Raw genomic sequence first — 1,019,626 nt, 5'->3', positions numbered from 1 at the left:
CCAAATTCATAAAATTGCTTGAAAAAGTTGGTACTTTTCCTTGTGCATATTTCATTGTCTACGCTAATCAATTACAGTCTTCTGTGTTTATTTAATTCTATACCAATCAGAATAGCAATTCATGACGTGTCTATGAGATTCAATTTAACAGCCATCGCAAGACATTAATGTCGGCAAATACCAAGATGCACACTTAATTTGGAAAATGATTTAGCAATTTATACATTAACAAAAAATAGTTTTTATCCAACCTTGTATCTCTTACCATTCCCAAGTTTCTTCGAATGGATTGATTATCTAAGTATCTAGGACATCCTGTGTTAATGATTAAATAATAACATGTCTTGAATGCATTTATTTTTAATTTAACAAAAAAGAACAGTTTTATCACGAATTTTTCGAATAATGAGCTTAATTAACATTTATTTGTAACATTTTCATTATCATTTGTTTGATTAATTTATTTTAATTTTGAAATTAGCGTCATTTTCTTATTTATTAAAATTGTACTTATCAACATTTATGGTTTTTAACTAAACTTAGATTAATGTTTTTTGTATAAAACAGGGTTAAAAGGTCTGCATGTGGCAGATATAAATAAAATCTTGAATGTGATGTTGTAATTGATGATCTCTGACTCGAAGACAATTTTTTTGTTCTTATTAAATTACAAATTTAATAAATTAGCGTGGATATGAAAGTTTAGTTAAAAATCATTATAAAATTGATTTAAACGTTTTTTTATTATTAAAATCTTGTCAATTACAAAAACCATGTATATAGGCGGCAAAACGTTTTTGTTTTGGAGTAAAGAATGAAATAACAAAAATTTGTACCTGCTGGCAGGAAAAAAATAATTATATTATGACTTGTTAAAAGGAAAACTAATCACTGTATTCCCTCCTTGTAAATAACTGTTATTGATTTGAAAATTTTATTCTGTACCAGTATAGTTGGGATACAAAACATTTATAAAGTGAAAATATTGTAAATGCGCAATAGAAAAGCAAAGGAAAAAATACGAAAGGAAATCTGTAAAAAATACCGTGTATTCAAAAGGTAAAGCACTCAAAAAAAATAAGAATCACATTTTATTATTAAATATTAATATTAATAATACACAATTACTACGTCTTGATTATTATATTTAGATATGATATATATTTAGAATGAAAAGGTAGAGGATACGTAAGCGATAAGTAAAAACTTACTATTAACAATATTCAAAATATTTTTGAACGATAAATATGAATATAATAAAAAATATTGTCCATTTACGATTAAAAAAGAGTAAATTGTAGATGGTAGTGTTTATACTATAGATATTGCTTTCTCTGCCAAAAAAAATATATAAACAAAACTATAGAATGTAATAAACATAAAATTAACAACTTCCTTTTACAACGCTTATAGAAAATTTCTGAAATATCCGAAGTTGTTAAAATTTGAAAAATTAAAAAAAAAACAATCAAAAAACTTCAATCTGTACGCTGTAGCATAGTGAGTAATAATGATTTTTCACATAGAAAAAGATGAAAGTAATAATTTTTATAATGAAGTCTGAAAAAAAAAACATTTTGTAAATAAACTGTAGCAAGTGGCATAATAGCTTAAAAAGAAGTACATAATTATATTTTTACTTGAGAATGACGAAGTGAAATATTCTGGTGTTCAGTGGATCAAAATGTTTTGAGAAAATAAAACAAGGGATTCTATAGGTGAGACTAAAAACACCAAGAAATGTTATTAAAACCAAAAAAATCAAGTATTTAAAAAAAATACGAAAAAATCAATATCTATAGGGATAAATTTTAAACGATATATTCAGATTAAATTTTATATTAAAGAATAAAAAAGTGGTGAACATACGCGACATACCTACAGATGTATTTAAAAATAAAAAAATTCATATACTGTAGATATAGCGTTTAAGTACGGTATTTATTTACATTTATTGTACTTCAAAGTATATCCAGCTTTAAGGATCTTAACTAATCTAAACAAAAAAAAATGAGAAAAAGGCAAACTTAACAATTTGTAGTATTTATTAAGTAGGGCCATTTTTGAATTTAATAATCCAAACTCGAGTGCACGAATTATTCTCATCCGAAACGAAAGGAGACATACCGCTAAGATAATATCTTAAAACAAAATAGTTAACATACAGCAACGACTTATAATAAATCTTATACAGTAAAATACTGGAATAATTCTGCGCTCCAATTATTTATTAGTAATTATTATAAAATATAGCTGCACAGTACCTACCATAGTTTATCTAATATATTTACTTGTTCATAAACTATAAATTTCAAAAAAAAATTGTTATACAAACTTATTAATATACATACATGTATCTTGTATTAAGCATACATGTTTCTTTTTCACTATAAATTTACAATGGTTGCTGCACTCGAAGAGAAGTAAGTAACTTTTTGTAAAAAGAAAAATACTTGTTTTGTTATTTCATATTTATAAATACTTGTATCTATCTATATTAAATTAATTACTATTATACTTACAACTATTATAATATCCACTCATTACTTATTAGAGAATTAAGCTTTTTTTATTTTTTAAATATTTAAATAATCCAAATAAATTTATAATGTATCCTCTGTATTTGAAGAAACATCTATGTATTGAAAACTGTCATTCCAACAAACCGTAGAAAAAAAAAACGATAAAGTTTTTTTTAGTATTTTGATACTACGTTTCTATTTTATAATCTATATTATTATTATTATAATCTATTAATTGATTTTTTGTTATTCCTTCATAACCGATTTCCTGTTGTTACGTTGTTGTTCTTTGGAATTCGAATTGTTTTTTTTTTATTGTATAAGAGTGCAGTTTTAAACTGTTGTTCATACTATTGTGAGTAATAAACACTTTTATGAATTTATACAATGTCTTTTTATTAACTCCTTAACGTATAATCCTGGCAAAATTAAAAACCCGGTAAAATCCAAAAATGGCAAACAAAGTTTTTTATTATTATTTGTTCTGATGTGTGTACCACTTGTGATATAGACGAAGATTTTGTTTGCACTAATTTGTTAGATTCAGTTGATAGTGCAGTGATTATGAGTCTGAAACGGACAAATCCACAGACGATGATAATATGATGATGAGTACTGGATCAGGATGGATTGCAATTAATTAACACCACAGTCTACATTTCATTTATTAAAAGATGAGTTCAATGTTTCAGGATATTTTAAAAAAATGTCGTTGGTGTGTACATTTGGGCCAGCCTCTTTATGATCTATTAACAGAGCTCTTCAGGTACTTCAATGGTATTATATATTTTAGTATACCTTCATTACTTTCGTTGTTTATTATAAAGATTTTACTCGTACTTTCACCAGTATTAGAAAGAGGTCTGAGTCTATATTCGTTCTTTTGTATGATCTCACACGCGACTTGCCCCGAACTTCTACAAAGAGTTGATCAATTCGGTTAATTGTATCTAAATCGTCAGCTCCTATCTAGCTCAAACTAGCAAAAATATTTTGCTAACGTTTGGGAAATATTATATAAGTACAAAACTTAAACCTTGAACAAGTGTGCGGACTAAATTGAAGTCTAGTGGAAAGTAATGTCTCAAAGAACTTTCGCCGCATTTATTTAAAATGTACATTATGGGTTTATACAACTTTAAAACAAATCATCAAAACTTCAATTAGTAACGATAGAATTTCCAACCAATCTACAATGAGTAAATATGAGAAGGTGCTATTAGTTTTTATTTAATTTATTCATTCTAAATTATAAACCTTTCATTCATAAAATAAAAAAGAACTCTAAACCTGTATTTAAAAGCCTGATTGCATCATAATTAGTTCTTTCTAACCCGCATATTAATTAAATCTAAACGGACTAACATAATAATTGTTATTTCGACACCACGTCAACTGAAATTAATGAAAATCTGACAAATTAAAGTGTTATAATTAGTTAACCACATTTCGATAATATCTCATTTCAATATTAATCTTTATAAAGTAAACCGGATTGTAATTCGTCATGAAATGTTAACTTATAAACTTATTTTTGGTTTAATTAGTTACGGAAAAAATGTTCTTCGACACGTTCCAAGTCTTTCACTCATAAATTTCATATTTACATAATAATTTTGCCACGAGAAATAATATTTTCTCTAAAGCAACCAATAAATTTCTTGTTTGCCATAAAATACGTCTCGAATACTGGTTAAAGAATCTGACCGATAACCCGAAGTCTTTATTTACTTCTAGGTGCCGTTAACAAGCTATGATAAATACAAGACATAACGCTGGTGATGTGGTTCTTAATCTATCCTTTAACTGTTCATTTTTATCCTTTTTTTTGAAAACGAACTCTTCGAAATGCATACGATAACACCATGGTGCTCAGATAAACACGTTAACTGTTGTTCGTTTCCTATTAAGTCCGACTTACATAAATAACTCGGTGACCCCTGCACCGATAATCTTTCTTATCTTACAGGGCAAATTTACTTAATTCGTTGAGATGAAGCCAAGGGTCGTCGATACGGCTTATCTCTTCTACCACTATATATGGGATATTTTTAACATTAAGATACCACTATCGACGATTATGTAAATAATACACACAGATCGCTCAGAGAGTGTTGATTTAAAAATAAAGTTATTTTCCAAATGTGCATAAACGCGTGATGTGCATTTTTTACCTAATCTGTGTTTATTTAAATTGGTTATTTTTGGAAATCAACAATTTATAATTAAAACCAACGTAGGATGGAAAATTTTTAATTTAAAATTGTACATTTTTTATAAATTAAATTATAAGGATTATTATTGTTCTAGACGGGAACTTAAATTGCGAAAGATGTAGATTTGATACATAATTTTCTTCTATTTCTAATGTGCGAGGTATAACATGATCCCGTTCATTAAAAGTTATCGTAACTTTAGGTATCTGAATTATGATAATTTGATCTTTCAAAGCGGGTAAAGTCTGAAACCAAATGTATTTGTTAAAAAATTGCAAGCAGTAAAATTTCTCCTTCAATCTTTTCCCTATGATCTCTCAAATGGTCGGTTGTGAAACTTTCGGCTCTTTGCACATTGATCTTTAGGCTACGGATAAAACTCACTCTTTAAACCTTTTTTTCACTCTCTGGAGAACAATCTGATTTTCTTTTACATAGGCATCATTTAGCATCAAATGGTCTATACCACATTGCCAAATGAAGTTAGCACTCTACAAATCATTCGAGATGGTTGCAAAAAGTGAAACATCTAAGACCTTGGTAAAAATCTATTCTAAAAATGTATAATATAATATAGATGTGAAGAACTACAAAATGATGACTAACCCGCAAATTTTTCATAGGAATTATGCTGATCGATGAATTGGAGGTTATTTTTATGATTAAAGTAATATGAAGAAATATAATAATTAAATAATTAATAAGAAATATATAATTATTAAATAAATTTATTTTTTTTTACCACATAATTGCCTCTTACTTGTAAAATGTAATCTTTGAATTAATTACGAAATATCCAATTAAAATCGCTATTTCACTAAAAAGTATGAATCAAATAACACAAATATATATGAATCCAATCCCATCAGTTTCAATTAAATAAACAAATACTTTAAAATGATAATTTATCAAACACTGTTATTTCTATTTGATTTAAGATTGCTCATATTCTCAAAAACAGTTAATTAACATTTAAATTTAAGCAAAACGCATAACGTCAATTTATGCAGTGTTAAATTATTACGTCCTCGGGCTGCATTAGAAATTGCAGGCTTTGCCAATTCTGCCTATCAGGAAAATCTGGCTCAATCCATGTAAAAGTTAATAGCTTTCACAGAATTTAAAGGATTTAACGTCAGTTTAAATCCATCCGTCCATGTCCTATACGATTGCAGACAAACCTCCTCTCGTAACAGTTGTAAATCAAATCACCTCACCATGTCCTACCATACATAGATAGCGAAACGCTCTGTCGTTTCTGTTAGCGAGAACAAATACTAGGCAGTAAACAATAACTTTAAACTGTCATATGAATCGTTGAGGCCGTTTCGTGCCAACGGAGTGTCTCTCGAATCCTGGAACCTGTTTCTAAAGTATTCAGTAGGTATGTGGGTACAGTCTAAAAATAACGTCGCGTCAAAGAATGTGAATATATTAATCCGAAAGAAGCAGCCTCGCCCCAAAGTCATTTTAATTCAACCATTATGTTTTTTATACAATTACTATCCGCTCCGATTATAATTATTGACTACTTTTTAAAAATAAAAGAAACTTCACGACCGCAATGTAAGCGGTTGATATTTGCATAGATAATTTCTTTATTAATACAAACAAAGTTCAATGATTTCAATCATTGTTAAACACATAAGTAATACACATATTATACTTTAATACCAATTTCAATACGTTTCAATGACTAGATACAAGCGAAAGATATTAACGCTAATAACATTAATAATGCAAAGATTTTCTTATAGTGTTGCCCATAAAGTAGTTATGCTTCGCTTATTATGTTCTTAGATATGTTTACAGATTTCAAAATAAGACTAAAATATCAAATCGGTTGTTTAAGGGTGTGAATATTTTCTAAGGGTTATATATTTTTTAATGCTTTTGACCACACCCTTCTGGGCAAGCGTTTACGTTATCGATTTGGACGCAGTACGAAAACGGTTTTGCTTGGTGTGGTTTTAAAGGTGTGGCGCCCCACGTGACCACGTGCTACGACAGGGCACATTTGTTATCTACTCTGCCTACGTCAGGGGAAAATTACTTTTATTAATTAATTTCGCTAGAGAGTCATTTCGACTGTAATAAAACTACCCGATCTACTTTATATTATGATATTTATAAGGTAGGGGACATTCTACTATGTTTCATCGTCAAAATAAGGTGTGGTATATGTGAATTACAATTACAAATACAATAAATTGTTATCGCTAGTATAATGATATTGTTTTCTTCCTTTTTCACAATTCAGTTTTTTTCAGTTAATTAACTTTGTTACAGTGTATATATTGTTTTGATGAAGCTAATATTATGACAATAAACAAGATAAATTAAGAACAAATAGAGAAGATAAGTGTTTATCTATTTGGGTATCATAATAGTAGGTACTTATTTATTTACTTTACTTATAGATAGAAAATCAATCATAATTTATAAAATGCAATTTAGATAGGTATTTCTAATTCAATAAAGTAAAATTAATTGCAAACAAACATTTCCCAATAATAACTAATCCACATACTGTACTTACCATATCCCAAGGAAAATCTTGCAATTAATATCGACTCGTTCATTAATTTATATTTATGCATTGCTACCATTAGGGATCTATAATCAATATAATTGAAAGAGTCTTACGCGTTGGCCATCGTATAATTTCCTTCCGCAGGCCCGACAAGTCCGGGCTCAACCAGTTCACGAGAACATTTCTCCAGATTATATAAATTACGGATAATGACCCAGCTTGGGACGTATCTGATCTTGAGTCTATGACGTGACCGGCAACGTCACATAAATCATACAATCAACTTCTGTAACCCACGCTCAAGTACGATTATATCTTTTTAAAAAACCGACCTCTGTAAAGGACCATTAAGAGCACCTCTAACGGGAGACCGAAGAGAAGCTCTAACTTGCCGAAGGCACAATGAGTCTCATCTGATGGCTGTCCCATCGAGAAGACTCAACGCTTATTTTTTCATATAGGAAATTGTATAAGTGCAACTTGTATTATTAAAAATATCGATTGATCGAATTCATTCGTTTGTAACACAACGTTACTAGGAGAATTATTTGAAAAGCACATCCAATCGAAGTAGCTAAGAAACTAAATGGTAGCATGCGAAGTGCACGTTCGAATACCGTGATTAGAACCTGCTGGGTACTATTCTTCAGCACAACAGATGACGAGGTTGGGATATGCCATTTTACAACTAGCATTGGTAGCAAATCGAATGGGTTGGGTTTCGAGATGGAATTTAAATAATAAGAGTACGTTGAATGTTCGCTCGAAGCATGACGGTATTTTATTGGATCTAAAGTGGCATTCTTATTCCTAATAATAACAGCATGTCTTAATACATGAGATTATCTGTCAACTAACAATAATTCATTCTTGATACAGGAGACATTTTAATATCATAACTTTGAAAGAACAACATATAACTGGAAAATTTTCAGATGTTTAGATATAATTAAATATTAACATTCATAAATCTTATTAATTATTTTAATAATTTAATTAAAGTTTAATAAAAAGTTATAACATATAATGTATCACTGTCACATTTTGTCCAAATCTTTAGCCCATACTTCTTGGTTTACACTTGATGTACTGTTTGAAGATCCTACCACGAAATATGATTAATTTCTCATTGATAGCTACAACAGTAAGTTTATTATTATATATTTATTCTTAGATTATAGTCCTCCACTATCGATTGATTTTAACACACATATCACTCGATCTTGCAAGATTTGTCGAGTATTGTCCAGTAAACAGTTTTCCATATCAGAAGAATGCTTGAATTTCCGGAATATTACTTGGGTTCACAATGGATTTATTTTTATAGGCAATAGATTATAAAATAGAAGACACGATGTTTCACGAATACTTTTCGTGTATACGCTCTTGAACAAATATGACAAAATTTTCTTTCACATTGTTCTATCTTTAGCGAAATAAACTAGATTGCTGTATTTTTCACCTTCCCTCTCCTATTCAGTCTCATCAGTTTCTCCTACAGATACATGATACCCAACCTCATCCCGTTTGCTGATTCTATTGAAACTTAAAGCTTCAATAGCTTTCATTTATTGCGATATAAAGCTCATGGTGTTAATCTGAGCGCTTCCGTTATACAGCATCTTTAGTAAAAAGTGATACCACGTCTAAACTGACTAATATCTATATCTTGTGGAGCCAGGAATATTAGTCAGCACAATTATTTAAGAATATTTAGCCAAGTTCAATTTCTTCAAATTTGTAAAACAGTTTTGATTTGCAATAAAGTTAGGTAGAGGAAAAGCAGAAAGAAACGTCAATATTCACTTATATTTTATATAACATAATAAGTTGAATGCACTTAATTAATTTGGATAGAGAATTAATTTGTTTATCTTCGTGTATATAAGTTTAGATTGAACTGATATCTCAAATAAGTTTTTGGGTGTGGTCGGATGGTGTCGCGAAGCTCAAAAAGCTCGTATTCGCTACCGCCTCTGACCTTGAACGACCTTCAGCTGTTGTAGCCACGTTGGGCGTAGCCTGATGAAGGCGGCCGTGGACGCATCGTCGGTGTCGATGAACCTGAAGGTGCCCGAAGCAGCACCGCAGCACGCGAACGCACCAACACCACGTAAAGAAAGCATATCAAGTGAATATAAAATCACTAAACTTATGCAATCATAATTCATGAGTAGCTTCATGTCTTGTAACATACTTAAAAAGATCTACTATTAAATTTAGTGTTAAAAAATGCATTATCTAAAATGTTTTATTTAAGATATGTTAATTTATTCTTTTGGCAAATTTTTATTAATTCCTATCAAATGGTCATTACACAGTAAGGTTAAAATTATACACTTGTCGGTAGCTTGAACACTTTATTGTAGGTAGCTTGTATTGATGATTTAATGATTTTTTATGTGAAACAAAAGGCAATTAAATTAATTGGCGTAATTACTTCATTTTAATGGAGACGGAGAGTCTGCACGTGCTGTGCGTCTGTAACGTCAGAGGTATATGGCACGAGCGATAGGTCACTCCTCCTTCTCTTCCTCCTCATTCGTGGCAAACACGAGGTCCACGTGCCATGTGCCGTTCCACAGATCCTGCTTGATAACCGCAAGAACAGTTTGCCGGACACGCCGGTACGGCACAATTAAAATTTTATCTGCGCTAAGTTATATGACACCAACGCGTGGGGTATAAGAACCATGTAAGATTTAAAAAAAATACTACATCCTATGACAACACAATATCTTCTATATTCTCTTTAATTAGGTGTTAAGGAAATTCGAAACAGTCTTTAAACGACATGAGTACTTAGTTCTGATCGAAAACAATAACACGTTTGATGTAATAAATGGATATAGTATCTTTCTGGGATTATTAAATTGATAGGTACAAGCAGCTGCGATTCAAAGTAAACGCCACCATTCGGGTAATGAATCAAAATTTAATGAGTGTATAAATCAACTAACAATGAATCACTATATCCACCACAAGACTAACACTGCTCACCAGCATACATAAATCATGTAAATTCAACTATTCGTTCAATGTCTTCATATGCGCGCCCGTTTTAAGACCTCACCACTAACAAGAAGAAGTCGTGTGTTCGTAATTAATAACAAATACTTTATGTGCACTGATAAATAACTTCTGTTGAAACGTAGAACGTCCGATCGCACGTTATTATTTATTATATACGATGTTGTACAAAGACGCGTTACACGACTTGAGATTGCAGAAAAAGAGCAACTGTTTAATGTAGCGATCTTTGTCTTTTACTCAACACGATTCGCTAATTGGCACTGGTAACATGAAGGATTATATTTAGTGTATGAACAAAATGAATCTGATGAAAGATTGAATAATAATTATTTTTAGTGAAATAAATCTTATATAATGAAATGAAAAGCTGACAGGCATTATAGCTAAAAAAGAAAATCTAATACTAATTCCGATCTAATTAAAATGAGATAATTTCGTCACCATCCAACTTTTCCTCCGTAAGGTAACACGGTATAATTTACCGGTGAATTAATTTTCTGACGTAACTCGTATTTAATTCGCTACAGGGAAAATTGCGGCGACAGATCAGCCGGGTGCAGAATAAATGAACGCGTAAATTACGAGACAGTCTCAATTAGTTTTGCCCCGGTTATTTTTCGCAACCGTTCCATTTAACATCGAATATGGTTCTCGGATATTGTTTATTTATGTTCGTCGTAACGCTGTTGAAATCCGCGTTCACCACGCGTCCTTTGCATTTAAAACCCGCGCGACTTTACGTCGCATTCTATGTATGTATACTGCATGAGCACAACCATATATGCTTAATAAAGCTTATTCAATAGTAACCTGCCGCAAAGCATGTTCAGGTTTTCTCTGGCTGTTAAAGCAATAATAAAACCGACTTTGTAACGGTTTTACACTTATAAGGGTTCCTACTTGTTGTGCTATTGTTCTATTCTATTTCTCATCTTTTTTTTTCTTATCCCAGTATTTATTAAAGTAATATTAATAAAATATCTTTTTTTTCTTTTACTGAGTAATATAGATAACATTTATGTTACTAATTCGTTTTTAATGAATAAGTCAATTACGTGATACTCCGTTTCACTCATTGTTTGGCGTTTAGAGTTTAGACCATTATAGCTGACCTAAAGAACAATTTTCTGAATCGTCGCGTCGGGCGGTCATTAATCACGATATGCTTCACTTTGTTTATCAACACTGTTACCTGAGTGTCTTTCTCAGCAAAGAAAAATTACTATGAAATATAGTAAACGTAAAAATTAATTAAATTGATTTGTTTCTCTAATGGTTTTGTAATCGTTTATGAAGTTAGTCCATTTTACTGTGCCGTCACAGAAGCGACACTGCCCTTTAAATATTAAACTTGCTTGCCATTTTGATGGTAGATTAGTCACATGTTTGTGTTTGGGTCGGTAACATAGATCAGTTATATTGTTTTTCAACAATTTGATCATGACTCGACCTTCGATTCTTGAAATAATGTCTGAAGTATTAGCCCATTCAGATTTCTTAGTTTTTTTGAGACTCAGAAATTTGTAGTGTAAAGTATGTCTCAGAAATAAGGAAATAAGAAAAAAAATCCTCCTACAAACTTCTAGGACTTGTAGAGGGGACTAAGTATGTTATATTTTGAATTGGAACCCATTTCCGGAAACGTATCGTTTTTGTGCTACCGCCGTTTGAAAACTGGTTTGCTTAGTTACATGATGTAGGGTGCTTACGTCGGATGAGGTGATATCAATTGACGTTTCTTACCTCTCGGAGCTAGTCTGAGTCTTATTCACGTGTCTTTGAGTGTTAGAGCAACATGGTTGAGTACACGTTTGCATTGACGTGATCCTTCTGTATGGCGAAGCTAAAGGTAATGGAAGAGCTGCTCGTCGCCTTTATCAAGATCGTTATCCACAACATCCGACTCCATCGCATACCGTTTTCGCCCTTCAACGCCTGCAAGAATGATTGTGGTGCTCCAAGGAGTCGCTGCAGTCCAGGATTGGAAGAGGTCATATTGCATCACGTTGATGAAAACTCCTCAACGAGTACATGAGTAATTGCGTGTGCTATGGATTTTACTCCCAGCACCGTCTGGAATGTTATGCATGAACAAATACATACATACCAATAACTTGTAAAAGAGATAGCGATAAAAACGACTGTAACACATGGGTTTCAAGTCAATATTATCTACTCAGTCCCATCTACAAGTCCTGGAAGTTTGTATGGGAATTTTAGAGCAGTCTGTATATCTTGGAATTCTTGTTGATGCTTCAAGATGCGAGTTTTGGGAATAGCTTCTATAGCATTTCTCCAATACTTGTTGAAGAGAATTTTGGATGGAGACCCTTTTCTTCTTGACATCTTATACACTACCCAAGAACTACCCAAGAAATGATTGACATCGGCTGCTTCCAAAAAACGCCTAAAACCATAAGGTGCTAACATTTATAAATTCAATCTGTACTCAAACCTCAAATTTTGTTCACCAAGGAGCTTTAAAACAACAATTACAGCCATACAAACAGAAAAATTACAAGACAGTGCAGGGTGTCCCAATTTCGATGTCCGCATAGGCTATCTCCGAAACTAAATGAGATAGAAAAAAAGTAGCTTACATGTCATGATCTCGTTTTTCGAGAAAATGCTAATGCCGAAAACTCCGAACAGCTATCGTCTTTTGTTTTCGTCCTATCGGCAAAAACTGAAAATTATGCGAAAACGACAATCGCGAATATCTCACTTATTATCAAAGATGGAGTATTATAAATAAAACATTATATGGGCAACTTTTTACGAAGAATTCAGTGGCGTAGGTAGAATTTTTTTCCCATTTTTTATTTTCGAGATTTTTGACGTAACTTTATTTTTTTAAATGGAAACCATAGTTGGCTATGACCTAAAATAATTTGTTATTTTCGTCTGATAACAAATATATATAGTTTGTGGGGCATATTTCTTATAGTTATTGAATAATTAACAAAAATTCATTTTGTTCTATCTAAACATAATGTATGTATTTAAAAGTTAATGTTGCTATGGTGATAACCATACATACTATGACGGAACATAATGTATCAAATAATTGCCAAAGTTTGTATTTAAAAATTCGATAACAACTCTGGCATTATGAGCTGGTATGATGCACCAGCATGTTAGGTGTCAAAGTATAACAAAACTAAATAAAACTTTACAATGAACTTCAAAAATTATGAAAATGTAACATGATGGAATGCTATATGTTATCAGATAAGAATGCGACGTTAGCCGCGGAATTATATTTCACAAGGTATTCGGAAAGAAGACAACCGCACGTAAGAACCTTCAGCCGGTTAGCAGAAAATTTAATAGATTTTTGGTCCATCCCCAAACCATGTGCAAAAACATACCAAAATGGCCTGCAAGAGGATGAAGTCAATGTGTTGGCTTCACTTGCGATAAATCCATCAACATCTTGCAGAGAAATTGAACAAGACGTCTGACCCAAAAACCGCTGCTTCCGAATATGAAAGAAAAATATGTATAAACCATACAAAGCGGGCCTAACTCATTATTTACGTGCAGGAGATGTCAATCTAAGATTAGAATTTTGTAGATGATATTTAGAAAAATTAAATAATCTGCTGTTTGTTCAAAATGTCATCTGGACCAATGAAGTCTCTGAGTGTTCAAAGAAGGTTGAGGTTCAATGTATGGTGTGCCCTTTTAGATAATAGAATGTTGGCATATAGTATCTACCATAAAAACTTAAACTCAGGTAATACCTCAATATATCAAGGCAGCACATTGTGCCTTTGGTCGACAATTTGCCATTAAATAAGTCTCAAATGATATATTTTCAATATGACGGAGCACCAGCACATAATGCCAGAGTTGTCAGTGAATTTTTAAATACTACTACAAACTTTGGCAATAATTGGAAACAATTTGCACGTTCAGTCACGGCTGAACGATATGCTAAGTCAGCGCTGTTACGCAGCAGTTTAGTAAATATCTCAGCGTAAGTAATCTGCGCTTAGTTTGTCAGCGGTTGTGAAATTCTAGGTTAGGATTAATATTTTTTGTTTCTCCCCTTTAATTTTGAAAACTGGCAGAACTGTATAAAATGAAATGAGCCTTAAAATCAACATCATCATCCATTATCTCTTGTAATAACACAAAATTTTCAAAAATATTATTGTTGACCATAGTTTTAGGTTATGCTGAACTGCTAATTCTCAATTGCTTGTTCAGCCGATTTCGTTCCGCTGTATTAAAGCTCATACAACTAGCTGACTGATTTAATTCAACTGTTGACACCTGCTGAACGTACCCAATGTTTTCCATAGTGGCATTGTTATCACCATAACAACATTAAGTTTTAAATACATACAATAGTTTTAGAAAGAACAAAAAAAATTGATACATTATGTTCCATCATAGTATGTATGGTTATCACCATAGCAACATTAACTTTTAAATACATACATTAGTTTTAGATAGAACAAAATGAATTTTTGTTAATTATTCAATAACTATAAGAAATATACCCCACAAACTATATATATTTGTTATCAGAAGAAAATAACAAATTATTTTAGGTCATAGCCAACTATGGTTTCCATTTAAAAAAATAAAGTTATGTCTCAAATCTCGAAAATAAAAGATGGGAAAAAAATTCTACCTACGCCACTGAATTCTTCGTAAAAAGTTGCCCATATAATGTTTTATTTATAATACTCCATCTTTGATAATAAGTGAGATATTCGCGATTGTCGTTTTCGCAAAATTTTCAGTTTTTGCCGATAGGGCGAAAATAAAAGACGATAGCTGTTCGGAGTTTTCGGCATTAGCATTTTCTCGAAAAACGGGATCATGACATGTAAGCTACTTTTTTTCTATCTCTTTTAGTTTCGGAGATAGCCTATGTGGACATGGAAATTGGGACACCTGTACAGGAATTACAAAAAAAATCATGAATTTCAGAAGAAATCTTAGAAGTGATGTATACTCGAAGATCTTACAAAAATCAAAATATAACGAAACACAGGGAATCATGAGAAGACACATCAGGAAAGCGCAAGAGGAGTGGGTAAACAGGAGATGTAATAAACTACTAATAAAACATGATCACTTTAATACATACAAAAAGGTACAGGAAGTTACAAATATGAAGGGAAGATTCACTACAATGACTCTAATAGATGATAATATTGAAATAGTACTGGACCAGAAGATGTAGGATACATATGAAAAAAATATATTCAGGAGCGTAACCCAAGAAATAATACTTACTTAATTACAAAAGTTAAATATATATTATTTTGTGTTTCCGTTAAGTTTATGCGATTAAGTTATTTAAACCCACGTCTTAGTGTACTTACTATTAGCATTAAGATCTACATATAACATCTGATATTTACTTCACAGATTAATCCAGTCATTGGCAAATAAGAGCGCTTGAAACAGATATAATCATGTAAATTCGCTCAGTTAGCTTAAAGGGATTTAGTAAAAGTTAACAGTTCATTCTTAGTAACCGTCGTTAATGTTGAAAACAGGTAATTAACGTATATCAAAAAGTACCTTCAGTTTATACTTGAATAACTTTAGATCGGATGAGGTATAATAAAAATTAAAATCCGTTAATAAAAGTTTGTGACACTTAACAACATTAAGTAGGATAAACTTGGCGCCAGAATATTACCATAAAAGATAAGATGTCCACTTATTTTCAAAGCATATCCCGATTAACTTGGTTTAACCGTCTGAATCTGGATCGAAGACATAGAGATAGATGGACAGTTTTGTTGCATCCGTACTTCTTGTTATCGTATCGTTAGTAAGGGATCTTACGATAGTAAATTTCTTATTAGAACCGGACTCACGCCCGATGTAACGTTAACCGAACGTTAATTCCGCAACTATAAACACTGCCGGCTCGTTAGGCCGTTGGGAAATCTTAATACTGCAATCGCATTGCGGAACCGTAATCGTTCGTTTAATTTTATGTTGAATTTTTTATTTCCTTATAGTTAGGATCTTTAAAAAGTATATCTATTGGTAATTATTAATAACGGTCTTTTCACTAAATAAATAAATGAAAACAATTTCTTTAAAAACCTTCACATTTAAACATTTTCATTTTACTTTTCATCGACGTCTTACTTAAGCCAAAACCAATAGAAGAATAATTATCGGACGATTTACGATCAACACTGATTGTGTAACGAAGCCGTAAAAAGTTGTCGATTTCTCTTCGGCTATTTCTGTTTTCCAAGAGATCCCAGGAGACCGACGGTCGAATAAGATTTTATGGTTCGTCTGGTGCTTTTCCGGTGTGGAAACCTATGCTATTATTTGTACCACACACGTGACACTCCAGGAATGTCTGCTGGTCTATATTTCACCGCGTTATTTATTGGAGAGATCAGCATGCGAGTTATTTTTGTTGTCGTCGATCGGAAGACGACCGGGAGAATTATGTGGTTGGACTTGACCGGCTTTATCCTTATACAAAATCTCTCAATATAGCACTACTGTGGCTGTTCTCGGTTTACGGTGATCAACCGTGAACCTAAAGCGGGTAAATTATGAGGAGATTTAAGTTAAAATGTACATCCCAGGCGTATTATACAACTGGTTGTATACTTGTAAATAGCTACCGCACATTTAACGTTATTGAAAAGCAACATGAAGAAATTAACTTGTTACATGAATTCTTGATGAAACAGTCAAGGTAAAATTAATCAATATAATCACCTTAATTCGAATAAAATTTCTTGAACGCTTGCAATAGTCCGTGAAATTATTGACTTGCTAATTCCCATTTATATGAATGCCACTTCTTATTTACTGAACAAACTTTACAGTCTAATATATGACAATTTGTAAAATAGTACACGGAAAAACCTAAATTACATTTACTAAATTAATGCAGGTATTTTGACCTGAATATGTAAACAGAGGGTTCATAATTACCACTTTAGAATGTAGGTACACGTATGTAGGTATACAAAAGCCTTGTTTATGTGCAATTAATTACCAGTCCATTACGTTTGCTAAGTGCTATTTTAGAACAACTCTGTTGTTGCAAAACCCTGGCCAAGTCATTTAGTTTACGTGTCTCGTCCATATATAGGCCAGGTGAAGTCATTGTACGCCTTGCAAGTGACATTTCTTGATATCATTAAGAATAGAATGTGTTGAAATGGACATATATTCAAGGTATGACAACATTTTTTGGTGTATTAATTATATGAATTAGTCATTGTTATTTTTAATTAATCATCTAATTTATTTAATTCTCTTAAACCTAATTATACGAAAAGTAAAAACTCGATATAACGGATCTCGTTAGAACGGACTTCGAATATAACAAACAAAATATTTTTAACTCATACTATTAATATTATCTATTTAATACATCGGTATATTTTAATATAAATATTAGCGCTCATATATTTTATGTTCATAAATAAAGTCTGTTTATGTGCATTTTATCTTCCTCAACACAAAAAAAAGAGCTTGGCTTAGGTTAGGTTGGTTTGTGAAGTCAGGTTGTGGCTTAGGTTGGTTTAATTTGGGATGGTTTGACTTGGCTTGAGTAGGTTTTGGCTTGCCTTGGGTTGGTTTGGCTTGGCTTGGGTAGAAATGGTTTGTCAAACAGATGTAAGTTGGCCAGTGTATTTTCAGATATTCTCTTGCTGTTTAGCGAGATCTCAAACATCGCGACCACCAGCACTTTGTGAAACCACGTGAGATCAAGCTTACCTTGCTTGAAACTGACGGAAGAAGTAATCTCGGCCGCCCCATATATGACAAACACCAAGACTACACTGCTTGCAAAAGACTAAATACTGTTGGTAGAAGACTATAGTGTCAGCAAGAGAGTATATACTGTTAATGGACGACTACATACTACTGATAGAAGACTAGATATCGTTGGCAAAAGGTTAGATACTATTTCCAGAAGACCACATACTGCTACCAGAAGAGTGTAGTGTCGGCAGTTTTACGTTTGGCCAGATCTCGATTATCACCAGAACCTTACGAAACTAAGTAAAACCAACTTTATCTTGCTTGAAACGGATGAGAGAAATAATCTCGCCCGACTTGGCAGACGTTGAACGAAAAATAAAAGTTTCAAATTAAAAGTTTTTCATATAACGGACTTTTGGTTATAACTGACATTATTTCCCCCCGTATTAGTCCTTTGTATGGAGGTTTTACTATAATTTTGTTAATTGTTAATTTAGTTATTGTAATAAATAAATTGAAGATTATTAAGTAATTTTACTGGTATTTACTGAAATATCTTTGAATTATTTAACGATATGGTCAGCTATAAGGTTATAAAGTCATCCACATTCTTGTAACGCCAACCAGCCGACCATATGCAATCTCATTAACCATATATCATCGACGACAATACCTGTTAAAGACATACATTATGTGCTGGTGTGTAATAAACGAGGAAGTAAGCGGTTAACGGAATACGAATAGCGTTAACGCTCCGATAAAACGAATGTTCACGCGTTTAAACGTCGGCCACAAAGAAACTATCGCTGTTTACTTCCTATTTAGATTCCATTAATGATAATCGATCGGCCGTTTAGTTCGGTGACGGACTCGGGCATTTCAAATACCATTAAACCTGCTGCTTCTATTTAATATTAACACACGGAGGAGACCTTCTAAAACAACAGGCAGGTTATTAATCAAAAACGAGGAGGGCAGGTACTAAGCATGATAAATTACTCCCTAGCTGGTCTACTCTACGTCTTTAATTTCTAAAAGGGGCGTATCCCAACACGCGTGTACACTTTTCTGGTTTTTATTATACTGCTGGCGAATTGTGCACGCCACTGGCACAAATTTAATAAAATATTATAAGGAACATTTAAAAGAACAACATGGCATTAATTCGTCAACCAACTTTGCACGATTTCATTTTCTTTTTATGTCACGAATACAAACATTTTTTCCTTTTGTTATGTACGGGGTGATTCAAACTCGACGCTTCCAATATTTTAAGTTCAACAGAATTATTTAATATATTATAGAATTAGTTAGTCTTTCCTTTTAGTGGTATTGTGAACAAATACCAAAATTGGAGGAGAACTTTGATATTAAGATTAGGTATATTAAGAATGAAGAGAAGTACTTCAAGAATTTCCTTAAATATGTAAATTACATTTGGAATTAATACATAATCGATAAAATGATGATAGATGAGTGGAGTAGATGGCACGCAAGTTGTGGCTATGATCGTTTACTAAAATGAAGCAAGAAATTTACACAAGTGATACCTTCAGCTATTGTTTGCGTGATAGGTTGTTTCAAGTTGATTTTTATTTATTCTCATATTGATCAATCAAGCTTAAACTAATAAATCCACCATTTCTTTATCACAATCGCAAAAAAACAACAAATATAGATTATTATAAAGATGGAAATCTCCTTCTTAAATACAACCAAGGATCTCATCAATGGGTTTGACAAATGATTAATTAAAAAAAACGAACAATTCTTCTAAGAATGATATTACCAGCTTCGTTTTAGATTCATTATGTTAATGATACCGTTTATGTATCTATTACGTATGATGCTCCGTAAAAAGCAGTTTTATCACAAGTACCCTTCAACGCAGTTCTTTGAGTGTATTCACTGTATATACAAGGGTATATACTATATATGTATACCGAAGGAGGATTCGTTGCGATCCATTACCACACTGACATAACCAACTACGAAACGTAATGGTGTATGAAATAACCGTTAATGTAGATTTACTCGAAAGTAAGCGAGTTAACGATCATAAAGACTTTCTACCGTTTTAATAAGAATAAGAAAACGCTAATTGATCGTAATGACTTGGGATGAAGTAGAATTGCTTACCAGACGTAAGAATGAAGTTTTCGATAACTTTACGTCAACATCTCGATATATATTCGACCATCCATGGAGTAAGATCTTCTGTTAGCTTAGCTCTTCCTAAGCTTTAGTTTGCTTCATATCATAATAGTGATATGTGATATTTATATCACCTAAACTTAGTTTTATTTTTCTCCTTTCAATACACTTTTGTACCATTATTATTATTGTGAACTGTAGATTAACATGTATAAAACTAGTTGTTTATGGTACAGTGTTATTGAGTTCGAATTGTTTCTGTACCCACTTGAGATAAATAAATAAATAGATATAAGTTAGCAATATATGAAAAAAATTCCTGCAGAAATGTTAAAAATGTTAACTAGGAAAAAAATTGCATCTCGATTTATCGAAATGGAATATTTTGAAATAAAATGTAACATGTCATCTGTATCTGTACTTATTTACCATCGTAAAAATTAATGGAGGGTCATAAATCAAGCGGAACAAGTAGTCCAAGTACAAAGTTATATCGCATACGAATTAATTAACAAGTGTTAATTAATGTAAAATCATAAATATATTCAATATTACATCCAGGTTTGTTACAATATCTGAGAAAAATGTTGTGATTATCATAAATATAAAATTAAACCGTGTTAATAAAAATTATATGAAACCACTTTCCAATGAGGTAATGAAATAAACGGTAAACATAAATATTTTAAAAATATACAGGGTGATTTATTAGCTCACCATCAAACTTTGACATATGATAGCTAATCCAATTACCAAAAAAAAAGTTAAACATTTTTTTTGATAAGTGGATTAGCTATCATATGTCAAAGTTTGATGGGAGCTAATAAATCACCCTGTATTTATATAGTCGTAATAATTTTAATAACTTTCAAACTATAAATTGATCAAGCCATGGCTTAATTGTAACACAAGCGAGATGATGAGAGTGAACGGAGTCCTCCAAAAGACAAAACAAGAGGAGTCGTTTCCCGATAGACTTTCTAAGAATGAAGCAAGAATGATCAGTGGAGAGGAGGAAGCAGCAATTCACGTTTCATTGTGTATATAGTGGCCCGGATAGGTCTGGCCCATTATTAACTATTATCCGACGGTTCTTGACGCCAATAACGGCTTAATTAAATGCATTCAGCCCCTTCGCGCCGCTAATTTATTTCACAATAGCCTCCGATCGCATATTCAAAACCCACATATCACGTCCCTTTGCCACGATAAATAATAATGATAGTAATAAAGTGTGGCCTACATATGTAGGTACGGTATACTAGCATACAGACAGCCTTTATAAGGACGACGACGATGTGGTATACATATACACACACTTACTTCTTGTATATGCAAAAGGCATATTTTACATAGTAATTGCCATTTGGTATTATATACAATATTATTGAAAATTTTTAAGCGAAAAAAGTTGTTTACCAAAATAGGTTTTACTTGTTAAGTGGATTTTATGTCCAACGTTTGTTACGTTACAACCTACACGGCTTGAATATGGGATAATCTCTATAATTTGTATGCAACGAAATTTCCCAACTAGATTCCACTTTCACGCTATAAATAAAACGATACAAGCCTTATTAACATAACTATAGATATCTACAACTACAATATATGGAATAATTAATAACATCCTTTTAGAAAATAAACTTTCAGTTTTAATTCATGTGTTAATTCATGTCTAAGCAATAATTTTATATCCAAAAATATCCAATCACAGTATAATTCACTTAGATAACTAATCCAAACATTATCTACAATTAGAGATGATAAGAGAGCAAATCATTTGGATTGCTCTTCACAGATTATATTTTATCTGTTGACAATTAATAATGTCATCTAATAATAACGATAATTTATTTGATAAAAATAACGCAACTTCAACAAAAAAAAAGCTGCATATAACTAGATCGCACTAAATAACGAATGTATGAAGAAATTAATTACGGTTTCGTTATCAAAAAAGTATGTCGCCAAGTACATTAATAAACCCGCGTCTAGATAAAATGCGTAGCATGTAAAATAAAATATATAAATAATAATGTAATCTATGTGGGGTTACGTAATGCTCGCAAATGACCTCTTTAAGAGGGCGGCAATTAGGGATAATTGGATGCGCACTTATTTACGCGATGAGTCAACGAAATTAGAGGGTGATTTGCAGATAAACGCCTCTTAATTATGTCTGCATGCCTCCGGACAGAGGGTTTAAAATTTAAACCCAACTGTATATTTTAGTATGCGTTTGTTTGTATTACGAACGGAAACACGTCGTTATAAAGCATTTAAAGATGGATAATTGGGAGATAAACAGCTTTGTAAATCTGTTGTTTTAGTTGTTAAGATATTATTGGAATAATTATAAATGTTATTAAGGAAATGTTAATAATAGTGTTTACTTCTGACAAATATTAATTTACAATAAAATTGACATGATAATTTCTTTTTTAGTACACATTGAGATTAACAATGTTGAACTAAATTATATTAGTTTGCATAAACTTGATAAAGGGTAAAGTAATCTGGCTAAACCATATCTCTAATCGTAGTTACAAATTGAACCATTTTTCGTATTTAACAAAGATTTATTTAAAAATCCCAGAGTTTTATATGCAGCAGGAAGTTATGTTCATTATGTCCGATATTAGGAGCGATGGTTCACCAATCTCACCACATTTACAGAAATTTCCAAGATTAATTTAAGTACTCCAACTTAGATCAATCAGAATTCATATTCATGTACTATATTATATGGTTTGTCTTAATAAAAATATTTTATAGGATCATTGGTTGACAATTACTGCTATATTATGGACGCCCCGGGCGTTTTACTCAGAATCTAAGAAGAATTAATGTTAAAAGTGTTGACATTTAAGATCACTTTCACATAAATGACATTCTAATCAATATTTTGCACAACCAACGTTAGGTATCTCAACGTTCTTACTTTTAAAAAAGGATTCCCAACATTTCTTTTCAGAGAGCTCCAAACTGTTTATCATTTTCTACTATTCCCGATGTACGATAATATTAAGAGATTTTGACACAATCGACACAGCACATGAAGAATTGTAAGAAATAGTCCTAATAAAAGAAAAATAGAAGAAAATAAAAACAATACTTACAACGTTTACCTTCTAGGTCAGCTTTGAAAACGATTTTTCAATCTCGATGAAGACCATAAACTGTCATCATTTAGTAGCGATTATCAGGTAGATCCGAATGATTCTTTTAATAACCTCAATGGCAATGCCGCATTTCAAACATTTATAAAGTAGCAATAAACCGCCAGACAGGTTTTCAAAAATGGTTTTATCCCGTTGATGTGTTCATACAAAAGATCAAAACAACGCGACAAGGTTATAAGTATCCGCAGAGCCTTTTCAGAAATTGGAGAATCGTTTGGAAAAGACTTTGAGAAAGAAATTGGAATAAATATGTTACTTAGAATATGATGAGAGCCTTCAACCCTATGATACAGTTTTGTATTCGGGAAGCTCTCATCGACACAGAATCAATGTGCAACATTACATCATGAACCAATACAAGGCCCAATCTGACTTAACAATTAAAGAGAACCCACAAAGCATCTACCATAATATTCCCACAAGACCATTTTTCCAGGATGGGCAGTTCATGAGCAAGTTCCGTTTGGTTTCTAATCTAACCTCCTTGGTCCTACTAGAATTCTACTTGTAACAACCTCGAAGAAGAATGATTCCCTTTACGGAATAGCTATCGGATGCCAGAACAGCTATATCATTTTGAAGCAGAGAAGAGAGAACGTCATTTCATGAAAAATCCAATTTCCCAAAATTGCGGCATCAGCCATTGCTACAACATGGCATTAACTCGAATTAGTCAAGCGGTGAAACAATGAACAAGAAAATGAGCAGAGACCTGACACTTCAGCCGAGCGAATATTTTCTCTAACTTGGACCTACGGTGTTATTTAGCTACAGCCTGAAAAGTATTAGACTAATGAACATAAGAGTTTAACGAAGGTTGCTTCTTTATGGATAAGAGCTCCGTAATCGATGTGTTCTCGTCTCCTCTTTTACTTTAAACAGCAAAATGGGAACATCAAGTAAGCCAACAACAAAACCAACATGAAAAAACTTTAACCCCGCGATTTGATATTCAAAGAAAAAAGAGATGAAGGTTTTATCCGAACTCTGCATATTGTAGAAGTATGGTATTCTTGATTATGTCCAGCGGCGACCTCTTTACTAAATAATAATCCTGGAGTTGAATTGGTTGGAAATATTTGCAACTATGTTAGATGTAGTTCTTCCTACATGGTCCCTTGACGAGTATTAATTGTCAACAGCATGGGATCTTATATCAAAAACAGAGAAACCGCATTAAGCCGCTGGCTGGGTAAAAATCTTACCAATGGCTTGTTTAATCAACATCCAGTTTAGTGCCTTCCGACAAAAATCTCCAATTTGATCTATTGAGATGCCATCCGTCAGTCAGTTCAGCAAGATGGCGGATACTATTTAAATTTTCCGCCGTACTATTCTTCCAGATAGGGGGAAAACGATGATCAAAAAGACGTAGAGCCCGTATAATACGCAAGGTAACACCTGGACATGTAATGTGTTAAGGAAACACCTCCACGTGTTAAGTTCGTAGTTGGTTAGTAGTGAGAAACTTTACGTTAGAGTGGTTTTCTCTGGACCTTGATGGATAGGCCCCCATGCAGTCAGAACACATTGGATTAAAAAGAGAAAAAAATGATGATTTTTGCTTGGAACGAGGTACAAGTAATTTTGTTATTACATTAATTTACTTTAGTTAATTTTTATGATAGGATCTTTTATGATTTATTTGTAATTAAGTGTTACACACATATTATAGATATTCTAATGTTGATATATTTAACGAATCGGTTCCCTAAAATAGAAATAAAAACTTTCAATATGAGTACTTAATGATTGAACAAAAAACGTTAAATAGTGGAAAAAATGTTTTGCGCATGAACAATTTGAATACAAATGTGCTATTTCATTCCTTTTTGATTTGGGAAGTTGGTTCTTATCGGGCTTCACTGGTGTCGTCCCCCACTGCTGTTAAAACTTCAATCCCCACCATTCGACGCGCCGGCGCCTCTCTGACACATAGCTATTGAAACTTCTAAAATTACTTAGTCGACAGTTCGTAGTTAGTTGGTGATGTTGAACGGTCTTCTTCCATCGGTCCACTACACACCGGAACGTTTTTTTTTAATTTTCTCATGATCTAAGTACTTTTTTATTAAAATACCGTGTGGTTCGTAATGGAATATTACAGTTTCTGTTAGTTCAGAAAATTGTGAGCGGAAAAGTTTTTTGATTTGATCGGACTTTATCGGTCGGTTTATTTTTTGGGGGAAAGTCTTTATTGAACCAGGAAGAACATTTTTTTTTCGGGGAAGAACAGTAATATATAAGTGATCTGATACCATTTCAATTAGAACGAAGATTACTGGTGAAGAGATATATTTGCAACGGAAGTTTTAATAATTATTTCAGGTCAGTAGCAAGTAAGTTGAAATAATATAAAAAAGTTTGTCGATAAATTCCGTTTAATTTATATATTTTAACAAAACTCTGATACTACGTCATCAGAATCAGCAGCCATGTTTAATAACACTTAGGTATGATGACTTGGAATATTTTAATGTTGAAATATTCAAATTCTAACGATGAAGAATTTTCAAATTATTCAAAGCGTAGATCATTAATTATCTTGAGTTTAGACGTATATAGTAATGGAAGTTAGATAACGAAAACGTGGTTCTTCGTGAATAAAAAGATTTTTCTCTGGGAATTGGAAATCAGATTCTAAGAATTTTAAATTTGAAACTATCACGTTTTTACGTTTTAGTTCTCTTACAAACTAAGTTGTAAAAGTAAAAACCTTCCTGGAAATTTAATTTTATCACCGTTTTAAACCCATCAAGGTTGTAAAAACAGGTTATTCTTAATGTATTCTCAAAAAAATATTTTCTTTAATTATCTCAAAGTATTTACAAAAACAAACAAATTTAATTAATTTAAATGAATAGTGCTGGGTTTGTTCGTTTTAGTCCCACTTTTACCACCTCTTGATAAATTTAACCGATTGATAATTACCATGATTACAGTGGTTTTAAGCGCTCTCATTGGCTAAGAGCGCCAATTTATCTATCGGATAAATTTATCAAGAGGTGGTAAAAGTTGTCCTTAATAGAATCACCCTGTATAACATCTTGTCAAATATTTTAATTATGTTCACTAAAAACTTTCACTAAAATATATCATCATTAACTCGTATGTCTGAAGCAATGATGAATTAAGAACGTAAACCGCCTCCGGGGCATATTATAATTGCATACCCTACCGCTTTCGGAGACACTCGAGCCACTGGGCAGGTTATTTTACGACCCAAGCATTGTGTTAATTGAAGAATGGGGAATTAAAAACCTCCCCAAACTGCCACATTTTATGATTAATGAAGTTTTTTTTTAATGAAATCATTTTCAAAGAAAATATAATATCTTTTCTGTATCTCAAAAAGTTCTAGTATTTTGAAAATGGTTTATTTTTACAAACTCGGGGTATTCCCCCAATTATCTATACGATGTATTAATCAAGGACGATTAAACCCGAATGTCTCTAGTTCCAGGTCTAGTGTTAGTTCTAGTTGTTATTTAGCGTTGGATTGTTGTATATTTTTCTTTAAACTAAAACTAGAACTAACACTAGACCTAAAATATCCTTCCAGAAGCGATATAGAGCTAATCGAAGATCAGGCAAAGAAAAGATGGCCGGGCGTCTTCTGGCCGAAATATTAGATATTCATTTCCATGTCGTATCGCATTTTCTCCTCCTGAGCACAAAAAAATGGGCTTGGCTTGGGTTAGGTTGGTTTGTGAAGTCACTTTGTGGCTTGGGTTGGTTTAATTTGGGATGGTTTGTCTTCGCTTGAGTAGGTTTTGGCCTGCCTTGTGTTGGTTTGGCTTGGCTTTTCTTGGGTTGAGTTGGTTTGTCAAATAGATGTAAACTAGACAGTGTATTTTCAGATATTCTTTTGCTGTTTGGCGGGATCTCGCGGTTTAGCCATCTTAAAAGACCCACGGCTAATCCCGAATGTTGCTAATTCTATGTCTAGTGTTAGTTCCAGTTTTAGTTGTTATTCAGATATATTTTTCATTGAACTGAAACTAACACCAGACCTAGAACTAGAAAGTTTCGGGTTTAGCCATGCATTTTCAGAGTCTTTAAAGTGCAAATTAAAAATTTTTATGCATATAATATAGTATTAGTCCGTTGTATAAAGGTTTTACTGTAATATAAAGAGATGTGTTGAGTAGAAGAAAAGAAATTTTATTGATGTTTTCCGAAACATGTAGTTAAATATTTATGTCACTCAACAATAAATCAAGGCTGTCTTCTATGACACCTATTGCATTTTCATTTCGAAAATTGTCTAGTACAAAGAATTATTAAGTATCTTGTCGATTCAAATTGTCGAATACTACGTAGTTTGTAACCTCTAAATTAAAAATAAAATCGTTTTTGCACGGCAGTTAAATCAATATAAAAAATAACTCAAATAAAAAAGCTTTTAAATTTGATTTGAAATCGATTTTTATACTTATTTGTACTGTATTTTTATTTGGTTCGGTAAAAGAGATTTATAACATTTTATGCCTAATCATTAATTTGGGTTTGTAAAATATCAAATTATGCTTAACTAGCGATATTTTTGAATAACTTAATTTAAATATTCTAAATGTAATTAAAAAGTCATTAAACGTCTCATAAATTTCCTCAAAAACAACTATAAGTTCCACGAATTTACATAAATCGCCATTTTAGTCTGGCGAAAAAGCTTTGAGACGAAATTTTTTTTTATAAGTATTTTCCTCTTGAAAAAATCGTCGTAATTTTTCATCTTTGCTAAATCGAATAATATTTCACTCCCAAAATCTTCGTGACGTCAATTTTCATCGACGCCGCCGCAAACTGTGCCAATGTCGGAGGCGGAGCTTTCGGCCCCGGAGCGTTTCTCTCTCGACGGCGCCGTGATTTTCGCGGATTTATTTTCTTCCCAAACTTTACGACTCTTATTTATACCCTACGATTCGGCGTGTTATACGATCGTCCGTATAGGTACGTTAAAATAAGTTGGGACACGCGGTTCGCATAAATCTGAACCACACATACAACCCACCAACCGAACGACTCGCTCGTTGGTGTCGTTAACTTGCTGACGTCTCCCTGATTTTACTACAATCGACTTTACATAATTGAACCCAACGATATATGTAGTGTATAAAATACAATTAAATTTATTTAGTACACCATATTCTATTTATATCTTAGTTACTTAGTGGACTTAAAAAATGCAGAAACATTTTTCTTGAAATAAAATAAATGGAATTATTTATAAGGCGAAGACATGTAAAGACTTAATGGTATAAATAAAAATAAATTTTTTATATTTAATTAATCGAATTCCTTTAGATAAAATAAATACTTTAACATTAAATATTCAAAGAGAGTTGATTGACAACATCAAAATACTCTTTCCCCATTTTGGGATTGGTGCTTATTTAATCTGAATACCTAATACCCGGTACTTCTTCGTCGACAACTTGCTGAAAGCATATTAAATGAAAATTGTCACCTGGTCAAGTGACCAAATATGGAGTCGGCCGGTCATTCCCACTTTCGAAATGCGGTCGACGTCGAATACTTAACGCCAAGACGTTCCAACCGTACACTCCTAAAACGGTCTTTAAAGACATTCTTCGACCTTATCGATTGTCGCGACTAGGAAATTATAGACGTATCGATCAGAGACTTTCCATTTCCGCTGTGTAATTGTTTAGATGAACATGAGTTTGGCGTCCATGTTTCGGATTTTATGTAGTGTGGATTAAACAAACAATTTTAAGGAAGAAAATTTTAAATTAAATGTATTGTTCTATTGACAAAGTTATTTGACATTTATTAAAGAGTGATATTTAAATCATAAAACATGCTTTGTAAACTCTAAATGTGAAGGTACTTATCATTCGCTTCAGTACGGCAAATAACTGAATACTAAATACTAAATTCATACATTTTTGAGAAGGCGTGATTTGGGGTTTCCTATCTCATCGTTAACATGACGATAATCGAGCTTTATAAAACCGCATGTCTATGTTAAAGTGACTTATCGATTAATTTATGTTTAAAAAATAGTTATTGAGTAATTCGATGGATTAATGTTAGGTTTAAATTAACGAGGCATTAAATGGCGTATATTAACCCCACGCTTAACGTCTATTCTCTTACCTTTATGGATTAATAGCAACAATTCTTGATGAAATGTATAAAGTTTTGGAATATAATGACCACATAGATCGATGAGCGTTCGATTAACGTTTTGTGAAACCAATTTTTAATTTGCTGCCATCCTAACCTACAATTAACATTCGATTAACGTAAGGTTAAGAGTTGATTAGCATTCAAGTTAGGTTAAATATGATATATTTGAACTCGATGTGAAGCAAACGTCGGAAACTTGATAATTATTTGATTAATAATTGCTTATTAAAAACTCAACGACATTTTTGGTCGATAAACTATCAGTTAAAGTTAACGTGATGTTATTTGTCGATGATTTTAAAGATTCGATTAAAGTCTTAAAAAATCATTTTGAGTTAATATAATGAAAAACCTTCACCTACGATTAGCACCCGTTATACATGCTAACGGGTGCTAATCATGAATTGATAACATCAATGTTTGCTAGAATATGACGTTAACGTTGTGTTATAGACAAAAGGCTGATTTTTCTTTAAAAAAATGATTTGTGATTGTGGCTAATTTGTATTTAGTACAACTGAAAAGTAACCTCTGATAGTGCTTTTATCGTTGGATTGCAATGCTAGGAGGTGAGAATACTGATGGGTTTGACCGATACGAAGACTGACGATGCACAATCCATACTCACGATCAAATCTTCACACATCCTCCGCTAAGTGGAGTACACTTTTGAGAACTGGGATGTTTATTCATATGGGACACGTGGGAGAGGCGATGAACTCGTATCTGAATCCATATGTATGAGACAAAAGTTGTTTTAGGATCAAACGCACACTTTCCAGCAGACAACCTCATAAAACATTTAAATAAGTTTTTCCAAAAAAAGCATTTTATTCCATTTAGGCATATCTTTATCTCTTAGATGAACAAACAATATCATTTATTATGCTGCAATATTAAATATCATAATAATATTTATAAACCCATCTATTCTGTGTTTGTAAATATTTATCTTTGACAATTGAGGAAATATGATGTTATCTTTGTGATGTCTAATTATTGAACTGTGTGGCCTATTCAAGTCTCCACTTTGAGAAATCATATGTCTAGCAAATTTTGAGCATAATAACGTGATTGCTTCATTAGTTGTGTGGTACGCAGTGCCATCTTGCTGAGAATAAATGTTGTCTATGTCAATCAGCTTATCATTCAGGCAAAAAGAATAATTTATGTTCGAGTTATCTCTAACATTATTTTCAAAGGAACTTGGACTAATGACACCACCAGCTTTTTAGACAGAGAGGTGAAAATTTTATTTGTTAGCATACAGATCTTATCTCAATGAGGATGAGCTTTGTTCGGAATGATGTCCCAAAAATCGGGGTCATTATCTAACATCTGCTTAACGTCTTTGGTTAGCTGTCTTCAATACTTATGTTGCTGGACTATGTAAGGTTTTACAACAAGATCTTTGTGCAAAATATGGTGCAACCTGGTGATATGCCTAATTCCGGTGAATGTGTTGTAATGGACAAACTAAGTTTTTTGCTACAGTTGTATCTACAGCGAATATGTTTTATACAAGCGCGGAAAAAATTCTGAAATCACGTCTTCTTTTAGCATTTGTAGAATATTATGTTTTCACCAACCCGCGATACTCTAAACCACAGTGTGTTGTTGTTATTAGACATGAAACGTTATCAACCGGATGCTTAGCCATTACTGGTTCCATCACCCTAAGTTATGAATCTACATTACACATTTTTAATTATGTGTTTTTAATTGTTTTAAATATAATCTAAGAAAACAGGAAGTAAAATCCTGCTAAAATGCTTATTATTCTTATCTTTGTTATATTTGAAAACCACATCCTGGTTGAGCAGCTTGTGAAATTGTAATTTTCTATTCAAACGCTATGAGGTGACAACTTTATGATTTATATCTTTGCAATATAAATGATTATTCCGAAACTATCATGGCAGATTAATCATACTGACAGTGCTAATGATAATTAAACGATAATTATTTATATACTAAGACCACGAAGATTTGGTTTTGGAACTTGGAAATGATTTTTACTAGAACGCTGTGTATTTTAAAAAACATATCTTCTCAAAATTTTTATCTTGGTTTTATGATTTATTAAAGGATTAAAATCAATGAGATGTAACCTTCATATATATTATTTAAATTATTTTAATTTTTAATAATTATTTTGGTACGAAGCAGAATTAAATTGCTAGTTATTACAGTATTAAGTCATAAAATAACTTGTAAAAATACTTAATTGTTTCCGTAACTAATCCTAATCGAAACTTTAATGGCAATTTTGTTAATTTTAGAAACTGTCATCAATTATTTTAAAAAATACTTCAAGGATGTGAAATTTCTTCTTAAGGCAGTTTTAAATTAAAACATGAAATCGTTAAAACACATTTGCAATAACCCCATAACGAATCCTATTCGAAAATTATTGCTATAATTTTATGTTAAAATCATTAAAAATAAATATATTTATCCACAATTTGTGACGCTTTTATATTTAGCGTATGAAATGCGACCTTTAAATATTGGAATGTTATGCGCTAATTCTAAAATAGTTGTGTTTATAAGAAAATATATTAAACATAATTGTTTAAAACTATTAATTCATTATGTCTCTCTTACTTGCAGGTAAAAAATCGTTTTATTGGATTAAATATAAAATCAAACCTGCAGATTCCTATATAAATATGGTAAGTTTGTGTTTTCTCTTGTATTAAGTGTAATAATTTAGAAACAAGATGAAAAAGAATAAGATTTCTTCGAATGTGAGATGTGTGTCTTCTTTTAGCATGGTGCTCCTAATTGTACTAATTTTAAAAAAACTGTTTTTTTTTCTTTTCTTTTTTTTTACCTCACAATTGGTAAACGAATTGTCACGATTTGTATCTTTACATTTTTAATTTTCTTTTTACCGTACACACCGTAGAAACTTTGTTTTTCAAATACCGCTTTAAAGCTTTACTTTAAATCTGGTTACTAAACCCCACTTTCTAATACCAACAAAGTTTTTGATTCATTTTAGATTTTTTCATCGTTTATTCACAATACTAACATGAAATAAGTTAATATGGCCAGTGGCGTCACATCGTCCGCTATTTAATTTTAATAATAATGACGAGACGATGTCGGCATGTTAAATTGCAACGTGATGCACGGCTCGCCCGAAGGTTGATTTCGCGTCTTTTCAAACAGCACATTGAAGGCCCGGGCGCTTTTTTTTGTCCACGCTTTGTTCAATAACCGTCGACTCTCTCGATAGACAGCACGATTTCGTGTAATAATCGAGGCGCTATAAAGCAATCGTTCCGTAATTAATAATTGTGTTTTGTTGAGATTGGACACCTCATCGTAATGAAGCGCACACCAGCCGCGAAGGTGAATTGATTGTATTATGAAACACTATAAAATATATTAAAAAAATCTTGTTTAAGAAATATAATTGCAATTTAAATTTGTTGTATATTTTTCATTTAATTAAAATTAGAACTAACACTAGACCTAGAACTAGAATCATTCGAGTTTAGCCGTACCTCTTTTAAGACGGCTAAACCCGAATGTTTCTAGTTTTAGGTGTAGTGTTAGTTCTAATGCTAGTGTTAATTCTAGTTTTAATTGTTATTCGCCGTTAGATTGTTGTATATTTTCCATTGAACTAAAAGTAGAACTAACGTTATATCGATGTTTTACTGCATGTATATATAAAACATTTATTTATATTAACATACTAATTGTAACTAACATTGTATATGAATAATTTTAATTGGGTTGAGCAGTAAAGAAAATCACAAACTTCAAGCATGACAAATAAATCCCCAATTAAGGATTTACTTTAAACTTCCTCTATAAGTATATCTAACAGGATTATGTATAAAACTTCTTTTATATTACTTACTGAATTAAATTAAGATATAATACTCATATATAAAACAATCTTCTGTTCTAAGAAACCAAGTTTAGATTTTAATTAACTCCCGGTAGCATTTCTATAAACTCAACCTGGTCAATTATAGTAGAAAGAACTTGTTCGCTATCCATACATGACAGCTATTGCACCTCTAATTACCTTATCGTCATCTTCCATCTCTCAACAGTCAACAACTTCACTTATTCAATCATGTATAATTGCGTAAAAGCAAAATTAAAAAAACAAGACTCACTTCCCATTAACAACAGAACAATTCCCTCTCGTTGGTAATCAATTTAACGCTATCGGACGCGCACACTTCCGGAAAGTGCGATTACAAATTCCGGACATTGAGCTTTTCAGCCATCTATTAAACGGTACGCAACGCATACAGTATGAGCTTTTCGAGTTATTCAAGGGTAAAATAAAATTTAAAGAAAAACGAATGAGTCAACCGCAGAGGACGTCGATAGAAAGAATTTTTAATGAGGACCAAGGTTGGAGTTGACTGCGGACGTTTTGCTGATTAAAATCACGTAGGTTGTCCGTCTGTTTCGAATGCGTGCGTGACAAATCTGTTACTATTCAAACTCGGTTCGGTTGTGTGTATTTACGTTTACCAATCTAGTTCTGTATATCGAATACATGTTGAGTTTTAAATGACTAATGCTAGGACCCACGCGATGTATATATAAGTAAATATCTGCTTGGTTTCAAAACAAACACTATGAAATGGGATCATAAATACAAAATAATCAATTTTTACTTAGATTGTAAATTTCAAATAATTATAAATCGCAGCTTGAGTCCGAAAAATCTTAACGACTATTAGTTTATGACATAACGATTCTACAGGAATACATCAACACCAATAAGTACTAAAGAAACCCCGTGGATAAGAAACAAATTTAACTTCCTCGACGTAATGGACTTGAGAGTGCACTTACAGGTTAATGAAGGTTGTTTCAAATCTGACGGTTATAAACCGAAAATAGATAGAAAATAGTACAAAAACTCCGTTCTTTTAAGTGCAATAAAATTGTTTTAAACGACGAGATTGGAAATCGTAAAAACAAAATTTATTTCTACATTTGAAGCGGTATAAAAAATGTTAACTAGGTACTACACTTTTTTGTGGAACACCTTTAAATAGAAAATAAGTACACTCTAAGTAATGTACTTCAACGATAAAACCTTGGTTGTCAAGCTTTCTTTCGTTTCATGTTAACCAGGTTTTTCAATTCACTCAAAGAAAACGTAAAGATTTCTTTGCCTTTTAACAACTCTTAGCGTTAACCTTAAACTATTTAACATTGAAATCATCGTATAAAGAGAATCGTGTCGTCCGTTTCGACCAAAACTGCTTCTTCTTGTTGCCGTTACAGGCGGTAATCAGCGTCATAAGTTAAAGTGGTCGAGGTACTCGATAATTTTCCACGGTTTATTATCGACATGAAGTTGCGAGTGAGTGTCGTTTCTTCGAGTGCGTGCTGTATACTTCGGATTACGTGGAAGGTATTTATTACTGGTTATTACCTCTACTTAGATTGTAACTCAAATTGGAATGAAAAGTGAATGAAAGAGAAGTTCTTTGAAAACAACTTTCATGATCAAAGCTACCACTTTTTTTGTCTAACTTCCTTCTTATTTGTATTGTTAAGTACCGTTTAAGATGTTAATAACATTTTATTTCTTTTTAATTATATTTATACACCATAAGATCTTTTTTAATTAGGATTAGTAGGGATAAAGAAAAAAACTGGAAGTAATTAAGTTGTGGTTAAGCGGTTTTTATATAAAATATTTTCCAAGAATTTGTTTTCCTTGAATTAGCATTTTACTTTAAATTGATTTATTGAGTTTCACTTACTTAGAACTAGTAGTTATAGCTCCAATAATTGAGTATAGAACAAGGTTATCCGAGAATTTTTTTTTAATATTCTTTTGAGCTTCGCGTTTCTTCGATTATTCAGTTAAGGTAGATACCACCTCAACTGAATAATCGAAAAAACTCTCGTCTTGGTACTTAAAACATTTCTGGAAAAATGTCCTTTTTGAATTATTGTCATCATAAACTGTACCGTGAATATGAGATGCTTTGGTACTGCCAAATTCAGGTCTGAAAGTATGGGTAATATTTTTGCTATATTAAAGTTGTGTTCAGAATCAAATTTCTGTAGTGAGTCCAGCAGTTCGAAATATTATACTACGCTAGTCTAATGAAACAAAGAGTAGAAAATAATTCTGGAAAGATTTAAAAAACTTCACAGTTGAAAACAAATCTTTTTCAAAAACTTGCAAGTCTCAGATACTAAAAGATAGCTCATACATAAATAAAATAATTCCTTTTTAGCCACGAATTTCTTGGTAATTTGTAGTGAAAGGCACGATTACGTTTATTTGTCGATTACGAAAAGTTGTTTGCCCACGTTTATTTTAATCATCTGTATTGAGTTAGAAATCATAGGACGTGCTGAAATTAAATAGCAAAGTGAGAAAGATAGATACATATATGGTTTTTGGTAATGCGTAGTGCTTCACGCATGGAGAAGTGTTGTTGTGGTCAATCCGAGATTTCATCCGTTCTTCCTGTTGGTTCCCTTTGGAGAAGTTGTCGGCTTTGGAAAGCCTACAGGGGACTACGACAACGCGTTGAAGATGCCAGGTGAGATCTTGGCGAAACGTCTGCCCCTTTCCAAAGAGAACCAACAGAAAGAACGGATGAAATTTTGGATTGACCACAACACATACATGTTTTTTGTTTCTACAAGTGAATCTTTGTAAACGTTTGGTGTTTTATGACATGATTTAATACACATTTTTTGAGATAATCACTGGTTAATATTCCAGCACAACATGTTAGCATTCGGTTAAATTAACGAAACAGTAGAAACACGAAACACTATTATCATGGTAATCGAGTTAATTACGGTACGGTTAAGCTAATTTGACGTTAATCTCGCTCCATACAACTAGCTCTGTGTATAGAGACATTTCTAAAACACAATATCCACTAGACAATGGCAGAATTTGCCTTTAGACTGTCATCTTGCACACAATTAAACAAACAATCCATTCAGTTTACAGTATTTATTCGAGATTAAGTACTGTAGAGGAAATGTGTATACTTGTTGATGCACATGCTCTGTTAATTTCCCAATCATACCTCGAGAACGCTCCTAAACCAAGAGTTTTTGAAAATACTTCTTCTACATGAATTTCCGTGCCCAAGGTATTTGGTAACGTTTTTGATCAAAATTTCAATCTGGAAGGCTACTATATTAGGTACATATATATAAATATTAAAGGGCAACAAATATCCGAGATCCCTGATAACTAAATCTAACACTACTCCCCATATATCACACGATAACTAATAATATCCTACGATATGTGGGGAGCTGTACTAGGTTATCCGTGTTTCCAAACAATTTTGAAAATTTTGATTTTGTTCTCAACTATGACCGGTAACTTTTGGCACTTTTACACTGATTGCATGCCAACTTATGAGTCGTTAGCTCTCAGTGTGATGGGAAGCCAAAGTAGGAAAAATTGGACCAAGTGAGAACAGCTAATTTCTGGTGTTTCCTGATAATTATTATAAGACCGTGAAAAAGCAATAAGAGGATTTTGGTTGTGCAAAGTTTTCATTGTATTTGTTAGAATGCATTTAGCATTAGTTAGAAGGCAATTAAGGCTTTTATAATTTGGTGGCCTTTGCCAAATGGAAACTACGTGTACCATAATTGATGTGACAACTTTCCAATGTTTTTCGTAGCTAGCAGTTAGATTATTTCTCAAGTTTATCGTGACAAATAATTCTAAAAGCGATCCTTAGACTGTGTAAACCAGCCTTCCTCTTTGAAGCAGGCAAATTGAAGACATTTCTATACCTATCAGAGCATAGATCTCAATTTTTGCCTTCTTATGATGATAAAAAGCTATATTTTCTTAATATTTTGCTGTTACACCTTCAGGAACACGTAGTTTCTTAAAAAATTTGATTTGTTAGCCGAAATGACGATTTTTATCACTTACTATAGCAATGAAAATTCTTCTTGACCTCCGATGACTTTCGGACTACCAATTTAAGATCATTCGTCCTGAGAAACAGGTATACAATTAAGATCGGTGCGAGAGTGTATCGTATTTCAGATAGAATATAGTTTCTGTTATATACGTGGGTGTTGAAATCCTTTTAATGCAGGCTTAAGGTCAGGGATTTGTCAGTTACTCCACTCTCCGAGCGTTAGAAGCTGTGGTCCCGGCTGTGGATGATGGCCTCAAATATATAATAGCTCAGATTATAAGGAAAGAAAAATATTTACATACTACGCAACAAACATGGTGATATAAATAGGGTCTTCGTAAACTGGGTCAGATGAGGTGGCAATAACACTGCCACTGTTCAAGCAATTATGCGACCATAATCAAAATTTAACATTTGATGGTCCAAGATAGAGTTAGACGGATGTTTTAAGACACTCCTTAACACAATTATTTTATCTTGTCTTGAATGATGGTCAATTATTTTATGTTGTGTCCTTTTAATTTTAATTAGGATTAACAAGCATTGATAGTATTTTTGGTCCATTATCTAATTTTTAACCAATTTTTTCAATGTAACAAATTTTTTGTATCTATTTTTTTACATTTATTATTATGAAATAATTTCTGTATGTTACTCTAGTCTAAATTGAATTTCTCTTTTCATCTTTTCCTTCCTTCTTCATCATTTCTTCTTACTGCTACGACCACCACCTTACCAAAAACCAGTTCGCCCAACCGAAGGATTACGTAAACCCGGGTCCTCGTCCTGGCCCAGCAAGGACCTGGAGGTGGACCTGTTGCGTTCTTCGCGCATAATATTAACAACCATCGAGGCAGGGCATACAGGCGGCTGCCTCCTAGCTCTTTTTTCGTTGCGCGTGTGTGTCGACTCCGTGTGTCTGTTCGTTCGTGAGACTCACCGCTTGTGCCGTGCCCCTCACCAATTAAGGCAAGAGACAACTGACCGGTCGATAGCCCATCGTTCGGTTACCAAGAGAAAATTCGTTAATGGTTCAATTAGGTATAAGTTGAATACCGTTATTGTTCGACACCGCGTCTGTTTATTAAATATTGTGTTTCTATTAGATGTAAAAGAAAAATGTGGGTTGTTTATTAAAAAAAAGTAAAATAATCATTAAATAAAAGCTAAACGTTGTGTTTAATACAAGTTAGTTTTGTTTATGGCTACACTATTTATAAACACCATAATTCTTTCAAGCGGTTGTGTTAACATTAAACTTACATACGAGTGCGTGTATTACATATACATAACTATAGTGTCCACGTGGCCTAGTATTTAATATGCTGTGTTTTTGATATTGATACAATATGTATGCAAATTATGCTGTGGTAAGATTAAAAAGGTATTGTATTGTCCTTGATTTATAGTTTAATTCTCATAAATTTTATCACATTTCTCAAACCAGGTTAAATTTTCAGTTTCAATTATATTGCAAAGCCACTTTAAACTGAGCTTCAAACGAATAAAATACGATAATAACATCCGCAATTTAGACGGTTTATGTGGCCAGTTGCCGTCCGTATATCGTGTATTAAACGGTCTGGAACAGTATTATTAAGATTAACCGTCATAGAAAAGTATAACTTTAGAAACTTTAACTTTTTTGTGTTTCTAAAAAGAATAATGTAAAGTAATAATTTACTACAAACAAAAAAGTAGGTGTTAATAGAAAATATAAAATTGCAAAACGATTTCCTATATTTATAAATATTTATGTAATATATGCTCTCAACGGTATTTCGACAAATGCTTAAAATCGTATCTAAATATTTATGATACACAAAGAAATCTTTTTAAAAATAGATGTAACATAAAATTTAAGGTTTATTAATGTTTATAATTTCAATTATTTGCAAGCAATTAAGAAGTCAATTTCATAATTGCTCTATCGATGTGGCGCCACCTAATGCTATAATAGGTTTTATTAAATATAATTAAATGAAAAAGGTGGAAGTTATAAAAAAGGCGACAACCGACGTCATGGTCCGTTGGTGATTGTAACTTAAAGAGAGAAACTATTCATGCCGGGTGTCGAAGCTGGGCGCCAACAACTGAGACGAAAAAAATTCCAAGACGCTTGACATTCTTCGTCACACGCCGAACCACTTACTATATTTATACTTTACTTTCACTTTTCTACACCGATCTATCGTCCTGTTATTAATATTATTAACTTTAATCAGGTTTCCAATTCATTTCCTTATAGATATGTTTTTGAAGAAAGAAAAATGGAGAAGAATGAAGAAATTTATGAAAGTCACGCTGGTTCCTGTTTTTTTTTGTTGGAGTTTTTGAGGGAGTACTGTTCACATCTTACCGGGCAGCATTAGATCAAGATTAGAATTTCTAATACTGTCAGGTAAAGATGTCGTCCGGACTCCAAAACCGTCGCAGGATTCTTTATCTAGTTTCTTAAAAGGAAGCGGTTTATGATACTTGTAAGTAAAATAAACGTGATCGAAATAAACGTTACGGAAAAGGACTGTTTGTTAAAAATAACATGATAACGTGTTTGTCAGTGGTTTTTAGTGTTGGTGACCGTTTCCGTTAGGTTTTCTCAGATAAATTTATTTACTTATTGTAAACATTTCACTTATACATATCAGGTTGTTTACAAATACATCGCAAAATATAAATTTGTCGATCAAAACGAAACTTGTGTCCAAAGTAACCAAATGAAAATAAACATGAAGTAAAATGATTCAGACTTAAATTATTTATTTTGATTAACAATTTAAAATGGACTGTTGTGGATCAAACAATGTGTAAATGTTGATTTATTAAACAACATATATTATTTACATTAAATTTCTTTAATAAAGTATTAACGAAACTGTTTATGAATAATTTATAATTTTAATTTAATCTAAACCTTGCTATTTTAATTGGTTTCAACCCAGTACTTTCCTAATTTTACAATATTTCATAATTTTATTAACTTGGCCAAGTTTCCTTGAATGGAATTTCGGTTTTATTTCGGCAATAGAAATCACTGCCACTTCGTTGGCAAATTTGTCCTTCATCGGTAATCAGCGTTTTGCGAAAAAAGGGAAAGCGCGAATTCCTAAGTGTTTCATTATGGCGAGAACATTACCTTTCCATTAATAAATGCAATATCCATCCGGTATGAATAGCAGCATGTCAAATGTTATAGAACTAGAAGCCGTGGCGAACTAGTTTTTGTAATATTCGATGCAATACCGTACTGTTTCGAAACCCATTGTATTTGTTCGTGCTGATCGTGATATTATTCATAATATAGTTCACCCAGTATTTTTAATTTCGTTTTGGTGAGGTATTAGTATATTCTAGAGTATTCTAAATTTAGATGAAGTTGTTTTGTAGACATAAACAGCAAATGATTACATGCAAAACTATTTAATTGACCAAATTTAATATGGGTAGTTAAACAATTATTTCTATTAGATAATTGTTTGTGCGATTTAGTAAATTATATAATTTTTTTATTGGTAGTGACGTTCAAATTAAATAGGAATTTATTTTTTTTCTCTCAAAAACATTTTGAAATGCAACTTTATCATTTAAAAGAACTGTCAAGAATTATTTTAATCTCAAGGATATATAATATATTAACGACAAAAATACTTCCATAAAGAAAATTAATGTGAATGTGTGTGGAAGTTTTTCCGTAATAAAAATTGGGTTACCTTGTACTCAATTTATTTCAATCTTCCCTTGTTATCGTAAACATATAAACTAAGTGTCACTTAATATAATATTACGTACTAAGGGCAACAACATCTCAATTCCTATTCGAGGTAAAATAAACCAAAAGTATTTGTAAATATAAAGATTTAATCACTTATACATGTATATTAGGATTAGCAAACTAACATTGCGACTTCTAAGAATTCATTAAATCGGCACCTTAAACCTCCATAAATGGAACTCTCAATCGAAATTATCGCTATTCACAATTACACGTTCGATTAGGAGTTCTTGCTAATTTTCACTTTTTTATACTGTCTAAACACACATTTGTGAACTTGAAGAATTACTGGATATTACTGGAACTTATAAGCAACATAAATGTTCCACATTTGTTAGTATAATGGGATCATTAGTTTATGTTTATGTTTAATGACCAGAAGCTGTTGTGACCTGCACTCATAAAAACTTATTCACATTCCATCATTTTATAGTTCATATGAATTTGTCTAAAAGTGGGGGATTTTTAGACATAAACACCGATGTTGCTTATAGTAAGGACACTGTAATTTTGAATCTGAACATTTTGAATAGTCCATCTTTACCAAAAAAATGTTTTTGACATCTCGACAATATGATTGTTTAATGAGTCAATATTTCTTACAACCGGGGTAATACATAAGGTTCTTTCATCAATTTCTAAGAGTTATGAAATTATTTAAAAAAAGGCTTATGAATGTGAAAGCCGGTATAAAACCTGATGCTACTCCTTAATGATAATTCTTGTCGGACAAGAATGTTGGCTCCATCTACTACATGTGCTGGTATTTTATAGTCAACTTTATCTTTTATCTTTCCGGTAAGGGTGATTGTTCCCAACGGATTTTTGAATAGATCTTTTAACTATCCCAGAAAGAAACGCAATGCGAGCAGGATTTGGTTGATTGTAGATGAGATCTATTCAAGTCATGAAGGATCACGTCTACCGTACTTTATAAGAATGGTATACGAAATTGGTGGTTACAATTGAGTCAGGACGATCGGCTTATTTTTGTACTACACTTTTAAATTATCTTGACGAATTGATGTTTTTCTCCAATTCCAGCAGAATATTCATAATGTTATACTTTAATTCTATTACAAAGTTCTGCAGAAACCCAGAATAAATATAATAAATTCTCAAAAAATGTTACCTATACACAGGAAAAAATTGTGTCATGTAAAAATTTTAGAGTAGTTGGTAAAAAGAATTAGAGTAAAAATTGTAATACCACATAGTAAAAACAACTCTAATGTACACTATATTTAATATTAATATAGAGTTCATATATTATTCACTTAATAGAGTAGTTTTTACAGTTCTCTAAAGGCGAGTTCTTTTTTACTCATGTTAGTGAAGTTATGTAATATATAAAACATTAAATTTTACACAACACGTGTAAACTGTACTTTTCCTTCAGGTACTTCGTAGGCACCGCACTATTTTGCTCGGGATTACTCGTCGGTACCACGTGATCAACATGTGGTGTGATACAGCTAAAATTTAACGGTCATCTTCTGAACAAGTCAGAACTCGACAGCGTCTCGAGACCTAATTTACGCGATATAAAAAGAAAGAACGATTATTTTTATTTTAATTATGTTTGCCAAACATTCGTGTTGTGAAATTAGTGGAACTTCCGGAAAATTTTATATACGAGTTCCTTGCAAAGATTGGTAAGTATGTGCAACTATACATACACAAAACTTATAGAAGACTCATTAGATGCAGTTTTCATGGTGACTCGGTGGAAACTTTAAAATGGATTAAGTATGGTTATATAAAAAGAATTTAATTTTTTTAAATTTATGTTATAACAATATATTACAAGTAAAAATAAAAACAAATATTTTATAATTTTGATTTTTATTACAAACCTAAAACTTCCCTAAAAATACTCTATACGTCCTATTAAAAATTCACACTAATAAGTGAAAGATACACACTATTTAGTGATATTTTGTCAATTAATAGAGTAAAATTAGAACGAATCTTTAATAATTTACAGTGTTAATTTTACACTGATTAGATTAGAAATGTATCTAATTAGATACATTTCTAATCGAATCATATAATACACTGTTATAGAGTAACGATTTTACACTATTAAATAAACACCATCTTCTCACTATTTTGTGTAAAATTTTAATCTATTCACCTACACTATATAGTGCAAAAAAATAACTCTAAATATATTGGACCGATCTAAACCATGTTTTAGAGTTGATTTTTACTCTATATTTTTTCCTGTGTATCTTACATATTTACGATCTGGCATGTACTGAGATATAAACATATAATAATAATTGTGTCAATATTCAACTTTGGAATTGTGTCGTCTTAAAGAAGTTAGAGATATGATTTTTTATCTGAAAAACTGAAAATAACGGGAAAAAGTATGTGATATAAAAATCATTGTAAAGTAATCTAAAAAATAGTTTGTCGTCACCGATTTTAATCTAGACTAGAAATCGTGTTATTGCAAAATTTCTCATTTTTAACATAGACTTAATTTTTTATCTCAAAAACTGTACATGATGTGCAGAAGTGTTTTGTATAAAAATTATTGCAAATGAACAGAAAAATGGTTTATAAATTATAACAATCACTTTTAATACATCGTTCACAGTTGCCAACTTAACAGCCTCGAAATTTCGTCTTACTGTCAACTTAATAGATCAAAAATATTGTTGCAAAATTTCTCATTTTCAATATAGAAATGATTTTTTAATTCAAGAAGTAGAAATGATGGCATCTAAAAAGATTTTTGTATATAAATTATTCTAAATTGATCTCAAGGTAACGTATTTTCGATAATTATAGTGTATCACATAGTTACCAACATAATAGCCTAGATATCTTTATTGCAAAAGTTTTCATTTTCAATACACAAATAGTTTTTTAACTCAAAAAGTAACGATGATGGGAAATAGCCCAAAATTATTATGCCTTAACCAATCATAATCTATTGTTCATACTAACCAACTTGTGAGACCAGATATCTCGTTTTTAAAAAATTTCTTGTTTTTAAGATAGAAATGATTTTTTAACTCAAGAACTACAAATGATGGGAAGAAGTATTTTATGTAAAAATCGTTGCAAATAAACCCAAAAATAGTTTATAACTAATCTAATTTATAACTAACTTAAATCGATTTTAATACATCGTTAATAGTTGCCAACTTAACATCACTAAAGTCTCGATATTGCAATATTTGCCATTTTCAACATATCTTTAGTTATTAAAATATTTCTGGGTATATATATATGCAGCGTTGACATTTAACAACTATTCTAATTTTAACATTCGAAATTAGGCTTTCAAAATCCTATATTACAGATATTCAAACTAAACGCGACCAGAGAAAGTTTTATGCAAAAAACACATTCTAACTAAACTTATAAATCATTACAACCGTAATCTGCCATGTCCTAGAGTATAAAATTGTCATGGTTAGTAGATCGTTAAATGCTTATTTGCCTCTGAATTAATTATAATCTTATTTATGGAAATTGTGAAATTATTTTCTACGTTAACATTATTAATACCAAATTATAGTCGATTAAAAATTCCTCGAAAAAAGGCCGTATTTAATCATGTCATTATAAAAAAATAACTTTAAAACAGCAAATTTTTTCTGATTTACTTTATGTTATACGCAATTTTAAAATATTTGTTATTGTATGTATATTATCATTTGTGTAAATATATATAAAAAAAAAACTTGTAGTTTTAATTCAATTATATTTTTAAATACATCTCTCACAATTCTTTTATAAATATATTTCCAACTATACCACGCAATCAACACTAACTTATTACGTAACGTAATGTTAAATAATAATAAAATTTAATGTAAAATAGTGAGTACGGTAGTTTTCCTGCATGATGATTTTTCGTGTCAGTTTTATTGCAAACGGGTTGTTCACAGCTAAAAGGAAATATTTACACTTCGCAATCTTAAATAAAAGACCAGAGAGACCTTGCGTTATGTGTGTTGTATGCCCGGCAGCAGCCAACAATGAGATAAGCGATTCGGCGTGATGTTCAGCTTACAGTAAACGGAGAGAGCTGGATGTCTATAAACAAACGGTATGTTATTGCGTAGCTTACAGAAACAAATATTTACCGGCTTATATACAATGCCCAGCAATGTTGGCGTGCGTGCAACCGTCTAACGCTTTTCTCCATGTTATCGGGAAATAACTCAAATTGTAAAAACGAGTGTATTTACATAAAAAAGTCTTTGGGATTATTTTAAAATTCATACTTTTTAACCGGTTAAATTTAAATTTGAATTGTTTTTATGAATTCTGGTAGAAGTCGTAAGAAATAAGTATGTAATAAATCTGTGGGATTGGCTTCATCAGTTCAGGTCGATTCGCAGTGGAGTGTTTTTTTGCGAATAAAAACCTTTAAATAAGAGTTCGTTATTTCGTCTTCTCTTAGTTGATTTGCATTTTAATCGCTCACCATTTACCATACGACCGAGCGGACGGACTATTAATTTTTGCAACATCGTTGTCACCGAGGTGGCGGCTTTGCGGCGCCACATTTTCTCCTTTGAGCCGATTGGTTGATCACCGCCTTCATGGCCATGGAAATGGAGAGTTGGCAACACGAGTCGCAGCCAGCCAGTCAGCTACCTTCGCGTATGACTTACTTTTCCTTGCCAAATGTATACTCAATCGTAAAATAGATATCACACCTTATAAACAACTTTATTTACTAAGAGAACATCACATACTTCATTTGCAATTGAAAGAGCTTTATAATTGATGATTACATAATTTTTACAAAGGCGTTTTGAAGATTTATTTTTTAAATGTTAAAGTATTATTATGATTTAACCTAACCTAACTCAATTACAATTAATCTTGTAATAAATTTGTAATCTTTCTATAGCCAATGTGATTATTAAGAATTTTATTTTCGTTTTGAAAGAATAACAACTACCTACATTATCAACAAACACTATGTGGTCGTTAAGTGGAGAACAATAAAATCGTTAAAAATGTTTTAAGCCTTATAAACAACTTCAACTTATCGAATAAGTAGAAATAAATAAATGTAAAGTTTTATAAGTTAAAGATTTTGTTTTTTAATATAGTTTTACTAACAATAAGTTCACTTTTTTCCCATATTTAAGCAAAACAGTTTCGTTATCGGTGTAACATTTTCCTCGACATACATAAGTACATACACGATACTTGCAAATATGCGTGTTATAGTCCCTATACTTCAACTTTTCAACTCAACTTTCCGGATCTATTTATAACATAAAACACGAAACGCAAACTTAACACGCCTCGTCTAAGTAGGTTTTAATGATCGTTTTACTTCTAACAATTTACAAATTAACGTTTAATAATCACTTACATTCAAATCAACACAGTTTTAAAAACTACACATTTCCACCACTTTTTTGTCTTCCTTTTTACTCAATATATCTTAACGTTATGAATTGTTTAATGCAACGATCTCACTCCATTCTATTTTAGCAATAATTCTTGCGTAACCGTTATTAAGTAAACGGGAACGATGCAAGAAACGAACGCGAACAAGAAACGTTTTCCAGTTTGAATGGATTAACACAATGATGACATCAACAGGAAATGTGTTGTGGTTAATACACAGTTGGAGACCGGGCAGCATAAAAGATATAATTTCGATGATAAATCAGAGGAATAGGAAGAAATTGACTCGATTTAAATGAAATTAATTTCAAATTAAACATAAAAGCAACCATTTATTATATTAAATTATTAGGATAATGTGTAAGAATTTAAAAATTGAATTTGATAAATGATATAATGAATAAATGGTATTTCAAGTTGATGAAATATTTGCGGAATTAGAACTATATTTTCTAGATCATGGGATTAAAAGATTGTTGTGTATACCTACATATAAATGGATTTTGATGAACGTTTAAATTATAAGTAAAAACTTAAATGCTTTGAAATGTTGTTGCAGCAAATATATGTAAAGATATAATTGTGAAAATATGGATCATGTTTAATTAGTAAGAGCTGTCTATGTTTATCATTAGCTTACTAAAGGAAACAGCATTGCCACGAGGTTATGTTATAATGGTATATTACGGACCAAGAAAAGCTTCACGGCTTTATCTATTAATGTCCAGAAGCGTGACATATTTTTGACATTCCAGCTTGTAGAGACTGGAGTTTTGTAAATCAATTTCTACTCTCTCTGTAGTTTAAGTTAGTCAGGACACAAATTGCTCCACATCAAACGCTAGACATACAACACTCGTGGAATGAACACATATAAGAGGTAATATAATGTCTTTAAAATATAGAGTGATACTTCAATACTAGAAATCTGTGAGATATGGTCTCAGACAGATGAAAAGTATATGACGACATTCGTCCTCTAAGTTAGTTACAATGATGGTGCCACAAAAATGTTGGTTCAATACAGATATCATGCATACATTTGACAATTCGTTTTGACTTTTAACAAATTGATTTGCTATCTGTAACAGTTTGAACTCGGGGCAAGAGTCGTAGTCATCTTGTGGTCAACAAAGGTCTAAGATGGATCCTCTATTGACTTAAGCAATCGGAGCTTGCTTATAGAATTATAGAATCTGCTTATTTAGAATCTTGCTTATAGAATCAATGCTTACAAACATGGAGAGTAGCTAATATTGTATAATACCAATTTGTTGATATTAGTATGTTATGCAAAACACAATCAAAGGCCTTAGCAAGGTTTCAGAAGGAGGCCACACAAATTTTAGACCCTTCATACGATTTAACAAACAATTCTATGAGAGATAGAGTAACAGAAGTTGTAGATTAGTCAAATTGTTGGTTTCAAAATATCGGATATGCTGAGTTAGTTACAGTGTCAAAATTCATTCTTTCATAGATCTTCGAAATGATCGGTAGAATACTAATCGATGTATAACTACTAATCTCGTTGGGGACGAGAATAATTATATCTGTTATTTTCCGATTCATTAGAATATTCATTACCTTAATAATCATTGCAACTAGCTATTTCTAGACTGTTAATTGAATCCTACACTTGCACTTGTGAGACTTCAAAATGCAGAATTATCAGCCAGGATATATTTTGCATAGATTAAGTTGGATTATAGTTATTAATCTTTTACGTTAATATTAGTAGATTGAGTTAACATTAGTATAGTTCCTGATATAGAGGTGGCTAATAAGTGTTATCAAGTCTTTTTTCAGTACTTTGCAGTATTCTTTTAATTCACTAGTTGCAAACAACAACAAACTCCATCTTTACGACGTTTTCCGATCGTAATGATATTTTCACCAGTATGGGTCGCCAATTTCTTGTAAATTTCAAAATTTTGTCTCAATCTTGCCTTAAATTATTGACAATAGCTCTATTAATGTTTTCTTGTAAGTGGTCCAACATCACTGGTGTATCTAAAAGAGACAACGCATATCCCCATGTAAAGTAACCAGACGAGTGAGACTACACGATCCTTGAAGCCAATTCACGTACTACGTGAAATTCTGTGTTTATCGAATGTTTCCTGCAGCAACCTAATTAGGTCACGCACTGTGTGATATGTTGTTGTTGCAATGTGTATTATCAAATAAAGTATGCGTGGCGAGAATACAGTTCAGGGTTGCTCGAATAACTTGTTCCGATAGAATTTTGTCGCCCGTAAAATGATTGGAGCGCACAGTAAGTTTCACAAATTTAACCACGATTTTCAAAATAAATTTGAAAATTTGTTGTGGTGTAAATTTATTCATGTCGAAATGGCAAAATTACGTAATTATAAATCAGTTGTCTATTGTTAAAATAGTTGCCACTAGAACCAGTGCTGCCAACTTAAAAATCTAACATTTATAGAACTTACAGAAACGATAGCTAATCTGTTTCAAGAGTTAGTTATAATTAAAAATACTCGTGAAATTTGCTTGTTTGGGAGTTAATAACTTTCCTGGTATTCCCAGAAAGTCTTTTGACAAAACAGAATAAATATGTTGATGACGTTTCCACCAGCCCAGTATTTCCTTCTCAGAACTATTATCTCAGGTTTTTTTCAACAGGGATTTCCCTTATTTTATCCGAAAATTGTTCATTCTGTTCTTCTGATGTCCATAAAGTCCGTTCATCGTTTGGGGATTTTCCCTTCAGTCTTTTACTATGCGGTTTCCTTTGGCGGTCTTTGTTAATCTGTTCTCGACCATCCTATGGACATGTGTGTTACATTCACGTCGTCTTTGTCGCACCCACCGAACAACATCCTGTATTGCGCATGTCTGTCGTATTTCGTCACTCCATATTTTTTCGTGAATTTCTCAGTTATTCTCAAAATTTTCTTAGTCTTGCTTGTGTCTACTACCCTTATTTCAACCCCGTATGTCATGATAACAATAGGCACTATACTTTTAATGGTTATAGTTTTGTTTTTCCATGCACGATTGCGTGTGCAGTTCGTTTATGATATTTCTATTCCCAGAGATAATTACTTCGGGATAGTTAAATGAGATGACTTGTTCTATAGTCTGGTCGTTTACTGCGAACTTACAATGTGTGTATCGTGTAGCACAGTATCTTTATCTTTTCATCTCCTAATGTATATCATTCTGCTGGTTCTTTGACATTATGGATGATTTTGTCCATAATGAGGTTAAGTATCTTCTATTAATGTTATTATTTTGGGATCGACTGACTTTTTGTTTAAATATTTTTCTATTTTTAAAATAATCTTATTAAACCTTTTCAAATTATCTGATAATTAAAAACTTTTCTCCATACAGATGGAGCATTGTATTGTATTATTCTAGGTGGTTTTGTTATGTTTAAGTATATTATGCCTCATTATGTCTTTATCATTTTTATCATCGAGATCATGAACCTAAATTTCTAATTTATCCGAAATTTTGATTTCAATTGCAATCAAAGCTATATTTTTCTGCCTAAGAAAAAGGAGAAAGCGTTTTAAAATTGTTAAGATGCTGACAGTAAGGATGTGCAAAATGGAATTATATTCAGTACATCTAATTTTAACATATTATCTCAGACTTTTCTTACAAGATTTCAAATTTTGTTAACGAACGAGCTCATATTTTCCTGATTTATTACAAAATTCATTTCAAATTTATGTCTAGTGTCAATTCAGCAATTTTTGATTTGGTCAAAAATTCAGCAATTTTTCTAGCAATGCATTATGCCAAAATTATGTACGTATGTACACCTTAAACGCAGTTTTATACTTCATAATGTGTCAATACCACAAACAGAAGATTAGTAACGAGATTAGTAACTTAAGATTGATGTTATTGACAAATGTTTATAGAAATTCCCTTTTTTCTTTTATGAGCCTCTAATATTGCATTGAATATGGACTTTCTTCTGACTTTTTTCTTATTTGACTTAAAGTACTTTCATTGTTTTTCTCTGCTAATTTTGTTGTTAATCTTACGGAGACCTTATGAAGTAAATAGCATTCCATGTTATTTAATACTATAAATATAATCTCATTTCGCACGGTGTGTTTTTTATGGTTACCGGCTTTTTATTTATTGTTGTTATGGCACTATCTAGGTAAATATCAGATTACCAATCGTCACTTACAAATTGTACGTTCCTCATCGCCTATTTGAGTCTACTTTTTAACTCTTTTATATTATCAAGAGCACATACATATAACAAGTTTTCTCAAATTTACTTCCGGAGATTCCATTCCTAATTTCACTATTAGCATATTGGATTGTTTAGAAATTTTAACTGTAATTTGATACAACATCCTGTAGAGTATGCTTTTTAAGCGATATTTTGCTCAATTTCGAACATTATTTCGAAATTTATTGTTTTATTGAAATTCAAGTTGTCACGGGTTATGATGCAAAAGTAGGAAAGCGACTCCATTGGAATTCTCAGTAAACACTACATTGAAGATAACATTGCTACATGTGAAGCAAAGAGGAATAAGGAAGACAAACAAATCAGACACAACATTTATTGTCAAACAATCTTTCAGTCTGCTACAATTTTATTCACTTAGGTCCACTTTTACTATCCTCCTGATAAACTATCTAAGAGGTAATTACCATGGTTACAGTGATTTTAAGCGCTCTCGTTGGCTAACAGCGCCAATTTATCTATCAGATAAATTTATCAAGAGGTGGTAAAAGTGGACCTTAAGTTAAATTTTAGTTACATTTAAGTTAACATTTTGATTATCCCAATAAATTTTTATTTTTATTTAGTACTTACTTTACCCTGAATTTTATTACTGAAATACTCCCACTCATTCGCTCATAAAATGTATTCTGTATACACACAGAGCGTCTTCATTGTGTCTTATAAAAACGTATCGCTCGATAAAGCGAAATACACGACAATCGGTTTCTCGAATCTGTGTCGTACCGATATACACAAACTATAAACCTGCTATTTACCTTGCGTTTTATTGCAATTTTATCGACTATGAATACGTCAGTGCAGTAGATTAGAACGAATGGAATTTATTCGCCCTAAACGCCGCAATTATCTACCCGAACGGATAGCGCGACGTGAAATTAAGTACTACCAAGCGATTGAAAATAAACTAGAAAAGAGAAAAAGGGCGCGGACGTGTCGCGATCCTTTGAACTTCACGGACCATCTTCGCAGAGGGGGACGTTCTCGACTTGAAAACGAGGGAATAAAACGAACGTTGGGAGTGAGCTTTCTGAGGTTCTGTTTGCCTCCCGGTGAAGAATGTGGCTTAACTCTAAGCAGCCATGGAGTTTGTTTATTTATCTACACGGAATGTGCATACCGGACAAGCTCAATAAAATAACCATTAGGCCTTTTTACGGAGTACTTAAAATGGTTTGGGACGAAAACACATTAGCACACAGCATCTGTATCTTTAGAAAAATATAACCATGGTGTCCACAAGTTTATTTATGTTTCTAAAATTGTTTCTAAAACTTCGCCTTCGAAGAAACTATTATTATTAATTATTATTATTCCTTTCTTGTGAGCTTTTTTTTTTAGTATTTACAGGTTGTTTATTAGTATATGGGGTCATTTAGTTGTGTTCTTTTAACAGAAAAAATTATCCACATTCCCCTTTATACAAACGTTTTGTTGTCGAATTAAAGAGTGATTGTCATTTCGTTAGCGTAGTACAATAACGAAATAATGGTCATCGTGGGCACAATGTTCGAATCTAATGACCGCCCGACGACACTCAAGTTGACAAGACAAGAGTATGCTGTTGAAAAGGGACGTCAATATTTTATAAACCTTTCGAAAAAAAAAAGCTAAAATGAGGAAATAATAAATATTTTATTGATTAAGTAACGAATAATAGATTAAAAAAGCAATTAATTATGATGCGGGTAAAAGTTTTGACGACAACAAAACAAAACATGTATAAGGAAATCAAGTAGATGAAAGTGCATTTATCATCGCAGTTTTTGACTCTCATGCGGTTATGTTCTGTCCATTCTCCTTTCCCTCGTTAACTTTAAACTTAATATTTATCAGTAAAAGTCGTTTAGTAACGGAATTTCCGACAATCGCCACTCCAAACTATTTCGTTCATATTTGTCGTTTACCCGGAGTCATTTTCAACCAATTAACCTTTAATGGGAATAAAAATATCGTTGTAACAAATGATGGAAAACTTTTTTTTTTAATTATAAACGACTTCTGCATTCCACGTAATCAGCATAAACGAATTTGAGACAAGTAATGTGGAAATGTACAAAGTAATTAGATTAGGCGATATATTTAAACATACATACTTAAGAACGTGATATTTTCAGATTTTAAGAGGTAAGTTTCGTGGACACCACAGCTTTCTAAGAATATTAAATTAGACTTAAGCTTCTGCTTCCTAAATATAAGTCGAACGTAATCCTGACTCAGTGCTTTGAGTAAACTCATCTATTTATCCCTGTAAGCTAGTGACAAATGTAGAGGTTCTAAATAAAGACAATGTGGCGCCGGCTTATGTTGGTCCATTTAATATTATATTTTTCTCCAAATAAAATTCCATTATAAATCGTTGTGATAAAATATCTCTTCAAAATTACTTATTGGTAAATTTTGTAGACATTTCACCACGTTGGAGGGAAAGGACAGATATAATTACGAGTAATCTGCATAGAAATGACATTTAATGTGGGACAAAAAATTCAGCAATCTCAAAAGACTACTATCACAAAGATAAATCATGAGTGTTGTTGAATGGTTTAGTGAATTTTATTAATCTTCCCCTTATCAGATGCCCAAAATACAACGTCGACTTAAGTGATTAAATTCAGCAAAATTCGATTTTTTTGGCAATGAGAAACTCAACATATGCAGAGTCGTAAACTTTGCGGTTGATAATTGAATATAATGTCGATTGATCTAATCTATCAAAAGTCTATTAAGATTATTGGCTTTATCGTTTATATCGATCATATGATATATGTTAAAAAATGGTAATTGAAATACATTAAAATGAAAATGATTAAAATCAAAATCTGTAATATTTTGCAAATGGATTGTCTTTTTATGATTTATATCAAACAAGGTGTAGACCAAGTTATGGTCTAATGAATTGAATTACTGGGATCAGTATCAAGATCTCAAGTACAATCGGTTATGAAAATTAAATTAAGATACGTCAAAAAATGTTATTTGCGAGCATATGTTCAGCATATTACAATTTAGAGGTCTATATACAACTGCTATTGCTAAATTATAAAATTGCGCTACTGATAGAACTGTTCCAAACTAGTATCAATGGAGAAAATAGAAAAAGCTAAGCCCTTACATACATACATTTCCTCTCCTCCACCATGGAAACATTTATATGATGAACATATTGGTGTTAAAATATGTTGTTCATCAACAACATGATCGTCCAACAACTTTTCACGAAATCCCAGTACAAAGTAATTCCTTTCAAAAAATTAGACAAAAAAATTGGAATACAACCAATGTGATCAAATTACAAATTATCAAATTACAATGTAATAATTATATCCATATCGTTGTGCCTGGAGAAGATTTCTCTATTTCTAATTCAACAAACTTCGAAATTTTTACAAGTATGTATAAATAATTTAAAATTCAATCGATGGTGACACAATGGCATTGATTAAATTATCTTATTCTTAAATGTCGTGAAAATGTTATTTGCTTCAATATATTTTGTAATTACAAAATAAAAAGAAAAAAGTATACGTTTAAAATAGAAAGTTTTGTATTGGTAACAATGTTTTAAAGTACATTGCTAAAAAAAAATTAATGTTTGTTATTGGTAATATGTTGTGAGGTTAATGGTTTTACTCGGTAAAAGATAGTAATCGTGGTAATTAAAATAATAAGCTTTTAAAATAAAAAGGTTTGTACCGCCATTTAAATGAAACTAGTTAAGAATAATTTAATTTATTTAATTTGAGCGCTTTTAGAATTTATACTGTATTATTACGAATCTCAACAGGTTAAGAATGATAAGAAGTTACTTATTCCTAAAATTTTTTAATGATTTTATATAAATAAAATTTTTAAACAGTTTAAAAGTTATTTATATTTTCCTTTTCATTCCTTTTATTTAATTTTTTAAGAAATTCAGATTTTTTGCACTGTTCATTCGAAATATTTTCAGATGGATACTATGTAAGTATATTTTTGAAGTTCATGAAATATACCTTTGCATAAAATTCTATGTAAGGACATTTTTTTTTAAATTTTTATTTACATCTTAATTCTTACAACGTACAAGAACGATAAACGCTAAACTAATTTAGTCCAATGACTTCATTAGATCTCTTTTGTTTCCTTGTAACAATATCTGTACTCTTGCTCCACATAAAGCTTTGCTTTTTATACATCACTACGTTACCTCAAATGGTTTTGTCCTCTTTACTGTACAGCACAGGTGGTAATTATCCAGTAATTGAAGCCGTACTTTTGGCCTTTTTGCGTAACTTTTGATTACTTCCTTGACTGTTTGGATGTACCATGGCATATAAAACTTTATTTTAGATGTTTATTACTTGGATATGGTTATCTTTCGCACACCCCCACAGTTCTATGCTATATTAGCGTGTAGGTTTTAAGACTTGATTGCATTTATTGTGCAATTATAGGATAGAATGTCTTCCTATTAGTCATTTAGGTGATCTATCTTTCATGTTTATCTCTTCCTTTTACTTTTTAACATAGAAATCATCAAAAAGGGCATAATATACCATAAAGGTTCAACGGATAAAATTCTGCAACTACACGTGCTGACTAGTATCTCATAAAAACGTTTCTGGCAAAATGCATATAAAGTAATAAAGTTGTTTTTAACACTGTAAAACCTATGTTTGTAGAACTAGCAAGTGCAAATTTCTTCATATTATGTTTAGGAGATAGACGTAAAGTTATAATTTATAATACAATGTTGTGGTATATAGAATCAAATTGTCTTTATAGTGAGCAAAATACTGGGTTATTGATGGCTTTACAACTATTATGGAAATTATGTAACAATAATAATGAATCCGGATGAGTTTGCTTTGTCAAAAAGTAAACATATAAGTTTTCGGCATAAAGCAAAACAATTTCTACTAATTCTTTAAATAGTATTATTTTCTATTTATGCATTTCTTCTACGTAATTGCAATTAAAACGTTAACAATGCATTCTTTTAAACCGTAATTTTTGAATTTGAAAGGAATGCTAAAACTAGATTCTTTTCTTTATGGGTTATGAAAGTTCTATAAATATTTTTCTAGGAACCGATTTCTGATCAATAAAATCTGTTAAAAAATTAAAAATAAAATTATTGAAGAAAAGACTTATATATTTTAGTGTAAAGTTATCATTAGAATGTTGTAATGAGTGTTTTATAATTATATACTTACTTTAATCTTTGATCAGAGATTACAAAAATATTGAAAAATTAAATAAAAAGCCAAAATCGAAACTTTGATTGATTTGCTATATTTGTATCGCAAACAAACTTAACCGCAAACACGAACTTTGCATTAACTAATCTTTGTGTACTTTGAATTCTGAGTACATAACACCATCCGACATTTCATCTGTAAATATACTTCGTTGTCTACAACCGATGTATCGGCAAACATGCAAAAGGCAAGATTTTATAAATAGATATCATTGCCAAAGATAACTGAAGATTCGCATTAACGTTGTTTTAACACGTATTCTATTATTTTCGTTTAAAATTTTATTGTGCATAAAAGTTTAATTAGTCATATATCAAAATACACTTTCTTTTGCATAATAATAATTCATTATATTATAATAAACGTTCACATATGAGTATATTAAAATATCGTAATTTATCATAAAGATTGCGTAAAATATGCGTAAAGTATTCGAAAGCTATATAAAACGTTACTAAACGTCGCCGTAAATAACCTATTTCATATGAAACGAATATAAAATTTTCTTCAAACACCGCCTGTGGGAAATTGTAATTAGATCTTTATCCACATTAAACGACCGCGGTTTTCGCTTTTCCTCCTCGATTTGCGTAATTATACATGCGATTTCATAGTTCTTATTCTATAGTCCGGGAGCTGATTTAACCGTTCAAGTCGCTATAAGTATTATTTACACGCGAAGGTAATGATAAGATGTCTTAAATAGTACAACAAAAAGCCATCAATATTGCAGTTTAATGTTGTCTATAAATTTATGCAGATAGATAGTATAACTTGATAGTCATACAATTAAGAAGAATATGTGTGATAAAAGATAACTAAAAACTGATGAATAAATTAATTGCAATGAAATTAAAATTAGAAAATGAGTTTAACAATTTTTGTTTAACAAAGTCCGTTTATAGGATTATCAATCACTATTATTTAGGAAGAACATGATTAATGTGCATGCGTTAAGCCCAGGGCCAACATGGCATCTGTTTCTTATTAATGAGTAGTTGTGTATCATACATGTGCGATCTAATTAGTGAATTAAAAAGTAAATTATTAATATAAATATGTAACATAACATACATAATAAGCAAAGCCGAACTAATGTCAGTACTTTTCATCTTGATTGAAAAGTGTTCTTTTAAACAATATAAGTTTTTCAAAGTTTGTGTAAGTTTTTCGTCGTGATGCAATTACGATTTGAGCACAAGATAATCGATGTACAGCAACTGACATGTGCTTTATGGATGAACATCAAAATCATCAGTGCTGTCCACTACTTAGTAGCCGAGAGTTGGTGGGTGTAGCAAACTCAACTGGAGTAGATGATTTCGTGAAGTGTCCTCTACCACCTCATTCAGATGTACAACAACATGTATATTATTTTTAAAATTGAGTTTTCAAACTCGGATATGTTCGAACCACTAAATCGCACGAATTTTATACTCTAACTATAGAAGTTAACTAATTATTCCCATTTTACAAAATAGAAAATGAGTTGTCCAGTAATCTTTGAGGCCTCTTTTTAATCCCCACATAAATGCGGATTACCAAAAAATAACTTACTATCCTTAAGTTCAGGCCATGACGAGTATTTGCGCCGGTAATATTTTTCAGTCTGAATCTGCAACAGAACTGCGCTGGAGTTGTGTGTTAATACATGCGATTTTTTTGTGAGCTATAGGTAATCATCACCAAAAACGAAAAAGTTTTGGATTGGAAACCATTTCAAAACTTGTGTCAAAATCCATTTGTCACTAAAACGAAATAGATTGAAGATGACTTAAATTTGATACCAGTATTAAATAAATTGCAACTGCCCTGGATTTGTTTGTATTTTGCTCGTATCTCCATTAAAGTATCAGAAAGCTGGGTTTCTACCAATACTGGACTATCCCAAGGACAGTAGAATCGTAGAATCTAACAGGACTGCTACATCCATTGTATTTTTGTAGTCCACTACGGGTTGGTTGCCCGCACTCTACGTCACACTATTTGCTACGCCTGGTAACTGTCTGTGTTTTTAGAGGTTATATGATAGACATTAATACGTCTAAAAACATAAAACTTCAAAAATAATATGAAGACGTCTAGGATATAACCTTTAAAAATACACAGTAAACGCATAGACCATAACAACAGCTGGGCGTGGAAAATGGTGTGACGTAGTTTGCAGGCAGGTCGTCACAACAATTGATGTAGCAGTCCTGTTAGATTCTACTGTCCTTGGGATTATCCTAGAATTTACAAACTTCGAATGGTAAAATCCCGAAATAACACGTTTCTATAAAATTTCTGGCTTTTAAGAACATCTGGCTTTTTAGAGACGTGCGGCTAAATCCAAATGATTCTAGTTCAAGGTATAGTGTTACACTGAGAAAAATGATATGGAAAATTGAACTAAATCAATTTAGTTGTTAGACAAATAGTCATTTTTGCTACAAAATTTATTCGTTTACCTAACGTAATTTAGCTGACATATACAATTCTAATTAGTCAAATTTATGATAGTTAATTTATCTATTTACTGAGGAGATATAACTAATTTTTAGAAAAAGAAACTACATCGTGGAAACTAGTTGATAAGTCTAGTTGTTGAGTAGTTTAGTTACCTAAAGTATTTGATATTTTGTCTATTTTGTTCTAGTCTGAATATCTATATACATTTAACAATGAAATATTTTACCTAAATGGACAAATGTACTATTATTAAATAGTTTATTTAAATGTATTTTAGTCGTTTTGTCTACCTGTTTTCATTGATACATCGATCATTTATAGAAAATATTTCTTAATACAAAAATTTAGGTACTACCATTAAATATAAAAATAATATTAATAGTAAAAACATCTATTAATATTGTATAATGAAACTAATTTGATTAGGCATTTATGAGATACATTTTTCGATCATTTATCTATCTTAAATTATCGAAATAGAATTAGTTTTTATAACTAGTAGTAGTAGTTAGCTAATTTTTAACTAAAAATTCTAGATAATATGACTAAATTTCAGGTAGTTTTCCCACATTATTTTTCTCAGTGTAGTTCTACATAGTAATAGTGCTAGTGTAAACCTAGAACTAACACTATACCTAGAACTAGAATCATTTGGGTTTAGCCGTCTTTAGAGACGTGCGGCTAAACCCAAATGATTCTATTTCTAGGTATAGATAGTGTTAGTTCTACATAATAACCAGTGCTAGTGTAAAACTAGAACTAACACTATACCTAGAACTAGAATCATTTGGGTTTACCCATAAAACCTAAGAATTTTGAGTATTACCGATATACATTTAAAACATACATTTTTTACAAACAACTTGTTAAGTTTATGATTTTTTAATTACTCTTAATTAGTGCATCCTCTAATGTTAGAAACTCTAAATTTTCTCATCTGCTATCCCATTCGGATTTTACTGCCCAACTTCGACTGTAAAATGTTTCGTTAGTACTGATGGTGGCATCTCGTCTCGAAAACGTTAATTAACCGCGTTGTAACGATTTTGGTGACAGATAAGGGCGTGAGAGCGTTTTACACTCACAATTTTTTTAAATTTCTCTCGTTGGCGTCGGTTCGTGACGCAATAATTGATAAACTTCTTATTTCACTCTTTTTTCTTATACTCGTAGATAAATTCGTTCTTGTATGCGTCAATCAAAAAAGATGCTTTATCTTATCTTTTTCCAGTAAATTCAAAGTCTGAAGAGTGGAATAACAAGCGATAAGAAGAAAAACCGCGGTTGCGATTAGAACAAAAAAAAACAATTTAACGACGGTTGATAGCGATTTTATTTTATTAATAAACATTTAATAACCAATTTTAATAGTTAATACATACTTTCAATGTTAAAACCACTATTAAATTCTACACGAGCACACGGTTATTCATCTTTCAGCCTTTTGCGGACGTTACACGCGATCGGTTTAACGTACGACTAGGTGCTGAATCATCACAGCCGACAATGGTGACATTGTGGAAACAATCAAGAAGAATAAGTGCACTGCACCCGAAATTTATAAGCGGGGCGTGACCCTAAACCGTCTGAGAATTTCAACATTGCATGTATGCGCTCATTATCGCATTGTGAACATGCGGACGAACAAGCTCGCTTCAGCGATATTACAACCGTTTTTTATTTATCAATATTCGTTTTTGGTTGTACTACATGTGTAATGTAGAAATAAGATTGAAATAATATATCACTTTTTGTGACGAATCGATTTCTTGACAATTAAACTGAACTCGAAGGGTTTATAAATTAAATATTAATTTTAAATTTTGTTAAGATATTGAGTCAGCTAAGTTATATTTGTTTTATGTATGAAGTAAATTGCATAATTTATTAAGAAATATGCTATGCAAATTACGGCTATTTATTAATGTTACACCAATTTCTAATAAATACTAATAAATGGAGAGTTTTTCATCAATCATTAGTAATAAATCATTGTTCAGCATCATAAATAATCTCTGTGCTAAAGACAAGATCTTAGTAAGCGATGCCGATGCCGCTACAATGTACGGCTCAGAATGAACGACTTCCTGTATTGATTGGTAACCGCTCTTCATAATTCTTTGAGATCATGCTTATAAAAGTATTATTCCTAAATATTTTTTGCTGATTTATATTTTTATTAAATCAGTTTTAGTAATGAGTTTTGCGAAAAGTGGTTATTTTAATGTAAAGGCGTTGGCACGAGGTCGCCAGTTCAAAGGCATCGTCCTTAATTGATCGCCTGGTATAATTGGGCAGAGGATCGATGTACCTGTCAAAAACAAAAGGGGGAAACGCGGCCCGTGGGCCGAATCAGGCAAAACCTGTTATTCAGTTGTTTTGCAAAGTCAGTACTGTGGAAGGAAAAGGCGACGACGGCAGACGCTGTCAGGCCTGCCATAGGAAGGTTTCAGATAACGAAACCTTACCACATGTAACGAATATCACTTACAAATATGTGTCTGTATCCGGTTGAGATAGCACATGCGGACATTTCCCGTAAATATACCCGGCTTCGGTGTTTGAAGGTCTGCGAATAGTAAAAATAAGTGCTACATTTAATTATTCTCACAGAACAATGTTGAACGTTATTATATTGATTATTTAAACTCACCTCCTATTTCTAGTTAATTAATTACTACGTCACGTATTTACAGTTAATGGTCCATTAACATAACCACTTAGACTTGATTGGTTAGTAGATTCATTTAATACGGAGCATGTACGATCTTGCCCACGATCGACTTCTCGATACATTTTTGTTGCTTATTACGAATTCAGGAAAGATAGTGACTGCGCTCCCAGTACTGAGAGTAACTACTGCATTACCGGTAAAATGTAAAATATCGTACCGTTTTACTTCCAGAGGCTAATATACTGCAGTATGCAACCTTTTTCTAGCTTATTAGCTCGTTGTAACGGGGTTTATAATTAATGGTTGTCGATATCGCATTAATGAAGAAACTTGTAATTCACGCGCTCGGTTCAACGTTTGCGTTGGTAGTAAGAGAGGTTACTATAGGACGCTTATTTCATATGCAGATTACGACAGTATGAAATTTATTGGTGTGTAGCTATTAGTTAATAGATACGCAACGTTTATAAATTTATAATTTCAAGTGAATTTTAATTTTAATCCAATTTATATCAAATTAAAATGCATCTGTATATTAAATCTTCCGTATCCAGCATACTGTTACTACCTATATCTGTTCTGGATTAGAAATAGGTGTCACATTTCAGCTATTGGTCTACAATAACCTCACGATAATGATTACCTCACCTGTTACCAATGAAACTGTAATAAACTTTTTAATAATAGTAAGTTGTCTAATTAACCACTAAACCTTTATAAAAGTTATTGGTACTACATAAATGATTAGTTAATATATCTAAATCTTTTTAAAACATAGTTAATAGTGATTATATAATTATAAAATATCCAGGCGTTAGCGGTTCTAAGTCTGTGAGATCGGATATAGGCTGAAAGTTTAGGTGACCTCGATTTGAATAAGTAATGCATACAGGTGTCTGAAAATTCCTCTTTAAAGTGTCTTGAAAAAACAAACCAGATCTATAACATTAAAATCGTTTGGTCATCGTCTAATAATCGTTGTTGCGGCTAGGCACTGTGCAGGAAGTTCCAAATCGTGATGCAAAAACTATAAGACGAGTAGAACATAGGTTAGTAGAAATAGGTAACTTAAATCCCCAAAAAAAAAGTTAGGATAAAGAAAAACAAATTCTTGAATTTATTAAGAGATTTGCATCGGTGTAAACATTATTCCAAAATGATACATTTCATAAATTCTTAAAGAGGAATTTTGTATCTATTTAAACCTCAAAAAGTTTAAGTTCTACATGATCACAGACAAAGATATTCAAGGTATTGGGGATGGTTAATACATTTAGTAAACTATGATCGACAAACAAAAAAGAAAAAACAAAAAAAAAGGACAGAATATACATTACATTATATATTACATTCTGTCACTTTTTTAAGTACAATAACACATATTTTATTATATTATATTATTCTTTAAATTCTAAATATCAGGAACAGCACTAAAATAGATATATGACACACTTATCATTAATAAAAAGTAACTTGATGGGTAATTCAACCAGCACACAATATACAGGATGTTCCATTTAAAAAACTTATGAAAAAGCCGTTTGAAAAACATCAAAAGTAATTAAGTTTTATGAACACGCTGTATACCATATCTAATATCTTTGGATATTATCATTTACCTACTGGCTTTGACTATCATCTCACATAGTTTCAAGGCAAAATTGGGAAAAATGTTTTTACATCGTTTTTAAAAAGATCCTGCAATGGAGACATTTTGGAAAAACAATTGAATATCTCAGGAACTATGAACGCTATGAGTTATAACATATACGGTTGTATAAACAAATTTAATTCTATTCATAATATGATAAAATATACAAAATGTTCCATTTAAAAAAATCTACATACTTTCCGTTACGCCTAAATGGAACATTCTGTAAAAGTGGTGAGTCAAACAACTTTTGTATAAAGCATTTTTTTCTTTCTCAAACGGTTTAGCAACTATCGTCCGCCGGGATACTAATAACTCACCCTGTATAACATATTCCATGCAGACGAAATTACCGTTGATATGAGTGCCTTTTGTAATCAACCTTGAAGAATAGATCAATAACATTTTTCTTAGACATCGATTATCACCTGTAAGAAACACCACCGCCATTTGATGAGCAACAGGATTTCCCTAATCTGCATTCCAAACCATATTGGTGTGGCCGTGAAAGTACGAGATAAAATATTTCACACGCAATTATTGACATCATTTACGATGGCGAAACAAAGATTTAAAGATTACCCAAGAAAAGACTTCGCCTACTATAACTAATCAACAACTAATTAATATGATACTTTGAGTTTGATACTTGTTTAAAATACATTAAATTGAAATCATTTAATACAACTGAATAATACTTAAATGTACTTCCTGAAGAAATAAACATTCTTAACATAATGTCCTGTCGTCTTTGTATAGCGGAAACGTTTGCATTTGCAATCAGCGTGATTCGGACGATCGATTCGGAATTCACGCACCACATACGCGAAACGTACACAACATACAAATACAAAGTCGGATCGCCGAAGAATGCGCCTCTTCGGCGTTTGTAGGAACGACAACCGGCTCATGTACCGGTTGGTTACATGTACATATTCGGTTTAGCGAACGTCTTCGCGTTCGGGGCGTCGTTGTCGTCGTCGTCGTCGTCGTAACCTTCTGACGTGACTCGAAAAGCCGCTTGCACGCCGACGATGCCAAAAATAAAAATAATTGTCCGCGACGAATGGCCGTACGTGTGTGTGTTTATAGACGTCTCTGTTGCGTACGTGTGCGAGTCGATTCTACCGACAGTCTGGTGGATGGCAACAATTGGCCTCGCCAGATACACTTCCGCCGTACGAAGATGTCAAGTGTTACTGAGGAGGTCTTTTATGACCTAACCGAGCAAAGACGCGGTCGCAGATACACTTGATGGAACTGATTTTATCGTCACCACTAATTGAAAAACCTATTAAACGACTGCTTATGTGATGTTGAACCACTTTAATGTCAACAAATAATGTGATTTATTTCAATCATTTGCATTAATTAAAGGAAATCGTAGTGATTAAGTTGAATTCAAAAATAATACTGTTTAGGAATATTTGAAATAAATCGAATATGATTTAGAAGTCAAATTGAGAAGAATTGCATAAACTACCATCATTACCACATAATAGATTTTATAATCGGGTTATTGTTGGGACTTGAATGAGTTATAAACATGCAAATGTATTCATCTGAACTTTGACTTCTTGTTGTTACCTCCACTTCATTAATAACACTTATTAAATGTTAGTTTTTATGGATATGTTTTAATAAAAGCTAATAAATTTTACAAAATTTCCCATTAATTTTTACATCATTAACTTCTCACTTCAACAAAAAGGAAATGTGATAACTCCATCATCATAAATCGTTTAAGTCGAAAACCATCTGTTCCCTCGTAGTCCGCCACTTTCCAAGCATTTCTTAGTTTGAAATTCTCACCCCGATCGTTTCTCCACCCAACTATGAAGCGATTCTCATTGGTTGTTACGTATTCTGGCGCAGAATCCAGGCGTTTCGGCATCCCGTTCGCCGGCTGCAAATCCCTCGGGAACACATCTGGACCGACGCAGAAGAGAGCCGAGGGGGTCCAGATTAATCGCCACCCACTGGCGCAGACGAGATCTCTCGTCTCCGGGTCCTCGACCGGTCACATTATTTGTCGGATCCGCTCCCCTCTTATTTTCGCCCACATGCGCGCCTCTCTTTTAGACCATACGACCTTATGTATGTATTACTGTTACAAATACCGATACAATTATTTCCAATCTTGTTGTTGCAATGAAATATTTATAAATCATATGGTAGTATTTGATTTGAAAATCAAACTACTATTGACGTTATTATTTTGGCGCTAATGATGATGTAAATTACGCATGGGATGCTCTTCATACTGTTGGCCGAAGATAATTATAGTATACGTGTGCAAAGTCAAATGGACGTGCGTTAAATAGGATGTTACGGCACGTTAATAATAGGTTAACGGTTAATGTAATGTTAGGCACACGCTAATGCGTTTAAGATGTTAGATAAAATCAATCAAGTGTTAACTTAGGCAATCATTAATCGATTGTTTATTTTGTTATTGATTTTTTATATCAAATTCGTTTCAACATGAAAATTAAAATTAATATTTATGAACTTTCTTGACTTTGAACAAAGTTAGTAATTTCGTTCTTCAAAGTAGTCGATAGCCAATAATTTACAAAACCTAATTTCCTCTCCATCACTTTCTTCCCATCACAGATAATTTATGCTTTACATCCACATGACATAAATTCCGCATATCTAAATGCTATTCTATCGTCGTTGATAAATCGCAAGGTAACGTAAAGGTTTTCCTGGTAAAATTATTAGGCGCCCGCAGTAATCGCAAAATTATTACCGAACGGTACTTCTTCGTTCATCTGGCGTCTCTTCGATGGAACAAGCGAGCCTAAAAGATCGCACGAAGTCGTGGCGGGAAGGCAGAATCAATAACGCACCGCGAACAGGCATCATTAAATTACATTATACGGTTTAATGGATGCATTTGCCTGGGACCGCCAAAGTGTTTTGCCGTTTTTTTGCCTCTACTCCTTTCCGTTCGAAACGAACGGTCGAATATCCGCCGCCCGGTTATTTACGATCTTGTTGCACTTAGCACGATGATCTATATGTTATAACCCGGAGCCGCCTCTTCGCAATATCACAGAAACGTTATTGCGTGCCTTCTCAGCGCTGTGGGTTTGATTTGCCATAAATCACGATCGAATCCGACCGAGCGTGAGGAGGTTCCGTGAACGTATCGCTACCAGATAAATTATTGGATTATCAGCTCAGTACAGTTTCGCCTTTGTATTTTATTGTAATGCAAATTGTTTTTGTTCATCTTACATTATTTATAGGTTTCAGTAGTTAAATGATACTGTTAATATTGATAAATGCAAGTTATAATTTTAATATCAAATAAATGTCATTTTTAAATATATAGGGGAAGATAGAAATATAGCATTTTCGTGTATACATATTTTAACTTTCTCCTGGTGTATAAGTAAAAATTTTGCATTCGTGTAAAAATTTGTCCAAGGTTTTGATTTGTTTTCAGACTCCCACGTCGAGTATTTTTAGCATTTTGTCTCTGTATATTAAAAATGCAATTAGGTGAGGTGCCGGAGTGACGAAATATGGTGTGGTCGTAGATTTATATCGACTTTTAAATAGAGATTCACGATATAATTATGGACAACAATCAGATATAAAACTTCAATCAAATCGCGTACTTTACTTGGAAATTTGAGAGTTTTGATTCTATCGATGGACCTGTTGCATACGTTAGCCTATCAGTGCCATATAAACATAAAGTAAATAAAATGTAGCCCACTTCTGTTAATTAAGATTAAGATTAAAGGTTTAGTAACAGAGAAAAAATTATGAAACTAAAATAAATCTCAAATTTTCTTCTTTTACAAAGTAGAAAAGTTATTGTTTTGATATTAAAATGATTTAATAAAAAAATTTTATGCAATCAACACGGCAAAAAATAACCCCGGTTATATACTCTATTACAGATAATTTTTTCAATATACTCATAGATTAAAGTCTCCTGTTGTAGATTCACGTAAAACATGCTAAAGTTAAAATTTAACTCTTAACAGTGTTGAAAGTTACTCTAAATCCAGAAAAGCCCTAACAAGTTCACAACCTTTCTTGCTTGAACACGTGTTGATGTGAAAACAAGGCGTGTTGTTCAGTTTGTTCTCAACGGTATGTGGATATCTTAAATGCATTCAAAGTGCAATTTCCTATTAAAGAAGGCTTAACTATTGTAGATTTAAATCTTCTGTTGTATAAGGAGCCGTTCAATTTAGCGCAAACGCAATTTATTTGGTATTAAAATATAGATTTATTTTTTAGTTTAAGTCTTCGTGTTAGTAATTTAAAAAATGACACCTGCATATGATTTTGTTTTATAATTTCAGTATGCTTACTTAAATACAGCGACTTACTATATCTTAAGATAACATAAATGCAATTATTTATTGGATTGTTCAGTTTTTACAAGTTTTTTAATAAACCTATTTTGTGAACACTGTCTATTTTCTTATAACTCTATTTAGAATATACCTAAATCTAATTTTAATTATATTGCTAAATCTACGTAGATTGTAGCATTCTATTAAGAATATACCAAACACTAATTTCGAGTGCTTATAAACTCTCTATAGATTATAATTTCAACTCTATCGAGATTTAATATGTAATCTGTATTCATTCATCGTAGAGTTAATAATTCACTTTGCCATAGATTTATTTAATCTCTAAAATTTGCTCTAACAACCGATTGAAATATTTACTCGAAAAATGAATGGACCTCCTGGAAACATGTTAGATTTAAAATAGAGTGAGTTATTTTTTACCATGAAGCGTTATTGAGGAAAATTGCTTGAGGTGAAAATGATAATTCAAAAAGTGGTGGAACTCTTATTTTTGAATATAATAAAATATTTTTTATATCAAATTGAAGCACGGATACAATTGGCAATGCTTGGCTTGTAACCACGTCTGTAGGAATGTAGGAATATCTAAGTTCTCATGGATCAGTTCATTTGTTATATACCAAGGCCCATTTACTATTTGCAGCAACACTTTAGATTGCAAGTGTGGGAGTTTTAGTATATGACTATTACTGGCAGCCCCCCAAATTTTATACGCCATTTATATAGGCTTCAGAATAGAGTTATACAAAAGTAGTTTATTCTTAGTGGTCAACAATACATTCTACTATAGATTAGTCCCAGTTGAAGCCTTCTATGTTTTCTATGATTATCCAGATGTTTAAATCAATTTACTTTAAATCGACAACGTTTTGCACTTCGTGCAAGTGCTTTTGGAGGTGCAGAGAGCAATTTGGGAGCTAATGTATGGCCAAGATTGCGATGTCACCTGCGAAGGAGGCGGTAATAGTGTAAGTGTGAATGATTAAAGTTCCAGAAATTTAAATGATTATTTACTCATTTATCTCCTTTTGATTAAATCCCCTTTACCTTACTCATTAAAATTTGGACAGCAATCTGCAAAAAGATTATCTATGTTCCAACGACACCAAGAAATTGTCCAAAGATGAGATGAAAGCACTCAAGATTGTTACGTTGAAAAATAAGTCTTTGTTTTATTTATGTTTTTGCATTTTGAGGGATTTGTTCCTAATCTTTTCGTTTTAGGTCTCAAATAAATTTTAATAATAAAAAATACTTTTAATGAATAGTCCTTATAAATATGCATAAGTACCACTTATATCTTCATAAATTAAAAGGGTAAGAGAGGTCACCTACCTCAGTATTCAGTACAATATGTTGTGCATGCACTAGGGCGACGGTTTTTTCTATGCCACACGCACATGCTTTAGTATCAGACTGTTGCTAAGCTAATTCCTGTACCACGTTAAATGAATTATAATACTTATTAGTAAACGTGTAATTCGTTAAAATTATTAATAAAAGTATCCTTAATAGAAGGCTAATAATACATTATTCAAAATTAGATATAAAAATACACGCGCTAGAAAGAAATATTATAAATCAAAATTTACCGTACATTTATTACTATTATTTATAGCTACATTTATCAAAACGGATGCTTTCACGCTGCGTGGAACTCGGCGAGTGATAAAGTTGGCGGAGGGAACGAGAGGAGAAAAAATAAAATAAACTGAAAAAGATTGTCTACCCATATCTACATGCACCCGAGTCCCATAATCTTTTTTCGTGGTTCTCTACGCCGAGTACGTAGCACGTAATCTTTCGGCATCAATCATCGCCGGAGACGCAGCAACACGACGAAACAGAAGACTTTGTCTACCCAACATATGGTTGTAAAGGATCTTATGTTTCAAAGTGGTCGGTGTCGAATTTCTTCCTCTAGAAGACGATGCACCCTCCCTCGACGGGTAATTAGAAATAGATAAAAGACGTAACTATAATTTTTTTTCTTACGCTTGAATAGAACGTACCGAAATCTTGTCATAAAGTATTCTTTTTAAAGGAGAAGGGTCTGCTATAAAAACGAAATGATGCATGTGTTATGCATCTAGTTTAAAATGTCAACTGAAATCATCGTTGTAAGTATTTGGTTTCAAATTTTTTATTACTACTTGAAATATTATTTTTATGATCGATTTTTTTTTCATTTGATAATTTGATTCCTTTCACGTGCTGCTTTAGGGTGCGTTGGCACATACAAATCGGAAAGGTGTGTATCTCCGTGTGATGCGGGTCGACTCCCAGTGGCTTTCATTTAATTACCCATCCCTCAAAAAAAGGGAAAGGGTACTTTTTATTATCTGATGAATTTGTTAAGTAAACAGAGGGGCAATGAACAGGGTCGGTAGTCGCCCAAAAAGGCCGCTACTTACTTTATACCTGCGGTAAAAGATCTTTTTCGAATATATACATATATTTCCATTTATTGTTTCGAAATGGTTGCTAATGTTCTACTCCTTTCCAGCAACTCCATAAAGCATTCGTCTTACATCGGACGACGCAGATCAACGATTTGATATACAAAAATATACGACGGATACGCAAACAAGAAAAAAATTTATGTTGAAGGAAATCTGTCCATGCGAACAACTCCGTTTTGGAATGTTTTGCATATCTTTGGATTTTAATCGTCCTCGTATACATATTTGCTTCGTTAATTTACAAGATTTAATTGGAGGTATGGTTAATTTGGCGTGTAGTTTTAGAGACAAAGAAATTTTTTAAGTACCTGCCAATTATATACATAAACAAATCATAAAACAAGAAAGGTGCATGTCTTATTATGTACTAATTATATTAAGAAAAGTTGTGTACAATAACATAAACATCCTTTGTTCTTTATCATTGTAATAAATTCCTTATAACAATTAAGGTTAATTATTTACTGTGTATTGAACACTTGTATTGTTTAACGTATAAGTCGGGGCGTGACTATTTCACTCGACACATTATTCTTGTCGCCCCATAATAAAGGCAAGTTGGGTTGGACTAATCTATACTCATTTATGCGATACCTAGTACAAATCATTGTTAAATAAGATTTGTGGTTCTCTTTCTTTATTAACCCTATTAAATACAAAGAAAACGACGCCGAGATATCCGATTGATATCGCTCACCATAAATTCAAAACCCCGCCACATTCGCCCCCTCCGATTACTCTTTATTATACAAAGTAGATTTATTCGATAACGTAAAAGCACACTCGACCTAAAATACGTACCTTTATCACTATTAGTACCTAGCCCCAGTCGGTCATCGTCATTATCAAGCAATCACATCGTTTACGCGAAGCATTTAACTTTTTCCATTGTCGGCGATAAGAGAAAGAGAGGAAAACGGAATCGATAAAAGCGAAAAAGGCGTGGGCCTCAGGAAGGCCAAGAGTGTTAACTTCGAAAGCCATTGGTGGCCAGGGGGAAAAATTAACTGGGTTTTAAGAAGCCTTTGTGTGCCTTCTCACGGCAACACCGCCCAAGAAAAATCAATATTCGCGCCGAGTATCGACCCTCTCCACCAGTGATGTTAGGGTTGCTGGGCTTGGCCCACACGCGATGAAAAACTAAACAGGTGTGGAATATGTATGATGGGGTTCGTGTCGACTCCTCAGAGATTTGACAGTTATCAACATCATTATTAATGCTTAAGTTAGATTTGTTAATAATTCTTCTTCCACTTAAAATTTTAATACGTCATGGTATTTCAGGAAGTCAATTATTCGATGTCTCATGTACGGAAAATATATTTGAAGCGATTAAGATAAAAGAGTCAAATTTTAAGCACCTGTACTCGCATACCTCAAAGTAAAAGCAAAGACGACAAAGAGAAAAAATACCCTACCCGAGAGGAGGCTTAACGTTAACGAGCCTATTTTGGGAAGGCGCGACTTGGATACTCGGCAGTATCTTAGAGATACCGTTAATATTTCGAATCTCCTCACAGCTCGTCTCGCCGCCGCATTTGAATCCAGAGAGCCTCGATGAGTGCAACACCTGCCGACCAACCAGTCGAAAACCTGAATACTTTGGAAAAAGTTAACTGTTATCTGTCGAGTCAAGTCGATGTGGGTCGCCGCTACCGTAAATTGGAGGCTCGCATATGTCCGTTGTACCGTCAGGTTCATGTCGTGAACTAATTGATTTTGCCAAATACGATGGCATGCTTTTAGACGAACATTAATGAGAACGAAAAATTGTACGAAAGTCGAATATCAGATCAACGTCCAACGAACTTGTCATAATTTTATGCCGTATAAGGCAAGTTAAAGTATATCGGGTGGGTATACCGTTTTGTAATTTTGCACACAGGAAATGATATAAGTTATGTTAATCATAAAGCTGTCTAAGAAAGTTAAGTTAATCGGTTTAGGATTACCTGTTATTGGTTTACACCAAAAGTGGAGGTTTGTATTATTAATAAATACATAATAAAGTTTTAAGAAAGATTTCTTTCTCTAGTTTTAGTTGTTCTTCAGCTTTAGATTGTTGTATATTTTTCATTGAATTAAAACTAGAACTAACACTAGACCTAGAACTAGAAATATTCCTCGGACGCACGGCTAAACCCGAAACTTTCTAGGTCTAATGTTAGTTCTAGTTTTATTTGTTATTCAGTGATAGATTGTTGTATATTTCTATTGAACTAAAAGTAGAACACTAGACCTAGAACTAAAAACATTTGGGTTTAGTCTTAAGTCTATTAAGATTGCTAAACCCAAATGTTTCTAGTTCCAGATCTAGTGTTAGTTTTAGTTTTAGATGTTATTCAGTTTATTTTTGGCTATAACAGATACTCACTTCTCCATATTAATTCGTTACATCGAGGTTTTAGTGTATTTGGGAACAAATTTCATCATGATCATAAGAACTTTGCTAGTAAGAAATATCGATATTAAATGTCCAAATTGATTGATATCGTGAGATAGCACATCAATTTACTTGGTATGTAAGGTATTTTAATTACCATTTAAATTTTTTTATGCGTTGCTTCAACGATATGCGTTATAGCTATACCTAAATGCTTAAAACTTCGTATATATTTCTTCTTTCTTATGTCTGTTCGCTATGAATAGTCTCCGACGGGCATGCGTACAACATATGCATACGACCGAAGTATGCATTCCCCGGTTGTGTGATCGTCCTTTTGTAGTTCGTGTACCCCACCGCGCGGGTCGTTCATTTTTGAAACACATTAACACTTTTATGTGCTTCTCCGGTTCAGAAACGATTCGGCTAATAAGCAGCGAACATACCGTGCCGAAACGGTCGACCCATGACCAAATCACCCTTTTAAAATGGAATACATTAAAACACGCTGCGGTCGATTCGATCGATCGGAGTTAAAGACTATAAAATTTACATAGAATAACAATACGATAAATGAAATTTGATGGTAAATTATTATGGACCGGAAAATTTTATTATTAGACTTTTGGACATTGTCCACACGAATCGTTCGAAATACCTTAGGTTTTCCGCGTAATTTTAAACGGAGTGTTTCCGAAAATATAACGGTATTTGTGCCAACAACGCTGTAATTTAGGATAGTAGATATAAGTATAAGAAACAAATTGAAAGTGTACTTGATAAAAGTAAATTAAACATTTTCTGCAATTTATATTTTTTTCTATAACTATACTTGCCATAAAAATAAAGTTGTTCAGTACTTTATGATAATTTCTAATAATGATATTTATTGGCTACATACCTTAAATAAGTAAAACTCGAACTTTATCAAGAAATAAATAATTGTATGGAGTTGGAATTTCATATTTTTTCGAAAGTATAAGAAAACAAAACTTTAAATTGGACCTGAATTTCAAAAGCGTAGATTCTAGATTTGGATCGACAACTGGGACAGGTGCAATTTGCCCAATTGGTTCGAAAAGTACTGACATTAAAGCGATCAACGATTTAGATAAGAAAATAGTTTGTTTGATTCGAAGTAGGTACTTTAACTTAAACGAACGCTTTCTAATCTTTATCTGAATTGCTATTTATTCGATAAATTACTACTTGAAATGGATATTATTAAATTCACTTTTGGATATCACAACATGTTTCTTTTTAGAGGTTTTTACTTTTTTTTTAAAAATATCATTATCATTGTGGAGAATTATTATTTTCCCTTTTATTTCGCACTTTTGTCAACCACTAAATCTAACTGTGACATGAAGCCTGCTGATGGATTATCTGTCTGCAACATGTGTAGATGAAAAGATACTACCCTAGTAGAGTAACAATGTGGGTTAAGTGGAACGCTAACATTTATAACAGCGGTCTCAATTAGCAATCCCGAGATTAGAGCTGATTATTTATAACACCATAATCGTTCCTGGACTACCATTTATTTCTTAGTGAACGAACCTATCTGAAAAAATAACAACAAAGCACGATTTGTATAACGGACTTCAAAAGAGAAAGGAAAAAATCGGGGGAAAAATTTTAGACCTTCAATGGGATTGAATTTGTGATCCATTTGGCATTACTTTATCAGATAAGTCGGTGAGCATTGCAGTTTTATTCTGATTTAGAAGTGTCTATCTTTTTGGCATCTTTTTTTCAAATGCCCGCGATGTCGATATTATTTTAGAATCAAACGGTGCAATTATTTTTTTGCCTGAATGCATCCGCGCCATTCTTGCACTGTGTAGAGTTCCCTTTCAGAGGTTTCCAATAAATATCATTAATTAGTTCATGGAATATCGCAGTTATTAAAGTACATATATTATAGGGAGCTTTTGCGCTCTGCATGGTTCCCATCCCGATGCACTTCTAGGTATGGTCTGCAGATTACCGTGTTGAATACTTGCATGTATGTTAATAGGTATGTTAACTTGTATGGTTTCCGCAAGAAAAAAAATTAACATCATTAAAATCACTGATCAAGTGCTCGGCAAAGTATTTGGATGTGAAATAAATACTCCTTCATCTTGTTCCACGAACCGTCCATGAGGTAAATTAAACAGCGTCTCTGATATGGTGCTGCCGATGTGAACGGCACTTACACTCCTTCCTCGATTTTTTCTTAATCGCCAGGTGTCTTCATTGATAATTTAATTAATAACACTGCCAGGTGTGGTAATTTTTATGGCAATTGTACCGAGTGTGAGTGGGCGGACTTTTCTAATCAGCTCATCCATTGCAGCCTGCTACCTTATATGCATAATTAAAGAAAGTGTGTTCTTCATCGTTAAAAGGGGTATCTTCCTCTTTACCAAAATATCCGACTTCATTAAAGACTGAGTAACGTAGAGGTTAGTTTCATTTTATTTCATCAATTCTCGATGTTCGGTATTAGTATTTTCATACATCTACACAGCGATTTTTTATCTCACAGCTGTCTGTCTTAATATTTCTTTTGCACTATGCATTTCCTTTCTCTAAGCAGCCAGTAAGTCAACTACTATTAGAATGTCGTTTGACCATGGAAATGCACTCGTAGTGATATAAAAAAATTATAAATAAGTTTAGTCTAAATAAGTCCCCGGCCTTCGCCATTGACCTGGGACTTATATATGGTTCAGCATTGCCGACACCCAGATATTTTGACAATCTTAGACATTCTCTACATCTACTATACGTTGCCCTCTGTGGTTGGTACTTGAACTGTACTGTGGTTGTTTTTACTTACACTTGAAGTCAACTTCATATTTTCAGTTAGGATTCAGACAGAAGTTTAGTTGTTGGTAACACTGAATCCAGCGTTCAATTGACGTTGGTATCGTGAGAGAAAAATTTTCTATTATTCTTCTGCTAGAATAAAAGTTAACGTTTAATTTTTGCCCAGAACCTTCATCGCAGTTTGATAGCTTTTGTAATTGCGAGATCGAGGAGCATGATTCGTCGGGATGTCAAGATCACGGCACAAGCATAAGTTTTTGTAGCTATTCTTCTGATTTTGACTATTTTCCCATACGATTCTTATTCGCATAAGTTTTAGAAGGTAACTAATTTCCGTGATTAGTCTTATTTTTGAGTTGGTGCTTAAATAAACAAAATCCAGAAATTCCAAGGCCATTTCCAAAACAGCTGCTTCTTTAAATGAGAAGTTGCTGGTGTCACGTCTCCAAATACTTTTTTAACGGACGCAGAAATGAGTAACTAAATAACTATTTACTTTTTATATAGACGATGACAATTTAATATAAATTTTATTCATTTTAAAGCTTACAAGAAACGGTAGCAACCAGATTATTATCAAAATATAACAAAAATTGAGAAATACTCCAATACACATTTATGCGATTAAAAAAACCACAATTTCATATCGTTTTCATATCAAAAACCTATGTCGTATCAACAACGAGTACTACTTCATTTTAATCTTTTTCAAACAAATACATCAGCCTCCGCGAGCAATCTCAGTATTTATTTAAGATGCGTCCGATAAATTTACCGCTTTCAGAATCGTGTATTTTTGATTTGTGTAATACCGAAAATACACTAACCGTATCTTATTTGTTTTAGAAAATAGCTCAACCCGAACGAAAATAAAGGTAGGTACACAAAGTATTCGGATCGTTTCCAGAAGCGGGATTCGTTAAAAACGAGAAACGTGTTGGTTTTGTCGGTTAATTTGGTCTTTTTACGAACACACCACCAATAATTCTTTTGCATCGTTACTTCTACAGCTTCGAGGATCGATTCATTTGTCTTCTCTTATCTTCAGTGACATCGAAGGGAAAACTCTCGAGGCCCTCTCGTGTGAAACAGTACAGTCCGTCCTCACTTTTATCTTTAACCGAATCAACATGTAAAGTATTTTCAATTCTAAACGACTTACAATACTTCTTTTTTAATTTTTTTTATAACAAACTTATTTAGGTTATTGTTTTAAACTTACTTAGAAATAATGAGCCTTTTTTTTAAACAACAAGACTATAGGAATTTTTAGGATGGATCTGGACGTATATTATTGTCGCATAACCTCTTCTCGTTGTGTAGTTGGCATTGTACCAAAACTTCTATACTGTTTTACTGTCGTATAAATATAGAACTATCGCTCTTGTGTTCTATTATTAGACATAGTTGTCCGTATTTTAAGAACTCTGTGACAGTTGTAGGTGTGATCACCAATTAGTTATACAGAAATCTTTATTGTTTCTTTTCTTTGGTTAATTTAGATTAAAAGCTTTGTTTAAAGCATGAATGTAACTAAGAAAATAAAGAAATTCTCTGCAACGAATCATCATTTTTTTTTAAGTGTCGACAAATCGGACTATTTTTGTATTTATAGCTCTATGTTGAAAGCTGGTAATCTGGGAAGTTGCTGAGCCATATAGTAACGACCGAAATTGACAATATTTACGCAACGGTGGACCAATTTGAAGTGGGACCATATATTTACGGACGGACCGTGATACATTTAAGTTACAAAATAGTTGGCAAAGATTCGTCCTGGCGCGGGCGTTGGTTTCTTAGCCAACACAAAATGTACGATTTCTTTTTCAATCTAACACAAAAAAAAATAATGAATGATTTTTTTTTATTTAGATATTTCAAAATTTACTTAACAAAGATAAATATATAAAAGTAAATTTGAAAAGCTGATTTCTTAACGTTATAATTATAGTAAATCCTCGATATAACTAGCACTAGCACTAGAGCTAACACCAGCATTAGAACTAACACTAGACCTAGAATTAGAAACATTCGGGTTTAGCAGTGCATCTCTAACCCAAATGTTTCTAGTTCTAATTGTGTTAGTTCTAGTTTTAATTCAATGAAAAATATACAACAATATAACGCTGAATAACAACTAAAACTAGAACTAACACTAACATTAGAACTAGAAACATTCGGGTTTAGCCGTCTTAAGAGACGTTCGGCTAAACCCGAATGGTTCTAGTTCTAGGTCTAGTGTTAGTTCTAGTTTTAGTTCAATGAACCTATTCATTGTTCTAGACCTAGAACTAGAAGGACTTCTAAGAGCGCTAACATTTATATTTAAATATAAATTAACATAATAATGTTTAAATGATAATGTCCTGTAAGTTTAAAAGTCCAAAGTTTCTTAATTAGACTGATCATCAAAAGGTTTATTTCGCACAGTTCAGCATAAACTAAGCTTGACTAAAAGAACTGAGACGACTCAGTTCTCTGTGAATCACCCGAACACATGCCTGCTCGGCCCACATGTGGCGATAAATTATCGGGGTTCGTTGCATTTATAATGAACAATAAAAGGCGTTATGCTGTCAAAATCGTTACCGACCATTAACATATCAAAATTTTTTCTTTAAAGAATTTTTTTAAATAATTAAAAAGAAGGAGTATATTATTGCAAGTTATATTTTTCAAATGCTATTTTAAACTAAATTCCCATCCAATTAATTTACTTTTTTAATAAAGTAATATAAATTTCAGTTTAATTTACCAACAATCTCACAAAAGATCGTAAATATACTCGTTGCAATTTAATGCAAAATTACAACGAGTGCATGAAAACACATCAACGCTTCTCATGGACCATAACGATTAAAACCCATGCATTTAGTTAACCGATAGGATGAGAGATAATTAGTTAAAAATCGAGTTAATCATGCATAATTGGCTACTGCGCGTCGAAGTCGTTTCAAAACAACTCCCGAGAACTTTTATACCCGTGTAAGTTTCTGTGTTCCCTTTGTTTCCACGGTTGTAAACAATAAAAGGAACGATCTCCAGTTGTTGTTGTTTTTACAAAACGCATTTGTATTGTAGTCCTCGTGTATGCCTCGTCGTGCTATTTAAAAACGAGTGTGAGGTGATTTGTTTCAAGTTATTCTAAGGTGAAACAAAGAACCGCGCCGGTTCAAAAGAAAAGCGTCCATTGGAAAGATTTTCTATAATAAGATCGAAGTGATTCACATTGACGCTTCTGAAGTGGTTTCACAAGTGTGGCGACGCCGTGGGAGTTTAATGACGCCCGCGTCTCGGGGCCGGTGTTCACGACCACAATAAACAACATACATAGGCGTTATGTATGAATTACGGGATGGCAATCTCTGTTTATTTCGAATTCATGCCGATTTGTACTGACTTGATAAATCGTGTCTCTTGAAGGTTGTATTACTGACGGTAAATTAGTTAAAGTATCTATTCAAGTTATAAATGTCATAATTCAATAAATACAAATTTTATTCACATAACACCAGCAGAAACTAAACTTTGGTACAAAGGGATAATTCTTATTTAAAATAAATGTTATAATAAATTGTTTGGAAAGAATAAAAAACAACAACTAACAGCTCCTGAAGGAGGTTGTCATCTGTTCCACTCAACCACAAGTACATCTATAAGTAGTGGCTATATTTAATTACTATGATCCTACTTAAAATGATACATGATACTATTATAATAATAATTAATAAAATTTTTTGCGTAAAAGTTGATACAGAAAGTTGATTTAGAACTAAAGAAATAATTTTTAAACTCCATTTGTTTTAAAATGGTTTATATTTTGTAACAATATCTCAATTCGTTCTTGATATACGATGTTATAAATTGCATTATTATCAACTCAACCTCAATAACCAAAGAGAAGAATAAAAAATCGTATCACCGAGATATGTGGGAACGAAGGAATTATTTATTGTGCGTTGAAACTGGATTTAATTGATCATAAAATGATTTTTATTACATCTTAATGTCGCAAATTAGATATTTATAAAATTAATTATTGGCATATTAAAATTTCTTTAAAATGGCTTTTATTTCATGATGATATCTCAATTCGTTCTTGGGATTCGATGTTGTAACTTGTATTTTTATCAACTTAACCTCAATAAGCGTTGAATTAAAAAAATTGCATCATCGGGATTTATAGCAATGAAAGAAAAATTTTGTTATGTTTGAACTGGAGAATACCAGCAACCTCATTTGTATGTAAGAAGACAATCTTTTGGATTTTGGTATGTGGATAGCCAGCCTTATGAGATTGTCTATTGCAGTTATGTAGTAACTTCAAATTCTCTGTCAGCACAAAAGCCATTGATCTTAGAAATATTTGTTTCTGCATTATTCACTTTCACATTGGTCATTGCAACAGCTTCTGTTTTTGTTTTGAAAACAATTTAATTGGGTTACAATATTTAACTGATGAATACGTTGAATTTATCTAAATTTATTTTCCCAGACTGTGTATGAAGGTACCCCAGAACTTTAACCGATATTTTGCGGTTTAGTCCAATGAGTTTTATAGTTTAATCTATGATGTTATCTCTGCTACTATAATTTCATCAAAGTAGTAATAAGTTTTTAACTCAGAAACCTTCTCTATTACTAGTTCTAATAACTTTGCATTGCTTTTTGAAAAGATCTGCTTCCACAAATATGGACACTTTTATAAGTGGTCTCTTTCACCCAAATATGACCTGACACTACTACACAGCATTGCCAACTTATAATTGATTCAGATTACGAAATTGCTGAATACTGAATAAATTAGTTATAACTAACTTATACAAAGAGTGAAACAAGATTGAGAAGCTCATCATTAGCTAGGTTAAGTTGAGTTGACATGAATAAAGCCGTTTTAACCAGAAGACTAAATTGTTGCCACTTTCTTTGAATTTTAATCATTTTGAAACAAGGCATTAGGCAGCTTTTGAAAAAGTGGCAGCAAACAATAAAAAAGCATTTAAGCTTGAGTAACACCAATGTATTGAATGCTGATTCTACAGATATGCAAGTTTTTTGGGTTAAAAATTTAGAGTTAGGTTGGGTTGTTACATTCATTTACTTTAATGTTTTCTTGTTCATCTTGATGCTAAGTGTAGTGCAAAGATTACACTTGTCATTGTTTGAATTTGATGATGTGGTATTAAAAAACTTGCAATTGAGTTGCATGATCGATTCTGATTGGTGTTACAAATTTTTAGATATTGGTGGTCAGAGATCCCAACTAATTAAAACAGAAGCCGTAAGATGTACTGGAAAGATTTGTGGCAAATATTACAATTCCTCCGATTTCCAATTACTCCAGGTTAGTCTAGATTTATCGCAGTAGCTAGAGTACTATAGCAATGAGCAGGATATTGGATAAAAGGATTGTGAAGAGAGACCCAACTTCAAAATATTACCTTGTTTAATATAATATTCTTTTACATTTACAGAAACTATATCTCTTCTTTAATAATGACCCTTAAAGATAATCCGAAGAGGAACCTCCGAACAATTAAACCAGGTGAATTATTTGGCTTCCTTATAACCCACGGGTGTGTCTTTATTGTTTCCCCGCTCAAATGATAAATCGCCGTCTCGAGAAACCATATTCCATCGAGTTTTACGGCCTTACTCGAAGTGCACCGTAGGCAAAGAGCGGTTATTGCTGACTTTCACGGCGAAAATTATCGTCGAGCGCATAAATTACGGGTTCCGTCACCGCATGGGAGGGTCACTTCGAGGGCCAGACGCGCGCGTTTCAGTCTTGCAACTTCGAAAGCCGGTTAATGGCCGATAATTAAGTCCGCTACTGTTGCCGTAATGGGTTAATCGATGTCCGTTTGCCATCGGACTTTGGAAACGTTAATCCTTCTAAAGTTGTAACAACAATGGAAAATGCGGCGAGGTTACAACCTTTAAGCCGATTAAAATGCTTGTTTGTAAATTACATGGCGGAAGTGTAAACGAAAATTGATACATCTTCTTGGATTACAAAGGAAATTAATGAAAGAATCACGACAAAAGTTGTTTATGTAGAAATCGATTATTCATCAAGTCTTTTAATGTGATACAAATGTAATCAATATAACTACAATTTATTTGGGAGCAACTTGATGATTTTGTTATGGATTATTAAAAATTATTTGGAAGAGTCATAAATTTTTAAAATGTAAGCGCACAAAATTTAGTTACTTTATAAAAAATCCTGAACTTAATGAACTAAACCGTTATAAACACTTAAATTTATGTGTTTTATTTATTTTTTTAATTGTCCTAATTTATCGCGTCCACATATAAGCACGTTAGACGCGAAACTAATTTTAAACGAACACCATTATCTTATTTTTAAAGAACCTCTCATTCGGGCCATCCTTGTGCAACGTTTCTCTTTTTAAAATCATCACAAAAGTATGTGTGTATTTTTAGAAATGTCCCACTTTGACGAAAAACTGTTTTCATAACAAACTGGATATTTTTCCAATTCAATTGCACATTGAAACATCCTCCTACTTAAACTCGCAGTGTCCTTGCCTCTGCAAGACGCATTTGCATGTAAATTGCTGTCATACCTGCCCATAATTACGTTGGTAAATATAGCGCCGTGTACATTTTTATTAATGATCTAATACGTAATGAGAACGTAGCCGGATAACTTCTGGTTCCCGCATATACAGAAGGTCTTATCATTAGCCGAGAGCGTTTATGCCTTGTCGTTAAATGCAACCGTTGGTTACCTACTCAGGCATTTAACATTATGCAAAAAAAATCGCGTAAGAAATCAATGAATGATCGAATTGGATGTGGTTTCGAATTAATTAAGAGCACTTGCGGTTTCTCATCAAGAAGTTGTTATATATACGTAATTAATGTTGTTAGACTTGTTTCTTATCAAATCAGGCTAATCAGTTGATGAATCAACGAAAGTTGAGAACTTTAAAAGTTTTATGGTAGGAGTTGATAGTTCAGTAATAATTGTTAGATGACAAAAGATACATACTAAACCAGTTCAAATCATTTTCCTTATTCAAAAGAGTGTGTTAACTTTCAAAGATGACTTATTCACAAGAGTGTCTTAAGATGTCATCTCGTGACGATGCCATCTGCGTTCTCCCTATTCACAACAAGTGTACACAATGTTATCATTGGTCACGTTCCTATTTCATCCTATGCCGGAGTAACTACACGGTACATAATTGAAAACCTCTGTAATCCAGGTAGATTAACCGACAGTGGCCCTCGTGATGTAGGACTACCGTATCGCGAACTATCATCATGCACAATCTTTCGGTCTCGTTACGAAGGAAAATCGGCCGCAGCCGCGGTCGTGAGGCGTCACCCGCCTGTATAGTTTACTATCTGCTGCATCTGACGATGACACACCTATACCGTGTAAACCGATACTTTACAGCTATCGCCGTGCAAATATAATTGAATTTACTATCGACGACACCGTTTGCCAGATCGATCGATTAATTGGACCCGATACCGGAGTAATTGGTCGTTGATAACATGGAGTGGCCATAGATCTCCTTCAGTGACGTGTACCGTTAAATTTCGACCAGAGCAAAATCAAAGTGAATTATTACTGTCCATCCTATACATATAATTCATTAAGATTTATCTTTATATCAAGCATGATTAATTTTATAATTAATGAACGTCTGACGAAAATCGTATATATCATAGATGTATTTCATACTTTTAAAATTATAATTCAGTAAACTTATATTAAATTAAACTAACAGTATTTAATAAGCAATCTGTTGCAATATATTTCTAAGCAATGTAAACAAAAACACAGATTCTATCCCACATAAATTACCATTTAAAATTAGGCAACTAAAAAGACTAAATTAACAAGATTGCAAATCAATATGATTAAGATATTGATAAAATTGGTCTCACACTTGTTAGTAGATATGAAACGCTGGATGAACACATGACGCTTGTCAGCGCGTAACCTCATGCAAGTAAGTACCTCCATGCAAGTGTTTAGTTACGGCATTGCAAATGAGGTACATACAATCTGCGAACACAGCAATAAAATCCGATTTATACCCTTCGTTTACGCGGCGGCGGTGTAGGCGTCAGGCCCAATTAAATAATTTCCGGTTGCAATCTAATTCGATACGATAGTTAACGATTATAATTGTCTGCTAATGGTCCAATTTAAAATGTAGATACTTTCAAAACTGTTAAAGGACTTGGAAAGTTAACAAAAATTATTTCAGAAGTTTTGAAATAAACTAAAGCCATTCTACCAAGAAAGTACTATATTTAATGGTGTTTGAGTTATACCACCACGAACAGATATTGAATTTTCAACCATTTTGTATATTTTAAGTCGCTCTACTAGATCTGCAACATCATTCAATTTCAATTTTATTACTTAATGTAAAATTAGCAATGTTTTTTGTTTCTCTGAAACACATAATACCCTGAAAATTGTTTCATTATTTGTTCAACCATGTCTAACATTTACGGTGTATGTAAAAAAAGAATTTATTTATTCAACTTGAGATTAATTTCTTCTTTCTTTGCCTTTTCTGCAGAATCGCACTCTTGGTATTATCAGTCACTTTGTTCTGGGTCTCCCCCTTCCCCTCTTCCCTTCTCCTCTTTCCTCCATCATCCTCTTTATCTCCCAAAGATACATAGGTATTATCATCCATACAAATCACGTGCCCGTACTGCTGCAACAGTTTGTCCTGTAAGTTTTGATGTAAGGATCTATCTCTACCTCTTTTCTTGTCTTAGTATTTCTGAGTATCACTTCTGGTCTGTTTATCTGCTCATCCTACATTAGCCAGGTTTTCGCCCCATATATAAATGTTGGCACATATACTGCACGAAGACTTTCTTAGCCCCCCCCTGTTTATTGTGGTTATGGACCAACTCATCCAGAAGCCTCAAAAGTCTTGTGTATGTAAATAACATAGTATTACTGGGGGGAAGTTACAAGCCATAGTCAACAAATGAAATATCAATTAAAAAAGTGCAGGAATAAACGCAAAGACAAGTAAAATAATGAAGATTAGCAAACAAATCGGCAACGAGGAAGAAGACATAAACAAGAGATGTGGACACAACAGATTTGAATATATATTGGAATCCATGTTGCAAGTTAATGAATAAATGATAAAATAACTTCTACTCGTCTTCAGCGTCAAGCTGTTAAAATAATGAGAATCATATTAAAATATTATTTACGGTAACATTTAAAAATCAATTAACCAAATTACAAATGAAATGCGAACTTTGATCAATTCAAAAATTTTGTATATAAGAGCAAAAAAAAAATACATATAATAGAAAAAGAGAAAAGAGAACTCACCGTCAGGAACCGTAAGAAAGATTTCAAACCAAATAGAACAAGTCATCTTAAATTGAAAATCAGATTGTAATAAAATTTAAATGGCGTCATAAATCACATCAAATCTAAGGAAAAATTGAAAATAAAATTAGTTTTAATAGGAAATAAATGAAAGTTTTACCTATAAAAGGGTACAATTAACAAATCAAGTTTTTTAAAAAATAAATATCAAGTGGTAAAATATTAAAATTGGTTTCTTCTTTGGAGGAGATTGAAAGACACTGAAAGTGAAACCGGATATGTTCTCAAAAAGAAAAGAAAAACAGGAAAAAAAAACCATGACAAAGAAAGAATATATGAAAAGAAACATTCAGGGTAACAAGTTTCAAAACTAAGGAATTATTTAAATTACTCACAATAAAGCGCAAAATTCAAAATATTATGTACATCTTAAATAAGATAACTAAACAATGGTTCATTATTATTATAAATTTGGTCAATAATTACATTAAGTTTATTGTTCTTTTTATCCAAAACATCCGAAGCCAGAATTTCTATTCTTTTTGTATAGATATATTTTTATTATATTTCGTGTTTTTAATGCTACTATTACAATATCTTAAAGTATACATAAGAAACAGGCTAGTGTTTGAACAACAACTTATCAAGAACTTAGAAATGACTTAATATTTTCAAAAATATCAAGACATAGATTCCGGGCAAACTATCTGAGATTCTTCTAGCTTGTTACAAATCTTTACAACATGGTCATTTCATATAGAATCACTTATCTTTGGAGATCTGTATCACAATCTAAGATATAATCACAATCTGTATTTTTACCCTGTCGCATATTCATTCGATGTCCTATTTGGTATTCATGGTGGAAGGTGACAACAAAGCAGCAGGACCTTACTTATAGGAGTCTGCATAATTTTTTAAGTAATTTCTAAATATTTCGTGATTCATTCTATAAGTTTTAATTTTTATAACTTCCAACATTCAACCAAAACTACATGTCAACACTGAAAAGTTTATCTGCCACAAATGTAGTAGTCATGAACAATTCGCCCTCAAACAAAATCTCACGCGATCATTAAAGAATAGTGTTTTAATACAATTCCGTTGTCATATCAAAAACTTTTAACCGGTTCTTAGAACTAACCACAGTCGGTGTCCACCTGACGTCCATCAACGGGAGGTAGATCGGTGACAATAGACTATCGTAATTTGTTCTTGCTTCCGACGACATCACGACATACGTCAAAATTAATAGGGGGGCTATTGTGCTGTCACGTTCTTAGTACTACCGGAATTTATCCCGACGACGTAACACACCTTTCGTGACGTCACCAGTTCGTGAATTTATTGCTTATCCTTTTCTATGATACCTTTCCCTTTTAGAAGATTTTAAATTAACTTTATTTACATAGTAAACTCCAGTTAAACCCGGTAGTTTATTACAACCGCAAAACCAAAGTTAGAAGGGGGAAGTCGTTTACTACTGTGATCGAGAATGCACGCTAGAGGGACGGACTGGCCTGCTTTTGGCAACTTAACAAAAAACCTTTGTCTAAGAACGTTTCACAATCAACTAAAATCACCACACTGGAAGTTATAATTTCGCTTACTTCATTTTATTAACCCGTAATTATTGAGATTTTTGTTGGAGTTAGGTAGGTTTTCGGCACTATAAGGTTTTCGATTTTTATCTAAATGTTACTAAATTCACGTTATTATTAGTTCTATGTAAAATATATTGAAAATCAATATTTTTTAATGACCACATAATATTAACTTTGAACGTTTCCAATCAATATTGTGCATAATAAAATTATTAATGTTTTTCACTTTTCATGGAGAAACAATTCTTTCCTAAGGGTGTAGTACTATCTCACCTTTTCTATGGCATAAATTTCTGTGGCAAAAATCCCTGGAATATAAATCAGTGATGATTTCCTAAGCAGTTTGTTACAATAATAATATCACAGGATTTGTTTTTTTTTGTTTGTTTTATCAAACAACCTAAAATCGAGAAAAATATCATATACATATGTTAAGAATAAAGGTGTTTTAACACTAAAGTTCTATTTCGCTATGATCGTTATAATCTGATTCTAAAGGATTTTTCTTAATTAACTTTGCATAATATAATCTGGATATATTTTGCAGTAAAGTATACAAAAAAATAATTGCGGTCGCTACTCTACGCATTGATAATGAGATTACATCAAATCGGGTTATTAAAATACGATAATCCGCAACATAGACATCATTAATAGGATATGACAAAATCTTTAAATACATTCTGTGCCCACGCCCCAAGGAATTAACATATCGTGAATGATATAGTTACAGACGTATGTGTTACGAATTCTTTGTATTAAATGTTACACCTAAGTCGGTAAAATTATTTGTACTAACCAAGTATTTATTGGGATTTAAAGAACTTCTACAGTATGACAACAATACCACACATGTGCAGTAGGTTTTTATCATTTTCACTATAGCAGTTCAAATGTTTCCACTCCTTTTAGTCTTCTAAACAACGTCATCAATCTTTTTATTTAGACTTAGATGAGTATAATGAATTTGGTTATCGTTAATGTTTTCTTCAAGTGATATGTGATATGACGTTAACATTAAAAAAAATAATACCTACAAATTACGTCAGATTTCTCAGACATAAAAATATTTTTAGGAAGTGAAAATGGTTTTAATACTGCATACAATTCCTTTTATAGAATTATTTAAACTTTCACAGTCGAATTCTATAAATATTTAGTAGGTTACTATTTGACTTTTTAAAACGTTTCCAAGCGATTGTCATTCTAACAAATACAATGGAGTGAGGTCTCTAAATGGCACCCAACGTATACTTTTGCAATAATTAAGTCGATTTAACTTTTTAAATTTGGTTTGCATCGCATTAATAAACATCACGACCCCAAGTGACCCAAATTTTATTAAAATATTCTGAAGACGTTTATGTTTATCCACTGTCACGGTATAGGAAATCGAGTCGTTGATTAAAAACGTGGTGGCGTGATAAATGAATCACTATTTTTTTTACGTTGGAAAACTTGTAGGAAAAGAACATAATAAATCGTCTATTTATATCTATTGGATCGATCGAAGAAGCTTGTTGCTGACTTGTTGATCACTGAAGCAACAAGTTTTAATAAAATTATAATAATTAATTCTATAAATAGTACAATTCTTATAAATGCATTTAAAAATAAATTCTGAAAACAGTTTTGAGGGCAAGAGTTGTGATACAATTTCGGGTTTATTTAAGTACATCGAGGACAAAGTGCTTGATTCACAGCGTGTCATCCTTAAAATTTTAGCTGCTTTATTTATAACATAGGAATTACCGTTTATTCCCGTACTCTTTGTCTCATAAAATGACACATAACACAAATTTACTACTTGCTTTCGTAAACATGTTTGCAAACAAATGCGAATTCATGCTCATGAATCACAAGGAGTTTAAACCTTTGTCCATCTTATCATCAGATTATTAATTAAAAATCAGTGTTGAAACAATAGAATCATACATTTTTGTCATAATTAAAACGTCATCTAGTTAATACCTGTCAAGAATTTATTAATATGTGGTATGAAATTATACCATGTGCTTTCGTAATATTTGCGGCAATGTGTGCGACATCGCTAACTGCGTATCCTATAAATCGTTTTTTCTTAGGTAACGAATTCCGTCGTAGCATGCACACAAGTTGGGAGAGAATAATGTACACAAGAGATAGAAGAATCGATCCAGATACAAATCCCTACATCGTCCATGGATTAGATAATATACCGGAGAAATGCGACGAAGATGAACAAACCGAACAAGAAGATCATGTAGATGAAATGGGCGAATTTGAAGTTGAAGAAGAAGCCTCACAAGAACGTCAAACATGTGATGAGGATAAAGAAAAACCGCCAGAACCGTGTAAAAAGACACCCAAGGAACGTGATTATAGTAAAGAATATGCTTTGGAAGATGATGATCTATGCAGAAAATAACTTATTAATTTTTTATAATTAATTAATACGTTTTAAACCTCCTCTTAATAAAAATAGTTTTAGATTGTTTTTCTGTTGTGTATCCTTAAGGAAATCATAAGAATCAATGAAACAAAAAAATATACCGGATTTGAATCAGATTAGCATAGCTATCGCAGTCAGAAAATTAATTACCATCGACCTTTTTTCTGTGACTATCGTAATTGAGAAAGTCATCCACCGCGAATCAGATAAAACCATTCATTAGCAACTCCGCACAGTACACACAGGTCGACACTGGCCGTATACCCGAAGATACCATCTTCTCTGGGCATCTGCAACCAGTGGCGTACACAAATATATATAGCCAACTAAACCATCATTTCACCCTTATTTTAAGTTCTGTGTAAGATATTATTCAATCATGTTATGATAATGATTATTACATAAAAGAATTTAACAAAAGCTGTGTTCCTCAACTAGATTTATAAGATGCTATAATATTATGATGAGGTATTCATGACGCATTGAAAATGAACTGTGTTTAAGAGGTATCACCAGTTATTAATACAGTTTGCTTAAAAATTGGATTGATGGAAATATGCAAAGAATCTTTTAAAAGTATGAACATTACTTTGAAACATTGATGTTATGGTACGTCACTGGTGTGGATGGTCTGGAATCGAACGAACTGCTGGACTTGTAGATCGCCTTAGGGCCGGTTCGCTTATAATGGCGGAACGCCTACGTACATTCCAGGTTAGGTGGACGCAATTTGTCCCGCGCGGTGCAATTACTAATAATAATTCAGTAGCCGGCCGATCTGGCCGATACACCCGAGGAAGGAGGAAGATTTAATGTGGTACGGCCCTGTAGAACTGGTTCCCGGAGACCTGTTACTTTTAATTTTCCTAATAACAGTAGTCGCCCTCGATTTATTGACTGTGCGACGTAAACGCGATGTTCGTTAAGGCAAATTGTTCGCTCGATTAAGGGTTGAACGAAATGAAAGAAGAAATCGATCAAAAAATCCAACCAAACTTAAATGTCGATTTATGAGTCAACATTCTATATTAAAATACTTGGATATATAATATAAAAGAAGTCCTTAGGGAATGATATTAAATTGCTTTTCCACCTACGTTACTTGCAGATATCTTCGATATCTTCGGAGATAACGGAATATTAAATATACCACTAGAATGTCTAATCTTTCCTTCATGTATCCGGTTTTTATCGCTAAATATCTATCGGCATCGACCAAAGAACACACATAATAAAGAACCCTACACATAGAATCGATAGGTTGAGTTTCCTCAATACAACTTTTTTTGTACAACTTTCGTTGGAATGTTGTAAGAACTAAGTTGCTATATAACTTGAATTTGCAAGGAGGCAAATACATATTGAAATTGCGCCTTCTCCACAGAAGCCAGGTAATGACACATATCATGTCGATGAAATAAAAAAAGATACTCAAATACTGTTTCTACGAGAATAGAATCTAGCAGATCAACTCCACCCATATAGTTAGAAAACCTTCGTACTTCAGATACTGGCTGACTTCCCACATATGCTGAAGCGGTTATGACCAATTAATTACCGTACCAGCTAATAGAACTTACATCGACACCTTCAATGTTTGCAACATTGTCAACAAATGCACTTCATCCTCGCTTTTTCATTTTTGATTCCTTAGGTAGTTGCAATTAGGAATTCGATTCATTTCAACTGTTTCGAGAGGCACTCTTTCTGCTTTTCAAAAAGACACATAAGCAAAGGTATTCCAGTAAACTAATTATCAAAAAAAAAACTACTAATTTCAGATTTTAGGCATCGTGTGTCCATTTTGAGAACTACGTTATCACTTACTCCAAGATCAGGTTGTTGGGCTAAACGTTCAATGGGTGTAGTATTAAAATCGTAGGTGAATCTATTACTCAAAACCTTATCTCTATTTGTGTAGTTTTTTAAGATTACATTGCTTAAGAGTTGAGCTTTTTTTTTTGGCACAAACAAAAATTGATCTCTTACTTAGTAAAGGATGAATTTTAAAAAGTTTGTGTAACCAGATTGGCCAGACCCTAACTGATCATTGTTATCGTTGAAGTGAAGGAACGTTTGATTGACATAAAACAATTGACATAAAAATACCATACCAACAAACGCATTTATTTCCTACCCCCTTAACTCCAGACTGTCCTTTCTGGTTTCTGTTGAGTTGCATACATATTTGTTTCTTTGGTGATACATGGCACTATTTCATCGATAAAAAGATATTAAGAAATTGGTAAGGTTAATTCATTTGAGTTATAACGTCAGGAAGCATCTCAGAACCTTTGAACTTTGACGTATGTTTTGGAAGGTTTGAAAATTTTTCTTACCATACCAACTTCTTTTTTGGTTTCCTTTTATTTGGCCTTCCATATGAAGCAGATGTTACATTTGGTACGCCATCTTTGTTATTCTGTTGACCTTCTGCATGAACAATGTGGAGACTTACGTGCAATCAAAATATTTGTTTTTGTTCAGAACTTGGTAATCTATGCGCCCCAGTTGAGATGCATGTGTAAAAGCGAGGGTGCCAAATATGTGACAGATCGCAGTAAATTAGGCATATTTCAAGAATAGCATTGTATCTGTTACACAATTTTTTTGTTAGGATACTGCATTTAGCAAAGGAGGCAAAAATGCTAATTTTTTTGCCCATCAAAGTAAATTAAAAAACAGAACTTATAACGAAAACACTATAAACTTATCTTTTAACCTTAATAATTTTATTAAATATACACAAATTTAGAAATTTACACAAGCCAAAATGTTGGATTCCGAATTAAAGAAACAAATCATTACTCAAAGGTTTATGTTTACTAATACAACTACTGAGACACATTTGTCACATAAACTCTATTTACTTTACCTACAAAAATATACTTCTTAGTAGTGTATCTTGGCATCCTCCACCACAAAAATTGGCAGTTGAAAGTAAAATTTGTTTTCTCTTTCTTGGCAAAGAACTGGTGTAGAAAGATTTCGTTATTGTTGTTCAATCATCAAAATTATATACTTAATTTTGCGTTCACTTCATTTTAGTTAATAATAATTAAATAATAAAAGGAAAAAACTAACATAGACATCAGTTATAATTATTAATGGTAATAATTTATCATGGTCGATTTCGATTATGACTCACGTTTCCCTTTTAAGTGAGCTAATTTCAGCTGCACCTAAAGACGCGATCTATTTGTATTTTTAAAATAAGGGCAAACTGAACACCGAGAAGAGTCATTAGTAAATTTGACGCGTTCATTACGCAATTGGCACCCACCCAAAACTATTAGAGGATGAAAGAAAATCGGTTTAATTATACAGGTCTGGTTAGCAATTAACAATCATAGTCATTTCAATTTACACATTTTTTTCGTCATTCACTCCTTTTAAGTTAAATTTTACCGGTTTAGAAGGAGCGTTAGTTTGTACAAAAACAGCTTGGTAATGAACCGTAGTAAGTTAACGATAGAACCAATATCTTGTTACCGCACCGCCCTCTGACTATTTTAAATTAAGCACTAATTTCCATAAAGTTGAAGGAATGGCAAATCCTGTTACAAACGGTTGGTTTGTTCAGTGCACAAACTCACGTTCTAGGAGGCGATTTTCATAAATTCTATCCTCGGGTATTTACAACGGTAATTGTTAAAGCATCGCTTTAATGATCACTAGAAATGAAACTATAAGTTTGCGAAGGGGCTTGAATCGAATTAGAAGAATGTTGACTTCTAACATTCAAAAGGAGATAAAAATTATTGCAACATAACCATTACGAAAAACAATCAGTTTGCATGGCAAGAACTAATCATAATCTCATTTCCATAAGTATTTACCCACATGACAGAAAGTTTAAAGTAATAAATCCACGTAGATATTACTCAAAGTTACACGATATTAATATATCAAGATCGCGGTATTTCCATTTTTAAATTACTATCAATATTTAAAAATCGTAACAATTAATTATACAGTCGGCTATGATACGGTTACAGTTTATGACGGTTATATTTTATAAGTAAAGGCTTTATATGGGCTTATATCTATTATTGTGACTTTCTAAATCCGTTAAATCTAAGTGATATAAATAAGATCACTTCTGCAGTAAGTGTAGGTTATAAATAGCATAAATAAATATTTAAAATTTTGAAGAATTTTATGGTAAAATACCTCAATTAGATGTAATGTATTAATTTTTTCTCCTCAATTACAAAGTGTGACACTATAATTATGGTAATAGAGAAACAGTTTAAAAATGAACAGCTTTAAAGTGGTATTTCAGCGATGTAGAAAGTTAATGAACTTTCAGTTTGTCGAGGTTATTTACGGCATGACTTTTAACTAATTACCGTCTTCTTGCAATAAGAGGCCTAAAGAAAGATAATAAATTTCGGATCGTGAACGATACAAATAATCTTGAATGTATCACGTAAAATAAGTGCGAGGAAATAAGTATACAATTATTTAGGATTTTACTAATAAATTTCTGTATAACTTTCTATTTTCACATTTTTAGATGATTTTTCGCGAAAAATCTGAATCTTGGAATTATGACGCGGGTTTGGAAAAGTCAGAGATTCAGCAAAGATTTGACCAAGCCCAAGATCGTCTTCTCTCCGATCACCGTTTTAGATTGGTTTGTGATTGATTGGACATGGCTATCATGTTCGTCAGCGCATTTCAAAACACCAAGGTCATTTTAAGAGTTACCATAAAATATATTTAACTGAGTGTGCTGTTAATACTGAACTAGCGTCAATTTGAATAACTACTTTGCATATCACGCTTCGTTCCAATGTTCTACACTCGCTTGGTTATAATCATAATTCGTAATTGTTTAATAATGGCTGTGAAGCTACTTACCAATTTCGGTATTGTTTTCTTGGACCTTATATGAATGACTTGGTTCAATGTGAACTTGGAATGTGAGGGTAAACAAAATATTTTCTAAATTTTGCTAGACTTCAAATAATAATAACAAGTAGATTAAGAATTAGAATTATTAAAACAAGAATTATTTCAAAATAGAAGAATAGCTTCACCTAGCCTCATCATACACTCATGAATATCTCAATCCCATCCCATAAGGAATCCAAGAATACGTTAATCTAATTTGATTCTTTTCAACCCAATCTCAAGTTCATCCCTATAATATTTCACAACCTCATCATCACTTAAAAATGCCACCAATCCGACATTTGATAACATTTCTATTTCATACAGTATCATACCAACCTCATCTCAATGAGTTAACTAAACCTCATTTTTCATTTAATGTAATGTTGTCTAGAACAAAATCATCTTAAAATATAAACAATATTCATTCATATGTATTAAAATCCAACCTCATATACAATATAAGTACTTCATGTTGAGTTTACTACCTTTGCAGAAGATAACAATGATTTAACCCAAGAATGTCTCAACTCTATTTTCAAGCAATCTCTAATACCTGATTCTGTCTCTAAAAAAGTTTTAAATCAATAATTGATATTCTACAAGATTTTCAGTTTAACTATCTTGACTTGTTAACTCTATTTTCAGCTAAATTTAATGATCACATCTTTATTCATGGAAACGGAATGTTTCCGAAAAATAAAAATGTGTCAACCGAACTAACTCATCACAACTCACGATGGAGGAAGATATCTTAGATATATTTACATATTATGTGTGCAGCAATCTTATACAGCAATAGGAATGTTTCCAAGCAATTCAATACAATGCACTGTAATCACGTAGATTTACTAGCAAAGGCTGAAAGATGAGAGACCCACGCCTAAGCAAATCAAAAACAGCCTTCTCTGATAGATGGCCATGCATCTACCCACTGTACTTCAGGAGATGAGGCATTTTCGACCGCTGAAGTGTATTTCTACCCCATCGCAGTGGTTATCGACTACATATACGTTTCAGCAACATGGCGTCCTTTACCAACAAAAAAAATGAGCGAACTAAGTCGAAACATTGATACAAATAAGTATTTCTTAACATGCAAATTGGCTCCTATAATATGTTAGAACAGAATCTGGAAACAGACTTGTTGAGAATTCCATATGAAATAGCCACAAATACAGTGAGGAGTTACACTGCCTTTTCAAGACAAAACAAACAGGATAAGACTTCTCTTTGCAACGACTTATAAGCCAATCAGACATCAGAATATGTAGTAGGATTTATGGCAAAATAAGAGATAGAGAAGATAAATAGCAATCTGTTTAAATGTATAACTTGACTTGATAACATTATTTTTTACAATAGTTATGTTACATAGAGAGATATTGCATCTTACGATATTTTGTATAACAAGTTGAATATTCTTTTGCTTCAATAATTATTCCATTATTTCCATACCTTCCGTGCCAATCTTTGCCTAATAGCAAATATAAGAACTATTCAGCCTTTCTAACGCCATCTTTCATGATAACATTCGATGTTTCTATGAGCCTGCTTTCTGTTTGTATTAATACCTTTGTGTATCTTATGCTTATCTTCAACCACGTCCCCTTAGCGTGTCCCTTCAGTTTAGAGCATGTGTCTTTTGTCTTTTGCTCTTAACTGTTCACCAACATATTATGATAAACATTTAACTATTCAGTCAAAACAACTTTCACACTTGAAAACATTTCTACTACTACTTTCTATTCTAAAATAACAATATTTATTAATTCAAATAAAATTTTTATAAAACATGTTTTTTATTTTATAAAGAATATGTTGTCGACTTATTTTTGCGATCAATAAATAAATAAAAATAGTTACCCTATATTCGTTTGGGTCATGCAAAACTTTTTACAAATGCGCAAACCATTAACCTTTGCGACAATAACGTGGACACTGTGGTGGGAGTGTAAAATATGCAAATGCCGCAACAGGGGCCGGACGCACGCGTATGAAATCGACTCACGCATAGTTAATTATTTACTTCTGACACCTCGGAAGCTCATAACCGACAACGAAGTTTCTCCATTAAAATCATTTAATTAAAAGGTTTCTTTCTTGTTTCTTATTTTAATACCCTTTATTTTAAATTGGGCTCGGTAAAACCCACTGTAAAATAAATTAAGGACTACCCGCATGAACGTGTAGTGGATAACTGAAAACGAAAAGGTCAATTATAGACTATTAAGTTGAGTTGAAAAAATATACGATGTGATTTTGAGGGTTAATTTAAAAAAGTTAACTTAAAACTTACTTATAAAATGTATTATTAAATTATCAATCAAACGATTCTCATATTTTATCCATATTCTACAGGGAATTTCATATAACACGCAATATATGAATGTAGTAACCATAGTTACGAAACTACTATCACTTGCACTGTCCCATATAAAATGTAACATAGCTTAATAGTACAGGCACTGGGTAACTTTATAAAAGCAAAATTTTGCTTGGAGAAAGGTAACGTCCTTATGATATGAAACGTTTGGGTTTAGCCGCACGTATCTCAAAACGGGTAAACTCTAATGATTCTAGTTATAGGTCTTATATTAGTTCTAGATTTCCTGCAATAAAAATATACCACAATCTAACGCTGAATAATAATTAAAACTAGAACTAACACTAGACTTAGAAGGACTTAGAGGGTCTTGTGTTAGTTCTAGTGATAGTGCCAGTGTAAAACTAGAACTAACACTAGATCGAGAACTAGAAAATTCGGGTTTAGCCGTCTTGAGAGTCAATTTCGTAAATAATTGAAATAGGACATATGTTCATTAACATTTTTCTTTGGTAATTGGATTTGCTATCATATGTCAAAGTTTGATATTGAGCTAATAAATCACCCTGTATATTGTTGTATATTGCAGTGAAATTCACTGTACACATATAAACTTCATTTTTTTGCGTTATCGGATAAAAATGAGGTCGCGAAACTGTTCTTATCCTAATCTTAATATAAATAAGCTGTACCGCAGAACCGCGTGTTTAAAATTTAGTTTTTATTGTATAATTTTTAGTAGATTTCTTTTCGTTCCTTTTCTCAGGTTGGAATTTGAAGAAGGCCTCCATACTTAGATCGGTGACGGTGCGGGGGTCGTTTTTGGCGGCATTAAAACGAGGCGTCCTGGCTAAAAGCCAACAATAACAGGCAACCACAGACAAAATATTACATCTCGAGATGTGTGGCCGTCATCGTAAGCGAACGACGTATCCACTAACATAGCACTGCGCAGCATCGTCGTCAGTGTGGCGGCGCGGCGTCTCTATTTTAAATATTCTATGCAGTGCTAAAACGTAATATCACCGTACTACTTAATACATTCAACATTAACGAACTTGGATAGGTGTGAAATCCAGAAATTATGCGTTTCGTTCAAAACATATACTATAATTACATATGACGTAATAAGAACATATTAAAAGGAATCTAAAAATAACATTAAACAGGGACTGATTAATAAAATTGATAAAGATGTGTGAGGGAGATTTTTTTATTTGAAATAACATGAAAGATAAAAAAAATGTAAACCATTTCATTCGTTAAAGAGCATAAAGGTGTGGTCTTATTTCCTCTTTCATAGTCGATAACCGAGTTTAAATTGAGAATTCTTATCGCTATACTCGCTTTAATAACGTTTAGAGGAGTGCGAAATAACCACTCTCAATTTTATATTTATTGAAATAGTTAATAAGTCTTTAGTTAATATAATTTGTTTCAAAGCTCGTGCAAATTAGAAAAATTAATTAATTACGCTTAAAAAGCTGTGTATAGATTTTGTTATTAATAATTTAATATTTCTGTATCGCTCATTTCTAAAGATCATGAATTTTATAATGAAATCTGCGATCTTCATGAAGTGATCATAAGCGGATTGCGAGAGAGGCAAAATTATACGTGAATAGAATACATATAGCGATACTGAGAGGTATATTGTTGGTCGTTTTGCACAGCAAGAGCCATCGCACGCAAAAACCCGTTCGCAAATCGGAAAAAGCTACAAGTCCGAGGAATAGAAACGCCCGCATGCTCGTTGCAACTTTATTGTGAACGCGTATATGTATACGATATACGTATGGGTACCTACGAAAAGAATAGCGGTACCACGCCACGCCGCAGCATTCGTGCCCTGGACCGAATGCGAGCTCAATGCCTGAATGGTTCGGATCCGTCCAGATAAATTTTAATTAAAACCCGTTTATCCCGCGGACGTGACGTACAATGTGAGCCGGAGTTATGTCCGTGTGAATGGAACTTAAGCGGGTACCAGATTGAACCACCCAGTTCTCATTGATATTATTGGAAAATATAGAAGCTAATTTCCCGTTAATTTCATTCTGATTTATCAAGGAAATTATTACGATGTCAAGTTATGCTCATTCGATAAAAAGACCATGAATTTATAAGAGATAATCCGGTCAGCCTTTCCCCTCTCATCCTCCTCCTCAACTAGGTTCACTCTGCGAAGTGTACTGCAGCATTTCTCAACATCACCGTAGAAGACAGAATAATGTGCCTGAAATTAAATTTGTATTCTAATTTGCTTAAATGATTCGTAAAATTATATTTGACAAGCTAAATAGTCAACATATCAATTTAAACATATGATTTATTTTTTTCAGAACCAGTGATTACAGCACCCTGGGACCATTATAGATATAATTCAAATATGCTCTCAATGTATTCCCTGTCAATAGAGACAGCCTGATTCGTTCTTAATTATGCTTTTATGGAAGAAGTAGTGAAGAACATGAGAAGAACAGAAACTAATATATGCAGATGATGTAGTCCTCATCGCAGACTCGGAAAGGAAATGGCAACCAGTGTGTAGTCGAGTGGTTAGAAACTTTAAGGAGAGTAAAGTTATGGTGGTGACGAGGACAGAAAAACAGGTGGATAACATCCACATCGAATGTAATGGTTAACTTCTCACCCGGGTCAGCTATCAATATCTGGGCATGACAATCCATCAGACGGGCAAGCTAACTGAAGTGGTCAGGAACAGAGTGGACAACGCTACAAAGGCTGACATGCCCTGAGTTGATGTGTGTGCCGGAAAGTCAAGACGAGGATTTTCGAAGCGATCATTGACCCTATACTGAGTTATGGCAGTGAAAGCTGAACCGCAAATAGAAGGAACATAAATAAGGGTTAATGCGGACCAACAACAGAAAAGTGTGCAACATGGCATTTAAAAGTTCCGACGTGATTGAATAGATGCACAACTATCCAATCCAACCCAACCTGAAAGATTCTAGTTTTAGTTTTGCAACATGAAGCCTTGAACTTCATGAGATCCCAAAAACCAGCTCATATATGCAGCATATTTAAAAAATTTACAACGCAAGTTGTTTAAGAAGAAAGAGGTGGTAGCCTTTAGATGTGAATCAGCAAATTTTCTAATCAATTTTAAAATCAATTTTAAAATGTGACAACTTAACCCATTGGTAATTGTACTGTTTTAAAATATGAACGAATGCAAACACAAAAACTACATAAATTTGATAACAGATTTATGGCTACTTTAGTTTTCCATAATGCTTTTTCTCTTAATTTTTTTTGTTTGTAATCTAGTTTTGTTTAAAAATACCTAAACCCTACCTATACACACACTTTCGTTTCTTTTAACTATCTGGGCATTATTCGCATAGTATTAGGCGTCGCGGCGAGATCGATACAGGGTCGGGCTGGCGACCACGTTACATTTGCATATCTCGGTCCGTTGGTGGCGGCTAATAGCTCCAGTCATGCCAACCCCATTCTCACGAGATCCGTGCCCCTCGCCCCTTCTCTCCGTCCTTCCAAAACTAACTACTTTCTCGCTTCCACTCGGATAGAAAAAGTGCGACGAAAACCAAATTTTTTGTTGCTTTTTTCATCGAAGATTTACGAGCTCATCAGCATGCAAATGTGATTAGTTCATTGGCACGCAGTATAACAAAACAGCTAATTAGATAATATAACATACTCAAACAATTTATTGGTATAATAATTTCAAGTATTGCTTTATTTTAATATTTTTAGTTGAATAAAATGATGAAAACGTTTTACTTGTTTACTGCATGGGATAATCAATGATCCGGAAAGCTCTAGGCCCGACTTACGACCCTTGATAGCTTGTCTACGTTTGACCCTATTATCTTTTATGTGTTTATCAGAAGGCTATTTAAGAGGCGTCTGTGTTAAACAAAAATAATGTTGGTATTTCTTCAATAATTGGTTTAATAAACTGCTATCTTTGAATGATTCGTTTGTGTATTGTAGTCTAAGCAATTGAAAAATAAAATTGAATTAAAAATTTTATATCTAAAATAGGACATAAAAGTATTTGGAATAAACTATTTTCTATTGGTTGAAATCTCATGTTATTAGGGGAAGACTTCTCCAATGAAATCGGCTCATTTTCGCAGCATTTCATTCGCAGGGCAGCATCCCTACGATCAAGCGCAGATCTCTCCCTCGTTCCAGTCTTTATTTCGACGAAACTTGAATCTTAAAATTATACGGAAATGTTGTGAAACTCGTGTCCGTTCGATACAAAATAATCGTATAAACTCTGTTTTAACGGTAGCATGTAATATACAGGACACGACATTTTTATAGCCCAATTTATGTTCCGAATTTAGGACGATGCAGATAGATTTATAAACTGAAAGGGGAACGTAACTGATGATGTAACATAATAATGAATGTAGAAAATAAAAAATATTAAAGATCATTTTAAAATGTATATAAAAATACATTTGCAATTAATTTTATTATTAAATTACTTAACTAATTATTCGAAAAATAGTTGTTTTGAGATAGTCGAACCGTTCGCAAACTTTCCAGACTCACTTTTGCACAAACAGTGGCTTTTCATATTCTAGCAATAAGCCCTTCAATTGAAATATCGTATGTAAAACAATCTGTTTCAGTTAAGACCCTACATACTTCTTCCTAATCGCTTCAACTGCCATGCCATCAAAATAGTCATAACGTACATTTAAATACTTTAATAAATTCAAGTATTGTATATTGTGTTTATTAATGTAAACTGTATTATAACTAATAAAGTAATTTTGTATTTGTACATGTATTGGCTCTCTATCAATCCCAAGAAGAAGTGATTCTGGTCATTAACATTGTAAGTGTATTAAAATAATATACTGTGATAAAATATTCAAAGCTGGTTTCTAAACTTGAGATGTAGTTACATTAGCCACATCATGACAGCATCATTATAGACAACAAGCCATATAGAATAAATCCAAACTTAGTTTTTACCGTGTGGTTGCTAGAAATTGGACTAAGTAACATCAATACTATTAATACATCGATGAATCTTGAAAGGAATATAAGATACACAGGAAAAAATTGTATCGTGTAAAAATTTTAGAGTAGTTGGTAAAAAGAATTAGACTCTAATGTAGACTATATTTAATATTAATATAGAGTTTATATATTATTCACTTAATAGAGTAGTTTTTACAGTTCTCTAAAGGAGAGTTCTTTTTTACTCATGTTAGTGAAGTTATGTAATATATAAAACATTAAATTTTACACAACACGTGTAAACTGTACTTTTCCTTCAGGTACTTCGTAGGCACCGCACTATTTTGCTCGGGATTACTCGTCGGTACCACGTGATCAACATGTGGTGTGATACAGCTAAAATTTAACGGTCATCTTCTGAACAAGTCAGAACTCGACAGCGTCTCAAGACCTAATTTACGCGATATAAAAAGAAAGAACGACTATTTTTATTTTAATTATGTTTGCCAAACATTCGTGTTGTGAAATTAGTGGAACTTCCGGAAAATTTTATATACGAGTTCCTTGCAAAAATTGGTAAGTATGTGCAACTATACATACACAAAACTTATAGAAGACTCATTAGATGCAGTTTTCATGGTGACTCGGTGGAAACTTTAAAATGGATTAAGTATGGTTATATAAAAAGAATTTAATTTTTTTAAATTTATGTTATAACAATATATTACAAGTAAAAATAAAAACAAATATTTTATAATTTTGATTTTTATTACAAACCTAAAACTTCCCTAAAAATACTCTATACGTGAGTGCGGGAAGTTAGCCCCCCATTTTTTGATTTTTAAATTTTTTATTGTTGTTCTAGATTGTTCTAGAGTTGTTCTACATTGTTCCAAAACGCCAAATTGAAAAAATAAAAACTCCACGAGAAAACCGAAAAAACAGGTTTTTTTACTAGCCCCCCATTTTTGGAAAAGTGAAATTTTCTTTGTTGTTCTGGGTTGTTCTAGTTGTTCTAGTTATTGTTCTAGAAAATCAAAATTGTGGGATACAGCATTACGAAGTTATAACTAAAAATAGGTTTGGCCGCCGAAATGTCTGGTTGATTGCTGTGACCATAGCTTTTCTATTATCAATTCCATATTACAAATATATACTGATTATAGCTAACGCAATCTGGAACAGCTATTATTTTCACTAGATCAACTCTCTAAAGGGCACTTTACTCTTTGAAAATTAAAGTTTTTCGAAGTTTCAGTCAGTAATTCTTGTGTCAGCGGTTTTATATTACACAATAAGAATTAAAAAACACAGAACAATCTAACATAACTCAAACTTTGCCGATTCAAATTGTTCTAGATGTGTTTTGCGTTCAACACGAACATTAATTTTACAAAATCACATATTTTTTGTTGCTCTAAATTGTTCTTGTTGTTCTAGGTACTTAAAATGTTTATTTAATCACTGCGGTTTTAGTTCTTTTAAAGTTTCATATTAAAAATTACTACTTACAACAATTAAAACAATTCAGAACAGCTGTTATTTTCACTAGAAAAACCTTAAATTTTATTAGTTGTTGTGATATCGGATAGGTTTTGTTGAATCAGTGTACCCAACCTTTAATATAATAATAGTTTTAAAAAATTAAAAAAATATGGTATAATCTGACCATCTAATTTTCTAAAAATCACCTTTCTATTTAAACTTATAATAATAAAACATAAGATGCGATTTAAAGTGTATTTTATTTTGTAAAACTAAGTAATAAATTAATAAATAAACGAAACTAACAAAACAATAACTATTCTTTCACAAAAACTGTACAAAAACTTATTCTAAAGTAAAGTATAACTAAATAAATTAAATCAGCTAAATAGACTAATATCACGGAACTCATTTACACACATATATGCACATTTGTGCATTTATTTCTGTTGCTTCTTCAACTTGTATGGATTTTTTTCTTAAATCATTAAATAATAACCAATTGTTGGGTACAAATGCCGTGTAGTATCCTACATCACTCAAAGAGTGAGTACCTTCGTTGCTGATGATACTTGCGAGGATATAGACTTTGTTCCTAAAATTGATTGCTTTAGTTTCCTAATAGTATATTAAAAAACAAGTTTCGTAAGACACGCTTGAAATGCACGAATTCAAGTTGAAAAACGAGTGGCGAAGCCACGAGTTTTTTAATGAATGAGTGCTTTAAGTCTTATGAAACGTGTTTTTTATGCTATTTTTTGTAATTCGCCTTTTTATCCTTTTTTTTTTAACAAAAATAAAATAAATTTTGACAATGTAGGGAAATAGGTATGTAGCAGTTGGTAACAACGTAACACTTGAAAATAGAAATTTGAATGACAAATAGAAACTGTTAAAACACAAAACGTATTCACCTGATAAAAATGTTTCATGTACACCTCCCAAAATAAGAGAAATTGCTCAATGTTCAATGTCCTCATCATTGTGGACCTTGTATTCGATGTTAACAACGCGTTTAAACATCCATAGACAAACACTGTCACATTGACAACTAGAAAAATTAATGACCCAATGTCACCAACTTGAACTGATTCCATAAAATGTCACTAAAATCTCATTACAGCATCGGATGCTGTAAAGAGTGTCATTACAGCACCCGTTTGAGTACTGTAATAGCTTTCATTACCGTCGCGAATTACAAAAAATTATTTTTTAAAACCGGTTCTAGTAAAGCAACATATAAAAAAGAGCTGAACTATTAACAGGAATAAATTATTTTGGAAGCCAGAATATTGCTGGCGTGATAATAGTGAATGCTATGTCAAATATTACGTTTCTTTGCACACAACTATTTAAAGAAGAATTTAGTTATTGTAGGACTAAAAACTGCAATAATGGTTTAAACGTTACTTTCCATAAAAACATAATTTTACCAATCGACATTGACATCGTAACAATATTTGGCTATGCATAGCTAAAGCAAGTAATAGAAAACTACATGCAAACCCTAAGCAACAATTGCAAAAAAATGTGGTCTGTTTATAGAAACAACGAATGGAGAGAACAATAAAACAAAATTGAGTGATTCCGCACGCAATTTGTAACTCCACAACAAATTCTATATCCCCGCAGGTATCATCAGTTACGAAGGTACTCAAACTTTGAATGACTACCTGGCATTTGTGCCCAACAATGCCAATTGGAAATTATTTAATGACTTACGAAAAAAATCCGTACAAGTTGAAAAAGCTACTGAAATAAATGCTTAAATGTGCATATATGTTTATAAATGAGCAAAGTGATGTAACCGTATTATTCCATGATATTAGTTTATTTACATAATTTAGTTTATTTAGTTATAGTTTACCTTAGAATAAATTATTGTACTAATATAGTAATACTGATCGAATAGTTATTGTTTTATTTGTTAGTTTAGTTTATTTATTAATTTATTACTTAGTTTATACAAAATAAATACACTTTAAATCGCATCTTTTGTTTTACTATTATAAGTTTAAAGAGAAAGGTGAAACTTGTGATTTTTAGATAATTATGATGGTCAGATTATTCTATATTTTTTTAGTTTTTTAAAACTATTATTATATGAAACTTTAAAAGAACTAAAACCGCAGTGATTAAATAAACATTTTAAGTACCTAGAACAACAAGAACAATTTAGAGCAACAAAAAATATGTGATTTTGCAAAATTAATGTTTGTGTTGAACGCAAAACACATCTAGAACAATTTGAATCGGCAAAGTTTGAGTTATGTTAGATTGTTCTGTGGTTTTTAATTCTTATTGTGTAATATAAAACCGCTGACACAAGAATTACTGACTGAAACTTCGAAAAACTTTAATTTTCAAAGAGTAAAGTGCCCTTTAGAGAGTTGATCTAGTGAAAATAATAGCTGTTCCAGATTACGTTAGCTATAATAAGTATATATTTGTAATATGGAATTGATAATAGAAAAGCTATGGTCACAGCAATCAACCAGACATTTCGGCGGCCAAACCTATTTTTAGTTATAACTTCGTAATGCTGTATCCCACAATTTTGATTTTCTAGAACAATAACTAGAACAACTAGAACAACCCAGAACAACAAAGAAAATTTCACTTTTCCAAAAATGGGGGGCTATTCAAAAAACCTGTTTTTTCGGTTTTCTCGTGGAGTTTTTATTTTTTCAATTTGCCGCTTTGGAACAATGTAGAACAACTCTAGAACAATCTAGAACAACAATAAAAAATTTAAAAATCAAAAAATGGGGGGCTAACTTCCCGCACTCTCTATACGTCCTATTAAAAATTCACACTAATAAGTGAAAGATACACACTATTTAGTGATATTTTGTCAATTAATAGAGTAAAATTAGAACGAATCTTTAATAATTTACAGTGTTAATTTTACACTGATTAGATTAGAAATGTATCTAATTAGAGTAACGACAACATCTAGTTAGATTACATGTAATACACTGTTATAGAGTAACGATTTTACACTATTAAATAAATACCATCTTCTCACTATTTAGTGTAAAATTTTAATCTATTCACCTACACTATATAGTGCAAAAAAATAACTCTAAATAATATTGGACCGATCTGAACCATGTTTTAGAGTGGATTTTTACTCTATATTTTTTCCTGTGTAAGAGAGAGAAAATAATCTCAACGTATCAGGAGATGGAGCAAGAAGTAAATATGACTTTTTTCTGATTAGTGTGGTTTATACATTCTGGTTTATTGTAATGAAGTCCTTAACACGGTATTAGTTAAGTCGGGCCATGCAGATCACCTTAGAATTATCTGCGTGAAATGCAACAAATATGGGCAGCTGAGCCAAAAAATTTAAAGCCCAAGAAAAACACAGTAATAACTGCGTAATCTGTCTTTGAATACCAGCTTTGATTCTCAGTGCCACATCAGTACTCCTTCAGTATAATCTCAGCGAACTTCTAGTTATCGTCAAATTATCTTCTTGATTTTCCTCTATCTTAACAAAGTATTTAAACAAGTGTTTAATTCCGATTACATCTCCCATTTTGCACCTGAAAGTTGACATAGCTGAAACTTTGATCAACTGATATGCTAAAATTATTGCATTATCAGCAAATAATACAAACAGAAATTTCGGTGGACACCATCGAAAAGGTGCTTGGATGATATTTACTCCCATTCAAGCCTTATTGTCTCATCTTTCATACTTTTTTTAAGTAGTTGGTCACCTTACATTTGATAGTTTATGCCAGGACATTTTGAAGTTGCAGGAGCTCCCGACAAATTAGACTCAACATTTTATCAGCGGAACCTGCAGAACAAGTTGGAGAACATATTTTAAGTTTTTCCTTATATAAATCACAGTATAGTAGAAAAAACTTTAGACGTGTATTTTTTTAACTAAATATGGAATTTATTTTCAGTTGATAAAACCATATCAAATACATTGGATGTTTATGAAGATATGTATCTGATCAAAATAAACCTTGCTAATCATAAACATAAATTGAGTTAGATATAAATTGATGATAATAATAACAATATAAAAATAGTAATCCTGAAGTAAAATTATTAAGGTAAAAAAACTATTATATAAATTTATACTGATAACTGATAACATAAAGAAACAAACATAATGAATTAATATTGAAAAGTTGAAGGCGACATCTATTATCTCAAAGCCTAACTACAACCTGATAAAACATTTCAAATCTCAATCGATAAATTCGTTACCTTTATTTTTTATCTTCTATTTTTAACAAATCTGACATCTGTCAAAAATATTCCTAGAACCTTACCAATGTGTGATTATTACGTTTCTTTCCTTAAAAAGAATTTAATCTTTGTGTTATGTAGAAATTAAAACCACCCACAAACAACGAATCATAAAATGAATCTTAAGTCGTCATTTAAATTTATTTTATATCTTACAGTAAAGCTGGTTTTACTCATCAATAACACTTTGTGCAGTGATATTACAAATAACGTTTTTGGACCATTAACTGATGGCCTTCCGGCAGCTTTTGGTGATTTCAATTCAGACGAATTAACCGATATATTTGTGCTAAGAGATGAAAGCCGAACACTGGAAATATTTTTAGCAGCAGAAGAAGAACCACTTTTACGTACTTCTAGATCGAATCCTTTGAAATGTAGTTTTGAAGATAAAATTATCACCAGTGTTGTACCGGGTGATTTTGATGGTGATGCTTTAATGGATGTGTTGGTTACAACTGTACCAAAAAATCAACGGAGGCAAAAAATAATGGAAGTTTATATTATGTGGGGAGGAACTAATCATTTGAATTGTACAAATAATGAGAAACCACTTCTCAGTACTTTAGGGCAACCTTTAGCTATTGATTATGATGGAAATATGATCATTGATTTGTTTGGATTAAATGAAAAGGGGCAAAGAATGTTTTGGGTATTTTTACAAAATGAAAGAAAATTTAAACCTATTGCAATGAATGATGATAATGGTAATGCTGCTTTAAAACATCCACATGCTCATGCTTTCTTGGGTATTTATAAGTTATATTAATATAAAACATGAAATACTAATTTTTTTTTAAATTGTTATACAGATTTAAATGAAGATTTTATGGCAGACTTATTTTTAACTGCTGAAGATCAGTTTGAAGTTTGGTTGGGGCAAGATAAATCATATGTTTTTAATCATACGATATCACATCCTTCTAATGCTAAGAAAATTGGACAGTCTTTATTCATTGACTTGGAACTTCGTGGGAGAATGGACTTAATAACTCCAGTGTGTTTTGATAATGAATGCAAAAATAGTTCATTGATGGTTTATTGTGATAATAAATGGCACAATCTTCAAGTTAACTTTAAAGATGCTAATAACAAATTGTGGAGATTCCAATCAAAATCTGATGATAATTTAATGTACAGAGATACAATTACTTTACATTCTGGTGATTATAACATGGATGGTTATCCAGACATTTTAGTAACAATGATTTCTGATGATAAATCACCACAACAATCATTTTTATTGGAAAATGTTCCATGTGACTCAAATTGCGGTGCTTTTACTCGAACTTTTATAGTTAAATGGAACATTTTAAAACCATTTACAAATGGAACAGTAATGGCAGCTTTTTTTGATTTTTACCAAGATGGTGTTTTAGATGTTATTTTGGTGCAAATAAATGGGAGTGGATTTAAATCAGCGGCTTACAAAAATAGTTTAGATTATGATGCTAATTTTATTAAAGTTATGGTTATAACCGGCTTGAAAAATTCTAATAATGCTATGATTGATGGCAGAGTCGGAAAGAAACGTCGAACTTATGGTACAAATTTACCAGGTCCAAGGATTTCTTATAAAACAACTACACAAGAAGGTGATATTCGTCACGCGGCGTCAGCTCAACTTCCGCAATCGGCTCATTTCAGTTTAAATTTACCTTACAACATTTTTGGATTGGGAAGAACACCTAATTTCGTAGATACATTAACTGTTGGTTTATCAACTTATTCAAGGACATGGACACAGATCATACCAAATTCTCAAATGGTTGTGATCCCATGGCCGGTGGAAAAACCGTCCCAATGGAAAGCTCAGTTGTTTGTAACGCCAAGTAAATTAATTTTGATGTCCGTCGCAGGTTTAACGACCGCTTGTTGTCTTATCACTATTATAATTGGTGTATTGCACTGGAAGGAAAGGCAGGAAGATAAAAAGGAGAGATTATCAGAAACGCATCGGTTTCATTTTGATGCTATGTAAAATGTGATTTTATGCTCTCGATTGTATTATAAAATGTAATGAATAATTATTGATGTAGAGCTGTGGATATATAGATAATAGGTTGTAAGTGTAAAATGTTTTTTGTGCATAATATTATCTTAAAATTGAAAAAATAGGTTAATTTTTTCTTTTATAGTTAATTTATTTTTTAATTGATAAATTTTAAATAAAATAATAAATATTTAAATTTTAATAGTTTTTGTGGAGTTAAATAAGTTTTTTTACTAACAGAACTAACAAGTTTTCATTAGGTACGTTTTCCATAGGGAAAGTGTAATTTGTATCTGAGATTGATATACAGGCTGTATCTGAATGACTATAACAAACTTCAAGGAGTGATTCTTTAGTGCATTTTGTTTAGAAGGGTAGGTTGAAAGTTCAAATAGAGTCAAAGCGTGCCCTATTATGAGTTAAACATATTCCCCAAATTTAATTTTCCTAGCGTTTATGGTTTTTGAGAAAAAAAAATTAAACCAAAATTTTCCGCCATTTTTGGAGGGGTGTAGCTTTAAGTTTATTGCAGTCATTCAGATACACCCCCTGTATATAGTTTGATTACATAATTATGTAATATGCTATAAGCTTGGATACACTTTTTCAAAAACGTTATGAAAACATATGTGCCAGCCTGACTGTTAACCAGGAGAAGACAAAGCCACTAGAGACTTGCCAAGCAACCCCTCGCCAACAATTCAGTTTGGCAAATACTTCTTTGAACAAATTGATAGGTTTGTGTACCTTGGATCTCTCAAGAACACTATCAATAAATACAGGGATGAAATCACACGATGCATGCAAATGTGTAAATATGCAGAGGGACAAACTGTGATAGCGACCATTTCTTAGTAAAAACAAGGATTGTTGCGGCAAAGAATATCGACCATGACAGTGTGCAAAGGCAGCAAGAGAATGAAACGGAATGAATACAGACGCACTGAAAGATGAGAATACCCTACACATATAAGGAAAAAGCTGAATGGCCAACAAGCACATAAAATACAAGGAGAGAGGGGTGATAAAAAGAGAGATCTAGGATATTGAAGAAAACCATAATTAACAAAGAGTGAAAGACTTTTACAGAGTGATAGATAGGGAGAAGAAAGGCTACCAACCCAGAGTAAATGTATTGTAAGGACAAGAATGGTAAACTTCTAACTAAAGAGAAGGAAGCCTCTGCTGAATGTAACGAACGTTGCAAGTAATCCAGAAACAGAACCTGCTGAAGCAAACATGGAACTGTCATCTTTTGATGAGAAAAAAGGGCTCTAATGAAGATGAAAAATGGCAAGGCATCTGGCGAAGATAGAATCACGCCGGAGCTTGTGGAAATGACTGGAATGGAATGGAAAGAATGGAAACGTTGCAGGAGAAAGTCCTTTGGCATTATAAAACAATATTCCTTCCTTTGATATTAATTTGTTTCTTCGTGCGTTTGAGGAGTCATTATTAGAGATTTATGTTGCAATGGATACAGTAATAATTTTAGGTGACTTTAATGTTAACCTCATAGTGCTTGGTCCCTCTACTGCTTGTTTTCTTTCAACTCTAAATACTTTTAGTTTAAGGCAGATTGTTGACCAGCCAACTCGTATCACCAATTTTTCTGAAACACTTATTGATGTTATTATTACATATATCAAATGAGTTGCTTCTTCGTGTTTGTGACATTGTCAATGTTGGGTTCTCGGATCACTTGTTAGTTTTTTGTGAGCTAGCCATATCAAGGAGCACTAAGACTAAGGCTAGAGTTATTAGTTTTCGTGATCTCCGTGGTATTGACGTTCGTGCCTTTAATGAGGATTTGCAATTGATGAATTGGGAGGATTGCCCTTGATCTTAATACAATTGATGACAAACTGAATTGCTTTAATGATACTATGTTATCCTTATTTGGTTTTCATGCGCCTGTGATTGCTAAGGTAATCAGAAAGCGTGCTTTGCCATGGATCACTTGAAATGTCAGACAAATGATTAAACTAAGGAATGAAGTATTTGCTAAGTATAAAAGGATTAGGAGTCAGCAGAGTTTTCAATGTTATAAAACTCTACGAAATTACGTCACGGGTGCTATTCGCCTGGAAAAGAAGTCATTTTTTGAAAAAAATTTAATCGTCTGTGACTCTAAGTGTTTGTGGAAAAACCTGAGAAAATTTAACGTGTTGAAATCTTCTGCTATTTCATTGCTTTCTCATTTGTTCGATCCTAATGTTATCAATACATTTTTTAGTAATATTGTAAATGACTCCTTGGTTACTCCTGATACTGATCTTGCTTTTTATATCAATAATAGGATGCGTGCTGCTTTGTCCATGTTTGCATTTAGTGAGGTCTCTACTGAGTGTATCCAGCAGATTTTATTGAACTTAACGTCTACAGGAGTTGGATCTGATGGAATTAGCCTGGATATGATTCGACTGTGTTGCCCCCGTATTCTTGCTGGAAGTATGGTTTTGTTGTTTCCATTCCCAAAATTGTTCCTATCACTGGCTGTAAGGATCTGAGGCCCATTACAATTCTGCCGGTTCTTTCAAAGATCTTAGAAAGACTTATGATAGAGCAGTTAAATATTTATCTGGAAACACATTGCATTTTGCCTCTTCAGCAGTCCGGATTCAGGAGACAGTTACATAACTTTATCAAAATTATTAGTTGTGCCAAGGGAACAATTTAACTGCTCCAAGAACATCACCATGCATCACTACTTGATACTGTATCTGTTTCATCTTCATATGCAAAGCAGTAGACATTTGGTTAGATTAACTTAATCACACACAATTCTCAGGTACTGATTATTCAAATTCTAATAAATCTATGACAATGTAACCAAACAGCAAGGTTAACCGATCTAAATGATTCTAAGGCTGGAATACGAATGTCAATGCACGTGAGTCATTTTTGCAAGCGGCAGTCTCGCTAAGTTACATGTCAAATTAAGTTTTTTTTATTTTCTGCCTCTATTCCCCTTGACTCTGCTGTTGCTCTTCTACATAATTTCACCACCAGCAGTTCGCATACATCAGCAGAAGCTTCATCTTCCTAGCGTTTTCGCATGTAAATGTGTTATCTCATGAAAATCAACAGCTGGGTCACCGCTCCTCTTTAAGCTATACATCGCAGATACGCCAGAAAAAAAAGCACGATTACGCCAACGACTAGGCTTTTGCAATAAACTGTAGATCGTTCGAAGAATCAGACACCACAACAAAATACATAGACGTTACATTTAATATACACTCTAGTTGTGTTATCTTGTATAGATAATACACTCTCATTCAAAGAACATAAGGAAAAACTAAAAACGAGGAACAATATTATACAAAAGCTCTGTGAAAAAAAATGAGGTCAACAGCCCTGAGGCTCGTCTTGTCAACTGCTGAATACTGTGCGTCAATGTGGCTTAACACTTCTCAAGTTCACAGAATCGATGCTCAGCTCAATAACAAGTTGAGAATTATCGACAAACCAAAACTTATCAATACACGAACAGATTAAGGGCGCGATCCACTCCTGTCTCCGATTCAGAAAACCCGAACAGCAACCATTACTACAGATGAGAAACTTAGTTTGACTAACGCTTGGCATCAAGAATTGATAACAAAGCAGAACAGTCAGATCCCATACACAGTGTTGGTCAAAAGTATTAAGTACTCTAAAAATGTTTTGGAAACAACATTAGCGCCCTCTTTTACATCACTTTTTGGCGACACAAACTTGCACAGCAAGTTTCAACAAGATAACGCAACATGTCACAAAGCTATCCGCACAATGACTTGGTTTCGTGAAAATAATATAGAGCTCCTGGACTGGCCTGCCCAATCTCCGGACCTAAACCCCATAGAGCATTTATGGGGTTTATTGAAGCGTAAAGTTAGGCGTCACACTATTCATTCAAAGAAGCGCTAAAAGATCGCTTGCGCCTAGAGTGGAACGCTATAAGTTCTGTAGACTGCAAAAAACTTGTGTCCTCTTTATCAAAAAGAATTTGGGCCCTGATTAAGGCAAAATGTGGGCCTACTAAGTATTAATTTTTTGTTAACAATAAACAATATAAACCCATACAAGTTGTTTCAATTTATTTTAATTTGATATTTCCAAAGTTGCTCAATACTTATGGCTAAGGCTGTATTACCTAAAAACCTCCTGGTTTTGATTTATTATTTTATCTACGACTGCTTGGATAAGTCATCATTACTGCACTCATTTGAGGTGATTTGAGTTACGTAATGAAGTTCATTACCGCACTGGTTTCATTACGTAACGCATTTTTAGCCTAATCAGAACAGACTTAATTTATTGAAACCAGCAACAATACAAAAGAAAAAGTGCTATCTACTTACAGAGAAACAATACTATTTATTATAAACATTAATTGTTATGTTTTTACATCTCAAAACACTTATTCCAGATGAGTAAACATGTTGTTGAAACTGACAATTCAAAATTGTCAACAATCATTTCAAAATATTTTTATAAATGTCAAATAGACTTTTCTAAAGAAATTGATTTTTTAGTAATTTTTAGCAGTCGTAGATAAAATGCTGTATATCACACGTGGGCTAAAGCATAATTACAATACTCGTGTGATTACATTCTCCACACTCGTACTGCAATTATGTTTCTAGCCCACTTGTAATATAAATAACTATTATTTCATTCTATTTTGTCTTATATTTTGTACGTGGTTTTTGGTTTGTATTTGGTTTTGTTTATGTGTTTTCAACAATTTAATTCATTAAATGTTATCAGTAGAGTTTAATCTTATTAATATGACTCATCATACGGACAAATTATACAAATAGGATTTTTTATGGAAGTGATTGAAGTTCAAATACAAAACACATTGTTGATACGTATGTATGTTGGTTTGTTGCAAATTTTGGTGTAACATTGTCAAAATTTTGATCTTTTCAAAAACAAAAAGTTAAATAATAATTAATCCGATTTCGGAATTAATTATTTACCCAAAACACAAATGTTTTTTAAACATAAAAAAACACATTTTTATATACAAAATTTATTACAAATTTTTAAGGTTATCAAACATTACATTATTGATAATTTTTGCTACTTATTTTGTAACAAGTATAATGTAGGTCATGTTGATGTCATCGCTTATATTATCGGTGCTATAGCATAGTTAGTACCATTGTCGGTACATTTTCAACACGAAACCCGATCCGTCATACCGGTCGTACGACGATAGCTATTTCAGGTTTTATTTTTTAGTATTATTGTTCAGTTCGGCGTAGAAGACAGTTGTTTCATCGCGGCTATGAAAAAAAGGAAAGTGTTACCTTTAAAATAAATCACTATGGTTTTCGAATCACTTCTAAATCAGGTCCTAAATTCGGTATTGGGGGATTACATCGAAAATTTAGACACCAAACAGCTTAATCTTGGCGTTTGGGGAGGTAAACCTAACCTCAATTTTAACCTATAAATACGACGTTGTAATTATTGTCTTTTTGTAATTTTTAGGCGATGTTGTCTTGAAAAATTTGATATTAAAGCAATCTGCTTTAAAAGATTTAGATCTACCAATTCAGACGGTTTATGGTCAACTAGGTATAAAATTAATTTTTAGATTTAGAAATTATTGCTAAGGTTCATACCTATTTTTTTTAATGAATAAGATAAATAATTCAAATTTTTTGATGCCCTTTAACAACCTCTGTCATTATGAAGTTTTTGTGTATTGTTTTATTCAACACAACCTTTTTCATAATGATTCAGATTAAAATAAAGTATTAATTTAGTAACTTTTTTAAAATTTTTCTTTGGTTTAAGGAAAATTAACAATAAAAGTACCATGGCACAAGATATACACTTTACCTACGGAAGTTACAGTTGAAGGTTTATACATAGTGGTAGAACCAAATTCTCAGGTTGAATACAATGAAGAGAAAGAAAGCACGAAATTGCAAAGAGAAAAACAAAATCACTTGAAAAAAATGGATCTTGCTAAACAACGAGCTTTAGAAGCTAATAAAGATAAGGTAGAAAAAGCTGGTTTTGTTGAGAGACTCGTCACACAAATTATCAAAAATTTACAAGTAAGGATTAAAAACATACATGTTAGGTATGAAGATAAAATTACAAATCCTACATCTCCTTTTGCAACTGGACTTACTTTGAGTCAAATATATGTTCAATCCACTGATGAGAAATTTATGGCGACTGTTTCACCAAATGAAAAGCTCTCTAGAATTTTTAAGGTTTGTTTTTTTATTTAACCCTTTAACCCACAAAAGTTTATATAAAATAGAATCAAATTATTTAACACAACATTATTGATTACAATCATAGATATAATAAATATTACAAGCATTGTATAAAATGCTTAAAAAGCTTAATTAAAGATTAATATTAAAAGGTTTCTAACACTCAATGGGAGTGATTTAATAAATTTATGTCAATACTTTTTGAATTTAACTGTAACCATACTGAAACTGCTAAAATTTTAGAACAACTCACTTCTCATCAGTTTTAGGATCAATAGTTAATCCAGTTGGATTTAAAAAAATGCGGTATGGTAAAGGGTAAGGAGTAGAGGTTTAGGGAAAAAATCCTTATCAGCAAAGTGGGCAAGAGAAATACTTGGAAATTATTTATAGTTCGTAATTCGACCGCAAAGGGGCGTAACTGCCATAAAGAAACAAAAATTCTCCCTATCTTGGAAAGTTAGATGATGAGTTATAACATAATAATAACGTAATAAGAGTGGTGGAGGCCAATGCGTTTTGATATATTTACATTTTAATATCTCCTGGACTGTTCAACCAATTTGAATATTTTTGGTCTTGGTTGAAAGAACATTTTACGTTCTCTTAACAGATTTTTTGTGACACCGTTTGGTTTAAAACAAATAAGCTAGGGAAGCACAGCAGCGATACTAACTACTACTTTGTTACAATCATTTATTGCTGCACAACTTATTTGAGAATTGTATAGTGTATATCTACCACCCCTCTATTCGCAATTATATTTCAACACTGTGTTATCATCATTTTTTGACCAACTTATATATTATATGTACTTAAAAACCTCACCTAATATACACACAGGTCAATCATATTATTGCAAAATAATAATGGATATTTATTTATATAAAAATACTTCATTATATAATAAAATGTTCCATCAACTGTTGTTTATGCTCAGATTACAGAGCTCTGTTGGCTTTAAAAAATATTGATAATTAAAGTAAGACTTCCATGTTATGTTGTTTATTTATTATTTAAAGAAAAAATTATTCATTTTCGTTTTTCATGAAACAGATTGAAACACAAAGACTTAAAATCTTTTAAGTCTTTGTGATTTTCATAGATTTTATGCTTAAATTATTAGCAATGCTGATATTAGATATCAAAGTGTTAATGATGATGTTTCCATTAAGAATAAATTATCTTCTTCCTTAACACCCATTCTGTACAGTGTTACAGCGCACGTGTGCTATCGCGGCGTTCTGTATCGCGTTTATTGACTCTCCACGGTTTGCTCGATTCTTTGAACCTGTAAGTTTACCATTGTCGAGATATCCATACCCTTATTCCGCTATACCTTGTAGAATAGGTAATATTTAACAGTTTTTGTCATGTCTCATGATGACCTGCTCGAACGCTTGGGCGCAGAATTACAAAATAATAATGAGTTAAATCCGCTAATTTGGAATTTGCTGCCGTACAACATTAGTTCCTTTTATCGCTTGATATTTAGGGCCCGTAGATCCATTGTAATTTGGCCCGCATCCTCGGTCCTCCCAGCATTCGCCTTCCCTCTGGGGACACGTTATCTCAAGAACACGCTTCTCTTGTTGTTGTTGGTCGGTCCATTTATATCTTTCTGATTATTACTTTTACTATATCTGGCTTGTTATATAGTTGTTCCAGTTTTCTATTGGTCCACATTCTATAGTGATCTGTGTTATTGTCCTTGACTGGTTTCCGCGATTTTTGGCCGATTCCCATTTTGTTTTGTCGGCTGGATACATTTTTCTATTTCATTACCTTATATATCAATCTCGTGTCTTATGTTCTTTTCAAAGGTGATTGTAGCTTTCTAATATTTAAACTGAACTCTTTCAAAATTGTAATGGTCCATTGTCACATTCTGTCCTATTCTGTCTCGTCGATCAGTTCTTGTTGCAATCATTTATTTTGTTTTATCTTCGTTAATTCGTAGGTCAACTTACCTTCAGCAACTTCTAGTTTAATGAACGCTGCCTTGACATCGATAGTTATATTTTCCACTATATTTATATCATCAGTGATAAGCCAGTATAACTTGAGGACGCTGATTTTTAAAGAGAAGCGTTTTTGTGTTAGTTTTTCTTCAAATATTACTGCATTTGTAGGTCCCTCTACACACACTTTTGTGAGTTTAATTAATTTTATTGGTATGCCTGGTTCTGCCATGGCATTTCACAGCTTCACTCTCATGATGCTATTGTATGCCTGTTTAAAATTTACAAATAGTTGGTGCAATGTTTTGTTGTATTCCCAGCATTTCTCCAATAGCGAATATTTGTTCTACTGGTTCTACTTTCTAATATTAGGGAAAATCCTATATCTTCCAAGGGATATAGACCATTTTATCGCCCTTTTTATGTGTGGACACTATAACACTTTCTTTCCAGGGCGTTGGTATTCGCTTTTCTTTCTATATTTAGCTGATCAGCTGATAGAAAGCAAACGCCAAAGTTTCTCCTCCATTTTTTAGACATTCTGCCGATATAGTACCGTTTCCTGGAGCTTTGTTATATTTTAGTTGACTTTATCTGCCTGCACATTCAATATCCCGTCAAAATATATTCTCCAGGTCTTTATCACTTCAGCTTCACCTGTAATAAAGTTACCCTCGTTAATCTTTATTGCAGTTCCACATCTGGGTCTAAAGTCGTTTTTCATATTCTTTACCTCTTGGAAAAAGAGTCTAGTTCTATTGTTTATGCAACTATTTTAGCTATTTTTTTTTATCTTTAAACTGACGAGAATTAACATTTCAAGTTATAACGAGAAATAGTTATTCCGAGTTTATCTTGCGGATGTTGAACCGCCCCTAAGTTTTATTATAGATATTTATGTTTTAAACTTCCCTTAGTTCACATAATATTGTCATGCATTAAAGGGTTAACCACTGAATATAAATATATTATGTACCATATTTTAACTGAAATTGTAATTTATTTAAGATGCTTGAGGTTCAAGCATTATCAGTCTACTGGAACTGCAATTCTGAACTTTATAGAGATCTAAAACCAGAGGCGTTAATTAAACAGTTACAAAATGATATTGCCACGAAAGATAATATACCTGAACAGTATACATATAGTAAGTATTATTGTAGTTTGTTAGTTTGTTCAACATAATTAAATTTTTTTTGTTCAGTTCTAGGTCCAATCCATTCAGCTGCACGATTAAAGTTAAATCCACGACCAGATTTAGATGCAAATCGTTTTGTAATTCCAAAAGTTATGGCAACTTGGGAAATGGAACAGCTTGCAGTTGGTAATACTAAAAACGATTCGATCATTAAATGATTATAAATCGCATATGTTTTATATATTTCTAAAGGAATGAGTAAGCAACAATACAGAGATATAATTGGGTTAGCTGACAGTATGGCATTAATGTCACGTGGTGAACCGTTCAGAAAATTTAGACCACATGTTCCTTATAAAGGTCATTATAAAGAATGGTGGCACTTTGCTTATAATTGTATTTTAGAATCTGAGGTGCGTCGGAAACATAACAATTTTAATTGGGATCATATTAAGAAACATTTGCATATGTGTAAACAATATGGAAAAATGTATAAACTTAAAATGCAATCAAAAAAGGTAAATACGACGTTTGGATGTATAAAGAATACCTTATTTTTTTTTGATTATTCAGTTAGCTCCTGAAGATGAAAATAAAATTGAGAAATTAGAAAAAGCCTTGGATCTGATGAATATCGTACTTGTTCGTCAAAAAATTAACTTGGAATTGGAAAAATTGGAGCGAGATAAACCACAAGCTGCAGGAGGTTGGTTTGGTTGGTTTGGTAATCAAGAAGAAAAACCAGATGCGTCTAAAAATATTGGTAAATAAAAAGAAGCTTAAAATTAATTATCTCCAAAGAACTCACACGTTACCTAACTAACATCTTTAATTTATAGCTGCTCAATTTCAAGAAGTGATGACCCCCGAAGAAAAGCAACGATTCTACAAAGCGATTAATTATAACGAAAACGCAGCTGCAGCTGTACAACCGACGCATTACATCGATGTTGTCCTTTCGTTTCTCTTAAGAAAGTTAGTTGTAAGAGTCTACAATGATAAGCACAACGTTTTGTTGACACAATTCTTTACCGCCAAGTTGAAATTGGAGATGCGTACTTCAGGAAATGGAGTAGCGTGAGTATTACCATAAAAATGCAAGATCATTCGCTATAATCTTAATAACGGCGGTCAAGAATGATTGAGGCGGAAAATATTGGTAACACAAAAACGGTAAACCTGTCGATTAAAGTTTTTAAGTTATAACCATGGTTTGTTTAATTAAGTGCTAATTGTGATGTATTTGATGAATGAAACAACCATAATTATAACTCATTAAATTATAGAGTATGATTACAATCAAACATGCCAGTGATTGGTCAAATATTTAGTAATAAAAGTGATTCTTTAAATTATTCATCTTATAAAAAAAAAATAAAAAATATTAAAAATAATTATTTTAGTGTCCATGCTAATATAAACGAAATATCAGTAACTGGAATAAAACAATCCGGTTATAAACCAAAGTTAATGTCATGCAATCCCACCGAAGACGGTTCTTTATGCGACGTGATTTTTGAAGTAAATCCGCTACATTCTAAGTGTACCAATAGATTATACGCAACCGTAAAACCAATCAAAATAATTTATGATGCAATGACAATTAATGGTATAGTGGATCTTTTCACAATTCCCCGATCTTCCACACTTCAACAGTAAGTTGACTAGTTTTAACTTAAACTTTAAAATTTTACATGGTTTCTTTAAATTAGATTGTCAGATGTAGCAACATCAACTTTTGATAACGTAAAATACCAATCAACAGCTAAACTTCAATACGTTATTGATCAACACAGCCAAATCGAATTGGCAATTGATTTATACGCTCCATATGTGATTATACCATATGGTGGAATTTACACTGAAACTGAAAATATTATAGCAATTAATTTGGGTCATGCGAAATTCTTTTCAGTTCAAACAGATAAATCTACCATAAAAGAGAAGCAACAGAAATTAACCCAAAAAGAATTAATAAGCGCTGTTATTGAGGAGAGTTATGATAAATTTTTATTGGAATTTTCCGATCTTCAAGTCATGGTAGTGCCTGGCGGTGAAAACTGGTTACATATATTGAAAGAATGTACAAAAACCAACTACCACATTCTTTATCCACTAAGTTTGAGCTTAGAATTTCATATTTGTTTAATTGATTTTGATCCAAGATTACCAAAATGTAAAATACGCGGTGTTTTACCATCTTTGTCATTAAATATCACAGATTTTCAAATTGTTTTAACACTTGGGCTGATTAATAGTATTCCTCTTCCCAAAACGGAAGAAACTTCTCCAGCTTCCAAGGTAAGTCTTAAATAATTTGTTTTCAAATGAATTTTTTTATTGTAATTAATTTTGTATATTATAATTAATTACAGCAAGACTTACGACTTAGACGACCCAGTTCACAAACGCTTGAATTCTTTGATTTTAATGACAAGGAAGTGCAAACTACCAGTGAAGAAGTCACTAAAGAAGTTTTACGAGACGTTGTTGGTCGTCAACAATATACTAATTTGGAAGTTCTTTTTACAATAAGCGGTATAGTATTTTGAGTTTAGTAAAAATATGTTAATTCTAAAATAATGTTTAATTGGATTTCTTAGAACTTTGCGTTAATATCAAACATCAAGAATATTCTCACAGCCCAGTTGAAGATGTAGCGAGGATATCTTTAGAATCATTGTCGGCCTCAGTTTTAGTCCAAACATTCGCTCAAACTGTGAGCTTAAAATTACAAAATTTGATTTTTGATAAATACCATCATAATGAACAAGTTCCATTAATAGCTACCCCAGCTATGTCTTTTGATGACAACCTATTAAAGGTTACATTTTTAAAGGTACTTATAAAAATTTTTGAATACACTAAAACTTCGATAGTTATGCTATTAATACATCAGTATAGTTAAATATAAATATTAGCGCTCACAGATAGAATCCAACTCGGGTTATTTCTCAAGTTGTTCTATTCCATGTTGAGAGATAAACTTGGGGTATTTCCAGAGTTGTCTCTATGATGTATAAATCAAAGACTGTAGTTCTTTATTTTATATTATGAGCCTTAAGTCCCAAACTATTACTTATCTATGCGTGACGTCACGAACAGGCCATCAAGTTGTGCACCTGATCCCAGGATGTAGCACTCCTCATAGATTCTGCTGTTATTGGTATAAATATAAAGCTAGGTAGACTCGACGCAATGGTATGGATAGCAGTTCGAATTTGTGTGCATTAAAATTATTCATTCAAACAGTTTAAAGTGCAAATTAAAATTTTTCATATAACAGACGTTTGACTATAACATACACACCCTCCCCTGTATTAATCGAGGTTTTATTGTATCAAGAAATTCATTTGAACTCATTTTTTATTAAAGGTTGATAAAAAATCGCCCGACTTTGCAACGACTTATAAAAGTACTGAAGCTCTACTTTCTGTCGATATTGAAGTTATACAATTAAGATTACACCAGGAAATTTTACATAGTTTAGTACAATATGTAAATGATTTACAAATTCAACTTGAAGAATTACAAAAACCAACAAAACCTATGAGGTTGAATTCCAGTTTATCTTCTATGAGGCAGGTTAAGAGATCAATAAGTGAAGTAATTTCTCAAACATCACAAGTACAGATTGCGCAGAGTAAGTTCACTCAAAATTTGGTTATAAAAAATTTGATTAATTTTTATAACTTGCAGAGAAATCAAAAGCGGTGTTATATGGATCAGACAGTCCAAATATATTATTTAAAGTTGAAGCATTACTACAAGAATTTCAAGTCAGTTTAACATCTGATTTTGGTGATCTTACATCTTTAACAGTAAATCATGTTATGGCCCAAGTTGTTCTTAAAGAGCCATATACACAAGTTAGTGTGGTTATGAAAAATATTGAAGTAAAGGATTTATCATCACAAACTAAATACATCCAGGTAAACATTTTCCAAAACTTCCCCAGAATTTATGTTATGATTTAATTATATTACAGATTTTGAAAGTTTTATCAGATGAAGTAGTAAATTTCAATTTATTTCTTTATAACAAAGAAATTGATACATCTCGACGTGAGGATATGGCTGTGTCTGTTTCTGTTGGTCACATTCGAATTGTATTTCTTAATCTCTATGTAAGTAAAGTATTGAGTTTCATTAATAAGTTTACGCAAGCCAGAGAAGCGATAATTGAGGCTTCTAAAGCAGCTGCCGATAAAGCAAAACAGAATGTAACCAATATTTATGAAAATGCGGTCCAAATGTCGATTAGGGTTACTTTAAAAGCACCCCAAGTACTTATTCCCGAAAATTCAAACAGTTTGGACGGTCTGATTTGTGATTTGGGTAATTTAACGATTCAAAATACCTTTTTGGAGATAAATGTAAAAAATGAAAATACTGGAAGCAATGCTATTGTGGATGAAATGGAATTAAAATTGTCCGACATACAACTATCTAGGGTTGAGTGTAATAAGCAATTGGTAGTTATCAACAGTATAATGATTTTAGAACCTGTAAATCTTGGTTTGACACTTAAGAGAAATTTGTCGAGTTCTTGGTATAAAGCTATACCGGATATTCAAGTTAGTGGATATATTGATACGATTGAGGTGAATATTAAAACGTTCGCAATCAACATTTTCAAAAACTTTTTAACATTTTTGATTAGGTTGTGTTAGGACAAGCTGATTACAGTACTATTATGAGTATAGTTCTTGGAAATTTAGGAGAAGTTGTTCAAGAGCCTGCTGTAGAAACAAAAACTCCTCTACAACCAATATCTGAAATTAAGTCAACTAATTATGTATTATCAGTCGAGGCTGAAAGTGGACAAACACAATCGGAAAAACCTGCAACTGAAGAAGAACCTACATTGTTTCTCAAATTTAGTCTTATTATGAAAAAATTTAGTTTAAGGTTACTCGCTACTGATGATACTCTAATGGTAAAGATTGGTTATTAAATGTTTCCTCTACAATTGATTGAAATTAATTCAATGTTTTAGGAAACTCGGTCGTTTAAAGCTGTTCGTACCAACTTGGCGATGTTGTCTTTGGAGGATTTATGTATAAAAGGACGAATGTTAACAGATGGAGCCATTCATACATCAGTGGTACTTATTGATTGTGTTATAGAAGATACCAGGATTGGGAAAGAAGACATGTTAAACAAGATGTTTTCAAGAGCTTATAATACCGATGTCGATTCTGAATCTTCTGGTTATAAAAGTATGATTGATGTTGTTTTCCATCAGAGGAAAGAGCAAACTTATTGTAAGTAAAATTGCTTACTAAATTATTATTTTATCTAGTTTTTGTTAGTTAAGTTAAAAACATTTATTTATAATCCTTTTTTTTTGGTACCATACTTTTAGAAGTAACTAGAACTAACACTATCACTAGAACTAACAGTTCTAGAGGATCTAGAAGTAGAAACTTTTAGGTTGTCGTGCGCTTTTCGGAAAAGTGTTTGACGTTACAGATGTCATTGGTACGAATAAAGCGCCCTTCACACGATCAATATATATTGTCAATAAAGTATTGTCAATTTGTCAATAAACATTGCAAACTGTAATTGTCTCACATTATCAATATTTATAGTTTTGCGCTGGCTGTCAAAGATGTCATACCGTCAAAAAGCTTGTGTAGGTATTATAGGTTTGTCAATTGTATATTTTAGGATTGTTAATCTCTCCTTTAGACTGTCAATATTTATTGTCAATATATCAAATATTTTCGTTTTCGTCAAACTATCCCATCAATATTTTCAATATTGGCAATCTGTCAATCTTTCTACTCATAGGTTCAATAATATTGTCAATACACAGATATTGACAAGGGCGTGTGAATTCGTGTGAAAGGCGCTTTAGAGTGACTATCATGCAGCCGATAGACTTCCGTTACTTTTAATGGGATTAGTTTGTCTTTAGCTATCAGAGATACCTTGCAATCCGTCATACCTGAAACATAAGTAAGGCAGACGACACCGGCTGGTGTAATACTTACCGTGTCTTCCTCCTGTTTGCGTTGTTTGCTGGCTCGTTGGTTATCTCTTAGAGTGTCGTCGTTCTTCTGGTGTACTTCTTCTAGAAATCCTTCTTTTTTTAAAATATTTTCGTCGCATATCCATTCCGCTCGTCGAAACAACTCGTCGGTGATAGGACGAAGTCTGTAAATATCTCTTGGTATGTGTCTTCGTCTGATACACTCCCAGGTCTATGCTTCCATCTGTCTTCCTAGTGACTAAAACATCAAAATGGTAAATTTGATCATGTGGTGTCACGATACTTTTTTATGGCAATATTGTTTGTTGCTTGGAACCTGTTGAAACTTGAACAATTAGTGAACAGTTGAGCATAGAGCTTCTAAAAACCCATCTCTTATGTGTCAACAGAACTTTATAATAATAATATTTACTGGCACAACCCATACTTTACATATTTAACATTAAAAAAAAATCAAACATGGATATATAAAAAAAGAAAAGAAAAAAAATTCACTAAAGAATCACCCCTTGAAGTTTATTGCAGTCATTCAGATAGACCCTGTATGAAGATCAGATTATAAAGATTATCTTAATATTTTCTTTCTGCCTAAATCCAAATTAAAACTAACCTACATTTTCTACATCAACTGTGACCCTTTAGACCAGTAGTCTCCATACTTTTTTATCTTACAGACTACTTACCATGTTTTTCGGTTTTGGATTGACTCCCTACTTAGCAAATAGTGCATTTTTGCAAATTCATCAATTTGGAATGTGTTTTTGACTGATTTCTAATTGTAGTAATCACTGTATATTTTATATCAACCCAAACTAATAATTTATACATCGTTGTTGATTAAACTAATTACTGCTTATATTTTAGTGGATTTAAAAATATCAGGATTCAATCTGATATTATCTATGGAATTTATCTCAAAACTACAAAGTTTCGTTATGTCGGCGTTTAGTGATCAAAATGCTGGTGGCGCTCCACCTACAACAAAAGCTTCATCAACACAAAAAGCGTCATCTAATAAAAGTACTTATCCAGTTACAAAATCAACCGTTCAAATTGAAAAACCATCTAATCAAGTTGAAAAATCATCCAGTCAAATTGAAAGATCGAGTCAGAGTGAATTAAAGCATGTCCAAAATACAACGATTAATATCAAATTGGACAAACCAGATATAGTTTTGGTGGAACATCTAAATAATATTAACACTAATGCCCTTATTTTCAATGTAAGTTTTCTTTTTTTTAATTAAGACATTTAATAACAGTTAATTTATTTTTAAAGTTTCAATTGCTTTTCAAACTTCGTTTGAGCGAAAATCGGCAAATTATATCCGGATTAGCCAAAGATATTCAAATGTATACATGTTGTTATAATCCGGCAGAAAGAGAGGAAACAAAACATCTTGTGTTGTTTCCATTTACAGTTAATATTGCCGGTTCTACACCCGAAGGAAAAGGTTTACATATTGAGGTAAATAATCTAAAATTTAACTAAAAATTATAAAATCACTTAATAATTTATTTATAGGTTTGTTTGACTGAAATATGTTTAAAAATTTCACCAGCCACAATCGAATTATTAAATCGGGCGTATACATCCATGTTTTTAATTGAACAAAATGTTCAAATGGAGGTTGATACCTTTATTAACTTGCTTAGTTTATGGGATCCTGTGCCATACAACGAAACACATTATTGGTTTTTTAATACAGGTAAGATTAATTATAACAACGGACTTACGTGTTATTTTTAATTGTGTACATTTTCTTATAGACGTCGCAGAAGATGCCATTGAATACATCGGTAGTGCACAAAACCAGGTTTCAGTCGGTGAGAGAAAACATTTTGAAATCTGTATAGTTAGATTACCTCGTATTGTTATAACCGTTGAAATTGGAGAGGGCAAGGGTACACTTCCTGTACTAACATTAGAATCTAGTTTTGAAGGGCATATCCAAGATTGGAGTGCTGACGTAAATATTCGGGCTCGTTTCAAATTTTACTTAATAAACTAAATAAATTTTATTTTAGATGTTGATTGATTCAACTATGACCCTACAAATGGCCTATTACAACAGCTTCTTTGCTATTTGGGAACCTTTAATTGAACCTACTGCTTATTCCCAAGACAACAACGTGGTCTATAACCCTTGGGAACTAAAACTTGACGTTTGTGTGAACAATGGCGGAGGTGAAGTTACTAGTCCACAATCAGATTCCGATCCAGAAGAACCTCTAATAGTTGGTCAACCGAAGATGTCTATTATATTTTCATCAAAATCTAATTTAGATGTAACCATATCAAAGACCACATTGGAGGTGTTAATGAATATGAGTCAAGCCTTTTCTAATGCGGTTAATTTAACTATATTAAAACCACCACAACGTGATACTCCTCCATACAAAATTATCAATAGATCTGGTTTAGCAGTGAAAATTGATTGTGAAAAGAGTAACTTTCATGTTTACCAACAAGTAGCGGCAAAAGATGTTATTTTGGAGAATGGAGCTGAAGTGGCTTTACAACTTAAAGAAATTGATAGAACAGATTATAGTTTAAATGAAATATTTGGAAATCTAAATTTAAATGTTCATAATAAATTTCTTTACATAACAGTAAATATTTTAAATCCAGATTATATAGGTGTTCATTTAAAACGACTTTCTTTTAAAAGAATAACATATAATTTGGAACAAATAATTACAAAGAAAATCTGTTCATTTTTTTTATTTAGGTGATTCAAATGGAATGTGAAATCGAGTTAAATTTGACTAGAGCTGATGCAAGATATTTTTCATTAAACTATCGGGATAATAAAGATTCATGGGGTATAGTAAAATCAACTTTATTTGAAGAAAGTACTTATAAAGTTATCCTCAGTAGCATCGTGAAGGTAACGCGTTTTTCTTTTGATGATTTATTACTAATTTAAATTTATAGATTTATAATCATCTTCATCTACCTCTTGATGTTTACTACATGACTCCAAAAGGAAATGAAGTAGAATGTATCGGTTCTATAGAACCAGAAGAAATATTTCATGTTCCTGTTAATGCCGTTTATACGCCCACAAGCGAATTATTTTTTTCTGTTCAAAAATATTCTGTATCTAGCCAACCGTTTGTTTGGAAAGATCTACATTTGATGATAAATCAAACTCAAATGCTACAATGTTCACCAATGAAAATTTTAGGTCATTCAGAACCGTTTGTAATCAAAGTGAGATAAAAAATTGTGCGTCGAAATTTGCGATTTTGTTCATTGCTTTTATTTTTCCAGGCAATAAGCAGTATTGAGCAAATTTACAATGAAAACACAACAAAACGTACCATGAATAGTATTTTATGTAACGTACATATTCATCCTGCAGTATTATTCAGAAATTGTCTTCCATACAATATTTATTTAACTGTACAAAATGTTGATGAAGAATTTTTAATTGAACCCGGTGACACTTTACCTGTTACAAATGGAATCCCCGGTGCTACATATTTAGTGCTTAGAGTAAGAAGTTAACTCACAAATACAAATTTAGAAACATAAATTGATTTTGACATTCACAATTTTTAGATTCCTAATTACTTAGATAAAGAATGGACTTGTATTAGAGACATTCTAGCAAGTCCACCTCAGTTTTCTGTATGGACATTTGATAGTTTTGATAGTACACAAAAAGTCTCTTTAGATTTGGGTGTTCACACGCTGGAAGATGGAGGTCCGCTGTTAATGACACTTTATTGTCCATTCTGGATGTTAAACAAATCTGAACTTAATATTGGCTATAGGGTGAGTGTTTTATAATTTTTTTTATTTATATTTACACTATTTTTAATGCGAATATACGAAATGTTGATAAAAATGATATTTCAAAACAATTCGGATTATCAACTTGCTTTATTGTGCAACAAGGCATATCAGATTATACTTGTGGGTTTGAGACTTTGTTTTATAAAGGCATTAACACGTTCATCAGATGTTGTGTTCTCTATACTACTTTCTGCAGCCTGTATTCAGTACAATTGTTTGACGCCTTCATTAATGCAGGAGGATTTGAGAATTTCTTCAAGCTTCCCATGTGAGATGTAGTTGACAGGTTTGTTGGATGTTACGCTCCAATAAAAAAGAAAATAGAAGGTCAAGAAGCGGCGAGTAGAGCAAGAAATTTAATCTAATAAATTTTTGATCATCTTTTTGAATTATTATCTTTGCTGTTACCAGTTTTTTTCTGTACACTGAAATGAAACAATTTTCAAAAACATTTATCCAATTAACTGCAAACCAATTAGTTGCATAATTTGTATCAGAGATGACCCTTACGCTGAAAGAACTTACTTTCTCAATGCAACGTTGACCATTGCCACAAATAGTATTAAATCCAATTCACAAGATAATCCGATATGTTTTATTGCTATACAGTGCAAAATACCAAATTATGAGTTTAAATTGCGGCGCAATCAATTTGCTGATTCATATCAGCATCAAAAATTAATCATTAAAACATTTATAATTCCTTTGCCTTCAACTCAATTTGGAGTCCAACTGAATTTGGTCGAGTGACGTCCAAAATTTGACTGATACTTATTTGTGAACATTAAAAAAATGTAAATAACTGTTTGCAGAAGAGTAAAAAAGTCGAGAAAAACGAATCTTCTGGAAGTCCACATAAGGTAGTTTTGTGTGGTAGCTTATGTTTGTTATATCAATTAATTTTTTTGTTTAAAACATTTATGAATTTCAATTTAGGTTGTGCATTTTGATACATCACAGAAAAATAAATAAAAATATATGATGTTTGGCATACTTAGCTTAGAGAAAAGTAACTTTGCATGGCATAAACTAGTGATGGAACGGATAGTGATTGTGCGAAAAGCCAGATATCGGATATTCGGCATCCCTTTCGGCCGGATATCCGGTTATCCGGCCAATATGGTTATAATTTCTGGTGCATTTCTAAAGTGATATTGCCACATCGAAAATTTTATCAAATCTTCAAATATTGTTTTCTCAAAAACTAAAAATTATTGTTCAAAACGTGTTGGTTCATTGGAAAGAGGACACTTTTATTAACATTTTGGGAAATTGTCATACTCATATTCCAAGAAATCGATTTTATACGAATTGTTAAAATTTAATCGGCGAAAATTGCAAAATTCGAAAAAATTGTAGATTATTTCAAAAATTTATTTCTCAAGAACTAAAAGTAATTTTTCAAAATGACTTGTTGCATTAAAAAGAGGATACTTTAATTAATAATCGAAAGTGATAACAGCGACAGTTCTGTTGGTAACGAATGTGATGATGAATTACAAGCGAAGAGAAGAAAACTAGACGAAACTGCAACAAGAGATTTTATATATCGTATTGGGATTGTTACAACGAGGTTGCTAATGACAAATCTGATATAAATAAAGTTGTATTCAATGAAAAAAGTCCTATTGGGGTTAAACTTGATTATTATCTGCAGTATCCAACACCTAATAGAGATACTAATTGCTGTGAATGGTGGAGTACTAAGTAATAAGTTTTTAATATCCGGCCATATCCGTTCCATCACTAGCATAAACCTTTTATGCTTCATTAAAATATATTATTTTGTTAGAAACGTTTATTTAATGAAATGCTTTATTTTCTTATTTAATTTCTTTCCTTATATGAATCAACGTTTATCCATACAACCTAGCTAAAAAAAGTTTTTGTTTATAAACAAATTTCGATGAACGACACTTGATTGAAAAAAACGCACAAATTATCTAATTTCGTTTTTATCTTTTCAATAAGCTGTCAATTATTAAAATTTGTTTCCATAATAAGTTTCTTTTTTAATGTTTAAATTTATTAGAATTCCGATGAAAATTTTAACGTTCTTCACCATCCAGCTAATTTCAAAGGACCTATACTGTTCTCTTTTAACGCGAAGAATTTCTTTGGTAAGAAAAAGGCTGCAATAAGAATTGAAAATGGTGGAGAATGGTCTGATAAATTCTCAATAGACGTTGCTGGATCATCAGGTGTTATAACATGTAAATTTGATGATAAAATTTATCAGGTAATCAACATCTAATAAGTAATTTATTTAATTCTAAAAGTTCTTTTTTATTATTTAGTTTGGTGTTAACATCGAGCTTACTTATAATGGTTTAACAAAACAGGTTACATTTACACCTTACTATGTTCTTATAAATAACTCACCATTCCCACTGGAATGTCAAGAAAATGATCGGCCTGCAGATCCATGGACAGTTGTACAAGCTAATAGTTGTGCTGGTTTATGGCCTGTTGGTGATTTTGATGATAAACTTTTACGAATGCGAGTTGTTGGTACCAAAGAAGTATCTCCACCATTTTATTTTTCTGATAGTCATAATACTGTGCTTAAACTTGCTAATAAGGTATTAAAGTATTTCAAGTTGTTACTGAATCATCTTTATCATTATTCTTATAGTATGGTGGAATTCACGTTGATACACAAATTACTGAAGGTGCCGTTTATATTACATTTGCAAAATATCAAGCAGGCATGGCACAGGCTCTTATTATTAATAATACAAGAAATACGTTAAATATCTGGGAAAAAGATACTGTTCAATTACTGTACGTTAACATTAAAATTAAACCTTCTTATAAATTGATAAATTTTTTTTTAATTTAGTAAATTAGATCCGGGTTATAAAATGTTCTATTCATGGTCAAGTCCATCGAAAGCAAGAGTTTTATGTTGGGAGGCCGGCTATAAAAAAGAAATTGAAGATGATTTAAGAAAAGACGGATGTGGTGATTATGATATAGCTGAAAATAATCACGTTTATTGGACGTCTTTCCTCGATGGAATGCAACGAACTCTCCTTTTTACCTGTAATCCCGATGTAGCTAGAAACGCGCAATCATCACAAATCTTTGAAAAAATCGATCAGGAAGTTACTTTTTCAATTTTCGGAATCGGTCTTTCTTTGGTTAACAACGATTTAAGACGGGAAATAATGTACGTTGCCATCGCTAACAGTGGAATTATATGGGAAACTTGCAAACACGGTTCGAATCGTTATAAACAGATGGGACCTAAAGAAAGCGCAATGATGGAGACGTCTTATGGACAGTATATGGCTTTGAAAGAAGTAGAAGAGAATTTACATGGAAGGATGGTGGTCGATGGGAAAACGGAAGTCAACTTTAGAACACTTCGAATGTTAAGACCGCATTTAAGAAAAATTCGAAGGACATTTTTGAATGGATTGTGGCTTCAAATGACAACAAATCCTTATATGTTACAGCTTCACGCTAAAATTAATAGGATTCAAATTGATAATCAATCTTATGATTGTATGTTCCCGGTTGTGTTAGCTCCTGTATCATTAGCTAAAAGTGTTGCTGGAACTCAAGGTATTATAATAATTTATTAATATAGTTGTTTGTATCAATTTATTTATATTTTAGTACATAAACCGTTTGCCGAATTAAGTATAGTGCAGATGTTAATCAAACATAGCCAAATAAAACAGTTTAAATACTTTAAATTGCTTATACAAGAATTTCACATTAATTTGGAATTAGGATTTGTTACCGCTATTTCGGAAGTATTTCAAACATCTAAAGACACTTTAGAAAAACAGGTTTGGTTAAAAAATATCACCAGATTAGAAGAATTATTAAATGAATGTTTCATTTTAGAAAATAAGCTTTTTGCTTGATACGGAATTGGTCAATAAGCCATTATATCAACACGTTTCTCAACAATCACTTCAAGAACAAAAAAGTTTTTATGATTTATTGCATTTTTCACCATTGAAAATCCACGTGAGCTTTTCATTGGGTAGTAGCGGACTTGATATGGCACCAAATGTAGTTACTGTTTTGTTACAATCTCTTGGTGTTACTTTGACTGATATGCAAGATGTTGTATTCAGGTATGATATTTGATTTAAATGAAAAATTAATTTTGGTTATAAATTATTTTTAATCAAAATCAGAGTCAAACTCGTTGTTTTCGCTTTTTTAAACCAAAATCTGGATGGAACTATTAATAATGATAATAATATTAAAAATATTACTAGAACAGTTAATGCTAGTTTGGGTAGTAATGAAATAATTGATAAGAATGTAAATGACACGGAGGTTTTTGGAGAAAAGGATAGTTCCATCTGATTTATTTTTGAAATGTAACGAAGCGTTTGGAATCAGTATAAGTGATACTTTTAGAATACCAAGAAGCTATCTTCAGACGAATGCGGTATAAAAAAATCATCAACTTCTGTGAGAATTCAATCAAAAAAATCAAATCTTTCACCGATATGTAGCGAAGAAGATCCTAATAAACGAGATTTTTTCGATTGTGATAAATCATTAATTCTCTAGTCTTTAATTGCTCGATTGCCTTCTTCTAAAAATATACAATCTCTACCGAAGGACCCCAATAAAGATCTTAGTATTTTAGATATGAATGATCTTTGTTTGTTTATGGTTATTTTCAGCGATTTAGAATCGAATAAACTTATGGTACAAATTCCTTACCATGAGTCAGACTCGTGGGTTTCGCCTATAGCACAAATTCTTTATCACAAGTCTCACTCGTGATTGTAGGCCACAGGATTAAAGAGCTGTTATTGTCCCAGCAATCAAATCTCAATACAAACCATATTCTGAAAACATATTTAGTTATTACCAGGGTCCAAACAGTTTAAGGAAGTGACTCTCAAACGCCTCCCACTTCAGTGTCAATGTTCAGCAACATAAAATGAAACGTGTGGAAGGACGCATGTTTCCTAAACCATCCAGGCTTTGGTCCCTTATTTAATATCCAAATTGGCCAAACCAAAATCGAAATTTCTTTCTGATACTATTAATAGTACATATCTTAAACTTATTTTTATTTCTAGAATCGCTTATTTTGAAAGAGAATATACATTCTTAACCCAAAAGCAATTAGTTGGTGAAGCTATTAGTCATTACATTGGTCAGGCTGTAAAACAACTATACGCATTAGTATTAGGATTAGATGTTCTTGGAAATCCTTACGGTTTGGTACTTGGGATTACCAAAGGAGTTGAAGATCTTTTTTACGAACCATTCCAGGTAAATTTAAATGAAACTTTTTTTAGCAAGAAGTTCTTTATTTATTTACTTATAGGGAGCTATTCAAGGTCCTGGAGAATTTGCTGAAGGTCTTGCTCTAGGCGTTCGTAGTCTTTTTGGCCATACAGTTGGTGGAGCAGCTGGTGCAGTATCTCGAATTACCGGTGCTATGGGTAAAGGTGTTGCTGCATTAACATTCGATAAAGAATTCCAACGTAAACGACGAGATGCTCTTAATAGAAAAGCTACAAGTGTGTCTGAAGGAATTGCAAGATCTGGAAAAGGACTCGTCATGGTTAATAATTATTTTACTTTAATTATTTATCATCCAAAGATTTTAGATAGATCTATACTATGTTTTTAAATTACTTATTAATTGTTTAGGGAGTTTATGATGGGGTTACCGGCGTCATCAAGAAACCCATATCTGGAGCTAAAGAGCAAGGTATTGGAGGATTCTTTAAAGGACTTGGAAAAGGAGCTGTGGGTTTAGTTGCCCGACCAACGTCTGGCGTCATTGATTTTGCAAGCAGTTCTCTAGATACAGTTAAACGGTACACACAAAGTTTTTATTGTTAATATTTTTCTTTTCAATAATAATTTTTTACTATAGAGTAACTGATTTATCATCACAAGAAGTACATCGTTTACGCCCAAGTCGTTATATTTACTCTGACGGTTTCATCAGACCTTATAATGAAAGAGAAGCGCAAGGAAGTAAAATTCTTAGTGAATTAGAAAAAGGAAAGTTTGGATTAACTGATTTGTATCTTTATCACATTTATATTGTGGGTAACAAGGAAATATTAATGCTTACAGATCAAAGATTATTATATATTGTTCATAGTGATATATTTGGTATTTGGCAAGTAAGTATAAAAAATATACTTTGATACAAATATAGTTTTATTTATAATTACATTTAGGCTGAGTGGTCTTATACATGGGATGAAATCAGTATGCCACCAAAAGTAGTACCAAAAGGTGTTTTAGTTATGGCTGCGGATCCAAAGAAGAAAAAAACCTTTTTTGCCCATGCAGATCATGGCAAAACTATACTTATTGCCGATCCAAACGTTTCTGAGAGGATTTGCTCGAAAATCATTGAAGTACACAGTTCGCACAATTCTTAAAAATGTTTTTAACACATATATCAGATTGTCTAACACTTTCATTTCTGATGTTGCACCTTAAAGCGATGAAACTTAACTACGCTTTTCAACATCTGTTGCTTTATTTTAATAAATGTTTAATATCCTAATGGTCTACTACTGGGACTTAATATTTTATTAATTGTTTATCTATATAAGCTGAAATAACTTTATATTTGTTTGTTCTTCTATATTTGAAAGATTTTATGAAGGCCAAATAAAAATATTTTGTTTTTACATCATTGTTAATTTTTTTTTACCTCAAAAATACTATTTAAGGATTAGCGCAACAAACGTTATAGCGTACAAATATAGTTTTATCTGAAATAAGTTTAAAGCGAATCTGTCTTTATCCTCTTTTGTATTTGAAAGATGTCAGTCAGCAGAATACTTCCTGGATTATAAATATCAGCGATTGTGTGACAGACAGCGATAAATAAGAAAGTTCAAGTTTTGAACTATTTTTTTAGTTTATTACGAAAGAAAAAGTTTAATATATTATGCAATATCTCAAATCATGGCTAATTAAACAACTAAATGGTGTCCTGTGCACGTACATAGACAATTTAGATCCAACACAATTCAATCTTGGCATAACGTCAGGTAAACCTAACCTTTATATAGTAATATAAATTTCTTATTTTATTTTAATAGGTGAACTTGTCCTGAAAAATCTTGTAATAAAGAAATCTGTTTTAAATGAGTTTCTACCATCAGTTCAGGCAGTTTATGGTCATATAGGTATATACATATACATTTTTTAATTAATATTAGACTTTTTTTATGAGTGCTGAAATATATAATTTATTCTAAGTATTAAATATATACTTGAATATAACCGCATTATTCCATTTAAATTTTTTATGAAAAGAATTTTGTTTTAATACTTATGTTAATAATTTTCTTGTTCATTTAAAAATGTTGATTTTAGCAAGATTAAAAATAGGTTTACCATCGTCTATGAATTTAAGCAGTGTGGTTTTTGAAGTAGCAATTGACGGATTATACATACTGTTAGAACCAAAATCCCAAGTCGAATACAATGAAGAGAAAGAAAACGCTAAAATACAAGCAGAAAAACAAAATCAGTTGGCAAATATAGAATTAACTAGAAAACAGAAACGTGAGGCGGCTAAAAAAGAAGAGGGTTATTTTTCAAGACTACGTGAAAAATATTTAATGATGGCCGTCAGGAATATAGAAGTACGCCTCACAAAAGTTCATATTAGGTATGAAGATAGAACTATAAATCCTGAATTTCCTATTGCGATGGGTGTGACTTTAAGTCGTATACTTGTTGAAACAACTGATAAGAAATTTCTATCGCATGAAGCTACTGCAGATCCATTTGAAGATATGCTTAGAGCTTTTAAGGTTCGATTTTTAATCTTAACCCTTGAACGTACGAATGTAACATGGACGCTATATATTACGCAATAATCAAGTTGTTAATTTAATGATTTCCTCAATTTGCTTCTTTCTCTTTCTTCACACTTCCTCACAGTGTTGGGTCTGAAATACAACTTCTGTAAATGTTCCTATCGCTATCCATTTTTCGCCAACTCTTTTCAATGCCAATCTTATTACTGTCTGATGCTCTTGTTTTGGACTTTATCTCCTCTGGCTTTCCCCACTATTTTCTGCAATTAGTTCTTCTAATATTGGCTAAATTTCCGACTCATAGGTGAGTGTGGGTGAATGAATGGTTTTGTATAGACGTAATTTGGTGTTTGGATTGTGTTTTTAGAATATTGTTCTTACAAGTATGTAGTAAGACGATAAATTACAAAGTAATTGAATCTCCAAGTTTCTTTTCTATCTCTCACATTACACAAACATCAATTTATCAACTATTACACTTTGTGTATTAAGTAGTATTAGATTACCAGCTTGATTATAAATTCGGGTATATATTTTTATACATACTTTGCCAAAAAGGAAAATTTTAACATAACGTGATATTTGTTAAAGGGTTAAAGATTAAATCTCTTTTTAATTGTACTATAGCGGGTTTAACTGAAGTAATTTATTTAAGGCTATTACACTTGAGTCGTTAGCAATTTATTGGAATTCCGATTCGAAACTTTATAGGGATCTTAAATATGAGAAGTTAGTCGAACTGCTACAAAATGAAATTACGACGCAAGGTTATATACCTAAACATTATACATACAGTAAGTATGGTTATTGTTTGTTTAATTTACTTTAGTACATTATTTTAATTTAAGAATATCACTATTAGTAGCAAAAGTATAGTGTATGTAGAATGTTATACGTTGCGCTGCGGTAAAGATTTCCAGATTTTCCTGTCCTGTAGGTCACTTTTCCCATTTTTCTTAAGCTTTTTTAAGCGGCTTTCTTTGATTGATTGTGTGTTTGCGTTTATTCTGTTTCTTACTACTTTTTATTTTTCGTATGTTATTGTGCCTAATCTGTTAGGCTAGGATTTTGGATTTCCACAGTTAGATCCTTCACTTTTTGAGTGAAGCCTTGGGCTTTGTGTTGGGTCTTGCATTTCCTAATGTGACTCTTCAGTGTCTGTATTCTATTTGTCGATATTTTTTTCTCAACTGTTGGTTGGGTTGGATCGTGTCTCATTACCCATTGGGTCGACATCAGTGAATCCAATCCCATCCATTGGTTTTCTACTCTCTGTATGTTAAAATTCATTACATTCAAATACTTCAAATCTTTGCAAAACTGGATTTTATTGTTAGTTTTAATTGTAGAATAGTCCATAAATTTATATAAAGAGAGTTTTTTATTTAGTTTTAGAACCTATATATTTTATTGCACGAGTAAAGTTAAATCCACGACCAGACAAAGATAAGAATCCTTTTGTAACTCCCAAAGTTACGGCCTATTGGGCAATACCACATCTTGAATTTTGTAATAAAATATCCATACATAAATCGATAATAAATTTTATATGTAACATATCTTTAAAGCAATCAGCAAGCAACAATATCGAGATATAATTGGTTTGGTTGATGCCATGTCATTTGTGGAACGTGGTAAACCGTTCAGAAAATTTCGACCAAACGTTCCTTACAAAGGCCATTACAAGGAGTGGTGGCATTTTGCGTATAATTGTATTTTAGAATCTGAGGTGCGTCGAAAATTTAATAATTTTGATTGGAATCATATTTCGGGTCATTTGAGAATGTGTAAAGAATATGAAGAGTTGTATAAACAAAAAATCCAATCGAAAAAAGTAAGTGGTTTTGACGATAACAGCAAGATATCAAGAAATAAAATTTTTATAGCTTAATCCTGAAACTGAAAAAAAAATTAAAAATTTGGAAGAGGTGCTAGATGTGATGAATATCGTATTGATACGTGGAAAGGTTATAATGGAATTGGAAATGTTAGCGAAAGAGGAAGAAAAATTGGATTGGTTTTCTACTTGGTTAGGTATACAAGAAAAACCAAAGCGCTTAGACATAGGTAAACATAACAGTTATTTTCAAGTAACTCTTAATTTTACATTAAAAGATTTTCTAATTACAATGTTTGGTTTTAGCTGCCATGATACGTACAATGACCCCTGCAGAAAAAAAGCGTTTCTACGAAGACATAGATTATAATGAGAATGTACCTGACCCAACTCAACCGAAGAACTATGAAGACATTTCCGGCAACTTTCTCTTAGAAAAGTTTGTAATAAAACTGTACAACATGAACCACAACATTTTGCTGGCAAAATTTTTGGACGTAAAGTTGAACTTGGTTATGCGTTCATCAGCAAATGCATTAGCGTGAGTATTTATTAAAATCGTACATTAATATAAAAAATGATATTTTAGCGTAAACGCAAAGATAAACGCAATATTAATAACTGGATTAAATCAAGGTGTTTACAAAGAACCAACATTAATGTCATGTAATCCCGCCGAAGACGGTGCCCTATGCAGTGTTTCTTTTGAAACAAATCCCCTGAACTCTAAATTTCCACTTAAACTATACGCATCCATAAAACCAAGTACAGTAATATACGATGCTGTTACTATTAATACTCTTATGGATTTTGTTACTATCCCTCGTTCTACAACACTTCAACAGTAAGTGTTGATTATGTTCACTAAAAAAAGAATTTACTTATTTTGTTCCGATTAGATTGTCAGATGTGGCATCTTTCGATAATGTAAAATACCAATCATCTGCTAAAATACAATACGCAATTGATAATCACAGCCAAATCGATTTGGTAATCGATTTATACGCTCCATATGTGATTATACCATATGCCGGACATTACAGCGGAACAGAAAATGTAATAGCAATTAATTTGGGACGTGTGAAGTTCGTTTCAATTGCAGCAGAAAAATCGGCCATAAAAGAAAAGCAACGAAAATATACCCAAGAAGAGTTACTAGAAGCCCTCAAAGCGGAAAGTTATGATAAATTTATGTTGAGTTTTTCCGATTTCCAAGTGCTATTGGTGCCTGGATACGAAGATTGGTTACCTATATTGAAAAAATCCCCAAAAACAAAGTACCACGTTCTTTATCCAATGAATTTGGACATGGAATTGTATATTTGTTTAGTTGATTTTGATCCAAGATTACCAAAATGTAAAATAGAGGGTGCTTTATCATCTATATCGTTAAATATAACTGATTATCAACTTGTTTTAACACTTGGCTTAATTAAGAGTATTCCTTTTCCTCAAACGGAAGAAACTGCTCCAATCCGTGTCTCAAAGGATAATTTTGTAATTATTGAGATCTATTTTATTGTATATTGTATATTATATTTAATTAATTGTAGGAAGATTTAAATGTTGTACGCCCAAGCTCACGTTACTTGAATGTGGATTATAAAGCAATGGAATCAGCTATTGAAGCCAAGGTGAAAAATAAACCAGGTGTACCCGCCCCACAACATACAAGTTTGGACTTTGACTTTTTATTTGGCGGTATAATCTAGATTTATTTTTTTCAAGTCTTTGAAAAACATAATTGTACACAAATAATTTATTATTTGAATTTTTAGAACTAAGTGTTAACATTAAACATCAAGAATATGGTCAAAGCCCAATTCAAGACGTAGCAAGGATATCTTTAAAATCATTAGCGGCTATTTTTAAAGTTCAAACATACGCACAAGTGATTAACTTAGAGTTGGAAAATTTTGCTTTTAATACATACCATAAAAACTTTGAAGTTCCGATAGTAGTTACGTCGGGAACATTCATAAATGATAAAGTATTTGAAATTAAATTTTTAAAGGTAAATAACTAAATGTGTTTGTTGGATGTATCTCTTAACTTATGATCACTGCTCCATGTACCCCACATCCACCATAATTACTAATTATTAGATAATAGTAGTTATTATCATCTTTAATATATTTTCTATAGGTTGATAAAAAGTCACCAGATTTTGCGTCTACTTTTAAAAGCACCGAAACCTTGTTAAGTATTGAAGTTGATGTAGTAAAAATAAAATTACACCAAGAAATCCTACAAAGTTTAGTAAAATATGTAAATGATTTACAAATCCAATGTGACGAAGTACTTCGAGATGATAAACCTGTTAGACTAAGAGCCAGTTCATCATCTGTGAAGATGGCAAGGAAATCACTAAACAAAATGCTTTCTGCTTCGCAGGCACATATTGATTATAGTGATACTCCATTACAGAATTTTTTATTATGTAATTTATTTCCTGTTACAATTTACAGAAAAATCAAGAATATCGTTTCGTGGATCGGATACTCCAAATATTTTAGTGAAATTGGAGGCATCACTACAGGAGTTTCAAGTCACCTTAGCATCTGATTTTGGTGATATTACATCTCTGACAGTTAATAATGTTGTGGCTCAAATAATTATTAAAGAACCCTATACTCAAGTCAATGCTACTTTGAAAAACATTGACATAAAAGATTTATCGCCACATACTAAATATTTCCAGGTAAGCGTTTTGTACAGATTGCAGAATTCCTTCCACTTTCTCCAGAAACCTTTAACCAGAGATTCTAGTAATTCTCTCAAACAGAAAATGCTAGGTTCAAAACATCGTACTATTCAGAAATTGAAATAACTTGCAAATTAACAAAAAATGTTAACATTTTGTATCAAATCAATCGAAATAGATTTTGTATTGAAATATTAAATTCATTGACATTTTCCAAAATTCCAGATTATCAAAGTTTTATCAGACGAAGTAATAAATTTCAACTTATTTCTTTACGACAAACTAATCGATACATCTCGACGTGAAGATATGGCTGCTTCAGTTTCCATTGGTCACATGGAAATCGTATTTCTGAATTTTTACGTAGCGAGAGTGCTGGATTTTGTTAATAAATTTACACAAGCCAGAGACGCGATAATCGAAGCTTCTAAAGCAGCTGCCGACAAAGCGAAACAAAACGTAGCCAGTATGTACGAAAATGCGACTCAGATGTTGATTACCGTTGATTTAAAAGCACCCAAAGTAATCATTCCGGAAAAGTCGTATAGTTTTTACGGTCTTCAGTGTGATTTGGGAAATTTAACGATAAAAAATAAATTTTTGGACTTGAATATAATAAATGAAAATACCGGAAGCAATGTTGTTATTGATGAAATTGTTTTGAGATTGTCTAATACACAAGTATTCAGAATTGAGAGTAATAAGGACTTAAACATACGTCATAGTATAATTATTGTAGAGCCGGTTAATTTTAACTTGAAGCTTAATAGAAATCTTTCGGCTTCTTGGTATAAATCTATACCTGACATTCAGGTCAAAGGACATTTCGAAACAATTCAGGTAATTTATTTTAAATAATGTTTTATAAAGTTTTTTAATTCTTCAAAATTTAGGTCGTATTAGGACAAGCGGATTATGGTGTTGTTATGGTTACACTTATTGGAAATTTAGAAGAAGGAAGCCCACAGTCAGCAGTTGCAACTTCAGAAATTAAACCAATTCGTGAAATACCGTCCGTTATTGCTGAAACTGCGTGTAGTAAACCAGATGATTCGAGTAGTGCTGATATTTCAATTTTTATTAAATTTAGCTTGATTATGACGAACTTTAGTATTAAATTACTTTCTACTGATGATTATCTAAAGGTACGTATTATTTAGAGAATGTTTTTTCTAGAATCGATTGATATTAATTAATTATTTAGAATCCCCGATCTTTTAAAACTGCTCGAAGTAAATTTGCAACGGTATCCTTTGAGGATTTTTGTATTAAAGGTCGGATGATGAGTGACGGAGTCCTTTATGCATCAATTGTACTTGTTGATTGCGTACTAACAGACACAAGAATTGGAAGAGAAGGCGCGGTAAATAAGATGTTTTCAAAAACTTTCCACGCTGATATAGATTCCACTGATGCTGGTTATAAAAGTATGGTAGACATTATTTATCAAAAGAAAGAAGATCATACATATAGTAAGTAAAATTGTTTTATTATTTACCTCTTCAATATTCCGAAATATTTGAAAAAATGTAAAACTTTGATCATTAGTCGATTTAAAAATATCAGAATTTGATCTGATATTGTCTATGGAATTTCTACTGACGCTTCTAACCTTTCTTTCGTCGGTGAATGAGGATTATAGCGATGCAAACAACACACTGATGCAAAATGTTAATGCTTCAACAACTAAAATTACAAAATCACTTAATCAAATTGAAGCTGAAAATGTTGAATATTCAACATATAATGTGAAAATTGAGAAACCTGACATAGTTTTGGTGGAAAATCTAAATAATATCAACACAAGCGCTATTATTATCAACGTAAGTATTTCTTTTCAAGAAATTTTAAGAGTGCTATTAATTTATTTTAAAAGTTCGAATTTTTGGTGAAACAATGCACGCACGAGAATAGAAAAGTTATAAACGGTATAGTTAAAGATATTCAAATGTACACATGCTGTTATAACCCAACTGAAAGAGAGAAAACGAAAAATCATTTAATGTTACCGTTTACAGTTAATATTGCAGGCGTCACACCGGAAGACAAAGGTTTACATGCTGAGGTAAAAACTCTAATTTCATATTCAAGTTACTACTCTATAAGTAAAAGTGATAAATTAATTATAACTAATAAATTATTAGGTTTGCTTAACTGAAATTCGTATAAAAATTTCACTCGCAACGATACAATTATTAAATCGCGCCTACGCAGCAATGTTTTTAACTGAACAAGATTCAAAAATGGATGGTGATAACTTTACGAACTTGTATAATTTATGGGAACCTAAACCGTACAATGAAAAACAATATTGGTTCTTTAAAACAAGTAAGTAATAAAAAATTAATTATTTTTCGTCAATTAATCAAATTGTTAATAATTATGAAAATTGTATATGGTTAAAAATAGTAATCACCAGTAGTGAATATACACTTAAATTACCAATTAACGCCATATAATCCTAAAAATCCTAAAAGACTCTAAGTTTGGCTGAGGTAGCATCTAGGCACTAAAAGGTGATGATTAACTTTTGGTTGATATAATATTAATTGTAGAACTTCGGCTTAATCCACTATATTTATTCATTTTCACAATAATCAGGTGAAGTCATAGATTCTTTATCCTACATCTAGCCGAGGTCGCTTGCGGCCGAGACACTGCAAGAAGTTGATCAGCTTTCCGCTGATATAATGTTATAGAACCTTGACTACAAGTGACCTCGGCATAGTGAACAAAAACTATAATAATCAGGCAAAATTATGGATTCTTTACACTACATTTAGTCGAGGTCGCTTACGGCCGAGGCACAGCAATATGTTGACTAGTTTTGGGTTAGTATATTATTGTATATTATTGTAGGGTTGGTATATTAATTGTAGAGTCTAAGCCATCAACGACCTCGGCTTAGTCAACTCAAATTATAATAATCAGGCAAAGTCATAGAGTCGCTTGCGGCTAAATACTGCGAAATTGAACCGAAATTGACCAGCTTTAGGTTGATGTAATATTAGTTATAGTGAGCGATTTCAGCTTTGCCCATTCATCAAAACATTCACCCTTTTCCAAGCGTTTGATGATTTCCAGCTTCTAATTAATGGAGAGAGTAACATGTTTTCTTTTCTGTCCAGAGTTTTTATCACTTGGCATTTTAGAAACGAATAGTCACAAAACAGTCTCTTTTTTACAATGAACTGTTTTCTGGCGGTCTTTGACCATCCACGAATTTTGTCTACATTTTCTTATTTCTTGCAAAACTTTGGCTTCCTGTATAGTTTTTCCTCTTTTGATGTTCAAATAGTTAAAGTTAAGATTTTTTTTTGAGCAGATGATACAGAAGATTCTATAGAATACATTCGTGGTGCATTAAATCCAGTTTCTTTTGAGGGGAGAAAATATGAAATGTGTATAATAAGATTACCCAGTTTTATTGTAACTCTAGAAATAGGAGATGGTAACGCGGCAATGCCTGTAGTAATGTTACAATCTAGTTTCGAAGGAAATGCTCGAGATTGGAGCACAGATGTAAGTAATTATTTTCATCATAAATCTTACTTAACATATTTTGTTGTAGATGGTTATTGATTCAACTGTAACCGTACAAATAGTTTATTACAACAGTAATATCGCTGTATGGGAACCTTTAATTGAACCTGTTGGTATTTTCACTGATAACGGCACATTATATCAGCCATGGGAATTAAAATTGTATGTTTGTATGAATAACGAAAACGGTTCAAGTACTCAATTGGCACAAGAAGGCGAAGAAATACAATTGTCTGGTATACCGAAGATATCTGTTGGCTTTTCATCAAATTCGAATTTAGAAATAACCGTATCTAAAGCTACTTTGGAAGCTTTCTCGAATTTGGGTCAAGCCTTTGCTGATGAGGCCGATTTAAATGCATTTAAACCATCACAACGTGATAATCCTCCGTATAAAATTATTAATAGATCTGGTTTAACGGTGAAAATTGATTGTGATCACAGTAAATTTCATGTTTATCAACAAGCTGGGGAAAAATCAATTATTATGGAGCATGGAGTCGAAGTAATTTTACAACATAAAGAAATAGAGCGACAAGATTATTCTGTAAACCAAATTTTTCAAAACGCAAATATTCCTGATAAGAAGCTGTATATAACGGTAAGTTGATATCCGGCATTACAAATAAAATGCATTAATTTTACCTTTCATGTAGGTGCTTCAAATGCAATGGGAAATTGAGTTAAATTTAACTAGGCCCGATACAAGATTTTTTTCTTTAAATTATCGAGATAATAGGGATATTTGGGGTATAGTAGTTACTATGGTAATAGAACAAAGTACGTTTAAAGTAATTCTTAGCAGCATTGTCAAGGTATAATATAATTTAACTTTTTATATTTATTTTGTTCATAATCTGAATTTATAGATTTACAATCATCTTCATCTACCAATTAATGTTTATTGTATAACTCCTAATGAACAGGAGAAAGAATTTGTTGGTTCTATAGAACCAGAAGAAACATTTTATGTTCCGGTTAATGCCGTTTATACACCTACATGCGAATTGTTTTTTTCAATTCAAAAATATTCTGTAACTACTCAACCATTTGTTTGGAAACATCTATATTTGAAAGTAAATCAAATTCAATTGTTACAATGTTCACCAACAACGCTATTAGGACATTCGGAGCCATTTGTAATCAAGGTAAGATAAAAAGGAGTTCAAGGAATGTTATCATTTCTATTGTTTATCTTTTTCTTTAGACAATAAGTAATATTGAACAAATTTACAATGAAAATACAGTTAAACGTACTATGAATAGTATTTTATGTAACATACACATTCATCCTTCAGTATTATTTCGAAATTATCTTCCATACAAAGTTTCCATAACCGTGCAAAACATTGATGATGAATTTTTAGTTGAACCGGGTTGTACTTTACCCATAACGAATGGGATTCCAGGTGCTTCATACCTAGTGGTTACAGTAAGAAATACAGTGTCATCAAAAGAAATATTAAATTTAATTTGACACTCATAATCTTTTAGATACCAAATTATTTGGATAAAGGGTGGACTTGTATTCAACATATTCCAGCAAGTCCACCTCACTTTTCAGTGTGGACATTCCACTGCTACGATAGTACATTAAACGTCGTTTTAAATTTGGGTCTACATTGCGTGGAGGACAAAGGTCCACTATTAATGACACTTTATTGTCCGTTTTGGATGTTAAATAAATCTAAACTAAATATAGCCTATAAGGTAAGTTGTTGTTTTAATATTTAATTTTAAAACCATGATGTTATTTTGTTGTTATAAAGTTTGTTCTTCGTAAAACTTAGTCTGTCAACTAAGATTACGTTGATCTATATCAAGATCGTAAGAAAATGTTGTGCCATAGTTGCAGCATATTTGCAGACCACTCGAGTTAAATTAACCGTTAATAGCTAACGTTCATCTTCGATTTCTTTATTATCATAAACCGTCATAAATTCGATCAAACCGTCCTCATCGAAAGGATTTTCTCGCCGCAATTCATCGATGTCAGCCGTTTACAAGTTGTTAAGATCTTCAACACCAATTGCATTTGATTGAATCATTTCAGAACACACAGTTTGATTTTTGTACTACGACACTTCCACTTTTGACGCATGCTGTTAAAATTTTTTTTTTCCAACAAGCATTTAAGTCAAGTGGCACAACTGTTTGATAAAAAGAGGTACAGAAATATTTGTGTAATAGAACCCATAATCATAAGCTTTCCCTAACTACATAAGTTCGGAGTACAGACTGCAACTGAATAGATCTAAATGTCATTTGATGATTATAGACCGAGCGGGTATAGTACCTCGATCATTGCAGCTAATCTATGATATAGGGGTTAAGGATGGAATCTGGGTAGAAAAATAAGAGATAGCGGTGACTCAGAACAAGAAATAAAGAAAAGAATGGGAATGAAGAAAACTTTCGGGAGACTGGTTAAAATCTGGAAATACCACCGTATCCGCAAAGTAACTAAAACAAGCATTCTGAAATCTTTAGTATTTTCTATTAGAAAATCCTGGACCATAAATGCTGCGTGCCGAAGGAGGATTGAAGCTTTTGAAATATGTTACCGAAGAATGTTGAGAATACGGAACAATACGGAAGGACGGCTTTGAAAAACTCATGATTTAGGGGAAGATTGATGGCAAAACGTTAAGAAGTAGCTAAAGTAAAGGATTCAACAAAGATGTCGATTTCCCAAGTGACGCACACTACACATGGAAAACATAAAGGCATGGCGAAGAATCACCACACAACCTCTATGAACGAGACATGATGTCCAAAATTGGACACTGTCAAAATTTGAATTAAAAAAATTTCTTTTTGGGTGGTCTAAGTTTAAAATTGCTCCGATTAATTGATAACCAATAAAATAACTTTTTTATTAATTTTACGGTATATTTTTATTTTCTCATATTTTTAGACTTGCCTTGAAAATTTTAATGTTATTCACCATCCAGCTAATTTTAAAGGACCAATACTGTTTACATTTAGTGCAAAAAATTATTTTGTTGCAAAAAAAACTGCGATAAGGATTGAATACGGTGGGGAATGGTCGGATAAATTTTCAATAGATGTTGCTGGATCTTCAGGTGTTATAATTTGTAAATATGATTTCAAATTTTATCAGGTAAATACTCATATTTAAATAACATCGAAGTTAGTTTATCTTTTATATTTCTTAGTTTGGTATTAACATCGAGCTTGCTAATAATGGTTTAACCAAACAAGTCACATTCACACCTTATTACGTTCTCATTAATAAATCTCCATTTCCACTTGAGTGCCAGGAGCACAATCGACCTAGAGATGCATGGACAACTGTAAATCCCAACAGTTGTGCTGCTTTATGGCCTGTTGGCGATTTTGATGACAAACTTTTACGAATGCGAGTTGTTGGCACAAGTGCAGTATCTCCACCATTTTATATCTCTGATAGTCATAACACCGTACTAAAACTTGCTAATAAGGTATAAAATTATTTTTCGATTTCCCTTAATTATTATTGGTTTTTTTTTATAGTATGGTGGAATTCACGTTGATGTACAAATTACTGAAGGTGCTGTTTATATTACATTTGCTAAATATGAACCAGGAATGGCAATAGCTCTCATTATTAATAACACAAGGAATACATTAAATATTTGGGAAAAGGATACTGTTCAATTACTGTAAGTTAAAATTAAACTCCTTGCAAGTTGATGATAACTATTTTTAAACCCAGCAAATTAAATCCTGGTCATCAAATGCTTTATTCATGGTCAAATCCATCGAAAACGAGGGTTATATGTTGGGAAGCTGGTTATAAAAGAGAAATCCAAGACGATTTAAGAAAAGATGGTTATGGTGATTATGAAATAGCCGAAAATAACCATGTATATTGGACTTCCTTTCTCGATGGAATGCAACGCACTCTTTTATTCACCTGTAATAAGAAAGTGGCTAGAAACGCACAATGTGCAGATATTTTTGCAAACATCGATCAAGAAGTAACGTTCTCAATTTTCGGACTTGGTCTTTCCATAGTAAACAATAATTTAAAAAAAGAAATAATGTATATTGCTTTTGCTAACAGTGGTGTTATTTGGGAGACTTGCAAACACGGCTCGTATCGTTATAAACAGATGTCATCTAAGGAAAGTGCCGCAATAGAGGCTGCTTATAAACAATATTTGTGCATGAAAAGTATTGAGCCGAGGAAAGGGAGGATGGTCGTCGATTTAGAAACTGAAGTGAACTTTGAAACTCTTAGAATGTTAAAACCACGCTCGAGAAAAATTCGGAGGACATTTCTGCATGGATTATGGTTTCAAATGTCAACAAATCCTTATATGTTACAGTTTCATGCTAAAATCAATAGGATTCAAATTGATAATCAATCTTATGGTTGCATGTTTCCAGTTGTGTTGGCTCCTGTATCACTACCGAAAAGTGTTGCTGGAACTGATAGTATGTTAATAATTTAGTCAATATTTAATGTTTGTATTAATTAGTTACAATATTTATTTTAATTTTTAGTACACAAACCCTTTGCTGAGTTGAGTATAATGCAAAGGTTAATCAAACACAGTCAAATAAAACAATTTAAATATTTTAAATTGTTTATACAAGAATTTGACATAAATGTGGAACTTGGTTTTATTATGGCTGTCTCAGAGGTATTTCAAGCATCTGAAGATACTTTAGACAAACAGGTCTGAAATAAAAAATTATTAAAATGATTATTTCAAGAAATTATTTATATTAAAATGTTTTAGAAAGCGTATTTTTTACTTGATGCCGACTTAGTAAATAAGCCTTTATATCAACACGTGTCCCATCAATCTCAACATGAACAAAAAAGCTTTTATGATTTATTGCATTTTTCACCGTTGAAAATCCACATGAGTTTTTCATTGGGTAGTGCAGGTGGTGCTCATTTATCACCAAATGTTGTTAGCGTTTTGTTGCAATCCGTTGGTGTTACTTTGACTGATATGCAAGGCGTTATATTCAGGTAAAAAGCATGACGAGATTTTTATTATGTTCAAATTTAATGTTGTTTATGTTTTTAGAATTGCTTACTTTGAAAGAGAATATATGTTTTTAACCCAAAAACAATTGATTGGCGAAGCTGTTAGTCATTACGTTAAACAGGCTGTAAAACAACTCTATGCGCTTCTATTAGGATTAGATGTCCTTGGAAATCCTTATGGTTTCGTGCTTGGAATTACGAAAGGTGTTGAGGATTTATTTTATGAACCATTCCAGGTAGAAAATGCTGAATGCATATGTGAAGTAAGTAAAGTGTAATTTATTCATAGGGAGCTATTCAAGGTCCGGGGGAATTTGCTGAAGGTCTCGCTCTTGGGGTACGCAGTTTTTTCAGTTATACAATCGGCGGAGCAGCCGGTGCAGTAGCTCGAATCACCGGTGCTATGGGTAAAGGAGTTGCTGCGTTAACATTTGATAAGGAATTTCAACGTAAACGAAGAGATGCCCTCGCTCGAAAAGCAACCGTGTCTGAAGGAATTGCAACATCCGGAAAAGGACTATTCTTGGTTTGATGATAATCATTATATTTGATCGATTTTTGTTTATTTTTTAATTATTTAGGGAGTATTTCATGGTGTAACGGGTATTATCATAAAACCGATATCCGGTGCTAAACAAAAAGGAATTGGTGGATTCTTTCAAGGATTAGGAAAAGGAACTGTGGGCTTGGTTGCTCGACCAACAACTGGGGTAATCGATTTTGTAAGTGGTTCTTTGAATACAGTTAAACGGTAATACTCACATTTTTTTAAATGTTCTTTTATTAACCTCGTTTGTGACAGAGTAACCGACTTAACAGCGCAAGAAGTTAATCGATTACGCCCAAGTCGATATATTTATTTTGATGGTTTAATTAGACCTTATAACGAAAGAGAAGCGATTGGAAACAAGATTCTTATTGAATTGGAAAAAGGAAAATTTGCATTAACTGATATGTATCTTCACCACTTTTCCATTGTTGGTAAAAAACAAATACTAATGCTTACTGATCAAAGATTATTGTATATTAAACACAATGATATTTTTGGCATTTGGCAAGTAAGTAAAAATGTTATCTTAATGCAGATAACATAATAGCATCTATTTCTTAGTTATGTGTAAGTCATTTGGAATATTTTATTTGCCATTTTCTAGGCAGAGTGGTCTTATACATGGGATGAGATCAGCATGCCACCAAAGGTAGTACCAAAAGGAGTGTTGGTAATGTCTTCAGATCAAAAGAAGAAAAAAAAATTATTTTCTCGAGCAGATCTCGGTAAAACAATAGTGATTCCTGATGCTAACTTTGCAGAGTTTATTTGTTTAGTAATAATTGAGGTGCACAGTACACATTATTCCTAAAAAATGATGTAAGTGTGTATCACATTTCTAAACGTTTTTATATTTGTAAACACTTTAGTTTTTTAAACTTGTTACTTTGTTTAATAAATGTTTAATATCAAAATAATTTAGTTTAATATAGGTTTCTAGGTATGTCAGAAATTTTATTATCCCAAACATTCGTTTTACTTATGTTAACTAGGTTAAAGGTGGGTCCACATCAACAAATGTTATTTCATGTTATTCATGTTGTGGCGAAACTTTTGTTGTTTCACTTGCGTAGTCAAAGGTACATTCTTGGAATATTTCGAAGATTTATACGCTTCGCACTGATTAAACACAAGTATATATATTTTTTGAAGTCTTGGTTTTCATTAAATTATTATGAAGGATTATTATAATGACACCACATTTTTGGGTTTGTAGCAAAATTGTTTTTTTCAAATCGAAACAGCTTAAATCTTGCTAAATACATTTTCCATAACTCTCTTTTCTCTACCCAACCCAACTCAACGAAGTTGGTGGTTTTGTATGTGGTAAACCCAACATATTACTCTCAACTTTTTTAGAAACTCCCTCTAAAATTCGGCCTTAGCATCTAATATCAACATAAAGAAAGTTATAGTTACGGAATATTATGAAATCCTTATTATATCTCCTCTTCTATACTTTTTATTATTGCCTTAAAGTTTTAGACACATTTGAAGTATGTCAGTCAGGAGAACACCACCTGTATTATGAATATTAGCGATCCGTCATACAATGATAATAAGAATGTTCAGGTTTTGAAGTATTATTTTTAGTTTGGCATAAAATAAAACCGTATTCGGTTAAAATAAATCATGAGTTTCAAATCATGGTTCCTCAAACATGTGAATTCACTCCTAGTCCAATACATAGATAATTTAGACCCAAGACATTTCTCTCTTGCTATAACGTCAGGTAATGTAAAATTAACCTTTATATAACAATATAAGTATTTTTTTATACCCCATTATGATCTATTTCTTTATGTTTATATTTAGGTCAACTTGTACTGAATAATCTTGTAATAAAGCCATCCGTTATAAATGAGTTATTACCAGCCGTTCAGGTAGTTCATGGTTGTATAGGTATAAATTTAATTTATTTTATTATTAATAGTATTAAATATAGACTTTGCCACCGCTTCATCTACGTCATAAAATTCACAATCTTTTGTTAAAAAAATAAATATAAATGGTTTTGCGGAGGGAGATCCTTTCTTAAGACTTGCGTGTCGTTAGCAATTTATATTCAATCGATTATTTTTTGATTTTTAATTTTAGGAAGATTAAAAATAGTTTTCCCATCATTCGTGCATTTTAGCACGTCGATTTGGGAAATTGAAATCACCGACTTATTCATATTGTTGGAACCCAACCCGCAAGAGGAATACAATGAGGAGAAAGAAAACAAAAAAATCCAAGCAGAAAAACAGAAGCAGTTGACGAAAATTGAATCAATTAGAAAGCAAATTCGGGAGGGGGTTAAAAAAGAACGTTTTAAACCGATAACAGGTCTTCTTGAAAAATTCATAATGATGATCATCAAAAATGTTGTAGTAAATATTAGAGGAGTACATGTTAGATTTGAAGATAAAACTACGCATCCTGAATGTCCTATCGCAGTGGGTATGACTTTAAGTCATATCCTTGTTGAATCAAATAAAGATAAATTTGTGTCTGTTGGAGCTACTGCTGGTGCAGTTGAGGATGTCCCTAAAGCTTTTAAGGTGAGTTATTTTACTCGAACTAGTTATGTAAGTAATCGTACCTTCGGCGTACTTTTGGAAAGAAAATGGTTGGTGACCTTAACTGAAGTTGTATTTTTAGGTGGTGACAATTCAATCCATTGCAATATACTGGAATTACTATTCTAAACTTTATAGGGATCTAAAGCCAGAGTTGTTAGTGGAACAGCTACGCGATGAAATTGCTACAACACAATATAAACCTAAAAATTATACGTACAGTAAGTATAATTATTATTTGTTTAATACGTAAAAAGCTTATTACAGGAATATGTGAATTAAACTTTGGTGTGTACCAAAATTAGATAACAGATAGTGTGCGTTTTCCTTAAAAACCTTGTATTGATGTAGATCTTTTTTGTATGAGGATTGACGTAAAGGTTAAGGGTGGACCAAGCAAGCAAGAAAGTGATCCAAGCACAACTCGCCATGAATTTTAACACATTTTTTAACGTTTCTTTTTGTTCAGTTTTAGAACCTATATTTTCTCTTGCAAAACTAAAATTAAATCTACGACCCGATAAAGATGAGAATCCTTTTGTAATTCCCAAAGTCACTGTCTATTGGGAAATGCCACCACTTGAAATTTGTAATAAAAAATTTATACATAAATCAATAATAAATTATATATATAACATATTTTTAAAGCAATAAGCAAGGAACAATATCGAGATGCAATTGGTTTGGCTGATGCCATGGCTTTTATGGTTCGTGGTAAACCGTACAGAAAATTTCGTCCAAACGTTCCTTACAAAGGCCATTACAAGGAATGGTGGCATTTTGCTTATAATTGTATTTTAGAATCTCAAGTGCGTCGAAAATTTAACAATTTTAATTGGAATCATATTTCGGGTCATTTGAGAATGTGTAAAGAATATGGGGAGTTGTATAAACTTAAACTCCAATCGAAAAAAGTAAGCTATTTTTCGCACGAAAAGACGATATGTAGAAATAAAATGTTGTAGCTTTCACCTTACATTGAAAAAGATATTGCTAAGTTGGAAGAAGGGTTAGATTTAATGAACATCGTGCTGGTACGTCAAAAGATTTTAACTGAACTTGAAATTGCTGCGAAGAATAGAGGAAAATTGGCAGATCGATTGAAAGATAGGTTTAGTCGATCTAATAAAGAAGATAAACAGCCAAAAATGTTTGACATAGGTAAACATTAAAATAAGTCTTATTTATTTTCAAATAAAATACTAATTAATTTAATTTTGATTATAGTTGCTATGATTCGTACAATGACCCCCGCAGAAAAGGATCTTTTCTATCAAGAAATTGACTATAATGAGAATATACCTGATACAACACAACCGAAGGATTACACAGACATTGTCGCTACATTTGCATTAAAAAAGTTTATATTAAAACTGCATAATAATAATCACATCGTTTTATTGACACAACTTTCTGATATCTTTGTGAATTTGGCGATACGTACATCAGCAAATGCAGGATCGTGAGTATTTATCAGGATCAATCATAAAAATGGTAATGAAACTAACACATTATAGCCTGACTGGAAAAATAAAGGAAATATTAGTAACTGGAGTAAAACAAGGTACATACAAAGAGCCAACGTTAATTTCAAATAATTCCACCGAAGACGGTTCCTTGTGCGATGTTTCTTTTGCAATGAATCCATTAAATTCGAACTTTATGTATAAATTACACATTTTCTTAAGGCCAATACATATAATTTTCGATGCTGTTACTATTAATACTATTGTGGATTTTGTTACTATTCCTCGTTCTTCAACACTTCAACAGTAAGCATTGATTAATTCCATCATAAATTTTCCAAATATTTATTTAATTATTTCAATTAGGTTGTCAAATGTGGCATCATCCACTATTAATAAAGTAAAATTCCAATCTTCAGCTAAATTACAATACGTAATCGATAATCACAGCCAAATCGATTTGACAATTGATGTGTGGGCCCCATATGTGATTATACCATTTGGTGGGCATTACACGGGAACTCAAAGTGTTATAGCAATTAATCTAGGACATGCGTTGTTTCTTTCAATCGATGTAACAAGATCAACTATAAAGGAAAAACAACAGAAATATACCCAACAAAAGTTAGTAAAAGCGCTAATAGAAGAAAGTTATGACAAATTTATGTTGAAGTTTACCGATTTCCAAGTCATAATAGTGCCGGGGGGCAAAAATTGGTTAACCATATTAAAAAAATCCCCAAAAACAGTTTACCATATTCTTTATCCACTCACCTTGAATTTGGAAGTTGATATTTGTATGGTTGAGTTTGATCCTAGATTACCAAGAGTAAAATTAAATGGTGTTTTACCATCTTTGTCGTTAAATATTACTGATTATCAACTTGTTTTTATACTCGGATTAATTAATAGTATACCTTCTTCTCAAAAAGAGGAAACTTCTGCAATTGTAATTATTTCAAAGTTAGAAATTACCGGGAAATGTTGAAGACTTTATCGAAGAATGAAATTGTTATTGAATTATTAATTATTTAAAATCGATAATTGATATGTTAAATTCGATATTCATATTTCCCGGTAAATGTGCACATTTCCCGAAATTCCACGTAATACACAATTAATTGCAGAAAGAGTCACAATATAGACGACCAAGTTCTCATACTTTTAATGTAAGTTATAAAGAAGTGAAACTAGCTATTAAAGACATTGAGGAAACTAAAAAAGAAGTTATTCGTCATCCTCAACACACAAGTTTGGAAGTTTACTTTGTGTTAAACGGTAACGTATTAAACTCTTTAAAAAATGTGATTATACTTAATTGATTATTATTTGAACTTTTAGAAATTAGTGTTAATCTTAAACATCAGGAGTATCCTCGAAGCCCAGGTGAAGATGTAGCCAGAATATGTTTAGAATTATTGTCGCTTACTTTTAAAGATCAAACGTACGCTCAAGAACTTAACTTAGAATTACAAAATCTTATGCTTAATTCGTATCATAAAAACTATGAAGTTCCAATAATAGTTACGCCAAAGACGTTCTTAAATGATAGGGTATTTGAAATTAATTTTTTAAAGGTAAATAATTAAATTTAAAGGTAAGTTTGATATATATATTAATATTATTTTATTTTTTGTAGGCTGATGAAAAATCACCAGATTTTGCAACCATTTATAAAAGTACCGAAATTTTATTATCTGTTGAGATTGAAGTAGTGAAAGTAAAATTACAGCAGGAAATTTTACAAAATTTAGTGAAATACGCAACAGGATTAGAAATCCATATTGAAGAGTTGCATAAAAAATTTAAACCTTCACAATTAAAAACCACTTTATATGTGAATCAGTTAAAGAAATCTGTAAGCAAAATGTTTTCTCATACATCGCAAGCTCATATCCATGATAGTAAGTAAAGTAATAAATAATAAGTTTCAAATGTAATTAAGTTTCTGATTCTGTGATTTCCCATTCTTTTTGACTTATCTTTCATTCCTTTAATATGTAAATTATTTGATTGCTTTCATAAGTTGCAGATAAACCAAAAATTGCGATTCGTGGATCGGATACTCCAAACATTATATGTCAATTGAAAACATCACTACAGGAATTTCACGTCACTTTAGGATCTGATTTGGGAGATTTTACATCTCTAGCAGTTAAGGGTATTATGGCTGAAATAATTCTTAAGAAGCCCTACTTCCAAGTTAGTGTGATATTGAAAACCATTGATGTAAAGGATTTATCACTACATACTAAGTATATGCAGGTAAGTCAATTATAGTCTTAGGTTACAGCTTTTAGTTCTTAGGTCTTAGATTAGCATTTCTCAACCTTCTTTTACTCTCTTAAATATTTATCAAAATGCATTTATATTAAAATATTATAACAAATTTGTTGTTTATCAATATTTCAGATTATCAAGGTTTTATCAAAAGAAGTAATAAATTTCAACTTCTTTTTTTATAATAAATTCTTCGATACGTCTCGCCGTGAAGATATGGCCATTTCAGTTTCTGTTGGTCAGATGCAAATCGTACTCCTGGCTCTTTATGTAACTAAAGTAGTGGATTTTGTTAATATATTTACAAAAACCAGAGAAGCGATAATCAAAGTTTCCAAAGCAGCCGCTGTTAAAGCAAAGCAAAACGTAGCTAGCATTTATGAAAATGCGACTCAAATAGTAATTAAGGTCGATTTAAAAGCTCCCCAAGTAATTATTCCAGAAAAATCGACTAGTTTGTATGGTCTTTTGTTTGATTTGGGTCATTTAACCATAAAAAATGAATTTTTGGATTTCAATATAAGAAATGAGAATACTGGAAGTAGTGTTGTTGTGGATGAAACAGAATTGAAATTGTCCAATGTCCAAGTATCCGTGATTCAAACTAATAAGAAATTAGAAATACGTCATAGTATGACTATTTTGAAACCGTTTAACTTTGTCTTGAAATTTAAGAGAAATCTTTCGGGATCTTGGTATAAATCTATACCTAACATTCAGTTCAAAGGATATCTTAAAGGAATTGAAGTGAAGTTTTAAGCTATTAGATAAATGTTTTTGATCTTTTTAATATTTTACGATTTAGATTGTGTTAGGACAAACCGAGTATGGTCTTGCTATTGCCACAGTTTTAGGTAATTTGAGTGAAGTGAGCCAACATTCATCAGTTTCATCATCAGAAATAAAGCCAATTCAAGAAAGAGGGCTCGTCAATGTTAAATCTAAGCAGATACAATCGCAAACAGCTGATAATATAGAGGAAGTTACAATTGTTGTTAAATTTAGCCTTGTTATGGATAACTTTACTATAAAACTGTTTTATACTGACGATTTTTTGAAGGTACGTCTCACTTATTTGTTTTTATTATATTTGATTAATTATTTAATAAAATTAGAATCCCCGGTTACTTAACGCTGCGCGTAATAAACTTGCACAACTGTCCTTTGAAGATCTTTGTATTAAAGGTCGAATGCTGAGTGACGATAGCATTTATGCATCAGTCGCACTTGTCGATTGCGTACTTAAAGACACAAGAATTGAAAAAGGAGATATGTTAAATAAAATGTTCTTAAAAACTTATCACGCTGATATAGATTCCGCTAATACCAGTTATAAAAGTATGATAGATGTTATATTTCAAAAGAAAAACGATCATATATATGGTAACTAGAATTGTTTTACTAATTTTAATTAATTTACTAAAAACTGAATTTCAGTCGATCTAAAAGTATCAGAATTTACTCTGATCTTGTCTATGGAATTTGTATTGCAACTCCAAACATTTCTTTCCACGCTGTTACCCGAGGAATTTTCACCCCATCCTAATACCGATACGGTGGTACCGGAACAAAGTATATCACGTATTAAAATTACAACATCAACTAATCAGATTCAAACTGAACAAGTTATAAATGCAACCGTTAATGTCATGGTAGAGAAACCCGATATAGTACTAGTGGAAAATTTAGATGATATCAACACAAACGCTATTATTATTAATGTAAGTATTTGTTATTAGTTGTGCAATAAGAATTTTAAAATTACTATATAATTTGTTTTGAATTTTTTGAAAGTTTGAATTCCTAATCAAACTGTGTACGAGCGATAATAAGAAAGTTATAAATGGCTTAGTTAAAGATATCCAAATGTATACATGTTGTTATAACCCAACTCAAAGAGAGAAAACAACACATTTTGTGCTATTTCCGTTTACACTTAATATTGCAGGCAGTACACCTGAAGGAAAAGGTTTACATATTGAGGTAATTAATGCAATTTCGACATACTACTTTAAAGTGCAACATTTATAGATGAAATCTTAGGCAATCTAGAGCAGTGATTCGAAAACGCTACAAATAAAATTTACAAAATTCCTTAAATCATATTAATTATTTATTTATTAGATTTGCTTGACTGAAATACGAATAAAAATTTCACCCACCACGACTCAATTATTAAATAGGGTGTACTCAGCAAGGTTTGTAATGGAACAAGATTCAAAAAAGGAGGACGAGACCTTTGAAAACATGTTCGATTTATGGTCTCCTAAACCGTACAATGAAAAACAATATTGGTTCTTTAACACAAGTAAGTAATAAGAAATTAATTGACTGTCGATTTAATTTTATTTTTTCCCCATATTTTTATTTCCAAACAATACTTTTATATGTTCCTAAATTACGTACTACTTTTAACAGGTGTTACAGAAGATGCTATTGAATACATTCGCGGTGGAGTATATCCAATTTCTTTTGAGGGAAAGAAATATGAAATGTGCATAATTAGAGTAGCTCGTTTAGTTTTAACTCTAGAAACAGGAGAGTTAAACGCCGCAATGCCTATATTGATGTTAGAATCTTGTTTCGAAGGAAATATTCGAGATTGGAGTGCAGACGTAAATAACTAATTTTATCACAAATTTTTAATTTAGTATAATATTTTCTTTTAGATGGCTGTTGATGCAACTATAACGCTACAAATAGCCTATTACAACAGTAACTTTGCTGCGTGGGAACCTTTAATCGAACCTAACGGTACTTTCCATGAGAATGTCACAATACATCAGCCTTGGGAATTAAAAGTGGATGTTTCTAAGTATAGGGAAGATGCTTCAAGTTTACCATTTACGCATCATGATGGAGAAATAGTATTATCCGGGCAACCGAAAATGTCGGTGATCGTTTCATCAAATACTAATTTAGAAGTAACCATATCAAAAACTACATTAGAAATGTTAACGAATTTAGGTCAAGCATTTTCTGATAAGATCGATTTAACAACATTTAAACCACCTCAACTTGACAATCATCCATATAAAATTATTAATAAATCTGGCTTGAAGGTGAGAATTGATTTTGAAAAAAGTAAATTTTCTGTTTATCAACAAGATGGGGAAAATGAAGTGATTATGGAGCATGGAGATGAAGTAAATTTACAACTTAAAGAAAGCGATAGAGATGATTATTCTTTAAATGAAATTCTTGGAAATTTGAATATTATTGATAAACGTTTATATATAACGGCAAGAAATTAATTTAAACATAAATGGTCATATATATTAATTTTATTTTTCATCTAGGTGATGGAAATGCAATGTGAAATTGAGTTAAGTTTAGCTAAGCCCGATGCAAGATATTTTTCTTTACACTATCGGGATAATAGAGATACTTGGGGTATTGTAGCTTCAATGTTAATCGAAGAAACTACTTTTAAAGTAATTCTAAGCAGCATTGTTAAGGTAATTATCATATAATTATTTTTCTTTGTATTCTTAATTTATATTTATAGGTTCATAATCATCTTCATCTACCAATAAGCGTTTATTGCATGACTCCTAAAGAACAGGAAAAAGAATTTGTTGGATCTATAGAACCGGAAGAAACATTTTATTTTCCTGTTAATGCTGTTTATACGCCTACGTGTGAGTTATTTTTCGCTGTTCAAAAATATTCTGTAACCACCAAACCGTTTGTTTGGAAATATTTATATTTAAAAGTAAATCAGTGTCAATTATTACAATGTCCACCAACAACGCTTTTGGGGCATTCAGAACCATTTGTAATCAAGGTAAGAAAAAATACGCTGTTAGAAATTGTCATTAGTATTATTTGTTACTTTAGACAAGTAGTCATATTGAACAAATTTACAACGAAAATACACTAAAACGTACTATGAATAGTGTTTTATGTAACATACACGTCCACCCTGCAGTATTATTCCGAAATTATCTTCCATATAAAATTATTATAACAGTGCAAAATATTGATGATGAATTTTTAGTTGAACCGGGTTGTACTTTACCTATTACGAATGGATTTCCAGGTGTTTCATACATAGTAGTTAGAGTAAGAATTTTTTTATAACTTAAAAAAAATGATATCTAATCTGACGCTCATAATTTTTTAGATTCCTAATTATTTAGATAAAGAGTGGAGTTGTATCCAAGATATTCCAGCAAATCCACCTCAATTTTCGGTGTGGACGTTTGATTGTTATGATAGTACATTAAACGTCTCGATAGATTTGGGTGTTCATAGCGTGGAAGACAAAGGTCCGTTGCTAATGACACTTTATTGTCCGTTTTGGATGTTAAATAAATCGGAGCTGAATATTGCCTATAAAGTAAGTTAGTGTTTTAATATTTAATTTTGAGGAAATATTTATACTCTGGTGAAAAATGGTGAAAAGTTTTCAAGGTTTTTAACAACATTTTTAAGAAATGTTGAAAAAATTTGAAAATTATTAAGTTTTTGGACCGGGTTGAACAAGAAGGCGAAGATTGGATTTTTGGAAAACTGCAATTAATAGCATTTTGAAAACTACTGCAAAATTCTTGATAAGATAAAGAATGGTGCTATTAATATAACGGGAATTTGAAAGAGAGACAAAATTATTACATATTATTATTAAAGCCACGTAAGTAAGACAAGTCGGCATATTCCAGTAAGTCTGAGAGTCATTCAAATAAAACTTGGAGTTTATGAAATGATTGAAAGTTAAGAAAGGAAAATCAATGGAAGATATAACAATTGTTGCAAGCCATCGATCATTTGAAAACTTTAAGAAGAGGTTAAATTTATACAACATTCAATTGCTGCAGACACTGAAAGTGTGGCAAAATTGTTGGCAGTCTTGGCCAGGTCTTTTAACATTGATGATACAGGTTTATTTGCTGCAAAAAACATTTATAACTAAAGAAGATAAGTTCAAGGGGGAAAATCAAGTAGATGTCGTTTATGTAGTTTTGGCTTGGCAGCGTCGATATACGATGTCAAACCCAACGCAAGATGAGCGTGCAGCGCGGCAAACGAAGAAGATTAATTTACCAACCAAGACTTGATTAACTTTCAAAACGACAGAATAGCAGAAGAGGAAAGAAATGAGTTGAAGATTTTATTGTATGTGGGTTGGCAGAAAAATGTTGAAAATTTAGGCAAGATCTCAAGTTACTTGTAAATATGGAGTGTTCGTTTCGCTAAGTCTATGAACTAATTCATGAAGCAGTAAGATCTTATTAGATATACAAAGAAAAAAGGAATACCGTATAGCAAACAACATTGTCAAACAAAATATGTGTATATAATGGTAGTTTATGTTTTCATTAAAGTGTTTTACGATTTTCTTAAAAATGTCACAATTATATCAATTTCTTGGTTATCAAAATTCATCTTTTGTAGACAAAATTTAAATAATTTTTGTATTCAAATAGTTTTAAATATTGTTTACTTATAAAAAATGATTAAACTATATCAACAAGTATAAAATTTATAATAAATGTTAAAATATTTCCCCACCCACTTATTATTACCACACATTTATTAACCCTTCTACTAAAACTTTCTTAAAGCATAATTTAAAAGAATTTTCTTATTATTCCGCAATATATTTTCTATTTTTTGTATATTCTTATATTTTTAGTGTTCCGATGAAACCTTTAACGTTCTTCACCACCCAGCTAATTTCAAAGGTCCAATACTATTTTCACTTAACGCAAAGAGATTTTTTGGTACAAGTAAAACTGCGATAAGGATTGAGTATGGTGGAGAATGGTCAGATAAATTCTCAATAGACGTTGCGGGATCTTCAGGTGTAATAACTTGCAAATATGATAACAAATTTTATCAGGTAAATACAAATAATTAAATCGCACCGAGTATTAATTACACATTTATATTTCTTAGTTTGGTGTTAACATCGTACTTACATATAACGGTTTAACTAAGCAAGTCACGTTTACACCTTATTACATTCTTATTAATAAATCTCCATTTCCACTTGAGTGCCAAGAGCACGATCGACCAGGAGATGCATGGACAAGCGTACAACCCAACAGTTGTGGTGCTTTATGGCCTGTTGGTGATTTTGATGATAAATTGTTACGAATGCGAGTAGTAGGCACAAGTGAAATATCACCACCATTTTATTTCTCTGATAGTCACAACACCGTACTAAAACTTGCTAATATGGTATAAAATTGTTTAGATTTCAACTATGCCAAGTTAGCCCCCAATTAGATAAGATTTTACATGTATAGTATTTTGATTATAACAAGAGAACCAGTCAACCGATTTCGATAAACAATGTCTCATTCGAAAGCGTAATCTTTGACCAATACGAAAGTGGAAATGCCCGATTCGAAATCTCTTTCGAATTTCGCTAAAACGCCAACATAATGTGAAGGTAGACAAAAATAACACAAAAATGACCTTTTTTAAGTGCTGATAACTCGTAGACGATGTACCCCTTGATCAAGATCTATACGTCATTCGAATCGTCATAGTTTCTTCTATCGAAATCACTAAATGCCCGATTTCAATTCTCTCCCGTTAACCTTGTACAGCCCCCGGAATGACACCTTGTTCGGCTCGTTGTTTATGCACATGTGAACGCCCGAAAGTCTAGCCCCCAATATAAAAAAATTAATTTAAACTACATCGACAATAATTAGAGAACGGTTTGACGGATTTTAATGTTTTATATCTCAATTAAAAGTTTGTGTCTGGCTGAATGCGGTTGTCGAAATGCCCGATTCTAAATATTTAGGGATTTTGATTAAAACACAAAAAAACGAATTAATCAAACGCATCAATTATCTCCTTAACTAATTGACCAATTTTACTCATCAACATCTCGATCAAAAGTATCATCTTCAATGAATGCGAAGGCGGAATTTCGACAACCGCATTCAGCCAGACACAAACTTTTAATTGAGATATAAAATATTAAAATCCGTCAAACCGTTCTCTAATTATAGTCAATTTAGTTTAAATTATCTTTTTTATATTGGGCGATAGACTTTCTTTTGCAGGAAGTGTTAAACATTGAAGTTCGATTAGTGCGTTTTATTTTAGTAAAATGACGTAAGTTTTATTTGAAATGTTTCGAGAAAACGAGTAATTTTTTTATTGAAAGGTTGAGTTTTAAAACCAAAAAACGATTTAAAACCGCTTCGGCCCGTCGTCTTTACATTTTTTGTTTATTCACCTCCAGTATTCCTTCTTCCCACAATAAATTAAGGAGGGGATGTTTGGAAGTTGATTCGCTAATAACGCATTTTAGTTGATATCGTTGATATGGGGGCATTTAAGAGTGATAAAGTAGTTTAGAAAAATAAAACTTATTGCTTAAATTAAGTGATAAATGCGTGCTATATTTATGCTAAGTGTTAGGTGATATTAGTGCTGTGATATAGGACATTATGGGATTACTATTTTATGGATGTTGAAGGATGTGAAGGTATCGTATTAATTCTTTTTTTTTGTCACAATAAATTAATTTATCTTTTCTTTCCAGCTGAGCTTCGAAGTAAAATGCAAGGGATACAACATCTATTCGGTGAGTCGTTTTCAATTTTATTAATTGACCAATACATATCGGGAAAATTCGCGATTTGAACGGTGTAATTTTTCCAGATAAAAACCGTTTGAACGCTACTCACTGGAGTGAGCTTGAAAAACGGTACTATTATCAACATTGTCAAAACATGAAATAATTTGAAATTGAGTGTAAACCACTCCAAATAATACTAGTATAATCTAATTCAAACTTTTTAATGGGGGAGTCTCTTTTTTTTGTATCAAATAAAATGATTTCATTGGAAATTTTTTGCTACCAAATTATGTGGTATTTCAATTTAATCTTATATCATATGTTTTCATGATATGCAAATTATTTAAAAAGAACTGTTTATAGAAAATAATTTTTACATTGTCCCTCAACCAAGTTGGTGCGTGGATTGTCTAAGTTGCTGGTTGATACAATATCTATTCTTGAAATAATCTGAAACTCAAAAATCAAATGATGTTCTTTTCTATATATGTACTTGTGATTATCGTTTGAACTAGAACTAAGCAAAAAAAATATTATTGGCAAAATGGCGCCTAGTCAAATTAAGATAATCGATTTTGTTCTTGAAATCGATAAGTTTATCTCAAAAAAAAAAATCATGTGTATATCGTATCAGTTTCTCTGTAGGTCATACGATAGAAAGATGCTATTTGAAAGTGCAGTTCAAATTTCAAGTCAATCGAATGAGTAGTTTTTTAGGAATCGTGTTAACCAGATGTAAAAAGGATGTTTCGAGAAAAATGCACTTACAGTTTCATGTAATACAATGTTATGCGTGTATACGCCTTGTTAATTTAATGTTTATATCTTCTACATTCAGCCAGACGCAAACTTTTCATTTGAGATATATAACATTAAAATCGGTCAAACCATTCTTTAGTTAAAGCGAATTTAATCAAAATTATTTTTTTTGCATTTGGGGCTAGACTTCCAGTCGGTAGGTACTTAGAATCATTTAAATAACCGTACGTAGGTAATTAGTAAATTTTTAAATCGGACATTTCCATCTTCGCATTTATTGTAGATCATACTTTCGATCGAGATGTTGATGACTAAAATTGGTCAATTAACAGAGGAGATAATTGACTTATTTGATTAATTAATTTTTTGTGTTTTATTCAAAATCCTTAAATATTTCGAATCGGGCATTTCGACATAGTTATTCAGCTAGACGCAAGCTTTCGTTTGAGATATAAAACATTAAAATCCGTTAAACCGTTCTTTAATTATAGTGAATGTAATCAAAATAAATTTCTTCTTATTGAGGGCTAGACTTCCAGCCGGCAGATTCGCGGGGTCATTTCAATAGCCGTACGCAAATAATTAGTAAATTTTGAAATCGGGCATTTCCACCTTCGCGTTCATTGTAGATCATACTTCGGATAGAGATGTTGATGACTAAAATTGGTCAATTAGTTAAGGAGATAATTGATGTGTTTGATTAATTCGTTTTTTGTGTTTTAATCAAAATCCTTAAATATTTCGAATCGGGCATTTAGCCAGGCATAAACTTTCGATTGAGATATAAAACATTAAAATCCGCCAAACTGTTCTCTAATTATAGTCGATTTAGTTTAAATTAATTTTTTTATATTGGGGGCTAGACTTTCGGACGTTCACACGTGCATAAACAACGAGCCACACGGAACACGGTGTCATTCCGAGGGCTGTACAAGGTTAATGGGAGAGAATTGAAATCGGGCATTTTGTAATTTCGATAGAAGAAACTATGACGATTCGAATGATGTATAGATCTTGATCACCGGGTACATCGTTTACGAGTTATCACTACATAAAAAATGGTCATTTTTTTGTTCTTTTCGTGAACCTTCGCATTATTTTGCCGTTTTAGCGGAATTCGAAAGAGATTTCGAATCGGGCATTTCCACTTTCGTATTGTTCAAAGGTTACGCTTTCGAATGAGACATTGTTTATCGAAATCGGTTGACTGATTCTCTTGTTATAATTAAAATACTATACATGTAAAATCCTATCTAATTGGGGGCTAGAAAAATTGGGGGCTAACTTCGCATAGGTTTAGATTTCTGATAATTATTATTACTAGTTATTGATTTTTTATAGTACGGTGGAATTCACGTTGATGTACAAATTACTGAAGGTGCTGTTTATATTACATTTGCTAAATATGAACCAGGAATGGCAATGGCTCTTATTATCAATAACACGAGGAATACATTAAATATTTGGGAAAAAGATACTGTTCAATTACTGTACGTTAAAATTAAACATTTCTTATAAATTCATGACAGTTATGTTTAAAACCAGTAAATTAGATCCTGGCCATCAAATGCTTTATTCATGGTCAAATCCGTCAAAAGCACGGGTTATATGTTGGGAAGCTGGCTATAAAAGTGAAATCGAAGACGATTTAAGAAAAGATGGATATGGTGATTATGAAATAGCTGAAAATAACCATGTATATTGGTCATCTTTTCTCGATGGATTACAACGTACTCTTTTATTCACCTGTAATCCAAAGGTAGCTAGAAACGCACGGTGTTCGCAAATTTTTGCAAACATCGATGAAGAAGTAACGATTTCAATTTTCGGACTTGGCCTTTCCATAGTAAACAATCAGTTAAAAAAAGAAATAATGTACGTTGCTATCGCTGGTAGTGGGGTTATTTGGGAAACTTGCAAACATGGTTCGTATCATTATAAACATATGAGATCTAAAGAAAGCGCCGCAATAGAGTCATCTTATAAACAATATATGTGTATGAGAAGCATTGAGCCGATACATGGAAAGGTGGTCATCGATTCAAAAACTGAAGTGAACTTTGAAACTCTTATCATGTTAAAACCACATATGAGAAAAATTCGACGAACATTTATGAATGGACTGTGGATTCAAATAACAACAAATCCCTATATGTTACAACTTCACGCTAAAATTAATAAGGTTCAGATTGATAATCAGTCTTATGATTGTATATTTCCGGTTGTGTTAGCTCCTGTGTCATTACCTAAAAGTGTTGCTGGAGCAGATAGTAATATTTTAGTTATTAAATGTTTGTATAAAATTACTTTCATATTTACTTAAAATTTTAGTACACAAACCATTCGCTGAATTAAGTATAGTAGAAATGTTGGTCAAACATAGCCAGATAAAACAATTTAAATATTTTAAATTGCTTATACAAGAGTTTCACATTAATTTGGAACTTGGGTTTGTTATGGCTCTCGTAGAAGTGTTTCAAACATCTAAAGATACTTTAGAAAAACAGGTTTGATAATAAAAATTTGATGAAATAAGTTAATTATATTAAAACGTTTTAGAAAGCTTGTTTTTTACGTGACGCCGACTTATTAAATAAACCTTTAGACCAACATGTATCCCAACAAACTCTACAAGAACAAAAAAGTTTTTACGATTTATTACATTTTTCACCATTGAAAATCCACGTGAGCTTCTCATTGGGTAGTAGCGGACTTGATATGGCACCAAATGTTGTTACTGTTTTATTACAATCTCTTGGTGTTACTTTGACTGATATGCAAGACGTTATGTTTAAGTAATGATATACTTCGAGATTTCTCATTTTTATTATTACTTATTTTTTAATTTTAGAATTGCTTATTTTGAAAGAGAATGTATATTTTTGACTCAAAAACAATTATTTACCGAAGCTGCTTATCATTACATTGGACAGGCTGTAAAACAGCTTTATGCATTTGTATTAGGATTAGATGTTCTTGGAAATCCTTATGGTTTAGTGCTTGGAATTACCAAAGGTGTTGAAGATTTATTTTATGAACCATTCCAAGTAAAAGAATTTTAATGTTTATGCTAATTATGTAAAGTATGTATTGATTTATAGGGAGCTATTCAAGGTCCTGGGGAATTTGTTGAAGGTCTCGCCCTCGGGGTGCGAAGTCTTGTTGGTTATACAGTCGGCGGGGCAGCTGGTGCTGTATCTCGAATTACCGGTGCTATGGGTAAAGGAGTTGCTGTGTTAACATTTGACAAAGAATTCCAACGTAAGCGAAGATCTACTCTCGCTAGAAAAGCAACTGTCTCTGAAGGATTTGCAAGATCTGGAAAAGGACTATTCATGGTTTGAGTTTATTTCATCGATTTTTATGCAGATATAATTCACTCTTTAATTGTTTAGGGGTTATATCATGGTGTAACTGGTATTGTCAGAAAACCGATATCCGGTGCTAGAGAACAAGGAATTAGTGGATTCTTTAGAGGGCTAGGAAAAGGAGCAGTGGGTTTGCTTGCTCGGCCAACATCTGGGTTTATCGATTTTGCAAGTGGTTCTTTGAATACAGTTAAACAGTAATACACACTTTTTTTTAGTTTTCTTTTATTAACATCGTTTATAATAGAGTAACCGACTTAAGAGCTCAAGAAGTTAATCGAATACGACCGAGTCGTTACATTTATTTTGACGGTTTAATCAGACCTTATAACGAATTAGAAGCGATAGGATACAAGATTTTTATTGAATTAGAAAAGGGAAAATTTGCATTAACGGATGTATATCTTCACCACTTTTCCATTGTTGGTAAAAAAGAAATATTAATGCTTACCAATCAAAGATTATTGTATAGTTACCGTAACGATTTGTTTGGAACTTGGCAAGTAAGTTCAATATTGTTAATGCAGCAAAAGATATCTTTTAACTGCTGATAATCTGGATGTAATTTTTAGACAAATTGGTCTTATACATGGGATGAAATCAGTATGCCACCAAAGGTAGTACCAAAAGGTGTTTTGGTGATGTCGGCAGATCAAAAGAAGAAAAAGGCTCTATATGGTGGTGCAGATTACGGTAGAACAATAATAATTCGTGATCCTAACTTTGCAGAGAAAATCTGTTTAACAATAATTGAAGTGTACAACACACATTGTTCCTAAAAGTAATTAGTGTGAATCATATTTGCTAAACACATCTGATTTTATACTTATCATGGTTTTTGTCGAAACTAAAACATATTTTATTTTAATAAACATTTAATATCCAAAAATTATTGTTGGCTTCGTATGGTAGAATCTCCAAACACCCGTTACAGTTACTTCAATTAGTTAAAGCATCAAAAGTTCAGACATGGTTATTTTAAAAATCATAACTCCGAAATTTGAAGATTCCATGAAACGATCGTTATAGTATTAAATTTGCTTCAAATTGCTTTTTATTTCATAACGATATCTCAATTGGTTTTTGAGATACGTAACGATTAATAATCCTAACATTTATGTTTAAGATTATGATTCAAAAAACTATAACTCCGAAATTTAAAGATTCCAAGAAATGATCTTTAAAGTATTAAACACTAAATAAGTTTGCTTTAAATTGTTTTTTATTTTATGATGATATCTTAATTAGTTTTCGAGATACAACTCTTTTAATATCTGTTCTTAAAGTTTAGAATAATTCAACATGCCAAGTTTTGGTTTAAAAATCATAACAACGATGTTTATTGACATTAAAAATCTTTATTAAATTTGCAAGATGTCTTTTACTTCATTCTTAAATCTGCATTGGTTTTTGAGATATGACATTTTAAATTCCTAAAATCTGAAACTATCATATATATTAAGTTGGATCTAAAAAGTAGTATCATTGAAGTTTATGAAAAATAAGAAATCATTTGCAGTCCATTTAATCTTTATTAAATTTGCTTTAAAATGTTTTGTATTTCATAGTTATGTATCAATTCATTCTTGAGATTATCAACTTCTTCTTTTAAAATGTGTAATAATCAAATATTCGGCATATTTGATTGTTGGTTTTAAAAATAATAACAACTATGTTTATGGGAATTAAAAAATTATTTATGACACTTTGAATCTGCATTAAATTTGCTTTAAAATGTTGCTTATTTCGTCATCACATCTCAAGTGGTTCTTGAGATACGATGTTTTACTGGATGGAAACTAATTAATAAGTCTCTTCCCCGTTATCAACAACTCTTCTAATTGATGTGCAATTGCAGCTCATCTCATTTGTACTTTTGCCAATAACAACTCTGATAATGGAGACTGGTTTTGCCCAAGAATGATATAGTTATCGCTTCTCAATAATTGCATTTGTATTGTTATTGTTAATATTACATGTAACTTTACAAAGCTATTATTTTATGTGAAATACATAGTATCAAATTGAACTATTATTACGATATATGTTGTTAGGGTGCCAATAATCTGCAAGAAAGAATATTTTTCTTTACTTCAGATTTAGTAAATTCAGTTACTTTTTACCGTATAAGCTAAACTCAGATCTACCGTAAATAAGCCACTTAGTTTTAATTTAAAGTCCTCATGTAGCACTTCCAAACAAAACAATTTTATCTAAATACTATTTTAGCGAAATGTTCTTGATATGTTAATACTCACATCTATTAGAATCGGTTTGCAATGTTTCACAGAGATATATTTTAAAAAAGATTTAATTTTGTTTACCTAAAACAATTACAACATACAAATTAATTAATCTTTTAATATTTAAGTATTGTTTGATTTTGTTATACATAATTACTTACTTTAATTGTACATAAATGAGCAGGGAGGATGATAAGTGTTAAAGACAACGAGTACTCAACGATATAATAAATAGAAATTTGTGTGTTAAGAATGAATTGATCTGTGTTTTTGCTCCCATATAATTTCGACATCCCATTTTGTATATTAATAGATAAAACAACAATCGCTTCTCCTAACGCCGTAATAATTGGCAACCCCATAGCATCACAATATTTTCTCGTCCCTTCACACAACATGAACAAACTTTTGGTTAAAGCCTTTCTTTTAACAAGATTGCTTTCGTTAAAAATGTTATCATCATTGCAAATGAGAAGTAGATTTCGATATATTTGTTCGAAATAAAATTCTGATGTTAATAAGATTGTAACATATTCAGTTTTTAATACGATATAAGAAAATTCTAAGATACCAATTAATATATAAATAACCACTTCTTTTACACCAATAAATTCTATTCCTGTTATAACAGATATTGAAATATACGTCAATCTAAATCCTAATATTACACAAAAAACGCAAAAACCAATATTTCTCGCACGTTGACTTATTTTTTTAAAACCATAATATTTTAATCTTTCGCTAACATCTTGCATGATTTTGTTTGCTTTTAATGTAGTTTTGCCATATATTAGTCTTCTAATATTTAATGAAATTACTTTCACGAATAACACCAATATTAATACTTTTTGTAGTACGTCATAATAGGTATTTCCACCACTAAATATCGTAAAAAGAATACATGGTACTGTTAATAAAGTATCTAAATAAACAAGAATTTTAGAGTAAATTTGATATTTTCGATAAGGATCTATTCCCACAAAATTTAAAAGCCGTGTTAAAGGTTTTAGTAATACACTTTCATAGTTCGTAGACATCATTAAAGTACAAAGTTTGTATACTCGCGAGCTAACGATTTTTGTGCGTAGCATTTATCGAATTGATACGAGGAATATATTACATTATCGATTAACCACACTTAATTTAATGAGAAACTGTTTAATTTACGTAATATAAATTAAAAGAAAATGCGATGGACACCTTCATCTATCACTACAAAGGGAATTAAAACATCGTTGTCTTTGTAACTAAGTTTCCGGAAATAACTTTATTCTGTCTTCAGGGCAAACTATGCAATTTAAAAAACAATGTTAAGACCACGAATGGTAGAATCTAAGATAATTGCTATATTTCGGGAACTTGTGCATAGCTCGATGGTACGGGAAGGAAATAGTTTGCCCTGAAGAAGGAATTAAGTTATTTCCGAAAACTTGGTTAAAAATACAAGAACAATGTTTATATTCTTTTTGCATTGGTCGAATTTCCAAAAGAATGTTCTGCAGTTCCTACATTTATATCATGAAAATTTGGCGCAAATAAGAAAATATAAGTCAAACATTTTTCGAACTAAAAATATATCTAGTTGCATTCAAACACATTTATTATACAACATACAATACGAAACACCGAATGTATTCTGATTAATATTACAAATCATGATTCTTATTATTGGAATTAACCCTTATATGTTCCCAAAAACTGTTTACATTTTGGACAATAATGGTTGACATCCATACAAGATGCACAGCAATACGGACAGCAGAAACAAGGCCAACAGCTTAAAAAAAAATAATTTCGTTATTAAAATTTAAATAAATTCAAATTCATTCTTACAAGAAGCAACAAAGAAGTGCTCCAATATGGGTCCCAGCATTACTTTTGTGTTTTATTTTTGTGTTTACTCTATAATTACAATGCGGACAAACAACGGATTGGCTTGATGGTCCATAATTAATACCTTCAGTCACAATAACCGTGGTATGATCTAAGAGAAAAATATTTTTTTTATTTGTACCAATTTAAAACTTGTATAACTAATTTTATTATCTTAATCCATAATTAAATTATATCTTTTTATAAACACTTCATATGTTTGTTTTAGGAATTAAACTTCCAAGCAAAAACTAAATCTATTAAAATGAAAAATTTGTGCAATACTTACGAGTTCCTTGATGTCTAGGATCCATATTAAAAATAAACTTTTCAACAATATTTTAACACAAAAACTTGTAAAGAATTACTTAGAGTACTGGGCAGGTAACGTTTTAGATTGTATATTTATACGCATACACGAATTTTGTAATCTCACCGTATGTACAAAACTGAGTCAAATGATAAAAGATAAGAGATACTGCAATAAGAGTGAAAATAATAAAGGATGATCAATACATTTCTGATTCATTCCGTATTAATTATGTGACGTAACAATATTGATAATCTTTTGAGAAAAGAAGATTCTCAAATAGGTAATAAATATAAACATTATTACCTATTTGTATAAAATATTTATATAAATAATTAATATTTTCATAAATAAGATTCTCTAAATCTTTAAAAAAATTTATTATTGACTGTCGATTTATCACTATTTACCTTATTGATTGTCAAACTGTTAACTAAAATAATTATGCAATAAATTACCCCATATTTTTATTTCCAAACAATACTTTTATATGTTCCTAAATTACGTACTATTTTTAACAGGTGTTACAGAAGATGCTATTAAATACATTCGCGATGGAGTATATTATCCAATTTCTTTCGAGGGAAAGAAATATGAAAAGTGCATAATTAGAGTAGCTTGTTCTGACAACTAACGACTGTAGCGTCAATAAGTTTTCAATTTTGCACATTAACTTAGAAATCGTTTCAGTGGCAAATTTTAACATGTCGACTTTCCCAACTTTTTATTGGGAATTGTGTGAAAATTTTCGTGATTTTCAACGTGATTGCTTGATAGCTTGTATAAAAACATTAAAGACAAATATCACAATTTGACGAAATCATGTTCAACGTTGAGAGTAGCAACAATTGCTGCCAAGCCAAACAGGCATAACCATACACAATCTTCAATCGTTACAATATTGGTTCAAAGATTACGCAAATTCCCATTTGAACACGATGTAATGCATGTTTTATGTGTTTTCTGGGAAACCAAGTAGATGTCGTTTATGAAGTTTTGGCTTGGGTCGATATACAATGGCAAACCCAATCCAAGATGAGCATGCAACGCGGCACACGAAGAAGCAAGACTTGACCAACCAAGACTTGATTAACTTTCAAAACGACAAAGTAGCAGAAGAGGATAGAAATGAGTTCAAGTTTTTATTATGAGTGTGTTGGCAGAAGAATATTGAAAATTTAGCCAATATCTCAAGTTACTTGTAAATATGGAGCACGAGTAGTGTTCGATTCTTGTTTAACAATAATTGAGGTGTACAATACACATTGTTCCTAAAAGTAATTAGTGTGAATCATATTTTCTAAACACATCAAACTTCTCCGTTTAAAATGTGTTATAATCAAATATTCGGTATATTTGATTGTTGGTTTTAAACATAATAACTATGTTTATGGGAATTAAGAAATTATTTATGACACTTTGAATCTGCATTAAATTTGCTTTAAAATGTTGCTTATTTCGACATCACATCTCAAGTAGTTCGTGAGATACGATGTTTTACTGGATGGAAACTAATTAATAAGTCTCTTCCCCGTTATCAACAACTTTTCTAATTGATGTGCAATTACAGCTCATCTCATTTGTACTTTGGCAATAACAACTCTGATAATGGAGACTGCTTTTGCCCAAGAATGTTCCTTATAGTGATGATTAAGCGATCCATATAGTTATTGCTTCTCAATAATTGCATTTGTATTGTTATTATTAGTATTACATGTAACTTTACAAAGCTATTATTTTATGTGAAATACATAGTATCAAATTGAACTATTATTACGATATATGTTGTTAGGGTGCCAATAATCTGCAAGAAAGAATATTTTTCTTTACTTTAGTTTTAGTAAACTTCGTTACTTTTTACCGTATAAGCTAAACTCAGATCTACTGCAAATAAGCCACTTAGTTTTAATTTAAAGTCCTCATGTAGCACTTCCAAACAAAACAATTTTATCTAAATACAATTTTAGCGAACTGTTCTTGATTTGTTAATACTCACATCTATGAGAATCGGTTTGCAATGTTTCACAGAGATATATTTTAAAACAGATTTAATTTTGTTTACCTAAAACAATTACAACATACAAATTAATTAATCTTTTAATATTTAAGTATATGTCTGATTTTTTTATACAGAATTACTTACTTTAATTGTACATAAATGAGCAGGGAGGATAATAACTGTTAAAGACAACGAGTACTCAACGATATAACAAATAGAAATTTGTGTCTTAAGAAAGAATTGGTCTGTGTTTTTGCTCCCATATAATTTCGACATCCCGTTTTGTATATTAACAGATAAAACAACAATCGCTTCTCCTAACGCCGTAATAATTGGTAAACCCATAGCATCACAATATTTTTTCGTCCCTTCACACAACATGAACAAACTTTTGGTTAAAGCATTTCTTTTAACAAGATTGCTTTCGCTAAAAATGTTATCATCATTGCAAATGATCAGTAGATTTCTATATATTTGTTCGAAATAAAATTCTAATGTTAATAAGATTGTAACATATTCAGTTTTTAATACGATATAAGAAAATTCTAAGATACTAATTAATATATAAATAACGACTTCTTTTACACCAATAAATTCTATTCCTGTTATAACAGATATTGAAATATACGTAAATCTAAATCCTAACATTACGCAGAAAACGCAAAAACCAATATTTCTCGCACGATGACTTATTTTTTTAAAACCATAATATTTTAATCTTTCGCTAACATCTTGCATGATTTTGTTTGCTTTTAATGTAGTTTTGCCATATATTAGTCTTCTAATATTTAATGAAATTACTTTCACGAATAACACCAATATTAAAACTTTTTGTAGTACGTCATAATAGGTATTTCCACCACTAAATATCGTAAAAAGAACACATGGTACTGTTAATAAAGTATCTAAATAAACAAGAATTTTAGAGTAAATTTGATATTTTCGATAAGGATCTATTCCCACAAAATTTAAAAGCCGTGTTAAAGGTTTTAGTAATACACTTTCATAGTTCGTAGACATTATTAAAGTACAAAGTTTGTATACTCACGAGCTAACAATTTTTGTGCGTAGCATTTATCGAATTGATACGAGGAATATATTACATTATCGATTAACCACACTTAATTTAATGAGAAACTGTTTAATTTACGTAATATAAATTAAAAGAAAATGCGATGGACACCTTCATCTATCACTACAAAGGGAATTAAAACATCGTTGTCTTTGTAACTAAGTTTCCGGAAATAACTTTATTCTGTCTTCAGGGCAAACTATGCAATTTAAAAAACTATGTTAAGACCACGAATGGTAGAATCTAAGAGGATTGCTACACATCGAGCTATGAACTTTTGCATAGCTCGATGGTTATTTCCGAAAATACAAGAACAACGTTTATATTCTTTTTGCATTGGTCGAATTTCCAAAAGAATGTTCTGCTGTTCCTACATTTATATCATGAAAATTTGGCGCAAATAAGAAAATATAAGTCAAACATTTTTCGAACTAAAAATATATCTAGTTGCATTCAAACACATTTATTATACAACATACAATACGAAACACCGAATGTATTCTGATTAATATTACAAATCGTGATTCTTATTATTGGAATTAACCCTTATATGTTCCCAAAAACTGTTTACATTTTGGACAATAATGGTTGACATCCATACAAGATGCACAGCAATACGGACAGCAGAAACAAGGCCAACAGCTTGAAAAAAAAATTTCGTTATTAAAATTTAAATAAATTCAAATTCATTCTTACAAGAAGCAACAAAGAAGTGCTCCAATATGGGTGCCAGCATTACTTTTGTGCTTTATTTTTGTGTTTACTCTATAATTACAATGCGGACAAACAACGGATTGGCTTGATGGTCCATAATTAATACCTTCAGTCACAATAACCGTGGTATGATCTAAGAGAAAAATATTTTTTTTATTTGTACCAATTTAAAACTTGTATAACTAATTTTATTATCTTAATCCATAATTAAATTATATCTTTTTATAAACACTTCATATGTTTGTTTTAGGAATTAAACTTCCAAGCAAAAACTGAATCTATTAAAATGAAAAATTTGTGCAATACTTACGAGTTCCTTGATGTCTAGGATCCATATTAAAAATAAACTTTTCAACAATATTTTAACACAAAAACTTGTAAAGAATTACTTAGAGTACTGGGCAGGTAACGTTTTAGATTGTATATTTATACGCATACACGAATTTTGTAATCTCACCGTATGTACAAAACTGAGTCAAATGATAAAAGATAAGAGATACTGCAATAAGAGTGAAAATAATAAAGGATGATCAATACATTTCTGATTCATTCCGTATTAATTATGTGACGTAACAATATTGATAATCTTTTGAGAAAAGAAGATTCTCAAATAGGTAATAAATATAACCTATTTATCAATTACCTATTTGTATAAAATATTTATATAAATAATAAATATTTTGATAAATAAGATTCTCTAAATATTTAAAAAAAATTATTATTGACTGTCGATTTATCACTATTTACCTTATTGATTGTCAAACTGTTAACTAAAATAATTATGCAATAAATTACCCCATATTTTTATTTCCAAACAATACTTTCATATGTTCCTAAATTACGTACTATTTTTAACAGTTGTTACAGAAGATCCTATTAAATACATTCGCGGTGGAGTATATCCAATTTCTTTCTAGGGAAAGAAATATGAAAAGTGCATAATTAGAGTAGCTTGTTCTGACGACTAACGACTGTAGCGTCAATAAGTTTTCAATTTTGCCCATTAACTCAGAAATCGTTTGAGTGGCAAATTTTAACATGTCGACTTTCCCAACTTCTTATTGGGAATTGTGTGAGAATTTTCGTGATTTTCAACGTGATTGCTTGATAGCTTGTGTAAAAACATTAAAGACAAATATCACAATTTGACGAAATCATGTTCAACGTTGAGAGTAGCAACAATTGCTGCCAAGCCAAACAGGCATAACCGTACACAATCTTCAGTCGTTACAATATTGGTTCAAAAATTACGCAAATTCTCATTTGAACACGATGTAATGCATGTTTTATGTGTTTTCTGGGAAACCAAGTAGATGTCGTTTATAAAGTTTTGGCTTGGCTGGATATATAATGGCAAACCCAACCCAAGATGAGCATGCAACGCGGCACACGAAGAAGCAAGACTTGACCAACCAAGACTTGATTAACTTTTAAAACGACAAAGTAGCAGAAGAGGATAGATATGAGTTCAAGTTTTTATTATGAGTGTGTTGGCAGAAGAATATTGAAAATTTAGCCAATATCTCAAGTTACTTGTAAATATGGAGCACGAGTAGTGTTCGATTCTTGTTTAACAATAATTGAGGTGTACAATACACATTGTTCCTAAAAGTAATTAGTGTGAACCATATTTTCTAAACACATCAAACTTCTCCGTTTAAAATGTGTTATAATCAAATTTTCGGTATATTTGATTGTTGGTTTTAAAAATAATAACAACTATGTTTATGGGAATTAAGAAATTATTTATGACACTTTGAATCTGCATTAAATTTAAACTAAGATTAGAACTAAAACTAGAACTAACACTAGAAACTTCATGTTCACATATCATGAACATGTTCACATCATCATCCCCAACAGAAGAGGTCCGTGATCCGTACATTATTTCAGCGAGCAGCGAGACTATGTGAAGGAGAGAACTTGAAGAAGGAGCAACACTTTCTACGAGGCGTGCTGCAGAAGAATGGATACACTTCGAGGGACATCAACCAGGCCATCAAGCAGCGAAAGCAGAAAGAGGACACGGTAAGTACAAAACCACTTGGATTTATCTGTCTTCCCTATGTTTCAGGTGTAACGGAATGAATTGCTAGGCACCTCAAGAAGAACGACATCGTAGTGCGGTACGGCACGGTCAGCAAAATTCGGAACACACTCCCGATAGCCAAGGACAAACTAACTCCATTAAAAGGAGCGGGAGTCTATCGACTATCGTCTAGTTGTGGGAAGGTTTATGTTGGCCAAACTGGACGCAACGTCGAGTGCCGCATCAAGGAGCATGAGAGGGATGTAAGGCTGAAGAAGATCCAGCAGTCGGCGGTTGCGGAACATTGCCATGCAGAGGGGCACCGAATAGACTTCGAACAAACAAAGGTGCTGGCTAGGGACAACAGATACTACCAAAGACTGACAAGAGAAGCCATAGAGATTCACCGACATAAAAATAACGTCAACAGAGAGGATGGCTGGGAGCTTAGCAGAACATGGAAGATGGTGGTGAACACGAAGACCTCTTCCCGCCTCACACCGGACGCGACGCAATTAGTTATTAATTAGTTTGTAATTAGCGTTAACTGATTATTAATTAGTTTTTCCGACTTATATATAGTTACCGATTTTTTGATCTCGTCACTTCGAACCAGTTTCTGAAGAAGGTTGCATCATGGCATCCCAAACGTCAAACCTTTTATTAAAAGACGCACGGCAAAACCCGAAAGTTTCTAGTGTTAGTTCTAATCTTAGTTTAATTCACACCGGCCGTGAAAGCCTTCGTACTAATATGGCATTAAATTTGCTTTAAAATGTTGCTTATTTCTTCATCACATCTCAAGTGGTTCTTGAGATACGATGTTTTACTGGATGGAAACTAATTAATAAGTCTCTTCCCCGTTATCAACAACTTTTCTAATTGATGTGCAATTACAGCTCATCTCATTTGTACTTTGGCAATAACAACTCTGATAATGGAGACTGCTTTTGCCCAAGAATGTTCCTTATAGTGATGATTAAGCGATCGATATAGTTATTGCTTCTCAATATTTGCATTTGTATTGGTATTATTAGTATTACATGTAACTTTACAAAGCTAATATTTTATGTGAAATACATAGTATCAAATTGAACTATTATTACGATATATGTTGTTAGGGTGCCAATAATCTGCAAGAAAGAATATTTTTCTTTACTTTAGTTTTAGTAAATTCCGCTACTTTTTACCGTATAAGCTAAACTCAGATCTACTGCAAATAAGCCACTTAGTTTTAATTTAAAGTCCTCATGTAGCACTTCCAAACAAAACAATTTTATCTAAATACAATTTTAGCAAAATGTTCTTGATTTGTTAATACTCACATCTATGAGAATCGGTTTGCAATGTTTCACAGAGATATATTTTAAAACGGATTTAATTTTGTTTACCTAAAACAATTACAACATACAAATTAATTAATCTTTTAATATTTAAGTATTTGTCTGATTTTTTTATACAGAATTACTTACTTTAATTGTACATAAATGAGCAGGGAGGATAATAACTGTTAAAGACAACGAGTACTCAACGATATAACAAATAGAAATTTGTGCTTTAAGAAAGAATTGATCTGTGTTTTTGCTCCCATATAATTTTGACATGCCGTTTTGTATATTAACAGATAAAACAACAATCGCTTCTCCTAACGCCGTAATAATTGGCAACCCCATAGCATCACAATATTTTTTCGTCCCTTCACACAACATGAACAAACTTTTGGTTAAAGCATTTCTTTTAACAAGATTGCTTTCGTTAAAAATGTTATCATCATTGCAAATGATAAGTAGATTTCTATATATTTGTTCGAAATAAAATTCTAATGTTAATAAGATTGTAACATATTCAGTTTTTAATACGATATAAGAAAATTCTAAGATACTAATTAATATATAAATAACGACTTCTTTTACACCAATAAATTCTATTCCTGTTATAACAGATATTGAAATATACGTAAATCTAAATCCTAACATTACGCAGAAAACGCAAAAACCAATATTTCTCGCACGATGACTTATTTTTTTAAAACCATAATATTTTAATCTTTCGCTAACATCTTGCATGATTTTGTTTGCTTTTAATGCAGTTTTGCCATATATTAGTCTTCTAATATTTAATGAAATTACTTTCACGAATAACACCAATATTAATACTTTTTGTAGTACGTCATAATAGGTATTTCCACCACTAAATATCGTAAAAAGAACACATGGTACTGTTAATAAAGTATCTAAATAAACAAGAATTTTAGAGTAAATTTGATATTTTCGATAAGGATCTATTCCCACAAAATTTAAAAGACGTGTTAAAGGTTTTAGTAATATACTTTCATAGTTCGTAGACATTATTAAAGTACAAAGTTTGTATACTCGCGAGCTAACGATTTTTGTGCGTAGCATTTATCGAATTGATACGAAGAATAAATTAATATAATCGGCACATATTACATTTTGTAATTTATAGGGGGTAAAGTTTACTATCAATTTGCTTATATTATTATCGATTAACTACACTTAATTTAATGAGAAACTGTTTAATTTACGTAATATAAATTAAAAGAATATGCGATTGATGGACAACGTTGTCTTTGTTTTTGTAATCAAGTTTCGGAAATAACTTTATTCTTTCTTCAGACCAAGAACGGTAGAATCTAAGAGGATTGCTACATTACGGGAACTTGTGCATAGCTCGAAGACGTCACATATGGGTAGGCAACTACTCTTTCACACTTTGAATTAGCAAATACTAGAACTAACATTAGATCCTTATTAGATCTAGAACCAGAAGCAGTTTAGTCGTGCGTCTCTTAAGACGGCTAAAACCGAACCTTTCTAGTTCTAGGTCCTATTGCCCCCTGGAGGGCAGCCAAACAACCCCAGGCCCCAATTTTCTGCAGTTTCTACATTTATATCATGAAAATTTGGCGAAAATATATATCAAAAATTATTCGAAATAAAAATATATCTAGTTGCATTCAAAAACATTTATTTTACAATACTAAACAGCGAATGTATTCTGATTAATATTACAAATCGTGATTATTATTATTATTGGAATTAAATCTTATATATTCCCAAAGATTGTTTACATATTGGGCAATAATGCTTGACATCCATACATGATTCACAGCAACACGGACAGCAGATACAAAGCCCACAGCTTGAAAAATAAAAAAATAATTTCGTTGTTAAAATTTAAATAAAACCAAATTTATTCTTACAGGAGGTAACCAAAAAGTGATCCAATACCGCTCCCAGCATTAGTTTTGTGCTTTATTTTTGTGTTTACGCTATGATTACAATGCGGGCAAACAACGGATTGGCTTGATGGCCCAAAATTAGTACGTTCACTCATAATAACCGTGGTATGATCTACAAAAGAAAAATATTTTTTTATTTGTACCAATTTAAAACTTGTGTAACTAATTTTATTATCTTAATCCATAATTAAATTATATCTTTTTATGAACATTTCACATGTTTGTTTTAGGATTTAAACCAAATCCATTAAAACCGTTTAAATATATTTATTATAATAGCAACACTTACAAGTTTCTTGAATTACGTAGGATGCTGGGTAGGTAATGTTTTAAATTGTATATTTATACCCCTACACGAATTTTGTTATCTCACCGTATGTACAAAACTGAGTCAAATAAAAAAAGATAAGAAATACTGAGCGAAAATAATAAAAAATGATCAACACCTTTCTGATTCATACAATTCCCTATTAATTGTGTGACGTAACAATATTGATAAGTCTTAATCTTTTGGGATGAATTATTTCATTTGAAATAAAAATTTCTGAAAAATACTTAAGACAGAAAAAGATTTATATATAAAAAAATCTGCTTGTGACGCAAAAACTATCCTCATTAAAATCGGAGTATAAACATTTTTTAAACGAGCTCGTTGAATAATTACAATTATTATTGTTAGTATTTAAATCCACCTAAAAATCAACTCGCACTAATTGTAAATGATTCATGTGCCACGCGATATACTATGGCTAACCAAGAATTTATTCTAGTATTTTTTGGAATAATCGTTCTAACATCTGGAACCGTACTAAAGTGCTTAAAGCCGGAACCAACTAAATCATACAACGAAAAATCAGTAAATTTTTTAAAAACTAATACAATATTATATATAATTTAACAATCTTCTTAATTCGAATTTTTCTTTCAGTGCGTATCAAATGGTACGAGATGGTTTCAAATTGCCGGAAATATACCTTGCGAAAATTGTTGCATATTTCGCAACATGACCCAGCTTAATGATGGATATGTTGCTGTTACAGACACAGAAATTAAAAATAAGTAAAAGAAAAATGTAAAATTTAAACAAACCCTAAATTTTCATTTAATTTGTGTTTCTAGTGTAAAAACAGTACACAATTTCCTGGCCAGGAGGGATAAAAATGCTTTTGTTTACCGGTCACTAAATAGTTCAAGCGTGATTGTAATATTAGATACGGATTGTACGAAATATGGTGTAATATACGATATAACTAGAAGTAGGAATATATTAACGCAAAAAATAGGTCATGATTTTTTAACATTTTTTTGTAGATGTTTTGCAAGTTTATACGAAAGCACGAAATCAAAAAAGATCTTTACTAACAACATTGGAGGGGGTTAAAAAGTGTGGGTTGCCTATTTATAGGTATGGTGCTGAGACAGCGTGTGAAAAAATATCTTAAATATTGTTCTTAAATGTTCCTATGATGAGTGTTAATTTAAAATAAATGATTTATAACTTCGAAATGATGATTTTGAAATATCTCACATTTTTATGTCCACTGATAAATTGAATTAATTATCCCCAAGAAATTGTATTACTAGAAGCACATATAAACACCAAGAATTGAAGTCAACGTTCGATGTGTTTTGGGTGTTCTGTTTACATTTTCACCAAATATGTGAACTCACAATCAGTCCGGCCGACGATCACCGAATATTTCCGAACAGGCCAATCTTTTTATGATTTCTTTGAAAATAAATGTACCTGATTAATGTTTATCGAACCCTAATAAATGAATAATTCTCTCCTAAGTAAGCAAGGCTTGTACACGCATTTGTGGTTTGGCTTTGGCGAAGTTAACATTTTAGTAGTACTGTATTTTAGGACTGACGCTCCTTTTTACATAAAAAAATGGACTCAATCTTTGGATGCGTTTTATGGTCCGAAGGTACCAATAAATATTTTTTTCTGTAAATCGTCTCTAAATTTGAGATGTGTCTTATAGTCCCAAAAATACGGTATATTTTTCTAAAAAGAGATTTCATTCAAAATGATTCCAGTTTTCCTAAAGATAGAAAAAAGATTATTTTTAACTATACATTGTCACAAAACCATTTAGAGATTTTTTTAGTGCAGTTAGGCGACGTTGTAGGTATTGTAACAATCCTACTGCACTACAATTCGAACAAGAATACAAAAAACTATTCGTACATACCAGCAGTAAAGGGGCAAAATCTGGAAATGCAATTGCATTAGATTATACTAATATTTTAAATTGTTCATCAATACTCAAAAATAAAAATGATGAAATTGAAACACTGGACATTATAGACGTTGCGAACTTAGACAACATTTGCATTTAACTACCACTTTAAAAACTAATATTACCTGCCAATTTTCTTTAAACATAGTAGAAGGAACTAGTGATATTTCAATGCTAAAGATACAAAAGACCTATGGGATTTTGACTAAAGCTTCTGAGTTTGTAGTCAAACTTTACTTAATTAGCGAAAAAATTATTAGAGAGTATAAACGACAAAATGTATTATTCAATAACAAGAACATACTTTTAAAGTTAACTAACTAATTCTATTTTATTAGGTTTACCTCAAAACATATATGATCTTTTTGGAGATCATACGTATGATGATGTTATTGATGGGCATGAAATACAACGTATAAAGTTAATAACAACAAAATTTATTAACATAAAGTTATTTAATGAAACCAAGTTAATAAATCAAGAACCTAGGCTTTGACATAAATATGTTAAACAAACAAATATTATTTTCAAATCAATGAGAATTATTTTAAAATTTATATTCATAAGTTAAGTTTTAAGTTTTACATTTCTTCATGTACGCCACTGTGTATGTCTGATTTTACCATAACTATATACGCCACTGTCAGTGGGACCCATACCAAAACAAACACTCGAACGTTGGCTTCTAGTTATACAATTTCTTTAGAGAGCTAGCCTAATAATAGTGGAAATCAATGCCTGAGCCGCTTCGACGAGGTTCCTATAACATTTAAGACAAAGTGGTACCTGTTCTAGTCGAACCTGTTAATCTTTGTCTAAATGGGCAATATTTGCCTAAAATTTATAATTGTTGCCGCCATTTACCTTTATGATTTCTATCATGTATTGCCGATGTGATAGGAACAGAATGAATAAGGTGATCGATATTAGAAGCATCAGTTTGGTATTGAAATGCTTGTATAGCATTGAAAAAAAAAACGAGATCTAGTACATTACTGTCAGGACTATTAAGAGGTTGACACATTACGTCTATAGGAGTATTCAGCTTCAATGAAGTTCTTATCATTCTTATCAAAGTGCGGTTTAGCGTTGTGAGGCTATTTAGCTTCAATTGCACACAGAAGTTTATCATGTTTCTGTATTCACTCTTGGTCTGTTGACATTTCCATCTAAGTTTGCTTTTTCTATGATTAATTTCCTTATCTTTTCAGGCTAGTTTTTTCCTGCTACTCCATTCCTTTTCCCATACTGCAGTTTGAATAACCTCGACTAATATCACTGCTTCTTTTTCTAATTGCATTTCATTATTATTGCTTGTTCAATTTTCTCCCCAAGGCTAATCTAGAAACTTTTTCAATCAGTCAATTTGTTTGTCATCGTCGAATTATTTAACTTGAAAAGTGATATTTTTTAATATAAGAAGATTTGGTTATGATGAAGAGTCAAAATTAATTATAAAGAACTTTTATTATTTGAAGGACACTTTGAAAAATTTAGGATTCGAAGATGTAGATAAAAATTTGAAACGATGGGTCGTAGTGGTACATTTCTGATTCATTCCGTATTAATTATGTGAAGTAACAATATTGATAATAACCTTTGGGAAGAATTATTTCATTTGAAATAAAAATTTCTGAAAAATACTTAAGACAGAAAAAGATAAAAAAAAAACTATCCTCATTAAAGTAGGAGTATAAAAAATTTTTTAACGAGCTTATTAAACATGCCCGTTGAAAAATTACAATTATTGTTGTTAGTATTTAAATCCACCTAAGAATCAACTCGCACTAATTGTAAATGATGCGCCACGCGATACACTATGGCTAACCAAGCATTAATTATAGTATTTTTTGGAATAATCTTTCTAACAACTGGATCCGTACTAAAGTGTTTAAAACCGGAGCCAATTAAATCATTCAGCGAAAAATCAGTAAATTTTTTAAAAACTAATTAATACAATATGTATATAATTTAATAATAATATTCTTAATTCGAATTTTTCTTTCAGTGCGTATCAAACGGTACGAGATGGTTTCAAATTGCCGGAAACGTACCTTGCGAAAATTGTTGCATATTTCGCAACATGACCCAGTTTAGTGATGGATATATTGCTATTACCGACACAAAAATTAAGAATAAGTAAAAGAAAAATGTAAAATTTATGTTAAAACTAAATTTATATTTAACTTGCGTTTCTAGTGTAAAAACAGTACACAATTACCTGGCCATGAGGGATAAAAATGCTTCTTTTTACCGGTCACCAAATAGTTCAAGCGTGATGGTAATGTTAGATACGGATTGTACGAAATATGCTGTATTATACGATATAACTACAAGTAGGAATATATTAACGCAAAAAATAGGTCATGATTTTTTAACATTGTTTTGTAGATGATTTGCAAGTTTATACCAAAGCGCGAAATCAAAAACGATCTTTACTAACAACATTGGAGGGGGTTAAAAAGTGTGGATTGCCTATTTATACGTATGGCGCTGAGACAGATTGTGAAAAAATATCTTAAATATCATTCTTAAATATTCCTATGAGTGTTAATTTAAAATAAAAGATTTATAACTTAGAAATGATGCTTTTGAAATTTCTCACATTTTCATGTCCACTGATAAATTGAGACCATTTGTCCATTGTAAATTGAAAACTAGCCTAATAATAGTGGAAATCTATGCCTAAGCCGCTTCGACGAGGTTCCTATAACATTTAAGGCAAAATGGTACCTAGTCGAACCGTTAATCCTGTTAATCTTTGTCTAAATGGGCAAAATTTGCCTAAAATTTATAATTGTTGCCGCCATTTACCTTTATGATTTCTATCATATATTGCTGATGTGATATGAACAGAATGAATAAGGTGGTCGATATTCGAAATAAATATTATCTACGTTGGATGGAGTTAAAATAGTCTAAACATTTTTAATTTGTATACAACTTTGAGTTGATTAAATCAGTTCAAGGGAAATAAATAACAGTTTACTTCGACAAAAACAGCAATTTATTAAATTAAATATCTTTTTAATAAAATTGTTGTACTTTATTAGTTATTTTTTTCCATATTTTCGTTCAAAGGTCAATAGACATATTCGTGAAATATATTATTTATTAACCATTTGAGTCAATTTCATTAGAATAAATGATGGTGTAGATAAAGAAAAATGATTGTATTGTGAATATCAATACAACACTTCATATACCTACAAGAATTTACGAACGAACCTAAATATTATTATGGAAGAAAACGTCCAAATTGATGATAAAAATCCAATAATAATTTTACAAACAATTCTTGGAATACAGGACTCCTCCTATGTTTTTAAAACATTAATAACTACCCCTACTTATAAGAAAATTCTCCTGTTCGTAGATATATTTCTATTGATCGTGTATATAACATGTTCTACACTTACAAATAAAGCCAATAGTTATTCTGAAGCTATTAATAAAATGGCCGTACTTGTAACAACAATAAAAGTGATATTTTTTAATATAAGAAGATTTGGTTATGATGAAGAGTCAAAATTAATTATAAAGAACTGTTATTATTTGAAGGACATTTTGAAACATTTAGGATTCGAAGATATAAACAAAAATTTGAAGCGATGGGTTGTAGTGGTATTATTTCTACAAATCATCTCTAATATTCGATTTCTTTTCCTTCTACATACGCAAGACCATGAATCTTATAGTATAAACACTATAAACGATAAAATTACCGATGCAATTAGATTGATTTTAGACTTACCTTACATGGTGCTTAAAATCGAATTTATGTACATGTTATTAATAGTAAGAAATAATATGCGAGTTTTATACCAACACAACATGCAGAAACAGAACAATATGTCTCAATCGATACAATCTTTGGACGAGAATATGTTGAAACTTCGTAAATTTGTTTTATTATGTTTGCATACATGTAGAGTATTTTGTTATACAGCTGCTATGCCTATTGTTATAGTATTAGGAGAAAACATTATTTTACATTCCATACACATCCAAAATATCGTTTCGAAATTATATGGAAGCAAAAACACAAATTTGTGGTTTTTTAACATACAATATTCTATATATCGCGCACTCGATTGTATATTTTGTTTGGCAATAATTATTATTCCGTCTCATTTATGTCATAAACATGTAAGTATTAATATTAAGCAAAAATTAATTTAAGTGTACTTAAAAAATCATTAACAGGTAAAAATGGTTATAACGAAAATGAGAGAAAAGGATTTTTCACGTATTAGCGGCGTTTTAAAAGACGTTAGTGAATTAATCATTTAATTTATTTGCTAATTTATTAATTTTATTTTAGGTGAAACTTTTTTATCTACAACTTCATCACGAAAACTTTAAAGTTGCTCCAGGTGGATTATTTACGATCGATTTATCTTTAGTGTACACAGTAAAACGTTTGATACCAAAATTAGTAAGATTTTTAATTCTTTCATTTTTAGATTGCTGCAACATTATCCACATACATCATTATTATCGTACAATTTGATATAATGTATTTTTAAACTACACTATGATGATTTTCGCCTATTCAAGAATTTCTATTATTATCTATTAAAGAATGTTTCTTAATTTTTTCATTAATATCCACAACTTTTTATATCAAACTATCACCAAAACAGTTCTCAACTCTTCATATATACTATGTATTGAATTTCTGTAGTTAGTCCTGACATAGTTTTGATCAATATTGTAGTGGTGTGGAAGAAATTATCGAATACAGGAATGGCATTAACAAATATTCAGGAGCTAGTTAAAGAATTTTCATTCTACATATTACTAGCAGAGTGCTGGATCCTTATAATGTAGGATGTCACTCCACACCATAGCAATGTTTTTCATTAAAACACTTAATACACAAATGAGTGAGACTCCCATCACATTCTTTACAGTAGGTTCGAATACTCTAAGTTCCTCGCTAGACGCCATCCGTGATTTGATTTTGCCATTTCATAACACATCTCGCTCAGATCTCACTTTCAGACAGTTCATGACGCGAAGAAAATTTCTGCTTGTCGTGACGGCTTCCACTTCTTATGTTTAATGGGCGAACATTGTGAATCTGAGTGCTTTGTAGAGAACATCAGGACGTTCCGCTTATCTCTTTTGCAATATTTTCACCAGACTGATGTGGTTTTTTGAATCAGTTCGTGCGGATCTACCTCAAAATGCCAATTAGGTGTGTTTGTCTATCTAGCAACTATTCTGCCAATGAGAGACTAGTGTACCAATTGCCCATAACCATAGTTCTTCCGCAATGGCTCCAATACAGCGCCGACTCGGTCATTATGACCAATACGCACTTCTATGATTATCTTTACAGGGGTAATAAATAATTGAAAATTATTTACCTTTGCACATCATGCGCCAAAAAATGAAAATTTTACAGTAAAAAAACATTCTGGTAGTTAACGTATTAACATATGAAGAAATACCAAAAATTAGTTAATTTATTTTGTTGAAATGATTGAAATTAATAACACTAAAATTAGATGAAACATAAAAACAAAACGTATTATTATAAATTAATTATTGTATTCATAAATAAGTGAAATAAAGTAACATTTAAGATATAAAAATATAACTTAAGTAAGCTATTGTGTTATGTATCGCTATTTTTCATCAAAATACTTTGCACCTTTACTAAAATTTCATTTAAGTTTTCAAGAAACCCATAAAATTCCTCACACTTTTCCAAATCAAATGTAAGCGAGTAGCACTTTTTGTAAACATTAACAAGTTGATCACAACCTTTATAAGCACATGGTTTACTTAAACACACTTTAATTAAACTTTTCAGTATAAATTGCAATCTTTGCTTTACAAGCATTAGCAAAGAACTATAAGATTTATAAGACGTGTCTTTTCGTTTTGTCATAAATTCCGCAACATCTGATTCTGGAATATCAATTTTTCTTTCAACCAGCATTTGTATAACTTCTTGGACATCTAGTATTACTTCTAAACCACTTTTAAGATATTTTAATTTAGGATAAGCTGCGGTTGTAGCTAAAATAAAAAAATATTTAAGTTATAAAATAATACGATAAATTAACTTACTTTCTGCTAAAAATTCCATTAAAGAAACGAGTTGCATTTGAGCGGTTAAAAATTGATCAGCATCGCCTGATGCTTTATAAAATTTAGAACATTTTTCATAGTTTATTTTGGCTAATTGAATTGCATTCTTTCGACTTGTATCGCATGATTGAGTACTCCATAATTGGCTGTGATAAAGACTAGCAATTCGATAATGAATGTTCGCCGCTCTGTATAAGTACAATGGATATTTCGAATTATCTTTATCTAAATCGCAATAAAGTAAAGCTTTCTGTAAAGTTTCTATAACTTCGCGTTCGGCCTCTGGGCGACTCTACATAAATTTAAAAAAATAAGTAAATAATATTGTTATTAAAACGATTATGTTTTATTACCAGTTGTGAAGTTGGATATTCATGTAAAATAGTTCCCATACTAAATAAAGCAGTTGATAACTCCCATCTTACAGCATCCCAAACTTGCGGTGAATTTTTTCGATCACCCAAAACTTGCAAAGCTTTTTTATAATTTTCAAAAGATTTCTCATAATGAAACTTTTCCTTGGCAGTTAATTGACCCCTTTTTTCTGGATAACTGACATGATGTGCTAATAGGCGATGTAAATGTCCCATGTTTGTGTAGAGCAAAGCGGAATTTGCGGCATCTTTAGCATTTTCAAACAATTCAATACCTTTTTTTAGATGACTCTCGGCTTTTTTAGCAATTTCGAGTATATCATCTAATTTCTCCGCTTGTTTCGCTTTATTTAAATAAAACGACCCGACCTCATTTAAAGCATTTCCCAAGCGACGTAACATATTCGTGGAATCACAAATGCTTTTTGCACCTTCATAACAATTTATCGCGTTTAAAAGCATTTGCTCGATTGTGCGTATTTCGTAAATAAATATTGCTTTAAGCGGTGAATTTATTAGATTTATATTAAAGATTCTTTCATCTTCCTCTATTTGGAGTAACATTTTTGCATCTTCATCTGGTACAGAATGCAATTCTTCGTTGTATTCGTTACTATTAGACCAATATTGAACTATCATAATACAACTATCACCAGCTCTAGCTAAAATGCAATTATCTTGTAAAATATTCATTAAATTTGGATGTTTAAGTTCTGTGAGGATGTTTAAACATCGCACTAATAAACCAATCGTTCTTAAACAAGCACCATAACGTTTCATCAAATAATGTCTTTCAGTTAAAATAGCGTAAATTAGCACAGCCTTTTCATAAAGAAGCGATTTTAAGTGATCGTTCCATGAGATATTTTCGGTTTTTATATTGTTATCACAGCATTTTGGTAGGAGGGGTAAATTTTGTCCTTTTTTCTTTTTCGACTTTTTATTTTTTACTTTTTTATCTTTTGAACTTAACTTTGCGTACGGCATCGGTATCGCTTCGTTCGGTTTTGCGAAAGGCACGTTTTCTTCTTCTTTAGGAAAATCACGTTTGTGAAAATATTTGATGCAATTTAAACCGGATGCAATATGTAAAATACCTTGAGTGCACCTAAGTAATTTAAATGAATTTTATTATTAATTAAGTAAATACTAATTAAATCACCTATCGTCTAGTAATCCTCCAATAGGCGGTGGTGGCTTATAATAATTATTAAATTTTTCATCTAACGTTTCCTTATTTAATATTAAAATTTTAGTTGGACATTCGTTATCGTTTTCGTGTATATCATCATCATAAATCGATTCAGTATCTTCACTATCAGTTTGCTCCAATTCGGGATTATCTGGATTAGTTGTTGATGGAATATACAAATCAGCTAACATAAAATGCGAAGAAGTAACAATTTCTGGATATTTTTCTTCGTCCAGTAACTTTATACAATTTTTAAGAAGCATTCGCACAGTCCCCGGTTGTCTCCTATCTAAATTACTTTTCATGTTCCTCGCTACTTTATATAGAAGCATAGCTACGGGAACTGTAAATGGGTTTTGATCGTTATCAATGGTCGGGGAAGAACACAACGATGTTAAATCGTATAATTTTATAACTTCTTCGTCTTTTCCTTTAAACAACCAATATGTATGACCCGCTTTAGTCGCGTTTGATTTTAAAAAGGATAAGATACTTTGAGCTACATCTCGAATCAATTTTGGAGAAAACTTGGAATTGTCCATTTGTGGTAAATCTTCAGTTTTAATTAATTCGTATTTTTGAACTATTCCGTTTAAGTGATAACACATAACTACCTAAAATTAACGTAAAATTAGCTTTAATTTGATAAATGAAAACTCTGAATTAAAAACGATTTTACTAGATTATAAAATAATGGAAGGACACATAATAAACATAATTTCAGATTGAAAATATAGCAGATAAAGTTATACTAGCTGTTTCTGACATCGAATATTAAAAATGTTATTACTGCTGAACTAAAACTGAACCATTTTGGATGTTTTGGTTACTCAATAAATTTAGTATTGCAAAATTGTTTGGAAACATCTCATATTTCCTTACTGATATCAAAAATAAAAAGGATCGTCTCCCACTTTAAAAGAAGTACAATTACAAATGAAAAATTATCAAGAAAATTCCGGAAAAGTGCCATTAAAACTTTGCTAAATGTTTCCACCAACTGGAATTCGACTTATTATATGTTGAGCCGATTTGTCGAATTAGAAAATGGCATCACAAGTACCATAGCAATATTGGATGCAGATATTTCTGTGTTAAGTTCAGATGAATGGAAAATGTGACAGAAGAGAGGTAGGAGAAAATCGTTAGAGAAAACTAGGCCACAGGTTCTTTGGTAATTCCTTTAAGGCATGAACGTGCTGATATTTGCGAAAATATCATACAAGAAATAATCATAAAAATATAATCTCAGCTGATTAGTCGATTTGATAATATAGAAATGTGCAATACATTAGCTGTTTCGACATTTCTAGATTCTAGATTTGTTAACCAACAATGCGCAGAAAATGCCAAAAAAGCACTAATTGCCGCTGTAAAATCAAAAATACTGCAGAGTCAACAAGAAACGGAAAATCAAACCATGCACGACGACATGCAGGAAGATGCGCAATTTGACGGAAATGATGATGATAAAGAAGATGAAATATTGGTGTGGGATATATTAGAAAAAAAATCAACCATGAAACATAAAAGCTACCCTCCTTCTAATTCCAGGGCTATGATCGAAATAGAAAGATACCTGGAACAAGATCTATTGCCAAGACATGAACATCCACTCAAATGGTGGCGTGAGTACGCATATAATTTGCACTTCAGTTCCTATTCTCTAAAGCTGGAATTATTTCAGAAAGATGAAATAGAATTAGTCCAGAGAAAGTAAAGACACTGCTTTTCCAACCAACTTTAATCGTTCAACACTGGAGAACACTCGAGACTATTGCTCCAAGGTCTTGTTCCTTTATGTCACTAACGACACATTCATACAGAATATGTTCAACGGTCTCTGATGTGTCGGTGTAAAGTCGGGAAGTTTGATCATCAGCTTGTCCAATGTTGAATAGATGGTATTTTAGGCCTTTTCCCTTTGTTCTTCCCAGCGCAAAGCTACCAGAACTTAATGGTTATGACGACTGTTATCGTTGTCAGAAAGTTCTGCATTAATTTTTATGTATGTACTGTCTCCCACTTTAAAAGAAGTACAATTACAAATGAAAAATTATCAAATTATCAAGAAACTTCCGGAAAAACGCCATTAAAACTTTGCAAAATGTTTCTACCAACTGGAATTCGACTTATTATATCTTGAGCCGATTTGTCGAATTAGAAAATGGCATCACAAGTACCATAGCAATATTGGATGCAGATATTTCTGTGTTAAGTTCAGATGAATGGAAAATGTGACAGAAGAGAAGTAGGAGAAAATCGTTAGAGAAAACTAGGCCACAGGTTCTTTGGTAATCCCTTTAAGGCATGGACTTGCTGATATTTGCGAAAATATCATACAACAAATAATCATAAAAATAAAATCTCAGCTGATTAGTCGATTTGATAATATAGAAATGTGCAATACATTAGCTGTTTCGACATTTCTAGATCCGCGATTTAAATTAATTGGATTTGTTAACCAACCATGTAAAATCAAAACTACTGCAGAGTCAACAAGAAACGGAAAATCAAACCATGCGGAAATGATAATGACAAAGAAGATGAATACGCATATAATTTGCACTTCAGTTCCTATTCTCTAAAGCTGGAATTATTTCAGAAAGATGAAATAGAATTAGTCCAGAAAAGTAAAGAAACTGCTTTTCCTTAATACTAATCAATTACATGTAGTGGTGTAGAAAAGTGACAAATTGCTTTGAATTGTTATTTTGTTATTATTGCTTATTTTATGTTTTGGTTTATTTCGTTTTTATTATTTTTGTAGTACAGAAATATTTACATTTAATTAAAATAAAGTACCTACTCAGGTATGACTATTCTGCTATGGTGTTATTTCTTTTATTTTTAATCATTTATAACCAAAAACCCAGTTAAAAATTTTAATCTTGTATAGCATATAGCAAGCAAGTTGTCATTGAATGTTTTTCTATTTGTCTTTATTAGGAGGGTTCTTATTGTTACCTGGAAGCCTACATTTATATTACTGACATGGCTGTATTTCACATAGCTACAAAATATGAGATAAATGTTTTCACTATAAACATGTCAAAAATTTAGGATATGAAGTTGTGATAACACTAGTTTGTACAATACATTCTTCTGGACTAAATCTGACAGTGGATAATTTTTTTTACTAGCATACCACTTTGATAATACTTATTGAAAACAAAATTAAGAATTGTTGGTACTCTGGTTGTTAGATATATATGGTAAAAAATAACTTTTACCTCTGGTACATTTGACATTAAATTATCCAACCAATAATCAATTCCAGTTAAAACATTAATCGGTTTACTCATGTCATTTAATCTAAGTGATATACAAGGATGTGTTCCTCCACCAAAAATAGGCATATCAGTTCCAAGTAGCATATCAATATCCTCAAATGACCAAACAACGTTTCGATTAAATGGTTGATCGAATGATCCTGGATCTGGTACTTCTTCCGAAGGTGAAGGCTCTGGTAATAATGGACCTTGTAAAGTATCACATTTAAAAAACCTATCATCACCCAATGTCTAAAATTAAAAAAATAATAATAAGATAGTTTAAAAATAATTTTAGATTTACTTCATCATTTTCACTTGGAACCAAACTATGATATAAAAACTTTGAAACAAGGCTTTTCTGTTTAAGAGCTTTATGTTTTTTATTTTTCATATATAATGTTCTATCTTCATTAACCACTTCTCTTTCAACATTTTCACAAAAAAACTTTTTGAGCCAACCCCATTCGGTCTCGGCTGTTCTTAATATGTGCTTGTATATATCAAAATCATCTAATAATAGTGTATTTTCAATTCTATGTACTACCATACTTATCTGACCTTTTTGGTAGGGGATTTTTAATAACTTTTTTATATTTTCAGAATCTGAAACTACATCTACTTCCCCTACGCAATCCGGAAACATATGTGCCATACGAAAACTACAACAAATTCAAATTAACTTAATTTATTTAAAAAACAAGCCTATATTTACCTTGTAAATCCTTTCGGTTGATACAAAACATGTTGTAACCCGTAAGAATCAGCTGAACTACTAAGCCAATTTGATGGTGGTAAATTTAAATCAGTATTGCATTGTAGTTTATTAAAACTGGCAGGTTTAGGAACGGAATACTTAACAACGGCTGTAGATTTGATATTTTCAACTTCTTTGCGTACTGTTTCATCGTTTTCCGATTGATTTTTAGACATGGTTATATTGAACGATCTTTAGTTACACTTAATATGATTAAGGGTTAACTTTTGTCGTCTGATTATGGACGGTAAATACACATTGAATCGGTGCTTTGATTGCAATTTCTAACTTACGATCGTTCCAAATCGACCAGTTTACAGAATAACGTCGCATAACCTAGAAAATTCTCGAACAATTTGTTTTGAAATGTCAAATTTGACAGCGTTGAAATTTACATTTAAATAAATTTTTATTTTTAATTAACAATTTTAATTTATAAATAAATAAATGTCTATAAAATGTATCTTATTGTTAATTTAATAAAATCTTTTTTTTTTAATTGCTATACTTTTAATTACAGTTATTTAGTTTGGACACTAGATGTCACCACTATATTTTAAATATAATAATATAAAGTATATATAAATATGAAAAAAGCAATGAAACTTGAAAAATAGGATGCAGAAATGCTTATTTAATGTAACGTTTAACTAAGCTTAATGTTTAAAGAGTGAACACAAGTAAAGGTTCATTGTATTACTGTATTACATGCTAATTGAACAATTCATCAACTTTAATTATGCATCAAATCAGGTTTGCTCGATAAAAAGGATGTAAAGTCGTTGAAAAATACAAGAAGTTCCAACCAACTTTAATCATTCAACACTGGAGAAAGATAAGCTACATACATTCAAAACCAAAAATTGGCCAAGATTGCTTATCAACTATTGCATGTGTAGTTTTTTAATTCTTTCAGTCGAAATTTACCGCAGCCTGCATGCCCAATGTGACTAATGAAAGCATAGCACGTATTCGTGAGCTTATCGAACGGAATCGACGCTTCACTGTGCTTAAGATTTCGGAAGAACTTGGTGTCAGCTATTTAAGTGTCCAATCAGTCATGAAAAAGCAATGGGGTTTCAGAAAAATGTCAGCACGTTGGGTTCCAATGATAATCAAAAAGACGCAAGGGTTCGCATTTCTTCATTGCTTCGAATTCGTTTTGAAAAAGAAAGAGAAATTTGCTTACATAAAATTGTCATTTGTGGGTTCATCATACACTCTAAATATGAGTGCAAATATGAAGTGGTAAAAGAAAGACGAAGAAACCTTTGTGAAAGCCAAAATTTGATTGTGTGCGGAGGAAGTGTTGGCCACGGTTTTTAGGACTGTTGTAGGTCTGACCTCCAAGTACGAAAGCTTGATAGCTAGGTCTCTGACGTGTCGTTGCAATTCTATGTGTTTGGAAGGAATTCGTTGCTTCTTGGAGATGCGCATAAATTGGATACTGCCTATTGCAATATTACACAAACTTTGATAATACAAATCTCATTGTGTATGAGAAGAATCGAAACATTAAAATGTTAACATTAAAATATCAACAAGTTGTACTGATGGTGACAAAGTGTTTTTATTTAGCCCTAATTTGTAATATTTTTATTAAGTGGCTTTGTCTGCCAAGGGATTTTATTATTTATAAGAGTGTGAAATAAGTTATTCTTATTTAAGAATTGCCACTTTAACTTTTTACTTTATGTTCTTACTGTATACACATGTTTATTAATCACTACTATTCAAGGATTTTCTAAATTATCACGTAGTTTATTTATAGAAACGTCTCAAAACAAAGATGTTGAATTAATTACGCATTACTCATTTTATTAACACACAATGAAATAATGGAACATTTACGCGTTTGCATTTAATATATCTTTTACACGTTGTATTTCTTCAAGGTTTCCAACATTTTGGCAAGTTCCTTCTAAGCAAAATAATCCTTCCGCGCAAGGATTGATTGAAGGAAGTATTATATTAGATAAGGCACACTCCTGATTCTCTCCTAAAAGAAATTTAATGTTATCATTTAAGATTAAGTTAAAAGTGATCAATTTTACCTAATACTTCAACGCAAGATTTACAACAACTGCATGCATTTCTTCTCAACTCAGATCCTAACTGACATTTTAATTTCTCATCACACGACACTTCCTTACAATGTTCTTGAAGACAAACAAAACCCAGTACGCACACAAAAATTTGTGCAAAAACAAAGACTGTTAGAACAGTGGATTTCATATCGTCTGACTTCGTTGAAACGCAATACAACATTGATTCGGAAATATTTACAGCGTGCACAACGCGAATTTATGTATTATGTATGTGGATTTCTGAACTATCGATGTTATCCCACGATAAATTCTTTTTAAAACGTCGTTCTTAGAATTTCTTTATAAATGTGATATATCTTGGAAATTGTTTAGGTTATTTTTGTAAAAATTTAATTTGTTTTAATTTAATATTAATTTTATTAAATAAAGAAACCATATACGTTACGCAAATATTTTTTAAGCATGTAAAGTTGCATATAGGATTTGGGAAAACCCAAGGTAGGGTTTATCAGTTTACATTTTCAGCAATAGCCGAGCAAAAGAACAGATAAACGATTTATTTTTAAACTTGCTTACATATTAAAACCGCGGAGTCTGTGTAATTTTTGTCATTTAAAAAATGTAAATTAATCGTTAAACTGTGTTAATATTAATTTAAGGTCAGTATATCATAACTCAAAATTATTTTGAACAAAATTTTATATTTTGAACTTAATTTGTTATATAGAATAGGCGATTTTGTTGATGATTTTTGGAAATATCCAAAAATTGATTCAACAATATTAACCTTGGGGCGACCGACTGTTGCTAAAAATAAACACAACATTCTTAGACGGTTCATTATACGTGCAATATTTGTTATCATATTTCTTTCATCGATATATTTTAAATGAAAATGTGAGTAAATTATATCTTAATTAAAAATAAACCGAATTTATACAGCTTTATTAATTATTAGTTACCATGACAACCGCTATACGGTGCGTGTCAAATGAAACACCAACTAATTTGAAAACGGCTCGAGGTATCGTTATAAGCCAAAACACGTCAATTTTTATATTTATTAGTTTAAATAGTTTAACAAAAATTGGCGTGACTTTTAATAATTACCCTACCTATTATATTTTATCCCACGTTTATTTCTTGGAGATATTGGGTATTCGTCTCATGCTGATTTATTTTTACGTCACTCCAATATCGCACGTTTTAACGACGCAATTTACCGTTTAACGGGTTTACAGTCCACAGCCCATTTATGGACTGAAAAATAAAATATTTATTGAAAAAAAGAGAACAAATATTACTAAATATTTTTATGAACTCTTTGGGAAACATTCTAAACAATAGAGCTTGGTGCAAATATTACATATTTGCGATACTTTTTTTGCTATACTAGCTACAGCTGCATTGTAGCAACCTGCACATCTACGTCTAGTTAGTTTTGCGTCTTTTCTATCCAGTTGTGTAAGGAATAGTTTCTTTGGGATAGTCAGCGGAACAGTTGCTCCTTGTGAGATATCTGCAGTTGAGCTACTCTTCGGCATAGGTGATTGGGCATCTTTATGCCCAATAGGTTTTTCGCAATATCTATTTGTGCCTAAGAACATACACCTCTTGCAAACTGGCGAATAGTAGCTTAACACGTTCGCTGCCACGTCCACCCATATGGGTGGACACGGCGTTATTGGCAAGACTATTAAATTCACTTTGGCAGCTAACGTGTTAATTATATTTCAGATGAGTCGATACCTTTCTTTCGATCATTATATTCTAATATTATGTTGGGCTTCTGACGTTCATTTCGCCCTTTGCACATAGTTTGTTCATCTGCGTGGTATGTAGATATCATGAAGACATTCCTTTTATCCTTCCATTTTAGGATAGTAACACGTTTTTTTGAGGATTTGCTCTTCTCTCTTCAGTTTCTTGTTTTTAACCAATAAAGGCAAATCTTTACGGTTTTTTCTCAAAATTCCACAAAGTGACCAAATTGATGGTGTGACATTATGCAAAAATACTCGAGCTAATAAAAAATATAAATCAACGTGTTTTGACTCATACCGAGATTTCAAACCATTTTTAAATTAGACAGGAAGTGGTTTTTTGTCGCCGACCGTATACATATGTTATTATTTTATCTACACAAAAAAGTATAGACGCGACGTCCAGTCTATATAAAACTGAAATTTTGGTTAAAACCGCGTTGAAATCTTTATACGTTAAACAACAAAATAATTATAGCTGACATCAGCGCAGATGCATTAATCTAATTCGATCTAAATGTTGCAGTGTCTTCTAATGTTCAACCTATTCCTAAGCTTCATTTTAAAAGGACAACTAGTTATCCTTGATAAATAATTAAACCAAAATGTTACCATGTGATAAAGTGGTAAGTATTAAAATAAATAAAACATAACAAATTAATTAAAATGTAAATTTTATAATTTCAGGGTCTTCCAATAAAACAAGGAACCGAAAACCTAGGAATACCATATGAACGTCAAGTAATATTGTATTTAGCTTCAATTTTCGATGGTTTAAGTAATATACAAGATTTTCACATTACTCGCAATACGGAAGGTTTAAAGATATTTGAAGATATAATTATTAAATGTTCCTATCGGAATTCCCCTAAAAAGCAGGCGCATTTTTTTCAGTTAAAACACTCGAAGAAAAAGTTGTTACTTGCAAAAGCAAAATGTAAATTAAAAGAATATGCTGTTATTGATATGAAAGCGTGTTCCGATGATATTAAAAAATTATCATCGCAAATTTCGGGAAGTACCGAAAAAACGAAACTTGACAAATTTTTGGAAGATGTAGACGAACATTATTTTTATATATTCACTAACATTTTGGAGGTAGACGCCCAAGATGGTAGTGTTGAAGATACCAAAGTCTCAGATAATGTTCCATTGACTATGTTCGGTAAAATTTTAAAGTGCCATTTTAAAGGGGATGAATTTAAGAAGATGTTTGTTATTAACAATCAACCGGATATTTATAGTATTGAAGAGAAAATACTTGAAACACTCGGAAATAATTTTACTATTGATGTTGTACCAAATATTATCGAGCAAATATCTAATTATATGAACAATGTGACAAGTTGCAACCCCCTTGATAAATACACATTCGATTGTATTTGTTTTCAACAATTAATCCAACCTTTTTTAATAACAAAAATATCGGATGTAATTGAAATGAGCGATCATTATTATCAACTCTGGAATTCGTTGATTCAAAAACACAATTTGATTTCGATTGGGGAAGAAAATGATAAACTTCCACTAATAGCTTTTTATTATGAGACAAAAATAAAAGTGTATGATAATTCATTTAATTGGAGAGATTGCAAACAAAACAACTTTCAACTTACGAGTGAGGTCAAGACTACATTTCGTGAACTTTTACAATTAAATATTAACCAAAAAATCAATTCTATAACCGATTTATTGGTTTGGATGTGGTGGAACGAAAATTGGCCATTAATTGTAGATACAACAAAATCAAATCGATTTAAAGATATTTTAACACGCTATATACACCTTGAGAAACATTTCATTTTACTATGTTCTAAGGAAAATTTAAAATCATTCAAAGATTTAACCGTGTTTCAAAACATTTCCAACGTTGATAACGAGTCATACCAAATAATTAGTAAACTCCTTGTGTCTTTACAAGGAAGACCTCTAGTTAGTTTAGGCGACGTTATTGGAAATAACGAAAATACAAGAAACAACGTAATGTTTTCCCATTTATTACAATGGAGCCAAAAAAATTATTATCCTGTAATAGGTAATTGTTTAGGCGAAAGAAAAAATGATTACATTCAACGACGTTTTCAAAATGAATCGAATTTGTATACCGAACAAGACGTGGTTGAAGACGTTATTAATCACCATAGATTTTCGATTATAAGTAACGATACTGGAATGGGAAAATCAACTGTGCTTCATTCTCTTTCGTTGAGATATAATCCTAAAGATGTAGCAGTTTTAATTAATTTGGCAGACTTGAAAGATCTTAACAAATGGAAAAAGGAATGGAAGACCGTTTACGATTATTTTTACGATAAGATTCAATCAAAAGAAGATTCCTTATTCAAAGCAATTTATCATGATCATCAATCCAACGGACGATTATGCTTCTTTATGGACTCTTTCGAAGAAATATTAGCAGCCTACGAATCACACATCATAGAAATTTTAGATAAAATGTTACTTGTAAAAGATGTAAAGGTACTTATGACCACAAGATGTTATGCAAAGTATTTATTAAACGATGTAAATTATATCGAATTGGTTGAGTTTACCCAAGAAGAAATAAATGATTATTGTCGACATAACAACATATCCATTGATTTAATAAATAAGCATCAGATATTAACGAATGCTTTGCATTTAAGTATTTTACCTATTGTTTATGAGAACATTAAAGAAATATCAGATTGGGACGTTACAGATTTATACCGAGAATTTATTAAAATACAATTAAGTAAATACATTTCTGAAAAAGTCGGGCTTAAATCAATTAATGAGGAGATAACTGTAGGAGAATCAATTCGTCGAGAACAATTAGATATCCACCACAAACTTAGTTTAGTTGCCAGTTTAAAACCGAGCAAACTTATAGAACTTTACGTCTTAAAACCAGGAGAAATCGAATCTATCTTAAACAATTTTCGCTCTAAAATATCTCTTGGATTAATCTCAAGTATTGATAATAAAGGGATCGCAAGGTTTGTTCATAACGCATACGCTGATTATTTACGAGCAGATTGGTTTTATAAAAACAGTCTCAACGAACGATTTTCTGAATTGTACATTATGTTGCTTGAGTCTCATTTTTTAAGCGATACAGTTCACTTTTTAAACATGATGGCAAATAGTGGGAAAAATAAAGCCATCGCTGCAATTATAAACGGAGATTATGATGCTGTTATACGCCTCATTAAAAGCAAAGACGATTGTTTATTGAAACCAGACGATTTGGGCCGATATCCGATTCATATCGCGGCTTGGTACTCGAAAAATTCCAACACCAAGAGGATATTCAAAGAGATTCATAAATATGTACACGAAACGAAAAATCAAATTCTTACAGAAAACGACAATTTTAAATTAACCTGGATCAATTATATGCAAGCTGGAAAAACAGATTTCGATTTACCGGAAAAAATTAAAAATGAAATCGAAGACGGAGCTGATGTTAACAATTTATTTGTTGGTTACGATCACAATCTTTTTAATAAAAAAAGATTTCCCACCGGTATGAACGTATTGCATTATGCAATTTCGTTTAGTACAGACTTAAATTTTATACAATATTTGTTAGATAACGGAGCAGATCGTTTCGAGGTGGAGGATGGTAAAAATGCTTTAATACGAGCAATTACAGACAGTCAATCTCCTGATATTTTAAAATTGTTATTAAAACACAAAGTGGATGAAAAAGCCATCAAAGAATTTCTTCATAGTAACGAATGCGCCAAATGTGCCGTTTCTTCAAAATCAGTTTTTGCATTCGAAATGTTTGAGGTTTTAATTAAGTGTGGTTTGAACCCAAGTTTAGTTGAAAAAGACGATTTTGGCCGAACATGTCTCCATTTTGCCGCATCATCCCCTTCAGATGACTCATACAAAATTGTTGAAAAGTTATTGAAATATATGGATCCGAATGAAACTGATAATTGTGGTAAAGATGCGCGTTATTATTCAACGTTATCCTCATCAGAAAACGCAGATAAAATAATAAAGTTATTAATACATAATGATGATGATATTACAACGTTAGATAATGATGGTTTGAATTATTTCCATTACATCGTTTTATCACATTCGCAAATTTCTAACAAAAACGCCGAGTTTTTGTTACGTCGCAAAATTAATCCAAACACAGAAGATAAATTCGGAAGAAATTGTTTGCATTTAGCCGCATTATCAAATTCACCAAATTCTTATCTAACTGTTAAATTACTATTAGATTACGGGATGGACCCAAAAAAGAAAGATAAATCTGGTCGAAACCCTTTACATTTTGCAGCGTTATCTTCTTCAATAAACTCGCACAAAACAACCGAGTTATTACTAAATTATAATATTGAACCATACGAAAAAGATAATTTAGGAAAAATTTCTTTTCATTACGCAACACTTTCTCAATCAGAAAACGCTTGCAAAATCGTAGATATTCTTTTAAAACAAAATTTAAATCCGAATTTTCCCGACAACGACGGCAAATCATGTCTTCATTTCGAAGAATTTTACGAATCAAAATACGCTTATAAGATAACAGAATTATTATTAAATTTCCATTTAAACCCAAACAACATAGATAACGAAATGAGGAGTTGTTTGCACATCGAAAAGTTGTATTACTCTGAAAATGCAAGAAAAATAATACAATTGCTTTTGAATCACGGTTTAAATCCAAACCTCCCCGATAAAAATGGCCAAATTTGTCTTCATTACCACAAATTATATGATTCTGAAAGTGCTCGTAAAACGATAAAATTATTATTAGAACATAATTTGAACCCGAATCATCTCAACAATGAAGGTAAAACTTGTTTGCATAACAAACAAATATTCTACATGGATAAATCAAGAAATATTGTCGAATTATTACTTCAACACGGATTGGATCCAAACATAAGCGATAAAGATGGCAAAAATTGTTTACAATACGAAGAATTGTTTTACTCCGATAACGCTCGTGAGATGATTAATTTATTGTTAAAGTTTGGCTTAGATGCTACAAAAACTGATAATAACTATAATAATTGTTTGCATTCCGAAAAGATTCATTACTCGGATAATTCGCGTAAAATGGTTGAATTGTTATTAAAGCACGGTTTAAATCCAAACCAAAAAAACCTCGAAGGAAAAATTTGTTTGCATTACCAAGCTTTGTATTACTCCGAAAACGCACGTAAAATGGCAGAGTTATTATTACGATATAACTTGAATCCAAACATATTGGACGCGGAGGGTAAAAACTGCTTGCATTATAAAGAACTTTATTTATCGGAATATGCAAGAAACATGTTCAAACTGTTATTGGAAAATGGTTTGGACCCAAATGTTCGTGATGGAAACGGAAATCATTGCCTTCATTATGCACTTCAAGTAAATAACGAACACGTCTATGGCACCGTTGAATTACTTTGTGAATATCTAGATTTTTCCAAAACAAATGATAAAGGCGAAAGTTATCTTCATGAAATAGCTTCATCTCCATCTGAAAATGCCCATAAAATTCTCTCGATAATATTAAAACGTAACGTTGATTTGAATATTATTGATAAACTTGGTAGAAACGTTTTTCATCATGCTTGTCAATCATTTTCGCCTAATTCACACGTGATGGTCCAATTACTATTAGATCAAGGTGAAATTAGAAAAAATATAAACATGACTGACTTCCAAGAAAATACTTACTTACATTATGCATGTTATTCCGGCTCAGAGAATGTCATGAAAACAGTAAAAATTTTATTAAATTGTGGTATCGACGTTTTTAAAGAGAATAAATTAGGGCAAACTTGTTTGTATCATGCAGTTACTTCCAAATCACCGAAATCACATAAAGTGGTTAAACGTTTACTCAAGTGTGGATTAAAAGTTGGTAATTTAGATGCTTCTTTGTCGCCATCAATTAAAGCACATAAAATTAAAGCTGTGTTTGAGAAATTTAAGAATGAATAATTTATTAATAATAATAATAATAATAATAAATGTCTTTATTGCACATACCATTGTATACAACAAAAGAAAAAATATATATAATAATAACAAAAATTGTATCTATAGTGTAGATATATTCTAAACTAGAATGTTTAAACAACAAGAGACCAAAAAACTTAGTACCTAACACTACAAAAAAGAAAAGAAAAAAAATGGCATTGTGCAATAGGCGGGTTCCAGATAAAATCTGTTCAACCAACCTTACCACATACATAAACTTAATATTATACTACACGCGTCCCACGACAACGACAATACAATTTCTTGAATATTCCTCCCTCTCCTGCTCTGAACGTTAAAAAAAAATCATTCAAATGAATAACTATGACAAGGCTGCACATTGCTCCAAAAATTTATCCTTATATAGTGTTTTTTTGAAATTAATGATATTTAGTTTTTTGATCATAGGCGGTAGCGTTCCATATGACTTATATATGTGATACGTAAAAGACCTGTGAAACAAAGAGGTTCTGTATTTTGGTGGATATATGCCATATTTTAATCTCGTTTGTAGAGCATTGTTAGCCCTTTTAAAAGTAATCCTCTCATACAAGTATGTCGGTATATGTGTTGTGACGATTTTATGAAACAAAACCAAACTGTGCAACTCCCGGCGGATATCCATTCTGTGCCACCCAACATCTTTCAGTTTGTGTGAGACTCTGTCATACTTCCGGATTCCAAAAATGAACCTAAGGCAACTATTTTGAACCTTTTGTATGCGATTCGATGTAAGCACATCTATAGCGGGATGATACACAGGCGCCATAAAGTTGAAGTGAGACAGCACAAGAGAATCACATAACTGTTTTTTTAATTTTATCGAAAGAACGGATCGGTGAGGATAAAGTTTTCTTAAACATGAATACGACCTTCTCATGTAAATATTAATTTGAGCTTTAAATCTGAAGGTGTTATCTATTGTTAAACCCAGGCATTTTGCTTCCTTAACAACATTGATTCTTGTACCATTTATATGAATATCAAGATCCAAGTTCAGCCCTGTGACCCCTCTCCCTCTCCCGAAACATACACACGCAGACTTATCAGGATTAATCTTTAGTTTAAGAAACGTCGCAATATTAAATATAGTAGACAGGTCCTCATTAATACGTATCTGTGCTAGATTCTTATCATTTTCATGAAAGGACAAATAACACTGTATATCATCAGCATACATATTGACTTTACAATATTGTACCCGACTACTAAACCGCGAAGTGTACAAAGAGAACAAGAGAGGCCCCAACACCGAACCCTGTGGTACACCATTCAAAACTCTAATTGTGTGAGACAAATCATCACCGATCCTTACCCTTTGAGACCTATCGCAGAGGTAGTCATCCAACAAAGATACCGCCTCTGAACTCAACCCCAAATCATACAGAATCTCACCCAAAACTGCATGATTAACGGTATCAAACGCTTTAGAAAAATCCAGGAAGACTACAGCAGTGTACAATCCATTGTCCGTGTTCGTAAGAATATCATCAGTTAGGCGCAACATTGCAGTTGTACAACTATAGCCACTTCGAAAGCCAGATTGCTCCTGAGGCAGCAAGCAATTACTCTCCACGTAACTCACCAACTGCTGCTTCATAATTTTTTCAAGAACCTTAGATAACGTTGGAAGAATACTTATTGGTCTCAGATCTTTCAGTTGCTTGGGATCATCAACCTTTGCCAAAGGAATAACTATCCCTTGCTTCCAAAGCACAGGAAATTTACTCTCCGAAAGACAGCAATTGAGAAAATGAGTCAGATACGGCAAAATCAACGGACAGCAGAGACGTATCATTCCTATAGAAATACCATCACACCCAACTGAAGCGGATGTGATAGAAGCCAGAATAGACCGCACCTCTGCCTCATTTACATTTTTAAATACAAATTGATTTTGACATGCATTATGCTTATAAAAATCCAAATTAACAGATGGCAAACTATCCACAAGCTCGTTTACACTATCTACAAAATAACTGTTAATGCGGTCAACATTCGGCATATGCGACGGTAAGGACGACGCCCTGCTATCCGTCATAATTCCAAGTCCTCTAACTTCATTCCATATCTGTTTAGAACTTCCTTGTTCTGTCAAATAAGCAAAATAAGCACGTTTTTCGTTCCTCACAGCTGCAGTGGTGTAGTTACGCAGAGATTTGTAATAATCCCAATCACCTCGACTGCGAGTCCTCCTGAATTTCATCTTTGCGCGATCCCTCAAATTCATCAAGAGCTTTATATTATCTGTCAACCAAGGACTGCGTGGTTTAGTAAATCTGTAATTCCTCAGTGGAGCATGAGCGTCAAACAAGGCAATTATGTTATCATTTAAAAACTCAAGTTTCCGATCAATATCATCCATATAAAACATAAAATTAAATGGTATGGACTGCAGATCAAGCAAAAATCGTTCCTGACTAATACGACTCAACAAGCGCATGTTTCTATAAAGTGGAACACTCTCAGGAACATTCACATTCATCACACAGTACACCATGTCATGATCGGAAACGTCACAGCCAATAACTCCACTACTCAGAATTAAAGACTCGTCAAAAGTAATAATTAGGTCTATTAAAGATATGCAGTTCCTCGCCGTCCTTGTAGGTGCATCAATGAGCTGAGTTCCACCCAATGAATCCATCAGAGACAAAAATTCAGTGGTATCACTTTTTTCGAAATTTAATAAGTTAATATTAAAATCGCCACAACAAACAATTTTATCCGACATACTTAAATAATTTGTAATAGAATTTTCAAATTCATTGAGAAAATTTACGTAATTAAAGTTAGGCGGTTTATACACGCAACCAACAAAAAGATGTACACCACCGCAACAAACTTTTATCCATAGTTGCTCGATACTAAACGACGTATCCATAACTACATATTGAAGGTCACTCCTAATATAAAAACAGACTCCCCCACCCCTAGTTTCACGATCCCCACGGACACAATGAAAACCATTTATATTAATTGCAGAATCTGGAATCTCATTATGTAACCAAGTTTCCGACAGAGCCAAGATATCTATATTATTGATCAAAATTAGATCTTTCACAACTGCAACTTTCGGAAGCAACGATCTCACATTCAAATGCACAACCTTGACAAGCTTGTTTATCATTTTAACAAATATAATTGCAATTACAGCATCATATCAAATCAATCAGTATTATAATTTATAACCTAAGTAAGTGTGAGACAAACAAAAAGTAAAAAACAAATTAAGTAAATCGCAAGAGAAAGAGAAAAAAGCAAAAAGAAAGAAAAAACAATTAAATGAAAATTTAGCGTTATTAAATTAACGTTATTTAAATTAACTTTTTCTTATATAAATCAAGAAATACCCAAGCAAGCGCCGCTTATCTTAAATCTCAACGATTCGATTTCAATCCGCGAATGTAAACGTAATATACTTAGCCTCATTTATTTTGACTTCTCTGCTGTCTGGTCACCCTCTTACTCGATGGCGCAACGTCCTTGATGGCTAACTGAGCACCCTTAAGTGACTCCAGCTCGTCTCCGTGAAGTATAACACGATTTTTCCCATCTGGACACTTTATAATTATCCGGCCGTCTGAAGTCCATACATTAGCCTTTCCGAAAGTAATACCTGCCTCCTTGAAAACATCCAGGCGTCGCTTTGATAGGGACTCGGTAATGAGAATGTTGCTACCTTTAAAATTCTTTTTGTGTCTCCATACCAACGCTCTATCCCGGTAAGAAACAAACTTAATGATGATAGGTCGGCTCCTTGTCGATCCCTTGTTAAAACGACCCAGCCTATGACATCTATCGATGATGGACATCGTTGGAATCCAATCAGGAATCCTCAATTTCGAGAAAGTCTGCAGCACACTAACTTCTAAATCGTGATCAGATTCGTCGTTTTTCTCCGTGATCCCATGAAGCAACAAACAATTTCTTCGACTGTAGTTTTCCAAATTATCGACTCGCTTATCATGATCCACCAAAACTTGTGAAATTCTCTCCAAATTGGCATATATCTCCGTTTGAAAAGCACTGAAATCCCTTTTAATGGAATCAATAGTTACAACAGCTTCCGGAATAGCTCCGTCTTTGTAGGAAAACGTTTCACCTACTGCTGTTAGTCTAGAATTAAATTCTAACATCGATTTCCGGAACTCTTCCGCCAAAGAGGAAAATTCAACATTTTTCCCGGCCATTTAAGATTGTTTGTCAACCTCTGGTTTAAACGCCACAAACCAGTTGTAAGAAAAAACACAGACAACACGTGTTATCCCGGAACTCAGAGTTAAAGAGCAACTTCGACAAAAACTTGACTATTAGGTACCAACACCAATCACTGATTAACAGTCAAATTTACGTTAAAATCGGACGACTAATTCCCCGTGAAAACTACTATTTTGCGGAATGAAAAGAACACGTGCGCTCAACTCGACATCTCGATATCGACCTAATTATTGTAAATTAGTTTTAAAAATATAGTATCATATCTAGTCGTAAAAATATTATTTTTTGATACCTTTTTTTTATTATAAGTAAATATAATACATAATTTTGACTCTTCACCGATAGAGAGCGAAAAGATAACTTATACATGGTAATACTTAGACACTACATATACGTGGTGATTTTGACATGTTTGTTTATGATTACAAATTTTGACTATAAGTATGTGTTAATACTATTACTATTTATAGATGATATTTAGAAAAATGATATAAGAATAGTAAGATAACAAATATTTTACACTTTCTATAATTTAGGAAAACAAATTTTTATAAAATTGTTTATTATTAAGATGTTGACAGAATTTGAATTATATTTAGCGTTACATAAACCCAAACTGCCAGTGATATATTTTTTAGAAGTGTTAAATGGAATTCAAGTTAAATTTAGAGCAAAAAATAAAATGAAAACCAAAACTAAAGCCAACCCAATCAAATGTAATTCAAATACTCTAAACCAAATGTTATAATACTCAGTAAATAACCCAATAATAAGCAATAAAAAGCAGTCTGAATATCATTAATTGTAAAAGCTCTTGTTTCTACATTCTCTAATAAACGTTCGTTCCAAGCACCACCAACCACATCATTATACCATTTATTATATAATCCACTCTCAACGCAACCCTCAATAATTCTATTGATTTCATCAAGAATTAATGAATCCCTTCTGGTTAAATATGATAATAAATAACTATTTGGACAATCCGGAATTGTGTGGGATATCAATTTTCCATATGTTTTAACTTCCAAAGATTGAATGTATTTAGTTTTTGTGAGCCTTGAGAGATAAGCGTCGTATCTGTTTTGAGTATAAGGTAAAATACTGAATCTCGAATTTAAAACTTGAATATGTGGTTGTTCCGATGTTGCAAATGTATCCCTTAAACCTTCCGAATATGATGATATGCGCATCTGTGACTCGGCTAAATCTTCTAAACTTTGAAGATTTTTATAATATTGGGGTGCGGTGAGTACTGTAGATAAAGAGCTTTGAAAAGCTGCTGTGTTTATTAGTGCGAAGAAAAGGAAGTTTATTAAAAATATTTTTTCAATTGGTCTTCGTGAAAGATAATTTGGTGCAACATTATAAACCAATCTAAATGTGTCAGATGTAAGCGTTATGAATCTAGTATCAAACTCATTAAAATGAAAATGGTTTAGATTTGAGAAGTTTTTTGTGAATGAGTTGAATTTTCTTAAAAAATACAAACAAATTCCTATAGTTGTCACAAAAGTTACTATTAAAATCCAAACTTCAATTTGAAATGTTGCAAAAATCGCTAACCATTTCGGTTTTTGTTCCATTTTCGGAACGATAACGCAAAGTTTATCTCCGTCTATTGTGTTAGTAAATGTAATCTCGTTTATATGATAATCTTTAGTAAATATTTGGCCGAAAATTGCATCAATTTCTTTATTATACAACATTCCAAACGCTCCAGTTATTGTTCCATTAGGTTCTTTATTTCCAAAATCCCACGTGTATCTTATAACAGGAGTGAAATTCAATTTTTCCGCCGCCAATTTAATAAATTGTGGATCTGTCCCATTCAATTTACCATTATTATCTCTCATAGCAACCGGGACACTTTCTATTGCAGCCACTGTTATAACTTTAGATTGAAAATTTCTAATTTTTAATGCTTTTTCAATATCATTTATTTGGGATATATTAAAATCTTCAATGTTATTTAAAAATGAATTATAGGCACTTACTTTTAATGTGAATACGTTTAAAATAACAACGTTTTTAAACGACATTTCTTTAAATATCGAAATTATGGTTTTATAATCAATAATTGATGTGGTAATAATTAAAGTCATACGAATAACGCTTTTAATATTCTCTTTTATATTGTTTATAATTTCATTTAATTCATTTTTAGAACTGTAACAAATTAAAAAACCTTCTTCAGCATTTGAATTATTAACGTTGTTTGTTTGGATTTTAAACCCAAAATTGTTTAAATTATCAAACATCTTTTTATCACAAACGTCATCATTCCAGAAAATCGTTAATGTATTTGTTGTATTGAAGTAATCATTAATAAAGTTTGAAATATCTTTATAATTAATTGGTTGAAAAACTGTGTTAGGTTTCGCTTCGAAAAGGGTTTTCATTATAGATTGTATTAAACAAATTAATGTTATGTACATCCATAAGCTGTACATTTTAAATAAATGCGAGGAATTTGTAAGATAAATTTGTTTGAAGCGGTTTTGTGGATATTTCAATTTCAATTCTAGTTGCATACTAATTTTGTATTGATTTATGATTAATTTTAATTCGATGAGATATGTAGTTTTAGCTTTTGAAATGACAGGAACTGTCTAAAAATAATTTATTGTTTGTGACTTTATAAATGATTTTCGTCGTTTTTATAATCTTATATATTAAATTCTTTTTGTGTGATAAATTAAAGGGACTGACGATGATTTGTAGGAGAGTACTATCCGTGCAAAAAGTCAAGGCCCCTCACTTTAGAGACCGATATCTTCGTAACCACTCGATGAAAAGAATTGCGGTAAAGTTTATTGTAATCAGTGAACATTTCTGCATATCACACGTTACTTTGGAAATTTTCGGGTCCGCGGTTTTTCTTTTATCGCGTGTTAAGTGAAAAAAGTACCCGATTTTTGAGACTGTCAGCAAGTTTGTCTACTTTGCGATTTTTTTTCTCCAAAACTAATTGACGAAAAAATTTCTAATTTGAACTGGTGGTAAACCGATGTGTTTTTAATGTGGGGCATGTTTTATTTTTTCGATATTCCATATAGTTTCGCGGAAAATCGCGGTTTAGTAGGATGCAGTTATTTTGAAAACGACCTGGCGGATTTCAACGCGGTTTCTACCAAAATACAGGGTGATTCATTAGCTCTATGACAAACTTTGGCAGATGAAAGGTGATGCGATTCTAAGGAAAAAATGTTATATGAATATGGGTCCGATTCATTTTGGTTAAAGAGTTACAAGCCTTTGAAAATTTTACACAGTTTAATAGGCAAATGAAAATGTAACATAAAAAATAAGTTTAAAAATTACAAAAATTGTTCGAAATGTCCGCCTTCAGCTTGAATGCACGCTTCACATCGACGAAGTAAAGATTTGCAACAATCGCAACAATAATTATGAAACACAAACACAGACTTGGCTGTGATAACAAAACTGAGTTCTTTATGTCATACATTTCAATTTACTCTATTCTGTGTGTTTCAAAGTTTATAATTGTCAGAGTTTTGATCGAAAACGAAAATGCATGTATTTACGACTGAAGGAAACGCTCGGCAAGCAGCAAGAGAATACCTTCATAGGTTTCCAAATAGACATCAACCTGCCCATACAGTGTTTACTGCATCATTTCGCAGACTGAGAGAAACAGGTAACCCCGCTCCACTACATTCCGTTCGTCCCCATGATGTGAATGTACAAAATGAAGAACGTGTTATTGATTTAGTACTTGACGATCCTTCAATTAGTACTCGGCGTATAGCGAGCATGTTACAAATATCCCAAAGTTTTGTATGGCGTGTATTGAATCGAGAAATGTTACATCCGTTTCTGGAGATACTGAGCAACGCTTAGCATTTTGCCACTGGATTATTCAGCAACATGCTCAAAATAATAACTTAATTTCCCAAGTTCTGTGGTCTGATGAAGCGTGTTTCACTAGGGACGGCATAAATAATTATCATAACGAACATGTGTGGCCATTTCAAAATCCACATGCAATTAGACCAGGAAGATTTCAGCAAGCAACGGTTTAGTGTAAACGTTTGAGGTGGCATTTTTAACAATTCTTTGCTAACTGTATGGGTGATAAATGAACGCTTAAATGCAAATATGTACAGAAATTTCTTGGGACATAACCTTTTCGATTTTATCGACGACGTACCACTTAACATTGTTCAAAATATGTGGTATCAGCACGATGGTGCACCACCACATCGAGTCATCGCTTGGTTACATGAACATTTTCCAAACAAATGGATTGGCAATGGAGGTCCAGTAATCTGGCCGCCACGATCCCCAGATCTAAATCCGCTGGATTATTATTTCTGGGGACACATGAAGCAGCTTGTGTACCATGTAGAAATTACTATCCGTTAGCAACTACTGGACAGAATTCAAGATGCAGCTAATAGCATACGGAATGATCCAAATATCATACGTCGTGTGATAGAATCTTTACTTCGTCGATGTGAGGCGTGCATTCAAGCTGAAGGCGGACATTTCGAACAATTTTTGTAATTTTTAAACTTATTTTTTATGTTACATTTTCATTTGCCTATTAAAGTGTGTAAAATTTTCAAAGGCTTGTAACTCTTTAACCAAAATGAATCGGACCCATATTCATATAACATTTTCTCCTTAGAATCGCATCACCTTTCATCTGCCAAAGTTTGTCATAGAGTTAATGAATCATCCTGTATGTCAAATAATGTCGGTTGTCGGATTCCGTTATCAGTTTTTTAAAATTAGGGCTCCCTAATTTTTTAAGAGCGATTTAATAGAATTACAAATTAAAGGGAAACAGAAATAAGCTATGCGGAGAGAGGAGGGTTCCGTCCAATCGGAACAGATAGTATGTCCCAGACAGTACGTCGCGCCTTTATCTTACCTACATAAAGAAATCAGGCGCGACGTCCTGTCTGGGACGCACCATTTGTTCCGATTGGACGGAACCCCCGTCTTGCGGGGTAGAACTTATAGCAAAGAAACCGTTTGTGCAAACGCGTGATAGAAGTGTGTCATACACCGTTAGAAAGAGCAGAAAATTTCCTATAAGATGAATACAGTTCTAGAGTTTCCTCCCCGTTAAATAATAAAGTTAATATGGCACGAAGTATTTGCGAGTTGCCACCTGTAGGTTTTCAGGTGCGTTTCTTTTACAAACGATGGCAGATATTGAACGAAAACTCGGAATAAGACAGGCCAAGGTTAGCTCTTTTCGAATATGTAAACCATTTGTTGAATTTCCTTCTGATAACGGCTGCACAGGCCTTACATTGGGGCAATTTTGAGGTGATTTAAATGTAGTCTGCCGTTTCGCGGAAAGAGCAGAGCAGGAAATTTCCCATAAGCTGAATATAGTTGTAGAGTTTTCTCCCTGTCAAATTCATTTTACTAAACAAACGTAGCCTGTTTATTTTTTAATAATTATTTATAATTTTTGAACACAATCGTATTATAAATTTCGTTTTTGAAATCTAATTGGTATACCATGTACGCTTCTGAAAAAAATTTCCGAGACCAATTCGATTTTATGTTCTTGTTGAAGCGGACAAATTTCAAATTCTCTGATAACCTTGACGATTAATATTTTCATGGCCGCGTAAGCAATATGTTTTCCTAAAACATTTAATGTTATTTTTATAAACAAAAATTATTCGTTTATTTTTTTACCTGGACAAGTTCTTATACCGTAACCGAACGTAATATCACCTCGAGCCGTTCTTGAAGTCATATTTTCCTTCAAAAATCTGTCGGGATTAAACACATGTGGATCATCAAAACTTTGATCTGACGTCGCGATATTCACTAAATCAAACATAACGTGAGTACCCTTCGGAATTTTAACACCGTCTACAAAAATTCAAATTTTAATTAAAAATATCCAAATTATTATTAATTGTACAAAATACGTATTTCAATTTCTTCTTCGGTTTTTCGATCTAAAAATGGTCCAGTAAAATAACATCTTACACACTCTTTAATAAACGCCCGTAAATATATCATTAGATTTAAATCCTTTAAAGTAATTGGAGTTTTTACATCTTTTCCAATTATTGTGTGTATTTCGTCTAAGATTTTTTGTTGTAATTCGGGTCTTTGAGAAAGTTGGTAGAAACCCAAAGCTAATGGAATTATTGAAGTTTCGTGTCCCTAAAAGATGATTTTTTATTGATTTTTGTTTTCTATGAGGTAATAAAACATACTCCGTGGATCATTGTGTTTATGTTATCTATAATACGTTCTTCTGGCATTCCACTGTTTATCATGGCATATATTAAATTGTGCTTATCGCGTAATTCAGTTTTAACAGATTTAAGTCTTTCGACAAGATTTCTTGAAAAGTTGACTATATTATTTTTAGATTCTATCATTAATTTGTAATTTTTGGTGAATTTATGTAAAGGGCCCATCATTGCGAAAGAATTCATTTTTTCAAAAAGTAAATTAAAGAAATCCACACGAAATTTAGTGTAATCTTGAACTTCTTTAGCGGTTAAATCGATGTTTGAATCTTGCATTGTATCTAAATAATAAGTTATAAAATTAAATATTTAATTTTAATCATTTACTCACGCATCATTATATCTAAAACTATATGGTACAACGGAGATTCAACATCAAATGGTTTACCAAGATTTTTACGAATTATATCTAAAAATTCGTCGTATTTTTTGTCATAAACACTTATTTTACCAGATATGTATTCCCGAGTAACAGCTTTTTGAATTGTTTGTTTATCCTTTTTCCATGAATCGTCTAAAAAATTTCGGCTTGATACAATTTTTTTTAATAAGATTTGATTTACAATTAGAATTCGACATAATTCCTTCTCTCAGAAAAATCATTTCAAAAAAAATCGGTGTGATATGAAGATCGTTTGACTTGTATATTTTATCCACATAATCAATATCGGAGGTTACAATCATCGGCTTGAAAGGTTTAATCCATACTTTAACAATACGACCATATTTGTCATTTAATGTGCGTAAATATGAAACAATTCCTTAAAAAATGTATTAGCTACAGTCTAAATATCTGCGTTAAAATCATTTTCCTTACCTTTACGTGAGCTGTAATAAGAATAATTTTTAATCAATTCTAGTGTTGATGGACCAGGTAATTTATCAAGTTCTTTGTATGGTTTGATAAAAACGCAGTAAAATAGAAAAATAAGAAATAATATTTCAACTAAGAGAATTAACATTTTAGACTGGATCAAATAAATCGCTATAATTCTTTGTTACCCGTTTTATATTGATAATGTTTAACTTAAGAAAAATGTAGATAAAAGAGTCATAACCCGAAAAAAAATTTACAAGGTTAAAGATAACAAACTGCTTCTACGGAGCACGAGAAAGTTGAAATAAAAAAATCATAAACTATTTAAATAAATACAAAACAATTACACATACAATTTTATTTTCCAATAAATATTAAACAATTTTCTACTACTAATAAGCAAGAATTCTATGGCCCGACTATTTAGAGAAAATATTATAAATTGAGATAAACTTTAGATGATGTTACTTTCCATTATCGATTATAGTTCGAGGTATGGCCATAATTGAACTAGTTAGTTCCGCAGAATTCCTTTTTCCATTCGGAGGAAATTGATATGGAATTAAAGGGATATCGCTTGGTTGGCTTAAAAACTCGTTTTTTCTTAAGACGGATACAATCCAATTTAGAAATTGATGCGAATTTGGTGATATAATCTGCAATATATGTAAAAGAATTAAACTATCACAACAAATCAAATTCTACATTACCTCATTATTCATATCTTCATCGTGATTTGCAGGAAATCCATTAGAAATGGTTATTAATACCAAAAATAATGTAAACTGGATTAGTTTCAAATTTTTACACTTTCGATTAATCGTAATTTCTCTGAAATTAATTTAATAAAATGATAATAATTTATTACAATCAAACTAAACGTATATTACTTACTTCATTGTGAGATGAGAAAATTCTGTTTGAGTACCGTAAGATTTTTATTCCTTATATATACGCGTTTTGATTGACGGAATATCTGTCGAAACCAGAATAAGGACTTGAAATGTTTTATATCTGTTTTTGAAGTAAAGGAAATAATTGGAATCGGTAGGAATATTTGCGTCATAAATTCAAGACAAGGAATTCATAAATGTGAAATAATTAAATCATTTAATTTTACGCTAATCGTAAGTAATCATCGTTTAATATATTATAATAAAGATGTTTTTAGAAAATTAATTATGACTCAAAATTTGGATTCTGGACATTAACTCCCATTGAAGATTGACAATGTGGTGGTTGGTGAGTTATCAGTGTAAGTTATAAATTTTTTTATATCTTTAGACCAATATGATCAACAACTAAACATAAGGTTAGCTAAAACTAAGATTGCGTTAAAAGGAAGTATTTGATTGAGTTGCGACCATACGCTAAGAAAAAAGCATATATGATTCAAGTCTTTCTACAAACTACTTTCTTAGATTAGCATCAACTGTTGAAGCCAAAAAACTATCCCGCGTTCGTTATTGGAATTAAAATCTTCTCACAATTCCCATGATGAAGAAATTTCGTATTGTAATAAATTTCATGGCGTTTGATTGTTTAATGTTTCTAACATAAACTGTAAATACAATAACTGTAGTAACACTAAATGGAAAAAGTACATACTTTAGCCAAGAGTTACTTATTACAGATTTGAAATCAATTTAGATAGGAGAAACTAAGAAAAACTGGTCGTTTTAGGCTTTCTTGCAAAAATTTTTTTTTAAATTCGATTTCCCGAAAAATGTTTATGCAATATTCATCAATCATCAACTGAAGTATGAGCTTTCAACAGTGAAGATCATTATGAAGAATCACTTTTAGTTATTGCGATATATTTGTTATTGCGCTGTTTATTACAGAGGATTTCTGGATGAATTTGAGAATTCGGTTGTAAGTTGTCTGAGCTTTACTGATCGAATTATATGTTGCGGTGATTTTAATGTTAATTTAATCAATATGGATAATTGCGATAGTGAGTATCTGTTGAATTTGCTAAATTCCCTTGGAGGTCAACAATTGATTGATGTACCTACAAGAATTACTTTTGGAACGGCTTCTCTGATAGACTTGTTGATAACGTTCGAAAAGACTCTGGTTCTACGCAGTGGAGTGCTCCCGTGCAATTTGTCTGATCATGATATGGTATTTTGCGATGTTGGTGTGAATGTAGGTAGACAATCTCCAGTGTTTAAGTCTCTACGACTATTAAGGCGTATTGATAGTGTATCTTTTCTGCATGATTTACAATCAGTTCCATTCAATTTTATATTTTATCTAACTGATATTAACGACAAGGTCTCATTCTTTACACAAGCCTTAATTGATTTATTTGATATTCACGCTCCAATAAAGCAATGTCGATTTACCAAGCCTCCCGCACCCTGGATGACTGATAATATTAGATTAATGATTAAGTTGAGAAATGAAGCTAAAACCAAGTTTAGACATATGGGCAGGCCGGCTCATTGGGAATATTATAAGACCCTTCGTAATCTCACTACTGCAGCTATAAGGAATGAAAAGCGAGCTTATTTTGGTTCTATTGCTGCTACGGGCAATACCAAACAGATGTGGAATAACTTGAAAACTTTGAACTTAAAACCAATTAAAAAATCTTGTCTACCTTTAAATTTAAAACATCCTGATCTGATTAATAATTATTTTGTAGGCAGTGTAAATGACATTATTAAAGATTTACAGGCTTCTGACCTTGATCTGTACAGTTCTCCTATTTATGGTAGTCAGTTTTCATTTAAGACTGTGGAGATCTCTCTGGTTTTTGACGTGATTGCATCTGTTACATCTTCTGCTATTGGTACTGATGGAATTTCCATTGAGATGATCAAACTGTGTTGCCCCACCATTTTGCCATATTTAACCCACCTACTCAATTGTTGTTTAGTTGACCATGTCTTTCCCTTGGAATGGAAACGCGCAGAGGTTATTCCTCTGCTCAAAAAGGATAACCCACGTGAGTATAGTGACTTGCGACCAATAAGTATTCTCCCTGTTCTTTCTAAAGTTTTAGAAAAGGTTATGAAAGCTCAATTGGTGGAGTATATGGAGACCAATAGTTTGCTCCCTTCAGAACAATCGGGTTTTCGATGTGGGTATAGTTGCACAACATCAATGTTAAATCTAACTGATGATATATTGTCCGCTGTTGACGTGGGAGAGAGTACTGCTGTGGTTTTTTTGGACTATTCAAAAGCATTTGACACTGTTAACCACACCATTTTGAGCAAACTACTTCGTTATCTGGGTTTTGGTGAAGGCGCAGTAACACTATTGAGTAGCTATCTTAGTGATCGCACACAGAGGGTGAAAATTGATGATGCCATCTCTGGTGAACTCGCACTTTGTAATGGTGTTCCCCAAGGATCTGTGCTGGGACCTATTTTATTTTCTATCTATACGTCACAATTTAATAAATTTATTAAATTCTGTAAAATGAGTACATATGCGGATGATACCCAGCTTTACGCTTCATACGCGACAGCGGGCAGTGGTATTGCCGAGGCTGGTATTAGCGGTGACCTTGATACGATTTTTGAATTAGCAACATACCACCAGCTTAAAATAAATCCTGACAAATCTATGTGGATGAGTTTTAATGGGCAACAGCGCAACCCTACTTCGCACTTAGCCATTAAGATGAATAACACCTTAATTAAAAAGGTCTCTGAAGCTAAGTGTCTTGGTATGATTTTAGATACTAGCTTAAGATTTAGAAAACAAATTCAAACATATATTCAGAGATCATATTTTTTTTTGCGTCGGCTGTACCTGCATCGTTCATGTTTACCTTTGAAATTAAAAGTGCTCCTCTGTGATATGTTTGTTCTTTCACAATTTAATTATATGTCTGCTGTATATCATAGGGCTATAGATGCAGTCACGTCACGAACTATACAAAAGGTTCAGAATAGTTGCCTCAGATTCATTTATGGGATTCGCAAATTTGATAGAGTTTCTTATAAACTTAAGGATGCTGGGTGGCTGAACATGAGCTCTCGACGGGAGTTTCATAGTTTGTCTCTCTATCATAGAATCGTTACCTCTGGAGTCCCGGAGTACCTGCATAATAAAATTAAATATAAACCACAGTGCGAGGGAAGTCAGACAAGGTCAGGTATTAGTTTCTATCCTCCAAAACATAGAACATCACTTTTTCAAAGGTCATTTACATATCATGTTTATAAATCGTATGGAAGCTTGCCACATGCACTACGTCAACTGAAATATGACCAATTTCGAATAAAATTGAGGAATATGATTTTTCAGCAGTCAACGGGTCTTTTCTGATGTTTGTTATTCTTTGTTTCTCTGTGATTTTTTGTGACCTTATTCTTATTGATATAAAGTCATTGTTACGATGTTAACAGTTAAGCCATCAGTTATTACACTGAGTCCTTTTTTAATTTTCATTATTATTTTTTTTTTCTTTTTTTGGTCCTCATTTCTTTTTTTTTTCTCTTTCATTTAATTTACGTTTGGGTCTTTTGGGCCCTTTCATTTAATTTAATTATGTTTAAATTTAGATTTGATATGATGCGGGTGATACTGTATTAATGATTTCAAGATTTTGCCTTTGTTTTTTTTTCTTTTTATTTGTTATAATTCATAGAATTTTTTTTTTTTATTTTACGGTTGGATAGAACAGACTATTCTGGATCCCGCCGTTTGATCTCCATACATTATGTATATATTTGTATTGTAGTTTCTTTTTTGTAATGGAGACAATAAAGTCATTTATTATTATTATTATTATTATATAAATGTTTGAAGTTAGTTGAAATTTCAGTTAAATATTAAATTTTCTATGATTAAGTTTAAAAGATTTATAAAAAAATTGATTCCAGAAAATGTTAATGTTATGTCTACCAATGATCAATTAAAATACGTACTTTTCATTATTGAAGTCATATTTGGTATTTGAGATGTACTTTTTTGAATTACATCGAAATTTCTGGTGAATATTAAAATTTCTTCAATTAACTTTAAACGTCTATGAAAATTCGATTTCCCGGAAAATCTTTATAAAATATTAGACAATCATCAATTAAAGCATGTACTTTTCAATAATGAAGTCCATTATGAAGAATCACTTTGAGTTTTTGCGATATAAATTTGTAAACTTAATCGAAATTTCTGTTAAATTTTAAATTATCACTGATTAAGTTTGAAAGATTGACAAAAAAATTATTTCCCGGAAAATGTTAATGTTATGTCTAGCAATTATCAATTAAAGTATGTACTTTTCATAATTGCAGTCTGTTTGGAAAAATCACTTTTAGTTTTTGAGATGTACATTTTTGAACTATATCGAAATTTCTGGTGAATTTTTAATGTTCTTCGATTAACTTTAAACGTCTATGAAAATTCGATTTCCCGGAAAATCTTTATAAAATATTAGACAATCATTAATTAAAGCATGTACTTTTCAATAATGAAGTCCGTAGTAAAGAATCACTTTTAGTTTTTGAGATATAATTCCTGACGTTAATCACACATTCTGTTAAAATTTAAGTTTTCTTGGTTTTAGTTTAAAAATTTGAAAAATCTATTTAACTCTTCTTCATATTTTTAAACTCAATTGAAATTTTTTGCAATGATGATAAAATGAGTAACAAATGTATACAATAAACCGCTTGCATAAAATAGATTATAAACATTCTTGATGTGATTTTGAATTAATAATCTGTGAAACTAAAATAAATAAATATTATAATAAAGTATCTTAGAGTTTTTTAAGGTTTAAAATCTTACTATGAATCGTTTCTCATTCTTTAAGTCATATATTTTCTCTTATTTGCCAAAAGATCTTTTAGGCAGAATGATTCATTAAAGTTTCGTGAGATGAATCACCGTTTGTCTCGCGCCCTATCCGATTAAAAATCCATTCGGTTGCGGTTACCGAGCTCGGTTTCGATTTTTAATGGATCCATTGTTTCGTTTTTATTTAAAATTGTAATGTGTTTAACCGTGGGTGGGTCTTGTTGAACATCAACAGATAAGTCTTCTCATTTATCTTGTAGCTACGTCATACTAAATACTTACCTAAACATAATGTGATCTTAAATCCAATGTCGTAATAAATTTTCTCATTTTCGATCAAATACTGTTTTAATCAATTTAACAAAAGAAAATAAAACAATTTTTTATATGAATAGAATTTATTTAAATTTTTAAAACGCGATGATATCAGATCTGGGAACTTGGGCCAGATCATCATCGAGATGCATCAGCATCATGAATGTAAAAAAGAGAGCTGGAGCGCTAAGAAGATGCCAAATATCATGGGTGTCATAGAAATCCATGAAGATGCAGTTTCTGTTCATTTTTCGAGACTCCGCCGGGGTTACCTATAACAATGGAGGTTTTTGTACTTTATTTATTAGAAATATTTTTATTTGCGTGCTTTACCGTCCACATTGTGGAGCTGTTAACAAAGAAATAAGCTGAGGCACCCCAAGTTACAACGCTGAGTAAAATATAAAGAATTGCCATAATACATAATCGTTCTTTATTGAAAAGCTGAAACAAAATAAAATTTAATTCATTTTTATAAGATGTGTAGAATCTTTAATAATTACTTTCATTGATATATAGAAGACCGCGTGAAGTAAGCTGTTAATCATTAATATAGCAAGCAAGTAAGTTCCAAAGTCGGTGTAGGATGGATAAAAGATGATACCAACAACTGCCATTGCTATATTACACATATTAGCAACTAACAATAAAATAAATCTCCCTTTTCTAATGGGAGTTAAAGCTTCTACTACAGCATTTTTGTTTTTCAATAACTCTATTTCTTGCATAATTCCTTTGATTACATATCCCATAAAGTAAATTTTAAATGACAAGAAAATGCATAGAAACAAATACGATATAACGAAAATAATCATAATTGCTGTTGAATTGGTTAAAATTCCCAACATTGCTGAAAAAAATAAATCAATATAAAAAAATCTTAAATCTAAGGACAAGGTTACATAGGAACAAAAAAATATTAATGAAACAATAACGTGTCCTTATAAATAACTAAAATATCATCAGGTGAACTGGTTCTAATAATTTAAAATGCCAATTCCTTCTTGGAAGTGTAAATTATTTTTTTTTAATTACAAAGACAGATTGGTTAGGTGATAAAACTTACCCAAAAAAACAGCAGCACCTAAAATTGTAAATGTCGCATAAGCGCTGGCGTTTATTCGTGGATGGCGATTTTGATACAGTTTAATCATTACTAAAACTGCCATAACATACATAAAACTCGTATCTAAAAACAAAATGTTATTAGAAAATGTTTTAATCTAATAATAAATAATTTTGATGATCGTGGACTCCAAAAGTAACCAAAAAAAAATTCGGGTTTCTCTTGGAATCCCATTAATATAGTAAAACCTCGATAAAACATGGAATAGAGCAAATTGAGGAATAATAAATAATATGACATAAATATATTTTGTCCGTTATATTCGAAGTTCGTTTAAGGAGATCCGTTATATAGAGGTTTAACTGTAATTAATTTTACCAAATTGATAATTAGATTGGTTCGGACAAATGTGATAACACGCTGATAATAATCCTTCTAATATCAAAGCAATTCCCATTGCATAGAATAAGCCATAATGTCTTGGAATTCCACAACCCTGAATAAGTAAGAATTTGGTGTTATTTTCATTTTTTAAACTGCAATTTTATTTTACCGGATAATACTTTTGATTTCTTTGAAGAAATAATGTAACTACCAAACATAAAATGCCAAAAACCATATAACCAATATTTGAATAAATGTGATTGAAATCCTTAACGTTTCCCAAAGGATGAGCACACAAGAAATTGTGGTAGCAAAGATCCAAATCTCCAGTATTATTTACCGTCTAAACATTACAACATTATTGAACAATATTACGTATTTAATTAAATTCTTTTACCCTTTGATAAGTAACCATTAATTGTACAACTGGAATTCCATAAAATATTCCAATATTAGTAATGTGCCAAAAATAATTATTAGCTCTCTTTTGGATTCTTGACGAATTTATACAAAAATCATCCACGGTAAGTTGCTTCCGTTTTAAATAACTATCAACTTGATCATGGCCTAATTTTCTGGACCTTTCTTCCGTATCAGAAACCACTAAAAAGTATAAAAGAAAAAACAAAAAGTCATCACAAAACTCATCGAATATAATCGTACCATCATCATCATCGTCTATTTCTCCATCATTTCTCCTTCTACACTTCATGATGTAATGAACCGCAACTACGCAAACTATAAAGATTATAAAAAATCCCAAATTTAATCCAAACACAAACATTGTAGCAGCCATATAATCATCGGCAGTAATCCCATCTCGTATACTAAAACTAACTATTGAGGTTCTTGTTTGAGGATAAATCCTACTTTTTCTAGGCGTTGGAAGAAGGGAACTTTCTTGGTTACATTCAAAGTTATCCCCCATTGCGACGAATACCAAAAAGAACCCGTTAGGATAGTTTCTAGGCTAAAATAAAACTTAAAATTATAATAATTCATCTAAAAATTCTGTTAAACTTACGCTAACGTATAATCCTCCTTTATTACTAAATGTTAGATAATCACCTTCAAATCTGATATCTTTGTTTAAATCTCTTATGGGACACTAAAAAATAAAATTTAAATAATTTAGATATTAATTTAATTTAAATAATAATCTGAATAATGAAAAAACATTTCGGTATTTAGGAAGAGTATGGTTGAGTGAGAAAAATGAACGCCACTTAACATCTATGGATTTTTTTTGTGAAATCTCTGAAGACTAAACCCAGGTCAAGCAAATCATAACAGTTCTAAATCCAATGCTGGCATGAATATGGTGTTGTACAATGTAGAGAAGTTGTGGGTTTTGGTTGTGATGACATAACTCAAGTATAATTAAGGTGGGATCAGGTGGTAAAAATAATCATGCTCTTCCCTCCGAACCTTGATATAAGCAAACATGGTTAACAAATTGTTGTTATGTATTATTCACAACACAGAGAAAAGGCTCAAAAGAAACATTTAATAAAGATCAAATTAGCTTAAGTTTTACTTTTGTTTGTATATGACATTTGCTTACACTCACAAAGCTTTTATGATATGGAGGTAAAGTTGAGAAGACTTCAGCATGAAGCAGAAGCAACAGAATTAAAGGTCAAGGAGATAAGGAGACAAATTTCCTCGGATGTCGAACCAGTCAGGAAGAAGAGATTCACAGTGATTCATGATGATTGATGAATGATGATAACTATAATCAAGCATTTTTTTAAATTTATGTACCTTTAAAAAAAATTACATAATAAACAACGAAATTATAGTAGAATTTTATGAAACGTGAAAGTTAAGTAGAACAAAAAATAATACCATATTATCCTGAACAGAAGCAAGGAGACAAACATCATCATCCGAGTTCATCTCAATAAATACTGTGGATCGATGTTCTTCTGATTCTGGGAAATCATAAAAATAAAAAACCGGTTCACTTGCTGACACGGTAACGTTGTAATATCTATCCTTCTCCAAAAAATAATCAACAACTTCTTCGGCCCTGATCTCAACCTCGATTGGATCTTTAGACGACGTTGAAATTGATACGCTAAAATTCCGATTTCCATCTGATACTTGTTCTAACCGACCTTAAAAACAATACTAATAATTAATGTACAAACTAAAAATAATTAAATATAATTACCTCTCTTAGAAGAACTTCTATCATAAGTAGAAGTAAATTTACTGAAGCATAGCGTTCGTGCTGTATTTAAAAAAGGAATTCTATAGGTACTTGTGCTTACAAGAAGAGGAACTTCCCAAGACATTACCAATTTTTCTTGTCTAACAACTACAAAAGCCGGATGTGGAGACCAAATACCATTGGCGTGTATTCTATAAGGATTCGAAGTCTAAAAGTTTCAACATTTTTTATAATTAAAAATACCTGCACCAAGTAATAATTTATTTATTTACTCACCGATGTATTTGGAAAAGATAAAATATGTTCATAAGTATCATTAACAGAAACCCTAATATCCGTATTATATTCAACTGGACTATAAATCACTGAATGCATGCCTAAAGAACTTGTTGGAACAAACATTAGGTAAATCCATGTCAATATTACATAATCACCTATAAAATCAATGAATTAAAGTTGTTTTAAAACAAAATAAAGGTATAAATACATACACGTCGTTATCATTTTGATGTGGTTGCGGAACCTTGTGGCTACGCAAACATATTTAAAGTGAAAATGTGAGCGCCTCAGTTTCTCTTATCAATTAGTTTGGTGTACTCATGATTCATGGAGTTGAGATATCTAATCAGTTATCAGATGTTCACACAGAATGCCAATATTAACTGATTAATAGCTCGAGCGAACTCATTGCGCATGTCATTTCAAAACATTTTATTAATAATATAATAAACATAAATAAAATAATGATTATAACAGACTTCTAAGTAGATATAATCAATCATCGTTCTTCATTGGAAATTTTCCCTCCTACTGAGTTCGTGTTGTAGTCAAAATGATTTATCGTCAAGATTTCATGTCGCTTTTAGATAATTTTAACTACCTACACGGAGATATTGTGGTACAGCTATCAGTCTTCACACCTTGTTTATGGGAGTTAAACGTAGGCGGCACCATCGATACCGCCCAGAAGCAATTTTCTGTCAAACACTGACGTTTTCAATGTGGTTCAATTCGTGATTTGCGACTTACAGGTTTTTTTGACCTTTAAAAATTAGAAAAAAATTCACACACACTTCAAATTCCACCGGTTACATTTTTTTTTCAGTCGTTTCTTTAGATTTACATAACAAGATATCTCTAAATCAGGAACTGTTTGTTTACACTACTAGATAAAATTAAAATTTATTTACATTTTTACTTACAATTATAAATTTGATTTCGTCTATTCTAATTGAAAGTCGACAAGGAACTATAACGCAATTTTAAGATTGTTTGGAATCGAGGATGCCAAAAATAACAAATAAAGCAAGAATTCTTAGAAATCGCTTGGTGTAATAAATTAAAAATAATCTTGAAAATTTAACAAATCTTAAGGCATGTTTTTACTTAATTATTTCTGTTTTTTTATGTAAAGTCACGACAGAATGCAACAACATAATTACTTAGAGTGATCGTGATAATTTATGTAAATCTCCCAACCGAAATGCATTATTGTTGCCTCGAAATGCATCAACGTCAACACAAGCAGTCAAACTCGTCGTGAACTATCTTCGAGCGTGTCGACGGGTTTTGTTAAAAAAAAATTGGTTTGGCCCATCCGTTCTGTGGACAAAGGCCGAACCTCAAAAACACCTTAATTCAAAACATTATCTCTCTACCGTCGGTTGAGAGAAGATAAAACGGCAAGGTCAGTAGCGAAAGAGTCAAAAACCTCGTCGTCGGGCCGTGGTAATCCGGACGAACGAGTCGATTTCTGCTGTATTAGGACGAGAAGGACCAGTTGTCTCGTAATTCAGCGTAGATTTCAACTTCATTAAGTCTGAAATGAGACACAGTTAGAAAAACGTAGGTTGAAATTAAAAGAATATAAACATTTGAATAGACTAGTGACAAATAAATTGTTTTAAATTGTTTATTTTAGATTTAAATTTATGTAAGATTTATATAATTATAGTATAGCAAATACAATGTCTTGTTTTCTTATATTCCACCGCTTTTAACATCAACTGTTAGTGGATCGTGTTGAGATATCGAAATAAATTGAAACTTATCTTTTGAATAATTATTACTTTTTCAGTTATAAATTGAAAAGGATCCAATAAGAAGAAATTTACTTGCTTGGGTCATTAGGTTGTGCAGGAGTTTGGGTATGGAAACCATAAACCAAAGTCCCCAAATAACCTTGTCGTCTTCAAGGTCTTTCAGTGGTATTTGAATTGGCTTTGGGTAAAAGCTTTTCACTAAACTGAAAATATTAGATTAACTAATTCGTTAACAAAAAAAATCTCTTATAAATATCAAAATATCTGCACAAATTAAATAAGAAAACAATTACTTTATTTCTAGACATTAACAAAGCAGACAGTTCCACTTGTCAGTTCAGACATTGAGGAACTGGAAAACATGTTACAAGATCTAAAGGAACACACAAAGTAAATAAGTCTAGAAATGAACATTGATAAATCCAAAATAATTAGCAACAGACATATATGTTTGTATACATGTATGTTTTGTATACAAAATGATGTTGCCAATGACAACGTTTCCTTGGAGAATGTAAGCAAGTACATATATCTTGGTTACACTATTAAAAGTAGAGTCAACTATTATGGGAAGCATTTAGAAAACTATTTTATACTAAAAAACAAAGAATTTCGAGAAGCCCAAAACAAAAAGTGCATGATAGCTGCATACTGCCATTGGCTATATACGGACTTGATAACCGATGGAACGAGCAATGCCGGGGATCATTCTGAGAGATAAGATTGGAAATAGCAAAAAAGAATAACCTTTTGTACATCACGAGAAACGAGAAGAGGTGCAGGAAGACCGAAGAAGAAACGATGATATGAAAGATGTGGCGGGGAAAGAATGAATAAAATCAGCAAAAGACAGAAATAAATGGAGACATTTGGAAGAAGCCTAACAGTCTCTTAGCAGTGGATAAATACAGGCTGAGGAAGAAGAAGAAGAAGAAGACAGGTAGATCCGCATAGAAAAGCTACAAAGGAAGTTGATAATGAAAAAATGAAAAAATCTCTGAATTAAGAGAGTTACTAAATTTTGTGGACGAGGACGATTGATGGCTTTATGAAGCTATTATATTGAATGAGCTAGTCTTAATCTACAGTGGAAAGAGTATGTTAATTCATTGAAACATCTTCATTTATTTTGTTTATATTTTGCAAGCAGTTTGTACCATTACAATTTTCCAAATGCAAGCAATGCAAAAAAGATAAGCAAGTATCTTGTATAGTTGAGGTCAATGCTCAAATAAATAAAACTTTAAAAATCGACTCTTTTGCATGATTTCAGTATAAATAAACCACCATTTCTGTCGATATGTCCTTCATGGTAATTATCAAAAAATTCCACGTCGTAGGTGTCACTAGAAAAAAACATAATCATGACACAATGTTTTTATTAAAATATACACAAGAACTAAAATTAATACTTTCTACTCATAGGTATTTGTAAAAAAGATATCAATTATTTTCCTATTAATTACAAATCAATATGCATTGATTGATAATCATAATAACAATCTTTTTATCTTACTGATACAACGTTTGAGTTTTTGGAATTATCTAATTCCTCTAATTTTATTTAAAAAAAAATGTTGTCATATTTGTAACCCAATTATCGAAAAAGACGTCTAAACTGACCGCGTAACTTCTTTAGCGATAATTAGTGATGTGACTATTATTTATTTGATCGATATAGTTACATCGACCCCATTCTAATTAAGATCAAACAAAAACTTTCCAAGGCTACCGATTACAATGTCGTCTCCTCAGAACGAATTTTCTTTCGGTCGGTTGTAGATATTAAATGTCAACGGGTAAAAGAGACGTGTTGTTCGATTTTAAGAAGTAACCTTGCGTTAAAAGTCGTCTTAATAATGTCTTAACCACTGTTAAGAAGTGGTGGTTGGAACCGAAAAAAAGAAAAATAATAATAAAGCGTCTAGACCATATTACTAACATTACAACAACAGTACTCTTTAATCTAATCTAAATTAGTTATGAGGAAATTTAAACAATTTTTTAAGTGACGCTTCAATTTGTTACCTTGTATTAATTAGAATACGTTATCGGTATGTCAATAAAGAAATAAATGATAAAAAAGATATATTTTTAATCTAAACTTCTAAAGAATCAAAAAAAAATTAAATCTTATGTTTAAATAGAAGAAGTGTTTGAAAACCACTTCATGTATCGAACTGAAGAGGATCTCAACGTCCACTTATTACCGAGTTGTCAAACCCACAACAATGATTTGTTACTTTTCTTGTTTTAAAAACAAAAAAAAAGATCTCATTACACCAAATCGTATTTTACAGCGACAGAAAAGATTTCTTACATGATTTAGTATTCTTCAAAAAATCGAAAAAGAAACTTTTTCGACCACACGCCAATTTCTCCACGGCAATAAATATACAGTTTTCAAAGCGAGCCATTAAAGCGACAACGAAGTGCTATTAAGATAGCGTTAAGTTATTTTGTATTGTTTTTTGTTAAGAAATTAAGAAAATTGATGGCCGTAACACATTAATTCGAAATATTAGAATAGAAAAAAGCAAAAAGTTGATTTTAATGTATGGAATGTAACATTAAAGGTGCTAAAATGTTACTTCTGTTTTAAATTTATCTTTTTTAATATAAACAATATCAGAAATGAGGATGTAATAATCAAAATTTTTTAATTTTTTGAAAGATACATTTTTTTAAAATACATTTTGAAACAACGACTGCACATGATTAAATAAAACTTTATCGTATAGTTGACATATTATTGGATAAACATTAAAAACGAATGTTTTTGTGGTCATTGCCGTCGTGTACGTTTTACATTAGCAACTCATTCGAGCCGTTATTTATGCAAATACGCAATGTTTGTCACATTCGAGAGGTTACCAAGTATGTGACAAAAAAGATCTATTATTTAGAAGAAAAATGAACAATACTCGAAATAATTTAATACTTTGCACAAAAAATTGGGGTTCACCCATAAAAAATTGATAAATAACAACGGTAGTAATAAATAATGGAAACTTGTATGGTAAAGAGTTATCAAGTTGTTAAATTTTCGGGATACCACTCGTAAAAGAAATATTTATTGCTAAACCCTCTCGATCTGAAACATTTTACGACTTACAAAAGTCCAGATCTCCATAAATTCAAATTGTTACTATAATCGGGTGTTAAAATAAAAATAATGTCACCAATGCTAAAGTTAAGACAAACTTTTAATCAAAAATAAAAAATTTGAAATGTTTAAAATTCTTGTTTTGATAATAACAAACATGAAAATAAAAATATCAAAAACATCTTGTAAGCAATCCTTATTTTAGTTACTGATTAACCGTGAAGAAACCTAAAACGAACAAAAATTGACCTTAACCTATAACGAATCTGACATGTCCTGTAAACAAACAATTCCTTCCAAAATGATCCATTCTTTTTTAATTCCATTGTTTATCTCATCGATTTATCTGAAAACAACTACCTAATAAGTATTACAATATTGTTGTGATCTCAAGAACAAACAATTTTGAAATATCAAAATAATTTGGAGTTATTTTTAATGATGATGATGATTTCGCTAAAAGCTTCTCTTATAAAGACAATAAATGTGATTACTAAAACATTATTAAAACTTTATTTTTATTTGTAACCGAAAACGAATCGATGCCAACCGCTAATTAGACAAGGAAACCACTTCATCAACGACATCGTTAAATGGTAATATCCTACGAAACGGTAAGTTAAGAAAAATCTTGCGGAGAATTTCAAAAACGTATACACGTCTTTGCTCTGTTTTATTACACGTTTAAGTTCAAGGCGGATCATTGATATTTTATTCTATAACAAAAAAAATAGGAAAAAAAAACCTATATGTTATCCTGTTATCGATATGGTTCAGGATATGTTCTAATTTGAATAACTAAAGAACTAGTTATAGTGTAGTTATAAAATTATAATCAAATAAAAGTTTATTCGATTATATTTTCTTAATTTACGTCCAGTTGCAATTTTGTGTATTGATTCTTGATTTTTGGTTCGATTTTGCAAAACACTTAGTTGATTGCGATGGTCTATTCAAATGCTGAAATGGTCGATACAGCTCCTGGAAAATTTACACAGGATGATAAAAAACTTGTTACAGAGCACATAAATCGCATACCCCGAGAAAGGTCTCATTATTCGCGCGCAAAAAGTGATAAGGAATATATGAGTTCAGAATTAAATATCAACCGCCTTTATAAAACGTTCAAGCAGAAATATCCCCACAGCTTGGTCACTTATAAGTTTTACAGAAACGTATTAAAAACAGTCTTTCCAAATGTTTCATTTAGAGCACCTAGATGTGACACCTGTCGGAAATATGACAGAATTGCGAAATAAAAGCGCAGGTTGAAAGAAGGTCGGGTAGCAAAGGTAGAGTTGGATTTGCACCATCGAAATGCAGAAACAGCTACGATGCTCATGAAAAGGGACATCGCGTCATCGCAAGTACCAGGAAGCATAATGAGTGTGTTCTCAGTGGATTTGGAACAAGTCATATTCGTACCTACATTGACCCACTCTGACATGTTCTACTTAAGCCAACTTTCATGCTATAACTTAGAAATCGGCTTTGGGGATAGAAACCATTCATTCATGTGTCTTGCATATTACGCATCCTAAATATGGGCATTACAGAAAAAAGGAATGTTATTATTTGGAGCGATAACTGTACCGCCCAAAATAAAAACAGAATGGTTACGTGTTTGATTTACGTGTTTCTAGTGAGTTGTGGACTCTTTGACACCATCGAACATAGGTATCTTGTCAGTGAACATAGCTTCCTTCAGTGCGACAGAGATTTGCCTTGATTGAGATAAGAAAGCGTAAGTGTAATAAGCGTAAGCGTAATATAAATAATCAAAAAGCGTAGGGAATGTGTTTTTTAGAAAATAACGATCATACGAATTATCTCGTAGTTGGCTTCTGTTACAAAAAACTCTTCGCAGAAGCCAACTACGAGTTAATTCGTACATACCAAACACGTTTCGACTTGTCGCTTGATGCGTCTAACTTCGTCAGTAGAAAATCAGATATAGTGGAGTGCATTACGTTTTTACGTCTTTCTTGAGTGTGTATCTTTATAATTTTTATTTATAATTAATATTATTAATTAATTATAAATATCTCAATATGGATAAGAAACGACGGCGGACTGAAAAACAAGTTGATTTTTACGACAATCCCAGCGATTCACAATTGGACGAGGGTAGTAACGACAGTAGTGATTCCGAATTTTCTGAAAATTCAATGGACAGTGATTATGAAGTAGTCTCCGAAACTGAAGATAATAATGATGTGTCCGAAGCAAGCACATCAAGTACGGGTGACAATTTGTGGACAGAAATTCCACAAAACCCTGAATTATTTATTTTCCAAGAAAACGTTGGTTTTAAATTGGATACGACAAATCTTACAGTGCAAACGCTGGTAGACTTATTTTTTTCGGAGGGGTTTCTTGCATTATTGGTTGAGCAAACTAATTTATACGCTAAGCAAGACATTGCAAATCTTAAAAAGATAAAAAATCTAACAGGGCGTCACAGTGGATAGATGTAACAGTGTCAGAAATGAAAGTTTTTATTGCACTTTTGTTACAAATGGGCCCTTGTACATTTCCTTCAATAGAGCATTATTGGAGTAGAAATAAACTATATAATGTAATGTTTTGGCGATCGCATATGAGTCGAAATAGATTTCTATTGCTACTGCGTTATTTTCACTTAGTTGATAACTCAGTACCATCTTCTGATAGATTATATAAGGTAAGACCTATACTAAATCATTTCAATGATATTATGAGCCAAAACTACGTGCCAAATAAAAATATTTGTATTGATGAATCAATGCTGCTATGGCGTGGAAGATTATATTTTCGCCAATACATAAAAAATAAAAAACATAAATATGGTATCAAACTGTATGAATTATACGAGTCCGATGGTATTGTCATGAAAATAAGAATTTATAGCGGAAAATCTGAGAAAACTGATAGACTGATATAGTCTTACATTTAGCTGAAGATTATCTCGATAAGGGATATACACTACACATGGACAATTTTTATAATTCTGTTACACTTACAAAATTACTGACAACCCGAAAAACTTATGTATGTGAACTTTACGAAAGAACCGAAAGGAGAATCCCCAAGATGTGATAAATCGAAAGCTGAAAAAAGGGGAAGTTACATGGCAGCGAAACGATCCCGTTACTGTATGTAAATGGAAAGACAAACGAGAAGTCTTGATTATTTCAAACATGCATGTTGTTGAAATGGTGGAGGTATCCAATCGCAATGGTAAACTTTCGACGAAACCAAATATAATTCGAGATTATAATAAAGGAATGTCTGGATTTTTTTTCTCTGGATTGATCGATCAGATCAAATGCTGGCTTACTACACATGCCTAAGAAAAACTATTAGGTGGCCTAAAAAGGTTGCTTTACACATTATAGAAATATATATATACACAATGCGCATAAAATATTTCAAAAGATAACTGCATCTAAAATAAAACTAATAAAATTTTGGGAAGAATTTGTCATTGCGTTGATGGGAGAACAGTTTCAACCAGTTGCGGAGAAAATAAGATTGCAAAATCTTCATTATTTGGAGTGTATTCCACCCAGCGAGAAAAAAAAAGGCCCACAAAGCCATGTCGAATTTGTACTCAGGCTAAACAACGCCGAGAAACGCGTTATTTCTGCCCAGTTTGTGCGGAGAAACTAGCCCTTTGTGTGGAAGATTGTTTCAAAAAGTATCATAAACAATAAACGTATTATTTTGTATAAAGACAATAATGATTTTGTATAAATCAGATAGTACTATATTTTCTGTTCATTTATTAATAAATTTTCTGTTCATGGAAACATTTGTTTTTTTAAAATATAATGCTAACTGTACGGTTATGGAAAATAAACAAACTACGAGATAACTCGTACTTGGCGTCCTAGGCCAGAACGTACACTACGAGTTATCTCGTAGTTGGCAGTCAACGTGTTAAAAGAGGGAAAACCATGCAAGATCTAAAAAATAACCCAATTAACCAGGTACCAGACATAAATAAGGTCAGTGACAACAAAAAAAAAACACTTATAATCAATTATTTCTTATCTACAAGACTATGAACACCAACCTCATAGTCTTGTCCCGTTTAGATTTTTTTTAATTTTTTTAATTACATTCCAATTTTCATTTTTTTCTGTTGTTTTCGTCGTAGCATATTTAGGCGTAAGGCCAATAATATGTGTTAGATAATTATTTAGAAATAAAATCTGTCGTTTTGGTATGTGAAGGTTTTTTTTTAATTTCTACATTTTGGAACAATTTTGGCACTAAGCCCCTTTGTTACCTTTGCTCCTCTGTGTGAAATTATACAGGTGTGATTCCACATTTTAAGAAAAAGTTTAGAATTACAGTAATCAATCCCCAAGATGTGAGGAAGAGCTACAACCATATTCCGCTCACCCCAAAATACAACTTTTTATGACACAGTTTTCTCAATGTTAGAAAAACAGAAGCCTGACCACTTTCAATATAAAATAAATCTAAGAAAATGATAAATTCAACATCTTTAAGTAAACATTATCTATCTACATTTATATTAACAATTTAAAACCTGACAAATTAAAGTTTAAAGAAACTAATCTACACCGATAAGGATACGTTTAATTGATAAATAAGCTTTAATGTAATAATAACCTTAAATGTGGAATTTTATAGTTATTCTGATTAATATTCCAGTTATAAACAAGGCCAGACAATTAATTATCGTCGATTTTGTTACTTATTTTCATCTTTTTACAAAACGTTTATTTTTACGAGATAATCGGGAGGAGTAGCAGTTTAAATCGTGATTGATATCGTGCCAACGATGGACCAGGTTCGCAGCAGGTATTACCTGCTGAGTAAAGATGATCTCCGGACTAATTCTTAAGAGGTTCCCGGAGCGAGTTATAAGAACGGAACTGGTCCGGGCGCTCGCATTTGCCGATGAAAATTTGTCGGCGATTTTTGTTGTCGCAAAGACTTCTTCTTCTTTATCCTTAACGGTGTGTAGGCCGTGCTGGTCGATTTATTCACTGTGTTTTGTGTTTAACGTTTCATCTGGATTTCAGCATTGTTTCATAAACGGTTCGTATTTAATTTACATACAATTCTTTTGAACGGTACTTAACATTTACTTTTATTAAACGAGAATCCAAAAAGTCTTATAAATAATATAAAGCTTGAAATTGAAAAATATATCTCCTTAAAAAGTTAAAAGCAGCAATTTATAACTCTCGGTCTCATGAATGTAATTAATAACCACCATTTAGATAAATGTGTAAATTAATGGCGCCGTTTAAGAAAGAACAAATCGTTTTTTTCTAAGTTTAGTGTTTAACATGACATTAGAATTCAGATAGAAACTTTTAGCCACCGAAAATTGTGATTAATGGTGACCTTTTTCTTATTAGAATATTTCTTAAGAAATTATTAGCATTTTATGGATACATCAAAGAACACTTAGTAGCACTAATGGATTTGCTTCTCCACTTTTACCGATAAATCTTTTTAGCTTTTACACCGTATCTTTACATCTCTATTGTATAAGATTTTAACAAAGTGTAAATACCATATTTATGCAAATGATCTGCTTGAAATGGTTTAAAAAACTTTTATATTCCTAATCCAAATATAGGATTACCATTTAAGTTTAGTTACTTTCTTTACGACAGCCCATAATTCATATTTCGTGTAGTTTAGTGTCCATTATCGTTTAATAAATAAATCAAATATTAGTGAATAAACAAAACTGATTCATTGTGATATTTAAATATCCAAAAATTTGTTGCGGTTTTGTGTCATTTTAACCTTCTTATCGTATTCCGGGGTTGCTTATTCATTGTTTGTGTCTAGACCTACCTTGAAACGTTCCATGAATTTTAACAATTCGTCTTCGATTTGAATATTGGTCAGTGGCACTCACGTACCAATGTGATGGATTTTTAGGCGGTATCCAATGTTATTAGAAGAAACATTTACCATTCGACTTCCGATTCGATCGAACGTTCAAATTTAATTTTTGTGTATCTTTTTTTCTTATAGATTTGCTGTTAAATGGGGGTTTAGTAAACATATAGTGAATAAGAAGTTTTCATGAATATGAAGCCACATATAACGGTAAGTAAATCAGATTTCTTTATATTTTTTTATTTTTTAATTAAAATTTTAAAAATATGTATACTACCGAAAAAGAACTGTAGTGTCAATGACATTAATAAAACTGGTTTTAAACTCAACAACAACACCACACATCATGTATTTAAAACAACTCTTATTAATTGGAAATTGTTAATTTTTCTAGTACATTAAACTTGACTGAACGTTCCACGATAAAGACTTGAATTGAACTGCATGGAAAATGCAACATCTAATACAGCTGAAAAAGTAACAACTTTCACTCGTCTATTACTTATAGTTTATCATAATATAAAGCGATTCTTAATATTCTTCTTCTCGTTTACGATTTCTTGAATAAAAAAAAATATTTATGGTTAGACGAATAAAACAATTTTCAACTCTTCAATTTGTGTTGCTCTGTTTTATATCATTTACCGTGTAATGCAACAACATTCTGTTTCTTGGAGCCTTTAATAATCATACACTCAACAAACATGTTTCTGTTCGCACATGTAACTGTTACATTGTCTTTTTTTTTTCCATGTAGAAGTACGAGAATCAAAGAGAAACACGTAGGTTAAGTTAAGTTAATGCATAATATCTGATTTGTATGCAGCTTCCTTGCAAACTTTGTCTGATTGTTTTTCTTTGACACATAAAATACCAAGGTGCAATATTCTTTATTAAAAGCAAATATGGAGAAATACAAAGTTTCCTACTATTTTCTGCTAGAGTGTTTAGCTAACGAAATACTCGTGAAAAAAATTTTATTGTTATTCTGCTGATTTTATCGAAAAAAATGTCGTAAAAGTTAAAGTACTACAAAGTTGTTTATTTAAACTTAATACATATACTGGTAAAATGGACAACTTTGACTTCCCATCTTTGTTTCATCTCCGCCCAATCTGCTTTTTATATTTTTTTTCTACCATCAGAATTCTTCTAATCATTTAGGTTTTTGTGTTCAGTCTCTTTTTGTATTATCTTCTTTTCTGTCCATTCCCATTTTTCCTACTAACTAACCTTCTTTTTTCAGTCTTTCTCTTCTCTCCTTACTTCCTTCCTTGCCTTTATAAGAATTTCTTCTTTCATTCCCTTTCTTTTATTAACAATGATTTTCAGTTTCCATCCTTTCTTTAGTCTCTTTTTTCTCTTTTGAGTCACTTTCTCTTATTAATAGCCTTTTTTCAGTTTTCTCTTCTCTGTTTAGTCCCTTTCTTGCCTCTTTTTTTTATTAACAGCATTCTTAATGTCCATTTCGTCTATATCTTTTATTACTAATTTCTTTCCAATCTCAATTCTTTCTGCCCAATTTATTTTTAATTTTGCAAGTTTCTTTCTTCTATCAACAACCTTTTTCATCTCCATCCCTTCTATTTAGTCTTCCTGCTCACTTTAATCTCTTTCTTCTATTAATAGTTTTTTTCCAGTCTGTCTTTATAGTCGTTTTACGGGTTCCATCATCTCTGTCCAATCTCTTTAGATCTTTTTCTTCTGTATTCAGTCTCATTATTTTATTTTCAGTGTCGCTCTTTCCTACCCAATCTATTTCTTCTATTAAAAATCTTTTCTCAAATCTCTTTTGTCTATTACTAATCCTTTTTTGGTCCTCCCCGTCTCTTTCCAGTCTCTTTCTTTTACTAATAATGTTTTTCTTATTTTCCTCCATTCTGTCTAGTCTCCTTTCGATATTAATAGTCTTTTTCCAGTCTTTCCCTTCTCTATCTAGTTGTTTTCTTGCCTTTATAGGCTCATTCCAGACTCCCTCGTTTCAAATAATCTCCTTCTTTTCATACCGTTTTCTGCCTTTCTGTTTTTAAAGTGTCTTTTTATTAAAAGTTTTCTGCAAGTTATCTTCCTTTCTGTCCAGGCTTTTTATTCTCTTTCTAATCTCTTTCTCTTACTACCAACCTTTTTCCAAACTCCCTTATCTTTGCCAAGATTCTTATTGCCAACAAATTATTTCTTTAGGTCGTTTTCTCCTATTATTACTCGTCATCAAATTTTCTTTTTCTAGTCAACCTCTTTCATCGTTTTCCAGTGTCCTCCTTTAATTAACAGTCTATTACAAGTTTTCATCCTATTAATAATCCTTTCACAGTATTCCTATTCTTTTTTAATCTTTTTATGAATTTTCAGGTTTTCTACCATATACCAGCCTCCGTGTCTTTTCAGTATGTTTAGTCCGTTATATCCACCACACTTGTTACCAATCTGTTTCAAGTTGTATTTTTCCCTGTGTATATTACAGTTCTTTTTGAATTATAGTAAGCCAAACCATGGGCAATACATAATTGATTATTCTATTAAGGGCTTCAAACATGGTGATTGAATAGAACTTACCAAACATTTTTTTGCCACATACATTCATTCCTTTGATCAAAATTTTGAGAACCATATTTATCATTCAATATCCTCATTCTTCTTCTCACAAACTAATAAACCACCCTCACTTTCATCAATACTCCCTTCATGTTACATTTTATCAAATTCGGGATATTCGAAATCACTCATTAAATGAGTTAGCTAGGTAAAGCGTGGAACCCGCCACGATCAATTTAAACACCTAAAATAATGAATGGGTTTCACCTTACATTTATGTGACAACCTTGATAAAAACAGATAAAAACTCAATATATGTATAAAAATGTTATAAATCACTTGTTTATAGATTATTGATTTCTCATAAAAAAAAAGTACAATTCATTCCATATTTTTCATTCATAACTGAATTTGATATTTTACTATTAATAAGTATTTTACTTAATCTGGGATTTTCTATTAACTCTGACTCATTCCGCTTTAATTTTAACAAAATCGTTTTTTGATTGATGTTTGATATGAGGCGCCCAAAATAATTCCGTGCTATTAAAATTATAACACATGCGATGAAAAATAACATGAAGTAATACTTATAATATATGTTCAACAGCCAACATATGATATGCAACAATAACTGCTATATTACAATTTTATTTCAGTTTTGTATTCTTGTGGCATTATGCTGCCTAACCCCATCAAATCAAAGATCGTTTAGAAGGAAAAGAAATCTTCATGAACCTCCAAGAGGAACACAAGTTTTTCTTCGAAATGCTGTTGAAAGCCCTCCGTTAGTATCCCAAAGTGATAAAAACTTGGAAAAGTATGAAGAAGAATACGGATCAAAATCTTTGCCTTTACGTACAGCCGTTGAAAGTATTCCCGATGCGTAAGTTTAATTACTAATTAGAATTTATAGATGCAATAACAAAAATCTTGTAGAGCACAAACTTCTAAACGGCTACCTTTAAGAGATGCCGTTGAAAAGCGACCACCTCCAGACGAAGCCGATCTTGATGAAAATGCTGTTCCAACTGAACAACTTTGGCAGCCTTATAACAATAATCCATTTTTAACTAGAACAACATACATACCTTTAAAACAGTTTCAAAATATAGCAAATTTTGAAGCTTCCGTTCAACAAAATTTTAGGAGAGGAATTTTTAACCCTTACTATAGACCGACGAGAGGAATATCAGGGAAAAGTGATTTTTTTCGTAATGAACAATACAGAATTCAAGTAAAATCAGGTATTTATAACAATTTTAATCACACATCTTTAAATCGGCACAAAACATATAATTCTAGATCTTCACTCATCTAAACCGAGTGAAAAGAAAATTATATGCTACATAAACAGTGAAGCTGTAAATCGACGATCACCAATGACATTCGTTCCAACGGATTTGGATTCATCCGGAGATATTTGTACTCACGTTATCTACGCCTATGCAACAATCGACTCAAAAACTTTTGAAGTTAAACCTAAAGATGACGAGTATGATATTATTCAAGGTGGTTACAAATCCGTTCGTCAACTTAAATACAAAAATTCAAACTTAAAAACACTTATTTCTATTCGTGGAAGTACTAATGGTGTTAACGAATTCAATAATATGGCTAAATCTTCAGCTGGACGTAAAGCTTTCATTAAATCGGTTCTATCATTTTTGGAACATTATGGTTTTGATGGTGTGGATCTTCAATGGACGTATCCCGGTGGCGAATCAATTAAAACTGAAAATTGCGATCGCACCACTTTTAAATATTTGCTGGAAGAGTTAAATGAAACTTTTGAACCGATGGGGTACATTTTAAGTGTTGCTGTTCCCGCATCTAGATTTAAGGTTGAGGATGGATTCGATGTCAAAACTTTAGATAAAACTGTATCTTTCGTTAATCTTCTTGCTTATGATTTCCATAAAGAAAGAGATCCCATTGCTGATCATGCTGCTAATTTGTATATTCGTCCGTATGATAAAGGACTTGATATTTTTACAAATGTCGTTAGTACTTACTTAATGCTTAATTAAATTTGTTTGAAATTATTTTATTTTAGGATTATTCTGTAACATATTGGATAAAGAAGGGAATGTCGCCTGAAAAAATCGTTTTGGGAATTCCGTTCTTTGGACGATCATTTACTTTGCAATATAAGAATAATACACGAATTCGGGCACCTATTTTAGGCTTGGGTAGAGAAGGTTATTACACGAGAGAAGCTGGATTTTTGGCTTACTATGAAATATGTGATAAAATTGTAAATGAAGGAATAAATGTACAAAGGGATTCAACAGGCGCGCCTTATATTGTGGTTGGAAATCAATGGATTGGGTTTGAAGATCCTGAAAATATTCGAAAAAAGGTTGCGTAAATGATTTAATTTTAATTTAATTCTCTGATTTAATCAATTCTTAGATATCTTATGTGAATGAAAAAAAATTGGGTGGGGTCTATACTTGGTCAGCAGATTTAGACGATTTTAAAGGACTCTGTGGGGAAAAATGGCCTTTACTCAACACCATAGCAAAAAATTTGAAAGGTAATCAACACCACCAAATATATTTAAAAATTTATTTAAAAATTTGTTTTTCAGGTCTTTCAGAATATAAAAGATTAGGAGCTTATTCTTGTACTATTAAAGATGGAACATTTAATAATCGCGAAAACTGCAAAAAATTTTATTTTTGTAATCAAGGTCTAAAATATGAAGGAGAATGTAAAGACGGTAAATTATTCAACCCCAAAGATGGTCGTTGTTTGTATATGAGCCCAAATTTATGCTTACCTTACGAAGAAAACTTTGTCGAGAAACGCACAGATGATCTATTAAGCGATCATGTAAAACAAAAACTCGTTGAAGATAAACAAAAAGTTGTATGTTATTTCACTAACTGGGCGTTTTATCGTAAAGATGGAAAGTTTGTCCCAGAAAACATCGACAGGAGTTTATGTTCCCATATTATTTATGCTTTTGCAAGTTTAGATGCGGAATCGTTAATGTTGAAGGCTTTTGATCCATGGGCTGATATCGATAACAGTTATACAAAAAAAAATTTTCTTGTAATATTTATTAACAAAAATAATTTTTAGATCTTTACGAAAGAATTACTTCAATACCTGACGTCACATCAATGTTGTCGCTGGGTGGATGGACCGATTCAACCGGAAATAAATATTCCAGACTCGTACAAGATATGACTGCAAGAAGAAAATTCGTATTAGGAGTTGTAGATTTCTTAAAAAAATATGGATTTAATGGTCTTCATTTAGACTGGAATTATCCCGTTTGTTGGCAGAGTAATTGCCAAAAAGGACCAGCTTCCGACAGGAATAATTTTAACAAGCTTGTAGAGGTAAGAACGTACCAAAAATTAAACTTGTTTTTTGATATACTCATTTAAGGAGTTACGCCGAGAATTTGACCAACAAACTCCAAGGATGGTACTTGCCGTTGCGATTTCGGGTTACCGAGAAGTTATAGATGCAGCATATAACATCCCTGCACTTTCTAGACATTTGGATTTCATGTCTGTAATGACTTATGATTACCACGGAAGTTGGGAAAAAGAAACTGGTCATGTTAGTCCACTTTATGAAGTTTCCGGAGATCGCTATCCACAATACAACACAGTAAAAAATATAATTATTATAATAAATCGTTCTATTTTAGTTCATTACAGAATTACACCATCAATTATTTGGTACAATTAGGAGCACCTCGTGAAAAATTGCTACTTGGTATTCCTTTTTACGGACAATCATTCACGTTATCTCAACAACACAGAAATCAACTTCATTCCCCATCAATTGGACCGGGCGAACCAGGAGATTGCACTAATCAACCGGGAATGTTAGCTTTCTACGAGATTTGTTCAAAAATTCGAAATGATCGATGGATTACGATTAGCGACCGCATGTCTGGTACATACGCTTACAAAGTCGACCAGTGGGTTGGTTATGATGATGTTGCCGCCGTCGAAGAAAAAGCTAAATATGCCAGATCAAACAATTTGGGAGGCGCGGTTGCGTGGACCATTGATTTAGATGACTTCAACAATGATTGCTGCGAAGGAACATTCCCACTTCTCAAAGCTATTAATAGAGGACTTGGAAGAATTTCGGTTCCCTTAGAAAATGATTGCACTAAACCACCCGTACCAGTTACTCCAACAGCTCCGATTACAACCACAGGAATTGATTCTGGTGCTGTAACTACATCTCCAACGTGGTCTGAAATAACAACTAAAGTTACAACCACATCTCCTTGGTGGACGCCATCGAGCACCGTTATTACAAGTACTACGACTAAAACACCAACTACATCTCCTTGGTGGATATCATCGAGCACAACAACTCAAAAAACAACCACTCCCCACGGAGTAGTTCGACCACCTACAACTACACCTTTCGAGAAACCTAAATGCAACATCGGAGAGTATTTCCGAGATCCTAAAGACTGCAATTCTTATTATAGATGTGTTCAGGGAGAGTTAGAGAAAATGAGTTGCGCTGGTAATTTACACTGGAACAGTAATAGGGGTATTTGCGATTGGCCAGCTTCTGCACAATGTGTTTTAGAAGGTAACGTATAATATTCTTAAATAAAAGAAAATGCCATAAATTTTTAATAGCCGTTGAGGATGATCCAATTGAAGTGGTAACAACTCCTACTACATCAAAACGTCCATGGGATGAATGGACTACCACCAAAAAGAAACCAACAAGACAATCAACAACAATTAAAACCACCCCAAGAATTACAACTACTCCAACCCCAATCACTACCACAACCGAAAAACAAGCTAATAATGAGTTAGATCAATGCGTTGATGGACAATATTACCCACATAAAGAATGTCACAAATTCTTTGTTTGTGTAAATAATCGTCCAGTTACACAATTATGTGGGCCTGGTTTGGTGTGGAATGTAGAACATAATAGATGTGATTGGAAACATTCAACTAGTTGTGGTGAAAGGGAAGCTTATTGGAGCTCCAATCAACAACTTATTCACAGTAAATTGATTTACTTAATTTGTAATTTGATAAACTTTTAGTAATTTTTAGGAGATGAACAAAAACCTTACACTAGTTGCAGTGGAGGAGCATTTGCAGCGTATGCTGGCGATTGTACGAAATATTTAATATGTTTATGGGGGAAATTTGAGGAGTTTCAATGTGCCGAAGGATTGTATTGGAATGATGTAAATATTTAAATCTTTTATAGAATTTTTTTTGCAATTTTTTTATCCTTAGGATAAAAAAGTTTGCGATTGGCCAGATAAAGCGAGATGCAACCCTGATACATCAGAAGTAATTGAACCAGGTTTAGATGGAAATCCCGATTTACCAGAAAGTTCTGCCAAACCGCCTATTTCCCAACCAATAACTCGCCCAACAACGCCTGTTCCAACAACAACAACTGTAGAAATTCCTCAAGAACCTTTACCAAAACTATCTGGATATTTCAAAATTGTTTGTTATTTCACCAATTGGGCTTGGTATAGAAGAGGAGTTGGCAAATACACTCCAGCTGATATTAATCCAGATCTTTGTACACATATTGTTTACGGATTCGCAGTATTGGATTATGAAAATTTGATTATTAAACCTCACGATTCATGGGCAGATTTTGATAATAGTAAAAATTTTTTATTGTGAAATTTTTCATAAATGATCTATGTTGTTATTGTTGCAGAATTTTATGAAAAAGTGGTTGAATATAAGAGGAAAGGGAAAAAAGTTTCTTTAGCGATAGGCGGATGGAATGATTCACAGGGTGATAAATATTCGCGTTTGGTCAACAATCCATCCGCAAGGGCGCGGTTTATCAAACACGCAATAGAATTTTTAGAAAAATACGAATTCGACGGCTTAGATTTAGATTGGGAATATCCAAAATGCTGGCAAGTAGATTGTAATAAAGGTCCAGATTCTGATAAGGCTGCGTTTGCTGCTTGGACCACCGAATTAAGACAAGCGTTCGAGCCTAGAGGTCTTCTTTTATCAGCTGCTGTCTCACCAAGCAAAACAGTTATAGATGCCGGTTATGATGTCCCTACCATTGGAAAGAATTTAGATTGGGTTGCTGTGATGACTTACGATTACCACGGACAATGGGATAAGCGAACTGGACATGTTGCTCCAATGTATTTACATCCTGAAGATGACGTAGTTTACTTTAATAGCGTAAGTCAATAAAATGGTTATTTTCATTTTAATCGTAACAATTTAATTGAATTGCTTAGATTATCAAATTTATCTAGAAACACTTATAATTTTATATTAGTAACAGATTTATTACGAAATAATTTTATCTACTTATTTGCTTCATTTTTTCGTCGTATTATTAATCACCTATTGATCAAGTTAATCACTCGATCCAAAAATAAATAATAAATATAAAATACGGTTCAATAAACCGAATGATTTTATCTATTTTTTTATCCGTTCTTATTTAGAATTTTACAATTAATTATTGGATTGATCAAGGAGTTCCAAGAAGAAAGATTGTAATGGGCATGCCAATGTATGGTCAAGCTTTTCAATTGGAAAAAGCCGATAACCACGGCTTGAATGCTCCAGCACCAGGACCTGGTCAAGCTGGAGAATTCACTAGAGCCGCTGGTTTCTTAGCCTATTATGAAATTTGTCATAAAGTAAAGAACGAAGGTTGGACTGTGGTCCAAGATCCCAAACGACGCATTGGGCCGTATGCATACAAAGGCAACCAATGGGTCTCATACGATGATAAAGAAATGATTCAATTGAAATCGGAATTCATTCGAAATAATGATTTAGGTGGTGGTATGATTTGGGCACTCGATTTGGACGATTTTAACAATAGGTGAGTAATGTTTACTATGTAACCAAAATATTTTGTATTATCTATTTCAATTGACAAAATATTGTTGTAATCATTTTTGAATTTCCCTTTCAATTTCATTTCCCCGTTATTAAATGTGTAACAATACTTAGAATTTTACATTATCTTAAACAAATAATATTCTCATCCTATTGACATTGTGTATATAAAAGACAACGTTTGAGGACCAATTCATGTATTGTACAAAAGCGAAAATGAAAACAGTATTTATTTTAACGCTAATAATATTCATTAGGTGTGGAGAAGGAAAACATCCTCTTCTAAAAACGATTAGAAGAGTATTAGCCGAACCTGGTTCAGGATATGTTGAAGTACCACAGCCACCAAGTGTACCTGTAGCGGATGACCTCCCAGATCAAATCGATGAAGGCCCAGTGCCAGATATTCCACATTCCACGACAGCACCAAGTATTGTTGATCACAATTCCGAATACAAAGTGGTTTGCTACTTTACCAATTGGGCCTGGTACAGACAAGGTGTTGGTAAATACTTACCAAGTGATATAGATCCAGATTTGTGTACCCACATTGTTTATGGATTCGCTGTTTTAAATGGAGATCAAAAAGTTATAAAGCCACATGATACTTGGGCAGATTTTGATAACAGTAAGTGAAAAATGCATCTTATTTTCCATTTTTAATTTAAATTATTATTCTAGAATTCTACGAAAAAGTAACTGCTCTTAAAGCTAAAGGAATAAAAGTTTTAATCGCTATTGGAGGATGGAACGATTCAGCCGGCGATAAATATTCGAAATTAGTAAACAATCCATCATCAAGGAAAAGATTCATTACAGACGTCGTTGAATTCATCAAAGCCAACAATTTCGACGGTCTCGATTTGGACTGGGAATATCCGAAATGTTGGCAAGTTGACTGCAATAAAGGCCCTCATTCGGATAAACCAGCTTTCGCTGAATTTGTGAAAGAATTAAGGGAAGCTTTTACCCCGCACGGATGGTTACTATCAGCGGCTGTATCTCCTAGTCGAAGAGTTATTGATGCGGGATATGAAGTACCTGTTCTTTCTCAGTATTTAGATTGGATTGCGGTTATGTGTTACGATTACCACGGACAATGGGATAAAGTAACCGGGCATGTTGCACCAATGTATGCTCATCCTGACGATATAGACGCAACATTTAATACGGTACTTCACCACTAGGTGATTTTGATACATGTGTTGCTATAAAAAACTTAATTTGTAGAACTTCACAATTCATTATTGGATTGAACAAGGAGCCGACCCCAAAAAATTAGTGTTAGGAATGCCAATGTACGGTCAATCATTTTCACTGGCAGATAATTCTGACAACGGATTAAATGCACCCACATATGGTGGAGGAGAAGCCGGAGAAGAAACTAGAGCAAGAGGATTCTTATCTTACTACGAAGTACCACCATTAGCATTTAATTTAAAAAAATTTAATTTTAATCCATTTTCTTTTAGATTTGTTCCAACATTCAAAATAAAGGTTGGACTGTAATTCGTGATAAGAAAATGCGAATTGGGCCGTACGCTTACCAAAGGGACCAATGGGTGTCTTTTGATGATATAGACATGATCAGACATAAATCGCAATTTATCAAAGATTTGGGATTAGGTGGTGGAATGATATGGGCTTTAGATTTAGATGATTTCAAAAATATTTGCGGCTGCGAAAACTATCCCCTTTTGAGAACCATCAACAGAGTTCTTAGAAACTACACTGTCCCCGCTCCGAGTTGTTTGCTTGGTGGACCAGGGGTTATTATTCCTGAAAAAGAAAAATCAACCACCCAAAAACCAATTGATTATCAACCCAGTTCTCAAAAACCTATAGATACAACAACCACAAGTTGGCAAAGTTCAATGAACACGGGAATGAAGTGCACTGGACTGTTTCAATCTCACGAAAGTAGTTGCCAACACTATTATTTGTGTAATCAGGGCGAATTAGTTTTACAAAAATGCGCTGAGGGTTTATACTGGAATAAAGATCATTGTGATTGGCCTGAAAATACAGCTTGTCACCCTGATGGAACTACCATTAATCCTCCAGTAACTGAAGAGCCGACTACTATCTCACCAGATTTACCTGTGATAACAACTAGCCATAAACCATCTCAACCAGGCACGACCCCATCAATTCCAAGTGAAGATGGGTATAAAGTCGTTTGTTACTTCACCAATTGGGCATGGTATAGGTAAGATAATTAAAACATCTTTAAATTTGAAAATTAAGATATACAATATTTTAATCAATTTAGACAAGGAGATGGAAAATACATGCCATCAGACATAGATGATACTTTATGTACTCATATCAATTATGGATTTGCAGTTTTAGATCCAAATGATTTAGTTATAAAACCTCACGATACTTGGGCTGATATTGATAATGGTAATCTTTATATTATTTTAACTAAAAAAATGTAACATTTTTATTTAAAATTTTAGAATTCTACAATAGAGTTACCGCCTATAAAATCAAAGGAATCAAAGTTTTGATAGCATTGGGTGGGTGGAATGATTCCTTAGGGAACAAATATTCAAAATTAGTAGCTAGTCCGGAAGCAAGACGTCGTTTCATCGAACACGCAATTCAATTCATCACCAAATGGAACTTTGATGGATTAGATTTAGATTGGGAGTATCCCAAATGTTGGCAAGTTGATTGTAACCAAGGTCCCGATGCTGATAAAGAAAATTTTGCTATTTTCTTAAGAGAATTAAGCGAAGCTTTCAAACCAAGGGGATGGCTATTAACTGCTGCTGTTTCTCCAAGTAAAATGGTAATCGATGCTGGTTACGATGTACCGGCCTTAAATCAATATTTGGATTGGATCGCTGTAATGACCTATGATTATCATGGCCAATGGGATAAGAAAACTGGACATGTAGCTCCGCTATATTATTATCCAGGAGATACTTATGATTATTTCAATGCTGTAAGAATGCATACATATTATAAAAGAAATTTGACTGATTGGTTTTTTTTTTGTTTAGAACTTTACATTAAATTACTGGATTGAACAAGGCGCTGATCCGAAGAAAATCATCATGGGCATGCCGCTTTATGGACAAAGTTTCTCTTTGGCAGACACAAAAAAACATGGTTTAAATGCTCTCTCTTACGGACCTGGAGAAGCGGGTGAATTTACCCGTGCTGGAGGATTCCTAGCATTCTACGAGATTTGCGAACGAGTAAAACGACAATCTTGGAATGTTGTTCGAGATCCTTTAGGAAGAATTGGACCATATGCTTATAGTGGAAATCAATGGGTTTCCTATGACGATATTTCAGAAATCAAACGAAAGGTAATACTTTAATTAACCCATAAATTCAAATTTATTTCTTTCTTTTTGTTATAGTCTCAATTTGTAAAACAAATGAACTTGGGAGGTGGAATGGTTTGGGCTTTGGATCTCGACGATTTTAGAAATAGATGTGGATGTGGAAAACATCCACTTTTGAAAATGATGAACCACGAACTTAGAGGCGTTAATTTAGAAACGACTATCGACAATTGCACATAATTACTAGTTTTTAAGAATACCGAAGCTTTTTTATACTTTAGTGTATCGTTTGATGACTATTGAATGTGATGCGTTTACAATATTTTTTTCTTCTTCCAGATGTATTATGAATTGAAACGTTTAGGAAGGATTGTGAAAATATTTTTTGTGTATGATTTTATGTATAAGTTAATTAATAAGTTGAAAACATGAATTTTTTTGGTACTATTTCCTACTTTAAGAGAATTGTGATTTTATTAATAAAGAATCACTTTTTTGTACATTGGGTTTTTTAAAACGTAATGAGGTGTCCTATTATCCACACTGAATATATGTGAGGATTTCGTAGAAGTGCAAAGTCGTAAAAAGACGTCACTAAACAACTTTTTCAAAAAATAATAACTTAATTGTTTTTTAAATTTAAAGTATTAGGACAACCGCTTAATTGAATTCGGTCTCAATGTGTCCCAATTAAGCGGAAACAACTAGATTATAATTTTTACCCTAACAAGATATTTCTCAGAACGATAAGCTTTGTTTAAATAGGTATTTATCCACCATATCATTATCTAATTACACACATATGAGTCAAATAACTTAAATATTTGCAATAATTGTTTCACCACAAGTTCTTATTCCCACACATACCCAAATTATAGACACATCGTAGTGTATTTCTCGTTTCTCTTTCGTAATTACATAAATTACTTCATAATTACTCCTAAACACAACCCTATAAAATACAACACCCTATAAAACAAACTGCCTTAAAAAAACTTTCTTTAAAACCAAAAACTTATTCAAAAAGATCTTTCATTGTAAACATAACCATGTCTCAAAGATATTTATATTATAATTTAAAAATTATGCGTTTTACTTCAATGTTGGATTTAGATAAAAATTCTTCGCTTTCATTTAAAATTTGGTGCTATTTCTGGAGAAGTTTCTCTACTTTAACTGTATCTTATGCAATTATTTTTTCAATGATGGACTTAATAACCACCGAATCTCCGCTGATGAGTAAATCACCAGTATTTTTAAACATGAGTGAGAATTGGGAAAATTTCAACCTATAAAATAATGATGAATTCATTTTTAGGCGTTAACGCTACACTTGCAACAAGATTAATTTTTTTTTATACATTTTGTAAAAAAACAACCAAATTAGTTCAATTAATGTTTGAAACGTTTACCTATAGCACTCAAACTGGATTAATCGAGAAAACAATGCATAGTTATGTTAAGAAGACCAACGTTGGGTTTTTAATTTGGTTCACAATTGGGAATATAGGTGCTCAAATGTATATGGTAACACCTTTAATAATGGAGGAAGAAAGGTACGATATTTTTAAGTATTAATCTAGATTAAAAATGTTATTGTTAGATCGTTACCAATGCCTTTATGGAGACCATACGAAGCAACAAAATCACCGTTTTATGAACTAACATTTCTTTTTGAAGTGATTTCTAATTTCATTTTGATTTTTCATGTTACAACAACAGATATTTTGTTTTCAACGATGACCCATATTACTGCAGGTCAATATGAATTATTAGGTTTGTTTATAAAATTTTAATATTAACTATAATTTAATTTAAATATTAACGTTTTTAGCTTGGGAATTCGAACATGTGTGTTACACACCTTTACTTGAATTTGGATTTACAAAAGACGACATCTTAACGTTTAAGAGATTGTTACCAAACAATTGTAACCGGAAAGAAATGTAGAATAACATTAGTAATATGAATTTTTTAATGAAATTCTTTTTTAATTGTAATAGGTCTGATGAGGATTATGGGCTTTATAATAGAATTGTCAAAGTGACACAAACGGAATCATACAATCATAGCCTTTGTTTAAATTTTGTCAGGCTTATTCAACAACACAATAAATTAATTCATTTTTCAGAAGAAATGGAAAAATTTTGGTCTATACTTCTTATTCCTATGCTTCTCATTGCACAAGTATATTTAACTTTTGAAGTGCATCTCATTTTAAACGTATATTTAGTTAATAAGATATTAAAAAATTATTTAATAAAAATATTTTTAGAGTAAAGATTCAACAGTAACTTTACAAGCTCTTGAATATATATTACCAATATTTTTAGAAATAACATTGATTAGTTTTGCAGGTGAAAGTCTTTTACAACGGGTATATTGGTTACATTGATCCTAGAGTACACAATCCAGATTAAGATGTTTAATTATAACTTACTTAAAATAATTTTAATATCAATTGAAAAGTAACAAAAAAAGTGTCAGATCTCTGTCGTTATCTATAAGATTCCATTGCTTCAACCTTGACTTTACCATAGCTTCCTCATTTTCTACTTTAAACATATAGTTTTAGAGAAGAGTAGGAACTAATAAACTATCTAAATGTAGAAAAATTATTTCTCAAAGAAAAGCACTTTTTGAGATTTTTATTTACTCTCCAATATTGTAACATATAATTAAACAATATTGTAATCAGGGATATGTGAATACCTAGGATAAAAAATAATCCATTCATTTAAAGTTGTTCTAAATTATAGAGCATGAACTTACGAACATCTTTATACACAGCTCCTTGGTATTTATGCGGTAGTCGATTCAAGAAATTATTTAGTATCGTCTTAATGCGATGTTCAAGAGACGCTTTCATTACAATCGGTGGGTTTACCCCTAATGGTTTGGAGTCTTATACATGGGTAAAAAATATCTTAATAATAATAATAAAAGTGTTCCAATTAACGCTGGATATTTTAGATGATGAGATCGTCAATAGGCTATTTAGCTGTATTAAGAGAGCCAATTTAAAACACTAAAGGAGGCATTTTATTATATATTTAGGAGATTCACAAATAAAGAAAAAAAGCACTGAAGCAATGTAGTATTAAAGAAAAGGGGTTCTCTTAAAGAATTATTTATTTTAGATCTCGGTTTCAATCAGAATTAAATATCAATTCTTGAAAGTATAACGACATGCTGTATTTACATTATTTATTATTTTCTGAAAACCAATAAATACATCTTCAGATTGAAGTCTTTTTATTAGTTCTAATTTGGCGTTAGAAAAAACATAAATTATTATTATTTATTGTGCTTCAAAATGAGATTTTTATATTATAACTTTAAAATAATGAAAATGGGGTGTTTACTACCATACGATAAAGACGATGGAATAATATCAAAAATATTTTTTTATATATTTCGAGCGATCAATCTTTTTTTAATAGAATGGACTATTATCACCACGATATTTTATTATTTATATGTAGATAGATCTTTCGATCAATTTCTTTTATTGATAAACGATAGTAAGTGAAAAACATTAAAGAAATTATAATAATGTCGTTTTATTTTTAAGTGGTTTTTATTGGAGTTACTATAAGATTAGCACTATATTACACTAGAGATGAGACAACTTTAGAAATTATTCACACTATAAATGAAAAATTTAAATTCACCTCTGAAACTGGATTGAAAGAAATTGATATTCATGGATATATTAACATGGTTAATTTAGCATCTTTAATTTGGGGTGTTTCGTCGTTTTTTGCTGCCAATTTATTTACAGCTTTCCCAATCTTTATAGGGTATTTGGATTTATCTTTAATTTTTTTGTATTTAAAAATAATTGATACATATTTTTTAGGAAAGAACCAATACCTTTATGGTATCCATACAACTCTAGTGCATCCCCATACTTTGAATTATCCCATATTTTTCAATTTCTCGCTCAAAATTCTATGTGGTATAACTATAACATATTAGATATTTTTTATATAACGATTGTGGTTATCACTGCAGGACAATTTAAAATATTAAGTATATTTAATAACTTTTTTTTTTTTAATTTATTCATGAATTCATTTCAGCATGGGAATTAGAAAATATTTGCTTTAGCAGTTTACTCGCATCTGGATATGATAAACAAAGAATATTACATTTTCAAGAAACTTTGGCAAATTCGAATGGGATAACAGAACACGATAAATGCTTGGATATTTACCAGTTTATGTTAACGGATGAATATGTAAAACAATTCCGCATTAAAATTATTAAAGTCGTAAATTTTCATAGAGATATTCTCGATTTTTGTGATAAATTGGAAAATTTTTTGGCTACGTCATTGCTAATGATGTTTCTTAGTATTTTAAGTCATTGCGTTCTTATTTTGTATGGAACCAGCTTGGTAACTAAAATCATTTCTTTGAGATCAAAGGTTTCGGTATTTTTGTTGTAGAGTACTTCAATGATTCATCGTTTGCAAATGGCAGTATACTTTTTTTCAGCTGTTGTTGAATCATTTTTAGTGGCATATCCATCCGATTTTTTATTCGAACAGGTAATTTTTTTTTAATAATTTTTTTTTGTACTTATATTAATGTATATAGACTCAAAAACTACAATTTGGTTTGTATTCGACACCCTGGTACTTATGCTCTAAGAAATTAGCATCTACCTTTAAATTTTGGCACTTTTGTTTAGAAAAAAGTTTTGGGTTATCTCTTGGAAAATTTAAAATTTTTGATTTAACAGCTTATGCATGGGTAAAAATATTAAAGTATACACCATTATTTGTGAGTTCATGTTGTTTTTTTTTTGTAGGTTATGAAAACATCTTTTAGTTACTTTACAGTTCTTAGACAACGAAATATGAATGATTAATTCTTTTTGGATTAATAAAGTTTTTGTAATCACTTTAAAAACTTAATTGTTAAAAATCACTTCTGTCAAAGTGAAAAGAGATAGTTATTAATGACATAGTTAATGTTATACCTCTGTATTTGTATGTCTCCATCGTATAGTTTTACCATAGTTGAAGAATAATTAAAGAAATTAAAGTAAAGTACGTGGTAATTTCTTCTTTAGAATATTTAGAATTATCCTGAGGCACGAAATAACAGGATTTGGGGCTACTACTAAAGTGCGCAATAGATGTTTACCATTCCAACCTAAGTTTTCATTTTTATTGGCACTGCAAACTGGAACCAATAGTTGTTTGTTCACTATTAGCAAACTGAACCCAACCTAACCGTGTTTTTGTTGGAGAGCAGCAGTTGTTCCTACAAAAATCCTAAACCAATCATTTTTTTTGCAATATGTACACCAAAATGGAACACTTCCAACTCAACCTACCAGAAGCCCACAAAAGACAATTCTAACCCAACCATGTTTTTGTATTATATCCACCAAAATGGAACATCCAACTCAACCTACCAGAAGCTAACTCAAGGCAACCTTTCTTTTAGTTTTTTGCCTGTTGAAATGAAACCCAACCTAGCTTTTCTTTTTTATTGGTTAAATCGTCTATAGGCATTGTGCACTTACTGCACTAGATTTTCAGTCATTAGAACACTTTATGGGCAGTCTTCCAGTGCTATAAAAGAAAAAAATATTACTTTAATTACTGATGTGATTCTAGCCGGAACTAAAATCATTGATAAAAATGAAAGAACCAAAAATGGTGGTATGAAAAACTTACAACAAACAAAAATCGTGTCTAATGCTCGTTCAGCCTTTCTGCAGCAAAAATTATTGATTTACAAAGTTAAATGTTAACTGCTAGATGCGTCTCAAATTGAACTACCTTTGGGCCAGAATACAGATGTTTTGGAGAAAACGTCCAAATGTTACCTGATTAAGTATCTACTATCCGTGCCAACAGTCAAGGTCCCTCAAACCCAACCGTTTGATGAAAAAATAGCGGTATAGTTTATTATAATGGAAACGTTTTGGCAACTTTTTAAATTTTAAGGAGTCGTGCAAAGTATCTAATCCATCTTAATTACATGAAGTATGTTCGAAGAGCTGAATGCAGTTTCCAATCTGACTCAAAGATCTTTTGGGCTTTTACTAAGTCTAAGAAGCGTGCGGATGTCATTCCTTCTACGATGTCATGGAATAGAAGTGTTGTCGGTGACGGTGTTGGAGTATGCTCATTGTTCGCTGATTTCTTCTCTTTAGTTTTTGTTGATCCTTCTCCAATCAGATACAGTTATGCCACCGCCTTATTCAACGTCACTAATCTCTTGAAGGCTCGCGATGATGGTCAGAGTGGAGTTCTATAGCTCCTAGATTACACTTCACCCTTAAAGTCTATTAAGTTCATTCAATCCATTTCAATACATCATCTTTTATTTTTGGCCATATTTGGTCCTCTACTTGCACATTTAGATCTCCTCATTTGTTCGAGTTCTTCTTTATTAGATCGCCAATCGTGAATGGTTTTTTCTGTTGGTGGAAGGCGGAAATGTCGGTCAGCTGCTCTATTTCCATGTTCTTCTGCACATGGTGTTATTTCTGTAACGAACATGCAAGCAAAAAATGTATAGTTGAGTTACAAGGTTATTTTATGCAAGAACATAACGATAGGTGTCCTATGTCCACACTGAATATATGTGCGGATTTCGTAAAAGTGCAAAGTCGTAAAAAGCAGACGACACTAAATAGATTATAATTAGACTAATTTTTACCCTAACAATATATTTCTTAGAACGATAAGCTCTAATCAAATACCTAACACCTTTGTTTAAATAGAGAAATCCACCATATCATTAACTAATTACACACATATGAGTCAAATAACTTAAATGTTTGCAATAATTACTTCACCACAAGTTCTTATTCCCACTCATACCCAAATTATACAGACACATCGCAGCGTATTTTTCGTAATTACATAAATTACTTCATAATTACTCTTAATTACAACCCTATAAAACAAACTGTCTTAAAAAAACTTTCTTTAAATCCGAAAACTTATTGTATCAAAAAGATCTTTATATATTTCTTATAAAGATAACCATGAATCAAAAATATTTATATTATAATTTAAAAATTATGCGTTTTACTTCAATGTTGGATTTAGATAAAAATTCTTCGCTTTCATTCAAAATTTGGTGCTATTTATGGAGAAGTTTCTGTACTTTAGCTGTATCTTATGCAATTATTTTTTCAATGATCGACTTAATAATCACCGAATCTTCGCTGATTAGTAAATCACCAACAATTTTAAATATGAGTGAATATGGGGAAAATTTCAACCTATAAAATAATGATGAATTCATTTTTAGGCGTCAACACTACAGTTGCAACAAGATTAATATTTTTTTATACATTTTGTGAAAAAACAACCAAATTAGTTCAATTAATGTTTGAAACGTTTACTTATAGCACTCAAACTGGAATAATCGAGAAAACAATGCATAGTTATATTAAAAACACCAACGTTGGGTTTTTAATTTGGTTCACAATTGCTCATTTAGGTGCTCAAATGTATATGGTAACACCTTTAATAATGGATGAAGAAAGGTACGATATTTGTAAGAATTAATGAGATTAAAAAATTTTTATTGTTAGATCGTTACCAATGCCTTTATGGAGACCATACGATTCAACAAAATCACCTTTTTATGAAATAACATTTCTTTTAGAAATGTTTTGTAATATCGTTTTGGTTTTTCATGTTACAACAACAGATATTTTGTTTACAACGATGACCCATGTTACTGCAGGTCAATATGAATTATTAGGTTTGTTTATAAAATTTTTTTTTAATAAATTTAAATATTAACGTTTTTAGCTTGGGAATTCGAACATGTTTGTTACACACCTTTACTTGAATATGGATTTACAAAAGACGATATTTTAACGTTTAAGAGAATGTTACCAAACAATTGTTGCCGGAAAGAAATGTAGAATAACATTAGTAATATGAATTTTTTAATGAAATTCTTTTTTAATTGTAATAGGTCAGTTGAGGATTATGGGCTTTATAATAGAATTGTTACAGTGATGCAAACGGAATCATACAATCATCGAATTTGTATAAATTTTGCCAGGCTTATTAAACAACACAGTAAATTAATTCATTTTTCAAAAGAAATGGAAAAATTTTGGTCTATACTTCTTATTCCAATGATTCTCATTGCACAAGGATATTTAACATTTGAAATGCATCTCGTTATAAACGTATTTAGTTAATAAGATATTTTTAAAAAAATGATTTCCTAAAAATATTTTTAGAGTAAAGATGAAACAGTGATTTTACAAGCCATTGAATATATGTTACCAATACTTTTAGAAGTGACATTGATTAGTTTTGCAGGTGAAAGTCTTTTACAACAGGTATATTGATTACATTGATCCTAGAGTACCTAATCCGGATTAAGATGTTTATTTATAACTTACTTAAAATAATTTCAATATCAATTGAAAAGTAACAAAAAAAAGTGTCAGATCTCTGTCGTTATCTATTCTAGAAGAAGATTCCATTGCTCTATTATCTCCTATTTCCATAACTTCTTAACTTTCTACTTTAAACTTATAGTTTTAGAGCAGAGCAGTAACTAAATATACTATTTAAATGTAGAAAAATTAACATATAAGTAAACAATTTTGTAATCAGGGATATGTGAATACCTAGGATAAAAAAATAATCCATCCACTTAAAGTTGTTTTATATTATAGAGCATGAAATTAGGAACATCTTTATACACAGCTCCTTGGTATTTATGCGGTAATCGATTCAAGAAATTATTTAGTATCGTCTTAATGCGATGTTCAAGAGACACTTTCATTACAATCGGTGGGTTTACCCCTGTTGGATTGGCGTCTTATACGTGGGTAAGAAATACCTTAATAATAATAGTAATAAAAGTGTTCCAACGCTGAATATTTTAGATGATGAAATCGTCTTTTAGCTATTTAGCTGTATTAAGAGAGCCAATTTAAAACACTAAAGGAAGCATTTTATTATATATTTAGGAGATTCACAAATAAAGAAAAAAAGCACTGAAGCAATGTAGTATTAAAGAAAAGGGGTTCTCTTAAAGAATTATTTATTTTAGATCTCGGTTTCAATCAGAATTAAATATCAATTATTGAAAGTATAACGATATTCTGTATTTACATTATTTATCAAGTTCTGGAAACCAATAAATACATCTTCAGATTGAAGCCACTGTATTAGTTGCTATTTGGCGTTAGAAAAAACATAAATTATTATTACTTATTGTGCATTAAAATGAGGTTTTTATATTATAATTTTAAAATAATGAAAATGGGGTGTTTACTACCATACGATAAAGACGACGGAATAATATCAAAAATATTTTTTTAGGGGAGCAATAATGGTATTGAGCAATATTGCTATCTGATGAACTATTATAGTAAAATATAGCCTATATTTCATTGTTCATTAATGCCACAGATCCGGTGTTTCTTCGGATAATAAATAATACTATTGATCAATCTTGAAGTGAGTTTCCTATACCTTTCGCACTAACACTTTTTGTATTTTTTCACCCCATCAATGACGTGTTGTTGGTCATTCAAGGAATGCAGAAAGGTAAATTTTCTCTAAGAGATATTGCCAACAAATATCATGTACCTAAATCAACACTGGATTTTAAAGTTAAACATCCAGGGCATAAAGAGACTTTTGGACCTTGTACCGTTTTAACTGAAAACAAGGAAACTTCTTTAGTATATTTGATAAAGGAGATAGCTAATAGAGGTTTTCCTGGGAATAAAGAGAATATGATCCCTGAACAAGCAAATAATATTCAAATTGAATCAAATTCTGATCACTATCAAAGTCCAAAAGTGCATATAATTGCAAATGTTATCATAAACCCAATTAAAAATGATCAAGTTTCGTCTAACGATGATGACATCACAACGAGTTTAATCAAATTTAGCCAAACACGCCGAAACGTAAAGCAAACGAAATATCGAAAGACTACCATTTGCAATATTATTGCAAACATTTCAGGAAATGCACAAGAAGAGAGTATACAGAAGCAGAACGACAAAAAGAAGAAACTGAAATGTTTCGTTTTTCGGAAAAACTTGTCAAAATAAGATTAACTTGAAGTGTGATGAATGTAGACACAGTTTCCTTAAGAAATGCGTTCCAAAATTTCATCGAATTCATATTCCTGAGGACGACGATAGTTATCTATGCTACAATTGTTTCAGGAAATGAACTTTATAAGATTTATTAAATACAGTCGGGTTAGGACAATAATTTGAACTCGTATTTAACTAATAAGAATTGTTAAAATTCTTAATAGCAAGTATTGTACATAGAAATCTGATAAAACTGTTAAAAAAACCTAAAAAACTTATTAAATAAATGGACTTACCCTTAATCTTTTTCTTCATCATCAATACATCTTTATAAATATTTACTCAGTCGAACTTCATCAAGCAAGTCATTTTTGAATCATTGGCCCATCAAATATATTACAAGCTATGCATAGAATATAAAACATCTACCATGATTGAAATGTAGGTATGAGGAAAGGGACTGTGGAGAATGTATTTATTACATTGAAAAACTAACCAGTTTCTGTACTTTGATAAATGCACCATCTCATTAAATTTATCTGCTTCCTTCCTGAGATTCTCCAAATCAAGCAGTATTTAAAAAATTTTGAGGTACTAGTAGAAAGTGATCATCTATACTGTTAAACATAAAAGGGGAAATATACATTTTTAGTCATATTTACAGAATTAATTTTCAGATTTGTTGTAATGGTTATCTTATTTGTTTCATACATAAATAATTGTTTCATTAAGTTATAAATATGAAGAAAAAACAGGTAAAAATTGTAAACATTTGACCACTGTTACTACAGAGTTAACCACATAATATTATTAAATTTAAAATCGATATATAATGACTTCTAAAAGTACCAAAAAATCGGACATTATCGCTTATTAAATATGTAATTGTGATGATTAAAAATAAATAGGTAAGGATTAAAAAAATATCACTTTACGCTGGTCCTTGTTTTTTTTTTGCTTTTCAACATATTTTTCACTCACATTATTATCATAATGATTACTATCACTATTATTATATTATAACAAACCGTTTTGTACATACTTATATACATTAATTAATATTTTTATAATTTCTAATCTTTTTTATCCTTTTTTTCAACATTAATTTTAAAAACCAAGAAAAACCACTCATGTTTTAAATTATTTTAATATTTTTTTGTATTTCTATAGTATGTTTATTTTTATTTTAATCACACCAAATTTACACTTCCACACCTTCTTCTCATTTTTCCTTCATTTCCTGTTCTTTTTGAATTAACTCCTACAAAACCCTCAACCCCTTCCATTTCAGAAGAGCCCTTCAAAACTTGACCACTTTAACCCCTTTCACAACTGGATTTTCCCTTTCCAAAACCCTCCTACCCTCACCTTTAAAATCATACCCGCAATCATGCACTTCCGGTAATCTGTGTTGCGTACAAAACGCTTTTTCACACCTACACAAATACCAGTTCGTTAAATTCAACCGTTTTTTGCACTTTTCGCAACGCATCCGACGATTTTTACCACTCGAAACCCCTTTTAACTCCTTTACACCTTCCACCTTATCCGTTTTACATGGACTTTTATCTAATTTATGAAGATTATTATCGGATTTATGTAAATAGAACGGTTTTCGTATTGAATTTGACTCGATTTCATCAAAAACTGAAGAACTAGCCGCCAAATTTTCGCTCACATCATCATTTTTTTCTATTTTCTTATCTAAGTCTTCACTTTCTTCATCTTTTTTTGACAGAAACCTATTTAAAAACCGACTTTTTAACGATTTTAAATCGTTTAAATCACTTAATTCATTTGATTCATCTTCTAAAACCTCCAAATTCTCCATTTTTGATCTTAAAATTTCCATCTTTGATTCAATCCCACTGTCTTCGGACATTTTCTTAATACTCTTAACCATTTCAACACGTTTTTCTCTATTCTCTTTTAAATAAGGCGAGTAGGAACCATCCTCATTCTCTATCACACGTATCAAATTAATTGCAGCGCCCTCTTTAAACACTAAAACTGATACTTTTGATGTGGACTCTGGCTTTTCAGCAATTTCTTCCCTATTTTTTACAACAAAAAAAATATAAATGTATTTTTTATAAAATAAAAATAATTATGCCAAACTAATTATCAAAACATTTCTTACCTGGTGTGTTCAATAAGTTCCTTTAGATCCTTCCAAACAATATGTCTCCGATCAATACAAGTAGTTAAACGTCGTGTAGAAATCGGTCCGCCCCTCATTGAAAGCACTAATTTTAATTTTGATCCATTTTTGATTCCAACATCGCTTAAACGCTTAAAATCTTCTAATTCTTTTAAGTGAAAAAGTAAATTTTGGTGATGGGTAGGAATACCTTATCAAATGGACAAAAGAAAAAGATTAACAACAATTTAAAACCCCTCAAAAGGGCCCCCGAAAATAATTGACAGTTGTCAAAAAAAGTGAGGTTATGTTCGAAATTAATTCAGTAAATTTACCTTCAACACGCTGGATTTTCGTTTTGATATCGAGCACGGTGTCCGTAGGGCGAACAGGAACGTCAAACACAGTTCCCGAAAGCGTTTCTATCGAAATTTCCATCGGTTGGCCCGCTTTTTGGGGATCTTTTAAGAAAAAATCCTCTTCCTCATCTGACATTTTGACGTTTGACGCGTTAAAAATACCCAAGATAACGCAATTTTCACCTGCCCGAGATCCTCATCGAAACGTTTGAAACTTTTCTAAATGGTCTTTAGTGGGTTTTTTCACCGAAATCCCGTCAAAAAAACGAGCGAAAAACTGTAAAGCTAAACTTGGTAGGTAGATTATTACCTGAAACGGATTGACTTTGTTTACAACGAAGTTGACGATAATTTTCGCTACCAACATTTAAATACCAAAAAGTCCACTTAGTATTATTACTTTTAAAACACACTTCGGTTGGTTATCATTTAAACCTTTACCAATGGTAATATACAGCAATAATATCGAAATTTATTACTCCACTCGTAACTCCAGCTTTAATTTTAAATTTAAATATTTAATGACTAATTGGTAACTAACTTCGCAATTGTCATTCAATAACTGTCAAATTAGGAATTGTCAGTTTTTTAGGTTATGTTACACGTCAGTACTAAAAATTTAACTTATCAATCTGGAATATAACTGCAATTTTTCAATGTAATATAAACTTCCGAAAAACTAGAATAACACTTCAAATAAAAACCATTAAATGACTGCCGTAAGGATTTCAAATGTCGGAAAGTCTAGCCGAGGAGATTGATTTCAGTCCAGATAAAAATGTTTTGGACGAAAAGCCTCCCAAAAAGGTTAAAAAAAACGAAAAAGAAACCGAAAAAAGTTGGTTTTTAAAGATTTTAATAAATAATATAATGTCTAATTTGCGTAGTGCTTTTATAATGGGTTTAGTGGTTATGGTTTATGCAGCTTTTAATAATGAGTAAGTTCAAATTGAATCTAAATCGATTCAAAACAATTATTTACCTTTAAATTTTAGTGTACCTAAAACATCAAATCCACCTCAAGCAAATAAATTCTTTTCAAATTTGACAAACTCACCTATAAAAGATCATTTCAAAGGAGAAATCTCTAAGATTTTTTCAACAACAAAAATCTCATCTACAAAAGACATTAGTTTTGTAATGTTTTATGCCCCTTGGGATAGAAAGTCTCAAGAAGTAAGAAAAGAATTTGAAATTGTAGCTCAATTTATGAAGGAAATGATAGATCTTGAGGCTGTAAATTGTTGGCAACCAGAGGGAGAATGCCAAAAACGATATAGTAAAGTTTATGGTTGGCCCATTTTTGTTGTTTATTTAAATGATAATCGTGGTTTACCTTATAATGGCCCTTTAAAAGCTGATTATATGATCAAGTTTTTAAATTCAGTTGTGAGTCCTATTGAAAGAATTAAAAATGGAATTGACTTTTTGACATTTAGAACAAAATATGATGTAAGTCTGTATGAGTAAAAGTAATATAATTATTTTTGGTATCATCATTGGGTATGAGAAGTATTACAAATGATGTGTGTTAAGAAGTATGAAATAAATAAAAAAATATGTAGTAGTAAAAGTGGTTAAAGAAATCAAAATACATTAATACATATTTTTAAAATTTTCTTTAACTTATTTCTTTATACATTATTATTTCAACAGGTTATAACCTTTATTAACTTATACATCTTATGTGACGTTAAAAACAACCCTTATATTATTATTTTGATTTATTAAAGGTTGTCATTTTGGCGAATTTGGATGTTATGGTTGATTTAAATCGAAGAAATGTTGATTATGAAATTTTTTATTCAACAGCTTTGAGATTTTTGGAAAAAGATCCATTTAGGGAGGTTGGTTTTGGTATTAAAACTGAAAAACCAGGATTTAAAAAGAAATTAACCATTTATACATCAAATGAAACATTTGTAAGTATAGATTACATTTTTGAAACAGATTTATCTTTATTAATTTTATTATTAAAGAGTTATTTCGAACCTAATTGGACCACAAACGGATTAATAACTTGGTTAAGCGAAAAAATACATAAATTAACATCTTGGGCATCACCTCACGGTCAAAAAAGTACTTTATTATCGAAATATCTTCAACCAGGGCCGGCTTTAATCCTATTTACACCAAGAATGATACTTTATGAAACAAATTATTATTATTTACTGGTAAAATTAAATTATCATTTTGTATTTTTTTTTATTTCATCAAAATTTTTAGATTCGCGAAATCGCATTAGAACTTTTCAACTGCAAAAATGATTTTGATAACTACTCATTACGTTTTGCGTTAAATAAAAAACGACTCAATCGAAATTCTAATAAATCTTTGATGGATTTTGATGAGGATTTTCATAAAGTGTTAATTAAAACTCCTCAAAATAACACAATTTCAACGACTTTCGAATTTTACACAAATAATTCTATTTGTTATTCCGATCTAATCAAAAATCAGAATCAATTCGGTTTTTATTTAGATAATAATGTATTAATTGAAAATAATATAAACACTTTTTATAATGATCGATTAAAATGCGAACAAGATCAAAAAAATTATTTCAAAACGTCACTTTTACCCGATAATTTCGATAAAAATTCACCGGTTAATCTTCAAAAACGATTTCTTAATAATAAAAATGAACTAAAAGCGTTTGCGGAGTCTTTTTATTCGATTAAAATCGAAAAATATGAACCAAAAATGTTTACGAGCGGTTTGAAAAGTCTTAAAAAATTTTTGAAAGGTTTTTTATGTAATTCGAATCGTACATTAAACTTAATTGCGATGGACTCTTTAAATTACGATGGTTTTACAACGAATTTAAACGTGAATCTTTTAAAAAATGATCAAAAAACATCAGCAATTATTATAGATGATCAAAATGAGTCATTTTTTGTATTAAAATCTCCTATTAATGATGTTAATCTTCGAAAATTTATTAAAAGATTCTTTGAAAACAGTTTAAATCGATCGAAATCGTTTACAACAAACATCCCACCTACTAGCAAAGAATTTTTTATAACCGATTTAAATGCGGAATCATTTTTTAATTTTACGAAACAAAAAAAGGTTTGTTTAAAAAAATTTCTTCATTAAGTAATTTTATGATTTGTTATTATTATTTTAGGCTGTTATTATATTTTTTTACACTAAGCATTGCGCTTTTTGTTCGGGTATTTCATATAAATTGTTAAAAGTGGCGAAAATGTTAGAAAACGTCGAGCATCTTACTTTTGGGAGAATCGATGGCGATTTGAATACTTTACCTTGGGAATTTACCATGGAAAAGTTACCTACTTTATTATTTTTCCCCGATGAAAAGTAAGTAATAATTTATTAATTAATTAGATTTATTAAATTTACATAAATGTTTTAGAAAATCAGAAACGAGAGTTTTTCCGAAATCAACTCCTATTACAGTCTCAACTTTAATTAATTTTATCCTGACAAATTTAAGTCCAACTTTGAAAGTTCACGCAATGTGGTCGATTTGTATGAAAATTAAGGTAATTAATTTTTTTTGTATTATTTAATTATATCATATTTTAAATAATTGCAGTTTGAAGCAGATCAAAATAAATGTATTTTATCAATTCGTTTGGAAACATTAAGTTTAATTGAACGAACGTTACAGGAATGGCGAAAAGCCCAAAGCGAACTTAAAAGCTATATAGTAGATAAATTGAGCGCTTTGAGACGTTTGCATTTGATTTTGGGACAAAAGACCAAAGATAATTCGCAAAGCATACAAACTTTGTTTGTTAAATTAACGAAACAATGAATTAATTTTTTCTCTGGGGGATTTCATTTTTTTTTTAACAAAAAATTAATTTCTTTTCTTGTAAATTGTATAGATTTGATTATAGATAAAAAATATATCTGTGATGAATTAATTAATAGATAAGAAAATAAATAATTTTTTAAGAATTAAGATTTTTTTGTTTTATTATGAATATTTATAAAAAAATTCGATCAATTAATTACTTTTATCTGGGATATGGATACCTTTGAAACTGAAGTAACTCCAGGGGATTCCAGATAACTCCATTATGAAAGACTTCCAATCAAATTTGTTTTAATTACAGAAAATAATAGTGTTATTGCTTTACATAAGATGTGTTTATTATTAAAAATAATAAAAGGAAATAAAATCCAGTTAAGTATTGCTTTAAGATTTTTAATTATACATTTATAAGAACTACAATAATATGACGATATCGTTTAATAATTAATAACATTTAAGTAACAAGGAAAACATTGTTTTAGGCCATGGTTTTCAAGAAATATGACATTTATATTTAGGAAATAGTAGTTTAATAATAATTTTTCTTTGATTCAAATCGGTTACGTAGGTGACTATCAGAGATAATATTAAAAGTGCTAAATATTAATTTCATTTTCCTTTCAGCTGTACTCATTTATTACTTTTTTTGAAAATTATTTCTTGAGAAGGTATTGTTAAAAAGTATTTTACGTTATTTTTTTCGATAATATTGCGAAAATTTATCAACTTCTAAGATGACGTTGATAATAAAATAAAATACGTTTGTCTTCTCTGATACGATCTACCCTTTCATTTTTCCCCTTTTTATACTATCACATTATAACTATTATATATTTACAACAATATTTCTCTTCCGTCTAGAGATAATATGAATTTCCTTTATTTATAATAATTATTGGTGGATCAATTCATTTTAATTCATATATTTTAAACAATTTCCGCTTGTAATCGTTTGGAATTTTATTTCACTTACTTTTTTTTTAACGCGACTTAAATTTACAAAATTAAAATTTAACGAGCTACATTTATAAATATATATAGGTACATGTACATTAATATACCATAAAACGAAGTGATAAATCACAGATAAAAATATTATGTACTCTTACGTCATAGTTTTTCATAATGTTGGTTTCTTTTTAACATTAATATTTCATTTAAATACATGTGGAGGTTTTTGTATAAAAAAAATAAAAGCATAAACATCTTCTGATTTTAAACATTGTTTAAATAATTAAATAAAATCTATTTCAACTAAAAAAAATTATGTTTAAGTTGTTCTTTTTTTAATAAAACATTGTATATTTTATAAGATTTACACATTAACGATCATTTGATATTTTTTTATGTGCGTGATTTGTGATACATAGATAAATATCCACGAGACTATAATAATGTTGATAATTTTTTTTGGAAATTGAAAAATTGAAGAGATTATGTTAAAAATTAAGTTGGAGGTGATTTTTATGGCACGGCGTTTTTATTTTAACACGAATGAGCTTATGAAGTATAAATTAAATAAATGGCAAAAATTGTTGCTGTTATTGGAATGTTAACAATTGCATAATAACAATATTATACATAAATAACAATTTGACTCGCCTTTATTCTTTCTTGCTTTTTCACGCATTTTATCTTGTTTTCTTATTTTTATATCTATGTTTTAGAATTTATTAATTGGTTTAGAATTTTTGGTGTAATTATTTATCAACGATTATTAAAGACTGCAAAGGCAATGTTTTACCTATTATTTTAGCAACATTTTGTTTCATTATTATTTTTTTTCTAATTAACTTCTTTCTCTCGATTTTTTAAGTGGAATTAAAAGGTCGACGGCGATGGGGGAGGAAGGAATAAAGGTTTTTGTTACTTTATTTATAAAAAGGAAAAGCGTTCGCTCAGTTGTACTAGCATCTCACAATGTTGTACTTACTTTAGTGTTATATTTTTCACTTCATCAAGTTACAAAAACTAATTTTCAAAAATAGACTTTGATTTCATTTAATTTTTCTCTTCGCTTTTTTTAATGTTTAAATTCTCGCTTCATTATTATTGGTTTCAAACTCCTATATATATCTTTTTCCTTACACTTTTTATATTTTATAATACACATAGATATCACTGAAAAAAATAAAACCTTAACGTTCCGTTTTTTCATTTTGATATTTTTGTATTTTTTTAATATGATTATTATTAAATGTATGACAACCAGAAGATTCACAACAACTGTTAACATTAAACAACGGTCGAAAAAATCTTATGTGTGTCTTAACTTTTTTTTTATTTTACAAAGAAAATTTCTGAGTTTCCTTTTATTTGTATTTTATACGTTTATCTCGAATGACTATGCATGATCTTGATTCCCCCGTTGCTTAAAAACGAGTGTTTCTTCGAATATTAATCGCTTCAAAACTTCTTTTGGAAGATCATCTAATTCTGTATCCAAGCGGAATGGTGTTTCAGCAACAGGCTATTATTAAAAAATTAATATAGAAACATTTCTTTTTGATTATAAGTAAATACCTCATCTGCAGGATCGTAATACTGTTCCAAATACTTGTGTGCCAACGCCTCTTCAACTCCAATTCTTTTATGAGGATTAAATGTTAACATTTTATCCAATAAATCTAAAGCTTTTGGATCTGCTGTTGGGAAAAGTTTTACCCAGGGTACTTTTGGTTTAAATGGTAAAGATTGAAGGTAACCTCTAGCCTAAAACGAAACAAATTGAATAAAACATGAATAAAATGTATTATAACAATATTACTTTTTCGTTTATTATACAATCGAGATCTTCTTGTGAAGGCGATCCTAACACACCTAAAATGTGATTAAGTTGGTCAAGGTAATGTTTTCCAGGAAATATAGGTCTGTTTGACAACATTTCCGCTAATATGCATCCAACTGACCAAATATCGATCGATTTTGTGTACCCCTAGATAAATAAGAGATCATCAGAAACACTTTAATTTGATTAAAAATTGATTACCTTCGAATTTAACATTATTTCTGGTGCCCTATACCATCTTGTTGCTACATACTCCGTTAAAAACCCTGTGTGATCGTGATCTGGATCTGCTACTCTAGCTAATCCAAAATCACAAATCTAAAACGAAAGCAAATTAAAATTAATAAATTTGTTTTTCCGCAGTTGGTAATTTCAGTGTTTGTCTTTAATAAAATTAATCCCAATCAATTTAACGTAGATTTTGAAATTAACCCTGCACTGCTCATTGTATCAGATGTGAGTTAACTAGAAAAGTGGTTTAGCAAAATATGTCAGTCGAGAAGATCTTATAATTAACTTTAACCCAACTCCATGACCAAAAGCAAATATTCAAAAACTTTAAGTAAACTAAAACATGACGATACAAGTGTAATTTCAAAACAAATCAATGACTTTTGCACCATCTAAAAAAACTAAGTAGCAGCATTAATAAGATTGACGTGCTTAATACCAGAATCATACTTTGCTATCAAATTTGAAGCATTGGATACAGTAGACTTTGAAGCGATTTTGGACAAACTACAAGCATGCCGCATTGACTACACGCGATACGATATACGAAGTTCTATAAGTTGAACTTGTTTTTGATGAAGGTTGCATGGTATCCGAAACGTTAAACACTTTTTCAAAAGACAAGTGTTAGTTCTAGTTTTAGTTTAATTTAAATGTTTTTGTTAACTATATTAAACTGCAAAATCTTAATATGTTCGTGAATCTTGAGATAAATTGGATTTTAGTACGATTCTTTAATATATTAATAACCCACTAATTGATATTGGAGGATAAAATTGCAATTACTATACATATTAGCTCAAGTTGATAGCGTTACCTTAAGGTCACAGGTTGTGTTGAGTAGTAAATTGCTCGGTTTTAAATCTCTGTGTAGCACATTAGCTGAGTGGATGTATTTCAAGCCGCGCAGTATCTGGTAGAGGAAGTAACATATGTGGTCGTTACTCAGTCTCTGTAATCAAAACATATAATTAGTTACTCAAGTTAGATTAAATTAATAGATCTACTTAATAACTACAAAGTTTATAACTAAACCTTAATTAATCATTAAGTAATTAACAATAACGCTTAATTTCAATTTCAAGATACAGTAATGTGTATAATAAAGAGTAATGAACGCAGCAAATGAATCTTTTCGAATTAGATTACTATTAAAAAATGTCCTCGGATCGAAATTCTTTTATTATGTTTCTGTTCAAAGCATTGACTAATAGAGTAATATTAACTAATGTGGAGCTTTAATACACTCTACGGTTTACCATACGATATAAATTAAGATTACTTACTCTCTCACTTTTATTTGATCACATGTACCGTGATTACAAAGTATTGTAATCTTAATGTTTAATAACTTCCATTTTAATTATTCCATCTTATACCTCTGCATAAATATGCACACATCTGGTCAAATTTAAATTATCACTTTCAATTGAGATTAATTAATCAAATTTCAAATATAAAAAATTTAACCAAATGGAGTAACCGGAAGGAGTACTTTATTTAGTTATATTTTGAAATTACTGTGCCTTTTTTTAATATGCCATAATTTTTTGATGGATTTTTGATTTCATATCGCAATGATAAAGTACTGCGATATAAAAATGCAAGAAAGCTGAATAAACATAAAAAGATACTATCAAAACATTTTCCTTGACCTCTGAATAAAGGTGCATAGGACTAAGTAGTAATCCTGTGTCATACCACTTTTGTCATTTCAAACTGATGATTTACTCTTTATTTGATTTTCAAGCGAAAGTTCAGTTTCATTACTTTGAAAATTCTGAAACAAGAAAATATGAAGAACATAAAAACATCTTATGCTCAGTTACAGAAATGCAAACTCTTTGAAAGACTAGCAATGTATGAAGATTATTAAAATAGCAAAATTAATCTTTATTTGAGCTGAAATTATCACTATCAACGTTCCGTATTTATTCTGTGTTGCGATTTCACCTCTCCAATCATCCTCATCAATTTCGTGGCTCTGTAGTCTTACTTGCCTTATTACTTCACTAGTTCAGCATGTCTTTGTAGTTCTGTTTACTAGCTATCGGCATTATATCGTCTGTATAGACGAGATCTAAGATCTTCACCGGTGTGAGTCTGAATGAACCTATTGTGGAGGGTCTTGTTTTTGTTTTATATTTCTTAGTTATTTGATTCATCAATATTACAAATAGTTTTACAACAGTTTTAAAGTTTTTAGACATTTCTCCGTTTAGCCTGAAACAGCCTTTTGTATTATTGTATACTTTTTTAATTGTTCTTTGATATTTCTTCTTTCGATACCATATCAAAGGGTGCTGTTAGGTTCATAAATGCCAGACTTAATACTTATCAATTTCTATTGTATTATCTGATAAGGTTTTGGTTGTATGTATATGGTAATGAGTGTCTTCTACCTCTTCCCCTACTACTTCCACATTTTGTATCTCCTCCTCTTCATCATCATCTCTTTTAGCATTTCCATGTAGCGTTGTGTCCGTTGTTGTTCTTTAAATTATGCTATGTAGTGTTCTTTCCATGACCACTACTACTTCCACATCTTGTGTCTCCTCCTCTTCATCAAACTCTCTTTCTTCATTTCCATCCACCGTTATGTTGTTTTTTGTTCTTTAAATTTTGTTATGTAGTGTTCTTTCCAAGACCACTACTAATTCCACATCTTGTGTCTCCTCCTCTTCATCATCCTCACTTTCTTCATATCCATGTAGCGTTGTGTTTGTTGTTGTTCTTGAAATTATGCTATGTAGTGTCTGTTTTCTTTAGCTTCCTTTTAATGTCTTGATTGTATCCCAGAATTGCTTCTGATTCAATAATCCATTCTTTACAACACATTACATTATTTATTTAGATTTTTCATAAATAAATAATATTAGTTTTAAAACAATTATATAAAAAAACTTCTTTGAAAGTATTCTCAAATCATTTCAAATAATATAGACGTTATTTTTATTGATTAAGTTTGATTCCGGTGGTATTCCCCTTCTCGTTAATTATACAAACAAGCTTTATATGTCAGTACCAGATATGGGAGGTGTTTGGTGCTCCGTTTAACTTTGTGTGATCTCCTTTGTCGATGAGGCGCGGATGATGGTGGCTCATTGTCTGCACCAGATCGATTACGATGTGTAACAGTAGCTGTTTAGTACCGACCCCTCATGAATATTTACGACCCGATGGGGGTATAAATAACCGGAAGAGGTTACACGAACTACTTTCTGCCATTGACGTCAATGAAACCCAGAGAATAGTTGAAAATTTTGTTAATTTGAAACGGTTTTTTAATGAAATAATAATTTCTCCTTTAATATGTTTGCCGAAGAAAAGTGATCGAAAAATTACGATCTTATGAAGAAAACGGTATCGTTATACCGCTATTTGATGGTCATTGAGTAATTACGAGTAACTTAATGATCCGACGTAACTGGTCGTAACGGTCTGGGTAAGCGGGTGTAAAATTTATTTGGCAATTAACCGACCTGAAGCGCTAGTTTCATTGTATTGTTGAGCTGGAATTTCATGGCGAATTACTTTTAAAATGTCAAATAGTAATATTGTTTTAATAAAATAATAAATAATTTATATTTAAACATTACAGAAGGAATAATTAAAAACGATTGTTATTAAACTAAAATTAAAAATCCATAAAAAGGCAAATAACGTTAAGAACGCCATAAAAAGCAAATTACATTTGGATTTCGATCAAATTGCTCGCAAAAACGCATTACCGTTAACGACAACCAATTAGTTGCCGTTACTTAAAACCTCGTAAAGCTTCAAAAGGGGTTCAAGTGCAAAGGTTTTTGTAATTTTTTAAACTTTTAAAGTCTCGCTTATCAATCAAAGGCTTTAATGTGTCATTTAATCGTATCAAATTTCATTAAAACTTACTCTGATTAAATGTTACCTATCATAAAGTCCCGATAGGTAAAGTAAACTAAATACCACGATGTGGTTATTAAACGTTGTCACGTCTAAGGTTTAGTGGGAACTAGAAAATGTAAGCTGTGTCGAAGAGTTTAAAATGGAAATTGAGTCTTGGTTGATGTTTTAATGCATTATGCATTTATTTAAAGTTTACCTTCTAAAACATCTTTTAAGTCTTTGCATTTTTTGACGCATTTATAAGGAAATATCTAATAACTTTCGGCCTATATTGAAAATTTGTTCGATCGAGGATGAAGCTTCCGCGTTTTTCTGATAACTTTAGGTAATTTGCTTGGGCTCTGAGGACGAGGGCGGAAAATTGAGGGGGATTTTCGCCACCGGAAACGATCTCAACCCACTCCATGTGAGGATATTGAAGATTTTCCATTATACGAATTTAATGGAACTTTCTAAATTTTAAAGATTTCATTTAATTTAACAAAAATTAATTTACATTAGAATCTTTTGCGTCTCTCAATTTTACAATTACACAACTTATTTATCTTTTTCGAATGATTCATACCAATACCGCGAAAGTCACTAACTATATTTTTGTTGTAATAATCATTAAATGTTTACATTGCAATAATAAAATAAGATAAGACTTTTTTTATAAAGTCATAAAGAAAAGTATACCTACATAATACAACTCAACCCATTATTCGGATAAAAAGAGTATCAAAACAGTTTTAAAGCTTACACGAGTATGTATTTAACGAATATAAAACTTCAACGATGTGGGTGAAATGTAAAACGTAAAGTCTTCGACCTGCAGAAGTTATTTACCCGACGGAGTCTTTTACTGTGGAAATGTATATTAACTACGTCATAACACGGAGCTTTGTTCCCGGGAGATAAATGAAATGAGAAAATAAAACAAGTCCGTAACAACGGTAAGAGATGAAAGAGCAAATAAGGTGGTTTAAAGTTTAAAATTTAAGGCTATAATACGAAATAAGTTTATCGTGGATAGTTCTTTGAATTATTGTGTCCTAAAAGTTTTGGACCGCAAGTTAAGTTACCACACGTTAAAGAAAAATTGCATTTTCCGATCGTAAACTGGAACGAAAACTTTAATGAAAAGTTTAATGTTGTACATCTGTTACATTTGAAGTTTTGAGATTATTTCATACGATTCTTATTAGTTTCAATAGTTATCTAAAATATTATTATAGTAAAACTTCGATATAACGCAGGACAAAATATAGCGCTCATAAATGGATAGAATCCAACTCGGGTTATTCTCCAAGTTGCTCTATTCCATGTTCATAGAGAAACTCGGGGTATTCCCCGAGTTGCCTATAGTATGTATAATTCAAGGACGGTAATTTTAGTTTTAATTGTTATTTACCGCTAGAGTGTTGTTTATTTTTATTGAAAAGTAGAACCAAGTAATAAAAAACGCAACGGTGTGCAAAGCTATTCAAATTTGTGTGCATTAAAATTACTCATTCAAACAGTTTAAAATGTAAATTAAAATTTTCCTGTATTAATCCGTTAAATCGAGGTTTTAATATATTTCTTACCTGTGATTTTAGTAATTTGTAAAGATCGGTTTCCATGAGGCACTGGACAATGTAAACATCTTTCATTTGATCGATGGCGAGTGCCCTAAGAATATCTCGAATATCGATAATCTAAAACAAAAATTTTAGGTATTAATTAAATTATAATTAAAAAATTACACAATGTTAATTATATATCCCTCTGTTATTTAATAGAAAAAATAATAAAAGGGTGCTGATATGAAAGGATTATTTTAATTAATAGGTGAGAATAGCGGAAGGATGAAGAAAAGTTTTGCCTCACGTTCACACAAAAAAAGACGCTTTGTTGTTATTAAGCGCTTGTAATTAATTTTGTAATTTTATAGGTCAAAAACTTGTAAAAAAAAATGTATAAAAACCGGCATGAATTTTTCATTCATTATCGTCGGTGTAATTTGGATCAATTTGAACTTTGTAGGATTCAATTCCTACAAAAGTTTAAAAGTGAATCAATAATGAATGTTCCCGCTAGCCGCTAGTAAAACATTTTCCTTTTCGAATATTTCGCAGCAACCTAATTAATCCTTTCAATTTAAAACGGAATTTTGAATTGGAATAATTTGTACTAAAAATAAAGTTAATTAAACATGAAATGTTAATGTTATGAATTTAATATATAAAAGTGTTATTAATCGAGGTTAATTTGCAATTAATTTTCACTTACAAATTATGAATAGTTTCTCCCCGTGTTCATAACATTCATATAACTTAATCAAGAACTTGGTTAAGATAACCAAGTTAAGTAAATAAAATTTGTATTAAATTTAACACATTAACTTAAGTAAGCAACTTTTTTAGCAATAGTATATTAAATGGCACACCTATTTATGTAGGTACTGATATTATACTTAATTGATTTACAAAATGAGATATGTTTGCAATGCATCAAACCTCATTGTCGACACAAGGACGCTAATGGATATAGTATGGAACGGTGCTCTGTACATAGGGGTAATTAGGTTACTGAATAAACAGACCAACCTGAATCCTCTCTAATGTAATATTCCCGAAATCGAAGCCTAAATAAAATTGAAATACAGGATGAACAGTAACTGTGGGATCTAAAAGGCGTTGCGTTGCACACGAAATGAAGATACATTTTAACAAAGTATCGATACAAAACAATACAAACAAAATTAACACAAAATCATCTTTATGAGATTTTTGACAAATTTTGTGATAGAAATAGAACTAGACTACAGGTTAGGATAAAACATTAGACAATCTGGCAGGTGAAATAAATCTATTCGGTTGTCCATATTTTGTTGTACCAACATTGAAGATTGAACATTGACTTATTTATTGCCGCTCCTGCTGTAAAGGCTCTCCATCTGGTCCGGTTTCTCAGCTGCTTCTTCCTCAACAGTTCTTTACCACGCCTTTCTTGGGCGCCCTCGTCTCGGTGCTCCTTGGGGGTTCCAGTCAAGCGCTGACATCTCAACTTTTTCGTGGGGCTTCCTTAGCGTGTGGCCAATCTAACGCAATTTGCTCTTCTTGATTTCGTCACTAATGGGTCGTTGGTCAAGCAGGATTTCGAAACACCAAAGTTTCGTTGATATTATCAATACACTCCCTATAATTATTGAGCAGAGTGCAGAATGGCAGAGTACACTACTAAGTTTTTGACTGGTTAAACAGAAGTACGCCACAGTATGTGGCATAGTTTGGAAGAATATGGTGTCCCTGTAAAGATCATCAGTGTTATCAGGGAGATGTATGAATATCAAGTAGTATCCTATCCAGGCAAATTCTAGGGTGAGACAGAATACACCCTATTCTGTTACCCATATTGTTCCTCCTGGTATTGGATGGAGTGATGAGAAAGGTTACAAAACGAAGTATGTATTCCATCGAATCGTATTCAGTGGAGGATGCAATATAGACTTGAGGACTTTGAGTTTGTAGATGACATTTTCCTATTTTCACAGAAATTTTGTGAGGACTAAGTTAACAATGAAAGGAGGAGACTAGGAACGAGTTGAAACATTCGTGTAGGAACATTCATATTGTCGAGGAACAGAGCAAGATGTGAAGATACGAATACATCTGGGGAAGTAAAAACATTAAAAAAAAAAAACAAACATTCGCTTGTTTAAAAGCAACGAAGAGTTACTCCAACGACCCATTTGTGACTAAGTCAAGGATGCATACGCTAAATAAGGCTCATGGAGTGTTAAGATGTCAACTTTTGACTGGAGTCCCAAGGAGCAGGAAGACTAGGGCGCCCAAGAAAGACGAGGAAGAGAATTGTTGAAGAAGCAATGGAAGTGAGGCAAATGTGGAGAGAAGTGGAACGCCGTGCTACCAACCGGACCAGATGGAGAGCTTTTACTGATGCCCTATGCTCCACCAACAGCGACAGGAAATAAGCCATGTTAGTCAAGTGTCGCCTCTCTTTGACAAATTCTTGCTTTATATCTGATATTGTTATTAATGTTTATATTTTTGCTATTTTTTTCATCATTGGGCATATTCAAAAAATCATCCGCTAACAGGAACCAAGATCAACACTTTAACCGGATGGACGGCAGAAGAAAATCATAAAAATGTAAAAATAAAAATATAAAAGAAAGCCAACTTTGACTTATATTTTATCCTTTGTGATTTTTTAATGACTCCTTACTGGATTTGCAACATATCTATGATAACTAGAAGGCAGAAGAGAATCAGAAAGAATATTAAGAAATCGCATCTTTTTACTGGCATTGTCTAAGTGCTTATTAGTGTCAACTTGTTATTATCATTGCGTCATTTTTCGTTTAACTTTTCAGCGGTAAGATAACCTAACTTTTTCATTCAGACTAACATTTCCAGAAATCAGAAACCAAGAATGTTCGGTCTTTCAATATTAATTGATTATTAAAATTGTAGTTATTTTACATGTTAGATTTTGGTATAAATAATTGTTTCGTAAATATTGAGCTACTTTTTAACATAATTCTTTCGTTGATATCGATTTTTATAACACATGTACGAAACACATGGAATTACCTTAAAAATTCTTTTGTCTGCTCGTATACAAACCCGCATAAACTTGTACTACATAAACATATTGTTATATTACTTACATTTTCGTGTTTAAACCGTGTAAGGATTTTGATTTCTCGCAGCGTCCTCTGGCAGTACGTTTGGTGTTCGAAAGGCGATATTTTCTTGATTGCTACCTTCGTCTTTGTTACTGTGTCATATGCCGATCTGAAAAGAAAGAAAATAAAATTATTGTACATACATCTAAATAACATGGTTATAATAATGTAATAATGTTGTTTAACATAAAAGGACACCTCGAGCATGCTCTATGAAAAAATGGTTGAACGAAAATTTAGCGGAAAATTGTTCATTAGCAAAATTGTGTCCGTTAAAAAAATTCTCCTTTGTAACGATCATAGTATAAAGTGTCATTTTTATCCGAAGGCTATTTTTTACCAAAGTATTCTCTTGCAGCTTTTGCAACGAAGGTAGTAGCTATGCAAAAATTTCATTTCCATTGCAGGACCATATTTTACAAGGTAACTGTCAGTTCGGAAGGGAGGCGTGTCCCTTTTCACCTGTCAGTGCAATATAAATGTGTGCCGTGCTCCACCTCTATCCGGCGCTGAAACAACCGGAGAGACGGATTGAATAGCCACACAATCGTGACACCTTGCACAGCAACCATCGGATACGACCGTTGTGTCGCAAAATCCAAACCCAGCGAAATAGTGTGGTCGGTTACAGGCACTATTTTGTCAAATAATGTTGCTACCAACTAATGGCGATCGAGTACACAACATGCGGTTAATTAGTATAGTGATTCATGTAGATACGAAAGATACACGAATATTTTATGGGGATGTCGATAACACAACGCAATTTGGAACTTTAATAAAAGTAGAGAAAGGATTAATAACAGCCCTAGATTGATGTTTTTTTTTGTAATAGCTTGTTCATTTTTTTCCCATAGATATTTTTTGTAACCGTTTGAGTTCTGATATACCTGGGCTTGTTTAGCTTGGGTCTCAAATCAACAAAAAAAATGTAAACACACTTTGACGATCATATAGTTACCAAGTCATTAGAGACCGAGATTTAATCTGATATTTCCCAAAGGAGTAATCTACATCAAATCAAATCACTTTCACCAACCTCATTTTCAACAGCCTTTGGGCATAATCAAGATAGGATCATACTGGTTATGAAAGAAACTTTTTTGATAATCTCTCCAGAGCTGAAACAAGATGTTATACAAAAATTATACCCTATTTTCGGGTGTATCAGGTATATTTTCTCAGTACATGAAAATTATTTCATTTCAACTTAAATAATGTTTATTTTATTCTACTTTGTTTTTGTTCATTATTATTGTAGTTTTCTAATAATAATACATCACATAATATTATCCGTAATATTTTATCACAAGATAAACCGTTTGCAATATTTAATAGATAACAAAACACTAAATTACGAATGTGACAGCTTAAACACAAATATTATCTACATCCTGTACCGAATTAAATAAACTCTTAATTACTATACATAAAATAAAAAAAGCGCATTGAATTTATATAGAATTTACTATTTAGTATTCTATGAGGATTGAATAACATTCGCTGTTTATTGAAATTTTAATAAAACCAATACATTTTTGATGAATTTGATATAGAACTTGACAAAAATTGAGTGCTCTTAAAATTTTCGATTGATTTTTTAAAATCTATTTGATTTGTTTTGAAAAAGATTTCAGATATCCAACCAAACGTGATTACCGACTTGTTAAATGTTTAATTTGTTTTGATTGTTTTCCGGTTTCAGCCGCATTGCAGGTTTAAAACTCGATCGGTGCCAATTTCATGTATATACGTAAACGCTGTTGTTATCAAACAAAAAAATGCTTAAATGGAAAAGTTTTGATTAATAAATTAGATCATTTTAAAATATTAATCAAATTATTCGACTTATTAACGCAATAAAATTCTTTGATCCATATAATTAACGTATTTGTAATGTAAGTTACATAATTGGTAGATGTAACACGGTTTGAAATAGTTTGTCCGCCCATTTAATGTAGTTCCAAACTATTGCTAATATTATTTGAACGTAAATTAATTGGATTTCTAATCACAACACGATAACGGTTCCTACATTTCAATTAAATCGGAAATAATGCTATATCCAATTCGAATTTGGCGCGGCTGTTATTGCGAAAATAATTGTCAACGGCCAATTGTAAATTACAATTGCAACTAATATTTGCCGAATTATTCATAAATAATAAATACATTTTTTAATTATATTTAAATTTAATATTGCAATAAAATTTAAAATTGCATTTATTATAGATTTATTGGAAATTCATTAGTCATTCAGATGGCGTCAGAAAACACTAACAAGAATTAAAACTTCAATATATTTAAAGCTCACCCAAGGGTTATTCAAGAAAATAATACAAAAAGATATTGTAAAAAAATAATTTTTTCTTCTAAAAGAATATTATCGAATTTATATCGATATCCAATGAGACAGCAAAAATTGGCTATATTTTGCATAACCAATTTGTTTCCGTGACCCATAAGACCATCGAAGTGAAAATTTTTACGCGAGACTTCGTCTAGCATAGTTTAATTAAATTGTATACCATCACGTTTTGAATTTATGTATGCCGTATTCTGGAAAGAAGATATTCGATAGATTAAACTTCGTATGAAATTTAAATTTTAAAATAAAATCAAATTTAAAATTGTTTCGAACAGATAATGTTACACACTACAATGATTGAGAGTTTAAAGAGTAGAAGTGACACCGACATTGATAAATGATGTATCTGTTGATATATTTTTCTTCCACAATAAAACAACGAAATAATATTTGTTTAACTAAAAAAATACTTAAAATTGTTGGTAAACGAACAACGAAATTTATGCGACGAAAGTTTACGGTAACTTAAAAAAAACTGAGCACCAACGTTGATTTTTGAAATAAAAAAATTAAAACGGGTAGTTAAAATAAACAAAGGGTGAGACAACGCCACCAAGGGATTTAAAACAACAAGTCCTCGGCCGAATTTCTCACTGTAGCCATGAATAATTCAACAAAAGTGTCGTCGTACACCTGCACTTCATACGAGGATTTTATCGTTGCGGACTCACCATTTGAATTATTGCTTGGTCTGTTGCTTCTCTCACGAGATTCAATTCCTGGGTTAAGTGCAAAGTTGACGGTGAAATAACGGCGAGAACAATGAAGAAGAATGGGGGGGTTTAATTTAAAGGAAAGCGTTTGCATGTTTTTATGATAAAATGAAAGAAAATTGAGAAAAAATTTGATTAACGGCGTCAACGTTTTCTTTGCAATAAATGTAGTAAAATAACCGTTAAATTACAATTCTATTATACAAGGATCTTGTTAATGCAGGTAACGTAACGTAACGTAGCTTTTAATTAGCTTCATACAGAATTAATTTGCCTTCCAATTTCACAATATTCCGATATTGATGTGTTCTGAATATATCTGCATTAAATCTGAGCGATCAAATAAAAAGTTATGATGTCATTTAACGTAAATTAATAGGGAAAACAAAGTAATATGTTTTCGTTTCAGTAAAATATTTTTTGAAACCTTAAAAAGCCGTCGTTGCAATTTCCGATATCATTTTAGGTTTTAGTTTTTCTTTTGAGGCGTTTGCCACCATCGGAAAATCCGGTCGTATCAAAATCGAATTACCATCGTCGTCGAGGGGGCTGACGTTTCCAGTGAGTAAATTTCCCCATCTGCACTAGGTAGAGAGAGTACTACGTACACATTTTCCCACGGGAAAAAGTAAATCACTAACATTAATTACGAACGACAGCTTAATGAAAACTGAATTTCCAGTTAATGCAGGTTGGAGAAAACTGACAAATTGAAATAGCAAAAAAACATGTTAAAAATAAATTACGAAAGGAACATATAAAATTTTTTTGAGATTACTTAGATTTCCTTGACCATAAAAAGTTAACTGGACTATTGTCTTGAATGAATGTAAGACCAGAATGATTACTAGCAGTTGCGGAGATGTTCCAAAATAGGTGGAGTATCAAGATACGGGAATTTCAGACAGACTTTAACGAGGTTGAGTTATTTATGAAATGAAATGAAATTGAATTAATGTGTTATTTATTAGGAATATATGACTTATTACCACCGTCTGTCCACACGAAGCGAATGGTTCCCTTCACACGCTTTATATTACGTTGCTGAACATTAAGCCTGGAAACTGAATTACACGATTTTACAGTTAATGCAGGTTGGAGAAAACTGACAAATTAAAATAGCAAAAAAGAGCAAAAACATTTCTTTTAGATTACTTAGATTTCTTCTTTGCGTTGTCTTTAGGTTACACTATTATTTATCAAAATAATGAAAATACTTAGTTGGAGCTAAGCTAAGCTTTGAGGACCGTTGTTTATGTTTCATATTTTCTGGCAACAGAATCTAATTATCATTTCAAAGTTTGTATCAAAATACCATTAAAATATTCTAAATCCTAAAACAATGATTTAATCTTATCGTAATCTATATTGGTTGTTTTGACCTTTGTCAAAACCTTTCTCTATCAAACATACCACAATATTATTAAGGTTTATTACTTTAATAGAATTGAAAACTCTTTGAGTTGTTTTCTCTTGTGACATTTCAAGTTGAGCTAATTGAGAGTTAATCATAAGTCTTACTTATTTGCATTCTGACATTTTTTAAGCAGAAAATTTGTATACCAGAATGAAAACAACAAAAGTGCTCATGCAGTTTGTTTTTTACATGTTAACTCACAGTTTTTAATCCACCTTTACAAAAATTTTGCAAAAAATTCCTTCTACGTCTGATGTTTTAACAAAAACATCATAATTAGTGTTCAAGATAACACTTCAACCTCAATCGTGCCTATGATTCAAGTATTTATGAACTCAAATAGGCATTAACACTGAAGTTGGGTTGAGTTGACTTCAAGTTCGACCTCCTTAGGGTATCTCAAACAGTACTGGAAAGAGTTATTCAAATCATCAGATTTTGCTTGCAGCAGTATTTGGACAAAAATTACTTGAAATACATTGTTTTATTCATCTTCGAAATTAAGAAGAGAATTTTGCCGCACCCTGTATGTGTGATTCAAAATAATAACCCAAAGCCACTGACCATAAAAAGTTAAATGGAGTATTGTCTGGAATGAACGTAAGACCAGAAATATCACTAACAGTTATGGAGATGTTCCAAAATCGATGGAGTATCGAGATACAGGAATTTCAGACAGACTTTAACGAGGTTGGGTTAGATTTGAAATCGTAAGTTTTTGAAATACTTAAATGAAATATATGACTTATTACCAGCGCTCGTCAACACGAAGCGAATGGTACCCTTCACACGCTTTTATCTCATCTGCTTAATACTCGAACGCAATAGTTACAATAATTATTATTATAAGTATTAGAAGAAGGACACCTTGAATAAGAAATACTCTTTTACTGTATGCTAACCAGAAGTTACATATAAAGCAAAGAAAAAAAATTAAACAAATTCTTCCTCTATAAATTGTGTATGCAAGGGATTTTCAAAGATTTTCTGTAGAAACGTGTAGCTGCAGCAGTTGCTGAATTGCGATTCATAATAAAACCATGCAGAAACACCGCTGGCAAGCACTGACTGACCAATTTTCCCGCCCTTCCCAGTAACATGTTACCAGAACTCTATGTAATTCTGGACGTTATCGAGCTGTTGTGAAACGGGTCAAGGGCTGCACCATCTGCAATAACAGCCCTACTGTAAAATAATAACCAACGAAGGCCGTCTCGACAACTTTAAAGCCTCACGAAAATAAAACAACTAAAAAATGATGTTTGATTTCCATGAAAACTTGTTTTTTAACTTTTTTAAAATGCAAAACAAGAAACTAAAACTTTTTATGAGATATTTCGCAAATTGTTTTATTTGAAGTACCATAATTAATTACAACGACACGGTGTTTATTAGGTTACAAGAGGGAGTTTCGCTAAGCAACGTGCGGTCCAAAGCTTATGAACAAAGCCTGGAGAGATTATCTTGCATGTCGATGGGGATAGCTTCCGGGTAACTGTTGAATCTGTGCATATTTTAAGGTCACATAATTCTGGTTTTCCCGAGTACTTGCGCAAGGGACCTCGAAACTTGGTATTGTTAGTAGAATATTTTGCCCGTTCCCCTGAGGCAAACCGCTAGGTAACTTTTAAATTCAAAGATTTAATTACTCAGGTATGGATAATATTTAAATGAAATTTAATTTGAATTATTGGAATTTATTACAAAAGTAGTTACGAATTCCAACTGAATAAGTTCTAGAGTTATTTACTTTTAATTTTTATAAAAATTCATTATGTAACTGTAATAAATCAATGTTTTAAAATTCTTGTTTCATTTTAATCCCTGACTTCTAAATCTATATATCACCGATATTAAAATTGTTGTACTTTACTTTGAAAATGAGAGACATTTCTTCGCACAATCTATTTCAAAGAATTTAAATTGATTCGAAGTTTTAGCCGTGAACGATCGGTAGAAAATGAGAAGTTTTATAAAAAAAAGTGGAGAAAAATTTTACTCAGTTTAGTAAATATTACAATTAAACAAAATTTGTTCAAATAAACATTTAAATAAATCAAAATTATTTCAAAATACATAATATTCTCATTAAAGTTCCATGAAACTAATATTGCAAATTTTATTTATATAGAAATGTGAATATTGTATACAAAATTAATAATATGTGAATATGTTGTAGAATGAAGTTAATTTAAACCAGCCCAAAAGTTTAAAATAAATGAGGCAAATTTTGGGCAATTAGTGTCTTATTCAATTAAATAATAATAATATGATTTACAAATAATCATAAGATTTATTTAATATGATCTATTACGAAAAGCTCACATAATGACGCTTTGATTGGTTCAATTTACGTCACCTAAAACTTTCCAAGCTTCACCTAAAAACGGTATATTTCGCTTTTACGAGGTGAATATACACCAACCGCGCCCTTTACACATCAACGAGTTTCATTGTTTCGCGTGCTTTTATTAATACCCTCGGGTTGTTTCCTAACATCGAAGGTTACTGTTTTTACGTTTCTACCAACTTCAATCATATAATTATTTTTATAAATAGCCACTTAGTAATGATTAATGATATACATCACAAATAAGTAGTTAAGTAGGTATGGAATATATTGACATCAGAAAACACGTCTTGATTTTCTCAAAAAATGTTTATATTCAAATATAATACTAACTGTAAAGTAAAAAAGTCGTTTAAAGTAAAAAAACAATTCAGTTAAACGAAAACAAACTCAAGAATAAATAGCAATATAAATAAAAGAAGGAAAAAGCAAATAAAAATTAACGTTTCTTTTTATCAGCAATTTTTTCTTTAAATATGTTTTTTTTTTGAAAATGAATGAACTGTATTGTTTTATTTTTCTATCCTTCTAAAGCTCTTTGTTAGAAGCAGGAAGGAATTGAACCTGTTTTTAAATTGTATTCTATGTTCCATTAATGGATCCTTTTATTTTTCCAAGAAAATGTCGAAGCGGAAATAACCTCCGCTTGGTCAGGTCAGGACTCGCTCTCAATCAGGAGTGGTTCTAAATCTGCGTCAACAATTACCGACTCTTCCTTTACTATTGACAAGAGATTTTATCAACTACTATAATCTTTTTAAAATCATTTCATAATAGCAATTGTGCAAAGAGTTTCTTATCAACTTCAGATCATTTTTAAATCATGCCATTTTTTTGTAATTTTATACAAGTAATATGAGAAATGCTGTAATAGATTCTATACATCCTTTATTGAGAGAGAGAGAGAGAGAGTTGGTTCTAATTTGTCAGAGTTGTTCAGCAGAACTACTTATTAATAAATTATTATATTAATTTCCCAACATAGGTATTCTAACTTTTTGTTAGAGAAAAGTTTAATTAATCATTTATAATGGTGAGTAACATCAATTTCCAACATTAAACTTCCTCCCTTCTGGAGGATCGAGTCTTTTATTTTGGTTGAAACAAAACTTATACTCAATTTCAATTGTCGAAGATTGGAAACTATAAAAGCAAACATAATTTAGTAATTGCTAACGTTCCGACCGAAATTATATCAGATCTAGTTAATTAACCTCCAGAATTTAACCATCAAAATGCCTTTTTGGAGTTTCTTTTTTAGATTTTCTCAGTCACAGTGTTTCCTCAGAAGTTTTCCTTCTACAAAAGCAACTCTATCGTTAACCTAGATGCTTCTACTAATACCGTCATGGGAGCTGCACTCTCTCAGCAGTCAGACGGATTCATCACAAGAAAAGGCATATTATATATTATATTTAACTAGTTATGTCATCATTACAAATTTGCTTATACATTCATTGAAGCTGGCAAAATGAATTTAACTAGACCCAAAAAGGTCTGACATAGATTTCTTTGCATTTCATAACTTCCATAAACACTCCAACTTGCTCTTAACTTTTTAAACGAATTACGAGTGTAGTCTTAAACAGAAAGCTACTCCACTTCCTTTACCTACTTAGTCATCCATATAATTTAGTTAAAGATTGCAGTTTAAAGAAGTTCGCGACTGTTCAAGAAAGATGCATCCATCCTTTCATATTAATAACCACGAGAGCTTTTGGTTTTTGTTATTAAACTTTACCGTCTAACTATACCCTATAAAGAAGCACGAGGGGTATTCAAAAAGGAAGTTTCTCAACTGTGTCACGCAACAGGATGCCAAGAAGTTTTTTGTGCACTTATTTAGTTTGGAGTGCAAAACACTATACATTTTTTTAATAACGGATTAATAATAATCGGATTAAGTAAAAACAAAAATATTTTGCTATAATTAAATTTAAATTAGTTGCTAGAGATAAGCAAATTTTTATAATTACAAATTACCGTATTTTGTTTTGAATTTTAAATTGTTAAATAATGAGGAAATTATCTCTCAAAAAGTCGGATATATCTATATTTATACAGAGCAAATATACCCAACGAAGATATCTACCATCTAAAATTATGTGTTTATACATAATTGTTGAGAAATTTACTGGACATGCACGTAGTTGAATTATCTTTAATAATTTATCATTACGAACTAGAAACGGTATCTTTAAATCTGATGTATTATTAAATTCCAAATAATTTTTGAATATTTTTTTTGTTAAACTGTGTTAACAAAGATTTCTGCTAATGCTATAAATATCTTTGTGTTCCAATAAAAGATTTGTTATTTAAGCCACTTAGCCGGGTATAATGGAACGTAAGCGTTTTTCGTAAAAGAATGTCGAAGAAAAGTCTCTAGGGTTTAGGGGAACGTGAACGCAAGATAACTAGGAAAAAATATCAGTCCTTTTCCACTCGAAACGAAAACAATTTAAAAGCTATTTTTAACCAGTCGAATACGTCTAGGTTTCTTAGCATCAATCAAGCATACACGAGCTTTAAACGACTTCTTTAAATCGACTTTTTCCGAAGAGTCAAACCATTCGAAGACGATATTTCAAATTTTCAACAAAAGTTACTTCATCGTTCGAATGTCACGTAGCCGTAAAATAATGCGGTATCTTGTGTTTTCTTAATAAGAATAAGAATAATAAAAAGGAAAACCGAAAAGATTTTAAGTGACAAAAACTTCTACATATAAAAAATAACTTTTTCGGTGGCGTTCATTAACAATATGCCGTATCAGTTTGCTTGGAGTTTCTTGTTATTCTACCATTTTTTCTTGTTTTTTCGTTATAAATCACCTCTGGCACAATTTTAATGGTCTAAAACCCCTTTTACGACAAATTGAGACTTCGATTTTTGACGTAGCAGCCGAGATGATTAAGATTTGGAGGAGGGTCGAGAGTAATTTATAGAAAGAAATATGCTCCTACTTTCTGCACTAAACATTAATTTTCGGTAAAATTGAAAATCTTCTCGAACATCTGGAACTCGGTCTGCAGATGACAGGTACTGACCGGCGGCGGTTAATATGACAATAAATTCACTTTTTATTCTTATTCTTTTCAGTTTTGTTTTAAGCAATTTCAACTTTGTTATCATTTATTTTTAGATACGAATGTTATATTTTTTTAATCGTAATAGTTGCATAACTGATGTGAAGGGGCATTAAAAAATTATTAAACTAATTTACCACGAATTCCCGTAGCAGAGAGAAGAGTGCTTTTACTTGGTTTCGGCATTATATTTTAAGTTAATTACTCCCAACGCGCAATTTGATTAGTCACATGCTCTCCAATAGCCCCATTTATCATTGAAGGCAAAATATACACAAAGTTCTTTCCGGTCCATAACTTTTCATAAACATCGAAAGAACTGTCTCTATAACATTATTTATCAAGAATAATGTCACGCGGATAGCGAATTCTCTTTTTAAAGGTTACTAATAAATATTTGTCTTGGGAACTTATTTTATTAAAACTCTTAATTACCCTGGTTGGTTTTCTTGTGGTACTATGAGGGTTCTTTGAGAGTAAAAAAAAGCGGCCGCAGATATCATTTGGAAACTGAATTCATTATTAAAAAACTTTTCACTTTTAAGAGCCAAAGCTAAGTTCTACGCCGTTTAGAATTATACTCGATGTTTGCGGTGTAAGAAACTTGGTTTTGTTTAGTCCGACTGCTGTTTGCAGTTTAGTAGTCGCTTCTTTATTGTTTCTTCCTGTTGATAATATAGCTGTGTCATCAGTAAAAGTGGCAACAGCATTTCTTTGTATTTGGAATATATCGCACGTTTATAAAAGATTCAGAACCAGACCCAACACACTTCCATGGTGTACACCAGTTTTAATGGGTTTTATTCCGAATAAGCTCTTTCTTGCTTTTTTTCTGAAATATCTCTCTGAGATGTAGTATTATAATATTTCATAAAAACCAAACGTGAGAAGTTAGCATGTTTAGAAACTTGTAGTAAGTTAACAAAGGATCCTGAACAGAATGATTTAAAGCAGCATATGTCTTCAATTATTGGCTAGATGAAAGAACAATTTGATTTAGAAATTGGTTTATAGTTATCGTTAAAAAAAATTGCAATAAATATACAGGCACATTTGCAAAGTCGGCCTAAACTCAAAACAATCTCATTTATATCTCTATTTACATTTTTATTATTTTTGAATGACTACTATATTTAGTATTCAACAATAAATCTTGCACGCCAACACTTCTTAATGTAAATAAGATAAATTACAACGTATACTTTGTAAAGTAGTGGTAGACGAGGAAATTGATTTACTTTTGTAGTTATTGTTGTAAATTTGTAACGGAGTCTCAGAATTACGGGACGTCCTGTATAGTTAATATTTAGCAATTTCCGTTACGACCGCGTTACGCATAAATTTCCATTTGTTTCCCACTTTTACAAGTCACGTACACCCTGAACGTGAGACAACTGAGACCAGTTGCGTGTCGCCGCATAAATCTATAAATAAAAATATGACTTTTTATCATAAATTGATTCATTTTTAAAATTTTTTGGAAATTTTTCGTTTAATTTCAAAGCTGTTTATGTGATAAAGCTATTGTTTAGCGAACGTACAATGTTAAATGGAAGGTCAGCTATTCAGTGAGCAATTTACCACAAAGATCCGGAACCTCGAGATATGCTTAGAATGCGCTTACCACTTGTATTACTAAATTGTGAACAAATTCCGCAATAGAGGAATAAATTATTTTGGTTTAACGCGTTTAAAATTACATAATATTTTTCTTTGGACCTTTTTATAGATTTCAATGTAATAATTTGTTATAAATGATACATTTAATGCTATTAATATAATTAATTCTAAATTAACTTTTAATTTTTTATGTCAACAATTTCCAAAAAGATTTCTTTTCCTTCCAACCAAACTTTCTTGTTTCCGCTTCATAAATTTATTAATATTTAATATTACGAAATGTACACTTACTTCTTTGAAATATGATGCGAACGCAAATTTTCCTTTAACATTTTCTTTACAAATCGTGCAAAACCAAGTTTTTAATCTTCAAAAATTGTAACACTTTATCGCATATTTTTGTTGAAATTCCAATATTAGTTTTTATGTTAGCAGTCACAATCCATTACGTGAATTGCGCACAATACGATCTTTGCAATAAAAGATCGTTATTATTAAGGTAATTATTCGAGTTGGATTGTTGGCTCGTATTTTATAGTTGATTTGCAACCGCTAATTTAGTCAATATGGGTATTTTAACCCCACATGAACATAATATAATTGACCAAATAATTGTACAAAATGAAATTTTAATAAGTTTTTGTACAAAACACAATGTTATTAAACCAAAATTAATGAACATCTTTTAAATGGATTTGTAGCTAAAAATCCGTCTCAAATTTTGGGATTAGTTGCAACGAGAAAGGGGAATTTTGAAGATATTCGACTTCATTAGAATACACACAAACGTGAGGGTGAATAACATATGTTGTAAAATAATTGCTGCATAATAAATAAATAATACATAAGAGTAAATCGCTAACGATTCCAATTCATCGATTCAAGAGAATCCTCTCTATCAGGAATTCCGATGCTTCAATAGATCGATTTAGTAGAGCTGTAGAATTTTGTCGACATTTTGGCGCGCCGACATTATGTATGGGTTTCGATATCTGACATCACCTACATGGAAACGATATCGGAGCATACGAATTTACTTGTAAATAAATAGGAACAATACATCGCCAATAATGTCGGCCAATATCGGCGTCGTGTTCCTATCGAGATGTCATCCATCTCGATGTCGTTGTAGTACAATAACGTAGTTATTCTACTCTATGAAACCCAGGATAAGAAACACTGAACTATTGGATAAGTGACGAAACGAATCGGTTACCTCGTAGATGTGTGTAACCTCGACAAGGTTACAACAATTATACACATTAATTAACAGTAGTCGCTCATTATTCCATCATCCCAATTTCATCCAATTTCGTCGTCTCTTGGAGTAACCGCTCTCCTTGTTCGTCCCTCGTTTCGCTTCAGTTTTCAGAGAGAAAATCAAGATGGGAATGCAGGAAATGAATCTAGAGAGACATTCGAGCTCAATCTTGCGGTAATTTTGCAACAAATTGCGAATTATTTCTTTAAAATCCGAAGATTTCCGTTTTCTGATAAAGCTGTGACAAATGCTTTGAAATGATATCGGAATTTGTAATTTGAGTTATTAGAACAAACCGTTGGCAACAATTGAAAGAAGTATAAAGTTTACATTACAAGTAATAAATGACGTCCAGGAATCTTTGCGCCCTCCATGATTTACTAGAAAAACATCAACATATTACATGTGTTCAGCAAAATTTAAATCCAATGATATCCACGTTTCTGTATTTTTGGTTTCCTGAGAAATTTATTGATTTTTGTGTAATCGGCAAAGTATATACATCTATGCCTCTATACACTAGAAACCTTCGGATTAAGCAGTGCGTCTTTTGAAAAGTGTTTGACGTTTCGGATGCCATATTGCAACCTTCTTCCAAAACAAGTTCGATGTGTAACCTGAAAAATTCTAGTTCTAAATGAAGAGTTAGTTCTAGTGATAGTGTTAGTTCTAGTTTTATTTTAATTAACTTTATATTTATTCTATATTGATTCTAATATGTTATACATACTATTTTTAGCATAAATGATATAAATATTAATTATTTTAAATAATTCAAAAGGTGACTTCATTCTACCAAAAGAAGATTAAAAATATGAATAAGTAAATATTTAACACGAATATTTTTTTTTAATATTCAATAAAAGCCATTACATTCAAAAATATATAAAGCCCTCTTACAGAATAAATAAAATTCAATAAATAATTCTGTTTGTTTTCAATTTCAAGTATACAGTGCTCTTGTTTACAGAGTCCTTTATCACGGATCGTATATTCACGAGATTTGCATAAAACTTTTCGTAACAAACAATTTCAATATTTTTCACTGACCTATTTTTTTTATTTAGTATTGAATTGTGTAAAAGTTTGAGTTAGAAAGGTCTCATTCTCCTAATGAACGTTTTAGTTTGAAAATGTGTTTGTTTACTTTTCCAATCCGATTAGTGTTTATCTCTAAAAATGTTATTTGCGAACAAGGGTCGTTATTCGACAAAAGAATTAAAATTAACTTAAATATTTGTTTGTAAAGACAAATTACGCATTAAAAATCATTACGGCTTGTATAAGAGTTCAAGACGAATATAAATAAATTTAGTTCATTCTCAACAACGAATAGAAAATCAAAGCTTTTTGAATTTTTTAGTTCTATAATAATAGTGTACATTTAACATTTATAACATTAAATCGGTTAGAGATTAGATTGAACGTTTGCACTTGACAGGTTCCTACATTATCTAAGGTAAGTGGCATAGCGTAAACACTTGATTAGGTTAATTAAGCCAGCAGCATATTCCTGTCATGTACTAAATGCTAGCAATCCGATTTTACGTAGTTTACCTTTGCTTTAGTAACTACCCCCAGTATCTAATTATGTAATTCATGCATACAGACCAACTCTTAACTACAGTTTCCACATCCTAGCACCAACTTCAGAGAAACGTGCAAACATTACAAGTTTGTTTGTATATGTGCAATTTCGTTATTAACAAATTTTTAAAATAAATTGCAAAAAATATTGATCTAGTTTATCTTGTTTCAGGTAACAAAGTTCTTCGGGAATAATTTATTTGTGTATTCGTAAATGTTAAGTAGATGATTGCCTTATGTGATGAATTTAAAAATTCACATAAAGCCGTTTACTTATCTTTTACTAATAGATTATCACGTTGGATTAATTCAAAAGAATGATATTTAGGATCTTATCAAAAATATGTTTCAAGGAGATTACGTGAAAAAATAGTTTACAATTTTAATGGATGTTAAGTAGATATTTTCTGGTGTAGGTAGTATTTAATCCACAACAGAATATCTCCTTTTCATTCATTAATTATTTTTCAGCCCAATAAGAAAAAAAAACCGTTTAAGTTTCAAATTCGAAATATCTCTTCTTGGTGTTGTAGTTAAAAACTCATATATCATTGTACCTTTTATATTTCAGAAACTAAGACACTGATGGATTGATCGTTCTTTATGGCAATATAAATATAAATGAACTCACATTTTCTTATTGTTTTGAACGTTTTATATAGATGCATTAAATTTGTGGTTTTATTTTACTGTGTTATTTTAATGACATATTTAAAGTGGAAAAAAATGTTTAAACTAATAAATTAATAATAAATAAATAATAAATAGGAATTAATTCATGACTTTAAATTAATGTTGGACTCAATTAAAACGGAATGTGAGAATTTTCACGATGATGGCTCTAAATGCATAGCACCCCAAGGCAATGCGACAACAACGTGCAGATTATTATCCGCAGGCGCGAGTCTCCGTCATCGTCAGACTCTGGAAGCCTCTTAATTAACGGAAGTACTCGTAAGATTTAAGCTTTCATATTAATTATTTGAAAGACTGGCAACGAAGCATCACATTACGTTGACATTAACGGGAGAACCAGATAGCTTTTTAAAAAAATTAGAATTAAACTCAATCTACCTTGAGGGATTAACCTTCAAAATTAATTCGAAACCGTTTTAAACTTGGCTTATTTACTTACGCTCTCGTTATAAAGTTATAGCGGATTAAAAACGTTTAAGAGATTGCAAAAATAAGTTAAGTCTTGCAAATAAACTTCTTCATAATTTTTTAAACATGTAGAAAAAACTAGCTATTTATCAAATCCTCTTCTAACCAATGATGACATTATTTCTTTTACGGAATTTCGCACTAATCTGATAACATTATAAATAGTATAATTACAGTTACACGTATTACACCTTACAACAGTTGGCACCCTGGCGAGGCAGTTGGGGGTGGTGAATTCGCCGCAGTGCGGTTGTCATAGCAACCTGTCGCGTTTGTCGGGCGAAGACCCCCGTCGAAGTTCAAAGGGGGAGGGCCGTTGGCCGGTTAAAGGCGGCGACGTCGTGTAGTATTGCGCTCAAAAATTCTTTGAGCGCAAGATGAGTATAGACGGATGTTTTTGGAGGGGTTGCCTCGAAGCGAGGAATAGAAAATGAGATGAAATGTAATGGGAGTAGGAAAAGCACATCAAAAATATGCAATGATCCTAAACGGTAAATGGGGTAAAGTTATTGAATCAACTATATCCCAAACGGGGCAAAAAAGGGTATATGCTAGTCCGTGATATGAAAACCAACGAATACTGCAATAAAGTATACTATAATATAATTATAAACCGTAAAAGAAGTAATTTTAAGAGAAAATGAGTAGTCAACATATAGAATATCTAGAACGAGGCCTTGTAGGAAGAGACAAAAAAACTGTTCTTAATTCGGTAACATTATATCTAACCGTAATTGGATTGTTCCTTCACAGTTCCATTCGTCTAAGATTCTTAATTGGCAATAAATGTCTAAAAAGGACAAAACAGGTAACCATGGAGTTTAATCGATTAGAAAGCTTTCTCCAGTCGAGCGTGTGAACGATACCATTGGACCGCATCATGTTTTTAATCTGAGGAGATAACCGCTCGACTAAAAATTGCCAGCTCCTCCGCCAAAATTTAATCTAAAACATTTACACACTTTAGACGTGTAAAATTATTTTGACGAGTTTATACTTGAAATATTAGGTTAATACATAAATCAACCCTGCAATTTGTCATTCTTCACAAAATTCTGTTCTAAACACCAAATATATGAAAAAAATCAATTTTTCATACTCTATATCTTTGGCTTTCGTTTAAAAAAGTTGTTAGTTAAATCCTCTATTAGATAATAAACTGCTGCAAAGTGTTTCAATTAGAAATAAATAAAAAGAAATAACAACTGATTACAACTGAATTAAGCCTATTCTTGCAAAAATCTTTCTTACGCGCCGTACAAAATCCAAAACACTTTGAAATATGGAGTGGTCAAAATGATCATTTTCTTCAATAACATTTCAAATGCGAACAAACTTTTGAATTTGCTGATTTTCCTCCTTAATTCGTATGGATCTAGTCAAGTCTCAATATGATAGAAATTATTACTGCCAGGTACAAGCGCGGTAATTGAAGGTTTTTTCTCGAGGATTTCAATTGACAACGCAATTTTCATAAAGTCAGTTTTGGAAAACTCTGCCAGCGCTTTTTTACATTCGCATTGTGTGCTTAAGTAACCATCTTTTGACGGTTCGAGACTGCAGTGATCCATTTGTCATCATATTTCCTCGAGGACAACAGAATGGGTCAGATGATGAACTACAAACGGTTCCTCCTTGAACTAAATACCTTGGAAACAGATTTATCAGGTTGTGGGCAAAAACGTTATAAACATTACCAAGAGTTGATGGTACAGGTTTGATAGGTGTGTTATGCAATTGAAAGCTCTTTCTCTCACTTATTTATAGTTGCTTGGCCAAATAAAGATTATTCCAGATTATATACCAAATTATTTCCATATAGAGCAGTACTACTTAGTGCTGTTCGAATCAATACATGGTGGTGGTGACTTGGTGTTTTCTTGTTCGGTTTAAGGAGTTCTTGTTATTGTACTAGAGGGCAATTTTATCAAAAAGAGCAATATCGAAGAAAAAGCAATATCGATCTTTGTGTTTCCGTTTAATCTTGACACATAACTCTCCAACTTTTCAAGAGCATCGCATTATACTTCACCACCTTGTTAGCTGGATAAGTCATTCCCGTTTATTCTGGACATGCCTTCAACTTTGCTAAAATATTATTTTTTTCGTTAGTTTATAAAATCCGAAAAACGCTACAAGTCCCTAAAACTCCTCTACAGTATTTAATTTTATTAGCAATAACAATAAAGTAATATAAAAAATACATGGCAAAGAAATTTGATGGTTATGCCCAACTGAATACAAATACCATTTTACTGGACTCGAATGAGCATTATTTTGCAGTTTCGGGAAAATTTTTTATTTCATATATACATTTTTCTTGGAAAATTTTGCCTTAACGATATGTATAGATTTATATTTAAACTTTTTAATCTTTCATTTTTTATTGTAAATAGTTATTTATGTTACTTTAATGTATATATAGCAAATTATTTTAAAAATTATTGATTCATTTGTAGTTCAAATAATACTAGGAATTAATAAATAACCCAAATACGTACTACAAATCAATACTTACCACAGTCCTGATGACAAACTCATGTTGTTTGTACCTTTGAAATCTAGTAATATTTATTTTATGGTAATATGAGTTAATATATTTTGTAAATATTATGTTCAATAAATATTTATGAGGATAACTTCGTTGGAACAAGTTGATCTTTATTAGGAACAAAAGATGGTTTAGAATAGTGAAAATTAAATTCTCGTGTTCAACGACCACAACAAAATATATCTACATTTTTGGAATAAAAGAGGAATTCATATTATTTTTTACACTAAAAATCGTTATTATTCCAACTGGTACGATAAACCATTTTGAAAATGAGTAGAGAGCCAGCGCAAATGATCTGGAATACTAATCCTGCGTATTATCGGTCGATATTTCCATCGAAACTCGTAAACCATCCCAATCGACTTGATAACTTAGAAACTCGGGAAATCGACAAATTTACCACGATTAGAAATATCCATCATATGTATGTAGATAAGTAAACACATATTCGGTTTTGAGGTAACCCTAAACACTAAAAATAATGACATTATCGGATTATTCCTCTGAATGTATACTCAACCTGCAAGTGTATTTAAGTAAGATTGATTTCGTAAATCATTTCTCTGGTTATGGAATAACAAGTTTGCGGCGTCCTTCGTAAGAAGAACCACTTTACTTTAAATTACCTTTCCCCAAAACAACACAAACCATTGTATTCGTTCATGTCTGCTTTTAAATAACGTGACACCTTGGTATCTTACGTGTCAAAAAAAGCAAGACAATAATTTTATTGTCAAGTGAACATAATGATGAGAAAGTTGGTAAAGAAACTGTAGATTAAGCACCAAAAGAGGCTTTGTTTATGCAGCAGACCAATTAGTACAAGATTATAATAGTGATATACGGCCATATGCTCGATATTGCAGCTATAAATGCATTCAAGTTGTGGCAATATGCTAATCCCAAATGGGAAAGCAATAATGACAATTTATGGCGGATATTTCCACACTAGTTAGGTAGAGAATTGATAAAAAAAATCACAAATATTTGTTATTCTGGAACTTTCGCAGATAAATAATTTTTGTTTTGTATATTTACTTAATAAAGCATATTTTAAACTATTCAGAATTTATAATTAAATTGAAAGAAGATGTAAGAAAAGGATAGCTAATAAGCGGGGAATTTCAATGCAATGTTCGGATTTAATAATAAGACGTTGGAAGGAAACAATGAGAAGAAGGGGATGAGGAAAGCTGATCAAAAGATAATGTACAGAATAAAAAGTGTAGTGAGTTGTTGCAATGGATGGAGGAGAAAAGATGGGATATATTAAACTGAAATATAAAGGAGAGGAAAGAAAGTATCGTAAAAACAAGGGGTTCGTCGGTTATAGATTATGCAATGGTTCATCAGGATATATGGGGAATAGTAAAAAGGTGATGTAGTAAATTTTGATCATAAACCATTGGAATTAAATATGAGGAGATGAAACGAGAAAAAGGGACTGATCAAAAATAATAAAATAATGATAAAATACCACTGGTAGGTACAGCAAACGAAAAGGTGTATAAAAACATTAAAAAAGGACCTATTAAGTAAGTAATGAAAACCTAAACCTAGAAACATTCGGGTTTGGCCATCTTAAGAGACGGTTAAACTCGTTCAATATCTTTATTCTATATTATGAACTAACAACATTATAAAATACGAATAGAATAAACTAAGCATTAGCTAATTCAAAGTATGAAGGAATGAGTAGTTGCCTACTCATGCGTGACGTCACGAACGGGCCTTTGAACTGTGCACCTGTACCCGGGATGTAGCAGTCCTCCTCTTAGATTCTACCGTCTTTAGTATAAATATAAAGCCAGTTAAGTAAACGCAATGGTGTGAATAGCTGCCCGAATTTGTGTGTTGAAATTATTAATTCAAACAGTTTAAGTGCAAATTAAAACTTTTTGTATAACGAACACTCTCTTCCCCATATTAATCCGTTATGTCGAGGTTTTACTGTAATTAGATTTTATTGAAATTTTTTAATCACGGCTCCTCCACCAAAATTAATTAAAGATTATTTTAGCGAATCGGTTTTAGGTCAGTAATAATTAAGATTCCACGTGTCAGTGAAATTCGAACCGACGCTATCTGCGGTTCAATGCGAAATCAAACCTCTTTCATCCCTTCGTCTATCGGTTCATCTCGGACCGAATTCGCCCGTTCAGTTTAGCGTTAGCATTGTTGTTGCCCACGCTGTTTGAATTCTAATTCCGCTTTTGGTTAGAATCGCCCAAATTACGCACCGCAAACGATGCATTCGGAAGTCCGATATCTCTCTTTGTTGTTCCAAGCGTTAATTGCTATCGACTGAACACACGAAAGAATAGATCAATAAGAGTTTTTAATTTGGATCCGAAGTGTAGTTATACGAAAATTATACGGTGTTTTTGTGTGTTACACTAGATTCTTTTTATTTCCTGTTGTATGTAGGGACATCAACTGGAACCTAAATGTAAAATACGAAATGCGTGCTCGGAATAAAAACGTAGTTTAAGCAAAACTTGCTCGATGCAGCGGTCGTTATTGGAAAGAAGCGAGGCGGTTGCAGTACATGTTGGAAAATTCCAAACTAGAATCGTTCGTTCTAATCTCTACTTAACGGTAGTTTCCATGCAGATTTTTAACTCGCTCTCTCCACGCTCAATAAACTTTTTAAACTTTCTATCTTACAATAAAATTGTAACCGGAAACGTTACTCAAAATTATTTTAAACAAAATCGAAATATAAAACAAATTTAATTTTATTAATATAAAATTTCTAAAAACTTCCTTGACCTTCTAAGTATATATCTATAGTAAAATAGTGGAAAAATCGTGACCAAAGATAGAAAGAGACTTTTAGAAGCGTTCGGGCGTACAACAGCAGTTTGCGGTTTATGAACGCGTTCGTTCCGTACACCACACACTGAGCGTTCATGTGCAACTATCGATTTTGAATTTGCAAAAAGGGTCTCCTTGCCTCTGCTCTGGTTTCCTGCAAAGTTTCGAGAGAACGTGAACCTCACCCTTACCTTGTTTATGTAATGCAAATGTCGATGACGGGCTGAACGACCAAATTTATCGGAATCGGGTGAAACATTCATTCTACCGAATGTATGTTCATAATTTCTAATAGTAACTTATTTGTTTAAATCTTTAACTTAAAAAAAGGAGTGGATTTTAACTATTTGTATGTACTACATTCCAACATGTTATACAACTCAGTTCAACTACAAAATCCTTTTCCAAAAGCTTTAAATTTTAATGAATATAGTTGTAGCAAAGTGGGTATTCAAGTATTTTGAGAGTTTGCGAGTTGAAGCAAGCAAAATTTTAATGAAAATTTTATCGAAATATGTAAATTAAAATATCTTCTTTAAAACAGTATTTCTATTATTCACCTTTGATGATTGTAAAAACAATCTATAAACTGCATAAGCCTCTAATAAATAAATTTTATCTACGACTGCTTGGATAAGTCATAGACTTTTTTAAAGAAATTGATTTTTTAATAATTTTTAGTAGTCGTAGATAAAATGCTGTATATCACACGTGGGCTAGAGCATAATTACAGTACTCATGTGATTACACGACTCGGTCTACGACCTCGTCGTACAATTCTCCACACTCGTACAGTAATTATGCTTCTAGCCCACTTGTGATATAAATAACTATTATCTACGACTACTTGGATAAGTCATCATTACCGCACTCATTTGAGGTGATTTGAGTTACGTAATGAAGTTCATTACCGCACTGGTTTCATTACGTAACGCATTTTTAGCTAATCAGAACAGACTTAATTTATTAAAACGAGCAACAATACAAAAGAAAAAGTGCTATCTACTTACAGAGAAACAATACTATTTATTATAAACATTAATTGTTATGTTTTTACATTTCGAAACTCTTATTCCAGATGAGTAAACATGTTGTTGAAACTGACAATTCAAAATTGTCAACAATCATTTCAAAATATTTTTATAAATGTTAAATAGACTTTTTTAAAGAAATTGATTTTTTAATAATTTTTAGCAGTCGTAGATAAAATGCTGTATATCACACGTGGGCTAGAGCATAATTACTGTACGGGTGTGGAGAATCACTCGAGCCCACTTGTAATATAAATAACTATTCTTTCATGGATATATGTATAGTACCTAAGGCTGGAATTTACATCAACGTGAATTTTCATAACCGAATTAAAAACTTTTTGAAAGTTTTATTAGGGTTTTCCAGTGTACCTCTTTGGCTCTATAACTTTGATCAAAATTGCGACGTCTACAAAGTAAAGAAAACATACAAGAAGTAGAAATAAAACCGAAGAGAAGAAGCGAAAACAGACGATCCCTTGCGAATTACGTTGATTTAGTCTCTTTCTAACGCGTACTGACTAGACTTGATTAAATTTTAACACTTCTTTAAAAGTGTAAAGAAAAAGCCTTGATTTTTTTTGCGATGATAAATCACTCCATAAAAGTTTCTCTTTTACGGCAATCTCCCCTTTGAAACGGATCGAGGAAACGTCTAGATGTCAAATCGAAGCAGACCTTATTTAAATATTCGAAATTACATGCTGAAGATTTCCCAATTTTTTCTTGTTAAATTGATCACATTTTTTATCTCAGTTTTCGTTCAAATAAGTTAGCAAATATTTCAACCAACATAATTTGTTGCTACTAATTACTTTGTACATAGGGTAATTTAAAAAATAATTGATTAAATATTTCCTGAATAGAAATCTCTCCTGATAGGAGATTTAAAAAATGGGATAACCACTGTAATTGATTCGCAAACAGCAAAAGGTAGCATTTCAAACGAAAATTCGATGTTTTTGACATTTATTGAGTGAAAACTGTAATTGGTCACAAAAATATCGCTACAGTAATATTTGCCGCGTTTGGTAATATCTATATTCTCCGGTTTAATTTTACCTTTTATCTACCTTGGTTCATGCTCAACACACTAATACCTTAATTAATGATCACCGTAATATGTCAAAGCAGGGGTTATTACCGCAAAATATTAATCACGTGATTATTAATTTAACAGTGCAATTTTTGGTAAAACAGGATGATTCTAAATTATGGTAATTGGAATTTGAAATGAAGTTTCATTTAGATAGAACATGCAATACGTGGATACATTTATTACGAACGGTAATTATTTGGTGTTAAAATCTCTCTGTACATATTAAGGTTTAACCCCTTTAATTCTAAATTATGGTAATTGGAAATTGTAATGAAATTTCATTTAGATAAAATATGTTATATGTGAATACATTTATTACAAGTGATAATTATTTGGTGTTAAAGTCGTGTATTGAGACGGAGAATACATTTAGAATCGTCATAAACCCCAAATTTTTTTTTGATACTAAAATTTTAAAGTGAACTTCGTTGTACTTCTGCTACAATGGGGTATTTTGTGCGAGAGATTTCTTTATTTCGTTGTATCACAACAAACGAATTTCTACAAAATATGAAATATGTTTAGTATTTTATCTTTTAGTATTTTCATCTATTATGCTTTTATATTCATCTTTTATATTCATTTATATTAATTCAGGAATATAACCTTTTTTGAGTTGAAGCTTGTAACAATTTTTTGTTTAAGTATCAGACGATGTCTGTAATAACAAGACAAAAAGAAACACACAAATATGAATTGAAACGTTTGAAAGGGCTGAATGAAACCAATTTCATTCAATGTTACTAACGTTTCTCAATTTTATTTGCTTCGTGTAATATTTTTCTTTCCGATTCATAGAGCAAAGTTAATAAAAGATTCCAACAATAAAACAAAAAATATTTTTAATAAACGTTTCAACATAATTTTAGTATTGACTTATATACATCGCATAATAAAGTTTCACCTAAAAATAAAACAAATAAACATAACGACGTTACGTTTATTTTATAATGTAAGTAGTACTTAAACTTTAAAATGGAAACGAAGAGCTTCATAATAGTAATTGCACTTCATGCAAAATATTCTGGGCATAAATAGGTTCTGACATGTAATATCATCATCCTAACTAAAATTTAATGAAATATTTCACGGTTAGTTAGAGCTTGCAAATTGAAATGTTCAACTTTAAAAAGGAGGAATTTTTATGATCAAAAAGTGTACTCTAGGAAAGTGGTTCATTTCTTAATGGCTCAAGTCATATCTTATTTAAAAACTAATATTAAGAACGATAGAAGGTGAAGAATTAGAATTCACATCCAAATACTTATTGGTAAATCGGTGGAATGTTACTGAGTTCGCCAAATTTCAAACTTCCCCAACAGTCCCTCTTTACACCGGATTTAATTAAAATTTTCCGATTGTGGTATCCATCCGTTTGATTAACTTTAGCTTAAAGGAGTTGTTGTATAAACAATTTCCAATTTCTGATTCCAATTTTATTCCGAAAACGAATTTATAAACGTAATTTGAAATGAATTATTAATTACTATTTTAAACATAAATTATGAAACTGAATGTTAATTAATAATAATTGGATGTTTTGTTTTTGTTTAATTATAAATCAATTCATACTTAAAGTATAATCATAAATGTTAAATGCAATAAATAAAAGAAATAGCACAAATAAAATAAAATCAGTCGTTATTCAACATATAAATTAGACACGAGATGCAGCTTCATAAATTTCACAAGAAAGAATAGAAAAATGTGGAAGTATAACGTGCGTTCATCACATAAAGCCATGAAATACACCGCCAGTCTGTATTTTTATTGAACCCAAACAGCTGGTGCTTAACAATAAATTCTGTGCTCCATTCCCGTTTCGCAAAACAGCTTAGAAGCTCACAATGCGGCAGCGGAGTCGGCCATAGATTTTACGTTTTTACGGTCAATTGAAATCTTTTAACGTCACCGATGAAATTAGGAATATAGAAACGTTCAAAAGCAAAACATTCAATTAGAATTATTTAAAGAAAAATTAATAACCGTTGAAACGCAAAAGAAAAGTTGATTAAAAGATAACCCAATTTGTTTATAGACGTTTCAATGTCATCATAAGATACATTTCGCTATTGACTTTTGATAATATCTACTTTCGTCATGCGTTTGACCATAAAGGTGTGTAACGACCTTGTAATATCAAATTGAAAAATACTTAATCAAAAAAAAGATTTAATTATTTTTTGTGATTATTTTGTAAAAAAATGTTTTTTTTTTACTGTAACTAAAGTAATTCCGACCACGGCTGATTGACTTCACCATAAATAGAGGGAAAGGTCAGAGAAAAAAGAGCCTCGTCCAAATATTGGATTTTAATTAACTATTCTCGTTCATTTGCAAACTCAACCGCGGTTAGAAGCTAAATACACAACAAAACTAAATTTTATTGTTGTAATGGAAATTGGAATTCCCAGTGTAATGAACACAAACAATTTGTATCCTTGAACATATCTAAACACGGTAAATGTATTGATCGTGTAAAAACTTTGTTTAACCAGAGCTGAATTTAGGATGAAAAATTAATAATTTAGGAAAATTACTTTACTTTGTAAATCGTGTGTTTTATCGTAATGGCAGTGTTCCTGATCCTAAAACCATGCCAAGGGATACATCACTTGGAAGCTCAATTTGACAACAAGAGAGAAATTGACGATAATATCCAGAAAACAGTAAACGCAGCGCTGAACAATGAGGGACAAACGAAAACACTGGAGATTACGGAGGAAGACATTAGCATGAAGATAGACATGCTAAATCCAAGATAAGCGGCTAGAATGGATGGTATTCCAAACAAGGCACCAAGCTGCTTCCCGAAAATGCAACACTGCAATTCACGAAGATAATTAACGGTACAATAAAATGGAACTAGTTCCCAGACTTCCAGAACTCAAAACTAGGAAAGGATGTATCAGGCCCGGGAACAGGAGACCTATCAGTCTCAACTTGACCGGGACAAAAATCTTTTGCAGATCAATATTCGCGGCACTTTATACGCTGAACTGGTACTGCAAATACTAGGCATTAACAAGAAGAGCTCGTAACGTTTAACGAAAAACGAAACGCCGGAATGCAAGCACCCAAGAGGCTAACCATTGCGAAAACGGCAAATAAGCTATACTTCGTGATAAGAGCACAATTGCCGCTTCCAGCAACAACAAAGGTAAGGATAGTAGAAGACAGAAGAATGTGATGAAATTGAAATCAGATATTGAATAGAAAGGGACTGATACTCTTATCAACCTAGAATTGGTCAGTCAGTTCATTTCATTCAGGTTGACATTGTGCCATGGAACACAAAGAACGGAATCTAATATTATGGGCTAACAATTATTTATTAAATAAAGCAATTTGATAAAACCGTTACAAAAATCATCACATAATGCATAGAAGCCAGAAAATATTGCAAACAATATATTATGTGCACTTAATATATTAAGTTGATACGATTACAACAGATATGTATTTGATTTACTTTATCTCAAATGCGATACTAAATTGCTGTATAAACAATATATTGTGATTTTCAGATTACTATAATAATACTAATAAACGTATTTTACCCATTAATTTTATGTAAAAATAAATAACTTCGAAATTAAACGACAATCTTTTAATACCATTACTACCAAGAAAAGAGAAAAAGTATTTGTAATCTTTTCTTAGTGATCCTACCTAATCTTCATTAAAGAATGTCTTTAGGAACGTTGACGGTGCTCGGCAAAAACTAATCCGTATATAAGTTAAGCTACGACGCGGTTAGAGTGTGCTGAAAAAAGTTCCGCAATTTATCGCAATAAAGGTGCGACCTGATTCTGGGACGAAATCTGCTGTGCGCAAACCGCGGCCTAATGGAGGTTCCGTTATGAACTATACGAACATATTGCGTTCCTCTATTATCTGTTAGAACCGCGCACGAGCTCTTAATTCTATATGAATTATGTGAGAAACTTCTGGGATTGCCATAGATACCTACTTTACAAAGAGACTCTTAATCACAAAGTTTAATACCTTACGATTAAAAGGATATCCAAAGGCATAATTGCTTTAATCTTTTTTTCCTGTTTCATTTCTATCGAGATATAAACACTAAAAGTTTTAATAAGTATCAATACAGTTATCGTGAATTAATGACTTATCTGATGAACTTGGGAATTGTAGATAAATAGAACAGAATATTTGCGGAATAACGTATTTATTTATAATTAGATAGTGGTAACCCGATACTAGTAAGGATTTGCAGCCCGTGAATTAATAACGCACATCTCTACCTACGTCCCTTGACAGTAATTGGATGAATTACTTTGTTAGTTTAGTATATCTAACGAAACATGCCGGTACTGCGGTCAGATGAGTTATAGATTATATCGGCGATTATTACATTAACCGGTGTTATGTTACTATCCGATATAGACGGTAAACATAGAACTTGAAAACAATAGAATCATATTGCAAAACGTTTCACGCCTTTATAATTGTAAGAAAATTATCTACAATTATTAAATCAGGATGTTAGAAATATTAAAATAAAAATTCAAAAACTAAAGTGTTGAAGAGTATGAATGTCTGTCTGTTTGAGTCTATGATACGGAATTCAATTATAGAGGTGCTCCAACACAATAAAGTTTTATTATGCTTTTATTAGTCTAGCAAACTAATACAGAAGTAATAAACGATGATCCAATGTACATTTTATATACGTATTCATTTCATTCCTGAGAAAAATTTATCAACTATACATTTTTTGTCATTGTAAACGTTTCATTGGAAATCGTTATCATATCTTACTTCTTTGAAGTGTGTTTCTGCATTTCATGGTGCATAATAAGTAAAAAAGATGTGAACAGCGTTAGAACTCCTACACAAAAATAGGGGATTTTAGTGACCTCATTGGTAAGTCACCAAAAAAATGTGGTATTATAAGTATTAATAGGTGTAATTACATTATCTGGAAAATGCCATCAAAAGAAGTGCACTCTAGTCGTAAAATTGTCGAAATTGCTGCACATCTAGGTGAATGTGTTCAACGAGGGAGCCAGAAGTATATTGCAAATAATGCAAATATTGAAAGTTGAAATAGGGAGAAACGCATTTCGTTGGGGTGAATCTGTGGATACACGACGCATTGGGCTTGTCGAGTGAGAAGTGTACTCAACGTGTAAGTTTAAATGTGTTTTGCTCGAAACAGTGTTTTCAAAATGGCCTTATATATGTACTGATATAGTAATACATATAGCATATAATATATTATAAGAGATGCAGTGTGTAGACAGTAAAATTATGCATGTTTGAATTTAAATCGACAAATATCATTACACGTTTTAAAAAAGTTACAATTAAATCATTCCGTATTGAGCGGAATAGGTCGCAATTTAATGAAGTGCACAGATGCCGGTTTTAACGTATTGTGTACCACATACGAATTGATTGTTGTTAGGAAGCCGTAAAGCCTTACAAAAAGCAGCACGACTGGGTCGAGATTTTTCAGCTTCCCTTTTCTATACTGGCACAGCTCACAAAATTACGTAATTATTTCAAGACTGCAATTTCGTCTAATTAAATTAGCTTCAATGATTTTTCAATCAACTTATTACGTACTTGACCATCTTTTAACTGCACAATTCAATTTGTACAATATCAAAAATTTAATATCATATAACTTTGAAATATAACGTTGAAATTACAAATGTGCTAATTGTTTTGGAAAAAATTAAAAATTTATGTATTATCACTTAATTAAAAATGAGATAGTACCAACTATTTGCTGATGAAAAGATGAGATAGTAATGTAACAGATAACAACTCAAGTGTATACTTACAAATACACATTCCATACTCACAACAACCTATAACACGTGGTAATTGCCTTTGAGTCATCATTGTTATTAAGACATTCTAATAAATTAACTACTTCGGCAATTTTATTTCCAAATAAACTGATATTGATTTCTTTAAAAGAAGTACAATCCAGAAGCTCTCACCAACGACTCTACTAACCTTATAAGGTTTCAAATTTGCCCTTGATTTATCGCTACACTTGACCCTCAACCAAAATGGAAACCAAAAACCTTTTAAATTGACCTTTCTTGGTAACAGTAAGTTTTCGAGTCATTCGATAGTTACACAGTCTCTTCGAATTTCATAGGTTGTAGGCTTGGTTAAGCCAACCCGATACGGTCCAGATGACCCGTGACATTGTGATGAGAATATCCCTATATTTACCGGATCAAAGTGAATAAGGGACATTAATCTTAACTGCGAGAGAACCGATTCACCCTTTCTTTAGGGTAAACAGCGAAATTTCCGAGCTTGGTTGAGTAATGGAAATGTGATTGTGATTTACGTTCCGATATAAATTCACGAAATGGGACAGTTTGAGTTGCGACAACTGGTCAAGTTTATTCGTCGACATTAAAATTATCGACAAAACAATAACGTTCCAATAAAATATGATGATTTAAAATTTCTTGTTTTAAATTATAAATAAGTTCTATTATTCATAAAATAAATATTTATATCTTAACCACACCTACATTTTTCGATTATTTCTTCATGCATCATATAATTTTCCTTAAACAATAACAATGACTTTATTGCATTTTATTAAAAAAATATTTTTAATAAATTTCATATTCATTCAGTTTTTAATTACTTAAGCGGAACCTCGAGGTATAATCTGTATTTTGGTGAAGAACCCCTGTCTGCCTACATAATAAAGCCGCTGACGAAGGTTTGGAAATAACGTTTTAGTTGAAATTGGGGCGAAACATCGCCGTAACGATAAACTTTGGTATGCAAGGGGTAACAAGTTTTTAATATTACAGTGGACGAAGCAATATCACCGGTTGACCGATCTACTTCAGAAAACAAGAAAATAGGAAAGAACAACAGACATACGAGGGGAATACGAACGTTTATTTTTGTTTAGGGTTTGAGGGCTGGGTTCAGTTTGGACGTGCTTCCGTAAATTATTTCCTTTTTGGGTATTTCGATCGACAATCTTTTTGGTGATGAATAAATAATGTTTTATAACTTTTACTAATTTAAACTGTAACGTAATTCACCGTTAGATTGGTGTATATTTTTCATTGAACTAAAACTAGACTAATATTAGATCTAGAACTAGAAAGTTTCGGGTTTAGCCGTGTATCTTCTGACGCATGGCTAAACCCGAATGTTTCTAGTTCTACGTTTAGTGTTATTAAACGCTAGGTTGTTGCATTCAAACAGTTTAAAGTATAAATTAAAAGTTTTTTGCATTTGCGTTTTTTTAATCTTATCACTATAGATAATATTATATTACTCAAACATATTCTCTCATCCAGTTTCTTACTTCTTTCAATAAACCGATACAAATTGTTAAAAATTAAATTAATAAAATTAGTAATAATTACTTGATTTTATTCGCTTTCGTTAAAAATTGTGGTAGATAAAACATGGAAATGGCTCTGATGAAACAGATATTTGAAGTGATATCTACCGCAAACATACGTAACAAACAGATATGAATGTTTAAAATAGTGTTAAAATAATATATTCATTACAAACATTACTAAAAGAAACTACACAAAAGATGTTTTGAAAAATACCATGTTTACCATCCATGTTATAAAATTCAGTTGAGTTTGAATTTTACCCTGTTCGTTATAAAAGTGTCAATGCGAAACCATTATTGTCGCATAATAGTTACACTTTACCCCATAAAATGTAAAGAGCAGCGTCAAAGGCTTAAAGTAAATGCAATATCGGCGGCGGGGTATTGTTTAATATTCATAGCAGGTTAGTGTACGTTGAATACACAACGGACACGAATAATAATTACATTCAAAATTAAACGACAACAAAACATACGGTTTGTAATAATTTATCGTAAAAATTGTATTTGCCATAAAATTAAAATAATACTACATATAATAAATTGTGAAAATTATAAACCATAACACAACCGAAAAAGAAATAAATATTTTCATTAATTAAACAATTATTATTGTTGAATTACTATTATTAATTTAAAGTACGTTGAACTCTAACCACATTTAGTAATGTGTTTGTAAATGATTGTAAAAGACATATTAATTATAAACTGGCCTAAAATTGCGAACTAACGACTCGTGAAAAAACTCTTGTTATAACGTCATTTCAAATTAGTGACATTTTCGATGCATAGATATGGAAATTAATGCAACGGTAACCTGTTTCGTGTACACGCAAACCCTAAACTGACCTAAATGTTGATGTACGTGGTGTGTGATTGATTTGGCAGGTAAACAGATCAATAGCACAAAAAGTTGTGTTATAAAAAAAGCAATTTCTGCATCATTAAAACAATCTAAACTTACAAAAGCGAAAAATTGCTTTATTTCTAACAACGTTTTATCAATTATTTTCATATTGATTTATGATAAAATCGGAATGATCCTGGCATTTAGATTCTCGCACATCACGAAGAGCAATCTTCAATGACACTATCTTGGCATTTTATTAATTTCTTTATTTGCTTGAAAAATCATAAATGTCAATATTTCTACTAGTCTATAATCTGTCGAAGTTGATGTATCGATTTTCTCAAATTGTATTTCAGGACGCTAACACATTTATGTCCGGTAACTACTTATTGACTCAATTACTGTATATGCAAATTACCTTGTAACTTAGGAACAAATTCAATAACAACTGAATGAACAAATGAAATTACGATTAAATCTTCTTTCTGATATAAAGCCGTTAATGCAATTTATCCATAATTAGCTTTAATAACTTATCTAAAATTATTATGTTCGCCATGTTAACCAAACTCAACCCATTCAATCCCAGTTAAAGTCTATGTTAACCATACTTTATTGTAATAAAATAATGTATAAACAATAGTTGGCGAAAATATTTATTGGTAATAATATTTCCGATCGCATTATTTTCATAAGTCAAATAATTTACATACATTTTTTGGTTTAATCCAAACACTTTGATATTATCCGGTAAAACGTTATAATATTTGACAACAAAGTAATTGGTCCCGTCTCTTGTCCTTGCCGTCCGAGAATAGTTGATAGTTAACATTTCACCTGCCCTAGTTATAGTGTGAATTAAGTGTTCTAAATTCAGAGTATGTATAGGCAATCTTCATATTTTATATTTAATGAATTTAGCTCTGCAATAGATTTGGTGTCTTAAGGTACCCATCACATTCTCTGAATCTCAAACATTCGAATTCGAAGGCTGAGTGGTCTTAACGAAGCAATGCGTAACACAATTAAACATAGTAAACGTTCATCAAAATTATAAACATTTACTCTGATAGGTTGCAAGTACCGAGTACAGTGGTATTCAGTTTTTTTTATATATAAGAAAGACCACCAGATAGTCAGAGCTCGTGTTTCAGCTTCATTCTAAGTTTATTGGTTTGAAGCCATTGAAAGATTTCAGCTTTATTCGCAGAAACCTAGCTTGTTATTTCGATATTCCTATTGTGTTTTGCAAATATACGACGAATCGAAAAAATTTCAAACATCACGTCACCAAAAGAACTTAGAGTGGAAGTCCTTAAACAGATTGTTTTATTAAATATACCTATAGACAGCAGTTAATAATAATTTAAATCACAGAAAAAGTATTTTTGTCTGCTCAACTATATGACTCTTTTACTAAATACATTTACAGAATCCTTTACTAAATTGAAAAAATCGATCCACATCACATTAACATCAAACCATGGAAGTATCAAACCAATTAGTATGCGTCAAATTTGAATAGGGAAATCAAAAACAGGGACAGTTATGTTCATATTCATCACAGAAATCAAGTGCCACCTATTAATGGTAAAATTTCTAGAAGTACACTCACCAAAAAACTAATTACACTAGTAGCTGTATGTTAGGAACGTAACTAAAGAACTTCAAGCAAATTCAGAAACTTACAAAGCTAATTTTCTGGCTGTATGTATTTCAGAACGCTGAACTCTTCAAAACACATTTTATCATGCAAGATATACATATATATAATTGTTTCTAGCAGATTCGAGTTTTACAGCGTAAAGCAATATGAGTCAAATTACACTCAAGGGAGATAGCTAAATGATCTAAAAGGAACGAGCTGTACTCGAAAATAAGTTAGCATCTAAGTTAGTAAATATACTGTTAAGCAAGAATTCTCTCAAGTGCAGTTATAAAGACAATTTTGTAAACCGTAAGATTCGCAGAGGTTGCGTAGCAAACAATCTTTTAGGCTATATAACTTGAATCTCACACAAAAGCTTCCGGTAATCAGATGGTAATCAGAATGGGTTAAGCGTTAAGGAGTAGGTACGCTTAATTCCAATTTCGCCACGTTTCACAGATCAAAGATAATAGGACTCATAAGAATAATCAGAAATATTAAGTTTCAAAATCCTTCAACCAACATATAATGCGCAGAAACTGCTGTTAATTAAATATGATTCTATTTATCTAGCAATTTATCTATTATATAGCCTATCAGGTGCAAATTGGTAATCAGATTCACTGTAGATATCTGTAGGCGATGTTATCTTTAAATGCAGAAATTTCTACCAAGAAATTAGGGCCCAAGTCAAGAAAGGCTCTAGAATGAATATCTGGACATCTAACAAACAAGGAGATATCCAAGAAGAGCAAACTGCGCATTTACAAAACGGCAGTGAGATCGCTACTAACTTGATGAAACTAGGGCGAGTACGTCAAAAACCAAGAGCATGCTAAGAGCCACCAAAATGAGAACGCTTAGGACGCTTAAAGGAGTAACCCAGAGAGATCAGATAAGAAGCTCAGCAATACGGGAGGAACTGAGAGTCCCTCACGAGGTACGATTTGTGCGAGCGAAGCGCAGATGTTGGAGAGACCACGTGGACAGGATGGACGAAGAGTGTTGGGCGAAATGAGCCAAGAGTGAGAGATTTTTGAACAGACCTGTCGGACGACCATCAAAAAGATGGCCCGAATGGTGTATTTCAGCATCCCAAGAGGTCTGATACAGCAGAAAACAAGACATAGTGTTAAATAAAGGGGAAAAAGAAGAGAATTTAAAAGACGATATGAACACCGCGTGAAAAACGCATAACAATCAATCTTCCACTTAGTGTAATTTCAGACTTTTTCTGGCAACTTTTAGGTTGGCCAGTGTAAATCCGAATATTTTCTTATTGCCCAGAATCTGTAGGATAATTCCAAACATTTTAGTTTGTGAAGTATAAATAATTTCACTTTTTCTTTAAATCTGAACTTGAAATTTCGATACCGTGATTTCAGGCCGCACTACAATTACCGCACTTTTGCAACAATTGGAAATTAGTCAGTACCAGGGTCAATCCAGGCATTTAAAAATTTTAAGTTTGTAGTCAGAACAATCAGATTTCATCTAGGAACAAAAAAATTAATGTACTTTTTTATTTTAATTGTACATTGGCACTTTTTTTTGCAATTTAATGTTTGATTAGTGCAATTCCAAACATCTTTCAGTTTATAATTTGGCAGTATAATAAAATAAATAAAACTTTAGAAGCAAATGTAGTAATCACTTGATCAGAACAAGTGTTTTAAGCAAGTATTTCGTAGAACATCTGAAAGTAGCACCCTGATCAGCAATATTTCGCGGAACGATGGTTGACCACTACAGATTTAGATAAACGAATAAAAAATACACCAAATTTTTTTCTGAGAATACTCAAAATTGCACATTGCGAATATAGTGTCGGCTCTTATTAATGGCTATGAGACAATACGAAACATACTACCATGGTTGGCAATAAAATGGTAGAATAGCTAGCATCTATAGACAAGATTAAAGCGTTTGCAGAACCAGGCCCAGCAATTAACATCTTATTTATTTCCACAAGAGATCTAAGATCTGCACTAGGCTACATCTTAACCATTGTTTGGATTTTTGTACAGCACGCTACTTCTGATAAAGTTATTCGTTAGAGTATAATAGATCTTATTCTTCCATGTATTGGACCGTTTTTACCTATTGTGTTTTAGACTTTGAGGTCTTTCCTACTTTTAGAGTAATACAATTCATCGGCAACTTTGATGATCTACCTTTATTCAATACTTTTTAGTCGTCAATATCAGATATACCATTCAAATTTTTTCGTACCCAAAAAATTATCCTTACTTTCAATTTGCTCGTTTACAGGCCCAGAATTTTGTGGGTGTGAACACTCTACACTTATATTTTATGTATTCTTCAATTACTTTTGGGCACATTTATTTTCCTTTGTCTTTCAAAGCTAAATTTCTTCCAAGGGGTAAACTAGAAATGTGACACCATGATTGACTAGCTGCCCTAGCTGGGCGTTGCTATTCCCTTTACGTTTATTTACATAGTATCTTAGATGAAAGCCTATTTACTGCCAAAATCAAATTTTGATAGACAAACATCAAGATTTCAAAATATATTATGCGAAAAAGCTTTCCCTTTTTATATGTATTTAAATATAAACGAAAATAAAATTTAAATAATTAAAAAAATATTTATTTATTTTTTAAGGAAATGTCAACAAATAACACTAAATAAATAAATATTCATAGGTAGTAAAAATGAAAGTTAAACCGCTCCTAAATTAAAAGCGAATAAGATAAAATAAACTAAAAGAATCGATCTTGTACGATCATAAAATTTTGAAAACATAACCTCAAACAATAACCTAATAAAAAAACACCTTCATGACCAACTAGCATTTGTTTTTTATACATAGCAATCATTTGTTTTATAAAACGTCATGAATTGTTTTAATGGGTTATGTTTTTTAACAAGAAAGATAATTTCTTTCGTTTTCTTTAAGAAATTATTGAAAATAAACGATTCTACTCACACGACCATTCCGTAAGCGCCTTCGCCGATGTACGCCAAGTTGGTGTAACGCGGGCCCACTTCGAAAGCTTGTCCTCGGACGATTTCTACCTTTGAATTAACACTTGAAGCACCTGTAGCCTCTGCCATTTTTTATATATATCAAAGAGTTTGCGAGTGAACCTCTCCAATTGACACTCTCGCGCAAACTGACCCAAGTTTCTGATACTCGATACTCGCCGACTCGTCTACGCAGTCCTATCAACTTTACAGTTACGTTTAGATTTTTGGTAGGTGTTTTAAAACGTCGAGATAAAAGTGTTGCTTTAACTGGATATAATGTGAAAGTTTTTATAGATTATTGAAACGTGTTTATAAAAATATAAAGGGAAATTGAATAAATTTAATCTAGGATGTTCATTACGTCATAACACACTTAAATTGAATCGCCGATAGATGGCGCTGCAAATATATTAAAGTTTAATTAAAGGAATTAAATTCTTTTTATATTTTCATTTTAATTTGAATTATGAAATAAAAAACTTATATTTATCGGCAAAACCATAAAGTTGATTTTAATAAAAAAGAATACGTATTAAAATTATACTCAACATTTTTAGTTAACAAATTCGTTAATAGATGGCTGTCAAAATCTTGTGTTTTGTGAAATGTCATTTTCCTCGTTTCTTAATAAATAAATTGAAATTTTTTTGAGTTAAATCTTTAAATACAATTGTTATATAGAAAATGAATGCGCCACCAACATTCGAATCGTTTCTGTTGTACGATGGTGAAAAGAAGTGAGTATAAACAAAGTTAACAAGGGAGGCATATAAACATAACCTAACTTTTTTGTAGAATCATTCGAGAACAAGATACTAAAGTACCAAATGCAGCTATATTTACAATAAATAAAGAGGATCATACTTTAGGAAATGTGATTAGGAAGTAAGTTAATTTCATTGGAGAAATTGGTTTGATTAAAATTTATATAATTTTTAGTCAATTACTTAAAGATCCAAATGTGTTGTTTGCTGGATATAAAGTACCACATCCTTTGGAGCACAAATTTGTTATTAGAATTCAAACAACAAACGATTATTCTCCGCAAGAAGCTTTAATGAATGCAATAACGGATTTAATATCTGAGTTGTCTCTTTTTGAAGAACGATTTAAAGTGGGTTTTAATAAACAAAGTACAAACATATTTTTTTAACCAATTTTGTTTTAATTTTAGGAAGCAATTAAAGAGAGGAGGGAAGGTTTAGATTAAAAAGATTAAGATCTAAAATAAGTTTAATTTTATTTTACAATGTAAGTTTAAATTAGGGAAAAAAATTAAATAATTTTGATGATTGTATAAGAGTTTTAATGAATAAATAAAAATGAGCAAGAATTACTGGGGTTGTTATTTGTTATAAACTGGTATCAAGTTGGATTCATACAATTAATCAACAATACAATTACAATAACAATTTAATTACTTTAAAATTCATCTAATTCATCATGAACTTAGCTAATAAATAAGCTAATAAAATCTTTTTTCTTTAATATTATAATAAGGCTATAGTTTTTCTGATTTAATTTTATTATTCGCTGTTTTTGATCTACTTTGGTTTAGAAGGTCTGGTCATCTTGGCAATTTTCTGTGGCATGCCCAAACTCTAAAATAAAAAAATAATACCACATTATTTATATAATATATCTTATTTGAATAAATTTTAGGATCCCAAGATTATTTCCTCAGCAATGGAGTTAAATAAAGACAGTTTCTTCTTTAGTTTATTTTGATATAAACAATTTATTACCTTCACAAATATCACAATATGGTCTCTGGGGTGGTTTTTCCTTTTTAGGCCCTTCTCTTGGAGGTGGATCATCATTCGCTTGTTGCGGACAGTCTTCTGTTTCATGTAAATCAAATTCTTCGCATATGTCGCAGTACATTCGTGGTGCTGGCATATGTCGATCTAAGTTAAGTCTAAGCAAAAAAAAAAGATTAGGATTGTCCTGAACAATGAGCACATTAACAGGTAAAATTAGAAGTTTTTTTATTTATTTCTTAAATGTTTAAATTATAGATTAAAATAATCACGTTATGTAATTATGATTAAATAATTTAATGATGATTTAAAACGTGATTGCATTATTAACTAAAGAACATGCACTGCATATGTTTTATAATTAAAACCTTGTAGATATGACTCATATGACTAATAATTGATAAGTTTCCAAGAATGTAGATAAAGTCGATATGAATTAAAACGTTCCGTTTTGCAACAGGTAGTTAGTGTTCTATTCGATTTAAATAAGACAAATTGTGTCTAGAAATATTAAGGAATGGTTAAAAATAGTGTTTTTAGAAATGTCTAGTTCTTCAAAATTAATCGTTAGAGGTAAGAACTAAGTCAATTCATTATTAATACCTTATTTTTTTAATTGAAAGTGTTAGATGTTTATAAAAATATGAGGAAGATTATGTGGTTTTTAGAAAACATGAACTTAAAAGGGGATTTGATTCAGTTCGATATGAAAGGTAATTTTTTTATTTCATTGTTAAGTATTAACTCGCTAGTTCGAATATAGTATGTAATACTAAATATATCATTTGAATATCTGATCTCTTCTTTTTATAAAACCGAGTTGAGTTGAGAAATAACCTAGTCCTGTTGTCATTAAATATGTTTTTCTGTTCATGTTCCTTTAGAATTTTAAGTTTTCCATGTACTCAATGGACTTCAATCATCAACTTTCTCTCCATCTAATTGTAAGCATATTTTCCCTATATATTAGCAAACTTTTGACTATTACATGGATCAAGATCACATTTTTGCTTCCTCGCCTGCACGAAGTATAGAAAGAGAGAAATTCGACCTCGAGATATTTATGGGTTATTAGTGTTATTGAATTTGGAGCATAACATTTTTTCATTTAATACGAAAACGGTGGTTTTTATCAATATTCTCTAAGAGTGATAAAAGTTTCTAAACTAAATTTACTATTAGAAACTGCAAAAATAAATGTAGGGTTATGATAGAATAAAAAAGTTCTGAGCAAACACACTTTAGGAACAACCTATATACCATTGTTACTATCGTCTAATCGTCATCATTTTCACTCTATACTCTGTTTTTAAACCAGGAGGAGTATTTTAAATTTGTCACCAGATTGACCTTGCACGTGATTGGTTGAATGCAAGGAAGTTCACACACAGGCAATTTTGAATTTGAAGGTTAGGTAATTGATAATTCGACAGTTTCGTGTCATTACTGTATATTTTGTGTTCTTAAACCCTTTTTTATTATATTTTGAAATAAATACACTCATACCTTCAATGTTAATTTGTATGTATAGTGTTGACGATAACAAACGAAAATAAATACAATAATAAGTAAATAAATAAATAATAATTATTAATTTAAATTTACCGCCAAAATATCTAGTGATATTTTCTGGTGATTTTTTCCAGTGTAAATCTGACTTTCGCGTTTACTCCTCCTGGTTTAAAAACAGAGTATAGTTCTAGTGCAAGTGTTAGTTCTAGTTTTAATTGTTATTCAGCGCTAAGTTGTATATTTTTAAGTTCCGGGTTTAGCCCTGTGTCTTCAGACGCTGAATGTTAGGTAAGGTTAGTTTTGTTTACAAACATTAATTATACCATGAAGTATTCTTTGGCAATTAGTAATGGCAATTAGTAATGGCAATTATAGCGTGAAGTTTTCTTTTGTAATGTCAATTATAGCGTGAAGGAATGTTCGGTAAGGTTAGTTTTGTTTACAAACATTAATTATACCATGAAGTATTCTTTGGCAATTTGTAATGGCAATTATAGCGTGAAGTTTTCTTTTGTAATGTCAATTATAGCGTGAAGGAATGTGAAGTAAGGTTAGTTTTGTTTACAAACATTAATTATACCATGAAGTTTTCTTTGGCAATTAGTAATGGCAATTATAGCGTGAAGTTTTCTTTTGTAATGTCAATTATAGCGTGAAGGAATGTGAGGTAAGGTTAGTTTTGTTTACATACATTAATTATACCATGAAGTTTTCTTTGGCAATTAGTAATGGCAATTATAGCGTGAAGTTTTCTTTTGTAATGTCAATTATAGCGTGAAGGAATGTTAGGTAAGGTTAGTTTTGTTTACAAACATTAATTATACCTTGAAGTTTTCTTTGGCAATTATACTATGTTTTTAAACCAGGAGGAGTATTTTAACTTTGTCACCAGATTGACCTTGCACGTGATTGGTTGAATGCGAGGAAGGTTCACACACAGGCAATTTTGAATTTTGATTTTGAATTTGAAGGTTAGGTTATTGACAATTCGACAGTTTCGTGTCATTATTGTAAATTTTGTGTTCTTAAACCCTTCTTTATTATATTTTGAAATAAATACACTCATAACTTCAATGTTAATTTGTACGTTTAGTGTTGACGATAAAAAACGAAAATAAATACAATAATAAGTAAATAAATAAATAATAATAATTACTAATTTAAATTTACCGCCAAAATAACTAGTGATATTTTCTGGTGATTTTTCCTAGTGTAAATCTGATTTTCGCGTTTACTCCTCCTGGTTTAAAGACAGAGTATAGTATATGTGGTTAAATTTGTTCCCTGAGTCACTGACACACCCTGTATAATTTATCTACAGTGTGGGCCAAAAAGGCAGCAACACCCGTTTTATTTCTGTTCCATTGCATCTACATTTCTGAAATTTAGTTTATGTGAGAGGTTCATACCGACCTTTCGGTCTAAAGAACGAAGATGGTCACTCAAGATGTCACTCGAGAGTCACTCAAGATGATAACCACTTCCGGTCCCCCGGAAGTAGACCACAACTTCGTTATTTTAAATGGAATGATATAGTTTTTATTGCACCTTTAAATTATATGCAAGAAAATAAGTTGACTTTGATAAAAGTTATTGGTACCTAGCGCTTTTCGTTTTCGAGTTATTTTGATTTTAAATTTTTCCTGGCAATTTTCACCATATCTCAGCAAACGTTCATTCTAAAAAGCTCTAAATTGGCACGATTACTCTTCAAATGCTGTCAAATAGATCGGCATTTGCTGTATCACAGTATCTTGTACAGAATGGTCAAAAAGTGAATTACCTTTTTTCAATGGCAAGAAAGTGAAAATTTAGCTAATATTAAGGTATTATTTCACAAAATTCATTTAATTTCTCTATCTATACTTACAGTCCTAATTCTTGTGCAGCAGCAGGACTATAACCCATTTCTAAAATTTCAATTCTAGCTTTTTGCTCTTCATTTTTCTTCTGCATATCAACAATAATCGAATTTAAGAAAGCAACTTGACTCTCAGCAAAGATTTTTTCCTCTAATAATTGCTCATTAGCTCCTATTTTAGTGTTATTATTTAACATTGGTATCTTTGTACAGTTATCTATTTTTGGTTTACTTGAAGATTGTTTCAAATTCTACAACAAAAATAAAAAATCAAATTTAATAAAGTTTATATTTTAAAAGACTTACTTCGATTTCTTTTTTAAATGAAGCAATCTCCATATCTTTCCTAGTAACTTTATCTTCAGCCTCAACGTACATGTTTTTATATTTTAATATTTCCTCTTCATTTTCTTTTAACTTCAGAGCTTCTTCACTAACTTCGTTGGTTATTTTAATACCATCGATCATTTTACATAATTTCCCGTAACTTTCTTCATCACATCCAACTTTAACAACATCGTTTAATTTATCTACCATTTCAATTTTTTGTTTTTCAGTTAAATTTATTAATTGTAAAACGGTGGTGTATAAATTACTCGCATTGTTTAAATCGAAAATAATTTTTCCCGACGATTTTACTTCTTCATTTAACTTTGTAATTTCTTCGTTTAATTTATTATTATACAATTGATTTTCTGATAAAATATTATTCACTTCTTGGTTGGATTTTTTTAGATCGTTGTGTTCATTTTGAAGTTTTTGTACAAATTCGTGACTGATATGAAGTTGTGATTTAAGTTGGGCTATTTCGATATCTTTTTCGTTAGAAGTTGTATCTTTGGTGGATATTTGTTGTTTTAAGCTCGATAATTCTTGATTTAAGTTTTCGTATGCTTTTGATTTTGAAGATAATTCCTCAGAAATTTGTTTTAATTGAGATTCTAATTGATTTTTAACAGCATTTTCGTTTTGTTGTTGATTAATCAAAGATTTTTGATACTCACTTTCGTTTTCTAAAGACTTCTTTACCTTTAATTCTAATTCATTAATTATTTTATCTTTATCTTTAATAACTTCTTCTATCCTACTTTCAAGTTGTTTAGTTTTTAATTCCATTTCTTTGTTTATTTTAACATTTTCTTCAAGATTCTTTTCACCAATTTTAAAATTATTTTCAATTTGTTTAATAATCTCGTTTTTCTTATCTAATTCTTCTATTAAAGATTTTGATTTAACCTCAATTTCCTCAATTTTTTTAAGACTTTCTTCAAGATCATTTTCAAGTTTTTTCTTAATTTTTTCATTTTCTTCCGCATTTATTTTAATTAAACTTTCAAAATCGCCCTTTAATTTTTGATTTTCCTCCAGTAATTTTTGTTTTTCTTTATTAAATTCTTGACTTCTCGTTTCAAAATCAATCAATTTTTCAGATATCTCACTTTTTGAAGATTCAAGAATTTTTTGGTAATCTTTTTGCTTTTCATTTAGCTGTAACTCTAAATTTTTAAGTTTTTCTTCGTAACTCGCTTGAATATCTTGAGCCGCTTGTTTTGATAAACGAAGTTCTTTGCTAAAATTTGATTCAAACTCAATCATTTGCATAGTTTTTTTAGATAATTCTGTTTCAAGTTCAGTGTATTGCTTATTCGTCGATGACAATTTATTTTGGGATTCATTCAAATATTCAGAAAGTTCTTTTATTTTCTTTTCAAGTTCTTCTTTAAGTTTTTCTTTAGTTTCAGTTGATTTTTCTTGCGTCTCTTTTAATAACTTTTCTTTTTCTTGGAGATTACTTTGGAGTTGAGTTATTTTAAGATTTAAATCTTCGGTAACTTTCTTATTTTCCCGATTCAATTTTTCTAACTCATTCTTCAAATATTCTTTTTCTAAATGTTCTTTTTGAAGAATTTCTTCGTATTCTCTTAAACCTTTCTCAGATTTTTGCTCCAAATTATCACATTTTAATTGTAATTCGTGTTTAGATCTTTCTAAATCTTGAAATTTTACTGTAAATTCGCTTTTTACTTTATCTAAAGTAGTATCTTTATTACGTAATTCATTAGTTAATTCTTCTAACTTAATACTAAAATCACCTGATGATCCTATTAGATTCTGGATATCTCCTTCTAATTTTAGTTTATTTTGTAATAACTCCGAATTTTTCTCTTCGGCAGTTTTTAATTTACGTTCTAAATCACCTAAATTTAATTGTAACGTTGTAATATTTTCGTTTGATTTCGCAATGTTTAAATTTTCTTCTTCAACTCGTTGCTTTGTCGATTCCAGTTCAATTTGTAACCGTTTTATTTCATCGATTTTCGATGTGAGTTCGTTTTGTAATTGAGAATTATTTGAAGAGAATTTCAGTAATTCACAATTTTTATTTTCAATTTCGTTGGATAATTGCAAAATTTTAGTTTCCGATTCGTTAAGTTTTAATTCGAAATGTTTTTGTGATTCTTCATTAGATGTTTTAGTTTCTTCTTTAAATTGGTTGATTAAATGTTTAAGTTTTTCAATTTCTTCGTTATTATTTTGAATATGTTTGTGTGATTCTTTTAGTTCGTTATCTTTTTGAGCTAATGACAACGCAAATTCTTTTTTGATTTCTTCATTTTCTGTTATTTTCATCGTGATGGTATTTCTTGACTCTTCAAGTTCTTTTCTTAAATTATTTTCGATTTCTTTTAAAGATTCTTTGTATTGATCAAAATCGGTATTTTTTGATTGCAAATTATTTTTAAAACTTTCGATTTGTGACGATAATTTCTTAATTTCATCGTCTTTTTTTATGATAACATCGTGATTTTCTTCAATATCATGAACTTTTGAACTAAGTTCCATTTTTAATTTATTTATTTCCTTCATCATTTTATCTTCGTTATCCTTCAATCCAATCAAATTAGATTCAAAGCTTTTTGATTTTTCATTCAAATTATTCTCGACTTTAATTAATTCTTCTTTTAATTGACTTATTTGGAGATTTTTAGTTTCAATTTCTTTATTACTTTCATCCAATCTCTTTTTAAGCTCATCGAGCTCCTTAACGAAATTATTTCTAGTTGATTCAAATTGTTCTGAAACTTGAGTAATATCATTTTTACATTTTTCTATGACATTATCACGTTCTTTAATTATATTATTAAGATCTGCAATTTCTTTAGACCGCGATTCTTCTATTCCTTTTGCTGCAATTTCGCTAGCTTCTAATAAAAGAATTTTTTTAGCTGCTACTTCCACCTCATATTTTAAAGTTTCATTTTCCATTCCTGTGTGAAGAAGTTTTTCTTCAGTTTCAAATAATCTATTTCCATCTGCTTCATAAGATTCGATGCGTTTTTCATATTGATCTATCATGAGTTCTAATTCTTTTATTTTCGTTTGATTTGTTTCCTCTGACACCTAAACAAATTAAACAATAAAATTTATTTATAGTAAACTTTACAGCCAAACAGTTTCGAAATAATAAGAAGCAATAAGATAAGTAAAAAACCAAAAAAGCACCACTATTTTTAGTAAAAAAACAAATCACACATTAAAAAAATTAAACTTACTATTTTATCTGATATTTTTTGCTGTAAGTAAATGAAAATAAAAATAAGAATGCAATAGAAATCATAAAGTGTAAAGAAATGTTTAAAATGTCTCTAAAAAACCTTTGCAATGTTGAACGCAAAAATAATTCAATTTACTCAAAGTTATCTTTATTGAATAATCTATCATTTTTGAGGTTCAGAGAAATGTACTAAGAAACAACTTTTTGAAAACAACTCTATATAGATGCTGTACATATTTAATGAAACCTATGTGTTCGAAGATTATCATCAATATGAAAATTCTTTTACTAAAATATATAAAATACATGTAAAATTTGAAAATATAAATTTTTTTCTGCTATTTCTGTTCAAGACATGGACAGAAATACTTTTTATTTTTATGTGGCCGAATAGTATGTTATACTCGTCCAAATGATATGCTACATTTAAAAGAACTTGGTGATTTTGAATGCTACCAAAGTGGTGTTGTAAATCAAAATTCTATAATAATTCTGTAAAACATTCAGTAGGTTTTTCTGAGACATTTGCATTATGTAAATAAAATTAAAAATAAATTTTAAAATATTTACCTCAAGTTCTGATTTCGAAATTTCAACTTCTTCATATCGAAATTGTAAATCTTCCACTTTTCGTTTTTCATCATCTAAATTAGCGATGAGTTCAGACTTGTCTTTTTTTAAATCATCAAGAATTCTCAAGTGTTCCAAAAGTTTTTTTGTGGTTTCATCTCGATACTAACAAACAAAAAAATATTTAAAAATTGGAAATTATATTACTTTATTAATATACCATATCATATTCTTGTTTTAAAGAAGTATACTTTTGGTCAATTTCATCAGCTTGACTTGCGGCCCTCGCCAATTCCGCTCTTTCCAAATCCCTCTCTTTGAGAAGTTGTTCAATATGTTGTTGCTTTTCTTTTAATACTTCCTATATTAAGGGAAATTCTTTTACATTTAATGATCAATACTTTGCTACAGTCTGGCAAAAAAACGCGGCGAGAATAATAAAAAATTCTTTTTATTAAACGTTTTTTACGACTTGGCGAACGATTTCGAGTTGTTGCAATTTGAAACTTTTACGATTTTATAATGTAAATACGGAAGGCGGGCGTACAGATTGGAATGTTAATGTTTAAATTAAAAAGGTAAGGTAAGCTGGATGAAAGAAACGTTTCCTAAGAACGTTGAAAGGAGAAGGTTTTTAAGCTATAAATAACTCGATTGAGTTTACTTTTTTCGTTATTTGAAATTTCATTTCAAACGTTTTAAACGTAAGATTTTGTTTTAAAAAATATTATTTACATCATATTTATTTATAACTTTACTAATGATTTAATTTAAGTCGCAATTTCGCAATCTGTTTGTTTAGATGACACTTTAACGACTTTAATGAACGATAAGACTAATTTTGTGCGAAAATTTTAATTAATTTGTAATAAAAGTATACCTACCCTTAATTTATTTCCAAGAATTTTTGAAATATGAGAAATAATATTGTTTTAATTTGGTGCGAAAATGTTTTAAAAACAACACAGAGACTCCATTTAATCCATATATTTATTTACAAAATTCCCCATAAATTCAGTGTCTTGCAAAATATCGTATACACTCGAAAAGATAAATTTAAAACGGAATGAATGGAAGGCTTTCAGCTCTTATTTCAAGGAATAGGAAAGGAATTTGCTTTATTTACATTCCAATCTGACGAAAATAAATAATAACGAAAAGAAACAAGCGAATATTTTATTAAATAATAAAATTGAACATTATTCAATTTATTTTATTAATATTTTATGTTATTAATTTTTTTGTATACTTTAGTAAGAATTAATGTTAAATCTAAAAAACTAAGAACATAAATAAAAGTGTACCAAATAATACCGTGAAAACTGCATTACAAAAGATTAACAAAAATATAAATCTTTAAAAAACACAAAAAAACAATTTTTATAGGGTTATTATTTAGTTCTACAATTCATTCATTTTTCTTTTAAAAGTTATTTTAAAAGTTTAATCTACAGTTTTCAATTTATTAAAAAAAAACGGTTAATTTCGTAGTGTATTAGGCCAGACGGTAGCAACAAAAACGAAGTATTCTTCAATATGTTACCTGTAGAGCGGTCCTAGTTGGTATGGGAGTTGATGTTGACTTTGGACTTGTTTTCTGTTTAGAGAAAAAATCCAAACAATCACAACAAACTCAAAACATTAGTGCGAAATTATTTAACATTAGAATATTTTAATGCAGCTAGGATTAAATGCAACACAAACCAACGGTGCAACAGAACAAACATTTCAAAAAATAATTTAATAATTTATTATTAAAATTTTAGGAGTGCAATTATTTTTTTTAATGGTGAACTTAGCTAAGTCAAGTTAGAAGTATTGTTTTAATAGGTTTCATTAGAATGTGTTTTATTAATAAATAACGTAGTAAATGTGGTTGGAAATCTTTATTTTTTTTATTTGTGTGCTTTTATATTTACCTCTCTAATCAATTCTCGGGAATGTTTATAAAACATCTTTGTAAGATTATGCAAAATAACTAATTCAATACCAAGAAATCTATAATAAATATAAAGTGTGCAATTGAAGTGTTTTGAAAAACAATAAATAAATAGAAAAGCTATAAATCTTATAATTCTTTTAAATGCTTTATTTTTAATTTTTTTATGTTATCATCATGTCTAACATGAAATAATCTCGTGAGTCAACTTGGAGAAAGGACTGGATTTTTAGAGCTGCCATGAACGAATTTATATTATAAGATTTATAGCCTTTTATTAAAATGTTTTCAAAACCTCTAGATACATTAACATGTCTTTATAATAATCGGAAAATACTTTCAAGCTAATAAGAAATTGCTAACAAAAAATAACTAGTACTTACTTTAAAACTTTTAAATACAAAACTCACATCATGCATACACACTAAAAATAAACTTAAAATAGAAATACCAAGAAACATCATCCATAAAAAAATAAAAATAATTAACCACAAGCGATATCATCAATTCTACGTTACTTACACAACAATTAACATTCAAAAATTAACATCAACTGCTTTCGGTTGGTTGGTGTTGGTTTCTTTCCATTATTAAAACCAATTCAATTCAACACTCAACCTACCTGCGGCCCGGTTAATGATGTTACGCCCAATCTTACCCGTCTAACACCAGAGGCTGCACTTGTTATCGAAACGTTAGATGTTATAGATTCTTTAGAATTTGCTCGCCTGAATCCGGACGGTGGAATTCCCGCACCGGAATGAATTACGCATCCTCCTGGTTTACGGCTTGACGGTGATTTGCTCACTTTGTTTATTGGAGCGAATAAGCCAAAATTTGGTCGGCATTCGAAATAACTAAAATAAAATTTCTAGATCGAAAAAGTCTTCTTTGGGGAATAAAAAGTGTACCGTTTTCCGCCGACAGAACCATCATTTTTGCCTCTGGGTTCGTCGAGTTCAACACCGCACCATTCGCCGCCAGCGAATTCGGTGCATCCCATAAATCTGAGAATACCTAATTTAGATCCTTGACTGGATTTGATTATAACGCGATCGCCAATTTTAAAATCGACCATTGCTGAGGCAAGGCTAGTGTTTGATGTGGCTAGAAATACGGTATAAGAAAAGGACTTTGTAAAAGGACTTTTTTATGTTTACTTAGTGATGGTGGAGATTTAAATGGGCTGGTACTTCCTGTTGGAGACATCGAATTTCTAGTTCCATTGAGTGGAGCAGCAACATAATCGCCGGCTCCTCCGGCTTCTCCGTCAAGTGGATATCTTGTTAGACGAGTGAGTCTGGAGAAAATACCTTTTTTTGATTCGCATTGGAAATATCTTATTCCAGCAACTGATCCATCGTTTTTGCCTAAAAGTAATTTTCGTTCAAAATATCTTAACTTCATTAAATTTGTTTTATTTTATTTATTTACAAAACGTCAAATAATGATTCGAGAGAAAGGAAAATATGTTGTACAATTTTGTTTGAAACACATCATCCAATTATTACTTCTTCCACTTACCAATTGGATGATCTAATGCAATACCGGCCCATTCTCCAGGTGCAAATTGAGTTTCTCCAATATAAGCGATATGTCCTGGCTTAGTACCTCCAACCCACACTCTTTGCCCAATTATAAAACTGTCGGTATCTTCCGTAAGGATAGTGCTGTTATCTATCACCACAAAGAAAAAAGGCACGTATAAACACGAGTGCGAAGAAAAGAAAATTTACTGTGGCTACTATAGCAGAGCTTGGTGATTTAAAAAAAATGTGATACAAATTATATATGCTACAGAGGAATAAATACAAGGACCAGTATAGGAAATCAAGGAATTGGTGTGTAATTTTGATGTACCTGAATGACGGCTGAGACCGGCTTCACTCAGCTTTCTAGGGTGCAAATCCCAGAGATAGTCCATGGAAGAGGAAGCGGCACTACCGACTATGAGGTGAAAACACACAACAAAACAGACGTGTATAAAGGCAAACGCAGGCGGTTGTGCAAAAACAAACAAAAAGTGATAAAACACACAAAATAAATATAAGGCATAACTATTTTTGGAAGACACTTGAAGGGATTACTTTATTGTCTTTATCTATTACGCACAAAGTTGCGTTCAATGAAATATCACAGTTTCATGATCATCGCTTCATGTGTCTTCTGAAAATGCAACTATTCTAGTAAAAACAATTCACTTTTCATGACTTCAAACTTGATGATCAATCACTTAAAATCACATTTTTACTATTATCAATTCTTATTATTACTTTTACCATGATTTTATACCAAAAATTTTTGATATTATTGCAATGATTTGATAAGGGTGTCATTCCGTGTGAAAGCTCTTTTCTTTGGGATTTTTTTGGTGAATCCAATAAACATACAACTGCGAACTTTACACCACAAATTTATTCATACTTTGACCAACTTTTGCAGTCCGAAGTGGTCGCTCATTGCTAAAGTACACGGCAACTTAGCCACTCATTTTCAAAACATAATACTTTGGCCACCATTGCAGGCGTTCTGCTTATCAGAAAGAAAAAAAACCAAATAGTTTTGCAATCTGCTAAAGCTATCTTTTTCTTAGAATTAAAGTTATCTTTTACTTCATCTTTCTCTTCCCCATCGTGCCCCTATTGTGGCGTTAGGGAATAGCCTCGGATCCTTATGAAGTTTACCATCTCCCCAGCAAAACACTTACATCGGGTCTGTTTAACACTGTAATTTCCGAACGGCTCCGAAAATGGGAAAATCACTTTACCTATATATTTTACACTATATTTGGATGCAATTTATATAAAAAAATGGATTTTTTTTGAACCAGTCACATAGGATGACCCCCTTAACATTTTTTTAAATTTTTTATGATGAATAAGTGAATTTCATTCAAGCAAATCTTTTGAAAAGTGTTTAATACAACAATATTGCTAAAGTTTGTGATATGTAGAATGCGCTAATTCTAGAGCATTGGCAGAATTAGGTTCGATATCTAGGTCATCGCTGGCTTAAATTAAAGATCAGACCCAATGAAGATTAAATGTAGGTTAAAAGGTTTAAAATGTATGGTTATTTAGATCTTATGTAGCATGCGTTATCTAATATGTATTAGTCTACAATTAACATTAAAGCTTCAATGAATTTAGCAACAATTAAATTTTTTATTATTTCAAATTTCGTGGTAAAAATGATTTTGAAACTTACAAAAACCATTTTTTACTATTATAGCTACTTAGAAATCATTGATTCCAACAATATTTCAAAGGTAAAGAAACAGTAAAAATTTTATTGTAACCATTAAACGGTGTTCGATCAAAAACTACAAACTTGAAAAACAAATTTCTTTGAATATTGTACTTTATACCAGCTGCATTAAAAATACATATGATATATAAATATATCGTTTAAAAAATAAAATTATTGTCGTTTTATGGATCATAATATTATTGTGGTTAAAAAATGTATCGTTATTTAAAACCAGTAGTAAAAGTGTTTTTGAAAAATTATTGTTAATATTAATTTATTTATGTGTTTTGTACTCTTTTATACAAAGAATTTTTTACTGCTATAAAAACCATAAAAAAGAATCAAAATGCCTTATTTATTATTTTACCAGAAAATGAAATCTCGTAAAACAAATAAATTCAAAATGTACAATATGAATTTGCTTGATGCTGAAGTAAAAACATAAATAATTAATTACCCCGAATAGCAATCTAACCTATTTATAGTTTTCTTATAAAACTTACGTGATGAATATCTATTACGCCTTGAAGGCGATGTTGTGGTATGTGGCATATCTTCCTCGTTTTCCTCCTTTACATCTACATGTTTATGTACATCATGCAAGAAGCAAGACATGCAAAGAAAAAAACAGAAAAAACACGAAACTTAAATAAATCGGATGTCAAAAGCACATAAAAAAATTAATTTACAAATTTTGTGTTTAAAACAAGCTTTACAAAAGATATACAGCAGAAAACAGATACGAAAAGCGACATAATGACTTTATACTAGAGATAACATAATTTTTATCAACCGTTTTATCTTAAACGTAATGCGAAAGTTGTATTCTTTCCTAGTAAAATGATTAATAAAACTGTATAATTAGCTTACCTGTAAGTTTATGTCTGCTATATTCTTCGGTTAATCTTCTTAGAGATTCCTCTGATCCATCTGATTTAGCAAAAATGAACAGAAAACACCAAAATACAAAACAAGCCAAAACAAAGCCAACAAATTAATAAAAAAATTCCATTTAATTTTCGTTATTATTATCTAGCGATCACTTCCTCCTACTCTTAAAAAACGGTTATAAGTGATCAACTCATCGAATATGGAGTTTTTATGAGTGGGAGTTTTGTTAAACAACGACATTCCAACGTTTTTTCTATGTTTATCGATGTCATGTGACCTTTTAGATGTAAGCGAAATTTTAAAATATAACGCAATAAAAAATACATAATGAACTTAAAGGGATTAGTAAGATAAAATGAATTGTAGTAGAAGAGTAATTGCAACTTTATCTGTATTTTATTGTATTTTATAAATCTAAAAATTCTTTTACATTTTTAAATTTTAAATTTATTTATAGTAATATATATCCCGTGAAACTGTTACTTAACTTTCAGTTATATATTGTTAGTAAGAAACGGTATCTGTCCGTGAAAATCATGGTAGTGCCAAAACTGAAATACGCCCAAGGACCCTAATGTGACGTAAGATTTGTTTTCAGCTCTTCATAAAATCCAAATTTAAGACAATTCTCAATGTGTGTCTTTATAACTCTTCATCGAAAAAATAAAATGAAGAAAATGTACAATAGAAACGTAAATAATTTTTTATTATTTTGTTTATATTTAGTATAATTTAGTATATTTTGTTAAATGTTGAGTTTAATTAAAGGATCAATTTCTTCGTCATTCAATAAAGTTATTATGAAATATTATGACATAAATAAGATGAAAATAAATTTTTCCATGGATTACATGGAAAAATTCTATAAGATATTTACCAGATAGCTATCTGAGAGATATGCTTGGCAATGTAATAAATTAATCCAGTCTAACGACATTTATGTTTACAAAATTCGAACTGATAAGGATCGAGAAATAAATTGTCCATAAAGTGCTCCCCGAATTGCTTCCAAATAAGCGTCCTCGAAAGCACTAATAACATTAATCTTGATCAAAAATCGATGGAATGAAGGAAGGTGACAGTCTCCACTGAAAAGTTAAAAATATGACTCAAAGAATACAAGATATACGAAGCACTCGCTCCAGACACTTTAAGATCATTGAAATAAGATTGACAGCCTTTTATCAAAGTTGCCAACAATATTTGCTCATTCGGCCTAAAATGATTTTTCAGCTTACCCAGCTCAAGAGAATGAATAAATCGCCATAATAATTTGGGAGTAAAATCATATCTAGAAAAATTTTGTATTGTTTATAAGAAGAATGGTAAAGATATTATTGCCGAGACTTAAAATGATGATTTATTACAATTATCTTATTATAGCTTCTCTTTTATAGGTTAATTCCGAAAAAATACGTTATTATATTGGGTATAAAACTTTTGGCGCCAGGAAATAATAAAAAAGGTAATATATCCGAACAGTCTCGACGCAACAAATCAGTTTTTAAGCGCTACAAACCGACTATAAATATAAATAACAACTTAAAACTTCCCAAAACTTCGACGAATGCAGGTCAAACCCCGTTTCAAAACTTCAAACACGTAAATAGAACCGGGCATTAGAGGACTTCCTGAAATGTTTCTTCGCCGATTAACATTCTTTGCCACTTATGAAATCTTAAACCTTAAGAAATTTTAAGTTGGCCGAAACAATTTTTTTTGAAACATATATGAAAACGATTTTTTAACAAAAAGAGAAAATCTCGTGTATCAGACGTTTTTAGATGGAATGATTGGTGTGGTTTGGATTTAAGCCAGATTTGTAGGCGAAAATGTCCCATCCGTTTCACGTTTTCGACCACGCTTCTGAAAATTTAGTTCATTGATGAACATCGGTTTCAACGTAGGAGCGCGTCGGGTGTTTGGGAACAAAGAATGTCGAGAAACCGTTGGCATGTATTAAAAATGATACATAACGCAGAATGACAAGTTTTGGGATCATTTCCAAACTTTTGTTTTTATTTAAGCTATTCTTAAAAAGATGGGAAGTTTACCCCAATGTGAACAATTTAAATGTTTGTAGTATAAATTTAAATCAAATAAAATTAAAATAAAATTTTAAATTTGTTGTAAAAATTGCCAAAGATATATTAAATGAGAAATTAAGTCGAATTCAACTTTCAAGAGATTTTAAATCATCAGGTTTTTTACAACCACATAATAACAACGATATAACTTAAAAATGAAGTTTTTTTGAGAATATTAATGCAGGTAAAATAAATTTTTTGTTAGATATTTTAAGTTCTAATTTTTGTGAACTAATTAATTACAATTTTAGCAAACCGAAAAGTTGAAATCACAAAATCTGCGTCAACCTGCAGTTTCGTTGGACCCCAAAAATAGTTTGGGTGCAAATTCTAATTAAGCATATACAAACGTGGGCGTCTTGCTATACTATATGTATGTATAGAGGACGTTAATATTGATGCCAGTTAACAACGAATAATGCAGTTCTTACGTCAAATTTGCATGGGAAAACAACTTAAAATAAATCTGATATATTACGTGATCACCGGGATTAATTAATTAATATCGTTGCTTCAAAACATAGTTAATAATGAAAGGGGTTATGTATAGCTCAATGTTAAGGTGTGCTTTATACTTTATACATTTAATAAAGGTCAAGTATAAATTTAATATCAAGATAGGAATTTATAAGTTTGACTTTTACTTCATTATTTTATTAGAATAATAAGGAGTGAAGTTAAAAATGATATAATTTAAAATTTTTAAAACTTCACTAAATATAGTATGACCCACATCATTGGTTCATACAAACTTAATTAATTGCTTTGTTGATATCTTATGCAATGATCGTTCGAGGTGATGCCATTAATATTGAAAATAAATCAATAACACTTGAACTTGACATTGTTGAATCAAATATTACGCAATAATGTTTGGAAAATTTTGCATTTCAAAAGTTTCGGTTTACAGAAAACCCACATCACGCCTCCTATTGGTTTTTATATACTGCTTCTTTCAAACGATCAAAAATGCGGGGGAAAACAATTGTAAACAATAAATACGGATAAATATAGATATGATGAGGTTTTCATTTATAGAATATCCTCATAATGTTCGTTATGTAATTATAGAATGAGTAATGAAATTTTTTATAAATTATACAATGATGCTTGATTTACAAAGAAATTTTTATAATCATAATTGAATTTCTAGTATTTTATGTGTAGTAGTTATAGTTTTAGTTCAATAAAAATATACAACAATTTAGCGCTGAATAACAATTAAAACTAGAACTAACACTAGAATTAGAAACATTCGGAACTAGAGACAACTCGGGGAATACCACGTGTTTATCCATGAACATGAAATAAAGCAATTAGAGGAATAGCCCGATTTTGGATTCTATCTATGAGCGTTAATATTAATATTTATAACTTAAAATATTTTGTCCGTTCTAACGAGATCCATTATATCGAAGTTTTACTGTAATTCCAAAATCGAAACCTGAAATACGTCTACTATCTGTGAGACAGGATTAAATCGATTCAAGGATGTCTTATAAATATAGTAATTTATCAATTTCAGTTTGAGTCTAAACAAAATCATCAACGAAAATAAAGCCAATAATCTCAACAGCTACTTTAAACATACCTTTCTTTCATAGCATTCCTTGTAAATTAATGACCCAGGTTCTTTAACTCTCCTTACACAAACAAAATAAACATATACTCTCGACGAAAATTTTACTCCACGAAACCTCGAAATTAATTCCAATTTACTTAGAATAACATTTCGCGATACTCTAAGGCCACCTTTCGTTTAAACAGTTTAGATTTGATCAGTAACAGAAAAATTATTAATTTAAGTCTTTTTTTACTTCCACAAAGACTTTTAATACCTAAAGTAGTTAATCGTTGGTTTTAAAAGGACATTTTCCTTAACAATACATCACGTTTTGTTCTTTGTACAATTAGAGAGTAATTAAATGGTTTAACCATTAATTAAAACGTGGATGAAAGCAAAAAATTATAATTTCCATTAATTAATTGGTTGGTTAACAACCGTGCGAAAACATACAAGTTCACATCTAATCAATCGAATCGAGAACTAAGTAAGGATGATTTTTTTTATTCCAACTACTGGGCGAATATACCATTCCAGAACTCTGCGCAAGATAGTAAAAGTGAGCAAAAAATGCGTACAAGCACGTTTCAACGTGAACTAAATATGTCAGGGTTACCTGAACGTGATATCTTCGGATACAATGCTTTCAGAGATTCACATTATTACGCGATTGTTCGTTCGATTTACTGCGTCACGGTGGGATAACTTTAAAGGAACGACATGATCTTCCAAATCAAGAAGACGTGACTCATGCCAACAACTTCCATTACTGGATGCTGTTGTTTATCGAGAACAGTTATTTCAATAAAAAGAAATACAAGAAATTCGAACTGTTTCTATACATTTAGTTTAAAAGTACTTCTTATTTGAAATAGTAATCAAAGGTACGTACACAGTCTGATAAATAATCATGAATAATTCACCTCAACAACCTAATTATACGTAGTGATTTGCACTACATGAAGAATAAAGTATGAAATAATGAGTTTTTGTTTTAATCTGGTGAGATGATTACAATACCATACTGAGAACATAAGAAAGTTTACGCTTCGATTGCGAAGATAAATCGTTATTTCTTATAACGTTGTTGAATTTTCTTTTTTATGTACATATCTACATTTTTTTTAATGAAAACGTAATTGCAACGCCTTTATTAAAAAAATAATTCGATGAAAATGAAAACATCATTTTTTAAACCTTATTTGTTAAATCTTTTGTTATTAAAATTAAGAACAAAAGTATTCAAACTGACGGTGAAAGCAACGTCAAGATTTCAATTAGATTGCAATGTGGAACAAATTGAGCCGATAAAGTTGGAATAACGGAAAATATAGAACTTCTAAAAGACATAAAAAAGTTAGTGTCTGAGTTTTATGATCATTTACACTTTTTCGACAAAAACAAATAAATTAATGTATTTAATGTATATTCCAATGCCAAACTAAATAAGAGTCTTTAGTCCACTTGATATATTAAAAGCATCGGTCCATCATCAGTTGTCATCTTTATCACTTTATCACTAATACTTAGCTTGTTCTACATTTTAGCTAAAAATTTGTACCACTCTGAATATCTCATCTATAGTGAACCTGCCATGTCTAAACCCTATTAGATTATCACCAATAATCCCTTGAGCTGCGAATTAAAACTTTTGTAATATATGTCTATATTTTGTAGGCAGTACAAAAAAGATATCCCAGAACTACTTGTGTAATAATCTATCCAGATCATAGAGTATAATGAGTACAAAGTATACTCATTGCACTTTTAGCCAGTCCTATTCTTCTTTGGGTGGCGCTCTCACTTGAACCTATCTTATCAACATATGACCCTAGGTACATGATCTGGTCTACGATTTAAAATCTGTGTAGACTATCCGTTAGTTGTAGGGCATCAGAACGATTAACGATCATAATTTTGGTTTTCTTTGCATTAATCTGAAGGACACATTGATAACTTTCAGTCTCAACTTGGTTTAGAAGACCACCATTTTCTCTTCTGATGCAGGTACCAAAGTTATATCGTCTGCATATCACAGGTTTCTCATTATGATGTTAAAGAGGTCTGGAGAACAAAAAGTGTCGGTTCTCTATTCTCACTGTGGCCATATTGTTGTCGTAAAGGTTTCTTATGAGTATAATTTCCTCGACAGCATTTTCCAGTTAATGCAGTCAAAAGCTTTTTTTACTCTTACTACAACATTATTCCTTCATCCATTTTCATATATATTTTTTTAATTTATATTATTTAGTTAATCAACTTTCTCTATTTTCAAAGAAACATAAAATGTACGTTAATGAAAAGTCTTATGCATAATATTACAAAAACTTAATAAAAATTATAAGCCTAGGAAGAGAAATACAAAGAAAATAGAAATTCATCATTTCATTTTTTTGGAAGATAAATATATTTTATTATTTTCCTTTGTAAAATAACAAACGTCCATGAAGTACCGTTAGAGAATAGCGGGGTTTGAGCAAGAATTTCTTCAAGACACAGGAAACGCAAACCGTAAATGACACAAATACAATGTTTTGCGAAAAACGAACCCGATTGAAAAGACGGGTCGTTTAAACGCCCACGTGCACGTAGATATAAATAACGCCTACCCTTTTGCGATTTTTCGCCCGCTAGAAATGCGAACATGGTCGCTTTCCAGTTTCACTTTACATAATTTTCGCTTACGGTGCTATTTCTTCACGTTATTCTGGTGGGAAGCCAACACAGGTGGAGTTCTATAATAACGTGAACTTTGAAAATGTGCCGTAAATATCACGATATTTCAATAATTCGAAAAGACTTTAAAATCTCCTGAAGTTCAATTTTAAAATATGTTTTTGTAGAGACTTGTTTTGCTAAAACTTGAAAGTGAATCTTTGAAGCGGAAACAAACTTTGACGTTACAAAAAGAGTTGCGCAAGTTCCAAATATATTCATTCACAAGTTTTGACACTGAAATCTATTTATTTACACTGTTGTGTCGTTCGTGAGCGAAACTTTTATGCGTCAACCACTTTTATTAGACTTTTATATACTCTGGTTTGATATGAATTCCAACAAAACGTAGTACGTAAAACAATTTTTTTATTCTGTTTCACGAAACGATCGAAAATGTAACGAGCAAGGCCTCAATTTTACCTTGATTCAATTTATAGATTTACATTTCTTCAAATTTAGAATTTAAATCGATTGTAAACAAGTTTTTTTGGGAATATATTTACACTTTCTTTGCTGTTACCCAAATACATCGTAATTATCTACAGACATTACAGTTTGTGTTGAGGTGTTAGAAGCTTTAATTTTGTTTGATAAACTTTTTAAAAATAGCTAATAGACGCGACGATTTGTCGTAAATATTGTTACTCCTTTGAAGATTTTTTCTACACCATGAAAAAAACGTTGTTGTCACTACTTTATTTTTTGGTATTAATAATTTTTCAGTAATCGTTCTTATTTTGAAATGTCGAGAATGGCAAATAACCAACATTTAGAATATTTTGAATCGATTTATCCCGATATTATATTTAAGTATTGTAATGTCTAGCCAAAAATACATTCTATAATGATCACAATTCAAGTTCACTGCGCAAAAAAAGCGTTTCCGAAACACACAAATCAAAAAAAAAGTTTCGCATAAAATAATTCGTACAACAGTATTAAGTGAGAAATTTAAAAGAATTTTTGACGCATTAAAAAGATTGGGATGTTTATAGTTAATTTCATGTCCAATTATTCTTGAATAAACGATTTCTAAAAATACATTTCCGCTTCTAAATAGCTGGAATGTCCCCAAAAACTTCAATATTTAGAAATATATGTTATCGAACGTCGATAAATTTGATAGGATATTATTTGTTTAACCCTGTAATGAGATGTGTTTAACCAACTGTACAGGACGTGAAGGAATGGTATACAAATACATCGAAAAAGCTAAATTTATCTTTAATAGAAACACTTTATCTTTAAGAAATATTAATAATTAAACTGTGATTTTTACTGCTTATTGATTTAATTACTCAAACAATTATGTTAATGCGACATGTGTCAAGAAGCAAGATATCGAATGTCGCAATATATATTTACTCTATGGGCGATGGAGTACATTCGTTATTAAGTGACGTAGTAATTGCGAATGCAAATTGAATTGAATATACTTATGTGGGTGGAGAAATTTTTTCGCATCATACAACAAACAGCAGTATAATTTTATTACTGAAATCATTACTAAACAGAAAATAAGATACGTTTGAGTGATTACCTCATATAGATTACAGAAAACAAACAAATTTATATACGTGATATGAATAGATTTTCAAATATTTATTTTAAAATCAATTAAATCAAAATTCACACAAAGATATTCATGTTATTTTCAAAACATTTCTGTTTCTCACTTCGCCACCTTAAATCATAACCGTGTTTATAGAGGCGTTATTGCTTTTTACCCAATTTTACAACTTTTCAAAACAACATATTTCACAAGCCGATTGCAAGTGAACAATCGCAAACATACCGCTTTTATTTTTACCGACTATTTTAACGTATTAAAATAATATATAGATATTATTTAAACGCACCCACGTCGTATCTAATTAGTGTAAGCTGTTGAAGAATGCGGATGTGAGTATATCATTCGTTTCTTTTTAACGTTTTAAACTCATTATTGCCAGTTCAACGACACTCACGTCACGTCGTCGTCGTTGTCGTCGCCGTAATGATCACTTTTAGGTCACTTCAAACTCTAGTAATTAATTTATTATAACCAATTAGCTTGAATTAGATGTGCAACATAATTGATATTGTGAGAAATTATTTAGTTAAGTTGTAATTTAGAGTTATTATATAATTTAGAATCACGATAATGAAGAGGTACATAAATTTTAAACTTCCCTTTTTTAATGGCAGGTTCTGCTTCACTTTTTGTGAGTGATATCATTTAACCGTCTTGACCTACATCAATTAGTTACTTCATCGAATAAGATGCCATTAATTTCACAAACCTCACTTAATCGATTTTTTAAAAGTAAAAAGTTCTATATTTGCTCCAAATCCGTGCAAGATTGCAATGAGATGTTCAGAGCTTGTGATTTAGCTTCATTGTAATCTATTTGTCAAATTGAAAGTGTTTAAGTTATTGTAGACCTGATTTTTCTGAAGCCAAATTACTCTGAATTCAATATCTTGAATATGTAGATATGTGAGATAGCAATTATTTGTTTAGTGTCACGAAAATGGTCTATAATTTGATGCGTCACATAACATTATTTAAGTTTAAACTTATGTAACCCATAGTTTAAAAAACTAAATAAATACTCTATCAGTTTGGCAATATGCAAAAAGAAAAGAAAACAATAGTTGAGATGGAAAAGCAAAATTGGTCGTGATTAGCGATTTTGCGAAGAGCCGGATACCGGATATTCGGCAACCCCCTCGGCCGGATATCCGGTTATCCGGCATATCTATCCGGCCATTATGGTTATAATTTCTGGTGCATTTCTGAAGTGATACCCTACATTGCCACATTATTGTATTAATATCTGAATAAAAATGAAATTAATAAGAAAGCTGATAAGATATGTCAACCTATTTGGATCCAAGATACAAAGCGAACTTTTTTGATGCTGATTTAACTAACGAAGCAACTCTAAAAAGAGGATATACTTTTAATTAATTAATAATTGGCGATATTTCCACAAGGATCCTTCAAGAAATGAATTTTATAGCGAATTTTGAAAGTTATCGATGAAAATTGCAACATTGAAAATTTTATAAAAACTTCAAACATTGTTTTCTCAAAAACTAAAAATTATCTTTCAAAACGGGTTTGTTCATTGGAAATACTTTTAGATTTTAACTAGATTTTATACCAATTTTTAAAACTTAATCGGCGAAAATTGCAAAATTCGAAAAAATTGTCGATCATTTCAAAAATTTATTTCTCAAAAACTAAAAGCGATATTTCAAAACGGCTTATTGCATTAAAAAGAGGATACTTTAATTAATAATCGAAAGTGATAACAACGACAGTTCTGTTAGTAATGAATGTGATGATGAATTATAAGCGAAGAGAAGAAAACTAGACGAAACTGCAATAAGAGATTTTATATATCATATAAAATTAAATTAAATCATATTAAATCTCTGTTACAATGAGGTTGCTAATGACAAACCTGATATAAATAAAGTTGTATTCCATTTAATAAAAAAATCCGAAATCGGGATTCATGACATACGAGTGCATGTTACCACATGGAAGATATTAATGAAATAATCCTGATTGTTGTGCCTATTCGGCCATTTTTTTAAATCCGGCCAGATACTGGATAGTTGCCGGATATCCGTTCCATCACTAGTCGTGATCATTCGCAATGTGAGCCGCACGAACGTGGAAAGACGAAAATGTGATATTTACTCACAAATCAGCCCAAAACACACTTAAGACAGTTGCAGTAGTTATAAGGCCAATTACCAATAACCAACCCAACCCGTAAAATCTATAGATACTCTCGCACGGTTTTTCACCTGAAACTCGTATACTCGAAAATCGCATACATCTCATACAAAGTCATTTGGATGTTATGTATCATTATAGACGTAGATGTATCATTATTTATCGTTATAGTCTCTACAATGACAATTACCTTTATCATGGAATTAGAGTCTCTGACGCTGCCAGATAATTTTGCCGAGTTGATTTTGGTAATATTGAACGTTTTTATTTATGGGCCGTTACAATCCAGGTTCAAGATTTCCATTTTAAAACCTGTGTGATCCATTAAAAACGACGCTAAAGTATTCGAGTAATGTTAGCTTTTTTAGAGGAAAGTAGTAGAAGACATATTTTAAACTTTGTAGTAATACCATTACTTAATTTGGAACATCTAAGTACACAATAACAGTATTGCTTTTCTATAATGCACTTTAACGTTTCCAGTTGTAAGGATGTCAGTTGACATCCAACATTTACTAAGTTTTGTCAAAATTGTTCTTTTTGTAATAAAATTTTAAACAGAATTTTGACAAAGAAGACTTCATTTGGCAACTTTATGAGTGTCATGTTTAGGAAATTTTAACATCCACAACTTTCCAGAGTACGTGTTTAGAATAGTTAAATACACCGTCGTTGCAGCCATTCGGACAGACACTTTGTTCTGTTTGGGAGAAGTAGAATGGATCGATATAATATTCATTTGGTCTGTTATAACAAATTACAATAATGACATCTGGGTGCATGTTACCACATTGAAGATATTAATGAAACAATCCTGATTGTGGTTATCTCCTTGTTGACAGTGTGATAATGTCACATACGAAGTTGCGTTTTCAAAAATTTGATCTCATTCTAATTAGATTAAGTGAAAACCAATATTATAATATTAAAATGAACTTTCTCCATGATTATTAAATAATGAAAACTGTGTTTTCAACTACAATCTAATAAATATATTTACTATTATAATTAAATAAAAAAACATATCCTTTTCAAAACTATTTTTAAATACATCAGTAGAAACCTGAGTAGCGTAGGTCACGTTTGCAATCAATCCCCCAGTATGACCTTCCAAGTCAATTAATTTTTCTCTTTGAGATCACTGCCGAAGGCGCCGCTGTCGCATGTGTACATTACCATTAAATTATCATTTCCACGGATGGTCACCATCGATCGCTGTAATTGCATGCGTTACACCTTAATGCACCGTGATTATTACCGATTAGAGCCGTTCTCGTTAGGCGACAATTCGAAATAACGTCATCAACAAGGCGTTCCTCCGATTGTTTGAGGATGTGTGTATACTTAATAATCTTAATATCATAGGGGAAATTAATCCAGTTGATTTATTAACGCTGTTCACCTTGGAGATGACACGGGTTGGAATCTTTGCACACAATTAGGTATGTCCTGTTTTGCGAATAATTATTTTTTGTTTTAAGATGATGACTAAAGTTAAATCCATTGTCTTTGACAACCATTTAATTGGCATAATTGTAACCGATCAGTAATTTATTCCTATAATCAAATCTTAATTTATTTATAATTAAAATTAAGAATTTAAATAGCAATTTCATGAAACCGTAATTTACGTAATCATTAATCGAGTAGAAAATGGCTACCTTAAAGAGTTTATTTTAATTTAAATAAACAGTTAGAGTTTGTGTAATCCTAAATTTGCTAATCATGGCATGTAAACTTTAACCACAGTTTACCCAAGTTTATTCAAGTTTAATCGTAAATCTATGATGCATACTGAATAGACAATTTCTCAAGAATCCTTTTTCCTCGAAGTCTTCGCTACACTTAATATTAATGGAACTGGTAAATATTAATGAGAACGAGCGAACTAAAATGATACAAGGTTCCCACAGCCGAATCGTAAATTAGCTTTTTCATGGTTAAAACGAATTTTCATTCATACTCATTTTCAAGTCGCTGCTTTCTATGGCGCAGATGGCAAGCGATCGAAACCGCAATTATAAATGTTTAAACATAACCACTTTAATGACCCTTGTCATATTTTATTATACGATTAGAGAATGTCCTCAACAACTTTATAGAAACAAGGAATACAGTAAATGACTTGGAGTTTTTTAAATTTTAAACAGTTACGTAATAATTCTCATCAATTTATATCTTACGTCACCTAACTCGCTTTTTCAAGTAATTTCTACGACGACAAAGCAAAAAAAGGTGGAAGTCAATTTTCCTACAACAAATAACTTAAACTCTATCCGTTAATGATTGTCAAGGTCGCATAAATGCGTGGGAATACTCATAGAAAAAATATAAACAATAAGTCGTAGAAAACTTTAAGTTTATTATGCCATGAATAGCGAAAAATAGGTCGAGACAGCGAGGGAATGTCAAATGTATGCATAAAAACATAAATTGCGCTATTTAATCACTGCGGAATCTAGAGTTATTTCGAGAAAAACCGTCATTAATCAGATCAAAGAATATATTTGAATTACGTATTAGTTAGTGTAGCCTAATATGGCTTATATCGATTCATCTCGAACTATGCGCAATTACATTAATTAATATGGGAGGAAAAATGAATTCAATTTAATAAATCATAACTTAGTTTATAAACTTGGAAGAGATCGCTAAAATCTTTGTTTAATTGTAAATTAACCAAAAAAAAAATAAAATCTTAATAAAAAAATTATGAAAAAAACAAATTCTTACCTTTATTGTAATCCATAATAAATAAATAAATTACAATATTAAAATCCAAATTTTTTTAATATTATAAAAAGTTACGAAATTACTTTTGTTAACAAAATAAATAAAAAATGAAACACAACATGCAATTGAACAACACAGAGAACAGTTAAATGGATAAGAGAGCGTCTTAGTGGCTGACTTGATGGGAAATGCAAGCAAGAAAGGTGTAGAGTCAAGCTACTGCTGTTGTTGTAATGGTTGAAAATGTATTGGTGGGACAGACAAGTCGGTGACGAGAGAGACTCCAGGACTTAATTTGCAAAATGACTATTGCAAGCGCGAACCAATTTACATTGGAGACTTGTTGTTCTCGATTAAACTTAATAGGTGACGTCAATCGTTGTTAACATATTATTGTGGGAAGAACATTTTTCAAAAATATAATAAAATTGTGTAACTCAATAAATTTATATACAATTTACAATAAAATACACCTATACTCAACTTAAAGTTCATTTAAAGATTTTTTAAAAAACTTTGAAAACTTATTTATGAATTCTTACAAAATTGTGTGATTGAAAATACTCAATTCAATCCACTACAAGACAATATTTATACAAACTTGTTAAGTAAAACACACCTACGCGCGATTTCAGTATGTCAAATTCGATTTAAAATCTTATTTTAGCATATAAATATTTAATATTATGACAAAATGAAGTAAACCGTTTTGAAACTTCCTACATGATCGCCAAATTTAGCCGCAACGAATTCTAAGTGCCTCAACGGATTTTAAGTCGATAATGTTCCAATATTTGTAGAAGTAATAAAGAGAAATTAAACGGCAAACACTTTCAACGGATCAAAGCTGACTACAACGTTTTAAAACAAATACGGTATTAAAATAGTTGAATAAATGCTCTGAAATTTATATGTGTTAAACCATTATTCCGGCGGATTGTATAAAATAAAAAGGATTTTATAACATTTAGAATTAGATAGAATTCTTAATCTTATGTAGATGTTAATTTAAAACGTGTAGTAAATAGTATTACTCTGCAATATAAAAAATAATAAAATAACGGATTTATAAATGTGATTTCCTATGTCACAAACAAATAATTGTTTAATGATCATTTAACTCAGAAAATTATGATTTTACGTTGCTTTTATTTAAGTTCAGATGGACGATATAAGAGGTGCACTGAGATGAGAGAGAGGGAGCAAATTAATAGGAAGCATATTCTGGTACTTGGCTATGATACTAAAAATAAAGTGGTCTTCAAATAGAACATAAAGAAGTTTAGAGCTAGAAAATGCCAGAAGTCAGACAAAGGTTACATCGCTGGAACCAAACGCATCGAAGGAACTGGCACAGAAAGCCAGAATGCTACGGAAAGCCATCGTCTAGCTGAACGAAAAGTAAACTGCCACTGTGCTAAAAGTTGGACGAATTAAAGTTGGCTGAATAAGTATTCGAATAAAAATGAAAACTGAGATAACGTGCGAAAAATAAATGTTTTAGTTGTGGAGAAAAGCGTGTAAGAACACCAATAAATAATTCTTATGCGACTGCGCAAAAGGACCAATAAATAATGTCAAAGATCAGACAGCTGCAAAAAGTTTAAGAGGTAGTGCTCGACTCGGTGGAGAAGGCAAATTAGTGATCCAAAAGAATAAGAAGCCGATTCTAAAAGCTGAGGCTCCCCGGCGATTCTAAATAAAAGAAGAGAACTGTAATGTTTCCCGACTTTTTTCCTGCAATAATGCAAAAATGATAGTCCCAATATACCCTGGCTGTCTGAGCTTGGTGTTTCGTATGTAAAGTAGCAGATACAAAAGACTGGAGGCTTCAGAGCAAATCTTTCGCCATGGGCATCAACAACCTTGATAAACGAGCATAATGGTCTTTAATAAAGCTCTAATCACTCGTGGTACAAAAGCAGCTAGTTAACTCTAAACTGGGCAAAATTTAGATTCCATAAATGCTCATATTGTCAATGAACAAAAGAATGTTCATTTGTCGGTACATGATATCACAAATCTTTTTAATTTCTAATTGATAGTAAGTTATTAAATTAGAAGTAATGCTATCCTTGATTCCCTGGGTATATAATCGTCGCAAACACTCCACTTAATAAGTAAACGTGGCGAGTTCACTTATTATAACTCAAAACAACTAATTCTTCACTCATTAGTCTAATATAAATGCTATAACATCAATAAATCCCCTTCTTAAAAATTATTTACAACTCTACATTCAACAAAGGAAATTCTATTTTGAACTATAAATGTAAAGATCAACTGAAAATCGTAAACTATGATTTATACCTCCCTTGCGTTCAATATTTCAACACCAGAAGCTGCAAATAGCTCATATACGCAAGCCTTTTGCTATCAAAGAACCATAAAAAATATCATTGAATAATATGTGGGCAATCAATAATTCGCGATTCGAGTATGTTTTTCTTTTATAAAATCGTTAATATAAACAACTGCCACTAAGCTCCGCGGATCTGTATAGAAACTGGTGTACATTAATTTAAAATGACGTACAATAGACTGGACTTTATTTAAAATTGGCGTTGGTTTATTTTTATATCTAAAAACGTAATGTTGTAATAATTTGTTCAATAAAATCTTTTCCTCTTTGTCCACTTTACAAGAGAATCAAAAATAAATCGGTTTTATTCTGGTTTACTCTCCTGTATATTTATCTAAAGCCGTTGGCACAAATCATCGTTGGTGTTAAAATAATCCGTTAAAACAACCGCGACTAAGTCTGAAAAGTACTACTGAAACACGTGCGAAATAAATAAGGTCAATGGCAAAACGCGACAACACTATCCATGTCGTTTTATTATGAAACTTTTGTTATGTAAGTAGCTTGTTAGTTTGTAAAAAGTTGTCCGACCCGGACCTTGGATAGATTTATATTTATTAATGTGGGTAACATGAATGTTTTTTAACCGTGAAAAATCACGTCAATTAATTAAGACTTTTATAAATCAACAAGTATTTTTTTCGAACTTTGATAACTTCAATTAATCATGCCAATAAAAAAGTTTAACATTAAAACATCGTAATCCATAAAACCCCAAAATACAAACCAATAAAATGCTTCAATAAACAAACAGATTTAACCTTCAAACGGTGTTACATATAAAATTTCGTCAAGGAATTTTTTATTAATTTCTGTAGATTAAATATGATTTCTGTAAACAGAATATCAAAACGATCCACGTGTATCCTACAAAACAAGTGTCATTATTTATTGGGATGCGATTCTTAAAAACAAACAAACTCAGAATATTCCATGAAATTTACATTCGATGGTGGGGAGATAGATTTTCGTAACGTGTATTGAACCGGAAGTTGAACAAAACCGATCGCAAAACAAACGGATCGGTTCCGGGAGCGAAAACACCGAAGCCGTGTCAAAACAATGAAGGCGGCGCGACCCCGTCGGTATCGAAACACAATCCAAGTTGTATTTTAACTTTTTGTTTATACAGAGTTGCAATTACCCCAGTTAAATTAAAATTGATTTTATCCATAAAAAATATTTCGGCTTCAGTTTTTATTATAAAATTTTCATTAAAATGATAAAAATTAACTTACTTTTTGCAGGAACAACTTGTGGTAAACTAGGTTTGGGCTGCGTTCCCATACAAAGTCGACCAATTTTTGACCCGCTGGGCGGTTTTATTCCGGACGGTTTGGGAATTCCACTTTTGATACTTGCACCACTTTCACTAGCCTTACTAGAAACACTCACGTTATCACTATTGTCCACCATACCAGATGATGGATTAGTTTTTGATTCAGTTTCATGCACTAGTTCGCTCATTTTCTATTTGTTTTTATTTACACCGAAATGTCTTGTTGATTTAAAGTTAATAAAATGTTCATAGCCGTTTTTAACGTTTTGTATAACTTGAATTGATCAAAATTGAAAATGGCGTCGCTTAAAATCGAAGCTCAGAAGAATTCAAAAAGGCACTATCATTGGTGTATAAAATTAAAACCTGAAAAAGAAATAAAAAAATGTTAAATGGATTACTTTGATTACATCGAGAGTGTTTATTAAAATTATATACTATTTTCGAATTTCTTTGAACGAACATTATAATTTTCATTCAACAGACGGAAGCTATAAAATTTATCCTATTTTGAATGCATATCCGTATAATTATTATTCATCTGAGTTTTAAGAAAACTAACACACGTGGATTAGTATATTGATTTAACTTACTAATCCCACTTTTACCACCTCTTGATAAATTTATGCCATAGATAAATCCAGCTCTTAGCTAACTAGAGCGCTTAAAACCGCCGTAACCATCCCATAGATAGTTAAACAGAGGATGGTAAAAGTGGGCCTGAAATAAATTAATTTGTTTAAATCGCAAATAATAACCAAATTAAAAAACTTATTGATAACAACAAACCAGTTGAATTTAACGTGTACATTTGCGATTGAGCCAACGCAAGTATTCATTGCAGAACATTTGGCATAAATCCAATATCCGGATAATAAATTACATACTATATTTCGGTTCATACGATGGTAAAGCTATACAATCATGAAATCATTGCATAGCTTTTATTGTGATGATTTGATGTCCATGGGTTTTCAAACCTAACTGAACATACCAACAGCTAAGTAAAAATGTGCTTAATACAAACATAAATTGTACCGAAGAATGTAAATATTATAAATAACCGGGTTCATAACTCAAAATATATATGATTTATAAGAATAGACCGTCCGATCTGTCCAAATTCATTAATAGCACATGAAACACTAACAATGTTGAGATAACTATTTTTAACAAAACCATAAATATCAATCGATGCATAAAAAAATCTGTTTTCAATTTTTTGCTCAAGTTATCGGTTTTCACTTACGAACAAAGATAGATATTTCCATAGAATGTGACGTAAATTTTTTTGCAAAAAAATAAAACAATCTTAGTATTTCGCTGTGATCATGTTATTCCATTGATTATTGAATAGATGTAAATAAAAACGTCTAGAGGAACTTCGAGGTGAAACATCAGAGAGGCACGTACGCACAAGTTCGAAACGGTTCATTTGCGTTAGTTTTAAAAATACTTCGAGCTACCGAACGCGGCTTATAAACAAAAGGGAGTTCCAAATACAAAAGATGAATCACATAGGATTCGGGCAGACTTAAAGCAAGTTCGATGAAGTTGTCTGGAACTATATTATGCAAGAATTCATATTGTCATCATAATCCATCGTAAATTCCAATTACTCATTCGATGAAAGAATTTTTATACCCTATAAAATGTTTGTACAGAACATCCCATATTCGAGGAGCGACCATTATAAATACACCAGGTAATCGTTAGTAATACCACTAAGGTCTAAAGCTTCCTTAGTATCGGTTATTCAGATTTAGTGTACAGGGTGTCCAAATTTCGATGGATTTGCAGTGTATCTCAGTTATTATGAAAGATAGTTGCGGCTTTCGCGAACCTTAGTTACTTTTTTGTGAAACTTACAATGGCGCAAACCAAATTTTCATAGCTCTCTTCGTTTTTGATATACAGGAGTGTTTCAAAATTTACGATTTTCAGACACCTCCTGTATCTCGGCTATCCGGAAACTTAGTAAAAATGTAAAAACGGGTTCTAATAGACTTTTTCACGTGGAATCCAATGCTGCACGTAGAATTTTTCTAGTCATCACGGTTTTTGAGTTATAAACACAACTCAAATACTGAATACTCAACTTTTAAAATACTTAACTCTTTATAACTCAAAAACCGGGATGACTAGAAAGATTCTACGTGCACCATTCGATTCTACGTGAAAAAATCTATTAGAACCCGTTTTTATGTTTCCGGATAGCCAACATACAGGAGGTGTCTGAAAATCGTAAATTTTGAAACACTCCCTGTATATCAAAAACGAAGAGGGCTATGAAAATTTGGTTTGTGCCATTGTAAGTTTCACAAAAAAGTAGCTCAGGTTCGCGAAAGCCGCAACTTTCTATCTTTCATAATAACTGAGATACCCTGCAAACCCACCGAAATTTGGACACCCTGTACATAATGTGTTTAATAAAAAAATTTTCAGGTACAAAATTATCTCTCTGTAGATAACTTATATTCTTTTGTTGAGTCTAACCAGTATAAAATAAACAGTAAACAGAAATAATAACCAAGTAATTATGATAAATGAAGGTGTCAAAGACGTACAGATATAATGGATTGGGTTGGGTAAATTTTTGTAAGAATTAGATTGGATTGAAATGAATCCAAAGTATTACATATATAGCACACATATATGAAACATACAATAGACCTAAAAAAACGAGAGAAGGAAACTCCAAAAACATCTTCAAAGCCGTAGTGAACAACGTAACCAACTAAATTTCTAAATTATTGACACCTTTCCAAATTTCATCGAACAGAGCTGGTCATTCCAATTAAAGAGTCTAAGAAATGTAAAAATAAATCGTAATAGAACGGAATATGATTACAGTAACCAGCCATTAGTGAAATTGGAGATTTCCTTATATTTGTATTACTAGGGTACCAGGGGGTGTGGAGAGTGCAAGGGGTGGCGCAGCACAACAAAGGAGATCCCCTCCAACAAGCTAACGCGAACTATACCGTAATGCTAAACCTTATACATAAATTTAATAATGTAAATATTCCTGAGTAGTCGTAATTTAATATGGCCTTAAATTGTACTGGATAATTTAATCCAGTATGATTTTGTTTTATTAAATTCCACGTCCTTGTTATCCTTCCATTTGAAGGTATACCTTCCTGCTATCAACCTTCCAAGTTGATAGTCAACAATGCCTCCTTTGGCTAATTTTGTTGTTTCCAAATTTGCAGAAACCTAAGTGTATAAAAATTATCAATAATCAAACAATATCTTTCTCCTAGCAGATCTTTTTCGTTCGGCAATTTCCTTGCATATATCCAAAACTAAATTCGCAAAGTAAAAAACTTTTTATTCCAAACCTAGAGCGTTTGAAAGAAATTTATTGACTGATATGGATGGCCATTCATCGGAGAGGTTTGGTTCAACGAATATGGGATCCAACTACATGGAAACAGACTTGAAATAATCCATAAAAGCTTCGATGATGCTACGACCTGTACTCAACTCCACATTATCCTACATCAAAAGCTACGCTTATTGGTTCCCTTCAGAGGATGTCTAAATTTTAAAGAATTTAAAGTTTTCAAGCGACCAAATAAATTCCACACAATAACATAATATATACCAATAACAATTGTACAGGGTGTCCAAATTTCGATGGGTTTGCAGGGTATCTCAGGTATTATGAAAGATAGAAAGTTGCGGCTTTCGCGAACCAGAGCTACTTTTTTGTGAAACTTACAATGGCACAAACCAAATTTTCATAACCCTCTTCGTTTTTGATATACAGGGAGTGTTTAAAATTTACGATTTTCAGATACCTCCTGTATCTCGGCTATCCGGAAACTTAGTAACAAAGTAAAAACGGGTTCTAATAGATTTTTTCACGTGGAATCCAATGGTGCATGTAGAATTTTTCTAGTCATCACGGTTTTTGAGTTATAAACACAACTCAAATACTGAATATTCAATTTCTAAAATACTCAGCTCTTTATAACTCAAAAACCGTGATGACTAGAAAAATTCTACGTGCACCATTGGATTCTACGTGAAAAAATCTAGTAAAACCCGTTATTACGTTTACTGATAGCCGAGATACAGGAGGTGTCTGAAAATCGTAAATTTTGAAACACTCCCTGTATATCAAAAACGAAGAGGGCTACGAAAATTTGGTTTGCACCATTGCAAGTTTCACAAAAAAGTAGCTCAGGTTCGCGAAAGCCGCAACTTTTTATCTTTCATAATAACTGAGATACCCTGCAAACCCATCGAAATTTGAACACCCTGTACACCAAGCTAATTGTAATGATTTGGCTACATACATTGTAATGGTATTAAGTGAATCATATTTAATTTGTCACATTAATGTACATTAGTCTAAAATAACCTTATCAACAAAATATTATCTAGAAAAGCATATATAATTATCTAAAAACGCAAATTAAGAAATTGATTCATTGATAGAATATTTTTCCAAAACAGATTATAAAAAAAGATTTTGTTTGTTTTCACTTTTTCCATGATATATTTTTTTCCTAAAAATACAACCTGACTAACGAGAATGAAAATATTGAAAACAGATTAGAGCATCGAATTTTTACGAACCCACATAATTAAAAAAAATAGGTATTAACAGAAAACACATTAATACGCCCTCAAGTCGGCAGTTACGATGAATATTTCCTTTGAAATTTAAACACAGCAAAAACAAAGATATAAGAAACGAAAGCTCTCCAATATTCTGCGTCTACGTCAATAATAAAGTAAACAGAATCGCGTTCCTGTCCTATTTCGGATCTATCGGTGGAAAATCGACGGAAAATCTAATAAATAACTTACAGGATTTGCATTTAGCAAACATGTTTTCGCTTAGTCTCGAAGCTGATGATTCTCTCTAATTCAACTGAAATCGATACAACGACCTACATAAAGAGTGTTTACGATGGTTTAAGCCCCGCAAAATCATTAATCAATTGCCGACACAAGCAAACACTTAACAGATTTGGCTCGACCATGTTTTCCTCAAACGATTAGGGACGCTAATTAAAAGAAAATGCCTTCAAACGAAACCTAATTTAAAAATAACGAATTCAATTCTTAGCGCCTAAAAATGAAATGAGTGAATTGTGATGATTCATTTATACAACTCTTTATAGTTCGTTATTTTCACGTATAACGAGCTTGTTAGTTCATAAAATTCTAAAATAAACCAACATAAAAAAATGAATAACAAACTGTTGCTTTGTGTCTACGAATCCACATGAAAATGTGAAATAGAACGCTTTTTTACATTGATTTTCAATGTTATTATTGGCCTTGTAGAATTTACGACCCACTTAATAATGTTTAATAATGCTTTTTTGATTCAAGTGGAAATCTTAATAATTTTTTAAAGCTGTGTATTTTCGATTGTATTTCGATGTTCACCTTGTCCTTGCTAATTTTAACCAGTAGAATTTATGATTCGCTCAATATTCGCAGTGATAATCATAAAATCGCGATGTAAATCTTTTTGACGTGTATTAGTATTTTAAAATATGAGAGCTTTTATCAGCTTTACCTTCAAAATTTTGCTATATATTGGGCGTGTATACAAAGTTGTGGCATTGACATTGATATAAATACGAAAGGCTGATACATATATATATTTCGGAGATCTACGTGAACATCTGTGGGGAAAATCAAGATAATCTGTATATTTATATCGTCCAACAGCGAATAAAGTATGAAAGCGATGCTATTCTTGGGATCTAAAAAATTTGATATTAGATTGTTGAGAATGCCAACGAATTACATTTCATAAGTTTGTACTTAAAATACATTTCGTGACTAAGGATTTTTCTTATAAATTGAATCCTGTTAAAATGTAAACTAAATTTCTGTAATTGATTTTAGCAATTTTTAAAGAGGAGTATTTTTAAACATGTACGTAATTCATTTCAGCAAAAGCATAAAAGTGTTTTCGAAATTATTTAAAAGAATCGCATTGAAATAAATTCTTTAACACCTCGTTCATTTTTGTAATACCTACAACTTCAGCCATATGTTATATATCTAGAGAAAAAAAAACATTTGTTTACATAAATATTGCCATTATCCATACAATCATACACCCACTTTAACATTTGCTTTTTGATTAGATACTAATATTTATAAAGCAACGCATTACAATTTTGTAAACATTACACAACTCGAAGCGACACAAAACTCGACTTTTTTTACACTTCTCTTTTCTGCTATTTACTAATAAGAACTTGATAAACATCTTAATCCACGTTAAAAGGATTATATTAATCGTAAATCGTTCTTTAGTGGAGACAGTAAGTAATGCAGGGCGTTTGGCATTTGAAACGAGAAAATCGATCAATGCCTCTGAGGCTACTGGCGTCAATAGCCAAGACAAAGCCAGACAACATTGACCCTGTTTGAGCAGCCATAAAGTTTTCCGTGGCGATGACGAGACGCGTAAACGAAGGGCGAGTCAGACACTGACATCAACAACCCACACATTCCGAAATTTAAAATTATGCATTATGAGTAAACGCGATATTATTAAATCAATCCACTTTTACGAGCAAATCAACTATAAATGAAAATCCGTGTTATGCATCAAGTAGAAATCAAAACATATGCGGTAAAACCTCAATATAATGGATTAATACATGAATCTGTTATAGCCAAAAGTCTGTTTTATGCGAAATTTTTAACATAAATTCGAACAGCTATCCACACCGTTGCGTTCTATGATTCAAAAATGTTAAATCTTCTCAATTAAAATTCAATAACTTGGCTTCTTTAACCTTGTTAATAGAAAGTTGCATAACTTTTTTTCCAGTTAATCCTATTTCTGTTATTTAATCGTAAACATTCCTTTCTTTTTCTATTCGTTACAACTCAATCAACTTACACAAAAAAATGTATCAACAATTCTGGGTCAACCATTGCAAGAAATAACTGCAGTTCCTTTCAATCTGAAATGTCGACTAAAAAACATCGTTAAACCTCGCGACACATCAGTCAGATCAAACCGGTGTATAAACAACAATAAACCAAGCATCGGTCGTAATTTTTCTCACGCAACTTGAGTCGCCCAGATTGATGCGAACCGAATATAGTTAAGACGGGCGATATAAATCACTTGTGCAGCGAAGTTTTTGTAATGAAAAGCACGTACGATATGAATAGCATGAATGAACGGTCCCAGACTAGGAAAAACACGTGGAGCTATAAATGTTTTGGGGTCAATCGATATATGAAGACTTTTTTCATTTGTATTATGTTTTAAGAAAATTTCTGATTCTTTTAAGACAGGATATGTAAATTTCGTTCATTGAGTAATAACAGTGTAGACGTTTGAAAACACGTACACAAGTTGTTCATGTTTACACAATAATGGTATTTTTAGTGTACTTCAAGGTAGTGATGGTCTTTCACTTTTCTCTTTCTACAATTTTCAGTAACTCGTCTAAAATTCTTCGAAGTATGTTGTTGGCTACCGTTAAGCAAAAATAACGGTATAAGGAAGAACGCACAGGTTGGTTCATAACAATTATAGCATCAAAATTTGTTTTTATTTCTTGCACAGACAAGTTACAATTTACACCGTTAGCCTAATTAATCATAGACAGTTTATTTTAATACCTTTTAAAGTTACTCATTGCAGCTACACAGAAGAGCATTCTGTAGATATAGATGTAAGGTTAAATTAAAGCACACCAGGCGATCAATGCACTTAAAATTTCCCACTGGCGATGAGCTTAAAATAACTTGAGTGTTGCAGACTTTACTTGTATTCACCTAAGAATGCAACTACAGTTTCAATTATTATTTAATAATAAGATACTTACAATAACCATTATGAAAATGAAAGTGTAAACGCAATTAATCATATCTTTCCCGGAAATTCAGTGTGTAATATACAAAGTGAAAATCGGATAGAACATTAAAGACTTTTCATACAAACACTCTAAATATTTCACTTTTAGAAACTGTTGGTATAAACATTCAAAAATAAAATTAATTTTCACTTAAGATTTACAAACTGTTCTTTACTTTCTAAATAATAACATTTTAAAAAAATTATACATCACGGCTATATAAAGATCTTTGAAGGTTAAGTATAGACAGACATTGTATACGCTTAGCCTCGTAAAGTTCGGAAATATACCTGTTAGATATTCTCATGACTTGGTCATAAAATCCATTATATGTTTATGAGGTTGTTTTTATAATATATCTAAGTTCAGAAAGAAACTAAACATAAATTACGACCATGTGCGAAAATTCCAAGATCCATTTCATCCTCATAATTAATTACAGCTTCATGAAAAATGAAAGTAATAATTCTTTGAGTCAGTTCCTCAGAAGTTGTTTTAAAATATAAAAAATTCATTTTCGCAAAGATTTTTGTTTTTACACGATAATCTAATAATTGCTACTCTTTGACGTCTGGAAAGCTGGCACAACATTTTTTTAAAAACACAAAATTGCACTAAAATTCCCATTGCACCTCAAAGTGTTCTTTAACTGTTATCAGTTAAATTTTGAAATATTTTCTTACAACCAATTTTAAAAACAAAACTTTACCATAAAAATGAGTTTGCTCTTCACATTGTGATATAAAGAACATAACCACAAGACATAGCTATCTGTACACATCTGTTTACATCAATTACTCTTTCTGTCAAGAAGAAGATCAAAGAGTTTCTGTTCTCATCAAAACTTGATCACAGTATGTTATTTGCAACCAGGTACTAGCAATTGATTCTATGAAACCAGCTAAGTTAAGGAATCAATTTGAAACGATGCACCCAGAGTTTCAGCAAAAGCCATGGATTTTTTTAGGAAGAAAGAAAAGTCAAAAAATATTCAAAACGTTAAGGTTTCTCAACTCAGTCAAATGGTAATCCATATGCTATAGCTGAAGACTCATCTTAGCAGCGGCAAAAATTATGACAATACAACTGTCAAAGAAATTATACAAATTCCACCGACAAATAACACAGTATAAAGGAGAATTGGATGCATGGTAAATATCATTAAACAGCAATAAATACAAAAAGTGCGTGTATCTCCTTGGTTTGCGTTACAGCTGGATGAAACAACAGTTATAACTAGTATAACAGGCAGTATTATTGTGTTTTGTATAAGCACTAAGATTCAACCATTCGTGAAGATTTTTTTTGAATAAGATGGAGTTAGCACATTGGACGAGATTAAAGCAAGTACCTTTATCTGAAGAGTGGTATCATTGTGCCTTCAGTGAGATGCATTGGTTACCAAAAGAATTTCTGTGGAATTAAAAGAGACCTTTCTTTAAATGTATGAAAGTAACAAATTTTCTAAAAAGTAGAGCGACTTGCTTAATGCATACAAATGGAAGGTCTCGAAAGAAAGAAAAAATACACTGTTTTGGGAGTATTTATTATTCCGTAGAAGGAATCTATCTGCTTCTGTAGATTCTAATCTTGAATCGATCTAGCAAACAACTAGATGAGACCAATTTAAAAACTTTTGAATACGATGGTGACCTAAATTTTCATCAAAGACAAGTACCCTAGCGTACCTTTCAATAGGAGTATATTAATCGATTATTATTAAGAATTTGTACATAACATCATGAAACAAAAGTAAACATCGTTAAACAAAACGCATTACGAACTTTATATCTAAAACTAACACACCCAAAATATAGTCTGAATCAGCCATAAAATCCACAACCCAAAACATAAGTTTATTTTTGCTGGGCTGTGTTATTATTTAGCATTTTAAACAAAGACTTTTTCTTTCGTTATTCCAAAAATAAGTGAATTTATTAAAAGAAACCGAAAATAAAGTATTAACTCTAACCAGCTATGTGACACCACCTATATTTAAGGTGCCGCTTATAAACAAATGATTTATGGTATGCACATTTTTTTGAATGCATTTATCAACTTATTAACATTTTTTATTGTTCTAAATTGAATTTGTAGAGGTTGCGTACTTATTTTCCGCGCAGCTGGTTCAATTCAATAAAAAACAGACTAAATATTTTGTCGAGTAAATGTTTACTAAAATATTTATGCAAAATAGGTTCAATCTACCAAAAAGTATATACAACCTAAAGTAAAGAAATTATTAATTTTCGAATGTTACTTCAACTGCAATTTTATGCTTATCCATTTTTTTTTTAAGTGTGCAACTACCTAAAGATGTCATATATAATTACAAAAAAAGGAAACAAAAAAAGAATCTATTTGGTTTTTGAATCTAAAAGAATCTATTTTGGAACACGGTAACTGTTTTGATGTCCAGAGCAGAGATTATCCGTGAGTTTTTCCCTAGGATCGTTTGTAGAACGTAAGCTGTTTAGCTTTACCTTTATAAATTCTTCTGTCCGAAACTTCCTTATACAATATGTGGTTAGGTTCACCCGGCTCACCTCGTTGATTGACTGCTTGTCACCCAAGCGTACTCTCATCATCGTTGTTGCCCAGCCGGGAATATAGGAGAGGGATCGGATTTCCTTGCGTAGTGGTAGTAATGGCGATAATTCATTAGGGTTTACACTTTCTCAGTTACCTCTTAAAGGTTCAGTTACCCTCTCTAAAGGAACCTCAACAAACCACTTGTATGTTTAGGATTGTTCATAACTGCAATTAGCCGTGTATAGTGGTTCTAATGGTTAGTAATGCTTTGAGAGCACTTCTGCCCTATGTGTTACGGTTTCTGCTTAGAGCTACAATTTTACGCACCCCATAATCTCTTCTATCCACCATCTTGCAGCAAGCTCAGAAAGCTAGACAAAGTCTTTAGCAGTATCATTATTTTTAGCGTCTTAAAAGTCAATGGTGGTGAAATCAAATATATTTTTTCTACAAACCGCCCGTTGAGAAATTGTAATTTTTCGTAGCTTTGTGTTAAGTACAACAGACAGATTATTAACTTAATAACTACTTAAAAGTTCAATGTTTCATTTTGTTTTTTCAAATTATAATCATTTCAGACACCATACATAAAATTTATAGCAAATATTAAAGTAGATGGATAAAATTCAACATAAAACGGATCGATTATGTCGAGAAAGACACAAAAACCGCAATAAAATTCTCAGTTTATGAGATCGTTTTGAAAATTTACGATCTTTATTCCTTAATATAGTCAATATAATAGTCACATTCCATTTAATATTAACGTTATATCGATAAAACATCGAATAAATAGAACTTCAAAGTCAAGATTAAAATTTGTTCAAAGGCAATTAAATTTAATACAGTACTTGAACCAAACGTAGTTTAATAGCATAGATAGTGTAACAATATATTGACAGAAAAGATAAATATCTACCTAAAACAGTGGCTTAATCAAACAATGGTATCGTGAATGTATAAAAAACAGAATTACTTAGTTATAGAAATTAAAATAACTGATAATATTATAAATACAATAATTATTGTATGTTACGTTTATAATTTTCTTATAAGATATATTGACTTTTTTTTTTGAAATCGTTTATCTTATATTTCAGTATCATAATATTTGCTTAACATGAACGTAAGAAAATATACATCACATACCATGACGAAATAGATACTAAATAATAATCACACAGTGCAGGTGCCGAATTCCCACTTATAGACACTTTATTATCATAACCTGTATTAATTTTAGATACTAAAACACAATTACCGCAACGTGTATTTATATTCCCTAAACGAAATTTACATTTACCGAATCAAACTCAAAAGGATAAATGCGGCTGGCGATAAATGAAAGGCATGCTCTTTGTATTGTTTATACTATCGTTTATTCCGTATTTATTTAACAAACAACATTATGGTATAAATGTAAAAATGCAAACAGCTACTATAATAGCTTACAACACTTATATAATACATATAATATTATAATTACAAATTGCCAATTTGATGCGTATAAAATCTTAATATATCGTTGTAAGTAGCAATTGTTAAAATGTAACTAGCGTTATTATAAATAATAGTTTGGGCCCATGATCCTCTTAAACAGGAATTTATGTGAATTTACATCTTCTCCTGGATCAGCTTCCAGAAAATAAAAAGGACTTGTAATCCAAAACATGACCTCGGAAATTTTCCAAATTGCACATGTCACTATCAGCTTGACGATGTGGTGACATCGTCAAAACGTCCGAAACACTAAAGTACTATCGCGAAAATGAAGGTGTAAATTCGCCGTAAAACTGCCAACACTGGAACTTCTCATTTTTCCTCCAACTTGACTCAAATTTATCAATACTTCCATTATAAAATTATAAGCAAGCAGATTACAAACAGCGGGATGCAATGGAAACGGAACGATATATTCTTCAAACAAATCAAAACGATTTTCTCACAAGTTTTCTTGTAGTGCATCTTTCATAGCAATTCAAACAAGTTTCGTCTCGAGATTCGCTGCCGATTAGCGTTGTTGTGAATGTTGTTGAGCGTCTCGACGCTTGAAACGAACTGATGCTGCGAGTGGCGTCGCTCTGGATTTATTCCAAGACGCCAGACCAACCGAATCAGACGCCGTCGGGAAGGACGGACCTCTCCTCCGGAATGGACTTCGCCCACATCAAATCCAGAATAAGGACAACTACGTTTTGTTTGGTTTCACTACTCAACACTAAACACAATTAGTAATATGTTTAAAAGAATTTTGAGAAATTCAAAACAAAGCTATTTTGAAAAACAATTTTTTCTTGGAAAAAAAAAATTGTTGTATATTCACCAAATTTTTTTAAACTTATCAAACTATCAAGAAACTTATGTAAAGTTGCTTCGAATTGCTGAAGTTAATTGTAATAACAAGTTTTCAGTAAGTCGTATAAAAGAATCGACCCTTATATTAAAAAAATTAAGTTATATTTAAATTCTCATTATACCATGACACATCGATACACTCATCTCGTGTACTTATCCCGAATGTCTTCAACACGAGACACAATTATGGCTGGTGAATGCGAAAATACAATCGTCAGGGGATCAACAGTCGTTTTAAGACATCATAAACATTGGAATGAGTTAACCAAGATGTCAGTATGGTTTAGATATCGTCCAGTATTAATCGTAAAACGTGACAAGTTACTGAATCTAGAGCAAAATATCAAGGCTGAAGTACAGAGTCCAAACATTGTTTATACATCTCATTTTGTAAAATGTAACCCAATTTTTAACATCGCATAAACACCAAACTTAATGCACACAGATTGAGGGAAATGGATTTATCCTTTTTGAAGTATTTCAAGTGAGTTCGTTTTGTTACACAATACCAAATTGGTTGCATAATGAATTCGAAAACATGTCTCTAAACAAGTCTACAAGAAATCTATTTTTGAAAGGTTTTAAGTGCACCTTGACATTAAATATTGCAAGACACCGTGTTATTTTATAGCTATAAATAGAAGAAATTTTATTTGACATTTTTAAACGGAAAAATTGCGAAAATAGAAAAACAAAATAATATTGGTAATAAATACAATAATTAAGTAGAGTGTGGCAAATAGATCCGCTACACAAACAGGATAACTTGAAAATATACTTTCTTAACCTCATTAAAAAAACTCCATTTACAAGATCTTGCTCGGGAAGAATTATTATCTTTACTCCTCATGTATCCTGTTATGTATGTGTGAAACATCTAACATTAGTAAGCTTTCGGAGAAAGAAAAAGAACATTAAATCAAAGTTCATAAGAAAAACCTAAAAAGCATAAAAAAGCTACAGTGCGACCAACTATTAATAACCAAAAAAGCATAAACTGAGGTTAAATTTTCTGTAGTAGTTCTAAAATTGCCAGATCAAGTCTCTCCATTTCCAAAAAAGTCTCTTACTGTAAATTAATTCCTTATCCAAGACAGACATAGTACGTCTGTCAAAGTGATGTTCTTCCTTACCATCATGCGTGGCTACAACACTGTTCTTTTCATTACGCCTCAAACCATCCCGTCTATGCTGATTAATACGGTTGGATAAGTATTGAAGAGGAGTTCTGATATAAGAACCATCACATTTGTTATTTGTTTACAGATGGTATTAGATTTAGATAACATTAGATCTTTAGTTATGCTAGAAACAAGATATAAAAAGCGGGGCTACAGCGATAACTGGGCTCTTGCAATAAGATGTAAATCGTTCGAAGAATCAGATAAGATCACGACAGCCAATCTAGAGAATCTGGAAAAATACTTCCGAAAATAGCAATAAACTAGTCGAGAACACATGGCTTACTCACATCAAAACACCAAAATATCTAGGCGTTACACTTGAGAGAACGGCCTCCTTCAAAGAACAAATGAAAGCAGCGGAGAAACTAAAAACGGGGAAGAATTTTATACAAAAGCTCAGTGGAACAACATGGGAAGCGTCGGCCTCCACCATGCGCTTAACGGCCTTGAGCCTCGTCTTCTCAACGGCTGAATACTATGAGCCAGTGTGGTTTAACAGTCCTCATGTCCACAGAATCATTGCTCAGCTCAATAACATGATGGGAATGATTACACGGATAATCAAATCTACACCAGTGGAATTGCCCAGAAAATCTATGCGGTATAAATGCCCTTACAAGGTAATACAGAAGATCTTGAGCAACCAACACCTATCACACCAAATCCAGAAAGCCACCGATCAAAACAGCAGCCACAGCTGCAGATGAAGAATTCAGCCTGACAAACGCTTGGCATCATGAATGAATAACAAACCAGAACGATCAGACCCCACGTATCAATATACCCATTTTCGTTATGCCTTCATTTCATACGTTAAATAATAAATAAACATACGGATGACACTGAACTGCAATTCCTCAACCACGGTTCTTGCCCATCTCATTTCAAATTGAAATTCTCAATAGAAATCTTCAAATACACTGTCAAGTCGTAAAGAAGCCTTTCATAATGTAAATGAACGGTGGAAAAATAATTAGGGCGGTGTTCTTTAACAACTGGAAAAGTAACAATTTAATAAACTAAAAAGATTTAGACTTGACGAGTTCAACCTTTTGCAGTGCTACTTTAATGATTGACAATTTACCTTGAGGATTGACAGCTAAGCTCCGCTGTTTTGGCTGTGAACCTTAAAAGAAATAAATACCAAATAAAACGAAAATATATCTTATTAAGAAAAGTAAATTCTTAAATTATTATTTATTGTGAGATGAGACGAGGAAAAATCATGAAGGCCTGCTTCTGTCTGATCGAAATCTGAGCAAATTATTGGAATTGACTAATCAAATCCAAACGAGGCAATCAAAATACTGTATAATCCGCACCTTGGTTGACATTTAAGAAGGAACAGATAAAGATAGAACTGCTAATGATTCCACAACACTTATAAGATAACAGATCTTGGAGTTGAAGATACACTACGTACCATTTCGAGCTAAAAAGATTACTATAACTTATTATAAACATCGACGACCGTAGGTATAGCGCTCACCAAAAACTTAATACATCATAATTCATAATACATACATCATAATATTATAGCTTTTCAGAAACAGAAATCAGGTGAAGTTGTAGATGTTTTAACTAATTAATCCGAGTTTGCTTGCCTAGTTCCAGTAATTATCATATCAACCTAAAACTGATTGAAACGCCTCGGCCACGAGCAGCCTCGTATTTATCAGATTAAGTTTTAGATCTTTTGAGTAATTAAGCTCGCTTGCGCCCGAGGCTCAATGATTAACATTACATTTAGACTTACAACTTAAAATTTTTTTAGAGTTACAGATAACATTTTTTTGCGAATAGTGTCGAAAGGTTTTGAACTGATTGCAATACATGAAAACATTAAAAAAAATGTATTTCCAAGAAATATTTTCTTCAAGCCGATTAATTGGAACCATGTATAAATAAATTCGTTCAAGATCTTGAACCTATTTTGCATACAAACTTTATTAAACATCCACTGGACATAATATTTCGTCAGTTTTTATTTCAGTTCATAAATCTTCACAAAAAAATACAACGTCATAGTCACATACCAAAAATCATTCGATTATAAGAAACTAATTACTAAGATCATTCCAAATAGACGCACTTATTATTACAATACTCACCAATTAGTTATCTACAATTAGAATTATATGATTTATTATTTAATGCTTCAAAGAGCAGCTTTAAAAACACTGTTTAACATATGTTTAAAAGATAACATTGATCTTGACCCTTAGTATTTTTGGGACACAAAGCAAAACAATTAACATAAAAATAGAATACATTTCTTTGGTGTTAAGGTCGAAAAACCGCGGAAGGTAACAGATGTAAATCGTGATTTCAAGAAGAACGTTACTAATAAGAACCAGGTCAGATTGAAAACATCTGCTTCAACATTACCATTTGAACAGTAGAGCGTAAAATTTCCAACACCGGAACTTCGACTTAATGTGTAATATACTTTTATATTGATTTACTATTCAGAGTATGTCAAGCGGAAGTTCTACTTTATTCTTTTTTATTTCGTCGAGAACATGCGAAAAGCTAAACAGAAAACATTAAAAAAAAAAATATTTATAAATAAAAAGCTGGCTCAACGCCACTTTACACCCCTTTTTTTAAATTTATTTTAAACTGAAATATTGTTTTAAATGCCTATTTTTAGATGCTAAAAACGACGCAAATTTGTTAATAAATATTTATATAAATGACGATCTTTAGAATCTATTTTGAGTCATCGATTTGGTATTTAAACCATTTATTGTCCCAGTTTTACTTGCAAAAGGTTCATGAAAATTCACAAGAAAACTGAAATGTCAACAATTAACGATAAAAAAAACATTACTACATTTACATTTAGACAATTTAAACGTTTACATTCATTAGATTAAGTAAGGTAAATTGTTTCAATTGCCTTTCTAAAAAACCTACCTGTTTCAGAATGACATAACCTCAAAAATAAAATTTTAAACTCAAACCAATCTATATTTAGCTTGGAATACGTAAATTTTTGAACGCTCTCGAAAATTACGCAGTAACCTTCAACAAAGGACCGCATTTTACAAAAATCATCATAATTTAAGCCATTTTAAACAATAATTACTCTCAAAAAAAAAACAGTTACAATTTTTCACTTAAAAGAACCTTCACTTTAAAACTAAAAGCTACCTAAAGCTCGAACTAAACTCAATCTACTTACGTTTAAAACTATTTTCACAAATCTTCTAGTATTAAATCACACAAAATCCGTTAAAATTCGCAGCACAAAAACGAAGAGAACTCGCTGTCTCTTGTCAAATCAAATTTCACAAACAGCTGCTTTTTTAGACAAATCAGCGCCAATCGTTCCCGCGATTGTCGCGCCATCTACAAATGACAGTTCGGGCTGTCAAAAAGCGTGTGTAAGTGACACAGCTCGCCGTCAAATAATAATAAATTTAAAGACCGGAGATGATTTTGGAACGTTTCGCGTGGTTTTCTTTCGATGAAATGAATAAAACATTACAAAAATGAAATTGGTTTACAAAGAATTGGATAAGGATGGCGAGGGGTGAGTAAAATTGACTGAAACGACCTGTTTTTGTAGGTTAGAGAGGTTATGTATCACGTGTACCACCTCCAAAGTACCTAATTTGTTCTTATTTTGCGTTAGAATAAATAATTAGAGTTGATCAAAACGGTTTTAGCTTAATTTTGAGGTTTTTTAAGTTATACCTACTTAATTGGGTTAAAGATAAAAAATGGGTTGTGTTGAAGGTGATTTTGTTGTAATTTGATAAATTTTGATATCAAAATGTAAAAAGAGACGATTTTAGATATTAATTATTATTGTGGAATGATTAAGAAATATTAATTTTGTTATATTTATACATCAGGATTTGATATAGCTCAACATATGTTTGTCTTATGCAATAATAATTGTGGTATTTGTTTCCAATACTTTTTCAATAGGGTTAATTTCTTGTTTTGTGAAAATTTAGGACAGTGTGTCTTATCCCGGAAGAATCAGAAGACATATGGCATGCTTACAATCTTATATCAGAAGGGGATTCAGTTCGTGGTTCTACAATACGAAAAGTCCAAACGGAATCCTCAACAGGTTCATCAACATCAAATCGGGTCCGTACAACACTTACAATTTCAGTGGAAAACATTGAGTATGACACACAGGCGTGTAAATTACGGTTAAAAGGTCGTAACATTGAAGAAAACCCATATGTTAAGGTAAACAACAACAAAAAATTAATTAAATAAGAATTTTTTTATAAAAATTGTTGTTTGATTGTAGATGGGGGCTTACCATACATTAGATTTAGAGTTGAATAGGAAATTTACGTTAAGAAAACACGAATGGGATTCAGTGGCAATTGATCGTGTGGAAAGCGCTTGCGATGCCGCGCAAAATGCTGATGTTGCTGCTGTTATTATGCAGGAAGGACTTGCGTATATTTGTCTAATAACGGCGAGTATGACGCTGGTTAGAATTAAAATTGATGTATCAATACCTAGGAAAAGGAAAGGATTCGTACAACAACATGAAAAGGTATAAAAATGTGAAGTAATAATACACTGTGTTAATTAATTATAACTCACGTGACCTGTGTAATATTGGCTGCATATCTCAATATGTAGTGATAGCTTGGATAATTTTAAATTAGTAACCAGATGTTGAAAGCTGACCTTGCGTTATTGTTGTGATTGTCGTACGTTTTGTGGGTACAACAATCGTATTTTCTTTGTTCTTTAACCGTTTTTTGCTGCTTTTATATTTTTTGAAACAGTTCTTTTTAGAACTATTGTTGTTTCTAGCGGTTGGTTTACCACTACTTTCGACATTAATTTCAATCTATGGATACACTAAAAATTATTTTAAATAAAAGAACAGAAAGTTAGATCTTTTTTATATTTAAAATATTTTTTTAATTATTAAAATATATCTAGATATACAGGGTGTTTCATAATATATCCGCAGGACTTCAGGATGTGATAGCTTGTCCAAAAATTTGAATAAAAGTTCGTATCAACTTACCCTCTAAAATGCACCATTTTCGAGATACAGGGCGTTGAAATTGAATAAACAAAAGTTTTTTGCGAATATCTCCGGAACCGTTTATCATACAGAAAACAGCGTTTGTAAGCATTTTCTATTCGTAATAAGCTAAGTTTTCTGCGAAAAAAATTTTTTTTAAATCATAATTAGTGAAGATTTTGAAAGGGTAGTGGTTGTTTTTCTCCCCAACTTCTACGCCACTGGAAAAAGTACGGTTTTGAGACGCCTATTTGAACCGTCAATGTTTTCTACACAAAAAAGGTACTGAAGGCCATGAACTCTAAAGTTGACCGTTTTCTAGAAAAATCAACTTTTATGTTGGAAAACATGGTCAATTTTTTGAAATAAAAATTTTATTTTACAATTAAACAAAATTTTTGTAAACGTTAGAACAAGTAACAAAAGCAAGCGTTAACTTCATAATTGCAAAATAAAAAAAAATGATACAAAAGTTGTCTTTTCAAAATTCTCCAAACCGTAAAGGTAAAGCATTTCGCACATTTCAGCGTTTGTGTAAAAAATTGTACAATTTATTTTTAACAAGTAGGCTTTAAATTTTATAACAAAAGCTACCTCCTGTTAAAATAACAATTAGTTTGTACCTGCAAAAAGTAAACTTGTATTACAAAATTAAAAATGAATTACGCAAACGCTGAAACCTTTACCGAATGGTAACAATAGCGTGCGGTAATTCGGCAGAAGCAAGGCGGTTGTATCAAGAAAGACATCCTGATCGTCCTGTACCACACCATAACTTGTTTCTACGCATTCACCAACAACTGTGAGAAAATGGAATTTTAAAAGGAATACTGCTGATAATGGCCAGCCTATGTTGCAAATCCCCAAGTAGAAGAGGCTGTCCTCAACGAAATTGATGAAAATCCGATCACAAGTACCACAAAAATTGCTCACAACTTAAATCTATCTCACACGATGGTTTGGAGAATTTTGAAAAGACAACTTATGTATCCCTACTATATCCAAAGAGTATAAGCCTTATTTCCAAGAGATTTTCCGCCAAGATTGGCTTTTTGTACATGGATGCAAGACAAAATAGCTCAAAATCCTGAGTTTGGAGCCGAAGTTTTGTTTACCGATGAAGCATCTTTCTCGAAGGATGGTATTTTCAATTTTTACAATAACCACATATGGGCAGAAGAAAATCCACATGAAATTGCAGAAGGCTATCATCAGCAACAATTATCCGTAAATGTTTGAGCTGCCATCGTCGCTGATCATTTGATAGGCCCATATTTTTTACCGAAAAGATTAAACGGTCTTTTAAAGTTAATAAATTGTCGCCATCGTTTTTAGGAACTTTCGTTGCGTTGCAAGACCATTCTGTGATATTGGTTGCATACTTTGTCGGGTACGATAATTAATTAACACACTGTATTTGATTTGTAATTAATCATTTACAAAGAAATTATTAGAAATCCAAACAATTAAAACAATTTCTTTAATAATTTGTTATTTCATATAAATTATAATACAATAAAATTGTTTTTTAGGGTTTAAACAAATTTTATGATAATGTAATGCAAGGTATACTCCGCCATGTAAATTTTGATATTGTGAAATGTGTCTTGATAGCTTCCCCGGGCTTTGTCCGAGACCAATTTTACGAGTACATGTTCCAAACGGCTGTTAAAACCGATAATAAGGTATTGCTAGATAATAAAAGCAAATTTATGCTCGTTCATTCATCTTCCGGATTTAAACATTCTCTAAGAGGTAACTGATAAACCTTAAAATTTGAAACCATCTTGATTATATTATATTAACCATTTTGTAGAAGTCCTCCAGGATCCTGCTGTTGTAAGTAAAATGGCTGATACAAAAGCGGCGGGTGAAGTGAAATTGCTGGAAAATTTTTATACCATGCTTCAATTGGAACCTGCTAAAGCTTTTTATGGAAAGAGACATGTTGAAAAAGCGAATGAATCCCAAGCTGTTGAGACTTTGTTGATCTCTGATAACTTATTCAGGTGTAAAAATCTTGCACTTAGAAAAGAGTACGTACAATTAGTGGAATCCGTGAAGGAATCTGGCGGAGAAGTAAAGATCTTTTCAAGTATGCATATTTCAGGTGAACGTAAGTAAAATCAACTTTTTAAATAAATTTTCGATTAAGTATTAATTTTAAATTAGAATTGGAACAATTGACTGGAATAGCAGCTATACTAAGATTTCCAATGCCAGAGTTGGATGAAGAAGATGAAAATAGCGAAACAGAAGATTAAATGAAACAAATTTAGTGACAATTCAAATCTGTACTTTTTTTTTTTTTTTAATGAAAACACCATTTTTGACATTCATTGCGATTTTTTACGTTGTGTAAGTTGAAAAAATGTTTATGTAACATTTTCATTCTTAAACATAATTGTTAATTTTAACAAATCTAAATTTTCTCAAACACCACAATCATTGTTGTCCATATTTTATTGGTAATCTTTGTATAGTTAATTGTTATATGCATTATTATATTTTTTTGTATTTATTTCGTACCGGCATTATTATAATTGAAGTGGGATTCAAATAAATAACATGGAAAACTAAAATAATAAATTGATTGAATTCAACTTTTTAATACGTCTAAATTTTTCTATTTAAAAACTTGATTTAAATAGTGGGATTCAAAACGTAACTTTTTTGTCTCTTGACATTTTCTCCTAAAATTGTTAGTTTGATCACAAAAAAATAAAATAATACACAGGCTCAGGAGAATTAATTCAGATTGGTTATTATTAGTCAAAGAAATGAAATTATGTCAAACTGATCTCAGCATTATTTTATTTTTTGTGATCAAACTAACAATTTGTTAGTTGTAAAATATAAAGAGATAAGAAAGTTGCAGATTTTTACCCTTAACTTTAGAGGGCCGTAACTTGGAGGAGAAGGGGTTTTGACCAAAAAGTTAATTGAAACACCCCCTTTAATTTTCGTTAAAAAAACACCTCTTAAAATCGCATCAATTTAGATACAACCTGTATACAGAGTCGCTGATATGTATAGAAACGTAAGATAGTTAGCGAAAAATGTTAAGATACAAAAGTTTTAGTGTTTTTTAAAATCTATTACAATAAAGTATTAGTAGTTATTAAAAAAAATACAATTAAATATACAGGATCAGTCAAAAAGTTATGACGAAACAAAGTTACGGTTTCTTTAATGGACCACCTCTGTATATTATTCCATATTTCAATTCATCTAAACTTCTAATTAGTGACATAATTTATCTTTAGGCGCAAATTATTCAAACAATTTTTGACATGTGTTATGTAACTGCGTTGCTATGGAGATGAAAAACTTTCAAAGGTAACTGGATGAATTATGAATATATTCGACAAAAATATTTTTGTCTAATTTATAAGAGTGATTTTCAAAATTCAATATCACGAAAATGGTTAAGTTTAGGTTTATGATGTGCTACATGAATTTTGTTTAGAATTTCGAGATGAACCGAAATATGGAATAATATACAGGTGTTCCATTAAAGAAAATACAACTTTGTGTCGTCATAACTTTTTGACTGACCCTGTATACTTAATTTGTCTTTATTGTAATAGTTTCTAAAAAACGCTAAAACTTTTGTATCTTAACTTTTTTTTTGCTAGCTATCTTACTTTAGGAGATAACCGACCGTTTCCATACATATCAGCGACTCTGTATAATAGAGTAGATTTAGGGGCAAACATTAAAATCATAAAGATCCATCAAAGTCTCTAATTCGAATTTTTACATGATCCCAAAATACAAAGTAAAACAATTAAAGAACAAAAACAAGTAAATTAATCAAGTTTTATTTCTGGTCCCATTTCTTACACTTTACTTTCGCGTTTCGTCTGCTTTTTCTCAATCTTGCCTTTTTCCTCATTTAGTCGTCGTTTTTTCTTCAATAACCAAGCTTCTTTTCCTCTATCTTGTCGCGCTTTCATCATGCTTTTATAAAGATTTTTATGTTTCTTTTTAACCATTTTTTCTCTTAACTTATATTCTTGACGTTCTTGGCGTTTTTTCTCACCTGGATGTTCTTTGGAGACTTCACCCGGTTTTACTGACAGTTTCTGTGTCTAAAAAATATTTAAAAATTAACAAATCACACAAGAAAACCATACTAAATTCATCATTTTTTTTTACCTTAACATTTTTTTCTTCATCAATTTCCTCATCACCACCATCTTTATCACTAGCTTCATCGCCGTTTTCATCATCATCATCATCCATTTTTTCTTCCTCATTATCACTAAGATCTTTTTCATCTTCACTTTCCTGTTTCTTCATGTCCTCCAATAAATTTCCATCATACAACGCCTGTTCCTCAGGTGGAACATAACTCTGATCTCTATCTTTATCAACAAATGGTGAAAGATGTGGTGGTAAAACTTCACCCATAAAATATTTGTTAACAGGAAGTAAAGTTCTTGTATTAACACAATCAAAAACCCATTGTGGTTGGATATAATATCTAGAAATATACTGTTTCTCCATTGAGGGTCTATCAACGATTTGATGGGTGATGGTTTCATCATTTTCTTGAAATGTGGATCCAACAAATGATTTTTTATCCCAAGATACTTCTCCACCAAGACAACGTATAATAAAAACGAGTGGTTCGCGTGGAACTTCACGGTTTAAAAAGAATTTTAATCCTTTTAATAACGTTTTTAAATTTTTTACTTGTTCTTGTTCTTTTTTAGCTTCTTCCAAAGCTTCCGAATTCTCCTCTGTATTAAAACTATCAATTTCTATATTTTCATCATCTACATCTTTTCCAGAAACAGTTTTAGCTAATGGAAAATTTAAAGCTGCTACTCTCTCAGCAACAAAAGCATTTTCATCAACTAAACTTTTTTCAATATCCTCAACAGCTGCAAATTTTGGAGGATAATGTAAATTTAAACAATGGTATAAACGAAAATTAACGAATCCTAACATAATTGTGTAAAACTCAACAAATGTTGACATTATTTTAAAATCAACTTCAGCCCTTTTTTGTGGTTCAAAACTGAAGTGATGTGGAACGATCCATGTTATTGTTTGGCCTTTTATTTCTGCTTGATAATAATAACCTTTTATTGAAATAAAAACTTTTCTTAAAGCTTTACTTTCAATAACTGCATGCAAAAATTCCATTGTTAATCGTTTACATAAATTAGATTGTTCCCGAGGGATATGATCCAATGAAGGGAAAGTACTGAATAAAAAGCATAAAGTTAAACAATCATCTAAATCTTGTAAAGCATCTATAAATGTTGGATAACGTTCTTTTACAATATGATCTAATTTTAATGTTGGATGAGCATCGAGGTATCTTCTCATACTTTTAAAATCTTTAACAGCTTTTGCACGTCCGACTTTTCTATTAAATATCTTATATTCTCTTAATTTCCATATAATCGGTTCGTGCATTAAAAATTGTATATCTTTTACATGGTACAAAGTTTTTATACCAGGGGTTCCTTTTTGTGCACGCTTTCGATTGCGAGGTTCTCGCGGGTAAACACCTTTTAGAATACATAATCGACGAAAATCGTTTAAGGATAATTGGAGTTTTCGGAGAGCACTTTTTCGGGACATAAATTGAGATCCTTCTCCGGTTGTGTACTAAATTATTGAATATAAGATGAAGAAATTTATTTTAATATAATTAATTAAGTATTTACCTTCTTTTTCTTTTTTGAAACCATGATTTTAATCAGTTGCTTAAAAGTAAATCACAAAAGAATGCACGCACGTTTTACAAGTAGTGAAAATACGTCAACACGTGTTGAGAGAGGTTATGTTTATAAAAACATGGTTGCCAACATAACAAATTTTTTTAAGTGTTTTAATTTTAATTAAATTTAATTCATTATTATTAAATTAATTCTACAGAAAAATAGATTGCGTCTAATTAGATGATACTGTTTTGTTCGGATTTTAATTATAAACCGAAAATAAAGTATTTTGATTATAAAAGTAATTGGCAGTATAAGCATGAAAAGTAACTAGAAACACTAAGTTTTGAACATGAAATAGTAATTTATTTGATTTAATTTTATTAACTAATTATACTAATAAAATTAAAGTAATTTATACTATTAAAGTACTAAAATAATCTTACACTATTAAAACTATGTCTTGGAGTAGACCCAAGGTCTTCTAAGGTCTTTTTTTAGGAGTTGAAAAGTTTGCAAATGCTGAATAAAAGCTCAAGAAAGCTTTAAGTCATACGAGTCATACAAAACTGGATCATATAAATATCCATGTGACCAGATGTTTGGACATCACGACTTAGTATCTTTCGGTACCACTAATTTCAATCAGGCTATTGTTTAAATGGGAAAAGCTGCAGTTATGTTGAAGCTTGCTATCAAATCAAATCTTTACCACTAAATAAAGTTTAAACGAATGTAAATAACAAATCTGCATAAACATTAAAGGCCACTCGAAACTCTTCTACCTGTTATAAGAAAGCACTAAGATATAAAAACACAACAACAATATCCCAAGTGCAGTATTCAATTTATGAGAGCTGAAATTTAGACTTAAATATACTTAACTTGATCTCCTTAAATCATATAAAATAAAACAACATTTTATAGTACAAGTTGAACTTTTATTCATTATTAATAACTAAACTCAAACACACATATCAAAACTTACAAACTTAATATTTATATGACTTTTTTCGACGAAACATACAATTATATCTATGCAGATACAATAAAAGAGGATTAATTAACGTACATACATATTTACAGATCCGACTATTAACACAAAATAACCTTTGGTACGCTCCAGCTATCACAAAAATACAACAAAAATATAATAAGTACCTTCCTTAATCGAAAAAGATTAAAAACGAAATTATAAGAACTGGTATAGAAGAATGAAAGAAAATCTTTTTTATACATGCCTTCCTGAGCAACCTAACTATATAAGAACTAAATAATTATAGTAGTAAACGTATAAACTTTAAATATATGCGTTATTGTGGTTATTTATCCATTACAACGATTATTTATTTGATAACGATATTATTGTTATTAGATGGTATATTTATAAGTTGCATAAATATATTGATACGATGTTTAAGATTTAAGTTCTTTAAAAAAAAATTAATAAAAAATACAATCCAGTCTTATTAATAAAAATAATAATAAACTTAAAATATATCCCATAAATTATTACGTTTTTTAATAAAATTTACAAAAAATAATATTTACATATGTTTACAAAAAGAGATCAGGAAATTAAATATTTATAACAAATCTTTATACAGCGACAATTTTACTTGGATCAACTTTAACTCGAATAAACATTGTGTCATCTTTCATGAAATGCCGTTTTTTCAACATTTCATGTGAGACAAATCTTGGAAATCCAAATCCTAAGGAGTCTGGTTCTTTACTTGGTCGCTGAAAGTTTTTCCAGGTTGGATCTGGAATGAAACTTTCGACGATGTTGCAAGCTTTTTCTGGACACGACGATTGATCGAACAACGTGAACGAAACGGAATGAGAAAAGGGCCACCTTAATAAAGCGTCGTATTCTCCAGGTAAAATTTTTATATAAACCGAAATGTGGGTATCTTCTCCAGCTCCATTTCCATTTGGAAAAAGAGAAGCCTAAAATTAAATTAAAATTATTAATTAAATTATTTTGAATCATTTAAGTTTTTATTTACCTGTAATTTATAACCATATTGACTAGTATAAAAAGGTGGAGAAACCAATTCCATTCCATCCTTATTTTTCGCCTCGCCCATTTTTGAAGAAAAATCGCTTATCTTCCAAATTAAAGTCCCAGAATAATTTAATGATAATCTCGATAAAGCGCTTTTTAACGAACTTATTTGATGTTGTTGTTTTGTTACAACACTGCACATTAAGGTGAGATGTTGTTGACAATTTTCTTCCAAATGTTTTTCCATGGAATATCTAGGACCCTATAAAATGAAATGATCAACTTTATAATTGTATTGTTATTTTTTTTTTTTTAATATTTACCTTAAATCTGCAACCGGCGTCTTTAAAATTACAACTCATAACAGAAACCGTGCAATGATCTTTAAGATGAAGATCGAGATCTTCTCTAGCCAACAAGTTCGAATCACACCTGTTCGGACAAGCAACCGGCACTCGACCGCATTTTATGTGGTGAGCAGCTAAAGTATCCGCCACGAATTCTTTTGAACAGTATCGACAAGCCAGCAATCGTTTCGAACACTCGTTGTTCTTGTGTTGGCTCAAATGCCTACGTTGAATTTTCATTCCGCACTTGTTCTCACAGTACATTGGTTCGTACCCGCAGGATCCTATATGGTTCTATAATAAAGAAAAGATCTATTAAATAAAAGGATTTCTTTGAAAAAAAAAAAAACTAAAAGGACTTTATAGCTATGAGTCACTTTAAATGGTTTCGTTTAAAATTTTCTTGTGATGACTGGAGAATTCGTGATGGTAGGAGTTAATTAAGCTTTATGATAAAAATAGAATGAGGTTAGAAAACGTTTAAAGAATATCTAAAATGTTACAAAAAAATGTTATAGCCAAAAGTCCGTTATATAACAAATTTTATTTAGAATTAGCAACATTCGGGGTTAGCCGTCTTAAGAGACGTACGGCTAAACCTGAATGTGTCTAGTTCTAGGTCTAGTGTTAGTTCTAGTTTTCATTCAAATTAAAATATATAAGAATCTAGCAATTAAAACTAGAACTACCGTCTTTGAACTCTTTGAATATATACCACGAGTTTATCTATGAACATGGAATAAAGCAACTTGAGGAATAACCCGATTTGTATATTTTGTTCGTTACATCCGAAGTCTATTTTCACGAGGTCTGTTATATCGAGATTTTAATGTATTAAATTCAATGAGTCATATTAAATGATTCCATTAAGATCTTTGATGATGATTTGAGAATGTATACGAGTAATAGTCATTCATTGAACCCAGTTAAGAATTCACGGTAAAAATAGAATGACTTCTTTAAGTAAGTTTAAATTTGGTTTAGTTTGTAGGAGAAGCTTATTTTTAGAAATTTAGAAATCCACCTTCATTAGTCTAGACACTAAGATTCCAAAAGATTTTCTTCGCCACAAAGACAATCATAACTTATAAATCTTTACGGTGTATTCGGAAATAAAATAGGTTAATGATTCTCAACTCGTTGACATGCTAAGTATTTATGTGGCGATGAACAAAACGAAAATGAGTTATAGAGTAGTTTATCATATGTTTAAGAGGTTGGAATCTGCGATGAGTTATAAACAATTTTTTGTTAAAGTTTTGTAATTGCAAAGTTAGAAGCCTCAGGTATGTCGAGAGAAACTGGGACAATGGTTGGAGAAGAAGAAAACGTTAACGTTCGGATGACATAATTTCTTGTAGCTGTGTGTAACGGTTTCTAAAATATTTGCAATTGATGATGTGTGTACTCCGCTTCTCGTGCGGTTATAAAAATGATTAAATGGAATAGAAATTATAAAAAATATTCAAAACAATATTTATTTACGATAATAATATGCATATGAATCATCACTAATATCCTTAATCTTCATGAAATTAACATCTAGGTTACCCGGATTCCAGAACACATCGAATAAATTGATACTTCAACAAAAAGGCACATTCATAGCGTTGAACACAAACAATGTTAGAATTACATCCTTCCTTTTTAAGTTTGTTTTTTCTTTTCCCAAAGATATCTAGTTTATTTCAGGTTTATTTTGGTTTACTTATGCTATCTTCGTTCAGGACATCGTGGCGGACGTGAACGCGATTCTGAGGAAACGAGCAAGAACGAAAATGGACGAGGTCAGTCAAGGTTACTCTTGGTACCATGAGAATGAAACCGGCGGAGTGGACGAGAAGAAGAACCATGAATGAACGAACACAAGAACCTGTGTGTGTACCGGTGAACGGCTCCGTAAGTGCAACGAGCTCACGGTGTTTCTTGGTAGACTTGGTACTATCTGGGAATGTTTGATTAGAAACGGACGTTAACCGAGAACTAGTCGCATACTTGAATACTTAAGAAGGAATTTGCTAATCTGTTTGGGTGGATAATTGATAGATTTAGGTGAATAGTGTTAAACCAACTTTATGAAAAATGTTAGAAAAATTTACAATCACTTTTCCATTTTCAAACCATCATCTACCATTGAGGTTTAAACGACCCCATTCGTTTTCATTACTTTGCAAAATGGTGTTTCACACGCATCCTCCTCCCGTAATCCACCGATAAATCCTAATAACGACTCTTCACCATCCCGATTTATCCTGCACTTACCTCCAAGGTGTGTCCGGTGAACTCTTTGCTGCAAAACTCGCATCGCGCCCTTCTTTGCGGACACGTGTACTTTAAATGATCCTCCATAAGCACCCGTGGTATCTGAGCACCACAATGGCTCGTGCACGGTATGGCGTCGTGTTTGCACGTGTTTAAATGAGCCTACAACGGAAAGAAATAAATTGATAAAAAATTTTGAATTTAAACAATTACAGGAAATTAAAAAAATAAGAAAGTGATGATGGATGAAGTAAAAAAAAGGAAAATGAGGGGAAACCTAGGACCATCTGTATCTGAACGTTAGTAATATACTAATGGTTGAAGAGAGGAATTAGTTGGGTTTGAAGAATAAGGAGCAGTGCAAATTGCGGTAATTTTGAACGGTTCAGAGAGTTTTCCCCCGGTGGGTTTAGTATATGGACTGGTGAACACGTTGCAAGATGTTGTAAAACGCCGGAAGGTTGGGCACGTGTGTCGTCTTAGGCAAAACTACCACGCGGAAAGAAAGTATGGCATTACTTAGTAATTAAGTGGGTTTATTTGTAGGTATGTGTAAAATTGTCTTAAAAATAGTTTTAACCTTTATTTAAAGAACTTGGAAAACTTTTAATTCCATAACTTTTCATTAATAAGAATTACTTTTTAATTTATTTATCAAACAATTTTTTTGTAAAGCAATTTAAATTTTGAATAGTTTTTAATTTCTTTCCTAGATTAATTAATATGAATGAAAACTCCGTGCAACTACAACTACAACCTTTTACCCTTGTTTTTCCTTTTACTTTACTAGCCGATATCATCGTTGTCTTTAGAGATAGTGAAATATTAAGTACGCCATTAAAAAGCCTGATCTTTTCTTCATCTAAAACCGGGTTTTGTCGAATAAAATCGATTACGATATTTTAAAACCATTCCTTTCTGTAGAACGTTTTTGGAGCACATTAAATCATTTTAGGAATAATAACTTTCTTATATGATACTAAAAAACTCCGGGACCATATAGAATGTATAGGAAATTTTCAGCTCTATACAATGGTATGTAATTTTAGTAGATGTCATGGTTACACAAACATGTTCCACCGAAAAATTGCGAAAACCGCGTATAATTACGTTTTTATTCATAACTTTCTTATATGATACGGATAAAACTCCATAACTATACAGAATGTATAGGAAATTTTCCGCTGTATACAGTAGTATATAACTTTAGTAGATCGTAAGGTTACACAAGCATTTTCCCCCAAAAAACTGCGAAAACCGCGTATAATTGCCGTATATAAATGATTACAGCATCATTACTGTCATTAACATCATGCTTGTGCAGCCATGCGATCTACCAAATTTATATACCAATGCATAGAGCGGAAAATTTCCTGTATGGTTGATACTGCTTTAGTTTTTTGTTCCTATGCAATAAAAGAGTTATACTGAGAAAGGTCAATTTACCGATTCTATGTGTAAGGTTATTTATTAGGTGTGTTTTTTGGCCAACGCCAATAGATATTGACCGGACAAAACCCGGATTTACATAGCTTAAAGTGTGTTCTTTTCAAATTGATAAAGCTTTTTCTTAAATTCGGTTGCATAGCGGTTGCACACTGACTTGAAATTTGATCATTTTGAGGGGTATTCGGTAAACGGTGACGTCCTTTATTTTTATCCTGCTGTTGATATCATGATATTGACAGGACAATACTTATATGAAGACAAAATCAGGCTTTCTAGTGGTGTATTTAATATTTCACCACCTCTAACGACAACTAAGATATCGGCTTGGAAACACAAGGATAAATGTTTGTTGCTGTAGTCACGGTTGAATGAAAATAATTTCATCTAAAGAATTTGTAGTTAAAATAAAATTGTACCACAAACTAAATAACTTATTGAAACTTTAAAATGCTGATACAAACATACAAAGTACTCTCTCACCTTACATGGAAAAATAAATGTAACTGACCTTCAATTTGCGGAGCTCGTCAGACCATTTGCAACCTTCTTTGTGATGTATGCAATAGACAACTGAGCTCATAATTGCCTTCTCCGATTCCGGATCCGAATAAATCTAAAACAAAGACAATAATATAAAATTAATACTATTTAAATATAAATAAAAAGATAACTGCTACAATATGTATAACAATAAAAAAATTACAGTAAAACTAACGGTATGACTTTCATTGTAATGCTGTAAGACCGTGAGAAATCATTTAATAAAAGGATTAACCGAGAAAACCACGTTTTTATATCACCTATTCATCGCACATAATAATATTTAAAATTTAAAACCTTTCGTTATAAATAATTCAATAGTAGATGCGATGCGATTATGATCTTTTATGTGTAAGGAAATAATAAGCTTATTGAATTGTTATTGTTATAAACGTGCAACTAAAAAGGATTAATTGCAAAGTGGAATATGTTTTAATTGTTCCTAATTAGCGGTCGACCTGACTTTGAGGCCGGTATTTCACGTGATCTGACCACAATCTGATATGTCTATGACTACCACGAACTCGTTGACCTAAATGCCAACAAGGAGAGAAGAGATGGTCGTCAAAGAGAAAGATCTTTTTGGTTGAAGACACTCAACGAAGAGTTTTCTTAAGAAAACCCAAACGTATTTAGCAAAGTTGCAAAGCGTAAATTTTATTTATTCGAGTCGTTCTTAATTATTCTAAGGCGGTTTCTTAGTCGTTTTATTACATATGGTTACGTAAATGGGTCATTCATATCTCGATCTAGATTCCAAACGGTTTTATTTACTGAGTAAGCATTAAAAAAACCGTCTACGCGGATTTAAACTTTAAAGTTTTAATTCTTACGTTAAATAAAAGCGGTATCCTCTCAAAAGATTTTTAGTAAAACTTATTATTCACCACACTGGTTTTTGTTGCTTCACTAAACTAATTCTATAGACTTTGGTAATAAGACGGGAAAACCCTACTGTGTTTGCTGGTTGGACACGTAACGGAAATAACGACGACGAATTAATCATATTTATCAAATTGTGTGGTTGAACAAGAAACATCCGAGAAATTTATCAACAGAAAGGAAGCAAGAAAAGAAAAAATTTGTTGTAATAGTTGGATAAAAAGGTTGTTGAACTAGCTGTTTTTAAAATTTAATTTATTAACTAAAAATAAAGATATAGAAAAATTTACCAAAGACGAAAGGTAGCGATGCAGTAGAGTGATGTTAAACGAATCAACATTTCAACTACATCATAAGAAAATATTTTTGCTGTCCTTTCCAGAAAATAAGTATTTTCTATATAATAAGTTTTGAATTGACTTCAGATAATCGTTTCGAATACAAAGTTGTTTATCAGAAATGCACATATTTCTGGACACAGTATGGCAGAAAGAATCTGTTAAGGCAAAAGTGAAAGCAAATTCGAAACTCTTGATTTTACGCATCAAGAGATTACAGATGCAAATAAACTAAACATCCCATAATCTGTTTTTAAAGAAAAACATAGTACTTGGTACAAGTTTCACCAATAAAAAATGTTTAAAATAATATAAGCTCAAACTTTAACGTTGTCATCAAAGAAATGATCATTCTTTTAGCAAATTTATTATTTCATATTTTTTGCATCAACCCAAAAATATAACCTAAGCCAAAATGAGATGAAAAGCAAATCTCTAGATGTCATAAACATTTACAAAGGACGTATTTACAGACTGGATATCTGATTAACTACGACCTCTTCAAACACTTTCATTGTCAATAGACTTAATAATCCTGTGCGGAGGTGTTGGTATGTTTGCTGAATACACCAGATGGTTTCCGAACTTCTAGAGTTTTTATTTAAGTGAAAATTTAGTCTCTCAAATTTTAAGCTACCTCTTCAACCACTTTTCATAAAACCGAAGGAGATACATTGTTTTAAAGAGGGAGCTTTACTCTTTAATTTGACATATAAATCATTTCTTTATACCTAGTAATAAGTTCAGAATGATTGTTTAAAGTTTACGTTATTATTAGAAAATTCTATAAAAAAGTTAAAATGTAGTTTTTTAAATTTTAAGGTACATCTCCAAACACTTTTCATAAAATCGAAGGAGATACATCGTTTTAAAGAGGAACCATTTCTTTATACCTAGTAATAAGTTCAGAATAACTTACAAATAAGTTCACGTTATTGAATAAAAATAATCTTAAGAATCAACCAGCATTTGACAAAGACATTTTATATCATTAATAAAGTTATCTTCTATGTTTATGTTGTGCTGAGTGTTCTTTCGAAACAATATTGGTTATCATTTCGCATTTCTTGATGAATCATGAAATTTATCCTTTTGTTGCAGGTGACAACAATTCATTCACAACTTAGCTCTTGTACATGCTTTTCCACATTGTGTTATTTTTAAACTGGCTAAAATGGTGGGTCAACAAATATACGGTTATATTCAGTAATGTAAGGATTTTCTGTGTCACATCAGATAATGGTAAGATTTCGTCTAAAATAAAATCAGGACATAAAAATGAATCAAACAAATCGAGGCAACAATTTTTCAGTGGAAAAATAAAAGAGGGCCAACCCAATCCAAAATCATATGCAAATAAATTGGTATTGCTCCAAATAGACTGATTTTGCAAACTTCAATAAGTTGATTGATTAACAACACGTTGAGCGAGCATTCTCACTTTTTGATTTGTGTGAACATGACGCAAGCAATCTGAGAGTTATTCATGTTATAATTTTCGCTGATAATTTAATTTCCTTGTTATTAAAAATACAAAAAAATTTCAAAAAATATTTAAAAAATGCAGAAAATGTAAAACAAATTTATCAAAAAAGTCTCTTAATCTCAAATTAAGACGTGAAGTAAGAAAAATTTTTTAACTATTGAGAGGTTCGCGAACCGTGTTTGAAAAAAAAAATGTGCTCTTTTAAATCGACCGCTTTTTACGTTATCCAATTTGTAAATCTGCTGAAATTTATAGTGTCATTGCCCCGGCAAAACTACCACAACAGTAATCGATAAAATTTTTTGCGAAATTGCGGTCTAGTTCCATTAACATTTTTAACCGAACCAATCGAACAACAAAAATTTTGCTACAACACATTTAAAAAAAAGCGTTGAACAGAATTTTTTTAACACTACTAGAAATATGGCAGGTGTGAAGAAATAAATTTTAATTGAAATTTCTAGGTTGATATCTATTTTTTAACGTGGGTTGTTTCAATGAACAAGCAAATTTAATAATAATAAAAAAACATTCAGCACACCTGCTTAAGAATGCCGATATAGCAAAGCGTAGGTTTATATTTAATTTTCAATTAACACCATCAGCATCGATTAAAAAAAAATTTTTTTAAATTTGAATATAAAGAATCATCTAATAAAACGTTATCATCTTCAAACTGATTGGCACGAGTCAAGATAATTTGTAAATAGTGATAAACCGATGTAAACTCAACTCCTTTTATAAATAGGCGGCACTATTTTTGAATGAATTGGATAAACACGACGGAAATTATAAACGTTTAGGTTCACTGAATCTAAATACAAGCGCTTCCTCTTTGTAAAGAGATAATTCGATATGAATCGATTTGAAAGTAATTATTATGTGATATAAGATAAAAACCGTGACGAGAAAATTTTTCGTTTCCGGATTAAAAATAATAATCAAATATAAAAAGATCTTATTGAAATTCAAAACAAAATCTTACTCAAACTCATAACGAAATCTTTATTTAAATCTTAATTTTCGTCTTATTAACATATTAATCTTATTATCTAAGCCATTGCATAATCCAACAAAATCCTATTATACCATTATAACTGTAGTTAATGTTACCTATTTTCAGTTTTTCTCGAATAATTATCACATTAACCGAGTTGAAAAACCATATCAAAGCACTTCCACGTGAGGAGAAAGTTTTAATCGTCTCCACTTAAACGTCATTAAATCGGGATTAATTTAATTAAACGTTTACGAGTGCAATTTTGTGACTTTTTGGGCCATTTTTGCTAAACGTAGCGGAAAAAATTTCATAAAGAAACCACATCTCGATCTTATTCAATGATAATATTAATGAGGGAGTCCCAAGTTTCGTTCTGTTTCCTTTGAAGCTGAGTGAAATTTTTCTGCATGACTAAGCGCCTCGGAAGGCTTTAAAATAACACACCAAGACCCGATCTCTGAACCGTCTTCTTCGGCGGCGACGGCGGTCTTCGGGTATGCTAATGCGGGTCTATAACTCTTGTCAACCGTTGGACCGAGTTATTTTCTCATAGTCTTTTCTCCCCGAGCAAGAAAGAGAGGAGAACCTTGGGTTCGTTATTGCAGTATTGCCGCGTGATGTCATCGGACAACAACCTGTGTTCATAAAGTTTGGACATATTTTTTTAAAGATCATCTTAATCTTTCAAAGAAATTATTAAATTTTATTACTTTAATAATATCAAAGTTTTAAAATGTTACAAAAGTTATGAGTTTTAAGAAAGCTTTACGACCTATTAGTTTTGGTAATTCAATTTCCGATTCGTTTAAACTAAGTGAATCTCAAAAAATTTGAAAACAAGTGTTTAAGATAGCTACGTTTCATCCATAAATTAAAAAAAAATTCTATTAAGTTTTATGACCACAAAATTGCAAGAACCGTCATTACATTTTGGCAAAAAATGTCTGTTCCTAGAAGAATAAAAAAAAGTATTAAATGTTATTGCTAACCTAGATAACAACCACAAAATGGTGTGATGTTAAATCATCGTAAAACTTGAAATACTTCGAATTGAAACCAAAAATGTAATAAAATTCGTTATGGTTTTCAGATAAATTGATCAAAATTAGAGATATAATATTAATAATAATCACAAAGTTGCAGATAAAAAGAAGTAGATATTTACCTGGGGGTAACGGTATGCGAAGCCCGAATCGGTGAAGATGAATCCTAAATTCATGACAACTCCAAAACATTGTACCAACGAAGACCTAAACTTAAGGCAGATAGACTTGTTATCTGGTCTACATGGAATCACGAAAGACGTCAGTTTTCAAATTGTCATAGAACTGCTCTCAAATCTTCTCATTCATAGAAAAAAGTATGGTTCAAGACGTGCAAAATCACCCGAAAAGTCGCAGAAACTGCTCTGAGCAAAATCAGTACTGATTGGAGGTACTAACTTTATAGTAAGAACTATGTTAAGAACTTATTATGATAAGATGCCGTGAACACACATCACCATGCTGAAAACACCATACAAAACCAGCCTTGACATCGGATCACAATCAAATGCTATTGAACTATTGCATCAAAAAAAGATTGAGCCCCCCATGTATATTCAGTTAAGATAGAATATTGCTGTTAATTCCAAAACACCTAGAAGCCGTATATCACAAAGTACACAATTGTTAGAGTACGAAATGGGCAGACACACCTGTGATATGGTAGCATCAGCGAAGTAAGGAGATAGAAACCACATGTGCCCACTGTTGGGTAGCAAGGCGTGCCAAAACTATCCGCTCAACAAATTATACAACGGATTGCTTTGAAAAAATTCACAAATTCGATCACCAACAACAAGGTTGCTACAAATACTCCCTGACTTGTGTGTGGTCTCACCGATACGATGCTATAAAATCTAAACCCAGAATCCCGAAGACTCCAAAGCCTAGAGAAATAGAGCAGTTGGTTAATAACCAAACTGAACTTCGTTCAGAAAATAAGTCTATTTTCTAAGAGTGTATTATTATTTTCTTTCCTTTTTTTTGCGACTTATTAATAAAGGCATTATTATTATTATTATTATAAATGGATCATAAATTTACCGAATCGACGACAAAATCCAGCGACCATGTCAAACTGATCTATAGTATAAGAACAGAATTAACATTGACAAGAAAAACCAAACCCCCAAAGATGAAACTATCGACCTAGATTTACTTGTGAACTCGATTTGAGAACAGATCACATCACCTTTAGGAAGCTAGTTCTGTTAAAATCATAAATTAACTGTAAGAAATCCATCAAAAATCTTAATAATTATGCAGCTTTAGCCTGCTTAAATTAACACAGTTAGAGAGCTCTGAATCGTGCTGTGGCAATGCTGAAACTTAGTATATATAAAAATTGCGCTTTGCAATACAAACAGCTAAATTAAATGCCAATAAAATATCGGAAGGAAATTGATGAAATTTGCCCAGTGACATCAACTGGGCATAATCAACTAAACACACCTTTGATTGTTCGATCTTATGACTATAATTCAGAGTATACTTAATCTGTCATGAGAAGAAACGCTGACCATGATCAAAATTTTACTTCACGATCAATACTCTGATATTCGTCGTAGTCTACAATAAATCACGACAATAGGAGTTTGGAGAATAATTTTTTATCAGTTATCCTATCTGGAGATTTGAACTGTAAACATCTCAGTTGGAACTTCAGATTAATCAACTTCGTTGGCAGAACATTTTGGCAGTGGGAGCCCCACAACCTTAACATCTCTCATCTTGACAACTGCATACAAACTCAAACTCAAACCTGGCATTGGATCACAATCCAGTGCTGGTGTATTATCACGAAAGACACGTATAGAATGTTAAACGGTTTTTATAAAACTTTGAACTTGACGAGTTTTATACCCTAACCTGCTTTACTTTTCAAGTTTAATTAAAAGAGAACCGCATCCAACGCTCATCAAATGCTCGTAGAAGTTTATGGCAATCTGTTGTTCCAATACCCAATACTAGAGATGTCTAGAGACTCAAAACATAAAAAGACAAAGAATGCAATCAGTATAGGACAAAGATGACACCCAAATACAAAAGCTGTACTAACCTCAGCAGCAAATCTGATTTTGAAAATTTTATTTAAATTCGAAGACAAACATTTTTAATGACAATGGTGGATTTACATTTTTATGTAATATTTTGTCCATAAACGTGCATAAAGCTTATAGCATATATTATATTAATCTATTAAAGTTCCCCTTATTTCAAGAATTGTTTCGAAATACAGCAAATGCATAATCTTAAACGTAAAATTGGTATTTTAAGATATATTAATGATCTCAAATTCCTTTTACCACTCAAGCCTGTAGTATTCGTTTTCGAAATTCGGTTCAAACTTTAATTCAACAAGAATATCCTATTACTACAATTTGCCTCCAACTTTGGAAACCTGATGGTGTCGTCGTTATTTAAAAAGTTCTCAGCAACCCAACTGAAAATCAACTTTGAAACTTCCCCATCTTTGATCTCCAAGAGCTAGTGCAATCTAATTGAAGCAACTTTTTGAAGTATTTTTTCGTCAAATGTATCTGAAGTTGTTTAAAACCGTTATAAAACCAAAATTTACAATCGTAAGCAAAAAAAAATCAGAAGCAATATTGCTTGCCGCAAGATCACCATCAATTCCGCTTAAAAACAATCATAATCCCCGAACAGATCCATAACTCGTAGTCGGAACGCTTTTTTTAAACGAAGTAGGTGGACGTTAATTCGCTGCTGAATTTTTTTTTCATCCTTTGTCAGCGTGCGCGATGCCAAAATCCTCTTTCGATATCTGTAAGTTGTAAAGTGGCTCGCGCTTCTTCTCTTTGGAGACCGCACGACTGCTTTAATATTTCCTGATATCCAGCAGTGTCTTCCATTACCAACTTTAAGGCTTACGGCTCTTTAAAGCGCCAATAAATCATCACCGGAATATGAATGGAGTCGTTAAGATTCTGTTCGGTTCGGAATTTTCTTTGCTTCGGCCCAATGCGTAATGGATTTCTTTTGCATACAGTTCAGTTGCAATTAGAGAAAACGATAAAGTATGTTGTTATATATTTTTTTATTGAGTAATTTTGATAATATTATTACTTGAAAAGTTTTTTTAATTGTATTTACGTAACATCAACGTCGTAGTTTTAAGAAATATATATCAATTTAGTTTCTCTCCAATTATACGTGTGCTGCTCGTAGAAAATTCAACGGAGTGAAACGTATTCGTGATGTATGAATCTTTTACGAACTGTAAAGACGATTTTCTATGAATATTACATGAACTCGTTATGAACGGGACAAAATATACATTCGTTCAAACATTGACTTTACGAAATTCAACGTTATCGCGTCGTTCTTTTTAAAAAATCAAATGCATTGTTAATAAAGAGATAAAAATGAAACACTAATAAAATTTTGTTAAAATTTTGAAGTGATTCTCCTTGGCATCCATAAAAAAAGAAAATTTTCTTCAACATCTTATTTTAATCAAACTTGTAATGGGTAACATCCTGTCACCTTTTGGCCGTGCTTTGTGAAAGCGAGATAATTGCAAAGGAAGTTAAATTTAAATGTAACAGGTGCTGCGGTACCAAAGAAAACTACAGGATGCTCGCTCTTCAGAGCTTTTTAACCTTCTTTGAAATACACAATAAGAATTTAATATTTCCAACTTTTACAAAGTTTTCTTGTTCTATATCTACCGAAATGGAAGCTACAGTTTCATTCAACGGTCGAGTGCGCGTTTATAGAAGAGACGCGTTCGTCTCGGAAGCTCATTAAGCTCGGAACATAGGCAAAACGGTTATTGCTGAAGGTTTAACGGACCAAGTTTCCAATGAGTATAATGCGGCTAACAGAACGTTGATAATCCGCCTGTTGCCTTGGAATATAATTGAAATTGAGTAATCTGTGGCGGTTTTGATGCAGCTGGTGATATGCCGCTGTTCAATAAATGGTTCTTTTATGTGTTACGAGATTCCACTAAATGTAATAACAAAAAACGGACTAGTAATCGAAACTATATTACTTCCTGATTATACTAACTGTAGTGTTTTGAGTGCGTACGTATATGCAAATCAATAGAATCAATATTTGTTTTCTTATCTATTTTTTTGATATGAACCTTTCAAAATTTGTTATGTATCCTATTTGAGACTATTCATATTATTTTTTTAATTTAAGTTTATATTGACATTCATGCTTTTGATAAGATAATATAAATAGTTTCTAGTGTTTGTGGATTATATAACTTTTATTTGATCAATATTTTATTTAGTATTTTTTCAGGTATGATTGATTAGAATTGAAAGTATTTTTAAAGTCAATTCTAGTGAATTAGATATGGCATGTCTTGTGGAATGTCAGAAAAACTTAAGTAATTTTTAGTTCAAGGTATAGATTAGATATATTCAGTTAAAGTAACATCCTAATGATAAAGGTAGGTTTGGTATCTTTAGAAGTTGAGAACACATTGCGAGATTTTAGTAAGTTCTTCTGTTTTACTTGAAAGTTTTAACAAGTTTCTGCGTTTTGCGGTCTAATTCCTTCTCAGAGTAATAAGCAAAAATTTACTAGAAGTAATTGGAGAAAATCATAAAATTCAGAAAAATGGAGAGCATGGTTTTAATAGAAAATACAAAATCCGATCATATAATGAAGCATCCATCAAAAGAATTCGATAGTTGAGAGCAATAATTAAGATGAATAACAATTTCACAATAGTTAAGATGAACATGTAGATCACATTTCCTCAGAAGACTTTTTTGAAAGCATTTACAGAATTATCTCAACATTGACTTGACAAAAAAATGACTAACACTATTCTAACGAAGAACCAACAGTAATTTGAGCCACAAGATTTACGATGTGAGGCAATACTTCGTTTGATTTAGGTTTTCGTTGAAAGCAGCACTTTCGCTATGAAAAATTTATTTCCTGATCGAAATTTATTATGCCAATAGAACAAAGGCGTTATTAGGCAAGATATATGACAATGAACTCGATCTATATAATGACTATGTTGAGTTGGGTTGGGTTGATTAGCTTTTCTATGTAGTTAAACGTTACATTTGGTTTGACCACAAATAAAGTCGATACTTTTCTTTTGTTACTTTCAATGTGGTTTCATAGTATAACCATTTACAATAATTAAAACAAACTTTCATTCTGTATCTAAATGCTATAGCACAATTTTGATCAACCTAGATTCCTAAGGTATGCGAAGAACATGTATACCCGACACTTCCAAAATTACAAACAGAAAAGAAACAACCCTTTTTGTATCAATGTGTCATTTTGTGCATACTTTGGCAGATAGAATGACTTGAATGCGTATCTGCAAGGTTTATCTGCATATCTTGCAAATTATTTCTAACTAATCCATTTTGCAGAAGAAAATCTCGAAAAGTTTCAGTGGATCTAAGATTCTTTCAGAGTTCAAACTCTACCAGAAATTGCTTCGTAGGAAGAAGAGAATATAAATATTCAACACAGAGGTCAAAAAATAGAGATCAAAATAAACACAAAAATTGAATTGAAAAGTTCAAAACCACAAATAAAATAATAAATTTTAGTTTATCAAAAAAAATGTATTCAATTTCTGCTTTTATTTATATTTCGTTTTCATATAAATTTTTAACAGTTACAAACAAAGCGATGCGAGTTTTTTAAATCAGGTCATAACTATTTCAAAAAAATTCCTTATATTTCCATTGTAAAAATTCTTATAAAATGATCTAATTCAAAACCGAGTTAATCATCATTGCTACAAAGTTATGAGTAACACAAAGATATCAAACTGGATTAAATATTTTAAAGAACATAAACACCAGGTGCGTTCATTTAAGTATTTTCAAGTATACAATTATTATTAATGACATAAGAAACTTTAAAACAGAAATTTAGAAACAGTTGCACAATACTGACATAAAGTTTACATCATGATATAAGAAACTTACTGGAGTGACTTCTTGTATTGGTCCACTACTCATCATGGTATTTATTTCGTTATTCTTGAGTACCGGTATAGAATTGCTGCTTGGAGTTGGAGTTACCGTTGGACTAGTAGTTGGATGCAAGTTGATCACACTCTCCTTAGAGCTTTTGTTCGGGGAAATTCTCGCAGGAAAACTCAAAGTTTTCGTCCAATGGGCAAAACTTCGTACCATTTTCTCCGACACGTTAACGACAAACGAAAAAACGTCCGCGAACAGAAAGAAAATAAAAAACGGACCCGATTCACCAATAAAACCACTTTGAAAATGATTATATCCCTTTTGTAATTTTAAATAAAAATTGATAACAAAATAAAAATTCACTTTATTTATTTTATTCACGTTGTAGTCTATATAAAAATTACGTATAAGTCTTTTGAATAGAAAGAGCGTGATACGAACTTTACGCCTAAACGTCTGGAAACGATCTGTATATTGTACGCTTTCAACCTAGCGGCCTTCCATGGCCTTTCTCCCCACCAATTTTGAACGAACAGCTGTTCCCAAAGCTGGAAAGGTACACGATATAGCCAGCATAGCATAGAGTGGGGAACGAAATCTTCTTCGAGGTAACCGGTAAATCGGTGTTTTGTTTTCCACCTACTTTCTGTGGCAACTTTCTTGTTTGTACCTGTTCGTACACGTATAAACTAATGCGTGACCGCGGCTGATGAAGAACGTTTTAAACCTTTAACATTTCGTCTTTTTAAGATATTTACCATAAATTATAGATAAATTAAATTTATCTAGGATAGTAGAGTAACAACTAATGATCAAGTAATTGTAAATCATTAAAAATATTTACAAACAAAACGTGTGTAATTAGAATTCTTTAAATTCTTTTTCAAATAGCCATAAAAACATCTGTAGAACAAATTTTAAGAAGTTAAAAAGTAACAGCTTGTCGTCAATTCTCTTCTGTTAGTTCTTATTGAAAAGGTCATGGCTTAGGATCGTTTTCTATTTCACACAATGGTGGTAAAACCTCAGGCAAAACCATCCTAAAGAACATAACTTTTTAATGTACATTAAATTTGGAACATTAACTAACTTACTCATCAATTTCAACTAAATGATAACATAGATATTTTATGGTTTATCAATGTTTTTAATGTATTCATGGTATTCGTGAAGATAGTTATAAAACAATAAGTATTGTAGCCATAAATAATAGAATAGTTATTTTCAATACGTAATATAATAAATAAATTTACTTGAATATTGTTTCGAATAACATTCAGAACTATGATTGTTCCATAATTGTTTAATGGAATGGCTAATTAAAACAAGATTTAAAATGTAATTAAATGTTGCACACATTTTAAACAACCCACCCAATAAATTGAGCAAAACATGTCTTGTTTCAAGAGGGACTGAACTAATTATCATTGAATTAACCGCCATGCATGGCTTCTCTTTGTAAGCGATATACACATGTACACTGTTCACAAATAGTTGCAAACTTTCGTTCTTTTATTCAAAATTAATGTTAATATGATGAATCTGAAATATAGCGTTCGAAAAAGTATTTTTGTCACAAATGCTTAATTAGGTATAAAAACAAAATTGGGTTGAAAGAATTATAAAAGAATTATTCTGGGGTTGTTCCATGAAAAAAAAAACGAGGAAATGAAAAAGTATTTACAAAAAGTTTCATTGAATTGTTATTATACTGTAAAACTTCTTATGCAAGGAATAAATCAATCATTTGATTATAATGAAATTATGGAAAATGTACAATTTTAATAAATGATAGGGGTTTTGCCGGTTATTTGATCAATTTACCTTAAACAACACCCTCTATAACTCTATACAATAATAAAAACGGTGATAAGATGTTTTGACAAACCAAAACCAATTGTTTCTCCAAAATCTGTTTTCGCGTGAATAATGAGTTTCGAGCAAAATATGGCCAAAAATAATATCAGGGAAAAAACTGAGGAATGAACCTTAAAATGAGTTTTTTCGTCATTTAGTATAGTTAGAATAATTAATGCTTCCATGCTGTATGGCGTATTATGTAGTTTGTATAGGAGAACGGTCATTTCGGCAAAATGTGCAAAAATTTCTTCTTGATTTTAATCACTCGGAGAACCGACCTCAAGATTATTACCTCATTCATACTAAATTCCGATTATTTCCATCGTAGTGACTATTAGGTGGTTAGTATAAGATACTGCGAGAGCTTGCAACAAATGTGTCTGTACAATTTTTTCTTTCACTCTACACTTTGCGCTAACAAATGACGATTCCTCAGTTCAAAGGAGGATGTAGAATATTGTAATAATATTCTATCTTTCTCAACGGAACTATTAATAAAAAGATGATATAGAAAACGTTGAAGAGGGAAACAATAGCAGATTTACGACGTCGAAGAAGTTGCCTTGAGTACGAGACAACTTCATCTACTACTGGTACTACTGGTACATATGTTTTAATAAACGAAGTTTCGACGAAATTGTTGCTTGATGCAGACCAGCCAGTCCTGACGAATAGAACTGTATCATAGCTATTTAGTAAAGAATACTATATAGAAATGAATGTTTAGTAAATAGTCTGGTTAATACATTTCGTTAGAGTTCGCAGTCAGGTGAGGTATTACCCGTTCTGATGATTAGTTCTCTTATAAACGTCTTCTCAGAATAGTTTGACTGGATATAGAGTCAGTCTCGAAATAGGTTAAGAACTATGCTTATGTACTTCGGTAATGGTGTTGAGGGAAACCCAGTTTGTGTACATTTTGTTAAGATACTGTACGATGATTTCGGAGAGTATGTAGTTAGTAGTTGTAAATACTGCACAGGTGCATGTAATATTCGAAGATTTTTCTTGTATGTTCCGCAGAGTGTGGACCAGGTCTATATTTGAGCGACCTGACCTAAATCCACATTGGTATTTTATCAGAGTACGTTCAGAGTAAGCTTCAAGGCATTGGTATATTATGCCTGATAGCACTTTATAGGTGGTATTAAACAATGTGATGTTTCTATAGTTATTACAGCTTAGTTTCTTATATATAGCTTTCTTATAGGTAGGCTGAACGAGATTTGCTTTCCTCTCTTCTGGAATTTATTCATTTCTCCATCTTTTCTCGTAATGCTTTCAATAGTTCAGTAGCTACTGCATCATTTTCAGACACTTTGTAACTCTTTAACTATCGCACTATTATAAGACAAAAAATAACACATAGATGCAAAGTATGGGGTATGTCGAGTCTTTGAAAAACAGACCTTGCGTAAGATATATGGATCGATACAATGGACCAGCTCATGGATAGTGCACACATAGAACGATAATAAAAGCACAGAGAATAGTTTGGCTAGGAGATCTGGAAAGAATGCACAGAGACAGAGGAGTGAGGAGAATTGTAGAATGGATATTTTTATATTTAAAATTTTAAATTTGTAGCAGATCTATAGACTTCAAAGATTTTTGCAAATGATTTGAATTGGCCCATTTAATTTTATGTGGGTCGTTGTCGGATCATACTTTTCATAACTTCGTTCAGTTCAGTTTTAGACGCTGATTATGAGTGAAGGGAATATTGTGTAGCTGTATTTTTGGGTTGATCATAAGCTTTTGATAATGTATCTCATGCTGTTTTAGTAAAAAAATTGTAAAGATAGAACATTTGATAAACTTCTAATTACCGGGTTGCTCTTTGGGCTGTATTGTGATACCCCTCTTGTTTGTCCTTTTTTTGTCATGATTTTTCAAACTGTTTTGCTGATGGGAACTAGGGATTATGGGAGAGTTAGTTTATTGCGAATTGCGATTGATAACAAATAAGCTGTCTGAATAAAGAAACAACGGTACAGTGATTGTTGGTGTTGGACCTAGAGTGGCTGTTCTACCCTGTCAGTAAGAATTATTATTATTATTATTTGTAATTCCATATAAGGCTGTGATACTAGTCTATTTAAATTAATTCAGAATTGCTAAATCTGTTTTTAATTACCTTAATTTAAAAATAAATATTGTTTTAAGATACTATTTATTTTTTTGTGAAATAAGATAAGAATTATGTGATTTGAAAATAAAATGAGTTTACGGTGATTCACCGCTGCTTTAGATTGCCTAATTGTTTTGTACATATTTAGAAAATATTTGTGTCTTTAAATAATTTTGTTTATTTTATAACACAACGAAATTCTTACAAAATTTTAATAAATAGTTTTGAAATTAAACAAAATAAAGACAATCAAATTTCTATCGGAACTAGTAATTATGATTTATGAAGTTTATTGCTATGCATTGCGCACTTTTATTCGAGTGAAAACAATATGCAGTTCGATATGGAAAACTTGTTGCTTTCACTTGCATGCTATAATACTACTTGTTATATTAATAGAATAAATTCATTTCACTTTTTAAAACTCAATTAAAATTTGATAAAGAAAAGAACGTAATCATATATTTTTATTAGAAAAAATTTCTATAAATATTTATTTTGGATTCTAGGATTTCTTTTGAATAATACCAGATTAAGTTTGTTGTTTTTGATGATTTGATAATCATTATTCCTGGAAAATGCCAGACTCGCTCACGCTCAATAATTGAAGCCAGGCTCCATCATTTGCGGTATGTGCCTTAATAATTATTTGTACAGACAGACAGACGTCTGGCGGCGTCTGCAACCGTTTGCGGTATTCAGTTTCCGGAACGACTACTTTCTGGAATTTCAGTTAAGTGGTCAGTAAATGAACTGACGCCTTCCCTATACCATCACGACAACTTTATCACATTTTCAGATTAATTACTATTCAAAACAAACTTTAAAATTTTTTCAATTTAGTTTGTTACGAACACCATAATATTTGTTCTGTTACTATCTTAAGATCCTCCGTCTATTTACCTATTGGGTAAACGCCACCGTGAAAGGTGCTATAATACGCACTTCTCAAAAACAAACAGAGCATTAACCCAGTTCCGGTGTAGTTGCTTGTTGCGGAGGAATTGATAACAGACGTGTAGATACACGAAATGGGCAGATAAATTTTTATGAATGGTCCTATTTGTATGCGAAGGAAAGATAAGCGTTAACGACTTCTCAAAAGTCTCTTTTTAACTGACAACGATGAAGATATTTCTTTAACTTTACAATAATGCGGGACACGTTTATGTATAATTCTTTCACTTGTCATTAAAAACAAACGTGCGGTGAGAAGATATAGAGAAAAGGTATGTAATTTTTCTTCGCGGTGAACGTTTCTGGAAATTATGTTGAGGAATGTTAACAATTCAATATTTTTCATTACACATATGTATAAATTCAAAATAAAATTTATGTTTGTAAGTTATAAGATTCGTTTTATAAGTTTCTTCCTGTTCTTTAATTAGAAAGTTTCTAATTTATTATTACAGCTACTTTAATGATATGAAAATCCTTGGAAAGTTGAGAAAATGAATACAATCAATTCGAGTACTATAACATATTTAGAAGCCTCTTATAAGCAATTTACCTCCTCGTCTATTGTAAGTCTTCTCGCATGAACCTTGTTAAGACGACCGCCACGAAGTAAAATCGAAACCAGATCTCTCATATAACCAATTAACGTTGCTGTGAAACACCAGCTGTATCCGCTTCGGTAACGCCTTTATTTTTTTAGTTTATTTCCCATTTCGCGGATGTCCACCATAACCACGAGAACTAATTTAGCACGGAACTTAAACCATACCACCCGCAAATGTAGTAAAGACCAAATTTATTGGAGTAAGCTATATAATTAAGACTACAACAGTGAACGGAAATGTTATGAAATTGAAGAAAATCAAACAACATTTTTCTTTTACACATTATATAATCAACATAATCGATTCCATACACTTCTGCAATGACCAGAAAATACCATCAAGTCGCTTTTTATGTAATTGATTAAATGCGATTTGAATGCATTCAATTACTTCGGCAACTGTATTTGGAGAAATCAACAGCTCTTTAGATATCATCACATGAAAGGGAAGTTCCTATTGTATTTATACAGAGCGTTCAACAATGATTGTTCAGTTCACATACAATAGTTCTTATTGCACAATGTGTTTCTTTTATGTTTATAGCGGTAATTTGGATTACAATTACAGTGGAATTGCGTTTTTTAGAATCATATTTCAACAATTCGTCGAATTTGTATTTCGCAAACTCTTCGGTTGCTATACAAACTTGTCAATGACCTGATGATGAATAAATCTTAATTTGACTTCTAAAGCATTAGCGATGGCATCATTTAAAGTTTTTAGTTACGACAATCATAAAACTAGGACTAAAAAAACTAGAACTACTAAAATTAGACCTTCTATAGAGATAAATAGAGACCTTACCCAACCCAACTAAACTCAACCCAACCCAACCATAAAAACTAGAAGCTCAGCTCAAATTGTTTCAAAATAAGATATAAACCTCTGAAAGCGATTTTTTTACTTTTGCTTGGCAAACTTGTTGAAGATAGTATATAGCTCATTTCAAAATGTAAATCTAACAACTTACTTTCGACATTTTGACTATTTATGCAGTATAAATTGTTCTTTTACCTTTTGCAACAAATTCCTTTTACCAAAATGTTACTCCAAAAATCTATTACGCAAATAAAGTAGGCCTTAAGTTGTCAAAAATCTCACCATTTAGTAATCATGGATCGTCGAAACAGTCATAAGTGAATCATAATAATTTTGACATAAAAATGATTTGATCTTTTCCAACATTTTTGAATATAGGACATTATGGTCGGGTAATCTCAAAACCTGCCATAAAAATTTGGATTATAAAGCATGAAAAGACTGCATCTACTTTAAAAAGAAACTGGCTAACGACTGAAAAATGTTAGTAATTCATAAAACCTGTTCAGTCTTTTGAAACCCATGGCGTTAACAGGTGTTTTTAAATCAAAGTGTTTTCCGAATTCTCGATTTTCTTTAATATCATACATATAAGCTACAAATCGTGTCACAACTAAATGAGAACGATCCCAGTTGCAAATAGAAATCTGACAGGAAATTCTGACCAAAATAACTAAGACTAAGATCTGCTGGACAAGCTGTATATGTCAGATGGGAGTCATTTTTATCTCACAGGTTGTGTGAATAAGCAGAATGTTCAAGCAGCAAGATGTCAAGAAAGTATCACTTTTTTGTTTGCGACTTGTAATTTTATTTTGAGGGGTTAACATAAAAGTCGGGTCTACAAGTCTTGTCCGAGGATCTTGAAGAAATTGAAACCAACAGCTCAAGATGAAATTTGTGATATTCCTGCGATGTTGCAATTAATGGGGAACATTAACAGCGGATTGAAAGAATATACGTATAGGAGGACCATATTTTACCATATTTTCGGACGAAGGGAATACATAATTTGATGGCTTAAACAGAAAAAGATTCCGTTTAATCAGGACAATCGTTACTTCATTGCGGTATAAATACCGCAAGAAAGCGGGAATAATTTCTTACCAAGCGTCAAAAATTAATTGCCGATTACAGTTTAGTTTGAAGACTTAAGAAATTTTAAATCTTGAGGATACTATATTGCAAATAACTGTTATAAGTGACCAAATGACTTGGATAATTTTAGTATTAACTCGATGGTGTAATCATTGATAACTTTATAACAATAAAGAAAATACCAAATCCGTAATTTAAAAAGTAAATTGTTATTTTATTTTCATTTTGAGATAAAATGTAAAGAAAACCTTTACTTTGTAACAATAAGTCTTTTAATAAAAAACTCTTGAACAGTTAAGACTCAATAATAGAAGAGAACAGTTCTAAAACAGATTTTAGATTGTATAGACAGGTTATTGTCTGTTGGCAGTGAAAAGGTAAACACTGAAGACGTTCAGCATCTCTGGTAAAGACGACGACGTTTTGCAACAACAGACGGATGAGTCACGGTTCGCGAGTGTGTTTGTGTTTAGGTGGGTATAATGGGATGGAGGTGAGACTAAAATAAAGGATGGTAAGGTGAACGGCGGTGGCGAAAGGTTAGAAGATGCCGAAAGCATTTAGTTATAGGCCGGAAATCTTCAAAGAGATCGTCCACATAGAAACCCCATTGGTGGGCGTCCCTGTTTTGGTTTATATTTGAACCGATTTCGGCATGTTTGACCTCTATTTTATAGTGACGTTTTCTTGGAATTTATTTTTTTTCTTTTTCGCCGAGCAGGTTTTATTTATTTCTATTAATTAAGAACACACGTATACGCTGTTTCATGACTTTCATTATTTAAGGAGGCATAGGGAGGAATTTATGGTTAAAGGTGGTGGGTACTTTTATTACCAACTCGTCCAATTCGAAATTTTAAATAGCCAATATGGACTCGAGCAGTTTTACAACGGTAATAAGCTTCACCTTGGAGCGCTCGTTGCTTGTGATTAATAGGCAAAAACATCGCTAACGCCACTTTCATAGTCGTGTGCTTACGAACAGAAATAGAAACGAGCTATTCTGCGTTGTATTTGCGAAAAGAAAGAGCGAAAGAAAGAAATAGTCAATTGTAGCGAAATGATGGTAACTGAATTACGAGGAAATTGGTTTATTTAGTGTAAGAACTCAATTTCAAAGCTAAATTTATTTAGGAAAAACACATCATGTTACAACTTTTTAAAGATAAACATTTTTTCCTTATAGATTGATTTCATTTTTAATTAGGTTTATAAGATTACATTCTTCTTTAATTTTATTAGGATTCTAAACCTCGGGTTTACAAACAACTTGATTAACGTCGGATTAACTTAACGGAACTTATAAACCAGCATAAGTATTTGTACTCAAATTAAGTTAAAAAAGCGCATAATTTTGTTATTTTTTTAGTTTTTTGTTTTTATTTGAAGTCACAATAATGAGCTTCTAAGTTTCTCATTTTCCATTTTAATTGGCTGCATAAAGATACGTAAATGAGAGAAGAAACTTAATAGATAAGAAAACTCATTAAAAAAAGAATTATTGTGATTATCGTGAGGAAACTTTACCGAGAGAATAATGTTCTTACCATGTTACACTCCAACATTCCTCTTTTTACATTAGTTTTTGATTGGCACATAACCTTCCAGTTTATCTACACTAATTTGTACGGTACATCAGCAAGTTTAAATTATTCCCTAAGCTTTCGAGTATTCACCACTTCATAGATAACTACTTACACACATGACACATTACGTGTGTTATACATTACTAATGAGGAAGATTAGTTTGAGTTAATAGCAAACCTCCATTAGCGATTCAACAAAAATGAGTGAGTAAAAACAGCATATTCTTGGAACTTGCATTATATGTAGTTTGTAAATATTTTGTGATTGAATTTCGATGAAGAAAACTCGTGCGTTTTATTGGTCGATACAAGTCTAATCGCAAATGATAAGTCGGAAGGACGAAAGAGAACCGCTAACCGATGAAAGGGGCGAGGTTAGGTCTTCACGATGCTGGAACGCAGCAGTAAACATAGAGAAGGCTGTATAGCAATAAATACGGTTAACAATAAAATGAGTCGGTGCCCGGTTCTTGCACAGTCGTTGCGGTCACGATCTGTCTATTAAAGGCGCGATTTAACTGTTATTTAACGATACTGGCGCGATAACAGCGAAGGTCGTTGTATGAACTATGTTAATTATTATCGTGATGATTTAAATCGAATTTATATTTGACAGCTAAATTAAAGAAGAAAATTTTAATTTTTTATAACTTCTTTTAAGCTTTGAATACAGTTTGGTTGCAATACGACATAGTAAAATGATTAAAAAGAATTTTATCAATCTTCTGAAATTATTGAAACAGCTCAGTATAACAGAATTTAACAATACAAAGTTGTTATAGAAATTTGTATTCTAGTTCAATGTACAGGGTGGGCAAATTTGGGTGTTATTATAGGCTATCTCAGAAACTATAAGAGATACGAAAAAAGTAGGTGCCATGTCCCGCAATGTAACCCAATCCCGCAAACACCAAACCTCTATCTTCTTTTGTTTTTAAGTTATAGCCAAAAAGTCAAATTTTCGTGATTTCAATAAATTTAAATCAACTCCCAACTTTATCCTGCATAATGGTACAAGGGCAACTTTCTGTCATATTCGTGCAAAACCATATAGCAATTAAGTAGTAATTACTGTCCGAACCCGCCTACTATAATTAAAATTTTGAATATTAATCTTTAATATTTCAGAATTAAAAAATAACGCTTATTTTCCCCAAATACACCATGCGTGCAATACATCATTGGAAACCTACAAATATGCTCTTTTTAGTAACACCATAATCTACTATAGTTTGTATTTAAAAAAACACAACTTTGTGTTGTATCTCAAAAATCATCAAATATTTTTAAAATTTTTCAACGGCAGTATATTCTACTTAAAAACGTGTCTTAAGAACGTATCAACCCCATTTCTCTAATTTCAAAAATAAACGAAATATGAGCATTTTTTGAAATCACGAAAATTTGACTTTTTGGCTATAACTTAAAAACAAAAGAAGATAGAGGTTTGATGTTTGCAGGATTGAATTAGTCTCGAAAAAAGAGACCGGGACATGGCACCTACTTTTTTCGTATCTCTTATAGTTTTTGAGATAGCCTATAATAACACACAAATTTGCCCACCCTGTACATGTGCAACAAGAGCGATTTGTGTCAAAAAATTATAGATAAATAATAAAGATCTAAAATCCTGTTTAGAGCTGCTTTAACATAAGATTCTAGTTGGGAGGTTGACATATGATGCAACTAAATTTTGTAATCTGATAAAGTTAATAGGAACAGAAGTACACAGTAGAGACATAGTGGAGAAAACAAGTTCAACCAAAGAGAAGAAAAGATATAACTGCGTATACATAACAGTCTAGCATTGATTCAACCCAATCCAGTAAAATCGAAGAAGAATTTCAAATGATTTAGAAGAAAAAGAGCAGCCTCTCTTATTTGACAGGATTTGATTTTGCCAGCCTTGGATATTGAAACGAAAAATTCAAATGATATTTCATTACTATCAATTAACTGAAGCGGTCTAAAAAGTTGTGCAGAAAATAATTGAAATAGGATTCAATAGTATCAAAAGGATGAACGGAAAATATTACATGTTAGTATTGAATGAAGACGACCGAAAACGAAGAAAGAAAAAAATTTTTCGACATTAAGGAAGTGTTCTAAAAAAAAGCAGTCTTAGCCTTAGACAATGGTACAGATTCAACCCAACCTCAATATGAAGTTGACTGAAACGTTATATTTCCATCTAATAATTGAATTGGATGATTACCACCATTGAATGACTTAAAAATTACTAACTTCCAGTGATATCGATATTGTTTAGCAAGATTATCGAAGAGTGGTACATGTTATGGCATCTTGAAGAATGAATTCTTGAATGATTATCAAATTGAAGTAGTTATGTACCCGGAGACAAGTAAAGCCTTGTAGAAGAGTCAGAAGCCAAAAAGCACGTTAAACAGCAGAATGAATTTTTGGTATTAACACCATGTTTATAAGTTGTAGAGAAGCTTTGACAAGAGGCTATGTGAGCATTTCCTTTGAGCCTGTATGTTTTTTTGATAATATCAATTATTTATAAAGCCATAAAATAAAGGATGAGCTTTATCACTGAAATGATTTTTCGATTAAATACAGGTTTTTTTTCAAACTTTAGCGCAATCTAAGAAGTTTTGGCACTTGAAATATTCAAGTTAATTTGATCTTGTAAGTGCATAAGTCAAGATCTTTACGCAAAATTTGCCACAATGATAAAAATGACGTTTCATTTCGTTTTGACGTTGACTATGAAAAACATTCAAAGGAGCATTCCTATTAAAATACAAAATTGTTATGTTCTTATTACAAAACCCTTTACTTAAACACTTACTTAAGTGATAAAATTCGTCCCATAGTGGCCAATTAAGAAAGCTTGGACAATGAGACAATATTAACAATAATATAACATATAAATTATAAAACTTATTGAATGAAAACATTTAGAAGGTGAAATTCGCCTAAGGCCAGGCGCGCACTCGCGACTTTATTGTTGACCAACTTAAAAATCGCTCGATTAAAAAGTTGCCATTAGATTTCCCCTCAGCGCACTATCGACTAGATAGTTGCTGCAGTCTTAAATTTCAACATGGACGCTACTGATGTAGCATGTGTCTGTGCGTTGATTATCAAAAGAAGAAAAAGGAAGAACAGACGTTTTTGGGTTCATCTCCTCATTAGTCAGCGACTGTTTAATGGTCAATTTTATAAACTGTTTGAAACATTGAAAGACCACCCCATGAAATTCTTCAGTTACTATAGAATGAGTTATACGAGTTTTAACATCTTACTGACTGCAGTTCAAGATCAAGTTTACCATAATAACATTGTTTCTTACAGATATTTGGCAACAGGCAACAGCTTCGCCTCTTTGCATTTTGAATATTTACTTGGCCAAACAACAATAAGAGAAATTGTGAGAGATACATGTATCGCTATTTGGGAATGTTTAGTGTCTATATATATGCCACCAAAAAATACTGATGATTGGTTACAAATAGCAAACAATTTTTACAAGCGAACAAATTTTCCTAACTGCATTGGAGCCATCGACGGCAAACATATTAGAATAAAAAAACCTGCTTTCAGTGGATCTTCAACTATAATTGTTTTTTTCAACTGTGTTGCTTGGAGTAGCAGATTCCGACTACTGTTTTACTTCAATAGAAGTTGGAGCCTATGGTTCTGCAAGTGATTCCAATATTTTCAAGAAATCAAAATTTGGCAGTTTACTTGAAAAAGGACAGTTAAATATACCAGGCCCAACATTGCTACCAAATGAGGAAACCGGAACTGTCATGCCGTTTATAATTTTAGGCGATGAAGCATTTGCTACTTCAGAACAAATTCTACGTTCATATCCTAGCAAAAATTTGTCAGTTACGAAACGTGTCTTTAACTATAGGCGATCAAGAGCCCGTAGAATGGTGGAGTGCTCGTTTGGCATATTAGCTGGCAAATGGAGGATACTGAATAGGCCATTAGATACCAGTCTTGAATTATCCGATATCATTATAAAAGCATGGTGCATTCTCCACAATTTTGTTAGGAAGCACGATGGAGTTTGTTTCGAAGATAGTTTGTACGAATGTCATTTAGATAACATGAATCCCGTTGGAACAAGAGGTACCGTTAGAGGTATTCACATTAGAGACTATTTTGCAAAATATTTCACCTCTCCTCAGGGAACTGTTCATTGGCAATATGACAAAATTTAAATAAAAATGCCAATACAATATACAGGCTGATTCAAAAGTATTTGGCTAAAATGAAACCCCATGTGGAATAACCAATTTTAAGTCGAAATGAAAGAAAGCAACTGGTAGCAACTGACCGAATTGTCGCCAGTGCGCGCGTACAGGTTAAAACGTGTACGTTGCATTATTCCCGGCAACAGTTGAGTCGCCTTGAAAATAGGGCAAGATGTAATTTTTTAGTTGCCGTGATTAAATAGTTGCTAGTGCGCGCCGCTTCATATAACTCAGTGTATTTCATTTTGGTGATTTTTAAGTTGCCGCAACTAAATCGCTAGTGCGCGCCTGGCCTTAGAACTATTAGGTTAAAACTTGTTGACAAATGATTAAACTTCCAAAATAGGTATTTAACCTGTTACAACATATACCAATCATAATGAAACTAGTTTTCAGAATAGCGTAGTAATAATTTCCACCGACACAGTTTTTATTCCTGTTAGAATCTGTAGACTAATCTCAACAACGGAAATGGGTAAAATTACCATCAAATTTACATTTGGCACGTCGTCGGTGGTTATTATTTAACGTCCGCTTTTCCTACGCGTTTGGATATAAAACGTGATCGATTACAGAGGAGCACGCTCGCAACACTAAACAACGGCAATCATAAATATTCAATCGTTTAATACGATCGTTTTAATTTCGAATACGCAACGGCATTGACACACTTACCATTTTGGACAAAGTTTTGTACAATTTGTTCATTTTGATGGCACAGTTCAATATAATAATATAAAAAAAACGAATACAATCAGGGTTAGCCCGCAGTAAATACCGACCTATTTACTACTGATAATTGAAACGAAACAAATTCGATGTTTTATCTGGATGTGAACGAGAGAGAGTAGTAGAAACACGAGTGGTTAATTAAAATGTATCAATTAAAAGATAGCGGAGACTTTTCTAAGAAAGTGTTTCGATGAAACTTAGATATTTTGAGAATTTCTGGAAAATTGAGAAAGTAGATTTAGTTTATCCTTAGAAAAATAGATCATTTTAATGTAACAAATTGATTTAATTTAATTTATACAAGCAGGTGGCAATATGGTGTTTTATTTCGAAATTGTAGATGAACGTTATGGGTAATGAACACAAACCATAGTTGACCCTCTTATTTAATTCAACATTATCAACGAACCATGCAATAACCGTTGATGTTCCACCATTAAATATAGCGAATATTTTTTCCTTGTCATCTAACACTGAACCATAATCATGATTCATCTAATATGATTCTGATTAGTATTTTAATTTATTTCAAAACGTCCTAGAAACACTTTTATAGATTTTTTTTTAATCTCTGCGAGTCCAATCGTGTTCGATGCCACGACCTTGCCCCAGGCTACCACATACAAGAAGCATCTCTTCGAACGACCATATTCACTGTGAGTTGTCATATATAGAGAAGAAAGCCGACTTTCCGGTATTTGGCGGTATGGCGCCTCGCGGCTCCAGGTCAAGCTTTCAAGCAACGTAGACGACGACGAAAAAGACGAGAATAAAAACCGATTTTGCTTGATGCGTTAAAGTAGGAGAGAAACGCCAAAGGAGCGTCGATTTTGGAGACTTGTTACTGCCGCATTCTCCGTGTATTTTTATTGACCACTTATGTTGCCAGCTTAACTGGATTTTGATGGCATTTCAGGCTATTAAGATCCTGATAAATTAACGCCTACCAAGGGGAACAATAATAATTCTTTTTGAATTGTTTTGAAAATGTTCGCACCTACAAATTCTTGTGTTTATTACATTTGTTATATAATAAGTATAATAACCGATACGAAATTAGCCCCCAATTTTTTGAACCGCCACCTAGATAGAATTTTAAATGTATTGTATTTCGATTCTAGTATTTGAATCGAATAGGTAAAAGTTAGATTAAGTCGTGATTGACATCTTGTTGTTGGTAGAGCACAGAATTCGGAACGATTTAGAAAAAAAGTTTTATTATAAAAGTTGTAGCAAACTTTATTCTTAACAATATTGCTCTTTTACACCTTTGCTCTCAAATGCATAAATTTCGAGATAAAATCGAATAGGTGAAAATTAGATGTAATTGTGGTTTTACATTTTGTTCTTGGTAGAACACGGGATTCGGATGGTTTTAGAAAAAAAGTTTTAGTACAAAAGTTGTAGCAAATTTTATTCTTAACAATATTGCTCTTTTACACTTTTGCTCTTAAATGCATAAATTTCGAGATAAAATCGAATAGGTGAAAATTAGATGAAATCGTGATTTTACATTTTCTGATTGGTAGAAGATGGAATTCGGATGGTTTTAGAAAAAAAGTTTTAGTATAAAAGTTGTAGCAAACTTCATTCTTAACAATATTGCTCTTTTACACCTTTGCTCTCAAATGCATAAATTTCGTGATAAAATCGAATAGGTGAAAATTAGATGAAATCGTGGTTTTACATTTTGTTGTTGGTAGAGCACGGGAGTTGGATGGTTTTGGAAAAAAAGTTTTAGTACAAAAGTTGTAGCAAACTTTATTCTTAACAATATTGCTCTTTTACACCTTTGCTCTCAAATGCATAAATTTCGAGATAAAATCGAATAGGTGAAAATTAGAAGTAATCGTGGTTTTACATTTTGTTCTTGGTAGAACACAGGATTCGGATGGTTTTAGAAAAAAAAGTTTTAGTACAAAAGTTGTAGCAAACTTTATTCTTAACAATATTGTTTTTTTACACTTTTGCTTTCAAACGCATAAATTTTGAGATAAAATCGAATAGGTGGAAATTAGATGAAATCGTGGTTTTACACTTTGTTGTTGGTAGAGCACGGGAGTCGGGTGGTTTTTGAAAAAAAGTTTTAGTATAAAAGTTGTAGCAAACTTTATTCTTAACAATATTGCTCTTTTACACTTTTGCTCTCAAATGCATAAATTTCGAGATAAAATCGAATAGGTGAAAATTAGAAGTAATCGTGGTTTTACATTTTGTTCTTGGTAGAACACGGGATTCGGATGGTTTTAGAAAAAAAGTTTTATTACAAAAGTTGTAGCAAATTTTATTCTTAACAATATTGCTCTTTTACACTTTTGCCCTTAAATGCATAAATTTCGAGATAAAATCGAATAGGTGAAAATTAGATGTAATCGTGGTTTTACATTTTGTTCTTGGTAGAACACGGGATTCGGATGGTTGTAGAAAAAAAGTTTTAGTATAAAAGTTGTAGCAAACTTTATTCTTAACAATATTGCTCTTTTACACTTTTGCTCTCAAATGCATAAATTTCGAGATAAAATCGAATAGGTGAAAATTAGATGAAATCGTGGTTTTACATTTTGTTGTTGGTAGAGTACAGTTTTACTATAAAAGTTGTAGCAGGGTATTTCCACTTTCGTATTGATCAAAAATTAAGTTTTCTAATGAGTACTCTTTTATGAGGACTCTTCTTATAAAAAATATACATGTAAAATCTTTGATGTCTTAATCAGAGCTCGAAATATCACGATATTTATTAAATTTAAAAATTTAACTTCACGAAGAATGTTTTTTAATTAAAGTAAACTTTGTAGTATATCTACTGTTGTAACGATAAAACTTTGACATTTATATTTAACTGAGACCTAAAAGTTTTCATAGCGCGAGTTTCCAAACAACTTTGTATAAGTAGCTTCTGATTACCCAGCAGACTTAAAGTTTAAAACTAATAACATCCAAAGCTCTAAAATTAACTTTTCTCGCGAGATAACGAAATTTCTATAATTCTTTTCGAGCTAGTTAATCGATTTGGAAGTAGACGAAACTCGATATTTTTATATGTTTATTATTGGTTCAGTGTTAATTGATTGCGGTAGTCGGTTTCGAATATATTTATGGTCGCTGTTAAACAAGAAACATCTTTAAAAGATTTCGTTTACAGGTAGTTAACGAAGATCTTTTGCCAGATATCTATTTAGTAGCGAGACCTCACACATTGTTTACCCGGTGGGCGGCTCCACAGGGATTGACCAAAGGTTTTGTGTTAGGTGTTATAAATCACCTTGGTTTTGGCACCGTTTCAAAAAACCTACTTTTATCCTTCTAATATTTAGATTCCACCAGAAATAATAATCATTAAAATAATTCACCAACAAAAATATCTTATTTTGCAGTCTTAATTATCCTATTTATCTTCTTCAACAAGGTGAAAGTTTTCGTTTAGACAACGATTTTTTCTAAAGATTCGTCACACAGGAACAACATTTACCTACTTACATAATGTCTTTGTTATCTGTTGTGTTAATCTAAGTAATATTCTTTTTCTTTGGGGGTTCTTTAGGACCGCCTTTGTTCGGTTTGAAAAGAAGATTGTGATTTTTTTGCAATCCGGTTATGTTGTCAACGGTTTACCTGAAGAAGTAGAAGAAGAAGCAAGGTCAACCCGTTACCACACGATGCTGCCGGTTCAAATTGAACCCCACTATAGAAGAAAGATCGTATTCTCGTGTAAACAAGTAAGAACCTGCATTAGTTCGAGGTGACCACTTACACAAGCAAGGTAGGGCGTTCACCGTTGGAGAAGTAATAATATCTGATCATTGAAAGCTCACTAACAAAAAAAAATAAAAAGTGGAAAACCCGCTGTGATTATAAGAGCATATCATGTGTAGAAGTATCTAATTTGATGTATGTAATTGAATATGTATTTGAAGAGGAAACAAAATGAAAAAGAGTATATAAGAGAGTTAATTGCGTCTCGCTTTGTTTCGAAATGTTCGTTTTGGTGGTATGGAAGAAGTCGGCATCGAAAAGGTGTCATAATGAGAGCTTTTCAAGAATGGGCATAAAATCCCAATATAAATTCCACCGGGTCGCGATACGGTATTCTGAATTCGGAGGCTAATTGCCTTATACATCGTTTCGAGAGGAACGAGAAGTGTATATCAGTAGCGAGATATACCTATATGTATAAAAGAAAACGACTAGAATGTGTGTCAACGATCGCGACGAATATGCATAATGTATAACATTAACGATTAAAGTCATTAAAGAGGTAAATCGAACGAGCATAACAACGTTGTACTCGTATATATTAGCATAACTAATTATGAACAGTTTAGAAGTTAGCAGTTTTAAGCTGACAATGTAAAACTTAAGTATTCGGTTCTCAAGCGTTCTTTGTTTCGTCTATCTAATTAAGTTTGATTATGTAGATTTGATTCTACCCTTTTGTTTGGAGTTGAAGTAAGGTCGAGGATTTAAAAAATTTTCAATTAATAAAATATAAATTTATTTTCAATTTTAACATTGTATTTTTTTATTACAGGAAAGAAATTAAGTGTAGATTAATAAAGTCTAACAAGGGCCTTTTTGAATTATATTATCTAGAGTAGTCCCAAATTGCTACACTTCCTGGATTTTTAGAAACAAATTATTTATTTAGTACGTTGAGTACTTATCTGGACAATGATTTTACGTATTTGAATGGGATGCAGATTCGAATATAAATCTAAATTGTACTTCAAGCAAGAATTTCAGTATTAACATATTGATACAAATTAATTGTAAGAATCCATAAAATCCGTTGTAAAAATTATTACCTATTAATCAGTTATCAGAAGAAGCATAGCTTATGCCAAAGCTAGACAAAGCTATATAAGGAATTCTTTAAATTTAGGTTGTTACCCTTGTTGCAAGTAAAATGGTAATAAATAAAACTCTTGCTTGAAACTTTTAACTTACTTATATTTTACGATACAGATTGGAACCGGTTTCAGACAGAACTCCCCATCATCAGCCGAAATGCATATAGCTCAGCATAGCTACGAGCAATGTTATATAGCTTAGAACTATCGTGTAATATTAAAATAATTTCATTCTTTTAAGGTTAAAAAGGTTCAAAATAAGAATAAAAAATCTTCCTTGTGCAGTGACAGTTATTATTTTCTAATTTCAACCAAACCACTATTGTAGTTAATAATATTATGAATATCCACATCTACCTAGTCTATCATTAAGCGTGAGAAATATAGCCGTTGTTGGATATTTCTCGTATTGTTAACCCATCCAATATGTAATTTTGCCGTATTTCAACAGTCAATCTGGTTGGGACTCATTAAACCTTTAAATACGTTCCATTAAATTTCTTAAACCCTCACTTAATTTAATAACTAGCTTCTACAATAATACACTAAAATGCTTTTTTTATTTAAACGCATAGAATCAAATTGTTTTAACAAAAACCCTAACACGCTGTTAACATGTGTTAAATATTTACATACTAGTCTATGAGCTTTGGGTTTCTATTGTCGATGGAGAGTCAATTTAAATATTCACACGGCCAAGAGAGTAGTGTAATAAGAAGAGGTTGCCGTTTATATAATAAGCTTTCCCACCGTTGTCGTCGTTTCGGCCGTCTTCTTTTGTATACGAAAGACGAGACTCCCTTTCGATCCAGTCGATTGATAAAAACGTTATGTGTACAACGTTGAAAAAGATTTTACGATCGTTACACATATGAGGGGAACTTTTTTATGTAAACTGCACCACTACAGTGTGCATTGATATCCTCTCGGTTACAGCAATAAATATTTAGATAGCAAATGCATTTGAATTGCTCAACATGCTTTTAAGGTTTATAAGAAATGTTATTTTTTTCTAACATAATGAGTATAATAAAGTATCAATTACTAATAGTTTTGTGGCATTAATGTGTTAATTTGAACCTCCAAGGGATAGAAAATCAAATTTGATTTTCAAGTAAGTTGATTTTAAAAGTTTCTTTTTAAATTGCATTCTTAAGTCGTTTGCATCGTGTTTCGCACAATGGGTACACCTCTCACATCCACATAATACCACGAGACGTTTCGTAATGTAACCTAATAAAACCGCTAGAGCCATGCAGAGGTGTATGCCATTAAAACAGGTATATATCTACCAGAGATGGAAGCGACCTTGCGCTCAACAAGGCTGTTGACCTTTTCGCAAGAGCCCATTTCACAAAACCTCACTGATAATTAAATTAGAAGTTAGAGAGTTTAGGAGGCGTTAAACAATAACGTTTAGCATCTAAAGTGTACACCTTCGAGGCTTCTTTTCTAATGATGTGAAGCCGATGGAGAGATAGTTGTCGTAATTATAGGAATACATCATTAATTTGTTTGCAGAAAATGAATCCTGTAATTCTGCTTGGGTAAGAAACGTGTTGTTTTCTAGATTAGTATTTATAGGCTTTGACGGTCAGTCCACTTTCGATTGTAAATCAATTTAACGTTCTATAAACATGTATAAGGAAGTTAACAGAATCGATTCTACTCACTCAAATTGGCAATGAAAATTGTAAGGTGCCATTTTAGTGATTGCCAGTTTTGATCGTTGTAAATTATGCACCGTGCTTTTACTACTTCAATAAACCAGACGAAAATATCCCTAGGAATTCAACGCAGAATGTTTGTTTCACCATTTTCAAAATTATAACTACTTAATTTGTAACAGCTTTCCCTACTTTGAAATTAATTTACAATGTCCGGTAACCAAACAAAATCTACAAGTTTAAAACGAATACTACGTCCTTTACATTCGTACGGCTTATGATTTATTTACGAACAGGATTTCACACACATCGAAAAGGAAACACCGTTACCGAGGTTCACATACACACAATCTTTACAACTATAGAAAAGAAATTCGCACGGAGAGCATTCGTTATTTCTAGTATCTTTTCAGATGCATCTCTTTTATACAACTAGAATGGTGTGCGTATAATATAATAGAGGGAAAGTAATATCTTTTTCCTATATGCTACGACACAAGTTGTCTCGTAAATTGTGTGTAGACAGAGGAGAAATTACATTTTTCTCGAGGTACGTAATATAACGACCGAGTCGGATGTGTGAAGCGTTAGTCATAACGTGTGTTTCATTCTCTGTCACACATGCAATTGATAGGATGTCCAAATTAAAAAAGATACAAAGAAACGGGTGTGAAATTAAAAAAGAAATTTATAATCACAATGTTAGTCTGGTCTTAACCTAAAATGAATCATTTCTCAACTTTCAAATATACACGAAATTTGAATTGTATTGACTTTTTTACTGTTAAATATTATTGCTAGGAAATATTAACTATAAGAACATAATTGGGGGGGAAAAGTGGACACCCAATCTTATTACTAAATCTGTCTAATGAGGCATTCTAAATTTTGGGTAATTATTTATTAGTGTTAAAGAAACCTTCAACAACTTCGTGAATCAAGAAGTAATTAATAGTAGATTTGTGAATTTAGACTAGGTTTTGAAAACCTCCCTTAATCTAATTGGGATTAACCGATTTATCCAACTAATTTATAAATACCTTCTAAAGCAAATTTAATGGCAAGGATACAAAATTGGATCATTAGTGAAGCTGTCTCTTGAGCAAAGTCATCATTTTTTTTAGTTTCTGTACGAGAAGCAATATGACGTACTAATTTGTATAATTTTGTATAAGACAGTGTACAATGAAGTTAAATAGGGATTCATTTTTCTGAATTTTATAAAATTGTACGAAAATAAAGCTTTATGGGTGCAACTTTAGAATATAATATGGAATTGGAAACAATTTCTCCTGCAAACTTAACATTAATCTTTGTCCAAGGAAATTCATCAATTGTCAACATAACCAAGTAAACCGAAAATACAATAAATAGCTTTAAACTAAAATTAGAACTAAAACTAGATGCACGGCAAAACCCGAAAGTTTCTAGTGTTAGTTCTAGTTTTAGTTCTAATTTTAGTTTAATTCACACCGGCCGTGAAAGTCTTCGTACTTATACAATAAATAGCTTTTACAATATTACAAGAAAAAACGGAAAATATGGAAAGAATAGTATCCGCACATAATTATGAGAAGATAAGACACAAACGAGCTGATTGCAGAAAACCTTAGATATCACATGGTAAAACGGAGAAACGCAGCGAACACGAATTATGAAGTAGTTATAAGATTTTCAGATTTGTATCGAACACAAATTTGGTTTGGTGTTAGGACTCGAGACCGTCAAACAATTTGGCGAGAAATTCAAAAAAATGTGATCTTTCACATCTGAACATAGGTCGCTCTCATTCTCTTCCATGTCTCTCTGTTCTGTGCTGCAACCACCTTCTTGCCACTTCCGTAATGTCATCCACCCAACGTTTTTGTGGACGCCGTACACTTTTTTAGTTTGTCTAGTTTAGCCTCCAGACTGTTACTCTATATACCCTATCACTAGACAGCCTGCCCACATGCCCAGCCCATTGCCATTTCATTTAAACCACTTCTTTAAGTGCCTTATCATTGAGAACATGCTTTTCACTAATGTTGATGCAGGGTAACCTCAGAGGACATCTCAAAATCCTCAGAGACCCATGTTACTTAATTCAAATTAAAACGGATCATATACTGACAGAATATAATTTCGACCAGCCCTATAAGGTCATGTTTAGAAGCAATGAAGAATGGAAAAAAGATGAGTTTCAACTCAAAAGAGGAGTCCTTGCCTGGTACACCGATGTTCAACGACTGTTGGATTAGGAGTAGGTATGGGTATCAGCAGACCAAAAAGCCGCATTAACTTGCCTTTAAGCTACGATACAACCAATAAGATAACAAAACAAACAAACTTTACGAACACAAATTATGAAGAAGTTAAAAGATTTTTAGATTTGTAAGAGGGGACAAATTTGGTTGGGTGTAAAACATATCCCAACCCAACCCAACGTTGTTGTGGACGTCCTACACTTTTTTTAGTTTGTCTAGGCGTCCACATTATTAAACCTTTGTTTGTCTCCTGATGTTTTCGGTTATTATTTTATTACGTAGTGAGGCGCGTAACATGCATGGCTCCATAGCTCTTTGAGTTGTTAAGAGTTTGCTTGCATATGTTTTTGTTAGACTGGTTGTTTCCAACCTGTATGTTTGTACAGGCAGAATACACATGTTTTATACCAGTTTACCAAAAGCTGTCCACGCCACTCATATGCGGCTTTGTAATTTTTACGTATTGGTTTTTTTTTTCCAGTCTAATAGTGTGACCTAACTATGTGTATTCGTTTACACGTTCTATGTTATTATTTTATATATGTATAAATGTAGGTATTTTCAATAATTTGAGTTTTACATAACATCAGAAAACTTGAAAAGGTAAGGTTTATGGATTGAACAGACAGAAAGTACCAACCTTGTAAGTTGATAAGTAGTGAAGTTTTCACTTGATCTTAAATTGAATCAGTACATGAACAATAATCAGAGACAGTTTTAAATATGTTATACCAATTTTTTTTGAGTCAAGGTTTTCTGTTGATTCGTCTCATTGTGCAACGTGGAGATTGCGTATCCATTTCCAGGTTGCTGTCCATTGTATACCTTTACTTCCTGATTACTTCACTGATACCATCTCGTAGGACATTTCCTGCCACAACCTGTCAATTCTCGTGATGCTCCTAAGAGTGCATAATTTCCATAAATAATATTTAATCATAAGTGTTTCCATAATTGTCGATTTAAATACGTAATTTATTGATCAATGTAAATAATAATAATGAATTGAAAAACAAAATTATTGTAAATATAAAAGAATAAAAACTTTTAAGGCTTGTTTGATATAAAAAAACACCATTTCTTTATTGGATCCAACCATACAATAAAAAAGGATAAAATTGGACCAAAATAAGTATTTTTCATAGAGATATATTTGCAGTATAACAAATAAATTCTTTATTACACCCACTTTAATATAAAAGAGATAAGATCAAATTAATAAGGACTTATAAATTGATAGCGTTTGGTTAATTAAGTTTTTGCTGCGGTTACAAATTGTTTAAAATTAACATGAATAATTCTGTAATTAATTTTTTAGTATTAATATTTTCTAGGAAATATGAATTTTAAGGGTCTTACTTTATATTATCGTGGCTAATTTTATTTCCTAGTGGTTTTAAGTCGTTTGAAATTAATATAGAAAATCCTGTGATTAATTTGGCGGAGGGAAAAATTCGTGGAAAATCTGTTAAAGGATGGAGAGGAATTGAATTTTTTAGTTTTCAAGGAATTCCTTACGCCGAACCTCCGAAAATTGCGATTTAAGGTAATATAATTTATTTTTATTATAAACATTCTTAATTAATTTTTTGAAAGTCTCCTAGATCCAAAAAAATTGGATTGGTATTAAAGATTGTACAAAAGAAGGTTCGGAGTGTTATTCAAGGCATATGATTCAGTATCAAAACATAATTTGTTTAATTTTAAACGTGTACACCAAAGAGGTTATTTAATATAATAATTATTTCGTCTACATTGAAATTTAACATTTTTTAGTTACCAAATGGAACAAATGTTTTAAAAAAACCGGTTATGGTTTGGATTCATGGTGGTGGATTCATATCCGGTTCAACTAGAACCGATCTCCATGGACCTGATTATTTAGTAAATGAAGATGTAGTTGTTGTTACGATTAATTATCGTTTAGGACTTCTTGGTAAAATTATTACAAAAAATAACAAAGAAATCCAATGATGATCTTTTAGGTTTTCTTTCTTTGGAGGATTCAAACTTGGATGTACCTGGAAATGCTGGATTTAAAGATCAAGTATTATCATTAAAATGGATACAGAGAAATATTAAAAAAATTGGGGGTGATCCCAATAATGTTACTATTCCGTTCATTTTTTGGTTCTCTCCCCCATAACTAAAGGCACAATTTTAATTAAGCAATTATTCAAAGTTCATCAGCACTCTGTCCTTGGTCTGTAGCAATTAGCCCATCAAAATCTTTAATTAATCAATTAGAATGTGATTCAGAAAAGGATTTATTGAAAAAATTACGAGAATTATCCGTGGAGGAATTACTTAAAGTACAAGAAAACATAAAGGGTGTACGATATTAATATTTTTTTTCCTCAAAGATTCATCTTATAATAATTTTTTCGGTTTAGAATTTTACTCCTGACAAACCAAGGTAAATTGGTTTAGTTATTGAAAAACCAAGTAAAAGCGAATCTAATTTTATGTTAGAACATCCTTTAGATATAATTAAAAAAGGATCATACATTAAAGTTCCCATGATTATCGGGTATTGTTCGAGTGAAGGACTATTTTTTGCCACCATGGAAAAACAAAGTAATATAAAGTTGTTAATTACTAACTTTGAGGATGCAATACCATATTATTTAAATATTACAAGAGTGTCAGAAAAATCCATAGAAATCGCGGAAAAAATTAAAAAGTAAGTCTACGATGAGACTTTATTTAAATCATGGATGACATTTTTGGCAGCATTTTAAAAGTTTCCTCCCCAATTAGGGAGGATAAATCATAACACGTTTTTTTTTTGGAAATTATATGAAACAAAATGTTATGTACCAACTATGAGAAATCAGCTTACATACTATCGGTTTTTAATCAATCCGGAAGGTATTAAGTTCTATACCTCTCTCTCAAAAACGAAAGTCCCGCTGCCAACAATCCAGAGACTAAAATTAATAAACTAGATTAAAACAATATTTTGAAATGAATGAACAAACGTTCCTATACATATTTTGAATAAAACTAGTTATCGATTGAACCAACTGTGCATGATATGATTTATCTTTCAGTAATTGCATCGAATGCGGTTGAATGATAACGCACTTGTTAGCCTTAACAGGTTAATTAAAATGTACCAACGAAGTAAATTTACTATTCCCATTGCACAATTCATTGCGTTCGTGCAAATCCGTAACAGAGATTACAAATCGGTTTCGATCGATGTTCTAGATAAATTCAAACACATGGATAATTTATCTACATATCATGTATACCGAAGAAATACATAATTTAAGAAATGTTCTTATAATTAGTCAGTTTGTTTCGCAATGAATAATCTAAGTGCTGTTGGGTGAATGTTACGTCGCATTGATCTTATTGGATTCGTTTACGTAATATGGTTTAGAACGAAATAATTTTATTATTTATCTATGTTATTTATTATGTACACATTTTTGGTCATTAAATTTAATATCGAACCAACATGTAAGGTAATTCATAATAAATTTGCATATTTTGAGTTAATTAATAAAATAATTATGGTTTACCTCAAATATTCAATTTTATATTAATTTTGTTCGAGAGCAACTAAAAATCGAATTTCATCACCTTCTTTAAACACTCTTTCACCGTGTCGATGATAAAAACAAGATGGCCATAATTATTATTTTTAACACTAAAAATCCTATTTTTTATAAAAAAAAATTACTTCAAGACACACTTGAAGTGTAAGCTAAACAAAGAAAAATCTTTTTTGAAGAGGTGTACAATGATCGTTCAAATTATTATCGCCCCGAAAGCTCATATGTCAATCAAAAAACGTCTTCTAGGTCTCCTTGAGTAAACACTTCTTGGGGTTAAAGGTACTGTACTGACAAAGGGGCCGACAGCGGCATTCTTCCGATAGATCCTTTCGCTCGCTTTTGTCGACGAAGAGTCTTTCACTCATACGAGAAGAAGCGCGCGTATAAAAAGGAAAAAAAATATAAGGTAAACACAAGAGAGTATAATTTGAGTGTGCGTCTAGACCCCGTAACTTGACCCTCGATGAACTTCATGCATTGCATCCACGTAACCAAGGAATGTCTTTTGACATATTTTTTTTTAAGAGAAGCAGGATTTGTTTTGTATCGTGGGATGTGTAAGTTTAATTTTAATATGAATAGGTTGTGGAAGAAAGGGGTGATTAATATGACATGGTGAATACGAAATGTAAAGAAAAATTAAGCTTTGTTAGAAGATTAAAACAGATTAAAGATAATTAAAAAGGTAATTTGACACATTCTTAATGCTTAATATTTCAAAATTGCTAATGGTTTTAGGTAGGTCGTTGTACAAAGACAGCTGCAAAAGTATACTCCTGGTACATTTCAGCATCCTGTTAAAACATATGGTTCTATCACACGTGTCGCTTTTAGAGGTTACGGTTTATAAACTAATAGGGGATGCGACCCCGTTGTGATATGACCCTAATGGGTAACGGGAAACGTATCGCGAGAGTGTAAATAAATATTACTTTACACTTTCAACTTTCAAAATTAGGTTTCCTCACCCTTCATAAATTACGACCACAAACTCATTCAATTAAACCATTTTGCCTACTTTTATTTAATTTTCTTTATCATTTTAACCGACAACTTTTTTTTCACCGTGATAAATGTTCGTTATTACTCCAGACATTTTACAATGTTAATTACCAGTAATTGAGTTGCCGAGTTCCTACCCACATAATATTATGACTTTTATAACAGTACCGCATAGAATACGGGGCAAAGACTTGTCTTTTCATTCATTTGCCAGCATGCGGGAAAGTTTTCTTTATCCGTTCGACCCTTCCGGCCCGGTCCTTCCATCGTGGTCTTTAAAACATCTGCTTCTGCCTGTTACACGTGAATTTGCCACGTGTACAAAAAGGTGGCTTTTACTTATTTCTTGACGAGAGAGTTGTATTGAAAAGAAGTGGAAAAGGGGCTGAATTTTATTACTTTTGGGAAGGGTGTAATTCAGATTGAAGGTTTGTTGAAATCTTGTAATGAAAGGAAATCGTTATTTATGTAATCCAATTCAAGTGACCTGATAAAGAAAACTGCTATTTATACAAGATTTCCCACGTAATAACAGCTGATAACAAATTTGGAATTACTGACAGAGGATTATTGTTCATAAGCTGCTAATGTAAGATTAGGTATTGTCGATAGAAAACTAAATCCTGTTTAGACAAGGCTAGGTTCTGGTGGCTGAAGACTATATACAGTGTGTAGATGTCTGGATATTCCTGGTAAATGACAAGGTACTGCTTATAGGTGACTAAATATTGCTGGAAGGAGACTAGATGCTGCTTGCAAAAGACTAAACAATGTCGGTAGAGATTACCCTTTGTTTGAAAACTGATAGAAAGAGCTTTTAAAGAACAACTTATTATGTTATGTTTGTGGTGGTGATACATGATAATTGTTATTAAGTAAAATGGGGGTTGCGATTCACGTTGGCTTAAGAATGAAGATTATTAGTTTTATTAGAGTCATTAGATTTAACTTATAGTACTTTGGCGAATGTTAAGAGTAAGAAATGTTAATTAAGAAGGATTTCCTGGACTATTTGTGTAATTGCGGTTTTAACGCGGCTTGATGAGTATCTATTGTGACCATTAAACTTCGTGATTGCGCTAAAAAAATCATTAAACAAACAAAATTAATTAATAATTTCTACAAATATTTTGAGAAAGTGAACGAAATGAGAAGACGTTAACTAAGAGAAACCAAAGAAATTTTCTTTAACGAATATAATTAAACTAATTTAGTGAAAAGGTTTTCGTTACGGTAAAGAGTAAATAAAATAGGCGTCCAGACGGCGACTGACCGTTTGGCGGTGCGTTCCAAGCAGCGATTAACCTGAGAATGCAGGAGGAGGTGCGCAGGAATGCAGCAGGGACCGGAAGTCAAACGACTGGTTCACATGATATCTCCTCCCAGCCGTTTTCTGCCAACAGACCGAAGCTGCTCGCTCAGCCCTACATCACATTATACATAAAATGTACAAGAAACATACAAATAACGACAGAATCATAAATATTATTTTAAAATTAATAAATTATAACAAATTAGCAAAACTAATAAATTTATTACACTTTCAAATAACGGTTAAATAATTTTTGTGGGTGCCTTATGGTACAAACCCCTTTTATGTTAATACTTCCAGATGTTTGTAATAACAAACCTCTCAACTGTGAAAACAATTTGAGCCGTTTCAAATACGAGTTCTTTCGACCGGTACACAGTCCTCGAATTAAATACTTTACTCTTTCGAGTGCACCACTACGCTTTGTGTTTAAATTTGAATGAGAACGTCTAGTGAAGCTTTAATTTACGTTGAGAAGCGTTTAACTGTGTACAGTAGCAAGGAGTTGAAACTTTTAGAATTCTCTTTATCGTTTGGTACAATAGAAACTTCCTAAACCATTAAACAATATTAACGAGAAATGTTGATTACAAAAAACCATAAACCAAATTATTTAGAAAACAGCTTAGGAGATTAATTCAGAAAAATATTTTCTCTTACTTTCACTTCCTCATCTTAAAAAATAAAGGTTTCTTCGATAAACTTCCTTTTTAATAAACACGTGTCACCGTTTCCGTCGATATTGGACACCTAAGAAAATAACAAAGGATCGACACGCTTCGTAGGACGAATTGGATCATTGAGCTAAGAAGGAAGTTATGGTTTTCGAATCGGCGTTCAACGTGTGCCATAAGGTATCTTGAAAACATCCCGTATTGCGTAACATCACGATTATTGTCTTTTGTTTACAGTTCCTTTTGTTTTTAAGCGTTCACAATGAGGAAATGCGCTTTTTATGAACATTTAAAAAAAAATTGTATTCACCATTGTTACCGTTTAATATTAGGAATTTATGGTTATTTAAAACGATAAATTAATGAGGTATTCTTATCGTAATTAATTTTACCATCAAGCTATATAAATATGAATATTTTACAATCGACGAATCTTATATGATTATAAATCATAAATACTTTTATTTGTATATCTTATAAATATACAGAATTAGCGGTTTTTACTCTTCTGCCAGTAGTATGTAGCCTTTTCCAGCAGTATGAGTTGACAAAAGATAAATCATTACCTCAGTAGCTAGATAGATAGATAACATCTATCTTTCGGAATAATCTTCTTTATTCAAAATGAATGTCTTAACTTGTTTTTACATGTCGTGTGCGCATCATGTTACAGCTTATATTGTTCAAGACGTGGCAAAATCATGTTCAAACATGCTAAAAAACATTGGTATATGGTTTATGAACTTGAAATCATTTTAAATTTAATTTTCAAATTTTATTTAGCATTTTTTATAGGATTAAAAATTATATCATTAACAAATATTGATATTTTCATTTTTGTGTAATAGAAAAAGAAATAATATAACAAATTAACTAAAACCTTACCTTTGCGTAATCCAATGGAACACTTGATTCAGGTCCTGTGAAGATGGTTTCACTGAAAAATAAAGAAATAAAATTTTTTAAACTGCTTTCAATAAACGGATATAAACGAGGTAACATACGTTCTATTCTCGTAAATGCATTAGGGAGAGCAAACGACGTTTTTCCATACATCTCAAACGATACGAGAAGCATTACCCTGAATGGTACTTAATGTATATGCATTCCAGTAACAAGTTTCTATCGAGTTATACGACATATAATACATAGGTAAATACAAATTTATCAACCGTAATATTATTACAGATAAAGTGGGGCATCCAATTATTTGCAAAATCACTACAATAAACTAAATTTAATAATGCCGAGAAGTTTAATTTCATCAGAATTGAATTTCTAATTTGTAATCTTAAAATTGTTACTTGCAGTGATAAAACAAGTAATTGTCGACCCATTTGGTATCTTTTATGGGCGCGAATATGCCCGTGAAGAGGCTGTAAATCGTTGTACAGATGGTGCAGCCTTTGCTTGGTGAGTCGAATGGAAAATAGATTAATAATAACGAGAAGAAGAAGCTGGTCAAATATTGCTCAGACGATTCTACCAGCGGATGAAAGATGTTGCAACCGGGTTGAAACATATGGTAAGCCGGTGAACGATGGGTTTTCTTTTCTTATACTTTGGAATCCATACGGTTGTGGATGGAATGTCTCATCGCGTGTGTTATTGTTCAACACTTTAGCTATGCGAAGAGATCGTAGTCGACTTCAATGACGCGGAGATGAATGTTTTGTGCTTCGACAAGAGCTCGGTATTTAGATCGGTACAGAAAGAAAGCACGTGTCATTAACGGTATGCGATTACTATCAAGGTTTTAATGAACATCACTTCTTCAGTTAAGGTTGAAGGTACTCAAAGAGTAAGTCTTGATACTAATAAGAGGTTGCTACTTCTGTGTATAACTGTTTATTTCCAGATTAAGTGGATTTATGATGATTTTAATGACACAAAGTTGCGTTTTACGTGATTAAACTTAATCACTTAATTTAAGATCTAATCTCATTATTTTTTTCTTATAAGGAGAAAGTTAATATTTTAAACGAAATGAATATTCATTTTCAAATCAAGATTAATATCTTCGCCACGTTAATTACCGTAGCAAAATCTTCTTCATAACGCTTGAAAATCCTTTAAATAATCTCAAAGTGTATACTCAATGTGAGTTTAATTGCCGTTCGCTACAATAAATATCCGATACCATCTAATAACGAGCATATTCTTTATAGACCGCATAAATAACCTGGAAGCGACCGTTAATATTTTTTTTATTTCTTTTGACCTGTACACTTACTAGATTACACGTCTTTACGTTGCACATCGAAATTGCAAATCGGAGATTACCTTCAACGTCTATAATTTATAGCCATATCAGATTCTTTATTTTTCATCCATGAGTTATAGTTTTAAAGCACGCTTACACACACAAAAAAATCATTCATTTTAAAACGTGTTTTAAAACACGCATGATGGACACAACGTTAAACGGTGTTAACCGAGAATGTGCTAAACCTGCTTTATTTGATGCGATAAAACGATTATTATTGACATTGTTGTTTTTTGTGTGGTAGTATTTTTTTTGAAACAAAATAAGAGGTTGTGGATGCTGAAAGGGTTCGTGCCTCACCTGGTCCAGGTGTACGGTACACCTGAGATATAGGAATTTAAAGACACGTGGACCTTTGTGCACCTCAATCAATTTTTTTAACAGTAGTGAAGTAAAAAATTAAAAACGATTTAATGTAATTTATTTAAAAAGTTAATTAAAATATTTCCACTGAGTTAATTAACTACAAAAACGAGTATTCTCTCGACCGATACGAAAAAATCATAACTTCCGCTCCTTGAATGATTTGAAACCTTCCATCTTCAAGATAGAAAACTTAAGACGTGTCCTGCCATTGTACCATACCGACCAACGCTTCGCATAATTTTATGCTCAATGAATTAAATAACGTAAATTGATGGCATCCGTCCATTTTCTCTCTCCAGCGACGGGGCTGCAATCTAATTCGAGAAATCTTAATTGTTATATTCCAAGCGTATACATAACAACACAACCACCATGGTAAATTATGAATATATTATCTCTACGAATCGAGAATTTGCAATTTTTATTGCTTCATATTCACCTCGTTTTAAGTTCTATTATTTTTCTTTCGTTATGATTTTTTCTTCACGCTTCGTATGAAAGTCATTAAAGTCGTTTGCATTTAAAATTACTTTATGGAGTAGGAATGTTAATTCTTGCGAGCTCGATGCGTTACTGAGTAGACGATGATGGTCGAAGCATGAAGATAATTGGAAGGAATTATAATATTTCGTGTTAATGGGAATTTTAAGTGATTATTGCAGTTTTTGTAGATAAGTGGTGAAAATTAATTTAAATCACACCGATATTTTTTTCATATTTCCTATAAATCATCAACGGGGTACACGTTATGTGTTAACGTTTGAAATTAGAAACTAAACAATCTCGTTAATACGATGGCACGAAAGGGTAAAGTGCATAAACGTGTAGTACAATACTGACAATATCCTATACTCCACGAAGACTTCGTTTACACCAAGGTCGCGAAGAGTGGTTTGCAAGTCACGCTGGGCAAGTGCAATCATGATCATGACGGTCTGGTTTGCACTTACAAACGTACGCCCAGTCATCGACTTGGTTGATTCACTTACTTAAATCAGCGACTCTTGCGACACTTCCATATCGGGATTTTCTAGGGCAAACCGTTCGCTGTTTCATACAACTACTTCCATTAATCTAGTTAATTGATCGCATTCTGCAATAGAATGTAATTGAAATACAATCAATGATAAACCATACTTGGACCAATCCTCACTTATTTTCAATAATTATTAATAAAACGCGGGTTAATAATGTTACAACCAATTATATAATTAGCTTTCATGGAGAAAATTACGAGTCTCGACGAGATTTTCTACTTCATTAGATTATTATTACAGTGTCCTATCGTTATAGGTACATGGTGGCTCCCAACAATTATCTACGACATGCGGCAATTCGTACTTGCTGTTCCCCTACAACATAATAACGTAACGGCTTACAGCACTAAGCGTTTTCTCGGAGCTGTTCATGTAAAAGTGCATTCCGTGGAGTAGAGGCCATAAACTGGACAAGAAAGTATTGAAATGATTCTCGAACAGAGGGAGAGCATGAGAGTAAACTAATAGGTATTGTATAGCTACGAAAAGGCAGGTGTGGTTCGTTTCAAAGATAATTGTGCAATGTATATAACAGAGGTATTTCATACTCTAAAAAGTTTATGACGATATTTGTAGATAAATTAAACTTTTTATGTTGTAAACTCAAACTGACGTTTCATCATCATTTATTGACGTCACATATAGTAGATTTGTAGGATTATTAACATTCTTATCAGAGTAATTATAATGATAGCAAAAAAAAGTTCTCATATTAGGTTTATTCAGTGATTGATGAGTTCTTCATAGTTTAGCAATGGGTTTATAGCAATGGTTATGCCTGGAATATGCAATGGCTTAGTTGCTATTGGAACTGGCTCACGAAAATTGCAATTATTTCACAGAATTATCTCCCAACATACTTATTAGAATCTCAATTGCAGATCAAGCTATCCGCAAATGAATTGAGGTGTTTTTAGATATATCTATTTTATATGGCTCTTGTTAATCTTTGGATTACCTCGTAAAAATGCAAGGAATTCGGAAAAATATGCTTTAAAATGTGCGAAATTTGTGCGGTATAGAATAAAAGTTTAGTCATTAATTAATGTGGAATCCAACTAGAAAAAAAATGTGTTTAACGCATAAGCTTTCGAGATTTTAGACTCTAGCTAATCAAATTAAATGACTTAATGTAAGAAAGGAATTGAGAGGCTATTCAAATTTTATCAACGCAACTTTCTTAATAATTTGTAAGGTTTGTAATTGAGGTCGCAGCGTAGATTAAGCGTGGTTATATATGTATTAACATTATTATTGAATGGGAAAGAGACGCAATCACAATTATAATTGAAATAGGATCGCAAATACTACAAGGTATAGAAAGGCTTTAACTGCATGTTGTTTTGAAAAGGGTAAGGAGGGGTTACTACGTCTACTCAAGTTGAAGTAACATTTAAGAAGTTTAAGAAGCTGTCTATAGAGGAATTTAAATATCTATCATGTCTCATTTTTTCCAATGCGCGATGATGCTCGATTTCCAAATGTTCTTAAGTATATTAAGTACAGCCAGCGTGACCAACGTGCAATACCACCCATTCATTACACTCTGTAAAGTATCGCTTTCTTTTCTCATCCTTTGACTTCAATAAATCTCAGGAGCCTATTCGCCAGTGCCCTATAACTCTTCTCATCACGCAGCAGCATTCCTCTTCGACAACCATACCACTTGTAATTTCTCCCATTTATACGAAAATGGAAAACTCCCATTTTTTAAACAACTTTCAGTTGTACTAATTTGATCTTGTTTGAAATCCTCCTACACAAATTTCACTTCATCACCAATTCTCTCGTTATTAGCTCCATTATCCGCTGTTGATTCCATCAAACCATCTCGACAATTCAATACGATCACCTCCAATTAATCCTTTAATCGCTCTAAAGGGGTGTCTACTTAATTATAGGCAGCAACAATTTGTAGGTGTTAACTAAGTATTCGATGTGTATCGAACTGACATATTGACCCGACAACGCCAATCCAACCCAACCTAAGTATCGTTTAGTAAAGAATGCACGTTAGTCAAAATTTATTACAGAAATCTATCTCATAGAAACTTTTTAATGATACCTATAATCTGTTTTTTATTTAAATCAATTGTCAAAGTGTCGTCAAGTTGGTATTGAAAGTAAAAGCGCATGTCGTGACTTTTACTTTAATTGTGTGCCACCACTGTCTATCAAATTTGTTAAGATTGATTAAAAAACAATTTTCATATAATTTTTTTGCTGCTAAATCTACCATAAAAATGTTAAGGGTGGAACGGGATGTCAACTGTCTAAACGCGAAAAAAACTCTATAATTAGGTATTGTGAAGAAGTACAGACGGAGACACCAAATACGAATTTAAAATATATATGTGATAAAGCTTCACGTATTTTTGATGTATGTGTATTGCACTTGAGTTTTAAAATTAAATTTATATTCAACATAATTGTATTAGGTTCACAGCACGACGATTTTTAAAATTATTCAAACCTACAAACAATATCAAACTGTAAAAAAACCAAAAACACAAGGGCGTTGTAAAATGAACTACAAAACGGATAATAATTTATATTTTATTAAAGAAGAGTTAGGAAGACAAATACAAAAATTGCATGAAAAGAAACAGTATTTTAATCTTAATGATTTACTTAATTTTGCAAGAAATGAATGTGATTTTACTAATGGTAGATCAAAATTACATAAAATTATAAAATCTATGGGATATAGATATAAAAAGATTAGCAATAGAAAAGTGTTAATTGAACAACCACATATAGTTTCAAAAAGAATTACATTTTTAAAGACATACTTGCAATACCTAGAATCCGGAGAGTATACTTTTGTTTTTCTTGACGAAACTTGGATTTACGAAAATGGCACCCAAGTTTATCAATGGGTAAATGAAAATGAAAGATTCGGTATTCCGCAAAGAGCAGAAGGCGAAGGAAAAAGATTTACAATCTTGCACGCAGGTACTTCGTCAGCGTTTTTGCCAAATTGCGATCTCTTGCTCAGTGACAACACGGAGCACAGAGATTATCATAAAAATATGACGTCAATTATTTTTATGGAATGGGTGAAAAATCAATTACTTCCAGCATTAAATAATTTGGGTGCGAAGTGTGCGGTAGTAATGGATAATGCTCCATATCACTCAAAACAAGTCGAGAAAGCTCCAAGTTTCTGCACAAAAAAAATGATATGAAAAAATAGTTAACTGAACATAATATACAGTTTGAACCAACCTTAAATAAAAAATCGTTATGGGAAATAATCCGTTATTACAAGCCTCAAATTGAAAATTCTTTGAAATTGACAAATTAATAAGAGACCATGGCCATACTGTTCTTCGCCTTCCTCCATACAATTGCCAATATACCGTATTTTCTCGAATCTTATCCGCACTCGAATCTAATCCGCACCCCGATTTTAAAAATGCATAGTGGTAAAAAAATTTAGTTTGCGAATGTAATCCGCATCTTTCTTTGAGCAATTCGACAACACCAAAACGATGCGATGCTTGTTGTTAACCATAAATATATATTTTTTCCGTTGACTGACGCTGATGCACCTAAAGAAACCTTGCTTACGACGAGTTTTTATTAGACTGGACTTTAAATTTACCAAGCCAGAAAAAATTGGAAAATAAATATAATTTTAAAAATAAATAGTTATGCCTAGCACGAATTCCGTTCATATATGTACTGCCCTCGTAGTAGCTCGAACGTGGTGTGTGCTTAATTATAAATATAATAGCGTAATTATAAAAAAAAGTAGCAAAAATCTAAAAGGTTCTTCTCTACAGCAAAGTTTAAAGAGATATTATTAAGTTAGCGTTAAAGAAATCGAAAAGCTGGTACAATTTTTGCTGATAATGAGAGTAACGTTGCGGCTGATGCGGAAAGACCAGGTAGCTACTGCAGACTGTGAGGCATCGTGCAAAAAATTTACCGGGCCAAAGAAGAGACGATTTCATGAAATTGATGAGGCAGTTTTCTAGTTCTCTCAAGAAAAACGAAAGGAGGGACTAAAAAATTTTTAATACTAGCTAAGGTTGGACTGTAGGATTTATGCGCCGAATGGTGTTATCGTTGAGGCGCAGAACTACAATTTCCCAAAAGCTCCTAATGATTCTCAAGAAAATTTCAATTTGTCTCAAACTGTAAATGTTAACAAAATGGTAGTATATCTGGATATGCCACCCAATTACACACTGGAAAGAAGAGGTGTGTGGGAAATTTCTTTATAAACGAAAGGTTGCGAAAAATTGCGCATCACATTGATGCTAGCAGTAACAAGTGATAGGGAAAAATTGCTGACTTTACTACTATTGAGAAAAAGACCATTCTGAAACCTGCAAGACTTCCCGAATGACGTCCTAGTTAGGGCACAACAAAAAGGATGGATAATTGAAAAGCTGATGATGGAATGATTAAGACAAGTATGGAGTCGTAAACCAGGAAGATTATTAAATAAGGATATTAATTAATCATAGATGATTGCCCTTGGTTTAGACTTCTTGTCACAATAATAATACCTGGTGGAATAACATCCATACTACAACCTGTATATGTATATGTATATTAACAAACTCGAGAATTAACAAAACCGGGAGCAATTAAAGGAGCTGCTGAACTTGTTCAGTGAGTGTAGGCGACATGGAAAACGATCCCTGAAAACAATATTATAACATCATTTAAGAAGTTTTGTATAATCCGAAGATGACGTAATATGGGAAGAAAATGATACATAAAAATGTAAATATCGTTCTAAAACCCTTAGTAAAGTGGTATTGTTATAATGTGATTTTATTTTACTATTTTCCAAATTGCAACTATACGACTGCGAATCTAATCCGCACCCGATTGTAATCCGCATTTGATTTTAGAGCACATAAAATTTGTAAAAAAGGTGCGGATTACATTCGAGAAAATACGGTAATCCCATTGAACTATGTTGGGCGTTCTTAAAAACTTATTACAATAAACATGTTCAGTCCAGCTCGGAGAAAAAGATCTGTCGTGTCAAGGAGACTTGGCAAAAAGCTCTTGGTCCTTACACTCCGGAGATGTAGGCAAATAGTGTTCGCCACTGTGAAGAACTAATTAAAAAAGATTGGACAACATTAATGGGAAATTCATTAATAACTGATTTACCTCCTGTCATCATCCAACTAGCGGAAGACTCAGATTCTTCCAGTAATTCTGATTTTTAAACAATATTCAAATTTTAATTATAGCACTTAATTATGTTATCTTAATATATTGCTCACGAGTTTTAATTTCAAAACGTAGATATTAGCCAAGTGACGAGAGATTAGTGGCTTCGTCTTTAAAGTGACAATCAGTGACAACTTCGTTTAGAATATACACAACCTTACTTATTATTTAGTGGAAAATATTATAAAGCGTGGTCATAGAACATGGTATCTAGGGTGGTACAGACAGTTTTTTTTATAAAAATTTGGCAATGACAATTGATTTAAATAAAAAACAAATTTTACTCGTCGATAAGTAATGATTTTTTCTTACGTAATTTTCTGTAAGATTCACTACAATTTTTCCTTACAATAATAACACCGTTCATTGTACAACCTTTGAATTATTGGTACTATTGGTTACGTATGGCACATTGCATATTCAAAACCTTTCTCTTTTATTTCACGATAAATGCATAATTAAACCGATAATCATAAGTCACGACGTGTACAAGTCTTAATCGTGATGTAAATATTATGTATGCACACGTATTGATAAAGGATAGTAATACCATTTTCTTCGATTTACATTTAAAATAAATAAAGTTTTTCTATTTTGTAGATTTGCGTGTTTTAAAGAAATCCATTCCAATACTAATACAAACAACTTTCATCACGACACCTATAACTCAACGTTCAGAGTATGTTATGAAACGTACATATTGTGAAATACCGGATTTGTTTGTTGCACCTGGCTGTGGAGCATGTTTGCAAATCCGTTCGCAGGCGCACGAGTAGCTACCACCACCAAAAAGAGAACAATTTCCGGTCACTGACGTCCAAACAACAACGTATACGCATGTTATGTATAATGACGAGCATTTGCAGAACGTCAGGAAAACATATTTCTTAATGGATTGTTCGAGAAGCACTGGAAAATGAGGTAAATTAGAGGAAATGTAAAAAAAGAAGTTAAATGAGAAGTAGCTAATGTAAAAGTAATTACAAAACATTAAAAGAGTATAATGTAAGAAATCACAAAAATTTTAAATTAACAGAGATATGAATTTCAGCGAAACCTCAACTTACAACACAGTAGAACTCTCTCAATTTGTACAGAAACTTTATTAAGTCACAGTTCTAATTGTTCCCGAAACTTAATATCTCATTTCTCGCGTTTCTCCTAACCTTCGTCAGAATTCGCACTCTAACCCCGAGGTTTCTGAGTAGCTCCTCGAGAAATTACTGCAATTATTTTACCTTCAAGTTGCACTTTGCGCACTCCATTGTCCAATGAAACGCCGAAATTGCTCCATTCTGATATTTGAACGGGAACTTGAACTAATCCCAAGGGACGTATAATTTAAATGTGTCTACACTTGGAAATCCCAGCTATAACTCACCAAGTGCGCGATCGAAGCGAATTTAAAGTTGGGTATGCCTATAACGCCCTACGATTGCATGTATTACAACACTTTAAAATGAATGGAACGAAACGAGTGCAAAATCCTTTTAATCTCTTTTCATTTATGCGTATACGTCAAATTGCGTGCAACGGTTTAAATTAAAATTCACACCAGAAAGCTCTTAGAAGTAACTTTTTCGAAACGGCGTGACTTGAATATTTAAATGCAGAAAAGATTGTTGTTAATAGGTGTTTTGTATTCAGGAAGTCTTAGTTGATGTGGTTAGTATTTGGAAACTCCTCGTTTTGCATTAGGTATTCTAATGAAGTAATATTTTAAATACAAATATAAATAATATTGAAATCTTCGATTTATCAGTCCTACTTTTTGGTCAATAAAGACGTACAACAATCTAACGCTGAATAACAATTAAAACTAGAACTAATACCCGCATTAGAACTAACACTAGACTTAGAATTAGAAACATTCGGATTTAGCCGTACGTCTCGTAAGACGGCTAAACTAGAATGTTGCTAGTTCTACTTTTCGTTCAATAAAAATATATAACAATTTAGTGCTGAGTAACAATTAAAACTAGAACTAACACTAGACCTAGAACTAGAAAGTTTCGGCTTTCTTGTTCTAGGTCTAGTGTTAGCTCTAGTTTTAGATCAATAAAAAGTATACAACAATTCAACGCTAAATAATAACTATAACTAGAAATGTCATCCTTGATTTATACATCATATAGGGGAATACCCCGAATTTATCTATGAACATGGAATAGAGCAACATAGGGAAAACCCCGAGTTATATTCTATCTATAAGTGCTAATATTTATATTTCAATATACTGATATATTAAATAGATAATATTAATAGTATAACTTAAAAATATTTTGTCTGTTATATCCGAGGTTCATAGAGGTTTTCTTAACTTAGCAAGTGATGGATGAATCAATAAAAAGTAATGTAACGGTATACAACGAATAATAATACAAACCCACATGATCTTCATTGTCTGCAGGTTGTTATAGCTCAGCTTGATAACGCGTGGGATCATCAACATATTTGCAAATATGCGTAGGTGTAGACAGGTGATGGTTTAGTATAAATAAAACGTTGTTGTATCAGACAATACAGACGTAATCAAGACTTATCAAGGTGTAGATATTTATATCCCAAACAAAGTTATTCCTTCCCCGTCTATGTAGTAATTTCCGTACAAACAACACCCAACAAAAAATTTTATGAGCTTTAGAAAACTTTCTTACCTAGATATATCAAACACGATTCCACCTGGCATTGTTCAAACTTTTTCCAAACCCAGTTGAAACACTTCTTCTTTCAAACCAAACCAAACAGCACATTAGAGGATGTCTTTTAATTGGTAGTTTTTAATTACTTCACGATTAATTTTTTCTCTTTCGTAATATTATTCGGGACACAATTTGTTTTGGGATAACTTTTTCGTTTGTTACTTTGTCGGTGGCACGCGAATGTCTAACGCAATAGCCTCGGTCGGCGGTTGTAAGCGTCAGCAGGTGTCTGAGGCGAGTGTGTCAGGTGTAGCAACGTGCTACTACCTAGCAGAAGGAGTTAAAGTAAAGCGCCACCATAGACCGTACACCGTCAAGACGACGACGGCGACGCAAGACCGGATGTAATGAATATACCGAGATCCTCTCGCTATAGACTATAATAAGTATTCATCCTACCGGTTCTAGTGGTGAATAACCGGCATTAGGATCGTTGAGGGTGCATGAATATTCAAGATTTGTTAATTGCTACACGTTCGTTGGATAACTATCGATCGAAATGAGTGAACAGAACGTTGTAATAACAAGAAAAAGATTTCTTTTAATCCACTTAATCATACATATTAATAAAAAGTATGTGGGTATTATAAAAATCAAAAAACAAATTAATTAGATGTCAAAACACGTGTAGGAAAAAATGGATTAACGTAATAAATAGTAAAATATCGATTCTAACAGTTAAGGAAAATGTGGGAGAAATTACCGACACGCTGTGAATTTTATTAAAAGTTTCGCAACGAAAACAGTAATTATAACCACATTTCATCCTTGTTGGTGAAAGGATTAATTTTAATATTTTACGAAGTGGGAAGGACGTAAAGGACACGAATTCAAAAAAAAATCTGCGAACTAATCTACTCCTTCCGATCGAACATCTGGCGTTGATAATTTATTAATATTAATAGCAACAAATGTTTTCTTGTCCATTTCCTTTTTTTTTGAAGTAAAGGACAAAATCGTTGGAGCAAAATGAACAGAAACAGTATTTTCAACTTGAAGCGAAGAATTAAAGCGTGAATTCAGTGTAATTTTTAAAGTACGCTCCGTTCTTATTAACCTTACGCGTGTAGTGAACCGATAAATTGAGCAGACTGTACAAGAGGAAATAATAGTGACAATGAAGGAACATTTTCCGTTTGTTCACGGTTTTCAACGTTTAAGTAAAATAACATCGTTCTGGTTTATTACAACCATAAAAAAATCGCAATTAAAAAACAAAATTAAAAATATTTTTTTTGTTAAACTGTTCAGCTTGAATTCATAGTGTAGCTCGAAACTTTTTGCTTTTTCTCTATATATATTCAATGCATCATACTTCATGGCATGTCAAAAACTGCAAGATTTGTAGTTTCGAAATGAATTCTGAAAGCACTCCACAGTATAAAACAAGTCTATAGAATAAGTAATAGAGTTTAAATATCTTGTCATCAATATTACGAGAAACTGGAACTCCCCAGAAAAAGTTAGAGCTCAAACAACGAAAGGAGCTTTGATATCAGGTTACCTAATATTGGTAATATTGCAAAACAAGTACATGTCAAGAATATGTGACAAGAGCAGAAAATGCTACCACAAAAAGAATCCTCAGAACAGCGGAGATGATAACGATGATAAAGGTCATTAACAGGATACACCTTGTGACACCATAAAAGAAGTGAGAATATCAGAGTGAGGGAGAAGGAGTGATGAGATAAGTTCTATTCGGTGGTATGAAAGCAGGAGTTCAACTTTTTAGCTTTGTCTCTAGTGTTTTTTTCTTTGTCTTAAAGTAAGAAGAAGAAGAATTTGAAATATGTGTTTGTAATTTAGAATACTCACTCAATTAAGCTTTTTTTCAGGTTATTTGTTTATTATCTGGATGCTGCATATCTCTAAACAGTAAAGTCGTGATTACACTTGCTTTATGGTTCAGTACCTTACGTCTCATAGTCTGTGGGAGTTTTAGTTTTGGTATGATCCGTTGCCATTCTGGATGAAACTGCTGTGTGTTGATTCTGGAGTCTCTTGTGCATGAGTAGTGCACAATAGTGCTATATACCGCATGCCTTTATGACACCACACTGAAATTATTAACTAACATCATGCACCAATAGCTCCAGGCTATGATACAAATTTCGCACAAACAGCAAGTTGTTAATAGGTGTTTTGTATTCAGGAAGTCTTAGTTGATGTGGTTAGTATTTGGAAACTCCTCGTTTTGCATTAGGTATTCTAATGAAGTAATATTTTAAATACAAATATAAATAATATTGAAATCTTCGATTTATCACTCCTACTTTTTGGTCAATAAAGATATACAACAATCTAACGCTGAATAACAATTAAAACTAGAACTAATACCCGCATTAGAACTAACACTAGACTTATAATTAGAAACATTCGGATTTAGCCGTACGTCTCGTAAGACGGCTAAACTAGAATGTTGCTAGTTCTAGGTTTAGTGTTAGTTCTACTTTTCGTTCAATAAAAATATATAACAATTTATTCCTGAGTAACAATTAAAACTAGAACTAACACTAGACCTAGAACTAGAAAGTTTCGGCTTTCTTGTTCTAGGTCTAGTGTTAGCTCTAGTTTTAGATCAATGAAAAGTATACAACAATTCAACGCTAAATAATAACTATAACTAGAAATGTCGTCCTTGATTTATACATCATATAGGGGAATACCCCGAATTTATCTATGAACATGGAATAGAGCAACATAGAGAAAACCCCGAGTTAGATTCTATCTATAAGTGCTAATATTTATATTTCAATATACTGATATATTAAATAGATAATATTAATAGTATAACTTAAAAATATTTTGTCTGTTATATCCGCAGCAAGGGTTCCGACGGAATAGATGTACAATAAATGCGATCTTCATAATATGACAGAGCATACAAAAATCTATGGAATTCAATTCACCAGCGCATGTGTGTTTCGCCGACCTAACAAACCTAAGTCAAATTAAAGTACGTACTCAATCACGACTAGTTGAGCAGATAACAAAACAAAGATTGACATGACGCTGAGGAAATCTTGGTTTACCAGTGCATCAGACAGGGCAATTCGCTGAGCCTCTTCCTCTTTAATCGAATTATTAAACGATAAGATATATACTTTCTGCTGTGTAGACAATGTACCACTTATAGCAAGGAATGAAGATGCTCTCCAAAGGCAAAGCTGCGGAACAGAAACTAGAGCAGAAACGCAGAGAACAAAGCAGAAACTAAGAACGGTTTAGATGAAGTCTCTCAGATCGATCCTAGGATTTTCTATGCAAAACCGATAAGCCAAGGAACCGAATTGCTAATGGATTCAACATGTGGACTGAATGGCGAAAAGCCAAATAGCCAGAATATGTAAACGCAATCGGCCCGCAGAGGAAAGGATAGCAAGAAGACCACGCAATGGTCGCATTTTTTCACTGTGCCAGAATTTATTTATATACTAACAATCTATTGTATAGTATTATCTGATAAATCCTTCAAACCATTGTACATCTAGTTTAGTTAGTATTTAACGAACCTCACCGTGTCTACCTTGCTTTTGTAGCAAATCATAAAAGATGTTACTTGAATATAAAATGATACTGCATCTCCTAGGATATGATTGCTGTAACTCCCACAAGATAAACAATAAGTAGATTAATTTCAAGTATACGTTTCTGAACACCACGAATATTGATCCCAATATCATATCCTTGGCTTTTGCACTTTTAGAATGATATACAAAAATCTTCTACCTCTGTGATTATACTTTTATTTTTATACATCTTGTAACTGTGGTAATTTCGGCTAAGAAATCAATATAATGTCCTTCAATGTCAAAGGTAAACTTTATCAGTTAGCCGAACCAATTTTATCACAGAATTATTATGGAGAAGCGTTACATATTATATGAACGCAGCGTTCTCTACCAAGTATATGAAGAAGTAGAAATATTAAGATTTTCTAGAAACACTACAGTTTGATGCCACATATGAATTGAGGACGCAATATTATATGTATTATCGCTAAATACAGAAAGGACTATTTTGGGTGAAGTCAATGTTTCTATTATTATTTATTACCATTTTTCGAGTCAACATTAACCGTATTCTTTCACCAATTCCGTTCTGCTCTGTATTGCTCGTGCATATGATGACCATATGCCCCTAATACACCTTTCGTGACTACCATACAAAAACACAAATCGCCCTGAGTCAATTCGTCCTTGGTCCTCACACGGCACATATCCACGAGATGATAATACTACTCGTAGCAATCCAACCAGTAATTTTCTCAGTAAATACGTCTTGAGTACGATTTTTTTCAGATCTCGTATAAATACTGTTGTAAAACTTCTTCTTCAAGAACTGATTGTTTATTATTATTGTTGTACTTTTGTGTCATTGAAATCTTTTCATGTAAAGTAACGGATGAGAGTAATTTTATAGTGAACGAAAAGTCTTATTGTATAAAGTGTTCTTGGAATCTGATGCCTGTAAAACGTTTTTGTTCGGTTTATTGAAATAAAAAATTCAAAACTGTCATAAATATCAGTTCCATTTTATTTCAATACAAATGCACTTAAAATTTTCAATGATGGTCATTATCGTGTAATGCAATATTGAAACTCTCAATACGTCGTTCGATCGATAATCAAATAATGCGATGTGTCGCGTCCAGTTTTCATTCGAAAAGGGAGATCGTGCCCTTTTTCTTTTCTTTTGGAACCAGATTGCCATCAAAGGAGCACGCCATTAACTGAGGCTTTGTAAGAGATTGACGCGTTCTTCTTCCGAATGGTGGTATACTTTAAGAACGTTATCGAACGCGTTTCTTTCAGTTACTTTACAACAGCGGGTGCAGCTTTGCAGTAGCCGATATTACTTGAAGTCAAGAGCCCGGAATGGAGAGAGAGTTGCATTCGATCCAATTCATTTGGAACTCGTAAATAACGATGTCGGAACGGAAGCAAAAAACGATTGAGTGGATTTAATCTTTTGTAAGCATGTTACTGTTAGGTTTAAAAATAAATTGAAAAAATTAAATCATATTATTTTATGTTGTTACTGATTTAATTAGTAATCAAAAAACGCATCGGAAGTTGTTAGAATCACAACAACACGCGTACAAAACAGAAGTATAGACACGTTTAAATATGCGACGTTATTTTCCGGTTTACCAGCGGAAGACAACGACCTCCGATAAGCCTACATTTCCTTTATGGTATACCCGTTTGACCATCGTCGTGACAATAGCGCATTCCATACGAACGATGACCATGAAGAAGACGGACACAATAAAGTTATGTAATAATAATAAACAGAAACAAGACAGATGTTGCTTTAGAAATATATAGCCCTTTGAAATCTAGATCTTGTTGATAATTTCTACAGCCTCTTTGCAACGTTTTAGTTTTATTGCAGAAGACGAGTGAAGAATAGGGAGATGCGGGTGAAGAATGGGTTAGATGCGGGTTAAGTTTTGGTTAACTAAATTATTATAACTGACATACAAAAATAAGTTTTTCAAAATTAAGATATATCTTCCTTGATGTACGCCTTTTTATCTGATATACGTTTAAACTTAACGTTAAAATCTTAACGTCAATTTCAATCTTACGTTGCAATTGGGAATCGTGTAGTTTTGACTTGGGAACAGTGTTTCGATTGACATTTATGCTTTAGGCACTTTTAATGGGATCACTTTGCACACAATGTCAATTGACGTGTGAGATTAGTTAAAAGAAATTGATTGCCAAGATAACAAAATAACTCATTTATGCATAATTAAAGTATGACACTTGATGTAATATTATTTATAATCATTATTACATCCTGTAAATACAGTAAAAATTAAAAAAAATGTATTACATAGTAATGCATGTAATAAATAAAAAAGAAATTATGTCCAAATAAGAATTATCGTGATTTAAACCAATAAGAATCTGTCGTAAAAATTGTAGGGAATCCAACGAAAACCAGTATCGTTAAATTTACGAGGTAATTTCAAAATTTTTAGCACTTTTGGTGTTAACAGCATTTTGATTCGAATCGTGGGAGAGAAATCCACGCATTGCAATAACGTTGTAATGAATACGCCATAAAATTCGCTGCCCATTCTGATTCTTACATATTATCGTTTGTCTTGATGATTCGACAAATTTGTATTTTGAATTTGCATTCGTAATAGATTAAATAGTTCCCACAGATATCATTTCATTCTGATTTGCATTTAAACGCATGTTTTCGGAGGAAATTTATGGAAGGAAGTGCAAGTCATTTATGTAAAAGTACTTCTTGACATTATCCGGATGTAGAAAGTTTGGGAATTCGTAAGACCCATTTTACACAGTTAAGAATTCAAATGAAATAGGTAATGGTGTTGAGTCTTTTAAATTATTTTTAATCATTTCAAGGCGTTTATTAACCGTAAAATAGAAAAATCTAATAAACCATGGTCAAACCAATCGAAATACCCTATTAAATAGTTTATTTACGTTGAGACAAGAATTTAATAGATGTAATTGCGAAATCGATCGCAAACACCGTCACGAAACTCAATTATTCAAACTTGCTATATAGAATTTAATGAGTAACAATTTTCTTGTTCTATCCATTCGTTAGTAGGAAACACTCGTGTTAAATCTACTATTAAAAATATAAGGAAGGAAAAACAACGACAATTTCACCTCAATTGCATACTCTAAATGGAAATTTTCGACCTTCGAAATACAACGCAAACAAAGATTGATCACTAACCATTTTTCTTTTAAACGTTAAGAATGCGTTTAATATTATCTCCTTAAAGTTATTGTTTCAAGCGTACACTCTGAATTTAAAAGAAGAAAAATAATTTTACATTGTGGGAAAAGAATGTAGAGAATTTGTCATATATTGTTCTGTGAGCATCGAAGCGTGTAGAACGGAAACTGAACTTGGGATGGAGAAAATGAAGAGAACCGTGGCGCCACAACGAGAATTTTTTATGCGAAAGTTGCATTAACAAATTATCCAAAGCGATTATGTTGTTTATAAAAAAACACTCTTTCCCGTTCGTAGAAGGTGACATTTGCTATTATTAGTTGCAAATCGTGAGAAACTTTATATATTAAAGATAAAAATTGCTTCTACCCACAAATTTCTTTATATAGATAAGTTCTAATGAATATTGAAATTGGTAAGTTTGAACTTATCTTCAATGAGGTCATTCTAGGTAATTACAGAATTTTCCATAAATTAATACGCACTTTAATAAAGACAACCAAATTAAATCAAGATTTATTGTATTGTAGAAATTTACTAGAATAAATAAACTTTGCAGCGACCTCGACGAGGACGAAACAAGATGATAACCTAGTAAATGAAATCAACCGTGCATAGAAACTCTTAATTGCAGCCTTGCCGTATTTGCAACACTGGCTTGGATGTACAACCAAATAAAGTCTGGAGTGAGTCGCTGATTAGCAAATGGGAATAAATTGCACATGTCGCTGTTGACCTTACAGTTAAATGAATAATGTTCTGGTTGTTTTGACTATTTAATCTAAACCTATATCAGAGTTATTTAATTACGAACAATTTACTTAAATTATAAATGGAAATATATAAAATCGTAAACTTAAAAATGTTAATTAAGAAATGTTAATAATGTCAAAAGGAATAAACCAGTAATTCAATGATAATTAATCAATCAAATCTTATAAGGAGGAAATGATCATCGTAAATTGCGTGGGTTTTCGAATAATTTAAACCTACCTTTTAGGAGATGGATAATTAACCGTACAATTTGTAATAATTTGAAAACTTTAATGCGAAGCGGATATGGCTCATTGCGACATACCTGGACAAAGAAGCGTTGAGTTACGAATCTACGAAAGCAGCCTATTAAAATTTTTAACTAAATATACGTTAGATTTAACCGCGTTCAATATCAAAAAGCTTTAAACCCTTTCCTTAGCAACAATATCACCGAAAAATATTTTGTTTTTTTTTAGTTCGTACCGTGTCGAATTGAGTAGTGGAGAGGAAAATCGCAGGTAGGTGAACGAAGAGAAGGCGTTTCAACAGCTGATCCGATGAAAGCATCGAGAACAGCTGGTATGGTTATTATGGTTGGAGGTTTTACGAAAAAGTTTTTATACAAAAGGAAGTTCTAGCATGTGCTTTAAACGAATAAGATTGTTTTATATCAAAAATGTTTTATATTAAATTTTTAATATAACAACATATATATGCTGTGAGCGCAAAATTCCCAACAAACATGTCCTCATTTGTTGTCATCATCTTATATATCGGGAAAGTACCACAATTTTCTTTCGACAAGTGTTCCAAAGCAAGTGGTTGAATGTAATAAACGTTTGTATGCAAATGTGCCAACCTCACTATGAGAAAGCAAACCAACATTGATATCCGGAAAATTAAACAGATATAAATAAAAATTTTAATCCTTGAGCGAAACTGTAAAAATCGTTGGAAGAAATCATTGCACGACAAAGAAAGTCATGGATAAATACGATAGATATGGTACTGTAAAGGGTTTACAACGCGTTGTACGATCAAAGTAGCTTACAGACACGCAAGTTAAGGCAGTAATAAGAGGAGTTGCAGTACCATAAGAAGAGCGTTCCACAAAAACAGTCTACATTGATAACACCATGTAACCAAGCAAAGAGCATCAAAACGATCCTCAAAATTTTAAAAAATATAATATTCACTAGTGAGAGTAAGTTTGCAATTAGCCACTAAAAGTGTGCCAACCTAAAAACGAGGCGTTCAATAAAAAGCACGGTGAAGGCGCGGTTATGGTCTGCGACTGTGTAGCGATCATAACATTAATTCCAGACATTAATTCTTTAGAGTATCTATGGTAGTACCTTGACAGAAAGGAGCATTTCTAGCAAAGATGACCTAAACAATGTTTTAACAGAAGAATGGACAAAAATCGTGTGGAATGAATTCCAAAAAGATTTTTTTGTTGCCACAGCAATAGCTATTATATGAGGTTTTCTAACAAGAGCTGTAAAAAGTGGGCCTTAATCATCAAAGGCACTTTTTCAACATAACAACGATCTAAAACATGAAATACCTAAAACTCTGGATCATCCACTGTAGTCCCCAGACCTTAATTCTATACAATATCTGTAGAAACACCTCAACAAAAAGAACTATTTCAAAAAAGATGATCTAAAAAATGTATTAACGGAGGATGGACAAAACTCTCTTCAAATACAATAAAAATCTTGTGAAATGAATGTCAAGGAGATTTGAAAAATAGCGATCTTTTCATGATTTATCACACTTCAGCTTCCTGTGAAACTATTTCAGAACAATCTCTTGTTTTCAAAGTTATAGTGCGAAAAATGAATAATTCAAACAACAACGAACATGTCAAATTAGTTCCATTTGTTCTTAAACATCCACAGTAACCTGTATTAACTGGTATGTGTTTGGAGCATAATAATTATTCCTGAATAAACATAGAAGTTTTCCAATGCAGCAGTATACTTAAATTGTTACCGCGTGTTTGTGGTTTTTCAATCAATTCATTGGTGCAGTCTAGGTCTGTTTTGCAGTTATGTTCCTGTTTCTTGTGTCATAGAAATAGTCTATTTGACTCCTTAACTGACTATGTCTGCGTACGTACATCAACACTTTCTGACTATATATTTGCTATCTAATCCCAGCTTGTTGTACAGATATGCCAAATGATAGAGTACTAAACAGAAGACTAAATTCTGCTGCAAAAAGACTGGATAGTGCTGGAAAAAGACAATTTATGCCTGCAAAAGACTAAAAAACTGCTGACAGAAGACTAGAAGCTATGATTTTATAAACATTTTATTATTTATTTCTATTTAATGTCCCAGTTAATGCGAATCTCAATTAAGTGTTTAGGTAGCACTTCAATTACTACTTTCTGTGATGCGATTATACTATAAATTAGTTTTTCATCATTACAGACGTTTATGAAAATATATGTTTGGAAAATAATATTTGGAAAATGTTCAGATAAATCCCATATCTGACTGTTTTGAATTTTTTTCGCATTTAGGTCAAAAGTTCGAGCAGATTTTGATGTAGCAATGAGTTATACGTATATCGGACGTAATAAGTATCCATTTTCTTGCTTAAAACGTCCCATTGAACGTGAGTAGGTACTTTAAAGCACTAATTACGGGATCGTGCTGCTATTGTTTCATGTGTGCCACATTGTGCCCGAACTCATCTGCAGTAATATTACGCTCAGAGGAGGATACGAGAGTTTCGACTAAAAATAAACTACCTTTTCGTAAACAATTTTGCATTAACGTCAATGATTTCTACAGAATCAAAAATTAGAAATTATTGATTAATAACAATAATCATAAATTATAAATTTTTTTCAAAACAATACATTTAGTAATATCGGGTTTATTTGGAGAATGGATGTTGTAAAGTAACTGGTAATTTCCTGAAGGCAATCTTGATGTAATAGTTTAACTGTAAAAAATTCCGTCTTAACCGCTGCAATCTGCATATTTCGCACTATTAAGAAATATCATTGTCTATGTAGGGCTACGTGAATGTCAATTTTACTTCGCCGTAATGTGGCGCAATTAATCGTTTCCGTTTTTGTATTTATCGTTTAAAAATTATTTTTTCATTAAGATTATTATAAAAAAAGTAATTATTATTAATCATTTAATAATACATAAATATAGGAAGGGAGTGTCAAAAGTAGAGCTCAGACTAGCACTAGAACTTACTGCTGGCATATGGCTACTTACTGCTTGGGAAGACCACTTTTTGCTTGCAGAAGGCTACTTTCTGCTTGCAGATGGCTATTTATTGTTTGCAGAAGACTAGACACTACTTGGGAAGACTATTGACTGCTTGCAGAGGATTAGATACTGCTTGGGAAGACTACTTCCTGCTTGCAGATGGCTATGTAGTGCTTGCAGAAGACTAAATCATTATTTTTCAATAAAAATCAATAAAAATATACAACAATATAGCGTTGAATAAAAATTAAAACCACAACTAACACTAGACCTTGAACCCGAAACTTTCTAGTTCTAGGTCTAGTATTAGTTAGTCTAGTAACATTTATATTTATGTATACTGTTTTAAAAATATTTTGTTCGTTCTAACGACGATCGTTATATCAAGGTTTTACAGTATTTAAAATTATTACAAAGTTGTAGTTTTGAAATCACTATATCTGATGGTCAGACGTTCAACACTAAAAGAAAATTATGGTGGATTTGGGGTAGAAGCTGTAGTAGCCGCGAGTGTCTTGAAAGGCCACCACCTGGCTGACAGGAATTCGAAACGCATATGGTAAAGCAGCTGCTCTTAGAATTGACTACCTAAATAATATTTTTTTTTCGGACCCATGAAACCTACTTACAATTTTTGGCAAGACACAACCCACTACAAAGCAATTAATTTTTATTATTCTAAAATAGTTTCATTTATTTTATTAGAAAACATAAAATTTGAATCTAAATAAACTCCTTTATGACCCCTACCTAGGTAATTTCAATTTTATTTTAGCATCCAGGTTTCTTAAGAAAAAATAAAATCCCAATTGATTCGTTTTACTCTCCTCCAATTTCCAACACAAAATTTCTTAACCAATTTTACAACTCCTTGGTACTTTAACTAGAAAATAAAAACAGAGAGCACTTACGTTTTTATGTCGAAATAAATAGGAAGCGCCATTCTCGCCTAGAACACTTCAAACAACCTATTTACAAGTTTATCAAAGCGACCACACACTACACTCCACTTATTTAAGTAATAAGACAAGAGATTGTCCGGATGTCATAACATTTGGACGAAATTACGACACCGCAATCCTTTTTTTATTATTTAAGGGGATATTTTGAACTCGAAACCGACCACACCATCCCAACCGTTTTTAAATGCACAACTTTATTTTACTTAATCGCGCATAAAACGCTCCTTATTTTATTATCGTTTATTATCGGTGATGACGCGAGATATCCGCTTTTAAATGTGTAGCAGTTTCGGTCGCTCTTATCCTTCTTTGTATCTATTTAGTTCAAGAGAGTGTGATTTAATAAACAGACGCACGCTTAACGACACACAAAACACTTCTTGTCTAAACGTTCGCACTTTGCGATCTAAATATGGAATAAGCAGCACTGACAAGACGATTCTCTTTCGATAAAACCAAGGGAGAGACGTTTATGTTTACCGTAGTCACTTCGTAACTAGTACATCCTGACAAACACGTGTTTAGTCTCCCGTGACGTAGAAAATATTGTTTATTTGGTAATTACATCGACCGTTATTACTAATAGTTAAAGATTGCCCAGCTGTTATTTTCCAAATTTTATCTTATTTGGGCTATATTAAAAGTGTTGAGTTATTTTTTTATTTAAGGAAGTAGTTTTGTACAAAGTTAAAGTACGTTTACCATATGTTTAAATATAAAAATAAATGTTATGGATTATTAAATTTTATTGCTCAATTAAATAAAATAGGTTACTTAAGTAAGCTTTCATAATTACTAAAAATAAAAGCTTTTTGCGAAATATCTAAAATAACAACAAGATCATTAAACACTCAATTTTTTAACACTTTACATGATACATAAAACCGATTTTAACTACCGTCGAAAATCGTTCGAAAAACGTATTAACATTAAAAGCATTTGGAGATCCTTTTAAACACTTTCGAGACGTGGGTTATTGTTCAGCAATTGTCCATATGATTTATGTCACCGTTCGAATCTTTTCACGGGTTAATAAGGTTTTCGAGCCCCCCATAACAGCAGTATTCTCAAGTTGCGAGCTTTCGCCGTACGTTAATCGATTTGTATCGGCACATTTCGAACGTGCCACGATAAACGTTGATGTTGTCTAATTTTAAGAGGCTGTAAATGTGCATTTTACCTCCTGCTGCGATGTTCTTGGCTTGTTTATTTCTGAACGATAGCGAAGTGCTTTTAGGTACATTTAATTTTAAAACCGATTCAACATTTCCTTTCTTTCGTCGTTCACCACTTCGAAGAACATAAATAACTTCTTTAATGTGAAGATGAAAGGTGTTAAAAGTTATTTATAAAATTTTTTGATTAATTACTTTGAGATATTTCAAACGTTTTCTTGTCAATATTATTATTGTCAATTAGAATTAAAAAATCTTATCTTTTTAAAGCAACAACTAACTAAATCTCAATTACAATGACCGATTGTTATAATATAAATTATCGAACTAAAAACCCTTTACCGCGTCTAATAAAAAAGAAACCCAAAAAGGTGTCGAGAACCTTAAAGATAGATCAACGAAATTATATCGCTCCATTCGAAGTTGTTGTCCATAATAGTGTGAGCGATTGCTGGGTTTCGTTTCTTGGAAAAGTTTACAACATAACACCTTTATTAAGGGAATATGCCGGTGAAGATTGTATAAGACCATTGGTTGCTTTCGCCGGAAAAGATATCAACGATTGGTTTGATGAGTCAACCGGTGATATTCAACATTATATACACCCAATTACTGGAGCTAGAGTACCTCATTGCCCATATGGAAGGATTCCTCACGTTCAAATTCAAGTACCATCAACGGAGTGGCGACCTTTAGATGGTTTACCATGGTGGAAAGATGACGCTAAGTAAAAAATTACTTCATTTTATAATAACATACATTAATTATTTTTTTAAGATATCTCGTTGGTCGTTTAACAAAAAAAGTTCGTCCTGTAAGAATCACAAATATGTGTATTTGTCAAGAAGCCATTATAAATGTATGTTGTGAGGATACTATTAGCAGAATTATGGAACGATATAGAATATTTAATAGTGAACCAGAAAGCTATATTTGCAGGTACATAACATTTTCATTTCCATAATTTTTTAAAAAATTATTTCAATATTTTAGAGCTCTTAACAAAAATTTAGTGATGAATAAAACTCTCGAAGAAAATGGAATAATCGACGAAAGAGAAGAATATTATCGATTAGGATTACCACAAAGTTTATACATACCGGTCATTTTTATGTACTACAGTGATGATTTTAAGCATGTAGAAGAATAAAATATTTATGGATATTTGAAATTAACAAAATGCAGTCAAATAAACAGCATTTATTAAAGTCACTTGGCATATCTAAATAACCAACACCTCTTAGAAGCTGTACTTGAATCAGCTGATTTGCCTTTGGATAACTGTACGCAAAGAGATGAACAGATGGATACAAGGGTACTAAATGAAAAAAATTAAATCCATTGCATTTCTGCTGTATCATTTCTGTTAGCTTTCGACCTCACTCCTTGCATTTTGAGAAGCTTCCCGCTTTCTACTTCGTCCTAAAAACATGACTCGTCCATTGAAGTTACTGATGTAATTGGATAACTGTAGTTCTTTAAGGTTTCTTGAATTTGACCTAAAATTCTCCTGAAGTATTTTCTCTCAAATATCAATACTTTATTAGTTTTAGGGATAATTTTTTGGCTCATGATGTTTTATTACGGTTTTGACAAAACAGTTCATTTTTTTTTGCATGACTCATATCGACGCTACCAAGCCAAAACGGCATAAACATTTACTTGATTTTTCAGGAAATACAAAGAACTTTCATCACTTTCATGATATATTGAAATACATATGCGCAATCTTTAAACCAATATTGTAGCGATAGAAGTTTATATATCTGTTGGATGCAGATTTAAAAATCCTGTTTAACGGTGTACCTAAGTAAAAAGTTACCATTTTGGCGATTGTGCCGTTTTGGATTGGCAGCGTCAATATTATTGCTTTGTTCCATTCCATTGATAAACCATCCTGCATGTTCAGTTTCCTTGAGATTTCCACTTCCCATTTTGAACAGTTTTGAGGGAATATTAACCTTTTCCGCTTTTTTGTCTACACCTTTATAGATTTCCTCCCTCTATCGTGTTCCTCGTTCCATATATTTTATGTAAAGTTCATTTCTTTGCGTTTTGCTGTCCCTGCATTCTTTGTCGAAGCACGGTTTACTTTTCTAAGTCACTCCCAAGACTTCTTTGGCAGTAGTGATTGTAGTTGTTATAATTCGGTTCCATTCTTCATTAATGATGCTGTTTCTGCCTGAGGTTGTTTTCAGTACTTTATCCACTTATCTACTTTACCTACTTCTTTTGTCCAAATTCTGTGCCATTTAGGTTAAATACGTTCAGTTTTCTTTGTATAGACTATTTTGTGTTGATCGTTTACTAATTCTATATCTAAATCTCGCATGCACCAAGAGATGCTCTAATCCATAGCATGGCGCTGTTCTTCTATCTATTAAGGTGATAGTCTGGATATTATCTTTGTGTATGTTCTATATTGTAAACTCTATAAACTGATTAACACATTCCTGCTTGTAACAAACAAGGACTTTTTAGCTACAACTTTTTAGTTGTACTGTATTAATAATAGGCAATAGTATTTATTAGAGTATATTTATTTATTATGTACAAAAGTAGAAGATTTTGGAGTACCTTTAGTAGTAGTTATAAATTCGTTTAAACAAAATTCTTAGAACTGCGCCGTTAATTGTATAAATCTTGTAAATTTATTTCTTCTACAATAAATATTAACATTTCTGGATATAACTCCTCGTTGCACGATTTTTGCAGAAATCAAGAACATCAATACATAAATAGACATAAAAAGAAAGAGCTAACCTAAATCTTGAGTTTTTGTAACTGTTTTTTGATCTAGAACCGTTACCAATAGATAAAAACGTTCATCATTCGTAACAAGTTTAAATCAAAATTTTTTTAGATATTTCCTTAACTAATTTAATAACATCTTTTGCTTGATGCTTCAACTTATCTTGAAAAAAAATTATCACACGATTGAGGTAAATATACCCCAGAACCTTAAAATCCGATAATGAAAATCTAAAAAGGGTACCAAAATAGGGTGTAAAAAGGAATAAAAATCAAACGTTTCAATCAACAAAGAGTGGAGTAAATCATTCTTGAGAAAGTGTTTTTTGAGGTGAAAGAGACTCTTATTGCGGAAAAAGAGTGGCTCAACCTAAAGTATACCAGATAAATCAAGGTTTAACCAATTTAAATAGTAAAGTATTGCAAGTATTTTATCAACTAATCAAATATAATTATTATATTCTCAAACTTAACTGTCGGATATTTTCATATAGGCAATCACAGGACTACAAGCAGCAATAACAAGTAAAACGAGCGATTAGTATTTTATTATTAGTTGTTAAAGACTTAAAGTCAAATATGTTAAATAGTTACCTAAACAACTTGGTAACATAATTTGTTACTTCAAATATATTTTGAAGCATGACGCATTTTGTATACTCAACAGATTCTCAACCTGGATTTTCTTTTGAGAATTGCTTGAGAAACAAAGTTTTTGAAAACACCAATTTCCCATCACCAACTCCTCGAAAAACCGGTACAACAATTGCAGGAATAACCTTCGAAGATGGTGTTATACTAGGCGCGGATACAAGAGCAACCGATGGTACCACAATAAGTGATAAGAATTCTAATAAGATACATTTCTTAGCTAAAAACATCTATTGTTGTGGATCTGGAACCGCAGCCGATACGGAAATGATCACCAATATGATATCCGCCCAATTAGAACTTCACCGCTTCTATACAAATCGCGTTGTACCGGTTTGCGCTGCAAAACAAATGTTGAGTCAATTTTTATTTCGTTATCAAGGTTATATAGGGGCTGCTTTAGTTTTGGGTGGCGTGGATGTAACAGGGCCTCATTTGTATTCGGTTTATCCGCACGGTTCAGCAGATTATTTGCCGTACGCTACGATGGGTTCAGGTTCCCTTGCAGCTATGGGCGTTTTTGAAGGTCGTTGGAAACCGGCATTAAATGAAATAGAAGGCAAAAAATTGGTGAGAGATGCTATTGCAGCAGGGATTTTTAATGATTTAGCTTCCGGAGCAAACGTGGATTTGTGCGTAATCAGGAAAGGATCGTACGATGTTTTAAGGACTTATGAAGAAACCAATAAAAAGATGGATCGTAATGGCGATTATCACTTTTCAAAAGGAAGTTCTGCCGTCTTAAATGTTGATGTATGCAATTATCATGTTAGTGATATTGTTATTGATAAAAATGATAATTTAAGGGATCCAACTGTAAAATAAATATTTTAATATAAATATATTAATATTCTAGATATCTCTATAACTTTTTTGTAAGAAATTTCTCACAAATAAAAAGTTGATTTCACTGATTAACACTGACAGATAACATTTTATTAAGGATATATCATTTTGACAATAGAAATACAAAAAATTTCCATAGAAATCGGAATTTTAATAAAAAATGATAAAAATAAACAAAAGTGACTTTCTAAAAAAATTTATTTCTGTGCTGAATACTACAAATTTTACACAAATAAATAAAAAGGTCTAATACAAATAGGTAAAGGTAAGAGACTCAGAAAAAAAACAAATCCTTACAGAAAATAAAATGATAAAAACATGAGGGTGTAAGAAACTTTGAAAGGGAGGATAAAAAAATCATGTATTATTCCTTAGCGTTTTTTTTGTTACTAGTAAATAAGTAGATAAGAATAAGAACTATTGTTTTCTAAAAACCTAGCCATTTAATATGCTTTTTTTTTCGTATTAATATTAAAAACTGTTATGTATATGTAACTATCAAAAAGCATAAAAATTAGTGGATAGGTACCTTTTTTTGTGTGTGTAAATAACAATATATTATTAAGTAACTTGTTCTCCCAAATGATTTTTTTTTTCAAAAAAAAGCGCTCGTTCGTTTACGTTTTTAGCACCCAATAATAATAGTATTAATGTATTAATAATATTTTTTCCAATAATTACACATATAGTATATATACAGAAGAGTGCAATGCATCACATTTCAGCACACCTAAGCCTTAAAAAGCTCTTTTTAAATAATAAACATCAAGAAACGAAAACCAGCTAAAATAAAAAAACGGATACACAGAAAAAATAATAAGGAAAACCGCGCTCGGTTTTAAAAAATAATAACATTAATACATTTCGTAAAAAATATTTAAAAATCATTCCACACCATGTTTAATGTTTATTTTCCTTTTTTTCTTTTTTTTTTTTTGTTAATTGAAACAGCTCTCTCAACTATTACGATCAATCCATATAGATAATAATAATCGACAATAATTGTTGTAGTAATAATAATCCGTATTTGTTTTTTTTATAATATAAAAATTTGATATTACACTTACGTAGTAGTACTCGCTAAATACAAATAGATTAATAAGTTTTATTAATTAAAGTATTATTATAAATAGTTTATTTTTAAACATCAATTCAGTCGACGTTTCTCTCAGTTACCTGTTGCAAATTATCTGTGATGAATTTATTTTCAATTGGCGGGGATAAATCTTTAACGAGCTGCGGTTCGGCCGTTAGGATGGCAGTTGTTTCTTGAACAACCGTAGTCACTACGTGGTGTTGTTCGATAGTGCCGTTTTGTTGGGGTGTTCTCGAGGCTGTTTTCGTTGCAGTTGGTTTCGCTTTATTCGCAAGTTTTGTTATTTCGGCTGGTTTCTTTGTCGTTTTAGTCATCGTGGTTCTTGTAGTCGTAGTCGTTCGTGTTGCAGCGGTAGAACTCTGAAATTATTTATTAAAACAATTTAATAACTTTTTATTAAAAGTTTCATTTTTCATATTTAACAAGATTTTTTTATTATTAAATTGTTGTAAAAACTTTTTCTCACGGAAAAATGGTTACCTTAAATGATAAGGAAATATACTCAGAAAATTCCTTCTTCAAATATCACGCCACCCTTGGCTGTTTAGAACCATAATATACATAGAATCAAATATGTTGAATTTAGGACACTTTGGCTTCAGATGCAAATCAACGACAGATACAATCACAAATAGATGAACAGTCTGGGAGAATTAATGCCCTTGAAGGTTTTGATGAACGCCTCGTTGACATTTAAAACACACCTCACGTTCTCTGTATGCGTTGACACTGTAGAAGAACTCTGGAAGAATCCAGGAGCTTATGCTTTCTACTGCACATACGTTTTTATAGCAGCATACTTGTTGCCAATAACCACCTCAAATACTCGTGTCATATACTTAAAGAACATTGTCTTACAACTCAAATGCGGATATAGGGCATTAGCTATGATTATTTGTTTGGAATTGAATTGGTCATGCTGAAAATTCAAGAAAAAGTATAAAATGACACTGACCAAACCAAAATTTCAAGAAATAGTCTGAAATCACACTTGTCACACTTTAATTTGCAAAAATAGTTTGAATTTACTCTAAAAAAAGTGGAAACTGGAGAACTGGAAACTGACACTGGAGAGAATATCTGGAACTGCACTGATAAATCTCTGAACTGCAAGAAAAGTCCAGAATTACATTAATCAACCTGCAGATTTGAAGAAACAGTCTGCCATTACATTGGTCAAAACTTCAAATTGCATGTAAAAGTCTGGAATTGTACTGGTAAGACTCTAAAGCTGTCTGGAACTATGCTGTTCATACTTTAATTTGCAGAAAGAGTCTGGATTTATTCGGGAAAAACTCGAAAATGGAAGAGAATGTTTGAAATTATACTGACAAAACTTCAAACTGCAAGAAAAATGCCGTTGATAAACTGACTAAACCTCAGATTTGAAGAAATAGTTTGGAATCATACTTGTCACACTTTAATTTGCAAAAATAGTTTGAATTTATTCTAAAAAAAAAATGTAAACTGGAGAACTGGAAACTGAAACTGGAGAGAATATCTGAACTGCAAGAAAAGTCCATAATTACACTAATCAAGTTCCGGATTTGAAGAAACAGTCTGCAATTACATTAGTCAAAACTTTAAATTGCATGTAAAAGTCTGGAATTGTACTGGTAAGACTCTAAAGCTATCTGGAACTATGCTGTTCATACTTTAATTTGCAGAAAGAATCTGGATTTTTTTTGGAAAAAATTGAAAAGTATGTTTGAAATTACACTGACAAAACTTCGAACTACAAGAAAAAGTCCGGTGTTAAACTGACCAAACCTCAGATTTGAAGAAATAGTTTGGAATCACACTTGTCACACTTTAATTTGCAAAAATAGTTTGAATTTACTCTAAAAAAAAGTGTAAACTTGGAGAACTTGAAACTGAAACTGGAGAGAATCTCTGAACTGCAAGAAAAGTCCACAATTACACTAATCAAGTTCCGGATTTGAAGAAACAGTTTGCAATTACATTGGTCAAAACTTTAAATTGCATGTAAATGTCTGGAATTGTACTGGTAAGACTCTAAAGCTATCTGTACTGTGCTGTTCATACTTTAATTTGCAGAAAGAATCTGGATTTTTTTTGGAAAAAATCGAAAAGTATGTTTGAAATTACACTGACAAAACTTCGAACTACAAGAAAAAGTCCGGTGTTAAACTGACCAAACCTCAGATTTGAAGAAATAGTTTGGAATCACACTTGTCACACTTTAATTTACAAAAATAGTTTGAATTTACTCTAAAAAAAAAGTGTAAACTGGAGAACTGGAAACTGAAACTGGAGAGAATATCTGAACTGCAAGAAAAGTCCATAATTACACTAATCAAGTTCCAGATTTGAAGAAACAGTCTGCAATTACATTGGTCAAAACTTTAAATTGCATGTAAAAGTCTGGAATTACACTGGTAAGACTCTAAAGATGTCTGGAACTATGCTGTTCATAGCTTAATTTGCAGAAAGAGTCTGGATTTATTCTGGAAAAACTCGAAAATCGAAAAGAATGTTTGAAATTACACTGACAAAACTTTAAACTGCAAGAAAAATTCCGGTGTTCAACTGACCAAACCACACATTTGAAGAAACGGTCTGGAATTATGTTAGCCAAAACTTTAATTTGCATGAAAAAGTTTGGAATTGAACTGGTAGGACTCCAAGCTGGGAAAATGTCCTTAATTACGCTGGTCACACATTAATTTCGATTTATTGGAAGGGAACGTCACAACTACACTGACAAAACTTCAGAATTGACACTTCCGAACAAACCAAACTAAAATTTGACACTTCGTCTGTTTAGGATACCATTAATAACGAAGACTGTCTTTACTTTTAAGAAGTTTTTAATTAATACCGTTCTCTATTACGTATAGAATTTGACTTGTTAAAATCATGGGGTTAATACCTTGCTCAAATTAATATCTTTGTCACTTCTAGGTAGTTGGTTCATTCATATGGGTCAAAATTGAATGTTTTGTGCATAGTTTGTACTAAGCAGTGAGCAATCATCAACCAATAACGATGATTTTCAGCGAGGTGAAACATTCATTCCTACCATTCTTATCCCTATTACGTCGGACATATATTTTTTCAGATTCTATCACATCTTCAAAGACATGGCACAGCAAATCAAACAAGTCAAAAAGCCATACATAAAAAAAATTTAATTCTATTAAATATTGTTTTTAAATAAGAGCATTTTAAATTTGTAATACAAATGATATTGTTCAAAATTAGTTGAATGTGAAATAAATACAAGCAATTTTTCTTTATTTCTCACAGCTCTTTAAACTTGTAGGTTAGTAGTATTACTGACATTTCGTTGATTGGTGTCTTTTTGTGTTCTAAACCTTTTTTTGCTTGCAGTACTACAACATAATTGAGTGAAATCAATTCTTCTTTGAATTATTCCATTCCAAGAAAATCCATTATGAAAATTATTAAACTAAATTACAAAAACAAAATAACTTAATTCTACCAAAACACATTAAATGAAAACTTTAATGAAATCATAATTTATTGTTATATACATGATTGAAAAATGTGTCAAGATACAACTGTCCCATTGATTCACTTATGATTCTTAAAATTTCGCGTTATAATAGAAGTCACTTTCAATATAACTGTTTTGTTTGCTTATCCTTTGGGGCGACCTTACCTTGTTCGTCTCTATTCTCCTGGTAGTGGTTGTAGTCGTTTTTCCTGGAGCAGTTCCAGTTTTGGTTACCGTTGTGCGAGTGCTTGTTAGCTGTTTATTAACAGAGTCTTTAAGTTGTTTTTCAGCATCAGGACCCTTTGCATTAAGAGACGATTTTGGCTTAGACATTGCTGATGCACTAAGTGGAGGTCGTGATGCCCTTGCTGGCGAAGATGAAAGTTTTGGAGAAGTTGCAGTTGCTGGTTTTAACGTACTCTAAAATATTTAATTTTATTTTGTTAAAATTATAAATTATAAACAACTTAAAATTATTTATTTATATAAATTTTTACCTTAATTGGAGGTACTGTTCTTGTTGTAGATGTTAAAGTTGTAGGTCTTGGTTTAGTGGTTACCATAGTAGTTTTAGAAGTTGGAGCCGCCTTTACTGGTGGTTTTGGAGCAGCTTTGATAACCTCAACTTTCGGTTCAGATTTTGTTGGACTGGATGATTTGGCGGGAAGCGTTCTGGTTCCGGTTGGCGTTTTAGGAACGGCCGCGAGTTTCTTTGACGCCATCAATGGTTTTGCCAATGCCGATTTCACCTCTCCATTGTGTATTGGTGAAGATTTTTTCTCAATTGTTTTTGCAGGTTCCGGTTTTGTAGCTGATTTGGAGGAGCTGGATGGTCTGGATGAAGGTTTTGATTGAGAAGGAGCCAACGATTTTGCAGCTAATGGTTTCGCTGCAGCTGGTGGTTTTGCTGCTGCTGGTGCTTTTGTTGATGCTGGAGCAGATTTTGGTGTCAATGGCTTTGAAGGTGGTTTTGAAGTTTTAGATGGTACAGTTGTAGCAGATGGTTTTGATGCTGATGTAGGTTTCTTAGTTGCGGATGGTTTTTTCTCTGGTGTCAAAGGTTTCTTTTCTTTTGATTTCGTCGCGGCAACGGCTGCAGTTGCTGCAGCTGCCACAGCTGCAGTTCCACCAACAACCGCAGCAGTAACAGCGGCTGTTGTATCTATTTTAGTTTCAGGTGTCTCTTCTTTTTTGACTTCTTCGTGTGGTGGAGGAACTTCTGGTGGAGTTTCTAATGGTATTTCTGCTTCAACAGGAGGAACAACTTCTTTGATTTCTTCTGAGGGAGTTATAATTGTAGTTTCTTCTGGATATTGTGGAGTGATCAAGTCGGTTTTGATGAGTTCAATTGTAGGTTCTTGTGGAATAGGGGTTGTTTTGATTTCTTCGGTTGGAACTACATCTCCCAAAATCAAAGGTTCTTCGATTGGTGGTACCACCGGACTTGGGGCTAAAACTTCTTGTTCTAAAATCTTGTGATCTTCAACTACCTCTTGAATTTGATGGGGAATGGTTTCTTGGATGTTTTCGTCAAGTATCTCTTTAAGATTATCTTCAATCACATGGATAACTTCTTCTGGAACATTTTCAACTTTTTGATCAACCTCTTCTTTGACTTTTTTGTCAAGAATTGGTTCGGGAGTTATTAATTCCACTCCAAGTTTTTCTTGGACGTCACCAATTCTTTCTTCTACGTGGACTTTTTCAACTAAAACGTCGTTATTTGTAATACCAAAATTGTCTTGTAACACCATATCTTTTTCAGTACTAATGTCTTTAGCTTCTTCGATTATTTCTGAAGTAGAAACATCATCTTTAATCGATGTTGTAACGTCTTCCATTGGCGAATCCAAGTCGCGCATATCATCAGAAACTTTATCATCGAACTTTTCTTCCAGATCTATATCGTTTTTCATCAAAATTTCATTGCTGGGTTCTGGCGAGTAAAGGAGTTCTTTTTCTGATTCTGTTAAATCAAGATTTTTATCTGATTCCGTCAACACGATCGCTTTTTCTGATTCTGTTAAAATAATTTCTTTTTCTGATTCTGCTATTTCTGGAATATGCTCTTCCATTCCTCGTGCAATATTTTCGCCATGATCTAACGTAGTAGTTCTTGATTCAAATTCGGAAATGTGGCCATCTTCCACCATATTTAAATATTTAGAATATTTGTCCTCTTCTTTTAGTTTCTCATCAGAAGTTTCAAAAAGATGTTCGGAATATTTAGTATTTCCAAAAGCATCTTGGGATTTGGTTTCAATCGGTTCTATTTCCGTTTCGATTTTTTCTAAAGGTTCGATATTATCATAATTGGTTAAAGCAGTTACTATATCCGGTTCACCATGAAGACTTTCTTGTTTTTCACCAGACGATATTGGAATACTATTGAATACTGTGTTGGTAATTTCGCAAACTTCATTCGTAACGTTTTCCTAGAAAATTAAAAGAAAAATTGTAAAATCCGCTTGCAAATTTTGAATTGATATTTACATCTTCATTTCTAATTTCGGTCATTTTTTTTATAAGACTATGTTCAATAAAGTTGGTATAAATTACGATTTTGAGGGACAGTTGTCTTAAATTGGTATATTAATGAAAAATTTTAATTTAAAATGTGGTGAAATTATGACAAATAAATTTTGACAATAAATTAAATGACAATTGCCACACATAGTTTGAATAAGATGCATAATAACATTATAAATTACCTGAGTGTTATCAAGTCCAAAAATAGCTTCTTCAATAGTTTCCTTATCTTCTTTAACCTCTCTTTCTATGGTGTTGGCAATCTTTTCAGCAGTTTCAGCTACATCATCAAGAATACCTTCAATATTACTAACGCTTTCAAATACTTGCGATGCTTCTTGAATCACTTCTTTCATATCGGATTCAAATTGATCAAGATCGCTTATCATTTCTGGTGATTTGCATAATGGAGGAATTTCGTCTCCTGCATCGGAAATTTGGCTTAATTCCTCTGTATCTGGTGCCGAATCCAAATCAGGCATCTTCTTAATATCACATGTTGTAGGGAGATTGTTTTCAACGGAAGATAATAAATCTGCAGTTGGTGGAAGTAAATTTGAAGTCGCGAGACTAGAATTAGCGAAGTCTGGTTCTTCGGTTTCTTTGACGATTTCTTTTTCTATTTCTGGTTGTTTGGGTTCTACATCGATAAGATTTTGTTCGAACGAATCAGAAACTACGTCATCTTGTTGTAAAAGTTCGTCTTTTTCAAATGTTTCGATCTTTTCTTCTTCGGAAATATTTTGACTTTCCAACGATTCGGTTGGTTCGGGTGTTATTGGTAAAGGTTGTTTAGCGATTTCTTCCAAAGTTGGAGAAATACTAGGTGGTAAATCACAGACTTTTTCGACATCCATATCTTTTGTTATTTCTAAGTCACTTTCTGGTTCAGGCGTTTTCGGTAATTCTGAAACCCCCAATAAATACTGATTCGATTCTGGGTTAAGATTTTCTTTATCGTCCTGTTCATGTTTTTCTACGTTATCAGTTCCAGCGATAAATTCGTCTAAATCATCAGGAAGATTTTGAACTTCGTTCAAATCGAACGGATTGTGTTCGTTTTCATCTTGGTAAAACGACATCGACATTGGATCTTGCTCTTTTAGTTTTAAAGACGAGATGGTTTCGTCATCTTTGCGTTCGCGAGGTGATTCTAATGTTGTTCCTTCCAAATAACTGGCAGTGGATTCGTCTCCGAAGAGCGCTTTAGTGGATAAAGCCTCTGATTGGTCCAATGGTTTCGCGGGTGTTGAGAATGGGGTTGCGTTTGGTCCAAAATGAAATTCGTCCGTATTTAAATTTGTTGAAGCTGTCTTCGATGGTGTGCTTGGGTAGAATTCAATCTCATCCAGATTCTTACCGTTGAGCAAGTTTTCCATTACTTCCTGTGATGAGAGTTTATGACCCTAAAAATTAGATATAATGAAATATATCTAATTTTCAGTTTATTTTATTATTTATTCGACAATGTTAGAAAGCTTTCATAACAAAAATGTATAAAGTATCATTATTTAGAATAAATAATATATGTATGATGTTGTAATAAATTTTACTTACATTTTCGTTATCATGGCTATTATTGAAAATATCACCAGGTCTACTTTTAACTTCTGATGCGAATTCTGAAGGATTGGGAACGTTAATGTCAATGTCCGTGCGGGCTGTGGCTCTCGGCGATTGCGCGAGAATTTTGTCGTCGATGAGAGCCCTACAGGCCGGAGACGATATGTTTCTCGTTGGTGATGAGATAGGCACAAATTCGGCGGCGTTCGGGTTTAACTGAGACATGTCTTGCTCTTCGTCCTCTTCTATAGTTTTAGTTAATTCCGCAACCTAAATCACAAATTTATCATTAATACCATTTAAAAAATATATCTTTTTAATTACTTCTTGGTCGGTTTTCAAGGAAGAAGTGCTAGTTTCAGCTTCGGCAGAATTTCCCTTGAAGTAATTCCACTCGTCTTCTGATTCTTCACCGCTATCAGCTACATTCTCTTCTACTGTTCCATCATTAACTGAAAACGAAATAAAAAAATCAAAATTCGATAAGATTTTAAATTTTTTGCGGTAAATTTAAAAAGGAAGTTGTCTGATAAGAGTTTTTAAGCTATCTTGCGAGAACACATTCGGGTACACGATCGATACGGGTGCAATGTTTCGAGGTTGGCGAATACGTCGGGAAATGAAAAGAGATAAACAGAGCCGTGAGAATTCCCCTTTCAACAGGTTGCCTATTACGATGCCACTATAACCATTCCCGACCGCGAGATGTATAGTAACGATACGAGAGAGACTAGAAAGAGAGCGCGTATGTGGATGGATGAAGGGAAGATAAGAAGTGAGTACGGCTCTATTATCAAGACACAATAGCGGTCATTGTCGGTTAGATAGAGGATTTTTGTAAACCTTTAGGTATATATAACTATGTTTTTAGGTTTTATATTTTCCCGAGAAAAGATAAGTTTTCGGAGAATTTTATATTGTATAAGTTTATTTTAAATTCTAGTTTTGACTAAATATAAATTTCAAATCACAGAACTTACTCAACCTAACTCAACATATTCTTACTCAAACTGAACCAACCCAATAAAATCAAACAAATTTATAATCATATGAATGACGACACTAAACATTTGCCACCTGATCATCCCCAACACGACAGACCCCACAAAATTAGACCTGAACAAAAGATTTATTACTGTACCATTTAACCCTCGGCTGTCACTGGACGAGTAAGTGTGTGTCATAAAAATTAGGTATTTCATAAAGCAATATTTGCGTAATAACACCACAAGTGGGGATTCAAATTGTATGTATTATGCTCTTTCTCGGAGTATGCTTATAGTTTTGAGGTTTACTCAGAAGCTAAGGATATTGAACGTTTACCTGGCGAACCAGACCAAGCAGCAATATCAAATACAGTTAATATTGCTTTGCGAGATTACTTAACCAAAGAAGGCATTTTTTGTTTTGGCACAGTACAGAGAAAGAGACTTGGAAAGTCTTGGAAGTTGCCTGAGAAAAAGGAAATCCTGAAGTCTAACGTATCCAGAGGAATGTTGCTACTTTTAAAGGTATAAAATTCTCGGCAATAAGCTGGAAAGACAATAAACAAGTTTTATTGCTTTCAACTTATGTCGGTTCTGAACCAGCAGAGAGAAAAAACTAAAAATGAATGTCCAAATATGTCCTTGGGTCATAAAAGAATACAATGCCCACATAGGAGGCATTAATCTGATGGGCAGCTTCATTGATCAATATTGTATCCGCATTAAAACAAGATATTGGACAATGAGGCTGTTCTATCACCACATGGAATGTTTGGGTACTGTACAAGAAAGTTGGTACAATGAAAGGGTAATCCCAGAAGAACATTATGAAGTTAGCTGACTTCTGAACCGAGCTGGCTGAGTCCTTATGCCATAGTCAAAGTTAGTCAGAATAAAAAAGGGGAAAACCAACTGTTAATAATCGACGAGAAGCGACCCCAGAACCCCCCAAAAGACCACGGTCAGGTGTACAAGTCCCCCCATTGATGTAAGTCACGATCGTGTTGGACATGAAAAAGTATTTAATGATTCGAGAAGTAAAGATAAATGCAACAATTATAAATTGGATTTGCAAGAAATGTAAGGTTTCTCTGTCTGATTACAAAAAAAACAATGTTTGGCATTATTTTATACCTAAGCTTATTGCTGCTCGGTTTCGATGTGTAAACTCGTGATATAAGCACTATTTTGGAACTTTGTATAGGGAAGAATAAAACTTTATAATAACGAAAAACTATTAAATACTAAATTTTAACCACATTGCAGACAGGCAACAACTCTAGCCAGGGTTGTACTAAATTGTTCATAGTTTTTGAACTATTGAAAGAATATGGAATTTTGACTTATTACACCCAGAAATGATTTAGGATCTTTTTCAGAAAAAATCTACATTGTTAAGAATTATCCGAGACTTCTAAGCAGCTTCTTAAGCACTTCTGTACTGAGCCGACAGTCCAAATATTCATTATTATTAGCTCTGCTTCAAGCAGCTCTGAATCCCAACGTCTGATTTTCATCTCACAACCTCATAGAACGCTTTAGACTTCGCAATCAGTGCTGTTTTAGAACAAGAAATCCAATAAACTTGGAAGTTATTTCTGTTCTTCAATTCAATACTTTTATTTTTTTTAATATTTATTAATAAAACCAGCTCAACACAAATATATACAAATTCTGGTATTGAGGCAACCTTTCTTTTGAAACGGTGATATCATGTTACATAAGACTGATATGATCATCACTGTAGGCATGGGTATGTTACTAGTGATATAATAGCAGTCCTATAATGTAACAAAGAGTAATTTTAGTCGTTAGTCTTTGTGGTTCCAATTAATCATTATAAATATTTCTGTACAGGGTGTCCAAATTTCGATGGGTTTGCAGCGTATCTCAGTTATTATGAAAGATAGAAAGTTGTGGCTTTCGCGAACCTGAGCTACTTTTTTGTGAAACTTACAATGGCGCAAACCAAATTTTGATAGCCCTCTTCGTTTTCGATATACAGGGTGTGTTTCAGAATTTACGATTTTCAGACACCTCCTGTATCTTGGCTATTCGGAAATGTAAAAACGGGTTCTAATAGATTTTTTCACGTAGAATCCAATGCTGCACGTAGAATTTTTCTAGTCATCACGGTTTCTGAGAAAACGGACACAACTATTTAGCAATTTATAATTTAACTGATAACATATGGTCATGGTTTAAATTAGAAAGTAACACAACTAATACATTCGCCCTTATTAAATTATTAATTGGATGGAAATTTGTGTTAATACTTATAACCTTGATGTCTTGTCACCACTTTACGCGACGATGTAAAGCAATTAAAGTATATTTAATAATATTACCATATACATATTAAAGTCTTAAAAATAAAACAAGAAATTGTTTTTTAAATTAAAGGATTTGCTTTTAAACATAAAAGAAACAAGATTCTAGGTACACATTGAAACCTAATCCATCCAAACAGGTGTATGTTATTTATTTTCATTGCGATATATCCACAGGATATTAATTAAAGTATAATATTTCATTATCCCTGCACATATCTAATGTTTCGTAATAATATCTTGTGCATAAATTTACATTCAGTAAATAATAACTAATCTAAAACTGCACATTTTGCGTTTTATGTGCATTAAATTAATCTTAACATCTACACAATTCATTTGAATATAAAAATTACTAATTTAACTAAAATAATACTTTAAATAAAATTATTCAATCAAAATTATTACTTATTAAATTGATAAATTTTAAATCATTTCAACCGTCTGTTAGGACACACCCAAAAACGTTATAAATGTCTGTAATAAAAGGGTGAAGGGTGAATTAACTGGGAGGGTTGAGTAATGGCTGTAGGGCAATGGCCGTAAAATTACATTATCGTGTATTCTGTGAATGTCTAATTTTTTTGATTTTATCGACTATTTCATTATGTTATTGAAAAGAGTCTAAAAAGAAGTGTTTAAGAGAAAATCAAAGAAGTCTATATTAATAAAAAATAATTGTGTTTATTATCACGTATCACAGAGGAAGTATGGTTAATTTACATTCCACAGAAAAGGTCATACCGAATGAGTCATTGAAAAATATTACGGTGCTCGTAAAGTGCTTACGATTGAAAACCTTTAAAAAAATCAAAACAGAAAACATTTAACGGAAATAGTTCATAATTCTTTTTTTCTTTTTCATAATTCGAATATGTTTTGAAAATTCCAACGTTATCTATCGCACAAATCGTAATTTGTAATGACGCGTTGAAAAGAAATATTCATAACCACTTTGGAATTTTTCCTCACCTGCAAAAGTTATTTCAGTCTTTATCAAAACTTTTAATAATTTAATTAACGTCATACAAGAATTATTATAAAATGTTATGATTGAGTCATAAATACAGAAATTAAAAAGATTTCAAGACTTCAATCATGAATCACATCTACTATATTTAAAGTCGATTTAACAAACTGCGACGACTGAATAATATGTCGTTAATTTCTTGTTTACATCTTTCGGTATTTTTGTTATGTACCAGGTGATTTGTACAAATTCGAAGTATAATTATGATGCCGCGCGTGACTCAAAAAATCAAATAGTAAACGTTTAACATTTAAACGTAACCCAAAGCGTATAACATTTAACGGAGAAAACATTAATCTTCTTGTTTTGAAGCTTATTGACACAAGAATTACTTCATGTTTATTAATTGATAATTATAATTTGATTAATTGACATAACCTTTTATAGCGACTCCATCAATTATAGATTTAAAAATAAGACTTTAAGTAGCACAAATGTGTTTTATTTAGAATTTAAGCTCGGAACTACATAAACTTTGAGAACATCAATATGGATAACAAACAGTAAAAATTATTTACATAGTAATCATAACGATTACAATACGAATCTTCGGGTTCAGTTTAAAAATTCTGCGTTGTTTGATATGGTAATTTATGGTACTTTGAGTACACTCCAATTTAATTACAGAAACAACGCCCTTTTAAGGATCATTTCAGTAGTCTTGAAATTGATACAGCAAAGTCTTTCGTGCCATACTTTTAGAAAAGCACTTGAACTTTAGTTTACTTTTGGATCAATAGTTTTAATTAGTGTCTCTTTTAACGTGAGCGCTCTCTACGATAATATTGGCATTGTCACCACCTTTATAAACGTATTTACTTCTCCAATAACATCTTCTGAGAATCGATATTTTAAAGCTGAGTACACTTTAAACATAATTTATTTAAAAACAAAAATTTTAAAGGTCTTGCCAAATCTACGATTAATGCTTCGTATCCATAGATTATGGAAGTCGAAGCAAATGACTTTATCGTTTATGTACCAGTAGTAACATATCGCCAGCTTCCATGGTGCTCCAATGCTGATAAGATGGGTGCTTGACCATTTAGCATGCATCTGCAGAACCGCCCGATATGAATCGTGACATGACATAAAAATTGGTACACGGAACGCCAAAAAGATTGTTGGAAGTGTTACATGCTAAAAGTTGTAGTACAAGTTATTAAAGGATCAAAAAATAGCCGAAGTATTTAGCATATGTATTAAATATTTTGTTATAAATCCTACTATACTATACTTGTACCTGTACAACAAATTATTAATGTTTTCCTTTATGATACTCAACTACATTATTATTTATAACAATACTTCTTTTAATAATATTTTTGTCCAAAACAGTATGTTTGAACGTCATAGTCGAGATTAATTTAAGCAGTTACTAACAGAAGACAATCCGAACATCCTACAAGAACAAGATTAAAGACGTAACAAAAAAATATCATTCCAAAACTCCCTTAACAGAAAACTAATTTAAAAAGAATAGAATGAAACTTGCATATATGGCAAGATCCTGGCTAACATAATATACCTAAAGTACAGAGATATGGAAGCAGAGTTAATATACAAAAAACGGAGTATTTGTGTAGATGGTAGGACAGCAGCAAGACCTTGACCTAAACGATGGGGCACAAATAACTAGTGATAGAACATTAGAATGCACTATAAAAGATACAAACATACAAAGCAGAATAGCAATAGCTATAATGAATGCATATTTTGATATAAAAGAAAATCCAACAAGAATAAGCATAAAATCTATAACATGGCTACTTAAAGGAAAAAACGGGGGAATCGAAAATAGAATAAGCCAGCTAAGGTAGTAGAGTAATGAGAGGCTACTAAAACAAACATGGAAATAAATGCCCAATGGAAGAAGAACCAGAGGAAGATGATAAGTTGGAAGAGATAAAGAACTTAAAGTAAGAGAAATAGGATTTGAACAGACATAGGAAACTTAAAACTGGCAATCTGAAGACGTTGTATAAAGCTTTATAAAACTTGGTCTTCAACAAATCACCTAGACGAAAGCTTATTGGGACATTATTAAATTTGTATCATCTTCTTTACCTTCACACATCATGTAATTACAAGCAACAATACACAATAAATTAAAGCAGATGTACGAAGAGGGAAACATCTAGATCTTTTATGCAATGAAGTGAAGTAAATAATTCATTGCCTGTTTACCAGAAATGACATTATAAACATTCGTCATCTCCAGGAAACGATTTGATAAAGTAATAGAAAATTATAATAAAACGTTTCCAAGTAACCATGTCTTACTGCGTTTTATAAAATGATAGGTTATGAAAAATTATCTTAAATAATCCTTACATTAAAGTACTTTACTATTACTTAAACCAGCTAAAATTAAACATGAAAAAATTCTATAAACATTCTATGAAATGATTTATTTTATTTATATTTTAATTGATAACTTTTTTTTGAGGTTACGTCATTTTGACGTTTAAAATGTCATTTCTTAAATTAACATCATTTTTAACGTGGAATAATAAGATACCAACATTGTAAAAAAAAGAATTAAACTACAATTAAATTCTAAGAAATATAAGCCGTTTTAAATCATTAGATTTAATCACGATTTCTATGAAGTGATTTATCTTATTTTTATTTTAATTAATAACTTTATTTTTTAGAGGTTAACAGTCATTTTGACTTTTAAAATGTCATTTTTTAAATTAAACGTCATTTTTTTTAATACCAACATTGTACTACAGATATTTATCTTATTTATATAAACATCGTGTTTGTTTACACAAGATATTAATAAATTAGTCATAACTATGTAAGTCATATTTTTATTAAGTAATTAAAAGAAAATATCCTTCATAATTTCTTTACATGACATCATTTCTAAGTTTAGTAGTCCAATAAAATATCTAGAATGCCATGAAAAATTCTTAAACTTTGCGTACATGTCAAGTTTTCAAGACAATTGAAAACATGTTCGTTATTATTTTGTTATTTTTAGATCATACGTTTAAACAATTAATGAATAAGTTCTTTCATAAAAAAACATCGTGTGTTGTGGTATTTTCTTTCAGTAAATAAAACTGTTGAAACGACCTTGAAATTAAAACCATAGTCAACACAATTTTGGTACAGTCCCATATAGAAGATGGAGACTTAGTAAAAACGCCGGTAAGCACACGTGTTTTACGAATGTCACTGTATCCTAGGTCATAAGCTATTTTAAAACATTATTTTGGTAAACAATTTCATACGCAAAATACGACCGAAACCGTTTAATACACATTTCGCAACAAAATTTACTGTAAATAGTAAACGAATTCAAACCAGAGATTATAAAATATAACGCAAGGTCGTAAAACTTAACAAACACCTATAATTATCACATCGGCAATAAAAAAAATCTCACTATAAATAGAACCAAACAGAGCGGGTTCGGAGAATGCAAAATAAAGAACGTATTTTTTGGAGCCGTTTCGAGGTTAGAATAAGAACCGCACGTGCAGTTCCTTGTGTTAGTTACCACCGGAGTACAATTTTAGTAGGCTGTGGTGGAGCCATCATGCGTAAAAAAGAGGGCTGTGTGGAACTATATGGATGATTTTCTCAAAATGTAACGAACAATTTTCGCCGATTTCGTTCTACTTACATCTTAGGTAGTCCGCAGATGTAAATTTATACACTTTTATTCACTTTTTTTGCTTTATAATTCCCAACAGCGACTATAACTAAGACCCACTCCTAAGACAACTGACTATCGGCCGGGTTGGGTGCAACGCGCGCATGCGCCCTCTGTATATCTCCCGGTCGGTCGCCAGCCAGACAGCCAACGTTCTCGCTCAATTTAATCCTCAGGGAACTATCGGCGCAGAGAGAGATAGAAAAAAAATTTACATTTTTTTAAAATTAATTTAAACAAATTATATTAAGGAAAAATTAATATTAAAAAAAGTATTGTTTTGAGTATTAGATTTAATTTATACTTTACCGGCAGTGTTTTCAACGAGTGTTTACGTTTTTGAATTGTTATGATTGTTTTGCATTCATTTCTTATACAGGTGTCCGGAAATTGAGTCTATATATTTAAAGAGGTGACTCTACATCAAAAATCATGAAGAAAAGTTTATACAGGTGTTTAATCATAGGTGCCTATGAAAACAAATTGTAAGTAAAGACAACCTGATAGAAAAACATTTCTAAATATCGAAAGACATTTACGTGAGACAGGAAATTTAAGGGAATCTGAGGTGAATTCGTACACCCCAACTAGAAGAAAACATTTTGGATTTTGTGGCAGATAGTAGTACTGCTAGTACTGTTGATAGCAACAGTTTAGACATGAATGTCTTGGCATGTCTTACATGAACAGCTTGTTGTATCCATCCATTTGTCGAGAGTACAAGAATTTAAAATTGCTGATCATCCGTTGCAAATAGAGTGTTACCACCATTCGTAACAAACAGGGTGTTTTTGAAAAGTCAGGCGGTCCCTAATTAGACGAGTTAGAAGTTGTATTGAAATGAATGGTGGTATTTTTGAACATTTGTTTTTTAATATTATATATTTTAATTTGTGGTATAATTTGCAAATTATATTTGCATTTCTAGTTGTTTGATTTATTGAATCATGTATCATTAACTCATTGAAACACTTGCAACGCTTGAAGATGATGAAGAAATAGTTGACAATATTACGAAGACTTAGGAGAAAAGAATTATACGTCAATAAATACCAAATTTACCAGGTTCTCAAGTTACTTCAGAATTATTTGGTTGTCAGTTCTGATATTGATCATCCCTTTATCAGCGTTTGAAAAATTCGAAATACAACAAGAAACTAATCTGAACATACTGTAACTAAAGAATAGTTTTGAGATAAGATTGAATTTGTTCAATCCAACTTTCATTTCGCTGATAATTTCACGCTAGGCAGGACAATTTGCAACGGTAAAGCCTCTTTTCGAGCACTTAAATAAAAACTTTATGTAAATGTAATTATTTCAGTCATCACCCGTGTAAGCAATTTAATTATGGCAAAAAATAAGATATGGATGTAAGTTATAGGTTATTGCATCAAAGGACGAATATGTTTATTGGTTTGAGCCATACCAAGGCCCAAAAAATATATATTAGTACAAATTATCTACAAATTTTACCTTTTTACATCTTTTTGACATCTTTTTATGAACTTATAGAAAAGTTGTCTGATAAAGGAATAAAGACGAAACAGTAAAGACAGTTAGGGAAGATAACCTGGAGGGAGTTTACGAGATACCCAATATATGAACAAGGACAATTCAATAAATTCGCTCTGCTAAAGGATATTTCCAACAAGAAAAGAAAATCATTCAGATTGAATTTAAATTGAACAAGCGATAGAAAACAAGTATAACGACAGGTACAGCTGTTTCATACCCCATAAGGATCGTTATGATTAAAATATTCGATATGATGTCAAAACTTTGTTGATACGATGAACAGAATAGAATTAACCAATATATAACGTATCGCTTATGTTTTCTTTTTGAAAAACAACTACATCTCTTCTTGTATAGACAAGACATCAAGACAAGAAAATATAGAAATTCAACACGATCGATTAGATAATATATACATCAGACGCTATCTAATGATAATGAGAAGAAAGAAGGTGTTTCTGTCTCACTGCATTATGTCTCACATTTCATTTATATTGGCTGTTAATATGCCCAACATATTATGCAGGGCGCGTTATATGTAACCCCCCTCTGCCTAATCCAAATAATTTAGCATAAAAAATTGTTTATCACTTTTAGTTTTTCCGGAAAATTGGTCAGCTTTGTTTTTTTAAATGGAACATCATATATATTACAACATTTTCAACTAAAACGCAAGCTTGAAACTAAGTACAGGAGTAACTACAAAAGAAGACTGTATAGTATCAAAATTGAACGATAAGTAAAGGTTTTTAAAAGATAAAATATTGCATGATTTCATTTGTAAGGTGATCAGTACCGTCGGTATTACACGATGCCAGAAAATATGACTTAGCGGCCCACAGTTTTTCTTATGCGTGAGCAGAGTTGAAAGATAAAAGAGGAAATTGGAACTTAAATCAGCTTATTAGCATAGTAATAAAGTTGGCTCTATGCTCTGATAGCGATTTCTTAAAACTGATGGTACCAATTTTGGAGAAGGCAACATACACAGTGCGATGGGGAGAGCTCTATTGGCCATTCATTTATTCCGCTCGATAGAGTATTTGCAGAGATAGAAAGTCATCAGAAAGAAGAAGGTACTTCCTCAATCAGAAGAATTTTTCACAATTATGCGAAACCATGAAGTATGACCCATATGAAGTTACTGATCTTGCATGGAAAAGTGAAGTTAATGTTATTGTGAAGTCAAGGAGAATTTACCTACAAGTTTGTAGAAAGAGAGTGATGTCAGCATAGCAAATCTATTAGAAAAGTCTTAACTGCTTCTAAAGTTCGCGATCCCTTGAGTTTTACAAGAGCACAAAGAAAGGTTTAGTATTATAGGGGAGACTCAAAAATAAAATAAAACAAAAAGTTAGTATCTTTAATGCTTTGCATCTAATATGCAAGCTAATATAAATAAAATATGTTGAAGTTACTTTGTTCTAGTTTCCATTCTCTCCTGATCTATCTTAAATTATTCTTATCAAACGAAATAATCAAAGATTTTGTTTATTTAAATGCCTCTAAAAATATCATTCTTTGTTCCTTTATTGGTTAAATATCGATAAAAATATCGGTACAGACAACAAATACTTCTACGGTGATATGGTATCATTAAATTTCGGGCGTTTTTTATCAGTTAATGAAATTGGCTTTTAATATTTTTTTTGTGCGTTATCACATTTTTTGTTATAGCAGCAGATTAGTTGATTAATTTTTGCACATTGTTTTATTTTAATTTATTTACTATAACGACTCATACAATTTTAAAAATTAACAAAAATATATTAATTTTTCCTTGATTCTTTTTAAACCTTTTTTCTTTTTTTGAAATAAAGCTAAACTTTAAAAAAAACATAAATGCGGTTAATATAATTATCTATTCGTTCGTATTATTTATTCGTTGAGGAACTTTTCACGCCCGTTGATTTCTGCCAAGGTTAAACGAGTATTGCAAAAAAAACTATCAAGTAGAAACCCACCAAATACCTACGATTGGTCGTCAAGTAAACAATATGGCGTAGTTGAATAATTTATTGACCGGGCGGTATTTTTTGCAAAAGGTTTCTCTTTCGTTCTGTATTAGTCGGCTGTTCATGTGGAATGTTGCCTCATAAAGCGGTCATACTAAACGGCGCCCAAACGTTTGTCTACGTTTCCTGCATGCCAATTTGGAGCAGCAGGCAGGAGGTCGTAGGTTGGATTTCCTGACTGAAAATTTTATCGTAGGTTTTTGTTTATTTATTATTCAAGTTAAAGTATTTCATTAAATAATTAATTAAAAGTTTGTTGAAAAACTTATAGCTTGGTCGTTTCTATATATTATATAAATATATATTTTTAATAATATTATTAGGTTTTGTGTAGTAACCATCTGGCGTTGATATATTAATCAAATTCCTAAATTATGTATTCATACCATTCATTCTGTCAAAGAGCCACCAACCGATCCCTCATTTTTCAAAATCTTTACACGCCGCGTCAATCAACTTGGGATATAATCCGAATAGAATAAAAAACAACTCAAGTAGAAGTAAAGAAAATTGCTTCACATCCACATTTCGAACTGTCGCTAGAGATAATTTCATTCTGTCACATTTACTCAGTGTAGATTTTAGATACGGTGGCGATGAATAAAGTATCAGAATCAATCAACCTGTGATACCAGTTCGATCGCGTTGAAAGTCAATGCGGTTCGGTGGGCAGCATGATTGCAATATTATTCGTAGGTTAATTTAAGGATTTATGCGATATGGAGGCGGTGTTTTTTATTTTTGTTAACTGGATTTAATATGCAAATAACGCTTGAATGAATTTATAGTAATGAAATTAATAGTTATTTCTATTACAAGTGGGATAGAAATATTATTGTAGTGGTCTAACACATGTATGGATTTGCAAAATTGTATATATTACAAAAGAAATGCTTTATTGTTTTGTATGGAGCAAACATTTTTTTATGTCACTTTGCGGAACTAGTTAATGTTGCTGAATATCATGCCACGTATGAAGGTCAATAAGAACTGTAAGAAAATATGAAGATCATCTGCAATTATAAGCACAATTTCATATATGAGATGTTACAATAAAAGAATGGAAAAAAGCATTAATGGTGTGGCTAAAAGATGATTACAATTGACGCCAATGCAAATACAAATAAGACTTTGAAGTTTTATGAAAAAATTGAGAACCAGCTGAAAAGAAGCCATCTTTTTCTGCACGCTTTGATTATTTTCTGGATGCATAGAAAAGAAAGAATTCTCAAATTTATATAGTGTTTAACATGTGGGATTATCGCAATACGAAATTAAACAAACAACCTTGAATTCGTACTGGAAATAATTATGGCCAGGTGTAGTTGGAGATGACATTCCTAGATTTCCATTCGAGCGTGAATGTTTTCTGATAATGTAGCTGGCACATGTCATGGGGGGAGGAGGTTTCGATGATTGCGGTGAGAAAGATATTGTTGCATAAATGGCGAACAAAGAATTGGATAAAGAGGCTAACGAAACAAATCGAGAAAATGGTCCAGATGAAGAGGAGCCTGACTGAGAAGCTTATACAATATAATAATCTTGTATATTTATTTAAGGTGCAGGTTTATATGAAAAACAACTATTTTAATGCAATAGCCATATTTTTTCACCACAACAAATTGTGGTAATTGCCTTTTTGAGTTATTATGCATACACAACATACAATGCGTACACAAAAACATCGTATTCCACGTGAACTCGTAAATAGGCCACTAATATTACACTATTAGTACGCAATGCGACATAACTCCCTAAAATTTTTTTTATAAATAGTAACATTTTTGCAGATTGATTTCAAAATAAATTATCTATTCATCTTAAAAGATTCATTGGAATCATCGTTTATTAATTTGTTTAATGGCATACCAATTAAAAATCTGCTGTTTACAACACTAACTCTGAGATACGGGAATTCAACACGTTGTCGCAAAACAACAACATCCAATTAGCTGTCATCGGTGGTCAGTAAATTTAAATGAATCTGTACTACCACAATACATTGAAATATACAATCAATTTTACACATGACGTTTCAACGATGACGGGTGCGATAATTAATATATATGTTGCGTCAATCTGTATAATTCAGGTACTCTATACAATGCCTAGGTAATGTATAATATACCTGGGGTGTCTAGGCAATGTATGAAATATTATGAAGATTATTGTCCCTTAGATACTTTACCTAGGTAATGTATACAATTCTTAGGGATTACATAGAGTACCTGTTGGTCGACCGGCAATGTGTAAAATAAATAGATTTTGGTCAGTATTTTTACTCATAATAAACTTTTTTATAATCTATAAGTTATTGTACAAAAAAAGAGCACCTAGTACCTTCCTGTAACTGTAGTAAAATCACAATTAAATTACATTAAACTTAAAATTTGTCTGGCTTAACTAACATAATGTCATTTGCTTATAAGTAATCAAGTAATAAGTATTAAAAATTTAGGAAACAAAATAATTCTGGAAAAACAAGACGTAGATCTACTGGCCTCTCAGAATTGAGTAAGTAAAGAAATATATTTATTTATTCTTACATAAGGAACTATTGTGACTTTTACACACATTTCCGGTTTCGCATTCGGTATTTTATAGAACACCTAGGCAAAGTATAAAATTAATAATATTTCATATATTACCTAAACGTTTTAGGTATTCTATAAATTGCCTAGGTATTGTATAGAATACCGAATTATACAGATTGCCGGTAACATATACACCGTATCAAAAACAGACGCGAGAGAAAGAGAGAAGCGAACTTTTTAGCAAAAATTGCTCAAAATGTTATTCAACAAATATTTTCCAACATAATCGAAAATTTACCTCAAATCCTAACTGTAAGACAGACAAATTGAACAGCCGAACTTTGTTAGAGTCTTCGGCCCAGATGAGCTATGGTAAGTCATAATTAGGATTTTTGAAGTAGGATTTTCTAAATATGCTCTTACAAACAAGCTCAACCATTAAGTTTAGATAAGTTGGTGCTAGTTGTATATCATCAAGTTTAATTTAAAACATATACGAAAGACAGATACTTTATTAGTATCTGGATATCAGACTAGAAAATATTTCTCGCGTTCTAGCTTCCAGTTTTTTTTTTCGAAAGGCATTCTCTTAGACCATTCGATTACTTTTATAGTTTCCAGTGTGCTAATCTATATTCCCCTTTCCTTTGCGATATCGGTATTCCTTCTTCGATCCATCCTTGTTTTCTAGAAGCATCTCCTCCAGTAATCTTCCAGTAAAGTTTCAGTGGCGATTATTCATGATTTACTTCTTTTATTCATGGTCCATAGGTCGGAACCATACGTGCCTATATTTTCCACTACCGTCTTATATATTTGGATTTTAGTTCGCTTTTCTATGTGTTGACTACATAGAACACCATTTAATTGTCTGGTAGCAATTTTTATTTGCCCAATCCTACTTATTCGATGTTTTTCAAATCCAAGATACTTATTAGGCTTTAGCGTTTTTTCATATTGATCCAATCGTTTGACAAAGTCGTTCCCATTTTCTCCTATGACCAAATATTCCATTTTTTTGCCTTCCATTTCGCCTCTGCTAATATAACTTCTTGGTCGTCCGCAAAGTGCAGGATAAACAGTTTTTCGTCGACTATAGATAAATCCCCATATTTTGACAATTTTTTATGGCTTGTTTTCTATACATCTTGAATAACATAGGGGCGATACTGCATCCTTGTTTCGGGTCATTGGTAATATACATGTCTTCCGATATTCTCTTGCCGTTTTTTATAACAGTTGTCATATTTTGATACAAGCTTTAATAATTAATGTGTGAACCAAAAAGTCATAACACTCTGGTTTTTTGGTTCCATTGCACCTACTTTTGTGAATTTTATCTCCATGAGATGTTTATCCACATCTCTTCGATCTAAAACTTTTTAAAATGGACCAACCCAATTAAATTGTTGTCAAAATGGCTTTGTTTACACTAATTGCAAATTTAATTGGAGGCATAGTAGATACTGATCTAAAACAACTAATATAAAGCCATTTTAAAGCAATTAAATAAATAAAAAATTACACACAGAAAAAATTAACCGATATATTGCGCAAAAAATCGATGAGAGTTATTAAGAGCTACATTTTTATAATAGTTGCACCTTTGTACTACTTCGGATTATACTTGAATCATAGACGTAAAATATATTCACCAATGCCTCCTATACTCGCAAAGCGATATTACCTCGCAACCTAAATTGATTATGCTACCTCTTCAGCGTTTAAACAAATTCTAAAACTTGAAAAAAAAGTATTAAGACCACCTAAAAGTAAAACAACAAGAAAAACATTTCCTGTCGTGTCAATTCCTATCAAAGGAAATCGTAGCCGTTTTGGGTACCGCAACCGACGAGGCGACTGACGCGTCAGTCCGTGAAGGTTTTAAAATTAACTCGTTCGGAGAAATCACGGTAAACCTTGCCGCTTGACTTTGCGAATGTGCGACCGTGACACTGAATCCCTTATTCATCGGTGTACGGTGTTATTCTATAACGTTTCGCAATCAGTCTGGATTCCAACAAAAATAAACAGTCCTAAGGAATCGAACCAGCGTTTCGAGCCTTTCGTTTACAGGTTATTAATTAACATCAGAATCATCAGATTGATTTGTTATTTTTAATTTGGGTTTACATAAACACCATTTTATATGTTTGCCGTATTTGATATGCGAACGCAGCGTTATTTCCAAACATTTCGTGTATACGTTAATTTATGGGTATGCAATTAAAACTTGGGAGTATGCAGAGTTTGAAACAACCCGGATTTTGCAATATCGTTATATTCATGGCAATTAATGCCATTCATGTCTAGTATGATTTTCAATTAACCCCTATTTAAACGGATGCTTTTACATCAATGTGAATATACGTACTGAGTTCGTATCTAAAATTAGGATTTATGGAAAACATTTCAAAACCAAATTAAGAGTTAAACCATACATATTTATTCGCTAAATGGTATGGGAAAGACGCAACATTTTCCTGAATGTCCCCGTTTAAACAAAAACCTTGAGGGACGTAATTAGGATTTAAAAAGTCGTTAGGCACAAAATTACATCCTCCTAGAAAAAATAAAATTGTTTGTGACATCGCACTATTTCAAGGTAACCAACGCAACTATTATTATTATTCGCTTTAATATGTGCTGTTTTTGTGCATTCGATTCTAAGCAAAGTATTTAAACGATAAAAATCGATGAAATATATTTTAATTAACTACACAACAAAACTCATAAAATAGGTTTTGTAATAAACGTGCAATACTCATTTGTGAGAGTGCCGAGAGCCAATAATGGCCAATTTCCCATTTAGCTAAAGTTCGTAATACGTTTAAGTGGTATTTACATAACTCGTGAAACCGTGATGCTTTTAAATACTCCGGGATATTGCATTGTATTGAACGAGAGAGGGTACACGCCCATTTGATCGAAGTGTGACTAACAACTAATCTATAACTACTGCTAGTGTTAGTTTTTATTCAGTTGTAAATTGTTGTACATTTTTCATTGAACTAAAACTAGAACTAACACTAGACCTAGAACTAAAAACATTCGGGTTTAGCCGTTTTAAGAGACGTACGTTTCTAATTCTACGTTTAGTGTTAGTTCTATTTCTAGTTCAATAAAAATGTACAACAATGTAGCGGCGAATAACAATTTCACTCAAAACTACCGTCCTTTATTTATACATTGTATAGGCAACTTAGGGAATACCCGGAGTTTATCTATGAACATGGAATTTAGTAACTTGAGAAATAATATTTTTTATATCCGAAGTCCATTCTAACGAGGTTTTACCGTATTAACAATACACCATTATAAGCATTGATAATAGGGTCTGTTTGAGTTAAATGTGTTTAGACTTATAACATTCACTTTGTAACTTTTGTTTAGTGGTTCTGTCGATAAGTTTAAAAGTAAACAAACACGTCATGTACACTTCTTCTGGAATGTCACACTGTTAAAATTGTGATAAATGTCGCGTGACTTAACGGAATTTTTCCCAACCCATACCCTTAATTGTTATTAGCGCGAAATTCCTATGTTTACGAGGTCAAAGTCCAATTATGTAAAGTAAACCCTTGGGAGTCGCCTTTTTATTTCGTTTAATTATTATATGTATGTAATTTAATATAACAGTTTGTTGGAGTGTTAAAAACACACCCTCTTGTAAGATGGCCGTCAACGCGGCTCATGTTATTTATACATAACCTTGAGTGAAGATATATGCGGATACATTTTTGGCAAGAGGCGAGCCAAGCTTTAACTATTTTGCTTCTTTTGGTGTTCTCGCGAAAATTTAAATTAAAATCAAATGAGGTTCGTGTTGATTAAGTATACCTTACCTCGTAGATCATACATTTCAGTTATTTATTTCGTCTTAAACGCCGTCATTTCAAATTTAATATTGATTGTATGTAAATCCGTGTGTACGGATGGACGTTAGTCATACAAGCCGAAAAACCCAGACGAACCTTGAAGCCAAACTAATAAGCATGCTATCCGATTACGAAGCCTTTTAGACGTCAAACAATTGCTCGTTGCATTTATTTAGAATCCATTGTGAATGATTCATAACAAGCTTTAACTTGTCGCGACAAACATTATAACACGTTTTATTGTATTAATAAATTCATAATTACAGTTTCTTAAAATAAAAAATGTCCATCAAAACCGGCATTTTGATCTACATTTTTTCGTTTTAGAAGTAACAACGTCATTCTAAGTAGCAACATGTGGTGTAAAAAGCATTTCATCGGTAATTTCAACGGTATGCGGTGCTGTTAGACATATTAACCGGGAAATTGTACAGTTACAGTTTGGAATCTGATTATTGAGAAGGTATTTACGATACGTTAGTAAGTAAATTCTTGAATGATTTACTTTCCATAAATCAAACAACATGCAAGAAAAATAGAAGGAACATGAAGGAAGCAGCAATATACCTACAGTCGTTTTTAATATAGACACAGATTTATGGTATATACGCCTCTTCCACACTGTAGGTGAACTTCACACGGGTCACTGGTCGTCAATTTGGGGAGGTCGAAGAAGGCACGGATCCCGTTCTATGTCGTCAATTTGCGGACTTTCTGGGGTCAAATTATGGGCAACGTTCGCGTTTTATGTGTAAAGGTGTTGGTTGTTGTAGGTACCGGTAATTCGGTGAGAACTGCGGCTCGGTAAGCTCTCTGCCCGCCGGTTTGGCACCGTCTTCTCTTCAGTCTCTTGAGAGACCCACGGTTTATTTCGGGTACGAAGGAGGGTTCATTAACATCGCGACTGCAGCAACAGTCTCAAAAATAAATGTGTCTCCAAGACGGCGATGCAAGCCTTGGACGTCCTCTTTCGACTCCTCTTCGTTGTATTCACGGAATAAAAGAAACTTTAAATTCAGAGATGTACTCAAGTTAACCGGAATTATTTTCTTATTAATTTTAATAATAATTAAATTCCATATTTATTACAATCTCTTCGTATAACTTTAAGATTACAGTTGAAAATTTTCTTTTGTAAATCAGATATTTTATATTTCTTTAGAGTTTCGTGGAATCCGGTCCTGGGTTGAAAAGATATAGTCGAGAAGGGGGGAAAGAAAGAAGGGAATGATACTAAATATAAATCGACAAAGTGACAACTTGCATACGAAGATATAAAGCGGATCGGACGTAGTTCCTAAGACTTTTTACGACATCGTTGATTTTCTCGATGAACGTGAAGCGATCGTGTGGGTTGTTGATAATATTGGTAAATTGCGAATTTATACGATCTATGCTTCGGCAAATACGTAAATAATCGTATTTTATCAGATTCCTTTTCGACTTTAACAGTTTTATTCCAGTTTTATGGGTCTTGCAACGGTACTGATTTTAACTATTTTATTTTGCTATAACTTCTGCGTGAAATGTTCAAAAACAGATATAAATTTTTAATGTCAGGTGATGATTTTAAATGAAATTAAATCAGTTATAATACATCAAAATACTTTTCCATAATAATATAGATATAAGAGAGTTTTGAGAACATTTCAAATTATTCAAATTTAGCAAGCATGTTAACTAAACTTACTCACTACATCTTCTCTAATAGCAATTCAAGTAGTTACGATCACCTGCTGAGACTTAGAGTGTATTAAGTTTCAGAAGCACGTATTTAGATGAAATTTCTGATTCATAAAATATGGAATGTATTTGAATAACTCGGCTTAAAGTATTCCATGGCAGAATAAACTATGGTTTCATTGACTTATAAGTTTCTAAGATATCATATAAATTATATGTTATTTAAATCTTTATTTCGTATTAGATGTAACATGGAATGTGAATGAAATATTTATATAGTTGATGTAATACTTATTATGTACAATGAGATACAAGAAAAATAACAAATCATTTCATTATTACAAGCTTGAGATGTGGAAGAAGAAAAAATTACACTTTTCAATTGAGGATTAACAATTGACTCTTGTAAGTTGACTTTTCAGCTTCATATAAATGATCCAGTTGTGTTCATCAATTGAATAATCAACTTGATTTGCTTCATAAACTGGGTTATCCTCAACAGTTCTTTAATTCTTTGGTCAATATCACAGACGTCGATATAAGTTCATCACAATGATCATCCTCGATATTAACCATGTAGACATTTCCGGATTCAGTTCATTAATAAGTAGCCTAAAGCGTAGCCTAAAACGTTGTCCAATTGTTAAATAGGTTTGAAAGAAAGATCTTAAGAAGGATATATGGGCCAAAATATGATACAGAGCTGGGAGGAAGTAGATAATTAATGAACTACGAGATAAGAGAACTGCAGGAAAGACCAGAAGTATCACCGTGGATTAAAGCCCAAAGGCTGAAGAGAGAATTCACGAATTTAAAATCAAAATATATAAGAAAAACATACCATCTAAGCATTAAAGTAACTTATGGATCTTGCATGTTTCAGCAAAATTATCAGAGATGTTGAGCACTCTTTTCTTTGAGACAACCCAGTTGGCAGTAACGTATTTCAAGATACGATATACGTAAAGATGTAAAATCTAGTGATATGACGGAATCTGTTGTCGTTCAGAATGCTAAAAGTCTTTGTTTGATGACTTGATTCTCGAATGGGAGAAGAATCTTTGCTAAAATTGGAGAGGTTATTAATTGTGTAGTGACCAAATGTGATATTGACGCGATTCACCGCTTTCTGACACATCCATTTCCATTGGGTAATACAAGGCAGAAAAATAAGTTCTTATTCAAATCCGCAAAAGTTGCTTGTAGCTAAAATAGAAAAATAAATGAGGTTTGAAGTTGAATTGGACAAATGGTTGATCTCGGGCAGTCCCATATCATCTTTACATATTATTCGAAAACAAGATCTAATAAGACCCTCTTCAGGATCTAATTTAGTATCTTAGACTGAAAACATTAAAACTTTTTAAAATGATATTTTTAACATTTATAGTACATTCGAGTTGTTTTCGATTTAAATACGACTCAATAAATTTATGTAGTATTACAGCAAACAATACCAACTTTATGATGTCTCGTGTTGGTTCTGGTTCAGTAGTCACGATACACTCTACCTAGAATGTATTCGCCGTTAATGTACCTAAATATATTCACAGGAAATGTTTCTATACCATCATCAAGTTAATGTAAAAGCACATACACGTACAGTTTCCGTAACGTATAGACCATTAGTAAGTCGATATATTCGCGTTAGATTTCCACACCCTGCTGTGTTAGCTTCGACGTACCGTAATACGATGGCGGAAACGTTAACAATCGTTTGCACGATGAGCAACAAAAGCAGCTTCGAGACGCCGCCGAGCGAATGCTTCTAAAACAATTACAACGGGAACGAGACCGTAACTGACTCCTCTATATACCTACGTTCTCCCGAAGGCTGCCGTTACAGCCACAATTACTTCGGCACCAAAGATAAAATCTCAATTTCCTGGTGACGACTAGACGCCCAGACTTCTTCGCGATCGTTGCCGCCGACATCAATTCGTTTTACAAATTTCCCCATTATGGATTTTTGTGGAGATGAAGTGTTCAACTCCGACCCGTGACACGCAGGAATTCCAAATGGGCGTAGGGTATAGACTGTTTCAAAATGGGGAGTGACTGTTGGATTTGTAATAAATAATGGGAATGCGGGTCGAGTGGGAGTGAAAGGTGACGCGCGAACGTGAGCCATTGTTGATAGGGGATCTGGTAATTAACACCCCACGGCTGCTTTCAGACCGAATTCCCTTCGAAGGCTTTTGTAATGCCATCGTTATAATCTTACAATGCATTCGAATAACCATTTAAATGTCTTGCAAAAATGTAATAACATACTTTTAAGCTGTCACTTTGACATCGTTTTTGGTAAAAAGTTAATAATGTGGTTTTACATTGACAATTCAATACGATCGTCGTTAAGCATAGCCTAGACGGTGCAATTAAAAGCTTCAAATTCACAATTGTTTCAAATCCCCCGACGTAATCAGCGACGCACTGTTTGATTGCAGCTTGTGTGTCCCTCTATTCGAGACTCGTTAGCTTTTTTCCCCATTATTGTCGCTCGTTCAGCCGAGTGTGCATGGGGAAAGTGAGCGAGACAAAACCTCTCTCTCAAAAATTTAAAACTCACTTGTCGAACCATCCAGTTTGCTTTTTAATTATTTACGTTACAAAATGCATCTCGCTGGAGGAGAATAACCTGAATTAAAATTTTAATTGAATCATGCACGTTTATTACTCTGCACGATTTCCCCATGTTTTATAAAGGTTAATCAAATCATATCATAGATTGTATAACTTGATCCCCGCTTTATACTTGTTCGTTTTAAAGAAAAAAACGTTTGTGGTAATTTGCCTGTGTACTACATGGCAGTGTTTGAGGAAATAAATGAATCAATATGGTCTATGTCTAGTCTGGGGCACTATTGCGGTTTTGCTTCGATGTAACACAATTCTACGTGACATGTATAGGATTTCTCGTGGGAAGGGTACCACCTTTATACTCAAACGGAGCTCATATTGCATCCGGCTTCCTATATTGAATACAGGAGAAAGCAACAGTTCCTTGATTATTATGCTAAAGAAAATTTACTTAAAAATTAATGATTTTTAAGATCAAAATATCTGAGTTATTCGCAGAAAGTTCATTTATCCCGAGGAAAACTCTATAATTTCACCATTCCTTTCCAACATTCTCCAGCTACCAGCTAAACACCAAGCTCAATTGCATGAAATTCCATTAGTGGGATCCCGAAAGGCCACCTCATGCCTCGACCTTCAATAGCCCAAGAAAGCAGCATTTCAATAATGCCAACCTTCGGTTTTAGAAACACGACATGCAGATTGCATTGCGAATTAGTCTACGTGATCTGCTACAAAATTGCTTTTAAAGAGGATTCAAAAGAAATCGCCGGATAATAATGAAGAAAGAAAAACAGATGTAAACAGATCGCCAACATTACAAGTCGCGATCGCTTTTTAACGAACAAAGAACGATCGCGGAAGAAAACGTAATAAAAGGCGCCGACGACTGGTTATTTCAAGTTATTAAGGTCGTTATCGTACATAGGAATCGAGTGCATCACATCCGTATTGCGCAGTAATGACAACTCCCTATCCTATTAAGATGTGCAGGATAACTCACTGTTTAATGCGTTCGTTTATATCTACTTAAGTCTGTAAACATTCTTCCTGTGGCTACTGTATTCTTATACAATATCATTAACTACTAGATTTTGCGGCTAAATAATTATTTCCTGTCTTAAACTAAGCATTTTCTATATTATTATTGACGGAAGTCGCATTATTGAACAGTTACACATTACAAGCGTTAATTTTGTGTATCGTGTACGGATTAAGACGGGGAAGCTACAAGAGTGTTCGTTATAACCAAATGTGTTATATGAAAAATTTTTAATTTGCACTTTAATGTGTTAAAAGTTGAGCTAACACTAGTACTAGAACTAACACTAGACCTAGAACTAGAAATATTCGGATTTAGACTAAACCCGAATGTTTCTAATACTAGGTGTATTGTTAGTTCTAGCTTTAGTTCAATAAAACTAAACAACAATCTAGCAGTGCATAACAACTAAAACTAGAACTAACACTAGACCTAGAACTAGAAGTTTCGAAGAATATTCTAGTTCTAGGTCTAGTGTTAGTGCTAGTTTTAGCTCAAAGAAAAATACATAACAATCTAACGCTGAACAACAACTAAGACTAGAACTAATACTAGCATTACAACTAACACTAGATCTATAACTAGAAACCCGAACGTTTCTAGGTCTATTGTTAGCTCTAGCATTAATCTAGCTCTCAATAACAATTAAAATTAGAATTACCGTCCTTAATTTATGTATCGAATAGAAATACAACAATCCGAGTAGGATTCTATTAATTCCACCATTTTATAATTGACATTAAGATTAAATAATAATTTCACTTTTCGTTGTATAGCGATAAATTCTTAAGTGGAATTTCATGTCAAATTATGCCCAGCTTAACAGGAATATTATAACTAAGTGCACGTACGAGTTCGAGATTCTCCACGTCAAGTAAACCTTTTCGTAATAACACACATCCATAATAACGCACGAGATTAGATTACGGCCAACAACATGTGGTATAGTTCGCAGGATTCAAGACTTGCTCAGGTCAACAATCTCGCTTCAAACGCGTTTATTATTATTCCACGTATAACGAGTTAAACAGCTGTTATCGAAGGATAACTTTCAATTGAAAATACAATTAGCATATATAGAACTGTTTTAACTCTTTTATATTACACATTTTAAATGGATAGTCGATAAAACTACGAAAAAGACACTAGTGGAGTGTTATTCAACCGTAACCGTTCCTGTTCATTGATTAGCTACTGCTTCAAGACAGGTGGGAATAGATTTGCGGCCGTTATTGCCGCTTTGGTGAACTTCAGAACTGATTCAATCGATAAATAAAAGTGTAGACTTCTTACCTTTTTCACCTGGGGGCGTTGGTGTTTCTTCTCTCATAGATTCCTGTACTTCGAATTCAACACTTTGTTGTTTCTGCAATTCTAGGTCGATATCAACATCGCACGTCTCTTTTTCTTCGATATCAGTGAACGGATTGAAAGCGTTTTCTTTTTGATTTTCATCGTTATCTTGATGAAACATCACCTGTTTGGCATCTACCGGAGATGGAATGTCATCAACAGTATCCACATCAGTTTCTGGGCCCATATCTTCGTCTTCATCAAATTCATCCAAGGATTGCCTCTTTCCATTGGATGGATTCATGTCGAAGTTGGTGAAATGTCGGTTGTTTGCAGTTGGAGATTGACCTCCGTTCTGTTTAAAACCTTCAGTGAGGTTTAAGAGGAAGTCATCTTTAGGTTGATTTAAAAGGAAATCGTCTTTTTGTTGTAGAATTTCGGCTCCATTGGAATTTGCGAATGGGTTATTCGTCGCGTTAGCATTATCCAGACCTGCCTCCATCTTTGTTGTTGTATTGCGGTTTGCCCAGTGGGCGTCCGCAGCTACTTTTGAAGGTTCTCGAAGAAAGACCACAATTACTGAGATGTTATCGTTCGACCCTTGGATCTTTGCTTGTTCCACCAAACGTTGACTAATTGAATCGATATCGTCTGAAAAGAAAAAGAAATGTTTTATAATTATTTTCATACGTATAATTATTTACACCAACAATCTCTCTCTTTACGCTTTCGTAAGGTAATTTATATAAGCCAACATTAATGAGAATTCCATACTCGCATACCGCATATTCATTCATTACAACCAGTAAACTCCGACGTTTGCGGCGCTATAATTATGAGCAAGCACGCATGGGATCACCTTGTTTACTTGTTGTTAGGGGACCAGACCATAAGAACGAACCGGTGGAACAGTTGTGACGTCGCAAGTGCGAAATACACGTGGCTTGTACCAACAACCCGATTGGGTTGTGGCGTTGGTTTGGGGGAAGAGCAGCTGAAGAAGAACGTAATAAAGGTAGCTTCAAAGAGTTGAAGAGAAAACGGGAGTAAGTGGTGTGTGCGAAATCCGTCAGGCATAAAGTGCGCCGGTTCGACGACCTTCTCTTCAGCGTCGGCAACGAACTAAGTATTTACCACTACCCGCAGCCAGTAAATGGTGAGATCGCAGGTGTAAGCGGAGGCGGTAAAGGAATTTAGTGCATATTTATTACAATAAAATATTTCAACATTGATATTAGATCCCAAAGAAACAAAAACATTTCTCATTAAAGAAATTGATACAATATTGGAATTTAGAACGCGAAAAGAAAACGTGCAATAATATGCTACTTTCTTTAAGTGTAACATCTGATTTTAGTTTATAGAAACTTATAGAAGCTTCTGGGTTATTTTTGTTGAATAAATTTGTATTTGAACAAAGCTATTGTGAGCGGTCTGTCAATAACCTCAAAGTTTGGTTAAGCATGCGTGATTTGAAATGGGATTAACTGCCAAATCGGCGTGATTGTGGCTTGGATTGGGTGAAATTTATTTAATCGAGATTCAGCCTGTGAACTGACGTAGACAAGGGACGAATTTCGATCAATACCAGAGAATGAGTAATCACGCGTCAAAGCAGAACTTTTTTTAACCGTGAATGGTCTAAGCACCTCATCGGTCATACTCGCCCCTTGTTATTAATAATTGGAGGTGTTATAAACTAGTATTTTTGGGGAACAGATACAATATGTTGCTGTTTCTAAAAAGTAATAGTTCCAAATACCTGTTACAACTGTTCCTCTGTTCCTAGTGATAAATCACTAAAATTTCAAAATAGGAGTAAAATCAACTATAATGTAAGTACTAAAACTGATGGAGAATGATGTTAGGAATAAAAAATTTCCTAATGCATCAATAAATCATAATCCACACTTATTTCATATTTATCTATCACCAGTTTGTAGTGATATAGCAAAATCACAAAATGACAAAATTTGATGATTTTTTTTAATAAAATTATCTATAACCTAAGTACTAAAATTGATGGAGAAAGACTTTGCGAATAAAAAATATTCCTAATGCATCAAGAAATCATAATCTATACTTATTTCATAGTTACCTATCACCAGTTTCTAGTGATATAGCATAAATCACAAAACGACAAGATTGGTCGATTTTTCATAATAAAATTAACTATAACTTAAGTACTAAAACTGATGGAGAAAGACGTTATGGACAAAAAATGTTGCGAATGCATCAAGAAATCATAATCCATATTTATTTCATTGTTATCTATCACCAATTTCTAATGATATAACATAAATAACAAAATGTCAAAATTGTACGATTTCTCTTAATAAAATCAACTATAACTTAAGTACTAAAACTGATGGAGAAAGACGTTATGGACCAAAAATGTTCTTAATGCATCAAGAAATCATAATCCATACTTATTTCATAGTTACCTATCATCAGTTTCTAGTGATATAGCATAAATCACAGAATAACAAAATTGGTCGACTTTTCTTAATAAAATTAACTATAACGTAAGTACTAAAAGTGGTGGAGAAAAATGTTATGGACAAAAAATGTTCCTAATGCATCAAGAAATCATAATCTATATTTATTTCATAGTTATCTATCACCAATTTTTAATGATACAGCATAAATCACAAAATGTCAAAATCGGACGATTTTTCTTAATGAAATCAACTATAACTTAAGTACTAAAACTGATGGAGAAAGACGTTATGGACAAAAAATGTTCTTAATGCATCAAGAAATCATAATCCATACTTATTTCATAATTACCTATCATCAGTTTCTAGTGATATAGCATAAATCACAAAACGACAAAATTGGTCGATTTTTCATAATAAAATTAACTATAACGTAAGTACTAAAACTGATGGAGAAAGACGTTATGGACAAAAACTGTTGCGAATGCATCAAGAAATCATAATCCATATTTATTTCATTGTTATCTATCACCAATTTCTAATGATATAACATAAATTACAAAATGTCAAAATTGGACAATTTTTCTTAATAAAATCAACTATAACTTAAGTACTAAAACTGATGGAGAAAGACGTTATGGACAAAAAATGTTCTTAATGCATCAAGAAATCATAATCCATACTTATTTCATAGTTACCTATCATCAGTTTCTAGTGATATAGCAGAAATCACAGAATAACAAAATTGGTCGACTTTTCTTAATAAAATTAACTATAACGTAAGTACTAAAAGTGGTGGAGAAAAATGTTATGGACAAAAAATGTCCCTAATGCATCAAGAAATCATAATCTATATTTATTTCATAGTTATCTATCACCAATTTTTAATGATACAGCATAAATCACAAAATGTCAAAATTGGACGATTTTTCTTAATGAAATCAACTATAACTTAAGTACTAAAACTGATGGAGATAGACGTTATGGACAAAAAATGTTCTTAATGCATCAAGAAATCATAATCCATACTTATTTCATAATTACCTATCATCAGTTTCTAGTGATATAGCATAAATCACAAAATGACAAAATTGGTCGATTTTTCATAATAAAATTAACTATAACGTAAGTACTAAAACTGATGGAGAAGACGTTATGGACAAAAAATGTTGCGAATGCATCAAGAAATCATAATCCATATTTATTTCATTGTTATCTATCACCAATTTCTAATGATATAACATAAATTACAAAATGTCAAAATTGGACAATTTTTCTTAATAAAATCAACTATTATAACTTAAGTACTAAAACTGACGGAGAAAGACGTTATGAACAAAAAATGTTCTTAATGCATCAAGAAATCATAATCCATACTTATTTCATAGTTACCTATCATCAGTTTCTAGTGATATAGCATAAATCACAAAATGACAAAATTGGTCGATTTTTCTAAATAAAATTAACTAAGCGTAAGTACTAAAACTGATGGAGAAAGATGTTTTGAAGAAAAAATATTCGTAATGCATTATTGTATCGGTTAATACCTCAATTAATAATAATCTATATTATGTACATATCAAATTTTTAAAGAAATATAATCCGGCACCTCCACCAAAAATTATATTTAACGTTTAAATATTATTAAATTTGTCTTGAAAACGATTCTATATTCAAATAATAAACTGAATAGACGAACAAACAGTACATTAACAACCTTGCAGCGTTGAGATAATTACATCCGGTCAATTCATTGCGAATCGATGTCTAATAACTTAAGTTATCTCCTTAATATTATCCTATCAGTAGAAAGTTGGCAAAGCACCGTTCTCTAATACCGCAAGAAACGCTTATATCTTTCACGTACAGTTGCTATAAATCTCTCGACACCTCCGAGAGAAAAATCTCCTCGAGCACGTACTCTCCGTAATTAAGCGATCTTGGAACGTCGATATTACGTGATTCCGGGGAATAAATAATAAAAGGATCTCTTTGTGTACGAGATACCATACAATACACGTTTCTTCCTCCATAATAAAGATATAGTGCTCAATTTACGCTTCGTGCTCCTCCTAAATTCAAAAGATGTAATTTGGTTTAACTGTTCAAAGAGATTTTAAGAAATAAAATATTTAAAAGTTAACATTTTCCATCATTATTTTGATGATTCATTGAATCGATCGATGTCGGATGTGATGTAACGTCTTTTTATAGATTGCTTATTACGCCACACCATATTCAATACTTAATGCAAAATAGGGCTTAATCGATGACGATGGAAGAAACCATAAAACCTCACAATTTTAAACAATCAAAAGAGAATTAAGTAAAAAAAGCTTAAATAATGGATTACGTTAAAGTTTTAAGTCTAAATTTCCTGGAACTGTTTACGTTACACTTCTCCAGTTCGCTGATTAACGTTTCGTCTGGAACAACGCGAAGTTTCGCCTTTTAATTAAAACTGCCACGGGGAAATAAAAACTTGAAGAATCCAGCGACGACGCCAGGCGTCTGACATTGTGCCAGACGAACGCGATCCATCCAGAATAGCTAACATCTTCAGTTATTTTTACTACGAAAAGCTGGGTGGGAGAAAAGTACGACCATTCCTTCAAGATGTGGTCATGACCTTCTTTCGATTACTTAAAATTTTTATCTACAACTAAGAAATTAAAATTCATAACCAATTAATCTTGTTTATAAATGTTATAAATATAGAAGCTGAGCTCATTTAAATTTAGTTGGTTAATCAGTAATGTCATACGTCTGATTTTTGTACCATCCATTAGCCCTAATTGGTGGCCGTCGTCCAGTCGTTTTTAATTAAAATTTCGAATTGACGGCCGAAATTGTAAAAGTTGAAACTGGGACCGATCGGGCCCAACCCTTTAATTAGTAATTTCGAGTCGTAATTGCGAGTATAACGGATGGTTGCGATCTGAAATGGTGGACAAATTTGGCACCCATCCTGCCCTTTAATAGGAAATTTGCAATTCCGATTACGACTCGCTTCCAGGCAAGAATCTCTACCAATTCAGTTTAACGATAAACCCAATTCAGAAGCAATCAAGTATTTTCTTATAAATCACTACATATTATAATATTATTTTTATGGATGTGTGAAGATTTTAAAGTAAAATGAAACTACTATAATATGATCTATTCCAATTTGTCAACAGTTCATTCAAACGACAGGCACGATAAAGATCTTGTAATACTAGAGTTTAACAACCCTGAGTGCCAAGCCCGAGCGCCCATATATGTAAATTGCACACGCCATTTCCCATCAAACATAACCAGTTCCCCCGGGTGCACAGACGACAACGGGATACTACAATCGAAAGGGTAGGCGATCGCGTTGCATACACACACTTCAGTGGGCGTCAAAGTGAACCACGGCATATGGTAGGTATGACCGGTGCCACTTCACCGATTCAACCGAACAAACAATGAAGGGTCTTAGCCACCCACAGGCCGCGTCAGGAATTAGTCATAGTTTAATTGAACGACCTCCAATGGGAAAACGGTATGGCAAGCAAAGCCATACGTGAACTTCTGCAAAGATGATGCCGCGAGTTATCGGTTTCCGAGGAGAGTTGATTAACGAGTCTAGAATGCCGAAGGAGCAAGCACCCAGACGATAATCGAGAGTTCTCTCTCTAGTACGCTATTGTGCGCTGCCGTAATTGGAGGATGGAATCTCGTCGAAATAATAATCTCGGTGCTGTTTATGGGGTGACGTGCGAGGGGTGATTGTCGGAAGGATTAATGCGAAGTTGGTGCTAATGATTTTCTAGTGAAGAGACGTGGAAGACTTTAAATTGAATTTTTTCCAGGAAAAGTTGCTTAACAAAGTTTAATAGCGTTTCATTATAAAAAAATAAATAATTCGAAAGATACTAAGGATTTTAAGAATTATTTTGATACTGACTATAAACCAAGCTAGGCAAACAAAATCCGATGCGATTACAGTTATAATCAGTAAATCCCCAACATCATGAATCGCATTAGAACGGAGTTCGGATAGAATACTTTTGAAAACTGAAAATTATTATAATTTACTTTTATTTTCTCATCCGCTTTAGTAGTTCACGCAAATGAGAAAATTAAACAATACATAACGGATGGGGAAATAATAATGAGAAAAATATTAATTTAAATGAATTCCCAATTCCTGTAGGACAATATAAATTGTAATGATGAGACGTGGATGACCCTGTAAAGTGATGACCGTTGAAAATGAGAACAAAAGATTTTCTCGTCGTGTGCAATATTACGGAAACACACTTTGTTATCGTCGTTTTATATTCAATATGCAAACCAAACTTTGTTGACCAAGCGGAGATAATAGCAAATGGTGAGGTGTGAAAACGTCACGTTTTCTAATGCACGATGATTTTTTTGCAACATTATTTATTGTCTCTTAAAAACGTGTTCCATAATCTGCTTTAATTTCAACATTTACAAAAAATGATATTACTTATAAAACTCTGCTATGTCGTAATGACAACATATCGGAGTATTATGAGTTTGCAAAAGTACACTAATAAGACTCCTCATACATCCCATTAATCCTGCTAGAAATGAGGTATCTAGATAATTAGCTATTGTATGTTCAACGGACGCCTTACAACATCAAAGATATTACTTTAACCACTCAAACGTAATTATATTAGATGTGATATCGTTGTTCAATATTATTCCCATTAAGTTGATTCTGGAACGAGTTGAGGCATGTTTGAAGCAATGATAAGCCAAACATTGATATAAACCACATATTGGACATCTACATATACAAATTATCCTTCGGATTAACCTTCACCTGTACGTATATTGATGACATCCTTATTGCACTTGCTGTACAATTTGTAATGGACACTGAAATCGATCACTGAGTAGAATGCCCAATCAAATCTTTCAATACTGGCATTAAATTAATAAAAGAAGCAAATTATTTAGGCAAGTACATCAATTTTTATTCTTGTCATCCCATACACATGACCATAACTGTCATGAGGGTTAGTTGATAACCAGTTTTGTAAAGTAAACTCATGTGTATCGTATGCCAGATTTCGTAGGTCACCAAGACAGTCACGAAAGGTAAACCAGAGGGAAGAAGAAATAGAGACCGCCCCTGTGGGCCAAATGGTCGGAGTTTGCTAGAAACCAGGTAGATTGGAAGAGACTTTAGAAGTGGGTCAGGATCTACAATGGATTGTCGAGCCGATGATGATGACATCCACACTATAATGTTTAAACTTCTTTTCCTAAATACGGTGCAACCCTAATGTATCTGAATTTACCAGGTTCACCTCTAAGTTTCTTAGGTATACTCTTACTAAGGACGCTCTTAGGAGTGCTCTTCCAACTAGACGATCAATCTTTTTCATTTTAATCTTATCAACTGTATTTTATTTAGTCGAATTACAAGCACAATCATTAAAATAATTACTAATCCTTTCAGTACTTGCAGGATATCCAACTCTTGGCATTTTGGTTATCGTCAATTTTTTGTATAACAGTCAGTATTCAGTTATGCCCATGGGAGTGGGCAGCTCTATCACAGCTCTATCTTCCAAACCAACACTACAAAGTGGCTAGATTTATGTTTCTCCATAAATGCGTCAACGATACTACGTGACATTACCTTCAAGCGAGTAGTATCAAGTAGTTATTCTGATATTTCTAATTGATTAAGTGAGGAGAATGGGTACAAATAAATGCTAGTTAATTTTAAGTACAATGAAGTATGCACAAGATATTAAATCTTTTATTGAAAACACTGCAGAACATCAAAATTGAAAAAAGTTAATATCTGTCGATTTCGATTTAGAAAGCAGCATGATACCATAAAAGTACGCAAAGTTATAGTCACACACGAAGCCTGATTGACACTTATCTACTTTATCCCGGATGTACACTGTTGAGGTCGTAGATGTTAGATATATATTTTTCGTTAAACTAAATGAAGCGTATTTGTACCGGTTTCTGATGCTGGGGTTCCTCAAGGTGGTATTTTGGACATATAACAGAAAAATGTAATGCGAATTTTTATTACTCAACTTCCAACGAACTGACAATAGATTTCTTAGACAAGGTAAGGAAAACTTATCACTTTATTGATCTCTTTTTAGGCCTCGTTAGGGTTCGTTACAGCTTTCTCGCTAATGATGAAGTGACGCCATTTCAATTCCCTGCTCCCGTAGGGAGGAGTCATCCACCCAGGTGGAATACTAATAGAATCGGCCAGCGTTCATTTTACTGAGGATAAGAAGAGAGCGCATAATGGCAAATTCACCCTTAAGTTAACTTCCAAACACAATCATGATAACGATAACTACAAGTAACTAAACGTGCTTTCGTTTGGGCTTGAACCCTAGACATTACAATATGGTTTCATTTGCTGTATCGAGTTTTGCTGATTGCATGTAATAATGGTTCAATTTCAATAACACTTTCCAGTCATGTAATAATACAGTAAATTCCACTGCGTTGGATTGTAAGAGTCATTGTATTTTAAGAAAAATCTTCGTAAAATTTAATCCTGGCCAGGAAAAATAGAAAATAAACCATCGACCTCTCGCGAACTCGAGCTAAATGGACTTGGAAAATTGTACTTCTAGGAAAAATATATTGACTTTTTGCAAATACAAATGCATAAAAACAAACCTACACTTAACATATTTTGTATAATTATATTAATAAGAAAGCATTAAAATATAATATGTTTTAAGAAATGATCACCATAAAAGGTACGAAACCCATTTTCTATAATAATTCAAGATATTGCCAACAGAAATAAACACCCAATAATTATTTCTAAAGCGTAATTATGAACAATTTATAATAATTTTCGAAATAGGTGAAAAGCGTTTACTTTAAGAGCTATTATTTAGTTAAACACGACACATAGCATCCAAACTTGTTTTTCGCTTTGAATACAATATTGCGCATAAAATTATAAAACTTAATAACTAAATTTAACTTTAGCTATAAAAACAATATTTAATTGAGATTGATTTTAATCAAATAAAAATATCTTATATATTTTTATAAAATCGACAAATTCCTAAATAAAATCTCCAAATAAAGATGCATGTGGGTGTGGGGCCAATCCCATCAACATTAAGCTTCGAAAACATTTTTCACCATATTGAACCCGCCCAAATCCTCGTAAACATCTCAACGAAGCTTATATCCGCTATTTTTTTTTCCACACTGCGAACTTCAAAAGCTTTCTTTCGTATTAACAACGTTTACGGCTGTCCCGTTTTAACGACCAAACCTAAATAACTGTACCCAAGTGTGATTTCGAAATAAAACACTAAATATAGGAAGATTTACAAAACGGAGTTTATATCATACTTTAATTTTTAATTTCGAGGTAAACACAACTTGCCTTTTAAAATTTGAAAATAAGACACTCGTTTTCCTTAGTATGATTGACACATTATTTTATTTGCGGTCGTTACAAGATAATGAGATAATGTTGAAAAAAACAAGTTAATTTAAATGGTTTAAAACAAATAACACTGTTTATTTAAGATTCAATGTGTTCTTCGCAAATATGTAAGCAAATTAATGGTTTGAAATGGCGTTTGGCGTTAATATTAAATTAGAACTCATCCAAATGCAACCTGAGGCGAGAACGGAGTGCTACCTTGTTACATCGAACCAAATTTAACAGGATGGAAGCGCTATTCTCTTCTCCCCTTTTAAATCGCGAGGCATCACGTTCGCTATTTCCCGCGTCGTCATCGCACGGTAGCACTCCATTTGCAAGGATGGAACGTTGACATTGAGTTTCATGAATATTCCAAACGTCGATTATGTCCCTCTTTACGACCGAAGTCAATATTTTATCATAATATGAAAGAGAAATAAAATTATAAAAAAAAATAATTATTCTTAATGCAGTCTTGTAGGTTTGTTTTAATGTTAGTCTTTAATAATATAACATTGTTTCTGTATTCTCTCTTATTTTTCAAGTTTTGCCAAGTACGAAATTGAAGATACTCTCTCCTAATAAATGTTGAAGTCAAATTGTTAAAATCCCTGTAACACCCTCAACTAAGGACTGCCTTAAATATGCGATGATTTAATCTGCGGATTGAGTGGTTCCTCTCCTATTGATAATATTTTTGTAATTGTTCTAGTTAACCAAAAAGCCAGGATTCTAGAAAAACTTCTAAAATACAACATAGCATGCATAATATCTATGCACTGATTATTGAGCATTTTTGCCATGGCAGATCAGAAAGGTTCCAAAACTCACCATGAAGAAAGCAAATGAAAAGAGGATTCCTTAGAAGCAAGCAGCAGTATATGAGATCGTGATTAACTATTCCATCAAAATGAACCATCTCAAAAGTGGTTCATCTTCAAAACCAATCAAATTCAATAAAGTGTTAAGGTTGAAAGGAGTGATGAATCTCTTATTGAATAGATCAATCGTATTCCTTTTGAATAAATTACAAATATGAATTACTCCAGTTAGTGCTCGTTCAGTAATGGCAAATCAAAACATAGATAGTGAGCCAAACAAACAATTCCAAGACATTCACAAAGTTTCGGCTTATCGCCAAACAATTTACAGTGTATTTTGCATAGAGATAAAGTTATGAACTACAAAGTTCAGCTAACACAACAATTATAAAGCCAACAACTGATAATATTGCGTATTCATTATTAGAGCATTGGAGATTCAACAAAAAATTAACAGGATCTCTCTTTTTTCTGGAAAGTCATTGTGAGTGACGAGGCTCATTTTCACCTATTTGTTAACAAGCGAAATTGTTGTTTTTGGGAATATGAAAACCTCTCTATCCACAAGAACTGACAGTTTCTCTATTGATTCTGTTGGCAACATTGCTTTCTATTTCTTTCAAAATAACACTGGAAATACCACTTTAGTGAATGGAATTGGTTGTCAAACAATGTTGAGCGATTTTTTTGAAATGATACTATCTATTAAATTGATGTTAAATCGTGAAGCGTACAGGATATTGAATTCAATCGAAATGAAGACTTTAATTGGCCACCATAAGACGTGGTGTTTTGAGTACGTTAGATTTTTATCTGACACTACATGAAAAATAAGATTACAGTAACCGTTAATTAATAGTTAAACAGTTCAAAAACAAATCAGAGTAGATTTTCGTGGTTGAAAGTGTAATGAAATTTTTTTGAAAAAAAATGAATACTAGCAAGATCGGCAGAGAAGGAGCTTTATATATGGAATAACTTAGATTCTTCTTTGGACTTTTATGGCAACTCAATTTATCTTTCCACTTTTTTTGAGCTCTTAGGATATAGTTCATATCAGGGAACAAATTATTGGATTTTAGAGATATTTGTCATCAGTTAATCTCGAAACCAAGTAATTTTTCAATGAGGTGAGTTTGATGAAGTATATGATGGACCAGTAATAACATCTAAATCAAAAAAAGAAAATATAAGAAAAGGAAAGATAGGCAAGTGGAAGAGAAGAAACTTGAAAGCATAGGAGCTCAAAATGAAAAGGGATTCTTCTGAAGATGATATATAAGAAGATAATTTAAATTGATGCAAATAAAAACATTTCGTAGCTGTGCAACAACAAAACTTAAGACCACGATCTAAAGATGTTACAGTTACAATCGAGTATCATTCAAACAATATATTCTAAACAACTCGAAAAGTTTGGTGTGCAAATCTTGGCCTTTATGAATACAAAAAAAATATTAGTCTATAGCAACGTAGCCCAGGTCAAGACAAAGTGACTCAAATATGTCGAAATATCTATTAAGTGACTTAATAAACTCACAAGAAAATAATGTTACAAAAATTATGATGTAAAGTGAGCTGTAGTACTTATGTATATATTATAAATCAGTATTAAACATAAAGGGGTAAATACTATAGACAAACATCATTAACCGTGTACTAATTTGCCTTAGAAAATCAAATAGCCGTTCGCGAAATGCTATTTGCCGACGTTCCTGTAAACTAATAGGCCCTAATGACGCCGCCAATCATAACGTTTACAAACACCTCGGAACCGCTTGTTTACATGTTCGCTCGAAGCCATACACGAAATACCAATTAGGGTCTTATTACTTCGAGTTCTCGTAAGCTGTACAATATTTTATGCTTCTTACGAGATTAAATTATCTAGTTACGTTATTAATATTCATTAATACACATAAATCATTCTTTTCCTTTTCGGTTTTATTAAAAAAGGAACAAATTTCGTAAACGATTTTAATCTCATACATCACCCTTCTTATCCCACAAAAAAATTTTTTTTTTCATTTTCATCCGCGTCATTTAGTAGATTAATGTACGATCATTAATCATTGAAAGTAGACATCTCTATACGGCACGCTTTTCCATTTCAAACTCTCGGAAAGTAGACTGCTTTTTTTCTTTCTTTCCGTATGCGATAAGTTACCTTATTCGTTTGGAATTTTGTAACGTGTTCCTTCTAAGCTCACACTTTTACCGCGAATAGAAGTTATGCGTGAGATTACATTACGCAATGTGCGAACTTGTTCAATTACATAAAAGAATGTATGTAACGTTAGTATTTTTATTTTATTCTTACGATAGAAGAGAAGTGTTGGTTGTTATGGTTATGTCTTGATACGGGTATAAAAATAAAATTCTTGGCAATTTTATCGGCTGATCCGGTGACCTCAAAAATAACCCCCGATAGTATTCAGTTGAAAGGATAAACGAGGAATGTCTTGGAAACGCATTTATATAGAAATAAGAAAAATCGTCTTTTTCATCTTACTCAAGAATAGGATCGGCGATTTTTTGCTTTTTCCCTTTTAAATTGACAATGAAAAATGGGGTCGTTTAGGGTTTTTCTTTTGTACAGATATAAATGAATTGAATCCAATAATCTTGAAAAATGGTTATATTACTCAAGTACTAATCAAATCGAACGTACTCCGACAACCATTAAAGTCAAAAATGTTATAAATAAGGTCGTAACTCAATTTTACGAAAATGACTCTTCCACTATACAGAGTTGCCGATGGCCTCTGGAGGGTTTATGACATAGGGGTAGGTCATCTCATATAAACGGATAGGAACGAATTCGCCCCATTTAGAATTGTACATAAATCTTCCTCGGGCCGCGCCCTCTTTGTCACGTGTACGCCATCCAAGCGCCCCCAATGCAATCGCTCAACATCGACATGTTGCATTGGCCGCAACATGCTAGGGTATAAAACGGCAGCTGGGGTGTGGGTGCTTTATTGTAGGAAGACGTCGATATAACCCGGCGGGTTGGGTTTTATAGAAATTTGTTTTTGCATTTTTTCGTTTGGTAGGGGAAATAGACAGTAATCGATCAAAATCCTTCTTTAAATTGTTTTGACAAAATTATTAAAATGCAAAATGTTATTTTAAAATGATGATTAATAGTTGAAAAGTTGTGGTTTCATCTGAGTAATAAATTCTAAGAATAAAATGAGTTAATCTAGTAAAACCTCGATATATGCCAGTGATAGTTATAGATCTAGTTGTTATTCAACGTTAGATTGTTGTATATTTTTTATTGACCTAGAACTAACACTAGACCTAGAATTAGAAACGTTCGGGTTTAGCCGTACGTCTCTTAAAACGGCTAAACCAGAATGTTTCCAATTCTAGATTTAGCATTAGTTGTAATGCTAGTGTTAGTTTTAGTTGTTATTCAGCGATAGATTGTTGTATATTTTTCATTGAATTAAATGAAAATTTCTAATTCTAGGTCTAGTGTTAGTTCTAGTTTTAGTTGTTATTCAGTATTAGATCATTATATATTTTTGCTGAACTAAAAATAGAACTAACACTAGATATAGAACTATGTAGAAACATTCGAGTTTAGCCATGCGTCTCTTAAGACGGCTAAACCCGAATGTTTGTAGTTCTAGGTGTAGTGTTAATTCTACTTTTAGTTCAATAAAAGTATACAACAATCTAGCGCTGAATAATACCTAAAACTAGAGCTAACACTAGACCTAGAACTAGAAACATTCGAGTTTAGCCATGCGTCTCTTAAGACGGCTAAACCCGAATGTGTCTAGTTCTAGCTCTAGTATTAGCTGAGTGCGGGAAGTTAGCCCGCATTTTTTGATTTTTAAATTTTTCATTGTTGTTCTAGATTCTTCTAGAATTGTTCTACATTGTAAAAACTCGGCGAGAAAAACCGAAAAAATGGTCATCAGCAAAGATTGAGTTATTTTAGATTATTCTATGTGTTTTAATTCTTATTATGTAATTTAAAACCACTGACGCAAAAATTACTGACTGAAACTTCCAAAAACTTTAACTTTCAAAGAGTAAAGTGTCCCTTATAAAGTTGTTCTAGTAGAAATAATAACTGTTCCAGATTGCTTTAAGTATAATAAGTATATATTTGTAATATGGAATTGAAAATAGAAAAACTATGGTCACAGCAATCAACTAGACATTTTGGCTGCCAAACCTATTTTCAGTTATAACTTCGTAATGATATATCCCATAATTTTGATTTTTTAGAACAATAACTAGAACAACTAGAACAATAACTAGAACAACCCAGAACAACAAAGAAAATCAGATTTTTCCAAAAATGGGGGCCAGTCAAAAAACCCGTTTTTTCGGTTTTTCTTGCAGAGTTTTTATTTTTTTTATTTGCCGCTTCTAATCTAGAACAACAATGAAAAATTTAAAAATCAAAAAATGGAGGGCTAACTTCCCGCACTCGTTATCAGATTGTTGTATATTTTTTACTTTTTCTTTGACTTCTTTCTTCCCCGTAATAATCCATTATATCGAGGTTATTACTTAATAAATTACGTTTATTTATATTGTTTAATTCATGACAAAATTTGTTCCACATTTAAATAATTTTATATTAGATCGATTAGTTATATGTGATAAATATCGTCATATTAGTGTCATATTTAAATGCATATACATGCAGAACGGGCGCCGAGTGCCATGTCATGACTTCATTTACAGTAAACCTCCGGGTATATAGTGTATACCTGTCCGGTACAATTGCGATTTATGTCGTAACAAAACTGGTGGCAGAACATTCACCTGGTGATTCACTTCCACGTTTATACATTGTAACATGCAGTGCTTTTTTATTTTATGTTTCCCCAGCATTCCAGACCACGTACGTAATTTTTTCATTAAGAAGAAATCGTTCAAAACTTTCTTGAAAACAACAGATTTTCTTCGACCTCGCTATTTTTTTTTAAGAAAAAATTTTCTTTTACGCTCAAATTAGAATAGAAACGCTATAGGGATGTAAAACAAGGTTGAATGGCGCCATTGTACGGTGAGAACAAACGTGTAGACATGGTTTTTTATTAACGTAGCTCCGAAAGAGTGCATACCCATCGTCCGTGGTACCGCACAAAGAACGTTCGTTCGCAAAAAGAGAAACATCGATTAGGAAGGGCCATTGTGTCGACGGACTGTAAATAACTTCCCATACGCGAACTCTCGTTGCCACGGTACGATATTCATGAAATATGCATTTCCGGCGGATTTGGATTTACAGACGAACGCTTTGAGATCGCATCAACTATCATCTATTGATGTACTCTATAAAACATCCTGTGAAATTGCTCAATTAGTTTAATGGCTTTATCGGCAAAATTTCTATCTCACACAACATTTTTTTATTTAACGTTTTAGTTAACGATTCATTTTAAAAAGGGGGGTGTTAAAAATTTAAATGTATCTGACGTAATTTTTCCCCAAAAATAAACCAACACGCAATGACCACGCACGCTTATATTATTCACACCTATTTCCGATGGTTTATTCAAGTCGCTATACACTCATCGTCCAGACCCTTTTAGAATACTTACGATATGTAAGCTTTTTTTCTCTCCCCGAAACCTATATCCGTTCGTCCACGATCCCATTCTATGTATAGCCGATGACTTTGATATTTTAACGTCTGTTTATAAGAAGTTTGTAGCCGACGAATCTATTTTTAACCGGATGAGTAAATATTTGAATTTTTCATATGGGGACGTGACCAGCTTTTTTTGTTCAGGGTCAAAAATTGATCTAGATAAATTCCATGGAATTTTTGATGTAATTAGAAGAGATTGTAAAGTTATGGCGATAAAAGATATTATCTGAGTACATTCACTTGGTGTCACGAAGTAATGAAGACAGCAATCTTGGGTAAATGGATTCCAGTAAAATATCTCTCAACTATTATGTCGCCTTAATGTGAACTAAACTTTACCAAGAATAGCTGGGAGATCCTATCGAAGATTTTCCGAGGTGTTCAACCGTCGGTCGTTTTCAAGAACGGAGAAAAAGTTAATTAGAACCATCAGACCGTAAAATTCGCCTCTGTTCAACGTACCAATTAAATTCTCTCCCAAGTAATTCCATCATGTTGAATAACTTTGTACCGTTTCATGCGGTTAGAATAACACAGAAAAAATTAATCTGTAAGATGTTCAATAGAAATTTTATTTTATTTTTTAATTCTCCCAGAATCATTCGTTAATTTTATTTTAGCAGAATCGATCTAGTTTGAATAATAAATTTAATAATAAAATGTGGTGTTCGTGACGAATTTCCGTCATCTCGGATGGTTTGTTTCTTTTTACAACGAACCATCGAACTAAACCATCTGTTCGAATGACGCCATTTCATTTTAAATGTTGCTGATGGTCTGCCGGTTCTATTATTAGTTTAGCTTTCGTTTAAATTGGCCAACAAGAAGGAGATCAACTGTTACTCCAATTTAAATACAACGCTTGACAGTATTAGCGGTAAAGAAATCATTCCATCGAAAGAAGTCGATTTGAATGTTTCGCTTCGAGATGCAACCAATTAGCTAATTAACGGAACGAATTTTTTTGCAATCCACCGGGTTTTAATTTTCTTATCTAAATTCTTTACAGGTGACAAGATGAAATCTGTTATCAAGTTTACTTAGGTATAATTAATTAATCCCTTTCGTTCGTTAATTAAATTAATTACGTTTTACATGTTATGTTTTCAATTAACTTGAAACTTTTCTGGTTGGTACTAAACCAACGTTTAGTATCAAACATATTCATCAATATGAGAAAATCGTGACCACAAAATTCTTTACAATCTAACAGAGATCGTATCAGGAAAGTAGATACAGTGAAGTATCTATCGTTTATTGCAACCCGGTTCTACAATAAAATAAATTGTGAACTTGTATTCTTCGTTATTGCCTTTTGTCTATTTTAACGATACCTCATAAAACGTCTGCAGAAAGCGCCGAGCCGCGAAGTCGCTATTGAGCATTGAAAACTGGGCAACAACCGCACTCAAGGCCGTTTCGTTCGGACGCACGGACGTTTCGTACGTTTCTCGCGCTCAAAACTACAGATAAACGTTTTCTCACATTGCAACAGAAAAAAAGTTTCACGAGAATCTGGGGTAATCGTCATTATTATGCGTTCGGCGGATTCAACTGACCCACTTTGAGGTAACTTCAAGATATACATCAAGATACATTAGGTGCAGCACTGTGGAGATAATTTTTAATGGCTATGTGCAATCGAGGGTATAACGAGCTCGTTTTATTAAAGATATGTTACGAGAGAAAACGACAACACAAAATATATGTACGATTGACTATTCAGCACCTACTAACATGAATACTATAGTGAATTACTATGCCATATTGCTCGTTATAACGATTGTTCAGTTTAAGTTTGTATAGGTCAAAACAAAATTGTTGATTGTTGGTTGTCTAAATCAACTTCTAATTAATCTCCTTTCGATGGTTACTTAATGGGCAAAAAGATGATAAAATTCTATTCTGGAAGATATACTTTTTGTAAGCTTTAGAGTGAATCACTACGGACATCAATTGATTTTATTAATGGCAGTAAATAAAGACATAAAACTTCATTTGCATCGTCAGAGATACAACAAGTAGGTCATCGTTTGAACTATTCTACTACAAATTGGAATCAGAAGTCCATATTAAACTAGGATTTTATTTTGATGCGTATATATGTAACACTTTATATACTATAAAGGTTCATTTCTTGATCAAAAACACAACCTCAGATTAAAACTACAAAAAGCATTTAGGAGATCCACGTACATTATAAAACTCCTAAGAAAGATCCTCGAATACTCCAAGAGTTCCAAAGTAAGGTCAGGAGAAAGGTAGGAAATATTGAATGCTTAAAGAGAAAAGGCATAGAAAAATATAGGAAACTTACAAGAATTCCATAATTTGGCAGCCGACAAATATATAGAGAGAGAAACTTGTTTAAACAGGATATGACTACAAAGACGAAAAATATATAATAAAATAATTGGAACTACACACAACAAACAGAGAGATCAACTCCGGGCTAAATATCTAAAAATAGACAAAGAAATTAAAAGAAAAGCTAGGAGAGATAAACGGAAATATACAGAAAATATAATATAGAATGCAGAAAAAGTCACCAGAGTCTATAATATGAGAGAATTTTTTACAATTACAAAGAAACTAATGCAGAAAAGGTATTAGATAAATATGAAACTCTAAAAAAAAGTTCTGGAACTAAACAAGAAATAAAAACAGAAACCGGAGAGGAAGAAGGATATCCAAGTATTGGCCAACAGGATACTGAACAAGTACCCACTAAGGAAGAAATAAGGAACTCCCTCAAAGCACTAAAAAACATCAAAGCTGCGAGATGCGACAATATTTGTCGCTGAACTACTCAAAGAACTACCTAAACAGATTGAACTAAAATTAGAACTAAAACTATAACTAACACTGAAAAACAGAAAAAGTTTGACGTTTCGGATGCCATGTTGCAACATTCTTCAGAAACTGGCTGCAAAAACGGCTCTAAGAATTCTTGGATCGCTAGAACTCTCAACATCCCATGATTAAGTTTACCATGGAAACAGAAACTGCCGAAAAACTATCTTTCCTAGATGTGTTGGTCACCAGGACGACAAATGGAGATATGGAACTTGGTGTATATCGGAAGAAGACCCATACCAACAGGTACTTGCAGGCATCATCATCCCCAACAGAAGAGGTCCGTGATCCGTATTTTAAGCCTTTATATTTATAAGTAAACAGATATGGAAATCATCTTTTATGCCTAAATATTAGAAAAAGTACGGTATACAGTTTCAATTCTCAAAGAATGTTGTAGAGGCATAATAAAGAAAACGCAAAAAAAAAATATCTATGAGTGGAGAGCAATCACGTTACGCAACATGGCAAGTAAAATGTTAGCTACTGTAATACTAGATAGATTAAAATCGGGATTAGATAAGATCCTGAGAGAAAACCAAGCTTTAAAGATTGTTCTTAAAGAACTAAACGAAATGAGATGAAATGTCGTCGTGCTATTTATTGATGTGGAGAGATAACAAGGAGGAGAGGTTGATTTGGTCAACCACAAGACGATGTAGGTCCCGGAGAACACTTGGAGACGAAACTTAAATACAAACCTAGTTACACAGTACAACATGGAACCAAGTAAAGATAAAAGCAAATAATAAAAGAGAATGGAAGAAATTGGTCGCAAAAATGACAGAACTAAACTAAAAAACCTAAACACAGGCACGTCGGGTTGGGTTGGGTTGACATTAAGATAATTTTTTTTCTAGAGATAATAATGATATAAATCAGGCGCAAAATTTAAAAAACGAATTCATTGTACTTTATCTGGTTTTTGCAATAATTATCTAATTTTTACATTAATTATTACATTGTAAGTATTTTACAATTTAATTTGTCTTACTAATTTCGCCTATAACGGCATCTTCAGAGACTTCCTCTAAATTAGAGATAGTTCAACCATTTTGATTTTAACGTGTAGTATCTTTGCAATAGCTAGCAAATTGTATTTCGGAATTAATAGTTTAAAAAGTTTGCTAAGACCTCGTTTATACAATGCTCGATTTAATTCTTTGAAATTGTTATTTTCATAAAATTTTGACGAAGAAAATTTATGCCGTTATAGGCGAAACTAGTAAGACAAACTAAATTATAACACAAACCTGTTAAAGTACAGTGAATTTACGGTACGTGAATTCGTTGTTTAAATTATATAAATATAAATAAAATTATTGCAAAATAGGCCGTCTAAAAAATACAAAATTCTTCAAAAACAACACACAATTCTATTCACACATTCGAATTTAGAGGATGATTCAAACAAGTAAACAATTTGGTTCTACGAAAAAGCTAGAAAACTGACGCAATCATCTATTATTTTGAAGGCAAAATGCGTAATTATTATATTAAATTTAAACACATAATTTCTTAAAATATTATAATGGATTAATTGAATACAGTATTAACACTTAACAGTAATCCCTTTCGTATACATGAAACACACACTCAAGTATATTGACCCCACAGGACTAAGTTAATGGAAGTTATTTGGAAATTTTTAAAATTTTAGAAAACAATAAATAATTAGGTCGTAAATAAATAAATGACTTTAAATTGTTAGTAAAAATTACATTGGGATTTATATTACTAATATTAGCCATAATTATTTTTATAACCGCTTAAAGATTCAAAGGTTGCGTCGAAAATGGCTGATTCCAATTTTATAAATTTAAATTGTTTGTAAATTAAGATTATTGTAGAAGCTAAAAATTTATAATAATCTGTAAACGTTCCTTAACTCGATTTAAAATTTTCAAACAGAATTGAATGTTAAATTAAATTGTGAAAATTTAATTTAGCGTACATTGATTTGCTTCCATTTTGTTAGGCTAGAAATTAGTGAACCAGGTCATTAATACTTAGTTCTTACTAAATTCAAAAATATTGTATTTAGATAGCTTCCTACAAAATATTTAAATTATTTATAAATACATTTAAAAATTAGCAGTTATTGCAAAAATTTCTATTTTTAACCGGTATATTTGTTTAAGAATATATAAAGGACGATTCGATTCAAGTGTGAATATAAAATTATAATCTATCCGATAATGTATTATCGATTTTACGTATAAAATATGCTAAAAAATAGAATTTAGTGATTAAAATAAATTTTTGTACAAATTCGATGTTTTTCTTTAACATATAATTTTTTAAAGTGTTTAAAATGATTATTTATTTTAAACTCGTATCAGAAAAACCACAAACGTTATCAGCCAGTAATCTTAAACGAAAAGATATATTGTATAAAATAAATTCTACGAACAAAGAAATTTTTTTATGATCGTTTTTTCCATCTACAATGTATTAAACGAAAATGCATAAATAATCTGACTCATCCCGATATAATAAATTTATGGATGTTGTCTATTTTGAGGAAAATTAATGGAAGTGGCCGTATCATATCGCCCATAAACAAACAGGCATTAATGTTCATTAAACGCTATCTCGTATTATTCTAGGGTTTATCATATTCTTTTGCGGCTTTAATTCTGACATCAGAGCTAGATACACTTTGATAAATACCGAGAAAATATTGTTTAATTTTTATATAAATGTTAGTCACTTACTTTATTTCTCGTAAATCTCCTTAGAAAAAAATCAAACGACGCTTGTGGGTACAGAAAATCCTTTGGGTCTTTTGGCAACTCACTGACGGCAAGCAAATACGAACTTTTACGGCGAGCACACTTTTACTTTGGAAATTTGCGACGGCAGCTCGCGGAACCGACCGATTTGTGGCGGCGAGAAATCGTCGTCGTTATAGTTGCGTCTCGTTCGTGTTCCGTTCTGTTTTGCAGAGTCTCGGTGTGAGCGAACGACTGACTCGGGGGGCCGCTGTTACACGTTTTGTTCGCTACTCTTGGGGGCGAACTGCCACGATTCGGCCTCTCCGACTGCCCTGCCTGCTGTGACTCACGTTCGAACTGTTCTCTTGGAACCTCTCTGAACGTTCAGTTCAGTTGTTGCAAACGAGGGTTCGCTTTTAAGATTCACAAAGAAAAATACATTGAATCATACTCTTAAAAAAAAAAATTAAGCGAAAACTAAATATTAACAATACAAAAAAAAGCTATAAAAAAATAGGTCCTCATAACATACTAAGCACAAAAACATTTTGTGTTGAGAGCTTTTTTGAGTGCTGAAAATGGAGTTTTCGTGTAGATATTGTTGTAAACTTTTATAGCGTTTTATGAACCCCAAAACAGTTTATTTAGAAAATAACTTATTTTTAAAAACGAATTAAATGAAATTATTAAATTATGTGTAACAAGAAAACGAAAGCTCTCAGGAGAGAGAAAGTAACTTAAAAACGTGTCTAGGCAAGATGCCAAACTTTAGTCAACACAGAATTATTTTACACGCAGTCCCGAAGCTGTCTTTCCACGGAATAATAAGAAAAAGTAAAAGCGTTTAAAATTCCTAAAGAAAAATTTATGTACCAGTCACTAATGAGAAATAAAAATAAAGAAAATGTAAATTTAAAATTGGCTCATTCACAAAGAAGTAGGAGAAAGCCCTAACAAAAATATTTTACATTCTTAAACCGAGTTTCATTTAACCAAAAATGCTTTATTGAAAACATAGATTTAGGAATTAAATATGCTTTTTTTTCTGGGTAACAACACAAATCATTCAACGTTCCACACAAGTGCACATGGCGTGCATGGTGTTCTTCAAACTTGGGCTTGGGCTAAACGAGTTTTGGGCAACCGTATCGAACATATGTCCTTTATCCGTGTGTTAAAATCGTTCGCCATGCGTGACCCTGCTGCATATTGGCAAGCGTAGGTCGCAAATAAGACGAAATTTGACCACCATAACCGTCTGCGATCGAGGTTGAATTTATAGGACTTAGGAAACGGAAATTGCAATCTGACTGAATTAACGAACGGACGACGAACGAACTGTTTATGCCCCGTGTGGAGTTAGTTATTTGACGTGTGGGTGGTGATGAATTGCGCGAAATGGTCTGCTTAATTTGTTATGACTCAGAAAACATTTGTGCTACAATTTTGACGACTTATTATTTAAAGACCTTTTTATAACAATTTAAGAATCTTAATTATGTTTAAAGAAAGGTGAAATAATATATTTCTTTTAATTAATGAATTCTGAGGGTAGACATTTTCGGTGTCATATATTTTCCGGTTTGAACTACACGAGGAAAAATGACAGGATGCAGAAGCTTTCAGAGTTAAACGACCATCATTTCTCATCTTGCTACATTGTAAGGGAATATAAACAGCTGTTTGTATGAGAAATATGAACATTTTTGTTTAATTTTAAATGTTTCCTTTTGTGCAAGATGAATCAAAAAAATCCTTATTTCAATGTTATTCAAAAATGTAATTAGAAATAAAACTAAATGAAACTAATTAGAAGTGCTAAATACAATAGTAAATTTTATATATGCTGCCTCCGAAAAACATTAATTGACAGAAACTTAAAACTGAATTTGTAACACCATCCAGAAAGTTATCTGCAGTTGTACTAGTGTACCTTTGGAGATTTTTGGCGTACAAATGATAATTATACGAGATGCTATGGATAACTTAATTCAATACACAAAGAGTTATGGGAGAAGTAATATTGGAATCATGGCTGTCAACAGTATCAGTCAATAAACATAAATTTATCAAAAGCATATCTAATATCGCCTGTACTTTTAATAAGAGCTAGTAGTCATGCAATACAGTGGGATTCTGCTTAGTCAGTTTGACTAGAAAAAGGTAAGGGCTATGCTAAAGTCCGGCATAAGGTCCAGCAACACCTTATCTGAATACTTTACAAATCTAACTTTACATGTACATCTGTAGTTGTGCTATGATTCTTACGAAAACATCATTGCGACTTATTGTTTAAATTAAACTCCATAAGATATTCCTGGATTTGTAATCAAACTAAACATTCAAGAACATTTGAAATCGAAAATTAAAATGGAAATATTGTAGAGTAAGATATGGAGACCACATGATTTAAAATATGTCAATACATCTGGACTCTCAAATGCAAAAATGAAAACTAAGAAGAAAGAGCAATATGACCAATGGGAGACTCACTCAGCCAAAGGAACCCGTAGGTTTTCAAAACGTTTTTGGAGTGAACCTCAAAATAATTTAAAAGGAGGGCATTAAAACGCATCAACTAATCCAAGGATCCATCAGAGGATCATCAGGTTTGTAATTTGTCTCTGATATATTAAATCCATCCAAACTTACAATCAATCCTTAAAAGTTTGTAACTTTTGTGATTGTAAACTTTTGATAGCCGTTTTGAGTGGCTTTGTTTGGAACAGCAGTACGAGTTAATAAAACTCCTTCTTTCTTATGATTTTATAGCCGAAATTTTACTCCTTCGCCATATTCTCATCCTTAGCAGCACACATACATAATAGGATACTTAAGTCGGAAGTATTATGATTTTGATTAAGAAACTTTCATTTTATTCCACCTTGTTAAATAAATTTATTAATCGATAAAATAATGTAAAATCGTGCAAAATCTAACAAAATTGTTTTATTTCAACAATAAATTCCAAGTTTTAATTGGTTAATATATTTTTGAAAATTGATTGAAAACTATCTAGATAATTTCCTGTGATCCAGAACGGATTGAAACTTCGAGGTCGTGAGATAGTCCGGGAATCGATACCGATCACTCGAGAAACGAAATGCTTTTACCGTGCGGGTTCGATCAACATCATCGTTCAACCGACGTTGTTGTTAAATTGCTCGGAAGAAAATAGCTCGCTTTAGGTTTCGTTTCACCTTTCCCGTTGGACGTTTGTAGCACACGGCGGGTACGTGCGGTGAGTCACGACGAAGAAGAGGAAGAAGTCAAAAAAGACGACAAAAACAAACTGGATGTCTTCGCGTACTTCGTCGGTTCGATTCGGTTACTTTGTATGGAACTTGAATTGTCCGAAAGTCGAATGAGGAGAAAGAAACCCGAATCGAAAACCGCCGACCGAAGAAGAGAAGAGAGGTCAACATCCATCCACAAGATATAAACACGTATCGAAGTCAACATCTGCAATTTCAACAGAAGGAATGCATTGTTGGTCGTTACATGGCGCAAATGGAATTCAAAAAGTTCACATTTGGTAGTATTGATGAATAGGGCGGTGATGATGATATGGTGACCTTGCTTCTATTAATTGTTTTCTTTGATCGATAAATAGTTAACAAAAAAAATTATTTTACTTTCGAAAAATAGCTTTGTTTGATGTATATATGGTAATTCTTCTTGAGTAACGATATGAAACCGCGACATTATTATTGGCTTTCACCTTTCCATTTAGTAGGGAAAGTGTATCACTTTCTTTGCACAATTAACCAGCTTAAACTTAGTATAATTAAAAAGGTCTATCAAGAGAATACGTTATCTTGAAGAAATTATGGATTTATGTAACACATCTATTACAGGATTTACAGGTATGAATAAATGACCACTTTAACAAACCGATAGTAATTAAAGAAATAAGCGTAGATAAACGATGTATTTATCTTTTTTGCTGTTAAGGTCTAATGGCTACAATGGCATATTCGTTATAAAGTGGCAATGTTAAATAGATTACTAAAAAAACTCAATAAAATAAGAGTCGTGGGAGATTGTTCTTGAAGGAACAAGAAGCAAACCGCTGCCAACGAGCTAAATTAATTTATATCCCTAATAAGGAGTAACTGTCTTCATTGCAGATAGGGTCTGAACGTTCATTGAAGATACAAGCCAATTATAGATGCCTATAAAATTTTATCAATTTTCAAAGGATCACAGAGAGAATTTTTTAATTATAGTAAAATCTCGATAGACCTCGTTAGAACGGACTAAATATTTTAAGTCATATTAATATTATCTATTTAATACATCAGAATTTTAGAAGTTTACAATTTTTATAGTTCTAGGTCTAGTTTTAGTTGTTATTCAGTTGTATATTTGTATTGAACTACAAGTAGAACTAAAACTAGATTTAGAACTAGAAACATTCGGGTTTAGCCATGTGTCTTTAACATGGCTAAACCCGAGTTATTCAGCATTATATTAAATCATAGATTAAATTGATGTTATCTTTTCTTTCAAATAATTCTTACAATCGAAAAATTTTGGAATTCAATTACATTCAAAAGAACAACATTCAATTGTTTTCATTTATTTTGAATCTTTATAATTTTCTATCCGAAACCACATTTAGCAAACTCATTTATGTGTTGCACTCTTTGCAGTTTTCGTTCTGGTGTATTCAAGAATTCTTTTAACGTAGCTTTCGTGATATTGGTTTTGGAGTTTACTCGGTTTCGTTGGGATCTTTACTTTCCTTTTGGGGCTTTGAAAGCCCTCCGGCCATGCGACGGCGAAAGTACACACACATCCACGAACGTACAGCAATGCCGTCGCTAAAGCAAAAGGTAATTCAGGATGAAACCGGCTGGAACTCGCCCTACGGCAACGATGCGACGCAAACTCTGGGTGCAGCCAGTGATTAATGTGTACTTGGTGGTCACACGCAAGACCTTTTGGTAATTAAATTAAATTTTCGTTAATATGACCTGGTGGGTCGATATATGTGACATGAATCGTTATTTATATTTAATGATGTTAATTTTTTTAATTTTTTGTGTTTCAACATATTTGTTAAATAATGTTTAGCGTGGGATATATAAAGATCTATTGTTCTAGTAATAATTGTAAGGTAATTTGGGATAATATTGCTTGTTTAAAAACGGATTGGAAAAGCGAAAACGATCGCTAGGGGGCGTACTAAAACTGCATGACAATTACACGTATACAGTTCTGTTGCGTCGACCGAAACGGCGTTCTTTGCGCTTTCTAGTCTTGGCGGCCGTCTGATGACTCACGGTTCTGGCAAAAGTACCGCAAACCTTTCTTCTTTCGTGCCGATCTGGCGTCTGATGCAACCAGACGTTGCACTCACTCCTTCTGTTACAATGTAGACGGTCCGAAGGAGATTGTCTTCGGTTAACTGTTAACGCCCATTACATTCTACCACTTTATATCGTAAAATGAAAATGAAAAATTAACTGGTTTAATCCTTCTTCGAAATACCATTAATAAAATCGTAACCATTTATTATTGAATCTACTTTTAAGAGACTCAAAACACTTGTTTTGTGATCACTTTTTTTCTTATTTCTCCGCTAATCACATTAGATACAATCTCTTCCAATTGTGGCTATTGTGGTAAAGAAACGATGAATTTTCTCATGTATAGTCAGAGGTTACAATCTCTTACTAGGTGTTGAGTAATGCATCAACAAGAATTGAATTGGCACACCTTAAACTATTAAAACTGTATTTAAATATGATTATAATTTACAAGATTAGAATAGAATACGTTTTAGATGTATATTTTTAGAATTAGACAAAGGAAAAAATTAACAAAATGTTGAAATGAAGAAAAAAACCTTGAACATGTCACCACAAATATTTTTGAGATAAGAGCAGCACGAGATCTTCTCAGGAAGTGTAAACAGTTGGTGCAAGTGGAATAGGGGAAAGCTGAGTATCGAATTTTTATCACGATAAAGAAGCTTTATGAGAGCAAGTTCAGAAAGAAAGTGCCAAAATGCACTTGGAAAGATCTGAGCTCAGCTTTCCGTGATATATGGAATGACGTTATCTTGAAAGTATTTAGATTATTTAAATGTAATATCCCTAATGGGTTAATTAAATGATTACGATATTAGAACTTTAAGTAATAATTAAAATGTATTAGGCTATTTTAGGTGATAAATTTTGAAATATTTAGTTCAAATTTCAACAAAGTCAATAAATAATTAATATTATTAACTTTTCAAAAAAAAAAAAAAAAAGAAAGCAGGTTGATAAGTTAACAAATCTTACGTAATCAACAACCTCTAGTTAACCAAATACAGTTTAATCACACGTTTTATAACTGAACTAAACTAGTCACGAATACCATAGAAAATATAGATTAAAAACTTTTGTAAATAATTGGTCGTTGACTTCAACAAAGTACAAACTCTAACGATTATATATCCAGCTTTAATTGGCTCCAAACCAAAAACCATTAATAACGCGGTTGCAATTCTTTTCAAAATAAACTAATTCACAATCTCGATTATCCCGTTTCCTTTCAACCATTAGTTTCCCCTTGGTCATTACGTTTATTCGACCGCCGATCGTGAACCAAAACTATAAATTATAACATGGTATTATTGCACGACTTATCTTACAATTAGAAATTTTGCAAAATCTCTCAAGACACCTGTTTAAGCAAGCACGCTGAAAACGTTGTACTCGAAAATTGTAATAAATCTTATTCCAGTTATTTAACCAACAAAAAAAAACTATTTTAATTGAAACTATTGTATGCGGGAATGATTCATCTTTGAGAGAAGGTGTTGATGCAATCAGATACAGACTTCTAACAATTCTACCGTGAACGCCGTTTCCGTTGGGAAACTTTAATGATTACCCGGTTTCGATTGTCTCGATTCGTAAACTTGAATATCATTTTGCACATTCTAAATTTGCACATCCTGTACCCTTTTTTAGAGGTAGGAATGTAATATGTGGTTAGCTATTAAATTTCGCTAAACCAATTTTATTGTTATAAAACGTGTGGTGGTTATTAAATATTTTGATTGTTTTAAATAGTACATTATTTGCATTAATAATGATTTGTAACTATTAAAATGCAACCTCAAGTTTTGCTAAAAAAGTTACTTGGAGGCGCCGGGCATCGATCCCGGTACCTCTCGCATGCTAAGCGAGCGCTCTACCATCTGAGCTACGCCCCCTGTTCTTATTGCTCTATATCACGCACTCAGAGTGGCAATAATCACCTACTTAAGTTATAATCTATTTCGTATCTAATCTAAAGTAGGTAACTTTTAAAATAACATACTAAAAGATAACATAAACACGTCGACCGGGCTTTCTCGTTCGCTGATTTATATCCCGGCTGAAAATAAATGTCTTCAGGACGCATTTAAATCGTTCTAAAAGACGCCTAATTGCGATAGTACGTTTCCTGGACGTCCGTTGGGAGACTTTGTCTGTCTGTTCTAGATAGAGATATGGCAGCGCCCTTTGGACAGCGAAAACCGTTAAATGCGATCGCATCGGAATGTCAACAGCAACAATAACGAACCGGAGAGAAGAAAAACAGTGTGGGCAGTCAACAGTTGGAGAGGAGATGTTTGTTATCTATACGCAATGAGCCCCAGCGAGGTGCTGCGCTTGCCATTGACCTTTCTCAATAAGTAAACGTTGTTGTGAATGATGATGAAACGAAGTCGTGTCGTAAATATTTATGAGCTTAAAAATAGAAACACTTAAAAAAAATTTAAAATAGAATCTATTCACTCTTCAATTTCTACTTTAATCATGACACACTAACATCGTGTTTGCACGTAACAGTGTTTTAATTGTAATTGGCTGCTGGAACCAATTTGCATTCTTCTATAAGAAAGGTTAAAACATTGCAGTAGCTGTTAGTCAAGAAGAGAAATGATCGAACCTGGTTGTTTTTAAACAAGCCGACATTTCCTTGGCATACAATAGTCAGAAAGGACGTGACGTAATGTGGATTTATTTATTGCTCCTACTTTAGTTGATGTTTTTTCAGTTGGGTTTAAATAGATCATTCGTTTTGCGGAAAACGTGCTGCGACATACCTGTGGTCTGCCAGTGCGTGCAATATATTACATATTCGCATATATGTGTGGTAACATTGGAATCCGCAGGCGCGTATCTGCGGATAATTATGGTAGAATGGAAATTTACTGCGACATTTTAATTCGATTAGTACGCTATGCGATCGCGTGATATGGATGCGTACGTTACAAATTTAATTTAAATAATATTTTTGCAAAGGGAAAATTCAATATTTTAGGATTTATGTATAACGAAATATTTGTGTATTGTTGATGGAGCGATTATATCGAATTTTATAACTTTACTATAATAAAAGGAAAACATCGAAACAAATCAATTTTTACTATGCATCATCTCTACAAATACGTAAATATACTTATTTGCCTTTAACAACATTGGGAGCGTTATTTAACGCCGAAGCTGTTCACATTAGTAGTAAAAGAGATATTCAGGCAACTACATTGGAAAAACCGTGGAATTAGTATCTCATAGCAGTTAATCCAAAAGTACTGGAAATAATGATACATGAACTAAAGGAAAGATCAGAATAGATATTGAAGACCAAAAATTATGAAAAGAGCAACACAACTCAACAATCAACCTATATGCTTAAACGGAACCGCTATAAAAGAAGTAGAAGAGTATACCTATATGTATATCTAGGACAAAACATAAGACCAGATAAGCAAATTCAAACGGCGAATCTGAATAGGGGAATAAGACTGGTATGGACAGCGTTCGAAAAGCAATGGCATATACTATAGTGCAAGAATAAGAAATTTAAAACTTATATGAAAGTAAAGATACTAGATCTTGATATATGAAGCTGAAACATGGACACCTACCAAGAAATCTATAGATAACAAGCAAGATACAAGCTACCCAACGCCACATGGAACAAGCCATATTAAACATGGGAATAAGTGATAGAAAATCAATAGAGTGGATAAAACAACGCCACAAGATGGAAGACGTAGTGGATACAATATTGAAAGCAAAATGGCGTTGGATGGGTCACATAGCTAGGATGGAAAGAACAAGATGGGCAAAAAAGTAGAGAGATAGAGAGAGCGTCTTACAATAAGATATAATTTTATGAGTAAAGTTTTTGGCATATTGGTGTGAATACAGATTCTTTTCAATAGTATGTTGATAGATAAACAACTCACCTTAATTACTGAGGTGTCGTACATCTTCTAGTAACTCAATCAATTCAAAGGAATCTTTGATGCAGAATGAAATAGTCCCGTAATCGACCATTCATTCTTTTGTTGTGACTTTTTTATGAAAATATTTCGAATTCTTGTCTCTGATGTTATTAGCATATTTCACTCTTTTCATTTTACTAGCAGAACTTTAATGATTTGATGTGAGGTTGGGTCCTTGTGTTCCTTGTCATTTTTCATATTCCGCGATTTCCTTGTTTTTATTCCATACATGTGAGCTATTTTGTAATATACTTTTTTCATAGCAATATTAAGGACTTTGCCAGTATGATATCCAATAATTGACGCAACACTGTATGTGTTTTTCCGGAAATCTTCCAAATTGTCTTTTTGGAAGTCGTTTAAATCTTTTTATTGAAGGTCTTTGTAAAGAACTTGTCGTGTACAAGCAAAACGCAACTGTTTATATTATTTGCATACAGATCTTAGTCTCTTATAACAAATTTTAAGAGTCTGAAATATTTATTATAGCATGATGATACAGTGTCATTGAACAATTATTACGTATTGCTATCTTGAAAGCAAATCCTTGCATGCTTGCGGTTTCAAATTTTACATCACTATTACATGTTTTGCACTTTACAAATGTAGGAATTATTGAGAACATAGCAACAAAGGTAAAATACGTGGTTTTAACTACTTTAACATAGGAAGTGACATAAGAACTGTCCGAAGTAGGAGAATATTTCGTGCAATGTTTTTGTTAATTTAGGTTGCCTTAATTCCGGTAAATCTAGTATTTTGGCAGTGGAAGTTGCTAGCATAGGTTCGTCGAAGACTAGCGACAAACAGCGATAGTGCAGTTTTTTCTTTATTTAGTCATTAATTGAGAACACACTATTAATTCGTTGACGTTTCAATTATTACCCAAGCAGATAAGAAAATAATAAAAAAAAAACAAATAGAAAGGCTTCCACGATGGAACCATGAGAGACACTCATTTTAATTGTAATTTCATCAATTAAAATAAATATGCCTAATCAGAGCTACACTGCTACACCTGCTATAAATCAAGAAATAGACGTACACAAAACAGGCGTGTTTGGGTGATCTTGGGTGAGGTTGGAAGAAGTCTACTAGGTCTATAATTTTTAAAGTCCTTTACCAACTTTGTCAAGTCTTAATATTAAATAAGTTCTCATATATCGACAACTCTCACTAAATAACAACAAACAACCTACTGTTAAGATAATGTTTGCTTATGAAAAAAAAAGAAAGATAGTATTTTGTATCCATACTCTTGTGCAAAAAAAAACATGGTGTCAACATCAGAAGTTCATTCAGAACAATACCAATACCATCAAAACAATCAATAAAATAAGGGTTCGTTTTAAAAGTCACTTCCAAATCTAATACAAAATTTGACAAAATTCCCCCAAGTAGCTGTGAGATGTAATAATAAAGCGGTATCATTACCGGAAACAATTCATTCGTCAGCAGCAGCCCTCGTAGTATTCAAAATATCATTAACGCGATTGTTCTTCTCATTAGTTTCACCTTCGTTGTTTCCGCCAAGCTTTATACTGGGATGACGTCATGCTAATCAACGCCTTAATTTATTCTGCTCGACTATCAATATCATTTCTCTTTCCTTTTCCATTTAGCAGCAACTAGTTATGTTTGGTGATGATAACGTTACCAATTTGTCGTAAATGTGTCTTTTTTCTCTTGCGATTGTCGCCAAATCTGATACTTTATTATTAGCGATTTAGCTACCAAGATGGATTCCAGCAAATTTCTTTCTGATAATAATACTTTTAAGACTTCTTCAATAACATTCAATTTTTCAACTTTTCCCACTTTTTTGCTCTAATTTCATATGATCGGAAATTGCATTTCTAATGGTTACATCACCGTTAACGGAAATGGTGGCAATTTACGATACATTTTCAGATGTTGAAACTGATTTGCAAACATAATCCATTTTTCTCAAGTTAAAGTAGCCTCTTTTCTCTTCAAGTCTTTTAACTACTGTTCCAGAATTATGTAGACAAAGTTGTGTTTTCAACCGTCTGTGATCACCAACGTTACTTTATTTTTAAATTTTACTTAAGAAGTAAGATATTTCACGGATATCCTATAGACTTTATAAGACTTCCTCAATAACTAATACATAAAAGAACTTAGTAACCGCAATTGATCGTAATTCGCAATCTATACCGCCGCAAAGGTTATTACTATTTAACCTCTTCTCTTAATATCGATAAAATAACATTCGTACTACCAACTCTATACGTGTACCTACATATCCCATATTTCTATTCTAAAGCTGGCATTAAATACATGGTTTGATTTCCTTATCCTACGGCGAAATTAATCGTATCTATCGCATATCCCGACAATAATACTTAATTCCCGTTTTCGAATCGAAACTTTGTTGCGACCCGTTTCCAAGTGTTAAGATTGAATTCCTGGGGCGACATTCCGAACACGGCACTGTGCGGTCGCCGCGTTATTATTATTATTAGCAAACCAGTTTCGAGGGTTTTAACCGACGAGGACCGTGGATCCATAAATACGCGTCGAGGGCGTGGATCGTCGGTCAGACACCTACAATCCTCTTCTCTTGGCTCTGCGATGTCCTTTGGGTTATGCCCACGGGTCAAAGGAAGAAAGCACGGCGAAGAAAAGAACCGACGAGTCGCACGGACGCTAAAAATAACGTTGTATCGCGAATTACCTCGGGATCGGACCGGTTATAAATAGCGGATTGCCGCGAAACGTCTGGAAGGACTGTGGGGCCAAGTTCGAGTTTATGTCCGAGAAGGAATCGTAAGGAAGTCCCGGTCGACGTTTATAACTGCCTTAACTTGCAATTATATCCGAGTAGTGAGCCGCATTACCTGGAATTGGTTTAATAACTTTGAAAATCAATCACTTTTTTCTTTGTTTAATATGTACACAAATATCTCTTAATCTACTTTTCGTTTTCTGGATTTCCTTCTCTAATTCATATTTTAGATAAAATTTCTCCCAAAACGATCCTTTCGCATTTTAAAGCACGAGTAGCTAAATTACTCGGAAATTGGTTATTAATATTTACACCACGAGAAATATACTGCGATGAGCTTTGCGCGATATAAATTATTCCAGTGCCGGAAACTCGATACTCTCAACCTGACTGAATCCACTCGCAATTCCAAACAAACCGAGAAACCGCTCCCAGTTTCACTTTGCACACCCAAAATGGCTTTTCAATCCGTAAGCTAAACTTCGCAGTAAATATTTACGTTAGCTGAATAAACACACACGCACGGTCCGGTCGAAAACATTAATCTCCATTAATGTAAATCCGCCGGGTAAGCTTTTTTCCTTAATTCCTCTGCGTCCATGTATATTCATCCAGCCAGTTTAGCGACGATTTAAGAGCCCACCATGAGCATTGTTCTATACAGCTTGTGCGAGGGTGGGCATATTAAAAAATGTTTTTAAAAAAGTAAAAAGACAACTAAAGCCGCATGTAACCCGACCAACAAGTAAACTTCTTGAGTCATCCTTGGGACGGCTTAAGACGCCCACGGTTGTTGCATAAACAATACCACCATGCCGAGAGTTGATCCTGTACTGTAGTTGTGTACACACGTACCAAGTCGTCGTCTTCGTTGTCAAGCGAAGCACATCCACTTGTAATTCATGGACATTGTGCTAGAGCCTGGGTGGATGTAATCAATTGTTTAGAGGATCGGGAACTGGTTGTATTACATCGTCCCTTTTATGTCAAATATTTACAAGAAATATTTGATGAATTATTAGAATATGATTAAAGTATTACAAATCTTCGTCCAAATTTGCTACAATTTAATTTTAATATTTCCACGTTGTCACTTCCCGCCATATTTTCCATTAGAATCAACAAATGCGATACAATCGCTAATCTCCCGGACCGATTCTATCGGCTTAGAGAGTCTCATCCGTCATCAGCGAGGATTTAGTTGGTTTAAAATGCACCCGGATAAACGCTATCTTTTTGTACAATGTATCGCACGATCGATTCGACGATTCTAATCCCGCCTAATTCCCTTATGGCCTTGGGTCTAATATAAACAGTGTCACCCTCTGTCTTCAACTGGGGTGCTGTAATGACGATTGGGGTGAGACCCGAAATGCGTGGTAACAGATGATTCATTGGCTACCAAAATCGAACGGAAATGAGCAGTATAGTTTACGTATGTACATAAATACGAAATGAGGAAGTATGATACTAAGTGTGTCTTCCTAACATAGCGAACGATCGAAAATTATTGAAGCAAATCAACGGTTATTTAAAACAATGACTCATGAAATATAAACGTTTTGAATTATTAAAGTGAATGTTACGTCGGAGAATGGTGTTCTAAAAACAGGTGTCCTACATTTGTTCTAACACAAATACCCTTAGCATACATAATGGTATTATATCATGGTATACAAAAAATCTAACATTACTTGACTTTTAACTGCTTATATGTCAAAGATCAAGGAGCTAAATCATAACGTAAACTTAGAAACGTTTCTATTTAAAAATATAACCAATTGTGTTACACCAATTTAAAAAATAATTAGAAGTATTACTCGTAAAAAGGATGATTCATCATAATTTCTTAAATTAAATGAGTCACAGGTTGCACAAAAATCAATAAGGTGACATAAAAAACCCTATTTACTAAAATAGATTCCTTAAAACATTAATCTTTCATATTTATGAAGATGTTATCAGTGAAATATCAAGTTTTTTTGAAGTTATCTTTTTCGCCCAAACTTAAATTACATCTTATACATTTAAATTGCAAATACTACCGGAAGGTGTGACTCGGAAAAGTACTTCGCCAACTCGATTCGCTCATGAAAATTCCATCTAGAAGGAGCCCAAAAAGCTTTCTTGTAAAGTGGTGAAAGTGTTTACGAACACGTGGTATACATCATCTCGAAAAGTTTTTGTATATTTAAGGATGTCTTTTATGGTGATGTATAACAAATATTATTCATCTTTTTAGTTTAAAAACAATATTTATGAAAGAATAAATTAAACACCCAAGATTTAGTACTATCACCATTATTTGCTTTAGAATAAAACGTTGGTTTAGACCGTATAAAATCCATAGAAAAAAAGCACGTTAGGATCGTTGGTGTATAAATCAAAAGCTGTCGAACGGTGCTTCTTTGCGAATCGTGCTGTCACGTCTTTCCAATGTAAGAAGATGACTCTATAAAGGAGAGGAGAAGCTCTCCCGTACCAATCTAAGACGAAACCATCTAAAGGTAAACGATAAATAATAGCATGTAGTTACGGCACGGGTGTTTCCTTTTCTAGTCTTTCTAATGATAATAATTGAATGCAGGCGATGGTGAGATTGCTGCATTAGCATACGGGATATAGGCGTCTTTTGAATGGGCCTTCATCTTCATTACGATGAGTTATGGTAGGCGGAGGTACCGATTGATGTTATAATTGTACGCGGGTAATAGGAAAAATTGTTATTTATTATGTGCGTGACTACCACGTGTATTATGATATCTTATGGATGTAATGAACAAGAACGGGTTTCTGGAAAAAGTGTGGCCAACAAAAAAATAATGATGGGAAGAGAATAAAAGAAGTTTGTAATAGGAAGTGAATGGTAAAATATACACCATGCTCGTTAGGACGGAAAATAATTAAAATAGGTAAAAAATATTGTAGTCATTTGCATATCATTGGCGGTAATAACTGTTGTTATTAAAAACAAAACGAATTATTATTAGAAATATTATGTAATTTTTTTTAGTATAAGAAATGTTGCTAGTTTAATTATTCAAAATAAAATATAGATGAACTTCAAAAACCCAACAATCTCATAAAATAGTACACATAACATAGATAGGTGATAGAGAAATCTATTTGAAATGGTTCAAATAGTTCACGACATATTAATAGAGTTCTTACGAGAAGAAATAAATAAATCAGGTGAAACGGCAGAAGAATAAACTGCAACAACAAGAGAAGCAGATGAGATGATTCGTTTGTAGTTAATTACGATGAAAATTCGTAAATCAAAATAGTGGGAAATGCTCTTTTTCAGGGCACAAAATGACAATGGATTGATGGACCCTAACAGAAACGATACAACAAGAAGAGGTGCTTCCCTACTTGTTTTGAGTTGAAGAAGTTCAAGAAAACAAAAACATCTGGAGAGGATGGGGGTCTAAATGAAACATGGAAGTGGTGTACAAACAAATTGTGGAAAGAATTACAAACATCTGTAATGATATATGGTGTCTGAACAGGTGGAGAAAGGGTGTCATAAACGAAAATGGCCTATATACTTAAGTGTACATTCAAGATTATATTTTATTTTCAAAGAAACTATGAACAACTGGAAAATGGAAATCCAGGTTAATAAACGTAACCATTCCCATCAAACTGACTTAGATTTTTTTATGAAGGTGACCTATAATTATAGGTTTTCACTTTTCTGTCAGCCCATTTTAAAGTTTTTAGAACAAGAAAATGCTTTATAAACTTTTTTGCCACACAACCCAACATATGTGTACTGTAATTGAAGTTTCGAAATGATTAATTTCTAAAATATATCAACCAAGTAGCCACTTTGATCTTACATACTATTCAAAATTGAACAGATACATGCAAAAATAGCAAGTATTGCTGCCTCATCAAACTGACTAAATATTTTCCATTCAACTTCCTGAAAAGCAAATATTGTGCATATTCAGCAAAGAGTGTTTATCTTTTTCGTTCGATATTTTCAATTTCCAATCATCGATCTCAGTAAGCAACCAATGTGACTGGTTAGCGTTATTACTCTTGTGTTGAGAAAGATATGTATTAAAGGACTGAATACGCAATATGTTGCAAGATGGCTAAGTTATTAGTTCTGTTTGAATGGTAAAAACTTTATTACTATGCATATTAAGTACTATTATTAGTTTCATTGTAAATAGCTTTCTGGTTATTTGCAATTAGATTTCGATTTAGATTAATATTTCAATCTTTTTTCTCTCAAATAGACATTATTATTATAAATTTATTTATTGTACTATCCATATATTTCCGGGAAAACACGCAAGATTCCGATAACAATTACACAACGTCCGTAGAACAAGCGTCGTTATTTACTGCTTCGGGCCACATAATATTTCCTCGAATGACAGCTTTGGAATGATTTACCGAACTCTACACCATATATACAAACAGCAAATATCTAACATAAGAATACTATGGCGAGCCATTCCTCCGGGAACGCGACCGTATGCGCATATTAAACATCGCCTGACGGGCAAATTAACCAGTCGTTAGGTCACATGAAGTCAGAGAATGTCGTGTGGGGTCCAAGCTCGTTGTAACGCAAAGCTCGTAGGGCTCTATGGTGACCACTAATTGTGTCTAGCGAAATTCTGAGTATGTGTGTGTTCAGAGGATCAAACGAACCAAAGTTCCGTGCTATTGCCCGGACAGGTATTCATTAACTATGAAGATAATTGAAAACCGTCGGGCGATGTCAACATTATAGTTTCCCCATACCCTGATGAAATCAATAATAGCGAAATAGAATTTTTTTGTGATTTATTTTTAATAATCTTAATAGATTCTATGTTGCAATTGCTATCGAAATATAGTTCACAACTCAATAGAATCAACCCTTCCCTACGTCCAGCCGTAGATCTCTACCCTGCGCAAATCTTACCACCAAAGGCCCCCTCGTTACCCACACGTGTCAATTTAGCAGAGATAGCATCGAGTGTCAACGTTTGCCTGCAAACAATGCAGAATTCTCACGCCCCACATACAAGACAATAATCCTTCGGTCCACACGGCAGTCGTTTCAGCAGACAAAAGGGGTTAGATCGACCAGACAATTCGCAGCCTTGGTGCCATTTGTCTTCGCCAACTTCCCTTCTCCTTCTGCGATCGCACTCTTTCAGGGACGTAAAGCTGAAACCGCCTCAAGCTAGAACAGCAGTGGAGCATCGAGGGTCGCGTCAAATATTCCGTCTCTAGCACGTTCAGCAGTTTTGCTCACACTTTAGTTACCACGCCCGTTCAATTAGAACCGGGATTTGAACGCGCCTGGAGCACTTCCATTAACCCCTTTAGTAATTGGTACCGAGAATCATTTCCGAATACAGGGTGAATAATAAGTAGTTTTATAAAAAATTTTAATCAAAATTTGTTGGTTTAAATTTCGGATTGAGACATTAAACAAATCAATCTCTCATTATGTTCTAAAATGGTTTTTGATAGCACCTTGTGTGCTATACGGAATTGTTAGCTCGATTTGTAGGTGAATGACAGTAGTGATGTTCTTTTAAATAACTGGGTTTTCTAACGGATTTACGACGCACGTAATTACACATGGTTTGTATACAACGAATTGTACTTACGTGATTGGGTTTTAAATGACATGCAAGAGTTCATTTGACACACATACCTGAAACAAAAATTAGGAAAAATTAATTATGAATTATTAATAATTATTTTATTAATAAGTTTTTTATGTTTATTTTTAAGTTTTTTTTATTTATGTTGATTCGAGAATCCGATCATCTCGTAGCCCATCTCAAAAACATTACACGTCTGTAGAACAACAAACATAACATTACGTTGTATTAAATAAAGATTTAAATGTAATTTCATCTAAAGTTATTTAATCCATTCCACAAATTTCTAAAAGGCAAAAAAGGGTGTATAAAGGCAAAAGTAAAAAATGAAAAAACAGTTAAAGGTAGATATAAAGATTGAAGGGAATAATAAATCTGATAAACATAGTGGCTGTTTAGAATAATTTGTGTTATGAGCTGCTAGATGAGGATTGACTATTTATCCAAAATATAACGCTGAAATATAGCACTATCAGTATCTTATAGGTCCTTCTACTTCATGCATTATTATCATGTGTCGCTGTGATTTAGGCCCCTTTATATCTCATTTTGGCTCATATCACTTTTCAGGTTAATTTTGATATAAAATATTAATATTTATAATGCTATGAAAAATAAAAAGCTTACAGGTATCACTGCTGTCAGATTGTGAATCAACGAATTTCGGAGGGTTTATTCTTCAGAAAAATTCTCTTTCAGCACTGTTGCAAAATATCTTCTGCGCTTTTATCAGTTAGCCGAACCAATCTTGTTCCGACCATGATTACAGAATGATTATCAAAAAGAGTTACAAATTGTATAAACGCAGCTTTTCAACATTTATATAGAATTAGATAAAGTATCGAGTAGTCGTTAAAAGTTTCAATTTCATTAAAAATTTTAAATTCCAATCAGTGTTTATACTTGCAAAAATTCGTCAACTTTCCAAATGACACTTGTCGAGACCGGCACGACCACGCTTGGGAAGTGAAAAAGCCAATCTCCATATCCAGCAAAGGATTTAGCAGAACGGCCGTCTTCCGCCATTTCAACCGTATATTAAATCCGCTTTTTTTTGCGCGGGATCCTTTGATCTTACGGTAAAACCGATTTTTCAAGGACCGGCGACGACCGCTTGACGTATACGCTCCTTCGGTTTGCAAGCGGAATGGTTTGAAATTTAAATTGCTGCTGTAACGGTATGTGTTCCGGTGGGTGGGCTTGTTTACTTTATCAAAGTATTTCGATAACAATCAAAAAAGTAATAGAGTTTATTGATCTTCATCTGCATACTTTCTTTATTTAGAATCTAGGATATTATAAAATTGTGTAGTCAAGCGTTAAATATTGAATTGTTTGGAACTCTATTAGCAATCGTGAAGGAATGCAGGGTGTTGTAAAACAAAAGGCGTTAACCATCGAGTCGGTGATTCCGCTAAGATAGCAAAAAAATTGCTCGGCTTTTATCTACGACTCGATAATCACCTTTACTGTAACGGCGAACAAATGTTATTTAAACGGCTATAAAACGTTCTTAGAAAGGTACCATGAACGTAACAGCTTTACTGATGATAAGAAATACCGCGATGTCATAAAAAAATATAGGTAATCTAAATTTACGAAGGCACAAATTTTATCTCAATATTTTCAGGAAATACTCTAACATTATTTTCTCTTGTGAGAGACGACAGTTAAAATTGAGGTATCACATGCACATGGTCAATTACTACTGACATATGACCACCGTAAGCGGCAAAGGCATCCACATTACCAGAGTTATTATCTTGAATAAGTAATGCGGAGTGATTTGCACAACGTGAGGGATTTTATCATAAATGGTCAGTCGTCAAAAGCCGTCTCTATTAAATCTTGACACTATATTATTAGCGCACAATCTCCATCTAGTGGACCTCAATTACCTGCGGATATGACTGTAATCGTGCAAGGACGAAACTCTAAACAGATCACAATCTGCGTTTATCCCTTTGAACGTCTTATTTCACAATATTTTACATAAATTTGAGTATTAAAATAAAAATTAATATATTTTTTTTAACGCGGAAGTTGTATTTTATGCATACGTTCAGCATATGTTTCAGGATGAATAAATTTACTCGGTGTTTGTTGATTCAATAACGTGCGTAATCGTTTATGTTAATAAAATAAACAAAAATTGTGTCACAAAAAATTGCGTTGCTTTACCAACAACATGGCATAAACTAATTATTTATTAATTTAAAATCACGAAGAATTCTAACTGTTTCAGACCTAAAACTATTACACACTTTTAAATGGACGCATAAATCAGTGTCCACGAAGCAACCCTTGCTGTAATCTTATTAGGATTCAGTAATTACATTCAAATGAATGCAAATTTAAATAAACGCAGGATCGGCGGAATTTAAATTGTAAACCATTTACATTCTAGTTACTCCGCGATATCCATTCTATGCAAAAACTATATAATGGATAAGGTGATTTAGAAATTTGTGGACACCTTAAAAACACGGTATACAATTACCATTATTTACGTTTCTTTCAAGGGGGGGTTGTTTTAGATTAAAGGCGTTACATCGGGTGCTCAGACGTTATTTATTACGACACTAAGTAATTTTGCGCGAATAAGAACAAGTTTGAGCCACGTACAACGTCCAGTTATTAATTACGGCATAAGGCGAGACGGGAAGCATGCAAATTTAATACGAAAATGAAGAGGCATTGAATTAAAATGAAATAACTACAAAATTACTCATTTCATTTTCAAAATTATACATAAGAATATGAAATTAGATATTTTATGTTTTATTTGTTAGATTTTCAAAGAGTTACTGCAAAAAGAAACTTGAAACCACCTCTTTTATCGATCGCAAGTTTTGATACAATGTTGGATGAAGTTGATATTTTCAGGTTTTACATAAATTAGTTAGTTAGCTAATATGATATCACCGTCGAAGATTATGTTTATTACATGTTGATGTGTTTAATGATCGCGTCATTATGCTTTGCAGCAAACGGATCAAGAACAAACAGAATATAACCGTTAGATGCTACATGTATAATTAATCATGTGTTTTCTTAACACGTTGATTACCTCCTTCAGTTCAACCTTCATTAATATTGAGCCTTTTGCAAAAATGCATGCCTAATTTTTTTGCGGAATTCGATATGGCATTACATATATATGCACTTTTCCTTTTTCTGTAGTTTACTAACTTATTACCGTATCATCAGCAAATGATATGATCACGTCGTAGTGATTGAGCACGTCACATATGTAAAGCAGAATACATGAATGATCCCAAAGCGCTACCCTCTGGAACACCTACATTTATGGCTTGGAAATTTGAATATTCTGCTTCCTGTAGCACTTTCCAAATTCCTCCATAGTGGATTCATTAAAGAAAAACAATTTTTTTCCCCTAATTTTATAGGGATGTAACTTGGAGGAGAAGTGGTTTTGGCCAAAAAGATATAGGAAAGACCCTCTTAATTTTCGCTGAAAAAATCTCGCATCAATTTAGATACACCCTGTATAATTTTACATATTTCAAGAATAATTTAAAATAAAACTTTTCTTCCTGAATTTAATATAGGAAATAAACTAAACTCATTGAACACTGATGGAACTCAAATTACTTGAAGTTTCTGATCGACGCAATTGTTAGAGAACAGTTCAAACACCGTTTTCAGTGCGCAATAATGAACACTCGAACAAAGTTCTCTTCCTCAATATTGACCAACCTGCGAAGCTCTTTTCTTTTCAACTCTCCAAACATAGACGTTGGACAAACAAAAAAAGACAAAACAAAAAGATTTCAAAAGGTCCCGCGAGCAATAATAATGAGATATACACATTTGAAATACAATCGAGGAATAATAATTTATTAATGTATGTAGAAGCTGTTATTATTAACACTGTGTGTCTATCTTGATCACAATAGTGTTTCAATAGATGGTGTAAGGTAATAAATTATAGAGGTGATCGGGGAACAGCTTTCCGATATGCCAGTCAATTTTTGTAAAAGATTTAAAGGCTTTACAAGTGTCAACGATGACATCGTAATAGAGAATTAATTAGATTTCCCATTCAGATGAGCTACAAGTTGTTAAGTCGGTCGATATTATCTCATGGCCCCGTCTCTCTCTTTCTCTCTCTTCGGTTTCATTAGCATAAAAACTAATTGTTTGTACATAGCAGCCGTTTCGTCGTACGCTTCAGTTAAGTTCAAGGCTTTCCCAGAGCTCGACCCCTCGTTATAGTTTATGAGAAAATATGTTTTCGTAAAAATCTGTTTCTTGGTAATAAGAAATCTCAATATTTTTTATTATTTTATGTCTTTAATTTTCTTTATAATCATCACATAGAGATTCCTTATTACTACATTATAGTGTAGATTTATATCACGTCAGTAATAAATTTTGAACTCAATTCATATCTAAACACAATCTGTTCGCAGTGGTTTCTAAACAATGATCCATTACGAGTGGTGTAATTTAGTTTCCAAGCACCGTACTGGATCTGAATAATTCATTAGTGTGACCGCGGGATTATTTAGTCTTGTGGTCTCTACACTTGAATACATGTTATAGATATCCCTATTGAGCAGATTGTTATCTGTCGTAAATCAGATATTGAATTTTCAAGGATTCGTTCGGTTCTTTTTCGGCTCAACGTTCCGGGGAAATTGGCTTCGATAAAACTGCAATTTCTGTCGGTTCTTCGGAGTTGGGTTCAAGTTATATCCGCAAGTTCGACGTCGGGAAAGTTAGATGGAAACGCCTCATACGCCATTTGTTGTGGAACATAATAGGAGTTGACAATGGAGTCCATAAGCTTGACGATATCATGACGATGTGGGCGCCTTTATTTGGCTTCAATAGGACTTGAAAACTTGCGTGACATCTGCTGCCGGAAATCTTACACTGGCTAACAGGAAACTATAATAACAGCTTGTTAATCTTGTACCTAGACTATATTGTTATATTATCTTTATAGGATTATTGTGTGGTGAACGATTAACTATAACAAGAATTCTTTCTTTTTTTTACTAAATTACTTTTTTCAATTTAATTTAAATTCTCGATAACTGGAGCGACTCAATGATCAAGAAAGGCACGGCTATTAACGGCGAAATTAAATTTTTAGAGCAAAACCGCTTTGAATTATTATATTTCATGGCCCAGTTTTATTACCTTCCAAACAAGACATGCGCTATTACCTATTTATTATAATTAATAGAGCCACGCGTCTTTGCTCGAAAAAATATCCCTAGCCATAAAAAACCTAACGGGATAATAATAATAGACTAACCAAATAGGAATAGGACCTAAAAAGTTGTGAGATTACCTCCTTCCTCTTCCAAAGAACTGGTTAATGAGCAATTACGGGAGAAAGGACGTTTGCCGTATTGAAGAGAAATGCAGATGGTCACGCCGGATAGACAGGTGTTACGTATATGGAACACCGTGAACTGGAGCAAAATCGTATACGTTCGAATTTCTTTGTAGGGAAGAGCCTAATTTCAATTCCACAGCAGAGATCCATTGTAGTTAGTATAATACCCAGAAGTGATCTAATGCCTAATGGACAATAGCCTCTATTATTTAATACTAATGTGCTCTATTAAGGAAGTAAGCCAAATGCGATTTAACTCGGTCTATTGCGAAATTAACCATTAATTTAAATTTGAAATTGATATTAATGACTTTCAAATTATGTAATACATTAATTTTTAGTTTGGTTTAAAACGGCATTATAATTTGATTGAAGCGATATTTATTGTTATTGGATAGTAAAAAGAATTATTTTGGGTTTCACCTAATCCGATAATGAAAATTAACACCAATAATAATTACAACCCACCATAAACTAATTTCCAACAATAACAAATCAAGATAATTGATCAATTAAATCGAATTAACCCCAATAATCGAGTAATAACTCTTATTTCAAATTACCAATTATCTATTTATCCCATGATATTAAAAAATAAAACGAAAATAATAAAACATTTATAAATTTACCTTTTCTTTCACTTTATTTCACTTCAACCCAACTTTAATGGCACGATAAATAAAAGACTTTGGCACCTTTAAAAGCACTAAATGAATTCACAAAGCACAAAAAATAATTTTACTTCAATACTAATTTTTATTAATTAACCTTAACATGGGAATAGCAGTTCATGTAGTCAGTCAATCTAGATAGCAAAAGACTAAAAAATCAACCGGGAATGTTTCATAGCTTAAGCGGTAGGCGACGGTATCTCACCCCACCTGAGCTGTTTTTATGAGGAGGATGTCGTTAACCGAGAAACAGAAAGAGAAGAAGAGAAGGCGGAGAAGCACGAAGTGGAGCTTTCAGTAGAGCTAAAATAAATAAAACTCTGGCAGAAAATACCTGCGTATTAATTGAAAAGAATCCGAACGTTATGCAGATACGCGAGGGAGGATTTAATTTTGCTGGGTTGTGCAAAAAATATGAATACGAAAGTAATTTTCTTTCGCTCTTTTTAAATTAAATGGGGTAAACGTAAAGCTCATAATCGGAATAGAAGTACTTAACTAATTAGAAAAAGAAAATATATAGAGAAATTATTTGTAAAAGTAACATATGGTATTCGACCAGGTGATGATCACACCTGCCTAATGACTTTACTTCCTTCCTTTAGACATCAATAATGCGTGGCGCGTTTTACTATATTGCCTCTTAGTGATTGGCAAATAACACAAAACTATTAACATATAATATATTATATGACGTCGTGTTATATGTGAAATAATAAATATAAAATATATAGATAAAAAGTCTGTAGAAAGTCAAGACTCTTATGTTGTATTATGTTTCTGACTTGATACCTGCATTATACCTTGATAAATCTTCTTTAAATATTTCTATCAAGTCAAAGTTGAACAAAAACCAATTTTCAACAAGACTGTATTATATGTCTTTCGGGTTTGTATCAAAACTATATCTAATAAGGTGTCAGGACTTTCAAAACCACTTAATGTCTTTGTGCAATGTTGTAATATTGTAATTTAAGAGGAGAAAGGATGGAGCAACAATCTATAACTGTTTACATGTGAGCAAATTGCTTATTGCCCAGGTTTATGTGTATATTAATCTGTGGCCGAAAGTTGCTTGAACCATGTTGACAATTAATTAAAATGAAGCTCTCCCCTTTCTTAGCAAAACCAGTAGAAAGTCTTTGTGATAATCGTATATGGGAATTTTTATCTTAATTAACAAAGTTGTCCACAATCATGATTTAGAGGTCAGCTATTTGATAGATTGTAGGTAGCAGTTGATATAATTGGGAGTTAGAACAGAAAACAATCTCCCTGTCATGTCTAAGAAGGCAGAAATGATTCTGTTCTAAGTTCTATTAACCGTGTTCTACCATGGTCTCTTCGCCAAACTATAGAGAGCAAATTAGCTTAGAATCAATACATAGGAAATAGACCAGATAGAACTTTAAGCTAAGTGGGAGATAACGATATTTACCATTTCGTAGTCCGAACAATCTTCATTTACGAAGAAGGCGAGCAACTATAACCAAATTAGGGTTTAATGATTTTCCCGGAAAATCTGTTTGAACATCAAGAGAATAAAAATTACTTCTGGGCTGATCATGAATTGTTAGTTTGCATTTGAAAAAACACCAACATATAATTGTGTAATCATGAGATACCGCTATCAGTTGCTCAAAAAGTTCCTGAAATGTTTGTCATCATAGTCATTCGATCTCAGTCCAAGTGTGCTAGAAGTAATCAGTTTAACTAAACATTGTAGGGTAAAAACAAACACTTCCTTATAAACAAAAGTGACTTGGAGATGAGAATTTTATGATCTGTTTAAAGTTGACAAAATTAAATTTAATTAAATTAAAAGTTAATTTTAATTTTGAATTGTCGTCAATCACCCTTGACACCACCTTCATCAATCAAAAAAGTAGTCGTAAACAATGATCTGAATACATTTCCAATTTTATGTGAAAATATAACAAAAACAATTTTTTCAGTTACTATAACCTGAATTCTTTCAACCACGCAAAAAAATTTTAAGTTCCGTGTGACAACATAAAACTTTTATTACAATTTCTTCAATTTACTTTTAGTAGTTCTTCAATCTACTTTTATCGCCACTATTTTCGTTATCTTTATAGATAGCAGAACACAAAATTGACCATTGAAAAAGCTAATCTTATCATTAAAACTATACGAGCGTATCTAATACGTCTTCTATTGTTATATATCATTGGAAAACCGAAGATTTTTTTTTGCCGACCGAATTAACTTAGTCTTCATAATTTTGTAATCTCGAAGATTTTAACATAAAAATGTATCGGATATCCAGCAATGTGCAAATAGCGGTCAGAAAAATAATTAAATTTTTTTACAGAAGATTCATGGCAATGATAACATTACTTAGTGGTACTATTAAGTCCCACTAAGCCCCATGTCATCACACTATGATGTATTATCATAAAACATCCTATTTACTTTGATTTCAAACTGTCACAAAGAGCATAATATATATAACCTATATAACCTTTGAGGAACGGTGCAAATAACAGTTATTAATTTTCTGAAAACCTAAAAACTAAACAAAATTAGTACTAAAAAAACTGCGTTCCAAAACAAGATATGACTTGATATGTCTTATGAATAATCTTAATGAATGCATGTTGATCAAATTAGACACAATGTTTAGCTCTGCCACAAAGAGTAGTATTGATATCTTTTACTTAAAAATTGAAACAATCTCACGACGAGGATTGGGCTAAACATTTAAACACATTGGTTGTTGCAATATAGCTTTGTTAGTCACAATTACATATTATATTTACAATAAAGATCAATTTATATCATATCTTGGCGGACTTCACATGAACTAATGTACTTGACGAGTATTATTATTAGAGTCTACGACGTTTACCGATATGATTTGACATAATATGTTAAACTGATTAGTTCTTTGATTAGCTTAGTTACTGATTCTTTAATTAATATGCAATATAGACTTTTCTATGGTATGGTAGTCCGTTGAAATGAAGAAGACTACTAATTTATTGATAATCTCCTCATTAAGTCAACATTGTACCGTAATAAGTTGCCAACGAATGACTCATGAAAGATTTACGGCTTTTCTCGGTAATAAATTAAAATTGCTGTTACAGGGTCAACAAAGATGACATCACAAAAGCATTGTGCTGTAAACTTAATCGAAAATTAAAAAAATAGTCTGGAAATAACCTTCAAGCTAATCTTGTAAATCTAAAACTCGAAACGGAAGGTAATTACAATAAAACAGGATAAATTAAATTGAAAAGATCCAAATGCGTATGGTGACTGTAACAGCCAATATGGGATAATAAAAAATTAGAAATTAAAATCTTCTATTCCATATTCTATGGTTGGGAAGGTTTCCTATTCAAAAAGTGATATATTACCGTTAGAGAAACGCCTCCCTTTATATTGATTTTGTAGACAATATATGTACCCCTCGAAAAGGCAATCTAATATTAAAATATCATTGATTTGTGTCCGTATCTTGTTTAAATTCACCATTCGGCAAATTCCAATTTGCATTTCGAAAGGGGTCGTAGTAATATTACCCTTTAAATTACCACTAGTAACTTAAAGGTTTAATTAAATGTTTCTCCCATTACAAAAATAGATAAATTCTATAAAAACAGCTTTAGTCGTTATAAAACCAAGTATAAAGTTAATTAAAACCGGCCACCTATTAAGACTTAATTAGAATATAACCAGTGAGGATAATACTAAGAGAGTAAAACTTTCTGGACATTCCGAGCACTCTAAACTTTCAATTTGTTACACTATGATGTAATTACCATCGTTAAATATTTAATATAAAGTTTCAAATAAAATAGAATTAGATTAGTACTAATAATTCTAGTTGAAACACTGTAACATATACGCGTTGAAACATTCATTTAAACCGTTTGTAGCAAGGCAATTCAGATCTTAACCATTTTATTGCCCTGCTCAAGAAATACGAAACACGAAATGTAATAAATCACTCGCAGTGACGATCGCAAATTAAGTGAATATCAGCGTTTAACGATCACCCCGCGCAAAAAGGAGAAGAGTAAAAACGTCTGTACCATTCAAAAAATGAATAAAAAAAAGTTGAACCGGTTGAAAAACAGATAAACGTCCGTTTAATGCAGTCGCACAAAGTAGGACGTGGGATCTGCTAAAACGAAGACCTAATTGGGTTGTAAATAATTGAATATGGAACGATTCATTAGTGATGGAACAGTAAAAGACAATCAATTGAATTACAACCTTCACATCATTAATTACTATGTTCATAATTGATGTTAGTTTTGAATAAATGTTTATAAATGAACTCAATCTTAAACTTTCATGTAATTCATCATATTAATAACTAATCTTATAATATCTAAAAATAAAATCAAACCAAACTAGGTCAAGCATCAATCATTCCAAATTAATTTACTCATCTAGGGAAGAATCTAACCATATGTAAACACGTTTGTATGGGTGTGGTCAGCACGCACCAATTAGCGAATTAACAAGTTGACACCAACAACAATTATCCACAAGAAGAGATAGGCACGCGATCTCTAAAATTAGAATAAAGAGTCATCGACCATGATCAACCAATGAAGAAGTTTTATCCACGCGAGGATTCCATAAAGCCAGGAGATGTAAAGATATTTCGAAGCAACGAAACATTATGCTCTCACACCACGGTTAGGTAATAGATATAATTCAATTGGTAGCTGGTAATTTTAGATAAAGATCTTCCTTCTATATACTCTATACAACCGAGACAACCTAAAAAGTACTTATAAGCGGGATTCATCAGGAAAATAATCTTGAGAAAAGAACCGGAATCTTCTTTCTGTGGCTTTTTGATTTACGTGCGAACGTTTAAGAATCGAGATAGCAAAACCATCATGAATATGATGTAATATTTGGTACGTGATTCATCCACAAGAGACCACGAATGACTCAGAATTTGTGGCGACGCAAAAGTTAACTATTTACTCGTTTTTTATCGCTGGACATTTCCCAACTGTTATTATCGTTACAGTCCGTTACTTCCACTGTCCTGCTAATACCATTCGGACATAATTTGTTGCGAAAATGTCCTGTCACAATATCATTAGAAGGTATCTCAAGGATTGGCCTTGGTATCTATAGAAAAAGTATTGGTTAAGAATCGTAACAATTTAATTATTTTGAATGATTCATTTAGTATTTAGACTCTTAATTATGTAATGATTGTAAAAAGTATCTACTATATTGAATAAATAAATGCATTATTTCCGGCAATAATTTTGTCGAAGTGGCTTTTTAAAATTCATTCATAAAAGAAACTAGAACAACCAAATTAATATTTGTGAACCAAATTATAATTAATTTTGTTATAATTAATCATAAATGGAACTGTAGTCAAGGTGTTGAGTACCCGAACGATTTTTGTATTGAGATTATTCAGATTTATAATTAATTTGTTTTTATATAGACATAATCAATTGCTGTACGCTTGACAATATTAAATTGAAAGCGTTTAACATAAAGCGATTTACACCATTTTTGTGGACAACTTAGGAAACTTATTGTATAACTAATACTTTTGGATGCAATGAATTCTAAAGGTTGAAGTATTATCTATTCTTAATCTTTTTTTCTTTGAAGATATAAGTTGAGGACCAAAATTTATTTTACTCGCTGTCGAAGCACTGCGAATCCACTAAACGGGGATATAGGTATAATTTGTGATTGGAACAGATTATAAAACTGATGGGATAATTAATACTTATTAAAGTCTTTTGGATGTAATAAATGGTGATTGTTGGGATTGCAATGCCATGGCTGCAATATGTATGGGTTACATTGTAACCTATTTCTCGTTGAAGGTAAAACCTGATGCTATATAAAAGAACAAACGGGAGATGATGAAAAAGCTAAAATATTCTTGGTGATAATTGGAGGTCTTGTCGATTTACGAATTATTGGGTTTGATACAATGTTATGAAGAGTGAGGAAGCTCACTTTAAAACATTAAAGCTCCATAGAACGTTTATTGCATGTCCAAAACAATATCTACAGATGTGATTCAAAGCGAGGGAGTTGCGAGCGATTGTCAATTAAAACGTTTGTTAGTTTGAAAATCCGAGAGCACTGAAGAATCTAAATAAACCCAAATTAGTATTGCCAATAATTTGAAAGTCCAACCGACCAACTTGAGTTACTACGTCTGTGTTTGAAGGCTGGTACGGAAAAAATTGTATCGCAAAGAATTGATAGCCTATCCAAATACTCGGAAAATAATTGACTGTATTTTGATGTACACAGTCAATGTACTTTTTTTATTCTCTATGACTCACATAATGAGGATCTTACTTTTGACAAGCTAACCGCAATGCAGCAACAAAATAATACTGAAGAAAATGGTGATGAATTAGAACAACATGCAAAATCCTAATAATTGCAAAATTTATAGAAGCGCTTAATTCCAGACAAAATGGTAAAAAAATCTAGGGGAAATAAATTATAACAAAGAATGTATCCATACAGCGACCCTAATAACGTCTTTTCATCACTTTAATGTCTTGATGGAACCGTTCACCTCTCTTCTCACTGACATCACTCAAATCGTCTGGAAAAAAATCAGACTCATTATCAGGCTCATTATTAAACCCAACCCAAGCTAACTCAATCTAACACAACCCAACTGTTAAAATTTCTTGGCCAACATATTGGCAACTATAGGAACACAAAGTTGATTCTTTTTGCTGCCCAAGAACTTAAATGTAAGGTAACAACCTGCTTAAATGATACCTAAGTCTCCTTCTTAGTCGTCTTAAACACGGCTTTTTTCAATTTTGCTTTTGACGGTTGAGGAAACCTCTAGCAGACACACTTAAAACTTTGGCCATCTTTAGTTAAGGTTGTTTAATTAGTTCTAATTGTATGGTGGTGGCGGTAGAATGTTTTTCGAAACTACGAGGTTCTTGGTCTGAATATTCCTCCTTTCAGGCGTTAAGGATTTTGTAGTAGGTCAATTTCTTTATGATCAACATTGATTCCTTGCTGTATTGCGCCATTTACAGAAACATAGGTACTTTGCAAAGTCACTTTCCCGACCAAGCATGTCTTAAACTTAAATACTTAATAAACGTAACTTAAACTTTTCGAAACAGATGTCTTTTTCGAATACGCATTATAGCTAAACCCGATTTTCAGATTTTGCTTCGACTAGAAATGCATCTTAGAAAGCGACCTTACTAAGATATATTTAGTAATACATTTATGATCATGTTGGCAGAACAAAACTTGTTACTGTGAGAGCAATTTTTTCGAACAAATTTTTGCTTCTTGGACTAGAAACGTATCCTAGAAAGCGACTTTTCTAATATGCATTCTAGTGATGGTGTAAGCAAAAGCCGCCTCCATTTTGTGCATCAGGTGCGAAAATCAAAACTCAACCCAAACTGAATGCCATTTTTAAGATTGTTGTGGATTCATAAGAAATCCAACTTTTATATGGGCACATTTAATGATGTAATGTTTTTATCATTCTGTAGATATTTTTCTCAATCTTCTTTGTTAGTGCTCTTTCTCTTTCTGCCACAACTTCTTTCACTATTATTTATTAGTATCAGTGTTTTGGTATTTTCGCAAATACTTCCGTGTCTATAGCGGCGTTTTTCTCATTTTGTAGTCATTTCTGTTAGAGTTCTTCAACTGATTTCTTCGTTCTGCCAACGCTTCTTTCATTATTATTTATTGTGATTGAGCATAATTTAGAACCTAATATTATGGCTATATTTAACTATGCTCCAATTACATCAACATGGTGTTTCGCATAGCTTCTTGGTTTATAAGAACATGTTTTCTGTCAAAAGGCAAATTATTTTTCCACAAAACTTTATAAAGTGTTTTCTTGTCAACTCACTTAATGTCTTCTGCATGTAATGAGTGTTGAAGGTAGCGATTAGAATATCTCAATCGCAAGTAATCTTGGCTGTAACCTCTTTTTCGTTGAAGATAAAACTTGTTAAGTAATATTGCTATGCAAATAATTACTGTACATCGTGGTTACCAAGTTTTATTTATAATGAGATAGAGAAATAGGTCCTATGCATAACTGATTATGTCTAATTGATTAGACATTAATATTTAACATCTTCCTGAACGTCGTAAAGGTGAAATAAATCCAGTGGTATAACATGATGTACGATCATCTAAAAAGTAATGTTCAAAAATCGAAGTGAATGCATTTCGGTAGCATGTTTCGTGGATACTTCGGATTTCAATTTTAAGCAAAAAGCCAAATGCTCAATTTCAAATCAATACCTAAATCGTTCATACCACTTTCTTTTAACTTTTTATTCGCAAAATCATTCTAAAATGAAAAAGAATTATATAGCTCCCTTAGTAGAAAATAAGTCAACATACTTATTGAATAAAAGATACATCCTCATCGAAACCAATAAAATACTCAATACTTTCTCGATACGTAACTCATCCGGAAAAGGCAAGAGTAGAAATGCGAACCGTTAGCGTCGTAACTCCGGCTTGTAATTGTATGCAATTTTGCAATTACGTCAATCGCGAGTACCTCGGCCCATAAAAGACGACGGCCTGGTACTCCGGGAGATAAATGTTTGTCTTTATTAAGCAGACCGCGGTCTCCTATATACGTCCAGACGTAGACTGCGTGTGGTTTCGATCATTAGTTGAGGCACCTTATAAACCGTAGCGACTCAGTTTTAGATGAATTCTTGTATATGCGAATCGAAATGGTCGCGAGCGTGCTAAAACCTTTTACAGTTGCGGATGAAATTAGAAAATTGCAATGTAAATCAATTACGTAGTGTTGGTATGTTGAAATAGCGAGAACGCAACGTTGAATGAGCGGGTCGTTTACGCGATTTCCTTTTTTGGTGATCGTCGACTTGTATTTAGCATTTTACATGTGAAGGACGTGTTTGAAATTTATATGATTCCACTTTTCTTTAACATGAAATTTTTTTTACATAAACAAAAATAATCAGGAAGACTAAAAATTGTATTCCAAATAACGGATTGTTTTAATGCTGCAGTTTTCTTAACTTAAACACCTGAGGTATCTTTACGTTCTCTATTTTGCGTTTCTTTCCGTTATAAATCAAAGAACCCGGTTAGACAAAACCACAACCAGAAATAAAAACGTTCTGTCCCAAGTGGAACAATTTATGAAATTTATGAAATATCAAGAGGTTGTTGATTTTCTTTGGACCAACGAGATAATAAGTGGTCACTAATGCAAACAAACCACGTTGAAATACGAGATAGTTTACGAATTGGATTAAACTGCGATGAGCAATATCGATGTTTATGTGCTCTAAATACAGTTCATCAATCTCTTATGTTGGTTAGAAACGGTTACGGTTTTGCGGTTTGGTACCGCTGATCGGCGCATAATAATACCAAACCATTTTATTAAGAATTCACATTATTTACCAGGTAACATTCAAGCGAAACGGGGAAATAATATACTTAATGCTTAATATCACAAGAATCGTGTTCTACAGCATTACCACCACTCATTCTACGGATAAACGCATAAAGGATAATTTTGAAGTGTCTATAAAATGAAATAAGTATTTTTGATTTTTAAACCAAAAATAATTTGTAATGAACAGTTTTGTTACCAAACGGTAAACCTTCTCTAAAGACTAAGCGATCCCATAGCTACACACAACTGTTAGTTACGTATTGCAGTTAACTGCACGCCGTCGTTTTGCGGTACCCACATATAAATCGGCAGATATATCTAATTACCAGTTTAATTGCGAACGAACTGCAAGGCAATTCGTGTTATCTCCGCCACGGATGCGGCGGTATAGCGTTTTGAGGGCACACCGCGGCTAAGATATATCTCAACCGAGCTTGCTTCGTTCGTATACTCTCTCTTGTTCGGTTGCGAGTTGTTCATTCAATCTGATTTGGTTGTTGGAAGTGGTGGCGTTGTGAGAACGTTCGCCGATAGGGTTATAATCAGTTAATGCACATTTGCATATTGATGAAAATCAGTGGTGAATGTATTAATAGTACTCATGGTTATACAGTTGTTAATTTTTTGTTTTAAATCTCATATTAGATAATGTAATTTGGTTCCATTGGTATTAGGAGTCAGAATAAAAATCTGGTATAATTAAATATTTCATATAAAATTCTAATTGTTGAAATAAATGTTAAAAATAAATCATTTATAAATGGAGCATAAGACGTAGTTACCATGATAAATGACCTCCCATGTCGAGTTGAGATTTACCTGTAACACAGGGCAATATCTCTAGTAAGCAATTTGCACAGGTTACCTATAGGCAGTTTATTATCATCGGTCAGTGCGTTTCACGCTATTGACTGTATGAATATGCAGGACACGCGAAACAAACCGGATAAAGGGAACAAGACTGCCGGGGATGTCTTGGACTGCATGGTGCTGGAACGTCTCTTCTCGAAGATTAATATTACGCCTGCACATTATTCCGAATAAATTTACTTGAAGCCGTTACGGTTATGTTAATGTTGCATATAGTTTCGTAATATATGGCCCTTGTTAACGTAATAATGCGATCGGCAAATGAGCGGCTTATTACTTATTCTCTCATTATTATACGTTCAACTCTCGGGCAATAATCTCCCGTACAGTATACTTACAAGGATATTTTACAGACAATTTACTTTAATACGATATGATTTTACAGCTTTTAACCATTTCATGTTCACATCCTTAATCTTCATATCTCCTAGTTTCACAAATAAGAAATTAATCAATAGACAATATTTTAAGATGCCGTTAGTGATTTAACTTTAAAACGATCACAATAACAATTACTTTTCCTGGTATCCAGACAAATAAAGACATAAGAAATAGCCCCCCGGCTATAACGGTTAGCGTTATCTCTCCCTTTAGCTCGAAATCGCTTCTCCAACCCAACACTACTTAAGACTACACATCATTCTTGACATTTCATAAAGATAACAGTCTGCATTGTTCCCTTCATGAGCTTACTGATTTGATTTTTTTTTTGTAAATGCATTACTGAATTCTGAACTTTCCACGCAGGAAGTCGTTTAAAATTGTAAATGATTCCGCGAACACATTTTCTTTAACGAGAGAGGTCACACGAGAATCTTAAGTTGCTCCTAAAACAAATCTTGGCCGTGTTCTATAAATCAAAGTGTTACTATACACTGGCAATACCGGATCTTTTTTTATATGGAATGAATATTGCAGCACGTGCTTATACTACAGATTCAATTCGTCCCCAAGGAAATGCAACATCATTAGCCACATGCATTCACGTATAAATAGAATTTCTCAGAGCAACCAAGAGAAATACCATAGATTATCTGAGCGATATTTTACTTATTACGTTACCACAAAATCCCATCAATAAATTTCACGCGGCAATTCATTCTGAAGACAAAAAAATTGGAGCAAATTACAGCAAATCGATTCGAATTCGTTAATAACCGATAGTGGTGTATTGCGAATAAAACATCGTTACTTGACGTATAAAAACATATTTGAAGCAAGCCATAAATTCCAGTCCGTACAAACAAAGGGGCCTGTATTTCACACGCACCCGGGATATTTATTATGCAATAAACGAGTTCGCGTTCCTCGAACCGACCAATAAACCACAATTCATATATGGAAGTATCGGGAGCAACTCATGACGAACGGTACATCGAACGGGCTATACAGAAAACGCACTACGTGCTTCCAATACATCATTCTCATTATTTAACCCAACACTCATTGACGTCTACGTATAATAAATCAACTTTTATTACGATTCAATTCAAATCGTTTAGTATTTGAGAAGATACTAATAATGTAGAGCAATTCTTTACGTTTCTAAAACTTAAAAGCCCAAAATAAATACAACAGATGCACATCGAATACGAGAAAATCCTTTCATTATCCATTTGGAAATCATTATGTGTCATGTGCAGTTGAGTGCCACCACAAAATTTATTTTTAGACCAGATGGTGTCATTTGGTCCACTTCCTATTTATCATTCTAGAAAAAAAAGTTTAACTGTGTAATAAAAGTGGCCATTTCGGTAGTGAGTAATCTAGAAATCCCTTTCCGTTTTACGCTCTAATTTTCATAATTTAACAATCAATTTATGGTTTTTATAGAAAATTAATGTTGTGGAAAGGTAAATAAAAAATTAGAAATTGTAAAGTCGTGAAAATGATTAATAAATTAATTACAACTATAAAGTGTTATCGCAAAATTAGAAATCTTTATGATTATTTGCCTCAATTAAATCATGATTCACTCGAAAATTTTATTATGTATGGAGTTTTCTAAGATGGGAATATTGATATGTGAACTTTAAAATATGAAAGTTTCATCATTTAAGGTTGATTTAATTGCAAGAACCTAATTATTGCGTCTAAAAATTTATGCCAACTTTTAGATTGATTTTCCATACTGTGCGTTAAATGCATCTACTATTGAAATTTAAACTGGTTTGGAACTATCATGGTCAGCCCTGAGCTCAAAAATAAAGTCTGAAATTAACATAACCAAACAAAACAGAATAATGCAGAATTAGGAAAAGTATGAAAATATTTTCAGAATTGAATCATTAAGAAAATGTCAAGAATTACACTGATCAAATCCCAAATTGAAAGTTAAATCTAAAATTACACTAATAGGATTTTACACCTTAAGTAGAAGTCTGTTATTACAAATCTCAAACCTATACTTTAAGAAAATATTAAAAGTTATAACTGGTTAAATATCACACTGCAAGAAAATGTTTGGAATTATACAGACATGATTCTAGAATGCGAGAAGTTTGCTATTACACTGAAAAGAAACGAATTAAATTGAAATCTTTAATGCCTGATTCAACTAATTAGATTAAAGAAATTTGGTGTAGTTACCGGTGCTTAATTTACGTCCTTCTAGCCATAGAATAGTATACTTAGCAGTTAGCACACCGGCCCAGAAAGATTGGAAATTCCTGACTGTAACATGAATATTTCATCCATATTTCTAAAGGAGTTAAGCTTGTGTAATAATATGCGTCCAATGAGATTGGTATATAGCAAATAATGGTCTTTTCCCATAATTTTGTTAACTTAGGTATCCATAGACCCTAACTTTTAACATTAAAAAAACCTACATATCATCAATAACAAACCTAATTCCCAAAAACAACTTTTGGCAAGGTAGACAACCATACAGTTGTTTTTTGGAAAGTATTTATTGTTGCCAAAAATATAGCAAACTATTTCTACCTGGTACTAGTTATGAATTACTATGAAGAGGTTTTTATGTATTAAAAAATGTTGAGAGATATTGCGACCACACATATAAAACAAGGTTGAGCGTATTTATTCCAATATGGTGACTTTCATATATCGATTGGAAACATATTTATGATTGGGTTTTCTTGATTGAAAGTATGGAAACTTCAATCCGTTAAACTCCATTTCTTCTTCGAAACCCCATTGACAATTTGTTTCTAATAAAATATAGCCATGGAATGTTTCAACAAAATTTGTAAATGTATTTTATTTTAGACGTTAATTTTAAATATAATTTCAAATTTTATTCACATCTCAAGCGATTACATAGTATCAGTCAATTTATTAAATTATCTAGGAATATTTCCAAGGAATATATTGTGACACTACAAATTTTGCGTCAATTCCTTCATCTAGCGAGTGGCAATTGGTCGAACCTTTCCGAGTTCATTGCCACCATCTCATCTTTTGCCGTCCTCCACAATCGACTGGTCTCCGCCATAACATTGAGGGTGGACGTTGACAAATGGTCCGATTACGTCCGAAAGTTTCGAAAGATGCGAGTAAAACACTCCGGGATTCAATTGCGGACGAGATGCTGCAGTACTTCGAATCAACTCCAACTGATGAAATTCAAGTGCAAACTAGGCAAAGTGAGGTTGTCGTAATTGGTTTTGCGTACGTGAGTGGATGGGGTCGGAGAAGAGTCATGCGAGGACACGTTTCACCTCTATTCTGCTTGATTTTCAATATATGCAGCCGACGTCGTTCCTGATAAAGTAAAAGCAAATAGTGTCTGGTGTTTTGTAGCATTAATCTTAGCTGTATGGTTATGGAGTGGTTTTAAGTGGTGGGTGGACACTACAATTAAAGGTGTACAGATTGTAAACGGATTTTATTGTAAATTGATATTTCCTTTTATGATTAGTATAAATTTTAGTTCCAGTAAAAGCTCAAAAACAAATAATGACTCAATTTTCTCTAAATCAATTAGATCAAATTAAATCTAATTGGCTTGTTAGACGTTAAGAGTTAGATTCCATTCCGTTTTAATCTTTCAATTTCACCAACGCACACAAAATAGATCGTTAACTTATCTCTAAGTAAGAGAAAACCTTCTTTTTAGTTTCAACACTCTATTCCATCGTTTCTACCTGCCAATTAAAGGGGGAAAATAAAATATTTAAGAGACGAGTGGAAAATGAAGTGCGTGCGAAAGGTGCACTCGAAAGGTGAAGTGAAGAAGTACCGTCGTCATCGTTCGTTGGTTGATGTATTGCACAGGAATGTCGCATGTCAGCCATGAAGCAAAACGTACGTCGAGAATACAACCAGATCTTTCAGATCGTTCGTTTGGTTGGATTGATTTAATTAGAAACGGGAAGAATAAAGGGTAAATGGCGTGAGAAGAAAAACGATCGATATTTAATTGTACTAAAGTTAATGATGTATAAAAAATGTGGGGGATACTGACGTTTTTATAATTAAGAACCATTGAACATCGAAATGAGTTGAAAAAGTTTCCATTAACAATTTTCAGAATTCACTTAAAACTTATTCTTTCATCTTTTAAACACCTTTTATTAATGATCACCATCTTAAAATTCGTTTTAAGTCTGTGCTTTCCTTCCAAGTTTGTATTTAAGCACAAATTATATGTGAGAATACACAATTTAATTAATACTTTTAATTTTATCTCATAAATATATGAATTAACTTCGCAATTTAAGATCAAAACTTGCAGGAAAGAAGCAAGAGGATCGGAGCTATATCAAAAAGTGATGGATTGCATTCAAGTTGAACTCGTGCTCGACTCAAAAGGTGAATAAATCGCTCGGTTAAACCTTCCAATTACAGGTGAATACCAATCGAGCACGACGATGTCGACGACCAGACGTCTCGAAACGCGATAAATTTTCAATAATCGGTGCAATACATTACCGGCTTTTCGATTCTCGGGCAATCGCTGCCAAAGGCTAACAAATTGCAAAGAATGTGCATTACGCATTCAACAGATTAAAATCCAAGCGAAGTGTTGAGAGAATTAACCGACCAAATACGGAAGTTACATCGTAATAAGTAGTTTAAATCGGCATATTACGCGTTAAGCGCATTATTAATTGAGTTTCATGTTTAATTGGTGAATAGAAAGTGTGCCTAACATTTTCATTACAAAATTGATTGAAAAATAAATCCGTAATGAGAGAAATTGTAAGCTTTCATTCTATTGTTGCATGCCGTTTTATTACGGATCTTTAGGGTAGTTAAATTGATCCCGATTTATAATGTGGAGGGGTCTAAAAGGTAATAGGAAATTCGTTCGGTAATCCGTTAATTCGAGAAATTGGATGTTTCCTAAAGCGCTCCGACCCTAACTTTATAACACAATTTCCCCCTTTTGTGAGTTACAATTAATTCTCAAGTCAAAAATTTTTAGGTACACTCATCCTATGAAATCTAATATACCTCACATAGAGGAATTTGGAAATGTTAAATAATTCAATTAAATTAAAAATGTATCTAATAATTCATTACATAACTTAATTAATTCACCCAACCCATATTCCAAATAAAGCTAAAACCAGTTAACAACTTCTAAATTCTCCCGGAGTTTCTACCTCGCATCAATTAAACGATTACAAATCTCAAACATCCAGACGAAATCCCAATCGTCATTCCCAGACGTTTTCCAATTGTATACCCATTAACATTAATCCCGAAACTCGTCCATTATTCATATCGAGAGAGACAGAGTAAGGCGACAAATCTTTCGGGCGGTCCATCCAAGCATCTCAAAGAAATGAAATGCACAATTTGTTAGTCGTTTCGTACGACGCCCCTTTTAGGAACCTTTTAAGTAACGGTAGTCGACGACGTAATTAAATCACGGAATCGATCGGGTTCCTTGGCTTTTGGTGGCGGCGCAGCGACTGCAGCGCGCCCTGTAATTAATCCCCGCGTTTTGTACGCCGAAATGGGAACGTAACGAGACGCAAAGTCGTTTACACGTACGCGAACGCAACCGTCTGGAGTCAGCGATATTTTCCACTTTCCTTTTGTCGGTTGCCAGATTTGGAAAGATGGAGTTTTTGTAATATAATGAATATGGATGTATTCAAAAGGGAAAAGTTATGTTTAGCAAATTTATTGTATCATCACATCAAGAAACTTTTTAAAATTAAAGAGTAAGAAAACATTTATTTTAAATCTAAGACTTCAAGTTCTTTTAAAACCTTATTAAGCTTATAATTTCTGCATTCTCCCAAAACTAATGGGGGTGAACTATTCTGTGACGATACGATTGTGTTCTGGAACTTAGGTTTCAGTTCAAATATACTTAAGTTCTTTTGAATTTATTTCGTATAAAAGCTTAACTGCTAAAAAATTCTAGATTTCGAAACAACAGGAGAATAAAAGTACACAAAGAGAAAGTAACGAATCTGTCTTCCAAAACCAGCTCATTCTAGTCAAGGTTGATTCAATTAATCTTTAGTTATATTTAAAGTATGAAGTTACAAATTGTTAAAAAGGTGCTAGACCTGCTCGCAGATTAAGATATCAAATATATAGACGAGATAGAGAGTATAGAACCGAAAGCAGAGAGGAACTGTTCACTAATCGTTCTTGGATCTTGTTATAATCTTTTTGATACTGTTTATCCATGTTTCCATAAACAACTAAAGAATTATTGGAAATAGGAGTTGCTATATAATTCTATGAATTACTCTATTTGTCTATTTCATGAACCAACAATCTCTTTTCGCCATTCATGAGAAGTTTAGAGAATCTGAAGTAGAAAGATATAAAAAGAGTTCGTCGTCCACCACATAACTATACAAAGATTCTAGGGGTTAATGTGTTGCATAATACTCTAAAACCAAAGTCAAAACAGTTCATATAAGGCGATTATGAAAGCAGTAGCAGCAAGATCAATTACTGCCAGCATCAAGTGTATAGAAAATATTATGTGCACAAAATGTGCTTAATTTAAAAATTTGTTTTAATATCAGCAAAAAAAATTTAACCTTCTGAATTATTTGGTAAAGCTTGCAAATATCACCAATAACACAAAATTTGAGGATAAATTTGAATTTTCTCTTATAAACTTATTGAGTAACAAACTCTTTCAACTGGTCATTAAAGAGATACTGATTAAATACCTTAATGTATTCATTTTCTAGTATTAGTTCCAACCCCATCGTGTATATAAGGGTTAATGAACAATATTAAAAATGTATTAAATTATAACCGTTATTGTAGACAACCAATGTAGCAAATTCTATGATCAAGTTATGCAACCCAAAAGACACGTATATTAAATACCATATATTCCCAGTATTAAACTTCAAATTATTAAAATAAATTTAGTACAATTTCATTACTGACCTGTATTTGTGCAAACCGCGTTATAAACTATTCTGGCAGCTTTATCTTCGCATAAGAAATCCCATAATCCATCACAGGCTAAAATTACGAAATCCGTATTGGCAGTTATGGGAATTTCTTTCACTTCTGGTATTGCTGTTACGTAGGGTTTATATTGTCTATCACCTTAAAAAAACGACACAAAAACGGATTATTAAAAGACAATAAAGTCCCACATATATTTGAAGGTAATTATTTATTGTTTTCTACCTATTGCTCTAGATACAGCTAATTGTCCATTTACTCTCCAGGTTCCCCAAAACATCACAACACCGCCTTGTTGCTCTATTCTATCTTTTTCATCCTAAAATTAAAACAAAACGAATTAAAGAATGCTATAAAATAAAAAAGGATTTTATATTTTACTTTTCTTCCTGGTTTGTGAGGATTAACGCATTGGTTAAGTTCTCCTTTGCTAACTATTAACGCCTGGGAGTCGCCAACCCATGCTATGTACAACATTCTTTCTTTAGGCTTTAGTAGGGCACATACAGCGGTTGTACCACTACAAAACTGTCAAGAAAAACGTTATTATTTAAAATTAAAAATATGTAATTTATTGGAATGATTGGACTAATGGGATGTTGGAATTATTAAAATTAATATACCTCTTCTTTATGAATAAACAAATCGTCTGTTTTATAAAAGGCATCTATTAAGGCTTGCTCTGGATTCTTCACGAAATATTTACTCTCCGCCAAGAATTGGTGGAGATGTACAGCACTATAAGCAGCGGCGTCATGGCCCGCGTGGCCATCGAATATAGCGTAATAACTGGACGGACTTGCTTCCTAAAATAATAAAAGATAAATTATAATAGAAGAAATTTAATCTAAAGTAAAATTTTTATTGAAATGAAAATTACCTGAATATTAAACATGGTGTTCAAATCATGGATTACCACATGCCGGTCTTCCATTTTTCTCCTTCCGTTTTTAATGGCAGCTACACTAACCGCGTAATGTGGTGGACCAGGAGTTGGTAATGAACAAAGCATGCTGTTGTCAATGTACCTCAAGCAGACTTCGTTTGTTTTGGCCATTACAGCTTGCATCAACTTCAACGGTTCGTAAACTGTAAATCAAACTGTAGTTAATACTAAAACATAAAATAAAGTCAACGTTTTGTACGTTTAAAGTTCTAAACACGACTAAGTTTGACATCGTGGTTGATCATAATGGTAAAATTAGAGTATGACTATTGCTTAAATGATTAGTGTAAGTTAAAAATAAAAATTATTTTGTGTAGAAATTGTTGACTTTGGGTTTTAAATGGCCACCTTAATATAACAAGAAAGGAACCTTAATATATTATTAAACAGTGTTCTTATCGTATACATTTATTCATTATCAGTTTTACGTAGTTTGCGGTAAGCAACGCAAACTTTCGTTCATTTAAGTACTACAACAGCTATCAAAATTACAAAGAAACAAATGTATTCATGAGTTATAGTCATTATTCTTAATTGACGTACATGAAACGTTAGGTAATACGTAATTACACGTTGTTCAACGAATTAAACAAACACATACTTAAATGTAATTGTTAAAAAACTTTTAACAATCACCACCTATTGTTAAACATCAAACTATAAAATTTAGTTTTGTATTAATACACCACAACTTATAATAACCCGTGCGACGATAGCAACAAACCTCCCAGCAACAAACCTCCCAGCAACAAACTTTTACCCGTAATTTCCTATCTACTTTCTTAGCTGATATCTTCCTTATAATTAGAGATAGTGAAAAACTAAATGCACCACTTGAAAGCTTGAATCTTTCTCTATCTAAAACCGGGTTTTCGTCTGCCGATAAGTTGATATTAAGATCAATAAAAAATGAAGAACACCGCGCTGTACTTAAAATAGCTCAAAATTACCAAACTTCAAGGCCTTGTGCAATTGTTACGAAACAGAATTTTAAAAAACTGTTATCACAGTCAGAAAGGGCGCTCCTTCAGCTATCTTAATCCGGGTTTTCGTCGGTCAATATCTATCGGCGTCATGCTTAAATCACCCTTAATGTCCATCCCTACACGCAGAAACGCTTAAATACTCTTCCTCTAAACAACTTTCTTATTAGATAGGGAGAAAACTATACAAACATATCTATCTTATTGAAAATTTTCTGCTCTTTCTAATGGTGTCTTTTAATAACAATTATACACTTTAATTTCACAACAATTATTAATTAAAGTTATACAGGATGGTCAGAAATGTGCGTCAAATTTCCGTATCTCAAAAAGTTTATTTTTTTAAATGGCAACTCTACTTTTTTCCCTCACCACCGTATTATATGCTGAAAAATCAGGAGACTTTGTGATTACATCCCATACTAGTAGAGTTACTAGTAAACATACTAGTAGACTTTAAATTTAGTTACTTTACTGTAGACTTTAAAATGCGCACACCCAATATTCGCAAAAGATTTGAGTAAACCTTAACTGGAAAGACATGTTAAAATTTTTTAAAAACTGTGCCATTCCTTCCATCCCGCTAATTTTGACCCATCTCAATTCCAACGGCAGTTATTCCAGCAAGATGGCGCGCCACCACACCTCAAGAAGCTACTAAATCAGTTTTTGACACTCAGGGAATTGTTTAGTTACTCATGGCTACTGCTATTTTTATCATTAATATAAATTTGAAGTAATTAAAGTTTAAACTAATTTTTCTCGAAAATTTTGTTATTTAACCAATATTAATATTGAATGTACTAGATTCAGAAAAAAATCTTTTTTTGTATTTCGTAATAAAAATGGGGGATTGCCATTTGAAAAAAATATCGATTGCGTCATAACTCGTTAAACCGTTTAACGGGTAAATTATTTTTTCGTTTTTAGAAACGATTTAGTTATGGTAATGCAACTATTTGACCTTATTGACAAGTGGTCTCTATAAAAGCCGCTAACCGTTAAAGGGTTAAAAATGAGGGAACAATTTTGAAATCTATACCAAAAAATTGCACAAAAGTTAAATCTTTAGACCGATTTCAGGGATTTTTCCATAAATCGTTTATAATGATTGTCACTCAGGTCGTCGTGAGTTAACTAGAAACAGAAAAAAACCACACCGTTAGTAGTTTTTGGCGCAAAACGTGTTTGTGCAAGCGCGCGATCGCCGCGTGTTATACACCACTACAAAGAGCAGGAAATTTTCGATAAGAAATATATGGTTCTAGAGTTTTCTCCTGCTCATATAAGAAAGTTATTGACCCGAACAAGGTATAAAAATCGCTAAAACGTATGAATTTTGCAGTTTTTGGCCAAAAATGTACGTGTGCAAGCGCGTGATCGCCGCGTGTTATACACCACTAGAAAGAGCAGAAAATTTTCAATAGGATAGATATGTTTCTATAGTTTTCTCCCTATCAAATAAGAAAGTTGTTTAGAGGAAGAGTATTTAAGCGTTTCTGCGTGTAGGGATGGAAATTAAGGGTGATTTAAGCATGACGCCGATAGATATTGACCGACGAAAACCCGGATTAAGATAGCTGAAGGAGCGACCTTTCTGACTGTGATAACAGTTTTTTAAAATTCTGTTTCGTAACAATTGCACAAGGCTTTGAAGTTTGGTAATTTTGAGCTATTTTAAGTACAGCGCGGTGTTCTTCATTTTTTATTGATCTTAATATCAACTTATCGGCAGACGAAAACCCGGTTTTAGATAGAGAAAGATTCAAGCTTTCAAGTGGTGCATTTAGTTTTTCGCTATCCCTAATTATAAGGAAGATATCAGCTAAGAAAGTAGATAGGAAATTACGGGTAAAAGTTTGTTGCTGGGAGGTTTGTTGCTATCGTCGCACGGGTCTTATAATAATAATTAATACGAAACGAAAATAACACAAGTATTTATTATATAAGATGAGTTAAAGCACCTATTTCCTATTATCCAATTTATATATTTTTAATTATATAATAGATTTTAAAAAAACATCATTTGTTTCGTTCCGTGCAGATTTAATTCCAGCAGATTTAAATTTGTAATTTGTCAATAACAACCGGATCCTCAATTATACGATTACGGTACCGTTAATAAAATTAGTCAAAATGCAAATGGTGGTTCACAGTTAAAAAACGAATAACGTGATGTTAAGATAGAATGTTTAAAAATGTGTCTTGCGTAACGATTGTAAATAAAAAAATCTAAAAATATCGTTCTAGGAATATTTTGTTTTAAATTTGTGTTTTATCGATTCTTACATAGGTTTATCTATAAGATCTCGACTTTAAAATGAAAAATTTTTTAATTCCATTATAAACAGAATTAATTATCTAAAAATTTAATATCTGACATAAACCTTACGAAACGGTTCTTTATCTATAAGCGACTTCTTTTCTTATCGGAAAATATTTATTGAATCAGAATGAACTGTGCAATTTGCTGAAATTGATTCATATATATATATATATGCAATTTTAATAATTTTATTCATAACTCATTCAACTCTATACTATTTAGCTCATTACTAAAGTATCAATTACTCATATTCAGTTTTGTTACTTGACTTACACTGGATTGAGACTAATAAAGTATGGAAAGGAGCTGACCAAGAAAATGAGAGTGTTTAAATCGATAATACAGAAACAGACATCTATAACAGACGATATTTGTACATAAAACCCGATTAAAATAGTTAAATCTTAAAAACGATTGTGATATGTGTTGTAAACAAAGAGAATAAATAAATAAACACTACGGAAACGGATGTAAAAGCAGATAAGCGCAGTTACAAACTAACATTTTTTCAAATAAAAATAAAACGATTTAAACATTAACAATAAATAACTTTTGTACTTCATCAATATAATGAGATCTTGGTATCTGTTCAAGATTATTTCCAAAATTTCTATCTAATATACAAGTTCTTATATTATAATTAAAAAATAACATCTTTCTATAATCTTTAGCATGTACAGGTGTGTAACGTTAAATATTTATCTCTTGAGGATAGAAACAGTTAGATTCATATGTTTCGCACCAGGAAATCTGGTAGCGCAACGAGTCGGTTTAATTTATTATGCGGTGTAGCTCATTCACGCGGCTGCAACGCTCGAGTAAACGGTTTGAATGCCTAATTACGATGCCAATGAGCCGTGGTCAATATTAAGAATGCACCTTCAACTTAGAAATAGCACCTGGTGCAATTTACAGTCATCATAGAAATACACGCGCCGACGATTTTGATTGAATTATAATAGAAAATGGGATAAAAATATCTTTATCTTTTATATTATTTATTTTTTTGTTTAATAAACAATAACATATTTAATTACTTTGATAAATGTGTTATTTTATTAGTTTCGTTATAGTAATATAAATGATAAATGTTTCCACTAAATGTATGTAGTGTGATGATTCAACCAAAATAAAATTAAAACCAGATGGGACATGTAAATGTAAACTGACGCATTTCTGTGTCACATGTTGCAAATGTCACGTGTATTCTTTATAAGCAATTAATGTAATCGTTTTCATTTAAGAATACAAGACTTAAATAAACTTAGCTCAATATTAGTTATATACATACCTTCTGCATTAGTGTTATATCCACAATCAACAGGATTCTTCGTACAATTCTTCCTGATCTCATCTATAATAATTTTTATTAATGGCGCAAGAAGACTGGGCGGACATTGTCTGAAAAAAAAATAAAAAGAACACATGATGCATAGTTTGCAAATCCAATTAAGCAATGGTCTTCATAATAGGAGAGTTCATTAAAACACTTCAAGACGCTAACCAAGCGTCGGAATACGTTGACCTTAATCGCGTGCAAAGACAACAGCCTTATACAATATTGCATTACAAATGGCATTGTTGTGGCTGCATACCACCATCTGAAACGAACGACATCTAATACGATCGTTTCGCTATCTAAATTCATTTTAAATTGTTGTTCTCGGGAATATTAATGAAGAGTATTTCACACGATTCTTTCAATCAAAAATAAGGTATAATTAAGTTTATTTTTTAAAACAGAAAAGATGACTAAAAAATTAAAATTGTAAAAGTAGGTGGTTTCAATTACGAGTTGTTGATAAAAACAGTTAGAACTGATTAAAATTATTCATTTTCTTTGTCGGAAACAGACGCAATAACGCCGCTCAGCGAATTGTGACGTAATGCTTTCTAATTTCGACGATGTGTACAAAAACAAAGCTTCATGGCTGCGTGAATTTGCTCTGAAAAAAAGGAATACGCATATACATCATTTATTTGCTAATACTTTCCTTTTTTCTTCTTTCTCTCCAACTTTTTTCAGGGTAGATAAAAATTGTTAGTGAAAACTAGGACAGCAACTCTCTACTAATAATTAAATTATTAGAGATTTTAGAGGTATTTTTATATCACATTTTTAAAACATAAAAGTCGGTTTTTATTACTTTGTTTTTGATAATAAAATAAGAAAACATTTCTATTTATATCTAATTTATACAACTTAACTGTGTAAAACATCCAAATAATTCTACAATTTATCAAAAAAATGTAAAATTTCTATCAAACGTTTATAAAGCATTTTAAAAATAGCTCAGTATTAAAAAAAGCTATTTTTAAATATTCAGAGTTTACAGGAAATTTATTCTTCTAAATATTATCTTAAAAATTAGACTCAAAATCTTCCTAAATGACTGAATTGTGCTATATTTTAATACGAAACAATGCAATTGTTTAAAATACAAATTTTTTTAACACATTATGAGAAACTTTATTTGTGTAAGACATTTATTATACAGTGAGTATTCGCTAACCCAAACCCTCAGTAATCCGAACAAAATTTGTTCTTACTGTTCTTTGGTTTGTTCTTACCAAACCTAAGTACATACATCGAGGAATCACCGGAACAGTTTAACCTATGTATTATGGCGACTAAATGAGCGCATAAAACGCTAAAGCTTAGCGCAAATGTTCTAACAGTTAATAAACAGTGGTGCAAGCGGAAAATCATTGACTGCAAAACGGAAAAAATCTCTGCACAATTCAGATTACCCCCCTATTGGATACAGAAGTTTATAAATGATTCTTGTCATAAAGAAAAAGACACGCGAACGTAACCAACACTGTTTAAGGGATAAACCTATGCAGATTAATGCCAAACATTACAATGATAACAAGTTTATTGCAAGTAAGGCTAGATAAACCAATAAAGAAAGATATAGCATTCGCAGATTAAAAGTTAGTGGAGAAAAACTGTCAAATGATCCTACAGTGATTCAGCTTTTTCTGAAAAAATTATAGAAAAATAAACGATCTTAAGATTTTACTTATTTTAGAAGTTGCTGCTATTAGTGCACGTCAAAGAAACATCGACGGCGAAAAAATCCCAAAGAGAGACTAACTTTATGCCAGTGGTGATGGTACTCATAAACTGAAAAGGCATTAAAAATGTTAGTATTCTAGTTTGGAAGACTTCCGCTCTATTCGTTGAATGATTTCATATATCTTTTGTCAAAGAAGTAAGAATATTTCAAAAAGAGAACAATGCTCCCAATCTTGCTTCAGAGGTGCAGTTAAGAAGCGATGAAGGTGAAATTGTAATAATGTTTTTGCACCCTGTTTACTTCAGCCAATGGATTAGCGAGTCCCCACTGTAGTTAAAAATATTACAGTAAAAATGATCTGAAACACTAAAAAACTTAATGGAGTATTATAGAGGATACAAAATAAAACAAAAATATTTATTACGAAACTTCATCTTTAATGAAAAAAGGAAGAACATATTCCACATGCTTTTCTTATAAACAACACTATGAAATTTACAAAAATGAGTGTGCATGCATACATCGCCCAAAAGCGATTTACAAACACAATAATTATTACAAAATGTAATATCATTACTCGATTGATTTTGTTGATTAAAAGATTCGCATCGTACAAAGTAAAAGAAACAATATTCTAATAAATATAAATGAGGTTGTAGCGTTTACGTATTATTTATTTCATTATTTATTTGTTTGGTGGAGTTAGAACAGAAAATAAAAATAGTATTAAATAAAACGTATTTGAAGTTATACGTTATATAATAATCTAAGAATGACGGTGTGTACTCGGTGCTGTATAATGAACCAGCTGTTCTGTTAAACTATTGTATTTTGGCATGCAAAAAATTACAGGTAAATATCGGAGAAAGTTAAACGGTGGAACACCCATGCAGTTTACTTATGAGCTAGAAATTTTCATTGTCCGACGTAAACAAAAAGAAAAACGTAAAGAAATTATTCAAATATTTCGTATTGTCCCTACTTCGAATAATAATCAGTCGCATCGTAAAAAAATCATTTAATACTGTTTTTAGACATATATCATCTTTCGCACGTTTCAATATTCATCTTAATCAAAACAAAATATAAATAAATCCTTTTAATTACTAATATACTTATAGAGCATCTTCTTATCGAACCCTCCCCGCGAAGAATTGGCTTGTTTCATTATCATTTTTTGTTATTATTATTAGTTTTTATGACTGGACTATTATTGAGACGCGGAGCTAACTTCTTTTTTATTTATTTACTTATTTCCGGTTTCAAGAGCGCGCGCCCACCCTACGCAGATCGCGGTCTACCCTAATCGCGGTGTTCCGACCTATTCCTCAAACGCCATACAAGCTTGTCAAACGGATCCTGAGCATTGCTGGGAATTGATCGTACATTGGTGTCCAACCATCCCCGCATTGGTGTTGCACCGTCACTATTATATTACGAATAATTTCCTTCAGATCCGGTCTTAACGAATTCCATGAAGCTACTGCGTCGCAGAAGAAAATGAAATCGGTTATTAAAACCGGAGGGTTGCGAACCACAAGCTCGCAAAGTCCACGAAAACCAACTTCTTTTTCATCGCAATCCCGTACATTTCTCATTGCTGTGCAACAAGGTTTCAAAATCGTCGATAAATGGGGTGCAATTTCATCAGGACAAATAAGACCCAAAGTGCATAACGAAATTGCAACCGTTTGATACATCGCTTTTGAACCCGTACAACTTTGTAAGATTTCAACGAAATGTTCGAAAATTTGACCCATATAAGGTTCGATGTTTTTTCCCATCGCTAAACATAACTTTCCAATTACCCAAGCGGCGTTATTACAAGCCCCATCAAATCTTTTGTCCAAATTTTCTATCACAATTGGAATGTAATCATGGATTTGATCGCTTATAAACGGGTAACACAGTTTTATTATTTCCCCGAAAAGCGCCAACGCTGGTTGTCTTATCAAAGGAAACTCATCTTGCATCGTATAATACAACTGTTGCACTAAATTACTATTAGTGACGAACTTAACGAAATACGTCTTCAATCCAAATGCCATGGCTAATAATAAATCATGAGCTCCACATATTGGCTCTTTATCAGGCGGATCAAAATACTCGGGTCTTTCCGCGTAATTCACTGATGCGGTAACGGTTTCGTTTATCACAATCAAACATTTTGAATAAACCACTTCCGCAAATGGTAAAAATCCGATTTCTAAAGCAGCTGCTACATTGGATAAGCATTCGGTAAGTGCCAAAAATTGATCGTCATAATAATCATCAATTGTGTTAAATTTTTGCATCAATGGTGGCATCAAACATTCAATAAATTGGGGTTTATTCAAATTATTTCCGACCGATTGAGCTAATACTGCTATAGCATCATAAAGTAGGAAGAATGACCGAGATTTGTACTGTTTAAACCCTTCGACAAACGCCCTTAAAACAACATCTATATATGGTACTAATTTGAAGTTGGCTTCTTCTTGAAATACACAAAAAGCCGATAAAGCGGCTCTTTGAACCCTTTTGTTTCCATCCAAAAAATGTTTCAACAAAATCATCATAACCGGAATAAAATAATTTTCCTGCGGCTCTTCGTTAACTATAAATCTCATATAACGACTTAAAGTCCAACAAGTTATTACTCTTATGATTGAATGGGAATGATTCATACATTTCATCAAAAAATGGATCATTTCAGGTAAATATGGAGTTAAACCGTTCATACAACCATCAGCGATCGCACCTAAAGCTAAAATTCCAGACTCTTTTATTAACGGATCATCGTGATTTAACGTTTCATTTAACAAAGGTATAAAAGTAATAAGCATTTCATCGCCAAATTTAACCGAAAGGGCATCTACAGAAGCTGCACTACATTTACGTAAAGTCCAACCAACGTATGGTTCATCAACTGAATCCAAAATATCAAAATTGTTATCCTCATCATTGTGACAATCACCTATACCGTGTTCAGACATATTAAACGGTTTAATATCTTCATCTTTATCTGGTAAATGTTCATCATCTCCGATACTTCCTTGAAGACCGTTCATATCGTATTCAGAGTACTTCATATTGTTTAATAAAATCGGTAATAATTTATCGATATAAGGCATTAAGAGATTTCGGCACGTCGGTAATTTTGAACAAGCCAACCAAAATTCGCATGCTTGTAAAGCGATGTTGTTGTCTTTGCTTTGCGTTCTTTGCAACATATACTCAATCAGATTTGTCATATGAGGTAAAATCACCGTATCTCTATTATCTATAAACGTCACGAATCCTAAGCAAACTCCTTTTTGGATTTCGGGATTATCGTCGTTAACGACTTGAAGTAATTTATTTAAATAAGCGTTCGAATCAAATTCCTTCTTGATCGAATCGTAATGATCTTGAAGAGATTCGTTGAGAATTTTTAATGCGTTTTTTCTAACCGCATCATGCTTACTTGTTACGCAGTTGATTAATTTACTAAGAACCGATTTAATTGAGGCGTCAAAATTTTCCTCGGAATTTTGTAAATTTGTTAAATAATCTTCGCAGATTTTGAACAAAGCGCTTAAACCAGTTTCGGAAACTTGAGAATCGGTCGAATCTAACATATTTATCAAATGTGGTATTAATTCAGGCCAAGAATTCAATCCACCTTTCCATAAAACTACATTAATCAATGATGTAACACTTCCTCTTACATCCTTGGAATTATCCTTCAAAAGCAACAATAGTATTGACCTCATCCCATCGATTGTGTCTTTATTTAAAGTTGCGTATGTTGCAACTATATTATTTTTTAAAATTATTCCGGCTAAAGCTCGAAGATCTTCGGAAAACGAATCGGGTTTACCGAGTACAAAGAGCAAGTAATTTACGAAATCCGGATAGTTTTGAAGTAAAGCTATTTTTTGGTGTACGTTCCTTTGGATCTCTGTATCCGGAACGAAGGACTCCTGTAGAACATCAATTACCGAGTTCATTGTTTCTTCTTGCGGTGTCCAATCTCCGAGACTCATTTTTAAGACTCAGATTCTGGTCGTCTACCTAAATCAAAAATTTTAAATAATTTCCTTAAAACTATCTCTTTAACAAATAATTTTTAAAATTTATAAAAGTTGTGGTTTATATATTTCCAGCTATCTTTCAAGAATTACGTGTCATAATTTCTCCGAATTGACATGTTTTTATTTAATAAATTAACTTACATAGAAATTCAAAAAACAATATTGGAAAAGAAATATTTAGTTCAATGGAGCAATAAATACGCAAAAAATTTGTTGAATCACCCAATTATTTTATGTTATTAACAAATTTAAACCTTGAATTATTCCGGTAGATAATGCAATATTGAAGATAGTTAAATTGTAAGAATTTTATTCAAATCATTGTTTGGAATAAAATTGTACTTTTTCTCTCTTGTGTCTTCATCTACTTTCTCCAACGAAATCTTTAAAGGTCACCTCATGTGATTCACATCCTCTATCAAATACAAGGTTGCCATAAAGTAAGGAATATGTTTCCCATATTCGCATATGGTCCTGTAAATGATAAGATCTTTTAGATGATCAGATCAGAAGAACATCGGAAAAATCATCGGAGTTTCCAATAGAGGCGTCTAGGAAGACCAAAGACTGCCTTGACTCCCACCATGATCAAATCTGTCCGAGACAAGGTTTTCCAGAAGTCCAAGAGGTGTCTCAGAAAACAGGCTAAGGAGCTGAATATCAGCAGTGAATCTGTGTACAGGATCGTCAAACATCGTTTGGGGCTTTGTAGCATCAAAATGTAAAAGACTTACACTTTGATGTAACAGATGAAAGCCACTCGTTTTCGGAGATGTCGCGAACATCTGTATACTACGCTGTAAAAAGCAACTGTGCTAATTCTGACAATTTATTGTAAATATATAACATCCATAAAAATACTTCGACTTACATAGTCATTGGCTTGGTGCTGAAAATATCCGAAAAGAGAGAGAAAAGCTTGATAATAGCAATTGCAGCAATAAGATCTGTATCTAATAGTTCGTAACAAATATAAAAAGGCCGATGTCATTTTATACAAATAATCAGGAAGTACAAGTCCGCAAACAATCTTGGCGTATATTTCTATAAGAGAAAATTAGAGCAGTAGGATCAAGTATGTTTGGCTATCAATAACATTCTACGATAGATTCATACACTCCAAGAAGAGTGTAAAGTATTTTCCACTATTTCTTTCAACTATGCATCAGGATGACACCATTGCATACCAGAAATAATTATGGATTATAATAAAACAAAAGAAGACATCAATACAGTGGATAAATTATATGCTACTTAAAACTGTGCTCTGAAACCTATATGAATGATATGAACCTTATGAATATTGCTAAATATATTCACAATATATTCAAGAAAAAATTCTAAAAGTGTTGTTTGCTGGGATTTTCTTCACAGACTCGATTTTGACTTAATAGCTAATCACCCAAAAATTTAAACTCGATTTGATTATCCAGAAAACTATACAATGGAAGTGCTGAGTATGTATTCCAAAACTCACAGTAACTGGTCGTTATACAATATGTGATAAACAAAAAATTGAAGACATGACTCAGGTGCAAAAACTACAGTTTTATGTTAGGTTCATTCAAAAATAGTATGTCATCAACGATTTTGTTGTGGGAGTTGTCGTCGCATCTTCTTCCCCTATTATCTCAACATTCTGCTCCTCATATCTTTTCTCAAGTACTTTCTCCTAACTTTTTTGTTATTCGACATCCCTTCATTGGAGTTTTTGTGATCAATCAACTCCATACATTTTTCTACTTTTACCTATTTCCTTCTACATTCTATAGTCTCATAAATAATAACCACACTTTTTAATCGCCAAGACATTATTATAACGTTGTCTGAAAACGGAAAAAAATTACCACAGGTTCCAAACCAATCAAAAAAATATTTATGGATATTGAAAAACCCCTTTCTTCAACAGACAACATCCAAGACGATCGTTAAAAATTGTTCAAAATTTCATTTGTAATTGATATTATAAAAGTTATAATCATAGATCAAGACAAAGATTTCAGTTCTAAATTATTGAGAATCAAACACAAACTGGTCAACTTATCACCTTCAAAATAATGAACTACTAGAAAGTAGCCAAAATTAATTGATATATTAAATAAAATAAAATGTGTATTACACAATTTTTTTTAATACTAGCTAGGAGGGACAGTAGCCCCTGCCCCTCACTGTGTATGTCCATAAATAAGAACGACGTTACCCTTAACCATCTCAGTGCTTTGGAGACCTATCTTAAAAAGATACAAATTGTTTTATACAGAAAAACTCTTGTCTCTTCACACATAGAGAGAAAAGAAAGTGTTACTTTGTTAAACAAGCTTACAGCCTAGGTACACATTGCACCATATTCCAGGTAGAAAGAGTTATTGTTGACTTAGAAGCTAAAATCCTTCTAAAAAGAGGAGTGAAGGAAAATTTATTTTTCTCAGATAATGAAACCATTCTATAAGATCAAAAACTGGCATTAAACACACTTAATAAAATAAATAAGATATCCAAGATGATTTTGGCTATTATAAATTGGTCCTCCTACAACAAGCTATGCAAAGAGATTTATCGATATGTCTAATGATGACTGTCAAATAAGTTTAGAAGACAAAGAAACAATAGTACATTTGATGATGTACTATTGATGATAGATTTTGGTCTACCTACCCAAAATATAACTTGTAAATGTAATACAAGTCTTGTCCAAGATCTTGCTAAACCTTAATTTTTATAAGAATAATTATTAAAACTTGAGTAGCATTTCATTCAAAGATTCTAGGTTTTTCCTTGAACTTTGTTATGTTGACAACCTAGAAAACAATTGTAATTAAAATTAAAAAAAGTTATTTAACACAAATATTTCAATGTGTAATAACTACTAATAACGATAGAAATTACTAAACAGTATATAAATTATCACAACTTTTATAAACCTTAAATAAATTTTTCACAAAGCGATTCTAACCTCAAACTGAATAATCTTAATCAAACCACCAAATTCAATCAAAACAAGATGACTGAGCGTATCAATTAAGATTTTTATTTTAAACCTGTGTCTGATGAAATAGTTAAACTACAACTTACCAGTTTAAAATTTGCGAAAACATTACCAACGAAGTTGTAAAAAAACCGTAGGAAATCTAACCTCAAATTTCTCAGTTTGCAAATTAAAATCCCTCCTATTTTAATCAAACTAGTTCTACTAAAGTAAATGCATAAAAACAATAATATTTACCTGATAATCTTGAGCGCCAACAAAAAAAAACACACAAATCAATCCGAAAAGCTTCAAAACACTGACAGTCGAGGCGGTTTGTTTAATAATTTTGGCATTTTCATCTACAGGAACCGATTTTCAATAAGGCGGGCTTCTTCAAACGACTTTATTCGCGAACGTGTCGTACAATTTTAGTTGAGAATCTCACTTTTACGTTGTATTTACGACGGTTATTCACCGAATTCTATTGAAAATCATATCAGTTGCTTTAAACTGTCAACATTGTGTGTGACGTTTTATTTCATATCGATCGATAAAAGAAACTTTTTTTAAACGTAAAATAAACCATAAAAATGTTTGATGTAAAAAATTTTATTTTCGTTTTAATTACTATTATGTTCTATTTATTTTTATGTTACGTTAGAAAAACGTTTTAAACGTCATAATAGCATTGAAACAAAACACTATTTTATTTGAGGTTATGTTAAGAAATTTTATTTGAATTTCGAGTCTATTTTGTTGTTACTTACTTTTGAGTTAAATATTGTGTAGTCCAATCGATGATTCCACCGACGACTTCAAGATTAACCAAGTTGTAAGTGGCTAACCTAACAGGTAGTTGATCATTAGGATTAACCGTTTGGGCAAAACACTCAAAAAATCTCTGATAAACCGCCAAATAATCATCTTTATTAGCCATAGTTTCTTTTTAAACACACGCACAGAAAACTGGTATTTATTTTTAAAATTTAATTTTCTTTTAGGCACGGAATTTGAGAGCACAGTTTGTTTTTTCACCGGCGATATGTGTATTTGTACTAATGAGTTGGGTTCGTTTGCTTTTTGATATTTTATCTCTCTCTCACGATAGGTAGGTATTTTGGTTGGCACTAATCAAAAAAGATAGAGATATCTTTCGGTTGATTAATAATAATAATAATAAATTTTTATCATTTATGGAATCATAAAAAATATTAATTATAAACGCAACGTTGTCGTCGTAGTCGTAGTAAATAGAGTGAGTCAGAGAAGCGATGAGAATCTCGTGGTGTTTGCAGCACTGCGTTCCATTGGTTACTACAACCAAGTTCCCAAGTTGGTAACAGGAAAATACCTAACCTCATCTAGCGGAATAAAATGAAAATTCTTTTATAGTTGTGGTGGGAAATAATTAAAGAAAATAAATTGAATTTTAGAAAATGACTCATTTTTAATCGGTTTCTCCAATTTATTTATTAATAATAGAATAAATTTAATTTTTAATTTCATTTTTTTGTAAGGATTTGAATAAATTCAGGAACAGGAAGTTATTTTCTTTGCATATTGGAGATTAGGGGCCATGATTCAGCAAAATTTCATTTCCTTGAATTTCCAAAATGTGGACATTCACGAATTATGACTTACCATCTCATCCTTCAAGTTTCAATCTCCTAGAGAATAAACTTTAATATTGTTTTATCTTGCAATCTGCTTGACTAGAAATACAGGAAAACTCTCAATTAAGTACCCACTAAGAACAATTAATACAAGAAAAGTAACAATAAAATGAAATATAAACTGAATTAAGCATCATCATCATTGACACCACAACTCCTGGTGAGTCTTGGCCTGTTCTAGAATCAGTTTCTAACTCCCAGCATTTTCAGACTTTCTTCCACCTGGTTCTTATATTCAACCCCTTATCATTAATTATATGAATTAATTATGAAATGATTATTAAATAATAATAACTCATCTAACTCACTCATAACTTCACTCTATTCTTCTTTTAAAAGATTTTTCATTACTTATGACATATATTACCTATAAAAATAAAGACACAACTATCTTCTTTATCTATATTTATTAAAATAACTAATAATTTAACAAAACAATGTCATACTATTTTTCACAAAATAGCACAATTTGTTGATGCATCAAAAGATGGAGGCAACTCCCCTTTCATTTCCTTTGCTTTTATATTTAAATAAGTGTGTTCATACTCTTTTTGTAAATAATTTGGTAATGGTTTATCCCAATCTTTTGGAGGTTCTGTTCTTTTTGTCCATACATTATTACTATAATGGCCTTTTAATCTTTGTAATCTACGTATTCGTTCACTTTCAATCAATTCTTTCTAAAAACGAAATAAATAATGTAATTGTGAAGAATGTATGTTATAATGTGTATTACTGCAGATTTAACATCTTGTTTTTCCTTCCATCTAACACAATTGTCAGCATCCCTTTTCCATTGTGAACAATCTATGTACTCTCCAAAAATGAAATATTGGTTAAATCTTGCTTTTAAAGATGTACAATCTGAATATTCATCTTCGTACACATCACACGATCGTATCTGGAATGTTAAAAAAAAAATAAATTCTATTTGCAACATAACCTCATTTTTTTAATTCACCATCCATTCCCCATCTAAAAATTCTTTTGATTTATTTTCGGCTTCATTCACATTCGACATGATTATATATATATTATAACAAAAAATAATTTTCAACTTCCTTTAATAAATGAAATAATCATGTGCGAAACATATATATGACATTATACAACCCATATGACATTTATAAAATTACACATAACCTAAAAAAATTTTAGTTTTGACAGTTGACAGTTTGATTATTGATAAGTGGTATTTGTTGTAATAATAATAATCATGGTTGAAATCGCTGGAAAATATAATTTAGAAAGCAATGAGAATTTGGATGAATATTATAAGGCAATTGGTAAAACCTAGTTTTTTACTTTATTTAGAAATAATGGCAATTTTTTAAAATTAATAGGTGTCCCTTTTATACCAAGAAAAATGATGTGTAGCAGTCGACCTGAATTAACAATCAGTGTTGATGAGAAAGGTGAATGGACAATTAGTTCAAGTACATTATTAAGAACTGTAGTAATTACATTTCGATTGGGGGAAGAGTACAATGAACATATGCCTGGGGGAGTTACAATTCAGGTAAAAAAATAATGCATTTAAATGAGAGATTTAAGATTTCTTATCTATTTTGTTGGATTAATCAGAATGTATGAAGATTAAATGCTATGAAGTGATTTCTGGTTTATGCATCATGTGTGTATTATGAATCATTAAATGATAATGTTGTTGATAATTTTTCTCAATGATTTCAACTAATAAATTCATCAATAAATTATTGTGCTCATTTTGTTCTAGAGTGTTACAACTCGTGAAGGTGACAGTTTTGTAACAGTATCAACTGTTCCAAATGGGACGAAAGTCATCCGTCGATATGATTTCAATGAAACTCATTGCATCTTGGTATGTATTAATGTATAGGTGTTAAAAACATTGTGCACACCATTAAACTGGTTATATATGAAATTTAAATAAGAAATAGATATCAATTTTGTTGTTTTCCCAGTGGTAAGCACAAAATTTGAGTTTTGAGATTACAGTGAAACCTCTCAAAAAGCTGACACTCATGGTTCTGATTTTGTAGACTTATTGGAGGTGTCTGCCTAATGGTGTGTAAAAAAGAACTACGAAATTCTAGTATACTGCTTTCAACAGTTGATATCTTCATCTTCTTCTGGATCATGTTCAATCATATCATAAATTTTCAAACTCATCTCTTCCTTTGCTGCAATATCGTCGATTCGAACAAGATTTTTTTGTGTTATGTTCGTTTCATTGGCACCCCTTTGCATCTGAACTATGGTAGATAAAGGCGTATAATCTTCAGAATCTTCTGGATCCCATTAGAATGATGTAGAATCGCCCTTATTTTCTGAAAACCAGCTTTTTTGAAGCAATTTTGTATCGTTGCTGACGAAACTTTATTCCAGGCTGTTTTAATGTAATAAAGTGTTTCAAAACATTTATGGATTTCACTCTGAAGCAGATCAAAATGATAGAATTAAAATTCTGTATGATCTCCTGGTCTAGTGGTTGACATGCTGATGCTCTATCTTTGATGCTTTACCTCACAAGGGTGGGACCCTGCGTTTTCCAAAAATAATAAAATTTTTCGTTTTTGCTGACCATTTTTCTATCAACTTAGAGCAACCATTCATTCATAATGTCTCGCGTCATCCATGCTTTCTTATTAAATATCCACGTTGCCCTGTCATATTAATACAAAGTAAAGTTGTAAGCCTTTCCTTGGAAAGTTTTCCACATCTACATTTTTCAGACTTAAAAGCAAGTGTTTTGTTCGGTAAAGCTTTGAAGAAACTGCCAGTTTCGTCGGCTTTGAACACATCTCCTGGCCGATACCCAAGGAGTAGCGCAGGCAACTTATTGCCAAATTGATTTACGTCGTCTTGATTGACATCAGCTGATTCTCCGGAAATACACTTAAAACTTAACGCGTGTTTTTTACGCCATTTTTCCAGACAATCATTGGATGACTGAAAGTTGACAACATTTAATTTTTGTGCTATTTCATGAGCTTTGACCTTCACTAAACGTCCCGATAATGGAACATTTTGGCTACGAACTCTATTCTCAACAATTTCCGCGGCTTGAGTTTTTCTGATATTAAATTTTTCGGCGAGTTTCCGTACTAACAAATGTTCTTTTTCCGAAATGTTAACAACTTCCATTTTTTTATGCAAACTAAGATTTTTACTATTTATAGGCGCCCTTTCAAAAATCTCTAGCAATCACTATTTGAATAATAAAAAGAAAACAGGCAGAAGTCGCGCGGAAATTAAATAAATACGACAAAAAAGAAAGATTTAGTTCCGCACTAAAACGAACGGAAATAGGTAATTCCCCGGTTTATTGAAACCAGGGAATTACTTTCATTATTTGCGCGCACCGTAATGCCGTTGTTAGAGGTTCGCGTCCGGTTAAGGGAAGTCCCAAAATATTTTTGAACTACCGGAGTAAGTTTTACATGTAAAGAAATAGACAAACATTTGGTTGCAAAAAATTTGTCCGCTTTCCGCTTGAAGGGGGTATCCTCTTAATAGAGGTGTTCGCAAGGAGAGGTTTCACTGTATATAAATATATTGTTTATTGGTAAAATTAATTCTATTTTACTTTTAATATAGTATTTGAAGCACGAAGAATCAGGTGTTGAAGCAAAACGGTTTTACAAACGAGCTTAATAACAGTCACAATTACGTTTAAAAACAAGTTTTAAACATTTCCACAAAAAGTAATAATTGTACGCACAAAATCAATTTTACATTTACCTGTGATGCACATATTTAAACTCAGTGGTTGCGGTTAGGTTGAAGTTTTATAATTGTTTTAATTACTTATCTTTATGTATTTTATATTGATTTTTATGTATTTATGAAATATGGGTTAAAATAAGTACAATAAATGTCGTGTTATGATGTTAGATTTTATTGACCATTCATTTTTTCATAATAATAAATATTTTGTTTTATTTAATAACAAACCAAAAAATATTAAACTCTTAATGCTCATTAAATAAAAATTACGTTACTATTTTTTTTTATACATACATTGGATTGAAAGCAAGTAAATTAAAAAGAAACCTAAAATACATTTGTATTAAAAGAAACCTCCGCGGCTGGTTGTGTATAACAACTTTTGTTTGTTTTTCTTCTTTTTCTTCCCCGATTGCAAGTTTTTTCCATCATCATTATTTCCAACTGAAACTTTTTCAAGAGCCGCAGATAAAGCGTCAGCCAACATTGCACTTGACCGCGGAGCCGGAGTATATCCTTCAACTTCCGGTTCAGAATCAGAATCTCGCCGTCCAGCTTTTAACTTAAATTTTGAAGATTGTTTCGATCCTGTTACATTTATTAACCGAACCGATTCTTTATTTTTATCTTTATTTATCTCAATAGGTACAGTTGGATTTGTTTGTTTCTTTGCAGTGGAAAGCATCTAAAATAAACATTATTTTAAAATAAGATTTCTAAACTAAACATATTAGATTGTGTGATGGGCACTGACTTCAAAAGGCATTGAACCAATCAAAGTTAATTAACCACCGAAATTGATATAGCACAAATTATTAAGAATTTAGAAAACATCAAATTTCAAAATTCCAGATCAAATTTTGTGCAAATTTATTAAATTAATAAATTACTTTAGCAAATGATGGTCCAGCATATTCTTTTTCCAAAGAACCAACCATACTTAAGGAGCTTTCTGGAGGAGTGGACGAATATGTTTCAGAAATTGACGTTCTTGTACTAGGCGACATCGCCATTTCAGCTGCTATAATCGCCATTGCGTCTGAAAAATTCGGAAATTCTTCTGATGATGTCAAGCAAATGTTTGCTTCCGGAATTTTTCCCATAATTCGATTCTCTTCTTGTACCCAAAGTTCTTCGGAACGTTTCTCTTCACGCGCTTTGTATTTTCTGTCTCGTTTTCTATTATCTAATTCAGCTAACCAAAAAAAAAACCATAATTAATAAATTTACAAAAAAGAATATTATAGGTTATGTTTAAAGGAGACTGACTCTAAGAAGTATTTTTTAACTTACTTAAAGTTAATTAACCCTTACGTTAATTTAGAACAAATTACAATGAAATTTTTAATAGAATTTAAAAAATTCAAGGAAGTAATTTGTTCAAATTATGCATCAAACAGATTATTTACCTTGAAAATATTTTAAAGTTTCTTTTGAAACGACTGGATATTTTAATTGTATCTCAGCCCTTACAAAATGACAAGTTAATGGGAGATGCTGCAAATATCTTGTGCGATTTCTTATATCATCCATCATTACAATTTCCTCTTTCTCCAAGATTCTTCCAGTAATTTCGTGTGGAGCAAATTCTAAAGATCCATAAGTGTGTTCTAACATTCTTGCATTAACTGGATGAATATAAATATGTTGACCATCGGAAGCTATATAAAAAAAACAAAAAATTGTACTTACAAGGGAAGTGTCATAATTGTGTCTCACTGGTTTTGATGAAATTTTGTACAATTATAGAATGGACCAAAGACAATCCTATAATACAATATGTACTGCAATAATTTAATAACTTGATTCAAAAACTTATTTACCTATGTTTTTACTAACTGTTAAAGAAGTATTTACTCATTCAATTTTATTGATTTCCTGAATGAAGGCGAATTAATGAAAATTTAAATTCTGATCAGAAAGAGGAGACATATGTTGCATCTGATGATGAGAACCAGATACTGGTAATAGAGGAAGAAGCTGAATATGATTCTGATGAAATTGTTGAAGATAAATATCAAGGTGTTGCTGATTATGATAGCAAAACATTGAACAGAGTGGCATACTAACCCACCTTGGGGTAGCCAAACAAGTAACTTCTCACATCTGCAGCAATCAGTAACATGTATATAACTAAACAGATTTTCAAGTTAATAATACAATATGATTGGGGAACTGGAAGACACACACGCAGCTAAACCTGAGAGTTTAGATGTCATGAATAAAATGTTGGGCGAGTACAGTCCAAAGAAAAACGTTGCGTTCCTTTATAATAAAATAGACATCAGTACATACCTATTGTATTTTAATTGTACACAGAAAGCGACACTTTTAGTTTTTAAAATATAAGCGAAAACGTACTTTTCAGCCCTTAAAACTCATCCCAGAGGCTTTTACCACACATATAAAAAAAGATACCATTTTTATTTTGGTCCATTCTATGATTATACTAAATTTTATCAAAATCAGTGAGACAGTCAAAATTTTAAAATTAATTAAAAAATAATCGTGTTGTTTTAAGAAGAAAAAAACAACCTAATTGATTGTTTTAACAAAATTTCTCAAATCATTAATATTCCAAAGATAAAATTTCACAAAGTTTACTTTATATTAAACAATGTGTACTCAACACTTTGGACCAATTAATTATATTTTCAGCGTTTATATTTACCTTGATAAAAATAAAATATTTTATTTGCAACTTTATTGTTATTGTTCTTTGTTGCTATTAATTCTTCATTAACCCCAGAAGCAATTTCCCCAACCTCATTATTATTAGAACTTTCAAATCTTTGTCTTAAATGAACCAATTCATTTTCAACAATCTGCTCCATACATTCTTCACCAGACATATCTACTTTGTCTTTAATTTCTTCTTTTAAACATTCCAAACCAACTTTATTAAACAGTTCCCTTTCCCTATCTTTTGACATTTGTAATGCTTCTTCGATAAAACACCTTTCAGGGCTAGTTTCGTCGTCGGCCAAAGCAACTTCTAGTTGAGTTATCTCTCGATCAATTATTGACATGACATCTTGTTCGTTAGCCAAAAGTAGTTTGCAATAAACTTCGTTAACTTTTTCATCTGACATATTAAAAATAGTTTTAGTTTCGTCAATAGTATCAGCAGCTTTGTAAACAATTAAAGAACCTCTTTGACGTTTCATTAATTTAAATGTTATTGTATCATTTACTTTGTAGTGAATTTGAGGAATTATTGAAGCACTGTAATTAAAAAAAATAATAGATTTTAAAAATTGTTCAATTTAAAACATAAATATTCTGCACTTGGATATTAAACTTAGAAAATGTGGATAAAAACTGTGTTATTGAGATATGATAAAATGTACTGCAAAGTTTTTCTTTTTCACCTTTTATGAAATAAGCTCACCTTTTTAAATCTTTTTTTTGAACATATTCAAAACAAATAGGACATTGTCTAGAAGATTTATCTGTTAAAGATAAATAATGTAACATACAAGACCAGCAATAAACATGTCCACAGCGTGTTATTTTTGTAGCAACAGGTGGATAAAGACAAATAGGGCATTCGAATGATCCGGAAACATTAATTTGTTCAATCAAATCCCAATCAACCAAAATATCAGCATTTGACATGTGTTGCCTATAATCGGCGGATGATTTAACGATAAATTGGCAATTCGCTTGCAAAAACTGCTCTTTGCTGTACTTGTGCTTGAAAGAGACACTCTTGCTTCTTCCATAATTGTTGTTGATGGGAACGTTGTTTCTCGAACGATAATTAAAATTCCACAGGTCGATAGCGTTTAGTTTTTTGCAACCCCGGTCGAAAACTGACCCCAGTTCGACTTCCGCATCAGAATCAGCCATCGCTATCCGGGACATCGTGTTTCCACCAGATGAGCACGGATTACAAAATCCTCGCGATCGAGGACGCTTGTCATTACTGAAATTGCGATTGCGTTGGGGTACTGGTTTAACGCGAGATCCATCATTACTTTTTGAAGGGTATGTACCAGCTGATGGTTCCCTACGGCGACCACCTTTTGGCCAAGGTTTACTTGGAACGCCATCTAGATAACAACAAATAGAAGATTAATGATATGTTTGAAAAACGAGTGGCGAAGCCACGAGTTTTTTTATAAATGAGTGCTTTGTCTTATGAAACGTGTTTTTATGCTATTTTTTGTAATTCCCGTTTTTATCCTTTTTTTTTCAAACACGAGTGTAGCGAGTGGCATAATTAACATGAGTGAATAATAACTCATTGTATGTTAGTAGAATACTATACTTTATCCACGAGTATTGAAATTGATTCCATAACTTTATTTTTTAAATAAATTTTTGAATAAAGTTTAAACGTCATATGTGACACAAATTCAATGTTACTAACTGTAACTAACTTCACAACAATTTGTCAAAATTAAATATCAACTTTATAAAACGTCGTTTTTTTTACGAAAATTAATTAATTTATGCTTAAATCATATGAAAAAAAGAATTTGTTTAGGTTTTTTTAATGTCAAACCTTTAGAAACTCCTTAAAAATTGAATTAAATTGACGTTTTTTGATATTTTAACGTTTCAAATAATTATGATTAGTCTGTCAAGTTTTAACCCTTTTGTTTTAGAAAACTCATTCATAAGGTATATATTATAAGGTAGTTGTGGACAAAATAGTTTAGACAACCTTTATGTATAAAAGTATTACAAATTACAGTTTAAGTAATTTCGTAGCTCCATCTAGCGGCGGATAGATGTAACTAATAGAGAAATTTACAGTAACCTACAATTTGAGTTGAAAATACTATGATCTTACTTCGGTTTTATTAACACTGATTATTATATTATTTTTGTAATAAAATCGTGAGAAGTACATGTCAAATTATGAGATTAAAAGTAATATCATGAGATCTCACGATAAGTCGATTATGGCAACCTTGGTTTGAGTACTGTAATAACCAAGGTAGATAAACATAAGGCAAATTATGCTACCACTTATTTTTTTATCTACCTTAGTAATAGCTTTCATTAAGTGCGCGAATTACAAAAAGTAACTTAAAATTAAAGAGATAACTCAATTTCAATAAACAAATCAATAAAAAGAATGAAAATCAATATATAAACAATTTTTATCATTATTTCTCCTATATTTAACCTTTCTCCAATCTAATTACGCAATAAGCGCATTACAAAATATTGCTGTGACATCACAACAAAGACTGTCAAAATTATTTCTTACCTTGTGATTTTTTAGAATCGCTCGTCAGCCCTTTGGTAGATTGAGACTGAATCGAACGTGCACCCTTCTTGTCCATGACGGTGATATCCGCCAGATTTCCACAAAGTTTTGTTGATTACGGAGACAGGGGCTCCTGCGCGCGGAGTCGTTACAATGGTGGACTTCAGAGCCGACATTTTAAAAAGCCATGTTTATATTGTCACGAATAAAATGAAACCGTGTCCAAACGACTTCTTCTGGGCCGATATTTGGGTAGGTGGGTGGTGAATCGAAGGGGGCTCTAAAGCTTTTCGGGGAGCAGGAAACTCCCTCGCGTCGAAAACGACGACTTTTTCAAGAAAAAACTCGTCACGTTCCGCCGCGATGATGGCGACGGGATGTATAATGGATGTTCACCTTCCTGTTCAAAGCGTACCGGAATTTAGGGGAAATTTTTCAATACTACCAACATTAATAAGAAAATCACTAAAATTTAAATTTTGAAATATTTTAATTTAAAATTATTAATTCATAATTATTAAATATTATGAAATACCAAAGCTTTATATTAATTAATTTAATCAAAAAAAGTATTTCTGAAAGTAATTAATGCTTTTTTTATTTATTTAAAAAAATTCAAAAAAATTTTCTGTTTATAAATATACGATTAACAAATTGTTTATATGAAATTATATGTGTATCTATAAACAAAGCTATTACTTTGTAATTTAAAACGTAGATGATGCTATTGTGTAAATGGAGAAGTGTAGAAAGAAAATATAAACAAAATAAATAAATAAACACAATCGTGATGAAAATTATCATTTATTAAATTCTTTATAAAATTAATTTAATTTAAAAATTAAACAAAAATTTGTGTATTTAGTTTAAATTTAATAAAAAATATATTGATTTTTAATAATAAATTAAATAAATATCTTTCAAGTGAAGTTAGTTATTTCACCATGTTTTTTTTTTAATCGAAACAAAAGCTTATTTATTGGTTATGACATGAATGCTTAATATTTAACGTCAAAAATAAGTAATTAATTTAAAAAAAATAATTATAAAAATCGTTTAAACGTAATTTTCCTTTGATTTTAACCTCATTGTTAGAACATACGCCTGCGCGCGGAGGAATTTGGCGCAAAAATTCCCGGCAGATGTTCTTCCTCCGCTTAACGGTTACTTTGCTGACTTACCTCGTGGAGAAGCCGTCGTTTTAACAATCTTTTCTTAAGTTTTAACCGTATTAAATACTTAATAAACATGTTTTGGGGTGAGTACACCTATAATTCATTGTTTTCACACGAAATTTCTCAAAAACATAAAGAGTTGTCTTTACGAGCGACGACCATCATTTTTACCACGTGTTACCGGCGAATTAATCTGAATTATTTTGTTAAATAGGATTGATTTTGGAGCCTGAAAGGCGTTATTCGCAAATAGTTAAGAAACCATTTCGGGTAACGATGGCTTCTTTAGATGTTATATCCTCAAAAGAAGAACCAACGCAGGTTATCGTAACATTCCAGAACAAAAATTTTCTTGCATGCACATTAAAGAAAGACGGACTCTTAAATCAACCTTTGGATTTGCGTTTCCAGGTATAATTTTAATCGTTTTAATTTAATTTTTTAATTTAAATTATTGAAATATCTTGCTTATTAAATAGGAAGGGGACCAAATTTCTTTTGCTGCCAACGGAAACTCCCATGTACATCTAACAGGTTATTTAATGGATATGGAAGATGATTTTGATCTTGAAGGTGAAGAATCCGAGGATGAAGCAAATAAAGTTACAATGAAAAAAAGGCGTAACGAACAGAACGATGCACGTAAGATAAATAACTTGAAATAATTCCAATCAATCATTCTAATTTCAAATTATTACGAAATAGCTCCTTCTAAGAAGAGTAAAACCCTCGAACTTTTAGAAAATGCTGAAGAAAGTGACTCAGACGATTCAGATTTTAGTCTCAGTAAAATTCCAGTACCATTTTCAGATGAAGATGAAAGTGGGGATGATGAAGAAGATGATGTTGAAGAGGAGGAGGAAGAAGATGATGATGAGGATGATGAAGAAGGTGATGATGATGAAGATGAGGAAGCCGATGAATTAGAACTAGAATTTGAAGAGGATGAAAGCGAGGATGAAGATGATGAGGAAGATGAGGTTAAAGAGATCAACATTAAACCTAGTAAGGGACAAAAGAAAAAGGATAAGAAGCAAGCATCAAAAGATGTTAAAAATAATTCTGTTCAGAGTGAAAAATCAAAACAAAATGATAAAAAACAAAATGAATCCCAAAAAAATGGATCCCCAGCGAAAAAACGTACGATTGAGGGTGGAGTTAGCATTGAAGAATTAAAAGTCGGAAATGGACCAATCGCTAAAGCTGGGAAATTCGTTAATGTTTATTATGAGGGAAGACTGAAGTCTAATAATAAAATGTTTGATTCTGCTACTAAAGGGGCTGGCTTTCAATTTCGTTTAGGTCGCCAAGAAGTTATCAAAGGCTGGGATGTAGGTGTATCTGGAATGAAAGTTGGAGGAAAACGACGAATTATTTGTCCACCAAATATGGCGTAAGCAAAACAACCAACCTGTTGTCTTTTATTTGTTTAAAAAATATTTCGTTTTTGTTATAGTTATGGAGCTAAAGGATCACCACCAGCTATTCCCCCAAATTCCACATTAGTTTTTGATGTTGAGTTAAAAAAAGTGAAGTAAACTCAACATCTGTGAATCTTACATAACTCATTTTGTTTTTTCATCCTCTAGTTGTTAAGGTATTTGTATAACCGTTTCCGTTCATTTTTTTTTAAATGTATTTGTAAGTAGTCCTAAGTGACTATGAGTACTGTTTTGTGATTCCTTGTTCTTTTCGAGTATTACAAATACAATAATATTTTCAATATTAAATTTGTGTCTTTTTTAAATTTGTTAGAAGTAATTATTCTTATTTGTTCCTTGCAATAGAATTGAAATAATCATTTATTTCTGCTATTGCATTGTGAATAATGTCTTTTGCTCTGAGTAACATAGTAAAATATACCTTAATTTATGTAACCCCACAGCCAAAAATCCATTGCAAGCGCTTCCTCTCGTTCGCTTTGTTGCACACTGGTGTAAAAAAATGTTTGTAAAAAAAGTGACTGTAAAACTTTAAAGAAATACATTGCTTGCGTTATCTGCTTTTGCAGCGCCTTTTTATCAATAATCGTCTAGTAATAAGCGTATAAGTTTCATAATTCGTTTTTCATATAAGAAAATGGACAGATAATCTGTTTTCTAAATATTCTAATCCTTTCCTGTAATGTTGATTGTAAAAAATTTACTCTCAATAACACCACCATGTTGTAAAATACTTGGAGGTACCTTAGGGTCAAGGTAGTCCTTTAGTTATGTTATTGAAACATCTTTAAAGGTAACTTCTCTTCAGCCACTTAGTGTGAATCATTCATAATTTTCTTTGCTGATTAGTTTTTTTGTATACCAATTACGCGTCTTGCACATTTTCATCTTATTGAGATTATGTATCAAGTTAACTGGTTCTTTATATAGATGATGGAGTTCAAGTAATATCTTCTCCAGATGTCATTCTCACATATATAACAGATCAATGTTAGTCTCATTGAGTTTTTTGTTTAGCCAAACATTGTTAAAAGTTGCTTTTAAACAGAAATACTTCCCAAGTATATGGAAAGTTACTGAAACAATAATGACCCCCTAAGGATGTTGCATCATATAGGCCAATCTCATTATTACTCTTACTATCACAACTAATTTGAAAAATTACTATTAAAAAGATTAAAATGTGTCATAGAAGAAAAAGCCCTAATACCAACAGATCAATTTGGGTTTCGGAATAAACATGCAACAATAGACCAAGTGCATAGAATAACGAATCCGCTTAATTGGGACACTGGTTAATCGGAACAACCGCTTATTTGGGACAAATTTCAAAGAAATCTCAATCTATTCCTCTCAACTTTTAGTCCACCACGCTTTCTCTTTCCTTCTGGCCTCATGTTGAACATTTTCTTAGGTATTCTGTCTGCTTTCATACGTACCAGATGACCATACCAACTTAATTATTTTCTCTCTATTTCCTGTACCAGGGGGTTTAAGCTTAATTCTTTTCTGATGTTATTGTTCCGTACCCTATTCCTTCTGGTTTTGATAGTAGACTGCATTTGCTTTGCTGATAACATACATGTAATTCGAAATATCATTGGGAGGGAGAAACATCAAAAACTTTTGAAATGAGAAAGGGAATAAAACAAGGCGATAGCCTAAGCCTTGTCATTTATAATATTAATGGACAGAGTGATAAAAAATACAAGAACAAATAAATATTAAACAATAACAGGTTATAAAAGTTTGGAACCAGCAAAAATAAATAATTTACATTATATGCTGACTACATCGTGCTGATAGCAGAGAACCATAAAAACGCAAAGAAGTTGGTTGAAATATGGACAGAAGAAATTGAAAAGATAGGTTTGGAATTGAACGTAAATAAATGTAAAATCGTGATAATAAATAAAAAGGAAATAAGAAACAACCCGAAAGAAATATTTATTAAGGACCAGAAGATAGAACCAGTATCATCATATGAGTACTTGAGCAGTATGATATCACAAGATGGAAGGATAGATTTGGACATAAATGCAAGAATAAGGAAAACAAACAACATATATCATACTCTAAACAGAACAATTTTTGGGAAGTAGGAGATAGATGGAAAGATAAAATTGAAAGTGTACAACTCCTAATACTTATGCCAGTGAATCATGAACAAAAAGATAAACAAGAAGGAAAGATCACAGCAATGGAAATGAAATTTTTAAGGTAAATAGTGGGGAAGGCGAAGTGGGATAGGATAAGGAATGAGGAAATAAGACTGGGAGTAGATCAAGAGGAGATAATCTGCAAAATAGAGAGAAAGCAATTAAACTGCTACGCCCACATAATTAGAATGGAACATAACACAATAGTAAAAAAGGTGTTTGAAGCAAAGAATAAGGATAAGAAAAAGAGGGGAAGACATAGGCAGAAATGGGAGGAAAGAATAGCAGATGTTGGGAAGACTCTAGTAGATATAAAGGAATTAGCCAGAAACCAGATGGAGGAATAGGAAAAGATTTATTCGACGCCATCAGGCACGAGGATCAGGAGAGGAAGAAGGAGTGTAGATCGGGGTTAGGTTGTGGTGTGCCAGCCTGTCCATGTACTATGCAAGTTTGCAGTTTTTGAGTTCTAATATACAGGGGGTGTATCTGAATGACGTTTCCAAACGTCGGAGGGTGATTCTTCTTCTCTTTCGTTTTTCAAATTAATTTTTGAATAAAATTCTATCGCATTTACGTTCGTTCACTCGCCGTTTCAAAATCATTTCAAAATGTTTCAAAATAATAAGAAAAATACTAACATTTAAATGTCAAAAATATTTCTGAAAAAAATTGCAAAGCCTACTAAGATTTTTTCATTATAATTTCATTCCAACTTTCGATTAAAACCCTACAGCTTAACAGTTAGTGTTTGCTTAAATAATTTTTTTCTCAGAAATTATTAAATTTTAGATTAACATCGAGACAAAAAAGTTTTAGAATAGATTTATCTATCTAACTGAAATTTTTCCTGATGATCTTTTTAACTGAAAATGTATTTATTATCTTTATAAATAAAATCTAGGCATAAATTGAACGGGGTTGGTTATGTTTAGTAATTTAGAAGGGAATATTGAAAGTACAAATAAGCTAGAAACATGCCCTTTTATGAGGTAAACTTATTTAAACCAACATTTTTCGCCATTTTTGGAGGGGCGTAGCTCCCCAGGGGAGCCGAAGAAAGAACCCTTAAACTTCGCTAAAGAATCGCCTCCTGAAGTTTGGAAACGTCATTCAGATACACCTGTATAAAAAGGAAAAGCTGTTTTTTCATTATAACCTAAACACATTACAAAAATAAGCAAAAAACAACTTTTATATCTCATATCTTGGTGTTTTTATCTAATCATTTTTCCTACTGGTCTATATTTATATAATATTATAACATGTGTATATAATTGTATTATTCTTCACATAAAAGTTCCATATTCATTCTCAACTCATAGGCTGTTAATACAATAATAATTTTTTAACTAATTACAACTAAATTTAATTAACATATTTATCCACATAATATATTTCGTAACAATAAATTTTAAAGTAATCACGTGAATTTAATTCTATTTAAGATTTGTTGTTTGAATTAAGTAATGACGTTCACAATTTATAGGTTATAATAGCTTGATAACAACTTGTTGGTCAATTAAAGATTAACCGTCATTGAATAACCCACAAAAACTTTACAAACCTCCATCTGTAGATGTGAACAAGGTGCGTACTTATTTTATTTTGAAAAACTATTTCAAAGTCTACGTTTTCCTAAAATAGTTTACCTTCACTTTAAGATAACTCGCTTAAGTTTAACCTTAAGGAAACGTTGTTTCCATAATTTTATACTTTTTTGTAGTAAACATCGTCTAATTCCTAATGTCCATCATTTCCAGAACTAGATTGCTACAAAATTTATTATCAACAGCAAAGAGTCGGAGGTCATTCACTACTGGATTAGCTGTTTGTACTAAAATGAATAAATTTGATTTACCGGAAAGATATGTTGGGAATGATAAAAGTGTATGGTAAGTAAAATTTATTTTTAAGTTGATTTTGAATTATTTCATCAACCACGTTTTTATTTAGGGTTGAATATATTCAATTGGCTTTAGAACATAAACCCCTAAATTTAGGACAAGGTTTTGCAGACTTTGCTCCTCCTGACTACATCACTAAAGCATTAGCTGATATTTCTCAGGGACCTAATGTGCTCTTACATCAATATACACGAGGATTTGTATGTATTTTTTTTTAATTATTAAGTTTTTATTATTAATATTTTTAGGGACATCCGCGTTTAATCACAGCACTTTCAAAATTATATTCAAAATTAATTGGAAGAGAAATCAATCCACAAACTGAAATTTTAGTTACATCCGGTGCTTATGAAGCCTTATATGCTTGCATAAATGGACATATTGAAACAGGAGATGAAGTTATTATCATGGATCCATATTTTGATTGTTATGATCCAATGGTTAGAACAGCTGGTGGGATCCCAAAATCAATTCCTTTACGACTAGTAAGAAAAAAACATTAAATTATTTCAAAACAAATCAAAGAAATTTTTATTTTTAGAAAAAAACTTCTGGACCAATTAGTTCATCTGATTGGGTTTTAGATTCACAAGAATTAGAATCTTTATTTAATAAAAAAACCAAAATGATTATATTAAACACCCCACACAATCCTTTAGGGAAAGTATTTTCTTTAGAAGAATTAACTATAATTGCTGATCTTTGTAAAAAATGGAATGTATTGTGTATTTCTGATGAAGTATATGAATGGTTGGTTTTTGAACCCAATAAACATGTTAGAATAGCTACTTTACCTGATATGTGGGAAAGAACTATAACAATTGGATCTGCTGGTAAAACATTTAGTGTGACCGGATGGAAAACTGGTTGGGCTTATGGCCCAGCAAATCTGATGAGAAATGCTCAAGTTGTGCATCAAAATTGCGTTTATACATGTACTACTCCTATCCAAGAAGCGATTGCAATTGGATTTGAAATTGAAATTCCAAAATTAGGTCAAGATGATTGTTATTTCGTTTCTTTACCTAGAATGTTAAAGGCGAAAAGAGATTATATGGCGAAATTTTTAAGTGATGTTGGTATGATTCCAACTGTTCCTGAAGGAGGATTCTTTATGATTGCTGATTGGAGTCCATTAGGTTTGTAATGACATTTTTGTTTGTTAATAAATTAAAATTTTGATTTGATTTAGAATCAAAAATTGATTTAAGTCAAGAAACTGATCAATATAAAGATTATCGTTTTACCAAATGGATGACTAAAAATATTGGACTTCAAGGAATACCACCATCAGCATTTTATAGTAATGATTATAAACATCTTGGGGAGAATTTGGTCAGATATTGCTTTATCAAGGTTTGTAACTTATAATATAGTTTTTATAAGGAATTTTATTACAAAAATTTTAATTTTATAGACGGATGAAAACTTGAAGAAAGCTGCTGATATATTGCTTACTTGGAAGAATAAGTAATTATGAATAATTAAAACGAACTTTAGCACAAATAAAGATATTTTATTACAATACCTAATTTCGTTCCTTTCCAGTATAGGTTAAGCTGTATTTAACTCAGAAAGCAAATAGAATCCCAGAAGAAGTCGTTAAAATGGTGATAAAATGTTTCATGTCTTACTGAGTCCTGCTTTGTTTATTATTTCATTAAATCTAAACTTCTGACAAGTAATCTTTTAGGCGCTGGCACCTGTGGAGTGATTGTAACCACCTACAACAACATTGTCAGCAATTCTGAGAGTGTTCCATATATTTACAAGGATATTCAAGTCTTCCAATATGGTAGTCTTTGTCGTGTCGGTATCGTGTGATTAGATGTGACAATGTCCTAATTGTTAATCATAATGCCTCAATAAATCGACTATTGATGGCTTTAATCTTCTGCACAGGTCGAAATAGGCAATGCTACTTTTATTACGCCAATTTTAATATCATATCTCGGCATCTTCCCCTAATCTATCTTATTTTGGCCCACTTTCACCATTCTCCTGATAAAGTGTCTAGGGGATAATTACCGTAGTTATGGCGATTTTAAGCGCTCACATTGGCTAACAGCTGATTTTATCTTCTGCCATTCTCTTGTCTTGTCCTACTTTAAAAAAACAGCAGGTTTAGTGTATCTACAGTTAAATTCTTGGCGTGGAGGATGTTTATGGATCTTTTCCATTGAAACATAATTGCTTTATTTTTGGATCGTCTGAAAAGAAAATTCTTTTCCACTCTAAAAGGGTCCAATTTAAATGTTGTGCAAACACAAGTCTCCTTTTGGGTTTTTTTTTGTTCACAATAGACTTCTTACTTATTTGGTCCATGCATATTTGCCCCGACGAGTCGTCTTCTAATATTTCGAGTAAGCAGTCTTGAAGCGTCCTCAGCAAATAAATCTTCTTAATGTCCGTTACAGTGAGCTCTCGATGAGATTTAGATAAGCTAACAATTAAAGAATCAGTTCTTCTTGATGTTCTTAAAGGCTGTTTTCTGCGTGCAACGTTTTCTGAGGAATCGTACTTTCGAAAATTTAGTTGAGCTTGATAAACCCGTGTTTTGAGCAGTTTATGTAAATAACAGGGTTGTCCACAAGTTGTTCATAATTAGTTGGCCGCCGTAGCTGATCTAATACACCTTGTTATTCTCGCTGTTTATCACCACTACATTGCTTGATTCATCTTTCCCGTAACTCTCCTCTTTTTTCTTGTACTAATATTCTAATCTTTTTAAAACTTCAAGTTGTACTTCAGGTGGCAGCACTAACTTAGGCATCATTTTTACTTGTACTAAATGAACCATGTTCTCTTAAAAGTTTGGCGATGGGAAAAGTGTTGCATTCGTTGTACTATGATATTTTTTTAATTACAAATAACTTTAAACAAACTGATAATCTTTTAACAGGGTTTATGTACACGGCGTTTTTATAAACAAAGGGAAGATCAATTTTGCCATTGCTTTATTATTTTTGTGAAACGATAAATTTCAGTGATTAAAATGCAATATCAACTCTAATCTCTGAAACACCAGACATGTGGACGAATGTTTATCCAGACTTTTCTGCTTCTTTTGATGAATATTTTAGGTCTGTAGAATATCCTACGCTTTTATAAATACCTTAAAATAGTTTAATAACCTTTAAAAATTGGAATATCAAAATCTATTTTCATTATAGTATAATCAAAAATTTTAATTAATAATTCAAACAACTTCATTTTATTGATTTACGTATTAATTAATGTGAACCTTAGTTTACCAACATGCAAAGAACTTTTGAGTCACGCAATAAACTCATTAACTCAATTATCCTGGTGTTTATTAGAATTTATGGTCGCTTGTAATGTAGCAAAATTTTTGTAAAAAGATGATTCCTAGTTTTCACCTTTTCAAAATAAAACTTGTACTGGAAGAGAAAGTGGTGAGGAGAAATTTTCAGTGAAAGTAAACAACGTTTATTGTTAGTAAGTATGGAACGTTGGCGAAATAAGGTGGCTATCGTAACTGGGGCTAGCTCTGGTATTGGAGCAGCTACAGCAAAACTTCTCGTCCAAAATGGTTTACAAGTAAGAATATTTTTATAAAATTTTAAAAGATTAATTAAAAAGAAATTTTATTAGGTAGTTGGTGTTGCTAGAAGATACGAAAACATCGAAAATCTCTCATTAGAACTAAAAAATCAACCGGGTAAACTACATTCTTACAGAGCTGATATGACCATCGAAGCTGATATAATCAGCGCTTTCGAGTGGACTGAAAAAAATATCGGCCCAGTAGCAATTCTTATAAATAACGCAGGCGTTGCTCGACCAACAAATATAATCGACGGGGACGCAAGCGAATGGCGAAAAGTTTTGGATACTAACATCTTTGGTGTTACCGTTGCTTTAAGAGAAGCAATTCGTGTTATGAGAAAACATAGCATCGACGGCGTTATTGTCAATGTTAACAGCGTTGCTGGACATTTCGTTCCTACAATTCCCCTTAAGAATGTTTATCCAGCTTCGAAATATGCAGTAACTGCTCTCACTGAAACCACTCGACAAGAATTAATTGAATTAGGATCTCGTATTAAAGTTGCGGTTAGTGTTTAAATAAATGATTTAGATTAATTTATATGTTTTTTTAAAAATTATGTGTAGAGTATTAGTCCTGGATATGTTGAAACTGAAATCGCTTCAAGAAATGGATTTCTTAAAGATAAACATGTAGCTGAAGTAGAAAAATACGCCCCTAGATTGTTTGCTAATGATATTGCTGAAGCTATTGTTTTTATATTATCTACGCCAGCTCATGTACAAGTAAGTTTTTTTATAAGATATTAATTTTTTTGTTATTTGTGGGTTATTAATTTTTGATTTTAGGTAACAGAATTAACTATTCGGCCTGTTGGTGAACCAGTTTAATGTTTGTTTAAACAAAAATGTTTAAAATTTTTTTATTATTATAATAACTATTCAGGATTAGGAATTTTTACTGCCATTTTAAATATATGTTTCTATCCTTTTTGATTTTATATTGAGTTAATGTTTATCTGTTATCCACGTGTATTTCTCTGTGCCACTATTTTTTTACGTCTTCAACCGTCTACTATAACTGAAAATAAACCTGTTAATAGTACGCGTAGACTCTATAATTACTTATTGCAATATTACTCAAACGATACCAACAAACAAGAAAACTGCTAGTGTAGGTATACATGCTGTTTTAATGGAGGCTGAAATAAAAATTCGAAATAATATTATGCGATGTTTTACATAATTTTAAAGTGGATATTTTTAACTTTAATTTGGCATAACAATCATTTCTTAATCATCAAAATTAAATTAGATATGATGACTTTTAAAGTTCAACAATTTCCTTTGATTTGACCCACAATTAATCATTTACGAAATACATTTTTTGAAAAAATTGTGATGAAATGAGGATGTGTTAGATATATCATCTTAAAGAGAGTGCTTTTAGCTTTAATTTGACATAAAAATCAATTCTTAGAATTCAAAACTAAACTCAACACGATTTTTTGAAGTTGAGCTATTTTTTTTTCATTTCAGTTACGATCGAAATTATATCATTTAAAAAAAAATGTTTTAGAGGAAATTTCGAAATAAAATGATACTAATCTTCTATATCATTTGAAAGAGGGGAGTTTAGGCTTTAATTTGATATAAAAATTATTTCTTGATCATCAAAAATAAGATAGATATGATGCTGACAATTTTCCTTGAAAAACATTTTTTTTAAAAAAGATTGTTATGATGAAGTGATGATGAAGTATTATTATTTTATTACAACGTAAACATTACATAAAATATATTGTTGAACAGACTAAATAATTTGATTAAGTGTCTTCTACAAATAAGTTTCCATTTCTAATATGTTTTTGCATATCAATAGTTATTTTTATTTACTTTTTTTGTATAAAATGAAATAAATCGTGCTAATTACATCAAATAATAATGCTCAAATATCAAATCTAAATATATCAAATATATTTTTAAATAAAATGAATTAATTAATAAATGATACTTTTTTGGCGTCATCAATAAGATCAGAGTAGATTTATAGTGGTATTTGTGATATTGATGACGTATCATCAACAAAATGAGACGTTTTATTTGCAGTTCTTTTTAAACCTGTCCATATCAATTTGTTTAAATAATAAATATACAACCCGAAATAAAACGCAGCTGAACGGTAGTAATGTCGCGGCAAATTACGCTTCGGATCGGTGTTCTTAATATGCGCTAACCATCCTTCGCAATTTTTTGCGCAAACATCTCAAACTATAAGACGTAAACACTGCTCAAATTAACACATAGACGCAAAACAATATCCCATTGGATTTTTAGTAAATCTTCGCTACAATACCAGATTGACTTTGTTCTTAGTTTTTTTTCTGATGTTGAAACTTAAAGTGCGCGGATAGACTTTTTTTTTCTTGAGTGTTTCAAATAAGTTTATCAAATGAGGGATCATAGTGGTGAAATTATGGATACCGTACAAGAAGAAGATAGCAGGTAAAATAAATAAAAAAGTAATAAATTATTATCAAATTAATTTTTTATAGTAGGGAAACATCCCCAACCAGTTCTTTGAATAGAAAAGATTGTATTCAATCATCTTTTAATACACCCACAATAATTATACATCCAGTTGATGAACCTGAAACATCAAAATGCACTTCATCAACATCCTCCAGAAGACCATCCGCAATTTTAGCAGCTTTAAGAAGGCCATCTCAAAGCTTAGTTTTATCGACTGCTCATGCAATAATGAGCCACAAAAAACAGCAAACTCACAACGAACAAAAACCTTTCTCAAATTCTCCCGAATCTGAAGCAAAATTAATCAATATAGTTAATAATAATAAAATTGGAGAGTAAGTAATCTTTTATATTTAAAAACTTCCTTTAATCATAATATTTTAAATAGCGATGCGTTAACGACGATTTTATCAGCGTTCTATGCAAAATTATTGGTAGTTTTGGGAATTGCGTTTCCAATAACAGAAATTATATCAAATCAAGTTGAACGTGGTTATTACAAAGGATTTTACATGTATTTGTATAGCGGAAGTTTAATTTTTATGGTTTATATGTATGCTACTGTTTACCGAAAAAAAGTGGTTCAATCAATTTTTACATCACACGGTAAATCTGAAAAAAACAACATTTAAGTGTTATAACAAATAAATTCAACAAAATTGTTTATTGCAGATGATGATAAACAACAACCATTTGAAAGACGATCTTTATATCATAATGTTCAAAATGCCGAAAAGAAAGTTATTAGGTATGGAAGCTTTTACTTACGTCTTGGAGCGATTGGTAAGTTAGAATTACAATAAATTATTTCGTTCTTCACCAAGATTCGCCGATTTTATACCTGATATTTACGATTATTATTAACACTCTTAACACCTTGAGCAATTCATTAATACAGTTGCTAATTAAAATTTGTTTTTCAAGTTAACATATCAATTATTTTATCATGTTTTTATTATAAATTTCTTTAACATTAAGTCACTTATTAATTTTTAATTTGGTTAGGTTTTGGAATAGGAAGTATGGTTTTTACTGGTTTGGAATTTGGATACTATTTTGAACAAAGAGGAACCACCAATTGCAATACCAACATTTTAAACGCTATCACACCTGCCATACGAATGATATTAACCATTGTTCAAATACAGTTTATATTTCTAAATGGAAAGGTATTAAAACATTTCTTATTCTATACTTTATTCGTCCCTCTAATTTTAAAATCTTCTGACCAAATTGTTTTAATAACTGGTTAAGTATCTGAAAAGTTAAAAGGCATTTTTAAGATTAGGACGATATAGTTCTTATTGTTCTTTTAGGATATCAACACAGCCAAACATAGAATTATCTCCAGATTTGGTCTTATGCACATGATTGCCACAAATTTATGCGAATGGTTATACGTTTTAATTGAAGAAACTGATCATGAAATCATTCATCTAAACGGTATGAACAACGTGCTAAGAAAACTAACAATCCGTTTATATATTTTTAATAATTCTTCTTTAGATCACCACGAATATTTAAATGGAACCAGCCATGTTAACCAATCTCATTGTAAAGCGAAAGTGATGGGACCACTTATGATTAATGCCAGTCCATTTTTGTTCCCATGCACCATCGAATATAGTTTAATATGTGCAGTTATTTTGTTTGAAATGTGGAAAAATGTTAAAACAGAGAAAAAAGATGAAAGGCCTGTTGAAATAACAAAGAGGCATAGAGAATCATCTCATGATAAATTGGTTCAAATATTTAATTTTCGTAAGTAATCATTCATTTTAAAAAAATTTCTTATTGTAACATGAGTTATTTTTTTTTCAAAGATAATTGGACTGGAAATTATAAAAAATCAGCTAATCACTTTACATTAGACTGTACAAAATCCCATAAAGGCTTATTCGCAGGAATTTTAGTTATTGTAGTAACAATAATTTCATTAACAATGTTTTTCGTTTTGCGTGCTGAAAAAGGAACACCCGAAGAGGAGGCATATTTTAAATCAAACGCACAACTTGAAGTAAATATTGTTGAAATTCTTATACACATTGTAAGCACTGGAGCTGTTATAGCAGCTATGGTAAAATTTCGAAATTTGAATTATGAAAAAAGATCTGTGGAAAATTCCCTAATGGGAATGGACAACACTTTATTAGTAGTTGCACAAACGGGAATGTTTATTTATTGTATGTTTTCGATAATCGGGAGCTATTTTAGGATTAAAGAAAGCACCCCAGCTGGACTTTTAGCTGAAATGTTTTCTTTGATTCAAACTTGTTTACAAACTTTATTCGTTCTGGATGGTTGGTTTAGAAGGTGTAGAACTTCGGAACAACAAAAACGCAAACCAGGAAGAGAATTAATCACGTTTTTAATTGTTGCAAACATGGCAATGTGGGGGATAAACGCTTTAGAGAAAAATAGGGCAGAATTTAGGACGGATCATTTGCAATTTTATGGAGAGTGGCCTTATACAATTATTACACACATTTCCATGCCGTTAGCTATATTTTATCGATTCCATTCCACGATATGTTTATTTGAAATTTGGAAATCCGCTTACAAATTTAAACCAAATATTAAAAATAATCTCTTTGAATTTTTATGATGATCAAATTAAAATTGTGTATTTATTGTTTAATTCACTTGTTGATGTTTTAATAATGTTTATTTAATTTTTTTTATTATTGTATGATATACAATCAAGATATTTTAGTCTTTTATGTTAAATTTAAATAAATTTTAATTCTAATTTAATATTTTTATTTCTTACGGTTTTTAATTGGAAAAGTTGTTCATAAAATTAACTTATGAAAGTAAAAAATAAAATAACATTTTAATTTTTAAGACATGATTAAATTAGAACAGATTTCTATATTATCGTTAACATATAAACGTCAAATTCTTAACCTATAATTTAAAAATGGCGCCAATGTGTTGAACCGGTAATTGACCGATATATTAATAAAGTGTTCACTTTAGAATAATTTAATATTAAAAGCTTAGGTGTAACATGTATTTGCATTGTTTACCATAGCGTTTTCTATTCTGCTTGGTGAGTGTCAATTACGTTTAAGAGTTCAGTCCGTAAAACTAATTCTTTTGCAGATCTTGTCAAAACGCAGAATTATGTTTATATCCCAAAAGATTATAAATACTTAAATATTCTGATTGTTTATGTTAAAATCTAACGACGATGGATTTGTTAGAAACTTGTTGTATGCAACTAACATCGACAAAGATAACTGATCGCAAACGTGGTCAAGTTAACTTAGATGATTTGCTAGATAAATCTAGTATAATTAAAATGTTGAACAATAATGAAGGGCGGGTTACTTGGAATGATATTGTGAGATCAGTACATTTACATTTACTTAAGGTAACATAAATATTAATTTTTTGTATTAAAAATAACTAATTAATTAACATAGGAATCAGAACTTCTAAAAAAGAATCAAAAGAAAAGAACAAATGATGATTTATTAGTGACTGTTGTTCAGAAAGCAAACAAAGGAAGTAAGAAATTAATCATTTTTACAACAATTTTTTAAATTAATTAATTTTTAGAACCTCGTGTATCAGCAGTAAATTTAATTCAATATGTTCTGCAATGTTTTGAAACACCTACACTAAAAGAGTTCTATTTTAATACTTACATAAGAATTTTGAGACATCACATTCTATCACAATCATATTATTTAGGACTTATGGATGAGGATATTTGGATAAGTAAATATTTCATTTTAACAAAAAAACATTTTAATAATTAAATTTGACTTATTATAGCAATTCTAAATTTTTTAAAAACATTATCATTACAAGAAAACTTTGAAGACACCAAAGTAATTGAATGTATCAAATTAATATTTAAACATGGGCCACAATACAAATATCCAGTTTTAAATTATCGCCAGCATTTCGAATACATTACAAAATTATGTAAAAACCTTCAAAGAACTTTGCCAAGTCGTTATAAAGCAGAAGTCTTTCAAATTGTGATCGATTTTTGTAATTACACCGCCCCAGATTGTTGTTTATCTTGTTGTAAATTGGGAGAAGAAATTTTTTTTAATTTGCATCCACTTTATCAAAGAAGGGTAGCTGATGATTGCATTCGCGAGTTGTTATTTCAGTTTTGTCTCTTACAAATTAAGATTCACCACCCGTATGGAGCTTCAAGCAATAATGTTGAAGCATATGCTCATGATTGGGATAGATGGAAAAAACAATTAAGAACGATTTATATGATTGTTGAAGATGAACTTGTTCATTATTCAAAGATGACAATGACAAAAACCCCATTTTTGTATCAAAGTGATAATATTTTAGTTTTATTAGCTATTGCTGTTTGTAAACAGGTAAAGAACATTACTATCTTTTTGTTTAATTGTTTCATTTAATCAAGTAAATACAATTAGAACTTGAGATGGATTTATTAATTTATTAATAGGGGTACAAAGCGGTTGTATTTCAATAATTTTGATTTGGAAAAATCCTTATCAGCAAAGTGAGCTGGAAATTATTTTGAAGTTACAGCCGCTCTGTACCCTTATTGAGACACCATAACTCACAATATATGAATGCAGTAACTGTAGTTATGAAACTACTATGCACTTGCACTGTCCCACATAAAATGCAACATAGCTTAATAGTACAGGCATTGGGTAGTTTTGCAAAGGAAAAGTTTTGCTTGGTGAAATCCTAAGGTGATGTCCTTATGAGAACTCTGACTTTTCAGCTTAAGTGACGCATGGCTAAACCCGAATCCCTTTATAGAACCCTTTATCTAACAGAAGTTGGTCAGAATTGGTAGCTGTGTATCTGGTTATAAACCTATCACATCCGGTGTGCCTAAGGGGAGTCACCTTTTTTATATCAAGGTTTTACTGTGATGTCAAATTATATGACAAGGTTGCATTTTATGTGAGACAAACTAAGCAGATACGCCCTGGTTTCTATGAAAATATATTTTTATATATTGCATCTTAAGTGAAATTCACTGTATATTTAAATTTTATTATATAGATATTTCTAAGTGATGATGTAGATATAAACGTTTCAACGTCAATGTTACTTGATTCAACTACCAGTGATATTACTCAATCATCAAAGAGATTAAGATTAAATAATGTCGGATTTGATCAATTTGTCTCGTCCTTACAGGAGTCGAAAAGTTATCCAAGGTACATTGATTTAATTATTTTTTATATAAATACACTTTTAATTAATATTTATTTAAATCAACTTTTGTAGAGTTTTCGTTTTAACAGAACTTTTAAAAATTCACCCTGAAGTGATAAATTTCGATCAATCCGCTGATTTATTAAAGATTTTGGTAAATATGTACAAAGAAGTTAAAAATGAGCATGTTTATGATTGTTTTACAACTATACTTGATATTCAAAGCAAAAAATTTCCTGGTAAAATATCCGAAGTGGAAGATATTTGGAATTTTATTGCTGATGAAATTCTTAGGTATCAAAAATAACTAATTCATATTAGCCATTTAAAAACGTTTCTTTTCATTTAGATCATTGGGAATTCAACAAAACGCTTCATCAATGCATTCTTTGTTACAATCCCTTATTCACCATGGAAAGATAAAAGACCCATCAGTAATTTATCAAACATATCTTTCTGGTTCATTAATATTAGAAAATTACACCTTAAAAACTTTGTTGGTTATGAACAAATATTTTGGAATTCCCGATGTAATCAACGGAGAACACTGCAAGAAGAAATTAATAAATTGGATAACAGAATATGATCACACAAAATCGAAAGTATTTTCAGGTGATCAAACTTTATTCGCACAAACGTTGGTTTGTTTATGTTTAAAACAAAGTCCAGAATACAAAATTATAGAGTCCAATCATCACAAAAGAAATTTTGAAGATGTTTTTATTCTAAATGGATTTCAAAAACTGATAAAACCCGTCGATAAACCAAACGAATCTCAGGAACCTGTATATTCTAGTATTCATAAAGATTTACTTATGGAACTGAAAGGATCCCTTCACCGCTTTTTAACAGAGTTTACTCAAAAAGATTCCGATTTAAATTATATCCAAAACGCCATAAATGCTGTGATATTAGTTGGATATGTTATTGTTGAGTTGAATGTTTTAAAAATTCAATACAACATTGAGAATCTTTTGCAAGGATTAGAAATTGAACAAGTTTTTATTACCATATGTCAAGGGTTATGCCATCATTTTTCTGATAATAATCTGAATAGTAACAGAACGTTTATTGATACATTAAAAGTTTTTAACAAATTCCTCACAAATAAATTTGATAAATTCGTCGCTAAAACGTTTAGAGGCTTCATCAAAACCGAATTGCTTAGTTGTATTTTTGAATTAGTTCTTGATGATGGTGCATCAATAAATATGGACGTGAGAGTTTTAAATCTACTTAATGAAAGAAAAGAAACGTTGAGGTGTATTTTGCGTAATTTTTCGATGTATGATGATAATGGTAATGCTACAGACGCTGAGGAAAAGACTATTCTCAGTTTGTTGCAGTGCAATTATGAAGATGATGACGGAGTAGATTTGGTAAGATTGAATTATGTATTAATATGTAAACATTATTAATTAAGATTTTGTATTAGGCTATGAGTATTCTTGGTTCAATTAAACATTGTCAAGTGGGTCGACTTAGTGAAGAAATGCTTCAGCCAATTTTAGAAGTGATGGCGTATTTTTGGAAACAAAAATCGAAAGATTATGATGTTGCGCTAAAAATATTGGATACTTGTCAAAGTAATTAAACGATTTTTATTCTTTAATTAGCAAAATTGTTAATATTTATTATTAATCTTTAGGTTTAGTTCAACATATGAGAAATTGTACATCCAATGATTTAAATCAACAATATTTTGGATTGTTGGCTAATATTTTTTGTCACCAAAATAAATACGGGTTTGAAGTTAGCATAAAGCTTTTGGAGTGTTACCAATTAATTATTGAGGTATTCAATTTATTTTTAAATATAATCTTTCATACAATTCAAAATCATTTCAGAATAAACTTCAAATAAACTATAAAAAATACACAAATTGTTGTTTGTCACAACATATTTGTAACTTTTTAAAATCTCATTACCATCTTGTACGATTAAAAACGATTGATTGTTTAATATCAATATTCTCAAAAAGTATCAATGAACCATCAATAAATTCCTTGCAAAAATCGATTTCTGACATAATCGATTCTTCTATACAAGAAGTTTTTGTGATAACAGAAAAATTAAATGAAGATAGCGTTATTGATGAGAACGTTTCAAGAACTTCCAGCGTTCTTCATACATATTGCTCGTTAATTTTTACAAATTCTATATGGAGAACAAAATTTTTGTACTCATTATTATCTCTTATTTTGGATAAAAAGTTAGATATGAATTTATCTCAAAGAGCTTTAAATTTGTTAGCGGAAGATTTAAATTATAAAAGTATATACGAGTTTATTGATAAACATATTTCTTATATATTATCTCAATGGTATTTAAATCGAAAAAGCTTGGATACTTTTCCTTATGGGTTAACTGGATGTGATTCTTATCAACATTTCTGTAAGAATTACATGAAAGTAATTGTACCATTACAATTAAATGAGAATATTGAAGAGATTTGTAATGTAATTGGAAATAATAAACGAGAGATTTTCGAGATATGTTTTGTTGAACTTATGGTTGGATATTTTTTTAAAGTTACCGTAAAAAAGTTTAATGCCAAAGAAATAGAAGCAGCAAATAAATTCTACGCTCAAATTGAAGAGGAATTATCAAAAACACATCTTAAAGAATTACTTATCACTAATATTGATAACGTTTTAATTAGTATTTTATCTCGTGTTGTTGATGACAAGATATTTAAAACGTGTTTTGACATGGAATATGTTTTAGAAATTAATGAATACCCTCGCAGTTGCATTCCAGAAATATTAAATGTTATTTCTAATAAAATTGAAATACAAGACTTCTTAACACATTGCATCTCTAAACATCCAGAAAAGATCCAATCGATTTTATTAAATTTAGCGATGAATGTTTACACAACAACTAGTACCCAACACAAATTAAAAAGTTTACATCAATATTTTGGGTTTATTGATATGGTCATTTCAATAATAATTACTCCAAATTGTGAAATGGCAAATTTTTTCATAAGAAATGTGCTTCATACCCTACTCTATTTCATAGAAATGAAAACCGGTGAAATAAAGTTTAATTCAGCATCAACCGATTACTTAATATCTTTTATTAAAAAGATTGTATCTAATTGTCACGATAAATTAGAACCTTTTTTTGAAATAATTGTGACTAAATTGTTAACATTAAACGAAGAGTTACCAGATAAATGTACAGATGTATTAAGGTTGTTGATTGTTGAAAATGAGGAAATTTATAAGGATATTATCCCTAATTTGGACCCTTTTCCTGAGACAGATAAATTATTAGATATAATCCGCGTTTATAAGAGACTTCGAATTGAAAAATGGGGTACTTCTTTATCTGGAGAGATTCAACATTTCTTAGACGCTGGCTCGTCAATAAATATGTTCCGGTTGGAAGCCTTAAAACAACTCAAAAAGAAACTCTCTGAAAATAAATCTGAATTAAAAGAAATGTTTGAGGTAGCAAGCAATGTTAGGGATTTTTCGGAAGAAAAGCGAAAAAATAAGTTATATCGCCTCGTTGGGTTACTTGTAAAATTTATTTCTTCTGATAATACAAGTGTAAGTTAGGGAATATTTATTTAAAAGTATGTTATTATAAAAAAAATTCATTGTAGGTTAGTATTGAATCAGCTCGTTGTTTGGGTGAAATTGGAGTCTCAAACTTAGCAACTTTAATTTTACAATCGGATGATATTTGTGTAGAAAATTCTTCCTCTCCAATTCAATTATTAACATCGCATTTAATTAAGACTTTATATCAAAGTATTATTGATCAAGATATTTATGTTGTGCAACATGCGAGTGTAGTTTTACAGAAAGCATTAAGTACTAAAGAAGGAGTTAATTTTATGAGTAAGTTATTTTTTGTTGAATTAAAATAATAATGGGTAATGCAAAATAGATAATTAAAATGGGTGCAGAAAAGTCACTCCATTAAGAAAAAATTGCAATGAAAATCTAATAAAAAACACAATTCTCATTTTTTTAGAAACTGCTGCAGATTTAAAATCATATTTTTACCCTTTTTTAACAAAACAACAAAAAGCTTCGGCATTATCAGAGGCTGACAAAAAAATGATGCATGACAATAACGTGGACGTATCAAATTCGTGGTGGTACACTGATGATAATCATAAAACTTGGCTAATAGAACTTACTTGCGTATTTCTCCGATATTTTTCAAAAACAAGTTATTTACAAAGTTTAATACCATTATGTAAAATCAACGTAGGTTAATTAATTAATTAATTTAATCTTATTCTTACTAAATAATATTTTACTTTTAGATTGCAATATGTGAAAAAATTTTGCCATATTTAATTTATTTATACGCCTCAATAAAAGATAGGAACTTAAGTACTTTATCGAAACAATTAAACTATTTTCTAAATAACGTTTGGGAGTTAAGTTTAAATGAAAAAAATATTAATACAAACAAAATTTTATCAACACATTGTGTGTTGGATGCGGTTTCGTTTTATAAGACGCAATCAAAGAATTATGAGTACGTTTCTAATTTTATTACAAAACTTTCAAACATTTAATTCAAAATTAATCCGATTTTAGCATTGATAACATTCAATTAGATTATTTAAAATTAGCCCAAGCGGCGTTCTATTCTTCAAGATTTTTTGACTCAATATATTACATCGAGCTTTGGTGTCAAAGTAAAGCTGAAGATATCCCAAAGGCAAAGAAATTTACTGGTTCTCCATTATCGTTATTGGATTTAGTTTGTGGCGCAGAATCTTCTTCTATTTGCCTAATTGCCCAAAATATTTTACGACGAGTAAATAAATTTTATTAGTTTTACATCAAAATTAATCCTTATATTTTTAGTCTTACAATGAAATAGGTGAAACAGACGCATTAAACGGGTGTGGGCACGCATTTCTCCTTGACACCTCAACAAGAATCGAGCACTACAAAGAATTAAACCAATGGGAACAAGTAACCCTTCATTATGATACTTTATTATCACAGGGAAATACAAATATTCAAAACTACATTTCTGAATCACTTATGAATTGCGGTTATTACGCTTTAGCTACCGAATACCATGAAGTAAATAACTTAAATTACGATATTTTATGGCGATTAGGTAGATACGATTGTGACACGAGACAAGAAAGCTCTAATCCATTCGAAAAGCAGAAATATATCGCATTAAAATCGCTTTTCGATCAAGATCAGGACATGTTCTCTAATGCTATTTACGAAGCTCGATTATCAGTGATAAAATCGTGCAAAGAAAACAATTTGCAAACTACTAAATCATTGTATGGGATTTTAACCAATTTACAAATGCTACAAGAATTAGAAGATATCGCGAATATGGGTTTTGAAGCAAGTAGAGTAAAATTCGAGGAACAAGATTCAATACCTAAAGTTGATTTTAAATCATACGAACCGATTAAAGTGCAAAGAATCGTTATTTTAACTGAATATTTAAAAAATAGGGAGCTTAGTACGAAAATTGATGTGGAAACGTGTAAAGAATACCTTGTTAATTTATATTTAGATTTTGCAGGTGGTTATGATTGTTATGAATTAAATTTATTTAATATATTTTATTATTAATTTGGGAAATTTGTGTTACAGCTTCAGCTAGAGAAGCAAAACAATTTAATATTGCTAAACGGGCTATATCATCATTATCGACAATTAATCCATTAAAAGACGAATATAGATATAAAAAGGTTTTAGAAGAAGGAAAGATTTGTTGGAATATGGGCGATAAAATCACTGCGCGTTATTTAATTCATGAACTGTTTAGTAAAAACGATAATATTAGGTAATCAAACAAAAATTCTTAAAATCTGTTATCTTTAACACCTTTTAAAATTAATTACAGATTAAACTTTTCTTCAATGAAACTTTATGGACAATGGATGGCTGAATCTCAATCAGAAAATCCTCAAACAATTTTAAACACTTACTTTTTAGAGCCTTTAAAACTGATGAAAAGTATTGATAAAGAAAAGGAAGATTTGGAAAATATATTTGGCACATATTACGATATTGCAAGATTTTCTGACTTGGAATATCAAAGAGTAAGTAAAAATGATTTAAATTACGCATCATAAAAATATAAATATATTTATAGATAAGAACTTACATAAAATCTGCCGAGTTTCAACGTAAAATACAAAACAAAGAAAAATCTCGAGAAACTGCAGAGAAAATTCGTTTAAGCAGGAGTATGGAAGAAGATGAAAGGAAAGCAGCACACATTTATCTTAAACAAAGTATGTTAGACGACGCTGAAATCGATAACACTTTAAAAGGAAAAGCCGTCTACTTAAAATTAGCCATAAAGTACAACTCCTTCTAAATTTATTTCTTATTTATTAATATATAAAAATTTTCAGATACTATATGATAAATTTACAATACAGCGATGTAAACAACACCCGAATTTTTAGAGTATTATCACTTTGGTTGGAGAATCGAACCAGTGATGATTTAAAAAAATGCTTAGATGAGTATGTTTCCAAGATTCCAAGTTACAAATTTGTTCCAATTTTACCTCAACTCGTCCCTCATTTAAGTAACAATTCTAAAGATGATTTTGCTAATCATGTCTCATCAATAATCGGTTAATATATTCATTCTAACATTGCACATTAATTTAATTTGATTAATTTTTAGAACGTTGTGCAAAAGATCATCCCCACCACACTCTCCCTATATTAATTTCTTTATCTCATTCAAATATGGATGATGAGTTTGTAAAAACCAACGCTTCCACAGATTCAAATGAAACGAGAGTTGATGGTGCTCAAAAATTATTAAATAAATTTAATTCAAACAATTCTTTAAAGAAAATCATAAACGAGATGGTAACTCTTTCAAAAGCGTTCATGGAGCTTGCTTATTTAGATCCTGATAAATGCAAATCCGCTCGCGGAAAAAATGAAGGTCTTAATATCCCCGAAACGTCAAAAATCGCCAAAATTTCTAACTTATCTGAAAGTTATTTACCAACAATCACAGTTGATATCCGAAAAAATTGCCAATATAAAGACATAATTTCTGTACATTCATTTAAAAAGCAATTTGCTTTAGTTGGTGGAATAAACAGACCAAAGAGTATTTTGTGTGAATGCAGCGACGGTAAAACACGACGGCTTTTGGTTAAAGGAAAAGACGATTTGAGACAAGACGCCGTTATGCAACAAGTTTTTACGATTATGAACGATTTGTTTAGAAGCAATAATCACACGTCTAAGCTTTTGATTAGAACATATAAGGTCGCCCCTCTATCAAAACGTAGCGGAGTTATAGAATGGGTCGAAAATAGTCAAGTTTTGTGTGAACACTTATATAAATTACATAACAAGTATCGCCCGAATGATTGGAGTTGTGGAAAATGTAGTAGTCAAATGAAGGTAAATTTTTTCTAATTTAATTATCTGAATAACAAAAATGTTTATTTTAAAATGTAGAGCGCTCATCTTAAATCAAATGAAGAAAAATCAATAGTTTTTAAAAGAGTTTGCGAAAATTTAATGCCTGTAATGCATAAATTTTTCCAAGAAAAATACCCAGACCCTATCGTTTGGTACGAACGAAGACGCGCATTTACGCATAGTTTAGCTACAAATAGTATTTGTGGTTACATTTTGGGATTAGGAGATAGACACGTGGGAAATATTCTTTTGGATGAAAATACAGCTGAAGTGATTCACATCGATTTTGGCATTGCTTTTGAACAAGGAAAGTTATTACCTACTCCAGAAACTGTGCCATTTAGATTAACTAGAGATTTAGAAGATGGAATGGGTGTTACTGGTGTTAATGGAATATTTAGAAGGTACATCGACAATTTCAATAAAGCTAAGATAGAAAGCAACATAACATTATGTTATTATTATGTTGTAGATCTTGTGAAAAAACTATGGAAGTTTTACGACATAATTGGGAAACAATAGTTAGCATTTTAGAAGTTTTATTGTATGATCCTTTGTATGCTTGGACAATCACACCAGCTGAAGCATACAGTCGTCAACATTACGACGATTGTTCACCAAAAGGAGGTTCAATGAATTTTGGAAGTGATAGTTAGTTCATTTTATCTAATTTTATACATCTTTATTTGTTCTATTTTTTGTTATTAATTTCAGATAAAGAAAACTTGAATGTTACGGCAGAACGTGCTTTGTTGCGATTACATCAAAAGTTACATGGAACGGAAGAAGGTGCGTCTGCCAGTGTTGAGGGCCAAGTTGAAAAGTTAATTCAGCAGGCTCGTGACCATTCAAATTTACATCGTTTGTACTATGGTTGGCAAGCTTATTTGTAAGAGTAGATCACTAAATGTTCTTTTGTGTTTAAATATTTTTGTATTAGTTTATACTAAAAACGTTATATTTTACTTATTTTGGTTTAGATTGTGTTCCAATCATTTTTATTCAGTACTCATTTTCATCAGTCAAACTCAAATATTTGCGTGTACCCTTTGATTTGGAGTGGGCTACAGTTTTACAATTTTTGGATCCATCAGGTACACCTGGAGATAAACGTGATTGATACAATGTAAGCAATCCTAGTGTATAAGGGTTGAGTTCTACACAATATTTACAAACTGTTGCCTTATTTGTAAATTAGGCAAGAGGCGTTTGCATGCTTCTTTACACTAGTATTTTATATTACAGTTTTCTATTATGTTAGGTACACGTAAAATTTGGCTTTTTTATTAAACTTAGTCAGTACGTCCACAGAAACACTCCATGTATTTAACACTCCAATTCCAACATGAATACTCCCTCACAGTCTATTATAGAAAATTGTTTCAAGTTTGAAATTTCTTTCATCACCTAGGATTATATGACTTTGAGGCAAACTATGCAGTCAAACCATACATTTTTTGGTTTAGGCATTTTTTGAAAAGCCTTCATTATCACCACAATCACCCAAGGTGTGCTGAGAGTACCACACCAAGTCGTTTTTCAGCTACACGACACGGGTCTCGCTGCCTAAACGCACGGAAATCTGAGTCATGGCTGAGCTATTGAATAGGAAGTAAACAGGTTGGTAACTTGGGTCACTAACCACGCGCAAGACCATGGTCAACTCATACATTAAGATTAATTGTGACTACCGTTTGTTGTTGCAAAAGAACTTGAAATTTCAGATGCTTAATTTGTAACATTCCACAGAATGTCCAAAGAAACTTATTTGGTGAGATTAGTCACCCCTGCGATCCAGAAACAGAATACTAATATGAGGGACTCTGTGGAAGTTGCGGAACGACTATCTCAACCCACCCCTTCTCCGTTTCATGATTTTTGAGTAGCCTGGAACCTGAATATTATTGTTGGTCGTTCATTCTACTGGAGCACTTGAAACTGGAAACTCAAATCATTAGTTGACCCGACATGCGAGTCGACTGGTGACTAGTTACAAACTGGTTTCTGTGAATCACAGACGAGGCCATAATAAGTAACGCCGTGGGTGGCGTGCCATTTGATTACAAAGAAAGTGACTCAAAGTAAACTGGTTAATAATTCGCGTACTCATCAGTTCCTTTTCAGTAGCTCCGTGTGCAAATGGCCTTAGACTTCTAAAAGAAATATTAGAAATTCTTAGATTTCTCCTAAAATGGTAATCAAGTCTTAGGTGACATTCGGAAACTGGAAATATCTATGGAAGTATCTATGATGTGTATGCTTCTAATACCGTTGTAATAGAATAACTCTGATATTTTGATTGGGGTTGTTTCTTGTATTATGTAAAATATTTAACAACAAAAAAGATTATAAGAATATTTTAAATGATTAATACAGGGTTCGGTATATCTTTTAAGTATTTCTCGTAAGATGTCGCCACAGGAAACAAAGCGGCGATAAAGTTGTGTTCAAAGGAGTTTCGCGCGCGAGTCTCAAAACAGACGAACTCTGCTCTTCTGGGGGAGCGTAAGAGCGCGCTTTTAAAATGTTTGCCGCACCGCCACAATATTATTAATAGAATCGTCTTGAAATTTACTTTTTACCGGCAACACTCGAGAACACTGGCGGTATTTCAACTTGGTGCAGCACACCTTTTGCAAAACTGCTTATGATACTGTGATGTTAACGCCGAAAGACATTTAAAAAAGTTATTGTTTTATTTTTTTTTATTCTTTTTAAATTTTTTGGGTTTAATTTCAAAAATGGGTGCAAACGAAACGAGTTATTGGTGCGGTGTGAATCGGTTAGTGATTGTAATTTTGTGTTGTGCTAGTTTAATAAGTTGTTATAACGTTGATACAGTAAACTTTGTCAAACATACGAGAAGAGATCAGGAAATGTTTGGATTTAGTGTTGCTGCTCATAGAGAAAGAGGAAATAGTTGGTAAGCACATTCTTAGTATGTAAATTAATATATCTCAATATGTCAAATCGATGATGTAATACTTTTAATGTTTATTTGTTATTAATAATTGTCATAAAACTAAAGTTGTAATTTTCGAAAATTTGCTAAACGGAACTTTTGTTATGTCACTGTGCTATACATATTGATTACACTTCCAGACTTACGCAATTTTCAAGGTCTGCACCCACACTAAAAATAATAACGTTCTCCGTAAGCTAGTTATTAAACCATTTCAAACAGGATTAAAAATTTAAAATAATAATAACAGAATTATTTATTATGAATGGCGTAGGTTTTAATAGTTTTGCCTTTTCTCTTGTGAAATTTAGTGGGCACATGTCACCAAAATTTTCTTTCTACACATGGGCGTCTTGCCAATCCCACTTAATCTGTCAAGTCAATACAAATATGTAGTTGTAGAGAGGAAGCAATAAAATATATGTAGGTGTCCGTTCCGTACGCACACAGTGAAACGAAAGGAAAAGAAGGCTATTACCACGTTCCAGAAGGGTCAGTGGATCATTAATTTTTTCTGTTAATGACACAAATGTTTTTGTTTAATCGCCCATATTTTTTGCTTAAACATCTCAGCATTGATTCATATAATAAGTTATTTTTTTGTACAATAAATCAAGAGTAATCTATATTAATTAAAGTAATAATCGAAATTTTCATCTTATGTTCTAAAGTAGGTTTTTTCAATCTTTTTTTCGTCGGCCGCCCCAAGCATCACGAACAGTACTTTTGGCGGCCGACGTCTTTAATTCTTCCTCCACCATTAGTATTGCTCGTGGTACTTGGGACAGCCAACGTGTTTGATGTCGGCTGTCCCAAGCGTTACGAATAATACTTATGACCGAGGAAGAATTGAAGACGTATTCGAATTGACTTCAAAGACATCGGCAGCTCCAAGTATCACGAACAATACTTATGGCCGAGGAAGAATTGTATTGGTATTGACTCCGAAGACATCGGCTGCTCCAAGCATCACGACCAATACTTATGGCGGTTGAGATTATTGCTTATATCAACAGAAATAATTTCGGCCAACTACGAAGACGTTGGCCGTCATAAGTATTGTTCGTGATACTTGGACGGCCGATGTCTTCAAGTCTTCCTCGGCCATAAGTATTGTTCGTGATACTTGGGACGGCCGACTTCAAACAACAATACTTATGACTAAAGCACTAGAAAATGTTCTTAAATTATAAAAATTGAGTGAAAAAATCAAAGACGATTGTGTATTGAAACTTTTCGGTGTGAACATTACGTCAGATTCTCTGGATAGGAAGTCTGGCTCGATGCCAAGCCTTTTTACTATCTCGGCGGTCTCCAAACGCGACGCTCCCGGGATTATATTTAGAGGTCGGGAATGAGTCAAGTAAATGCTGAACGGTGAAGGTGCCGATTTTGCCTTACAGGATATCCCCTGTCACATCGTCCGAAAACCTCCTTCCGACGTTCGTCCCTTGACTTTGACGAACTTTTTCTTTTTTTTCTCGCTTGTGTTTCCGACCTTCATGGGACGCATACGATACTCGATTTCTTCGGAAACCCAAGAACCTTTATATGCAGAAATGACACGAAAACAGGAAATGCAATTAGTATCGGATAACACTCAATTGTCCCTTTCATTAGAAAATTCTCGTTCCTAATTAATTAAAAATTAACACGTGTGTTTATACTTCTTTTTCTTTTAATTCATTTTGTATGTTTTTATAATTTTAACACGAACTCGCGTCAATAAAGATTTATAGGTTATCGCTTGTTTATTTTCGGCATGATTAAAGAGTTAATAAATTGGATATAAGATATTAATTAACGCAAAGTATTTAATCTATATTCAATGCGCAACTTATCAAAACGGCGAGAACCAATTAAACATACATCTCGGAGTAAAATGAATTTGCGGTATGTTTTAAAAATGGAAATGGAAACGATCAAATAGCAGCCGACATCCGTAATTGCAGGAAGAAACTCGATAAATTTATCGAGTTTAATAATTCTTTTTTAACTCGCGGTGTGTTCTATATAGAATTTATACCAGTTTAATTACACCGAACCTACAACGTCTACATTTATTGGGACCTTTTCAAGAGCATTCCACCCTGATAACATCTGACACTGCTTAATGGCATTTAACACGATCCGTCGCCAGTCTACCGGAAGTACTTACGTTCATTATCAGCTGCTAATTAAGTTGACAGATTTCTTTTTTTAGACTCCCTTGTATCAAAGTTGGTAAGATTCCTAATGAGTTGTATTTATGACTACGTTTTATTACCATTAATATAATTTATAGGAATTTTATTGCTTCATAACAAAGAGTTTTCAATATTTATTATCACTTCATGATGCTTTTATATTTTATGAATTTTATAAGTCTAATTAATTTTTATGGAATAACTATAATTTTAGAGTAATAATTATAAGAAATATCTTGATTTTTTTGACTTGTACATCCTATTTTGGTACCTGAAAGATTTTCAAGATGGAAGACTGTATTTTAGCAGTTCTAATTCATCAGCTAGGATTATTTTTGCATCTGATAAGGAGATATGTTAACGTCACAACTCTTCCAAAAATGTTTTTTGTAGATAAAATATGTTTGTAATCTATATTAACCTATATTTTGTTATCATTGGAGATCTTATAGTTTTGTCAATAACATAGTGTAGAGTGTAGTAACTGAATATGAATGATTATTTGAATTAATGAGTACGTTGTTTGGGTAGTATTGTACAAAGAAACCGTTGTTATTTAACAACGTCAAGAGGTTGTCTGCTAACATAATTGCCAGTATGGGCGATAAAATCTCTCTGCGGGAGGAGTCGTGTTTAACAGATATGCTAATATAGTAGAATGTCAAGAATCCGAACTAATTGGGACTATACAGCAAATTGTTCGAAATATCAAAAATAATTTTTTCTGCCTGAATCCTTCATTCAAGATATTGTTGTCTCCAACAACAACACTTCAGCATGCGAAACATCCTAACATGTCAGTTGTCGTCTTCAATATCTTCATTTTCACTGCCGCCTTGGTCTCCCCACTTCAACTGACGTTCCAGTATCGTTGTCATCGAGGATTTCATGCCCAGACCCTGTTTGTTCATATCCAACTATTTCACAGGATCAGATTTGTCACAATTACGATAACCGAGAACTAACTGGTAGAGTTTTGACACCTTTATTATACTTTTAAGTGTTTCTGCTTCATTTTCGTTCTTTTCTTCTCCAATTTTTTGTGTTAAGGCCAAAAGTGGTTCAATTCTTCTTTTAGGTTTTATATAGTTAGTAGGTCTCATAAATCAACTCCTATTTTCTCTCAATTTTCACGCTTAGATTTTTGGAAAGCTCTCTTCATTCTTCGTTCTTGTAGATCTTGGCAGATGGTTGCTTCGTAATAAAGTATTTCGTGAGTTAATTCCTATACTTTAAGAACCACCTATGTTATGCATTTATCTGGTTTAGTGCAAGTATAAAATTAGTGGTATTTTTTCTATTTTTTAGTAACTTTAGATCATTTTTACAATATTATTACAATTTAGATTTCTAATTTTAAATTTTCATTTAGACTACAAAAAAATTCATCCTGTATCCAAGTTTTATAACGTAACTTTAGGAAATTCATAATTCATTCCGCATTAATAACAGTTAGTTTTCCCTTCCATAGCAGACATTCCACAATCCCGAGTTGAGTTTCAGTCATCCATATTAATTTTCCTTTATGCGCAACAACGGTAGGCCGTTCCTTCTGCGAGCATTTCCTAAAAAAAACGAAAACCTCGTTCCTCGACATTTTCATGCAAATCCGAGCTTTAAATCTCCGGACAAAGAAGCATCTCCGAAACTCCTTTGAATAGAGACGAGTAACGAGAGTCCCTCTCGCAGCAACGTTACACGCAAAACCTCCCGATACAGATATCATCGTGAACGGATCCTGAAGCCTGATACACTCTATCGCCTCTATAAACAATGCTAGAACATAAATAGCATTTGGTTAGGCTATAGACTAGGATGAACGAAAAGGACGACGTTGTGGGTGTTCTGGTTACCGAAGTTCTACCCACTGAATAGCCTAAAGTAGGTACTACGTACGCATGGTCGTACTTTACTTCTCTTTTTGGTGTCTTTAGGTTACTAGAGATTATAAGGGCGAAATCTGGAGTCGAGAGAAATTTGCTCCTTATTGAATTTATTTATAAGATGTAGAGAGCATGGGAACTCACCAAAACAGGCATTCTTCAAGTTATGCGATGCCTTATCTTTTAGAGAAGAATAAATTACAATAAATATCTTTTTTTGCTGTTATGGCACTCAAAAAGATTACTTCTGAGTTCGATTAGAAGCATCTAAATACATTATGAGTAAATATTCATTTATGGATATTTTAATGATTTACACTTGGTAAAAACAGGACCAGATGTAGTCATTTTATATCTTGCCGATCTCCGCGTAGACAAATAAGGCTTGTGACGTCAACAGTGCAAGTGGGTTCTTCGTTATTATACAGTAGGCGTGTGCAACTGACCCGATTATGACCAGATTTTTAAACGAACGTTGAGGTACTTACTTTCAGTTTCAATACAACGACGGGAAAGACGCAGTTTAGTAAACCGACTCAATGTTACGAGTCTGATTTAATCGAAATTTCATTACGATTTTTATACGACTCTATATCCAGCAGCAATATGGACATTTATTTTGTTATTTACCTAATTAATTAAGCGTGTAGCTACATAAAGATGAAAATGTGACAATTTTTGTTTTTACGTGAACGATTAGGATGCGTTGTTATTTTTATGGGATGGTTTGGTTGAATTAAAAAGGCTAATGCAATAGCAGATGCGGAGGTAAATTAAACGCTTCACTGTCCTTGACTTATTTACGTAAGGAGGCAGTTGCTAACGATATGTAAAATTGCTGGTGGTGACCGTGTGCTTATGCACATACAGAATATAGCGGCAGCACACGACCGCGTGGTCACGACTTCCAGATGAATGAAAGTGCCGCTTTGATTGCACAATAGGTTAGTTTCTATACAGGAACGTTATGAATATTTAGATATGGTAATTTTTTAACTTCTCCCGAAGAAAGTTTGAGGATGATTGCATTATTTCTTACCGTTATTAATGCTGTGACAGGTGTTTATATTAGATTAACTCTCACTCGAACCTTTTACTATCTTTAAATTTGCATTAATTATATAAATATGAAAAAATATCTTTTTATATTACAATATTTTTTTAGTCTTATTCCCGAAGACGTCTAAGACCTTGTTTAATCTGACCTATATAACACTGTTTTAGGTGCGGTCAATCGCTATTCGTTTCAATCAATTAGATACATTAAAGTTGAAGGCCAATTTTTTTTATACATTACAATAACCCATTACATTATTGCCAAAATTGTTTATTTAAAATATATTTATAGATGTTGTGTAGATACAGAATCACGATCATTCACATTGCAAAATATAACCGTGAGTAACGTTTGAAAACAGATGATTCGTACTGCCTCCAAGAATAGCTGTGTTTGTTGAGCCAAAATTCAGTTCCGTTGAAAACAAAATTATTAAAACGGAAGGTGCAGAAGCATTTTTTTTCTTTGTCCTGTTTTCTTTTCCTTGTAAACGGGACCAGAAACGACGAAAAATGCGCGCTGGATAAAAATATCTTGGCGCCTGCTGATTCATTCCCGATTTCCACATCTCCGACGAGCAAAAGATACATCTGTTTATGCGTCTGGCATCGTTTCAAGAAACCGAGGTACACGTATCTCGCGATCGACTATTGAATATATGGATCTAGTCGGACTTTCCGATCCAAAATTCTGTGTAAATTGGTTAGCTTGCGTGAGTCGATTTCAAATTTAATGCTTAGATTTTATTTCGTTTTTTTAAAAAGACTATGGATATTCGATCGATAGCCTATGTATGCATAAGTATACCACGATGTAATTTTCATCGTTTTAAACTGTATTTTAAGTAGTTTGGACTTTACGGGTGGTGGTCTTCATGAACAAGGCGTTTATATTCGGTGTTTGCTTGCCGGATAGCTAAAAATAACGGAAAACATTGTCACCGAGCCAAGGGAGTGATTCAGATGGGTATATTTTGAAAACTCTATCAGGTGTCTCCTTATTTTATGTTGAACTGTGCGTGTATAAGGTTTCTTGAAATAGATACGGCGTTAATGAATGTAACTGAACGCTGCACTCTAAGAGGCTCTCGGGTTTTCTTATTATATTACACACTGTTAAAACTTGTGAATTATCCTGACTAAATTATAAGATTAAATCAAATATTTTAAAAGTGTGAATTTGAATGATATCAATTGATCCAAATATATATAGATAGATTAAGGTGTCATTTCATAAGATCTAGTGACAGAAAATTACACATTGGTAATAGAACTCTAGCATTGCTTCCAAAAAAATAGAATCTAGTCACAGAGGAATGTTATTGATGTAGAGGTTTTGATACTGCTTACAGAAAATTACTTTACTACACTGGATACTGCTGGATACTGAAGACTAATCATTTCTAAAAATAGAGCAAATATTGCTTGTAAAAGACTTACTAACTATTTCTTGTCCAATAGGATTAATGGAAGTCTAGATTCTGTTTATAGAAGATGGGATCCTATTTCCAAACTAAAATCTGTTGTTAAAGGACTAGTTATTGGCGATAGAAGACTAGATACTGCTGGCATAATATTAAAAACTAGTGTGTGATGATTAGATCTTGCTTGCAGAAGGTTGCATCTCGCTAATGGAAGACCAAATATTAGTAATTGAAGCCTCTCTGCCCTTTTTATCGACGATCTCCCACGTACTCTTTTGTCCTCCATTCTTCCCTCTACAAAGTTTTCCATCTGTCGGTTTGTCTCCCTAGGTGTCCAAAATAGCTAAGGTATGCTCTATCTATTTTTATATATGTTTCTCTACTGCAGCTACCGGTGTTAATCATAATTCGCACCTAGGTACAAGAATTGCTTAACTTCCCCACAACGTTATCGTTCTTAAATTGTCTGCTTATTTCTTTTTTATGTTGATTCGCTGAATATCTTTGGGGTTGTAATCATTTATTTGCAGTATGGCTTTTAATAACCTGTTTTCTTTCAGCAAAATTCTTCAACACTACAAAACTAAATAAACAGTATCTCTATTATCTTTGTAAATAGCGGTTTTATACAAAGTATATGTATATTTATTAATATGGAAGTAACTCATAAAAATAAAGATAAAATACTACTCTTTGTTCTTGTGTAGTTTTAAAAGTACCTTTAACATCTGGATAAACATCTGGCTAGCTACCTGCGTAACATAGCCAGCTGATTGCCACTTACAGATTACCTTAAAAACGAAATGTCACTTAAAAGACCTTTTTGGTACACGCTGCACAAAGTATAAATGCAGTTTAAACCGTACCGAGAAAATTATCTCCAATTGGAATTAGCGCGAACATCTTAAGCAGGAGATTATGGTCTTGGGAATATGAGGAATAAGACTGTTGCGATATTATCTTTCATTGCCGCGGCGGTACAAATTCCCTTTCTAACGGTAACTCTTAGTTCGGTTAGGTGACATAAGACGTGCTTCTTCTTCTTTGTTTTCTTTTTCGTCTCATTTAACCCTTGCATAGTTTTGTCGAATGGCCCGTTAGTCACGGCGCACCTTTACACGTCTTTTGTACTTACATAGGGAACTCTTTCACAAAACGGTTTATCTGTACCTAAGTAGTAATCCGATATTAATCTCCAGGAGAGTTATGCATGCTTTGACCATGTTTAAACTTTAATACCGAATCAATCCGCGTGTCGTTCTGGCGTAAAAGGTCACACTCACTGCGGGCAATAAGTTATTGCTGCGGCGAGAGAAGTGCGCAATTAAATTTTTGTTCATGATATGGCCATTACACGATCACGATGGAACAATGCATCGTCTAACCCGGTAAACCAATTTAACGGATCGAAACAGGAAGGCGCACCTTGATTCTTCGTCTTAAAGCGAGGCGCCCGCATCAATAAGTTTATTAATGCCGTGCATACGCTTCAGTTATTCTTACCCCTCCCTGGTTGATTCTTTTTAGTTTTCAGGGTTTATTATACTGCGGATCAACGGTGACCTAATAACCTTTTTACGTTCAGATCGATTTTCTTTATTACGAAATTGATGCTTTTACAACATCAAATATTAAGAATTGATATTTTAAACATTCAACGAAAAATAATACTGGATTTTTCTTGAAAATAATTAGGATTTCGGTTAAAACCGAAATCTGATTGCCGTGAATAAATAGTTTTTCGTGTTAAAGATGATTCGTTGTGGTTAATTTCAAATTTGTGAAAGTATGGTGCAAAATTAATCAGAAGTAGTGATGTGTTAATATCTTCTTTTCTGGTTGATCTAAAATTAGAGAGATGATGAGAATTTAGTTTATATAAATAATTACGTTATCTTTACTAGAGCGGTTTTATAGATTCGATGAATCATGTTCTTAAGTATCTAAATACAGTTGCTTGGTTTAAAGTTGCGAAGTTTTTGTCTATTTTAGGAGATATATGAGAATGTAAATAAATATATGAAAGTGTTGAAAACTGGTCAGATTATCATTAAATTATTTCTGCGTAGCTTTAATTTTATATAACGATCTCCAATACGATGATCTTCATTCATTTCAATTGGATCTGGTGTCACAACAGTGTGACATCACTCAGTGTATTGATTAAAACACAACAATATCCTTTTCTTAGCGTAAATAATTGCTGTAACAAATACAGCAATTTATTGATTGCTGTGTATGATTCATGGCTTCATCATTTCTTTGCTTTTAGTTTAATTAGAGTCAACCTTTTCTCTACTGCAGCTTTTTGAGCTGCATCACATAATTCCTTTATGTTCAGATAATAGAAAACAAAATACATAAAATGAAGATTATACGAAATATAAAAACTCTCATAAACGCCACTTGTTCTATCAATCTATTACCACTAACATAAATACTCAATAATTTTCCCTATAATTTTCATCTTTAAATTCATGAAATTTTTCACCATGTCAACATAAATTGTTAAATGAAGAGTAATTATTGAAAGATTATTTATGCACAAAGTTGACGCATAACATACGTTTTAACAGACACATTTGTGAGATTTGTTTGGACTTGTTCCAACCTTCAATGGTATATTATCTACTACGTGTGGATATAACATCATGTTACAAACATAAATTTTATTTTTATCTGGTGCTAACTGAAATCGTTTTATTTGAACATCATTTAACAAAGAATTACTATTTATATAGTTAGTATGTATCTAAATGCAGTACCTATTAATATAACAATGTAGAGTTTGGAACGACCACAAACAATCATCTTCATTGAGAGGATTGGAGAATATTAAAAAATACGGCGCCTGATAACAGTTGCGGTTGCGGTTTAGAATAATCAAGTTGAGAGAGAAAAAGAGATTTAAGTACGCTCCAAATCGTTTCCTTTACGTTTATGAATAGACAATGACAAATTGTCGGAGACGTTCTGTTAAGGAAGAAGAGGGTTCCCGTAATCGGCGCGGTGCCACCGATTACGATAAAATTAATTGCGGACCATCTACGATGAAAGCGGCGGTCGTAAATGTTAATTAATTACCGTTCGATTATCACAAAGTATAATTTGTCCTATTGATGGTTTAGCACAAAAGCTCCTCTACTCGGGTCCAGACGAGCGATACCGTTTATGGTAGCCGGGATATAAACGCTCTCGAATTAACTACAAATTATATTGTCGTTGATTTAACTTCTTTAGCTCTCATGTTAAAATATTACGATCGTCGTCGTTGCCATTATGCGGTCGCAAAAAGGGCACTCGGCAATCGTTTTATGACCGTGACCATACGGCGTTTGTTGTCTATGGGCTTCAAACGGTTCATTGGAATTTGAAACTGATACCATAGCGAAGAGAACTTGCCATAACTCGCTTCGAGAGAAAACGACTCTTTTTTACTGTCCCTAATACTTTGTAGTAATACTTTTTCTTGTTTTGTTTCAGGATATTAGTTGGTGCCCCCAAAGGTCAATCTCATAAGCAGTCTTTACAGGGTGTTAAAAAAGGTGGAGCAGTTTTTAAATGCGACACGACGAGAAACGATTCATGTAGCGAAATAGAATTCGACCCAAGAGGTAAGTCCCTAATAAACAAAAATATTTTATATCAATCCTCATCTCAATAATTGTATTGTCATAAATAACAATTAGGGGCGGTAATGGTAAAGTTCAAATCGACAATGGACAGAAACGATCTCAACGAAGTTTATTGGTGGCAATTTTCGCGTTTTAATTGCGCCGTATCGAATGTAAATTACGTTGCGGTTCCGCGCGCCGGATGGGTTTAATTAACGCGTTTCTGTGTGGTCCTTTCAATTGGTAACCGCGTCCAGATAGGAAAGGTATACGAGCGTTGGTAGTATGTAGACGCTCGGTGTTACCACTCAATTACTATCTGCAAACATCGACGTTGCCTCGTAATGGGACAAAACTTCACCTCGGGATACTTGTTACCATCAACGGTCGTGAATAACTAAACATTCTGAAGAGATCTTATAAGTAGCAAAACTTTGTTTAACTAAATCATAAAGTAGAGAAAATTTGTACTTAAATGGAATAATATGAATTAATTATGATTGACTTAAAAGAAAATAGGTTAGTTCCACTTAAGTAATAAATTATGGTAAATTCAGAAAGGTAATTTATTTCCACCATCTGTCGTCACATTAATAAAGCTACATTTCTCGTATAACGTGATACATAGGCGGTTATTCGTTTTAAATCAAGTTGGATTAGTATCGAAGCATCCACAACACGACGTCTTCTTTATATCACGTCAATTTCTGGTTAAGCTAGATTGAAGTTTACGTAATTTTTCTTTCTCCATCTGTGCTTCATCAATCTGTACGCGCTTAAGGCTAAAACATCGACGTAAATCTCCCGGATTCGTAATTACCTTACTACTGCCAGACGCTAACGAGATATCGAGCTGTCCTCTCACCTGAACACGTTTATAGAAATCTTCTTAAAATAATTATTCAACAACCATGATGAATAACGAAGACGCAGGCAACCGCCGCGACGACGTAATTAGATTTAGCGGACGTAAGAAATTAGATCGTTGTCAGGGGCCGTGTTCGCGGCGGATTTAAGCATATCCGTTGAATGATTAATAAGTGCCGTAGCCATTCTGAGAGTGTTCAGAAGGCTTCCGAACGACCGTTGACGTAATTAAATTCCTTCGGACGAAGCGTCTATAAATCCACGACTCGGACGGTAAAAGTCTTTTTCATCTGGGGCCGATTTAACGAGATGATGTCTTCCGCTTTTTTACCAAACCAGGTTTGGCGGTTATTGAGTAATTCATTTCATTCATACCTGATTCATTAATAATAGTAACCGATTTATAAATAAGTGTGATTTTTAAGGTGTGATTCAGTTATATGTTGGCTTTTATTGTTTCTAAGAAAATCAAGTAAAATAATAATAACTTTATTGGCAAAAATCTTATACGAAGTTAGTCTCCAATTAGATAAGATTTTACTCGCAGTGTTTTGATTATAACAAGAGAACCTCTCAACTGATTTCGATGCACAATATTTCATTCGAAAGATTAATCCTAGTCTACTAATTAAGTGGATATGCCCAATTCGAAATCTCGAATTCCGCTCAAACGCCAGAATATTGCGAAAGTAGGTACACGAAAATAACACAAAAATGACCTCTTTTTGATGGTCATAGCACGGGATTCGGAACGTTTTAGAATAAAAGTTTTTAGTACAAATCTTGTAGCAAACTGTATTTTTAAGAATATTGCTCTTTTGTACTTTTGCTCTCACAATCAGATGTATAAATATCGAGAAAAGATCAAAAAAGCTAAAATTAGATGAAATCGTGGTTTTACATAGTGTTGGTGGTAAACCACAAAATTAGGAAAGTTTTAGCAAAAAAGTGTTGGTATAAAAGTTATAGCAAACTTTATTCTTAACAATATTGCTCTTTTATACTTTTGTTCTCAGATGAATAATTATAGAGAAAAATTTGAATTGATGAAAATTAGATGAAATTGTGGTTTTACGTCTTGTTATTGGTAGTGCATGGAATTGGAAACCATTTAGAAAGAAAGGTTTAGTATAAAACTTGCAGCAAACTTTACTCTTAACAATATTGCTCTTTTACTCTTTTGCTCTTAAATGCATAAATATCAAGAAAAATTCGAAAAACTGAAAAATACATGGAATCGTGGTTTTACATTGTGTTGTTGGTAGTGCATGGAATTGGAAACGTTTTAGAACAAAAGTATTAGTATAAAAGTTGTAGCAAACTTTATTCTTCACAATATTGCTCTTTTACACTTTTGCTCTCAGATGCATTAATAACGAGAAAAGTTCGAAAAGGTGAAAATTAGATAAAATCGTGGTTTTACATATTGTTCGTAGAGCATGGGATTTGGACCGATTTAGAAAAATAGTTTCAGTATAAAAGTTGTAGCAAACTTTATTCTTAACAATATTGCTATTTTACTCTTTTGCTCTAGGATGCAAAAATATCAAGAAAAATTCGAAAAACTGAAAAAATACATGAAATCGTGGTTTTACATTGTGTTGTTGGTAGTGCATGGAAATGGAAACATGTTAGAAAAAAAGTTTTAGTACAAAAGTTGTAGCGAACTTTATTCTTAACAATATTGCTCTTTTATGCTTTTGCTCTTAGATGCATAAATATCGAGAAAAGTTCGAAAAGGTGAAAATTAGATGAAATTGTGGTTTTACGTCTTGTTGTTGGTAGAGCACGGGATTCGAAACGTTTTATAAAAAAGGTTTAGTACAAAACTTGTAGAAAACTTTATTCTTAACAATATTGCTCTTTTACTCTTTTGCTCTCAGATGCAAAAATATCAAGAAAAATTCGAAAAACTGAAAAATACATGGAATCGTGGTTTTACATTGTTTTGTTGGTAGTGCATGGAATTGGAAACATTTTAGAAAAAAAGTTTTAGTATACAAATTGTAGCAAACTTTATTCTTAACAATATTGCTCTTTTATACTTTTGCTCTTAGATGCATAAATATCGAGAAAAGTTCGAAAAGGTGAAAATTAGATGAAGACGTGGTTTACCTTGTGTTATTGGTAGTGCATGGAATTGGAAACGTTTTAGAAAAAAAGTTTTAGTATAAAAGTTGTAGCAAACTTTATTCTTCACAATATTGCTCTTTTACACTTTTGCTCTCAGATGCATTAACAAACGAGAAAAGTTCGAAAAGGTGAAAATTAGATAAAATCGTGGTTTTACATATTGTTCGTAGAGCATGGGATTTGGACAGATTTAGAAAAATAGTTTCAGTATAAAAGTTGTAGCAAACTTTATTCTTAACAATATTGCTCTTTTATGTTTTTGCTCTTAGATGCATAAATATCGAGAAAAGTTCGAAAAGGTGAAAATTAGATGAAGACGTGGTTTACCTTGTGTTATTGGTAGTGCATGGAATTGGAAACGTTTTAGAAAAAAAGTTTTAGTATAAAAGTTGTAGCAAACTTTATTCTTTACAATATTGCTCTTTTACGCTTTTGCTCTCAGATGCATTAATAACGAGAAAAGTTCGAAAAGGTGAAAATTAGATAAAATCGTGGTTTTACATATTGTTCGTAGAGCATGGGATTTGGACCGATTTAGAAAAATTGTTTGAGTATAAAAGTTGTAGCAAACTTTATTCTTTACAATATTGCTCTTTTACGCTTTTGCTCTCAGATGCATTAATAACGAGAAAAGTTCGAAAAGGTGAAAATTAGATAAAATCGTGGTTTTACATATTGTTCGTAGAGCATGGGATTTGGACCGATTTAGAAAAATTGTTTGAGTATAAAAGTTGTACCTAGCAAACTTTATTCTTCACAATATTGCTCTTTTATACTTTTGCTCTCAGATGCATTAATAACGAGAAAAGTTCGAAAAGGTGAAAATTAGATAAAATCGTGGTTTTACATATTGTTCGTAGAGCATGGGATTTGGACCGATTTAGAAAAATTGTTTGAGTATAAAAGTTGTACCTAGCAAACTTTATTCTTCACAATATTGCTCTTTTATACTTTTGCTCTCAGATGCATTAATAACGAGAAAAGTTCGAAAAGGTGAAAATTAGATAAAATCGTGGTTTTACATATTGTTCGTAGAGCATGGGATTTGGACCGATTTAGAAAAATTGTTTCAGTATAAAAGTTGTAGCAAACTTTATTCCTAACAATATTGCTCTTTTATTCTTTTGCTTTCAGATGCATTAATAACGAGAAAAGTTCCAAAAATTGAAAATTAGATGAAATCGCGATTTTACATCTTCTTTTTGGTAAAGTATGGGATTCCAAAGTTTCAGAAAAGAGTTTTGGAGTTATGACGTATTTCCACTTTCGTGGTGGCCTAGCATTAAGCGTTTGAATGAGTTATTGTTCATCAAAATCGATTAAGAGGTTCTCTTGTTATAATCAAAATAGTGTATACATGTAAAAACTTATCTAATAGGGCTAACTTTCAATCATAAATAATCTATAAGAATTGAAATCATCAATAGATTTTAAAGAATTAATAAATCACCGATGCAGAACAGATTTAGTTATCGTGATCAGTTTTCCCAGAAAACAATCGTATTGTAAAGAATAAAGCCATTTCACTTGAGGTTCAATCTGAACCGTAGGTCTTTCCATCTGATAACGCAATAACAATAACGACGCGAGAGACCCCTTTATAATAAAGTATTTAATCGAAGCGACGGCGGTGATTTGCATATCGATCGAACAATATCGTCGTCGTCTTCGGCGAGCGATCCACCGAGATGAATAAAACATGACCGCGGTTCTTCCTTTGGCCCGCTTTATGCAAAGATATAACTCCGGTATAGGAAGTAGAGAATCCCGACCCGGATCGACTGCTGTCATCATCATCCACGGCGTTTGCAGATCGGTGCCATCGTATTGTTATGATCCGTGTACGTTATTGCGATTGCCGTTCTCGTCGAAATCCTCCTCCTCCTATTCTGACCTCTCGGTTAAGTTTTTGCGGCGGCCGCCTCTTTCTCACGACGCCGTAACGTATGCCGAAGACAGAACATGACGGTCAGATCATCCCTGAAGCCGGGTCCCAAGACCTCATTGTATGTAGATCCCGCACGCTTACTCTATATATAGGGCGAAATATTTTATTGCTCCGATTTTGCAATGTCGTAAAACTGTTTACCATCTCTGTATAGAGCGCAGGGCCGCCGCCGCGGATGGTAAAAGAACGCTGCCCATTTTATTTGTGCAAATATCCGACGCCCATATACGGAAACAACGTTACGACCTCAACCTTTGTCAAGTTCTTTTTTTTTACATTAGATTATGTCACTATTATCCGAAGAAAAAAATATATTAAAAAACGCTTATGATTGCTATATTGTGTGATAAACATTTTTCTCTACAAAGTGTACCGCGGATTTTTTTAGCGATCCAATTTATCGATCCGAAACTCAATTACACTACCGATTTATACACTACGCGAAGATAATTCTCGATTTAACGGTCTGTTTTCAATCACGTTCGCGATATGAGGCCTGCTAACTGATGGCGTCAACGCTGGATAACGCCTTCTTTTAACGTTTGCCACTGGAACTCGAAGTCCTTTCGCATTGCCGTTCCAGCAATCGCGCGTAATTAACAGTTAGGTTCCTATAATTGCGTTTATGGCGAAAGAATTGGAAATTACGGGTCGTCAATGAAGAGGTTATCTCGTTAAGTATACAGGGAACTATATAAGCACTCCTTGTGCTTGTATCATTTATAAAAATTCGGGATACTTTGATGTCTGTTATTTAGGACAGTAACAATAACGACTTAATGCTTACAATTTAATAATAGGCTTAATGTTTATGGGTGTTAAGAAAATTTTTTCGACATCAAACAAGAAATCTTTTAATTTATTCTTTCTGTTTTACTGAATGGTAACGACTTAACCACATAACACCCACTAAACTACAAACGCGTAGACGTTTAAAAGGCGTAAACTATTTATCGCTTTGAATGCCGACATTTAGAACTAATTGAATAGCCTGTATTCAAGTCATTCAAGTCCCCGACGAGAAGGCTTTTAATTTCTGTAATCAGATCGGGGTTGTAACGCTCTAAAAATACTCGTAGTCCTTTGGAGTGCTGCACAGGTGGTTAAGGGATTCATTTTGACAGAATAACAGATCACTACATTCTTTGACTTTTGATGATGATGACGATGTTTTGTCGGTGAATCGAACAATGTCGAAAGAATACTTTTACGACCCACACGCGTACCGCGTTTAAGTTTATATCAAAGAAGCCCGTGCGAGTAATACTCGGAATAAATCGGTACAAGGTGCTTTTAAAAAGTGTGAAAGTTCGTGACGAGATTTCCATCATTCTTTTTCACTATTTCTATCTAATCTACAATTTATGTATGAGAGAAGGCCAGACGTTGTATCGGTAACGACGACGTTGGAATATTAAAAAGGCCGGTGCCTTTCCAAAATTATTTCTCGATTTTTTTTTGTCAGGTGTTACATTCGAAATATATTTTAAAATTAATATTCGGCTGTGAAAGTCTGAAGGAATTTTTAAATCGTCTGGTTTTGGGCCTAAGGAAGGTATAATTTTGGTATGATAAAGATCGAACATTTATCATAAGGTTCCGGACTTTTAATTTTCGACCATTATTATTTAATGACTAACATTACATCTCATTACTATATGAATATTAGTTATGAATACGTAAAAAGAAATTAATTTATAGGTTTAATATGTTTATAGGTTAATTTATATAATTGTAATAATTTAATATTTGCGTTAAACAATGCCTTTTGAGATAAGATGCTCAAAAAAGACCTTGACACTTTGCTGTACTATCTACCTTGCTTTATTTATGATATGTGGTGATAACAGCAGTAATACTGAGAAATAAATTTTAAAGCATAACAAGGAGTTTTTGTCACAATGACCTCTCTATCAGAGAGCAACTCACTTTTGCGGGTGATAATTTAACTCTGCTTCCCGCCTTTTTGTGAGTATTACCCATTTCGAGAAATTAAGTGCTTATGTTTTTAAAAAATGTATTTGTAGTGAAACTACACAAGCGGGTCTCCCACGATCTATAAAAATTTTGCAACCTTCCAAGTTGTACTAGAATCCTGCATTTCTATGTCCAAAACAATACTGTTGGTGCAAAATTAAAAGTAACTAATTATATTGCATAGGTTGGTTTTGTCAACAACCTTTCGGAATAATTATATGATTTTGGTAACATTTAATTTAACGATAAGGTCAATACTCATGCCAACCTAAGCTGCCATCTCTTAGTATAGGCTAAAGTTTTTCTGTATAGCATAAGATGATATAATTTTATTCGGAAATATCTCAGCATCTGTACTAATCTATTAATCTTTCTTGCTTAATCGATGTATGAAAAATGCAAATTTAAAGAACATTAAACACATTTATATATGGAGAATCAAAGTATGTAAAATATCTACACCATTCTATTTAAAGTAACAGAGTTATACTCTACTTCTCGTAGATTGGAATCCGATTAAGTATGGAATAAAATATCCATAGTAAAATAGCCAGCAAAAGATTTCCTAACTCTCTGTTAGTGGAGATGAGACTTGATGCACAAATAGATTCTTAAAATTGCCGGCTAATTTCTTAAAATATGTAGCAATACTCCTCACCAGCAGAAAAAGCACAGGCAAAGAAGCATTTACATGCAGTTCTTTCGCACTATGTAATAATGGCACCAACATGTGCTCACTAATTCTGGATTGATTTGGAATTTATAGAACTGCCTCGGCCGCAAACAACCTCGGCAAGTATAGAAACAATAAATATATGAGGTAAATGAGCCAAAATGGCAATACAACATACGATCAGTTTGGGGTTGCCATGAAATTTGCAAAACTGCAAGCACCCTCGGCTAAGTGAGGCAAAATCAAGAGGCGAATTAGCTTTCCTTGCAAGACACCAGAAACGTCATTCCTCGACGCAGCGTATTTTGTTTTATCGTCAGACACGCGTTGGTGTGGTATAAATGATCAAGGACAAGGCGAAATCTTTCAGCCCGTAAAACAACTATGCAGTCCAAATTACGAGGATCTACTTAAAAAATACATTGACATAGTTAAGGATGTGACAACGAGGCGACACACACCAACTTCATCCAAAGAAATTAGAAAGGTGCTGAAGAATTGTATTCGGAATAAGAGATCAGAACGTATTATTTTGAATCCGCTTAGCTAACTCTTGAATACAATTGAAGTGATGTCTAGTTTTAGGTTAGGTTTTGGTTGTCAGATGTCAATATTACCAATTTAAACTTAAAAAGCATGCCACCCTTAATGGTTTTTTTTTGATCATTCTATAAAATTAACCGTTTTTTCCAAATTCAGCACATCAAATTACGTTGAGAATCGTTTTGATCAGGTCAGGTCAAATTGTTTATCGAAATATGTAAATTTGATCAAGATGCGTGAACATATATTAATTCTTTCAGAATAATGAATGTATCCTGTTACAGTCACATGACAAAGTTTTCGTTTCAGAAATATTTCCAATTATGTTTATTTACAAATATATGTAATTATCTATGGGTCTTAGCCTCTTCTAATAGTTTCCGCCATTCTGTTATGTTCCGCATCTTACTTCTATAGTTGATAAAGGAAGATGGAATGTCTTCGTACACCTAGTGCATATATCTAGTCTTGAACCGTCCTCTAAGCATTTATCTTACCGTCACCTTTTTAGTAATTCTCTTCAAAGTTTCTTTGTCCCTCAGTCAATCCACAAATGCAACGCAACTTTTTAATAACTATATGATCCTTCGTATTAAGGAGAATGTGAAGATTGAAGACCTTCAGTATTTAAGAAACCAAATCGGAATGAAAGAGTTTTTTATGAACAAAAGGTTTTTTTGGCAAATGATGAGACGTATGAATTGGTTTAATATTTGAAAATGTTTCTCGTAAACTGATTAAAGGCTAAAGGCTAAGTCTCAAAAGAGACATATGAGCAGAACAACATAGAGATATATGTTCAGCAGAACAACATCCCAAATCTTTTTTTGAGAGAAGATCTGAGTCGCAACATAATCATCGGAAGATCGCTTTTCCACCTGTTGCTGCTTCCCCTGGCAACAATGGATGTTTTAAGAGATTTATTGAATCTCTCTAAAATCCCATTGCTTTGAGGATGATGAGTTGGGATTCAAATTGTCTTCCCCGGTCATGCGTAATGATGTGTGGTATACCGAATCTTGGAAAGTAATTACGGTATATTTGCAATAGAAGAGGGAGTTACACTCTTAAGGGGATATGTGTGTAGCTCAAAGTTATAGATAGAGTTTCAAATATGTGGTGCAGGATTTTTCTTTGAATAGTTACTAGCACACTTTTGTCGTTCTTGGACAGTACCCAAGTATAGGGGGGTATCCATACCTCAGAACCAGTCGTAATAAGGTTTTATATATTTGACATCTTGTTTTTCCAGTCAAAGAGACATCTTAATTGGGCTATCAGATCGTAGTTAGTTTTATTTACTAGAAGAATTCTTCTAGTTTTGATGTTATGCTCTTCTATGACCGAGTTTTGCAGATGTCTTGTTGATGGGTTTGCGTGCATACATTTTATTTTATTTAGGTGTAATTTTGGCTCACTTTTGTGCACTATTTTTTTTACAATTACTTTAACATATGTAATCAGCAAAAGCCAGTATTTGCACGCTTACGGTTTCTCGTGTTGATGCCCACATCCTGTACAACCTTCTCAAGTACCACGTAGAAGAGTATGCATGATAGTGTATCACCCTGGCGCAACTCTTTATTTATTCTGAATCTTGGTGTTGTTTTATTTTGTATTCTTACTGTACTTTCCACCTTCAGTGTTTGTTCTCCTAGCAGAATTAGGTTTACTTTTCTTTATATATTTTCTGGTATAGTATAGGCATTTTTAGTCTTTCACATAAGATCACAAATAATATCTTGTAAACGGAGTTCAGCAGGAGATCGTAGTTAGTTTTATTTACTAGAAGAATTCTTCTAGTTTTGATGTTATGCTCTTCTATGACAGACTTTTGCAAACACGATATTTCTTGTGTTTTCTTGTGTAGTTCTCGTTTTTGAGATAAGTTGTTAATATTCGTTTTTGTTCCGATCCTTCTAAAGTAGAGTAGAAAAATCTCAAAAACGATTCCATCAATTTCTAATGTTTCTACATATATTTCATAACTATTGTTTACTACATACAATTTATTTCTTGCTTGTTTATTTTAAATAAACATTTTAAAACCATCATTGGCTAACAAACAGGTATCTAATTTTACAAAACTAAACGCCAACTCATTATTGACCAAATCTAAAAGATTCTGTTTGCTTGTTCGGAGACAAACGTTAAACAACAACGTCAAAGGAATTTTTTTTTTCTTTTTCTGTAAGTAGGTGTGCCGTGGGTTTCGTATTAACAATTTTCGCAATCCGACTCGACGACCGTGTCCCGATTAGGCGCTCTTTGCAGCGGGCGCCACGTAATTGCCGACCGAACGCCGCGAAATGGATCGAAATTATTGACCGTAAAATGACCACCGTAGGTAATGCGGTAGTTTCAGCCGTTCCTCCGATTGTCCGCGTGCAAAAGGGCGATGATTCACAGTCAGAACCCGTCTATACGAGATTTGAATGTGATTATTTCTATTTTGGTCTCTGATGCAATTTCATTTCGAAAAAGTTTTTCTTGGAGGACTCTAACAACTTATAAAGGGGAATGAACAGGAAATGTAGTCATAACTAAATAGAGGATAAATTATAATCGAATGGTTTAATGAGTTTTTAATAAAAAGAGGATAACTCGATTGTAAATTAAAAAAGTAATAAACGAAGAAAACGAAATTGAGTGGGTTTATTTGAAAATAAAATTATTAATTACTTATTAGTTGAAGTAAATTTATTCTATAACTGTTAGTTTCAATTAACTATTAATATTCTACGGGAAATGAAAATCGATTTGACGTAATAGTTGAAAAAAATTTTAAGATCTCTCGTAAAGTATTCATTTTTAATACCCTTATTTGCGGTCGTTGTTGATAACCATAACATTTTACGTATAGATAAACGGTAGAATTAATACTGTCAATAAACTAAAATGAAATTTCTACATGCTTATCGCAAGCCATTACCGTATCTATTAGGTAACCGTTGCCGTCGTTTATGTTACGTATGAAATAAATAGCCCATCCGTAAACTAAATCAGAACAAAATAGGCTTTTAAATGTGACCCCCACGAGACGATCGCGGCTGTTCGTTAAAACCGAAAATTATGATGCCATTATTTTAAGTGAAGTTAAGTGGCCGTAATCGCGATGACAGAGAACCCATCTTCGACTTGGTTGCGGAGAACTTAGTAACTGGATGGTCAGAGGCGAATTGTTTCTAATTCGGATTTATCGCTTCTCTCAAATCAAAAAGTGTCGACTGAGAGCACCGGGATCTTTAAAAGCGGTCTGATTCATGGTAGAGGTCATAAATCAGTTACTGGGAACATACTTCATGTACTAATATAACGGCTTACAGTGCAAAAAACACATTACAGAGAAAAAGACACTTTCTATAAATAGGATGGGGTCTCAGCGGGATCCCCTTTTATTCCTAGAATAGAAAACTAGGGGGATTTAAATGGGGTAAAAAAATGTTTCGTTTTATTTTATTTATTTTTTTCTAACTTGAATTTATGAGGATGGATTAGAGCTATCAGTTTAAGGACAAAATAGAGGGTGCTAAGATGTTAATGAAATACACTTTTTTTTTGTTGCAGGTGATACCATCAGAAATAATAACGTAATCGACAAGAAATCCGAACAATGGTTTGGAGCCACATTACATAGTGCCGGAACGGATGGACCAGTTGTGGTAAGTTTATTTTTTATTGAAAATGGAAAAAAAACACTTCAAAAGAAAATACTCAATAAAGAATATTGTATTAGTGTTCGTATTTAATGGTAATCGGATAAAATCTAAGAGTTCTTGCTACATGTCGAGATAACTTCTGCGTCACATTAGATCCGCACACGCACGTACCGTCAAGTGACGAAGGGGATCTTGAATCTAGAGTGAAGCGTTGACATCATTGACGACAAGAGGCCGAGCAACTTTGCCGCATTACCGAGCCGATATGTCCGTATTTGCCAGGAGTGACCGCACTTTTTACGGTCCGCCGCGGCGCGCGTTTGATATTCCTGGGGACGTGCTGTGGCGTCGCCACCGCCGGTTCAACGTCCATCTTTACCCTTCTTCTTCTTCTTTTGCTGCCACCGTAGCTGCTGCTTCTTGAAGCCAACAGCCGACCTGATCGATTCCGGTCGATCGCGTCGCGGCGTATTGTAAAAATTACTCTGTCACACCGGCAAAAACGCGGACATTCGTTTTCAAGTAACGGGTACCGAAGTCCGCACGGCACGCATCTGCTGCCGTGATATCTCGCGGTAATTCTCGCAATTTTCCTGTCTCTGCAAAGACGACTCTGATTGATATTCACAATAAAACCGCCATCAGAGGAATACGAATTGCCCCACCTAAAGAAAAGAGAGGAAATAAAATATATGAAAGACGTGTTGGTTTAAACTGTCCATGAATTATCCGCATTTCTTCAAGAACAATTCTCCAACATTTTTCTTTTTGCATTTTTACAATTACTTGTAAGAAAAAGTAATAAAATTTACATACCAAATACTTTAGTTGATATTGCACATTAAATTATCATAGATATATGCGAGTTAAACATTGGATGCGATTAAGTTATAGTTCAAAAGGCTGTATAACAAAAACATCTAAAGGGATAATCTCGAATCTGTCACATTTAAATATTAAGGAATACGCAAACAATAGTCTATGCATTGTGTTCAAGCACGAAAGTTGGAAAGATCATATCTAAATAACTGTGAATCTGTTGGAAAGATCCATCAATCATTATTAAGTTGAAAATATGTGATAGTATTGCTTGGCTACTTCTTAAATCATAAAAAAAGTGGATTGAGTTTCAATAATTTGACTTTAAAGATTTTGCATTTCCTCTGTTATCAATTCTGCATATTCCTTTTTGTCCATCAAGTCTATAACGTAGAGAAGATGATGATCAAGAATTTTTCGATTGCATATCACAAATCACAAAAAAATTGCATCTCTTAGTTTAGCTATTTTCTTCTATCATCATCACCTCATTTGTACAAAAGTGTCAAGTTTGTTAAATCTCTTTATTAGCTAGTTGTGTCTTTATTCACATGTATAATATTGCATGATTCACTAATTCTTTCAAATTTACTTTTACTACAGTATAAGTTATGACAATGGGTTGGGTTTGTGCTAGAGGTTGGATAAATATAAGCATATCTGATTAACATAACATTTTGTAGTACATATTAAGTATGGAATATAGCTTTGTTAATTTACAATTCGAGATGTTCGATTTTGTCTCATAAATCTGGCTAAATTTACTGGACGGCGCTCATTATGTATAGATCTTCAATTTAAGATATTTCCACAGAAAAAAATGTAAATACATTGGATCGCGCAATCTCATTACCAGTTCACGTTACCGTTGCGCGAGATTATCATGCTCTCAAATCGCTATGTGGCGTGTAGCGCCATCTTGTTGGAATCACATATCGGTGGTATATTATACAGTTTATACCACAAAATGTTGCTTATCATTGATCTGTATCGTTCGCTGTTGACGATTATGGCAATGCCAGCTTTTTTGTAATGTTGTACGGTCCGATGATTTCGCAAGACGATAATTCACATCAAAACAATCATTTTCTCGAGATGCATTTGATGCTGGTGTAACTAGTTAATCAACCCGAAACATTGAGCAACCCATATAATAGTTTTGAAAAAATTAACAACTTTTTTTTTGAATACCTAGCTTTTGACGGGATGTTCGAGATTGCAGAGGAAGGTCTAGGTCTACGATTTATTGCTGTTGGTTAAAGGATGCAGTAGGGTATAGCTGGAGCAAAAAAAGACGTGAGTGATGGAAAGCATAACGGATAGGGTGAGGAATCCGCGGATGGAGGTATTATTTGAAGTGTAACCCGCTAGTAAGGTATGGGACTTAAAACAGGTGATTAATACATGGGAGATCTTAAAGGTAGCCTCTACTGGAAAAAACTTCCAGGACACAAACAGGCGAAGAGTATGATAACTCTGTCGCAAAAGAAAACCAAAGAAGCTTTATGCCTCAGGAAAGGGAATTGAAGGTGGCTCTCAAGTTTCCAGACCGGCCATACGCCCCTAAAATACCATCTCCTTAACATTTAACATTTGGACAAGTTGAGGATCAAACTTGTCGACTTTGCAATGAGAAGTCAGACTCTGAAAATTTTTTGAAAAGTTTACCTGACACCTACTGACATAAAGGAATGAGAGACCTGAGCAATACTAAGGTTCATCAAGGTCATTTGCCCTACACCTTTGGAGGGCTTAAGTTACAATAAATATGGGACGGTTTTTATGACGTCCAGGAATAAAGTAAAGTATCTGATAGTGATTGTGGATGAAAACAGTTCCTTTCTAAACTATGTGGAGGGAAACTTGTTTAGGTTCCTGGAGATATTGCAAAGGATGATGCGGTGTGAGAGGGGATTTAGACCTCCTGTGCGTGATATATGGTGATATTACACGGATGTGAAGTATTGGAAGATCAAGCTACGAACAGCCAATTCCGGCGGAAGCTGCTTGCCATGCAAAGGTTAATTTTGCTAGAGATAGTGCCAGTTCTTAGAATTATGTCAAATGATGCATTACAGGTTCTGACTCTCAAGCTTCCGATGGAGTTGGTTGTAATGAGGGCGTACCTAGTATATTTATACTAGTAGGAGACGATAGATATGATCGCTGGGTGGAGAAGGAAAGAAAGGAAGCGAGTGAAGAGGGACCTAACGGGGAGGTTCTGGTAGTAAAGGTAAACCGAATCTGATTAAGGGAGAGTGATGTATGCTTACATGAAAGAGGTAAAGGAAGAACATTGGCCGTAGTTTAAGTCCAGCTTCTGTATAGGATTTATGATGACCGGACACGAGTTCATAAAGTCTAAGCTTGTGGAGTTGGGTTTGGTAGAGAGAGTGTTTGTGACTCTGAAAGTATTTCCGGATAGGAGAGGAATAGCTGTGTAGCGCTGGAGAATGAGTTGAAGATCTTACCTGTATGTGATGAAGAGTATGCGCTCTGATTCTGTTTTTGGAACATGTAACAAAGAAAAAGAGGGTTTACAGACAGTGCTAAAGGAATTATGTGTCGAAAACTTCAAGTCTGATGTAGTGATGGGTGCTGGTCTGGATCGTGTTATTTGCGGAAAGAAAGAATGCTTAGTCATAGTTATTTAATGACAAATTTTTTAGTCCCTATTATCTTTCATCCAGTTAGAGTTAGTCATATCTAACGAATTTGAATATAATTTTAAATCTTGTTACGTTACAGTTTTGTTAAGAAGTGCGAATTACTTTTTTGCAACTTTTTTTAGACTAGAGGGGATAAAGCATTGATCACGAAGATAGTACTAACGAAATAGTAGCAATTGGATACTTATTGATATACCATAAAACTTCAACGAATAATAATATAAAGCTCTCAATAGCCAAAATGCAAAATTCTGCTTCGAAATATGTGATGAAAAATGTTTGGAGTATTTTCGATTATACAAATTTGAACAGGATACAAAATTAATATAATACACCCGTCAATATCCACTATTTTTGTACCTACTCCATGATCTGTTTCTAATTATGAAATGTGATCACAATTTTAAACGCGAATCGGAATAAATTATAGATCACATTTGGAAAGGTCAGTCTAAAACAGTAAACGTCGACCTCGCTTTAATTCCCCTTCGAATTCGCTTAATCAAATATGGAAGAGATGTTCAATCGTAAATCGCGCGGCGTAATTCAGTAATTCACATTAGCATAATTCAAATGTCGTCAGAATCCCCGGGGAAGACGGGTGCGGCCGTTCGTGCCTCTTTCGGAATTGGAACCGAAAAGCCGTTCCCGCGGGGATAAATAAAATGCCGTCAGACAGAACGGGTCGAGGCATTCGCGAGAACAAGCCATTGTCTCCTCTCTCCTGTTCGGTATTCTAGAGATAGAGACGGCCAATTTCGCATTCGACTCCGACGAGTTTTTGCACACTTGACGACCGATATCTGACCGTCTCGACAAATTAGTCTAATTTGTTGCCACCGAGATTCTGTTTGGAATTGCTACATGCCCGCCTCAAAAGCGAGAAAGAAAACCTGCTAAAGACCGTACTATTTATATGTAGATACCTATAATATCGTCAGCATTCAATTGACGGTGATTTATAAAGCAATTAATATCATCGGATTATCACACAAGGAACTGATTGAAACCGTTTATTACAAGAACGAATAGGTGCTTTTACCTGCAATTTCACTTTACAGTTATTATTTTATTTATTATTTTATATTTTATGAAGCAATTTAAGAACCGCTAACAGTTACTTCCGATCTAGAAACACGTTACAACAATCTAAACCAGTACCAATAAATAATGATAATGTTTGTAGATAAAATAAAGTTTACTTTGAACAAAAGCAATAATCTATCAATTTAATTTAATACGCTAGGCGTCTATTTTTATTTTATTAATATACTGTTACATTGCAATTGCCGTAATAAGTGAATTATAAAAATGTTCTACAGTTATGGATTCGTTCACGAAGGTACATGTGAATCGAACCTGAACCAACACGCCAAAGCAATTTAATCCAAACAAATAGTCGACTGAGAAGTCAGAATTAATTCTACTTGAATGGATACTAGAATAATAGCACTGATCTATGATTGGATTGCGTGTGTACTTATTTTATAAATAAACTATTATTTACATCTAGCTATATTTCAAACAGAAACGACAATTATTCTAAGAATTATATCATTTACTAGGAGAGGTGTGAAATAACTATAATTTATGGTGATGTCTACTTGAATAAGGTGGAACAAAATTTAACAAAAAATTAACATTTAACAGTATAAAGTATAAACAAAAATAAATTAAAAATTGTTTAAATTATTCGGTTTGAACTTTAGATAAAACTGTAGATAAAGCAAATTTCAAATGTCAATAAAAATATTACACATAAATTATTCGAATTGTTATCTTTATGTTTTATAATTTGATTTGCATTACTATGAGTAAACATTCCATGTGCAATTATAGAACACTATGCAGGTTAATTACCTTAGTGTTAAGAGAGGCACATTTACGGTCATCAATAAATTTGTAGGTGTGTGTGGATTCAGCTAATATTGATGTATCAGCTATATTAAGCTGATATTGATGTTCGTGAATACTATTTCTAAGTTTAAAGTTTTCTATCTGTATACAATTTACGCGGGATAAAATATAAAATATACTTTCAAAATAACTAAGCGTTATAAAAGGGATTACGAAACTATTATTTCAAGGTAATTGGTTGTTGTATGTAACGTTCTACATCGGCACATTTTTATATCAGCAAATTTCATGAAACAGCTCCATGAAAAAGTTGGGTTCTGAGGTACCCATTCAACGACAACCATCTAATCACACCCACAACAAAAGGATTGATTCTAAAACACTTCAAAGTACTTGCAACGTCAAATCAAGGCGGATTTCAGAACATCATAGCTGATGGTCTGTTTGGTTACAGCATAAAGTTACCAGATATTTGGTCAACGATATCTCTATTCCAATTATATATTTGCTCACAACAACATATGGCCAAATAACTGTGTCTCATAATTTAATTTAACTGATTGTTACCCCCGAATTTGTTGTGAGTGTCAAGGACTGTTTTAATCTGTTATTATTAACAGGTTTTCACTTTTTCTTCATTTTGCACCTACAGCAAGATTTTGCATCATCACCGTTTGTACGCTGTCATTAGCTCTTTTACATTATTTGTTGTCATGTTTGCTTATTATATATCCACTCCTGTCTATTAAGGCAATTGCATCAAAATGGATTATTTCTGGAACAGATTTTGAACAGTATTACAACTCGATCTACTACATGGATGTTGTACCAAACGATAACTTTGAGAGAGAAGTTCTGGTCAATGAAACTCCCGATTATTACCTCATTGATGTTGACTTTATTATGGATCCCAGCCGCAAATTTTTGACCATGTACTTTTTGTATTGACAAATAGTCTATCTTTTAAATCGATAATTAGTACTTAAGATTTCCATTGAGTTATCGAATTTTGACGGTGTAGAGATAATCGTCTCCAAATTAGATAATATAGTAGAAATGCAGAGAAGGCTTCACTATATAAATTAGAACAGCAGTATAAGAGTGGCAGAAAGAGATTGACGATTTGCGACCTATTTTATATGACTGTCGTCGTCATCCACAACATCTTCACATGATGATGAATTTCATTTCTAGTGGGAGGAAGAAATTTATGATAAAGATTTATTGTAAATTAAGATAAAGTGAACCAAGAAATACGTTTAGTAACATTATAAAGTACATGATAAGATATTTCATTCAAAAATATCATTCAATTAGTTATAAAGCTACTTCATTTTGTAATGAGATAGTTTGCCTGTAATATTCTAAGTATGGGTGTGTTGTGTTGGTTCATCGCAAATTACCAGGAAATTATACGTGGGTGGGCCGTATATAATTATTTTGCATCTAAATCTCCGGCGGGCATTAAGTGTATCATACGATTATGCCATTATTCACAGAGGCTTAACTAAAGGCGTCTCTGAACGCCTTATACCTTTTACGCTTTAATCGGTGAATATCATTGAATACATCATTGAATATTACTCGATTTATCATTTATCCGATTAAATTCTTCTTGTTCTTTGACGAAAGAGTTGGGTTAAAGTAGTGTTTAAACTCTTTAAGCACGTGCTCTGTGTTTGATTTCAATTTCACAACTCCTTTCTTGTAGTGAAGGAAGAGTTTTGACTGCATCTCGTCGTCGAACCATATGTGGTCTTAATTACACTAAGATGAAAGAAACGGCGACATACACGGTAAATCAATCGTTTGATTTACGTAACGCGCTTTCTTTTATTTTTTTGCTTTGTTGATATCTTAACGATTGAGTGTATAGAAAGTTAATTTAAAATACGATGAACTAAAATAAGAATTTGGGAGTAAGGCCCCGTTGAAAATCATTTTGACGTAGGTTATCCCTTGAACCGATGCCAAATAGGACACTCAGGTGACTATTTTTTGAAAGAAAAAGTTATTTTGTAGGAAATAAATACAAATTTAATGTTGAAGATTTTAACATGGTATTATCAAATATATTTATTTTAAAAAGTTGTGGTTCATACAGTCATGCATGACGTTTCGTGTTAACGTAATCACTAAGAATAAGTAAAAAAAAGCACACAAAAAGCAGTTTTCAGAAAATAGTCATAAATATATTTTTAACGATTAGATATAAAAATATATTATGACAGAGTTAAAAATAAATGCTAAAAATAACTTTTATTATTTTCTTAATAATCAAATTAAAGCGAAATAAATTCGTACATAAATAAATCATCTTTAATTGGACATTACTATTTATGTCTTTATGTTATGTAACAAATGGTATGTTATGATTGACCAAAGAAAGATGCGTGTTCCATTTACTCTGTTGTATTGGAGGCAAACACGTTATAAATACACCAGTGGGTATTATTGAATTCATATATGCGTTACGTAATAAGTACACATTGCTCGCGGTCGTTTGGAATATTAAATCAACCTGTTTGGTACACTCTTTACTACCATGTATAGTTAATGTCATTCAGTCTTATTTATTAATGTAAAAAATGTTATGTGCTTATTTGTAGTGATAAAGTCTTTTTAAATGGAAATGATTTTATTAAATTAAATATGGAATATTAATACAAATTGTCCAACTGTACACAATATGACCGCTTCTTTAATCATAAAATCCGCAGAAGTGTCTTGGTAACGTAATATAAAAGGTTTGTCACCTTATAATAAGTTATTGTTAGTTCCAAACAATTCTTATAAAGCTGTGATAAAATTTTCTTATAAAGGTGTTGTTATAAACCAACCAGTACGGTTATTTCTATTTTAGGAATAATAGCTTCATATACAGAACTGAAAGAACATCACAAATTCAAAATGACAGTTTTGGTTGTAAATTAGGCGTTACGAGCTTTATGCGTCTGACTTCCATTGTACTAAAATAAAGTGGTCGACTAAGCTTCGCACGATGGCGACGATGGACTACACGAGAGTGCTTTGACACCATACATTATAGTTGTGACATTAAAAAATGCGACATCCCCTCGGGAATGAGACGGCCTTTTTACCGAAACACATTCGAAGGTAAACCGCGCGAGACAACAACGGTGTAATTACCGTGGTAAATGAGGCTTCACGCCGAACTACGAACGAACCGTTCGGTTCAGTATCCAACTTACCGATCAGAACAAGTCCGAACGAAAGAAGACCAGAGAAGCAGAAGAGCAAATAACGTTCACACGAGGAGAAATGGAGAAGAAACTCGGTCGCGATAGCCGGTTGATATAAATGGCTCGCTTCGTTCATCCGGTACCGATGTTACACTCGCATTATGCTCGTTTCACCAAACGGGCTTGTGAGAGCTTCTTTCGGTACTCGTTTCGGTCGTATCTGTAGATGAGCACAATGAGAGGTGCTGCCTCTGGGGCGTTTTGAATGAGCCCTGTGCTCTCTCGGACTAAAGGTTATCCGGGTCATCTGTCATCGATTCCGCGTTCTTTTCATGGGCGGTGACACTTCTTTCGTCATGCCTTTTACATTAAGTATGTCTTTAGAATTTGTTTTCTTACGACGTGAGATTATCTTGTAGATCATCTTTGAATTGTTTAAACCTAAATGATTCGATTATTAGGTGTCATTTCTTTTATGGTAATATTAAAGTATCAATAAGATTAATAATTAAAGTTAACAATAGGATTTCTTTAGTTTTTGAAATTGTAGAAGTGTATACATCGTCAATACAACTGGTAATGGAAATATCAGCAATTAGTGCCGGTCAACTGTTTCGAAGCGGTTCCTGATTTTTACGGTTTGATACGTGTCGTGTTGCCTTTGTTCGGTTCTCATATCTTCAACCCCGCTGCGAAAAACGCCAGCAATTCTATTAAGATTGCCCATTTGGTCTGATGTTTCGTATCGGTTAGTACGAACTCGAAACCGAGCACGTGCACCGATTAGATCTCACCGAGAGCAAAAGAGGTCGGTTCCGTAATGAATTTTGCGTGTGTCGCGTTGGCGGTCGCTACAAACTTATTTTTAGAACTTTCAGCGTCTCCGAACGCACACGTCTGCGCTGCGCGGGACAATTTCGTGAGCTGACTTCACTGTTCCACTTAAATAATTATTTCGTTTATTGGAAACGTTGTTGCTGATTCAAGAAAAGAATAGTTTAAAGTTAATAAAAAAGTCCTTCATCAAGTCTACTTTAAAACTCTGTCATAACATGGATTGAGTCTGTATCGAGATATCTTCGTATAAACTCTATATCGAGTTCTTACAACGTTTCTATCAAGTTAAGTTTATGCAGAATCAAGGTCTTATCAAGTCTGCATCAAAACTGTATCTAGAAGTGTATCAAAAATCTTTCACGTTTTTAAAGTTTGTTTCAAATCTCCATAATGACTCTGATTTGATAGATACATAATGTGTCGTTTAAATCTACTTTAAGTTTTTATGATATCTACGTCAAATCTCCATTATGTCTGCATTCTGATAACTCCACATAAAGTTAATTAAGTATCAAGTCTCCATTATTATATTAGTTTATGTTTATACAGAACCAAGTCTGCATCTATGACTGCATTAAGATTTCAGAAAATAGCTGTATAATCCATAAAACCCATATAAATCATCTTGTGTAGAATCAAGACATCCTCAAGTTTGCAGTAGAACTAGTCTCTGCATCAATATACCTATAGTATCTAGGAATATAACATCCTTATTAAATCTCCATCATGTTGTTGAAGTCTACAGCAAATCAGATACAGGCTTATTATATCTGTATTAAGTGTACTTTTAATATAAAGTCTTCATAATATCTGCACGATTTATAAATTAAAAGTGAACAGAATTAAATCATTTCGGAAGAGGGTGAAAGGCCTTCATTTCTTTATGCATATAAAATTAAGACGCGACGTCCAGTCTGGAACACACACCAGCACCATATTTTCTGATTAGATGGAACCCTCGAAAACAAACATATGATTGTCTTCTACTGAAACAGAAACAAACATATCATTTGAACCAATTAGAACATCTTATAGTGGTCACTTGACACAACAGCTCTTTTGTCACCAGTCAACAAAAAAAAACCCTTACCCTTGCGATACATTTTGTGATTGTAGAACGATTTGTTTTATATATTAATACTACTTATTACAAAAAGTCTAAATTTGTATCGACATTGAAAGTATTTGTTTTATTTATTTAAACATTTATCAAATTCCAATAATCAAAAGTAATGATAATACTGTCAACTTTATAGAAAATATGAACTAAAGTGGCGTAGCCTATAAAAAAGAACGGTTAGATTCAGTTAGTTACACAACACTCATCTTAAAGTTGGTGTGTGCAACAAGCATATAAGAATCGACTTGGATATAGTAACGGGAAACATTCCCATGCAATTATACGGCACAGTGGCAACCTATAAATTGATTCGTGACACACGGACGTTTAGAAACTCCAAGCAATTCTAGATATTTATATTGATTTTGATGTTCCCATAGAAAATCGGTTCGAGGAACGCTAGATTGCATATAGAAAGTGCACACATTCGCGAAATTCCACCTAAACGAGCGCAGAACGAAATATCGAGAAGCTACTTAACGAGGTATTTAATAAAAATCGTTTTACCGCGAACTGTTTGTATTGGGTTTCTGGTAGTAGGTTGTTGGAAAGGTGCATAACATGGAGCAGCAACCGTTCTCTCAAATAATAAGGTTTAGTTTATGGTCGCTTTCCGAGGTAATAAAGTAAAGGCGATAATGCAACCTCGTATAATACGTACCTATTCAACTGCTTCAACTATTCATATTTACAAGTGGCCTTTTCAACTTTAAAAAGACTCCAACCAAATAAGTTGTTCGAAAGTAATTACTTTCAAATTGGTTTTGCAACCAAAAGAATATATCTTATTAAGTTTTAATATAAAGTACTTTATATGGAAATGACATATTTTCTTAGAAAATAAATCGATTTTGTAATAATAATAACCATTTTGGAATGCAATTTATTCAATTAAAAAAATAATATCCGACTCATGGATATTTATAGTCATCTAAAAATAGGAGATTTTTTTATCAAAACGTAGATTAAATTGGGCATCTATAATAGATAAAACATCCGAAATATAACTTCCTGTTTCATATCACTACTTTTTAAGCAACGTTTATTTTAATTATTTTTAATTAATTAGGAATTTAGCCTTACATATTCAAAATGAATCAAATATAAAGTACAATAATGATAAGTTATAAACCCTTAATGACCTGATTAACCATAAATTGGTTAGAAAATAAATTAAAGGAATTTGAAGGTTAAAGCAAAATAACTAAGAAGAATTGCAACTAAGACTAAAGTAGTTGTTGTGAAGATATGCAAATTCAATAGCGGTAAGACCATCTTTGCGTGAGCTTAACCGGCGTGTGCAACGAACGTGTTAATGGACCTTTTACGACCTTCGCCGACACTTAAGCTATTAAGCTAATTTAATTTGTCTCGGCGACTTATGCGATATTTACCTTATAGTCCGATTCAAACTACTTAAAATGAAGAATGTACAAGACGTCATGCAGAACATTAGGTGTAAGTGTATGAATTTTACTCGCAAAGATATTTTGATCTATTTTAAATTTTATGGAATATTCGTACAACAAAATAGATTATTTTTATGGTGGAAAGAGAAACCTTTTAACGATGTTCAATCATCAAAACATTTTACACCTAAACGTCCACACCTATTTTTAGATATAACTTAATGCATTATTCGATAACATCTAAATCATCTTTAGAAGAATTTATATGAAGAAAAATATTAAATCAACCTCATCATAAGAAAAGAACCTCTAAACCGATTTCGAGTAACAATATCTCATTCGAAAGCTTTATCCTTGACCGATACAATAATGAAAATACTCGATTCGAAATTTCTTTCGAATTCTGCTAAACCCCAAAATAGTGAGAAGATACACGAAAATAACGAAAAAATAACCTGTTTTATGTGGTTTTAAGTTTTAAATGACATTATTATTTATGGAAACTTAACAAATCCAAACAAACAAACTTAACAAATCCAAAAACCAACGTGATATGAATCATCCGATCAGAATGTAAAATGGTCAACGGCCAAGAAGAGATGAAGACCCTCATCAAATGTGTTTACTGACGTAAAAATTTAAAAATTCAGACCTCGGTTTAATTACAAGTTTGAAACTTAGAAATTGAGTATTGAAGTACAGTGTGTTAATTAATTATCGTACCCGACGTCATCATTGCAAGTATGCAACCAATATCACAGTATTGGTATTGCAATACGCGATTTGCGTATTTGATTGCATAGCATCTCATCTGTCAACCTTAGATGCGCGGATAATATAATCTTATATCAGACGATCTATTTACTCGTCTATAATCTTTGGAAACGTCGCCCAAAATCTTCTAAGATAACCATGGTTCCTTTTTCGTTCTGCAAGCAGCACGATTGCTATGGTTTTGGGTTCTGTCTTATTTGGTGCGAATACGTCTCCTTAGAAACTTAGTAAATGAAACTCATGGACTATTTTGGTTCTTATTTTGGGAGGTGTAAATCAAAGTTTTGCCAGCTTCATTTTGTCATCAAAGTACTGACACGGAGTCTTATCCTCAGTTTTAGTATTCCGGCGATACTCTATAGAAGCAGCACTATATGAGAAGACGATCATACCTTAGTGTAAAAAATAAATAGATTCTGTATCACTCCATCCTAAAGTCTATATATGTATGGTGTGCAGGACTGATGAACTGGACAGTAAGAGCCATATACAAAAATACAACGTTTTCAATCTGAAATGCTACGACAAATACTTTACGCAGCATGGTACGTAACAAACAAAGTGATGGATATGGACTAGTTACAAACGTACTGGTCCGAAATCTGTAAGAATAGCTACACTTAAGATGTATAACAAGGTCACACCTGGTGGACCTTATACAATAATTCTTCTTCAATACTTCAATACATCAATACATTATGTATATTATAATATGGTGTACCCAGTGGTGTACCATCACTTGTCTTATTTTTTCAAAATGTTTAAAACCCTCTCGCCAGTAATAATCAAACTTCTTAAACCATAATCCTTCTAAATTTTGTAATTCAGCCTTTTCTAATATTAACCATATTACCTTCACGACTATGCAGATTATTTTGAAGAATTACGGAGAACTTCTAATTACAAAACATACGCATTGTTGGGATTCTATTTAAGCTTCTAAAATTAGTTATGAAAAAGGTTTTTAAAACCCTCCTGATTAATCATTCTTAATGATAATCAGTACTAACAAAACACGCTAAAAGTAATTTACAATTGCGGTTGAAAAGGAATGGAACTTGATATATTTCTACATTAAGTAACAAGAAATTCCTTACTTAATTTCCTACTCAAGTTTACATCTAACTTAACTTATCTTACGTAATTGTTATAACAATAAATTAGATAAACCTAGAAATGTAAACAACATTAAACAATTTACTTCCGTCACTTTTATTTTACCTTTATCAAATTAATTGTCATTTAACACTATTGAAGACATATTCTTATTCTACACCATGCTGTTATAAGTTCTATTCGAAAAGTCATTTATTAATTGCTGACAATATGAGTTGCAGAATTATTGCACTATTAGCAAGTCGATGTGGTCGCCTAATCAAATATACTGCACTTACATCTGCATACAATGATGCTCCGTTGAGACATAGCTCGATCGATACCGCTAGTCTCTTTGTTCTCACCAAGATTTAGCGCCCATAATTGCCTATTAAAAGAGTATGGAATTCAGCTAGTAAACTTTTCTATTATACCGACCGTCATCCATGTAATTAAGAGGATGCCGACAATTCTACTAACATAACTTATTAATGTCCATCTTTATTAAAGAAGCAATCGGAGTAAGTGCTGCTTTAAACTCGGATATCCACTTGTATTTAACTACTTATTTGGATGAGCTATTCAATTTATTTTAAACCGGTACAATTTGAATTTGGATTTAATTAACTGCAAAACAGTATTCTAATGGTCATGATTTTCCAATTGGAAACAACCCAGTACGGCGTTGTTGTTTAGAACATTCCGGTACAAGAAACTGGAAGCTAACTTCTGCGAACACTCTCATAAAAATCGCACCGCGAGATGTTGCAGTTAACCGGACGTCTTCGTCCAGTTTCCTACATAGTCTTGAACCGATATGCTACACAGTACCCGACCTCTTCTCAAGTGGGTTTAATTTAGAAATGTCCAACAGTTCCTGTATAAAGATATCAAATTCAATTAAAATGCCTAAGATGTTATTTCCACTCGTTCTTAGTACACATCTGCTGACCGCTTTCCCACCAACTTTAATTTTTTTTAACTCAATTGGGTTCGGCAGTAACAACAGGTTTAAATGGATTAGGTTTTAGACCAGTAAAAATACAATTAACGAAGAACTCATTTATATCTGCACACATTCTTTTTATATTTTTCTACAAATTAATGAATCAAGATAAATGAATTTGGTCAATTTAAACTGTTTTCCATAACGTGTAATTTATTAATCTGGCATTCTTTAAAAAAAACTCTTATCGTCGCCCATTTAAAGTGATAATTATGGCTGTGGTTGCGTCGTTCGGTGTTAATTTAGATTTATGGTGGCGCTGGACCTGGTTCTCATGTTCAATTAAATTCTCGTAGGCTTTAATGGTGGTTTACATTTATTAAAGTTTAAACCTAACCGGCCGAGCGCAGATAAATTGCTTGTCGGACCCGTGCAATTTTACACTTTATCACTGGCCAGAGTCGCGAGTCAGAAATGTGCAACATCATCTTCTTTGAAACACTCTTCCTTAACGATTTTTATTAATAAAATCTAAAATTTAAACAACCTTTTTTTAATAAATGAATTTTTAAATTTACCTTTTTTTTGTTTTAGGCTTGTGCTCCAAGATATGTTTGGTTTACCATGAGGAGCTCTCCACGTAGGGATCCCGTGGGAACGTGCTTTGTAGCCAGAAACAACTTCCAGAACGTCTCGGAGTACGCCCCATGTCGAACGTGTAAGTAGACCGGAAACGGCTTGTATTATGCGAGAACCGTGAAATCGAGTAGACGAGATTTTTCTTAGAAAATCTTTATAAGGACCGCAAACAAGAGAACCATATACACCGCGACTGCGGTTGCAACTTAATATATTTTGCGTGATTTCTTAGTTTATCGATTACACGGTTCTCGGACACATTTTAAGATGCAATCGCATAAATTTGTTTAACTCTTTAAAACATGCACAGTAATGTAATACATTGACAGATTCGGAGTTATTTATCAAAGCTGGAAACTTTACTATGATCCTTAACATAAATTGAGTAGAAATAATGAAGTATATTTCAAATACATTTATTTTTAATCGTTAAATACATGCGTTTTTTAAGTTATTGAGTGCGAAAGATATAAAAAACCGGTGAGATATGTCTCGGTGACATTGCAAATGAGTGCTAGTAATTAAAAATCATTCAGAGTCATTAGAAAGAATTGGTAATCAGTGTTAGAAGATGAAGTGTTGTAGTAGTCATTGGGGCCTAATGGAAGCTTTAAGCTTTAGATATTGAAAGCTATTAAAAATAACAGGTTTTAGTGGAAGATTTTGCGAACAATTGTATAGAGCTACTAACAAGAGATATTGGAAGCTGATCAGAATTATAATAGAAATAGACATGCACTGAGAGGTGTACTGAGAACCAGTGAAAGATATTAAAAGTTTCCACAAAAACATATAATAATTGGTGTAGAACTCATTAAAATTCATGATACTAGGAATCATTAACAGCTAGTGACAGTTTTTCTGAATCAGTTAGTGATATTGAAAAGTGGCTCATCAAGAGCCAATTTTGAGTTAGTAAGGTATTGATAAATTGATGCTAGTACAAATAGATATATGACCAAATGAAAGTCATTGCTAGCTATGGGGTGCTATTCAAAGTCAGTGAGAGATATATAATTGGGAGCATTTGAGAAGTGTTGAAAATTTTGGAAGCTATTTGGAATCAGTGAATGTAGTAAAAACGAAAGGCATTAGGTACCATTACTAAACGATTAGCATCTATTTGCAGTCAGTGAAAGACATGGAAACCCATTTAAAGTCTACAAAAGCGAAAGGTTGCGGAACCCGCTAAGAGCTAGCTATAATGAAAGACATTGGTCGTTATTTGGAATCAGCAAGACACATTGCGATGTAATTAGGAGCGATTGTGAGGTGTTGAAAGTGTTAATAAACTTAAGGGATTGCTGGTAACATGGATCCAGTAAGAACGAAAGGTATTAGAAATCATTGCTAGCTATTGAAATCTACGGGGAGTTAGTGAGGGACATTGGAATATAGGAGAGCCATTTAGAATCTACAAAAGCGAAAGGTTGCGGTAGTCGCAGAGAGCTAGCAACAATAAAAGCTATTGAGAGTTATTCGGAATCTGTAAAAGATATTGGGATGTAAGTGAGAGTCAATGAGAAGTGTTAAGCGCGTTTATATGCGTTTGGATTTAGAAGTAACATAGATTTAATAAAACTCAAGACGTAATGAGCCATTGCTAGTTATTCAAAGCTTTTTGCAGTTATTGAGGGTGCTTATAAGGTACTGAGAGCTACTAAAAGCAAATATTTTGGTATGCGCTGTAAGCCAGCAATAAGATATTGAGAACTATTTGGAATTAGTAAAAATCATTGGGATGTAATCACAGCTTATGGAAGTAGTGCCAAAACCTATTGATAGACATTACTAACTATAAGAAGCTGTTTTAGTGTCGATGAGAGATTATAAGCTGTTGGGGGTAATTGGAAGCCACTAAGTGTTGAGGTAGTAAAAACAAATATGTTGGGAGTCATTACTAGATTGAAAGCTATTCGGAGTCAAGCTATTCACAACAAAGTCATTACAAAGTCATTAGACCTCATTTAACAGAAATTCAATTGTCAAGTAGCAACATGATGCATTTAAAGTTTTATATTTCATTATGATATCGCATTAATTTTTGGTAATATAGTGCTTTAAAACTTCCAATGTATTCAAGAAGTTTCAAAAAAACCATGGTTTTAACTTATATTTTTTATAGCAAACTAATAATGTATTAAACAAAAATGATAAATTATTGATTACTGATTCCAAATAATTCTCAACAGCTTTTATTGTTACTAGCTCTCTGCGACTACCGCAACCTTTCGCTTTTGTAGATTCTAAATGGCACTCCTATATTTATGACGTTAATTTTTCCAATAATTTGTTATAAATAATTTAAAAGTTAGTTATTCTACTCTTTCGCCACAACATTATTGCTTAACTTGCGGTTATAGCAGATAAGTCAACTTCTTGGCCTGAAATGAAACTTACCCGGAAATTGTCTATCAAGAAACGTAATCTAGTAATCTGAAATCACTCCCCGTCCTATTTTATTTACGCTAAATCGCAACACACGTCCCGGAATAATCGCTAACCGCAAACCGTATACGGGATTAGCATATTCCCGCGACCCACTTCCTCGATTCACGCCCGATACACGTAATTAAATTACATCAACTTTGACGTATGGGTAATGAGATCACGTCTCCTAACGTGAAATCTATGGCGTAACATCGCGCGAAATGATATTGTAATATAAATTGAGATTCGCTTCTTGGTATTTCTATTTACCGACTCGTCTAAATCTACATGTCTCTACATGGCATTCCGGATTCAAGTTGAAAGCACATCAGATATAACACATATTCAAAGACTTGTTTACACATGAAACGGAAAGAAGCCATGTGCACTAATTTAACATCTGTTAAAAGTGCATGGCACGTGGTGTGACTTTGGTTCATAACTCATCTGAGGTTTACATTGTGGTCACAGTTTTTTCCCATTATTATTGGATAGGTATCAACACCAAGTTATAATTAGGAGTATTTTTTATAATGAAATGTTCAAAATTCATTAATTTATGCATGAAGAAGATTTTGGGGATGTAATAATTAATTAAGAAGAGGGTTATAATCCCTAATTTTTTCTTATCGTTTTATCAATCAAGATATATTTCGATGTAGCATGTTTACTAATAATTATATGTCAAGGTAATTAATCTATGTTAAAAATTTATTAATACTTATAATAATTACTTTATTATCACTAATAATTATGAAAAAGGGAATAGTGCAAATTTTGATTAAGTATATAATATCCATAAAACAGATAAGCGTCGTCTTAATTTTCCACTAAAGTTTAACAAACCGTGTAAATCGTCTAGGAATTAATGATTCACCCAATTAAAAGTAAGGAATTTCTTCGATAAACCGCGTCCGACCTACTTTTGCCACACCATTAAATCGCCGAACAAAATTGTGTTAGCCTTAGCTTAGTTTTACGTTCTTCAAAGGCTCGTTCCATTTTTATACCAACCCATTCGGTCATTAACTCGTTGTCCTACTTAAACTTCCCGTCATATTTCCAAAATTTCTCTACAAACATTATTTAGCAATAACAAAGATTTATATTTATTAGTTTATAAGACGTATTAGGAGCATTTTACGATTTAGATGGTTCTCAGGTAACAAAGCAATGTAAACGTACTATCATAAGTTACCTCGTCTTCCTGAAACTAATGGTGACTCTTTCAAAATACTTCCAGTCAATTTCCTGTCGTAAACCGGTCTATTTCCGACTTCTAAGTGCTTTCTATCGTTCCTCGTCTTCTATCGCCCTTCGTTAGTTTCTCTTCGAATCGTATAACGTCTAAATTAGGTTCGGAATTGGCGCAACTTGGTACTCTGCGCACGAACCCCTATAACTAATTGGAGACATGTGCAGCGTATTGTTGAGTCTCTGAAGCACGTTCTGTTTCGTCAATTCGAGAACGTATTTTTAGAGGACGTTCTCTCATTTTTTACTGGTAACGAGACAAGGAGAAATTTTTAAATCGAAAATCGACTTCGAAGATCCAGACGTCGTACTGGCAAATTACTTTAGAAATAATTGGACGAAGCCAATTATTCCGTTTACTATTATTGTTAGAACCTCTCTAGTGAATATAAACATTGGCATTTATCAACAACCTATCGTAAAAACAACGAGTAAGTTAATCTCTAAAAATACCTGTTAAATAAATATTTACCTTTCGAGATCTTGAAACCGAGGTTCATTCTATATAAACGGTAAAAGTAAAAAGAACGTAGTTTTGACTCGAATTGGATAAATTCATAAACATGTGGAAAACAGACTTAAGATATATTTTTTTGGAAACAAAAGAATACGTGTCAAAGTGAGTTAACATAAAACATATTTTGTTTCCTCTCTTTACGGTTTCCTAGAAAGGTCAGTTGTACTTCATCTGGTCAAGCTTCTAAAGTTACGTCGTTTAAATATTTTTCGGTAAGAAGTAGGTAAAACGTCAGAGAAACATGTGTTTTGAACAATACCATCGTAAATTTCTGTCGGGAATTATGTCCATTCGGTTTTTACCATCCAAAATGTACACAATAATTCCAAGAATAACCGTAAACTCCTTTTTATTCCAAAGATGTACACAAAGAAGTATTTATATTCTTGCGTAAATTGTGACACAAATTTAATTAGGTAAATAAATCTAAAGTCTTCATAAAATTAACTCTCATCAAAAAATAACGAATGTGGTGTAACCGTTACCGTTAGAGATGTTATCTATCAGATATCACAGGGGGAGCCATCCCTCACATAAACTTGAAGAGTGTTGTTGAAAGACACGTTTTTAGACTGTTAATTTTACCATATCCTTCGCATCATCCAGCATTGGACGTAAAAACTACCTAAACCAACAGTGATTGACATTATCAAGGGTTGTCTACGGCAAAAAATATATCGGTATCCTTAAAAACGTCAGGGTGTAGTGTGTTACGAAGAGATAAAGTAGATAAAAAAACGGAGACCATAAATTAACGGAAATGTATGAAATTCTTTAGTAGAGGAAAACATACATTTTTTTGATTAAAATTATAAGAAATTTTCCTTTTTAAACGATAATTTGGCATTATTAAATATCAGATTTTCTAGAACTATGTTTAGATGGCCACTATTTAAACGCTAATGAGTGAAACTTATATGTCAATTATGCCTACACATTCATCTTAAAATACATGGAAGATATGGAAATAATTATTGGCCTTATTAATTAGAGGCTATTTTTAAAATAGAGAAGACGATCTTATTGAATTGAATGTTATTGTCTTGGAATTACTGTTTTGCATAAACGAAAATATCTTACACTCAGCAAACGCTTAAGAAATTTACGATGCACAAAAACCTGCCAAATGCCTGCCACGTTTTAATGTCTAATCGATATAGCGTATATTCAAAACACCTGATCCAAGCATGGAGTCGTGATATACCAACCAAAAGGAATTCACGTTTTGCTTCTTTTTGCAATAGAATATCAGCGTTATTGATATCTTTGGGTTATACATCACACAGGTAACATCTCTGAGCCGAGGAGGAAGACGATACATCATTGTAAACTTCCCGCCTATCATACAAATTATTAAATTTGAATTTACAGAAATTTCTAAAGAATCAAAAAAAAAATTTAATTGGATGGAAAGCAGTAACACAGAATAACAAAATAAGTAATTCTGTGACATTAATTTGATTATTTATGTTATCAACCTCATTTTATTAACAGAAATTATTCTCTCAGCAAAAAGATTTTTACAAACTACGGTATTTAAATCATTTATAGAACAGCAAATTTGTAAAGGGACTATAGAAATGCTGAATAGATGATATCGTTTTGAAAAAACATAAACATCTCCCTCCAGTTAAGGTTTCCTCACAAAGTAAGAACTCAGGATAGTATTCCATACTATTTCGCTCCATACCTTGATCTTTTGCGGATATTGGGTGTGCGACTTTCTTGCCCAATGTGGATTTTGGGTAGCCCAATACCGACAATTTTGTCTATTTACTTGGCCACTCAATGTGAATGTTCCCTCGTCGGAAAAATATGTTTTTGACAAAGTATTTGTCATTGTAGCAAAATTGTTGTTGGAAAAATTACTCACGACTCATTGATCGTGAATGAGGTTTACTTTATAGGCATAATATTTTGCAGTATTTGTAACATAAGGGATTCCTTGCCCAGCCAAAATCACCTTTTGTTGAACCTCCCTTGAAACATTTGGTCGGGCAGACTTTGAGAAATATCGAAGATATCCATGCTTTTTAAATTTAGTCACAGCTAGGCTTGCCAACTAATGAGCTAAGCAGTTTTCGATCAGGAAATGTTGCATTAAGGAGGTCAACTAGTTACTAAATCATTTTTTGACACTTAGAAAATTGTTTAAAATAGTTGGTTACCATAGTTACTCAGGGCTAATGCTATTTTTATCATGTCATCAAATTTGAAATAGTTAAACTTTAAAGTAATTTTGCATGCTTAAATCTGTGGTATGGAGGAGATAATTTGTGTTTTAATTCTTCATCCTGTTATTTCAGCCTTATTCTTTGATTTTCCCGAAATTGTTGCTTTTTTAATTCAATCTCTTTTTTTGTCCTTCCTCAATTTCATCTCCACAACCATACTCAATCCCTCAATAATTGATTGTAGAAGACATCTAAGCTTTTAGCGTTTTAGTTTAAGGCCACTTGAAATGAATAGTTTTTAGGTCGACTTCGTTTAATGCTGGATGTACTTGAAATTTTAAACATGTCTTCAGAAAAGATAATGTTTTGGTTAAGCCAAACGAGGTTGACGAAAAGAAAACGTAGTCGGTGTCAACCAACTTTTCTCTATATGGTATTAATTTATTGAGAACATTTTTATAACTATTACTAGAATAGTAACATTAGATCCACCTATACTGGTCATTCCAAATAATCAAATATACAAAAAGATTATAAGCTAACGTCTACTATAAATCTATTAAATACTGTATAAGAACTTATTTTTGTGCAAACAACGATCGATGAGAATGCAAATATTATTGAGGAAACTTCAGAACAACTTATCTTAGCAAATAAACTTTTGCATCTCTATATTAAACACAGAAAGAATAATTACAAATAACATCTACAATAACTAAAATTTGATAATCAAGTCATATTAAAGCAATCACACTGACAATCATTACAATAATAATTTAATTCTCAATTATCTCGTTTTTATAATTTCCAATGCAGATAAATTGGTAAAATATTTGAACACATTGAATGATAATTTATTTATTTCAAAATAAGACATTTCGATTTGTTTCAGCAAATTGGGGTTATAACAGACAAGGATGGTGTCAAGCAGGATTTAGTGCAGCCATTTCCAAGGTAAGTTCTAAAGTCTTGCGAGAACTCGATATCGTGAGTTGGAATCCACGCCAAACAGACATTCGTATCCATCAGGCAACATCTCATACGGTACCGGCATGGAAACGTCTTGTACGTTCGCGTTGGTCGGCATTTATGCACCTTTGTGCTCCGCGGCCACAATTAAGCGTAATTTATATGATGTAAATATAGCAAAACGTGCTAGAGATCAAAGAACGCTCGGCGACCCTTTTGTTTCGGTGTAGACATCTTTCGATGCGAACTTGGTAGAGAACCGCAAAGTAACGCAACTTTATGTCCTCATACGGAAGGATTTATCGGTGTCACGGCGCGGATAAGTTAAATGTTAAAACTTGTGCCGGTATTGCACCAAGAGAAGTGAAACCCGTTTGAATTTCTCAAGCAAACTCCTCCGAGAACGTTTACGTTAAAAATGATTTCGAAGAATATTTAACAAAAGTTTGTTTGCGTATTAATGGAAATACCGCAGCTGCAAAGATTTAAAAATAAACTCCAGCAAAAATCAAGGAGAAGCTAATGTATATTTCGGTATTTTTTGTTTATTACAATTTTATTTCAAATAATCGAAATTCTCCGAAAATTAAAATTATCTTATAAAGAATCGAAATAAAACAAATCATGACATGCATAAAGAAACCAGTCCTACGATTAACGAGAGAGGTACCTTTGTTACCAATATGGCCAAGTCTCCCGTTCCTATCTACGTACCGTATATGAACGTTGTTGTTTATTATGCTATTCGTCGAATTTTTCTGCAATTATGCGGGCGCACGCTCTCGGTATAATTTAATAATATTGCGCTTTAAATTTCAAATCTCGTTGCCCCCGGTCCCGAAGCACAATGAGTCCGGTCATCCGCAAATCGTTCCCTCGTTTCCAGACGTCACAACAGGAATTAAGTGCACACGACTGCGCAGACAAACGCGCGCATCCGCTCACGGATTACATCGGAAGATTCCTGGTCTTTGCTAACACTGTGTTTTCATTACGAACTATTTTGCGATTGTATACGTTCATGCCGGATATCCCCATCTAACTTGGTCATGTAAAAGTTTGTTAACGCCATAACAGTTACTATTAATATCTTTTGACGAGTAGATTATGTGTATAAGAAACTAAATGTGGTATCCTAGTGTGTTGAATATGCATATTAAGAGAAAAATGTTTTTTGTATATAAGTTATATTTATTGCATCCGTAAGCAACATCCTGAATTTGTAGAGTTGCGTGTGACTTGTTCATTTGTCCGTCCGCCGTAAATATCCAAGCAAGAACTGCGTTCTTGTCTGTTGACCCTGTAGGTCAAGATTTTTTGCGCGCATTACCAGTCGCATTTTCCAGATTTGCCATTGGAGTGCCCGAAGGACCCAGCGGCATTCTAGTAATCTCTCTCGTACAAGATGTGTTGAATTATGGCCGTCCGTACTTAATACAACTGTGCATTTCGGATAAAATAAAGAAAACACAACGAATACAACGGACAAAAATTCTTGTGTCACCTAATTTGGTAAACGCTTTTACGTCTTCGCTTCGTTGCCAACTCAAAATTATAACCCATGATTTTACTGTTAAAAATCATCAAGTCCGCGAAATTTTGTTTTTGTTTCTCTTTGAATTATAATTTCGTTTAAGTATGTACGGCATTTCAACTTGTCATTTTGATGGCGTCTCGAACGATTTTCAATGAGGTTCGAAAAAGTTGCAGCAAGAAACCGCGCTCGTTCTGTCACAATTAACTGAAATTAGAGAGGATAAAATGAAACGGCGTCGACCGCGGCAATTACATTCGCGGCGTGACTTTTTCAAGTGGGTACGAACTTGTTCGGCCATGCCCAGATACGTAAACGTACCGAGTTTCGCATCCACGTCGCGGCGCTTATAAATCTGTCCGCGTCGGTGACGGACGGACCGTCATCGTCGATGAGAACGTGAGACGGGAACGCATCGCATCGCATCGGGGGCCTCTTCAGGTCTGTATCCGTAATTCATACATAAACATGGATGCGGTGGCGAGGCTCGACGGGGGGCGCAAAAAAAGCCCCGCACAGGCCTTAAGTGTAATCGCTCGGATGCCAAACAAATTATTCTTTACCAAATCTGGACGGCCGCCTTTCCGTTTCCTAGAACTCATCCATCGAAAGAATGGCCAGGTTAGAATGGTCGCGCTGACAATAAAATACGATATGACAAATATCTGCGTACGCTACGGTATGTCAGGAATGACCCTAAGTACATCCCTATATGGTCTACTGGCATATACCGACTGGCCACCGTTGGATGTGACAGTGTTGAAATGGGTAATTCGATGATCACTTCTTTCGACATATTATGTGCTCTTCAGGAATGCTACATGTAAAAAGAAAAATAAGTAAATACTTCATAGGTATATTTCTGATTAAAAATGAGTTTGAGTTAAAACTAGATCTAACACTAGACCTAAAATTAGACACATTCGGGTTTAGCCGTACGTCTCTTAAGACGGCTAAACCTGAATGTTTCTAGTTCTAGGTCTAGTGTTAGTTTTGGCTTTTGTTGTTATTCAGTGCCAACATTCTAGATTGTTATACATTTTTCATTGAACTAAAACTAGACTAGTCTGAAAACGCAGGACTAAACTTGAAACTTTCTAGTTCTAGGTCTAGTGTTAGTTCTAGTTTTAATTGTTATTCAGCGTTAAATTGTTGTATATTTTTTAACCTGAAATATATTGAAATTGTGTTCAACTCTAGACAAACCGAAAACATTGAAATGGATACTTTGCTTGGCGTTCTTCAAGCGAAAATTGGTAAAGTCACGAATACATCTGTATGTATGTGGTTTCTTCTTGCGTTGTTGTTATATTTTAGTGTTTATATACCTGTTATGGACTCTTATGTCTTTTTGGGAATGAACAATTAAAAAAAAAACCCAAATATTTCTAGTTCTAGGTCTACTGTTAGTTAGCAATGGTGTGGATAGGTGTTCGAATTTGTGTGCATTATACAACAATCTAGCGCTGAATAACAACTAAAACTAGAGCTGACACTAATACTAGAACCAACACAGACCGTCGTCAACTACAGACCTATTTCTATTCTGTCAATTGCCTCTAAGATCTTTGAACGTCTAGTTTACGATCTGCTTTTCTTTAAGGTCAAATCTTACATAATCCCGGAGCAACACGGCTTTTTTCGTGGCAGGTCAGTGGAGTCTAACCTAATCACATTTTCTAATTTTTTACTGAATGCTCTAGACAAAAATTACCAGGTGGATGCTGTATATACAGACTACAGTAAGGCCTTTGACAGAATAGATCACGGAATTCTTTTTAAGAAACTCTTTAATTATGACATCCCTGTTGGTTTGATTTATTGGTTATCTTCTTACATCTCTAGCAGATCACAAGCTGTTACCATTAATGGCTATCGCTCTTCCTTCAAAGAGATAACTTCCGGTGTGGCGCAAGGCAGTCATTTGGGACCGTTGTTGTTTCTGCTATATATCAATGACATTCATGCGTGTTTTCATTACTCCAAGTTTCTGCTATACGCTGACGATAGCAAAATATTTACCACGATTTGTTCACCTGACGACTGCGAAAAATTGCAGGAGGACTTGGTCCGATTACAGGCTTATTGTGTAAACAACAATCTTTTCATCAATCACGATAAATGCACGAAAATTACATTTACACGCAAACGCTATCCCATTGTTTTCGATTATTCCCTCGGCCCTAATACTCTTATACCATCTGATTGTGTTCGAGATCTTGGGGTTCTCTTTGATTCTAAACTTGCGTTTTCAGCTCATATCGATTTTATTGTTAATAAGGCCTCTCGCATGTTCGGATTTATTTGTCGTGTCTCCCGTCCTTTTACTAACTTATCCTGTATTCGTTCTCTTTACTTCGCCTTCGTTTCTTCTATCCTTAACTATGCATCTTCTGTTTGGAACCCTCAATACCATATATACATTGATCGACTAGAACAAGTTCAAAAACGTTTTCTTCGGTACCTATCGCGAAAATTCTACTTACCATACTGTGATTACTCACAGCGATGCTTAATATTTGGAGTCCCTCAACTCTCTTCCAGGCGCATTAGTAACGATTTAATGCTGCTTTATAAAGTGAGTAACGGCACTGTTGACTGCTCCGCGATTCTATCTCAGTTACAGTTTAGGATTCCTGTTCGACCATCCCGTGATTTATCGGTATTCTACGTGCCTTGTACCAATACAAATGCGTTTTCTAACTCCGTGGTCCCTCGTCTCATGTTTTCTTATAACAATTTTTGTTCTGATTTAGACTTGTTTGCTACTCCCCGGTCTACATTTAGGAAATTGGTTAATGATCTCCCATGTGCATCTCGTGCGCCGTTTGACTTGCGACGTTAATTCTGTTTTTGATTGATTTTTTTTTTTCAATATTTTTGATTTTTAGTTTTGTTTAAGTTTCACTTTTTTGTTAAATTTGATTTCTGTTGGCATTTTTTTTTTGTTAACCTGTTTGATATTTTTTTTTTTTTTGTTACTTATTGCTAAATTCTTGTTTATAATATTGTATATTTTTAGTGGATGCTTCGCTGGGCTTGTCCCGTTTGCATCCCAAATAAAAAATAAAATAAAATAAAAATAAAATAAATAAACACTAAACCTAGAACTAGAAACATTCGGGTTTAGTCGTCTTAAGAGACGCACGGCAAAACCCGACTGTTTCTAGTTCTAAGTCTTGTGTTAGTTCTAGTGCTAATGTTAGTTAGCAATGGTGTGGATGGTTGTTCGAATTTGTCAGTATTAAAATAATTCATTGAAACAGTTTTACTGTACTTAAATCTCTTCAACACAAATTTCAATTTATTGTATAGTATTTTAAAATCTAATTTTATTTCGCATTTGTAAACCAAGTTAAAATATTTTAAGATAGCAACTTACATTTCCCATATATCACCGTGATGTAAAACATGAGCAAAACGAAACTGAAACAAAACAGAGCGGTCCATTAAGTTGAGCCTTTATCGAAAGTCCACACACATTGTCGTCACACGTTAATACGCCGTAGAATGGATTCTTGTTTAAGATAACGCAGCCCATCGTTATAAGTTACCCGACAAGTGCAATGGTTAAGTGGTTCATTTAACATTTCACCACCAAAATAACGCCATTATCTTAAAAGGTTTGTTATCAATTTGCTTCGTTGAATAATCTCCTATGCATGTGCTTTGCCAACCCGACTTAACTTTTTTTTTCGAAAATCTGTGTATTAAGGTCATTAAATGGTGCTTTGGTAACTTTTTTACAATTATGTCATTCACTTAAAAAAGAATTAATCCGGATAATACATTTTCGATGCATAGCCATGACAAGCCACAGTGAGTCGAATATTCATGGACAATGACAATCATCAATCCCAATATAATTCTACTATAGATTTGTTGGAATAATACAGCCAATTGTTCTGTTGACTGATCTTCACGACTCTTGACACGGCATTAATGACTACAATGATGAATGTTAAAAAAATTCATAAACTCGTATTGAGGGAGAGTTAAAAAAAATTAAATTATGTTAATTTTCATAATTATGCTTGTTGTAAGCTTGTAATTGATAATTAGCTATCATCATTAGGTATTGCTTTACGTCGCCCCTTGGACTAAGTTGTAAAGTGGTCACCTTAATAGAAACAATAAAGATTCGATCGAGATGCGATCTCAGCGTGTACCGGAGGCTTTTAAAATCGTGTTCCGGCGCGCCTTTTTTGCTCGTGCCGAGAATTCGCCCATATCGCCGTCGATACGAATGGTCTCAGATCTTATCTTGACGCGTTGATATGACCATCTCTTAACGTAACGCTTTTTAAGTATGCCCATAAAACCCGACGACGGTCATATTGTGTCCGAGCGCCGGGAATGCAAATTCCTTGTAGGTCCTAAGCGTACAGAAGCCGTGAGCGGCCATATTTCAGGCGCCCCAGAGGGGATTCCCCCGGTCTTCGGATTTTATGGCTCCGCCATACACCGACACTCGCGTTCGCTATATGGCATCGCGCCGCTGTGTACGTATTGTTCGTCGACAGGGCGCCGATGCGCTCACGATTCATTACTAATTGTTATTCGTGTTCGGCCCTTTTAAGCTTCGTACTGTCGTCAGTTTAAATTTGTAATTGTTTCATTGTAAGGAAAGTTTTTCCTCACGCTCTTTCACTTTAAGTAATGACTCTAAAGAACAAATACTAAATAGTTATAGTGTTGAATCACTCAACAAATTCAAACTTATGTAATCAATATAATTGGAGAAAAATGCAACAAAAACTACAATATACAACAAAAAGGTACATACACGACCCAACGTTAATATAGAAACATTTCTACATATCTAGATATAAACAAGTGTCGAAATCTAAAGTTTGTAGCAAAATTATTATACTTAAAGCTGACTCAACAAAAGTACTTCGCTGCAGTGCATATAAAGAAAGGTGTGCTAAAATAACCAACTCAACCATTATCGGTAACACTAAAAAAAAGAGTGGTTGTTGAAGGTCGTAACTGTTAATTTTGAAGATGAATTTACTCATTTAGTACCTCCTATCCCAATTTTCCCTTACGGGGTATTTCTTATTTATCCCAATCAAGAAGATAGGTCTTTGGATGATGTCATCTCTCGAATGGCCGCATAAAATGGACTCCCATAATAAAGTTTTTATTACGTCTAGGGATTTAAGATAAGTATTTCTACATCAACAATATAAGCATTTATCGATATGATCAACAATTAAGATAAAGCCATAAAATTTGGAATATACGGTTAGTACCAAAGTCAAAGGATATTTGCCCGCAGAAAAATCTATTAATCTTCAGATCAACGATGAAATACTGAATTAGGTATACTTATTCATTGCAGTAATCGTGTTTTGCTCATAGCATTCAACTTGCAGTGAGTACCACTATTTATTCCCAAGATGGGCAAAATGATAAGATGGGCACAAGTAGTAGTAAGGACGACTATTATTAAAGATGACGATTTTGAGCAAATTGAAGACAATGAACGAATACAAATCAGCACCTCAGAGGTAAAGTGTGTTAAGTCACATTTTTTTGCGAAATGAGTTATCTTCACCATGTGTATTTGTTTAGACATTAAGTCCACTTTCAAATCTCTCCTTAACAGAGTCCTTCGAGTCTAACAAAAGTAACCAAGATTGTCAAGTTATTAAAGTAACGTATTTGTAAAGTTCTCCAGAATTATGTATATGAGAAACACTGCAAAGAATCTTATTTTAGACTGCAAAACGCTTAGCTTTGTTTTTAAAAGACTCATTCAGAAACCTTATTATATACATACCGATGAATCTCACTGGCCATGATTTTGAGATTCCATCATTTTGAGACAATTACACTCAGTGTTTATGTCATGTAGATATCGTTTAGCCTTCTCTAAATTTCCCTTCAAATGAATTTCGTTCTGATCAGGCATACCTCGTATTAAGGAACAATGCTTTGATGAAATATAAGTGACTGTAATTATCAGATTTGTCTTGAACTCCCTAAATGAATGCCCTAGATAAGCAGATCTAATTCAGTATTTGATATTTTTTTGGTGGTGTGATTTCGATTTCAAAATCATAGATTTAGACATAGGTTGATGACATACATTTATCATACATTAACAACCATAAGCATTTGATAGATTTGAATTAACTTTTGAACTTCTTTCAAAGTTAGTGTTATGCTTGTCAAAAAGGGCCATTGCTTTGTCATGGTGCTCATGTGCTTATAAAAGTATTTTCCTTGTCAAACTTTTAGATGATTCAATATCATTAATTGCATTGTTACTTATTCTTGTGTTTCAAGGCTTAACACATCTTCATTAGTCAGACACCTATCAAGGGAAGCAAAGAATTTATTTCCATCTTTCATCAACTACTCTTAGACATCACTTTTTCCATGCTTTCTGTATTGATACAGTATTTCGTACTATTTTAATACAACCTAAAATGTGACAACTCTCCCAAAAATATTATACGATATCCTTACCTCTGCCTTCACTATCTATTGCTGCTATACATTGACTAAAAGTTCGTTTTAAATAATTTAGGTAGTAACCTCAAATACAAACCAATTCTTAAACCACTCTTGAAAAATAACTGCAGTTATTCATGCTTTCTTGATAGATCTCCAGTGAACACTAGTTTTTATAGTTTTCCAGAGCTCTAGGGCTTTCATTCTAGAGATTTTTCACTAGGGTAAATAAACATTGGTTTCAGTTTCATACTGCCTAAGATGTTGCTTCCTAATAAAAAGTGTTATTCTGGATTTTGCTGCTTTGTAATTTGGCTTGGACTTTTCTTCTTCAGCTAAAAACAATTTTGCAGACATTTCTTCCATAACAAGTCAGTTTTGGTCAAATGTGTAGCTTGCTTCTCATATAATTTTTTCTAAATCTTCAACAAATTTTGATGTTTGGATAGGTACTTTCCCATACAGCTTAATGTTGTGTAATTTGACCCCTCTTGACACTTTTCATACCATTCATGGATAGCAATAAAGATCATATCTTCCGCTGATTCCCCCTTCTTGGTTTTTAAATCATTAAATGAACTCAAAACTTTATGGCTCTCTGATTTAGTGGAATATGCCACTTTGTCTTATTTCCTATCCATATTAATAATAATCTTTCCATATCTGAAATAACTTATTTTTTTTTCTAATTACGATTGTATTAATAGGTGTGCTATTAATTATAGTTTTCGAATATTCCGACCTTCGGGCTTCTTTGACATGAAATACCCCTTCCTTGAAAAACCTAACAATTTTCAACTTCGTACCCAAATGAATTGATTTACAACTTTTGTAAATACTACAATGGTCTCACTTTTAACACCATAACGTTAAGAGGACTTCCCAGAATTCGGTGACTGATTTGTACAACTAACTCCGCCTTTACTTAATCTTTCGTACGAAATTGTATTAGGGAACCTGTATCGTTAATTCAACCTTTTTTGGTCTCGAAACTTGGACACCTAATTGGGAACACTCCTCCCAAGTTCATCCCATAGGATTCATATCTGTAATGAAATAGAGCCAAATGTTGAAAATGTTATTGCATGCATAGAGACTTTTTTCATACAGCATAATTTGTGTGTAACACTCGCAAAACCGTACATACATCCAACTCATTGCTTAATTAACAACTATAGTTAATTTAATATATTTGATCATCTACTTTTAAGAACATACACCATCTCGACTATAAAATTAACTTCTCACGTCACAACACTGATTGAATTGACCGTCACGTAATGGTTGCAATTAAGCGACATTAACACGAAGAACTAACAGGCGGCGTCTAGCCGACGTCTTTGTGAAATCTCGCCTCACGAAGCGTTAAGTACATTTTCAAGCTCATTCTTCGGCACGTCATGATTTCGCGTGGTCATCGCTTGATTGACGCAAAATAAAAGAGTCGCGGTCACGGCGATACTACAAAGTCGCCGAATGCAGTACCGGTAATTTAGCTCAGCCAGTATGGAGTGCCAATTTTGATGTAAGGGTCAGATAATAATCTGTTGCCGATGTCTTTGGTAAAAGTCTAAATGTGTCAGCAAAAGTTATAACAAACTTATCGTATTGTTTATTGCATACAATGACTTTTATGTAAATATTATTACACTGATTGCATAATATATGAGAAATGATAATATTACTAGTAAATATTTGGCTGGTAAATTTGTAAACATCAGCTCTCTGGGAAATGCATACTTACATTGATACAAATTGAAAAAAATTTTGAGCGTTAACATGAATGTACATAGACGCTAACGACAAAATGAATGATTCGATTCGGTAAAATTTGCATCTCCAATAAATCGAGGCCGAAGCAATACGCTGTCAAGACGTACCTCTTATTTGTATCGAGACGTCGGTGGACATGTCGAAAGGTTCGTAGCCGCAAAAACCTCTGTAGTCCGTTGTGGGAGAACGGCGGACATAACGCTATTTAGCATTGAATTAATTCTCCATAAGTCAAACCGACGGACGCACACGTCGCCTGCAATCCGTGGCCAAGTTGGGCGACACGCAAAAGTCGCTGTAATAGATTATAAGAGACAGCGCGGACCGAATGTCCGCGTAGAGTACAACGAGAAGATTTACATCTGACGAATTTGGGCATTGAATAGAATTGTTTGCCGTTTCGGTGCACTTCGCGACTGCAGATGTTCCCGGAATTCGTATTTTCGCGACGACTCCAAGTGTTTTTATGGTCGGACAAGACCTTATATGGTATTGTAGCCTTTTTAAGAAAATGGACAATAAGAAATTTTTTTTATTAGTATTCAAGCAAGGTGCACAGTGCAGCTATTACCTATATAGGATGATATTTTTTCTTAATCAACAGGAAGATCATTCATGCGCTCATTAAGATTGCTAAAATCAATTTTTTAGAAATTAGGCTCAATTCACACTATTACAGAAACAATTTTTTTCTCAAAAATAAATTTAGTGGTAAAATTACTTTTGGTAATTTTCAATTAAAAGAGGCTATGAAATTTTATAAACGAGAATTGTTTCGGTAAAGAATTCTCAGTCATTTCGCTAATTATCGTAACACTTTTATTCGCGTAATCGTTGCAACGACTCTCCTTCCGCGCCGTATTGATATTTATTGCGATTAATTACAGCCGAGAACGTTTAATTGCCAGAATTAGCGTACACTCAGCAATCGCGACGGCCTTTTGCACTTCTCTCAGAAGAAATGAGAGAACAAAAAAGACAAATAAAAGTCGATACTTAAAGGAATTCGGTGGAATTGCCGTCGTAAATTGTAGTTATTTGCGGAAGATAAAAAAACTATAAAATTTGCTGCCATGAGAGAGTAATAAGGAAAGAGAACAACTTTTATTTTTAATTAAATCGTGTGAAAATGTACATCAGCCATAAATCTATTAGTTAGCATACCAATATTTAAAATTACCACGGCGATAATTTAATGTTTAACGTTAAGTAAAAGGATGTACAAATGCCGTAAAGGATTTAGTGTCTCATCTCTAATCATCCTACGTTTGTTAGTCGGAAGAATTTCCATTACTAGGAACTAAGCTAATAATTCATATTTTATTGCAGGACGCGCGGAGATTGTTCATAGGCGCCCCGGGCAGTTGGTATTGGCAAGGTCAGTATCGCAGAAAATCCAACACTATGCGAACTCGTACTTCAGCACCGTCGCATTTTGTTCAAGTTTAATACCCAACGATTTCCAGCGGCCCGTTGTTATCTCTTATTGCTCACACTCGTTTCTTTGCGTGCGTGCACCATGGCAGATGTAGAAGCGACTTACCAACTACGATGTTCTCGCTCCTGATTCTCTTGTCTGAATATTCTACTGTTGCAGGGCAAATGTACTCCGTCGACGCGAACGCCGAATTTCTATACTGGCCCGGCTCTTATCTACCTTTCGGTGCAGGTACTGATCATCCAACGAATTATGTAACCCCATATAACCTCACGTTCGAATTTATACCGAACAAGCTAAATCATCACAAATACATCTAAATTATTCAAAATACGGTGATGGATATTCATTATTTCAGAGGCATTGCTAAAATATTACTGATATAATCATATTTTGTTTAGACCCCATAAATATATTACATATAAGCAAGCACTATAAATATAATACTTAATAAGAGATTTTAAGAAATAATACAATCTAACAATCTGGATTGATAAATTACACCAACATATTGAAAATATTAGTATTAAACACTACAAAATTTGTGAAATTTATTAATCCGGTTGTTTCTTTATCTGGATAACATTGTCAAAACAAATGAAGTATAGATTAACATATTGTTCATTATTATTAACATTAAATACAATCATCACAACATACCAGAGCAGCTCCTGATTTTGGAACAAGGAGATGGTAGGAAGAAAATGTGTATAATTGACGCATCACTTCTTTGGAAGGCAACTAACGGAAGTATACCCGGAAGTCCGTGTAGATGTCCGACTCAATCAGTGCTACTGAGAGTAGGTATGTGGTTTCCAGATGGTTCTCCACATAAATTAAACCAATATTCTTAGAAAGGCAATGAAGAAGATGGAAGTTCAAGATTATAAACTCTATAGTAGTAATATATAGTAGTAATCTACTCTATAGTATGATTAAAAAAGTGACTTATTGTGTTGTAACACTATACATGTATTTGTACACATTATATGAAGCGTACAAATATGGTTGCAAGTAATCTGTACACATAACAATTATTTGCAAAGCATGCCATTTCATCTGGAACCAATAAGTTATGCCAAATGTAGATCATATGACTGCCTGTTTACGCATACAGTTTAGGTAAACTCAAACTTAATTTCTTCACTATGAGTGAGCTAATATAGTGCTGACAGATTTACTTAAATCAATGTAATTTAGCTTAATTAATGTGAAATCAATTAAACAATACTTTGGAAAAAAGGCTACATCGAAGACTATTAACAAAGGAGGAAATAGAGGTTGGAACTTCAACTCAATCTATTTTTTTGAAAAGAATGGGAAATCTGGGAAGAACAAAAGAAAGACATGCAATATGCAGTTCCGATGAAATTACTGTTATAACGTAATCAAAACATATAATCTAGTTAGAGATAAAACAGCACAGTTTTGTTACTTACAACAAACATAACAACCTCAAATATATTCTGTTACATAATAGTTTATGAACCAAGAAAAGTGTGTCAACCCTAAAACACTTGAAAACATCAACCCAGGAAAGATCTTTTTCCTCCACTATATCACAAACTTCACATAATGAAGCAGTTTATGAAGGCACTCAATGCTAAAAATGAATGTTTTATCCGGAATATTAATAACAAAGAAATAGAGCATAGTTATTTTTCATGGCAGTGATACAAAATTTCCTTGGCAACAATGATGCTCCTTATTATGCTGTTCTAGTTACTACAACCCTCAAGGCTTTTCGAAATCTTGCTTAAAGCATATATTTAAGTATGTTTCGTTTCTTTAATTAACCACAGTAACTGGTAACTGTACTAAAAAATTAGCAAGTTTTTTTGTTCAAATATTTATAAATACTTCTTAAAATCTCTTAACAACATCACAATTTCCAAAATTTTTTGTTTTTGATATCTTATTTATGTTTCTAACAGTAATAAAAACACTAGATATAAATAGTTATTAAAAATGTTGTAATCTTTAGTTGTTTTAAAAAAAATTATTTTCAATTTCTTTTTTGTGAGTACGAATTTTGAGTAAAAATTAAATTGTTAATGTTATTCATGGTAAACTTTTATCGGTTAATTTTAAGTATGATCAGAAAGTCTTTAGCAACGCCTCTGGTAACATTTATTCCGATGTTATCAATTTCGCTTTAATTGGCTTTTAATACCGAACACAGCAGCGACCACCAATACATCTACACTTCAACGTGCGAATCGAGCAGAGTCGTTCTTATATTATTACTTCAATAGCGAAGCTTTTAAGTGGCGCAATTAATACATGTTCTTTTTATTTTAATGTCATTAATATACGTTGTGGGAAGACCATTAACAGAACCAACTGGGACACTTCTGCAGGGCACTACTATTTTATTTTTATTTTAATTTTGCTACGTCATTTTACTCATTTTTACAGGTTAACCCATTGAAGGCAAAGCTTTCGATATTAACTGTATTTTTTATTTTTGTTCTGTTTGTGCTTGCGGGTTGTTTACTTTTTTTTTGCTTTCATATCGTGAGTGTTCACCGCTAAAAATCACATACGCTTTTTTTATTTACAACACTTCCTTACATTTAAAATTACAAATCATTGAAACCATTAAACAACCTGCAACCAACCATAGTATAGAACATTTTATGGATTTATCGACGATTAAGTCTAATCACACCGTTGATTCTAATTTTATCGATCACAAATTTAGATTTTAATTCGTTCGGCACGTGTTCGTGCAATACACCGAACAGAAATCAATGTTAAATTTAGAATTTACGGTGTAAACTGCGGGCAATTAATTAAATAATTAATTTATGCCTAATTTGGACTTAATCGACTATAAAATCGTTTAACAATTTAAATGTGTTGTCAATGCGCGGTGATGGTAATAATATAGGCCAGGAACATATTTTAGATTGTAAACAATTTAAACGATAAAGTTCAATCTAAAATTGTATCAAACTGTGCTTTAAAATTATTTAAATAAAATGCTATTTATTTAAATTAAACCAAATTAAACTAAAACAAAAAGCAATTTATTTAAATATTTGGTAATTACTGCGCTTCATGTCGTACGTAATCCAATAAAATCATTACAAAAATTGGGCCCTTAAATTAAATACTTTACAGGGCAAGTAATCCAGAAAAATTTGGAAAGTAGACCAGCTGTTGTACAAACTGCAGAAGGTTCTGCAGTCGATGATGACTCATATTTGGGTTACTCAATGGTGGTAGGTGACTTCAACAACGAGGGTTTTCAAGGAATCGCAGCGGGTATGCCTAAAGGAAATGAACTTAGAGGAAAAGTTCTCTTGTACACATGGAACTTGACGAATTTCAAAAATATCACCGGAACCCAACTCGGTTCTTACTTCGGATATTCAATCGCTGCAGGAGATATTGATGGAGATGGTTTGGACGATCTTGTAATAGGAGCTCCTTTATTCACATTACCAAATAATGAAGCAAAGTACGAAGTTGGGAGAGCGTATGTTATTTATCAAAGCAGTTTGGAGGTGAATATATTCATTGGAATAATTCAATTCATTAAGATTTACATATTTATTACAGGGAAGCTTTAGAAAAATCCACGAATTAGATGGATTCAATTCAAAATCTAGATTTGGCCTTTCCGTGGCATCTCTAGGAGACATAAACTTGGATGGATACGGAGATTTCGCAGTTGGAGCCCCATACGATGGCCCTAACGAACGAGGGGCTGTTTATATCTTCCACGGTTCACAAAATGGTGTCAGAAAAAAGTTTACACAAAAAATTACTTCGGAAGAGATGTCCTTACGTTATGGTGGCCCAATAAGCACATTCGGTTTTTCGATTTCGGGTGGTGTTGATTTAGATGGAAACGATTATCCCGATACAGTCATAGGAGCATATTTATCAAACACAGTCTACTTTTTAAGATCACGACCCGTCGCGAAAATCGGTGGAAAAGTTGAGTTTGCAATTCAAAAAATTATATTGGAGCAAAAAAATTGTACTTTACGTCGCGATCCCGTAGCTTGCACAAGTTTTAAAGTTTGTTTCAACTATACTGGAGTAGGTGTCCCACTTGATATAAGTATGTCAGATTTAATTTGATGTACTATCGAATTAATCGATTTTGAATTATTCAAGGATTGAATGTAGAATATAATTTGGATTCAAAGAAACCAACGGATCCCAGAATGTTTTTCCTGGACTACCCCAATGAGCGAGCCATGAACGAATCTTTCGATTTGAGAAAAAACCAAAGGGAAAATTGTAAAATAAAATACGTTTATGTAAAGGTAAATACAAATAAAATTAAGTTAAGTACACCTCAAAATAAATTATTTTAACCAGAATGAAATTCGCGATAAATTAAATCCGTTGGAAGTGGAAGCAAAGTACTCGATGGAACATGGGGAAGCTTACGACAGGGGACAATTAATTCCTATTCTTGATCTCACTGAACCTCCAATAAGAAAAGATTCAATTACGGTTCACAAAAATTGCGGCAGTGATAGTATTTGTATCCCAGATCTAAGTTTGACTGTTAAACCGTAAGTTATGCTTTAAAATGTTGATTAATTTTTAATTTTTTTTTGTATTTATAGAAATTTCGAACGATACCTTTTGGGATCAAAAGAAAAATTAGAATTTGATGTAATCGTAGAAAACGCGGGTGAAGACTCATTTGAAACCACCTTCAGTATTCAAATTCCCGAAGGCGTTGATTTTAACAAAGTTGTTGAAGTAGATCGTAATGAAGTGAGGGTCTCTTGCACCGCTGGAGAAAATAACACCATTAATTGTGACGTGGGTAATCCGTTACCAACAAAAACAATCGTAAGCGCATCAAAATTAAAAAGAATTTTTTCATTACACTTCATTATTGTAGGCACATTTTAAATTAGAACTAAAACCATATCATAAAGAAGGAATGAAACCATCCTACGATTTCTTCATGGTAGCTAATAGCACAAATCCAGAAACACCTGACACTCTTTTCAATAATAAACTCGCCTTATCAATTCCAATATACGTAAATTCAACATTATTTATTCATGGGTAAGTTAATTTTAATACACGAAATCATTAATCAATAAAATTAATTTCCAGAAAAACCAAACGTACAGAAATCCGCTATAACGTAACTAGTTTTGAATCAAAAACAATTAAACACGAAACTGATATCGGTCCTCAAATCCTCCAAAAATACATCATCAAAAACGAGGGTCCTTCCACAATAAATGAGACAGAAATGGTTTTCATATGGCCAGCAGCTACAAAAGCCGGGGACGATTTAATGTATCTCGTTGAAGGGCCAGAAATTGAAGGAGACGTTGTTTGTGAAGAATCATATCCTAATCACAAAAATTATTTAAGAGCTCATTACAAAAAAAGCATCTTAGCATCACTAGAAGACGAAATAACTCAAACAGAAACTTCTTCTTCAACATCATCCAGCAGTTTTAGTAGCAGCGGAGTAAGATTAGAAGAAGGTCCCGTACGATTTGGAAAATTACCAGAAGAAACCAAAATTGACACAAACAGAACTGAAATAAATGTGGAAAAATCTGGAGATGCTTCTTTTGTTCACCAACAAAGACAGCAAGAAGTGTTTGAGGAAAGTCAAAAAGGACACGGTTCTGGCACCAAAACGGTTCACGTTACAGAAGATAAAGGTCAAGGTCAAACAGTTACGACGATAACAACTACTCAAAATAGAACTACACCGGTTGTGACAACTAATACATTTTGGAAAAACACCACTACATTTTATGGTCCTGATGGAAACGTTGTAAAACAAGAAACTACGTCTGGAGGATCACCAAGTGGAACATTCGTTCATCAACAAAGTGGTACTCAACATTCTAGGGGTCAATACGGATCTACGGATGAATATGGAAATACTAGACAATATGGCGGCTCATCTGGATGGACTCAACACACATCTAGTCAAGGTTCTTCAAGGGATAAACAATTCAAAACATCAGGAGATGCAAGGTATGAAGGTGGTAGAACAGATGAACAATCTAGAAGACAATACGGTAGTAATGAAGAAAGAAGATATCAAGGATCTAGTTCTTCAGGATCTCATGCAACATTTAACGTCCAAAATAAATCCTCACATCAGCAATCATCAAATCGAAACAATGACAACTATCAACCCGTCATTTACAACGGTGCTTATGCCTCAGAAGAATATTATGGCGAAACTAATAATTACGATGTTGATAAAAATCGTCTTCGCCCCGATGATGAAAACCAACGAAACGATGGTTATTCAAGAGGTCATTCAACATCTGGTCGAACTCATGATTATTCGGGAAGTCATTCAGCTCAAGGTCATGGTTATACAGGATCTCAATCCTCTTCTGGTCAAACTCACGGTTATTCAGGAACGCATTCCTCATCATATGGAAATCAAAATAAAAATTGGGACGAAGATTATGCGAATCATGGTTTAGGTGCTGCCGCTCTTGATCATGGCTTCAAAACGGGGGGGTTAGATCTCGGCATATTAGGAGCTGGAAAAAATGTTGATGAGACCATTTCCAGGCCAGCCGGAGAACATTACGATCCCGATTTGGGTTTAATATCAACTGCTCAAAGCGGTGCAAATCGTCAATCTGGACATGGATACCAACAATCGAGTGGTAATCAATGGTCGCAAGAATCACGTTGGTCCTCAGGAGGGGGCAGTCACACCTCTCTAGAAAGAGATAACGTCGAAACTGAAAGACCGAATTATAGAGCACGTCATTTGGGGAGAAAGAAAAGGCAGACAATCGATTTGAACGCTGCTGATATCAAAGATGTGGTTAAATGCGAAGCGACCGAATGCAGGTTTGTAAAGTGCGTTGCTGGACCTTTGAAGAAAAACGAAGATATAACGGTTGGATTTAGGTGGAGAGTTAATGTACATACTATTAGAAACGTAAGTATTTGCCTTAATTTTGTGAATTTCCATCTCAACATTTCATTTTTTATGTAGGTCTCATCATCACAACCAATTAAATTTGCAACGATGGCATTAGCAAGAATTAGTAAAGTTCCATACATCGGAAGCCCAATTAATAAAACTCTTTTCAAACATGAAATAGTAACAACTGTTCTTCCACCTGAAACGGATGGAGCACCCAGCGTGGTTCCATTATGGGTGGTTGTATTATCAGCAATTGCTGGTGTTGTTATTTTGTTGTTATTAGCATTTTTGTTGTACAAGGTGAGTTAATTATTTAAATTATATACGCATATAATGTAAGGCGAATTTTTTAGTGCGGTTTCTTCAAGAGAAATAGAGTATCGGATGCCCCAGAAAGACAGCCTTTAAACAAAAACGGACACTACTACAATGGAGATGAAGCATTATAGACGGCTTTAATAGATTTTTTTTAAATATTTATATCAAAAAAAGCTCGTGAAGTCTTAAACTGCCATATAGATCGAATTATTTTTTTATAGCAAGCCAATTTATGAGCGTTATAAACGTGTCCAGTGATATTATTAGTTGCTGTTAGTACGCTAATAACCGATCTATTGTTAACAGCTTTAACACCAAAAATACGAAAAGTTAACGCAAAAAACAGATTTGTGAAAACGACAAACGAAGACTTGCTACCATGGAAAAAAGTGACCTAACAGACTAATTATTTAATTTATGCTAATTAATAAATTAATTGTTCGTGCCTTAGAAGTGCCACTTGTTGTAACTATAATTTATAATTTAATTCTATGTATGTATATGTACTTATTCTTGTTAAAACGTCCTTGTAGTCATATCTGTATAAATTATTTAGAATCTCGTGCAATCCTCGTTAGCTCTCTCCATTTTCCTACTTATTCTTTTTTGTTATTATTTAGTAGATCGTATTGTAATAATTTATCTCCGATTCAATTCCTGAATATGATCTATCGTGGATTTGTAAAAAATGCATATCTGAAAATACACAAATTGTAAATAAATAATAAATTTGGTAATGTTTTCATATGGCTTTTTATCTCATCAAAACAATCATAAAAAACAAAAAGGATTCCATTTTACATAAATAAAAATATTTAATTATGCCCTTTATTCCATAAATCAAGTTTTGCTATATACAAATAATTGTCATAATATGAGTTAAGACATTTCATTTTTTAATATAAAAAAAATAAAACATTTAATTTTGAAATATGAACATAAGAAATCGTTTTAGGCCCAAAGATTTGAAATAATCTTATAAATCTAATGTAATACACAAAACAAAAACTTATTTTAAAATTACTTTGTACACTGATTTTTAAAGCTTAATAGAATTAAAAAGAAGCTCAAACAATACTTAGACCACATATTATAATTGTATAAATAAAATATAACTTTTGTAGCTGGTTTGGTAAATATACAAAGTGAGAGATTCGCTAAACTGAACAACATAAAAATATTTTAAATATGAAGTGAACATAAATCAGTACATTAATTAATACCCAAGGGCAAGACAATTTACTAAATTATAATAATACTTTTCTTCTATTTGTTGTTTAGTTTCTCGTATTTTCTCAATGGTTCTGTTATTGGTTGAGCCGGCCAATGATTATTTAACTCCGTTTTATAAGCGTTTAAATTCTGTGCACATTCCTTCATCAGCATCATATGATCTAATTTCTCTACAGTAGTTTTCAGTTCACTTTCCCAAACATCATCAGTACTTTTACCTTCACCTCCATCCACGGGTCTAACAGCCAATTCTTTAACTTTCAATTTTAATTCATCTAAATTTTCGTCAAACGTTTCCATTTCATCCCGTTCGCTTACAGCCGAACTTGTCGGTCCACTATTTATCTCGCATTTTTCCAATTCCACTTGAAAATCCGGTATAGATCGAGACTTTTTTAAAGATTCAGTTACGTTCGTTAATTCAGCTCCAACTCCCGGTTCTCGTGGACTATTTAACAAATCTAAATTCAACGTACTTCGTCTTAAATGGATATCATTGGAGATTTGCTCTAGGTTTTTCATCGATTGGGTATAAGAAAATTTTACTTTCGATATGGATTGTTTTAAGGATTCTACTCGATCTTTTTGAGTGTTTAATTGTTCCTGGCACAGAACTTTTTCTTCAAAATACGGACGGGATTTGATTATGTGTCTTCGTAAACGATCCTCTAAATGTTGGACCTAATTTAAATAATTTTATTATGATACGAGTTAAAGTAATAAAAAAACATACCTTCTGTTCTGCAGATTGAAATAGTGCAGCTCGTTTTTGGTGCTCTCTACCACTTTCGGCTTTATCAGTTTCTGCTGTCATTACCTAAAACAATATCTATCCTAATTTCGGTTTTGAATAATCATCATCAGGCAAAAATTCAAAACTTAATTAGAAAAAATATTGGATTTTTAGTATTGTTGGGAAAGATGAAGGGACCGAGAAGGATGTGAAGAAACGAATACAGAGAGCAAATGGGATCATTGTGCAATTGTACCCTATCTGGCGAAACAAGAAGATTTCAGTTCAGAAATCAGTTCTTCTGTATACCCAAGGGGATGTCGAACAAATTACAAGTGTTTATTAATCAATACCTGTGACACACAATGAAGAATTTTGGGTAAAACAAACCAACAACCCATTAGTGACCAAATCAAAGAGGAAATGCCATTGGATTGGACACACGCTAAGAAAGCCTTATGGAGCAGTTAAGATGTCAGTGCTTGAATACGGAGACGAGGGCGCCAAGAAGGGCGTGGAGGAGAGCTGTTGAAAAAGAAGCAATGGAAACTGGGGAAACGCGGAGAGAAGTACGATGCCTTGCTGCCTATCGGACCAGATAAAGAGCCTTTAATGATGCCCTATGCTCGACCAGGAGCGACGGGAAATAAGTCAAGTAAGTCAGGTAAGTTATCAGAGATTTTTTTAATGATAAATAAAGCATGACAAAAGTTTTTATAAAGTTAACATTGCTGAAGAACCACTCTCTAACAATTTCTTGTGCAAACGTTATCAAAAACATTGGGTATATCAACAGCACTGAAGTGGATAAAAAAACGTTCAAATGTGTACAAAATCTAAAGGTCCTCCATACTAGAAAAAAACTCGGTAAAGCACATGTGTTTTACGTTGTGCAGTAAAATAAAATTCTATTTAAATATTATCGAATGTTACTTTTTCTTCCTTTTTTATCACCTTGAAAGAGTGCATTTATTTCTGTTAAACTATTTAGAGTAATAAAGATATACATAGAAGTATGTCAAGTTTTTACTTAGAATGCTTATCCTTTATCAGCGTTATTTAAAATTAAATTATACGTAATTATATAAACATTGAAATGTTTTGCAATAGTTTAGCAAATTTATATTCATCATAAGTCACGTTCAACAAGTTCTACAAAAATTTGCAAAACTAACACATAAATCACATAACACACTCCTATTAACACATAAATTAATGTTTCAATCTCAATGACGAAATCTGTATTAAATATTTGTAAGTTGAACAATAAATTTGGACAAAAAGTTGGGTTAGGGAACATAAATTTCTGTTATTACTTTGTTTCATAATAAGTAAATGTTCTAACTTTATCCTTACCATAAATAATAATAATATAAATAAAACAAATTGAATAGAAATTATAGAAATAATTTTTGTTGTATATTATTGTGCTCTAATAATAATAGCTTTCTTTTGGCTTATATTGTTCAAAAATGTTCATTAAATTACACCACAATTTTTGAAACTATTAAGTAAACTTTATTCTTTCGAGTATTAGTTAATAGATACAAACAGTTGTCCATTGCTGCAATCTTATTATGTATACTATGTATACAGTCACTTTCCATGAATCGGCTGAATCTCATGGATACAGTGTTACCTTGTCTATAAGCATTGCACATTGCAGAGTACCTTAATACCAATACTTGGTTTGTATGCCCTTCACCATTTCATTATACTCTGAGTTCTCTCTACTTTAATAAGACAAAGTATGCATGGTTTACAACCAACCAGCTTTTTAAGCACAATTTGACCTGTTGGTCCCTTCGTTGCACACTAGGCAATGTCTATTCCTAAACGAGGTTCTCGCGAAATTAACATTGGTTGACAGAGAGAAATTTTTGTTGTTCTGCTCTGCCTTTTATATCATAATCAATGTGATAAGAAATCTTAACAAAAACATCATTAAATTTGTTTAATGGCCGCAAATTACAAAATAATATCGACGCTGCCAAGGTATAGAAAAGTTCGTTATCTATACACAGTCATTCAGGAAGCAATTCTGTTAATGCAAATTGTTTATTGCATTAATTAGTTGAAATTACTGCAGGGAGTTTAACAAATTAAATGGTATTTTAATCTATTTCTTCATTCTTCCTTATTTACAAATATAAATTGAGGCTCTTCAAGGCTACTTTACGCTATTAGTCGCAGCTCATGATTTTTATAACAATCTACTCTTCGACAAACAACCAAATAGTATCAGCATTCTCCCAAGATTAAGGAAAATTTTATGGTACTCATACAAGATGAGTAATTGGTTGCTTAGAATTCGGGCATTGAAATATCAGTGTCCCTAGAGTACTATTTTGTTGTAAGCCCTCTCTAAGCCAATGAGCATGCTGTATAGCTTTGACACAATTATGACTCAGACATAATGCTAAAATCACTTTCAATATGCATAAAATACGTCAAAACCAACAGAATATTTTCTCTTTATATATTACCTATATATGAGAAAGTAAAAACTTTTGAAGGGATTTTTGGATTAATTTTTTGGATATTAATGGGGATTCAAACCCTCACTCAAAACTCAATTATTCATTATATTTGTAAAAAAATGTTATTTTAAATATCATTTATCTATAAAAAAAACACAATAAATCCCACAGTCTTATCAAGAACTCCAAATTCCTTACATTTTCAATTTTTTAAAAGGATAAGATATTCTATTTAGGAAATATCAGAATTAATCTTTTTGATAAGAAAACTTTGGGTTGATAGCGAAATATAAGTATACAAAACCAGGCTAAACATAGATTTTGCATATCTTTGAGTTTAAAATATTTATTTTAATTCTATTCTTTAAAGAATAATAATTTTTCAATCAATCCCAATTTTTTAACACAACCATATTATTATCAGGGCATCAAAGCACAACTGGAACTGGAAATTTAATAAAATATTCATTGATTTATTTGGATAAAACTTGTTGCAACAATTTAATTATAGCCTAAATTAAATATTCCAAAGAAACCTTACCTTCATTGTTGCATGATTGAGCATTTCCTGCCACGCGTTATCAAATTGTAACTCGTCCTCGGTACTTAAGAATCGTTGCTCAGCTAAGGCAACAGTTTCCTTTGCAGCTGCATGTATCTCTGTGAAATTAACGAAATTACAGATGAACCCACATAGAAATGAAACAAAAAAGAGTTGTTTATCATACCATTTGCCCTGCGAAAAACAACTGCTGCTTTTTGGCATTCAAGTTGAGCATTTTTGGCGATTTCCAATGCATCATAATATGGGCGCGCTTTCTCAATACAACTTCCCAATTTTTTTGACAACAACTTTAATCTTCTTGTGGACTCGTTAAGTAACATGCGAAATGTTGTATTTGCTTCCTTATATTATAAAAAAGAAAAATCAATTTAATGGAAAAGATTTCTAAAAAATTTACTTACATCTAGCTCAATTTCCAATTTATTAATTTCATCTGTAGCCTGATTCAAATTTTCCAATTCAATTTGTATACGAGGATCCAACACAGCATCAACACAATCTTGTTCTTCCATAGCTTACCCAACAATAAGAAGTAAGATTTTCCTGTCTACATTTTCGCACAACAAGGCATTGTTCTAAGATTTAGCCCAGAAGTACTAGTCGATTACACCAAGAGGTCACGAACATTACACCAGCTCTTCTTATTAAATAATAATGATACCACGTTCTATTTTTATACTAAACGCTAATTTACATCGACGTAGACGATCTTATATTCAACATTTAATCGGCAATCACTCACTGTATTTTCATCTGATTGGTTGATTCACTAACTGTACGAATTTCGACTCGTTACATTTGATTTACTTATCGGCGTTAACAAGCTATTGTTGTGGTCTGACTATCACCGTAGAAAGTTACTGTCATATTAAGTATGTCATTGAAAAATGTCAAATTAACAAATAAACGTGAAGTTTGCGATTTACTACAAAAAAATTAACTTTAATAATTTATTATCTTATATATATTTGATAAGATATGTTTCATTTAATGTTAATATCAAATATAGTTAATAAATTAATTTAATTTTTTTTATATTAATTATGTTCACTTCCTGAATGTATTAGTTATGCTTTTTGATATTAGATGGCGCCATGTTTATACTTAAAAATATGTACTAAATAACTCAAAAATTATTTTTTGTTTTTTTGATTGTTAATAATGTTGTTATAATAGTTTAATAAAACCAATATAATTAAAGTTTAAAAAGAAATAATTAAAAAAAATGTAATGTTAGTTATTATTTTTAACGCATGTGGCGCTAAATAAATAAACAATCATATCTGTCACCTGTCAGTTGAGTAGATGGTTAAAAGTTTTCATTCATTATTATTTCGTAATGAACTAATTTATACGTAGGGTAAGTCTTTATAACATATAAAAGCAAATGAAATGATCGTGATATGTTTGTAGAACAATGTCTCTTTTGGGTTCACCTTATTTGAACTCTTATATGCAAGATGATTACGACGAAGAAGACCAAGGTTATGAAGAAGAAGATGATCGTGAAAATGATGAGCCCCATGATGATAGCGATGAAGGTAAAAATTAAAATATATTTAAATTAAACTCATTTTTTATTGAAACGATAAATTAGATACTGAAGATGCGAGCGAAACCGATACAGGAAGGCATGAAGAGCCATTAGAAATCAAAGAGCAGATGTACCAAGATAAATTGGCGAGTCTTAAAAAGAAACTTCAACAACTTCAAGATGGAAGTCATCACGAATATAACAAAAAATTTCGTAAATTAGAACTTATTTATAAAGAAAGACTCAGATTAAACACAATTTATAGGGATTATATGATTGAATGTGTCGAACGCGATTATATTTTGGAGAAAAAAGCGGCTGCTAAAGAATTTGAAGATAAAAAAGTTGATCTGAAAGAAAATCTTATTTCCGATTTTGAAGATAAACGTAAAGCGATTGAATCGGAACGTTATTCAATGGAATTAACTGGTGATTCAATGGAAGTTAAACCAGTAATGACTAGAAAATTAAGAAGAAGACCAAACGATCCGGTTCCTGTACCGGAAAAACGACGTAAACCTGTTGCATGTCAACCCGTGTTTCAATTAGATGAAAAAGAGATTGAAAATGATTTGAAGTTAATCAACCGTGGAAAGATTATGACGCCTATTAGAAAACCAGGGGAAACATCTCACAGTACTTCTAATAACACTCAAAATCAAACTGCGCAAGTGACATCATCTGGAAATGACGTTCCTCTAGTTGAAACACGAGTCGAAGATGGTAAACTATGGTATGAAAGGAAGTGGTTTCATCGTGGACAATCGGTTTATGTTGAGGGAAAAGATATTCCCAAATTTCCAGCTAGTATTTCATCAATTTCTGTGGAAGCTATTAGTGTTAAGAAATCAGATTCAACAAAAGTCAAGATAATCAGTATCAGCAATTTAGCTAGAGGAAAAGTATCTATAAAACGAAGAGCTTCATAAAATGAAATTAAAGAAATTAAAACAAAAACATTTACAATGTTATGATTTTATTGATTACACATAACATGATTGCACAATACAAAAATAAATATAACTTTCTTTTGTAAATATAGTATGTTTCTGTAGTAAATAAAAAAGGCGTTGATGTTTTTAAGGAGGGACATTATTTGGACGAGAAAAGTTATCTGCATCTGAAAATGATTAGAAAACAAATCAAATTTTTTTCTAATAAGCAAACATTTGTCAACATTTCTTAATATAAAATATACATGTATGTCATTAACTTGTGAAGTATGTGAAATATAAATAGTGCTTTGTAATGAAATGAGTTATTTTTTTAACATTACTGATTATATTTGCAGTACTCACATTAATGGGAACCTGATAAAGACATGTCTAATCTTATTTTAAGAAAGTGCTAATAGGTATTAGTGATTTTCTTTTATATAATATCAAGAGAATCTAAATTCTAGTTCAAATTAAATTAAATAAAATACATTTTACTCTAAAAGGGAAAAATGCAAATTAATTAGATAAATTAATGCAAGTATTGTCATTATCATAAAAATCACATTAACCAGACCTCATTAAATAAATACTAATATCAACAAACTCTACTGTTTATTCATCAGAATTAATAAAAATCTTTTAAATCTAATTCAATATTAACTGGTTGCCATACTATTTGTACTCTTTCAATTAGGTCTTGTTAATTGTAATATTACAATTATGTCACATGAATTAAAAAGCATTATTTTTTTTTGAACATCAAGATTGCTGTTAAAAGATCGTTGGACGTATATGAATTAAAATATATGGATGTATATGAATCATAAGGCCATTCGCAAAGTTTTAGTGCTTACAATATGTATAGCGTAAGTCGATAAATAAAAATTAAATTTAAAAACTGATAAAACAAAAATTCCGAAGAGTACAATGATAAATAATGTTCGAATGAACGTATAGTCGTTTTTATCAGTTACTATGAAAAAGCAAACCAGATAAAATAAAGGAACATATTTATATATTCAAAAATTAATGTATCACTAAAACTGGCGGTTCTTGTCAATACAAATAAAGAAAGCTACTTTTATATTGAATGTTTCTCTTACTGGGATACACTACCAGGAGACTCTTGACGTGCTAGGGAGTAAATTTGTCTGATAATAAAAACAATTTATACATAATTACTAATTGCCCAAATGAATTAGTTGGTGAATGCTGATCTAGAGCTAAAATCTTTTTATTCTGTATATTTATATTAATATCTCCAGTATAAACACGTAATTAGACCTCAAAAGTGTTGTCAAACAAAAATGTATAATGATTCAAAATCAGAACTGTACTATACTTTTGACGACACCAGAGAAAGCTTGGCAAGTTGCACAATTCTTGAAGAAGTATTTCTTGAGATAATGCTAAGCTTCGCAATGTTACTACCCATAAAGTTTAAATTGGAAACAAATACACAACAACAACAGCCAGCATTAAAGTGTAGTAATTTTTCCGTTACGTTGCTTGGTTTGGTCGGGTAATTGGGGCTACCAAAGAAATTGTGTACATAGAATTAGTTGTTTAAAATTGAATTCTGGTTTAAGTAAGTTTGGGAATGAAACATTCCCTTCACAATCGAATATATAAGTGGCTTTAATCTGGTCTGCGATTAGAAGTGAGCTTCTAGTATGTACAATTTCTCTGAATACGAGTTTTGTGACAACGTGTACACTCCGAAAAACGTATATAACGTAATCTAATTTAGTAATAATCATTCTTAAGGGCATTTTTTTGTATAATTCCGCTAATTCATAGTTATCTTAAAAATTGTTTCAAAAATCTGGTATAGGTGTTCAATTCCGAGCAGAGCTATCTTCACTTGTTATATGCAAGTTAATCTTATTCTCAATAAATTTGCAACTTTCAATTTACATATGTGTTTTTATGTGTAAAAAGTATACTGGTGAATAAATATTTCGTTCCAATTAGAATTAAATACCTCATATAAGATTTTTGACAAACAGATGTATACAGTATTGGCTCTAGCAACTCTTATTATAAGAGGTGAAGAAATCAGATCGAATGATTTTAAAATTTGTTCGGCGTTGGAGAATGGTGCGACATAACTAAGTAGCGAAATAAATACATTACTGGTGAACAACGAAAGTGCAATGAGAATTCCGCCTATATTTGCATTCGTAATAACATGCTCCCTACCGTTTAAGTACTTTTTCACCCAGCCTTGCTTCTTTGCCGCCTTAAAAAAAATGTTCTCTTGGTGTTTTCATTATGTACTGAGGTGTAATATGACTATAGTAACAGCTTATTTCTTTACTCTTTCATAATTAACTGCTGATAACTTTGTAACAAGCTGTTTCTTACCGTGTATATTTCTCGTTTAAATAATATTCAATATCAGTTTTCTCGTTTTTCAGCTTTGATATTAAGGTTACAAGGTGGGTACAAGTCCGAGATGGGCGGTAGACTGCAAACCACATGCGACGCTACTGATTTACTTGAATCACTATGAAAATAGTGTCACCTCACTTGATACTGGTTTATAAAAATCTCTATGAGGTTGTTTCCCAGAAGTGTCGCTTGTGGTTGAGTATTCTTACATTCTGAATATTTTAGTGGAAGCCGAATGAAGCTAAGAGACATTACAAGAACTAGGAGTTGCGACATGTTCCTAAATGCAACTCGTTTGTAGTGGATTTAGTTCTATTTATAACGTTTGCGCTATTTATTCCGATTCAATGACCGAGATTGAGAAGTTTATTATTAAAAATAGTGAAATTTTATTTGTACATGTCGTGTATGTTTTTATGCTTTGGCTATTTTTATCTATAACTGCAGCTTATTTAAGATATATTAAATGTTGGCCGAAGATGATGAATATATTAAGCTTTGATTTTTTGGAGAACGTATCTGTGATTAAAAAGCTATTCAAGCTGCTTGGGATTGTTGCTCTTTATGTAGTTATTTTTTTGACTCGTCTGTAATTTCTAATTCTTGTTTAGAGGCCATTTTGATCCAGACCATTACTGCAACTAATGTAAACTTCCCTCACTTTTCATTTGATCATATATTTGGGCGGATGAAGCCTGTGGTCCCGTTATTTACTCTTGTTCTAACAATATTGGAACTAATTGGTTCCAATGTTTATTGATTTGAAGCCGATTTTGGCAATCCTTAATATCGTTACGACTCTTTTAACATACGTCTCAAGTGTTCCTTGAAAATATATTTATTTTCGTCTATATGGATGCTGTTACATATTGAGTGTAATTTCATTTATAGCTTCTTAATACAAAATAAAATAATGTTTAATTTCAAAATTGTGTTTTGATGAGATTTTAGAGTTGGTATTATCCAAATAGATATTAGTTATCTACATGAAGCAGTGTTAGTATAAAAAAATGACAAGGAAAAGAACTTTGAGCATTTCTAAAAGCGTAGTAATAAGCAATCCTCATTGTCCATAATTCTGCATATTCACTAAATAAATTGTGTTAAACTTTACATTTTTTATATATTCTTTGTTAATAATTAAGATTAAGTAAAATGTAATGGTACACATATTTTGTGTTCAAAATTTTACCGCTAACATAAGACATTCAAATGTCTTTAGTTAATATTAAGAATATGATTTTTAATAAGAAAGATTAAGTATCAATTACAATTTATCATCACAAGAGACATTTGTAACTTTTTTTCTTAATTTTTGCCTCTAATGTCAATATTACAACAGTTAATGACCATAAAACTACCCATAAGAGCCTGAAAATCTATAATTACTTTCATCATGGTATTATCTCAATATATTCATAGAATAAACAGATTCTTACCACATTTTTTACCTTATTTTCAGACTCTCACATTTTTATAGGTAATTATTGAATAAGTACATTGAAATATAAGTTACATTTAGGAAGTATAAACAACACAACTATTTATGTATAGTTTACAATGTTATAAATGTGCGAAATATTTTAAGTGCTTTAAAATTAATATTGAAAATTTTATATTAAATACTATATCTGATGGATTAAGGTTTCTGGCCAATTTAGATTTTTTTTAAATCCATATTTAAATATCAACAAAATTAATAATTAATTATCATAAATGAATTATGATAATAACAGTAAATAACAAATTTAACACAAATGACATCACAGTTACATTACTTAATATTATTACCAGGTTGCTCAATTTCTACAGCCAAACTGCTAACACTAGCTGCAGAACCCTCCTCTTCAACGACTAACGCAACATCCTCTTTTGTATCTGTAAATGTTTCCTCACCAATTGTAGCATTGCTATCTCCCATACTTAACTCCAAAACGCGTTCCATTGAAGGTGTGGTCTCAATAGGACCAATATCAAAAGTTGTTTCAACATGGATGCTTCTTCTTCTAGGTGGAATATACCTTACAACACACTCTCTTTGCCACCAATAATACCACATTCTTCCATGGTACCCAACAACAATGTAAACCCAAATGTAATATCCAAAAAGCATTATTGCTATCATTATTAATAATGAAATTGAGGTCCATCGTGCTGTGGGGATGTTTGAGTATTTCTGTTGATTATAATAATCGGCTGAGAAAAGGCAAATGTAAGTGATAATTATCGCTAAAGGTGTTAAAACAGCACAAGCGATTAAATCACATCTTATTCTTCGTACACGAAATCCTAAGTTTTGTGGTTGATGTCTTATCCATTGCCAAACAGATTCTTTAGCGGTATATTTTGGCACACGTTCTGTTTCATATATGTGATGACATAACTCGCATGATGTGGTGTTAGATTCTGCAAGCCATTTTTCTAAACAACTACGATGGACAAATGCAACAGTTCCCTGTTGAAATTTTCGTTTATTAATAGTTATTGTATATTATAATAAAAGCAAAAAATTTTAGTATTTACCTTACAATGGCACGGAGTTATAATAGTTTCATCCTTGGAATCGTCAAAACAGATTCGACACACAATCGAAAGGACAGAGGTCTTATCATCTATGTTGTCCAAATTGATGTCTTTCGATTTCTTCTTGGATTTTGTTTTGGAGTGGGTTTGCCGATCATTTTCCATTCGGAATTCTATTTTGAAACGTTTAAAAACCCCTTGAACACGAGCAACTCATACGGCACGCTTGTATTTTGAATGTTTCAGGTTCAATGAAAAATTTACGAAATGAACACAAATTATTAGTTCAGTTGAAATTTTAGAAGGTTTTGGGTGGGGGTTGAGATAATAAAATAGAGATAAAAAAATTATCTGTTATTAAATGATCAAAATTGTATTGTATTTGATATCAAACGATAAGTTTTTAAGTTATTACATAAAAGGTTATAATATCTAAACAGTAATTAATAAAAGTGCGGCAACATTTTGCTCTGTATCTACTCTATTCTATGTACATGTCAAAATTTTGTGGTTATGTTTGTATAAATTTCAAGGTTATGTTCGTTTAAACCTCCGTCTCAAATTCAAGGTTATGAGAATTAGTAGAATTATGATGATATAATCAGTGCTGCAAATCAATTTACAAATAAACAAGTATAAAAAGGATGGCAAAAGCTTCACAGGTTAAGTCTAGACGTAAACTTCTAAATCCGGTATTTCATTTACAAACGAAAATGGAAGATGATACTCAACTTACAAAGGGAATGATAAAAGTTGTTAGACGAACGGGCCAATTAAATTTATCTGGACGTGGAATGGGCACAGGTAATAATTAATTATATCTAAAAATTAAACCTTTAAATTGTTCTAAATTTGTTTTAGTGCCTTCAACAATGTTTACAATGTACAATGACGATGAAAATATTGTTAGTTATGATTTGGGAAAATCCCCTGACGATGCCTGGTGGAGTTTTAAACCACTTAATTATCTAGATTTAAGTTCAAATACATTACAAGAGATTCCAATTGATATTAAAATGTTTGAAGATTTAACCGTTCTTAATGTAGGAACATAATCAAAACAAAATCAAATTAACTCTAAATTATTGTTTTTAGTTACAAGATAATTGCCTTATAACATTGCCTAAAGAAGTAGGAATGTTGAAAAAACTTACAAAAATTAATTTAAGCCATAATAAAATTACTAATTTACCTGACGAATGCTTTAACTTTCCTGATTTAGTACAATTCAATGTGTCTTATAACAATTTGGAGGAGGTTTCTGCTGAAATTGGAAATTTAGTGATGCTTCAACAGTTGGTAAGAGACTAAAATTGATTATTTTTAAATCTTAAATGTATTTTGATTACTGTAAATTGGTAATTATGTTTTAATATTGCATCATTTTATGAAATAAAAATATATATCAGTAAAAAAGTTTCCACTAAACATATTTTATGGATTTGTTGTAGATTTTCTTTTTATCACTGATAGGGTTTGGGAATTGTTGAATTTGACATCAACCTCAGCACCACTTTCCTTCCTATAAAGATGAAGAAAAGAAAGACTCTTCTTTCTAGCCTTGATTTCTTTTTTGTATATCTAGGTGATGCACTTATAGTCACAAAGAAGAAGAATATTATCTTCATTTGTAAATGTTTTTTGAGAGATTAAGCTCTTATAACATAAACATTCAACCTACAAAATTTGTTTTTGGTTTTGCTGCTTTAGATATTTTAAGTCTCCATATTTCTGCTGAAGGCATTCAGCTTTTGCTACCTAGGGTTAATGCCATAGTAATATTCTTAGGGATGATAAATTTTCATCACAGATTACCAAATATCGCAATCAATTTAACTCCTTTATATCTTCTCTCAAAAACATTTTATTTGCAAAAATTAAGTCAGTCACTTCCTGGAATTTTTATGAAAATCCGTCATTCTTGCACACCCATCTCCACAATCTGCTCTTTCACTGATGATAGTCGCCTCAAGTAAAATGGCTCAATAAAATATGCGATCAGTTTTATCAGAATCTATAAACAATAAAACTGAACCTTAACATTTTTCTCTCAAACATTTAGTTCAAGCCAAATCAATTATTCAACTTTTGGTAGTTAGTTAACTGTTGATAGTTGGATATTTATATTAGTATTAAATTCTTAAGACATTTTTTGCATGGAAGGCAATTTCTGGTTTAGACTGTCCACAAATATTTTTTTTGTTGCTGCAAGTTTGATCTTCAGCTTGTTTAATCTTGAATAGATGGAAGTTTAGAGACGAGTGGCCGGCCAGAAAATCTGAGAGCAAGCTTAAGTGTGCTTTACTGAAGCATAAGACCTAAGAAATATTTTCGATTTGACTATATTAACATTGATTTTGGTCGGTCCTCTCAATCCGGCCCTTGGCTGCTCATAAGAACTCACCGTAATTGAACGTATCACGCGTTGGCCTTTGCTCTCAGCGCTCAAATTGCTCTCAAATTTCAATCGATTTGGCGTTCTAAGCACTATCACCCATTATCAGGGACGACAATTCGAATCAAAACTTCTCTTCTATTTCACATCTCCAAAGCAACAGAATTTTAGAGATCTCACAGTTCCTTGAAAATAGCCATAACTGCCAGACACCAACATTACTAAGTGTAATAACGATCTTCCTTAGGTTCTTTTAGGCCTGAGATTATCTTTTAAGGAAGACCTAGGTTGTATAGCAGGAAAATTGTTCATTAATTAACATGCTCTGGAGTCTGATCTATTGCTTTGAAACCAGTCAATACAGCTTTTCATTTAAAGCAAAAACCATTTGTTCATAACGATTTATTGCGTTCAAATTTTGTTATTCTCAATATTACCGGATTTCAACCCTTTTTAACCCTAAGATATGAAGGCCCACGCAAAAATAATCTGTAATTAACGGTTAACATCGACCTGCATTAAATCTGCATTCCTTTACAGGAAAACGTAGCTTGTCACCCCAGTGTGGTAAAAAGTTCATTTCAATTTTTAAATATGAATTTTTTGACTTTCATGTTCCTCTTTTTATTCATTTTTATAGGAAGGCAAGTGGCTATAGACATATAAAAACAAGAGTGTACTGCTATATACATTATTTATTATTTGCTCCTTCATTGATTAAAATAAAAAGCTTGTTAATAAAAATGCTAATGTGAATTTACAGGATTTATCCCATAATAATTTAACAACATTACCACTGGGATTGGGATATTTGGTTCGCTTAAACGATATAAATTTATCTCATAACAAATTAACAGAATTACCACCAGATATTGTAAGCTTAAGGGGTAAAGTAACAACATTAAAAATTAATCGCCTTGAATAATAATTTTTGGGCTATGCATTATTTTAGCTTTAATAAAATTGGACGTAACACATAACAATTTAAAAAAATTACCGAACGCGATGGGAGAGTTGAGAAAAATGCAAATGTTGCATGCTCAGCATAACGATATTGATGATTTGCCTAACTTCGAAGGTTGTGAACATATCCAAGAAATCCATATGGGAAATAACTTTATCGATTGCGTTCGGAAAGAATTTTGTGAGGATGTAGCAAATTTAAAAATATTGGATTTAAGAGATAACAAAATTAAAGAGTTGCCAAAGGAAATAGCTATGTTGCAACATTTGATTCGGTTGGATTTAACTAATAACGATTTAACCAGCTTGCCAAATACGTTGGGGCTTTTACCGCATTTACAAAACCTTCAAGTTGAAGGGAATGTTTTGAAAAATATACGACAAGATATTATAAAAGGAGGGACGAGTCGAATATTAAAACACTTAAGAGATAAATTGAATGAAGAAGATATGAAAGTTTCACCATCTCACGCTTTTAAACCTTTACCTGTAGAAACTTCGGAATTTCCAAACAAATATGTGATGAGAAATTCTAGATCGTTAAACTTAGGGATGAAAGATTTGACCTCAATTCCAGATACAGTTTTTGAAGATGCTTTAGCTGCAGAGGTGACTATTGTTGATTTGTGTAAAAATAAATTGGCAGTTGTTCCTGAAGGGTACATTTTAATTTATTATAATATAATAAATATGATTTGATTTATGCTTTTATTTAGATTAAAACTGGTTTCACAAAATGTTTCTGAACTGAATTTAAGCGTCAACGTTTTAAAAACTGTTCCTGATTTTTTATGTGATTTCGTCCGGCTTCAATTTATCGATTTTTCACGAAATTGTTTAACTGAGTTACCAGAAAGATTTTCTATATTACCAAATATGCGTGAATTAATTTTATCAAATAATAGGTAATAATGTCATAAAGAAGAAATTGCTCATAAAACATTTTTTTATATTTAGATTTACTTCTGTACCTAATTGCATTTATGCTTTGCAAAACCTGGAAATACTATTAATTTCTGATAATCAGGTCACAAATATAAACGTGGATGGACTAAAACAATTACAAAGGCTTGCAACCCTTGATTTATCAAATAATGATATTGGAACAGTTCCGCCGGAATTGGGAAATATGAAACAATTAAGGTAAATTTACATTTTCTATTTTAACTTGTTAATTGAGTTTTAAATGTTTTTAGACATTTAGAATTAAAAGGAAATAGATTTAGACAACCAAGGTATGCAATTTTAGAACAAGGAACAGATTCAATACTTGCCTATTTAAGAGATAGGATTAGGAAGTAAATTTTCAAAATAAGCCATAAATTTAAATTTTTAAATAGTTCGAGAACTTGCCATTTCAGAAATCTAAATCTAGTTATTTCTAGTCAGAATAAAATGTTGATGAAGTTGTTAATACTTTGATATTATTTTTTTTGTTTATATTTTTGGCAGCTTTGTTATATTTAAGGTGATGCATTTTGATTTTTATTTAATTTGTTGGATTCACTAATACATAGGAGATATTTTTATTTTACTCGATTCATATTGTGTTATTAGATGTAGTTATTAAGAGTTTAGAGTTGGATTAAATACACTGAATTAAGGAGATTGGAATATATTTATTAAGGTCAAATATTTAGCAGTTACATTTATAAGTAGCATGCTTTTGCAGTGTGTGTGTTTTGATCAAGTTTAATAAACATTTTGGAATTAAATAAATAATTATTTATTTTAGTCACCTTTTAAGTTATAATTAGGTTGTAGATATTAAATAAAAAACGAATTTAAAATGGAGAGAGCTTTATTTGTGTAACATAGCTTGACATATGACACGTATTTATCTATACATATATGGGGCTGAGTATTACACTGACAGACATTATGAAATATATACAGATGTTCAGTACTGAGAGCAGGGCACGACTCATTCCTACAAGTAAGGCATAACGAGGGTTCTTGGGAAGGCCAAACAGAACATACACTCCCTTTGGGTTACTTTATTTATTCTTTTTTTTTGTATAGATTTTTTTATTGGTTTGTTTCATAATAATTTACGTGTTGCGGGGATCGGGGATGAACGTGTAAATAACACGTTAAATGAGAGATTCAGTCAGAAGCGATGCGAAGAAAGTGAATGAAGGCCGCGCCAGCGCGGGGTGGCAAGTTCGGGGCGCCAGCGCCTTATTGCCGTACACGCCACCACTGCTGCACCTTTTCGGTCAGCTTCCTGCAGAGGCCCAGCAGCCTCCGTCACATTGGGGCCTCCGCTTCGGCTTCACCTTCTTCAAGCGTCACTTGTAACCTAATCCCGGGCTTTTGAGGGTCCGGCGCCTCCTCCGCTGGCGGACTCGGCGGTATCATGCTTTGGTACCAGTCGCGGTTTTCTTCTAATGTATCCAGGATGTCTTGTGCGTCTGGGTGGACCAAATCTGCCCAAGTCTCCCATAATGGATGAACGATATAGTCGATGAAGCCCACTTGGGTTTTCTCTATAGTCGCGGAGTGTCTATCACACATCGGACTAATATCCATATGGGCTTCCCTCTCTCTATCGCCCTGTCTGAAGAATTCTTCCATTAGGAGATCCACCCACCTCCTGTACAAAGCTAAGGGTTTCGTAGGGTTGCTCAAGTCGGCACAATGAACTAGATTCTCTAATACTTGTATACGATCCGTGTAGTTATCTAGCAATAGAACACCAGAACCGGCTACTTTTTTGGTCTCAACCATCGTCTTTAAATCGGCGAGGAGACTCATGTGCTTTGACATATCAGTACTAAGCACCATATCGATAACCATTTTTCTTACAGTTTGCCTTTGCTTTTTGGCCATGTTGCAGAATATATCGCAACCATCGTTCTGCAAAAGTTTGAACGCAACGGCCAGATGATGATTTTCGAGCACGCTCTCGTCGTTATACATTAAGGCAAGTTCCGAGCTGGAGTTGATGAGAAACTGATTTGTGAGGCCAGGGTGATCAACGTCGTGAATACACGCTGCGAAAAGTGCCGCCATTATTTCCAATGGAGTGAACACCGATTCCAAAGCAGGGGTGTTCAACAAGACGTGGGTACTCTGGGTCACATCGGCAGCATGCATCGAATTGTGAAATGGGTTGTCTTTAACGTAGTGATCTTCGAGTGTCATCATGAAGGTCACGAAGGTCTTTGGCGGGATCATCAGCTGTTTGAGAAGGTCTCTCGAGGTGAAGGTGGTGTAAGCCACACAAGTCAATGGCCGTCCGTTGCTCAGTTCCTCGATCTTGAATATATCGATTCCCCAACGATCGATCTCTATCAAACATTTGCCCAACATATCTTCATGCGGAGTTTCAACACCGTGAACCGGAAGTCTCTCGCCGGTGAAGGAATTCGTGTGACACAACGGCTTTCTATTAATGCCAGATATTTGGGACATCGTTGTGTGAGGACCCCTTGGCCTTTCTTTACGTGGTACTGCTTTTGAAACATTCTCGCTACCTTCATCAATTCGCAAAGATGGTATATCCAATTCTTGTTGTTTATCTAATAAATAAAATGGAAATTAATAAAAATTTGTTCATGTTGCTTTATTTTGTTTCTTATTTTGGCAATAGTTTACTCACCAAGAAATGTGGAGCAGATATATTCAGATATTTGGTTGCCAGATTTGCTGGATTCTGAGAAATGGGACAGTTCCTTGTTTAGCATACGTTTGAACTGTAACAAAATGGAAAAATCCATTAATATTAATGTGTCGGTACATTTAGGGTGATAATGTATGCAGTTATGCAGGGATAATAAATCATCATAAAACGTAACTGTCGGCAGTAAACAATCAAAGATGGTAGTTGAGGCACGAGGTGTGTGGGCGACGAATAACTTTAAACGGCTACGGTAGTCGACAAAAACACATTATGCAAAACTGAACAATCAACGCTTCGGCTACGTTCTAAAGTAATTGCATTTTTGCCGTACAAGTTTAACGTTTGTAAACATCATCCTAAAAGTACCAATTAAACTTTTAATTAAATCGAAAGATTCTAACTTTTTTACGAAGTTATACTCTGGGGACTAGAGAGTATCTTTTCGTGCACTTGATAGATTTCAGAAAAGCTTAGAGTAAGGCATATTGGAATATCGAGGGTCATTCAAAAGAACCTTTTAGATGCTTAGGGTTGCTGGACGATGAATACATCAATTTTTATATCTTTTATTAAAAAAAATGCCACCTTTATAATAATCGACTGTGTGCAATTTTTGGCATCTTAGACTTCATATGGAAAAAAATAAGTGATAAGCACACAAGATTAATAAATGTTTTAAAGCGTGCGCAAATGGAATACTATCTTATCATGTCTAATTATTTTGAATATTTTTCTTGCCCCTCTGATAATACATGTTAAAGGCTTAAAGGCCTTACATTTATGGGTACTCAATTAAAAACAATTGGAGGTAATAAAAGCGATTTGTGCTATCTATTTTTAGTTAATCGTTTAATAGAACAACGTTGGCGTTTGTAAAATGCCAATTCATTTAGTGCAAAAGATATAAATAAAATTGAATAATTTTTTTGTATTCTTTTATCTATAAGTTAGGTTAAATTTTCTTTCTTTTCTATCAATACCAACGAACTATGATAACTATCGACAACAAAGATTGAATAAAATTATCTCGAGAATCGTGATTAAGTTACATCATAAGAGCAAGGTTAACTATACCTCGAGAGGAAAACCGAGCAATGTGAAGGCTAAAGACAAAAGTAATGTGCTTTATTGCTGGGTAACATGATAGTCGCCCAACAGGTTGTTTCAGAATCGTTTGTCCTTAAGACGTCAGTAATTGGTACTCGCATCATTGGAACTTATTCTCTCAGTCCAATAAAATGCTTAAGATACAATCGAAAAATACAAAGAATCCTTTTATATTCACCTTAATTTCAGCTACAGCAGCCGAAATCGCTATATCAGCCATTATTGAAAGCCACGGTACGTTATCGAATAGTTTTTCCGAAGACGGTGGTATCCTATCGATGATATCCTCATCCGGAGATGCCATTCTTTTGCGCAGAGCAGACTTATCGTCAGTGTACATTTCCGCACAAAACAGTTTTTGAATTATTTTTTTGAGAAGTTTTTGAATAATGTCTAGATAAAACCGAACTTTTATTTTTAAAGAAAAAATACAAATAGAAGTCACTTTATTAAATTATCACAGTGGAAACTGATCTAATCGTCGTTGTACGACCGACTATATCCTATCGCACTGAGATGGTTGAAGTGTACTGAGCGTGAACGGGAAACGCGATCGACTTAAATATGCGCTTTGAGCGGGCATGGTGGGCGACAGAGAGAGACTCAAACCGATACGCAGCTTGCGTTTCAGGAAAACCGTTTAAATGCTCGATACTGGGTACATTTGAATCACGTAGCTAAACGTATTGGCACTATTCGTATATTCCTAAGTATACCTGTTTGGATAATTGGTTGTAACTTGGGAAATACTATTCAATTATGATGATACAAGGAAATTTTCTTTTTTAATTTGGAAAATAATCTCCTTTCTTTTTATATTTATATATTATATGAAGTGATTCCTGTCTAAATTAAAAGAATATAAGTATCAATAACACTTCTCATTTTATGTGAAATTAAAAACACCACTTATGCACTATAAATCTCATTGTATTAATAAGTAACGAAAGTGAGTATTCATGTATTTAAAATTTTAAAATTATTATGAATTATTTAAGTTGTTGTTTATAATAGAATGAAGTGAATTAATTAAATTATATTTGTTACTTTATCTTAAGTGCCAAGTAAAGGATTTTATTTTAATTACAGTTTCATTGACGTCAGAAATGTTGAGTTGGTGAATACAGATGCACAACTACATCAAGTAATTTATAATTTTCTTAAGCTGTTTCTATATTAAGAAAGCTTATTGAAATTATTTCAAGCAGCTGTACTCTTAATGTAAGGATATATTTGAAACGTATTTTTTTCTTTTAACATTGTCACCTTATTCGATAATTGAATGCTGTGAATTTAATCAACTGAGATTCAATTGATTGTTGATTTGTTTTTAATCGTGAAATGTTTCAAGAAATATTTTCCAGGCTACAAAAAAGTCTTAGTTAATCTTAAAATTTTGTTTACCCAATATTTTTTTCTATTTTTCACTCCATGTTTCAAGAAAATTTAAGTAACTTAATTTATTCTAAAGCTTTTAAAACTATACATTTTGTAGTAAACAATTTTTTTACCACAAAAGAAAATTCCCCGTTACTTGGCATGTTTTTAAATTATTGCGTTTGGATTCCTACTAAGAAGATTTGCACGAAAATTATTTATAAAACTGTCTAAAAGGTTATGATAAAATGAAGTAAATTAAATAGATTGTGATTGTTTAATCTGAGTACATTTAAGTACATTAACAACAATGTATGTATATTTAAGTGAAAATTAATTGGGAAGTAGTACCAAACAACGAGAAATTTCTTTTTACGGAAAAAATATGTTTACCACAAAAATATACTTATAAAAATATTCTTTTAAAAGCTTTTCAAATTTTTCATGGAACATGGGAATGAAAAATAAAAGAAATATGGCGTAAACAAAATTTTAAGATTGATAAAGAATTGTTTGTAGCGTAGAAAATATGCAATAATTGAATGAGAGTTTTCCCAACAAAAATTCGAAAAGCTATTAAAAGAATATTTTTATATTTTTGTGGTAAACACATTTTTTCCGTAAAAGGAAATTCCTCGTTGTTTGGCACTGCTTCCCAATTAATTTTTACTTAAGTATATATTGTTGTTATTTTAAAATAAAAGTGTAGAATATATATCATAACTACGTCATTAAATCATTATATGAATTAAAATCGGTGCTCTTAATTTATCGTAAACATAAAAATACATTCTTTCAAAGCTTAGTTTTAAAGCTCCAGAGGGTTCAAGTGTAAAATATATAGGATTGTATCTTGTATGACTTGTTGAAGACTTTTTTGTCGAAAAGACTTAATATGTGACAGCTATATCTCATTAGCTCCTTACAAATAATACATAAGGATTTATTGTTTTATACAGTTATAAAGTAAGAAAAATTTCTGCCTTCTCCTTAAACTACTTCACCACTAATGCAAATTGATCTCAACTACTACGTATGTTGTTGATACGACTTGGTCAAGTTGTTTTAACATATTTTCATTCACCACATAAATATTTAAATGTTTTGCATAATAAAATTATGTAAGCTGAAGTTTATCTCTTGTCAGGTCAGTGCTGAAGGCTCGTTAAAGGTGTTGAACCATTACTGATACTAAATTAAACAAACGTTGGCAGACCACAAAGCATCATGGAATACTTGTAGAATTACATTGTGAAAATCGCAATTCCATCCAAAATATTTCCTGTATTGCCAGATTACCAAAGGTGTCGGATTGCATCCATAAATAACAATTGAAAATTTTGCTATAAATCTTACATAACATTAGTGACATCTTCTTACTAATTTTTATCTTTTTGATAAAAGTGAACTATCTAGAAGTGGTTTGATAATGTCTAAGAGGATATATTGCCTATTATCTTTCCTACAACTCCGAAATTCAGAGGGATTTTTTCTTTATGCATATCACCATTCTTTACTGATAAATTGTAACTGAAAATTTTCGCGGACAAAATTATTTCGTCAAATTAGTAGTCCTTTTTGTTGTTTATATTTTTCAGAGCTTTCTATATCTTGCTTGTGAGCTATCTTGCTTTGGATAGGATTTTACAAATTGTTTGCATCATGTCCTATTATTATTTAGACGTCTTATTTTTGAATTTCATTTCCATAAACTTTTTCCAGAAGTTCAGCAACATCAAATATATTTATTAGTCCTCCACCATTTCATGGTGTGGAGCATTCTTGTCTTTTACGATTAGCCGAGTAGCAGTTGAAGAGGAGTTTTTTCAAACTTCATTGATTGTTCAACATTCTAAGGTACAAGGAAAAATAGTGCCAAGCTGCTTTTGATGTTGACTTTATGGTAATATTATGACAAATTTCTGATTATGTAAACACCTCTATTTGCTTCTCCCTATTTGGAGTAAAATCATCTCAATATCGCAGTTTCTTTGTCATTAACTTTCCATATGTTTAAATAGTTTGGCATTGCTAAACACAGCGGCATTAAGATTGTCAAAAAAATATTTTCTATTGTAGAGTTAAAAGAAAATTTTTAGTTTGCTTTGAGTTGCCCAATAACGGAAGTATTTTGGATCGTATGTAAACATTTATAAGTTTTTAGTGACTACAACTTTAATTGTTTTCAATTAATGTTTTTAGAAAATTACTAATGAAACATGACTAATGTTTAGGGACCCGACAAAGAAGACATTTTTAGAGTTTTACAAACACTTTTCTGACTCACGTTTTTAAACGTCATTAAAATTTTCTATGAGAAAATAGTTAAGTTAAAAAATCCTTTTTTATACACCTCAGACGAATTGTTATTTTGTGTCAATCGCTTTTATATAGAGAAAATCATTTTTAAATGAAAGTCATTAGAAACTACCCACATGTGCGTAATTATTTATAAACTATTACGGTTTTTTTAAGTTTCACATTATGTCTAAACATGTTTACTTGGTATTTCTTTTCATTATCATAACCATCAATTAACTTGTTTTTTCTTTTTTATTAAAAAATAAAAATATTTTGACGGAAAAAACCATAATTTTATTTTAATTTAAAAATATTTAAATTAATTAAGGTAAAGTTTCCGTTTTAAACAATACGCAGTTAATAAATTGGATAATAACAAAATTAATTTTTGAGTGGCAGGTACAATTATCTATTGAAAAATATATGAAATACAAAGAAAAAAATCATAACAACAAGATAGATTATTACATGATAACACTTTTCGATTTCTCGTAAAATGAAAGAAAATATTTATTTTTTTTGTTATAAATTCGCAAAAGCATATTTCGAGGATAACTTTTCAACAACTATCCAATTTAGTTTATACGAATAATTCGAAAATAACATTTCGCGAAAACGTCACAGTAACGTTTAGATTTCAAGAAAGGCTCGTAAATTTAGAACACCGCAAAACCAAGAAATTTTTAAGTGACTCAAATTTTAAGTAAAACGCTTTAAATCTTATGTGAAAAAACCTTGAGGGTTTTTTTTATACTCACAATCAAGGAGTAAATAAAATCGGGGACAGTTAAAAAACGTTTAAAAATTCCTACTTGTTTCTCTTTAATTGGCAATACTCAATTATCGAAGTATAATAACCGATAGTTATTTTATTACTAATGTACAAAATTTCCAATACAAAAACCTCGATTAAAGGTTAAAAATAAGTAAACATTTTAATTATTATAAAAAGATTAATTATGAAAATTTGGATGTTATCATATGATTTATGTAAAGCCTTAAATTACGGGTATTTTTGTTGTTTTTTAAACATCTAGCTGTATTATTGTTTTTTATTAAACGCGTGATTTTTCTGTTATTCTAATTATTATGCCAAGTAAGTATCATTAATTTGCGACTTTATTCTAACTGTAACAATAACAGGAAAATAGATAATATTGGCTGGGCGTGATTTTTACGTCACTTTAAAATTCATTTTGGCAAAAACATAGCGTTCTATAACAATTAATCTTGTAGATTTTGTGTACAAGGTGATTTAGCTAAGATATTAAATTTAGTTACGTTAAATCACCCATAATTATGAAGAATAAATGTCAGAACAAGATTTTTTTATGGGATTTAATTAAAAAACAAATCATATTTTATTACATAATTCCTGGGACATTTAAATTACAGATTCCCGTTATTTATGTACACTGAGTTCATAATATGTTAAATTCTGCATCAATTAAAACCTTGTTAGTGATTATTAAATATAAACTTATAATGCAGGTGTTTTAATGTCTGGAGGCTAAAAAAATGTATATTTGAGATATTGTTCATAAATTATAATAGTTTTTTATCAAATCGTTTATTTTTATGTAACTTACTCATCTGGAATTAAGATTATATATTATTTATAGGTTTTGTCTGCTTTCCAAGGATAAAATTAATCTTCATTGTTCTCTTACATTGAAATGCATAATCATATTTCATAAAATAATAACGATAAAGAAAATCCTATTTATCTATAAACACATGTTGAAAATATTGGTTAAAAAATAGTCGTTTTTTTCACCTTGAGTAAAATGAAGAAATCTATTAACTCCAATTTTGTAGAATAAGCACTCAAGATCATGACATTCTTTTATGGCACATAATAAATGTTTTCGTTTTCTCATTAAAATCGTGATTCGGAGGCTTTCTTTTTATAAAAAAAAAGTTGTGGGATTGTTTACTTAATCCAAAGAGCGGACATATGTGTTAAAACCATTACATGCACTTGATAAACGTTAAGCGTACCCGTTTAGTTTCGTTGACCCTAATTTTTCACTTCTTTAGTAACTTCCCATCATCATCTCATGATCGTAAGTATGTATGTACGCAATTTGTAAATCTTGCGCAGTAAAAGTTCGGTAAATACAGTACGCAATATATTTACATTGTCAATTAGCGTGCACGTTATTCGTAGTAAATTAAAAAGGAGAAAAGGTAATTTGTAAATTTATGTTCGTGCCGTGATAAGTGAACGCATAAATTTTGCAAGAAGTCTTTATGCACAAAAATCGCATTGTGTATTTTACATGTATCAAAATGATAAATTGCAAAAAAAAATGTTATTTCAAAAATAGAAGTTCAACCGTGAACTGTTCACGATTAATAATTTTTATCTGAGTAAACATTTTCTGATATCTTAAACAGTATGTGGAATAAAACTAATTGTAACATTCAATGTTACCGTTGTCAATATCAAAAAACAGCTTCGATTATAAAATGTGGAACGTTAGAGGTCATGGTCTTTTATAATTAATAAACGATAATTCAACTTTTAATAAAATCCAAATTTGTGCATACTTTATATTTTGCAAGTTTTAAAATCAATAATTATTAATTTGTAACATTTTTAGTAATGTTTTTGATATTATTATTATTATTAGTAATTACGATGTGATTTTTTTAATAACTTCTATTGATTTTGAATAAAATTAAATTTAATCACCTCTATATGATTTACATAATTAACTTATAACAATTAACCCAATTATTCGCACAATAATATTATTCATAAACTAGCCTAAAATATTTATTCAGAATTTCTAAATCTCCATAAAGTCCATGAGTCCATTTTTTCCTGAGTCGTTTCGACCAGCTTAATACCACATTTAAGACAAAGTGGCAATTGTCCCGGTTGAAACATTTTGTCTTTGCCTAAATCGGATATCATGCATTGACGGTGTGATAAGGAGAGCTTGTTCAGTATATCACGCCTCAGAGCATTAATACTGTCATATAGGACTGACATCACCTTTTTTGTTATATTACCTTATTTAATGCATTAACAGTTTCATTGAGGTCCTTATCGTGCTTATCTAAATGCGATTTAGCATTGTCTTGTTGATTGGAACGAGGCCATATAGCTTGGTAGGGAAAAGTTAGTTCACTATAATATTTCTATGTTCATCTTTATCCGTATATTCAATCACTTATCTATGTAAAATTCCAGTTGGACGGATATTACTTTTACATTTAGCTGGTTGTTATAAAACAGGAAGTGAGGTTACGAGATGTCACGGATAACATTATGCTTTTTAAACTATTTGTTAATTTAAAACAATATTTTAAGAAACAATTTATATAAATGAGGAAGAGCAAGGAAGGTTTAACGCCTTTTTGACGAAGTTGCAACAGATTCTGAACCTGAGTCAAATGATGACGAATCAAGACTGCTAGACTCTTCTGAACAGAACTTCTCAGAAGTAGAAGATTACTTCTGGATACAACCAACGACACAAATGCCGTATTTATTTGGGAAAGATGGAGGAAATAATCTCGTTCCATGTTTACTAGGTCCAAAAGGTGATATTCGAAGAATTGTAGAATGTATGTACTAACAAATTTATATCCATGCAGTCATGTGACACAACAAAAAAAAAGCACTGTTAGACCTATTGACTTGGTCTTGCTATATGTATCCGGAGCTAACAAAAGTAATCATCAAAATGCACAAGATTTTATAGGGCGGACGGTAGGTTCCAGCAGTTTTTCTTTAGACACGTACGTTTTGATGATAACACTATTCGACATGAGAGAGAAAGTATACATTAACTGCAATTTGAACCCTCCAAGAAGTGGAGGCTTTTTGAAGTAACTTTTATATAAAAATACAGAATTTTTAAATTAAAATTTTTGTTAATAAAAATTTTTAAATTCAAGCAAAATTATATTATTAAACTTTAAAAAAATATATTATCTTGCTGAATAAGTGTGAATTATAAAAATTAATATACATCCCACATAAGGTCACATATGGTAAATTCTTAGAATCTCGCGGATCTGTTGATTCCAAATCTAGGCTCGATTCACATATTCGTATTGCTGATTATAATGACTCATTGACCCGACCACAATGTGGGCGAACGCTTACTTGTTTACCCATAACAGTTCCAAATCAGGTGCTTACGGCGAATATCGACGATACTCTATATTGAAATTCGACACAAACAACAATATTTGTCATGCAAGTTGTACATTCATAGTAATTTGGAACGGTACTAATTATTATATTATGAAGGTACCTGTTTTCACTCATGTAAATTAATACCTATCGGGTCTAACTAATTGACCCAGATACAATTTTTTAGCGCCAAGGTTGTCGTGCATCTAGTGTAAAAACAAATTAAAGATTAATTGCACTTAAACAATTTTCGTTGTTTTTTCCCAATTATGATTACCAAGTATTTTTATTGCAAAATCCTTCATTATGTAGATTTCCAATATTTTTTGCTATTTTATTTTTTTAATTTCAGTCAACGATTGAAATGAGTATCTTGATGTCAATGGATATCTAGTAAATGACGAGCAATTTTGTACGAGTGTCTAGGTTGAGCTTTAACCTTGTTATATTATTCTACCTACATATTTATTAAATGTCAAGAATGTAACTATATGTTCCGTCTAGCCAACCCGGGTTAAGTTGGCAATTACTAAAATATGTAACGTTTATTAACCTTAATTACAACTCGCTTATTTGCGGTTAGTAACCGTTCTATAAACGGATCTTGTATTACATATTGATCGCTAAAAAAAGCCCAATGGCCTTTGGTAAATATTTTGTGCGGTGTCGCGAAATCGTTGTAGACATTGTGACGTTCCATTAGCACGATTACGAATCAATTGCAATCAATTAGTGGTTAGTTATCAAGATTTAGGATGCTAAATTGGAGACATTTTAGAATAACTTTTTCCAACATCAATTGGGTATTAAACTTTTTTGTTTCTATCATCATCTAAAGTGGTGATGATAGAAACATTTGTACATTTCATTTAGTTTAGTATACTCGATTTATTTTTGGTTGTAATGGTAGGAACAAAGAATTTAGTTTATACAGGAATTAATAATATTTAGCACCCAAATAAGATGATAGATATATGGAGTGAGGTTCAAGGTTAAAAAATACAATTGTTATTACAGACTTTAATAATTTTCAAAATATATCGTAAATTTTTAAAAGATTTTACATTCACTTAATATATCAGGTGTAATTTATCTTAATTTTCACTGTAATAAAAGTAAATTATGGTGTAATACACAGAAATAAAATCAATTAAATCTGAAGACAAAGATTACTACGGAGTAGCTGAAGTATTTATTTCGAGTGTGTCATTAATGAAAGTAACAGAGCACTTTGTATACTATAATAGTATACTATTCTGGAGATAAATATTTGCCATGTTAATAATCTATAGATTAACATGGTAGAATATTCCAAACTGAATTAGTACTCCATAATAGCACTAATACCACATAATAGAACTTCGTAGTAACAGAGCTATCCGAAGTAGGAGATGACTCCGCAAATAGCAAAGTACTTCATATTAGAAGAGTATTTCAGAATAATAGAGAAGTGCAAAATAGCAGAGAATTTCAAAATAGCAAAAAGCTACAAATTTGTAGAATACTCCATAATGGATAACTTTGGAATAACAGAATTGTAGAGTGTTGTAGAGTAACAAATTGCTCTTGCGTGTTAAAGTACTCTGGCGTAGAGTAATACCTCAAAGAAATAAAGTACTCTTGCAATTCTTAGTAGTACAGAAGAAGAATTCTGAACATTACAGGAGAAATGAACTCAAAAAGACTAGCAGAGTACTCCAAATTAGCAAAATACACCATATTAATAGAATATTCTAAACTAGAAAAGTACTCCATAACAGCAGAATATTCCAGAATAACAAAGGTGTTCATAGTAATATATAACTGCAGAATAGAAGAGTACGTCAAAATAGCAGAGTACTCTAAATTAATAATATACACAAAAGGTACAAAAGTCTCTTTGAATCCCAACGCATTTCTAAATTTTTTTCCGTTTACTTTAATGGATTAATTAATTAGTTAATATTTTGTATGCGAATAGTTATTTATTTTCACATAGACAATAACGCACTTTAAAAAAAAATTCGATAAAATTATTATATTATTTGGTAATCCCAGTATTTTGATTATTAATATATAATTCATATTATGATTCATAGTTTTTGGTGGTATTTTACAATCTGATTTTGATAAATTATCTAAATCTAAAGTGTTAAGACTAATCCCGGTCAATGTCCTAAGTATAACTAAAATAGAGTAGTTGAAATTAATAATTTTGATGGATTATTTATGAGATAAATATTTCTAGGTAACGAATTACTATATTCGTGGAATAACAACGAAATAATTTATGAGTAACATAGCAAAAACAGCACGGATATTAAAAAGAGAACAATACGTATGTTACAATTATATGAATGTGCTGTAATGTTTATCTAATACCTGTCAACACATGTTGTGTTGTTGAGATGTGGTGAAAGCTTTGCACATTGCGAATGAAAAGGTGCGTCAGAATTGAAACACATCGATTGATTTACGGCGGTATTTTTAGCGACGCGAAATAATATTACACGATGTTGAACAACCTGTCTGCGGAAAGTTTGATTATATTAAAGTTGTCAATGTCTTTTGTCTACATTCATTTGGTGAAAGAATAAAAATAACTTGGGTTATTGTTACAAGACTGCACCATTCTACTGAGTTAACGTGAAGCGGTCATTTCTATTTTGGTTATTATTTTTTAAGATCTTTGTAAATGTTTGACTTTTATAAATTTTCCAATTCTCTATTTTTCTTACACCTGTCTAAAAGCTGGTAAGTATATTTATTCATCTTGTATTTTGAAAAATTCATAAAAAGGAAAACCCAGTTAAAACACGTTAATGTTTAATAGAACGAATTTTATGAGCATCTAGCGGTTTTTCTAGATATTTTCGTACGCCTTTAAGATTTTCAGTAATAAACTCAGCAAGGTAACGACAACACACACTGCTATGTACTTGACGGTGTTGACGTGATTCCGTGAAAACGCGAAAGGAATCGTTAAATTTTCAAGGGGAAATTTTTTATTATAAAGCCGAACGCCAAAACGGTCTTTCTAGTAATAAACTTTTCAGGAAAATACCCATCAAGTATTATTTTACAGTCCAGACGAAGGGTTTTATGTTACTTTGTATAAAGTTGAATTTTGCAACTGAAAGTCGAGGAGATGGAATGGATTTAGACAGATTTACGGTCGTACAATATCTTTCTTAGTAAAGGAAACGACTGTAAAACCGGGAAAAGTAATTATAAGACGGATTTTACTTCTATGCTTCTTGACTTTCCTGGAACACAAAAAAATTAAATCCAATTATATCGGGTTATGTTGAAGTCATTTAAATTTCCTTTTTAAAGTTTCATCTTAAAGTTTCCTTTTTGGGGAATATTAAAAAACTAAAATGTATAACCTACTTCAAATACATATATTAATCTAAAACCTATGCGAAATTAGCCTTTAATTAGATAAGATTTTATATGTACAGTATTTTGATTATAAAAAGAGAACTTCTCAACCGATTTTGATGAACAATATCTTATTTGAAAGCTTAATCTGTTTCAAAGTGGAAATGATCGATGTGAAATCTCTTTTGAATTCTGCTAAAGAATTAAAATTAAAAGAATTTAATACAGACTTATTATAATAAATTTGTATTTGAATTTAATATCAGAAACATTTTTTTAAATTAAAATAGACGAGTAAACTATAATAAAGTTTATATGTTAACATTTTTCTTTGTTTAAAGTAAAATGAAAAGTGATGGTTGAGTTTTTTTTAAGTAATGCAGCTTTCACCATTAAACTACCGGTTATTTTTAAAAGTAATTGTATGTAAACGTAGCTGAAGTAATTAAAGATTTATGGATGAGTTATTGCACTGAATGGGGAAAAATTGCAGCAAAGAAAAAATCCGTCATAAATCATGCACTTTCACAACTTACATACTTATAACATTTCAAAATGTGCTTTTGAGTAAGATGAATCTTGTTATAATTAAATTTATTAATTTTAAATTTGATTCATAATGTTAAAGATAAACATAATTTTAATATCAATTTGTTGTGACGCGTTAAAGGTCATTATAGATTGGTAAATATTATCTCTTATTTGAAATGTGAAGAAATCTATACGGTTTTTGTTATATAAACAGAATTTATCTGACAATAAAAGTAAAAATAGATGTCCGGTCTATTTTGAACATAGACCATATCTGTTGGCTGTGTCTGGTCTGGTTTAAATTATATCAACCTGTTTGCGAACGAAAATCTCGCTGTTTTAAAACATTCTGAACACGATTTTATTTAAAATACGAATTTAAAAATATCATTGAAAGAAGTAATCAAATAGGTCTAAAATAAATTGGAAAAAAGGGAGTATTGATCAAAATGTATCCGTGTAATTGATTTTTATAAATAGATTAACATTTAAAATAAACGTGAATTTATAAAGGATGTTTTTCAAAAATATATGAAACATTAAATTATGAAAATTTACATATGGTGTTTTATTTAATTATAAAGATCAATAAGAAAACATGTAGGTGAAACATAATAAAAAGTAATTGAAACTTAACGTGCTATTTACGTCATAAATTGTACGGAAAACTTTCCCATAAATCTCAATCTCATAGAGCAAAGCGTCCTTTTTACTCTTTATAGTATGCAATTTTTAACAACTCAACACTGGTCCGGTTACATTTCACAGAAACGCTTGCAAGACAGGTTTTTCCCATATTTGATACCTATTCACAAAAATACGAAGATTCCTCACGACGTGAACTACATCAGAAATTACATGTCGTCCTCGTATCGGCGTTACAATATACACAAAAATGTTTTCGTTCCAAACGAGATCGAGTTACGTTTTTCTTCGAAGAAAATTTATATCGTGACCTTCACATACTTTTCACCGAACTGCTGACAGAGCGCAGACATCACTAGAATGCACTTAAGGATTTTAATTTAATTCTTTGTTGATTAGTTGCGCAATCCTTGTAAACAAGTAAACAATAGATTCAATAGTAATTAGGTGAAATTTAACACGTGTCTAACGAATCGTGAATGAATAAGAATCAATTTATGTTTAAAAGAGTTAAGAATGTTACACGTGCAAATTATTAAGTGTATTAAAGAACTTCAAAAGGTTTTTTAATTTAAAACGGTTTTTTTTAATTCTTTGAATATTACATTATTAGATAATAATGCATCTAAGGTTTATTTTAGACAAACATTTGGAAACCAGACTAAGGGTTGCTTAGTTGTCTAAATGTATAGAAGCTCAACTTTCAGTCTGAGAATCTGTTTGCAGAAAGATTGTAATGATTCACACGTTTGGTTTGTAACATCTTATCGGCTCCTTGGATGTTACTAAGCATTTGGTCTTCACGATGTTGGTGAGCACACGAAATTTTATTAACGAAGTGAGAGAGCAAATAATGAATGTGGCTAGAATTAATATAATATCGAAAGCAAAATCAATATATATAAAACGGCTATAAGACTCATTCTAACATACGTGGCAGAGGCTAGACCAGATACAAGCGGCACTCTACAAATGCTGAGAACAGTCGAGATGAAAATACTAAGTCGAATCACCTACATAAATGTCGAATTGTTGTAAAGATTCATGAACCAATTTTATATCAGTTTGCAGAAAGCTTCAATGTTTGATTGTAATTAAATAGGTTCTATTATTATAACTATTCTAGAAACAAGTTAGAAGGGACATTCAAAGACTTTGTGTAAGAAGATTTAATTTTCAGTTGAAAATCAATATTATAGTATGGTTGCACAAATGTGTAAATGCAAAGAGATAGTCCAGTTTGGGGAAAGGTGTTGGGTTGGGTTGGATTGAACGAGTTTGAACGACGAATCGCTTTTCAGAAAATTTTGGATACGTGATTGTATCGAAAAGTGTACAAGGAAATGTTTGAAACCATAGATTTAAGATTTGAGTACCTAATTAAGTTTAAAAAATTATTTCATGATCAAAAACAAACAGAACATCATCACACTAATAAGATAATTCGGTTTCTGCGTTGTGGTAAAGTATGGATTTACTTCCACACTTTTCATTTGGGATTTCGTAAATAACTCACGATGTGGATGATATCTTGATAGAAGTGGAAAGAAAGAAGTGAAGAAGAAACTGAAGATATTGATAGATGAGAAGACACGAAATATCCTTTCGTAGTAAATTATTGAATTCTTCTAATAAATTCTTTTTAGAGGCCCGATACATCTCAACAATTTATAATTGACGAGAATAAAGGTATTAATATTAACACCTTTAATATCAAAAAAATGTTTTATTTACTTTACAACAACATTGTGAAATCTTAAAATTTTTTCACAAAATTTTATGAAAAACTGTTAATTGTAAACGTCACAAAAACACTAGAAATTCTAACACATTTTAGATCATTATGTCAAAAAGATCTAATTAATTACATCAATAATTTCATTCTCACCGTATGATTAAGATCCGTTAACTCGTTTCTCCTTTACCGAGTAAATTTTTTGATGACGTATTCGTTGAGAAACATTTCACATCTATTGCATTTTATATTCCGGTTATTCATTTAGAAACAATAACATAAATTCCAATTGATGTCGAATAAATATAAATCTTTAGCTTATAAAGGTACGTGCAGTTAGAAAGTCATATAAAGATATTATCGCGTATGCAACGTTTCCTTGATGCTTTAAATCACATTATCGTGTCTAAGACACAACCTTCTTATTCTTTTTAAGTGTTGTTTATGTAAAGTTGATTTTTTTCCACATATTCATAAGGTAATGTCCCGATAAAGCGTCAGAAACAAATATTTAATGTTACAACGTCATCATTGGATGACGTGAACTACTGGTATTGAGTTTAAATTGTTAATGTAATCATATAGTCATTACTTTACTTTGGGCCGATGAATGATCTTGATAGAGTTTATTATCTTTTAGTCACTCAAAAAACGTTAATGTAAACATTTTTTAATGACATCATATTTAGTAATTAATAAGAGTGGAAAAGAGATATAACATTTGAATAAAACATTGTTTCGATTTAGCTTTTCTGTTATTAAAAAGTAAATGTAGAAAACAAATGTATTCTACTTTTCTTTATTTGAATGAATGATTTGTTTGCTTCATGTTAGCGGAAGAGATCTAATTATACCAAATTGCACAAGAAAGTGTGTCCATTACGTATGTACACATGGTCCACGAGATCTTTTAAAGGACGTTAAGATAAATTAGGTAAATAATATTTTATAAAGATGCTGACGTTTTATGTGGTAATTTTTTATTATAAAAAAAATGTAAACAGGTATATTTTAAATCATATTTTTAATTTGAAAATATTTAATTTCAAAATTAAAAAGAAACACTTAAACGAAAGTACAGTTAAATCTCAAATAAGAAATAGATAATAAAATCTAAATAGAAAATATAAAGATTTCCAGAGATGACACTTTATGAAAAAGATATTTAATACCCTTTTCAGTATCATAAAGCAATGGGAGAAAACAGTTATTTAAAGTACAAAAGAAGGAACTAATAAGGAAATAAATTTGTTCCGATCGTGCATTATAAAAATCTGTTCTTATGGCAACATCGCATAATAAGTTATGTGGGAAAAGTTGCCAACCCTGGAGAACTCGGTTCCACAATGTTGCGCACCAACTCACCATCATTCGTTTCTTCCCTTAATTGCTCTATTCGTTATTTGTGGAGTTAATCATGGTACTCTTTCAAATAACCTTCAATCTTCACGCTGCAATCAAACATCACGTTGGCTTCGGCATAGAATAACCAGAAAGGACACTGATGTCGGTTTCTTTGATGTTGGAGAGTTCTAACACTAGCATTAGAACTAACACTAGACCATGATTCTAGTTTTAGAATCATTTGGGTTTAGTCGTCTTAAGAGACGCACGGCTAAACCCGAATATTTCTAGTTTTAGGTCTAGTGTTAGTTTTAATTTTAGTTCAATAAAAATATACAACAACCCAGCACTGAATAACCATTAAAACTAGAACTACTGTCCTTGATTTATACATCGTATAGACAACTCAGGGAATACCCTCAGTTATCTATGAACATGGAATAGAGCTACTTGGGAAATGACCGAGTTAGATTCTATCTATGAGCGCTAACATTTATATTTAAATATACTGATGTATTAAATAGTTAATAGATAATATTAATAGTATGACTTAAAAATATTTTGTCCGTTACATTCGAAGTCCGTTCCAACAAGTTTCGTTGTTCGTTATATCGAGATTTTACTGTATTAATATTAAAGGACATTAAACGAAAGTAAATTACTAGTGGAGAGTGGGTGTAAAAGAAAAACTACATGGAGCATAAAGGAAGAAGAGAAACGATATTGCGACGAGATTGTATATAAAGTGAATGAAGTGATATTCAAAGGACGATGTACAACGAATAAAATTAATTCTATTGCAATAAAAATAAATTCTCTTTTTAGAAAACATTTCATTTCGATACTAGAATATTTTGTAATAGTGTATATTTTTGGTTCCTTTGTATTATATCAAGAGAAATAATGCAATAAACAGAAGGTTTTGTCATGTTTTACAGTTCAAAGTGATACCAAAAAATACCCACAGTTAAAAAAAGTGTGAATAAAATATTTTTCACACAAAGTTATTTGTAATAAAACCATATACAATAGTTTATTTTTTTGTTAATTTAGAATATAAACAATATGTGTAGTGTAATATAGAACTAAAACAATATTTGCTTCGCCTTATTTTTAACTATTCCACAGGTGTACAAAGCGATTATTTTATATTGTGCTATTTCCGTCTGTCGAAGAAATTTTTAGCGCACAAATATTTATCGAGGTCCGTTCTAAATTCTGTTTGAAAATAACTTTTCGATACGAACAAGAATGCGAGCAAGTTTAATATTTGCACATATCAATTAATGATCAAAAGCGCTTTATGTTTTGTAATTTCAAATAAAAAAAATCACAGTATTTGAGTCTCAAAGAGATACATTATTTTTAGAGGAAAAAATAATCTCTTTCAGATTTAACGAATTTATCCGATACAAATGGTTTCTATTTTCTTAAAATTTATTTCAGAACAGGAAACTGCTTAAAGTTGAAATGAATTTTTAGGTTTTCTTGTTTTGAAATGGAGCCAAATCGGAAACTGACCTCTAAAAATTAAGTTGTTATTCTTAAGCAAAGTAATTTTATTTTATTTTTTCTTTCATAAAGAAAAATGTTTACGTCGATGAATAGAGTTTTCTAAATTAATAAAATCTCACCAATTCATATTCTCTTCAGGAAATCATTTACAAGTTGTAAATACGTTTAGATTGAAAAATGATGTAAACTATTTTGACGTGTAAACAGTGATTTTAAGGGGTTTTTGGAAGTTTTCAAAGTTCACTAAAAACACAATCAACGTAAATTGGCCAAGCGTACATCCTGTTAGAATAATGGAAAATATTGGAACCGGAAATCTACGGAATAACGGTGTTGGAAATATGGAGTTTCCACTTTGTTGGTCCCAATAATCCGATCGCCCGCTCTTTTTTACGTCACGTTCAAAAACCGTGTTTATATTCGGCGAACGAAAATGTTTAGATCGTCGAAGCAGTGGCGCCAAAGTTCTGAAGGTTGGTCGGTCTGCTCGTGCGGATGTAAATTTTGGGCGTCCATAAATAAACGGTGGAATGCACGCGACGATCACTTTCTTTCATCTCACGACGACCTCCGTGTTTTGTCTCACCCAGACTCGCTTTTGTCTTTGCTTTCTTCATCCATGCCCCTTACTATATACAGACTCTTTCTCACTTTTGTAGTCCAAACAGACCGTGAACCAAGATTTTACGACAAAAGGTTAATTAGTGGCCGAGGTCTAAAGGCTTTTATTTGAGACGGGTTTCCTTTTTCTGTTTACGATTGTATAAACCCTAATTTAAAATACGAGGAAGACAAGAAGAATTAAATAAATAAGAGATGTTCAAAATTTTTGGAAATTCTAAAATAAATATTTTTAGTAGAAAAATACAAATAGAAAAATTTATTACGGTACAACGTGATAATGTAGTATTTTCTCGAGTTCTAAAATTTTCCGATGAGATGCTACAAAATTAAGCAATTTTATTAGCAAAGCGTTATTGTTCTAATAATAATTATTATTATTGTTCCTCTTAGAAATGTAGGAAGTTCAAAAAAAGTCTAAATCGAAAAACGCAATGATGCATAAACAAAAAAAGTTGTTCCATTACGTTCATGTTGAAAAACAAAAACGGTAAATGCGCCAAAGCGCTAAAGTGCTGAAATGAAGTAAAACGACTAAAACGTTTAAAATCGCTGCTTCAGCCAAATTTAATTCTCTGTGATCTGAGGGGAACTAATCTAAAAAATTTTGATATAACAGCATATAGAATCCTTTCCTTAAAAAAAAACATTACTATTATCTTATTGGCTACAATCTTTAGATTGAAAAATATAAACATACTCGTATACAGTTATCATGTTAAATACTTTCATGGTCATTATAATCATCTAAGTTACAACTTAATATAATTGATGGTACATAAACGACGAGACCAATAATTTTACAACAACATTGAAAAACTAAACTGTTCTAATTCACTTAACTATCTGTAATGTATTCATGTATTCTTAACTGTAAGAACGTTCATGTATTTCTATATACAGGATGAGTTTTATTAACTCTCTAAAATCTAACAACTAATAAAGCTAACAAGAAAGTGAAATAAAAGAGAAGTCATTTTCAGCTAAATTTACGAAGCACTTGTGTTTCAGTGATTTAAAGCTTAATATATGTATTCAATTTGTCCAAATAAAAGTTATAGTTGCCATGGATTTACTTGACTTTAAAAATGTTAGCTTTGCTCCAAGAAGCGTTTCGACTGGTTGGAAACCTGTTATTGTAATCACCCATATTAAATTATGTAATTAAATCTGTTGAAATGACATTAATATGTATAACTTAGGGGTACCCTTCCAGTCAGAAATATTTCATGGAACAAAGGTACAACGTGGCACAAAAGTTGTCATACGATGTTCTTTGGCTGTCTTCAAGCTGACCACAAACCTATAGTCAATCCTAAGTAACGAAAAAATGCTTTTTTTGTTTCTTGATAAACATGAAACTTCTGGGAATATTAAAAAATGTTGTGAAAATCTTTTAATTGGAAAACACATCATACCTTTATGAATTGTATTCAAATATATTCTGGTTAGCAACGAGATAAATTTTATTTAATAAATTTATCTCTTCGTAAAAAATTCTGATTGTAAAGCTACAAATCCACTGTATATACAGTGATATTATAATCGGCTTTATATTTTATCCGGAAATTTTTTCATTGGGACTTGTGAATTAAAGATTTAAACTGATAAATCTAACATTGATACTATTGTAAATCGCATGACATTTAATATCTCTTTTATCTGTCCATGTTACAAAACCAGAAGCGGCCTAGCTAAATTTAATTAATTAATTAGCTAACTCTGAAGTAGGTAATCATTGGGACATTTTGATGGTGTCACATTATTACAAACAACAAAAGGTTATAAATATTTTTGTTTCCACGTGTTACAATTATTTTATTCAGATCAGTAATTTAGCAATGAAATTATTATTATCTCCTCTTTTTGCGGGAATATTTCAACACTATAACAAACTATATACTAACAAAATATATATTTATTTCAGTCGTAGTAAGATTTCAAGTGCTCAATAGAAAAAGGTGCACATTGATTGCACAGGTTTGATAAATCATCGATAGCATTGTTATTGTTGATATAGGTTATGACGTAAATGCAGGAAACCGTAACAATTAATAAGTTTTAGGCAAGAGACACACCCCCACTACAATGTAGATAATATGAATATTAATAAATAATATTCAAGAAACATTACACTAACAATTCTAATCGGGAAATTAATTTAATTCAACGAAACGATTTAATTCGATGTTTAATATGCTTAAAGACTTGAATTGAATTCGTAATGGTGTTGGGATGTTTATGCTTCGATAGTTATGTAAGATTATTATTATTTATAGACACACTCAAGTATTAAGTATTTGTGATCTAAGTACACACATTCTGATTTATATTTATACATTATATTTGTTTTATGTTTTATAATCGACAAAGCGCCACCATTTAAACAACTTTATCCAAAATTTAATTATCACAGTATTCAAATAAGATTAGAATTAAAAAAATCATGGCGCCAAGAAAGGTACATTTATATCAAATACAACAAAATTTATACCTAAATAAAGCAATTTAAAAAATTGAGATTTAAACATTGTAATGGTTGAACATTTTGGTATTTTAGGTATTTTTCTGAGTTAAAATTGTAACTAGAAAAATTTTCGGGTTCTTTTATCTTCTTGTGGGTGTCATTTCATCTTCTATTTGGCATAAATATGTACTTAATATATACTTTGTAGAGTCAGAGGAACTGGTGTCCTCGTGATATTGCTAGACCGCTCTCGTTTATTTTCGATTCATTTTTATCAAGTTTGGCGATTCGATGAAAAAGTAACCACTCATTGCTAGATGCCAAATAAAACATGAGGCAGAAAAGTCGCAAGTGCATTTTTTTAAGTCTTCAGGTTTATGAGATATAATTCAATTAAGGAGAATTGTAGAGACTCCCCTAAGTGTATGAGGTACACGATCTGGACATTCAATTTATGTTTGACCATTTTCATCTTTTTAATAAACCATAGAACTTTAGAAATAGTTCCACGATAAAATGATGTTTCTTTTTTAATAGTTTTTTAGTAAATATGAAAAATAGTTGTAATATTAGAGTTAGTTAATATTCCAAGTACGGGTTCTCCTGGCATTCTGTTTAGTAAGTTAATCACGCTTACAGGAAATTAAAAAATAAAATTATTATTTTAATAAGTAATAGATCTTCAAAATAATTTTTTAGCACGTAATTAAATTTTTTAATAATTATATAAACTGGATAACTAAAAATAATTATTTCCAGATATGTATAATTAAATCCACATAAATTAACAAAAAAGTATTAATGACCATAAATCTTCTGAAACTTGGTCAAGTTTGAAAAATGATCAATTATCTTTAATGAGGAACATTGAACAAGTCAAAAACGCGTAATTGTTGGTGCTAAACCAAGAACAACTACGTTGTCATTGAAAGTAACCTGCTTCGTTATTTTAACTTATACAATTTCAACAAAACTTCTCGAAATACACACGTAGTACAATACATTAGTAAATGCTAAGGCGTGTTTTGATCGAGTTTAAAGCTTTTTGGCGTGGTTTACTTATAGTACACGAGCTATTTAATATTTTCGTTTAAAAGATGTTTTCGACCACATGTTAGGTTAATTTTTAATGATGAAAATAACTTCCTGTTATGAGCACATAGGTCGGAAAACATTGCCAAATTTTAATTTTTACTACTGCGTCTTCTATCTTTAACCTATTCCGTTAACCTAATACGTTAAAGTGAGCATTTTTCGCAAACTAAATTAATGTGAATCACTTATCTTAGATAAATTTATTTAGATAATGTGCACTTTTGCATCTATATATCCAGTAGATAAGATAATATAAGTGATATCAATTTGCATGATAAAATAAATTTATGTAATACCAAAAAAAAAATAAGGAAATGCGTAATTTTTTGGTCACAACTTTGCAAAAATCAATAGATTTAATACTTGATAAAGTAAATTTGTCACCAACGTGTTTATAAATAGATGAAACAAACTTATTCAGCTAAATTTCTCTGCAAATTTAGCGATACGTTTAACCTCCATTTTGTGACGTTTATTGTGTTTATTCATTTTTTCCTTAATTCATCAAGTCCTTACTCAAGTAATTTTGTATATAGCTCAAGAAAACAAAAGTCGAATCACTCCACGTATACAAACTACTATTACTCATTATTACTATTAATACTCATTATTTATAATCAGCTTTTGTTTTTTGTTATTGTATTTATTGACATTGTCGAAAATGAAGCAGAAAAATATTATTAATTGAATTTTATTTCTAAGAATATTTCTACTTTTAATTGACTAATTGACAAGGTGTTAAAGATAAAGACGTGTTGATAAAAAAATTGCGTTTATCATTTGTGATTATCAAGCTTACAATGTTTACACGAAATTTCACGTAATGTTATTTTATAGCAAACTACTGAATGTTGTTCGAACAGGTGTAAGTATTATGGATCATATCTCAAAAAGGACATTATTACTTCGAGGAAAACTAATTTGTCTCGATTAGAGGTACTTCAATGTTTCTATCAAGTTAGTGAATCACGTTTGAATTGCACCAACTGACCAAGTAAGATTTATACGGAATCGCTTTTTGTAAGGAACAAAGTGGGGAAACTACAGTTAAGATTAGTTTAACGACAAAATGGTGATGATTCATAGGAAAATTATAAAATCATGTATAAATTGAGTTTTATATCAATACTGAAACTATCTTTTCAATTATTAATATTTTTATTTAGTTTATTGAGTATATAATTAAGTATGTAGTTTTAAATGATTCGTTTTATGAATGTAAGTGTAAAGAGGTAAACAATTCAATAATTAACGTAATATTGTGAAAAAATAAAATTGACGTAATTTTACTTGACAATGAAAATAATTAAGTTAAATAAAGAAATTGGGTTCTTAAGGAAACGTTTTCAGGAACTAAGTAATTAAATTAGATAACACTAACAACCATAAATTAAAACAGTAGTCCTAAAATGTATTGCCAAAAGTAATAATATTTAGCGAGTAATTATTTTGTAAAGATTATATTTCCGGTGACGCGAACATGTGTTGCTTATTATACTCTTTCAAAAATGTAAATAAATAATAAACTGTTAAGTGTGTAATTAGTAGTTTCAATAAGATCTTGTAAATCATAATAAAAAATTGTTTTACTTTAGTTTATGCTGTAAATGTTGTCAAGTATGGGAAAAGAGAAAACTTACTTTTCCTAATTGCGATGTAAATCATGAACGAAACTACGATAATGAAAGTTAATAGTGTGCGGGAAAAAATAATGGAAACGAGATGTCGAAAAGAAAATCAAGCGATCATGTGGAAAGAGTAAGATTATAGTAAAACTAAATCATTAATCCAATAAAGGTCAGGCATAAAAAATCAATTAAAATTCAAATACAATTATTTTCCTCTACACCCACAAATTGCAAAATCTTCCAAACCAATTTGTACGGACCTAATTGTAAGTGGAAGAAATTTGAAACAGATACAAAGAAGATCATACCAAAATAATAACGAAACACTTTAATTTGGCACTCCTTTCCGAAGTCACCATTGATGTTATTACAAAGGTATATGACAGAGATTATGCCAGAATTTAGCAAGAGGATTTACGACAACTCACAGACCCATTTGTGAATTAGTTCCAAATTATATCGTTCTTCTCCAAACACTTTGCCCAGATACTGGCATAAACGGGAAAAGTATGGCAAAGAATATCTTCATCAATTTCTTCTCAGCACAGTAACTTTAAAGTAACATGGTGAAGGCTTAATGGAGAGGTGACGTACCTTAAACTGTCCTATGCACATTTAATTAGACTTTAATTAGTAGGAAAATTCCATGACCAGCTTACATCTTGTTGGCTCCTTTGCTACCACCATATATTTAGTTTTTGACCATGTTTTCGTCAAGACAACCTTTGTAACGATTGTAACGAATGATAGATTGGTAAACCTAATTGCCAAAAAGTATTAATCCTTACGGAGTGAGACGACATTGCCACTTTTCTCTACCACACTCCATTTGCGTATTCTAGTCGTTTCAAAAAGATCCTCTTTTCCTACAACTTTCTTAGGAAAATAAATTTTGTATGTTATTGTTAACGCACTCATCTCGACATTATATTGATGGCATTTTGATAAACATCTACATTCACCCCAAAGCACAAAATGTCCAAAAATAAAAAAGCTTTTTATTTGTTGTGTTTAATTATTACTATGAAGATTATTATTTAAAAACTAAATAAATTATTCGAGTTCTGAAGGAGAATCATTTCCTCTCCTTTCCGAAAGAGGCTTATATTTTTTAAATAAGTATAGACTCAAGTAAGAACCGTCTTCGATAATACAGTTGAATACACATTTGTAGAAAAACCACCAAGATTTTTAAAAAATCTCGAGGAATAAAATAGATTTGAATGTATCGTAATACGATGATATTTTCTCTGATATAGTTAAAATATCAAAGAAAATATAAGTTTCAACGTTGCAACAAACTGAATGTAGGGCCAACCGTTAATTAAATCATCTTATATATACATATATATTTTTTTTAACTCTAATTGACAATAATAATTAAATTAAATGATCTATTATCATAAAAGACTCTGTTATTTTTTTTAGCTGCGCATCACATCAGCAACTATCTAGGTCGCCAGTAAATATACGTCACAAGTATATTTTTGCAAATTTTACGATCGTTCTTTGGTCGACTATACAAACGATGTTCGTTATCAAAGTCTACCGTTGTTTATTTATCTACCTGTTACAATTAAAGGAATAAAAACTAAAAGTAACGCAGTAGAATGATTTCGCACTTTTCCAAAGAATTCTCCTAAACAATCATTGATTTAGAATCCAAATTTAACAAATTTATTTATTGAAGATAATTTATATCCACTCAAAAATTAAATTGGATTTTTATATTTTTTATGTTAAGAAAAGCAAAAATGGGATGAATAGGTCTTTCATTTATCAATGAATGAAAGACTGACGTCAGCAATATCACCAAGGTTATCATCAACATGAACGGACTTTTTAGGACTTTTTCATTTCATTCAATTTTTTGCAACTATAGAAAATCTGACAATCATAAATGCGTCACAGAATTTAATTTATCTTCATTTCAGTCTTTACTTTAAAAATTAATCTAATTAAATCCAAATGTATGGAGACGAAAATTTTATTAAATGTATACCTAGAACTTTTACAGTTAATCCTAAAACTTTATTTGTTGTTCACATGTAATGGCATTAATTTAAAAGCTATTACTGAAAGTTCAAGTTGATTAAAAAGTTCTAATAGCTATACTGGATGTTGTAAAATGGATTTTCATGAATGAGAAAAAGTTGAAAAATATTTTTTCTTGGAAGAGAATTTAAACTTTCATAACAACGTTTCCACTTAACCCATATTGCCCGGAGATAAGGTCCATAGATCGTGGTGGTATAGGTGTAAAACCCCGGGGGTTCTTCTGGTATTGCACTTGACATCGTTTTCAGACGACTTGAAAATGATGACATACTAATATAGCACCCGGGATATTCACTTCAGTAATGAAAATTCGTTATAACCTGATGGTGATTATTTTATATTCCTCAGCTGATTTTCGTTTTATACACAACATAAAACGATCAATAAATATTGTGAAACGTAATAATGCGATGATTTTACTTTAACACAACATCGAAAAAAAAAGCACAAACACTACAAGTCAACACTGTTGAAATCCACTTATAACATAAACGCAACGCAGTTTGATGATCTTATTAGGGCTCTTGTAACGCGACCAGTCTAAATAAATTGGAAAACACGAAATAAAGTACATAATATTTACACATCACGGTTTATCTCGTTGTATAGTTCATTAAACATGTTTGTCTGGGTCCACGTCTGCATATTAATCGCGAGTTACGCAAAATAAACCGACCGGCAACAAAGAGGTGGGTTGGAGAATGATAGAATACCATGGTCGGAATGCAATTTTCATGTCCGCACGGGTGCACGTGTTATCGACACCTCACCGTAATGAGATTTCGTACCAGTTTTTATGCACTAATATACCAGGTTTCCAATCGGATATGAACTTGTGTTGAATGCACCACAACAACCAGCCAATAGTATTTTTAAACGTTGTAAAATTTGCGTCTGTTAAACTTTAATTGAAAATGTAAAGGGGTGTCAATGCGATGAATTGACCAAATATTCAACATGGTATTCGACTTTGTTAACTAAATTGAAATATCAAAGGTTTCCTAGTACCATTTCGACATTACGAATTTCGACGTTCAGCTAGAACGTGTCTTGTCGAAAAGCCACTGTGGCCACTACATGCTCGAACAATCGGTGGTTAGCTTTAATTAACAAGAGAGCTTCTATGTAATACAGTATGTTGCATAAATATAATATTGAATTACCTATATTATAATATCATAAACCTGAAAATCGATATACCTAGTTTTATTGTCGTCATGTTTAAAAAATTATTAGGTTACGTTTGAATGATAGATAATTATATGCACTTCAGCAAAAATGTAGTTAATTAAAATGCGGTTGTAATTGAATATTGATAAACTCTTAAGAATTTTGTTGTGAATTACAAAATGAAAACCTCGATTTAATTAAAACTTCGAGCGAGACACTTTGTACCGTTGCTTACTAATTTCCTGCATCTTTTGATAACATCAGCAATCGCTTTGCTTTCAATAACTACGTATTGAGTAGAAAATAAAGAAATTTTACCGTGAATTAGTCTGAGTAATAAGATCGATTAAAAACTAAATAAGCATTTTTTTACATCATAACATACAAATACTATTCACGTAGTATATTACGTAATTAAAGAATTTATTAAACCAACCGAAAACAATAAAGAATTTTCCTGGTATTCCTAATATTGTTGTCACCGTATTTACTGTTTTACAAACATCAACAAAAAAGTAAGTTCATAGTAATGTTAAATGTATACAAATGACTTAGTTTGTTTTATGATACCAAAATTCTTTTAAGTTGTATTTTATAATGTGAAAGATTTATTACATACAAAAGTAAGTGCAAACGAATTAAATTATTTGTTAAATTCCCCGCTTCTTAGTCATAAACAAAACTCTAACTAAATGTTTTAATTAAAGCTTTTAGATGATTTTATTAATGTTACTTTATTTGAAATAACATAATACACATTTAATCCAAAGTTTATTTCTGATTTTGTAAATAATTTACCTTAATTAATTTGGCCTAAATTTAACTAGAATGTTCTATTTCTCTTTCATATTTACATATAGAGTTGAACATCGATATGAATACAAAATTTATTTAGTAAATTTAAGTGTTTTTCACACCAGACATAAATAGTAATATTCACAGGTTTTTTTTTATACGTAACGGATATAGTGGATAATCCCAAAGCTAAGTGGTATTATTTGTTTTTCTGAAAAATTAACACTGCCACATGATACAAGTCACGTATCTGAAGTATGTTAAATATAGCGTAAGGGAACAACCATTTACAATGACGTTTTGATTACATCTTCCGTTCAAATTACGGTCGTGCCAAAAAAATCGCACGTACACAAAAATATTTATTAGAAAAAATAGAAACATTTTTTCCTTACAGTAATTGTTCTTACGTAATTTAATACAGCAATAAAATTTTATTTGTCTGTTTACAGTTTTAAAAATAAATCAAAATCAGGTTTTTTTGTTTGTAGACTTAACATCATAAACTGAATTAAAAGGTAATTATAAGATTTTTAGAATCAAGACAAAATAAAAATCTATTATAACGCCAGAGCTTCGAGATACTCGTCATTGTAATGAAAAATGTGGTTCAGTGTATCATAAAAGATTTACTTCAAGGTGTTTAAAAGCATCCTCTAAAGTTAAAGCATATTAAAAGAAGTATTAAAAAAATGTTGTAGTGCTCGATCCAAAACGATCAAAATATAACACCTCAAACAATTTCTAAGTTCTAAGTTCATGTGAAAAAAAACCTGGGTCGGATTATAAGATGGACTTTGATGAAAATAATACAGTAAAAGTATTTAAATAATACTCGAAATGATCGTAAATAATGTTTTTTTATTTGTATATGGTATACATGACTTTTAATGATGTTGGAGGTTAACTAACTTTTAGGCTACAAAGTTATATTTTCACTTATATCTCATAAACGAAAAGCTGTTTAATAGACCAATTAAAACGGTCTCAAAGAAGATACGTTAAGCTTCAATTTAACATAAATATCGTTTATTGGTTCCTATAAATAAAGTAGATATGGTTTCTTTAAACTTTTCAATTTTTACAGATGTGTTGTCAAACCACCTATTTTTAGGTTTTGTTGCAAAAAAAATGCTTTTCTCCCAAATTTTATATATCAACTCATAAATCATTATAATGTCATAAAGAAGATACTTCAAAATTTTATTTGGCACAAACATTGTTTTTAATTCCTATAAACAAAATTGATATGATTTTTGCTTTGTATTTTTAACGATGTCATCTATAATTACCTATTTTCGGGTGAAGTTCAAAAAAAATTCTCGTTACTGTTATCGATTAACTAATACATCATTACATGGTGTTAAAGAGGATACTTTAAACTTTAGGTTGGCATATGAATTTTTTGTTAATTAGAATTGTTGGATATCGTTTTTGATGTTCAAACTATAGTAAAACGTGTCTAAAACTATGTTAATTCACGCTAATATGATATTCATAAAATTTAAAAAGTAAATAAATCAAAACAATTGCTGTAATCAGTAATTCATGTTTTTCACAAATAATGTCAGGTTATCGATACGTAAATAAATTGGTAAACAGTAAAATTGTAAACAATAATAAGCATGCTGTTTATAACGTTTAGTTGCGATAAACATTTTGCATTAGAGTAATAATGTTTAGTGTGCATTTATTTTAAGTGATTAGATAAAATCTGGTTAGATACTGTACAAATTTATTAATGGAATAAAGTTTAATTTAAATTACATATTATAGTCCTTATAAAATGCTACATTTAGACTGATAACCCTGATTTAATCAAGTTTTAATGAAGGATTTATTAATGTTCTACTTCTATTTTTTTTATAAACAATCCCATTTAATTATCGTAGTACAATTAAGTGTAATGGAATATTACAGTGCACAGTAGGGACGCGTGTTAAACAATAAGATTATTTGCAGTTCTCATTGTTGACCTCTTTTGGTAATTTGCACTGTCTACATATAATAATATTGAAAATTCTACTAATTGAGGTCACAAGTCTGAATCCACATACATGAAAATAAAATATCAATCGCTTAATTTCTGGTCTTTATTTATAAATAGCGTTAAATATATCAACATAATATTAATTTCACGATTAACACTGACCAATACTATCTCCAACTGGATACAAAATAACAAATTCTAAAATTATATTTTGTCATTCGATACATATTTCAAGGTTAATTACGATCACAGAATAATAATTTCATCTATATTACTGATGCGTATTCGGACTATTGAATTTTTTGCAAACAATAAAACTCTCGAAATAGGTCACGTTGCTTCCCACCTGACTGAGTTTTCGGTTCAATCAACCGGAACAAATGTCTTTAAATTGAATAAAACAAATCCAACGTGTAAAACTCGATAATACACCCGTGAATGATTGCGTGGTACACTTAATATAAATGATTTGTTGATAACGTAACAAGATCACAACGCTTTTACTATTTATTTCAAGAACTTTATTTATTACCAATGCTTGTCAAGATCACTATACAAACGATAGTTTAGTTGTTTTCCGAATACCGTCTAAACCGCGTGTTTTGATTCGAAAACCTTCGATAGTCTAAAATAAATTTTGTTAATGTTGATCAACAAGAACATTTTTCTTTAATTCGGTACAAATGTTTACATATTATCCACATTATATTAAGGCGTATAAAGAATTTTAATTTTAATAAAAAGAAAAGCAATTTTATTTTCCGTATCTCGCCCTACGAAGAATATTTATATATCAACACATTGTGTGACATTATCAGATAATTAAATCATCACACAATATCAGAACCGATATACAAAAAAAGTAAATTGTCGAAGGTAAGTTAATACGGTTTATTATTACTTTAACTGTCAGTGACAATGTGAATGATAACAACAGTTTAACGTATACAAATGTACGCTAAAACCTATAATTTTTTATCGGCCGTCCCTTAATCTGGTAATCTTGCCATAATAAATTACATTTGCGTGCGTCAGTACCTTAATGCTGTGAGCGTGACGTCTATAAAACAATTCCTCGTTCCATCGATGGAATTTCGCTTTTCGAGCATTGCAGCAAATATGAAACGACAACCGATAAAGAATTCGAATTTCGTAAGGAAGTAGTATAATTAGGGACATACTTGGAGCGATAAGAACTTTAAAACTTTAAAAATAAATAAACGACGTCCTTCGTAAAACTTATTAAGATAAGTGAAAAATGTATGGTGTAATTGGTTGTTGAGATATATTTGTACAATAATTGATTACATTTGTGATGTACTATAATTAAATGAGGAATAAATAGGATTGAGGAACTAACCACTATTCACCGCTATTGGGATTTCAAAGGCTTTCGTAGCATTTTACTGTATAAGCTAAAATCAATATCCGTTTTCATGACGTTTCCGCATGTGATCGTGTCGTCGAAAAAATCCGGACCTACATAAATGGGTTTGAGTAAAAATACAAACGAAACGAACTTTATAAAATAAAATCGAGGAACAAAGCCGAAGAAAGACTGTCAGCAACGGACATCCCCACCGTTATTTACTCGAGAAGAAGAAAAGTATCGAAGTCAATCGGTTTGTTTTTACATCGTCTAGACCCTGAGGGATATCTTTGGAAATAGCGGGACTTAACGGTTTGTGGCCGTAAAAGAAAGGAGCAGTAAGAAAAATAACCAAGAATATAAACACCTCCCCCTATTTTTATTTATTTTTTTACGTTACGAACGAGAAGATACATGTTAAAAAAAATATTTTAAGAGTCTTTGTTCGGAGACAGGTAGCGTTTAAGTCGGTTCTTGATGGTAGTAAACATAACATGAATCAACAGGAGAGACGATTGCTGGGATGATCGTTCACATTCGATATACTATAAATGGAGATTCACCAGAATGTTTCAAGGAAACTACGTTGACAAATCCCTTCAGAGGATTCCGCTTCACGTTCAATTATCTCCTGTAAGCCGCTCCTATTGAAACGGATACATGCACAAGATAACAGATATCCGCGTTTGGATATGTTGTTGAATCGTCCCCATCACGTTACGACATACACGAGATTGCTTGAATAGATATCCAACTACTCGACAAATATTTCCTTGATGCTCCTATTTCAAATGTACGAGCAAAAAAGTTGACGTAATCCAAAATGTGTTTTGAAAACACCTTTTTGACATCACTTTTTCTTCTAAATCGATCATAACTTTATTATGGCAGGTGAATACTCCCCGGTTTATTTTTGCAACATCAAAAATAATGAATGTTTAGAAATTCTCTCTGAAGTGTAGCGTCATGACGCAGTTCTTTAATGGAGTGTTTACTCCAGCCACGGGTCTTTTCCTGGAATTACCGACAAACATATCTCCCACACTCATTGATCAAATCGGTTCATTCAAACAATATGTGGGCATATACGCAACAATAATAACCATTAATTAATTTGGGAATGTGTTGAATGCAAATTTTGTGATTTAAACCTTTTGTGGCTTTAAGCCTATTTCGGACACTAAGTTTTTCAATAGTTATAATATAAGGAAAAACGGACAGCAACCAATTATAGGCTAAATTAATATAGTCATGAATAATAATTACAACTAAGTTCATGTAGATGTTCCATAGAATCAATAAGGGAGATTCTCCAAAGAAGTTTATTTTATTATTCGTGTTAGAAAATTCGTGATTAAACATTTTCAGGAAAGAAAATGTATACGAAAGATTGCAAACATTGATATCGTTGGTGCTGGAGAAGCCAAAAATCGCTCATAACAATTTCTTTAGTGGACCAGAACAGCGATATTTAGTACGAAAAAGGCAATTGCACCACAGCTGGGTATTCAAATAAGTTAGAAAAGAAAGATAGTGTGTCCGGAATATGCTTCATAATGCAAATTGAAATGGTAGAAAGACATGAAATTAATGTATTAAGAAAAAATGGTAATAATGCTGATAAGAAAGCTAAAAAAACTCCAAGCGAATACCTCGTACAACGTAAATGTTTTATAATTGCATAATTTCGCAATGTATAAATTTATTTTGTTCATTTTCTGATTTTGTCACGTTATATAAATCTCTAGAAATGGGAATCATATCTCATAAGTGTATGTGAGCTATGTAAACGACCACGGAAATCCCTCCCAATTCCCATCTTGGAATAAGGAATGAAACTCTAAGAGCGAAACTCCAATATTCTCAACTACTAAAATATTGTTATTAGAGCAATGTCTGGAATATTATTTATTACAAACGATGAACATAAATAATCTTAAATTCCAAGTTTTCCAAATAACTTTACAGACTTGGATTGTGAATTGTACATTATAATAAAAATGTTTGGAGACTAAATCGTATTTTTTTTGTAACCAAGTTTAATGATTATTTTGAAAATTACACGATTTTAATATTTTTACCTTAATAACAATGATGATAACTATAGAACTATTTTTCTAAATATTCTATTCCTCAACTGTACACTTTGAGTTTAGTTTAATTACATAAACTTAGATGAAAAATTCGATAAAGCTTGATTTGTTTTGAAACCAAGATATACATCTGTGACAACTAGATTGCTACAGTGTATAACTTGAAGGATGGAAAATAAATAAAATGTGATGGGCAAAATAAATATGACACTCAACAAAAATTGGAGGATTTATAAATTGGTTTTCTTGAATACTTGATGATATTTTCCTAAATAAATTGAAATGATTCATACATTGAGTTCTTAGTTATTGGTAAATAGAGCAATGTTTTCCTTAATTATCGGATGTGTTATAACCTGCAATGCAATTAAATTGGCAATGTCAAGTTACAATTAACGATCTTGAGGAGATTGCATAGTTTACGAGAAGAGACTGCTTGAAGGTTAGATCCTTCAGGTTTATTCTGCTGTGTAATAATCATTATCAAAATTTTAAGCAATAAGAATCCGTAAGCCGATAATATCGCAATCGCAGATCAGAGAAAAATGCATCTTTAAAGCAGACGCAAAATAATAACTTGCATTTTTTATCAATACTGACAGAATTTGAAAAAAGATGCATACTGGCATTTCATAAAAGAGAAGATAATAAAGATTACTCAAATTATAAAGGTAAATTAAGTGTACTAAAACTAGAAAATTAAAAGATGTTGTAGAACCAACATTATTCGAACTACAAATTGGATCTAGGAAAGGGATAGGTATTTAGGACAATTGGCAGAAAAATGCATACATAAGGTAGAAACATGACCCTTATGGACCTCGAAAATGTTTTTGATAGGGTGCCTAGAGATAGAGTGCTCTTTTGATAGAGGAGTAAAAAATAAATTAGTGAAGATGATTGAAAGTGTATATAACAACAGTACGAACTACAAAACCTATACAAGTTTGTAGATTTTGAGAGCTTCTGGCATTAGAAGTCATTAGTTGATTCATTCCATAATGATTCTAAATATATGTCGTTTATTTGTGATCGTTTTTTTCCTAGGTATTATGAATAAAACATCCTATAATATAAAAGTGTGGTTTCATTGTGCGACGGTTGAAATATACTTTGCTTTAGGTTATTATTAATATTTGAATTATAACCTCTCGATTATAAACAGGAGAGTTCTTATGGTATAATAATGAGGGTTACACCCACATTTACGTAGTAAAGATGTGGATAGAAAGTGGTTACCACCTACTTATGGATATCAACGTCAGTGATTGGGCCCACTTTCTATACCTTGTTTTGTAGTTTTGATCGTTTGCATAAATACCAATTCATGCGGAAAGAAAAAAATAAATGGGTGGGTATAAATCATCAGAGTTCACTGTATATTTTTATACCACGTACAAATTTCATTGGCAATTTCACTTGTGTCATACAAGGCGAGTCAGGGAAACGAGAAATCGTGAGAATTTCAATAAGTTTTAATAGAAATTTTATAAAAATTACAAGTCATAGCGTAAATATTTAATATACAGTTGGTAAAGTAATCGGCGCAATATAATTGGAGTTCAAGCGATGTTATAAGCAATTAAGTTTAATCCTCTTGGATAAATCGGTGCCTCATTAACCGGGACGAAAAGTAAACATTCTAAAAAGATACACTTAAAACTTACCTTCAAGGACGCCATATCCGATACTGAACGATGTGTTTGTATAGTTTCGAGTTGGTCTAAGCACCAATCTAATTCTTCCATCGTTTCAAGTGCCATTTTCATGTATGAATCATCTAAAATTGAGTTTAAAAATTATTTATTAAAATTTAGAAACAAAATTACAAAAAAAAATTTGAGTAACCTTTATGCAATTTAAATCTTCGCAACACCATTTCAAAAATAAAAGAAACTTATTAATTGTATAAAAATGATTCGAAATTGTGCAACTTGTAAACGTAAAAACAATTGTAACCTTAGTTAGGTACTAAGGTATAACGTAACTTTTTGTTAAACGTTTATCGCTTTTTCCTTATTATCTATGGAATTTAAAAATCGCGGTGCATCCTGATGTAATTCAAATATTTTTTTATTTATCGTATTTTATATATTTTTTTTTATTTGGTTGAATCATATATAGTAATGATATAATTTAAATAAATTAATCAATTTATTTCTTTAAAGTAACAAATGTTGGGTTGTCTATGTACTTTGTAAAGATAATGATAACGGCCTTTAACATGTCATAATAATCCGTTTATAACTTGTTTACGCCATGTTCTACGTGTTATAATTTATTGCATACAATACTGTACATGGTAATAGCTTAAATACATGTTTTGAAACCGTAAAATTGAGCGATTTTTAGACGTTTTCGTTCTAAATTTAGAACTGATCATATAAAAATTAATTAAGTTAGCTTTAAGTTAACTAGAACATAAATCGTTTATTTTTAACTGATTATTTTAGTTCCGAAATTAAGGTTTCTATATAGATATAGAATTTAGAGAAATATAAAGGAATCGTATTTCTTGGTAAAGTTATTACTCTGAGTGAACCATTCAAGGAATTCATTTATTTATTTCTTGTTCTCAGACACTAAGTAACAACAAAGTATATATATACATATAACAATGAGTTTGTTTAAATCAAAGGAAAATAATGTGGAACGTTTAAATTGCCGCGTCATTTGGTCCTACCTACCAACTGGTTTCGTAAATCAACCTTAAAGGTCAGTTACTGACGTCACAATAGCGGAATAGCAGGATTTAAAAGAAATGAAAGAAAAGAGTCTCAAGGGAATTTTCATTTAGATTTTTATATACAATGGGATGTAAAGTCGAGTTATTCAGATTAAAATTAATTTTTTCCCATTATATAACATAATAATGTATTCTAATACTTTTTAATAATAAAAATGTGCTCTTAATAGGTAAAACCTCGACATAGCGGATTAATACGGGGAAGGGAGTGTCCGTTATAGCCAAAAAAATATAGGTACAACAATCTAGCGCTAATTAACAACTAAAACTAACACTAGACCTAGAACTAGAAATATGCGGCTCTTAAGACGGCTAAACACGAATATTTCTAGTTCTAAGTATAGCGGTCGTTGTAATACTAGTGTTAGTTCTACTCTTAATTATTATTCAGAGCTAGATTGTTGTATATTTTTATTGAAGTAAAAGCGTCTGAAGACACACGGCTAAACCCGAATGTTTCTAGTTCAGTTTTAGTTCAATAAAAAATATACAACAATCTAATGCTGAATAATAACTAAAACTACCGTCCTTGATTTATGTTATATACAGACAACTCGGAGAATAATATAACTTAAAACTATTTTGTTCGTTATATCTGAAGTCCGTTATATCAAAATTTTACTGTACTTTTAAAATTAGATTAACGAAGATTTAAATTAGATTTATTTAGAATATCTACAATTAATAATTCTATTTTTTCTCATACCTCCGTAATTAACATTTCTGGGTGGTGGTGGTGCAGTTGCTGCAGCCCCTGATGATCGACGAGATCTAAAAAACGAAGAAAAAACGTGATCTTAATTTACATCCAATTTATTACTCAGAAAATCGTTACTGGCTCCTCCACCATAAAAGTCATTAAGAGAGAATTTTGGTATTAATTTTAGCTTTGTAGAATAAAATAAATAGAAAGTTATATCAGATTGATATTCTTTTTAAAGCGATCTCGTTGCACAATTTATATTTTATATAAATTAATGGAATAGATGGAAAGGTAAATAGCCTTGAACTTTCAAGCGTACTGACCAACTGTAACGAACAGAGCGGACAGGTAAATATAATCAGGATGATGGAAGAGTTTGTTAACTGGACAATGTTTGATCGAAAAGTTACGTGTTGAACTTAGTTTTCAAATCATTGCAAGTATGTTTCTAATATGATTAAAAAAGCTACACTTTACCAATTTTTTTCATCCAAACAAACATTCTTTATTATTATCCATTTATTTCAGATGGAAAACAACGAATTAAAGTTAATTATGCATATACCGCGCGTAGTTTCCTGTATGTATTCATAATTTGTATTACACTCATTTATCTGCACGTGGTTTTGTCAACCTTGCTATTACATCGTGAGTAGGCAGATGCTTAATGATCTCGGTGACAAAACAAATGGAATGCACTTTATATAACTTTAGGTTAAAATTTGTTCATTTATTTTTCTTAGGTGATATTTAATTTACCTTTTATTGACATGTTTGAAAACGGCCCCTCTTATAAGGTCAAAGATCGACGTTCGTTAATTAATTAGAATCGAAGTTTGGGTGAACATTTTATGTAAACTTAGCTTGAAAGCTGCCTACAGCAAGCAAGCACCTGATATTGGAAACAAACGTCGATTACGACCCGTCGCTCATAAAAGCGCTCAAAAACAGAACCCCGAAATATTAATTTTCGTTTCAAAAATTTTCATACTCGTAAATCCGTACCGACATGCAAAGCTTGTTTCGAAAACATTCTCCAAATGCAAAATGTTTTGTGGAATACCGATCGTTATTATTATTGGAATAGTCGAATTTGCGTATTTACGCAGAAATCTAGTTTGAAATTCGGTATCATGTAACATGTTAAGTAATAAGTCATAATATTAATAGATTGAACCAGAAAAACATCACGATCATTTTGTACTCGATTAAATAAATAACTTGACTTTTAATGATATAATAAATTATTAAAATTATCGATTTGAACATACCGTAAATTACTTATTTATTGATGTAAACAGAGCAAAAGTTCGGGGAAATAATGTAAGCTTCAAATACGACCAAAAAAAAGGTTAAACACGTTATTTTGACATTAATTGAGGTGAAACTGGACGGTTTATGTGATTATATTTTTTGAATTGACATTTGAATTGCAAAATATCGATTGAAAATATCAAATAATGAGTTACAGGAAACACATAGTTGATTTTTGATGCTATTTCTCCCAAATAGATTCAAATTCAAATGAAAAAGTTTTTTTTAAGTAGATTAATATGCAATAACATAAAACAAAATTTAGAAAATTTGGTATTAAAGAACAAAGAGGGACTTTATCCCTTTGTTGCTATCATTAACGTATTACATCAACATAGATTATTTCAGTATAAAATCACATTTATAGAAGATATAAAGTCCCAGTAATTTAATCAATTTCATCTTTGCTCTATGGTATGTCGTATTTTTATGGACAATGATTGGTAGTAAAGTGCACATCTCAGGTTTATTTATTTAAGTTGTTTACACTTACTGGAACTCAATGTCTCCTTAATGCTACTTGTTTAAGTGTTTCCCACTAATTAGCTTATTAGCGCAGGGAAGATATCGTCTCATAATACGAGAATAGTTTTAACTTAATTGGGAGGCAACTTCAGCATGTACTAAAACACTCATAAAGCCAGTTAAATTAAATTGATGGAGTAAACTATCATTCTGTAATACTTCTATCATTCTACTACCTTTATAACTACTTTTATCCCAAGTTAATTTTTTTATTTTAATTGTTCAGTCTAAAACTAAAATCAGAAACAATTTAATTAGCGACGTAGAAATGAATAACTATTGATAACAAAATATGAATAGTCGCCAGTTCGCGATTCTGCGAACAACTTGTGAAATATTATTTGGAATTAGGACATTTAATAAAGTTCGTACGGGGTATTTTCATATTATTGCGTTGATTCTTCCTGGTATAAAATTTACGATTTATTTTGCAGCACAATAACAGTTCTCTGAATATCTTTGTGACATCCGACCAGCTAACATGTAAAGTTAGTATTTTCAGTAATATCACCACAATTATAATTTTGGAACAAAAAATTATTTCCTTTACTCTCAATAAATAATGTTGTTTCAGTAAAATTTCGATTAATAATGAAAATTTTAAATCAAATTCACCATCCACAAATTTTTATGATAGAATTTTGAATTGATGAAAATGTCAAGCGTAAATCAATAAATCAGAGCAAGGATTTCATCGAAATAATAGATGGATATTTTCATCAAAACTGGAAAAATGTCAAAGTGCATACAATTTCTGTTTCGATGAAAAAAGTTGATGAAATTATCAAAACTTTAACTTCCAGAAGAGTTTATTTTGAGGCTCGAATTTTCAGTTTTGTTTGCAAAAACCCCGTTGAGCGATTTCTTGACCTCCTTTTAAACAGGAAAAGGGAAATAGACAATCTTAAAGATCGATATTCTGTATTCGATTGGGAAGAGAATATTTTAAGGTAAATTTTAATCGGTGAAAATATTTCAAAATCATTTAAAGAACAATAAATTTTCGTACGATTAAACAAATATTAGATGTTTGCCGAATTTCAATTTCCTAGTAGTAACAAATTTCCCCTGAATTACTAACTGTTTACATTCCAACCTATTTACAATGCTGAATTAAACCAAAACGGTAAGAATACAATAGGAAAAAGATTATACATTTTTATGTTGCTAAATAAACTTAATAAATATTATTAAAAAAAATGATTGAAAGAATAAATTCTTTCGTCGTTTATTTTCAAGAAACAATCCGCAAACGTATTAACGAGGTACGTAAATGTTATTTACTCGGGTCAAAGTTTCATAAACATACGGTAAACTCACTTGTTTGTGGGCACATTGGTGAGATGGAGAAAGTTGTTTCGAACGCTGCGTAAACTGGCAAGAATTTGTGCGAATGGCGTGACGATAAGGTCTTCCCCATGGCTGAAACAAGAAATAATCATAAATTTATTAGGATTTCTAATTTATTTAATTAGCATTTATATAATTTTCTTAATTTGGTATTGAATTTGTAATAAAATGCAAGTGAAAGTTTTTTTATTCAGATTAATTTCGAGAATTAGCAACATAATCCACAAATATATCATATAAATTTTGTGATTCATGGAAATAGAAATTTTAATTACCTTTATTACATATTAATTTTAAATTTATTTTTTCGATATCATTAATTCATTTAATATAATTAGAGTGGGTAAAATTCGTTATAATTTCGACTCTATTGACACTCAAAATGAGCTATACGAAGTGAATTACCCGTACAAAAGGTATTCATGGATCGAGCGCGTTGTCACTAAATGCATGCCATCGGTTGCATTTAGTGCATCTCTTTTGAAAATGGTCCAAGCGTACAATTTCAATTTTAACCCATTATACTCCAAAAACTAAATTTCTATGAGTCTAAATGTAACTTTTTGACTATTCACACCTACATATCATTACCAATAAATAAAAATGAAACCAAACAATACTTTATACCTTCTTCTCTCTCTGATTTTTCGATTGGGTTCGAATAATCCCATCTTGATTATTAAACAAGAGATGAAATGTCACACGGCTTTTTTTTGTTAAAGCGCGAATCACATAGCACGGATGTTGTAGTAATCTGCGTAAAATCGGGAACTGGCGCGGATTTGCAAAATTCTTGGGACGCGCAGAGGTAGTCTGTTTGCGTAACAGTTTCGGCTGGATTGTGTTTGAGTTTCTGACGTTGCCGACGTAAAATTTATGAAGTACATTGGTAACCGCGTGTTTATAATTAATCGGCTTAGCGAAAATAGCTTAAGCACGGGCCACAGCCTATAAGTGCGGTAATGTAAACGTCATTACGACCACGTTGATTGGCTCCGAATGGAACGTATATAACAAAATTTCGCGGTGCATCTGAATCTCTCGTTCGGATAATATAATTTTGGAAATGTTCCATTAACTACTAGTTTATCCAACTAACTATACCCTCATTGATTCAATTTTATTTTATTTTATTACTTAATTAGAGTAGCCGATTGATTGTTTGTAAATATATTATAGTGTAGCATTAAATTTCAAGATATAAATATTGCTTAATATATTAGAGGTTTAAAATTGATATAAAACATCGAACAAAGTCTAGCGGTCAAATCTATTTTCGTATGACGTATGTGAGTTATTGATGTGTTAAGATCTTCAAAAATTCAATTACGAATATCGATCATGCCAGCTCCGAAACGTTTTGTAAGTAGTAATAACACAAAAAAATTAAATAAATATAATTTAGAGTACAAAAAGTAGGGAATCAAGAAAATCTTTGGTATAAGTGCCATTTCAACTTATTTTGAGAAAAATCTTTTATAAAATGATGGTGCCAAATTTTAATTACAATTACTGAATACTGATTTGGAACAATTACATATTCTGAATTAGTCGAATCTACATTAATATCAACTGACAGATCGATCATGTTATGAGGTACAACCAATAATTAATTCGGATTGAATTTGCTGAAATAAAATGATTCATTATTTTGTCGATAAATTCGTCATGATTGAATATCAAAAAGAATATGTCGCAATAATTATATTATATATCATATATTATGACAACGTAAAATATCTTCAAGGGAATTTTAATATCAAACTAATAATTTTATTTAAAATATTGAACATATTCAAACAAGAATTGGTGTGTGAAAAATTCTACATGTAAATTTAAAAAGTGTCGTTATATGCTTAGCACCGTCGTCGTTATATCCTCAATCAAATGGTCAAGACGAAAGGTTTATGAATACCACGAAAATAAATTTATAAAAATCAAAACAGGAAGGAAGGTTGATAGATTTATTAAAAATATTTTTTATTTTCATGTCGAAATACGCGTGTGAAATTCTAGGAAACAAATCTCCATCAAAATCATTTCTAATTCTGATGGGGATAGATGCCAATTTGGATATGTTTAGTGTCACATTATCAAAATTTGTGCCAATTTGATTTCGAAGATCAGAAATAGTCGGGATTTGCGGAATGGTTTTGGGAAGAGGATTATTTTGAATACAACGCAAATGCATATTACAAATGATTTATTTGATGTTGATGCCTTGAATAATGTTTTACCTTAAGAATGACAAATGTGTATTACGTAGATGAGGTTGAATTAAGCCAAGCTTCTAAAGAGGAAGTCGTATATATGTTATACATTACAGAGCTAAACACACATTTTCACTTTATATCAGCTTAATTGATAGAGTTGAATTCAGACTTATAAAGTAATCATTTTTTATTATTCTACTATGTAGTAAGTTTTTTAAAACCTTTGTAAATCTTCTTTATGGTATATCTTAAAGTTACATACATTTTGGTCCAATAATGTCAATTTTCAATTAGATTCATATAAACTGTCTGTGGGCACCTTTGATTAGGCAGTTCTAAATAAGCCACGACTGCACGATTCCAGATTTGTGCCCACCCGAAGTATATTATTTTGATCAAATCGAAAACAATTTGGTATGTCGAGATTTTCATAATTTAGAAGCAATTTTGCTGTAACATAACTTAACTAAGATATATGTTAACTATTAGTAATATTGAAATACTATTATCATTAATTTATTATTAATATAGTAAAATAAAATGTAGGAAATTTAATAATTCGTTTAGAAATTATAGAAGCTAGGATATAAACAAAGATTTTAATTTAAATGTACAAATAGAACTTTATATTTCCTTTAGTATTGAGAACTCTATAAACTGGAGTGTTAGCATGGTTGCCTGCAAAGTAGGTACAATGTAACAATGTTGATTTAAGTGCAAATTTTAAATAGAATAGTTTTTGTATATTATTTTCAGTTCATTTTTATTTTTTAATTAATTATTCCAATTTTATTTGATATGAAAAAAAATACCATTATCTATTCTGTGACTGTAGACGAACTTTCTAAGTTTAAAAAAGAGAATTAAATCTTATTAGCTCCTTATTTTAAGGAGCTCCAGGCAATTCTTAATTATTTCCGACCAGTAGAAGAGAATTGAGACCTCGGAGGAAGAAGAGAACAAATCTAAATTTTTACATTTTTGGAAACTTTAACAAATGTCACAATTGTTAAGATAAAAAGTTTTGTTACAACTTTCTAAAGACTATAAAAAGAATTCTAAAAAATAATACTTTGTGCATTAATTCGTTAATTAATCCATTTTTAAATCCGTAACCCACGGAAACTTTGTCGTTGTATCTTTACTCTACTAACCTACATTTTTAGAAACTTGCTAAGATTAAGGAGTTTCTAGTGGTGCATTCCCGGGAGGTTATATTTAGAACTAACAACTACAATACAAGCAGTTGCGCTAGAAATACTTTACAACGCAAAAACCTTGTTATTTTTAATGAAGCTTTCATGTTATAACCTTAATAATATCTTGTATAATGAGTATCTCGTAACATATTGATTACAAATAAGAAAATGAGAGAGCAGCAGAAATGCAAAGCTAAATATATCAAGAAGCTTAATCCAATAGGTACCATTAAACTTTGGATAGATTAAATTTAGTTTATATAGTTGGTGAAATCGAATGAGCATTATCTATAGGGATTATCAATATTATTGAGTTGAAAATCTTGGATCAAACTTAATTAATCGAGACCTTCATGTATAATATTAGGCATAATTATTCAAGTAATTATAAAAGCAAGATTAAAAGAAAATCTGGATTTGAACTAAACAGAACCGATTTAGAACGGTTTAGATGTTGTAAGAACTAGTTGCGTAGTAGATTCAGTTCATCGAAACTGAATAGTTTACTAACAGTAGAGTTTGCCGTAAAATCCTAAACTTCTAAATTGATGTTTTTGGATAAAAGTTTTTATTATAACTGGAAATCGAAAAATGTTTCTAAAGTTGTTTTCTTCTGTGTGTCTTTCTAAAGAAGTAATTGAGATATTAAGGTGTAATAAAAAAAAATTTAATTTATATCAATATGCATTTTTGATGTGTTAAGTTTGTAAATACCTGTCATAAAATCATATCTTAAACAGTAACTGCTTCAGAATAAATTTAACCTAATTTCAACTAGAGATGGGCACGTGAGTGATTTTTTATGCCCGCTCATGTTTCAACCCACCAAAAATCCTTTTCTATAAACCATGATAATTTCATACATTGATTAGAAGACGCTATCCTGTATCTGTTATTGCTGCTTCTCCAGGGTCTAATGTTTTATCTTGATAACATATAATCATGAGCGATAAAGTGTTTTGAGAGAGGAAACAATTAGACGACCACTAAATCTATTTCACTTGGAAAAAGAATCTAAAATTAGAAATTGAAGTTAGGTAAAGACAATAAAATATAACATTGAAATTTTAGCATACTAGCTCATAAATTTTCATAAAGAATTGACACAAACTTATTATCAAAATAACTTAGGATTGTATCATGATATTTTTAATGCCACAGATGCCGTTCGTACAAATTACCGAAAGCAAGTTGTAGATAATACAACTTCCATAAGAAAACGTGACAAAAGTTGGAAGTATCTACTACCATAAGTAAAGTGTAACATAACAATGTTAATTGCACGATCAGATGATAATTTCGTATGATAATCTTCGCGTCATACGAAGAATAGTTTCGATGTTATGAATCCAATATAGCAAGATTTAAATTAATTTTAAAATCATTGTTAATTTTATAAGAAAAATTGATGACTTGTAGTGTAAGAGTTGACAATGTATCACCCACATTATTTTATCTTTTTAATATCGCACCAGAATCTTGTTGATACCTATCTAAACATTCATAAAACTTTGTACTTTGTAGATTACTGACCTGATTTCGTCATTAACAATAATAAATAATAAAGTTTAACGTTCGAAATCGTCTTGTTATCGCTATCACAAGAATTTTTACAACTTTTTGGTAGCAAGAACAATGCGTATCTGAAATTAAATTCATTATTATCTTGATGGAATTGTCAGAATGAATAAAAAATTGTCAAACATGTCATTTCTAATATAATTATTTAAAGAATTTAAAGGTTACACACACTATTACAACGATTTGTTTTAATCAATAAAATTTGCATTGTACAGGTGTCCCAAATTTGTTGTCCGCGTATGCTATTTTTGAAATTCAAAGAGATAGAAAAAAAGTAGCTTAGATGTCATGATCTCGTTTTTCGAAAATATCATGACATTTTTTCACACTTTAATTGGGGTTTCTTTACGATAAAGAAAACCAACATTCCTTCACGCTGTAATTGGGATTTAAAAAAAAAACTGACCTATCATAACATTACCCAATATTTTTGTCAGAGTTGATTTCTATTTGTAAACAAAACTAATCTAACTCAACTTTTTCAACTCTTTTCTTTTCTGAAACTTATTGCTCATTTTTTTAAATCTTACTACGTTAAAACACATTCTTTGATATTTTGATGAAACAGCGTAGAAACGATTTATCGACTTAAAAACATTGTTTTCCATCATCTCATAATGCTAATATATGGTTATCACTATAGCAACGTTAACGTTTAAATATAATATATGCTACAATCGTTTTAGAAAGAATGAGAAGAATTTTTGTTAATTATTCAATAAATATAAGAAATGTACCCAACAAACTATTCATTTATTAGGCCGTACAAAACTATGATTTATATTAAAAAAAAAGTTACTAGTAAAATATAGAAAATAAAACATGAGAAAATATTCTACCTACGCTACTACATTCTTCATGAAAACTTGCCCGCACAATGTTTTAATTATAACATTCCATCTTTGATAGTGAAGTAAGATATACGCGTTTGTCGTTTTCGCAAATTTTTCAGTTTTTGCCGATAGGATGAACACAAAAGACGACAGCTGTTTGAAGTTTTTGGGGTTAGTAGTTTTTCGAAAAACTTCTAACATGTAAGCTACTTTTTTCTATCTCTTTTAGTTTTGGAGATAGCCGAAAAGATAGAAACAAAATACATAGTACTAAAATACACATCTAATTATCTGCTAATGACAGTTATAGAATATTGGTCAAAATGTATAAGTTACCACAGAAAAGCTCTATTAAAATCGCATCCAAATTATATTCAAATACTTTTTCAGCCACTAATAGATTTTTGATATGTATAGGGTGTACTTTAAAAACAGCAAAACTTTCTCCTTTCTTTAGTTTCTTATTCTGGAGTTCGGATGGAAGATCTTTTCTGCTTTTCCGCATCGTTCCAAAATCGTTGGCCTCTTTTCGATACTCTTCATACTCAGCACTGTTCAATGTTGTGTTTCGTTGTAGGCATTTTCTACTTGCAGTATTTATTCTTTCCATTATCTTTCTACAATCACCATCATATTATTTATTTCGTGATGTTTTGTTATGTTGTAGTGTCTTAAGCAGCAAAATTACTGATGTCTGTTAGTGTTTTATAATTAGTGTCCCATTCTTCATCTATTCCGTATTCTTGTTCCTTCTGTCGTAAAAACTCTACCACTCTGTATTCTAAATTTAATTTTTTTGTTATTTTCTAAATGCCTTTTATTTGTTGCAGAAATTCTGTGTGTAAATTTTACCTTCACCAAGAAATCGTCAGAGTCACAGTTGGCACCTTAGTATGTTCTCACATAGTTTATAGAAGAAGCCTATCCTTTGATCTTAAGACGTGGTTAATTTGAGTGCATTCGTCCGTACCTGGGATTATTCACGTGTTTACGATTTTGTGGTTACTGCGTGTGGCTAATTGTGGTAGTCAATTCATATTAATTTTATCGTGGAGATTGTTTACCAATCACATCTTGGCATCCATCCTGCTTTCTGAGTTCAGCATTACCATCCTCACAATAACACTACAGTTTAATAAATAGTTTGGAGTTCTTCATAGAACTGCTCTATTATTGCCTCGTTGGGGTTTTTCAGTTGGAGCATCTAAATTTATTAATGTTATGTTGTAGTTACCCAATTTACTTGTTAATAAATTTGCAGATTCTAACATTAATTAGCAAAAAGTGAAGGGCCAGGAACTCTTCTGTCCAGGATATCATATCTCAACCATGGTGACTATGTTTTAAGACACCAGATACTTACTTTTCACTCATTTCACACAACAAGCACAACAAGGTCTTATAAATACTTGACTTGAAATAATAATAATAAAAAGTTTTGTCCCGAGTCTATTCTATTTAAATGACATGTCTATTCACATTTCTAGTTATGCATAAATTCTTATACAAAAGGGAGAATTACGGTAGACGAAGTCAAATAATATGAAATGCAACTTAAGCTTTACTTAATTAATTAATTTCTCTAGGAAATAGTAAACCACATAAAAAATATTTCTTTATAAATTTTTTTCCAACAACTAAATCTTAAAGAAAAGTAAGGCTTTATCCTTACTTTTTAAACGATAAGAAATTGGTTTAGAAAATCTCATCCTTATTCGGTAAACTATTTAGAAAATTTCTTTTACATTATCAAAACTTAGATTGGAAAAGTTATCTGTTTTAATCTAACCTTTTTATACTTTACCTCGTTAAATAGAAAAATATTGCACACCAGGTTTTATTTTTAAATTTTATTTTTGATATATAAATCTAAATACACACAAGTTAATATGCACTCAGTGTTTTAAATATTTATGTAATTTTCCAAAATATATACCAACTTGTGCAAACTTGTACCGAAACATCAAAGTAAATATAAACAAACCAACCAGTTATATAACTGTATTTAACTGCGTTCAAAGACTTGAACGATAACAAAAAAACGTTTAAATTTATTTGATTAAATTATTTAATTAGCGATGTATAGTAAGCATATGTTAAAATACATTGTCTTACTTTAAATTTGACACACAGTGTAACTTTGTTTCACAAGATTTAGCCGTTCGTAAAGTAGGTCAAAGCTTCAATTTTCTCCCTATTCTCTTTGATGGCATACAGGTGCGGTAGTTTATAATAACTGAAAACGTAGAAGTTATCTCTAAAAGCTTGGGAGGAAATTTGAGTTAAAAAACCATACACGATGCTCAGGTGCCTGTGACAACGTAAAATAACTCCGTCAAAAGGTAATGCAACATGAAGTTTCCTAATATAGTATATGTATATGTATTCCTGGGGAATTTTCGGAGTAACTTTACGTAATTTGAATTCTGAAATATTACAAGATATTATACAAGATTATGTAATAACATGAAATAACATCGTTTCGGTCCATATTGAATCATTTGGCATAACTCAACGTATATCAGATAGCATGAATAGTACACGGAGGTTCGGATAAATCAGTGCAGATAGGCAGATCGTTTTGAACTTGCAGTACTCCTCGAAATCGGAGATGAAAACTATTCATCATGTTACAATAGATTAAACAAAACAATACACTGGTATCGCATAGCTTTTTTAAATTTGATAGTAACGATTTGTACTTTAAAAAAAAAAGTCTTTGTTTAAATAGAATGGTTTTTATAGTTTTAACAATGTTCAGATTTAAAATGCATTTTACATAATGAAGGGCAAAACAACGGTTATGACATACCATCAATAGTGTTCAATTGAAAAACTGCTACTAGCAGAAAATAGTCTCAAATAGTAGCAACAACCACAACAAGTGCATATAATGCGATCGTCACCAACTTAAACCTGCAATAACTTATTTAGGTATATCACTTATATTTCGTCATATACGGCTAGCAGAGGTTTACGTACTGCTAATGGAAGACTAGATACTGCTTGCGAAAGACTAGTTATTGCTTGTAGGAGGCTAAAAACTCATACTTCTGGTTAGGAGACAACATACTGGTAACAGAAGGCTATGCAGTGCTGCAAAAGTGTAGATACTGCCGATGAAAGACTAGACAATGCTCATAGAGGATTAGATACTGGTTTCGGGAGATAAGTTACTGCTAATGGAAGACTAGATACTTCCTGCGGAAGATAGAAGGCTAAAGAGAAGGCTAAAAACTGATGCTTCTGGTAGGAGAATACATACTGCTACGAAAGACTAAATACTACAGATGAAAGACAAGACATTGCTAACTGAGGACTAGATACTGCTTGCAGAAGACGAGTTACTGCTAATATAAGATTAATAGTGCTTACAGAAAGCAAATTCCTATTTGCAGAAGGGTAGAAATTGACATGATTGAACTTAAAGTCTTAGGGCTGCTATTACGTTATTCGAAATACTTTTCCGACATATAATTAACTAACCATATACTTGTAAAAATTTTCTTCAGCGCAATTAATATACAGAGATATTATTTTTTATTATTTTAAGGCATTTAAACATTCGTTTTTCTGTCTTATGAGGAATGTATTAATATTTGATTGTATCATCATGTCTGTTTGAAGGCATAAAAGCTCGATGGACGGTTCTAAATCTACAAGAACACAACCGGCTGTCTTGAACGATAAGATATTGATCGCATTGCCAAATACGTGGGATATTTCAATGCTTGCTGTTCAACTCTATTACTGTTTACATTTCCTCTATAAATTAACTCGAAGTAATTTAAACTTATATTAGTAGAACCAATGGATATAAAGGAGAATCGAATAAAATTAATATTGACCTATTTTGAATTACCTTGAAATTAGAAGTATGACTGTGGAGTTCAATCGAAATTATTAATACATTGGTACATCAAATATTTATTTATTGATAATGAAACGTTCAACGAGAGAAATAAGTAGGTACAACTTTTATTGATCGTGAGTTAAATTTTGAGAATAATGCGACGTATTAAAATACTTTATTCTAATATATTGAGGTAAAGATAGCAGAGAAATATATTTTATTTAAGGAAGTGCAAAGAGTTATGTTTCCTGAGAGATAGTTAGTTTCTGAACATTGTTTTAGAGCACCGTTTAAGAGCATCGTTAATTGTGTAACTCTATCCACTCAATTGATTGGAAATTCTTTTATATAAAAAGAAGAATTTTCTACTTCGAGTAATTAAAATGCATTAAATGTCATCCTAAAGTAATTAAATCGTTTCCTACGAGTAATTTTCTGTAAGTTGAGGGTCAACAAAAGGCAAGTCCTTTCAAGGCATATGTATAGACTACAATGGGCTATTTTTTGTTTCGATGACTAAAGCTCGAGGGTCTAAAAGTATCAAAGCTTATGTGTGTGTTTTCGTTTGTTTCGGTACCCAATTCTTTTGGAGCTTGCCTCGGATTTACCATCAGATGTTTTTATCGTGGCATTTGAGCGTTTCATCTCCCCTAGTCCACATTGCTTAGTCATACATACGGTTTTCAGATCTCCGCATCGACCCAAAGTTTACGGTGTTTAAAATAAATATTCAAGGCTCAGATTTAATGAGAGAAACTTGGAGTTCATTTTTTTTAATTAATTTATAATAAAAAATAATGTTGAATTGATGCTTGCTGCATGATAAAATATAGGTCCTTTAAATTATTTATAAAAAAGATATTCAATCTGCATAATTAAAAATTGAAATAACCTAACATCAAATATTTTCTAGCCATCTCAAAAAAATATTATTTCTCATTTAGAAAATGATTTGAAGCTAAAAATTCTTTAATGAATATTCCTAATTCAGCAAGAATATATTTACCTCAAAGAATAAATAAAGGAATAAACTTCAAATTTGATTCCTTTTTCAAAATTTTTGTATAAAAAAGCTGTTCAAGTACAAACAGATTTGACAAAAAACCTCCTTCAATTTTTGTCTCCATCCCTCTGTGTCTAGCGCCGCTCTCTTCCATATGCAAAACTTTAAGATGTTTCGTGCGTCCTCTACTATATCATCTTCCCACCTTTCCCGCCAGTTTCTTTCCATGAAATTTACTATTGCATGCTCTTTTCTTACTATCTTCCATCCTTATGACATGTCCGGCATACCTTAACCTTTGCAACTTGCAGAATTCTGTTAGTGGGGGTTAGGTCTTTGTAGATTTGGTTAATTTGGTGGTGTTTTCTTTCTGGTTTGTGTAAAAATTTTCGTCTTTTGCATATTGTCTTCAGTTGAGTTCTACAGTCGTAGCTTGCGAATTCTTTCATTTATGGTTTCGTAATCTATAACGTTAGATTTAATTTTATTTTTATTAATTTTTAGTACGACTAATAATGTCTGTGCGTTTTAATTAAATTTCAGTAAATTTATGATTGTATCTTGATTTTTTTTAAACTTGATTTTAAATGTTAACTTATTATCTTAATCAAAGAATAAATCACATAATTAAAAAAAAAATTAAATTATAAACCATATTTATTGCTAAAAACTTAAAATTGTTTTTCGATACATTTCATTTTGACTGCCCAGCACACTTTTATTTCATATCATGAAACCATATCGTATTTTTAGACATGTTGTTTTTAGTATATTTCCTAAATATTTAATGATTCCAGTTTGATGTTTTTATCTATTTTAAATTTTTATAACCTCACAAATCTTTATTTTTGATGTTTTTGGATACTTTATGATTTGATCCAAAACTTTTTAATCTCAATTTTTGTAACGATTTATATTTGATTAAAAAATGAAAATTTTAAAACATTATTTATGAACTAAAATTTAAATAATTGAGTTGAGTTGGGTTATTAAGTTACGAATTCTTCTATTAATATATTTTTAGTTTCAAATTTTTCATTCTCCAATTTTACAATTCAAACTAATTGTTGTGATAGATATCTAAGAGTTATGCTATCTTGCTTTTTCAAACTGAAATTTGTTCAACGCAAACAGGAAACCTACCTATAAAATATTGATATACACTAAATAAAGAAAAAAAAAATCTGTCCATATTGATGTTTTAATTAAAATTTTTAGCATCAACAATTTAATGGATGAATTTGATTTACATACACGAATATTACATTTGGCCGAATTAAATTGATGTATTCAAGATATAAATTGGTTATTGCCAGTAATAAACAAGATCTTATTAAGTAATTTCCCCCTAGTTAGTCGTAGTTACTTTAGTCGTTATTCAGTTAGTGGTCGTTTTAGTTTTCCCTTGGCCAGTGCATTAATAATTGAAACATGAAATGTTATGTAAACGCTACATTGAAGACGCGATGCGCACAATTTCATCGGATTTTCCAAGAATAGACCAGGAATCGATTTATCTCGTAGCATAAAAGTTACGTGTGACAACTTTAGTCGCTTATTCAAAATCTAAATAAACATTGGAACCAGATGTTATCGGAAAATCTGAATTTTTCTTGTTTTAATAAAAAAAAAAATTATATTATTAAAATGTAATATGAATGTTATGAAAATAAATAAAGTTTTATGTAATACTTGTTAAGTCAAACTTTGTGCAAACAGAAAAAGGCGTTAATTGCGTTTATTTTTCGCTTGGTGTTATTTGTCAAGGCTTTTAATTAGTACTTGGTCATGATCCCGTCTCATAAATTCTTAGTATTAATATGAGTGCGCAAATAAACGCGTTTATTTTCTTCGTATATAGAAACGGCGCGTTGCTTTTACTGGAAATAAAATTATGAACTGGTAGGAATATTAATGGCAGCAAGGTCCAATATTATTATATTCTTATTAAGTTTAATGGATATAGAACGCTAGGGTACAGCACGTAAAAATTAAAGAGTATTAAAAAAATAATAATACCTACAATTGTGTTTTATTAGAAGAATTTTTTCGTTCGTTTTAGGTTGCAACCTTTTATATTTTAACGATCGGGTTGTCCCAGTGGATCAAGTATCATTATTAAATTTAATTGGAAAATGTTGTAGATCGTAACACTGGCTGTGGGGATAGTATTTCAGAATTAAGAGAAAAATAGAAGTATTATATTATTTAAAAAAAAATCTTTTTGAATTTGTCTAAATAGTAATCTAAAATAATTTATTATAAGCAATATGTAGTTTACATCGAACCATTTATGTATACTACACGTGGGAATATAATTTATTAAAAAGGTAATTGAAAGTGTTGTTATTAAACTAATAGGTTCAGTAAAAGTTAAAGATTAACCTTCAGGTATGATTACGTAGTGGCCTAATTTATCTATAAAAGTAGCGAAATAAGGATTTGTAATTCTTATGGTAATATTCTAAATAAATATCTGTTAATAAACATTTCTACTTTTACTTACTAATCACGTTTTGTTCTTTCATGCCAAATTTTATCCCAGAATGTGGAGCGATTTTTTATCCTTAATGCTGAGGTGGATAAGGTTCTTGGTAGGGTAGGATGTTCGGTTTGAGATTGCGGTGAAGCCATGAGTAAGGAAGGACTAGAGCAATTACCCAAAGCGGACCTGGACAGAGAACCCCTGTGCGAAAGGACGGCTTTGGATTTGGGACTTTCCGGTGGAGAAGGAGACGGGGGAATGGAGGAAGTGGAACAGCAGCCTTGCGAAAATGCCAGGTTTTCACCTGGATCCTCTGCTTGTCACTCCAAATAGTCGCTATAACGCACTCCGTTCACCCTTACGATATTATTCTCAGAGTACATCTCGAGATTACGCGGTAAAAGTATTAAAGAGTAAAGATATTAGATAAATATTTTTTTTTCTTTTTTAATGTTAACCGATCACTGAACAACACTTTTTTATGACTAAAAAGTTTTCTTTTTTGGTGTGTGAATGTTTAAAGCGGTTCGAGAACTAAACGGAGCACTCTTCCTAGCAGAAAGTCCAGGGGGGACTGCGGGCGGTAGCAGAGCGTAACGTTGATGGGGATGGTGGGGGATAGAACCTGGAGCCCTTGGACGCGTCGTCAATTCATCAGGGCGCATATTTGGTAGTGAGGACGCGTAATATGGGGGTTGTTCGATTTTGGGTGGTTCGTTGGTGAACTAATCGGTAACGAATCACATCAAATTTAATCCACGATGATCAAGAGTGATGGATTAACTATTTCAATTGGCGAACTTATTTTTTTGACCTTTAGAATCATAATTTTTAATAACACCATAAATCAATTAATGCATACTGTCATGCAAACTGGTCATCATTAACTTAATACTATCTATATTTAGTAATTAGAAATAAAAAATTGTTAAATTAAAAACGCTACCAACATTTTTTATTACATGACATTGATAATAAATATTATCTTACGTACTCCATAAGCTTTCAACATCTTTCCAAACAAGTGATATCGATGGAGAATCAATAAATCAGATGTTTATTTACCTTAGGAGTAGACACAAAATCCCGTACATTGTCGATGATAAGATAACTCATACACGAAATAATGTAAATAATATTTTGGAGTTTTAACAATGATAGTACATTTTCAATAACATTTACAAAATTAATAATATTTGAATTTTAAAATGAATGTAATTATTCAATTGCAATTACTTTGTGGTTTATAAATTACTTCATCTCCCTTTGATAGAATTATTTAAAGAGACAACAACCTTCTTATATGTTGAATATAATCGGTGAAAAGATAGCACTTTGAGGGGAAGTCTGTGGATATAAACACAAATTTAATTCCTTCCGCAACGATGAGCTAAGCTTCAGTGAAAGCATCGTTAATAGAGTCGTTTTGAATTAACTAAATATAAGGGCTAAACGAGATATGCGTGAAAGGAAACCGAATTAAAATAATTAATAAAAAGTGTATTTTCACTTTGCATTATAAAATTTACGTGTTACAACCGGTGCCTTTGTAATAGAAAATTTATGGTAATTGTTTTAAGTTCTCGAAAGCTTTATATTATTACTGATGCAGCTGTCGTGCGGTTAAAACCTTAAAATAATAAATTTTATCCATGTTAAAACAGTTTTAATGAATTAAAATAATATTGAGGGAATTTTAATCAGTTTTATCTCGGATTTATATCATAAGCTTACGATAGAAAGATATTTTTTAATGATTTGAATATGTACTTTAAAACTTATACAAGCAAATTTGAAATATATTGCGGTGGTTTCTAGGGAATAGTGGGAACGATCGTAAATTTTCTTATGGTTATCGTGTCGATCAAAGTTGTTGGAACGAAGTAGTAAAAGCAAAAGAAAATAAGATTTGCAAAAGTGTTCAACTTGGCAATGGTCTGTAAAATAAAAGCAATTTTCAAATGTTGGCTGCATCACAAGAGATTTCTATTCAATTTTATTGAACAATATTTTTATATTATTTAAAATGTTTCTTTTTATTTCTTCCATCCTAAGCTTTAACCTTAAATCTAGATACTGACATACTGAGTCATTATAATGACACTCAGGTTATTTCGTGTTAGTGACGATCTTTAAAATTACTTCAAAAACATCAATCCATCAATGAACAATGGATTTTGTAATAAATTTATTATTTACTATCATTATGAATACTTCTTATTTCCAATAAAAAACATTTAGCAATGTTTTATTTACCAATTTACCTTTGTTATTCGATTTTCAAACAAAATTATGATTGAAAACTAAACATGAAAATTGGAATTTACTACAATTTCCCAACAAACCATCTTTTAACAATATTTCAGAGTTAATCGTAAAAAACAGAAAATATTGATGATTGTTTTCGACTTGAAGACTATCTACCTCGAGAATTAAATTTGATTTTTCAAAATGGATACTACTAGTTACTAGTTTGATTATTTCATAATTCATGGAAATTTATATCAATTATCCGAGAATCCGATTTTTAACAAATTTTTTAGAGTTACTCGTAAAGGAACTGAAAGCATTAAAATAAGACACAAACTTCAAGGATTTATATTTGAAGAATTAAAGATGTTTTGTTAAAACGGATTACTATATTGGAAAGCACATAGCTGCTTCAACAATTCGTGCAAATTTCAATGAACGAAGAAACAGATTTTTATTAAATTGCGTATGAAACCCACGTTTTGATTTATTTTCCTATATTCCTAGGTCTACTTAGTACAACACTATTTCACTTCACCTGCACACATCCAACCTTAAGTAGTAGTATAGCGTAATAGCCACTTGCGTCAACGCAATAAAAATAACCCAAAATGTATTCAGGTGATTCCGTTGCTTTTTGGAAAGGATCTTGAGTTGATCAAAGCTAATATTTGAAATATATTCGAAACATTTTTTAACTTTTAATATAACATTAACATCAAAATAAATATTTCTTCATAAGAGGTGGCGATTTAAAGTCTACAGCAGCATAAAAAAAATGATTCAAATACTATAATGTAATTTTTCCTGTGGTTAATGATCAACAGAAAATGAACTCTCCACCACAAGACATTAACACTAATTTGACCGGACAGAACATATTTTACGTTGTGTTCTTTACCATGTAAACATCTAATTTTGAAAATTACTTTTGATTTCTAAGATAAAAACTTTTAAACCCAACCTTACGTTTAAAAATTAATAATTAATATACAGTATTGAATAAAATCGTTACAAATCAATTTGTAGTACAATTGTCTTGATTCTTAGATAATGTACGAAGAAAAGTCGTTATAAATCGATTTCTAATACAATTGTTTTCAATGTTGCGCAATTTATAAAAAAAAGAGTTATCTTTTCTATGGTAAAATCGGCAAAATATTCATTATTAAATTTCCAAGATTTATGATGATCAAAAGTGGAAAATCATGTTTAGTTTAGTTTCACTTTAAAAGTGATGTTATTTTTGTTAAACTACTTTTGAAACACTTTGTATATAGATACCAGTCGTTTAACCAGTTTCCAACCTATTTCCCAAAGGATTTCAAAGCGATTCCAAAGATTGAGGTTTACATCGAATTAGTTTACTCGCTCGATATGGCATTAAATTTGCGGTGATCACCAGTTTAGCATGTTGATTGAAGTAACGAGTTAAATTTGAAGTTGTACTGGAATTAGCTAAAATTAATACTTATGCATTTTTTTAAACGAATATTTTTGCTTGCTTAATTTATGAGATAATTGTTCGATTTAATAGTTCATAAATATTATTTAAAACACTCTACGTTAATCAATTACGTTCCCCATTTGATTCCTTGAACTTATAAAAGGATTTCGGTGTAAACATTTTCAGTATGAAATTTCTGACAGGACCTAAAAAAAGAATAGTATCGGAGTTGTTTTTCCCCTCAAGTTTTCGTCTATTCCTATTGGAGAGAAAATGTCCAATAACATTAAAAAACAATATTTGTTGGGGAAATTCTTATATAATTTGGTGTACCTACTTGTGTTTTTTTCTACACTACATTGATTAATGTACATGCAGTGTAAATGAGTGAGCTGTGTTAACTTGAATAGTAATTAGTCGATTAACTACACAAATATTGATGGATGGGTGGTGCACATCCAACACCAACATAAACGAATAACATCAATGGTAAAATGTTTTTAAATATAGATACACATCAAAGGGATAAACAAATAACATCTTCAATACGTGCGGGAACCAATTAGATTAATAATTTATCATCAATATAAATTTTGAATTGAAACATATTATAATAATATTTTATAGTTAAAATAACTAAATATGATTATTGCGCTACTTAAGCAGGCAGCCACGCGTAGAGCTCAATCAAGAAAACTGCATGCACTTTGTATGTCAACATAAAACTACTTGTAAAAATGTTAAGTACTCAACACAAAAAATAAGAATATAAAAAGTGAGAACACTTATTGTTTTAATTTGGAGTTAAGCGAGTTCACTTTAAAAATTATTATTTTTTATTCTAGTTAGATAAGAATTTAACAAACAGCTATTATGTGGATTTTTAAGAACTACGCTGCCATTCAATCTTTTGCATTATATTGTGCGAATAACACTCAATAAAATTACGAGATACATACGATCTATCCAAAACGGTTTCTGTCTCCTTGAATCTGAAAACACGATGACAGTCAAACGAAATGCGTTAAACAATATTGTTGATTTAACTAAACTAACTTAAATCATTCCTTTTATTATTCTGTTAGTTTTTAGTATAGTAAATAAAATGAATTTCATGTTATACGAAATTACACAGTTTCTTTGTTTAATTTAATTAAACTGAGCTAAATTAAATCGTTTCCTAAAGGACCCCTGAGTGATATTTTAACATCAATTCTGGTTCTCCCTTTTGAATCAGGGCAACCAAACGGAAATTTCAATTTCCTTGTATGTACAATTAGATAGTTGTTCTATTTGGAATTAATTTCTCCCTATATTATGATTAAAACATTCCCTCTACATAAACCTACTTTTCTGGTATGTAGATTAGTAGGTCACTCTATTTCCGATGACGCAATGCTATACACAACTTTAAAAACCTTGCATATCTCAAAATTTGATATATTAATCAATAAAATTTTTACGGCTCAATTATTGCGCTATTTATAAAATGAAATTGTTTATTACATAATTTATGTTGTTCTCTATGTTAATCATAATTTTTTTTATTTAAATTAAGTTGTTATAATTGTTTACCAAAAATAGATTAGTTTAATGGTGTAACATTAATTTTATCAAACGATAGTTTACGAATTGAAATGGTTATAAATAGTAGTAGAAGCTCGCTCTAGCGGTGGAAATCTCACTCGTTATTGATTTTCCATCAACAGGTTTGAAACGAGGATAGGATTTTCCGCTCTACCTTTTCGAGCGTAATCAGAGATGGCAGTCTCTCGGAAAATTAAATTTAAATATAATGATTATTCGATGTGAACTTATTGAGTAATAAATCGCTTTAGATTAATACAATAAATTAACTACTTACCTTTCGCTTGCTATGGAGGAGTTCCTTGACATTGATTTTGGCGACATTTCAAAATCGCTATCTGATCTGTACAGGAAACTCTCCCTTCTTTGCGGAAGGTTTTGAAGAACCAACCCTGCGGATGGTGAAGCTGCTCCATCCAGAGGGCTTCTTCCTGGACTAGCTCCATTTTCAACATCAAAACTAGAAAGTAAAAAAATCAGTTGAGATTTAGTGCACACGTTATTGCGATGGAGTAAACAAGGACTATTTAAGTCTTTGTTTATCTTATTTATTCGTTATTTGGAGATTTTTAAATGTTTTTCAAGTTTTAATACTTTCTGGTGTGTATCAATATATTATATATCACGATCAATCAAAAGATATAATTAAATATGACAAATTTGATTGGATATAATGTTTTAATTATTATTTTAAAAATATGATAAATATGTTTTTAATAAGATAATATAAAAAATAATTGTTCTCTAAGTATAACAAAGTTAAAATAATTTTTTCAACTATACTTTTATCATATCTTAACCAATTTCTTAGCTTTAATTGTACCAAATCAAATGACGAAACAACGTGAGAACATTCAATGTATCGAAGAACAGCTTTTTGGATTTCCAGAGAATTAAATAAGGGTAAATCGTTGCAATAGCAAAGATATCAAAGGATTTTTAGAAAATTTCTATATAGATCATAAAAGACATCTAGATATTGTAAGGACTTAAAAAGAACATTAAAGGATTTCCAAAGATTTCTGGAAATTTCTAGAAACGTCCTTGGGTAGGAAGATTGGACTAGAGCTTTTTAGAAAGATTTTTTAATATGTTTTCTAACAGTTTAAAATATAAACATTTTCAATGATTTCAAAGGATTTACAAAAGTTGCAGGGAGATTTTGCAAATATGTAAGATGATTAATACCGGCTTTTTATGATGTTTAAAGCAATCTTTTTATTTTATCTTTCTATTTAAATATTTTCAAAAGCACGAAGGGATATCTAAAGATTTTCTGAGACTCTTGACACCATTTTGAAAGATTTCTGAGAATTTTCAAAGATGTCTAGTACTTTTTTCTAAGGTTATCTACGAATTCCAAAGATTTCCAATATTTCTAACGATATTCAAACATATTTAGGAATTCATAAAATTAAACAATGATATCCTGGAACTTCTAAAAACTTCATTAGATTTTCAGAATTGAATATCAAAGGGTTTGTAACAATCTGCAATGACACCCGTTAATTTACGAAAGTTTTCAACAGATTTCCGGTTTACTTTTAAAGGAATTTTAAACATTTCCAGAGACATCTAAGGTTTTGCGATTTTAAGCATTATATGAGGCATCTATTGTTTTCTAAAATTTTTAAAGCATTTTTAAGGATGTAAAGATTATCTTTTAAGTTCTAAAGATTTTCTATAAAGTCCAAGATTTTCAAAAATTGCCACATCATTTTAGGTAAATATCTTTGGACTTTTAAATCTCTTAAATTTGGAGTCTTTTGTTCCATTTATTTGTAGTAATGGAAAATGAGTAAAATGTACTAGAAAAAAATAGTTAATATCACGAAATCGAATAGAACGAGGTGAAAATCAATGAAAATAAGCGAATTGACAACAATGTTATTGTAGGGAAGGATTCTGTAGCACACATCTGGATCTTTAACATATATCTGGAATAATAAACTATATAGAAAGGAAGAGCTGCATGAAAAATTCACCAGATGTAAAAACAGTAATAATAATAACGTCTTTATTCGTACCAACATACAATAAATCTTCAAAATGTAAATCTCTCAAATGCAAAAGAATGCAAACACTAAATTGCTCGGATGATTGAAACATCACAAGAGAGTTGGGCATAAAGTGAAGTGTCTCACAATCAAGATTTTTTCAACTAGCGACCTGGTGGGAACATACTGCTAAGTCTCGATTGCGGAACAAGACTTACCTTAAAAATAGTTATAAGGATATCTTTCGATTTGTACGAATTTGTGGGTTGAGGAGGTGCTGCGAGGAATGGGTATTGTATGCGTATATATCGACAGTATTCTGCACGTTTCAATCTCGGAAAAACCATCTGGTATATGTACGGCTAGTTCTACTATATCCAGCAATGATTTAAAAATAAAGCCTGTGTACATGTAATTTTATTTTATGCCCTTACGATTATCGAAGGACTAGTATATCGAGACAGTTTCGGCGATTCATTGCAGCATTCAACTTCTTTAGACAAGCTTTACCAAGGGCGGCAAAACTGTAGGCATCTCTGAAAAGAGTATTGTAGGGAAATCTGTTAAAAAGTCTATATCGATTAAACTCAGTCATCTAGGCTTATGACAATTACAAAGAAGCTCTGGATCAAGCTACCCTGCTGATGAACAAATTGATGTAATTTAGTAGTTGTGGTTTTTCTAAAAAGCTGATAATCGAGTTTTTATAGTATTTACCGAACCGGAACATAATGGGTTCCATCACTTTCTGACAGAAACTTGATACCTCTTTGCAAGAGATTTATTGGATTTTGTGAGCCTAATTAATAAAGATGATGAATTAGTGCAATTGCTCGTAGAAGTTCGGTATTCAACCTTAAGAGTTTACTAATTGTATGGCCCAAATTGAGTTTATGCTGACATCTTCACGTCACCGACTCAACGTTGTATGTTGTGGTCAATAAAAGCGACTGCAGCAACTGACCACGGTATTGCCATCAGTGCCATATTGACCTGATTGGATCTCTACCCATTTCTAAGGGATACGAAGACTTCTTATCATGCGTTGCTAGGTATTCACGATGGTCCGAGGTAATTCCAATAGAAAACATAAAATTTCAAAAACTTTCATCGCTGGATTGAATCACTTTGAGCCAAGACAAAGAACAATCTTTTACTACCCAATCGCCAGTGATTTTGCGGAAAGTTTCAATGTAACTCCCTATCTATTACGATCAAGCCCCAAACACTTCTTTAGTACCTAACCCAACCCTACCCGACTCAACCACTACATCAGTTAACCTACTAGTATATGATCAAAAGAAAAAAAGTTATTGGATTGAACATAATATTAGTTATAGTAAACAACATAGCTAGTCTTTGCATGAACATGACATTTTTTCACAAATCTAAAACAATTCTAAAACACTTTCAGTACTTTAATATTCTTCGGAAATCCGACAGCTTTTGAGAGATAAGTATTAAATCTGACAAGGTTGTTATCTAGAAGTGTATTTTTAAATTTATTAATTCGGTTAACATTAAATAAAAATACTGTTTTGAAAAGGCCGTATCATTCTATTATATCGAAAATATAAATTTTATCAAACTTAATCCGTTATTATCTGAGCTATTAATCCGAAGATTATCTACATAAAAGTGTGTGATTGGTACCGAAACAATATCATTTTGAGCTGTGTAGTAAAAATGGTTAAAAAATTAAATTTTAAATTCTAAATAAAGGTAAATCTCTTTGTTCCGTGTTAACACCCACTCAAAATCAAGTACGAGTTAGTTAATGGTCATTTCTTTCGATTTTAACTCCAACAAATTGCATTGTGAAGTTATTAAAGGAAATAAACAATTACATATTAATCATAGCTGCCGAATGACTATACTTACTCAGCCTGTAATAATTTTCTGGGAATAAAATCCGATTTCCGCCTATAATTAGGTAGTAAAACTTGTCTTCTAAGATCAATTCCGACTCTTCCAGTCATTTTTTACACAGCAATACGACCACAACCACGGCACAGATTAATTTATCACTCGTGCATTGACTCCAAAAAAATTCAATTTTGTAATCTTATCGATATATCTCTGAGCTCATGCATTTTTAATTGTGCACTAATTTAATCTTATATTTTAAATTAACATGTAGCTTGATTAATCGTATGGAGACCGACGCGATGCACGTTATAAAACGACAGACAAGAATAGAGAAAAGTACGAGGCTACGCGAACCTTTATTATATTTATCTCATTATCGGAAAGGATAATAGGCACCGATTAGTTGAGTACAGTGACTCTGTAACACCGACGACCACTTTTAAAACGTTCATATCTATAAGTCAAAATCAATTAGGTACACAATTAAATATCAATTACCGTGTAATATGCGAATGTAACTAGTGTTTTTTTTATAGATTTGAGTATTTAATAAATTAATGTTTTTTGTTGTTATAAAATAACAATGGAAATAAGATAATGAATATTTAGTTACTTAATTAATGAATGATTTTGATTAGAGTGCCTAAAATCATTTTTTCCTCTTTATATTTTGTTCGTATATTTTGGAACCGCTGAATTACTAAAATCTAAATTATCTGTAGATATTGCGTGGGTAATGAAGCGTGTTGAGCAATCTATTAATAGATTGTAATTGTTTTCTCGATGGTGATATGTTGTCTGGCAGGCAGACGACTGCCGAACAGCAAATGCGTTCGTGATCATGTTCTAGTAGTACCTACATTATGTTCGCCGTCGCGATGTCCAATAGTCTGATAACACACAAGGGGTTTTAACTGTAAACGTTCGCGAAATTGTCTGCAGGTAAATTAAATAACTATCGATTTTATGTCTAACTAGATAACCTTTTTTGGTATAGACGAATTAAGTTCGCAACTATAACTTACTTACAGTTTAGATCTCGAATAAGCTTAATGGGGTTGTAATTGAAGATTACAGTTGTCGTACTTGAACGGACGTACGAGTCCGTCGACTTTAAAATTTAATATCCCTCATAAAATTATAACTATGTGATGGAAAGACCATTAAATTGAAAGTAACGACTTTTATAGCGGTCCTTGTAATCTATATGAATCGAAATTATTCATGTGTTAGTTCTAACATTCACAGATATGTAATGATTCTTCTTATATAAATTCATATTAAGTTATAATGACTTTAAATGTGGTATTTAAAAGTTTGATATCAATAAAACTGATGGAGATTTTATAATAAGAGACTTTCAAAGTATTGATCAAACAGTATTATTGCAGCCAACGATATGTCAGGAATTTTCATATTGAAAGGATTCTCAATCGTTTCTCAAGATATGCATTATGGTATTGCGTAGTTTTTATCATTTGGAGAACCATTCATTTTTATGTATTTTTAGATAATCAAAAATAATTAACTACAAACTTATATTAACAAATCAAAATGTGGTAAAAATGTATTAAATAATTAATGTGATATAATTCCACGTCTTCTTGGTTTTATCTTAACTTTAAGGATCACATAATTTCATAATAAAATTTCTTTGATGAACTGAAACAATGCAGCCTTAATGACGTGTCATTGTCAATTTTAATTAAACTACATTTAACTATATGATACAACCTTTTTTATACATCAATATAAAGCCTCTTTCAAATATCGTCTCAAGCAAAGGGAAAAAAATACTCGGAAAAAGTTTTTACTCTAAGAAAGCATAGCTACGGGAATATCCGGGAACAGAAGGATAAGTTTTACTTTGCTTCCTTCTTTCAGCGAAAAGCTATATACATATTAAGCGTTAAAACTTTCTAAAAGTTAATAAAAGTAATAGGATATTTCCACTTAAGCTCATTTCTGCGAAAGCCCTCGATGTTTTTGTAATAATACATACGTCTCCTAATGAGAACTCATTTATGATCAGCATGATGCAAACATATATTTTGATGGTGACAAACCTTCCGGTCGTCCTTCTTCGGTCGTACGTTAAAGGATACCTTCTCGTGTGTCTCCTGACTTGCGCAGAGCGCGCTGAAGAACGTCGTCTTCGCGCCAAATTATCAGAGAGCCGTCTCGCGCTGTCCGAAGACAAGACACTGCTGGCTGAGGCGAATGATGTTTTGGAGTCTGTAGAATCTTCGTGTTCGAATTCGTGTTCCGGGATAGCTTCTGAGTCTCGTCGAGATGACAAGTCCGTTGAATACAAACTGGTGACGCTGGCCCTCGAATCCATAGATCTTTGCCCGATGATTTCGTATCTTCTCGATGATGCCGAATAAGTTGAAAATGATGATATGCTTGTGACGGAATGCCTGCTTTCGTTGCCGTATTCTACCGAGGAGTCTCTTGAGAAAGGAGAATATCTAGATCCGGACAGTGATGGTCTACTTTCTGAGGAGATCCTCGTAAAGGACGAAAGCTCGCTGGGGTGTTCTAAATCAGGTGATTGCGATTCCGGCGAAGGCGCCGGTGGAATTTCTAGGGATGGCGTAGGCACTTCCGGGGGTTCATTTACAGGTGGCGGGGAGTGAGGGACATGTCTTAGGGTGCGTATGAGAGACCATAGCCAGAACAATATAGTCAGCATTATTTGGCATAAAAGCTGATTTTTAGTTACGGTTCATCCATACCACCAACAATACTATTGATCTACAATTCACCAGCTTCAGTTGGATTCTATACGTGTTGTCTTACCATCACCCTCATTTTTCCAAGTAGGTTAAAGAGGTTATGTTTATCTGCAGTGCACTACCGCCATCTTGATAGTACCCCGCGCTAAACGTCGCTAATGCGTTGTTGGCATTTTTCCCGACTTTTCATTCATAAAACACAAACCCTAAGTTGCCCCAAAACTACTCATTTAAATTCGAGAATAGTATATTCTTCTACATTGTCACCACATGTTAATAACCTTACTTTTATACAAAAGAAAACAAAGTTTTTCACTTTGAAAACACTGTCAACATCCCCATACGCACTTTGGATTTATGCTATGCGGCAAATGTTTTTTCCTATTTCCTTTACGAGCACAACGTGACCGATAGATGACGCGCAACCACCATCGTCCGGTTCATATTGATTCCACTAAACTTTGTGGGACACGAGTTCAAGAGTATCGTGAAAAGAAATGCTTCCGCATTTTTTCAATGAAAATGTATGAAAAATTGGTCGCTGGTAAAACGTACGATATGAAAGCGGCCATGACTAGCGCGCAGTGCGCAAGTTCGACACCGTTTACCCTCGGTGATGTGACCTGGTGAGGAATAGCGCCGCTGGCGGCATCTGACGGCTGATATCGCGTACTAGAAACGAAACAATGCAAACAAACAATTGCGCAGCGTCAATGCAATCCAATCTAAAGGGAAAATAATTATTACACGAAAGTAAACAAACGTAAAGAAAATATAAACGTGGAGAGTATATAATTAAATTATTTCATCAAAATTAAACGATTTTCATAAACTTTCGGGATGAATACTGTAAAATTTCATTCTTACAAAAGTAATCGTATTATATTAAAATCTCGATATAAAGAACTAATACGGGAAAGCGAATGTCCGTTATAGCCAAAAGTCTGTTACATGAAAAGTTTTTAATTTGCACTTTAAAGTGTTTGAATAAATAATTTTAGTGCACACAAATTCAAACAGCTATTCACACTTCGTTGCTTTCTGTATCAGTTAGTTCTAGTTTTAGTTCAATCAAAAATATGTAATGAACTGACGCTGAATAATAACTAAAACAAGAACTAACACTAGACCTAGAACTGGAAATATTTGGGTTAAACACAAAACTTTTAAACTTTTAAAAATATACAGGTTCCCCATAATAGACTACCTATTTTAATAGCTCAATAAAATTATTAAAACTTAATAAAACAAACATTTTATTACACTTAATTACAATCTACTATTTGGTATTTACTGTAAATATGACTTATCCTATCTTTTAAAAATCACGTCTTTTAAGTAACCGCCATCAACTTCAATGCACTTTTCACGATTGAACAAGAATTGATTTGTGACACAATGAAGCAAAACCTGATCTATTCGTCGGACATCTTCAGCAATTCGTTCTTTGAGTTCATGGATGTTTTCTGGACGAGTTGCAAAAACCTTCGCCTTTAAATAGCCCCATAAAAAAAAGTCTGGTGCAGTTAAGTCCGGGGACCTCGAAGGCCAATTTAAATCCCCAAATCGTGAAATGAGTTGCCCATTAAACTTCTCGCAGAACTCTCATAGTATTTCTAGCGGTATGTGCTGTTGGTCTATCTTGATGGAATTACAACGCCTTATTTAGTAATCCCCTTGTTTCTAAATCAAGATTAAAAAATGTCTCTAGCATATTTACGTAACGCTCGGCCGTCGCTGTTTAGAAGACGGTTATTTCCAGCTTCAAAAAAAAACGACCAATAATGCCAAATGATCCTACCGCACACCAAACAATAACTTTTGGATTATGGAGATTGTTTGTAATGATTTCTTCAGGATTTGCGTTTGACCAATACATAAAATTCTGTTTATTAACCATGCCGTTCAAATCAAAATTTGCCTCGTCACTCATTAAAAGATTGTGGATGTCTTCTCGATGTAAATTTAAAAATACTTGGCAACAAGTGAATCTGGCTTGTTTATCTTGTAAACTAAGAAGTTGCGCCATTTGATATTTGTATGGATGAAATTTTAAGTCCTTGTGAAGAATTCGATCTAGGCTCTATTTGATATTCCCATAATAAGGGATTGCATATTAACAGACCTTGTGCCTATTAGCAGATTTCTCGTAAACGCAATTCCGACTCGTTCAATATTTTCTAGTTTTGTGACAGGCTCCTACTCTATTAATAATATGTTGATTAAAATCCCAAAGGCCATAGAAGATAATGATATAAAGAAAAACTTACTGGCTTATCTCATATAGAATTTATTTCAATATCAAAACAGGTAGTCTATTATGAGGAACCCTGTACAACAATATCTCAATTAAAACTAATCCAGTTCAAACGAGGTCCGTTATATCGAGGATTTATTGTATTTACTTAAAAAAAATATTATGTTGACATTTTTCGAATTATAGAAGTTTGCTATACATTTTAGAATAAGATTTAGAATTAAATATAGTTCGTGCGCAAACAAATTTAGAATTGTGTATCTATTGAAACTATATTATAAGAGCCACTCAAAGTTTGTAGTGGTTCTATTTAATTAAGATGCCCCTAGATACAATATTGTGGAAAGTGTTTTTTCTAAAATCCGTTTATCACAAAAACTTTAATCGATAGACTAATTTTTAAATAAAGTTATTTGTTACTTTTCTGTTCCAAAGTAAAATAAAATACTTTAATAACTTCTTCCAAAAAAAAAACTATTTCCATTGTACGTAAATGAAAATAGACATTTATGAAATTACTTTTAATATTGACAATGATTGATGAGCGATTGATTTCAATACCACATTGAATTGATTTGTAGATAATATAAGGTCTATATTATCATATTTACGCTAAGATAAAATTTGCCAAGAACTTTCGCTGTAGTGAGATAGGTCATCGAAAAAAAAGCTTGGATCTGTATGGTTCGCGCCTTGTGACGTCAACACATTAGTTTGACGTCACTGTGGAATCAGGTCACGCTGCACTGGTACTTTGCAAATCTTTATCGCGTTACTACGTTGGCGCTAATTTCGTCGTAAATGCAACAAGGAACAGGAGTGTTTTCGTTGAATTACGTCTGGTTTATATCGCGACAGATGAATACGGTAGCTAGACAAAACCGTCTTTATACTGCACCATAACGAATATACCCTCTAAGAATTTTAGCAGCAGTATTGTGCACCGAGGTTCTGAACACGCAAAGGAAATTAAGAGCGGGAGTGCAGTTTTATGTTGACTAGAAATGATATTTATGGACGGGTTGCATTGGGCGATTATTACAGTGTAGCGTGTTGAATTGAATTGTTTTTAATGAAACTACCTAAATTGTGTTAGATAGAACTTACATTATAAATTTAATCTAGAATATTGCACGTAATCATAATAGTTATATGGGTCGTTTCAACTTTTAATTAGAATATTTAAAATAAAATAATAGGACTAAAATGAAAAGACTTTGTTAAAAGTTCAAAATATTGATAATGAGGGTAAAGATAAGAAATTCGGTTTATTGTCGAAAAAAGTATTTCTTATGGTGGAATGAAGAGTAATTAATATACTTTCTCTCAATATAAAAGTTGAAAACTCGATTGAAAAAAAAAAATAATGAAGCCGATACTAAAGCTGCAAGTTCCAAGCTGGAAAGCTAAGATACAATAGTTATTGTTGAACAAATGATTGTAGTGATGACATCTTTGGGTCTCTTGATGAGGAAAAATGAATAATTTAATTCCACGGGACTTCACCCTATCTTTGACATATTAAATCATGATTTGTTCTTGACAATCTTAAATTATGTTGGAATTAGTATTACGGCTGATGGAATTATGGGAATTATCTTGTGAACAGGTGCTAGCAAGTCAGGATGAATGGTGTCATCTTGCTATCTACATTTTGGACATTTTTTTTTGTAGATTATTATACAACAACTATGAGGACGCATTGACCAACACATGTTATTGGTAATCCTAATAAAACGCACAATATCTTATGTGGTAAAAAGGGTGATGAACAGTGATTGTTGTTTGGTCATTTTAGAATGCTTTGAGGAGCTTTGGGTATTCTTTCTTATGAATTGAAGCAGCATCTTTTTGATTCACTAGTTCTCTTCTATTTTCATTGCGGTGTTGTGTTTTCACTATCTTTACTGTACTAAAGTGAGTAAAGTGCATGTTTTTTATTTATGACATCGGGCGTAGAAGTGATATATATTATTTATCACGAGAAGTCTTCCTATTTGATGAATAAAATAAACTTTAAGGTATTGTTTCTGCGTTACCATGCCTAGGCACAAATATTCAAATCCCTAATTTTGTGCGGTTTGCTGTCTGTATTACGAGGTATAAACACTAAATGAACTGCATTTAATATAGACAAACTATAGTAACGCCATTGCCGTATAGAAAAGGGGCTTAATTTTCACAAAGTATAACGTCATTTTTATCTTTTGAAATAAGTAAATGTTTTAGACCATAATTGCTGTTTAACCGGACTCGACAGTACGAAATAAAATGTTATGCGATGCACGTCCGGTACGACTTGTAATAGTATTCGTTTAGAAATTACGGACCAGGCGAAGAAGGAGCCGAGCGGACTTATAACGTAAATAACTATTACGTATTTAACTAGTTTATTAAGTAGTGTAATAATGTTCTTTTATTATTTAATATTTTAAAAAAGTATCATTGCTGGCCTACATAGATGATTTTCGAAACTACCTATTACATTATGGTTGTGATATTCTTAGTGTCTAGGATCAACTTTTCCATATAAATAGTTATAACTTCTTTGGAGCTGCCAAATAGTATAGGAGTGGCAGGATTGGATGTATTTTTGTTAAAGATTGTTATAACTATAAATTATTTGTTATGCAGCTTGTTTTTGGCGTGGAACAGCTTTGGTATTTATTATGACTCCAAATGATAGTTTAAAGTTATTTGTTGAGCTTCTTAAAGAAGCCTTAGGTAATGTGTGGTTTTTGGTTGATAAGATTGTTTTTGTTGGTGATTTCAATACTAACTGTTGATCATTGTTGATCTTGTACTTTATAATCATAGATTAATTTTTTTGTGATTCTTCAATTTAAATCTCCTCTTTATTGATGATAAGGTGTACTACCCTAATTAATAAAACTTAAAGAACTCTGTTGTGGATTAGCGGTAAAATTGAAAGAAGATGAGGAAATTCTCATCGTTGCAAGAGAATGCAAAACATTTTACAATTTGGAGTGAGTTGTTTTCTCCAATTCTACAAATTGAAGAAAACAATTGTTTCTTTCAACGAACAGATAATGATTTTAAAAGATATCACCAAGAAAATTTAAAATGTAGTATAACCTAACATTGTATTAAAACCTCAAAAATATTCCTTTCTTAACTGATATTCGTAGAGAAACCTTTCCGTCTTTAATCATTTTTGAACAAAACCCCACTCGCAATCGGCGATTTTAATTGATCCAAAAGAACACGCATCTATATAAACATTAGTAATCAATATAGAATTTAGTCTACACTTTACTGAAAAACTAAAATAGAATATTAATACAGCGATTATTAAGTTCACATATATTATATAACATAATTCCAAACTGTATTGCTTATTTACATATAACAGAGCAATTGATTTTGTTTTCAACATAAACTAAGAGGTAGACAGTAAAATACGTTGTTGTTACTCGCCTTTTTCTTTCGAACAATAGCAATATATCTTAGGTTTTCTTTGGGAGGATTTAGAGTTTCATTAAATACACTAGATTTTAAGATATCACCAATAGAGCCTCGACTCGAACGTTCTAAGATATATTTTCTCTTTTCGCTTCTAGTTTTAGTTGAGTGAAAAGAGATTTTGGTGAAAATCCATCGTACAATTAAATTAACTAAAGTGGCCACTTCTCAGATTTTTTAGATGGCACGTTTATCAAATTAAAAAAAAGTGCAGTAATAACAAGATACGGTTGAAAATTCTGAGTAAACTATTACATCCAGTTACGTAATTTGAAGATTTGCATCGCGAAGATTTAATTCTTAATTTAGTACTGTCACGTTTAACTCATACTCACAAGGGAAGTGTCACAACTGTGTCTCACCGATTTCGATGCAATTTGGTACAGTCATAGAATGGGCCAAAATAAGGTTCGTACATTTTTTTATACGTGCGGTAAAAGCCCCTGGGGCGAGTTATAGGGGTTGAAAGTTTGGAGAAAAAGTACGTTTTCACTTATATTTTAAAAATGAAAAGTGCTATCAAAATTTGGTAAATTGTAACTGATATTCATTTTAAAAGAGCTTTCTTTTGATGTATCACACATATACCAGAGGGCTAAGAAGGGCGAACTACCCCTATTTTTTTGGAATTATTTAAAAACCACCCTATCGATTTTGGCGGCATTAAGTATACTTCCAGCACGTTCAAAAATATTAGTTAAGGGTTTTTTCCCATTCGCTCTAGATCATCCCCAGCGAAGTTACGGGGGTTAACATGTAACCACTTTTCGTAAGAATGATGTGATAAAATTGTCAGGTATTTTGAAAATACTTTAACAAAACCGTAAATTAGTCGCACAATAAAATGTTTAATGTAAAATAAGGCATAATACACCATTTAGGGGTGGTTGGGGTTAACCACCCCCTTAAAAATTAATTCTATCCCGGGCATTACTTGTTGATTACGGCGAAATTTGGTACTGTGTTTGTTTTATATTTGAAGTAAAAATTTTTGAAAATGGTTATAAGGGTTACAAATTAGGGGTAGTTTTTTGTTTATACCTCGAAGATGAAAACTGCCATCGTAACTGTGGTATTGTTTTTTAAAAATCTATCTATCGATGTTCCACGAGGTAAACTACCCTCATTTTCTTTAAATAATAAATATAAAACTACTAGATAAATAAGATATTTTATTTATTTATGAGTTTTTACATCAGAGGGATAACATATTAAAATTGCAATCGTTGACGCATAACCAGTTGGCTTCCCCTCGGTTTATAAATGTTTTTAAATACGCATGGTTTGCAAGTGGCTATATAGAGGAGAGACCAGACCATTTTGAAAATCCCGTGGAAGTTTGCTTTTCGAGTGAGAAGCCAACGTGTGATATCTGTGGGGATATAGCGGTCATAACATGTGCATGGTGTAAAAAATCCTTATGTTTAAAACATTTTTTCCACGACTTTCATTTTTGCCAACACTACGTAGAATAAAAATAAATTTAATATTGAAAATTAATATAATACATAAAAAACGTCAATTAGTAATGTAGAATAAACTTCTTTGGTATATTGAACTATTTTTTTTGTCAGTTGCTTTTTAACTCATAAATAAATAAAATATCTTATTTATCTAGTAGTTTTATATTTATTATTTAAAGAAAATGAGGGTAGTTTACCTCGTGGAACATCGATAGATAGATTTTTAAAAAACAATACCACAGTTACGATGGCAGTTTTCATCTTCGAGGTATAAACAAAAAACTACCCCTAATTTGTAACCCTTATAACCATTTTCAAAAATTTTTACTTCAAATATAAAACAAACACAGTACCAAATTTCGCCGTAATCGACAAATAACGCCCGGGATAGAATTAATTTTTAAGGGGGTGGATAACCCCAACAACCCCTATATGGTGTATTATGCCTTATTTTACACTAAACATTTTATTGTGCGACTAATTTACGGTTTTGTTTAAAGTATTTTCAAAATACCTGACAATTTTATCACATCATTCTTACGAAAAGTGCTTACATGTTAACCCCCGTAACTTCGCTGGGGTTGATCTAGGGCGAATGGGAAAAAACCCTTAACTAATATTTTTGAACGCACTAGAAGTATACTTAATGCCGCCAAAATCGATAGGGTGGTTTTTAAATAATTCCAAAAAAATAGGGGTAGTTCGCCCTTTTTAACCCTCTGCTATATGTGTGACACATCAAAAGAAAGCTCTTTTAAAATGAATATCAGTTACAATTTACCAAATTTTGATAGCACTTTTCGTTTTCAAAATATAAGTGAAAACGTACTTTTTCTCCAAACTTTCAACCCCTATAACTCGCCCCAGGGGCTTTTACCGCACGTATAAAAAAATGTGCGAACCTTATTTTGGCCCATTCTATGACTGTACCAAATTGCATCGAAATCGGTGAGACACAGTTGTGACACTTCCCTTGTCAGTACAAATTGAATGACCTATTTTTGAGAGAATTAGGTTTACCAAAAATTGGAACTTCCGGTTTGAATATGAAAATAAAACTTTCAGGAGTATGATACGAATTAACTTTTTATTGAAAATACAACAGTAACCTTGTTCAACATTTTGAACATGAGTGTATTAAGTTAAGGTCGATGAATTCGAGCACTTCTCAAAAACTTAGTGATTAGCTTAGTACAGTGCCAAATTTTTAAGTGTAAAACTTGAACCTTCTTTATTTTTTATCTAAACATTTTTATAATATAACCCAATATATATTATACGCCATTTTATAGAAGAAATCTTCAGCTTTAATTTGAGATTAAAATCATTCCTTAATTTTCATAAATTAAGCTTCCATTTAAGCCCTTCCACGATTTGTGTATGTTTCGGCTTGCAGTTGATATTTCGAGATTGACTTGAAAACGAAAACAAACTTCTTCATTTTTTATGTAAATATTTTTATAATATTACTTAGTATGTATTATACATGATTTTATAACAGAAATTGTCATCATAAATACAAATTGTAGAAGGGTTATTAATGTGGGTGTATTTGAGCCTGCATTTTATCATTTTGAAGATAAATTGTAAACGCAAAGAAACATTTGGATTAATGTTTCGAAAATGCCAAACAAAATAATTATTTAAACTATGAAAAATGGATTTTTGATTAGGATAAACAATATTTTAATTTTCCCGCGTTTTTAATCATTAATGAATATAATCAGGCATCATAAACGCTGTAATAATGATTGATAATTTCTTAATTTAACTTTTTTGATTAAACTACTAAATTAATGTTACTAGTAGGTAGTAGAGGAATCGATAATTTTCCACGAACGAAACAAAATTTTTCAATTAAAACTTCTACGAGCGGATCATAAATGGATTTTGTGCTTCCTCGGTAAATGTCAAGGGTTTCAATCGAGCGCTTAATATCCTTTTAGAGACTCTACATATCCTCTACCTAGCTTGCAATATTCATGATTAGTGGGATATTCTTTCGCATACTCTTTATTCTCCATAAATTTTAAAGAAGTTAACTAAAATAATATCGATCTTTTACGAAAATAACTCTTAGAATATATTAATTAACACTATTTTGAGGAATTAGTATAACTATAGAGGAGAACCATTAAGAATAAACGAGTGTAAGTAATGTGTCAATTAATCAATTAGAGACAAATTGCTCTGCAATTGTAAAAAATGGAATTCGTTGATAACCATCTTTACTGACCTTAGAGCTTGCGTGCTTATTTGAAAAGAAGTTTGAATAGCCACCCGGCATGGCTTATATTTACATCTTTCTACGTTATTTACATTTTTAATGTATCTTAATGTTGGATTAAAGAAGTTATTAAAACAATACATAAATTTATTAATATCTTGTTTACCGTGAAGGATGTACTCTAAGACCAGGACCGCATGGACAACATCCCGTTCCAGTGCGTTTCCGCTTCTTTCTCATGCACCAGTCCTGGCCCATGACAATATGACCTACAAATCCATGACGGTCATTCGCAATTCACAAAGTCACTTAAGACCGTCTTTGTTCGAAGGTTCGCATTGTATACCGATGAGGATGAGCGGCGGCACGTTGAAAGGGTTCATTATAAAAGTCAAGTTCTTTTTTGATTTTCCACCACAGAAGATCTGCACAAACAGGACTTCCTCGCGTTACTGGGTGCCCTTTAAAACTACCGTCGCGGCGCTTGATTGCGTGACCGCATGAGAAAAAGGGCCCCCGAGTTTTTCGTCTCGGAAAGGGACGGAAAATATGCAGTAGTGGCTCAAAGAGGAGGGAAGCGTGTAATTGCGGCTGTAAATAATGCGGCAGGAAGAACTGAAGGATGAAATTGTTCTTGAACTCGTCTTGACACGTTTAAGAATTGCGCGTAATTAAAAATAAAAATGATCTCTACTTTCTTGGGTAGTAATTTTTTGAGAATGTAATGTCATAAACGTTTATTAAAAATTTCGGTGATTTTAAATAGTACTAAATGAATAATATTAGAATAATAATTTAATATCTTTGAGTTACTTAAGAAAGTGAATAATGAAAGTTGTGGTGGAGGAGCCGGTATAAATTTGGCATAAATTATAAATCTTAAAAGTATTAAATTATGAGGAGAAATATTGTGAAGCGAGGGAAAATTCACTTTCGAATACGAACGAGATGACGTCAAAGACGAGAGAAAAACATTAAAAAAGCTTTAGGGAAAAGGGAAAGCTCTTGGAGTGAGTAAGTCCCATTTGTACAGATTTATTTACCTCCGCCTAATTACGTTACCACCTCGGTGGCGGTCGTTCACTTCGCCACTTCCGGTAGCGGACACATACTCTCACACACTTCCGGTTTGAGGTTATGTACGGTTGACCGTTATACTCTTGTTTTTCTAGCGTGCGGCACCAGAAACCACTATATAGAAAACACCACCCGGACAGGCGGCAATTGTTAACAACACTGGAGGGGTGGCGGCCGATGTAGTGGGGCAATCGTTAGAGTGAGAACGGGGCCGATGTTCGATGCTCTTTAGTAGGGTACCGCCATTTTGGAATGGCCCAGCATCCCTTTGACGCCAACGCAACCCTATGGACCACTTATTGTGTTAAGGCCACGTTGCAATGCGAAGAGAGTGGGGGGATTGCGAAATTGTTATAGAGGGTAGGTTGGTATAAATAGTCACATGAGGGTAACTAAAGTCATTCTTTTTTTTCTTTTAGATATAAAAAAATGTACAGCATAGAAAACAGTAAATTACTCAAATCATGCATAAAGGGAAGCGTGTTTTATCCGAAATACAAGCCGCTTAAGCGGGATTTACTGTAATCTCAGCTTGACACCCAAGAAAATGTAAAGTGGTTATGTGGATATGTTTACTCTAAAGGGGAACAGACAATAACTAAGAGAGCTTTTCGTCGATGCGAATATATTATCAATTGTTTTAATATATATATCTTATACAATCATGTACAACAACGATAAATGAAACATTAGTATGAATGAAATATTAAAATGGGAGATACATTGAATATAAAGGATTGAAAAGACGATTTAACGTATAAATATGAAGACATAAATATAAATATGTTGTTAATTAAGTCCTTTCTATGCGAACATATTTCTATATCTTCTAGTAAAAAGGAAATTCTACTTGTGTCATAAGCGCAGCATATCACTGAAATGTTCATGAATTTTTCAAATCGGTGAATAATAAGGTTTGACGGAACAGGATGTTCGTCACGCAACCAATTACCGTCAAAAATTAAAACCATCGATTTTAGAAGACTGTTGGTCATATGAAAAAAGGAACTGACGCAAATATACGACCGTGTTCCATGAATATTCCTTTTACATTCCGTGTGTGATATTATTTGAAATGGTTGACATAAATGAAAAATTATTGCTTACGCCTCCGACGATATTTTGTACTACCGTGGAAATTTACTGTAGCACCTGTTAGCTTAAACATAAAGTATAACGCGTGGTTTGTTACGAAGTTGTATTCTACAGTGTCAAAGTCTAAAAAATATTAATGTACCGCCCGATAGGGTTAATAAGAATGTCTCCATACATAATTCATGACTCGCGGCTACATGTAAAATTTCGATATTTTTAGATTTCCATGTTCGTTATTAAATGACGTATAAATGCTCTAATGACTGGTTTATTTCTGTATGCGTACTATTTGTGTCCTTAAGTGTTATTTATAGCAGCTATTATACTGTTTTATTTGTGATATAAATAAAAATAGAATCTACCCAATAGTAGAACTAAAATTAATAGTCCTCGAATGAAAAATGACATATTTTTGTGATAAAACAGGTTTTTCAATAGGAACATAACAATTTTATATTTTAACTGAAACATACCCTTAATAGTTATTTTTGATACAAGATAGCGAAATGATACTTTTGCATTCGAGAACGAAAGTTTTTTTTGCGAGCTTTAGCGAGCAAAAAAAATCGTTCGAGAATGCAAAAAAATTTCGCTGTCGTGTATCAAACAACATTTTTTCGAAAACTGCGTATTCTAAAGTTATAAATTAATAAAAAGACCAAATTCTGTGTAATGACATTTAGAATTCATTTAATGTTATGTCAAAAACTTAACGTCACATCGATTTAACCTCACTTATTGAACAAATGTACTATTATAAATTTGCATTTAAACGGGAAATGAAATGATAAAACAATTAAATGTTGATTATTTTGTTTATAATTTGTTCATAACAATAAATCAACAATTAATAGTATCAAATTCTGTGATTGTCCTAGCTGGACGTAAAAGTCTTTTACGTCCAGGACGCAAAAGACTTTTACGTCCTGTTCTATGGTCCTGTTGACAAAAAACTATCGTTTTGACGGTCGCTAAGTACTACGCAAAAGTCAACTTTTAATAGCAGTTTTCGAAAAATGCTTTTTGTGATCTGACGATGACGAAACGTTAGTAAAGGTTAACACTTTTATCATGGTAAAGTCAAAATTGTGGCGAATTTTGAAAATCATGGCTTACAATTAGATTCTTATAGGATCTAATTATAAGCGCAAAGTAACTCAAGCTTCTTGATCATTTGAAACGTTGAAATTTCTCAGACGGTGATCTGCTGATATTTGAAGAAAATCCTAAATTTAATCGAAAAATCATCTTAAGCGATGAAGCTCATGTGTGGCTTAATGACTTTATTAATAAGCAAAATAAATGTATGATGTAAAGTTTATGCCGGCGGTGTGACTGGACCATATTTTTTTGTTGATACCATATTATGGTTAATGGAGTATGCCGTCGTGCCACATCAGAAGAATATTTTTGGCCAGAATTGTATGGACATCAGTACCAAGATGATACCACATGACACAGCAGGTCAAGCAATTGATCTACTGACAAGAAAATTGGTAACAGTGTAATCTCGAGAAATGGTCCGGACGAATAAGTCGTTGGTTTATGCCAACAAGCCAATTATGTGGGAGGAGCTCAGGACAATACGCAGATACGCCAACGTTTCGGCCGATAGGTGTGAAAGAGCGGCACTAAATTGCGTACAAAGAATCGTTAGCTGCAAGCGTACTTACGGTGGTCTTGTGAATGATATCGAATTCCATAGTTAAACATAAGTTCCTACGTTCTCAGTATTTCGTAATTTTCATCAATCAAAATTAGGTTTTATGTCGTGTGTAGATATCGCAGCATGCTTCACTATTCAAAAATTATATTCAAAAGTGTTTATGTGGAGGACAATTTTTTAAATGGTCTAAAAAGTCGTTTCACCATTTCAACTTACTAGAGTTTATGGCGAAAACTAAGAATTAATACATTTTTGATTTAAATCGTAATCAACGCAATTCGATGTTAATAAGGATAAATGTTTCATCGCAAATATGATATTTAAAGCTATGGTTGTAGAAGCAAGACTAAAATAAAAGGGAAAAGAGGACAATTAACCAAGAAAAACATACCGAACCAAGAAATTTAATAAATTTTGTAAAACTATTGGGGATTTTTTTGAGAGTGATTTCCTTTTTAGTATTTTGTTGACTCATGTATTACTTGTATTCTGTGATGTATCATATGGCAAACATGGGAAATGCGTATTCTTCCTCGATTTTGCTCAAAATGAGTTCAATACACTTTTGCCTAAATTTGGAAGGGGAATGAACATTGATAAATAGATTGGGATGTAGCCATTTAGCAAATTGTGTACATTTTCATTCGATTATGGCAAATGTTAATTTAATGCAATGCATGGAAAGCTGGCTGTTTGGAATAAACCCACTTAATTTCATACGGTGGTTGAGACGTAATTGGCTGGGAAACAAGTGAAAGGTCATGTCGATTGAAGTGGTGTTATTTGATTTCCCTCCAAGATCTTCTAGGATATCAATGTGAAAAAGGAGAATACGATTTAATCGGAAGTCGAGAAGGTCATTGAATTACTGACTCAGCTGAACCACTTTCAAAACTCGTGGAAGGAAAACGAAATATCCGGAAAAACCGGGCGCACCTGAAGTACCGGGAGAAATAGGATCGGTTGAACAACAAACAAGTAAAGGTTTTCCAAATTTACAATGTCTCATTGAATCACCGAACTTATAGGAGTAATAAAAAAAATGATAAGTTGTAGCTAAAGATAAGTAAAGATCTAAACCCATGCTCTGTTGGATTATTGCGTGAATAACTAAAAGTTGTGAGGAGGATCAGCTTAGTTTTATTTTACTATTACTTGATGATAAAAAATATACTTTTTAATTAAAGATGTCGTCTAATTACAGTGAGAGAACTTGAACCCGATTAATGGGATAACCAGTGATATATTTCCTTTCTATTACGAATAGCGTCATCTCTAGTTATTTTGTTATTCGATTAGGATGCTATTTACATTTCTCATCTACTACCTATTTACACAATTAATTTATGACGGGTTCCGTATATAGACCTAATGGTGAAAATATATTGTTATTTATTTATTTATCGATTATCATTATGATTTTTAATAGGTTTTTGTAACTAATTTTAAGTAAAAGGTTAAAATTTGATGTATCCAAATAAGTAGTAATTTAAATTGAATTTACTTTTCGGTAGCGACATCTCTTCAATTGAATTGTAACTATCTACAAATTTTCCACGGCACTTTTGGAAATCGCCGGTAGAGGTAGCGTTAGTCGTCGTATTGATCGTCGAGTTAGTTTCTGACTTTTCACATAGATAGCGCAGAAACGAAAATGCGAATTATAAACGTTTTAAATTTTAAACTTTACCTATAAATAATAAATGTGCAAATGGCTAAAAGTTTTAATACAACTTCAGACTATATATTTTATCATTTATAAATTTGTACATTATGAAACATAACTTTAGAACTTCGTACATTTCAATTATTTTTCGAATCTATTTAAAAAATCATATTTTTTTTAAACATTTAACAATGTTAACGAATTAAAAGTAATTTAAGTTTTTGAAAGTAAATGAACTAGATATCGGAAGTTGCAGCTTGCACTTAACATCAAGTTGATGTAGGATGCTTAAAGTTAAGGGATTAAGAACACTTTATTTTAAGATAGAACTTACATAATACCTATTTACTTTTGTGCCATCCGTAATCTCAACACTAAGACGACTTCAAATTTATCAATCCGTATTATAACACTTAAATATAGAACCGCGGTTCTTTGTTATATTAAAAATTCTTTGTTTTGTTGAGTTTTATATTTTAATCAACATCAAACTGTACTGATTATATGTATTATTAAAGGTAATTACTGACAACGTTTCATTATTTTCTCGTTATATTTTGTTCTTTGGTCTGTAATTTTTGTAATTATTTTAATTCAGTAATTAGTTGAGTTTACAATTTTATTATTAATTGTTAAATAAGGTACTTAAAATTAGATTATTTCCCTATATCAGGGAGCATAACATTAAATAGAGACTTAATTACTGCTATGAGTTGCAACCGAATTGTAATTTCCACCCCCATTAACAATTTCCTATACACTAGAGAGCTATACATTCAATCAATGCTAAGAGCTGGATGACCAACATTGTATATGTGTATATGTGTGTGTGTACTCGGTGTTTACATGATTTGTCTCTAAATGTCTTAGTAAATTTGTACTAATAGTAGCTGTTTGTGTTTATTAGCAAAATTGACTTTGTCTAAGTAATTAAGTTTAGGATGTGGATTTTATAATTATTATTAACTTATGCATTAAATTTTAAAGAGAATTTTTACTTTGATCTAAAATTTACATGGTAAATTTATTTCTTTAATGGCACCTGGGTATTTGAATTTCCCTGTTACAATGTTGGTTTGTTTCTGACCCGGAAAATTGGAAACGTGTATCTCCACCGTTACAATATCATTTTCTTTTCAATTCTCGTTTCGTTTCACCTTTTATTTTATTATTTTAAGTTAAACACTTGAAATGAGATTAAAATATTAATGAGATTGTAAATATTGATGTAAACATTTTCTCGATACATTAAAGATGATTATCTCAATAACTGAAAAACAATGATTTCAGTGGCATTGCCGTGTAAACACAAATTTCATAGCGATAATTACCGACACATTCACAATCCACCGTTCAAAACCACACTTACAGGGTTAATAACAAACAAGCACCAAGTGGAACTCAATCAGTGAACACAAACATTATTACCACCATGTAGTCAATCTACTAATCAAACTTCATATCAAGCCTTTCGATTACCTCTCAATCTTTAACTTTATGTCATCAAAATTTTAAGATACAAAAAATTACTTTAGTTTTACCGTAAACCAGTACTATGGATGTCTTTGATGCTTACCTGAAACAAAAGAAAATAAAATAATTAGTCTTGGAATGAACGTTTATTTCGTTGAATGTTTTTATTGAGTTAATTGGTTTCTTTTCGACAAAGTCTTTGTAAAGGTAAATTAAACTGTGCTTAAAAGAACTGTCATTGCAATAAGAGCTAAAAAATAGTTATAATAAAGAACTGTTGTACAAGTAGTAAAATAATTGTAGTTAAAATGCAATAAAAAAATTGTTTAAGATGTTATCCCTTCGCATTTTTTTTGGCAATTAATACTTTTATTAGCTTTTACCGTTATAAAATGTAGTACTTTAAAGTCGTTTTAGAGTACTTTTAAACCATAGCTCATTAAAAGTTGCGTAGTTGGAAAAGTGGAAACCTTTCAGGGAAAATTGTCGTTGAACGAAGGTTGAAATTGCCATTGATAATCCAGGAAAAAAGAATAATGGACCCTAGTTTTGTAATAGTAGTTAATGTAACAATATCACGGTGAGCGGAGTTGCAAATCGATCGAATAGTGTATTTCCTGTCCTTGAACTCGACAGTTGTCTATGGTTATCGCAAAAATCAGTCTTGAAACATGCTAATGTTTCGATCCTAAACTACTCTATCGCATGCTGGTACAGATAGGCCTTGGCAAGGATTTCCCTGTGACCAATAATCCCTCTGTATATTTTACACAGGTGTTCTAACGATTTATTGTCACGAAAGAAAATTTATATTTACTTTGAATTGGGCTATTACGTCCACCTATGTGACTGTAACTATTTAGTTGAAGCAGTATGTAAGCCACATCCCACACATATAACGTAAACTACGGTGTTGGGCTGATGTTTAGTATCTAATTAACAAAATGAATTTGAGAGTTATCGGTTAATGGTTAATCGATACAAATTGCTGGAGACAAACTGCTCAATTACTTTGAACATTTAATTAGTTTTTATTCACTCCGAACGAAGAAGAAATAGTTAAGATAAAATATCTGTTTATTTTTCAATATGACCCAGTTTTTGAACATATTGGATTATGTTATGATTCCCGATTCAATAAGCTATTGGAAATAACAGGGATGTTTTGAAAATATCACCGGAGGTATTTCCATTTCTTGGAATATTTTCCATATTCAACAAGAATATAACGTATAAAGTAATATTCCTCAGATTCTATCGCAGTGTTTCGAATGGATCTTTATAATACTGTATATTTTAAACTAAACTCAGAGAGAGATTTAAATATTTAAGCAGTCGCAATTTCAGACACTTGTAAGGTAGTTCGTCTCTTCAATAAACGCCGCGCCGTGCAAATGAAAACATAAATTGTGTAAAATGAGGTTGCGGTGAAAAGATACAACATGAAAAATGTTGAGATAAATTGCGCAGATTGCTTTAAATCCCAGGTATCATTAAATTGGTCATTGTTAATGCAGAACGTGGTAATGCATAAATCACGTTGTATTAGGTGACTGATTAAGATGTAACCGATCGTATTTCTTGAGCAAACGGTAAAATAAAAAATAAAGAAAAATTTTTTTTATAAAAGGAGCAACATAAAACTCATAGTTTTGATTGTTCAATAACATAAAAAGTGTTATTGATTACTAAAATATTGATAAAACATTGGAGATTTAAAAAATTATTTAATATCTTGAGGTATAGGTAACTCATTTCCTAAACAAATTCATAAAAATTAGAAAATGATGACAAGTAAGTAATTTTTAATGAATGTTGTTTTTGTTATCGTATTCTGTTGTATTTGTAATTAATATACAGGGTACGACAAAATTCTTTCGCTTGCTTTGAAGGTGAATAAAACAATTCAAATGAAACAAACAATAAGTCTAAAGTTCTGAATAACTCTTTCAGAAGCTCGGCTTTGAGATAATCCTACAAGAAAACATTGCGGGGATTAAATGCAGTAAGCGCACAAGTCACGGAATATCATCTCTGAGGGATAGATACTCCTGGATATATTCATGGACTACCCCTTCAAAATCTGCAAAAAAATGATGTACTGAAGCAATCAATTTTTTTTTAAATAAGCAAGACTAAATGATCTGTGTTTGTAGTACTATGCACCAAACTGTCACATGATACAGAGATTTCTGCTAAATCTTTCATGGCTAATTTTCATTTCAATATCGCAGATTCCGCTAATTGACCCAGGAAGAATGATGAAACTGTGGGATATCAAGTCTGCTGAAACTATTTCTTCAAAATTTCAATTGTTGCTAGTGCAAATGATGTATTGAAGCAATGAAATTCTTCAAGTAAGCAAGGCTCACAAACACAACTCGTTTGTGGTACTATGCACCAAACTGTCACACGAGGCGAAGACTTCTGTTAAGGCTTTCTCGGGTTGTTTTCATACCAATACCGCAGGTTCTGCTAATTAACGCAGCAAGAATGATGGAAAGTGTTTCATCATTGAAGTAAACAGTATCGACTGGGGTAACGTTTTAACAATCTGAAGTCGATTACGTTAATCATATTCTCTCGATTCTTGAATAATGAATCGCCTTATATGGTAACGAAGGTTTTGGTGAGCAATTCGCTGATAATTGCAGTTAGAGAACCGAAAAACGATCGAATGTTTACGAGGGGATCAAGAGTTGCTGCAAAACTGAAAGTAATTGAGCCGTTCGATTCATCTCCATTATTGATACTCGTTGAGCAAGCAGGCTTCAACAGCAAAGGCATGCTGTACGTTCACACTATGTTTACGATTAATATCGATTTTCTAGATTGCCTAATTATCGGTAGTTTCACATGAAACAAAATTTCTAATATTTATGTTTTAAGATATAAATACTTTTGTGGTTCATCTTCAAAACTTGGGAGTGATTATTGTCGTACTCAGTCTTACAAGCGAGGTACGAGGTTTTTATGAACACAGGAGGAGCACTCCTCCGGATGAGCTTTATGGAGTTTTCGCTGAGAAAGTAGACAGGACAACAAAGAGAAAATGTAACGATTCAGCGTAGTCGCAATTGTGGTTTCTTGTTTGAAATATGTATTTAATGTTTGTCTTTTGTAGTAGACTGACTTTCCTTTGTCCCGCCTTTTTGAGTGAATTTTACGACAATAAACAACACTGGTACAACCTCTGTGTTAGTCGTCATGGTGATAATAATTTGTCCATTTCTCTGTCTCTGAATTGCCAACCGGAGTATAAATAGAGTATTTGCGTGGTAATTATAATTTTCTATACTAGAACAATTTAGAGTGGATATGGTACGTACACTGTATTATAACTGTATGTCATCAATACGCAAACTGCAAATATTTACAAACTGACAACAACATATAATCTATTCTAAAATACTACCGACAAATTATAATTTAAAGAAACCCTCGCATCGACATCTAACATTCAATCGCAGTGATGTAAAATATTCTCATCATTATATTGAATAATGGGCAGTATTCACAAAATCCTACATGTTTGTTTGATCTTAGACATCAGAATAGACTAAAGGCATCTTTCAACAAATAGTTTCCCAAACGTGGAACAGATGACATGACCGTTGAAATGCGTACGCTTTTAGTAAAAAGTATTTCCGGAGCGCACATTCACCTGTCAGAGGAAAAGATTGGATTTGAATTGAAAACAGATTCATCACTTAAGGTAAAATTTGAAAAGAAATCCCTCATTTCATTGTGGGTTGACTAGAAAAAACAACTTCCTGAACTATTCAGCAAGGAAATTACTATTCTGCTACTGGTTACAAGCCCCCTTATATAAAAAATAAGTACAAATTGTCTTTCGGACAATTCACTTTGTCAATTTCGATCCGAATTTTAAATCACCGAGTATCAAACAGCCTCAAAGTTCTCATTAAATATGCTTACATATATATTTTTGAGAAACGCTGACTTAGAACTCGATCAGATTTACATCTTAATATCTATAAAATTCAGATTTCGACTTCTAACTCATTGAATGTACACTTGGGCTTGCTTTTAATCTACTGCAATAATTTTGAATTTTGATATATTTTATTTGCTAATTTTTTAACTACAATTAAATCAAAATCCATTAAGTGGAATCTAAATAACTCCCAATCAGATAATGCAAGTTGGTTGTAATTAGATTAACGATAGCACATCATCGAAACTTCTGGTATTCAATTCTTGTAATGCAGTGATAGGTATTTAATCAATTTCAAACTTGGAAACCACAGTTTAAATTGATAAATATAAAAACAATCTAAACAAATTTAATGAAAATTTTGAACTTCTAAATGTAATATAAAAGAAAACTTCGGTTTCTGCTCTGTAACAAAATCTTTGGGAGCCTTGGAAACGATGCCGTAAAAGTGAATAAAACAAAAACGACTGAACCTTAAAACTTTCAACTCGGGTACACCGTTCGAAGCTTGGAAAATTTAAAATGAGGTGTGGACAGATTTTCTGGGATTTACTTTTAAGTCGGGGGAGATAGAAGTTCTTACAGCAAATGTGACAGTGATTCCCATAGGACTAGTGCTTTTTTAGAAGGAAACATGTTAAGCTTGTAGAAATCGATAAAAATCACGGTGTTACTGCGTAGTTTCACTGTGGATATATTATCTGATAAAGATCTTGCATAGTCGAGAATGGATTTACATAGACTCATACGTATACCTTTTTTTGTAACAGTTTTTAGTTGTTTTCACGTTATCGTTATGATTGATTGTTAAATAATTCCAACGCGCTATTTCTATAAACCTAGCAATTTCTTGTATATATTTATTTTTAAGAAAATCGTTTTAATCCGTGTATATTTCGAGGTCTCGAAGAGTACGTGGTTTTTATTCTTGTCACGTAGAATCGCTTATCGATGAAAATGAACGAGGTAAGTAAAAATCCCATTTAGCCCGCAACGGGAATGTTAAATTTTAGAAATTATTCTTAATGTAACTTTTAACCACAACCACAATTACCATTAAAATAAATTAAATCAATAATAAGTATTAAAAATGCAAATGTTGTCCAACATCAATTATGATGTGCAATGTCATAAACATCGCAATTTTAATTAACTTCAAACAAAACGACACCATTATTGACTTATTCATTAATGTTGAATTGCAATGAAAAATAAAATTGGGCCAATAAAAATTATATTGAGGACAGATGTTTAGATATTTATCAAATTTCTGCATATGTTGTTATTCCCAAGTTAATATTAATTTATGGTTTAATGTCGAATTGTTTAATGTTTAATGTATAGGATAATTATGAATTAATTGATTTAAAAATACCTAATCACAATAAAAAATAAGAATTAAATAATAATAACAAAATATTGTGAGTGTAGTGTTTTCAGTTTTTATGAGATTGTTACTGTGTATATGCAACATTAATCATGTTAGTTCACAAAACTAACTGCTACAAAAATCTCACTTATCGACTTACTCAAAGCCGTGCTCCGAAAACACCTCACTTATTTCAGAATCACTGCGTGGTAACACCAACCTGGGCAACACTAACCCCTTCTTTCTCCGCATTTTCAACGTAGCTTGTGCTAAATGCGAATAATCTGGGCATCTCATTGGTGAATGGGGTGATAATATGGTTAATTTTCGATCCCCCGGGCTGAGACTCAAATAACCTGCCGGTGGGGGTAAGCTAAGATGCTGCGGAACTCTAGCTTTACCAGACCATAACCCTCTACGTTTTTCAGCGCTTATCTCCTCCGAAGTTCCCAAAATAGTTGCTCCTTCGCCGCTGACGGCGTGTCTTTTTAATTTCATTTCACGAGAATCGATCGACTCTAAACTTTCCGCTGATATGTGTCTCATATCTCTATCGCTAGTTGAAAGAAATGTTCGTGTAGTTCGTAAACTTTCCATACTCTTTGCGGTCTCCGTTCGTATACCGGTCGATAAGAATTGACCCTTTGCAGACCGCTCTACATCATAGTCCTCCTGGGATGAGCTGGAATGAGGGGATTTGCTCAAGAGCGAATATCTAGGAGAGATGCGCGTCGAACTTGACTCTTCGCTTTCCATGGAGTCCCCACTTGCTTGATGGGTTACAATTTGACATTGGGGTACTGCGGTATCTCCCTCAAGATTACTACTGAAAGTGGCCATTGTGGACGAAGACGAGGCCGTTTTTCTAATTGATATATTTTGCTGCGTTACCGTTACCGTTGAGGACGATTTTGATAAAGACGTAGTCGGCTCGTCATCTTCTTCTTCCATTAGTATACAGGAATTTTTCTGGTAAAAATTTATGCGGTATAAGAAATTAATGCGTAAAATTATAATATACCAGACTAGATATTTTGGTTAAAAAAAATGAGGTTTTTAAATCATAATTATTCATAATTCTGTTAATGGTAGTGTACATTAAATATTTAGGGATTGTGTTCTACGAATAGATAATTTAGGAGATGTTTTTAGAAGCTTACGTTTTAATCACATACAACAAAGTAATCCTTGCTTTATGTAGGGTAATAGAGAATAATGTTCATATAAGCGCTGTAGATTAATTTTAAATGAAAATGCGTCGTAACATTAGCTCGCATGATGCATTTTTGATAATGTTTCAAATTTAACAATTAATATAAAAATAATTTAATGTGTTTAAATTTTATATCAACATCTTTATAACTTAATTTTATATGATTAAAATCGTTCAGTATACGAACCAAGATACGATTACATAAATAATCCTAAACCATTACTATGGCATGTTAATGTTCCATGAATATGTTTTCAGTTTACAATTCGTATCGAACACGAAACGTAGAAGTACTAACATATTTCTCTCTCGTTCTCGCTTTCTCTCAAACAGAAAATATGAATTGGTGTGCGAATTTTGCCGATGTAACTGTAAATTCACCGGGTGCCAGAATTAATTAACTTCTTCAGCGATTTTTACTTTTTCATTGTTAATTCCATAAATAAAGTTACAAAACAATTTCCATCTTCACAAGCATATTGTGTTATTAAATATTGCTGTGGGCTTATTTCACCCACAACAAATACACTCGGATTGGAATTGTAAAATACAAACTTTAAATACCGTGTGACGGAAGAATCTATCTGAATGATTTTCCGGAGAGTATGCTGTCCAAAACAGAATATGCCCCCGTATTGTTACTAAAAGTAGCGTTCTGTTAATAGTTCGCATAGCAGATGGTGGTCTACCTAGCCTGGCACCGAAACAAAACGTAATTCTGCGGTTCGAAAGCGAGTTGAACGTGTTTGACTAAAGTACGATCGATATGGACAGCAAAATCCCTTCTATAATCCGTTATGCATTTGTATTAATTGAATTAAACCCTTCAGATATCGATTATGCAATTACCCTTGGATATTAAGGTTAAATTAAACTACATGAAACCATCTTAAAGTTGTTATAGTTCCTTGAATTTTAATGAAGTAACATTTAACATCTGAATATGTATATATAGGAAATATATTTGTGGAAATTTATTTATATAGTCTCGTAGTAAGTTGAAACTTTTAAGAGATTTCGGAAACTGGTCCAGACCGATTATATATTATTAGTGTATTCAACAATTTTAACAAGGATTAGAAACTACTTCATTATAATTCAAAACGTGATCCTGGTCGACTATAAATTGCTGTTTAACGATGCCCACATACAATGGCAAAAATCAATAGTAGTCCAATTGCGGTAGAGGGTTTGGGTGGAGATGATTTTTATTTCATGCTAATGAGTTTTAAATAATTAATTGATTTAGAATTTGTGATGTTATACCTAATAAGTATTGTTATAACTTCAATTTTTATTTTCAAATTATGGTATCTATTTTATTACCTAATCTAAGTCACATATTTATTTTTAAATCAAAGTAATTCTTAATTAAAGAATTTATATTGAAAAAAGAATGGAAATTAAAAACCGCGATTAACCTAATTTTGTATCTATAATTGAATGTATCTATAATGATAAAGAATTAATATATCAACCCTGGACAGCTATGCTTCGTTGAGTTAACCATGCATGCTCCTTCTTAGTTTGATTCATTTTCAAAATACAGACAGTGTCAAAATAACATATTAATACAACTCAATGTGATAAAAATATGACATCTTATATTTCATTTTTCAAAACACCACATTGTTCGAAAATAATCAAGTTAAAGGAGACAATAGAAGTCACCAACAAAGACCTGGTAGATGAACGTTAAGAAGTATAATATGATCTTTTAATTAAAGGGTTTATAAAGGACCTTTAATTTAGATGATCAAAATTAATATTTTTATTGCAATCAAATAAATCTTTATTATATCCTTTAAAAGTGTAAAAACAAAATCTTACCATCGATGTTTTTCACAGTATTTTTGCAATAAATATAACGTGTAGTTTACTTTCATTTAGGTAAGATTCTTATAAGGGCATCAGGTAGAAACTGGAGCGCAGTCTTACGCTGTAATTTAATAACTTTCAGAATATGATACGGGAAAGGAAATGTTGAGATAGCGCGAAGGATCGCTAAAAGGTATACTTATAACGTCAGTACCCTTATAATCAAGTTTGCATCTCCTGCAAAGGGCTTCCGAGCGAGTACACTGCATATCACTTTATAGCATATAACATCTATATTTACAGCAATCACAAACATTTGTAATCAAATTAATTTATAATCTACCAAGAAATTTGCTTTACATTTGTGTTATCGACCGTATAAAATCATTAATATTTTACTGTGGGAGCATATGCATTAAGTAGACACGTATTGCAATTTTCGAATCTATTTCAAAGTAAACGTGTTAGTGCATCAATTCCAGAGAGTAATATTGCGTGGATCAGATATGTATTATTAACTAATTGGTTAATATTAAAATTCGATTACGGTGAATTAAAATCCCCTGTTTAATTATGATGCTACGAGGCAGCGATCAGTAAAACGTCATTACGTTCGATTAATTAATATTTCGTTTAATTAAGATGTGGTTAATAGTTCGAAACTCCATAAGCAGATTATGTCTAACAAAATACGCGGTGTTGCTGGCTTAAATAATTGAACACGTCGTGTTCCAGCTGTCTACTCAATAATTAATTACCTCCGTGTAGGAACGTAGGAAAGTGCTGCCAAACAATTTTGAAATAATGCTGTGCACCAGCGTGGAAATATCAAGTACTATTAAAAGAAGTTTTGTTGAAAGAAATTTAAACAATGAGAATTGTTCTTTGAATTTATAATTTTTTGTGGTGTAATTACTTAAGTACTACTTTACTTCATATAAATTCAATTGGTATTACTCCGCCTCCATTAGAGTAATCAAAGGGAACAAAGGGAGATAATTGATATGTGCTGAAAGTAATGGATAGTACAGGGAAAAGCAAAGTTCGCAAGTCATTACGAGTTCCAAAAGCGGAGTTTTTAAATTGAGTTTATCTGAAATTAGATTATAACTAAAAACCTTCCGCTTGCAAAGTAATATCATTTACTCATTACTTTATAGATTACTAATTAAAATTGATTCAGATAAAGACTAAATGAATCAATAATAAGTGGGTAAGGAGATAAAGTCTAGTTTGAGATAGAATCTTTTTCATTAATAACGTTTGATACCTTTATTCCTATTTTTAAAACAATTGAAATTATCTGGTGAAATCTATAAATGTAGTGTAAACAATCCTATGTCATAAAGGTACGAATGAGTGAATATGAGCAGCAAAATTTTGTCGACGGGTAATCTTTTCCAGGGTTTGCTTGCCAACGGAGTGTGTCCTTTGCTGACTCAACAAGCCATGAAATTGTCCACTGAAACGTAAACGCGTGAAAGTTTTCCTCCCACGAAGTTTAAAATAACCGGTATAGAATTAAAAATATAAGTAATTATCATCATAAAAAGAAAAGAAAATTAAAAGATTCAAAATTAAGCAGAAAATAATTACTCTGGGGCGAATCAAGTTTTGTAATAAGTTAATATTTCTTTTTTCCTTCGTAAGATAAACTCTAAAAACCCCTCTAGTAACAATCAAGCTAAGATGAATTAATTAAAAGCTTCTTTTTTAGACTTTTTAAAGCAAAAATTGTGTGCATTTTCTGTTAAGTTAAAGTACGAATGCTCTTCAACGTTAAGATAAAATTTAATTAAATTGGGAAATCACCAAGAGGGTATTTACTGCGGACAGATTGGCACGTATCCTGACGGAAAGTAGACGGTATAATTGAATTGTGCGCCAAGGGATTTGATGATATTAACTAATCAAAATTTCGTTTTATAGGTCAGAAGTCGAAATAACGTAGAAGAATTAAAAAAAGCTTTTAACCAATTTACGGTTATTATTGGATAGAAAGTTATTATTAAAAAAGTAAACATTATCAAAAGAAGTTATTTAAAAAAAATATTTAAACGAAAATTTACAAACGAACCGCGTTGTACATAGTATATATTCAAAACCGCTATTTTGTGTTACTCTATATTAGAAAGATTAGAGAAATTGTCAACAACCTTCACCAAATTTTCAGCCTTGTCAAAGGATATTATAGAGCAACTAATGCTTCACCTTTGTAGGTGAGTGCTGCGACTATTTCCTACCCTAGCCGCCGACATTGCACAGCACACCGTGACTTGATTCCAAAATGTTAAAACTTAAATTAAAATAATTACCGCTGCGTAAAGATTTTTATGAAGTGTATCTTTAATTTTTTACTTACTTTTGACGCAAATAAATTATGAATAGACACAAATAAATATAAACCCAAAAGTAAACCTCAAATTTTTTAGTGTGTATGAAAACTTCTGCGATTCACTGTCAATCTTGCGATTTTTATACGATTTACAACGTCGTGTAGATTTATTATTATATTTCTTGTTTACGTGACTCATGTTGTCAAGTCTAACTTTTCCGGGAACTGAGCCTTCAAACAGTGAAGAGATGGTCCAGAGATCGACGATAACACTGTCCAGAAAATGTACACATCAAATGCTATAAATCACAATTTTTTGCGTTACATATTTATTCGATAATTGAAAATTATTTTATTGTGTAAGTCTATGCCTCCAATACATTTTTTATATTGCGCAATTATGTTTGCTTGAGAAATCATCACTATCCGTCAAAACGTAGTTGTAACTACCTCGTTCCTTGGCACATAGTTGCTCTAGTGTCTCTTATGGTGCCACTAGCATAACAGCCATATTAATTCAAAACTGTAATGGGGAAATGAAGTTGTTAAAATAAATTCTATGTTTTTGAGCAAATCAACTACAATTTTTCTATTTATTAGTGAATTGAAATAAATATCCATCCAAAGACGTCATTCACAAAATTTTTAACCTGTATAATACAGGCTTTCCTTTTGTAAATATTTTACAAAAATGTATCCTAAAATAACTTACCATTTGCTCCTAGATTGAAAGCAAATATACCAAACTGTATATAGTGGGTCAATAAAGTGATTGAATACCATACGTTTATCAGGTACAGATATACTGTAATAATCTACTCACATTGCAAATATACACTATGTTTGTTTATATAGCATTTTACACTAAGTTATTATTAAAAACTTCAAGTAACAAATATTTAACTAAACAAAAATGGAAAATCGAAACCAATAAAGTATTTGAACACAAGTGAAATACAATATAATATTTTTTTAAATATATTTCAAAACTTTTTAACCTGTTAGGTATAAAATGAACAAAGACCTTCCTTAAGACATCGTTTCAAATCTGTTTTATTGTAAACACTTTTCTTCCTCAATTCCAAATCCTGTATATGCCAAAGATTCTTATTCGAATTCAAATTCGTACTCTACAATGGATGTTTGGGGTCGTTGTCTTGTAAAAATATGTATCGGCTTGGATATTTAATTTTTGTATACTTTTGGAACTTCATCTTTCTGGTATTTTTTGGCCGTAGTTTTATACTAACTAGTTAGCTACTAAATTGTATTTTTGCAATTCGGTATTTGGTTAACGTCAAACTATTTGTCATCCATCAAATACGAAAATGTTGAATTTACTCTCGTCTTTGCATATCCTAGGTGTTTTGTTTTATTAGCTTCAATAATAAACAGTAGTTTATTAGTTACACGCCTGTTGAAGTTTTCTTCTGAATTCTTTTTCACATTTTTTAAAATTTGTCTTTCATCTCTGCTGTATGGCTTTTTTCACTTCAACAGTTATAAAATAACCTAGTAAATGAATGTTCGTAACAAATAATTCATAAAAATAGAATCTTAAAATTGTTAACGGCTGTAAATGGGTTAACATAGTTCGTAGAAAATTGAGCACAGCAATAATATAAAAGAAATAAATTTAATATCCAAGATTTATAAAGCATAAACAAGATTACATCAACCTCATATTCACACCGGTTTTTACTGGTTTTATGATATTAGTTACATGAATTTATTTAGTTCCTTTTTCATCTACTTTATTACCAACCCGACATTTAGTCTCTCTCCACCACACCAAGAACACAATATAAAGTTTCATTTCCCGCATTGATTACAACGAAGCCAAGAAATATTTCTTCGAATTGGCGACATATGTAGTAGATGTTAACAACAGGAGATTAATAGAAAATTATACCAATTATAATTAATTGCCACAAGAAGCTGATACGTTGAGATTCAGGAATTGGTTGTAATTAGTACGTTAATCTATTGTAGGTCTCGGATTTCTAGATTTACTCTAAACGTTCCCCTGCCAATTTAGAATTTCCTTTACCTTTGTATTTAGAGTTTCAAACAATTCTAACTGTTCGTTAGCTCAATTAAATCTATACATAATGCATTAATCTTTATAAATTTAAAATTATAAAATTGTATTTACATTAAACTGTTCGTTGCTTAAAAAATATATTAAATATTCGAGCTGATTCCACAAGATTTAATGTACACACTACTAAGAGAATACATTTTAGGTTAAGTCCTTACAATTCAACCAGACGGTATATGCCTACATCCCTTAATTATTCATGATGCTTAAATCTCTGCTTTCAAAGAGGGTTTCTATGCATAAATTTCTGTGTCGGTTTTACAGTGACATCTCGATTTTAATGTCCTTTAAAAATTCTATTATACTAAATTATATTTTGGTTTTGTCACAATAAAGGCACACTATATTAGTCATGGTGATTGCGAAAACATTATGTCTAGAGCATTGTTGGGAGCTGTTGTTTCCAAATTATTTTTGGAATGTTGCCAGAACTACTTACCGAATACCACGAGATGTGTAACGTGGTTGAAAGCGATATTATTTTTATAGTTATTAATAAAAATCACAAGTTTACGAGAAATTTTCTGATGACTAACCGTCAGATGGTTGAATTCGAATGTAATTCGCTAAACATCAAACTGTTTTAATAGCCTTTTATTTTATACTAACGTTTTTGTGATTCAGATATGAATCAGAGAAACAAAAAATTCGATAACCTTTATGATTAAAATTTATTACGAGATGATTTAATCTTTGAGTGGTGAGCGTTCAAAACGCTGTTAAGATCTAATAAAAATAAATTTAAAGAGTATTACTTCCTTATTCACTTGAAATTTATCGGAAACACTTTATGTTGTTATCATTGTATTATCCCAAGAATTTTACTACTAACTAGAATCTACTAAGTTATGTAACAATTTCTATTATGATAAATATACGCTTGCCTCACTGTAGCATAAAAAGTGTCTTTTATTTAATGATAAAAAAGAAACCAAGTAAACCATATTAGGGTCCCTGCGTTATCTTTATTTATGGGCCAGTAGGAAACGATGATAAAACTAGGTGGATATACAAGACTATACCCCAAATGGGTAGTAAAAGGGGAAGGCATAAACCACCGTTATCTTGTGGCTTACGTTCAATATTCTAATAGAAAATACAGCGCGAATTAATGTTGCGTGTAAATTATAAATTTGCACGCAATATAAATATTTAGTTGTTTACTGTTGTACAATTTTGCCGAGAACGTAGAATATTGTAGTGATATAGATTAACTGATTTTGCAACAATTAATACGTAATGTGGATCAAATACACGAATTAATACAACATACAAGACAATGTTCTTGGAGATAAAAGGATTAAATGTTACTATTATGAGGTATTAGTTACATCACATAAACAGATTTACTTTGAAATCCTGACTATGAGAATTAACTAATTATTATTAAAGCGTGTTGTATATGAAACATAAACCAATCGATGAACATATCGCCAATTTGTCGTTAGTAAAATTAATTTAAAATACTCCATGTTAATAAATGAATTAATTAACAATTGTATAATAATATAATACCTGAATTATTGTTGTATCAACAATGTTAATTATAATTTAAATTCTTGTTACCTAATTACTAACATTATCTAATTAATAAGATTATTATTATAGCACACATACATTTTTATTAATTTTTTTCGAATTCCCTTGAGTCGACCTATTTCTGTCTCTTACCATTAAGACGAGAAGCAAGTGGTTTCTGTCGGAACTGTATCTTGTCACGTGAAATGAACATTTAGAAATATTTTATACTCGGCTGAAGACTTCCTGTAGAATGAAGTCAAGAGGAAATATCTATCGAAACCAAAAAGCATTCGATATCAAATCAAATATTCGCCTGCAAACTTAATCAAAAAGAAAAATAAAAAAATATTAATATGCATGTTATATAGTTCATGTTGAAGTTTGGCATAAAATAAACATTGTAACGATTAAAATGAAATCAGGTTATCAATGTTTATAAGCCCTTGTATAAAATATTCAATTATTATTAGACCTTCATGCGTAGGGAACGTTATTACATAAATTTAACGTGAATAAAGGGCTAGGATAGACAACAAGATTATCTGTGGCCATTTTAAAAGATATATTTACATTCGCTATTTGATGCATTTCTAACACGGAAATGTGTTTACATGTTTATTTATTGAACAATGTTTACCGTATACAAACGAAAACGTTTTCCTACCTTGGGACGGAATATCTCAAGCGTAAATACTATAACAAGAAAATACTAAATGGAATATTATATCATCTTGTTTAAATAAAAATGCTATAATTTTTGTAGGTTTCATTATATTGTTATAAATAATTGGTACTCCACAAATATTTCATTTATCACACGTTAATTAAGTACGATCTCCTACATAACGCTTGATGCGGTAGGACAATATTAGAGTGGGAATTCAGGTATCTATCTGTACCGTATAATACACGTATTCTGCAATAAATGTCAAGCGTGGATATTGGACGTGAGGGAAATTTACAACCCATCGATTATCACTGGTGACACGGCGATTCGCAAGTTAATAATTTTCAACGAATGACGTCGACTTCTAAATACGTCCTTGTAATACGAACCAATGAATAATGATCAATCATTTTGTCTTGAAAAAAATGTAAGGGCGAGATTTTTTTTGAACATGACTAACTCTATAGTGTAATTGAGTATAATAAAAAGTCTACATCTAATTTCTTTCTTTCAACTCCTTCCAAAGGTTGTTCGATTTATAAATCGCAAAATTAAAGAAAATCATGTCGTCTTATTACAGTATTTGAACATCACTTTTCATTAAATTAAAGTACAGCTAGAGTCTGCATTTACTACACATAGCGGTGAAGTAATTTCCTACGACTTCCAATCTCGGTTATTAGAACCTCTAGGGGAAGGCACCACAATCAAAGAAGCGGAAATGCTATTAAACTTCCCACGAATGTTATCATTAATTCCAATAACCAACGTAGGATTTTTACGATTTCCGCCAGAGATAAAAAATCGGCTTCAACATTATGGAGAGAAATGATTACTACTATTGATATAAAATCCTAATGTTGTAGTTTTCGGTAGATTCATGGTTATAGGTCAAGAAATATTTACCAAATGCTTTATTATTTCATTTTCCTTTATAATCCTATATTATCATATTTAGATAATTAATCTGTTGTATCTATTTTTGGTGATAATTAGATTGTTGTTATTGCTATTTTATGTCGCTTCAAGATTTTCAGAATGTTAATTAAAAGTATACAGGAATAGTTTAATGAACAATATCTTGTATGTACATTCGATTTCTAGTAATATCAATGATTTACTATATTTTTCGATATATTCCATTATTATTATTTCGATAATTTTATTTCTTGTTAATTATGCATTATTTAAGAACTCTATATAAAAAACCCTTTTAGTTACATTACAGTAACAAATAGTTCTTGTAATCGAACCTTCTTAACACACAATACGTGGAATGATTTTAAGCAGTTTTCAACCAGAAAACGGAGTTTTTGGCACACTTCTTAAGAAGTAATTTGGACCGAGTACAAACAAGCCTGTGAACGCATCCAAATGAAGTAAGTGACGAGAATTCGTAATTGGAAATCATGAGAAGACCGAAAAAGTGGCTTAAACGAGTTTAATCTTAGCCCACGAATTGTGCCAATGGATGCCCAAGTAGGACGGGTTAAAAATTTTTAAACACGAAAATATTTGAATTTTTAACTTTAGTTTTACGGTGATTTTTTTACATCAATTCGCTAATTAAGCCATAGGTTTAAATCTTTTTGACACGCAAATATAAAAAAAATAAATATAGTGGCGAAAAAATAACGCACTACTAAAGTAAAATCAATGTTTTTATTCTATCTGTGATGGACATTGAGCGTGACCATTGAAAACTTTGAAAATACATAAACAAAAATTAAATGCTGTATTCTGTATTTTCTGTAAATTTAAACTCCCTAATAACATATTTGCCTCTCTATTTCTATTTTGTAGCATCGTAATTTATTTTAATATCTCTAAAATGAAGTTTTATAAAATGGGAAGTTATTTAAATAAAACTAGATTAAAATCTCGGAATAGTAAAATAGATGCAAAGAAAATTGAACCATAACAAGATACTTGAGAATACCATTAACATTTCCTACAAAATAATAAGGTCGTGTCGGTTTTTATCAAAACATCGTAACGTTTTCATATTCTTTATACAGTAATAGAAAATATTTATTCAGAAACACAAGTAAATTTTATGAAGAAAAACTAATATAACATAACTGACGTTAACGTAGTTAGATTTAACGCTTTTCCACTCTCCTCTTCTATTTAAACTTTCAATTCCACCTTTATTTGCTTCATGCCACCATCCATTACATTTCTGAATGGATATCTCAAGAGACACCAGAATGAAGCGTTGAGTTAAATGGGAGGCACAAATTTCTAGCACAATGCTACGAAGACTTAGTGATCCGCAAAAGTTAATTGGTTTTACTTCAGAGTAAAACAAAAGTCGCAGTTTTTTTTGTAAAAATAAACACAAAAAATTGCTTTTAAATTATTTTGAAAATAAATAGATAAAAGTTCATCACAAAACTTAGTTACTTTTTGACTAAAATGTCATAAAGGCTGCATATTTATTTATATTTACCTGCAAGTTCCAACAGAATACTTAATAGAACAGCAAAAAATTTGTTTTTCATAAAAACATCAGCTTGGAATGTTTATTACGACAAAACTTGAAAGAGGGTTTTTTCAGTGTTGATACACACACGGAGCATATCGATTGTGCAGTCTCTTTAATTATTGTAAAAATGATATGAAAAGGTTCTTCAACTTTATTTCTAGTAATTATTTGAATTTCGTTGTGCTTTATAGTCGATAGTTCTGAATGGTTTAATGTATTTAATCAAATGACAATCAATAACCCAGGCCTGCGATGAAAGAATTACAAAAAGAAACTGATAGCTGCACTTATGGAATAGCAAGAAGCAGTCTACAAAGAAACTGAACCAATTAAGTCAAACTACCAAGTTTAAACTAAGTTAAATATATAATAAAGACCTATATTTTGAAGAACTCAAAGCTATAAACGACTTTTGCGGATTTTCATGTCGTTTGCTTCAAAGTTTTGAATGCCTGGGTATACAAAAAAACTTTCACTCTTATCAAGTTAACGACTTAAAGCTCCTTATTTGTGAGCTGAAGACGAGAAGGAACAAATCGATAAAAAAATTTTGACGATATTCATCAACACTTACAATTGACGAAATGATCTGGTCATAGTGGAACCTAAAATACTTGCTGTCGATATACTTTCACATAGTTATAAATTGTAGTTACATTTTTAAAACTAATACGTTAAGTGTTTACTTTTAAACCCGTATATCGTTTTCAAACAAATTTAGTTTTATTATTCCGCACTGAATGTTTACTTAAAAAAAATTTAGTTATTGAACAATGGAAAATATTTAAAAATTGAAACTCATAACCGAATCAAAATCGGACCAAGTTTTGTATAGAACAATACATCGAATACCAGCCCTACTGTTTCTGTGGATAATAGGGCAATTCTCTGTGCACGCCCGAAGCTGTATTTCAAAGCTGAGAAGTTCAATTAGGTTAGGTATGTTTTAGTATTCGTAAATTAAGTTTAGAATAATAATTTAATAGATAAATATTGAAATCGAACCTTAACACTTTCGCTGAACATGTAAAAATTGTGTGAAAAGTATAAAAGTTTTAATAAGATTAAAGTTATTTATAAAGTGACTTAAACTGTAATTAAATAATTTACTAAACTAGTTAAAATACCGTACGGGAATATTCTCGGTAATCATAGTACTTAACGCTCATTTCAATTGATCTTCCAGTAAACGTAGAAGATTGTTTTCTCGAAAAAGATCATTTATTTTTAGATGGTAGGTAATTGGATTTCATTTCTACCATAGAACACGACATAACAGGTACATAATACAAATACAAGATAGAATTATACAGAACAATTTTAATCAATCCACAAAATGAAGGAAAATAACCCTTTTACAGTTTTGGCAAAATATCTCTAAACATTAATCAATTTAATTTAGCGAAAACGGGTAGGGATAATCTTATATTAGGTAGATATCCTCGTTACTATTTCGCTAAAAATATCGCTTCTCCTTCAGGACTAATATTCGTCTAGAACTTTTTGACGTAAACACACAAATGTGTTTGGCTGAGATAACCGCACGCGTAGGTAGTAATTATAGCCATCCATTATCATAGGGAATCTAAAGAAAAAAACGTGAACCAGACGACATTGAACATGTAGCCAACATGCAAACAACGCGTAAACTTTGTATTATTCTATAAATAATTAAGCCACCACGCTGCGCCTAGCCGGTGAATGTGATGCAGTGAAAACTGAGAAATATTTTCATGATCGTTATGTTTACGTAACGGTTCAAGGATTTCGAGTCGGTGTGTTAACCACAGCGGCAAATTGTTTTAATTCGTTAAACGTTCTGATAATTGAGGATGTTATAATTTGAATTTGATTCGTTTGAGAATATTCAACGGTTTTGTCTAGATTTACCGACGCAATTTGTTATTTCATTCCTTTGGATATCGGTTGTTAGCGGCTATTTACCAAACAACGTTTAACGTGGAAAATTAATTGTCTTTGAAGTTATGGTTTGTTTAAATCCCATTTCTCAGGAGTTCTAAATAGAAAATCATGCATATATTTTAAGAAATTGTCGCTACATGTTTGAATGGTTTGAAATTCTAAATCCGGTTTATTTTGACTAGATGACTAATCTTTTGATGATACCAAGATTGATTTAACAAAATCGAGAAATTTTCTCATTGTTTGTTTGATGTAAAACTTTTTTTTAAACTATCCAATAATTATGCTTTCAATTATAATGATAGTATCAATGCTAGAGTCCGACAGAAATTACAAACCCCAACTGTATTTTCAATTCCGGATTCATACCACTGAAACGAGAGTTTTGTTCAATTGGAAAACGAACACAGAAAATGAACCAAACCACAAAAACAATTTGTGAACTTTCGGAAAAAGTTAACTACTAAACACATCCCAAATACGTCCATTTATAATGTATTTGTTTCCACGAATACAGTTACATTCCTTTGAATAATTATAGGTGGATAATAAATTATTATTATTATTTGCTTCGTGAAAAATGGATTGAGAAAAGTAAACGGAAATGCATTAAAGCTGATAGATTTTCTACCCAACTAAAATAGGTCACTGTAAAAAAGATTTCTGCGTAGTTGAAATGAATAAGTTTTATGAAATGAATATCAATTCGGTATAAGAATCTAAAACCGATTTTAAAGGTGATATTCAACAGCATTTCAAAATAAATTTTATCTATTATTCCGAATAGAAATCGCCAATAATAATTATTATGTTTGTGTTTATCTTTGTTTTAAATTAATGTCAAAATATATTTTATTAAAAATACAATTAATTAAATGAAAATTAACGTGTAAACAACAAGAATGATAGCTTCATTTATTAATTGTGTTTTGTTCATAAATCATTTAAAATAAGAATTAAGTAATGACTCTATAAATCAGTTTAATAATTAATAGGAAAATCTATTGATTTTCTTCCTTTATAGATATTGAATAGGATAGCCTTGAATACGTGAGTTTATAGCAACGAAATTTTTTATGAATTGTATTGAGAAAAGAATTTATTGATGTGTTGTAACTCCGGTGATAAATAACGAGCAAGAGAAAAATAATGAATTTCTACATTGAAATTACGTAAATTATCGCGTATCAAATCATTTCTAAAAGAAACTCTTCCGGTTCTCGTGAGCTCTCATTTCTCTGATTGTTCTTTTCGAATTGCTGCTAAAGATTTTATCTAGTTCTCTTTATAATCCGATTGAAATCTGTTTCTGCTAACATTGCTTAAATTTGGATTGTCGGGTCATTTCTTTTGGTTTAAGCAACTTTGTTCTCATTTCAAATAAGTCAACTATGGTTGACAGTCAAAGTAAGTCGAAGTGCTTGATGTGAAATCTGTTATTGAAAATTTTGACTGGCTTCTATTTTATTTATTCGAATCTAGTTTTAACCTTTAACACATTGAAACAACCAGTAGCAAAAAGAAAAAGGAACTGAAAATCCTTTTCTTTTAGTCCGTTCCTAATATCGACCCACAAGAGGTCTATTACCTTATCTGATCTAAATACAGTACCTTGGTAAATTGCATTTCAAATTAAATATAAGTTTTTAGATAAGCTGTTAATATATAGACTAATTTTGATTGAAGCTTAATGTGATTGATAGCTTATTGCAATGACACTAAATTTATTAGGTAATGTGTTTAATGTGATTCTGCTAAATATCGGAGAATCAGACATTCGGAAACACTCTGCCAATATAAAAAGTCTTTCGACCACGGGGAGCTTCTCAACCTCGTATACATATTTTTTGGTACTCTTATAGTATAAGAGGAGTTCCATTTTGCAAACACGACCGCATGGTGAAATGTCAATTTTTAATAGTGAATTTAATGTTGCACAGCATGTAGATATTGTTATTATAGTGCGTGACTTTGACCCATAAATGGATGAAAAGGACTGATTGAAAACGACGCGAAAATATATTTGTTAGTATTGTTGGAAAACTAGGTCAAATTAAACTAAGCCAAAACGTATAAGCTAGGCCCAAAGTGGACAAAACACTCCTTTGATACAAGTATGCAAACAATTTCTGGTTTTGCTGACTGAATTGTAGCTATAAAGTATACACGATTTGTTCGGATTTGATAAAAGCCGAATTGAAAAATACTCAATTCAAAATGGGGAAATTACGACATGCCTGTAACGAATACATGAAGGGTAAGCCAGTTCGCTTCGGTTACTAGAACTGGACGTTATGCAGTTCCACGGGATACTACCTTGATTTTGGTGCATATTGTGGTATTTAAGGCAATAGTTCTTGAGGTTTTAAAAATTCTGATCGTTTTTTTCTTTGAAAATTATTTTAGTGGTCATACTTTGCTAAAAATGGCGGTTGTAAGATTATCACGCTACCGGCACTATTAGAAAATAACTGAATTAACAATTGCCCAATGGCAACAGACTTGGGTTCAATGGGTTAATGATTGATGTAAATGCTAAAAGTACATCAACGATTGCTGAATCCACACCTATTGAAAACTATGGGATAAAAGTTTTCCAATTAACTTTACTCTGTTATACCATTTGTAACAAATACCTACAGTACAGAATTAACTGATATGTGCCAGTTCATATCGTTGCAATTATAATCCAGATAAAACCCTATTTTTGACATGGACATGAATAATTTAACATTTTTTGTTTTCAAGACATAAACGATTGTTCCATTAGCCTTCAACTTTATACCTCATCTACCTCTTACCGAAACCATACATCAACACAATGCATCATCATTTAAAACGTCATATACATGCAACTGTCTACGAGGAAACATCACCTCGCGTTGCAAATAGTAAAATTAAATTTTCGTTAAATTTGAGAGTTTCTAGAATATTATCACTAAATATTACAACGTTATATACTTTTATGTATCTATAATAATAATATCGAGACAATGTATAGTGTAAACAAAGTTTTAACCGAACATGTAACAAATATTGGGACACTTCTACGACTCCGCTAAATTTCACTAAAACCGGTGAGTAAAACTCATTGTGGAATGAATTTTTGAAAGGGGTAGTTAACTCGTATACCCGAGGTAGATTTTATTACATAAGGATTCATGGCAGTAAAAAGGGACGAAACTGATTATAAGTAGTTCCTAGCTGATTTTAGAGGCACAAATTCTAGATCTTTCTAGAATGGTTCTAAAAATAAGAACCACATAGAAATTAAAGGTCGAGAGATTTCTTTATTTAAATTAAGTGCAATTTTCAAATTCGCTTAATAACCTATGATTAAAGATTTCAAAAAAAAAAATCTTAATTTAGGTGTCTCTTAAACCAGCGACATTAACGTAAATAATTTTAAATTACATTATTTATTTTGACCTTGTATAATTATCAGTGAATAATTAGGTACTGATTTAATAGGCTCATAAATTTTCTATGCACATTACAAACACCATTCAATTAACACGGTAGATATAGTGTGTTATAATTATTGGATAATATTATATTAAATTTGTTGTCAAAAGTTATTTATACAAATAATTAAATTGTGTTAGCAATTTGTTAAAATTTTGCACTTAATTAATTAAATTAAAATTTCAAATTTTTGTATGAAAGAACGAATGTTACTATAGGGAATTTTATGTTAATTTATATACTCATGTATTAATATCACCATAATGTCTAGTCTGGTAAAATATGTTGAAACGATTTAATTACAGGTAATTAAAAGAAGACGATGCTCACCGTTCGTTCGAAGATACTATGTTACAGCCCTAGGAAAATGGCTATAACCGTTAAAATGTTGAAATTGAATGGGTTTAAATAAACCGAAACTATATCACAGATAACACGCACCAATAACAGCGCGAAAAACTTTTCGAATCACGTCGAATTCAAAAAGACGCTTACTTGACGCACTTCGACCGTCGAACTGACAAGCCATACCCAGAGTGTTGGCCGGATATGAACGACCTCTGGCGGAGTTTTCCGACTGCGGAAAGCGCTCGCGGGAAAATAATGTTCCGCATATCTAGGGTTTACGGGGGAAAGAAACCAGAAACATTTTTTACCTCGCTGTTAGACTTCTAGCTTTTTGATTAACAACAAAACGTGTGCTATATCCTCTTTTACATCATTAATTAGTTATTTTAAAATTTAATAAAGTTAAACAGTTTCAACATTTTATTGGAAATTTGCTAATAAGTAACAAAGTTTAACATGAAATTTATATATTTGTTTGAAAATGGTAAAAATAAAATTTGCACAAAAAACACATCATATTTTAATTATTTTTAAAGCTGTACTTATAACATTTCATTATCAAAAATTTCTTGTTACTTTTTTATTACAACGTAAATTACCTTGAATCTCAGCAAGAACATTTATTGCAAATGATCTCACAGGGAGCTCCGGGGAAAATGAATACGTAATAATTTACATAACTTTTAAACTGATGCACATATCGTTTCTACGTAGGCATTAATAAATTATAACATCAACATAAACCGAAATACATGTTGACACTTATGCTTGTTGTTAATTACGCGCGAAGAACAAATTACTTGTCGACAACGTATGTTTGTACAAAGTTCCGCCGCGTTTATGACAGTTTTACACTTTCAGTTATCGCCATATTTTAACTTCGTTACAAGTAAATATTTTGTTAAGTCAGAACAGGACCGAAGAACTTACTTCTACCATAAATAAAACAATTTATTCACTACAACTTTCGCGGTAAATTTTCACAATAAATAAACTCTTTAAGACCTCGAAATTGAGTTGTTAGTTTTACTACATTTTATATAAATGTGTCACATAAGTACAATAAGAAGTAAAGATATAAAACGTTACATTCTCACTTTACGCGATGTTCCAATAAGATTTATGACGATATAAACACTTGAAATATAGAGGGGAAACTGCATGTTCGCTATCATATGGTCATAAATCTAAAATGTCCATCCAGTGACAGGTTGTGATTTAGTCTTTACCAATTCAAGTAAAAAGGGATTTATCACCTTGATGGAGGTTTAGTAACATGATAATCTACCGAGATACCTGGAATACGTTAATGTCGAATGTCTGATTTTTTGCAGGCAAATATCAAGGAGATGTTCTAAATAGCGTTTTCTTTATAAGTGTCAATAATGTTATTGATTGGGGTGTGTGAGAAATGTTTCAGAAAAGCTGTTAATTATTTATGCACTAATTAAAAACACTATTACAAGGTTAGATTGTATTGCCATAAAGCAAACGTAGTGGAAGCAAACAAGAGGGTTAATTATTTTAGTATCTAACATCTATGTTAGAATTCTTAGTGTGAATCATTAAAATCATAACCGTAGTCTTTGTTAACATAAGGTAATAGTTAAAGTTCTTATAGGGTTTCCCGTTTGCACCGAGGAGTATATTCTATTTGTTATAGTCTTTGATACCAAGACGATAAAACTTTTTATTCCATAAATAATATGTGTATATTGAGGTCCTCATCACTTACGGCGCTCACAGAGTGCAATTATTTAACTATTAGTTTAAAACCATAATGAATGAAAGACATTATTATGGGAGTGAGGAAAAAAGAGCCATGTGGAAAGAGATATAAAAAACGGTAAAATGTTGGCAAATTATAAAAAAAAGAATAAGATTTTTTAGACAGAACTTTAGCACTAGAAGTTGTAATAAACGAAATCATCCATCGAATATGTATTGAGTTGTTTTATACAAATCCCAACATAAACATTCCTGCAATGAAATTGCCACAAATACTAAAAATAAGTTAAGCAACGAAGTTAAATTTGAGATTCGAAATCTTTTTGACTTTGATCCAAAAGTCAAGCCAAAGAGAGTTATTGATATCATAATGAAATAGAATGTAAATGTGCCAAATAAAACATCTTTAGGAAATAACTTGGCTTTATTTAAAAAAATTTTATTTGGAGGAAATTCAATATGTCTTGGACAACCGGAAAAGTTTTGTATCAAGGTTTTGTAAACGGATTTCACTGTAGCGATTCGGTATCACCTAATGTTATCAACCAATTTTAGGTTGATGTGGTACTTATTATAGCGCCTCGGTCGCAGATGACCTCGACTATTCATTCAAATTTGCGGACGCAGGTAGCATTTTCTATATTTATGACAGCTATTGCATAATATCACCTGTTGAACCTAAAGTGCAGCCATACATAGTATGTCAGGTAGACTTAGAGGAAGAGGTGTCTCAAAGGAGGACTCAAATGATAGTTGCAATGAAGTGGATTCTAACGATGTCAGTACCAACATGAAACTTGTAAAGAATAAGCTTCGTATGTGCTAAAGAAACAGAGAGTAGTACTGCTATTGTCTATAATCGATGAGGGTACTGAATTTTAAACGAAATAGGTAAACCAGCAATTGTTCAGAACTATAATGAGACTAATGTTGGTGTCAAGATACTCAAGACAAATGTGCTCTAACATGAACTGCTAATATTTAAGACTTTGTGATTTATTGTACTGATACATATGCTACAAAACATAGGGTATATTCAAGTCGTCGCCTTGCTATACCATAGATGAGGACAAGAATATCAGTGTTCCAAAAGGTGCAACAGCTGCAATTTCTTCTAGATAGTGTGGATATCCAAGTATATATCTTATTAATATCTTATTTTTCACTAATATTTCGTAGTTGTATTTTATTATAAAGTTCTCAGTATGTTTTTAAAGTTTTTTAATAAACATTTTTGGTAACAAGTGAGTTTTCTTGCCAGCGTAATTTTACAATAGTCCCATATTAAGTTATTTTGAACAAGTCTCTTAATCAGACAAGTTTTCACAATAACCTCTATGTAACCGAAGTTACCATAACTAAAACATAACATTTGATATTTGACCTATAGCTATAAGTTTACAATACTACATTAACACTTTCCGAGCTAATATAAGCTAATTCATGTTCTAGAGCCCTACTACGTCTTACTAGTTTACATAATCATTTCAATTTCATAACATTATCTATAACACGTACCGTAAATAAACAGTAAAAATGGTTTCAAATATACATCCACACAGAGTTCTATAGTGAACACAATTTAGAAGTAATTAGTTGACAAAAATTGTGGCAGAACCCTCTACGCCAAGTAAAACGAGGATTTTTAAATCAATAGCAGAACTTAGAGATTACTATAAAGAAACACCTATCATATTCAAAAGTAATTGTTTTGAATTCATTCTTATCATCAATAATTTAAGAACTAGACTTTTCTTGCAAATGAAAGAAGGAAGAAATTGCGTACATATTCGTGAATAATAAAACTGCAAATACAGAAAATTTTAGCAAAGGTTAAAACGTGAATACAAGAATCCGTGAATGCTGAAGCCGCGAATGTCGGAGCTCTACTGCGTATTAAAAATAAATACGTAAGTATATCTGGAGTGAAGTTTCAAGGAGCTTGTCGTAATTCTACATTTATCTCTGAAAATGAGTTCAATAAGATGAGCTAATGTTGATGAAGTGATTTTGTTTTTGTCATCTACTGTATTCAATACGAAAATGTAAAATGCATGACGTCATTGCAAACCACATACAATATTTAAACTAGAGCGGCAAACATAAATAAATAAATTCAAAAATAACGAATCAGTAACAATAATTGAAAAAGAATTGTAATATTGACAAAATGAATTTCATAAAAATTGTTTAATTTATTAAATGTAAAAGAAACAGTACATACAGATTAAAGATTTGTTAAGAAAAATTCATTGTAACAAAATTCTTTAAATCGTTCTATAATTAAACTTTCGATGACAATTTAGCAAACTTGGTGAAAGGTAATTAAAACCTTCTCTAGGAAACTTCAGGCATGCATTGCATTAGCCGCTAAATCAAAACCACGTAATTTAAGACTGACGAAACTAATCATGCTTGGCTTCAAAACTCTTTACAGTAAAATTACTTACAAGCCTACTAGCATAAAGCTGAAATTTAATTGCACATGAAACTAGAAAACTTTTAATATAAGATGGAAAACTAAATAAAACATTGAGATGAATCCCAGGAAATGAAATGCAGCCTTAGATATTAAGGAAACAACTTGGGGTTCTAAAATATTACTAAAGAAAACATTATTCAACTTAGATATAATCATTTTCGGACCTCTAAAAAGCAAAAAAAAAAGATTGAATAAGAAGGAAAAGATTAAATGAAAAAATGAAATAAAAAAGATGAAAAGTAAATTCCCCTTTATTTTAACCATTAACCGAACAAGCCAGCCGAATATGAAACGTGCAACGAAACCATGTTTTGGCTCATCCGGATGGAAAATGAGTTGTAATCGACCGAAACAACGCTTATTTCTGTAAGCACTGTATGTGTTATTTTGCCAGAAAAGTTTCCTAATTTTTAAATACCGCGCTTCATCGATTTCTTTAAACAAAGAATTATTTATTAACTTGATTTTTTACAATGGAAATAAATAGATAATTGATAAGTTTCCGGAAATTTTGTATTATAAATCAATGCATTGATGCATACTTGTTATGCATTATACCGTAGTAGATCGAAGTTATATTGAAATACCTAGAAGTACTCTAGACTTTGATCTCACGGGAATAGTTTCTTATGACATATTTTCAGGATGATAAAAAATAAATTAAAGACAATTTTTTTATTGAAAAAACTTAAATAAAGAAATAATTGTAAGCGAAGATACTTATCTCAGCGATAACAAGGGGATAAATTTGTAAAGAAAATTTTCTAATAGCCTTGTTCGCCCTTCGTAAAGGGGAAGAAATTATTTTCCTTCGGGCGATGCCGTATTTTCCAGTAACGACCGGTAAATCACCGAAAGGTTTTGCCAGGACTACCTGCAAAAGGCCGGTTATGGTTATATACAGGGTGAAACAGCTTCGAAATTGAGAAAATAATACATTTACCAGGTATAAAAATAAAAACGGGTGTTTCGATTGGTTTCGATGTCACGCCGGTTTTGTGAACGATCGATACTGATTCCAAACATAATATTTCATGGCGTTGATGAAATGATCTCGTCTAAAGCCAATTAATTTTCCATCGACCCAACGATGACAACACTGTTTGATTAAGCGGCAGTTCCAATATAGGTAGGCTGGAAAATTGGATTTTGGTAAAAACCTTAATGGAATAATGTTTTTTTGTTTATGTACAGATAGAATGTCATTTACAAAATCACTTTTTGTAACAATCCATCCGTACGGTTTATTAATTCCATTATCAAATTAATGCTGAAACATGCAACACCAAATTTACTCGAACCATGTACTGTAATAATAAACTGGAATTGTTGCTGTAGAAAGCGAAATTTCCATGCCTGAAGCCAGTACTAACAACCCCTCAGGATAAACGTGGAGTTCCGCCACATACCCGACCTTCCCTTTGATACAAACGGCTACGTACCCGTTTAAGGGTTACAAAACGGTGAATTTTAAATGAGTGGGTGGAATACTATAACGCAATGCGGGTTTGAGGAATAAAAAATCATTCCGATAAAACAAATTTTTTTAAATAACTACATTGATACATAAATAAATAATTCTCATTATGTAGAGAACTTAAAATATTTTCCTTTCAGAAAATGGATTATGAGTCATTGAGCAACACTCAAGGAGTAATAATTTCTTTTGTCAATTTGTTCAATACAACTAAGTGATTGGTGTTGATATAAATCTAAATGAATGCGGTGTAATTGGAAATGCATTTATTGTTCCCGATTCCTGCCAACTTGTTACAAGATGATGTTGAAGCACTACTGAAAGATACTTCTTTTGCCACTACGATTGAAAGTACGACGATGCCATTGCATACAGTACTCACAAAAAGTATATAAAAATTATATTCACTTCTAGAATCATGCAAAATGGTGAAGGTGCCAACAATCGTAAAACCAGAAAATATACTTCACAGTTTGGAAACTAGACGAATCAGACTAGTGACCGGGTTATCAAAGATATTGGAAAGAACCTAGCTGATAATATTAACAATATGAAATTAAATCAATATTGCCACCAGAAGTTTTCTGTGTAAGATGTAATAGTAAATCCTTAAACAGCTAAACATAAAAACGGACGAATATTTTATTGTTGACACATCGAATAAATTATAAAGAGGAAAAAGAAAAAAGATGAAATAAAGAGCCAACTGGACAAGACCCACGACTGAACTTCTAAAGAAAGGGAGGAATGAAAGAATCACCCAAATGTAACAGTAAATTATGAGAACCAGGCGTTGTATTAAACAAATTTACTAAATCGATGTCTTATATAATACAAAATGAAAACGGTTATACATTTTTTTAGTCAATAAAAATGAAATGGTCAAGAAAAATTTCTTTTCCCATTTAATGTAAAAATAGAAGGTGAATGACGTTAAAATGAAATCGATTTGAAACTTCGTTCACTCTTGCGTAATAATATTAGCTAGTGCACGCACTATTTCATTCGATATTTTGTACTAAAAACTTGTGCTTGCAATAACAACACAAACGTACTCCATTATCTGGATATATTACACTTGGCGTGTTTATTCGAAGTACGAGTGTCGGGTAAGTTCGCCAGCGAGTAATGTTATTGAGGCTTAATATAATAAAGATATATAAAATTTACTACTGTATAAAAAACGAAATTGGTTTAATGGGATAATCTAAAATAATTTTTTTTTGTGCCTTGTTATTATTAGCAATGATTAAAATAGGTATTATATAAAATAAACTATTAGTAAATGGTTTAAAACTATCAATAACATTGGAATCACAACATCTTTGCCCGTTTGGAAACTAGACTAATCAGTCTAGTGACCGGGTTATCAAAGATAATGAAAAGAAATGGATAAAATTGGAATCACAACTTTTTTGCCAGTTTGGAAACTAGACCAATCAGTCTAGTGACCGGGTTATCAAAGATAATGGAAAGAAATCGATAAAATTGGAATCACAACTTTTTTTGCCAGTTTCGAAACTAGACCAATCAGTCTAGTGACCGAGTTATCAAAGATAATGGGAAGAAATCTGTTGGAGCCTGTTATACAGCCAATACAGCAGGAAGCAGTAGTGCTATTAGATTGACGATCGAAGCCTGGAAGGAAACTTGATTGAGTTTTGCAGATGATATGCGTGCAGACTGAAAAGTTGTTATCTTGATATTCGTTATTGTTGCTTTGAGATATCATATACCAAAGAACTATATAGCAGAAAGTTTGGCGGAGATCCTTGCGTGCAGACCTTCTCTCATATTTTTAAGAGTGTTGGATTGAATTGGTTATTATAATCAATTATTAAAACAGTTATTATATAAAATAAATTATTAATAAATGGTTTAAAAATATCGAAAAATTGGAGTCACATCTTTTTAGCCCAAAAATAATATTTGTTGAAATAATTGCATTTTAGAATACTTAATAATGCTAATTGATTATTATTCACAACTATTTTCATTAATTATTCATAAGATTCATTAAGACAATGCTGAATTTGTATATTTATGTTCCCTAACTTTTCTGTTTATTGATTTGCTACTGCATTCTCATGGCGGATTTTTGAACTAAATCCCGTCGAAATTGAAAATGTCTGTTCCACAGCTACCAAACGAGAATTCCTTTCGGCGCTTTCAACTAGTAACCGCCGGAGGGCAGCACTTCACAACGAACGAAAATCGATTTTCAGGAAATCGTTGATGGAAATGCCACCCATGGTTAGCGCGCTTTTTTAAATTGTTTATAAACTCACCGAGATGACGTTTTCTTACGGATTTAGTCCATTGACTGAGACTTACCTATAAATAAAAAAAAAGTATTATTAGATTTCTTTTATACGTATACAGGAGAAAGAAAAACTATTTGCGTCAAGGAGTTATTGAGATGTATGGAAGTTTCGTGTACACATAAAAGAGTGTTTTATGTGAATGAAATTGTGTTTTCTTTCTTATGAAATGGTAACAAGTTAAAAAAAGTTAACAAGTTTTTGGTGGAATTGAAACGAAAGGAAAATAAAGCACACAATTTTTCTACTGTATAAATTCACCCTGGAACATTATTTACCTTCCGACAAGTACAAAAATAAGAATGTGTTATACCTTTATAATGTTTATATAGACTTTTTAAATATTTATGTACTATATATGTTTTTTAATAAGAATAAAAATTATTATAACATCTGGGAATCTGATGAGAAGCATTCCCCAAACTATATTTAACAATAATAGTTATTTATAATTATTGTTCTGCAAGAAAATGTGAGATTAGAGTAGATTTGAATAATTTCTAAGCCACCCTGTTGAATTCTAATGTCAAATAATTAAATAAAATTTTAATATAAATGAGCTGAAGTTTAGTTTGTTCAAAATTGTTTTTATTTTTAATTTGTATTTAGCTATTTAACATAATAAACAGTAAATATAAAATTTTCTGAATGATACTTTATATTGGGTTTAAATCCCATAAGATAAGATTTATTACCATTGAAAAGAGATTCAACTGCCAAGTATCGGTTTTCGGCACATAAAACTGGCCATTATTCTTTTTTTATGAAGCAGTATACTTTCGTCTTTGTGCTATATTTATAAATATTACAGTACATTACCAAAGCAATTTTTATTTCTTATTTGCAACAGGTGAATCATGAAAAATAGGCTTAAAAGGTCCTATCTTTTTTTAAATGAAATATTAGTACAGTAAAATTTCGAAATAACGGACTAACACAAGGAAGGGAGTGTCCGCTATAGCCAAAAGTCAATAACTGAATAACAACTAAAACTAGAACTAACGCTAGCATTAGAACTTACACTAGACCTAGAACTAGAATTATTTGGGTTTAGCCGTCTTAAGAGATGTACGGCTAAACCCGAAGGTTCCACTTTTACATCAATAAAAATATAGAACAATCTAACTCTGAATAACAATAAAACATAATTAACACTAGAAAGTTTCATGTTTAGCCGTGCGTCTTCAGACGCAGAGATTTTACTGTATTTAAATATTTTATAAATAAATCATTAAAATCGTTTACACCACGTTATGGTAGTTAAAATTTAACACGCCGGATTTCTAATTAAATTTATATTCACAACACGAGTTGCGAAAATAAACCGATAAACTCCGCTCGTAACTAATTTATATTTTTTTATCCACGGATGACATCGTTATCTCTAACGTTATTTACCCTTCATAATAAACCAAATTCATAATGTCGTTACGTTACAGTTGGTTAAGACCAAAGAAACCTTCCAAGAAATCTGGGTGGGGCAGAAGTTATTTGCGAAGTTCGTTCCCCCATTACAACTACTTGGTCTGGTAATGCGGTGAAGAAACTTAAGTTTGTATCCAGAGGGAAGGGATCATGGTATTTAGAGATTTAGAGTAGAAGCGTCTATTGTCCAGATGATACTTGTTTCCCATCTGCGGGCTGTTAATTTACGGTGAAGGGAACAGTAAATCTACCCCCTGATAATAATGTCCGCAAAAAGTACCTTGAACATTTATCTAGCGTAACGGATAAATGGTACAGGATTGGTTTTACACAAAAACATGACAGTATAGTTTATCACAGTAATTTGTTCTTGAAATAAAGTGGGTGAAGTATAAATCTTTATATAATAAAGGAATAAATCAAAAATTTTCAGCAATTTCTTTTCATTTCTTTTTTAATTTTCTATTCTTTAGAATGTGGTAGATTAATGGCCGTTTCCTTTGAAGGTGGTATAAATTCATAAATTTTTAAATAAGTTTTTAAAGTTTTTGATCCATTTTAAAGTAACCTTTAAGAAGCCAATAGAATTAGCCGAACGTGAAGAGGAGATAAAGCGCCCGCAAAGTTTACCTAATGAATACTAATGAGATGTCGTCAATTACAAAGTTTGTGTTAAGGAATTAAGGTTGTTTGAAGTTCAAAGAGAATGAGGGGATGTAATATAATACTAATATAATATATCATTGTTGTCGTTTATAAAATGAATAAGCTCTCTCTCATGTTATCAAGTACAACTACCGGACGTCAGATCCAATAACGACAGTCCATCCGCGTCTTCTTCTCAATACTCGTTGCTCGAAGGCCGCGTAATCGCTATCATGTTTTCGCCTGTACATGTTGGAAGCCATACTGAATACCTCGTCAGATGAAACACGCACACATCGCATACACTATGGTAATCAACTTATACAATCCCAAGCCCCTTCCTAAAAAGGAATTTCTTTTTTATACTATCCGTAAATCCGTCTCTTGGAAACTTGGAAAATACCGAACGAACCTTCGACCTTCACATATCGCGGATGCTCCCGTTTCATGAAAAGAAACGCGCGTAGCAGCTATAACCTGATTATAAACTGAGATGACACCCAGTAGGTATGAAACGGCGACAACGTTTTCAAAATAGAAAAATAAAACTTTTGGCACCGATTCACAAAACGGTCGTCTCTGCTGGAGTGGAAAAGCAGCGCACGCAGATTCAAACCGCTTCGACGTTATTGTGGTAAATAATAGTAGTTGACATGGTGCCATGATATTCTGTTGCGTTACAACTGTACATTTGCCAGGTGTTAACTTTTATTATCCTTTTAATTAACAATTATGAGCCTAAAATACTGAGGCATGAATAATGAGTTTAATGCTAATTTATCACAAATCAATCTCATTGCAGCATATTTCAATATTTTAGTTCGGATATTATCATTCAAATTTTTAGTACAGAGTATCACTTCCGGTTGGGTGATTGAATTGAAATTTAATACCTTAATGTTTCTCATAACTACAAAGACACATATAACATATTAATCATGTATCTATTTAAGGTACAAGTTAATGTGAAAAACTTTCTATGTGTGTTCTGGTTAGGAGTCGCTTCCGGTTGACGAGCTTATCCCAAATGTAGTATAATAGCCATTTACCAAATTTCGTCACTGCAGCTAATTGGAGTTTAGGAGTTATAGTGTTAACCATACACATACATGATTCTAATTAATTGCCGTGGCCTACATTCAACTTTCTTGCGGTTCTACATGGCACTAATACTGAGAAAATGGGCGAAGCACGTACCACCTATAGGAAGAAAATTATGTAAAACATCGCAATAGATCCAATACTGATAAACTATATTGTTTTTACAATTTAATAAATCGGTTTATCACAACAAATTTATAAAATGATTATCTCAAAAATTAAAAACTGTGGATGAGAATAATATTAACAAAAATTGTTCGTAATAAAGCAAGGAAACATAATTTGCTACAAAGGTATGTATATTGTGGATGAGAATTGTATGAAATGAATCAACTAATAATGCTAGTTATAATCCGCAGCCGATTATAACTCTACTATGGTAGTACCAACCTAACGGATTAAAAATTCCATACATTATCCGTAAAGCTTGAAATTGTTGAATTGAGTTGCCTACACTTAACTATCTTGCAATTTTTATATAACACTAATAACAACATCATATCGTCTATAAAATAATTTCAAAGGGTTGATAAATCATGACTGTTCATTATTGAATAATTAACCTGAATTTAGTATCAGTTTATACGAAAAAAAATTTGTATGTGTTCGTAAGTGTTTCTTGAAATACTTTTAATCAAACGTATAGTGACATTACCCGCCATGCAATCACAAAGAAACGTAAAGAAAAACGTGATATGTACACGTGTTAAATTCTCAAGGTTCACGGAGGTACAAGCTCATTACTATTAACCAAGCACGCTTATAAAGAAACTAAAAAAAAGTGAATTATTTGGTGAATAGTTTTATTATCAGAAAAAATGCTGTGGATATTTCCCAAGAAAAAACAGTTTTTATTTGTTATTTTCTTTTTTCAAAACCTGATTTAGTTTGAGTGATGTCAGTGGTCAATTCCAGTAATGGTTCTGAAATCAATTTCATTAGGAAATGATTGGCAAAAAGTTCGCACATAAAATTCTGAAAGCAAAGCCGATCTTGACATTAATTCTCCCAATGGGAGCATATCGGAGAATATATCCGGGTTGGTACGCCACTCGGAGTCCACCTCAATCGACCTTTGTTTCGGCAGCTTCCGAATTTCGTTTGGTCTTTGATCAGGAATTGACAGGCATTGTGAAAGCGCGGTATTCGTGCTTTAATAAATTCGTTCGATTTCATCTTGTACATTTGGTCCGTACACAACATTGGATTGAATATGGATGAGTTCTGTAAAATTATATAAAACGTAAATTAATGAATAAAAAAAAATCAGTAATAAAGCTTTTGATCATTTTTCGAACTCAATTAAGTAATGTATGTAAATTCGTTTTAAAATTGTATTACGGAGCTCTGTTACGGTCTCTAATCAACGAGGGGTTGAAATTCCCATAGTGATTCGAAATCCAATTTCATTAATGATTGATGCTAGAAGTGCAGGCATAAAAACCCCAGAGGGAATGTCGACCGTTACACTAATTTTTTTCCCTGAGGAGTTTTCTCAATCACGCTATCTCTTAAATTAAATAACATCACGAACTAAATATTTTTACAACAATTTTTAACGTTACAGCTTTATATTATGTTATTGTGAACAATGAGCAATAAAAGTAGTAAACCTAAATTGTTTCATACATGTATTCACAGAAATTTTTGGGTAATGTCCCTTGGACACTGCGCATTTTGGATACAGCTGCAGCAGCCGTCTGAAATCGATCCGCCTAGTATTTGGGGGTCCCAGTTTCGTATTGAACTGGGGGAGACGATTTTTCAAGCCCCTTAGGAAATTACTATACTTAAATAGAATCCATTCCTAAAGGTTTGAAACAACGCTTTGCAAATAGAAGTAATTGCAATCATTAAGATTTATTTATTTAATAATGAACGTGATATAAATCAATCATTAAAACTAACTTATGTATGTTAAGATACATCACAATTAGCGCACAGATTATGGTCAGGAATTGAATTATCGGAAGACTGTAGAAGTTGTAGTTTTATCTACCGGAAGTCAAGAGTGAAGATAATCCTTGGAGTGAAGACACGGTCCTTCCTTCGTAGACGGATGCGAATTCTACAACTTCGTACAATTAGCAACTTCGTCTATATTCCCCCGGAGTTCTACTTTTGGCGAATCTAATCCCCCTCGAAAGTTGAGAGATTTGTATACGCCTCTAGCAAATTTCGTTTTACGTTAATTGGACTTACTAGTAATGACTATTAGACCGAACGAAATTTTATACTCTTTTCGTATTGCTAATGAACTTAATTTATTGAAATCTTAATTCAATAAAACCTAGGAAGTGTCCGTTGTAGCAAAAAGTATTTATACCAAAGACGGCTGAATCTAAGAAGACCACTACATCCTGGGAATAGGTGCACAGCTCAAAGGTCCGTTAGTGACGTCAGCGCCGAATAACAATTAACACTGGAACTAACACTAGACCTACAAGAAGAAAGTTTCTAGTTGTAGGAATCTAGTACTACAATGTATCTAGTTTCAAATCTACATAATAGAATAATTTTTGTTACATTTTTGTTTATATAAAACAATGGATTTTTATTGACTTGATATAGGACAAAGTCTATATTTTAAATATCACGTTCACCTAGAGAATACGCACGAACGAATAACGTTTTCATGGATGAGTGCATCGATAGCGCACCCACGTCAAGTGCGAAAGAAATATTAGGGAATTTTGTGTGGAGTATTGATCATATTTGTCCGAAAAGATTTATAGATTTCTCCTAGAAAAGTATTAAATTTGATCAATGATCCAGAAATTTTATTCTATGATTTAGATAGATATTACATCACACGAAAAAGTCATCTTTTATGTATAGTTTTTTTAAATTTTCATTTTAAAATTCATGAACAAAAATGGTTCGATTTAAATTCAAAGAGAACGAACTTGGGATGATCTACGAAACACAAGTTTTCAAGATTTTCAAGTCAATAGCACTCTGCACTTCAACTCGACGAAGTTGAGAGTATGTGGTGATGGTCCGGTTCGGCATCTTAAACCTAGCAAGCAAGCTACTCGGATTTAAGAGTCGCATTCATCTTTATTCCAGGCTTTTCCGAGTCTCTCGCTTCGGGTAATAATTCGAAGGCAATATCCTTCTACAAACGTAAACTGCTTACGTTTGGGGTTTTTCGGCAGTCGTGACAAAAAAAACCCACAAGATGTTGCCTGTTTGCTGACGCAATAAAAGCTTTTTAGACCTAACGTGGATCGAGGAAGATGTAGGATCTGGACGATGTGACGGAAAAATCCAACTTTATCCTTTGTACCACAAAGAATTTTATTTTGTATTTAAGTTACGGTTGTATCACTAAAGTGATTTGTTTATTTTGTGAGAAATAAGGTTCGCTTATGGAGTTGTTTTTACCTAGTCTTATTTACATAAAATGTAGCCACGTGTTTTAATTAGACAATCAGATATGAATTTTTCATTTTGCATTACCATACAGAATATTCCGAAATGTGTTTACCTCATCGTTTAGAACGAAAAAAGATATGAATCATTTATTTTATATCGATGAACTTTCTTTTATTTGTAAATAAAATGTTAAAAAATTTTAAATGTGTTTACTTAGACTAATTTATGAATGTTAGGAATTCCTTCATAAAATTATCCAATTATGTTAGAAAAGTTATGGCCAATAAACTACTAAAGAATTATTAATCTTTGAAAACGTCAACGCTTCTGGAAACCTGGCAGAAACCTTCGTTATTTTGGCATAATTTTAGAAATACTTTTATTTATTACGCACAGCCAAAGTTAACGAATAATAATACATTTTCTAATAAATCTAAAAAATTGTACCAAATTACGTTTATATAATTACTAATTTATTAAAAGTTAATTACATCAAACAATTTCTTAATCTTTAATGTTATCCTTATATGATTTCTCCCACGTATTTATTGATCGTGTTAGGAACATGAACTGTAAACCATCAATTATACTGGAATGAAATTAACTCAAACGGTTTTCATAAACAGTTCAAAGGTTTCATGGCGAATATAATTGAAATCGAATACGAATACAAATCCAATCAAAGCTTAACGAATAACATCGAAATATGTTATTTAGCAGCATAGTTTATTAAGTAGCAAACACCCACATTAGTAAATTCGTTGCAATAAACACCTGCTTTACGAAACTATTAGCAAGGTTTATGACTATTCTCAAAATAGAGTTGGATGGTTTCCTAGAATTTGGCAAGACACGTGGATAAGAGTTTATGATTTTCAAAATGGTCTTTCAATGGTTTATATAAGTTAATTTTTAAATATTAATGAATAAGATTTAAATATATTACAATCCCTCACAAAAAAGAAATTGTATTTCTTCAATCTCGTTTTCTAACCCTCACTTACCCGCATATCCAGCTGTGTCTGCGGCGTGGCTGTGCAGGAGATGGCGGCACCAGCAGCTGCGAGCCGCCCTCTGGCGGACCGAGCCGTAATTCCGGAACTTTCAGTTCCCCACTCATCCCGCCTTAGATATTTTCGCCCCGGGAGAAGGAACTGAAAGGTACAGCAATACCATGTTTTCTCACACTCTTCCGCCCAAGAAGCGTAGAAAAGTCACGGCGCCGGCTGTGTTTTAACCGGAAGCTGGTTTAATCAGTTCGAGTGGTTATTGCTGTTGATGGCAATGTTTTCTTAACTGCGGAAGGATACCGATAAGTTTTGAGGGAGGGTGTGCACTTTCCGCCGGCAATAAAAGCAGAACACTAAGTCGAAGAGACGGGTAAACTCGGAAAATTTTATACTGATTAAATTAGAAGGCGAAAGATACGCGGAGTGTAGAAATAAGATAATTTATTAGAAACTCTATAGTAGCTATCGTGCAAACATTTTAATAAATACAAGTAATAGAGATTTTTAACAATTTTGAATCAACAATCCGATTTTAAAAATTTCATCCTTGAATCCTAAAATTATCCTCTTGAAATTTAACCATAAATTTTATGGGTGTCTAAGTGTGTAATAAGAGTGTTTTGATGTTTACGATGTTTCACTTGGGAATCCAACATTGTTCTTATAGAAGCTTGAGACGATGACGAATGCTTTTATGACTTCAATGGTAGTATTGTTTTAATCTTAACTTCTTTATGGAGTTGATCATTTCGAAGATAACAAGTCTACAACAACTACTATAAAACCGTCTTATTTAATTTAATAATTATAAATTACTCTTTAAATTTTCGGACGTCGTGATTCATTAAACACGAATGTAACAAATGCTTTCATTTTGTGTTACTGCGTTCTCTGTTAAAACACGAATTCGATATCTGCAAAAATAAACGAGATACAAGCAAATTTTTAAAATCACATTTTCAGATTTTCCAACGAATCGCCTATATTAGCAGATTTTGGATTGATTGGAAATACCGAACTAAAATTGATTTAATGAACACAGTTTCCTTATTTATTTAAAGAGAATTGTTTCGATAGTTGGATTAATTTTTTGTTGTAGGGCAGAAAATTGGTGAACTCAGTCTACCCTATTACTCACTACTTTATATACAAAAATATTTAAGTTTATATTCATTAAGGTCTATAGCATTCCTATGCTTCCTTCAAAAGCATTCTATTAAAATCATTTTCATTCAACTTGTGGACCATATTTACTTTATACAAACAATATTGTCGGTTCTTAATATATCTCAATTATCAATTTAACCGAGATGTGGCGAACCATACCTTGACTAATAGGTTGTCGATTAGAGTATGTTGTATTGAAGAGGTGAACTATTTCTATATTTTCTTTCTTTCATCATTTATAATATCAATTATACTCATATTTTCTTTAACTATAACCAAATAATTAATAAAAACATAAACGATAAAGTAATGTGAGTAAGTAATGAGTAAGTAAGTGTACACAAGATGTAGGAAAATATACAAAATAAATAAATATCTCATTTTTGTAAATAGATTTATACGAAAAATCGGAGTTTAAACCAACCAGAACAAAACGTAATTAAATGAACATACACGTGTGTATTGGTTGAATATATGTTACCGACAAAAATACATTTTCCTTTTTTTAATTTCAAACAAGAATACAAAGGGTTCATTCGCCAAAGAGATGTATTTATTTTTGTATCATTTCTCACTTATTTCCATTTTTTTTTCAAAGTTTAACTCCGTTGTTTTCAATATTATTGATGTTACAATATTTTAATTTTTTTTGCGAAAATAATATATTTTACGGAGTCGTGAAAGCTTCACAGGTAGTTAAGCATTGAATAACATTAGAGTCTTCATTCAACAGTTCATTGTCCGAGTAACGGAATATTATTTTAGACGAATGCCATTAAAGTAGAAAAACTATTTAAATTGTTGTTTTTGTATTCTTGAACAATAGAAGAAAAAAAGCAGACTTGTTCACTCTTATTGTAATAATGTTTGGTTTTGGGATCTATTTCAAAGCTATTTTGTTTTTGCATTCGAGCTTTTTATAACAACCAAAGGCACGAATCCTTTTGTGTGAGATTTAATTTATAGATCTGTAAACCTTTTCTACCTGTAACAAACACTCACAAATATTTGGAATTCTATTTTCGCGGCAATCCAGAAAATAAAACTTTTCCACTAAAAATACTACGCACTTATTTTTTCTTCGTACCTCTTTTACCATTGGATCAAGCGAATAAAACATTTATAAACCGTCCACGTACGCGGTTATAAATTGTGTCCATAAATAACTAATCCGCGATATTTTCTAAAGTTAAATTGGCTGAGTTATTTTTCACCTGTGTACAATTTAATGAAAGTGTTTACGTTCTGAAATCTCTTTTGCGCTAAATTTTCATTCACTATTCAAACTGTAATAAAATTTTATTTTATTTAAACTGAAACTATTTTAGTTTCGATTATCTTAAACAATGCTGAAACTTAACAATAATATAATACAAGTTTGTGTATAGAGATATATATTGTTGATAGTGTGTTTAGGGCACATTCACAAAGTTAAACTACTTGACTGCTTAATATATAACAGGCACCTATTACCGTCTTCATAACTGCGGCTTCGCCACACAAAGTTATGACTCATTAAAGACATCCATTAAACTGTTTGGACATATACACAAGAGTTGGGTTTGCTTACTACAACTAGGGTCAAATTCGGTTAAGTTCTTTGTTTTAACTAACACGCTACGTACATAAGACCTAATTAGATTTTAGAAAGATGAATGGCTTTCAACCTTTTTATGCGGTACTTAATCTATTCGTAGTCTCATTAAAAGTGGTGAATATCTACTATGCTCACACGTTAAATTGTACGAATGTTCTCGGGATTCGGTCTCTAATTAAACCGTACCAAAGTCACGCCACTTTTACGGGAGTAAAAACTTGGAAAATAAATTTACAGGTGAAGTTGTTTTCGCTCAATTAAGTTTCGTGGGTGTTATTAAATTTTAAGCCGGTTTAAGATCAAAGTTAATTAGTTTTTTTTCTATCAAATGTGTACCTAGTAGCCCACTTATTTAGCTTGTTGGCGGTGGAAGCTTATCAACAAGTTTTGGCAGTTTTTCCGGAAAAGTTATCTACCATGTAAACAGAGGGTTGATTCCACCTCAATTGGACAGTGCCACTAGTTGCAGAACATTCATGAACTTGGCAAAGCTACAATATAATCGATTTCTTGCTTTCTGCATAAAATATTTTCTGTTGCAGAAAATCAACTCAACCAAAAAAATTTAATTGCTTTTATTTATTGTTTTCCGTTTTCATTCTCAAAGTTTGTAGTAACTTGTGAGAGAACTCATTTAAAACTTAGGTATGGAGTACTGTTTATTGATGACCTGTAGGAAAACCCCTGAAAGTTTCCTAAAGCTTTTCTATAGAACACCATTTGTCAGCTCTACATATGTACGTTCGTAAAGCGTCCATTACTTCATCTTGAAATAGGAAATTCCCCTATCGCGAATACTTAATGTTTGATTTAAAATCACCATAAACTATAGGTATGGATTAATACGTCCGAGTGTAGGTGTTCGTAAAGTTACTGAAGGGCGAGCTAAAATTTCTCGTCTGCGAAAAGTGCAGGGTTCTCTTGGGATTTCATACGCCGTTTTCCGCTTTCGCAGAAAAGATTTATGGATGTGTAATCGTAGGGTTCCAAAATCGTAGGAAATGTTCGGATCGATATCAACGCTTTCATTTCGCCTAGGAAATGTGCGATGGATAGGAATTAATCGAATGCATAATCCTAACGAACGTGAGCAGTAAATTGTAACTTGTATCGTTGTGTTCCCATTTCAAATTAATCTCCGAACAGTGGAGATGAGAAAAATATACTGTAATTTATAAGTATTTGTTGATCGTAAACCATTTTAAATTATATGGATTATTCAGCTGAGGTATGAGAATATAATTGAAGAAATTATAATTATCTAGATGTGATGAGTAATATGGAAATCATAATATTGCAATTGAAATGCCCCACAAGCCAAATGACTTATATGTTGCTAATATTTTGACTCATATAAAGAAAATTAAGCACATAGCGTATTAACACTTTATACACTAACACCGTGTATCATATCTATGCAAATAAGGCTGTAAGTGTAAAAGAATAATCATTTACTATAATATATTGTCAAACAAAATGTCAAGAATCTTTCACATATAACCAGTCAATGTTGCGTATCAAGGACGTGTGATCTGTAAAGATCTTAATCTTAATATTTTCGAGACAAGATCGTAATTTTTCATAAACCCAAAGAATCACCCTCGGAGTAATCACATTCCACATGAAAAAAAAAACGAGTCAAATAGCGGGGTATCTTCTTTGCCATTAATAGTCTGAAACAATCCATCTACAACAGCGTATCCAAAAGTGCGTGTTTTCAAGGCGGAAGGACAATCGAAATTTGGACCTGCATGAATAGAAGTGGCAATAATTTCTGTTTCAATCACACACTGAATGGGTCCTTTCTAGATATATATTTAGTATTTCACAATTTATTCGTGTCCACTCTCTATTCTTGATTATTCCAATTTCTGTCTTCTACGAAAACGTTGTTAGCAGGACTATCAAGACATGGACGTTCATTACTGCAGACACTATCACAAATAAGATCGAAAATACCCTGCATATCCGCATGATTGCATCAATTGACTTTAGCGTTCTCCTAAAAGAGAGATGTCACTGTCGACATAAATAAATAAGCGATAAAGCTGGAAAATTTCTAGCCGTAAAACATCTTATAACCTCTATTCGGAAATTATTCTGGACAAGAGTTACGACAATTAAAACATGACTTTATATCACCTTAAGCTTCAATGAAGGTTTTCACAATCTTCTAACTTCCTGACAATGTGTAAAAGTTTTTAGACATTCAAAGGAAACATGCATAACAGCCAAATACATTCTAATCGATTTATATACGTTCTGAGAGAGCCCTGAGATTTCTTGCGTTACTCGAAACTCTTCTGTTTCCATTTTTTCCAAAAACAGCATACTTGCAGAACATCTCGCATTTCTTTTCGGTTTGTGTCAGCATTTACTCCGCGAATATCCAATTAAAGGACAACATCGATTTTGTGAATCTGTTAATATCACAAAGTTTTGCCATAGTGGAAGAAAAATGCAGGGTTCAAACTGTCGCTGAAGAGAAAAGTGCATAAAACTGTGAATAGCAAAACATTTAAAAGGGAACTTCAAGATACATGTGAAATAAGAGCAATATGAAAGCTATTCTTAGGTTTGGCGCCAATCCTAGTGTGGAAGAAGAAATTAACAATTGATGTATTACGTAGTTACTGGTGTGAAGTTATCCATAAATCCCAGCAATAAACTTAAAACATTAATAATTCCGTAACCAATACGATTTGGGTAACCAAATTTCACACACAGGTCACTCTTACCCTCAAGAACAGCTAACCACCCCCATTTGCTAAAAAAAAATTTTTTCAACCCTCACCCCCGAAAAAGGGATGTTTTCGCCCTGATGGGCACCTTCGAATTAAACGAAATTCTACCACATAATAGAACACACTTCTAAGTATTTTTATCAATTTTCAAAACACCGTAAGCCCTAACGGTTTTCGAGAAAAAAAATCAGTATTATAAACCGCGGATGGGACTTTAGGGGTGAATTTGACCCCGTTGGGCACCTTCAAAATTGATGAAATTTTAGGATGATTTAGAGGATTCCTTTAGCAATTGAAATCAACCATCCAAACACCGTAAGGTATAACGGTTTCCGAGAAAAAAAATGTGTTATTAGACACTATAGGTACACAGCGCGGCGCGGACATTGGGGGTGAATTTGACCCCGTTGGGCACCTCCAAAATTGACGAAATTTTAGGATGATTTAGAGGATGCCTTTAGCGATTGAAATCAACCATCCAAACACCGTAAGGTATTACAGTTTCCGAGAAAAAAAATGTGTTATTAGACACTATAGGTATACAGCGCGGCGCGGACTTTGGGGGTGAATTTGACCCCGTTGGGCACCGCCAAAATTGACGAAATTTTAGGATGATTTAGAGGATGCCTTTAGCGATTGAAATCAACCATCCAAACACCGTAATGTATTACGGTTTCCGAGAAAAAAAATGTGTTATTAGACACTATAGGTATACAGCGCGGCGCGGACTTTGGGGGTGAATTTGACCCCGTTGGGCACCTCCAAAATTGACGAAATTTTAGGATGATTTAGAGGATGCCTTTAGCAATTGATATCAACCATCCAAACACCGTAATGTATTACGGTTTCCGAGAAAAAAAATGTGTTATTAGACACTATAGGTATACAGCGCGGCGCGGACTTTGGGGGTGAATTTGACCCCGTTGGGCACCTCCAAAATTGACGAAATTTTAGGATGATTTAGAGGATGCCTTTAGCGATTGAAATCAACCATCCAAACACCGTAATGTATTACGGTTTCCGAGAAAAAAAATGTGTTATTAGACACTATAGGTATACAGCGCGGCGCGGACTTTGGGGGTGAATTTGACCCCGTTGGGCACCTCCAAAATTGACGAAATTTTAGGATGATTTAGAGGATGCCTTTAGCAATTGATATCAACCATCCAAACACCGTAATGTATTACGGTTTCCGAGAAAAAAAATGTGTTATTAGACACTATAGGTATACAGCGCGGCGCGGACTTTGGGGGTGAATTTGACCCCGTTGGGCACCTCCAAAATTGACGAAATTTTAGGATGATTTAGAGGATGCCTTTAGCAATTGATATCAACCATCCAAACACCGTAATGTATTACGGTTTCCGAGAAAAAAAATGTGTTATTAGACACTATAGGTATACAGCGCGGCGCGGACTTTGGGGGTGAATTTGACCCCGTTGGGCACCTCCAAAATTGACGAAATTTTAGGATGATTTAGAGGATGCCTTTAGCGATTGAAATCAACCATCCAAACACCGTAATGTATTACGGTTTCCGAGAAAAAAAATGTGTTATTAGACACTATAGGTATACAGCGCGGCGCGGACTTTGGGGGTGAATTTGACCCCGTTGGGCACCTCCAAAATTGACGAAATTTTAGGATGATTTAGAGGATGCCTTTAGCAATTGATATCAACCATCCAAACACCGTAATGTATTACGGTTTCCGAGAAAAAAAATGTGTTATTAGACACTATAGGTATACAGCGCGGCGCGGACTTTGGGGGTGAATTTGACCCCGTTGGGCACCTCCAAAATTGACGAAATTTTAGGATGATTTAGAGGATGCCTTTAGCAATTGATATCAACCATCCAAACACCGTAATGTATTACGGTTTCCGAGAAAAAAAATGTGTTATTAGACACTATAGGTATACAGCGCGGCGCGGACTTTGGGGGTGAATTTGACCCCGTTGGGCACCTCCAAAATTGACGAAATTTTAGGATGATTTAGAGGATGCCTTTAGCGATTGAAATCAACCATCCAAACACCGTAATGTATTACGGTTTCCGAGAAAAAAAATGTGTTATTAGACACTATAGGTATACAGCGCGGCGCGGACTTTGGGGGTGAATTTGACCCCGTTGGGCACCTCCAAAATTGACGAAATTTTAGGATGATTTAGAGGATGCCTTTAGCTATTGAAATCAACCATCCAAACACCGTAATGTATTACGGTTTCCGAGAAAAAAAATGTGTTATTAGACACTATAGGTATACAGCGCGGCGCGGACTTTGGGGGTGAATTTGACCCCGTTGGGCACCTCCAAAATTGATGAAATTTTAGGATGATTTAGAGGATGCCTTTAGCGATTGAAATCAACCATCCAAACACCGTAATGTATTACGGTTTCCGAGAAAAAAAATGTGTTATTAGACACTATAGGTACAGATCGCGGCGCGGACTTTGGGGGTGAATTTGACCCTGTTGGGCACCTCCAAAATTGACGAAATTTTAGGATGATTTAGAGGATGCCTTTAGCGATTGAAATCAACCATCCAAACACCGTAATGTATTACGGTTTCCGAGAAAAAAAATGTGTTATTAGACACTATAGGTATACAGCGCGGCGCGGACTTTGGGGGTGAATTTGACCCCGTTGGGCACCTCCAAAATTGATGAAATTTTAGGATGATTTAGAGGATGCCTTTAGCAATTGATATCAACCATCCAAACACCGTAATGTATTACGGTTTCCGAGAAAAAAAATGTGTTATTAGACACTATAGGTATACAGCGCGGCGCGGACTTTGGGGGTGAATTTGACCCCGTTGGGCACCTCCAAAATTGATGAAATTTTAGGATGATTTAGAGGATGCCTTTAGCAATTGATATCAACCATCCAAACACCGTAATGTATTACGGTTTCCGAGAAAAAAAATGTGTTATTAGACACTATAGGTATACAGCGCGGCGCGGACTTTGGGGGTGAATTTGACCCTGTTGGGCACCTCCAAAATTGACGAAATTTTAGGATGATTTAGAGGATGCCTTTAGCGATTTAAATCGACCATCCAAACACCGACCACGGCTTCAGAGAAACAATTTCGTTATTAAATTGTACACGTATGTAGAGCAGATAGTAGGTGCCTTTAGCGATTTTAATAGATTATGAAAACTGCGAAACTCTTAATATTTCATGGAAAAAATAAATTTTGTTAAGAAAGGCATTTTGTAGTTTTATGGGCTTTTAGTCGTTACTGGCAAAGGGTAAGAACTCCGCCACGTGCAGTTACAAAAGGCGCAGGTATTAAGGAAAAAATATGTCCATATTTTTTGCATTATAAGTGCATTCCGGGAAAATAGTTGCCGACTTATTCGGTGTTGTTTTAGAGCGTCATACACATTTTTTAGATTTTGCCCGAAAGGTGAGGAGTAAACTTATAATATATAAAGATTCCTCAGCTATTGCAGAGATCAGCTGTTCTAGTTATCTCTTGTTAAAACCAGTGACCAGTGAAGATGTCGACGAAATTACTGTTTTTGGGCGATAGTAATTTTTGCCGAATGCTACGTACTAGAACTAACTACAAAGTATTTGTTCTAACAGATGTGAAATTAATTCCTACTAATGGTATATATTTTAGGACGACAACCAAAACAGTCAAGCAACGGAAAATATTTCCTCGACTTAGCAGTAGGCGGTCAAACAATACTAAAACTTTTGCGGCGCGCAAAGTGTATTCCAAAAACATGTTACCCTTGCTTTTGTGGAGATATTGTTGAACGTCATATCGTTATAATGATAAGAACTAAAGATATACTCCATAAAACATCACCATCCCAACTGAAGTCCCAATATTCTCACCTCTTCCGCTTCCTTCTTTCCTTAAATTCTAAAGGAATACAAATTTGCACAATTCCTCCCTGCAAAAACTTCGAGTCTGTGAACGTAAGATATTATAACTTCTCTGTCATGCTATAAATAAATACTCTCCATGCCTTTATAGGAAATCAATCATTACATTCGACGGTTTTGTGCTGAAAAGCAAATCAATTGTACCGACATTGAAGCAATTGTTAACAGAACCATGTTCGATTAATTCGAAGGTGCCCATCAGGGCGAAAACATCCCTTTTTCGGGGGTGAGGGTTGAAAAATTTTTTTTTTACCAAATGGGGGTGGTTAGCTGTTCTTGAGGGTAAGAGTGACCTGTGTGTGAAATTTGGTTACCCAAATCGTATTGGTTACGGAATTATTAATGTTTTAAGTTTATTGCTGGGATTTATGGATAACTTCACACCAGTTACGTAGTTGATATCCGTAAGCTAATGATAATAATGAAATATTGGAGTAGTTATCGAAATCAAAACTTTCGAAATTAACTAAAAAACAAGCTTATATATCTTCGATACCCGATATAAAACAAAACTTGTATCGTCACCGTAGATACTAACTCTTACACTATTGGAGCTTTGCTACCTTAAGTGGTATCTCACATGCCTTTAAATATTAAATAAGGCCAGAATTAACTGCAGCATGACCGAACTGGAGTTGCTAGAGATCTGATGGACCCCTAAACAGATATGTTTCCCATGGGTTAATCTATTTCATTTTAACAGATAACACCTTTTATTTAGTTTATATATAAACGTAATAACATGCAGACTACAATTATGATTTATATAGATTATATTAACATTCATCTCAATTATAAAGGACACTTTTAACTAATTCTTACCTAATAAATCTAGAACTTTTCAAGAAAAGTAAAGCTCATACATGTTAATCATTAAATCATAAAGGGTCATAATTTATAACTCATAAATTATACTTTTGTTAAAATTGGGGAGCCAACATATAATGTAAATGTATTTTTAGGTATCCTAAATTAATATGTTCATCTAATTGATTACAAAATAAATCAACATTCAAATATCAACAATCTTAAAAGATAAACTATCAGTAACAACGTATTAATTAATTTTTCAAAATTTACCTAACATATCTATGACAACAACTTAATGATACTTAACTCGTCTCAATTTTGTTACACCAAAAATTTATTACAAATTTTACTGTTGACAAATTCTGAAAATAAAGATCACAAAGATTTCGGTATACTATACATATTGATCTTTTATTTTCATTTTTATTTATGACTATAAACAAGATTGTGTGAAAACAAATAAATACAACGCTGTGTGGTTATCATATCAAAAGGTAATAAATAGTTTAAAATAGGTATTGATTTAGGGATCGTAATTTCTGGTACCGGAATATTTATAGCAACCTAATTTACAAGCAAGCGCACCTTGTTTCAGCTGATGGTTGCACTACTGTTCGCTTGCAATGTGCATGACTACATGTTTCAGCGTAGATTACAACGGAAAGTAGAACTGGTTTTGTTTGTTTGGAGTCAGCTATTACATCCGGCCTGCATGTATAGGTACATCGATGTAAAAATTTTTAATACCAAACATAGAAGCAGTGTATTTATTTTTAAAGATTTTCCTATAAAACTGATGTAAAATATTAACAGTCAGCGATCAATATTTATCAAATAACACGCTTGATATTGCATTTTTCACAGTTAAACTATCCGGCGCATCCACCAAAATGAATGAACTTTTACTATAATAGAATTTTTATAACAATCAAAACACGACGTTAAAATAAAAGTAACAAAAAAAGTTAACAACGAAAATATTTTATTTTACATTTGCGAAATTGCGTCATTCTCTCCCTACAATGATTCAGATGGAATTTTTGGCATTATCCCCTCGGCGCAATTCAGTAAAAGTGAAAACCTAATGCTGTGTTAAAATATATTCACGTAGAGACAGAAATTTCTGGTGAATACGTTTATTGTAAAATTTTTACGAAAAAGGATTTAATTAATATCTTCCCCTGTTTAGGTCGAAAGGTATGAAATTTAAAATCACGTGCATTACAATGAGATATCGAGAGCAAAACCGCCAATACATAGCCGGTTCCATTAGCGTTAATTGAATAATTTGTATGGATATATCGATCGCAAATTTAAATATTCCGAAAATCGTCGGAAATTCCTCCCGTGAAAGTTAAATTTACAATTCAACTCGACCAATAAACTAAAACGCTGTTACCGTGAACTTCATAACCTTGAATTATCTTTACGGTTGTGTAAGTGCAGATAACCCATAAATCAAGCAGATGACCCAAGCGGATAGTTTTGCAACCGTATCGTAATAACACGATGGACTACTGGAAATGCCATAACTTCCATTCAACGTATCGGAACGACCTTGAATCGGTTTAACCCAGAAAAGTCAAAGGTAAGCATGACATTGACATTACAAGTAGTACTTACAAAGGTCACGGATTACCAACTTTTATGCGGACGGTGCTCTATATCTTTTTATCGCCTATTAGCATTTCACTTCGATGGTTTCAACGAGACAGATTGAATTTATATGGCTGTTGAATTCAAAATAGTTTATATTCATCTATTTCGTATGCGAAAAGTAGTGGCGTCTCTATAATAACTTTTATGACAACATAAAATTTTATAATGTTAGATAACTTCCTTTTTGAATCGTGTAAGAACTGTATGATTAAAAAGTTAGAGCTAACACCATAAGGAAAGCAAAGAGAATAATTTTGAATATACAATAATTTTCGTCTTATCTTATCAATGGTAGTATATACCTAGTTGTGGATGTGTATTCGTCGCATGGTCTGTGAATACGTGACCGTAATTCCGAAGTAGACAAGGGAATTCAATTTCAAATGCCCCATATGTACCGGATGCGTCCATCGAAAATCTTATTGGCTGCTTTATTTGAGTAGCAAATAGGGCGGAATGCGGGAACCTTTATTCAACTCATATGACTTACACTTAGATGGATCTACGAATAGAATGCATTTCATCCCTTGATTTTATCCTGTATAAGATACATATTTTTTAATTTAAATCCAGAAAGTGTTCTAAGTTTTAAATGAATCGAATATGTGTTACAATCATGAAATATTGAACATAAAGGAATTAAATTAGAATATTCTATATCTATGATTACATTTTGAAGTGATCACTTGATATTAATTTAGGAAATGAATCCTATCTAAACTTTCCGGCCTACCTCCATGTGCCGTGTATAGCACATTCAAATTCGAGCGCGTTGTTTGCATAACAACTAAGCAGCGCATACCGTGCGTTAGTAGAGCGTAGTGATTCGTATGCGTTGTATGTGACGTATGTATTATGCGCAATTCTGTAGGATAAAGGAAATATTTCGAAAATGTGCTTTCAATGTCACCGGTTCTTTACACCTGCTGGTTTGCAAATTACATAGATTTACACATATTACGATAGTTAAGATTAATAAACAAATGTAAAATACAAGTATGAATCGATGTTATGCAATTATAAGAGAATGAGCAGTAAATATTAATTTGCCTGGGAAATGGAATTGCTGGTGAAATTGGCAGCTGTTAATTTGAAGACGAATAATGGCTAATAAAAAATTTAACAATACGTAGTAATAATTTTAATGGCCATTAATTCAAGTGTGAAAATTATCGGTATGTAAACTAGTTGAAAAAATAAAATTTTTATAACTAGACGCATTTAAATTTTGATTACAGTTAATAACTACTCCTTTTTCTATTTAATTACTTTAATTACATTAAGCAATTAATGTTATAAAATTTCCCATTAAAAAAAAAATAAAAAACAAATATTTAATCTCCATTAGTAGCTGGACGACGATGACTAATTCAAAGATATTTGAATGAATTTGGTACATCTTTTTGTTTTATTATAAAAATTTTATATGATACCACAGTAAAATTTCAAAACCTATCTACGACAAACAATTATATTCGAGACAAACAAGAAGGACAAGCTTGGAAGATCTTCGGATATAACCAAAAATCAAGAAAAGGAGTTTAGCCAAACATAATCTGAACTAAGATTCATGCCTTTTTTACATGGGTTACTAATCTAAGAAACAATTGCAACAAGTGGTAAGAGTAGTGAAACTTTACAAACTGTGTTGATTGCAATGAATAAGTACCTTCGAGAATTGGTAGCTGAAAATAGTGGAAGAAAATAAAATGTTGTAAACCAGAGGCAGCATGAAATGAAAACAATGACAGAAGAGAAATACGAGTGGTAAGAAAGAAAACAACTTTGTATAACAGCGGCGCCGACAAATAAATTACACGAATTGTGTTGAATGAGCGAAAGTATGTAGCTTTAATCGATCAGGGGAGCGCCGTTAGTAGCAAACAAACAAAACATCCAATATTGAGCTTGCGGGGTTCGAAAGTTAAAAATCTGCAACGAAAAATTAATTGCACGAATAATACTGGCCGATGTATTTGTAAACAATGTAGACATTTATGTGGTTTCAGAAAGTGCAGATTCAGGATAGTCTTGTTTTCGATTGGTCATCACCTAGCGCTAACGAGCATACGAGTGTAGGTTGTTAAATTGTAGTGTAACGTAGTTGAACTTGTGTAATGATTATCGTGACTGTTTTGCGTTGAGTGTGTCGAAACTCGGGTGTAAAAACGTGATTTATGGTAATTACATTGAAGGTTCAGTAATACCAGTAAGATCGAAACCATATCAAAAGAGGAGATAGATTCTCTTTACTCTAGTTCTGTATTGCTAGTTCAAAAAAAGATAACAAACTGCAAAGAAATCTTCTTCGATATCAAAATGTCAAATTATTTATGACACTAGATTTATCTCATGGCTATCTACAAATTACTCTCAGCGAATCTCGAATGTGTAGCAACTTGTGATAGTATAAAATATACTTAATCTTCAAATACGCAATATATGCAGAAAACTTGGAAGAGATTTAAAAAGATTGAGACTGCTGATCAAAATTGCATAAGTGAGATGTTTGCTAAATATAGGGTAATAGAACAATATACAAAAAGAGGAATCAAGAATTGTGAAAGCAAAAAAAATGTGTTGATCTAACCTAATTTAAGAACCTGCATGAAGATGTATATAAAACTCTATAAAACGTATAAGTAAACCTAAGCTTACCGATTAAGAAAAATAATACTGAAATTTTTGAAGGATTGGGTTGAATACTCAGAAGACAGAAATATTAATATTCTATAAAAAGAGCACAAAGAAAAGCTCTCTGTATATCCCAAATTAATCATAACTAACATGTGATCGCACTAGTGTGGAATAACGCTTTCCATCATAAAGAATATGGAAAATATTGAGCAGGAGATGCAGTTTGGTAAATAGAGGAAGAAAACCTTAGGTGAGAGAGATGAAAAAAAAGGAAACCAAACAGACATGAAGGTTTTAGATAGTTCTAGGCTAGGAATTTATGAATAGAGGTATTGAGGCTGAAGATCGTTGTGAACGAAGACAGAATATTCCCTTTTCCTCTCGCATAGGAAGAAGAAGTAAAGTAGTGATAATGAGACAGATTACAATAGCCCACAGCAGAAGTAGATTTCAATTGTGATACTTCAACGGAAGTCATAGATGTATTCATATGATAAAAAAATAATCCTAGAAAAGTATACAGGAATAACTAACATAGGCTTCGAACAGTAATGAACAGTAAAGAATGTAAAGTTGCGAGATACCATATTTCAATCATTCCGGGGTTCACCGTAATATGCTCGATAGGATTTCAGTGGCTCCCCTCTCAACCTTCAGATGTAATCTATATCAACTTTTCGTATTTGAAATGTGTGTGAAAATTGATTTGTGCTAATTACTATGCGTACAACGTCATGGAGAACAAACAAGAGGTAATCTAACAAGGGCATGAAGCCTCATGTTTGTTATACACCAAAAACATTATCTGTCGAGATGCGAAGGAATTTTGGGATTCGATGGTATTCTAGTCATGGAAAGGGGAACGTCGATTATAGATGTCGAGTTGCAGGGGAAGGAAAATTCCTATTTATTTACCACAACCCAGAGATTGAAAGCTAAAAGATGTTAGATATGTGGAAAAGCGATGGAAAATTTCATCTTTTAACAAAATAAAACTAATAAAATAACGGCTTATGTGAGAGATGGGTGATACTTTAGGGGATCCCCAGGAGTTTGGAAAATCTGGAGAAAATGGGCGGTTTCGGGAAATAGATGGTTAGAAAGGCCTTCCATTATTATCTGTACGCAATCGAACAGGCAATCATGTCTGCAGCCTTCCTAATCCTCTCTATAGTAAACAAACAATTATATATTTAAATGATCCAATTGGAAATAAATCCAAATTCCATTATGTGATTGTCAATCGATCAATAATCTCGTGCATTCATATCAAACTAACTAAAGAGTAAAAAAAAAACTCGGAAATAGTTCATTTACAGAACCACATTGTGTCATGAACAATCCGTAGCCACTTTACATGCTCACCACCAAAATCAATATCTCACGTCAGGTTCAATCACGTTACACTTTGAGTATATAAATAGTTAAAATATTAAATTTATTAATGTGATGAATATGTTATAAAATCTGATAGATATTCAATAATATTATATAAAAGATTGGTTATTAAACTTTTAAAAAAAGTTGTTTTTAATAATTTAATTTTAAATTTAATTTAAAATAATAATTTAAGCTTGAAAATTTACGATACTCGATTAAAAATCCAACAATAATTAATTAACCACATAATAATACTGTTATTTGTTGGGTTGGTGATAAAAGTAAATAAAATCGAGACCACGCGCTCTACGAAATGAAATAAATTATTATTAATAAACCAATAATAACGCCGCACAACAGCTAATTTATCGCGAAGTAGCTAAAACTAGCGAATTAATAACCAACGAGCCGTATCTTCCGTTGTATAACAGTCAGTGATAATAGATTGCGCATTTTTATTACGGCCCCTAACGGAATAAATCACATTTTCAGCCAACGTCGTTTCGCGATAAATAAGCTTACACACAATTTACGAGGATATCTTGACGTGATGAGCACCCCATCAACCAACAAAATTTCCGACCGCCAATCGGAGTTAAGTTGTACCGTTCGATCCAGATATACTATCACGTAAAGTTTATTTTACCAATATTTATTTTAGGTTTATTGTTTGTTTTTAACACATACAATTTTCTTTTACAATATAAATATACTTTAACTAACATACACATTAAAATAGAAAGAAAATTAAAATCTATTTTTTAAACTAAATACGCAAAAAATATGACTGACGTATTTCTAACTATAAACGGTAAAGTTAGATTATATCTAACATTAGCGAGTTTCTCCAACCGTGATATTAATAATTGAAAAAAATTATATAAAACTGTGAGCTCACAAAAGGTGGGCTCTATCCTCTAATTACTTCACGGCAATTACTGAAACTAATTGTTACACCGCAATAGGAGCACACGCGTCGTTGGAATAAAATGGTAATGGTGAGAATTGTGTTGAATTTAAAGTGCCGAGAGTGCAAAATGGAAATAAAGTCACAGCACAGCTTTGATTTCAAATGAAACAAACAAATTTTCAAGGTTATTAATTATATTTGAGATTTATTAAAAAAAAACTACTTAATATATCACTTAATAATTAAATAGATTTGGGGATAGTCGAGTGGAAAACTCTTGTAATTAGTTAAAATGTAGTGAGGTATACGAGTGGAGCTGGCTTATTTGAAAAGTTGTTAATTTGGCTGTTTCCTTTTTCCTTATACTTCGTACACTTGAAAAGTTTCAGTTTGCAAACGTGTGCTTGAGGCTAAGCCTAGCGTACCGCAAAGTCTACCTGTATATACCCCGACTTTCAACATAAGAAGTTTCAAGATTAATTTAATAATCCTTTCTTGTGATGCTGGATTTTATTGTGTAATAAAAAATATCATTGAAACATCGTTTAATATGTATTTAATATATTGATTTAAAAATTTAAATGAGCTTCAAATTCATCAGAGAATTTTTACGGAAATTTCCATTTTCTTTGATATTTTACTAAATTATTCGGTAATTGTTTTCCTCCCCTTCGTTTTTGAGGGAAACATTTTCCGTGTTCGTTTTGCGATCGTGTTTCCCTTGAGGTAAAAAAAACGTCAATTTTTTTTATATAGTGGAAGAACAATCATTTTTATCTTAAAATATCTTCTTTTTCGACATTAGACTTTTCGTCAAAAGAAACTAATTAACAATCACCACAATAAGTTTTATTAAATAGCAGGATAGGCATCGCACTATTAATATCACCTTTTAAATTTCATGATTGGAGTAAGAATTAGAGTTTCGGCGAAAATTAAACTCACACTGTGACAGATTACCCATAAAATTTTTCATTAAACCGCCCATTAACTTTAACAGAAGAGCATCAAGTCATAATTGGATTTTCAAGAGGCGTGATTTCGTTTTTCTTTTTATTTTTACGTTTCTAACCTGAAGCACCAAATCTGAGGGACGACGATAAATTTTTATACGTACAACTACCATTAGCTACGATAGCAGCTATTTTCAATGTGTCAAAAAGTGCAAAATTCGCAATATGTTTGGTGACAGCAAGGTTTGGAATTTTCGCGGATCATAACTACAGAGTATGGTAGTCTCTAAACTCGGCAGCAAACAGATGGAGCAAATTCCTTGTCAGCGCCAAGAAGATTAACGATTTCAGTAACGAGTAAAAACAATAAGCCAGAGCTTCGGATGTACGATATGACGCGCAATTTGTTATGAGCTGATGCATCCCAAAAATGCTTGTTTGCTATGAGATCATTATATAAATGTCACGGAATAAAATTTTAACTATTAATATGGATAAAACATTATTAAAGACCAGCTTTTATCTTAAGTAAAACGCTTCGCAAAATTAATTTATTTCAATCTCAAATATAAAATCTTTTAAAGAGAAGTTTTACGACCAAGTGAAGGTAAAATGAAATATTAATAAGATTTTACCAAAGTTAGGGATAGCGAATTTGAGTTTATTGACGCAGTTGTTTTATTATTCATCTACATCATATATAGATTTATTTAACTTCCTCTACTAGCTTTATTATGAAGTGGCGAATTATCCTTGAAAAATTCACATTCATTTAAGAAAACTAAGTGATTATTATCAAAGACATGTTAGATCTTTAACTACACTAGAATTACCGACAGTTGGGATACGCTGTTAATTCATTTAATTGTTTCTAAATTAGACGCAAAAACAAAATGATCTTGTGGATCACGCATTAAATCAATAAATTTAGCAGATTAATAGCTCCTAATTACATTTAATTAATACTTTTAAAATGTTTCAACATTTATTATTGTTGAAAAATGCAGAACAATTTCAAGCACAAATGCTTGAAAACAAGAAAATGCACAAACAAAGATCATTCCGCTAGAAATATAGGTTATTTATAACAGTTATGAAGAAATAATTAATATGTTGTAAAAAGAGAACTTGTTCTTTCAAATCAATATGAGAAGATACGAGCAAACCTAAGAGTTCATTTGATGAGTTAAGGTTACCTGTTATATACCTCATAAATGTGATGATCGCATAAGAATCTTAATCGTTTCAAAAAGAGAGTAATCTGTCGTGTCAAGAAGAAACTACTGCAATTTTAAAAGCACATGTTCACCGATGAGACCAGCTTCTACACCTCCCAATGGTTCGAAAGTCAACATAAACGTCACGGATAAGTTGTTGCTAGAAAATGATAAACATCATTCGTTATTATTCATTGTCAGATAGGTGGCACGACAGTTAAGACTTTCGAAACATAACAATTCTTGAAAATATAGAAGAAAACGATCTAACATAAGGAATGGTAGGAGTTTTGTGTGGGGTATTTGGTCATAATTTGCGAGACACTATAATATTATAGATTACCTTGTAAATTATAATCCTGAATCAATACAGGAGTCGTCCATATCCAGATGAAAAGATTAATCAATGCTGGAAATTTTCCGAAAAAGAAACAGCTACATCCCCAAATCCATAAGCCAGAATGAAATCGTGTTATTTTATAAGTTCTGTGAGCATATCAACTACCACTTGGAATTGTCAACATAAAATGTCTCGTTACTTATCTACCGCAATTAATCACCGACATGATTACCGATATCATAAATCTAATTTTAAATGGCAAAAATATTTGATTGACGTTGGTACATAATCTGATCCATATCACAGATGTCGTAGTAGTTTACACAAAGAACTAATTTCAAAAGAGCAAGTATTAACATTTTAACAAATTCAACGAGAAGCAGCAAAGAATTAATATAAAATCAGTTTGGTAGTACCAGAACCAACATTGTCCAGAATTATCCAGAATTTTTAGAAACAGGTCACAAATCATGGTGGTTTTGATGAATCATTTGGGTTATATATTCCTTTTTTTTAATGAAATTTGATAAACAAAATTTAACCCAAGTATATCAAAGTAACAATAAATATATATTTATGTTTCAAAACTGCAAAAATACATTTTTAAAGAGCCGGGTAATGTTAAAATTAAAGCATTTCTGGTGAAACTCATGGAACGGCTTTTCTCAAGGAAAATCAATGAATTAAACTAACAAATAGATATGGAAAAAAAGAACCGACAAGTCGGTTTTTTTTTAATAACTGCGTCAAAACGTTCATTAAAAGGTTAGCAAGATTGCATAATAAGCATGTCACTAAATCGAAATTATGTCTTAATTTTAACATCTATCAAATGCAATTTTAATGAATGATTTGCTATTTGTGCAAATAAATTACACAATTGCAACTAATCTATTGAACAGTCATTAAAAATATAACGGGAACATAGTGTAAGATGAAATTTACCGATTGTAATTGAAAAAAATGAAGTTGTTAATACGCAAATGGGATAGTAATGGAAACGAACGGCGTTACAGGAAATTACGATTCAGAACAGGCAAGAGGAGATGCCATTAAAACTGTTTGTGTAATAATTACTCCAAGTGCCTGTCGTCGGTCGATTTTTTTCAGTGTTTGAACTTGCCTCTGGGCAATTAACAAATGTTCGTTCGTTTATAAAGTACATGCTATGTTTATCTTTTGTTATAGTATATTTGCGAGAATAATTGCCTCTCAAAGCAGATGTATTAATTAAGTGGGATTATTATTCCCATTTATTTATATTAAATTAAGTTTAATAATGTATATAAAATACAAAATAAAAGTTTATAAAATAAAAAAAATTAAAAAAGGTATTTGAAAAAATTATTCAAAATCTGATTTTGTTGAATATCGCAATAAATATTCGCTGTTATCGTTCCATATATGCCGCGTTTTACTGTATAATCGTAAATGTACGATTTGTCAGCGGTCCAAATTCATATTTCTTTTTCCATTATGACGTAGTTGACGATGATTTAAGCAGCTGTAACCTTTAAGTATACATGAAGCATAGCCTATAATTTACGATTTATGTGTTTTTGATTTATATTTTTAAATTTTCCTATTCCAAAATAAAACTGAGATCGATAAATAGAACTTCGCATGAGTCAAATGGTCTTTACACATTGGATACTGTTACAATTCAAACTTTTGGGACAAAACGATAAAATCCCCCTAATCGCCCATTGGTAAACTAAAATTGTCTCAATGTCGTCCACATAAAGGGTTTAATACCTAGTGATTTATTATCAAAGTACCAAACAATAAATTTTAAAGCCCCTAGAGAACCTGCCTGTTTTGATTATTGTACAGAATCCGAAAACAAAATTAAACTACGTAATTTATAACCCTTTAGATTAAGGGACCATTAAATTTCTAATTAACTTATAAAATTACAATCGTTCAAGTGATGATCATTACAACTTGGTAACATTTTATATCCCAACGCTTAAAGTGGAAGTAATAAATACTTAAATAACTTTTTATAGCGTAAATTAAATAACCCCTTAAAGTATAGATAACGGAAAATATTTGAAACAATAAGTGTACATAATAAATATAAATCAAATAAACTACTTCAACGTATAGTACACATAAAATCAACTAAACGTCCTTGAATTAAAAATAAGCATATACAAAACCATGTATTACAAATTATAGTGTTTTATTAATTGAAGAAATGCTGGCAAGAGTTGAAAAATATTAAATAAAGGCGTCATAAACATATCGCGATGATGTGGTTGACCTTAGAAAATATGACGTTCATAAATCAGAAGTAACTAACATTTTTGTACAACGTACAACGTGGAATACTAAAATATTAAAACGAGAAATATATTTATGTTACTTGAAACACAAATAAGAAATATTTTGGTTTTTGCGTTCGCACTCACTCACGTTTAAATAAGCAAATGTTAAGAAATCTATCATTTCTAGATATCTGTCTAAACTATCCATGCCAACAAATACTCATTCGTTCAACGTAATTTTATGGGTAAATTTTACAGAAATTCTAGCCACATTTACACCGACCTCAATTTTCAAAGTTAGCGAAAACACAACCGGATAATTGAAAACTTGGCTGAACTAGTCTTAATAAAAGGTTTACGGTAATTTACCTATAAATCTGTCGATTTTAACGTTGATGTTTTGGTGGAAAAAAATCAATTCGACGAAAACAGATTAATACAAACACGTTTTAACTTCTAACATGGTACAACAACGTCGCAAAATTTATTATAAATAATAAACATTCTTGCATAACAAATATCGATAGTGTTAGTGTGCAACCATCGTAGTTTAAGTAATACTTTGAATGTTATGGATCAAAACAGAGATGTTATTGTAAGAGATGAATACGGTTTTATAATTCCGGAGAGCGAATGCGCATACATAATTAAAGTTTCTCAAACAATGGTGATTTAAATAAGTAAAACAAAGTCAATTATTTAAAATTATTTTTAGCTCATGCATATTAAATTCAATTAAATTCAACAGAAAATATTAGAGCACACAAACAAAATGAATTAATCGAAAAGTAAACACAATTTTTGTTTGCGAGATCTAATCAACATAATGAATAAAGCGTAAAGAAGAAATTTAATAAAAGTGCATTTAATTTAAGTCAAGGAATCCAATAAAAACACCCAAAATTTCAATTACATGAATGGAAAAGGACTTCTTTTATTATTTTCTTTCGAATACTGTATACATTCCTTGGCAGTATAAGAAATTGAACGTCAACTTGACCTAATTTGGAATTATATTCAGAAAGTATTATGACCATTAATTATTTATATCGTTTAATATAAATAATGTTTGTGTGTACTTTAACCGCATTACAGTAACAATTTTTTTTATATTTAGCAAATAATGTTGTTATAAAATAACAAATTAAACGCAAACAAAACCAAATGAAATATTAAACTCCCTCAACAATTACTTCCAATTAGCTGTAATCTAGTATATCTACACAGTCGTATCCTAAACCACACGGTTTAAATTATTAATGTTGACAGGTTCAACAGCGTAACTGCAAACAAGATGAATATAAACATAATGCATAACTGTAAACATTATGTTTATATTCATCATGTTTGCAGTTATATACTTCGCAATCTTGGATAAATGCATCAAAGTTAAAGGATTAAATAATTCGGTAAATAGAAAGAAATATTAAAGAATAAATGATCTTTGAAGTAAATAACATTAATCTGAAATCAAAGTATTACATAGATATACTACTTACTGATATCAAGTTGTTACGCCATTTAATCGGTTAAATTTAATATGGAAGTGTTTATAAACAAACTGATTGATTCATTATATCGTAAGCAAAAATAATAGTTTAAAACTATAACGTAATGTAATGTAAAAGAAATAATGAATCTAATTAATGTTCTATTTAATTACAATTAATTTTCAAATTATAATCTTCATACTTTTTATTTTTTAGTTGTGTATGTATAAATAATTTAGTAATCTTTTCAATGTCATTTTTCTGATATTACGTTTTAATTAGACTAAAATGAATTTTATTGATAACTTGAATCGGTTATGTAATAGCGATTATATTATTACAATTATAAATGCACGACTTGGATGCTTATAAGAAAATGTTGAAAGAAGTACGCAACCTATAATTATTAAGCTAATGGGTTGCTAAGAGTCTAAGAGTCAAGTCAAGTTTTACTCTTTTGTGCTGGTGTTTTTGTGTTGTTTTTTTTTTCTACTTAAGAAAAAATACTTCTTGCTTGATATTGCAACGTAGTATATAAAATCGTTAAATTCTTTTATGGTAATATTATCCGCAAAAATACAAAAACAAGCAAGATGATTTAGATGAATTGCATTAAAAAGTAGTTTACATTTAGATTCCATTTCTAATAAGAAAATAAATTAAAGCACACATCCGTATTACCACTTACGTGTGTTAAAATAGGTTTTTCGTCTCGGATAACGGAAATAAAGGATTTATTAATTTCCAGTTAGCTCGAAAACTAGAATTTATAGTGCCACGACAGCTGTACTATTCAAATTTTTCTTTACACATTCATTCATTCGTTTCATACTTACGGTTATTACTGATAATATCGAGATAAAGTTTTCGTTAATTATATTAAGATAAGCCTGCTAATACTATATGGCACATAAATTGTATAGCTTTTTGATTCGATGAAACTGGTATGCACCAGTGTACCATGTTATGTTCTGTTATACACTATTATGGTCTTGCGGTCTGTTAATAAAACAGAGTGTCACTTCACCGCTCAACCATTGTAAGTGATTCCATACCCAGCAATTTATAATTTGCACTTTGAAAATTAAAAAAGAATAAAGCTAAGATGACCTTGCTTTAGCTGCTGTAGGCCTGCAGCAGCCTATTTCACGCTAAGTAAAAAAACTGCTAAAATCGGAGACATATATGAAACATGGAAAGCAAATGTACGCACAGTGAAGTCAGCTTCAAATGAGATATCTAAAGATCGCAGCACGCTTAAAAAAGAGATGCACTATACGGATTCCAGGTCAGCATTCAACCTCGAGATTCCTTAAAACAAAGAAGCAGTACAAAATTTTCAAGGCATCCCAGCTATGAAATTTTAGTCCATAGGAGCCGTAGGAAAAGTTATTCTGTTATACTCTAATCAAGTTTTACAAATGATTTAGTTCGGTAGAGGCAATCATCTAAATTATTACCTTCTCTAAAAAATATGCAAATATGTATCAACATAAATGAGTAGACCAGCAGCTCGGTACTGAGGCCGGATGATAAGAGGTAATTATTAAAAAAAGTGAACAGAACGTTCCTAGATTAAATAGCAAATTGGTAATCATTATAATTCACAAAGCCACTTCAAAAACCCTTTGCAGATTAAATGCACTTGAAAGTTCATGATAATTCCCGACAATCAAGTGTGTCATCTTAGAACTGTGAGAAAACGACCAAGTTAATAAGAATAGTTCCATCCTAGCGAATCAATATGCATGAATGAACTGCTAGAACAATTAATTTTATTATTAGTCGTTCAAAGAGTTTTGTAAAAAAGTTTTTAATGAAAATGGGATTACACTTAAAACCTGGCCCGGTTACCATTATTAAGAAACAGTACAATTATGGTAAACTTCATTTTGCGAATCTGGAAAGATTGACTTTTTAATAGAATTTTTATAATAACGTTTCCAAAAGCTATTAATAAATAATGATAATCCCTAACCAAAAAAAAATACATTAATTCTTTCCCAGTAGCACCCCTCTAAGACACCCATAGTAAGAAACTTCCAAAAGTGTTCTGCCAAACAACTCACAATATCCTGTAGCTACTCAATAACATTCGATAGTCGAAGTTTATCCTTATCCCTTAATCCTAAATGATCTCTATGATATTTCTCCAGAAGTAGGTACACGATATCATCAACTAAATCAACGAGTATATTGAGAGCAGTTGTCTTTTCAATTAGTGCTTAGTCTCTTCAGTATTGAATCTCCTGACATTTTATACAAAGACAACATTATCACTATTATCCTTTAAGGAAGTAAAAAAACTCATCTACGTCATTAAATTTAAGTTTTACCATTCCTATACAACCCATTTTGCAAAGGAGTTTCTTTTTTTCTAGAAACACTAACACCATTCCAACTATATTTATCAACCCAAAAGCCGTATTAATAACCGTCTTAATAACTTCCGGCAAAGCAAGCACAATTATTAAAGGTCAAACCTGACACTCAGATACATCAAACATGCCGAGATGAAAGTACGGATGAAGAATCATGAGTCGTACGCCAGATGATGTATAAAATAGATTAGCAGAGAAATTGGCATTATACCATGGAGCACTTCCACTCATGGGCAGAAACGACTCACATTAGGTTCCACGGATACCGAGTATACCAGATTATCCATCCAGAAAATGATGCGAAGGAAGGAAGCAGAAAAGCTTCGTGGACATAACAGAAGCATACGACCTATGTGCTTCAAAAATTCGGAGAGAAGTAAAGCTGGTATTAGGTAAACACAACTACGAACTGGGAAAGTGTAAATAACAATCAATACAGTGTATGCTAATAATCTTTTTACAGTTATTTTTATAACAAACAAGCTGTTGAACGAAAATTCCTTATTAATGATAAAAACAGTTTTCAAAACGCAAATTTTCTGAATTCCTGGAAGCTCTTACCTTGAAAGTAACGTTTCACTACTTTAGAGACAACTATGTGTTGTAAAAAATAAGTGTAGTCGCTTTTGGGAATAGAAAATTCTTTAGAAATAACCTACAAGAGATTTTAGTATAGTATTCATCTTATGCTCAATGTCTCATTTATTTCGTAAAAACTTTATCAAGTTTGACTAAGGTGCTCGAAACTCGTATTAAGTAATGCCCTCGCTTGTAGGTGTGGGTAACTTCTTGGATAAACTATTCGTAGTTTCCATTTACAAAGTGTTCAAATCGACGGCAAATATCAGCTTTGGTCATCAAGTTTAGATTTACCGTTTCCATACAACCAATTTTGCAATGAATTTTTTTTTTTCGTAAAGACGCTAACATCATTATCTACCCAGCAGCTACCTTAAAACTATCTTTATAACTTATAACAGCATAATATAAAGGACTATTCTAACTCTCAGGTACATGTAACTTAAAGCGAGGAAATGGCAGTCATTTTATGACCAACATTTTTTTTTTATTTATTAATAACTCTATCGTTCAATTCATTTGAGTACTCCATATTTCGCATTAACGTATGTGCTTGGTTGTTGGCGTATCTCACAAATATCTAACCCCAACTTGGCAGTGGATTCCGACATATGATGAAATTTGATTACGAACATTTCAAGTTACGGTGTTTAAAATCAAAGGTCATAAGTAAACTTACGAGAGCTAGTTCGAAATACGAGACCACGTATATTGTGTTTCGAATTGTACATGTACTTCCCCTTGTTATTCGTTGCACCATGTTTAAGTGAATGTTCGTAGACAATAGCCGCTCATTAAGAGTAAGTATAAAGAAATTATAACTAAAAAATGTGTTCGTTAAGCTTTTTTACGTACAAAATGATTATGACTCCGAGAGAATACAAAATTTTAAATACTGAAAAACTTGATCCTATGATAGTCGTGGATTCCATTCACTTCTTCTGTGATTCACTTTATCGTCCTAATGATTCGCATCTTTTGAAATTGAATGCCCGGCTTCTTCAATAATTTTGCAGCTGGCAAAATAATTCCATGGTTACTTTGTCTACTTTGTACCAACGTTCCAAAACGGTTGCTTTTACCAAATAATAAAAGATCTCTTTTGTAGGGCTCTTTTTAAGAAGTTTTGACATTTTCATTACAACATCAAAATGAAGTTATCGTCTATAATTACTCGACTAATGATACTTATAATAATTTCTGTGTTACAACACTAACATTAAGTAACCTTTTCCGGCTGATAACATGTATAATGATTATATCAATGTGACAACAGTTAATGTACACCAATTTATATAAAAACATTTTAATTCAAAGCTAACTTTTGATTAGTACTAAAAATTTTGAATTCATTATGAATTAATGGTGATTCATAAATCAAGCTGCAATAAATTACGTTTACCTACAAAATTCAAGTAGTAATACAACATCAAGATAAGACATTAGATAATTTATACTTAATCGTTATTAAGTTGTAGTGAGTATGATGATTAAAATACCAGTAAGTAAAATGTGTTGGAATAAAAAGTTATTTTTCCTGAAGTATTTTCTCGATTATAAAAAAGACTAGAAAAATCACGTAATTGTTCCACAGTAAATTCAGTTCCACAATTCTCAGTTGACCTTTTTGTTTCCGCAGAATAAATTTAAATACGTTACAGGTATCTTTTATTGGTTCGAAACGAACACGGTTAGGCCTTCTGCACACGGAGCTGCTCGTCATAGACGCGTATTAGATGCAATTGTAGGAAGGCGTACGCTACAGTGCATCTCACGTATTTTTAAATGAAAAAATGCAAATAACGACGCGGCGTAGCGATTTCGTCTAATAAGACACTTAAAAGCGTCATGCAGCGACGCTTCTTATACGCCTAAAGATCCGCAAACAAACCGATCTTAAAACGTATTTTATTCAGTACTTGCCAATATGTCAAGTGATGAAGAGGATCTACTTTTGTTAAATTATCTTCTTTCTCGTAAGAGAAAACAGAAATATAAGAGAAAATTTTGGGTGCATCCTTATATTCGCAAAAATATCGGCAAGAGACTATTTATTGCTGCCAAAGAGCTATCAGTAGACGACTCTAAATTTCAAAGTTTCTACAGAATGTCTAAAAATACGTTTAAAGAACTGGTGTTAATTGTAGGTCCCACCATTCAAAAACAAAATACTAACATGCGTGAATGTGTTAGTGCAGAAGAGAGAATTTTGATAACGCTAAGGTAAGTAAAGTAATTTATTTATTATAAAAACAATAATACAAGTTATATATTTAATTTTTAAAGAAAATTATTTTGGTCATTTATATTACTACTACAAGCAGGAAAACTTTCCAAATTATGAATTGTGTATCCATCCGTGGTATCATAAATACTGGAAGCTGAAGACGACGGAATACTAATCGGCGAGGGAGCGTGATTGCTTTGTGCGTTATCGTGCAGTTGAAAATGATCTATAGATTGCTCTTGCTGCGTTAACAGTTGTTCTAGCAATACAAGTGTTTTAATTTTAAATTGTCGCATATTTTTGTCTGATAAGTTCTTTATGTCGGGTAATAAACTTAAAAGAAACATCCTTCGATCGTCATCTAAAGTCTTATTACTTTTCTTTTCTTTGATATAATCTAAAATAGCGTGATCGATTTCATCTTTTTTCTCTACATGTCTTCTCTTTCTTTTCTTTTTTTCAAAGTTAAAAGAACTTTCTTCAGAAGATTTCGTGACGTTATCGTTTTTATTTTCTTCAAGCAGGGTATAACTTAATTGAGGTTCAGGATTGTCTTCGTCGGTCTCTGTCACTATTTCACTTTCTTCCAACGAAATGTTTCCGGTTTTTTCTAAATGCTGAATGGGTCTTACATATGGCAAGACAAACTGCATAATGTCGTGTAAATAGTAAGGTTTTTTAGATTTTGCTGATGATCCACTCGCAGGTGGTTTAAGGCTGCGTACAAAACCATTCCGAATGTTTTTCCATTTGTCTTTACAATCTGCCGCTATAAAAAATGCACGTGTTTATGAGCAAATATAGCGTGCTTTTCATATAATATATACAACTATTTTTTTGTTTTAGATATTTAGCTACTAGATGTACATTTACTGCTCTATCTTTATATTTTCAAAGAGGTGAACGTACAGTGGGAAGTATTGTAGAACAAACTACAAAAGCGATATGGAATGTGTTGAAGGAGCCATATATGTCGTTACCAAATACAGAAAAATGGAAACAAATAGCAAGTAGATTTTTTGAACTATGGCAGTTGCCAAACTGTTTAGGAGCAATTGACGGTAAACATATCCGCATTCAAAAATATCCAAATTCACAACAATAGAATGCGGATATGCTGGCCGAAATAGTGATGGAGGCATCTTTCGGGTTTCTACATTTGGTCGTTGGTTGGAGAACAATAATACTTTGCCATCTTTAACAGAACTTCCAAACGACGAAAGTGGCAATAAATTCCCATATTATTTTGCAGCTGATAACGCATTTCCTTTGAGACAAAATATTATGAGGCCATACCCCGAAAGAAATATTAACAATAAAATGCGAATTTTCAATTACAGACATAGTCGTGGAAGAAAAACAATAGAATGTGCTTTTGGAATGATGACTCAAAATTTTCAAATTTTTTTAACACTTATACGAGTCCGCAAATATGAAACAATTATATCAATAATACAATGTGTTTTACATGCGTTTTACACAATTTCATTAGAAAAAAAGATGGCACATTATACGCAGTTCCTGTAATAGAAAAGAATCCGCAAAATCCGAGAAACTTGTCAGATATTGAAAATATAAATATCAATGAAACTTCCTCACCTCAGAATCTCCGAAACTATTTAGCTAATTATTTTTTATCACCAAATGTAGCTTTACCATGGCAATGGAATTATTGTTTATAAAATGTTAAAATGAATATCCATATAATATAATAATATATGAAATAATTCTTGAATTACCTGTCCATTTCATTTTTTGACCTATTGCAGACCAAGCTTTTTCGGTAACATCTTTTCTAGAGTGTTCAGCTAATGTATGATTATATAAACACTGATAATTTTCAATTAACTGAACAAATTTCACCGTTTGATCGCTTTTATCTTCCATTTTTACTTATTATTTTATTTATACGGCGTTACCTCTACGCCAAGCGACCAACACTGCTGTACGCCGGCCGCTATGCAGCTTGCATGTTCAAACCAGATCGCGACGCTGCGTCGCCATGTGCAGGTTTTCATTTAAAAACACGTGAGATGCAATGAAGCGTACGTCTTCCTACAATCGTGTCTAATACGCGTCTATGATGAGCAGCTCCGTGTGCAGAAGGCCTTTGGTGGACGAAATCGCGACGCTGCGTTGTCTCTGCAGATTTTCATTTAGAAATACGTGAAATGCACTGAAGCGTACGCCTTCTTACAATCGTGTCTAATACGCGTCTATGACGAGCAGCTCCGTGTGCAGAAGGCCTTAATGTTACGACAGTTGCGCGGTTTCTGACGATATCTTTTCGCCTTTTCGGGCGTTGTACAGTAGCTAAAAGAAAACTATTTAGCAACGGAACGCCAGTAAAACCGCCTTTAAATTACCGTTTACAATGCACTAAAACTCGCACGTTCCTTGGGAACAACAACAAACGAATTCGAAGCTAATAAGATACGTCATGCCCGAGTGCAAAAGTTATTTATCCTTTTTTTTTAGTTTTGCTTTTATTGCTCAGCGGGAAATAGTTTTAAGTAAATAATTTTCAATTCTTACGTGTTGTATTTTCAAATTTGATATGAAGTTAAACTAGAAGATGGGGATTTCTATCCTAGGGGGTTGGGAATCATATTTTTCTTGGGATTCTTCTCGATCGTGATCCGATCAGCACTGATCGGCTTTGACACGCACGTGTTCGTGAACGTCAAACAGCGCGATCCCGCACGTGCGAGTTGCTGTTGGTAGTGATACCGGCGCGGCACTGACTATGCTGCTGTGTCACTGGAACCGCTGTTCGTCGATGGTCGGCGAACGCTTCCGCGAATTTCCGAAGATAAGAAAGCATTGGTCCAAACTGTAGCGGCGCCACGCGCCTAACACGCGTGTCCGAAATAAGAATGATTGAGAATAATACGAAGCCATACACTCTTTTTATTCCTTGCACAATTTCCTATCCTTTATATAACTACACAAATAATTTTTTTCACTTTACACTAAAATAGATAATGGTATAGTTACGTAGTAGTTTAGTTTAGCGTTTGAGTCAAATGCAGATATAAAATCAAAAAACATCAATCATTCTTCATTTGAATGTGCGATGAGGATAGTGATGATAAAACGCAATTAAAATACTTTATAGGAAGCGAAAAAGTATAAAATAATATAAAACACAGCCGTATTTAACTGTCCAGGTCAACAAGTGTTCAAAAACACTGCTGTTGGATATAACAACAAAATTGGGGTTGAAAATTCCACCATACAACCAATGTGAACTTTTATTATTACTTTTCTTACAATTTATTCCAGGCATTTCCTTTTGTCTTACTGTAATATTAATGAAACTGCATTAAAAATATTTTTTGACTATCACTTCATCATAAATAACACTAAGCCGCGAAAGTGAAATTATATCTAAAGGTAATCGGAGCTGTAATAGATACTTCACGAGATACTTTATCGTAGATGTGTGTAAATAAAATTACAAACGCTGTATTGTTTGGGCAGAGGAGACAGTAAGATCGTTCTTCTTTGGCAACAGCTGCCGCTAATCCTAAATTGTTTTATAACTATGTTAAACAATTCGGAAGATATATATGGGCCATTTAGCATACAAAATTTAATGATGATTCAAAAAAACATATCAATATGTTATAATATATTTAAGTAGTTTAAGTTTAAAACGAAATTATACAAAATTATTCTTAGATGTTCTGTTACTTTGCTAGAATAATTGATAATAAATAAGTTAAAAACTAAAAATGTCTTCAGAGTTATTATCTAATTGTTGCCTTATGATTTGGAACAGCTAAAGCCTTGTTTAACTTCAATGTTGTTTTTGAAAAATGAAGAAATACAAACCTGATCACATGAAAATGATGACCAATGTTATTGAACTACTTTAAGAACTGGGTTAATAAATCTTCGAATTGTGGAGTTAGTGACTTAAGCGGCTATATTATTATTCTCCCATCAAGAAGAAGGACACGATGATCACCCTAATCCAACATCAAGAGAATGTCGTGACTGAATCAATGATCACTGAATCAAGCATTGTTATTGCTTGAGGTCATTTAGTTATTAAGAGTACCATGGGTATCTCTGAAACGAACTAAAACTGGAAACTTACTGACATAGTTTTCATGTCGAATCACAAGAATTTGGCTTCCACACGAGAAGAAAAGATATTTAGATCCACTTTATTTTAGAGCTTAAACAACATTGTGGATTATAGTCAGGGTTCAGCTCTAGACTGCGAATTGAAAAATCATACAGAAAACATTACCAGTTTAGTATTAATATCGTACAACAACATGTGCCCCTGGCATGTGGAGGCTGAAACGCTCAATCACTTGATGGTGTTCACTGTGTTCAGAGATGCTGAACCTAAAACATACGACGAGGTTAGTGTTCACGCGGGTTAAAAACTACTGCACTACTAGGAAAAAGCGTGAGGCTTTGAAGAGTTTTTCAGAGATACGAAGACACATCCTTCTACTAACAATGAGTTTGTATTTTTCTGAAATCTCAGCATAAAGACATGAGACATCGCAAGTCACTAGTTTGTACCTAAAAATTGAAAGTGATTTTGCAGAATGGATATTAAATGAGATAAGAATTTTCATGATCCCATTTTTGACAATTCCATTAAAATTAGTCGATATTTTCCTAATGTATATGTGTAATTAAAGGCTCATACTTCTTTAAATACAAACCTGTGATATTAATTTAGGATAATTAATTATTTAACAGTTTAACACTGATACTATTCGATTTTCACATTATTAGTATTTATAAGGTTAAATTAATAACCGTTATAAATGAATGTAGTAAATACGCTAAATTATTGACATATTTCAATATACAATTTTAACATTATTCAAGAATAAAAAAGAATGTTATGTTTAATTATAAATCTACATCAATTACTAGTTTACCGGTAACACTTTTCACTACTCCTACACTATACACGCAAACTTTAAACACTTTGATGTTCAACAGTTTGTGCCAAACTAATTAACTACACTACACCTTCATGTCGAAGGAGAATTATATTTAAACATAGATAACTGCAGACGGAACGTCTATTATAAATTCACAGTGTTTACTTTTTATTTTTAGACCGGGCACTTGCCGATGATCATCTTATAATCTGAATTGGACGATTTAAAAATGTTTTGGCAAAGGATTAGACTTAGATCGTATTATTCAATGTGTTAATGTGTTCAATTTATTAAGTTAATAATAATTTATTGATTATTACTAAAGTATTCCACAAATCATAATGACGCACAATGAAACGTTGTAAATAAATAAAGTGTCTACGGTAGCGTGTTGCTTATTATTAAATCGATCCAAACATAAGATCATGAATGTTTAGATAAGTTTATAAGCACCATTTATTTCACGTTAATCAAATCAATGTGCCGACTTCGGTAACATATCTAAATCTGATCCGTTTTTAATCGGATTTATACTATTAATAAGATATAAAAAAAAATCAAATTATAATCACGACAAATAAATGATTGTAGCGAATTAAATGAGATATTATGGAGCGTTGTCCAGCTCATAAAAGATTATGAAATCGGAAAGACGGTAATTTATTAAAACGTAAAAAAAATACAAGATAACCATCTGGTGCTGCGGAGTTCTTCGCAAAAGATAATAAAAGAATCCGGAGATAATAAAGACTTTCATACCTCATCGTAAAGAACTTACCAGGAAATTTCATTCTCTTTTATGAAATTTCCGGAAATTCCGTTTAGATCGTAAGGATTTATAACAAGTTGTTGTTAAATATTAAGCAATACTTATTTTTTTCAGCCAGATGAAAATTTTTTGTTGATGAGAATTTCTTAATGAGACACTGCTTTATAGTTCAACAAACTAATAAAAAAATTCATTAACTGGTTCATTTCAATTCACACCTGACGTAATCATCAAGTAACTAATAGTAATAAGTCCCCAAAATAACTATTCGCGATGCCGGTCTAATCTTCATAATCCGCATTTTGAATTTTAAATTAAGCATAACATATATGGGTGTCGAACGGTGCCAATGTTTGCGATGTTTCTACGATCGTTTTACCGTTGGTGACAAATAGATGACGTTGCCGAGGATAAATTTACATATACACATCTATGTGTTTCAAGGAAATCCGATATCCGAGAATTTGTTGTTATGGATGGTTGCAATGTCTTCGGTCGTAAGGTGAATATTTCACGCCAAGTAATTTTGTTATGAACGGAGTAGATGCATAAAAATCCGAGTGACTACCTACACAGAATATGTGAAAAATGTAGTTTGCACTTAAGTGTGGACAGTATTACTATTTCTAAATTATTGCGGTCAATTTTTTATTTATTTTGTTCTATTTTATATAATAAAATGATAAAATGTATCAAGATGAACAAAATCCCAAGCGTGTATTTACTACATGCTATGAAAGGATATATTTCAAATCCGACTCCGATAGCTTTACTTTGAACGAAATACGGGAAATGTAAACCGTATTTATTTCCACATTTTCTGAAAATGCAGGTCACCTAAACCGCAACGTAAACAAATGGTAAATACGTTTGTAGAATCATTCATTCGATGAAACCAGAGGTATAAACCAAAACTATAAACAACTAAATAATAGAATACCAGAATTTAATGTAATACAATGCATTCTCTCATAATTCCCATTTTGGTATTCGAATACAGTTAGAAAAACGCGTAGACTTTTAAATTAGCAAAGTGGAAACTCCTGTTTTTATGAATGACTGCAAAACTTTCCTAATATGAATCTCACCAGGAAATTCCGCCATGGTAATTAATCGCGAAAGTGAAGAGCTTTTCTTTTTATAGTGGAAAATGTTTGTTAATATCTCTAATGACTCTTTAATTGCTGTAAAAAAGGAAATTTATTTTTTCTACACTTTATTTTTATTTGTATTAAATCTAAAAAAAGATGTTTATAAAAATGGTCGATTAATTGAAGTAAATATTTGTATAATAACGAAAGCTGCCGAATTAATACTTTTTGTAAAATGTTGAAATCAATAGACGGTTTGCTTTTCCGCTTTTCAATGCGTAATTCAAAGGATTATTTAAAACAAACTTGATCTTATAGATATTTGTATATCAAAGCTAAGAAGTTTATCTTTAACGTGTCGAAAGAAAAATTGCTGTGAAGATATTTGCGGACGAAGCAATACAATCTCAAGACCGTTAAAGATAAATCGCAATCGATGTATATACAATATTTTTTATGCAACCACAAAAATAGTAACTTCATGACTAGTATGCAGTTAAAACAAGTTTTCAGTGCGAAGTTTACAAAGACTTATTTAGACCGAGGGTATCTCCCCATAACAAAACGCATTTTGCGTTTTGTGAAGGTCCAATTTTGTAATACAGAAATTTTCCGTGAAACCACTAAAAAATATTTTACATAATATATTATTTATTATTAAAAAATCGCAGCTGGGTGCAAGGGTAATTGAATGAAACCCCGAGGATATTAAATTCTTCTGTGATCGCGAGGGTGCAAAAATTGCTTGTAATATATTGTAACATACAAAGTGCCATAGCCCGGAGGCATTACATGAGTAGCATGGCACGTCGAAAGTAATTACTTGAAAGTAACAAATTTTATGCGATCATGTCGCATAGGTGAGGTGAAAAAAACATAAATGCAGTAGTCTGTGAAAGTTAAAATTTTGAAGAAACCTTTTCACTATAAACACTTCCCAAATTGTAAGATTACCTAAGTTCTCGCGCTGGATATTTTATATCGTCCACGACGATTTTTTACCCGAAAAACAAAAGGCTACAAGGTTATAGATGACTTCTGGGAATGCAAATATTTATTCTGTTCAACTATGTTAACAAAATTATGGAATATGTTGAAACACAAATATTCAAATCGTATATAACATGCTACATGACATCATTTCTATTGCTTTTTACGTAGTCTTGAGTCAGAGCATATAACAGATTAGATGATGATTTCATATTTGTAAAAAGAAGAGTAATTATGAGAAAGAACAAGAATAGTTATATTAAAGGGTAGGCATTTAGAATTTGAATCAGGTATAAAAGAAAGTTTAGGCTAACCGTGGCAGTCATTTGAATAATGTTGGGTTTCATTCTTAAATGTAAAGGTTCCATCTTTCTCTCTGCCTTTTAATTTTCTCGCAGTGTCAATTTTTCATTTTCAATTTATTGATTAACTCTATATCTGTAAACCAGTTATGGGCAGTAATATTACGATCGTATTCCAAAGAACGATTTATTGAGTCTTTTTAGCACCTAACATAACTTATTGCTGACACAGAAAGCACCTCCAGGTTGTTTTCCAGCATTAATTTCCATGTTTAGTGTATAAATCATCAAGTCAAGTTTTAGCATCAACAAGGTAAAATATTTAATATCGTATTTGTTCAATTTGGACGATATGTACTGCCGAAGTGCACACTTACCTCAGAAACCTGGCAGCATTTAATCAATTTATTATTTCCTCCAACACTATAGCAGTTCTGACAGTTTTCCAAAAAAATTTTGACAGGTCCTGAATTGGAGCAAACCAAAATATGACGATTCTATGAAAATCCTTTAGTTCGTCTGTAGGTGTGATATCTCTAGAAAATTTATGTTTCATCGATTCAATAAACTGGTTTGCCTATCTATCGTGAGCAATCTTAGCATTTCCTATGATTCGAGGATGTTGAGTCATAGCATTGTGACATCACCTACAAATATTCCTCATAAACGGATTTTCAGCATACTTGGTTTTTTTATAGTTTCCAAAAAAATTTTCTTTTAGATCAGAGTAAACAACTTAAAATTAAAACTAAATAACTTAACTTGTATACAAGTGGTTGTTATATTTACTTGGTTCCTCTTTAAAAGTCAACGAATAGCAATTGAAACAATGAGATTTTTCGTGTTATAGAACACAATGTCTCTGAACACAGTGTAAATCAATGCGGTGTCAGATGAAGGTATTGTTCTCGTAAATAACACCCCTAATTGATTTTCCCCGTTATTCCACTGGTCATTGGAGAACTGTGGTAACAGGATTCCTGTACGGTTAAAGGTGTGTCGATTTGCAATCAACAAGACATTTTACCCTTGACCCAGAGCCAATGCCAGTGGAACTGGCAGACGGCAATTGGATGACTGCACCCGAACACGCGAAACCATCCCATTTTGTGAGGGCGCGCCTGATTTTTCTATTACCGGGGAATGTTTCGAGGTGGCGGTTTGTAATTTATTGCCAGTTCAAAAGCAATGCATTTTTTAAACAGTCACTCCTACAGAATTTTCATTTCCTGCTCGCTGTGCATGAATATTCAGCGTAGAAAATTTTGTGTGACGTTTTTTTTTAGTGATATCTTCCAACCCGCAGGATTATAACTCGGATTAATTTACAGTGTAGGAATACACTAATAAAAAACTTTGGTATAAAATTGAACAAAAATAAAAGATAATGATAAATAACCACTAGGCGTTATAATTTGAAATTTTCTAAATTTTATTTTACAAAAAGAATGTTTTAAAACTATTTTTATAATAGCTAATTTGTTGTTAGCTCCGACCTTCCTGGTTTATTGCACCGAGTTGTAGTCATAAAAATTTAAATTATCTATTCATGAGATTGCAAGTTTTCCCGTCGACTTTTCACAGTATTCCCATAGGTGGGTCACTTTGGTACGTCACTGCTAGCGTCAGAGGAACACCACCGACCTAAACGTTGGGTCGATAAAGCCGGGAGCTACTACGGCCATGAAATCTCCGGCCATATTGAGCAGCAATACTAACCGTTATAATATTACCATAAAAAGTATACGTCAGAAAATATTTATGAAATTCAACAAGTTGAAACCAATTCAGGTACTACGTTTCAAATAACTTCTCGTTCCTTATAATTTATGAGCATTTCAGAAAAATAACTAAACCTTATTACACAAAACCATTTGAGGAATTGACTACATACGTGGACTGAAGATCATTATCGACTGCCTTATAAATCGTAAGATATTTTTATATAATATCGTAAATATTATAAATAATTTTTTTCTGTAAAGTATATAAGATAAGTGAATATATTAAGAAGAAAATATGATATAAGTGATGTGACTATTTATTATAAACGACATATATACATGTAGATCATCAAGAGAGATTTATATGCAACGACACATCCGTGTCATATCACGGTGTCCAAGTTGGATAATTTACTACCAACGGAACATATTACGTAGCCTATACAAGATGAGACGAGAGAAAACTATTTGATTCAAAAATAAATTTCTAATTACAATCCAATTACATTGCTTATTTTCGCGAGGAGAACATTTACGTTCGCCTCGAACATCTGCTAATAATTTATCAGGACTAAATATACCCGGTCATGATGTGGGTGCTGAATTCCGAAAAAAGCACGAGGACTTGAATATTTCTTAACTCATTTGGCATCTGAAACGGATCACGTTCAAACAAGTTTAATTTTTCTTACACATCCAGAATGTACCTATTTAGATATTTCAAATGATGAATTTATATTGAACAGTATCTAAATACACCTTTGATAAAATTGATACAAAATATTTAATTCACCTTAATCCGTTAAAAGTTAATATGTGGTAATTACAGATTTGAACTTAATGCTTCAAGGCATGTTTACACCAATCACGCTGTTATTTCGTAGAAAAGATGACGTGCGAACCTTGGATTATACTCTAAATATAGGTTACATTTTAGGTATACATTATTACCCACAATTAAGACAGCAAAATAGTAATTTTCTAACAGCTATTTTATGACCACCTATAATAACAATATACCTAAATATAAATAGCGACAAATTAAAAAATAACATAAATAAGCGTTCTTATTAAAAGACTATAAAATTAAGTTTGTCATTTCTATTCGGCTAAATTTAGTAATCTGAAAATACTTCAGAAACGTAAAAGTATACTGTAATTGCTGTAACAGCTTTGTTTTGTGGTGACCTCTAATTACGTGGTGTTAGACCAAATAAAGTCATATTTGCAAACGCAGTTTCCTACAGAGAATCTAAACTGTCGTTTGTTCTGGTTTGAATCTCTGCTATATTTCGCACCGGTTTGAGAACTCAGCCACAGATGGCGCTCGACCAATGTCAAGGCTATCGATTTCTAGTGACCTCGGATAACCCAGAGTCCACGTGGAGGAGAGTACTCCTCTTTTCGTGAAAGCTACTGGGCAATTTGAAATTCTAAAATATCGACGATACTTCTGGTGACATACCGTCTTACTATCCATGCATATTGAAACGCAATTTGAAATTCCTTTTCGAGGCCGCAATCCGATGTGCATATCGGTGCGGTCCATTAAACGGATTAAATGGGCAATGGAATATTTTCAAAAATAGCGCGGTTTATTTTTAGAGTTGCACTTAAAGCTGCAGATTATCACTTTGAATCTACAAATGCTGTTTACGGTCCTGTCTCGATTAAGAAAGTTTACTTCATTTAATCGATTAATTGAAACTAATAACGTATTTTATAAACATTCTAAGATGTTTATACCTGTTGATTAGATGAGCTAATAATAGTTGTACGAGCAGTCTGACATTTTCATTGAATAGGAATTGAAATTGTTGTACCTTGTCTTAACTTGTCATGTTCACATAATTTATTACATAGCTGAGGATGTACAATTTATCTTCCGTTGGAAAAAATTAGATGTCAGCAGGGTTATATATAAATCTGTCACTATGAATTTTCCATCTAATTTTCGGTAAATATGCGGAGGAACTGAATAAATGGGTGAACACGTATACTTAAATTACAAAGAAGAATGGGGATGCTGAGATTACGGTCGTAACGTAATTTGCGAGAAAACCGCTGTGTAATAGCCAAGCAAATTAGCGATAAATTTCGTTAAAAACTTATAGCTTATGACTAGATATGTAAAAAAATTCAGTGTAGAATAGAATTAAATTGGCGGTAAATTTTATAGTAAATTTACTATTATTATCATCCTGCAACATTCAACATAAATAATAATGTTTAAGCTTTAAGCATGGTCAATGATCTAATAGTAAGGGATGTATTATATTGGATGTTTATAATTATGCCAAACTTATGGAGAATTTTTGGAAAATTGCGCCAAACTCACTTCGTTCAAATTATTTCACGTTCTGTGTTGTTGTTACATTTAGTAGTGATAAGTGTATATCACCCCAAATCATTTCCAATTTAACTTTCCACATACAGAGTTACATAACACAACGGATTCCATTTTCACAGTCTTTGTTATTTATCTACGAGTTATAACGTCATCGACATATTTTTGAATATTAATAACAATTTTTTGGATAAATTTTAATTGTTTTAAATGTACTTGTGCAATTCTACGTGAGGATGCAAGACGATTTTCAATAAAGCTCTGCATTGTATCTAAAGTTTTGTTGTCATTAATAACAGTATTTGGCCAACATCTTCGGTGTCTGTTCTTTACGTTTTCAGTTTCCTCAAAACGGATGTAAAGAGAAAAATTGATGGATACGAAGTACAAGACACAGTAAAAGGTACTCAATTTGCTTAATGTAAAGTAATCAGCCAGACATATCAACTGCTCATGTTAATCAGATTGCAACAAATTCTGGAAATTGTGCAGAATAGAAAATACTTTAAACAGCTGTTTAAGTGTACCAGAATTTTGTTAATATTTGGAATAATCTGCAGGAGTAGCTCGATATTACGAAATTCTTCTCTACTGTAGCATTCTATTGTAATTTGAAGTATATTACTACGAATAAATACTGTGTTACTGTAAAGGTCAACAATTTACTACTTGCGTGTTCTCCTCTACTCTGGATATTCCAGTTATCTCAGGTACTAATTTGGTATGTATGTGATCAGTGCTGCATAGCACCACACTCTACTTCGGGGTTACCCGTTAATCAGTATATTCCGGCGAATTGCATGATTTTGGATTTCTTTCCCTCTACTTTACAGCACTTTATCTACTTTGAAGTTATCTGCTGTGGAGCATTGGAAAGCCATGCACTTCTCAATATTTGAAACTATACGATTAGTAGTTTGCAAAAGATGTTACATTTTAAACAAGAATATTATTATGACTGTCTGTGAGTTTGCGTTGCAATTTGGATAGGTATGAAAAGTACAAACACCAGGAAGTAGGAAAATCATTGATACATACATGAAAGTGTATTTTTGTAACAAATAGGAAATAACGTTCGTAACCACTTAATAAGAATAGTAACCACATAATAGCTAATGCAAAACAGACAATCTAGGTAGAATTAGTGAAAATTGCAGTTTATATTATTAGATTTCTCAAAATCTAATAAAGAAAGAGATTCATTATAAATGCTTTAGAATCGGAATTTATAAATTTTGTTGAAAGTGGAGTCCTTCAGCTAATAAAGAGGCCCTTATGCGGCGTTCGAAATAAGCAAAAACTCCTGGTATACGACGCATTGAATTGGCTGCAATAAACACGCGTTGTTATGAATCGTTTACAGTGGTAATTTCGGTTACGGCTTCCTTTATACAACCCCATACGAAAAAATACAATGTATTGAAATCCGGGCTTCTGGTCAAGTTACTACGCTGTTACACCCAATTCAACGTTCGAAAAAGTTCTACGTAAATAGCCAATACTGCACGTCAAAAGTGTGTAGTATAGGAGCACCGTCATGCAAGTAATGCATTTTTGAGCGATTGTATTCTCCTATAATTACATAAGTATATTTTCGAATAATGCAGTGAAAGCATCATTAAACGTGGTGGCAGCACTATCGATCACAATAACCTTCTAAAACACCACACCATACATTTAAAAAAATGGTTGGAGAATTATTTGTTTTATAACATGAGCAGCACTTTACTCGTAAATTAGGTTACACCGCGACCTGGTCGGGAAACCACCGACAAAATTGCATCCGCTGAAAATCACGATAATTTAATGTTTGCACTCGCTAGAAATACAACAACTATTCACGTAACGTATATAACACCCTCTTACATCAAACGAGCAATAGTTTCTTAGAAAGGTTAGGGTTTTTTTTTTGAATAGCATTCCACACATTTCTTAGTCGTTCAATAGGTGTTGTGACCTTTCAAGGCCACGACTTGAAAATTGAGGCGTATACTTCCAGTACCTATCGCGGAGTGTTTGAATAGCAGTAATAACTACGCGAACGTTTGGTTATCTTCTTGGTAAAAATATCCGTAAATATCGATGACGCGTTTCTGGACCATTACATCCACATTCACCGTATGTAATACCATATCCGACAATGCAGTAAAAAGGATGATGGTACAGAAAATAATAATGAAAAGAGAATTAATAAAAACTAGAATTACCAACAACAATTACAAAAACAATAAGCACTGTAATGGTGGTAGATAAAAATAGCGGGCGACACAAAAACCGGATGTTTTACTGCGTTTTCCCGTGGTTTTTCCTGTCTAACAACTCTGTGGCGACGAATGACTATCAGTTCTGGATTAACGTGTACTGGGACAGACTTTGCATAAGGTGATTTTTGCAATGTTTAATAACTATATACGGACTTTATATACCTATAATTTTCGGAATAAAGACAGAGGAAGGTTTTTTTGGAATATGAAATGAATTGCCTTACTTTTGCAAATCCCTTCGATTTTTGGTGTTAAGTCAACTTTAGTTACGGTTTATTTGAAATCGTTAGGTACTTTGAGTAACTAAAGCAATTCGGAATTTTCCATGGTGATAACTGTAAATAACACCACCAGGTATCGTTTTATTGTACGTAAAAAACCTGAATTATTCCTGTAATGGCCGGGTTAACTACCAAGTGGTGTAAGTCTATAACTGGAGTCCTACCATTTTCAAAGTGTTAATTGTTTGGGTACAACCCCAAATTTTATATTGCTTTACCGGCTTTTATTAAAACATAACTATTAAATTAGTCTGTGGTCGAGTTAGTGATAGCTCCATAAAGTTTGTTGGAAGGGTACATATTTAGGGGATAATTTTAATTACGGTGGCTTTTGATTAATTGTGGCAGCTCTAAATTAATACCTCATATATGTATTACACGAATAAAAAAGATGTAATAAAAGAAAGTCTACTCGAGCTTCCTATGGCGTGGAATGTCTCATATCGATGACTATTTTTGAATATAACTTCTAGTATTACGATGAATGAGACTTGAATGGAATAGAGATGAATGCTAACAGAATAATACAAGCAACAAGGGAAGCAAGAAACTTACATATGTTAAAACTGCCAACTCACATATAGCATTTGGCTGTGCTTATATGCTTTAAGGTCATATTGAAAAAGAAAATCGTAACTTCGCTTTACTATTACATACGAAAGGGAAATTATAAAATAATTTTAATTATATCGGTTAAAAGAGAAATGTTTTTCCACGGAAAAATATAGCGTTAAAACCCACAAATATGGATATTGCGCTTGAAAACCTAAAATTTACAACAGTTTTACAACTAACGCACGTAGTGATCGAAAGTGAAAGTAATGAAAATTCCAATGCTGCAATACAAACTACCCAAAATAAATATAAATTTTGAACATACAATTTTTAACAAGAGCCTCCATATCCGCCAATTACAACCTCAACCCTCCTTGACATGCTTTTCACAAGCCCTTGTATGATAGCTGCTGGTATTTCCTTCGACTTGAAGAAGACACGTTCTTTCACCTATGTTGTATAGTGATCAGAGTCGTCCAAGATGTTCTCGATGGGGTTTAAGATTGGGTTCTAAAGTGTCCATTCGGATAACCCCATTGTCACAGTACTAATCGATAGTAGACTTCGCAACGTGACAACTAACGTTGTCGTCGTGAAAGTAACATGGGTCCACTTCATAAAACTACCATAATGTAAGAAGCACATTGTTACTTAAAATTGTGCAGTAGGCGTCAATTTAGACAACTTGATTCACCGTTCCAGAATACCTGTTTCCACTGATCTATGGTCCAGTGTCGACGTGTTTTACAAAACATTAACAGATGCGGATCCTTACGGATGGGATTTATCGAAGCAACAGTCCGTAAGAATGCCTGTTGAAACTTCTGATTATGTGGTCATTAGCTGGATGCGATGCTTTCAACTTACTCTGTACAGCACTCGCGGGTTTCTATCTCCCAGTTTACTAGGTTTATTGACTCGAGGAACATTTCGACAATCACCGCTCACCTTTCACTTGTGAATAACTAGACCTATGTTATAAACTTCAGTTTTCAACATCATTAAGACGGTGTGTTAAAGAAAGATAGATTCTCATCATTTGAAAGATGAAACTACAGTATTATGTGAATTTCTTGCCCATCAAAAATTATTTTATATTTGAGTACAGTTTATTTTTCAATGACTACGTATAGAATAAAATCACACAACAAACACCATTATTTGCATATATTCGGTATTTACCAATTATTTGATTAAAACGTAAATTTTAAACATTCTTGTTTTTGTTTGTACTGCAATATTCATTATTTACGTTTTTTATTTTTATTTTTTGTGTGGGTGATTTAATCGGATTTTTTCGGTATATCGTTAAATTTTTTACATTGAGTATTTCTTAATTATAAATAACAAAACGTTGTTTTAAAATAAAACATTTATTTGCTTAAACGTTCGGTTAAAATCGATTCAATATTATCCAGTTTGTAATTTCCAAGTAGTTCTTAATGTCAAGTAATTAACGATTTTTAATATTGACTTTAGGAGCTATTAAAAGTTAAAACTTTCTTGTTAATTATTTTATTATTTACTTATTCGAACTAAATTTCGTTTGAGTCGATGTACTTCTAAAATCATATTCAATTACGCAGCGTTTTATTACCTACTTCAGGTAACAAAAGTTACAGCTTAGAATGTAATGAAAATATATGGAAATTTTCGCGACAAGAACGGCGGTTTTTACCTTGAAAGGTTAACGCTTACCTTACCTAATTGAAAATACATTTCACATTATGTTTACCTACATATTTGTATATTTCAACGTAAACCTGGTAAAAATAATGAAGTAAATATAACTATTAATATAAAAATAAAGTTTTTACACCGCAGAAATCTGTATTTTTAACACCAACAAATTATAAATACGACTGTTCGCAATAATATATTTCCTGGCAATGATCCTTATATTTTATAAACAGCTTCAATAATTTAGATGATTTTTTGGCCCGCCGTCTTGTGTACGTTCATGCATTTACTCCGAGGTAGTTAAGATGAAGCAAAACTCATTTAAGCGTGAGTTTCTAACGTAAGTTTCGAAGCGAGTTTTCGAAGGAGCAACTCTAATGGAGTGGTTGGACGATGAACAGCATCGATTCTTCTAAAGAGCCCTTGTCATTCGAGGGGCTTTCATGATGATGGTCTATAATTACATGTTTAGTATTTAGTAAAGTTACAAGTTCCAATGAACTTTTTTGACTCATTTCAATGAACTTTTTATTAATTGATAGACGAATTGATTATAATCACTATTATAAATTGACACATGTTGTGTCAAAATTTCTTACAGTGACGTTTAATAATCTTTTCCGAGTTTCCATAAAGAAACTATGAATTTCATAATAGAAACGATTACGCCAGATTTTTTCTATTATAATTTACTTTTGGGTCTTCCTAAAATCTTGGATAATCACAAACATAGTGGTATTAAGAAAAAACATTTGGTGCGTTTTGAGCCGGCTACTGTTGAAGAAATAGCTATATGGGAAAGCACAAATCAATTAATACTACCCTTGGATTTGAAAAATTTTTATTTGTCAAGCAACGGTTTCCTATATCAATGGATATGTTCGTACGGCCATCAAAAACTTTTAGTAATGGGAAAAATTACGATATATCCATTACACAAACTCAACGAATTAAAAAATTTTCAACTTTGGATAAATCCCGAAATCGAAATCACGGACAATACTCATGAATTAAGGTTGGGCATGACTAGTAAAGTGTTCGAGATGTGTAACGTTGAGGATGATTACAAGATATGCTTGGTTTACGTATACCCTGAAGCTTCACCATCGATATGGCTCTTTAGCAAATCCAACCAATTTTTTTATTTAGCTAAAAATTTCACAGAATACTTTCGAATGTGCATAGTTCATTTGGGAATACCCCATTGGCAATTAGCTTACACCACAATTGGTTTACCTGAATGGGTCAAAATACTAATGCGATTATTATGTCCTGCCGTTCTTCAATCAGGAAAGCAAAAAGGAAAAGTTGAGTTGATTGCAACCGAAAGAATAACACGTTCGACAACAAAATACATTAACGCTCCTACAAATGTTTTGGATCTTACGGTTTTTAACGGAAGTTATCACCCAAAACGTCGCGTCAATGAGAAAATTAACGATTCCGTGGAAGTGTTAGTATTGAAATCACCCGCAAGGCAAAAACTGAAATCGCGATTTTCAAAAGCCCATAAACAAAAGAATAAAACAAAAAAATTTTGAATCATTCAAATATGTAAGTTCATGGATATTATAGCATAATAAAAGAGAGGATCAAAAAAGAACCACAAATCGTATTCTTCTATACTTGCCATTTTTATAATTAGTTTCGATATATCTAATTGATATCAACAAGAAATAACTTATATAAAACTTAAATTGTCAATTTTATTGATAATTTGTAAATGAAGCCTAAAGGTATGTTTTCAACCGTTTGAACTTGTAAAGCATTGCGTAATACAACAAGGAAGCTGCTATGCACCGTGGTTTATGCAAACCGACGTATTTTCGTGTAGCCTTAATTAAAATCAGTCAGTGTGCATAGCAGGTTCAGTGTAAAGCATTTTATATAGAAATTTGTACGACCAGAGAAAATCGTTAGCGATGTTTTCAGCGTTTTCTGTTACTAGAACCTGCTAAAAATAGATATACTGGGTGATATATTGGAAATTTTTAGTGCTTACAGCTAATCAACAGTTTTTACGTTCGTTGAAAAGTAAATTTCGTTTTTTACCGACAGTTCGTTGGCAACTAAAGTAACGCTTTTAAAATATCTTTTAAAATGGAAAATTAAAAACATTAAAACCTTATTAAATATTTCCAAAAAAAAATGTATTATCTGATTTTCTTTAACAATTTGAGTAGAGTATCGAACGATTCATTATTTTTATGACTCACTAGGGAATAAACTCATCTTGCGGAAAGATGTAATAAAACCATCATAATAAAAATATATACAAAATAAACGATGGAATTATTTCTATAAATCATAAACTAATTAATGCAGGCTTACATAGATCTAAAAAATATCTTTTTATTGCAGATTCGGTTTCAAAATCGTGAAATCGTAGTAGTTAAATGTCATTTCCGTGTCCCTTTTTACTGCACGGGTCAGTGGCTATGAGTACATAGTAACACTTACGTGCAACGCGATATGTCTCCGGGGTATAAAACGCCCTTCCTATGCACCGACGTGGTATAATGGGGCAATTTTATAGTCGAAGGCATAGAGAGGTTACTCTGATCCCGGTTGCGTGTTACTGAGTGCCCTTTTCACCACGGGAGCGGTGAAAAAGATGAGCAAAAACGACATCAAAGGGAACAGTTATCAGCTATAGTGTCCGCGTTTTCACGTCGAGCTCTGTGCATTCCAACTGTTGCTTTTAGTTGTCGTTGCGATATTAAATTTTCTAGAAGTGTTATGTTCCGCCTTTTCATCTTACTTATTTGAATGAACAGTCAAAAAGCTACATTTTGGGAATGTCAACATTAATACCTTTTTTTAAACCGCACAATAATTGTAAACTTAACTAAGGCATATTAAAAAAATTCATTCTTAATTTTTGATATTGAAAATATGGTTGAAAAATTTTTCTAATTAGCTCCTTATTGTTTATTACTATTACAAAAGGGATTTTTTCAAAATGAAGTATTGTTTACTTAATGACTATAGTCATTATACTAAAAGTATTGTAGACAAATTTCTCGGAACTCCACTATGCAACAAAAGAAATATTTTTTATTTTATTTTTCCCACTCCTAACTCAATAAAATTTCGTAATAAAATAGTCACATCTCGTCAGATAGTGTTTTATCAGTTAATTGGAATCGTCGCTGTGTATAGTGGACGGAGGTTTTCGAATGGGATTGGAACTCTATTATTTATTTGGCAATGTAAATGTTGCCACCCATCACTAAATTAGCTTGTATTGCAACGATTCGTCGGGGTCATATTTAAGGACTCTTATATTTGTAACAGTAGGATCGCCAGATTTTTTGTCAGGCTGAATTGAGAAGAAGTTTAGTTGTTTGAAGCTTTTGAAAAAACTATGATCAAAGTAACCTACACGATATGGTATTAAGCGATTTACGAGCATGTGTACAAATGAAAGTGTAAGCAGCCGGTACATTAATGTTAGTTCCCGTCAACTTACTCTCAATACTATACATACCATACACCTCCATTGAGTGTGTCTACGTTTAGGTATTTTGGCACACTATAATTTCAGCAGTTTCCTTCTAGTATTTCCTAAGGTAGAATTGTACTTTTTTACACCAGCTTTCTTTGTAAAGTGCAGACATTACACACTAAGATTTACAGATAGTTTCTAAGTACAGTTGATTTGTAGCACGACAATAACGTGATTCTATCTTAAGTCATGCATGGAAAAGATTATAAAAGATCCTCACTTTTACACCTTTCTTCTGCTATTTTGAAACCGATCAAGTTTTTGTGCGTAAAACCATTTTACGTACAAAAACTTTCATCACCTACATCACCTCTTCCAGCTATTTCCATCTCTTTCTTCTCTTATCCAGAATCATTGTCTATCTCAACTTCGCACGCATTCTTCATGTTTTCCTTCATTCAGCATCATACCTGTTCTTCATTTTCACAGTTAAATTTTGCTATTCCTATCATTTCCCTATCATTTCTTGCCTTTTTCACCAACGCCAATTGATTTCGGATATTTTGTTCACAAATCTTTATTAGTTATTAATAGTACTCAGAGTGTGGCAGAACAAAATATATACTTGGCCCAATATTTTTGATTGAAAGTCATGCACTCTAGTAAACAAAACTAACCGTACATAACATTCTTTCACGAGTTAATTGACATTTCAAAACAAATCTGACCTTACCTAACATTCCTTCACGGGTTAATTGACGGTTCAAAACAAAATTGACCTTACCCAATATTCTTTTACGGGTTAATTGTTAGTTCCAGTACGGTAAAGTTTCTACAGATGGCGCTGATAGGTACTTTTTGATGGAGAAAAGTTAGGCACGTAAATCATTTCTCGAGTTTGGACGTTATTTACTATGTAATATTTATAAAAAATATTACATAGTGAAACAAATGGGATAGCACCACTTGAAATCTTTTGAAGTTAATTAAAAATTTGAATTATGTCAACAAGTTTTTGGTAAACTGTATCGATGAATTTTTAGTATTGCATTATTAGTGATATATTGGAATTCAAATCAAGTTTATGTTATAAGTAACATATTCCTCGTTACGTAATAAACCATTTCTGAGAATTTGTTGGGAGCCATAAATAACGATCAAGTGTAAGACGATCCCTGATTGTCATTCCGAAAGGGTGGAACACGGCTGACAGCGACACAAACAATGTTGGCAAACGTTTCAGTGTGTTTTATAAGACGTCCAAACAAACATGATCGTCGATACTTTCTCGTCTAAAATACGTTTGCGTCAGAAATTACAAAAAAAATAATAAAAATAGGTGACCTACTTATTTTAGTTCTCAATTTTAGGCATTTCGTACTTTTCGCCCGACTGGAAACCTGAATGACGTTGTTCCATTTCGTTTGATTTATGTACCATACTTTTAACATTTTTAAAAATTAAAATCCGTGCCATTTCGTTAATGAATGATTAAATGGCGTATGCTGTCGGGTTACGGCTACGACGACAATAAAGTTCGCGTTCGTAAAACGCTGATTACATCTTCTTTTGAAATGGAAAATAACAAATGCAGTAAAACCGTGGTAAATCAGTCGTAAAAGGTTAACAGTAAAAATGTAACGACTTTTCGAAGATATTATATTGCAGATGGAGTACGTGTTTAAGGCTTGCAATCTGGATAGTTTCATATTAAATTAGTGTGTCTACTTTTTCATGTCATTGTTTTTGAACATAAAATAAATTAAATGGCGGTGATATAAACATAATTACGATTTATTTACATTTTATGTTGAATTTTCGAAAACATTTTGTATGTCTATGTACTACGTGTATAGTAATTACATATCAGTGTGCTTGACATCAGTGTTATTGCTCGACAATGATAACACCCAAAATAATTAAATGAAAACCACACCACTCCACACGATATACGGGTCGAATAGATAGACACGTACTATATAAAATCAATATAGAATGGCCTGCCTTAACTTGAACCATTTATTTTTAAAGGTATGTCATTATTTTGCATAAAACATTCATTGGGGTAAAATCATTTATTATATGCGTAGGCATAACCTTTTATTCCAATTATATGTATTGTGGGGTTAATATTAAAATGTTAATTGATTAATTATACTCCCTACTGCGTCGGACAAAACAAGTTATATTTGGAATTAGAAACAATGTACAAGCAACGAACCGGTAAATATGTCAATTAACGTAACAAGGCTGTATAATTCTGCACGCCGCTATAAAGTGCACTTTGTTGAAATAGCAGTTGGGTATAATACTAAGTTACTCCCCAACAAAAATTAGGTTTTTTTAAGCATAAAGTATGAGAACGTTCTATACACTAAATGTTAATAAGTGAAGTTTGCAAACTGGCCACAGTTGGTAACTTTTATAAGAAAAAATTTTTAAAATTTTTAATGTGCTGTTTGAAAAAGTATGGAAAGTTAAGTTATTCTTAAAATGGTGGAGGTGCCAGACAATAATTATTACCTAGCTTAAAAATTAGTTAAAAACTATATTTTGTCATTTTGGAAAGTTATTAATGTCGTTTACTTGTTTAACGATAATAGATGACTTTTAAAACCAGCTAAAACTGCCATAAAACGAGTAAAAACTCTCCATAACACGGAGTGATTTCCGCAATCATTTAATGTATTGGAGATAACTTCAAAATACATGTGTTTAACGATAATTGTACCACATTTGTAGAATTACAGTGTTTCGCCGAATCTCCGCTTTCTGAATGAGTGCTCCAAAAGCAGATAAATCCTTCTTTCTCCTATAAAAGTGTTTTTCAATCGAATTTGTTATGGTTATGGTTTCAGCTTATACATTTCTATTTTAGACAATTATTTACAAAAGATTAAAGCAGTATCAATCATATTGGAAATTATCTGCTTTTCTATCAATCTATATCGACTGAGATTTTAAAACCATTTATTTCTGTAAAAACAGTCTTATCAGTGCGTTTTTGACATCACTTTCGGGATAACAACCTTATATACAGGTGTTTCATTTAAAATTCCCAGGCTAAGTATCTCTGGAATGGCTTGAGATATCTTAGTTTTGTAAGTTGTTGTTAGAGTACGTAAATGACTTCAGTTCTTAAGTATTATTACTATTCGTTACACAAAAATAAAGACGGCGCTGCAGTCAAAAGAAACTTTCCCTTCATCACAAACTTTTTATTAGGTGCATGTGACCATATATTTTTTGTCTATGTTGTATATTATAACATGGACAAAATGTGACCATATAGATAGAATCGATAGAAATTTTTTTGCTTTATAAGATAATTGATAACTTAACTAAACGATTGACCAGAATCAATAAAAATCTCTAATCTTATCATTCTCTACTATTCTATAATTACCTATATAATTCCCAATATGATAGAATTAAGAGGTCTTTAGGGCTACATGTTTCAGACAATGTAGACAATGTTTCAATATAAACAACGGTTTAATGCGCTATTTTATGTATAAAGTAAAATATTAGTATAATTGTAATGAATTTCTCTTATTTTCGCCTGATTCAGACATTAAAACATATTGCTTTATCCGTAAAAATGTTCACTAAACCCAATTATACATGTACAAAGGAGGTAGTAAAATATTACCCTGAATAAAAGTTTTTTCTTATTTGCGCGTCGTATAATATGCTGTTCACGTGACATCCAATCATTTTTCGCACATTGATTTTCGTGGTATCGTGCGTCCCATATATAGAAAGAAGCACATATTAGCACGTATTGTTTTTTGAATCACACAACAAAACAACAACAATACTTTAAATCACCACAAATTTTCTCTTGGTGTTCTTTGCACTTTAAAACATTAAAAATAAATTTCATTGTTTCCTACAATTTACGTGTATTTTGTGCTAATCGTAACGCTAATACCTTTTTTTTTGGCTTGTCTACATACAACAAAACTGCTTTTAATGCTGTTTAAAAAAGGCAATAAATTAACTCCTGTTGTGGTAATATATTATATATCCATAGTAGCCATTAGCTGTTTAATATCGTTGCAAATTGGTTGGCGAAATTTAAGTTAGTTAAGTTTTTATTAACTTATATTTTATGGGATATTATTAGCTTCATTGTATTACAATACGTTATTTAGTTTCACTTCCAGTAACGAAATCATCATTCTCACTTCCAGTTTCATTGGAGGGAACATAATGCTCAACATGTTGTAATCATAGTTACAACTACAATTCAGTGTTTCCAGGATCGGTCTGTGCATTGTTAACTATCAGAAAATGCCTGTCCATAGATTTCATTATCTTTTTCATTAACTATTGGCACACCTTTCTGAACTTATACATAAGCAATGGTTTCAATTCCGATTTCATCACCTAGTATTATAAATATTGTGTTAACTATGTTTTTTTTTTAATTTTACCATTCCACATGCCATTAAGTTTTTTTGGCACAATGATTCAAATCATTCGAAAGAGAATGTCATTACAAGGGAATGACAAGTGAGAAAAATAAGCATTCTCAACATCTCCTTCTTTTAGCTTAAATCAAGGTTCTAAAGATAATGAACGACAAAACTTTTGCACGAAAATTCTCTTCAAATAATAAGGAAGTTGTCAGATAAAATGGAATTCCCCACATTGCTATAGATAGAGGAACATCTCCACTCAATTAAAAAAGTTCAGAAGTGTGGAGCATGGGTTCCTCTCACGGACCAAAGTAACGATTTTTTTACCTTTCTATAATCTCCTTCCACCTCCTTAACACTGCATATGATTTTGTCCGTTACCATATAACAGATCGCCTGTCCCCCAATACATATTGTTTTATCTTTGTAAATACATCACAGCTTTTTATTCTGGATAGCAAGTTCCGTTACATTCTACGTAGTCAAATGAAAGGGCTGTCTGCATGCTAATCACATTTTTGAGGAAAACGTCAGTTAGCAGTTATTGTCACGTCACCGTCAATATGTAGGAAGACGTTAGAAATGGTGGAATATTGATTGGTTGAGAAATTGTAATGAAGAATGATTGCCGAGTCAGAGTAGATGAGCAGTTTAAATGACAGTGAGATGAATGGGAATTTTTATCTAAAATTGTAATACGTTCTCATTTTATACGACTGATAGTTCGTAATATTGTTTAATAAATTTCAAAAATCGTAGATTTAATGATTATATTTAATCCTTTATTAATTTATCTGTTTAATACTTAAACAATAAAGTAGGTATAAAATATCTGTCACAGGTATTGCCCCTGTTACAACCCTGTACTATCTTGTGTTTTATGAGCTTGACTGGGAACCACTCGCCTTGAAATATTACTGAGGAGTCGAAAAATGTGAAAAGGGCTACAGAGCAGACGCAGGTCACGTTCTGGATAACCATTCGTAATAATAAAACCTGACGACGCGTATATATAGCCGACGTCGTCGACCCTCCACTGTTAGCTCTTACAAGAAATATATTTACTCTGCCTGAACGATTATTGACAAACGTGAAGAGGCGCCCTTCGGTGAATCCATTGGTTTCCAACTCTAAACGTTCATGCCTCTAGGACAGAGAGCAAATGCAGAAATTGTGTCAATACGTACCAAATTCGGGGACTGAACAAACATCAATAAGACTCTCTATTTTCGAATGTTTTCACTATCTCTATTCAGACTTTCAATAAGCATTTTAGTGAACTTTATAGATGAGTTACTTTTACAATTTTACAAATGGTCGTCAATAAGAATACTTTTCAAGTTAGAGTCGATTAGGGAACATTTCTTATTCATGAACATTAATACACCCCAGTAGATTTTTATTAAGTGAAAATCAATATGCTGAAATATGTCGAGTGTCAAGTGGACCGGAATTTTAGAATTAGAATAAAATAGTCGACATTTTCAAGATGGTAATCTAAAATTTGTTAAGCAATCAACGTAGCTGCATATATTCAAATAAACATTTTTGTTTATTACCACTTCGTTACTGAACATGCTTCTCCCATTTTTGAAACAACCCGCAATGGCAAACAGCCAAACTGTACTTTTCGACGTAGGATTGCAATTAATAACCCACAAATCAACATTGATTTTGCCTACCGTTTATTACAATGCAAAAAATGTTGATTATGAGAAATTGCTAACGGAAGAGATGAACTAGGATATGATTAAATATTGTGTGTATGGGATAATAAATATATAAAATCCGTGCTTTGCTAACATTTACGTTTAATAAACAGGGTGTAATTTTACTTCATCCAACAACCATCAATCTGAATTTATTTCGTCGTAAAAGAAGAAATAGCACTTAGTAGTTGTCAAAATACATGGTTGTGCTCTTTCATAAACCTTTTATGAGAACGGGTTTGATACGAACGCAGAAACTATTGACGTTATCAATCAATTAGATGTAATAGGGGGACAAATTGAGTACGGAATTTCATTTTTGTTATTACTTCTCCGTAAACCAAGACAAAAATAAACATCAGCGTTTCTTTTAACATTCATTATCACAATTACAACTTATAACCGCTTTTATCTTTCCAATAGCAAAATTTCCGGAGTAACGCAATTATGCTGAGTTAACCACAATAAACTACCGTGGAAAGCACCAAGAACTTCGATAAATCTCCACCCGATAATTGGAAAACATCGTTCGGCAGCAAAAAGAATCGAACTGGATTTCGATTTTGATATCGACGGTGGCGATTTTAAATCATTTCTTATCAAGTTTCTTTTTCCCAATGCTCATCTTTTATTCAATAGCAATTCCAAAGCAGGGGCGTTGATATTTATGGCTGTAATTCGTAAATATGGAACGCGCCGCGTTGGTGACCCGATGTAAAGGTCAAATTCGAACTTGTTGATTGTAAATAGAAATTTATTTTGTATCGATCCCAACTGTATTGCATATATTTCAATCAAGTTTTCAATTAATCACGTGATTAGCATAATTGGAACTATATGAAATTAACAATATAACAATTAAAAATTTAGGGATTATGGGTTTATTAATTTGAGAATAATCCAATTAACACCGTTTAAGTGACAACTGAAAATCATGTTCACACTCGATTTATTATTTAATTATTTTTGGAGTTACAATGAACCATTACTCTCTGTAATTAGATGAAACTACTCTAAAATAAAGGATTATTAAAGATAACGTTGGTGTGTTATAATAATAATAATAATAATTGTGTTTAAATTTTAATACTCTAGAAGCTAATGATATAGTTTTGTTTGTCTCATTAAAATTGCAAAGAAACTTAAATACGATTTCTCACTGTCATGACCAGGCACGCAAACTTGTCCTTGCGTGTGCAATGTCACAAACCTTGAACATACTCGCTTAAACAAACACGTTTCAATGTATTGTATTACTGTAATCCTTCATTTAATTATCTAAAGAAACTAATTACATTAAGTAGACCACCCGACTCAGTTGGGGTTGTTATTCAAGTTATTCGTCATATGACATAATGGTCATTTCTAGAATGGGAAAATAAATGAATTTTATTTCGAATTAATGTTAATTAAAATTAAAAACATAAAAAAATTGTTTGTCTTACCCCGTGAAAGTAGAGAATTAGTTTTGTGGAACACTCACCTAAAAAAAAACAAGAAAAAAATGGTAAATATAAAAGTTAATCGAAAATTGTAAAAAATAAAGTAAAAATCTTGTATTTTTATTTATTATCTAGTCATTCCAATTCAATAGGAAAATATATTGACAAAATACCTTTGAAAACTCGTTCAAATTCTTTTTTTTACCTACAAATTGAATACGCTCAATACGAAAATATTTTAAAATAAAATTTTGATTTCCTATTCACATTTTTAGAATGACTATTACATATACATATAGGCTAGTTATACAATTTAATTTAAAAAATTACACGAACTCAAATTTTTCACTTAATTTTTGATTATTACAGTCACTTCACAATGTATTTGGTGAAGTGACGCAAGGAAATTAACTAATGAAATTTGCGATATAAAAGTATTTGCTTTAAAATTTTATACATAGTATGTATTCCAATTAAGTTGTCCCTGATTACGAGTTTATACAAAAACATTAACAAGATGCTCGCCCAGAAATAGCGTATTTTGCTGTCACATAAAATCATGTTTTTACACGAGGCTATAAAACTCGATGGTTTTCGCGTATAAATTACTTCGTTTATTAATGGCATCGACGCGGGCGGCGTAATACTAATCAAAAACGGCTCATATAAACTTGGCGATCTAAAGTTTCAATTTTCCGGCTTTATTAATGTTGCGTCTCACTCTTTCTTCCCCTTTCGACCGCAAATCGGTGATTCAGTGGAATACGAGCTGTATTACAGCAACAAGCTGCGATAAATTTCTAATGAGCTACCCGTTTCGTATAATAATGAATAATAACTTTTGAAAATAATTTTTGACCAAGACGCTGAAAGTGCAATACATCAAACCGCGTATATCTACATAAAAGTCACTTTGTTTATAGTTTATGTATAACTGACAATTCAAATAGAGAAAGGCGATTAAAAAAAATTCTTTGAGGAATATAGACATTGTATGAAATAACTAATAGCTTTACAAAGTTCATCATCAATCTCTTAACCTTTGTAACCATAAAACCATCAATAATTAACAATTTAACTTTCAAATTAATCCATTATTGCGCGAAACTCTTTCAGATCACTTTTTTTATCATTATCATGGAAATAGAATAAGTTAAAGTTAACTTTCCTATTTGGCAGGGATAAAACACCAAAGCAATATAAACTATTATAATATACTACTAATAGCATTTTATATTAACAAATAACCAAATCTGCTACTATCTCAAGAAATGATAATGATGGTCAACACTAGCAGAAGGGAAATAAGATTAATAATGTTTTTAATCTCAAATCGATTCCGCAATATAGAAGTCACTAAAGTAGATTTACTACTAGACTTTACCATGACCTTGGTTGGTGCAATGAGAAAAGTTTTAATCTGGAAAACGAACTATTACAGAAACGTGTTCAAACTGCCTAATGCAACTTAAAACCCATCATCGTAAGTGTAATGAAGAAATAGAAAAAGTTAACAAAAAGAATAATATCCTCATCTTAAGTTTCGATTTTCAGCAGCGTCTACCAGAACAAAACCGTTAGACTATCTTTTTATTTAAAGACAGTGTCGACATACAACTTGAGAGTACTTAACATGAAACATTAATTCAACATATTTTAAAAATTTTAAGTTAATATTAAAATTAATTTTTGAAGAAAACAAATATTATTTCAAACAATTGTAATTTTTCTTGTAAATTATGCATTCATGTTGCACTAAAACTATATTGAATTAACCTAGGTTCGATCATAAAACAGAAGAGGTCGGTCATCTTAGCCCTGTTCCAGTGAGTTTAACATAATAATATAGGGAGATAAGATGATGAAATGTGAGAGTACTGATTTTTATAGATTGTTTTGAAATTACCGATAAAGTACTGAAATGTAAAAAATGGTGGATAACCAGCCTATTTGTTGCCATATTCACATTGAGCGTATTAAAAGCCATAAGAATAAGGCAAATTTATTCAAAAACGCTCCCGCACCCGCTCGAAGGTTAAATAATGATAATTTTGACGTATAACACATTAAGAAGATTGTACAACATATACCAACTAAATTGGAAAATGTACTTGTTACAAAAATTGTATTATATTACCGTATATTAAAATTTTTTGAAATTGCTAATTGACAGCTATTCACATAGAATTTTTGCCAATGTAATAACATTTAGTTAACATGCTCATTACATCACCTACCTATAAATGTATTCATATCTTATTTACAATAATTTATACCGTTGATTATAGTACTATAAAATTGTGGAAAAAGGTCATCTATTTACTGAAATCTGCGATCTCATCCAGCTAAAAAAAATTGTCGAATGGTCAATTGGTCTGAAGCCAAGAAAGACTAGTTTGAGTGTCAACAACGTTCGAAAATTTTTAAAAATAAATACATGATATTTTGTAAATACATTTCACTTCCTTTTGTGTACCCAACGTAACATTATAAACTTTCAATACAACCACTACTTTATATACAGATCAGATTTCATACTGGACATAGAGCCAAACAAGTAAACTTGATAATAAAATATTGATCTATGAAATGGTGAAAATATGTAAAATATAATCCTATAACAGTAAAACAGCCCATAGTGATTCAATTCTCGTTTATCCAAATTAAAACAAAACAGAGTGCGCAAATTCGTCGATCGTTAAAAATAATATTTGGGAGTTTGAAATGTTGATCTAACACAAAAAATAGGTAGTTAGAATATAGTGACTTATAAAAATATAAAATTTATTTTTATCTCCCTGTTTCATACGCAGTACAAATGCGAATTTTCGTTTATCTTTTAAAGAATGAGCAACAAACGTTACGTAGCATCCATTAACGTTGCATAAATTATAAAGAGTCATAATATTTAACAAATTGTGTATTATTTCAACGCTTTATTTGAAACAAGAAATATTGGTTAAACATCTCACTTAATAATATTCAAATGTTATGTTAATAAATTTATGCTTTTAATAATAATATAATAATATAAAATGGCATACGTTAATAAATCTACGTGATTCAACATCGTACGAGTTTTATTTTAACGTCGGCACTACAAAGGTAGGGATATTGCACCCTTAGTAGTGATAAATGAGAATTGAATTATTCTTTCGGTCTAATGCACATGTAAGGCTTTCTAAATAGCTTATTGGAAGATGTGTATCTTGTCTAATAAAGATATTGACATGGGTTTATACAAATAATCATTGGTTATAGAAAGTCGCACCAGTCTTTATATTGGTGAACTATTTTGGGACGGTATCGTTTAAAAATATTCCTAGTTCAAAACTGAAGTACATGTTATGACACTAAATTTTATTACCACCTAAAATTAAATAACCTTCCAAAAGGCGAGCCAAATCACAACTTTACATTCTGAAACGTACTGGTTAGCAAATTAAAAATTTTCTATAAACGTCGGTCGAAAATATAAACTTGCCGTGTGTTCTTTTGCCAAAAGATTTATTATTTTTCTAAATTATGGAGGTACTATATAATACAATTTTATTATAATCACTAAAATTTATTTAAATTTAAAATATAAAAAATAATTAGTTTGATTTTTGAAAGTAATAAGACAAAATCGATTTTTTTTCAATTATGTTCGAAAAGGTTTCATTTGAGTTGCTCGATAAACAAACCAAACGATTCGTTTTGTTTGCATTGCTTGAGGCGATCATTATTGAACAGAACACAAATTTCCATCATCCCGTAAAGCGGACGCATGCAACATTCCCCAGGGTGTTGACCGCAATTGAGAATTCGATAAACGGCCGATATTCCCACAGCCTGCAGAGTGTGGCCAATTTTTGCACAGAAATGGTTTTCGGCGTCGAAAACCAGTCAACAAATCACGTTAGCTTGACGTCCCAAATTAAATTTATGCCGAACACGAAAGCATATATAACAAAACGGGGTGTTCCAATTCAATCCACAAAACGAAACAAACAAGTAATCACTAAATCAAAATGTAGATGTACTGGAAAACTTAGATATATAAACTAAGTAGTTGAAGAGATTTTAAAGTTTAAATGGAGATTTTTGAATTTCGTAAAGTGGTCTATAAGTGCTCAAGTATTATTACGGGTCGTTTTCTATTGAACTTTTCAAATATCACAAAATATTTATAGGAGACTGTTATCAAGGACGAATCCTTGAAGATACGTAAAAATCGATAGAAAACGAACGAGGACAAAATATATACCATTCGCCGGGCGTTGTGCGAAGTGCAACACCTATGCGATAACGATAAGCGATAACGTATTACGCGATGTCACGCTATGCAATTTTCAACATGGTAGAGATTTTAAAATGGAAAGCAAATTGCCGTATTAATTGAACATAGCGGCTTCAACGAGATAAGGTTGTAATCGTGTTAGTCGAAGAAATTACAGTTGCACATTGAGCTATCTTTCAAAGTTTAACAACTCCAGTAATGAGTTTACTAGGGTTTAAAAAAAATACGTTTTGATTAAGGTGTTTTACGAAAAAGATAAAAACAAGTTGGGTCATTATAAACATGAAGGTATAATCAGTTATTCTTGTTATTGTGCAAGAAATAATTTGATCATAACCAGCATTAATTCCTGCTCATTAATCTTGAATGCGATATCGAATCTCGGATTATCGATTTTGTGTAATACAATACCGATGAAATTTGAATACTTTATCGTCATGGAGAATGCGCATTCAGATGGATTACAATATATAAATAACAATAAAAACATTGACCTATGTAAAGCAATAAGAAATGAAAAAACAGGAACGAAATGGATTCACAAAGAAATATGAAAATGTAGACAATAACTTCACCAACAGTAAAAAGCTTCGATAGTATAGCCCATATTTAATATATTCTGTTGAGAGAAAAACTACTACACAACACCAGGAACACCAGTCACGCTACCGATAAACTATTGACGTGTAGGTTACGTTACCCTACAATTTTAAAAAGAGTTTATTGTTACTGATAACGTATACGTTGTATATACTCGAAGCCGAATTGATTCTTGAATAAAACATTTAAAATTGAATGGAACCAAATAATTCATTTACCTCTGTAATCAATTGTGAATTATGTAATAATATATTAATATTAAATAATAGGTTGTCGAAATAAACTAAACTATATGTTCAGTTATTCTTTTGTCCAATTAATGATTGCAATTATTCGTTGTTTTGAAAGTACACCAATGAGTCCAATTTGATTGAATCTTTATTATTTGACTATGCAGACCCAGTTAATTACCTAAATATAATTAAATTTATTATAATGTAAATTGATACAACTCCGTTTTCAAAACAGTTAACTGATTTATAAAATAATGTAAGCGTTTAAGTATACAGTAATATTGAAATTCTTAGAGATATTTGAGGACTAGAAGCTATTATCTATTAAAATTAAATCAATATGAGTTACTTGATAGTTTAATTTCATAGTTCATACATTATTAATTCAAATTTTAGTTAATTCAAGAGAACGACAACGCAATGTATTCTAGAATAATAGAGTATAGGTGCTCGTGGGATTTATTGGCATTTAAAAGTACCCCTGTGGTGATTTTTAATGCACCGTAAAAGATCGAGTAAACTACCACGCTTCAAGCAACCAGAGTGAAGAGTATAGGTTTTGTAGTGCTTTAAAACAAAAGTTTACGGGTGAACGCCGATATGCACTTTTCAAATTGCTTTCGATACAACTATTTTTAACATTAAAATTTCAATTACATAAATAACCCGAAATAATTCTCAATTTGACTTTCCTTCCTGGTATTGTGAGATATTCTCTTTGATATGGAGAGTATAATTTGTGATTTATTGATTGAGCTATAGCTTATGATACTGAATATTGGAAAGTGAACACTTATAAAAGGAGGTGCGGTTCTTTACCCTTGTCATTTAAAACAAAGTTAAGATTTTATTTTCCAATGCTAAAGAGCTCACATCTCCAAAATCCAACAATGTGACTTAGGTTGGTGCTGTTTACGTTAGGATGATAAGCTTATACCTTATCTGTTATTACTATTACGTTGAGGTTGTGAGTAGGTGTAGAGACTTAGAATATTTTACAACTTTCGATAAACTTCAATAATCGGATGTACATGCAGTAATGATATGTATCGTTTAAGCTTAGCCTTCGAATATTCTAATTCTAACAAAATTATAGTAGCAAATAGTAGTGCAACAAAGAAATGAATATGTCAAATGTTGTAATTGTATGCAACTATTTGGATGTTGGTTTTACTTCAATAGAAGTAAAGAATGAGGAGAGACTCATATTTACAAACGTTTTTTTACGTCTTATTTACAAACGTCTTTTTCAAAATTGAATGCAATGCAGTGGTACTAACTTATTGGCAGATTTAAAAATAGAAGATGGAAGTGGATTTAGAAACTTTTGTCGTATGTCCACAATTGATTGAACTACAGAAAAATAATTCTGACACATGAAAGGCTTGCACTAATTACGATTTTTAGCTACTGGAGATTCATATACAAGTTTAATGTACCTTTTTAGAATATCAAAACAGTTGATATCTAGAATTATTCTAGAACTTTGCGATGCTTTGATAACTGCAAATAATATTTCCAAATCATGACATTTTCAATTAATCTTAAAACGTGTTCGTTTGTGCACTCCATCTGGAAAATGACAATGCGAAGAATTCAGCGTCTACACATAAAGTAAGTACTCTTGTTTGGCGAACAAATCCTTTCAAGTTTCCAACAAGCGACGAGACGTTACACGAGCTCTAGGCGAACAGGAGTATTCTCAGAAACAGTGCACGATCTTCTTGAAAACATTCTACGAACATACGCACTTTAAGGATGAAGTTAAAAAAGAGCTTCGTCGATTAAACTTACACCCTCAGCTGTTGGGCACATTTGACATATACATTTCAATAACTTCAAACATATGGGTCAAAGAGAGAACACAAACACTGTACTATAAGCTGAACTAGTGGATCACTTCGTTTATGTACTTAGATGTCACATTGAATGGTCTCATTAGAAACATAGAAAAGCTCGCAGAAGACGTTTTCATCCAGTCCTGAATTATGTTTAAAGTATGTTGAAAATTTGGATGCATATATTGCGACTTTTGTGAAGCTTATCTAACGTATACAATAGATACCGTACTGGGTCGAGAACGAAAAACGTGAAATTTAAGCTTGTGATTTATAAAATATTTTCTAGAAAACCCATTAAACCTGGAAGCTTAATACTTGGCACAACCTAATATCAGATAATCTCTAATAAGGTTAAAAAGGTTTTAGTCTGCAATTTCAAACCAATTTGGAGATTTTTTAGCTTTATTTTCAAAAAGTGTCACATTCAAAGCGTCAATTAAATCTTTTTTGTAAAAAACGCTCAACCTGGTTACTGAAAAATCGATCAAACTTCCTCCATGCAGCTATTTATGACATGAAATAAATTTTATTTGTTAAATTCAAAGTCTAAATTAGGAATCTAAAATATTTAAAATATAAGTAAATATCCGCTTACGTAATTTGATTGAAATTTTATATCTGAATGTATATCACAACTACAAAGACACATATAACATATTAACCATGTATCTTTATTTAATGTAAGAGTTTACATGAAAGATGTTGTGTATATGTTCAGGTTGAGTGAACCATTCGGTTGTTGGATGGAGCATAAAAGTTGACCCAGATCTATAATGTTAATGTAATACCGAAATTTGTAGTCACAGCTAATTGCAACAATATCGTGGACACGTATATTTAAAATGAAATATTTAACAATTTGATATTAAATTTATAGTTTATATTAAGACTATCTGTTGTGGTAAGCTACATAGCCTATGTAGGATGTATTAAGTTAACATTTGTTTCTCAAAATTCTAAAATATGATGTGATATCCGGCGATTACGATACAATAGTTGTTTAAAGAAACGAACCATAATAATCTATTATACTCCCAAATGGTGGCGTCGCCGGGATATTTAGTAATATGAAAGGGTAACATGAAGGATTTGGCGAGTGACGATAGCGTCGCTGCGCTACCGGTAAAGTGGCCGCGGAGATAAACTGAATTGAATGAATCCTCAATTAGTCTGGCTTTGTTGGGAAATATCCTGAAAGCACATAGTCCGTGAGGTGAATACAGAGACCTGATTAAACCCGCAAAATTGCCGAAGCGAATCTCAAAAGACGTGGTGTATTGTTAGTGCCAAATTGTCACATCAAAAGATTCATTAGCGCGAAAACGGTAATATTCGACCGTTACTAATTGAATAAAATAGGATTAGAACAAAACTTTAAAATGTTTTTATTATTAAATAGTAACTAATTTAATTTAATTTAGATTAATAATATAATATGATTCAATGAGTTTCATTGAAATATATTTGATACCTAATATTCTGCAAATCCCACAATTAATAAAATGAATCTGCTTCCAAGATAAAATCTTATTTTGATTAAAAATAACGACTACACTTGGAGAGGCGAATGCTCTCTCAGCCACAAAGAATTATTCGAGTCTACCTGAAGGCATTTTATTTCCCTCAAGAGATAGTCGCACGCTCTCTACCGGGCAGGATGATTTAAAGGGAAGGTCCGCCCAAGAACGTTCCGACCCTACTCCCGAGGGAGAATGGATGTCGTCTAAAACACCCAAAACAATTCGTAGAAGCGTCTCGCTAGGGTCGAAAGAAACTCGGATCCGATGGATTGGCATGAATTCGAAATGGATTTACTGGGTACAGTTCGAAACATATAATTTGGATAAGAGAAGTTGTTTGACATTTGAAAATTGCGCTATTTAAAATACACGACAATCCATAAAAGACAATTTTAGATCAAAACATTTACAAAGGCAATAAAATTTTATATTAACCCTTTGAAATTATTTATAATTTTTTGAAGTAACTGTTTATTTTTGTTGAGTAGCTGCTTTTGTGACGTCATTCAAAGTGCAGGAAATGATTTTATGGAATAAATGAAGTGAGTAATTTTATGTTACAACAAAACCTAACAAAAAATGTGGTTATGGATATCTAGGAATAAACTGGAAGGTTGCCAAGGCTTAGTACGTTCAACAGATAATTCATTCTAAGAGTAGTAACTTATTCAACGGAAGTACCGTGTTCTAAGAGACCTAAATTACAGTTAGTTGATAAAAATTTTATAGTAAGAGGTAGGTTACGTATAATGTGTCATATGCAATACTACACGTTAATACGTAATATAAATTGTGTTTTCTTTAAAAAAATTTACGTATAAATAATGCATCACTATACTATCCATTATTCAAAGCTTTACTTGAACACTGAAACTTGATTATTTAGGAGTCAACTGCTCTAAGTTAATCTGTATCTATTCAAAATTAAATAAAAACAGTAGCTATCTGAAGCATTACGTTACGAATTAAACTTTATAAGCATCTGAAACTATTTATCTTCTTTTAGTTTTGGCGAGCAATGTGGTGGTAAATTTACGACATCCTCGCGTATAAAATAAACTTCTCTTTCAGTCGGTGAGTCTCCGCTTTACCGATCGATCTAACAAGTGAAAACAAAAAGAAAGAACTGGCCATTAATGTTTCGTTCAACTTCCCGATGCCATTTATCATACCGTTATTTTTTTATCCCTTGAAAAATCTGATCGTTACTTGGAAATAATAATTTCATTTCAAAAGTCTGTGTTTATAACAATATCATTTTTAATTTTTTCTTTGTTATTGAAAAAATTTCAACGGTGATTAATCAAAATAATTCAAGTTATAAAAGAAAATAGATTTTGAACGTCGAACGTAATATCATTATCAGAATGAAAGACGTTTCAAAAGACGTGGCTCGGAGTACAATTTCAGTAGAAATCTGCTAAAAAGAAAACTGGGGAAAATATCCGGAAAAGTTCGAAGAGGAACGATTCTAGTTACAAGAACTGAATAGAATCAATAACTGATTGAATTGACGCATAAAATAGTGATCTAAAATGTTCAAAGAACGAGATATTGAACGACGAAATGGGAAAAGGCAATTTTATCAAAGTCTCAACAAATTACTTATTTTCAAGTTTAAAAGGTCAAAGTTTTTTCTAAAATATTAAAAGCTTAGCTTTGAAGTGCGGATAAATGTTCTTTGCAGGTGCTAGGTTTTGTACCAGACACGTCCTTTATAATATGTACTTGAAACATAAAGGGAATAAACGTGCTGTCGATAAGTTTACAAAAATCGTGTTCCCGTTAGCGATTATAGAACGACGTAAATCAATTAAAACGCATTTATTGTGGGTGTGAACGGCGCATTCATAACGAACTAATGTTTAGGAAGAGTTGGCTCAATGCCCTATCCAACACCTGTACCCTATATTTAGAAGTTCAATGAAATTTTACGCGAACGTTTTCATTCCGTTAAAGACTAATAAAAGAAAAATAAAAAATAATCTTGACAAAAACTTCTCTTGAGAACCTGTCTTAGAAGACCCACTTTTACCACCTCTTGATAAATTTAACCGATAGATAATTACCATGGTTACAGCGGTTTTAAGCGTTCTTATTATTTATCTATCGGATAAATTTATCAAGAGGTGGTAAAAGTGGGCCTAAGAGAATAATTGTTGAGATGCTAACGCGCAGGTCTCATGTTCTATGCTGTGTCCGAATGTGGTCTAAATATACCGCAACATTATCTTGCCGATTTAACCGTAATTGAATAATTCCCAAGCTAGAATATGTAACCAATGAACATCATACAATTTACATCCAGTGAAACGAACACAAATCAATCACACGTGTACAGGTAGAGTAATCGAAACGCATAATTTAAGCAATCGGATCGGTGCTGGAACGTCATATGGTAGATTCCTCTGCGTATAATTTTGGCCTCAACGCGGGAATTCAATTATAATTCCGTTATGGCGAGGTTAACCATTCAATTAACCGAACCAAATTAGATTTTATACAAACTAACTTTGTATTATATTAGGACATTAATCTTGCAATGTAATTTCAAACTTTTCTCGAAACCCGGAAAGCAACACCAGGAACATCCATATTGTTTGTCTATAATTTCCTAAAGCTAAAAGCTGGGAAGTTTAATAGAATTAATTCACTAAATTTAAAAAAAAAAAGAGAAATTACAACAAAAATGTATAAGCTAAATGGCATTAATGTAATAATTGTTATAATTTAATTCTTAACTATGAGTATATTAACCCTTTGTTTCGGCAGATTTCGCTTTACGATTTAAAAATGTAATCGTAATAAATGGACACCGACCGCAAAGGGTTAAAAGCTTAAAAGTAAGAAAACTTAGTAAAAATAGATTTAACATTAATAATATGTAAACAAGCTTTGGCAAATTCCATGCTGAAAACAGCACTTCCATTTTATTTATATTGTAAACATTTATGCGAAAAGTAACTTTCTTACATAAACTTTTACTGAAAGTTTCTAATATAGCGTTTTCCATCATATTGGTATTCCAGAGACCCCTTCCCACTTGTCTTGATAAAATCGTTTATCTTGCTCGTCACTAAAATCACCCAAATTATTTGGGAAAAAATCAAAGCAACTGTTCGGAAGGTGTATCTTCAGGTTTATTAACTTAATTATTTAATTTATTGCAGAAACATAAAATGGGTCCTTTTTGTTACCCAGTAGGTTTATATACACTACTTTTTGTCTCGACTTCACTTTGTATGATGGGATGGTAATTCATGGTGCTTGTAAATATTTTGCTGACATAAAAAGAAAGATGTTAGTAAATTTTGTAGGGAGACTGATTAAGTAAGGTGTGTGCTCAAATTTAAAACTAACTAAGACCGCTTCAACATCCGGAATCGAACCTGAGAGCGTCGATCGAGTATGTTATGTCTTTCCAAAATTTTACAAAGATTGTAGTGCTTATTTCCAATTACACCTTGATGGTACACTCGTTAACCAGAAGTTACACAGAAAAGGATCAGGATGTTCTCCATAACGCAGTCCTCCAATACTCCATTAAGGTGTTTCAAACATTATAGATGTTAATGAGAGATTCCTTCGCAAGAGTGTAATTAAACCTATTTTTTAATACGCGGGATAAATCCTTGTGCAGGAAGAACTTGCGAACTCCTCTTTGTGGTCCAGTGTCACGAAACATTACGGTGGTCCGTCGGGTTGAATAAGGAATGCTGATTAAGTAGGCCCTCCCAGTAGTGTGAAAGATTGAAGAGATGATAGCCCTTCATACTCGCAGAGGACACTTATTAAGCAGATTAATGAGTTACGTTACACCCGCGAAGTGAAAAATTCATTTGGGGAAGCTATAGGCAATGTCGGTTTAACACCAGCTATTAAACCGCTTTGAACAACAAAGACTACCAAAAGCAGGTTTCAACAAAAGATAGATGTAGTACAGAAATACCAGTTTGGAGCAGTTAAGTAATAATAATCAATAACAATCAAGAGCAAGTATAACTACTCAGAATACAAGTACCACTGCCCAGAATAGTTACCTGATTAACCCTTTGCACTCGAGCGACGCCGCTGCAGCGCCCGAGTTACAAATATTCTTATCGCAATTACTTTCGACTTGACTCGGTCTGCGTCCTCAGCCAAATTCTTGTTTAACTTAGTTAGTCTCAGTTTAATATTTAAATGAGGCAGTGTTTATGGTGGAGGGTTTGAACTCGAGCTCGAGTGGGAAGGTTAAAAATTAATAGATGGTGCAACTGAGCAACCTTACCAATTTTATGAACAGATTGATATAGAAGCTTGTAAAATGTTTGCAAACAATTGCTTTGCAATTTCTAATTACTTGTGGTTGACATTAATTATAGGTACCTATAATAGATTATTAGGAAAAATATTTATAGTGATGCAATACTTAAAAGTTATAGAAATTGTTTAAGATGGTTGTTAGAAAGTCCAAGACTTAATAAGACGGAAGACATTTTATGAAACTAATTATATCACAGATTTCCCAACTTTAGCGTATTTTACTAGTTCTATTATGACCAACATTCACCCTTACATTGTAACTCCGTTACTGCTTCTTCGGCTAAATTATTAGACTGTTGCGAAAGTAAAACCCATTATTAAACAAGTTATAGTAATGAAGTCGTGAATGAAAAAATATTTGGAAAGAGAGGAAAAGAATAAAAACAACCAATTGATTTTATTTAATTTACTTTAAATCGATGAATTTTTTAATAACAAAAAAAAAATTAAAACAAATTATATTATTAAATTTCTTTTGTTTGTTTATAATTTTATTACAAACAATTTTTCTTATTTTATTCATTGCGTTCATTAAAGTACCGCAACAACTTTAAAAAAATTCTTCAAGAAAAAGTGTTTATTTTCAATTGAATCTTATTTACGTTGTTATTTACAGCCGTTATTTCAACAAAAGGCTGTCGTAATTCACTTTGAATCATAAAAGGAAATCAATTTCTACTTAGATGCACTTCTAAAAGATTGTTTTGTGATATGCTTCTTCTACAGTATAGAAACTGCGGATGGTAAAATGGTCGGTGGTGATTGCAAAAGGAATTGATGCGAGAACCAAATCGAGTAAATTTCTGCGACCCCTGAGGCAGTCTCGATGCTGGAAGTTACAACAACCTCCTTCGTGTAACGCCTTTGCAGTCGGACCGAGAAATCGCTTCTAGAGTAATATCCAAGGAAACCATTCGCGCTGTAATATTCATTTCCTGCATTCAACGAAAAATTTCACGAAGTGTATTCCCGTGGAGATGCGGTTTTCAACGAATTTAAAAGAGAGATACATGACATAGAGTAGGTGGTGTAATCAATACGCGTGAAAAGAGAAGCAACGTGCCGAATTTTAATAGAATCGTAACTTAACGCCACCGCACCTTGAGTTATTATTCAATCACAGCTATTTGAGGATCATTTCAAGGAAAGGTTAAAATTGTACAGCGGTTGTGTAGCAATTTCTAAGAGAACGCGATCAATATCCGAATAAATATAACACACATTTGCAGTTTGAAATGTAAATTCGGATTCAATCCCTAAGGGGACTTTGTTCAAACATTACATAGCACAGCTTATACAAGCTTATTAGTACTGGACGTGATTAAATGAGCTTTATCGATTGCTGGTGTATGCTGTATGAACTTTGTTGTTTTCATAACATAAGCTATTTCAATATATTTTCGATATTAATTATACGTAAACTTTTTATAAATAATTATGATAAAAAGAAAAGCAGTTAAAAAACTGTACGCTTCCATTTAGAGACGCAACAGATAATGTAAGAGGTGTGTAGTACCTGTTGCCACGTCCACTCGTTTTTATGTCGTTCATCAGATGACGGCAAACGTAATACCGCACCTCTTTATTGCACGTTTATTGCAAAGCGAAGATTAAAAAAACAGAATAAGAACGGCTCGGGTTTATAGCGCCCGATGAAAAGCCGCACCACGATGCGGTTTATCGCGAACGAAGGGGCTACATTTTAACACGAAACGATAATGAGTTTAAAGACACCATCAGTTTTATTGTTATACTTCCCAAGAAAAAAAGTTGTATAATTCTTCGAGGAAGCCGTAAAATTACGTTATCAGGATATATATTACAACAAAATGATCCACACAATTTCAAAAAAGTATAATGTAAATTTGTACTTTGATATTAACCTTTCGATATAAATTACCACAATTAACGAAGCTAAAAAAGCTTAGAAAAAAAAGAAAACATTGCATTGTCCTTGCTATTACTTGGTGAAACAAAAAACAACTGCAACGTCAAAATTCCGCAAATACCACATGATATAGTTATCGTAGAAATATTAGTAAGTATTATTAACAAGTAAATTAACATCATTTAACAAAGAAAGGAGACATAAATAAACACTCTTGTTAATACGTGTTAAAATCATCATTCGTTCTTTAAAATCTGCTTATGAGAAACTATAAAATTAGTATTCTGTTAATAGCTGTTTAATTTTGCGGAAATGTTTAAGTAAAAACAAATTGATGTAAAGCGAGACCTAATTTCAGGAAATCATCAAGTTTAATTGTAGGAGTTGCGATATTTCGGTTTAGCACACGAGTCCAGAGGTCAGATCGATACGGTCATTTCACAAACTATTTCACATTAACTATTTATAGTGAGCAACTAAAATGCAACTTAACTTTGAGATAATTATCTTCATAATTACCAACAAGTTTGTTAATAAGTTGAAATAGTTCTAATTATAGACTATAACTAGCAAATATTTGATAAAGTTTTAGATGTACCTATATATATCATGTAATATTTTCTTAGGTATTAGTTTGGTTAGTTTTAAGTTTAATAAATTCAACACGAATATTTATTGCTTTATTCAGATAGTCTGTAATGTATTTATAAGCGTTTTATGAACTTATTCCATAATTTTGCCGCACACTGTATAAAAGTATTTAAATGTTAGCGAAGACAGTGATATATCTATGTTTATATAGAAATATAGAAGAAAACTAAAAGTTCGGAAAACGATAAAAATTACAAATATGTCTGAATGTGAAATGGCTGAAATATTTGTTGGAGAGAACTCCAACTTGCTCCGTACTGATTAAGAGCGACGCCGATGTAGACGGAATGCTCTGCAAATTGCCAAAATGTCTTCTATTGTTTATTCTGCTAAGATGAACACGAGCTTTAAAGTTGTGGCTTTAACTGAGATCTGTTTCACACGGCAGAAGTTCTTTCCAACAATTGTGACGAGCATAAAATTTTTATTTGATTATCATACCTAAATAGGATGGAAGTGACGTGAAGGAATTGTGATTGGTTTTTCGGGATGAATGCAGGACAAGTGAACACTTTTCTATTATATAAGAAAATAGCAGTGTATTTAACCATCACATCAGAATATACATATTAAATCTATTACATTTGATTTAGAATATTAACGAAATGGTAGAGCAATATGGCTGATATCGATAGATTTCTTGAGGTGTTTACGTTCAAAATCTCCCATAAAATATAGAATTGATATAGCCAATATCCGATTTGTTTCAATATTTAACAAAGCGCTTAATCATCATCGATATAGATAACGAGGAAATATTTTAAAACAAAATATTCTAGCAATTTCAAAATAATGTATCCATGGAATATAAAATAATTGCTCGTTCAAGATAAACTACCTTCCAGATAATTAAATACGTGGTATACGGTATTTGTACAATCAATTTTATTTCAACTCAATCCCACCATGATCGTAAAATGAGCAAATATTCAAACATCATTAATTTTTATAGGGTTGTAATCCAAAATCTATCTCCCGCTGTAATAATTTAATGTTATGGAAAATCCGAATTAGATTAACATCGTAATAAAAATGTTTTAAATCCCCGAAACAAAATTATCTATTTCAGTTATTTGGATAAATATTTATTGTTTAAATAACTAATTAGTAATCATGTCCGCTAAATGTTCTAAACTGTAGATTTTGTGTAAACAAAAATGTGATTGTTTACATTATTTTTTCAGTAACCTCGTTTTTTATTAAGACAATTCATATTAAATTATATTAATATTTTTTTATTATATTAATATTTAATATTATTTTTGTTTAATATCATCCACTTCACATCTAACAGTAATGGGATCTAAAGAGTTGAAAATCGGTGTAGTTTCCAGCTCGCTAAGCCATAACATATAAAAAAGAATTCTCTCCTATCTTTCCGAACACATTTAGGAGAAAGATTTATAGCTTGCACGGATTACAACTCCAAACACGTAAATTGAAGCTCCAAGCTAACCACGACCAAAAGAAAACAGACGTCTGAATGGTCTACTGATACCGAAAAAAACCCTTTCTAGACTTCTTTTTCAATATTTTTTTTAAGATACAAAAGTACATAGAATACCCGACACCATATGAAGAAAAGAAATTCTGCTTGGCACTCTTCCTAGATATCCCACAAACCTTTTTTAAAGTTTGGTACAAAGGCTTAATACGCAAACAAAACCAAATACTTCGAAGAGATTTTAACATCACCTCTGAGACACTCTTCAGAGTTGAACAAAAAGATGGACTTGAAAGAGATAAAAGTAGCTTTGCCATGTACTGGGTCCTTCCTTGTATCGTAACATATCATAGTTGGAGAGGACTACGTTTGCTGATGACACTGCACTAGTTACAGTAGAGAAAGATCCGGAGATATCCACTGGAATACCAGAAACAGCTAGCATCAGACTTATGCCTTAGGTATTTGCATTGCAATACCTGGACACCAAACATAGATTTCACATCCACTATAACGTAGAGGCTCTTCAACTGCTTTTAAAAGGTTAAACAAAACTTAGTGGTAGAGTCTAGAGTAAAATCCTTAAAGAATTTTTTCAGCAACTCATAAAGCAATTGATTACTAAGAGGAGTGTTTGAATGTAAAGAAACTTATACTAATTTTTAATATTGGATATAACAGTCATATGACAATAAAGTTAACTAAATAAACAATAATTCAGATATATTTGAAGAAGGTAAAGATGGTGAATAAACCGAGATCAGTAATGAAAACCAACGGATGCAATTATTTAAAAATTCTATAGACTATCATAAAGTCGTGGAAAAAGGGTTATTAACCGAATAAATTTAATTCGAGACAAACAATGGAAAGCGTGCAAACAACTAAGAGAGAAAAATGTTACATAAATAAATAGTAAAAAGAGTAAAAAAAGAAGCAAACCGCACCCGTAATAGTAATAAAAATAAACGAAAGCAATGACTTCAAAAGTATAGGAAAATGTAGCCTTGTTGTTTATTGAAAAATAATGTTTATGAAACCATAAAATTACATAATTAATCACTTAAAATTTCAACGGTAAATTATCTTAAGCAAAAATATGTCCAAAATTTTTAATACACATATACATCAACATTAATTTGTAAACCCGTATATGTAATAAACTTATTTGAATCTAACTGTATCATTTGTTATAAAACACTAAAACATGTTTTTTTATTACCTCAGGAAGTTAGATAACTAAATGACTACTACAAAAAGATGATACAGTTAAAACAAAATTTAACGGTCATTAAATTTTCATTAATACCATGACGTTCTTTGCGCAAAACGACTTAAGAGTACAGCAAAAATTACCGCTTATTTAGAGTGATCTAAGCGACAATCAGTACAATGACTCCATTGACCCATGGTAACATGGCAACAATTTTTTAATTTGCTTTAACCTTGCAGCGTTATGCGGGATCGTCGTGTCGTGTGATCACCAGTGACGTTTCATATAACGTCCTCTTATTAATGAGATGTAAACAGGTGATGTGCTGATTTAATAATATGTTTAGATTCTCAAGAAATCAAATTACTTCTAAGAATTGTTTTTTTCTTACCGAACATTAGCTAACGTGTGTCTCCGATTCCTTAAATATCGATTATGGTATCGTTGAAGATCACCAATAGATCCTTGTTCTGCTTGCATTTTTCCGGCTGCAACAGCAGGAGGACCCGCACTGGATCCTTCACTGGAAGTGGTGCTCGTCGCCGATCTAGTACGTTGGCTTTTTCTGGTGGTTTTTATTGAAAGTGTAGGTGAAGGAGATTGAACATTCCTTCGTTTCTTATAGCTAATTCGGGTTCCTAACGGTTGGAGTTCAGAGGGTTCCTCAAAGATTGTTTCGTCTTGGTATTCAGCGTCCTCCTCGACGATATCTTGAAGATGGGGAGAGGGCTGTCTTGCCCTGGGTAGGCTGTCTAAAGCTGGGGAAAGTTGTGGGGAAGGAGGGGCCTTGCCTTCGGCCGGCCCGCACCAAGGCAAGCAACACTTCCAGACGCCCACCAGCGTGAAGCTTTCTTGTGTCTCTCAACGCGATAAACAATAATAACACCACCAACAAGAATCACCAATAAACAAAGACAAACTCAACATCATCATCATCGTCATCTCAACCTGTTGCGAGTTGCACGACGAAGTTGTTTATTATCGCTTGTTATTGATTGTCAAACACATGGATGGTTTCCCAGTAATCTACACCGAGCGGCCTGGTTTGATGAAATTGATAACGCGACAGATACGAACTGTTTCCCGATTTTCAAACGCACGTGGGAAAGGATTCAACGGAGTGGAGAGAGAGGAGGAGGAGGGGATAAACGACTCCTACGACGGCGCTAACGTCGTCGGCGTCCACAACCGCACAAATTTTATTTTTTACAACATGCCGGCATAATGTTACCCGATTTCACAATGAAGCATCGGTTTCCTTATAGAAATACACAATTCGTCGACACCATTATGCATTTTCAAATAACATTCGAATCCGAGGTCGGACGCACAATTACCAATCAACCGTAGTAGTTTACCGACGTCGTCGACGCAGTTATTTCTACCGTACCGCCGGTTTTATTCTTCAATCCTCGCAAATCATTTCGGGAGGAGAGGAGGGGAGGGGAAAACAAAAAAATATTTGAAAAAAACAAGTGAACCGGACGTGGTACGCTCACATCCTCCGCACGGTAACGTGTACACGTTCAGCGTTAGCAGCGGATCGCGCGCTGACCTGCACAGCTCCAATTTGGTACTAAGCCTCACCACCGGTGGCGTTGCCGTCTCCCCTCCAACGGCGCCGAACTTCGAGGGATGTTTACCCGCGACGTCTGGTATATTGCACAGACGCCCGAAGCACGACGTCGACGCCGAGGTACTATTTATTGCGGATCACTCAGTACAAAAAACTTATAGTTGGTTGGAGGCCGAAGGTAACGAAACGCTTGGCTGACGCCGATTAGTTGTGGGAAAGAGTAAAAACCACAGTTGGGGATCTTTAACTATCCGATTAAGATCAATGGGAATTTTCAATCAGTGATTCTTTAAGAACTTAAAGTACAACTAACACTACAATCGCAATGAAGGATTATTCTACGTTAAGTAACTTTCTTTCCAATTTCATTTCAATAAAATATTTTCAATTAATAAAAAGTAGAATCCATAATATAACGGACCTCGGATAATTAACTTTTAAGTCATACTATTAATATTACCTATTTAGGCCTATTTTTACCACCTCTAGTTAAAGTGGTTGTTAATCTACCTACCGGATAACGTTCATCTAGAGCAGCGTTTTTTAAACTTTTTGATGAGTGGAACCCTTTTAATGACCAGATTTATCGTGGAAATCATTCAATAATTGTAATTATTTTAAATAATATTTGTTTGCTTCAAAAAGTACTTTCAAAATTAATACAAAAGTTAATAAAGCAACGTTTAATGGGAAGAGTGGCGCTGATTTGTATTACCGCAGATATACTTAATATTAGGCTTTATGGATGAAAATTGAATTCTCATGTCAGGTTCGGCGTCAAGTTTGTTGCGATATTTATTTTTTGTCGACACATAAGCTGAGAATCCCATTTCACACATATATGTAGTACCAAATGGTAAAAGTACCAACACGCCCTTTTGCGACAATTGAGGATATTCATCTTTCACACTGCACCAAAATTGCACTAACGGAATTGATTTGAATTTTTCTTGCAACGATGAATGAGATGTCATTTCAATCAAAGTTTCATACTTTTTTGACGACATGGTTGAAGGTCGTGTATTGATAATGAATGGATTTTTAATCCACAGTTCTTGTTGATATTTAATCTGCCTGTCATTCGGAAAATATTCATTAAAAGCTTCACTCAAACCTTTCTCAAACCTTTCTTTTTAGGTATTGAAAAACTTCTTCAATAAAGATATTATTTCCCTATTTCAATCTTTTCCTCTTCCAAAAAGTCTTTTATAGTTGGGAAGCTATCATATTCATTGGAGCGCACACAAATTATCCAAAATTCTATTTTTTTCTTCAAAGCAAGACATACATTTACCTTTTTGCTCTGAAGTGTTAAATTAAGATTATTGATCTTCGTAAAAATGTCGCTTTAACATGCAATTTTAAGCAGCCAATTTTTGATAAAAATTGGATAATAATCGATCTTTCAATTCGAAATTATGTTCTAAACAAGCACGTACTTCGTCCCTTAGTTTAAACAAAACTGGTTAGTATCTTTCCTCGTGACAACCATCTGACTTCAGTATGTACAGAAGAGATATTGAATAAACGATTATTTAGAGGCCGAGATTTTATGAAGTTAATGATTTTGACCACCTCATCGAGAGCCTTCTTATAACTGGGGGATAATTTCTTTGCAGCAAGTGCCTACCTATAAAGCATACAGTGACTGCTAGAACAGTTTTTGGCGATATTTTTAATAAGCTGTACAGCCCCATTAATTGCGCCACTTATGGTTTTTGCTCTATCTGTACAGACATCGATGCAGTTGTGTCATGGTATTTCATTGTGTTCAAGAAAAGAATTTAGGAGACTAAATATTTCTAGTCCAGTAGTATGTGTTGGTAGATATTTGCATAAGAGAAGATCCTCTGATATTGCGTTTTCATGCTGGTACCTAACGATGACAATTAATATTGCGAGTCCAGCTACATCGGTAGATTCGTCCATTTGTAATGCAAATTTGCATGATTTCAGGCGAAAAGTAAGTTCATTCTTTATATTGGTTGCTAAATATCTGATGCGCTGAGTTATCGTGTCATTCGTCACACTTTCGCTTGAAAAATTCAACATTTTTTTCTTTAAGGTCCCCATGAACAGATTCCAAGTGTCGACGCATCTTAACTGGAGCCATAGAGCTATTTGGAAGAACTTTGTTGCATATAACGCACTGTGGATTAGCATTACTATTCATAAATCCTAAGGATATATAACTTTCATCATACCTCCTTTGTTTTTTAGTAACTATTTTGGATTCAACACTTGTAGAAGCATTTATAACTGGCTTATTTTCTTTTGGGGCGATTTGGTTTGTATCGGCGTTATTGTTTTCATCACTATGTTTTTTAAAACAGCTAGACGTTGAAGCTGATGTTACGTAGAAAATATCAAGTACGATTCACGGAACCCTTGAGTGTTTTCCATGGAACCCCAGGGTTTCGCTGATCTAGAAGATAACCCCAAAACGACTTTTACCATTTCGAATTATCAAGAGGATAGGCTAACTACTAGTTAGAGTAAATATCTAGGGGCCTTAATACATCAGTTTATTTAAATATAAATGTTAACGCTCAAAACTAGAAATAACACTAGACCTAGAACTAGAAACATTCGGGTTTAGCCGTCTTAAGAAACGAACGGCTAAACTCAATTAAGGTCTTTATTTCATATTTTTTCCCTTGAGTCTCAAACTATCAAGATTACAAGACACGAAGAGAATAAATTAAGCATTTGCTTTGCTAATTCAAAATGTGAAATAGTAGTTACGTGACGTCACGAACGGGCCTTCGATCTGTGCACCTGCTCCCAGGATGTAGCAGTCCTCTTAGATTCTACCGTCCTTGGTATAAATACAAAGCCAGATAGACTGAACTTGTGTGAATTAAAATTATTCATTCAAGTTCAGTTTAAAGTGCAAATTAAAAATTTTTCTTTTTGCTATAACGGACATTCCCTTCCTAGAATTAATTCGTTATATAGAACTTTTACTGTATATATTCCCACCTTTAATATATAATCTAACATTATCTTAAAGTTACGAACCCATTCAATTAATTGACATGTCACTTCAGATACTCGATTTAATGGATGACACTCGATGGATAGTCGCCATGATAAATAGCTGATGTATATGGCTACAGAATAATGAGCATCACCATAAACTAGGAATGAACAATTTGCGAGATATTATCGCTTAAAATCTAGGATGACATTGATAAATTTGATACATAAAAGGGTACGATGGATGGTGGCGGAATTGACCAATAAAATTCCGGAGATATAAACGTCTTTCTAGCATATTTTATCCTTACATTAAACCTCTAGATGGCTAAAGGAATTTTTAATTATAAAATTGGTGGGGATTTTTATCAGTTTATGAAAAAAAACCACCAAGATAACGGCAAAATGAAAAACTTAATTATTGCTTTTAGTTTCGAACAATTTATTTGCAAAACAAAAACCCATACTATACTAATACCAAACATGTATACTAATGAGAAATAACGACATCGCTAAACGCAATTAAATTTAAAAGGGGAAACGTACAAGGGCATTTTTTTTTTAAATTTTTATGAAGTTTTTGAACGTTAAATTTGGATTTGATTTCGTAGGAATTCGTAATCAGATTCAATCTTGTCGTAGACTATCAACCTCTCAACAGAACCTCTCAACGGTTTCAACATAAACCGCAATTCGATAAGCTCATCGAAGGATCAATGCAGGAATACCGAAGTTATTTGCAACGATTTAATCCATCCAGCTGATCCTCTATTAAGCCCTGTGGGCGGGCGGTTTCTCCAGAGAATTCGACGGCGTATCAGACTACATTCCAAGCTTACGTAGCTGACAGCAGCTACAAAATAAATTATCGCGTTAATTTAACGGGAAAATTGGCGGCTAGTGTATACTCGTTAAGCCTTCTTTCGCTGTACATTACGTTAATAGCATCGAGCAAATTCCATTAGCATGTTTTGGGGAAGGTTTTGACACCGCACTTATGAAAATTGTAATATTCAGTTAATAATTAATTTAATTAAACCGTTTGATGTGGTTCGTGTGTATGGCGATGAAACCTAATAGTATACGGACCATAATGTGCACTTATAAGATATTGTACCATAACTATACAAAAGTAGGTTTTAATTAACTCCTATTCAATATTCGAAAAATATCAATTAAATGTATAGACATGTTTCGACAGTGGATGGATGAAAAACATCTTATCACTACTATAGTAAGTAACGAAATGATTTATGTTTTTATAAAGATTTATTCGAACTTTAATACGGCCCTTATTCTTCAATTGATCACAAATATATAGATATATGCAGGTGTTATATAGATAGTGCACAGATATCTATTTGTCAGTTTTCAATAACCTCGAAATTTGTATTCGTATTTCTCATTCCTCTTCTGAATACAGAATGGGACTATTTATTTTATAGTTCAATAGATTTTCCATTGTATCCTGTTTCATTTCTGAATATATCAAAGAATAAAAAATATATAATCCTTCCTCCGAGATTACTTCTGCAATGCTGCTCCACTTCGGCAGTACACTTTTATAAACATAGAAATAGGTCAAAATATTACTCAGGTTTTTCAGAAAATACTTTTATAACGTTTTGTATCTTAGTTGAGCTAAAATTTAAAAATTGGGATCTTTGCAGCTGAACATTTTATTGTGTATTATATTACTGTTGAAATTTAATGCTTGAGATTTATCTACATCTCATATTATAGGGCCATAAAAATTACATATAAAACACATATATTTCAACTCTATCACGATAGCATTAGTTTTATGATCCTAAAACTATAATATTTTTCATATCACATTATTATATCAGAAAAACAAATAAATTATTCAATCAAAAGTTTAAGTAATAAGGGATAGATTTTTATGGATTTCTCCTCTTTACTTTACTTGAAGGGAGTTACGATCTATATATTTTTCCATAATTTTCATGAGTACTTAAATCGCTGGAAATTACCACCCAATAATATAAGCCTTGATCTAAATGCCATAGACGTGTTCAGTAAGGACGTTTAAAACCCAACAGCAACAAAATCAAGAGATGACTTTAAGAAGCTACTCAGCATAATATCCTTATAACAGTATCTGTAGGCAAAATTTAACCATTAACTCTAAGGTCAGGGCGATCTTATCTCACAAACATATTACTACAGTTTGGACTCAGCAAGGGGTGAGAGTATTGATGTTGGGCGACCACTACCTGACAGGTATGAAAAGTTCAGTGGGTATGGAACATTGGTTATCATAGCGGTTAGAAATACACTACAAACGTATTGGTGGTAAAAAATTGATGAAGGCAGAGAAGAAAGTAGATTTAGTTTAATTCAAATTGATCAGGAAATAAAAAGACCTAGTTTGCTTAGGTAGGAATGCTAAAAAAAATAAGAGAAAAAATTTTTACCCGATAGAAAGAGGGAAGTAGATACCTCATTATATGGTTTTAAAAAGAGATATCATCATATATACCCAAAAAGCAAAAACTCTTCATACAAATGTTCAGCAACCCATACATTATGATCAAAACAGACGAGAAATATTTATCTAGACAATAAGGTATTTTTGAAAGCGTTTCTACAATTGAAGGATCGTCTGATAACCTAACCAGGATTTTAAGAAGAGTAGTTGGGTAACCCAAATCTTGACTAAACTCGATTCCAACTCTATTTTCCAAAATGTCTACTTCGAAGATTTTCTTATGGTTCCATCTCGAGGATTACCCGACGACGCACACAGGCGAATTTTTTAAAAATCTCGGCCAAAATTGGAAAAATTTAAGGAATAAGATTGAAAATGCAATTATTGCTATTTGATTAAGTAAACCCCAAGGTGCCTTGAAACACCTTATTTATAATTATTGTAACAATTGCCGCCAAAATATTTTAGTTGATTGTTTAGTAAACAGTTATCACCTAGAAAAAACGTCGGTAAAAATTGGGGTTTTTAATTAATTTTTTCCTTTACACTTTTTTTATATATTTTGAAAATCTATCATAGAACCTATTGCTGGCGGTAAGTAGAATTGTATAATATACAGAAAGCAACAATTCGGTTATTAGTATTTTTGTAATGTTGTTTGATTACATCATATCTTGAAATTCAGAAAATAATTTATTTTACGATATTTAGATGGGCAAAAAATAAATTGTTTAACATTGTTCAAAAGTAATATTGTATACGTGTTGTAGTATAAGGCCTACTATTGTAGATTTTACTAGAAATTCTTGCGGTATTTTGCAGTTTTACCTTAAAATAAATTTTTAATATAGTGTGTGTATAAAATTCCGAAAAAAATCATAATTCTGCTATGTGCTGTTTGTTTTGGGAGCGCATTTGCAATTAGAAAATAAAGATAAAGGGACACTTTTTCACTATTAAATTGAAAATTACAATTTATTTTCTGAAACACTAATTAATTTTAGTATGAGATGTTAGCGTTCTAAAGTTAATAATTTTCTAGAAAGAACTTAAAAAATTGAATTGACACACTAAGTTTTCGGTAAAATATTAAAAGTTGTTATTGTGTCTATTCAATTTATTATTTGCAAGATTTTTTCCTTGAAAATTATTAACCATACGTCTTATACAGACTGGTCCGTTACTAATGGGACACAGAGCAACAGTGAATTCCTTACATTAAATTATTACGATTTAACCCAATATATCTTAGTCCACTTGTTAATAATAACGAAGATACAGATGGGTAAAGTTTATACTTTATTTTCATTTTTCTTTAATAATTTTCACTGTCAATTAGCATTAATACTCTAGTATTAATGCCAATACTCTAGTATTAATGCCAATTGACGGTGTTAGTCTAGTGTTTCACGAAATAAAATCATTTTCAACGCCAACTAATATTTACTGAGCATAATTAAATTTTGCAAAGTGCCTTTAAACAGTGATTATCTTGGAAACGGAGAACTTTAGAGTAGCTTGGTAGGTATACCAAATTTATGTAAAAATGTCTGAGAAACTGTTTCAAGTTGTGTGAGTTGCAAAAATTTTAACGGTGAAAAGGATATGTCTACTTTAAAGGAGTTTTTTAAGGCAGGCAGTGCCATCGGAAAGATAAATCAAAACTAATACCAAATTATTATTTATCGTCTTAAAAAATGGTAATGTACCAATTTTCATGGTCACAATGCAAGAGAAAACGAAATATTTAAAGAAAAGCGAAAATAAAGTATTAACTTTAATCATCAGTATTTTCGTTATTATTAACAATTGGACTAACATAAATTGGATTAAATCGTAACAATTTAATGTAAGGAATTCACTGTTCCTCTGTGTCCCAGTAGTAACGGACCACCCTATGTATAAAAGTATGGGTAGGTACAATTAAATAAAATCGCAGTATATCATAAAATACTTCATCCTTGTTAATTGTATAGATATTTTTTAATTTCCACCAATTTTTAAGTAAAAAATTGACAAAAATATCTTTTTGGCCAAGATTTTTAACTAATTCGCTTCTGTGCGACGCAAGGTAATCCTCGAATAACAGCGAAATTGTGTTCATTTCGGAGCAGACCAAAAGGTCATGGTGTTCTGTAGTGTCAATTGATGGCCAACGTCGATATTAACAAGTACTGATAATCATGAAATAACCACAGTTATTTCATAAAGGGCGATTGAGAATTAATTACAGAATTTCATAACGTTGCGGGTTCCACCATTAACACAATTGAACGCCAACTTGATCTAGTCACGAAGGCGGTGATATTTCGTTCATCAAATATTCAGCGGTGAAAAAGAAACAATATACATGTTAAGTGAGGCCGACCCTACAGACTGCGTGCACTACCGGCATCGAGGAGTGATTTTCTGCATCTTGGACAAGCGATGTTTATGACTTTTCCCCACTTTTGATGGGGTAATCAGTTGTCATGTTGTTCGAACTACGAAAACCTCCCGTAACATTTTAAACATTATTGATTTAATTAGATGTTGAATCTATATTCTGTCCGAGTAAAGATGTTAATGACAGGACGCCTACTAATTTTGAAATAATTGTTTTCTTACACGAACCAGTTGCAGAAAGCATAGAAAATTATTTAAAACCTGACGGTTTTACACTATGTGTGATACAGTCTAAAATGCATCAAGTTGCTAAAAGATAAGAAATCAGAAATTATTATTAGATTTGATAATAAAGTAAAAATCCATAAATAACAAATAATTTTGTTTATAAAATGATTAATCAGTCTCTGTTGGTTAAGAAATAAACACAAGAAGGAATTAATTGAATATATACAATTTTTATATTTAATTAAACGTGGGTTTGGACGTGACGTGTCGATTAAAGCTAATTCAGCATACTTTTGTATACCTATAGGGAATGTAAATTAAAAAATCTTGGTAATACTTGAGGGCGTGACATGCAACAATGTGGGTGCGTTTTCAAATACATGTCTAAAAGCAGTAAAATAAAATAAATAAAAATTAAACGTACTATTTAATAATATAAAAACATAAAACGTTTGAAAGGTGTAGTAAGATTTGGGAGTGGATGACATCCAAGTCATGTCAGGAAAATTAACCTGCAGATGTAGAATATTTCCCGTACATTTCGAGTAACTAGTTTCGTCTTTACGACATTTAATAAAGTCGACATATATAGTAACGCGACTAATATGTCATTATAGTAGTGGTTGAATGTTTGCTTTTGGCCGATTAATACACAATATGATGGATGTGCCGGACGTGTCACCTCCAAGAATTGATTAAGACTGATATAAACAATGCCTGTCACGATTTCAGTTTGTTTAATCTCGATAAAGATTTGAAGAGAAATATTTAAATAATTACTGTTTATCTATGTAAAACAAACTTCTTTAAGAGTTTGTTTAAGTGACAAATGAATCCTCCTTTGTGCATAAAGCGAATGCGGCGACAAGATGGTAAACACTACGGTTAAATATTTACGACTGCGCTAACGGAGGAAATGCAACGGGATGGAATAGTGAGCGGGATTCTCTGTTCTTAAGTGCATGTCTTTTTTAGCGCCACCACAAAAACATCAGTAATTGCAACGAAGTGTTTCGTTAGCAGCGAAATTAGCACTATAGGAAAATGCGATGCCCAGTTTGGCCTCAATGTTGTGTTATTTTCGTCAAACGACGGTTGTTTCGAATCGCACGTACTGACAAATTACTCTTTGGCTTCGACCGCGTTTGTCAACCGTGCGATCCTACGAACTATAAAGCCATATGCAGACTTGAGCCCGTCATACCTGCAACCGTATTGGCTTTCCCGACATATCCATATACTGGCAATTACGGTCTACTTATACGTGTGGGTATTCTAAAAGGATTTTAACTCGCAGATTTATTTTTATAGTGGCAAAAACAACTTTGGTAAATAAAGTGGTTTGTACGAGATCAGCATAAAATTTTGTTTCATTTAATTAAAAAAATTTAGCTGTAGTTTGTTTGAAAAACTTTCTAAGGATTTAATAAAATTATTTTAATAGTATTTTAATTAAACGTGTACAAAGTTAACATTTCGCGTTCATCGATCCATAATCCCATTGTTCACGTTTTTACTTTACTCTTGTGTGTAAAACATCAAGTAACTAAATATTAAAATCGATTCGTTAACACAGCAAATGAAAAGGTGGTTTCAACGTAAATATTTAAAAAATGACGTTCATAATTTCCTAGTGTTATAAAATATGTGAAGTTAAAAATGCGATATTATTTTTGGAAATAATCACTTGTACAGATAACACACATAGTGTGCAATCATAACGTAAAATATGCATTCTAAAGCGTAAATGTCCGCGTTGCATAATTTATTGCCACAAAATGCATTTAAACTACATAGTCGTTCTATGTGTTTTCACATAGGTAATACCAAATCAATACAAAGTTAATATGGAGCCGTTAAATTTATGTTCACAAACTATGGAAAACAAGTCGACGGAGCAATAAAAAATCTTGGTTATTTTTCCAAGATAATCCATTAAACCCCGGCTTCACGAATCTTTATGTTGGCAAACATCACTTCTTTCTTATTCCTTAAAGTGGTTACCTCGTCTGACTATGCAATCGGTTTTATATTCCACCTCGCTTGGTTTAATGGAAATATGTGTGACATTAGAGGGGTGGAGAATCGATTTTATTCTTGTGAGGGTTCAAGGACAACATAAATTTTATTCAGGTTTTTAAGATTTCGCATAAATCATAAAAAGACATTTTTATACAAATACATAACATAAAATTAAAAAAATTACTTCAAAATTTCAAATGTAAATTATATTGATACAAAACAAGTAGGTTACACAAATTAGCACTTTCTGTTATTATGCATCGGCATTAAACTAATAACCATAAATAATATAATAATGCAGCTAGCTTGCGTTATCACATGGTAGGTGATGGCAGTTTGAACCCTCCGGGAGCGTTCCAGTCAATTACTTCAAACATTAATTAATGTAAACAAAAATAAAACAATAAATTCAGTAAAACCTTAATAAAACTTCGTTAGAATGGACTTTTACAAAATATTTTCAAGTCATACTATTAATATCATCTGTTTAATACATCAGTATATTTAAATATAAATGTGTGAAGACGCACGGCTGGCTAAACCCGAATATTTGAACTGGAAACGTTCAGGTTTAGCGCACGTCTCTTAAGACGGCTAAACCCGAATGTTTCAAGTTCTAGGTCTAGTGTTAGTTTTAATGCTAGTGTTAGTTCTTGTCATAGTTATTATTTAGCGTTAGATCATTGTACAGTTTTCATTGAACAAAAACTTGATTAAAAATTATATGCAAATTAAATTTTTTTCATATAACAGACTTTTGGCTATGATGGACACTCTCTTCTCCATATTAACCCCTTATATCGAGATTTTACTGTACTTGTATATATTTATTTTGTAGAACTAAAAGAATTAATATGACTTTTGAAACACTTATGATTATTTTGTTTTTTCATTAGTTATTTCATTACCTCCGTTCAATAAAACCACTCATCAGCTGGGTTATTATAAAAATACCTCAACTATATTTTGCGAATTCGTCTGGAAAATATTTGAGAGTACTAAACGTTAACACTGCGAGCCAACGCTCAACAAGTTTAATTGGAATGCACTTCATAACTTCGCCCTCGGCAATTTTTCATTAACGCTTAAATTTGAGCAGAAATTAAACCTATCTTATGATTGCACCTGAGTAAAATTTACGCGAATCGTTTGAAATGCGCAACTAAAAATTTCATAAATCTATGTATAAGAAACGAAAAAGTAAAATCTGTGGTGTTAGCCAAGTTGAAAATGCTTTTTATTTTTCTGTTGGAAAATGTTAAGTAATTTCACACCGGTCCACGTTACTACCCGTTTCAGTATTAAACTTTTATGTAGGTGGCCATAAGATAGGAAGGTCTGGATCAACTCTGTACATATTTTCGGACACGGTGGGTACAGAAAACCCCTCGTGATCAATATGGAGTCAGAACGAGACGTGCGCGGGCATCATGGACGCTCTCTATCCATTTCTCTCCACCTTCTAAGCGTCCTCCTTCCGCTGAAGGAGCCGCGTTTTTGCTCTCTCTTTGAGTTTCCAGTCGCCGCCTATCAAAAGACCCGATGTCGGTTCTAACCATAGTATCTGAGCAAGTGTGTAGGTTATTAATACCTATGGATAGGGCACCACAACTTGACACGTCGTTCACCCCGAGTAACGTTCGTTTCGAGGTACCTTTATTTCTGGGAAAATCGCTTTAGCGAAACGTTCCATCCGAATCGAGAATGCGAAACTTTCAAGGTTAAGTCGATCGTAAAGACTAATATTAAAATTTATGGACAAAGTTATTTTGAAACTCATAAATGGTTCGCTTTCATCACGCTAATGACTATCAACTTTACTCTCAATTTTTTTCATTTATACAATACCCACATTTATCTCATTCATTTTAAATTAGATGTGTAATTTAATAATAATGCAGTTTATTTTACGACTGTTGCAGCAATACAGTTCTTGTTACTGTCAATATCTTAGCAATTTTAGGGTAGATTAAACTCTAACACGTATATAGCACATTAAACTTTATAACGTAGTATCGTCATAAAATATTATTAAATTTTCAGATCTTGATAGTCATAGAAAAGTTTTATTATAAGTGGTATCACTTTATTTTATCTTGAACTTCCTAGACTTCAAGGAGCAGAACTAAAACCCAACACATAAACACAATCACTATCTAAAGAGAGTGTACCTATTATAATTATGTGTACACTAAATTTTTATAGCTTTGAATTCTGGTAAAGGGAGGAAGAGAATTTTTCTTTGTAACCGCACTCGACAAACCCTCGTGGGATTTAATCCGGTGCGGAAATACGGAACGACTCTAGCAGCAGGTTAACCTCAGATTCTTTTGAATACGAAAATGCCGGTTATATTATTAGCATTTTCACGTTACGAAAGAAGCGTGAGCGATATTTTAAATTAAATGGACGTTAATGTTCGCTATGTTTCCGCACTCAATTTAATTTTAAACGCAAGACTAATTTTATCTTTCTCAATGTAATACAAATAAAAATCAATAAAAATAAATTCAATTCATTAATTTGTAAATATCCGTACAATTACAATTCCATTTGTCTCATCATGCTTTTGCTACACAAATGATAGTTTTGCGGTATTGAAAACGTTGTATCGGATATGACGTTTATGTTTTCCTAGAACAAATACCGTGGCCAAAGCAAAGCATAGTGACTGATGATGGTATCGTAGGTCGCCATTCTCTACCAGGACCATTGTCGGTGTTGCTAACTTGCGGAGCTCGATTGTGCGGAACAGTTTCGTATTGCACACCCTTAAACAAGGCTCTATTTATCCTGACATAATGGGAACTAACAGACTGACAGACAAAGTTGTTAAAGTCGAGAAAACCAACAGCTGGCTGACGCAAATCAAGGAGAATAGGACTAACGAAGCGTTTCATAAAAAAGAATATAAAATAATATTTCAAGTTGTGTAATAAAAATAATTGTGGTTATCTAGATCAAAACTGGATAGTTGGCTCTCTCAAATTTAAATTAAATTAATTATAAAACGCTCATTTACATTTAACATGAATGCAATCGGTATAAATCTAGAACGAATTAGTTTTAGATTCAATATTCTTTTTTTAATATTGTGTTCCGCGAGTTCTATTCAGAAAATTTCTATCAATTTTCAATTCCCTTCTATTTCATCACATTGAAATCGAAATAGATATTAGAGAAGCACTTTTATTTTGTGCATCCCATGTTGAGGATAAAATCTGTAGATCTACAGATAATAGGTCCGCTATATGGTATGTGAAATGGAATCCATTCACATACCATATAGCAATAAAATATACAAAATATTTTATTGCAATGGTTATATTTCATACATAATTTATTTCTTATTACACATTTATAGTCATATTAATCTAAAATTGTAACTGTGCAACGGCGCACAAAAATGCGAGGTCATCTGCTTATTATATGTAGCAATGAATATTATATGGCCGATGCAGAAACAACACTCGTAAACTCTATGACACTCATACCCAATATCTCCTAAGTATTTGAAAATATTTTTGTGACTTTTAGCACAAGACTTTTATACATCGCTTTTCATTTGCAATGTTTACTTATATAAATATATGAGATTGACCCTTTACCACTTGACGAAGTGGTAGTCATATGCAGTATAAGTCTTTTCCTAACCATATAACTTCCATTATTGTTAGTACTCGATGTTTACTAATGAACATGTTGGGAAAAACTTTGAAAGGGAAACAATTACTATAAAACGCTCGCTTGCTTATTATAGCATAGCTGTTTATGAAAAAAGAACTTTTGGGCAAAGACTGAAAAGCAGTAAAAGGAGCTTATATTAAACTAATTAATCATCCTAAATAAGGAAAAATTGTGGATGAAGATTAAAAAAAAATCTACCCCATTTCAATTATAAGAAAGATGGGGAGCTCTACAAATTCCGAGAATAAACGTTTAATCGGATTTTCGCGATGTTATATTTAATTGGATGATGATAGCAAAGCGGAAGATATAAATTGGGTTTAACTAAATATATGTTGAAAATTATAATTATTTTGTTTCTATACAAGAACGCTTAGGTGTCAATTTAAAAATTAATTTTGAGAATTATTGGACGACTACATCAAATAATTACGAAGTCAAAAATTAATGGTAAAATTAATTTTCAGTAATTAATTAATCAACCTTCTCTTGTCAAGTACATTAAACAAACCAAATGAACAATTCCGTGGATTCGAGGCAGTCAACAACTAGTTTGCTGTTAACATAAGTTATACTTGGAATTTAATTAACCATTAACAAACACCAGGCGAATACTACTCAAACTCATTGTACTGCTACATAATATGCAATTGCTTTCCGTCTCTTTTAACTTTAAAGGTTTAACGTATACATTCACGTTATCTATCGTTAAAAAGAAAACGAATTTTCTATTTGCTACGGTACAATGGCTTCAATAGACACAAAAAAGCGTAAAAAAATGTTGCGCTTCCATCTTTTGTACACCTTGAAATAAATTCGAAAAGACCGTTGAAATATTGTTTGGTCGACGAAAGTATCCCTCGAGATTCCCTTCATGCGATGCACTAAAAGCTTGTAAAGCCGGGGTTGTTTAGATTTAAAACTTGAAAGGGGAGTGTGTGATGTTCTTTCGTGTATCTCAACATTATCGGATTAGTGTTCCCATCTAATGAAAAAGAAAAACATTCTTGTTTTATAGTTAATTTCAACGTTTTAATTTAAATTTTGGAGATTATCAATATTGGAAGGTCGACTATTGATTTGTGGCTCGATGGGTGAACACGCACGGGGATGGTTGAAGATTAATTAAGATACGCCGTGTTTCGAATGACAGATCCATTAATCATTGGTGCGTTTCGCGATGTTTACATTATTGGTAGATTATCATCTATGATGTCATGAATGTATGCATGATTTAATTCGAATAATGTAGTAAAAGGAAAAATAGTAAAGTAAATAGCTTATCATATCTACTTGTAGATGAAACCAAGTAGTGGTTGGTTAGGAAATAGCGCAACAGGCTGTTCAGATCGATAACATAGGTTTGAAATTAGGGTATGTTCCGTGGAGTACTTCGAAACTATCGCACAAATTTAAAATGTTAAGTTAATTAAGGGTGAGTAAAGACGAAAACTTACTCTTATTAGATCCATTTTGCGTCAATATTAAAATTGATTCAAAACTTTACTGAATGTAGCAATAAAAATTCCAATCTACTGAAACGTTTCTTGATCACTTAACGCAATGATTTTGATCATGTGTAAAGTTACAAATTACTTAAATATTTTTGCAGTTGGAGAAATTCGGCAGTCATTAAAACATATTTTCATGCAAATGCCGTTTGCCTTCTACGAATTTGCATTTATTCTTTGCATCAAACTTTGGAGTTCTCGTAGCACAGCTTTAATATGTATAAAACTAATTAGCGTCAAAGCTAGTTATGTAAATGAAAAGTTTTGAACCCCTTCATAATTTGTAGAGTGTTGTAATAAAATATTCAAATATACATCTATAAAAGATTTACTTTTTAATGAAATGAGTTAACTCAACAGGTTAAGCATGCCTAATTCCATCAAAGCAGAATTTTCTTAATTTCCGAAGATGAGAAGACTGAGGAAGTAGGTCGAAAGTAAATTAGACAGAAGAACTCCGTATATTTAAGTCGATTATATTATCCGAGGAGCCGGCTGTGCATAATGAAAGCAACCTACTATACCACCGAGGAACATTTCTGGCCAAGACAAAAACTGAACTCAACCGCCTTGCATACGACAGCATAAAAGAAGCTAACGCATTTTAAAAGGCATCCCACTAACCGTATTTGTAGATGTCGGATTTTACTGAAGGAGCGTCGTCTTTCCAGTGGAACGCCACGGTTTGGTTGGAAAATCGATAACGCAATTAAGGAAAACCTGTTGTCCGTTTCAACGAAGCATGCACGCTATCGAATCTGAATAAATAAATGAGCGTGACGTTCGTTATCGAAGCGAGCTCCGAAGAATTTTGAATTAACAATTCGATCAAATCAATAGTCTAAATTGAACCTCAGATACAGATTGCTTACAGAAAAATTAAAACATTTTGCTTAAACAAGTTCAATTATAAGTAAATAAAGTCTGATAATATAAGAATTGGAATGTTTCTGACAGTCCCTCCAAGTATTTACATTCGATGAATTTACTACTATGGAAATGACACTTCATGCACAGACACGCTTGAAAATTCAAATCCTCGATGGCGCATATTAATAAGATTTTATTGATGAATATCCTATCTCGAAGTTTCCATTTTATAACTGTTGACCACCGTTAAAATTTTATTACAGTTTAAAAATGGCAAAATTATACCGGAAATTGTAAGAAAACACGTAAATTTGGGAAAAACACAAACATTAACATTCCTTTTTAAACGAATTTAAAAGAAAATTATTTTGATACATGAAACGGTGATGTAGAGTGACGCAGAGTTTTTGGCTCAGAAAAGCACGAATTATTGCTTCGTGATTACCCTGAAATTCTTTCCCGCTCAAAATATGTAGGTGTCGGCGTAAATTTAAATTTTCTCATGAAAAGAAGGAAATATAGATCGAAGAAGTATTTCGTAAGCGTTTTTTTTTTGAGGTTGGTCATTAAAATTCATAGAAATTTAGATTAATTTTCAAGGCTTTTATTACAGGGGTGGTAAAATATTTATTAACGCCCGTACCGATCGACCGTGACGTCAATACCGCTTAAAAGAAAAATACGGGAAACTAGTTCCTCGCCATCTCTCGTCTGAAGGATGAACTAAAGGAAAATTTACCGTGGAAAATTGTGACATCGATATTTTTGCGCAAAATCCGACTTGAGGTTCAGTTCTCTGCTCTTACTTTCTACTGTTACTACATAGATGGCAGCTCATTAAAATAGTCATAATTTACCATTCTTTGATATAAAATAAATTAACGTGGTGATGATAATCGTATTTACTAATATAACAATAGATTTAATCGTTTCATTGTGATACAAAATAATTTGTTCAAACACAAAAATATATGAGATTATAGTGAATAGATTTAATACAAATAAAAGCATTCTTTTCATATTTTATTTCTATGACCATAAGATTTTTAACGCAGAAACATTTCTAGAATGATTTCCCTTTATATTAAATCTTCGCGTTATTGAATATTGCAAATATTTTTAGATTATGCATAAATTGTGTGCAAACATAACAGCTTTATTTAAAATAAATTGAGTTCTTTTGTCATTTATAAATAACCGTTTAAACTTATTTTCCTGAAGAAAATCGAGGTGTTTTCTGAACGGGAAAAGTTTTGTTTGTTATCGATTAGACCCAAACTTTCAACCGGAATGTTAACTGCTACGAGATTAGGGATGGTGCTGACTTAGCGTAAACGAAAAGGGTTAGGTTTTTATGTTTTTATAGATAAAAACACAATTTTACATCATCTAAGAACATTAACACTTATCCACTAAACATTTGGAAAAGGATAATGCATCGTAAATAGTTATGATAGGCTTGAGAAGAACGACTTTTGCGAAAAGTACATTAAGAATCAGTCTCGGAGAAATATATTATCTCCATAATCTCCTACTCTAATATTAAGAGATTTTCACTTTCGTATAATTCCATGGCAGCATAATAATAATAGGGACTTATTAGAATTTTGTCACCTCGCTTAGACGTTAAAATTTTCATCGTCAAAGAAAAAAAAAGAAAGAAACGAGTCTTACTCTCATAACTTGTAACACCTCACACCCGTATAATTAGCATTTCCAAACAGAAGATGTTGCCGATACGATTGCAACTGAATAAATCGAACGTAATGATCTTGTACCACATTTGTTCTTTTTCTCTAGAATATACTTAGTTTATATAATATTTGGAGATTTTTGATATTATCTATGTATTAATGGAAGATAACATTATTAAAAAATCAAGTATGTATAAGTACGAACTTCCTAAACTTCTCTTAAATAATTGGGACTTAATAACAAAACATATTTAACAGCTTGTTACGATCAATAAAAGATGCTGTAGTACGTGGCATGACCATATGTAGGTATATCTGGAGCACGTTCACACAAATTTTTCAGTTGTGTACACAATTTCGTGAAGTTGCATACAAATGAAGAGGTTAAAAAAACATTTTTTATTTAGATAGAGTTCAGTATAAAAAATGTTTCTTTCTTCTTTGATATCACCAACCGACTTTTACGATTGATACGTGAGCAATTATGAAAAAGCGTCAATGTGTTATCTCTACAATCGTACACTGAGTCTTGTTAATCATTTCTCACAACAACAATGTTTCTGATAATAATTTGAATAAATATATAATAATAATAATAATATATATAATTTAGATCTTTTTACCATTTCTTTTATTTTCATGTTGTAACATCCTTTCGTTTTCAGTTCAGGAAATAAAAGAACTGGAAGAGGACATAAAAAAAGTACTTGATTATTTGAGACATAAAAATGTAAGGATTATTTGATGACCGTCTGCCCAAATAATATGAGGTCAAGAAGGTATTTTGTGAAGCCGGTTAGTTCTACGAAAATTCGATCATCCGTATGTGATAAATACGGATGGACAAATTAAAGTTTTTATGTACTTAAAATTTGTACCTATCTTTTCTAGATTATTAGAAAAGTATTTGAGATGTTATTGGAAAAACGATTCCGTTCATATCAATAATAATAAATTAGTATTAATCTTGATTCAGACGCATTTAGCAGAAAATTTTGTTGATAATGTGACTGAATGACGTTCTCTTTTGTATGATGTTACTGCGAGACCCGCATACAGCAGGTTGTTATTTATTTATATGATATTTAATCGCTGAAAGTTCCGTGTGTCTTTCTGTCCACTCAACAATCATCATACAGTCATCATATCAACATTCATACAGTTCCACAGTTTTTAATGAGATATGAAGTAGTGAGATTAACATAATCTGATTTCTTCGACTACACGTTACTATGAATCTCCTAACAATCAGAACGAGAGATGAAACATTTATTTAGTTGATTGTGCAATATTTATTTTCATTTCTTGCTACTTTATATTTTATTGCACAACTCATTATGCAACATTTGATTTGCACAAATGAGTACCACACACTTCTAGTTTTACATATTCTCAATAATATTGAGATTTATTTATACCTTTTTTCCACTTTAGCAACCTTACCCTTCTTTAATCCTTCAAAAATGCAAAGTCAAAAAAAATGTACTTTCCACTTACACTACAAAAAGTCTTTTGAATTTGATTGATGCTCTCGACTGAAGATTAAAATTGCTGACGTCATTACTATGATGTGGTAAGTGGTAAGTAACCGAGAACAAACGATAAGGGTCGGACTAAGGTCGATATTAAAGGTACAAACTACATGCGTCGTCGCCTTGCTTTATTGATTGTTAACGCGCGACCGAAAGAATATACGATTGCGTGTTTCCGTCTTGATTGTACTTCGACGAAATAATGCCACACAAAGTACTAGTTAGAACAACAATTTTTATTCGGCAATACACGAATCGTAATCACTTCGAAAAATCTCGTAATTGTGTCATAAAATGAATTCGTTCTATATTAAATTTCTGAACGTTACGTTTCGCATTTTATATCGGGCAAATAATTGCTTAATCAATACCTCCAATTTGGCATCTTTTTGTGAGATTTTATTTGAGGTAGTTGATTCATACGTTGAAATATGTTCGATTTTGCTATTTTGTAATTGTCCATGTGATATGATACTGTGGTACTGTGTCTGAGTAAACGTTGTACGTTGGTTAACGAAAATTTATGGATATCGGAAACGGTATCATGAGCGACATTCTCGATACGAGCAACGGAAGCAGCATTATTGCAGATAAAATGGTGAATTTATTAACATTTCAACTGATTTATAAATAGAAATAAACAATTACCTCTTTTAAATCGATAAGAATAAAAAAAATTGCTTTTTTTTAATACTTTGTAATTTGTTATGATACAGCTGCCATCATAAAATCTCTGACGCAATTTAACCTATTTTTAGCACAATAGTTGTACAGATCTAAGTTGTAAACTTTAAAATGCTTCAATTTCAAGACGTAAATCAGGTTAACGGTATTACGTAGTTTCCTTCAAGCGAAGTGTTAAAACGAAGGTATTAAGAAAAACTTTTCTAGATTAAATAAGTTAACACGACCCAAACTGCTTATTGATTAAATCCCGATCCAATTTTTACCATAGCCGTGGAATCAATAACGTAAACCACAAGTTTTGCGAGAATTCCATCAAATGCCATAAGGCTATAAACCCACAAGGGGTTTATAGTAAACCATCGATAGCATAAGCGATTCAGCAAGTACTGCTTGTTACGGTTAACATTAAACAACTACGAACATGACATAGATGACAGACGAATTTTAACCACACGATATATTTTATGTGTTTACTCATTCATATCCATTGGGACCTTAGAAAATTAATTGAAACATTTTAATTTAATTCAAGGTGTAGCTTTAGATAAACAAAATTTATTCTATAAGATAACTACATAAAATGGATATTTATTGCCTTGGGGGAGAAATAACGGATCGAAACGCAAGTTATGTATATGTATGCTTTGTTTATATATGATCTATTTTTTTAACCAAACCTATTCTTATTGAAGATATCAAGATATCATGAAGATTGGATGTTTTAATAATAAATTTAGAAGCAAATTTTTCACTTTTCTTTAGTTTTCAGGGTTGTTGAAATGCTGAAGTCAATTAAAGTAAGTTCGTAAAGGGTTTAGAATTTTAATTAAGCTTGTATACAAATCCCATGAAAGCAAAAAATCGATAGCCTAGGAAAATCAAGCGTTAGAGTGTGCATCAAAAGTTTAATTAACCCACGAGATTGCGTAAAATTGTTGTTGTCTGTATCTTTTACAGCCAGTAAGATTGCAATCGTTCATAAAATCTAAACTAAATCGTTTACTTCCTACCTGAATAAACGACCCTACGTTTTAATATGTACATATATTAAAAATGTAACCTAATAAATTTTCACTGCAGTTATTACATGTTTATTAAAGTTTACAACGTTTATGAAACATTTCAAAATTTTCATTAAACAGTAAGCTAAATTAAAAAAAAATGATTAACTTTAATAATTAACATAGCTAAAATGTACCTCTATGTAATAGACTTTGATGAAGGTAGCATGGATTACATAGAGGATGCAATTTACCGGAAAATCATTAACAGATAGAACTTGATAGAAGGTTAATTCCGTTTCGATATAACCCCTTCTGAAATTACCTCTATTAAGTATTGATCTTGCTTAATATGTAAACTAATGGCCTCTTTTTGGTTCTAATATAATTACAGTTTTAACCAAATATGGTAAGTAAGTAGATTGTTAATCAGTATTATAGCTTGAAATAACTCCTATACTACTATATCACCAGAGTTTAGAAAGGATGAAGGATATATGTTTATAAAGTAGTGTTGAAACACGTGCACGTGAGTATACCAACTACAAATCTTCTGGGATTATATAAAATGTATGTAACAGAATCGGTGCACTATATTCTTGTATAATGCAACCGAATATCGTATTTCAAAATATCATCTTTCTACAGGTTCATCACATTGAATTTTATCGATGATGATGATAATATCTCGAAAATAGTCTCGACATTCTTTCATTTTTATTACAAGTTATTATTTTCTATCAATTTAACTGTCTAGTATTTGATTAAATTCCCAGAAATTTATGGCTACCGCTAATATAGCAGTTTTCAGGTGAAATTTATAATGCTTGGCAAGTTCCTATTTGTGAGGAACAAACATTATATTACTAATTGTAAGTTATCGCAACAATATTTAAACGAAAATGCAATAATATAGACCTACACCGAACATTTTGTGTGAAAACAATGTGTGATTCTTTATTATGAGTATCATGAAATATTTATTACTATCTGTAAAACCCGGACATTTTCGCGAAATTTCTGAAGGTTAATTAGTTTTGTTTTTATATCGATGTTGATTAGATAGAACTTATCATAAAGCTCGTAAAACAAATTTTTGTCCAATTAAATTATTTCTGAAATTAATTAAAAAAATTCAAACTTTTCCTTCCAGCAGTTAAACAATAGATTAGAAGTTACTTAAAGGTAAGTATCTCACACAGAGATCATGACTATGTGTTTATGTATGTCGTAATGTATGTTCGTAATTGTTGTTGATGTTTTACTCAGAAAAGTCAAACGATGCAACATTCACTGCATACATAGAAAAAATCAAAATGGAAACAAATATTACCAAAAAAAATATATAGAACCGTGCAAATTTAAATTAGAAGTGAATAGCTACATGATAGAACAACACTTATTTGGGCGTAACCATATCGTTTTATGGAGAACTTAAGAAGAACGTGAATAGCCAGGGCAACAAGTCAGCTAGAATAGGGAGCACTAAGAATAACCATCCGGAGAAACAACTGCATATCTACCAAAACCAAAGTAAGGATATACAAAGCCTACATCAGGATGTATACTGCGGAAAAGCGGACAGACACAGTGAAAACCAAAAAGATGGTGCATATCAACGAAATGGTGATTTTGAGAGAAATCACGGGAAAACCACTATGGGATCAGAGAACAAGAAAGGAAATTCTAGAGGGATGCGAGGTTGAAAATGTGATGGGGAAGAATCAGTTTGCGGATACATATAACCATATTAATTGGAAACTCACAAGGGAAGTTCAGCTAACTATGTGAAAACTCAGTGGTACATAACTCAGGTATTCATCAAATAAAACATCAAGATAGCAAAAAGTGTTAGATATCTAAAAAGATAATGAAAGAACTAAAAAATGAATTCTGTAACTGAATTAAGTAACTAAAGGAGCATTAAAATTTTCCTAGGAGTATAAATGCAGTTAAGGCGGAATAGTATTTCTCATCAAATTTCAAATCAAAAAACTACTGCTTGCATTATCTTTCATTGACTCCAAAGCCATAAAATCATTTTTCATTTATTCTCGAAATGGCAAATATGAATATGATTTTTGACACGAATTTGATTTAACTAAATATAGATGAATCGTATTCAACTAATAATTGAGCACTAATCTAATAATTCACACCAAGTTTAATCTCATTTTAAACTACAGCAAGTATGAATGGGGAAATCATGATGATTTCATTGAAATGGACATTTGAATGGTGGACGAGGGTTGAATTGGTATTCTGACACATTGTTAGTGTCTTTCAATGTGAAAACGTAGATATGGTAAATGATTTGCAAATAGAGAGAAAAAAAAGAAATGTAAAATAGGGTATTTTTAGTATTAATAAAGATGTACTTATCTTGTCATAAGTTATTAGATTTTTTTTATAAGCAGGAAATTATAGTGCAAGGTTTCTATACAAATTCTTGCATAAATTTCCATACTTTTCTACACCCACCTTTTGCGTCGCCGTTTACGTTTTATCGGTTAAATATGCGGAAGAAACGCAATAACTTTGTAAATTAAAATATTTAAATGAACCGCGATAAAAGTCGATTCAACTGTAAATCAACAATAGAAGTATTTTGAATACATTAATATCTTATAGGTCTTCTATTGTTCATTAAATAAGAAAACATTAACTTTTTTTTAATTTACTTTCGTACAATATAAATGTGTTCTCTAAGTGGTTAATGGACACCAACGTCCCGAAGCTATCTCAACTTTAGTGTCGACAATGGAGTCAGGCGTTCGTCGATAATCGTGATTCAATTCAATTGAGGGAGCTGAGGAAAAGGGCAGCCGATTGGTCGCTATCGAAGTATGGCAAGTAAGTCATATCACGTGCCATTATCAGGACTACGTCGTTCATCTTCCTTTCACCTAAATCAATAACAAAGGTAGCCATCTGAAACATTAACCTTTATCTTTCTCTTAATAGCCAAAAAAATTCAATAAAAGGAAACAAAATAAAATTGAAAACATTTCAATTTTACTTTTTCAAAGAAAATTATACTTCCAATTGTAACATCAATCGATGTAAAAATTAAAGCTCTGTAGTGCGAGAAAAATCATCCATGTGATTGCAAATGTGATTTGGAATTTACATGGATAGAAAACTATACGAATAAATTGGTAAAGAAATTAAATGACTTAAATTTGTATAAATACCGATGTAAATAAGGTATTTTGATTTGGTAGTGATACATCTAGTCGAAAAACTTGTAAGGTTAAAGTACTAATTTGAATTATAGTGTTGATTATTTTAGCTAATTTATATTGATTAATCTTCATTATAGCTTCAAATGTATTGAGTGTACAATATAAAACAGAAATAAAATATGTCTGTTCCTATGTTTAAAGTACTTTTTTTTTCAAGGTGTTTTTTTCCTACAAGCCATCATAAAATATAAAAAACAGTTGAGGGATGAAAATCTTTACTCAAGTGGCAACGCCCGAGGTCGGAGAATAGTCCAGGGAATACTTTCCCTTTTGTGACGTGACGGGGTCGTATTATTTGCAGTTGTATAGAGTAGGGTCGTAAAATACTGTTTTTCAAAGAACAAAAGTTTAAGGAGAGAAGCTTTATAGTCAAAACACATACGTCTCGCCGAGCTATCATTTCAGTTTTAGATTGCATAAACCGTGATTGTTCACTAACACCTTTCAATAATAAACGACAAGCAAAATCACAACCTTTGTTTGTGTATTGATTGCAATACCGGCGATAGGCGAGATAGGATTCGTGTTCACAATTTTGTTCGATACAACATCCCTTACGGCGTTATAGCCTTTATGTTCGATTAAATACACGTGTTGAAACGACAGAAATTTCTATAGAATCACAAACTACCATTAATCAATACCCCTAATTTACAAGTCATATAAATATAAATGAATTAATTCATTTGGTGTTTTAAAAGTACTGAAAAGAATTGATAGTAGAATTTCCTTTTGGATTCTTCTTCCTTTGTGTATCGTTTTCCTTAAAATCTTTCTCTCGGAAACCCGGAAACCAGGAGATTCGAATTTTATAAAAGAACTTCGAATCTCTGATACAGTGCCCGCTGTCAACAGCGACCTTGCGAATATCCTGGTCCCTCGTCTCCACGCTGGTATTTTCGTGTAACCTTATTTTTTTGTAAAGGCAGAAATTCAAATCAACCTTTGTATTTTTTTCCATCTCTCGAATCTCGTGTATAAATACCGAAAATTTCTTATTCCACTCAGTTACCAGATAGACTCTTATCCGATTGAGTTTTCTTCCCCTTCTATATAAAATGTTGAGATTGGTAAGGATTTATTACTTATTTTTTCATTAAAATTTAAATTTTAATCAGATTATTAAAATAAAATTAAATATTCTGTGCGAAATTTAACAAATGTTCTTCCCTACTTCATCAAACACATCAAATATTTACTCGAGAAAAAAATCTTGAAAATTTAAATTCCCCATTCTCTCACTTTTAATATCAGCATAATTCGCAACGTTATTAAAAAAAAAATGAATATCTAATATAGGTGTTATTGACGGCTTTTGTCGTTGTTGCTTTTGGAGAAAGTCCAAATATTCGCATTCTTTATCAAAGACAAGAAATTGATCCAAATCATAGTTACAATTGGGCGTAAGTAAAAATAGTTAATTTAGATCAATCATTGATTTCAAAATGATTATAAAAATTTTTGTTTTAAGTTACGAAACTGAACATGGAATTAAAGCTAACGAAGAAGGTTCTTTGTATACAGTAGCAAATTCTCAAACTGATGTAGAAATCTTAAAAGCAGAAGGAGCTTATAGTTACACATCTCCAGAAGGAAAAGAAGTTCAAATCACTTACGTTGCCGATGAAAATGGATTTCAACCAGAAGGTGATGTCATTCCAAAAGTTCCAGAGTATATCTTAAGAGCATTAGAATATCAACGTACTCATTAATATTGTTTTTATATATGTAATGTTTAACATAGTTTTAAGATTGTTATAAACTTTAAACCAATATAATTTTTCTTTGTTAAATAATTGTAGTTACATATCTTGGTTTGCTAGAAAGTTCCATGTAAACGAGGAAAATTCATGCTGCTAATACTAATGAACTCTATAAACCATTATCGTAGACATTGATCACTTTACAATGGAGCTTCATTTTAGGGCAACCAAATTGGTGTATAATAAATTACAATTAATAACTTATACACCCTTAGGAAAGTTATAGAATCATCTAGAGATATTTAGAAATTCGCTACGTAAATTGCTCTTCAAACTGTAATAACTATTGATCAAGAGATAACTCGTAACAGAAGGAAAATGCGTCGGTATATTATGGACTGCTATTCCACGAAGTTAAAGATACATTATACTCGGAAAATGAGTGTTGTTTTGCAGTGATTTCAGGGATATGTTTTCTTATAAATAACGTCACTTCTCTCGTTTATATTATTAAAACAATTTTAATTATGAAACAATATTTTTTACAAATTTTAACATTCCTACACAACAAAACAACACACAAATCGAACTACTGACCACTTCTGTCAACAATCCTCCACTACGTTCTGGACATGCTTCAATATTGTGGGGGTTATTGAGGTATTTAGGATACCTCTCAACATTGTCCCGGACAATTGTCTATAACATCCTTGTCACACATCAATAAAATATCGAACATCCGTCAATATCGTCTCCGATATTCGTCGATATCATTCCACACATCTCTCAATATTATCGCAGACATCACTCACCCGGTCATCCTACAATATGATCTACATCGCCCCTTTACATCATCCAAAAATTTGTTTAACATTGTATCTGACAACCTTCAACATCGTCCTGAACATCCCTCAAAGTCGTAAATGGCGCACCTCAACATTATTCTAGACACTCCTCAACATGGTCTCTAACAACTCTCGACATTACCTCAAAAATCCCTCTACATCGTCCCTCGTACCCCTTACAACATCATCACGTATATTTTTCTATATCATTGCGGTCCAAAGACACTCCTCAATATTGTATTATATATCCCTTAACATTGTCCTTATGTCAGTAATCATACAAAATCAATAATTTCGTTTAATGCATTTATTTTTCCACCTCTTTAATTATATGACCAACACAATTTTTCCAAAACAAAAATTTTGATAAAATCATAAGTTCTGCAGTAATATCAGCTCTCACTCCTATCTATTTGGGATTCATAATCTTTCCGGTATCCTTACATTCTTTAATAGCACGGCAAACTGTTAATTTTTCAACCGCTACAAATAAAGCAATGTTATTTAATTAGATATTATTTTTAAAACATTTGTCTTACCAGCATCTTCGACAATTTTATCGATATGGCTAATTTATTGGTTATTATTGTTTTATATCTATTGGTTATGGATAGGACGAGATATGGACGGACGTGGTGAAGCCGGGGACTGAGAACAAACTGAGAGAAAATGAATGCAATGATGCAGATTAGGTTAGGCAGAATCATAAATGGTGACACGGAGGATGACATAGAGGTGCTCTTGAAATTCGTATATGTTGTAATGGAGCTAACAGGAGATTGCAGCCAAACTGGGGAAATACGAAGTAGAACCAGCAGTACGTCAGTAACTCAGTAACTACCAAGCAGCATAGACATATTCAAGAGGATGATTCTGAGAAGGATTTTAGGCCCAATATATGGAAATAATGTATAGAGAATAAGATATAATCAGAAACTACACAGCTACTATAAGGAGCCAATGCTTTCACATGATCCTCAGGATCTATTAATTTCATCTATATAAATCTATATTATATCATTTTTTCTCTTTGGTGGCAATATGATAGCAGATTAGAAATGCCTATGTGTTATCTTTATGGATTGCCTGAATAATATACATACATCAGAATAAATTATTGCAGTTAATATCTAAAAAAATCAGAACCACACGTTTTACTGAATCAATTGCACCTTTATAAAGCTAAAATGCATGCTATGCTTTATGAGTGAATTATAAAATAAATTTGTGAATAGTTAAGTTCAGACAACTTTCATTATTCATTTGATTAAATATCGATTTATAGTATTCCCATTTAGCTAACGTTCTATTATTGCATATTCCTTGTCACGCAACACTAGACCTTTGCGGTGTTTAATTCACGCAATTGAACAATGAGCACTTTTGATTAAAATAAAAATATATATCGTGAACAACGAAAATAAATTGGAAATATTTATAATGTCTTGTAGCCTATTTCTTTAAAGGTTAAAACAGAAGTTAGTTTTAAAAATTAATTTGGATCCATTGGTTGAATAATGGGAGTTGTACTAAATGTTAGGATAAATTTGATTAATGGCATTTTGATACATCAAATCAGTCTATATTATGATCTTCCGATACTCGTGATTCTACGAGATTTATCCCAAAAATCAGCATTACGTATAATTTCAATAGCATACGTGTAATTTTGAGAATATAGAAGGAAATCTAAAAATCATGACAATAAATTCCAAAACAAATCTGTACCATATTGACTACTCCACCATACTGACTCTATATTAATTGTTGATACCAGTATACATTGTGGGAATGTAATCTGAGGATACAGGTTTCATTTTAGATGGTACAACATTCATAACTTGTTCTAATTCCAGGGTACATGTAGCCTCGCGAAATCGATTTTTAGCCATTCAGGAAGTAATATTCTGTAATTGCTTTGATTTTGCTGTATCTGCTCGACTGGAAAAACGATTTACGTGTTATAATTGGATATAATACCATCTTATGCACCATATCTAGAAACCAATTACAACTCTTTATTTAATCAATATGCAGCAATTTCAATTGATATAAATTAAATAAATCTTGAAATTAAATCGTTGGTTATTTTCATTATTTAAATCTTTTTGCTCGTGGATTAATTAGTAAATGGATGTAACAGTTCAATAAACATATCGAAAATCCAAACTTGGCAGCGGATTGAAATATTGAGTTTACCCCAAATTGTCTTACTTAAATACACAGATTTAGTGATAGACTGACTGACTGATTAATGCAGAGGTCCCACTATCCAAATAGTCAGAATTACAGCCACGCTACAATTGAAAGCACATTCGGTAAATAGTCGCACACTTTCCGCTTCAGCTACCATTCTGAACTATTTGAATTATTCAAAGCGTGAAGTATTTGCGTGCGCCTAATCCAGCATAAAATCTGGTTCGAAACTTTTCGTAGTTCACGTACCACGTGTTTTAATGAAGGGTAATTAGCCCGCTATTTACATATATGAAGTGTTATTAAAAAGTTGAAGTTTATTTTAATTGGTTATTCTATAAATTGGCAATATTTAAAACGGTAGCGTTTCGAAAAAGAGGTGTTTTATTACCGTTTTGACGTTAACAATTTATGATGGATATCCTGTGACAGCAAATTGAGGCTTCTATATCTCCTATGTAATAAATAGGGTGATAATATTTTGGATTGATTTACAACTAGCAAATTAATATAGATAGCTTTATATAATAACTTCCTTTTAAAAAGTTTCTTTTTAGATTAAATATGTGTTCCATCCTTTAAAGTTATATAAACTAAATAAGTTACCTAACTAGGATTATACAAAAAACTTTTAGTTGGTGTATAAGGCACGTGGCATGATTTATTATTACATTTATAAACGTTACTCAATCATATAATATGATCTGACGCATCATAATGTTAAAAAGCTATTTTTCCCGATACTTTGTAAGAATGAGAGGCTATAAAAGCAATCTTCCCGGTGGGACCGAAAGGGAAATGTATTTCATGTTACTTGGCAGTAAACGAGCTTTGTGTTTCATTATTCTGTGACCTAAATCGGTGCCTTATGCAGTTGTCATGACAGAATAAGAACTGTCACGAGTCATAACGTGGTAGTAAATTAATCTAACTATTATTTATTTAGCGTTTCATATTATTATTATTACAAAAAAGAACTTATTTTCCACCACATTACTATTTTTATAAATAAATTGCACGTCGTTTACCAAAATCGATATAATTACGGTTAAAACTATTAATTTATTAAATCGTTTTGACCTATCTTAACCGTTTTCACACGCAAAAATAACCGAAGAAGTCTAAACCAATAAATTTTGATGTTATGACCATGTTTATAGGTAAGAAAACACGACTGAAATATAGATAAAGATAGACATGTTAAAACAACAGTTTACTTGTCAACGCTATTCTAACATTAACATTATCTAGTCCTTCTCCGTAATGTTTCTTTTACGATACCAATTCCGATCGATTATCCATTATCCGTTCTCATCACTAATATAAAAGCGTCAAGGAGACATCGACCCTAGGTATTACCAATAAAAGTGCAATTTCTACTTGTACACCCCACGGTTACTACGCAATTTATGCAGTACACAACCGTAATGGAAAATGGGGGGATTTGCTCCGAGTGACTCACATCCACTCACGCCCATTTACAATTCAAAATCTCCAGGGTTGTGAGAAATGTATACAGAATGGGATAATAGAGAATGATTAATAAACTAATCGATATACAAGCGCCGGTCACTATAAAGCGTAATTAGAACTTTGTCCAAAAAGGACTACGTCGAATATAAGCGATGAAATGCGGAGTTTGTCAAGTTGGGGATTTCTACGAAGGTTCTAAAAGCCAACTTAATTATATTTACCATTTGTTGACGTTACTGAAAGGGCGACAAAAGTGAAGAGGGCCTGAAGTTTAATAGCAAACCACTGAAACGTTGGCGAAAATATATCTGAAACAGTGAATTATTTAAAAAATAAAGTCAAAGTTTAAATTGAATCATAACAAAATAAACAATTACTTTTTTTGGTTCACCTAAATACTTCTGAGGTGACGTTTACATACTTTATTTCATAAAGAATTAAGAATAACACCATCATTGTTTAAATTTTAAAGTAGGATATGGCACAAAGCAGAAAAGGGGGGAAGTTTATGAGAAGGTAAACAAAATTTAAATTTGGAAACCGTTGTCTGCTTTGGTGGAACGAGATTCAAACGAAAATTGGATTTCGTTTACTTGAGAGATTTATAAAGAAACTTGTAAAATGTATCAACTCGCAGAACGCAGTTTTCTTTCCATCTAAGCGAATTTCAATTGTTTTCTTTGGGTTTCCACAAATCGTCTTCAACTTTCATACCATATTCGTATGTCAACTTTAATATATAACATATTTTTATTTTGTTTTAATAAAATTTATATTGACATTAAGTTTCATGACATTCAAGAATGTAACTTTACACTTAAACCATCTCGAATACTGGGATGTATTACGATGTTCTCAAATGCTTGAAGCTCAAGTTTCTTTCAAACTTAGTAGGAGCGTTGTAGAATAATAAACACGCGACAATGTAAGAATGAAAATTATATTGGACAAGGAAAAGAATTCATCTGTTAACAATTTAAAATACCTCGATCGAAAACATGATCCACAAAGAATGTGAAGTGGAATTCTTGTTGTTGGTTGTTGGCGTCGATTTTTATGCATCAGAGAGCAAAACTGTAAAAGAGCAATATTGTTAAGAATAAAGTTTACTACAACTTTTATACTTTTCTTCAAAAGTGTTCCGAATCCCATGATGATTTTCACCAATTTGATTTTTTTTCGATATCTGAGGGGAAAAGTGTAAATACTATTGAGCAATATTGTACAGAATAAAGTTTGTTACAACTTTTATATTAAAATTTTGTTCTACACTTTCCGAATCTCATGCTTAGATTATCTAAGTTAATTTTTTCTTATTGTGGGCTACGATGTCATTGTAAGAGATGTACAAGCTTAAAGGGATAGAATGAAGATCAGGTATGTGATTTCGATAGAAGAAACTATGGCAAATCGAATGACATATAGATCTTGATAATCGAGTACATCGTTTACGAGTTATGACCACCTAAAAAGGGTAATTTTTCTGTTATTTTCGTGTACCTTCGCACCAAAAATAAATTAAATTAATTACAATTTCTTAATAACATCACCGTGTAACTACAATAGAGAGTGGAACAAAGAACGTAAAGAGAACAAACTTCGCTCAGCATCAGCTACTTAATGATAACAAATCACGTGCGTAAGTTAAATGACTTGGACCTTTTAACATTACAACCATAAATTTTATTGGTGGCAAAAAAAATTTAATCTAAATTAATCTAAAATTAAACAAAATTAAAATTAATGATATGAATTAAAGTTATAGTTGAGAATATTCTCCGTGTGTTGTTGATGTATACCATGACTCCTAATTATATAAATTACATAGAATACGTATTGGCAGGTATTGATCAAAAGTACATTGTACTCCTACATAGTATAATTTGACAGCGTATTATTCTGAGTTGTAATTAGATTATTTGAGTATTAAATTTCACAATGCACTCGGAAAATCCCCAAATGCGAATTAAATATATTTAGTTAAATTATTTCAAAACAAATTTAATCCATGATATAAATTAATTTATTTTTAATCTAATTAACCTGATCGTTACCATTTTCAGAATGGTTCTAAAACAAGCTGTAGAATTATTATTAGTTAAGACTCGTTAGAAATAACGTGGTATTACTCTCTGAAATAATTTATAATAGTTACAATACGCAAACTGCCGCTTGTATAGATAGATAATGAACGAGGTTAAATTCATTAACAGTACAAACCGGTAAGGGAACGCTTAAATAAGTTTGTTCAACTTGTTTAGTGCTGTTTATATTGCACACGTACATCGCAAATATTGTTGGTATAGCTGTTTGCCATTTCTCGCCGTATTGCTTCTAATAACTATCGTCGGTAAATAAGCTCGAGATATAATTAATATCCGAAACAATTCGTGGTGATGGATACACTAACATGTTAATAATTCTAGAAATAATATTTACTAATTACGTTATTTAATAACGACGATAGTAAACTTAATTACTAGAAAATTATGCGATTTACTTCAGTCATAATGGTATAAATATACTTTATTCATGAAGATGTTCCCAAAATCCGAGTAATTTAATAGAGACGATGCGTGTCATTTCTTCATCCGCCCCGTAGATATAATCTACGATATACATATGTATATGAATGTCATGGTACAGATAAAACTTTCATAACATTAAAAGTTGCTTATCAAAAGATAACACGCACCATGGTTTTAAAACTGTATTTAATTCCATTGGCAAGATGGGCAATTGATAAGTGGACGAATGCATGCAATCGTAAAAGGGCTTATTTATATTTAAAGTGTAAATTCGCTCGATATTGTTGTCTTGGTTGACAAATAGAGGGTTTAGAAACATATATGTAAACATAAAAGCAAAAAAGTAATGATATGGAGTTAAGGATGTTTATGTAGTGAATGTAAGTGTGTATAGCTTGTTATTATTAATCATGTATAAAAATATAAAATATAAAAATCGTTTAAAACTTAGCAAAAACTTATACTACCAGCAGATATTCATGATCATCATATTACAATTTATGTAAGTATACTTTGTCGTTTTCAGTCTGTATTTGAAGTCTTATTAGAGTTATAATTTAAAATACACAATATGCAGATATTATCTGCAACTTGTCTTCGATCTGGAGCTACACTCTCTAATCCCAAGTTTTGATTTTTAACATGCAATTTGTAATTTTTGGTCCCGCATGTGATTTGCACTTATGGTTGATGGAATATGGTATCTGTAATCTATGTTCTAGAAGATCATAGTTTGTAGTGCTGCAATTAGCAATTAACTATGGTCTTCAACCTGCTGTTGTCGATTGCAGCTTATGTTTATAGTTTGTTGTATGAAGCTTGTGACTATAATATACTGCCTTCAATCAGTAGCTATAAATCGTGATTAAAAATACTGCGAAGTTTTTTCATCTAACAAAAAATCAGCTATACTTTCAAAATTAATGCATTTTTTAATACATATTATGTTTATTTGAGTTACATACATGAAGTTTTTGTATATTTTAATACCATTAATAACATGTAATATTTTACATGAACTATTAAGAAAGAATAACTGTTGATATTGATTAACGTGGATACATCAATATGTCTATATGATTGATCCTATTAATTTCTAAAGAAAACATCATCAAAGGTACAGCCTAAAAGACGAAAATATACAACGAACGATTCAAATCTTAGAAAAATAAAAAAAAAAGAAACGCAATGCGCAAACTAATTGGAAAATTATAATCCACTGAGATGCAATAAAAAATGTATCGTGATATTTTATTTTCTACTCCTTTACAAATAGATTACTAAGCGATCGAATTAAAAATTAGCCAAAATATTTTCAAGAAAAACTCTAATATTAATAACATTATTTATACCGATATCTTAAATTTGAATTCAGGTAATGTAGAGTAACACAATTTGATCAAACAGTCCACTAATCATTCATTGAATATTACTTCACATTGATATCATTTTTTTATTAATGTTATCACTTTTTCTACAAAATTCGATATCCTTGTAAATGTCACCCCTAATATTTAATATAACACTCCTGGGATTATATGCTCTAACACAAAATCCTCTCTCATATCTGTTTCTCTGCCCACCTAGCTCCCCGTTTTAGGAGGATATAACCGATACAAACTTTTTATGTAGAAGCCACCAACCCAACCAAATAACGTCATTGATCGGAATCCTCGACGCTTATCTTCCAAATTATGGTCTTATTTAGGAGAACACATCCAGAATGTTAGATTTTCCCCTTTTTCGATTTTGTGGACTTATGCCAGTTGAGACTATAGATTCCAATTACGATTCCAACTCAAATGGGATTATGTATGCCACAACTAAGCATAGATATTAACATTATTAAAACATCTTGTTGAACTTTGTAGTCAAATTCCAACCTCTTGAGAATGCGATAACGCGTTTTATTTACAGTAACGTATATGTATCTGCGAATTATCGGTGAATCGATATTTTCAGCACAATAAAACGTTTACGATTATACGTAATTGGAGTAGAATCGAGAAGTTTTTTTATTTTGATAATTACATTAAAAAAAAGACCTGGATATATCATTTTATACCTGATGATGATTTGTAGCACCAACAGTTTCAGCTGGACGGCAATCATCGATCATTTCACCGTTTACTTTCGCTTCAACACTTCTAGTTTCATTAATCATTTTTAGGCCATTTCTACGTGGGGAGATACTAAGCTGTACCTCTAGTTTGGCTCAATATTAACTGAAAATGGAAAGCTATGCTTAAAGTGATAACGTATAATCGTAGGTAGTGAACAGTTATAATTATAAAGAGTGGTACAAAGCCCGAATTGATATCCGGTTTTAATTATCCGATTTAAAAGTAGAGATTCCTACAAAATTAGTTTCACCAACCAACTCATATCTACATAAATGTAATAATCTGTCAACTGTAGTCACTGAGTGCACATCACAATACTTTTAAAACAAAACTAACAAACTGTGATATAACTTTTATATGAAAAAAGTGGTTGGCTAACAATTTTGAACGTAGAAAGTAGTTCGTACAGAAATTTTATCTAAGTATCAACCAATGAAAAGCACCTTTATGCGAACCAGGACACCACTAAGAGCTTGAAAAGGCTTCTCATTACACCGAACACTCCTTTGCTTTAATACGGACTGGCAAGTGAAAAGAACACGTGGATAATAGAATACACTGGGTGCCTCATCATTACCACGTCAGAAAAACTAACAGGGAAAGTTTTAATAGTCTATATATGTTTGAAAGAAATTAATGATTGAAATGTTTTAATTTCGTTTAGGACACTAAATAAAAACCGGTTACATTGAAGTTTATATTGCAAAACGTTTTTCACCTTTAAAAATATTTCTCAATCTTATTTTTTTGCCATTTCACTCTATTACAACAGCGACGTGAAGAAAACTCATTTCTCCCCCAAAATATAACCGTTTAAAACCGATCATAAAATCGAAATCGCCCCTGATGTCGACGGAAACGATTGCCATTTTCGCTTGATTAAATAATCTCGTCATTTCAATTTCTTATGCTCATTTATCTCGAAAATGTCAGGATCTAATTAAGGCAATTAGGCTATAAAATACAAGTCCGATTTTATTATTTACATTTTCAAAGTTTCCGTGTAATTCAAATTCTCCGAACTCCTTAAATGGTTTGCGTATTGTCGAGACAAGGTCACGGACTTCCCGGTTGTTAAACTTTGAGGGTAGTTTCGTAATATTAAACAACTTGATCTAATGGATTACAATGAATTAATTTAATTTTACAAATAATATAATTAGATTTATTAAATAGAAGTTGATAATTGAATGATTTTAAGTTGTGGAGATTTGCAAAAAAGCTGGTGTTACGTTTATTTTTTTGTTGGGGAATAATTCACTGAGTTTATGGAAGTCGTATATCGTGTATTTTTATGCTTAGAGGTTGTTGCGCAATCTCTAAGTAATTGGTTAAACATACGCGAAAAAAATATTTACTCAGATTCGTATATCAACAAAATTTTTTAGTAAGTAAGAAGATAGTTCTTCTCTTATTACAAATATATAAAGCGATTAAGAAGTAAATGGGTTAAATTAAATTACATTTTATTAAAGTTTAAAATGGGCATCAAACTATTTGTTAACACTCAATGTCTGTCATCAACTTGTTTATGGAATGGTATCCTACCTTTGTGCAGCAACAGGGGCAACAGGCCATGATCTTCGAGATCTTAAGATTAAAGCAGTACGGATACCACTACTTTGCGAACCCATTTGAGGTGCAGAAGTTCTTTTTCGATTACGTCTTGCACCCCACAGGTGATTTCCCGGATGTGGACCTTGTTCAGAACAAGATCTTATTCCTCTACCCGCTAAAAGTTGATCTCGTTTTGAACGTTCCTGCTCCAGACGAGCAGCGATCTCCTGCTGCACTTCAAACATTGCCGACATCACTATTTAATTTTGTTGTGACATTATATTGTGCAATACTGTAAAATATTAAATACTTCACTATTCACAAATCGCGAAAAACAACTAAACGGGAACGATCAGATCCCGAGATCTCATAAAGACTTTCACTTTTAATCCTGATTAATCAAGACTCGATTTGTGTCTGTTATCGCCGAAAGGAATTAAGTAACGAACAGGAAAAAAATTAAGGACCGGTTCAACGGCGAAGCAACTTTTTCTTTTTCTACACCAACGAATCGCTGACGAACCTTTTGCAGTGTAGAGATTTATTTAACTAAATCATGCTAAATAGATAAGGTGGGCAAATTGTTTGTCACATGGGCCGTGTGTAAAGAAAATTGTGAAACCGCGACACTGATTAAGGAGAACTGTGAGCGACTGCGGGCGTGCAGGTATAAACTGAACTGGAACACGTGCTTGCTTAGGCGACAAAGCGCTTGCGTCCACGTTTAGAAGAGAACCCAAACAAAAACAGACGGGAGACTTTGGCATGCCGATAATTCCAAACATACAATCCTTTAAAATGAACGGTGAGATGTGTGGAATTACACATATTCCGTCAAGAGAATTCATTGAGATGTCACTTCAACTGCATTATTTAACAGTTTTATTAGCGGTTAATTATTACCTAACACGGTTAGATTTATGGAGGCAATTTGCCGGTTCGTGTCTTATTACAACATATCAGCGCCGCAGGAAATCTGAAAATACGTAAAAAAACTGAAAAACAGGTACACGCATATAGCATAATAAATATGATTGTACCGATTTTTGGTACCTTGCAAAAAAGTATTTTTCAGTTTTAATCAAAAGCCATTGTACGAATAACAAAACGCAACGCTGCATTTAACATCCAACGATATTGTGTGTCAATGACATGTTTTCCATATTTGACTGATAAATTGGGTTCGTAATTCAGACCAGGAATTAATAAATCGATATTTTTTCTTAAAACTGCCAGTTTCCTAATTTTACCTGTTATGTTGCATTACTCAAAAGCATAATTCATAAAGAAAATTATTACGTATCTACAAGTTATTCATTAACAAATTCTGTATGGGTTACAACCGTGATACTTGATGAAATACTTTCGTTTCGTTACTTTCAATAGAGTTCTAAATGAATAAATTTTTGTTAGCAAATTCTACATGTTTTTCAATATCTCGCTTGATTAATTAACTTAACACCATTTAAGTATTTTGAACACTTTTCACGATTTTTTTCCAATTCGTTTATTTGCTACATTTCCGTATAACCTTCATATGTCTCTGGGGTTGATCCAGATATTCCTGGTTTGGATGTAGAGTCATTCACACAGCTATGTGTGAATGAGTGTACAATTTCAGTACCTGAAATACAGTGGCGGCTAACTAATTAACTACAGTGGATATTTCGCGAACACCAAGCACTTTACAAAATTCTCACTTAAGTGCCCTTGAACTTGCTGCTAATTTAGAAAATAATGGAGGTAAATGTAAAAGCCCCGAAACCATACGCCGCGTTATCAGAAATGTAAACAATAATGGTAGAGACATTACAAAAAATTGTGTGTTAACTTAATTTCTGTGTTAATTTACAAAAGATGAAAAGAATATTACTATTGGAACAGTAATTTTTGTAGATGAAAATAAATTTAATTTATTTGGAAACGATAATGATTTGATGGAAATACTACAAAGAAATGAACTAAAAAATCTAGCGTCAACTGTAATAATGTTGGTGGTGGAATAATGGTTTGTGAGTGTATATCGGCAGGGAGGTGGATGCTTTAGTTATAATAGGAAGGCGTAATGGATTAAAACGGGCATTCTAAATAGGTTTCAATCATTATTAGGATAATGATCTAAACTATAATGTAAGGCTATTTACAACTGCCCAACAGTCATTAAACTCCTACAATCACCTGACCTAATCCCAATAAATAATAACCAGCTATTTAAGAAAAAACGTCCTAAAAAAGCAAATAAACAGGAACTGTCCAGAAGCCATGTAACCATTTATAGGTTTTATTATTGTGTCGAAGATCATCAGTACAATGCAATCGTTACATCTGATGCGCTTGAATGATTACATGATTTAACAACAAGAGCTAAGCAATAAATCCATGCTGAGATCATGCATGGATTTATAGTATCAAAGAAGTGGTCAAGTCTTGTTACTGATCTTTCATCTTACTTGCAACCGTGTTTTTTATTTAGCTCACTCTTGATATGGAACCAACAGGATGCATTGACCAACAGGAGTCCAGTTGATCATAATCAGGTTGCTGCTACGCTGGTTGTAAAGAACGGGATTTCTATGTCAAGTAAAACAATCAAAAAATCTTTTTTTACCGTCATCAAATACGCGAATGAGGTCACTTTTAAAGTGAGGCTATTTATGCTATTAATTAATTATAGTATTTATGTGACAACAGCTATTTATGGAAACGCATTTTGTAGAAATACGGTGTTTGCCGCATAAATGGGAGTAGAAAATTTTTTTCGATGTATTATAATGTCCGTACGAACATTTGATTCTCCACAATATATACAATTGTTTGACGAAGAAAAGGCTAGGTCTTCAACAGCAAGTAATACTTGAAGAGAGTGGTGTTTGAGCATTTAGGTAGTCTGAATTTTCGGGATCCCAAACCTGAGAAGATATACATCTACATCTTCTGGGCCAAATAGATTGCGTTGGGTGTGTTCTTGGACAGTCTTCTTGGACTCATGGCTTAATACAGCCTCGTGTACGCACTTTAGAATTAGTGCTGAGCTCTAATTGTTCTAAGCCAACCAAGTTTTCTGTTTGTCTTCCTTACATCATTCTTTTTTTTTGTACATCTTCTTCCCTGATAGCAGTCGAAGAAAAACGCTTTATCGACATTAGCACAAATTCTTTAATTCGTGTAGCTATTTGAGCCGTTTCCTCGGATATGGTGAAATCTTCTTGCGTGGATGGGGGCGACAGGTTTCCTCCGATAGGACTTGGAATAATAACATCTTTGGTGAACTCCATTAAAGTTTTAAACTTCCAAAGTTAATAGCTCACACTCGATATTCGTCAACCTGAAAGTATTTATGCAAATTACGTATATTTTTTATGTTTCTTAATGTAATGACTTTCTCTTCTTTAAAATATTGCGTTAAATAATTAAACCTCCTTTTCATTTATGATCCTTTTGCAAAAAGCGTGGTGTTGGTTAAATTCCAACGTAGATGAAATATTTTGGCAAATACTGGTCCGGATAGTTTACCGAGTGAGCTAATCGTCCAATACCGCTTCTATCCATTATATCAAAAACTTTTGAAAAATTAAATTACACTTTAATGTTCAGGCTCAACCATTCATCATAAACATAAACAAAGAGAATGAATTCTATTTAATATCAACCCCCACAAGTTTCCCAAGGATATTCACCATTTGATAAGGGTTAACTAAATAAACGATAAATGTCGATCATAGTTGTATAATATAGTTGTTGTGACAGAACAAAAAGTATGAATTTAAACGTCTTCAACTTGTAACCTGATATGGATACAAACTAGCAAACTTTACACTGAAAGTTACAGGATAAGTTTGATGGTATCCACTTTGTGGAAACAGCGAAGCAAAACCTGTAATAGCGTGATTGGCTCAACTTTTAGTTTAAACTCTACAATACGCCAACAAACTTCAAACGGTCAGGCAGTTTAATAAAGCTGTTTTGCGCAAAGCTATCGATCAATCTGTTGCGTTTAGTTTTTATTGCAAAGCGATAAATTTAAGAAGATTCTTTCTGGTATATCTCGATGTCTAACACGACATCCTTTTTAAATTTAATTTAATTTAATTAAACACCATTAATCATTGATGTCTATGCGTTATTGGTTTATCAAATGGATATTAATATTTTAATTTAATTTGTAATAGCAACACATTATCTACTTAGCAGTCAATATATAACCACGAAAGTATCTCGTTATAGGTCGTAAAAGCTCTATTTCTGGTTTAATGAGTAATAAATATTAGGCTTTATATTTGGCCACGAACTAAGTTGACGTGATAATATGATAAACAAACCCGGGAATTTGTTTTTAGAAAGAACTTGTTATAAATTTCAGCAGTTATTTTTAATACAAATATTTTTAATAAATTGAAAGTAAAACAAATAAAATAATTGTAATAATGCTAGTTTAAAGAAAAAGACATTTAAATTATTAAAATATTCATTAAAATATGAAGATGAATTTATTTCGATGCTCTTTTAACAAGGTATTTATATTAAATTATTTTTCATTTCGTTTTTCTACCTTACTTTCACGTTTATAAATTCCCCACACAGTGACGAATTCAATCTTAAAGTTAAATATATATCTTTTGAACGTAACGAAACAAGGCAGAGATCGCGAACGATAAGCCACAAGGCAATGTGTAAAAAACGAAAGTTTCTTTGTTTGGCCACGAGAACAGATCGTTAAGTTTTTGCGCTCGTTATTCACTGGCTGAAGTTTGCATGATGTATATTTATGTTATCGAATGTAGAATGTTTCAATTTTAAATTTCATCAACTTAGTTATTACTTTTTTTTAGTTGACATTTCGGATACGTACCTAAAGATTTTGCACAATTTATATAAAGTGAATAATTCTGTTTAGACGGTTGAATGTGTTAAGTTGCGGACTGCGGTGTAGTCCATTTTGTTCCTGCATAATTACCATACTTAATAGCGTTAGCATCCTAGCCCCGAATACGGTTCAGTTTCCCTTAACATTTATCATTGTTTCGTATGCGACATCAAGAAACCTTCAAATTCAGGTGTAATATTGTTTTAAGTTTTTCCTTTTTTTATCTATTCGTTGTAAGGTTTGATTTTGTGTTAGACATACAATAATGCATTCTTATGAATTTTACATCGACCACATAAACAGTTACGAGCTTAGTCGAAGTTCTAATATAAGCTACCACTACCCTCTTCATGGTCCTGTTTATACTTTTGGTTACGAAAGGATTTTGGAATCTAAGCTTTTTATACATAAAGAAAGTTATACAGGGATACACTGGTTGTTTTAAATATTTATAAAAGATTACAATCGCATAATAAACTATATAAAGGCAACCTTAACGTTTTTATTATTTTATTTTTTGAATATTCTCGTCCTCGGAAATTGTTTTATGACAGGTTAATCGCGAACATTATAATGCTTATGCGATACGATAACACGTTTGTGTGCAGAGATACGACCTACGTTATTTTGGAACATTAGCCTCGGTTTAGCTTTTCAATTAAATATGCATTATAATTGAATGCTTGGGATATGTACAGAAAGTGGCAATATAGCGTCAAATATTAGTGTTCTAAAGCGTAGGTATTATGAAAGGATTTTCGTTTTTAGTTTGTTGTTCATTATGAATACATAGTAATTTAAAAAATAATTAAATGGAAAATAAACTCTGTTATTGACGCTATTTATAGCTGATATCATATATTTCATTATTGATATAACTTTAAAATCAATTCCCATTAACTGTTATGAATCATATAATATTTATCGATACTTAATATTAAACAAAATTGTTTCAGCATTCGAAAAACATAACAATAAAATGTAAATATTGCATATTTAACGATTTGAATATGAAATCAAACACATTTTTGATTATAAAGTGGGTGAATAAAGCTTAAACATATTTATTTCAATTAAAGCCTGTATTTTCATATTTGCTTGTAACAATTTCGAATTGTAACTAAACAACAAAAATTTATTCATAGTCCTACCTTGCCGATGTCCAATCGGTATCTGTAGTTGATGCTGGCGCCGACGTACTTCTGGCTGGCAAACTAAGCCTGGGCATGATGCGCAGTGTTATTGGCCGCCTCCTCCGAGAGGAGTACTCTGTAAGCACAGAAACCTACCGTATCAAATTGTTATTGATTTTCTCACGGACATCTATGAACGGGGACTCAGAACTTTATTATGTGGTTAATATGGTGGTATGAAATTTATGGTGGAGGCAGAGGCTAATATAGTTTTATTTATAACATAAATGGACACATTAATGTTATCATTATGAATTAAATAATTTCTAATTATTTTTTAATAAATTCTGATGGAGAAAATAAAATTAGTGTGCGAAAAAAAAAATTTTTCATCATAACTAACATTATAAACTCATAATATGGTGTCAATAACGCATATCATTGATCTTACTTATGAGACACTTTAGATAATAATCGAGACATCAATATATAATGGTAAACTCCTTCCGTTGTTAACCCAGGCGATATTTAACGATACATTGACGTTAATACAAGGGTTTCGAACTTTATTATTATTATGCTATTCCTTTAAAAGGGTTTTCCCGCAAAAACGCTTTATTTAATGAAATAAAGCATAAAGCTTTTATATCTGCTTCATAGTTTTGTATTGTAAAGTTAACTCTTAGTTTTTATAAAAGTTTGCTTCTTGGAATCATCTATTTACTTCATTTCGAAGTTACTACATTTTAACCCAGAAAGATTAATTGATGGAAACGTTCTGCAATTTCAATTTCCGTTGCTGTTCATTAAAATATACTTGAAATTTTCGCAGCTCTTTCGATAAAATCATTGCTGAATCTAAATTTTTATGGGTAACGAGAAAAAATTAAAATTTTTTTACCATTTTCAAACTAATTTGCATTATATCAAATATTGGTAAGGGTGTATCTTTGGAGAAATTGAAGGTTATTTTATTAAATAAAATTTATTCAAATTTGTTTATCAAATCTCAAGAATCAGGTAAAAATCACGACACGGAAAATCGGTAAAAATAACTTAAAAAGTTGGTGACAGAATTATTTAGTACGCCAGCGATTTAGAAACAGGAAGTTATAAACTTAACGAAATCTACGGCGGATCTTGAACGATAAAATAAGGAACTCGAATATTTTTTATTATATTATATTTAATTTCATATGAAAGATAAATTTTTTTAACATCACTGTATACTTGATTTTCTCCACTTTTTCTTGTCGGTGACTAATTAGGTTAGGGTTGATAAGATAATTTCCTTTATTAACCTTCGCCATCCCAAAATTGATTTATTCCCTAGAAGAAAACATCTTTTTCCGCTATTATTTTGTTATCATTATTTTCTGCACAATTTAATTTTTTTTAAATTTCTAGGTATTCTAGTTCTTACTAATCTTTTCAGAGAAAACTTATAGTAAGTTACCAAAGCATTAAATAAACCTATTTATCAAGCAATAATAAGTACATATCCTTGTATATAATAAGATCGTCAATATATACGACCTTTTTACATGTTATAATGAATCAACATTTTGGCAGTTCGAAGTATATTTGGAAATGATTGGACGAAGCGTGAGCCTCAACTTAAAAGAGGTACTTTGCTTGGTACACCGATGCTTCAAAGACAGCTGGACCAAATAGCCGCATTAAATTGATCCTCAGCTCGAACATAACCATTTTTCAAGCTTAAAACAGGTAATCGATAGTTGGGAGGTCTCAAAGGTCACAGACAAGCGAAGAGTATGATAACTCCATCGCAAAATAAAACCAAAGAGGTTTTATGTCACAGCAAAGGAGATCTAAGGTCACTCTCAGGCTTCCTGACCGGCCATGCGCCCCTAAAATACCATCTCTTCCACATTGGACAAACTGAGGATCAAACTTGTCGACTTTATAATGACGAGTCAGAGACATCTGAACATATACTGTGTGAATTCGTCTCCACAGACCGCCTAAGACACAGAATTTTCGATAAAGTACGTCTAACGCCTACCGACATAAACGAACAAGACTTTCGAGCAGCAATGTAAGTTAGAAATATCAATGATCAAGAATTGTCAAGACTTTGCCGCAGCGTTGGCATTGAAGTGAACGTAATAATATGACGTACTACTCATTTACATGCAATGTTTACGTGCAAACATGTTTTTAGCAAAAGAAGTGCTCAGAAAAAGCTGACTTCGGTTGGTACCACTTTGGTTTTCCATCACTTTAGTATCTTACTTTACAAAATCATCTGCATGAAATATCCACTGAACAAAATAAGTTCAAACCAGAAATAATTTTGTGATGTTGATGTTTGAAAAGAAGCAAGAGGAATATTATTGTGATTGTTTTATAATTTTATTGACCTTACTTGTTATAACATTCTAGACATCTGGATTCTGAAAAATCCTGAGTGAAAATCAAACTTATCAAAGATATTTCAAAGAAAAATTTTCCTAGAAGAACTTGAAAAAGCGTTTAGCAACGTCCAAATCTCTAAAGGGTGTAATCAAATTAGAAATAAGGATTACCAAATGCGTTGAGCTCGGCCATCGAAGCTTCTAGAATGGCAAGAAAATCTTGTAATCGCCACAAAATGTGGAAGATAAGTTTGTAATCATTTTTATATAAGAATATGCGTGGATTTCATATTCACTTTATCAGTTTTTAGATAAAAATAATACCTATTTACTGAAAATTTGCAGGTTGAAGAACATTAATTACTAAGTGAGTCACCGTTGACCCGCTTTCGGGATTTCATGGAAGTTTATTGTTTTGGGACGGCGAAAATTTGTATTGGGATCTCGGTACCATTCCATAAAAAAATTAAACCTAAGATGTAGAAATAGAACCATTCACTTAGATTAATATAGTATTCCTCCCCCGATGTAATCAAATTTAGTCCTCAGGATCGATTACTCATTCGAGCTGCTATTTTAAGTTATTTTACATTTCATTAGGATATGATAAACAAGTTTGCATATGGGTTAATTAAAAATGTAATCTTAATATTCGCAAAAGAATCTTCCCCGGAAATTTGTTGGTGTTTATTACTCCATGTAACATAATTTAAAATCCTAAAAATTGGAAGTAATTTAGACTTGATTAGTTTAAACGTTCTTATCTATGAATCCAATCTTGAAACAACCAAAGTCCAAGATGGATTGATTACTTTCCATTAAAAGCTACCTCCGGGGTATTTTGTTTAGTAAGCTCAAACTGGGTAATTGATCAATGTTATACTTCCGTTTTCCTTTCTTTTTTGTGTTATTTCAAAAGCTTAGTCATTGACGTAACAACTTATCCTTGCAATAAATGTGAAGTAGCTTTATTAGTTTCCATAAATTAAAACTTTCAGTTTAATTGACTTTTAATTAAATGAGTTATCACCACGAATAGAGACAAATAATTCATATAACAACCCACGCAATTTTAGTTATTAGAAATCTCATAATTTATTAGAGTACTTGATTAAAATATTTCTGAGTGCTGGCGCATGGAGCTTGTTACATCCGCAATTTGTGCATAATCTCCGATGGTATTAAAGCATTGAATAAACCACTAACTAGGCGGCGGTTGAAATTAGTAAGTTAACAGCGCGAGGATGTCCTTTACATTTTCAAGATCAAACAACACCAGGACTATTACTAACAGACTCGTTTTGCTGACTCTACGTCAAACAGGTGATCCAAAAGTAACGAGCACGTTTCAATGCAAAACTTTGATGTTTGCAAAGTGTGAACTTGTTGCGAACAAGAATCCTTGCTCGCATAAACTATTAAAGTTTAAAGCAAAGATTGAAAGGACTCAATAATTGATTTTCATTCACCACAAAATTTAAATTAAAAAATATTAATATTTTTAAACAATTAACTTAATCTTAGTTAATATTCTAACAGAATGTTTAAAGAGAGGTTTATGTAAATTTATTTGTTTTATTCAAATAGGCGTGAATCATAAAATAACGTTTATTGGGTAAATATTTACACTGTATAATGTAACGTCACCTAAAGGTTGATGAAAAATTGAGGTCGGGTCGAAACGTGTTTTTAAAAGGGTTGCTCCACCGGAGGTTACATAATTTAATTGTAAAGGGATTGTCAAAAACCTTCCCTTTTCAACAAAGTTACCGTATGTTTATATTTTATATTTAAATTTTGGTAATATCCAATCAAATCGAGAAAAAATGTGTTATTTTTATTTGTACATTGTAAAGAAAACATATATAAATCACTACAATATCAGTTTTTGTATGACGTGTTATTATTCGTGTTTGCGTTTGAGGATCTTCAGGGAATAGGCAGGAAAACGAGTTGAAATTTGTCAAACAATGAGATTCGTTGAAATGGCGCTGACATTTAATTAAATGTCTCCGCTTTTTACCGAGACGAGAGTGATGGAGTGATATCCAGGGTCGGTGTGTCAATAACTTACCGCTGATGGTGGAAAGTGAGTTTCTTGGAGCGAAGACATAAGGAGACAAAAAGTCGCCGCTGGGCGCGCAAGGAATAACTTGTTGCTGCGACTGGTGCTGCGAATCTTCTCTGGTTACTTTGAATTTTATGGAAGTCATTTTTACGATGCACTGGAAAATAAAATATAATATACATAAGATGTGATTTATCAAATAATGTTCTGGTTATACCGAAAACATTGATTTTGCTAAAAGTTATTAGATTATTTTTTGTTCGTTTTGAAGGTTACGTTGGCAAAGCTTATTTTTGTTATCAGGCACCTTGAATCACTTATTTTTGTTTTACACGCAATTTTCGCGTTTATGGATCTTAAATCTATTACTTTTACATATATTTTGAAAATATTTTGTTTACAGCTTATATAAACAATACGATTTAACAAGATTATTTATTTTCAATTTCGAGATACCTATAAATCTTGATAACTTAAATAAGTTAAATTAATGTTTGTTTTTGGAAACCCTTGAAAATAACTAAGTAATTTAATTGACGTAACCACGATGTAGCCTACCAGAACTTGATATGGATTAAATAATACTTGTCACAATTTACCTAATAAGCGTAAACAACAGTTAATCTATTGTACAAATTGGTGGCGACAAAGATTTGTATATGATAAAGGAAAAATTGCAAGAAAGGAAATAGAATTTTAAATGTACACCGGTTAAATGTGAAGTTTTTCTTATAGAATTCGCGCTTTAAAAGAATTCCTTGATTTCGTACTTTGCTGATACTATTACCAGAGTTACACAACGTGCCTTTGTTCAATCAACACAATATATCTTGATGTAGTAGAAATCGTTAAGGTGCTTTCCTAAACTTTATCGAAGAAAACCCTCTCGTAAGGGATGCCTTTCGTAATACACAACTGATGATTTCACGAAATCCTTATATTGATTTTTCGCATGAACATCGTTGATTAGATGAATGGTGAAACTAATGAGCTTCAGAAATTTGATATGGAGATTAAGATGTGAAGGAAATAATAATGATACCGGTAATTAAATAATTATTAGGTAGATTAATTTATCAAGACTTAGTCATTACTCATACAAAAGTAATTTAAAAGTTTTTCATTAGCACCAACAACAATTTAAGTAATAACTCAAACATGAAAAAATACTAATTGTTCTGAAAATATAATTCATAGCTTTGTTTGTTGTTGTTGTTTGATTTTAGCTACATTATACTTTGCTTTTGCTTATACTTATACTTTTGCTGACGTCACTGTTCCCAGTCAAAGCTTCAATTCCCGTTGCTAAATAATTAATATAACGCTATCTAATAATAATTAGAACGCAAACAGGTCTACTGGCATTTATATGAAATAAATCATTATCATCATAACGTATTCTTACATAACCACTAAAAACCACCAAAGATAATTAAACTAGATAAGAAAACCAATCAACTTGAATGTCAAAACACAAAAAATATTTGTAGATTTTTTAGCTATTGTAATGTGCAACATTTAGTAAATAATTGGATGTTTAGGATTTCGTTTCCAATAGAAATTAAAATTTCTCAAGACAATATTTATGAACTTCAAATTTTGGAATTATTTTCTCTTTTGTTCTACGTTTATATTGATTTATTATCTCCTTTTTTCATTTAACCCTTCGTATACACACCTCTAGGTAATCCCGTGCCATACACACGGGCCCATCGATTTTTGAATGCTTATTATAAGAAAACTATTCATTCGATTTAAATGAAACACACGCGAAAACGTAGCTTAAACTATGCAGAATGCGATAGGATTACAATAAAAAATTTGACGAGAAATTAAGGTTCTCAAAAATGTACGGAAATGAGCGAAGTCGTGAAAAACCGCGCTTTTTATTAAAAAAATCATAACAAAAAAAACTTTTATAAATTGACCGCATTGGCTATTACAGGTTTCATATTTAGCTCGAAAGTTGGCGCTGGAGTCCACTGGACCCCTAGTGTATACGAAGTATTAATTTGCCCTCTCCTGAATTACTCAATATTTGCGGAGAATGTCTTCGTTCACTTTTCAAATCGTCCACTATTCATTACCCTCACTTAATTCATGTATATATTATTACTGTATATTCCAACACCACATATGATATAACATTTGGATGCTGCATCCGTTTAACCACCGTTAATAATTGAGATGTCGATGACCCTCGCCGCCGCATCGTTATTGACCACGAAGTCGGGATTACGGAAACTATCTGAATTTAAGTCCTTTTATCCGGATGTTAGTTGGAACAGCGATCTACGATGTTAGTTAAAGGATATCGAGTTCCGGTAATGATTTGATACTGACTTTGTACACGTTGACCTTGCTAGTTAATCTCGATGATCGAATCCCATTGCCGGTCTATCCGAACGAATTTATAGTGGTGTTGTCCTTCGTTTGACATATTGCTAGCGCATGACATCAGAGATCGGTTTGATAGAATGGATTCTCGCAAAACTTCTGCCAAGGCTCTAATGGCATCATGGTGATCTAATGCTATTTAATCTCTAGTAACTCTGCTGGAATATTGTCGCCGGTCGATGGTTTTTAATGTGCAAGACGACGAATTAGGTAAATTTGCCATAAGATTCGATAGTAATTTTGCAGTGTTTCGCAAATTGTACACAGCCACGACTATCAAGGCTTAGTGGTCAGCTCTTTTATAGAACTCTTTAATTGATTCTAGATTCCATCCTAAAAAGAAATACTGTATTATTCGTGGAACGTGAGTAATAGCCTAGATATCGAGATCTGAGAAGACATTGCGTTTTAGTTACGTTGCCGAAACGTCTCCAGATGTGGTTAGGCTCTGTAGAGTAAGTCTCACCAAAAGAGGTTACACTACGCATATATGCTTGTCTCAACAAACCAACATTTTCCGTTCCATCGTTAATTATTACGTCATCTTAACATTATCTGCTTTGTCAATTCTCAAATTATCCACCTCGCGATCTTAAGCTGTACTAATTATCGATTTTTTGTTCCTTTATTTCCCAGCCAATTTACTAGAAATCCTCTTTATGAAATTGATAAGTAGAATAGCTGCATGTTATTTCGCATTCGAAGTCTGCTATTTAGTCAAATACGACAATTCTTATATCATTCTTTCGATTTCATTAGATGCTTGACTTTTAGAGTGCTGTTTAAAGGATTGCAATTTATTGTGCAGGTTGTGTTTTTTTATTTATAAGGAATAACCGGATCTATACATAGAAATACATCGTTAAATTTCCTTCGCTATATTCGACGTCATTATGATTTATTATTGCCTTATTTTCTTAACTCATTTGCTGCATTCCTTCCATTAAATTTCAAACCTTTCTCAAAGGCGTAATTAGCGGAATTCCACCTCCCAGTACAAATCGCCTCCTTTCTGGAGAAGGTTACAATTACTTCGTAAACAATGCTTGGCTGGAGCTTCATCGGTAATGTTTCCTTGTGGAGGTCGGATTTGTAACGATCACCTACCACGGTCGCACTTGTTCAAACAGCAAAACCACGTCCATAAAATAATCTATAATCTATCAAGCTCGAAGTTGAGTTCGTTATCTTTACGGAAAGGAAGGCCACTCAATAATCAATTGAGTACTTAGTCGTTTAAAAATAGGTCACCATCATTTCTATATAATTAAATTTACTATATCTCGATAATTTTAAATCTTGATGATAGTAATAAGCAAATATTTATTCAATTTTTGTGATTCGTTTGGGTACAATGTAAATGTGAGGCCTTTTCATATTTTTTTTTGCCCTTTTTTGTACGTGCTTATCTTCCATTTTCTTATTTAAACAAAGCACTGTTTCCATATTTTCATCGATTTTACAAAATCCTAAAATAATAACAGAACATTTCAACACATGTTTTTGTTGATTTAAAAGTCATTACTATCATATACAACGTTTCTCCAATACAATTTCAAATTAATTATTTTTGCTTGAGTATTTAGAAGAGATTCTGTTCTTTCATAACTTTTAAACGATTGTTAAACTTTGGTGTTTATATTAAGTTACACGCTTTTCCTTAAACTTTCGTTTCATATCTGTTATAAATCTTGTTCTGTTAATGAAATAACACGACCGTTCAAAATTTTATCTTGGGTCACCAGGCTCGTAGCTTATTGAGGGGATAATGTTGGTATAGCCCATTTATTTTTTACTGAATAAACAGGTTCACTTGATAAGAATGAACGTAAATCGGTAGTTGGTGCTCTTCGATTTCAAACTCGATGGAAAGAACGTTCCAATAGCGTGTTCTAGTAGTTTCGTGACGCGTAAGGAATATCAAACAAGTACTTGTGCGTTTTTATAGTTTTCTGCACTGGTTTCCCATAAGAAATTCTTTTACACATTGAATTCCGCTCAAAAGCGGCTTCGTTTTATCGTGGGGTTTATTGGTAAAAAATGAATACGTAATGTAATAAAAGTTTCTTTGATTTAATAAACCTATTAGGGTTGTATTTGCCATAAAAAAATCTCGTGGGGTAAATATTGAATTTGGCTCATACTTTGATCTTGGTCTTTACAGATAATCGATATTTATTATTGCTAGCTTAATCTACAAACACGAATGGCTCTTGAGCTCCCAATTAGTTACTCGGATAGGAATAGTTACCTTAATTACATTCCGAACGTTTCCTCACAATTTCCTCATGTATTTGTTAAAACAATGTATTTATTTATGACTTAAACGATTTTAAAAACATGTAGTTTTAAAAACTTTATTTCTAATTAATTTCAATTAAATCGCTCACTGTTTAGATGAGGTTTAGATGTTTAGAAAAGGTTTTGTAATTTCAATAGTATCAGTGTTACAATTTCATAATAGTGCCGCATATTGTAGACTGTAAAAAATAGTTTATAACAGTAAATAATTATATTTGATTTTTGAATTATTCCTTTGATGTGGAAATATATAAAGTGGTAGTACTCAATTCAATGAAAAATGTTTCAATAATTGTTCAATTTTCGCACTTAATTCGAATACCTTTTCATTAAATCATACAAAAAGCACACAATTTTCAGTATGAACTTTAATATGGTTTGTTCAAACTATTCTTGAGAAATAAATGATATAAATTATCAGCCTTTAGAATGGTCTAAACGATTTCATCTGGAACGAATAATATCGATTTGTATGAAATATTAAAGTGCTGCTTCACTTGCAAATTCTTGTAAACTCGATTCATGTACGTGGAATTACATAAACGGATTTCTGAATACCAGTAGAATAGCGTTCGTTCATCATATATGCTGAATTTCACCGATAATAGTTGAGTTGCTTACAAAACGACAGAAAGAGAACAATGAAATGGATTTGAACAGTGTTCACCTGGTGACGCAACAATCAATAGTTTTGATTGTAAAATATTTGATTAATGCAAAGCGAAGGTTTCAATCAAATTTCTTTTCTTAAATAGCTGTAATTTCTTATGAAATAAATTTAAAATATGTATTGTAATTTACTGATGTTCGCTAGAACTTAAAGCATGACTGCAATTTTGTAAGAACATATCCCCATTCATTACTCTAGGACGAAGTGAAATATCAACGTAAGAAAATCGATTGTAATTTACGTAAAAGCTAAACCGTGTTAAAATAAAGTAACAATAGTATTAATAATAAATAATAATTTGTAATATTAGTAAATTGGTTTACATCTTTTTTTAAGTCTTATCTTTGAACGATTAAAAAAGTTGGTACATAAAATCTAAGAATAATGCATAAGAATCATATCTTTATTTGATCTTATAGAATTATTATATTGGCATTATTAGTAATTAAATATCGATTCGGCTAACTAAGTTTTCAGTAATTACTGTCCCATTAGATAGAGTCCTCGCTTGACCGCATAATCGGTGATTACTTTGTCATAATTCGCCCAAGTTTCGTTTGCAATCTTCGTCATTCGTTAATCGTTTTCTTGCTCTAATTTTTTAAGTAAACTCGTCCCGCGTTGAGGAGGAAGTTATTTTAAAAACTTCGTCCCTTTAGCCCCAAATGTAATTATTTACAAAGTCGCATCACGCAGAATTACATTAGTTCCTCGTCCTATGGTCTCGAGAGTTTTAAGTGAATTGAGTTGAAAATTTTCTGGGTTTCCACGTACACAGAATTTTTTCGCTACTCGATTATCCTACAGAAAAAAAGTCAATTTAATTATATCCACTTATCAAACTGTTAAGTCATCATTTTCAAAATTGTTCTGTTTAATTTAGCCTTTCAATGACTTCAAAAAAAATATGTTACGCACTCCGACGGAAAAGCATCCTGATACATAAATAACCGTTACGTGTTGACTGTACTCTAGACATTCATCGTTTTAGTTCGATAATCGAAGATAAAAATAGAGAATGCGGCGAGAATAAAACGATCGATCCAATTGCATATTATCCATAGACGTGCGATGTAAAATTGAAAAGCGTTTTAATTCGTTTTAATGCCATACGTGCTCAAGACGCGATAAACCGTACGCCTAATGAAAAATGTAAATCCCTTGAAATTAGAAGGATATAGCCGTCGATGTTGAGGAATTTTATAAAAGAATTTTTCGTACTAACCAATATAACGTTATATTTGAAGTATTTCATCAATCTCATAAGAACCTGTTGCAACTATTAGTTAGTTTTTTTCGTTATGTTAGATAATATTACATTTATTATTTGATGAAATTGCTTAAACTAAGATCTCAAGGTTTTTTTTTTGAAATAAATGTATTACAACCTATTTTACAGATACTGGAAAACTTAATACAACAGCTTAATATTTGCTTTATCAAAAGCTAGGTTTTTGTCTTCATCGATCTTGTGAGTCGATATGTTGATTAATAAATAATTCATACGTCCGGAAGGGAATGGAATTTCACAGGAAATAAGTATTTCACACCAGCGCTCTATCTATTCGAAACAGTTTAGGAGAATCACCTTCGTTCTAAATATTAAATATTTGAATATAGTGTTTAGTGCACTTTCTTCTGTAATATTTTAAATCAGTTATATCAAAAATGATATCTTATTTACTATTTTTTAATTCGACATTGGTAAGAATAACAAGAAACAATTTGAGTTCAAGTACTTCATCATTATATTAGAATCCACCCATAAAAATAAAAAGCTAAGAAATACTTTTAAGATCCGCTATATAAATATTGGATGGTTAAGATGGTGGTTCATCACGATTCTGATTTGGCAAAGAATGTTCATTGCAGTGGAATAAAAATGGAAGCCATCATTGAAAATTGTTGGAGTCGACAGAGTGTTAACAGGCACAATTAATTACTTATTGTTGTTATTACTTATTTTTACATAAAAATGTTAATGCAAAGAAGTACACCCTTTCAAAAAATCCGCATTTTCTAATGTTTATCTTAGACAACTATAAATTTTTTACAGTTTAGTGATGTCTCCCACACACAACATTTTAAATTATCTCGAGTACTAAAGTCTAAGGATTTAAATCCGGAATCCTGGAGGCTATCCGATAGGATCCTTCACTTCCTAGGAAATTCATTGTTTATATAAGTACACGTAAAGTGGGGCGGAGTATTATCTTATACAAACCAGAGATTCTATCGTTGATATAAACTTAGATTATCCATAAGTACAGCAAAGAAATATTTTCAAAAACTCGAAAATAACCGATAACTGTTATTATGACAAATCAGATGTTTACAGAGAATCAACTAGCTTTTCGATCTGTCACCAAAACTATAATGTGATTAAATAAACTTGGATATGAAATGTGAATTCATTTTAGCCGTGTATATGTTAATTGTGCTCTCCGCTACGACAACCGTTTAACTGTAATAGGCTTGTAAAAAAATCAAGTTACTCGTTTATTTAGTGACTGGACTTATGTGCAAATGAAAAAAGTTGCGTCAAAGTCTAATAGTTTTCGTAGAGTCCTTATAAAATCATCGCAGTCGAATATTTTATATGAATATTTAGAGGCTGCATGTTCAGCATGTTCACCATCACGATTATGTTCGTTGATCCTATTACACCAGCACTAGATTTCATTAGTGTCAATACATTGAAAATTTTATAGTATAATTATGCGTCAGATGAAGTAGTACATCACGAAACCGGATGATACCTCTGTTAGTATATCTTCGAGTAAGTCAAAGTTCCTATCATCACAAGTTCTGAGTCAATAAATAAGCATAACAATTTTATATTCTTTCAAATACACAATTGATAGGGTTCTTTCATAACCCAGTCATCAATTTTCCTCATGGAATTGTAGCATTGAATTTGTAAAAACGTACTGGACGACATACAACTTTAGGTGGAAAAATGTAAAACAGAAAAGAGGCAAATTAATTCTAAAATACAGATAAATACAGCATATTTGATGAATGAGAAGAACTTCAAACGTAAAGTCTCCAATGAAGCAGTGCCAATGACTTGAACAATAATTGTATTCAAGTATTCCAGATTAAATAAAAACATACTTAATGTTCCCTGGTACGTGCGATACCAAACATGAAACTAAACGTCGATTGGATAAAAATCGACAACTAACACGACGTCCAAAGAATGAAGAGAAGAAAATCATGTGATCTTATTTTGTAGTAGACTTACTACAAGACAACCAATGGATAGATTCTAGTCAATTAATATATAGAGTTGTGATAAAAATTAAGTAAAATTAACCAGCCTATAAAAATTGGTAACACATTAAAAAAGAGACCAAAAAGTTTTATCCTAAGTTTTTATTTAATCAACAAAAATAGAAGAAAAGTTATGGTGATAAGCAATGATGATAATTAGATGATAGATGAATGATATTTAGACCTATATCAACTTTTGGCTGCAAAACAGTGGAAATGAAGTAGTTGAGAACAGTGGAAGGTGTGACAAGAAGGGATAAGATTAGAAACAGCGATAGAAGAAGTGAATTAAGTATTGAACCGTTGAGTGTCTTTATTGAGAAGAGACAATTACATGACACTAGACAAGTAAAGCAGGTGTGGCAGGTTAGGGTGGAAAAATCAAAGATGGGAAGTAGTCTTCCTCGACAAACTTAGGACAAGGCAGTGTTGGAAACTGTACAGGAAGCCAAAAATCTGGCAAAGAATAAGAAAGTATGGTCAAAGTTCATACAAGGAGTGGGAACGACAGCAACACATGAAATTTATTGAAATTAAATCGTCTACACGTTTTCAGTCCAATATTTATTAAAGTTAAAAATGCATGAAAGTGAATGATATTTAAAGGATTAATTTCTTATGCAAACAAGTGATTGATTAGTATTATACAACGATAAATTTGTTGCTATTGACGCACATGAAGATGAATATCGGTTAAATTGCATCAAACAATGATTAGTTACACCAAAAAATATCCCTATTAATGTTGTATAAAATAATAGAATGTACAACAACGTTGCTATCGTCATTTAAACATAACTGATCAGTAGCTAAATAAAGATCAATCTGATTAGAATAAATAAAAGTAGAAGTATATAGAAGTAGAAGCGAATAGTCTGATGGGAAGTAAAAGCAAATACAAGCAGAAGGTCGTCCGTGTAAATTAAGGGACGTTGGAGATCTGGACCATTTTGCAAGGATTGTAGGAAAATGGAAACTAGTAGCGGAATTAATTGTGATGTACAAATATCAGTTAATTACTTAAAATAATATTATTAAGCAAATTGACAATTATTAATTATATTTTTAAACAATTAGTTGTTTATCCATTTAATAAACAATCAATTACACAAAAAGTTGTTCTTTATGGCTATTACTGTTTTTTGAGTCATATAATAAATGAATAAATTTAGAATGGTCAAAGATTAACATTTTTTACAAAAATAATTAGCGCCTTTTTAAACATTCAACCATCCAGTTAATTCATATATCTTCTATTGTTAGAGAATTTAAATAGAGAACAAAATGAAGTAACACATATTGATACCTTTTTAAGTGTTGCTAATTAAAATTTCCTGAGGTAAAAATTATCTCCAAAACGTAATCAGCCGGTAAATATTCCACCTAGCAGAATTCGCATGATTCATAGCGATTACGATGATTTATAACCTCTATCGATCTTGGTAGTATTTTCACGTTCAAATTGAAATTCAAATATTTATCTAGATCAGCAACAAATACCGGTACAATTCGAAATAATGTTTGTGTTCATATTGTTTTAATATTCTCCACATGCGATGTGGTAGCAGAAATGCATTAAATTCTTTAGGTTGTTCATAATTTCATTGAAAAACATTCTATAGGTTGGAATATGATGAATAATCGTTGAAATCGGAACACTTTTACTTTTGCATAACCTGTAAAGGCAAGGAGTGAGTAATTGGATACAAAAACTGTTGGCTTAGAAATGCTAGTTTTAAGGTTTCGCCGATCTTTTGACCTTCCACTACTTTTCTTATTTGTGTCGGTTCCATCGCAAAAGCATTTCAAATTGACGTAATGCAGCCAATAAAACCTTTTATTTAAGACGACAGTTTTAATGGGAAAAATCTCTCCTAGCAATTAACCATATTTTCTTGCAATTAGCTAAGCTCTTTACAGTATGCATCGATGCCAAAAGAACAAATTTGTTTTAGATTTCATTCAAAATTGGGTTTGTTAAATTTATGAAACGTAATTATCGAATACGACGCTGTTTGATAAGTTAACTGAAAGTAAAAGGAGTTTTCTCGAGTAGGTAATATTAAATTCTCTTTTATAAAATGACTTGAGAGATTTTAACGAATCAGCTGATTACTTTGGTTTCCTACAAATTGCTTCTGTTGTATTTACGAGTTTAGTTTCAAATTTGACAAAATCATCTTAAGAGATTTAAGTTGAACAATTTAATTGAAATTTTCTTGAAGAAAAAATTATTATTGCCACACTATTTCAAAAATTAAATAAATAACTATGTGATGAATTACCAACATTGTCTTTGTTTCTTTTTGTAGAAACGAGCAAAGTTTTAATGGTTCCCGGATAACATTCTTAAACTACAGGATATCTAAAACGGGCAGGATTTAAAAGTTATGAAGTTTTAGTTTGGCAAGGTTAAGTTTGGTGTATTCTAAACTAATAAAATTCATCAACACAAAAAATTTTAAAATTTGTTTAGTAGAAATAGTACGAAGACATGTCGAAGTATTTGCTTTATTAAGGACAAGGTTTCAATTAGCTCAAGATAATAACAAAAGCAGATAACAAGTGTAGGTTGACTCTTTTAATTTGCATTATACTTTCTCAAGGTGATTATTTTTAATATAATATAATTATTATAATATTAAACTAGGCATAAGTACATACTGATGACAGTGCTTACCTATGTGGCCTTTAAAAAATCCTAAAGTTGGGACAAGATAACCACTATTAATCTACACAATACAAAGAAAACGTTAAAAACACGAAAAATGTGAAAAGCACGTGTATGACACGACGATGCCGCTAGCGATTTCCAGGTTCAAAAAAAAATTGGGACAACACGAAAATGTTTGTTTTGCTTTATAGAATACCGATTGAAAGTTAGGGTCCGATCGGATGAAGCGACCGCTACGATGTACGCAGAAAATCACGTTACCACAAGGAAAACTGCGCGGGGTACCGCGTGTTCCTGTGGCAACCGCGCTTGCTCTGGTCTATAGCAAACCACTCAGCTCCAAAAAGTGGTGCTTACCTGTTGACTCCCATCCTTAATAACCCCTTGGAGGAATCTCTTTTAAATTTACATTTACCGAAACAACCTCAATTATTTAATTCTTCGATCTCAATCAAAAATTATGTAAAGATGTAGAGCAGAGATATCAATTAATAAGTTTTAATTAAAATAATTATGCTTTAGAAGTTTTTAGTTAATGTTTGAAGTTTAAATGTATTTCTGTTTTTTGATTGATTGTTTTATTGTTTACATTGTATACGTCACAATACTCATCATTTCGGCTTTGGGCATCTAAAACGACAAACAATATCTTAAACTTATTATTAAAATTATTTTACAAGATAAATTTCGATATGGCCAACAGATCATGTAGATACGCAGCTACAATCTAACGAACATTTTTCGATTACGTAGGTATGTCGAAAGTATAACATCTAATTTGTCCGATATTGATTATGTTTTAATGCTGATATTGTCATAATTATATACAGCTATCTGCTACTTGTTAGTGGTAGTATCATGTAACTCTCTGTTATCATTGTTATCGTATGCTGTTTTTATAAAAAGTCTTGTAATTGGATTTTTGTGAACAATAAACCGCACCTAACATAAGTATTATTTTCTCATTTATCATACCGTGTATAATTCTATTTATAAATAAAGCTATACATTCTTTTCAACCCTTGGGAATACGTTATCGGTGATCCCAGCTATTCCCATCAGATTTCGTATCTTGTTTGGCATTTATTGCTAAACAGCGACCTCAACAAGTGGATCGAAAAAGTTCAAAGGAAGCTCAATATATATGAAACTAAGAAAAAATAATCAAACTAATAAATAATTTAGAAATCATAATGAAATTTCAGAAACTTAGCATTCTAACAAGCAAATGCTATCAAATGCAAAGTACGAAATAACCTGCTTATCTTTCAAAACTCCAGAAATGTTAAGCGACTCGAAGTGGTAGAGTAGACTGGGTAAGATTATAACATGGTACTTAAGAAAAACGACGCCTAACAAGTCTAAGTACGATTCTAACTTTATTTAATTATCAAGTAAGTACAGGTGGAGTAGTGAATTTAGTTTTATTCATAAAACGCACATTGTAAATAATATAATATTTTTCTTTGTGGCATCCTTTTCCTTAAAATTGTGGTAGAGTACAGTTGTAACCACGTGTTAGAAAGACAACGAGCATTATAGCATTATAAGGATGCGTATGGTGACGTAAAAAGTGGTAAATCTTAGCAAAAAGCTGCTCTGAGTAACAATGTTAATTATGGTTCACTTTACTGTATATTTGAAAGCAAGGTTAGGCTAACGGAAAAAAACAACACCACGTCTACATGAAATATTGAGCATATAACAAATATTTTGATATAAATCAAGAACGTGAACTGTGTAACTACTAGTAATGTATACACTCTAGAAGCAACATCAGCTGAAATTACCAATATTCTATACCTTCTTCTATACCTTCTATACCTTCTATACCTTCTTAGCTTACCATCAGTAGTCGAATCTAATAGCATACATTCACAAGCTTCCAGTTCTATAAATTCAGTAGAACCACATTTACCAGGGTTAATTATTTTTCCAGATCATATTCCTATTATTCCTGAAACAGTAAGTAGTAAAGAAACTAGAACACTCCCATTTCCGCTTGAGGGACAAGAAATTAAAAGAAGGCAAATTAAAGGAACCAGTCTGCCTTAGTTAAAGCATCTTGAGAATAAGATTCTCTTGGAATCGTGTTAGAATGGAGGGCAAACCATAATTAATATACAAATTACCTGCGACAATGCCATGAATATAATTAGGAAAAGAAAACAGAACCATCACAACAATGACAGCAAACCAAGTCAACCTGAAATAAACCTAAAAAACTTCCGAATTAGACAAAATGGCCGAAATACACAGTAAACCCTATCTCTTAACTTCTAGCAAGTATTATCTTTCCCAAATAACAAAAAGTTGGTATACTCTTCAATCACCAGATACTATAGCTATTTGAATACGACCCACCATAACACACTAATCAAGACCATCACTAATAAAAATCTCTCCGACATTGAACGAAAGTATTCCGGTATATCGACGATTTTGTTTCACTTCATATGAAATATATGTATAAATGAACTAATTCCACACCTTATCACTAACATTATTAACCCTATGTAAAATCATGTAATACAATCTTGAACTTGGAGAAATCTTCTTGGAGAAATTACATAATCGATTTATATTATTTCAAAATCTCTCAAGACCTTAATTTACAAAGTTGGGAAACTCTCTTGGAACTTATGCTACGTGCTACTTTTTAAAGTTAAAAAGTTATTTTGTCGATTTATATTTAACATAGAATTAGACACACTTTATACGTATGGAATTTGGAAGAAAATTATCAAAATTATGATGACGAAAGAATCTAGTTGAAATATTTTTATTAATTTAAATAAGGTTCATCATTCCATTATAATGGAATAAGATTCATTCTTATGCAAAGAGCAAATATATTTCAATTGACGCCCACCTTGACAAAAACAAAAAAGAAAAAAGCCGGAAGTGGAAGATGCTCTAGATACCTTCAGCAAACGTTAAATTGTTATGGATGCCACGCACGGCCCAATTTAGGCACTTAGGAAGGTGAATTTTTTAGATAATTCAATTCTTCCTTTTCTTTTTCCTTCGGTAAAACTCAAAAGACAAAATGTAAAGTTTTCGTTATGACGACGGTTTTTCCGATTGCTCAAACGAGCTTGTTAAATGCACTGTTTTCTTTTTGCTTTCTTTCTTTTGATTAAACAAGCCAAGAAGAAAAATTTGTTCGGTTAAAACATCCTCTTGTAGTTTTCTCTGAAAAGGTCAAATTTGCAAAATCGGTTTATGTTATGATATAACGCTATATATAGTAATGATGTAAAAAAATAAAAAAGTATAAACAAAGTTAATAGAGATCGTAATAACTTTAATGTATGATTCATATTTCATTAGTTTGTGGAAAATGTTTTACTCCCTTTTTTTATATAAATAGGATAAAATTTGTAATATTTGTTTTGTACTTTTAATCAACGCAATCAATATCTCATTAAAAACTATAACAAATAAAATGCATCTTTATAAAACTTTTTATTTATAACTTTTTACTTGATTTTCATTAAACAAACAATTCATTCTATAGATGATCCAAAAATTTTGAGATGAGTGTAGGTGACACGAACGATAAAATGAAATGCAGGTATTTCAACTCTGGTTTTAGTGAACGATAAATAATATTAATCGAGTAAAGTTCTACAATTGAAATATCGTGTTGTACAACGTTCCGCAATGTTCTATTGAAACACTCCAATCGTTCGTCTCTTTTGAAACTATTCGATAATCAGAACCGGATTTCACATTATTTATCGATGCTTGAAAATTGGTTTATGTAACACACGTTTTATTAAAAGTTAAAATACTCCACCCGAATATTTTGTTATATATACTTCGAGTAATTATCGAGTTTCTTTTTCCCATCATTACACATATATGCTGTTAATTAGAAGATTCATTTGATAAGCTTTCCTTATCTACGTATATATATGTATTGTTATATTTATTGCGATATTTCTTTTAATTACTTGCTCAACTTCAATCTGGAAATTGAAATCAAATAAAGTCTCACAAAAGAAATAATTGTAATAACAACTGTTTCTTTTTATATCGTGCTTCCGCATTTCTGTATTGCATAAAACGAATATGGCACCTTGACATTGATGGAATAACCTTTTGCATTTCGTTATAGCTATACAATAAAATGGATATCGAAAGTTGTTTTCAATTACTCGTAATATTGAAAATTTTCACATAAGCAAATATAAGGAAATTGAAATCCTGCAAGTACAATTCTGAAGACGATGGCAATGGTATTGAGTGTGTATTGTGTAAGGAATGTACATCTCAACTCTTTGTATATTTTCGTCTACGTCAACTAATCTAAGAATCTACTTTAATCTGGATTAGTACCCAGAAGTGTGTTTCCGATGCGATTTGTGGGTAACTCATTTAATTAGACTTACCAAAGTTACAATCTTCTTCAGAAACACACTTCACTTCGAAAAAATTATAATGCACTGTGGATACATTTTAGTGACACTTTGAAATATCTAGAAATTGAACTAGACCAGAAGGCTTTCTTGCTACACATCAAATATGTGATATACTTCACAGACGGGACATGTTATGTATGATTTTATGTCAAAGTGGAAAAAAAGAAAACTGAAATGTTTCAAGAATGCAAGATTTTTGTTATCCTATATTGATTTTTCTAGAGCCATTCTAGCTTCAAACTTTTCCTACCTAAATTCTTTAATACTTTCTTTGTCTGGTTTTGAGAGTAAGATTAATGCTTAATAACTTTCAAAAATACATTTAGACAGTTTTCTTTAGATTCGTTTTCATGCCGAGCTGTCGAATATTGTACACCGTTACTTTTAGCTAGTTTATAAAGAAATGGTTTAATTTAAGTGTAATACTTTTTCTACTACAATACCACTTATAGTCCGTATTCCAGTCCACACAAAATGCACCCGTTTCTATTCTTTGTGTTCATTTTTCTATAAAAATTGAGCGAATCATGCCTGAATTAAAACTTTAGAGCTTTGTAGTACTTAGTTCAAGAAGATCATTGGTTATTGAATTCAATGCAATTTTCATGTTCTCTAAACATAATTCGTTGATATGACGACAATATAAACATGTTAGTGTTTGAAACATTTGTATTATTACAACTGATTATACTTGCCTTGTCTATAAGTACCATAACAACCCCATTTAGTGAATAAAGTAGGGATGTAGTAGTGTGGTCTAACAAATACTGTAATTCCATACTAGCAAAACGTTCTTAATACATTCTAATAAAACACGATATCATATTCTTCACTGTTAAGAGTTTGCCTCAAAACTTCGTATTGACACTTAGATACTTCGACCTTCGATATCTCAACAAAATAATTAACTTGCCCGAGTGTAAACATTTTTGCATATCATTATATCGGAGTACCAACAAAGTGTAGGCCAACAAAAAATTAAATGTAGGTTGTCTCTACTACTGTGATTAACCTAAAAACTAATGCTTTTCCATCATGATTTTTTGTGTGGTGCTTACTTTATACTTGATTATTTTGTTGAGTACCAAACGAGAAAGTTTTGTAAAGGTGATTCAAATATAAATGATGTATTGCATGGAGACACAGATTGAAAATTAATGGTTTGCTTTGTTCTGTTGCATTTGTGCGCGCTTCAATAAAAAACTTTATGTTGTTACCTCAATTGTTTTTATTAATAACAATTTCAATTTAAATATATTAATATTTTCTTGATGGCGCAATAGAATTTCTTTCAAATTTGTATACAAATCCCAATGGTGTACAAGGAATACTCTGTATAGAAAGATCAAAGAAAAGCCACCATCACATATAGTTTGTGTACAAATTGATTTCAAGCGACAAAGTATTGAAATCTCCTTCACAACTTGTCAAGTAGATGCATCGCTTGTGAACTTGAAAAATTTTCAATGGATTCAAACCGACCCATACAGAATAATATTTCAATATCTTTTTACTCAAGTAAACACACATACAAAGTGTTAATTTGAATTTGGAATCATAGAATCTTACGTTAATTAAATCAATGGCTTTCCTTGAATCATCAAAACGCAAATGAGCGCGTAACTGCATTCAGTGCGCTGAGATTTCATAAATGCGCATTGTTTTAACCCAAAGGGAACGGGTAGAGATATTCAATAGAGTTAGTCTATATCAACCTATTGTTCGAATTTACATATAATTGAATTAATAATGTAACTTTAGAGTAGTTATGCTTATTGATTTTAAAAGGAATCGAATTTAAATAAAATCGGCAACCTAATATGCTATTACATTGCTAGGATTCTGTACGAGATTATATAAAATCTCTATAGATGATGACATAGACAAAATAAAAAAATCGATTGCAAAAGTACAGTTGCGCAGAAGTGCTGACTAATTTTTACTGTTTTAAAAACATATTTCACTAAATATAGATATTTTTAATATAAATATGCAAAGGTCATCAAAATTAAAGCAGTGATTCGCATTTTAACGCTTAGTACTCTAAAATAAATTGAAACTCAACGTTTGTGTTCTTTGTGTTAAATAACGAAACAAGAAAATGAAGATGTCTATTTTATTAACAACAATTTTATTATTTACATCTGTGAATTCATTCACTAATATTTACAGTAAAATACCTTCACTCCCAGTTACTGTGGATCCAGGACCAGCATTGTATTTAACACCTTTTATAGAACAAGGTAAAATAGATGAAGCCAAAAAACTTGCCACAGTAAAGTTTAATGGATTTAAAAACGTTCTTGCTTATTCTGGTTATTTAACTGTTAATAAACAGTACAATTCAAACATGTTCTTCTGGTTTTTCCCATCCTTTACAAACTATAAAGTCGATCCAGTTATTTTATGGTTACAAGGGGGACCAGGCGCAAGTTCTTTAATTGGATTATTTGCTGAAAATGGACCATTTCGACCAAAAACTCACGGTGTTAAATTAAGAAAATATTCTTGGGTACAAACTCATTCAGTAATTTATATTGATAACCCAGTAGGGACAGGATATAGTTTTACGAATGGTGGTTATGCTCAAAATGAAACGGCTGTTGGAAATGATTTGTACCAAGCTCTTCTACAATTTTTTCAATTATTTCCTGAATTACAAAAAAATGATTTCTTTGTAACTGGTGAATCTTATGCAGGAAAATATGTTCCAGCTGTTTCTTATACAATCCATAAAAATAATCCATCTGCAAAACTTAAAATAAATCTTAAAGGATTAGCCATAGGAAACGGTTTATGTGATCCAATAAACCAATTAAAATATAGTGATTATCTTTATCAAATAGGATTGATTGATATAAACGCTAAGAAGTTAGTGCAAGATTATGAAGCTAAAGGAGTGGAATTAATGAAAAACAAGAAATGGATAGAAGCGTTTCATTTATTTGATAACCTCCTCAATGGTGATCTTAATAATCACACATCCATTTTTAAAAATATTACTGGTTTTGATAATTATTATAATTATCTCATATCATATGATCCAGATGATACTATTAAACAAATGGGGATATATATACAAAAGTCAGAAGTTAGAAATGCTATTCATGTAGGAAATAACACTTTTAATGGTGTAGCACAAGAAGTGGAGTTAAATTTAATGAACGATGTGATGCAATCAGTGGCACCATGGATATCAGAATTGCTAAGCAATTATCGCGTCATGATTTATAATGGACAATTGGATATTATTGTGGCTTATCCATTAACAGTTAACTTTCTTCAGAATCTTCAATTTTCTGCTGCTGTAGAATACAAAACTGCTTCGAGACACATTTGGGTTGTAGGAAATGATATTGGTGGTTATGTAAAAGTAGCTGGAAATCTCACAGAGGTTTTAGTTAGAAATGCTGGACATATGGTTCCTGGAGATCAACCACAATTTGGTTTCGATTTAATATCTAGATTTACTAGAAATAAACCGTTTTATTAAAAAAAAAATTGTATTTAGTATTATAACAATTTTGGTCAATAAAGCTTTTTATAGTTGAACCATCTTTTATTAAATACATTATTTACATATACATACTAGTTTAAGTTCGTACATTTAAGAATTTATTGAACGTTTTGTAAGAACTTGGATAAGAAATCTTTTGGTTTAGGTTCTATAGTTTCTTGGAAAAATTGCATTATATGCCCCTTTTGTTTCCAAACTTCAACAGTTTCTTTTAATTCCATTTGACCCTACAAATCATTAATACATAAATATTTAATAAATTTTATCTCTAATTGACTTACTTTCACCACAAGCATATCAATGACGCGAATATCGGTTACATCTTTATTTTTCAAAAATTCTTCTCTTAACTTATCTCTGCATTGTTGTTGACTTTTGGGAATATCGTATCTTCGCACTACAAGAAACGTGAGGTATAGAATATAAAGATAAATATGTTTTATTGAAATTTTCGAATTGTGTGACAGACGTCAAATTATTACATAAGTGAGGTTATAATCATTACCGATATATGGAACTTGTCGGTACCAAGCTTTGTACAAGTTCAAAACACGTTTTCTTGCTTCTTCACTATCAATAGATAGCAAAGGTCGTACTTCTTTTACTCCAACTCTTATTGCTTTACTAGCCATGGTTTTTTATACTAAAAAAGTAAATTTGGATGCAATGTGAAGTTAGGTTTTAGATGTCTTATTGACATTTTACTACCAACCGTACCAATTTATCGACGTTCTAAACTTTGAAAATTATTTTTTTACTTATTATATTAATAAATTAATAAGTATTTATGATATTATTATAGAATGAATCATTTTAGTTTATAATTAACATTAAAACTAATTTACGAACGTTCAATAAATTAACCTAATTTACGAACGCTCATCTGTCAAATTTGTTATGTTATAATTCTGTTCTTGAAGGCACCTTTAATACAACAACATTACAAAATTTATTTCTAGTGTAAAAAGTGATGAAAATAGTCTGTTTATTTTATTATAGTTACAATAGTTATATAGATAAGTTTATTTTAAAAAAATACTACATGGTTTAAACCGTTTATTTAAGTTATTTGGTCTTATTAATGAAGTCTATAAATGAAAGCCAAAATAATAATGTGGTTTATGTTTCTTTATCGTACGAATCGTTACGAAACATTGCAAATCTCCAGACAATTTCTATATCTAAAGATGTTATGAAAAAATTACCTGAAGAAAAAATAACATTTGTACAATTATCGCAGGTAAGAAACATATTTAATCTGAATCATACAGGATGTATCAAATTTCTTCGATATTCAATAAGATTTAATCTCTGTCTTTTTGTTTAAGGATAATAATACGGTGAATAACAATGAAATTGAAATATCGTAAGTACAAATTAAGTTTTAATGATTTATATTCATCACCAATTTGTTTTGTTAATTTTAGATCAAACATACAAGAAAAAGATTATCAAAACAGCATTGATCTACCGCCAGATGGAATTTGTAAACCAACTAAACCACAATTTCAATGTAAATTATGTAAACAGACTTTTACGAAAGTTGCTCTCTATAAAAAACATGTCGATTTTCATAATAACGTAAAAAAGTATAAGTGTGAGCATTGTTGTGAAAGTTACAATGTTGAAGATAATTTTAAATTACATAAAGCTATGCACTCCTCTTCCTCCCCAGTATGTCCATTGTGCAATAAAAAGTTTCAAAGATTGGCTGGTTTTAAATCACACTTATTGTTACATCAAGTTGATGAAACATTTACTTGTAAAGATTGTTTAGCTGAATTTGAAAAGGAATCTGATTATCATGAGCATTTAGAGAAACATTCTGCAATTGTAGATGAATCTGATGAAGAAAAATTACCCTATGTTTGTTCTTATTGTAATTATGTGTTTGAAGATAGTACAAAGTTTAAAGAACATATATCTCATCATATAAAGGTAAATATATTTTGTTAAATTTGTATTAAGTACTAAATAAATATTTGATGTTTTTGTAGATTAAAAAATTGGTTTTTGGACCAAAAAGAAACCGGCAAAAACTCGATTGCAAAGATAATCCACATAAATGTACGACATGTGGAAAATCTTTTATAAAACAATGTTTATTAGAGAGACATTTAAGAATTCATAGTGGTGAAAGACCATTTGCGGTAAATACAAAAATTTTAACAAAAAAATTGATTAAAATCAATATTTTTTCTTATTAGTGTACAAAATGTGATAGAAAATTCACACAGAAAGGTTCGTTACAAGTCCATTTATTAAAACATACCGGTTGTAAAGCTTTTAAGTGTACATTATGTCCAGCTTCGTTCTTCCAAAAAAGTAAGATTTTATATTTAGTGTAATCTTCTATATGAGCTGTTTTTTTTTTAAGTAGTATAAGTCCATTTTTTCATGTATTACGATATTTAAGGGTTTGAATTAGCGTTAATTTAAAAATACTGGCAAACATTAATATATTCTACTATCCATGCAAAAAGTCAATGCCCCTCACTTTAGAGATTGATATCTTCATAACCGCTCGATGAAAAAAATTGTGGTAAAGTTTATTGTAATCAGTGAACATTTCTGCGTATCACATCTTAATTTGGAAATTTTCGGGTCCGCGGTTTTTTTTTTATCGCGAGTTAAGTGAAAAAAGTACCCGATTTTTGAGAGTGCCAGCAACTTTGTCAACTTTGCGATTTTTTTTCTCGAAAACTACCGTACGAAAAAATTTTAATTCTAAACAGGTGGTAGCCTGATGTGTTCTTAATGAGTGCCATATTTTATTTTTTTGGTATTCCATACAGTTTCGCGGAAAATCGCGGTTTAGTAAGACGCCGTTATGTCGAAAACGGCTGGGTGGATTTCCTCGCGGATTTGACCAAAATATATCAAATAATGTCGATTGTCGGATTCCGTTACCAGTTTTTCAAAATTAGAGCTCCCTAATTTTTTAAGAGCGATTTAATGGAATTACAAATTAAAGAGAAACACAAATAAGCTCTGCGGGGTGACGGGAGTTCTGTCCAATCGGAACAGATGGTGCGTCCCAGACAGGACGTCGCGCCTTATTTCTTTATGTAGTTAAGATAAAAGCGCGACGTACTGTCTGGGACCTCTGGGACACACCATCTGTTCCGATTGGACGTAACCCTGCTCTAATGCGCTTGATGCTTAAATCTATACTGTTCTTCTAAAAGGCTGCTTTTTTCATTAAGATCTTTGGTTGCTTTAAATTTTATATTTAGGAAATCGCATTATTCTTAAAAATTTTCCTATATATTTGCTCACTGCGAAATGTTGTATTGTTCTCTTCGCACTTTTGGACATACAAGTTATACATTTTTACACGACATACAAGTTGTAATAATCAATAATAATTGCAATAAGAAAGTTGTTTTAATTATAATAATTAGGACATAACATTTGATAGCCAAAATTCTTTTGTTAATTTTATGAGAAAAACATACTCAATTGAATGTATGATTATAAATATGGAGAGAAGATATCTATATCTTACTAAAATTACTCATTTTTGCCACTTAAAAAATAACAGCTCATATATTCATTAATTTTTATTAAAACATTCTAGGTAATTTACGGGTACATGTTGAAAAAGCTCACACTGCTCCAGATGAAGAAACAAAACTATTCAAATGTAAAGAATGTACTTGCGTTTTTAAAAAAATTTCTACGTTAAATGCTCACATCACCAAAGTCCATACAGGTGCAAAACAACAATCATTAGATGATGTTCAAGAAGTTGTTCGTCAACTCAACGAACTTCAACAGATTTCTGGGCAAACCACCCTTAAATCTATAGATGAATTAATGAGCGATGGAAACGATAATTTTGTGAAATTATCTGAAACATGTGTTGATGGTAGTGTTAAAGATTATTTAGTTAAGCAAAGAATTATTAGAGGAGTTAAAAGTTATTTATGCTTGTATTGTCCGAAGGAATTAAAAAAACCTTCTGATTTAATAAGACATATTAGGGTTCATACAAGAGAAAAACCATATGTTGTAAGTATCTTTTTATGCAATAATACTAGAAAGTTCTGGGTTAATGAGTTTTTTCAACATATTTTATTTATTGTTGAATAAGTAGATCCATTCTTTAAGACAATTTTTCGAATTTATTTAATATTTTATTTAGGTTACCTATGTTAAGTTGTAATTCATTTCATATTTATTATTTTTGTTAATATTTTAGTGTCGAATTTGCCAAACTGGATTTTCATTAAAATCAGTTTTACGTTCACACATGAACACTCACTTAGGTAAAAAGGAACATCAATGTTTAGTATGTTTACAACTTTTTTCGTCAACAAAACGACTCAACAAACATTTAAGGTATTAAAAAAACTTTCAATTTAAATTGATATCTTATTATTTTCTTTTCTAATCATTAGAACCCACGAAACAGTGAATAGTGAAGAAGCTTTAACATTAAAATACAAATGTTCATCATGTGATAAACTATGTAATTCATTAGAAAGTATTGAACAACACATGGAAGTGCATAAATGTATAATTTCTGAAGATAATGAAGCAATCGAAAAATCTTTGCCAAATCCCATTGAATTAAAACAACCATTTTTAAAAACCGGCACGAATTTGATTGAACTCGCTCCTCCTAAAGCTTTAGCACCATACATACAAGATGATAATACCAAAAAACGACCGTTTAAATGTCATTTATGTTCAGGTGCTTTTATGAAATCAGACCATTTAAGAAGTCACATGTTGAGTCATAGTCAGGAAAAAAATTTTAGTTGTGATATATGCGATGAGAGTTTTTCAACCATATCTAATTTAAATCATCATAAATCAAGCCATTCCACTCGAAAGTTTGAATGTGGAATATGTTTTAAAAAGTTTTCAAAATTATCTTATTTACAAAGTCATCAAATGCAACATGTTGATGCTGGAAATTACATGTGTCCAGTTTGTAAGAAAGAATTTAAAAGTGTTCAACAGTGTCGAAAACATATACGGACACATAAAGTTAATGAGATGAATTTATTGATGCCTTTAACGTCAGATTTAATAAACATAAATTCTTTTCCAATTACAAAAGACGATATTAGAAATGAAGAAGTAGGTAATGTTGAAATATTAAATGAAGAATTAGTTGGAAATGTAATAAATGAAGAAATGTCTGAAGGCATTAATAATGACGTAACTTATTCCATTGCTTATCCAGATGAAACTGGTTTGCAAGGTGTTGTACAAATCGCACCAATTGCAGAATGCAATCAGAATTATTCCACTATTTATATTTCTTGTAACAACCAAGAAATAGATACAACAGGAATTTTTGATCCACTCACTCAAACGCAAATTGAAACAACAAATCCAGTCTTAGCAGAAACGCAAGATGTAAATTTATTATTTATTGATCCGATATCACAACAAGTAGGTTTACAAGAAGATGAAGAAAATTTTGGACCGTTCAATCAAGTTTTACTAAACGAAACCGTTATTCCAAGTGAATTAAATTTAAGTACTGAAGATATTAATTTAGATATTACCGGACCGATTATTACCGAAAACGTTATCCAACAAAACGTATTATCTAATATTGTTGATATCCAAAATCCGGGGATTAAGTTAAATTTGTCGGATCCCTTAGATATGGAAGCGAATAAAGACGGTTTAAAAGAAATCCCGAAATTAATTGTACCAGTTGAACATCCGAACGGATTAAAAGAAAACATGTACATCACAATCAGTATGGATGATTTAAAAGGAAACAACTTGAGCTACTTATCAAATATGATCGGTTTGAATAATGTAATCAGTGATGGAAATCCAGCAGTTGAAGATTTAAATTTAGTTGCAACAAACAATATTCTGATTACTGAAAATGAAAATGAAGAAACGATCACTTGCGCTGTGTGTTGTGAAAGAATTGAAGATTTAGCTAATCACACTTGTATGAACGTTATAAACACAGAACAAGAGGAAATCAATCAATGCAGCATGGTTATTAATGAAAATCAGCAGGACATGATGGAGACACAAGACGATGTTCCTAGATTAGAAGAACAGGTAAAAATAAGATATAATCATTATTTGTAATAAATTTTGTTATGTAATAACAATTTAGGTACAACATGCACCAGAAGATGGTGAGATTGAAGAAGAAATAGCCAACCCAATAAATAATGATGTGTCACATATGGAAAGGAATGAAATAACTATTACTGAGAAAGGCAATAAAAAGTCCAATGTTTGTGCTTATTGCTTAAAGGAATTTCGAAAGCTTTCAGATTTGGTAAGTATTAGAAGGATTTCCATCAAACTAAACGTGTGTTAACAAAATTGGAGAAGTTCTTTGGCCACTAAGGTCACTGAATCGAAGTCGACGACGACTTTACGTCCATGATTCTGGAAATTTCCTATCTTCCAAACTGTTATACGCTTAGAAGGACTTTTTTTTGTCAAACTTGGAAGAAAGTATAGTTGGTACTTAAAATAAGAAAAAAACGAATTATTTTGCCTAGCACAAGCATCATTGAACACATGGAGAATTATAATTTATCACTGCCTCAATATTGTCGGTTATAGCAGTACAAATTTCCTTTGAACCTTTGTTTGCCTCTCTTTCTGGATATGTATAAATGATGGAGTTTCCAAAGCCTACAAATAATTATGATTGTTGAAAACATAATCCTGTACTGTCATAAAAGGCAGAGTAAATTTTGTATATAAACAAATACGACAGCAATCACATCATCTCTCTGTTTACAAATTGCTGTTATTTTGCAATTTTGTTATAAAACTTTTAATTAACCTTACAATTACATTATTTACATGACATGTACAATTAAACCGCAACGTAGGTCAATTACCTTCAATTTATCGAAAATAAAAATTATCCAATTAATATTGTTGAGAATTGTTTAGAATATAGTATATTCTAAATATATCAATCAACTGCAGAAAAATTAACAAAAATATGTAAGTATATTTGTACCTAGGGTATTTAACGGTTAATCCTATTAGAAAATCGCGATCATTACTACATATTTATTGTATTATCCTAGCTAAGTTCCATTGCACATTATTTCTTTTTATTCATATGCTGTGTACCTTTTTATGCGATATGAAAGAAGCAAGAATTTCAGGTTAATAATGATTAATATAAAATATACAGTTAAAAAATACATATCAAAAAAACCTACATTTTTCGCAAAAGTTAAATCACATAATACATACAAATGATAAAACATTCATTAGTCACAACAACATCCATCTCTATATCTAGGTTTTGGGGGTTTCCTTCTATAACCAGGCGGGCACGGTTCTAACTCGGCCCTCCAAACTCCAATTGGATTACAACATTCCGGAGGTTGCAATTTCATAAAGCACGGTTTAAAACCGGTTGGACATTCGCGTTTGGGCGTCGGTTCATCTTCGCAATTAGGCGGTATGCAAGTGCAACACGGACTCTTTCCGTCCACGGTAACTCCATGAGCTCGTGGTCCGTCGCAACACCTCTCATGAACTTTTCTCTTCGGGGGACATAAGCCTTGTAGTCTGTAGCTGAAGTTGTAATTGTTATAAAAGTTAATGATTCGTGTTTCGAAATCCCGATCTTCCTCAGCTCTGACTTCTTCAGGAGTTTTTGGGCACCCAGGAATGACCGTTGGCATTTGGAGTGGTTTCACTGGGTTTGGAATGGTTGGAAGTGGGCCGAAGGGGGGACATGTGAAGCATACTTGAGCGTAGGGCCTTTCTTCTTCATGCTTTTTATGTGGACGTGGTGGTGGACAACATGGTGGTGGACAACACGGTGGTGGACAAAAGCCGCAGTCGTCAATGTCATTCAACAAGTTTTTTATTTGCCCCAATAAATTCGGTGGGGGACATGGTGGCGGACAACATGGTGATATACAACAACCACAATCGTCAATTTCGCATAGCACTTTTTTTAATTGCCCCAATAAATTTGGTCTGTTCGGCATGGTGTTTGTTAAATTTGGCCAAAGTCTAAATTTAACACTATAATTTAATACATTCTTTTAAGAACCAAAAAAAATTTTACATGAATTTTGATTTGAAAGATTGACTTGTTTGAAATTTCGTTTCCTAGGTTAAAAAATATAATTGTTATAATCGTTTTTTTTTTTTAGAAAAGGCATATTAGGACGCACACAGGTGAACGACCATTTAAATGCGAAAAATGTCCTAAGTCTTTTTCGTTAAAATCCACTCTTTTAAGTCATATGAGGACGCACGATCCAGCGGATAGTAAAATAACATGTCATATATGTAATTATTCGTATAGTTGTAAAGCCAGTTTAAAAGTCCATATGATGATTCACTCAGGTTTGTTTTTAATACAATTTTTTAAGTTAATACTGAGTGATTTTGTAGGTGTAAAACCGTATCAATGTCATTTATGCCCATCTCGGTTTAGAACGGCAGCACATAGAAGGGTTCACATAGATAAACATAATCAAATCAAACCTAAGAAGAAAGGTACAATTAAGACTGATATTAAAAATGTTTTAAATTACACGAATAATTATTTTGAATCTATGTTGACTGATGAACGAGAAGAGAATGTTGTGGATATTCCATTAAATGAAGCAAATATTATTAATATTAATGAAAATACAGTAAGTTTATATTAATCAAAGCGACTAATACAATTTAATTCTATTATTTTCTCAAAACAGAAAGTGATTACTCCTACAACAACTATGGATCCATCAGAAACTTTAAATATGAGTGATTCTTTACATATTGATATTCTGCAACAATTACAACAGTTTGGTCAACAATTGGTGTTTGATATTGAAGAGATTCAGGACAAGAATACAATTCAATCTGCGATCATTGATTCATTAGAAAGTAATATTGAACCGGTTGTTACACCATCAAAGGAAAAAACTTTTGGTTGTGATATTTGTGGGAAAATGTACACCACAAAGTCTATTTTAAAGAAACATCAAAAGAATCACAAAAATTTTGTATGTTCAAAATGTAGGAAACAATTCGACGCTGAAGATGACTTGGAAAAACACATGAAAATTCATATGGGATATAGACCGTTTTCTTGTTTGCACTGTGCTAATAGTTTTAGTGAAGAAGCTAGCTTAAAAACACATATGAAAAGGTATATTTTTAAAGTACAATAAAACCTCGATATAATGGACCTCGTTAGAACGGACTTCGTATATAACTGAAGCTTGTTAGTTCTAGCACTAAAACTAATACTAGACCTAGAACTAGAAACATTCATTCATGTAAAAACACTCATGTAGAAACATTCATGTACCACATTTTTATTGAACTAAAAGTAAAACTAATACAGCACGCAACGTTGTGGATAGCTGTTCGAATTTGTGTGCATTAAAATGATTCACTCAAACAGTTTAAAGTGCAAATTAAAATTTTTTTATATAACACACTCCTTTCTCCTTGTTAATCCGTTATATTGAGGTTTTACTATAATTGAAATTGGTTTTTATTAACATCAATATTTTTTTAGGATCCATAATCTTACAGCTTAAATAAATTTTACGCTGTAATAAAATTTACAGTTCTTTTAATAAATCTATTTTTTATACTTTTATGTTGTGTGATAAAAGTGACTTTAATAAAAATTCTTAATATTAATTGATTAAAACTGGGTAATTTTTAATAAATAATTCCCACATCATTGATTATATAATGCCTTTCCAAGCTTAATTTATAAAAGTAGGTGTAAAATACAATTATTTTCTTAAATAGTAATGTATAAAGACATTTTAGAGAGTGTCCTCCCAATTTAATTAAGTCAACCCATTCAGGACGCAGAAAGGGGTTTACCTCCTTTGCATCATGCCGTGTCTCCTGTAAGATCGGTTGGGAAAGGAGGATAATCCTCGGGTTTAATACATCTTAACAATGGAGGCGGTCATAAACGTCCCCATTTGGAAAAATACGGGTGGGCCCGAGGAAGCGGCGGGTATCAACGCGGTATCTGCGCGCTCGGTGCTTGCTACCGGGATCCCTGGAGACGAATCCTGCAGCGGTGAGGAGCCATTGTGACTGACAGATCCTGGCGTGTTCAGATGGAAGACTCTCTCCTTGCATACGAATGGCCTACTTGTAGTGGAGCTCCATGTCAGCCGAGGATATTTATGACGCCATTCGCCCGCCCGATGCGCAACTTCCACGCTTTATGCAGATAAGCCGCTTTAATTGGACGGGCCGGGCGCCTCTCTCGGTCTTCCAGAGAAATTTCCTATCTATGGAACGACGATTCCAACCCCCTCACGTTCCGAAAACTCTCCCCACTATACCACCAATTTGTTTCGTTTGAGTGGAATTTTTCCCCCAAACTACTCACCATTAGCAAATATAACTAACAATAAGTAGAAAAGTATTTATTTTTATACAAACACATTAAGTTATTTAAAATTATAATTAAAATAATTTAAAAAAATCTAATTTCAGTTCGCCATGATTAAAAAGCAGTACTTCTTTGTTCTTTTAAAAATTTACAACGTTGTTTACTTTTTTAAAGACTTTTACAAAACGAACATTAAAAGTCAAGTCATCACGTCCCATGCCATCCACTTAAAGACAATAGAATTCGTTAGGGAAGCGGAAATAGAAGAAACGCGCATTAACCCACTTAATTATGGAAAAGCGGGCGTCGTCTTTGTTCGAAACGGGATTAGATAGTAATAAATTCGACGTAAATTGCCCTTGAAACAGTTTGTTTTGAATAAAGAATCCTATGGAAGTGCAAAAGAAGCGGGTCTTGCAAAAAGCCCAGGTTTGTTCTGGGAAAATACAGTCCACGGTTGTGACGTGATACGGTGAGTTTTTGTACGTCTTTATTGGCCAGGAGATACAATAAGTAAGTGCGGAAAAGCGTACGCGGAAGGAGTGCGGGAACGTTTGCTGGCATGTTAATAGATGGAGCTTGGAATGGCCGATTAATTCCAACTACAGGAAGGAAGTGCCTATAACTCGTCCCGGGAGAAAGAATCTTTAATCCGGTACGTCCTCGTTATTTGTCGGCGTAAAATAAAGAAGAGCCATTTAGTCCTCTCTCTACGACATACTTTACTAACGCTGATTTAAATCTCGGGCGAACTGCGGAAAGAGACTATCTAAATTTCAATGTTTGTCTACTACTTTAGATTGCACCGCTTTCTAGTTAACAAGATTTCAAATTTATACCATCTTTTTCTAATAGACACCGGTAATAAATTACGCTCTATCGTTACTTTACTTATCAAAAATTGTCTAGGAAATAATAATAAAAGCATTATAATTAAATTTTGTCTAGGGGTATTATTAAAATTACCACTTGAGGTGTTGAGGTGCATTTTGGTGGCACGAAAGCGGGCGACATTAACTCCGTTGGCGTGAAGGTATCCAATTTCCTTATCGACGCCATCTCACGTCTCGTCGACATAACACTAAATTTTCATACCGAAACCTGCGACGGTAGCGTCGCAATTCTGGCTATTTAGCGGGGCTGGATCACATTATGGACGTAAGTTACCGACGCTGGATCTATTAGATTGTGCGGGCGGCGGCGCTGGAAAACCTTAGCGCCAATTACCGTTAAAAAAGGCGGCACTGTGCCCCAACTCCAGTCTCCTCCTCGTCGTATTCAATGGCCCGCCGCAGATAGGGTTAATTTAGTGTCAGTTGCAGTTGCATTGTAAGATAGGATAAACAGCACATCGCCATCCTTTTGGATTTGCATGGAAATGGGAACACTCTGATGGAGTCGTGTCACAAGGTGCCCATGAATCAAGAGCTACGATGCTGACGATGTCGACGCCATCGAAGCTACCTAGACGACGATCGTTTTAATGGCTACGATCTCTTTTACCCTCACGAAGTTCGGCGATAAAAAGGCAAATGTAGCATACAGATAGGTTGATATCTTATGATTCATCTACTTCAAACAAAAAATCTTCTATATGAATTGAAAAATACTGGTTGTGTATTCTTTATGTGATCAAACGCACTATCAACCTGAATTCTGCCAATCTCTATTAAAATATCCGTGGGTGTCCCGAAGCTGTAAAGTTTCATGTAATATTGGATATAAAGTCCATAGGCGTCGGACGTGGCCGATATGCATCTGTCCCATCGAGATCCCCTCGTATTCCCAAAACGGAAACCACTCTATTCACGTTTTGTGATTTTGCCCGTAACCTTCACTGCTAATTGATATTAGTTTCCGGTCGGGTGCATTTAGAATTACACAATAAATAGCAATTATTTTCATCTCGATTGTCTCCTCTGATTTGATTTTGAAATCTCGATTGGAAATGTAAAATAAAATGGTAAAATATAAACAAAAAAAAATGTAGTCAATAAAATAAACTCTTCAATATGAAATATAATACAGAAGCATATGTATATAAATTTTTTATTACCGCTACTGTCTCCATCGAGAACTAAAAACATTCAACAAAATGGTACATCCTCTTCAAGAAGAACGATTTTTATCTCGCCTACACTGATGTTTTTTAGTCGGTAGAGGACGATCACCGCCGGTTTTTCCGGGTAGGGTTTTGTCATGATAGTCCAAAATCCATTTGATGTGTACAAATGACCGGAAAAACGTCGGTTGTTTTCGTCGGATGTACGGGACCAAGCATCGCGACGCTTCGCCAGGGTATATCAATCGCTGCGCTGATATGCGAATATCTACTTTATGAGCCACCTGTTGCAAGCGAGTCGGCCGCTTACCGCCGCTGCCACCATCCTTGTGTTGAATTCCCCTGTCCTCTGTAAGCTAACGGATTTCACCCTGCACTTGATGAAAGCCGCCGTAGCAGAGGGCCCGAAAAAAGCAAGACGACCAAGGCGATGCGAGCGAGCAAATCTACTACAAAGTGTGTTAACTTGAGAGGGCGGCTCGCTTTTTTCGAACCTTTCCCCCTTGTAACACTTCCTTATAGAAGTACTGACGATATTAACAGATTGTGTTGGTGTCGTTTATAGTATTAAAGAAATATTATTTTTTGATTTCATATAGAACTTTAATAAAATACTACTTAATGGAAAATAATATTAACTCCTGGTATCATTAGAATATCTCTCTAGATACTAAACTTTTTTTTATGTTTCATAGGTCGATTTGGATCGTGCATCTAGACCGATTCGACATAGTTGAACGACTGAAATGGCACGACAACTAAAAATGAAATAGCATCAAGTAGAGGAAAATTAAAAAAGTTGAAAAACAGAAATCGATGTATGTAACCGACATGTGGAGGAGTTAGCTGAGGAAGATCAACAGAGCTATCACTTTGAACAACTGTTAAAAAAAAGTTACTCCTTTGATTCAAAAAGGGAATAGAAATATAAAAAATTTTTTAATTTAATTTTAACGGGAGGTTCATTTCAGGATTTGAAATAGATCCCAAATACGGGAAAAGTGAGAGGCGTTTTAATTAGCATGTAGCGACATTAAGGCACCTAATCACCGGACGATGGGGATCATTTCCTCGAGGGATGGCAATCTTACCCATTCGTAGCGACGGTAACCGCTCCTGCTGATGACCGGCGTGTCCGGCCATTTCCCCGGATAATGTCCGTCCAGTCCGTACTCGCCAATCCTTTAAAGGTTACGTTACTCCGATCCAATTGCGCCCTAAATTGGCCCTATCTTGACACCTCCGCGGCAATTCAAAGGCGTCGGCTCGGACATCGTCCCTTTCGGGGTCTGGGTACGCTGGATGAAGATCGGCCGCAACGACAACGGCGACGAAAATTAAACTTTAGTGTCGTCGAATGACACCGTCCACGACGGCGAAAGTACCAAAACGACATTCTTCGTAATAGTGTATTCAAATTGCACGATAAAGTGTTATCACCCTTGTCTACAACCTTGGAAATAATCGTTAATGTAATGGAAAGATATTTTTTAGTTAATAATAATGATATTTTGGTTAGGATATGGGAATGATAATTTTTCTCCACGTGGTAGGTTCTTTATTGTTTTCTTGTTAATACCTGGAGTTTTTAAGAGATTAAGATGGATTTAATGGATGATGAGGTAATGAGATCGGTGATATGGGTGGCTTCCGCTTATTGGCATATTTATGTTTGTTGTGGAATAACGTTTGGTTTGTGGATACAAGCAGTTTTTCAGTTTTCGAATTTCTTTCCAGCTGGAATTATGATTCTGATTTCAATTTTTTGGACCATGTTTCATATTTGCAGGATTTTGTTAGTTCGTGAATTTGCTTGTTGAGAGAGTAGTATTAGATTTTTGCTTTTGGGTTATAAGTTCGTTATAATAGGTGTCTTTAGCGATTGCGGCTTTGTATTAAGTTGGTGATGTGAGGAAGTGTTGGGGTGTGGTGAGATGATTGGATTGCTATTGTTATCTTGCTTCCTTCTTGGTCAAGGTGTTCAATGGATTGGTTTAGGATTTCTTTGCCAGTTAGCTACGCGATAGTACGGAATAATTCTAAGACCAACTTTTAGTAGGATAGGATGACGACCAGAAAACTGTTCATCTAGGGCAATACGCTTCCTTAATTAATTGAGGATTTTAGCTACCATTATCTGGATAATGGGTAGGTGTAAACGGAGCAACGACAAGGATATTGCGAGATTGCGTAAAGTTATAATCAAAGAAATATGACATCTCTAGGAATAATAGCGCGAATTAAGGTCCCCAAGGATGACTATTTCATTGTTATTTGGAAGTTTTTGGGTGATGAGGTCTAAATGATTTAGGCTTAGTTGGGCGATTTTCATATGTGAACTTTGGTTTCTCATTCGTAAGGAAAGAGATGTTAATTAAAGCATTTATTTCCTCCATCAAGAAAAAGATATTCGTAGGAAAGGTGTTGTTGGAGATGTGGCAGGCACTGCTGGTTGAATGTTTGTGGTTATCTTTTTCGCTATGTCGTACTACTGTATTATATACTGTAGTCATTACAGTAGGAGTCGGAGGGATAATCCTTGCTTTTTATAGTGCTTTACACGTTTCAATTAGTTTGTGGTTTCTTTTTGCAAAAGCTTCCATGTAAATTGGCATTATGAGGACAACTGCAGTTTGTTGTTATATGCCCCATCTCTGGAAATTTTTGTATTGTGTAATTATTTTTGAATTTCTAGCAAACGCCCTTCGTCGATCTTCCTTTGAAATGTGCGTATAGAAAGAGGTTTGGTTTTTTAGCTTCTTGATAAGTTGCGTTTATCATCATCATCATCCTGTTGCACTACATCCCTTGATGAGATTTGGCCTTCTGAACAATCTGCCTCTACTCCACTCTATTAAATACTGTCACTCTCAAATCTTGAACGCGCCGCTTCTTTATGTCACACCGTCTATACATCCCATTCCAGGTCTTCCTCTATTTCTTGGAATATCTGGTTTACTATCTGGTTAGATATCTTTTTTGCTGCCCTGGTTTCACTCATTATTAAGATCCTATCCATTTTATTCTTTGGCCAAACGTAACAATGTTTTTTCCTTCAAGAAGGTTGTTTAATTCTTCATTAGTAAGACGTTCAGTTCTCATATTTTGCGCAGAAAATTCTTCGTAATATTTTTCTTTCAAATATCTTTAGGCTACTCTCATCTTGCTCGTGTACCTAAGTCTGCAATGACCATTACCTATCTATCAAGGTTGAGATCTTTTGTAATGTTCTGATAATTTAGAAGTCCTTGGATATATGTATTTCGAAACAGGAGGATCATACAGGTTAATTCGTTTCTTTTGACAATTTAAAAAAGAATTGGCCCATGGGGGAATCGAACCCTCCGACCTTCACGATTAGAATTCAGTGTGACGCTCTTACCACTAAGCTAACGGACCTTGCTCAGATCCATGTAGTAATCGATTGATGTATTACTTTTTCTTATCTCGCGAGAGATAAAAGTTAATAAGGGATTTTGTGAGATTACACTTCACTCGTCCCTTTTTTAAATTAAGCAATAAATTTATTGTAATAAAAATTATCTTAATTTTCTTCATAAAAGATAAAATTTTGTTAAGGGTAATAATGAAAACAAAAAATTCGGCCCGTGGGGGAATCGAACCCTCCGACCTCCACTTGAAACAATCAGTGTGACGCTCTTACCACTAAGCTAACGGGCCATGTTACAAAGCGTATCGTATCGACATTTAAACGTGTTTACGAACAGGCAAGCAATGAGTAACGAGCTAAAAATACTTTAATTATTCAGCAGCGCATAGCAATTTTATTAAAGCAGAATTTCGTATAGAAATTACACAAGTTTCCTACCCAAATTTCAAAATTTTTTTATCATCCGCCCAATTTATAATAGCTAATGGTCCCTAGCATCTAATAAAGAAGAACTTTCTTCCAGAGTAATTGCCATTATAAAGTTCATTAACAGTAACCCGAAGTCGTAATTTAATTGTGATAATATGGGTGTAATTGTGGAGCGGTATCGTCTTGGGACCGTCGGGTACTTAATCGTGATACCTCCTGCTCGCTTCTGCGAACTCTTAATGTTTTAACTCTTGGTCGGCGACGCCACATACATCCGCCCTCAGTTCTGCATTCATCCCCGCCTCGTAAAATATGAAAAGTTAAAGGAATTATTCCACCTAACTTTTATTCTTATACTATTTGAAAAATGATATTTAATTTTCTCTATCTTTTATACTATTACAGTGGTCGTTCATCAAAATAGAACGAAGGTATAAGATCATACACTTTAATTGAACCGGTATATCGCGATTTATGTGCCGGACATTTAGTGTTCACGGTGGTCGTCGCATTGTCCTGCAGATAGAGGAAGAGGGAAGGATCGTTGTCTTTCCGCCAATCCGAGGTAGTCGGATTTGCCGGTACCCTCAATTAAATCAGAAACAAGTGAAGCGAAATGGTCACGTACAGCTTTAATTGTATCGTCCTGGAGTTTCAGTTCTGAAGCTTGAAGACCAGGATTTCACACACTTGCTTGATGTGACCACAAATCAAATTCGAAACGATGATGCGTGACATTGATGTAAAACCTGTATTACATCGACAGGACTTACGAACGGAGTTTATTAGAATTCAATAAAAAATTTACGTATTTGTAAAATAAAGGATTGACTTATTGGATTTATGCTAAAAATATATTTGAAGTTTGGAAAAGGGACGAAAATGAATTAGAACCATAAAAGAATTGGGGAGAAAAAGGGTGCGCGTGCAAAGCAAGAACAACGACGTTAAACGAACCCATGGGAAATGAGTACGTGTTACATAAATATAGGGAAATTTCTAATAAGACATAATTTCGCATGTACGGAATTTATTTGACGTTTGTGCGCGCATTTCCAACGCGTTCTTTAAGGGAGGCGCACTCAGAAATCTCTCCCGTTGCCAGGAGCTTCGAACTGATGGCTCTGCCTCGCATAAAATATCCCCGGGGCGGAGAAGCCTAAGAGATTTCATGGTATAATTTATTTTTGAGAGAAACTCATATTTACCGTTTTAGATGTTTTTGCTTCGTATAATTTAAAGAGATTATCAATAATTTAATAGCAATATACAAAAGTTATTATTATTTGTTTTAATTAGATTTTTAATAAGAACACTTCAACTTAATATTAATTTAATTTGCGTAATTAAAATAAAATTGTATACGATATATGAATTTCCATATTAAATACGTCTAAACCCAACATGTCTTATACCAATGTTGCAGCTTTAGTAGATTAGGTATATTTAATTGGATTGCTTTATATTCATAATTAAAAGTGTAACCCAAGTAAATTCCGGTATCTAAGATTTTAATTACTTGTTTAGTCATCCAACTAATGATTTATAGAAAGATATAAAATAATATAAATGTTTATCAAATTAGAGAAGATGACAACAGATAAAAAGCTTTATTCTAATTACCTAATCTTATTAAAGTGATAAGCTAGACTTATTTTTAGAAACCAAAATCAGCCTATCTCCTTAAACATAGATTGCAATATGTATGATTGGATCATAAGGTCCTTTAGCTTAGTGGTAAGAGCATCACGCTGATATGAATTTGTGACGGTCGATGGGTTCGATTCCCTCACGGGCCAATATTTTGTTTTCAACTATATTATTATTGAATATATTATTTTCAGATAATCGAGTCGCAGAATTACTTTTAGTGAGATGATGTTGAATAGTTTATCAAGCATTTTAGTAGTATGCGATAATGCTTATAGAAAAATTAATAAATGTTGTCCACAGCTAACTCACTCAATCTCGAAACGTGAACAACAATTTGAAATGTTAATATTGAAAAGGCAAATCAGCGTTTCCCCAACATCTACCAACCTAGACCCAACCCTTTCGATCAAGAAATAATGTAATATGAGTGAATAGTTCTGGAATGATTTTATTATTTCTAACATGATGGAAGGCTAATTATCAATTTACAGCAACGGCAATAGGATTATCTACTAAAACTGTTCATTATCGAGTTACAGACAAAAGTTCACAGAATTTTCCACAAAATTCCAAGTCTGGATTGGTAATAATTTTCAATGGAGCTTATCAGCTTTCGCACAAATAAAGTGAGTTGAATCTGATTAGAAACGTCGTGTGTTTTAAGATACACAACAGTTTATTTAGAGTCAACCCACGAGTTTTGCCATTGTAAAAGCTGTTCCATAACGAGATTAGGTATGGATGAAATAATTATACAGGTGTCCCGAATCTCAACGTCAAGCGGGCAGCGGGTGAAAGGCCAACCTATACATGTTTTGGTAAAAATAAGAAAAAAATTCCATGTCCCTTATTAAATGGTAATAGATATACATTTGAAAATGTTAAAAATCGTTCCGGTAGATCATAATATATCTTTAGGTACTACGGTCAGGAATGTTCGCAAATTTATAGTCATTTTTTTAATAATGTAATCCTTATTAACCGTGCTACTATAGAAGCCACAAATTAAACAACAAAAGTCGTTAGTGTTGCGGAAAAAAATATTAGTTTGATTGAGTTAATGTTGAAAAAATTATGTCTATTAAGTTTGACACACTTTTTCTAAAAAAAAGAATAGTATAGCACCGTTGGCAAGTAATTTTAAAAGTTGGCCTGACTAGTCAAGATTTCAAAAGAAATATGGCATAAATGTATAACATTTGCTATTTTGGAAAGTTTAACTTGTCATAACACCTTGTAATTTTTGCTAATTAAATTCAAGGATAGAGCTAAACCATTCTAGATTATATTTAACCAAATGCTTGGCTTACACTTAGTTGGAAATGACTTCCTCTTGTAGAAATGGTAAATGTGCTGGATAATTTCGTGGTAACATATTTTAATTCATTTAATTCGAGTATAGTGACATGTATAGATTTTGTTTTCTTTAAAACTCTAGAAACTAATGATTAGCTTAGCCATGTCGGTGTGTGCTCACAAATGTTTCTTTTGTAACATGTGTAAGATCTAATTTTCTTAATCCATAGTAATTTTTTTTTGTTCCACCACTATTACTTAGGATGAAAAGACCAGATCTTGCTATAAACATTTCGCAATAATTCTTGATCACGTCGGAAATAAAATGTTTGCTGAAAGATGCTAATTCTTAAACGTACATATTTGAGTAAAACACAAGTTCTGTCTTGCAATTTACAGAGGGATTAAATTGGGATTAAAACAAAGTTGACTCTTACTGTAAATTTATTCCTTATCCAAGTTAGAAGTGCTATTAGTGTCAAAGTGGTGTCCTTCCTTAACATGATGCGCAACAAATCATTTTTTTTCGTTATATGTCAGACAATCCTTTTTATGTTTAAGGAAACGCCGTCCTTGACAGTTCTTGATACCATTTTTTGACGTGTGGCGGTGTTAATCTATGCCATCTAGAGTAAGGGATAATTTTTGTCTTCAATAACTGAACTAGAGCCTCTTCTTCAGCGCCTCTTGATGTCACAACATTTGGTATCAACACCCATCATCTATCTATTGACATCAAACACCTTAAAAATAAACATTTTTTAACGTATTGTTGATTCAAACTTCAAACGTTATTATAAAATTAAAGTAGTTTGTCAATTCAATAATAGTGTTGAAAATAAAATATTGGCCCGTGAGGGAATCGAACCCATCGACCGTCACAAATTGAAATCAGCGTGATGCTCTTACCACTAAGCTAACGGACCTTATAATTTAGCGTAGTGTACGTAGGATTTAGATCGACGCAGGTTTCTAAAAATAAGTATGTTATCGTCTAAATCAGATTAAAAATAAAACTGCTGTAACGTTTGCCATTTTCTCCGATTTATCATAAAATCACATCTTCTTGTGTATTTCCAGACAAGTTCATGTTCCTTTCAAGAAAAATCTTGAAAAGTTAAAGAAAAAAAACTTATTAATCAAAATCCTCGATATAACTCATATTCGGTTTATATAGACACACAGTTATCAAAAGAGTTTAGAATAAGGCGAATTGGAACAATACTATATCTAAAATTAGTTTTATTTAAGCTGTGAAAATTTAAGTAGAATTCATGTCTTTCGTAAGAGATTGCTTGGCCAAGTAGAAAGGTTGGACGATAGCGTTTTAAGGTGGAAGGTTGATAAAGAAGAAGTAACGTCGGATAAGATTCGACTGGAACGTAATAAATGTTCATCCATCAGATAGAGGTTCTTAGAGAACAGTTAAGAGGAAGCGGACAAAGTTCTATGTGGGGAGGCGAGGTATAGGAGTACCTACGTAGGGCATAATTCTCGCGCGATTACGGATTTTCCGTTTTAATACAATTACGAGGATCGGCCCGCCGAGTCCGAGACGGAGTCGGTGGCGGCAGCAGCAGTAGCGGTTATCGGCCGCACCGAATTTGACAATCGATAAGAGATTAGCGCTGAGCGCGAAATGCAAATACCCCCTTCTACCCTTTGGAATCAGAGGCCGTAAATCAGCTCGGCGTGACATTAGTGGATTCTTAGCCCCGGAGTTTACTGAAGATATCTCCCTAATACAATCGGCCAGCGTATCCGAGCTGTATGAGTTATAACGAGACTTAGTTCCAACACAGAGCAATTATTAGCACTAACTAAAACTTGGCGGTGGAACCCGGCGACGACCTCTGCTCACTATGACGTCATAAATAATGAAAATGTGGCGCTCCCTTTGCTCCTCGAGCCTCCCCGACTTCTCCTCGGCGATCCGGCTCCGAACTCCAACATTTACCTTGCAGTCATGCGGTTCACTTAAGCCCGAAGTTTATTGCATGCTTGGATGGTTTCGGGATCTCTGCGATCTTAACTATAAACGTGCTCATGTGTTCGAGGGCGGCTCGCGAGCGCAGATTTTCTCCGGACGAGATTTAGGGGGGTCGCAAGTTCGAAGATACCCGCGAGGGGTGCCACAGCCGTGATAACTTATTGGCTCAGCCGATAATATTTGTACGTCTTTCGATGATTTGGTGTTTACCGGTTTTCACCGCAAACTCAAACCCCTTACCTTAATACATTGCTTCAACGTATATTTAGCAAACATTACCCTGAGATGATTTATTTTTGTAATAAAACAATTTATAGAAATGGGGGTTTTCATCTGAAACGAACCCCTTTAATTGGTTGACTAGGAATGAGTCCCAGCAGGGTATCCGAAGTAGAGAACTTCCGAAAGATACGACCATCGTAAAAATTACTGACGGTGTGTGAAAAACTTCTCGATTCCCCAGTAAAACTTGACGCGGACGGTTACCTCCCCACCTGAAGTGAAAATGCTGAGTAATGGGATTAACGCCCCATTAACATGTTCGGGTCAGCTTTATTTGAAAACTTTTCAAATTTCAAATCTTAAAGTACAATATAAAATTTTTGTTTTTAAAGGAAATTAAATTAAAAGCTTTAAAGAATGTGATAGTTATTACAAAATCTAAATCATTGGGATTTAGATTAGTCCGGGTCATCTGGTAATCGACGGAGATTAAAATTTCTCCCGTTTTTAATTTGTTTTGTGAACATTAGCGGAATAGCAATGCGATGCGCTCCGTCGTGTAAATGGGGTTTCTGTGGGAGTTAGGGTGAACAGGGTTGGTAGCGATGCCGGCGGCGTCGTGAGTGATCGACGCACAGTCTCGGCGCTAAAGCAAGCCATTTGAATGCATAGATGTCCGTCAGTCAGGGCGACATTACCGCAAGAACCCTCCTTCGAAACTCGACAATAAATTGTCATAAAACCGTCAGATCGGCTGATTTGACAGCTCTGGGGTAATTAAAGAGTGAATTTATGTGAGGCACCGTCGCCCGCATCCAGATATATACCTAACGGGGATCATTGTAGCGAAAATGATTCTATTACCCAATGGGGAAATGGTATGAAGGGAGAAAAGGACTGAGGAGAGACGAAAACGGTTCTTCCCCCTTTTGGTTTCGTAAAAGAACGGCTGTAATATATTTGTGGTAAAGGTTGTAGCAGAATATTTGCCTAATATGAACCATTAACAATACAAGTATCTACAAGTTATGGAATTATTAAAAAGTTGGTTACTTTTGTTTGTTAAATGATTGTTAATTATTTTTTAAATATTAGTACCCTACCTGTTAGTTGCAAGCGCAATATAAATATTTTGTCAATAAACTAAAATAAATAACATTTATTTTGTACATTTTATTAATTTGGGAAATACAAATAGAGAGAGGTTGGGTAGTTATATTTATTGAAGTTTTTTTCTCTTGTGGCCTGGTATTAAATGTGGCTTGGTTGGTGTAGCGAGTAAATCCGGGTCGAATAAATGAACGGACACGTGGGTATCAGTTATGATAGGTAATAATGGTGGTAATGTGCAACGCATTATTTTAAACGTTTAGGTGTCGTCAGAACGGGGTGGCGTCGATATATTGCAGCTCGGTAAATATACCGTTCTCGCGGGTGACGTATATCAGTTGGGTTAATTTGTACCCAGCAACCTTTAAAATTTTATTGTTTTACTGTCATAATTATAATATTTATGCGCGGTGATATATCGTGCGGCGGAATTTTCTGTTTTCGATCAGATTATTTATTTATATCATTTATTTGTTTCCGCAAAATCTAGTGCGCGTATTTATTGCGTACTCGGCGCAATAAATTCAATACACGGATACAACTACGTCCGACCATTTACATATATTCCTAATAACTTTTACCGGCTAAATTAAAATTATTTAAATTCGGGTAAAAATTTATTAGCACAGAAAAAGTTATTGGTAAAAATTAATTTTAATATATATGGCAACGCAGCGCGCCGGTGCGACGGTTTTCCGAACTGATCGCTCGCGAAAAAGTTACCAGCGGAGTATATCACCGTGTATAATCGCTGATATTGCCAATATTTATTTTGAATTGCCGGCGTTATCGTTTCAATATATCGGTGTGTATTTTAATAATTTTCATTTTTGTACCTATAACTTGAATCAATATTTCCAGAGATATTTTTCATTATTTTCAATACACCAAAATTATATTTTTTAATCGACCCTAAATTTATACGAGTTTACATTTAAATCGTTTTAATACAGTGAGTTATTCATATCACACAAATTTCTTTAGATATACATAACAATAGCTACAAGAAACAAGTCAATAATAATCTTACAATAAGTTATAATAATATTTAATATTAATATTGATAGTATTACCCCTTTTTTTATATGGTATTTTTTTACACGGTTTCGCTTTTACACGGTTAAAAAAATATGTTGGAAATAAACTGGTTATGATCAAAAGGAACAATTATCAACTCGACTCTATATAACAATCCACCTTAATTAAAAGATAAAGTTGATGTTTATGGCATTACGTGGCATTTGTATTTCAATATATCAATTAGTACATGTATCACATGTGTCATGAAACCTTTGATTGTGAACGTTGACATCCTTTTGTTATAAAGCCGTCGTGAACAGGTAATCATTTGTATATAAAAAATGTGGCTGTGTTTTCAATAAATGTGCTTCATTAGAAATCAAAATAGAAATTTTGGTTTGTTTATGAAATAGAGGAATAGATTTTGTTAGATTATATAAGCTGCATAATTGAAGCTACAAAAAAAAGTGAAAACTTAAATACAAAGAGTGTACCTAGCTATTAAGAGTACGAATATAACTTCATATATTAGAGATATTGCAACAGAAAACATGGAGAAGGTATTAATGATTTAGATAAAAGACTAAAGTCAAAAACGGATGCCAAGGTTAAAAATAAAACTTCACGGATTTTCGAAACAATTAATTAGTAGTTCTTCTTTATCTGAAAACAAGCAAACTTGCTCAGTAAGTCACAGTGGTAACAACGCCTTCCAAAAAAGAAATTTTGCTCAGTAATGATGTACACAAAGTGTCAGTCTTGTTCTTTATCTTTTTCTTTTACTTTTGACTAGGGACTGTTGATTTACTTCTGTTCCAACAAGATAATGATCCCAAGCACACCACACAAATTATAATAATCAATTATACACCCCTCTACAGTCACCAGATCTTAATCCATTTGAACATCTATAGGCTGAGATAAAGCGTAAAATTCGACAACACCCCATAATAAATTAAAATGAGTTAAAAACGAAAATGAAAGAGAAAAGGAGCAAAATACTATCACTCAAGAAAATACCAGATCATAAAGCAGCAAAAGATCGTATAGTGATTCTTTTTTTCTGTAGCAATGCTTTAGAATATCACCCTATGATATCACTGGTTGGTAACAAATCAGAAAACGCGTGTTTAAAAAAATATTAATTATTGACCATTTTCCTATTTATTCGAGGGCCAATAAAAAAGTGTGAGCCGCAATGTTTAATGAATCATTCTGAATGAATCTGCAGCATAAGAATGCCCCAATTGCATTTACAGCAAAAGCCATCCGGCGAAGTATTCGTATTGAAAAATCATTTTTTAACGAATGAGAAACAAACCTTACTCAATATTCTTTTACGGTTTGATTGCCGTTACAAAAGAAAACTAACCTTACTCAGCATTCCTTCACAGTTTGATTACCATTGCAAAAGAAACTGACTTTACCTAAGATTCTTTACCAAGAGGTCATTTTCCTTAGTAAACAGAAATAATTTAAAATCAAATACTTTAAAATTTGTGTTAAACTCAAATTATTGGAGAAATTTGTAAAAATTAAAAAGTTGCCTTGACTTTTTTTATGAAGATACAAAAATGATTTATATCTTAAATGAAAGCTTGAAATTTCTATTTTAAAATGGTGTATAAAGATTAATATATTGATAATCGAAAAATATCTGAAATGGTTCAAAATCAAACTCTACCATTTGTGCTAATCTGAAATTATTAAGAAAATTTGTAAAAATTTAAAAAAATTGCTTTTACTTTATTTATAAAGATACACAAATGATTTATATCTTACATTAAAGCTTGAAATCTCAGTTTTAAAATGATATATAAAAATCAATATAAGTTGTAGCGATACAACTGTAACAAGATTCAGTTTGGTAGACTGTGGAAATATGAAGCAACAAATATTACTAAAAAATAATGAAGAGCAAGCTGTAAATGATAATGTTGTACAGAAAAACAACATATATTCAGAAATTCAAGTACTGCGCTTGAAGATCTGTTCGTGATATGTCTAGTACATCTGAAGCATGGTCTTTATTTTTTACACAACATATTTTGCACTTCCATAATTACGTTCATAAATAGAAAATTTTGGTCCAATGAACGAAATACGCAAGCGATTACCCCAACGATGATGCAAATACAAGTGTGCGTCAATCCTGGACTAGGAATACAGATTTTATTGAAAATGGGGTTTTGCGTGATATGTTAAATATATTAAAAATTTTCAACAAATATATAGAAAATAATTCAGTTTTTTAATAAATTGTCTTTGATTTGATAATCTATTTGAGATTTCTTTAATCTTTAATATCTGTTTTATTTTGTAATGAAAAGAAAAAAAATATTTGTTTAATATTCAATGCATTAATTTTAATTGTTTGATATCGAGAAAGGTAGTTATTTCGCTGGCAAGGGTGTGCAATTGGAACGGATTGAAATCGTAAAGGTAGATCAGCACGTTTCCCCGATCGCTGGCTGGCTCGGTTACAATATCCGTCTACGTGCCAGGAGCGTACCTACCCAATATATGCGGCCCGATTTCGATCTAATATGGCGTAGTCGTAATATGAGCTGGATAAGATGATATATAGGATTGAGTCCGGGTCCGCATCCTCTAAACTATCGCAATAACCGCGTCGCTAATCCCGGGAGCAATTATTAAGGCGCAGAACTCGCATCAATTAAGCTAATGAGACCGTGAGGCTGATTGATTGAACGGCCCGATTAGGCCGCAATTGCCGAGGTGCTAACGCCGTAACAATATAACTGTCGTACCGGCTATTGGGTGCATCACTCAGTACACGCACTAATTGTTAGCCCCCACGAAATGGATGTCGGTCTTTTGTAACGGCCTACCTTTGCCTTGCTGAACGTTCACCGAACGTCGGGGAGCTGTTCCACTGCTGACGGCGAACGCCCTTAATTGCTCATTTAAATTATACTTTACCAAATCGCCGAGCATCAATTGCACCGTCTCGTAGCCCTTTGATTAAATTGCCCCAAAGAAAGCTCTCCTGGGATCAAATTTATTCCTTCATTAGTCACAAATAAATTACAGCTGATTTTCGGTACATATTATTCTTGTCTTATTATTATTAAACCAAATTAAGTTTCTAACCAGCAGGCAATTAACACAACCTCTTCTAATGCAGCAGTTTAGTTATAGTAAAATAGCATTATCGTGGGTCGGATAGTATAAAAGCTGGCTGGTGCAGTTTCGTGTTGCGGCGTTCATTAGCGACATTCGAATGCGCTAATTCGGCTGGAATTTACGTGTCGATTTCGTAAGTATCCACGGCGAAATGTGCGAAAATGTAGGTTAGGCGGATCGTTTCCGCGGTCGTTGCAGGCCGGACCCGTCGAGGTCCCCGTTCCCGCTTTACGAGCCGGGCTGCGGCGTAATCAGGACGTAACGACTGTCCAGCAACATCTGCAGGGACCGTCTTGTGTTTATAGGGTGTCCGACACCGGTATTAACACATCCAATAACCGACGGACACGACGTTATCCAGATATGAATGACGTGACTCAAAACCACCACCATCGCACAGCTTCTCTCTACGACTTTGTCCCAAATACATGGTCTTTAAAATAGTAATGTTCTCTAATATATTTCAATTTAAAATGCCCACTATTTAACTATAATTAATTGTTAAGTTTGTTTTAGGGAACATGATTTAATTTCTTCAGAAACGTCTTACAATTAGAATTATAAGAAATAAGCAATTTGTGCTAGTTGAGAAATTTAACATAAACTTGTAACTTGTGTAAATTTGGATGGCATAGAAGAAGACTTGGAAGAACAAATTATAAAGTTAGAGTTAGATTATTATATGAAAGATGTACTAATGATACGGATTTATCTTGAAGCTATGAATGAGAGATCTACATAAGTTTGTAGAAACTTAGTATCATATGTAGAAGCTTATATCATATGGCAACAGTACTAATTTCTCTCTCGTATTCAGTGTTTGTTCAGGGAACCTAACTAAATTTCTACTCACTAATACATCCTTTATGATTTAAAATATAAGCAGATATATTATAAGTAAGTTTTGCATGATTGGTTTCATGGCACGCAGTAATGCAGTAACAGCGTTGAGTCTAAATGTCACTTCTATTTCCAGTTCCAAGTTGTAAGCATAGCTTTTAATTTGCTGACATAAAGATTTTACTCATAGGAACGTTATTTGAGAAACTAACATTCGAAATTTTCGGTCCATATAATTTTGCAAATAGGCATCAGGGCGAACTTCTTCAACATTCTTACCTGTCTTATGATGCACAGCGGCTAATATTTCTGCCAAGCAATAGTACTTGTATCTTTTGTCATACTCTTTTAGTAGATTACATATCCAAGCTGACTAGCAAAGCTTTTCTGATCGCTTAAAGAAATCTAGCTCCAGTTGAGGACATTCCAAAAAAATCTTTTGGGATCGAGAAGGAAGTTTTTAATCCTTTGTATACACAAGGAACTCCCAAATAAACGATAAATGTAAAATCATCCCTATATGCATATCACTCCTACGACTATTTGCGATATCAAAGGTGTAGTTGGTGTAGGTTATTTTGAGGCATTTATCTCTATGAATATATTCAAAGGTTTCGATACACCAAGAATACTGTCAGAGATGCTGACAGAAGCTAAGCAATTCTGTGAGAAATGCTGCTGTTAAATTCTTTGAAGGTTCCTCTTTGCATCAATATTTACAAATACTATTAATTTAATGTATACTAAAAAAAGGAAAATAGTAATTACGAAAAAGGATTTTATGGAACCACATTTAGTTCTATTTTTAAAATAAAATTTGGTGATAATATAATATTTATTAAGGTTCCTCTTAATGACATTCGCTCCAACTCATTTCGCCATACATCGCAAAACGCTTATTGCTCATAAATCAGTCCTCGTATTGCATTTATATGAAGGGGATCTCGGGTAATGGGCGCGCTATTATAAAAGCTCCGCTTTGATTGAAGTTATCTGAAGCAATATTTTTCGTGGGATGTGACGCGTTAGTCGTTTGTAATTGCCTCGTACCGTACAGATGGTATCATAAGAATGGGCTACAACTGCGAACTTATGATGGACTTGCGTATATGTCAGTTTTATGGGATTTATTTACTGCCACTGGAGAGTAAAGAGAAATGTGATGCACACATATATGATGCTTTTTATTTAGGTCGTTAGTTTTATTTCGAGGGAAATTTGTATTCTCCACTATACATTATTTAATAATTAATGTTTTCTTGTAATTATTATAAGTACTTTCGGAACAAACATGCTGAAAACAAAATTGTATTAAATAATGTGTCAGAAAGTGTCAACAAAATCCATAATCGGGTTAGCGACCGCCATTAGGAAAGGTCCAAGAAGTTTATAAAAACATTAATCCCACTTAAAATGCTGTTAAGTTTTTAAAGATATTAATTCATAAAATTTTGTTGTTAAAACCGATTGTTTGTATTGAAATATACGTTAATTAATGACACATTACACGTGATGATCTTAAAAGTATTTGGTTAAGGCATTAATGATTTGGGAAATGACTGTCCCTTTAAATTACAATCAAAAGGCGCGGTGGGTGAAAAGCAAATAAGCAACGCGATGGTGGCGGCGGCGTCATAAGTTCCAATTAATGCCGACACAGAGAAACATTCTAATAACGGCGAAAGAGAGAGGGAGAGTTAAATAATCAAAATGTTAGAGCGCAAAAATTGGATCGTATATTATTTTTATTGAAATTGCCCTTTTTGCGGGCCGCAGAGCGTGGGTCCGGGGTCGTCCGACGAAGTCTAACGACGCCGCACGTCCGTTTCTAATTAAACAATATTGGATTGCGGCCGCTAATGTTAACAAGTAAATATGTTTAATGCCGCGGAGGGGCATCAAGTTAATGCCTTTATCCTACGTAGCGATTGTCGGCCGAGAGCTGTTGGCACCACGCGGACGACAACACACATTCGATAATCTTCGCCCGGTCTTTTAAATTACCATAATTGTCGACGCCGGGCCGACTCAGAATGGTCGCAACACGTTTTTATTGGCGCTTAGTTGTCCGACAATCGCTTTTGGGCGCTACTGCACACGCAAGTAATGACACGGTTTAAACCCAATTGTACGATACCATCATTCTAAATGGTACGCTTCTATACTGCATTCGTAATCCTCCAATACAAAATAGACCCACTTTTATCAAATCAAACACCATCAGGTTTATGTTGTATCTATAGATTCTTTTTTTTTTCTAAAACACCTGTCAAGTGGTTGTAAAGTTGAAGAGAATTTTGAAGTCAAACCGATATTTGACTCTTGTTCAAAGAGGCAAAGTTAAATTTATGGTTTTCAAGTATCTATATCCTGTTCACCGAACAGTTGCAGTAAATATAAGCGAAGCCACTCCTATTTCCCCCACTATTACCCAATAGTCAGGTTTACACACAAAAAAAAATCATACATACAGAGAACGAAAATTGGGTATATAATGATGCAGTGTGATTTCTGTGACAGAAAGATAGTAAAGTTCTATTCAAATTTTGCGCATATTTGTGGGAGAAGCTATAATTTCAAATTACTGCATCTGTTCGGTGAACGGGGTATAGATACTAAATTTTAGATAGCACAACCCAAAACCCTAAAAATTGACTTTGACAAGTATTAAGAAAAGAAATAAACCACATTAATAGGGATTTGTTTAAAAAATTTAAATAGAAAATGTTAAAACTGTATAATTTCCATTTTCTTAACATTGTCGTCCAAACTAATAGAGACAAGGGCATGGGTGACAGCGCAATATAAACGATTATATCGTGTTTATTAAACGTACGGGACGTACACATAGTAGGACATTGTTTACCGTCGCCGCTAATTTGATTCGTCTAACCGTTGTCAGGTCGGATGCGGGGCACTTCGCGACACGTGACGTCAGTAATTCGATCAGGTTCTCGGAACGGCCGTACGTCGACGCTTACCGCAGCGTCCCGTCACATCGGCAACACGATGATTACACGAGAAGGCCCTAATAATACTACGACGTGGCGGTAACTGTGGAGCCTAATGGGAGATGATGTGTAACGGCGGGACAAGGCACAAGTATTCGCTGCTTTGAATGTAAACAGTTTAGTCTGACCTGTATCCTAACGCGACACCCCGGCGACGATGACGCCCGTTCCAACTCAGTCAGTCGACGCCGCTACCACCCCACGGCATCGTATCAACTCTCACGGTACACTTAAGCGATAATACGAGGTCAAGTCTCATATACATAATGCCCGTTCCCCCGTGCCATCAAAAGAAATGGGGATTTGCATAAAACTGTCCGACCTTTTCTAGGGAGATTCGACGGTCATGGTTTATATGCGGTGTGAAGGTTTGCGAATATAAATGGGCGTTTAGATGGAGTTTGGGAAAATAAAAACTTGTGAAGATTTTCAAAATCAGATCCCTATATCTAACTTTTATCTTAACAACAATAGTGATTTCGTTCCTTGTTAACAAACCTGTACACAACTAGATATTTAGACAATTATAATAGTATGTTTTACAACACTTACAGGTAGATACACAAAGGCAGTGCTAAAACATAAATAGTTTCTTGAACGGATTCAAGTTTAGTGCACATAATTGACTTTTTATATTGATACTATTCAGACATTTTGGTTGGTGCGCGAAGAGTAATATCTTTGTACCTAACAGCTAATATGCTATAAAATCATAAAGACTTTTATAAAAATGATAGAATTATTTTGTGAAAGTTTTAAAGTTACGTTCAACTACTTTTGCAGCACATAGTCCATATTTCATCTCATCATTCTTATTTCTAAATCAACACGTGCATCAATTGATTACATAGAGAGCCATTTTCAAAGTTTTGTTTGTATACGTCTTCGATCTTCAATGTTATTCAACATGCTAACCATAATTTATAAGTTATTGACAAGTAACTTTTTTGTTTTACTTCAACGTGCAAAATCCTGAAATATCGTCAAAGACACTTGTTTGTCTCGTTCGAGCATTTAAGCTCCAGTTGACAGTTCTTCAGTTATAGAATTTTATTTGTAAAAGTGTCCTCAACAATTTTGAGTTTGTTGTCTGAATAAATAAATTGTGGATTAGATGAATAATGAAGTTATGTATTGCCAGCGCCTTCGTAATAGTTGAAAATTTATGTTTAAATCAATTCCCCTTTGCGGTGAAATACAGATTGGGAATTCCGTTTGGTATAGAACGGATGAATTGAATCAGCAAAACGGACCTTGACAGTTGACGGAATTATAATCATCGAGACAAACGCGCCTGGCCACGCGTCGCGTCGATCGCGTCGCGACGCATTAGGCCGGGCAATAAATACTGATAAAGTTCGGGGGTGCCCCCGGCAGTGGCGTCGGTAGCGGCGTAGTGCTCGGCCGAGTGGCAGCCAGTCGATAGGGGCAGCGATGTGTAGAAATACTCGAATCAGCGCTACTCACATTCCGCCCCATAAAAGCCATAAACTAATCAAAGTGCATGATGAATCGCGCTACATAAATAAAGTAAATGGCGTTTGGAATTGGCGTGAGTTATTATTCCATCTCTGGGCGCAAGTATATCAAAATGGATAGGCGCTCGCATTAACAACGGTTTTCGAAGTTTTTAAACTCGCGGCTGCTGCATTCGTAATGAAATTCCGGTCGTAACTCATCGGCGCATCGACGCGGCCAGTGCCTATCTTCACTCTGAAAGCGCGCGCATCGACTTTTGTCGTGACCAACGACATCATAAATCTGTTCAATTTACTAATTTTATGGTCATTATGTTTTTGCATATTTTGAAACATAATTTCTTAACAGGATCTAAAATAAAACGTAAATTAAAACCAAAATCCCTAGCGGCGCGACATAGCATTAGAATTGGTCCCAGTACCAGGAGACAGGTTAAATGTATTATGAAATAAAGTTGTACAAATTTATTAGCCCTATATAGGGCAAATAAAGCGTTCGGGTAGAGTCGGATGCTGGGGGGGCGCTGAAAATGCGAAGTATTTAAACCTCGCTTCTTGTGCCGTCCCATAGAACATGATTAATTGAAGGCGTATTTTTGTCAGCAATAATTTCAGTTTTCGTTTCCACACCGGAACTTCCGAAGTAAGTTTCACGGTACCAGCACGTTCCCGAGAACTGATATATGGGTAAACGTTATTACGAGCCAATCCGGTCGTTTTGACATCGCATACAGTTTCGACATTAAATTGGTGGTCGATTTGGTGAAAGTTTCGAACGAATCTTCGTATATCATTTAAGATTACAAAATAAATTATGAGTCGTTTTCAAGATTCGTAATTCCATAGTACACGCCAATTAGCTCAAGCAGTTATACATATTGTCATATATCAGAGTACGAGAAGCCCTTATGCGCGGTAACACTTGGCGGTTATATGCAATACGTTCGGAAACTAAAATTTAACCATTCCAACTTGAAACTAATTGAGCAAATTGAAATAATTAAGCGGGTTTCTTATTGGACCACATGGCTCGCGTACAATTTCTTGATGTAGTTGTCATATCTCATGGTAGGATTGGAGTCACATGGTCTGAAGACGGCGGCGTCTATGGAAGTTCCGGAATACCTCCGGGCTCCCGCAGTCGACTCTAACTGCCGCAAGATTGCTTCAACTATTTGCGGAACTCTAATTGCCGATACAGCGTTGAAATATCGAGAGTCGGGACGATGCAAATTGCCCGACTTTAGTACATACACGCAATAAACACTATTATTAACAGCGGTTGCACCCTTTCGCAGCCATTGTTACGTCGTCACGCGGGATCGGCGGGATAACCGTTAGTGAATAGCAATGGTACACTTGCGCCACTCGCCACACTTGTAATTTAACGTACATCCAGCCTAGTCGTGTTTCTTGACGTTTAGTTCTCGTTTTAATACGCGATTTAATGTAGAACTTGGGTGCTGCTCTGCTCTTAACTAGTTATTTCCGGTCTACAATACTTGAAGTTAAGCAGGCGATGTACATACATATATTATTTTATTACGTGATTAGTAAGTTATCAGTTAAATTTAATTTTAATTTAAGGGAAATAAATTAAAAATTAAATAGGTTTAGCTACGTATGAAATTGCTCATACATTTTAAAACTTTTAACGTAGATATTTTATCGTCAGCGTTAACAGTTAAACGTCTTCGGCGTGAACTAATATGAGAACAAATGGCAATCTTTTCGAGATAAGGCACGGAAGTTTACGGCCTCTTTCCCAACTGTCGTTACTAGAGACGTTTTGCAGAAATGTTAGCGAGAGAGCGCACGCCCGGTCGTACAGCAGACTGCCACGAATGCATTCGGGCCGTAGCGACGGCCATGAAATAGGGGATCCCGCTATCAGGACTGCTAAACGACTCGAACAACTCAGACAGTAATGATTATTGTTTATTGGATCGCAGAAGTTGAGAAATTTATTCGGCTCTCTGAGCGGCATATTGCCTTGAAACGGGCTCGTACCTCAGCGCACTTCACGGTTATGGCGGTACGTTGGGGGCGGCGCGGAACGAAAATATTACCGAAATTTACTATTCCAAAAAGTTTTCAGGTCGTCAGTCAGACGAGGAGTCTCGGTTCATGATGCGACGACTGCCCGTGTCTACACTCAAACCCAACTTCTTACGTTTTCGACGTTCCTCAACATCCATCCTGATATACTTCCGAACTTTGAACCTCCGCATTAGAATACGTACATATTTGTGTTCACCTTCGTAAACTCTATTGAGCATAATTATAACTTTTACCACGTCTCTATTCTTCTATTGACATTTTTCGTTTGCTTCCAATCAAAATTGTTTACTTTCAAGTGGACATTAAAAAGTTTTAATCTATAATGGTATACATTTATTCGATATAGGTACACCAAACGTAATTAAAAGTTGTACTTTAAAGTTCTAATTAAAAGTATGCGATACATTTTATATAGCTGTAACCTTTGACTTTCATAACGTTGAGAAATTTTAGTGTATAGACTTCTATTAATGCTTCATATTTAATGCGAACCCCAAATTTTTGTTTACTAATCATTTTTTGTTTTTTCTCCTTAATACAGGGTGCGGCAAAACTCCTTCCCTAGTTTAGTTTACGTGTAGAAAAGCGAGTATTAATTCTAGGAGGGGGGTAACGGTTGGGAAGGACGATGGAGGGGGGAAGTTTAAGTTTTAATAGCTTTATTCCCACAAACGGTCGGACTCGTCCGGTACTCGTCAAATGCAATCGCACATGTCAAGTAATGTCGTCACGTTTCAGCGGATTTCATTGCATTATTTAACTGTGCGATTGCATTTGACAAGTCAAACCGGTGGTTGGAACAAAGGTATTATCACTGTCGTTATCCCGTCAAATCTGACGCCATATTGTTGCGAGGAAGAAAGGTATTGTATTTAAGTTGTCATGGCCCGTACTTTTTTGAAGAGGGAGGTGTGACAGTGACCGTTAACTCGGATCGATACATTCAAATGCTTCTAAGTTTTATGGCACCACGACTCATTGCGCTGCAGATTTAACAGGATGTGTGGTTTCAGCAGGACGGGGCCAGTGCTCACACAAGCAGGTGATATCTTCAAGAACTGAGGCGGCTGTTCCCAGAATGCTTCATGTCTTTGCGCGGAGATATCCACTGACCAGATCTCCAGACCTTACTCGTTGTGATTTTTTTCATGGAGGTTTCTTAAGGCTGAAGTTTACAAACATCATCCGAAGAGTCTGCCATCCCTAAAACAAGCGATTCAAGAAGAGATTGCTCGTATTCCTCAAGATCTGTTGATTAAAACATAATAACGTAACTTCTCATTCTGTAGATTCCATTCATGTTAATACAGTTTCGTTAATTTGTACCATCTGTTTTTTATTCAAAATTCAAATTAGGGAAGGAGTTTGTCCACACCCTGTACAATACTGCGCAAACTAACTCGGATAAACTTTCATTTATCACATGATTTTGTGAAGAGGATCATCTTCTTCTTTGTCTTCTCATCTTACAGCTGCACCATATCATTCCCTGATGTCTATATTCTTTGATGAATGGCACTTTTGTGCCATTGTTTGTTCTTGTTTTCTTCTTTCTTTTAATTTTATTTAATTTAAAGTATCTTAACTTTTGGACACTTTTGGTAAATTTTCAGGTTATAGCAGCATTACCTCTAATCCTATTCGATCATTAATCGCTTTTAAGCCAAATAGAAACATTTGGGGAGCAATTGAGTTAATGAATTACGTTGTTAGAATTAGCTGCAATTTTATGACTTTGTCCTTAAATTACTGTTGATAACCCCATAACGAATAGTTTTTAGTAATAACATATTGATACATGAATAATGCATGTCGTGAAAATGTGGCGTCACTTTGAACGTATAATTTCAACGAACGAAAACAACTGTGTATACTAGTTACCAGTTCCGGTGAAAACAAATCGGTTGCAATCGTCCGTTCATAATTAACCCTTTCGATTACACGAGAGAGGGAGGCATTCAGAAAAAAAGGGGCCGTTTCGAGCAAAATTGAAATAAATCCGGTCGGCAGGCGAGCGGTGAACATAGCAGATGCGATAACATATCAGGCGCCCGGTGGAGATGATTATCTCTACCGTTCGCGACAATATTCATATGTGATTTAGAGCATTGCCGTAATTAGGGGCTGGCTGCCATAAAATCCTCGGTAATAGTCGACGGCTGTTGCATCAATATATCCCCTGTCTTGCTACCGTGCCACCGGAACAATCCCAAAACGTACGAACAACTATTATCTATATATAATACGGTGTGCTTATTTGCAAGTGTTATTCAATTTATCTGGCCACACCCGCGCACCATGTTTATTGGTTCGGTGTGATTTCTACACGTGTCCGCAGCACGTGTGCACGCGCGCTTTGGGATCGCGGGTCGCGAAAATTTGCGTCGCTACCTACTGAATTGGACGATCGTGCTGGTCCGTGCATCACGTGATAATGGTACTTGTGACACTTTTCTACTTTACGGCAGTGCATTACATCACATTTCGATTTTGGCAAATGGTGCCCTGATATAATACCGAATTACGACGTTAATTCGCCGTCAGCTGTAAATTCGGTCGCTACACACCATGCCACACTCATAATGCATAAAAATTAGCCCAGACTTTATCATATACATACATTTCGCCACTACAACATGCTCTTCGAATAGTGGACGTTGATATATGGTTTTCGAATTTTCAAAACTAACACCTTTTCGAAATATTATACTTTATCCTTTTATTTCACATTACATTCATTTCATATTTCGATTGTATGGTAATGGATTTTTGTATTAAGTCAAAACATATAATTTGTTTTAAGTAGATCTAATGTAAGGTTGATTTGTAGTATTAGTGACTTTCTAAGCATTCCTCATTGCTTAAAACAGATTAAACGACGAAAACGGACGCCACTTATCCAAACCCCAGAGTCCAATATCGCTGAAGTGGGATTCGTTATAGCACGCCCCGAACGGGTTAGCTCACGTTTACCAAACCACTTCGATCTGACAGATCGGATCGTCGAATTCCTCAAGCTGATAGCAGCGTCGCCTGAGTGATCCTTGCCTCCGGGTCGAGTCCTTCGGGCTGGGTCATAGGACTAATTAGACGAGCGACTAGATATCGGTGGAAGGGCTTTTAATTAACATTCCACGTTCGCCGGCGTCTCGCGGAAGACGCAAATTAAAGGCAATAACTGCCAAGATGAACGTCGACGAAAGCGCCACGGTGCGGCACCGCCAACGTTTTTGTTTGCTAATTGTTGAATTAATTCCAGCAGTTTTCGTCAATTCCGACGGAAGGCTCGGAACGTCTAAGTGGTGATTTGGTTTCGCTTCGGCAGTGTTGCGAAGACGTGATGGCGAATGGCGATCGAAAATTAAGGCTCCGTTGTTGCCTCTTCTCTAATTCTACCCTATCTGATTAAACGTTGTTTACGCAGCTCGTTAAATAAATTGAAATTGTTTCAATCTTTGAGTTCGTGATCAATTAAGTTTTCTATTATTTATTCTCGATAATTTATAGTCAACCTAATCTATCATTTTGAAATAAGGTCGTCATTATTAGGAAGTGTTCGAAATAGGAGATGATGGACATATACTTCAACCAGCCGACGTCGGCATCCCGATGTCGCTCGATTACACCGATACGGACATCCACGGGGATTGATTGATAGTTGAAGTGTACGATAAGCACACTCCGTAAATTCACATTATTTATGGAAATTAATTCCGGCCGATTCCCGCCTCGCCCATGACGCTGGGCATCGCGGCGCACCTACGTAATCACTTTTCAAAACGTGCACACGCAATTATGGATCAAAACCGAACGGGGTAATTTACACCGCCGGTTGATGGACGCCCCGCTCTCTCGGTGTTTGCGGACGATCGTGTCGATAGGAAAACCTCACAAAAAAACTGACTTTTGCGGTCGTTCGATTGTCCCGTCGAAATTTTAACGATCCCGTCACTTTCCGGTCAGTTTGCAAACCTATTTCAATGAACGATGAGTAACTTTTTATTTGACCAACACTCCTTTTTAAGGTTAATCATTAATATAATGGGATTATGTACAAAACATAAATTATTCAGGATAACTTTAGCTATACATGTTCATTATTTACAATTGGTGGGAAAACCTTTGTATTCAAGAGATTCTAACTGGACTAATCTAGTAATTGACTCGGTGTGAGTGCGGTGCGTTGTAAATACACCGTTTCCCGTTGATCTCGATCCAAACGGGGTCGGTCGAGGGCGCAATTGAACATAAAAGGATTTCGACTTTGCGCAGTCGAATCGTGTCGGTTTGGGGTAAAATTGCGCAAGTATTAGCAGGAAAAGCCGCGTGCGACTCGACCATTACGGTTTGTACGCAGTTATGCTCCGGGCGCAATTTATTGTTGTTATTCTTAATAAAATAATGCAGCGGCTGGCGAACCGAAGTGCTGTTAAATGATGTACAGTGTTTGTAATTCAGTATAAATTGCCGAAAGCTGTACAATTATACGGAATTCATGGCGGGATCATTTCAACGTTACTGAGTGCGCTGTAAAATACTCCCGTGTAAGCAGATTACGGACGACGCAGGCCGCCGCGCTAACGTTCCTCGAATGTGCATATATCATCGGGGGGCTTGTTAAAGCGTGAAACAATGCCCGGTGATAATAGAGGACGCGCATCTAACGGATAACGCATAATGTTTGGATTTATAACTGGTTACGCGCAATTTATAACCGTTAATGTGATGTTCTTTATACTAATGCACTGATCATGCCAACCTATCCATTTTCTTCTCGATGACAAACATCCCTGATCACATGACATAACCACCATTCGGAACCCGTTCAATGCTTTTCCACTTTCATTCTATCATTATCAACATAATATTTATAAAATGTCTATTCTCATTGCCTCCATCAATCTTTATATAGAATGTGTTTGAATACCCCAATCGATTAAATACGATTAAAGAAATGGTGAAAGTTTAGTTAATAACCTCGAAACAGTTCCAATTTTCTTCACGTCTTAACAACAAAATATGAAATGTCTTGATGAATACTTGAAACTTGCAGATATAAAGCTTTCAGCACAGACAGTCTAAAAATGTTGTTTGAAGAGAGTTCTCATCGTAGTAAAGCTCAGTTCAGAAATATTGTGCTTGGCTGAAAAACAAGTTTGGTGAAATTTGGCAAATGAACTGCAGCCCATGTTGTAAAATCAGCAATGTAAAGTTCGCTCAAAGTAATGTGCCAGAGTCCACAAATTGTTAATCCAGGGTGAATAAGAAGACGCAGACCATAAAGATTATAAAAAAATGAGGTAATATTAATAAAGTATCATCGGACCCTGCTGAAAAGTCTAAACTAAAAGTCGCCCATTGTAAAATAAAATATACCTAGATTGTAAGAGATTTAGTTATTTTTTTATTCCTTGATGAAAATAGAATTAGCAAATCAAACGCCACCTGGCTTCAATATGAGTTTCTTAATTTATGAATCTCAACTTCCACTCGAAGGCAACTGGAGGAATGGAGGGCATCATCCTCGGAAGAAACCATTCGCATGCGAGCTTCAACTAAGACATGCACGGCTTAGAAATGGCTCCAATTTCGATGGTATTCAGCATCACGTCCACGTTTGAAGCCAGTTCCCAGAGCGTCGCGTCGGTTTCGTCCTTCGGAGACGCATCGAGCGTCGCGCCGCCCCTCCGAGGCGTCGGTATTCTCCACGGCGTTCTGACCATCTTATAACTCCTTGTAGGGCCGCATCAGCGGAGAGCATCTGTCCGACCGTTCGGAATCGGCCAACCTATCCTCATTTTCGATATTACCTGCCCCGGTGGCGAGCGGCTATTGCCGCGTACACGCAATAGGGCCAAACGACATCCAAATGTCGTCGTCAGTCTTGCTTAAGGAACGGTCCGAAGATTGGGTTTCGTAGGTAACATTAAATGAAATGTTTAAGTAACGATACATTTCTAAGATAAAATAAAATTTCCTTTTTTGTTTAACTTGTATTGTTTCTTTTTTGTTATCATTTAATTTATTTTGAATTGATTTGATAAAAATTTAAAAACATTTTAGAATAAGCAATTAAAATTCTTAGAGATTTTACTTAATGCTGTAGATAAGATATTTTCTTACTCAATAAATCTCTTCACTTACTATATTGCTCTTATACAATCGTCAATATAATACATCGATCATTGCCAAGGCACAAACAACATCCCAAAAAGTAAAATCAAATCCTCCAGCCGTTATTCCTACAGAATTGCCTGCTTGAGTTATATAATTTTCTTTTTTCCCACACAATTGGGAAATGTACCAAGAAGTAAGACCTTATGAAGAATATACTTGTATTATTACTTAAGACATAAGAAAACAATATTGTAACCAAATCGGACCAATTCCTTTCTTGTAACCTACACATGTTTCAAGAATAAATGGAGATAATCGACGAATTAATAATATGTAATCTTGTTGTGAAGACAGTAATTGTATAGATCACCCACAGCTTACCTGAAGGAATAAAAAACATTCTCAAGCGCCGAACATCCCTTTAGGCACAATGAAGTCAATTTCAGCTAAGAGAGTCAAAGTGCCGATTGCATCAAAAATCCAAATCCAAGGTTGTTGAAAATAAAGGCAGAGTGAAGAATCTTCAAGAAATAACTTGCATCATCTTGGAAACAAACACACGCACCATCTAATCAAATTCTACAAACCATTTAGTTCGTGATAAGATAGAATCTTGCAAAAAAAATTGAAATCGTCAGCATAAGCGAGCAGTTACAAATAACATCGTCCTTTCTTATAACCCATCACAGTAAAACGTTATGTTTTGTTGCTATTTTGTTATTTTCCGGATTAAGGTTATATCTCCATCTTCTCTTCTTGATAGGGGTAGGGTCTTTATTTATTACATCACAGTGAAGTACTGCATAACCACACGAATAACAATTACGTTTTATTTCAGTGTGTTCAAACAGTTTAGTAATTTATAAGCTTTAAATCTTTTTTTTTTTAATTTATTACGATTTTTGTAATTATGTTGATGTGATAAATTTGTTTTGTAGATAAAATATGTTAGGGATTTATATATTAACAGTTAAAAATCTTTAAATTAGTGATTACAAATGTTGTACAACAATCTGGTGGTGGACGAAGACTAAGATTGACCGCATAGACTCGGAACTGCATCATTAAATGTGCGGGTGATTTAATTTAGGAGTCTTGCCAAGCATACTAATTGAACAAGTCGGCTTGTGGAGGACGTGACGAAAATTCATTGCCACTGGTGACGACCATATTCTCGAACTTTCCGCAATTTAAGATTTCTTTCGACACACGTTTTCTATCGATTTTGTCTAGTACCTACGTTTCTGTTATTTAAGTAGAAAGCAAGTTTTATTTTTTGAATTTCTATTTTAATATGTCTAGGTGTCTAACTTAAGAAAATTGAACTATTAGTTTTGCGGTTAATATTCATCGGATGTAGTAGACGGTGTTGTTGTGTTGGCGTCGTTCGTGCAACCGAATGCAATAAAGCAAATAATGGGCGGCAGCGGAGGAATTAAACACTATGAAGTCGCGAACGAACGAAATTAAGTTTATCCATAAATTTGATTTAACAGTGAACCGGGCAAAACTCCGGCCAGCGAGCTCCAAGACCTTTTGATGCAATTAAACATGATTTGTTCTGGGTCATTTGCAGGGAAACAATTCGCCAATGACGAATGGCAATTTCGGAAGAACAAAGGGTTTATCTGAGCGATTGTTAAGTTGGCCGTGTTCTCGCCAACTGCCTAAGACCGCCAAGTTCCATCGCTATAAATTACCAACGGCCGTTTACGATCCATTAACGCTAACAATTAAAAAGGGGTATTTTAGTGGATAATTATCGCTCACTATTTATTTTAAAAAAATGTGTTTTTTAAAAATACCTTGGGGATGTTATACGTAAATTATCTTCAGTAATAATTTTTGTTCCCTAAACTTCGGTAACGTTTTGTCGTGTAAAGTTTTGGAAGTTGCTTCGGAAAGTAATATCCTGTTTGCGCAATAGCTGAACGACTGTTGACGCTTCCTTTCGGTAGATGCGGAGTTACGCACCGCGTCATAGCCGAGTCTGTAATTGCCCCTCGGGTTTCAATTAACTGCGCCAACAAATCAAACCACTTTAGCCGGGGAGGCTAAAGCGCCCGAGGTGAGGAACGCCGCCACCGCTGCCGTTCCTGCCCTTTATGTTCTTCAATCCCCTGAAATATTATTCCAGAATTGCTGAATAGAGGAGCGGGAATCGTTTCAAGGGCGAGGAACAGGCTCCCGGTTAATTGGACGGATAAAAATTATACCCAAATAAATTCCTCGGCATTTACCTAGCAGAAACATTTTTTAAGAATTACCCGATTAAACTTAATCGGTAATTAATTACATTTACTTTTTATTCCTAAATAATAAAAAGAAAATTAAATCAAAAAAGTTATTCATTCGTCTTTCTTATACAGTAAAACCTCGATATAACGGATTAATAAGGAGAAGGGAATGTTAGGTATAGCCAAAAGTTCTAGTTTTAGTTCAATGATAAATATACATCAATCTAACGCTGAATAACTACAACAAGAACTAACACTAGAATTAAAACTAATACTAGACCGAATACTAGCCGTCTTAAGAGACGTACGGCTAAACCCGAATGATTCTAGTTGTAGGTCTAGTGTTATTTCTATTTTTAGTTCAATAAAAATATACAACAATCTAGCACTGAATAACAACTAAAACTAGAACTACCATCCTTGATTTATACCATTGACTATTTCATTCATATCGTTAACAGCCAATAAGAATTCGCGGTTTTCCGTCAATTGCGAGTATTTCAGCGGTCAAATAACGACCGTAACCATGGAGAACGATAATACGAACCTTTGTATTATCGCTGTAATACGAACCTTTGTATTATCGCTTGTTTGACATTTAATAAAAAAAAATTCTAAAAATATGTATATTTTTTATTCATGAAATAGTCTAGCCATATACAACACGACAATCGAAAATACACGAAACTCGACCTTCGGTCTCGTGGTGTTTCAGGCAATACGTCTCGTATTATCGAGTATTTTCGATCGTCTTGTTGTATAATATATGATTATACTACTCCAGATTGCTAACCATATGTATAAAATCGGCAACTGTATATGTTGGGTTGCATCACGCACTGTTTATTCTCAAAAAGAGAATAAATGTAGATAAGTGAGATAGAGTCATAATAAGAAAAGAGACGATCAATTAGCCCCGACCTCAAAGGACGTCACCTATATATATATATATATATATATATATATATATATATATATATATATATACACTGTATCTAAATGACATCAAAGAAATAGCATCTGAAAAAGTTTTCTTCATCTCTGTCATTATCCGAGGAATAAAATGCTTTCACTTTGCTCAAGGGTTTACTGTTTAAGGGTCGATAGCTAACAATTAATACATAAGGTTCAGATACAATCGTTACTATTTAAAATTCTCCTTAGAAAGAATCTTAAAAACGCACCAAAATGAAGTAGGACTAATAAACATTTTACTGAAGGAAATAATAACAATCTTTAAATGTGGAAATGTCTTTTAGTGTAACTTGTTTAGTGATTTGATGACGTGAATTGGCGCACGCATCTATTAAAGAAAAAAAAATTAAATAAAATAAAAGTTATGTAAAGCAAACGCTAGGGCCTCCGTGCCTAACCGTGGGATCAACTATTGAAACAAATTATGAAAGAAATAAATAAATATAATCTATTTAAATAAATTAAAGAAAAAATACAATATTTAAGGCATATATTCGAACATAGACGCTACAATACTAATTATTATAAATTATCTTATCGCATATACTCTAATAACGACTACTTACATAAACTAATTTAGGTACTAAAATAAAAATAAAAAATTCTTATTAGCGGTAATGGTGAGGAAAACGAGAATAAATAAAGAAAACTTAGCGTAAATCTAGCTTAAACTATGGGCACAAACGAGAGAAGAATCATGTTTAAAGAATCTGCCAGTTCCAAGATTCCGGAGGAGACTGAAAGCTATTGTCACGGAAAATCCGATATATACCATTGACATGTTTTTCCAATTTAATGTTTGAATTCAATTTGTATTATATCACAATGTAATTATTGTTAAATTGACGCACTCTATGCTTTTTTGTAAAATGGAGAAATAAAATATTATTATTAAAATATTAAAAATATTATTCCTTGTGGCAAATATATTGAATACTTCCATATCTTGAGCTAGTGTACCATATGTACATATGCATAGAACATTCGTGCAAAATTATTTAATATTAAAATAGTATTATTTAAGTGTTCGCCGAACCTATCCTTTGATATCGACTCCTTCCGCTGACAGAATGAGAGTCATTCGGCTTGCGCATATTACATATCAATCCTATTATTCCACGTGGAAAATAATCATGATGCAGATATACCCACTTCATAGGCATGCTGGAGGGTTTGTAAGCCTCGCTAACGACAATGCCTCCATGAAAGTACTACCTCTCATTGAGATCAGAGCATTATGGTTATTTTCCACGTGGAATAATAGGATTGATATATAGTATACGCAAGCCGAATGACTCTCATTCTATCAGCAGAGGGAGTCCATACCAAAGGATAGGTTAGGCATACACTTAAATAATACTATTTTAATATCAAATTATTTTGCATGATTATTCTATTTACATATACATATGGAAAACTAGCAGATTCAGATATGGAAGTGTTCAATATACTTTACACATAATTATTCAGCCAGACGCAAGCTTTCGTTTGAGATATAGAACATTAAAATCGGTCAAACCGTTCTTTAGTTATAGCGAATTTAATCAAAATTATTTTTTTTCTAACTAGGGGCCAGACTTCCAGTCAATAGATACGTGGAGTCATTTAAATGGTAGGTTAGGCAAACACTTAAATAATAGTATTTTAATATCAAATTATTTTGCACGAATATTTTAGTTATACGTATATATGCAATTTTTAGTATAATTCCTCGTGGAAAATATATTGAATAATTCTATATCTTGAGCCAGTGTACCATATGTACATATAAATAGAAAATTTGTGCAAAATAACTTAATATTAAAATAGTATTATTTAAGTGTTTGCCGAACCTATCCTTTGATATCGACACCTTCCGCTGACAGAATGAGAGTCATTCGGCTTGGGCATACAGCATATCAATCCTATTATTCCACGTGGAAAATAACCATGATGCAACTATACCCACTTCATAGGCATGCTGGAGGGTTTGGAAGCCTCGCTAACGACAATGCCTCCATGAAAGTACTAACTCTCATTGAGATCAGAGCATCATGGTTATTTTCCACGTGGAATAATAGGATTGATATATAGTATGCGCAAGCCGAATGACTCTCATTCTATCAGCAGAGGGAGTCCATACCAAAGGATAGGTTAGGCATACACTTAAATAATACTATTTTAATATCAAATTATTTTGCATGATTATTCTATTTACATATATATATGGAAAACTAGCAGATTCAGATATGGAAGTGTTCGATATACTTTACACATAATTATTCAGCCAGACGCAAGCTTTCGTTTGAGATATAGAACATTAAAATCGGTCAAACCGTTCTTTAGTTATAGCGAATTTAATCAAAATTATTTTTTTTCTAACTAGGGGCCAGACTTCCAGTTGATAGATACGTGGAGTCATTTAAATGGTAGGTTAGGCAAACACTTAAATAATAGTATTTTAATATCAAATTATGTTGCACGAATATTTTAGTTATACGTATATATGCAATTTTTAGTATAATTCATCGTGGAAAATATATTGAATAATTCTATATCTTGAGCCAGTGTACCATATGTACATATAAATAGAAAATTCGTGCAAAATAACTTAATATTAAAATAGTATTATTTAAGTGTTTGCCGAACCTATCCTTTGATATCGACACCTTCCGCTGACAGAATGAGAGTCATTCGGCTTGGGCATACAGCATATCAATCCTATTATTCCACGTGGAAAATAACCATGATGCAACTATACCCACTTCATAGGCATGCTGGAGGGTTTGGAAGCCTCGCTAACGACAATGCCTCCATGAAAGTACTAACTCTCATTGAGATCAGAGCATCATGGTTATTTTCCACGTGGAATAATAGGATTGATATGTAGTATGCGCAAGCTGAATGTCTCTCATTCTATCAGCGGGGGAGTCCACATCAAAGGATAGGTTAGGCAAACACTTAAATAATACTATTTTAATATCAAATTATTTTGCATGATTATTCTGTGTATATGTATATATGGAAAACTAGCAGCTTCAGATATGGAAATAGCCAACGTTCCACATTGGAGCACAAGACTCATCCGCGAGTCCATCGAAATAGAGAAGAACGGTACCTTCAACAAGAGAGATGACGCCCTGCACTTGTCAGCCACTTGGAAAACGGTCCTACACCGTCCCCGATCCGGAGCAGCCTTCCTGAGGGAGGGCATTTTGGGAAGACCATAGAGTTTGGGGCACCTGCTTGATTTTTCCACAGGGATTAAGGTTTTCTTGATCTCGGGGCCTATTGGAGATGCCTCTATTATCGATTTGGTGATTTTTTTCCAGGTAAGTTGTATGGTTTTTTGCTGCTAAAAAAAATTAAAAGTCGTATAAACGATGAAAATATTTTATTTCGGTGCTATCTTCGAAGATTTCGAACGATTATCGTTCTTCTTCAAGCAGGACTAAGGAACATTCAGATATAACAAAAACACAGATAAAAAATATATATAATTACCGTCGGTGTTAGAGCATCGAGAGTGAAGAGAGTATTGTTTCAGAGTATTTCTTCAAAAAGATTCCGTTTACGAAAAATTCAAATGTAAAAAAACTTGAAGAGTAAATTGAAAAATCCAAAAAATTAAAATGACGTTTTTCTATTCATCGTAAATCTCGTTTTTCAAAGTGTTTAAAAATAAATGTTAAAAATTAACGACAAAACAAATTACCAAACCTGTAGAGAAAGAACCATAATAACTAAATATAAGAAATCAAAAAAGAAAGAAAATTTTTAAACTTACAATTAACACGTTAAAATTTCCTTTAAAATTAAATAAGTTGAGTCAACATGATGAGGGATGAAATTGGACTGAAGGTCATAAGGAACGTTCGCCAGATGATAAAGGTGAAAGAGTGAGGGAAAACGAGTGGGAATAAGAACGTCAACATAAAATCTTTCCATACTAAATTAATTCTTCGCATCATTAAAAATCTGAAACATAAAATTAAAATAGAAAATCGTATTGTTACCATGGGAAAAAAAATGCAGGCTTCGTTGAGTTGGATAAAGAGTCATACATAAAAAAGACATTAACTTTTTTCAAAGAAAATAACATTTTAAAAATTAAGAATAATTTTATCTTTGTTTGTTTATTTATTTATTTATCTTTATTTCTCTAGCTCGACCTGTAGCTCTTCCAGGGATGCGTTCTTCTTCCGAAAGGTTTTCTTCTTAGAAGAAAGAACATGCTTGTATAAAGCTAGATCTACACGATACGCGAACTGGTTCGCCACTTCATTGAAGTATCTCTAGCCAAGTACCCCTACCTCAAGTACCTCTATCTCTATCTCAAGTACCTCTATCACTACCTCAAGTATCTCTATCTGAAGTACCTCTACCTCAAGTACTATAATAAATGTTTCAATATTTTGTTTAGGATGGACTTTAATGGAAATCCTCTACTCTCCGCTCAAGCTCGACCTTTTAATATATTTTGTTTCCGCGCCTTTTAACCCCTTGTCTAATTACTATATTATTTCAAAATATTAATAAAAGATAAAGCTTGTTTACAATTAAAGACCAATGATTTTAGGTTTAATAACTAGTTTTAAATAATAATTATAGATATTTAAAGCAAATAAACTAAAATAAACTGCGCCTGCGACGTTAAGCCCGCCTTTACCAACTTTTTCCGAAGAAACTGGTGGAAACAACCTGTCAGTTATCTCGGGATTTCCCCAAGTACTTAACTTAAAACCAGATAGAACAACTCTTAAAATTGTTCAAAGTATTGAAAAAATTTCTCTAAAAATTAATATTATTTTTTAATGAAAATAAACTGGTAGAAACAACCGGTTTTTACGGAAAACGTATAATGTTTTCATACAATAAAATTTTATTTATTAATTAAAAAAGAAATACTAAACAATTTTTATTATTAGTATAAGAAAATATAAGAGGGGGAATATAAATCAAAAATAGTGCTGCCATCTCTTAATCATATCCATTATTATTATAAAATCCACCAGCGCCCCCATAGCGGACAAATCCAAAAATAACACTTTACGCGTTAACAATTTTTACGTAGCGGTTAGCAGTCTGGTATAAAATAGTCAATGTTTATACATACAGTGTGTAAATACCAAATACGCAAATCACGTATTGCAATACCAATACTGTGATATTGGTTGCATACTTGTAATGATGACGTCGGGTACGATAATTAATTAACACAGTGTATCATATAGACAACTCGGGGATTACCCCGAAATCCGTTTTAACGAGATCAGTTATATTTCAATTTTACTGTTGTAGTTTCGAATATAATAAGTATTAAAAATTCAAGTCTTTTAGTTATTAATTAGTTTTAAATTAATTGTATTATTACTTTAGAATTCAAGACGAACTAAAAAGTTGTGCCAACTCAGATATCCTTGGAGTAATCGTCGTAAGTGGCGGGACTGGCCATTAAGTGGAATAAAACGCGGCAGGAGCAGTAACGGTAATTCCCCGGGAAAAGGAAAGATAAAATTTAAAATTCGTCCAGCGATGCCGGCGGCGAACGCGCGACGCCCGTCGTCGCAAAGCCTGATTTAAAGGTTCGCGGCGACAGATTTTAATGTTATTTCGAGTCACAAATTGTTTAAATAGCGTCATGACTCAAGGCGGTGACGCTAACTGGAACTCATTAGGGACGCTCCCCGATACGACATTTTCAAACTGTGCTTGAATACACCTTATATTTATTCATGTTATCGAAACGAATTTAGATTTTAAGTTTTACAAAAACGAACAATGAAAATACCTTAACCTTTGTCGTTTATTGGATTATTTTCGCGTTTTTGCCTTTAAGGGACAACTTCACCTTTTCGCTCAGCCCTTCATATCTTCATTTCATCTGGGCCTTAGGTAATTCTGGGTTAATTAAACGCTTGTTTGCTACCCTTGGCCACCACTTTGATGCCGCATAAACACGTAGGAATTGCTGGGGCGTCACAAAGCGCTGTTACGTCCGAACCGGTCGTATACATAAACTTTTATCGCTCGCCACTTTGTAGGAAATGTATTTCGTCCCACTACAATAATCATTTACCAGCTTGACCCTAAGTAACGTTATGGATATCTTCTCGCCGCTGCAGGCTTCTAAGTGAAATACAGTCGCAAACGATCTCAGCATACGAATCGAATTGAGTTCTACCATCATCGGAATGACCTTCTATTACAAGAATTATTATTATAGAAAAGTTATTTAGATTTAAAAATGGAAAGGAAAATCGAGTAACATTCAATGTTTTTAGATTTAAAACATTATCCTTCTACTACAAGATCTCTCATATTACAACCAAAAGGTCAAATTTATATGTTTTTAGTGTCAAATATAGGAAAGGTAACGTACAGGTGATAACTTGTCAGTAAAAGCACCCTTTGCCGTGGACGCAGCGTGCATGATAGAAAAGTACCAATAAAGCTGAAACGCGTTCGCTATTATGACGTCACTCGGTGTGTACGCGCCTGGCTTTCGCACTGCTGTTTTGCATGTCGTAAAGTGCGCGAAATCCGGAATGAGGTTTTCAATAGATCCACACTAATAATAAAATACCCGAAAAAAGGTGAGCCTCGCTTCTCGAATCTTAATGACGCGATTTCGCCCCGGAAAGATGTGCCAACGATCGATACCGAACGAAATTGAAGATCAAATCGGGGTTAAACAGGGTTTTTTTACTGACGTAATTTAATAATATTTATTATATCATATTTATGTAATATCATATTAAAGAAACTTTTTTTAAAACAATATTTAACCTAAATGAAGACGAACTAATTTAATTAATATTAACGAGTAATTTTAGCAAGTTAGTCCAACCCATTTCGGATGAACAACAGGTGCACATCAAAGCCAGGCAGTAATTCGGTAATTCCTAACAAGGTCCCACCAAGCTGGAGTGCGAACCATTTCTGACAGTTTAATAACTAATTCAGCATTCGCCAAGGAACCTTTTACCGCTTGATACGAAATTAACGTTAATATACAATGCAGTTTATGGCGGACTCTTGTATGTCTGGAGACAGTGGCCCGTGCTCGCAGTGGCGGCTTACACGTTAGACAAGAGGTCGTGTGGACAGATCTAAGCCGGTCCACAAAGGCCCTAACAGTCTCGACGCCTTTGATGTGGACGCGCCTCGGCCCCGCCGGACAACAGCCCAACGTTCCGTAGACTTCCTCCTGGCCGACATTACGCAGTCTTACAAACGGAATTACCTCTGGTGACTTATGGCAAGAGTTTAGCATTGTCAAGTTTCATTAACAGATCCCCCTTTTGCTACCTGTTTTGGGGCCCCTATAGCGTTGGGATTCTCCCCTTCAACTCGTCGACGCTTTGATGATGCCGGTTAATGAAAATATGTTTACAATGTCAGATCTTGACATCATGGAATAATCAACTTAATCACCATTACTTCTCAAAAAAATATAATATTGGAAAAGTCTAGAAGCATGTAAATGATATTAATTTATAAATTTATGACTTATGTACGTTTTGAAACAGCTTGTGCGTCGTAGTTACAAACCATCTTTCATGAAAGCTATTCGACTTCTACTCGGAGAAGAGAAAACCGTCGGAAATCTTTTCGAAGTCGCCGCCGCCCGTAACTTTGGGACGGCGGGTGATGAATTCCGGCGACGGGGAACCCAAATAAGCGTGATGTATGGCTCGCAATAACCGGGAATGTAAGAAACAAGAAATCATGTTTAATATTGACGCCACTTATCAGGGCGCCTGAAGTTTGGCTGGATTTTAGTCGTCCATCACGGCTGGAAATCATCTGGCCGTCCGAGGCGCGTTATATACGAGTTTGGCGAGGCGCCCCGCCGAGTCCGGGGCCGCGTTTGCCCGGTTTCTTCATAATTTATTTATAATGGAACGACTATTTTTAGCTTGAACTTATGTGTACGACTTTTATACAATATTTGCTTATATTTACAATATCCACATATAAATTGTACGTTAAGTTCTTATTAACCACGATATCTAGATACTTAAATAAACGACCTAAAAATTTGCTGAGCAAATTGAAGGTTTGATATCGACGTCACAAATCAAAGTTTCGTCGTGGAGCTTTCGGTTGGGCCATTAGGCGATCGAAGGCCTTAACGGGAGGGCCAAGGCGACGGCGATATTTTCCCTCAAGGCTGAAAGTGATGTCCTTAATCGAAACCTGCCGTCACAAATCAACCAAACGCTTGACAGTGTCATTAAGACCGGGCCCCTGTCAGCCATACTTCATGTTAGTTGGACATATCTTGCGGTATCAGTCCTGCGAGGTCGCGGTGACCGTTATTGCTGGATAGTATTTCTTCGGCGTTTCCACCAAAATGGCCACGACACGCCTTGGTCCCTTTAATAGTACTTTCTGTCGGATACAACACATTTTTACTTATTCTCATTTATATCTTACACGGTAGAACTATTAACATCTTGATGAACGTAATAGAGACTTATGGGTTTGATATTTATACGCAAATATTGCTAATTAATCGGAGAACATAAAGGGTGGACAGCAGTGTAAATTTGTAGGTGGAACGCATACAGGCAATTAATTAAAAATATGCTAACACGTTACCGCGTCGGTCTACGGAACTGTTCGAGGTCGTTCTCCGTTCCGCAACCAGGGGGCGCATTGTAGTTTCAGTCGGGAAAGTTAGTAGTAACATAAAAATCCTTAATCCTAGGTGGCGCATTTCTAACAGTCTAATAGCTTACGGACACAACATTAGCGGCGCCGCCTGGCGGACGTTCACCGTTGTAATTACTTACTTGACCAGGACTCTGAGATATAGAGGAGTTAGCGAGGACCCAGCACGCCCATAAATATGTGATGTCCTGTAATATCATGTGCCAGCTGGACTAAATTGTTACGAATGGTTCAGCGGGAACGTTCGCAACCGCTACAGAGGGAATTGCTCCTGGAATTATTTCGCACCGTCTAACCGTGGTCTCTAGCTGGAACACGGGCGAGGAAGGACATTATCGTCCTGCCGGTTGATAGCCGCTCTCACTAACGGTCGTCTCTCTTTCCTAACATTCTCAGCCTGTTTACTCTAATTGTCTAATGAAGACCAGTAACATAACCTATCTAATAGGTATTAAATCAACATCCCATAAAGAGAAATCGGAATACACACAAATTCATTATTAGCAGATATTATTATCAGACCTCTTATGCACATATGTAATATGAGCATGGAACTTGGCAAGTATCCAGATCAATGGAAAAAAGCTATAGTTATGCCTGTGTTCAAAAAAGGATGTCACACCCAATTTGGGAACTACAGACCTATTACATTGATATCCAATATTTCTAAAGTTTTTGAGAAAGTCATTTCCAGCAAAATTGTTACCTTTTTGAATTAAATAATATTCTCACAGAAAAACAAAATGCATACTTAAAAGGACGCAACACAGAACGTGGCGTCTATCAAATGACATCAGAAATATTGGATATTGGATTTGTCAAAGGCTTTTTATTCTCTAGAGACCAATATATTAATGGAAAAATTATGGAATATGGGTATAAGAGGAACAGCCCAATGTCTAATTAATTCTTATCCGGTCGACAGAAAACAATGCGTTGAAATGAGAGGAAACGATGGTATGACCTGTGCTTCTGATTACAGTCCAACCAAACGAGGAGTGCCACAGGGATCAATTTTGGGTCCAATATTTTTTATAATGTATGTGAACGCCTTGCCTGAAGTAATTGCTCAACCGATAGTATTGCATGCGGACGACACCTCTGTGATATGTTCAGGAAATGAAAATCTTGAGAACAAGATCGTTAATACTAGAGTATGCCTAAAATAATAAGAATAATCTTAGACTAAATACGAGCAAAACCGAAATAATAGAATATACCATTACGAATTCAAGTGATGCGAGCATGGTAAGGTATGCAGGCGAACAGTTGGTGTCTACCCACACTGTCAAATTCCTTGGTGTGATAATGGATAGTAACCTTCAATGGAAACAACACATCGAATATTTGGCTGCTAAGATGGCCAAATATGTTTACCTTATCCAGCAAGTCAAAGCTAGATCATCCACTGGTGCAGCCTTACTCACTTATTACGGAACAGTGTACCCGTTACTAAGATATGGTGTGATATTCTGGGGCTTTTCCTCGGCGGTGAATAGAGTATTCCTACTACAAAAGAGATGCGTTAGATCTATCTTCGAATTAAAGCGACTAGATTCTTGCAAAGAATATTTTAAGAGAAATAGAATACTTACTTTAACAAATATTTGCATTTTGGAAAGCGTTTTGTGTGTTAGACGGTATCTATATATGTATATCTATAGCAAAAAAATGTTATGTATCAATCGGCCAGAATATATAATCATCTTTCGAATGAATTAAAATCATTAACAACATCTTGGTTAAAGATAAAATTGAAACGATATTTGGAAGAAAACCCTTACTACGAACTACACGAGTACTTTCAGGATGAAGAATTGAGCAATTGAATTTTTAATTGGTATTAAACCGAAAACAATGTATATAATATAATATATATCTTTCTTTTGAATGTCTTTTTTTGTTGACTTGTACGCCAGTGTGGCGATTATGTATCCATAAATATTATTATTATTATTATCATCAGTGCAAGTTGCGTATCAAAGTTTATAATCATTGTATGATTAAGTGGGATTTTATCAAAAAATAATAAATATTCTTTTTACTACAAACCATTCCTGTCCGCGTATCATAAATACAGACAAAATCCTCCATTCTCGAGAAGTCGTGGAATAAAGACGCCGGAAAGAGCGGGTAAATAATGAGGAAGAAAAGGCACAACATTAGGAAGAACAAACGGGATCGCGTCGCATATTTCCGGGATTCGTCTGAATTTTTTAGCCGGTATGATTTAGAAGGCTCCGCAGCGTGCAATTCAGCTGCGCGTACATAATTTCCACTGGTTTACGATTTTGCGGGTCCCTACCAGACCTAAACGAGAAACAATACATGAATCACTTAGGAGGCCGCCAGCGGAGGCTTACCGTCGTCGTAATAGATGAGTACTTCCCGGATTAAAACGCAACATATTGAAATATTTTTATTTCACCCACGCAGACCCACGCCGGCAATATGAATATTATACAAAGCCTCATAGTTTTAATACAATGGCTGTGGGCTTCTTGTAATATATGACCCGCAATAATGGCGCTTCGTTTCTACGTTTTGAGTGTATATATATATGTATATGCTTTGGGACAAAACTGTAGCGGATATTTTCAATGGGGACACATTTTGTTGGAATTAATTTATGTAGATAGTTGATGGGATATAATAAAAATTATTTTAAGTTTATTATTATTAACTTGAAAATACTAAAAGGAAATTGGTAGTAAAGTATTGAAGAATCGTTTAAAAGTAAATCGCGTAGACATAAGCTGCTTACATACGTTCCGGAGCGTACGTTACGACTGACATCGGTAAATATGGTCACAAAATACCACGTACACATGTTCGTAAAGCTACTGGGTCGCAGCGGAACAGAAAACTGGTCGGAACTTGTTTCCATTCTGGCCGTCTTTATTATTGGACGTCATCCATTCTCAGTAAATATCTATGGTCCGTGGATACCGCGCAAGTTACGATGTTTACCTCGGGGATAGCGGGGCTGCGATCCAAGGAGTCCCGGTCCCGTCTCCGGCCGCGGGCGAACTGTTCCCAACTGATGTCCAGATACCGGCTTGTTTATGGGACGGCTTAAACTATGTCCAGTCTAACGGTGCTCATATACAATGCTATCTTCGGATCCCGACGGAGCCAGGATCGGGGACTTATTTGAAGGACTTGCTTAGTAGATGAAAGTAAAGTGCACGGGACTGACTCGATAACGGTGACTTATTTTTATTAAAACACACTAATATTTTGTAAGATCAGTAATCTACCCGCTTGCGGCAAACATTTCCGTTATTGATCGAAATTCTTATTACATTTTTGCTTTATTATCGCAAATGCCAACAATATTATTACATCATATTTCGTATACGCTGGTATTCAAAGTGAAAATGATCGTATAGAAAACAATACGTTTGATCTATCAGTAAATTTATTTTCATTCAACGAAAGGTCGGTTACAATAAATTACAGGAAAACTAATTTAAATTATCCGCATAGACAAAAGCGGGCGTCGTCGGCGTCGTCGTCGGCCGCGTTCTCTCCCGGCAGCGGCATGGTATAAACATTAAAGTATATGCAGGCCGTGAGGCGGCCAACGCCGCAGGAGTATACGCGTGATTTATGCGGTATTAAAGGTATTTAATATAGTAAATCCTGGCGGTAGTGTAGTCGTCCTGGCAGGAGCGGCTCGGCGACCTCGGACAGGAAGAGTTGATTCATGATGTCCCCCAGAAGTCGTACTCGTGCCTCGTAAATCAGGGATAAACGACAGACCAGAGACTTGAGTTCGGCCGTGCGTCTTACAGAAGTACATGCAATGGCGAGTCTTGGCTTGCAATTAGAGACGCCATTTAACACCCTGATACATGTCCTCGGGCCCGGGCTAAATGTTATTTATCGTATTTACTACTGTATTATACGAGGACGGAGGCCGACCGACGACGACGCCCTGGAATTGTTTGAGTTTCATTAAATTACACATGTGTATATATACCCCGTTACAATGGCCGTTCTCCGCGGACCTCCCCCATTTAGACGACTTTCTGCAAGAGTTATGTCGAGAGATGGGGAAATGTTGATAGTACAAGTACAAAGACTTCAATTAATCCAATTCCTGAAAGAAGAATTAGTGTAGTTAAAGTTTGTAAATACTTCGGCACAAAAGCTTGTATTTCACTTACTTACACGACCCAGTGCTATATCTGAAAAGGTATACGTGTATATGTCTATCTAGAGCAATAAGTTGGTGTAGTTTATTTGGACGATCGGATCTCTGGGACGCTCACTCGCTGACCGGGTATTATCGATATATAATGCAAACCATTCTTACAGAGGTCTTGCGACGTAGTTCGGTCAACGGGACGTGACAGTTAAATCCCCAGGGACCCCTACCTTCCTGTTTACTCCAGAGCAGGACAATAATCGAACGGAGACCATCTCCCCTCGGATCGGTATTAGGGTATCGGGCTTCGTGCGTATTTCACCTTAGGCCAACCTATTGGATAGCTTACTCCCAAAATAACTTGACAAAATCAAGAGATATCTATGTTGTTTCTTACAGGAGATTTTTTTTGTAAATAAAGGTTATAGGAAAAGTGACAATATTACAATATTTTAACAAAAATTAATTCTTTTAGATTGGATAATAATAGTTCTTAAATTATATAGAAATAAACATGTTGGTATGTCATGTTTCTTTTTATTTATTTATTACAAAACAATTTCAACACAAAAATATAACGTTTTTATTGTTTCTTTTTTGATATAGATGGTAATAAACAGGCACTAACAACGTTTGTGTTACCGAATCACATAAAAATTTTTCAATATCACCTCTTGCTCTATTGATTCTTTCCGGTGGAGAAATTACTCAAAACTTCAACAAAATTCACAACATCAGTTGTTTTATGGTTATATGTTATCTAAATAACCATCCCGTTAGAACATTGTATTTTCAATGAAGGATTTATACATAATCACATAATTGAGAAAATCATCAATTAAGTTTTTTTTAAACCTTAAGAAGTTAATTTTGGTTTTTGAGCTTTGACTGTCTTCGTTTTATTGGAATACTTGCTACGTTAGGTGCCACATCACTCAGTGAGTTCACTCGGCTTTAGATTACTCTATTATTGATAGTTACTCGGTACGGTCTTACTTGGCATAAATAATGCTTTGATGGTTCATTATGGAAGGATAATTGTATGCCTTTTTGAAGTTGTCAACCAATCACCCAGGCAGTGATAGTAAAACTTTGAACCGGTTTAGGGAATCTGGTAATGTTAAAGATTTACAAAAAATTGGTCCGCAGTCCAAAATCATACCAAACACCATAAAAATTAAACGTATGGATGGAAATAATTTGACATTTCTTTATTCGTGGTACAATGCAAATTATCTCAGCTTGCCAAGCAAATCATGATTATCTTTGGCTCTAACAATGGAACATTGCCCTAGTATCATTTAGATTTACGCCGATATTTAGGTATGGTATTTTCTGCTCTTATTGCCATGAAAACCATTTTATTGCTAATTTCGTTGTTAAGGTTTAATAAGAGATGTACTTAGTAGGCAAAGTTCAATGAATCATTTCAACACAATCTTTCCATATTTTGTTTTTAAACCAGGCTCATTCTTATTTGTTGCATAAGAAATACGAAGAACTATACACAGCAGGAAACAACAAACTTGACTTACTAAATCCACAACGCAAATAGAGAATACACAAAGTGAGAAAATATAGTGTTCTATAGTATAAGTTGTTATACAACTTACGTAAATTGGATACAGTTATCACGAAAATCTTCTTTCAGCAGACTGAAAGTCAGTAGGAAGCAATAATTCCTGCTCTTATCTAGACCAAGCTGCGATACGAAGATTCAATCTACAATCCGAGCACCTTTTAGACATTCTCTTCCGTTGGGTTGACTTGGGTATAGAGAATTATAAAAATATTTTTTTTTAGCAATTTTTAAGTTTAGGGTTATATTTATATTGCTTTCAGAATCTATCAAACTCATGAACATGTATAGTCGATTGAAATGGATTAATCAATTCAAGAGAGTTGGCAAGTTTTCTCTTTATTTTCTTACACGTAAAAAGATAAAATTGTCATAAATAACTGCTAGGTGACTTCTTCTATAAAGATATGACGTAGTTTAGGGTCGATTTATGTCGAATCGATAAGGAGCCGAACATTAACATCGAGCGACGTATTAAATCACGGCGTCATAAAATGGAAAACTACTTTATTTAAAAGCGATAAATCACGCGTAATCTGTACAAATACAGTTGCCGGTGAACTCCAATAAATTATATTTGTTCTTCAAAATGGGAGTTCGCGTTCATTTTCACAAAATTACCGTAAATCAAAAACGACGCTGAGCTTCAAAATATACATCACCGGGCGGCGAACGAAAAAATCGTTGGGTGAATTTATTACCCCCGCACATTTTATTACGAGAGGCCATTTGACGGCTCGATATTTGTACATAACGCACGGATATATATCTATTTTTATTTTGTTATAATTTGAGAATTTATGCTTTTCAATTAATATTTTTTAGATTGCGCGCTCGGCAATAAATACTGATTCTATTACTATAAATTTTGCGATTTCATTGCGTGATTTCACGCTGTGTAAATTTTTTCACGTCGTCAGATATTAATATGTATTTTATTCAATTTAGAAGAAAATAGTGCTGTGCTGCATTTTAAACAAACAATACAAACCCCTACATTTTAGAGCTTATATAAAATAGAAATTTCCATAATATTTACAAAATTTCATTCAGTTATCTGCAATCTCTTATTCGTAAACAATTTAAATACGAATTGTTAACAGGAGGCATCAATAAAGCGAGAGCAGCTTGGAAGCGATGAACTAACGAGGGAGTTACATGTTCCGCCATAAATTCCGTTAGCCGACAATTAGGATATTCTGTTACAATAATAGCGGCATAATAGCATTCCTTTGTAACCGAAAGTGTTCGCGCCATAATTCAGCGTTAAAGTTAAGCACCGAGCAAATACACGCTGGCGCAAGTGTCAGCCGGCCCTCCATAAATAACTTAGCGTCTCATTTACAATCGAATTTAGCATAATAACACAATTATAGGTGCCGCATTTAGATTATACTAATTTATGTTTAACAAATACGGCACCGCCGTCGCGACGCCGCGCCAAACCGTCCGTATTGAACCGGAACCTAACGATATAATTACCTCGTAAAATAACAGCCAATCATGCGATAAACCGATCGCGACCGGGCATACGCTATGATTTCCTATCTAAAATACTAAAGTACCATATAATTATTGAATTGTCATCGATAAACTGTTTAAAACAGCAGCCCCAGTGGTTGGCTGTATTTGTTGGTTCATCGTTCATGTTATCTGCAACCCGCATGTAAATTACACAGAACGCGATGCTCTATCGTATATACGACAACGAAGATTTTACGTATTACAATGATTCAAAGCCTATGTATGTTTGTTGTAATTATTGTGATTATGAATGTGGATGTGACATCAATAACAAAACAAAAATTAATTTTGTCTTATCACTTTATGTATCAATTCATTGAGTAATACATATAAAAAATATTAAATTGTATCAAAATCAAAATAAATTATTAAGACTTCTTCTGTAATTGGCAAGCGACTTTTACAAGTTTTGGTGATTCCAAATCTGCACTATCTTTAATTAAATCGCTAGGAATAATTAAAAAAGAAATTAAGTTATAAATTAATTTTATTATTTAAATTAAAATTACCGTCTTTTTTGGTTCATGGAATCCACCGCAGAACGAAAGTTTTCAACGGGTTGCTTTGAAGGTTTTTTAACTTCTTCGTTTTCTTTTTCTGGTAACACATTTACTTGTTCTTCATTAGACATGATTACTTAAAGCAAATCACCTTTACTAAACCGAACAAATTGTTGTAGAACAATTAAAATTTTCATGCATTATGAGTAAGTTCTATTGTTATATTCATTTAAATATAGAAAATGATTATATTGTAATAGGATTATAGAAACCCCTCCTTATCATTATGGCAAATAAAAAGCGGTTGACGAATCTTATCAGATTTAATATTTCGTCAAATACGTTTAAATAAAAATCTTCTTATCTTGTGTACTAACGAGATTATTCCTTACATTTTAGAAAGTTGATAAAAGGATAATAAATAGTCCACTGATGAAGTAAAATAATAAATCGTCAAGACATTTTGAAGCATTTTAAAAACGCTATTTCTCACGAGGGCTTTTCAAACATCTGTCGGAATTATGTCTTCGTTTATTTTTCAAGTTCGTGAACAGTCGCCGCGTAACTTTCTAGAGGAGTTGCTGAATTACGGAGCGGAATTTTAATAATATAAGACAGAACAACCCTGGAGCGGGTTCCCGCTGCTTCACAGAGCAAAGAACAAACAAGAAAACGGGAAGGAGAGTGCTTTTTTCGGATTACCGGCGAATGAATAGGGCGCGTCTTAATTTTAAAGGAAACGATGAAGGAAGAGTTGGGGAAAAGGTAACGTTACGCGTATGACAGCTTTTATTTACATCAAGGGAAATTCACAACAGAAAGATTTCCTGTTCGCTCGCAATTGTATGTATATTACAGACAAAGTGCGCCCCGTTTACTGCTTAACATAACCCCACTCTTTCTTCTCGCTATGTCTGGATGTAGATTTGGTAGGGAGGATTTCAAAAATAAATTACACGGGGCGGTTGTAGATGCGGCGGTTCACATATATATTAAATGGGAAAACAGGAAAGGAGCTGATTATTTACGACGCATTTTTCTCTAATTTACATTTTTCTTCTGGGTCGCAAAATGCAAGCGGGTGCCATTAAATTTTATTAACGTTCGCGTTTTCCTCGGGCTCGGGATGAAGATGAAATTTTAACGGGCTCTCCGAAAAAATTAACAAGCCGAGGAAACGGCGAGCGCCGACTGCCTCCGCGGCCCAGCAAAAATTAAATCACTGTTCGGATGCCCTGATACACGCAATCAATTACGTTTTTATTACTTCTCCGGGATCCGAGCGTTTATCATACTTTATACGCGCGTATATCTCCCCGTTACGGCGAATTAATGTTGTGAAGAAGTAATTAACTTGAGTTATGGTATCGTTATTTTACTTAATGCTTAATTTCTTATGGATGTTTCAAAAGTTTTTCGTACGGCAAAGCAGAACTTTTTCCCATCGAAATCTATTAACGGTTATAATACAACAACGTAATTTTTCTTTCAAACTTTCTTGTAATTTTGCAATGTCTTTCTATTAACCATTTTGACACAATATCATCACAACCAACGTAATTCGGTGTACTATTAGTGTCGCTTAACTGATCGAACATTTTGAAACAACGCATTAACATGCAAGCACACGTCGGAACCGAATGGAGACAAGTTCGTAACGTACAACGCAAATATTACAACACGTCTGGATCAGGGGGAACGAAGGAGCTCCGCTCGCTTCGCTCTACATTATTACCCAGCACTGTCTACAATTCAGATTTAAGTAACAACACCGGGTATCACGTGCAGTAAAACAAAACCAATTTTATCTAAATGTTTATAGCGCCTTTTGTAACATAAATACGCGCGTTCTACCGCTATGTGTTACTTCTAGACGATATTTGCACGTTGAGTATCTTGTTTTCTTGGGTATTCGTCGACAATGTTCGTGTTCAATCCATTATGCGCAATTTGTCTTATAACATTAACGTATTATTTTGTTAAATAATATTGTAAATTTTTTTTATTAGGTCTTCTATCGCTTACAAGTAACCTTAAACAGTGTCGAAGCTCTAGACAAAAAAATTTAAAAATCGGCTCATAAATGTCTTAATTATTAACAATTAAATAATGAAATAATGAAAAATTGATTAAAAAGCATATTGGGTTGTCTATGTTTGCGGTGATAAGATGTTATGATATGAATATATAGGAAACTGCAGTGGAAACAATTTTGGGGGATTTATGAAGACAGCTTATGGCACTAATCATAAAAAATTTTAAAATGTTAAAATGAAAGTCAGGTTGTGCATGTTAAAAAAATCTTAAGCCCATCGCCTCCACCCAAATTTCCGTAGGCCAAACAACATAAATGAATTTCATGATTTGTTAATCGATATGCTAGAATCTGGGATGAGTAAAGTGATGTTTAGTAAAAATGAAGAAAGAGTACTGCAACGTTGCGATTTGTCTCAACTCCCAGAACTACCTTGATAAGATTCTGATGAAGGAAATCTTTTAATTGCGATTCACAAAAAAAAACTACGACTGCTTTTCCAAGACTCATCCAAGTCTCTGCTATCGGTTGAGCCATAACAATCTAAAACAGAGTTAATTGAATTTGAAAAATGTAGCGGAACAAGCCCTTATAGGATAATATTGTCGGCAATCGTTCAAAGAAATAAATCTACAGAGTTTGTTACTTGGGACACTTACTTATGTTTACTATTATTCATCAACAACTATTCGATTGAGTTCTGAAATCTGAATCATGCTATCATAAGCTACTTAAATGAAGATTGGCTTCCACAGGAACTCAAAGATGAGATTTTGGAATGTTTGGTACAGATTTTGGATCTTGAGTGTTCTTAAAATTTCAAGTTCTTGATTTCAGAATTCGCAGCAGCAACTAATAATTAATCTGATGCGATTCGGCTGCTATGGCAAGTAGAATGATTCAATCATAAACTTGGGTTTATCAATAAGTTCAGTTTATATAGGAAAAGGAAATCTTTTTCAATCAAAACTTCAGTTGACACATAAACCCAAGATGTAACTTTGATTATGACATGATTCAGTAACAATTCTTCGTATGAGTTCTGAAATTTATGTTTGAATTCTAAAACCTTTTATGTATATACTTGAGTTTTTTCGGTCAAATCCATTTTACATTGGAATATCACTCATTTTTACGACTAACGGATTTCAAAACTGAGAATTGATGAATAAAATGTAAAGGTAACATTTCGATCGCTCAAAAACTTTAAAGTCCCCTAACTGACAATGAGTTCATTGTAGCAGTATTTTAACATGTATAAGCAATTTAGCATATGCAACATTGACAATGATGAACAATATTTTATCCAATAGTAATGAATAAGGTTTGATTGTATTAAGTTATATCTATTTCAATTGTAATCTTATATTCCACATAAAATATTAGTTTTACCATCTCCATTAAAACAACACGGTATAAGTACAGAAATGAAATAAATTTTATTAAATTGTCCAAGTTAAATTTCATTTTATACCCATGTATTTTGATGGTGTAACTATTAATTTGCACACGGTATACGCTATAAAAACGTATTACCTTAGTAGCATTTTGTAGCGTACATACGTTTTGTAAAACAAACTTGAACTCATCTTGAAGGTAGATATCGTGCATGCTTCCGCGAGGTTCTCGCTAGATAAATACAATTTCCTAGATAACTTAGTTTTATGTTAATGATTATATGCAAGCTTTTAAAAGTTGGGATGCGAGAGATGGGCAAATTGGATTCGCCATGTGCAAGAGTAATTATTACTAGTGGCCTCTTGTGGCGCATTCTTGCGCTACACCAACAAGGATTACGTTTGGGAACCATGACATTTGAACATAAAACGAATGGTAGTCGTAGTTTTCTCCGCGAGAAAACTTGCCCTCCCGCGGCGCCCCTCCCACGGCTACCCCAATTTAATTAATTTAATGGGGTAATTTGATGGTTATGCGAGTGTCGGAAAGAAACAGAGATTGCCGTACGGACGGGCAACATTAACATATCTAAATCAAATCTAAATGTTAATAGGCGTTGCATTAACGTCTAAACAGCTTTTCAGCAAATTAATGGCGTATCTATTTCTATCTTGTTCATCTATCTTTTAGTTTATCCATATCTATAACACTAAAACCAACGCAGTTTCGAAAATTTAAATACTAATTAACCAAGGACACTCTTTAATTTACGTATCTTTCATTACGGTGATTCTTTTTAAAAATTCAATTAACCGTGTTAATTAAATCTGAACCGATGACGTTCGTTGAGAAACGTATCAGGGTCGGCTTAAAGCGACTCTGCTCTGGCATTATCTCCAATTAGCAGAAACATATTTGAATTTTTAAGGGGACTTTAAAATTAGTTTGAGTTATGCCCGCGGCGGTAACGAAAAATGTGCTCCAGTCGGCGAGAACTTCTTAATTTGCCACGATTATTCTCATTATTAGCGAAGCTATCTTGGAGATGCAGGGCTCGAGGACAATCCCCTATCCTTCCTTTTCCCAACGCAAAGTCTTTTTAGAGATTCACGGCTAACCTCCGTTCTTTCGTTAAAAATACTACAACTTGTGCGCAGTTTATGCAAATTACTCAGATTTCATCTTTGCATTTAATTCTTAGATAAAAATTCTTCCTTCTATTATTGATGAAAATTAGAATGACGAACTGAAATGTAAAATAAATCATAGATTTTTTGATAATTTTTTTCTTTGTTATTATTACTTTAAATTCACATACATCCTGCGATTGTATCAACCGAAATTACACGTTACGAAAATAAACCTTGCTTTGTTAACCTAAAATTCAACATTTTTTTAAACAATAATTATATATAACACGCACACCTGGTTTGTTAATGTACGCACATCTACGCGAAGTTCATCAACCACTAAGTAAAATGATCACAATCCCGTATATAATGATAGAGAACTCCCCTATCATTTGTCATGACTAGAGTGTGAAAAATGACGGATGAGTTTGTGACGGTGACAACGTGTAAGAGATAAAGAGCGTGGAAAGCGATGTCACCGCAAAACGGGAGCATTTCGGAAAAATAAGCTCTAATTGTTACAATGATCGCTCATTTTGATCAAAAGGCAGCGCATTTATCCCCCCAGTTTAATATTTGTCACTGTCACGGGGGGGTCGTAAAATTTGCTGTAATTTTCTAATGATACGAGAAAGTATCCAATCCCTAACTCGACTAGAAGTTATGAGGTTTTAAAGATAAGAATGTGGTCTAAGCAATAAATAAAAGTTAATTATTAATAAATAATGATTAATATTACAGTCTATACAGTGAATTTCACGTTAGATTATTGTATATTTGTCATTGAACTAAAACTAGAACTAACACTAAACCTAGAAATAGAAACATTCGAGTTTAGCCGTACGTCTCTTAAGACAACTGAACCCGAATGTTTCTAGTTCTAGATGTAGTGTTAGTTCTAATGCTAGTGTTAGTTCTTGTTGTAGCTGTTATTTAGCGTTAGATTATTGTATATATTTCATTGAACTAAAACTAGAACTAACACTAGACCTAGAACTAGAAAGTTTCGAGTTTAGCCCCTGATCAACAGTTCCGATCTGCAGGTTTATCTTCCCAGTCATTTCATAAACAATGACGTGAGAAGTTAAGATATATGTTGTTTGTTCTTGAATCCGAAAACTTAATTTCAGAATATATAGGGATGTAGCAGAAGCAGTTTCCTCATGACGTTTTTCATAACGTAGTACAAATAAGAGACACCAAAGTGGTGTTAATGATGTATGATATATGAAGAAGATCCGATTTTAGTATCATAACGCAATGATAGAACGAAATCAGAAGAGGAGCGAACCTTAATATTTTTGTAAATATCGGGACGTTACTTCACACCTGAAAGATCATAAATCATTATATACATATGAAAAGAAAGTATATTTAGAAAAAGGTTATGATAAACTTTTCATAGAAATGTTGAAACATTCCTGTTTATTTACCCTACATTTTCATTATAATCGTTCAAATACAGAAAGTCTCATATCCGTTGATTGTCCCATTCCCGTATAACGGTTCGAATACGGCAAATATGACGGAGTCTGTCACGTACGATAGCCATTCGGACAACGGTGACGATGGTGCTTCCGTATCGTGTCGCAATTGATAATATTTCAGCGTTATTTGAAACGGTTTGTTCCCGGCGAAACCAATAGGAATAAAGACCGGAAATAATAGGGTTCGTAAAGGTTTCCCGTGGCACATTCTGACAATATCCGCCCTTAATACGGCCGCTGTTAAATGGGAGTGTTTATGGTCGCGTGAAGGCGCACCGGTCACTAAGCAGAAGCTATTCCTTATTGGACGCTAATACCACGTCCTGAAGGAGTCGTAACGTCTCCAACGTCCTACCGCGTCCGGATGCCCTTCTAGGATCTCGTCCGCTGGTTCTAAGGGCTTAGATGTGCGTCTACCGCGGGAACTTTCTAAGCCCGAAGCGTATTAGAATGTCCAGAAGTGTTTACAATTATGGGGTAGCTTTCCCCAAAGAGGTACTGATTTATGGTCACTGTGTGTTTTTTTTTTCAGATGTACTTAATTATGTTTTTGTATGACCTTTACAAAAAAATTTGGCTCAATATTCTTTTTTGTATATTATTTAGATAATGATCTATAACAATTTATCCGTACTCGCAAATCAAACGTAGTCATTAACATAGAATGGCGTATAAAACGACATACAACATAACAAGTATTTCAAAAAGTGTGGAAAAATGTACAATCATCTCATATCTATCTTATTTATGATTGTTGCGACAAATTATTTTGTAATTTGTCGATATAGTCAACATGATTACCGAGTTATACATGAACATGCGACAATTAAATGTTTAAATAAAACAATTGCGTATAAGTGTTCTCTCTCCAACGTTATGTATAACAGGACATATAGGGCTTATAACATTGACGCTTGTGTAAATTTTGAAGTAAATTCGCGGAATTTTAAGGTAAGACTGCAATAGAAAAAGTGATTAAAAATATGTTGTGTTTTTGATATATTTTAGGTTAAGATACAAGCCTTTAAAATAGTTAATAATCAACCAACGATTTCAATTGTTACTTTAACTGTAAAAGGGTGTGATATTGTAAACAGTGGACTATTTGGGGGAGAAGAATTTTTGAAAGCAGGCAATATAACCAAGTGTCCAGTAAAACCGGTTAATTTATGCAGGATAGTTATAGAAAAACAAATTTCTTATATTTATTTTATTTCAGGGTTGCTATTATGTTCGCAATTTCAATTTGGATGAAACCAAATTTCCACCTCTTATTCCAGGTGGTCGTTACAAAGTTGTTATTACACTAATTGGGGATAATATAATTGTAGCACAAGCAATAATTTATGCTGAAGTTAAATACGACATTAAATAAGTTTATATTCCTACTATTATATTATCACGTTTGAAGTAATTTTTATGTGTTAACAATAAAGTATTGCAAATGTACTTCCTTATTAGGATCTCGTTGCTATAATACAAGTTTTACCATACTCATTATTAGTGGGTATTAACGAGATTGGGTATTAAAAGTTTGCCCAGTAAAAATCCATTTAAGGTTTGCATTTCGTCGATAAATTCAGATACATTATGGTTCGGGCGGAGACGATTTTCTCCTAATAAAACTCCACACCCCTTTGGAAGATAGGTTAACGAAATTTATATATGAGGTGGAGGGTAGTGCGACGGTTTCTGTTAGAACCGGTACGACCCCCTAGAATAAATATAAAATTAATTAAATGAAACCGCAATACCGGGGCAATAATTTAGAATATAAAGCCGGCCGCTCACGTCCTCTAACGTTCAGCTTCAGTCGCTTTTTGCTTAAAGCTCCACCCCGGAGCTACTCCTGCGAGCATCTGCAGCATTGTCCCAAACGTTCCGCGCTTAAATTACGCGTTTTTACGGGGCCTTAGGTTTGTTTAATAATACGAGACGCGAACGAGTCCGTGTTTTGGGGTGCGAATAATAATTGGAATTGGTCGGATCGCTTAATCCCCGGCACCGAAAACGCCTTCGTGAAGAATGGAGGATTTGCGATGCAGAGGATAGCCGGCGTCACAAATCACTTTTACTGCTGCCGGTGGCCGGTGACCGCTGGAGCCGCCCCCGGGTCTCACTAATGCCCCGGGGCCGGCGAATGTCTCAGATTCTGAACGTGGCGAAATTTAATTACGGCCAGGATAATGCGTCGACCGCCCCGCTCCTTCCACGTACTGGATTTCGGACCTCTGCAATGAATCACGTACGTGTAATCCGGCAATTTTCAATTTTCAGACGCCCGTTCTACGACCATTAAACGTTATCGATATTGAAAGGAGCGCATTAGGATTTTGCTAAAGGAATATTATTGTATGATTTGTTACTCCAATTCAGGTAAACTTCGACAATAATACGATTTTATACCTGTGATTTATAAATAATTATTCACTACATTTACTACTTTTACATTTAGTTCAATACAAATACACAACAATTTAGCACTAAATAACAACTAAATCTAGTTTAGCCGTGCGTCTGAAGAAATTAACATAATTACACTTATTTTACGAACACATAAAAAAAATGTCATGTTTTCATGTTAAAATATAATGATACATTCTTAAAGTCTCTGATGATGTCGTAAGCAGAAACCGGTTAGACAATAACTAAAAGGACCAGAAAAAGTATTCTTTTTATTCAAATTTACGTTACATTTTTCCATTTCTATCTTTATTTTAGAAAAACACTTACACTTGTTTCACTAACAAGTCCATTTTTGTGTACACGACTGCAGAAAATTGTCTCTCTTTGGGAACTCTGGCCATGTTGGCATATTATGTACATTGACAAATTCTTTACAAGTTATGATCTTTTGAAGGATTTAGCAAAACATTCGTGATTGTAGCACCATCAGAGCAAATCGAACAAACACGTGTTCTCTCATTTCGTCAAAGGTAGGTACTAAAAAAGAAAAATAGGGGTTTGAACCCTAAGTAGCTAATTATAGGTCAGATGGCATAGTGCTGTGTGTAAAGTGGAACGACAGTTTAGTTGTCACAGTTGCAAGTAATTATTTCACGGTTACGCCTCTACTAAAAACAACTAGGCGTATAAAATCAGAAAAGAATAGGAAGTTGTACAACCCATTACATTTAGGTAATACAACATGGGGATGAGTGGTGTTGACCTGGCCGATCTTCTATGTACTAGCTACTGACCCAGGCTGAGATCAAGCAAATGGTGGTGCACAATCTCTTTTCATAAGCCTTGAATTTAGCTGTTTTAGCAGCATTTCTATTCTATCAACACCTGAATTCCGAAAAGAACGTTCCACACTTAGAATTTTGAAGAAATGTTGCAATAACTCTGCTGAAAGTTGGGTCAACAGAGCGGAAAAGAAAAGGTCATCTGCACCAGTACAAATGGATATCGGATTTGATGGTATAAATCACATACCTGTTCGCCATTCAAGGACGATTTGTTGTTTGTCTGAAGAATGCTAGATTGCAATGTACAGGGTGGCCAAATAAGCTTGCAAAGTACAGTATCTCGGAAAATACTCATGTAGAAACTTGCCTTAGAAATTTAATAACAAAAGTGACTAACATAAGAGAAAATCCTGTAAATTATTTTCAGGTTTCTAGGATGGCCGCTAGGGGTCGTAAACACCAGAAATACCCTCTAATAACAACATACAAAATTACAATCACTACAAATAAGGTAGGATTTGTAGTCCGAGAAAAGCTGTTTTCAACGTCATTAAACTCCGTTCAGCTATTTTGAAATTATCGGCATTTGTTTACATTTTCGAACACCCCCAACACTTTATTTTTAGTGATAGGGCAAAAAGTGTTTTAACAAAAAAAACTATAATTTATCTAAACTTTAACCCTTTGTGTCCAGACGGTACTTTAAAGTACCTGTAACTTTAAACACTCATTTTAAACTGTAGTTATCCTTCGGCGCATTTAGAGCTGTCTGTACTTTCTACTATACAAGTGTATACAAGAAATAATCTGTATAAAAAACGTCGCAATCCGCACTGTAGGATTTTTAGGTACACTTTAAACTTATTCATCCAGATGTGAGGTTAGAAGTTTAGTGAAAAGTGGTGCTGTTGAATTTTGTTGTTCAAGAAGGTATTTCTTTGATAAATGGTTATTAGGTGTGATTATTACAGATCATTTTAAAAAGAAAACATTGAGCTTAAATTTAAAATAAGTCTCATTCCTTAATTGCAATAAACATGGTTTCTAAGAATTTTTAAATTAGCATCTTTTTTAACTCTTTTAAATGTAAGTGTTGTTTCAACATTTTTTTTCTTAATATTTTTCCAATCCAACCCAACAATTATTATACATCATTTTAAAGAGAAAGCTTTGAGCTTTAATTTAAAATAAGTTTCATTCCTTAATTTCAATAAATACGGCTTATAGGAATTTTTAAATTAGCATATTTTTAACATTTTTAGGTTTTTCGAAAATGTAAGTTTTGTTTCAAAATTTTTTTTCTCTATATTTTTCCGATCCAACCCAACAATTATTATACATCATTTTAAAGAGAAAGCTTTGAGCTTTAATTTAAAATAAGTTTCATTCCTTAATTTCAATAAATACGGCTTACAGGAATTTTTAAAATAGCATCTTTTTTGACACTCTTAGGTTATACGAAAATGTAAGTTTTATTTAAATTTTTTTTTTCTCTATATTTTTCCAATCCAACCCAACAATTATTATACATCATTTTAAAGAGAAAACTTTGAGCTTTAATTTAAAATAAGTTTCATTCCTTAACTTCAATAAATACGGTTTCCAGGAATTTTTAAAATAGCATCTTTTTTGACACTCTTAGGTTATACGAAAATGTAAGTTTTATTTCAACTTTTTTTTTCTCTATATTTTTCCAATCCAACCCAACAATTATTATACATCATTTTAAAGAGAAAGCTTTGAGCTTTAATTTAAAGTAAGTTTCGTTCCTTAATTTCAATAAATACGGCTTACAGGAATTTTTAAATTAGCATCTTTTTAACATTTTTAGGTTACTCGAAAATGTAAGTTTTGTTTAAAAATTTTTTTTCTCTGTATTTTTCCAATCCAACCCAACAATTGTTATACATCATTTTAAAGAGAAAACTTTGAGCTTTAATTTAAAATAAGTTTCATTCCTTAACTTCAATAAGTACGGTTTCCAGGAATTTTTAAAATAGCATCTTTTTTAACATTTTTAGGTTATTCGAAAATGTAAGTTTTGTTTCAAAATTTCTTTTCTCTATATTTTTCCAATCCAACCCAACAATTATTATACATCATTTTAAAGAGAAAACTTTGAGCTTTAATTTAAAATAAGATTCATTCCTTAACTTCAATAAATACGGTTTCCAGGAATTTTTAAAATAGCATCTTTTTTGACACTCTTAGGTTATACGAAAATGTAAGTTTTATTTCAATTTTCTTTTTCTCTATCTTTTTCCAATCCAACCCAACAATTATTATACATCATTTTAAAGAGAAAGCTTTGAGCTTTAATTTAAAATAAGTTTCATTCCTTAACTTCAATAAATACGGCTTCCAGGAATTTTTAAAATAGCATCTTTTTTGACACTCTTAGGTTATACGAAAATGTAAGTTTTATTTCAACTTTTTTTTTTTCTATATTTTTCCAACCCAACAATTATTATATCATTTTAAAGAGAAAGCTTTGAGCTTTAATTTGAAATAAGTTTCATTCCTTAATTTCAATAAATACGGCTTCCAGGAATTTGTAAATTAGCATCTTTTTTGGCACTCTTAGGTTATACGAAAATGTAAGTTTTGTTTCAACATGTTTTTTGTCAATATTTTTCCAATCCAACCCAACAATTATTATACATCATTTTAAAAAGAAAGCTTTGAGCTTTAATTTAGAATAAGTCTCATTCTTTAATTTCAATAAATACGGCTTCCAGGAATTTTTAAATTAGCATCTTTTTTGACACTTTTAGGTTATACGAAAATGTTAGTTTTAACTCAATACTCTTTTTCTCAATATTTTTTTAATTCAACCCATCGATTGTTATACATCGATTTAAACAGAAAACTTCAAGCTTCAATTTAAAATAAGTTTTATTTCTTAATTTCAATAAACACGGTTTCCAGGAATTTTTGAATTAGCATCTTTTTTGACACTTAGACTGCTATAGCACTTAGACTATGCGAAAATAGGGACATTGCATATTTTGCTGAAATTTTATTCCAAAGGCCTTTACTGAGTGTATTTTGATAGCGTTTTAATTCTGTCTGATTCTGTCACAAAGTTTCAAAATGTTTGACTTCTTGGGACACAAAGGGTTAAAATGCATATACTTCTTTGTTATGCTAACACAATAGAATTCCGAGAAAAACCACATTTTTAAATTCAAGATGGCGGTTGCGCCCCCTAGTTGTTATCTTAGAAACATAAAAATAATTTCCAGAATTTTCTCTTAGCCACTTTAGTCGTTAAATTTTTTACCGCAAGTCTTTACAAGGAGTAGTTAGTATGTTGCATGCTTATTTGGCCACCTTGTACAAAATGCGAAAAGCGGCTCCATAAAAGTTATCGTTTTATACAATAACAATTAAAAAGCTAGATTCTATTTAGTTTTACATTAATAGCAGTGGTTATAAATGTTAACTTTTGCATTTTCTGATGTAAGATTCAAAAATAAAAAATAATTAAAAATAAGTTGGTGTTCTTGTTGCTCTTATATACACAAAACCTATTTATATTACAATATTCTAGGCAACAAAGGAGGCTAATAACAAATAAAACACTTTTGTAATATGAACCACTTTTATAAAGTATAACACCATACGACCTTTAAAATGTTAAGACTGTGGTTGTTTTTGTTCAATAAAAATATACAACAATCTAGCGCTGACTAACAATTAAAACTAGAACTAACATCCATGATTTATACATCGAATTGACAACTAGGGGAATAATACCCCGAGCATATCTATCAACATAGAATGGAGCAAATTGAGGAATAACGATGACCGTTATATCGAGATTTTACTGTACCTACTTCATGAAACACCCACTATATTAACATAAATTGATTGCAAATTTCAATTCAATTAATTTATCAATAGAATAATAACCACTAAAACATTAATCATTTCAAATCGTAATTAAAAGTTATTAACCAACAAAGCATCTCGAACAATCACTTCTTGATAATTTGATAACCCAGCAAAACATACGCAACGGCTGCGTTTCCTTGTCCGGAAGGATCGCAGAATCCTGTACTTGACAGACAGGGAGCAAATTTCCTCGGTAGTCGACCGGCTCGTCAAAAGGGCCGTATCTGCTCCTGCCAGCTATTCAGTGTTCTTCGGGCCCGTGTCCGTTCTAACTAAGAGCTAATTAGGTTAAGAAAGGACGGGATATCGCACTTCTTACGGTCGCGTCAGTCAAAGGAAAATAAGGCAGCACAAAAGACCCGCTCGAACGATGAAAAGGAATTAATTAAAGGCTCTATATCGGCGACTTGAAGATCATCCCTTTCAAGAATGCATCCGACATTATCAATACACTTTTTTTAAAATGTTTGTGTTGAATTTTAAAATTTACGTTTGTGTGTAAACTATTCATTTTAGTTTAATATAAGTCTAATATTAGATTCTGGTTCCATTTGCACAGTAAGATTAGCCCTAGGGTTCGTCTAATCCATTTAGCTTGTCAACGGCCGTCATGTAGCACAAGTGCTCGAGGCGATTCGGAGCCTGGTCCTGCATCTAAAATGCCGCCGTGACGTCACAAAGGATGCCAGCTCTCCTTTGTACATCTTGCCGTGAAAGACAGCGGACCCTATTGTCAACGAGGATGTCAACCATTGTACCGAGACCGCAATTAATTAGGCCGTCAAATGTTTCTGACTGGCACCCACATCAACAAACCGAAAACGATTAAAATTTTAAAAATAACCCTTTGAATTCAAAATTTATTTTTAACCGCAATTTTAAATATGTCCTGAAGTCCTTTATACATCCTATTACCTTCTCCAAATGATGTGTAGTAGAGGGGGTTGCTACAGCCCGATGTGATGTATACGCCTTGTCGAGGGATGAAAATACAAGACCGTGTGGCCTAATGGACAAGGCGTCGGACTTCGGATCCGAAGATTGCAGGTTCGAGTCCTGTCACGGTCGATTCTTTTTTTTAAACGTCCGTTTTTTTTTAATTTTAAAAATTCATGATTAATAATTTTGAAAAGACTATAGATAATCCTTTTTGGGGTATTAAGCAGTGTGCTTTTCGGCTCTGGGTAATTGTAATTAATTTTGGACAAAAGCTAAGGGTGGTGGAATGGGGCGAACGTGGGCAAGCGGACGAGTCGGCTATTTAGCATGGGCGACGCCTTATTTATGGCTGTTTGGCCCACCTGCTACAGTACCGTCTATCATGGCCGGCTTTCGGGCTACTCGAGATATCGGGATACAGATATAATTGCAGGCAACACATTGTCCTTATAGAAGGATTGCATGCAGTTATTTACTAATGGGGCAGTTAGCTCCATAAAATCCAAGCCGGCCGTACCCGTTTCCAACATTATTGTACGCCGTTATTTATCGGCCTCGTATTAATTGGTACTCTTGGCAAATTGCAAATTCTCCTGGCAAGAACGAAAGGTTCTTTAGATAAAAAGCTTCACCTTAAAAAGCATGCCCTAAATTTGTTCTTGAATTATGTCACACTGAACTATAGCAAAATCATCTACTAAAATAAAGTGCCCTCTTTGCAATTATACAAATTAAAAAAAAAAACTTTACATCTGATACATTTATTTTGTTTATTAATCCTAAATGGTTGTTTTTGTGGAATGATATTTTTGTATTCAGGAAAATGGTATTTGAGTAACTGAATAAGCCTTTGTTGCGAACTCCAAGTAAGTTGTTTTGTAATCACCCTCTCTTTCAGCCTCAAATATATTATTATACATTAAATCCTCTTACCTGAAGCATAGAGAAAACTCCTTACCTGGAGCATATGGCCTCGACAAACATCGTCCATCGCCCTCGCTTCGGTGCCATCAGCTTTACTTTCATCATAGTCCTCCTCCATGTTGTTCTGGACCTTCGTCTTCTCCAGCTGCCCTATTTTGCGACATTGTAGTGCTCGATTCTTAGTATGGTCCAACCAACTTCCATGCTTCCAACTGCGTTTCCTTATCTCTAGTTTCACATCCTGATGCTTCGCCTATTTTAGGAGATCTCAATTTGGTACAAAATTTGGTCATTTTATTAGTGATATCTTTCTGAAACATTGTATTATGAATACTTGTATCTTACTTTCTGTATCTGATTGGGTTATCTTCCATATTTCGCTTATATACAATAAGGCAGATTTCAAGTTGGTGTTTAATATGCGAAACTGGGTTTCCTAGATAGTTGGGAGGAGTTCCATGTGCCCTTTAACATTCCAAACATTTGTTTGCCTTTCTTTATTCTTTGCGCCACGTCCACCTCTGTTCTTCCGTCTTTTGTTATCATACTGACTGATTGCTGATGTTTTCTTTGTATTTATCTCTAGCCCTACCAGCTTCCATCATTCGTTTATTTTATTTAGTTTTGTTTATATGTATTCTTGCATATGAGTCAGACGGCTTACATTTCGTCAGCGTACGAATCATCGTCAGCGTCTAAATCATTTAGTTTGTTTAGGAAGTTATTTCGGTGCTATCTTCGAAGATTTCGAACGAAAATCGTTCTTCTTCAGGCACGACTATGGGAACAAAAGAATAAATATAAAGAGATATAAGATAAACAGATAGAAACATTGCAATAAGGTTCAAAGAACATTTAGCTAAAGACTCATCTGCCGTCTATAAACATATTCATAACTAAAAACATAAAACCACATTAGAAAATTTAGAACTTTTAAAGAACATAAAAAAGTCAAAAGAAGACCTATATGAGGAGATGTTCATCCATTTTCACAATAATAATGACTCATTACTTAATGATCTTACCAATATCAACAACTACAGAAATTTTTTAAATTTATATAGATTCAAATTTAAATTAAATTACTTCTTCTCCCACTTGTTTTCCCTCACTCTTTCACCTTTATCATCTGGCGAACGTTCCTTATGACCTTCAGTCCAATTTCACCCCTCATCATGGTGACTCAAGTTACTTAATTTTAAAGGAAATTTTAACGTGTTAATTATAAGTTTTAAAAATTACTTTTTTTGTATATTTAGTTATTATAGTTCTTTCTCTACAGGTTTGGTAATTTATTTTGTCGTTAATTTTTAACATTTATTTTTAAAAACTTTGAAAAACGAGATTTACGATGAATGAAGAAATGCCATTTTTTTGGATTTTTCAATTTACTCGAGGTGGATTCGTTCGCAGGGATTCTTTTCAATTTTTCATATTTTACCCTTCAGGCTTTTTACTTTTGAATTTGTCGTAACGGAATCTTTTTGAAGAAATTCTCTCCGATATACTTGAAACCATACTCTCTTCATTCTCGATGCTCTTACACCGACGGTAATTATATATATTTTTTATCTGTGTTTTTGTTATATCTGAATGTTCTTTTGTTCCCATAGACGTGCCTGAAGAAGAACGATTTTCGTTCGAAATCTTCGAAGATAGCACCGAAATAAAATATTTTCGTTTATACGACTTTTAATTTTTTAAAAACTAATCACGACGAGCCTGGAACTAACAATTTTTATACATTGAAAGTGTTCTTGCAAAAAGAAAGTTTGGAAGAGGGAAAAGAGACAAAAGGTATAAGCCAGCTGAGAAGAACGTATAATAGAAGCATTCCTTGTCCATCAAAGAAGAGAGTTTAGAGGTATTTATCTTAAAGGTAAAAACCATAACATAACTAAATTTAAGCTAACATTAATTAAATTTAAAAATGTGTTATTTTTGAGGGGATGACTGGTCAAGTAACAAAGATAGGGTATCTTACCTAATTTGATCAAATTGGATAATTGCATACTGAATAGGCTTCCAAATTTTAAGATATATGACATGATGAGGATCCTACAAACCTAAATATTTTTCCTGGAACACAACTTCCAGTTTCAACTGAAATAAATTTACGAAACATTGACGGTCAGGATCTACACCAATCAAGTGATGATGATTTCTTGTTCAAACGACGAAATTCGTCTTTTAGTCTTGAGGACAAGAGTTGTCAAATCAGAAGAATCATCACGTAAGACTAAAGAGTAGATACATGCAAGTAGCAAGAAGTAGAACATACTGGGAATATAAAAGAGATAATGAAAATGTGACAATATATTATGTTCTATTTTCATCTTGCAGACAATAGAGTACATGCGAGGAGATGCACTGGGTTGATGAAGCCATAATACTATGCTTTAGACACCATGGATGTAAACAATTTATGCATGGCAAACCTATCCGATATGGACAACTTCAAGAGGCAACGCATCACACAATGAAAGTATAGATATTTGTTTTGATCGTATAAACCACTGCGTTATATCTCAAGATAGGCGACTAGATGCATCCATTGTCATCGGAATACCACCACACGAAGTGCTTTCTTTTAGCATCATACACAAACTAATAATTAATTAATTAATTTGTAATTTTCTTTGCAAACTCTATTTATCTTGATTATTGAAAACCACAATTGATGCTCAATTGTTTTTTTTAACATACCAGATAATAGAATATTAAGCGTGGAGCAATTTTCCTTTCATACCTTTTTGTCATATCACCAACAATAGTCTAACAACTAAAATCAAACACACTGTAAATAACTCAAAAACTAACTTCTTAGAGCATCTACTCATAATATAAAATTTGTATGGCCATATCGGGTTTAAATATACAGACTTATATCTGATTTCGTCTATATTATAGAACATTGAGTCAAACACGTAGTTCAAAAATGATTTTAAAACATCATAAATCTGCGCTCAGTATAAAAACAAATGTGTTTCGATATGTTTACAGCACAGCATTATTAATAATTTTATTTAATCTCAGCTGTTACTAAAAATTAGTATATACACGTTTGCTCATAACTTATATACAACGTAGTTTTTGATTTATCGCTTAATATTGTTTTCGAAAATGTCCATTCAAGCTCACCAAAGTTTAGTTTTTGAAAATTTGTCCACAAGATACAATTTTTTGAATGACACGTTCAATAACACTCTCTTAAACCCTTTAAATTCATGTCTCGTTCAAGAATAACTACTATGTAAAACGGCGAAATTCCTCGATACCATTATAGCAAACCCGTATAATTTAAATGGATTTGCATACAAACGTATTCAAGAAATAGTTCTTAGAAGAAAGTGTTGTTTATAAAAGGGATTTTCCAAAACGTACCTGGGATAATATTTGAAAAAAAATATTTGACTGTTGCTTATCATTTTGCGTAATCATAGTTTTGTAAAATTTTTGAAATGCCTTAAAAAATACTTCTAAACATGAATGGATCAATGTACGCGGGTTTACGTAACATGCAGTCAATTAAACTGTTTGCCGCAATGTATCGTAGCAATTATAGAACATAATTCGGGCTAAATACTTCGGAACTTTAAAGCTCGATAAAACTTAACAACGGCATGTTGCACAGTTAGCTCCCGTCCGTACTGTTATGGGCAACGTTTCTCGGTACATCACCGTCGTACCTCTTTTTTCTCGCGCGGCGTTTCTCGCCGAACGCAATTACGGAATTAGCGAGAGCGTAATAATTACAAAAGAATACATAACAGTACGTCTAAGCGCCCGTTCCAACACTCGCGGATATTGCGTCTGTGCCGCGTTACTTGATAAAATTATAACCTTCTTAACATAAAACATTTAAATTAGACGTAACGGTTATTGTTTTAAGTCCAAATGACTTTTATTTCCGTAAACAAGTGTCACATTAAATAATTAAAATGTAATTATAACAGTAACAAAATTATATTTTAATGTTACAAATAGTTTGTCTTATCCCTAAATTGTTTGACATTTAGGGATTTAGGTCATCGGAGAGAGCAATTCTAATTAGCAGATAAACGGAAACCGAATCAACCGCTGAATAATCTACGTTCGGTCGTAATAAGCTGCTCGTAAAATCTATCAACGTCACCCTCATAATCATCTAAGTCATTACGTATTGAACGACGACGACTACGACGACGACAACAATATGTCGCTGAGAGGTGGAGTAGTGCGGAGCGGAGCGGTCGGCAAGTGCACGACTTGATTAAATTAAATATGGCATGACTCGGGGCGTACGCTGGCTGCAAACTACGGGGAACATGACGTGACACAAGATCTAATTAGAAAATAATTGACAGCCATTGTCTGGAGAGCTGTGACCGGACCGGCCCGTCCACTATCTCCACTTGAGATACGGCATGTAATGAACCTGAATGGTAACTCGGTAAATATGGCCCGGCCATACCCCGAACCGTTCTACTACCGATGCCGCCTCCTATCCTGTTCGGGTCATACTCCAACTACCATCCACAGTCTACACCCTTCTGAACCTAACTCGGTTAATGTACTCAATATACATCGTTTGTACACTCGTGCCAACTCATAACTGGTGTTAACAGCTACTATGGTGACGTTGGCTTATTAATAAAGTAAACTTAGATGGAAATTGACAAGGGATGGACATGAAAAATAAATAAAATATTTGCTTATCCTTTGACTTAAAACTTTATAATCTTAATTCTGAAAGATAATCTTAAGATTAAGAATACAATCTTTCGATTTATAATAGTAGTAGCAATGACTTACACTTCCTTTTGACGCATACACTAATGGTTATGATAACTTAAAACTGACTTAAATATAATCTGTTATGTTCTATTAATTCCCGTATGATTCAGTTGCGACCCATATGGTGTTGGAACGCTCTTAACGCATAAGACAACTCGGTTACACAGGAGAACGTGCATTAAACGACCGTATAAATATTTGCTCGGTTCCGTCCGCGTATTTACGACAGTGGACAAGCAGTAGCCAGTAGGAACCGGGGGAAACCCGTACGGGCAGCACGTACTAAGCCCGGTGAGTACGTACTTACCATTGATCTACGCATCCCAGAGGACCGTAGAAATTATGGCGCGCATGAACATGTAATAACATTTTAACCATTATTCAAAATTCTGGTCCGAGTTACTAACTAAAGTTAATAAATTGTTGTTTACCTCACAACATAATTACTATATAGTTCTATTTATCCATAAAGGAACATTAATTTTCTTAATATAATATTTAACTATATGTTTTATAAAAAACAACATTTTATATTATTTTATATTAATAGGAATACAGTAAAACCTCGATATGACGGAGTTCGTTAGAAAGGACTTCGGATATAACGGACAAAATATCTTTATATTTAAATACAGGTGATTTATTAGCTCACCATTAAACTTTGACATATGATAGCTTATCCAATTACCAAAAAAAATGTTAATGAACATATCACCTATATCAATTATTTACGAAATTATAACACTTTAAAGTTTTAATTTTTATATCATAATTAACTGCAACATTTTTTTTAAAACACATAAATATTACAAACATTGTTCAACATAACCTCCTTCTGCTAGAATAGAGAAATAAAAATAATTATATTTATTAGAGAAAGAGTTCTTCAGCCGAATTAAAATCTCTGGTTGATTTCTTATTTCAGTAGCAACCATTTGTATTCTGTTTGATAACTGATCTCGTGTGTTAATTTCCACTTGATACATAATTTGTTTCATGTGACCCCATAAGTAGAAATCCAATGGATTAAGGTCGGGGGATCTAGATGGCCAAGAAAATGGACCATTATTACT

At 32.2% G+C, this 1,019,626-nt stretch overlaps 44 protein-coding genes, 11 long non-coding RNA genes, 2 other non-coding genes and 2 pseudogenes across 93 annotated transcripts; 32 read left to right on the top strand and 27 right to left on the bottom strand.

Annotated features, from left to right (window-relative positions):
• The first annotated feature begins 40,959 nt into the window (after nt 1–40,959).
• LOC139429176 (uncharacterized) lies at nt 40,960–43,048 on the top strand. Its single transcript, XR_011639852.1, has 2 exons — nt 40,960–42,867; nt 42,917–43,048. It is a non-coding gene; the product is annotated as an uncharacterized lncRNA (long non-coding RNA).
• Nucleotides 43,049–44,928: 1,880 nt separating this feature from the next.
• LOC139429028 (uncharacterized) lies at nt 44,929–46,811 on the bottom strand. The gene is made up of 3 exons (XR_011639741.1): nt 45,322–46,811; nt 45,175–45,271; nt 44,929–45,123 (listed from the first exon to the last, which is right to left on the bottom strand). It is a non-coding gene; the product is annotated as an uncharacterized lncRNA (long non-coding RNA).
• Nucleotides 46,812–77,897: 31,086 nt separating this feature from the next.
• LOC111419365 (uncharacterized) lies at nt 77,898–92,386 on the top strand. 3 transcript variants are annotated; one of them, XM_071194366.1, is made up of 3 exons: nt 77,898–78,326; nt 80,129–80,433; nt 87,935–92,386. In XM_071194366.1, the coding sequence occupies exons 2-3, from the start codon at nt 80,385–80,387 to the stop codon at nt 88,255–88,257; spliced, it is 372 nt and encodes a 123-aa protein (XP_071050467.1). In that variant the 5' UTR covers nt 77,898–78,326; nt 80,129–80,384; the 3' UTR covers nt 88,258–92,386. The 3 variants fall into 3 exon arrangements, with proteins under 3 accessions (XP_071050467.1, XP_071050468.1, XP_071050466.1); XM_071194367.1 differs by having other exon boundaries at nt 77,898–80,232; nt 80,363–80,433; XM_071194365.1 differs by having other exon boundaries at nt 77,898–80,433.
• Nucleotides 92,387–106,262: 13,876 nt separating this feature from the next.
• LOC111419218 (T-cell immunomodulatory protein) lies at nt 106,263–108,317 on the top strand. The gene is made up of 2 exons (XM_023052003.2): nt 106,263–106,989; nt 107,053–108,317. Exons 1-2 carry the CDS (start codon nt 106,356–106,358, stop codon nt 108,219–108,221), a joined length of 1,803 nt encoding a protein of 600 aa, XP_022907771.2. The 5' UTR covers nt 106,263–106,355; the 3' UTR covers nt 108,222–108,317.
• Nucleotides 108,318–113,553: 5,236 nt separating this feature from the next.
• LOC111419271 (intermembrane lipid transfer protein Vps13-like) lies at nt 113,554–134,011 on the top strand. 2 transcript variants are annotated; one of them, XM_023052050.2, is made up of 38 exons: nt 113,554–113,653; nt 113,721–113,807; nt 114,030–114,457; nt 117,433–117,571; nt 117,629–117,748; nt 117,815–118,080; nt 118,136–118,325; nt 118,402–118,639; nt 118,966–119,217; nt 119,275–119,863; nt 119,938–120,100; nt 120,166–120,401; nt 120,938–121,205; nt 121,262–121,494; nt 121,551–122,165; nt 122,225–122,500; nt 122,561–122,828; nt 124,424–124,782; nt 124,839–125,027; nt 125,085–125,268; nt 125,330–125,529; nt 125,588–126,172; nt 126,292–126,450; nt 126,498–126,776; nt 126,837–127,061; nt 127,128–127,343; nt 128,177–128,224; nt 129,397–129,603; nt 129,662–129,946; nt 130,000–130,148; nt 130,207–130,934; nt 130,989–131,164; nt 131,223–131,458; nt 132,428–132,623; nt 132,679–132,918; nt 133,008–133,177; nt 133,237–133,492; nt 133,550–134,011. In XM_023052050.2, the coding sequence occupies exons 1-38, from the start codon at nt 113,554–113,556 to the stop codon at nt 133,754–133,756; spliced, it is 9,762 nt and encodes a 3,253-aa protein (XP_022907818.2). In that variant the 3' UTR covers nt 133,757–134,011. The 2 variants fall into 2 exon arrangements, with proteins under 2 accessions (XP_022907818.2, XP_022907826.2); XM_023052058.2 differs by lacking the exon at nt 128,177–128,224.
• Nucleotides 134,012–134,194: 183 nt separating this feature from the next.
• Nucleotides 134,195–149,707, top strand: LOC111419322 (intermembrane lipid transfer protein Vps13-like). Its single transcript, XM_071194675.1, has 37 exons — nt 134,195–134,377; nt 134,429–134,515; nt 134,706–135,148; nt 135,810–135,948; nt 136,544–136,663; nt 136,723–136,988; nt 137,041–137,221; nt 137,298–137,532; nt 137,581–137,835; nt 137,891–138,488; nt 138,545–138,692; nt 138,770–139,005; nt 139,137–139,401; nt 139,460–139,692; nt 139,921–140,535; nt 140,589–140,840; nt 140,900–141,167; nt 141,244–141,518; nt 141,572–141,760; nt 141,840–142,023; nt 143,021–143,217; nt 143,267–143,839; nt 143,895–144,053; nt 144,108–144,386; nt 144,446–144,670; nt 144,733–144,948; nt 146,156–146,362; nt 146,418–146,702; nt 146,755–146,903; nt 146,957–147,681; nt 147,751–147,926; nt 147,990–148,228; nt 148,287–148,482; nt 148,536–148,772; nt 148,828–148,997; nt 149,049–149,304; nt 149,401–149,707. Exons 1-37 carry the CDS (start codon nt 134,275–134,277, stop codon nt 149,605–149,607), a joined length of 9,588 nt encoding a protein of 3,195 aa, XP_071050776.1. The 5' UTR covers nt 134,195–134,274; the 3' UTR covers nt 149,608–149,707.
• Nucleotides 149,708–150,086: 379 nt separating this feature from the next.
• LOC111419400 (intermembrane lipid transfer protein Vps13-like) lies at nt 150,087–158,357 on the top strand. Its single transcript, XM_071194673.1, has 22 exons — nt 150,087–150,528; nt 150,612–150,698; nt 150,894–151,339; nt 151,440–151,578; nt 151,827–151,946; nt 152,006–152,271; nt 152,323–152,518; nt 152,585–152,819; nt 152,875–153,129; nt 153,190–153,772; nt 153,951–154,101; nt 154,165–154,400; nt 154,463–154,727; nt 154,856–155,088; nt 155,236–155,850; nt 155,909–156,163; nt 156,219–156,486; nt 156,541–156,824; nt 156,898–157,086; nt 157,228–157,411; nt 157,522–157,718; nt 157,773–158,357. Exons 1-22 carry the CDS (start codon nt 150,429–150,431, stop codon nt 158,355–158,357), a joined length of 5,889 nt encoding a protein of 1,962 aa, XP_071050774.1. The 5' UTR covers nt 150,087–150,428.
• Nucleotides 158,358–158,407: 50 nt separating this feature from the next.
• On the top strand, nt 158,408–167,668 carry LOC111427014 (intermembrane lipid transfer protein Vps13-like). Its single transcript, XM_071194364.1, has 15 exons — nt 158,408–158,561; nt 158,612–158,890; nt 158,944–159,168; nt 159,230–159,445; nt 160,742–160,948; nt 161,005–161,289; nt 164,753–164,901; nt 164,957–165,681; nt 165,743–165,918; nt 165,971–166,206; nt 166,263–166,458; nt 166,513–166,749; nt 166,807–166,976; nt 167,027–167,282; nt 167,352–167,668. Exons 1-15 carry the CDS (start codon nt 158,412–158,414, stop codon nt 167,556–167,558), a joined length of 3,714 nt encoding a protein of 1,237 aa, XP_071050465.1. The 5' UTR covers nt 158,408–158,411; the 3' UTR covers nt 167,559–167,668.
• Nucleotides 167,669–179,989: 12,321 nt separating this feature from the next.
• On the bottom strand, nt 179,990–181,950 carry LOC111427036 (uncharacterized). Its single transcript, XR_002707893.2, has 3 exons — nt 181,809–181,950; nt 180,242–180,392; nt 179,990–180,180 (listed from the first exon to the last, which is right to left on the bottom strand). It is a non-coding gene; the product is annotated as an uncharacterized lncRNA (long non-coding RNA).
• On the top strand, nt 180,993–181,786 carry LOC111427034 (uncharacterized). The gene is made up of 4 exons (XR_011639740.1): nt 180,993–181,136; nt 181,209–181,339; nt 181,400–181,536; nt 181,592–181,786. It is a non-coding gene; the product is annotated as an uncharacterized lncRNA (long non-coding RNA).
• A 2,365-nt stretch (nt 181,951–184,315) lies between the features above and the next one.
• On the top strand, nt 184,316–185,109 carry LOC111427032 (uncharacterized). The gene is made up of 4 exons (XR_011639851.1): nt 184,316–184,456; nt 184,535–184,665; nt 184,726–184,862; nt 184,918–185,109. It is a non-coding gene; the product is annotated as an uncharacterized lncRNA (long non-coding RNA).
• Nucleotides 185,110–188,065: 2,956 nt separating this feature from the next.
• LOC111426942 (erythroid differentiation-related factor 1) lies at nt 188,066–194,601 on the bottom strand. The gene is made up of 7 exons (XM_023061849.2): nt 194,185–194,601; nt 193,774–194,131; nt 193,431–193,721; nt 190,168–190,811; nt 188,985–190,113; nt 188,611–188,923; nt 188,066–188,559 (listed from the first exon to the last, which is right to left on the bottom strand). Exons 1-7 carry the CDS (start codon nt 194,400–194,402, stop codon nt 188,153–188,155), a joined length of 3,360 nt encoding a protein of 1,119 aa, XP_022917617.1. The 5' UTR covers nt 194,403–194,601; the 3' UTR covers nt 188,066–188,152.
• A 1,422-nt stretch (nt 194,602–196,023) lies between these two features.
• Nucleotides 196,024–196,426, bottom strand: LOC111426953 (uncharacterized). The gene is made up of 2 exons (XR_011639739.1): nt 196,281–196,426; nt 196,024–196,225 (listed from the first exon to the last, which is right to left on the bottom strand). It is a non-coding gene; the product is annotated as an uncharacterized lncRNA (long non-coding RNA).
• A 333-nt stretch (nt 196,427–196,759) lies between these two features.
• LOC111426951 (uncharacterized) lies at nt 196,760–204,046 on the top strand. 2 transcript variants are annotated; one of them, XM_023061868.2, is made up of 4 exons: nt 196,760–196,933; nt 197,002–197,171; nt 198,564–198,663; nt 198,725–204,046. In XM_023061868.2, the coding sequence occupies exons 3-4, from the start codon at nt 198,643–198,645 to the stop codon at nt 203,981–203,983; spliced, it is 5,280 nt and encodes a 1,759-aa protein (XP_022917636.2). In that variant the 5' UTR covers nt 196,760–196,933; nt 197,002–197,171; nt 198,564–198,642; the 3' UTR covers nt 203,984–204,046. The 2 variants fall into 2 exon arrangements, with proteins under 2 accessions (XP_022917636.2, XP_022917637.2); XM_023061869.2 differs by lacking the exon at nt 197,002–197,171 and having other exon boundaries at nt 196,856–196,933.
• A 4,834-nt stretch (nt 204,047–208,880) lies between these two features.
• Nucleotides 208,881–210,645, bottom strand: LOC111426952 (glutamate receptor 1-like). Its single transcript, XM_023061870.2, has one exon. The coding sequence runs from the start codon at nt 210,643–210,645 to the stop codon at nt 208,954–208,956; it is 1,692 nt and encodes a 563-aa protein (XP_022917638.2). The 3' UTR covers nt 208,881–208,953.
• Nucleotides 210,646–213,644: 2,999 nt separating this feature from the next.
• Nucleotides 213,645–215,524, bottom strand: LOC111427012 (cytochrome P450 4d2-like). The gene is made up of 7 exons (XM_023061961.2): nt 215,318–215,524; nt 215,064–215,261; nt 214,832–215,014; nt 214,462–214,781; nt 214,168–214,408; nt 213,929–214,108; nt 213,645–213,874 (listed from the first exon to the last, which is right to left on the bottom strand). The coding sequence occupies exons 1-7, from the start codon at nt 215,460–215,462 to the stop codon at nt 213,711–213,713; spliced, it is 1,431 nt and encodes a 476-aa protein (XP_022917729.1). The 5' UTR covers nt 215,463–215,524; the 3' UTR covers nt 213,645–213,710.
• A 5,941-nt stretch (nt 215,525–221,465) lies between these two features.
• Nucleotides 221,466–226,197, bottom strand: LOC111426965 (SID1 transmembrane family member 1-like). Its single transcript, XM_023061893.2, has 13 exons — nt 225,513–226,197; nt 225,298–225,455; nt 225,022–225,229; nt 224,694–224,965; nt 223,870–223,953; nt 223,509–223,815; nt 223,243–223,448; nt 223,015–223,188; nt 222,840–222,957; nt 222,462–222,584; nt 221,899–222,245; nt 221,729–221,839; nt 221,466–221,667 (listed from the first exon to the last, which is right to left on the bottom strand). Exons 1-13 carry the CDS (start codon nt 225,523–225,525, stop codon nt 221,491–221,493), a joined length of 2,298 nt encoding a protein of 765 aa, XP_022917661.2. The 5' UTR covers nt 225,526–226,197; the 3' UTR covers nt 221,466–221,490.
• Nucleotides 226,198–235,018: 8,821 nt separating this feature from the next.
• Nucleotides 235,019–249,243, top strand: LOC111426962 (probable chitinase 10). 2 transcript variants are annotated; one of them, XM_023061887.2, is made up of 24 exons: nt 235,019–235,224; nt 236,182–236,256; nt 239,238–239,464; nt 239,518–239,825; nt 239,884–240,581; nt 240,635–240,940; nt 240,994–241,117; nt 241,172–241,615; nt 241,669–241,931; nt 241,981–242,208; nt 242,259–243,159; nt 243,210–243,593; nt 243,645–243,781; nt 243,834–244,218; nt 244,276–244,766; nt 245,039–245,424; nt 245,699–246,069; nt 246,123–246,613; nt 246,672–246,857; nt 246,914–247,650; nt 247,714–247,847; nt 247,904–248,394; nt 248,453–248,764; nt 248,819–249,243. In XM_023061887.2, the coding sequence occupies exons 2-24, from the start codon at nt 236,233–236,235 to the stop codon at nt 248,981–248,983; spliced, it is 8,193 nt and encodes a 2,730-aa protein (XP_022917655.2). In that variant the 5' UTR covers nt 235,019–235,224; nt 236,182–236,232; the 3' UTR covers nt 248,984–249,243. The 2 variants fall into 2 exon arrangements, with proteins under 2 accessions (XP_022917655.2, XP_022917654.2); XM_023061886.2 differs by having other exon boundaries at nt 240,994–241,615.
• Nucleotides 249,244–249,246: 3 nt separating this feature from the next.
• Nucleotides 249,247–251,992, top strand: LOC111426990 (odorant receptor 83a-like). Its single transcript, XM_023061923.2, has 8 exons — nt 249,247–250,009; nt 250,062–250,299; nt 250,347–250,519; nt 250,578–250,689; nt 250,747–250,966; nt 251,019–251,120; nt 251,503–251,658; nt 251,717–251,992. Exons 1-8 carry the CDS (start codon nt 249,793–249,795, stop codon nt 251,765–251,767), a joined length of 1,269 nt encoding a protein of 422 aa, XP_022917691.2. The 5' UTR covers nt 249,247–249,792; the 3' UTR covers nt 251,768–251,992.
• A 304-nt stretch (nt 251,993–252,296) lies between these two features.
• LOC111426967 (odorant receptor 83a-like) lies at nt 252,297–253,802 on the top strand. Its single transcript, XM_071194363.1, has 6 exons — nt 252,297–252,546; nt 252,606–252,778; nt 252,829–253,145; nt 253,197–253,298; nt 253,348–253,503; nt 253,562–253,802. Exons 1-6 carry the CDS (start codon nt 252,464–252,466, stop codon nt 253,619–253,621), a joined length of 891 nt encoding a protein of 296 aa, XP_071050464.1. The 5' UTR covers nt 252,297–252,463; the 3' UTR covers nt 253,622–253,802.
• Nucleotides 253,803–259,738: 5,936 nt separating this feature from the next.
• Nucleotides 259,739–261,786, bottom strand: LOC111426966 (AN1-type zinc finger protein 4-like). 2 transcript variants are annotated; one of them, XM_071194362.1, is made up of 4 exons: nt 261,673–261,786; nt 261,284–261,617; nt 260,949–261,159; nt 259,739–260,862 (listed from the first exon to the last, which is right to left on the bottom strand). In XM_071194362.1, the coding sequence occupies exons 2-4, from the start codon at nt 261,441–261,443 to the stop codon at nt 260,109–260,111; spliced, it is 1,125 nt and encodes a 374-aa protein (XP_071050463.1). In that variant the 5' UTR covers nt 261,444–261,617; nt 261,673–261,786; the 3' UTR covers nt 259,739–260,108. The 2 variants fall into 2 exon arrangements, with proteins under 2 accessions (XP_071050463.1, XP_022917662.1); XM_023061894.2 differs by lacking the exon at nt 261,673–261,786 and having other exon boundaries at nt 261,284–261,669.
• LOC111426964 (thioredoxin domain-containing protein 11) lies at nt 261,756–265,241 on the top strand. Of its 2 annotated transcripts, XM_023061890.2 has the most exons (9): nt 261,756–261,839; nt 261,892–262,245; nt 262,303–262,759; nt 263,041–263,229; nt 263,287–263,481; nt 263,534–264,379; nt 264,438–264,631; nt 264,687–264,816; nt 264,870–265,241. In XM_023061890.2, exons 2-9 carry the CDS (start codon nt 262,040–262,042, stop codon nt 265,089–265,091), a joined length of 2,439 nt encoding a protein of 812 aa, XP_022917658.2. In that variant the 5' UTR covers nt 261,756–261,839; nt 261,892–262,039; the 3' UTR covers nt 265,092–265,241. The 2 variants fall into 2 exon arrangements, with proteins under 2 accessions (XP_022917658.2, XP_071050462.1); XM_071194361.1 differs by lacking the exon at nt 261,756–261,839 and having other exon boundaries at nt 262,054–262,145.
• A 230-nt stretch (nt 265,242–265,471) lies between these two features.
• On the bottom strand, nt 265,472–312,910 carry LOC111426930 (Mitogen-activated protein kinase rl). The gene is made up of 8 exons (XM_023061827.2): nt 312,567–312,910; nt 276,659–276,785; nt 273,570–273,680; nt 268,931–269,065; nt 268,084–268,200; nt 267,862–268,029; nt 267,618–267,806; nt 265,472–267,564 (listed from the first exon to the last, which is right to left on the bottom strand). Exons 1-8 carry the CDS (start codon nt 312,692–312,694, stop codon nt 267,439–267,441), a joined length of 1,101 nt encoding a protein of 366 aa, XP_022917595.1. The 5' UTR covers nt 312,695–312,910; the 3' UTR covers nt 265,472–267,438.
• Nucleotides 312,911–313,190: 280 nt separating this feature from the next.
• LOC111427003 (DNA-directed RNA polymerase II subunit RPB11) lies at nt 313,191–313,940 on the top strand. Its single transcript, XM_023061945.2, has 4 exons — nt 313,191–313,344; nt 313,403–313,492; nt 313,547–313,721; nt 313,782–313,940. Exons 1-4 carry the CDS (start codon nt 313,292–313,294, stop codon nt 313,815–313,817), a joined length of 354 nt encoding a protein of 117 aa, XP_022917713.1. The 5' UTR covers nt 313,191–313,291; the 3' UTR covers nt 313,818–313,940.
• Nucleotides 313,829–361,677, bottom strand: LOC111427000 (Cytoplasmic linker protein 190). 8 transcript variants are annotated; one of them, XM_023061932.2, is made up of 17 exons: nt 361,542–361,677; nt 344,381–344,787; nt 327,925–327,984; nt 327,558–327,632; nt 325,666–325,752; nt 325,330–325,482; nt 324,966–325,175; nt 324,717–324,912; nt 324,428–324,662; nt 323,410–323,463; nt 322,087–322,227; nt 321,867–322,031; nt 321,295–321,315; nt 318,047–321,142; nt 317,750–317,991; nt 314,353–314,525; nt 313,829–314,208 (listed from the first exon to the last, which is right to left on the bottom strand). In XM_023061932.2, exons 2-17 carry the CDS (start codon nt 344,607–344,609, stop codon nt 314,162–314,164), a joined length of 5,184 nt encoding a protein of 1,727 aa, XP_022917700.2. In that variant the 5' UTR covers nt 344,610–344,787; nt 361,542–361,677; the 3' UTR covers nt 313,829–314,161. The 8 variants fall into 8 exon arrangements, with proteins under 8 accessions (XP_022917700.2, XP_022917703.2, XP_022917706.2 ...); XM_023061935.2 differs by having other exon boundaries at nt 324,464–324,662; XM_023061938.2 differs by lacking the exon at nt 323,410–323,463 and having other exon boundaries at nt 324,464–324,662.
• Nucleotides 361,678–361,717: 40 nt separating this feature from the next.
• LOC111427002 (protein pelota) lies at nt 361,718–365,974 on the top strand. Its single transcript, XM_023061944.2, has 6 exons — nt 361,718–361,892; nt 362,323–362,566; nt 362,631–362,885; nt 364,904–365,126; nt 365,188–365,487; nt 365,544–365,974. The coding sequence occupies exons 1-6, from the start codon at nt 361,852–361,854 to the stop codon at nt 365,633–365,635; spliced, it is 1,155 nt and encodes a 384-aa protein (XP_022917712.1). The 5' UTR covers nt 361,718–361,851; the 3' UTR covers nt 365,636–365,974.
• Nucleotides 365,975–367,104: 1,130 nt separating this feature from the next.
• Nucleotides 367,105–369,197, bottom strand: LOC111426970 (pescadillo homolog). Its single transcript, XM_023061898.2, has 3 exons — nt 369,059–369,197; nt 367,533–368,999; nt 367,105–367,465 (listed from the first exon to the last, which is right to left on the bottom strand). Exons 1-3 carry the CDS (start codon nt 369,080–369,082, stop codon nt 367,214–367,216), a joined length of 1,743 nt encoding a protein of 580 aa, XP_022917666.2. The 5' UTR covers nt 369,083–369,197; the 3' UTR covers nt 367,105–367,213.
• A 774-nt stretch (nt 369,198–369,971) lies between these two features.
• On the bottom strand, nt 369,972–439,305 carry LOC111426926 (TNF receptor associated factor 4). Of its 4 annotated transcripts, none has more exons than XM_023061821.2 (7): nt 438,910–439,305; nt 416,575–416,626; nt 375,630–375,734; nt 373,673–373,834; nt 371,387–371,704; nt 371,065–371,325; nt 369,972–371,005 (listed from the first exon to the last, which is right to left on the bottom strand). In XM_023061821.2, exons 1-7 carry the CDS (start codon nt 438,939–438,941, stop codon nt 370,652–370,654), a joined length of 1,284 nt encoding a protein of 427 aa, XP_022917589.1. In that variant the 5' UTR covers nt 438,942–439,305; the 3' UTR covers nt 369,972–370,651. The 4 variants fall into 4 exon arrangements, with proteins under 4 accessions (XP_022917589.1, XP_022917588.1, XP_022917587.1 ...); XM_023061820.2 differs by lacking the exon at nt 438,910–439,305 and adding an exon at nt 427,218–427,508; XM_023061819.2 differs by lacking the exons at nt 416,575–416,626; nt 438,910–439,305 and adding an exon at nt 386,359–386,832.
• A 1,029-nt stretch (nt 439,306–440,334) lies between these two features.
• LOC111426989 (cytochrome b5 domain-containing protein 1) lies at nt 440,335–441,347 on the top strand. The gene is made up of 3 exons (XM_023061921.2): nt 440,335–440,862; nt 440,913–441,074; nt 441,129–441,347. Exons 1-3 carry the CDS (start codon nt 440,432–440,434, stop codon nt 441,283–441,285), a joined length of 750 nt encoding a protein of 249 aa, XP_022917689.1. The 5' UTR covers nt 440,335–440,431; the 3' UTR covers nt 441,286–441,347.
• A 2,110-nt stretch (nt 441,348–443,457) lies between these two features.
• Nucleotides 443,458–444,396, top strand: LOC111426983 (proteasome subunit beta type-7 pseudogene; annotated as a pseudogene).
• A 1,078-nt stretch (nt 444,397–445,474) lies between these two features.
• On the bottom strand, nt 445,475–556,246 carry LOC111427021 (uncharacterized). 2 transcript variants are annotated; one of them, XM_023061969.2, is made up of 14 exons: nt 555,957–556,246; nt 546,435–546,544; nt 541,769–541,977; nt 541,512–541,694; nt 541,270–541,416; nt 541,114–541,207; nt 540,865–541,029; nt 477,615–478,265; nt 453,377–453,504; nt 453,047–453,322; nt 451,672–452,895; nt 449,458–451,395; nt 449,126–449,380; nt 445,475–445,838 (listed from the first exon to the last, which is right to left on the bottom strand). In XM_023061969.2, exons 1-14 carry the CDS (start codon nt 556,124–556,126, stop codon nt 445,536–445,538), a joined length of 5,853 nt encoding a protein of 1,950 aa, XP_022917737.2. In that variant the 5' UTR covers nt 556,127–556,246; the 3' UTR covers nt 445,475–445,535. The 2 variants fall into 2 exon arrangements, with proteins under 2 accessions (XP_022917737.2, XP_022917738.2); XM_023061970.2 differs by having other exon boundaries at nt 451,672–452,874.
• LOC139429027 (uncharacterized) lies at nt 472,717–476,734 on the bottom strand. Its single transcript, XR_011639738.1, has 3 exons — nt 474,268–476,734; nt 473,541–474,210; nt 472,717–473,323 (listed from the first exon to the last, which is right to left on the bottom strand). It is a non-coding gene; the product is annotated as an uncharacterized lncRNA (long non-coding RNA).
• TRNAA-AGC (transfer RNA alanine (anticodon AGC)) lies at nt 506,657–506,729 on the bottom strand. Its single transcript has one exon. It is a non-coding gene; the product is annotated as a tRNA-Ala (tRNA).
• On the bottom strand, nt 549,011–555,687 carry LOC111427022 (transportin-1 pseudogene; annotated as a pseudogene).
• Nucleotides 556,247–557,250: 1,004 nt separating the features above from the next.
• Nucleotides 557,251–558,002, bottom strand: LOC111427038 (synaptic plasticity regulator PANTS). Its single transcript, XM_023061985.2, has 3 exons — nt 557,824–558,002; nt 557,599–557,763; nt 557,251–557,542 (listed from the first exon to the last, which is right to left on the bottom strand). Exons 1-3 carry the CDS (start codon nt 557,881–557,883, stop codon nt 557,315–557,317), a joined length of 453 nt encoding a protein of 150 aa, XP_022917753.2. The 5' UTR covers nt 557,884–558,002; the 3' UTR covers nt 557,251–557,314.
• Nucleotides 558,003–558,019: 17 nt separating this feature from the next.
• LOC111427039 (fatty acid-binding protein-like) lies at nt 558,020–560,737 on the top strand. Its single transcript, XM_023061986.2, has 4 exons — nt 558,020–558,148; nt 558,206–558,381; nt 558,598–558,702; nt 560,442–560,737. Exons 1-4 carry the CDS (start codon nt 558,079–558,081, stop codon nt 560,496–560,498), a joined length of 408 nt encoding a protein of 135 aa, XP_022917754.1. The 5' UTR covers nt 558,020–558,078; the 3' UTR covers nt 560,499–560,737.
• Nucleotides 560,722–566,188, bottom strand: LOC111427037 (E3 ubiquitin-protein ligase RNF10). The gene is made up of 6 exons (XM_023061984.2): nt 565,795–566,188; nt 563,962–564,625; nt 563,242–563,795; nt 561,980–562,231; nt 561,461–561,765; nt 560,722–561,255 (listed from the first exon to the last, which is right to left on the bottom strand). The coding sequence occupies exons 1-6, from the start codon at nt 565,868–565,870 to the stop codon at nt 560,914–560,916; spliced, it is 2,193 nt and encodes a 730-aa protein (XP_022917752.2). The 5' UTR covers nt 565,871–566,188; the 3' UTR covers nt 560,722–560,913.
• A 716-nt stretch (nt 566,189–566,904) lies between these two features.
• On the top strand, nt 566,905–568,699 carry LOC111426923 (FK506-binding protein 39kD). Its single transcript, XM_023061815.2, has 5 exons — nt 566,905–567,052; nt 567,184–567,380; nt 567,449–567,611; nt 567,675–568,362; nt 568,426–568,699. Exons 1-5 carry the CDS (start codon nt 567,043–567,045, stop codon nt 568,505–568,507), a joined length of 1,140 nt encoding a protein of 379 aa, XP_022917583.1. The 5' UTR covers nt 566,905–567,042; the 3' UTR covers nt 568,508–568,699.
• Nucleotides 568,700–571,861: 3,162 nt separating this feature from the next.
• LOC111426922 (Kynurenine aminotransferase) lies at nt 571,862–574,004 on the top strand. Of its 2 annotated transcripts, XM_023061814.2 has the most exons (8): nt 571,862–571,989; nt 572,060–572,160; nt 572,334–572,465; nt 572,527–572,677; nt 572,726–572,962; nt 573,019–573,616; nt 573,670–573,833; nt 573,895–574,004. In XM_023061814.2, exons 3-8 carry the CDS (start codon nt 572,413–572,415, stop codon nt 573,949–573,951), a joined length of 1,260 nt encoding a protein of 419 aa, XP_022917582.2. In that variant the 5' UTR covers nt 571,862–571,989; nt 572,060–572,160; nt 572,334–572,412; the 3' UTR covers nt 573,952–574,004. The 2 variants fall into 2 exon arrangements, with proteins under 2 accessions (XP_022917582.2, XP_022917579.2); XM_023061811.2 differs by lacking the exon at nt 571,862–571,989 and having other exon boundaries at nt 572,297–572,465.
• A 1,760-nt stretch (nt 574,005–575,764) lies between these two features.
• On the top strand, nt 575,765–577,092 carry LOC111426991 (farnesol dehydrogenase-like). Its single transcript, XM_023061924.2, has 4 exons — nt 575,765–576,038; nt 576,093–576,554; nt 576,615–576,773; nt 576,837–577,092. Exons 1-4 carry the CDS (start codon nt 575,943–575,945, stop codon nt 576,876–576,878), a joined length of 759 nt encoding a protein of 252 aa, XP_022917692.2. The 5' UTR covers nt 575,765–575,942; the 3' UTR covers nt 576,879–577,092.
• Nucleotides 577,093–577,972: 880 nt separating this feature from the next.
• Nucleotides 577,973–581,273, top strand: LOC111426982 (proton channel OtopLc-like). Its single transcript, XM_023061917.2, has 8 exons — nt 577,973–578,492; nt 578,543–578,854; nt 578,908–579,125; nt 579,192–579,302; nt 579,525–579,688; nt 579,836–579,962; nt 580,026–580,280; nt 580,343–581,273. Exons 1-8 carry the CDS (start codon nt 578,440–578,442, stop codon nt 581,122–581,124), a joined length of 2,022 nt encoding a protein of 673 aa, XP_022917685.2. The 5' UTR covers nt 577,973–578,439; the 3' UTR covers nt 581,125–581,273.
• A 165-nt stretch (nt 581,274–581,438) lies between these two features.
• Nucleotides 581,439–592,076, top strand: LOC111426931 (Serine/threonine-protein kinase tefu). Its single transcript, XM_023061828.2, has 24 exons — nt 581,439–581,571; nt 581,625–581,895; nt 581,948–582,032; nt 582,084–582,245; nt 582,303–582,874; nt 583,542–583,699; nt 583,770–583,991; nt 584,047–585,076; nt 585,133–585,283; nt 585,346–585,491; nt 585,545–587,257; nt 587,314–587,551; nt 587,688–587,926; nt 587,986–588,203; nt 588,266–588,488; nt 588,539–589,229; nt 589,301–589,493; nt 589,554–589,752; nt 589,806–590,017; nt 590,071–590,297; nt 590,351–591,090; nt 591,148–591,515; nt 591,584–591,762; nt 591,826–592,076. The coding sequence occupies exons 2-24, from the start codon at nt 581,713–581,715 to the stop codon at nt 592,002–592,004; spliced, it is 8,328 nt and encodes a 2,775-aa protein (XP_022917596.2). The 5' UTR covers nt 581,439–581,571; nt 581,625–581,712; the 3' UTR covers nt 592,005–592,076.
• A 1,486-nt stretch (nt 592,077–593,562) lies between these two features.
• Nucleotides 593,563–657,926, top strand: LOC111426932 (integrin subunit alpha inflated). Of its 2 annotated transcripts, XM_023061829.2 has the most exons (16): nt 593,563–594,034; nt 604,106–604,236; nt 615,945–616,039; nt 631,360–631,483; nt 638,672–638,733; nt 649,850–649,898; nt 650,118–650,189; nt 653,085–653,470; nt 653,526–654,033; nt 654,090–654,241; nt 654,297–654,496; nt 654,551–654,782; nt 654,835–655,004; nt 655,056–656,877; nt 656,935–657,165; nt 657,219–657,926. In XM_023061829.2, the coding sequence occupies exons 1-16, from the start codon at nt 593,853–593,855 to the stop codon at nt 657,312–657,314; spliced, it is 4,512 nt and encodes a 1,503-aa protein (XP_022917597.2). In that variant the 5' UTR covers nt 593,563–593,852; the 3' UTR covers nt 657,315–657,926. The 2 variants fall into 2 exon arrangements, with proteins under 2 accessions (XP_022917597.2, XP_022917598.2); XM_023061830.2 differs by lacking the exon at nt 650,118–650,189 and having other exon boundaries at nt 593,564–594,034.
• Nucleotides 634,543–636,034, bottom strand: LOC139429174 (uncharacterized). Its single transcript, XR_011639850.1, has 2 exons — nt 635,033–636,034; nt 634,543–634,907 (listed from the first exon to the last, which is right to left on the bottom strand). It is a non-coding gene; the product is annotated as an uncharacterized lncRNA (long non-coding RNA).
• LOC139429026 (uncharacterized) lies at nt 639,257–645,889 on the bottom strand. Its single transcript, XR_011639737.1, has 2 exons — nt 643,665–645,889; nt 639,257–641,099 (listed from the first exon to the last, which is right to left on the bottom strand). It is a non-coding gene; the product is annotated as an uncharacterized lncRNA (long non-coding RNA).
• A 47-nt stretch (nt 657,927–657,973) lies between the features above and the next one.
• On the bottom strand, nt 657,974–663,075 carry LOC111426934 (SH3 domain-binding protein parcas). The gene is made up of 5 exons (XM_023061831.2): nt 662,596–663,075; nt 662,358–662,535; nt 662,171–662,289; nt 659,150–659,233; nt 657,974–659,097 (listed from the first exon to the last, which is right to left on the bottom strand). Exons 1-5 carry the CDS (start codon nt 662,704–662,706, stop codon nt 658,450–658,452), a joined length of 1,140 nt encoding a protein of 379 aa, XP_022917599.1. The 5' UTR covers nt 662,707–663,075; the 3' UTR covers nt 657,974–658,449.
• A 371-nt stretch (nt 663,076–663,446) lies between these two features.
• On the top strand, nt 663,447–664,669 carry LOC111426938 (sin3 histone deacetylase corepressor complex component SDS3). The gene is made up of 3 exons (XM_023061845.2): nt 663,447–663,554; nt 663,608–663,735; nt 663,792–664,669. The coding sequence occupies exons 2-3, from the start codon at nt 663,612–663,614 to the stop codon at nt 664,655–664,657; spliced, it is 990 nt and encodes a 329-aa protein (XP_022917613.1). The 5' UTR covers nt 663,447–663,554; nt 663,608–663,611; the 3' UTR covers nt 664,658–664,669.
• Nucleotides 664,670–664,687: 18 nt separating this feature from the next.
• LOC111426939 (E3 ubiquitin-protein ligase MARCHF2-like) lies at nt 664,688–669,875 on the bottom strand. The gene is made up of 3 exons (XM_023061846.2): nt 669,584–669,875; nt 668,852–669,515; nt 664,688–664,848 (listed from the first exon to the last, which is right to left on the bottom strand). Exons 1-3 carry the CDS (start codon nt 669,746–669,748, stop codon nt 664,808–664,810), a joined length of 870 nt encoding a protein of 289 aa, XP_022917614.1. The 5' UTR covers nt 669,749–669,875; the 3' UTR covers nt 664,688–664,807.
• Nucleotides 669,876–669,945: 70 nt separating this feature from the next.
• LOC111426936 (leucine-rich repeat-containing protein 40-like) lies at nt 669,946–676,466 on the top strand. The gene is made up of 8 exons (XM_023061844.2): nt 669,946–670,387; nt 670,445–670,626; nt 670,679–670,882; nt 672,742–672,865; nt 672,931–673,600; nt 673,658–673,846; nt 673,899–674,084; nt 674,138–676,466. Exons 1-8 carry the CDS (start codon nt 670,228–670,230, stop codon nt 674,241–674,243), a joined length of 1,821 nt encoding a protein of 606 aa, XP_022917612.2. The 5' UTR covers nt 669,946–670,227; the 3' UTR covers nt 674,244–676,466.
• Nucleotides 674,725–931,129, bottom strand: LOC111426935 (phosphodiesterase dunce). Of its 16 annotated transcripts, XM_071194357.1 has the most exons (10): nt 931,044–931,129; nt 919,726–919,876; nt 915,292–915,409; nt 735,290–735,472; nt 734,385–734,417; nt 716,532–716,633; nt 713,376–713,440; nt 711,591–711,703; nt 676,546–676,639; nt 674,725–676,465 (listed from the first exon to the last, which is right to left on the bottom strand). In XM_071194357.1, exons 2-10 carry the CDS (start codon nt 919,862–919,864, stop codon nt 675,192–675,194), a joined length of 2,121 nt encoding a protein of 706 aa, XP_071050458.1. In that variant the 5' UTR covers nt 919,865–919,876; nt 931,044–931,129; the 3' UTR covers nt 674,725–675,191. The 16 variants fall into 16 exon arrangements, with proteins under 16 accessions (XP_071050458.1, XP_022917606.2, XP_022917600.2 ...); XM_023061838.2 differs by lacking the exons at nt 915,292–915,409; nt 919,726–919,876; nt 931,044–931,129 and adding exons at nt 796,791–797,082; nt 827,596–827,789; XM_023061832.2 differs by lacking the exons at nt 915,292–915,409; nt 919,726–919,876; nt 931,044–931,129 and adding exons at nt 763,511–764,319; nt 781,212–781,370.
• On the bottom strand, nt 825,057–827,302 carry LOC111416250 (uncharacterized). The gene is made up of 2 exons (XM_071194354.1): nt 826,800–827,302; nt 825,057–825,829 (listed from the first exon to the last, which is right to left on the bottom strand). Exons 1-2 carry the CDS (start codon nt 826,945–826,947, stop codon nt 825,114–825,116), a joined length of 864 nt encoding a protein of 287 aa, XP_071050455.1. The 5' UTR covers nt 826,948–827,302; the 3' UTR covers nt 825,057–825,113.
• On the top strand, nt 842,561–843,579 carry LOC139429025 (tubulin polyglutamylase complex subunit 2-like). The gene has a single exon (XM_071194353.1). The coding sequence runs from the start codon at nt 842,624–842,626 to the stop codon at nt 843,521–843,523; it is 900 nt and encodes a 299-aa protein (XP_071050454.1). The 5' UTR covers nt 842,561–842,623; the 3' UTR covers nt 843,524–843,579.
• LOC111426940 (pupal cuticle protein-like) lies at nt 897,849–898,818 on the top strand. Of its 2 annotated transcripts, XM_071194352.1 has the most exons (4): nt 897,849–897,921; nt 898,151–898,254; nt 898,323–898,579; nt 898,654–898,818. In XM_071194352.1, the coding sequence occupies exons 1-3, from the start codon at nt 897,910–897,912 to the stop codon at nt 898,561–898,563; spliced, it is 357 nt and encodes a 118-aa protein (XP_071050453.1). In that variant the 5' UTR covers nt 897,849–897,909; the 3' UTR covers nt 898,564–898,579; nt 898,654–898,818. The 2 variants fall into 2 exon arrangements, with proteins under 2 accessions (XP_071050453.1, XP_022917615.2); XM_023061847.2 differs by lacking the exon at nt 898,654–898,818 and having other exon boundaries at nt 898,323–898,647.
• A 6,251-nt stretch (nt 931,130–937,380) lies between the features above and the next one.
• Nucleotides 937,381–939,016, top strand: LOC111427018 (venom serine carboxypeptidase). The gene has a single exon (XM_023061967.2). It carries the CDS (start codon nt 937,566–937,568, stop codon nt 938,955–938,957), a length of 1,392 nt encoding a protein of 463 aa, XP_022917735.2. The 5' UTR covers nt 937,381–937,565; the 3' UTR covers nt 938,958–939,016.
• Nucleotides 939,003–939,677, bottom strand: LOC111427020 (NADH dehydrogenase (ubiquinone) B14 subunit). The gene is made up of 3 exons (XM_023061968.2): nt 939,487–939,677; nt 939,263–939,378; nt 939,003–939,208 (listed from the first exon to the last, which is right to left on the bottom strand). The coding sequence occupies exons 1-3, from the start codon at nt 939,611–939,613 to the stop codon at nt 939,080–939,082; spliced, it is 372 nt and encodes a 123-aa protein (XP_022917736.1). The 5' UTR covers nt 939,614–939,677; the 3' UTR covers nt 939,003–939,079.
• Nucleotides 939,678–939,864: 187 nt separating this feature from the next.
• On the top strand, nt 939,865–948,615 carry LOC111427017 (zinc finger protein 236-like). Its single transcript, XM_023061966.2, has 13 exons — nt 939,865–940,221; nt 940,310–940,347; nt 940,409–940,919; nt 940,979–941,131; nt 941,189–941,306; nt 942,562–942,995; nt 943,186–943,325; nt 943,385–945,026; nt 945,085–945,252; nt 947,114–947,309; nt 947,358–947,602; nt 947,663–948,102; nt 948,478–948,615. The coding sequence occupies exons 1-13, from the start codon at nt 940,063–940,065 to the stop codon at nt 948,497–948,499; spliced, it is 4,266 nt and encodes a 1,421-aa protein (XP_022917734.2). The 5' UTR covers nt 939,865–940,062; the 3' UTR covers nt 948,500–948,615.
• A 34,845-nt stretch (nt 948,616–983,460) lies between these two features.
• LOC139429024 (uncharacterized) lies at nt 983,461–986,358 on the bottom strand. The gene is made up of 3 exons (XR_011639736.1): nt 986,129–986,358; nt 985,846–986,061; nt 983,461–985,693 (listed from the first exon to the last, which is right to left on the bottom strand). It is a non-coding gene; the product is annotated as an uncharacterized lncRNA (long non-coding RNA).
• A 12,200-nt stretch (nt 986,359–998,558) lies between these two features.
• LOC111427024 (uncharacterized) lies at nt 998,559–1,000,648 on the bottom strand. Its single transcript, XR_002707890.2, has 2 exons — nt 998,786–1,000,648; nt 998,559–998,723 (listed from the first exon to the last, which is right to left on the bottom strand). It is a non-coding gene; the product is annotated as an uncharacterized lncRNA (long non-coding RNA).
• A 12,261-nt stretch (nt 1,000,649–1,012,909) lies between these two features.
• On the top strand, nt 1,012,910–1,012,982 carry TRNAR-UCG (transfer RNA arginine (anticodon UCG)). The gene has a single exon. It is a non-coding gene; the product is annotated as a tRNA-Arg (tRNA).
• The last annotated feature ends 6,644 nt before the right edge of the window (nt 1,012,983–1,019,626 follow it).

Source organism: Onthophagus taurus, chromosome 2, assembly GCF_036711975.1.
Source record: "Onthophagus taurus isolate NC chromosome 2, IU_Otau_3.0, whole genome shotgun sequence".
NCBI lineage: Eukaryota > Metazoa > Arthropoda > Insecta > Coleoptera > Scarabaeidae > Onthophagus > Onthophagus taurus.
The sequence above is the reverse complement of the archived record's forward strand: the minus strand, read 5'-3'. Positions and strand labels throughout refer to the sequence as shown.

What these genes read in the sequence shown, in the direction of transcription:
- LOC111426931 (XM_023061828.2), top strand. Translation starts at nt 581,713, where the DNA reads ATGGATTTGTTAGAAACTTGTTGTATGCAACTAACATCGACAAAGATA. An exon ending in GAGTCGAAAAGTTATCCAAG is followed by an intron (nt 583,700 to 583,769) that starts GTACATTGATTT and finishes CAACTTTTGTAG; the next exon opens with AGTTTTCGTTTTAACAGAAC. An exon ending in TTTATATTTAGATTTTGCAG is followed by an intron (nt 589,230 to 589,300) that starts GTGGTTATGATT and finishes TTTGTGTTACAG; the next exon opens with CTTCAGCTAGAGAAGCAAAA.
- LOC111426982 (XM_023061917.2), top strand. Translation starts at nt 578,440, where the DNA reads ATGAGGGATCATAGTGGTGAAATTATGGATACCGTACAAGAAGAAGAT. An exon ending in TGAAATCATTCATCTAAACG is followed by an intron (nt 579,963 to 580,025) that starts GTATGAACAACG and finishes ATTCTTCTTTAG; the next exon opens with ATCACCACGAATATTTAAAT. An exon ending in GGTTCAAATATTTAATTTTC is followed by an intron (nt 580,281 to 580,342) that starts GTAAGTAATCAT and finishes TTTTTTTCAAAG; the next exon opens with ATAATTGGACTGGAAATTAT.
- LOC111427021 (XM_023061969.2), bottom strand. Translation starts at nt 556,126, where the DNA reads ATGGCTAATAAAGATGATTATTTGGCGGTTTATCAGAGATTTTTTGAG. An exon ending in ATATAACACTAATGCAGAAG is followed by an intron (nt 541,978 to 546,434) that starts GTATGTATATAA and finishes TTTGATTTACAG; the next exon opens with TTTACGAACCGTTGAAGTTG. An exon ending in CGCGGTTTGCACAAATACAG is followed by an intron (nt 478,266 to 540,864) that starts GTCAGTAATGAA and finishes TTTTCTTTTCAG; the next exon opens with ACGATATCGATTCAATTAGT.
- LOC111426989 (XM_023061921.2), top strand. Translation starts at nt 440,432, where the DNA reads ATGACCGATTGTTATAATATAAATTATCGAACTAAAAACCCTTTACCG. An exon ending in TGGTGGAAAGATGACGCTAA is followed by an intron (nt 440,863 to 440,912) that starts GTAAAAAATTAC and finishes TATTTTTTTAAG; the next exon opens with ATATCTCGTTGGTCGTTTAA. An exon ending in CCAGAAAGCTATATTTGCAG is followed by an intron (nt 441,075 to 441,128) that starts GTACATAACATT and finishes TCAATATTTTAG; the next exon opens with AGCTCTTAACAAAAATTTAG.
- LOC111427000 (XM_023061932.2), bottom strand. Translation starts at nt 344,609, where the DNA reads ATGAGCGAACTAGTGCATGAAACTGAATCAAAAACTAATCCATCATCT. An exon ending in TGCATTAGATCATCCAATTG is followed by an intron (nt 325,176 to 325,329) that starts GTAAGTGGAAGA and finishes AATTACTTTTAG; the next exon opens with GCAAAAACGATGGATCAGTT. An exon ending in TAAATCTCCACCATCACTAA is followed by an intron (nt 324,913 to 324,965) that starts GTAAACATAAAA and finishes CCGTATTTCTAG; the next exon opens with CCACATCAAACACTAGCCTT.
- LOC111426923 (XM_023061815.2), top strand. An exon ending in CTTTGGATTTGCGTTTCCAG is followed by an intron (nt 567,381 to 567,448) that starts GTATAATTTTAA and finishes CTTATTAAATAG; the next exon opens with GAAGGGGACCAAATTTCTTT. An exon ending in TAACGAACAGAACGATGCAC is followed by an intron (nt 567,612 to 567,674) that starts GTAAGATAAATA and finishes ATTACGAAATAG; the next exon opens with CTCCTTCTAAGAAGAGTAAA.
- LOC111427037 (XM_023061984.2), bottom strand. Translation starts at nt 565,870, where the DNA reads ATGGACAAGAAGGGTGCACGTTCGATTCAGTCTCAATCTACCAAAGGG. An exon ending in CGATTCTAAAAAATCACAAG is followed by an intron (nt 564,626 to 565,794) that starts GTAAGAAATAAT and finishes GTTGTTATCTAG; the next exon opens with ATGGCGTTCCAAGTAAACCT. An exon ending in AATATTTTATTTTTATCAAG is followed by an intron (nt 562,232 to 563,241) that starts GTAAATATAAAC and finishes TTTTTTATATAG; the next exon opens with CTTCCGATGGTCAACATATT.
- LOC111427003 (XM_023061945.2), top strand. Translation starts at nt 313,292, where the DNA reads ATGAATGCGCCACCAACATTCGAATCGTTTCTGTTGTACGATGGTGAA. An exon ending in TTAGGAAATGTGATTAGGAA is followed by an intron (nt 313,493 to 313,546) that starts GTAAGTTAATTT and finishes TATAATTTTTAG; the next exon opens with TCAATTACTTAAAGATCCAA. An exon ending in TTTTTGAAGAACGATTTAAA is followed by an intron (nt 313,722 to 313,781) that starts GTGGGTTTTAAT and finishes TTTTAATTTTAG; the next exon opens with GAAGCAATTAAAGAGAGGAG.
- LOC111426952 (XM_023061870.2), bottom strand. Translation starts at nt 210,645, where the DNA reads ATGAAAACCCTTTTCGAAGCGAAACCTAACACAGTTTTTCAACCAATT.
- LOC111426990 (XM_023061923.2), top strand. Translation starts at nt 249,793, where the DNA reads ATGTCTCAAAGATATTTATATTATAATTTAAAAATTATGCGTTTTACT. An exon ending in GTGAAAGTCTTTTACAACGG is followed by an intron (nt 251,121 to 251,502) that starts GTATATTGGTTA and finishes TCTAAATTATAG; the next exon opens with AGCATGAACTTACGAACATC. An exon ending in GTTTGGAGTCTTATACATGG is followed by an intron (nt 251,659 to 251,716) that starts GTAAAAAATATC and finishes TGGATATTTTAG; the next exon opens with ATGATGAGATCGTCAATAGG.
- LOC111426951 (XM_023061868.2), top strand. Translation starts at nt 198,643, where the DNA reads ATGTTACCATGTGATAAAGTG. An exon ending in TGTTACCATGTGATAAAGTG is followed by an intron (nt 198,664 to 198,724) that starts GTAAGTATTAAA and finishes TTATAATTTCAG; the next exon opens with GGTCTTCCAATAAAACAAGG.
- LOC111426936 (XM_023061844.2), top strand. Translation starts at nt 670,228, where the DNA reads ATGGCAAAAGCTTCACAGGTTAAGTCTAGACGTAAACTTCTAAATCCG. An exon ending in AAGATTTAACCGTTCTTAAT is followed by an intron (nt 670,627 to 670,678) that starts GTAGGAACATAA and finishes TATTGTTTTTAG; the next exon opens with TTACAAGATAATTGCCTTAT. An exon ending in TTAATTTTATCAAATAATAG is followed by an intron (nt 673,847 to 673,898) that starts GTAATAATGTCA and finishes TTTTATATTTAG; the next exon opens with ATTTACTTCTGTACCTAATT.
- LOC111426965 (XM_023061893.2), bottom strand. An exon ending in AAGGAGGATTATACGTTAGC is followed by an intron (nt 223,816 to 223,869) that starts GTAAGTTTAACA and finishes GTTTTATTTTAG; the next exon opens with CCTAGAAACTATCCTAACGG. An exon ending in AGGTGCTGCTGTTTTTTTGG is followed by an intron (nt 222,246 to 222,461) that starts GTAAGTTTTATC and finishes TATTTTTTTCAG; the next exon opens with CAATGTTGGGAATTTTAACC.
- LOC111419271 (XM_023052050.2), top strand. Translation starts at nt 113,554, where the DNA reads ATGGTTTTCGAATCACTTCTAAATCAGGTCCTAAATTCGGTATTGGGG. An exon ending in TTAAAATGCAATCAAAAAAG is followed by an intron (nt 118,081 to 118,135) that starts GTAAATACGACG and finishes TTGATTATTCAG; the next exon opens with TTAGCTCCTGAAGATGAAAA. An exon ending in ACAAGTACAGATTGCGCAGA is followed by an intron (nt 121,206 to 121,261) that starts GTAAGTTCACTC and finishes TATAACTTGCAG; the next exon opens with AGAAATCAAAAGCGGTGTTA.
- LOC111426967 (XM_071194363.1), top strand. Translation starts at nt 252,464, where the DNA reads ATGGTTAATTTAGCATCTTTAATTTGGGGTGTTTCGTCGTTTTTTGCT. An exon ending in GCTTTCCCAATCTTTATAGG is followed by an intron (nt 252,547 to 252,605) that starts GTATTTGGATTT and finishes CATATTTTTTAG; the next exon opens with GAAAGAACCAATACCTTTAT. An exon ending in TTTTGTATGGAACCAGCTTG is followed by an intron (nt 253,146 to 253,196) that starts GTAACTAAAATC and finishes TTTTTGTTGTAG; the next exon opens with AGTACTTCAATGATTCATCG.
- LOC111427039 (XM_023061986.2), top strand. Translation starts at nt 558,079, where the DNA reads ATGGTTGAAATCGCTGGAAAATATAATTTAGAAAGCAATGAGAATTTG. An exon ending in CTGGGGGAGTTACAATTCAG is followed by an intron (nt 558,382 to 558,597) that starts GTAAAAAAATAA and finishes ATTTTGTTCTAG; the next exon opens with AGTGTTACAACTCGTGAAGG. An exon ending in ATGAAACTCATTGCATCTTG is followed by an intron (nt 558,703 to 560,441) that starts GTATGTATTAAT and finishes CTTTTAATATAG; the next exon opens with TATTTGAAGCACGAAGAATC.
- LOC111426934 (XM_023061831.2), bottom strand. Translation starts at nt 662,706, where the DNA reads ATGGAAGAACAAGATTGTGTTGATGCTGTGTTGGATCCTCGTATACAA. An exon ending in TGTTTTTCGCAGGGCAAATG is followed by an intron (nt 662,290 to 662,357) that starts GTATGATAAACA and finishes TTAATTTCACAG; the next exon opens with AGATACATGCAGCTGCAAAG. An exon ending in TTCAATCTGCAGAACAGAAG is followed by an intron (nt 659,098 to 659,149) that starts GTATGTTTTTTT and finishes TATTTAAATTAG; the next exon opens with GTCCAACATTTAGAGGATCG.
- LOC111426991 (XM_023061924.2), top strand. Translation starts at nt 575,943, where the DNA reads ATGGAACGTTGGCGAAATAAGGTGGCTATCGTAACTGGGGCTAGCTCT. An exon ending in TCGTCCAAAATGGTTTACAA is followed by an intron (nt 576,039 to 576,092) that starts GTAAGAATATTT and finishes AAATTTTATTAG; the next exon opens with GTAGTTGGTGTTGCTAGAAG. An exon ending in CTACGCCAGCTCATGTACAA is followed by an intron (nt 576,774 to 576,836) that starts GTAAGTTTTTTT and finishes TTTTGATTTTAG; the next exon opens with GTAACAGAATTAACTATTCG.
- LOC111426962 (XM_023061886.2), top strand. Translation starts at nt 236,233, where the DNA reads ATGAATATGAAGCCACATATAACG. An exon ending in GCTATCCACAATACAACACA is followed by an intron (nt 242,209 to 242,258) that starts GTAAAAAATATA and finishes AGTTCATTACAG; the next exon opens with AATTACACCATCAATTATTT. An exon ending in AAGGATTGTATTGGAATGAT is followed by an intron (nt 243,782 to 243,833) that starts GTAAATATTTAA and finishes TTTTATCCTTAG; the next exon opens with GATAAAAAAGTTTGCGATTG.
- LOC111427020 (XM_023061968.2), bottom strand. Translation starts at nt 939,613, where the DNA reads ATGGCTAGTAAAGCAATAAGAGTTGGAGTAAAAGAAGTACGACCTTTG. An exon ending in CCGACAAGTTCCATATATCG is followed by an intron (nt 939,379 to 939,486) that starts GTAATGATTATA and finishes CGTTTCTTGTAG; the next exon opens with TGCGAAGATACGATATTCCC. An exon ending in TTGATATGCTTGTGGTGAAA is followed by an intron (nt 939,209 to 939,262) that starts GTAAGTCAATTA and finishes AATGATTTGTAG; the next exon opens with GGTCAAATGGAATTAAAAGA.
- LOC139429025 (XM_071194353.1), top strand. Translation starts at nt 842,624, where the DNA reads ATGAATTTCATAATAGAAACGATTACGCCAGATTTTTTCTATTATAAT.
- LOC111419365 (XM_071194366.1), top strand. Translation starts at nt 80,385, where the DNA reads ATGACCCTTAAAGATAATCCGAAGAGGAACCTCCGAACAATTAAACCA. An exon ending in CCTCCGAACAATTAAACCAG is followed by an intron (nt 80,434 to 87,934) that starts GTGAATTATTTG and finishes GTTTTTTCTTAG; the next exon opens with GTAACGAATTCCGTCGTAGC.
- LOC111426942 (XM_023061849.2), bottom strand. Translation starts at nt 194,402, where the DNA reads ATGTCTAAAAATCAATCGGAAAACGATGAAACAGTACGCAAAGAAGTT. An exon ending in CAACCGAAAGGATTTACAAG is followed by an intron (nt 194,132 to 194,184) that starts GTAAATATAGGC and finishes AATTTGTTGTAG; the next exon opens with TTTTCGTATGGCACATATGT. An exon ending in AATGGAATTTTTAGCAGAAA is followed by an intron (nt 188,560 to 188,610) that starts GTAAGTTAATTT and finishes TTTTTATTTTAG; the next exon opens with CTACAACCGCAGCTTATCCT.
- LOC111426926 (XM_023061819.2), bottom strand. Translation starts at nt 386,568, where the DNA reads ATGGTACGAAGTTTTGCCCATTGGACGAAAACTTTGAGTTTTCCTGCG. An exon ending in CAATACAAGAAGTCACTCCA is followed by an intron (nt 375,735 to 386,358) that starts GTAAGTTTCTTA and finishes TCTTTGTTTTAG; the next exon opens with ATTTATTCGGATCCGGAATC. An exon ending in TCACCGGACACACCTTGGAG is followed by an intron (nt 371,705 to 373,672) that starts GTAAGTGCAGGA and finishes TCTTTATTATAG; the next exon opens with AACCATATAGGATCCTGCGG.
- LOC111426970 (XM_023061898.2), bottom strand. Translation starts at nt 369,082, where the DNA reads ATGGTTTCAAAAAAGAAAAAGAAG. An exon ending in TTTCAAAAAAGAAAAAGAAG is followed by an intron (nt 369,000 to 369,058) that starts GTAAATACTTAA and finishes TCAATAATTTAG; the next exon opens with TACACAACCGGAGAAGGATC. An exon ending in ATGAAGAAAAAAATGTTAAG is followed by an intron (nt 367,466 to 367,532) that starts GTAAAAAAAAAT and finishes AATATTTTTTAG; the next exon opens with ACACAGAAACTGTCAGTAAA.
- LOC111427002 (XM_023061944.2), top strand. Translation starts at nt 361,852, where the DNA reads ATGAAATTGGTTTACAAAGAATTGGATAAGGATGGCGAGGG. An exon ending in TTGGATAAGGATGGCGAGGG is followed by an intron (nt 361,893 to 362,322) that starts GTGAGTAAAATT and finishes GTGAAAATTTAG; the next exon opens with GACAGTGTGTCTTATCCCGG. An exon ending in TATGCATATTTCAGGTGAAC is followed by an intron (nt 365,488 to 365,543) that starts GTAAGTAAAATC and finishes ATTTTAAATTAG; the next exon opens with AATTGGAACAATTGACTGGA.
- LOC111427038 (XM_023061985.2), bottom strand. Translation starts at nt 557,883, where the DNA reads ATGTCGAATGTGAATGAAGCCGAAAATAAATCAAAAGAATTTTTAGAT. An exon ending in TTTTAGATGGGGAATGGATG is followed by an intron (nt 557,764 to 557,823) that starts GTGAATTAAAAA and finishes TTAACATTCCAG; the next exon opens with ATACGATCGTGTGATGTGTA. An exon ending in AACAAGATGTTAAATCTGCA is followed by an intron (nt 557,543 to 557,598) that starts GTAATACACATT and finishes TTTCGTTTTTAG; the next exon opens with AAAGAATTGATTGAAAGTGA.
- LOC111426940 (XM_071194352.1), top strand. An exon ending in AATCATAGTTACAATTGGGC is followed by an intron (nt 898,255 to 898,322) that starts GTAAGTAAAAAT and finishes TTTTGTTTTAAG; the next exon opens with TTACGAAACTGAACATGGAA.
- LOC111427012 (XM_023061961.2), bottom strand. Translation starts at nt 215,462, where the DNA reads ATGTTAATTCTCTTAGTTGAAATATTATTTCTTATTTTTCTATTTTAC. An exon ending in AGTTTTAGATATAATGATGC is followed by an intron (nt 214,782 to 214,831) that starts GTGAGTAAATGA and finishes CTTATTATTTAG; the next exon opens with ATACAATGCAAGATTCAAAC. An exon ending in CGGTATAAGAACTTGTCCAG is followed by an intron (nt 213,875 to 213,928) that starts GTAAAAAAATAA and finishes TAAATGTTTTAG; the next exon opens with GAAAACATATTGCTTACGCG.
- LOC111426930 (XM_023061827.2), bottom strand. Translation starts at nt 312,694, where the DNA reads ATGGCAGAGGCTACAGGTGCTTCAAGTGTTAATTCAAAGGTAGAAATC. An exon ending in AAATAATGTTAAATTCGAAG is followed by an intron (nt 268,030 to 268,083) that starts GTAATCAATTTT and finishes TTATTTATCTAG; the next exon opens with GGGTACACAAAATCGATCGA. An exon ending in ATTGTATAATAAACGAAAAA is followed by an intron (nt 267,807 to 267,861) that starts GTAATATTGTTA and finishes GTTTCGTTTTAG; the next exon opens with GCTAGAGGTTACCTTCAATC.
- LOC111427017 (XM_023061966.2), top strand. Translation starts at nt 940,063, where the DNA reads ATGAAGTCTATAAATGAAAGCCAAAATAATAATGTGGTTTATGTTTCT. An exon ending in CCATATGATGATTCACTCAG is followed by an intron (nt 947,310 to 947,357) that starts GTTTGTTTTTAA and finishes GTGATTTTGTAG; the next exon opens with GTGTAAAACCGTATCAATGT. An exon ending in TTAAAAACACATATGAAAAG is followed by an intron (nt 948,103 to 948,477) that starts GTATATTTTTAA and finishes ATATTTTTTTAG; the next exon opens with GATCCATAATCTTACAGCTT.
- LOC111426922 (XM_023061811.2), top strand. Translation starts at nt 572,317, where the DNA reads ATGTCCATCATTTCCAGAACTAGATTGCTACAAAATTTATTATCAACA. An exon ending in GGGAATGATAAAAGTGTATG is followed by an intron (nt 572,466 to 572,526) that starts GTAAGTAAAATT and finishes GTTTTTATTTAG; the next exon opens with GGTTGAATATATTCAATTGG. An exon ending in TCAGATATTGCTTTATCAAG is followed by an intron (nt 573,834 to 573,894) that starts GTTTGTAACTTA and finishes TTAATTTTATAG; the next exon opens with ACGGATGAAAACTTGAAGAA.
- LOC111419218 (XM_023052003.2), top strand. Translation starts at nt 106,356, where the DNA reads ATGAATCTTAAGTCGTCATTTAAATTTATTTTATATCTTACAGTAAAG. An exon ending in ACATGCTCATGCTTTCTTGG is followed by an intron (nt 106,990 to 107,052) that starts GTATTTATAAGT and finishes ATTGTTATACAG; the next exon opens with ATTTAAATGAAGATTTTATG.
- LOC111426938 (XM_023061845.2), top strand. Translation starts at nt 663,612, where the DNA reads ATGTCTCTTTTGGGTTCACCTTATTTGAACTCTTATATGCAAGATGAT. An exon ending in CCATGATGATAGCGATGAAG is followed by an intron (nt 663,736 to 663,791) that starts GTAAAAATTAAA and finishes ACGATAAATTAG; the next exon opens with ATACTGAAGATGCGAGCGAA.
- LOC111426932 (XM_023061829.2), top strand. Translation starts at nt 593,853, where the DNA reads ATGGGTGCAAACGAAACGAGTTATTGGTGCGGTGTGAATCGGTTAGTG. An exon ending in TAAAATACGTTTATGTAAAG is followed by an intron (nt 654,242 to 654,296) that starts GTAAATACAAAT and finishes TATTTTAACCAG; the next exon opens with AATGAAATTCGCGATAAATT. An exon ending in CTAAGTTTGACTGTTAAACC is followed by an intron (nt 654,497 to 654,550) that starts GTAAGTTATGCT and finishes TTGTATTTATAG; the next exon opens with AAATTTCGAACGATACCTTT.
- LOC111426964 (XM_023061890.2), top strand. Translation starts at nt 262,040, where the DNA reads ATGTCGGAAAGTCTAGCCGAGGAGATTGATTTCAGTCCAGATAAAAAT. An exon ending in CATTTAGAACAAAATATGAT is followed by an intron (nt 262,760 to 263,040) that starts GTAAGTCTGTAT and finishes GATTTATTAAAG; the next exon opens with GTTGTCATTTTGGCGAATTT. An exon ending in TTATTTTTCCCCGATGAAAA is followed by an intron (nt 264,632 to 264,686) that starts GTAAGTAATAAT and finishes TAAATGTTTTAG; the next exon opens with AAAATCAGAAACGAGAGTTT.
- LOC111426935 (XM_023061832.2), bottom strand. Translation starts at nt 764,301, where the DNA reads ATGGAAGAAGAAGATGACGAGCCGACTACGTCTTTATCAAAATCGTCC. An exon ending in ACCAATGTGCCCACAAACAA is followed by an intron (nt 713,441 to 716,531) that starts GTGAGTTTACCG and finishes TTCGTTTTTTAG; the next exon opens with ATCTCGTCGATCATCAGGGG. An exon ending in CAGAAATGTTAATTACGGAG is followed by an intron (nt 711,704 to 713,375) that starts GTATGAGAAAAA and finishes ACTCAATTTTAG; the next exon opens with ATGATTCATACATGAAAATG.
- LOC111419400 (XM_071194673.1), top strand. Translation starts at nt 150,429, where the DNA reads ATGAGTTTCAAATCATGGTTCCTCAAACATGTGAATTCACTCCTAGTC. An exon ending in TTAAACTCCAATCGAAAAAA is followed by an intron (nt 152,272 to 152,322) that starts GTAAGCTATTTT and finishes AAAATGTTGTAG; the next exon opens with CTTTCACCTTACATTGAAAA. An exon ending in TTCGAGATTGGAGTGCAGAC is followed by an intron (nt 157,719 to 157,772) that starts GTAAATAACTAA and finishes ATTTTCTTTTAG; the next exon opens with ATGGCTGTTGATGCAACTAT.
- LOC111427014 (XM_071194364.1), top strand. Translation starts at nt 158,412, where the DNA reads ATGCAATGTGAAATTGAGTTAAGTTTAGCTAAGCCCGATGCAAGATAT. An exon ending in AGCTGAATATTGCCTATAAA is followed by an intron (nt 159,446 to 160,741) that starts GTAAGTTAGTGT and finishes TTATATTTTTAG; the next exon opens with TGTTCCGATGAAACCTTTAA. An exon ending in ATGCAAGACGTTATGTTTAA is followed by an intron (nt 166,207 to 166,262) that starts GTAATGATATAC and finishes TTTTAATTTTAG; the next exon opens with AATTGCTTATTTTGAAAGAG.
- LOC111419322 (XM_071194675.1), top strand. Translation starts at nt 134,275, where the DNA reads ATGCAATATCTCAAATCATGGCTAATTAAACAACTAAATGGTGTCCTG. An exon ending in GGCAGTTTATGGTCATATAG is followed by an intron (nt 134,516 to 134,705) that starts GTATATACATAT and finishes TGTTGATTTTAG; the next exon opens with CAAGATTAAAAATAGGTTTA. An exon ending in CTTTGACTTTTTATTTGGCG is followed by an intron (nt 138,693 to 138,769) that starts GTATAATCTAGA and finishes TTGAATTTTTAG; the next exon opens with AACTAAGTGTTAACATTAAA.
- LOC111427018 (XM_023061967.2), top strand. Translation starts at nt 937,566, where the DNA reads ATGAAGATGTCTATTTTATTAACAACAATTTTATTATTTACATCTGTG.
- LOC111426939 (XM_023061846.2), bottom strand. Translation starts at nt 669,748, where the DNA reads ATGGAAAATGATCGGCAAACCCACTCCAAAACAAAATCCAAGAAGAAA. An exon ending in TAACTCCGTGCCATTGTAAG is followed by an intron (nt 669,516 to 669,583) that starts GTAAATACTAAA and finishes AAATTTCAACAG; the next exon opens with GGAACTGTTGCATTTGTCCA. An exon ending in TGTAGAAATTGAGCAACCTG is followed by an intron (nt 664,849 to 668,851) that starts GTAATAATATTA and finishes AATCATTTTCAG; the next exon opens with ATGCAGATAACTTTTCTCGT.
- LOC111426966 (XM_071194362.1), bottom strand. Translation starts at nt 261,443, where the DNA reads ATGTCAGATGAGGAAGAGGATTTTTTCTTAAAAGATCCCCAAAAAGCG. An exon ending in GAAAATCCAGCGTGTTGAAG is followed by an intron (nt 261,160 to 261,283) that starts GTAAATTTACTG and finishes CCATTTGATAAG; the next exon opens with GTATTCCTACCCATCACCAA. An exon ending in GAACTTATTGAACACACCAG is followed by an intron (nt 260,863 to 260,948) that starts GTAAGAAATGTT and finishes TGTAAAAAATAG; the next exon opens with GGAAGAAATTGCTGAAAAGC.
- LOC111416250 (XM_071194354.1), bottom strand. Translation starts at nt 826,947, where the DNA reads ATGGAAGATAAAAGCGATCAAACGGTGAAATTTGTTCAGTTAATTGAA. An exon ending in TCAAAAAATGAAATGGACAG is followed by an intron (nt 825,830 to 826,799) that starts GTAATTCAAGAA and finishes CATTTTTTATAG; the next exon opens with CGGCAGATTGTAAAGACAAA.